A 999,597-nucleotide genomic window follows, 5' to 3' on the forward strand; every position below is an offset into this window, starting at 1 on the left:
GTTTCCAGGCCCGCAGCTCTCCCTCAGCTACAGCTTCAGTGGCATCTTAAGAAAGCCCCCGTGGGCCCTTGGAAAATAGAGGAAGCACCCTATTTTTATCGGCAACACACAGAAATCCTCCCCGGGGAGGGGAGGGGGTTTTTCCTGGAAAGATGTTGGATCTCAGTCATCTTCTGTCGCCGCTCGTCAGAGCCGAGATTTTTTTTTTTTTTTTTTTTTTTTTTTTGCTGATCTTGTCCTCAAGTTATTTGACAAGCTCACAAAGGGACGCTCCCTGGGCTCAGCACTGGGGACACAGCTGGAACTCGGAGGTGTCCCAAGGAACAGGGACGTGTGCAGAACACACCTTGGCGCCCAGGAGCCCCAGCAGAGGCACAGAGGGACCCAAGGCAGAGCTCAGTTGTGCCAGGGGGCGGGGTCTGGAGCGCCCAGGGAGAGGGGCCGGTGACTGTGGAGTCTCTGCCACTGAGATGGCCTGGTATCCCTGGAATGCAGAGCAAGGGGTGGGCAGTGCTGGGACGAGGTCAGAATCCTGCCTGGGCTTTCCTCAGCAGGTGGTGGGACCCCGAGAGGCCTTAAGCAGTGGTCTGTGGGCAGGTGTGGGCTGTGCGACAAACCCGACTTCGTTTGCTAACGCACACTCTTGCTCTCCTCGTGCTAGGCTGTGGAGTGACTTGCCCAGGGTCACAGGTGTACCAGCAGCCAGCTGGGATCGGAGCCGGCTCCGGGCCCTAAACGCTGGACGGCACTGCCTCCAGGACCAGGACTGTTCTTCCCCCACTTCACCCCCTGTCAGCCCTGGGGGTGCTCGTGAGCCAGAAGGCAGCTGGCCTGCTCCTGGGCTGATGAGGGAGTAGATCACACAGGGACCCAGGTTCCCCACCTCCCCACCTGGGCTCTTTCTGAGCCTCAGTTTCCTCACCTGCAGTGGAGGCCACCATTGGACTGTGGGGGGACTGCCCAAGGCAAGGCGTGCGGAGCGCCTGCCAGATAGTGAGTGCTCAGGAAACCTCCTAAACCCGCCAGAACAGAGCTGCAAGGGATAGAAACCTGGGCTCCAAGAGACCCTGGCTCCCATATCTGGGCTGAGCTGGGTGGGGGTGGGGGTGGGGCTGCTGGCCAAGTGGTCAGGCCTCTCCTGGGCTCCTCCTCAGACTTCTGTTGTGCTGGGACACGGCTCAGGCTACCACTGAGACAAGGCAGCCCTCGGAGCCCCCCGCTCCCCAGGGTGGCGTGGTCAGGTGGGGCACCTCTTCCTGAGGCCTCCCCTCAAGGGCTGGGCTGCTTTCAGGGCCCACCTGGGGCCACCTGCCCATCCTGGGCCCATCCTGGTGGCGGGACCAGAGGGATGTCATCTGCTGGTCACTGGGCCTCCTGGGAGCCAGGGCTGGGGGCTGGGGGAGGGTCCCTAGGAACTGACGTCACCGTCCTGGACCCCAGCAGGGCTACACCCTCCGAGACAGCCACTCTTCCCCTGGGTGATTTCAGGAAGAAGTGCTCACTTTAAGGCAAAATTACTTACCTAATTAGGCGCCAGGGAACTGGCAGGAGGTGGTGGGGGTTTTGTTGATTTTTTTCCCTAGACTTTTAGCACCGAAGCTGCGTGATAAAGTGACTGTGTAATTAGGGATTAATTTCTCACTCCCGAAACTGATGTCTTCTCAGGGCCTGAGGGGAGTCAGCCTGCTGGTTACTCACCCTGGTGGCCCTTCCTCCCCTGGTCTCTTTGGAGTAGGGGTGGGACCCAGCGCCCAAGGTGCTCCTACTGTCCTCAGGACACTGTGGGGGGAGAGGAGTGCTCCCCCCCCCCCCCCCCCGTGGCCTTTACAAAACATGGGAGGTGTTATTTGTGCCGGATGAACTGATTCCCTGAGGGCCTCCTGGGTGCCCAGCACCAGGTGGTCCTGGGGTGGACAGGTCTGCAGGTGGCAGACATGCAGGGAGCCCAGGGGCAGCTGTCCCATGTCCTCTCACCCCATGCCCCAGAATGGTGCCCACCTCCTGCCTCAGTCTTGAGGACTTTCTCCAGCTCTATTGGAGCTGTCCCCTGTCCTGTCCCTCCAGCCAGTGGATGTGGCCCTAGCCTCTGCCTTCAAGGCTCCTGGACTGGATGGTGCTGGGATGCTCACACCCTGGTGACCTGCTCATGGTTGTTCCCCCTCCCCCATAGAGGAGGCAGCCCTGGAGAGGTTGGGGACCAGGGGAAAGGCCCTGTCCCTTAGATGGGGCTGGAGGAGGCTGTGGGGGATGCTTAGCTGGGCCACTCCGTAGCTCCAGGGCTTCCCCCCCACCATCTGTGCAGACTTAGGCCTTGGGTGTCTCCAGTGCCCTCCTAAAGGGTGACTGCTTCAGTTCCCCTTGGGGGTAGGGGTGATGCATGGGGTTGCCCAGACTGTGGCCAAGAGCTCCTGAGTCTCATGAGCACCCCTAGGTTTCCTCCAAGTGTGAGTTCAGACCCCAAAGTTAAAACTGGGCAGCTGACCTCAGGAGCTTAGGGCCAGGCTCTTCTCACTGTCCCTTGATTTGGAGAAGCTGGGAAAGCTAGAGAACAGGAGTTCTCAGAGAGGCCTGAATGGCACCAGGCCTCCTAGTCCCTCACCTACCTGGGACCGGGAGTGGTCTGCAGCTGAGTTTAACTGACAGTCCACTGTCCCAGGCCTGTGGGGCGGACATGCGCAGGAGTCCTGGTTGCCTGGGTAGAGTCTGGTGTTGTAGCCGGGCCCCTTCCTGGTCCAGGGTGGCCTGGTGTGACCCAGGCAGGGCCCAGCAGAGAACAGCGCCCAGCAGGTCGTCCTGACAGGCACTTGCTTTTCAATCCACCACCCCTGACCAAGCCTCCAGGTGTTTTTTCCTAAGATTTCGTGGGGCAGGGAGCAAGCCCAGGACTGCGCAGGTGTGCTTCCGAGGCTCTGGGACACAGGACTGGGGGACTTGGCCCTTGGAGTTGGGGAGCCCCTCCCAGCCCCCAGCAAAGTTACACACTGGGCCGGTGACGGTGGGCTCGGCTCCAGCCAGGGCTGTGGCCTCCGGGGAGGGCGGGGAGGGTGGCGGGAGGGGGCCTGGCTGCCCGGGCAGGGCGGGGTCCCTGGGCCTAGGAGCGAGGGCCAGGCCGAGTGAGCCCCCGCAGCGCCGCCACCACACACAGCCCGGCTGCCGGGGAGCGCTCCGCAAAACACGAAAGTGACAGCTCGGCTCGCCCACGTGGGATCCTCGCGCGCCGCGCTCCCCGCACCCCAGGGGTTCGCTGCCCTCCCCCACTGCCAGGCCTCCACCCCGACGCTCTGCCTGGCCCTCCCCTCCCCCTTCCTTCTCCATCCTCCCCCTCCCCTCTCCCTCCTCTCCCTCCCCCTCCATCTCTATCCTCCCCCTCCCTCCTCTCCCTTCCCCCTCCCCTCTCCCTCCTTTTTCTCCCCCTCCATCTCCATCCCCCTCCGCTTCCCCCTCGGGTCCCCCCCACCCCCCCCACCCCCACCCCCACCCCCGCCTCTGGCTCTAGTTCTAGTCTCACTTTTTCAGGTCACTCCCCATCTGATTTGGGCTGGAGTGGGAGTGTGCACGTGCTAGGGTGTGCAGGTGTGTGAGCGCGTGCGTGTGCGATCTCACTCGGCGGGGCCGCGGGGAGGGGGGTGCTGGGGCATCTGGGGAGACGCAGTTCTCCCTCAGTTACTCTCGCAGCCGCAGGAGGGGGCGGCTCCGACAGCCGGCAGGTCTGCCTCTGCGGTGCCGAAAGCCTGCCTGCTGACGTGTGGCGGGTGGAGCTGGCAGTGGCCCTGGAGCCCCGGCTGGGTGGGGGAGGGTCCGCCAGCGCCTCCTGGGTACGGGGCTGTCCTTCAGCTGGCGAGGGGCAGGCAGCAGGGGAGGGGGTTGCATCTGGTGGAAGCTCTGGGAACTTCGACGTCCCCAGAGGTGGGCCTCCCAGGGGATCTGGGAAGGCTGCTGGGGAGCAGCCCCTTGGTGAGGCTCGGAAGGGCGGGGTGGGGTGGGGACTGGGGCTTCTTCACCTTTGAGTGCCCCTTGTCTGACTGTGTGCACCCAGAGTGGCCTGGTTCCTCGTGGACTTGGGGTAGCATCTGCAGATCTGGGCATCTGCAGGGACCAGCAGAGCAAGGTTTCCTGGACAGAGGGCGGGAGGCCCCCAGGTTGGAAGCTCAGTGAGCCCCAGGCTGGGCAGGTCCCCTGGGGACCCACCAAGGGCAGCAGACCCGCGGAGATGCAGCCATGAGGCAGGGAGGGAGGGAGGCCCAGACCAGGTGGGCCTCCCTGCTCCAGACGCACCCATTGGCCTGGTGACCCAGGGCCCATGGCATCACCTCTTGGCCCCTCTCCTCGGGGGCATGGGGCTTTGGCTGCTGGACAGGGGCTCCCGAGGAGAAGGGCTCCACTTTCCTTACCTCACCCCCATTTCTCGTGTGGCTGTGATGCCCGGTCTCCACCTGGCCAGACTGGCCATCCCTCTGCACCTCGGTCCTCCTCCGAGGTGGGTCTCAAGGAGCCGCCTGCAGGGTGGGGAGCCCACTCAGAGGCAGTTCTAGTGGCAGGGGCTGACACAAGTCAGGAGTAGTGCACAGGCCTCCAGGACAGAGACACCTGGCGCTGCGCTCGCCTACGGTGGCTGAGGTCTGTCTCCTCCCCGGCCTCTACTCTCACACCCGCCAGGAGAAGCTGGCACCAGCCCTGTTTGCAGAGGAGACCGAGGCCCAGAGGAACGGCCAGGCTGAGGCACAGCTGGGACTCTGACCCCTCTTCTCACCCCTTCTAGGTGTGGCTGGGTGGGCTGGGTGGCGGGGACCCCTGGGGCCAGGCCCTGGCCCCATCTCTCCTGCGTCCTCCCTCCCTCATCCTCTCCCCTCTCTCTCCAGGATGGTCGAGTACTCGCTGGACCTTCAGAACATCAACCTGTCGGCCATCCGCACCGTGCGTGTCCTGAGGCCCCTCAAAGCCATCAACCGCGTGCCAAGTGAGTTGGCCCTGCCCTGCCTCCCCAGCCCTGGCCCTCCCAGCCAGCTCATTCATTCACTCAGAGAAGGGTGACCAGCTCCTTCCGGGGCCAGGCCTGAGCCTGCAGTGCCCAGACAGATGGGCCCTGCCTCCTGGGACAGTGTTTGGGCCCAGGGACACCGGAGGGTGGCTCGGATACCTCTGATGTCCCAAAATAACTTGGATTGCACTGTCCTGGGGAGGCTGACTGCTCAGGGACAGGAGGTCCCTTGGGGGTGGTCTCCCAGGCTGTGTGGAAGGAAGCTGCTGAGTTGAGGGGAGCTCTGCCGCCTTTCACTGGGGCAGGATCTCAGCCCCCGACCTGTGCTCACAGACGCGGAGCTTAGACTCCCTCATGTCCTCACCCAGAGGTCCATCCGGCCACCCACCATCTGTCTGACCATCCTCCCGTCCATGCATCCCTCCGTCCGTACACCCACCTCACATTAAGAGATACCATCTTGTAACCACGAGTCTTGGTGGCTGTCTGGCATCGTCCAATGGCACCTCCGTGATCTTGGTCTCTTTTTCTTTTTGTGATACTAGGGATCGAACCCACGGTGCTTAACCGCTGAGCTACACCCCAGCCCTTTTTATTTTTTATTTTGAGTCAGGGTCTTGCTAGGTTCCTGAGGCTGGCCTTGAACTTGCCATCCTCCTGCCTCAGCCTCCTGAGTTGCTGGGTTCACAGGTTCGCGCCACCATGCCCTGCGCCTGATCTTTTCTGAGTCTTACCATCCACCCTGTGAAGGAGGTGGACTGTCCTCCCTTTAGAGATGAAAAAGGGCGGGTCTGTGGACCCCCGCCCCTGGCAGCGTTGCCAGTTGGCAGCTGCCCCAGAGCCAGTTAGGTCCCTGACTCCGCGGCTGCCCTGTGTTAGGCGTGGGCTGGGGATCTGGAGAAGGGGCTCATGGTGCTCTCAGTCCCGCTGGGAAAGGACGGGGACTTTTGTAAGCCCTACCCACGTCCTGTGGTTGAGGCAAGAGGCTGATTCTTTCAGCAACTTGTGTTGAGGCTCAGAGAGCATTAGTGGGCTTCCACAAGGTCGCACAGCAATTCAGTGTGGGGTGGGGATCTCGATGAGCTCTGTCCACCCTGAGCCTGGCTCTTTTCCTGGCTCCGTCTGGGTCTTTGCTTCTCTTCCCTGCCTGACCCTCCGTTTCCCCAACTCTCCCTTATCCTCCTCTGGTCAGTGTTGTCCCCCACCTCAGGTGTCTGGGCCTTGGGGCCCGTCCTGCCCCACCTACCCACATCTTTGTCCATCTGTTCCCTGAGGCCCTGGTCTGACTCGAGGCCTGCGGAGCGTGGCGGTCAGCCCAGGCAGGCTGGCGGCAGTGGAGGCCATGCTCCAGGAAGTTTGTAGAGCAAGGTGACCAGGAGGGGACTGGAGCTGGCTGGGCCTGGAGGTGGCCTGGGGAGAGGAGTGGTTCAGCCACCTCCTGTTGCTCTGGGGAGGCAAGGGAGGGACATTGGGCAGCTGCTGGGGGCAGGGAGCTGTGGTGGCCAGCTTCACTCCATCCTCTCACCCCTGACCAACACTAGAAAGCTCTTTAAAGGCCCAGAGACGGCTATGATCCGCTGGGGTCACGCAGCAGATTGGTGGCTGGCGCCAGTTTCTAAGCGGTGCTGTTCCCCAACAGCACGTGCTCTTGTCCTGTGTTCCCCACCTGCCTGTGATGGGAAATGGGCTAAAGGGCCGACTTCATCATCCTGGCACCCAGACCTGTGCCTGGTGGCTCAAGGGAACCCCCAAAACACATGTAAAATGCATGTACTCCACAAACATGGAACATTTGTCCCTGCTGGAAGCTGGTAGAGAGCAGCCAGGGATCAGCCAGGTGGCCAGGGAGCTGGGGGACGTGGGAGGCGGGTGGGGGCGCCCGCCCTGCAGGAGGCTGGGTGTGGGGCAGGGAGAGGGGCTTGAGGCTAGAGAGGATGGGACGGTGTGGCAGCCTTGGTGCCCAAGGGTGATGGAGCCACAGAAGGGGTCAGGGAGGGAGTGTCAGAGATGCCCCTGGCAGGGGGTGTGGGTCAGCTGGACATGGGCTGCTCAGCGCCAGGAGGGGCGGCTGGGGCTGGCGGGGTTGAGGAGGGGGAGGTGCGCCTACGTCCAGTTCAGGTCCAGGAGCGTCTGGCCTGGGCCACTCGGGGGGCACCCCAGCAGGGGCCACATCTCTCCTGGACTCCACCCCAGAGCTCCCCACTTCTGAGGGAGGCAGAGGCGGCCACGTCCTGCCACTGTCCTGCCCCTGGCCAGGGAGGCCACAGTTGTGGTCACCTGGCGGAGGTGCCTGTGCTCATAGCAGGGCTCATACGCCAGTGGCTTTTGCAAGATCTTGAATCTACACCTCCTGCAGGTCTCCGGGGCGGGCAGGCGTGGCCAAGTGACATGGGGACGTTTCATAGTGGGAGGCCTGGGGGGGTACCGACCGCCGAGGCAGCGCTCACGCTTGCTGGTTTCTGTTTGTGTGTGGGTGTGAGGACCTGCGTGTGTCCATGGGAGGACACGTGCACCCGGGTGCCTGTGAGGGTGCGTGTGAGTGTGCCCGTGGGGGTGGCCATGAAGCGCGTGTGCACGTGTCCCCGGGTGTGACAGGAACATGGGTAGGCACCTGCGCCCGTCCTTCCTGGGCCCCCTGCCCCCTCTCGCCATGTGCATAGCTCATTAAGTGGCTCCTGGACTGTGGATGTCACTCCGTGTCCCAGCGTTAGCCTGACATTTCCTGGAGAAGGGCAGGGATGGTCCTGAGCCCAACGTTCCTGTGCTCCCAGAGGGCGCCAATTACAGAGGCTCTGCGCCAAGAAAGCCCGAGAGGGACCCAGCCTGTCCCCAGGGTCTCCTTCCTGTTAATGGCCCCCCCTTGGAGGCCCTCAAATTCCGCCTCAGCTGAGCGCCCAGCACCGGGAGCTGGGTAGGTGCGACCCTCCGTGTCCAAAGCGGGAGCAGGTTTGAGAAGCACCCAGGGGCCAGTGCCAAGGGACTTTAAGGAGAATCCATATTCGTCATTTAACAGCGGAGCCCGCAGCTCATAGAGCACGTGGGGCCTCTGGAGGCCTCTGGTGCAGCTCTCTCATTCTTCTGGAGAGACCCCTGTCCCCAGGTGCCTGTTCCTTGTCCACAGTCACCAGGGAGTGAGTGACCTGGGGGAGGGGGCATGGGCTCCTTACAAGTGCTTCTTGGAGGGATTTTGTGGGTTTCCTCCCCCTCCCTTCCCCCCTCTCTCTATCCCTCTCCCTCTCTCTTCCTTTTTCCTAAATGTGAAATTCCCAGGAACATCTCAAGTCCTGCCATCTGTCTCTTAGGGTGGCATTGGCCCTGGGACACGTTCTTTTCCACAGTAGCCTGTAGTCCTCGGTTTTGCCACTAGATGGCAGGCTAGAGAGCTGGTATCAGGCAAATTGAGTGACAGGTTGTTAATTGCAAAGCCGTGGGGAGTGGGGTGGCTGCCTGCTCTGTAAAATTGCAGCAGAGGCTCCAGAGCCCCAACGTGATCGACTGAGGTCCTTGGTGGGGGTCAGGGGATGTGAGTTCTGGCCTGTGCTCTGCCATAAGCCTGGGGTGCAACCTGGGCCTCAGTTTCGCTCCTTGCACGGGGCAGAAGGCACCGGGTTACCTGCATGTTTCCAGCCTGTGTAGGATGAGCAGGGAGCTGGAAGTCAGGGTGTTCTTTACCGAATCAATCGTGTAAAGCCAGTCCCCCCGGGTCTGCCTCTGCAGCTTCTGTCCTGGGCCAGCCCTGAAGGATAAAAGGAAGGAGACGTAGAGGAGAAGGCTGGAGAGGGAGGAGGGATGAACTTTGAGGCAGGAGACTAGCTTCTGCTTCCTCACTGTGTGACCTTTCTCTGGCCTCATGAGGGGGCTGTATTATCTCTAAATGTGGTCTCTTCTGGCGGCAGACCCCTCCAAGGGTGTGGAAGGCACTCCCAGGCCTGGGGCCGGGCAGGGTGCTGACCCTGCTGTGTGTGGCGGGGCAGTTCAGGCCCGGGAGCTGCAGGTCTGTTCTGCACCGTAGGCTGGTGCAGGGCCCTGGGTGGCCACGTGGGGGAAGGTGCTGGGGAGCGTTGGGTGTGAGGGGTAGTGGGGGGCATCAGGGATGTCTTCCAGGGCTGGTTTTAGAAGAAGCTGACCAAGTGCACAGAAGGTCCCAGAGAGTGTCCCTGGTAGGTGACATGTGCACAGGTGGAGTAGAGGTGTCCCCTGGGAGCAGTGTGGCTGGGTGGGGGACACATGTCAGGAGAGGCAGGAGGAGGTTGTTCACATCTGGGAATTTGAAAACGATCATAAGTGCTTGGGACAAACCTGTCACAGTGTCTAACAGGGGCTGAATCACTTTTCCTTCAAAACATGGTGATGCCCAGTTTATGGACGGGGACCCCGAGGCAGAGGGCAGGGCAGAGCTGGGATCTGAGCCTGCCCTTACAAGATCTCAGGGCTCCTGACCTTTCTGTCATAGGCACTCAGTGCCCTCTTGACTGACAAGCGCCACAGGAGACGCAGAGTTAAGGGCCCCTGTCCCTGTGTAGGGACACCTGGAGGGGACGCCAGGACCTCCCATCTGCCTGTAGCTTGCTCTGCTGCAGACCTCTGCGGCCTCTCCCTGCCAGGTGCAGGGTTCCCACACTGCAGGGCCCTCTGGGCTGAGTCAGGGCCATGCAGGAGGCAGGAGAGTGCAGTGGTTAGGGCAGGAGGCCCCTGTCCTCATGCCCAGGCACATGCCTAGAGGGGTCACGTCAGGCCAGCCATCCTAGGGAGGGACAAGGAGGGCCCAGGATTCCTTCTGGGGGAGCTTGATCTTGGCAGGATCTGGGAGGAAGAGGAGCGGCACATCTCATTATGGAGACGAGCCTTTACTTGAAGGCTCTGGGCACTAAGCCCTGCCACACCTTGGGTTTTAGGGCGTCTGCCCCAGCACCCCAGGGCTCCCAAAGGCCGCAGCCTCCGCGGGGAAAGAGAGGGAGGCTGGGGAGATGGGGGAGGGGACAAGGGCTGGCTTCCCGGGCTGTTGCTTTCCTGGAGTGGACGAGGCAGGGCGTGTGGTAGTGTGGTAGGGAGCATCTGGCCAGATACCTGGCGAGAGCCTGACTTGGGAACAGGAAATGAGATGCAACCAGGAAGTGCTTAGTGTGGGCGGGGCAAAGGGAGCCAGCCCGGGTCAGGTTCTAAGTGGTTTCCACAAATCCTGAGGGCAGGACACCTGGAGGGGACACCAGGACCTCTGGTTGATCCAAGGGGGCCACCAGGTGTGGCCCTGGGCCAAGTGTGGGGTCAAAAAGAGCCTCAGCCACAGTCCCTCCCTGCAGGTGGCACCTGACCTGGGGGCCACGGGGCTGGGACGAGCTGCCATGGGTGTGGGGAGGCACCAACGCATACCCAGAGAGGATCACAGAGGGGTGGGCAGGACGTTGGCAGGATGAATAGGGATTGCTGGGCCGCAGTGGACAGGGACCTTCAGTGGGACGGGGACCTTCAGTGAGACGGGTGGGCCCGACCCCCAGGTGCCAGCTCCTCCAGCTCTGGGGACCTGAGGCCTCCTGGGTGGACAGATGGGGGTTCCCTGGCTGGGTGGGTTCAGAGGCCCCCCGCCAGCCCACGGGCTCTCTCCAGCTGGGCCAGGGCCAGCAGCTGTGGCCTCGGCAGCCTGGCCGTCTGCTGCCTGGCCCGGCCTCCCCGGCGCCCGCTGTGCCCCTGATTAGTTGGCATTGGCGGGGGCAGCAGACGGCCTCTCCTGCCTGCTCAGCGCCCTCCACTGACCCGGCCAGACCAGGCCTGGAGGCCACGGCACAGGCGTTCCCTCCTCTGTGTCCCCTCCCCAGCCACAGGCTGTGCCCCTGGTTGGCACATGCCCAGTGAGTTCTACGTGAGCTGGCCTGGCAGAGTGGCCGTGCTGACCTGGGCTGACGGCTCCTGTCTGGAGAGCACCCCGGACCTGGAGGGGAGATGCTGTCAGGAAGGCACCTGTCACCTGCCACCCCCACCCATTCCCCTGAGGGGCTGCCCTGCTGGCCGGGGTCCCCAGAGCAGAGGTCTGGTCTGGGGTCCTTCCCCGGGTGGGGAGGGGCGCATCTCATGCATCTGCCGCTGTCATCTGCCCCAGCTCCCACGCTGCAGAGGACAGTCCACTGGCCCCACCCCAGACTTGGGCCGATTCCCCCCCAGGCCCTGAGGTCTAATGAAGTGATGCCAGGTGCCCCCGACTCTGCACATGCTGGGCCTGGAGGTGACCCCGAGGCTGGGCTTCTCAGAGGGCCACCCCAGCCTGGACTAGCCCCTGCGTGGGCAGTGGCATGGCAGCCATAGGACCCCTGCTGTGGGCAGAGTAGAGCAAGGTCTTGTGGGTAGAGTGGCTGGTGGCCCAGGGGAGGGCAGGGGCTGGTGTCCAGCCGGAACCACAGTGGCTGTGAGACTGTGGGACGGGGGCCGTGAGCAGGGCGGGGCTGGTGGGATAAGGCTTTGAACTTTCCCGGGGTGACCTGCTGGCTTTAGGGGCTCTTCCATCAGAGGTGCCCCAGCTGGGCAGTGCTCCCGAGAGGCCAGCTGGATCGCACATGCCACTGTCCCCATCTGTTGATGAAGCCTTTTGGGCCCAGAGAGGGCCAGTTCTTGTCTTGGGGCCACCAGGTCTGGACTGGGACTCAGAACTCGTGTTCTAGGTCTGTGCCTGGGTGCCCAGCTGGACAGGGCTGCACCAGTGCCCAGCCCCCCCCCCCTTCTTGGCTGGGAGCAGGCCCTCCCCACGCTCTCCTGGTGGCTCTCCTGGTGGCCTGCAGCCTGGCCCTTCCAGATTGCCTGATCCCTGCTAAGCCCCTGCTGAGAGGGAGACAGGACTAGAGGGGACTGGAGGCCTTCCTGACCAGCCTGGGGTGGGCACCTGGAAGACTGCCTGGAGGAGGAGGGTTTGGCTGGGAAGGTGGAGGGAGTCAGGAAGGGCGGCCTGAGGGTGACATCCCAGTGGTTTGTCTGTGCTGGGCTCCGTGTCCCTGTGGATCTGTGCTCTCCCCGTCTGTGGGCTCTGGTCCTGTCCTGCTTCTCCCTGCGCTGTCCCCCTCTGTTCTTTGTGCCCATTTTCCCGTCCCTCTGGGTCCACTGTCTCTCTCTCTCTGTTCCCCTCTCCCCTCTCTCCTGCCTGCGCTGCCTCGTGTGCCCAGGGCCAGGGGAGCGGAGGGCAGAGTGGAGCCGGCTGGCCCGTCCTGCCTAATTGCTTGACCCAGGACATAGAGAACGAGACCCTGGGTCCCTCGGGCTCTTCCCTGGCCTCCTCATGCTGCGGCCTCCTCTCCCCGGCCCCCTCTCCCAGCTCCTGCCGGGGCCCTGATTAGCTAACTGTGCCTCTGCCCTGTGGCCCGGGACTCCCTGGGCGCGTGTTCAGGAGCCTTTCAGAAGTCCGCCTCCTGGGCGACAGGAGCTGTGACTAATTGAGCAACAAAGGCCAACCCAGGGGGCAGCCAAGGGGGGCTGCGCTGAGCTGCGGCTCCCTGTGTCGCTGGTCCAGCCTCTCCTCCGCTGTGCCGGCCTCTGCCAGGCCTCCAGCATTGCCTGTGCCTCGCCCAGAGCCGACCAAGGGCAGGGCCTCTGAGGACAGCCATGACCGACATGGCCTCCTGCCCGTCACCCGCGGGTCCTGCCTCTTCAGAGCCCTCTGCCGCGGCCCCAGCGGTCTCCTGCTTGGTCCTCAGGGCCACACGGCCGGGCCTTGGCCACCTGTCCCTCGGCGTGGCAGGCTCCTCCAGTGTCCAGCTTCTGCACGCGTGTGTCCTCGGGTCTGGGCCTTGCCCAGCACTCGGGTCCCCGGTCCCCTGCTGTCAGGCTGGATCGCTGAGGCGGGTTCAAGATGGGCTTTGTGTTCAGCTGTGGGCTCCCTGGGCCCAGCCCTGTGCCTGGCTCTCAGCTGGCACTAACTAGGTGCTTGGTGAGTGACCGTGGGCATGAGTGAGCCAGTGAGGCACCAGAGGGCTGGCCATTGGCTTCTCCAGGGCAGCCGGCCATCTGCAGGGTCCCACGGGGGCCTGTTTTCTTGCTGTGGTTTCGGGGCCAGAGGGAGGTGGGGCCTGGGGATCCCCTGGTGCCCTCGGTCGATGAGGCCGCCTGCTGGGGAGCCCCTGCCTTTCCTGAGGGGAGGCTGACCTAGTTTTGTGGGGAGGCAAGGTGGGGGTGGGCATTAATTATTGATTAGAAATGGCGCCACACACAGTTTGTGATGCAAATCCCAAATAATTATCCTCGTTAATAACCATCTCTCACCAGCCCTGGAATAACAGACCCCGGCAGGGCCGCTGCCCCCACCGCGGTCTCCCAGCCCTCCACACTCTTCCCGTGATGCTGCTCGGCCTCTGCGATTCAATAACATTCAACAAATGTTAGCTGAGACCGTCTCCCGGGCCAGGACCTGCTGGCTCTAGAAACACTGAGGTGGCTCAGACACAGGCTCTGTCCCTTAGGAGCTCACAGCTCAGCAGATGAGACAGGATGGTAAAAAGGAAGCTATGCCAGGCTGCGAGGGTGTGGGTGCCCATGGAGAGGACCAGCTTGTGCAGCGTGCAACCTGCACAGATGTGCATGGCAGCCGGGGCAAGGTGACAGGTGCTGAGGTTGCCTAGAGCAGAAGAGAGAGGCATGAGCTCTACCTGGGACGGGGTGAGGAAGGGCCGGGGAAGCGGCCAGAAAGGGCATTTTTCAGGCTGTGGTGGTTGAATGGGAGTCTGCCGGGGCGTCCCAGGAAGAGAACAGAGCGTGGGTGAGACAGTGGGTTCTGGAAGGAGGGCGGGACCTGGTGTCCATCAGACCCTGCTGTTAGCTGAGTGGCCCAGGCAAGTGACTCCAGGTCTCTGACCCTCGCCTTGGCTTCCCGTGTGAAGAGGAGGCGGGATCCTCGACCTCTCAGGGTCACGAAGACTGGAGATCCCGCTTGGGCCAGCCCTGGGGGGGTGCGCACAGTGTGTCCACATCTTGTGTGAGTGCGGCAGGGCCCGGAGCCGTTCTCCTGGCTTTCTGGGTAGAGGGGCACACGTGCAGGCCGGGTGCCCTGGGCGCCTGGGCAGTGTGTCCCCGTCCCCTGCTCCTGTCCTCCCTGGACCTCAGCTCCCGCCGACGCGCCCCCCGCCTGCCCTTCCTTCCAGGCATGCGGATCCTGGTGAACCTGCTGCTGGACACGCTGCCCATGCTGGGGAACGTCCTCCTGCTCTGCTTCTTCGTCTTCTTCATCTTCGGCATCATCGGGGTGCAGCTGTGGGCGGGGCTGCTGCGCAACCGCTGCTTCCTGGAGGAGAACTTCACCATGTGAGTGGGGACCTCGCCCGCGCCACAGGTCCCCGGGCAGGACGGCGCAGAAGCAGCGCCATCAGGGTGGGGCCCCAGAACCAGCTCCCAGGCTGCAGCCAGTCAGTCAGAAAAACCAATTGTGTCACTCCTACTGTGCGCTAGACGCGGGAGCCCAGAACAGGAAAGCCTTCGCATCCCTTCTCTCCCTGGACACGGCCCAGCGGTGGCTCTTTGTCCTGCTGAGATGGGTCCTGCCCTTGGGAGCACCAGGCTGGGCGCGGATCCTGAATGTCTCTCCTGAGTGACGCTCCCGGGCCCAGGGCCTGTTGGGGGTGTGGGGACCCAGCGCGGGGGTGGCTGAGCTTCTTCTCTCTGTCCCTGTCCCGTGGATCTGGAGGCCAGTGTCGCTGCAGGGAGCGCTGGGCCCCTGGGTAGGCAGGGAAGGGCCGCCTCGTGGGGAAGGGTCCTGCGTGGGGCTAGGGGGTTACATGAATGTCCACCTGAGCTGTGGCTGGGGCCGTCGGGGAGGGGACGGGGTGGCAGCCGCTTCTCCTGGCCTGGCCTTCAAGGACAGAGAGTGGCGGGCAGGAGCTTCGGCTTTGGGGGTTCAGGGTGGACCCACGCTCCCCTGTCCCTCTGCCCCACGTGGACCGTTCCTGGTCATCCCGTTATCCAGGCTCCGCTGAGCGGGGCCTCCTCCTGGGCTGGCTCCCTTTCTTGGTCTGGGCGGGGGAGGCCTCGGAGGACGTTCCCTAGGAGACCAGGGGCTTCTGCTGGTTCCTCTCCTCCTGGGGCCTGGGGCGGCTTGGGGGTGCCCCTAGCTGACGGCTCAATGTGCCTCCAGCCCGGCAGGACGGCGGCTCCTCCTGCCACACCGTCTTCCCGCCTGGTCCCTGCACGTCCCCTCCCCGTGGTCAGGCCTGGCCCTGTCGGGTGGCCCCAGCCCGGAGCTGGCTGCCGTGATGGGTGGGGGAGGGGACATGGGGACATGGGGGACATGGGGCCGGGCGCTCATCATCTGCTTGGCCTCCGGGAGCCTCCGTCTAGTTCCTTACCGTGCAGGTGACACTGAGGCCTGGAGAGGGAAGGGACGTGGCCAGGGCCACACAGCAAGGCTCCCTCCAAGCACCGGCCCCTGTGTGGGTGTCCGGACGTGGCCCACCATCAGCCCCTTCCAGCGGCCAGGCCCTGTGCGGGGCCTCGGGCTGTGGAGGACTTCACCCGGCCTCCATTCTGGGCAAGTGAGCGGCCAGCAGCTGGGCTCTGGGCTGTGGCAGAGGGAGCCGGGTCCGAGGCCAGCGCAGGGCAGGCTTCTCCAGTCTGAGGACGGGAGGCCGAGGGGCTCTTGGAAAGACGGGGGTGTCTCCTGGCAGGTGGGGGGCTGGGGTGGTGTGGGGCGAGGCGCATGACGCCTGGCCTTTGGGGTCAAATTCTGCCAAGGCCACTTGCTAGCCTTGTGACTTTGGGAGCAAGTGGCCAAACTTCTGTGCCTCAGTTTCCCCACCGTGGGGTGCTGTGAGGGTGACCAAGCCACAGGGCACCGGGCCCTGGGAAAGGGCTTGGCCCCGGGCAGCACCGTGAGCAGCTGAGTGTTGCCTGGGCAGCTGGGGGTGTCCTTGTGTCCCCCACTGGCCTGGAAGTTCCTGGGGGTGGGCGCTGAGATGGCACCTGAAATCCCAGAGGCCCAGAGGGTGACCCTGGGGTGACGCAGGTTGAGACGTCTGGTATTTACAGGGGCCTCAGTACACGCTGGGCACTACTCTCAGCAGGGTGCTGTGAGGGAAGTATGTTATCTTCATTTCACACTTGGCTCAGAGAGGTGAGGTCACTTGCCCGAGGGCACACAGCATGTAAGTTGCAGTCAGCCAGCAGAGGCTGTGGGTAACCTCAGAGGAGGGGTGGGAGGCATGGCTGAGCTGCAGTGGGAGAAGGAGGTCTGGATGGTGGCCACGGGGACAGGCATGGGCTGCCTGGTGCTGTGTGAGAGGCTGGTCATCTGAGCTGGGGTCTGGACACAGGCGCAGCTGCCCCAGCTTCCCTGGGCTGAGGTAGTGGTGCTGGCAGAGAGCTCTGAGGGGATGCCTCAGGTGAGAGTCGGGGGCCAGGGAGGGCAGGGACCCGCCAGGCGGGCCATGTGTCCAGTTCTAGTGAGCCCTCCCCACCTGCACTCAGGCCCGGGGACTCTGCTTTCTGGGCGGATCCATGGTGGCCGTGACTCAGAACCTCTGCTGACAGGTAAAGGAGAACCCAGGCTGGAATAAAATATTTGCAGTACAGGTGTCCACCAGGGGCTCAACTCTGCAGAATCTGTGGAGTCACGACAGGTGCCAATGATCAGATCTAAAAATGGCCCCCGAGAGCTCAGCAGAGACTTCACAAGGGGCAGGCACGCGGCCGATGGATGTGGAAGGGCGTTCACTGCTGTCCTTCAGGGACAGCGCATACTCAAACCACAGATCCCGTGACACCCCGCTAGACGGCTAAGCTCAGGGCTGACGGTGCCCAGTGCCACCGGCCGTCGGCGCCCTGGACGCCCGCACTCTGCTGGTGGAGACTCTGTGCAGCTCTGCGGAAGGGCAGAGCCCGGTGCAGCCTCAGCCGGCAACTCCGCCCCTGAGCATTTGCTCAAAAGAAAGGGCGGCTTAGATCCACCAAGGACGTGGGCAGGAATATTTATAAGGCACAAGAGCCCCAAACCCGGGAGCGACCCAAATGCATAGCTGCATAAATTAGTAGCCGCACAGTCACTCCCAGAAACAAGGACGAAGGCACTGCTTTCCCACTCTCTGGCCCTGTCTCTCGATGGGCAGCGTCTCTTTGTTCAAGACTGACATCCAGTTCACCGGCATTCTTTAGCCTTGCCCTGTGTCCTAGCCCAAGGTCCCGAAGCCCATTCTCCCTGGCTGCTTTTAGAAGCTGCCCCTTAAATCTTTCGTCTCCAGTGGCTTTGTGTCCGCTGGGTGGCTGGGGGGACATCAAGATGGGCTGATGCACTTAATGGGCCTTCAGTTGTCCTAGGACCGATCACTGAAAAGTCCAGCTGTCCCCAGCGATGCCTTATTAGAGTCGGTGACAGGATGCAGTGGGTGGGGTGTCATCTGTTGACTGTTGCCAAATGGCCCCGCCAGGGTTGTGTGGTCTACACACCATATACAGTGCACACGCATGTGTGCTCACACTTGCAGCATCCTCGGTCCTGACCGGAGCCGTGCGGTGGGTGCGGGTGATTTGGAGGTGGTTTTTCTTGGCTCTGCGGCCTCTGGTCCCGACAGGACTCACAGTGTGCAGGTGGAGTTCATTGCCGTCTTAGGACGGTTTCCCTCCATCGTCCTGCCAACCCCGCCTTGGTGTGCTCTCACTGGGTGACCCCGGGCTGCTGGCAGGTCCACGGAGAAGAGCAGGCCAGGACCCCATGGGCTTGGGGGGACTAGGCCTTAGCCCCATGGGCTCTGTGTCATCTCTGGTCCCCGAATCCAGAGCAGAGGAGGGGCTGGTGCAGGGGCACAGGGATGAACTACCCTTGTCTGCTGGGCTGGTGAATTCAGCGCTTATTGAGCACCTACTATGTGCCGACCCAACAGCCTAGGGGCCCAGGGCCTGGAGGCCTCCCTGGGGAGCTGGGCTTAGCTGCTCCAGCAGCCCTAATGGAGGTCTATGCTAGGCACGGTGAGGTCGCAGGGAGTCGGGGACAGTTCCCCAGGGGAGGGGACGCTCTCAGGGGATTACAGTGGGACTGAGGGCCAGCCTGCCCCGGCGTGGCCTTCCCTTTCCTGTCCTCCTGGCAGTGACCCCTCCCCTCCCTCCTTTGACCCGCCCTCACTGTGGACAGACAAGGGGACGTGGCCCTGCCCCCCTACTACCAGCCAGAGGAAGACGACGAGATGCCCTTCATCTGCTCCCTGTCGGGGGACAATGGCATCATGGGCTGCCACGAGATCCCCCCGCTCAAGGAGCAGGGCCGTGAGTGCTGCCTGTCCAAGGACGACGTCTCCGACTTCGGGGCGGGGCGCCCGGACCTCAACGCCAGCGGGCTGTGCGTCAACTGGAACCGCTACTACAACGTGTGCCGCACGGGCAGCGCCAACCCCCACAAGGGCGCCATCAACTTCGACAACATCGGTTACGCCTGGATCGTCATCTTCCAGGTGAGGTCCTCAGGCCCGCGGCCACCGGAGCCGCTCCACCCAGCAGGTGTTTGCCACCCGGTCTCCCTGGAACCTGCCCGGCCTGCGGGCACCACAGGTGCCATTGTGCCCGTCTCACAGGCAGACAGACTGACAAATGGCCAGATGGGGACTGGCCCGGCCGCCTGCAGAGTCTGTGCCGTGTGCAGTCCCAGGTTCCGGAGGCAGAGGTGCCGGCTGGGAGGTCCCCACAGAGGACAGGCAGGACACACGTGCGGTCCTTGGAGGACTGGCCAAGGCGCGCAGTGTCCCCTGGGGTGCGTGGGAGGAAGGACATTCCTGGTGGGGTGACAGCAGAGATCAGCTTGTCCCGTGTCAGTGGAAGCCATGTCCCATCATGTGACCCAGTGCACACACCTGCCCTCCCAAAGCCACGGTAGCCTGCCTGGGTGGCACGGTTGGCCCTGGCTGACCCCGTACCTGTCCTCTGCAGAGGGTGTTGCGGGGTTTGTTTGTGGAATGGGGCTGAAGGACCTTAGATAGCTGCTCAACCTCTCTGTTTCTCGGTTCCTTGTCTTTATAATGGGTATGACCCCAGGCCCCTCATGCTGGGTACTGGGAATAGGCCAGGTGACAGGCAGGAGGCAGCCCATGCTCGGTGGGTGCTCAGTCAAGACTCAGCTCCCGCTGTCCTCAGGAGGGATGTGGCCGGCGCGGGCAGAGCAGGGAAGCCTGTAGCCATGAGGAGCAGGAGCATGGGGCTGGGAATTCAGAGCTGCGGGCCGTGTTTTGGGGCCGTGTCTGGGCTTTGCCAGGGACAGTCACACCCCAGAGCTGGTCTTTCTTGAGGCTGCCCCTCTCCCTCTCTGGGAAGATGTCGGATGGGGCAGGGGAGACAGTCCCACCAGCCTCGTCCAGTGCACACACTTGGGCTCCAGTGAGCCTCACCCGAGCCGTTCCCCGGGGCCTCTGCCATCCCCGTGTACGAAGAAGCAGCTGAGGCCCCGGGTGGGCCAGTAGCCCAGTGATGAGGTAGAGCTGGGACCCCTGGGCTCCTGCTTCCCAGCCCGCCTGCCCTGGCACGGTAGCCAGAAAACGGGGTGAGGTCTAGAGTGAGCGGGACCAGGATTGAAGTCCCGGCTCTAGTACTGCCTGGCTGTTTGACGTTGGGCAAGTGTCCTCACCTCTCTGAACCACCGTTTCCTGGTCTGTATCGCGTGGATGGAGAGGCTGCCCTACGAGGGCGGTGTGTCCGCGTCCTGGTGCACATGAGGCTCTCCCCTCTCGCCCTCGGTGCCGGCTGCAGGTGATCACCCTGGAAGGCTGGGTGGAGATCATGTACTACGTGATGGACGCCCACTCCTTCTACAACTTCATCTACTTTATTCTGCTGATCATAGTAAGTGTCGGGAGCCGGGGCTGCTGGGCTGGCTCAGGACGCACGGACCAGGGGAAGGGGACGGGAGGAGGGGGAGGCAGCAGGAGGGGCTCTTTTTAAACTCGGCTGACTGGGGTGATTGACAGGCGCGTCAGGGGCGGTGCTGGAAGCATCTGTCACTTCTGAGGGCCTTTGTTTCTCACCGTGGCTCCTGCTTGGCTTCTCCGCCATGTGTCTCTGGGAACACATCCTTCTCATGACCTTAGCTGTAGGTGTGGCCCCAGGATGGTGCTTTTCAAGGGCCCCGGCTTGTCCCTGTTTTCCTGGGACAGGAAGACACAATCTCCGAAACCAAAGTGTGGGGCCACTAGCAGAGCAAGGTTTGGAAAGAGGCGCATGATCCTGGTGACCGTGGGGAGGGCCCTCCGCCTCTCAGGCAGCTCTGCCCCCTGGGCTGACCAGGAGACGAGGCTCTGTCGGCCCTCGTAGGCTGGCCCTTCTGCCTGTCCCCACAGTGTCCCCAGAGCAGGCTCGTCCACCTGTCATGCAGCTTCAACCACAGCACAGTCCCCAAAATGTCAAGGTGATTTCACTCCCGGGAGGTGCTGCTCACTCCCCGCCACTGTGGGGCCGGTCCTCTGGCCTCTTGGTGGTGGGAGGGGGCATGCTTGGCCCGCTGGGGCACCCCCCATCCTGAGCTGGGGGTCAGGGCGCTGGCAAGTGACCCAAGATGCACCTGCTCCTGGCTTAGCTGCAGTGCTATCCTGGGGAGGCCGGGGCCTTGGACCCAGGAGACCAGCCACACAAGAGAAAGGGGCCCAGCCTGGTCAGCTCTGCTGTCCACTCACCAGAACAATCAGGAAGGCCCACCCACACCAGGCCGGAGCCCAGTGCCGGGAAGGGAGGGGCGGTTCAGCCAGGCTGGGGGGAGTCTCCTGGCCTATCTCTTAGGTGCCGTGGTGGAGGGAAGCCCCGGGGCCCTCCCCCACCCAGGGGAGGCTAGGGACGTGGGAGGGTCCCTGAAGGAGATGCCAGAATTGAGCCTTAAAGGCCTTGGGTGTCGAGCAGGGGAGAGCCTCTGGATGGGAGCCCTGCAGGAGGAGCGCCATGGAGCTCGGGGCGGTAGAGGAGCCGGAGTTCCTGAGGGGCTGGAGAGGCTGCCCTCTGCTCCTCCGGGGGAGCCAGAGTGGCCCTCGAGCCACTTTATGAAGTCGGCATGTGACAGCACTTAGCTCCTGGGTCTGGGAAGGCAGAGCCCCAAACCTGCAAACCCCGCACACAGCAGGTGCTCAATAAGTGTGCCCTGCTGCTCTTGCTGCTGCTGTGGAGGGGCCCCAGGTGGTCCCGTCCCAGGGTAGAGCAAGTTGGCTGGGGCCGAGTGTTTTGAGGCACGTGGAGGGTGCAGAGGGCAGAGCTGGACAGACACACCGACGTTCACCCTCGTGCCTGGCCACGCAGGGGCATGAGCTTTGATTCTGAATCCCTGGCCTGGGCCACACACCTGGAGAGGGCTCCTCAGCCCCAGACAGTCCCCGTCATGGTGAAGGTGGAGGAGAGCACAGGCCAGGGACTGGCCCTTCTGGCCAGTGGCAGCTGGGCTCATTCAGAAGTTCGCAATGTCGGGGGGGCTGCACCCCAAAAGCACAGGACACCTCTTGTGCCCAGGATGGCCCCTGAGGGGGCGGGGCCTTAGTGCTAGCCGGCAGCCTCTCCCCAACTGTCCCTTCAGGCACAAAGAAAGCCAAAGTCCAGGCTGGAGGGTAGGATTCAGGGCCCAAGTGGTCCAAGATGGGCCGCAGCCTCCCTCCCTGGCCTCAATGCCAGCATGGGGTGTGGCCGGGCCTGAGCATGACCTGGCTTGGAGTGGGCCCCGTGGGGCCTGGAGAGCAGCCTGGGCCATGCCTTCGCCTGGAGCAAGGCCTCAGCCGTCTTTTCCTGTCCCCATCTGTGTCTGTGCCTCTGTCTCTCTGGGACCCTCCACCCTCCCCTGCTCCTCTCTGTCCCTGTCTCTTCCCCCAACTCGGTGTCACCCATGCCCCAATCCTCCTGAGCCTGTGTCACTCTCTCCTGTGTCCCCCTTGTCCTTGCTCTCTGCTGGCCCCCTGCTGTCCTCCTCCCTCTGTGGGTGTCTCCGGTCTGTCCCCGTCCTCCTCCTCTCTCCACTCTGGCTCCTGTCTCCCCATCTCCATCTCTGTCTCGGGGTCTCCCTGACTCTCTCTCTCCCTCTCTCTGTCTCTCTCCCTGTGTCTTCCTGCTGGCCCCTTCTCCACCTCCACCTCCCCTCCCCTACCGTCCCCTCTGTCCCCGTCCCTGTCCTCTCCTCCCGTTGGTCACAGGTGGGCTCCTTCTTCATGATCAACCTGTGCCTCGTTGTCATAGCGACCCAGTTCTCGGAGACCAAGCAGCGGGAGCACCGCCTGATGCTGGAGCAGCGGCAGCGCTACCTGTCCTCCAGCACGGTGGCCAGCTACGCCGAGCCTGGCGACTGCTACGAGGAGATCTTCCAGTACGTCTGCCACATCCTGCGCAAGGCCAAGCGTCGCACCCTGGGCCTCTACCAGGCCCTGCAGAGCCGGCGCCAGGCCCTGGGCCCAGGGGCACCTGCCCCTGCCAGGCCCGGGCCCCACGCCAAGGACCCCAGGCACTGCAGTAAGTGGCCCTGACACACGGCGGTGGGTGTGCCGCCACCTGGGGACTCGCTGCTGCTGCTGGGTCCCACCTCCCCAGCCCGAGAGAGGTGTTCCAAGGCTCAGGCCGGGTCTTCATTTCAGGGTCAAGCATTTCCCCTGCGGCCAGGAGCTCCAGGCGCACCTGCCCGGGCCTCCGTTGCTCACCCCAGGGGGACTCCCCTGCGCACAGACCTGGGCCCTGCCCCGGGAGCTGCGCTGGGCAGAGGGGAACGTGATCTGGCCTCAGTCTTGTAGGTCCCCACCCACCAGCCTCCTGTAGCTGTCCCCAGCTACCATTGTGGCTGAGCTGTGAGTTCTGGCACCTGGCACCAAGGTCTGGCAAGGCAGGGACATGTGCCACCCTGTTCTGCCCCTGCTGGGGCCATGTCTCATGCCAAGTGCTGCCGGGTAGTTTGTGGGAAAGGGGCCCCTCACCTGAATCCTGAGAGCGGACACGGTCCCCAGAAGGTGGCAGCTGGGAAATAGTACCCTGGTTTTCAGATGGGAAAAATAAAGTCCAAGGAGATGAGGGAGTCACTTCAGTGGCCCTGGGTGTCACATGGAATGTTAGTTACCCGGGGCTTTGCTAAGTGTCCACCTCCAGCTGCGAACACCCCAGTCCCAGGAGGAGGCCGGCAGGGAGGGGAGGGCCCAGCTCTGTCCCCTTTCCTCCCAGCTGGGTGCTGAGCAGTTGGCAGGCTCTGGAACTGTCACCGGAGCAGCGGGGGAGGAGCGTGCCATGTGCTGTTCCCTGTGTGACCCCGACCATGGGGTGGGGTGGGGTGGGGTTAGCCGGCCTCGGCTCCTGGTGGCCATGAGGTCAGCACCCAGGCCCGGCCCTGGGAGGCCAGAGGCAGGCAGGAAAATGCTCCCTCGGAGCTGTGGCCCACCCCCCTGGGATGCCAGCCACCCGGGTGTGGCCTTGGAGGAGGTTCCAGGTGGCCCGTGGGCTGGCCCAGCCTGCAGACAGGGGAGCTGGGGTCTGGGCAAGGCTGGCACCCGCCTGCTGGAGGACACTGGGAGGGCGTTTACCCCGAGGCCTTCCTGCCGCTGCCGCCCTCTCCCTGAGCTTTCGGGCAGGGGTTCCTTCTAGAGGGGCTGCGGCCGTGCCTGGGCCTGCAGACCTCCTCCCAGGGTGTCCAGGGCTGGGAAGGGCTTTGGCCTGCCCTCTGGAGCTGGGGTGGGTGGTGCTGGGCCCCTGGCTCCAGAGGCAGGAAGCTGACCCAGGGCTCTGTCCAGGGTTGGGAAGCACTTGGAGGCAAGTGCGGAGACGAAGGGCAGCTGTCACGTGTCACAGGCTTCACTTTCCCTTCATTGTTGCCTTTTTTTCTTACAAGAGCAAAGCATGATTATTCTAGAAAAATAGAGAAAAACTTAATGAAGCGCCCAACCAGCCAGAGGGAGGCCTCTCTGCCACCTCTCCTCAGACCTGGGCACGGCCACAGGCCTCCAGTCCAGGCCCCAGGCTGCTCAGGTTCTCCTGGGGCATGAAGGGCCTGTGAGCTGTGGCCCCTGCGGCCCTTCCTGCCTGTCCCCACCCAGCCCTGACTCTCCTGGGTCCGGGTGTCCGGGGGCTGGCAGAGTGAGCCTGCCCCGCCCCAGGCTCCGTCTCCTCCCTCTCCGGGAGACACAGGTGGAGAGCTGAGGAACACCTCAGCCACCTTGGTTGTCCCCTCTCCACACAGACTCTTTCATAGTCACACCCAGTCCCCCAGGCTCTGTGACCAGGACCTGGGAGGGTCTGTTAAGTGACTGGCCCAGCACCAAGGGCAGAAGTGACCAACAGCAGGGACACCTGCCCCAGGCCCATCGTGTGTCCGTGCAGGGACGCCCATGGCCTGCTGGTCTCTGCTTCCACCTGGCTCCAGACAGAGCCCAGAGAAGGGAACCGTCACCCCCAGGTGGGACAGGCTTGCTCCAGGCGGACCCTGTGCCCTGGTGGCCAGGCCTGGGGTGGGCACCGACACTGCCTCGTTTGCTTTGCAGAGCTGTGCCCGAGACACAGCGCCCTGGACCCCACGCCCCACACGCTGGTGCAGCCCATCTCTGCCATGCTGGCCTCCGACCCCACCAGCTGCCCGCACTGCCAGCATGGGGCGGGCCGGCGGTCCTCGGGTCCCGGCAGCACCGACTCGGGCCAGGAGGGCTCGGGCTCCGGTGGCTCCAGTGGCAGCGAGGCTGAAGCCGATGGGGATGGTCCCCGGAGCAGCGAGGATGGGGGCTCCTCGGGCCTAGGCAAAGAGGACGAGGAGGAGCAGGTGGGGGCAGTCCGGCTGTGTGGGGACGTGTGGCGGGAGACGCGGGCCAAGCTGCGGGGCATCGTGGACAGCAAGTACTTCAACCGGGGCATCATGATGGCCATCCTGGTCAACACCGTCAGCATGGGCATCGAGCACCATGAGCAGGCCAGTGTGGGTGCCGGGTGTGGGTGGCAGGTGGGGAGGGCAGAAGGTGCCCAGCAGGGGCCCAGGTGGGCCGCCCCGTCTGTGCCTGTCTCCTGCTCCTAGCTGGAGGTGGCTTTGGTTCACCCCCAAGGGAGGGGGACGCTGGTGTCTGCTGCCCCAGTGACACTTCAAAGGACAGGGCTGTGCTCTGCACCCATGCCCCTGTCCACAGGCCACCTCTGGGGTGACAGCCTGGACAATTCCTGGCTCCATTTGGAAAAAGACCAATTTTTGGCTCTTGCTGTCTGGCCGACCTCTGGGGGACATGTCCCTTAGCCCGCACCCCAAACAAGAGGGCACCCCCCTTGGCAGCTGAGAATGCTGAGGCCCAGGAAGGGGAGTCACTGACCTGAGGTCCCCCAGCCAGCCAGAGGCACGGTCTGAGGCCACCTCCTCATGGAGCCCCCTTGGCCTCCTCATGGCCTTCCTTCTGTAAGACCTGCCCCCCCGCTCGGTGGCTGCACCCCGTCACCAGCTCCCTGAGCACAGGCTCCATTCAATTTACTTAAATGCGGCCCCTGGGGCTGTCGCCGAGCTGCCTTGAGCTGCTGGTTGCCAGTCTTTCCAGCTTAATTAAGAAGGTCTCCAGGGAGGGCCGCGCAGCTGGAGTGACAGGCAGCGCCTCCCCTGTCCAGCCCAGCCTCCCTGGCCCAGAGGTCGGGTGGGGGGCAGTGCTCCTGGGAAAGGCCCCACCGGGGCAGCTGCCCGCCAGGGTGGGGCCGAGTGTCTGCACCCCTCTGCACCGTCCCTGGGCCACATCCCTGCCAGTGGGAGAGGCCCACGAGTTCATCCTCGGAATTTGGAGAACAGTTCATCCTTGGAACCGGCCAGGGAGGAAGTGCTGACACCCCGGGAACAGGCAGATCACACAAGGCAGGGCTGTGGATGGAGGTGGGTTTGGTGTGCCTGTGCCCTCCTAGGTGACACCACGGCTCCCTCTGCCCCCGAGCCTCAGCCTTGGGCTCAGTCAGGGTCCCTGACCAGTCTCCTCAGGGTCTTCTTGTCTGACCTCCCCCACCCCCCCCTGCTCCTTCTGCCACATCCTGCTGAGCAAAGTTCTTAGCCCGACTCGGGCGCTGCCTTGTTCCTCAGGACAACAGGTGTCTGAAGCCATCACCCGTCTGCCCAGGTCAGCAGGTGGGGGAGGCTGTGCTCAGGTGTAGGGTCCACGCGGGAAGCAGGCGCCCTGGATGCATATCCTCTCCGTCAAAGGGAGGCCAGCTACTCAGCCTCTGCTAAGTGCCAACCTCTGAGCCAGCCTGGTGTCCCTGAGTCCTCACAGCTGCCCTCCAAGTTGGGGTCCTGCCCCTTCCCCACACTTGGAAGGCGGTGCTCAGAAAGGCTAAATTCCTTAGGCAGGGCTTGGGTTCCAACCCTGGCTCTGCAGGGTGGCCCTGGGTGAGCCACAGCACCCCACAGACCCCACAGCTGGAGCCTCCATCTTGGTGGTGCATGGGCCCCGTAACGTGGGTAACTACATTACGAAGCCTGGTGCACAGAGGTGCTTGAACCCCACAGGCCGGGAGTCTTGCAGGGAGCCCTGCACCGCAGCCCTGGGTGAGCACACCACCCGCTGTCTGGAGCCTCAGAAAGTTAATTAGCTAAGGAAAAAGCGAGGAGGAGGAAGCATTTTTAAAACGTTCTTTTTAAAGCTGCTCGGAGTGGCAGCCATTGTTCGGCTGCTCCATGCAGGGCCTGACCTGGCCGCTGGTATTTTTGCTCCTCTCCCTTGGCTCCCAGACAGTGCTTGGCGGGAAATAATCCGCCCCCAAGTTTATTTTGAGCAGTCCCCGCTGAGGTGGCGCCTGTAGAAAGAGGTGGCCTAGGGCTGAGGAGGGGTGGGGGGAGGGCGGCTTCCGTGCATCCCCTGGCCTGCCTCCTGCTTGCTGGTTCAGGTTCTCCTGGCCGTGGAGGCTGCTCCTTGCAGGGACTGGGCTGGAGGGGACAGGGGTCAGCATGTGTCTCAGGAAGTGGGAGGCGGTGCAGCCCCTGGAGAACCCTGGGAGGCAGGCGGACCCGGCGCATTCTGTGGCTGTGGCTGTGGCTGACCGTGGGTAGGAGGGTCAGGCAGTTGGATTCCTTCCCCATCATCTGATGTGACAGTGTCACAACTCTTCCTCATGTGACGAGCCAGTCCTGTGGGGCAGGAAGGGTGCCTCAGACCCACTGGGCAGATGGGAGGGAAGGAAGTGGCTGGCTCCTGTGGCCTGGCGGCCGTGGGCAGAGCTGGGCCTGAGGTGCTGAGGACAGTGGTGGACAGTCACATTGGAGACGGGTCATGGGTCAGGAGCTGCTGCTCCCAGGACAGTGTGTCTCAGCTTCCCTCTCTTCTGGAACACCAGGGCCATAATTCTTCCCAAGCTGGGCAAGGCTGCCCCCCTGCAGCCTTGGCTGGCCCTAGGGTCTGAAGATGGTTAAGGTGGAGAAGAAAAAACAGAGGATTGTGCTGAAAGGGCAGGGAGCAGGGAGCCTCCCTGGGCTTCGGCTGACCCTGGCCAGGGCGCTGCACTCACGGCTCTGAGTCAGCAGTGGCTCAAGTCCTGCTCTGGCCTCCTGCTGCACCTCCTGTGAAGTCACTGCCAACCCAGGTCGAGGGCGACTCTGGGAGGAGGAGGATAGGGTGGCTCAGTGACTGGCAGTCTGGCCCTGTGGGGGCCTGAGAGAGAGGTACCAGCGTGGGCTGCAGACAGGAAAGGGTCCCGGGTGGGGGGATTGGAGGTGGATTGTGAGGGATGACTGTGAGTCCAGCCAGGGAGACACAGGCACAGGGACCAGGAGCACAGGCATCCCCCGAAGGGCCCTGAGTCCTTGAGGAGATGAGCCCAAGGTACAGGGCAGACGGCCCAGGGGCCCAGGGGCCAGGGTGGCGCTCACCCACAAAGGGCCTCGAAGCCAGCTTTATCTTTGGAGCAGTGGGGAGCCATGGAAGGCTCGTTGGCCTGGGAGTGACATGTCCGGGCTGAGCTGGAGCCTGTCAGAGAAGTGGGCAGGTGAAGGCCCCTGGGCTGTGGGGTGGGGCGGGGCTAAGGGAGAGGAAGCTTCAAGATCTGACTCCACCACTGCCTGGCCGTGACCCTGGCAGTCACTTCTCCTCCTTGAGCCTCAGGTTTCCTTCCTGTAAAATGGGGGCAGTATAAGGTGGTTCAGTTTAGACAAGAGGATGCAACTGGCCTGCGGGAAGCTGCACGGATCGCAGTGGCCATTATCATCAAGGGGCTGCGCTGGGCTGCAGGGGCTCCTGGCCAGCTGAGAGGCCTCTGCCCACGCTCATATCTACCCTGCAGAAGTGACCAGGGGTGGGGCAGCCTGGGGCCACCAAGCTTGGCATCTAAGCAGGAGGTGCTGGCCCCTGCCCCCACCTGGAACCTCTGTCAGCTCTTCCACTGGGTGGGCGGAGCCATCTCCAGTGGCCCCTCCACTGTCTGCCTCTCTCCCGAGTCTCACTCTGTCCATCTCTGTCCATCTCTGCCTCCCTTCCCGCACCACCCCCTTGACATCTCCCCGCTGGGTGTCTAGTCATCTGTCTGTCTCCTCCAGCCTGCCTCTCCGGGATGAGTGTGCTCCACAGTGATGGATGGTCCATTAGACAGATTCACAGGTGTGCGCCACCGAGAAACAGCTGCTGCAGGGGCGGAGGGAGGGGAGCCGGTGACCTTTCGGGGAGCCGCGCTCCTGGCAGGGTTTGCAGAAGCTCGTGTGGCGTGTGTGGCCGGAACCGTGACGGTGGCCCTGGGCTGTCCGCGTCCTGGCTTTCCGTCTCCAGGTCGTGGTCTGGGCGGTCTGGGCGGGCTGGGAAACGGGCGGCTCACACCGGCATCCGAGCCCTCCCAGAGGCTGGTCTCTGGGCCTCTTTCACCTGTGGGACCGTTTTTGTGAGTCAGATGTGATCACAGATGGACAGGGCCTCTCCTTTTGCCTGGGCTGAGAGGAGCCGGCAGTTCTACTAGATCCCAGGCCTGTGCCGGGGCTGCCAGGCTGCTTTTCTTTCTTTCTCTCTTTTTTTTTTTTTTTTTTGTTTCCTTCTCTTTTTAACCCACATGGAATAAAGTCGGGCCTCTGAGGGTCCCTGTTGCTCCATGGAGGGGCTGGACTGGTGGACGGAGATGGCCTGCCGTGGTTCTCGGCTCCTCCTCCCTGCTGCCCTTGCTCTGGGCACCTTCGTTTCCCCGTCACGGGCTCTCTTCTCAGCTGTTAGGTCTCTGCCGAGATGTCACTTGCTCCAGAAACCCTCCCGGCCCCACTGACTCTCGTTCCCCCAAACTGCACTCAGCTCCCTGGTTTTTGCGGGAGCTGTGGCTTGTGGCGTGTAGGGATTTGCACTTGCGTGTGAGCGTGTCTGCTGCCGTAGCACAAGCCCAGCACGTTAGGGGCCCTCAGTACAGAATGCTCTAGGAAGGAACAAGGGGATCGGGTGGTGTGCTGTGATGTGACAGTAGCTTCAAGTCTGACTTGGACCAGTGCCCAGCCTTGCCACGTTCTCGCTGGGTGGCTCTGAGCAAGTCAGTCCACACTGCCCAACCTCAGTTTCTCATTATAAAACAGAAGTGTCAGCTGTCCAGGGAGTCGGTAGTTGAGCTGGGGTTGAGCTCGGCGAGGGGCCCATGATCAGGGCCAAACAAATGGTCCCTCCCTTCTCCAGAATCCAGGCAGGAACCGTCTGGTGCCATGGTGAGCACAAACCAGACCTTTCGCTGGGTCCCAGGGGAACCATGGAGGGGAGAGAGGGACCTGGGCCTTGCATGGCCTTTATCAAGAGGCTTGAAATGAATGAGGTCATGCATTGGGGACTGAACTCAGGGGCCCTCAACCACTGAGCAACATCCCCAGCCCTGTTGTATATTTTATTTAGAGACTCACTGAGTTGCTTAGGGCCTCACTGCGTTGCTGCGGCTGGCTTTGAACTCGCCATCCTCCTGCCCCAGCCTCCCGAGCTGCTGGGATGACAGATGTGCACCACCGCAGCCGGCCTAACCCCTGGTTTACAGACAGGGAAACGAAGGCTCAGAAGTGGGCTGCACAGCCACTTAGCGTCCAACCAAGGGAACCCGTCCCTTGCCCCAAGTCATGGCCGACAGCAGGGTCTCTTTCAATGGTGCCGTTTTCTAGTTATCACCTGCTGCTAACAAGCATGAGGCCAAAGATCCAGGGGCAGGAGAAGGTCTGCATCTGGAGGGGGTCATGGGAAGCTGGTGTCCGTTTGGCCAGTTCCTTGACCTCCTTGGGTCTTAGTGTCCTCCTCTGAGAGTGGGTGCATGGGCTGGAAGCCTCCATGATGGTGGTTCTGCGTAGGGCTGTGTCTGGCCTGCTGGGGTCACGCATCCCCCACCGCTGTGCCCCCACAGCCCGAGGAGCTGACCAACATCTTGGAGATCTGCAACGTGGTCTTCACCAGCATGTTCGCCCTGGAGATGATCCTGAAGCTGGCCGCCTTCGGGCTCTTTGATTACCTGCGGAACCCCTACAACATCTTCGACAGCATCATCGTCATCATCAGGTACCCCTCCCCCACCTCCTGCTCTGCAGCAGGGCAGGGACAGTGTGCAGATCCAGCCAGTGCACAGGTGATGAAGGAAGCCAACCACTTGGAGGCCGTCATCCAAATATTTTTTTTTTAATTCTTGATTTAGCAATATATATGCTTCTGGATTAATGCATTAAATAACAAGATGTAGCGGCAGGCCCGTGACTACCGTCACTCTAAAGGAGGGATGCACGTAACAAACAGAAATTTTCCACCCACTGTCATGTAACATAAAGATATCTGTTATTTTGATTGCCCCAAAAGTCCTCGGGACTGCTAATCCGCTGTGATTTGCCATTTATATTTGTAATCAGAGGAAGTTATGGAGTTTTTAGATTTTAGCCATGACTTCCTGGTGGGGGGGTCCCTGGAGCCGCAGCCAGCACGTTACCTTTGGGTGGATGAATTAGTGGATGAGTGAAAGCTCTCTGTCTCTCTGTCCTCCCGACCTGGCCTCTCCTTCCTCCTCTCTCGGCCTCCCTCTGGCCCTGCGCCCCTGCTGGCTGGCCACAGCATCTGGGAGATCGTGGGGCAGGCGGACGGCGGGCTGTCAGTGCTGCGCACCTTCCGGCTGCTGCGGGTGCTGAAGCTGGTGCGCTTCATGCCTGCGCTGCGGCGCCAGCTCGTGGTGCTCATGAAGACCATGGACAACGTGGCCACCTTCTGCATGCTGCTCATGCTCTTCATCTTCATCTTCAGGTGAGCCCTGCCCACCGGGACCCCACCTACAGGGCCAGCCAGAGCTGTGGGCAGGAGCATGGGGGAGTACATTCCTGTGGCTCTGGGCAGGTTCTTCCCAGGGAGCCTCAGTGTTCTCCTCTGGAAAATGGGACCAACACTGTCACCCGCCCCCACCTCCCCACCTTACTGTGTTGCCTGAGACCAAACCAGGTGGGAAGGCAGAGCGTGGTGGATGGGAACCCTTGAGCCGCCCTCTTCCTCCCTTCCTCCCCCAGCATCCTCGGGATGCACATCTTTGGCTGCAAATTCAGCCTCCGCACGGATACGGGAGACACGGTTCCTGACAGGAAGAACTTTGACTCCCTGCTCTGGGCCATTGTCACAGTGTTCCAGGTGGGTGCACTTCAGGGGAGGGGATCCTGGGCAGCAGACCACCTGGGATGGGGTGGGGCTGAGGTTGCCAGTGCCCATCCCTCCTGGTAGACAGAGGTGGCCCTGAGGGACCTCAGGACTGACTCGTCTCTCCCTCAACAGATCCTCACCCAGGAGGACTGGAACGTCGTCCTCTACAATGGCATGGCCTCCACCTCCCCCTGGGCCTCCCTTTACTTTGTCGCTCTCATGACCTTCGGCAACTATGTCCTCTTCAACTTGCTGGTGGCCATCCTGGTGGAGGGTTTCCAGGCCGAGGTGACCACAGCCCTGGGGGAGGAAGCGCCCCCAGCAGGGCCCGCGAGACCCTAGGCAGGGGAGAGGGAGCCTGGGTGGTGGGGGGCTGTGTCATATCCTCAGAGGAGGGCTGCCCACGAGGCAGGGAGCCTCCGTCCCAGGAGGGACGCAGCTGGGGCCTGCGTCTGGGATTCCTGTTTCTCCCCGGAGGGTGAAGAACTAGGTCTTCCCATCTCTGAGGTTCTAAAGCCCTGAGACCTGGAATTCTGGATCCTGCTCCCTCCATTTTCCAATTCTTTGGAATACGTGCAGTCGGGCAGGCGGGGGATTGTGGCCTAGATCCCCATTAGCTTCTACTTCCCCTTTCTGAGCCTCACTTTTCCCATCTGTAAAAGGAGAGTGGAAACACCCATTGGCAAACCCAAGAGGGAAGGAGGGAGGGAAGGAGGGGAGTTGCCCTGCATGCTGACCGGCGCCCGCCTCCCAGGGGGACGCCAACCGCTCCTACTCAGATGAGGACCAGAGCTCATCCAACATGGAAGAGTATGACAAGTTCCAGGAGGCCCTGGACAGCAGCGGAGGTAAACAGGCCTCCACTCGTCACCTGGGGGCCAGGAGCCTTCACTGGAGACCCAGGTGGGCCCAGGGCACAGCATCTGCTCCCCTGGACCCCAGGCTCAGAGAGTGCTAATTCTCTGTGTTTGTTTTTTGTGTTACTAACTGAAAGAAATGCTGACTCTCCAAAAGAGGACATTTGTGGACCTCTGGGGTCCCGCCACAGGGCTAACTGCAGCCCACCCGCTTCCCTTCCCACAGTCTCTTGGGTAGAGCTGTGGGGCCTTCCGATGTGGCTGGGCTGTGGTCCTGGCTGGTAACATGAGGCAGCTTGAGCCAAGCCACTCCAACCCAAGCCCTGGCTTCTGGGTAGCCCCGGCAGACTGCCTGCTTCCTGCAGTGGGCCAGGGAGCCAGGCTCCCTTCCCTTCATACTGGGTGAAGGTCCAGGCTGGTCTGATCCCAGAGCCCTGGAGGCAGGGTGCAGGGGAGGCACACTGGATGAGGTGCAACCCGGAAGGCTTCCTGGTAGAGGAGTCTCCTCATAAAGTACTCCACTTCTGTTATGTCCACACCCTTTCCTTTCCTTTGTCTTGTTTCCTTTGCTCTTGTTCTGTTCTGTCTTCCATCTGTCCCTCTCTCTGTCTCCCTCTTGCTTCTCCAGATCCCAAGCTCTGCCCAATCCCCTTGACCCCCAATGGGCACCTGGACCCTAGTCTCCCATTGGGCGGACACCTAGGTCCTGCTGGGGCTGTGGGCCCTGCGTCCCGCCTCTCGCTGCAGCCAGACCCCATGCTGGTGGCCCTGGACTCCCGCAAGAGCAGCATCATGTCCCTGGGGCGGATGAGCTATGATCAGCGCTCCCTGGTGAGTCCTGTGGGTGGGGGCTCCGTCCAGAAGGGCCTCCCCCACTGGGATGTGGGTTGAAGGACCCCAGAGCCAGGTGCCTGCAACCTCAGCCTCACACTTGGGTGCACAGGCTTAGGACAGGGATTGCCCCAAGCCAGGCAGGACCATGTCTGTCACATTCCTGGGTGCCCAGTGCCTGAGCAGGACCTGGCAACAGGAATGACTGGGGTCAGGCACACAGAACTGGGTTTCATCTTGGTAGCAAATGTGTAGGGTCAAGAATTTGGGGTCAGGCAGACTAGAGCTGGAATCTGGCCTCTGTCACCTCTGAGCTGTGTGTCCTTGAGCAAATTACCACTCTTCTCAGCCCTGGTTTCCTTTCCTGTAAAATAGGAAGGTGGCCACCGTAACTTGCTCTAGTTTCTCAAGGGAACAGGTAGCAGGGAGGGATTAGACCTCCAGGGGGACTTGTCCACGTGGGTGGGATGAGAGGCAGAGCAGGCAGAGGAGCCCCTAACCCATTCGGTCACCTGCTAGCCAGGCCGGGACCCTCTTAGAGCCACAGCGGGGCTTGCAGGAGGCCTCACATCACGGGTGTGCGCGACGACGCTGACCCGAGCCCTGGCTCCCCCACAGTCCAGCACCCGGAGCTCCTACTATGGACCTTGGGGCCGCAGCGGGGCCTGGGCCAGCCGTCGCTCCAGCTGGAACAGCCTCAAGCACAAGCCGCCCTCGGCTGAGCACGAGTCCCTGCTCTCGGCGGAGCGCAGTGGCGCTCGGGCCTGCGAGGGCGCCCGGGAGGAGGGGCCTCCGCGCGCTGCGCCGCTGCATGCCCCGCACGCCCACCACGTGCACCATGGGCCCCATCTGGCGCACCGTCATCGCCACCACCGCCGGACGCTGTCCCTCGACACCCGGGACTCGGTGGACCTGACCGAGCTCGTGCCCGCCATGGGCCTCCACCCCAGGGCCGCCTGGAGGGCGGCGGGCATGGCCCCCGGGCACGAGGACTGCAACGGCAGGATGCCCAATATCGCCAAGGACGTCTTCACCAAGATGGACGACCGCCGGGATCGCGGGGAGGACGAGGAGGAGATCGACTACGTAAGCGGGGATCCCTCCGGGAACCAGGAAGAGCGGGGTGCGAGCAGAGGTGGGCTCGAGGGGGCGGGACCGGGGGCGTGGCGTCGGGGCGTGGCTAGAGCGGTGGGGCTTAAAACTGTGGCCCGAGGGGCGGGGCCAGAAATGAGGGGGTCTCCCCCGGGGAAGCGCTCCCCGCCGCCTGGGGTGGGGGGGTTCCGAGATCGCCCAGTGCCCAGTTGGCTCGATGACCGGGTGGGCAGAGATAGGTCGCTCTGCGCGGTGCTGACCCTCCCGCGCCTGGTCCTCCTCTCTCCAGACTCTGTGTTTCCGCGTCCGCAAGATGATCGATGTCTACAAGCCTGACTGGTGCGAGGTCCGCGAGGACTGGTCGGTCTACCTCTTCTCCCCGGAGAACAGGTGGGCGGGCCCGACCTGGGGTGGGAGTTAGAGTAGGGGTAAGGTGTGGAGGGAAAGCTCTCTGCCAAGCTGGGCAAGGCCATACCCCAGAGGCGGGGGCGGCAGGACAGGGGGTTTCGTGAGCATTTCCTGTAGCCCAGGCCAGTTCTGTGCTGGCATCCAGTTGGGCAGATTCTCTAAAGGTCCGGGGTACACGCATGAAGGGAGCATCAGAAGGCTTCCTGGAGGAGGAGGCTGGGCTTTGTAGGCAGATAACAGTCCAGTGGGTGCAGGAGGGAGGGGGAGAGGGGAGGAGGATTTCGGAAAGAGGAAGCTGGTCCAGGAGGAGGGAGCAGCCTGAGAGACTACCTGGGTGTTAGGAAATGTGGTGTCCTTGTCTCCGGAGGACTGGAATCTGGGATATGGGCTGGTGTTCAGAGACCCTTAAGTGCCAGGCAAGGTGGGTACCCTTTGCTGTGTGGGTGTGTGGTCTGCACCCTGAACAATGCAAAATCGACACCTGTTGTGTGTCCAGAGGAGGAGAGGGATCACTTCCTCTAGGCCATCCTGCCCCTTGTGTGTGTGTGTCTGTCTGCATCCTCTGCCTCCCCTCTGGTCAGGATGGGAAGCAAACTGACACTCGTGGTGCCCTGCCTCTGCCTAGGTTCCGGGTCCTGTGTCAGACCATCATCGCCCACAGGCTCTTTGACTATGTGGTCCTGGCCTTCATCTTCCTTAACTGCATCACCATCGCCCTGGAGAGGCCCCAGATAGAGGCCGGCAGCACTGTGAGTAGCCACAGCCCTCAGAGAGGCCAGGCAGAGAGATGCAGCACCAGGCCTGCCCTGGGACTGTGAGCCAGACCAAGGGAGAGCTCAGCAGGGCCAGACTCTTGGCACGTGGAGGGAGGGAGATGTGGCAGGGAGCTTGCCTCTGGGAGGGACAGACCACCTTGAACTGAGAAGTGTTGGCCTCTCCTGGCTGTTTCTTGGCTGATCAAGAGCGTGAGCCGGTGGCTGGGAGGTTTGAGCCCCTGGGCCCACCGCATCTCCCGGCTCTTTCAGGAACGCATCTTCCTCACGGTGTCCAACTACATCTTCACGGCCATCTTCGTGGGCGAAATGACACTGAAGGTTGCTCTGGGCTTCACCTTCACTCCCAGCTCGGGCCCCGCCCCTCCCGCAGATGGTCACTGGCCTGTCAGCGCCCGCCCCTGGGCTGGGCTCCTGGGACCCCGAGGGGTCAGCGGCATGCCCCCTCTCCAGGAGTCACAGCCTCGCCAGAAAGGCGAATGCAGGGAGAAACATGACCGTGTAACGGGGGAGCTGCTGGAGGTGCGGGGAGCAGGGAAAAGGTTCCCTCTGGGACGCTTCCCAGCGCGGTGGCTTCGCCTCGGGTTTGCCAGAAGTCCTGGGAGAACCTTAGCAGGAGGCGCCCTGGGTCCTGACTCCGCCCCGTCCCCGCCTACTGCCCGCCCATCCCAGGGTCTGCGTGGAGCTGCCCCCTGCCCGCTCGTCCTCGCCACCTGTCTGGCCCAGCCCATCTGTCCCCGCGCCCCCTTTCCCGAAGACCCCCCCCCCACCTCGTCCTCCCCTCGCCCTCGCCCTCCCCTCGTGCGGCGCCTTGGGCCTGAACCCGCCCCGCCCCGCCCCGCCCCCAGGTGGTCTCGCTGGGCCTGTACTTCGGGGACCAGGCGTATCTGCGCAGCAGCTGGAACGTGCTGGACGGCTTCCTCGTCTTCGTGTCCATCATCGACATCGTGGTGTCCTTAGCCTCGGCTGGGGGAGCCAAGATCTTGGGGGTCCTCCGGGTCCTGCGGCTCCTGCGCACCCTACGCCCTCTGCGGTGAGGACCCTTCCCCGGTGACAGCTCTTCAATGTCTAAGGCCCTTGTGACATGTGACTCATTTTGTCCTCCAATAGCACACGTCTTTCTTTCGTTTCTTGGTACTAGGGATTGAACCCAGGGGCATTGAAACATCAAGCCACATCCCCAGCCCCCGCTCTATACACACACACATATGTATGCATTTATGTGAATATATAATACACATTTAATATATACATAAAATGTATATGTATTTATTTAGAGACAGGCCTGGCTTAGTTGATGTGAGGCTGGCTTGGAACTCCTATCATCCTTCCTCAGTACCACCCCCTACCCCCACCGCCTGGTTACCTGTTTTTGTCTCTGGGTGGCTCTCTGCTATCTCTGGGACTAGGCACAGTGACGGGAGGGCAGGTGCCCTTCTCCCTGTAGATCTGGGCTGCGGCCTGGCTCATCCCCTGGTCTGCTGACATCTGGGCACCTGCTTTCTCTTGGTTCCATGCTGTCTTCCTCATGCCCTAGTGGGCTCAGTCCTGGAACTCACTAGGGGACTCAGCACTGGCTGCCTCCCCACAGCCATGGGCTCACAGCTCCCCGCCCTCCTTGCCTACAGGGTCATCAGCCGGGCCCCTGGCCTGAAGCTGGTGGTGGAGACGCTCATCTCCTCCCTCAAGCCCATTGGGAACATCGTCCTGATCTGCTGTGCCTTCTTCATCATCTTTGGCATCTTGGGGGTGCAGGTGAGGAGGGTGGGAGGGTTCTGAGGCTGTGTAAGGGCACAGCCAGGGCAGAGGCCCCACCTGTGCTGGCTGACCTTGGGGCTCAGGGGAACCCGATGCAGTCTGAGGCCTGGGTTCCTCTTGTGATTTGCAATGCCCCCTCCTCTTGGGAGCACTGATCTTGCCCTCCTTATCCCCAGCTCTTCAAGGGCAAGTTCTACCATTGCCTGGGCGTGGACACCCGCAACATCACCAACCGCTCTGACTGCGTGGCTGCCAACTACCGCTGGGTCCATCACAAATACAACTTCGATAACCTGGGCCAGGTGCGTGCTGGCCACCCCCCTCCTTATCTGTCCTGCCCCCTGGGGGTGACAGCTCTTCAATGCCTATGGCCCTGAGATGTCAGAGCTGGCTCCAGTCCTGCCCTGCCAGGACTGTGACTTCTCTCCAAGCCCAGGTTTCCTACTCTGCAAAACGGGTAGAGGAACTGGCCCTCACAGGTAGTCTGAGGCTGAGATTCTGAATGCAGGGCCTCCGCCCCCCCAGTGCCTGGCCCGCAATAAGTTCTTCACTGAACTTTGGTCCTGGCCTCTGCCCCCACCCAGGGGGTCCTGACCCGAGTTGTAGAGTCAGCCACACCTGGTTGTGCGTTCCAGCTCTGCTGTGGAGTGGGGTGTGACCTCTTTGAAACTTGGTTTCTCATCTGTAGAAAGGGGCAGCAGCTGTGGGAGCCATCAGGGTGGCAGGCTCCTCGATCCAGGGTGGGTGCCCTCACCATCACCCACCCTGTCTGTTCCCCATCCAGGCTGGCAGGCCTCACCCAGAGCCCCTGTGCCCCTGGTCTCTTCTCCTGGAGGCCTGCCAGGCCTGACCCAGGGGCAGTGGCCCAGAGGAGAGTCCTCAGCTAGCTGCCTCCAAAGGGCCCCCTCCCCACAACCGGTCCCTCTGAGGGTCCTTCAGGAGCTAGGTCCAGGTGGCCCAGGCAGAGTACCTGGCCCTGGGGCTCCCAAGGATGGCGCAAGATCTGGGCCGCCCGCTCCCATACCCTCTCTGGGCAGCCCCTGGCTGGGTCGCCCGAAGCTCTCATTCACAGGACGGGGCACCCCCACACCAGCTATGGGTGGAGCCAGTGGACCTTGAGGGGCTGTGGTGGCCAGGAGACCATGTCAGAAACTGACTGCTGTCAGCTCGCCCCACCCCTTCTCCAGGAGCAGCCATGGAGTGTTTAATAACTCAGTGTTTGGTGAACAGGGAAGGGCGCTGAAGGAAGTGGGGGGCCTTTTGTGAGCTTGCTCCTGATCCCAGGTCCCCACCTAGCGCCAGCTCCTGCCTCCTTTGGAAGGACCTGGTCTTTCCAATCTGGTTGCACTTGACCCCAGTCTGACTCCCTGGAGCGCTGAGTGGGTGTGCTCAGTGCTGAGTCTGGGTTGACTCCCTGGGGGGCCACTTCCTGTGTGCCCTCAGGCAAGTTCCAGATCCTCAACTCTCAGTGGGCACAGCAGTGGGGGCCTTGGCATCTAGGGGCCTCCTGTACTTCCTCGCTGTCCCCTGCCCTGCCTGCCACTGGGCCTGAGCACTTTGGGGGCACGCTCAGCACCATTCCCCACCTGGCAGGGGAAGAGGATGGGAGCTGTGCCCTAGAGGGTGGGAAGGGTGGGCCGGGCAGGGCCTGGCTTCATAGCCCAGGGTGGCTGGAGCACAAGGGAAGGTGTGACTCTCTGCCCTGGGGAGGGGGCCTTCCTGGGCAGACCGTGACTTCTGGGCAGCCCTGGTTATGTGGGGCCCTTGTGGCCCCTAACCCCCCTTGTGCTCTGCTCTCCAAAGACAGCACAGGAGCCCTCACTCAAGTTCAGTGCAGAAAACCTTGGTTAAGCACCTGCTGTGTGCAAGGTTGTGTGCTGGGTGCTTTGGGACCAGCCTGTGACCCAGTTGAAGGACACGAGGAGTCTGGCCTGACATCCATGTAGGAGCCCTGGCTGGCTGTCTCCCGTGGACCATCCCCTTTTCATATTTTACAGACCCAGAGACCTCAAGGAATTTGCCCCAGGTCTCCCAGCCAGTGAGTGGCAAAGGCTGGGCGGTAAGCCAGGGATCCTGGCTTCTCTCAGGAGATCCTGACTTCAAGCTGCCGAGGGCGGCCTAGGGAGCACCCCCGGAGTTGTCAGGAAGCTTCTCATTTAAAATCTCAGTGGCTCCTCCCAGCGGCATTTACTGGTTCCCATTGGTGGGTGAGGAACAGGAGCACACAAGTTTTTGTGTTTGTGATCACACGACTGGTTAATCTCAGGACTGCAGCTGGAACTCAGACCCTGGGCTCTTCTTCCTGCAACAGTAGCTATAGGGCACATGGCGAGCACACAGTAGGTCCTCAGGAAGGTTTGTGGATTGAGAGCATAGCTCTGCCACACAGGGAAGCCCTCTTTGTCCCTCTGCCTCCCAAAGGCATAACAATGGAGAGCTGGAGATGCAGGTGTGGCCTGAGCCCCCTTGTCCCTCACCTCGTGCCCTCCCTCCCCTGTCTTCCAGGCTCTGATGTCCCTCTTTGTCCTGGCCTCCAAGGACGGCTGGGTGAACATCATGTACAACGGTCTAGATGCCGTGGCTGTGGACCAGCAGGTGGGCATCGTCGGGCAGGGTGGGGCTGAACAGTAGGGAGGGGCAGGTCGCCGTTGGGGTCCGGTGGTCTGCAGCCTGTGCCAGTGGCTCTGGTGTCTCCCCATGGTCAGCCCCAGCACACCCTCAGGTCCTGGCTGATCCTCACCCAGTGTTAGTGTACGCCATGGTTCCCTTCCCTTCTAGAACCCCTTGCTCTGCACAGAGGAATCCCAGCTGGCTCCTGCCCAGAGGGGCACAGACTCTGGGGGAGGAGGCCAAGTGTAGAAGGGAGGGCTGACCAGCCGGCCGAGGGAGAGCAGGTCCCAAGCAAGAGTCACGGGAGGCAGGAGGCCAGGAGAGCTGAGTGTCCATGAGACCCCCCTGGCCATGGCAAGGGGCAGGAGTTCATCCTGAGGGCACAGGGAGCCATGGAGAGTGGCGTGTCCTGCTGCTCAGGATGCTGGGGGCCCCTCCTGGGCTGTGGGGTGAGGGTGGGCCTGGGGATAGGGACAGGGTGGAAAGGGTCGGGGACAAGTCTGGGCCTGAGAGAAAGCCTGGGCCTTGGCTCCAGAGGTCCCCTCTGCGCCTAGGCAGTGACTTCAGGCAAGACACACACTGACCAGGGTTGGCTGTGTCCAGACCTAGGGAGCTTGAGGGGCTGGCTGGGAGGAGCGGGGCCAGCGTCTAGATCAGGTCAGGCCCACTCTGGAGGAGTCGGGCTGCAGGGATTCCAGACCTGTGAGTGGTCTCTGGCTCTTGTTCTTATGGTCCTACCTGGTTAGACTCCGGAGCTAGAGGTGGTTGGGGGCAGGACATTTGGAGGCACCTTCCTGCACCTGCTGTGTGCTCTGTCCCCCACCCCAGCAGTACATGGGCACGTGCAGACTGCCAGGCAGTCTCTCTGCTGGCTGCCTTGTTTCTGGTTGGATGGATAAGTGTGTGTATAGGTGTGTTTATATGTGTACGTATGTGTGAGTGGAGTGGGGGTGGGGGGGGGTGGATAACTGGATAGTTGGATAAGTGAAGGGTGGGTGGGTGGATGGACAAGTGCATGGATGGACGTACAGATAAGTGGATGGACAGATGGATGAGTGGATGGATGGATGGGTGGATGAATAGATAGTTGGATAGTTGGATAACTGAAGGGTGGGTGGATGGATGATGGATCAGTTGATGGGTATATGGATGGATAAGTGGGTGGGTGTATGGACAGATGTAGATGGACGGACAGATAAGTGGATGGACAGGTGGATGGACAGATGGATGAACAGATAGATGGGTGGATGGATGGATGGATAAGTGAAGGGGTGGGTGATAGATAAGTGGATGAATGAATGGGTGAATGGATAGATGGATAAGTGGGTGGGTGGAGGCTGGATGCTTGCCGAGGTGAGAGGATGGCTTGGTGAGTGAGAGGGCAGGTGGATGTGCCCAGGAGCCAGCATTTAGATTCGGGAAGGAGAAGGGTTCTCTGTGCTGAGTCCCTTCCTGGGCCAGGGGTCTGCCACGGCCTCGCTCAAACCTCACAGCTGCCCTGGAGGCCGCTGCTTCAGTCCCCCTTTACGCCCAGGCTGGGCCAGTCGGGTGCCCGCGTGGCCCCGCGGTGCGCGATCAGCTCTCAGCCCTGGCTCTGCTCTCCGCAGCCTGTGACCAACCACAACCCCTGGATGCTGCTGTACTTCATCTCCTTCCTGCTCATCGTCAGCTTCTTCGTGCTCAACATGTTCGTGGGCGTGGTGGTGGAGAACTTCCACAAGTGCCGGCAGCACCAGGAGGCGGAGGAGGCGCGGCGGCGCGAGGAGAAGCGGCTGCGGCGCCTGGAGAAGAAGCGGCGCAGTGAGTGGGCAGCGCGGGGGCCAGGGTGTGTGCTGTCGCCCAGCCAGGCCCCGTGACCCCAGCTGATGCTCCTCTGGAACCAAGGCTTGGGCCTGACTCCAGCCTCCAGGGAGCTGGAAGGAACAAAGAATGTGATCCTGGTGGTGGGACGCGGCCCTTTGTCCCTGCTTCCGCCTGACCAGGTGGCACGAGTCCACCAGGGTTGGATGGGTGATCCCACCATCAACAAGGACAGGGCTGGAGGTGGTTCAGTCCAGGCAGAGGGCAAAACCAAAAAAATCTGGCCAGGCCTGGTGGTGCACGCCTGTAATCCCAGTGGCTCCGGAGGCTGAGGCAGGAGGATGGAGAGTTCAAAGCCAGCCTCAGCAAAAGGGAGGAGCTAAGCAACTCAGCAAGACCTGTCTCTAAATAAAATATAAACTAGGGCTGGGAATGTGGCTCAGTGGTCCAGTGCCCCTGAGTTCAATCCCCAGTGACAACAACAACAACAACAAAAAACTAAAACAAAAACAAAAAACCCAACACCTGGATGCCTGGCCCTGGGCCATGGGCCCCCTGTCCACCCCCATCTGTCAGCAGAGCCAGAGTCCCTGCTGAGGCCATGTTTGGGGTATTTGGTGAGAATCTGTGTCCTGCCCCCTTGGCCTCCCTCCACCACCTCTCACTCTTCCCCTCCTGGCACCCTGGCTGGGGGGCCTCACTCTGCTCCAGGGCCTGGGTGACCAGGGGGTTTCCCACCCCCAGCACCGGCCCCTCTGTGCTCTGTCCCCTTCCCCTGGGTTCCAACTGTGGTCTGGGCCACTCTCCCCACTGCAGAGGCCCAGAGGTTGCCCTACTACGCCACCTACTGTCACACGCGGCTGCTCATCCACTCCATGTGCACCAGCCACTACCTGGACATCTTCATCACCTTCATCATCTGCCTCAATGTGGTCACCATGTCCCTGGAACACTACAACCAGCCCACGGTGAGCCCAGGGTTGCTCCCAGCTCATGGTCACAGGGTGAGAACGGGGCCTTAGCAGGACCCCACCACAGGGACAACAGCATGGGCAGAGGGTCAGCTGACAGCAGGATCTGAGTCACCCCTCCATGTGGGGCCCTGTGCTGGGCACTGCAGGGGGAGGAGGCTCCAGACAGCCTCGCCCCAGGGAGCTCACAGCTTGGTAGGGCAGATGCTCGCAATGGAATGGTCAGAGGGAAAGGCCACTCATGCCTGGTGGGTGGGGGAGGTGACATTTGGGACAGCGTGACCAGTTCCTAGAATTGCAGACAGGGTGCATGAGGAGAATGTGAGGAGCAAGTGCATTCTAAAAACCTCAACTTAATGAGTTGGGAGGAAAAGGGGGAAGAGCCTCCAGGGGAGGAATTCCGAGTGGTAGCACTGTTATGGATGAAGGGAAAGGAAGGAGACCCTGGTAGGACAACAGACACGGAGAACTTCCAAACTGACATGAAGAAACGGAATAACCACAGCTCACATTCACCAGGGATTCATGCTGGGCCCAGCACTAAACATTAGCTCATTTAATTTTCACAGTAATTTCCCAAGACAGGTGCTGTTATTTTCCACAGTCAGGTTAAGAAATTGTCATAGGGACCAAGAACTTACCTAAGGTCACACAGTGAATAAGGAGTAAATGTTAAGCCAGGTTTCATATCTATGCAGTCCAGTTAGGAAGTCCTTAACTGCTAACCCAGACTGCCTCCAAAGAGGACCAGCTGCACCAAGCCAACACAGTAGGGAATAGGGAACAACAATGAAAAAAATGAATAATCTACATTAAAGAAGATGGAAGGAATAAAGCAAATATATGTATTCATACATATAAACATATATATATATATATATATATATATATATACACACACACACACACACACACACATACAGATAGTGTGTGTGTGTGTGTGCGCGCGCGCCCATTGGGAAGGTGCCCATGTATATATGCATATATTTGTACTAAACATGAATGGACTAAATTCTCTCCTAAAAGGCAGAGATTTTCTGACTGGCAGAAGGTTGTTGGGGCAAGGTTTGGGCTCTGGATCATGCTTCTCTTTGTCCCCTGGTAGTCCCTGGAGACAGCCCTCAAGTACTGCAACTACATGTTTACCACGGTCTTTGTACTGGAGGCTGTGCTGAAGCTGGTGGCATTTGGCCTGAGACGTTTCTTTAAGGACCGGTGAGTGACTGGGCTGGGTGGGTGCAGCAGGGTGGGGAAGCAGTCCTGGCCTCTTGAGAGACCTGGAGGTGCCAGAGGGGAACCAATAAGCACCTACTCATTGATGGCCAGGGGCTCCCAGCGGCTGCCTATATCCCTGAGTAGGAAGTGCTTAGGTCTCACCTTAGGGTGCAGGGCATTCCACCAGGCTCCCCTCAGCCTCCAAGCCTGCATGCTAATCTTCCTTTACAGAGGGAACAAGTGAGGCTCAGAGAGATGATCAGTGGGTCCAAGGGAAAAGGTGGGCTCAAGATTGAGATTTAGGCTGGGCGCAGTGACACATACCTGTAATCCCAGCGGCTCGGAAGGCAGAGACAGGGGAATCCTGAGTTCAAAGCCAGCATCAGCAATGGTGAGGCACTAAGCAGCTCAGTGAGGCCTCTGTCTCTAAATAAAATACAAAGTAGGCCTGGGGATGGGGCTCAGTGGTCGAGTGCCCCTGAGTTCAATCCCCAGGACCAGAAAAATAAAATAAGATTGAGATTTAGAAGTTGGAGCTCTATGCCTCTTACCCTGAAGGAGGCCAGAGATGTTTATTTAGCTTGGTTGACCCCTTGATTGGGGAGCAGAGGTCATGGGGGCATAGAGAAGGGACTGGACTCAGTGCATTTGGAGGCTGTTTGGGAAGGTGGCCACAGATCCCAGAGGGCCACAATAGGAGAGTGGAACCCTGAAGGCTCCCCAGCTACGGTGTGTCTGGACCAGAGCGCTCCTCCCCCGACCCCCACTCCTGCCCCCTGCCTGTTGAGCAGGTGGAACCAGCTGGACCTGGCCATCGTGCTGCTGTCCGTCATGGGCATCACGCTGGAGGAGATTGAGATCAACGCCGCCCTGCCCATCAACCCCACCATCATCCGCATCATGCGGGTTCTGCGCATTGCCCGGGGTGAGGGGCAGAGGCTGCCAGGGCAGGGAACGGGGGGCAAGTCGGGGCAGGATGAGATGCCTCATTCCCAGGGGGAGTCTACAGCGGCTGGGTGACGTGAGGGATCCCTTTCAAGCAGAGCAGGAGTCGGGAAGCGCCCACCCCCTCGCACCTGTGCCCACCCTCTGCCACCTCGTCACACCATGATCCCTGTGTCTAGTCTCACACTGACAGAGCTCTAGTGGCTGCCTGGCATTTCTGCCAAGCTGGGCTGGGGACACTCAGTCCTCAGCACTTCCTCTGATCCCCTGGCCTCTCCCCAGAGGTGGGGAGGGTGTGCAGAGACTCAGGAGGGACGCGAGTCCTCCTTTGCCCGAGGGGATGAGGGGACCTGGGTGCTCACGTTGGCTGCCTTTGCCTCCTCGGGGTTAATGACACGCTCCTTCCCACCTGCTTGGACCCACTCCCTATGGCTTCTGCACACCCACGCCCCACCTCGGGCTGTGCACACCCCAGACATGGCATCCAGGGGCAGCCACGGGCAGGGCAGGCTCAGCTTGCACGCTCCCCGACGTCCCACCCGTCCCTGGCGCACACACCTGCATGTGCTGTGCACACTCGGTCCTTTGGGGCTGGGCTGAGCCGCGGGCTGCGTGTCACCCACAGTGCTGAAGCTGTTGAAGATGGCCACGGGGATGCGGGCCCTGCTGGACACCGTGGTGCAGGCTCTGCCCCAGGTGAGAGTCGCTCCAGGAGGAACCTGTGGGAGGCCATGCAGGGGAGGGGACTCTGAGGCTCACCTGGAAGGCATGGCCCGTGGTATGGAGGGAGGGGTCAGAATGAGACCCTGGCCTAGGAGGGGGACCTTGAGCAGTCAGAAAAGTCCCTTGATCTGTGCCAGGCCCCACTGCCACCCCCCTCCCCAGTGCCTGGGGCTCTGCTCAGGAGGCCTGGTCGCTGAGCCCCCGGGGCATTCACTGATTCATTAGGACTTACCCAGTCTCAAGGGCCTTTGGGGTCTTAAGACCAGCGGTGTAGAAACAGCACACTCAAAATAAGAATGAAGACGGCCCAGGAAAGGTGGGGGCCTTGCTGGGGAGGCCAGTGGGTTCTCTTAAGTTTAGTGTGAGCTTCCTGGCGGCCTGGTTACAGAGGGAGGGTGACAGGCTCTCCTCCTGTCTGGTGGGAGAGGAAGGCATTCGCTCAGAGACGGGCTTCCCCCTCACACATGGGAGATGGCAGGGGTGGGGTGCAGAGCTTGGGGGTGTGCAACAGGAAGTGAGCTGGAGCCACCAGGCCTGGGATCAAAGTGTGGGCGCCAGGCATGCGTCTGACCTTCTCCTGCCTCCGTCTCCGTGCCCGTGGAGTGGGGTGCTGGCAGTGCTGAGGCTGGGGGGCCGGGGCAGGTTTGCACACGGTGGCAGCTTGCGGAGCCCGAGCAGAGCCTGCTCCACGCGGTGCGGGCTGAGCAGCCGGAGGTGGGAGCGGGTGTGGTGGTGGTGGGTGCCCAGCCTCCTGGCTTCCTGCTGCGCCCCTCTCCTGAGCTCTGACCCTGAGCACCGTGTCCTAGCCCCCAGTGCTGCGCTGGCGCAGGGCACGTGGAGGTCCGGAAGGGTCCAGCTTTCCGTAGGAGGCAGACGGTGGTCATTACAGCACTTTAGGAGAGCACATGACAAGTATAGTGTGTCCATGGGTCGGGGGAGAGCTTGCCCACGACATCTGCTGTGTGGACAGTGGACATTTCCTCAGTGGTACGTGAAGCCTGGTGGAAAGGAGACCTTGACCCTTTCCGTGCAGAGGGAGGAGGCCTCAGGGAAGGCTCAGAGGAGGTGACCCAGGAGTTGGGCTTTGAGGCGTGAGGACGAGTCATTGAGCAAAGACAGAGGGAACAGGGTGTGCAAAGGTACCACGGGGTCCTTTCCCACAGGACTGAAGTCCCAGGTTCAAGATCAGGCTGGGAGGGGAACCCCAGGCCAGGACAGCAGACCTTGGTTCTGAGGCAGTAAACTTGGAAGTTATCCTGCAGGGACGGGGTGCCACAGGAGGGTCTGGGCATGGGAGGCCTTTTAGAAAGTTGCCCTGATGACTATGAGGAGATTGGAGGGGAGCTTGGAGGCAGGGAGGCTAGGGAGGAGGCTGCCCGGGCCATCCAGGCTTGGGGTGCTGTGGTGGAGGGAGAAGACTAATGGGAAGGTGAAGGGACCCTGGTTAAGGAGCCCCCAACCCTGGGCCTGAGCAGGGCCAGAAGCTGAGCTCCGAGGGCCTCTGCCACGCCGGATCCTTCTCAGCTGCCAGGGCCTCCAGCTTGGCCTCGGAGGTGCACACTAAGTGCTTGTTTCATTAGTGAACGGAACGTGATTTAATGAGCCAGACACCGGCTTGGAGAGCGGCTGGGAAGGAAACTGCTCTGGAGCCTTAGTGATCAGGGGCTCACTTTCAGCAATTAGCAGGAACGCGCCTGATCCCACTCACCGGGCCTTCGGAGGGCCCGGGAGGGATGGCATTTCCAGGGCAGGGACAGATGGGCCTTACCTTATCGGTGGCTCCAGGTGAAGGCGGTCTCAGGCGGGCGGATGGAACTGGGTTTGGAATCTGGGGCGTGTCCTCCTGCGAGAGCCATGGGACGCCACGCTGGCTGCGTCTCTAGTGTTCTGTGCCCACGGGCTGCGGGCCGTGAGGGTTGTCTGTTCCTCTCCGAGGCCCTGCGCTGGTCTGAGGAGCCACAGCGGACTTCACCCAGTCCTTAGGAGCAGGGTCTTCCCAGACCTGCAGAGGACAGTGCCAGGGCTCCCAGACCTGCAGAGGACAGTGCCAGGGCTCCCAGACCTGCAGAGGACAGTGCCAGGGCTCCCAGACCTGCAGAGGACAGTGCCAGGGCACACCTGTTACAGTGGGGCTGTCAGGATGTGTTCATTCCACCAGGGGAATCTGGGCGGGCTTCGCAAAAAGGTGGCATTGCCGCAGACTGCCGCGTGGCCGAGGGGCGTGGCCGGGCGTGGCCTGCGAGTGGGCGTGGCTTGGGAGGACGGTTCAGGGATGCTAATGAGCCAGGCAAGCCAGCCGGGTGTGGAAACAGGTGAAGACTTGGCTAGCGTTTCATTATTCTGTGCCCATGCTGTCCCGCCTACCCTCCAGGAGGTCGCGGGGGCAGCCATGGGCACACAGCTGGGCCTTTGCTGCACCCTCCCTGGCCGGGGCCGCCGCCCCTGCCCTCTGCCCACCCAGCCCCTCTGCCGCTGACCACTGGCCCCGCCTGCCTCTCCCTGCAGGTGGGCAACCTGGGCCTCCTCTTTATGCTGCTCTTCTTCATCTACGCCGCCCTGGGGGTGGAGCTCTTTGGGAAGCTGGGTGAGTGACCCCTGAGGCCGGCCGGGGTGGGGCTGGAGGAGGCCCTGGCAGCCTGGGGGAGCCTGAGCCACCCCTCCACTCTGTCACTCTACTGGGAGATGCCCCGGTGGGCGGAGCCTGAGCTTCTATGGGTGGCCCCTGGCCCACCTGTGCTCCTGGCTTGTGGTGGTCCCCTAGGCCCCAGCTGTCTGATCCCCAGGGACCCTGTCATCCCCTGCCCCTGGGCCAGTGTCCATCTTCAGCCAGGACCTCCCCAGCAAGCAGAGGGGCCCAGGCAGGGCAGAGGGCAGCGTGGCACTGAGCTCAGCCCTTGGATCAGCTCGAGGTTAGCTCCAGAAAGTGGGTTCCCTGAGGGGCTGGCCCCTACCCCACCCATTCTCTTTCAGCCCCTGGGTTGGAGGAGAAGCTGGATGCTCCTGAACCTGAGCCCCAGCCTGTGTAGCACCTCCCTAGCCCGGTGTCTCTAGCTGTAGACAGTCTGCACGCACCGGGGGTCATGGTGGGGAATCTGGGAGGAAGCTGGGGGCCCCCTCAGGTTGGGCCGTGCAGGGGGCTCTGCCTGCGGGACGGGCTGAGCCCCTCTCTGCTTTCAGTCTGCAATGATGAGAACCCTTGCGAGGGCATGAGCCGGCACGCCACCTTTGAGAACTTCGGCATGGCCTTCCTCACGCTCTTCCAGGTCTCCACGGGCGACAACTGGAACGGGATCATGAAGGTGCTTGTGGGAGGGCTGGGGAGGGAGGCTGGGGGGGCGTTCTGAACTGAGTGCAGGTGCCACTCCTGCTGGTCACTGCGCCCTCTTGCACACCCGGCGTCCTCTTGCACACAGGAGAGGAGCAGAGGGACCTGCCTGGGGCCCTGCGGCCCAGCAAGGTGGCTGAGGCCAGGATAGGTAGTGCGTGGAACATGGGGAGGCACCATTTGTCACCCGCTGACAGAGGTGAGGCCTTGGCCTCCTTGGGTGGAGACTGGCAGCCGAGTGTCCCTTTCTTCATTCCACATGGGCCTCTCTAGAATGACCCCAGCAAGTGAGAGGGACATCAGGGCGGCTGGGAGGAGGAGCAGCCCCCTCACAGGGGCTCCGGCAGGTGGTGAGACCTCCCCTGCTTTGTTGGTTGGGGGTTGAGGTGACCTAAGAGCCAGATGGCAGGGACAGACCCCCTAGAAGACCGATCCCTGGATGTCCTGGTTGGGCCTGATGGTGGCCCTGGGAAGCAGGGGGTGAAGTGGGTGGAGTGAGCAGGGAGGTGGCAGGGCCACTAGGGACCCAGCTGAAGCCGAGGCAGGCAGATGCCACCACAAGCCAGGTGGGGTGGGGGTCGCGAGGACCTGCAGGGGGGGGGGGTCGGGTCGGACTCCTGGCTGTCACCTCACGGCTCCCGCCCGCAGGACACGCTGCGGGACTGCACGCAGGAGGAGCACAGCTGCCTGAGCAGCCTGCAGTTCGTGTCGCCGCTGTACTTCGTCAGCTTCGTGCTCACCGCGCAGTTCGTGCTCATCAACGTGGTGGTGGCCGTGCTCATGAAACACCTGGACGACAGCAACAAGGAGGCACAGGAGGACGCCGAGATGGACGCCGAGATCGAGCTGGAGATGGCACATGGCCTGGGCCCCAGCCCGCGGCCACCCCCCAGCTCTCCTGGGGCCCCGGGCCGAGGGCCAGGGGGGGCGGGCGGCGGGGGTGACGCCGAGGGCCGCCTGTGCCGGCGCTGCTACTCCCCAGCCCAGGTGGGTGGCTGCCTCTGAGGGCGCCAGGGTCCCCAGGAGGCGGGCACTGTGGGCTGGGGGACAGTGGGGCTGGGGAGGCCTCCTACAGAGACCTCTGTCTTTTGGGGCCCCACCATGCTCAGCTCCAAAAAGGGTGACTCTGTGACGAGGGGACAGGGTCCAGGCCACGGGCGCAGAGACCGGGAGGGCAGCTCTGCCCCACCCACCCGCAGTCCCGGGACCCGGTCTATAATCCCACCTGTCCCCACCCCGTCCCCGTCCGCCTAGGAGAACCTGTGGCTGGACAGCGTCTCTTTAATCATCAAGGACTCCTTGGAGGGGGAGCTGACCATCATTGACAATCTGTCCGGCTCCATCTTCCACCACTATGCCTCGCCTGCCGGCTGCGAGAAGTGTCACCATGACCAACAGGAGGTAGCAGCAGCCAGGGAGGAGGCTGGTCCTCGTGTGGGTGCCGCGAGGCCTGCGGGGGTCCTGCTCTGGGCCCCAGAGCCACGTGGTCCTGGAGGCTGGGCAGGTGGCCTCTGCCCCGGTCCCCGCAGCTCCCTGTCTCTCTGGGGCGGGGGGCACAGGGCTCTTGCTGGGGAGCCCCAGCCTCAGAGATCAGATCAGGTGAGATCAGTGGCCCCAAGTTCCCAGGGTCTCTGGGCCCTGCCTGGGACACACTGAGCAGGAAGTCCATCCAGGCGACAGGAGCCGACCTGGTCCAGCCTCCACGGGCACTTGGAGGTGGGCTGCCAGGCCTGGCTCCCTTCAGAGGTGACCCCGTGTCACATCGTGTGTCACTGTGCCCAACAGGCCCCTAGACCTCTCTGAACACTGCCCTCCGTCCTCCCTGAGACCCGTCACCGGGTGCTCTGCTTCCCAGGCCTGCTGCCCCCGCCACAAGTGACCAGGCGCCGTCTCTCCTGCAGGTGCAGCTGGCCGAGACGGAGGCCTTCTCCCTGAACTCGGACAAGTCCTCATCCATCCTGCTAGGTGACGACCTGAGCCTCGAGGAGCCCGCGGCCTGCCCTCCTGGCCCCAAAGACAGCAAGGTGAGCAGCCCCCAGGGCCCCCTGCACCCTGTGCTGCCCTCCGGCAGGATTTGGGTGCGCAGTGGCTGGGCTCAGGCAGGGTGCAGCCTAGTTAGTCATCCTTGACTCCGAGAACAAGTTGTGGAAATCTGGGGGTCCGAGTCCATCTGTCTTGAGGGGCATCCAGGTAGCTCTGGAGGAACTTCTAGGCAGGGCCACCTTGGGCTGCGGGGCTGAGGAATGCCGGAGCTCAGTGCTGTGGCCAGAAAGGAGGGTCATGCCCCCAATTACAGATGTACAGACAGAGGCTCAGCAGAGGGAAGGGCCATCCACGGCCATGCGACAGGGAGGCTGCTGTGGCCTCTCCTCCTGTGCCCTTGCCTCCACTGCCCTTGGCTTGGCTTCTGCCCTGGGCCAGGGTCTGCACAGGCTCTTGGTTCCAGAGGATGAGGGGGACTCTGCTGCCCTCAAGGATCTAGGAGTCAAGAGGAGAGAAAACGGTTGGGGTGTTGGAGGGGCTGCCTGGAGGAGGGGCCCTTCCGCTGAGAGATGGGAAGGTGGCGCGTATTGAGGGTGGGGGAGGGGAGGTGGGGCCTTCCAGGCATGGAGGGCAGATGGAACCAGGGACAGAGCAGCAGGGCCATGAGGTGGCTGGATGCCAGCCCCAGCCTCTGTCCCCCCCTCCACTTTCCTGACCTGTCCACCTCCCTTTCCTGCAGGGTGAGCTGGACCCACTTGAGCCCACACGGGTCGGGGACCTGGGCGAGTGCTTCTTCCCCTTGTCCAACATGGCCATGTCCACGGGAGCAGAGAACTTCCTGTGTGAGATGGAGGCGATCCCCTTCAACCCTGTCCGGTCCTGGCTGAAACATGAGAGCAGCCAAGGTGAGGGACGGGGCCCCCAGCCCCCCGAGCCTGATCTTGGGCATCTGCTTCAGACGGAGGTGGTTGAGTTTTTCCTTGGTATTTTTGCCCAGACTGTTATATTTATTCCAGAAAGAACCAGATGGATATCTGACAATGAGATAGACTCTGAGGTTTGATATAATTATGATAAAACATCAAGAGCCAAATGCTCCAGAGATGAGATGATAATTATAATCGGAGCTGGGCTAAGCTAATGCTGAGGTTCCTAGGAGCTGTGGTGAAAAGGGAAGCAGGTTGTGCACACAGGTCTCTTTGTTAAGCAGAAGGAAAGCCGCCTGATTATTGAGTTGTTTTGTAGAGGTAGGGGACTGAGCTTGCCTGTCCCTTGGGCTCACCTTTGCCTGTAGTCGTCTTGGAGGGTGACAGGTTCACAACACTTTCTGGGGAAGAGGGCAGAGAAAAGAAATCCAGCAGAAGAGAGACCCCAGACTCTGAGCCCACCTCCAAGGCCTCTTTTGAAATGTCTGCCCTGGGTGCCTCTGAGGTACTGGGGTAGGTGCTTCTCCAAGGACCCTCACTAAAGCTAATAGCTTCTCTGCTGGACATGGTGGCTGAGGTGCCGAGACCACCAGACTTCTCTTTTTTAATACTTACTTTTTAGTTGTAGGTGGACACCATATCTTTATTTTATTTTTGCGTGGTGCTGAGGATCGAACCCAGTGCCTTGTGCTTGCTAGGCGAGCGCTCTACCCCTGAGCCCCAGCCCCCACCAGACTTCTTGAAGTAAAAATCTGGTCATAGGGTTGGACCCAAGAGCCTTTTTGATTGAATGGAATATCATCCCTTAGTGAACCATTTCTGTTGCCTTTTTCCTTAAACAATAAAGCCGTGTAGACTAGGAATCCCACCTGGGGACATTCAGGCTATATGGCCATCTGGGTTGCCTACTTATATATTTCCAAATCCTGTGCCCACCCCATCCTGAAAGGTGTGGAGGGGACTGTGGGGAGGCTGCTGCTCGTCCTCCCCAGCACACCCAAGCCCTGCCCTGGCCTCAGGCTCCCCAACCTGTGCCTCTCTGTCCATCCCCAGCACAGCTGACTGCCGGACCCTGCAACTTCTGTCTGCTGGGCTCAGCCAGTGCAGGCCCCTGCCCAGAGCTGGGAAGGTCAGCCCTGACTGTTGTCCTAGAGGGCCAGGCCCCTGGGGTGTCAGGCCTGAGGGTAGCTATTGCTAGGGAGTCAGCACTTATGAATACTTGGTTCTGGGTGGAGACTCTGCTGCTCCTGCTTATTCAGGGCCTGCTGGATGCCTCCAGGTAGCACCTGGTGTGGTTTTCACAGGAAGAGACATGGTCAGGCCTTGAGCCTGGTCTGCTTGGCTCCTAAAGCTGTGGCTCTCTCAGTACCTGTTCTCCAGGAGTCACTCTGGCTGGCTCAGTGCTTCCTGCCGTCACAGTTGGCTGACTGAGGCTCAGAGAGCAGGACTCGCTGTGGCCCTTCCCTGGCAACCCCGTCAGAGCCTGCTCAGCGCCCAGCCTTCAGGGCCACCTGCAGCCTGAGCCTGCCCCAGCTCTGTCTCTTTTCTCCTCGGCAGCGCCCCCCACCCCCTATTCCCCAGATGCCTCCAGCCCACTGCTGACCATGCCTGCCGAGTTCTTCCACCCGGCTGTATCTGCCAGCCAGAAAGCGCAGGATAAGGGCGCTGGCGCTGGGACCCTCCCCAAGATCGCCCTGCAGGGCTCCTGGGCATCCCTGCGGTCACCGAGTGTCAACTGCACGCTCCTCCGGCAGGTATGGGCACCCCCTGAGTTCATCAGAAGGGGGTTTTGTGGGGGGTGTGGCTCTGGGTGGGTGTGGCAGGGGCTTGATGGGAGCAGAGGTGGAAGGTGGGGCTGCTGGGTATTGGACTGCCTGGAGCTAGAGCCCCCATGTCACCATGCACACAGAAGGACCACAGCACATAGTACAGAAGGACCACCACACATAGTGCAGAGGCCAGCAGACCATTTGTGGTGGTGGAGGCGGGGCTGGCAGGCACTCCTGCCTCATTTATCCACTCAGGGATGGCTGACCCTGGCTGTGTCCTGGGGTGCCTGGGGTGCCAGGCGGTGTGCCCCAGCAGGCAGCAGGCATAGTTTCCCTGCCCCAGGGCTGATAGCTCCTGTTTGGAGTGTGTGCAGCCTGGTGGGCGCAGAGAAGATAACTGTCTACATAGTGCAGTGTATTGGGAAGTGATGCATGCTGGGAGAGTGGGCACCGGGAGGGGCTGGGCGTGGGGGGCTGGAGGCCTTCCTGGGGAGGTGCTGGTGGAAGGGTGGGCCTGGAGGACAGGGGCCCTGCAGGTGTGAGCCCCTGCGGTGGGCCTCCTCCCCCTCCCCTCCTTCCCCTCCCCCTCCCTCCTCCTCCTCCTCCTCCTCCCCTTCCCCCTCCCCCTCCTCCTCCTCTTCCTCCTCCTCCTCCTCCTCCGCTCAACATCAGATGTCTGGACTGAGCTGGCCCCCTGTGAAGGGCAGGGCTGGGTTCTGACTTGGGTCTGAGAAGATAACTCTGGCTGCCCACTGAGTGAGGGGCAGAGGGACAGGGTGCCTCTTGCAGTGTCTGCCACTAGCCCCCATAAGCTCAGGTGTGGCAGAGGGCAAAGCTGTAAGACCTGGGGGTTCCTGAGAGGTTGGAGGTGCTGCGCCCACCCCAGAAGGATGGGCCCCTTCCAGCTGTAGGGACTCCGAAGGCCCCAGCCCCTCCTCCCTCCTGCAGGCCACCGTGAGTGACACGTCGCTGGATGCCAGCCCCAGCAGCTCGGCGGGCAGCCTGCAGACCACGCTGGAGGACAGCCTGACCCTGAGCGACAGTCCCCGGCGCGCCCTGGGGCCGCCCGTTCCGACCGCCGGGCCTCGGGCTGGCCTGTCGCCGGCCACGCGCCGCCGGCTGAGCCTGCGGGGCCGCGGCCTGTTCAGCCTGCGCGGGCTGCGCGCGCACCAGCGCAGCCACAGCAGCGGCGGCTCCACCAGCCCGGGCTGCACCCTGCACGACTCCATGGACCCGTCGGACGAGGAGGGCCGCGGCGGCGCGGGCGGCGGCGGCGCGGGCAGCGAGCACTCGGAGACGCTCAGCAGCCTGTCGCTCACGTCGCTCTTCTGCCCGCCGCCCGCGCCGCCGCCGCCCGGCCTCACGCCCGCGCGCAAGTTCAGCAGCACCAGCAGCCTGGCCGCGCGCCCCGCCCCCCGCGCCGCGCTCGCGCGCGGCCTGGCGCGCAGCCCCTCGTGGGCCGCGGACCGCAGCAAGGACCCGCCGCGCCGGGCGCAGCCCGCCCCGGGCCTCGGCCCCGTGGCGCCCGAACCGCAGCCGCCGCCCGGGGATCTGGAGGCGGCGGACGCCGCGAGCAAGAGGAAGAGATGAGGGCCGCAGGGGCCGCGCCGGACGCCACTGTCGCCCGCCCGCCCGCCCCGTCTCACCTTCTTTTACCTCAGGAGCCAGGGAGCAGACAGCAATACTCGGTCCCCACCCCGGAGCGGGGCCGCCCGGGCCCTGGCGCCCGGGATTGAGGAGGGTCGGCCAGCGGGGCTCGCGCGGCCCGGCCCCTCCGGCGCATAGACGCATCTGTACGCAGCATAGATCCACGTAGACAGACGCATATATTTATTTTTTCTACTGAGAGCTTATGACTTCTAGAAAGTGCTAGAGTTGGGGGCAAGGCCGGGCCCTGGACAGGGGCTCGCTCTGCTGCTTAGGGCCAGGCCGCCCAGGGTGGATGGCCCTGCCCGGGCGGGGCAGCCGCAGTTTGGGTGGCTCCCGGGTTGGGAGCAGCTGGAGGGATTCTCAGGGCTCAGAGGCCCGCAGCCCCGAGACAGGCCCGGAAGAGGTGCAATTCAGGGTGCACTTTTTTTTTCCTTTAAAGAAGAGACGCTGCTAAGATCCCCCTCCACCCAAGTGTCGGGGTGTCAGTCTTGTCCGCTGACTGTCTTGTTGTTGTGAAGTCTTTTGTAGACACCTCAGAGCACACAAACTCCCTTAGTCAACCGGTTAGATGTTTTCTTTAGAAAATCAGGGGCGAGTAGTCCTATTTTCTAAGGGCAGGGGTCAGGGAGAGGGCAGCTCCAAGACTGGCAGGGGGCCCTAGTGCCAAATGAAGTCCTGACCTCAGTGAGCACTCTGGGGGGTGGGTTTCTGCCCCCTGGAAGGCCATGAGCTGGGATAGCTGCTTATATAGGATAGAGGACACATGAAGGGGGATTGAGCAGATTTCAAGGGTCAAGGGTACCCCCCTGGTCCACGCAGGTGCCCCTGGACTCGGGGTCAGTTGTGTGGGACTTACTGCTGTAGCTGCGGCATAGGCCCAGGCTAGCTGTTTCTGGGGTTGTGCTCACCCTGCACAGCAGCTCTTCTCCTTCCCTAGTAGAGTTCAGGGTACAGCAGGTCCCACGGGGTTCTAAGCAGGGGGCCACCTGCCCAGGCCTAGGGACCAGCCCCCTCCCTCCCCTCAGCTCCTTCACCCTCTAGGGGGTCACCTGGAGACCCAGGTCCTCGACCCCCTGATGGCCCATCCCTGGGTCTCTGTCTTACTGTCCCTAAGGTCAGGTCTCTCTGTAGGAGTGCTTTTCAAACGGGTTCTGGACGGGTGTTTTTATTTAGATAGTCATGCATTTTTCCATTATTTATTAGAAACAACACAACGTGTTGAACCTGTGATTTCACAGGCGTAGTGCTTAGGTCAAGGCTGAGTTCTAAAAAGCAAGTCGATCTAAAGTCAGTTTAAGGAAGGAGCTTGGAATGCGTTGGCAGCGGTGTCTGCAGATTCAGCAGAAGTGCAGCAGGGTTGGCAAATGCCTTGCTTTGGCCGTTGGGGGCCTTGGCCTCTGCTGACGCCTGCCCAGCTGTGGGGGACGTCCTTGCTCCCAAACCCTGACTTCAAAGACCTTGGCTTCCAGAGGGCTGTGTGGACAGGCTCTAGGGGAATTCTAGGCTGCCCCGGGGACCCTCGGGGCCTGGGTGCTATAGTAGAGTGGAGAGGAGGGGGGTGATGAGCTTCACTGCCTGGAGGCCCTTCTCACAGCTGAGGGGTGGGGGGGAAGTGTCCTCAGGCCCACTGTGCACCTGTGGAGACCCAGGCCCAGAGGGGAAGTGGCCCTGGGTCCTGCGGGGCCTGGCAGCAAAGAAGCTGGGGCACCTGTGAACAGCCGTGGAGGGCCGGGACCTCATACCTGGACAGTGTAAGAGCATCCCGGATGTTAAAGGTGGGCGATTTGGGACGTCCAGCCTGGCGTAGGGCTGGTGTGCCCGTCACCTTCACAGGGACAAGTCCTGACACTGTCCGACAGCCTCTGTTTTTCTGGGCCAGCCTCTGCCATCTTGTTTAATCTGCAGGGCGGCCCTGTGGGGGGTGGGGGTGCTGCTCCAAGCGGACTTTCCAGTGTCACTTGGTTCTCAGTGGCCGGCAGGGATTATGTCCCTTCACTCTGAACTGTGTGACCCTGCAATAAGCAGGCACGTGAGGAGGACATTCTAGGCAAAGGGACCAGCCGAGCAGGGCACGCGGGAAGGTGGGAACAGCTGGACCTGGAGGCAGAGAAGCTGGGACCCGCGGCCGGCTCCGGCAAAGTGCCGAATGCTGATTCCAGGCATTTGCCCCTATTCCCGTCGGTGTCAGGGACCAGGAAGCCGAGAGGCACCGGCCTGAACACTGAGATGAATGTGGGTTGGGCAAACAGTCCCTCCTCCCCCTCCAACTCTGTGACCTGGACTGTGTCCATCACAAAAGCACAAACTTACCCTGATCCACTTGGGCCTGGCTGTGGGGAGGATGGGGATCCCGTGCCAACTCCCCTAAAGCTGTTTGTTTGCTAGGCTCTGTGGAGTGGAGACTGGTGGGCACCTTGGCATCTGCAGAGAGGGCCTCGGGACAAGACGGGCCGCGGCCTGCCCCTGGCCACGCTCCCTCCTTTCCCTGCAATGTCCTCTGCCCCAGGCAGCCCGTTGAAGGAGGACAAAGCGCACAGTATCTGCCTGTCCCTGTCCCTCCCTGGGAGCCTGCCGCTCCAGCCCCCTTTGCTGCGCTGTGTAAGGGCTTGGGGTCTTAGAAGCCACTGTTTAGCCCATACACACATAAATATTTCTGTCTTTGTGCAATAATCAATGTTTCTGGCAGAGCCAGAGCCAAGCTGGGGCCTGCGAAGGAGGCAGAGGTCACCTCCTCCAGGAAGCCCTCGGCTGGCTCGGCCGCTGTGGCTGCAGCACACCCCCACCCCATCACTGTACAGTTTCTATGGTGTGAATGAACTTCCCTCCTAGTTGCTGACGGCGCTGGTCCCTGCGGGCCCAGATGGCCCAGGCGTAGAGAGACCAAGCGGCCACCCCACCAGTGTTGTTTTGAATAAAACCCAGATACCTATTTAGGACTTTCTCCAGGGTCTTGGCTCTTCTTTCCTCAGACGGGTGTGTGTCAGGCTGGGTGTTTCCCAGGGAAAGGTGTGTGGCCTGGGGGGTCGGGGACCTAGAGACTCCCTAAGGCCGGTTCCTCTCCTGGCTGGGGTGTGAGTGGGGACCACGGGGCAGGGGAGGAGTCGGAGTGGCCTTCACTCTCTGGTGGTGTGGCTGAGATCTAAGGCGAGGGGGTCACATGGGAAGACAATCTTGTCACCTTTGGCTCTGTTTTCTGAATTCATATTAGCATTAGACTTTCTTGGCTGCAAAAGATGAAAACCCAACTCATACAGGCTTAAGAATGAAAAGGGACGCACAAAAGGAGGAAGAGAAGGGGAAAGGAAGGGAGGAAAGAAAAAGGAAAAAAATAGTGGCTCGAGTTATGAAAAAGCACAGAGATAGGACTGGCTTCAGGTTCGGCTGGATCAAGGATTTTAATGTGTCACTAGGATGCAGTCCCTCTCTGTTTCTTGGCTTCTACATTTGCTTCCCTCGTCTCCATGAAGCCACCAGCGGCCTGGGCCTGTCCACCCATGCCAGGTGAATATGAGTCTGTCCAGACAGCCTGGCATGTCCTTGGGGAAGCCTCTCACTCAGCTTCACTGGGCTCCAGGCCATGGGGATATTGCTCAGATTGGCCAGTCCCAAGTCACCAGGCCACTCTGGGATCCAGGAATGGGTGACCTCTGTGCCACAGCCTGAGAGCAGGAAAGGGAGAAAAGGCCAAGGAAATGGGGGTGTGCTGCTGGCAGAGGGGGGGTGCTCCGGGCAGCAAGACCCAGAATTCCTTTCCTCCGGTCACGTCCCCTGGGTAGCGTAGGTCTCTTCCCTGCCCTTCAGCAAGAGGCCAAGAGACCCGGCAACTTCGATGCCGGGTGCAAGATGCCTGTGCTCCTGGGCTGGCCTTGTCCACCTCGGGCACCTGCCTCACTGTGGGCGCAGGCCCAGGGGCCCGAACACGGATGTGCTTCCTGTGTGAGGGTCTGCATGCTCGTGTGGTTGCACGTGTGTGTGTGCTCGTGTGTGTGCAGACACCAACGCCAGCTCCTCTGTGGGTCTGTGAACAGGCCTGGCCCAGCCCTGGCGGCCTGGCCAGGTCCAGAGGGGCATCTTACCCTCAGATGGCCAAGCCCCTCTGCAGAGCAGGCTGCGGCCCTGGGTGTGAGAGCAGGCTCCTGGCGTGGCATTCGGGCCAGCAGCTCTGCGTCCTGAGCCCGCTGCCTGCGAAGCTGAGTGCCCAGGCTGACAGGTGCCTGGCAAGCCCCACACCTCCAGTGGCCTCTCTCTGGTCCCCTCGAGGCAGGCCTGCTGGACTCCTCCTCCGAGTGTTCTACAGGCGAGGGGTCTCGGGCTCAGTGTCCAATCCAGTTATCACTTCTGCCAGTCCCCTGTCCCTCGTGGGCCCCGGGCTTCAGAAGGCACATCCCTGGAGACCTGATATGGCCTTGACTCCCCCTTGCCTCCTTGGACATGGGCCCCTCCCTGCTCTCTTCTTGCTACTGTCCCCTCAGGCCCTATCACCCTGTGCGGCCCTGGGTTGTCATGCCACCTCCCATGTGTCCTGCCAGGGCCAGGCCCTGTTCCTGGCGCTCTCCGAGCACGGACTTCCTGGCCCTCTGTGGGCTGGGCTGGGCACAGCCCACAACCCTGGACGGAGGAGGCCTGGACGCAGGACCGTCGAGGACCTCGGGGCCGGGCCTGCTGCTTTCTGGGCTGAGGAGGCTGCAGGCTCTTCTGGAAAATGGCCCCAACTCTGCCCACCATGACCACCCAGCTCAGGTCGGGTGCTCCAGGCCAAGGTGACTGTGTGGCTGGACCAGAGCCATGTGACTGGCCAGCCTGAGAGGTCCAGGGGCATGATGGGGGGGAGCAGAGGAGAGAGTGCCCAGTGGAGGGTGGCACAGCCGAGGCCCCAGAGCTGGGCCTTCTGCTGAGCACAGCCCGAGCCCGCTCTGCCCACCTCTGACTGGCCGACTGCAGGCTCCCCCTGGGCAGGGGACACTGTGACTGGTGGCTTCCCCAGGGCCTAGGCAGGCAGCCACCCTTCCGCCCATCACTCCCTGGGCTCCTCCCCACCTCTGCACCCCAGCTGTCCCACCCCCCCAGCCCACAGAGATGACCGTCAGGGGGACGGCACCTTCCTTCCGGCCTCTCCTCCCTCCCCCCTTGCTCTGCAGACCTGAGGCCAGGCTCCTCCCCGGCAGCCCTTCTTGGGTGGCTCCCTCGGGCTAGAGGGCCTCGTGGGTGCTGCTGCCCACCCACCTCTACCCCAGCTCGCCTTCCCCCGGGCTCAGGCCGGTGCCCCCACTGTGCTTGGGTGGGTGCTGCCCCTCTGCCCCTGGCTCCCCTTTCTCCCCCACCCACTCTCCTCCCCAGGGATGCGTCTGTGTCCCCACTGGCCGGCTGGCCAAGGACCAAAGCCTCAGGAAGTGTCAGCCGGTGGCTGCTTTAAAACCCTGTCACTGCTCCCCCTGAGGAAACAGGCCCAGGAGGCACATGGCTTGGATTTGGAAGGTTCCCCGAAGCCTGATGTGTCGAGGACTTGGTCCCTGGTGCCGCCAGGTACCGAGGTGGGGACTTGGGGAAGTGATCGGATCCCGAGGGTCTGTCCCCAGCAGCGGACTCACCCCGAGGACGTGTGATCTGAGTGGACTGCGGTGGGTGGCGTGACGTGGGGAGGCCTGGCCGGGCCCTGGCCTCTTCCTCCCGGCCCCTCTGCCAGGTGCTGAGCCTCACCTCAGGCCCAAGTTGTGCAGTTGACCGAGCGAGCACCGAAGTCTCTGGGCCCGGAGCCAGCACCGAGCGCTTCCTCCCTTCAGTTGTCGGGTGTTTGGGTCACAGCAGTGGACACCCGGTTGCTCTGGGTCACACCGTGAGGCGGAGGCCAGGGGAGACCTCTAGGTGGGGAGCCTGTGTCCAGCCCTCCCATGGCCGCCAGGGCCCCGGGGGCAGAGCCCGTGGTGTTTTCCTCTCTGTCACCCATTAATAATGGGATTAAAGCAAGTTCCTGCCAAGGAGAGAGACTGGCTCTTAAAAACAGCTCAAGCACACTGTGAGAGTGAAAACCCTCGGCCATCAGCACTTTTTACCTAGACCCGAATTCCTGAATGTTAACCAAACAATCACAGGCACCGAGCTCTAATGCCCGCGACTATGCACGACCACTATTATGGCTGTAATGACAATTAGATTCCGACAATTAGATTGGCTTCCAGGAGGGAGGAGTCCTCTGGTTTCCAGCGCTGTGACCTCGGATTGCCGTTGCCATGGCAGCGGGGCTGCGTGGGAATCTGTGGACAGGAGGCTGGTCTTGTGGGGAGGTGCAGGACAGAGGTCCCTCCTCAGCCCCGAGCCTTAGTCAGAGCAAGAGGCTGGGGTGGCAGAAATGGCCAGTGCCCAGGGGCCCCTGCTGACCTCACCCCTTACCAGGCAATGGGCCGGCCCTGTGGGACACAGTGCTGTCATCTTTCAGTAAATATTAGTTGAGCACCTGCTAGGTCCGGGGGACAAAGCAGTGGCAGGTCCCTGGGCGTGCTGAGCCCACAGCTCAGGGGGGGACAGAAGAGAAAGCAGACAGACATAGGAGCCGGGTCATCTCTGCCTGCGAAGGGCCCAGAAGGCACAGAAGCTGAAGCGATGGGGAGTGCCTGCAAGGGGTCCTTCTGCCCGCGAGGCCAGGGGAGGCCTAGCTGGGGAGACCCGCGGGACAGCAGGAAGAGAATCCTGCAAAGGCAGTGTGACCCTTTCAGAGAAGAGAGCGGGGTAGGCAGAGGAGACACGGGACACAGCTAAAATCGAATTTCTGATAAATCACCAATAATCCCTAGTGCGAGCATCACCGAGACAGGCTAACCCGAACAGGTCGTTTGTTGCCATCTGAAATTCACAGGTACCTGGCCTCCTGTATTCGTCTTTGCTACATTCAGCCAGCCCGACAGACAGCAGAGCTGCCGCCCACTCACCCCACGCCCTGCGCTGTCCCCCTGGAGGGTGGCTCACAGGTCCCCAGCCGGTTTCCCCTGCAAGCCCTGGGACTGCGTGAGGTCTGCAGGGCCCTGGGGTACTGGTCCTCACCCACCGTCCAGTGACTTCACCGCTCCTGCCTGCTTCTTCATCCCCACCCTCCTGCACCACCCTTCAAGGCCTCAACTCAGCTTACTGTCAAGAGAAACTTCTGTGCACCTTCCACTTGGTCCCAGCCTGTGCAGACGCTCGGCACTTCACTGTCTGAAAATTAGCCATGCATATTTAAATTTTTAATTAATTAATTTATGGTACTTGGGATTTAACCCAGGGGGACTTTAGCCACTGAACTATGTTTCCATTTCTTTTGCTTTTATTTTTTATTTTGAGACAGGGTCTTGCTAGGTTGCTGAGAACCTCCTAAGTTGCTGAGACTGATCTTGAACTTGCAACCCTCCTGCCTCAGCTTCCTGAATTGCTGGGGTTACAGATGAGCACCATCGCACTGGCTATAAATTTTATTATATAAAATATACATAACAGAGTTTCTCCTCTTAACCATTTTTAAGTTCTGCTGCATTGAGTATATTCACAGTGTAATGATGCCATCACCACCACCCGTGTGCACTACCTCTTCCTCTCCCTGGACTGAAATTGCAGCCTCTAAACACCAGCACCCTCATCCCCCATCTGCCTTCCAGCTCCTGGCAGTTGCCATTCTTCTTTCTCTGTCAATTCCAAGTACTTCATAGAGTGGAATCTAAGTATTTGTCCTTTTGTGATGGGAGAGTTTCACTCTGCACAGTGTCCTTGAGGTTCGTTTTTCCTTTTTAAGGCTGAGTAATGTTCCATGGTGTGTGCCCACCATATTGTTTTTCTGTTTGTTGATGGGCACCTGGCTTGCTTCCACCTTTTGGCTGTTGTGAGCAGTGCTGCTGTGCACTTGGGTGTGCAAATCTGCTCAAGTCCCTCTTTCTCTTCCTTAGTGTGAATTCCCCAAGTGGCATTGCTGGGCTAAGGGTAGGTGCTAGGTTCATTTCTTGAGGGACACCATGCCGCTTTCCACCTCGACTGACTGTCCCAAGGTCCCACCTCAGGTGCTGGGATGGATTAGGCGTAAGTTCCTGGCCTCCTGTACTTTGTGTTTCTCTCTTTTCTTCCCCTCCTCTCTTTAGCTTGCTCTTGTCTGCTTTCCTGGGGGTGGACTCCCTGACTTACTTCCAGAAGCCCAAGGGAGGACTCGGAGGGCTTGCAGAGGAGGGAGGGGAGAAGCAGGGAGGGGGAGGGCCTGCCGAAGTCCCCAGGGCCACACAAGGCCTGGAAGAAGCTGGAGCCACAGACCCCAGGGCATGGGTTGGGCGGGTCACAGCATGAGGCAAACCCTCCGGTGGGACAGCACTGGGGAACCACCCAGTTGACTGACGGGGCAGAGAAGTGGGGCACTGGCCTCCCTGTGCTCCCAGGAGGGTCAGAGCCTCCTCCACACGTGTGGTGTGGCCGGGCAGCTGGCTCCAGCTCCGGGCTGTGCCCTCTTCCGGGCAGGCTGGGTCTGGCTGGCTGCAGTCAGCTCCTGGGCCTGCTCCCTGGGCAGGTCTCCTTACCTTGGGCCCAGACCTGAGCGCCCTGAGGCGGGGCTGAGGCCCTTGTGCTCCCCGGCAGGTGCTTCTCCGGCAGCCGCAGAGTCCTGGGGCCGGGGGTTCAGTGCACTTCGTGGGAGCCTCTTGGCCCCCCGCAGCCTTGCGCATCTATTCTCATCCTTCTGCATCTAGGCCCGGGGTCTGTCTGTCTCTTTCTGTCTGTCCAGGCTCCTTGGCCTCCTTCTCACGGTGCCAGTGCCGGGCAGCTAGCACCTCAGGCAGGGTGCCCTCACCTGGCTGGAAGGGGCTCCCCATCTCTCACGCGCTCCTTGGATTCCAGTCCTGCCATCTGGCCCTTGGGTATTCACAGCGCAGGGTGGCCCTCGCTGGGACAGTTGGAAACCATGTGCTGTGCTGGTGCTGAGAACAGGGGCGTCCTCCCAGATCTAGAGAGCGCCAGGCTGGGGCTTCTTGTCCCCCCATGCGCCACCCTCCATGTGCTGCTGAGGGGCACAGGACTACCTGGGGTGGGAGGGGCTACATTGGCCCTCGGGGTCTCAGTCAGCTTTGGGTCAGGGTCCAGGCTGCATCTTTCTACCAGGCCACATGGAGGGACATGGCCCAACACCTGTCACAGTGGTCCCTTCCATCTGTCCAGATGGGTGCAGAAAGGGGGCACTAGGGTGGTGTTCCCAGCTGGTGATGGGTAGGCCTGGGGGTCCGAGATGCCCCACCCAAGGGTCCTTGGTGGCTTCTCAGTTGGCTCACCATGACACCACCTCTGGGAACCTGTGTCCTGCCTGTGTCCCACCCCCCAGCCTGCCAGCTGGATCAGCTGACTTCCTTCCAAAGCATAGAGTACATCAAAATGATGGGTGTCATGGTGGGTGACAGAGACGGCTACCTTCTTGCTCGCCCACTCCTGCTCTGTGGAAGCAGCGGCTTCGCAGTCAGCTGCCCTGGCGAAGCCCACTCAGGGGGACTTGAGAGGTGCCTCCCTCCAGCCAACCTCCAGGGGCCCTGAGGCCCCCAGTCCAGTGTCCCCGAGATGCTGAATCCTGCCCTTGCTCCCTGAGCGGCTGTGAAGTGGATCCCCCAGTCGAGCCTCAGATGAAACTGCAGCCGGAGGGTCTGCTCACCCTCCCCTGGTTTCTGGCCCACAGAACTGTGCAGTTACAAATGTGGTCATTTTTAGCTGCTGAACTTGGGGCAATTTTGTACACAGCCGGGAACTAATACAAGGACATTTTGTTCTGTGCTCTGAAATCATGTCCTATGTATCACATGACAATCGAGAAAGGGCAAAATTAATCTGTAACACAAAAGTTCCCTTGGAACAGTGGTTGGCTCCTGGTGTCCAGGCAGAGTTGTCTGGGAAGAGGTTTGGTAAGAAATGCCCACCCTCCTCTTCCTCCTCTTCTTCGGGTACTGGGGGTTGGACCCACGGGGCACTTAACCACCGACCCACATCCCCAGCCCCTTTTAAAAACTTTTTATTTTGAGTCAGGGTCTCGCTGAGTTGCTTAGGGCCTCACTAAGTTGCTGAGGCTGGCTTTGAACTCGCCTCAGTCTCCCAAGCTGCTGGGATCATAGGCGTGCGCCCCTGGCTAGTAATGCCTTTTATTCTGATAGCGCTTTGATTCGGGTAGCACTTTTATTCTGATAGTTCTCAGGTGTAAGCTTTTGTCAAAACGCAGCCAGAGCTTTTCAAGGCAGGTGCCTTTCACTGTTCGTGACTTTTACGTCAGAAACAGAGAGTGCCGAAGCATTCGGAGGAGGTGCGCGATGCCTTCAATTTGCTGTGAAATGCACTGAGAACTAGGCTGTAGCCCCCGGGGACAGAGGGCTGGAGGGCCAGCAGGTCTGCACTGAGACACTGGAGCTCCCCTCCAGTGGCCGCCAGCTGGGGCGGGCTGGAGATTTCATAATAAGATCTTGTAGAAATTCTACCTCCCAAACACTCACAGCGTAGTTAAGGGGGGAAAAGTCGGAACCCTGCAGGATAGTAACTGGTCAAGGCCGCGTGTGACTTCATTTCCTTCCTCCCTGGAGGGAAGCAGTGATGGTTTCCATTTGCATTTGGGGAAACTGAGGCTGGAGGAATCAGTCAATCAAGGGCAGAGCTGGGGTTTCTGCCTCCCCGGGGCCCAGGGTGGAGTGGCGTCGGCCTAGGGGGCCGTCTCTGCCTGGGCCTTACTTCCTCATCTCTGGAGCAGGATGCAGACGGCCAGGTGGGTGGAATGGGCGCCATTGTCCTGTTTCTCTGGACGGCCTGGGGCTGTTTATCAGCTGTCTTCACTGCTGTGACTAAAGGACCAGCCTAAGACAACTGCAGAGGAGGGAAAGTTTATTTGAGGGCTCATGGCTTCAGAGATCTTGGTCCATAGAAGGCTGGCTCCATTCCTCATGGCGGGAGAGTGTGGTGGAGGGAAGCAGCTCACAGGATGATCAGGAAGCAGAGAGACTCCGCTCACCAGAAAGGATATGTCCCCCAAAGCCACGCCCCCAATGCCGCCTCCTCCAGCCACACCCCACCTGCCCCAGTCACCGTTCAGTTACTGCCATCAGGGATTCCTTCACTGACTAGGTTAAGGCTGTAACCCATCATCTCTCCTCTAAACCTTCTTGCTCACATGTGAGCTTTTGGGGGACACCACACCCAAACCATAACAGAGCCCTCCTGGGTGGGGGGCAGCCTCAGGACCCACCAGGCCTTCTCTTTGCCCTGGGATGTGTGTCCTGAGGAGTGTGGGGCGGGAAGGAGCAGGAGATGATGGGCTCCTACGTGGACTTTGTTCCCGAGGCCTGGCCTCCCGGCAGCTGTGGCCTGAAGGTGGAGCAGGCAGAACACAGCGACTCTCCCTCTCCACTGGCGGCTTTGGGCAGTGCCACCGAGGTACAGTTTCCGGGCTCTTCTCTCACTGAGTGCTTCCTGGAGAGAGGCTCAGGTTGGGCCAGGTGGCCACTGCGTCCCCCCCGCTCCTATTCCTGAAGCTCCTGCTGCTTGGGCATTTCATTCTGGAGGGGGGGTGACAGGCTTGGGGTGGGGTGGGGGAGGCACCTTTCCAGAAGAAAGCACAGATGTCGTAGCCTGTCATTCAAGGATAGTCCTAAGCTGGCTGAACCTCTCTCAGTGACATGGCCCCTGCTCCTCTCTGTTGCAGGAGGCTGTGCCCTGGACTGTCACACCTCCAGGCCTGGGCCCTGGCCATGCTCCCAGCCTGCATGTCCCCAGCTCCCCGAGCCTTCCCTGAGCCCCAGGTGGAGTTGGCTGTCCCTTCTCCTGACCTCACACTGTCCCTCCACCCTCCTCTGGGACCCCCGAGTGGGCCTGAGTTGGAAGCCCCCGCTATGCCCATCAGCTCCAGCTGCCAAGACAGAATGCCATGGCTACCCAGGGTCCCTGAGGAGGGACGTCCAACAGCTTTGGCTCTTGATGAGGTTCTTGGTAAGTTCTCTTCCCTGCTCGCAGGTGGTGCCTTCTCTCTGTGTCCTCACAGGCCTTCTTTTTCGAGCCCAAGAAGAGAGAGAATGAGCTCTGGTCTCTTCCTATTCTTGGCACAGGACGGGGGGCTGGGGACACACCCAGTCTAAAGCAGAGACCCACAGGGGCTCCTGAAGACGGGCCCAGGGTCTGCTCGGGGGCCTCTCCGAAGCCTGGTTTGGCTGATGCATCACTGAGGGGGTCACCACAGAGACAGGACACATAGGGCCACGAGCCACATAGCAACAAGTATGTCAGTGACTGGACGACACAGCCTGAATGTTTAGGTTTGCATCAGGTCACGCCAGGATGTTTGCACCATGACAAAATTGCCTAAATGAAGCCTTATCAGAATGTATCCTTATCATTGAGCAACAATGATTTTATAGAAACATTAGAGAGAGAGGGAGCGAGGGTATTAGGTGGGCGGGGAGGGTGGGGCAGGCACGTCCCAGGCTTGAGGCAGAATCCCGATTCCCGGGAAAGCTCCAGTCTTCGCAGACCGGGCCTTCAAGCCATGGATGGACCCCCATGTTATCCAGCTCAGTCCCTTTGCCGACCATCAACTCGCTGAGGGTTAAGAACATCTAGACCAGTGTTTGAACACGTGCCGCAGCCCAACCAGGCGGACACAGGACACAGCGGCGCGTCCCAGCACAGCCTGTTCCTGCGCTTGGTCTCATCAGCAGGGGCCTGTGACTTCCCCTGAGGCTGCTGAGAAGGTTAGAGGAGCGTGTGAGCGTCAGGGTCTTAGCTGGGTCCTCCAGCCTGCCGTGTCTCTGCAGACCTGTCTTGGGAATGTCACCACTGTAAGAAAGAGGTCCTCCAGCCTAGAGGGGACCTCTGCAGCCAGGACAGGATCGTGGCCTCTTGACCTGTCTGCACAGAGGGTGCCAAGCATGCCAGGCAGGGTGTCACTAAGAGCTCTAAGGTGAGGCTTGCTAGCAGGGACGAGCCCTGATGTCCACCAGCTCCTCCAGAGCACTCCCTGGGCTGTCCTTGGTACCCGGGCTGCTCCAACCTGGGGCAAGTCCTGCCTGATTCTTTGGTCTCCAATGCTCTGGACCACAGGATCCCCCTCCCAGGCAGAGACCCACCCGGCCCTGGAACCTCAGCCTGTAGCATCACCTCCTGAGTGACAGCCCCCACCCTCAGATGCACAGTGGCCATGATTCTTTTGTCTCAGGGTTACCTGTGTGCATCCGAGTCCCCAATTACCTGCGAACTCCTCCAGAGCTGTCAGCGTTGTCTGGAATCTCAGTGGCCAGAATAGGACCTGGTCCAGAGCTAAGAGACACATGGCAGGGAGGGGACCTTTTACAGTGGGTCCCTCGGGCTCTGTGACCCAGGTAAACACCCTTGACTTAGCTAAGCCTGGCAAAGGTTTGCGAAGACCTAATTCATAGTATCACTGTAATGAGAGGTTAATTCGACAACACAGTGGACTGAGAAGTAGCTAAGGCGTGCTGGCTGCTGTGGCAGGTACAGCCTTGAGTTCCTGCAGTTTTTCCTGCTTGAGTGACAACAGATGTGGTGGCAATTCTCTGTTAAGTAGTGACCCAGGTGCATCTTTCTTATGGCTCTGCCATCTCCATCTTGAAGCTTTCAAGGTCACTGAGGAAGGGGAAGAGCATGGAGTGTTGTATGGTTCAGATCTGGAAATGGTACCTACCAGTTCCACTGGGTCCTATTGGATTGGATGCAGGCACATGGCCACATTCATCTGGATGGGAAACTGGGAATGTGATTCAACCGTGAGCCTCATGAGGGAAGAACTGGGTTGGGAGGAAGAGAGACCTGCTGTGCTGGACTGTGCTCAGATCTTCTGGGGGGGCGGGGTATGGGAGGAAGTCAGTCATCCATGGTGAGTCAGCATCTGCAGAAACCTCACACACAAAACTGGATCAAATGATTTCAGATGTCTGAATGATCAGAAATAAAAAGAAGTTAAACAATTGTTAAATTTTAAAAATGAGAATGTAGACACAGAAAAATATATTCTGAAACTGGTCAGAGAGATAGGAAAAAAAGTCCAGTACAACTCCTAGAAATGAAAAATATACGAACTGAAATGGGAAATTCAATGGACGTGTTAGACAGCCAGAGATTCAGTTTGGAGGGCAATTGGCAGACTGAGCAATGAAGCTGAAGCTATTCCTGGGATGTATAACACAGGACAGAAGAAAAACATGGAAAAATATGGAGTGGAGGTGAGAGAGAGGAGGAGGTTGGCGTGAGAAGAAAGAACACAAATCCACTTGGAGTTCCTGAAGCTGGAAGAGAGCATGGGGTGAGAGTTGTTATTCAAAGAGATGATGGCTGAGAAATTTCCAGAATTGCTAGAAGACAATGATGGCTGAGAAATTGCCAGAATTGCCAGAATTTCAGTTCAGACAGCACAAACAAGAAACTTTATTTTTGTTGTTTTTTTTTTAAAAAGCCATAATTGGACCCATCATGGTGATGTAGGATAGCAAAAGGAAGGTTTTAAAAGAAGCAAGAGAGAAGAGACAAATCTTCTACAAATGCATGCATATTAGACTGAAGGCAAATGTCTCAGCAGTGAGAACAGAGGCCAGAAGCTTAGAAGTGAAACAGCATCGGATATGAAAATACACAGTAACTGTCCACCCAGGGTCTCTACCTTTCAAGAAGATGAAGACATCTTCAGACAGAGCTCAGGGAGTGGAGACCCTCACTGGGGCCATTTCTACAGGAAAATGATTCTGGAAGGAAGGTCCAAGAGGCCAGTCCAGGAGAGCAAGGAAAGGGCTCCAGGTGTGGGAAGCTCTAAGCTCACGTTTACTTTATACAGCAATTATACTAATGTCTGATTGGGGACAAAATAGAGCAAGCCTCCAGGGTGCTGTGTCCCCTTGGTGGTTGGTTACTTCAGTGCTATTTAGGGAAACCCTAAATCAGGGGTTCTTTCAGAAATGCTTTCTGCTTTGCCGACGCTCCTCACACACACTTGGCCCACCTACGGGACCATCAGGCTCTGCCCCTGGAGCCCTGAAAACACCATCAGGCCCTGAACTCTGCAGCAGGGGAGAATTCCAGGATGGGGTTCCCTCGGCCAGGTCTTCCCACACCCCAGCCCAGTGGTTCTCACCTGGATCACTTACAGGTGGGCCCCCCCCCCCCCCGCCCCAGCGTCTGATTCACCTGAGACTCTGCATTCTAATGAGTTTCGGGGGTGGTGGCGGCTGGTCTTGGACCACAGTGTGAGAGTCAGTGCTGCAGCAGGCAACGCCAGGCCCTGCCCTCGGCTGGCTGCGAGGTGACTGCCCTCCTCCCGGAAGCCGGCAGCCCTCCCAGTCAGGGCTGCGACCCCCTCCCCTCTGCATTTCACCAGTCCCTGCCCAGAGCAGAGCAGCCGCTCCAGCAGGGAAGGGCTGACTCCAATAATCTTAAAGGATCTTGGGGGAGGGGAGGTTAAAGACACCTTGGGGTCTTCTCCCCAACAAGAAGTCACACATAGTGCACACGCATGTCCTCTTCCTCTCACCTTCCTTTCCTCCGCTTTGGTGGAAACTGTACCTGGCCTTTTAGCGAGAGGGCTTGAGTGCCGGCTGAGTCCAGGCTGGGTGCGGGACTTGGGCTGTGCTCCGCCCTTGGTCCTGGGTAAGCAGGGCTCCCCTGGTTTTTCTAAAGGTGGGATCATGGGTCCTGGAGACCCTCTCCAGACCCCAGCCTGCCCTCCTCCACTCTCTGCCCCAAAGACCACGTCCCTTAGGGATTGATTCAGCGTCCTGACAAAGTCCTTCTTGTACCCTGCTCTGCTGAAGCTGTCAGCCTCCTGGCAGGGGAATTAAGTGGGACACCACGGGCAATTGATCCCAGCAAGCTTAAGACATCCGTTCCAGGAGAAGGCCCCGCTGACAGGAGAGGCAGCTGCGCGGCCCCTGGCGAGATTCCCGCAGGCGCTGCTGCCGAGCCCCCACCACATGGGGGCCTTGGGAGGGGCAGGGGACACTGCTGGGTGGTTGGGGGCACACCCGCCCTTCCAGGAGGGAGCTGGGGCCAGGGACTGCCCAAGAGGTATCCAGAGGGCTCAGGAGTTCAGGGGGCACCTGGGGGGGTACTCAGGTGGCTGATTTATGAAGTTAAATTAAGGAGACTGATGGCCCGTACCTTTAGCCAAGAAACGAGTTCTGCTACAAACCTTTGAAGGGCACGAAGGCAGAGGAGAGAAACGTGGTGAAGAGTGGCCCAGGAGAGCAATGAGGAATCGGGGGTGAAACAGGGCCAGATGCCAGGAGAGAGCTCCTGACTGTCAACCTGTCGGTGCTGGAAGCTGGCCCAACTGGGGGAGCTGGGGCCTGCTCCCCTGAATCATGGAGTCTGACGGACAGGTGTGGGAGGCCTACGTGGGAGGTGGGGTGGGACTCAGCCCAAGACCATTAGTCCGCCTCACACTGACTGAACAATTATCCCCTTCTCTTGGGGCCACCTGGTCCAGAGGCAGGTGAGGCCCAGCCTCTGGCCCCAACCTGCAGGAGCATCTGCAGGCTGCCCGAGGGCCAGGCCAGCTGGGAGTGACAGTGGTCTGAAGAGGAAAGCCATCTGTGGAGAGGGCCCCAGCTCTGCCCAGTGACTGTCCTTAGGCTGTGTGTGGTGGGCAGGAACCAAAAGATACCAATGCCCGCTTGACAGGGCCCCCAGGCCACAGGTCCCTAGCGGGGCAGGGGTGTGGCCACCAAGCGGGCAGGTTCCAGAGCCCTCTGCTCAGGATCGCTGAAGCAAATTCCATTTCTTTGGAGAACCCCAAAGCAAATTATGATGGGGGGGCTCTGCGTCCTGTGCTGAACAACTTAGGGAAGTATCGAGGCCCGGGAGGGCTGCCCCGGCCGCCTCCCCATGTTGGGAAGGCATTTCGTGAGATGCCCGAGACGCACTCCAGAGCTGGCCAGTCATGCGGCTCTCAAGGGGCGAGCTGCACCGTGGAACCCGCTCACAGCCACCTGAGTGGGAGCTTGAACTTTCCTCAACTAATGACCAGCTGCTCAGCGTGCAGTTTCTTTCCCCCAGGCTGCAGATGCCACCCCCTTGGGGCCTGTCCACCCACTGAGTGATCAGAGGACAATTGCCTGGGCAAGCTTCTGCCAGAGGAAGCCACCTGTGACTCAGGCTCTGAGTCAGCGCCCAGCCCGTGGGCACCGGCTGTGGGGGTGGGGCTGCCCTCCCTGGAGGATGGGGGACCCTGGGAGCGTGGGCCACAGAATGACCCAGAATCATCATCATCCTGATTAAGTAGTTGGGGACAAGCTCGCAGCAGCTGCTCTGGTCTCTGTCTCCTTGGCCGCTGTGCTGTGGCCACCCTGGGCTTGATGTCCAGGAGGCCCTGCCCCTGGGCCTGTCCCTCCCCATCTTCCCGTGGGTCCCCCACTTTGCCTGGGCCTCGCTGGGATGTTGGTATCTTTCCCTGGCAGAGGGCAGCCTCAGAAACGTCAGCTATCCACTTGTGGGGGTTTTATTTCCCTTGAACTTGGTGCCTGATGGTCAGGAGGGAGCAGCAGGAGATGAGGCACAAGTGCCCACCCCCCTGGCCAGCCCCTGCTCACCTGTGTGAGCAGCCCCCGGTCTCGGCCCTAGAGTCCTGGGGCAACCTCGGCTCCCCAGGGCTCTGAGCAGACCTGGGCTGAAGGCTTGGCCTCCACACCCCTCCATGCCCCGGCTTGGCCGAAGGACAGTGAGAGCGGGGACCCTGATTGGAGGGGCTGGGTCTGCTCCTGTGATGGCAGCGGCCTTGAACTGGTTGGTGTCTTTGTTTCTGGGGACCTTGGTGTCCTGGTTTTAGGTGGCCATCATCATCCTGGATAGAGCAGCTCCCAGGATGCTCAGTGTGAGCTGGGGGGCTCTCCTGGCAGGCCCTGGGACCCCTGCTCCTGCAGTGCCTGACCTGGTCATCTGATGAGAGAGGCAGTCCTGGCCATCTAGCCCAGGATGGTCATCTCCTGGAGGAGGGAGCATGACCACACGCTCTCCCAGAGGGTGCCATCCAGCTCTGAGGTGGGCAGAGCAATTGCTCAGCCTGGGAACTTCTTCCTGGATTAACCCTGAAACACAGAAGACACAAGGCACTGAAGTTGCTCAGATCCTTCACATGCAGCCTCTGCAGCCGCACGGGACTGATGGGGCCAGTTGTCCCTGTCTTCTGAATACAACAGAAGATTCCTGGGCTGAGGTACAACATGTTAGTGGCATTTCCATCACCTGGCTGGCAGGAGCACCTGCCTTCCAGATGCGGGTCCCCTGGGCACCACCGAAGCTGTCATTAGGAAAGGCCTACGGGCTCCTAAATTAGTGACACAAGGCCTCTCCTTGTCCTGTGCTCCCAGTCGCCTGTGACCCTGGGCCTCTTTCTCTTGACTTTCAATGCCACTCAGTGCCACCTGCAGGCAGAAGCCCACCTGGGCTCTGCTGAGTGCTCAGGGCCTGAGAACTTTGCCTGTTAACTGTTTCTGTCACTGTAAGTTGGACAGCACCTCTCCTGGCCCCAATGCCCCAAGTCGACACCCCAGGCTCTACGCCAAGTGCCAGGGCAAGACTGGACCCCTCCAGCCCTCGGCCCACTCTGCCAGGCTTCTCTACAAATGCTAAGCAGCCACAGTACCTGGGGTGGGGGCTGTTGTCCCCTGTCCCCCACCTGGAGGAAGAAAGAAAATGGATGCCCTCACCCTCCCACACTCCCTGAGCCTTCTCAGATGACCCCTGCTCATTTTCTAAGAGGCACCATGGCATTTCCTCCTCCAGGAAGCCCTCCCTGAGCAGCAAATTGTCCCCCCCATAATGTCTTTGCTTGTTTGCGACCCTCTGCTCCTAATGTCCTGTTTCCCTGGAATGTAAGCACTGCCCCAAATCCTGGCCATGAAACTGGCTGACCCTGTCCTCCCTGAGGCCCTTGCTGCAGGACAGAAGCGGACTCTATCTGTATGGAGTCCCCCAAACATCAGACATCCGTCCAGAAATGACTGGTGTGGCCATGCTGGTGCCCTGAAGCCAGGTGGCCAGCCTGGGGGCTCTCAGATGCCATGCCCCTTGGCTCCTGGGACCTGCTCTGCTGTCTCCCTCCTCAGGGACCAGCCGTCCTGCCTGGAGGTCATGAAAGAGCCACGCTGGGCTCTCTGCTCAGGGCAGTGAGGGCTGAGGCCTAACTGCAGCTGGCGGCCCTTCTCCCACACTGTTCACCTGCCGGAAAGGCCTATCATGTGGGTTCTGTGGTGTGTGTCCTCCGGAGCCCGGGGAGGACCCCACAGGGCCAGGGTGAGGATCCCTCTGGAATCCTCTCAAGTGCTTGGGCAAGTGAACCCCGGAGTCGACAGAGACCAGATGGCCCTCGTCAGGGTGAGGACAAGGGTCACCTGTGCCCTGAACACTCCCCTCTTCCCTGACGGTGTCCCTTCTCCTCATGATGACGGGGCAGGGCGGGGAGTGGGCTGGTTATGAAATGTCATGCTGGGGAAAACTTTTCTCCTTCTTACCTTACATAAGCCTCAGCCATGTGTTCCTTGGAGACACCGTGTTCCCTGTTCCCACGCGGCAGGAGCGGGGAAGGCAGGAAACGTGCTCGTTCTGGAGTGAGGCTGCTCTGTGGCGTCTCCTCCGCGTTACCCTTGGCCTCAAGGCCCAGCAGCGGGGGCGCTCACAGCCCTGGGGGCTCTGCAGAGTCGGGCCGGCCAGGTTCAGCCGTCCTGGGGTGCCACTGGGCCGTGCAGCCTGGTCCTCTGCCAGTGGCAGAGCCGGTGCAGTTGCCTGTCGCCGTGTCCCCTCCAGTTCTCAGACATGCCACCTGCGCAAATCCAACCCTCTCCACAGACTTGAGAAACAGGGATTTAAGATCAAGGGGACCTGGGCCACAGGACACTTGCTAGAAGCAGAGGTGACACAGGAAGCTGTGGCAGTGTTGTGGCGCTTCCCTGTGGCCTGGTGGGGACTTCGTGGCTCAGCCTGGATGACACACGCAGCACCGCATCTGGCCTGGTGGACAGGTGCTGGGCAGCTGCTCTCTGCAGCTTCCCGACCCTTCCCTCTAGAGCCCAGTTTGGGTGTAGAGGTGGCGGGGAGGATCAGAGGACTCCGGCTGATGAGGAGGCGCCAGGCCAGGGCTTTGGATCAGTCAGTTCACACGAGAGGAGGTTGTGGCAGACCCCAGGGGCCTCCCAGGGCTTCACTGCAGGGGAGGCATCTCTGGGCCTTTCTGCGGGGTGGTGTCTGCAGGCCTGTCCCTCCCTGTGCGCAGTCTCGCTCTCCACACTGCAGGCTGACTTCCCCAGCAGCGCTGTTGCTTTGTCCCATGGCCTTGTCCTGTGTGTGCCTTAGGTTGTCCCTCAGCTGGGCCTCCAACTTCCCAAGCTCAGCACTGTCCACCTGACACCTCAGCCTTTCCAAATTCCCAGGACAGGAATCCCAGTAGCCCTAGTCTGATCCGTGGTGGTCAAGGGGTGGTCTCTGGGATGGGAGAAGGGAGGAGACCTTGTTCACTGGCTTCAGAACAAGGCCGCTCTGGACGGTGCCTGTGTGCGTCTCCACCACAGACGAGAAGATGCGCCAACTGTTTGTTGACTGTAGCTGCAGAAGCCCTCAAGGGGCGGAGGCCCTGTGTGGCGGTCCCAGGAAATTTCTCGAAGAGGATTTAGCCCAAGGTCATGCATGGGCTTCTGAAGCCTGGCGAGGACTTGTATGAATCCCGAGCACCTGGCCTAGGACCTGGCCCGGGGAGGTTAGGATGATGGAGTGAACCAGCGTGTGAATGATGGCTTGGTTGTGAGGCCTGCGCTGGACTCGGTGGGAAGGTGGGGTGGACAGGGCCTGGGGCAGGACACCCAGCAGGCTGTAGGGCTAAGCCAATAGGTGGCAACCCAGGAGACCTTGGGCCCTTTGATCAGCAATTCCACTTCTGGGGATTTCTTCCATGAAATGACCTGCCCAAACACACAAAGATTTTTAGTCCAGCGGGGAGTAAGTGGGATTAAAGCATTATAACCAGGGGGCATTTCCCCAGTGAGGCCAGGAAGTGGTAGAGAGCAGAGGCTGTCTACAGGGCCTGGTGGGAAAAGTCTGAGAGGCCGTGTGTGCCAGAAAAGACGGGGGTGGGGGGGTGGGGAGTGTGGTGGGGGCAAGAACACGCTGCAGGGCCGAGCTGAGGGGCGAGGAAGGAAAGCCGGCTTGTAAGCCTTTTGCTTTGACCTCTGTATTCCTCTGTTTAAGAAGCAGGTCTTAAAAATGGAAACTAACAACAGCAAGGAGTGATCCGCACCTTTCTGGCAGGAAGGAACAGGCTGCTTGTGAGTGACGTGAGAAGTCTTAATCGCAAACCAATTCTCCCCAAACACAGAGGCAGGTGACCTTGGTGTAGATCAGGGCCCAGGCTGAGGCTCGGGTGGGGGTTGGCCACATCGGCAGGCCTGGGGCTTGGCCTCCAGCACCAGGGGCAGCAGGGCTCAGCCAGGGCTGAGACAGGCCCAGGCTGAGAGCGGGAGGGAGGGCCAGGCAGGGTCAGGGCCACGGTGAGCTCACTGGGATGCGGGGCGCCCAGATCCCGGACGGCAATGGAAAGACCTGCAGCAGCACCAACAGCTAGAGGTTAATAATGTTAGTAATGTAAGGACGCAGGCCTCCGTGGCGCACCTTCTGGCCAGTCCCCTCCCGCCTCATCTCACTGAACCTTCCCTCTGAAGACGGTGCCATGAGCACGGTAGGATCCCATCTGACTGAAGCTGAGTTCAAGCACGTGGAGTGGCTTGTCCCAGTGTCACAGCTGGCAAGTAGAAGAGGGGGGCTGTGGGGTGGTTCTGTCCACGCTGCTCTCCGGGCTGATGGGGAGCACCAGGCTCAGGAAACAGCAGGGCCTCTCCCTGGTTCTGGGCCTGGGCGGGTGGCACAGGGCTTGGCCAGGGAAGAGGGGCTTGTGCCTGCCTCATCCCTGGGAACCCAGAGCAGGACTGAGCCCGGACACCAGCTCTGGCTGGAGATGGCTATGGTGACTCCCCGCCGAGGCCCGCTGGCCTGAGCTCTAAGAGAAGGTCCTGCCTGCACAGTCCTGCACAGGTCCTGCCTGGAGCGTGGGCTCTGCAGAAAGATTTGCTGTTTCCTCTAAAGGGTTCTGGTGAACTTGACCTCTGTGTTGGAGAACAGAGGGGTCTGAGGAAGCAAAGGAGGGGGCTGCTGTTCTCTCCTGTGAAACTGACCCCCCCCCCCAGCCCAGGCCAGCGGTGACTGCAGATGTTTCCCTTCCTGTGCGGCAGCTGAGATCACCGAGCAGGGCTTGCAAAGGCTGGTTGGAGGCAGAGCTGGACACCACTCTCTGTAGCTGGACCTTCGCTGGGATGGGTTCAGGGCTGGGCTGGCAGGGCAGGGGTGGATTTTGAAGAATCGGGTGAATTCGTGGTTTTTAATAACAGTAACTGAAAAGCAAGACAAGCCTGGGTTTGTCTCATTCTTCAGGGTGTCAGCAAGCTTCTGTGCCAGCACTCGGGGACAGTGCCCCCCTTTCTCTGCTCAGGTGCCCCCCCCAGAGATGCTCAAGTAGGTCAAGCAGAATGCTTAGTATTCAGGGTTTTTTTTTTATGGATTTGGTTGGATTTAACATATTTAATGAACATTGCTTGAGTAGCTATTGCAATCTCATATATCCTAAAATGCCTAGAGTTTTGTATATATCACTTCTCTGAGGCCCACCATGAAGCCTGGGAGGTCATTATCCCACCTGACCATGAGGACATGGAGGTGACCATGCAAGGTCTTATCTTGGGTACTGCCCGGCTGGATGCTGCCCAGTCTAGTTCTCCCAGCCCAGAAGCCATCTCAGCCACAGCTCACGAGGAGCCAGGGACAAGAACACGCTCTTAGACCTCCCTTCTTCTGCCATGTGTCACATCTGTCCCAAGTTATGACTTCTCTGTGACCAATCTAGACAAGAATGCACCTGGGGAAGTCTGAGGCCAGTCCTTCTCCTGGAGCTCCTCTCCTTGTGTCCCCAGCACTACTGCCCTCCCAGGGCCATGCAGATCTCTGCTACAGACCCCAGACCTGCCTTCCCCAGAGCCTCCCAGCTCCAGGGAGGGAGAAATGAGCTCCAATCCTGAGTCTGGGCTTCCTGGCCACAGGAACCTGGGGAAAGTGGCTTCTCTCCTCTGAGCCTCGGTTTCCTCACCTGTCAAATGTGGGCAAGATGATCACTGAATGAAATGATGCAGTTGAAGAGCTTGGCGGGGTGCCCAGCACCCTGGAAGTGCTTAGTGACCATACGGCCTTGTTGCCGCTCGACTCCTCTAGGCCTCTTCTCTAGGCTGGAGCTAGGGAGCTGGGCAGCCTGTGAACCAGAACCCCAGGAGGCAGAGAGGGCGGGCATCGCCTGCTCCTGACCCAAGGATGTGTGGTGACACGGGACCAACCTCTTAGACCCAGCCCTAGTCCCCACAGCCTCTTTCCCTATTCTACCCAGTGCCAAGCCCTCAGGGTGCCACACCAGGATGCTGCCACCCCCACCCTCACCAGCCCTGGTTCTGCATCCTGTGGCTTTGGAAGCTGTGCCCCTCCCGCTGGCCCAGGGGCCCCTCACTTGGGGTTTAGAATAACGAGTGTGAGCCAGCCTGGCTGTCGGTCAAGCTGGGGACCCTTGCGTGGGTGGGGGGGAGGGACTGGCTTTAGGGTTTGGAATCAGTCAGTGGCAGCTCTCTGATTGGACAGCATGTCCTTGTTCCACAGTCCAGGCCAAAGCTGGGGGGCTGTGAGCACAAGGTGAGACCTTCCTGTTGGAAGCGGACAGCACCTACCTACTCACAGCCGGGCACCTCAGCTCTGCCCCCTCAGGTTCAGAAGCAGGGACAGTGTGGTGGACACTCATTCATTTTGGCCTTTGGAAAGGGGTGTGGACCCCCTCCCTGGCTGGGTGTCTCTGTCGTGTGAGTCTGGATAGGTTGTGCAGGGAGAGTATTTCCTCTAAGGAGGCTGAAAACCCTGGAGACCCCTCTCCTGCCTCCCCTGCCTCTGGGGCAGGGCGCACGGGGACTTGAACCCGAGGCTCAGGGGGCCCTTCTCCGGCTTGCTCTGTGGCTACCGCTGTCCTGGCTCCCAGGCCTGGCTCCTGCTGCAGAGGTCACCGTGGTTGCCTTGCGGGGGCAAGTTCCGGTGGGCCACTCTGTGCCACAGTGGGGACAGCTCCCTGTCAAAGCGGGCCACTGGTTCTGGGAGCTCCTGCCCTCCCAACCGAGGCCCTCTCACAATCCTTTATGGCCCATTTCCACAAAGTCATCTTCTGTGCTTAAGACGAAGAGCACGGCCCCTGGGCTCGTCCCCCAGCGCTGGCCCTTCCTGCCCTTCCCAACCTGAGGTGGGGCTCGGCTGTTGAGGAACATTTATGGGCTTCCTCCAGGGGCCAGCCCTGCCCGCCCTTCCGCCGGGGCCCTTTGTTCCCACAGGCCTCTGCGAGGCCTCAGCGAGTCCTTGCTGCGTGTGTGCAGAGGGTGGCCCTCCTGAGGGATCCCCTCCAGCATTCCCCTGGGGCAGAGGGCAGGGAGAACCAGTCTTCCTGAAGTGGAGAGGGGACACTGCGCAGCGCAGGATGTGGCCTCTGAGAGCCAGAGCTCAGGACTTGTCTTTCTTGGGAAAGGGGAGGGAGGTGTGGGCTGCTGGAGATGGCACCGGGTCGGCCAGGAGCTGGGAAGGAGGAAAGAACTTCCCGGGGACAGGCAGACAGAGGGACCCCACAGGGACAAGTCTTCACTCTTTAACTGAGTAGGTGACATACGCAGCCAGGAATGCCGAGTGCAGAGTGAGCTCCTCTCCGTGGACGCCTCCATTACCTACTCGTGCCACCTCCTCCCGACTCACCAGGCGCAATAGCCCAGGTGGTATCAGCCCCTTACCCCAGAGTGTCCTGTCCCTACCCAGCCCCTTGTCTGAGGCCACTGGCTCTTTCTGCTCATTGTTCCCAGGACAGTTGCTTCAGTCAGCTTTGTGATCGTCTTGGGGGCACCTGGGGACTCCCCTCTGGGGTATGTACTGGGGTGGGGCTGCCAGGTCTCTGGGTGGTGTGGTCCATTAGCCAGCGCTGCGCAGGCTGACCAGCTCTCTGGGAAGATAAAAAAGCCCTGATTTGTTGGGTTGACCAACTGCCATGGCACAGATAATGCCACCATGGCTGCCACTGTGCCCAGACACACGCGGTCAGTATGTGCCCGTGGGAGCACCTGAAGATGGCTATGGGTCTATTTCCCTTGGAACACGTTCAACCGGAACACGGCCCTTGAACCCACAGGTAAGGCGTGCGCTGTACCAGGGTTGTTTTTTTTTTTTCATGGCACACATTATATTTACTTTCCTGTTGTCACCACAGCCGTCTTTGGGCCAAAGGGCATTGAAAGGGGACATGTACTTCTGAGGCAGCATGGCCAGGGCAGTAGGGATAGGGAGACCCCCAGGGTGAGCGTGGAGTGGAGCTGCCCCACCCCCCAGAAGTTTCCCTCTTCTGCCAACCTTGGATTCAGGCCTTCCCATTGTTGAGGAAATTGGTAATTTCTCTATGGAAACCAAGGCTCAGAGAGCTTAACGGCCTGCCTGAGATCACACAGCCAACCAGAGGAGGCCAAGGTAAACGCTACCTCAGCGTGTGGCGCTCAGAAAAGAGACACCTAACGTCAGAGGCCTGGGCCTCTATTGATGGTGGGGAGGAACAGTGACACCCCAAGCCTTGCTCAGCAGAGCCAGGCCAGCCACCAGGCCTCTCTGCTTCATTCACAAGTGCCCCGGTCTCCACCCTGGGATTCTATGGGCAGCGAGCAGCAGCCCCTCTGTGGGGAGCTGTGTGCCGTGGGGCCTCCTGTCTGTCCCTCCTGCTGTGATGGGTCACAAATCGGAAGCCCCCAGGACACATCTGTTCCCGAGAAGCAGTTCCCGCCGTCTTCCCTCTGCCCCTGCGGGGGAACTTAGGGTCCCCAGGGCTTCACAGCTGCTGCCCGTGGCTTCACCTCCCCAGCTTCCCAGGGCTGCCATGGGCGTGGACGTGCCCTTGGCTGCCCTCCTGCAGACGCCCCTGCTCCCGTGGCCTCAGGAGAAAATCCAAGTTTGTCTCCTGGAGGGTCCTGCACCTGCCCGCTCCCCAGAACACTCCCGCCAGGCGCCAGCTGGCCCTTCCCTGCACGTGCTCATCCCTGTGTGACGGTGGCACGGCCCTGTCTCCCTGCCTGGAGAGCTCCCTAACACCCGCTCCAACAGCGTCTCTTCAACTCGCCACTGCGCCTGCCAATCAGCCTCTGGCAGAGGCTGCCCAGGGCTGCTGCCTCCCGCCCGCAGGACAAGTCCCTGGGCCTGGTTCGGGTGGCTGTCCCTGGAACAGTCTCTGTGGGGCAGCGGTGTGGCCTTGTTCGCAGTCAGCTCCTCAAGGCCACAGGAAGTTCTGCTTCATCTTGGTGTCTTGATGCCTACTTGAGCCTGGCCTGCGGCAGAGGGGACTGAGAGCTGGGTACAGGTCACCAGATCCGGTGGAGAGACAGCCACCGTCACTAACATCTTTTGGCAGAGATGGGTGGGATGACATCTGGGGTTCGGGATTCCTAGGACGCCCCACGTCCACCAATAGAGGGCAGCGACAGGAGGGTGGGGTGTCGTGGGGGTGCTGACGAGAGCTGGGCTCCAGGCGAGGCCTGTTGGGGGCCGTTGGGAAGCTTCTCAGAGACTCAGTTCCTGGTGGAGACGGAGGACGGGGTAAGAGGCTTATCTCTAGACTTCCTGGGGGACCCCGTGAAACACCGTGTGGAAAAAACACTGTCTATGTGGAGCCCAGGCCAGCAGCATCTTCCACACTGCACCACCAGCGGCCCAGCCCCCCTCCAGCGGCTCCATCCCCCTCGGCTGTAGGGGAAGGGAGCTGGGAATGTGGCCGGCCTCGAGGACACTGTGCTGAGTGAAATTGGCCGGCGACAACACATACCGTGTGGCTCTGCTTCGTGAGGTGGGAGGAGTCAGAATCACTGAGCCAGCCAGGGGCCAGGGCAGGGACGAGCAGCTAATACTGGAGGCTGAGAAAGTTCTAGCAGGTGGATGGTGGGCTTGGTTGGCCCACTCTGGGAATGTACCCAACACCACTGACCTGGATGCTTAAAAAATGGTTGAGATGAGCCAGGTGCAGTGGTGCGCACCTGTAAGCCCAGCAGCTTGGGAGGCTGAGGCAGGAGGATCACGAGTTCAAAGCCAGCCTCAGCAACGGTGAGGCCCTAAGCAACTCAGTGAGATTCTGTCTCAAAAAAAAAAAAAAAAATACAAAATAGGGCTGGGGATGTGACTCAGTGGTCAAGTGCCCCTGAGTTCAATCCCCAGTACCCCGTCAATAAATAAATAAATAAATAAATAAAATGGTTGAGATGGTAAATTTCTGTTATGTACATTTTACCACAATTAAAAAATGTGTGATGGCCATTTAGATGGAAAACAAGGGATGGCCACATATAAAAGGGTGTGTGTGTCCTCTGTATAGGTGACAAGTAAAATCAAGGGGAGGGAGAAGTTTCAAGGGAGTCTGCCAGCCTCTGGGTCAGTGTCCTTCACGAAGAGCCGATATTGCTTGTAACATTTTGAAAGGTCAAAACCAACGGGAAGTTCGGCCCGCAGCCTAAATGCATGATAATGGCAATTTAAAAATTAATTACCAGGTCTCTCCTATGACACCCGGGTGCCAGCTCCGTGGTGCAGAGCGGGAGGGCCAGTCATGCTCAAAGGTGCCACTGCTCTCAGAAGGCCTTTCACTGTCCCTTCTATTCTCAGGAGCTGGCTAAGTGCTGCTTTGTGCCATTGTCCCAGACAACAATGGGCTTTGAAATGAAAAATGTTCCAGCCGGACACAAAGGAGACACCTTTCTGATTCTAAACCCAGAGGGGAATAACGGGTGCTGCTTAGCTGAGGGCAGGGGAAGAGCTTCCAGGAAGGGAGCCTCACCCCCCACCCCCACCCCATCCACAAGTCCACAATCACCTTCGAACTTCCCGAGCTGTATGGAGATATGGAGATGAGCGTCAGCTGACAACACACAGGCCGGGAGGAAGGCAGGATGGAGCCCCAGCTCCGGAGCCCTGCTAGAGCTCAGTGTGCTGTCATCTGACCATGCTCTCCCAACCCCTCTGGGGGTTGGTACCATCCACATGAGCAACACAGTGCTTGGGAGGCTGAAGAAGTGCACTCAAGCTCTTCAGCGGTAACAGGAAAAGCCTAGATGGATTCAGTGCTTGCTCTGCCTGATTCCTTTATCATGGCGCCTGCCCCTTGTCCAAGAGCCAAAGCTTGGATTCTATTCCAAGTTTATATCTAGGAGGCCTTGGGTCTTGTGAAAATGGGTATAATTTCTGAATTAGTCAGTATGGCTGGGTTTTGCTGCAGTAACAAATACGCATTCATGCTACGTTCAGTGCTGGCTAACTGGGGACCCTGATTCATGTCTCCTCCTTTGGGGACCCAGGGCAGGGGGCAGTGACTTATACTGGAGAGGCTTTATTCATATGTATTGAGTGGCTTGGCCACAGCTAGAGTCCAAGGGTGGGAAGCGCTGCTTTGCTGTGGTCCTGGGAGGAGGGTATCCAGGTGTATTTGGTAAGAGTTCTCCCGCCCACCTGGGAGTGACTCTGCTTGCCTCTAGGTTGTCGTCAGGATGCAGAGAGAACTGTGGATGGCGCACTTTGAAAAACATCAAGCCCTGTACAGATGTAAATTACACATGTAAGACACAACCGCAAAACCCTGATGCATTATCATTGATGCTACTGAGACTAATAATCCTTCCTGTCTCTCACATCACTCCAAGAGTCAGCTGTGGCCCTCTGTCAGCCCAAAGTCCTGAGTGGTGTCCCCTCCCTGCCAGGATAGAGGACTTAGGGCTGACCCCTCCCTGCGGCCACCCTCTTTGCTTTTGATTTCTGTGTGCCGCTGGCCATTAGATTTTTCCCTCCCTTTGCTGAAGCTTCTATCATTATCCAACACCGAAGCCACAGAAGCATCAGAATTTTAATAGACTTGGGCCCCAGAGCCTGTTAGCAACACATTATGATGCACAGCTACAGATGGAAAGTTCTGGGTCTTTAAGCTGCAACATGAACACTGCAATTTTGAAACTGTTCTGTGGGACCTCGGAACCCTGCTGAGGTGATAGGTGACTTGGGAAAACCCGCAGCCGTGGGTCCCACCTACTTGGTTCCGTTTTGCTGGGCCTGGGCCTGTCCCAAGATTGTCAGAGCTTGGATACCAGGACTTCTTTAAAAAAAAAAAAAAAGGAAAATTCATCCTATAAGATCATTACAACCTCTGAAAGTCTCCAAATGGCTGTCACTGAGTTAATACTTCCCAAAGTGTCTCCCAGCCATTTCCCCTTCCCTTGGCACCTTTTTTTCCCTTGCTTTCTGATATCTTCTAATATTCCTCATTGCTCTCCCAGCCCCAGCTCTCTCTGTCTGTCTCTGTCTGACTCTGTCTCTCTCTCTCGCACACCCTTCTCAGCCTGGCTTCTTTCTGCACCTCTCCTCTGACAGGAGGTGCAGGTAATGCCATTCTAGGAACACACCTTTGGTTTCAGGCAGCTCCGAGTTCAGCTCCTGGCCCTTGCGGGCTGTGTGCTCTGGGGCCATTCCTTAACCTCTCTGAGCCTGCTTTCCTCATCATAGCATGGGAAGGCAGCTCCCCGGGGACGGTTTGCAAGGGCCTGGTGTGTGACTGCTTCAGTTCCGCACTCTGCCCCCTTCTCCCGCGGGCAGCCCTGGCTCTGCCCGGTGCCCCCTCCTCTGGCTCCCCGAGTCCCCTTGCATCCCCTGCCCAGGAGCTGCTGTGTCGATGGCACAGGTGACTTTGCCCCGCAGTCTCCCTCTTTGGGGCGCCAGGTACCTCTGCTCAATGCAAAGGGAGCAAGAGGATGGGCTGGAGCCCAGGTGGGTGAGGAGCTGGGGTCTGGGCGGAGCAGCGGCGGGGAGGGCCCCTCTGCTCCCACTCAGCCGCCTGGAGTCCAGTCTGCGCTCAGGAGCGCCACTCCCCTCCCAAGTGCCCTGTCTGCTGGGCGTCGCAGTCACGTCGGCCAAGTCCCCTCCCTGGGCCCCGAGCACCCTGGGCCGCGCCGCCCTCCAGGCTCCGGCCTTCGCAGCGTCTCCCGGGCCACTTTCCCTGAGCCTGGCGGGGACATCTGGACGGTCCCTGGCCACCTCACACCTCTGCAGGGTGCGCTGCGACCTGCTTGGCCTCCCCTGAGGCTGGCAGAGGCCCCTGCCCCCCCCTGCTTTGAGACACTTTCCGTTAACGTCACGGGGCCTGGCCCTGCCTGCGGTCTCAGGGCTGCCCAGCCCCCCCCCCTCAGTCTCCAGGACGGGGCAGAGCAGAAGCCCCAGAACCGAGAGGGGGGCTGCCGCGGCCTGGCCAGCCCGGGGAGGTCCCTGGGGAGGCTCAGGCGCGGCCCCTGAAGGCAGCTGGAGCAGGCCCGCTCCTTCCTGGTGGCCCTGTTCTCCCTGGTCTGTGGAGAGGGGCTTCTTGGACCCCGAGGTGGTCTCCCCACTGTGCAGTCCCCAGAGAGCTCTCCTGTAGCTCACCTGTCCCCACAACAGGCATCCCCCATGCCCGCCTCTGCAGCCAGGGGCAGAAGTCAGTAAAGCTAACCTCAGAACAAGTGTGAGCACAGCAGGAGACGCTGGCCCGCCAGGCACCAGGGCCCTGCGCAGCTCTGGGCCCCCCTCCCAGCTGGGGTCCTGCCGAGGCTCGGCCTCCTGGAGTTGTTAGAGGGCCTCCCTTCTCCCCAGCAGGTCAGGAGTGCACATGGAGCCAGATGTGTGCATTAGGGGCTCCAGTGTTTGTGGGGAGCGAGACACAGGACCCCAAGGTGAAAGTCACCCTGAAATCCTGGCCAAGGTCGATGGCTGCCGCAGTGCGGAGCTGAGTGGACAGCATTGCAAGGAGGCCGGGGCTCATTGGAGCACCCCCACGCAGCAATTTGGAGAGAGCTTATTTATAAGAATGAAGTACATCTCTAGGTCGTGGGAAAGCAGCCACCATGAAATGTAATATAAAATCAGCTGTATTTTTGGAAACTGTAACGTGTCATGGAGTGATGCTGCACTGAGAGAAGTTTCTAGAAGTCAATGAGGAATCAAGAAGGAAAATCTAAGAGACCAGGTCAGAGCTGCCGAAGCCACCTCCAGTGGACAGGAGTTGTCTCAGTGTCCCTTCCCTTCTGTCTCAACAGATGTCCCCTAGGCTTCTGCAGTGTCCCAGCATTGCACTAGGTCCTTCGGACCCTGGCCTCAGGGACTTACCCTCTTCAAAAGAAAGCAAGAGGCTAGAACAGGGATGGGTTCTGCCTATCTCTCTGACCCCCTTCTGCAAGGTATTCCCTGCACACAGGGTGCCATGTCTAACCGGCCTTCTTAGCTTGCCCCTGCCTCAGAGCCTTTGTATGTGCTACCCTTTAGGCCCAGGATGATATTTTCTTATATCTTTTCACGACTGTCTCCATCCCAGCATAGATCTTGGCTCAGCCACCTCTGTAGAGGGGTCTCCTTTGATTAGTCGAACGCACTATCCTGCTTATATCTGTTCTCTCTTATTTCCTTCTAACCCTTTCTACTCTTGGAAATTCCTATTTGGTTGTTTGCTGTCTGTGCTCCAGTAACTGGAATGGAAGGTCCTGGGAACAGAGATCTTGCCCATCTTGTTCTCCCCTAGAGTCGCCTGGAGTTGAGCCTGGCACAGAGTAGGTGCTCAGTAAATGTTTACTGAAGAATAAAGTTCTGCACACATCGACCGAGCAGCTGCTGTGAGCCACGATCACAGAATCGGCAGCCGATTGACAGAGCTCTGTGCTGAAGGCGGCCTCTCATTTAATCTTTTTGGGGAGCTGGGGATCAAGCTCAGCACCTTGAGCACGCCAAGCATTCACTCTGCCCCTGAGCTACATTCCCAGCCCACCACGTGATCTTTAAATGAGATACATTAAGAGGGGCTGCAGTTTTTTCCCATTTTGTTACATACAAAGCGGACACCAGAAATGAAGATATCTGTGGTAGCTGATTGTATTATCATTGCCAATTATTGGCTGTCTTGACTTGAAGGAGTCCCTGGGACCCTGCTCCAGTGAAAGCTGGCTCAGCCATGTGGTTCCCTTTGATCATGGAAATAGGATGGAAGCAACCACTGCCAGTTTGAGAGTCCCGTGGTGCTGGGTGCCGCTCAGCGGGGACAGCTCGTGCCTGCACGGCCCTGGCGCAGTTCCCAGCACTGGCCAGCCCCTCCCTTCAGCCGCATCCCTTTTCCCTCCAGGTCCCTGCCTCTGGTCTGTGCCTCCCCCAGCAGAGGCAGCTGGGAAAATCGTTCTCTTTCCCACCTCGGCTTCCCTACCTGCAGGAGTGGGGGTAATGGCAGATCCAGGATTGTCTCTAGGACTGAGGTGACCTGGCAAAGTGGGGGCTGCCGGGTCCTCTGTGGGTGTCTGATGCGGATGGACACTTGCAAGCTGGTGCCAAGACAAACTCTGGCTGTGGAACAACCTCTTCGATTTGGGCTTACGATCCCGTCCCAGGGGGCTTGAGCACCTGTGGAATTGCTCATAAAGCCAGGGTTTCAGAGCCACAAAATTGGGGTGGCGGGTACCCCACGAGCGGCAGCCCTTGCACAAGTGTCATTTTGAAGCAGGCTGCAGCCTCACTGCATGGAGACAGGGACACAGGAGCAGGCAGACAGAGGCCCGCCGGCCGCCCGCCCGCCCGCCCGGGAGAGCTGTCTGCTGTCGATGCTGCCCCTCAGGGCATGGGCTCCTGGGAACAGGGCAATTGATTTCTGTGTGACAGACAAAAAGTCCTGCGCGACATGGGGCCTGGAGAGACACTGTGCCAGGCCATCATTCCAGGCGTGGCATTCGGTCTGTGTCCTTTTCAAAGAAGGCAGCGCATCAGTTGGCTTGGTTCTCCTCGGTGGATCCTGAAAACCCAGACACTGGAAAGGCTTCCTCTGCTCCATGAGCTGAAGCCCACAGACCTGGTGCAGAACAGCCCACACAACAAGGCCAGGCCACCCTGCAGCTCCCAGGACAATGCAAGATGTGTGGGAAACGTGGAGTGGGAGAAGGGACTAATGTTTCCTGAGCATCTACTATGTGCAAGGCACCTGTGGCTTTATCTCCTTTATTCTCACAGTAACTAAGCAAGGAGATGGGGAAGGAGCAGGGGCTTAGGTGGAGAAGGAGCCGAGTAGCAGGCCCAGGGCTGCAGAGGCAGGAAAGGGCAGAGGGGGATTGAACGCACAGTCTGACACCAAGAACCGTGTTTCCCATCCTGCCTCATCCCACAGCCTCTGCACAGTGAGGAGGACAGGAGGCGGTTGTCTCTGGGCCAGGCTGCGTCCCCTTGGCTAGGACTGGATGGAGCCTCAAGGGCTGGGAAGGGCTTGCTTTTATGGGACGCTGCTTTATCGCTCACCCATGGTAGAGGAGAGGGGACAGGGTAGGGAGGTGGGGACAGGGGCGCTGTTGAGGTGGAGCCGCACTCGGGAGCCTCCGTTTCCACTGTTTTGCTCCGGGAAGTTCCTGTTATCCGTGGGAAGCCTTAGGTGGAGAGGATTCATATCTGCCTTATCTTCTGAGAGAGACCACTTTCACGCCAGTGTCATTGCAGTACATTTCAGGGTCACCGGATCTTGTCAGCCTTCGCTAATCTCATGGAGCCTAACATGCAAATTACACTTGGTCGTGTACACACAGAAAGCCACGTGTCACCAGCGCTTGGCAGGACCCCCACTTTGGGCACCCACTGGGGGGTCTTGCAGTGTAAGCCCTGTGCCCACCAAAAGAGATGTGGAGTCCTGATCCCAGGTACCTTAGAAGGGGACCTTATTTGGAAATAGGGTCTTTAGGGAGGTAATAAAATTAAAGCGAAGTCATGAGGCTGCGTCGTGGGGCGACGTGACGGGGGGTTGTTATAAAGGGAGATTGGAGACCGACTGCCCTGCCCAGAGGAAGGGGAGAGGAGGACACAGAGAGGGGGTGCTGTGTTACCGTGGCTCCAGGAGTCTACAACAGTGACCTGGTGCTGGCCTGTTTCCCCTCAAGGAAACCACAGCCCACGGCAACAGCACAACCTCTGTGGGAGGGCTTCAGTGACGTGTCTGCTGACAGCAGTGTCCCCCTGTGCGCTCCCGGAGGAGCTGCGGGAAAGCCACTGTCACCTCATTGGGTTTCCAGAGCTGCTGTGTTGCCCAAGGGACAGATCGACACTCCACATAGACAAGAGAGACGGGAGCACAGTGCGGGGGGTGGCTCAGGCCGCCTGAAAGACAGAACCGCAGAGGAAGACGATGCTCATCCCGCCCTCTCCCACCCCCGGGGATCACTTAAGATTTCTTTAAAATTTGCAATTTTAATTAACAGATCATCTATTAATATTTAAGCTTCTGGGTTTATCTTTCCCGCAGTCATGGTCATGTGCTAAGAAGCTGGTGGATACTGCTATGTTCTAATGTTAACAGCAGAATTGTACCGAACTGCAGCAGATCAGTCGTTGAAATTCACCCTCTTAATGATTGTCATTTATGTGTCTAGACAAAATTGCTGATAACCACCCTCCCTCTTCAGCTCCTCTGAAGACTGTGAGGTGCTCTGGTTTGTGCAATAGTTTCCAGTAACTTTGACTTTTTTAGAGGAAGAAGCAGAGATTAATGAGCCACATGAAAACACTAATTTGCATATATTAAAGATGTTAAGAAATGTTAATGGTTTAAACAAAGCTAACCTACAAGATTAAGAATATCGAAGGCAATTTTAAGGGTGGAGACCTCTGTATTAGTTTTTGGCAGTTGATTGGAACCCAGATGTTTCCCTGTGCTTTAGGAGAGGGGCTGGAGGCCATGGAACTAATGGGAGAGGATACCTCATATGGACCGAATGTCTGCTTCCTTCCCCACCCTTGCTCCCAAATTCAGGTTGAAATCCTAACACCCACTGTGATGGCTGTAGGAGGTGGAGCTTTTGGGAAATGTATTAGTCAGCTTTGCATAACTATAACAAAATACCTGAGGTAACTAACTTATAGAGAAGAAAGGTTTATTTTGGCTCACAATTCTGGAGGTTCCAGTCCAAGATTGAGAGTTTCCATTACTTTGGCCTTTGGCAAGGGCCATGGGACATGGTGGGAGTGTGTAGCAGAGTGAAGGGCTCACCTCATGAACCACGAGGCAGGAGAGAGACAGGAAGAGAAAGAGACCAAGTTCCCACAATCCCCTCAGCAGACACATGCCTGCAACCTGAGGACCTCCCACTAAGCCCACCTTACATAAGGTCCACTGCTTCCTTATAGCACCATCCTGGGCACCAAGCCTCTAACACAGGGCCTTGGGGGGGACACCACTCATACTCAAACCATATTTATGCATACAGCCAGAGTGGCCAGGCCCTGGGAGTGGAGCCCCCACAACAGGATTAGTCCCCTTACGAGAAAGGACCCAGGAGAGCGCTCTTGCCCTTGTTGTCAGAGAAGTAGGACCCCCGTCCTCCCAACACAAGCGTCAAATGGCTGCTCCCTTAAGAACATCACAATGTATTTAGTTAAAGTTTTATGTGACACGGAGCCTTCAGACACAAGGCCCACAGGCCCAGGGAGATGATGCTTGGAGAGTTGTGTGGAAATGAGCCCGAACAGACCTCGATGATGGGAGCTGACGCTCAGGGGGTGGCGTGGGCAGTGGGGCCGGTCTGTCCAGGCTCTTCTTGGCCTTGCCAGGCAGCCTCCAAGCCCCAGCAGGCCAAAGTGCCAGACTTTGGGCTGTGCTTTCCCAAGCCCCAACATCTTCTCTGAGCCACAGGAGGAGACAACAGGAAGTGTCCCAGGACTGCGAGGAGAAGTTCCCACCGTGCGCTGCCCGGTCTGTGGTGCGTTGTTCCCACAGTGGGAGTGGAGTGGACCAAGGCTTGAGGTGGCCCAGCTTGCTCCTTAGAGCCGGTGACTCTGAGTCAGCCCCAACTCCTCCTCTGCCCACTCTCCCGTGAGCTATGGGACCAAACTGAGTGTGCTCAAGTTCTCTGCCAACTGTAAAGTGCTCCCCAAATGCCAGGAGGCCCAGGCCCAGGGGACAGGGCAGATTGAACAGGGGAGGCCTGCGGGGATGAAGGACCTGTGTCTTCCGAAAATAATTCCCAAAGGAACTCTCCGGGCCTCAGGTGAGGCTTGCAGAGTGAAGGGCTCACCTCACGAACCAGGAGGCACGAGAGAGTTTCCCAGCCGACCCCTACCTCCATGGCAGGTCAGACAGCCTTTGGGCCCTTTGATCCTAAGCGGCACACCTCGACACCTCGTGGGGACCTGGGCTTGTTAAGGCAGTTACTGCAGCCTCCCCTTCAATAGAGTGGGGACAGTGTAGAGGCCCAGGTGGCAGAGCCGCTCAGCAGGGGTCCCAGCAGACAAGGCACTCCCAGGGGACACCGGCCCTGCCCTGGGGAAGCCCATTCCCCTGGGGCACTTGGGTAGATCCTGATGGACACCTGTATCTGGAAGGTCCCTTCCCTCCTGGACTGTGAATGCAGGAGACTTTTGGCTTCGTGATTCCTGACAGCCAGGCAGCCCCCCACACACACACACACCAGATGAGGAAGGGCACCTGCCCGGCCGCTCCCGGCCCCCGAGGCCCCAACCCCATCTCCCGCCTGCTGTCTGGACCAGCCTCCCACCTGCTCGCTGCTAGCCTCAGTCGGCTTCTCAGTGATGGCCCAGGTGGCGGCCCATCGGGGCCCTGACTTGCCACTCTGACCTTGAGATGCCCTTGGATCGTGTCCTCTGGAGGCAGCAGCCAGCCCGGCCTCTTGCTGGGCACGCAGTTTCTTCCCTGTTGGAGTCCTTCCTCTCTTGGGTGTGGGCTTCTAGGGCTGCGTCCCCCGGTGTCACTGTTCCTAGCTTAGTCGCCTTTCCGTTTTGCTCCAGGAAGGTGGTGGAGGGGTACAGGTGGTCCTTGGGGTCAGCACTTCTGGGACTCCCCTAACCAATGGGTGTGGCAGGAAAGCAAATGTCCCACTGTCAGTTTCTCAAACAAAGTGATCCTCAGGGGATGCTATTAACCTGCCTCGCCCCCTTTAAAAATAAGCATGAACCTGTGTTTCTCCTTCAAGGAACTGAGGGGAGGACTGATTTCTCCTTGAGTCTGTCGGCCACTTCTGAGTGGCTGTTTCAAGAGAATGTCATGCATCCCAGAGGCAGGGCCACAGTAGTGACCAGACTTCCCACCTCTATGGTGAAGCTGTGGAAAGAGCTCTGTGCACAGCCACACAACACCTCTGAGGTTTAATTAGGTGGAAAAGAAATTGGAACAGTCTCTTTATCTCCAAGCCATCTTTTTAAATTTTTTTTATAGTTGTAGATGGACAGCATGCCTTTATTTATTTATTTATTTTTATGTGGTGCTGGGGAGCAAACCCAATACCTCACATAAGCTAGGCAAGCCACACCCCCAGCCCCTCCAAACCGTCTCTTTAAGTGCTCTATCCCTGTTCCAGCCTCTGCAAATTTGGGTCTAGACATGAAAGGGCGGGGAAGGGCTGGAGTGTGTGCGTGGGTAGCTCCTCAGGAATGCAGGATGACAAGGGAGCATGCTGAGGAGCTGGGTGGCAGCTGCAGCCCCTAGGAGTGGGGTAGGGGGAAGCAGCCTGGGAGCAAGAGGTCTGGAAGGGGCATGTGGGAGGCGACAATCCTGCTGCTCCTGGCAGAGGCCCCCCTTCTCCCTGCCTGTTCCACCCAAGGCCAGTCCCCCAACTGTGAGGCCAGCCGGGGCTGGAGGCTCGTCCACCATGCCTGTGGGATCCCGTCAAGTTCCTACTCTTTTCGGTCCATTTGTTCACATGGGGCAGATATGAAGTCCTGGTAGGTTGCTGAGAGGGTCTGAAAGGGCTGGAGCGTCACTAGCTTTGTGAAGTGTCAACTTATTATTAAGCCAGATGCCAGGGCGCCCCGGGCTCACTGCGCTCTCCGTCCCCATCATCCCTAGTGCGCCCTGGAGTCTAGAGCTGCTCTGCACACTTCCCTCAAACCTCTCAGCTCCTTCCCACCTCTCCCTCTCCGTCCCTGGGGCCTCCTCTGACTTTTGGCTGCCACCAAGGCCTTTCTGCTGGCAAGGGGCCATGTGCACAGGAGGGACCAGAAAGGACCCAAGGTAGGGACAAGCTAAGTCAGGGTGATGAAAAGCTAGGTGGATGGGAGACTAGAAAAAGGAAGGGGCACAGAGGGGACAGTGCAGGCCAGCAGGGCTCAGGCATCAGCCAGGGGGAAGAGGAAAGCCCCCAGGGACCAGCAGCAATTCACAGTGCATTGCTCTGCAGATGCAGGTACTGCTTCCTGACATTCCGATAATAACAATCATCTTGTTAATGAGGACCTTGACAATGACACATGCTTTATGGAGTGGTAGCTACTGTGCACACCTTGTGAGGAGCTGGTAGCCACTGTGTGGAATGCAGGTTTCTTGCCCACACCCTCCACACACTGTTCAAGCCTCTTTGGCCGGTGGAAGAGCGATTCTTACGGCACAGGGGCCTCGGCCATCTCTCACTCTGCTGGGGCTAAGCTGATGGCCTCTGACTTTGAATTTGACTTGCTCCTCAGCAGCTGGGTGACCTAAGGCATGCTGCTTAGATTCTCTGTGCTTCGGTTTCCTCATTCACAAAGGACCCTGGGTTCTTTTGAACCCTAAGTCTGAGCCTGGAGTTCTGGTCAAAGCCTCCTGTGTGCCCCCTTTCTTCACAGCCAGCCCCCAGCCCTGGGCCCCTCCATCATCCTCTCCTGTGGTGCCCCCTCTGCCGTGCAGCCCCCTCCCACTCGCACACACCTCGCTGTGGCCAGGGCCTTGTGCTGGCTGTGCATGCCCCCAGGAAGGCACATCCTGGTGCTCCTGATGGCAAACTCCTTACCTCCTTCCAGGCTTGGCCCAAATGTCACCAAACCAAAACCTGCTCTGGTGTCCTAGGAAGAGGCGACTCCACGTGTGTCCCTGGTGCTGAGGTCTCCACACTGCCTAGTTCATCCATTTGCTGCACCAACCACAGGGTGTTTCTGTCCTTCCCATAGAACACAAGCTGCATGCGGGTAGGGGCTTTCTACAGACCTAACTGCTTTGCTCACAGATGAATCTTCAACACCTGCCATGGAGGCCGCTCGTGGTGGCTGCTCTGAGCACATTAGCTGCAAATGCTTTTAATGCAAGGCAGCCTCCTGTGAAGCTCTGAGGCGGCCCATGGATACCATCTCTCTGGTGTCAACGAGGGACCTGCAAGCTGCAGAGGGTGACAGATGTGCCACCCTCAGTCCTCTCCAGTCCTGCAGGCCTCCATCTGGAGTGCCCTTCCTGTGTCTCTCATTTTGAAGGTGTCAGTTTTTCCAGTGACTGATGGCTTAGGCTCCTAGCTGTTGGGCATCTTCTGCTGCAGTCAGAATCCTTTCCAAATCCCAAACCTGCCACCTGGGGATGCGTCCTGCCACGCTCAGGAGCACAACAGTCTTTATGAAGGGTGACCCTGACCCTAAACTTCAGAACTCAAAAGACTTTTCATACGTTGGTACTCTGTGCCAGGGTTGACTGGTGAGTCACTAATGCCAGTGTGGCTGATTTAATCAGTGACAATGAAAAATGAAAGATGCTTCCTTATGCACAGACATGCTGAGCTTTAAAACATTTTGCTAATCATCACTTTTACCACTTTTGTGAGGTGTTAATAGCTTTTCAGATAAATAAATGGACCATTTGATACAAAAGTTTAAGAAAATGTAGTTTTATTAGATTTCCGTGTAATTGTTTGAGAACTGGAAATGAACCCACTAAAAGATTGGACCAAAAAGTGTATGGGCACAACCTAACAATTGAGCCTCACCACGTGGCAACTGCCTTACACACAACACAACAATGCTGGTCATCTTTGCCTTCTGCGGCCGAGGTTCTGGGGTACCGCTTCCTCCATGCCACAAGGGTCTGTGTCATGAGGACTGTCTCAGTACAGAGACAAGTTCTCAACTGTAGCATAACCCAACATAAAGGTTGTGATATTTTATAATGGAACTCTACTGTTTGAATAGCTGCAAAAGCCTGAAGCCATATTTCTGCAATAATTATCATATTTTGAGAACTTTCTGCACCATCGGTGAGAAAACAGAATTCAAAATTACCAAACAAAATCATCTTGAAAACCTAGTTTCTTCTGAGCCAATTTACTCTTCTCTAAGCCTGCCTGCTGATAAAAGGTGACACATATACTCTGGCATAACATAAAATCCTTGGCCTCCGCAAATTACCCACTGTTGCAAGGAACAAAGATCTCTCAATTCCACATCTCTAAGCCCTTCCATCACATCTCAGAACCCACTTGATCAAAAATAAAGGAAACCTGGAACCAGAATACTGAATACATTACTGATGCACCTCGCTCAGCGCAGCCCTCCCCTTCTCTTTAGGATAAGAGCACACAAAAGAAGGGTCTCCTTGCACACTCTAGGGCAAGCCAGTCACCACCAACCCTTCTGTGGAGAGAGGAGTTGCCAAGGTCACCACAGATCCTTTTAATGGTCTATTTTTATTTTATTTTATTTTATTTTTGTGGTGCTGAGGATCGAACCCAGGGTCTCACATGTGCTAGGCGAGCACGGTCTATTTTTATCAATTTGTGAATGGATTTTGGAAACCCTTCCTCTCCTGATTCCTATGACATTTTATTTTCATACGAGCCATTTACTTGTCACACAGTCTTTCTTTTATGGAGTCTGTAAAGCTGCCCAGTCACTACCCAGAGTCACTGCGTAACGCCTGAAGCTACGGTGCCCCACTGCCCGACCATGGGCTCATGCCCCCCTGTTCTTGTGCTCCCGCTTTGGACATGCTGTCTTCTCCACCCAGGAAGTTCTCTTTGTGCCTTGACTCCAGCTCCCACTTGTCCTTCAGAATTCTGTGTGGACTTCCCTGGCGTCTAGTCAGAACTGGATGTGGCTCTTTACTGACCCTGCCCGTCATCCTGTGCTTCCCCAAATCCACAGGTGCCATGCAACACACTAAAATGACTCACCCATCCATCTGTATCGCCCTTGACCTGTAACCCTGAAGACAGGTAGCACATTGTTTTGTTGCTACTGGGTCCTGGGTGTCTAAAAATTGCCTGCTCATGGCAGGCACTTAATGAATATCTAAAGAATGAACACATGAATAATTTGACAGTAAGTAAACTGTAAAATATTTTTATAACTGTCCTATAATAGGATCCTCAAGTTCAAAGGAAAATACTTAAGAGAATAACAGCTAATGAAGTATTTTAAATATGAAATAATTATAAAGTCAATCAGAATATACCCACTCTCAATTTAAGCCAAGTTTGTTCTACTTGTTTAATAGAGTTGGCTAAACAGAAACTCAAATAAGTGCTTGTTAATTATACTAATTAACAAATGACTGTATTAAAACATGAGCTATGTAAAACCAAGTGAAAACGTGAAGTGACTATGTGCGTGCAGTAAGCACCTCATCAGTAGGCAGTTTCTCAAAGGCCTGTGTCTGCTGCCCCAGTTATTTGTGGGGTTTCTGTGAGTGTTCAAGAGCCCCAGTGCAGCAGGTGGGGAGGGAGGGGGGGGATCCTCTTTCTGGCTGTCTTCATAGTCCCTGCTCTCAGCAATGTACAACTGAAGTCCTAGAGTCAGCAAAGGAAGGGGAGAGCACACCCCACTACCACGTGAGGATCTACTGGGGGAGCTCAGGTGTGTGAAGAAAGCCAGCAGAAGAGGTCTTTGGGTGTCACCCCTACTTCACTCTCTATTTTAACTCAGGAAGAAGTTGACTTGCCCAACCTGTTACCAGTGCACTTATTTCAATAACCCTAGAATTTATATTTCAGCTCAAAGGCTATTTCCTTAGATAAACTTCCCCAAATTTCCTTATCTTAACATCCTCCACAGAACCATTAAACTTTTACATTTTGGCGGATAATTTGATTCATCTGTTGAATTTCTCCAAAACTCTAGAACTCAAGCTCTCTGATGACAGGCACTATATCTAGTTTTGTGCCCACCACGCTCTCAGGGCCTGGTGGTATGTACTCAAAAAGACAGAGACCTGCTAGGTCAATGAGCACAATTAGACTCAACAAATGCCTTTCCCCTAAAGACATTTGTTGAGTCTAATAAATTCAAACTTCCTTTTGGGTGACTTTGAAAGACAACAGGAACAGAAGTCACCTCACACAGGTGTGAAGATGTCCAACATAAATACTCCTTACAATAAAGTGATATCCAATGGCTATCCAGTAAGAATAAATGTAACTCAACACCTGATGAGAAATTTAAGTCTCATAATGCCAGGGATTAACCTGGGCATTCTGGAGAACTTCAAGCCATGATCTTGATTTACCTAACCATTATGGTGGTACACCAGGCACTTGGCAGAAGCAAAAACCAGGTTCTTGTGTTATTCGTACAACTAATTTTTCAAGTATCTTGACAAACACATAGTTAAAAATAAGCAGACTCACAAGGAAACATCACACCAGAAGCATAAACTAGCAGAAACAACAGATAACAAATACAGAACCACAAAAACTTAAGGTGTTAGTTCCAAGAGTATGGTGTGTATGAAAATTAGGAAATAAACTTCTACATTTCTTTTTTTCCCCCAGGGGGTGGCCCTACAGTATTTATTTTATTAACTATCAGAACAAAAAGAACTAGCAATAAGGTCATGTTCAGGTTAACTAGAGAGGAGGCCTAAGACTGGGAATGTAGGTGATTCGTCCTGGGGGGAAGCAGCACTACCAGCTGTGGGCAGAGGTGGGTGCCCATGTGTGGGAAATGCTGGCCTAGGTGACCTTGATGGAGCCTTCTGCTCTGTGACTTTAAGGCACAAAGGTCCTATTCATCAGGCTGTTCTACATTTCTTTATGATAGGAATTAGAATATATTTTGAGCCAAAGGACAATGAAAATATTATATATCAGAACTTATTATAAAATGGTGCAATCACTTGGAAAAATATTTTGGCAGTTCTTCAAAAAGTTAAACTTATAAAAGAGTAAACCATTCTGACCCCAGATTCCACTCCTAGGTATATATTTAAGAGAACTGAAATACACAAATGTTCATGAAGCATTATTTGTAACAGCAAAAAATTATAAAGAACCCAAATCTCCATCAGCTTATGAATGAATAAGCAAAATGTGGAGATTGTACAATAGATATTATTCATCCATAAAAAATGAGTTTCTATATGTGCTACAACATGAATGAACCTCAAAATATTGTCAATTGAAATAATTTAGACACAAAAATCCACATTGTACAATTTCATTTATATAAAATATCCAAAGCAGGTAAATCCATGACAAGAGACAGTAATGTTTACAGCTTCCAAAGGCTTGGGGGAAGGAGGAGGGCAGAGAGGCTGCCTACAGGTATGGGATATCTTTTTTTTTTTTGTACCAGGGATTAAATCCAGGGGCACTCAACCCCTCAGCCACATCCCCAGCCCTTTTTAATATTTTTTAAGAGACAGGATCTCACTAAGTTGCTGAGGCTGGCTTTGAACTCGCCATCCTCCTGCCTCAGCCTCCTGAGCTGCTGGGATTACAGGTGTGTGCCCCCATGTCCTGCTGGAATCTTTTTATGGTGATGAAAATGTTCTGAAATTAGGTAGTAGTGATGGCTGCTTAATGTTATAAATATATTAAAAACCACCAAATTGTATAACTAAAAGGGTAGATTTCATATTATGTGAATTTTATTTCAATTTTTAAAATTTTGTGGGATACAGCCATGTAAAAGAAAATGTATAGGTTTAAATGAATAAACCATTCTTACTAGTTTGCTAGCAGAGTACCCCCAAGTTAATCTGTTATTCTTACAAGTAAGGATTCTATACTAATTTTCTTACTATACTCACTCGTAAAGATATGCTTGAACATACCTGCAAGAAATTCTGACCTATGAAAAATATAGCAAATTTTGAAAGAACCGTGTAGAATTCTAGAAATGAACAATAAAATAAATGAATTAAAAACCAGATGGGATGATTTTACACAGCTGAAGGGAGAATTGTTTAACTGCAAGGTAGGTTGGAAAACAATTACCCTTATTCATGTGATTCGTTGAAGTATTTGGTGATGAAATGTCACAATGTTTGAAACTTACTTTCAAATGGCTTGGCAAAATATGTCGGTACACAAGTATATACGGAGCCCTACATACAGTATGTTTATAGACATAAACTTGTTTAGCAAGAGAGGAGCTAAAACAAACATGGGAAAACAATTTGTGAACCTAGGGAAAGGGCATATGGAGTTCACTGTCCAACGTACTATCTTGGCTTCCAAATGCTGCATACTGTTCTGCCCCTACCTTAGTGGTGCGTTCCTCAGCCTCCTTCACTGATTCTTAACTTCTTCCTGATCTTTTATGCTACCACGGCCCAGGGCTCAGGCCTTCAACTAACTCCCAGCTTCCACTGTAGACCTCTCTCAAACCCAACTTTCACATCTAAGTTTTTAACTAATACCTCCAGTTGGTTATCTAAAAGACACCTGAAATTAACAAATTCAAAGGGGAAAAATCAAAATTTTCTTCACCCATAGCCTTCTTTAGCTCAGTCAATGGCAGTATCATCTTGAATTTTAGTTGCTCAATCCAATCACCTTGACTTCATCCTTGACTCTTCCCTTGAATCCCAGAGCTAATCCTGCTCACCTTCACAATGCCCTCCCCATTTTTGAGGTATAAGCTCCTCTCTGGATACTCAAAATATTTAAGTGGATTACCTGCCTCACTCCCTGTTCCTGCCAAAGCCAGTGATCATTTAGAATCTATATTGCAGCATGTAATTTTCTACCCTAAACCCACTATAATTTTTTTTAAGGTACCAGGGATTGAACTCAGGGGCACTCGGCCACTGAGCCATATCTCTAGCCCTATTTTGTATTTTATTTAGAGACAGGGGTTCACTGAGTTGATTAATGCCTCACTTTTGCTGAGGCTGGCTTTTAACTCATGATCCTCCTGCCTCAGCCTCCTGAGCCATGGGATTATAGGCATGTGCCATTGCACCTGGCTATAATTTTTATTTCACAGAACAAAAGCCAAAATCTCTAGCAGTTGTCTTCAAGAACCTCTATCATCTGGTACCATACCCTGCTCTTTGCTTTATGACCTCAAATCTCCTACTTCTGTCCCCCTTGTTCATTTTACTCCAGATACTCTGGGATCCTTGCCACTCCTTAGACAGGCCAAACATCCTCCCATCATCTTGGGGTCTTTGCACTGACAGTTCCCTCTATACCTAACTTAATTTGCATGATGAAAATCAGTTTCTGGGTGACTGGGAGAAGGACCCAGGCATCAGTATATTTTTTAAAATATTCCAAGTTTCTTCAAAGGTCAGGAATTCTTTTAGCCTTGAGTTGGTAATTGCACTATTCTCTCAAACAAATATGAGACAAAATCAAAGTTTCTTTGGTGATTCTAATGTACAGCAGGGTTGGGAATCACTAGTCTAGAATCCCCAAACTAGGTCATTTTGTCCATAAATAATTGAGACGTTTCTATTTGAAAGACTGTCTTAATAAATTAAAAAGATATACATAAGGTGAAAAAAAAAAACAAATTTATTTTCTGAAATAGAAGAAAAAAGTATGTGCTTGAATTCACTTTGAAATGTATATTAACAACAAAGCACCTGTCCCACATCCTACTTTTTTCAACTTAGCTCTCAACACTGACATCTGAGAGAAGAAAAGGGAGATTTCTGGCCTTTGGTTTGTAGGACTTGAAACTTGCAAGAGAATATGTGAGAGGTGCGCTCCAATACAGTCCTCCCAGGTCCTGGCAGAGGCATGTGAACAGTGGGACTCCACACAGCTGGGAAGTGAGAGGCTTCTTACCACTCACTTATCCAAGAGCTTTCAAGTAGTTATTTGCAGTTTGAAGTCTTGCCAAAACTTTCACTAATGTTTCCCCAATTTTGAGATAAAGAATGAAATTCTCTTCAGTTTCAAATGAATTAGTATCTAAATCTGAAATTATCAAAGTGACTTCTTTCTCTTAAAAAATAAACCACCCAAATGAATTTACTGGTTTGTTAATAAACCCAGCAAGGAGAAATTAAACCATTACTTTTTTCCCATGGTTATGGGAATCTAGAAAATGCTAATGTAAGTCTTTGAGACGTGGAACCACCGAATTCTATCAAAATGTGAGCTGAGATGATTAGATTTGATCTGAACTTCCCTCAGAAGACTGGGGGTCCTCCAAAGATTTGCTGGTTTGCAGACTACTCCCACTCATGCTGATGAGATGGCTGCTGATGACATTGAGTTCTTCTATCACCGTGCTCAGATCTTCATGTAGTCTAACTACTGCACTTTTTACATCCCCTAGGAGAACTTTAATGGAACTCTTTGCTTCGGGTTCCCTAGGCAAGCCTTTGGTTGGTTGAAAACTAGAACAGGGGACAGAGCAGGAGTAGTCTACATTTTGGGCAGAGAACTCTACCCAATTACTCCTGGAAATATGACTTGTCTTCTTAGCAGAATCAGAGTTATCTGGAAGCATTTCTAGTAGATTGAAGCTGTCATTTTCCTCTTCATCAGAAAACAATGGACCACTGGGAGCAAAATGTTGTTGAGCCTTGGCTGTCTTATCTTTATGTTGAAGGGAGGCAGAACGTGACTGCTGGTGGGACAAAGTCCACAAGGAAGATCCAGGCAAGGTCGGGGAGAAGTGACGAACTGACTTCTCTGGAGAGTTCAAATCAGGAGATGACACGGATAAAGTAGAAAAGGAAGATGTTCCCTCAGAGGTAGTTGGAACTAAAATGTATAAATGAGAAAGATATGTAATAAACAAATGGGAGTGATAGCTAGAATAATTCTATAATGTAAAAGCCTACCAAGAAAATCTCAATATTAACTACTTAGAATTTTAAAGTTAAATATTTATAATAAGCCTTAAAAATCCAAAGCAGGAAACTGAGAAAATATACAATGTACGTATGTATGTGTATATACATATAAATAATATATGTACATACACATATATTTATACACAGTATTGTTGAGATACATGGTATTGGTGAGAAAGCTACAATAATACCATGGAGGGGCTGGGGTTGTGGTCAGCAGTAAGCGCTCGGCTACCATGTGCAAAGCCCTGGGTTTGATTCTCAGCACCACATAAAAATGAATAAATAAAACAAAGGTATTGTATCTAACTACAACGAAAATAAATAAATAAATAATACCATGGAAATAAACACCAAATAGAATTATCAACATTCATCTTGACTCCCAAATCCTGCCCAACATATTTTTATACTATTATAAACTTCATCAGAGAAAGAAAAGTATTAAACCCTTCTTACTGACAGCATTTTAAGCTGGTATTTAAAGTAGAAACTCTGCGAAGGCTGGAACTTAGTCCTTCATCTTTTCTTCCCCTGAAGAGATTATGATGATAAAATGAACTATCAACTATTACAAGGCTACAAAATTTAGAGAAATTAATCTTTTTCTTTTATGGTCAAATACTGTCAAGACTGGAGTCCGACTTATCTGACATCCTGATTACTTTCACACACAGCTATGATAATTTTCTTCACCAGGAAACTATAAGTAACAAAAAGTATTCTCAACCTGTTTTCTGTAAAATTAAAGATTCGAGAAAAAGATGACTTCCTTTTGTGCAAAATCATGTTAAATACTTTCTCTCACACTTCATTACAAATCATTATTTCTCAAACCGTTCTGAGATACAGTGTGTTCCTGAAGATGTTAGGCATTTTGTGAAAATTGGGCTTCCTAGTGCATCAGGAATGGGAAATTGTACCTGTGCCTCCCATTAGGAGATTAGCAATGTCCATCAGCACGTTTAAAATTCTGAGAACTCTTTGGTATCTTATTCAAGTGTTTTCTAAACATTCCTAAACGTTTTCTTCTTGCAATATGTATTTGCATTCCTTTATAGATACATGGTACAAATTGGTGAAATCCATTTCTCAAGTCTTTGCGACTCACTCTGAACTTGCTATTTAAAAAAAGACTTATTCAGTGCACATCACAGAACAGGGAAACAGATGCCTACCTCTTAGCACACATGATTATCTTTATTATTTATTCATATTCATGTCCCTTCTAAAGTAAATTGGAACTCTATAAAAATATGGTCAGGGGCAGGCAGCTACTCTCTATTTTTTGCTTCAAAGCCCTTTGCAGCCTATCTCCAGTTCTCAGGCAAAATGCCAATCATAAGAAACTTTTTTTTGGATGAAACAAGTATTCTCAGCTGGTGTAGCAGCAGGACACAAAATGGAAGCAGGAACTTCATCAGCGCATGGTCAGGCCAAGCCAAGCACACTCAAGAATCTAGGTCAGGCTCATCCAGCAGACATTCTATCCTTGGGTTAAAAAGCTGCCCAAGCCAGTGGCACGTCAACGAGGAAAGTCTCGAGTGAGTGCGTGTGTCCTGAGTCGCACTGCTGCACTCTGAACTAGGTGTGCTTTGTGTCTGGATCACAGCTGTCATCTGACATGTCCCTTCACCATCTTCCCCAGCTGGCGCCCTGCGTTGTATATCCCACGTCCTCCTCCTCCTCTGTTAGCCTCACTGTGCTGAAGCACCGTCTCCAGGAGTCGCTGAAAAAGATGCACGAGGGGGAAAGGCTGAGGCACCTGCCTGTCTGAAAGGGTCTGTAATTCTAACTTTAAGCTTAATGACAGCGTGCTTAATAAAGAATCCCTTTTCTTTCAGAATTCTGAAGGCCATGGTTCATCATCTTGTTTCCTGTATTGCTATTCAGGAGTTGGAACCATTCTAGTTATGATTTTGTCTAAATTTCCTTTATCTCTGAGGTACCAGAGAATTTCCTCCGTGGCTGGTGTCTGGAGCCCCAGTGCGGTGCCCTATGGCGAGATCTTCACGGTGGTCAAGTGGAGGTGGACGCTCAACTGGCAACTCGTTTCCTTCAGCTTCAAAAAATTTTCTTCAATAACTTAATTGTTTTCTCTGTTCTTTCTGAACTTCTTCTTATTTTGATGTCAGACCTCTTAAACTGGTTTTCTAATTTTCCTAACCTTTGTTCTTTGCTCTATTTTCTTGTCAACTTTAGCTCCCAATCCCACCACTGAGGTTTTCATTTCTGCTGTTATGGTTTTAAAAAAGTTTTCTTTTCCCTTCATGGTGTAACTTGCTTCCTCCAAGTTATTTTTCTTTGTTTTTTGCCTCACTTTTCCATGTGAGAAGCTTTTTCAGACGTTTGGCATTCCTTTTCTGCGTCTGATGGAAAATAAAGGATTCAAAAACTGGAGGGAAGCTTTGAGAAAGAACATGGAGCTCGGGGTAGAGCCCCTGGGTGGGTTACTTGCTGGGGAACTACGCATGTCAATATCTTTGGTTCCTTCCTCCAAGGCCAGCTAGGTTCCTCTGAGAAGAGTTCTCCTGCCTGGAGGGTAAAGGTCCAGTCACCAGAGTGTGTGGAGCCAGTGGGGAGAAGGGGCTGAGGCTCGGCAGTGAGTTGGCTTGTGCCACTGAGGCTTGGTTATAGTATACCCTCACCCTCAACTATCCCTAGCATGTCTCATTTCACAGACTTTCTCCAGAAAACAAACCTGCAGACTTTGCCAGGAGCTGTAGGGGTGGGTAGGTATTCATGGTAATCGTTCACCTCTCTGACAAGGTAAAGACTAAGGATTTAACTACTTTTCAAATAAATGTTTTCTAATTCTCTTTGTTTAGCACCTGCTACAGTTTGGCTGTGGTTTCTTTCCCCTAGGTTCATTGCTGGAAGCTTGGTTCCCAGGTGGCAATGTAAGAGGTGATAGAACCTTTAAGAAGAGGAGCCTAGTGGGAAGTGGTCAGGTCATCCGGCAGTGCTGTCCTTGGAAGGGATTAATGTGGTCCTCATAGGACCCAGGTCAGGTCCACAAGAGTGCATTGTTATAAAAGAGAAAGGCTGACCCCAGATCCTTCTTTGGCTTCCTATCTCACCATGTGATCCTTCGCTCTCACATGTGTCCCTGCAATGATCCCATCCATCCGTTGTAAGGTTGCCAAGGGGGCTGGTGCCAGAGCCAAGCAGATGCTGGTGCTGTGCTCTTAAATATTCTAAACTGCAAGCTAAACAAACCTTTTTTTTACTGGTAAAGTATCCAGCCGTAAGTATTTTGTTACATCAACGAACACAGACTAATAAGCACTGACGTGGAATATCATTTTAAATATGAGGCAAAGGACTCTCAAAGAGGCTAGAAATATTTCCCAAGATCACAAGGCTAAAAGGAAGTAGAAACAAGATTCCAATCAAGTAACTCTTTTATCTTAAAGTGTATGATCTTAACCAGTAGATTCTCCTGCCATACCATTCTACTATCTTATAATTTTTTCTCTAATAGATAATTATATTAAATTTTGGATGTAAATTTATAAGGCAAGTAACCAGGATGACAAGTGCATTTGACATCTTATTCATAAGGAATGGCTGAAAGATTCACGAATCCTTATCTGAAACAGAATGTGGGACAAAGAATGAGAGACTGTGTTTATTTGAAGATAGTTGCAAAACCTTAGCAATATCATCTGTTTATCCTATTGTCCCTTTAGAACTGTGATCAATATATGAAAGATATAGGAAAACATGTTTTAGCCCAATTTTTATACAATAAAACTTTCTAAACATCATCATTTTTCATGCATGAAACACGCTGCTTTGGGAAATGGTAAGTTTCTTGACACAGAGCTCACACACAGACTGAATGACTCTGGCAGGGTGTTTAATGCATTAGGTGGCAGATCTGTATGTCCTTGAATAGATCCCAAGATTCCAGGATCTAAAACATATTTGTGCTAGGTATAGTGGTGCATGCCTGTAATCCCAGCAGCACGGGAGGCTGAGGCAGGAGGATCACGAGTTAAAAGCCAGCTTCAGCTACAGTGAGGTGCTAAGCAACACAGTGAGACCCGTCTCTTAAAAAAATACAAAAAAAGGGCTGGGGATGTGGCTCAGTGGTTGAGTGCCCCTGAGTTCAATCCCTGATACCAGCCCTACCCCCAAGAATTTTTTTAAAAAAAACATATTTGCTAGAATACCAAGAAACTTGTAGAAAGAGGGGAATCTGTGTTCACTCTGGTCAGAAAGGATTTAAGAAGAAATTTCTAAATAGGTCAAGAGGACAATTTTGAGCCAAATATTAATATAGTGCTATCATATACAAAGAGTTAATAGTTATGTTAGTGATGGATGCATGCTACGACTAAAAATCTTGACTTAACTTTATGCTAGTGGTTCTTGAATGTAGCAGCAGCATCTGGAAACTTGTTTGAAATGCGGTTCTCTGGCCCTATCTCAGACCTATGAAAACAGAAATTGAGGGTTGGGCCCAGAAAACTGAATTTTAACCAGCTTCCAGGTGTCTCTGTGGTATGCTGAACTTGGAGAACCACTGTTTTCTACTCTATGTTCACCTTTCTCTTCCTTTGTGGTCAGGGCTTGTCATTGTCTGTGCTTCTACAGCTTGATTCCCAGGATGTATGGCACTTGCACTTATAAACCATTTGTCTCTAATTGCCGCACACCAATTGACTTTTGTTTCCAAACACTACACAGCTTTACCACACTTCACCCTGCTCTTGGGATGCATCTCTGCACCATTTGATCCCCCTTCTCTGGCTCCTGCGGAGTGGTCTGGGCATCTCGCTAAACTTCATCCTTTCCATACAGCCCACTCAACAGAGATGACAGGCAGCAAACACTGCAAGCAAGATGCACCGAGGCAGGTTTTACGATCTCCCTGTGTGACACACACAGGCCTGCTGCTGAGCCTGCTGGAAGGCGGCACTGATAAGATCATTCCAAGGACTGGTATGTCAGCTTTAACTTTTTTTTTTTTTAACAGACAGAGAGAGAGAGACAGAGAGAGAGAGAGAGAGAGAGAGAGAGAGAGAGAGAGAGAGAATTGTTTTTTAATATTTATTTTTTAGTTTTCGGCAGACACAACATCTTTGTTTGTATATGGTGCTGAGGATGGAACCGGGCCGCACGCATGCCAGGCGAGCGTGCTACCACTTGTGCCACATCCCCAGCCCCCTTTAACTTTTAACTTATAAATAATACTGGACCAATTAAGATCTTACAGTGTTTAATTTAAAATGCATTTAGAAGAATTGTGCTCCCAAACTGAAACAACAAATAAACCTCTAGAAATATTTTATAAACCCTTGTTAGCCATAAATATAAAGTTTTCTGAACATAACAAGCCCCTGGCTGGCAAAATACTTAGAAAGTTCACTGTACAACAGAGGGTTCTTTCATTCCCCAGTTAACCGTCTTTAGTGTTCTAGCTGTATGTAATGACTATCAAGTTAACTATACATACAAATTAAACTATTCTATTTTCTGTGGTTAAAAATGTAACATTGTGGGCTGGGGATATAGCTCAGTTGGTAGAGTCCCTGCCTTGCATGCATAAGGCCCTGGGTTCAATCTCCAGCAAAACACACACACACACAGTAACATTGTACATAAATGTTCACCACAGAATTATTTATAATGCCACAAAATGGAAACAAGCCAAAGTCCATCAACTGATAATGGATAAACAAAAATGTTTAGGTGTATACAATGGAGTATTATTTTATTTGTCCATAAAAAAGGATGAAGTACTGATACATCCTGCAGTATGGATGAACTTTGAAAACAGTATGCTTTGTGAAGGACCAGACAAAAGGGCCAGAGTGCATGAATGACTGCATGTATGTGAGTGGCCAGCACAGGCCTACACAGAAACAGAAAGTAGATTAGTGGTTGCCATGAGCTGGGGGAAGGGGAACGGGAACAGGGAGTGACTGCCAATAATGGGTATAGGACTTTTTGAGGTGATGAAATATTCTGTAATTAGTGATGATGACTGAATAATTCTGAAAATACTCCAAAAATACTAAATTATACAGTTTAAAAGGGGCATCTTATAGAATGAGTTAGATCTCATTTTTTTAGACAGTTTATCATCTGATAATTTTAACGTTATTATAAATAAGCAACATAAGAGAAATAGATTAAAGAAGCTTCTAAACCATTTATGTCAAATTTTTATTGGGGAAAATGGATTATTGGATTAAAGATGAATTTTCTCACTTATCTACAAAGTAAATTTCATTTCCTTCTTTAAAAAAAGCAACTGGGCATCTTCTTGCCCTTGCATTGACAGGCAGGAGCCCTGAGGGGTGCGGCTGAGGCCTCCTTTCCCTCTCCTCTACAGGTGCTTCTCAGCCTGTCTGGCCAGTAGCTCAGCATTAGCTAGTACACTTTACAGAATGGTTTTCTACCAATTTACTCATTTCTTTTAGGGGAAATTGCTAATTGTTCTGGCTTTGAAACCTTTTATAGACACAAAGGAAAAGGGCATGGCTAACAGGACTTGTGTGTGTGTGTGTGTGTGTGTGTGTGTGTGTTGTTTGGTTTCTTTCACTAGCAAGGGTGAACTGAAAAAGAGCTATAAGAACTACCCCAGGACCACCCTGCAGAAGCACAGGAAGCCCCACCACTGTCTCTCATGAGGATAGAACAGATTTTATTCCCTCCAAAAAAATTGGAAAGTGTCCAGTGTAGCCCAACTCACTTCCTATAGCTGAGGATTCTGAGAATGTGATGGAAGCTATCTGCTACCACATCTGGCTTCAGCATCCACTAGCTCCTATTTTTTTTTTTTAGTGTGTATGATAAAATAGCTAATGCCTTAAAATAATAGCTTGAGCTACAGACAAATAACTTAAATGGAGAAGAAGCAGTAGGCTGTCCCAGGAAGTTATTTAGTATCAGGAGGTCAACGAGGCTGCTGCAGCAAGCCTGCTCCTAGGCGTACTAGGTGATTGCCTTCAGAGCCTCCTTCTTATATTTGAGATTCACTAAAATATAACCAGCCAGGTGTTTTGAAATTTTTCCAGATCATTAACCCCAAAGAGTTAATAATGTCAGACCTGGACCCTTCATATGAACAAATTACTTCTTAGGACAAAACCAAGAGATTGGCACTATCTTCTCTACCCTCCACCATCCAAGTGCCAGGCCATGAAGCCTAGCCATCCATCCCAGCTCATCATTTCTTGAATTCGCCGGGAAACAGCACTCCGAAGCCTTGTTTTGCAGGATGCTTTCCTTCTACTCACTTCCAGACCTGCGATTCGTTTGAATACATGTACACTTGGCCATACTGAGGCAAGAGATCAAATGATCATGTTGTTTTCTCTCCCTCTATCAGTGCCACCTGGCTCTGCCTCGTTTCTCATCCAGTCTAGATCCCTATTATCCATCACTTCAACCGCTGTCTTGCCTAAGCTGCCATGACTTCTGTCTCATCTGCTAACATGTGATCCATGCCAACCTTTTCTGTAAAAGCCCATAATAGAAAATATTTTTGGCTTTGTGGGCTATTGCAGTCTCTGTTGCAACTACTGTTCTCAATTTTGACCTTGTAGCACAAAAGTCACAGAAGATAATATGTAAACAAATTAGCAAAAACAACACTTTCTTTACCAATACAGGCAGTGGTCAGACTGGGCCCGCAGGCTGCAGCTGACCAACCCTGTCCTAAGCTTCCATGATTTAAACACTAGCCTTCTCATTCCTCAGCTTAGGCTTCTCAGTACTGGAGAAAAGCAGAGAACTCTGCAAACCATGAGGCACAAACGACTACCTTCAACCCTCCCGTCTTACCAGCTCCTTCTCCCATTTCTACAGTGACGACTCTAAATTTTCACCACTCATGCCATAGCCATTACGCCATTCCAAACTCCTCAGGCTTGGCAGGTGACTTCTGACAGGAAGAAATTGAGGCCCTTAATTATAGCATGGGGCACATAAATGCATCTAAATTTTTAAAAACAAAAATAATAACAATCCCTTCCCTCACACCTGATATATCCTTTTTCCTTCCTTATAGGCCCTTGGATGAGGTAGATCCTTCTCCTGGATTCTCAACTCTCGTCCACCTTGCCCAGGTTATGCTTTACCAGGACCCCTGGCTATCTCCCTCTACCTCATCCTCTGTGGTCAAAGTGTATAGCTAAATTTCCAACTATTGTTTATTTACCTTTTTCTCTTTAACCTGATTATTTTTAATCTATTATTTTTAGATATACATGACAGTAGAGTGTATTTTGACATATTGTACATACATGGGGTATAACTTCCCATTCTTGTGGTTGTACCTGATGTGCAGTTACACTGGTTGTGTATTCATATATGAAAATGAAAAGTTATGTCTGATTCATTCTACTGTCTTTCCTACTCTCATCGCCCCTCTCTTCCCTTCACTCCCTTTTGTCTAGTTTTCCCTCCCCCTACCTTATTGTGTGTTAGCATCCTTATTACCTTTTGACTTTTTTATATTTATTTTTCAGTTTTCAGTCTTTATTTTTATTTTATGTGGTGCTGAGGATCGAACCCAGCGCCCCGCGCATGCCAGGCAAGTGCGCTACTGCTTGAGCCACATCCCCAGCCCTACCTTTTGTCTTTAATGACGCAGTACACAATCTCTCAGTGCATGTTCATTTTGCACTTGAAAAAGAATGTACCCTGCAGGGGTTGGATGTGGTGTTTTATAGATGTCAATTAAGTTATTAAGAATTTTGGTAGAGGTACTCATTTTCCTATGATTTCAGTTTTTTTGTGCCTCATTGTTCTCTCAATTTCTGAAAGGGTTAAAATCTTTAATTATGACTGTGGATTTGTCTATTTCTCTCTATAATTCTGTCAGTTTTTGCTTCATTCAGTTTTAAGGCTGGTATTAGGTGCTTATGTACTTAGATGTGACACAGGTCACATCCTGAGGTGCTTGACTTGTCAATATGAAATGACTCTTTTTTACCTCTAGTAATAATCCCTGTCTTGAAGTCTATTTTGTCTGATATTAACATAGTCACTCTTGCTTTCTTATGCAGCTTGCATAGTGTATATATTTTAATCTTTTTACCTTCAGTCAACCTGGAATTCTGTATGTGTTTGTTTTTAAAGTACTTCCCTTACAGATAGCATATAGTTGAGTCTTGCTTTTCTATCAAACCTGAAAGTATTTTCCTTTTAATTGGAATATTTATTCTACTCACATTTAATATGATTATTAAAATGGTTGGGTTTAGGTCTTCTATTTTATATTTGCTCTCTATTTTTCTGCTTTTTAGTTCCTCCTTTCCATCTCTCTTTCCTGATAATCAAATGTAATTTTAGTATTCTATATTAATTCCTCAACAGGAATTTAGCTATTTTATCTTTCCTTTCTAAAAAAAAAGTGACTAAATATGCATGTTTAACTTATCATGAATTACATACAGCTAATACTGTATTATTTTAAACTCCCCATTTTTTGTGCAATGTTGTTTTTTTTTTAAAGAGAGAGTGAGAGAGGAGAGTGAGAGAGAGAGAGAGAGAGAGAGAGAGAGAGAGAGAGAGAGAGAGAGAATTTTTAATATTTATTTTTTAGTTCTCGGCGGACACAACATCTTTGTTGGTATGTGGTGCTGAGGATTGAACCCGGGCCGCACGCGTGCCAGGCGAGCGCGCTACCGCTTGAGCCACATCCCCAGCCCCGTGCAATGTTGTTAATCTGTTTTAAATCCCCAAATATAGTAGCATAATTTTTGCTTTAAACAGTTATATCTGCTTTTTTATTTACACACATATTTATCATTTCCAGTGCTTATAATTTTTATCTGTAGATGCAAGTTACTATCTAGTAGAATTTCTTATTAGTCTGAAAAATATTTCCATACTATTTTTTTGTAGTGCAGATTTCATGATCATTAGCTAAGTTCTTATTTATTTGCATATGTCATTTCTTCACCCACCTTATTCTATTTGCTAGATACAGAATTCCAGGTTGACAGATTTTGTCTTTTAACACTGTAAGAGGGATTTTCATTGTATCCATTATATTACTTATGATGAAGAGTCAGGCATCATACATGTTGTTCTTTATATGTAATATGACATTTTTTCTTACTGCTTTTGAAATTCTGCCTCTGGAGTTCCACTGATGAATTATACTGTGCCTGTGGGTGGTTTTCTTTGTGTATAGCCTGCTTGAATGTTTTGGACCTGAAAGTTTGTTTTGTCTACAAATTTGGAAAGTTTTGGTCATTATCTCTTCAAATAAATTTTCTACCCATATCTATTTTCCTTCTGGAATTCCAATTATGCCAATGACAGATTACTTGATATTGTCCTCTTAGATTCTGAGTCTCAATTTTAAAAAATATTTTCCTTTCCATTTTCAGATTAGATAATCCCTGCTGCTCTGTCTTCTAATTCACTTACTCTTTCTTTTTTTTTGTTTCCAATCTACTGTTAAGCATTTCCAGCAAAATTTTAAACTCAGTTATTTATTTTTCATCTCTAGAACATCTCTTTGGTTCTTTAAAAACAGTTTCTGTCTGTGGAGAGTCCCTCATCTGCTCATTCATTGTGAATACTGTAAGTCCCTGAATACATTTTTAATAGCTGCTTTATGAACTCGACTGCTAATTGCATCATCAAAAGGTCAGTTTCTCTCTCCCCTCTCTCACTCTCTCTTTAAAAAAAAAAAAGGTCAGTTTCTATTGACTTTGTATATCTTCATTACAGCTCATGCTTTCCTAACTCTTCAAATGCCTAGTGATTTTTAAATTTTATTTTGGACATTTGGACATACTGTAGAGTCTCTTGATTCTGACAGTCTTTCTGAAGAATGACTTTTGTTATAGTAAAAAAAAAAAAAAATGACTTGGCTAGATTCATCCACTGTTACCCTTGCAGTGAAGAGAAGCTGAAGTTTCTTCTCAGTTCTTCTAGCTTCCAGAGGATTTTTTTTTATTTAGTCACACTCACTGGGTTTCCCCTACATGTGTAGTTTTATAGTTAGTCAGGAATGGGCAGAATTCATACATAATTTATGGGGCTCACCGGGTCAGAGTCTCCTTCCCTTTTAGGGTTTCCTTCGTTACTTTCCAGCTTCTCCACCAGCACTGCGTTCTCTGTTTTGACATCACAGACTGTGTAGACTGAAGGGGACCCTCGGGGGGCTTAACTTCAGCTACTGTTTTTCAGCTCTAATATTTTCATTAATTTTTTTTAAAAAAACAGATATCAGTAATCTGAATACATTCTCGACCTTTTCCTCTCTTTTCTTGATCATATTAATCATAGTTATTTTAAAGTAGCTACCTTATGGGGCTGGGGATGTGGCTCAAGCGGTAGCTCGCTGGCCTGGAATGCGTGCGGCCCGGGTTGGATCCCCAGCACCACATACAAAACAAAGATGTTGTGTCCGCTGATAACTAAAAAACAAATATTAAAATTTTCTCTCTCTCTCTTAAAAAAAAAAAGTAGCTACCTTATAACTTTAGAATATAGATTACCTGTTTCTGTTGTCTGTTTTTCTTCCATATTTCTGGCCATTTGTTCATTACCTGGTATTGTTGAATGCCAAAATATTTTTCACGAAAAATTACAGAAGCTCTTAAGAAAGGGTTTGTCTTCCAGAAGGCCGATGGAGAATGAGCCAAGCACTGCTATAGCTGAAGACAGACTTCAGTGTTTGTGAGGGCTGTCTTATTTCTGGGTTGTCCTTACTCCTAGAGTGTCCTAATTGAAATCATAGAGTATTTACCAAGGCCCCTTCCATTTGGCATATCCTGAACTCCAATCTCTGTCTCCCTGCATCACAAGATGATCAGAATCTCTGCTTGGTTTCTAAGAAATTGTTTCACATTCATTTTTTTTGGCATCTCATCCAGAACATATGCATCTTCACAGCAGGCAATTACACAAAGTCCGTTAGATTTCTCTGTGATTCCTTATTCTCTAGAATTTGGGCCTCTTCAGCCCCTAACTCCAATTCTGTCACCCAAATCCAACGGGGCTGTGAAAATCCAGGCCTTGGACCCAAGGTGGGGTGGGGACGAGGGTGAATGTGGGACTCATCTCAATGTCCTTCCCCTTGAGATCTTATTCCATTATGTGTGTTTTCTATCTAGTTTGTCGTATGAGAACTTAAACTAGCTTTTACTAATTTTCCAGGGTTTAAAGTTAATTTGGGGGGTAGGGTTAGACTAATACTATCCTATTTCATTATAGTCAGAAGCAAAAGTCATCCTTGCTAACTGGTTTTTAGAGGAATCTCTTGCTAAATTTTATTAACCATATATGGTACTGAGACACTGGTCCAACAAGTACTTTTAACTATTTTTTCATAGTATTTGTGAAGTAATGAACCAACAGTAACAACTTCCCAGAGGATAGCCATGCATATAGGGGATCACTGCTGTCATAACCAGTACTAATTGGTTTCCACATAAATAGTCTCAGCAGAAAGTTTATTTAGTGACAATTAAGAATTGGGTTTACAACTGTTAGGCTATTCAATATCAAAAGGTTCTTGAAGAATAGTGGGAGAATCTTTATTATTCAATGACCTTAGTAGAAACAAGGTAAAAATATTTAACCTCAACATGGTAACTTCCATTATTTGTATTTATATGTACTTTTGATCTGTGTTTGAGGCAGTTTAAAGGATTCATATTGAAAATTTTGAATTTATGAATTGGTAATCATTATCATACATAAGAACCAATAAAACTATGACTTAGTCTTTGAAAAATGCATGAGCAAGCAAATTATTCTTATACTAATTAACTTTATAGAAGAAAGTATAATTATATAACACAGGATTTAATAACTGACAGCCAATAACTTGGAGTCCCAACTGGCTCTATCCTTTATCACCCAGTCTAAACAATATCACAACCTTCACACTGTTTTGTACAGACAGGAAAAGGACAAGGTCTCTTGTACCTTAAAAAAAAAAAGGCCTTTTTAAAAAAAGCACACATACATATATGCCATAACCAATTCTTTTATATGTATTCTCTTAAGCTCTTGGTTAATGCTAGTTCCTTCTATTTTGGTTTATACCAAATTACTCAGAATTTATGGTAATATAGTCAATCAAATATGTGTAACCCACAAAGATAAATTATGTACTAGCCCTTTAATAAAAGGGGTATTTTCCCAATTGAGAAGTATGTTTATGGTATTTTACTTTTTAATATCACTGATGAAGAGTGAAAGGAGGGAACAAAAAAGGAGGTAAAAGGAGAGAAAGGTAAAAGAAGAATGTTTCAGAAGAAGGAAAGCTTCAAATCACTGTGTTTGTTGGTAGACTCACCCCACGTGGCTGGGGCCTTGAGGTCTGCATCGTGCATTTGAACAGTGCTGGCCTGCACTGGTTTCTGAAGGTCCTTGTTGATTACAGTCCCCTTCGTGGGGTTACATGTTTCAAATGAGGGAGAGACATACAGTGTCTCTATAGAGGACTGGTTATAGGAAGTAGAATCTGACTGTGATATCCTTAAATCGGAACTGATAAACTCTTCTTTACTCGATGACCAAAATGCTGGTAAAGTTGTCAATGTTTCAAAACTTTCTGAGGCTGCCTGCCTTTTCTGCAGTGTTTGCAAGGGGTTTTTGGCTACAGTATCTGTAATGGTATTCTCTGATTTCTTGTCCAAACTCACATTTGTCTGCAGAGATGGGCTTTTTTCTGAAGGAGTAGGTACAGCATCTATAAAAGTAAGAAATAAGAACCATAATTAAAAAATAAAACTGAAAATATTCTATTTCAGATCCATTGCAATTTTAATAAATAGGGTTTTTAATGCCCCAACAGACTTCTTCCCTATTTAGTCCTTCTGTTTTCTTACTATGCTTCTATATTCTATTTAAAGCACATCCAAGCTATAATTGATGCCTTAGTCATTTGGTGGCTGCCTTCTCCCTCTCCTCACTAAAACACAAGGCAAGGAGAGCTTCAAATAACTTGTCTTTAAATATTTCTCCCTTCACCCACTTATCTGTCTCTGAAACCACCATATTTTTGGTACCTTCAAACTTTCATTTTTTTATAAGATAAACTAGTGAAAATTTTGCCACATCTTACTGGTCTATCCTTATAGAACCCTCGACTACAAAAAAGCATTTTCCTGGGGCTGGGGCTGTGGCTCAGTGGTAGAGCGTTTGCCTAGCACATGCAGGACCCTGGGTTAGATCCTCAGCACCACATAAAAATAAATAAACAAAATAAAGGTATTTGTCCATCTACAACTAAACAACAACAAAAAAATTTTTTAAAAGGCGACTTTTCCCCTGGAATGAGAACATCTTCTTCCCCTTGTGTCTACAGGAGGCCCATTCAAGAAACTCAGCACTTTAGGTAGGAGCATAATTTTAATAAATCCTTTGTCCATGTGGAAGAAAAGATCTTTCAGAAGTGTTGTGACAATTACTAAAATGTAAGTTCTGCAAGATCAGAAATATATGCCACAAAGCACCTAGAACAGAGCCTGAAATATGACAGACACATGCTATTGATTACAAATAGAAGAGACTAAAGGGGTTATAAGAAACTAAAACTTAAAGTAGACCTGTAGGAAGAATGCCTACAGAACCTATGAGTTATAGACGTGACCTGAATATCTAGATGCAAACTGTTATCTTGCTTTCAAACAATTTCATCTGTACCTAGGTAAGAAAGAAAATTATTTAGAAGAGACTGAGTTCATGAAATTAGAAGCATAACTAGGTGAGAGAGGGCAAAAGGAAGACTATATCATTTGAAGATCCCAGAAGGGAAGAGGATACAGAAACGGTGTAGTCACTCTGAGTGATGGTGTCTCACGCTGTACGCTGCCACACACTTCATAATGCACATGACAGGCTCTCATCTTCACTTTCAAGCTCTGGGATATTAACATTTTCTTTGATACTAAAATCCTTTCCTCCCATTTTCACCATTTTGGAGGCTAGGAAAATGCTGCTGGTATATCCAAGATTTAGGCAATTCAAGGAACTTACTGCTACCTCCACTAGGAATTCCTTTCTTTTTTCCCAATCTTCCTATCCTTTAAAACTTTCTCTGCAAAGCTTGTCCTGCTCCTTTTCTTCCTTGCCCCATCTTGTTGTTGATCTTACCATATTGTGTTCAGACTCTGTAATGAGAATACTTCACTCATTAAAAGTCTTGCCCCACCTGACAACAGGCTCCTTGACAAGATCTTACAGAGGCTGTCTTTGTATTCCAGCACCTCACAGTGGCAGTCCTAGAGGAAGTACTTAATGGTGTTGAGTGAAAGGAAAAACTGAGGCACAAGAATTAAAGCAAAAGCAATGCCTTTGTTTTTTTCTTTTTTGGAATCCAGAGGCACTTTGCAACTTGCCAGTCCCCAGACTTTTCATTTTTTATTTGGAGACAAGGTCTCACTAAGTTGCGTAGAGCCCCACTTAGTTGCTGAAGCTGGTCTTGGACTTGTGATCTTCCTGCCTCGGCCTCCTGAGTTGCTGGGATTACAGGTGTGCACCACTGCACCTGGCATTCCTTTGTTTTTCTAAATTGAATATGGCTTAATGTCTTAATAATGATTAAAGGAAACAGAAAATTGGTAGATAAAAATAACCTCTTCTAAAATATTCCTAATTTGCATATGGCCCAGTTCTATTGAGTTGGTAAAAGGTTCTGTTAAAAATACTAATAAGTCTCTAGTAGGAAATTAGATTTATGGGATTCCAAAGTGCATGCCACTATATTTATATAAAAGCATTCTTTAAAGGTGAATTTCCATTAAACACTTTCCATTGAATTTCATTTTACATATGACAAAAAAGCTTAGTTCTATATGTAATAAAGTCATCTTAAAATTTAGCAATATGTAAACTAGGACAATTCAGAATGACAGTGACTTTCTGATGAAAATATTCATAAGAATGCTGATTCTAAATCTCAAAACTGGGGTGTATAAAGTGTCAACGGTAATAGCTGGCTATTTTAATGTTAAGTACAAAACTTTTTAACTGAACAAAACCTTAAAATTCAATGAAACAAATTGACTAGAGTCATTGTGTTTCTCTCAAGCCCCCTTACCCAACAGTCCAGGAGAAACAGACTGCAATCTTCCAGTTGCTTAGAGTTCTGTTAAAAATGATATTTTTTAAAAGAAATCAAATACTATGATCAAAAAGAAGTCTAATTGGTAATGATTTTAAAATGAATATCTCAAGGAGAAAAAGTTTTCTTAAATAGAAAGCTGAAGAGTCCTGAAGATTCCAGAAAATAGATTGTACAGTGCTTCTCTGCCACCAGCCTTCTTGTTCCCTCCCTGCTCATTCTATGCAACATGCCAAATTAGTCCTCCTCAATTCAATCACTATTTTAGTTATTTATAGTTTATATTCAAAAGTCCTGCAAAAATTCCCACTTGTGTCAGTGACAAAATCCACGTTCCTTGGGTTTTAAAGGCTAGCCATTGCTTATTTGCTATTGCTACTCAACAGGGGACAGTCTACAGTCCACTCTCTTCCTTACTTACATACCCCATGTGCTTCTGGTCCCTTCGCTTCATCCTACCTGGTAACACAGGTCTCTGATCTCCATCACCAGGGACTTCTGCACAGCTTACACTGGAACATGCTCCTCTCCCCACATTATTTAAAGCCTATCAATCACACAAGGACCATTTCAAACAAGTACTACCTACCAACAGTCTACCACTCCATCCTAATCCTCCCCTTTTCTGAAATTATCAAGTACTTATTTCTATAAACTCATTTTTTACTTAATTATATATATGCCATGTAGTGTCCATCACACATCACAGTTCTTGCACTCTGACTTTATAGCTTGCATCATGCTTTTGCATAGAGGAGGAATGTAACTATTCAGTTTAACTTAATTAGTGAATATGTAATTTATGTACTGTTGGCTTTATATGTTGATTCTGTGCACATCAATGTATACTGCATATGAACCTGAAAATACAAATGATCAGTCAAGAAACACTTATTGGTACCTACCATTCACACTAGGATGTATTGAGACTCTGGAGAGATATGCAAATAGAAGTTTTAATTCCTATCGTCAATGAATTTAAGACCAAGTGAGGCTTATATAGATAGATGCATAGACAAATAAATATATACCCATGTTTTCATGTCTTACATATGTACTCACACAAATATATGTGTAATAAGCACATGTAAATAACTAATAATATGAATTACAAGTTCAGTTTTACAATGTCTAGAAGATTTCAGTTTCCCAATAAATGAATAAACAAAGAGAATATACTTGTACAACACAGCAATTTGAATATGTCTTAGTTCAGTCCCCCAAACCTGACAGAATTTAAAAAAGAATTAGACAAATCTCACTCATATTTGGAGATATTAACACCTTTCTCTTAGTGACTGATAAAACAGGTAGACAAAACATCAGAAGGCCTCTGGAAGAATTAACATTATCAACTACCTTGACCTAATGGGCATTTACAAAGCACCACACCAACCATGGCATGAAATACTTTTTTTTTTTTTTTAAGTTTGCAAGTCCACATGATTTGTCCAATAAGATAGGCCGTGTACTAGGCCATAAGTCTCCATAAGCTTTAAAAGCCTGAAGTCATATATTAAATTCTCTGGTCACATGAAGCTGAATTAGAAATAACTAACAATATGCCTAGAAGAAACTCTAAATATTTAGAAACTTAGAAAACATACTTCACATATCCATAGGTTAAAGAAGAAATTTATACACTTTAAATACATGTAACTTCCTGAATGACAATTATACCCCAATAAAGTGCTACACCCTTGGGCTGGGGTTATGGCTCAGTGGTAGAGTGCTCGCCTTGCACATGCAAGGCCCTGGGTTCGATCCTCAGTACCTTATAAACAAATAAATAAGTAAATAAATAAAGGTATTGTGCCCAACTACCACTACAAAAAATAAATATAAAATTTTTTTTAAAATGACAATTATACCCTAATAAAGCATTAAACCCATGATTTTGGCTGATACAGTGCCTTAGGAAAATTGCTATCTATCTATACAAAATGCTCTGGGGCTGGGGAGAACAGAAATAAGGAAACCAACTAGGAGACCAGTGAAATATTTCATTTTTAGGTTAGTTAAATATCAAAACAAATATTGAACTACAAATTTAGGCACTGTGTTAGGCTTAGAGGTACAAAGATGTGTACGAGGTTCAGGGAAGCCTTCTGAAAGCAGTGATATCTGAGGTGAGTGAGAAGGATGAGGAAAAGTCAGGTGGGAGAAGAAAGATGGGAGGTGCCCAAGTAAAGGGAACAGCTTCGGCTAGGAAATGAAGCCTCTGAACACTGCCCTGTGTGGTAGTGGCAGGGTGGGCACAAACCCTTTAGTGTTACAGTGCAGTGTGTGTGGCAGGGTCTCCTTTCTAAGCAATCTTCTTTCCTGCCCCTCTTTCCTGTGAAATATGGACAGTCCATCCTTGACTCTTTTCTCTTCTGGCTCTACAACCTCCCACGATGACACTATTACATACTTGATCTGTAACTAGGACTATTACCTGTATGCGAGTAATCCACACATTGAATCCCCGGCCCTGACTTTGAGTTCTAGCCACAAGTAACTTCCTGTTGTTCTACACAGGGAGGTCTTACCATCCTTTAGCCTTCTAATCCTTGGGTGTTTGCTTTACCCCTATTAATATGACTATGAACTTCCTAGTCAGTTTTGCTGTTTTGGAGCTACAATTGTTATCATGGTCTCTAAGTCTCCCCAGTTGCCCCCTCAGTGCATTCCACACAGTCAAAACAGAGTGACCTTTCTAAACTGAAAATCAGATCAGGTCATTTCTTTTTATTCCCTTTTTAAAAAATTTTTTTTTAGTTGTAGATGAACACAATATCTTCATTTTTATTTATTTGTTTTTATGTGATGCTGAGGATAGAACCCAGGCCCTCACACATGTGAGGCAGGCGCTCTATCATTGAGTTAAACTCCAGATTCAGATCATGCCATTTCTTTCTAATAACTCCTTCAAGCTACTTACTGTGGTTCATAAGACTCTGCACAAATTATAGTCTCTGTTTACCCTTTCCTGCCTCTTCTGTGCCACATGCTTCCGACCCTGTGCTCCAGCTATACTTCTCCAGTTCTTCCATCTCCACACCCCTCTAGCACTGTGTCTTCACCCAGGCTGTTCTTTCTGCCTGAGATTCTCCTCCATCTCCTTATGCTAAACTAACTGGTCTTCTCGCTCACGCTGTTTTCTTAACCTAGAATATCTTCTCCACCTTTCTTCTCCATCAAAAATGATTTCATTGTTTAAGGCCCTATTCAAACACTACCTCTTTTGTGAATCTATTTTTATCCTCCAGGTTAAAATAAACCTTTGTTTTCTTCACTATTGCATAATAAATACAATGTAAATATTCATATTTTTCACTAATTTCATCATTTTAAATAGTATTTGTTCATTGGACAACATACTAAGTACAAGGATGTGTCAGGCACTATTCTAAGCTCTGGCAACAGAGTGGTAAGCCAATTTGTTGTTTGTAACTTGTCATAATTTCTTGTTTAAAGATCTGTCACCTCCACTATACTGCAAACCCCTCAGGGCACAAATTCTATTGGACTTGTTAAACCTGTAGGTGACTAGCAGATATCTGACAGGAATTTGATGGATGTTTGTTCAGTAAATTATTATCTGGATGATCTAGTCATTAAAGTGAACTCAATTGTAAAGAAAGGAGCGGTCAGAGAGGGCATCCTAATTCAGCCCAGTTGTGATACACATAAGAACCTAAGACATCCAGAGATACGGTGATTAGGGGGCAGAAAGAAGACTAGGATTCTGGATTCTTGAATTCTGATATTCTTTCTTAGTAGGGAAGGAAAGGAGGAACAAAAAAGCCAGGTAAGTCCAGCTGCTCCAAGTTCTTCTTTACTAAATTCTAACAGCTGGACATGTGCACCTGATCATAACTGTAAAGTGACTCAGTCTCACCTCCAGATCACCATGTTTGTCCTCAGTGCTGTTTCTAGAGAGGCAGGGCATGTGAATGTGGGTGACAGCTGGTCTGTGTACTGAGCCTGGTTATCTTTTCCAGGCAGAGGGCCTTAAGGTAGATGTCTTCTTGAACACATGAAGAATGGAGAGCATTCATGGAAAACTTTCTAAAGCCCACAGGAACTTCAGGAGCTCTGCAGTGAACATCGCCTTTCTGTGTTTGAACACAAACACATAATGTATACATTTATGTCAACACCAAAATGTATACATTTGTAAATACCAAAGCAATTGTTTCATGAGGGCTTCCCAACATTTTCTGGGAGAGAATTTCTCTAAATTCTGCTCACAAAGCAGAGAAGAGAATAGAGTGAATTAATTTGGTTGGCTTTATCTGCTTTCTCATTTTCTTTCAATTTATACCTGAATGTCAGGGCTTTGTTCTCAAGTACCTATCCAGCTGATTTCTAGATGGGAAGCTCAGTACAGAATTATGAGACTGTACCAGTTTTTTATTATACTGTGCTTCTATACCTGCCAATACACTTGATTAATGCAAAACAGGACCTTGGAATATAGGTCTTATGAAAGTTATCCTTTAGGAAGGGTTTCTTTCTTTTCTGTAGACGTCGGGCTACAGATCTAAACACAGACCATCAGGAAAATGCCCACCAGCAGAAAAACCCCAAACCCAGCAAAACACCTCTGCTTTGAGGCTCAGGTCCAAAGAGAAAAGGTATGCTGTGAGAGGTACCAGGATGTTCCTGGTAGTTTGAGGATGAAATCTGTGGAAACGGACTTCAGGTTTGGTTCTGAGTAAAGAGACTTTGCCCACAGGCAGGAACACCCCACACTGGGCATCTTTTTCATTTTTCAGAAATTCCACTGCCTTGTTTCAGGTACTATAATCACTGTATATTATTTTGAATTCATTACTGTGACTCTAATAACGGGTGTTATCTTCCAACAGAGCTATTGCTGTGCTGTTCTCTTGTTGGTTTGACACGTAGGATCCAATTACAGTTACAAAAGAGGGAGCTGGCAGGCTTGATGAAGGATGGATGCCAAAACACTTCTTTCTGTAGTTTAAAAATGTGTAACCAAAGGAGCTTTTACTCTAGTAATTAAGTTGATGAAAACAAATAACATCTGAAGATAATAAAGTCATTTTGCCAAGAGGCCATAGTTATAAATTATTTATTTATTTTTATGTGGCGCTGAGGATCTAAACCAAGTAGAGTGTAGTGCTGTATATCATACAACAAAACATAAGCAGAGAGCTGTAAGAACAAATGTCCCTCACACATGCTAGGCAAGCACTCTACCACTGAGCCACACCCCAGCACAATAAATTACTAATATAGAATATGATTTAAATTGCTCATTAATATATTGGTTGAAGTTAAAATGAATATTGAATGTGAAATAACTGTGTGATGTGAAGAAGATATTAATATATTTTTTCTTGTGGTATATGTACAAGACCTAAATAATCAAAATAAGTTAGAATAGCTTTAATCTCTCTATGATCCACTGCAATGCATATCGCCTTTCTATGTTTACACAAACATTGAGTGTGAGTACCCACATAGTTGTAGATCCTGAGAATTTCGTTTCATCATACATTATCACATTTAGCTGTACTGTGTATTATACCTTTGGGTTAAAATATGAAAACATGGGCTGGAGATGTAGCTCAGTTGGTAGAGCACTTGCCTCACACACACATGCCCTAGGCTCAATCTCTAGGAAAGAAAGAAATAGAAAGAGAAAGAAAGAAAGAAAGAAAGAAAGAAAGAAAGAAAGAAAGAAAGCGAGAAAGAGAGAAAGAGAGGGAGGGATGGAGGGAGGGAGGAAGAAAGAAAGAAAGAAAGAAAAGAAAACATACTTTTAAAAAGTAGCTATGAATGAGCATGCTACAGGGATACTGCCACATCGATGTTCATAGCAGCACAATTCACAATAGCTAGACTGTGGAACCAACCCAGATGCCCCTCAATAGATGAATGGATAAAAAAAAATGTGGCATCTATACACAATGGAGTACTATGCAGCAATAAAAAATGACAAAATCATAGAATTTGCAGGGAAATGGATGGCACTAGAGCAGATTATGCTTAGTGAAGCTAGCCAATCCCTAAAAAACAAATACCAAATGTCTTCTTTGATATAATGAGAGTAACTATGAACAGAGCAGGGAGGAAGAGTAGGAAGAAAAGATTAACATTAAACAGAGACATGAGATGGGAGGGAAAGGGAGAGAAAAGGGAAATTGCATGGAAATGAAGGGAGACCCTCATTGCTATACAAAATTACATATAAGAGGTTGTGAGGGGAATGGGAAAATAAACAAGGAGAGAAATGAATTACAGTAGATGGGGTAGAGAGAGAAGATGGGAGGGGAGGGGAGGGGGGATAGTAGGGGATAGGAAAGGTAGCAGAATACAACAATTACTAATAGGGCATTATGTAAAATTGTGGATGTGTAACCGACGTGATTCTGCAATCTGCATTTGGGGTAAAATTGGGGGTTCATAACCCACTTCAATCTAATGTATGAAATATGATATGTCAAGAGCTTTGTAATGTTGTGAACAACCAATAAAAAAAAAAAAAGAATGTACGTAGGCCATGTAATCCTAATAGTGCAAAATGGGAAATAACTCAGATGTTTTTCAATACTGGTGTAGATGAATAAATTGCCATGCATTTACCCAATAAAACACTGCTGAGAAATACAAAGGAGGATATTACTGAAGCACACACTCTTGGTTAATGTCTCAAATATTGTGTCCTGAAACAGATGTACCAAAACTCATGTATTTTGAATGATTTTCTTGGAATATTGTAAATATTCTATGCTTAACAGCAATAAAATTTTTTTTTGGTGTACTTGTCAAAACTGCACAGTTAATATTTGTTAGATTAAATATGTGTCCATCTGAATATACCCAAAACTTAATAAAGTGGGGTTTGGATGGGAAGCAGGTAGGGACATAGAAAAAGTAAAAATAGCAGATAATTAGCAGATGTTGAATCTAGATGCATATTGTACTATTCACTTTATTTTACATATTTTTAAAATTTTATGTAATAAAACATTTGTATCAATGTAATTAGTTGATCTATACTAGTTCTTAAAATCTTGGTTGCTTATTGGATTATTATAGAAGGAACTGATTATTGGTGTATTCTGATCAAGACTGATTTTATTCCTTTGTTATGCAAAAGTGTTTACTGTGTGAACATGTATGAATCTTCACATGAATACTTAAGTCTGTGTGTATTTTTTGTGTGCACATCATATATCAATGCAAATGACAAATGTGATTGATTTGCCCAAAGTAAAGTATCTTAGAATAACAGCAAAAAAAAAAAAAAGTAGCTATGAAGTATGGCAAGTATATTTACTACTTTAAATGTAAACTTCAGATAATGCTTTCATTTCTCATAGGAAAATAGAGACAGACTTAAGTAGAGGTGCTTTCTAAAAAAATCTCTTCAAGTGGGACAGCTAAAGACTTTCATGCCATGAAAATGAATCATAATGAATGGATTATAAAACAGGTACAGGGTGTTCAATATTAAATTTTATATCATAGTTAAGTTTTCCCCGATAATAAAAATTATCATTTCTCTCAACAGACTACAGTTATAAAAGTTGAAGCTAAAATGTCTTTGTGAAGCTGGTGATAACTGCCCATTTCAAGGTTTCACATGTCTGAGGCTTGAGTTAAATGAAACCTCATCTCTGGCACATGGAAGGTCTCCCTGTTTGATGAGGACACTCCAGGCCCAGTAAGACAAGGAGGGGCCTGAAGGCACCTGTGCTGATGCCCTTTAGACCCACCCACATAATGACGTTAAAACTGACTCTAGAGAGTAAAAATTTAAGCTAAATTGGGTCAGAAATTTAATTCTGACATGAATTAAATATATAAAACACTTGAAATGGTGCCTGACCCACAGTCAACACTGTCTAATTACCAAGAATTTTTATTAGGAAACACTCTGAAGAAGAACTACAAGTGTTCCTGATGGTACCCTTTCCCCTCAGGAATCTGTATTTTGAGACCTCAAGCACCATACATGCTCCTGGGCCTGCCTGTTCTTAGCAGGTGATATTTAAGACCAAGGGAACTGGTGTGCTATGGAAAGCTGATGATAAAGTGAGAACCACAGTTCTCAAGCATTTGCCTCATTAGGTGGACAGACCAGTAATAAACTTCACTTCAACAGAATGAAACTCATGTCTAAGTCTCTGACACTGCAACAAATTTTAAATACCATTTACGTCATTACGTCAGATGAAGTGCTGCTTCTCGTGAAGTACAACTATTCTATTCTTCAAAAGAAGCCAAGAAGAAATCTAGTAAAATTTTAAATACAATGCCTGAGAATATGTCCTTTTGGAAACAACTTCTGAATACTAAAGACGACCTATTCCATTTCTCTTCCCCAGACAGGGACACTTGTTCTTACAGCTCTCTGATTATGTTTTTGTTGTATAACATACAGCACTACAGTCTATCTGTATTTTGCTTAGTCTTGTTACTCCAGCACTTTCCATGTATTTCATTCATGTGCCATGTACTTTGAGGATAGACTGTGTGCTGCGCCTGAGGGTACACAAGGCAGCAGATTGAGACCAGCAGAGCCCTTTAGACACAGAAGATAAAACCACCACAGATATATTTACTGTGGGTAAAAAAAATATTTCTGAAAGATGAACAAGGAATAAAAGATTATAAAACCGAAACCAAGCAGATTTGATAAAAATGCAAGTGGAACTTCTAAAAATGAAAATAAAACAACTGAAATCTTAAAATAAATTGGTAGCAGAAAAATGGGACTGGAAGATATTTAAAGATTCAGCACAGAGATCAAAGAGAGAGCAAATATGAAAGTGAGGTTAAGAGAGATGGCGAATGGAGAAGGCCTAACGTCACACTGAATCAGACTCCCTCTGCCCTCTGTCTCTCATTACCTGCACCCCTGTGCACCTGCCACTCTGTACTGGAAGATTCCCCTATCTCACATGCTGTCTGGCTGCTGTTGTGTGCACACTGGCTGCTTCCTCTCCCTGTTCTGCTCCTTTATTCTTTCTCTTCCCTCACCTGGAGGTTGACTTTGACCTGCTGATGAGACTCGGCTCTCTAGAGCATTGGAACAGAGGAGTCCGTCTTCCTGACCTGGCCACTGCTGTGTTCACATATCTTTTGGTTGTTGCTTCTTCTTTGGCTAATATGGCCTTCCCAGACCTCTGTACGGGAGGTACCCAACTGCTGGCTCTCCGCTGTGACAGCTCTGTGGTGCTCCCTGGGGATCCCCTAACTACACAGTTTCTTGACGTGGGACAAGCAGATCTGGTTCGACTTAGTCCAACTCTCCTCACTTCCCAACTTTTAATCTTTTTATCTAGCGCCTTGGACGGAGTGGCTGATCTCTGCAGGAGAAAATTCATCACTGTAACTTCAAGGTCTGTGGGTGGCCTGGGACCTCTTGAGAGTCCATAAAACTGTTTCCTTATCTTTAGTTCTTCCATTTTCTCATTTTCTCTTTTACTTTAGTAGATGATCTCCATTCATGGAGGAAAGAAAGGCTCTTTAAATGATTGGCTTCAGCTCTCCCGTTGCTGACCACTCAAACCATATCCATCGATATTTCCCATGTCATCCTTCAATTGAGGTTCAGGAACCCTCCTTTCTTTTTCATTCATTTATTTTTTAAAATTTTTTCCTCCACATTTTTTATTGGTACATTATATTTGAACATATTGCTGGGAATTGCTATTACATATTTGTACCTACACACAATATAACAATATAATTTGATCAATATCACTCCCCAGCATCTCCCCCTCCCTCTTTACCTGCCACTCCTTGGGCCATTTCCTTTACTGTTCTCCCTTTGATTTAGGAGATTTACCCCCACCTTTATTTTCCTTTTTCCTCTCTAGCGTATGCATTTGAGAAAAAAAAACTTATAATGTTAACCTTCTGAGTTTGACTTATTTTGCTTAACATGATGATCTTTAGTTCCATCCATTTTCCTGCCAGTGCCATAATTTTATATTTATTTATGGCTAAATAAAACTCCATTCATTGTGAAGATATAATATATTTTCTTAATCCATTCATCTGATTTTTTTAATATTCTTTTTTAAATACTTATTTTTTTAGGTATAGATGGACACAACACAATGCGTTTATTTTTATGTGGTGCTGAGGATCAAACCCAGGTCCCACCTGTGCTAGGCGACTGCTCTACCAATGAGCCACAATCCCAGCCCCATTCATCTATTGACAGACATCTTCGCTTATTCAATAGTTTGGCTGTTGTGAATTGTGCTTCAATGAACACAGGTATGCATGTATCACTGTGATAAGATGACTTTATTGTTTTCAGGGTAAATATGGAAAAATGATATAGCTGGGTCATATAGTAAGTAGTTCCATGCCTAGTCTTTGAGGAGCCTCTATACTGATTTCCACAGCAGTTGTACTAATTTATAGTCCCACCAATAGCATTTACTGCTGGAGCCCTTCTCCAGCATTTCTTGTTCTTGATGACTGCCATTCTGACTGGTATGAGATGAGATCTCAGTGTAGTTTGAGTTGCATTTCCCTAGTTGATAATGATGTTGAACATTTTTTTTCATGTATTTGTTGGCTATTTGTATTTCTTCTTTTGAGAAGTATCTGTTAAATTCATTTGCCTGTTTATTAACTGGGTTATTTGATTTTTTGAGCTCTATAGTCTAGATATTAATTCCTCTGTCAAAAGAGCAGCTAGCAAAGGTTCTCTCCCATTCTGTGGAAAACTTCTTTTAAGGCTGCCCAGGCCTGTCTTGTCATGTGCTTCTGAAGCATCCACTGCAGGGGCCTGTCCTTCTCTTTCCTGTCCTTAGCCTCCTTTTCATTATTTCTCTCCCCATCTCCCACAGAGTACCCAGTCTCTTCCATTTTATATCTCCCTGTCTTTATTAGGTGTGATTGACAAATAAGAATTGTACAGATTTACAGTGTAGATGTGATGTTTTCATATATGTCTATATCTTAAAGTAATTAAATAAAGCTAATTTACATATCTATCACCTCACATACAAATAATTTTTCAGTAAGCATTTAAGATTCACTCTTAGAGATTTTTAGGTGTTACAATATACTGTTATTTCCTGTAATCTCCATGTGGTACAATGGACCTCCAGAACTTACACTTACTCGTCCTGTTTAACTGAAACATTTTTACACTTTGATTAACATCTCCCTCCTGTATCACCCCTCACAAGAACCACCATTCTGTCTGTGTCTGAGTTCCACAGTGCTGGGTAGTCAACCCAGGGCCTCAAGCATGCTGCACAAATGCTCTACCACCAAGCCACGGTCCCAGTCCAAGTTCAACTTTTAAGATTCCACATGTACGTGGAATCATGCAGTATTTGTCTTTTTGAGCATGGTTTATTTCAATTAACATATTGTCCTTCTAGTTGTTGCAAATGACAAGATTTCCTTCATTTTAAAGCTGAGTAATATTTCACTGTATATCTACCTACTATATTTTCTCTACTCATTCATCTATTAATGGACACCTGAGTTGATTCCACATTTTGGCTATTTGGACTTATTCTGCATAAGAGTGCAGACATCTCTTCAAGGTGCTGGTCTCATTTCCTTGAATAGATACCATTGCTGGGTCATATGGGAGTTTAGTTTTTGTTTTGTTTTGTTTTTGAGGCTAGACTCTTCCACTCTAAATATTTCCTCCTTGGGCTTCTCTGGTTGCTGTGTTTCATCTTTCCCTTGTTCCAACCATCAAACACACCAAAAAATCATTTTTCTTTATTGAATTAATTTCTTTCTTTGCTGTTCCACTCCTCAAAATATTATAATAAGGCTTCCCTTCCTATACCTCAACTAATGCTGTCCTTCCTCTGTGAGGCCATCATGGACTCCTTAATTTCTAGGTCCAATGGAAAATTTTCAGTCCTCTGTCTCAGGACATCTCTGTGGCATTTAAGATTGACTAGTCCCTCTCTTCCCTCCGCATCCTTCATTTCATACATTCAATCATTCAAAAAATATTAGGTTATATTAGGCAGGGTGTCACACACAATTCTAGGAACTAAAAATACAAAGTGAGCAAAAAGACAAAGCCTTTGCCTTCTGAGAGCTTACATTGTATAGTGGGGAAAAAAAGAAATGAATAATTAAACAAGAATTTATAAATAGTAAGTCAGACAGTGATAAGTTCTTTGGAGGAAAATAAAGCAATTAAGGGGCATAAGGAGAGCCAGGGAAGGGGCAGTCTGGGGGAGAGGTGGCAGGGACAGTTTTACCATTTTATAGGGTGATCAGAGAGTTGTCACTGTTGAGGTCACATCTGAGCAGTAAACAAAGGAGATGAGAGAGGAAATCTGGTGGACTAGTAGAGGGCAGAGTGTTCCAGTTAGAAGGAAGAATCACGGTAGAGGCCCAGAGGCAGGAGAGCACCTGACATGTTCCAGGAGGACCAAGGAGCCTAAGACAGCTGAGGCAGAAGGAGCCAGGAGGATGGATGCTAAGACACTACAGGGAGCAAGGAGAGCAAGGTCTACAAGTTAAGAGGCTGCCATAATAGCCAACGGAAGCAACCGTGGACAGACCCAGGGAGAGGGTGACGCAGGGGATCCCACTGTTATTTCACATTTTGAAGGTATAGCTGACATGAGAGAAAGAATTGAGTCAGGGACCCTGAGGTCCCTCTCTATTCTAGGTAGCCATATGTGGCACTTTCTTCTTAGACCTCTATTGTCTTTCTATCTTCTAAGCAGCCCTGCTGGAAAAGGCCAAAAATGACCACGATGGCTTTCTCTCCTGCCTAGCCCACATCTACGTAGCCCTTGCTCTGGCCAACTCTGGGGGCTTAGGCCAGTCTCAATTCACCAGGCCTCTGTAGCTTCACCACCACAGTGACTGGCCAGCTTTTCCCTCTTTCAGGCCAGTCAGATCCTGACCACAATCCCTGGTCGTCCACTTACTTCCTTACTAGAACTTATTCTTCTACCATACTGCCCTGATGTAATATTTGCAAATTGTGTGTGTGTGTGTGGTGAAGGTGGGCTTAAGAGTCCTGGGGTATGTTTTCATTCATTTCCTTTAAAGATATCCACAAGTGATATGTGCTATCTATTTTATTATTAGCAACTAAAGCAAAAGAGTGGCAGAAAGATTTCAATTTTAATATCCTAATACACTTGTGTAGCCTGTCAGAGCCTAAAGTTAGTAAACTAACCACTGAGACTTCAAAATTCTGTAACTGTAACTGACCCTTCTATCCTCAATTATATGCTATTTGTACCTAACACTATAAATTAGATGTCATAATTATTTTTTAACTCAATTTTTGTTTTTAGTTACCTTAAGTCTTAAAATATTATGTAATTACAAATTTATTCTGATGGTATATCTCCTCTCCCGTAACTCTCCTCATGCATTGGCAAGAGGACCATTGGCAATCACACTCACATGGCTGTCCCATAACCCTGTGGTTATGGAACAAATACAAATTACAAATTTCTGCCTTTGTAATTCTAAGTTAAGTCATTTTTGTTCTAGGGATGTGCTTCTTGGGATTCTCCAAATCCTCCAGAAATGTCTCCTCTCTCTAAAAGATGCCTTTGTTCTTGTGTATGTTTACTCCAGAGAATCCAGGGATCTGGCCTATTTTCTTCCCAAATGGACCTGGAGATTTGGCCCCATCTTGGGCTTGACACCTTCCTTTTCCATGGTGTGACACCAGGCACACTTCTGAACAAAATCTGCTTGCCCTTTTCAATAATACCCATTTTAATTCACTCTTTCTTATCACACACACTATGAAAGTCCCTGTTTAGAAGCCAGACACGCTGCCCTCTTAGATGTTGCAATTATTTTGTACCCCACTACATTCGTTTGGATTTACCTAATGTTTACCCTTTGTGGCTCACCACTTATTGCACTGCAGATCTTTTTTTTTTTTTAAATAATTTTTTAGAATCATTTCTCTGTCCCTGAAATACATGTTTATAGTTCCTCTAGTGGGGTCTGTGGTGGTAACTCAGGTTTTGTTAATAATTTCTTGTTTTCAAATGCCTTCATCTCACCTTGTTCTTGAGAGCATACATCCCAGAGTGAGGGTATTTCCTCTGAGCACAAAAGTCATCACTCCCTGACTCTGGGCTTACAGGGCTGCTGCAGAGTCTGCTATTGGTCTGGTTGATATTCTTTCATAGTCACTCTTCCTTTCTCTCTTTGTCTTTGGTCTTCTACAGGCTCATCATGACAGGCTGGGTTTCCATTTTTTTCAACTTACCACCCTAGTTGATATATATTGTGCTTCTTTTATCTTTGAATCAATTCTGAAAAATTATCTCCTATCAACTTATATGTTTCCTCTCCTCTGGGACTCCTATTGGTTATATTAAACTTCATTTATCAATTAACTTTAATAGTTTCTATTTGCTGCCTTCTGGGGAATTTCTTCTGATAAATATCCCAATTCACTAATTTCACTTCAGTTTTATTTAAACTTGTTTAACTCAGCCACATTCACAGAGTTTTTGCTTTCAATTTTATTTTTCCTTTATGAAAGTTTTCACTGGTTACTTTTCAGATCTGCCTAGTTGTGTATGTCTTTGTAGACTTTGATTTATGTAAACTTATTTCCTAGTCATTCTGGAGATCATGAATGTGACATCATGTTGGGCTGAAATTAATCTGGGAGAATCCTGGGGGGTCTGGCTGGGCATGCTTTCCTCCAAAGAGGATCAGTTTATGCCAGGGGGTGATCTGCTGATCTGGACCCAGTTTAGCCCCTTTGAGAGCTCCAATTTAAAGCAGAATTTTGAAGCTCTGCTTTTGCCTTTGCTACCGGCTCATTTTCTGTGATGCTGATGCTTTTAAGGAATTGCTTTTAAGGAATCCTGCCTTTTCATTTGTTTATATTTGTGGTTTCCTGCTCCAATCAGTTTCAAGCTCTCAGGTTTATTCTTGTTGTTTTGCCCTTAGAAATTTCCTTAAGTCTTCCCAACAATGCATTACAAACTAGCTTCTACCCACAATCTAGGTTTGTTTATTTGTATGTTCTACTAGCAGGAGGACCTAGAGAATGTGTACTCCAACACATTGCTGGAGATGGAAGAATTCAGGAGAGGCTGTTTGGAAGAGGAAATAACAAGATAGATAGGAGTGAGGCTCAGGTAAGAAGATCACTAACAAGGATCCTAGAATAGCCCAGGCAGGGGATGACAAGGGTCCAAAATAGGGAGTAGAACGGCAGGTCAGATATTGTTATCAAATTGCTACAATTTATCGATTAAGAATTTCTGAATAAGCTTTTCCAATAATAACTTAAAGGAGTACTTAATACTTGATATTGGCAATTATCATTATCAAGTATTAAGTACTCCTCTCTGGGTTTTTCTTTTTTTAAAAATTATTTATTTATTTATTTATTTTTAAATTGATTTTATTTTTTAAATACATGACAGAGGAATGCATTACAATTCTTATTACACATATAGAGCACAATTTTTCATACCTCTGTTTATATATAAAGTATGTTCACACCAATTCATGTCTTCATACATGTACTTTGGATAATGATGTCCATCACATTCCACCATCATTGCTAACCCCCTGCTCCCTCTCTTCCCCTCCCACCCCTCTGCCCTATCTAGAGTTCGTCTATTTCTCCAAGTTCAAGGAATCAAACACCTACAAGGAAGCAAAGCACCTTACATTTACTCAAATCTTTGACCTTGACAAGAGTCACAGTTGAACTGTGTAATTGCTGCAACCTGTTTTTAATCAAGATCTGTAACTGCCGTAGTTCTCTGTCATTTTGCCACACTGCATGCTGATCCAGCCATATATAAGAAACACCTGCTGCAGAATTCTCTAGGTGCTTCTTGAGCACCTTAGTAGTGCAATGGTTGCCGTCATTTTATATACACATACAAGCACACACACACGAAGGGATAAGCTATGACATCTTTAGAAAGGGAAAAAGGAACATTTGCACGAGCCTAATCAACCTATTGGGAACTAGCTTGTTCACTGTCTACTTTGTCTGGTCTTCTGTTATAGTTTGGATCTTGCATGTCCCTCAAAGACCCCTGAGTTAAAAGCTTGGTCCCCAGGGGCATTGGGGAGCTGAAGCCCAGGGGGATTGTGGGACCCCAGCCCTTCTTCTTCCTTTCATATTCTCCCTGCCATAGGTGAGCAGCTGTGCTGCTCTGCGCTCCTGCTGTGATGCGCTGCCTTGCCGCAGGCCCAGAAGCAACAAAGACAACCAGTCAGGGACTGAGACCTCTAAAACTGTGAGCCCAACAGAAATCTTTTATCAGTTGATTGCTTCAGGTATCATATAATGACAGAAATCTGACTAACACATCCTCTAAAGCATCCACGTTCTGTTGTAAGGAAAACAGTAATGCAAAAAGGAAAAAAAATCATGTATCACTACTTACATTTTGTTAAAACTGCTAACTTCAGGAAAATGAAGCAGTAGTTTGAACATGCTAAACCATAATCAGCAACAAGGGCGCCAAGTCAACTACTAGATTTCTCTCAGAATTTTAAGAGCCTGGGCATGTTTGGTGCTGTCCTACATTCGAGGTTTGTTGTGCTTTCTTTTTTAATAGTTATGGAATGCTCAAATTTCTGAAATGCACAGCAGACAAACACCCACCATCCAGGGAGCATAGTTAGAATGTTTAAAACCTGGGTTTCTCAAGCAAAGAGAGTCTGATTAAAGAAATGGGAAAGACAGCTATCTAAATTCTGTTTTAGTTATTTTAGTGCCTTGATAGTCAATATTGCAAGAAGAATAAATACAGCTTTTTAAATTGTGTCTCACGGGAACCTTAAAAGAAACAAATCCACAACACAGCCTAGTACTCGGCCCAAGCCTGTTCCCTCCTCCAGTCCTGTGCTCCCGAGGGCACCACCACACACCCTTGCCCAAGGCAGGCAGCAGCACTCATCTTTGTTCCCATCACCCTGACAATCTCTTATCAGGAGACCCTGAGGGCTGAGCCACACATGGATCTCTCTTCCGCTTGCTTTTCTCCACAGCTGCTGTCTCTGTCCTCAGCCATGGTCACCAGGAAGGTCAATACAATAACTGCTGCTTCTTCCATCTCTCTGCTTTAGCTCTGCCAACCCTCCTCGACTCACTCTCTCATTTATCTTTATGTAAATAGAAATGGATTCTCTTCTACTTCAGATGTTGCCACTGTACTCAGAATTCAGCCCCAGCTCCTCCTGCGACCCACGCCACATGGTGTACCCTCCTAAGCCTCTCTCCTCTCCTGCCTACCCATCTGCTGCATACCCACTCCACTGGCCTCGCTGTTCCCTCTGCTCACACCATCTCTGCAGAGCTCCTCTGACCAGCCCAACAAAAGCAGCTGCCTCATCACACCTGACCAAGCTCCCTGCTCCTTGTGTCATGGCATGTGTCACCATCTATAATTATTTTATTTATTTCTTATCTGATACCTTCACCAGGACAGAAGGTCCTTAAAGACACATAGTCTGCTATTCTTACTTCCATAAATCCACACCTAGCACTGTGCCTGGCAGACACAGAATTTTATTAAAATATTTGTTGAACTAAAATCTCATTTCTCAATCATTTTTTCTTGAATGTTATGACTATTTTGTAATTATCATCTACTATTTGGTAGCTCTTTCAGTTTATTTTATAGTAACTTGAACAATCTTGGTTTTGTCTCTAATTCAGATAGTTAGCTTACTAGGTTGGGTTCTACAGAGCACCTACCATACTACCCATCGATAAACACAACAGCAAGTCTTTATTAGTGTTAAAATTAACATTTATATGAATAGAATTCTGGTTCAACAAAGAACCAATGATTCTGAGCATTCCTTCTTTAAACCCCAGCCCATCTTTACTACCAGGTCATTCCTAAATGTCTGCTCCTCTCTCTTGAATGTCTTACCAGTTCCTGACTCCACCAATATTCAATTCAACAAGGACTAATTCCAAGTCTGCCATGTGCCAGGCACTGTACTAGGAACTGGGGGGTGCCAGGGTGAAAGGAGGCGTGAACTGTTCATAGACATCTTCTCATTCCACACATTGATTAATCCCCAAGGTCCTTCCCCTAGCATCACACCTAATATGAAGCCGCTGCCCAAGAAGATACATGACAGATCCAGGGATTCGAGACTTCAATTAAGAACAAAGACCAACTTCCAACTGGAAGATCTGGAAAGAACACTGCCTCCAATTCTAAGCTTGCATCCCAGACCATGAGTTGTCTGAGGGAGTGATTAAGAGAAGCAAGAGTTGGATGCTGGTGAGGGAGGTCAGACGACCGTCATGAGGGAGACCTTGAGAACTGGGGAGACACGAGAGGGACAGTCATCCATCTACTCAGTCTTTCTTGAGGCCTACTATTAGCTAGCCATTGTTATAGGTCTTGAGCTTCAGCAGTGATCAGCACAGAGAAAAATTCCTTCTCATGCTGCTTTTGTTCTGAAGGTGAAGAAGATTTCTATTTCAGACTCCATCTGAAAAAGTGAGCAATGCCAAAATTTCCCCACCCTTCTTCATCTGGAAGCAATAGAAAAGAAATGGCAAATTGGGTGCAGTGGCACACACCTGTAATCCCAGGGGCTTGGGAGGCTGAAGCAGGAGGATTGCAAGTTCAGAGCCAGCCTCAGCAACTTAGTGGGACCCTAAGCAACTTAGTGAGACCCAGTATCAAAATTTTTTAAATAGAGAAAGTAATAAAAAGGGCTGGGAATGTATCTCAATTTTGAGACCCAGTATCAAAATTTTTAAAATAGAAAAAGTAATAAAAAGGGCTGGGGATGTATCTCAATGTACCTCTGGGTTTCAATCCCTGGAACCCCAAAAAAGACAATCAGGTAGGTCTGAGAAGAAAGTATCCAAGCCAGTCAGAATCCCCTACTAGATGAGAGGTGGGTAAGATTCTAGCAGTACCTGGGAGTTGGAGAATTATCTTGGAGAGAATGTCAGAAGTGAAAGGGCCTCAGGATGGGGACAAGGATACAGATTGCATGACCTGACAACTGAAGACCAGGAAAATGCTGCTAAGATATCAATGGATGCAGATAAAAAGAGACAGGTGGATAATTCAAGGACAAGGCAATCAGGTTTCTCTCAGCAGAAATCAGTGTGAAGAGATGCCCATTAGCCAGGACAAGATGTTCCCCCAGCCCCAAAGCCAGAATGCCAAGCGAGTCCCTGAGACTTTGACTCCATTCTCAAGAGGATGAGGGGGAAAGGGAAATCCTGAGTTGATCGAGTTCAAGATGGAAATGATCAGAAAAACAGAATAACCAAGGGTGTATTTTCTGCCACAAGGGAATTTGAAATTATCGAAGATACCCATTAGCTGCCTGCCAGCAGCTCCTCCTCATTTGTAGCCCTCCAAAACCTACTAACTCAGTGCGGTATCTCTGGGCTCCTGTTACACCAGAGATAGGTTCTGGTTTCAGACTTGCCATGATATGAAAAGAAAATAAATGATATCTGGGCCCATGCTAAGGTCCATCTGCATCCCCTCACTCTGTCCATGAATATCATCTCTAATTCTACATATTGTGAGCACGTCTGCTCTACCTGGGGAAGGCACAGAGTGTCTCAAGAGACCAGGGAGAAGCAGCAGCAGGCCCTGCCTTGGGATGTCAGGGAAGGCTTCCTGGAAGAAGTGACAACTTAGCTGAACCCCTACGAGTAGAATTCTGCAAGTGGAATGGAGGGCAGAGGTGGGAGATGGCTCTCCAGCTGAGGAAGGGGTGGTTGCAAGTCATCAAAAAGCAACCACAGCTGGACCTCCATGAAGGAGGGAGAGGAAGGCAGGAAAGGTGAAGCTGGTGAGCAGTGGCCAACCCAGGACAAGGCTTACAGGTTATTCTTACTCGCTCCCTTCCAGTCTCTACAATCATCTACAGTCATCTTCCTGAAGCAAAGATCTGGTTTTATCCTGTCCTTGCCTAAAGCACTCAGAGGCTCCCCGTTTTTTTTTGGTCCCAATGAAGACCCTTGTGATGGTTTAGATATGAGAGTGTCTCCACAAAACTCATGTGTGAGAAAATGCAAGAATTTTCAAAGGTGAAATGAGTAAGTTATGAGAGCCTTCCTACACCAAAATGGATTAACGGGACGGTAACTGTAGGCAGGCAAGGTGTGGCTGAAAGAAACAGGTCATGGTGAGGGGTGCTCTGGGGTTTATATTTTGTTCCTGGTGAGTGGAGTTCTCTCTCTGCTTCCTGGTTGCCATGTTGAGCAGCTTTCCTCGGCCACGCCTCTCATGGAGATCTTCTACTTCATCTTGGGTGCAGAAACACAAGAGTTGGCCATCTATGGACTGATGAGACCTCTGAAACTGTGAGCCAAAACAAAAATTTCCTCCCTTATGTCATTCTTGTCAGGTCTTTTGGTCACAGCAACACAAAGCTAACTAAAACATCCCTCTGCATGGCATCTGTGCCCCTTTGTCCAGGAAATTCCAGGTTTACCTGTTATCCTGGCAAAAAGTGTCCTAGTTTAGATAAAAAATATATGGTTGCATTTATCAATAATACCTTCCTCACCTCTCTGGACTCCTCTGGTACCCCTCTTGCCCTCCACTGAGTCCTCAGACCTCACTAAGCTTCCACTTCTTCAGGCCTGCTGGCTATCTCTGGGCCTGACCTCCTGTTTCCCTACCCCTGGCTTCTCGTACACTGCTCACCTGGCCTGAGACAGTTTCTTCTCTCCTCATTTGGCTTGGCTCATTCTGAGGGGTAGCAAAATAGTGTTGTGAAGATTGTTATGAAGATCATAAGAATTAAGACATTTAACAGTATAGCCAGCAGGCACAGTGTCAGTGTTGGCCTAATCTAACTCTCCTTTGCAGGAGGGAACCCAGTCCTCCGGTTCCAGCCTGGACATCACCTTCTCCAGAGAGCCTCCCTGATCTCTCAAGGCAGGACCAAGTGCCCTCCTGCAAGCTTTCATGTCCTTTCCTCATTCTGACACCCCACTGTCAGATTGGACCTGATAAGGTCTGTCTCTCACACTAGCCTGGAAACTGTAGCAAAACAGAGCTCTTGTTTATCACTGATATCTGGAAGTTAGCACATTGCCTGGCATACAAGAGGCATTTGATAAATTCTGTGAGTGAATAATTTATCCACTCTTGGTACTAAATACAGAACTGTTTGCTTTATTCAAATAAAAAGTTAACCTGGACCTCAACACCTGAGAGATCCTAGTCATTTTGATAAAGAATCTGGCAACTTAGTTTAGATTAAGCTTGATTCTCCTAATTTGAATTGTCAAAAGGCTTATATGACATTTTTATAATACACATAACTCATTAGTGAAACAGAAAAGAGTTTAGGTTGGATAGCTTCCTGACCGAAAATTTATGAACAGTTGAAAAATCAGTGTCTCTCACTATTTCTTTTTTTTTTTAACTTTATTTCACTCATTATATCTTTTTATGTGGTGCTGAGTATTGAACCCAGGGTCTTGCCCATGCGAGACGAGTGCTCTACCGCTGAGCCACAACCCCAGCCCTCAATATTTCTTTTAATCATTCCAAAGATGAAAAAAGTTGACCACTGCATGATAAATAAAAGTTGGCATTTTTAATGTAGTTAATACCTTTCTAGTCTTTTAATTGACTTCTGTAGGTGACTGTGGCTTTTTCTATCTATTCATTCATTCCAATGAAAGCCTTTAATAGTTTCACTTATGATCATTTTTCATGCATGAACCATGGTTTCCTGTATTTTTAAAGTAAAAAAAAAGCTTAAAAAGGTTTTAATTGTATTACTTAATACCAATCACATAACAGAATAACTATGTTGATAAACTCTCAAATTTCTATAGTCAGTTTGTAAGTCCAGGAATACTTTGCAATGTCTGATAATTGATATAAAGATGCTTTCAGGGAAATGCAAAGGCATGTAACAACCATCCTCAACATAGAAGACATCAGTAAATGCACCCAATTAATAAGCAACACACAAAAATTATATGCAACTTCTTGAAAAGTACCATATGTACAGAGCAAAGCCAAAGTCAGTGCTGCATTAGTGGCAGATTCTTTATGATATCTGAGAATGGTCCCGTTCTGTTTTCAGATAGACACTTAAGTTATGCAGTAAGCCAGATGCTGAGAAGTGCTATAGGAAAAATAAGCAGGGAGCACCACTGGCAGTGGGGAGATGGAAGTTGATTTTTAATAAAGTGCTCAAAAGAGCCTCTCTGAGGCTGTAATACTCCAGTGAGAATGCACCAGATGAAAAGTCCTGGGAAGAAGAAGCACTTCTCTGGCCCACTGGAAAGGAAGCTCAAAGTGCCACAAGAAGAGACTGCAGCTGCTGGCATGCACCTATTACATGCTATGTGCTCAGCTGCCTACTGGCCACGGAGGATACTCCCTTCACCAAGGTATTAAACAAGTGTGCTCTGGCAGGGCACCAGCATCACTGAAGAGCTCTGCAGTTGTTGTCATTTGCAGGCTGGAGATGACCACAGGGATGATGTAGCACATTAGGGTTCCCTGATCTCAGTGAAAACACTAGGATCTCAGAGCCATGACAGCCAGGTATAACCTAAATAAGTCATAGGGATGCAATGACATCAAGTTTTTAATTGCAGGAAAGTATGACAGAAAACAAATCACAGAACCTACATTAAATAGATGGGCAGCCTCCTAAGTGACAGTTGTCATACATAGATAGAAATCCAACTAGTGCCATTAAGGGGCTTCATATCCTCTTACTCAATTCCTAAACTTGGTTCCCCTTTGAGGAAGAATCCTACAATGTAGTCATAGATATACATGGTAAATCTTCCCCAGAGCCTTCCCTAGAGGTATCTGAAGTAATCTACTTACAAAGAGAAACACACAGGCTTTCCAGGTCTTATTAGATACTGCCTCTGACTGATGCTAATTTCTGGAGTTCCAACAACTATAGTCTATTGGTCAGAGTGGAATTTATAGAAACCAAGTGACATAGGAAGAGTCCAGGATCTGCCACACTACAGGTCTTGTAAAACCATAGGCCTATACTTCTAGTTAATTCCATGGCCTCAGAAAGTACAGTGGAAACAGAAACACTTTGTAACTGAGAGAATTCCCACCAGGGTTCCACCACCCTTACAAGGCAGGCTTTTATAATGAGAAGAACCAGAGAGAAACCCCTGTAACAACTCCCCCCACCAAATATTTCTGGGGAATTCGCAGAGACTAGTGCCACTATTAAAGCCTTAAAAGTCATAGAGGTGGTGATTCCTACCATATTCTAGTGTAATTCACTGCTTTTCTCATCAGCCAGGTGGACTGTGGAGGAGACTGCTGAAGACTGCAGGAGTAATCGGGTGGTGATGCCCCTCACAACTGTGGCTCCAGTTGCAGCATTTTTACTAGAACAAACCAACCCAGCTCCTGGGATCTAATGTACAGCATCAGCCTAGATAAATCCCTATTATTAAATATATTTAGAATCAGTTAGCCTTCATGTGACAAGGACAATAGTATATACCTTTGCCATTTTTGCCTTATAGCTACACCAATTCTGCTATGTCTTTTAATAGAGGCCAGAAGGGCCTGTATTTTCTGGATATCTATTCCACAGGAAATTACCCTGGCCCCCTATACTGATGATACAATGCTAACTGGACTTATACAGCAAGTAGCAAGCATGCTTGGTGCTGCATGCATGCAGAAGGTGGGGGAAAAGTCCTAGGAAAATTCAGGGCCTACTATATCTATGACACTTTTAGAGTTTTCAGTGGTCTAAAGCATGTCAGTGAGAGACAAATTACACCTTGAATAAACCAGTATAAAGAAAGAAGCACAATATCCACAGGCTTCTCTGAATCTTGGTGCATACACGTGTGCTGCTCTCATCGTTACTGTCCATTTTGAGTGAGGACCAAAGAAAGAAAAGGCTCTGCTATAGGTCCTGGCTACTGGAGGGGCTGTCCTAATAACGAGGTCATATAATCTAGCAAAGTCAAAGGCACTGCAAGTACCCAGGGCACACAGAAGCACTCACTGAAGCTTCTCACAGAGCTGTTCCCTCAGGCTCTGGAGTAATGCCATGCCTTTTTCTTCTATCTATGATTATTATCCCCTTGAAAAGCATCTCTTGGCTTACTGCTGGACCCTGACAGAGACGAATGCTTGACTCCAGGACACACTAAGTGACTGTGTCCCCTTATGTAATGAGTGTTATCTGATCCACAGAATATAAAATTAGACACACACAGCAGCATTCCATTGTGAAATTAAGTTGGCATATATGAGACCAGGTGAAGCCAGTTCAGGAGGCCCATGTAAACAAAAATAAGCAGGTGGTTCAGACTCCAGGGTACCTGCTCCCTCTCCTTCACTGCTCCTCCCCAACCTACATCTATAACTCATGGAAAATTCCCTTATGCCAACTAAGAGGAATAAGTACAGGATTGGTTTTTACGTTTATAGGTGAATCGGCAAGCATACCAGCATTACAAGCCCACACACAGAAGTGCTCAGAAAGACAGTAAGGAAATCTTCCTGGAAGACAGAATTGCAAACAGTATATCTTCCCATAGCACATCTTGAAAGGCAAGGTGCCAAGCTATGAATCAACAACAAATCCTAAGCAGAGGTTCCTGAATGCTAGCCAGGCCCATAGAAAGAATAAGATTAGAAGACTGGAGATAAGAACCAATGGATGGACCTATCAGGATGTGCACATGATGTAAAGGCATGCATGTCCCTCCAAATGCCTGTCAGAGAACAGAGGAGGCTCTCAAAAGTAGATGGGCAAATGCCCTGTGTAGTAGCCACCATAATCCTCCTTCTCTAGTCACTCCAGTGTCTGCTCAGTGGGCTCTGGCCATGCAGTAAGCTCTGGCCATGCAGTAAGGATGCCCTTGCCAGGCACAAGAAGGATAACATGAACTTTCTCTTGCCAGTATGATCTAGCTATCATCAATGTTGAATGCCCAAACTGCCAAGAGTGGAGGCTAACGCTACATCCCCAGCAGGGAAAAGAGCCAGTTACCTGGTGGCAGATTTACAATGGTCCTCTTCCATTACTGAAGGAGCAAGCTTTGTCTTTGTAGGAAGCGACACACAGTCTGAGCGTGATTTGCCTTCTCTGCCTGCAGTCCTGCCAGCAGCACATTAGTGCATTTACAGGGTGCCGCACCTATCTACACAACTAGTCCAGAGGACACAAAAAAAGCAAACACCTCCAAATTCTTTTGTATGAGTCCATCATGACCTCAGTATCAAAATATATGACAAAGAGAATTGGAAAAAAGACAATCCTAATTTTATTCATAGATATAGATGCAAAACTCCTAAACAAAACACTAGAAATCAAATCTAGCACTATATAGAAAAGATAATATATTATGGCCAAATTGAGCTTATTCCAGGAATTCAAGGTTGTTTAAATATTTGTAAATCAACTAATTTATAAAATGTACAGCCCGAAGGAGAAAAACCTGTAACTACCAATATAGATGCTAAATAGAGAACATTCAAAACATAGTCATGAAAAAAATGTTAAAAAATTAAGAATGGAGATCTGCAAAATCATATAGTAAATCTCTCTTAATGGCAAAATGTTGAAACCATTCTCTTGAAGATTATGGGCCAAGTATAGGAAGCCCATGACCTTCAGTACTGGATGAGCAGCTCCACCTAGCATGAGGAAAGGAAGTGAAATACAGAGTATATAGTTTGCAAGTGAAGAAGTAAATCTGCCATTACTCATGAATGATTCTCAATGTAAGGAACCCAGAAGAATCTATAGATAAATCAGGAAAACTGGAAAGGGTTAAGCAAGGTTTTGGTTACAAAATAAATATAATACAAAAATTAATTCCACCTATTTATACTCAATAGTTAGAAAATGCAAATTTTATACCCTTTATAGTTGTGATGAAAATAGAGGTGCTCCTCAACAATGGGGATAGGTCCCAATAAAACCATTGTAAATTCAAAATATTTCATGGGGAAAAAAATATTGAGCATCATAGCAACATAGCATGCGGTAGGCACTGCAGATTTCCCCTTGAGATCACAGGGCTGGCTGGGAGTCATGGCTCACTGCTGTTGCCCAGTATCACCAGAGAATATCATACAAAAAGGTCAAAATTCAAAATTGGAAGTACACATTCTACTGAATGTGTACTGCTCACTGTCATTAAGTTGAAAAACTAAATAAGTTGAACCACCCTAAGTTAGGATCATCTACATACCAAGTACCTAGGATTAGATCTAACAAAAGGTATATAATGCCTGTATGTTAAAAAAAAAAAAAAAAAAAAATATATATATATATATATATATATATATATAAAGTATGCTAAAGAATAATCAAATGAATGATTGATTTGATATTATAAAGATGTAACTTCTCCAAATTGATTTAAATATTCAATGCAGTGCCAATCAAAATCCCAATGGGAATGCATTCCGCTGTCATGTATAAATTAAAAAAAAATTAATATGAAAAAATCCTAGTAAGTTTTTAAAAGAAACTTCACAAGCTTTTGTGTATTTCAGAAATAGTCAAAACATTCCTGATGAAGGAAAAGCCACCAAGAATTATTACAAAGGTAGAGTGACTAAAACTATTTATCCATGTAGTGTAAGTCATATAAAATATGGAGTCCAGAAACAGATCCATGCATATGTATAAATTGCTTTAGGATACAGATGGCACTACAGCTTACTCGGGAAAGGGTAGACTGGGACGGCTGGCCATACAAGTAGAAGTAAAATTAGACTTCTACTTCAATCATACACCAGAATCAATTCTGCATTAAAGATTTAATTGTAGGAAACAAAATTATGAAAATTTTAGCCTACATAGAATTATCTTTGTGATTGAGGATAAGGAAGAATTTTTGGAAATAACACAAAATACAAAAAGCCAAAACCAAAAAGAATAAAATTCTATATCATTAAAATCCAGTACTTCTATTGTTCAAAAACTTTATACAGGGCTGGGGCTGTAGCTCAGTGGCAAAACACTTGCCTTGCATGTGTGAGGCCCTGGGTTTGATCCTCAGCACCACATAAAAATAAATAAAGATACTGTGTGTTTATCTACAACTAAAAAAAAAATTAAAAAAAAAACTTCATACAAAGTGAAAAGAGCAGCCATGAACTGGAAAACGTTTATTTACAAGGTGGAATGCTCATCCTCCAGAATAAAGAATATCAATTAAGAAACAGACAACCAAAGAGAAATGATGAAAAGATATGCACAGACATTTCACAGATGAAGGACATCAATGAGTCACACCTATAAAATGTTTCAACATATGAAAATATGCTCAATTTCGTTTCCAAAAAAAAAATACATTTTAGTACAAATACGATACCAATTCTCACTCACAAAATGGGCAACTTTTCAAAAACAACAACGGCAAGGATTGGTGAGGAAATGAAACAACTAGAATTTTGCAAACAATAAGGCATTTCCCAGTACATTTAAAGGTACTCATATCTAACCACACAGTAATTTCATTCCCAAATATATGTCCTAGAGAGCTTCTTGTTCATGTGAACCAGGAGTCTTGTACAAGTACGCAACAAGTATCAAAAGCTCTGTTTTCAATATAAAAAACTTGACACACAGCACTGAAGACCTTATTCTACAGAAAAGTAAACAAATACATGATAATATATACATATAATAAAATACTACGCAGCAGTGAGAACAAATGACAATCATACATAAAGGAACCTTTAGTAATACAATACTGAGTGGTGAAAGGAGGTCAGAAAAATAAATTTAGAGTGACTCCATTTACATAAAGTTCAAGAGCCTATGAAACTAAACAATACATTGTTTAGAATAGAAATATATATAATAAAACTATACAGAAAATCAAGGAAGGAGTAGCATAAAATTCAAGGGAGTGGCCTCTGTGGATTGAAGAAAAGTTCACTGAGGCAAACACTGTGTGCTGGTGTACTGCAGACCAGTGTATGAGCCACACATCACTGGGGCCTAAGAAGGACAAAGGCAAGGGATAGAGAGAGAAGAGTCGAAGAGGTTGTACCAGAATAACTTTCTTACTTTATTTTTGCCTTGGGCTAAAGTTGCCAAAATCAGAACATGGAAATCAGAACCATCTGTTGACAGAATAAGTTAGTGAACTGGACAGGATTTACCACTAGAGATTCAGAATATAGTATTTCAGGATCTGCTTCAAATCATGGAAAAACATAAATAAAAGCCTATTTTATCTGAGAATGGAGAAAAGATGTTATTTCATCATTGTTTATATAATAGTAAAAATATGGAAATAACCTAAGTGATCACTAATATTTATTAGTCAGCTTTTCATTGCTGTGACCAAAATACCTGACACAACTTGGAGAAAGATGTTTATTTTGGCCCATGGTTTCAGAGGTTTCAGTACACGGTCAGCTAGCTCCATTGCTCTGGGCATGAAGTGAGGCATCATGGGTATCAAAATCTGGTCAGCTCATGGCATCCGGAAGCAAGTGTGGGGGGTCAGGAACAAGATATAGTCCCCAAGGGCACGCCCCCCACCCCCCATGACCTGCTTCCTCCAACCATGCCCCCTTTTGCTATAGTTTCTACCATCTCCCAGTTGTCTGTACAAATTATAAATCCATCAAATGAATTAATCCACTGATGGAAGTTAGAATCTGCATGATCCAATTATTTCCTAAAAGCCCCACCTCTGGACATTGCTGCATTGGGAACAAAGTCCATGCATGAGCTTTTGGGGGAAATTCTAGATCTAAACCATAACAAATACAATATTAGTTAAGTAAAATAGAATATATTAATATAACAGTGGTATAATAGTTGCAAAAAGTTAAACAGATCCGAAACAGAAAAAAGGATCAATGGAACAGAATAGAGTTGTTAAACAGACACTATTTAGTATGTATTATAGAGTCATTTTAAAACAATAGAAAAATGGATTAGTGAATAAGTGTTACGAGACAACTGGCTGCCCACTCTCCTTATCTAAAGCCATTCACAAATACTTTGAATCCAGATGAATTAAATAATTCAAACAATTAAAATAAAATATGAGGGAATATATCCTACAAACTTGGTATAGGGAAAACTGTCTTAAACACACACAAACACTACATCTTATACAACCAGAAGAATGGGAAGTTGTTCTCCATGTATGTATAATATGTCAGAATACATTCTACTGTCATATATAACTAAAAAGAATACATACACACACATACACACACACACTCAGTATTAAGGAAAAGAGTGGTGATATAAAACAAAACTTCTATAAAGACACCATTAAGAAAGCCAAAAGATATTCATAGCCTGCAAGATATCTGCAACATAACTTCAGATAAAAGATTTGTGTGTGTGAGAATGTGTGTGTGTGCACGCACGAGCATACACAAAAATCCATTCACTTGAACAGCGAACAATCCAAAAGAAAAATAGGTTAATTATATAAATAGGCAGTCCATAGAGGAGGAAATATAAATACCCAACTGATATGTGGAAATAAGCAAATTATACCCTCCTATGCAATGGAACTTTTATCCAAGTGATAAAAATGTAAGGCTTGAAAACATCAAGTGCTAGCAAGGGTGTGAATGAATAGTTATTCTCATATGCTGCAAGCCAGAGTGCAAACTGGCACTGACATTTTGAGAGGCTATTTAACAGCATTAATTAAATGGAAATTGGCATACTTTATGGCCCAGAGATTCCATTTCTAAGGACCCACCCTAAAGAAACATTCACAAACGTGTACAAGGCCATTCACTGAAGCTATATATACATAATAGAAAAATATATAAAACACCCAAATTTCTATCAGTAGGAGCAGAAACTATAATATCCTGGCCCTACTGGAGTTAAAAAACAAGCCAGGGTAAATCTCTAAATATCGACACACATTGAAGATAGTCAAGTGATATTCATAAGTTTAATAAAAGTTTTGGGTAAATACAGAATAATATTATAAACAAAGTCAATTCTAAATGTTTCTTAATATATGTATGTAAATGCATAGAGAAAGGTTTAGAAAATAATCACCGAATTGCTAACAGTTAACCCATTAGAGGGGATTGTGGGATAAGGGACAGTCAAGGTGGGGGATAGCTTTATCTATATTGTTTGAATTTTTAAAAGTAAGGTTACATTCACTTATTAACTATGTAATTTAAAGTGAATACAATTTATAAAACTATTATACAAATTTATAAATTCTATAATAGAGATATGTGAAAAGGCCTGTGGGAACATATTGAAAGGAGATATAGTATATAAAAATATTTTGTAGCAGTGCTGACATTTTCACTGGGCCTTGCTTTTTTGAATAGGATTTTGTCAAGCATGTATAATTGGGTGGAAGATTATGACAGATTATATTTTCCAAAAATGACTGTGGCAATGTACATCCCATCCAATATGTTTTTCTTTTAGTATGACACTGACATTCCTCCATGGAGAGGTGGAGGTTGATAGTCCCTCTCCCTTGATGTTGGGCGAGTTTGTGTGATTTCCTTGATCAACAGAATGACTTCAAGTATCACAGCATGACTTCCAAGATTATTTGGCCTCTAGTGGGTCCTCACTACCAATGCTGTGAGGAAACTCAAACTAACCCCTGTGGAAAGACCACACGAAGAGACTCATGTGGAGAGGAACTGAGGCCCCCAGCAGAGAGCCAGCAGCAACTGTCAGATTTGTGAAAGAGCAGCTTTCAGCTGATCCCTGTCCCAGCATTGGAATCCCCCAGCTGAGGCTCAGATACACATCATGGAGCACAGACAAGCCAACCCTACTGTGCCCTGTCCTAATTCCAGACCCAGAGAATCCAGGAGCAAAACAAATGTTTCTTTTACATTACAAAGTTTTAGGGTAATATGTTACATAGCCAAGGTAACTGGAACAAACGTTCTAAAGAGAAGAAACTCCATGAGTAATGGAGTGTCACAAAGCATAGTGAATATTGACAATTTTGGGTGATGCCCAGAAAGATTGGACCAGATGATGAAAGTTTTATATGACAGTATAGAAAAATCAGACTTATCCTTTGGCAGTAGAGAAATGCTGAAAGCTTTTAAGCTGGGAAGTGAAATGCTAGGATCTGCATTTTAACAAGACCGGTGTCAAGGAGAGACTAGAGGAAAAAAAAAGAATTAAAAATAGGAAAAGCCCCTATTTTACTTGGTCCTGACAAGTAAAATGGTGGAAGCATCCCTCAGGCAATGTGTTTTTGTGACCTTTTTCCTCTATAGGGTGGGTTGACTTTGATGCTCATATATATTCAATTTCACTTGTATTAAATGTTAGGGAGAAAACTTATGTTCACCCAAAAACCTGTTTCAGATGTTTAAAAGCAGCTTTACTCATAATTGCCAAAACTTGGAAGTAACCGAGATGTCTTGCAGTAGGTAAATGAATAAATAAACTGTGGTACATTCCTACTGAGCACTAAAAAGAAATGAGCTATCAAATCATAAAAAGATGTAGAGGAACCTTAAATGCATATTACTAAGTGAAAGAAGTCAATCTGAAAAGGCTACACATGATTCCAATTCTATGACATTATAGAAAAGAAAAAAACTATAGAGACCATAAAAACATCAGTGTTGCCAGGGGTGGGAGGAGGGAGGGATGACTAGGCAGTACACAGAGGATTTTTAGAGCAGGGGAACTCCTTTGTAATGATACTGTAAAAGAGTATGCATATCATTTGTTCAACCCCATAGAATCTGCAGAAAATTCTAATATAAACTGTGGACTTAAAGAGATAATGGTGTGTTGATGTAGGTTCATCAATTATAACAAATGTACCACCTCTGGTGTGTTACACTGATGGTAGGGGAGGCTATACCTAAGAGGAGAAAGGCATACATGGAAACTCTACTTTCCACTCAGTTTTGCTGTGACTCTAAAACTGCTCTTAAAGTCTACTTTTTAAGTTTTAGCAGGGAAAAATATTAGGCTAAATTAGAAAATCAAACAATTTCCTTACTTGTTCTTTCAAGCTTATGATTTGAGATCTGTTTACTTTGTGTGTGTTATAAGGATACTAAGCAAACTGTCTACTATATTATAATCATTTGTAACTAATTATCCATGAGCATGCCAGCCTTATGCAAATATCATACCATACCATAAACCCTGATTTGTTGGTTTTGTGTTATTAAAATATGCACGCTGTTCTCACAACTGGCTTTGTAAGAAAACTTTATATAAATGTGAACTTGTAAAATCAGTGTATACTAATATATTACAGCTTTTATATTTTGAATAATGAGGCTCTATATAAAGTGAAAGTTTGAGATGCATGGTCCAAGAAGGTGGAGAAAATGGGACTCAAAACATGAGGAGCCACTTCTGTAATAAGGGAAAGGCTGTCTGGATGAACACAAAAGCAAAAAAAAAAAAAAAGAAAAGAAAAGAAAGAAAATGAAAGGCACTAATGATATTGTTCCACTCTCATCTGGGCAGACCTTCCACCTACTTTCTGAGAAAATGAAGAGGAAATACGTATTTCAAATTGACAGTTCATGAAGAACATACAGGATGAAGTGGCTCAATTGGTGATCAGATCCTATAGGATCTAGAGGAGCAGCAGAGCCCAGCTGAAATGCAATAGTAAAATTTATTTGAGGCTAGTTTTGTATAATTTTACATTGTGCCTTTTTCTAATGTTATTTATTCTAGATGATTAGCCAATTTGTGGGATAGATAAGCATCTTGGCTTTTCACTTTTTGTTTAGTTTTTGCTTTTGAAACATGTCATAAATTAAACTCCATCAAAAGTAAGTTAATGAGCCGGGCGTGGTGGCACACCATGAGACCGAGGTAGGAGGATCATTAGTTCAAAACCAGCCTCTGCAAAAGCAAGGTGCTAAGCAACGCAGGGAGGCCCCGTCTTTAAATAAAATACAAAGTAGGGCCAGGGATGTGGCTCAGTGGCCAAGTGCCCCTGGGTTCAATCCCTGGTACCACCTCCACAAAAAAAGTTAATGAAAATAAGAAACTAAAATTAATTTTCTGCTTTTTTAAAACCATTCATAAAATATTTAAGGTGTGTAGTCATTTTTAAAACAACAAAGAAGAAGAAAAAAAAGTGAAGGAAAAACATTGAAACAATGGATAAAATAAGATTATAGGACTATGTGTGTATTGAATACTAATCCTGTTCTTCATTATCAACATTAAATAAAAGTCAACTATTGCTATATTTCACCAAATAAAATGTTTATTTATATAGAATTCCTCCCGGTGTTTCTTGGTTATGTTTTGGAATAAACTACATATTCCTTAGCCAAATTACCTGCATCCCAGAGACTGCAAACTTCTGCTTGTCCTTCTGACAACCACCTAGATGAAGAGATAGTGGAAGGAGGTAGTGTTGGCTTTGGATCCTCATCATAAAATCGCATCAGGTCCTGACAGAGAATGAGAGAAAGCATGACAATTGGGGAAAAAAATTAATCACATCCCAGATAGTGACATTGATACAGTCAAAATATAGAACATTTCCAACCCAATCAAGAGGATCTTCCTGAGGCTCTTTCTTAGCAATACCTGTCCCTAACCATCCCTATGCATCTGTTCTTCCTTTCTGTAAGTATGACTTTAAAGACCATTATATAAATGGAATCCTACAGTATTCGAACTTTTAAGGTTGTTTATTTTTAACATGGCATAATTCCTGATGATTCATCCAGATTGTAGTGTGTATCCATAGTTCCTTTCTTTTCATTGCTGAGCAGTATTCATGGCATGGATGTTTGTTTTTAAATTTTTTTAGTTGTAGATGGACACAATGACTTTGTTTATTTATTTTTATGTGCTACTAAGGATTAAACCCAGTGCCTTACACGTGCTAGGCAAGTGCTCTGCTACTGAGCCACAGCCCCAGCCCCTATGGCATGGATGTTTAACCCAGTGAAGGACATCTGGGTTTTTCTACATTTTAGCTATTCAAAAAAGCTTCTGTGAATATTTGTATACAAGTTTCTGTAAGATAAATTTTCATTCTCTAGAATAAATGCCTACAAGTGCAACTGTTGGGTTATATGGAAGTCACATATTCAGTTTCATAAGAAATTGACAAATTGCTTTCTAGCAGTTTTTTATTCCTACTAGTTATGAATGTGTGATCAAATTTCTCCACCAGCATTCGGTGTTACCACCTTTTTTTATTTTGCCATTTTGATATGTCATTGTGTGTTTATATTTTCCTAAAGGCCAATGACGTTGGACACTTATTCATGTGTTTGTTTACCACATGTATTTGCTGAAATGAATGTTCACATTATTTGCCAATTTTCTAATTTCCAAATTGCTGAGCTTTTTTTTTTAATCAATGAGTGCCAAATTTGTCAATGCTTTACTGCATCAACTGAGACCATCTTATATTTTTTCTTTAGCTTGTTGACATGATGAATTACATGAGTTTATACTGATATACTTACAATTCAAGTGTATTCATTTATGACAATGTCTTCTAACATTCATATCTCCTGTTCCCCATGATGAGAATTCTAGTTCTTAAGGATAGTAAAGACAATATTTGGTTCATCAAATATTATACTCACAATAATTTCAGAGCAAAAATGCCAAACATCACAGAACAAAAACACCAACTGAATTCAAGGAGCATATTTCTTTACTTTTATTTTACATTTTTAGGGATTACTTTTTGTTTTAGAATTAAGTAAAATCTTTTTAGGTTTCCAGAGAAAAATCTAAAAACAAGATCTATTTGGTCAGGGGATTTGGAAGCTGGTAGAGAGGATCTAGGTAGCAATCCTCAACTCCTCCACAGCCCAGAAATGAAGCAGCAAAAGAAAAGCTTACCAAGAAAAGAAGAGAGAGGAAAAGGCCATAAGCTTATTTCCTTAACAACAATTCAAAAGAAAAGCAGAGCAAGTTAAAACAGGGCAGGAGCAGCAAAGAAGGTGAAGGATGGCACACAGTTTAGCCCAAATTGCAGGCAGAAAGCTGTGCCTCGCAGGGCAGCCACTGTGTAGAGTTCACAGCTGGCCACCTCCCTAGAAGAAATCAAATCAACACAGCTTCTCCCCACCTATAGATATACAACCGCAGATAATACTTCTGAAATGTGTTGTCTCAGTAATCCATCTAGAGGGAACGTGTAGAGGGATTGCTGCTAGCTGACAGCTATGAATCCCCTTCACCAAGGACAAGGGGAGTAGGGTAGAGCTGACTGAAGAGCTAACCACTCCTGGGCAGTGCCAGCCCCAACCTAATGCTCCCCACAGCCTCCACCAGAGCTCAGGCAAAGATGAGCCAATAATGCCCCATGCCTGTCACAGTGATGGGTAAAACCCAGGTGATGTACATCATCCAGGGAGGCTTCTGTGCCACAGTTTGCTCACAGAAAGTCTGCTTGTATAGGCCCCACAGTCATAGACAACCACTGTGCTCTGTGCCATTATAAAGAAATCCCTGTGGAGGGGAGGAGAGGCTCAGTCAGTGACAGCTCTGATTACAGCACCTTGTGCCTCCCACACCCAACAGAAACCAGAAGCAGATGCAGCACCCTCAGGCACACAGACTTGTGCCTCTAGGCTGACAAACAAGCACTGGCTGGTAAGAAAGCTACAGCAACCAAGGAAGTAGCCCTAGTGCCTCAGCACCTCTAGTAGAGTACATGCTGTGGGGCCCAGAATTTCTAGTTAACTCAATTCCTACTCAAACTCAGACCCACAGAGGGCATTTCCTGAGGATAACCCGAAGCAGCCAGCTGAGAACTTCAGTGCATACACAAAGGCACTACACTCCACAAAGCTACTTTCAGAGAAGCATCTCACAGACACCTGTCACTGCCCAGTGTGCATAGATACAAGCCTACTGACCCATGACCTGTGTACTCCAGAGGAAGCAACAGGGCCTACACTTCTCCTTGGGCCATCCAGTGCCATATCAACCCAACTACAATACTTCTATCTTAGGCTACCACACGCTGCACTGCAAAGCATACATAGGGGAGACCACACTGAATTTAACAGTGCTGGATATGTGGAACTTTTACTCAGAAAGGCATACTAGAGTGTACCCTGCCTGTTAAATCACAAGTAGAGACCATCACTCCTGTGACCCAACAGAAAGCTAATAGGTCCCTGGACACACAAAGATTAAAGGACGCCTCCTAGAATTCTACCAGAGGTGAACTGGTGTGATCATTACCTCCATACCCAGGGAAATGTAGAGGTAAAGCTGAGGAGTGATGGGCATCTTCCAAAGGTCTCAAATCCTGATGGAAGACTCGATAAGAAATCTCCCTTCTTTGGCAATGAAATATCATAAATGTCTCTAATGTCAATTTTGATCATTTGGATACTACTTTTCATACTGAATTGACAAATGTTCCAGTGTGAAACAATGATGCAGTATGAAATAAAATACTGCTTCCCTCAACCCATTCGAATGTATTTCATCTAATGTTTTAAAACATTAACTGCAATCATTTGATTTTGCTTCCAAGGGCAGGTTTAAAATTGCTCCTCTCAGTCTCTTTTCCCTCTTGAATTACCTGCTCCTGCCTCAAATCCCCCATTCCCTGATGTACTGTTTTCTTCTTTTTATCTTCGTTTGTATTTTTTCTATACTTTCTTTTCTTTTTTCCCTTTGCCCAATTTTCCTCCTCTTCCCTTGTCATATCTATATAGTATAATAATAATTTTCCTAATAATTCATTTCTCAACCTATCCGAAAATATTACTATAATTTTATACTTGGATTAGAGGAAAATGTAGAAGATTTTCAATATGTTTTTCCCCCATGTATGAATGTTTCCCTAGTTCATGGCTTTGCTCTTTAGTGAATGTAGTTGACAGGATTTAGTATCTTCTCTCAAAGTGGTGCTGACACTGAGCATAGCAGAGGATACACACTGAGTGGAGTCTCAATGCTTGGATATCTGCCAGCTTGGGGCACTTAAGAGAAACAAGCTCACTAATAATCCCTTGCATAAAAGTAGAATAGATAATAATCCCAGTAGATGTACAAATAATATGAAAAAACAAGGGAACAAGCCATCTCAAATAGCTTACAACACTCAACAACTGATCCAATTGCCACCAGAGGAAGAAATGTCAGATAAAGAATTTAGAAAGTTAATATTTAAAATGTTCGGGCTGGGGATGTGGCTCAAGCGGTAGCACACTCGCCTGGCGTGCGTGCGGCCCGGGTTCCATCCTCAGCACCACATACAAAGATGTTGTGTCCGCCGATAAATGAAAAATAAATATTAAAATTCTCTCTCTCTCCTCTCTCTCTCTCCCTCTCTCTTTAAAAAAAATATTTAAAATGTTCAATGAACTCAAAGAAGATGTAAGGAATGAACTAAGAAAATACAGGAAGTGAAAAATCTTTCAATAGAGAGAAAGACTCTTTAAAAGAATCAAACAAAAATCCTGGAAGAGAGTCAATTAAATCAAATAAAAAATTCAATTGAAAGAATCACCAATAGATTAGACCACAAAGAGAAAAGATTTTCAGGCCTTGAAGACAAAATATATAATCTTTTAAATTTTTTTTTTTATATTTTAGTTACAGGTGGACACAATATCTTTAATCTATTTTATTATGTGGTGCTGAGGATTGAACTCAGGGCCTCATGCATGTGGCTCTACCTCTGAGCCACAACCCCAGCCCCAAGTATATAATTTTTTTTTAAATTTAATTTTATTTTTTTATTGTTGGTTGTTCAAAACATTACATAGTTCTTGACATATCATATATCACACTTTGATTCAAGTGGGTTATGAACTCCCATTTTTACCCCGTATACAGATTGCAGAATCACATCAGTTACACTTCCATTGATTTACATATTGCCATACTAGTGTCTGTTGTATTCTGCTGCCTTTCCTAGCCTCTACTATCCCCCCTCCCCTCCCCTCTTCTCTCTCTACCCCCTCTACCGTAATTCATTTCTCCCCCTTGTATTATTTTTCCCTTTCCCCTCACTTCCTCTTGTATGTAATTTTGTATAACCCTGAGGGTCTCCTTCTATTTCCATGCAATTTCCCTTCTCTCTCACTTTCCCTCCCACCTCTCATCCCTGTTTAATGTTAATCTTCTTCTCATGCTCTTCGTCCCTACTCTGTTCTTAGTTACTCTCCTTATATCAAAGAAGACATTTGGCATTTGTTTTTTAGGGATTGGCTGGCTTCACTTAGCATAATCTGCTCTAATGCCATCCATTTCCCTCCAAATTCTATGATTTTGTCATTTTTTAATGCAGAGTAATACTCCATTGTGTATAAATGCCACATTTTTTTTATCCATTCATCTATTGAAGGGCATCTAGGTTGGTTCCACAGTCTTGCTATTGTGAATTGTGCTGCTATGAACATTGATGTAGCAGTGTCCCTGTAGCATGCTCTTTTTAGGTCTTTAGGGAATAGACCAAGAAGGGGAATAGCTGGGTCAAATGGTGGTTCCATTCCCAGCTTTCCAAGAAATCTCCATACTGCTTTCCAAATTGGCTGCACCAAATTTGTAGTCCCACCAACAATGAACAAGTGTACCCTTTTCCCCATATCCTCGCCAGCACTTGCTGTTGTTTGACTTCCTAATGGCTGCCAATCTTACTGGAGTGAGATGGTATCTTAGGGTGGTTTTGATCCAAGTATATAATTTTGAATATAAAATTGACAATAAGAAAAGATGTTAAGAGACCATGACCAGAATATTCAAGAAATCTAGAATACCATTAAGAGACCAAATCTAAGAATCACTGGTATACAGGAAGATACTGAGATATTCATCATAACTTTTCAGTGAAATATCAGAAAATTTCCAAACCTTAGGAATGAGATAGAAATCCAAATAAAAGAGACTTTTCAGAACCCCAAATAAACAAGATCAAAAAAGATCCCCTCCAAGACACATTATAATTAAAATGTCTAATATACAGAATAAGGATAGAATTTTAAAATCAACAAGAGAAAAATGTCAGGTCATATTTAGAGTACAGGTAAGCCAGTTAGACTTTCTACTGATTTCTGAGTCTAGACCCTAAAAGCCAGGAGGATTTGGAATTTTTTTTTTAAGAGAGAGAGAGAGAGAGAGAGAGAGAGAGAGAGAGAGAGAGAGAGAGAATTTTTAATATTTATTTTTTTAGTTTTTGGCAGACACAACATCTTTGTTTGTATGTGATGCTGAGGATCGAACCCAGGCCACACGCATGCCAGGCGAGCGCACTACCGCTTGAGCCACATCCCCAGCCCAGGATTTGGAGTCTTATATACCAAGTCCTTAAAGATAATGGTGTCAACCAAGATTATTATTTCCAGAAAAACTGTTCTTCAGAATTTAAGAATGAAAAACTTTCCATGGTAAGCAGAAACTAAAAGAATTCATAACCACTAAGCCAACACTATAAAACATACTCATTGAAATGTTTTATGTAGAAGAAATGAAAAATAACTATCAGAACCATTGTACAGCTAAATCTCTATAGAATAGTCAATTAAAGGATGATCAAGCCTGACTTGAGCATTAGAATTAAATAAAAATGGCAGGAAATAAAAATCATCTCTCTATAATAACACTGAACGTAAATGATCTAAATGCTTCAATAAAAACAAAACCCAACAATATGCTGTTTACAAGAGACTCAATTATAGGCAAAGATATCCACAGGCTGAAGGTGAAAGGATGGAAAAAGATATACCAGGTAACAGAGAGTGAAAGCAAATAGGACTAGCTACTTTCGTATATGACAAAGACAACTTCAAGTCAAAATTAATCAGAAGAGACAAAAGTGGTCCCTTCATACTGTTAAGGGAATCGTCATTATAACAAGAAGATATAATGATTATAAACATTTATGCCCCAAATGTGGATACATCTATGTACATAAACCCTACTCAATATAAAGAATTGAACAGACCCCTAAATAGGAGCAGGATGATTTAAACAGACCTTTCTCACCAATAGATAGATCATCCCGAGATAAACTAAGACTCTCCAGAACTAAAAAATACTATTCATCAAATGGACCTAACAGATATCTACAGAATACTTCATCCATTAAAAACTGAATTTATTTTCTTCTCAGGTACAGATTGAACCCTCTAATAGACCATATTTTAGAACAAAAAGCAAGTCTTACCAAACACAAAAAATAGATAATTTCTTATATTCTATGAGATCACAATAGAATGAAATTAAAAACAACATGATAAAAAAAAATGGGCGTGATGACGCATGCCAATCCCAGTAGCTCAGGAAGCTGAGGTAGGAGGATAAAAACCAGCCTGCCCCTGAGTTCAATCCCTGGTACCCAAAACAAAACAAAACCATTCTAACACCTAGAGATTAAATAATATACGTTTGAATGAGGGATGGGCCACAGAATAAATCGGGGGAGAAATTTAAAAATTCTTAGAAACAAATAAGAACAGAGATACATCATATCAAAATCTCTGGATAGTATGAAAACAGTTTTAAGAGGAAAATTTATAACACTGAGTGCCTACACACACACACATACACACACACACACTCACACACTAATTAAAAATTTAAAAATGAACATTTCAAATAATCTATACTGCAAGGTCCTAGAAAAGAAAGAACAAACTAAGACTGAAATTGGTAGGAGACATAAAATAATTAAGTTCAGAGCTGAAATTAATGAAATTAAGAATAAAAAACAATAGACAGGCTGGGGCTGTAGCTTAGTGGCAGAGCGCTTGGCTGGCACGTGTAAGGCACTGGATTCAATCCTTAGCACCGCATAAAAATAAACAAAGGCATTCTGTCCATCTACAAAAAAAATTTAAATTAAAAAAAATAGGTAAGATCAACACAACAAAGAGTATACTTCAAAAAGATAAATAAGATTGATAAACCCTTAGCCAAACTAACCAAGAGAGAAAAACCTAACCAACAAAATTATAGATGAAAAAGGAGAGATCACCACAGATAATTTTAAAATTCAGAGTATCAGTAGAAACTATTTTGAAAATTTATACTCTAATAAGCTGGAAAAATCTATAAGGTACTAACAAATTTCTAGACTCATATGAGCTACCTAAATTGAACCACAAGGATATAGAATGCTAAATAGACCAATATTAAGCAATGAGAATGAAGCAGCAATTTAAAGCCTTCCAACAAAGTCCAGAACCAGATGAATGCTCAGCTGAGTTCTTTCAGACCTTTAAAGAAATAATGCCAATCTTTTGCAAATTATTCCCTAAAATAGAAAGAGAGGGAATACTCCCAAATTCATCCTATGAAGTCAATATCATCCTGATACCAAAATCAATGATATATCCAGAAAACTACAGGTCAATATCCCTGATAAGCATAGACATAAAAAATCCTTAATAAAATATTAGCAAATCACATTCACAAAAACATTAAGATGATAGTACACCATGATCAAGTGAGTTACATTCTAGGGATGCAAGGCTAGTTCTACATTTGCAAATCAATAAATGTAATTCACGACATAAATAGAATTAAGGACAAGAATCACAAGAGCACCTCAATATATGCAGAGAAAGCCTTTGATAAAATCCTGCACTTATTCATGTTTAAAACCCGGCAAAACTAGAGACAGAAGGGACTTGCCTCAACATCATAAAGGCTAAATATAACAAACCCAAAGACAATATCATAAAGAAGGGAGGAAAAGCATTTCCTCTAAAATCAGGAGCAAGACAAGGATATCCACTCTCATCACTTTTATGCAATCTCTAGCTAGAGCAGTCAGGTCAGGAAAAGAAATTAAAGAAACACAAACAGGAAAAGAAGTCAAATTATCTCTGTTTGCTGATGACATGATCCTATGTCTAGAAGATGCACAAAACTCCACCAAGAAGGCTTGTAGAGGTAATAAACAAATATAGCAAGGCAGCAGAATACAAGATGGACATATAAAAATCAATAGCTTTCCTATACTCCAATAATGAATATGCTGAGAAAGAAATTAGGAAAACTATCTCATTCACAATAATCTCAAAAAAGAAATACTTGGGAATAAATCTAAATCAGGAAGTGAAAGACCTCTATGATAAAAACTACAGAATACTAAAAGAAATTGAAGAACACATTAGTAGATGGAAAGACTTCATATTCTTGGATAGGCAAAATTAATATGGTCAAAATGGCTATACTACCAAAAGCATTATAAGGACTTAATGCAATTCCCATCAAAATACCAATGACATTCTTGACAGAACTAGAAAAAAACTGTCCTAAGTTCATTTGGAAGAATGAAAGATCCAGAAGAGCCAAAGCCATGCTGAGCAAGAACAGAGATGCTCGAGGCACCACAATACCTGATCTCAAATTATACTACAGGGATATAGTAACAAAAATAGCACAGGATTGGAATCAACACAGATATAAATACCAATGGAATAGAGGACACAGAAACAAACCCACATGGATACAGTCATCTGATACTGGAAATAGGTGCCAAAAGCATGTTGGAGAAAAGATAGCTCCTATAACAAATGATACTGGGAAAACTGAATAGTCATATGTGGTAGGATGAAACTGGATCCCTATCTTTCATCTTTCACAAAGTCAACCCAAGTGGATCAAAGATCTAGGAATTAGACCAAAAACTTTCCAACTGCTAGAAGAAAACACAGGATCAACATTCCAACACATGGTACAGACACTAACTTCCTTAACAAGATCCCTAAAGTTCAAGAAATAAATCCAATAAATAATAAGTGCTACAGCATCAAATTAAAAAGTTTCTGTACAGCAAAAGAAACAAGGTGTGAAGAGAGACACTTATAGAACCAAAGAAAATCTTTGCTAGCTACTCCACCAACAGGGGATTAAGATCCAGAATACTACTATAAAGAACTTAGAAAACAACACACACAAAACAAACAATTAATCCAATCAATAAATGGACAAAAGAACTAGACAGACATTTTTCAAAAGAAGAAATATCAAATGACCAACAAATACATGAAAAAATGTTCACAATCCCTAGCAGTCAGAGAAATGCAAATCAAAATTGCATTGAGATTTCATGCTACTCCAGTTAGAATGGCAATCATCAAGAATAAATATAATAGCCAGGCTTGTATCCAAGTGGTCTGGAAGCTGGGGCAGGACTACAAGTTTGAGACCAGCCTCAGCAACTTAGTGAGACCCTGTCTCAAAATAAAAAATTTAAAAAAAGAGCTGGGGATGTAGATTAGTAGTAAAGCACCCCTGTGTTTGATCACCAGTACCAAAAAAAAAAAAAAGAAAAAAAAGAAAAGAAAAGAAAAGAAAAAGAAAAATATTAAATGCTGGCAAGGATGGGGTTGGAGATATGGCTCAAGTGGTAGAGTGCTTGCATGGCATGCGTGGGGCACTGGGTTCGATCCTCAGCACCACATAAAAATAAAGATATTGTGTTCACCTAAAAAAAAAAAACTAAAAAAAAATTCTGGCAAGGATGTGAGGAAAAAGTTACACTCATACACTGTTGGTGAAATTATAACCACTTTGGAAAGCAGTATGGAGATTCCTCAAAAGGCTAGGAATGGAGCTACCATATGACCCAGCTATCTAAATCCTTGATATTTATCCAAAAGGACTAAATCAGCCTACTACAGTGATACAGGCATATCAGTGTTCATAGCAGTGCAATTCACAATATCCAAGTTATGGAACCATCACCAATGCCTGTGGGAAGCCATTCTGACACGTGATTGGGTGACTCCTGTTAAGGGCCTGAGGCGCTTTGGCTCTGTCGAAGCTTTCCCGACCCTTTCCTGATGAGAGAGCCCATCCGTGTGGGGGTGTGCCTGACCACTGACCCCGGGGACCCAATCACTGACCCTGACCTTGGAGTGCAGCCCCCCTCAACCTTCATTGGATGGAATTCTCCCCTGAATCTCTTGTTCCCCAATAAAAGGCTACTCCCCGGCGTGTTCACTCTCTCTCTCTCCTGCTAGCCCTGAGTAATCCTCGCTGCCCTGCTGGGCGGCTAGAGGTGGGAACCAGAGAGGTGAGCCGTCTCGGACCTAGCAATATAAATAAGGTAACTGTCTGTGTGTTTTATTTCGATCTCTTCTAACTAACTTTATGCCTAGAACCTCATTAATGAAACCACTGCGCAGGCCGCGTGGTAGAATTGGCGCCCAACGTGGGGCATTCTAGATTAGTTAGATTGAGTGGGAGCGCGCTATAAAGATAAGGAAAAAATAAAGATAAAGGAAGAAGTGACAATTGGGTCACAAAAGTACCTGGAGATATTGAAGGAAAGAGACGTTAAATTACTTAAAATGGGAAATTCAACTTCTACGGATAAGGAAATGTATCTATTTTAGACAGTATAATTAATCAGAAAGGAAAACAGATAAAGAAAACTCAGTTATTACAATTCTTAAAGATTGTAGGTGAATATTGTCCTTGGTTTTGCGACCAAGAGTCTCCAAATTTACTTACTTGGGAGAAATTAGGAAGGAAGTTACAGAGAGTCTGTCTTTCTAATGAACTACCTGGAGGCATAGAAAATATACAGAAAACTTGGACGGCCCTAGAAGTTTGTCTTTTTGAATATATGGGCCAAAGTTCGTGGCCCCCTGAAGAGCTTTTAAAAGGCATTCAAAGAGCTGTTAAGTCTATTCAAATGGAAAATCAGCCTGAGGCTAAGTTAATTACCTTTCCCTTAAGCTGTTTAAAAACAAAGGCACTAGGGGCCAAGCCAAAGGTTAAAAATGTGAACTTAAACTCGCAGCCCCATGCGGAGGATTCAGATGGCGCGGATCAGCCCGCCTTCTTGCCGCCATCATCTCCTCCTAGCGGGAGCCAAACAACAATACGGGGAATTCGAGGAGAGGTCGCACAGTGTGACGTCACTGGCGCCGACCAGGACAGTCTGCGATTTTTACCGGGACAGGGACAGAGATCGCAGACAGTTTTCTTAGGACCTTCAAAGACAGTTGAATTAAATCTTGAAACGGGGCCAGAACAAATTCCTACTGGGATTTTTGGGCTGCTTCCTGATTATACTGTAGGTTTGATTTTGGAACGTAATGAATTAAAGGGAGCCATTGAGGTAATACCTGGTGTGATAGATTCAGAATTTAAAGGACAGTTATATGTTACTGTAAAATCCAATTATGCCCCAAGGCTCACCCCAAAGGATATTTTTGCTCAATTAATATTATTGCCTTGTGTCTCAGAAAGGCACCTGCCGGTAGATTCAGTTTCTAAACCGCCGGACAGAGTATACTGGTCCCAGTTAGTACGACAAGAACGCCCTTTATTAAAACTTAAAATTAATAATAAAAATTTTCTAGAAATAATAGACACAGGGGCTAATATCTCGGTATTGTCCAGTAGGTTTTGGCCTAGGAACTGGCCTTTGCATGTAGCACCAGCTAACCTAGAGGGAATAGGACAGGTTTCACAGCCTGCTCAAAGTGCCAACTATCTCCGTTGGGAAGATTCCGATGGGAACAGTGGAGTATTTAAGCCTTATGTGTTAGAGTCTTTACCAGCTAACCTATGGGGAAGAGATATTTTAGCCAAAATGGGATTGTTATTAGTTACTCCAAATTCTATAAGGTCAGTTGAAGAAGTTAATCAGAGGTATTTTCCTGGAGATGATAAGGAGACCTTTCAGGAAGAATATCTGTTTACAAGCCAGTCTCCACGACAAAGATTAGTAAATGCTCCAAACCAAAATTTTTACTAGGGGCCCTGAGTACTTCCCCGATCCCTAAGACAGCTGAAAAAATCACATGGCTCACAGAGGAGCCTATATGGATTTCTCAGTGGCCCATCTTAGGGGAAAAGCTTAAAATAATTCATAGATTAGTTGAGGAACAACTTCAGGCTGGTCATATTGAACCAACGCTTAGTCCTTGGAACACACCTATTTTTGTTATTAAGAAAAAGTCAGGAAATTGGAAATTACTACAGGATTTAAGGGCAATAAATCATGCAATTCAGCCTATGGGATCATTACAGCCAGGACTCCCCTCCCCCACAGCCATTCCTTTAGATTATAGCTTGATGGTAATAGATTTAAAAGACTGCTTTTTCTCTATAAGGTTACATCCTGAAGATTGTGAAAGATTTGCTTTCACTGTCCCAGCAATTAATTTTAAGGAACCTGTTAAAAGATATTGCTGGAAGGTACTTCCACAGGAAATGCGTAATAGTCCTACACTGTGCCAAAAATATGTTGACCAGGCGATAGATCCCATAAGAAATAGCTTTCCTGATGCATATATTATTCATTTTATGGATGATATATTATTGGCTCATGCTAATCCAGAAGTACTTTCAGAAATTTTTACTCAGTTAGAGACTTCACTTACAGCAATGGGTATAGCTCCTCAAAAAATTCAAAAGGTATCTCCTTTTCAATATCTAGGTCAGATAATTCAAGGACGTACAATCTGTCCTCAAAATCTTCAGATAAGAGTTAAGGAGTTACGTACCCTTAATGACTTTCAAAAACTATTAGAAGATATTAACTGGCTAAGGCCATCCTTAAAACTAACTACTTCTGAGTTAAGTCCTTTATTTCAGATATTACAAGGAAATCCTTCTCCAACCTCTCCACGTCAACTAATCTTAAAAACTAAGACAGCCTTAAGAAAAGTTAAAATTACAATTAAAAATACACAGCTTACTAGAATAGATCCTAAAGAAATAGTGTATTTATTAATATTTCCAACTGAGCATACCCCAACAGGAGCCATATGGCAAAGATTAGGAGTTATTGAGTGGATTTATTTATCCCACTCCCCTCAAAAAACATTAATTCCTTTTCATGATTCTATAGCTCAATTAGTAATTAAAGGTAGAACTAGGATATTACAGTTAATTGGATCTGAGCCTGATATTATAATTATTCCATTTTCTGTTCAACAGACTAATTGGCTTTTTCAAACTTCTAGCTCATGGCAGATAGCCTTTGCAGATTTTCCTGGACAGATAGATAGCCATTATCCTCGTGATAAGATTGTACAATTTGCATCATTAACGTCACTTATTTTTCTAAAAATTGTACGTTCTTATCCAATAGAGGAAGCTTTATTGGTGTTCACGAATGGTTCCAACTCCGGTAAGGCAGGTTTCTTCAGCCGTGTTCACACAGAGGTAATACAAACTTCTTACACTTCTGCCCAAAGAGCAGAGCTTCAAGCTCTGATTTGTGCCTTATATTACTTTTCAAATGAGCCTATTAATATCTATTCTGACAACTTATATGCAGTCGGAGTTACGAAAAATATTGAAACCTCAGTTATTGGGTTTACTTCATCACAGGAGTTATTTGAATTATTTCATAATTTACAAAAGACAGTACTAATGCGAAAGTACCCATGTTTCATAGGACACATATGTGCCCATACTAATCTTCCTGGACCTCTAGTTTCAGGTAATGACAAAATTGATAAGTTAGTAGCTTTTTGTCAACAGATGTCTTTGTATGACTGTGCCCTAGCTTCCCATTCCTTACATCATCAAAATGCTTCTAGCTTACGTAAAAAATTTAATATTACTAGAGAACAAGCTCGTCAGATTGTAAGCCAATGCCCTAAGTGTGTTATTCACACTCAATCTCTGCCATCAGGGGTAAATCCCCGTGGATTAAAACCAAATCAAATATGGCAAATGGATGTAACTCATATTCCTCAATTTGGTAAGCAATGTTATGTGCATGTCATAGTGGACACTTATTCTAGATTTATTTTTGCCACAGCACATACTAAGGAAAATACTCAACATGTAATTTCTCATTGCTTAGCAGCTTTTTCCGTTTTAGGGTGCCCTATGCAGATTAAAACAGATAATGCTCCAGCTTATGTAAGCTCTTCTTTTCAACAATTTTGCCAAGAGTTTAAAATTAATCATAAAACAGGAATTCCTTATAACCCCCAAGGTCAAGCCATTGTGGAACGAGCTCATTTATCTATTAAGCTTCAATTACAAAAATTAAAAGGGGGGAATAGGGTTGTGATTCCCCAAAATAGCCTTAATCATGCCTTGTTTGTTTTAAATTTTTTAAACTGTGATGCAGAAGGTCACACTGCTGCTGAGAGGCAAATGTCTCCCTCAGTAGCAGGCCCCTTAGGCAGAGTTCTGTGGAAAGATTTACAAACTGGTCAGTGGAAGGGTCCGGACCCGGTAATAACATGGGGCCGAGGTCATGCTTGTATCTTCCCAGAAGGTGCTTTCCGTCCTATTTGGGTGCCTGAACGTGCTATCAGACATGGAGGAGATAGAACCCAGATTCAAGCGACTGAGGATCGACCCGGAGGAGCCACTACCCAGAAGGAGGAGATATTGGAAAAAGATGAAGAAAGACCAGATTGAACCAGCCGAAAAGCTGATTTCATGGAAAGATGTGAAGAAGCTAACAACCCAGGCTTCCCAAATACTTCGACGCCTAGGAAAGAACAGGACCCCAGTCTTGATGGTAGCGACAGTAATTGCCCTACTGGGCTGTCAGGTAAAAGGGAATCAAGTAGACACTTATTGGACATATTTCCCAGATCCACCCCTGGTACACCCAGCTGTGTGGACTGGAGAATCTATTCCAGTATTTACTAATGACTCATTCATGATGGGAGGATTTACAGATACTTATATTACTCCCAATCATGTGACTATATTTAATTATTCTGGCTACAGTGCCCAATTACCTTTGTGTTGGTTACATGATAAACATGCTGGCTGTCTGAAAGTATCATTCGAAGAAAAGACAGCGATTGGTAGACCTAGACTGACAAATAATTCTATTTATGGGGACTTAAAACCTAATACTAGATCAGTAATTAAGATGGGACTTTCCCATAACAAGCCAGTCATTTCTGCAAAACCTCCACAGATACCCCACTGTCCAAATAGTTCTATAATTGAAATCGGCACCTTTCCTAAATGGATGGATTGTGTAAATACCTTTCCTGTACAACATAAGGTGTCTAAAGATAGTGGGTATATTTTAGACTGGTCTCCAAAAATTCATAAGAGACAATTACGAAGAAATTCTGCTATGACACCTGCAGGATTTGTTAGTAATATTTTGACTTATAGTGAAGGAGGTGTTCAAAAAGATATTTGGCGTTTAATTGCTGCCTCAGAGTATTTACATTTTACAGATAAACCTTTACCAAAATTTGTCGGTAAGAACTGTAAAGAGGGATCTTGCTATGGCTTAAGAGCCTGTGTCCAATCTCCTTATGTTTTAATTATTGGAAATGTAAAAGTTAAATGGATAGATGATAGATATTTTGTTACTTGTAATAAGTGCAACCTAACCAATTGTATTACTAGGTATAATAGAGGAAAAAGAGTGCTGATACTTCATCAGCCCTCTTTTGTTTTATTACCTGCTAATATTTCAGAGCCATGGTATGCTGATGCTGGTTTACAAGTCTTACAGCAAATTCATGCCCAGCTAACAAGACCTAAACGTGCTACTGGAGTCATAATTGTTGGTGTTTTAGCATTGGTCTCTTTTATTGCCTCAACTGTCTCTGCGTCTCTGACATTGTCTCAGAATATTCAGCATGCAAAATTTCTTAATAATTTAGCTCAAAATACTTCCAAGGCTCTGCGTAATCAAGTAAATATTGATGAAAGTATTGAGACTAAATTAAACGCCTTAGAGGCTACTGTTATAGACATAGGTAATGAACTTTCAGCCTTAAAATTTAAGGAAAGGCTTAAATGCCATGCTAATTATAAGTATGTATGTGTTACAGCTGCCAAGTACAATGCTTCTCTCTGGGATTGGGAGAAGGTTAAAAACCATTTATTAGGTATTTGGCACAATAGTAACAATAGCTTGGATATTCTGGAACTTCATCACCATATCCAAGACATTCAAAATAATAGAGCTGATTTTTCAGATCCTTCTTCTTTGGCTAACCAAATATTGAAGGAGTTAAATGGATTCAACCCTGGAAATATTCTTAAACACTCCGCTTGGTACATTATTGGATTATTCTCTTTGCTGTTAATTCTCTTTTGTATTGTAACTATAGGATGGCGATTCTTCCAATCAAGAGTCCAGGAACTCCAGAGAGTGAACAGCCGCCTCATTGTTAAGAAAAGAAAGGGGGGATATGTGGGAAGCCATTCTGACACGTGATTGGGTGACTCCCGTTAAGGGCCTGAGGCGCTTTGGCTCTGTCGAAGCTTTCCCGACCCTTTCCTGATGAGAGAGCCCATCCGTGTGGGGGTGTGCCTGACCACTGACCCCGGGGACCCAATCACTGACCCTGACCTTGGAGTGCAGCCCCCCTCAACCTTCATTGGATGGAATTCTCCCCTGAATCTCTTGTTCCCCAATAAAAGGCTACTCCCCGGCGTGTTCACTCTCTCTCTCTCCTGCTAGCCCTGAGTAATCCTCGCTGCCCTGCTGGGGGGCTAGAGGTGGGAACCAGAGAGGTGAGCCATCTCGGACCTAGCAATATAAATAAGGTAACTGTCTGTGTGTTTTATTTCGATCTCTTCTAACTAACTTTATGCCTAGAACCTCATTAATGAAACCACTGCGCAGGCCGCGTGGTAGAAATGCCTGCCAACAGATCAATGGAAGTGGGAGGAATACAAATATATATATATTATTTATTGTTTTTCTCAGTCATAAAGAAGAATGAAATTATAGCATCTGCTAATAAATGGACAGAACTGGAGAACATCATGCTAAGTGAAATAAGTCAGACTCTTCAAGGGTTGGATGTTTTCTCTAATATGCAGAAGCTAAAGGAAAATAAGAGTAACAAAAAGTGGGGGGGATCCCATGAAAATAGAAGGAAGATCAGTGGAGTAGAGGAGGAAAACATAGGAAAAGGGAGAAACTGAAGAATGAAATTGCCAAATTATGCTATGTACATATATGAATATATCAAAGTGATTTTCATGGTTATAAATGTCTATTAAGCACCAATTAAAAAATAATAATAAATAAATAGAAGACAGACCAACAGAGTAGAGGAAGGGGAATGGCAGAGGAAGGAGGGGAGGGAAAGAGGAAGTACTGAGGACTGAAATGGAACAAATTAAATTTCATGCATGTTTGATTATGTCAAAATAACATTATAGTTATGTATAAAGATAATACACTAATAAAAATATTTTTTAAAAAAGAAATATGGTAGGGGATAGGAAAGGTAGCAGAATACAACAATTACTAATAGGGCATTATGTAAAATTGTGGATGTGTAACCGACGTGATTCTGCAATCTGCATTTGGGGTAAAATTGGGGTTTATAACCCACTTCAATCTAATGTATGAAATATGATATGTCAAGAGCTTTGTAATGTTGTGAACAACCAATAAAAAAATAAATAAATTTAAAAAAAAATAAATATGTGCACCAAAAAAAAAAAAAAGAAAGAAAGAAATATGAACACCATGCAGCATTACCAAAAAGGGTTCCATGGAGAACAACTTCCATAAAGGGCTCTATAGGGAAGAACAGGCTCTCGGGCTGGGGCTGTAGCTTAGTGGCAGAGCGCCTGCCTCGCATGTGTGAGGCACTGGGTTCCATCCTCAGTACCCATAAAAATAAATAAAGAGGGCTGGGGATGTGGCTCAAGTAGTAGCGCGCTCGCCTGGCATGCATGCGGCCCGGGTTCGATCCTCAGCACCACATACAAACAAAGATATTGTGTCCGCCGAAAACTAAAAAATATTAAAATTATCTCTCTCTTAAAAAATAAATAAATAGATAAATAAATAAAGATACTGTGTCCAACTACAACTAAAAACATACTAAAAAAAAAAAAAAAGAAAGAAAGAAAGAAAGAAGAGGCTCTCTACCAAAACTCCTCTTGGAGAAACACAACATGTATCTCATTTTAAAGCTTAAAGAGATCTATGCTATGTACATATATGAATATATCAAAGTGAATTTCATTGTTATATATGTCTATATATATAAACATATAACATCAAGGGTAAACCCCTTGATCTCCCATATATATATATAAAGACTGACTCATTTCATCTAGCACCTGTCAACTGAAATGCCCTGAGTGCTGTGGTCCACAGAATGCTCCAAAGGAGAATGGCTCAAAGAATGGCTCAAAGGAGAATGGCTCAAAGCAGCCCTAAGCGGATCTCAGGTGGCCATACTCCCATTTCTGGGCCTCTGTTTTTCATCTCAGAAGTCAAAAGCAAGTAGCCTAAAGGTCCCTGGAGTTTATAAAATTTGGAGATTCAGCTTCCTCATCTTTTCTCTCACTGGAGCTCTGCTCTGTCCCATTATTGTCAAGAGCTGCTTAAAGTCAAACTCAGAAGTTGGAACAAACCAAAGTTTCAAATCTCACACTGTCCAAGAGTTGTTTCCAAAATCCTGGCTTTTCCATCCTACTTTCAGTTTTGATTTATCTCAGGCCAAGCAGATGACAGTGACGACCGCTGTAATTCTATGCAAAAGATGGAGGAAATCAATAATAACCACCAAAAAAAAGATATTTGGTGAAATTGGGCTTCTAGTCTTCCAGTCCACTTTATTTATTTATTCTGCTAGAAGAAAACACAGGCTCCAACATTCCAACACCCTGGTACAGACACTAACTTATTATGTGTAATTTTTTTATTTTTAATTTTATTTTTAATTTTATCATTTATCTTTACCTATTGTTCAATATAAGCAAATGGAAAATATAGGAATGAAACTAAAAATAAATGGAAATTTATTATGTTAGAAGCCATGATTCAAATTAAAGGGGAAATGATGGTTTATTCAAAATATGATAGAGAAAACTGATTATCATTTGTAAAAATAAAAATTTTAAAATGGTTATCTAATGTTCTCCATTTATCAAAGTAAACTTTTGGTGGATAAGATTTAAATTTTTTTAAATTAAAGCATAAAAAATAGGGGTTATTTCTTTAAAAATTGGAACAATTACACCCAATAGTGCAATTCACTGATATATCCATATATGCACATAACAATTTGACCAACTGCATTCCCCAGTACCTCCTCTTTCCCTTATTTTTCCCTTCCCTTTGATCTCCCTTCTATTTTCACGAGATCCCTTGTTTGTTTTCTGTTTTTCTGTCTGCTTCCAAGAATAAGAGAAAATTAAAAACCCTTGACTTTTTGAGTCTAGCTTATTTCATTTGACGTGATGTTCTCTAGTTCTATCTAGTTTCTGCAAATGATATAATTTGTTGTTCTGTATGACTGAGTCAATCTCCATTTTGTGTGTGTGTGTGTGTGTGTGTGTGTGTGTGTCACACTTTATTTCTTCATCTGTTGATGGATACCTAAGCTGGTTCTATAACTTGGCCACTGTGATTGCATTGCTATAGACATGGGTATGACTTTAATTCTATGGGATAAATACCAAGGAATGGTATAGCTGAGCTGTATGGTGGTTCCATTCCTGGTCTTTGGGGAAACCTCCATACTGATCTCTACAGTGGTTGTAGTAATTTACAGTCCTACCAACAATGTGTAAGTGTTGCTTTCTCCCCTATCTTCACCAGTATTATTATTTGAATTCTTGATGAATGTCATTCTAACTGGAATGAAATAAAATCTCAGAGTAGTTTTGATCTGTATTTCCCTAATTTCTAAAAATGTTAAAATTTTCTCATATATTTTTTGGCCATTATATTCTTCTTTTGAGAAATGTCTGTTTAGTTCATTTGCCTTTTATTTACTGGGTTGCATTTTTTTAAGTTCTTCGTGTATTCTTGATATTAATCCTGTCAGAAGAATAGTTGGGAAAGATTTTTCTCCCATTCTATAGGTGCTTTATTCATGTTCTTTGTTTTCTTTGCTTGCAGAAGTTTTTTCATTTGATGCCATCCCATTTATTAATGCTTATTTTATTTCCTGAGCTTAAGGGATCTTATTGAGGATTGTTGCCTGCATCCATTTGTTAAGAGTGTTGACCCTGTTTTCTTCTAGCAGTTGTGAAGTTTCAAATCTAATTCCCAGGACTTTGATGCACTTTGAGTTTACTTTTGTGTAGGGTAAGAAAGAGGAACCCAATTTCACCCTTCTACATATAGATATCCATCCAGTTTTCCCACCACTCTTGTTAAAAAGGTTTCTCTCCAACATTGTTTTTGTCACCTTTGTCAAGGATGAGATGACTGTATTGAGTGTGGGTTTGTTTTTGCATTTTCTATTTTAGTGGTCTACGTATCTGTTTTTATGGCAGTACCAAGCTGATTTTGACACAATAGCTCTGTATATAATTTGAAACTGGGTATTGTTGATGCCTCTAGCATTGCTTAGAATTGCTTTCACTGTTCTGGATCTTTTATTATTACATATGAATTTTAGGACTGTTTTTCCTAATTCTGTGAAGAATGTCAGTAGTATTTTTTTTTTGAGGAATTAATTCAGTTGGTAGATTGTTTTGGCAATATGGCCATTTTAACAATATTAATTTTACCAATGTAAGAACATGGGAGGTCTTTCCATCTTCTAATGCTTTCTTCAATTTCTTTCTTTAGAGTTCTATAATTTTCACTGTAGAGGTCTTTCAGTGAAGGAAATTTCTTGTAAAAGTAAATATTCTTATCATATATCCAACAATTTTTACTCCTTGTTATTTACACAAACATTTTAAAACACTTAGGTCCACACTAAAACCTGCACACAAATGTTTATAGCAGCTTTGTACATGATTGCCAAAACTTGAAAGCAACCTTCAGTAGGTGAAGGGATGAACTGTGGTATTTCCAGACAATGGAGTATTATTCAATATTAAAAATAAATGAGCCTCTAGTCCATAAAAAGATTGGAAGGAAACTTAAATGCATGTTACTATGTGAAAGAAGCCAGTCCAAAAGGGTATATACTATACAACTCCAACAACATAATATTCTGGGAAAGGTGAAACTACAGGAATAACAAGAGGATCAGTAGTTTCTAAGGGTTGAAGGAAAGGAGGGAATTTGAGGTAATACATGAAGGACTTGAAACTACTCTGTATAATACCATAATAGTGGATACATGTCATTTTCCTTTTGCTCAAACCCATAGAACATATAACATCAAGGGTAAACCCTAGGACTGGGGTTGTAGCTCAGTGGTAGAGTGCTTGCCTAGCATGTGTGAGGCAAAGGGTTTGATTCTCAGCATTGCATATAAATAAATTAATTAAATAAAGGTCCATCAACAACTAAAAAATATATTTAACAAAAAAAGAATGAATCCTAATGTAAACTATAGACTTTATGTGATTATGATATGTCACTATAGGTTCATTGATTGCAACAAATATACTGTGCTGGTAGAGGATGTTTATGAGGGAGATTGTACATGTAGGAGGGACAGGTATAAGGAGGAAATTCTACTTTCTGCTCAATTTTGCTGTAAACCTAAAATGTCTCTCAAATATAGTCTGTTAAAAGAAAAAGAAAAAGAAAAGCCAAGGTGACTTTTTACAAAGACTTAGAGTAAGGAAAGTCTTTATAAGAATACTTACAATATAGATGTCATAAAGGAAAGACAGATGAATATGATTATACAAAAATTAAAGACTTCCATAGGCAAAAAAGCCATAAAAATCAAATGAAAAACTGAAAATTAATAGATGTAGACAATGGATTGACTCTTCAGTGGTCCAACAGCTCTGAAATTAATATGAAAGTGCCTGGAGATATAGTTAAACAGTAGAATAAGCACTTTGTCAGGGTGAGGGCCTGGGTTCAATCACCAACACCAAGAAAAAAAAAGGTAAGAAAAAGTTGAGAAACCAAATAGAAAAATAGGCAAAGAATATGAACAGAGTTCACAAGAAAAATAAGCATAAATGCCTAATAAACACATAAAAATTGTTCAACCTTATATATAAGTATAATAAAACAAAAAATTCTACATCTCATAGTGACAAAGATGAAAACATCTGCCAAGACTCTGTATTTGCAAAGATAACAAAGTCACTCTGACATAGTGTTAAAGATATAAATGGGTGCAGCCCAGTTGGGCTGAGGATATAACTTAGTTGGTAGAGAACTTGCCTCACATGCATAAGGCACTGGGTTCAATCCCCAGCACCACAAACACACACACACACACACACACACACACACACACACACACACAGTGCAATTGCGGAGTAGGTAATTTGGAAGCACCTTTCAAAACTAAAAATCAGTACTGATAAACTTTTAGTAGTTCTACTTCCAGGAAAGCAGCATAAAAATATATGTAAGTTTTTATTGCAACATTGTTTTTAATGGGCAAAACATGAAAAAATCCATAAATGACTACCTATAGGGAATGATTAAATAAATTAAGATTTGTACATGAAGAGTACAACACAGCTCTATGTGCAGATATTGAAATACACTCATAATGCATACTTTAATTAAAGAAGCCTGTTTTGGAATAGCATACAATGACTAGTTACATTTATTATGTAGAAAGATAACTAAGATATATTGCTTAGTCCTAAGCAGGTTGCAGAGCAATATATATTGAATGATTCCATTTAGGTAAAAGAAAAATGTGTTGACAAATTTCACCATGAAATTCATAAAAAACAGCTAGCAACAGTCTCCTCTGAGAAGAGGAACTCAAGGAGGACAGAGGAATAAGGAGAAACTTCGCTCTTCACTCTTTACTATTTTGTTTGGGCTTTTTGTGATAAGTATTCATTAATTTAAAAAAAGAAATAAAAGCACAAACATGAAAGGACTTTTAAACATAAAGCAATGATGCAGCAAAGAGACAGGAATAATGAATTAACATAATTAGAATCAGTATAATTTCCATTTCTCTAACAACTTTGATGAGTTCAAATTTTTGCAAATATTAGAAATAAGTGCAAGAACAAAAAACATATACTCTTCATTTAGCAAAATAATAAGCAGAAACAGTAGGAAATAGTCATTTATCATCTATCACAATCAATTTGGTAACTCACAACTAGGCTGAAAAATTTGGTCAGCTTTCATTTTGTGTAAACCACTTCACAGCATCCCTATCTGTTACTATGGAAACAACTGAGACCAGAAAAAAAAAAATCACAATCTCATTGTTCAATCTCCTTGAAAAGAAAAAGAAGGGTTTTAAGGTGGTGAAAAAATACAAACAGCCTTATTAATTAACAAATTTAATAACAAAAGTTCTGGATAGTATGCACAGAGAAAACAGACCCCTGTCATAAATGTACTTTACCTAGTTTTGAAAGTATCATTTAAGCAATTATCTTCTGGTTTTGAAAGCTCTATTCTGTTAAAAATTGTATTTGCTGTTTTTAGGATGATTTTTCTTTCATTTGTAGAAAGAGAATAGTTAAAGAGGTTTCTATTTAAATTTTTAAAGATATTTTTAAGCAGCCCTCATTTTGCCTAAGAAATTGACAATTTCATTTCTTCCTATTCTGCATCAGGAAACGTGAGAATGCTAATGTAGATGCAGTAGCTCTCATGCAGTGCATCTGCCACGACAATTAGCCTTACTGTTCAACTTGCAAGGTTCAACTACAGGAGCAGACTACTGAAGAGGACATACTGGATTGCATCAAATGTTCCAGACAGTAAGAGGAGATCCTGTACAGTCAGTAGGATGATGGGATATTGTGATGACATGGTCATACTTTCAAAAAGGAAAACCTAGCTTTTAAACTTCTTTTGAGAGAAGAGCACCATTTTTTTTTTCTCACTGATATATAAGTTGTGGAATGATGTGATCACGGCTTCTTCTACAGAAAAAAATAAAACAAAAATAATCAGGACTTCAAGATTGATACCAAGACAGAAAGAAAGAAAAGTTGGCATTTTATATCTTTGGCTCCAAAGCACACAGGATTTTTCAAGTCTATTTTTTATCTAAAAGTCATCAACAACAAATAGACTAATTTCAAATTTAAATCAAAAGTCATTTTGATTTAATGTTTTATGTTTAAAAAAACTATGCATTTTCACTCTGTGAGGTATTATATAATTAAGCAACAGTGAAATTTCAATTTTATGTACCTTTCTGAGCTGCTACAAAAGCAACTGACTCCAATACCTAATTGGGTTGGAGGAAGGGGTTGCAAACAGAAGGTCCAGAAAGAATTCCAACCTCTCTCATAGACATCATGTCAGGAAATATTAAACAAAGCACTGAGCAGGAGGCCAAAGAAGCCTTTCAACAGTAAAAGAAGTTAACATGCATAATTTTTTAGTCATTTACTTCTTCATTAATGAAAATTTGTGAACTGAAGATTCAGTAATAAATAACACTAAGAAAGTTTCTTCTCTCTAGGAGCTTTCTTTCTAGTAGGAAAGACACAGTAAACAAACAAATGAATGAGAATTCCAGTCATAAGTGGAGGATATTTATAGTTGTTCTGGTCAGCTTTTTCACCATTTGACCAAAATGCCAAAATGCAAGAACAATTAGAGGAGGAAAAGTTTATTTAGGGACTCAGTTTCAGAGGTCTCAGTCCATGGATGGCCAACTTCATTGTTCTGGGCAGGAGAGGAGGCAGAACACCATGGCACAAGAGTGTGGGGACATGAAGATCAAGAAGCAGAGAGAGAAAGCACTGCTCAACAAGGACAAAATATAAAACCCACAAGAATGCCCCCAGTCACACCCCACCTGCCTACAGTCACCAAATTAATCCCTACTGGGATTAATGCATGGATTAGGTTAAACCTCTTGTAATGCACTTTCATCTCTAAACTTTCTTGCATTGTCTCACACATGAGCTTTTGGGAGACACCTAATCTAAACCTTAACAACAGTCAAGAGTTCATTCTTTGGGAATACCTTCCTTCTCCTAATACAGAACAATTAAAGAGAAAATATAAATGTGAAAATTAAGAAGATAAGTCTTGCTTGAAATTAAGATTAACATCTTCATGGGCAAAAGCTTCTTAATTTCAAGAAACACACAATGGTTAAAGCTGTGGACTCCTGGGGCTCTGAGTCCAGAAAAAGGCAGAGAAAACCAGGAACTCAACTCTGGAGGGGTATATACAGTGTAAAAGTATCCATTGAATACAGGCTTAGTCCTTGAAATTATGTGCAGTCATTGGGATCCCCTGTTTATGAAGGAGGCTGAAATAACCTGCCATCAATCAAAGTTTGGGGTTGTGGCTTCTAAAAGTTACTACACTAGGTTAGGCAAGAGGACACAAACTTGTCCAGCAAGTAAATCATGGCATTCCATGGACGAGGCCCCAGATCTGCAATATCTAATACCAGCCAAAGAAATGAGGCTCAAGCTGCCTTGAGTATGGTAAGGTTGTCCCAATGGTCAGGAAGAAGCAAATGAAAAAAAAAAAGGAGAGAGAGGTAAGGGGACATATGCACACAGATTTTAAAAGCTAGAGTCACTGAAGATGAGTTTATAATCCAATATTGTAAAATAGAATTGAATTCATTCCTGAAAAAATGAAAATAATAAGTTTAAAAAGTATTAAAATTAAATATGCTTAGAATCCTCAAAAAGATAATGAAAAGCACAATATTAATTTTATGGAATAAGAAAACAGGAAACAGAAAAAAATAACAAAAAATACCTAGTAGACCTGGGCGTTGTGGCACACACCTGTAATTCCAGCAGCCTGGGAGGCTGAGATAGGAGGATCGTGAGTTCAAAGCCAGCCTCAGCAAAAGCAAGGTGCTAAGCAACTCAGTGAGACCCTGACTCTAAATAAAACACAAAATAGGGCTGGGGATGTGGCTTAGCGATTGAGTGCCCCTGAGTTCAATCCCCGGTACCCACCCCCAGAAAAAGGAGATATGAAATAAATATAAGTTAATATTAAAAATAAGCAATAAGAGATCCTTGAAATGAAAAAAAATGCACTTATTGAAATAAAAAACTCACTGGACAGGAAGAATTCTAAGTAGGCACCAACAAAAAAAAAATAAGTTGAACTAGAAGATAGATTAAAGTGCAGCATGGAGACAGGAGAAAAAATATTTTAAAAAGCAGTTGAAAAACATGAAAAAGGACAGATTAAATGACCTTATATCTAATAGAAATTAAGCAGAAAAATTTCAAAGAAATAGAGAAAAAGTAGCATTTGAAGAGCTATGTATCAGAAGATGCATATTGGTACATGCAAGTGCAAACAGAAGTTAAGTAGGTGTATGTCCGAAAAGGTCAGAGAATATTGAAAAAAGAACAGAACAGGTGCTAGTGCTGCTGGCTACGTCCCTTGGGATAAATGCTGACATAATGTAAGGGCAGGACACCAAAATAAGAATAAAACCAAGAGGTCCCCAGTGAGACAGAGGGCTCTTCTGAACTGGTATATCTGTGTGTGAGTGGGGAAGTTGGTGCTGGCCTTATCCTAGGGCAGAGGCAGGATAAATAAAGGAAGAAGCTGCAGGAACTGCCGCCACTCATCCACTGCCTTGGCACCTGCCTCCACACCCGCTGTGACTCAAAAGCTGTATTCAGAACTACCTTCTGGTCCACACAGAAGCCCTAGGTGGGGAGGAGATGAGAAAACTTTGAGGGAGGATGATTCTTACCCCTTCCTTTTCTACTCCCCAGTCATGTTTACAGTTTAGGAAGCATCTCCTCTAAGGCCTCCTCTTCTTGGGGTACTAAGATAAAGACTTATCCTGAGGCCTAGAACCTGAAGTGGGGCATGATTAGCTCTGGTCCTTCTTGGAGGGTGAGGAAAGACGTGCAGCCCACCCAAAGTCCATTTTCCTATTTCCCACTTAAAGCTGACAAGCTGATACTGACTAGGATCTAGCCTTTAGCAATCCTAGACAGAGCACCCAATAGCTCTAGGGGGTAACCAGTCCATTGAGAAGCATAACTATTTCAAAAGGAAAAAACTGAATCTCAGATTTCATTTGAAACACAACATTAGAAAAGATGGACCAAGAATTTAAAATAACTTTAATAAAAATACTGAAATAAATATATAATAAACATGAAATAGGAAGAATGATATGAAGACTGAAACAAATATTAAATATAAAAACAGAATAGTTAAAATAAAGAACATAGATGGACTAAATAATGGAATGAATATAGCATTAAAAAATGATAAAACTGTAGGATCAAGATGGAGAAACTCATTGAAGAAACAGAAAACAATCAGGAAGCAAAAACTAAAAAGTGAAGTTGAGATATGAAGACAGAAAGAGAATTACTAAAATATTCATACAGTAGGAGTCCAAGAAAGAAAAAAAATAAACAGTAGGAAGCATTTTAAAAAAAAAACAGATAACAATCTCAGAATTAAAGAGATGACAGAATTTTTTGCACTGAAAACCGCCATGGATGACAGGGAAGAAAGAGAAAACCTATACTTAAGCATATTTGACAGTCACAGGCAAAATAATAATAATAATAATAAATAAATAAATTACAGAAATTATGGAGATGTAACCATGGATTAGGCAGAGTTCTTAGATAAGACACCAAAAGCATGATCCACAAATGAAAAAAATTGGTACACTGGGCTTCGTCAAATATTTAAATTTTTTCTCTATGAAAAATATTGTTAGAAAAGATAAGTTGGGGAAAAAAAAGAAAAGATAAGTTGGGTTCAGTGGTGTACACCTATTATCCCCTACTCAGGAGGCAGGAGGATCAAAGTTCAAGGTCACTGTGGGCAACTTAGTGAAACCCTGTCTCAAAATTAAAAAAGAAAAAAACTGGGTTGCAGTTCAGTGGTAGAGTGTTTGCCCACCATGTGTGAGATCATGGGTTCAGTCCCCAGCACTGAAAATGAAAAGATAAGCCACAGACAGGAAGGAAACACATGCAGATCACATGTCTAGCACAGGACTTGTATCAGAATATATGAAAAGTTCATAAAACTCAATGGTAAAAAAGAATTCAACTAGAAAATGGGCAAAAGACTTGAAGATGTATTTTACCAAAGAGAATTTATAATGAGCTGAATAAGTACATAAAAAAATGATCATCATCATTAGCCATTTTAGAAATGCAAATTAAAACTACCCTGAGATATCACTATAAACTTGTTAGTCACAGATAAAATTAAAATAGTGGTAATACCAAAAGCTGTGGATGCAGAGGAACTGGATCTCTCATACATCGCTGGTGGGAATATAAAATGGTACAGTTTCTTATAAAACTTGGTACATACTTATCATACAACCCAACAGCCACACTTTTGGACATCTATCCTATAGATATGAAAACTCCACACCAAAAATCTATACACAAATATTCATAGCAGCTTTATTCATAAGTAGCCAAAACCTAGAAACACCTAAATAATCTTCATTGGGTGAATGACTGAACAAATTCTGGTAGGTCTTTATAATGTGATTTTACTCAGCAATAAAATGGAATAAATTACTGATATGTGCAACAACCTGAATGGATGTCGAGAGGATTACATTGAGTGAAAAATTCAATCTCAAAAAGTTATTTACTATCTGATTCCATTTATATAATATAAATTACATAAATAAACAACAAAAACTATATAGAGATGGAGGAAAGATTAGTTGCTGCTAGAGGATAAGGTTGGGGGTGTGGAGTGTGTAGCATTAGGGACTACTGTGGGGTTGGAATAGTTCTATATTCTTAGTGTGGTGCTAGTTACACAAATCTGTGTAGGATAAAACTGCACAGAACCAAATACAAAAACACAAGTTAAAAAAATATTGAATACTGAATTTAAAAACAAACTAAACATCAAATAAGGTCTATAGCCTAGTTAACACTAACATGCCCATGTCTGTTTCCTGATGTTGGCATTTACATCAGCTATAAAAGGTGTCGACTCAACACTAGGGGAAGCTGGATGGTGGGAACTCTGTACTGTTTTTGTAATTTCCTGTAAGTTTACAACAATTTTGTAATAAAAAGATATTTAAATGAGTAGGAAAAGATAAACTACTCAGTAAATTAAACATTGCCTATCCACAGGGCACAAATACAATAATATATGCTATAATAAATACATAGTAAAGTTCTAGAGGAATAAGGACCTCAACTCTTAGGGGAAAATACAAGAGATTTTGATTATAACAGGAGAAGGAAAATTTTCTTAAGATGTTTTTTAAAGCATAAAGAGAAACTTCGTAATTTGTCCTTATTCATATTTAAAACCCTGTATAATAAAAAATACCAAAAACAAAGTGAAAAGACAAGCACATGACACTGGGAAGGCAAGGAAACAGGCATCCTTCTCAGGGGAATGCAGCCCTGCAGATATCTTAGTTTCAGCCCAGAGAGACCAGGGTCAGACTTCCAACCCACAGATCTGGCAGTCTAATGTGTGGTGTTGTGGGCACAAAGTTTTTGGTAATTTGTTACAACAGCAAAAAGAATCCACAGCAATGACTTACCTCTGTTGATTTCCAATAATTTATCCTGAGTGGTAGAATTTCCTGGGACAACACCGTGCCAGCAGGCGACTGCATGTCTTGGTGCAGCTCTTGTTTCAATCCTGCTTTTTCTGTAAATGACATAAAGCTAATATTTTACTTTAGCAAAAAAGAGTAATGTTTTTGTATTAGTTCATAATTTTTAATTGCTTCTCAAGATTCATTCTGCCAACTAATACACATCTGCCAACAAGCACTTAGAGTATTAATCACTTGTTTATAAATGGATACTTTATAATGATTTAAAAAATACAACTTAAATTCTAGCCCTTTCCCATATCAATTACTGAAGGTCACATGTACCCATTATAGGTCATCATATTACTATATGCAATAAGTAAAAGAAAGCTATCTTCAACTGATATATACACAATTGGGGGTTCATAAAGATTTCCCAGGTGGGGACAAACCCTTTTAAAGCAATCACTTTACATATCCAAAATGCTTGCTTATATTCTTTCCAAAAACCCATCTGTCTGAGGATGCAACTACGTGGAGGCTGCAGGCTAGGTCTTCTCCCCATCACATTCATAATCAATTTATCCCCACTTTACAAAAGAAAGACATGTCCCTTCATTCATTTTATTAAACTGCAAAGCATAAGAACTTCTACGGTGACAAACAACAGTCGGGGGGAAAACACCGCATTAGGGAGGACTCCTTTATCAAGGCCCAAAAAACCCCAGCATCCTGTCTCACAGATATTCTTTTAATGGCAAAGCATGCCACAAATAACAGGGTGTTTTGGTCCATACAAGTGTTTGGTATTCAGATATACAGTATTAAAGTATGGGGCAGCTGGACAGGTGACAAGTTTCACTTGATGTCTTTGTGATTTTCATCTCCCAAATATTGTGAAACAATGCAATGCATCATTCCTAAGGAAGAGATCACTGAGAGCACAGTAAATGAAAGCCTGGGGCAGGATCTTTATGTCATCAACACAGGGAACTGTGACAAAGCTCCAAGCCTGAGTTCTCCACCTTAGGATCAGAACTCAGTAGTGTGAAGGTAATCAGAACAATGTCTATTTTTACATTTATTCAAATAAATATATATTTTATGGGAAAACAAAACTTTAAATCCAACTTGGCTCGTTGTTTTAGACAATGACAGTTGGCTTTGTCAACTAGGTTATATGATAGGTACTTTCCAAAAATTAAATGAACCAAATCAGCAGTTCTGAAGAGTTGATAAAAATATATTTAAACCACATGCTACAATAAAATCACTTTATCAAAAAATTGTATTGACAGGTATATTGCAATTAACATTTTTATTTTCCCAGCTTCTGAATATATCAAGTTAAATTAAAGTATAATAGGCTTAATTAATAGTTATTTGGTAAATTTTAGTAACATTTGGGGGTTTACTTCCAAAATTAAGAAATTACTCCTAATGACTATATTAACAAAACTTTTTTTAAGGAAGATGCTTCAATTCTTTGCTTTCAATAACTGAAAAAAGACTTAGTTAACAGTCAACAAGAGATGAAAAATGTTTTTATAATAAATATATAATTTTGATATATTACTCTGAAGGAATTCATAAAACTGACAGTACTATAATAAAGCACCTTCTAGTCCCACCTATAATTCATATGAACAAGTTTTTATAGTATTTGCATCTATAAAAATGTAAAACAGAATTTATGCTGAACCTGATTATATCAATAAGTAATATTCATATGTAGGTAAAGGAATAATCCCATGTATCTCATAAAAGCATGCATTTCCAATAAAAGTATATTCTTTATGTTTGGTAAGTATTTTATATATGTTTGATAGTTTTTACAATGCATTCACATGGTTTTGACAGATTGTGGTTGTGTAATAACAATAACTGTAATAAGAAATCAATCTAGAAGGAATATTTTATCACTTAAAACCTTTGCTCACAGAAGATTTTGAAAAATAATTTCAATTTATGTACATATTTGATGTGAAAAGACTTTGAGCACAAAAACAGCTTATATAAGGATAAGATTTGGAAAGGAATGTGGAATAAAACTATGACTTCAAGGAAAAAAAGAGAATGATGTTAAAATTTCCAGCAGATAAAGACTTCTTGTGTTGTTTTCAAATGAATGATTATAGGTACCAATCCCAATGGTATTTAGATTCCCTTAGATACTCTTGAATAAAACTTAGTCCAGTTTATTTTTCTTTTCTTCTGTCTTTAATGTCAATATTTATAACAGGCCAGAATTATTTCCTTTGAAGTTATTCATTCTTATAAAATTCCACATCAATCTAAAAATGTATAAGGAGGTACATAATTTTTCAAAATCATTTTAGAAATTATACAAGAAAAATACTTCAAAAAGCAATGGTATGAGACATGGTCTTTGCCCTCAAAAAAACTTATAGCCTGAGTAGAAAGATAAGATTAGCATACAGACTTATAGGAAACAATGAGAAGAATTATATAATGAACTTTCTTGAATGAACTAACTGTAAGAAGAACCTGAAACAGGGAGTAAATTTGAACAAGGTTTTGAAGGCTGGCTAGGATTCCAACCACTGTAAAGGAAGAGAAAAATTATTCCAAGCAGAAGGAACTATTGGCAAGTTACGCATATATCAGGGATACTGAGGAAATAACAAGAACTTTTTATTTATGGCTGTAGCTTTTCATATTGTTGCAACCTCACATGAAAATGAATAATTAAAATGAGCTTATTTGGGGCTTGGGTGTATAAACACTGGCAAACAGTGGTGACTGGGGCTTAACTCATTCATCTTCTTTCCATGGATTTAATCAGGAGGCGTATTATTGCCCCTTTAGCATTCAGCACCAAAATTCTCTGTGATATGATATAGACTTAGGTTTAGACATTAGGGAAGCAGATTTAATAACATTTTCAAAAGGCCAATTTTAAAGAAAATTGTTAGAGAAACTGAAGAATAGCAAGAATTATGAAAGAAAAATATTTGGCATCTTTGGGGATGCATTTTGGCCTAGAAGAACTAAAATGTAAGAAACCTATCTTACAGTGCAAGAAGGAAGGCAGTTAGCACATAGTTAAGTCTATGGAAAGTCATTCTTTGTATTTATTTATTTAATTTTTGCCATCAGCTAAACACTGTAAGTGAGTGAGGTGTGCTTAGTAAGATTAGATGACAATACAACATTTCTGGATTTTCAAAAGAAATAAAAGGGGAGGACACAAATTTAGTTCCTTAGCAGAAATAAAGTCCCTCTGGCATCAAACCAAGTGAGAAACCTCAGAGGAAAAAAAAGTAAAGACCCTGCAGGAAATGGTGTTGTGGGGTGTTCGAAGATGAGTGCCCAGATATTGAGGTCCTAAGCAGAGTAGAAACTATCTAGAGAGAAGCTATAGACCCCGTTGAGCCTGCACCATTCAGATAATACTTCAAGGCAGAACTGGCAAACCCTGCGATAGATCTTAGATGAGATATCAAACTGACAGACTGTCAGACATGCGCAATGCAATAGTGTGTTTTGGAACTGAAATGCTCCACAAAATGAACAAATTTCCAAGCTGTTACATTTATTATTTAACATCTGATTAACATTGTTGCTATGGATTGACAGTATCCTTTCAGGTATCATTTAAGTAAATTAAGTCATTTACTTAAAAGTTTCTTATAATAGACAATGTACCCCATCATGGAAAACATTCAGTGGGCTGATGGAGAACTGATAAGATATAAATGTAAAGTCCCCCAGTGATTAAGTTTATATCTAATTTTTGCAGAATCAGAAGTTTAGAAGAAGTTGACTCCAATTTCACTGTCTCAGAGCATAATTACACAAAAGTATCTTCAGGTAACTGGTATTTGTTCTATTTTTTAAACTTTTATTTTGTCATAATTTCAAAATACAGAAAAGTTACAAGAATACAAAAACAAAATCCTATATACTCATCATCCAGATCACCAATTGTTAACATTATACCCCCTTGCTTTATCCTCTATTCTCTGTTTCACTATGAACACATATTATTGATGTCCTGTATTTTATATCTGTTGCAGGTTGGGCTTCCCAGGATACACTCTTAAGACTCATATTTCTACATGAGGGGTTCATTAGGAAGTGCTCTTGGAAACAATATCCATGAGGACTGAGGTGGGCAGGACTGGGTTGTGATGTGATTATAAGAGAGGGCTTAGCCAATCCTTCTGGAAGCAGAGAGACTGGAATATCTCTTCACAGTTGTCCTGCCTGGAAGCAAGGGGGCTGGACCATATCCAGAAGTCATTGGATGTAGGTTTCCTCAAGGAGGGAGAATGACCTTAGGCAAATAGGCTCTCTTTGGCTGTCAGGAATTCTTGAAGAAGAACTCAGCCACCAACCTTCTCAAGCTGGGGGAATGAGTGCCTTAACCTTGGCAGAGTGAAAATGGGGTGTAGCTCAGCATTAGAGCACTTACCTAGCAGATCTGAGGATCCTCAGAACCAGAAGGGAAAAAAAGAAAAAAATTATGACAACAATCTTACATGGAAACAGATGGTCTATACCCAAAGGACTTTAAAACAGCATACTATAGTGACACAGCCACATCAATGTTTATAGCAGCACAATTCACAATAGACAAACTGTGGAACCAACCTAGATGCCCTCCAATAGATGAATGAAAAATAAACTGTGGTATATACACACAATGGAATATTACTCAGCAATAAAAGAGAATGAAAATATGGCATTTGCAGGTAAATGGATGGAGTTGGAGACTATCATGCTAAGCGAAGTAAGTCAATCCCCAAAAACCAAAGGCCAAATGTTTTCTCTGATAATTGAATGATAATCCATAATGGGGAGAATGGCATGGGATGAGAGGAGGAACTTTGGATTGGGCAAAGGGGAGGGATGGGAAGGGATGGACCATGGGGATAGGAAAGATGGTGGAATGAGACAGACATCATTATTCTAGGTACAGGTATGATTGCACGAATGGTGTGAACCTACTTTGTACCAGAGAAGTGAAAAATCTTGCTCAATTTGTGAAAAATGAATCAAAAAGCATTCTGCCATCATGTACAATTAATTAGAATAAAAATAAAAATAAGCGGGGTTATAGCTCAGTGGTAGAGCACTTGCCTACCATGTGTCAGGCATTGGGTTCAATCCTCAGTACCATATATAAATAAAGAAATAAAACAAAGGTTAAAAAATAAAATTAATAAAAATTAAGAAACCTTCCACAGAAGTTAATCAAAGCATATGATTACTGGCACAAAATCAGACATGTATATCCCTGGAAAAGAACAGACAACCTAGGAATAAGTCCATACATTTACAGTCAACTGATCTTCAACAAAGGTGCCAAGAACACACAAGAGGAAAGGACAGTTTCTTCAGTAAATGATCCTAGGAGAATTGGATATTCACATGCAGAATAACGAAATTGGACTCTTATTTCACCCCACATGCAAAAATCAACTCAAAATGGATTAAAGATTTCAACATAAATCTACCAGAGAAGAAACTAGGGGAAAAGCTTCTCAGGGCTGGGTTTGTGGCTCAGTGGTAGAGCGCTCGCCTAGCATGTGTAAGGAACTGGGTTCGATCCTCAGCAGCACATAAAAATAAATAAATAAAAAAGTCTTTTCTTCTACAACTAAAGAAAAATATTAAAAAAAATTTAAAAAGATATTTGTCTAAATTTTCTTCTAAACATTTTTAAATTTTGCTTTTTTCCTTTAAGTCCTTATTTCAAATAGAATTTTTTTGTGTGTACCTGTTACGAGTAAGAGTCCTGATTTCATTTTATTCAATACAGATAATTATCCCACTCTTATTTACCAAGCAGTTCATATATCATCTCAATAGTCCACGCACCTATCCTGCATTGAAACCACACTGTGATTACATAGTTTTAGTGTGATTATTTAGAAAGACAAGCCCTTCACTTTAGTCTTTTCCAGGAATGTCTTGTCTATTTTTGATCTTTTGATTTTTTCCAGATTAACTGTATTGTCAGCTCATCAAATTCATTTTATTTTTTGTTACAGGGATTGAACCCAGGGGATCTCTACCACTGAGTTTCATCTCCAACTCTTTATTTTTTGAGAAAGGGTCTTGCTAATTGCTGAGGCTGGCCTCCAATTTGTGATTCTCCTGCTTCAGCCTCCCAAGTTGCTGGGATTACAGGCATGGGCCACTACATCTAGCTTTCAAATTTAAATTTATAATCCTTTTTTGGATTTGACTGTAATTGCACTGAATTAGCAGTTCCTAATTAGGGGAAATTTTGGTCCCCAGGGGACATCTGGCCATGTCTGCAGTTTTTTTTAATTCTCACATCAGGAAAAGATGTGTGCTCATAGAGTCCAGTGGGCAAGGGCCAAAGATTAGATTTATTCCTAAGTAGATCATGATTTTTACTTATTACAAATGGTGCCTTTTAAAAAATGATGTTTAATATTTGTATCCAATATTTAGAATATAACTTTATTTTATACTTTGATGTTCTAGCCAGCCATTTTACTAAAACTCCTATTGTTTTTAATATCTGTCAATCTTTTCAAGTTTTATCTATACAAATCCTATCATCAGCAAATGATATTTGTTTCTTCCATTCAATACTTACAATTTGCCTTCTGTTACTTGTTTTACTGTTATGGGTGAAACTTCTAGTACAAAGCTGATTTAGCAAGAATAATGCTAATGCTTTTCTTCTACTTGATTCCAAAGAAATACTTTCATATTCTAATACATGGAAATTTTTAACTTCTATTTTTTTCTTATCTTCAAACTTAATTGCATTTTGGTAAAAATTTTAAAAAGTGGTCTGCAGGGGCTGGGGATGTGGCTCAAGTGGTAGCGCGCTCGCCTGGCATGCGTGCAGCCCGGGTTTGATCCTCAGCACCACATACAAAGATGTTGTGTCCACCGATAACTAAAAAATAAATATTAAAAAATTCTCTCTCTCTCTTTCTCTCTCTCTCTCTCTCTCTCTCCCCTCTCACTCTATCTTTTAAAAAAAAAGTGGTCTGCATATGATAGATTTTTTTGAAATGTAAAGAGTTTCCTTACAGCATATATGTTATCAATTAAAAAATGCAAATTTTTGAAAATGTTTGATGAACTTTGCCTATCAACAGTTGAAAGAGATGTTTTGAACATCTATTTTGACAATAGATGTCTTAATTCTTTTCTATATTTCTGCCAACTTTTACTCATACAATTCAAACATAAATAAATTTATCTTCTTGGGAATTGAACATTTTATCTTTGTATGATATTAATACAGAATACCAGCTTTCTTTTAGTTAGAATAAGCCTCAGTTATCCTTTTCCATCAATTTGCTTTCAACCTTGATGTGAACTTTCAACATACATCAGAATTTCTTTTTCTCCAATTTGATAATCTCTGCCTTTTAACAGATGAATTTAATTTACTGATAATTATTGTGATTAATATATTTTGACTTATTTCGATCATTTCACTTTTTTATTTCCATTTGTCCCATTTTATTCTTCTTTTTATTCTCACTCCATTTTTTCTTGCCACTTGTTTAGAATTTATGCATTCTATTTCTCTTCTATCTTGAAAATTTATCCTTAAAAGTCTATCCTTAAGAGTTTACAGTTAAGTAATATTTTTAATCTTCTTTCAAAATATACAAAGACCTTTGGAATACAATTCTGTAAACCCGCCCACCTCCAACTTATATGTCATGGCCACCCACTGTTTCAGATATCTTTTTTTTTTTACTCAAAAATTAAACATTAATATTTTATAGAGAAAGTATTTACTTATCATTCTCTCTCTTCCAACCAATCATCTACCATTTTCTTCTTTTTGAACATATTTTTGGACATATTATTATTTCAATGGTATTGCTCACTCCTGTATGTTTTTTCCAAATTACTAGTAATTCAGTCCTAATAATTTCTTGATATGATTACATCCTTTTTGATTTAAATATTTAAATATATAGTGGCTTCATATATACAATGTCTACCATCTTTGGGAAACCAAAGATGTTCTTTGCTGCTTATTTTCTGCTGGATGATAATTGCTTGATTTTTAATTGGTGAAAGTCCCATGACCCTAACTTGTGCATTGAGTCTGCTGTCTTCTGCAAAAAACTGAGATCATTTCAGCCCCTTTTGAGGGCCTGGGTTCAGCCCAGTAATCCAAGGCTTTTGTTCCTAATATTCAAGGCAGGCCCCAAATTCACTTTCTTAACTTCTTATGCCCTGAAGTAACCCAATACCTAAAGCTTCTCATAGGCATCAGCTCCAAGTTACTCTGGTCCCAGTTCATGTGTTCTGTTCTTATTTCATTTACTTATTTAAATGTGTTAGTTGGCCTTTTGTCACTGTGACCAAAAATACTAATAAGAACTGTTTAGAGGACGAAGTTTACTTGGGCTCGCAGTTTCAGAGGTTCAGCTCATGGTCAGCCGACGCCGTTGCTCTGGGCCCAAGGTGAGGCAGAACACATGGCAGAAGGGCATGACATAAGACAGCTGTTCAGTTCATGGCAGCTAGGAAGCAGAGACAAGATATAATCCCCAAGAGCATGCCCCCGATGTCCCACTTCCTTCAACCAAACCCCACCTGCCTACAGTACACCAACGAATAATCCATTTGATTAGATTATAGATCTCAGAATCTAATTATTTCGCCTCTGAACATTCCTGCACTGCACCATGAGCTTTTAAAGGATATCTCATATCCAAACCATCACATTAAAATTTTTGGAAGAAAAGATCCTTGGAGAATTCTCATAGCTCTTATTATGAGGCAATAATGCCCCAGATAATGTTGTCATTTGCAGCTTTTGGCTATTGTGCAATAGAGGGAGCTCCTAGTTAATTTTATTGCTAGAAGTAGCCCTTTAATATTGTTAACTTAAAAAATAGCATGTAGTACACTGTTTTTACAAAAATAACTTCTAACTACCCATCTCTCAATGCCATCCATCTCTCTGTATGTATGCTTGCCTAGAATTATGTTCACCCTACATTTATGATGACTATTAAGTAATGAGGTTGGAAGTAACTGATTCTTTATAATAAGGCTATATTGTTTTTACAAGAATAGAATGATTTTTCTGATAAAAATCAGCAGACTGAAAGCAAATATTCCAAGATGTTAATAATGGTTGGTTTGAGGTCAGAGAACATAAATTTTTGGATTTTTTTCTCTTTTGTACATTTTTACTTTTAAATTTAAAAAAAAATCAACTTCTTGACATTCATAAGTGCAAATGTTTTAGTAGCAACCACAACTTCAATTATAAGCCCTGTCATCTTGTCTACATGTGATAAGCCAACCCATGACTCTATGTCAACTGTTAGTACAAAGTTAACTGTAGGAAGTAGCAACACACCATTAGGAGTGTGAATTATACAAGCATGACAACAACCTCACAATATAACTTTTGGTTCAGCAGCAATCATATGCTATTTGCAGGGAAATAAAATATTTCCATGATGAAGAATGCTATTACATTTAATGTAGCCCAGAATAATCCTTCTTAGTATAGAAAAAGCTGTACTGCAAATAATAGTACCACTAAAGAGCTCTTTAAGGAAAATTAGATGACCAACACGGGTAATGTTTTGCTGGTCTAGTTGTAAGCAATGTCTCTGGAGATAGTTTTAATAATAATTACTGCCTCTAAGAAAAGAGACTATCTCTGATGCATACAGCTCAGAGAAGCTAAGTTGTAATTGTGCTTTTTGTAGTTTTCTTTTTTGCCATCAAGCAGCAATTATTCTTCAGCTCATCTCTTCCTTCAAAATCAAAATCATCCATACAAAAACCACCCAAGCTATCTACCCAAATTAAAATTTGGGGGAAACATTCAGGAATGGCAGGGGTGGTGGTGGTGATGTGTTTATAAAACCTTCTTCAAAGTACCTCTTTTCCCTTGCTAATTTACCAAAGAAGCTAGGCGCAGCTGTCTCAGCTCTAGATCCCAAAGCCTGGGATTCAGATTTCTAGCAATGCATTCAATTTTGCATTCCACTGTAACTAATGTAGAAACATCTTTAAATTCCTTCTGATGGAAATTTACCTGTAAGATACCATCTCTCATCTCTATTTTCTCTAACTCAAATGCTGGTATCATTTTCAATTTCTACCTGCCTTCTCCAATATGTTGTCCACTTACCCTATGGCCTCTCCATATGCTGAACTATCTTTAAACATTACTGTTCCCTCATTTCCATAACCCTGGAGTAGGTCCTATGCCTGGACTAAAACAAGTTTCTCACAAAGCTTCCCTCCAATTCCTGTCTTCTTCAATTCACAAAGCAGTAAGGATTATCTTCAATCAACAGCTGTTTTCAGTAATAAGAAAGCTAAGTTGTGTGACTAAGTTAAATCCCCTTCTGTTCTTCAAGGCCTACAATGGTTCCTTGTCCTATCAAATTGAAATTTATAAATACTGTTTATTGTGTCCTTTATGAATTGCTCTAAGAACTCTAAACTATCTGCACATGTTTTTTCTACCTATTCAATTTAGAGTTTTTAGTCTATTTAGTCAAACCACCAGAAATTACCATTTTAACCCATTTTTTTTTGCTTGTATTATTTTCCACTATGATATGGACTATTTGTTATCTCCTACATTTATTCTCCTATTATTTCTTAATAACAGAATCTTTAACTTTCATCTGGGCACACTGTTACCCAGGGTAGACTACATTTCTCAGCCTCTGCTGCAGCTAGAAGTGACTAAGTGCTAAACAATATGTAAGCCAAGATGTTATACACAGCTTTCAATAAATGCCCATAAAGTAAAGAAGAATCTCATTTTTCCAACATTTCCTCTTTCCTACTGGTGAGAATGCAAACATGATAGCTGGAGCTCAAGCAGCTATGAATCATGAGGTGGAAGTTAAATGCGGAGTTTGGTACAGCAAAAAGTCGGACAGAGCCCAGGAGCCCCTGATGTTGTAAAAAGTCACATCAGTTCTAGGATACCTCCACTAATTATTTTAGAAGAAAGAAAGAAATTCCCATTATGTTTAAGTTACTAATATTTTTATGGCCACTCCTAGTATCACTTTTAAATACACCTAATTCTGACTGATCTATCCAAGTTTTCATTGTCTTGTCCCACAAGAATAATGCCCTCCAATTTACATTCTTATCTTTTACCAACTCCAACAAACTTTCAGTTTTATTTATTACTTTAAAATACACTTTAGTTGGGTGCAGTGGCACACACCTATAATCCCTGCAAGCTCAGGAGGCGAGACAGGTAGATCGTTGAGTTCAAAGCCAGCCTCACCAAAAACGAGGTGCTAAGCAACCAGTGAGACCCTGTCTCTAAATATAATACAAAATAAGGATGTGGCTGGGATGTGGCTCAGTGGTTGAGTGCCACTGAGTTCAATCCCTGATACCAAAAAAAGAGTACACTTTAGATTCAAATACCTACATGGAAACAGTTAGTATGACTGTTTGCTTAAACTTTTTTAAAAATTTTATTTATTTTATTCATTTTAGTTGTTGACAAACCTTTATTTTTTATTTATATATGGTGCTGAGAATCGAACCCAGTGCCTCACACATTCAAGGCAAACGCTCTGCCACTGAGCCACAACCCCAGCTCTAACTTAGTTACTCTTTTCTGAACACAAATATATACATCTATGCATCTACCAGATAGACAATGAATAGATAAAATACAAATAATCTTAACAGATTTTTAAACAAATTTACAGTAATTTTTAAATTTGTTCTAATTAGTTATATGTGACAGCAGAATGCATTTTGGTTCATTATACACAAATGGAGCACAGCTTTTCATTTCTCTGGTAGTATACGATGTAGAGTTGCATCATATGTGCAGTCATACATGTACCTAGGGTAATGATGTCTGTCTCATTCCATCATCTTTCCTGACCCCATGTCCCCTCCCTGCTCCTCCCTTTCCTTTGCCCAAAGTTCCTCCACTCATCCCATGCCACCTCCTATTATTGATCAGCATTCACATATCAGGGAGAACATTTGGCCTTTGGTTTTTGGGGACTGGCTTACTTCGCTTAGCATGATATTCTCCAACTTCATCCATTTACCTGCAAATGCCATAATTTTATTCTCTTTTAAAGCTGAGTAATGTTCCATTGTGTTTATATATCATAGTTTCTTTATCTGTTCATCTATTGAAGGGCATCTAGGTTGGTTCCACAGTTTGGCTAATGTGAATTGAGCTTCTATAAATACTTGTGTGACTCTGTCACTATAGTATGCTGATTTTAAGTCCTTTGGATATAGACTCATGAGTGGGATAGCTGGGTCAAATGGTGGTTCCATTTCAAGTTTCTTAAGGAACCTCCAACTCCAGATTGCAACTCCAGAGTGATTGCACCAATTTGCCATCCCACCAGCAATGTATGAGTGTACCTTCCCCCCCCCCCCCGCATCCTTGCCAACACTTATTGTTGCTTGTATTCTTGATAATTGTCATTCTGACTGAAGTGAGATGGAATCTTAGAGTAGTTTTGATTTGCATTTCTCTAATTACTAGTGAAGTTGAATGTTTTTTTCATATATTTGTTGACTGACTGTATATCTTTTGTGAAGTGTCTGTTCATTTCCTTAGCCCATTTATTGATTGGGTTATTTATTCTTTTGGTGTTGAGTTTTTTGGCTCTTTATATATCCTGGAAATTAGTGCTCTATTTGATGTGCATGTAGTAAAGTCATTCTCCCACTTTGTGGGCTCTTTCTTCACATTATTTTTATTGTTTCCTTTGTTGAGAAGCTTTTTAGTTTGAGTCCATCCCATTTATTAATTATTGATTTTATTTCTTGTGCTTTAGGATAAGGAAGTCAGGACCTAATGCAACATGATGAAGATTTGGGCCTACTTTTTCTTCCATTAGGCACAGGGTCTCTGGTCTAATTCCTAGGTCCTTGATCCACTTTAAGTTGAGTTTTGTGCAAGGTAAGAGAAAGTGGCTTAATTTCAATTTGCTGCACATGGATTTTCAGTTTTCCCAGCAGCATTTGTTGAAGAGGCTATCTTTTCGCCAATGTATGTTTTCTGTGCCTTTACATCCAAACATTCACTATTCACTCTAAGTAGTACTTTATATAGATTTAATTCAATGATACCATCATGGGCCAAAACACTCTTGGAAAAATTTTTATGTGAAACAGACTTGAAAGCACACAGCGTACCTCAAGATATAACTTCCATGAGAGCAAAAATACACCCAATTTACTTACCTTCCCTAGAAAAGTGTCTGACAGTATCTGGAAGACAGTAAGGGCTATTTATTTATTTCAATGCACGTTTATTGTATTAAACAAATAAATTGTGTCAAAATATGATTTTTTTAAATGTTAAAAATCACTCAGAGCTCAGCCTGGTAAATAAGATGTGTCATAAAGCTGGGGAGTATCATTTTGGGTTAAAAAAAAGCTTCAATCTAGGACTACAAGGCAATAAACTATAGTTTCTTATAAGACTCATAAAAATGGCTCAGAAATGAGTAAGCACTATAGTGATTTAGGGACTCACTTCCTAAGCTCACAACTTCCCATGCCACATCTGCTCTAGTGTCAAAGCATTTGCCTGCTGTGCATGGATTACTCCTACACTATCCTCCAGGTCTGTTTAAATACTTAGCTCCTCCAGAAGGCCTCCCCTCTCTACCTACCCTAAAACACAGCCATCCCTGTTGCTCTGTTCCCTGACCCTATTTTCCCCTTCTTTATAAGACTTGCTATATTTCATATCTATTTTGTTTATGTGCGTTTAGTATCTGTCTCTGTCACTAAAGTGACAGTTCCACAATTAAAGGAACTTTTTTTTTTTGGCGATGAGGTCTTGCTATGTTGCCCAGGCTGGGCTCAAACTCCTGGGCTCAAGTGATCCTCCTGCCTCAGCCTTCCTAATACCTGGGATTATAGGTACATGCCCTCCATACTTGGCTTTGAAGGGAACTTTATCTCATTCACTGCTATAGTTCCAAATTTCTGCTGGATATCTAAATTTCAAATAATAACATTCAATAATTATGTGTTTATAATAAAAGAGGAAGGAAATGAGACAAGTAATGGAAGAAGGAAGAACAAGAAGGTGATAAAGAAGTAGCAAAGGGATAAGAAACTCTGGATGAATCATAATTGGTTATTTTACTCTGCTGTTCATGTCAGTCTGAATTCAAACCTTCATGAGAAAATTTCAGAATGGGTCACTATCTCTTTTGGAGATTTATTTCAAAAGAAATGGGTCCCCTAAAGAAGTTCCACTACTTTAAGAAGCATCTGGATGGCATTTATTGTTATAATTACAATGGCAACTTCTTTGAATGCCTTTCTACTTTCCAATCCATAAATAAGTCTTGAATGAATATGTAAGAACTCTTGACTAAGTCAGAAAAGCACGATTGGGGGGGGAATAGGATTGGTTTGTATTGATTTTACTAATAACATTTTTAAATTTCCACATTTAACTGACACTTGGAATGAGCTATTTATATTGACTACCAGCATCTCTTTCAGGATCTTTTTTCTTTTTTTCTTTTTTTTTTTTTTTTGTTACTGGGGATTGAACTCAGGCACACTCAATCACTGAGCCACATCCCTAGCCCTATTCTGTATTTTATTTAGAGACAGGGTCTCACTGAGTTACTTAGCACCTCACCATTGCTAAGGCTGGCTTTGAACTTGCAATCCTCCTGTCTCAGCCTCCCAGCTGCTTGGATTACAAGCATGCAACACCATGCCCAGCTTCAGGATCTTAATAGATGTCTTAGTCTGCTTGGGCAGCTAATAACAAAGTACCATAAAATGGGTGACTTAAAGAAACAGACTTTCATTTTTAGAGGCTAGAAGTATGAGATCAGGGTGACAGCATGGTCAGGTTCTGGGGAGAACCCTCTTCTGGGTTACAGACTTCCGACTTGTTGTAACTTCCAACACCAAAAAGAGGGTGAGCGGAGCTCTCTGGGGTCTCTTTCATAAGGGCACTGATCCCATTCATGAGGGTTCTACCCTCATGGCCTAATCATCTCCCAGGGCCATCACCTCGTTACGCTGAGGATTAGAGTTCAACAAATGAACTTGGGGGCTGGGGATGTGGCTCAAGCGGTAGCGCGCTCGCCTGGCATGCGTGTGGCCCGGGTTTGATCCTCAGCACCACATACAAACAAAGATGTGGTGTCCACCGAGAACTAAAAAATAAATATTAAAAAATTCAAAAAAAAAAACAACAACAACAACAAAAATGAACTTGGTGGCAGGGAGCGGCACAAACACTCAGTCCATAACCACAGACTCACATGTAAAACTAGGAGGCAAACCCCTACTCCTACTGTGTCCTCATTTGTGGCACCAAGCTTAATTCCTTTCAAGGGACAGTGTGGGAAGCCATTCTCGCACGTGATTGGGCACCTCCCAGATTGGGTGTGAGGTGTTCTGGCCAAACTGTGTTGGAGCTATCCTTACCCTCTCCAGGTGCAAGAGCCTGTCCGTGTGGGGGTGTGACTGACCACTGATCCTGTGGCCAATCACTGACCCTGACCTTGGAATGCTGCCCCCCTCGACCTTCACTGGATGGAATTTTCCCCTGAATTTCTTGTTCCCCAATAAAAGGCCACTCCCTGGCGTGCTCTCTCTCTCTCTCTCCTGCTAGCCCTGAGTAAGCCTTGCTGCCCCCACTGGGTGGTTCGAGGTGACAGCCAGAGAGGTGAGAGCCGTCTTGGACCTGGTCATAGAAAAAGGTAATTGAGTCTGTGTGTTTTATTTTGATCTCACTAGTTAACTTCTATGCCACGAACCTCTTTAATGAAACCAGTGTGCTGGTTGCCTGGTGGAGGACAGTTATCAAATTCATACTTCATTAATATTTTTGCTTCCTCAAACTGTCCATTCCTTATGTACAATCTACCAACAAAGTTTGTATTAGAGAAGTTAGGGCAAAATGATATTCCTTTATATTCTATCAATTTGTTAGAAAAGATCACTCTATTTTCTCCTGATTTTTATTATAGTATTATAAATAACTCCCTTTTTTAAAAAGTTCAATAGTCTAGATTTGAGGTTTAAGGCAAAATGAAAGGTCCAAAGTATTACCCTGGAAGAATGTTTGGATTATTTTTAGAGGTGTGAGGTATACTTTAGGAAATGTCAGTTTCTTGATGTATAGGATCAGATGGTGTTGTGTACATATGCCAAGACGCAGATCTTAGAAAACAGTACTCTTTCACATTCCAGTTACGAATCAAATAAATTAAAATTGACTCATGATGTCAAATAGAATAGTCACTAGTTAATGTTATTTAAGCTCAAAAACATTTTATTTGACTCTAAGATAAAAGCAATCTGAAGTCATAAAATATTCTATTACACATTCTTCATCTTTGTTCTCTATAGTATAAAGTCTGATATCATAATATTAGTACTAATATAGTATTAATAATTTGCCCCAAGCATGGTGGTGCATGCCTGTAATCCCAGCAATTTGGAAGGCTGAGGCAGAAGGACCACAGGTTCAAAGCCAGTCTCAGCAAAATGAGGCACTAAGCAATTCAGCAAGACCCTGTTTCTAAATAAAATACAAAAAAAGGGCTGGGGATATGGCTCAGTGGTTAAGTGCCTCTGGGTTCAACTGCACATACCAATTAATAATAATAATAATAATTTGGTACTAAAATATTTTATATTTTTAAACTGTTCTTAGATGATATCTTTTGCATTTTAGACCAGCATTCATTATACGCACTTTTACTACGTAGTCTTGCCACCTTAAGAAGCTGGTGCTTCTTCTCTGAAGCAGGAATTTCTGGTGTGGGGGCAGATGCACATGCTGTTGGTGAGTTACCTGTACTAGGTAATCTTTTAGGAAATGTCATGGAGTAGGAAGTGCGTCGTCTAGTCCGACATGCCACTTCCCTCTCTTTAAACAGCATCTGTTCATCCATTAGCAATGTTATGACTTGCTTAGACTTTTCCCGGATATGATAACCTGAAAAAAAACATTGAATTTGCTTAGAAAAGAAAATACTGGTTAATGATATAATTCATTTTTATTCTTAAGAAAATTAAGGAAAAATAAAAATGTGACCAAAAGTGGTAAAACCTGTAGCAAATAAAAACTGTCACTATACTTCTTTTCATATATTTTAAGAAATAAATAAATTATTAATCTATGATGAATTATATCATACATTGGCATTACCTTCATCATATTAAATATTGAATTTTCTTTTTAAAAACCACGAATACTCTGCAATAAATCCAACAATATAGGCATACAAAGGAAAGGTATTAATTAGATCTAGATGTACTGACCTAGATGTATGACAACATACGGCTAACATATGGCTAAAGACTGAAGTCATATACATTGTAATGAGCAGGGGGAACAACCCACTGTGTAGGGACATGGAAGACAGCTGTAGATAGAGAAATCCACACTCTGCAATGGTTTGAATGTGTCCCCTCCAAAATTCCAGTGTTGCCAATGAGATAGTATTAGGGGGTAACACCTCTGAGATGTGATTAGGCCATGATGGCTCCTCCCTCACGACTGGCATCAAAGCCCTTATAAAAGAGACTTCAGGCAAGTAGTCTCTTGCTTACCTCTGCCTTCCCCCACATAAAGACACAGGGCCCCTCCCCTGTGGGGGTTGCAGAACCAAAGCAGTGTCTTGGAAGCAGAGAGCAGCCCTAACCAGAACTAATCCTACTGGTGCCTCAACCCTGGCCCTTCCAGCCTCCATGACTGTGAGAGAATTAATTTCTGTGCTTTTTTTAAAAAATATTTTTAGTTGTAGAAGGATATAATACCTTTATTTTATTTATTTATTTTTATGTAGTGGTAAGGATGGAACCCAGTGCCTCACACGTGTGAGGCAAGCTCTCTACTACTGAGCCACAACCGCAGCCTCTAATTTCTGTGCTTTATAAGTTATTCAGTCTGCAACTGGTTATAGCAGTACAAACAAACAGACTAGGACAGATGGATGTGTAGACAGGCAGGCAGGCAGACTGGGTAATGACAACACTGCTAATATCCTTTCCTTAGAAAGGAATAATAGGGATGGGACAAGAAAAGAAGTGAAACTGGCTTTTCTTTGACATAATATTCTATGAAACAATGTAGTGTTGTTATTAAAATCGACAGAACACAATTAAAGACCTGAATTCTAGCAATGGTTCTGCCCTTAACCACTGAGTGTGAGCCAGTCAGGTGGCCTGTCTAGCCCTGAATCTACCAAAAAGGCAGTACAAACATATGCATTCAATCTGCTTCACAGATATAAAAGTACACCATCATCTATGAATCGTTCAAATATGAGGTATAGGTGTCATTCTTAACCCTCTCCATGAGAAATAATAAAGGAAATCACTCACCTCTCCACATCTCAGGACCAACTCACAGAAACATCTCATGCCTTCTGAAAAGCCCCTAAAAATCCACTAATGTTCACTTTGGGCTCCATGTGTGATGAATGAAAGTATTAACATTTCCAGCTATAATTTACTAGCAGTGGAAGTGGTGAGAAATAGTCAAATCCAGGATATATTTAGATAATGAAGGCCAAAGATGTTCTCTAACTGCCAGAGGCTTCATTAAGGATTAATAAGGACAGTGTCAGAAACATTTGTTCATATTGCCATCTTTCCCAAGATTACTTTATCTAATATCACTTCACAGTCATTTCTTCCTTCCAAACTTCTTTTTTAACTGCTTCAATCCTAGCATTCTAAACATCCTTAATTTCCTATGATTAATTTATAGTTCCTAAAAAAAAATTCCACGTTTTTGGGTTACCACCCAGTATCACATGAAAGACAAGAAAGATAGGAGCATCCTACTCTAGTGTCTGCTGTGAATTTTATCCACTGGGTACAATGTGTCAGACACTATCTTCCCTTGGATATTGACAATTTGATTTTGGAGGCATGAAAATATATTTTCACATTTTTTGAAGGTATAATTATTGTATTTTTAATTAATTAATTTATTTATTTATTTTCACATTCTTAACTTTTGGAGCTTGTCTCCTTCCCCTTCCCCAGTTCCTCCCCCTAATTCAGCCACCCTGGTGCCTTATCCTGCAACTACTGTCTTCAGCTCCTACAGCCCTGTGTTGCTGCTGCTTCTGCCATGAACTCTTTGCATGGCTAGATCCTTGATTCACTCAGGTCTCTACTTAAACCTCCATCTCCTCACAGCCACTTCTGTCTACTCTCTCTGAAATGGCCCTACCCATCCCTCTCTATTCCTTCACCCTGGCACTTTTTACTGCCTAGTACTGCATATTTATTTGTTTACTTCTTGTTTCCTCATCTAAAATATAAGCTCCACGAAGGCACAGAAGTCTCATTCTAGAAACTAGTAACAGTATCTGGAGAGTGGAAGCCACAGAGCATATGCTCAATAAGTATTTACTAAGTCAATGATCCAAAGAAAGAAACAAATTACCAAAAAGTCCCCAATTTTCTCCTTGATAGAGTATAAATGAAACCAGATTGATGAAAAATACTGATGACCAATTTATAATTTAGCTGTCTAATACAGTTGTTTGATCTAACATAATTTCTTGAAAAACCTCTAACTAGAAACTAGAAATTATGGAACAAGTAGAATATGCTATTTGTAGAGGACTGGTGGGGCTGAGGGCAGATCAACAGTTCTAATGGACAAGGAGGGATATACCAAGCAGAAAAGCAGCTACAGGGGTGTAGACTCCCCATGGAAAACCAGGGCTTCTTCCTAAGGTAGCAGGCAGCAGCACCAGGAAGCTTGGGCCAGAGCAGCTTACCAGAAATAGGGAATAAATCACCTGAGTGAGCATCTTACCAAGTTCTGCCACTACTGTGGCTGCTGCTCTGTCACCCTAGAGATGCTCAGTACTCAATAATGGCTGTTTTAAAGCATCAAAGTTGAAAATCTAAGAAGTACCCAGTAAAACTGCTTCCATAGTTAAATAAACAATAGTAATAATAAGATGGCATCTATTCACTTCTGACCAATATAATTCTGAAAATAAAGGAAAGAGTACACAGTACTAAAACAAAATAGTATTGGAAGCAGAATAAATTCAGGAAGCAACTTCTTTGTATTGAAAGAAATAAAAGGGGGAAGAGAGGCAGAAAACGTGTGTTTCTGAAATAAGAAACTATGCAATAGATCAATACTTAACCAAATTATCTAAAATGCACAAGATGAAAAGGTTAGTTGAGGTACAATTTAAAGTGAAAATAAAGTTGTATACTGTTTTAATTAGGAATCTTTTGGCTCTAAGTAACAGAAATTCAATTTGAACTGGGTAAGGCAAAAATCATGGAAAAACCAGGGGTTGTGATTAAGTCTCAGGCACAAATGAAGCAGAGACCAGAAAATTACCAGGACTCTCTTTCCCTCTCCCATTTCTACTCCTGTCTGCGTCATGGCTTCATTTTCTCCTCTTGCAGATTGGCCTTCTCTACTGGAATGTGGATACAGTCACCAATAGCTCCAGATTCACATCACACACTCTGCAACCTAAGTGTCCCTCTTTCTTCCTTTCAATATGAAGTACCCAGAAGAATGACCCTGATTGAAACAGTCACATGCCCATCACTATGGCAATCCCCATCAGAACACTGTGTGTCATGGGTCAGGTCAACAGGATAGAATAAAGATCAAGCAGAAAGCCAACTTTAGGAGTCCTCCCAAACACCACATTAAAGACAAGTAGATACAAATTACTAGGCCAACTATGTAAGAGCTCAGTCTCCAAGGACCTTCATTTATGCAATCATTTAATCATTCTCCTGAGAACTTAAGTTCAAGAAAGTTCAGGAAATCTTCTAAGCATTCAGGGAACAAGTAAGAAAAAGAGAAGAAAAAGTCCCTATACTTGTGGTACTTATATTCTAGATGGCTGAAATATCTAATAAGCATAAATTAGGTAATTTAAAATAAAAATGTTCTTTAAAAAGTAAAGAAAGGTGATGTGCTAAATACTAATTGGGGATGCAATCATGAAAAGTCATACTGAGAAGATAACATAGCTGAGTCTTGAACAGTAGGGAAAAGCCAGCCATGCAAGGGCAAAAGAGCAAAGAGTGCAGGCACTAGTCACAGCTCCAAGGTCACTCTTCAGGAAAATATTCCCCCAACAGCCAGCATACCACCCACCCACCCTGCACACTAAGCTGGGTCTCAGACTTGGTCAGGCTTTCTAGGAGCACCTCATACTTGATTGTCTTATAGTAGTACTTGTAGTCTGTAATTGTGCATTTGATAAATGTCTTTTCCCTCCATTAGACTATAACATTCATGAAGGCCAGAACTATACCTGTTTAAGAGACATTAAAGAAAAATACATGACAGAAAACATCCTGAGGAAATATTTCCAAATACTGAGGAGGAATCTATATAAGTTTATAACTGAACATCATGTAAAGAGATTTGGAAATTTGATAAATTTAAAGGTCATGAGCACTGACATGCAGCACTAGTAAAGACACATACTGTAAGATCTTTAGGAAAAACAGATATTAGTCTTCAAACAGCACTTATAAAACATCTTAATATTCCTGTCTCTATTCCTGACCCACTGTCCCACCAAAATCTACTTTTCTTTCCATATTCCTTTCTCAGTGAATTATACCCCCATTCTACGTTAAAAATATGAACATATATAGCCCCTAATTCAATTAACCAAGTCTATCAATTACATCCTCAAATATATTCTAAAGTCATTCTCTTCTTAGTTCAGACCCTGTCATTTGTTACCTATGGTCTCCAATTTATCTATCTTTAGTCTCCCTCTTTTCTACGCTCCACAATATCTCTCCAGGCAGAAGACCTGGGGATAGGAGGAAGGGGAGGAGCATCTAAAATATATGATCAAATTATTTTCAAATTAATTTTTTAAAAAGCCTATAGTCAAGTTGGCCTGGTAAATTCATACCTCAAAGTACAGTTCTACTCTGCTCCAAACACACAGCAATAATAGACATGATGAATCTCAAAAACAAGATAACAACCTCCACGAAGCTGAAATACAAGGGAAACGAGAAAGCAGCAAACACTGCTGAAGCCACAGGGCTGCTGGGCTCTTGATGTGGCAGCCAGAAGTTTAGTTTCTCAGATGTTAGGGAACCAGATATGGTTTCCTTCACTGATGCTAGAAGGGTTCTGTGCTGAGAAAAATAGAGAAAGGAGGAAAAAAGCCTCTATCTGCTTCCTGGGCTATTAACTCATATGTAGCTATGTGGCTAGAAGCAGGAAACTCACAACAGCCTTCAGACCTGGAACTAAACCAAACTACCTGCTTTCTCAGTCCATGGGCTATGACACCCTAGTTTTACTGCAGGGCCTAAGCCTAAAGCCAACTTTATTAGGCCTGCCCTGAAGGGTAAAGGGAACTGGGTAGGGGGAATTGGAAAACCAACATAAAGGAAAAAGTGAGCACGGGTGGCTGGCAGGAAGAACCTCCCCCTCAAAATAAGCTTGAAACTATAACTCCAAAATATATTTTTTAAAAATCTAATGCTAAGAAAGACAGTCAATAAAATCAGCAATTAAAACAAATTCACTGCAAATGGAAGAAATAACTCTACGGGACCTTCTCTAGAATCAACATTCTATAAGATTTTGAAATCCTCTAACAAAGACTTAATTTTATTGGGTTTTTTCATATTTTTTGGTACATTATAATTATACATAATGGTGGGACTCATCATTACACATTCATAATGTACACAATGTAACAATATAATTTGACCAATATTATTCCCCAGTATTTCCTTTCCCTACCCTCTCTCCCTCCCCCTAGTCCCTTTCCTCTTCTTTACTGATCTGTCTTCAGTGTTCATGAGATCCTTCCCCACAACACACCTTCCTTTTTTCCTCTCTAGCTTCCACATATGAGAAAAAGTATACAACCCTTAACTTTCTGAGCTTGACTTATTTCCCTTAACAATGTTCCCAAGTTCCATCCATTTTCCTGCAAATGACATAAATTCATTCTTCCTTATGGCTGAATAAAATACCACTGTGTGTGTGTGTGTGTACACACACACATATTACACCATATTTTCTTTTTTTAATGCTATTTTTTAGTTGTAGGTGGACACAATACTTTTTATTTTATTTTTATGTGGTGCTGAGGATCGAACCCAGTGCCTCACACAAATTATATTGCAGGGCCTAAGCCCTAAGCCAATTTTATAAGGCCTGCACTGAAGGTAGAGGGAACTGGGTAGGGGGAACTGGAAAACCAACATAAAGGGAAAAGTGAGCACGGGTGGCTGCAGGAAGAACTTTCCACTCTCAGCCACAGGCCCAGCCCCGTACCATATTTTCTTTATCTATTTATCCATTGATGGGCCTCTGGACTGTCTCCATAACTTGGCTACTGTGAATTGCATTTGATATGACTATATTCCCATAGAAAAGCAGTATTATCAAAAAACTAGGAAGGGAACCACCATATGATCCAGCTATCCCATTCCTTGCTATATATCCAAAAGATCTAAAATCAGAATATTATAGGGATATAGCCTATGTCTTTTAATTGATGAGTTGAGACCATTCACATTCAGTGCAATTACAGAGAGATGTTTATTAATTCTTGCCACTTTTGAATTATTTCTAGTGTTTAATTTGTTTATGTTACTCATCTGCCTAGCTACTTTTCTTTTTTCTTTTTTTAATTTTTATTGGTTGTTCACAACATTACAAAGCTCTTGACATATCATACTTCATACATTAGATTCAAGTGGGTTATGAACCCCCAATTTTACCCCAACACAATTTTACATAATGCCCTATTAGTAATTGTTGTATTCTGCTACCTTACCTATCCCCTACTATCCCCCCTCCCCTCCTCTCCCTTCTTCTCTCTCTACCCCATCTACTGTAATTCATTTCTCTCCTTGTTTATTTTCCCATTCCTCTCACAACCTCTTATATGTAATTTTGTATAGCAATGAGGGTCTCCCTTCATTTCCATGCAATTTTCCTCATCTCTCCCTTTCCCTCCCATCTCATGTCACTGATTACTGTTACTCTTTTCTTCCCTCTCTTCCTCCCTGCTCTGTTCATATTTGCTCTCATTATATCAAAGAAGACATTTGGTATTTGTTTTTTAGGGATTGGCTAGCTTCACTAAGCATAATCTGCTCTAGTGCCATCCATTTCCCTGCAAATTCTATGATTTTGTCATTTTTTATTGCTGCATAGTACTCCATTGTGTATAGATGCCACATTTTTTTTTATCCATTCATCTATTGAGGGGCATCTGGGTTGGTTCCACAGTCTAGCAATTGTGAATTGTGCTGCTATGAACATCGATGTGGCAGTATCCCTGTAGCATGCTCTTTTAAGGTCTTCAGGGAATAGTCCGAGAAGGGCAATAGCAGGGTCAAATGGTGGTTCCATTCCCAGCATTCCCAGGAATCTCCAAACTGCTTTCCAAATTGGCCGCACCAATTTGCAGTCCCACCAGCAATGTACAAGTGTACCCTTTTCTCCACATCCTCGCCAGCACTTGTTGTTGTTTGACTTCATAGTGGCTGCCAATCTTACTGGAGTGAGATGGTATCTTAGGGTGGTTTTGATTTGCATTTCTCTGACTGCTAGAGATGGTGAGCATTTTTTCATGTACTTGTTGATTGATTGTATATCCTCCTCTGAGAAGTGTCTGTTCAGGTCCTTGGCCCATTTGTTGATTGGGTTATTTGTTATCTTATTGTCTAATTTTTTGAGTTCTTTGTATACTCTGGATATTAGGGCTCTATCTGAAGTGTGAGGAGTAAAAATTTGTTCCCAGGATGTGGGCTCCCTATTTACCTCTCTTATTGTTTCTCTTGCTGAGAAAAAACTTTTTAGTTTAATTAAGTCCCATTTGTTGATTCTTGTTGTTAACTCTTGTGTTATGGGTGTCCTATTAAGGAATTTGGAGCCCGACCCCACAATCTGTAGATCGGAGCCAACTTTTTCTTCTATCTGACGCAGTCTCTGGTTTGATATCAAGCTCCTTGATCCATTTTGAGTTAACTTTTGTGCATGGCGAGAGAAAGGGATTCAGTTTCATTTTGTTGCATATGGATTTCCAGTTTTCCCAACACCATTTGTTGAAGATACTATCCTTCCTCCATTGCATGCTTTCAGCCCCTTTATCAAATATAAGATAGTTGTAACTTTGTGGATTAGTCTCTATGTCCTCTATTCTAAACCATTGGTCCACCCGCCTGTTTTGGTACCAGTACCATGCTGTTTTTGTCACTATTGCTCTGTAATATTGTTTGACATCTGGTATCGCTATACCACCTGATTCACACTTCCTGTTTAGAATTGCTTTTGCTATTCTGGGTCTTTTATTTTTCCATATGAATTTCATGATTGCTTTATCAATTTCTACAAGATATGCCGTTAGGATTTTGATTGGCATTGCATTAAACCTATAGAGAACTTTTGGTAATATCGCCATTTTGATGATGTTAGTTCTGCCTATCCATGAACAGGCTATATTTTTCCATCTTCTAAGATCTTCATCAACTTCTCTCTTTAGGGTTCTGTAGTTTTCATTATATAAATCTTTCACCTCTTTTGTTAGGTTAATTCCCAAGTATTTTATTTTTTTCGAGGATATTGTGAATGGAGTTTTTCCTCATTTCCGTTTCAGAAGTTTTGTCGCTGATATACAGAAATGCCTTTGATTTATGCGTGTTGATTTTATATCCTGCCACTTTGCTGAATTCATTTATTAGTTCTAGTAGTTTCTTTGTAGACCCTTTTGGGTCTTCTAGGTATAGAATCATGTCATCTGCAAATAGTGATAATTTAAGTTCTTCTTTTCCTATTTTTATGCCTTTAATTTCTTTCGTCTAATTGCTCTGGCCAGTGTTTCGAGAACTATATTGAATAGAAGTGGAGATAGAGGGCATCCCTGTCTTGTTCCGGATTTTAGAGGGAATGCCTTCAACTTTTGTCCATTCAGAATGATGCTAGCCTGAGGCTTAGCATAGATAGCTTTTACAATGTCAAGGTAAGTTCCTGTTATCCCTAGTTTTTCTAATGTTTTCAACATAAAGGGATGCTGTACTTTGTCAAATGCTTTCTCTGCATCAATCGAGATGATCATATGGTTCTTATCTTTAAGCCTATTGATGTGGTGAATCACATTTATTGATTTCCGTATGTTGAACCATCCTTGCATCCCAGGGATGAATCCTACTTGATCATGGTGCACAATTTTTTTGATGTGTTTTTGTATTCGATTCGCCAGAATTTTATTGAGGATTTTTGCATCTAGGTTCATTAGAGATATTGGTCTGTAGTTTTCTTTCTTTGAGGTGTCTTTGTCTGGTTTCGGAATCAGGGTGATGTTGGCCTCATAGAATGAATTTGGAAGAGCTCCCTCTTTTTCTATTTCCTGAAATAACTTGAAAAGTATTGGTATTAATTCTTCTTTAAAGGTTTTGTAAAACTCTTTAAAGGTTTTGTAAATACCCATCCGGTCCTGGGCTTTTCTTGGTTGGTAGTCTTTTGATGGCTTCTTCAATTTCATCCATTGATATTGGTCTGTTCAAATTGTGTGTATCCTCCTGACTCAGTCTGGGTAAATCATATGACTTAAGAAATTTATCGATTTTTCACTATCTTCTATTTTGTTGGAATATAGGTTTTCAAAATAATTTCTAATTGTCTTCTGTATTTCTGTAGCATCTGTTGTGATATTGCCTTTTTCATCCCGTATGTTAGTAATTTGAGTTCTCTCTCTTCTTCTCTTTGTTAGCATGGCTAAAGGTCTGTCGATCTTATTTATTTTTTTGAAGAACCAACTTTTAGTTTTGTTAATTTTTTCAATAGTTTCTTTTGTTTCAATTTCATTGATTTCCGCTCTGATTTTAATTATTTCTAGCCTTCTGCTACATTTGCTGTTGTTTTGCTCTTCCTTTTCTAGGGCTTTGAGATGAAGTGTGAGCTCATTTATTTGTTGTTTTTTTCTTTTTTTGAGGAATGACCACCAGGCGATGAATTTTCCTCTTAAAACTGCTTTCATTGTGTCCCATAGATTCCGATATGTTGTGTCTGTATTTTCATTTATCTCTAAGAATTTTTTGATTTCCTCCTTTATGTCTTCTGTAACCCATTGATCATTCAGTAACATATTGTTCATTTTCCATGTGATGTAGGATTTTTCCTTCCTTCTTTTATCATTGATTTCCAGTTTCATTCCATTATGATCAGATAAAATGCATGGTATTATCTCCACCCCTTTATATTTACTGAGGGTTGCCCTATGGCATAATATATGGTCTATTTTTGAGAAGGATCCATGTGCTGCTGAGAAAAAAGTATATCCATTTGATGATGGTTGATATATTCTATATATGTCAGTTAAGTCTAGGTTATTGGTTGTGATATTGAGTTCTATAGTTTCTTTATTCAATTTTTGTTTGGAGGATCTGTCCAATGGTGAGAGAGGTGTGTTGAAGTCACCCATAATTATTGTGTTGTGGTCTATTTGATTCTTGAACTTGAGGAGAATTTGTTTTATGAATGTCGCAGCACCATTGTTTGGTGCATAAATATTGATAATTGTTATGTCTTGTTGGTGAATGGTTCCTTTTAACAGTATATAATGACCTTCTTTATCCCTTTTGATTAACTTAGTCTTGAAGTCGATTTTATTAGATATGAGGATGGCCACCCCTGCTTGCTTACGAGAACTGTGTGCGTGGTATATTTTTTCCCATCCTTTCACCTTCAGCCTGTGTATGTCTTTTCCAATCAGATGTGTCTCCTGGAGGCAGCATATTGTTGGGTTTGTTTTTTTAATCCATGATACCAGCCTATGTCGCTTTATTGGAGAGTTTAAGCCATTAACATTCAGAGTTACTATTGATATATGGTTTGAACTTCCATCCATGTTTTATTGTTTATCCTTTTTTTAAAAAAAATTTAGTTTGTTTCTCCGTGATTATCTTTCCTGTCGCCCTCTGTCTTTACTGAGGCACTTCCCACTGATGGTTTCGGTTATTGTTCTTCATTTCTTCCTCGTGTAGTGTTTTGCTCAAAATGCTTTGCAATGCTGGTTTTCTGGCTGCAAAGTCTTTTAACTTTTGTTTATCATGAAAGATCTTTATTTCGTTGTCATACCTGAAGCTTAATTTTGCTGGATACAGAATTCTTGGTTGGCATCCATTGTCTTTCAGAGTTTGAAATACATTGTTCCATGACCTTCTTGCTTTCAGTGTCTGTGATGAAAAATCCGTTGTTAACCGTATTGGTTTACCTCTAAATGTAATCTGTCTCCTTTCTCTTGTAGCTTTTAATATTTTCTCTTTGTTCTGTATATTGGATATCTTCATAACAATGTGTCTTGGCGTTGGTCTACTGTGATTTTGTGTGCTCGGTGTCCTGTATGCATCTTCAATTTGTATATCTGTTTCCTTTTTTATTTCTGGAAAGTTTTCTGTAATTATTTCATTCAGCAGGTTTCTCATTCCCTTGGTTTGAATCTCTGTACCTTCTTCTATCCCGATGACTCGTAAGTTTGGTTTCTTCATGTTATCCCATAACTCTTGGATGTTTTTCTCGTGATTTTTTACCAGCCTTTCTGAGTTGGCTAGACTCTTTTCAAGATGGTATATTTTGTCTTCATTATCTGACGTTCTGGCTTCTACTTGCTCCACTCTGTTAATGATACTCTCAATTGAGTTTTTAATTTGGTTTATCGTTTCCTTCATTTCTAGAATTATTGTTTCATTATTTTTTATAATCTCTATCTCCTGATAAAGATGCTTAACTTCTTCTTTTAGCTGTTTATGTAATTCATTCTCAATGTGTTCTTTTGCTGCTTGAATTTGCTGTCTTGTATCCTCTTTAAGGTTCCATTCCATCTGTCTAAGGTGTTCCTTGAGGTCTTTATATGACCATTTTTCTGATGACTCTAGGTCCTCCTGAATATTTAGGCTGTCCTGCATTGTTTGTACTCCTTTTCTTCCTTGTTTCTTGAAGCTGCTCATGTTGCTTCTTGTTCTGTTTGACTGCTGAGTTACCGTTTACTCCTATAAATTTATTTGATGCTTGGGAGGAAAGGTATTAGAAGGGAAGGGAAGAAGTCACTAAAGAGAATGAGAGTAGGCAGACAGAATTCAAGGAAGGGGGGATAAGAAAAATGAAAAGACAAAAGAAAGAAATAGGAACTAAAAAAAGAAAAAAAAATTTTAAAAATAATAATAATAATTAAAAAAAATTAAAATTAGAAGAGAAAGAAGAAGAAGAAAAAAAACAAGATAGAAAAATGAGGATGAAAGAAAAACCCAAATCAAAAACAAACAAACAAACAAAAAAAAACAAAACTAATAAATGCCGTCTTAGAGTTTGATTAACTTCTCTTCCACTAGGTGGCGCTGTGCCCACCAGGTCAAGTCTCTCCTGTCAGTACGCGGGAACCAATCACTGTGCAGCAGCTCCTCCCAGACTGGGCGAGTCTCCAATCCTGAGTGCCTAGGGCCTCCTCTTGTGTCCAATCACTTCCACTTTTCCTCTAGCCAGGCCCCTCTCACCACAATACTGGCTACAGGCCGGGTCTGCTACTCCCGGGAGCCCTGTTTTCATGAACGACTGGGCTCACTCCTCCAGTTTGCCATTCCCTCAGACCCTAAGTTTGTAGAGCTTGGGGCTGAGAATCCTCAGCGAATTTTACTTGCCCTCCGGTAGCCACTCCCCCGTAGCTGGTGCAAGAGACCTCAGCAGTCAGCCCTGGCGGGAGCGGCAGTTCCACGCTGCGGGTCCCGCCCCACCTCTGACTCCCTCGGGCTGACTGTAGAACTCACGGGAGAGCTGGGAGGGGCCCTTAAGGTTTCCCCGATGCGTGGAGAGGGAAAGCTAGGGGGTTACACACCTGTAGCAGCAGGCTTCAATGAAGTTATCTTCTTCGCCGCAGTCCTGCGACGCCAGCCCTCCGCCACAGTGGTGTCCCCCGCAAACGGTGACAGTTCGCCTCCCCCTGCCGGGCGACCAACGCAACGGGCGGGTCCCCACTGTCTCTCCCAAGCCCCGCCTGGAACCTGCGGCCACTACCCACGAAGGCCTGGCAGGCATCCACCTCCGTAGGATGGGAAGGGCTGACCAGCCGCCTCAGCTGGATGGATTAATGCAGAGTCACAGCTGTCTGTCTCAGCTTTTCAGACGCTGCGGCGCGGGGCACGGAGCACAGAGAGGCTTACTCACTTCCCGCCGCCATCTTCCTCTTCTCGCTATCTCGGGATGATGGCGGGGCTCTCCCTCCGCTCCCTCCGGTGTGTCTCAGCCTCGGGCTCCCGTGCCTCTCTCCGCCGGCCTCCACTGCCAGCGCTGCCCCGGTCGCTCTCTCCGCCCCCGGCGTTCCCGGCTTCTGGCCGCACCGCAGCCGTGTCTCTCCGGCTCGCGGCTCCGGCGGCGCCCGGGGCCGGGGAGGCGACAGCCCCTCTCCGGCAAGTACCGCAGTCCCCGGGCCCCGAGTCCCGGCGGCCACAATCTGACACTTTTAATAAACCTACCAATTCCCGGCAGGACCCCCTTCACGGAATTTTGCTAGAAGTTCCTCAGTAGATAGACTGCTGCTGTTCCAAAGGGTCTTTTTGATCCCGTTACTGTGGAGACATTAGAATCGCTGCTTCCTCGTCGGCGGCCATGTTGGATCCCACCTGATCACTCATAAACGCAGAACCCTGTACATACAGTCACATTTAAATTGTCCATAAATGTCCCACAGTTCCTGTCACCATTGAGGGCACGGAATCACTCCCCGATGGCTCAGGGGGCGTCACTCCCACGTCTGGCTGCGGTACCAATCTGACACCCCCTGCCCAGGCTCCCTCCTGCCTGCCTAGCTACTTTTCAAGTGAGGTTTGTCCACTTGTAAGCTCTGGAGTTTGTTTTTTAAATTTCTCCTGTGTATCATTACACACAAGAGAAATTAAGTATTTTCTGTAGTGCCAGTTTAGTAGTCATGAATTCTTTTAGTTTCTGCTTGTTTTAGAAGGTTTATTTTTTTTCTTCTTCTTTGATTCTGAAGGGTACTTTTGCTGGATATAGTAATTTTGACTTTCAGGTCTTAAAATCCAAAATTCTAAGCTCTCCTGGATTTTAGAGTTTGTACTATTCTTATTGGCTTGCCTCTAAATGTAACTTGATATTTTTCTTTTGAGGCTTTTCAAATTCTATCCTTGTTCTGTATATGTTATGCATTTTAATTATAATGTGTCATGGAGAGATTCTTTTCTGATCTTATCTATTTGTTGGGGTTCTGAATGATTCTTTAATATGGATGTCCATCTCATTCTAAAGGTTTGAAAATGTTTATTATTATTTCCCTGAAGAGGTTATCCATGCCATTAGCTTGCATCTCACCACTCTCTACGACTCCAATGATTCTTAAATTTGGCTTCCTAATGTTGTTTCAGAGTTCTTGTATATTCTGGTCATGGTTACTTATTTTCTTTAATACTGCCTGAACATTCAAGGCCAACCACAACCACTTTTTCTTCCAGCTCTGGAATTCTGTCTTCAGTCTGCCCTACTATTAGAGAAACTTTCAACTTAACATTTTACTTGATTTGTTGTCTTTCATTTCTAAGACTTTTCTCTTTTTTTTTAATGTTCTTATCTCCTTCTTGAATTTCTCATCCACCCTATTCTGACTTCCTTAATTCTTTCAGTTGTTTTTCTCTGTTCTTCTGGAATTCATTAAACATTTTCATAACCACTCTTTTGGATTCTTACCTGATATTTCCTTCTACATCAATATATGTAAATGTAGGGGTTTTGTGTTCGGGATTGGGGTCCCTGATGACTTCATGGCTGTAGCCTGCTTGGAGCCTGGGAAAGTTTCTGTGCAAAGGCATAGGATGCCCGGTGGATATGGTAATACCCTCCATGCTAGAGTCTTAATAGCTTCGACCTTAATCTTAGGCACATAACTCCTGGGAATAAAGGAACTTGCTTGCTTGATAACTACAATGTTTCACCAAGCTCTGGAGCTCCTGGAGCTGCCCAACTAACAGTAACTTCAGACAATGGACTTTCTTGAGAACTGCACAAAGCTCCTAACATTGCATATTGTAACTATGAAATGTAACTGCAGAATAAGTAACCTTACTGATACTCTAAACAATAATGTGGTTATGGTACTAATGACCCAATGTAACCTATTCTTATAAATAAACGTGGCAGCTTGGACAAAGAGCCACCCTGCCACCTTCCCTGCCCCTGTACCTTGTCTCTGTGTCTCCTTTTTTTGAATTTCTTTACATGTGGAGTCAGTTTCTAGTGAATTATGAAGTTTAGGAAGTGTCATGTTACCTTGTTTTTTTCATAATTCTTGTATTCCTGTGTTAGCTTTTATGCATCCATTGGAATGAATCTTCTCCTCCTACACACAGGCCGTTTTAGGGCACAGCTTTCTCTTGCCAAAGTCTTCTAGGATATCAGGTTGTTGTGAATGTTTCAATATATTTCCAAATGGGTTCTGAGGTATAGTTTCTCTGCTAATTCTTTGATGATTAGTGTATTTTGATACAGTGTTATGTTGTGTCAGAGCTTTTGGAGTCCAGATGCCCTCTAGGTCTCAAAAGAGTAGGACCCACCTCTCATAGAGTTGGCCATTGTGTTGTATACAGCAGAGTGTGTGGGGTACATAATCTGTGATTGCTCTTCTTCACTAACAACTGTATATTCTAATAGGCAAGGGAATAATCCACACTAAGGCTTGTTGTAGGTGTGGTGTCCTCAGCCTTTGTGCTAATTCTGTTTTTGCTGTAGGAGTAGATGTCTATGAGTAGAATCTGGGGCCCCACGCTAGCCATCCCTATTTGGGGCCTGATTATTAGTGTTGGAGATTTTTTTTCTCTTCTGTTCTTTGTATTAAACTATCACTGAAGTTTGAATTTGGTTAATTTGTATGTGAAGCAAGGTGCACTGCCTCTTGGCTGGGTTTGACTCAGCTGCAGAGTCTCTACCTTGTGAACTTGTAGTGTCCAAGTAGATTCTCAACACCTTGTTTCCCTGCAGATCAGTGTCCTCAATCTCACCAGGTCATCAGTTCTCCAGTTATCATGGTGAACCACTTCTGCTTTGGCTCCAGCTCTGGGTTGGTTATGTGTCTCATCTGAACTAATATAAAAGATCCTGGGTGTGAGTCTATTAAGCCATTTGCTGGCTTTCTGGGTACCCATCCTTCTTCCTATAGCTCATCCAGCACCTGTACAGCAGAGTAACCTGGACCTCCTGAGGATTAGGAATGGGAGCCTAGAGATCACACAGATTGTTAAAAAAGAGCCAGGTGTTGTGTCACACACCTATAATCCCAATGATTTAGGAAGCTGAGGCAGGAAGATTGAGAGTTCCAAGCCAGCCTCAGCAAAAGTTAGGTGCTAAGAAACTCAGTGAGACCTGTCTCTAAATAAAAATACAAAATAGGGCTGGGGATGTGGCTCACTGGTTGAGTGCCCCTGAGTTAAACCCCCGGTACAAAAAAAATTGTTAAATAAATTATCAAGAGAAATTAATGTTGGACTATATCTACAATAAGGAATATGAAATTATGAAACAAAACAATTAAAAGAAATAAGAACAGGTAGATATGAAAATAACATATTAAAAATCCTAAATATAAAAACTATAATCATTGAGATTTTAAAAATCCAAAAAGCAGGGCTGGGGATGTGGCTCAAGTGGTGGCGCGCTCGCCTGGCATGCATGCGGCCCGGGTTCGATCCTCAGCACCACATACCAACAAAGATGTTGTGTCCGCCGAGAACTAAAAAATAAATATTGAAAATTCTCTCTCTCTCTCTCTCTCTCTCTCTCTCTCACTCTCTCTTTAAAAAAAAAATCCAAAAAGCAAAAAATACCTTCAATGTTTAAGATAAATTCTAGTTCAAACAGGTAAAGAGAAAATAGGAAACTATACGACAATACTAAATTCTTCCAAAATACAATACAGAGAGGCAGCAAGATTAAAAAGATTAATTAACAGTCATAAAGGAAGTTTGCAAGGTTTTTAAAGAAGAAAATTAACATAATAGCAAAAAAGAAATATTCAGAGACAAAAGAATACTGAGAATCTTACAGAAATAACATGAATCGTCACATCGAAAATGATCTCCAAAATAAATAAAAATAAATATATACCTAGAAACATTGTAAAAAGAACAGAAGAACATTTAAGATAAGGAGAAAACCTTTAAAGCTACTAATCCTTTCCTTGAGCCTACAACAGCACACTTGCCATTCTGTCAGCCCATCAGTCATTCAATCAAGACATACTTATTCAACACTTCCAAGTAAAAAAACTAGACACACAAATATAGAAATCTTAGTTCTCCACTCTGTCCAGTGCAGGAGACAGCATGTCAATCAATGATCATAATGGCACTGTGATAAGGACTACAATGAACATGTGGACAAGGTGCTAGGGATGGCAAGGGAGAGCCTGCTTACCTCTGAAGACAGCAAAACAGAACTTCCTAGAAAATACTTGGACTGAGCTTTATTTCAGCATTAATATTTATTCCAGAAAATAATAATAAAAGAATCAAGGACTAATAGTATTAGCTAACCTTGACTGAGGACTTGTTACGTGCCTAACTCTCAGACATGTTTCTAATCCTCACAACCTCCCTCACGGTTAATTATTAAGTCCATTTTATGAAAGAGAATAGTAAGTTTAGAGTATTAAGGAGTGTTCCCAAAGTCATAAGGTCAAGTTAGAAAGCAGAGATTGACTCTGTAAAACTGAGAAATTAATGTTGGACTATATATAGACCTTAATTTCTTTGGCAGGGCTTAGTACATAATTAAAAGTTCCTTTATTTAACAAGAACCTTAAGAGAATAATTCTGTTGACACAGCACTGGAAATGCTAAACTGGTTACTCTCCCTTTTTTCATTTACTGTATTCTGTCATCTGTTTGAGTACAATAAACAAAGAATATCATGGGGAGCCTAGCCAGTTGGATGAAGGTCACTTTTAAGTTTAAATAAATTCATGCTTTGCTTCTTGCTATGATGATTATCAGTCCAAACCTTTTTTTTTTTTTATGGGAACACAAAACTATCTAAAATATTCAGCTATTTTAAGTAAAAATATTTTTGTTTAAATATATAATAATATAACCACAGGCTTATGATAACTCAAAACCTATAACATATGTTTGTTAAAGGAAACTATTCGTTCATCAAATGTATTTGTTATAGGAAATTGCATTTGCTCACTTAAGCTATAAATGAACTCAGAGGCCTTGTGTGAATCATCCCAACACCAATGAGTTACATTATATTTATTAAACCATCACCATATATAAGGTGGATTCTCTGATGAGAAAATTTTGACTAGCAGTAGAAAAAAATTAAATGATCCACTTTGAAGTTAGATTCCTTCCTTCAGTGCGTAGCTGCTGCATCATACTGACTAGGATCTTTCACACTTCTCCAAATCCAGTCCCTTCTGTAAAAGCAGTGAAACACTCAAATATTAACTATTTTACCTTAGCCTTGACATGGCTAATCGACATCTGAAGTAACTTATTTTTACATTTAAAAATATTTTCTCTTTCTTCAACTTCTTGCTAGACATCTAGGTTTTGTCTATGTATTACATTTGCCTTGAAAAAGAAAATCTCAGTCATTCATTTTCCTCCTTCTCACCCATGGTTCCCTCTTTGTCTAAAAATTTTCAGGAACCAAATATCTAGTGATTTCTTTTCTCCTATGAAAACCTGAACTCAATTTCCCAATAGATTTTAATAGTTTTAACCTAATATGAATATAAATACATATCATGCCTTCCATAGTATTTGCCTGTTACCATTTAATTTATAGCTCTTAACAATGGCTTTAAAAGGCTTAGCTATTAGTCCAAGATATTCACTTAAGTGAATAAATAGAAACATGATTGATATGGGCCAATCCCTGAGTTTTGGAGGCCACAAAAGACAAGCAGCATATAAATAAACCAGTCATGAATACAAATATGAAGTACCTAATTTTCTAAATCAGGTGACTGGCGATGACACTGAAAGCCAACATGGCAGTAATGTTGCCAACGCATGCTACTTTTAGTAAAACAGCTTAACATAACTTCTTTTTAATTTTTATTTTTTGTAGTTATATATAGACAGAATGCCTTTATTTTATTTATTTATTTTTATTATGCGGTGCTGAGGATTGAACCCAGTGCCTCACATGTGCTAGGAAAATACTCTGCCACTGAGCTACAGCCCCAGCCCTAATATAACTTTTAATATCATTGCAAATTTGTCTTTTTAAAATGTGTCCCCACATTAATTATATATGTGCATATATATAAATAAAATGGCCTATTTAAGTGAAATTAACTGCAATTTCATGACTTATCTAATTAAGGCTAAAACAGGACATAAACCTATAATGCACATGTTTCCTAGAACCTGAATTAGTTTTAAGAGAATTCCATATTTGTGCAGATAAATAATTGAGGGTATGAAAAAGCTTTCACATTTCATTGGGTATTTTTCAGACAATTTTAATTAAGTTCATTCTAGTAGTTCAGTGAAACTTTGTTAGGATATTTTTTAAGACTCAATTACAAGAGGCTGTTTAGTATAATAATAGAATACAACTAAATAGTATCAGGATATTTTTCTAATTGTGTTCAGTCATTACGGAATAGTGTAACCTTACCTAAATAACTTAATCTCCCTGAGCTCTGCCTCCTCCTATAATTTGGCAGACACCCTTAGACGAAGGGGATATGTTCCAACACCCCAAGTGCTGAAACCATGGATAGTACCAATTCTATAGTGCTATGTTTAACCCTATATGTTACCGATTAAATTAAATTCATAAATTAGTGAAATATTAACAGCAGTAGCTAATAAGTAATGTAATTTATAAATGAGGCACAGTAAGACATTAACAGCTCTAATAATAAAAACAGGATAAGCATAACAATGTACTGCAATAAAAGTTATTTAGAATTTTACAAATTATTTATTTCTGAAATTTTCTACCCAGTATTTTCAAAGTTGACCACAGGTTAACTAAAATTACGGAAAATGAAACCACAGATAAGGGAAAATACTATACCCTTCTTTTTCCTAAGATTGTTTTAAGGATCCAGTGAGATCTTATAAATGACAATACTCTTTTATTAAAATCTAATAATGCTCAAACAACTGGATACCATATGGAAAAAATGAACTCTATTTATATATTACAATAGTCACAGAAACTTAATTCTAGATGAATCAAAAACCAAACAATTCCTAGAAGAAAACAGAAAAATATCTTCCTTTGGATAGGCACAAAAGGCATTAACAATAAAAGAAGAAATAAATTAGACTGCATCAAAACTACAAACTATTTTTAACCCTTTATCCTCCTACAATGGACCTTGCAAAGCCTGTCTGGAGTTCTAATAAGGGAGTTGCAGTTAACTGAAATCAGTTCTCTTCTAGAGAAAGTCATCCTCTTCAACCAAGCACCCATCTTGGTTGAACAGGAGGAACACACAGGAAAAGATGAGGAAGAAGGAGACACCCACCTTATCAGCAGATGAGTTGAATAAATCCTGGCAATCAATGCGGTAACAACAGATTGCAGCCAAATAACTTTCACATCCAAAATTACAAACATCCACTCATAAAAAAGACCACAATAGACAACTAAAAAGACAATCTGCAGACTTGGATAAAACACCGATAACCCATCTATCTGACAAAATTCAACTGTAGAATGAATAAAGACTTCCCACAAATCAATAATAAAGTGGCAAGAAATAAAAAGAAAAAATAGGCAAAATACTTGACAAGCCATATAGTCAAAAATCATATGAAAAGAGGCTCAACAATCTTTCAAGGAAATTCAAATTAAGACCAAATGGAAACATCATATCTCCATCAAAATGGCTAAAATAAAAAAAATAACATTACCAAGTGTTGGCAAAGATGTGAAAAACAAATTCTCATACCCTGATGGTAGGAGTGTAAAATGGTAAAACCATTTAAGAAATGCTTTGGATGAATCTCAAAAACAGTATTTGAAAGAAAGAAGCCAGAAACTAAAGAATACATACTGCATTCTTCCATTTACATAAATTTCAAAAACAAATGTAAACTAATCTATATGGTTAAAGAAATCAGAAAAGCAGTTGCCTCTGGAAAGAGTGGAGGATTGACAGGAGAGGGTAATAAAAAATTTAACCGCATGATTGGAAATATTCTTTATCTTGATATGGTGATGGTTACACTTATAAAAATTCATCATATGTAAATTATATATCAGTAGGTACTATTAACATTAAAGTTTTTAAAATAGCAAAGAGATGGAAATTTTATTAGTCAATTATAAATTTATATTTTTATCTTTCTAAAAAAGTCAATTGCTATAAATTTGCTAAAGGTATAAAAATATCAAGGAATTAATCATCCATTAATCAAATTGATACCAGACAAAACCAAGTACTAGGGACACTGTTCTTGCCCCTGAGAAATTCCATTTTGTAAAGTATGTTAGTCAGCTTTTCATCACTGTGACCAAAAGATCTGACAAAAACAATGTACAGAATTAAGTTTATTTTGGCTCACAGTTTCAGAGGTTCAGTCCATGGTCAGCCAACTCCATAGCTCTAGGCCAAAGGTGAGGCAGAATGTCATGGCAGAAGGGAGTGGCAGAGGAAAGCTGTTCAGTTACTGACATCCAGGAAAGCAGAAAGAGCTTAAGTGTAAGGAGCCAGGGATAATATAATCCCCAAGGGCATGTACCCTGTGACCTACTTCCTACAATGACACCCTACCTGACTACAGTTACCACCTCATTAATCCATTCAAATTATCAATCCATCAAATAGATCAATCCACTGATTATGTTATAGCTTTCACACTCTCTCTATATATAATCATTTCACTTCTGAACATTTCTGCATTGTCTCACACATGAGCTTTTGGGGAACACCTCATATCCAAACCATAACACAAAGAAATAAAAACATGGTCATAAATGGGCCATAACAGAGGTTCATAGACACTGTGACCATACTAGAGAGAATGTTATACTACCTTAGAATGTCAGTAAGATTCAGGAATATCAATGGAGCCTGAACCCTCTGTGGTAATATGGTACCTATTCTCATGAGGCTGAGCTAAAATTGCTGGGTGCTACCCTATGATAAAAGAAACTGGTCCAGATTTGCTGGCTGTGTCTAGATGGTCCCAGTGGATCAAGAAATGAGACCCAACTATATCATGTCTACCCATTTAAGATATGAAAAATCGTGCTCTACATGTGTAATATGAATTGTAATGCATCCTGCTGTCATATATAACAAATCAAAATTTAAAAAAAATTTAAAAGAATTACAATAAAGTACCCACATTCATTGAAAACAAACATAAGGGGCTAGGGGTACCCATACAGCTAGAGCATTTGCATGTGTGAAGCTCTGAGTTTGATCCTTAGCACTACAAAAATAAATAAATAATAATCAATTAATTAAATAAGTAAAAAAAAGGAAACCCATTTTAATATAAAGATACACACAGATTAAAAGTAAATGGATAGAGAAAGTTATACCACATGAAAACTAATCAAAATAAAGTAGGAATAGTTACATTAATTTTAGACACAATAGACATCAGACCAAGGAAAGTTATCAGGAACAAAGAGAAGCATTAAAGTGGGCAATTCTCCAGGAAGACATAGCAATCCTTAATGTACCTAACAAGAGAATATCAAAATCCACAAGGCAAAAACTGATGAAAATAAAGAGAAACAGATGAATACACTATTATAGTTGGAGACTTTAATACCCCTCTATCAGAAATGCACAAATCCAAAAGGCAGAAAAATCAGTGAAGACATAGTTGGACTCATCATCAATCAACTGGGTATACAGGTACTTATAGACTACTTCATTCAATAGTAGATTACACATCCTTCTCAAACTTAAGTGGAACATTCACCCTGATAGACCACATTCTGAGTCATAAAAAAATGCCTTAACAAAGAATAGAAAATACAATGTCTGCTTTCAGACCACAATAGAATTAAACTAGATATCAATAACAGAAAGATAATTTAAAAATCCAAAAATATTTGGAGATTAAGCAACACATTTCTAAATGATACATGGGTTTTTAAAAATCTCAAGACAAATTTTATAATACTTTGAAATGAAAATAAAGAAAATTTATCAATTGTGGAATGTAGCAAAAGCAGTGCTGGGAAGAAAGTTTACAGCATGTGAATACACATGTTAGAAAAGATAAAAATATAAAATGAATCATCTAAACTTCTACCTTAGGAAACTAGAAAAAGGACTAATTTAAACAAAAGCAAGCATAAGAAAATAAATAATAAATCATGTCAAAATAAACCCTACTGTTATGAATAATCATAATGCACTAACTAATGTATTAAAAAAAAACAAGTTAAAAAATTAGAGCAGAAATCAGTGACACTGAAAACAGGAAACCCAAAGAGAAAAATCAATGAAACCAAAAGTTGGTTCATTTAAGAAAACAATAAAAGCAGTAAGTCAGGCTAAGAAAGAAAGAAGATACTAATTTCTAATATAAGAAATGAAAGGGGAGTCAACAATATACAGCATTAAAGGACAATTAAATGCCCAATAAAGGAATAATATGAATAACACTGTGCTCATAAATTTGATAACCTAGATGAAATGGACCAATTACTTGAAAAATACTATGAGTTAAAACTCACACAAGAAGAAATAAGATGATATGAATAGGTCTACACTTATTAAAGAATTAGAATCAATAATTAATTACCTCCTAAAATAGAAAGTACTTAGCTCAGATGGATTTACTGGTGAATGCTACCAAACATTTAAGGACGAAATTTAGAATTCTCTTCAATCTTTCAGAAGATAGAAATGGAATATTTCCTAACTCATTCTTATGAAACCAATATCACCCTACTACAAAAAAACTGAAAGAAAACTACCAGTCTCTCTCATAAATAAAAAGAAAATCCTCAACAAAAATATTAGCAAACCAAACCCCCAAATACATAAAAAGAATTATATACCATTACTGAATAGGATTTACTCCAGATATGCAAGCCTAGTTGAATAGATGTTACCATCAAATCATCAAAAGAAGGAAAGTCACATGACTATATCAGGAGATAGAGAGGACAAGACTATGTAGCAAATTCAAAAGAATCAAAAACAACAACTAAAAAAATTCTGGAGCAAAAAAATGAATATAGCAGGGTTGTAGCACACAGATTAAAACCAAAGAAAAGTCAATCACTTTCCTATATGCCAGCAATGAATAACTGGAATTTGAAATTAAAAACACAACAGCAGTAATATTAACATTCAAAAAATGAATAACTTAGGTATAAACCCAACAATATGTACAGTCTATCTGAAAAAAAAAACTACAAAATTTTTGCTGAATAAAATGAAAGAACTAAGAGAGCAAGATCAGCAAGATGGTGGAACAGGACTTTCCAGTGCTGTTCCCCCAAAAAACAAGTCAAACAATTATCCACACACAAAAATACATTCACAAGAGCTTAGGAGAGAGACAGGTCCAAACCTGAGGATCCAGGTTCCAGACTTGCCCACCTGCTAACCCACATACCAGGCCAACCTACCCAAAAATTCCAGCAGCAAGCCTGCCCTTGGACCACATCAGATGGCCCGACCAAACAAAACCAGTCTGTAGATTGGAATAAGTCACTACTTCTTCAAAAATGCAGTCATCAACATAGAGCTACCCAAAAAAGGAAAAAAAATAAAGTATATCACCACCAATGGAAATCAAAGAAAAACTAAACAAATGAAGAGATTCTATGTTCGTGGAAAAGACTCAATATAATCAAAATGTCTTCCCAACATGCTTTATAGATTCAATGCATTTCCAGTCAAAATTCCAGCAATTATTTTGTGCACATGGACAATGATTCTAAAGCATATATGGAAAGGCAAAGGACACAGAATAGCCAATATAAAACTGAAGAAGAACAAAGACTGACACTATTCAACTTCAAGACATAATATAGTTACAATAGTCAAGACAGTGAAGTATCAGTTAAACACTAGACAAATCCACAGATCAGAATGTAAAGTCTATTGCATAATCAACAAAAAAACATACTATGCTTCTGTTGACATTTTTCTTTCTGACTTAGTACTAACCAATCGTCAGGAGTGTTCACAAAGTCCAGCATACTGTATTTCAGCTTACTATTTTTTTGGTCCTAAGCTCAAATGTTACAGAATCTGAAAGACCTTTATTTGGATTTAAACATATCCAATTGTACCATACTCTGTACACATAAAAGGTATAAATGCATAAATACATTTGTCTTTGTATTATAAGTTTATCTATTTTATCTCTCAAAACAGCTCATAAGCTCTTTAGAGCAGGGGCTAGCTTCTCTTCTACTCTATAAAAATCATCAGAGCTCTTAGTACAGTGATAAAATAGCTACTCTATATATTACAAAGAGAATGGGTCTTTTTCAACCTATTCCTAGGCATGCAAAATTTTAGTTTATTTTAACTTTTTAAAATAAACTTAATCCTCATGAAAGTTGATGCCTTTTTCAGGATGAAACAGTATACACAATCAAAACTCTTGAAGATTTTTCCTATTTCATCATTAAGCCTCAAACATGACCTAAAATAAACAATTAAAAATAGAATATACATATGACCAACTGTGATTTATGCCAGGAATGCAAGGTTGGTTCACATGCAAAATAAATCAATGTGATATGCCATATTCATAGAATTAAGGGAATTTTTTAAAAACATGATCATCTCAATAGATAGAGAAGAAGCATTTGACAAAAGTGAACATGCTTTCATGATTAAAAAAAAAACTCAACCAAGAACAGAAGAAAACTTCCTCAACCCGATAAAGAACATTTATAATAAACCTACAGCTAACATTATATTTAATAATTGCAAGCTTTCTTCCTAAAAGCAGAAACAAGTCAGGAATGTCTACAATCACAACATTCTTAGTCAAGACAATTAGGCAAGAAAAAGAAATAGGAGGCATCCAGTTTGGAAAGGAAGAAGTAAATCACAAGATTTTGTATATAGTAAATCCTAAGGAATCTACCAAAAAAAAAAAAAAAAAAAACACCTGTCACAACTAACAAACTAGTTCAGCAAACAGGATACAAGATCAACCTACAAAAGTTTTGACAGATCATAGGCTAGGGTTGTGACTCAGTAGTAGAAACACTTGACTAGCACACATGAGGCACTGGATTTGATCCCTAGCACCACATTAAAAAAAATTTAAAAATAAAGATACTGTGTGTCCATCTACAGCTAAAAAAAATAAAAGGTTGGCAGATCAGCATACTTCTATATACTACCAATCTAGCAATGAACAATCTAAAACTGAAACTAGGAAAATAATTCCATTTATAATAGCATAAAAAAGAATCAAATACTTAGAAATAACAAAAGAAAGGATAAGATTCATACACTAAAAACTACACAACACTATTTAAAGAAATAAAAGAAGACCTAAATAAAAAGAAAGACATACTGTGTTCAAGGATTGGAGAAATTTGTATTAAGATGGCTACATTTCCCAAATTGGATCTACAGAAGAAGATCCAATGCAATCCCAATCAAAATTCCAGCTGTCTTTTGATTTTTTTTTAAGAGAAACTAATGGGCTGATGCTAAACTTCATAAGGTAATGCAAAGGACTCAGAATAAACAAAACAATATTGAAAAAGAAGAAAGTTGAAGGACTCCTAGGCTTGATTTCAAAACTTAAAAAATCTACAGTAATTACAACAGTGAAGTACTGGCATAAGAACCGACATACAGATCAGTGAAACAATTCAAAGGTGTAGAAACAAACCCCAACATCTATGACTGGCTAATTTTCACAAGGATGCCAATATAACTAAATAGTTATACCAATACATGCAAAAGAATAAAATTGGCTCTCTACCTCATATCATCAAGAAAATTAACTGAAAAGGAATTCAAGAACTAAATGAAAGAGTTAAAACTATAGAACTCTTAAGGAAAATATAGGTATAACTCTCCATAACCCTGGACTTGACAATGGTTTCTTATTGATGATACCTAAGGTAGAAGCAACCAAAGAAAAATTGGACATCATTGAAATTTAAAACTTTTGTGCAAGAGGACATATCAAGAAAGTGAAAAAAAAAAACCAACCTACAGAATGGCAGAAGATACTTGGGAATCACCTAATAACAATATTGTATCTAGAATATATAAAGAAATTTCAAGACTCTAATAAAAGAACAACCTGTTTAAAATAAGCAAAAGATTTGAATAGACATTTCCAAAGACAACATACAAACTGCCAGCAAGGATATAAAAATATCCCCAACATCATTATTCTTTAAGGAAATTTAAATCAAAACCACAGTGAAATATTTCACACCCAACAGAATAACTAAAATGATAATTTTTAAATGGTTAAGTGTTAACAAGGATATAGAAAAATTGGAGCCCTCTTATGTTATTGATAGGAATGTTAAATAGTGCAGCCACTATAGAAAGAGAGCTGTTCCTCAAAAAGCTAAACACTGAATTACACATGATCCAGAAATTTCACTACTAAACTATATACCCAAAAGAACTGAAAGCAGGGACTTGAACTTTTACACCTGAACTCCGGTGTTCACTGAGGCACTATTCACAATAGCTAAAAAGTAGAAACAACCCAAGAGTTTGTCGATAGATGAACATGGTTTTAAAATGTGGCACATACATACAATAGAATATTATCCAACCACAAAAGGAATAAAATTCCATTACATCCTCAACATCAATGAGCTTTGAGGACATTTTGTAAGTGAAATAAACCATATGAAAACGAACAAATACTGTATAATTCTAGTTGCATGAGGTACCTAGAGGCAAATTTAGGGACAGAAAGTAAATTAGGGGCTTGGTAGAATGGGATTGGAGAGTTATTGCTTAAAGGTTACAGAGTTTCTGTTTAAGGCTATAAGAAGTTCTGGAAATAGGTGTGATGGTTGCGTAACACTGTGAATATACTTAATGCCACCAAACTGCACACTTAAAAAGGCAAACTTTACATTATGTATCTTTTATCATGATATTTTAAAATAATGTAATATACCAAGAACCATATAATGTACACATTAAATGGGTGATTTGTATATTATATGAATTGTGTGTCAATAAAGCTGTTCTTATAAAAAGTAGGAAGAATAAAAAGAAATGAGATCTCCAGCTATGAAAAGACAGAGAAATCAGTGCATATTGCTAAGTGAAAGAAATAAGTCTGAAAATGCTACATACTTTGATTCTAACTTTATGGTTCTGGAAAAGGCAAAAGTATAAAGACCAGTGGTTTCCTGGGGCTCAGGAGGTCATGAATGAGTGAATCACAGGGCATTTTTAGGTCAGTAAAACTATTCTGTATGATACTGAATGGTGGGACACAGGACATCAGGCATTTTTCAAAGCGTATAGAACTGTATAATAAAGAGAGTGAACTCTCACATAAAATATGAACTTTAGGGGCTGGAGTTGTAGCTCCCTCAGTTGTAGAGGGCTTGCCTAGCATGTGTGAACCACTGGGTTCAATCCTCAGCACAATATACAAATATAAAAATAAAATAAAGGTATTGTGTCCATCTACAACTAAAAATATTTTTTAAATATGAACTTTAGTTAATAACATCAATACTGGCTTATCAATTGTAACAAATGTAACACACTATTGCAAGATGTTACTAGTAAGAGAAATCATAGGTGAGGGGGAGGGGTATGTAGAAACTGTACTTTCTGCATAATTTTTCCAGAACATAATTTTTCAAACTGCCCTTTAAAAAAAGATCTATTTTTAAATGCACACTTAACACAGACTGCACTACATTTTATCTTCTCATGATTCATAAGATTATTCATTTTAAACACAAATTATAATTTTACATTAAATGGAGAGGAAATGCTGATTCTTCTGCCATAGTACAATATCAGACACCGAATCATCTGAATATTCTGTACATCCTTCCCTATTTCACCTCCTCTTCCACCCCCAAAAGAATTATTTTATGACCTAAATTTCTGTATTCAATAAATACCTCCATCTAGATGGATTTTGTAGATTCCAGCATCTTTGGAAACATTTTTAATTTATGACTAAATTCCATCTAATTATAATTATGAATTACAGTGACATTATTAATACCAAATTGCCATGCCTCCTGTTTTATTCATTTTCTGTGAGGTAGCATTTTATCAGAAACCTAAGTGTATCAATTTTACACATCTTTTTGAAAAAAATTTATTATTCTCTAAGGCACTCTAAGAGTTAAACTAGAACCATTAACTAGAGAAAAAGTAGATGGTACATTTAAGAACAACTTTTCTGCAAGGTGCAGTGGCACTCACCTGTAACCCCAGAGACTTGGGAGGCTGAGGCAGAAAGAATGCAAGTTCAAGGTCAGCCAGGGCAATTTAATGAGACCTTTCTCAAAATAAAAAGGGATAGAGATGATAGAGCTCAGTGGTAGAGTGCCCCTGCAGTTAATCCACAGTATTGAAACAAACAAATAATAAATGAATGAATGAATGAATGAATGCCAGGCACATAGCAAATGCCTACAATTCCAGCTTCTCAGAAGGCTAAGGCAAAAGGATTGCAAGTTCAAAGCCAGCCTGGATAATTTAACAAGATCGTGTCTCAAAAAGGGCTGGGAATAGAGTTCAATGGTAAAGCAACTCTGGGTACAATCCCCAGTACCACACACACAAAAAAATTTTTTTTAATTAAAACAAAAGAGAACTTTTTCCCAGTTCCTGTTTTAAAATGATCCCTCCCAAACTCCTATCTTTACCGTAACACTGTATAACTTCTTTAACTGTTACCTTGATCTTTTCCAGCTTCATCTATGTGTTGAAAGTCTTTTAGCATATGAAGATTACAGAACCCCTCTCTGCAATGATGAATAACTTTCTTTGATCCATTCTTGATGAGATAATCCATTAGGGTAAGGGATTTATACACATGACGCCAGTTCTTCCCACGGTCACTGAGTCTCTGCCATAGCATATTCATAATCTCCGAGAGAGAAATTGTGTTGAAAGTCAAATCACTGATATCCAACATCAGAGAACTAGAGGGACCCCAAGGGTCATTAGAAGTTGCTTCCCTGACTTTTATTTCAGCTTCTGAGTAATTTTTCATGAAGTTTTTCATTTGCCTCCTGAATGCCATAGGTAGGACAAATTTGAAGGTGAAAAGGGTGGGGGGTGAGAGCAATGGAACAGGAATTTGTTTTACTGGTTTATAAAACTCTTGACAAGTAGTTCTGCTGCTCCCAAATACAAATGATTAATCTCCATGTTGATAAAGTATCAATTTCCTACAAGAAAAGCACAAAAAATAAGTTAAATATTCTTTAAAATATTCTACGGAAGACCAGGCCAATCTGAAAAATCTAGGTTGTTTCTAAATCAGTCTGCTCACTTTATATCAATCACAATGGAGGGTATACCACATTAATGTTCCCAAGATAGGTACAGGAATATCCTTCATAAGAGATTGGCCTATATTATTTAAAGAAATAAAGGTGGTCTTTCTACTCCTAAAAGTTCTTGTGGAAAATATTATTGAACCTCTTTAGCCAGAAATATAATTATTATAAAGCATTACATGAGTAGTAGACAAATTAGTGTAAGAAATGGAATTTGCTCTCTGACATCTCTTGCTTAACATATGTTGCCATGTATAAAAATATTATGTCCTGAAAGCAATTAAAATGGTGGTGAAAACTAAGAATCTCCTAGTGGTGCTATAACTATGTTCTTTTCAGAACTATAAGTCATCACAATCTGATCTAAATATGGCCTATTTTCTTGTTAATCTAAAAGAAAGGAGAATCAACTACTAAGACAAATACTTGTACCTCTGTGGACTACACAGCCAATTCACAGTACCCTAAAACCAATGTTTTTGTCCAGATAAGCTAGTAAATTAGAGTAAAAGGTTAAGTTGATCTTTACTCACCTTTAGAAAAAAGTATGGGTTTAGAATTAAACAGTGTCAACAGTGAGATTAAAATAATGTAAAGATTTTCTTAAAGCCTGGAGTAATCAGCATGTATCTAACAGATCGAAAATAAATGCATACAAAGAGAAACTCATGTAGGTTGATGCAAAAAACACATTAAAACTTAAAAGGGTCCCAGCTACTTGGGAGGCTGGGGCAGGAAGATTATGAGTTTGAGCCCAACTTGGGCAACATAGCAAGATCCTGACTCAAAACAAAAACTTAAAATGGTATATGCAGCCCCAAAACTTTACATGATTCTCGTGAATTATCAATTCACAATTTACATGAAATCATTCTCTTTCCTCTTCCATTACTCTGCATTAAGGTGAGTCAGTCAGTTTGCAATTTCTCCAGTGATTTACCACTTATGGCTTCCAAGATAGTGTGCCAAACTGATTTCAAGTCCTGATGAGTGAACAAACCCACGGCAGACTAGACAAATCTATAATCCTATTTTATTCAAGAAACTGCCAACATACAAAAGAAAAAAATGCTAAAATGCATAACGAATGTTATTTTTAGTTTTATTTCCCTCCCTTTACTTTTGCAGTTACTAGCTGAGGCCTGATTAATTTCTGTGTATTGAAGGCAGGCATAAATTTTCAGAAGCATCCTAAATGAACTATCATTTCTTTTTTAAAGACATAAAGATGTAAAAATGCAACATAACCTCAAGTAAGCAAGACAGAAAAGGTTATTGGTTTACTTAGGACTTCTCAGAAAAACTACCATCAACCCTAGGAAGAAAAACACAAAAGCATTTCTATAACTTCATGATTTTCTCATTTGCACTTCAAATATAGGCCTGTTTATCGGACTCCCACATGCAGTAAAAACTGATTTATAATGCTTCAATAAGCTATTAAAGCAGGACACAGTAGCATATACCTAAAATATCAGCAACATGGGAGGCTGAGGCAGGAAGATCACAAGTTCAAGGCCAGCACTGGCAATTTACTGAGAACGTGTCCCAAAATAAAAAGGACTGGGGATGTAACTCAATGATAAAGTGCCCCTGGGTTCAATCCCAAGTACCAAAAATAAACAAATAAAAATAAGCTATTAAAATTTTCAATTTCTACTGTTCCTTTTTACCCTCTACCAAACTCACTCAATGCAGAGATTCACTATGACATTGGCTTAGAGAAACAAATATTGATCTGTTTCTTTACAAGTCTATTAAAAAGACACTGTTAGAATGGTAGAATTGAACAACAGCTGTAAAATATTTTTTATAGCTACCTATCTTCATTTTGGAACAATCTTAATTTTTAGGTTTGCTTATATTCTCTAATCTGTATTAAGTTCTTTGAAGTGCTTTTTTAAATAAATTTTCTGCCTCAGAAAAATAGCAAAATAATAGGCTCAGAATCCAAAATAGAAGTTTAAAACAGATATATGTGACAACATACCATAATAAAATATTCTCCCAATTATTAGAAAAACGACAAAGAAAAAGTCTGGATAGGTAAATTAATATCGGGGCTGGGATGTGGCTCAAGCAGTAGCGAGCTCGCCTAGCATGCGTGTGACCCGGGTTCGATCCTCAGCACCACATACAAACAAAGATGTTGTGTCCACCGAAAACTAAAAAATAAATATTAAAAAATTCTCTCTCAAAAAAAATAATTAATTAATTAATATCGCTTACTTATGTGCAGTGACATTAACATAAAATATGGAAGATACCATCAAACTACTAGTGTTTTTTCAGACTAATATGAATTTCAATCAATTGGTATTAGTTGTAAATTATGTCAGTTTATTATGTTTTAGACACGTGACTAGACAAATGCTATTTACATCATCAAATAACCTTGAGATTATAATTACTCATAGGCTGTATAATGTTTCAGTTAATGATGAACTGCATATATAACCATGGTCCCACAAGATTAACTTGCCTAGTGACATTATAACCACTTAGATTCTATGGTATCTATGCAATGACAAAAATCACTTAATGGTGTTAGTTCCCAGAAAGTATCCATATCATTAAGCATCACATGATTGTAAAGTTATGACATCTGAATCAGAATTAGTGGCAAGAAGGCAAATTTCCATATTTGATTCTCAGTTGTCTGGCTATTCACATCATTATAATGTTGAGAAATAGTGGGAAGAAGGAATTTCATGTCACAAATTTGTGTCATCTTCTCTGAGAAGCCTTCACTGACCTCACTAACTTAGGTCACCCTATCACATTCTCTACAGCAGCAGGTTAATTTCCTTCATACCAGTTAGAATGATTTGTACTAACCTATTTGTTATTGTTGTTAGTTGCCTTTCTTCACTACCAGACTAGAAGCTCCTTGAGAGCAGGGACCTTGACCTACTTATTTACTCCTTTAATCCTAGATCTACCAGACACCTAGCAACAGAAGGTACTCAAGAAATGTGTGATGACTGAATGAACAAATGACTGAATGATTCTGCTTTTGGATAAACATGCAATAGCTTTAAATTTTAAACATGATATGTTAAAAATAAAATCTATCTCTTGCAATTGTCAAGTAAAATTCTAAACTTTGAGGCAAGTATTTTCAAATCATTAAATATTTCTTGAGAACCTATCATTTATCCAGCTTTGTGGAATAACATAAAACATGATCCCTATGCTCAAAAGTCTTACTGTTTGGTTAAGGAGTTTTCTCCCCTAAATAATTCTAAAGCAAACAAATAATATGGTAGAAAAGGTCTCTTGGTTTTCTTTTTAGATATGTCCACTTACACAGTGCTGTTTCCTTTTCCCCACTTTACCTAAATCATAACAGGAAATTATTTGACAGGTGACATTAAATTAGTGGAATTCGATTTCTTTTAAACAGTAGAGTTCAGTGCCTATACCATATGTTACATGGTACCCACAGTAAGGTGTGGGGCTGGTCTCAAGAGTGAAATGAATCAACATATCTGCAACAAAAACATGCTAAATATTTGGAATAAGGACTATAAATGGTCTCACTTCAGTTCAGATTTTACTTCAAGTGAATCAGAAGGAGGAATCTGTTTTCAAAATTTTTTGGATTTCAGAATTGGGAATAAGGAGGCTGGGGATGTAGTTCAGTTGGAAGGAAGGAAGGAAGGAAGGGAGGCAGGGAAGAAAAGGGAATTGGGAATAAGGGATGGAGGAGCTGGATGGACTATCCAAAGACTTAGAACAATAATGGCAAAAGCAGCTATGAGGCTGTGTGCCCAGAGCCATTGCTGGAATGATGCATTTAGGGTAGTGTAGGAGAGAGCAGCTCTTGTTTTGCACGGGTTCTGCCTACGACTTGAGTTTGACTCAGGAAGACACAAGCTCTGGCCGAGAGTAAAGGAGAATAATCAGAGAGAGTATCACTGCATTAGGAGGTGTTACTACTTCAATGGGGGGGCGGTGCAATAGGAAGAGAAACTTCTTTGAGACCTAAATATGTGTTCATTAATCCATTCAATTAATAAATTCCCAGGGCTTGCCCTGTGGCAGACTCCATCCTAGGAGAAGGAGTAACAGGAAAACCCGTGCATAAGACCTGTCCCTGCCCACTGGAATCAACAGCGACACCTAGGACCTCATCTCCCTGCTTTAATTAGCATTCAAAATGCCCGGTTTTGAGGTCCTGCTCTGCCATTTGCAAGTTAAGGCTTAACGACTCTGAGCCTGTTTCCTCATCTACTGCTTCAGGAATAATCCACAGGACTGTGGACAGGAAGAACGGAGAGGTCTAGAAAGAAATTTTGAACAACAGAAGGTAGAAGCCGAGAGAGAATCAACTTCCTGCAGACACTGCCTTCTCTAGACAATCCTTTCAGAGTGACCTCTGTGTATGGTGGGCCCCCTGCCCGCCTCTGGGCCACCATTCCAGCCACCGCCAAATGCTGGGGCGCGGTTTCCTGCAGAGGAAAACCTGGGCCAGGGGAACCTTCCAGAAGGAGGGCAGGCCATGATGGCGACCTGCAGCAGGGACCTTCCTTCACACGAAGGCTGCCTGGGAACCCCAGGGCCCTCCTGTGCCCGGCCCGCTGGCAGGGAACCGGGGGCGGGATGGCGGCCAGGACCCTCCAGCCCCTCTCCCACCGCACCCCATTACCTCAGGGAAGGTGCCAGCCGAGGCCCCGGGACCCTTTCCCGCTCAAATTCAAACCATCGGGTCCCGGGGGCACCTCCTCCAACCCAGCCGAAGCTTCACGCCCTCACTCACTTCCGGCTCCTCACTTCCGGTCTTCCTCACTTCCGGTACCGCCCCATCCGGGCCTCGAGGCAATAGATGGCGGAGGCCGAAGAGCCCAGGCGGAGGGTGTGAAGCAAACGTCTTCCCAGTCTGTCTGGTTGTGCCGCTGCCCTATTTTCCTTACGAAGACTAAAGTCTTACTATTTGTATGACTAGTGAGATTCTAACTGACTAGAAACGTCACCCACTGGCACTGATGGCCACCTCGACGACAGAGACTTGAACAGAGACAAGCGCAAAGTGCGTTCAATGGGCAGCCATGGAGAGCCTCCATGAGGAGCCTCCAGTGGCTGAGGACTTGGCGCCCCGCCGAGAAGCAGCCATTGGTACATTCAGCTGATCTGCAGTGAGCACCTGCTTAGTGCCAGGCAGTCAGGAACCCGAGATAAAACACAGCCCTTGCCAGATGAGTTCACAGGCCCCTGGAGGTGACAGGCACCCTCACCGAAGAATGTGACAAGATATGTATAGCATAATAACAGAGGAAAGAGCATCTAATTCTGCCCAGGAATCTAAGGGCAGGTTTCGTGGATTGAATCTTAAAGGAACTCCCTATCCAGGGAGTTCACTGGATAGACAAAGTAGAGGAGGACGTAGAGGCAAAGGACTGTGTGAAGGCCTGAAAGCCGAGAGAACCTATTGGTAAAACTCCAAGTACTGTAGTTACCATGCCTGCCGCAAAGCTATTAGTGGAACAGTGGAAGGAGATGAAGTTGCAGAAGTCAGATCCTGAAGAATCTTGTCCACACTACTAGGTGATTTTATCCAGCAGGCATTGAAAATAGAATCAAGCCCATGTTTTAAAACACCTTGGTGACTGAGTGGAATACTGATTAGGATGGGAGGAGAAGACTTAGAGGATAGGAAAATGCTTAGTAGTTAAAATTTACATGTTCAGCTTCTAGTACTTCAGTTGTTATTATAGTAATGGCCAACATTGTTGGTACTGACATGTAAGCAGGTAAGTACAATATAAAATGAAAGGAGGTGTGAAAGAAGTCAGTGTGTTTGAAATACTATATAGCTGGCTATAATACACAGTAATGGAGGTAGGAGCCAGAGGCATAATGAAATGGTGGCCTAAGAAACAGATAGTTCAGGGCTTTCAATGGCATACTAAGGTATTAGGATTCTATGCAATAAAGTATTGGGGGACAAACAGCAAGTGTGTGATACATTGAGTTATAGTTGATGAAGATTTCCTACATACATCTTATTTAAATTTTAAAGGAATCCTGAAACGTAGGGATTTTTATCCCATTCTACAGATAGGAAGCTGAGTTTGGGAATATGCATTCATTCTACATTACTGAGCAACTGCATGTGCTAGCCACTATAGTGAGCCATAAGGATATAAGGAAGTTATTATAGTATAACAATCTAATAGTGTAAACAGGGAGAAATCAGCAAGTTTAAATAAATTGTCACGAAAAAGACAGGCATAGTCAGAAAAGGCTTCCTGGAGGAAATGAGATTAAACCGTTTGTAGGAATAAACAGGTTGTAAGAATTTTTCTGAATGTTTAACAAGCAAGTGATTTCTTTGGAACTTAAACCCAAATCTCCTGTGTCCAATTCTGTGTTCTTTCCCCTGCTTGAAAGACCAATCTTTGGTCCTTTGATTGTGAATTCTGTTGACATTCTTAGTCGCAATTCTACCTGTTTTATTTTGAGGTCAGAGATTCCAATTTTTTTTCTTTTTAAACCCATTTTCTCTTTTTAGAATGAATTTCTGCATGTTTGAAAAATAGACTGGAAGCAGAACAGAGGAATTGGAAGAAGAACAGAATGTTATAAGAGTTCTGGCAATAAGTGTTGAAGGCTGAACTAAAACAGAACAGAAGTCCCCTGTTATCCACAGTTTCAAATTCAGTAGTTTTAGTCACCCACAGTCAACTGTGGTCCAAAAATATGAAATGGAAAATTCCAGAAATAAACAATGCAAATTTTAAATTGCATGCCATTCTGAATAGCATGATGAAATCTCTCACCATCCCACTCCATCCCACCTGGCACATGAAACATCCTTTTACCAGCGTATGCATGCTGTATATGCTACCCGTCCATTAGTCACTTAGTAGCTGTGTTGATTATCAGATGAACTGTTGTGCTATTACAGTGCTTGTGTTCCAGTAACCCTTCATAGTAACCTAAGGCTATGTCACAATGCCTAGGTCATTCACTTCACTTCATGATGTAGGCATGGTATCATCTCACATCATCACAAGAAAAAGAAGATGAGCACAGTACAATATTTTGAGAGAGAGAGACCATATTCACATTACTTTTATTACAGTATATTATTTTAATCTGCTATTAATAGTTACTGCTGTAAACCTCTTAGTGTGCCTAATTTATAATTTTATAATAGATATGTATGTATATGAAAAAACATAGGATATATAGAGTTTGGTGCTACCCACAGCTTCAGGCATCCACTGGGGATCTTGGAATATGTCTACCGTTTAAAGGGGACCGTTCTTCTCACTCTCCTCTGGCTCATATACTTTTCCGTATCTTGTTAAAAGTAGAAGTTACTGGACTTGATTCGAAATATATATGAGAATAAGGGAGAAGAGAAGGAAAAGTCCATAGTGACTCTTGCACCATGAGTGACTAGAAACAAATGGTTGTTCTTCAGCTTTAGGAGTGAGTCTGAGGGGCACGTTTGGCAGGAAAGATGACAAATTCTGTGGTGTATATGTGCCTATGAGGCGCCTTCGGGGAGGAGGAGTTTAAAGATTCCCAGAAGACAGGAGAGTAGAGAAAACTGGAACAAAGGAGAGGGTTTGGGTCTAGGTTCACAGCCTTAGGAATCAGACTTAAAAGAGTGGTCAACACATAGAAGGTGATGAAGAGACAGATGGAAATAAGAGAGAGCAAATCAGAGACTGCAGTCCCAGCAAGGGTGGAAGTGCAGGAATAGTGAAGGAGTTGGTTAGGCTCAGCAGAAGTGTGAGGTGCTACCAATCTAATAGAATCAACCCTGTTAAAGTGACAGTAGGTAAGGGGGTCCTTCTTATCTGCTTTCCTCCATTGGGGGGGACAGTTTAGTTGCATTGCTGTAGCATTCACCAGAATCAAATATGGTTCTATGATAATAACTTGGTTTGGGGTTTTTCCCCCTTTAATTTTCTGAACTTAAAAAGTGAACAAAGTTTGCTTCACTTTATTTTCAGAACACCACTTCTGTTCTCCTGAGCTCATTTCTTCTCAATTCTGGGCCCTCTCAAGAGTTTGTTATCCAAACTCTTTTGTCTTCTCTATCTACACTCATTCCCCCAGTGGTGTTTTCCAGTCCCATAGCTTTCAAGACTCTTCCATACCAACAACTCTCAAGGTTTTATCCTCAGCCCTAATTTCTCTTGACCTCCAAACTCATGTATCTTTCTTGACTTCCCCATTATTCTGTGTCACAAAAAAAAATTCATTGTGTCAAAAACCAAACTCCTGAGCTTGAACAGTCTCTCCTGGTTCGGTGAATGAAACATCCTTGCTTCTAGTTTCTCAAGCCACAAAATCTGGAGCCATTTTTTACTCTTCTCTGTCTCTCATATCTCACATCATATCTATTAGCTTACCTTTAAAATACAGTATGGCTGCCTACTCTGAATAATTAGCGATTTAATTGATACTGCATTCCAATATATGAATAATAATAATATCCATGTTTCTAAACATGATTACCCTGTATATATGGAATCCAACCAATTCCCACCATCCTGTTCTAAGCCACCATTATCTCTTGCCTGGACTATTGCAGTAGCCTCTTCACTGGTCTCCCTTCTTCTGTGCTTGCTCCCTTAATATCTAGTTCCAACACAACAGTCAGAGCAAGCCTTTAAAAATCTAAAACCCAAGACAGTTTATATCACTTCTGAGTTCAGAATCTTCCACTGGCTCCCATCTCATTCAGAGGAAAGTCCAAAGGCCTTACCATGGCCAGCCAGTCCCTGATGTTCTGTCCACTCCCCAACCTCCTCCCAGCTGTTCTCCACCTTGCTGCTTGTCTCAAGCCTGCCTCCACCTTCAGGCTTTACAACAGCAAATCCCCACACCTGCAAAAGCCATTCCCACATGTCCAAAGGGCTGACTTCCTCACTGTCTTCTGGTCCTCTTAAACACCTTTTGATCTCCCAACATAAAATTGCACACCCCCATCCCCTTCTCAGCCACACTACTTACCGCTCTCACCCAGATTTATCTTTCTCAGGACACTAGCATACATATCGTTTATCCCTTTACCAGAATGTAGGATCCAGAAGGGAGAAGACTGTTATGTTCACTGGTATATTACCAGCACCTACAGCAGGCCTAACAGAGAGAGGGTGTGCAAACTTCATTTATTGAATGAATAAAAAGAAAATGTCTGAATCCACATTATTGAATCAGTAGTGTACATTTTATCATAAAGTTAAACTAAGCATAATTATATGTAAGAAGTTTTGCTATGCCAGGCATGGGAGCACACACCTATAATCCAGTGGCTAAGGAGGCTAAGGCAGAAGGATACAAGTTTGAGGCAGCCTGGGCAACTAAGAGACCCTTTTCAAAATTAAAAGTTAAAAAAGGGCTGGGGATGTAGCTCAGTGGTAAAGCATCCCTGAGTATAATTCCTAATACCACAAAAAAAAAAAAAAAACAGTTCTGATATTGATGGTGATCCTTTAGAAGGAACTGCTGAAAATTTTTAAACAAGTATGGTTTTGAATAAACTTTCTCCATTGTGGATAAGTGATATTTCATATATCCCTAAATCCTCCCAATTACCAGCTATTTTTCTCAGTGTCTAATGGTGAGGACTGAAGTGCTAACATGTTCATGTTAGGGTCTTTATTCGTAGGCTGTGCCTTTGTACTTGTTCATTAGAGAGGCATCATGAAATAAGCCACCAACATAGCCCTCCTCCCCTCCCACTGTGCTGTGTAACACAGCTGCCAATCAGTTATTACCAAAATAAGTTCTCTTTGAGATTCTTCTGTTCTGCACTCTGCCTCACCCTTAAAGGGGGAGGGATTATATTCTTTCTGCTGTGAGGGGGGGAGCACCCTGTGAAAAAATTAGCTTCCCCTTGAGGGTACAAGCTGAAAACCCCCTGATACTTTCTGTATGGCACCAATTAAACATTTTCCCTTCCTTCCCAGCCATGGAAGTTTAAGGATTCACTGTTCAACACTTTAAACGACTGACTTGGGAACCGCTGAAGAATAAGGTTTTCAGTGTTCAGAAACTTGGCAATGGAGCTCAATATGATGATGGAACCTAAAAATGTCCTTAGACCATGAAGGCTGGAGAATATAGAGGCCAATGATGAGATGTTATTGTTTTAAAATCAGCAACTAGGTTTTTTTTTCTTTAAAATGTCTATCTTTATAACATATAGGAATAGTGGGTATCCCATTCAGATGTAACTTGGATTTAAGAAAATAAGTCAAATTTGCATTAATAAAAAGAAAGCCCATTATGAAGGAGTTAGGAGTAGCAAATGCTTCCTTTTTTAAAATGTTTTTCAGACTATCTTTTTTAAAAAAATATATTCATTTATTTATTTATTATATTCATTTATTTGTATGTGGTGCTAAGGATTAAACTCAGGGCCTCACATGTGCTCGGCAAGCGCTCTACCACTGAGCCACAACTCCAGCCCCAAATTGCTTCCTTTAACTAACTCTATATTTACTGAGCATCTACTCTAAACAAAGTACCTTACTGATTCTACCAGATTCCTTCTTTTCTATTTCAATAAAAATATTAAGAAGTTATGACCAAGGAAAAGGCTCTTTAAAAAGTAAATCTTGACATGGACTGGGGGGGAAAGAAGGGGGCTGGGAATGGGAAAGACAGTAGAATGAATCAGCATAACTTTCCTATGTTCGTGTATGAATACACGACCAGTGTAGCTCCCCATCAATCACAAGATTGGGAAGTTATTCTCCATGTATGTATGATGTGTCAAAATACATTCTACTGTCATGTATAACTAAAAAGAACAAAGGAAAAAAAAGTAAATCTTGAGCACAGTTTATGTATAAAGGGTCACAGAGATATAAAAGGATGACACCTCAAAATGCAGAAATGCAGAATAAAATTTTAGAGCCCCCAATTGAGTTCTATACTAAACCTTCCCTCCTTCTTGGGATTCCAGAGACTAATGCTGGAAATATCCCTGGAGCCCATATTTCCCTCTTCATCTTGAGTCCAGCCTCCAAACTCTGAAGGGCTCCACTAAGCAAATAGCATTGTGTCTGATTTTATGCACAAGATGCATGTTGACAATCCCTTTGGTAGCATGAGCAAAGAGAAAGGAAGAGGCCTTCTCAGGTGGCAGTTGGTGTGGGGGGAGGGTGAGTTGTACATTTGAAGGTAAGAGCTAAGGAAGTCATCGAAGGTGACAAAAGTCAATGAGTTGTTCTTAAAATCCCAGAAGGCCTCAGTCCAACCTGCTCTAGAGAGAGTCAAATCCAGAAATCTTAGGGGCAATCCTTGCTAATGCCAGACAGTGTGGATTGTGGCAAACCTGATTCATAGCTTTTTTGGTCAAGAGTCCTAGTATGAGCTGGAAAGTAATGTTATGGGCTGAATCCACATTTTCTCTGAGATTTTTACCACTGTGCTTATTCAAGGTTGATTTCAAATGTTTCCCCTCACAGCCTTCCTGCTTCTCTGGATGCAAGGACCTACTCATAGAAAATGAGGATTTTCCTTAAAGGCAAACCGCACCTTGCTGATGGACCATGTCCAGGGTTCGAAATTTTCCTATGTGAACATAAGTATTCAGAGGAGATATTGTTAAAATTGAAACCAATCATAAAGAAGCAAAAGTGTTTCGGTGAACCTCCTGCATTTTAGTTCAACTCTGGCAGCAAGAAAACAAAACCACATAATCTAAGGCTCACACCCAACTCTCTGCAGCCGGGTATCTGCTAGTTCCTGTGTGGTTTGCCTATAGACTGCAGGGCGGTCTGGGGGTAGTTTGGAGGAAAGAGTAAGCGGCCCGGAGGAGGAGACGGCGTTGATGGATCTGTAAGCTTGCACCCCTCTCTGTGGTACTTGGAAGACGGCACAAGGTGGATCTGTACTCTGAAATGCAAAAGTTTTGATGTTTGAATTCATCTTCCTGCTTGCAAGAGAGGATTCTAATAACGCAGTGTCAAAGCCAAGACACAAACTCAACCTCTCCTCTTCCAAAAGGTATGTCATCATACAACCTCGATATGCATCCTCTAGAAACCTTGAACCATTTTATGACTTACAAAATGTTCTCCCCTACTCAAATCTAATTAAAATGAATCCCATGGGGCTTTCTATATTGCTTTTAATATTTTAGTCAATCAGCTAAGTTCTCTAAATCTTTTGCAGTGACAATATTTGTGGTGCTAGGACTTGACTTCTATCAGATACACCAGGGAAGACTTGGTCTTCACTCAGCCCAGAACAAAAACCTCCACTAATTGGCTTCAGAGCCATCTAAGAAAAAAACTTCCGAAGCTGGGGTCACACAAGTCAAATTCCACTTTGCCGTAGTCAGCCTTGAATCCAAATTGGGGAGCAGGAGGTGGTAGAGGGCTGAGCAGCAATGAAGGAACACCAGACTCTGAGGGCAGGTCTCTGTGTGCTCAAATTGCCATTTGTCAGTATTTATGTTCCCTTTACAAAGAACTCCAGTTTGTGTTCCTTTACTAAAAGAAAACTTTCCATTGAAATATATTTGGAGACAGTATTGTCTATCTTTGCCTCTTTATTAATAGTTAGGCTATTCTGACTGTCTCCAATTGAGGTGTCCAGTTTAAAGATAGCTCCTTTAAGCTCTTTGTCCTCAACTGTTCTGAACGTGGGGAGATATTCCAACAACTTCACTAACTTAAAAGTTATTATATTTATATGCTTTGAATTAGGCCCTTGAATTTGGCTCAAATAAAGTATATGTAATTTTTTGTACTTTATTGAAAACACATCACTAGATAAATTAACAGAGAGATGTTAGGATCTAAAAATTCAATGAAAAATTTTTATGTGCAAATATTACCTCAGGACAGGACACTTCAGGTGAAAGAATCTTTTGTTCTTTGCAACTACAGTTTTCCTAAAAGTTCTTTATTGCATATCTTTCTTTTCTTATTTTTGTTTTCAAAAACTTTCCTTTAACAACTTGATATTGTATATACAAAACTTTGTGTTTATAGAATAATTTTAAAGTGATCCTCTGCCTAGATCATCCACTATTAAAAAACACAATGTAAATAGAGAACTATGTAAGTGCATTTAATTTTTTTAAAATTGTGATTTGTATTTTTTTCAAGAATTTTCTGTTCTTTTTGTAAAAGAGAGTTGGCTCTATATCGTTGACTAAAACTACCCTTTAGAGTCAACTTTAAGTGTCTCCCATATAGTAAAATATAATCTTATTTTCCCTAAATTGTAATAGCTTTTATCTTTTTGAAAATGACTTTACTGAGCAGAACAGGAGGTGACTGATCTGTTCAATATGAATAAATATTTCTGCTAATATATTATCCCTTTGAATATCTTCCACATTGTGAAAGTCCCCTTTCTTTTTTATTTCAACGGTTCTACCTCTACCTCATAGGAGTGGTGTAGGAATAAATGAGTTAATGTAGACACAGAGTACTTCAAGAAAAAGGCAAGATGACATCATTATTATTTCTTTGAATCCTGATCACTTTCTTCCCATCTCTTATACAAAATTCATCTCACTCACTGGCTGAGATCATCTCTTCTGGAACCATTGCCTTCTGGGAGGCGGAAAATGATCCTAATTCCCATATGCTTATTGATTCCCAGAGCATAACAACCTGCTGGTGTTGGAAGCTTAAAGGGCTCATGCCTGAATTTGAGCAGAACTTGCCTCTTTTCCTGGGTCAAGAAAAGTCTGTCATCATTCAAAAATATGTCATTAAGGGTGATTCCATCAGGATTTCTTAAATAAGTAACAGCGGCTGCTGGATTAACCATAGGTCACACTGTTCACGTTCATGCTCCTAAAACAAACTTGAAACTTGTTCAAGAATCTTCATGAGCTTAGTTATTTGAACCAATGATTGGGGGAGTTTGCCCACCATTTTGTCCATCTGAAGTCTCACCCAGTGTCTCTTGATCCGTAAAGGAGCAACTCAGCCTCATGTGTCTCTCCTTTCATTCTTCTTTCCTTTCTTTCTTTTTTTTTTTTTTTTTTTGTCTGTGCCACTTGGCCATCTCAGTAAAGTATAGCCTCATTTAACAAACATTTAACTGCATTTTTTGAGATATTAGCTATGTGCCAATACTATGTGCCATGATCTGCATTAGGTACTGAGTTCTCTTCAACAATAATTTTCAATAAAGTTGAGCCAATAGAAATTCAGTAAACAATTTTTTTTTCTTTTTGGTACCAGGGATTGAACCCAGGGGCACTTAACCACTGAACCATATCCCCAGCCCTTTTTATTCTTTATTTTGAGATAGGGTCCCATTAAGTTTCTTAGGGCCTTGCAGAATTGCTGGGGCTGGCTTTGAACTTTTGATCCTTATGCCTCAGCCTCCTGAGTTGCTGGAATTGCAAGCACATGCCACCTTTCCCAGCTCAGTAAATAATTTTTTAAGTAGTTTTTTACAGTATGAATTTATAGACAAAAATTTTAGAGAATTAAAAGTAGTTATTGCAAAGAACTTGGTGGTAAAACTCTTGTTCTCCAAAGGTGTAAGATATTTATCTTATAAAGTAAATAAAATGTCTAAATTTGAAGAAAATTTGAAATATTAGTACAATGAATACCTCTCTACTTATCACTTAGGTTCAACAACTGCTAACTTTTTGTTCCATTTCCATGTATTTCTTTCTGAATGTTTATAGAATAATTTAAAAGTGATCCTCTGTCCAAAAGCATTCACTATTAAAAATACAATGTAAGTCACAGGTAAAATGACATTTCACTCCTAAATAATTCATACACATCTAAGAATAAGGACAGTTTTCTATGTAATCACAATACCTCATTATACCTAAGACGATAAATAGTAATTTCTTAATAACATCTAATAGCTAGTCCACATTTAACCTTCTCCATTTGTCCCCCAAATACCTCTTACACAGGATCCAATTTATTTTTTTATTTTATTTATTTATTTACTTACTTACTTACTTATTTATTTTGAGTACCAGGGATTGAACTCAAGGACACTCAACCAGCCCTATTTTTTCTATTTTATTTAGAGACAGAGTCTCACTGAGTTGCTTAGCATCTCACTAAGTTGCTGAGGCTGGTTTTGAATTTGAGATCCTCCTTCTTCAGCCTTCCAAGCTGCTTCCAAGTATTACAGGTGTGCATCCCAGCACCCAGCTGGGATCCAATTTTTTAAAAGTAAAAACATATTTTGTTATTTGGTTTTATATCTTATTATTCAGCACTGGATTTTTTTTTTTTAACTGTTAGGCCAGTTATCTGGCAGAATGTCAATGTTCTGCATTGGTTGTTATTTCATGGTTAATACCCTTTTTATTTCATGTAAAACTCCAAGGTAGGACTGAACATACAGCTAGGTTTTGGTTGAACATTCTTTACAAGGTGCCACAGGGTGCTCCATATTGTGTCCTCCCAGGAGGCACAGAATACCAGGTTGTCACACTAGCCATGGTGCTAAGTCTGATCATGGCTCAAGGCAAAGAGTGCTCAAGGCGATGATCTTTCCTTGTAAAGTTACTTCACCCCCTTTTACAATCAGCAAGTAATCAGAGGGGGCCACACTTTGGCACTATGGTAATATCCCATTTCCCAAAAAACACACACCCACTGATTTTAGGTGATAATCCTTTGTCTAAATCAATTATTCCATTGGTGGTCACATATATATTTTATACACTTGGGTGAGGGATAAAACAGAAATTCATCATTAGCAGCATCAGCTGCAGCTGTAAGTATTTATGGAGTTCAAGAATTCAGATGGTTAGTAATAGGAATAATAGGTAACACTGACTTGAGCACTTGCCATGGAGTCAGCCTGAGTTTGAGCCCAAGCCTGCACTTACCCAGTGAACTGGACAAGTTTCAATCTGCGTTTAGTTTTCTTAAGCTACAAAATGAGAGTAATAGTGATATCTATTTCATAGGATGTTTTGAAGATTAAATAATTTATATAATTTCCCAACACAATGTGGTATTGTTATTATTATCATTTTCATAATTATTAGCCACGCATTGATCTAACGCTCTGCAGGTATTAATTTGTTTACTTCTCCTGGCACAGTGAAGACAGTGCTCCTGTTAGCCTTCTTTCACAAATGAGAAAACTGAGATACAAAGAAGTCAACTACCTGGCACAGGTTTCCTGAACTAGTAGATGGGTAGAGCCAGGATCTGAACCCAGGCAATCTGATTCCAGAGCATTCTGTCTGAAACCTGGTGTGTGGTATGAGGACTGATGCTAATGGAACTGAGTGGAAATCAACAGGGTCCCCCCACCACACACACCCTCGCCCCCACCCTCCCCCCTCAACACACACACTCTCACACACACACCCTCCCCACCTACCCACCCACACTCCCCCCACACACACACACATTCCCAGGTTTGAAGTTATTGAAAATCTGAGCGCATTGCTACCAAAACACACTCTAGGTTGCCTTCATCTGAATAAGAATAGCATTCTATTAAGCATGATAATTACACATGTTGCATTTACATAGCTTAAGGCCCCATGTAAGAAACTTCAAACATAAAATAGAAGTGAAAAGAGTCAAGATGGAGGAGAGGAAGTTGTTGGAAGAAAAAAAAATCTGAAAGGAATAATACAAGAGGGGAGTTATGAGGCCTCAGAGCCTCAGGGCAGAAGATGGTATTTTGATAGAGTCAGGATGGAGGAAAAAATCATGGTCATTTTTCACATTCCTGTACTATAGAAGATTTTACCACTAAAACACCAGAGTATAAGCCTTGTCAGATTTATGGAATAAGGCACTGGGTTTCTCATGGGAGGATGGATGGGCGTTGTTCGCAGGTGACTTCCTGGCTGGTGATCTCCTAGGGTACTCAGTGAGTCAGTCAGTGGCTTCTGAAACAGCTGTATCCAGAGAGCCTTACAAAGGAGGTACTGGCCCTTGCCCTTCATTAGCATGACAAAAGGGTTCCAGTGCTGTGCCAAGTCTAATCCACTCCTTAAATTGCCATTATAGAAAGCTCTCAAGTGTAATTTTCTAAAGAGAACTAAAAATAAGCGAGGGAAAGAAAATCCAGCATTAATAATGTTTTTATGCATTTCAAACACAGTCATCCTAAATTGGTTCTGCCTTTTTATGTTTTTTAATGAAAAATAGCCTAATTGATCAATTGGTCATGAGTAATACTTTCTCATTTGTTTTTCTCTACTCCCCTCAGCCTTTGAGAGCCACAGGCTGGATGTGTGGGCCTACAAATGGTTTACAACTTGTGTCTTTTGTCTAGTGCTTTATGGGAAAATACTGGAAACAAACCACTGAGAACTCTGTAGGAACTCAGTAAATAATAGGTAGATAGTTCTCTGGTTAAATATGATTTTAAAGAAATATCTCTAGGAAATATTATTAGTACACAAGTAGGGGAAAACAGTCTGGTGGATTCATAATTTAAAGTTTCTATCCATCATTTTATAGGTCATAGATTTTAGCCCTTTAGGGAACAAAATATAAAGTCAGATAGCTGAAAAAGCTCTCCTCTTGCAAAGAGATTTGTTCTAAAAATACGGATTATAGAATCAGTTAGGCCAGCAGGAGGATCTCAACCATCCGTTAAATGTAAGAAATTTGTCAAATTTTAATACCTTCTAAGTTGATGGTCTGTATTCTGATATCCACCACACATGGTTCTCACTGGTGGTGGTTGGGGGTGGGAGGTGAGGGGTGGGGAGAGTGTCACTGACATGTTTGGAAAGCCAATAAAAGCTATGAAAACTGTCCCTGGGGGTGGGGGAGCCCCTGTGCCTAGCTTCATCCTCAACAATTATACCCCAAATTTCCCAGGTGCCATCTACATATGTTCAATAGGAAAAATGGCTTTATCTACAGTAACTCACACTAAACCCGATGGAGCTTCAGAACGGGTTTTCACACACTATCTCCTTTGATCCGGCTGTAGTCTTTTAGGTAGACACATCATATATTTTACCTCTCATTTTGCAGAGTGGGAAAACGAAAGCTGGATAAGGTTAAGTGACTTGTACAAGGTCATATTGCTGAAGTCTTCCAGGGCTTGGCCCAGGGCTGCTGGGCTGCGATTCAGGCTCCTCACCCCACGCAGCTCTGGGAATAGCATTCTTGAATACAGGAACCCATGACAGGGCTTCTGCAAATCTGAATTCTGGCTCTACCAAGAACTACCTACGTGACCTTGAACAAACCGCCTGACTTCCTTAGCCTCAGTTTCCTCCTCGGTCAAGTAAAAGGTCAGGCATGTTCTCTGAAGTCTTTGGTTTTTTGTTGAAGTCTTCCTAACCCACTAAGAGCAGAGGGAAATGACTTTTTCTGCCATGGACCGTAAGACTCTTTGCCCTTTTCCTGAAGGTCACAAAAGCTGGCATCCAGATCTTGGTGGATTCCTTTGCAGGTTCCAAATCCTATTAGAAGCAATAGATATCAATGGTGCTTTTGTGGGTGGCTTGTGTGTCACTCTGTTGGCCACCCCTCTGGCTGCAGGGCTATTTCATAGCCGCTGTCCACTGCCCCTGTGCTGTGCATTGGGCACATATGCCACAGGATGTCGTTACCCTGCAAGGGCAGTTAAGAGTGTCACGTGGAAATAAACGATGCTGATGGACTTATTAGGATTGGTAGACCCAGTCCTTCTGAGGAGGTTGTTCCTTTTGAAGGACACCAGGACTTCTACCTGATTTTTCATTGTTAAGAGTAATATCTTTAATATCCCTGCAATGGACTTGGTCGTAGGAGATTCCTGAGAGGGTGCACGGCTCTGCACACGGACGCTGAGACTAAGAAAGGACATAGCCACCTCTCCTCCTTGACTTTTGGACTGTTCAGGGCCACATACGCTTTGCCTGGATAGGCTGGCACCTCAGTAGCCAGAAAAGTGGCCTCTCTATTTGTGATTAACAGCTGATGATAGGAAATTGGGGCTCTGCTTCTCAGCCTCTTGCTTTTTAAATTTATTAAGTGGATTTCAGGCTGACAAGTGGGGTCATATCCACTTCTTACAGATGAGTGTATAATTTGCTGTGTAGCGTGTCAGGTCCTTGGGCTGTGGGAGGCAATACTGTGATGGCAGAGGTTGCGTACAAACCCAGCTGCTCTCTTCCGTGTTCCACCCTCAGCCCTGCAGATAACTCAGTGTGGCCCATGCACTCCTATGTCCTTGAGCAAAGTGTTTTAGCATCTTGAACTCCCAGTACAAAGGACTTAGAAAATTCGTGCATTGCTACCCAAAAGCATTTGTTTATTTTTGATGTAATGTAAATATGCAGTATCTCACTTTTCTAAGATTCAGAACATGGTTCCTCCTTATTTAAGCAAACTCATTTTGTAGAATTTTTATTTTCTTAGATTGATTTTTTTTTCTTTTTGCAGTGCTGGGATCAAACCCCAGACCTTATGCATGCTATACTCCCAACCCTAATATTTTTTACATAGACTACACAGTTCACATTAAGAACCAGGGACTGACTGTGTGATATTGTGACTTGACACTTTGTGTGCTGTAAATCTCCAAATAAATGAAGAAAGAGATTTTTTGGGTCTCTCCTAGCTGGAGAGAAATTCCCAATGCCTTAGAACAAGAGACATGAAACTTGTAGCCGGTAGGTTTTCTTTTTCTCCAGCACGGTAAAATTAAAATGTAAGAAAGTAAGATTTATTATCCAACCAACTTTGACAGCTCATATTATTTCATAAAGTGAAGGGTCAATTCAGTATTATTATCATCAAGAGAGTACACTGTGATGCTTTGTCAAGTAGATGCTATAAAAAATTACCTGTCTGGTTACTTTAATTCATCTTTTGGCTATCGTCTGCAGAAATTCCCTCAATCCCTAACTGACGGGTACCCAGATGTACTGAGAACATTTAGGGTAATAAATACAAAAACATAATAGAGTCCTTTTCCCTAAGGAACTTCTATCTCTTGGGGAAACTAGGACAAACAAAAGAAAATGCTACCGTAATACAGAACTCATGACAGGAGATGACAGAAAATGGCTAGAGTTGGGGGTTTTTAGAGAGGGCTTCTTGGAGGAGGTGCGCCTGTAGGCGTAGAGGAAGGTGTATGCAAAGAGGCACAAATGCATCCACAAATTTTTAACACCTCAAGGAAATCGTGGGAGGAATAGGATTTTATTCATTCACTGAAAAATTTTATTTTGCAAACAAAGAAGCCCCTCATGAAATTTTTTTCTCCTGGAGATCCAGAATTAAACTGTACTTCAGGTTCTTTTCCCAGATAGGCTGCTCTACCCCACTCTAGACATGCCTCTCAAAGTCTTATTTTTCAAGCCTAAAATTTCTTGTTCTTTTAGCCATTCCTCTTGAGTGGTTTTCCATGCTGCCATCCTTTTAAGTTCTCACCTCTGATGGAGTACTCACCTCCAATTCAATTGTGATGCCCAGAATGGAACAAACAAAACCTTTCCAGGATTGGCCTGACAATGCAGAACACCATGGGATGCCTGCCTCCCTTGATCTATACCCTATGCTTCTATTAATATGGTCCACAATTGCAATAGCCTTTTTGGCACTTATGTCACACTGCTGACTCATACTGAAATTGTGGTCAACAAACCCCATGGGTTCTCATGCATTACTCTTTTAAACCAGATTTTCTTATTCTGTAGTTATGCTGTTAATGTAAGGGGGCGGGGAGGACTCTAGGCACAGAGGTTTAAATGTAGTGACATTTATCCCTATTACACTTGATTGAATTGATAACAACCTGTCAAAATATTCCAGAGCTAGCACATTCACTCTCCTTTCTGGCAGGAGAGTACTTTTCTCGTGGTTTAGCAGCATAGCTAATCTCACACTGGATCCTAGCCTCAAAAGCATCAGAACCCCCCTTATTCTCCCTTTCCCCTTTATAAATCTGCAACTCTGGACAAATCTGCATTTTTTTAGACAAAATAATGGACTTCAACCTTCCTAACTATAAAATAGGAACAAATGTGAATGCCAATTTACTTCCCGAGGATATGCAACAATGAGTCAGACGTCTGCAAAACCCTAAGCAAATGTTACTCATCGACAGTTATTATATCAGAAAAGGAAAAGTTTGTTTCAGACTCTCAACAGCTTTCAAAAATGTGATTATCCTTATCACTACACATTACAGTTAATGGGCAGTCATTTATGCAACTATTTTAAAGATATAACTGGGTTATCTGATTTGGGGTTGTAGTAATATCCTGTGATGTTAATATAATTTTGCATGAAATTATTCATAATTCAAGTAAATGCAACAGGCATTTCTTCTTTGCAAGACCCATCAGAAGTGACTCTTGAATTGTATAAGTGCATGTGAATTAGAATTAGCCAAATGCGTAAAAACCCACACACTCTTATGGATTTGTCAAGTTCCTAGAGAGTCTCCAACACATCTATAAAGACTATATCCATTCTAAGTTAATAAGGAAATGGGGTCAGTGATGGATCGACATGAAGATTAAATAGCAATATCTTTTTTTTTTAGGTATTTCTATCTGTTTTTTTTAATATCTTTATTTTATTTTTATGTGGTATTGAGGATCGAACCCAGCGCCCTGCACATGCCAGGCGAGTGCGCTACTGCTTGAGCCACATCCCCAGCCTAATAGCAATATCTTTAAGAAAAAAAAAACTATACTACAGGAAAAAATTAAACAATTTTTATGTAATTCTCTTCTCTCCAACCCCTCTACCACCCAACCCTACCCTAACCATACCATAGTCTTCTATTAGTAACAAAGTGAAAGACTTTTGGAAATGTAGATCTTCATCTCTGGCTAAAGCAGAAAGCTCACAGGTAACTGTATAATTATAAATATACATATTTATAGAGCTAAGAGAAAATGCCATATTTCTAAACATGCCCCTGTGAACAGTTTTTGTTCATTTCAGAAGAATTCAGGAACATCCATATTTTTCTAGTCTGTCAATAATTTAAATTTTAATGTTGCTCTTGTGATCTTGTAATTATGGAGTCCAAAGCCCCCCTGCCACCTGTCACCCATGATTGGTAGCTTGACCTCCATAATCGATATAGCAAATGTGATCCCAGGAGCAGTAGCACTGGCACTGCCTGGGAGCCTATTAGAAATGAGGACCTCAAGTTAAGTCTCCAGCAATGCTCCAAAAAATAGAAGGAGGGAAGGAAGAAAAGAAGGAAGGAAATAACTCTCAAACCTCCTGACTCAAAACTTGATTTTTAAAAAGATTTTCCTGGTGATTCTTGTACACAATAAAGCCTGGGAAGAACTTGTCTAGAGTTAAGATTTCATTCCATTTTACCCATCAACTGCTTTGTGTTCCAGTACAAAACACACAATCCCATGTGGTTTTAGGTAAGAGCGTATAGTTATTAGTTCAAATTTTACCAAATTTAGTCAGGTTTGGTGGAGCTCGCCTATAATCCCAGTGACTTGGGAGGCTGAGGCAGGAGGATCACAAGTTCAAGGCCAGCCTCAGCAATTTGGGAAGAACTGGTCTCAAAATGAAAATTAAGTAGCTCAGTGGTAGAGTAGGTTCAATTCCCAGTATCACCAAAAAAAAAAAAAAATCACAATCCATCCAGTTCTTTCCCAAAGTATGTATAACTAGCTTTAAAGTACTCTTGCTTTCCTGGGTCCCTGTAGAGTAAAGTTCTCTCCACCACCACACCCCAATCCCATGAGGGACATTTGGCAATGCCAGAGATATTTTTGGTCATCATAGGTTAATAAGGAAATGGGGTCAGTGATGGATTAGGAGACACTTTTGGTAGATAATTTGAGGGTGGGTAGAGTCCAGATGGCCCCCACACAACAAAGACTTTACTGCCCCCAAATCTCAAGGTGTGGAGGCTGAGAATTACTGTTGTAGAGATGTGGTTTCTGGGGAAAGACTCCAATGTGCAATTATATAAAGCTAGAATGCTGTAGGAGCCCAGGGCATGGTATGATATGGCCAGCAGAGAACATAGCAGTGTCAGTGGCTGAGTGGCAGGAGTCTGGGGGACAGGAAGTAGAGAATTCTCCCACAGCCCTGTGCACAGTAACAGGGTTGGGGGTCCAGGGATTGGGCACCAGGGGTGAAGCATAGGAGGGTTTGGGGGAGATGTAGCCTGGAGGGACAGAGAAGCTTTCTTTCCTAGAGCGATACTAGTTATGATCTCAAAATCATGTAAAACCCCCAAATCCAGAAACCATAGGAGAGCACCATGACAGATTTCAGGTAAATCCAGTAAGAAGGAAGTTAGGAGCAAGGCAAGAATCCCACTTACTAGAACTGGGATGCCTTCCCACCAGGCCAGCAGCAGGGGTGACCTGATGCAAGGTCAGCTAAGTCACATCCAATGAGCTTCTTAAATCCCTGAGTCTACAGCACGCTTGGCTTGCAAGAAGCGGTCAAGTGCTTCTAGCTATGGAGGAAGATGGACAAGAAGCAAGCCAGGAGCTGACCCTGGCCCCTGCAAAACTACAGGATAAGGAGTGGAACAGAACTCGGGAGGTGTTTCAGGTCATTTTTCTCCTGCAGGGCACCTAAATCATTTTCAAAAGGTTATCTACTCTCAACTTTAAAATTTCCAGAGAAAGATTTCTTAAGGACCCATTGGTACCTTATAATCCATCTAAGTCAAAACTGCTCCCTACCCCTGACCCCACCCCCCCTCATTGGGCCGAAAGCTGGCTTTCCTTCATCGCCTTACAACCCACAATGGTGACGAACACCATGTGCCCTCTGCCACTGCCACGCACGAGCTTCTCTCTCCAGGCTGCGAACCTACACTCCGCAGCCATATCCCCCTGAGAGGCTCTCCACCCTTTCATCCCTCTGTTCTCCCCTGGGCCTGCTCTGAGTCTTGCCTGTTTAGTTACCACCTAAATGTATGTATTAAATATACGCTGTGTGCAGACTGCTCTCCAACCAGGAAAAGCAAAGAAGGGAGAACATGAGAACACTCACAGCTTTGGCGGTCTCATTAGTCTCTTTCTTCTTTCTCCAAGGAGTTGTCGATCTTGGACAGGTTTATATTCTGGCCGGAGCAATATTCTTTAGGCTAAGTTCCACTGAAACCTTTTGGTTGTCTGGCAAATGTTTTCACTGTGACCCTCACCTGAGGATAAAAGGGTACACTACCATCTGAAATAGCTCTGATGTAAATTTAGCTGTAAATAAAACTGGGATAAATGCATTTGTTCAGTTCCAGAGAAGATGCTCTGTGTGGATTTTGTTTCAAATGGGTGGCAAAGGGATTTATCCAACTGAACTCACTCGCTTTTCTGTAAGGGGATTAATTTCATTTCACATCGTGTCTCTAAGCAGGAGAGTAAGCTGACTCTCGGCAGCCTAAATGGATATGTTGATGCTGCCGACATCAGTAAGGTTTATTCCAACTAAATTGCAACAATAATGGTGTCCTGGTTGTTTTCCCTTATGGAAAGTAATTGCCAAGGTGTGAAAGTTTAGGAAGTGCTGTGAAAAATTGTCTATTAATAATACAGTAGATGGTGTGCTATAGGATGAGAGAGAAGACAGAGATGTCAAATTAGAGAGACAATCCTCCCTTCCTAGTTCCTGAACCAGTTCTTTGCTCCCCAACATGGTTTCAAAAATTATTTTCTTTTTCTATAAGCATGTTCTGAATTTTCTGACTTGTGTTGCACACGGTACTGTTCATTTTGGTCACCCAGCCCCACTGGGCCAGAAGGGCACTGACTCTGTGCTTGCCATGTGCACCCTCCTAAGCCCCCCGAATCACTGGGGTCTCCCTGCCACTGCGCGTTCTCTCTTGGCTTCGCATCCCTCTCGATTTCCAAAGCTACCATCCCATTGTCCTCCTGGAACACTGCATCTCTGTCTACACTGGGGCCTTCTCCTTTCATTTCTTCCCAATTGCTGATTTTATCCTGTCTCCTGCTTCTAACACAATAAGGCGGCGAGTAGCTTCTATAACTACTAGTTACTTTCAAAGGAAATCGCTCCTGGAGATGAGCCCCGTGGTGTCACGGGGCTGTTACATGGAGCAAATGTAATAATGGGTATGAAAAAGCAATTCGTAAATGGCAACATACTCTCCAAAAGTAAATTATGACTATTATATGACTTTAGGGTTTAAAAGGCAGCTGGATGATATATAAAAATTCAGTAAATCTCAGTAACACAGTTGAAATAGAAAATTAGAAAATTTGGGGCATTCACCCTTCCAACAATAAGCAGAGGCTTCTGAACATATTTTACAGACTAAACACACCCCATAAGCCCTGTTCTGAGGACAGTGTCTACTGTCAAACCTGGCATTGCTCAGGTCACTTTCCAAACTCCAAGCCAACCTTCAAGGGCTAGCCTCAAACCCACACCTTTTTTCCAAGACAAGAGAAATTTCTTTTTCCCAGGCACACATGTCAGTCTTATGTTAGAATTATTTCTGTGGGTTTTGTTCTCCTGAATCGACCACTAACCCCTGAGGGGCAGGCAGGACAGTCTTAGCACCTATAAGCCCACTCCCCCAAAGAGGCTTCCTGCACCAGCATGAATGGAAGTAAATAGAAACAACAACTCAAATTAGAGTGGTCAGAAGAGAAACAAGAGAATGCTCCAGTCTACAGACGGCTTGTCCCAGAGGCTAGCCTCAGATTTGGAAGTCCTTTCATGAGCATTTGCAGGACCTCTCTGAAATGGAACAGGGCCTATTAAATAGGCTCATAAAAAATCCTCTGAATGATGAGTGATGGGTTTATTATTGTCCTCTGTAGTTTTCTGTGCATTTAAACATTTTGTTTTTAAAAAAATATTTATATTTTAGTTTTAGGTGAATATAATATCTTTATTTTACATTGATGTGGTGCTGAGGATTGACCCCAGTGCCTCATGCATGCTAGGCGAGCGCTCTACCACTGAGCCACAACCCCAGCCCTGAAACATTTTCTTTTTTTAAATGAACACAAGAACCCCCATCAGATCTAAAAGTTAAAGTTGAATAAGTTTCATTATAACTTGATTTTCAGTCTAAAAATTTTCCTATCGTTTGAATTATAAGTCATCCTTCACTTCCCAGCTGATTTGGACTTTATCGTCTAAATATGGTGCCGGTAAAACGTGAGTTCTTAGACTTTCACACTAGGCAGCTTCACGGCATCCATATCAAAAAGAATTTGCACAGAGTATGAGGCTCTTGGAGGAGGAAGAGTACTTTTTTTTTTAAACAGATAACGTTTTTCTATACCTTTATTTTATTTATTCATTTTCATGTGGTGCTAGGGATCCAACCCAGTGCCTCACACATGCTAGGTAAGCACTCAGCCGCTAAGCCACAACCCCAGCCCCCCAGCAAAAGTACTTTTTAGCACATTAAAAAAAAATCTTTGAGCTGTTTTATTATTTTAATACTTTAGCAAAGAAATGATTTTTTTTCCAGATGACTTTTTGAGGAATCATCTTTAGAACAATTAACCATGGAGGAATTGTCAAGTATGTAATAGGTGTTCAATAAATGTTTTTAAAAGGTCAAGCCCTTATAAACAAAAGATAACTGCAGGAGCAAGGGGTATTGTTTCTTATTGCTTCTTAGGTATTCAATAGAAATCTTTTTTAAAACAATTTTTAATGGAAAGCTGGGGAAAAGATCAGACAGTTTACAGGAAACTGTCCTGTGGAGAGCAGATTGTAACTATGTTGGTGACGATGTGATCCACATTGGTGTGAGGGATTTATTGTCATTGAGGATGGAAGCTATGTGGTGACGACGGTGACAGAGGACTAGCTCAGAGCTCCCGCCCATGCCAAGCTCCTGAGCATCACTCTGCTCTTTCATCTGTGGCCTGAGGCCCCCCTTAATTATTTCATGTGCTGCAGTCTTGGCACAGACCCCACTTCACAACTGCAGCCAACTTCCCCAACAACAGGCCTCAGCCCCTTCACCTGCCAGAAGCTTCTTGTTCTCAGAACTTCCCCTGGAATCCAGGGTTTGCAGTGATTGAAAAGGGAAATAGCTATCTTTGTAGACTTAAATAAGGGCTCTTGCACAAAACCACTCAAACTCATCCTTAAGACATGCTAATTTCCCTTTTCTCTCTCTTTGATTGAACTGTTGACCTCCTGGCTGTGTAACTAGCTATTACCTCAGGTGTGTTTGGAACATTTTGCCCTAACCATTGTAAAAGGTAATTAGCATCGCCCTGCTGTAGTTGAAGCTGGTCCACTGGGGCTGAGATCTCCCTAGATGGCACAAAGAGAGCAGAATTGTGAATGTTCTGGGCTCAAAAAAAAAAAAAAGTCCCTAAGAAAACCCCATGACATGGAGGGAGAAATTGAAATTGTTGATGTTGCAGACCCTCTTTTGGACCCACATAAGTTGTAGAAGGATCTAAACATAGAGGAGTTTGTAGTTCTTCTATTTAAAAAATGAAAGCAGTTCTGTTTTCTTAGAAGTCTGCTTATGCAACATGGCATCTGTCACAGTCCTGGGTTGACCAGACCCCAAACTACCTTTTGGAGATATGGCTTTAACCCCCTCAAGAAATGGGTGGCATTTTAAGGTGATGTCCCACTTATCCTTGCAATGACAGATGGTATAGAGAATGAGCATATTCTCTAAACAGCAGTAAACGAACAAGGGGAGACTGAGGCCCAAAGAGGCCCTGTCACTCATGCGTTGTCACAGTTCTTGAACCATCCCCATCCCTCCCACTAGAGAAGGAGCTCTTAGTTTTCGGCATTGAAAACACCTTGTGCTGCCTGTTCAGCTATTTCACTACTTGCTTCTAAGTTTGGAATCAACCTCAACTACTATGAAATCTTATATGAATACCAACAGATCGCTTCATTCCTGGGATCCCAGAAGGTCTTGCTCACTGCAGAGCCCTTCAGATGCCCTACTTGGGCTCTGAAGAATTCAAACCATAGGGCTGGGGATGTGGCTCAAGCAGTAACACGCTCGCCTGACATGTGCAGGGCACTGGGTTCGATCCTCAGCACCACATAAAATAAAGATGATGTATCCACCGAAAAAAACTGAAAAATAAGTATTTAAAAGAATTCAAACCATTGGGAAAAAGCCCACCGACTCTGCCATTCCCCTCGTCCTTCAGTCTAGAATGTGCTTTAATATGCAGAGTAGTATCACATAAACAAACTTTCCTTATTATGACAATAACATCTTCCCTTAATTGCAAAAATATTTCTGACCTGGATTTATTCTTGTCATGGCTGTGCGAGCAAGCAGAGTCTTGTTTGCCTCTACAATTTATTAATAATGTATTAATTAGCTCCCCAGTGCTGCCCAAGCAAGGAACAGAGAGGATTTATCTAGATCATGAAAACTGAAACAAAGCTAACACTTTGTTAATTATGCTTTAAGGGCAGTTCCAGAAATAAATAGTGTGGTGAAATTTAGGTCTAACTTTTGAGAGACTTTTGAGAAACATTTATTTAGCACCTACTATGTAGAAACTCAGAAAGGCCAAGAAGGCTAAGATATAAAATTGGCCAATTTAAATATGATAATCATAGTTAACATACAATAAAAAGTAAGGAAATAAAAGCATTTTGTTTTGATTTAATTCAATTAACTTAAATATATTAGATGGAACCACATGAAATTGAGAATATCCAACTGTTTTTTTAACCCAAAAGTGGCAATTTCATGATTCAACCTAACATGAAGATACTCTTGTCATATTGTACCAGCTCCTAAAACATTATAATTTTCATTTTCTTTCTGTTTTTTTAAACTAACTGGTTCATTTCAAGTTGAAGTTGTCATTATTAAAAATAAACAATACCAGAGGGTGAATACGGGTCAGAGAGTTGACTCCTATTTTTTACATGTATTTATTTCTGTAGACTCATAAATAGCATGTGTTTTGTAGTTTCAAAGTTTCAGGTTTAATTAGATCCTTCTCTTGGTTCTGCTTAGAGTTACTGTCCCTGCTACCTGTCCTTTCTGCATGACATTTTCCAACTCCATTCTCAAGCAAAAGAATTGTCATCATCTTGTAAAACCATCATCTCCATCCCCATCTATCTGCAGAGGTGTTTAATTGCAGAACACTCCTCTTATTTTGAAATATTGCTCCATAGAGATTAAATCCAACATCCAGCTTTGCCCTGAATCACAGGTTACTGAGGAGTCAGGACAGGTGCTTGTACATGTATTTCACTAAATCCTTTCTTCCAGTTCCTTCAGTGTTTAATACATATTTACTAAACACCTATTTTGACCAAGGGTTGAGTAGGTCATCTGACAAATAGGAATCATCTCAATAAAAATGTGCGCTTTCATAGAAAACAAGGTGATGCTGGCCATCCATCAGGCTCTGTCCATCTAATCCTATCCAAGGAGTTAAGAGCCATTGTTGCATCCGTATTAAAGATGAGAAAACTGAGGCCAAAAAGATTAAGTGAACTCCTAGAATTCGAACTCTTAACCAACCATCAGTAATCTATCTGGTTACTGTGGGGATGTTACAAAGCAAGAGCTTTTTCTTAGACCATGAACTCAAAGAGTGACAAGTTGCAGCACCTTCTGACGCCCTGAGCTGGTAACTATCTACCCAGGCTTACCCGTGTCTAATGTCAAAGGACATGTCCTCCTGGGACACGGTGTTCTCCCACCGGGGCCTACCTGCTACCGGCCCCTAGTGCATACAGGGACATGTGCTGCCTGGCGTATTCTTGCAGAATCACATCTGACCCCAGATCTTATCGCCACCCTGCTGCAGTCCAGGCTCTATCAAGAAAACGACTGCTCCGCTCCTTCCCGTTATGCCCAATGTGTGAACACTGATAACGCATCGAAATTCAAAGAAAATCTACAAAAGCCATCTCAGTCAACCTGAGAAGTCTAATGACTCATTCACACCCTCTCATGGGGCTCCTGCCGGGCCGCCCTGGTTCTCCTGAACCAGCCCCAGGCCCCTGCAGCCCAAGTGCTTCAGCGCCCAGCAGACGTGAACTTCCTTGCTCGGGCATTGGAGCTGCCTCTGCTCTGTGCTGGCTGCAGCCCCTCTGCGTTTGCCCCCAAGGCAAGCTAAACAAGGTCATCTTGCAAAAAATTAACAGGGAAGAAGATGCTGGCTCTTCAGGCCCCAAGTAGTTCCATCACTCTGGAGGTAAAAATCACAATATCTAAATATGATTCGATTTATGTCAGGTCTTATAAACACACGCACACATGTGTATGGGGAAACTGTGCATGTCCTGACAGCCCAAGGCAAAAAGAACAAAACAACTTACTGTCTCATTAGAAAGACAAGACCTAGTAGGCCAAAGCAGAAGGATAAAAACAGAAAAATGAGCCCAGTGCAGTGGTGTGCTTTTCTAGTCCCAGCTATGTGGGAGGCTGAGGCAGGAGGATCGCCTGCACCCAGGAGCTGCAGACCAGCCTGGACAACATAGCAATAAAAAACAATAAAAAAAGAAAAAAAACAAGCAAACCAGGGGGCTTTAACTTCTAGACACACCACACATACACACACACACACACACGTGTGCGTGCGCAATAAAACCTGCAAAAGAGCTAGATGCCCCAGCAATGACAGACTATTAGCATATCCAAGTATTTTCTTTTCTAAACTAATCACATGAACCTACCAAGCTCTTTTGCGCTTGTCTTCAGGCCTCTGTCCACGGAGGCCTGCTTCTAATCTAGGCTCTAACAAGACAGAAAGCAGAGTAAGAGGGAGGAAGGGTGCAGAACCAGCCAGCCCAGGTTACAATTTTAGTCCTACTATTTACCAGCTGTGTGATCTGGGTAAGTTTCTTAACCACCCTGTGCCTCCACTCTCTCATCTGTAAAATAGGAATAATAAAATGAAAGACAGCACTCATGGGTTCTGAGGAGATTAGATGACATAATAGGATGTTCGGGAACAGTGCCTGATTCTAATAAGCCCTCAACCTAGGCGAGTTATTCCTAATAGTGACTTGAAACAGATCCACACATCCCATTAGAAACTAGTGAGTTCTCATTTTTAACTTAAATCTTGGAAGCACTTCAATCTCATTTCTTCATCTTTTGTGTTTATAGAGGAAAAGAGATGTTTAGCCATCCTTAAAGTACGATCTTTCCTTTCATTAAAAACCATTATTAAGTCCCTCCAAGTTTCTTTCCTGCAGTAAATGATCCAGATTCCTTAATGGGTCTGTTTTACATGCTTTAATCATTTATTTGAACTTCTTAACCAGCTAAAGGTGCAATACACAGAGAAATGTTGTCAAAGAAAATGTGACTTTGAAATTCCTTATCCGCTGTGGCCCATGAGCACAAATGTTTAAAACTCACTCTTTTTTTTTTTAGAGAGAGAGAGAGAGAGAGAATTTTTTAATATTTATTTTTCAGTTTTTGGCAGACACAACATCTTTGTTTGTATGTGGTGCTGAGGAGCGAACCCGGGCCGCACGCATGCCAGGCGAGCGCGCTACCACTTGAGCCACATCCCCAGCCCCTAAAACTCACTGAGAGCAAAGTTGAGCTCTTTACTTACCATATTGGTCAGCTGGTGAAACTCTGTCATATTGATATAGCCACCTAGGTCTCAGATGTGTTATTTGGCATGAGCCAAACCAGAAGAGACCATAGATCATTCATTCATTGAACATTATTGAGTACCTGCTGTATGCCAGGCATTGTGCTATGCTCCAAGATTACAAATAAGATACTGTTTACTTAGAGGAGCTTATAACCTGGGAACGAGGACATGAATGTCAACAAATCATTGCAAGTGTCCTCCCACTAGATTCTGTCTTCAATTAAGAAGGTGAGGCAGGACATCCAAGGGAAGAAGAAGGGGGATTAAGGTCAGGGAAGGCTTCATAGCTAAGAGGATGGTGGAGCCACATTAAAGGACTTTTAGAAGTAGGGGGAAAGAGAGGAGGGCACTCGAGGAAGAAGAAACACCTAGTGGGGCTGGTGTGTCTGAGGCCAGGGTCCAGAAGAGACACAGAGACACAGGTAGCCAGGGCCAGACCAAAAAGGCTAGGTGCAGGAGGGAGTAGAAGCAGAGGTGTGGCCTGATGCAATCTGTTTTACACAGAGCACCCTGGAATCGATGGGGAGAGGACAGGGGGTGTTTGAGCCTAGAGTCAAGGAAGAGAAATTGGGTGTTGGGGCCATGGAGAGAGATTATTAAGTCTGCCCACAAGAAGGGGTGAGGGAAAGAAGGACATCCATTTAAGGTAAATTTAAAAGGCAGTGTTTAGCCTGGTGCAGTGGCTACATGCCTGTAATCCCAGAGACTTGGGAGGCTGAGGCAGGAGAATTGCCAGTTGGAGGCCTGCCTTAGCAACTTAGACTCAGTCTCAAAATAAAAAAATGAAAAAGGGGGGCTGGGGAAATATTTCAATGATGGAGCAACCTTGAGTTAAATCCTCAGCACAAAAATATATATATAATTAATTAATTAATTTTAAAAATATAGTGTTTAATTTAATGAGTCTCTTATTAGCATGGAATGCCAGATTTGGGAAAGGAAGAAAAGATAGAGTGGATTCCAGAAGGAATCCCCAATTTCTGGTGTCAGTGTCCTACCATCTTGTGCTCTAATGGTGAGCAAATACAAGTGGGCACAAATCCATCTCCCAGAAACACACCTTGAAGACACATATCCTAGTGAAGGTCAGAGGGAAGGTCAGCTTCATGTGCCAAGAGCAGTATTATTTCTAACTATTCCTTTTAAAATACCCCTTAATACATGTGACACATACAAGCTAAGCTAAGCTAACATTCAAGTAAGATTCTTAATTTTTAATTTTCTGACATTAAATTTTAAAATACAACATGTTGATGGTATTTCAGTCATCTATGCTGATGGAGTGTGTATTTATTTATCCCCCCCACACACACATACACATGCTCCTTGAGGTCAGGGACTTTGACTCTTGTCCCCAGCTGCATCCCCAGCACCTAAAACCATGCTTGACTCCTGGTAGAGGCTCAATCATACTTGTTGAGTAAATGAATGAATTTCCACGTGGGCAAAAAGGAAACAGTCGTTTATTTCAGTAATTAGGGAAGAAAAGGGGAAAAACAAAACACCAACAACAAACAAACCTGAGTTTAAAACAGTTTTTCACCAAAAGATCCAATTTGCAAAAATGAAGCTGAAGTTTAGACGTTCTCTTTCTCCCTGCGGCTCTACTTCGGGAAAAAAAATCACGGCTGCCAGCTTAGCTGATGGCTTCAACTGCCCAGTTACAAATTCCGCACAGTTGTACATGTTGGCAGAGCTCTGCTTCCTCAAATGCCGTCGGGCCAGGGAGGAAATGGTGACTTTCCTTATTGATTTAATGCCAGTTCCTCTTTTGTGAAAAATTCCGAGTGCTGCTCACTGGCACACGTACCACGAAAACTGAACATTGGGGCCCAGAAATTAAGTCAGTCACTGGGGTTTTTCTGCAGCCACGTGGGGCGAAGCCATTCCTGCTTGCAGGCTGGCGCGGGGCATGGTTCTGCCTGTAAACTTAGCACCATGGGTGTCCCCGTGGTGGATTGCTCGTAGGCTCCTTTTGAACTGTGAAGAAACTCATTCTTGGATGAACTTGAAACTCCCAAGAAACGCATGTGAAATACTGTTGATGGCTCGTGGGAGAGATGCTTCGTATTCTCCTTTTTCCAAAACCATCACAGCAAACCGCTCTCTCCAAGGTTCCCACTTTCTCAAGAAGAGGGAGGGGGAACAAAAAAGTCCTTTAGGCTGCAGGCTTCTGATGAGGAGGAGGGAAAGAGAACCATGATAACCATCGTCAAACTTTCCATGGATTTTATTCAATGCTCTCCAAGAGGCGACAGGGTCGAAAACCCACTTGCCAGCAAATATTTACCTTGAGTGGGACCCTGTGCGAGGTTCATGGGCTACAAAGATGGGTGCAGCTTGGTTCCTATGCTCTGTGGCTTAGAAATAAGCTGGAGAAACAAAATATCAACCACTCCATGAACGACATGGTCAATAAGTGCTGCTCAGGAAAAGGATGGGTAACCAGACAGCAGCCCTAAAGGGGATGGACTTTGAATTTGAGTTGAGGGAGCATTCATGGATGCAGTGTCCAGGTGCCCCACATGGCAGAAGTGAGGGTCGTGGCCAGCAGATTGGGAATGACTTTAGTTTCCCCTCTGAGGATATTGGACTTGGTTCTAGAAGTAAAGTAAGATTTTTAAGCAGAAAGGATGCAAGATTTAGAGAAGGTAAGTCTAGCAGAGACCGGTTCTGTGAACTAACTGGTGCTTATTCAGACACAAGATCATGAGACCCTGACCCAGGTTGGAAGTGGTAAGTGTCTGCATCATGCTGTACGTTCCTGTGGGTACTTCCTAAGGAGTCCTAGGAAATTGCACCTCTCCATGCCCAGCTGCCTCCTCCCTGAAAGACAGTGATGCTTGACACTAGATGCTGCTTGGAACTAGACTGACTCCTTTAGAACCCTGTGGTGTGCAGACAGACAGGCCTGGGTGTGGACGATATGTGAGCCCCACAGTCCCAGCAATGTGGATTGTAAAAGCCGGGAGGAATCACAGAGCCCTCGTAGTCTACCTTCACTTGCTCAGATTCACTCCTTGCTCAGTTCACCCCACTGGTACATGACTGGTTCCAGGCACTCCTCAGGTCTCCCTGCACTTCAGCAGGGCTCCTGAGGCAGTCCAGATTCTGCTTTGAGGTGTGTGTGTGTGTAAATTCTGGAGGAATCCAGAAGCATTTTGGACAAATGAAGGAGTTGCTCATTTGCTTGCCCAAATTGAGAGAGTTGGGGCTCCCCTCTTTTGCCCTATTCTAAGGCCCCCAGGTGCATTCCCTGCAGAGTCCCCATCTCACCTCCGCTAGCTCCCTGCCTCACTGCCTTCCTGAGCTCCCCTTTCATATCTGGCCTCCTGCTGTGGATTGTGCTGTCCTCTTGGTCTGGAACCTTGTGTGTCCCTCACCCCAGGACACCCTCCAAGACCCCAGTCCCTTGCTTAGCTGAACAGAGTTCTCCCTCCTTGGAGCTCCATGCTGCCAGGCACAGGGCTCTGTCACAGGGTCTCCTTGCCTTATAATTGCCTGTCTGTGTTTGCCCCACGTCCCTCAGTTGAGAGCCCCCTGAGGGCAGGGCTGTAGGTATTCGTCGCTGAACACAGCACCTAGCACAGTGCCTGGTGCCTACCAGACATTCAAGTGTCGGATGAAGGAACGACAGTTGCCTATCTATGCCCTCTTGGTGCATTCGTTCTTTTCATAAATATTTATTGAGTAATTACCTAGGATCTGCACTGTGTAGTTAGCCTTAAATGTCAAAATAAACCTAGGCACTCAAGTCCCAAATTATGCATGCATAAATTATGTATGTGGAGTGTTAACATGCACACGCAGCAGAGAGTGCGAGCATATCTACAAATACCAGAGCTAGCAAGCGCAGTAAACTGTGCGCCAGATGTCCCTGAAATTTACAGAGAACCAAGAACCAAAAATGACAGTTAGCTCCATAAACCCAATAAAAGGAAAAGGGGTGGGGGGTGCAAAAGAACAAACGAACCTCCAGCAGAAGGAAGTGGCTATGGTTTTCTCTATGTGCACGAGTGGGGGTGGGGGAGATTTATAAAGCATTCTATGCTGGGCAGGTTCATGTAAGTCTGAGTTCCTCAAGGGCTGGCTCTTAGGAGCTGTTTGGAAAATTCATTGCCATGCATGAGTCGAGGGACTGCTTCTTATTCCGTTGGAAATTGTTAACGGGGACTGCATTAGCGACCCCTTATTGCTTTGCCTGATAGCGAGACAGCAGGTTCGCCCAAGCAATTCTGGAACCCTGATCACTGCCAATTAAGGAGCATTGTCTGGCTGACATGATCAAGTGAGTATAAATATATTTATCGTGATTGGAATGGGGAAGGGAGACGCAGAAAGATTGAGGCAGAAGCTGCCACCCGTTGCCTGGCTCCAGCCTGGATCAAACCCAGCATGTCACTCAGTGCTCAGCAAAGACGGTCACTGGCTTCCAGAGGTGTAATGCACAGTGGAGAGAATTCAGGACTAAAATCATTTTCCCCAGAAGGGGCCCTGTCTCTCCTCATTTTCCCTCTTTGCTTCTCTCTCTCTTTTTCATGTTCACTTCTGAAAAGAGAAGAGAAACCAGATGCGATGTTGAGCACATTTTCATTCTGTCCTGTCGGCCACGCTGCCCCCACTTAGCTTCTCTGCAGTTCAAAGTGACGGCAGGGAACATTGTGGTCCAGGGCCCACCACCCTCTCTGTCGCGCATGTGCGCGGATCCCTCTGGCCGTGGGTTTGTTTCATTACTGACTTGTGGGACTTTGGTGGGAATTCCTGTGATGTGTCTGGGAGCTGGGTTTGAAAGATCCAGATAAAAATAGTCTCCTGCAAAGGACTGGATGCGGGAGGAATTTCTCACATTTAAACAGCTGAAAAAAGGAGGCACATGTCAATCACATCTGGTGGCGTTCCTATTGTCACACTGGAGAGCAGGGTCTAGTTAAACAACTGCACAGATTGCAAAACTCAGGCTGTGTCTCCTGAGCCCCAAACAAATGGCCAGGGTCGGAGAGGAATACCCAAATTGCATTATTACAGGGGATATTGATGATAGAAGTCATGTCATGGCAGGGACAGTCAATCAAAGACATGACCTATTTTCTCACCCTTGACTATTTGATAGAGTTAAGCTGATTCCAGCTGTTTTTCCACCTCTGTCACATGCATGCTATTCAGTTTCACCCCTTGAAAGCCATGGACGCTGCCCAGTGGCTATAACAAGGTAAAGAGGCTCTTCCCTCAGGCCTGTCCCCTTCAGCCTATAGTTTGTCTTTACCACTACAAATTGTCCTCGTGACTATCTTCCTGAATCCACCAAACTTTATTTGATCACAGTTCACACAGATCCAGAACACAAAGACATTGGAGGCAAAATACAGGTGCCCAAAATAAGTGAGGGACCCAGGGAGGAGAAATGTCATTTATAGGGATTGCTTTGCCTCAAGGCATCCAGCCATCCAGATCCAACCGAATCCTGCTCAATTTTTTCCTCCTCCAGCTGCCCAGAAATTGTCAAGGCCAAACCCCTTTTACCAAGCTACCAGAAATATGTCTTTCCTTTGCTTTTTGAATCTTAATGGATGAAGCACCTGGTTTGTTTTTGGGTTTTGGTTTAGGGCTTTTTTTTTTTTCCTGTCTACTGCTTCTTGCCAGATATGCTATTTTTTGAGAACCAGAGTTCATGTATCTCCAAGGGAAAAAGAAAGTCACTTTGTATTTACCTGTTAGCAAATTACCACTTGCTGTGAAAACACAGTGAGTTCTTTCACTGTCTGCTGACAAATGGGTCATTCACCTGGCTGAACCGTGGCAGCTGGACCGTGCTCTTCAAGTTGGCTTAATTCTTTCTCATTGACATTTATTCCCTTGAAGCCAAGGGATTTCTCATTGCTCTCTTTGTTTGATTCTGCTTTTGAGGAATGTGCCTAACTCCTTCAGGTCTGATTGTTTAGCAAGCAGATTCAGTTAAATCCCTGACACTTACTGAGGTGCCCTGGGTTCCTCTGAAATTCTCTTCATTTGAAAGCTGGGTGACCAAGTCACCCAGCTGAAAGCTAGCTCCCTCCTAAATTAGTGGTTTTCTGTTGTGTAGACAGAGGCCCGATGTGACCATCTATCAAGAGCTCCTGGTTCCTAACTGGACCTTGTGTTTCACAGTCAGCAAGGCCAGGCTGCGTAGCCAAACAAAACGCACATCTCTCTCCTGCGCCTTGTTGTCTTCATTGTAGATACTGATGGGGACCACAGACAGTCTGTTCACCATAATGAGATAAAGCCAAGCAGACAATGAAGAGCCCCATCTAACCACATTGATACCGCTGGTTACCGGTGACGAGTCCTGCTCCCTCACATGCTGAAGGACAACACTAGAGAAGCAGGGGGAGGCAAGCACATAAAGCAGGGTTTATTTAAAAAGGGGTAGGTTTTATATATTTATAAGTGAGGAGGGAGAAGTTGCCTGGCTTTGGTACTATATAAGGGGGGGGGAGGCATAGCTGGAATCCTGACATCCCAAGAAGCAAGGGTGTTTTGCCTTTTTATATGTCCTAGGCTTCATTTGTTGTACTGCTCTCTTCCCCTTATCTTTCTCCTTCCTGCCTACGTGACTAGGCCCAGGAGATGCTCGGTGAGATGGCCAAATTGTGAGATGAGACGCAGATGGGCTGCAGGGGCCAAGTTGGAGCGATCTGGGCAGGAAGGGGGCGTAATTAACAACTCCCTGTACCAAGGGACAATCCCTGAGACAGGTTACCTTAGCAACAGGTTGGAACAGGGGCAGGCTATCTTGATAAGGGTGGAAGAAGGGCTCTGAAGGAATTAATATTTCAATTCCTCTATTCTCTGAATCCGACTCTTGCCTCTGGCTTTCAACATCACACTGTGCAAATTACACATGGTTGTAAGAAGGGACTTTTGTCCTGAATGTTTAGGTGGCTCTTCATTAGTTGATGCATGTCATTTCATTACGGGGATTAAAAATCCCCTGGATACACACAAAGCTCTTGACCTGGCTGAACCTCATTTCTTACATCATTTTGATTCTTTTGACTCCAGATACTTTGAGTTAGGAAGTAGCAAATGAGACAGAAACCTAGTTAGTGATACCAGGCCCAGGCCAGTTGCCTGGCTTTGATACTATACAAGAGTCACCATTGGTGATGGTTAGGTGTCTGCACACAGATTTCAGTATTTTGGCTATGTTGGGTAAAGTGATGAATGCAAGGACCCTCTCTCTATTATACATGCAACTTCCTGTGGATCTGCAATTACTTCCAAATGAAAAGTTTAATGAGTGAGAGGAAGAAGAAAGGGCATGAGTGGCATGGCTAATGGAGAAATAAGTGCTCATCTTGGTTTTGGTTCCTGACTAGACAAATACTTCCATTTTGTTTGTCTTGTCCTGCTCTTTTCATATGTAGATTTTGTGAGCTGTCAGGGATAAAAGTGAGGGTTCCCTCTCTATGGAACAGAAGAAAGAAAATTAAATGGGCTGCATGAACCACCGGCAACATTCTGTTAGAAAGCCACCCACTTCCTGTCTCCCCCACCCATTCACCTGCACAAACTATCTCCTGTGCCCATTCTCACCTTGTCCTCCTTTCTTCCCATCCCCTGGGGCTGCAGAAGAACCCACCAGGCAAGGCACCTCAGCCCTTTCTGTGTGTCTCTGAGCTCAATCCTTTGAGGTTAGCTCTCTGGGCTGGTTCTTTCTTACTCAGGATTTTGACAACCATCTACATCTACCGGTACAGACCCCAAATGTCTAGCTCTACCCAGACTTTTTCGCCGAGAAACACAACTACCCAGAGAATAGGAGTCTCTGCCTACGAGCTTCACAAGCATTTCAAACTCCTCCTGTGTTCTCTTATATCAGGAAATGCTTCTACCATTTACCAAAATGCCCACAGCAGAAACCTAGAAGTCATGGAGTCTTATGCTATCCCAAGGACTTCTATGTGAGCATAAATACACACTGGGTTTCAAAGAAAAGAATGCAAATGATTCAGCAACATTTACTATTGATTTCAATGGAAATGACAGTATTTTGGCTACATTGGGTAGAGTAAAATAAATTATCAAAAACTATTTCCTTTTACTTTCTAATGTGTCATCAGAATATTTAAAATGACAAGTGTGGCTTGCATTTGTGACTCATATTTTACTTCTACTGAACAGTGCCATCCCAGGCTCTTCTCTGCCATGTAGCCACTTCCAAATGGTGGATAATTCATAGGAATTCTCTAGAACTGAGCTAAGGGAGAATATAAGTGCAGAGGTTAAGTTTAAATCCTGGCTCTATTCTTTTTTTTTTTTTTTTTTTTTTTTGGTACATGGGAACTTGGGCAACTATTTAAATTCTTTGAGCCTTAGTTTCCTGAATATCATAATAGATCTTATTTGTTAGATTCTTTGTGGGGACAGTATTTCTCATATTCTTGCAAGTACCATATGCGCCAAAATGACTAACCATGTACTATGGGTGACAAAAGCACGGGTAAAGGCCCCTGGTCGAGAGAAAGAGCATGGTCTCTCTCCGTCAGAGCTCAGCCTTCGTCAACTCTGACCAAGATTACTGCGATAGTTTCTCCACCTCAGGTAATTCTGACTCCCAACCTTCATTCTGCCACCAGGCTACAAGTTCCCTAATAGAATGTTATCACACATTTCAGCGACTCCCCACCACCCTGGGGATGGAGTCCAACACCCTCTCACGCTATGCACTGCTTTTGGGGACCTGCCTTCCTCCCTGATCACCAGTCCATCTCCTGCCAGTCCACAATGACCATAATAACCTGTTGGGTCCCTTCCTCCTACTGCATATATCACTCTCTTTTGTGAGTGACATGTGTGCTCTCTTCTCTGTATAGTTACTTGTCTGCAAGACTCAGTTCGATTGTCACCTCATTTGGAACGCTTTCTTTGTCCCTCCTACACCTGTGAGCAGCCCAGGTCACAATAGGGGTCTCTCCCTTTGCTTCTCAATCACTTGGGGTTGGCTTCTTTACCATGGGGGTTCCCACATCTTTGATTAAATCTGTTGTCCTTTCAGCCAGACAGTGAGCCCCCCCGGGATCTGGGGTGGGCTCTCCAGTCCACTCTGGGTCTCCATGTGCCACATAATGCCTGCCGTAGAGTGCAGCGGGGCCGGGGGAAGGCTGTTGAGCAAATGCATAAAGCATAGGGAGCTGCCCTGGGAGGGAGGGGACGAGCAGGAGCCCAGTGAGGCTGAGCATCAGAAAGTCTGAGAATTACCCAGGGAGAAATTGCCACTCCTGGTGGTGCAGACAGAGTCAGAATGAGAGATAAGGATCTGGGCAGGTGGTCAGTGGTGGAGGATCTGCAATGAAAGAATAGAAAAAGAAGATCAGGAAAAGTTCAGAACCACATTTGGTACTGCTGGTGGTTTAGTAACTTCCTCTAAAATGGTTCCAGGAAGAAAGAAGGTTCTAGGAAGGCACAAGTCACATGAAGGAAGGATGATGTCACCAACCAATTCCGGGATGATTTGTCACCAGGACTAGGTACCTGGGTTATACAGGCAAAGGCCAATCTGGTGACTATGTGATGGGATTACTAATAATATACTGGGACTAGTGCCCAGGAATTTTATACTGTGGTCCAAATGCCAAGCACAGAAAAATTCGACAAGTTATGGGTACAGGAAGTAGATAATGAATTTGAAAATAACAACATGAAATGCCAGAATAATCACAAGAGAAATATCTGTTTTTGTTTGTTTGTTTTTGGTACTAGGGATTGAACCCATGGGCACTTAGCCACATCCCCAGCCCATTTGATTTTTTATTTTGAGACAGGGTCTTACTAAGTTGCTTGGGGCCTTGCTAAGTGGCTGAGGCTGGCTTTGAACTCATGATGCTCCTGCCTTAGCCTCCTGAGCTACTGGAATTACAGGCATGTACCACTGCACCCAGCACAAGAGAAATATCTGAATTTGTTAAGAGGACAGAGATTCCTGCTTTGGCACAACTTTGGATTGAAAAAAATCATAAATATATAAAACCTACTTATGAAAACACATAGTGTTACAGAATGCATAATAGCAAAAACATGCCTTTGACCTATAACGATATTAAAAGTAGCAAATCATACAAGACAGTAGAAAAATAGGAGGTATGACATTTTGTGCTCACAGGATGTATGAATGAGAATATGTACTTCTGCATGCAAACCACAACCTGCAGAAGAAACTATAAAACCTGGAGCTGCAGCTCAGCGGTAGAACACTTGACTAGCATACACAGGACCCTGGGTTCCATCCCCAGCACCACAAAGAGAAAGAACAGAAAAAAACTCTAAAGACTTCACTCTAGGACTGCAGATCTGATCCTCCAGGCTACCACACTCCCCGGTTTTCATGGAAGAGATTTTGTGCGACAGGCATTGAGTGAGGCAAAGGGGGGCGGTGCAGAAAGAAGTAAATGACTCCTTACTGTCTTTCTCAGCAATGCTCTGGTCTACCACTTTGAGAAGGTTAAATATTTGGGATCTGCTCAGACTAAAATTTTATGTTTATTTATTTGAAATTTACATTTAATGGCATATTCTGTATTTCATCTAGAAACCCTACTTAGCAAGGTGTGGATTTCCCCATTCAGATTTCCTGTGAACTATGCATTTGGATAGTTGTTACTGAGAAAATATGCATTAAAATAACAATAACTAATGACTATTGCAGACCTACTGTGTGTCGGGCACTGTGCTAGTGGTTTAGGAGGTTATTTCAAATCTTCTTCCCAGGAACATGTAAAGGCAGGTGGTGTTATTATTCCTGTTTTTACACTAAGGAAACTGAGGCTCAGAGAGCCTAATTAACTTGCTTGGGATGGCTGATGGGAGAGCCATGGTTTGAACTTTGGAAAACCCTGGCTCTGAAGCCCAGGTGCTTGTCCCCTCACACCACATACATAGCCACAGCACTAGGCAAGGGGTACATACATCAAGCCCCGGAGAAGAAAAAGAGTGGCAAACCACAGGATGTCATGGGAGCAGGCCCCAAGTAAGGCCCAAGGAGCCATTGAAGTTGGACCATGTACCTTGGTTTAAGTAAAATGTGCCCCTAAACCTAGACAGATACAGCCCCACGCCAAGACACACAGCTTGGTTAGAAGAACAACAGATGGGTTTCAGCCCCCATTACAGTCCCAGCCAGGGGCCCTTGTGCAGGGAACAACCTCACAGCCCCACACATACTGGGGTGAGAGGGCCAGAGCCAAAGCAAAGGTGCAGGTGGGCGCTTAGAGAACCATGAGAGGCCTTTCCCTTTCCCTAAGGCGGGTTTGCATTGCATCAGTGGATTCTGAAGTCAGTTTTGAAAGAGAGGCTGGGGAGAGATTGCTGAAGGCCTGGCATGACAACAAGAAAGGCTTGAGTGGCTTGGGAGGTCACATGACAACGTGACTGACAATTCTGAATGGGAAAATCATCCTCAGAAAGTCTGTGTCAAAGGCTTCAACACACAGAGGTCTTTGCTCCACAAACAGGGGAGTAAGGTAGAGGGAGAATAGGGGCATGGTAAGGTGACAGAACCCATTCAAAGGCGTGACAAAAAGAAATTCTATGGCTCAGAAAAGAGGACAAGGAGAGGGGACAGAAAGACTAAGGAGGAAAGCAAGAGAGCACATGAATTCCTTCCACTTGGCATCTCCCCAAATTCGGTCCTGAAGCAGGAGATCACCCTGCTACAGTGCACTTCCTTTTCCCAGAGGGTGATCAGACTGGCACAGAAAGATAGGGCCATGGCACAGCACAGCTGGGTTTCAGCAAGGCTTTTGGTTGTACTTCTCAGGCAACTATAGAGGACAGAATGAAGATGGGTCGGAAAGCTGCTTTATCTGATGGGTTTGTAGTTGCTACTCAAAGGACGCTGATTAACGGGATAATGTCACCCTCCAAGGAGAGTTTAGGTAAAGAAAGTGAGTCCAGAGAGGGCCAGTTTGCTGGGGCCATGTGGTGCACGAAGGAAGCTATGCCTGGCTCCAAAGTCAGTGTCTATTTATTATGAAATAAGAACCAAAAGGCAGGAAATTCACCTCTGGACAAGGAGTTGAAAGATAAAACCAGGGAGTCAGAGTAGAAATTCAGGCCCGAAGGAACTGTCATGGGCTGAGCAATTAATTGGCTGAAAGGGAGGAATAAAAACAAGATGAAAGTCAGAAAGGCTCCATGCAGGGGAGAGACCTGCATTTTGGGTCCAAAAATCCATCACAGGGGTGGAGATGCCTGGCTTGGCGGCAGCAGCTGAGCCAGAGTTCCTGCTGTTGGGTTGCAGGCCTCCTGAGCAACCATCCTGGCCCCTCAACCGTCCTGTGCTGCAGCGCAGGCCACATCTGCAGGGTGGAGTTCAGGCTGGGTGATGCCTTTTGAGCACAGCCGATAACTAAGACCTCAAGGAAAGGACCAGGAGATGAGGAGTGGGGGGCGAGGGACTCTGGGGATATTCAAGTTTAGAAACAAGAAGTGTGAGGGTTTTGCTGTAGTTACTTTTGCTTGTCGCTTCTTAGGGCCAATTTCAGACTGAAAGGAGAGGCCTTTTGGTCCAATATCAGCAACTCGCCAAGCCATTAACTCACTCTTTCTCTCTCCTTCCAGTCCCCTCTCCGGAGTTGCCCTTGGGCTGGATCTCAGCACAGTGAATTAGGGAAAGACCCACCAGCTTTGGGAACAACTTCCATTTTTGAGAACCTAGGATTTGAGGCCTCTCTTGACCAAAACTGGCAACTGAAAAAAAAAAAAAGAGAGAGAACTGGAACTAGGTGTCTAGCTCGGTGGTGGCACGCTTGCCTGTCAGTGGATAAGGGCCTGGGTTCAATTCCTGGCACCATGGAAAGAGAAAGGGCAGAAAAACATGGTCTTCAAAAAGCTTAACCAAACTTGAGCTAGGAATCTCTAATTTTCCAAAAACAAGAAAATTCTAATTATTCACTGGATGAGGGGAACTCACAATATCTCCCTTTGATTGACAAATTTTAGTGCCTTAGCCCAACTGTACCTTTACCGGTGACTTGCTACCTAAAAATGTCATTACCTCTAACTTTTCAGGGATAGACTTATCGACTACCGCCCGATAAGTGATCCTAGGAGTTAATCTTCGCTTTCGCAAGCTTTGGAGCTAAAAAAAAAATGACCAGCATTCCAGTAATAAACGGTGGCTTGGGAACATAAGTAAAAGTGACAAAAAGATTAAGGTAGTTTCGGTCAGGTAGTCATTTATTCTACACTTTCTGCGCTTTGCCCAAGTAAGAATTACCATGGCCCCGGGCTCAGATGTCGAGGAAAAGGACAGGGGACACCAAGCATGTATGCAGCATTTGTGAAAGATGTCACAGCTCTGGTGACAACACAGCAAAAAGATGGAGGCTTTCAAACCTATGATAAATAAGCTGAGCGTTCAGAGCTTGAATCGATAAAAACAAACTTGAAGAGAACAGAAGGGAAGAGAAGAAAAAGAAGCCACCATAAAATCCCAATGATGTATTTGAAGGGAGATCATGGTGTGAATAGAAAATGGAGAGTTTAAAAAAAAAAAAAAAAAGGAGGCTAATTTTGTAAAATGTCTGTCTCTTTCTTACCCTCCTCTCTGTACTTGGCTCCCCTCCCACCCTTCTGATAGGGTTCAGGAAATGATTTCTGATTCTGGGTGGTGTTTTTAATGCTTCATCTGTGTTTGGTTTTGCTGGCGGGGCTCATGGCGTGTCTGTAGACTGTTGTCATAGCTTCAGGAAACAATAAGGATACAACAAGGAACCAGCCAGGGCAACCTCAGTCTGTCTGCAGAGCAGGGCTGGGAGTAACATCTCCAGGGGGCCCGAGGACACTGGGTGTTCCGTTTCTGTTCTTTTGGATTGAAGTGTTTGTGGTGTCATTTTAATAAGGGAGGAGCAGGAGTATTAAAAACAGAAGTATCTTCGACATCACTTTATCAAACTAGATTCAGGGGAAGTCTTTAATGTTTCAAGGAGAAAAAGACAGAATTTGGGAAACACGTTGTGGGGAAAGTTGATGATGGGAGAAAAGGGTGACATTGAGAGAAAAGAAGGGGCGGAGGAGCAGCAGCTTGTAAGTTCGTGAACTGACATTGGTTCCCATTTTTGCAATTGCCTTAAAGCACTTGATTGCTTGGACCAAGGTCAACCAGGTTTATTACAGTCTCTGCCCCTTTGTCCAAGAAGTAATGGGCATGAAGTTCATGGGTAAGAATTGCTGCTGTCAATTCCTTCACTAGAGGACAGCTGCTCGGGAAGGTTCAAAGGGCCTAAGCCTGCAATTATCCTGAACTAGTACCAGGTTTTGTCATTGAGTGTCAACAGAGGCCAGGTGAAACAGAAAAGACAGCACACGGCCTTAGGAGCCAACAACACGGACTCTTAACCTCTCTCCCTCCATTTCTCATCTATAAAACGTGAATGGTGATTAATAATAATAATAAATGTTGCAGAGGGTGACCATTTGTGAAGCCCCTGGCGGGTGACAGACCTTATTGATGAGTGATAACTTACTCTCTGCCGGTATGTGCTTGCAGACGTTGTCAAGGCTTGGGCAGCATGTTCCCTCCCGCGCTGTCTGGGTGCTTCCTGTGTAAAGTCACCAACCTGGGGACTGAGCTCAGGGTGGAGGGCAGTGCATGGAAGCAAGTCAGGGTGCTGCTCCTCGCCCCCCCTCCCCCATTTCCCCTCAGCTAGCGCCATCTTCTCTCCCCACTCCCTGGGCCTCCTTGATCACCCGGGTGGGGTCGCACCTTTGGATAACACAACAGCTGAGGTGCCATCGCCAGCAGAGGAAAGCTAGTCCTTGCCCAGGAAAAGCAGGAGGACGTGGGGGCTTGAAAGCCTGAAAAGAAGCATATGCTTGGTGGATTTAACACTCTTTAAAACAGTTTTGAAATTTGCTTTTTCTCTATGAGAGAAATGTTGGTAGATCACTGAAATGCAAAAATGCTTCGGAGAAATAGACGGTCGGATGTCCAGGCATTCTGCACGCGCTGCCCCGTGACACCATGGGGTGAGCATTGCCCTCTGAAGTCCTGGAGAAGAAATTGAGGCTCAGAGAGGTTAAGGTCCCCTGGCTACCAAATGAACAGCACGACCTGAGGCTTAAAAGCAGGTCTAACACCCAGGTCCTGCAGCCTTCCACTGTGGGGCAGCCTCACCACGCACAGTGGTAAGTCAGGAAAAAAGTGGAATTTGGGTGCAACGCATTTTTTTTTTTTAATTTTCTTACAAAAAAAGTTTGAGGACAAATGAGATTTGATGTGATAAGCCTTGAATTTAAAAAAAAGTCAATTATATAAACTAGACTGGAGTGAATTAAAGAAGAGTAAAGGCAATAAATAGGCCATAGAAGGAAAAGAAAACAACGATCTAGGCTTTGTCTCTATTATCACTCAAGTTACAAGACGGGACAAGAGAGGGGACCTGCAGGGGACACTCTCCCCACTTATCTCCTCTTCTACTTCTCTTCCTTCTTATCCTCCCCCCTCGCAAACTACCCCCCACCAAAAAAAAAGTCATAAGCAGGAAAAAAAAAAAGAGCTAATTAAAAACAAAAAAGTCATCCTTGAGACCCATGAAATCTCCATAATCCACAGTGACAGGCAGGGACCCACGGAACAGCAATTTGATTAAATAAGGATATAAGGGATTTAGAGGGACTCTCTAGTAGTGAAAAGTTTGTCTACAAGTCTGGAAAATATATTTATTTGGCTTCCAAACCTGAAAATCAGGTGCGTTCCAACTGAGGAGATGGTCCCCATTTGGGAACTGGGAAGAGATCTTGAGACCAAAGAGTTCAGAGGGGCTGGGGATCCCAGGTCTGACTGAATTGCTAAAATCTTGGCCAAGGATGTGTGGGAGGGGACTGGCAGAGAGGCAGTAAGAGGTCAGGGCAGGTAAAGCCACCCTGGCCATGGGGGTCATGGGCTGAGCCTCATTCCCTTCCAGACAGGGAGGAAAAAGCAACCCTCCCCTGCGCATGGCTCAGAATCTTGCTCAAAACCCAGCTGCCCATTAGTTGCCTGTCATCCGAGACAGCTCTGTCGGCGGCTCTCTGCAGAAGAGAAGCAGCATGAGAGGATGAATTGTTATTTGGGGAACACACCTGCGCACAGGACAGGAATGGATGGGAGACAGGGAGCACCCTGGTGGCTTCTATTCATAAGCCACTTCCTCAGGGTCTCCAAGACTGGCACCAGCAGACCAGCACTAATGACTTATTGTTCTCGGACATGCTGCAGAGGGCCCAGTCTAGTTCCATTTGTCCACCCCGCCACTCATGATGGGAGATTTGTGCTTTCCTGGGGCTTAGGAGGGGGAAAATAATGAGTCACTTGAGGACAAGAGAAAAATAAGAATGTCCTATGCAAAAAAATCACTTATGATAGGCTTTTAGAGCAGATGAGAATCTTAGCCAACTAACCAGAAATGTTTTGGTGGGTGTGTTTTGCTCATCTTTGCTTACTTTGGTTGCAATAAAATCAGAGATGTTTACATCCCCTGGAGAGAGCACCTGTCCTATTGAAAGGGCTGTCTTATTCTCCTGGGATATTGAAACAAAAAGAAATGGCGCTGAGTCTCTGACGTGGGAGATCCAGATAAGCAAAGGTTGCAAATCTCCTAAAGCAGAGGATTTTGATGGCTACATCAAGTCCATGGCTACCTGCAGGCTGATCTGCTAAAAGTCAAGAGGGGAGGACCCAGATGGCCCCACAGGAGCTAGTTGTAGTTGCTGCCATCCCAACTCCCACCCCACCCTGTGTGCCTGGCCTCAGATCCAAGACTCCAGAAAAAACAGAATCAAATCTTACTCAAAAAGAATTTGAGGGTCTCTATTTTAAAGACTGCAGAAGATGAATTAGATGTTAATTCAGGAGCAGGAGGAGTAGGGCTGGGGATATTGCTCAGTTGGTAGAGTGCTTACCTTGCATGCGCTAAGATCCTGGGTTCAATCCCCAGCACTAAAAAAAAAAAAAAAAAAAAAAAAAAAAAGAGCAGGAGGAGTAAAGAAATATGTACGCCTTGTTAGACATTCAGCAGCTTGTTAGACATTCAGCGGCCGGCTGATTAGGAAGGGTCCTGCAAGCAGGGATTCTGCTGGTATGAAATGAAACAAAAATGTTGTCATTTGAGAGCCCCAAATGTGGAAAGGCCAGTTCTCGTTCTCTTGGCTAGGCCCAGCCTTCCAGCCTTTCTTCCCCCACCCCCTCACTTCTCCAGAATAGATTGGTTTGGGTCTCTAGAATATTTAAGCAGTGGCTGGTGGGTGAACTGTGAAGTAGGTGTCTATCCTATGCTTAAAAATGTTCAGGAAGGGCCATCTGTAACCTTTCTGTTTCCTGTGCCTACATCCAATTCCTACTAAGTCAGAAAGGCCCCAAACACAGCTGTAAGGTTCAGATAAAAGAAAACCACACAATAGAGGTTTCAACCCAGGATCATTAACCCAGAGTCAAAAGCAGAGTAAGGGACTTGCTTGTCACCCTGAGATGAATAGGGACCACCATGCCAGGATGCTCAGATGGAATTTAAGCTTTAGAAAATGTGTGGGAGAAAATGACTTCTAATTCTCTTCCACCTAAGCAATTCTCTGTTTTATAGGTGCTAGACTCTGAAATGTTAATGTTTATGTGCCTTAAAACTCACAAGGGACAATGAGGACAATCACCAAACCTATCTAAATAAAGATTATGGGCCTCAAAGAGGCAAAGGAAAGTTAGAAGCTGCAGTCAGCGGTTTGGGGGTGCACCATTGCCCTCTATTGGATTAAAAAAAATCAGACTTCTTAGTGCGGATGTGTGTTTCATTATCTGTGGCAGGATTTGCTAAAAAGTCGTGGCACCTCTGAGTGGGAAATTCATTGATCCTTGTAAGTAGGTCCTGTTGTTTGCTGTCCCTTCCCTGCGGAAGTGGACTGTAGTTATAACTCTAATGACAGGTCGTTTGTCATGCTTTCGTTCACTCAGCTAGGAACTGGATGGAAGTAACAGGAAATCTACCAGTAAATGACAGGAACCACCATTCACGGGACTCCTACTATGCGTCAGGGTCTATGCACTCATGCCAGCGACCCCACAGTGTAAGCGTGGCTGCTCCCACTTCATGGACGTGATAGCACACCCCCGGAAGCAAATGGCACATTTTAGATTCAAATCCAGGTCCGTCTACTCCGAAGCTCACGCTGTCCACTGAGCTGCAACCCTCCCCTCTGGAAGTCTGTAAACCACTAGGGGAAACAGGATAGAGATGTAAACATGTGCAGCAAAGATGGGCAAACTCTCACCGGTGGGCCTGATCCAGTCCTTCGTGTATTTTTGTCCTTGAGCTAAGATGGTTTTTACCTTATTCCATGGTTGGGGGAGTGGGCAGGACAAAACAATAATAGTTCTGTGTGATATGTAAAAATTACATAAAAGTTCAAATTTCAGTGTCTATAAGTAAAGTTTTATTGGAACAAGTCTACGCCCATTCATTTACCACCAAGCCTGCCTTCTGGCTACAACAGCACAGTTCGATATTGACGACAGAAACCGCACAGCTCGGCAAGCCAGAAGGATTTCCTATTTCTGGCCCTTTACAGAAAAGGGTTGTCGACCCCTGGTCTAATCTCCAAGGTGGAATGTTCTATCTCAATAGTTTTCAAAGTGCTTTTGGGAATTGAGAACAGGGAAAACTCATATTTATTTGGCCCCCATATGGGAATCCAGAGCCGATATACAGGTGTGCTCTAAGATTCAATGCCTGTTAAAACCCAGATTTTAAAACAGATCAATTAAAAGGCAGTTATTTGCATAACAAATTTCCCTTTCCATTTGATAAGGGGATTCACCACAGGGTTCCTTTGTAGAATGAGTCTCCATAATACATGCTAATATGATTCCATTTACAAATACTCTCTTCATAATAACTTTTCAAGAACATTCCTATTGTGTACAGTGGGGCTTAGCTATAATTGTTTTGCTTTTTTTTTTTTTCCTGGTAGCGTAAGATTTCCTATTTCTGAAAAGTAATTGAGCTGGCCTTGCCTGTCAGTTCCAAGGCGAGGGATTGCTGTCCCTGATTGTGTCCCATAGGGGCTTGACCTATCCTAGAGAAGGATGGTGGTTCCTGCAGATGCACTGGTACATGCGCACAGTCCCGCCTACTTGGGGGTCTGTGGCAGGAGGTTGGCTTGAGCCCAGGTGTTTAGGACCAGCCTGGGCAACATGGTGAGAGCCTTTCTCAAAGTAAATAAGAAAAGTCTGTTCTAAGTGTCTATTTTATATGACAGTAGATAACTGGTATAATTTTATGTTTTTTCCTAAGTTTCTCTTGGTAATTGCAGCCAAACTCCTAAACTGTAAAGTCTTCACTATGCCCTTCACTTCATACCCAAGATAATTACATTTGTGGCTAATGTCCTGATAAATATGCGACCAGCAAAAGTTATAAAAAGCAATCTTTCTCTTTTTTTTTTCTCTCTCTCTCTCTTTATAAAATTGCAAGACAGTATGTTATCTGAATTACAACATAAACTGGGGCAAATATTCAAATTAGAGATCTTCCCAGCAAAATAGGAAGTGGTATTGCTGATTCAATTTAGGACCCAGCTCTCTCTTCCACGGGGTCCTAAGCCCGAATCTTTGCCTAGCTTTGTGGCCTTATGCAATTGCTCTTTTTAAGAGATACATAAAATGGAAACCCTGGCTATTCATAGGCAACTTAGGAGGAGCTGACATTATTCAAGAAGTTTATTGCCTGGTTCCATTTTGACGGTAACTATAATTCAGAACAAATCCACTTAAATCTGCTTTTTAAGTGGAGGTTGTTTTAAAGAGCCGTCTCAGGCCTTTTGTTTCTGTGTCCTCCATGGCGACTGTGTTTTAGAATTCCAGGAGCATTCCTGTTGGATAGCCTGATTATTTTTCAGGGTTTTTGTTGTTTTGTTTTCAGTGGTAAAAGAAGCTTATGTGGAAAGGCAAGGGCAGAGAAAATCGTGTCAGGGCAGTCCTGTGTGGCATTGCCCTGTGGTGAAGCAGGTCTGTGTCACAGAGCTGCTAATGGAAAATGTGCGAGAGAGTTGCAGGGGGCTGGGGAGCAGCAGAGATGGCATTAGGGCCCCACAAATGGCATCATCAAGGGGGCCAGTGTGGGAGGAGGCTGCTGGAAACCGCTCAGCTGCCCCTGGAGGCTGCAGCTTCTTGCACTGTATGGCAGGTGACATTTCAGCCATTTCCTCAGCCCATCACTGGCAGGGAAAGCACACGGAATCCATCTGTGAGACTCTCCAAAAGGGAGTGTCACTCTTCATCTCCCCCAGAGGTCAGAAGCACTGAAATTACAGGCAGCAGCAAGAAGGTTCCATTGCGTTCTTGAATTCAGACTGTCATCTATTGTGTTCTCTGTCTTTCTCTTTCCCTCTCTGAATTGCTGCTACCCAGGTTTTAATCTCCATCATATATTTTTTTTTCCTCAAATGTGATATGAAGTGGTGCCAGGTACAGCTTATAAAACAAATCAATGCATACTGAATAAACTATATTAGTTTTCTTTTTCCCTAGTGGTAATTTTAAAACTTTTCAAAATTAACACTAATGGACATAGAGAAATGGGGATATAAATTTCCGCGCCTTTTAATGATCAGACTGAAGACTGGCCCCTGGGGGTGACATAATTTACCATTCTCTGCTACCAGGGATGCTTCAAAGGAGGGGTTTGTGAAGCCCTGTGATTCTAATAAAAAACAGCACATATCTCAGCCCACCTTTGAACATCTCCCCCCACCACCCAACAGCAGCTGAGCAGATCTCATTTCACAAATGGAAATGGGAGCAAATACACTTTTTTGCAAAATGATTTCATAAAGAGTGGGCTTGTTTAATTGTGTTTTAGGAGCCAGAATTAATATTATAGGCTGGGGAGCTCTGAGATGTGCGTGCGCGGCTGGCTTTGCCACACTGCCTGCCTCCTGGGGCAAGGCAGAGAGAAGTGGCAGTATTCAGAGACAATTTCACTTCTGCCTTGCCCTTCTCCCCCAAGTGATTTCCCAGCCAGCCTGAACCAAGCGCCCAGGCCTGAGCTGTTACATGTAATGGCAGAGAGATCTTCCCAAGCTCAAGGTCACACCTAGAGCATACTTTGAATATTTCTTTTTTCTTTTCTTTCTTTTTTTCTTTCTCTCTTTCTCTCTAATTTATGTGACTTTCTGATATGGTCAGGATTTGCCCTTGTCTCCATTCTGCTTATTAAGGTAAATTTACATGGAAATGGGGTCGTGGTTTTCAGAACCATTCACCTGACACTTGATCTCTTGAGGTGACCAGTGTCTACTGTGCTTTATATGAGGGTGACCCACAGAAGCCATATCCCCTGCAAACCAGAGGCAAGGCCTTAATTAGGAGAAGCTCTGCATGTTGACCTAATGGGGTGAATCAAATCAGCAAAGACATTTAGCATTAACAAAGGAGGGCAGACTTCTCCTTCCTTCGGAGTGGGTTAACTAGATCACAAAAATGTTAATTTGCTTTAGATGGACAGATCTTGAAGAAGATGTACGAAAAGTGTATTTGCCTTGTTGTTTGGGAATAAGTTTGAACTGGTGAAAAAGCTCCGAGAGCCATTTGTGACATTTTATTTGACTTCTGAGCTATTTTTCACTTAATACTTACCTTTGGACTGGCAATATTTGCCATTAGAAATTACCTTTGGAAAACCAAGCAAATACAGAAAATAAGAGACACGAACCCCTTGCTATCACCCCGTCACAGTCGGCTTTAATCCTCTGAGCTCTCTGCTCTTTATCCTGCCACCTGCTGCCACCTCCCTTATTTGCCCAAATCTTGTCTACTGGGGCAGAAATTCAAACTGAGAGGACGATGTGGCCCCAGTTTCCTGATCATTGAAAGTCCACCAGGTTTGAGGGTTACTTATTAACTCACTCAAAGGGTTTGAGACTTAGGGAATTTTTGAGAAACATAAATGCCAGACCACAGCTTTCCAGATTCGGCCCTGACAGTAAGCTGTCTTAGCAGAGAATCAAAGGATTTGATAGTCTCGGGGACTCAGCGCCACATTTCAGGGAGAAAAGTTTCTAGGATATGGAACACATCAGAAGAAAGTCGTGCGGCTTCTAACCTGGTTGCTTTGGCTGGAGAAAGATTTATTTCATAAAATTATTTTAAAACATCAATACTCCTTAACTTTATTTGCATAATACTTTGCATCTAGTATTTCATTTCCTCTCATTATTTTATTCATTGAATATCATGATCTCCATTTTACAGATGAAGAAACTGAGGTTTAATTTCTTTCCCAAGATCAAATGGCTATTTACCAACAAAACTAGGATTCTACCCTTCTCTCTCTCTCTTGCTTTCTGTATGACATCTCCACAGATTCCTAAAAAGAAAATTTCATGCTCAATGTAATATGGTGATTGATACATTGATCTTTCTTCACACAGGTCTCATGCATTACAAGGAGGGGCCAGAATTTTAACTCATTTAAAAAATGTGAAAATCAAAATTTCCAAAATGTTCTTGGTTTATGCTGCAATAATAAAATAAGTAATTTGATCAACCAAGTCTGTCATCTCAAAAACCAAAATGCTTCCAAGTCTCTAAAACCGTGCAGAAGGACGCTGAGCTCCCCACTGGCCGGGCCATCTAATTCTCTTAAATGATTCAGATGTAAAAGAGAAAATGGCATCTGTCTAATTAACACCGCCTGGTTAAATATAGCTACCAAGGGACAGCCTCGGGACAGTGTTTACAGAACAGTCTCCCCAGCCCCTTGGGCCTCAAGTTCCAGTTGATAGCAAGCCTTCTGTCCTTATCAAGTGGAAACAGAGATGCCCCCAGAAGGGGGTGACAGGCCACTACAGGCCAGGCGACAGGCGAGGGGAGATGAAAGGAGAGGGAAAAGGCTGTCGTTGGCCTGCATTTCCTACTCCTGGCATCTGTGGATTCAGAAAACCATCCCAGGAACCAGATCTGGAAGGATCCAGAAGCTCTTGCTTCAAACACAAGCCCTGGCGTCCACCTGAGTCCTGCTCTCGTGCCTGCAGACATTCACTGGGCCACACTCCTACCCACTGCTGAGGCTGCCAGGCAGTGCCATCTGCTCTGAGGCCCTTCCCCTGTGGAAAGGCACAATGACCACCTTATTTCTCTTCCAGCTTCACGTCCCAACATGGAAGCTGTTGCCAAGTTTGATTTCCTGGCCTCTGGGGAGGATGAACTGAGCTTTCACACTGGAGATGTTCTGAAGGTAGGTGATACGCAGCCCCCAGGGAGTGAGAGCTAGTTGAGGTCCCCCAAGTCCTGCCACTGAGGTCACCTAACAATCCATGCCTTTATCTCTGAAGAATGTTCACAGTTCCTTTTATGAAAAGATGTTCAGCTCCATGCAGGCCAGAAGAGAGCATAAGTCACCATCTTATCCTGGGACACTTATGGTCCAGAAGGGGACAGACACCCATCCCCAGGACTGTCCCAAATGTTGTCAGCTCAGGGAGCACAAAGAAGGGAAGAGGTGATTCCACCTTGAAAGATGGGGGTTGTAGGAATGTGGCAGAATGAGGGTCAGGAACACAGTGAGCTCAGTGGGACCTTTTGCTGAAACCCAGGGCTGTGCTAAGGCAGGAGCACCCAGGTTCATGGTTGGAGCTTAGGAGAAGAGGTGAGGATGGGTATAGACGGCCAGAGAGAGGCAGCTGGGCCAGACGTGGCTCAACAAAAGCCATGCACACCCAGCCACTCAGAGGCTCCTTAAAACTTGTCTTCAGCCTGTAATTGAGTTGTAGTGGCCACTTGCTGAGCTGAAGTGGCCTTGGACTTCTCCCACGATGTAGGCACACTTATGGATTCCAAAAGTTAGCCCTTGTTTTTTGCAAAAGAAACACAAAACCCTTCTGGAGGCTATTTAGTGGTCCATGATGCCAAAGGCCTCTTTTCTGGCCTCAGCACAATTGAAGAGGCTGTCCCTGTCCTCAGCAACCCAGATGGGCTTTCTCAGATGCCCAGTGACACTGGGGCCACCACTGTCTCACCATAGAGGATTTTGTACTATACAAAGAGGCTTGTCACGTGTGACTTGGAAATTGTCTGTGGAGGACAAGCCACAGGGGATGGGTTTGCTAGGAATTTTAATGCTTCCAGCACGAAGTCTTCCCACGGCTCTTAAACTGAAAAGGTCTAGTGACGTGGCGCGAGGGCAGTGCTCAGTGTTGAAGCTACAAGCTCAGAATAGCGAGGAGGCCGCCAGCCCAGGAAAAGGTGGCTTTCCCTTCTCTGCAGCTTTAACAAGGTCCTTGAGGATTTGCCATGTGGGGAGAAGTCCCCCCACTTCTCTGTGGAGCATTGGGACCATGTGATTCTCAGCCACACTGGAGTGTACCCCACTCAGAAGAGGCCAGGGAGGGACCAGCCACTACCCTCATCTTCCATTGAATCAGAACCCCGATACTGCTCAAATTTTCCTCCTTCCCCAGACAAGTGAAAGGAAGGGAGGAGCCAAAAACCCAACCCTGGCCTCAATTCTGCTTCCCAGGCCACCTCCTGGTTTCTTTTCTCCACTTTTTGGCATTACCCCCATTCTTTCTCTCTCCCTCCCTTCTTGAACCCCTCTATAGCTCTCATTTTGGGGTGTTCCTTTTCCTCCCTCTATCCATAGACAGCAGCTTCCTGCGCATACTGCCCTTGGCCATCTAATTTCCCCTCTTGCTCTGAGCCACCTCATCCATTTCTCTGGCTCCACTCTCACCTCTATGCCAAAGACCCACCATTCTGCACTCTGCCTCCTGCTCTGACCTCTGCCTCGAATCCCAGACCCACATTTCCAGCTGTCAGCTGGATGATGCCACATGGACTCCAGACTCGCCAGAACCCCACACCCACCTCACCCCCACTTCCACATCCATGTTCTGAATGTCAGCAGAGGCTGGTCACCACACCAGCAGCCTCAGTGGTCATCTATTTCCCCCTTGCCAATCCTGGTGATCAGTAGCCAACATCTCCTGATTTCCTGTTGAGCGCCAAGACCTGGCCAGGTGGCTTGCAGGCATTATTTCATAACTCAGTAAACCTGTGAAGTAGGACTACTTTTTTCTTCCATTTCACAAGTGTGAAATGGAGGCTGAGGGATTAGACCATGTGTCCAAGTTAACCCCGGTAGATTCTGGCGGTCTGGGTGGAGCTTTGTGCAATTCCTACACACAATACACTACTCTGAATATTTTTCATGGTGATCTCTCTCGAGTGAGGCCCACCTTCACTAGAAAGGTGTGCGGTGCAGTGGGAAGGACTTTGCCACCAGCCAGATGTGGGTTCAACCCCCAGCTCACTACTGTGAGGCCCTGGGACAAGTTCTGCTTCCTCTGAGTCTCAGTGACTCCTTCTATCAGTGGAGGCCTATCTACCCTGCAAGGTCCTGGCCCGAAGCAGATGCCCAGGAAAGGGTGGCCATGTTATCAGTAGACACATTTCGGCTGTCTCTGCCTGTTCATTCACACTGTCGCCATGGCCCCCTTGACTGACCTCATTGCCTGCTGTCTCTTCTTTCTTCAATCTTTCTACCAAGTAGTCCCAGAAGGACTTTTCTAGAAGACAAATCAGATCATATCATTTCCTTGCTCGAAAGCATCCAGTGGTTCTCTGTTACCAATTGATTGAAATCTAAACCATCTGGCCCCAGTGCACTATCTGATCTCATTACACTCACAAGCAGGCGCACTTGTGCGTGCATGCACACACATACACACACATACACACAACCTTTGTGTACATAATGCCCCTGGTTCCACTACAACACAGCCCCATCTTGGGCTCTCCCCTATGCTCTGAGTGTCATTTCCCTGCCTATGCGTGTTCAGACCACCCTGCCAGGTGCCCTCACTGATCCTCCCCTTTCCTGACTGCCCCAGCAAAAGCAATCCCTTGTCCTTCAGCACCTCCCCAGCTTTCACAGCGCTTCATCTTGAGGCACAGGCTCCACTTCTCACTGCTACTCTCACCCTGTGGGCTCCCAGTTGCCCATTTCTGTGTTGGCTGCTCTGTAAGGGCCAGGGTCACTTCTGCCAAAGTGGGTCCTGCCAACGTCTGGTCCCTCCATTGTGGGCTCCCTGGGAGCAGCACCATGCCAGGTTCATCTTTGTGTCTTCCTACCATCAAACATAAGCCACCGCCCCAATAGGTTCCCAGGGCACACTTCTTGAATTGCTGAATTTCATTTCTGTGTGCTCATTTGGAATTCCATCCGAAAGCCAGCCCCTTCCCTCTTTTCAAATGTTGCCCATTGCAGCTGTAGCGGTGAAGAGAAAGACACAGAGTTTGTGACGGAGCTCACACAATGTCTGAATGAAGGTCATCAGTGCTCTAGTCACCGCTCCTGGTGTGCCACCACAGTGTCCGCTCCTCTCATCCCGAGATGGGAAACACACCCAGGCATCCTCATGGTCAGTCTCAAAGCCAGCTCTCGTCAGCCCCAGCAATTTGCTTTAGGCTGCCTTTGTCTCTTGTTTGGCTTCTAGAGCTAAAGACTAAAGAGCTTTTCATAAGAAAGTTCCCCCCAAAAAAGTGTCTGACTAGTGCATCCAGACTGTGAGTTCCCCAGGGTGAAGGCCCAAGTTCACTCACCTCCGTATTCTTGACACCCTAACTGCAAACAGCAGGTGCTTACAAGAGGCTGATCCGCATGGGATGGTAAACAAGATGGTGGACAAGGAACCCTGCAGAATGACCTGATCTCTGTTCTCCTCGGGGAGAAACATTTGGAAAGCCGAGAATCAAACTTTCTGTGTTCGTGTCATAAACCTCCATACCCATAGACTCACATAGCACCAGACTTACATTGAAATCTGTCACTGGAATTTTCCAGGAGCTTTGAAAACTGTCTCTTGACCCCCATCCATTTCTACTTGCTTTTGTACTGCATCCAACTCGACCCCATTTCTTTCTCCTGAAACAGAGGCATAAAAGCACTAAGAGTTAATCCTACATAATTAACTTCCTCTACACCTCTGATTTCTGCCATGCCTCTAAGAGCTGTAATTCTATCCAATTTTAAATTTTTTCCTGATGTACTTTGGTCTTTCTCTTCCCACGTCTAACTTATTCTCAGGCCATGTAACCCAGAAAATTATTCTCTTAGGGAACATTTTTAAGAAGTAAGGCACAGCAATTTCGGGGTAAAACTTCATGGGTTTAGACTGAGCTCCTTGCTCACGTTTATACGATGGGTATAGAGATAAGGGGAACCGAACCGATGGAGAGATGAGAGGAACAGGAAGTTACAGGGCTCTGGGCCCACAACGGCAGGAGGAAGCCCTCTCCCCCTCCCCCAAATACTTTCCTTGCAGAAAATGAGATTTTTTAAGACCTTGCTTCTATTACACCATAAAAAGCCTGTAAATTCACCTCTCTGGAAACACAATTTCAGACCAACCAAGCGCCAGGTGGTGGAGACAAATAGCCAGCATTGGGGGATAATCTTTTGGTTTCAGGAGGAGGTAGTTAGATGGGTATGAGCCATGATTACTAAAATTACAGCTGGCTTCAGGTCAGAGAACGAAATACAAAGTGTTGTTCGTACTGTGATAAGCCAATTTCCAAAGGGCCTCTCTCACCTTAGTCCTGCTCACTTTTGGATTTGACATTTGCCCCCTGGCCAAACATTTTGTTCTCCCATGATGGGAAAAAGGAATTCCAAAGCCATGGAAGCAGTGGCCCAGAGGCGAATGTTCCCGTGGTCTCTGTGTAGTTGGGAGGCACCACCTCTGGGGTTCCTAGTTCTTCCTTTGACCTAGATTTTCTGCCTCCCCGATTGCTCCCCCACACACACATACACTCGTCCTTAGTGAAACCAACAGTCACATTTGATGTTTGAAACTATAGAGTTCTCTGTTCTCAGCAATTCTCAAACTCAAATATGGGACACACTTTTATTTCTTCGGAACAAATGATCACATTCAAAACATACACAAAAAACATAACGCTTTAAAGAACTTATAAACCCTTCTGTGTCCTTCGGAGCTGGAATCCTCCCTCACAAGAATATCACATTTGACAGATGATATTTTCATAAAGAGTATGTGCTTAGGGAAGGACTTTCAGAGGGCTCTGTGAGGTGCTGGGCAGATATTATTATCCCCATCTTCAGATGCTAATTGACTGGCCCAGCGTCACTTAGCTAGTGGCAGAGCCAAACCAGGAACCAGGCCTTCTCCTTCCACCATAAGGCCCTCTCCCCTTTCGTCCCCCTCAGGAGTGATACTAGAAGTAGGTCAGCGTTACTTCTCCAGCACGAGGCTCTCTGCAACTCTCCTCCTGGCTTTTTCTCTGGGAGAGAGAAACCCCTGAGACCCATGACTTCAAATCCATCCCTTTGGATGACTCCCAAGTGCCACTCTGCCACCCCGACCTCTAGCCTGTGTCTGGCTCCCACATGCACTGCTCCTGAGCCTCCCTTCCCCATCAGAGTTCACTCACTACAAGCTGAAGTCCATGTGTCCTTCCTGCTCGACTCCTGCTTTCTATTTCAGGACAGACATCTCTACCCACTCCATCTCCCAAGCTAGAAATTCAGAGTCATCCCCATTCCCCCTCTCCCTCAGCTCCCCAGAAGGTCAAAATCCCGCCCATGTGGCTTTCTCAATTCCTCTAAAATATGTCCTCACCTCCTCTTAGCTCAGGCCCCATCGTCTCTTTCCTGGGGAGTGATACTCACCTCCCCTCAGTTCCTCCCCTGACTTTATCCCACCCCCAGCTCATCCTCACCCTGTGATACAGAGCTCTTTCTTAACTCTCTTTCTTACTGTTATTTCTGGGCTTAAAGTCTTTTCCTCACTCTCCATAAATTCCAAGATAAAAATCCAAACTCTTCAACATGGGCCCATGGGTTCTGACAGGCGTCCCAGAATGCACCTCATTCCTCATGCCTTAGGAGTGGTTCTTTGGCCACCTAACTTTGCCTGAGTAACTCACTCATTGCCTGGGCAGATGGCCTCTCCCCCAGGCTGTCTTTTCTACCCATCCTCTTCCTAAGATGACTTTCCTCTTCATCTTAGTCACTCAATTCACCAGGACATCTTCAGCTACAAGAAACAAACTAAAAATGGCTGAAACAATCACAGAGCTATTATTTCTCAAAGTTCAGAACTAGGAGGGCTCCTGGGTGGTTAATTCAGTGGCTCCTCGAATTTCCTGCCCTCTTCTGCTCCACCATCCCCGTTTTGAACTGTGGCCCACGTCTATGTCACATTACATTAGAAGCATCTCAGTGGGGGTGGCAAATATTTTTCTTTTAACGGTGACTCTTATTTTCTGAAATAAGCAGAAGCTTCATAGAGCCAAGTCTGGTGAGTAATATGAGTAACCAAGGTAGGTGACAGTGTGTGGGGTAACGGTCAAGAGGGGGCCATACAGTAATGAGACAGAACTTTTGGTTTTGCTTGTGCTCTGGCTTTAAAAGCGAGTTGACAAACACCATCCCATGTATCTTGAATCCTGTCCCAGCGATCTGTGAAACACAGAATGTGAACACACAGAGGTGCTGTTTCCACAGCTGGTCCCACTTGGATGTCCAAGTTTTAATCTACTTGTTTGGAGAGTTTAATTTTTTGAAGTTTCCTGGTCACCTGGAAGAGAATAAAAAACTACTACGGAGTAGCCATTCTTGCCTTCCCACCGTCTGCCCAGATGAGGAACTAAAGATGCCAAGACCCAAGACAAAGGAAAAGGAGAAGGAATTCAGAGAGGCCCCCACGTGCTGGGTCTGGGAAGCCAGGCTATAGTGGGGTGACATGAGTGGGTGGCACAAGTGACAGAGATAGCTTGGGGTCAAAGAGAAGCCATATTCCAAAGGCAAGCCCACTGAGTGCCCCCTTCCCTACTAGGCGGACTCACAGCAGCTACCTGGATCCGTGGCTTTTTTACCTCTACATCCAAAAGGACATTCTTTGCCCTGCAGCCCCTTCTCTTGCTTTTCCGTGTGCTCTCTGCAGCAACTGCATCCTTTGTTCTCTCCCTGTAGATCTTAAGTAACCAAGAGGAATGGTTCAAGGCGGAGCTTGGGAGCCAAGAAGGATATGTGCCCAAGAATTTTATAGACATCCAGTTTCCTGAGTAAGTATTTCCAGCCTGCTGAGATTGGCCTACCCACACACGCTCCCCTTACTTTTTCAGTCGTCACTAAAATTATCCATGCATACCCAAGATACTGTCAAAAATGGTTGCCTCTGGAGATCTCCCTCCAGAGCCTCCAGAACCACACAGCGGAAGGCCAGGGGTGGGAGGAAGATTTGCATTTCATTTCATTCCCTTTTGAAGTTTCCACCATGTGCATGTATCGCCTATTTTAAGTTTTTATAAAATAAGGTTATAAATTAAAATCACCCACAATGATTGCAATTGCAGGTTTCCAAGCATCCCAAAGGGGGCGCTGTTGGCCACCTCGCTTCAGAAGGGCCGTTTTGCAATTACCTTCCACCCAAACAACTCTGTCCCTAATAGGGCAGCTGTGGGGACACTCCCTGCCTTCCTTAAAGCATATGTTCACCCCAGCCAGAGAAGAGAAGTCAGTGGGGGGAAGGGAAATTCCCTCCAGAAAGAGGAAATGAAACACTGAGATTGGGCCCCAGTTGTCTCAAGAATTGACCACAAGGGTTAGATAGAAATCTAATCTTGTCAGAGCCGGCAGCTCACAAAAAAAGCAAAGGTTTGTTGGCACCGATGACTCCTATGAGGTGCAGCAGCACCACCATCAGTGATCCAATACTGACCACTGAACCAGATGAATGACCTCATCGGGCCCTTGATGCGGCCCGGTCATCTGCTAGGTGCCTCCCGCCCCTCCCCCGCCTCACTCTAAGCCCTCGACCTGGATTCCAGGTACACTGTGAAAATGGAAGTCACCAGAAGGGAAGCTCCCTGATCTCCTCCCCTGGTCCCCAGCCCCCACTTCTAAGCCTCCTGCAACTGAGGTCAGACATGCCCCCCTGCAACTGTCTCCAGTGAACTGCCAGTTCTTCTAGCAGAAATTCTCCCCTCTCCCACATCCACATTCTTTCTCTCTTTGCTAGATCACTCCCCTCAGCAAACACACATGCTGCCTTTTCTCCAATCTCCTCAAAAAAAAATAAACGAAAACCAAAACCAAAAATCTCTTGATCCCCAATCCCTTCCAGCTACCACTTCATTTCTGCAAAAGAATCGTGTTTGATATTTCCAATTGCTCACCTCCCGTTCCCCCTGGAGCTCAAGGGCACAGTGAACAGAGAGAATAGCTTTGCAATGACATGGAATATTGAAACCCTGACTGCTTGTGCCTAATGTGTGTGTGTGAGAATCTTTGGAAGTCTCAAAAGAAATCACTTCTCCAATCCTAGTTAGAGAACACACACATTTTCTAATCCCACCCCCCAATTGCCTGTTGCCCCTTCTAAATTGTTTCCTTTGAGCGATGGCTGCTGTGGAGGGACTTCTTCTCCCATCTCCACTGCTTCCACGTGGCTATGACGTGGCAGTCACTAGGTCAGCCCTGCAAGGGTGTGTGGCAAACCCTGGAAGATCTCCAGACCTCCAGAGAGACTCTGCCTCCAGCCCCTGGTGGTACAGCCAGCATTTCCCTGTGGCCAGGTCTGAAATAAGTGCAGCCCTTCTGCTACCCCTGTCTCCAGTGCAGGTTCCTAAATTCTAGGAAGCTTGGAGTGTGGTTCACAAAGGAACCCAAAGGCCTGTCAGGCATTTCTCTTAAAGGGCCATGTGCATTAGCCTTACTGGGGGCAGTGATCAGAGCAGCCACCTTGAAGCAATGTCACACCATCCCACCTCTGACCCCTGAGCAATTATAAACTCTCATTTTGCTTCTTAGAGGTTGAGAGAGGTTTCTGGCCTCCTGCCCTGGGGCTGTCTGTACTCTGGGCCTTGCCCTCAGTGTTCGACTTTTTCCTGCATGCCACCCTGTGTGCAGCCACATTCCAGAGACTGCCACCCTGGCTGCAATCCTGAAAAGGCAGCTTCTCCCGTTTGCTTCTTTTCCACAGTAAAGATGATCTTCCAAGCAGGGTGTGTTGGTACCTGCCTACAATCCCTGCAAGGTGGGAGGCTAGGGCAGGAAGATTGCAAGTTCAAGACCAGTCTTAGCAACTTGTTGAGACCGTCAACAACTTAATGAAACCCTGTCTAAAAATAAAAAATATACAGGGCTGGGATGTAGTTCAGTGGTAAAGAGCTCCTAGGTTCAATCCCTGGTACCAAGAGGCCGGGGGGATGATTTTTTTCTCCAGACTGTTTTTGTTTTCTTGGTGGTTGTGGTGGGGTCCCAAAGCAGAGGGAATTGCTCACGAAGAATTCCACAGGAGCCGGCTCTGTAGACACTGTTCTCTGGGGCTGCTGCCAGAAAGAGCTAGTCCCGGGTTCTCCATGACTGCCTGGGTAGCCTGAGTCCCTGGCTGTAACTCACCCCAACTGCCCCATGGAGGAGCCTCCAGCTCACTGAGGCCTCAACCTGGGAGTGAATGCCCCAGGCCCTGCCCAGCCCGCTGGCCTGGCATCCCTTCCCAGTGCCCATAGCAGCCTTCCTCCTGTGCATCCTCTGCCCCACAGTCCTCCTCCATCTGATCCCGCACACGCACACAGCGCAGTGCAGCAGCAGGCAGCTGCTTCCTGCCGTGAGTCCCTCCCTCTTGGCCCCATTTTGGTGCAGTGGCACATTTCCATGATTCAGGGTTTCCAAGCTGGAGAGAGGCTTCTCCTGGAGGGAAGGAACAAAGAGGGCGAGTCAAGAGGAACACTCACTTGCTTTTCTTGAAAGCTGCTTCTAGCCCTTGCTGGGTTTCTGAAAGCACCTGCCCCTCAGGCTTCTCTGCCCTCTTCCAACCCTCCCTCCCTTCTTTGTTTTCCCTTACCGTCATGCCTGGCATCAAGATCCTCTTGCTGTCTCTCTCCCGGTAGGTGGTTTCATGAAGGACTTTCGAGACACCAGGCAGAGAACTTACTCATGGGCAAGGAAGTTGGGTTCTTCATCATCCGGGCCAGCCAGAGCTCACCAGGGGACTTCTCCATCTCCGTCAGGTACTGGCCACTCCTGACACCGTCCTGATCCTTCTCAGCTGATAGTTGCCCAGACTACTGAAGCCACAGGTGACCTCTCAAATGTGACCCAGTGACCAGAGGCACAGTGGCTTAGGTGACCAAGCTTGGTGACATCTTATCAAACTGTACTGTTATCCATTTCCTTCCGGGAACCTGTGTCTGTAACTCCTTAGTGAGTTGGGTTGTGTTCAAAATTATGCCACAATGATCTGCCTCCTCATCTAGGCCAAGTGCTCCGGAAGAACAGGATTTTATCACTTCATCTTTGTGCGCTTAACAGAGTCTTGCACGCGGTAGATAATCGCAGAATATATATGGAAGGAAGGAGAAGGGGAGGAAGAAAATAAGAACTACTACTTGACCATATCCACCTGGGGTTTAAATTTTAAACCCAGAGGTGCTTTACCACTGAGCCACATCCCCAGCCCTTTTTTTTCTTCTTTTTGAGACAGGGTTTCCCCAAATTGCTGAAGCTGGCCTCAAACTTGTGATCCTCCTGCAATTACTACTGATGTATGCTTGAAGAAGGGTCAGAGACAAGTAGAAATCCCAAGTTATGGCTGTAAGACGCCTTTGCAGGCAGCTGAGCACAGAGCAAGGCTGCCTCAACCCCACACCCTGGCACCCTTCGGCAGACCTGAGAACAACGGAGCACAGCCCAAGGAGTGGGCAGGGAGGGCTGTGACTCCTGTGTGGCACCCGGGAGGAAGTAGTGACTCAGTCCAGGCTTAGACATGACACAGCCCCAAATGAGAAGCCCGGGGTCTGAACACAGTATGTGTGGTCATCCTTTCAGGGGCTGCAAGTACTTGGTGACCACTCATGAAAGTGCAAGAAATAGAGCTGATAGGGGATCAGGAGAAGGCCTGGCCACCCACGCAGTAAGACCCTCCTGCCAAGTTCATTGGCAGGAGATTCTGGTCTGTATCATTCAATAGGTTTTGAAAGTCATTACAGCTTTATCACTTTGAGTACAGAAATCTAATCTCAGGTAATAAATTATGGCTACCTCACTCTTTAAAGGAAGTGGATTTTTTAAAACACAGGAAGGACCCACAAATAATGGGTCAACCATTTGTATACACACTTGGCTCTAGGGGGATTGCAAGTAGCTGGTCTCTTTAGCTTTGCCCTGCAATTTTGCCTACACTCTTAATTTTCCTTAAAGCTTTCCTTTTATTAGTTGGGTGATTGTAAACTTTAGCTCAAGCCAATATTAAAATATCACAAATTCCAAACTCATTAGGTCTTAATTAATGAAATTTTGCTCTATTAATAAACTTTACAAGTCAAACCTATTTTTAAGGGCCCTAATTATGAATTGGACCAAGTAATTTGTTAGATTGAAGGGCATCTCTTTCTGTCTTTGTTTTTTCTTGGCCAAGACCCTGGACTTTTTCAGCTATGAATTTTGGTTTCTACTTCCTCAATTGAGACAAATTCTGCAAAATGGTGAGCCTTGACTTCTGCCTAAGTCTTCCCAGGCATTGAGGCAATATGGCCTCTTGTTATGATACTTATTACTACAATATCTATTGTATATCTTCTCCAGAAATGTAGCATAATATTTTCCAAAGTAAAGTCATTTTTATTTATTTTTATATCTTCTTTCTGTCTGAGGTACAGATGATTAATAACTCATTGTAGTTCTTCACTTGTGCTTGTTAAGGATCAAGGTTTCAGAATCTGGATCCCCACATTACATTCTTTTCTGTGCCCCTCTCAGGACTTGAGACAATGGTCAAGTCATTCTCTGTCTATAGACCCAGATGACCTGCAGCACCCCCAATGTCCACTGCTGTCTCAGCTTATGAGAGTGAAAGGGTTAATGTTTCACACTCTGGAGTCCTTTGACCAAGAGATAGTGGATAAATAATGATAATAAACAAGAACATTTCCCCCTCCTCTTCGTGGTAATAACTATGAGTCAGGCCATGGGGCTTTAGGGGGAAAGAAAGCCTCTGTCAGTGGCCAACACACAGGGAAAAATTCATCATAATTATCACAGGTCAGTTACTATCCCAAAGCAGTAGAGATAGCAGTTACTATGTAAACTTCAGCTTCACCCAGTTATGGGCAGAGCCCACCACAGAAGATGAGAATGAGGGTTAGAATTCCTGTCCCCTCAAAATACCAACCTCTACACCCATCTCTAAGAAACTTCCACTGACCTTCAGAGGTATCTCTATTCTCCAAAACCCTTTAAATTAACCTTTCTGCTGAGTCAGTCTGTTGGTATCATTAGTGCCAGTATATCTTTAAATATACACATAGATCTGTTTGAAAAATAAGTTTTACATATAAGGAAGCATGAGTTGGTCATGGAATAGGACCAGAGATGATAAGAAAAGTCCAGTCCTCTCTTTCTGGAGGGATAAAACTAAATTTCTCTAATCCTGATACAAATGTGCCCTATCACTTGAGTCCAGACTGGTATCCAATACAAAAGTGCTGATCTAAAAGAAGTCAGCATGTCTACATGGCCTGGTGGGCCAAGTTCACAAGACTGGAACCAGAGACCTGCCTAACCCTCACAGTGATCTTGACTGAGGCCCTGCACCTTTCTGAACCCGCCCATCCACATCCTTATAGAAGTCAGGCTATAAAATAAGGTCTTTTCCGATCAAACTCTATGGTTCCAAATAATACTTTTCCCCAAAAAGCTCAAAATGATTTATAACCCTATTTATGCAAAAGATAAACCAATATCAAGAAATCCTCCTAGAGAAAAAAAAATGTAACAAATTCCTTAAGGATAAGAGCAACTTCTTCCTAACCGGTGCTAGTTTTATAGGCTTAAAGAAGATGGTTCAAAGTATTTCCAATAACAAAAAGATTAACTGGGGCTTAAAAAAATCCTCTGCTGCAGAGCCTTACCATGTCAGGACACTGGTGTTGTCATGTTTAAAATAAACATTATGAAAAAGTCCTCGATCTCTTGGTCTTTAAGACACTTGCAACATTTTTTCCCCCTTGTAAATGTTGGCTCCATGTCCAAGACAGATTCCAGCTCATCTGATTACCTTCTGCTGATGTGAAAGTCCCTCCTGAGTGGTCCCTCCCACAAACCTCCTGCTAGCGCTTGGCTAGACCAGCCTTCCTGCCCAGTGATGGGAGAGTCATCCATATCTACATTTCCTGCCCAAACTGAACTCTACCATCCTGGGTGCAAACAGAGCTAGAGGCTCTGTCACCTCATAACATGTAACCTGGATTTGCCTTCCTCTCCAGGCATGAGGATGACGTCCAGCACTTCAAGGTCATGCGAGACAACAAGGGCAATTACTTCTTGTGGACTGAGAAGTTTCCATCCCTAAATAAGCTGGTGGACTATTACAGGACGACTTCCATCTCCAAGCAGAAACAGATTTTCCTGAGGGATAGAACCCGAGAAGATCAGGTATGACTCAGATCCACATCAACCCTGACCTAGAGATTTTAGGAGGTCCAAGCTCCCACCGAGAAAATGCATTTAATGGGCTGATCCCAGAGTGTTCTGAAAAGCAGGATAACCCTGAGGTCAGACCTCAGTTTCAGTCCTAGCTTAACACTTCCTAGCTATGTGACTTTGGAAAATTCTCCAATCCTCAGTTTCCTCATCCACAAAATGGGGATAGGAGTGCTACCTACTTCCCAGAGGGTTGTGACTGTAAGAGAATAGAATGGATGCCATCTCTTCCATCATTCTGAATCACACTGCAAATCCTCCATGAATTTAGCTCTTTGTGGGGTGCTACAATTCTGTCACTTGCAGACATTGAAATGTGTTTTCAGCCCAACTCAGGAGCTGCCCAAGGAGGGAGTAGGGGGCTCCTACTCTCTGAGAGAGTAGGATCCCAGAGTAAAGCAGCAGGTGGAGCTTTGTGATGGCTTGGGGGTAAGTTGCAGGGGGACACTGAAGGAGAAAAACAGACCTGGAATTTTTGCTCTTGCAACTATTTGTAACACAGAGTACTGTTTAATAGAAAAGAACCAGATTAAATCCTGATTTAGCCACCACTTACCTGTATTACCTAGTCAAGTGAAGAAACCATTCTGAGTATCAGTTTTCTCATCTGGAGAATGGGGAGAACATCAATACTCCCTCACTGGGCTCTTGTGAGAATGAAATATCATTCAATAACAGCCTTGCCTGCCTAAGAATCGGGTCTATAATAGATATTAAGAGAAAGGTTATCTGCCTCCTGAGAGTGAATTCTCACACATGTGCACACACACGTGCAATATGTAAACTATTTTTCAAAGGAAAATACATGGTTATAAGAGGCAGGTGTTATAGAAAGAGGCATTGACTGGGCTAGTTGAGCCTAGTTATTTGAAAAGTGTTGAGACTTTTAAAGCAACATGTGCGCTGGGGAAGTAAAGAAAACCCTCCCTTCCAAGCTACTGGCTATTTTTAAGGCTGAGAAACTATAAAGGAGGAAAGGGTGTTCCCGCCAAGTGCACACAAAGTACACAAAGGAAAACAAAGGTTAACCAAGACCTTGTGCATTATTTCAACCAGGAAATGGACAGAGGCATTAACTTACTAGGATGTCCATTCAGAATAACAGAGACCATATTAAATTGTATTAAACTGTATTAAATGAGTTAATATTTGTAAAGTGCGAGCATATACAAAGTCTGGGGCTCTGGGTAACTGTTTGTTAAATAGAACTGAGAAGTCTTTCTGATTCATGAATGGTGACAGCATGGAGTAACAGGCCTCGCTCCTTCCCGACATGCCGACCTGCCGGGCGCCAGGCCTGGTTTCCATGGTGCTGCTGGAATGCGGCTGTTTGGGTCTCTATTGCCAGGCTGTAAATGACAATTCAGAATCACACAAAGTCAACAGCAGGGCCTATCTGGAGGGCGGGACGTTCATCGTCCATCGGTGTGGCAACATGTGATAAGGGAAGGTGGCATTGTCAGTAAAATGGAATATTTAAGCTTGATTACATGAGAAAAACAAACCCACTAGAAAAGGATGAACGGGTACCAGGTGGAAAGAGTTTGTCAACCAGACCCTGGAACCCCTAACACTGGGAAAACCTGAGAATGTAGAGGTCTGAACCATCCATTGTCTCAAAGCTGCCACCCCCCCCCCACAGCTGATTCTTGAAGTTGTTAGAGCACAGTCTAGAAGCTGCCAGAAAGATGGGAGAGGGCCAGGAGATCCAGGAAGAGGATGGATGGTTCACCTCTGTTCTCTCTCCCAGGGTCACCGTGGCAACAGCCTGGAGCGCAGGTCCCAGGGCAGCCCGCATCTCAGTGGGGCTGTGGGGGAAGAAATCCGGCCTTCAATGAACCGGAAGCTGTCCGACCACCCCCCACCTCCTCCCTCACAATACCACCAGCATCAACAGCCACCCCCACAGTACCCCACGGGGCCGCAGCCCCCACCGCAGCGATACCAACAGCACCACCACTTGCACCAGGTATCTGCAGAGAATGGAGTTCCACCTGGTGAGGTGCATGGAGGACTTGCCCTCCCCAGGCTCCAGCATCCCAGGCCTGGCCCAGCCTCCCTGGGACTCACAGAGCTCATGAAAGAGATCCTGCCCCCACTCCATGACTGAAATATGGACATTGCTGTAAACTAAATGGCTCCCTACCTGATGCCCACGCCTGCGTGCGCAGGCACCCCCACACACATTTACCCTGAAGACTCAGGGAACAATTGCTTCGTTTTCCTATCAGCAGAATTCCAAATCTATTAATGCCCCTTAGCCCATCTGGCTGCAGAGATCCACAAGGAAAAAAAGGATTAACACCTGCAATGGAGGCTTGCTTATTTATTTATCCCCTGCCTGTTCCAGATGGGATTTCTGGCGGCTTACAGAGGTGGACAATACAGTCTGATAGCATCGTTCCTAAATTCCTTAGCAGGGCACACAAAGGCCTTTGTGAGCTACCTGCGTCTAAGTGGACAGCCTCATCAGCTACCTCCCCCTCCCCTATGCAAACACACCCCAGCACCCGGCTGCATTTTCTCTCTGTCTTTGTGGCTTTTTAGAAGCTGTTCTCTGACCAAAGAACCCTTCCTTGGCCAGTCCTTCTGGAGTTCTGGCGTGGCCTCCTCTGTGAAGTCCCCTGATTTAGCCAGGCAGACCTGGACTTTTCTGGGTGATCACAGCACTTCAATGTGTAAGGTCCCCCCTAGATGGGAACTCCGAGGAGGTGGAGACCTTCTCTTTCTAGCAATATATGCCTGATGTCTGCTACTGCCAGACACCAGGTAGGTACCTAATAAATATTTCTTTTTCTTTTTTTTTTTTTTTAAAAGAGAGAGTGAGAGAGGAGAGAGAGAGAGAGAGAGAGAGAGAGAGAGAATTTTTATTTTTTAGTTTTTGGCGGACACAACATCTTTGTTGGTATGTGGTGCTGAGGATCGAACCCGGGCCGCACGCATGCCAGGCGAGCGCGCTACCGCTTGAGCCACATCCCCAGCCCTATTTCTTTTTTTTAAATTATTTTTTAGTTGTAGTTAGACATAATACCTTTATTTTATTTATTTTTATGTGGTGCTGAGAATAGAACCCAGGGCCTCGTACGTGCTAGGCAAGCGCTCTACCGCTGAGCCACAACCCCAGCCCCTCCATTTTTTTTTTTAAAGAAAAAAGAACATACACATTTCTTACGTGAGAGCATGAGACTCCCCTAGTGAATATTTCTTAACTGAACAAGCAAAAGCCACCATCATCTTGGCCTTCAGAATCCAAGGTCCCTTTGACCTCCCTCCCCTTCTGTCCATCATCCAGGGTTTATGGTCATGCTCAGAAAATTCTCCTGTATCCTGGGTGTGTCGATGGCACCTCAGCAAGGCTCGGGAGGGTAACGATCCTCTGTTGCCTCTGTCTCTAGGAACGTCGTGGAGGCAGCCTGGACATAAATGATGGGCACTGTGGCGCAGGCAGCGAGGTGAACGCAACCCTCATGCATAGGAGACACACAGACCCCGCCCAGCTCCAGCTGGCAGGGGTAAGTGGGCTGGGGGTGGGGTGGAGTGGGGTGAGGCCTGGGGCTAAAGGGATCCAGCGGTGCCGGCTCCAGGGGTTCCTAGTCTTGCTGTTGGGCTGGCTCTGTCCTGTCCCCATGGTGCTGTGGATGCAACCCAGTGCCTCATGTGGTCTGGACAAACACTCTGCCACTGAGCTACAACCCCAGCCCTGTCCCCAGGCTTCTTGCCTCTCACTCTGGCAGGGTGAGATCCGCCTTTATCTTTGTGATCTGTCTTGACTCAGGACTCAATCGTACTCACCTGGAAGGCTTGCCATTCTGTGTGTCACTTGAAGAAAATAAAAGTACCTCCTTGTAATGTAGAGAGAGTGGTTAGGGACTCCCTGCGGGCATTAGAGAAAAACATCTCTGTGAATAAAAGTGCTGAGCCTCAAAGCTGGGGTGTAGCACCAAGCTGGGGCAGAGCAGGAGCCTAGCATGTGCCAGGCCCTGGTCTCTCTCCAGCACAACAACAAAACAAAACAAGAGGTAGCTTCAGGGCTGTGCATGTCCATCTGCTTTAAGTGGCAGGGGGTCAGCTTCTGTGGAGGTCATGGCTCAAGGAACCACTGTATGCTCTCTGCAGAACAGTGGCTCTGAAGGCCAGCTGGCCAGCCCACAGCTACTAAGCATCCCTGCTTCCCCAACAGCGCGTGCGGTGGGCCCGGGCCCTGTACGACTTTGAGGCCCTGGAGGATGACGAGTTGGGATTCCACAGCGGAGAGGTGGTCGAGGTTCTGGACAGCTCCAACCCATCTTGGTGGACCGGCCGGCTGCACAACAAACTGGGCCTCTTCCCTGCCAATTATGTGGCACCCATGATGAGATGAGCCCTGCTGGGGGGACCGGAAGCTTTCTGTCTGAAGCTATCCCCAAGAAAGCGGGCAAGGAAAATTCTCCTGTATCCTGGCTGCGTCCCTGGACCACACAACTATATACCATGCATACAGTAGACATGCGTACATGTATATGCATATCCACACCATGTTTTATAATAGTAATTTATTGGCAATTGAGTTGGTTTATATGGGCAATTGGGTTGGTTGAAATGGAAAGGAACTCAGATGGAGAGTGATATCTGTGCTTCTTTTTTGCTCCTCTCATGGAGTGCAGAAGGCAGTGGGGGAGTGGGGCAGGGGGCAGGAGAACTGGAACTTCAAGAGTTGTCCCTACTTCCTCCCTGGTTTGGGAATTTTCCCAGACAGCAGCCAAGCACAGGCCCCACCCCAGCATTGGACGCAGAGCAGCAGGGTGGAGCTGGACGTGGTGGGGCACGTTGCAGCTCACCTGCAAGCCTCAGGCACCTGGAGGGTTGCAGGGCAGCTTTCCTCCCATTCTCCAGGAGGTGGGCACTGCTGCATCAAGATTTAAGGTGCAGCTGATCCATGGCCACGGGCATGGAGCAAGTGTGAACAGGAGCTCACAGGGGCGAGGACAGGAGCAGCTGCGTGGGAGAGTCCCCGCTGTGCAAGGCTGGCCTCCTGGAGATGCCCAGCCACCACATGCATCCTCCCCAAACAATGTTCCTTGGGTGATCTTTTCATAGGCTGTCTGGAGAGGGCGTCTCCAACATGGGACTCTGTGAGGAGCTGAAGCTGGGAGGTGGAGGGATTTTCCATAGCTCCCTGTGGCTTACTTGGACGTGACCTCAGTTTCTCCAGCTACAAAGGAAGCTGCATCTTAGATTCTGTAAAGTGCTGGAGAAGCCCTGGCTGACCATGCTGAATTTGAGCATCATTCTTTTCTGGCTGTCAGGGTGTTTCTTCGGGGCTCTGCTCATTTTTTCTTGATGCCTGTGTTTGAGGACGTCTTGCCCCAGGGGCCCAGAGAGAAGCCTGACTAGGGATCGATAGATCAGTTGATGGATTGAATATGACCCTGGATGGGAGCAGGCTTTGAAATGAGTTCCCTGTTCAATCTGACTGTTGGACCACTCCTGGCCTCCCCTCTCCCAAAAATTGCACTTGGGGAGAGGAACCCCACTATCACTGTCCCCGCTTGTCACCTCAAACTAGAGTCGTGTGTCCTAGTGCTCTAGCCGGGGGTGTGAAACACAGATCAACCTGGCCAGAGAGGAAGCGCATTGCTTTGTGGAACCCAGGAGCAAACACATCTGTGCAGAGGGCACTGAGGGAAAAAAGAGAGAGTGCCTGCCCATGCATGTGTACACACGTGCCGATGTGTGTGCCGATGTGTGTGCCTAAGCATGTGCATCTGCGGGCTAAGACAGAAGAAAAAGGGGTGGCGTTGAAGGTGTTGGTGAGAGCGCACGATGGGGCCCCCGTTCCTTTGTTTCTCCTCCTCACCCCGAGTGCTCTAGATGATAAAAGAGAGCTTCTGACTCAGAAGTGACTGCCGGTGTAGCATAAGTTCTGTCCCTTGTGACTCTGATTCTACAATTCTCTGATCCCCATGTTCTCTTTAGAGAAAAAGGGGAAGAAAGGGACTCTGTGGCGGGGACTAGGAGGGAAGAGAAAATAGCCTGGAAGCAGCCAGGGAAGCAGAGTGTGAGTGAGGAGGGGCCGCAGCCTTCGGAAGCAAAGGCAGGATCAAGGCAAGACACTAAGTGGGACAGGAAGGGTGAGCTTGATGAGAACAGGGGCAGCCAGCGCAGGAGGGAGGGGCCAAGGCAGGTGGGAAAGGGTGACTCCCAAGAAGGCAAGGAGCAAAGACACCCCAGAAAAACAAAGCAGGAGAAGGGGAGCCAATGCATAGCGCCCTCATCAGCTCTCCTGGTGCTAGGTAATGGGAAACATTATGGTAAATAAAAGCTAGAAGGACTCTTTGATTTTACAGTATTTGCAAACCATATGCTTTAAACAGCCCACAAACTTCATCCGTTTGTCTGCTTCTGTGGGAGGATCAGCTGCCGTGTGGCTCTGGTCTAGATCTTGAGCCTTGACACACCGTGAAGAAGTCAGCAACACAGCCATGGCTCTGCTCTGCCCGGTGGCCCAGCCCCCAGGTGGGAGAGGGAGGACCCCAGCGCTGGCAGGGGCCTTGGCCTGGAGAGGCTGACCACATGAGCGGGCCGAGTGAGCACAGTTTTCACAACTCTGGGAACAGGGTGTCTTGCTCTCCAAAGGGCCATCGTGGGAGCAGGAGGAATGTTTCTATCAAGGTGCCCTGCCCTGCTCATCAGTGTGGCTCAATCCAGAAGAAAGCAGGGGAGTCTTCTCCCGCACAGGCAGAACAGGGCTCGTAGGGACCAAGCCAAGAAGGCAAAGACCACACTGTCCCCACTGGGGAACAGGAGCAGGAGGAGCTCAGCTCTTCTCGGCCACTAGTGGTGTTCAGGGAGGGGGCATGTGGAGCTGCTCCCCTGCCCCCTCCCCTCTACCCCAGTTTGTCCCCCTGAGCCAGGGGAATGTCCACCCAGCACTTCTCACCAGCCACACAACTAGCATGCAGCACATTGTGTCTGGTTTGGGCTGTGACGCTGTACATGACTTAGGAGCAGGGAACTTCCAGAGAAAAACCAGTTCCTGTTCAACCAGTTGGGTTTTGCTAACCTCTTACTGAGGACCACTGCATTTCAATGATCTGGCACCTGCCACTGCCCACCCACTTTCAGATGTCCTTGGGATGATCTCAGGCCCCTGCTTCTCAAAATTTCAAGGGCCTACAAATTGCCTGGGGACCCTGTTAAAATGCCGCTTCAGTCCTGCGTTTCTAACCAGCTCCCCGGCGCTGCAGGCAGGGTCTGCACTTGAGCAAGCAGGAAGGGCGAAGAACTTGGCAGTGAGCTAAACAGCTAGAAAAATCAAATTGGATTCTTTTTCTGAGGCTACTCAGTTGTTTCTCTTCATTGGTAATGAATACGTCACTTTGATTTTGGGACAGACCCAATTCCGAGCTGTCATTATGACATCATCCATGTTTGACAGCCCAGTGACTTATTATCTTCATCTTCACCAGGAATCAAACACCTTTCGGACAAACAGGAATTTCCTAATAGTAATTGTTTTAAACATGAGCAGAGTTTACAGAAAACATTGCAAAAGCTTCTTAGGAAATCTTTGAACATAAAATTGACACCCGTCACATGGGGGCAACAAGTGAGACAGGCACATGGGCCTCCATGACATTATTGGGTCTCCAACAACCCCAAGCAAAACAGCCCACAGTGGGGACAGATTATCACTGTCAAAATATTTGCAGTTGCCTTGTCTAAAGTCGACGTTTCTGCCTGTCTGTACCAAGAGCAGTGTGTGAAAAAGATTTATTGTCTTAATTCTTTTAAAAAATATATTTTTCAAGTTCCACCACTTCATCACCACAGCCATGCCAGCCTCCTGTCCCTCCTAGGCAACAATGTCCTCCTCCATACTTTCCTCCCTGCATTGTTTCTTGCCCCCAGTACATTTCCCACACAGATGCTGGAGTGAAATTTGTAAAATAAGTTAATCTTATCAGATCACTCTCCTTCCAACTGCCCAAAGTCCTAATGTGACCTTGCCAGGTTTGGCCTCTGCCAGGATCCCTCTCCAGCCTCCTCTGGTGCCTGTCCTCTTTTTTCATGTCCCTGAACCACTGGCCTTCTCTCAGCCTCCAGATAGCCCAGGATTTGTCCCACATAGCTTCTGTTCTTTACCTGCGAATTCTTGGTCAGGCCTGGGTTTAAATGTCACTGCCTCAAATAGTCCCCCCATGACCTATAGACTAGACCTTGAATCCCATGCTTCCTGAACAGCACAGACACAGACTGAGTAATCTGACTGCTAGACTGGAAGCTCCGTGGGGCAGGGATCGGCTGTCTGTAAACCACTGTGTGCCCAGCATCTCCCATGGTGCACAGCATGGAGCCTTAATAAATGTATGTCTAATAAATGAACAAGCAAAACCTGCCTTGTCTCATCCGTCCATTCATTCTGTAACCCAAACGTCTTGGGCTTTACAGACACAAGGTAATATTAACAACCATGGTCTGATTACAGTAGCTTTAGCCACTGCCCTCAGATTCTCCTTCAGGACTTCTGAGAGTCCCAGAGAGGGAGGTTGGTATCTCTCACATGTTTGGGCACCGTTTGCTCATGCTTCTTCCTGGGATTGTGTTCTACTGCCCTGGGTGTCCCTTGCTGGTGACACCCTCCCTGATGCTGTGATCTGATATGCACTGCATTGAACTGCAGGGGAAGTGGCCTCATCCTTCAGGACACCAAAGCTGCCCCGCCAGCCACAGAACTGGACAACCGGGTAAGGGATGGGCTGGAGGATGGTTTGCACCCAGCTCTGAAAGGCACCAGCGTGGGCCCAGCGCCCCTCAATGTCTTCCATGAATTCTACTGGTCCCCTTCCCTCCTGAGCCCTCTCTCCATCAGACAGAACGGTGGATGCCAGCCTTCCCTCCATCTCTCTCGAGTCTCTCTCTCTTCCTGGTAAGTCTTTCTCCTTCAGCTGGAAAGAAACATCCCCCACCACTTCATCTGTGCCACAGATAACAGGGAAGGGCTCAGCTGTACAGTCTGGACTCGGCTATAATTCATTCATTAAATCAACACGTCTTTACAAAGCACCTCCCAGGGGTCCAACACAGTCAGTCAAGGGTCCTTCACTTCCCCCGCTCTCTCCTCTCCCTGCCCACACCATAGTCACTGCCTCATCTCCTACTCTCTCCCAGGCAACTGCAGTAATCTCCACGCTGGTCCTCTGGCCTCCAGGCTGGGCCCCTCTAATCCAGCCTCCGCCTGCTGCCAGTGACATCTTATTAACATGCAAAGCGGATGACATCAGGCTTTTGTTCAAATCCTTCAGGGCTCCCCACAGCTTTCAGGCTGGTGTTTAAACTCCTTAGCTTCACACTAAAGGCATTTTGTGATCTGGCTGCTGCCTGTTTGTTCAGTTGCATCTCCCAGATCTCGGCTCCCAAGCACGCTTTACTTCCATCTCTCTGAACCAGCTGTAGCTCCAGAGGTCTGAGTCTCCCACATCCTTTTGCCCTGGATGACTTCTCCCACTTTTTTTTTTTTTTTTTTGTCTAGACCAGTAGTGTGCAATAAAACTTTCTGAGATGGTGAAAAAGTTTGTATTTGCCCTGCAACTAGCCCCATGTGACTACTGAATACTTGAAATGTGGCTCATGCAATTAGCAAAATAGACATATGTGGTTGGTGGCTCCTTACTGGGCAGCCTGGGTCCAGACGATGGTCACTCACTTTGAAGTACTTAGCTCAGGACTCAAAGTCTCTGCCAGAAGCCATCCCAGTGCCATGGTTGACCTTGTCGATCTGCCTCTAACATGAGAGTAGTTCAATGGTTGACGTGTGGTGTGCTGGTAGCGGTTTGGCCACCAACCTTCTGAGACAGCCCTGATTCGTATCATTTGCCAATTCTATGTGTCAAGAGAATGAGAAGACAAGACACAGACAGACTGGAAGAAAATATTTGCAAAGACAAATCCGAAAAAGGACTATTACCCAAAATATATGAAAAACCCTTAAAACTCAAAAATAAGAAAATGAACAATCTGGTTTAAAAAATGGGCAAAAGACCCAAACAGACACCTCATCAAAGAAGATATGCAAATGGAAACATATGAAGAGATGCTCAACATCTTATGTCTGCAAGGAATTGCAAATTAAAACAACAATGAGATATCATTTCACACCTATCCGAATTCCCAAACAGAATTCCCCAGAATCCAAAACATTGATGGCAGCAAGTTCTGGTAAAGATGTGGAACAACAGGCAGGAACACTGGTTTATTGCTGGTGAGAATGTAAAATGGTACAGCTGCTTGGTAGGACAGTTTGGCAGTGTCTTGTTAAAATAAACACATTCTTACCATACAATCCAGCAACACAGTCCTTGTCATTTATCCAAAGGAGTTGAAAGCTTAAGTCCACACAAACACAACACCTGCACACCAACATTTTTAGCAGCTTTATTCAGAATTGCCAAAGCTTGGAAGCGACCAAAACGTTCTTCAGTAAGTAGATGGATAAACAGACTGTGGTGCATCCAGACCAGGGAATAGGATTGTTTAAAAAGATGAACCATCAAGTCAAGAAAAGACATGGAAGAATCTTAAATGCAAATCCCAAAATGAAAGAAGCCAACCCGAAAAGACTACACAGTATAGGATTCCAACTCCTGACATTCTAGAAAAGGAAAACCTATAAAGACAATATAAAGATCAGAGGTTGCCAAGGGTCGGGGGAGGGAGGGATGAACAGGCAGAGCACTTTTAGGGCAGGGGAGCTACTGGGTAGGCAGCCTGATGGTGAGGGCAGGTCAGTGTACATTTTTCAAAATTCATGGAACGTACAATACCAAGAGTGAACCCCGATGTGAACTATGGGCTTTGGGTGATTACGATGTGTTGCTGCAGGTTCTTCAGTCATAAGAAATATAGCCCTCTGTTGGGATATGCTGACAGTGGTAAGGCTTTGTGAGTGGGGGGACCTGGGAAACATCTGTATCTTCTGTTCCAATTTGCTGTGAACCCAAAACTGCTCTAAAAAAAAAAGTTTACTTTAAAAAGAACAACTCCCACCATGGCTGTCTTCAAGCTATTGACATGACATCACCAAACTCCAAGCTGGGAAGAGACTGCACAGCTGGCTCTTGGGAACAGATGGAAGCCTGAACACGTTGTCCTGGACGTGGGGATGCAGGGAAGCCTCGGGGCTCTCCAGGGAGGAGCCTCCTCAGACTTGCTGGAAGCTGGGCGTGCAGCTGCCCGTGGAGTTGAGTTCCAACTCACAAGAATGGAGGAGTCAGATCTTTGATTTTTTCAGAGAGAGACTTGTTTCCTTTCAGTCCTTCATCTTTAATGCCAAGACTTGTCTAGACATCTACTGAAAAAGGCCACTCAGACAGGTGGAAAGGGAACGAGCCTCAGGTGAGAAATGGAGGTTGCACCAAAAGCAGCTTCAACAATGAGGGGTTTGTGATCTTCCAGAACAAGGTGTCTGAGGGGGCAGTTCCTGCTTGTTTAAGTCAGTAGCTAGCAGCACCATTCTCCAACTCAGTAGCATCCTTTGCAGTGATGCTGCAGTGCCCGACGTCACATGCAGACATGGCCTTGTGGAACGAAGAGGCACGTTCACTCCCAACTTAAATTAGTGAGAAAAACCTTTCCCAGAAGCCCTTCAGCTTCAGTCCCCAGACTGTCATTCCTAAACCATCTCCCAGAGAACGAGCATGCCAGAGTTGACTCAGACCAGGGGGCAGGACCCTGCAGGGCTCTGCCCACAGAAAGAAGCAGACTTGGGGTGGGGGGGGCTGTCAGAACCCAATGTAGAGGGACTTTTAGAGAAAGAGCCACTTATTTTATGACCTGGCTACATAAACATTTCTTGAGATAATTAAGGAATAAGAAGGCAGTGTGAGGAAGCTCCCTGCCTCAAATGGAAATGCCTACGTGGACATACTTGGACATTCCCCGTCCCCATCAGCCTTCCTCCATGGATTCCATATCCACACCAGCAAGTCAATGGGAAAGTTCCATACTGTTCAAAAGAACTAGTGCTGTACACAGGGAAACCCTATGTCTGCTGTGGGGATGGAGGTCCCAGCCAGCCCTGGGGGCTACATAGTCCCAGCAACTCGATGATCCTGGCATGAGACTGCCCCCCTCCTACCCAGGTACGCCCAGGTAGGGCTCTGTGCAAGGTCATTTGTGGCAATCCCATTTCTACATGTCTGAATTCCCAGAGAGTCAGCACATGGTGTCTCACTCCCCCAGCTCTGACCTGGTTATAGGGAGTTGCTAGGTAACTGCTTCCCACGCTGAAGGAGGCTTAGTTACCATGGTGAGCCTAGATGGGTGGGGGTGCAGAGGAAAGGAGAACTGGTGGAGAGGGGTGAAGGAGCCTCGCCTCTTCCTCACTCTCTTGAGCTCCTGGACCTCAGAGGATTGTCTGAACCCCTCCAGGCCTCAGTTTCCCCATCAGTAAAATGAAGGAATGTCTCTTCTTGTTCCTTGCTCTGATGACATCACTAAATAAGCACTGATCCTCAGACCCCTCCCAGGCGAGGAATGACTGGGGATGGTGCAAAAAAGGAATGGATAAAGTTTATTTGTCTTTTTCAATGCATAGGGGATTAGCCAGCCCATGTCACAAGCTCCTGGGACTCCTTAGGTCTTCTTCTGAACCTAGACTTCCTAAGGTCCCAAAATGCCCAGCTTGCTACAGTGTGCTGTCTATCAGATGGGGTCTACCAGCTCTTGAGCTCTGCTGGCCCCTCTGCCCCAGGTGGAGCCATGGCAAAGCCTTTCCTAGGTCACTGGCAGTGACCTTGACTCCTGCGGTGTGGGCCTCTGCACAAGCCTCTTGGGTCGACTTGACACTGGCTTCGTTCTGAGACCTGACTCCGCTGCCTTCTTCCCTCATTCCTGCAGCGAGGTCCTGCCTGGGCCAGACACTGGGTCCTCTGCTGTACACAGCCCTTCCCTTCCCTGCTGCCAATACCGGGTGTAGGACCCAAGTGGTGTCTGCCAATCTTGGTTGCCATCCTGCCTGTCCACCCCCCTGAGCCTTCATATCCTGGGGTCTGTGCATCACCCCTCAGCACTCCAGTGACCATGTGCCAAACCCTTGATCCTGCTAGCTGCCCAGAAGAAAGGCCAAACCCTTCCCATGCAGCTGCTGGTCTGTCTTTCCCCCATCTCCCTCAAACCCTGCCTCCCAGGTCCAGTTCTAAGCCTTGGCCACTTCTGCTCCCTCCCCACCTCCATACAGACTTGGCAAACAGGGTGATGTCTGAATGTGGCTGGAGACACTAGAATTGTTGGGGAATGTTCTCCACCCCCACTGGACAGTGAGCTGCCCCATGGTTGGGGAAAGAAGGAGGAATTAATACTTTGTGCATAGGGAGTGAGAAACACTGGGCTGTCACCTTGACTTCTCAGTGATATCATTCTTAGCTGCCCACTGTGCTCTGGTGCATTCTAGAACCTTCCAGACTAGAGAGAAAGCCCCAATCTTAAGCTGTGTGCCTGGCGTCTGTCTCCCCTTCTTTCTAATCATTCACTTTCTCCTTCAGGTGATAACAGAAAAGGCACAGCTTTGAGTCAGATTGACCTGGCCCCAGTACAGACTGTGCAGCTTATGCTGTGAGCCTAGGCAAGTTACTTGACCTCTCTGAGCTGATCCAGATAACTGCGGATAATAGCACTGAGTTGTCACAAGAAAAAAAAATTATGGGAAACACTTGGTAAGGGGCCTAACAAGTGGCAGGTGTGACACAATGGTTTGCATTCCTCCTTTTTATTTCTATGGCTCAGGCCAAGCAACAAGGCATGAAAGAGAAGGAACCCCAGTCCTTCTCTGAGGCTTCTGTTCAGTCCTTCTCTGAACCTCCAGGAAGGTTTTGACCTTCCTGGCCCTTTCACGAGTCCCGCTTCTCCTGGTCAGCACTCACATGGGTGTTTACACACACACACACACACACACACACACACACACACACAAACACAAACACCTACCTTCCATTTTGGCAGAAATACCCCTGCCACCCTGTGCCGTATCACCCCTAGCAAGGGGTGTTTCTGCAGAGGTCTCCTTCCCTCTATACGTGCCTGTTCCGTATTCTGCCCTCCTCCAGGTAATCTCCCTGCACCTATCAAACTTCTAATCTGCTGATGTAGTAAGTCAAACCTGGGAGAACCCCCATCTTTCCCTTACCCGCCCTCTTCCCAGTAGGTCCTGCTCTGTAACATCAGCCTGCAAGGGACAAAGGGGTCAGGGTGTGACAAAGAGTGTTTGCTCAGCCAAACTTGAGTCACACCCTTGGCTCTTCTGTGAGACCCACCTGTGCACTTCCTGGTAAAATCCAGTTTTACCAAAGAACCTTGCCAGTGTGTTTAGCCAGAAGCCCTACCCTAGATATCTGTTGGTCCTCCTGCCTGGTGGGTGTTCCCCATCCTCCACCATCCTCCAGGGGGCCAGTCTTCACAAGAGTCCTATTAGGTTGGTTAGGCCTGAATGCCCCTCACCCTTCATGTTTGCTCAGGAAGATTTTCATCTACACACACACACACACACACACACACACACTGCTCCTTGGTCATAAATCCCCACTGGTCCATGCTGTATTTGGCCTTGAGCCCAATCTCTCTCCCCCAGCTGCAGGACCCCACTGCAGTGATCCCTGGACCTATCTCAATGGCCCTGAATAAGCCTTCCTCACCAGGCTTTAAGGAAAGTCATTGAACAATTTTTTCCATAACAATTGGAAAGTAAAGGAATTGTCCTTGAAGAGAGAGTGTCAGGCTGGGCTATGGTGTCCTAGGGCCCCAAGGATATCAGCTCTCCTGGTTGCTTCCTTGGGGGGCTTCTATTACTTTATAGAGCATCCCACCCAGATCAGGAACTTCCTTTTTTAATATGTATTTTTAGTTGTTGATAGACCTTTATTTTATTTCTTTACCTGTGGTGCTGAGAACCGAACCCAGCGCCTCACACATGCCAGGCAAGGGTGCTACCACGGAGCCCCAGCCCCAACCCCAGGAGCTTTCATTATTGGAAAACGTCCCTTGCCATTGAAGTTCAGGGCTCAAGTTGCCTCCTGCAGATGGGACTGGTGGAGGCCGTCACCTGGGCCACCCTCAACCCCTGACCCTTGCCCTGCAGGTTCCTTCTTTGGTGACCGTGTTCATGCAGGTCCCTCCAACTAGAGATCCTCTCTCTATTCACCTCTGATCATATCCTAGCAGGTCTTCAAGGCCAGAGCAACCCTGCCTAGAGCCACCTCCCTGTGGCACTTCCTCTGGCATGTGCTCTGCTGGCCTTGCCCAGAGTGGTAGGTGCACCCAGGGCCTCTGCCCTGTGACCTCAAGGCCCCAAGGACACGGAAGAGCAGATACTGAGAAAACTATAACTCCAGCCCAGGGCCCTTGGTGGGGTCCACAAATGTTCCTGGTTCTGACAGTAATCAGGAGGGGCCACTTCATGACCAGCCGTGAGGGCCAGGCCAGCTCTGAGCTGCCTACACAGCCCACTGGCTGCTTGCTCCAGGGCTCCCTGTGCCTGTGCTTCTGCCTGGAGGAGGGTGCGAGGCCCTGTCCCTCTCAGAGGACTCGCTCCTAACCCAGCTGATCTCAGACCTTCGGCTGTCCCAGACCCTCTTTCTGTGTCGTCGTCGTTGGAGTCTGCCCTGGGCTCTCCCTGCCCCTTCCACACTGTGATCTAGCCAGGTGCATCTTAAGAGCCATCTTTACTGCATTTGCCATGAATATTACATTTATTCACTTATTTACTCCAACTGCCAACAGAGTTCAATCTCACCCTGCAATTCCAGGGTGCAAGAACTCCCATAAGGCGACTCATAGTTCTGACTCTCTCCTTCCCCATCATTCTCCCACCCCTGAAACACACACGTGTGTGTCATGCCTTTTTACACAGATATATGTGACATAAGTATTGTTTTAATCAGCTTTTGCATCATGGTGACCAAAATGACCAACAAGAATAATTCAGAAGAGGAAAAGTTTATTTGGGGCTCTGAGTTTCAGAGGTCTCAGTCCATAGATAGCTGACTCCATTGCTCTGGGCCCAAGGTGAGATATCATGAGGGAAGAGCCCAGTGGAGGAAAGCTGCTCTGCTCACAGCAGGATCAGGAAGCAGCGGGTAGGGAAGGGGCCGGAGGGAAGATGTACCCTTCCAGGGCTCGCCCCCAGTGACCCTCCTCCTCCAGCCACACCCACATGCCTCCAGTTATCACCCAGCCAGTCCATTCAAACTAGGATGGACTGATTAAGTTATGGCTACCATGATCTAATCATTTACCTGTGAATATCCCTTCAGTAATAGAAGTTTTGGGGGACACCTCATTCGCAAACCATAACACATACGCATACACCATGACCCGAAGGTTGGTGTACTCTGCATTTGCCATGAGTATTACATTTATCCACTTATTTACTTATTCATTCACTCATTCTTCCATCGACGTCCCCAGGTCTGCTTTAGAGATGGGCATGATTTTCCTGCTCCTTCACCATCTAATTAGAACTCTCTTTCTTCCAGATCTCTAAGCCCTTGAAAGCCTGGCTCAGGTCCACCTTACTGAAAAAACCCTCCCGGTTTCTCAGGCCTCTAGCAGCTCTTCCTGCTCTTAAGTTTCTCTAACAGTGCTCTCTAAAGGAACTTCCTATAACAATGCACGTTTGAGGCTGGCACTAGCCATGCTTGGCCACTGAGCACTTCAGATGTGTCTAGTGAGACTGGGGAACTGAATATTTACTTTTATTTAATTTTACCTTAAAGAGCTATGTGTGGCCATATCAACTCTGTTGGAGAGTTCTATTGTATAATTCATCCGACCCTTGGATCCCATGGACTTGTAGCAAGAGGACCTATGTTGGAATTCTTAGCTGTGTGACCCTGGCTGGGTTGCTGACTCTCTCTGAGCCTTAGCTTTACCACTTATATCACATGTGGGTTGTAATACATAATATGAAAATGAAGTGATTGAAAGTATCGGAAACTCCTATAACATCTGATGCATGCAGATGGCATACACTAAAAAGACACTGATCCTTATACCCTTCTTAGGCAAGGAACAACGTAAGTCGAGTTTGGTGAGACTTGAGAGGGACTAAACTCTGGTTGGAGGCCTTAGGTTGTCTTAGTCCATCTTCATCTTTAGGAATTCTCTCCTGAAATTGAACCAGCAGAAAGACTCTGAGCAAGAGGCACAAAGGACCATAGGGTAGAGCTCAAGCTAATGGCCAGTCACTTCTTTAGTGATGAGCTCTTGCTTCAGGTCAATGCCCTGCAGGGGCACATGATGGACAAGCAACCCAGGTGAGTGGCCTCCAGGTAGGAGAAGTGCCTAGCACCTGCTTCTTCCTAGGCAGCTTCATCAAAACCTGACCCTTCCTGATCCTTTCCCCCTTCCCCATCAGCTAGAGTAAGGGCCTCCTTTGTCTGTGTCTGCAGGACATGGGTGGATGCTGAAATCCTCTTCAACATTACAGATGAGCAAAAATGTGCACTATGTATCCCACACCCCCCCCCACGCACACACACCCCTGCACACAGTCGGGTAACCACTGTATCCAGGTTCCTGTTCTTAGGTTCATACTCTGTGACCAGGAAAGAGAGAAAATGCTGACTGGTTTTAAGAAGAAATTCCTGATCAGGTTGAAGTAAAGCAGTGGTGACAGAGGGGGTACTGGGGTGAAAGTCTAGTGGTTAGGGTATTAAAATCAGGGAACACCATAACAAATATGATAGTCACCCCCTCAAGGAAATGATAAATGACCTAACGCACACTTGGAGGCCTAGGAAAGACTATGGAGGAGGTGACCACAGGCTGAAGACTGAAGGATTCAGAGGAGTCACTGGTGGATGGCAGAGAAGAGCATTTCCACAGCAGGAGGTCCAGCGAAGACAGGCCACACCAAGGAAGGGCAGGGGGCTGAGATGGAAGAAGCAAGCTTAGCATGTTGGATCCAAGATGGCCTCGAGGTGTTTGGGCTTTCCCCTGAGATAATGGGCCTTGGAAAAGTTTTATGCAGGAAAATGAAGCAGTTCTATTTGCCTTTTAGAAGGGATTGGACTGGGGAAGACTCCAGTCAGGGACACTTTGTTATGAGACTCTTGCAACAATTCAGGGTAGAGGTAGTGCAGAAGGAGCATCCAACCAAGTCCATCTCTCCCATTCAGGCAAGATGGCGGAGGAGAGAGGACTGTGTCATTCTGGGGGTGGGAAACCCAAGTGGAACAGCGGAAGGGGCAGTTGGTTTCCTTTTGGAACATGTTGTGTTGAAGGCGCCTCTGGCAAGGAGAGGTGCTCTGCTCTTTCAGCAGGGAGCTGGAGACACTGGTATGGAGGTGAGGGGGGCTTTCTGGGGTTGAAACGGAAGTTCAGGAGTCATCCAAGCATAGGAAGTTGGCCCAGGAAGCAGTGAAGCATAAAACACAGGAAAGGCCAAGAATGGACCCTGAGGGACACCAACGCGTAAAGATGGATGAAGGCGATAGAGTGGCAGAGGGGGAGAAAAATCCACTGTGTCAGAGAAAGCAGAGCAGCCACAAGGGTCAGGGACCATAGAACAAAGGCCTCTGTCTGGAAGGTCTGGGGGAGGAAATGCCCACCACATAATTAGAGCTCAATACGGAGTCACCAAATGAATACACAAAAGCCCCAAGTAAGTTGCAAACCGGCAGGTGCCAGGCCTCTGTGTATGTGTTTCCTGGGACAGTCGGGTGGCCCCGAGAAGGCTGCTCTGGACTTGCTGGGTCCAAGATGCTGGGCCTCTCCGGCCAGGTGCAACCTCTTACCCTCTCTGAGAACAGGAGCAAGAAAAATTTTTACTGCAGTGTGAGAGAGCCCCCAAAGTTTCATAAGAGGCACTCGTGACAAATGGTTACAGAAGGGGGAAAAAGTCACCCCTGGAAACTTATCTAAGAATATATCATGAGGTGGGCTATTTTGGGACTCAAATTATACAGGAAGGCCTAGGAAAATAGACGTGTGCGGGGATGAACACAGCCACAATTAATGCTAACTATAAGGTGTCATATCTTCACCGAACACTCAGCCTGCAGTGTGCACAGCAGAGGGTGAGAGGAAGGTGAATTAGAGCCAAGTGCCCTGGCGGTGTCCTCAGAGGAAGGAAGAAGGAGGAGAAAGGGGAGCCTGGGGGGACTCACCGGAGCAGGCAGGAGTTCTCAGAAGGTGGCAGTCACCTTGGGCAAGGTGGCCTCTGAGGTTGGAAAGGCAACCTCCAGACTGTGGGGAACTCCAGACTCAGAACCAAGGGACCAGTAGAGGATCAGTGGCTTTCTTTCTTTCTTTTTTTTTTTTAAAGAGAGAGGGGAGAGAGAGAGAGAGAGAGAGAGAGAGAGAGAGAGAGAGAGAGAGAGAGAGAGAATTTTTAATATTTATTTTTTAGTTCTCGGCGGACACAACATCTTTGTTGGTATGTGGTGCTGAGGATCGAACCCGGGCCGCACGCATGCCAGGCGAGCGCGCTACCGCTTGAGCCACATCCCCAGCCCGGATCAGTGGCTTTCACAGAGCGTCACCCCCTCAAGGAGTGTCCCCGGGCCCAGATTAAGCTCAATTACCAAACTTAATCTGTAGGGCCTGGCCTAAAAGAAATCAGCTTCCACCTCTGGTCAGGTTCTTAAAATATCGCAATAGTAATGCATGGAATTTGTCTGGGGTTGGCAGGGGTAGGAGGTGGGGTAGGGTAGAGGGAGCGGGCCAGGCTGCGTATCAGGCTGTCAGCAGACAACCCTGAACATACATCTCACCAACTGACCTCAGTTGACTCCTTCGTAACACCTCACAATAATCTCTTCCACAATCTCCTTTAACAGATGGGGACTCACAGAGAGACCAGTCCAATAAGATAATTGTACATTAAATGCCTCTTTGAACTACAACCTCTGTGAATGTCATGGTGCCACTTATTACTTGCCTTATGAAGATTGCTGTTTCGTTTTGTTTTTCCGGGTTGGGGATGGAATCCAGGACCTCACACATGCCAGGGCAAGCGCCCTGCCACTGAGCCACATGCTCCACCCTTTGCTATATTTGACTTCCAGCTAAACTAAGGGAATCACCAGGGCAGCTAGCTTTTATGTCTCTTTTCTTCTCAGTGGCAAGCATGTTATCTTTCACATGTAAACCTCTCAAAAGTGTCGATTGAAAAAGTAAGTCATTGGTATGTAAATGTGACCGGAAAAAAGACCACCGTGAGTTTCCTATCAGATCTGGGAAAAATCTTTTCCAATGTGAATTGTTTCTAAAATACTCTACCCTGCCTCTAGCCTTCTATCCAATCCCATGTCACATAACATTTGTGCCCCTTGAGAGTAAAAGTCATGTTTTAATCATTCAAGTTCAATGTAAGCTCCAAGTGGACCCCTAGTACCCAGAGCAGGTCCTTGTGCTAAGTAAGGCTCAATAAGGTTTGGTAAATTTTTGAATGAATGACTTCTCACCCTTAACACCATGCTAGACACATGGCAAATGTTTATTGAATTCGTAGGTTGTTAAACAAGGTAAATATTTTATCTTTCTACTATCCCTTTCTAACATTCTTGATTAAGACAATGCAGCAAGGTGAGTAGGTTGACAGACTCTGGGGTCAGATGGTCTGGGTTTGAATTCTGTCTCCTCTACTTACTAGCTGGGTCACCAAGAGTGAGCTACCAAACCCATCTGTGCTTCAGTTTTCTTACCTGTAAAATGAGGGTAACAATTTTTCTAATAGGATTCTATAATTCATTTAAATTATAAACTATGTTGTGTTTGGTACACAGTAATTGCCACTATTTTTTGTTTGTTTGTTTGTTTGCTTGTTTTATGGTCTCTGAATCTTCAGTGGCTCCCCTGTAGCTACAGAATAAGATCTAAAGTCAAGGTCCCCACAACTTGGCCCCAATGTCCTTCTCTTTCCAGTCAACTTCCTAAACTTCAACACTCTTTATGGGTGGCTACCTGTGCCAGACTTTTTGCAAAGTGGTACATATCCAGCAACGGGTTTCCCCTTCTTAAAGAATCCCATGAGGTAGAACTCATTACTGCCCGAATTTCTCTGACAATGAAACCAAGTCCCCATCTGGAGAAATAATGCTCCTAGGGACAAACACTAATTCTGGGAAAGCTGGATCCATTCCAGGACCCACACAACAGAAGTCCGTGCTCTTATTTGCCAGCTCTGATATCCTTGCCATGCCAAGCTCAGTCTGTGGGTCAACACTCCTAGCACAGCCTGGAAATTGGCAGAAATGCAGAATCCCAGGCCTGGTAGTCGTCTTCTGAATCAGAAGCTGCATTTTAACCTGTGGCCATAAGGCATGGGAGGCACAGGCTCTAAACTACTTTAACAAGTCAGACCCAAATAATAATTAAATCAAATGCACGATTTCACATAACCCCTGCAACAATCTAGGAGGTCAAGAGAGGTCAGCACCATTATCCCATTTTACAGATGAGGACACTAAGGCTCAGAAAGGGGTGGTAACTTGAACTGAACCCACATGTGCCTGGCACCAGCATGATGCTCTGACCACACCCAGTCTAACTCCCTCTCCCCACCTTCAATTCTTCTTCTTTTAGACTGGCAGCCCTTTCCTACTGAGTGAAGCCCATCTTATCCACATCCTACTGGGCAGATAAGTGGCTTTTTTCTTCATGTTCTCCACAGATCCCTGAACATATAACTTCTTCTTGGCCCTAATTCATTGTTTTCTTTAAGAAATATATACTGAGCACCAACCGTGTGCCAGGCATATAGTAGGCACTGAGTAAATGTTTGTTGAGCCAGTTTGCTTCCCAAGCATTTGACTGTTGTTTATTAAAGTATTTCCATCACTCTTACTATCCACCTTTGCTTTGTTTTCCCTGTCTGTCCCTCCCACTGATCTAAGTGCCTCTGTGTCCCCAGAACACAAAGTCTGGCATCAGTCCCACACCTTCGCTACAAAAAATAAAAATTCAAAATTCAAAAAAAGAGAGACCCACCCAAACAGAAAGGACGTAAAAGGATGTAAGCAGCAGCAGTGGAATTTGTCCATTTTAATTTGAAGTGGTGTGCACACGTGTTTCTGTGTGTGTTTGGGCAAGATAGGCAGCCAGAGGCCTGATTACTATATTAGTGATGCAAAATATATGTTTGAGCTTAAGGAAAGAAGCCACACATAGAGATACTCGTTCGCAGTGCCTCTCTCTCTCTCTCTCTCTCTCTCTCTCTCTCTCACACACACACACACACACACACACACACACCCCACCACCACCACCACCACCACCAGTAGCAGCAGCAGCTCTGCTGTTTCCCATTGGATTAAATACAATCTTCTTAGTCATTAACTTATTATTTTATTCTTGTGCTCGGTACAATTTGATTCTCCACATTCAAAATATTTTCAGATCATAGCAACTAAAGGTTCACATTTCTCTCATTTTACAGCACAGCATCTTAAGAGCTGGAAGGAGCTTTAGAAACTAGTCCAACCCCTTCATTTCACAGAAGAGGAAATTGAGGCCTAGAAACAAGTGCTTTGCCCAGGAGAGGCAGAGCCCTGGGGACTGTCGCTGTCTGGGAGATCTTTCTCCTACCGTGTAACCTCCCTGCCCTTTTTACTTTCCAGAGGTTGTGAAGAGGTCAGTTACCATTTCGAGGCCTTCCTTTGATGGTCTAGAAAAATGAGGGTTAGATTTTCAAACATCTGTAAGTTTTGTGACCATAGTCAGTTCTTTTTTTTTAAAAAAATCTTTATTTTATTTATATTATGTAGTTCTGAGGATCAAATCCAGGGCCTCCCACATGCTAGGCACGTGATCTACCACTGTGCCTCAACCCCAGCCCCCCTAGTTCTGATACCCTGTGCCAGCCCAAAGATTGGGGGTAGTGAGCAGTACATGGTGCCTGTCACCCCATCTGTCCTTTGCCACTCTTGGAAATTAGAAGGCTGATGATACTCTATTGTTAAGTACTATAGGCAAATTCCATCTTTAGATGGGAGAGCACTTAGTTTGTTTTCTAATGATTTGAGGCCCTACAAGCCCCGGGAGGTCTCTGATCTCAGAACTGGGACAAGTGGGCGGGTAACTATGAATTTATTAGCATTTTGCTTTCCCTCACCACCCCCACCCACGCTCCCCGCAGCGCAGCCGTCGCAATTCCGTCCAGCAGCGGGGCCCCAAGACCCTTAACTCCGGAGGGGTCAGATCAGCGGCCCTAAAGGCGTTCTGGCCAGAACACGTGCTCTGGGCCCTACCTGGACCCAAAGTGAGCGCGCACCTGCCGCGCGTTTGCGGGGGCTGGCTGTCGGAAAGGGTCGGCCACGGGAGGCAGACGTGGGCGAAAGGCTGCACGTGGGCCAAAGGCTGCAAGTTTCTTTCCATTCTGGGCCCCCAACCAGGGCGGAGCCCTCCACCCGGGCCGAGCCCGGAGCGCGTCCCAGGAAAGCCCCGAGGGCCTGGCGAGCCCGGCGGGGGCGGGGGGTGCGGCGGCCCCGCCCCGCCCGACGGCCGCGCCCTCGCTGTGGCCCTCGCGGATTGGCCCGCTCGCGGCCGAGGGGCGGGCCGAGGCGACCATGCGGCCAGGTGAGGCGCCCTGCCCCGCCCCTCGGAGGCTCCAGGTGAGGCTGTGGGACCTCCGCGCCCGGGCAGGGGCCGGCCCGGGGCCCGGGCGCCATGGCCGATTCCCAGCTGAGCTGCCTGGACGAGGCGCACGTGAACACGAAGGTGACCGAGGCTCAGGCCGCCTTCTACTACTGCGAGCGGCGGCGGGCCGCGCTGGAGGCGCTGCTGGGCCGCGGCGAGCAGGCCTACCGCGAGTGGCTCAAGAAGGAGCGGCTGCGGGACTTCCTCTCCAGCCAGGAGCGCCAGGCCCTGTGCACCGCTTGGAGCCCCTACGAGGACGCGGCCGCCGCAGCCCCCGCCGTCCGCGGCAAGAGCAAGAGCAAGGCCAATGTCCCAGCGAAGGTCCCGGCTGAACCATGCGAGTCCCTGGCCTACTGGCCGGACCGCTCCGACACCGAGGTGCCCCCTCTGGACCTGGGCTGGACCGACGCTGGCTTCTACCGCGGCATGAGCCGCGTCACTCTCTTCACCCATCCCCCCAAGGAGGAGAAGGCGCCCCACCTCAAGCAGGTGGTCAGGCAGATGATCCAACAGGCCCAGAAGGTAGGCAGGGCTCCGCTGCCCACACCAGTGGTACCCCCACTCCCAGCCTCTTGGACCAGGCCTCACTTCCGAGACGGGATCCCATACAGGCCACCCTGACCACCCTCTGGAAAAGGGTCCCCAACCCGCCTTCACCTCCTGAGGCTGCGGTAAGGGCTCTAGAAGGGGTAAAAGTGAAAGTGCTAGACGGATGTTGGTCACCGCTGGCCCAGTGTCCAGAGGCTCTGACTTTTTGTGCCCTGCTCTCAGGCATAGCCCTGGAGAGGGGGGCTGTGAACCCCTGCAGTACAATGGGCCACTCAGGGGTTTTCATCAAAATCTGGGCACTGTCCAAGGATTTGCAAAACTTATCCCTGGACATTTTCTCATTTGATCTTCACAACAGCCCCATGAAGTGGGTAGTAGTGATGCCCCCACCCCAACTCCTCTTAGGAGGCCCCCAACCAGACAAAGCTGACCTGACACCCTCACCTTCACACCTTCTCTGGGCCCAGTACTGAAGCTCCAGCAGCCTGGAATGAAGGAGGGAAGCTATTTGTATCACCCAATGTGGCCTGGCATGGTGCTGGGCACTCCATCAAGGCAGGTGCTAGACTGCAGTTCAGGAAGAAGTTCCTTCTTGGCCCACTTGCTTTGCTTGGGTGTTGAAGGGAGATCCTTCTAGGTGGTGAGGCCAGTAGGTTGTGGGAAGCAGCCCACGGGGGATAACTTTAATCTTTCCTCTGTGCCCTTGCGCAGGACTACGTAGGTGTTTCCAGGTAAAAGGTAAGATGTTCCATTAATGAAATTCAAATAAATAACAAATATCACAACTATTGCATGGGACATACTGGTACTGAAAAGTCGTTTGTTCTTTACCTGAAATTAAAACTTAGGGACATCCTATATTTTCATGTAGTCTGGCTCCCCTCCACTGAGATGTGTTAAGAAACACCAGCAGCCTTTTGATGCCTAGTTCAGAATATACAATAGAAGTGGTTTGAGTTCATCATTCCAATTCACCTGCATGAGTGTGATTGGTGTCCCATGTCCCCTAGAAACCAGAGCTTCCCCTGGGGCTCCTCTGCCTGGGAAGGGTGACCCATGTAGGGGCTAGATGGGTTGTAAGAGGAAGGGTTAATTTTTCCCTGTCCCAATTTTATACCCTCTCTAAGCAATTGTTCCTCCTGTGAATGAGCTTTCTTTGTATGTAGCATTTTGCAGAAGAAAAAGGCAAGATGGGGCTGGGGATGTGGCTGAAGCGGTAGCGCGCTGGCCTGGCATGCGTGCGGCCTAGGTTCGATCCTCAGCACCACATACCAACAAAGATGTTGTGTCCGCCGAGAACTAAAAAATAAATATTAAAAATTATCTCTCTCTCTCACTCTCTCTCCTCTCTCACTCTCTCTTTAAAAAAAAAAAAAAGAAAAAGGCAAGAGTGAACACGGGTGGGGTGGGAAGAGACGTGGGAGGTGGTGCTGGGCAGTAGGCTCAGCTAAGAGTCAGGGGTCACGTCTCATGTTATGTACTAACGAGCTTCAGTTTATTTAGCCTTATGTGTCAGCCACTGTCCTAATGACTTATCAGCATTTTCTCTTGCTTTTCACAACTACTGGTCAAAGCAGGTATTTTCCTAATTTTTAAGGAAAAGGAAATCCGGATCAGCACAGAACAGCAGTTTCTTGCTTGAGGTAACATAGCTAGTAAATGCCTAGGCCAGGATCCAAACACCAAAGCCCTGGCTCTTAGCCTCTGCACTACCCTGTCCCACAGTCTGAAATTACAGTTCCATGGGATGAAGCAAGGAGTTTGAATGGAGCTAGCCTGGTCACAGTCTGCTGGGGTAGAGATTGTATACCCTGGTTACAAGAAGAGAGAGATAAGGTCCCCTGGTCACTGGGGCTTCTTGTCCCCTGTGGGATGTTGGGACTCTTCTGTGGAGTTTTCTTAACTCTTTAAATATTTAGCTACAGAAACTTCAACAGTTGTGAACCAATCCTATGTGTACAGATTTAACCAATAATTGTTTCCTGGGCCAGGCTTTGGCCATAAAGAAGATCCAGGATGTGACCTTTGCCCTCCAAGAGTTTAATGCTGAAGTTCTGCTGGAAGGAGGAGGGGTTTTGAGGCAGAATGTGCATTCTGGGAATGCCCCCTGAAGGGGGGGGGGGAGATAGAGTTGGGAAAAAAGAGAAATTGGGGTGTTTGTCTCATAAGAGACTCCCAAAAAGCAGAAGGTTGATTGGCAAGAGAAAGAGCTGTTACGGTGGGGCCGAGAACTGAGTGGGTCTGGTGTAGGGTCCTTCATCTGGGTCCCACGTAGATGTCTACCCCGGGAAGCAGCAGCTTCTGGCCCTGTGCCCACCCAACTCCCAGACCCTCTGGGCCCCCACCCCTAATCACTGTCTCTCATGTCTGTACAGCACTCTGCTTCATGGGGGAGGAAAATGAGGCACAGAGAAGGAATGGCATTTGCCCAAAGGCCACGTGACTGGCCAGAGAAAGACCTAGAGCCCTAAAGGCTGTGCACCCCAACTTGTCCAACTGGCAAGTCACTTTCCGTGGCTATTACATTAAATCCTTCCTCCTTCCTATTCTCCCTGAGGGAGGGAATTTCCTTTGTTTCCAGAGAGTCTGGCAGCTGAGGCCTATGGCTGAGCTGGGCAGACTGCAAGCTGGTTTTTGTGTAGAGATGCAGGTAGCCTCTGAGAGGAGGCAGAAGGGCCAGTGTGTCAGAGAGACTTGCTTCTATTTCATTTAATCCTCAGTAAACGAATAAGGTGCTGTCGCTTTTTGTTCCCAAATGACAACCAGGAAATTACGACTCAAAGGGAGTTGCTGTGACTTGCCCACACTCACAAACCAGCCTGTGAGATTGGTCCTCAGGGATATGGAGGGAGAAGCCTAATTAGGGGACACTTTGAAAACATGATTGGGGATGGGAGAGAAGGAGCTGGGTGGCAGACAGGCCCCATACCTGTGGATAAGGGGGAGACCTTTGAGGAGGTTGGCCTAAACTAACTGCTCTCTGGGCCACTACAGATGACTGAGAGCCCTTCCCAAGCTGAGCTGGGTAACCAGCACCCCCCAGAGAGCTGCTTATTTTAGTGTCATTGAATGATGTCCTTTGTTGCTTAAACTGCAGACAGAAAGAGTACCTTTAGGGACCCAGAAATGAGCCTCTGAACTAAGCTGTGCTAGCAGAGGCGATCAGGGCAAGTCCCTGGTGCTTGGGTGGCTTGGGTCATTGCAACCGCTAGGGAGTACTTTCTGGCATGACCGAGTGTGGACTGGGAAGCTCTTGGTTCTTGATTACAAAGCCAGAGTAGGAGGAACAAACAATGTCATCCTGCTGGGCTGGCAATTTGGAGGGTGTGTGCATCTGTTTGGTTCCTGGGCAAAGTTCCGGAGGTCTACTATGCACTAAGCATACGTTAGTAGCAAAAAGACACATAAAGTACACCTCTACTCTTAGGTCATCTAATAGTCTGCTAATTCATCACTATAATTTATGACAAATGCTGGAGTGAAGGTGTGGCAGGAGGGGCAGGGCACTGGCCCAGCCCCCAACCCAGGTTAGGGAAGGACTTTGGATGCTGAAGGCTTGTTTACCTGCATGTCTGAGCACAGCAGAAAGGATGAGATGGCAGTGAGCCATCTGCCTGTCCTTTCTCGGGGCTCCCTTATGAGTCACTTCCCTGGCCCTTTTTTACATTTAATTTTGAGACAGGGTCTCACTAAATTTCTTAGGGCCTCACTAAGTTGCTAATGCTGGCTTTGAACTTGCTAACCTCCTGCCTCAGCCTCCCGAGCCACCGGGATTATAGGTGTGCACCACGGCGCCTGGCCAGAGGCTTCCATTTTTGAGGCTGCTTGGGTGGGTTTAGAGACTATTGCCTTATGCTTCAAGAATAGTAGAAAACTTACCAGCCCTCACCTCAAAGATTATTCCTTGACTCCTGCATTCCTGGGTCCCACACCCAAACCCACCAGCTACCCAGTCTTCTGAGTTTCCCACAAGTGGCGCAGTTCCCGTAGTGCTTCAGTCACTGTGTAAGGCAGTGTGTTGTCTTTGTTTCACAGAGAGGCTCTCTGAGGTCCACAAGGACAAGGTGACATCTTTAGACCAAGGATAAGAAGTTTACACAGCCTTCCCAGGTCCTTGGTCAGGATTTCCAGGGATCCAACAAAGATTGTAAGCACAGCCGGGGAGAGGGAGGCTGCTGGGACAGGTAGCGGCTGTCAGCTGAGAACTAGGAGCTGCTCCTTTTCATTCCTGTCATAGGTAGTGGAACAGCTCCATGGGGAAAAGGGGTGGGTAACCAGCCAACCCCACCTCTGTCAGTGGGTTTGTCCTTCCTCCTTCAAATTTCGGCTGAGAGGCCACCTCTTTCTTGGCACTTTATCAAATCCAGAAGTTGTACACGGGTTGGTTTGGGGGAGCTCCTGTTATCCTCTTGGGTTGGGAGCCTTTCAGAGCAGAGAGTGTCTTACTCCTTTTGGTCACCTTTGCAGGGCTATGATGATACCCTGATTGTCACGGCAAGTGTCTGAAGATTTCCCTGCTGAGTTGCCCATCCCCAGGGGACTCCTTTAGTCTCCATTGTAACAAGTTGTCTGGCAGCAAAGGAAAGGATGCTCTAAATTGGTTGGGAGAGGGTGTGGGGGATCAGGGATCTGGAGAAACTCTCCAGAGTAGGTGGCAGGGGCAGTGAAGGCAGCAGCCTTGTTAGAGACCTGGGTAGCTGTTGGGAGGAAGCCGTGAACAGCTGCGATCCAGGTGCTCAGGGCCCGTGGCAAAGTACTGGTCTTACCAGTTCACACCACCAAGAAACCCAGCTTTGGCCTGGTACAGTGGTGCTTGCCGTAATCCCAGCAGCTTGGAAGCCTGAGGAGGCAGGAGGATCACAAGTTTGAGGCCACTTAATGAGACCCTGCCTCAAAATGAAAAATAAAAAGGGCTGGGTTCAATCCCCAGTACCAAAAGAAAAAAAACCAAAATTCAAACCCCAGGCGGAAGTGGCCTTTGTCCTAAGAAGAGCCCACTGTCTCCTGTGAACCTCAATGGACACTTCCCTCATCCAGCTACAGGCAGCAAATGATATGGAGCTCTCTATACCAGGTTCTGCACTGTGCTGGGCGTTGACATGCAGGGACGAAGCAGATGTCCCCCCAAAACAATATATAGTTTATTTGTAATATGCATATTATAAATAGTACATTTAAACAGTGTGTGTGTGTATGTGTGTGTGTGTGTGTTGTTTTAGGTTTTAGTGGGGATTGAACCAACGGGCACTTTAGCACTGGGTGCATCCCCAGTCCTTTTCATTTTCTATTTTGACGCAGAATCTCACTAAGTTGCTGAGGCTGGTCTTGAACTATCCTCCTGCCTCAGCCTCCTGAGTTGCTGGGATTGCAGGCTTGTGCCACCATGCCCGGCTACGTATATAATTTTTTTTAAAAAATCTTACTTTTTTATGAAATCTGAGTCAGACGGACAATACACTCTCTAGGACCTGACCACCTGTTTGACAGCTGGCTGCCGTTCTTTCTCCTAATACCTCCGACCTCCCTCCTTTCCACCTTCTCCCTACTTCCATCTGCCTTCCAGCTTTGGAGCTGCCTCTTAAACGCTGATTTTAATGCACAGAGTAAAGGAGGGACATCAGGGAGGCCCAGGGGCCTATAGGCCGCACACATGTCCTTCCTCCCAACTCTTCTGCCTTTCCACCAGTGGCCATTTCACACAGTTTTGTTTCCAAGGCCCAAGGCAGTTCCAGAGTCTTTGTCCCATGAAAGCGGGTGGATAATTGTCCAGCGGCAACTCCAGCTCCAGAGAATAAGCACTTCACAGTCCTTCCGGGATCCTGCCCAAGCCTGCCCAGCCATCCCTGGCAATCCCGGGGTGCTTTAGCTATGGGGTTCTGCATCTCTCTCTTTCAGTCACTGATTTCGGGTGTTGGAATTCCAGAGCAATGGAGACCCAGCTTTCTTTAGGTCAAGGACCGAGGACAGGCTCTGAAGTTGAAAGGTCTTGGTGTCTGTCCTGATCTGGCCATTTGATAGCTGTGTTCTTTGGGGAAAGTCACTTCCCTCTGTAAGTCTCCTGACCTGCAAAATGGAGGAGGCAGTGTCTAGGTTTCTGGATGGTTTCAGAAAGGGAGAGACTGTGAGAACTGAGAATATGAGGAAGCATCACATCAGTGTTCATCTGGAAAGTCAGTGCCACGTTCCCCCACTGGATTTGCTCCCAGGAAGCCGGGGTGCCCCACCCAGGAGGTGAGAGTCAGGAGAGTCGGGGCTGGCCGGCCTGCAGTTGCATTTCCTGTTTCCTCCTTAGAGGGCCACCTGTCTCCCTTCTCTCCCACTTGTCTGTTGGTTTTGATTTGGATTTTGGTGAAGACAGCTGTCCTCCCGCCTCCACCCTGCTTGTGAAGCCTGTGGGATCCAAATCCTCGGTCCAGGGTCTCTGGATCTGCCATGGCAGGGAAGAATAAGACAAGAGGAGCAGAGGCTCCCTGTTCCTGAACCAGGGTCCCTTGAGCATGTTCCCCAGAAGGGCCTGGCTGCCAGCACAGGCTCAGCCAAAGAACCCCAGGGCAGCCAGGACAGTGTCCCCAGCCTCTCTGATGCCAACACCTAGAGCTTCATCAGGAGACGAGACCCCTGCAGACCCGAGGGTGGAGGTGGGGTGCCTGTGGGCTTGGGCAGTACTTCCCTCTTTGAAGAAGAGGGAGGAGAACTCTGGTTCCTCTGAAATCTTACACTTCAGATCCCTGAAACTCTGAAGATGGGTGTTTCCCCAAGAGTTTGGACATGGGAGATGGGGCCTCAGTACACTTCTTCATGACCTTCACTTGGTTTCATGGTAGCAAAGCCAGGTCTGTTGGGCAGAAGTCTCAGAAGACCCCCGCCACTGCCAAGACCCCGGGGTCCTCATCTTGTTCCGGCTGATGTCTCCTGGCTCACTGGGTAATCTGGTACAAATCCTTTGTCCATTTCGGCATCTATAAAATGGGGATAATGTTTGCTGCCTTGTTTATGTTCACAAGATTGTGGTGAGAATCTACTGTGAGACTGTGGGGAAGCACTTTGATGAAGGTGAATAATGTCTGCAGGCAAAAGGGGATTCTCTCAAGAAGGATTACCGCTGTGGAGAGATGAGATAGACCCCACACGTGGTATTTCCTCTAATTAATCCAAATCCCCAGCACCTTGCAGGGGAAGTGGTATTCCCCTGAGGCTCAGGGAAAACACAGAGTTACGGAGTGCTGAGAAGCTGGATGGGATTCCACCCAGGTCCGAGGTCAAGGCCATGTCCTTCTACCACAAATGCAGGTTACCCTTGGGGAATGCCTCAAAATCTTCCAGAAACATTCAAAGTATATTCACCACCAGGCCCTAGGAGGCTCACAGACTGGCCCTAGAGACAGACAAGTGTAGGACTGTCAGCTCCTCTGGTCTGGGCCTGGTGGGACAGAGGAGTCTTTCTGCCAGGCAACATTGGGGCACATGACACAGGGGTACTGATCATGGATAGCTGATGGGGACCTATATTGTCCTCTTCATGGCCACTCTCTGGCCCCCTGGAACTTGCACCCCTCCCTGACAGCTGAGGCCTTGAGGAGATTCCCAGCCCACCTCCCCTCTGGGCCCTGGCTCAGTGTCCTCACCTTGGCCAGGGGCCAGCTCCGCCTCCCTTTTCTTAGAGTGTACAAAGCAGAGCCTGTTCTGAGGCCGGCTTCCAATCTGAGCGGGGAGGGAGGAAGCCTGGCAGAGAACAAATGTGCACGGGCTGGTCCTGGCTGACCGCCCTCCCCTGTTCTTGGCACTGTCTGAGCCTCCCCCCAGGGGCTGAGTCACCCTAGCCATCCCTGTCCCTCCCCAAACCCCCAGGGACCATGAGCAGTCAGCCTGAGCTGGAGCTGTTGCTTTCTCTAGTTTTCTTTTTCCTTCTCTGAAGCCCATGAAGTCTGTGGACTTGTTAGTGATCCCAGACTCCCAGCCCTGGGGACAGCCTGTGGCTGTTCTAATGATTAGTGTCTCTGGCCCTGGTTTCTGATGATCAGTAAGCTCATCCTAGGCACAGCTTGTACACAGGTCATCACTTGGTCGTGCCCTTCACAGTACTGCCTGGGCACACAGGACGCTCCAGGGACATGTTCTTTTTGTTTTGTTTTAGCAGAGTCAGGAGACGGTGAGGCAGAGGCAGGGACCAGGGCTCTTTTCTTTTCAGAAGAGGACAATATAGGTCCCCATGAGCTATCCATTGCTTGTCGATTCCCCACATTTGCATATTTACTCAACATGTTTTACTGAGAATCTACTATGTGCCAGAGTACCAGAAATTTACAGACGAATAAAATGTGAAGCCTGCCTTAAGTCTAGTGGGTGAGACAAGAAGAAAACACATTTCAGTTCAGTCCTGGTCATGGTGGTGGGGTGTTGATAGCTCTTATTTATTGAGCATTTAAGTGCCAGCGTGCCAACCCTTTTATTTATTTACTTGCAGTCTTGAGAATCCAATGCGGGACCTTGCGCATGTTAGGCAAGCACACTACCACCAAACTATACCACCAACCCTACCAAGCTTTTAGAATATATTGTTTCATTAACAACAGTCCAACAACTTTCCATTTTACAGATGAGGAAACTAAGGGTCAGAGAGGATAAGCTCACACTGCTGGCAATTAGTGGAGCTAAACGGGAACTGAGATGAGTCTTATTCCCAGGCATGTACACAAGTCTGAGAATCAGGCTGAGCAGAGCTCCAGGCCAGCAGAAGCTTCTTGGGAATTGATGACTGAATCAGCAACTTGTGACAAGGCATGGCGGGCAGAGGACGGGCCGTGCGAGGCTGGAGGCCTGGGGCACGTGAGCTCACACTGTTCCCATTGCCCAAATATCTCCACTCCTTCCTTAGCATCCCCCCTCTGCACCTTCACCTTGCCTCTCTGGGGAGTCCTGCCAGGTAACCCCACGTGGCAGTGGCCTCATGTTGCCCTTTCTGCTTCTCAGAACCTCCCAGGAAGCTGTGGGCTCTTGTTGTCCTGCTCTGATGGATCAGCCAGGAAACAGCCCTGCAGGTGCTTCTTGAGGCCTGCCTTGCTGTGCCACGTGGCGCCTGTGCTCAGGGCCATAACCCGAGCCGGAGGATGATTCTAAAACTCATTTGTGTATCTTCATTGGATTTTTTTTTTTTAGCAGCTGATTTATCTTCCTAATTATGTTTGGCTTTAAGCTAATGTTAAAATGAGCTTACATTAGATAATTTTCACTAATTAACACCAACTTAGTGCTGGGGAAGTCATCCCAGAAGCGCACCGTGGGGCAGGGAAAAGCTGGACTAGGATCTTAAAAAGAATCACTGTGCTTACTCCCCAGTGGGTCCCCTATGGCTCTTCACGCTGAATTAGTTGACCTTGCTCACGTGGGTACATCTGTCCTCTTTCTCTCAAGAGCCAGCCTGGGTTTCCTATGTCTGTGACCCTTCATTCAACCTTGTCTCAGGGTAAAGGTGTCAAGAGCAACAGCCTCCTAGGGTCAGATCAGCAGGAAGTGAGTCCCATGGGTGCAGCAGGGAGAGATGCCCTGCAGGTTCAGGGACTGAGGCTGAGGGTTCCTGGAGAGGAAGCGGCCTGACTGGTCGGAATTGGGCTCCAGCCATCCCGATTGTAGCCAGGGAGCCTGGTGTTTAATGATGTCTAATTAGTGCACTTGAAACAATGTAACATGGCTACAGACAGCTGGGAGTCTCCACTGACAAAGCGCAGATGTCTTGCTGGTAGGTTGGAGGCAGCCTGGCAACCACAGGGGGAACAGGACCCCATTAGAGCCGTGGTCTGGGATCTGGCTCTGCTTTTGGTGGAACAGAACTCAGGCCCAAACTGTGTCCTAACTCCCCCAGGGAAGCCCCTGACTGTAGAGGTATCTGTTCAGCACAGACTGAGCTCTGTCCCATGTGGGCAGATGGGGAGACTCCCCCACGTGCTCCACAGACATGCACCCAAGGGAGGATGCACCCAAGGGAGGGTGCACACTGCACTACGAACTGGGGACAGAGTGATCCTGGGACAACCTCAGGACCCCAGAGGAAATAGAGCATTCTGATCCCCACAGGGACAAGGTGGTGACAGCATGGGCTGGGGTATGTTTGGAGGGTAGCATAATCTCTGTGGTGTAAGCTTGTGGTCAGGGAAGGGGGTGGAAGTGACCAGAAGGTCGTTAGCCAGAATGAGAGCCTAGGAACTGCTTCTGTAGGCAGCCTGGGGACACAGAGCATTCGGACAAAGAATGACACATTGAAGGTTGTGTTACGGAATCCATCTACGAGGCGTGAGAAGGGTCAGGAGGTGTAAGGTGGTATCCCATCAAATCCACACCGAGACATACTGTGTTCAGGCACCCCAAGGGAGGAAGAAGAGGGCAGGTCTCGGCCACCTGGGCAGGGACGACACAGCATTCTTTCTAGGTATAATTGAATTTTTCATCCTGACAGGAACCAGGAGGTAGCCTCATTTTATAGATGGAATTCAGAGAAGTTATGTAACTTGCCCAAGGCCTCACAGCCAGTATGGACCTTCTGATACTACAGTCTGTTCTGTCCTGACTGAAAGATGCTTTGGCACTGTGTGGATTTAGTGAACCTAGAGTCCAGGGGTGGAAGGAGGCTATGATTGGTGTCGGGCAGACAGCGTTCTGAGGGGATCCTGCAGTAGAGCCCCTTCTTGGGTCAGGTGTACAGACCCCATCTCTTGGGCTCTCCCCTCCTCTTTTACCCCAGGGTATCCAGTGGGAAAGTTAAAGTTTTGTTATTCTCACCTGGTGGTTAAGCATGGGCAGTGATTCAGTTGTCGCCCGTAGGAGCCCTGATGGCAGGTGTTCTATCCCCTCCCAGGTGACCTGGGTCCACCTCTAGCAGCTCTTGTTTTGCACAGTGCTGTGTAGATGCCCAGCTGCGCTCAGGGCACAGTGTTACCCGGTGAGACTCTACCGTGACTGGGCTTCCCTCCCCTGTATTGGTTCACATTTTGACCCTTCTGGCAGTGCAGCACTGCCTGGCTTTAATCACGACTCCGGGCTGGGCCTGCCAAGCAAGTGTTGGGCGAGAAACATCTCCACCTGATGTCGGCTAGGTGAGCTCCCAGCCCCACACTGCCGGTTCTCCATCCCTCCTTGGAAGCCAGGGCCCTCTTGCTCTGGATTCTGCCTCTGAGAGGAAGGTGTCTGCCATCACTCTCAACAGGCTAGCATGGTGCGCCCTGCCTGCAGGGTTTCATTTAAAACTCAGAACAGGTGGGCTTGTGGCCTGCAATCTCACCGACTCTGGAGGCTGAGCCAGGAGGATGACAAGTTCCAGGCCAGCCTGGGCAACTGAGTGAGACCTTGTCTTAAAAATAAATAAGGGCCGGGGGTGTACTCCACGGTAAAGCACCCTTCAGTTCTATCCCTGTACTGCAGAATAAATGAACAAGCAAAATAAATAAACAGATTTAATTGAACTCAGAACAGCCCTGGGAAGCCCCTCCTGGTTTTAAAATGAGGAGACCAGGGCTTAGGCTCTCCCAAAGCCACATGGCCAATATGCTTCTCTGCTTCCAGAACTCTGTGTTCTTTTCCAAATAAACACTGTTCTTTACTCAAGGGTGATCCACTACCTGAATTCAGTCCCCTGGCAGGGCTGGAGGATGGGTTAGTTAAAATGCACTTTGTTGGGCCTGATGAATCGGAACCTTTGAGGATGGGGCTCTGGAGACTGCATTTTGAACAAGGCCACCCCTACACCCACTCCCAGTTTTCAGGTGATTCTGCATAGGCTGGTCTGACAACCCCAACTGCAGCCCTGTACCCCTTGACACCCTCTCTTGGGGGTTGTCAGAGGAGACTCCACAGAGATGTCTCAGTGGAGGCATGATGCTCCACAGTGGGAAGGAAAGGGCTGTCCATGGGTCCCAGGCAAATTAACTACCCTACCCCCACCCCCGTGCTGGACCAGTGGCCATTTTGGGTGGCTGCAGCTTGACTTGTTTGCATAGCTGCTGCCTTTCCCTTGAGGGACCTTCAGTCTTAAGGTGTGGAGAGTTAGGTTTAGAGTGAGCTTAGTGATCCTTTGTAGTTTTACTACCTTTTCCTGGGATTTCATGATCTTATCTGAAACTCCTGACAGCCTTGGGATATAGGTAAGCAGGTCAGTCCTGGAAGGCAGAGGTCAGTCCAGGCTCACATGGTGATCCATGGGAAAGCCTCCCAAGCTCCTTTCCCTTCTGCCCCAGAAGTGACCATCACCAGCATGCTGCTGAGGTCAGCATGTCTGTGGCCCCTTACTTTTTCACCCCGTAGAGCTGGATGAAGAAGGGGTGGGTTTGGGATCCTGCAGACACCTGCAGCCACTCCCGCCCCACTTCAGCAGAGGTGAGGGCTGGGACTCTCCAGAGGCCATGTGTCTCTGTTTGCATCCTGGTTTTCTGTGCCCAGCGGTGGCCTCTGGTCCTAGCCAGAGTCAATCTGTCCCTAGAGCTTCTAATGTCCCCATGATCTGGGGATGACAGCTTGGTAGTACAGAAAAGGCGGGTCATAAGCCCAGGCTTCATTTCCAGATCTCCAGGACCCAGCTGGGCGACTTTAACCTTGGGACTGAGCTAATTGCTGTCTGAGTTTCTTTCTGGCTCTGAGATTCTCCAGCTCTGGAATGTCTTTGAGTGTAGGGTCAAGTACAATGGCGCCCTGCATGTGGGCATGGCCAAGTAGCTTTGTGCTGCTGTGCTCGGCTTCCTGGCCTTGTTCTTTGTCACTGGGAGGAGGGCACCTTTTTGTAGTTTGCACAAAGGCGCTTGCTGTGTGTGCCTGTGGGGCCTGCCTCCGGGCCTGGTTTCCTTGGTAGGGAACTTCTCCCATGTTTTGTCCTCAGGCAGGGCTGGCTGCTCCTTCAGGATCTTCAGTGGGCAGGGCAAAGGCCGAGCCAGCAGCCCTTTGAGCTGTGCTGAGGCAACCACAGTCCCATTCTCTGTGCCCTTGGGGAAGATCTTCCACTCTGCCTTCTGGCAAAGCGCTCCGACCAGTAGCCTTGCTCTTGCTGGGCATCCTTTTCTCCCCTTCAGGCCAACACTCGTCATCAGTGAGAGAGGGAAGACCACCCGCTATCCCCACCCCAGCCCGTGAAACAGAACCCGTGGAGCTCATTCCGCAGTGGAGAACTGACCATGTCCAGCTCTGGGCTGAGGGTGAAGAGTTTGAAAGGAATTGGTGTCTGCCACCTAGGGGCCCCGGTCCTGGTAAAGGATAGAAATGCTGGGCAGACATTAGAGTGTCCAGGGGCTCTGGTACTTGCTGGGCAGAGAATGGTTAATATTATTGGGGAAAGAAGTTTAGGAAATTCTAGGCGGAGTCTTGAAAGCTGCATGGATGTTTCGTGGGTATGGAAAGCACAGGAACAAAGGACTTGAAGTGGCCCTACATACACGGTTGGGGCAGGGGCACAAATCTCCCCCAGGAGACATTTTTGGGGGTCTTGCCAGAGAGTGATACTGCTGGTGTCTAGTGGGAGAGGCCAGGTATCCGCGGATAGCCTCTCACAGCGCAGAGTGAGCCAGCTCCTGAAGTCACTAGCCATGCAGCAGGGAAGGCCTGTGGCCAGGTACCTGTGGGTCTTTCAGAGAGACCAGAAACACAGGTGAAGGGGACCTACGGTCCAAGGCGAGGCGGGGGAGGAGGGGGGAGGAGGGGGCCTATCCCGCAGGCACCTAATGTGCTGAGTCCTAGAGTTGGACCCCCTTGAGGGCTGCAGGACCTACTGGTTCATCCACTTGTCTTGGGGGAATTTCTGGGGAGAGAAGGATTTAGAGGGCAGAGGTGGAGTAGGGGAGACCAGAAGTTCAGCCAGAAACAAGGAGCAGTACCCTGGGAACAGCCAGGAGTTGATGCAGAGGAGGTGCAGGGAGGGAGCAGGACCTGCTAGACTTGGTGGCAGGTGGGATTTGGTCAGTAGGGAGGAGGAAGCTACTGGACTCAGGCTTCTGGCTGTGACAGATTTTGGAAGTGCCTGCAGGGCAGGCTGGGGGCCATGTCCCAACAGCTGTCAGCTCTGTAGGTGTGCATCTGGCAGTGCCTTCTACAGTGTGGGTCACCCAAACACTGCAGGGCAAAGTGGAGTCGGCTTTGCTTTCTGATGGCAATTAAGGAGTTCAGAAGGAGGAGCTGTGGAGGGGGAGGGTAATTAAAGCTGAATGGCAGACAGGGGGCACTCCCTCCCCACCGCAGCCACCCAGGCAGGATATCAAACAAGGTGGTGAGCTAACTAGTGCCCAGCAGAAGCCCTAAGCATCAGAGCCTCTGCCGGCCTGCCCCCGACAGCTTCTAAAAAAACAACTTCCAGCTTGAAGTAACCCCTCTCCCAGAGCTGCACTTCAGTAGGTAACTGGTGAAGGGTGAGGAGCCCGTGGGGAGGGGGGATGATTTTCTCTGACAAAACCTGCTCCATCAACTTTTGAACCTGTGATATCCTGTTTTTAAAAACCTGATTTTCCATCTACAACGGGAGCCTTGAAGTGAGTCTTGATGTGGAGAATCACGCGGGCACATTCAATGCAGAGGAGCAGAGGAGTAGGCTGCTGATTTTTCTGGGCCTGGTACTGAGTAGCTAAATGTCAGACGGACCCTCAGAGATTAGAGTCCAGGGTAATTATCACTCCTCCACAATTAGGTGCAGGGGTCAGCAAGCAATTGATTTTTTTTTCTACTACAGATATTTCATTATTTAACTAGCAGTGACACAAATGGCTGATTCTCTGTCGGGGTGTCACAGACTGAGCCTCCTCTAAGCCAGTCCTGGGAACTGTCACCTCTCACATCCCTAGGCTGACTTCCCTACTTACTTTTCCAATAACAAAACAAACTAAGAGCAGAAACCCAAGAAGCTCATCTGTGGATCCGGTCGGTCGGGGGTTCTTGGTGACATGAGTCCACTAAGCTGGATGTTGTAAGAGTTTGGAAATGAAAGGACAGTGGACTCTGGCCCCAGACAGCGCTGGGGATGAGATGAGATGCTGTCAGTGTCAGTGCCCTGGGAACTGGGTTTCTAATGGGAGAAGAGGAACTCGCAGCACCACGCTGAACCTCCACCATCCCACCCAACCCTGGAACCCACCCCAGGCCACCCAAACTGGGCCAGGCCAACTGTAGGTCTTAATTGTATGGGTTTTTTGTTTTTTGGGTTTTTTTTATGGGTTGGCTTTTGGGGACCTCAAATACAAAGAGACGATTGTGTAGCTCAAGTTCAGGGTACTCTGCTGTCACCGACCGGTGGAAGGCCCCTCTCCTTCCCTCCATTCCTTTCTCCTGTGAGCAGCTACCCTTGGGTGTTCAGTGTATGTCCTTGGGCACTTCTGTATCCTTGAAAAAGCTGCAGTTTTATTTTAGTAGTGAAGAATTAATTTATACAAACAGTCTTAGGCTATAGATCTCATTCTTTAATCATTCCAGTTGAACAGCCCATTTTGAAAAAGAACCATTCAGCTTATTGCACGTGGAACTAGCTCATGGCTTCAGTCTGTGGTAGAACATCCTGTCACATGCCTCACATTTTCCAGTCTTCTAGTGAAGGACATCTAAAGTGTTGCCAGCTCCTTGCTGTCCTAAAGAAACCTGCGGTTCCTGCTGCCTTGTAGACCTGTGCCAAGCTCCAAGAGATTCCTCCGGGTACCTGGGCCAGAGTGGTTTCCTGGCTTGTGGCTGTGTGCTTACTTAAATCCAGTAAGTTCTGCCTGATCCCCAGACAACCATGTCCCCATCAGTGAGTGGGGGTTCCTCTTTCCCCACATACCCATAGGTAGGAATACCCAACATTCTAATTTTTAGTTAGTCTCACCATTGTGAAGTACCCTCTCTCTCGTCAAAGAGTTTGGAGTTTTTCTGATGAAGAGGAAGATCTGCTCTTTATACACCTTTCCACCCCTCAGGTGTCTCCTCCTGGGAAGTCACCTGTTCATAGCCTTTGCCACTTTTCTGATTAGTTTCCTTTTTTTTTTTTTCTTGCTGGTCTATGGGGATCCCCTGTGCATCACAGATTCCTGTTGGTGGTATACATCGTACCCCATTGTTCATCAGTGACCTTTGTCTATGGCATCTTTATTTGAAGAGAAAAATCCTGAATTTTTCAAATGCATGCATTTCCTTTTACTTGCCTTATGGTTTGTGCTCTGAGGACCATCAGAAATTCTCATGCTGTGTCATGAAGATATTTTTCTACATTTCATCAATTCTCTTAATAGTTCTATAGGTGTTTAGCCTAGTTGAATTGACCTTTGTCTATGGTATGAAGACCAGATTCACCTTTATTTAAGGCAATTCTCTCAATAGCACCCACTAAGCAGCATGTTTTCACCACTGAGTTGTGATTCTACCCTGTCCTACATGAAACTTTATGCACTTGTACAGGTGACTTTGATGTGCATGTCCACATGCACGTGTGTGTTTATTTCTGGTTTCGCCGTCTCTTCCCTCTGGCCCACTGTCAGTGCCTTCCAACTTCAGCACCCCAATCCTCATTCTTATGGCTCTATAGAATTTCTTACTTTCTGGTAGACAAGTGTCTCCTTTTAGCTTTTCTTTTTCAAAATTGATATACCTATTTACGAATATGTATTGTTATTTCTTTTTTTTTTATTGGTTGTTCACAACATTACAAAGCTCTTGACAAATCATATTTCATACATTAGAATCAAGTGGGTTATGAACTCCCATTTTTACCCCAAATACAGATTGCAGAATCACATCGGTTACACATCACATTTTTACATACTGCCATATTAGTGACTGTTGTATTCTGCTACCTTTCCTATCCTCTACTATCCCCCCACCCCTCCCCTCCCGTCTTCTCTCTCTACCCCATCTACTGTAATTCATTTCCCTCCATGTTTGTTATCCCATTCCCCTCATAACCTCTTATATGTAATTTTGTATAACAATGAGGGTCTCCCTCCATTTCCATGTGATTTCCCTTTTTTCCTCCCTTTCCCTCCCGCCTCATGTCTCTGTTTAATGTTAATCTTTTCTTCCTGCTCTTCCTCCCTGTTCTGTTCTTAGTTGCTCTCATTATATCAAAGAAGACATTTGGTATTTGTTTTTTAGGGATTGGCTAGCTTCACTAAGCATAATCTGCTCTAGTGCCATCCATTTCCCTGCAAATTCCGTGATTTTGTCATTTTTTAGTGCTGCGTAATACTCCATGGTGTATAAATGCCACATTTTTTTATCCATTCATCTATTGAAGGGCATCTGGGTTGATTCCACAGTCTAGCAATTGTGAATTGTGCTATGAACATCGATGTGGCAGTATCCCTGTAGTGTGCTCTGTATTGTTATTTCTTAAAAGTATTTGTATTCCTCAAAAATACTTATTGAACTTTTATTGGAATTGGATTAGATTATAATAATAATGATACTTACTATTATTTTGATATAGGGATTGAACCCAGGGGTGCTTAACCACTGAGCCCCATTCCCAGCCCTTTTATTTTTAGTTTTTTTCCACATTTTTTTATTGGTGCATTAGCCCTTTTTATTTTTATTTTTGAGACATGGTTTCTCCCAGTTGCTAAGGGCCTGGCCATGTTGCTCAGGCTGGCCTCAGCCTCTGAGTCACTAGGATTGAATGCACCATCACACCTGGCTGGATTGAATTTTATTAATATGGAGAGAATTTGTTTTTTAAGATGTTAAATCATGGGGCTGGAGATGTGGCTCAGTGGCCTAGTATGTGTGAGGCCCTGAGTTCGATTCTCAGCACTGTATATAAATAAATTTTTAAAAAAAGGTCCATTGACAACTAAAAATATATAATAAAAAAAGATTTTAAATTGTATTATCCATTCATGATTTTTCTCTTCATTTAGTCACATATTTTTAAGAGTCTTTTAATAGGATTTTCAAAATTTCTCCATGAAAGTAACGATTCCTAGATACCCCATGCTTAAATAGTAGCTGTGAGTGGATCTTATCTTATCTTAGTTAATTAGTGTTGGAGTAGAAGAAGGCTATTGGATTTTGAAAGTTTTTCTTGTATCTGACAATTTTACTTAGTTTTCTTATTAATCCTAATAGTTTTCTCTTGACTCTATTTCGTTTTCTATAAAAATGATTTAATTTCTAAATACTGGTAATTTTGTCTTCTTTAATCTTCACCTCTTATTTCTTTTTCTTGTTTTATTGCATTAGTTAGGCCTTCTAATACTAAGTTGAACAATACAGTAAAGTATTGTAAATATTAAAAAAATATTTTATTTTTATTTTTGAGACATGGTATTTAATACAGTAAATATCCTTGGCTTGCCTAAAACTTAAAGGGACTACATCTTCAGTTTCTCTGTTAAGTAAAATGTTTCATGAGGATTTGGGGTAAAGAAAGGGTCCTTCTAAGCTTTCTGAGAATCTAATCTAAATCTATTTGTAGTAACAGGTTCAAACCCAGAGGCTTACACATGCAGAGTAAGTACTGCATCTCGGAGCTATATCCCTACCCCTTTCTGAGAAATTAAATCTCGACTGGGGATCTAGCTTTATCTCAGGTACTTTTTAAAAATTATCAAAAGCTGGGCGGGGTGGTGCATGTCTTTAATCCCAGTGACTCAGGAGGCGGGAAGATCACAAGTTCAAGGCGAAACTCAGCAATTTAGTGAGACTCTCAGCAACTTAGCAAGACCCTGTCTCAAAATAAAAAGTGAGGGCTGGGGTCATGGCTCAGTGGCAGAGCACTTGCCACACATGTGTGAGGCACTGGGTTTGATTCTCAGCACTGTATATAAATAAATAAAATGACAACTAAAAGAGTATTTAAAAAAAAAAAACTAATTCTTTAAAAAAAATGTATATAGTTTCCTCCTTTGGATTCCGGGTTATAAACTAAAGTGATATATTTTCCAAAGTTGAATCATCCTTACGTTCCTAGGATAAACCTTTATTGATTGTGATTTATTTGCTTAGTTCTTTCTTTAGTGCATTATCCATGTCATTTGTGTTTTCAAATCATTATAATTGGTCTTAATATTCCTTTTAATGCTCTTACTGTTTCTGAATGATTGTGTCTGGAATTCTCTCTTTCTTCATTCAGTCTTTCATTTGCATCTGCTGTCTTTTTGCCAGTCTTGGTAGATGTTTTTTATCCCCCTTACTTAGTCTTTTCCAAGAGGAGTCTTTGATTTGATTGTCTAGCACCTCCCGCAGCCCTCGCCCCCCAGAGCCATGAGAGGAAGACTCTGGAGTAAAGTGGACCTAGAGTCTTGCTCTGTCACATGTGAGCTCTAGGACCTTGGGCACATTATTTGCTCCCCCCACCCCCAGTTTACTTCCTCACTGTGAAATGGGAATAACGACACTTCCTTGCAATGGTGAGACTCAAATTACTTGAAATACTTAGGTATTCCTGAGTACTTTAGCACAATGTGCACTGGAAAGTATTTAGCACATGCTGATTCCTATCCTCGGTGACTATAATAGGCAGGGTTCTCCAGAGGAACAGAACCAGGTGTGTGTGTGTGCATGCATGAGAGAGAGGATAGGGGGTGGGGGGTTGCTTGTTAAAGAATTGGCTTTTGGGATGGTGAAGATGCAAGTCCAGAATCTCAGGGGGCAGCCAGAGACCCAGGGAAGAGTTATCTGCTGGTGGAATTCCTCCTTGCCCAGGGGAGGTCAGTCTTTGTTCTATGAAGTCCTTCAACCGATTAGAAGAGGCCCACCCACATTAGAGAGGGGAATCTGCTTTACTGGAAGCCTGCAGTTTTAGTGCTATTCTCATCCAAATCATATCTTCATAGAAATGTTCAGAAGACCCTTTGACCAACTGTGTGGACCCTGTGGCTCAGTCAAGTAAACACATAAGATTGACTACCAAAGTTCCTATGTGGATGCTCTTCTCTATGCCTGCAATGCTACCTCCTAGACCCCAGCAAGGCCATGTGCCGACTGGCTGTAGATGGGGACACAGACCTGCCACCATCTTCACCTACGTGCTCTCAATAACCTCTGCCTCTGACATCTCCCCGCCCCCCACCTTCAACCCAGTGTCGCATGGGCTCTCTGTAGCACTTGCACTAGCCAGTCAATCATTAACACCTGGGGCCGGTGTGCACGGTGACCCAGCCACCACCTCTACTATTTTCTTCCTTGCTCGTTCTCAGGGCACCTGGAGGCACCCTGTTGTTTGTCGTGGAGTTTTCTTGTTCTCCCCTGGCTAGACACAATCTCGTTCTGCCTCCTCACTGTGTCCCATCTACAGCCTTTCAGACACTTCTCCCCTTTACCTCATGCCTTCATTAGTTCATGCAGCTGTCTGACCCTCCTCCTGGATTACCCCGCAGTGATTGTAGCTTATCTGTCTCAAACCCTCACTCTGCCTTTGGAGCCCAGAACCACTGATACCCGTGTTAATGATTGACTGGCTAGTGCAAGTGCTGTGGAGAGCCCTGGGCAACACCGTATTGAAGGTGGGAGGTGGGGAGATGTCAGAAGGCACGAGTGTAAAGATGGTGGCAGGTCCGTGTTTAAAGCCAGATCTGACCCAAAGCTGGCCCTTTCTTGTGTCACATGCACAGTGTTTGAGGCCAACTAGAAACACTTGCAGGTGGAGCCGAGAGAGGTTTGTGCAGGGAGATGGAAGCTGGGGTCAGGAGGCTGGGTCTGCTCCAGGCTACATGAGGCCTCTCAGGACTGGCTCTTGCAGGTGAAGGGCTCTGAGTGGTGACCCCCATCTGAGGATGGGGTGGGAAGGGCTGGGCACCAGATGCCTGGGCATCCAAAGCAACTGGTGCATTGCCCCATTGGTGCTTGAGAGCGCACGTGGCTCTGCACAGCTGCAGAGAGGTCGAATGCCCAGACCTGCTGAGAAGGCAATGTTCAAGCAGATCTGTGGCTGATGGAGACCAGCCCATCCCTCCCACCTCACCTTGATGATGGCAGCTCCCTGCCCCTGCTCATTTCCTTGGGGCAGAAGGAGCAGCTTCTCTCAGCCTCCTGGCTCTACCCTGACGAGGCCTCTGAGGATGGGCTAGAAGTCCCCAGGATTGGGGGGAAGTGGGATTTTTGTCCAGGATGAAATCTGTGCATCAGGGCCTGTATCTGGGGCCCCTCTCCTGGGCTCAGATATGGTCAGAGATGGACAGGGACCTGAAGAATCCAGAGTGGTACAGGAGGGGTGTTTACTCTTAGCCACCAGTTGCCATGGGGAAGCAGGTCCTCTCTGGGCAGGTGTGTCTCCAAAGACATGTGGTCACAACATGCCTCAGCAGGGCCTTTCCCCGTACAGGTCATTGCTGTGGTCATGGACCTCTTCACCGATGGGGATATTTTCCAAGACATTGTGGATGCTGCCTCCAAGCGCCGGGTCCCAGTGTATATCATCCTGGACGAGGCGGGAGTGAAGTATTTCCTGGAGATGTGCGGGAGCCTCGAGCTGGCTGACTTCCGTATTCGGGTGAGTGGAACCACTGGGGGATGGGGGGCAGCGGCAGGAGGTGAGACAGAGACTCCCCTCCCTGCCTCTGCTTCCACCACAGTCCAGGCCCTCAGATGAAGCTCAGGATCTCAACCCTTCTCCTGTCAAGAGCCTTGGCTCATGAACTGCTAAGTCATGAGTCCAGCTCAAGTTTTATCCCATGGCTGCCAAGATTGAAGAAGGCAGTTCTGGCCCGTTCCTGGGGTGCTCTGCTGGCAGAATCACTGACATTACTGTCAAGGCCAAAATTAGGGCTGCGATTCTCTTCTGGGGAACTTTGGGAGCAGACAGCAACTTGCCCATGCCTGCAACAGCATCCGGTGACTTCCTCTTGCTGTTCAAATGGAGCCCTACACATCAGGAAGCAGAGGACCTGGTGAAGCTGGAGGGGCTGTGGATGCAAGGCTTTCTCTGCCCAGGCGAAGCCCTGGCCCAGAGCCTCGCAGTGTCCCCCAGAGGGTGATGGTGCCTTTCTCCTCTTCCCAACAGAACATCCGCGTCCGCTCTGTGACAGGCGTTGGCTTCTACATGCCCATGGGGAAGATTAAAGGAACCCTGTCATCAAGGTTCCTGATGGTAGATGGTGACAAAGTAGCCACTGGATCCTACAAGTGAGTTGAGCCTGGTCAGAGAGGGCCCAGGAGGCCATGGGGACTGTTAGGAAGGTGCTCGGCCGGAGCCTCCACAGTCCTGAGTTTCAGGAGATGTCATCTGCCCCAATGGCAAACCGCCTCCTGTCCAGTCCTTCCCTCAAACTTTCTGGCTGATGGATTATTCCAAAAAAGAGAGTCGACTCTTGCTGGACATTAAGCACTGGCTATTTTTCATGGTCCTCGGTGACCTGTTGCTAGTTGACAAGTGGGACAAGCAAGAAGTAGAATGGGACCAGCTCTAGAGAGGGTGTGTGAGGGCACAGCATGGGTAGGCGCTCCCAGGATTTTAATTTAAGAGTAAATTACCAGGAACATGAGAGTCTCTGTGTGTGTGTCTGTCCTCCAAGTAAATTAAAACCTAAGTGAGAAGAGAGCTGGGCACATGAACCAATTAATAAATGGTCTCAGTCCTCTTCTGAGGTTAAAGGATGGGGCTTGCAGACATTGAGTGCTGTAAAATTTCAGAAGAGAACCCATAAGGAATGGGACAATTTCAATGGCGTCTCAGTTATCATTTATTAAGCGTGTGTTTGTGCTGAGCTAAATGTTTTAAAGAAGGTATTTCCTTTGAGTCTCACAACCACTCTGAGTTATGTGATTGTGCTGTGACATTTGGTACCTTGGGTCCTATGAGTCCCATTTTACAAGTCACACAAGACTGGAAACTAGGTTTGGATTCAGGCTTGACTGCTCACCGTTCCCTGCATCTGCTGCCTGCTCTCTGCATCTGAGACCTAGACCTGGGGAGAGGGAGGATCTGGGCTGGTGGAGAGAGAAGTCCAGCAGGAAGGCTGGCTTGTGCCCTGTCCTGTAGGATGCAGAACACACAGCACGGCAGTGAGGGGTGGAGGAGGCCGCAGGGAGGGAGGGCAAGGGAGAGACCTGGGCACATGTGTCTGCTTTTCTGTCCCCATCTTCCCAGATTCACCTGGAGTTCCTCCTACGTGGACAGAAACCATCTCCTCCTCCTGACAGGGCAGTACACAGAACCCTTCGACGTGGAGTTCCGGGAGCTATACGCCATCTCCGAGGAAGTGAACTTGTTCCAGCAGCTGGGCCTGGCAGGAGGCGCTGGCAGACTTGGCCTCGACCGCTCCTCCACTGTGGCTCGCAAGCTTATCAACCCCAAGTATGCCTTGGTGGCAGGTAGCCGCCACCCACCGGGGGAGATGATGCGCTGGGCTGCCCGGCAACAGCGGGAGGCTGATGGCAACCCGGAGGGGCAGGAGGAGGGCAGTGGAGGTGGCGAGGCAGCCCGGCGCCTGGAGAGCTTCCTGAATGACCTGGTTACTATAGAGCAGGTGTGGCCCCCCGTGGATCCTGTCCCCTTGACAGATCTGAGCCACCCGAGGCTCAAATCCCGAGAGGCAGTCACCCAAAATGGCAAGGGAGATGCTGCCAACGGGGGCCCCATACCAGCCACGGAGGGCAAGCGTTTCATGGGCAGCAGGTTGTTCAGCCGCCGGGCCAAGAGGCCTGCAGCACCCAGCAGCAGGGCCGGCTCGCTCTCCCCCGAGGCCTGCCCCGACGTGGAGTTTCTGAAGGGGAAGAGGCCCACTGAGGACTCCAGCACCAACATCTCAGGTGAGCCCTCTCCTGGGGCCTGGTGTGGCCCTCCCGAGGAGCACGGCCTCCTGTCTGCAGAGGGGCTGCTCCCAGGCACCGGCCAGCGGGAGGTCTGGGCTCCGAGGTGCCTCGGTTTCCATTCTCCTCTGGCCTTTACCCACCAGGTGTCCCTGGGCACAGTGTTGCTGCTCTGAGTTCAGGTTCCTCTTCTTTGAGAGGGGGGAGTAGGACAGGTCCTTCCCGGTGCTCACTAGGGTGGTGGGCATGGAGTCGCCCAGCTAGGTGGCATTACTTCCTTAGAGTAAGTCAATCAAATCCTCAGAGAAGCGGGGGCTGCAGTCCAGCAGGGGCAGGCGAAGGCGCTGACTCCAGGGCTCTTTCTGGCTAACCTTGTCCTTGCTGGACCCCTGTCATCAGGATCCAACCTGGCCAAACACCCCACCCTCACCTGTGCCCTCCTGGCACCTGACCTGGCTTCCTGTTTCTGCTGTAAACAGTTTGCCTTGGTTTTCTCTGTGTCTATTTGATGAGTGGGTTTGTCCTCTGTGAGGGATTGACGGTGGCGCTGGTGGCTTCTTCCTGGCCACCTCTCTAGGATACCCTCATAGCCTGGTCTGCAGCTGCTTAGGAAATGTTTGAAGCGTTTCTAGGCCCAACAGGGCAGGGAAGGTCCTGTGAGCCCCATTTTACAAGAAACATGTGGAGCAGTCTCCCATGTGGCCTCTTAGGAGAGTGTGACAGCCGGGCTGCTGTGGTGCCTTAGTCACCTGAGCATGCCTGGGCAGAAGAACTCCTGTGCTGTGATTCCTCCCTCGGTGACTGAGGGGGTGGGGGGTTATGGTGATAACAACTTGGCCTCTTCACTGGCCGGGTATGGCGAGGCAGGCCTGAGGTCCTGTCCGCTGCACACCCAGGCTGTGCTTGTGGGATATGTTTGCTGCTGCTTTTTTTTTTTTTTTTTTTTTTTTTTTGTACTGGGGATTGAACACAGGGGCACTTCACCACTGAGCCACATCCCATGCCATTTTTACATTTTATTTAGAGACAGGAGCTCTCTAAGTTGTTAGGGTCTCACTAAGTTGCTGAGGCTGGCTTTGAACTCACGATCCTCCTGCCTCAGCCTCCAGAGCTGCTGGGATTACAGGCCTGTGCCATCGCACCTGGCTTCCTTTGCTTCTTGAAGTTGAGCAGGCCTGGGTATCTCTGATGTGGGCACAACGGGAGCGTGAGGACCTTCCCCTGCCCTGTTGGGCTTGGAAGCATTTCCTAAGCAGTTGTAGGCCGAGCTCTGTGCGGATACACTCTCCCTTCTCCCTCCAGATAACCCTTTGAGCCAGAGGTGGCAGGTGGAAGTTGGGAGACGTGCATAAGTGGTCCCAGGGCATAGGAAGTGGTCATGGGCCGGGAGTCAAACCCAGGCCTGGGCCCAGGCCCTGTCCTCTCAGGGGTGGGGAAACTATTCCCCATTCGCATTCCCCTGGGCTCTCTGGCTCCCCCAACACCAGATGCTGCTGCAGCTCTGTCCCTCTGGTTGGAAGGAGGGTTGCCATGGTGAACACCTGGCAGGGAAGGGGAGGGGCGAGCCCAACCACAAAACGCTGTTTCCCAAGTCCTGACTGGAAGTGAGGTGGAAGCTTTCTCTTCCCTCGGCCCCTCACCCTGAGGTGCTGTTTCCATAGAAACGCAAGGCCCATTGTCTTGTCCCTTCCTGCCGCCTCCTGTGTGTCACTCAGCCTGGGGTTCCCCTGCTTGGACGACTTGGGCAGATGCTGCCACTGCTGCCTGTCTCTGAGCATTTGCACACAGTGCCCTGGAGTCATCCAAGCAGACCGGGCCTGCACCCTCGGGAGGCCCCTCTCCAGATGCCTGACATCCAGGCAGAGAGAGAGGGGCGAGGGCGAGGGTGAGAGAGGCTGGCACGCACAGTCAGGAAGGTCTGAGGGAGCTTGAGCTGCCACCCCCCTCCATCCTCGGGAGGAAACATGGGGCTGCATGCAGCTCACCGTCACCCGCCTGGATGGGCATCCCATCCCCGAGGCCCTGAAATTCAAGTTCCTTTGTGAGCCCTCTCCTCCTGCTCCTTTCTTCCTCAAAGGCGGAGATGAGAAGCAGGGGCTCCTCCTGAAGGCCCCACTTAGCAGCCCCCGCCTCCCAGACACTGATGTAGTCAGAATGTCCTCAGTGCCTCCCCTCCACCCTCGGGGGGTGGGGCAGCTGCAGGACAGCTGGACATGAGAAGGACGGGCCCCTAAAGCCCAGGCCTAAGGTGGAAACTAGTAATCCTCCTATATCCAGAGCTGTGGTCAGGAGGAAATCACTTCAGATTCTCGGTTAGGGCCCCAATCCAGGGAAGGAATCCCCTTCCCACAGGGGCACTGGGGACATCAGGACAGCCATGGTAGAGCTCTCTGCCGACCCACCCCCTAATTTCCTGAACTTGTCCCTCTCTTCTCTGGGGCAGTTTCCTCTTCTAGAAGATGAGGGGGTGATCCGGGGAGGTTTTCCGAGGTCCCTTTGAGCTGATTCACTCTGTCCTGTCTCTGCGCCCTTTTGTCAAGAGAGAATGTGGGTTGATGACAGGGTGGGTGAAAGAGAAAGAAAAAGCAAAGAGCTGACAGCCTGTAAAATTGCTTGATAAGAAGTATATAGTTGTCAAACAGCATGCAAATTTTTGCAAACCCAGGTGTGGCCCTTGGGAGAACCTCAGGGAAATCGCTTCCTCTGGGATTGGGGGTGGGGGGCGGGGGCAGGGGAGAGCCTGGTGATTCGAAGGATCACAGCGCCCTCTAGTGGCGGAAGCTGGGCATCTTTTCCTTTTGCCTTTTCCCTTGATTGGACCTTGTCCCAGTGCAGGCTGAGCTCACCCCTTCCCTCCAGCCTGCCACCCAGGAGTTCAGGACAGGCTGTCTGGGGCAGAGATCCCCAGCCTCTGGGAACAATATCCAGGGTGTTAGTAGCATCTGGGGTGGGCTCAGGAATCCACATTTTAAACAAGAACCCCAATTTTCCCATTTAGTTCTTCAAATGAAGAGGGTCCTCAGACCAGCAGATGACACAGATATTCAGACGAGGCTGTGCCTGCAGGGAGCTGCCAGGCTGGGGCACGAGGTTCCAGGTGCTGTACCAGAAACCCCACTAGCTCCACCAGAGGGAGAGCTGGACAAGGCCACTGGCCACCCCTGTTTAAGAAAGTTAAGAGAAACGCAGTCTGAGGTGCTCCCACACAGAACTGGGGTAGTCTTTACAAGCAACCTGCTGAAGATATCTTGCGATCAAGACCCCTGAGCTTCAGGGAGGGAGTCCTTGTGTCCAGGGTCAGGCAGTGAGGAAAGGGCAGCACGGCCTGCACCTCGCAGGACCTTCTGCAAAGCAGCTGTGGCTGTCTCTCAGAGGCCAAGGCTGGCACCTCCCCTACATCTTTAGACTGTTTGGACGAGCCGCAGGCCTCAGTGTAGACTGAACCCTTCCTGCTGGGTCCTACCAGCTGAGAGGAAGGTGAGTGCAGGGACTTTTCTGCCGCAGTCTGGCTGGGCACAAATAACCAAACTGCCACAAAGCCTTGTAGGTTCAAACAGCAACTCTTTATTCCCCAAGTCTCACCGGTTCTCTACACACACTTCCCGGGAATACACTCCCTCCACCAGGCTCTGCACACCAATTCTCCCGGAACCCCCACGAGAACTCAACGGGAACTCCAAAGTAGTGGGTGCCCAGGCAGAAAGATCCGCCCTATTCCCGGAGCAGGGTCACCTTTCAACCATTCCCTCTAACAAAATGCCAGGCGTCATTCCGACTAAACTGTGGCTCTCAACACTTTTCCTCCCAGGGTCCTTTGAAGTGGCCATGCCTTTCCAGAACTCTCCTACCCGCTCCCCCCTCCCCAGTTCATGTTCACAGGGTTTAGGACCCTGGAGCTCTCAGATCTCTCCTGGAAATCTGGGTCCCTGTCAGGAATGGACTCTTGGGGAGATGCTTCCTGGGCTCAGAATTTCATAGGGACCTATGGGTGCCTGTTCCAGGCTATGTCTTCTCAAGTGCTGCAGGTCAAGGTGGGGTTTCAAAATTTAGGGTCTACCTTGAGGAACGTGGGTCAGGCCCCAGCTGGTGCATGGTATCTGTGCTCTGATCTGATGATTCTGAGCACCATTACCAGTATGTGTTGGGGGGAGGGGTTCTGATCACACAGCAGAGGTGAAGGCAACACAGTGAGTGTTCTCAGAGCAACAAACCCCACTCAGGTCCAGAGAAGAGGCAGGGGTGCTCATTCTTGCTGGCAGACATCAAAACCCTCTGCCTTTACAGTTTCTCTTGGGTGCCATCTTAGGAGGCGCCGGTGAGTGAGGCAAGGACCTCACCCAGGGCAGCCCTTGTTCCTGTGGTTGAGAGTATGAGTGTCACCCCCTCCTGCCTGCCGTTGCCCTGGGCCTTCTGTTGGGTATGTATCTATGAGCCTGCTCTGCACCAGGCTCTATCTAAAAGTTCCTATGTGGCAGGAAATAGAATGAACAAAGTCCCTCCTTATGGAGCACGTCAGGCTGGGGGGTCTGGGGAAAGACCCTTTCGTAAAGAGTGGTCAGGGAAGACCTCTCACCAAAGGAGTATCTCAGCAGAAATTCGAGTGGAAGGAAAGACCCACACAGACATCAGGGAAAGAACCTTCCCCATCAAGGGAAGGCACAGCCCCAAGAGCTGCAGGAGGACGAGGCCCGTTGCTCCTGCAGCTTCCGCAGCAGTGTCCCTGCTCCCGTCACCACCTTGCCTGCCAGCCCTTCCCTTCTGCCACTCCTGTGCATTTGGTGGCCCTCTCTTCCTATGCCATACCCCTATTTTCAGTCTCATTTCAGTGTTACCTCCTCTTGGAAGCTTGACTTTCTCTCATAAGCTTTCTTTGGGCCATCTTTACCCATGCCATACATATTGTGTTAAAAACGGTGCTCCCTCGTGTCATTCTTCCCCATTGATCTCAGCGGATCCGATTCACCTGCCTATGGCAGGCTCCGGATAAATGAGCACTGGTGGGATGACAAGCACAAGGCATTTCCCCTCAAGCCAGTCTCTCTGTCAGAGGCATGGAAATGAATTCCCAGCACAAGGGATCTCTCCAGGCTTGCATCCAGCCCTGCCAGCCCAGGGGAGCAGGTCCTGCTGAAGATAGCCTTCTCCAGGAAGGAACGAGTGAGCAAGGGCTCCACCCCCACCCCCAGGATGCGTCCTCCCCCGCTTCTGGGTCTGGAGATTGATTTTGCTTACCTGCCTCCAAATGCGGCCACCTCTGGGGAGGAAATCGGCGTCTGCTTAGTAGGCCAAGCAAATAAAACAAGCCACTGAGGAGAGGGAGTGGAGGCCCTGTGTCCCTCATAGCAGTGAGGAACTACAGGGTGGCAGAATTTAATGACTAGCAGAGCCACACCAGACATAGCCCTCAGCAGCACCAAAGAAGGTGACCTGTCTTCCCTCCCACCTCCCGCTAGGTCACCACTTGTCCAAGCCTGGGCAACACCAAGGAGGGGCTCAGCTGAATTTGCAGTAGGCCCCCCAAAGTGAGTTCATTCTGGCCCAGACAAGGTGGTGGCTACTGGGTGCAGACCTTGGGCATGAGCAGTGGCCTTGCAGGGCTTGTGAGGCGCAGGAGGAAGGGGCTGTGGAGCCAGGGCTCCTAGTCCAGCTCTGTTGAGTGTCTCTTGCTAACAGCCCAGAAGAGGAGACAGATGCCACCTGAATTAAATTCACAGCTGAAGTGATGTGGAAGGTGGTGTGAGTGCCAGGGAGGCCACCCTGGCTGTGTAGGAGGGACCAGCAGGAGACAGAAGGAGCAGCCAGTGCTCTGAGGACACGGTCTCCAGCAGCCTGGCTCCTCAGGGCCAGAGGTGTCGGTGGGCTTCGCAGAGCCCCTCCTTCCCTGTGTAGGGCAGGAATTGGCCACAGACACTGCCAGCCTCATGGAAATGGGCGCTGAGGCCTGGGGGAGAGGAGGAGCAGCTGCTAGCACCAGCATACCCCTTCCTCCACCTTGGATTGCCCTCCACGTTGGCCACCCTGACTGTGCTGCGGGCCCCTCCCACGGGGCAGCGTTTCCTCATCCAGCCCAGCAGGCTGACCACAGATGAGGCTGAACCTGGCTTAGAAGGCTAATCACTGCCCCGTTGCCAGTCAGCTCTGGGAGTGGGGCCACTGTCTCGGCAGCAGATCCTGGAAGAGGGTCACCCACGGGACTGCCCATGTCAGCCTGGAGAGCCACCTCTGGGCAAGCCTCTTGGTGGTAGTTGTTGACTCTTGAGTCCCTCCCACCCGCCCCCTTTATTCAGGAAACAGAAGGCTTCTTGACATCCCCAACGCAGGGGAACCCTGTGGAGGCTGGCAGGGCACGAGACTCTTTGTGTCGCTTTTCCAGGGTGGTGTTGACCTGGTTTCCAGACAGGCAGTTGTAAGGGGGGCAGTCACCCTAGCCTCCACATCTGAGGGGCAGACAGCCCACAGAGTAGGGGCTGGAGGCGAATCTGCTGAGTATCTCCCCCATGCCATTCCCTGCCTGTGTCCCCTGTCTCCGCAGGTAAAACAAGTCCCAGTCCTTCCAAGTCCGGCAATTGCGTGATTTCCTGAGCTGCAGGACCTGTGGATGCCCACCTGTCCTGCCCTGTGCCCTGGACAGCACAGGCCCCACCCTGTACCAGTTTGGACCTCCAGCCTCACCGGCCTCCACCTGCAGCCTCCATCCTGGCCTCAGCGCCTGAATCCAGATGGAAGAGTGGGTCCCAAGACTTCTAAGACCATCGTGTGCTTCCAGACTGTGGTGGCCAGGCCAGGAAGGGTCACTGCTGCTTTGTTTACATGAAGAGGAAGCTCGACTAGTGTCTGCTCCCCTTTATATACCTGCCCCTCCCTCCACTGGGTCAGCCCTGCCCGCCATGTCCCTGGGTAGGGAAAGGGCCATGTCTTTGTGCCCTAGTAGGAGAAGTCTCTGGGTCAGCTCCAGCTACCTGGTTTCTCTTTTTCTGAGCTTCCTGGTGCTTTTTGGTTGCTCCTACCAGGAAGGACAGGGTTCTGAGTAGGGGTCCCCAGTTCCAGTCTTGCTCCAGCCTTAGAACTACCAGTAGAAGGAGCATCTGGGACAGCTGGGACACTGGCTGCTGTGGCCTTCCTGGCCTAGACCTACACTGGGCTCTGAGGGAACAGAGGGGAAGACACCAGCCTCCCACAGTCAGTGGCAAGTTTGGACCCCGCCCATGCAAAAGTCCCTTCCCTCCCCAACCCAGCAGGCGGGGTTGGTACTCCAGGCCTCCTGGGCAGGTGCCTGCTGCAGCCGCTCCATGGGTTCTTAGAGGGCCTGGCCTGGGCCTCCCTTCAGTTTGCTTTGGTTTGCAGCCCAATGAAGGAAAAGAGAGGGTCCCAGGTGATGGAGAATTGGACTCTAAAGACAGGAGAATTTTCCCCTTCCCCCTAAGATGATCATGGGTCCCCTCCACTTACAGAACTTCCCCAGTTACATTTCAGCCAAAGACTAGCCTTAGCCTCCTGTGACGTATTGGGCTCTGCTCAGGGGCCTCGTCCCCCCCAAGCAGGTGGCCACTGCCACAGTGCTGGGTGAGGGCACCCAGTACACAATGCCCCTCCCCATCCGGTGACTGGTTTAAACAGTTCTGGAAAGTGCTTCCTTATGCACCAAGGCCTGGCCATGTGACGCATCTCTTTCTAGAGGACAGAGGAGATGTGAGAGTGGGGGCCAAGCCTTAGCTCCAAGTGGTCCCTTAGAGGTGAGGGACACAAGAGGCCTAAGCAGGCAGCTCAGCCAGCCCTTGTGCCGCCCAGAGGTGGGAAGCTGGCCTGCTTTACCCTTCTTCCCTCTCCTTCATGCAGGGCCAGGAGAGACACCTAGCAGGGTCCCTGTGGAAGTTCCAAGTCACTGCAGCCTAGAGCCAGCCCTCCTTTCTGCCTCAGTTTCTCCATGTACCAAGATGGGGCTTTTCTCACTTTCTGTAGGACTTAGGGGAAACCATATGTTAAAGAGGAAGCGACTGAAGGTGGGGCAGAGTGCCGACCCTTAAGGGGGGTTCTCCCTGCAGGCCCTCTCCCCTCTAGCCTGTTTCTTCATCCTTTCAGAGGGCTGGGTCAGATGGTCTCTGGCCCCCTCAAGCTCTGAAAATGCTCAGGAAACTACAGTGCAGAGATGGCCAAGGACCGTGACGTCATAAAATGCAGCTCTTACTGTTGGCTTGTCGGCCTAAGCTTCCACCCACTCTGTTCTGCCTCTTGACTTCTCAGTTTCGGGTGCGTCTACCCTCTGTTCCAGCATGTGCACGTACTTGGTGAACTATGCTCCCCCTCACCACATCTCAGGAGGACATCTGGCCTTCCCAGTTGGGGGCCAGGTTCAGGGGTGGATGGTGCCCTTGGACCCAGCCCAGCTGCTTCTGCAGGCTGGCAGCACCGCAAGGGCTGGAGGAGGACAGATTAGGAGGGCCCTCAGTGTGGGGCCCTGGCTTTATGGCCCCCACCCCACCAGGCCACTGTCTCGCCTACCAAGTGCAGAGACTGCAGGTTGAGGGTTAGCAGCTCATGCAGCCCTGGAGAAGGCCAGCCTCCCAGTGAGCAGAGCCCCTGGTGTTGCTGCCACCATGGCTTCTGCCCCACAAGGGCAGGAAGCCCAACTTCTGTATGGGGCTGGTAGACTGTCCCTTGACCTATGTCACCTGTAGTATCTGTCCTCAGAATGTGGTTAGTCCTACCTCTGATCTATCAAGGGTATTTCTAAGACAGCCTCTGCTAACATCAATACCCTGCGCCTGTAGAGAACTTGATGGAAAATCTAAACAAGAAGGGAAGCCTAGACACAGAAGAAGAGGCGAGAGGGGGAGTGGCTCTGTCGCCCCCACCACACTGCTTTTCTCTTTTTATTAAATGCCTACTATTTGCCGATCACTGTGCCAGGTGATTTAGGAACATACAGGTCTCAAATTAAGAACAGCTGAGGAAAGAGCCCTTTTTAAAGTCATCAAATAATTTTCATGTGTATTTGGGGCATGAGCCTCGTCGGGTTGTGTGTTGAGCCGCATGAGGTGTGATTGCCATTTCTCAGGTGAGGTACACAGCTCTCCCAAGTCCCTCATCACATAAAATACAGTTCTGGAGCTGTACCTCAGGCTCAGACTCTCAGCACTAATGACACTTTGGAGCTGCCAAGTCCTCTGTTGAGGGAGGGGCTGTGGTAGTATCGAAGGGTGTGGAGACATCCTTGCCTCTACCTGCTGCATGCCACAATGTCTCCAGATGTCACCCAATGCATCGGGTGGGGGTGTAAATCCCCTCTGCTTAGGGCCCCTGCTTTCTACTTTGAGGCTCCGACAACCACAGATGACTTCTTGAAAGGCACTTCCAGGCTCTCTGCCCTGTGTCTTGGACAGAGCGCTCGTCGGAGGTGGCTGACGTGCCTGAGATTTTGACTTCTGGGACAGCTCTCTGAGAGGCATCCTCCAGTTTCAGCCTAGTTACCTTGATTAGCTCTTCACTGCCATGCTCACCCCAGAACAGGTGTGTTTCTGTGCACACAGCTGCCTTACTGCACTCTGCTCCTTGTCCGGTTTCCTCCCAATCTGCTGCTCTTCTTGAGTCTCACCTACACCCCACATGGAAAGTACCCTGGGGTGTGCCTGTGTGTGCCCAGCAGTGGCCCTGTTCCAAAAGCAGCCAGGGCTGATGGCAAGAGAGCCTCCAAACTCAAATCAGGCCAAGGATTTGCTACCTGGTTGTCATGGCCACATTCTGAATAAACATCAACAAAGCCCCCTCTGCAGCTAATTAGCCCTGCCGTGCGCTGTGGATTCAGTTTGTCATCTGGCAACGTGCCACACTGTGCCACACTCAGGCCTTCCTGCCCCAAAGACGCAGAGGCTGTCATTGATCATCTGCACTGCTGTTCCAGCTGTACAAGCTTTGCCACAGGACAGACAGACACCCTGGGCTCAGTGAGCTGAGCCTGACCAAGGTTGGGAGCGCATACACCTTAGACAAAGGCAAGAAGCGGGTGCGAATGTGTTTTTAAGCTAATTGCAAAGACTTCCCAGTTAGGCATGCACTTCAAGGCTTCTACTCTCCCACCTGTGCAGCAAGGAAGATACCATGTGCTACAGCAGGACATCACAGGTACCCATTCTTTAGGGTTCCTGAACCTGGAGAACAGGTAGAACAGCTAGACCTCACCTGTCTAGCTCACTGTTGTAACGCAGTATTTGCTTCATACCTATTTGTTAAAAGATTGAAGACTTAACAGTCACTTAAAACAGAAAATAAGCCAGACTAACAAACTGGTGAGGCGTCACCAGCCACAGTGGCAATCGCCTGTTATCCCAGATGCTCAGGAAGCTGAGGCAGGAGGATGGCAAGTTCAAGCCCAGCTTGGGCCACTTAGTGACACCCTGTCTCAAAAACTGTAAGTCCAAAGGGCTGGGGATGTACCTCAGTGGTAGAGCATTTGCTGGGCATGTATGAGGCTCTGGGTGCACACCTCAGTACTAAGTAAATAAATAAATGGGAAATCAATCATGACCCTTTCAGCCTTGTTCCTGATTTGCTACACAGTACACGAGAGTCAAATGAGACCCTGCTGTCTGCCACTTAGTTTCTTAAGGCCTGCACTTATCCCTCCTCTAGGAGCATTTCTCCTGTCACTGTGTGTTCTAAGCGGAGTCTTCATCTCCCAGGCCCTCAGACTGGGTAGAACCATGGCTCCAGGCCCCTGGCTGCTCAGAAATGGCCCTTGCTGCGTGTGTCCTTTCAAAATGCTCACAGAATTGGGAGGAGGAAAGGAGCCTCCTGGAGGTGAGATTTGTCCAAAGCCACCCAACAAGTCATGGGAAGGGCGGGCTGGCAAGGACACCCAAGAGCACTTTCACTGCGCTGAGTGGCCTCTCTCCAGGTGACCAGTCGAAAGCTAGTTTCCACCTATGAAAGTGGTTAGGAGACAGGGCCACGTCTGCAGTCACTAAAATGCAGCTTCGGGAACAGATGTCCACGTCGTAGAAAGAGACTGACTAGGACCCACTGCAGATGCCAGCAAATGCATGGGAGCCTGAAAGAGGAAAAGCAGCCAAAGGCAAGAACAGGCCCTGAGCGGGGAGAGTCCATTGTGTGCCAAGAACTGTGCCTGGTGACTCTCATTTCCTGTGTGCGGCGTTGATTCCCTGTCTCGTCTCTTCCTGAAGGTGTCTTGGAGTTTAGATGACTGGACAGGGAGAGGGCAGTTCATGGTGGCCGTTGGAAGGCCGTGCATGTTTGTTCGTCCTGTGGATACACACTGGGTGCCTGGCCTGGGAATATATGGTGAGGGAGGAAGACGCTGGTCTTCTGGTGGCGTGGCTGGCTGCATGCCTCTTGCTGGGACCTTATTGGCATGTATGGTGGAGAGGACAGGCTTCAGGACAGAGAGGCATGTGGAATCCTCATTCTGCCACTGAATGGCTAAAGACCTGGCAAGCTAGTTCACATTCCTGAACCCTGGTTTTCTCGTGTGTCCACGGGGCTGATCTCAGAGCCCCTGTCCTGAGGCCAGGGAGTAGTCACATAGAGTGCCCCAGCACGAGGACGAACTCGGGAGAAGCACCCACCCAGGAGTGTTAGATCCAGGTCTTGGGATGTTCTCTCCTGGATTCTCTCCCTGCCCCGCCCCCTGCATATTTGCCAATTATGCAGCTGAGATTCTGGCACATGGGGCTAAACACCCCCAGCCCCCAACACATGGCCCTGCCTCAGAAAGAGCTGCAACATTAGCTGGTGGCACAAAAATCCCACAAGTTTTTTTTTCTTTTTAATCTCTATGTTGTTTATTTATTTTTATGTGGTGCTGAGGATCAAACTCAGTGCCTCACATGTGCAAGGCAAGCGCTCTGCCGCTGAGCCACAACCCCAGCCAGCCCCACAACTTTTCTTGATGGATAGTTTTGGGTGAAATGTTAATTTAGTTTGAGAATCCTTTGAATATAAAATACAAATAAAACCTACATCAGGGCTTGGGGATCTAGCTTGGTGGTAGAACTCTTACCTAGCAGGGGTGAGGCCTGAGTTCCATCCCTAGCACTATAAAAATAAGTAAATAAATAAAATAAAACCTAAGAAACAACATTTCCAGAGAGGCTGGCCAACCCTGCACCCAGCCACAACCCTTTCCAAGCCCCTGTCTGTGTGCCGTGTGTGCACCACTTTGCCTGGCCTTAAAAATGGTTATTTATTTATTTATTTATTTATTTATTTATTTATTTGGGGGTTTTCCTCTAGCCTCTCCCAATAATGGCTCCACTGGCTGTCCCCTGGCTGCACTGGGAAGATCCTGACGTCCCTCTGGTGGCCCTGAAGAAACCTGTGTGCTGGCTCCTTGGAGGAGCCCAGGCGGCTGGCGGCAATGTGGGGAAAGGCTGACCCCTTGTGGCCAGCTGGCAGCTCGCGTCCTTGCTCTGGGGCAGATGGCAGGGCCGGGTTGGGCAAGATCTTCCTGCAAAGAGCCTGAGTAAATACTCCAGGTTTCTCAGACACAGGACTTCTATCGCACCAAAGCAGTCACAGACCAGCTGTAAAAGAGCGGGTGCAGCCGGGCGTCTGTGAGACTTTTTGGATTCGGAAATTTAGATCTTACATAATTTGTATGTTCTACAAAGAATTATTCCTTTAAATTGTTTTCAATCATTTAAAAATATAAAAACCAAGACAGAGGGTGTAGCTCAGCCTGTAGACTGTGTGCTTAGCCTGTGCAAGGTCCTGGGGTTCCATATACAGCTGCCCCAAATAGATAAATAAAAATGTAAAACCCATTTTTTAAGGTGCACACCTAGAATCCCGACTGCTCGGGGAGTAGCAGGGGAGTGGATTGAGGTTGGAGAGTGGATTGAGCCCACAAATTCAAGACCAGCCTGAGCAGCATAGTTAAACTCTTTCCTTTTTTAATATTTATTTTTTAGTTGTAGGTGGACACAATACCTTTATTTTATTTTTATGGGGTGCTGGAGAGCGAACCCAGGGCCTTATGAATGCTAGGCGAGTGCTTTACCGCTGAGCCACAACCCCAGCCCGAAACTCCTTCCTTAAAAAGAAAAAAAGAAACATTCTTACCTCACAGGCAGTGCCCAAACAGGTGGCAGGCTGGCCTCTGGGCCTAGGACACCTGTCCTCCATGCCTTTGCTCCCAGCACCACCTCCCAACCGTCCTACCTGTCATCCCAGAGGTCCCCTCCCTCATCAGAAACAGGGGAGCCGTTACTGGTTTCCACCCATGTCATCAGTTCACAGAGGTGCCCATTAGTTGCCCCACCCTTGCCAAGGCACATACGAGAGCCCAAGTTTTAAGCAACAGTTACTTCATACTTTTATTCATTCATTCCTTCATTTGAAAAAGCTCATTGAGAATTTTCTGTGCCCCAGGTGCTATGATAAGTCAGAACTGGTGTCTGTCCCCAAGATGTTCAGTACCTGGTTGGGAAGAAGGACCCAGGGAGGCAAGTGTTATGGTGGAGAGGCTCAGGAAGTGTGGAGCCCAGAGGGGGCACTCAGCCTGGAGTGTGGGTCAGGGGAGGATCCGGGAAGGAGGGCGGGATCTCTGAGCTACCCTTGAGGAGTTCAAGGAGAGGAAGGAGGTAGGCAGGGAAAGGTGCAGCCCCTATGTAGAACTCTTAGTAAAATCCCAAGCATCAGGCAATCAAGATGGTGAAGACTCCATCAGGGCAGCCAGGGGATCTGAGGGGAGGAAAAGGGGTGGGCCTTGCTTTCCACTCTGCTAAAAGCCTGGAGAAGGGAGAGAGGGAGTAGAAATGTAGAAGGGGGTGCAGGATAAGGAGGAAGGGGCATACTTGGCAGAGATACAGAGTAGGAATAGACAAACTCACCAAGGAAGGGCTGGGCATGGCCCCACTGAGGAGTCCCTTGGAGGAAACCATCCCTCACTGGACACCTTCTCCTTATGAGTCTCACAATAACCCTGATAGGTAGCTATGATTTTTTTTTCATATCTACCAATTAAAAACTGTGTGAACTTGGGCAGTTCCTCTTCTCCTCTTCCCTCATCTGTATTTACCTCCTAAGATTGTTTGAGGGTTGACTAAATTAACATATGTGAAACACACAAGGGCCCATTTTCTGGTCATGCAACCTGTGGTTTCCACAGGACTCAGAAGGTGAGGGGTCCACATTTGGTTTAATGCTCTGCCGTTGCCATCTTGCAAATCTTCATAATTTGGAGCCCTGTGCTTTCATTTTGCACTGGATCCCACAATTATATACCCAGTCCTGCCTGCCAGAGTATATGCTTTAAAATATTAAGTTTTATCATTATCTTGGGGTTGAGAATAACAAATGTGATTTGATATATTCATTTTAGAACTAAGGAAACTGAAGCTGGATAGTTTATGTGACCTGCACAGAGTTAGATGCAAGCAGGCTCAGAACAAAGGCTGGAGATGGAGAGATGGAGATGGTAATCTTCGAGGTGAAGGCAGGATACTGACCTGGCTTCCCCCCACCCTGTGCCCTCAGAGGACCACATAAGGAGGGAAGTGCACCCAGGCACTTTGAAGGAGCCCAGAAAAAGAGATGGTAGGAAAAAGAGCATGAACAGTTGTAGAGGTAGGAGGAAAGCTGGCTATTTTGGGAAGCAAAGTAAAGATTCTCTGAGTAAAACATAGTGGTGAAGCCATGGAAACAAGGACTGGGAAAGTCTCTTGGATCTTGGCCACAAAAAAAGGTTATAGATGAGCTTAGAGAAACAAGTTTGAGTAGCATTAGGGCTAGAAGCCAGGTTTACAGAAGGGAGCTTGGTAGTGCTAGAGACGGTCACTGGTTATTATTATTTAAGAAGTTGGGCTATGGAAATAGAAAAGGGAAGTAAGGAATGAGGAGGAGAGGGAGGGAGGGAGGGAGGAAGAGAAAAGGGAAGGAAGGCAGGCAGGCTCTCTGAAGGGCTAGAAGGAGAGCAGATGCCAACTGGGTTACAGAGGAAGAACGTCCAGAGGCAGCAACTTCACCAGGGAGCGGTGTGCCTCTTTCCCTGAGTCTATAGGAAAAGGAGGGTGGAGTATGTGAATAAAAACTATGGGGGCTGCTGTTCTTTTGGGGGCTGGTTGTTTCCCCAGCTGTGCTGTGGAGTTCTTACTGTAGACATCTCTGGGCACCACAGCTGTGTGGCTCAGCTCACTCACTGGAGTCAGACTGCCCGGGTTCAACTGTGGATTCAACAACTACCTGTGGTGACCTGGAGCAAGTTACTTGGCCCTTCAGTGCCTTTGTTTTCCTATCTGGAAAATGGGGATAACCATGGTTGCTGTGAAGCATGACTGCCACCATTCGTGCAAAGCCCCCAGTATGGGGTCTGACAGACACATGCACATGTCCAGGATAGGACAGTGATTATTAACAACAACATCTCCTTGCCTTCTTGTGAAACCCCTCCCGTGCATCTAACATTGGCCAGCATGCTGAAGGGTTCCAGGGTTTGCTGCTTGACTGAGTAGCTTTCAGGAAGTGTGGTCATAAAAAATGAGGGGTGATTTGGAAGTGGCACAGCGTCTATCTCAAGGGCTTTGTTGCACAGTAAATGCCACAGACATGCAATAAATGCTTATGAGCATGCCCTTTGTCGTTGGCACACACTAGTATGTTCCTCTCCCACATTGATCCTGGTCTTAGGCTATTGCCACACCCAGGCCCAAGTGAGCAGTATCAGCTGATAGCTGTCCCCTTGTCAGGTTTCTTGACAGGGATCATCCTATTGTTAGAAGCTTCAAGAATTGTAGAATACTTTACAAGCACTGCCCAATGTCTCATAGCAATGAGAGGCCAGGACAAAGTGTGGTGGGTGTTCTCCTGTGCCACAGAAATCAGAGCTGGAGTAGAACCAGCTGGCTATGTCGTCCCAAGGTTGGGTCACTGCAGAAGTGTTTGCCAAAAATCCCCACTGCCTTGGATTTTGTCCAGACCAAGGGCAGAGATCACAGTACAATCTCTCAAGGGACAAAAAGGAAGACTGTTGCTTTGGATGGCTTGGAGCACTCTTGGTCACCATCCAAGGCAGCTATCACTCATTAAATCTGCCTTCCCTTCCAGCAAAAAACCAACTCAATGGAACACCACATATAGAACTCTAAGAATGGTATAGTGCTCCAAGAACACAGTGCCCATGCCTGCACACAAGTGTGCAGGGCTCGAGGGGTCTTTTTACACTCAACTCTGGTTGGGTGGGAACAAACAAAAAATATTAACCCTGAGTAGCATGCAGAGAGAGGGAGAGTATAGGAGAGTAACCCAGCATTTCATTTTCTGATCTGGGCTGCCTTTAAGGGTATGGTTTGTGGCCACAATCACCAAGTCGTGCCTGAAAGCCCTAGGGCAGTGAGGGTGAGCTCAGCGGACACCCTCACCCCCTTAGCTGTACATTCACACCAAGCTGAGCAAGCCCCAGAGTCCTAACACTTCATGAGACAGAAATTTGAAACCCTCATCCTCTGTGATAAATATTTGATTGATTTATTGGCTTCCTTCTTATCCAGACAGAAAATGAGGACAGGTTCCATTCAGAGCTGCACTTTAGAGTAACAAAAGCTCTCAAAGCCCAGATATGACCCTGCACCACATCCCACTGTTCGAAGAAGAAATCCATGTGTGGATCTAGTCATGAAAGAGTCTGAGGAGACACTCTCCTTAATGGGTGGCTGGCCGTAGAGATAGGATTATGGAAAGCTTTTATTTTTTACTTTTTAACTTTTTATACTGTCTGAAATATAGAATACCATATTAAATTGAGTAAATGTCATATATTTATTCAGTGTTACTTCTATGATTAAAAAAAAAACACCTAGCAATCTTGTTTGGAAATTATTTCCCTATTCTTAAGTGGACAACTATGACAAGGTTTCAGGCTTCCCATCTTCTCACAAGGAGAGAAGCACAATGAGGCAGAATGGTCAAATAATTGAAGGCCTTCAAAGACAAAGAATATAGGAATAACAGGCTTTGGCCGCTCCCGGATATTCCCATCCTGTTCCCTAACCCCAGAAAACAAATGCTACAGTTAACAACACATCTTCAGACTATTGCCTGGCTAACAGGCAATAGTCTTTAGTTTTCTTTGTAGATGGCACTTTAATTTTCTTTTATATGTCACTTTTTCTGGTTAGCTATCCCTGGAAATCCCTGACTATCCCATGTGCTTCTAGGGCCAATTGTCCCAGCACTACACTATGATTGTCTGTGTACCTGTTGCCTGCCCCCTCCCAGACTAAGGTTCCTGACCATAAGGAAGGTGTACAACCTTTGTTCCCTAAGCAAGTGCTCCACATGTTTGCTAAATATTTACTGAACAATTATCTATTTGGGAACCTTTTATGATCAGAGCAATGTAAGGGATACAAAGATGAAAAAGAGATTATTTCAGTATAATTACAACCGGGATATATCCAACAATTAAATATAAAACTAAATACTAACTAGTGCATGCCTCTAATCTCAGTGACTTGGGAGATTGAGGCAGGAGGATTGCAACTTTGAAGTATCCTGAGCCATTTAGTGAGACACTGTCTCAAAATAAAAGAGGGCTGGGGATGTGGCTAAAGCGGTAGCGTGCTCGCCTGGCATGTGTGCGGCCAGGGTTCGATCCTTAGCACCACATACAAACAAAGATGTTGTGTCCGCTGAAAACTAAAAAATATTTTTAAAAAAGAATACAAAGGGGTGAGGATGTAGCTCAGTAGTAAAGCCTCTGAGTTCCATCCCCAGTACCAAAAAATAACAACAAAAAATTAGCACTATTTTTAGGGTTAAAATAGGGGTACAATCAGTCAATGTGAATGTTAGGAAGGTTTTGGACACCACATTCTTTGTGTTTTCTGGTTCAAAATACTCAGATTTTTGAATGCTGGTATAGGGCATGTGTGTGGAGCTGTAAGGATTCAGGTCCTTAGAAACTTTATTAGAATGTGACTCATGATCTTTCTTCTGCCCTTGCAGTTGCCCTAGGAATACCTGCCATTTACTCTTAATTAATGTTTGTGAAATATTTTTGTCTTTACTTAAAGGTCATAAGTGTTATTATTATGTTACTGTGGTTGTTTTATTATTAAAGCAGTGCCAATGAGATTACACAACAGCTTGGATTAGGAAGTGAAACAAGGGCCATGATCCCACTGAAGCTACAGGGGATAGGGATTTGGGATGGTAAAATGGCAATTACCCCTGATGGAATGTGGGCTAGAGTCCAGCATTGTGCTCCTTAAGATCATTTCGTCCCAGAGGCTTAGGGCTGGCCCTCTGGCAATGGGTCCGAAGCATCCTGCCCTCCCCTGGCTGAAATATGGAAAGCTGTCACAGAGAAAAGAACCCAGTGGCCATAAGCCAGGAGCACAAGGTTTGCTTGGCATCAGCTCCCTGGGAGCTTTCCAGGAGCTGAAGGGCTTTTTCATTTGCAAGCAATCAATTATTTATTTCTAAGGCAATTTCTCTCTCTCTCTCTCTCTCTCTCTCTCTCTCTCTCTCTCTCTCCCTCCTTGTTTCCAGCTCTTGAGGACTCTCTCCAAGGAACAAGCTGAAGATGGATGGATGGTAAGAGTTAGTATAATGCACATGCGCACATGTTCTGGGCATACCAGGGTGGTAGAAATATCCATTCTTGAATCTGAAAAGAAAATGATCATAGATGCAGGCTATTTGTCATGGAAAGATCAAGACTAATTGAGGGTGGATGAAGTAGAGGCAATGACAACCTTGCTATAGGTAGTCTCCAGCAGTGTCACTGCCAGAAACTGATTGAGGAACCTGGCATCTGAATGAAATGTTTTTAAAATATTGGGTTGATTGACGGGTACGCTTATGAACTCAAGAAGAGGCACTAAAGCATAGTGAAAAGAGTGAAGGCTCTGGAATCAGATACAGGACATAAAGAAAGGCCCGCCAACTACTTTGTAACTGGATGACCTTGGGCAAATTTCCTAACCTCTCTCAAGCCTTCATTTCCTACCTGTAAACCTCAGTGTGTAACTCACAGGTTTAACCAGATGTTCTCTGTAAAGAATTCAATACAGTACTTGGAACAAAACACGCACAATAAATGTTAGTCATTATTATCAACTACTGGTCAACTAATCAGAGTTGGTCCCAGCTCCCTTCTAAACAATTAACTGTAGCACAGCAAACCCGGGTCTGAAGGACGCATTTGTGTGCCCAATAAAGAACCAGGAAAGAACTCAGTGGATTCAAACCAATGGCATCAGCCCTTGTTGTGAGCCGGGCTTTCTTGCTGTCCCACCAATGGTTTGAGGATTTGACTTGCGAGCGACATCCTGACAGTCCAATGACGCACAACCAGCCCACACTCAACACTTCTGTGGGGATAAATCAAGAAGCCGGCACGTATAGATTCCGTTATTAGGCAGTATTGGATGGAGAGAGGAGCTTAAAGGAAACAGCGCCTGGGAGAGGCATTGATGAACTAAAAAAAAGAAAAAAGACGATGGTTGCGCCAAGCAAGCTCGGCCGCCATCATGCTCTAGTTTCCCCTTTGACTCTCTGGGTCCGCGACCAAGGAAGCGGCCTCTGGGATGCTGAGGGGGTGTGTCTCCGCGTGATTGGCGCAGGCCGTTCAGCCAATCCTAGATCGTCAAACGGGAAGCACTTAGCCAATGAAGGGCAACGGCAGCGGCGAGGACTTGGAGGGGCGGAACAGCAGCTTGACGGGCACAAAAACCAGCCAGTGAGAACCGGAGGCAACCTCCCTACAGCCAATGGAGTGGGGCTCTGGGCGGGCCCCCCAGTGTTTGTGTTGTGGTTTTGGGGGAGGGAGGCGGAGGGGAAAGTTTGTTTATTTTGTTTTTAGTTTCTGGGGTCCCCGAGCTTCTAGAAGGTGAAGCGGGAGGGAGTAAACCCCACGCCCCTCGGCCCCCCTGCGACGTCGCCCGCATAGCCTGCGGAGAAGCGGGAACCGCACGCCTCGTCTCGCCTCACAGCGGAACGCCGCGCACTCGGAGCCGGCGCGGTTCCGCGGTGAGTACTGTCGGCCGCGCGGTCCTTCCCCTCCCCCGCGCACCGTCCAGTCCGAGTGGGGCGCCCCCGGGTGGGCGAGGGCGCCCACGCGGGGGCGCGCGGCGCGGCCGAGACGCGGCATGTACGTGTCCTCGCGACTGAGCGCGCGCGGCGGGAACGGGCCGGGCAGGGGGCGTGAGCGCGCGGGGTTGGTGGGGGCGGCTGCGCCCGGCGCGCGCCACGAAGCTGGATGGGAGTCGAGAGACTACCGGGGCCGCGGGCGACGTCCGGCTCTTGGGCCGCGGCGCCCGGAGTGGCCGGGCAGGGACGGGCGGGCGGACGCGCGCGGCTCCCGCGTCACGCGCCGGCAGGTGTGAGCTGGGGGGGAGGGCTTCCGGGTGGGCTGGCGGTGGCGAGTTCGCTTCCCGTCGCTGGGGGGCCTAGCGGCGGGGAGTCCTCGGGCCCCGCGACGCGACCGAGAGCCCAGGCCCGCGGAGCTGCGTCCGCCTCTGCCTGGCGGCGGCGGAGGCAACGTCAAGCCTCCGAGCTCGGGTCCCTGCGCGGCGTCCCCGCCTCGCGCCCGGGACCTGCGTGATGGGGAGGCATCGTGTGCCCAGCTTCGCCGGGCCGGGGGCTCCCGGACGCTGCCCGAGTGGCGGCTCGGGGAGGCGCTTGTGGCTTCGGACCAGGAAACGAGGGGCCGGAGAAATGATGGCTTTCCAAACGGCCCCCGTGTGCGTTCCACCTTCCCCTGTCTGGTGCCCTTAAGACTCAAACTAGCGGGTTTATTGGCCGTGGTGGCCAAGTGCCCCATCCAGCGAAATACACTAGTGGCTAAGGACTCCCAGTAAAGGGCAGCCTCGTGAGGGCCTCAAGACCAGCCCCTTGTAAATTTTTTGGGCACAGGTTAGTTACCATTCTGGGACTTTTAACTCCTTGTATCTTTTGGCCTTTGTATTATTATTAGTGTCCCCTCAACAGTTAAGCAAATAGAAGTTAAGGTATATACAAGTCCACATTTTCGCATCTTGTGTAAGTTTAATGCTAGAGGTTATTTTTTAAAATTTCAGTAGTGTAGGTTTCCTGTTGATTTGGAGAAGCATCTGGAATCTTGGTTTAAAACCATATGTATTTTTGGTAGTGTCATGTAAATGCCTCTTAAGGAGCAGAGCTTGTAGCACTTTGTCTTGCCTCTATCTCTATGGTGTGAGGTGGGTCGTGGGAGGGTTATGAATGTAGTATGTCCCCACACTTGTGCGTATTTACCAGTACCCAGAACACAAATCAGATAGGCTTGCCCTACCTGAGATCAGTGGGGATAATAAGGATACCTGTATATTTTCTTAGTTCTTGACAGTTATTTTATCTATGTATGTAAGTATTGCGGTACTAGGGATTGAATTTAGGGCACTCCGCCACTTAGTTACATTGCCAACCTTTGAGACAGGATCTATCTAAATTACTGAGATTGACCTCAGACTTTCGACTCTTGGGCCTTGGCCTTCAAAGTAACTGTGATTACAGGCATTCACCCCCTCAACCGCTGTTCTTGATGGCTTTTAAGTGCTTGTCCCCAAAATCATTATTTTAGCAGTGTTTCTGATAGAAATTTCCAAACTGGAACATAAATGTCATGCCTGTGAAAATAACTTTTTCATCATTCACATAGAAGCACTTAAAATGTTTTAAAATAAGAACAATACCATTTGTTCAAATGGTAGTAATGTTAGCTAACATTTATTTCATGCTTACCATGTCTCAGCCTCTTCAGGTAATATCATTACTGTTCCAGGGACGAGAAAAAGGACTGTAAGAACCATACATTTGGGAAGTTCAAGGACATAGGTTTAATCTCAAGTTGTTCTTTTTTTATATATATATATTTATTTTTTAGTTGTAGGTGGACACAATACCTTTATTTTATTTTTATGTGGTGCTGAGGATGGAACCCAGTGTCCCATATTTGCCAGGCAAGTACTCTACCTCTGAGCCACTCTAAATTATCCAGAGCCAGAAAGGTAGAAAGGACATGCGGAGCAGAGGAGTAGAGAAGGAGGCACCACTGGTGAATAGGCTGCCCATACTTAAGAATTGAACATTAAGTCTATTTTTGGTTTTTAGAAATTAAGAACATTTTCACACAAATACATCTAAGGTCTTTATATTTCTTCCATTTGAGTTTTATAAAGCTAAAAAATGCAATTTAGTTCAGGGTTCAAGTCATCACCCAACCAACTCAAGGTTCAGATTAAATTGTCATTGCTCAGAGAAGCTTTTCTTCGAGACCTCATCCCACAACTGCCATCCACCCTCAGGTCTCTCAGAGCTCCTGTTCATTTTTCATAGCTCTCACTGCAATTTGTGATTCAGGACCGTGTCTATTTTTGCCATATCTGCAGAGCCTGTAAGAGTTTGGGCATAGAGCAGACTCCCAGAAAATATTTATTCATTATAAGTTGGGCTTTTGCTTTTATTGTTTATTATACTGTCATTTCTGGTAGTGTTGCCTATCTCCTCTTGGCATTCTCTGGGACTTCCCACTGTTGGAAGTCTTACCATATAGAGATATATCTATAATTGCTGAAGAGGACACTCGTTCTGTTCTCTGACTTGTACCTCTGCCTGGGCACCCTTATTATTAAGCTAAACTAGGTTTAACCTAAACTGTGCTGGGCTTGCTAACTCATATGAGTGTTGCATCTTGATTATCCAGGCTGGGCTCAGCACTTGCACCTGTTATTCTTCCCTAGTCTCAAACTGCTCTTTTTTTTTTTTTATGCTTAAGAGAGAACAGGTTTTTTTTTTTTTTTTTTTTTTTTTTTTAAGAGAGAGAGAGGTACTTTGTTTTTTAGTTTTCCACGGACACAACATCTTTGTTTGTATGTGGTGCTGAGGATCGAACCCGGGCCGCATGCATGCCAGGCGAGCGCACTACCGCTTGAGCCACATCCCCAGCCCTCAAACTGCTCTTGAGTTCTTCCTTGTCTGTCCACCCAGCTTGTTGCTTCTAGAGACCTTGTATCCTTTCCAGCTGAGTAGCCTGCTTACCCTTTGGCATTTGACATTGACAGCTGCCTCCAGTGTTTTGCCCTTACACTAGTCTTCCTGAAACAGCGCCTTGTTCATGTTTCCTGCTCCCTCCCAGATCTACCACAAACACTTTGGTTTGTAAACCTTCCTTGGTGTTTCATTCCCCAGAAAGTTTAAACTCTTCAGCCTGTTTTTTAAAGTTCCTTAGACTAGCCCTGTCCAATAGAAGTAGAAAGCAAAAACTGCAAATGTGAGCCATGTATGTAACTTAAAATTTTTTAGTAGCCACATTAGAAAAGTAAGAGGAAAGGGGTGAAGTTGGTTTTCATAGCACTTTATTTCAATTATTGGAGTATATCCAAAATGTTATTTACATATGTGATCATTAAAATTGTTACTGAGATTCTTTACATTTTTTTCACTTAAGTTTTTGAAATTTGGAGCATATTTTTCTCTCATATACATCTCAGTTCAGACTGACTACATTTCAGATGCTTTATAGGCAGATGTGGTCAGTGGCTCCTATGTTGAGTGGCATAGCTCTAAACCATGTCTTCAACACATGTTGAAGGACCAGACGGGTAATTCTAGCCCCTGGCCCCTTGGTAATTCCATTCCCCTCACCTAGAACTAGTATCCTTTTCCAAAATGCCGACCTTCCTTGCTAAGAAACTCAGGGAGACCCAACACCATCCCTAAACATCAGTTCTCACCACGTGCTCTTTTAATCTTTTAATATTTTTTTGGGGGGGTGGATATCATTTCTCATATAGTAATTTCTTAGAAATTTTATGAGTTGGTATTATGAGAGGATAAGCACAGACACTAGCCAGTAAGAATGACTGATGAGGGCTGGGGATGTGGCTCAACTGGTAGCGTGCTTGCCTGGAGTGCGTGCGGCCCGGGTTTGATCCTCAGCACCACATACAAACAAAGATGTTGTGTCCGCCGAGAACTAAAAAAAAAAAAAAAAAAAAAAAAAGAATGACTGATGAATTAGAACTAATGCCAGACATATACAGCCGAGTTCTCATCTGCCTATACCTGCTGAGTAATAGCTCTGCTTGTCCTGGACTGTGTATTGCCTTTCCCCTTAAGACTGAGTTTCCCTGAAGACAGGCCTTTACCTTCCTTGTCTTTGTATCCCCCAAACTCCTCCTGACTTGGCCTGTATTAGGCAGTTGGTAAATATTTTAAATAAATGAACAACTGCTACCTTGTATTTGTTTTATTCTTTTTATGTGTTATGTTTTATCTTTCCAGTTGGAAACTAAAATATATATAAGTCCTTTGAGGACAGAGATCATGAATTACAAAGAAGTATATGGCATATTTTCTTCATTATCTTCACAGAAGCATTTCTTCATCCTCTGAATGTAGATTTACTCCCCTCCACAAACCTTGACACAAAAAGCTATGGATAGTTAATCTATCTACTATTTATTTGTTTTAAAGAGAGAGAGAGAGAGAGAATTTTAATATTTTTTATTTTCTATTTTTCGGCGGACACAACATCTTTATTTGTATGTGGTGCTGAGGATTGAACCTAGCGCCTCGTGCATGCCAGGCGAGCGTGCAACCGCTTGAGCCATATCCCCAGCCCTGGACACAATATCTTTATTTTACATTCATGTGGTTCTGAGGATCGAACAGGGCCTCATGCCTGCCAGGCAAGCACTCCACCACTGAGCCACAATCCCAGCCCCTGGACAAATATCTTTATTTTACATTTATGTGGTGCTGAGGATCAAACCCAGTGCCTCGTGCATGCTAGGCAAGCACTCTACCACCGAGCCACAACCCCAGCCCCTGTCTTTTTTTTTTTTTTTTTTTTTTTTGGCCAGTGCTGGGGATGAAAACCAGGGCCTCCAGCTTGGTAGACAAGTGCTCTGCCTCTTAAGATATACCCTCAGCTCCTAGATTGTTTTTGAAAAATAACTATGTTTTGAGGTTGTTATAGGTTTTCAGGCTGAGTCAAAATGAAGTCTGACTTTAATGAGACTTTCTTTTGTGATTTGTAAACTGGCTCTGAAAGCAGCTTCAGAAGTAGAACTGCACAGTAGTTCCACGTTGACGGATACTAATGCATACCCTTCCAGATGGGGCAGAGGTGAGAGTCTTTGAACTGGGAGTCAAAAGTCCTAGGTTTGTTTGTATTGTAGACATTTGCTTGAGTACCAACTATGTTCCAAGCCCAGGAATGAGAACCAAAAAACTAGTGGAAAAAAATTGTAAAGCCCTTTTAAGACAGAGGTGAAATTTTTAATTCTTCCTAGGAAGATTTAATTCCTCTCTGCTCCAGTGTCTTTTCTCATTTCTTGTTTTTAGATCTGTCTATCATGTTTTTAGATCTGTCTATCCCACTTGGTTGTAAGTTTCTTAAAACAAAGACTATTTTCTGCACCTCCAAACTCACATTAAACTGTGCTAGCTACATTGTAAGTATTCAGATGTGTATTGAAAAATGCCCAAAATAAATTACTTAAGTTATGTAGAGCCCTAGATTTTTCTTATGCAAGTAGGGATTCCGTGCCTCAGAATTGTTGAAACTAGATAAAAAATAATTTTTTAAACTACAGATCTGTATTGCTGTACCTCAACAAAAAATGTTTGCTTAAAAAATAAGTATAAAGAAGTATAAATTTGACATTTCTCCCCTGCTTAAAAGTGTTAATGAGACCTGTCATCGTCCCCTCTATAATATAAACTCCTTGAGAATAAGAACCTGAACACTTGTTTTTATTCGCTTGAATGCTCAGTAAAGACCCTGCCACCATCCCCTGCCTCATTTCTTGCCACTGCCCTTGGCTGCCTGTCTCGCACACTGATCTTCTTCAAGTCCCTGAAATGCATGTTGTAATACCCAGGGTACTGTCCTGCACATACTGTTCTTGCCATCTAGGGGACCTGCACCCCAACTTTAGTTAATGCCTCTTTAGTCCTCAGAATGTGTGACTTCTCGAGTGACTTACTAATCATCTTCATCCCAGATTGGGGGATATTGTTTTTTTTTTTTTAAAGAGAGAGTCAGAGAGAGACACAGAGAGAGAGAGAGAGAATTTTTTAATATTTATTTTCTAGTTTTCGGTGGACACAACATCTTTGTTTGTATGTGGTGATGAGGATCGAACCCCGGGCGGCATGCATGCCAGGCGAGCGCGCTACCGCTTGAGCCACATCCCCAGCCCAATATTGCTTTATTTAAAAACAGAGTATTTAATATAATTGGAATGAAATAAGCATTTAACAGGTATAACAGAACATAGCATACTTTGTCTTTTTTGTTCATATTTGTATCCCCAGCATCAAATACTGTGAATTGTCAAGGTTGTAGGTCCACGAAACCATTTCAGACGAAGTTAACAAAGACAGAATTGAAAATAGAATTTAAAATATCCTAGACTAGGGGTGCTCCTCAGTGGTAGAACATGTGCCTAGTGTGTATAAGGCCCTGGGTTTGATCTCCAGCACCAAAATTTAAAAAAAAATTAAAACTCTTAGTAATGCTAATGGTTAAAGTAAATATGGGAAGAACTGATCCATTTTAAATTGTCTTCAGGTTCTATTTTCTCTCGCATCCTTTTTCTTTTTTATGTGACAGATAATAATGTGTATACCTTTATGGGGTACAGTATAATCTTTTGGTACATTTATACTGTGTGTGTGTGTGTGTGTGTGTGTGTGTGTATGCACATTTAAAAATATATATTTCTTGCAGTGCTGGGGATTAAACCCAGGCCTTTCCAGTACTCAGCAAACACTGTATCACTGAGCTACACCTCAGCCTTATATTTTTTTCTTAATTTCTACTCAGAGGTAAACATATTAAGATTACAGAAATAATATAATTACAAATATTAATTTAAAAATTTTATTTAGTCATTATAGTTTAGTGAATATCCCCTTAATCCTTATTAGTTAAAATAATCAGAATGGTTATTAAAAATCTTAATACATGCTAGGGATGCACATGACTACTTTTTTTGGATATTTGACTACACACTGTGTGCTGATGCTGTGCTAGAAGCCAGAACTATCAGGATGGGATGAGTAGAAATCTTTACTCTCAAGGAATGCACAGCGAAGTGGGCGAGGCAGAGGTGGACCCAAGTGAGTGCCAATTGGTATGATAAATGCTGTTATAGCTAGTATAAGGGTGGTGGTGTGGGGCTGTGCATGTAAAGGAAAGTCATAAGCACAGTGGGAGGGGATGAGATCTGGAAAGTATTCCAGCGAAGATGAAGATCATACAAAGCAGTGGAAGAAGAGGGCATTTCAGGCAGAGTGCACAGCCTGTGCAGAGGCATGAAGGTGTGCATTTAGTACATGGAGAAGATGACCAGTGGCGATGTGCTTTATAAAGCTGGTGTTAAGGCACAGGACCATCAGCTGTGGTTAGCCATGACATGTCAGACAGACTCTTGGACTACAGTTTAGAACTGGAAATGACCTTGTAAATAATTATCTGATTCAGTATATTTGAACTCATAAAGGCATTATGAAGTTCCATTCAAGGAAGATAATCATAATCTAGAAAGGTACTTGTCACTTCAAGTTAATATGCTTGCTTGAGTAGAGTACCTGAAACCATGCAAATAATGTCATGTGGAATTAGAAAGTGGTGACTCATGGAAGCTTATCTGCAGCAGAAGAGAGTAAAGGAAGTGACCTTTAGATTACCTGAGGTGAGTGCTGATGCCATCTCTCATGGCCAGACACTGAACAGTGAAAGGGACGAGATAGGAAAGGACTACCCAGAAGGACCTCTGGGTGCGTGTCCTGAGAAAGATTATTCCCACAGCTTGAAGGTCTTTACAAGTCTCTAAGTCTCCACGTGGTTCACTGAGCTAGCATTAGTCTAATTTAATTCTCAACCAGAGTTGAAGGAAAGATAAATTGAATGGAAATCAAGCCCATTTTTTTCTTGTTTAATTTCTCTACAGTTTTAACAGTTCTTTTCTTTCTGTGTTAGGCAGCTTTCTGTTAAGGTAACAACTGTTTGAGATAAATCAAACTTATAGAGGAACGGTTTGGGCTTAGAGAGTAGCTCAGTGGTAGAGTGCTTGCTTAGCATAGGTGAGGCCCTGAATTTAATTCCCAGCACCAAAAGAAAAGAGGAAAGTTTTATTTGGGCACACAGTTTTGGAGATTTCAGTTCATGGCCAGTTGGCTTATTGCTCTGGGGAGTGGGAGCAGGAAATCAAGGAAGCCCTCACCTCTTGATGGCTGGGTCAGGAGGTGAAAAAGAGAGGAAGATTAGGGATCAGGACTCCACTGTTCTCTTCATGTCCCCAGGTGGGCATGGTGGCATATACCTATAATCACAGCTACTTGGGAGGTTGAGGCAGGAGGAATCCAAGTTTAAGGACAACCTCGCAACTTAGACCATGTCTCAAAATAAAAAAGAGCTGGGAATGTAGCACAGAGGCCCAACACTCTTGGGTTCAATCTCACTACCACCAAAAAATAAAAAAGTATGTTTCTAATGACTTAACTTCCTTCCACTGGGCCCCACTTGCTAAAGGTTCTGTCACCTCCCAGTAGTGCTGTGGGGCAGGGACCAAGCCTTCAACACATTCAAGGTCCAGATTATAGCACTTACCTCTGCTTATTACTCTGAAGTAGTGCCCCTTTCCCTGGTCCACTCTATAGAATGAATATCTTTCATTCTATAATCAATCACTAATTATGTTTTTTTGTTTATTTGTTTTGGTATGGTGGATTGAACCCAGAAGTGCTTTACCACTGAGTTGCATCCCCAGCCTTTTTATTTTTTATTTTGATACAGGGTCGCACTAAGTCGTTTAAGGGCCTTACTAAATTCCTTGAGGCTGGCCTTGAATTTGCAATCCTTCTGCTTTAGCCTCCCAAATTGCTGGGATTACAGGCATGTGCCACCACACCCAGCCACGAACTTGTTTTCAGGAGCAATTGTGGGACATCTATACCTTGTTGGCTAACCAGTGTTTCTCAATTTTGCATGTTCAGAGCTGCCCCCCCTTCCGCCCCAGAATGGGAGGAAGTGACTAATATAGGTGATTTAGCATCTTGTGTGATCTGGTAGTGCTGATCACACAAGATATGCTAAATCACCTGTATTAATGTTGCCTTTTACAAGTTCTATGTATTCATTTATTGACCTAGATTAAAAAGGGCTAAAGAGGTAATGGATGATAGGGAAAATGGTAACAATGAATGTAGTTTATTTAAATGATTGGAAAAGACAAGAAGGAGAAAAATGGAAGTAGGACAGGATTGAGAAGGCAACAACATCTTAGAGTAAGACAGAATATCTGTTTAAAGATGTTAAGGAAGGACCTCAGAGCAGAGGTTGGGGAGTGGATTGGAGCTGCTTGAATGAAGAGGATACAGGTTTGATGGGACAAGGCCCCAGATTCCCCTTGCGGACATAGGTAGAATAGTCAGCATTTAAGGTTGTTACAGCTTCCCAGGAGCAGAGGAAGACACCATGGGTTCTCATCTTGGATACCTTGACTCAAAACAGGTTTATGCTGCTTTGTTTGTTTTGTGGACACAGTAGGATGGTTTGCTCATATTAGGTGTAAACAGTCATAGTGCTAAATTTACAGAAAGAGGATATTGGTTATAACTTTAAACTTACTCTAGTTTCCTGATCATACTATCTGGTTTGTGATTAGTAAACATGTTTATTAATCATTTTTTTGTGTGTGAGAATAGTACAGTGACATTGTATTAGTTTCCTAACAATGTTGATTTATTAAATGTATATATTTAAAATATACCACAAATCCATCATTACCCTGAGACATGTATATCATTACCCTAAGTACATGTATGAAGACACGAATGGTGTGACTCTACTTTGTGTACAACCAGGGAAGTGAAAAATTGTGCTCTATATGTATACTATAAATTGAAATGCATTCTGCTGACCTGTATAACAAATTAGAATAAATAAATAAATTTTAAAAAATATACCACAAATTCTATAATGCTGTGGGGTTTTGTTTGTTTTTTGGTAACAGGGATTGAACTCAGGAGCACTCCACTACTAAGCCACATCCCCAGTTCTGTTTTGTATTTTACTTAGAGACAGGGTCTCACTGAGTTGCTTCGCACCTTGCTTTTGTTGAGGCTGGCTTTGAACTAGTGATCCTCCTGTCTCAGCCTCCTGAACTGCTGGGAATTACAGGTATAATGCTGTTTTGACATGTCTTTATTTAAGAATGTATAATTTAGGAGCTTCAGAAAGTGGAAGTGGTCTAGCTCTCTGACCTGGAGTCCTCCTGGTTAGGAGATCAGGAGAAATGTCCTGAGTATCTGCTGTGTACAGGTTCTGGTGGGAGGAAGGAGGTCTGAAATAAAGGGAAAGCTGTGCTCTCCAAAGGGCTGCCTGATTCCTCCCGTGCAGATCTTGCTGGTGGTACAGGTGCTCAGAGATTCCTTTTCATGACATGAGGAGATGTTTTGCCCAGATGTATATTCTCTGTGGAGCTTCCAAATGTAGAATCAACAGAATTAAAGATAATCTTTCACCATCTATTCTTTTGTCAACCTTCTTTCACTATAAAATTTAAAAAATTTTTATACTAATATGCCTAATTTTTTTTTTTTTGCAGTTTGATTCAATACTGCTAAAACAGCACAATCATTACTGATTCCTGCATAAAACACACGGGGAGGTGGGTGAGGCTGAGGGCTAAGGGTTACTGTGTGTGCCCCTCACTCCCAATATATGGCTGGCAGAGGGGCCCCTGGAAGGTTGTTACTTTTTAAAATACCAAAAGCAAAATAAAAACAAACACAGTGAAAAGGCTCTTTGTTGTAGAAGTAGCAAAAACAAAACAAGAGAATGAAAATGCAAAAGACATCACATTTCAAGCCTGTAAGGACTGAATTGAAAGCTTTAAAGAGGGGACCCTCTGCCCCACCCCGCCCTTGGTGGCTTGTGATTCTGCCTCAGCACTTTGTGACCCTACCCTACGCTTCCCGAACTCACCAGAGCAGGGCTCAGCACTGATGCTTTGCCTTGGCTTTGGAAACTTATTTACTGTACTGAAAAATGTATATTTCATGACATTTTATGTTGTTTTCCTTTAACTCCTTTTTCTGTCTTTGGGTCTGAAGACCCATTCAGGGTACTTTTCAGAAACGTAACTGAGGATGCCAGAGAGGATCCTCTGCCTTACCTTCCCCCAGTTGTTGGCTCTCTGGGGTCCCATCCTTGAATCTTGAAACACTTGAATCTTGAAATATGGAAACTTGGATCTTTGCCCTGTCCTTTGGATTGTGGCTTTGGACTTTGAGCCTGTCGTTTTCGCCTCCATGCCACCATACCGATTCTGTGTCTGGATTATTCAGATACCTGTCAGTTGTCCTGCTCTGGGTGCTCCTCAAAAGACATTTCCTGTCTACTGTTTCCTTTCCCCTATTTAGCCTGTGCTTTCTTACTCTGTGAAATCCAGAGAACTCTGTCTGAACTTTCCCTCTTCCATCTGTCAACTGCCATTCCCCAGTTGGAAATTCTTTACTTTCCCGTATATATGTTCTCTACTCTCCATGTGATTTTCTCCCCTTTTATCCTCATCCTTTGTAAAGGCTTGACTTATGTAAAAAACACAATTATATACAAAGAAAGACAATTTTATTTCCTAGACTTGGAGTTGTAATTCTTACCTCATCCTGCTGTACCAGGATTTCGCAGACTGTACTGAACAGAGGTGGTGTGAGTAGGCACTCTTGCTTTTCTCCTTGGTCTTATAAGCAGTTAGTCTTGTACCACTAAGAAGGTTGTTAGCTGTGTCTTCCCTACTTGTCCTTTATCACATTACAGAATTTCTCTTTTTATCAGAAATGGATGTTGAATTTTGTTGTTGCTTTGCTTTGTTTTGTTTGGGAGGCCAGGGCCTTGTATATTCTAGGTGACCTTGGATGTTGAATAATTTTGAATGTTTATTCTGACCTTTTGAGATGATATATTTTTTATTTTTTAATATGGTGAAATATTTTGACTGACTTTTGAACTTTAAATAACCCTGCATTCCAAGAATAACCCCATTGGTTATCCTATAATATCCTATATTTAAAAAGAAAAAAGTCTTAAATTTGATTTGCCAAATTTGCATTAATGTTTATGAGAAATTTTGGTCTGTAGGTTTCTCTTTTTGTAATGTTTGTGTGGTTTATTATCAGGATGATACTGGCCTGATACTAGAATAAGTTGGGAAATATTCCCTTCTCTTCAATTTTATGAAGAATTGACATTTTTGTCTTGCTTAAGTGTTCGGTAGAATTGCCTGGTAAAGCCATCTTGGTGTGGTGCTTTCTTTGGGGGAAAGTTTTTAGCCACAAATTAAAATTATTTAATAATTATGATGCTATTCAGGTTCTGTGTCTTTAGTGAGCTTTAATTAGTAACTTGTGTCTTCCAAGGAATTTATCCATCTCACCTAAGTTATCAAATTTATTGGCATAAAATTGTCATGTTCCCTTAGCAGGCTTTTAACAATACAGTCTGTAGAGATGTTGCCCCTCTTGTTTCTGGTACTGGTAATTTGTGTTTCTCGATGTTTGTTTTTATGCTATCTAGCAAGAGCATTACTTTTATTGGTTTTCACAAAGAACCATCTTTTGCTTTCATTGTTTTCCTATTTTTTACTAACAAAAGTGTTTGGTATGGAAATGTACATCACCTGATTTTTTATATTATAGAAAAACAGGGCCTTTTGAGGGGGGACATGTGGAAGCAATTGATTTTTTTGTCAAATATAGCCATTATATTTGTTCCCAGACTTCCAACCAGATAATACTATTTCCTCATGATGCCATCACTCCAGTATTATTCTGTATCCAATATTTGCCATTTTCACACATTCATCTATCACCAGATTCATAAAGGGATCTGATCTCTATAGTACTGCTTGGACATGACTGCTATGTTTAATTTCAATAACTTTTTATCCATAATATTTTTTAATTCTGTAGTATGACCTCTGCTGTACATGATGTCTAATTGGCTAACTCGGAACTTAATTGATTTTTTTCCTATTGTTTTTCTGTTTTATATTTCATTGGTTTCTGTTCTGCTTTTTCATTCTTCCCTTCCCCCCCTTCTCGCTCCCCCATTGGATGCCATTTGCTCTTCTTTTTCTGCCTTCTTTCTTTCTTTATTTTTACGTGATGCTGAAGATTGAACCCAGTGCCTCATATGTTCGAGGCAAGCGCTTTGCCACTGAGCCACAACCCCAGCCCTCATTAAGGGTTTTTAAATTTCATTTTATCTTCTTTTTCCCTTCCTTGGGTTGGGGGTACTAAGGATTGAACCCAGGGTCTCATGCATTGTTAAGCACACATTCCACTTACTGAGTTCGATCCCCAGCACTGCATAAAAATAAATAAATAAAATAAAGGCATGCTCTCCATCTACAACTACAAAAAAAAAAAAAAAAAAAAAGAGTGAAAAGAAAATACACAGGAGAAGAGAAAAGTTTTCAAACATATCCCTTCTTATTTTCAGTGCTGGGGGTTGAACCCAAGGCCTCCAGCACAGTAGGCAAGTGTTCTACTGCTGACTTATATTCACAGTCTAGAGCATGTATCTTCTAAAGGACTTACTTCTAAAATATATAAAAATTATAACACAATAATATGACAAGTAATCCAATTAGAAATTGCCAAAGGATATGAATAGATATTATTCCAAGGAAGATACACAAATAGTCAGTAAGCACATAAAAATCCTCAAAATCATTAGCCTGCAGGAAATTCAAATCAAAAGCATAAGATAGCAGCTGGGGGTGTGGTGGTGGACACCTATAATCCCAGCTATGAGGAGGCTGAGGCAGGAGGAATTCAAGTTTGGGGCCCTATCTCAAATTAAAAAAATTGAAAAGGGCTGTAAGTATAGATTGGTGGCAGGGTGCCCTGGTTCAATTCCAAGTGCCACAAAAACAGTAATAACAAACCCGTAGGGGCTGGGGTTGTGGCCCAGTGGTAGAGCATTCGCCTACCTCATGCAAGGCCCTGGGTTCGATCCTCAGTGCCAAAAAAAAAAAAAATAATAAAATAAAATAAATGGGATTCCAGGCATGCATCACTGTGCCCGGCTAGATAGTCTTTTACTCCTGATATTGGGTGATTTCTAAGGTCTTCAGTTTTTCAACACTAAGTATAATGTTAGCTGTGGGTATGGTTATTTGGTTTTGGTTTAAGATGCTCTTTATCAGATTAAGTTCTTTTCCATTCCTAGTTTTCTGAATGTTTTTGTATTGATAGGTATTGAATTTAGTTAAATTATTTTTTTTGCATTTATTGATATGATTATGTAGGCTTTATCATTTTGCTTGTTGATGTGATATATATTACATAAATTTATATTTGGATATTAAAACACCTTTATATCCCTAGGATAAATTTCACATAGTAATGATGCATAATCCTTTTTATAGATTGCCTATATTTGAGTTGCTAGTATTCAGAATTTTTTCCTTTTATATTCATAAGAGATATTGGTTTGTATTTTTATTTTTTATGTCTTTATTATTATTTTAATAGAAAATTTTTGATTACCAATCCAGCTAATAATAAGCCTATTTAGAGTTTATTTCTTCTCAAGTCATTTTTGGCAGTTGGTATCTTTCTAGAAATTTGTTCATTTCACTTAGGTTCTCTTATTTGTTGGCATTCATGTCTGATAATTATTTTTCTTTTGGATGCCAAACATTGTAAATTTTCATCATTGGATGTTGAGTCTTTTTGTATTACTGAACTTTGTTCTGGATAGAGTTTTATCCATTTGGGTATTGCTTTTAAGCTTCATTAGGGGAGACCAGAACAATACTTAAGATAAATTATCCTAAATACTGAAGCAGCACCTTTTGGAGTCTCCATGCAGTGCCTCATTCTTTATGAGGTTTTTAAACTGCAGCTGATGTGATTAGGCTATTCCTGGCCTGGGTGAGCTCTGAGGATTGTTTGCTGTGCTCTTTTGGGCAGTTATTGCCCCAGCTTAGGGTAGTTTTCTCATATCCATGTGCTGTTTAAGTAGTCAGCTGAATACTCAAGGGGTCCTCTGAAGATTTGAGTTCTTTCTCTGTGTAGCTCTTTCCTTTCTAGTATTGTACACTGCAAATTCTAGACGGCTTGGCTTTCCAGAATCCAGCTCTGCTGGCTCCATCTCCTCAACTAAGGAAGTTTTCTGAGTGTCCCCTTCCTGCTTAGCCTGGAAACTTTCCCTAGGTGGCAGTCCATGCCAGTTGGAGAGATCAGGTTTTTTTGTTTGTTTTTTGACATCTCTCAGGGTTCACTGACCTATGTTCCCTGATGCCCAGTGTCTTGAAAACTGTTGTTTTATGTATTTTGTCCAGATTTTTAGTTGTTTCTGGTGCAAGAATAGATAAGTCTAGTCCCTGTTACTCCATCTTTTCTGGAAACAGGAGTCAAGTCTTTTTCTTAAAGCATTTGAGGAATTCCTTAGGAATTGCTTCCAGAGAATGAGATATTCTTTGGAATTTCCGTAGGGGGAAATCATTGTTTCAGTGGATTTGATTTTGGGAAGCAACTAAGAGTCGCTTTGCAGGTCTGATGAAATGATTTGTCATCTGAGTAATACTGTTTGGGGTCCAAATGAGTTCAGACTAATGAGACAGATTTTCTTGATAATTTATAGACTAGTTTGGAAACAGAATAAGTGTCATGAAATTTTTTTTCAGTGGTGTCAATCTGGTTAATATAAGGATAAAACTTCTTAGGGGTGTGCATCTTGGAAAAACCTTTCATTTGACTGTTTCTGTATATTTACTGGTATATATTTGTGTTGTTCATTTATATTTACAGGTTGTACTTAACTGCTTCTTTTTTTTTAACTGCTTCTTAATAAGCATTCTTAAATTGTTCTCATGTGATATTCTCTCTTCAGCTTGACTAAAACTCACTGATGTTTGAATATGTTTGTATTTCCTCTTAGTACAGTGCAATCTTAACTGTGGAAGCTTCTTAAATCATGATAATCAACTAATTTCTTGTAAGGAAACTAAGATAATAATGCAAATGTACATTATGTGATATATAAATGCATAAAAGTGTTTTGGATACCTGTGCATTATTAATTCCTTCATAAATTTAATTAAAAGCTATTCATCTAAGATGTGAAATTCTGGTAGCTTGAGCAGATACCTACATTTGTCTTATGTGAATGATCTAATTCAGAGAGATGCCTTATATCCGAATATGTTTATGTCATTAACCACGGAATACCCTTAGAAACCAGTAAGTTGGTATATATATTCTATCATATGCTACCTTAATCACTGAGTAAAACTTTTCTGAGGGGGAAGGGGTTAAAATTCTCTTTTCACAGTCCTATTTAATGCCTGTTAACTTCACTGACTCCATTTAGAATCATAAGAACTTTTAAAAAATATTATGGTTCACTTCTCAACACCAAAAGAAAAAAAAAATGTGTGTGTGTTTATGTGTTTAATTCTTAGCTTTTTAGACTTTTTTTTTTGTGTGTGTGTGTGTGTGTGTGCGCGCGTGTCAGGGATTGAACCCAGGGGCAGTTAACCACTGAGCCACATCCCTAGCCCTTTTTTATATTTTACGTAGAAACTGAGTTGCTGAGGCTGGCTTTGAATTTTTTTGTTGTTGTTGTTTAAAGATAGAGTGAGAGGGGAGAGAGAGAGAGAGAGAGAGAGAGAGAGAGAGAGAGAATTTTTAATATTTATTTTTTAGTTCTCGGCGGACACAACATCTTTGTTGGTATGTGGTGCTGAGGATCGAACCCGGGCCGCACGCATGCCAGGCGAGCGCGCTACCGCTTGAGCCACATCCCCAGCCCTGGCTTTGAATTTTTGATCCCTTGCCTCAGCCTCCCCAGCTGCTGGGATTACAGGTGTCTGCCACTGCACCCAGCTAGATTTTTAGCTTTTTTAAAAAATATATATATATTCTTATTTGTAGAGGGGCACAATACCTTTATTTTATTTATTTTTATTTTTTATTTGGTGCTGAGGATTGAACCCAGTGCCTTACATGTGCCAGGCAAGCGCTGTACCACTGAGCTACAGCCCCAGACCTAGATTTTTTTTTTTTTAAAGAGAGAGTGAGAGAGGAGAGAGAGAGAGAGAGAGAGAGAGAATTTTCAATATTTATTATTTTTTTTAAAGAGAGAGTAAGAGAGGGGAGAGAGAGAGAGAGAGAGAGAGAGAGAGAGAGAGAGAATTTTTTTTTTAATATTTATTTTTTAGTTCTCGTTGGACACAACATCTTTGTTGGTATGTGGTGCTGAGGATCGAACCCAGGCCGCACGCATGCCAGGTGAGCGTGCTACCGTTTGAGCCACATCCCCAGCCCCAGACCTAGATTTTTAACTTTTAACTTTGAGTTTCTTTTCTTTCTTCAGCAGCACTGGGGATCAAACTCAGGACCTCATGCATGCTAGACTCTATCACTGAGCTAAACCTTAGCCACCTTGGTTTTATATTTATTTGTTTATTTAGATCGTCCTGAGTGTTTTTAATCCAGGAGCGCTCTACCACTGAGCTACTTCCCCAGCCTTTTTTATTTTTTATTCTGAGACAGGGTCTTGCTAAATTGCCTAACCTGGCCCTGAATTTGGGATCCTCTTGCCTCAGCCTCCAAGTACCTGGGATTATAGGAGCCCCACTGTGCTTGGCTTTGATTTTCTTCAATTTTATATCTTTAGTTAACTGAATTTAGCTTCACAGTTATTTTTTAAAAAATTTTAAATCATAGATGAATACAATACCTTTATTTATTTTTATGCAGTGCTGAGGATCAAACCCAGTGCTTCACAGATGATAGGCAAGTGCTCTACCACTGCGCCACACCCCAGCCCTCACAGTTCCTTTTTAATGTAATACTGGGAATTGAACCTAGGTTCTCTCACATACTGAGCAAGCACTCTACCAGAGCTATATCCCCAGCCCTTTTTATTTTAATTTTGAAACAGGATCTTACAGAATGTTCAGGTCAGCTTCCCATGTATCTGGGATAATAGACATGTGCCACTGTAATGTCACAGTTGTTTAATAGTAAAACTTACAGTAGAGAGGGTGACAGCGCTTAATTATGACGTAACCTTTTTGTTTGCTCTTCATTTTGATGTTCTTGTATCTTAGTAATTTTTTTTCTTCTTGATTTTTGTGTTTCAATAAAAGGAAGGTTCCATGGGCTGGGGTTGTGGCTCAGTGGAGAGCGTTTGCCTAGCATGTGTGAAGCACTGGGTTTGATCCTCAGCAACACATAAAAAAGATAATAATAAACAAAGTTTAAAAAAAAGTAAGTTTCCAGTAGGAAAACTTTGTTTTAAATTCATATATGTGAGATAGACTTTTTACCCTAAAATTTATCCAGAAGTTGTTAATTTCATTTTTTAATTAATTTAGAATTCTATATATCAGGGATGTTTTCACGTGTGCTATATCTGATGGTTACATTTTTTTATGGATTGTAAAAACCATACATCAGAAAACAATATTTGAAAAGGTAACATTACATTTTGTTTCAGGATCTTACAACAACCAGTTTCCTGCTAATGTTTGTTTTAAGGAGGTTTTTGAATAACTTTTCAGTTTTAAGATTCTTTGAGTATAATTTCATGACAGCTTATTTTAGACAGAAGTACTTCAGGGTTCTTTTCCACCCTATACGTGTATTAAAAGAGGTTCTCACTGCTGTCATGTCTGCCCCAGCTCTGAAATGAGCTTCCTTTTGGCTGCACAGCTCCTGATGTGTTAGTGTGAAGGGAGGGGAGGAGGGGTAGATAGTTTAAAAAAAAGGAAGAAAGAAAAGAAAGAAAAAAACTGTGTTAAAATGTAGTGTCATATTTGTCTTTATTACAAAGTGTGTTCTTTTCCTATTTTTCATTTGAGATCTTCTAAATTAGCCTTTATTTTAATTAATTATAGATTTTTAGTTGTACTGTGCCTTAGTTCTTAAATCTGGCTTTGTAGTTTCTTTTCTTTTTTAATTTATTTTTTAGTTGTAGTTGGACACAATACCTTCATTTTATTTATTTATTTTTACATGGTGCTGAGGATCTAACCCCCACACGTGTGAGGCAAGCATTGTACCGCCAAGCCACAACCTCAGCCCCTGTATTTTTATTTCTATAATGGAGAGCTTTTTGAGTTTTGCATGCTTTTTTTCTCATTTTTTGTTTAATCATTAAATAATAAAGTCAGTATATAACTGGGGTAAAAGTATTTTTCTTAACCTGTAGATGTCCTATTCTTGACTTTTTTTAACCTTTATTTTATTTATTTATTTTTAGGCAGTGCTAAGGATTGAACCTGGGGTTTCGCATGTGCTAGGCAAGTGCTCTACCACTGAGCTACAATGCCAGCCCCCTATTCTTGACTTTTATTTTATGATTCAGTAACTACTTTGATTCTGTTATATATCATTTGATTTTGATTTTTTTTAATGATTTAATTTGATGTTTGTTAACTTTGGAGGGGGAGGACTAGGGATTGAACTCAGGGATACTTTACCCCTGAACTACATCCCCAGTCCTTTTTATTTTTATTTTGAGACAAGGTCTCACTAAGTAGCTAAGGAAGGGCTGGGGATATAGCTCAGTTGGTAGAGGGCCTCACATGCACAAGGCCCTGGGTTCAATACCCAGTACCACAAAAAAAAAAAAAAAAAAAAAAGTTGCTAAGGGATTCTCTCAGAGAGTGAGGCTGGCCTTGAACTTGCACCTTGAGTTTTTTTTTTTGTTTTTTTGTTTTTTTTTGAGAGAGAGAGAGAGAATTTTTTAATATTTATTTTTCAGTTTTCGGTGGACACAACATCTTTATTTTTATTTTATGTGGTGCTGAGGATTGAACCCAGCGCCCTGCGCTGCCAGGTGAGCGCGTTACCGCTTGAGCCACATCCCCAGCCCACCTTGAGATATTTTTAACTTTTAAAATCAGTGTTCTACCTTAAAACTTAAAAAAAAAAAAACCAACCTAGCCTAATGCCTGTAGGCCCAGTTATTTAGGAGGCCTAGGTAGGAAGATTGCTTGAACCCAAGAGTTCAGGACCATCCTGGACAAGAGCAAAACCCCCATCTCTTGATAATAAAACAAAAAACAAACTCATGCTCAATTTCTCTTTTTAAACATAAAAATAAAAGCCAGTATAAATGTGGAAAGAGAGAAAAAGAAAAATCAGGCACATTGATAGAGATCTGTTTTTATAATTTCATTCTGATAATACCCTTATGCCAAAAGCAGATTTCATTCAGTGTTGCCCTTAGAGGGGTTGATTTAAAATAATGTTGAAGTAGAATAAAATATTGTAACTGAATATAATTATATCTTTATCAATTTTTCAAAATGGAATTTATTTGGGGGGTATACCAGGGATTGAATTGAGGGGCACTGGACCACTGAGCCACATTCCAGCCCTATTTTGCATTTTATTTAGAGACAGGGTCTCACTGAGTTGCTTAGTGCCTCACTTTTGCTGAGGCTGGCTTTGAACTTGTGATTCTCCTGCCTCAGCCCCCAAGCCACTGGGATTACAGGCATACGTCACTGCGTCCGGCTGTAAGATAGAACTTATTTAATTGTTATTAAGTTTTAAGAAAATAATTAGTTCAGATTAATTCATAAGGGAATTTTTTTCAGAAAACATAATGCGTTTCTGTGGAGGTTGATAGGACCATCTTAATAAAAACCCACTTTACATACATAATCCATTATTGGAAACTCTAAAGTCAGACATATGTTAGAATTCAGAAATTTTTTAAAAATTCAGAAAGCCAATAAGATGCATTTACAATATATTATGTGATGCCCAGCAAGGTCAGCACTGCATAGTCAAATACATTAATGTGTTGGCAGCCTCAGTATGACTATTCTTACTACGGCGGGTGGATTGTAGTTTCACATCAGGTCAGATTTTTCTGCCAGTTAAATTCATATTGAGTTTTGCCACATAATGAGTTACAGAAAACTTTTAGTTTGGATTTTGGAAATGTGAATAAGGGACTCTATGGACTGTATTTACTTTCTTAGCTCTAAAGTTTGGTTACTTTGTCACCCTTAGAAAATGAAACCTGCTTTCCTTTTATTCTTCAACAGGATATGAGATTAAATCTGTTCTCCACAGGCCAGTTAATAGAAATTAGGCCACCTCTTCACAAAGCTTGATACCTCAGGCAGCTGTCACTGGCACGTGATGCCTCCACTAGATCCTTCCTACACTTTGCTGGCTTTATATAAGAATCTCAGAGTTCTCTGTTCTTCACTCTCTTTTCAAAGGTGCTTTGTGATAATAAGTAGTAAGGAAAAGACATTTAAAATGTGCAGGGTGTCATTGTATCAATCTCAAGTAGGAGCAGCCAGCTTTCTCTCCACTGATCTTTTCCAGGTATTTGGGATGCCAAGGTAGGAGGATTGCAAGTTTGAGGTCAGCCTGAGCAATTTAGGGAGATCCTGTCTCAAAAATAAAAAGGGCTGAGGATGTAACTCAGTGGTAGTACACTTGCCTAGCATGTGCAAGGCCCAGAGTTCCATGCCCAGCACTATTTTTTTTTAAGTATGCTTTGTAGTTAATGCAGATTCCAAATTTAATTGTATCACTTATTGTTCTTCAGGTTTTCTGTTTTGTTATATGTTTTAAGGAATTTTGCCATTTCATTAAACTTGGCTTGAAGCTGTTCATAGCATTCTTTTATTCCTTAATGTTTATAGAAAGAAAGATGTTCCTTCGCTTTTAATATTAATATTTTGCATTTATTTTATTCTTTACTCTTACTAGAGGTTTGTCAACTTGATTGATCTTTCTAAAGATTTAGCTTTAATTTTTTTGCCATGTGTGTGTTGGTGGTGGTGGTGGTACTAGGAATTGAACCCAGGTGGCATGCATATTAGGCAAGCACTCTACCACTTTAACTGCATCCCCAGCCCTTTTTTGTAATTTATGGAGAGACAGAGTCTCTGGGTTGCTGAGGCTGGTTTTGAACTCATGATCCTCCTGCCTCAGCCTCCCAAGCCACTGGATTATAGGCATGTGCCACTTGCTCCCTTTTTGCTTTTGAGAAGGGCTCTCTGAATTGCCCAAGGTGGTTTCAAATTTGTGATTCTCCTGCCTCAGTCTTCCAAGTTTATAGGCCTGTACCATCACAGCTAGTTACTGTGTCATTGTTATTGATTTCCAGTCTTTATTATTTCATATATTTACTTGAAGTTTAATTTGCTCTTCTTCTAGCTTCTTTGGTATGTTCTTTTTATTGTTATTTTTAAATTTGCCTTGTGAGTTCTTCTTTGATCCATGAGTTGTATATCTTACAGATTCCAAATATTTATGAATTTTCCAGATATCTTTTTGTTACAGATTTCTGACTAAAATTTCTGTTGTGGTGATATGAATTATGTTATTTCGGCCCTTGGAGATCTGTTGAGACTTGTGATCTTCTTTAGTGTACCTGAAAAGAATGTATTCTGCCGCCAGGCACAGTGGTGCATGCCTGTAATCCCAGCAGCTCAGGAGACTGAGACAGGAGGATCCAGAGTTCAAAGCCATAGTGAGGAACTAAGCAACTCAGTGAGACCCTGTCTCTAAATAAAATACAAACCAGGGCTGGACTTCTGGCTTAATGGTCAAGTGCCCCTGAGTTCAATCCCCAGTACCAAAAAAAAAAAAAAAAGTATTCTGCTGCCCTTTAGGTATAATGTTGTTTTTCTTTTTTTTTTTTTTAAATAGTGTGTTATTAATGTCAGTAAGATCAAGTTGTTTGATAGTGTTCTTCAACTCTTGTATATCTTTACTGATTTTCTTTCTACTTATTATGTCAGTTTCTGAGAGGAGTGCTGAAATTTCCAACTGTAATTATAGATTTTTCTGTCTCCTTCAGTTCTGTTTGTTTTGCTTCCTTTTGAACCTCTATAATTAGCTGTGTACACAGGCTGGTTATGTCTTCAATGAATGGAGCCTTTTAGAGTAACTTTAAAATCCCTCCTTTTCTCTCTGGTAATGTTCCTTGTCCTGAGGTCTCCCTGTGTGATACCAATGTGGTCACTCCTAAATAATAATGCTTGGGTGTTTTTCCATCCTTTTGATTTTAACTTACCTATGTCTTTACTTTTTTTTTTTAATGATTTTTTTTTTTCGGATAGCAGATGGTTGGATCTTTATTTTTTAAATCCAATCTTATCATCTTTGCTATTTATTTATTTATTTATTTATTTTTAATTGTAGTTGACACAGCACCTTTATTTTATTTATATGTGGTGCTGAGGATCGAACCCAGGGTCTCGCATGTGCTAGGTAAGCGCTCTCTACTGCTGAGCCACAACCCCAGCCCTCATCTTTGCTTTTTAATTAAGATGTTTATACATTGATGTCACTTTCAATATGGTTGGGTTTAAGTCTACCATATTGCTTTTTTTTTTTCTGTTTATCCCATCTGTTTTTATTCTTTCCTCTCTTCTTGGCATCTTTTTGATTAATTTTTTTTAACTATTCCATCTCCTCTGTTAGCTATAAACTTTTGTTTTACTTTTATAGAAGTTGCTCTCTAGCTTAAAAAAGTATGCAAATTTTTTAATACTTTTATTTTATTTATTTATATGCGGTGCTGAGGATGGAACCCAGGGCCTCACACGTGCTAGGCAAGCGCTCTACCACTGAGCCCCAGCCCCAGCCCTATAAGTATGCATCTTTAACTTATACAATCTACCTTAAAATAACACACCACTTTTTAGTTAAAAAAAAACTTCACAATTCACACTTTGATTTTTCTCCTTATATCTTTGGATTATTATCGTATACTTAACTTCTATATATGTTGTATTCCTCTTTATTCATTGTGACTATTTTTAGCTTTAATGACATTTAAAAATCTGAAAAAGAAGTCTTTTATTTTATAGCTCAGTGGTTCAGCATGTGCTCACTTGTGTAAGGCCCTGAGATCCATTCCTAGTGCCAAAAAACAAAACAAAAAAAACTTTCATATTAACCTACATATTTGCCATTTTTAGTGCCCTTCAGTCCTTTTCTTTAGACCTGAGTTCCCATCTGTATTATTTCCTTTAGCCTGAAAAATTTCCAGAATTCCTTATAGTGGAAATCTGGTGGCAATAAATTCTTTTAGTTTTTGTTTGTTGAATTATTTCTCTTTCATTTTGAAGTGTGTTTTTGCTGGCTATCAAATTTTAGATGGAGCAAGTGTCCATCTTCAAGCATTTAAAAGATGCCTTTCTGTTGTAATATTAAAGGTGTCTATCTTGTATTTTTTCTTATGGGAAATCAAATGTCATTCACCTGTTTATAATATGCCTTGGTCTGAACTTCTTCTATAACAAAGGCTGGACAATTTACATACCAAAAGACTATAACAAAAGACTGGAGGAGCAGGGAAGTCCAAGTTCAGGGTGCCAGAAGATTTGCCCTCCCATTATAAACAACTAGAAAATTGGACAGAATATACGAAGGAACTGTCTCAGGCATTGGACAGAACTATGATCTCTGGAAAAAGGAACCAAAGAGGTGAGTTCTTGAAGGCCCTGGCTTTCTGCTTGGAAGCATTTTCTAGACGGTGGCAACTAGAAGAGAGAGAGAACCTAAGTAGAGCTCAGTAGGCTGAATAATTTGAGGAGTTGGAGTCCAGGGTTTGGGAAAGTTGGGATACCTAAATTTGAAGGGCAGAGTACCAAAGAGGAGGGGGCTGCACTTGTGAAAAGAACTCTAGAAATCTGCATGGAGAGTCTCCCTGTGTCTTTGAATACTGGTAGGATGAAACTTTCTAAGGCTGGGCAAAGATGAGCTGTTGGAGAAGGAACAACTAGGGAAGCTTAAAACTAAACAATTTCTAGAGTTCACATCTTCCCACAAGTCGCTGGGTTTCAACAGTGGGAGTGCAGACCTCAGGCATTCAGAAGAGTCAGGCCTTGGCAAGTCTCATTTTAGTTGCATTTTCATGGCCTGAAGCAGTTGAGATGTCAGTCAGTTCCCAGCACAGGCTCCTGGTGAGGGAGAAGAGTCTAGGATTAGCACCAGTTATAGTCTACAGATGATCATGTTGCAACTCAGAAGTTAATTAAGTGGGTAGTTGAGCACTACTCAGTTAATATGTGGTAATTTCTAAACCCATTCTTTCTCTACCAAATGTTTCTCCTTTCAGTCTGCTTAGTAGTTATGCAAACATTTTAATGAACACAAACATCTTTTAAAAAATATTATTTTTAGTTATAGATGGACATACACCTTTATTTTATTGTTAATTTTTTTGTAGTGCTGAGGATTCAACCCAGTGCCTCACACATGCCAGGCAAGTGCTGTACCACTGAGCTACAACCCCAGCCTGAACATAAATGTTTTTGAGAACTAAGGGAGGTACAAAATGGTTTTCAATTCCTGGCCTTACTGAACCGTCGAGAGGTTAGACCAAGGAAATAATTCCAACAGGAATATAGGCCACTCCGTTAAATGTTTTATTTCTAATCTGTTAAAAAAGTAACATGAACTTGGGGTGTAGCTCAGTGGCAAGTGCTTGCCTAACAAACAAGGACCTGGGTTCAATTCCTAGCATTAAAAATAAAAAGAAAGGAAGAAACAAAATAATGTTCTGCTGACCTTGATTCTAAATGTGATACTCCCATTAGAAAGCCACTTACTAAAACAGTATGGCCCATACTGAGGACAGGAGCAAGAAGTTACAGTGTGTTGCTGTGCAATAGGGTGACTGTAGGTAATAATGATGTACTATATGCTTGAAAAAGCTCGAAAGAAGGACTTTGAAAAATTTTTCCGTAAAGAAATGATAACTGTTGGGGAAGGAATGATAGGTTTGCTTGATTTAAACATTATACCATATATCAGGGTCCTGGATCTGGGTCTTATTCCCAGTACAGCAAAAATAAATAAAGAAATAGATCAATAAATAAAAATTGCACAATGCCTTTGTATGTGGAAATGTCACATGGTACCCCACTGATTATGTGTGATTTTTATGTTTTTGTTTGTTTCTTTGTTTTTTGTAGTGCTGGGGGTTAAACTTGGGGCCTTATACATGCTAGGCAAGTGTTTTACCTCAGCCTCCTGAGGAGCTGGAATTATAGGCATGTGCCACTGTGCCTGGTAGTAGACTTCATTTTTAATGAGTACTATATTTTCATCATATGAGCATATAATAATTGGGAATTTTTATTGTTATCAATACCTCTGTAATTTATCTTTGCACCCAACTATAATTGTTTTACTAGCTAAATTTCTGTAAGAAAATTTGCTGGGTTACAGGGTGTGTGTGTGTGTGTGTGTGTGTGTGTGTGTGTGTTGGTATTTTTTTTTTTCAGTTGTAGATGGATACAATACCTTTTATCTTACTTATTTATATGTGGTGCTGAGGAGTGAACTCAGTGCCTCACACATGCTAGGCTCTACCACAGAGCTACAATCCTAGCCCGGATGTATGTGTTTTTAAAGGCTTTAAAGATATCTATTGTGGGACTAAAGTTTAGATACAGTAAGGAAATTTCTTTCATGAAGTATCCACACTTCTTTACTACCTGGAGACTTTTCATTGAGGTACTTTTTCAGTGTCTTAATAAAAATTATTTGTAATTAATCACTGATTACTGTTAAAAGTGTCTGGTCTTTGTATTTTTCGTTGGTGCCTTGTAGTTGTATATAATGGTGGGAATTATTGTTACATATTCATACATGCATACAACAGACAATATGATGTCTATTTTTTATGAAAACTTATTAAAGGAAGTTCTCTCAACCTAGAAGTCCTGGTATGCTTCTCAGGGTGTGGGCAGTTCTGGGGCACTGCAAGGTGTGGGAACACTGCTTCAGCCAGTCTCCAGCCTTTTCCGGAAGAGGGAACTTGATGACCTGCATGTTGAGAAGCAAGCCCACATTAGTCTTCCACCAGAACAATATTACTTTGAAGTCTCTTGTTTAGCTGATAAATTCCTGTAGCATCTGTGTTCTACTCTGAAAATATTATTTTGTTTTTAAAAGAATTATTATGTTGTTATTTATATTTAATCCCAAATATAAATGGATTTAATTTCCTTGTATGATATAGAGGAGAGGGTCTAAAATGTTTTTGTTTTTCACGTGGTTAATCTGTTGTCCTTATGGCATTTATTGAATGATTTTTTTCTACTTACTTGAGATGTCACCTTTATTATACATCAAATTCCATCAATAGTACACATAGATGTATTTCTTAGTTCTGCTTTATTATATATTCCTGAGTGAGGGCCATACTGTTAGTAACTGGTTCTAAAGCACTTTTGGTAAATAGTTACTTAATCCTATTAGGCCACTGTCCTATTTAAACTCTCAACATTAAATCCAAATTTCTTACATTAACATTCAGTGACATTGAAGATCACATCTTTACCCAGCTGCCGGTCTCATCTCTTGCCACTGCCTGTAATCCAGTCCCCCAAACCTGGACAAATCCAACTCCAGACTCTTATAGTCCCCAGGTCCTTGCTTTATTAAATGGCCATTCCTTTGTGCAAGTCGTTCATTCCCTTGCATGCCCTCTTCTCCTAATATGGTTATCTGTCCTTCAGATCCAGGGTAGGATCATATCTTCTCTTAAGCCTTCCCAGGTTCCCCAGGGCCAGGCTGCAAAGAATCTTGGCACAATGATATTCATTGCTCTCAGTTTTAAAAAAAATAAAACTGGAATTCTTTGAAGTATCCTGAGTAGATGATGCTCCTTTAAATGTCTGCATGGTTTTTTTTTTTGTTTTTTCTCACATGCTGTTTCCTCAGGCTGCACTGCCTGGCAGTTTCCTGCTTAAACTTTCAGGCTCAGCTCAGGTGTCACCTCTGGAGGAGCCTCCCTGCCCTGGCTCCTCACCAAAGTTCCCAGCTGACTTCCTCGCACCTCTTGTGGGCCCTTGTTCCAGCAGTCCTCACAGTGCTCCACAGCAGAGTACACACCTGGGATTACAAGTATTTCATGGCTTGGCTGTGGAATTAAATAACCTATGAACTCATCCTGGCTGTATTATTTTTCACCTTTGTGACTTGCAGCCAATTATTTAACGTTTCAAAGCTTCAATTTTCTTAGTGCAAAATGGGGATGATAATTTCTTCCATGTGGGGTTACTGTGAGGCCTAAATGAGGCGGTATCTCTGAAATGTATGGCTCTGTATCCAGCTTATAGGTGGCCCTCAGAGGCACTACCTGTGATTATATCTGTCTCCACTAGATTTTGCCTAAGACTTTCTTTTATTTATCTCTGAAACCCAATCCTTCTCCCAGAGCCTGGCAGGGAATAGACTGATGAATAAATTACCAGCTGTCCTCAGGGTTCTCCCTTCCTGTTTTGCTTCTCACAGAGGTGCCATCTTTCTCTTCTGTCATCCTTAACTTTCCTTCTCATTCAGAGCAAAAGCAAAAACAATTACTGAGTGTTTATCATGGCAGATAATGTGCAAGGCCATAGGTGGGTAAAGAGAAATGGTATAGTCTCTGTCCCTTGCAGCTTACAGTGTGACTGGGAAGTAGTTAAAGCAAAAATAAAAATAAAAATCTTCTGGCTCATTCTCTTTGCTCTACTTTTGTGTATGTTTGTAAATTTTCAAAAATAAACAAGATGTTATGTAAAGAAAGTGGACAAAGCCAGTGTTAGGAAGCTATCAGGGAAGACAATTAGAGATAAAGTCAGGGAAGACCCGAGAGTTTACATTTAAGCTGAGACTGGAAATTGAGAAGGAGCCAGCCAGCACAGAGGGTGTTTCTGACAGGGAGTAGAGTGTTCCAAGCCACAGGAGAGGCTTAGTTAGGCAAGAAACTGCAAGGTCAGTGTGGCTACATGGAGTGAGGAAGCGTGGCACAGGTAAGCAGAGTCCATGTCACTCAAGAGCTGGAGTGAGAAAGGGGCTCCTAGGGGAGTATACAGTGCAGTGCTGCTGAAGACTTTTTTTTTTTTTTTTTTTTTGTGCTGAGGATTGAACTCGGGGGGCCTAAGCAATGCTCAGCTGTTGAACTACATCCCAGTTTGTTGAAGACTTTTAAGCTGAGTGTAATTCTGACTTAATTTATGTTTTTAAAATGTATGTATCTAAAAGATTGGAAGAATTCAGAAGTAAGAACAGAGAGGCCAGTTGGGAAGCTATTGGGGTAATTTAAGGGAGAGATGATAATAACAAGAGAGAGGGAGAAAAATAAATACTTTCAAGATATAATTTGGGGATAGACTCAGTGGGACTTGCTGATGGATTAGAAGTGGGAGAGGACAAAGGGATAGGAATCAAGATTTCTGACTTGAAAGCTGTATATTATTATTTACTGAGATTTACTTAAATGGAATTTTTTTGAGGAAAGTCAAGAATTAAAATTTGGTTATATTAAATATAGATGCTTTGAGGCATCCAAGTGAAAATGTAGGAAAACTGGAATTCCAAGGAAATTTCCCAGGTACAGATGCAAATATGCAAGTTTTCACTGTATATAAGGACAGTAATTAAAAGCATGGGAGTGGATGATAACACTTTAGGAGAGGGTAATGAAAAGGGGGCTTGGCACTAAGTTCTGAAATGCTGTTAACATTTAAAGATGAGGTCAGAGAAGGATAAAAGAGAGAAGTAAGAGAAATCAAAAATAGAAGGAAATTCAGGAGAGTGAAGTACCATAGAAGCCCCTGGATCCCTAGCCCAGTGTCTAGAACAGTGCCTGACCAGGGCTATTGTTCAGTAATTATTGATTTAATGAAATCAAAAGAGATAATTTAAAGAAGGGAACAATTCACAGAATCTAGTGCTGCTGAGAGGCTCAATGGGATGAGGGCATGAACTCTTCTTTGGATTGGCAGCATGGATATTGCTGGTGGTGGAGACAGAAGTCTTATCAGAATACATTGAACAGAGCGTGCATGGGAGGTGTGAAAATGCAGATAGCAGATTTATAACACTTTGACAGTTTGGCTGTGAAGGGAGCAGGGAAATGGAATGGTAGCTAAAAGGGGATATGGGGCCAAAGAATTTTGTAATTTTTTTCAAAGGGGAAGTACTTGAGATTAAATGTATGCAGATGGGAATGATCCAGGACAGAGTGAGTGATAATGGATGGAGGAAAAAGGGACTAATTGCAAGGTTGGAGTTGATGAGTAGAGGGAAGGGGATGCTATCAGGAGCATAAATGTTCTTCAGAAGGAGGATAGTCACCACTTTTGTCAAAATAGGGGAAAGAAGGGAAGGTTGGTGCAGATTCAGGTGTGTTTAGAGAGCTGGTCCTGAGTAGAGGACAGATCACTGGTTGCATTGTGGCTTTTTAAGTTCTCAATGAAGAGTCAAAGACATTAGCTAAAAAGCTGGGGAGAGGGGTGCAGTAAGGGGAAGTGGATAAGAAATAGCCTTCTGGGAGAGGGGAATTGGAAAGCCTGTTTGTTAGAGAAAATGTAAGACTCCAGTTAAAGGTGAGTGCCAATTTAGTGACCTTGAATTCATGGTGAACTTGCCAAGCTGAATGCTTTATCATCAATGATCTTGGCATGGAGAAAGCAGTTTCTTGAGTCAGGATTGTGGCATTTGAGATGAGGGGACCTTGGAAGAGAGTTAAGGGTTCTTGCAAGGAAGTGATTATAATGATTAACTGTGAAATTTAAGCTAAAGAAAAAAATTATTATGGAATAGAAGGTCTCATGGCAATTATAAAATTATTTTCATGGGGCATTTGCCAGTATACTACAAAAGCCAAACAGTGGATTAAGTTTGGAGGTGATGGATTGAGTCTGGTGTGGCATCGAGCATGTGGCTGAGGCACAGTGAAAGAAAAGGACCTTGGAGCCAGCCAGTTTTGAGAACTGTGAGGCCAGGGTATTTGGCTTGGTTACCCATTTGAATGTTAAAGTTATGTTGACTGTGATGACTGATTCTGTCAGACAGTTTAACATTGAGTCAAATGTGCTCAAATATCAGAAGGTGATAAGTGTTCTGCAAAGAATTAAAGTTGAGTTTTGGGTTAAAAAGGGAGTAGATGGCTTCTTCAGACTAGAAGGGCCGATCCAAAGAGATGATATGTATGCTGAGATCTGAATGATAAGGTAGTGAATGGAGAGAATAATTCAGGCAGAGGGAACAGCTTATGTAGAGGTGGCAAGTGGGTGCCTTAGAGTCAAGAAAGGAAGCCATTAAGGCTGGCCAAGAAAAGATGGTCCAAGAAAGAAATGAAATGAAGTTTGAGTGCAGCAGGAGCTAGATGATGAAGGGTTTGGAATGTCACAGTCAGGAGTTTAGTGCCTGTATGGGATCCTAAGTGCCACAGTGTGGTAGCCAGCTTCCAACATACACAGAATCCTTGCCTCCTGGTGTTCACACCTTTCTGTCGTCCTCTCTCAGATGGAACAGGGCTGACCTGTGTACCTCGTGGGATATCACATGACATCTCTTGTACTAAGTCATAAGCAACACTTCGGCTTCCCTCAGAGTGAGTGGTCTGAGGGACAGAGGCAGAAATGCCATACTGTGAGGACTTTATGTAGTCTATGGAAAAGCTCATAGTCATGGTGGAGAGGAGCTGAAGCGTCCATCCAGCAGCCATGGTGTGTGTGCACGTCTTGGAAGTAGATTTGCCATTCCTGGACAGGTCATTAGTGGAGTGCAGCCTCTCAAACACTCATTTTTTTTTTATTGGTTGTTCACAACATTACAAAGCTCTTGACATATCATATTTCATCCATTTGATTCAAGTGGGTTATGAACTCCCATTTTTACCCCAAATACAGATTGCAGAATCACATTGGTTACACATCCACATTTTTACATATTGCCATACTAGTGACTGTTGTATTCTGCTATCTTTCCTATCCTCTACTATCCCCCCTCCCCTCCCCTCCCATCTTCTCTCTCTACCCCATCTACTGTAATTCATTTCTCTCCCTTGTTTTTTTTCCCTTTTCCCTCACATCCTCTTATATGTAATTTTGTGTAACAATGAGGTCTCCTTCCATTTCCATGAAATTTCCCTTCTCCTTTTCCCTCCCATCTCTTGTCCCTGTTTAATGTTAATCTTTTTCTCATGCTCTTCCTCCCTGCTCTGTTTTTAGTTGCTCTCCTTATATCAAAGAAGACATTTGGCATTTGTTTTTTAGGGATTGGCTAGCTTCACTTAGCATAATCTGCTCTAATGCCATCCATTTCCCTGCAAATTCATGATTTTGTCGTTTTTTAGTGCTGAGTAATACTCCATTTTGTATAAATGCCACATTTTTTAATCCATTCATCTATTGAAGGGAATCTAAGTTGGTTCCACAGTCTAGCTATTGTGAATTGTGCTGCTATGAACATCGATGTAGCAGTATCCCTATAGTACGCTCTCTTAAGGTCTTTAGGGAATAGTCCGAGAAGGGCAATAGCTGGGTCAAATGGTGGTTCCATTCCGAGCTTTCCCAGGAATCTCCATACTGCTTTCCAAATTGGCTGCACCATTTTGCAGTCCCACCAACAATGAACAAGTGTACCCATTTCCCCGCATCCTCGCCAGCACTTGTTGTTGTTGGACTTCTTAATGGCTGCCAATCTTACTGGAGTGAGATGGTATCTTAGGGTGGTTTTGATTTGCATTTCTCTGACTGCTAGAGATGGTGAGCATTTTTTCATGTACTTGTTGATTGATTATATATCCTCTTCTGAGAAGTGTCTGTTCAGGTCCTTGGCCCATTTGTTGATTGGGTTATTTGTTTTCTTATTGTTTAATTTTTTGAGTTCTTTGTATATTCTGGATATTAGGGCTCTATCTGAAGTGTGAGGAGTAAAGATTTGTTCCCAGGATGTAGGCTCCCAATTTACCTCTCTTATTGTTTCTCTTACTGAGAAAAAACTTTTTAGTTTGAGTAAGTCCCATTTGTTGATTCTTGTCAAATACTCATTTGTACACATTCTGAAGTATGTCTCTAAAGGCAAGGATTCTCTTGAAAACAAAAGCACAACACAATTATTATATCTAAAAAATCAGTTCCTGTCACAAAGCAGTGTTCTGATTAGGTTCCCAAAAAAGGGACCAACATAGCATTGGTTAATATTGCCCAAATATCTTTTCATCCATAGGTTCCTCTCACGTCTTCCCCTCAGTTAATCTTAAAAATAGACTGGATCATTTGTCCTGCAGTTTCTCACAATCTGGATTTTGCTAATTGCATCTCTATAGAGAGTTTTATATGGTCCTCTACTTTGAATTTCATATAAACTGGTGGTTATATTTTGAGGCTTAATCTAATTCAGGTTCTTTTTGTTTGGCAAAAATACTTTCTAGGAGGCATTTTATTTAGGGGCACATAGCCAGTTGTCTCATCTTACTATGATGTTTCCAGCCAATGAAGAGCCGTACCGAGATATGTTTACTAACTAGTATGCCTTCAGGCATAGGGACTGGTGTGTTTGAAGGTGCTCGGGGAGGAAACTGCTTGAAGCCTGTGAGGAAGTGAAAAGCATTGGAGTGGTAGAAACAGAGAGGAAGGCAGGGTGGAGGAGAGAAGCTGGAAGTATAGATAGACAGGATTGTGCAGGGTGCCCTCGGCCTCAGTCCCTCTAAAGCTCCAGAACTACAGCCACTCATCCCATTCAACCCTAGGTGACCCAGACTCTAAGGGCCAGACCTCCACATAACACTTCCCAGGACCCCTTGTTCCTTTTCCTGGGAGAAGCTGGGAACTCTGAGTTCAGCTTTTCTCCTCTACTTCTGGAAGGTTCTTTTAAAGAAAAAAAATAGTTTGAAAATTATTTCTGCTTACATTGTACCTAAGAGCAAAAGCGGCTTTTATTATAAATAGAATTATTTTAGGCTGACCTTCAGAAGCATTTTCTCCTAGCAAGCACTCATATGCAGTTGTACCTCTAAGATATTCAGGTCTCCCAGTCCTCATTGCACTCTTGTAAGGTGGATGTTTATTGTTTTTCTCATAATCTAGAAAAGGGGGCTAGGGTTCTGAAATATTAGATAATTCTCAGGCAGCTAATAGGTGGTGATGTAGCAACTGAGCAACAGGTCTTGTAACTCAGAGCCAGTGGTCTTTGTGCTCTGCTCCTCTGTCGCAGTGATGCAAGGTTTTCTCACATATATAAATCTCAGTATCTGCAGTTTATGTTTTTGAAAGTGGAAGAGCAAATCATAAAAGCTTAAACACTTCTTAAGTATGAGAGAGAGAAGAAGGAATTGGAGTAGAGGGGACAGAAACAGAAGCTAGACTGCTTTAGATAGAGCTTATTTGATTTGATTCCATATAGTTATTTAAATGTTTATAAGGCAAGTTTTTTTTTTTCTTTAAAACTTGAAGAACTAGGGAGCCAGCTGTGGTGGTATACACCTATAATCCCAGCTACTCAGGACACTGAGGCCGGGGATCTCAAATTTCAGGCCAGTCTGGGACAACTTAGTGAGACTGTCTCAAATTAAAAAATAAACAGAACTGCAGGTGTAGCTCAGTGATAGAGCATGCCTGTGCACTGCATCCCCTGGCACTGCACTTAGTAGTAGTAGTAGTAGTAGTGCACTTAGTAGTAGTAGTAGTAGTAGTGCACTTAGTAGTAGTAGTAGTAGTAGTAGTAGTAGTAATAATAATAATTATTATTATTAATAGACCATGACAAGGGTCACATCAGAAGAACTCAAGCTGAAGAAAGTCAAAGGAACTGAAGAAGCTGGGTGGAGGGTTGTAAGTTCAAGGCCAGCCTTTACAACTTAAAAAAAATAAAAAGGCTGGGGATGTAGCTCAGTGGAGAGTGCCCCTGGGTTCAGCATTCCCAAGTACTAGAAATAAATAAATGAATAAATAAGTAAATACTTTAAAATAATGTCCCTTTAGAAACCATAACCATAAATTGGCTCATGTGTGGGTCTGGAACTTGAAACCATACTATCTACGTAGCAGGAAAAACTCGGGGTGATAATTTAATTTCAACCGGACTTGGGTTAGTAGTGTCTCTAGGAACCTGATAGAGCAACACAAGTCTTTTCAGGAGAAAAATTACTTTACTTGGCATTCAAAGAAGCCCTCCAAATGAGAACAAAAGCCCACAATGAAAAATCACAAAACATCTAAGAAAAGCCACAGTGCGTGATACAGCAGAAACAACAAAAATAATCAAATTTGAAGACTCCAATATTATAATTATTGGAAACTGCACATAAAATAAGTATACATAATAATTTCAAAGAAATAAAAAAAAAAACAGATGTTGAAGGTATAATTAGGCAACTGAGATTGTCAGGTATCACAAGGCCAGAAATCCTGTATGTCAAAGCTGTGTTTTTAATCTGGTATATGTCACTACAGAGGTATCCAGCTAGCTAAAATAATAATAATTAAAAAATAGTAATAACCAGGTATATTTGAAAAAGAACCATTTCATTGATTTAGCCATTCTTCAATGTACATATATTTCAAAACATGCTGCACATGATAAATATATATAACTTTTGTCAATTTAAACAAATCAAAATGTGAGGAAAAAAAGATCCATTTTAGAAATAAAGAACATAATTATTGAACCTAGGTAACAAGTTAAAGAGTAGATCAGACACAGATAAAGAGAGACTCGGTGAACCAGAAGATAAAGACATCACCCATAAGAAGCCCAGGACATGGGAGGTTTGAAAAGATGTAATGTAACATATAATCAGAGTTCTAGAAGGAGATAATAGAAAAATTGGGGGAGCCGGAAATGGTGGAGCACACCTGTAACCTCAGCTACTCAGGAGGCAGAGGCAGGAAGATGGTAAATTTGAGGCCAGCCTGGACAACTTAACAAGACTTTGCTTCAATAAAATTTTAAAAAGCACTGAAAATATAGCTAAGTGGCAGAGCACTTGCCTAGCATGTGCAAGGCTCTGGGTTCAATTCCTAGTACAGCAAAGAGAAAAGTAAAAGAAAAACTGCAGAGGCAGTATTTGAAAAGATTTTCCAAAATTGATGAAAGACCTGAATTCTCTGAATCAGGAAGCTCGAATAGGATGAAAAAAGAGATTCATCGGCCCAACATAAGATCTTAATACAGAGTGGAGAGGAAAAAAAGCAGAGTGCTTTCAAGGGCAGACTGGTGGGTGATTTCTCAGCAAAAGTGGAAGCCACAAGACTGAATGCCATTGTCAAAATGCTAAAAGAAAAAATCACCATCTTTCAAGAATAAGGGCAAAATAATTTTGAAATATAAGACCATGTTTATTATGAATGGGTGAAGGAGTGTTTTTGAACTTTTGGTTATAATACAATAGTTATGAGCTTAAGCTTTGGTGTGAATTTGAGCTCTACTGCTCATGGCTGTATTATTTAACTTCTTTGATTCAGTTTTCTTTATAAAATGGAATTACAGGAGTACCTACCTCATGGAATGTTTTGATAAGTAGGTGAGTCATCAAATTTAAAACATTTGGTGATTCGTAACTGTTAGGGATTACTATTACCATATTTAACTGATTTTATGATGCCATAAATCACAAGACAAACCTTTATTTAATGCTAAAAAATAATGTTGCCAGTCATTAATAATATAAGATGGCATTAATTGTAAAATATGTCTGGACTTTAGAGATATCAAGGTGTTAAAAAAAAAGAGCACCTCAAAATTGATGAAATAACAGTATTTTGGTAGCAAAGACTTATCAAGCCCAGGAGAAAATACATCAAATACATGAAAAATACAACAAAGTAAACAGTGTTAAAAAAAACTTGATGAAAGTGTTCTGAAGCTAAATATTAAATGTGTGATACCTGTGGCTAGAGAATTTTGGGTAGAAGCTATTGAAAATAGCTTACATTTCTTCAGATGTGAATGTGAAGTACAGCTGAACTGCCCTTAAATTGGATTAACATTTCCCAGTGGCTGTTACTTAAACAAAAAGTGTCTTTAATATCACATTGGTAGGAAGAAGCTTGTTGAAAAGGCCAGATGTTCAATGTACAATATGTTGGATAAGACAGAAATTTAATATGCAGGTGCTTTTTCAAATGTTTTCAGTTTTATTTTACACTCAGTTTTGATTACCACTTCCATGTAGTTAAGAGGAGATTTTTGCTAATTTCTTATGAGCTTGGATGTTAATCTTTTTTAGTTGGTCTTATTGCTGATGATACTCTAATATGTGTCAGAGTATATAAGCATCAACACTCTTTCCAAACATTTTTACTTGATTAGATCATCTCGAATATTACTGAGCTGCTAACTAGAGAGTTATCATTTAATGAAATCATTCACTCTAGAAGTCATTATATGACTACAAAAGAAGATGACCACTTTTAGTTATGAGGAAATATTTTTGTTCTTTAGATTTTTGCAGTAACCTTACAACTCTTCTCTCTACTTCATATTTTTTATCAATAAGGAATAAATTAAGCAACTTGTAACGGACTAACTTTGCTTTATCCAAATAGCTTTATTTTCTCTTGAGAAAGTCCAAGCAGATATAGTCACGCCCCAGTGTTGTTTATGTCTCAGATTCCTTTGATCCATCCTTAAATGTGCTTCTTCTGATGGTTGCAGAGTGATTTCTCTGCTTCCCTCTCAGCACCACCGTACCTCCAAGGTAAGGCACAAAAGGTGTGTCTCCTAATGTGCATCACTGGCCAGAGCTATGTGGCCACCTCTATCTAAGAAAGTTTGGGAAATGTAGCCCTATAGCCAAGAACAAGGTCACCACTAGCTGAAACTGGATTCCAGCAGAAAGATTAGGCAACTATCAGCTTTCCATGTGCCCACTTATGTGATGTCTGCTTTTTCACATACATGCTTCATTAATTTAGCAGACATTTAATGAGTACCTACCCTGTGAAGACAGGCCACTGTGAATATAAAGGTGAGTAAGATACCCAGTTTGATAGGGGAGACGGACATTGACACAAAGATGACAAATACTATATAAACCCCATGCTCGAGGCAGATGCAGTTGACAATTAGAAGGTTCATCCCTGTCGTCATCAGGTAGCGGGGCTGCTAACGCAAGCCTAGCTCGTCCATGCAGTGCAGTCCTCTGCATCCTTCTCATCCTCAATCCCAGATGAGGGATTGAGGATATATATATGTATGTATACATACACATAAATAATTATGTATATATACATATATAAATAAGTAAAATATACATATATTTTTATGTATATGTGTATACATAAAAATACATGTATATTTTACTGAGTTGATCATCTTAGAAACATATAAATATGATTAAGTGCCACTTTCAGTAATCACTATCTGCTGTGTTGAACACATTGGTATTGGTGATAAATGGTCAGCCACTAAATACCAAGACCATGGCCAAAATTATATGAGATTTCAGATTCTAGATCTTTGGGCATAGGAAACTACTGGAATGGGAGTCATTTAAGAGTTCTGTGAGGACAGTTAGGAGCCAATGAACACTTGAGAAGCCCTGCATATTATGGGATGATTGGAGCATAGCATTATGAGCCCACACGACACTGAGCATTATGAGCATAGTGTTGTATTTTTTGAAAGCATCTAAATTTCTTGCAGAAATAGAATGTTTTTATTACTTGAATCCTGGGTTGCACTTGCAGTCACATACAGGTGGTGTGATGTTGGGATACCTTGACAACTTGAGTGAGTTTGAGCTTCCACGATGGATATTGGGACTTGATTAGGATGTTATTTAAATACTCGATGGGCCTACCCACCCCTTACCATTATACCCCAGCAGAAGAGATTAAAAAACTATTCATATTTATTATCCAGAAAGCATAATGTTAGGTTTAGGTTTGGGTTTTTAGTAGTGGGGTTGTATTGATCAGCCTGATATGTGAACTTATTTTCTCATAAAAGCAGAGAAGAAATAGAGAAGAAATCTGTTGATTTTTTTTTTTTTTTTTGAGCAGCTCTTTTCAACACTGTTCTGAAAAGAACAAGTTGGAAAGTGGTATCATGTGCTTCTTTACAACAAAAGCTCCCATAATGACAGAAAGGGTTATCAGAGGTGACAATTAGAGGCCATATGTAGGACATAACAGAGGAAGGGAACAGCCCTCTTCCTAACCTGCCTGTCGGGGAAATTTACCCTAGTGATGGTGTGGCACCTTAGTGTCAGTTGGCATAGCTGGTCCATACTTAGGTCTGAATGGGGAGTTTGGACTATATTCTCTATGGACTTGGGAAACTTTGGAACTTTTTATATAATGAAATGGCATGATCAGATTTATTTTTTATTTTAAGAGAATTTATGTTCTTTGTAAAGGACTTGAAGTTTATAAAGTACAAAATAGAATATTATTCCATCCCACTTTTTACTGATAATCTGCATTTAAAGGCTTTTCTATGTCTCACCAGACTTTCCTGCATCCTTTCCTTTTGATTAACTATATTATCTATTGTCAACATTATGAGTATTCGTATAGAGTACATAGTGCATAATGTTATATATAATATACATATATATACATAATGTTATATATATATACACACACACACACACACACACACACACACACTAATAAGGAATTAAACTGTACATAGTGTTTTATGATGGTTCTTTTTTTGTTTTATTTTTGTAGTACTATGGGGAGGGGGATTGAACCCGTGGCCTTGCACAGACTAGACAAGCCTTCCCCCCAAATTTGTGATACTCCTGCCTTAGCCTCAGTAGCTGGGATTAAAGGAGTGTGCCACCTCACCCAGCTATGATGGTTCTTTGATTTTAGTCTAAGAAGATATTGTGAACATCTTCCATGTTATTTTTGCTTCCTCATTTTAAAAAAAAAATATTTTTATTAGTTGTTGATGGACCTTTATTTTATTTATTTATATGTGGTGCTGAGACTCGAACCCAGTGTCTCACACATGCTAGGCAAGTGCTCTACCACTGAGCCACAACCCCAGCCCTGCTTCCTCCTTTTTAATTACTGTGTAATATTCTATTATTTCTATTACCAGTTACTAGTGGTTGACATAAAGGTTGTTATCAGTTCAGGATTACAAATAATACACTAGTGATAGCAGTTAACATCTTTACACAAGTATATTCTTGTGTAAAACAGAGTTCTCTGAGTTTGGGGGATTCTTTTCTTTGTTTTTTGTAGACTATATGGAATTTTGTAGACTACATGGAAAAGAAATGCCTATTTTAAGTTTTGGTAGATGTTAAATTATGCTGTAGAAACTCGTTCTGAGAGGAAGGAATGGGCCAAGATACAGGGAGAATTTGGGGATCTCCTGACAGTTTCTACCACAATGTTCCCCCAGTCTTCAACCCAACCTATGAAAAAGAACGCTCTCCAAACCTGCTCTTCAAATGTTATATCTCGCCATCAGTGTATGATAATGCCTCTGACTCCACACCTTTGCACATCAATCTTAGTCTTTACCAATTTGCCAGGTGATCAAAAATACTTAAATTATATAAAAAAATCATTATATTTTTGTTTCATTTTGTTTTTTTTTTTGAGATTGTTTTTTGCTAGTGTTGTTCAAGCTGGCCTGAAACTTCTGGGCTCAAACAATCCTGCCTCAGCCTCCAAAGTAGCTGAGACTATAGGTGCATACCACTGTTACCAGCTTTAGCTTTTTATGTAGTAAAATTTATTAATAGTTTTTATGCTTTTGGAGTGAAATTAGCTTGCTTTTAAGAAAACTTTTCAACAACTCAAGATAATAAAAAATTTTACTCATAATTTCACTGTTACTTTTTTAAAAAATTGGTTGATGGATGGTGATTCTGGGGATTGAGCCCACGGGTACTCTACCACAGAACTACAGCCCCAGCCCTTTTTATTTTTTATTTTGTGACATGGTATTGCTAAGTGGCTGAGGTCAGCCTTGAATTTATGATCTTCTTGTCTCAGTCTCCCAAGTAGCTGGGATTTCAGGTGTGCACTCCTATAATGGTTTTTAAATTCAATTGTTTGGTTTACCTGAAATTTTATTTTGGTGTATGGAGTGGATATATGAAGTCAGGAATAAAGCTTCCCACTCTGCACTCCCACAGGACTAGCCAGTTATTCCAGACCATTTATTTGTTTAATACTTTTCTCCACTGATTTGAAGCACCCTTTTAATCATAATTTCTCATTTATAGCACATTTTTTTACTTCTCATAAAATCAACAAGATTCATACCATATTGGGTGGAGAATAGGAAGGAGGATAATTGAACCGAAGAAATGTGGGGGTTGGTGATATCAGAAGTGAATAATAGCCAGGCACTATGGCACACGCCTATAATCCCAGCAGCTCAGAAGACTGAGGCAGGAAGATCATGAGTTCAAAGCCATTTAGTGAGGCCCTAAGCTACTCAGTGAAACAGTCTCTAAATAAAATTTTATAAAAGGGCTGAGGATGTGGCCAGTGGTTAAGCTTTTCTAGGTTCAATCCCTGGTACTAAAAAAATCAAAAAGTGAATAACATTGGAGACGGGTTTGAGAACAGTTCTTTTTTGATAGGGTGTTTTAGAGATTGGGGGAACATCATGGTAAACTTTTCAGCGGGTTCCCAAATTCTCTCCCCATCTTGGCCCATTCCTTCCTCTTCTACTTATAGATAAGCCAGTGATTTTCAAACTTTAGCCTACATCAGAATCACTTGGAAGGATTATTAATCAATGCAGAGTTCCTGGTTTTGTCCATCTGAGATAAGGTCTTGAGAATTTTCCTGTTTGCTAGGATCTCAGCTGATATTATTGATGCTGGTCTGAGGACCACACTCTGATAACCACTGCTTTAGGCCAAGTCCTTTTCACTCACCTCCTGGATTTCCCCAGTGACCTGTAGTTTGGCTTCTTTTTCTAGCTTTTCTGTCCTTTAATAATTTCTGACACAAATTGGGACTTTAATGGTGAGAGTAGAAGTGATGAGGGAGGAATAAAACTGAAAGGCATTTCAAAAGAAGGATTAATGGGGGCTGGGGCTATAGCTCAGCTACTAGAGCGCTGGCCTCGCACAAGGCCCTGGGTTCAATCCCCAGCACCACAAAAAAAAAAAAAAAAAAAAAAAAAAAAGGAGGAGGATTAATGGGCTTTGGAGACTGAGTAGATGTGAAAGACAAAGGTCAGGAAGCAAAAGAGGCACTTTTTAAAACATTGACACCAGATTTACTCTTTCAAAAAACACTTATTTCATAATATTTCCCTATCCAAGGATTTGAGATAAATATAAAATGAGATTTATCTGAATAAAATACAAGTGACAGTTGACACCCAGCCAATGTAGTTTCTTTTGTTTTGTCTAAGTCAAATCTCATTATGACAGATGACTTCGAAAGTGGATCTCTGCATTACCAAATACTGTCATGCCCGAGCCAGTGACCTACTTTAAGCAGTATCCAATTTAACAATTCCAGTTCAGCAAACTAATTTGGCAGCATTTTGGGACTTGGAGAATTTCGTCTGAAGTATAGTACATTTGTATAAAAGAACTGTTAATTTCTAAGGGTTAGCTTCAACTTATTTAGAAAAAAAATATTTCTTATTCAGAAATCCTGTTTTACTGTGTATATTGTCATTATTTTGATCTTGTTTTACATTATACTTTCAGTATTTATCATTCTCTTATGCTTGATGTTGAAAAAACAAGGGAAGGGGGCTGGGGATGTGGCTCAAGTGGTAGCGTGCTCGCCTGGCGCGGGTTCGATCCTCAGCACCACATACCAACAAAGATGTTGTGTCCGCCGAGAACTAAAAAATAAATATTAAAAAAAAATTCTCTCTCTCTCACTCCTCTCTCACTCTCCTCTCTCACTCTCTCTTAAAAAAAAAAAAAGAAAAAAGAAAAAACAAGGGAAGGGACATTATGCCAAATATTCATGTGTGCAATTATACTTTTTTTAAAAATTAAATTTTCTCCCCCTGCCACCCCCCACTGTTGTGTTTGTAATTAAAAATGCCTGTGGGGCCAGAGTGTGCATATGTTTGTAGGTAGAGTGCAGTTAACAGATGACAGGGAGAGCTCATCTCATCACCCTTTACTTTTCCTAGGTTGGAAAATGAATATAGAGAGAGCAGCATGGTATTTTTTTTTTTTAATTTTAGGTGATGGAGTTCTTTTGTGGGGGTTCTTTTCTTTTTTTAATGTTGGGGATTGAGCCCAAGGGCAGTCTGCCACTGAGCTACACCTCAGCTCTTTTTTATTTTTTACTCTAAGACAGGGTCTTTCTAAGTTGCTGAGGCTGTCCTTTAGTTTGCGATCCTCCTGCCTCAGCCTCTCAAATTGCTGGGATTAAAGGCATGAGCTACTGTGCCTGACTAGAAGGAGAAACTTTGTACTAAACAGTTGGTCTTGCATCTTTAAAAAAGTTGATACCATTTAAGAAAAAGGAGGGGGACTGACTGTAGGGGGCTTTTTCAGACGGAAAGAAGCAAAAGCGAGTCAAAAGCAGAATGTGAGCCTTGAGGGGTCTGGTTTATATTTTTCTTCAATTTTTATTTATTTATTTTTCTGATACTGGGGACTGAACCTAGGAGTGCTTTACCACTGAGCTATATCCCCAGTCCTTTTTTATTTTTTATTTTGAGACAGGATCTCTCTGAGTTGTTCAGTCTAGCCTCTTGCCTCAGCCTCCCAGGTAGCTGGGACTACAGGTATGTGCTCCCATGCCTGGCTCTTAAGTGATTTGGTCTCACATGTGTGGGTGAGATTTTAAAGATGTGAGACTAATAGCTGGCTATAAGAGAGTGCCAAATATTTTCGTCTTAAAAAACCTAGCTTGGGGCTGGGGTTGTGGCTCAGAGGTAGAGTGCTTGCCTAGCATGCATGAGGCACTGGGTTCTATCCTCAGCACCACATAAATGTAAAATAAAGATATTGTGTCCACCTAAAACTAATAAATAAAATAAAGATATTGTGTCCACCTAAAACTAAAAACCCCCAGCTTTATGAGGTATAATTTACATATCATAAAGTCCACCCACTTTAGGTGTACAATTAAAACATTTTAAATAAATTTACACATTTTTTGATCATCATTACAGTTCAGCATTTCCCCTTGTCCATTCACTGTCAGTTCCATTCCCACTCCCCACCCCAGGTGCCCTCTAACTTACTTTCCGTCTCAAGATTTGCATTTTCTGGACATGTCATATAAATGAAATCTTTTCAGTGAGCATGATGTTTTTGAGATTCATCTATGTTGTAATGTATATCAGTAGCAGCTAGTTCCTTTTCATTGCTGAGTGGTCTTCTGTTGGGTACATGTACCCTAGTATGTTTACCTGGTCACCAGATGATGGACATTTAGTTGGTTCTCCCGATGAGCTATCATAGAAATGCTGCTGTGAACACACATATGCACAAGTATTTGTTTTGATATTACATAAGTCATTGATAACCAAATGAGAAATGTCTAAAAGTGAGAATTAGGAAATTTCATTATAAGATTTTTTTTTTTTTTTTTTTTGGTACAGGAGGTTAAACCCAGGGGCACTTAACTACTGAGACACATCCCCATCCCTTTTTTGTATTTTATTAGAGACAGGGTCTTACCGAGTTGCTTAGGGCCTTGGTAAGTTACTGAGGCTGGCTTTGAACTCGTGATCCTCCTACCTCAGCCTTCCAAGCTGGTGGGATTACAGGCATGTGCCACTGTGCCTGGCTACAAGACCTTTTTAACCAAAAAAAAAAAATTATATATATATATATATATATATATATATATATATATATATATATATATATATATCATATTAGATAACAATTTTACATTATGTTAACTATTTATTACCTCTCTAGACTTGCAACCCAACAGTAATCCTGTTGTTTTAATAAGTTACTGCAACCTTATAGTAGAGCTTCATACTTGAAAACTTACTTTGAATAGTCATAATCATTGAAGCCTTGTGATAGCCTGGCAGCAGGAAGACAGGACATGCTCATTTGTTGCTGCCCGGAGCGAGCATGCCGTGTTCTCGTAGGAGTCCCATCAAGACTGCGCTTCACACAGGATAGGGAAGCACCAAGAGGCTCTCCCATGTGTGAGAGAGGTACAGGTTTGGAGTTAGTTTGTTCATTCTTGAGCATGAAGAATGAACTGTCACCCAGAATGTCATTTACCTGGAATGAACTGTCTGTAAAAGCTATCTAAAAGAAAATAAGCTACTTAATACTGGGCCTTGGAAACCTAGAGAAGTAGCTAACAGGGTGAGGGTGGGGAACAGCAAGGTTATTGATGATAATAAGAGCTAGTGCTGACCTTGTGCTTACTCTGTCCAGGCACATTCTAAGCACTTAGTTTACCCATTTAGTCCTCACTGCAACCTCTTGTGGTGGGTAGCATTTTTATCTTGTTTTACAGTTGAGAAATCTATAAAACTAAAGTGAGCACCTTGATCAAGGTCACACAGCTAGTAAATGACAGATCTGGAATTTGGACCAGGCAGTCTGACTCCAGAGTCTGTCTCCTGAAAAGGTTTCTCTCAGGAGAGACACCTCAGCAGTGTTTTGACTGACAGTTTACAGTTAGTCTGACTGAAGGATGATTGATATGTCTGCATGGTTTTTTAGACAGCAGGTTCATAAGTTAAAAAAAAAGAAAGCACATAGTTGGGAGCAAAGGTGACAGACACCTTGTGAACACAGATGAGTGTGGCAGGGAAAAAGACTCGAGACAGGCATGAACATGGAAGGACTTTGAATTCCTTGATCTCATTTTTAGATATGCCAAAGATACCACTTTTCCTTTGTATTAGTTTTATTTTTGTTTTGCTTTAAATCTTGTTTAGGGCTGGGGATGTGGCTCAAGCGGTAGCGCGCTCACCTGGCATGCGTGCGGCCCGGGTTCGATCCTCAGCACCACATACCAACAAAGATGTTGTGTCCGCCGAAAACTGAAAAATAAATATTAAAAAATTTTTTTTAAAAATCTTGTTTATTGTGAAGTGTGACACACATTCAGAACAGTGCCTAAAGGCTGAGGACATAACCCAAGGAGGAGCTCTTGCTTGGCATGCTTGGGCCCCTGGGTTCGATCTCCAGTACCCCCCCCCCAAAAAAAAGTGCATAAAATACAAATGTAAAACTTAATGGGTTATTTTAAAATGACCCCCTTTTGGTCAGGAAATGGGACATTGCAATGAACCAATGGCCCTTTGGTGACCTTTGCTAGCCACAGTCCTTCACCTCCCACCTACAGGTAGCCCACTCTTCATTTTTTATTTTCTTTTTACTTTTATCACCCATGTACCTTCTGACATTATAGTCTGGGCTGATTTGAACAAATGGAGCAGATGCCGTCTCATAAGGAATATATACTCCTTTGTATCTGAGCATTGTGTTGGTGAGATTCATCCGTGTCCTTGCGTGTGGCCTGATCCTCATTTTCATGCTGTGTAGTATTTAATTTTATGAATATTCCACAGGGTATTTACCATTCTACTGTTGAGAATATTTGTGATGTTCGCAGTTGGGGGTATCCAAGGACAAAAGCAGAACTATTTAAGATCTTAATTGGCTTCAATCCCCTCCCCCCTTTTTTTTGCAACAGTGGATTGAACCCAGGGCCTTATGCATGATAAGCAAGCTCTTTACCACCAGGTGCTTGCCCATCTAGCTTTACTTTCTTTTTTTTTTTTTTTTTTTGTACTGGGGACTGAACCCCCAGGTGGGCTTTTACCACTGAACTACACTCCCAGCCCTTTTTTATTTTTTATTTTTTTTTTTATTTTGAGACAGGGTCTCCCTAAGTTACTGAGGTTGGCCTTGAACTTGACATCCTCCTGCTCCCTAATTGCTAGGATTACAGCATCTTTACTTTTGATTCTAGAATTAGATGCTGTTTTATTCCTTAAAATAGAGTAAGTGTTCCCATGGACTGAATAGAAGAGGCTCGTTTTTATAGATGGAGTAAGGTTGAAGAAAGCAGGAACGAAAGGGGGAATAGATATTTCAAAGTTACTTAACTTATAAAACCGGGACAGGAAGAAAATAACTGTATATCATGTGTTAGTCAGCTTTTTGTTGCTGTGATCAAAATGCCTGATAAGAACATCTTAAAAGAAGGAAAAGTTTATTTTGGCTCATGGTTTCAGTCCATGACTAACTGACTCCATTGGTCTGGGCCTGAGGTGAGGGAGAGCATCATGGCCGATTGGTATGGTGTAAGAAAGCTTCTCAGCTCATGGAAGCTGGGAAACAGAGAGAGGGGCCAGGTATAGTCCTAGGCCATGCCTCCTGTGACCTACATGCCCATCTGCCTATAGTAGTTTATTCAAATTAATAATCCACCAAATGGATGAATCCACTGATGAGATCACAGCCATAATTACTGCCTGAAAACCCTACCTTTGAACCTTGCTGTATTAGGGATCATGCTTCCAAAACATGAACCTTTCAGGGGACATTTTACATCTAAACCATAACACATCACATACATTAGATTACTTTTTTGGTGTGTGAGGACTGAGGCAAAAAAGGTGTGTGATAACTTTGCTATCATGCCAGTTGAAGTTGGCCTTTTTGAGAAATTTGGCTTTTCTCTCTAATCCTGATTTCTTGGAAGGGCATATAAACAATTTACTTCCTGCTTGATGATGTGGAACTTCAACATGAGTGACTCCATTTTTATTTTTACCCTGGTGTGTTGGGACCCACTGCAGCAACTCAGTCCAAAAAAAATTGGTTCCTTTAATTTTTATTTGACAGGGACTATTACAAATAGTGGTGCTTTTTGTTTTAATGCCTTTTGTTTACATGCACATAAATTCTGCTCTGTATATATGTAGGAGTGGAACTGTTGGGTCATGGGGATGGGTTTGTCTTTAATATTAGAAGAATAATACCAGGCTGTGTCCAAAATAGTAAAAACAATTTGTATTCACACAAGTGAATGTGTATAAGTGTGCAGGAATTCCTGTTGTTCCATATCCTTGACAGCAGTTGATATTATCAGACTTACACATTTTTAGCAATTCTGTTTATATGATGGTACACAATTATGACTTTTGCTTGTATTTCCCTCACTGTTGAGGCTATGCACCTTTTTGTGTATATTGGCCATTTATGTGATTTAGGTGTTTTGGTTGTTCCGTAACATTTTTTTTTTAATTTTTTAAAAAATATTTATTTTTTAGTTCTCGGCGGACACAACATCTTTGTTGGTATGTGGTACTGAGGATCGAACCCGGGCCGTACGCATGCCAGGCGAGCGCGCTACCGCTTGAGCCACATCCCCAGCCCCCGTAACATATTTTGTCTAGCCTCTGGTCCCTTTTTCTATAGGGTTATCTGTCTTGTCTCTTTAAAAAAAAAAAAGTTGTTAGAACTTTTTATCATTTCGAATATGAACCCTTTATTGGTTTTATGTTGTTTTCTTTTTTATTTTCTTGAGGGTGTCTTTTGATGAACTGTGAATTTTCATGTAGTCATATTGAGCTTTTTTGTTTTGGTTAGTTTTTTGTGGTGCTGGGGATGGAACCCAGGGCCTCACTCATGCTAGGCAAATGCTGTCCCGCTGAGCAATGCCCAAGCAATGCTAATTTTTAATAACAAGTACTTTTTGTGTTCTGTTTAAGAAGTTCTTTCCTACCCCTAGATTATAAAAAATTATTCTGTAGTATCTTCTAAAAGCTTTATTGTCTTTCACAGAATGAATTTTTATGTGTAGTGATTTTTTTTTTTTTTTTTTTTTTAAAGAGAGAGTGAGAGAGGGGAGAGAGAGAGAGGCAGAGAGAGAGAGAGAATTTTTAATATTTATTTTTTAGTTCTCGGTGGACACAACATCTTTGTTGGTATGTGGTGCTGAGGATCGAACCCGGGCCGCACGCATGCCAGGCGAGCGCGCTACCGCTTGAGCCACATCCCCAGCCCCTGTAGTGATTCTTAATTACTTTGTTAATGTTTGTTTGCCTTGAAGACATTTTTATGTTGTGTCCAGATTTTCTGGCTATCCTTAGGACAGTTAGTTGAGTCACCTAGTTTACCATTTCCAGGAGCAAAGATCTCTTTTAAAGTTTCAGTTTCACTTTGACTTAAGAAATAATCTGTTCTTGAGCGTGGTGTTGGGTTTACTCCCAATGCATGTGCAGGTGTGTGTGTGTGTGTGTGTGCGCGCGCGCGCGCGCGCGCGCACACACACACATATACACACACAGGAAAATCTGTTATTCAGGGGGCTTAATGAATATGTTTACTACAAGAAATAAGTGTGACTGAAAAACTGTGTACTATAGATTCATGGCTGTTTCTATTTTTATTTTAAGACTCAAAACAAAAACAAAAACTTCTGTTTCCTATGCTTTTCTCAGGTATAAAATACTGTTAGTGGAAAACTTGCTACATTAAATGAACATGGTTATATTTATTACAAGATAATTTCACTGATTACACACTAGCCACAGGAAAAATTTAAATGAAAGAATATATACTATCAAACATTAAAAAGCATTCTAATCCCACTTCCTCTGCTTCTCTATAAATTTAAACCTCTTTTTTTGGCCAGAGATGGACTGTATGCAAACCACATCCAGAATGCTTTTAGTTTGTGCCACAAAATATGAAGAAAATGTTTTCAGTTTATGGCAACTAGATGGGTGACATATGATGCTCCAGGAACTGTTTTTACAGTGTGCAAGATGCACAGGGACAGAATAGCAAACTCACATGATTGTTGGCAGGGAAAAACTGGCTATGTGGCTGATGTTAAATTTGCTTTTAAAGACAGCCAGATCAAGAAAAGTCTGAAGACTTGGAGACTGCAGCAGGGAGAGGATTTTACTGTTAGTAAACACAACCATGGCAAGGCGGTTCCTGGCGAGCCATTTGCAGCTTCTCAAGCAGAGCTCGGAGGTGAGAGAGAGGAGAACCTGAAGTGGCCTTGGGGGAATGTTGCCCAGGGCAGTAGAGGCTCCCAGAAGGCAGAGAGGTTTCCCTACCGCCATCAGCCAACCCTGCCTCACGGGCTTGCTCCCTCGCCTGTAGCCAGACGTTAGGAGTCCTGTTTACAACCTTGAAAGTTAAGGCTCACTAACAGCGACATGCTTCCTTCCTGCCCAGCCCTTGCTTTACCCTTTACATCACCCCCTTGGTCCCAACTAACTTAATTATACAAGAGTGCAGTGCTCCTTTTTAACTCACCTTCTTCTGAGTGCACAGAGCTTTCCAGGGGCTGTGTGACATGTGGGACCGCAGAGGACAGAAAGCAAATGCACATGCTGGGACACAGCTGTCATCTCCTAAGCCAGACATTAAAGAAATTTGACAAGATATAAGATAGTGGCACTTTTTTCACATTTTTAATGCTTTGAAATTTTTATATTTTTAAAATTGAAAATGTGATAATTTATTATTGGTAGTTTTTAATGAGTTAATAAGTATTTTAAATGTTTCATAGTTTTAGTATTTACTGTGGTAAATATCGATAATTATAACCAACATAAATAAAAGCACTTTAAAGTCCTCTATAATTTTTATGAGCATGAAGGGCTCCTGAGGTGAGCAAGTTTGAGACCTACAGATTTTCTAATTTTTTTTTTTTTTTTTTCTCAAGTACTGGGTGTCAAACTCAGATCCTCACACCTGCTAGGTAAGCACTCTGCCACTGAGCTATATCCCCAGCCCTTTTAATTTTTTTATTTTGATACAGAGTCTTGCTGTTTGCTCCCGATGGCCTCAAATTTGTGATCTTCCTGCCTTAGCCTCTGAGATTATAGGTCTGCCCCACCACATCTAGCTGATTCCACCCTTTAAAAAAAAAAAAAAAGTTTTATTTTGAGACAGAGTCTTGCTTTTTGCTCCTGATGGCCTCAAATTTGTGATCCTCCTGCTTCAGCTTCCATAATAGCTGGCCCCTGGGCTCCATCCCCCTGTACAGCAAAACAATCCAAAAAACCAGAGTCACCTTAATAGAACTAGCTATTTGATTTTTTAAAATACATAAAATTTATACAAAATATGTACATTATCATTAAATGAGTCCCCAAAACTGAGCATGTTAATCCTCTTTAACTCTTTTTAAAATTTTTATTTAATTATAAATTGACAAATTATAGTTGTACATATTTAACATCACAAATAATGTTGTGATTTATGAATACCACATGGAATAATTAAATCAAGCTGATTAACACATCTGTCACCTCAGTCTGTATAATTCTTATGTGACCAGCAGTTGCAATGAAACCTGGCCCTAGACCCTTGCTCTGAACACTTTGCTTAACGTAGTGCTGTGTGCTCAGTAAGCATTTAGTAAAGTGATTGAGTTGAATTTGCTGTTTCAGGAGCTGCCTCTGCTGTTCTCTATCCAGGGTCTTTGTCATCCCTGTCATCCCTGCCCATACCTCCAAGTGACTTGCAGTTTGTTGTGTTTTGATTTTCTGAAAAGCCTTCCTTTCCCAGGCCCTTTCTAATAAAGAATCAACAAGCTGTTTTGGGGTGAGGCTGGAGACTGTTTTGGGGTGAGGCTGGAGGCCGTAAGGGAGTTGAGCGAACTGGGCAAATAGCCCAAGATAGGCCGCATGTCTTTCTCCTTATTCTTGCTTTAGACTGGTTCATTTTTTGTAGGCAACTTTCCTTGACTTCCAAAATACAAGAATAAATTTGACATTTTTATGCCATCAGTTCCAAAGTTTCCTTCATTTCTTCTCCCAGGAAGTCTTATGTGCCCGTGTAGGTAGTACACTGTCTGTGATGTGCTTATAACAGACAAGCAGAATTCTTGTTTGAGTAAGCTTAAAAGTATTGTACTGAGTTGACATTTTTTTTTTCCTAAAAATGCGTTTATTCTACAAGAATTTATTGGGAATGTCCCTTGGACTAGCACTGCATTAGAGAATGGCAATTAGGACCTAGATCTTGTCTTCAGGGCATAAGAAACCATGTGGTGCTCTAGGGAAACAGAAGACGATTGAATTTAGTAGAATAAATTGGACATTACTTTTTTATATTCATATATGAATTCATGACCGATGTAATTCCACATCATGTACAACCAGAAGAATGGAGAGTTGTACTACTGTCATGTATTTAAAAAAAAAAAAAAAAGATCCAGCAGAGAGGTGTGCTGTCCCAGGCCTTGCATGCCATATAGTGGGGGTTGGATTTAATCATCAGGATTTGTACTTTCTAAAAGTCATATCTAATGGGGGAAGTGGGTTGGTGTTGAGGGCAAGAAAAGCAATTTTTAAAAACAAGTAGAGGGCCAGGCACAATGGTGCTTGCCTGTAATCCCAGCAATTTAGGAGGCTGAGGCATAAGATCCTCTCATAAAATCAAGGCCAGCCTCAGCAACTTGGTGAAGCCCTAAGCAATTTAGTGAAACACTGTTTCAAAATAAAAAAATAAAAAGGATTGGGGATGTGGCTCAATGGTAAATCCCCTCTGAATTCAGTCCCCAGCACAGCAAAACCACACAAAACCAGTGGGAACCTGTGCCAGACCAGGGCAGTCAGTGGCAAGAGGGAACATACTAGAATAGTTGGAGGTTAGCATTAAGAGTTTGGTGAGAGGAAGGAGCTGATGCTGTTGCCAGATTTCGGATTGGGTGGGATAACATCATTCCTGGGTGAGGCACAGGGAGAACGCATTTTGGGGATGGGCTGTTTGAGTTGCAGCTGTGTTGAATCTTAAGGAGCTGTGGTCCAGAGGTGAGAACTCCACTGGCAGAGGCAGTTACGTGGGTGGCTCTGGGGAGTGCAAGAAAGGTCAGCACTGAGAGAGTTGGGAGTCACAAAGGTAGATGTGGTAGTTACATCTGTGAGAGGACAAGGTCATGTGTGATCATAGAAGGACAAGAGAATTTCAGACTCCCGAGGGGTGCACCAGTCATGAAAGCACCAGGAGACTAGCCGACAGAAGACACTGGATGGTCTTCCTATGGAGTGAAGGGACCACACATGCTCCAGGTCAACTGGGGTCAGAACTTAAAGCCAAGAACTTAGTTCAGGTCCCCACCAGGACCTTGCTCCCTCATTCCCTGGTACAGCACCATGGCCACTCCCCTAACCCCCTGCCCATAAGGAAAAGGTGACTGCACTCCAAGGAGACAGGAGGACAGACAACATCCAAAGGTGCCCTGGCCCAGTGACTGAATCTGCAGTAACCTTAATAGGATGACAGGGGTTTCAGGTAGTTCTGTTTTTGTTTTTGATGGTGCTGGGGATTGAACCCAGGGGCCTTGTCCTTGCTGGGCAAGCAGCTCTGCCACTGAGCCACATCCCCACACCAAGTAGTTCTAATTTTTAAATGCTAAAGAGAGAGCTGGGCATGTACTTCATGGTGGAGTATTTGTTTGTTTGTCATATATAAGGCCTGCAACACGAAGAGAAAAAAGCTGAGAAGAGTTCAAAGCAGGAATGATTAAATAGCATCCGCTGTACTCGATAACTGGATTAATAGGCAGAAATCAAATTGTGGTGATTAACAAGTGAATGAGGGATGAGGACATTGAGACCACAAATAGAAACTCCTTTTTCAAGAAGCATGACTAGGAAAGGAAATAGGGGAACTAGAGCAGATTTTAGGACTAAAGAGGGGTGTTTAAAGAACAGGCAGAATTGAATATTTTTACAGAATTGCCAAAGCATTGAGCTGAAATGAAGTGGCCTGAAACTGCAAAGGTAGCATTTCCAGATCTAGTGAATCTCCTGTGTTGGGTACATAATCCCATCTGCTTTCACCTGCGTGGCTTAGTTTTGGACGTTGCAATTTGTGCTAATTTATAGGTTCTTCCTCCTCCTCATTATTATTTTGATGATGATGGTGGTGGTGGTGGTAATGATAAAACCCAGGGATACTCTACCACTGAGTTACATTCTGAGCCCTTTTTATTTTTTATTTTGAAATAGGATTGTGCTGAGTTGTTGAGGGTGTTCTCAAATGTGTGATCTTCTTGCCTCAGCCTCCTGAGTTGCTAGGATTATGGCCTGTTCCATAGTGCCTGGCTTAGTAAGTACCTTATTCCCACCTAGGCAGTCATAGTTTTCAGTGTTATGTGTGACTGGATTAAAAGTTTATAGCATATGGCTGTGCATGTGTCCCCTGTATCCCCTATAGAGTGCATGCCTCAAATGCATAAGGCCCAGGACTCAATCTCTAGCCAAAAAGAAAAAATAATTATGTATTCTCAATAGTCTGCACCCAAGAATTAATGCCAGATACCAAACTGGTGACAGTGGTGAGTCCTAGGAGGACTGGGGAGGGGAAGAGTGAAGAGTGGTCAAGGGCCTTATCTATACCACTTGAAATTTTTAAATGAGAGTTAAAATTAAAAAGAACCATGCTGAATAGTCAAGTTTGAAAATTAAAACACTTCTGTATCAGAGGGGACACTAGTAGAAAGTAAATATTGTTAGTTGACTGTGTATTTCTTTCATCTTGTCATATTCACAGGAAGACTTGAAGTTCCAGTTATATCCTGTAAATTTAGTTAGATACTTGGCTTTGGAGGAACTCATAAGTCTGCTTGCAGTTTAGCAAGACTCAGGGTTTGATTAGTACAGGATCCATAGAACCCCCCCATTGTGAACCTCAAGTCCAGTTTCATTGCCCTGTAAGAGATGAGAGAAAACTTGAGTGGTTCATAGTTTACTGCTACAACTGCACATGATAATCAGGTGGTTACAGAGTAGTTCTGAATGTTTTGAAGAAATTTGCCATTATTTATTCCTTGGAAGGAAAATAGTGCTGTAGACAACTTCAACTAAGTAATTTCAGATGTTAAATTTAGAATTAACATTTGTGTGGACCTTGAGTGCAAGTGCACCTGATGCAGTAGTGCAGCTCTGCAGACGGGCACACTCTTCCATACACTTTGGACTTAGGGTGCTTGGGGGTGGAGTGCACCTGGAGTCCCAGCTGCGTAGAGGCTGAGGTGGGAGGATCTCTTGAATCCAGGAGTGCAAGACCAGCCTAAACAACATAGCAAGACCCCATCTCCAGGGGCGGAAAATAAAAAAAGTACTTGGAAAATTGCCTGTTTTCCCTTGCCTGCTTAACCTGTGCTATTAACTGCCATTATCCTTTTCCCCTCACTGAATGCTGGCAGGTGTCTGAGACTCACGACAGAGCAGGCAAAGGACTGAGATGGTCACTGTCTTCTTAACTTGTCTGTTAAGAACATATGTAATAATGAGCTACTTTGTGAAGTTGGAACAGAATTTGTACTAATGATAAATCTAAAGAAGTTGTGGTTTAGCCTGGGCAGAATCTTTGATTAAAATAGGGAACTAAAAATCAGTCTGTATTCTTTTATAGTCTATGGTTGATTGACAAAAAATTTAAAAATCTGATAATTCTCTGAGGTGCTGAGGGTCAGACATAACCAACCTATGGTTCTTGAGGCCTCTGTGAGGACCAGACCAGCTAGCTCTTGAGCTGTTGCAGTGCTGTTCAGTGGGAGAAACATCTGCACTAAAGTACCAAGTTCCTTGGATTCCACTGGGGTTTAGTTCCATTTATGCTTTATTGAACTCCCGCCCAACCTAATTTAAAGTTGTCTAAGATACAGTCCTTGCTGTCAGTGAAGAAGACATCCGTGTGGACAGAACCAGTATAAGATGATCTACCTCAAAGGAGAGTAGCACTTCACCCAGCCAGGCAGGCACAGAAAATTTCCAGTAGAAGCCAGCGTGGTAGCAGAAGCCTGTAATCCCAGCAAATGAGGCAGGAAGATCACAAATTCGAGGCAATTTAGCAAAACATTGTCTCAAAACAAAAAATAAAATGGTTGGGGATGTAACTTAGTGGTAAAGCTCCTGGGTTCAAAGGAGACAGATAAAAGATGAGTAGAAGGGAATTAGCAAAGGGCCCTCAGTAGGCATTAGTGCATGAGTGTGGGCAACAAGGAAACCAGGCACAGTGCTTATGGGTAGAATGGGAAGATAAGATAGGTCTGAGGAGATTTTGGATTTGACCCTAAAGTAATGAGTAGTTATTGACTGAATACAAGTCAGTGCACATTCACAAAGGTCAAATTTGCTTTTGAAAAAGAGTCATTGCACCAGGAATGTGCAGTAGCACAGGCTGTAACCCCAGCAAATCAGGAGGCTGAGACAAGAGGATTGCAAATTTGAGGCCCTCCTAGACAACTTAGACCCTGTCTCAAAGTAAAAAATAAAAAGTGCTGGGAGTATAGCTCTGTAGTAGTGCAACCCAGGCTTCAATCCCCAGTACAATAGAAAAAAGAAAAAGACACATTGCATTGCTAGGACAACAGTGTGTGTAATAGAGAGATAGGAATAAAATTTAAAACATATGGGTTCTTGCTGGGCGTGGAGGCACACTCCTATAATCTGTCCCAGTGGCTGGGGAGGCTGAGGCAATAGGATCACAAGTTCAGAGTCAGCCTTAGCAGCTTAGTAAGGCCCTAAGCAATTTAGCAAGACCCTGTCTCTAAATAAAATGTAAAATGAGTTGGGATGTGGCTCAGTCGTTAAGCGCCTCTGGGTTCATTCCCCATTACCAAAAAACTAAAACACAAACAAAAATTATGGGTTCTCAACACCGTTCCGTCAGAGATTTATTGATCTAAAAGGGTATTAAGTAAAATAAGTAAAAGTGATGACAGATAAGGTCACCGAATGCTTTCAGGATTTGCTAAAGTGACATTTCCAGCACTGGAACATAATATGGGACTAAAACTACACCTAACAGCCTGTAGCCACCAGGAGTGGAATGTGCTCTCATGGACAGAAGCATTAAGTTGATTGTGAAATAAAGGCACCGACTTCCAAAGAGCTTTCTAACAGCAGTTCAGATGCTGATCACAGATAAGCTGAGGCTGGGCTCATCATTGTTTTGACCACCCTGTCACACACAGTAGGTGCAGTCTTGAGCTGGAGAACCTAATACTTGTTTCTGCCTCTGTAAAATGAAGGCACTGGCCATTTCACATATCTTCAGATGCCTGTATACTGACAGATATCTATCTATATGTTCATTCATCAACATATTCAGACGTTTGAATATATCTTAGTACATCATAAAATTGTCACTGCATTCATTAGCAGATTGCTATTAATTTAATTTGAAGAGACAATTCCAGCCATTATTTGAGAATGGATTGGGGAGAAGCAAGAGTAGAAGCGGGGAACAGCTAAGAGGCCTCCACAGGGAAAGTGATGACCTCAGTGGAATTGAAGAATTATGGTGGATTTGAGATACAATGTTGAGAACAGAAATGGTAGGGCTTATGTGAAGGGACTCTTGGGTAGGTGAGGTTCCAAGAAAGAACTTCAGGTTCTGCCTTGATAAAGACAGTGGAGATGGGAGGAACTTGGGCAGAGTGAAGATGGAGTTTGGGACAAGTTGAGTTTGTAGTGATTGTGAGACATCCAGATGGAGACATTGAAAAGGCATTTTGGTGTTTTGGGGGGTAAAATAGTAAATAAAAAAGTTTTGATGATAGGTTTTAATGTCCCTTTAGAAAGTGTTCCAATTTATGTTCCTAATAGCCATTTGCTTTGACTGAGCTTGCATTTGGTGCCCTACCCTATACTAGGCCTTTCACACATAATTAAACTTCAAAAGAACCTTCTGAGGAGGATGCTGTTACTGCCCTAGTATTGGATGGGGAAGTCTTTGCTTGGGATGCCCGGACACTGGCCTGCGGGCCAGCTTCTGTGAAGCAGGGAGCTGGATTTGGATGGGGCTTCCAGATCCACTTTTTCTCTGGCATCTTCCATGGAGCACGTAGCTCATTGTGATTTTTCTCTTTTCAGGGTTTTGGTTTTTTGCACTGAATGTAACCTAGACTCATTGTCTCAGGCCTGTGTTGCCCCAAGATACTGTCAAAGGTAAGTTTTTAAAATTGACATCCACCATGTATTGGTAATGGAATGGGAGAGTCTTTATCTTAAAAAGAAGGAAAATGGGCTGGGTCCATAGCTCAGTGGCAGAGCACTTGCCTGGTATGTGTAGGCACTGGGTTCCATCCTCAGCACCACAGAATAATAAATAAGTAAAATAAAGGTATTGTGCTATCTACAGCTAAAAAAACAACAACAATTTTTTAAAGGTTAAAAAAAGAAAAAAGGAAAAGAGCTGGGGCTATAGCTCAGTTGGTAGAGCTTGCCTCACATGCACAAGGCCCTGGGTTCAATCCCCAGCACTGCATACACACACAAAGGAAAGTATGTTATGATGTTGTTATTCTTTGCAGATTTCTTATAGAAGGAAATTTTTGAATTCCTACTTTGGTGGGTCCCTTTAAATTGCACTGGTATTGATGGTGGGGATGTAGCTCAGTGGTAGAATACCTGCTTAACTTGCATGAGGCCTGCATTTGACCCCCAGCACTACATAAAACCTTACTAGGATTAGCAGTTGCGCAGTTCTGTGTGAGAACATTGCCTGCTTCTCTGCCTCTGGTCTCCCTGCTCCATTCTGCAGTGCACATTCCTGCCTGGGTTTGCTTTCTAGATGAGAGATTTAGCCATGTCACTGCTTTGCTGAAACAGCTTCTGTGGCTCCCAGTGGTTGCTGATGCTAATCTACAAACCCCTTCAAAATCTAATTCCAGGCATGGATTCTGGCTTCTGTGGGGAATCCCTGTCTGTAAGTCTTTTGATTGATTTTTTTCTTTTTGCGATGCAGAGGATTGAACCCAGGCCTCATGTGTACTAGGCACACACTGAGCTTTACCCCCAGCCCTCAAGTCTATAAGTCTAACCAGATCATTTTCTGTTTCCTAAATATGTATGGTTTTGTGCCTTGGTTGATGCTTTTCTCTTTGCTCAGAGTGTAGCAAAATGCAGCTACCTGCGCTTCCTTTGTCTACCTTTCCTATTTTCCTGTTCTCCCAGACTGCTATAGAATTCCTTTTTCGTGTGTCTTAAGAACTCCTCTTGTGGGGCTGGGGTTGTGGCTCAGTGGTAGAGCACTAGCCTCACATATGGGAGGGCTTGGGTTTGGTCCTCAGCACCACATAAAAATAAATAAAAATAAAGGTATTGTGTCCAACTACAACTAAAAAATAAATATTTTTAAAAAGAGAACTCCTATTGTTATTGTGATAATAAATTACCCCTAATTTAATGTGAGTTTTTTTATTTGTGTCCATCATCTTTACTATTCTGTAAACTCTTTGAGGCTTCTTGGAAAGGAACTTTTTAAAATTTAAATGAATTTATTTAACTGATACATAAAAACATACAAATTGTACATATTTGTCTGGTTCCATCTGATATTTTTGATACATGTATACACCTTGTAATGTTTTAAGTCAGGTTAAACATCTGTCTCCTCAGACATTCATGATTTCTTTATGGTGATAACATCCAAAAATCTCTTTTTTCTAGCTTTTTGAAATTACATATTTGTAGTCACTCTACTGGCAACAGCACACTTGAACCAGGAACTAAGAACTAACTTTTTTTTCTCATTATTGTGCTGGGGATGAAACCCAGGGCTCTGTGCATGCTTAGGCCTGTTGGCCACTGCTGGACACCTTAGTAAAGCTATACATTCCTTGTTTAATCCTTCTGTACTTCTACCTGCCCGGTGTATGAATGAAAATAACTAATGATTAAAAGTTAACGCCAAGTATGACATTGCAACCATGTAATCCCAGTGATGTGGGAGGCTGAGGCAGGAAGATCACAGGTTTGAGGCCAGCCTTAGCAACTGAGCAAGACCCTGTCTCAAAATTTAAAAATTTTTTAAAAAGGGCTGAAGGTGTAGCACAGTGGTAGAGCATTCCTAAATTCAATCCCCCCCCCAAAAAAAAAAGACAAAGAAAAAGAAGGTTAATAACTTGTCCAAGATTATACACCTAATAACTGACAAAGAAGAAGGATTTTGTTTCTTCAAAGTCAAAGCTTATTCTACTACACCATACTAGCCCAGCACCATTTGACATGTGGTAGAAACTCACTAGATTTTTTTGCATTCATATGTATTACATTTTAATTTTTTATTCTACCATTTTCTTTATACTTTTTAAAAATTTGTTTTAATTAGTTACACATGACAGTACAATGATCTTGACATATCATACATTTGAATCAGATGGGGTATAATTTCTCATTATTCTGAGTGTATAGGTTGCAGAATCACATTGGTCATGCAGTCACGTATATACACACAGCAATAATAATGTCTATTTTATTCTGCTGTCCTTTCTTTCCCTCCTTCCCCTCCCCTCCCCTCCCATCACTTCTCTCTACACAATCTAAAGTGACACACTTCTTTTTTTTTTTATTCCCTCACATTGTCATACATGTATTCTGTATAACGATGAGGGTCTCCTTCCTTCTTCGTGCAATTCCCTTTCTCCCTCCCTTTCCCTTCCACCTCTCTTCCCTATTTAGTGGTAATCTTCTTCTCATGCTCTTCTTCCCTATTCCATTTTGAGTCACCCCCCCCCCCCATATCAGAGAAGACATTCGGCATTTGTTTTTTAGGGATTGGCTAAACTTCACTTAGCATAATCTGCTCTAATGCCATCTATTTTCCTGCAAATGCCATGATCTTGTTATTTTTTAGTGCTGAATAATATTCCATTGTTTATAAATGCCACATTTTTTTAAATCCATTCATCTATTGAAGGACATCTAGGTTGGTTCCACAGTCTAGTTATTGTGAATTGTGCTGCTATTATACATTGATGTGGCTGTGTCCCTGTAGTATGCTGTTTTTAGGTCTTTTGGGTATAGTCTGAGAAGAGAAATAGCTGGGTCAAATCACCATTTGACCCAAGTCTTCTATTCCCAGCTTTCCAAGGAATCTCAATACTGTTTTCCAAATTGGCTGCACCAATTTGCAGTACCACCAGCAATGTATGAGTGTACCTTTTTCCAACATCCTCACCAGCACTTGTTGTTTGACTTCGTAATGGCTGCCATTCTTACTGGAGTGAGATGGTATCTTAGAGTAGTTTTAATTTGCATTTCTCTGATTGCTAGAGATAGTGAGCATTTTTTTGTGTATTTGTTGATTGATTATATATCCTCTTCTGAGAAGTGTCTGTTCAGGTCCTTGGCCCATTTGTTGATTGGGTTATTTGTTTTTTTGTTGTTTAATTTTTTGAGTTCTTTGTATGTATTACATTTTAAATAAAAAGGAACTTACCAAATACTATTAAATGCCAGGAACGCAATTTTAAGTGGACCGAATAAAGAGAATAACAAGATTTAGTGTCTGATATCAAGAGGATGACAGGCAGATCCTTATTACATAGAGGCATCTATGTGAACAAATAAATTCAGTAAAACACAATGAGTTTTATGTGGTGCTGAGGATCGAACCCAGTGCCTCACATGTGCCAGGCAAGCGCTCTACCACTGAGCCACAACCCCAGCCCAACAGGATGAATTTAATAAGATTCAAACGGTATCCACTAGGGCCACTGAGAAAGGAATCATCACTTCTACTGGGGTCAGGGAATACTTTCTAAAAACTGAGTCTGTAATGATAAACAGGGTGTCCCTTCTTGGCATAGGGGAGAGAAAGGCAGGCAGGATAATATGAATTAAAACATGAAAACCTGAAGCATACTAGCATATTGTGGAGCTGTAAGTTCAGCATGGCTGGAACAAAGAAATCAGATAGGTGAAACTGGAGAGCCAGGGCTGGGATGGGGCTCAGTGGTCGTGTGAGACACTGGGTTTGATCCTAAGCATCACATAAAAATAAATAAATAAATATATAAAATAAAGATATTGTGTCTATAAACCAAAAAATATTAAAAAAAAAAAAAACTGGAGAGACAGGCTAGATCCTGGAGGGCTTAGAAAATACTAGCATATGTGCCAATTTTTTTTTTTTTTTTTTGGTACCATGGATTGAACCCAGGGGCACTTAAAGCACTGAGCAACATCCCCAGACCTTTTTAATTTTTAATTTTGAGACTGGACCTTGCTAAGTTGCTGCAGATGTCTTTGAACTTGGATCCTCCTGCCTCAGCCTCCCAAGCTGCTGGAATTACGGGTGTGTGCAACTGCGCCTGGCATGTGCCAACTTTTATGGACAACCTTGCTCAGGATCTAAGTGACATTACTCATATTTATCCATTAACATTTGTTGAGTCCTGCCCTGTGTGTGCTGAGCACAGTGCCAGGCCAAGACCATCCATCACTTACATGTATGGTACACTGATGACAGCTCCGAGGTGAAGTGACACATTGAGGCAGAATGAAATGCTTGTGCTTGCACATCATCTTATGACAGCGCTGGCCTTCCTTGTTCACCTCTCCAGTTAACTTAAGTGGGTTTTGCCTTGACTTTTTCAGGATTGTTAGCACTGATACTTATACCTTCTGACAGTCCCCAAGGGGAACCCAGAGTTAACTGTGCATTGCCTGTTTGATTCTTCCAGTTTGTCAGAAGAACAGTAAGATTGACTTAGGCCCTAGATACAACTATAAGTCATAACTTCAAACAAGAATGTCATCATTGCTGGGAGTGTGTAACTCAGAGGTAGAGCTTGCATAAAGCCCTAGGTTTGATCTTCAGCACCACACTGATGCTGACAGCACTAAGGCCCTAGGTTTGATCTGACAGCACTCTGTCCCAAAACATAGCGTTCTGTGTTAGGACTTCTCTGCTGCACAATGATAAGGATTCCTCCATGAAGGTCCAGAGTCAGGCCCTGCAACAAATCCCAGTTTCTTGGGAGTCTGAGGCAAGAGGATCACAAGTTCAAGGCCAGCCTTAGCAACTTAGCAAGACCATGTCTCAAAATAAAAAAAAAATGAAAAGGGCTACTTTTGAACTGCACCCCACTACCCATCAAGCTTTTTTTTTTAAAGAAACACATTAAAACACATTAAAAACTATTAAGGAGGGCTGGGGATGTGGCTCAAGCGGTAGCACGCTCACCTGGCATGCGTGTGGCCCGGGTTCAATCCTCAGCACCACATACAAAGAAAGATGTTGTGTCTGACGAAAACTAAAAAAAAAATAAATATTAAAAAAATTATCAAAAAAAATAAAAACTATTAAGGATAATTCCAAAGGAACAACAAAAAAATGGGAGCAAAGAAAGGATGAAAAGAAAAGCAGGTATCAATAAAATGTAAGTAGGCAGACTATATGGTGTTGGTTGGGAAAGTTTTAGTTTTTTAAAAAATTTTTTGCAGGTCTGGGGTGGTAGCTCAGTGGTAGCCTAGCATGTGCAAGGCCCTGGGTTCTATCCTTAGCACCACATAAAATAAATAAATAAAATAAAGATATTGTGTTCAGGGGCTGGGGATGTGGCTCAAGCGGTAGCGCGCTTGCCTGGCATGTGTGCGGCCTGGGTTCGATCCTTAGCACCACATACAAACAAAGATGTTGTGTCTGCCGAGAACTAAAGAATAGATATTAAAAAAATTCTCTCTCTCTCTCTCTCTCTCTCTCTCTCTCTCCCCCCCCCACTCTCTCTCTTTAAAAAAAAAAGATATTGTGTTCAACTACAACTAAAAACAAAATATTATTATTATTATTATTATTATTTTTCTAGTAGTGGAGACTGAACCCAGCAGTGCTTTTCCACTGAGCTACACTCCTAGCCCTTTTCATTTTTTTTTATTTTGAGACATGGTCTTGCTAAGTTGCTAAGGCTGGCCTTGAACTTGTGATCCTCTTGCCTCAGACTCCCAAGAAACTGGGATTTGTTGCAGGGCCTGACTCTGGACCTTCATGGAGGAATCCTTATCTTTGTGCAGCAGGGAAATCCTAACATAGAACGCTATGTTTTGGGACAGAGTGCTGTCAGAACACTGGCAACTGCCATTTCCTTGCTCCTTTGACAAGAAGTTATTCCCCTGTTGGTACAAGGTCTGCCTACATGGCAGTTTCTGAACTCTTGGTGTCTGGACTCCTGTGATATGAAATGATGTGTGTCACCTCTGGCCTATTGTGATTGTTATATGTAAATTGGCACATACCCACTATAAAAGCTATTTTTGCTGTGCAATAAAGTAGACGCAATTCTCTGAAACCATCTCCGGAGGGGTTGCTCTGCGCCCTCAAACTCCCCACAGTCAGTGCTGGAAGGGCAGGCCCCTCAGCATTAGGAATTATGGGCATGTGTCACTGTTCTCAGCTTGCTTTTTTTTTAAAATGTTACTGGAGATGAACCCAGGGTCTTACACATGCTAGGCAAGCACTCAACTAATAAGCTGATCCCAGCCCTTTTTATTTTGAGACAAGTTACAGTCCTCCTTCTTTAGCCTCCTGAGTGTCTTGGATTACAGGTGTGTGACACTGTACCCAGCAATTTTTATTTCTAAAAATGATTCCTGCCAGACATGGTAGAACACACCTATAGTCCTAGGCACATTCCCAGTGACCTAAAGACCTTCTACTAGGCCCCACCTCTTAGAGGACTTTCTGCCTCCCAATTGTGCCAATGTGGGGACTGGCCCTTTAACACAAGGACCTTTGAGGGGACATTTAATGTCCAAATGATAGTAGGTATGACTGGCGATTGTTCATAGGTAGTTATTGGCACATTTGTGTGGAGAGAGGGAAAGATTTGCCTGAGTAAAGTGCCGAATAGTGTGTCCTTTGGGTATAGCGAAGTTAGCGAGGGCTTTGGAAGGAAAGGTATGTCACTGATGTCATGGTCATGGGATGATGGGGCAGCTTAGGCAGATACAGAAGCTGAACTTAATTGTGAGGAGTAGACTCAGATGCAAATTGGGATAGAATTGGACCCAATAAATAATAATCATTTCCCTGCCCAAGTTCTAAACCAGCAGAGGTATTTGACAAAGAAATAAGACAGGTAGAGATCAGAATGTCACTTTTATTACTAATAAAGCTGACATACCTAGGGCAGATAGGCTTCTTAGTTCAGAACTCCAGGATTTAACAAGTGTGCTCAGCCCATAGCTCTAATCTAGGAGAGGCCTGCCTAGTAGAAGAGGGAGGGCAGGGAGCCTAATAGGCTCCCCTCTTGGAAAGGGGCCAGTGTAAGTCCAGGTTCACTTTCTTTTTCCAGAGACACTAATCAGGTAAGTCTCTTCACCCCAACAGCGTGAGTCATGTTATGGTAAGTTCATGATATTAAAACATTCACATTGTCCCACATGGAGGGAATCCTCAAGGATGGGGAGAAGGTTCCCCTCCCCTAGTGCTCCCCAGCTCTTGTCTCCTAGTGCATTGGTCTTTACCAATAAGTAAGTCCAGACACCAGAGTCTGCCAAGCCCCTTCCTCCCTTAACTGCTTCCCTCCTGCCTTTCTTCCTGGTGTAGACAGAAACCTCTTCCTTTCCATTTCCCCTTGGGCTTAACTGTGTACTGTTTATTAGTCCACAAACAATTTTAAAGGACAACTTTGCTCACTTTGTAAGACTCGTGCTCTTTGAAGTTCACCTGTCTTCTAGCTTGTATGCAGCAAATAAATGTCCCACTTTCTGATGTCTGAAAGGCCTAAATGAAGACTCTTCCCTAAAGTCTAATCTTTCCTCAGCCATGCCAGCTTAGGAAGAGCTATGCCAGCATAATTCAAGGTCAAGCAGCAGCCCTCTGTACACTGAAGCCACCCACGCTTGCTAACACCCTGTGCTGAGGCTAGCACACATGGCGTCTGCTTGCTAGGCCAAAGTGGACGGTGTATGCTGAGACTGCCTGCACAGCTGGAGTTTGGTTTAGATGAGCTTTCAGTGCCACCGTCACAATTGTGGCTTGTTTCTTGGCGAGACTTTCAAAGCCCCCATAGTCTTTGCCGAAATTTCTGAGCCTAGTGCATGCAGCCTTGTTTCTATAGAAACAATCACTTATCTGACGACAAAGTTGCCATAACTACAGTTACCGTTAAGGTCAAAATACTGTGTGGCCTATAGTTTATAAGCTTCAGTAGTTAAAAAGCTAATACACAAGTAAAAACCTGTGTGGCCTAATGTAATCATCTACAGAAGAATCCTTCGTGTCTCATTAAAGGCCCAAAGTCCTGGCCTCCAATTGAAGCTTCAAAAATTCCACATGTATTTCATGCCCCCCAATTTTACTTCCTGTCTTTTTATCCAGATATCAGTCTTATGCACTAGATATTAGGCTCTTTGAGACCTAATAAATAGTACTATCCTCCCCTTGACTGAGCTGTGTACCAGTGGAGAAATGAGATAAAAAAGGAAAGCATTTGAGAGACCAAACTATTGTCTCTGTTATTGACAAAACTATTGAAGAATGTGACTTACACATAGATACTGCTAAGTGGACTTCTTAACAGTAAGCCTCAGAATTCGGCAGACTTACTTAGTTGTAGGTAGTTGTGAGGTTCTTGCATTTAGGGGTATAAGAGCCAGAAGAACGCCTGCTCCCCAGTGGTAGCTCCTTCCCAAGGGAAGGAAGGGCTGAGCTCCACCCACCTTGGCTCTCCTTCCAGATAAGTCTCTTCAAGGCAAGCTTTTTTCTCCTTTGGGGTAGAGAGGAGCCAGCAGGAGAGGGAAGCAGCATCCTGTGAGCATAAAGGCACAGGGAAATGTTCAGCAAGAACTGGGGATTGAGTATAGGAGAATAGAGGGAGCTTTGAGAGTGGCCATCTGCATGTCCTTCGACCTATTACATTTAATCCTCAGGAAAATGATGTTCCCCAGGGAAATGAGATAAAGGGGAATTTTCTCAACGTCTCATATACATAGTCCTTTGCGTCTGACTTGAGTTACAGCTGCGACTGTCTCTAGGCTTGTCACTGCTTCCTGCCCGTTCAGGCCTAACAGTAGAAAGGTTGTCCACTGGATGGGTACAGGTCCATTGTTCTTCCTTAATAATTTCTTCTCCAACATGTTGAAAATTTTAGGGCTGCTATAAGGAGAGAAGGTAAGACTTAATAAGGCCTTGATGAATAGATGGGATCTTGTGAGGAAATGATGGATTTTAGAAAGTGAATGTAGGGGCAAAAGTCTTTGGTTAAGCTGGGCGCCATGGTGTACACCTGTAGTCCTGGCTCTTCGGAAGGCTAAGGCAGGAGGATATCTTGAGCCCAGGAGTTGGAGGCTAGCCTGGGCAGCATAGGGAGGTCCATGTCTGGGGGAAGGTCTTGATAATAACCTTGAAAGTGGGGGGTAGGAAGGTCTGTTTATTGTTGGGGCAGGGAAGAGGAATCAGGGAGGAAAAGAGCAGTGAAGGTCAGAGAAAGGTCAGCGAGAAAGATGTAAGAAAGCGAGGGGTGGACAAGAGAAGGGGGGTGGTGGTAAAGCTGTAGGTCAAGCAGTCTGCCATACAACAGCAGTGGCCTTTTGTAGAGGAGCACACCATCGCCTGCCTCCTTCCTCTCCTGCCTTCCTACCAGAAGCCTGGGTGGAGCCCCAGGACTCAGAGCAGAGAGTAACCAGTGCTGGCTGAGAGCGCAGACCTGGGAGCGGAAGGGAATTCTTGGTGTGTGGAGTGCATCCTCTGCGAGTATCCACCTCCCTTCCTGTGAGTAGGAGGATGGTTGGGAGATGCTTTGCAATTCATATCTTGCTGGTTGTTTTTGAAGTTTTTCAAGTGTTGTCAACTTAATTTTCATAGAAAGAGCAATCCTGTTTTTACACAACAGTCATAAACAGTGAAGGGCAAAAGCAACTAGAGAGAGCCTGTTTACTTGCTGTGTACCTCGTGTGTGTGTGTGTGTGTGTGTGTGTGTGTGTGTGTGTGTGTGTGTATGTGTTGGGGGACTGGGCAGCACAGGGTAACACGTGAAAGTGAATGGAGGTTGCGTGAGAATTTCTGCTGTACCAATTGTAAACTCACATCATGTAAATAAATATTTGTTCCCAAAAAAACTTGTTGGGCAAGCTCACTAGATATTTTGAATACCCCCTTTTCCTAGCCAACAGCCGTGGAAACCCAGAAGTGCCTTCTTAGCCTCAGGTCTTGCAGCTGGCTATTAAGAAACCTGCACCAGAAGGGATTGCCATGCCCTGGTGTGTTCACAAAGAGACGTCTCTGCACACAGAAAAGCGTGTGTTACAAGCATCATTTTAGGTTTTACATTTTGTAGCTGTCAGTCTTTTAAAATATTTGAGAGGTTTTTAAGTTTTTATTTATTTCAAAAAAAATTTTTTTAGGGGAGTGGTCCTAGGGACGGAACCCAGGACCTCATGCATGCTAGGTGACCCACATCCCAGCACTTTTTATTTTGAGACAGTCTCACTAAGTTGCCCAGGTTGGCCTTGAACTTTTAATTCTTCTGCCTGAGCCTCCTGAGTAGCTGGGATTGCAGGTGTGCACTGATTCCTTTTGGCATATTGTAATTCAGTCATTTTAACAAACTTTCGCTTGATTGGTATTGAAAGGAAAAATTACTATTCTTTGTTGTTTTACCCCACAAGTAGCCTAGTGTTTTGTTTTTTTTTTAAGAGAGAGAGAGAGAGAGTTTTTTAAATTTTTTTTTTTTTTTTTTAGTTTTCGGCGGACCCAACATCTTAATTCGTATGTGGTGCTGAGGATCGAACCCAGCGCCCCGCGAATGCCAGGCAAGCGCGCTACTGCTTGAGCCACATCCCCAGCCCTAGCCTAGTGTTTAATCAAAATAAATTAGCTGACATTTAGTTGGCTAGGCGTATTTTCTTAAAAAAAAAAATAGTGGACCACCTGTTAGAATGGACTTTCATTTTTGTTACAAAAACAAGTCTGTTGAACATAAATCATAAACCCAGAAAACCTGGCCAGGTCCAGCAGCCTAGCCCAATATCCAGCGGTGTGACCTGCTGCAGCGCAACAGCTGGCGCACCACCTTGCTCACTGCGTCCTTCTGGCAGGTTGGTGTTGACTGCAATAACCATTGAAGATTTCCATTATCACTTCTGCCAAGAGCCACGTAAGATTGGGAAAGAAATCTAGAGCTATTAATATCCCAGTGCCTTAAGCCTTTCACAGTTATCTTGCTCCTCCAGCATAGGGGAAGAGTCCTGCTCCGCCTCACTCCATCTTTCTTCTTACCTAAGATGCACTTGGTAACGTAGCGCGCATGTGCACACATACACTCAAAGTGCCTAAGGTCATCTCCTCACAGGATCCATGGTCTCAGTGACAAAATTTCAGTCTAAATCTTTAGGGAAGTAAACTTTTGCCCAGATTCCTTACATGCGTTTTTCTCTCCTTATCTCTCTTTCAGGCAGCAGTTGTGTTTTTCTGCAGAGTTTTGCACAGAGTCTGTTCCCATGCAAACTAATGAGGGAGAAGTGTCGGAAGAAAGCAGTTCCAAGGTCAGTAACGTACCTACAATATTAAGAATTTGAGTAGAAATCCAATAGTAGAGGTAGTGGATGAGTAGAGTGGGTGTTTTGTTTTAGGTGAATTTATAAATTAGATTGATTTAAATTAGAACCTAACCTAGATCTGGAAAGATTTTTTTTCTTCTCAGTATCTGTTTTTGTTATTCTTTTTTTTTTCTTTTAAGAGGAGGAAAAGTTTATTTGGGGGCTCATGTTTTTGTTATTCTGTGTGACAAATTTAAAACAAATTTGACTGGAACTTTATGATTCACTATTAGAATATCATTTTATCTTTTCACTTTTAATATGAAAGTTTAGGGGCTGGGGATTGGCTCAAGCGGTAGCGCGCTCGCCTGGCATGCATGCGGCGGGGGTTTGATCCTCAGCACCACATACAAACAAAGATGTTGTGTCCACCGAAAACTAAAAAATAAATATTAAAATTCTCTCTCTCTCTCTCTCTCTCTTCAAAAAAAATATGAAAGTTTAAAATTAACAGTCAGAAGTATATGAGGCTGAAAGTAAAAGCCTGTCCCTGTTCTTGCTGCACAGAAGCAGTCACTTGTGCTTTTCAGACATTTTTCTATTATAAATTTTAAGTGATAATTTGTTGGTTTTTCATTTAAAACGGAAGGAATTTTTTTCTTTGTCAAACCCAATCTACAAATAGGTTATCTGTGTTTATCTACTTCTATCTGGCTCCATGTCCTGAATTTCCTTGGCTCTTTCCTGATGTGGTCACATGGGACCTTTTTTTCTGGGAGCCTCTAGGTACCTCACATTGTCTTCTAAACAGTCTCCAGCACTGCACCTTGCCCTCTACCAAGGATCCCCCAAGGCGGCAGGCCCTCTGCTGCTGCACTGCCACGAGTATTCTCTATGGGATGCTTATTCTTTCATCAGAGCCAAAGTGGAGACCAGTCAAAATGGCACCAAGAACCCCCCAAAGCATATTGAGTGGAAGAAACTGGGCACAAAAGATCATATATTGCATCATGCCACATAGGGGACATGTGCAGAATAGATAAATCCATAGGCAGAGGCAGGTGGGTGGTTTCTGGAGATTGGAGAAGCTTGATGTGGAATGGACAGTAACTGCCTAATGGATATGGGGTTTCCACATGGGGTGATGAAAACATTTTGGAACTAGATAGAAGTGGTAGATGCACAGCATTGCAGATACATTAGATGCCTCTGAATTGTTCATTTCAATATGTTTATGTTATATGAATTTCATATTAATAATTGTTAAAATTTTAAAAAAGGAAAAAAAATCACTGGATTCCTGTTACCCATGCTCACTGCCTGTTGGCTTCCTGCTTTGATTCACTGGATTCCAGAGAGGCCACACGCTAGTCTGCCCTTGCACATTGTGTGCTAGGCTGTAAGAAACTGAGTCCCTTCCTCAACAGCTCCTTCAGCATGATTTTGAACTTCACCACTCAACAGGGTTGTGATCAGGTCCATGGACGGGGGACACGTGCCATCTTGTCTTCTTATTTTTTTTTTCCCCATCTCACCAGGTCTCTTTCTTCTTTCTGTAGCCAGGGCAGAAGCCTGTAGGCTCACACTAGATGTACCTAGACCCTAAGTCTCAGTGAGGGCTGTCAGAACCAACAAAACTCAGGGGCTCTAGGAATCGCCTCAACACATGCCCAGAACTCTCAAGACACATACACCCTGGGATTTCTGAGGTACACATACACACTTCCCCAAGATCCTAATTCATTATTTTATAATGAAATATAATGTTAATGAAGACTGGATTCTAAGATTCCCTGGCTACTAATATATCTCTCCCTGCAAAGCTGAGGGGTAATTAGAAGATTGCTTACTGAGCATGTAATAGAATATTTTATTATGCCATAAACTCAGATTTTACCTTTGTTTGGCTGGGACGGGGGGGGGGAGGGGCTGGTTTTCTTGATTTTTTATTTACTTAATAGTTTATCAGTTTAAAATCAATTAGATTAATAACATGAAAGAACATTCTTCTTATACTTGAAGAAAGTAGATGCTTCTGTTAATCAGAAGTTAGAGTATAACTTCAGCCTCATCAGTCTTAATTCAATTCAGGTTTTTATGTTTTATTCTCCCTGTGTTGCCTTTTGTTTAAAATCTTGTATTTGGAATGCTTTCATGTTAATACAGAAATTTATCATAGTATTTTTGGTAACAATTTGTGGCTGCCTTTGAATAAAAAGCCAGGCACAATTGGCACATGCCTCCTATCTATCTGCTCAGGAGGCCAACGCAGGAGCTCACAGGTTCAAGACCAGCCTGGGCAACTTGGTGAGACATTCGGTGATTTAGTGCGACTGAATCAAAGTGAAGAATGGCAGCTGACCACATTGGCACACACCTGTAATCCCAGCAACTTAGGAGGCTGAGGCAGGAGGATAACAAGTTCAAGACCATCAATTTAGCAAGGCCCTAAGCAACTCAGCAAGACCCTGCCTCAAAATAAAAAAAATTTAAACAAAAGGAGGGCTGGGGGTTTAACTCAATGTAAAGTACCCCCAGGTTCAATCCCCAGTACCAAAAAAAAAAAAAAAAAGTACTGAAAGAAGACAAGTTGACAGTTATTATCAATGTAAAACTTCAGAAGAAGCTCTTAAATATGTTCTTTGTAGGCTTAGCGACTACTACTTATGGTTTTCCCAAGGACCACTTCAGGCCTTATTTAATTTTGCTGCTATGTATGTGAGAGAGAAAACTGAATAGAACTAACACAGCTAACCAAGAATCCATCTTATTTTTCCGTACTTTTTGAGGTTAGGTAAGAAAATTATGTTCTGTAAAAAAAGTCTTTGGTGACTTATCAGGAACTCCAAAGGCAAGGATATGTACTTCATTGGCCTGAATCCCCTAGAGAAAGAATCAGCTCACCTACTTTATTTGACAGTTATGTGCCTATTGATCTAAAATATATTCTATCTGTCATATGTGGCTTTCACTTGTCAAATGCAATGATCATTTTTCTTTATGTGTCCGATCTAAGCTGTTCAGAGCAGGGCTGTCTATTGCCAGGGAGGTTTTAGCTGTGGTGTTGATTTACTGACATGTCTTGGACCCCAGCTATGTCATCCTTTTTCCATCATTTTTTTAAATTGAGATATTACTAATAACATCACAGAAGAGTCATTCTCAATAAAATAGTCATTAATTATTTGAGTCAGAAACACTTATTAGGCACCTGCTGTTTGTTGATGCCCTGTTTAGGCATGCCAGGTCATGTAAGACATTAGTGTTTGCATGTGGGGAACTTCAGTCAAGGTGAGAGAGGGAGCCATGCTAATCGGACCATGATACTGATAGTAAACATGTGCCTAACCCAAAGTGGTGAATTCTTCCTGGAAAGAAGTTCCACAATGGAGACTGTGACACTTGAACTGGATTTTGTGAGAAGAAAGATTTTTAAAAATTGGTTTGTTGGGGTTGGGGATGTGGCTCAAGTGGTAGCACGCTTGCCTAGCATGTGTGAGGCACTGGGTTCGATTTTCAGCACCACGTAAAAATAAAATAAAGATATTGTGTCCACCTAAAACTAAATATTTAAAAGAAAAATTGGTTTGTTGGGGATTGGGCTGTAGCTCAGTGGCAGAGCACTTGCCTAGCATATGTGAGGCACTGGGTTCAATCCTTAGCACCGCATAAAAATAAATAAAATAAAGGCATGCTGTCCCATCTACATCTACAAAAATATTTTTTTAAAAAATCGGGGGGCTGGTGTTGTGGCTCAGCAGCAGAGCGCTTGCCTAGCACATGCAAGGCCCTGGGTTCGATCCTCAGCACCACGTAAAAATAAATAAATAAAATAAAGATGTTGTGTCCAACTAATAAATAAATATTAAAAAAATAAAATAAAAAATTGGTTTGTTGCTGGGTGGGTGGGGAGGAGAGGAGTGTCATAAGCAGAGGGAGTGACATGTAGCAGGTAAGTAGTAAAGTGTGATGAGAGATGGTGAGAAGGTTTGAGTGTGTTTCAGACATCTTGCTGTGTGTTATACCACACCAAAACTTAAGGACTTAAAAATCCCAGTATCCCAGGCAGAAGAACTCCAAATGATTTATGTAGACATTCCACCCTCAAGGAAACCTAACTTCCTACTCCTTAAATGTGGTTCATATAGAGGAGAAACCTATCATAACAACACCTACCTCAGCCGGGAGACCAAGGTCAGCTTTAACAGTGACATCATGTTTAATGTGTGTAACCTTAATAATAAAAGGTAATGAAATAGCACTTCACCTCATGACCTCCCCCAAAACCCATTACCCCAGTCTAATCATCAGAAAAGCATCAGAGTCCAATAGAGGGACTTTTTGTAAAAGTTACTCTTGTTATCATTGTGGTTTTGGGCCTCACACACACTAGGCAAGTGCTCTACTATTGAGCTACATCCTCAGCCCATTATTGTTTTTAACTGGGTATGGAGAGTTTGGATTTTGAAAGTGCCTGCAGGCACTCACGGTAAAAATATTTAGCAGGCATTTTGGAGCTTAGGAGACCAGGTGTACATTGGGAGTTCTTAACACATAGGAATAGATGAGGCCTGAGAAGTGAGAAAAGGCCCAACTGGAACTATTCCAGTTTGTGTGTTAACTTTAATATTCATAAAAATTATCTTAGGTGTTTTCCTTTCCTTTCCTCCCTCCTCTCCTCTTTTTTTCTCTTCTCTCTCTCTTTCTTCTTGTACTGGGAATTGAATCCAGGGCCTACTTTACCACTGAGTACATAGCCAGCCCTTTATATTTTGAGACAGAATCTTGCTACATTGCATAAGCTGCTTTGAACACGCAATCATCCTAACTTGACATCTTGAGTAGCTGGGATCATGGGTAGGTGCCCCTGCACCTGGATCTTTACTTTTTAAAGTAGCTTCACTAAAGTACACTTCACTGGTGCACACCTGGAGTCCAGCTCTCTGGAGGCTGAGGCAAGAGCATCACTTGATCCCAGGTTGGAGGCCAGCCTGGGCAACATAGCAAAAAGGGGAAAAAATGGGTGGGAATATAGCTCAGTTGGTATAGTGTTTCCTTCGAATGCACAAGGGCCTGGGTTCTAATCCCCAGCACCACCAAAAAAAAAAAAAGGGGGGGGGTGGTGGAGTATATTTCATATACCATAAAATTTACCCATTTGCCAGGGGTATATATAGCTCAGTGGTAAATCATGTGCTTAGCTTGTGCAAAGCCTTGGGTAAATTCTGAGTGCGCACACACACACACACATTTATCCATTTAAAGTATATAGTTCAGTTTTTTTTAATCACAGAGTTGTACAACCATTTCTAGTCATAAAACCTCTCTATATCCATTAATAGTCACTCCAGTTTCCTTTCTCCTGGAATCCAATCACTAATCAACTTTCTGTTTGTATAGAATTGCCAGGGATTTTTGTTTTTTTTTTTGTTTTTTTTTTTTCATTTTCATCCTGGAGATTGAACCCAGGGGCTCTTTACTACTGAGATACCTCCCTAATCCTTATTTTTTTATTTTGAGATAGTGTTTTACTAAGTTTTTGAGGATCTTGTAAGTTGTTGAGGTTGGCCTCAAAATTGCTATTCTGCCTCAGCCTCCCATGTCTCTGGGATTATAGATGTGTACCACCTCACCAGGCTCTGGAATTGCCAATTTTGGACATTTCATATATGTAGACTCAAACAACATGTGTTTTAGAATTCAGTGTGAGCCTTCTTTCCCTTAGCAGATGTTTTCATGTTTAGCACATATCAGTACTTCATTCCTTTTTGTGGCTGACTAGTATCCCACTGTGGCTGGATATACCATATTTTGTTTATCCATTAATCAGATGATGTATATTTGAGTTGTTTATACTTTTGTCTAATATGAATAATGCTACTGTGAACATTGTTGTACAAATTTTTGTTTGAATATATATTTTCATTTCTCTTGGTTACATACCTAGGAGTGGAATTGCTGGCCGTATGGTTTATGTTTAACTTTTTTTTTCTAAGTATTTTTTAGTTATAGATAGACACAATATCTTTATTTATTTTTATGTGGTCCTGAGGATCGAACCCAGTGCTCATATGTGCGAGGCAGGTGCCAGCCCCTATGTTTAACTTTTTGAGGAACTGCCCTAACTGTTTTCCAAATGGCCACACCATTTTAGATTCCCACCAGAAATATGTGAGGTTTCCTCTTGGTCCTTTGTCTTCACCAACACTTGTTATTTCATGTTTTTTATTTTAGCCATTCTTGTGAATGGGAAATGCTACTTCATTGTGGATTTTTTTTCCTGTTTATTTTTGTGTTTTTGTTTTGTTTTATTTTTGTACTGGGGATTGAATCCAGGGGTGCTTTACCACTGAGCCCAGCCCTTTAAAATTGTGGGGTTTTTGTTTTGTTTTGTTTTTAAATTTTGAGTCAGGGTTTTGTTAAATTGCTGAGGCTGGCCTCAAACTCGCAATCCTTTTACCTCAGCCTACCAAGTCTCTAGAATTAAAGGCATGCGTCCGTGCCTGACTCGTTTATGGTCGTGATTTGCACTTCATATGCTTTTTAAGATGAAGATGCCCAGGCTCCACCTTAGATCTACTGAAACAGAATCTCAAGAGTTGGGGTCCTGGGATCTATAATTTCTTTGTAAGCAGCCCATGTGATTCTTATGCAGATAGTAGGCATACTACAGTGGCATTGGGGGGCAGTCAGTGGATGAAGAACCATCATGTTGTTTAAGCATCCTTTAAGAGATGAGGAAGAGCTGGAGGTGCGGCTTTGTGGTAGAGTATCTACCATATGTGAGACCCTGGGTTGAAAACCAGAATAGCAGTGGGGGATGGGGAGTGGGGAGAGAGTGAGGCAGATACAGACTTTAGACAGCCTGCACAGGGGTCCTCAACTCTTCACTCTACATTCGTTTTATTTCCTTAAGAAAAGAGACAAATTAGGGGTTGGGGTTGTGGCTCAGTGGTAAATAAATATTTTTAAAAAGACAATATTTGCTTCCAATTTGTCTTTTTAAAAATATTTTTTAGTTGTAGTTGGATACAACATCATTAATTAATTTATTTATTTTTATGTGATGCTGAGGATCCAACCCAGGGCCTTGCCTGTGCTGTTTGTTACTTTATACTTTTTGTATCTTAAGGCATTTAGTCTTGTTCCTGCCTTCTAGAATAAGGTAGGATAAAAATTACTACCTCTTCTGTAAACGGCTCTAATACATGAAGACAGTTCTTAGTTCTTAACAGCCTGGCCGGGACGTTCAGGATGCGTGGCCCTTTCAGTGGCTGGTGACTTCTTCTTCTTTTTTTTTTTTTTTAATTTTAATATTTATTTATTTATTTATTTTAGTTTTCAGCGGACACAACATCTTTGTTTGTATGTGGTGCTGAGGATCGAACCTGGGCCGCACGCATGCCAGGCGAGCGCACTACCGCTTGAGCCACATCCCCAGCCCGGCTGGTGACTTCTGTTTGTTCTTTCATCTTCATGTGTTGCCTCCACCTTGTTATGTAATGGGAGCTCCAGCCCCATCACATCTGCATGCCACATGGGAAAAAGGAAAGAACTTATCCCTTCCTCTGAGGGACTTCATGGAAGCTGTATACTGCACTCTTACTTCTTTTTGACCAGTCAAAATCATCTTCAAAGGATGTGTCAGCTAAATTCATTTCTTTCTTCTTTTTTTCTCTCAACGCTGGGATCAAATCCAGGGCCTCATACATGCTAGGCAAGTGCTCTAGAACTGAACCACATTTCCAGTCCAAATTTGTGGTTCTTTTACTAACCAAGAAATGCTTCTTGGGCTGAGGATGTAGCTCAGTCATAGATCCTGAGCTTAGTGTATGCAAGACTCTAGGGTTAATCCCCAGCACCAAAAAAAAAAAAAAAAGTCTTTTTACCTCAGAAGCCAATCACATTGTCCAATACACTACTGTAGTGCTGGTCTTGCCCCTTCTGTAGTTACACATCGATTCTTTTGAACCTAATGAAAAGACTTAACAATTAGAAAAAATTGTCTAAAGACTAATGTCTTTTGAGGGGAGGTTGTCAGATTATATAACCATATGGAAATGTATGGATCATGACCACCACGTGACATATTATACACAAAACTTAATTTGAGCTGGGTACGTTGGCGCACGCCTATAATCCCACTGTCTCAATAGGCTGAGGAGGGACGATCGTGAGTTCAAAGCCAGCCTCAGCAACTTAGTGAGGCCCTAAGCAATTTAGTGAGCCCTGTCTCTAAATAAAAATGGGCTGGGGGATGTGCCCCTGGGTTCAATCCTGGTAGAAAAAAACAAACAAAAAAAGAAGTAATTTGAAATGGACCATGGATCTAATGTGAGGGCTACAACTGTAAAACCTTTGGGAAACAACCTAACAGATGTTTTCACAGTTGTGTGAAGACTATGAAAATTTCTTGGTAGATTCAAAAGCACTAATGATAAATGAGAACACTTGTTCAATTGAATTTCATTTAAAATTTTTGCACTTCTAATCAGATGACACCATGAAGAATGTAAAAAAGCTAGCTGGGCTCAGTGGAACACACCTGTAATCCCCGCTGTTTTGGAGGCTGAGATGTTTGATAAAGATTTACTAGCTGGTGGTTCTGTTTGAATATGGACTCACACCAAGGCTCCAGGGGCCTTTCAGAGACTCAGAATGGGATTGAGGATGTATCATGGGTCCCTGTTGTTTTAAGGCACCCAGCTTTTTGGACTGAGCAGCTGCTGGTTTCCCCAGCTTTCCAGCCTGCAGACAGCCATTGATGGGACTATCCAGCCTCTGATGGTGTAAGAAGGATTATAATTTTGAGGCCAACCTGGGCAAAAGACCAGTTGTAAAATAAAAATTTAAGAAAGACTGGTAATGTAATTCAGTGGCGGAGTGCTTGCCTAGCATGTAGGAGGCCCAGGGTTCCATCTCTAGTACCATCAAATAGTCAATCAATTTTTACACCTGAGTATTTTCCACTTTGTGAATTATACTTCAATTTAAAAAATTTTAGGAGCTTCTACCTTTCTTTTAGTCTGTTGGAACCCCCACCCCTTTTTTGTAGTTCTGAGGGTCAAACCCAGTAGCACTCTACCACTGAGCTCCCACCCCCAGTTCCACTCTCCCTCTTTTTTTTTTTTGGTAATTTTGAGATAGCTGGGATTACAGGCATAAGCCAATAGCCCTGGCTCCTGTTGAAACCATTTTGAACATGATTCTGCCATCCAATGTATTAATTAAACTTTCAGCTTTCAGAATGTATGTATTCTTTCTTTTTAAATTCCAGCACCTAAAATAGAGGAGGCCATTGGAAAAACATGCCATTTATAAAAGGGATAGGATTTAGTAGTTTATTTGATATTGAAGAAAAGGAGATATGAAGGGTGACATCAGGTTGTCAAGCTGAGACTAGGAAGATGGGGTGTTCCTGTCAAAAGTAGGACCCATAAACAAAAAAGCAAGTTCTAGAGTGAATAGGATTCTTTCTCACCTGTGGGGTTTGGGTTGCTGGTATACTGTCTGTATGACTGGGATCTGTCAAGTGAAAATACAGTGCTGGAGACAGGATAGGTCGGGCTGGAAGTATAGAATTAGAAATCACTCAAGATTTGATAGTTTAAGTTATGACTTCAGATTAAATTGCTGTGGCAGAATCTGAAGAGATGGGTCCAGGAATAGGACCTGGGGGAATTGTGCATAGGAAGTAGGAGGAAGAGAAACAGAATCACCAGTTAGTAAATCGTTATCAAACATCTTATGTGAGGCTATAATCCCAGCTACTTGGGAGGCTGGGACAGGGGGATTGCAAGTTCAGGGTCCACTTGGCAATTTAGCAAGACCCTATCTCAAAAAAAAAAGTGTGTGTAGGGGGGCATGTAGCTCAGAGGTAGAGTGCCCCTGGGTTCAGTCCCCAGGACCTTAGCAAAAGATATGTTTTGGGGAAACATTCACTAACTTGAATTTCTGTATTCAGTTAAGTATGTGGGTTTGAAAAGTTCTGTGAATTTATTATTATGTGTGTAGATAAAATAAGGACATTTCATTCATCCAAGGGCTCAAATTATCTGTCCGTATATCTTTAATCAGGAGATCACTGGAATATGTGTTCCACCTTGACCAGGGAGTAAACCATTAAAAAGAAAAGAAAAGGTTTGAGAGACAGATAATCCAGTAAAGGAGAGAGGGGGAATTTCAGAAATGAAGGAGAAGACAGCTGTGATTTAGCAACCTAGGGTGCAAACAGGCCAAGATGGAATAGGAGACCAGCCCAAGGAATGTTCCACTCAGGACACTAGCAGATCTCCTGAGATGTTTGGCCTGATTAAAAAGATACTTCTAGCTCTGCTGGGAACATCTGAAGATGAATTAGTGAAAAATAAAAATAAACACTAAGCAAAAAAAAAAAAAAAGGAAGAAAAAAAAGAAAGAAAAAGAATGAGAAGAGGAACTTCAATTGCTAGTTCCAAGAAAAATTAAAAATTATACAAGAAAGGTAATTTATTTACAGGAAAGGAAATTAAACTATACCATTCAATATGGTGCATATGTACATATTATTTATTTAATAATAGCATTGTGTAAGCTGAATATTGATTTGAAGAAGGCCAGCTGGTCACATTGGAAGATGAGTGGGAGGCAGGTTTGTTTGTTTTTTTACTTTTAAAATCTTGTATGTAAGAGAAAACAAAGGGAAAAATTAAAATCTCGTGTGTGTGTGTGTGTGTGTGTGTGTGTGTGTGTGTGTGTATTATGTATATAAAATTGGCGGGGGGGGGGGGGGTGATGGGCATGCACACACAGCAGGGCCTTGCGAATGCTCCCTGAGCTGTGTCCAGCCTGGCGCTTTCTCTATTACCTTCATATAAATTCAAGTAATTTTTTTTATCAGAATATAGAAGCAGTGGGGTGTAACCTGCTCTTTTAAGAATTTGGGTGGTAAAGGGAAGGGTTCAAAGCAGTCTATTGGAGTAATAGAAGGCCAAGGCTAATTTTTCAGAATAGGAGAGATTGCAAAATATGTTGAGGGGATGGAATTATTGGAAAGGGAGAGAAATGGAAGATTTCTTTAGATAGGAGGGTCCCAGAGGAGGCAGGATAGTGTGGGTCATGAGTTTAGGACACAAGGGACGTTTTTCACCTTGCAGAGAGCAATGAAGATGCAGGTTTGTAACGCAGTCACCAGAAGAACAAAAGAGAGGCCTGTGTGAGAGAGGCTGTCAGGATGGTCCTTGTCATTGTCTGCGGGAGCCTCAGCTGGATGCCTAGTGCGTGGGTTTGGGGAGTGTGAGAAGACTAGAAAGGTACCGGGGAATAGTGAGGGACCTGGTCGGGAAGGTCAGTGGATCATTCAGATCTTCGCCCCACTGCTTAGAACAGAGAAAGCATTTGGAAATTAGTCTGGCTGTGTTCTCTTCTACAGTACACAGACAAAGGTTACATTGTTTCTGTTCCCTGGCCACCTCAGGTGGGGAAGTAGGTGAACAGAGTGTGGCAGCGGGAGGGGAGGCCTCTGGAGCACTGCTGTGGAAGCCAGGAAGGGGCAGAGGAGGAAGTGCTAGAAGACACTTTCTAGAAAAGGCAACTTTGAAGCCATGTGTCAAGGTCAGTTAGAAGTTCAGGACAATGACCCGATGGGGAAGAAGGGCCTTCTAGGCAGAGGTTCTGAAGTGGGAGTGTTGAGAGGAAGTAACAGGTTTACATTGTGAAGGAGCCAGTTGCATAGCCTTGTCCAGCGGTGCTCTGAAGTCTGGAGACAGAGCAAGGTGCAGGGAGGCCAAGAACAAGTGGATTGGGAAGCAAACCTAGGGTATTGCTTGGGCAACTCACTGGCCCACCTGTCAGGTGAGCATCTGAAGGTTACCTTAAGGACTCCTTGCAGAGTCTGATGAAGGTTTCAAGGAGGAAGCAGAAAAGGTGGTTGTGGTCAAAGCTGGATTTCAGTACGTGTGGACTTCCAGTTGAAGCAGTACGGATTGGTGGTGAGGTCCAGAGCCTGGTCTGCCCTTTTCCTAGCTGAAATGGGAAGGAGATGGACCGCTTGTCTAGGGCAGGTCTAAAGAGTGTCAGATACCTTGAGGTTCAGTGAAGTGCTCTCCTTGGATTGTGCCATCAGATTCTTACACTGCATTGTTATCTCCTGCTTCTTGTTTTCTCTCCCACTTACCTCTTAAGTTTGGGGAGGGCTGAGGCTGCTTTCATCATAACATCAACACAGCGTGTAACTCAGGAATATGTGCTCAATAAACACTTACTGAATGACTTTGGGAGAAAGGTAAGCTGGACATTTTATAAAGATAAGTGTCGATCCTGAAAATGAATCGAGAGAGAGGAGTGATTAGATCATCAAGTCAAGTGCATGTATACAAGAAGTTTGTGGAAAAGAGAAATAAAAAAGCAGAGGAATTGGAAGTGGATTTAAGAAAAATGGGATGGGGGTTGGGGCTGTGGCTCAGTGGTAGGGCACTTGCCTAACATGTACAAGGCACTGGGTTCAATTTTCAGCACCACATATAAACAAATAAATAAAGGTCCATCAATAACTAATAAAAATTTAAAAAGAAGAATGGGGGGCTGGGGATGTGGCTCAAGCGGTAGCGCGCTCGCCTGGCATGCATGCAGCCCAGGTTCGATCCTCAGCACCACATACAAACAAGGATGTTGTGTCCGCCGAAAACAAAAAAATAAATAAATATTTAAAAAAAAAAAGAAGAAGAATGGGCTGATGGTGGTGTAGTGCACATTGTGGAGGAGATGAAGGAAGGAGCACCATGAGTTTGAAGCCAGCCTGGGCAATATAGGGAGACCCATCTCTTATAAACAAACAAAACCCAGGAGATGGCAATAAGGAGCAGTGACCTTTCTGAACTGTTTTTATTGCCTTCTGAGTTGATAGAGAGTAGAAAAAGGTATGAATCCTGGCAAAAGAGATAGTGTTTGGGAAAAACATTTGATTAGCATTTAAAATAAAGTAGGAATTTGAGTTTATGTGGAGTGGAAGGGAGAGAGTATACTAAGGGGTCTTGGCAAGAGGAAGCATTATGGCTGTGCCAGTGGTGGGCCTGTAATTCCAGTGTTTCGGGAATTGGAAATAGAAGGAGCTTGAGTTCTAAGCCCACCTCATCTTGCTAAAGACCCTGTCTCAAAATAAAAAATAAAAAGGGTTGGGGATGTAGCTCAATGGTACAGTGCCTCTGGGTCAAATCCCTAGTACTCCCTACCTCCAAAAAGAAGAGGGAAAACTAGAGTCAGCACTCTGTAGCTTTAGGTTTCAAACCCATGGATTCAATTAACCGTGGATTGAAAATATTGGGGGGACAAACTGCATCTATACTGAACAGTACATACTTTGGTTGTTGTCCTTATCTCCTAAGTGATATAGTGTAACTGTTTGTATAGTATTTTATTTACATTGTATCAAGTATTATAAGTAATCAAGAGATGATTAGAGATCATCTAGATGATTTAAGTGTGTGCAAGGATGTATATAGATTATATTGAAACATTATAGTATTTTATATAAGGGATCTGAGCATCTGAGGACATGGGTAATCCCCCATGGGTGGGTGGTGTCTTGGAATCAATCCCCTGCAAAAGATGAGGTGTGGAGGAGGGCTGTAGGGCAGGCAGTGTGTGGCACCAGGGATTCCGAAAGCTTGAGGGAGGCAGAAGAGCTGAATTCTTACCACTTCTTTATCTGGTGTTTGGGGTGAACTTTTCCTCAGCCTTCAAAACTGATTTCAGAGTTTCCTTTCTGGAAAGCTCTCCTGACATCAGGCACTCCCTCCTCTGATCCTCCCCTTGCCTGAACATCTACCCTGCAATGCCTCCCTGCACCTGTTTCTAGAAGGCAGTGAGCCTTGAAGGTGACAGAGTACCCTTGAAGAATTTTGAGCAGAGAAGTAAATGCAATCATATTTGCATTTTGCAAAGTATATTTATAAATGTAAGTGGTTTGGAGAATGGATTAAAGTGGGATGGGACCCAGAAGCACAAAGACCAGTGAGAAGGCTTCGGTAATAATAACATTTAGAGTAGCTGGCAGTTGAGAAGGAGTCAGTGATATGAGAGCTGTTTATGAGATAGAAGCTGTAGCATGTAGGGAGTCAGTAAATGTGGGGTTAATGAGAAAAAGCAGAGGATTTAGATCAATGATAGGTTTTTTTGTTAGAGGACTTTAGTAAATGGTGATATCATTCACAGAAATAGGGATGTAAATAGAGGACATTTGGGGACTAAAATAACGTTTCATTTTGGACCTGTTGGACCATCCAAATAGAATAGGAGAGCTGGAGTTAAGATCTGGGAGCTGATCAGGAGGTTCTTGAAGCTGGGTATGTAGCTCAGTAGTAGAGTGCTTGCTTAGCATGTGAAAGGTCCTGGATTGGATCCCCAGCACCATCCCCCATTTTTTTTTAATTATAGGTAAATCCTTTTTTATTATTTTACTAGTAAACAGATCAAGGCACACAATTTAGAACTCTTTCGTTGGAGGGGACCTAAAGAAGAAGGATCAAGAAAATTTCATGATGTATACAATTTGGAATATAGGTATTCTTGGTTGTTGTTTTTTGCTTTTGTGGTATTGAAGATTAAATCAAGGGCTTTGCATGTTCTAGGCACATACTCTACCACTGAGCTACAGCCCCAGGCTTTTCATTTTATTTTGAGATAGTGCCTTGCTAAGTTGACCAGGCTGGCCTTGAACTTGAGATCCTTCTGTTTCACTCCCCATCAAGCAGCTGGGATTGTAGGCATGTGCTACCATGCTCCCTGACATTCTTGTCTTTGAGAAAATGGTTTACACTTAAAGTTCCAAGACACTTGATACGTTTTAAACAATTTTCATTTTATTTTTTTCCAAATTAAAATAGGACATTTGTATGATTAAAGGCATAAAATGTACAACTCAATGATAACGATTTTTTAGAAAATTATGTGCATATTGTTGTAACTACAACTCAAATCCAGATGTAGATCATCTCTGGCTCTTTCTAAGTCTCTCTCTATAACATTGTCACCTCTTCCCTCTTTTCTCATCTAGAGGTTTTACTTTATTTTTATTTATTTATTTTTGTGGTGCTGGGGATTGAACACAGGTTTGTCACAAGCGTGGCAAGTGCTCTATGCCCTGAGCTATAGCCCCAGGTCCAAGTTCTTAGAACTCTGTAAATTTAGGATGGGAGAATGAATCTTTTCTCTCCTTGGCAAAGCCCTGTGGGCTATAGAATCAGGAAGTCCATGAGAAAGAAAGAAAAGTCAAGCTTGTTTTGAATTTCACCGTATATGCAGTGTATATCTTTTATTATTCTTGCTTCTCCTTCTGCTATTTTCTCTTTTTATTGGAAATAAAATAAACTTCTCATTTTTCTGTTCTTTTTGAGAAATAGCTTATCTTACCAATATTTCATCTCCTCTCATTTCTGAGACGTGATGAACTGTGGAGAGGATAGTATTCCTGGAAAGCTATTTCTTTTGTTTGGATGTCATCATGGTGTGTATCTGTGGTGCTCTTGTCTGTCTTCTAGATCATTCGGTTTTGTGAAAAATGGACTGTTTTGCTGGTGTGATGATGCAGGCCTGTAATCCCAGCCCCAGCAACTTCGTGAGGCCCTGTCTCAAAGTTAAAAATTTGAAAGGGCCAGGGGTATATAGCTCAGTGGTAAAGTGCCTCTGTATTCAATTTCCAGTACCAAAAAAAGAAAAGAAACGGACTTTATTTTTCTTAGTGGGGAATAGTCCATCTATATCCTTGAATACATCTATTTGATTTTTAACATTATACCTTTTGGGGGAGTTTTCATAGGGCTGTTAAACCTATTTGTAGAGGTGACTTTATTTCTGTCACTTATCTTTCTTTATAGACCAGTAAATTTCTGGAATAGTAAAATGGTTCTCTTTCCTTTGAAAATTTATATAAGCCATATACATATATCTGTATATACCATATATATCACATATATCTATATACAGTTATGAAGAAAACAACACCTATTGTAGAGACCAACAGATAAAACGTAACTATACCTCAGAACTCTCCATGTACTCCTCCCTGAGTGAATTTCCTCCCTCATCATATCCCCTCCCACCGTAAGTCAGTTACTACCTAAATGTTGTATTAATAACTTTTCCATTTTTATGGTTTTTTTTATGGCCATATACACATAGATTTGTCTACACACACCACACACACACACACACACACACACACTGAGTGTCCCTTGTCTTAATTCCTGGAATTGGAAGTGTTTCCAGTTTGAGGGTTTGAGATTTTGAAATATTTGCATAGACTTCACAGATTGAACCATCCCTAATCTGAAAATCTGAAATCGAAATGCTCTGATTGGGTTTCCAGATTAGGGGTGCTTATGCTGTATGCGATTTAAAATGTATATATTTGAGCTGTATATTAATGAAATTATATTGTATTTGTAGAGTCAGCCTTCTCCCTTCTGTGAGTTCCACATCCATGGATAGACTTACTCAACCATAGATAGAAATATTCAGAAAAAAAGAAAAAAAAAAAAAAACTACAGCTGGCTCTGTGGCTCAGTGGATAGCATATTGGACTTCTACCTATACCTACAATGGCCATTCAGGGGGAAAAAAAATTACACTTATACCGAGCATGTTCAGACTTTTTTCCTTGTTATCATTCCTTAAATAACACAGTGTAAGAACTTTTTACATAGCATTTAGATTATATAAGATATTATAGAAAATCTAGAGGTGAGTTAAAGTACACAGAGGATGCACATGGGTTATATGCATGTGTTGTTTCTTTTATATAAAGGACTTGAGTGTCAGTGAATTTTGATACCCATAGGGAAGGAAGTTGTCCTTAAACCAGTCCTCTGTGATACCAAGGGATAACTTTGTTGTTGTTGTTGTGTTGTTTTGTTTTGACAGTGTTGGGCTTCACACATACCAGGTAAGTGTTCTACCACTGAGCCACATCCCCAGCCTGGGATGACTGTATTCTTTTGTGTCTTGTTTCTTTCACTCAGTGTTAATTTTTTGTAACTCACCAGGTTGAAGCATGTAGCTGTAGTTCATTCATTTTTCATGTAGCATAGCATTCTGTTGTCTGAGAGCATCAGAGCCTATTTGTCTATTTCACTGTTGATGGATAGTTCTGTATTTTTTTCTGTTAAAATAATACTGCTATAAATATATTTGCATGTGTGCAAAAGCATCTTTAGAGTAGATAGCTAGGAATACAGTTAGAAATTTGTATAGTAAGGCTATGGTTGTAGCTCAGTGGTAGAACGCTTGCCCAACACATGTGAGGCACTGGGTTCGATCCTCAGCATCACATAAAAATAAATAAATAAAATGAATGTATTGTGTCAATCTACAACTTAAAAAAAAAACCTTGAAAAAATAGGAAGAAATTTGTATAGTAAGTACATGTTCCTATGTAGCAGGGAATGGCAAAAACTGTTTTCAAAGTAATTGTACCAATTTTTCCCTCCTGTTGGGAGTGGGTGAGAGCTGCTGTTGCTTGGCCAGTGCTTGCTATTGCTAGACTATTTCATTTTAGCCAACCTGGTGGTTGCAAAATGATCTCTCTTTGTGATTTCAGTTTGCATTTTCCTGACTGACATGAGATTAAGCGTCTTCATATGCATAAGTCTCAGTGGAACTCCTATTTAGTTATTTTGCAGACTTTTTGAGTAGGTTGTTTTTCTCATTGATTCATAGTCTTTCTTTTACATTCCGGATGCAAATCCTTTGTTACATGAGGTGCAAATCAACATGATTCCTTTTTCATTCAGCAAATCTAGTCACCCAAGGAGAAGTACCTTAAGCAAATCTGGAGAGTGAATAAGAATGAAAACCACAGGCCCTAAGCTTCTGGCCTAGCTACTGCAGTGTCATGGCCCTGTGCACAGGCAGAGCCTGGCACTTTGGAGTGAGTTGCATATTACTTAGTGGGTGCATCTAACCTATGGTTCTTGCCTTTGCAGGTGGAACAGGAGGATTTTGTAATGGAAGGGCATGGCAAGACTCCACCTCCTGGTGAAGAAAGCAAACAGTGAGTCACTGTTTATTTAAAAAGGGTTCTGTCACAGATCCTTGGAAACACTTTGGTTCAACAAGCTGAGAGTATATACATTGGAGATATTGTGGAACTCACCAGTTGCTTTGGTGCTCTTAATGCATTGCTTCTATTTATAGACTGACTAACTGGAGGGACAAGAAAGTTGGCTTTGTAGTTTTTCACACTTGACTAATCAAAATTTATATTATGCTTTTCAAAGGCTTTAAGGCTCAGGATGTTCCAAATTGAACTAATTCATTTTGGTTGTTTTCCAAAGAAAGTGTAAAATAGTACATCCTTTTCTTAGCAATGTCTTTATGAAGTGAACTAAACTGACTTCGCCTACATTCCAAGTTTGAATTTATTTCAATAGTACTTCCTGAAATTCTATTCCATTTGGTTATTTACACTTCTGATCATTGTTTAAATACAAATTGTTTCCCTAAAGGAGCAGGAATTATAATTAACATAATTTAGCCAACATTTTAAACAATACAGGATCTCTCCTTGGACTTTTTCAAGGGTGATTGGTTTTAAACCTGAAATTTGGAGTCTGCTGGATAGCTTTTTGGTGAAAAAAATTGAGTAGTCGATTTTTTTTCTCCCTCTGTCACAGAATTTGAAAAATTGCATTGTAGAGCAGACCAGTTTTTCATATGCCCTTTTAAAGGAAAGAAACTTCAGACTGGCTTAAAGTACTGACAGAACTACTATTTTTTTCTTGAGACTTGTAGTCTCTTAATGGGATGGTGATTCATGGAATTTATTGAAAAATCTGTGGAAACCCCTCTTCTTCATTTTTTCTTCCTAGAAAAGTAGTTTAATTTTGGTCTGTCTTAAGAAAATTATGTCTCCGAAACCCTTAGGAATGAATTATGCAGAAGAGATTATGCTGCCACGAGGCCAGAGTCATTAAAGGAAAATGGTTTGTCTTGTATTTGTTGTGAATGGAAACCAGGATATTTTCACAGCCAGTTTACTTTGCTAACCTAGCAGTTTTAAAAATAGCCCACAGTATAAATTCTAACTTTGCTGTATTCTGTCAAATGCACTTACATCCGCATGAACTGATGGAATCAATTCATCTTCAGCAAATTAGAATGCCAGACATGGAATCCCAAAGGAATGACAGGAGAATCACTTTTAAGTGCTTTTCTTCCTGCCTCACATCCACTCCCCGACCTCACACTCCAGTCAAAGGTCTTGTGATATAGAAATCATAGCTCCATGGTTCAGGGGCTTTCAGTGCATGAGTTCTTGGTTAGATGTCTTTTTGATATGTCATTTCCACTCATTGCAGCATGTTGTCTCCATTTTACTCAGAAATCAGGGTAGGTAACTTATTTACCATAATAATTCAACTTACAGTGGAACTTAGGATTTGAACCCAGATCTTTCTAGCTTTAGAGTTTTTTTCCTTTATTGGCCTGTTTTTTTGCAGTGCTGGGGATTGAACCCCAGGGCCTTGTGCATGCTGGGCCAATGAGCTACATCCCCAGCACTGAAGTGTTTGTTTTTTTTTTTTAATTTTTGATAGATCTTTATTATATTTATTTATTTATTTATATGTGGTGCTGAGAATTGAACCCAGTGCCTCACACATGCCAGGCAAGTGCCCCCGCCCACGTACTCTCAGATCTCTGTCATCCTTGCATACAGTTGTCAAGATCAAAGTCTCATGAATAAGAGGGAGTTGGAGGAAACAATGACAAGGGCATTAAGCTTTTTTTTTTTAAATATATTTTTTTAGTTGTCAATGGACCTTTATTATATGTATTTATATGCAGTGCTGAGAATGGAACCCAGGCCCTCACACATGCTAGACAGAACCCCAGCCCGCATTTAAAGCTTATTTTTAGGCACAGATGAAAGTTCTGTTCTCTAGAGGGTATCCCTCTCCCAAACAAACCAGTCTTGGGGTTGGGGATTTAGCTCAGTGGCAGAGCGCACCTGTAAGGAGTAGGTTGTTTTTCTCATTATTCATAGTTTGAGTTTGGTCTTCAGCCCTGGGGGTGGGGGGGGAACAAAACAAGGTAACCAGGTTTTATCTTTAAAAACGAACTTGGGTAACCTCTACTCTGAATCAGCTTCTTCAGGAAACATCCCAGGGGCAGATTCTGTAAAAGTTATGTTATATGTCCTGTGCTTCTTTCAGAGAGTTTCAAATAGCCTAGCAGACTTGAACATTTTGTATAATAGCCTTACTGTTCACACAGCTCCTGCTGCCTGACTCTTTCACAGATGCATTGTCTGGGTTGGGCCTAGTCTATATTAAAGTATAAAGCAGAAATGAGTCTTCTCACTGGGCACTCCTTGGTAGACCTACTCACCACTCAGTGAGTTTGGGGAGTAAAGGTGCTGTGTTCATTTGTTTGACGAAACAAAGTTTTAAAAGTTTTTCATTTACATAATATTTTTGCAGTGCTGGGTATCAAACCCAGGGCCTTGCATATTCTAGGCAAGAGTTCTACTTTTGATCTACATCTTTAGCCCTAAAAATGAATTTATTTTAATGTTAGAACTGTAGTTGGCCACTGATTATTTATTTACTTATTTTTAAAAAATATCTTTATTTTGTTTATTTTTATGTGGTGCTGAGGATCGAACCCAGTGCCTCGCACGTGCTAGGCAAGTGCTCTACCGCTGAGCCAGAACCCCAGCCCTGGCCACTGATTATTTATGTACTTTATAAATATGAATGAATCTTGGATAGGAGGACTTAAGAACTGAATAGTTCACAGCAGACCCTAAAAGTGACACATTGCTGAATGATTTAAGAAATTCCCATTCTTCTTCTTCTTCTTCTTCTTCTTTTTTTTTTTTCAATTATGGCACATGCCTGTAATTCCAGCAACTTGGGAAGTTAAGGCAGAAGGATGGCAAGTTTGAGGCCAGTCTTTGCAACTTAGCAAGATCCTGACTCAAAATAAAAAGGGCCAGGGATGTAGCTCAGTGGTAGAGTACTCTTGGGTTCAGTCCCTGGTACCATGCCAAAAAACAACCAAAAAATCAAAGAATGAAAAAGGAATACATGCTTGTCAAAAGACAGTCAAGCAGCAAATGTGGATATAGAAAGTGAGACTCCTCTTTTGCCCTCTTTCCCCTTGTGATCTTCCTAAATATTTTTTTAAAATATATTTAAAACAACAGCTGGATCTTTTCCCCCAACTTACTTCTCTGTGTGTGTATGTGTATGTTGTTCTAGGAATTGAACTCAGCAGTGCTCTTTCACTGAGCCACATTCCCAGCACTTCCAGCTTTTTTATTTTATTTTGAGATGGGAGTCTAAGTTGCTGATGTTGTCCTCAAACTTGTGATCCTCCTGCCTGATCCTCATGAGTAGCTGGGATTACAGGAGTGCACCACCACACCTGACTTCCCAACATTATTCTTGCTTTTGTGACTTGACACTTTTTGAAGGCTTTTATTCTTTGAAACTTCTGCAACACCTTCTGTTGTGATGGTGTCATGGTTTTAATATTAGGTGTCTCTCAAAAGCCCATGTGTGAGGGGCGGGGGCTGTAGCTCAGTGGCAGAGTGCTTGCCTTTTACGTGTGAGGCACTGGGTTCAATCCTCAGCACCACATAAAAATGAACAAATAAAATAAATGTTCGCTGTCCATCTGCAAATGCAAAAATAAAAAAATAAGTAATTAAAAAAAACGCTCATGTGTGAGACAGTGCAAGAACATTCAGAGATTAAATGATTGTGAGAGCTTTCAGTGAATCCATCTCCTGATAGGGATTAACTGAGTGGTAACTGAAGGCTGGGGGTGTGTGGCTGGAGGAGGTGGACCTTGGGGGCATGCCGTTAGGGTATATCTTCTCACTGGCAAGTGGAGTCTTTCTGTTTTTTGATCGTCATGGGAGCTGCTTCCTTCTATCACACTCTTCCCTGCTGTTCTCCCTCACCTCAAGCCCTGAGGAATTGAGCCAGCTGTACATGGATGAGACCTCTCTGACTGTGAGCTCCCAAATGAAATTTCATCCTTAAAATTTTTCTGGCCAGGTCTTTTGGTTACAGCAATGAAAAAGCTGACTAACATTCTATCTAAAAGATTTTTTGGTGACCTTCACTTCTTCAATTCGTACAGAAAATATTTTATTAAACATTCTTTATTTTTATTTTTATTTTTTTTACTTTTTCATTTTCTATTTTTTTATTGCTTTTATTTTTTAAATCCATGACAGTGGAATGCATCACAATTTTTATTACACATATAGAACACAATTTTTTCGTATCTTTGTTTGTATATAAAGTATGTTCACACCAATTCATTCTTCATACATGTACTTTGGATAATGATGTCCATCACATTCCACCATCGTTGCTAACCCCTCTGCCCTCTATCTAGCGTTCATCTATTCCTCCCATGCTCCCTCTCCCTACCCCACTATGAGTCAGTCACCTTATATCAGAGAAAACATTTGCCATTTATTTTTGGGGGGTTTGGCTAACTTCACTTAGCATTATCTTCTCCAACTGCATCCATTTACCTGCAAATGCCATGATTTTATTCTCTTTTATTGCTGACTGATATTCCATTGTGTATTTACACCACATTTTTAAAATCCATTTATCTACTGAAGGGTTATTGAACATTTTTATTCTTAGATCTTTATACACAGGTTTATTTCTATAGAAGATTTTGTCTTCTGGGTACTTTATAATAAAACTTATAAAATCTGTGGGCATGTGTGATTTACATGAAGATAGTTGTTAATAAACTGCCTTTTTAAAAAGCTGTATCAGGGAATGGGGATATAGCTCAGTTGGTAGAGTGCTTGCCTCACATGCACAAGGCCCTGGGTTCAATCCCCAGCACCAAAAAAGAAAAAAAGAAACCAGCTTTATTAGGCCGGGCGTGGTGGCACACATCTGTAATCCCAGCGGTTTGGGAGGCGGGAGCAGGAGGATAATCGAGAGTTCAAAGCCTGTCTCAGCAAAAGTGAGGTGCTAAGCAACTCAGTGACCCTGTCTCTAAATAAATTACAAAAAAAAAAAAATAAAGCAGGGAATATGTTTCAGTGGGCATGTGCCCCTGAGTTCAATCCCCGGTACCAAAAAAAAACAAAAAAGCTGTATCATTGTTCACCTCCATCAGTAGTATGTACAAATAACTATTTTTTCACGCTTTTTATGATAATAAAATACTTTTTCTTTAAATTTTTGCCACTGTAGCTGGGTGCAGTGGTGCACACCTATAATTCTAGCGGCTCAGGAGGCTGAAGCAGGAGGATTGTGAATTCAAAGCCAGTCTTAGTAACTAAGTGAGACCCTAAGGAACTTAGCAAGACCCTGTCTCTAAATAAAATATAAAAAGGGGCTGGGGATGTGGCTCAGTGGTGAGCACCCCTGGGTTCAATCCCCAAACCCCCACCCAAAAAATTTGCCACTATAATATTTTACTGTTTTAATTTTGCATTTTTCTGCTTATTGAGAAATGGACTATCTTTTGTTAGTTTATTTTTATTTTATGTATCATCTATTTACTTTTCTATTTTCTTATTGGATTGTTTGGTTTGGGGGGGGGATTGAATGCAGGGTGCTTAATCACTGAGCCACATCCTCAGCCCCCTTTTTATATTTTATTTAGAGACAGGGTCTCACTGAGTTGCTCAGTGCCTCACTAAGTTGCTGAGGCTGGCTTTGAACATCCTCCTGCCTCAGCCTCCCTGATGGGATCACAGGCATTCGCCACCATGCCTGGCAGATTTTTGTTTTTTAAAGCTTTTAGGAGGGCTAGGGGGGCTGGGGATGTGGCTCAAGCGGTAGCGTGCTCGCCTGGCATGCGTGCGGCCTGGGTTCGATCCTCAGCACCACATACTAACAAAGATGTTGTGTCCGCCAAAAACTAAAATAAATAAATAAATATTTTTAAAAAAAGCTTTTAGGAGTCCTTCATAGATTTTATTTTTATTTTTTAATTTATTTATTTTTAGTTCTCGGCAGACACAACATCTTTGTTGGTATGTGGTGCTGAGGATCGAACCCAGGGCCGCGCGCATGCCAGGCGAGCGCGCTACCACTTGAGCCACATCCCCAGCCCCTTCATAGATTTTAGATAGTAACCTTTGTTGAGGTGTTTTAAGTATTTTCTTTCAGTCTTTGTCATCTAAATTGGGATAACTTTCATACTAATAAGTTTTTTAAATTTTTATATAGTAAAATCAGCCTTTATGGTTTCCATGTTTCCTGTTTACCCAGAGCAGTCTTCTTCCTTACCCTAACACAATATGTTATCCTTCATTTCTTTGCTTTACTTTTTACATTTAGTCCTTTATTTGAACTGGCGTTTGTCTTTGTATGTGGTGTGAGGCAGAGATGTAGCCTATTTTTTCTCCGAAGTGATTTCTAGAATGGCTCTTATCCATTGACATCGGTCCGTATGAGTAGCTGTTTCACAGTGTGGAATCCAGAGGACACAGGTGATGTTACTTTCTGAGGATCAGAAAGCAAATTCTTGAAGTGTTAGGACTGAAATTACCTTGTTGGATGATCTATGCCACTTTGTTTGTTTCCTCATTTAACATTTTGATTATATATTCTGGAAGCCTTAAAAAATTATTTCATTTCTGTGGTGTTTCAGTAGAATTAAGATCTGTTAAAAGGGAAGTTAAGGGTGCCGTGCATGCATAAAGCTCTCTTAAAAAATATTAGATTTTTTAACCTTTATAATTTATTTATTTATTTTATGTGGTGCTGAGGATTGAATCCAGGGCCTCACATGTGCTAGACAAGCGCTCTACTGCTGAGCTACAATGCCGGCCCAAAATAATAGACTTTTGATAATGAAAAATATCTGTGCTAAACTATTAATATTTTGATTGATTGTGCTGAATTTCAGTGTGTGTGCATGAGTGAGATTTTAGAGTATATAGTTTTAAACAATAGTTTCAATGGTATTGCTTTTGAATGGGGCTTATTTTACTATAATGTAATCATTTTCTGAGGATATTCACTTTAAAGGAACTACTGTAGCAAAGTAGACAAGTTAAGTTGATTGCCATATAATTACTACATTAAAATTACATGGCTTTAATTCCATGACATGTATAACTCAGGAGTAAATATAAAAACTATGACATCTTACCAAAAAGCAACATAAACAGATTTTTGCTTCTTGGTTATTTTACCATGCTTTTGGAAAGCTCATTTGGATACTGTGTTTCTACTTAGGCAGGATATCCATGTAGTTTTTTTGTTTAATACTTATTTTTTAGTTGTAGTTGGACACACTATCTTTAATTAATTTATTTTTATGTGGTGCTGAGGATCAAACCCAGGTTCTTACCTGTGCTAGGGGAGCTCTCTACTCTGAGCCACAACCGCAGCCCTATAAATGTAGTTTTGATTTGGATTTTTTTATGATACCCATCATGGCCTAGATGTTTGTTGGAAGATTGTTTTAATCAATTTCAAAGTTAAATCAGTTTTGGTGTGGTGATAAGGTGAGTTTGGTCTCTTTCACTTCCTTCTGTATCAATATAATATATAAACAAGTTTAAATTTTAAATTTCGGTGCTGAAGTTGACTCATACTCTCAAAAGATACTTGTCTTTGCTAAAAATAATTCAGTTTGCTTAGTAAACTTTCGTTGACAACATTTTATTTTTTTGGTTCATTTTATGAAAGGCCATTATTAAAAACAAATCTCTGAAAGCATAATTGCTTTTTTTTTTGTACTGGGGATTGAAGCCAAGGGCTCTTAACCACATCCTCAGCCCTCTTTACATATTTTATTGAGAGACAGGGTCTCTCTCTGAGTTGCAAAGTGCCTTACTAAGTTGCTGAGGCTGGCTTTGAATTCATGATCCTCCTGCCTCAGCCTCCCGAGCCACTGGGATCGCAGGAGTGAAAGCGGAATGCGGAAGGGACATTTGCACACCCATGCCACTGCAGCATTACTCACAGGAACCAGGAGGTGGGAGCAGCCTAGACGCCTCCCCTCCACAGATGAAAGGCTGAGCAAAATATGGCACTCATGTATATATGCAGTGGAAATTGTGCAGCCTTAAAAAGAAAAAAAACCCTTGTCATGTGGCTACAACATGGATACATGTTGACAACATCATGCTAAGCAAAATAAGCCAGTCACAAAAAGAAAAATACTGTATAATTCTACTCAAAGTATCTACAATAAACTGGGCACTATGGTGCCCACTTGTAATCCCAGCGGCTTGGGAGGCTGAGGCAGTAGGATGGAGAGTTCAAAGCCAGCCTCAGCAACTTAGTGAGGCCCTAAACAACTCAGTGAAACCCTGTCTCAAAATTAAAAATAAATAAATAAATGCCAAGGGCTAAGGGGAATTAATGTTCAATGGGCATAGAGTTTCAGTTTTGCAAGATGAAAAAGTTCTAGAGATGTTATATATATATATATATATATATATATATAAATACACTGACTGAACACTACTGAACTATACACTTAAAAATGATTAAGATGGGGTTCAGGGTATAGCTCAGTGGTAGATGGTTTGCCAGGCATGTGCAAGGCCCCAGCACTGCAAAAACAAAGAGAAAAATAAAGGAGAGGTTAAGGTGATACATGTTTTGTTTTTGTTTTTGTTTTTAAATCACAATTCGTTATTTATTTTATTTTGATGCTAGTAACAGAACCCAGGGCCTTGTGAATGCCAGGCAAATACCACACCACTGAATGTGCCTCCAGACCTTTATTTACCACAATTTTAGCGAATTTAGTGGGTTCAATTCCCAGCACTGCAAAAACATCAACAAAAAACCTTAATGAAATCAACATGATGGCTAACACCTTTAATCCCAGCTACTAGGGAGGCTGGAGGAAGAGGATAGCACATTTAAGGTCAGCCTCAGCAATTTACTGACACTCTGTCTCAAAATAAAAATAAAAAGGAATGGGGATGTGGTTCATTAGTAAAGCACCCCTGGGTTCCGTCCCCAATAGTAAAAAACAAAACAAAACAAAATTTTAAAACTTAATGATCAAATTAAAATGTACTTTAAATGGAAATTGCAGCCTAAATTTTAAAGGCTTAATATAGAAAATTATATAACGTTAACTGCACACTTGTTTTTAATTCTATTCTTTTTAGATAGACACGACAGTAGAGAGTATTTTTTTTGAGAGAGAGAGATGAGATGAGATAAGAGAGAGAGAGAGAGAGAGAGAGAGAGAATTTTTTAATATTTATTTTGTAGTTTTCGGCGGACACAACATCTTTGTTGGTATGTGGTGCTGAGGATCGAACCCGGGCTGCACGCATGCCAGGCGAGCGCGCTACTGCTTGAGCCACATCCCCAGCCCCAGTAGAGTGTATTTTGACATACTATACATACATGGAGTATAACTTATTCTAATTAGGATCTCATTCTTGTGATTGTATATGATGTGGAGTTTCACTGGCCATGTATTAATATATGAACATAGGAAAGTTAAGTCCAATTCATTCTACTGACTTTCCTATGACCATTCTCCCCTCTCTTCTCTTTATTCCCCTTTGTCTAATCCGGTGAACTTCTGTTCTTCCCTCCTCTACCTTATTGTGTATTAGCATCCGCATATCAGAAAGAACATTCAGCCTTTGGATTTTTGGGATTGGCTTATTTCACATTTACCAGTAAATGCCATAATTTCATTCTTCTTTATGGCTGAGTAATATTCCATTGTGTATATGTACCATATTTTCTTTATCCAATCATCTGTTATAAGGCACCTCAGTGGGTTCTGTTGCTTAGCTATTGTGAATTGAACTGCTATAAACATTGATGTGGTTGCATTACTGTAGTATGATGATTTTAAGTCCTTTGGGTATATACTGAGTAGTGGGATAACTGAGTTATATGGTGGTTCTATTCCAGGTTTTCTGAGTAATCTCCATTCTGCTTTCTAGAGTGGTTGCACCAATTTGTATCTCCACTAGCAGTGTGTGAGTAAACCTTTTCCCCCACATCCTCACCCACATTTATTTTTGCTTGATAATTGCCATTCAGACTGGAGTGAGATGGAATCTCAGTGTGGTGTTTTTTTGTTTGTTTGTTTGTTTTTTTTTTTTTTTTTTTTTTTAGAGAGAGAGAGAATTTTTAATATTTATTTTTTAGTTCTCGGCGGACACAACATCTTTGTTGGTATGTGGTGTTGAGGATCGAACCCGGGCCGCACGCATGCCAGGAGAGCGCGCTACCGCTTGAGCCACAACCCCAGCCCTCTCAGTGTGGTTTTAATTAGCATTTCTCTAATTGCTAGAGTTGTTGAACATTTTTTCATGTATTTGTTGATTATTTGTATTTTTCCTGTAAAATGCTTGTTCAGTTCCTTTGCCCATGTATTGATTGGGTTATTTGTTTTTTCGTGTTAAGTTGTTTGGGTTCTTTATATATCCTAGAGATTTAATGCTCTATCTGAGGTACAGATGGCAAAGATTTTCTCCCATTCTGTAGGCTCTCTCCTCACATTCTTGATTGTTTCTTTTGTTGTGAAGAAGCTTTTTAGTTTGATACCCTCCCATTCATTGATTCTTGATTTTATTTCTTGTGCTTTAGTAGTCTTATTGAAGAAGTTGGTTCCTAAGCCGGCTGATGGAGAGTTGGGCCTAAATCTAGAAGATGTAGGGTCCCTGGTCTAATGCCTAAGTCCTTGATCCAATTTGAATTGTGCATGGTGAGATATAGGGTTCTATTTAATTCTGCTACATATGGATTTCCAGTTTTCCCAGCACCATTTGTTGAAGAAGCCATCTTTTCTCCAATGTATATTTATAGTGCTTTTATTTAGTATGAGATGACTATTTATGTGGGTTTGTCTCTGTGTCTTCTGTTCTGTTCCGTTGGTCTTCATGTCTGTTTTGGTGCTGATTCCATTAAGTCACACTTGTAATTCAGCAACTCAGATGGAGGATTGCAAGTTAAAGACCACTTTGGGCAACTTAGTGAGACCCTGTCTCAAAACACAAGAGGGCTGGGGATGTAGCTCAGAAGAGCACCCTGAGTTTGATCCCCAGTACCATGATATATCTAGATAGATGTATTGATATGTGTACATATAAATCATTAACTTTTGAATTGATTTTATGTTGAAATGATAATCTTTTGTATATATTAAATAAAACATTATTTAAAGTTTTAAAAATCTCAATTCATAATGTGCTTTATAGACAGCATCCCCTTTTTAGGGATTTGATAGAATCTTAAGAAATGAAAGAAATTGTATCAATCCCTTTATTTCTATATCTACTGTCTTATGGTACCATCTGTTTTTATTTTGCTCTCTAACGGAGCATCTGTTGAGAGGCTGCAGGAGAGACTAATAAGGAAATCAAAGTGTTGAAGACAATTTAATATTGAAGACTCAGGTGAAGAATGTTGTCTGCATTGTTGTTCATACCCAGTGTGGTGTGATGGGACTTTGTGCTGTAGTCTGTTGTGGGGTTTTTGTTATTGTTTTTGTTTTATTGTTTTGTTTTTTTTTTAATTTGTGGTACTAGGGATTGCACCCAGGAGCACGCTACCACTGAGTTATTTTCCCAGCCCTTTTATTTTTTATTTTGAGACAAGGTCTCTGTAAGTTGCTGAGATTGGCCTTAAACTTTTGATCCTTCTTCCTGTCTCAGCCTCCCACTTCGGAGGAATTAACAGGTGTGGGACACACTCCCACCCTTCCAGGTATTTTTTTTTTTTGTGGTGCTGGGGATTGAACCCAAAGTCTTGTGCATGCAAGCTATATTCCCAGCCCCTAGTTAATATTTTTAAGGGACTTAACTTCTAACGTCTTGATTAAATTCTCTGTTTCCTAATTACATTCTTCCCAATCCAAATGCCTAGTTAAAAAATACCCTTTTTTATTTTTCTAAATTATTGATTACATAGACCTTTCAGAAGTTCTAACAATATGTCCTTACCTTGTCTTTATTTCTGTTCTTAAGCTAACTCCTTACTTTATATGTGACTGTCTTTATTGGGTTCATCTCATACTGTAATGCAATTTATAAACATTTATTCTCCCCAAATATTTATAGTGAAGATTCCTGGGTGGGGGATATAGCTTAGTGGTAGAGCACTTGTGCGGCAAGGTCTGGGTTTGATTCCCAGCACTGCAAAAAAAAAAAAAAAAAAAAAGAAGTTTCTTTTTTAGGATATTCCTTATTTCATATTTGACTACCACTAAGCTTTTTGGGAATCATTAATTTGGTTGTTTGTTTAAAAATGTTGGACAGCTCTATAGTGTTTTCTAAATACAGAAAATATAGAAATATTTTCAGATCGTGAATTTTACAGATAATCATCTTCAAAACACAGATGTTGGTAGTTGAGCATAGAAAGGTTATTTTAAAAAACATTTTGTGTTTTTCAACTTTTTTTTCTTTCTTCCTTTGAATCGTTAAAATACGTGCTTGTTGAGCCTAGTGGATGTGATGTACACTCATAATCCCAGTGACTCAGGAGGCTAAGACAGGAGACTGGGGAGTTTGAGGTCAGCAACTTAACAAGACCCTTTCTCAAAATAAAAAAGGGCTGGGGATGTGGCTCAGTGGTAAAGTTCAATCCCCGGTACCAAAAAAAAAAAAAAAAAAAAAAAAAGGAAGAAGAAGAAAAAAGTGCATGTTGAAATAAATGCATTAAGAATTCTGGGGGGTGGGCTGGGGATGTGGCTCAAGTGGTAGCGCGCTCGCCTGGCATGCGTGCAGCCCGGGTTCGATCCTCAGCACCACATACCAACAAAGATGTTGTGTCCGCCAAAAACTAAAAAATAAATATTAAAAAAAATTCTCTCTCTCTCTCTCTCTCCTCTCTCACTCTCTCTTAAAAAAAAAAAAAAAACTCTATGCTGTTACTTGCTGCTCTTTGATAACCGTTAAAAAAAAAATAAGAATTCTGGGGGGGCTGGGGATGTGGCTCAAGCGGTAGCGCGCTCGCCTGGCATGCGTGCGGCCCGGGTTCGATCCTCAGCACCACATACCAACAAAGATGTTGTGTCCGCCGAAAACTAAAAAATAAATATTAAAAAAAAAAAAAAAAAGAATTCTGGGGGCTGAGGTTGTGGCTAAGTGGTAGAGTGCCTGCCTTGCACGTGTGAGGCACTGGTTTCGATCCTCAGCACCACATAAAAATAAATAAAGATATTGTGTCCAACTACAATTAAAAAGATATTAAAAAAAAAAAAAAAAAGAATTCGGAATGGCTCAGCACGGTGAGTGTACACCTATAGTCCCATTGGCTCCGGAGGCCACGGAAGTGCTCTACCACTAAGCTATATCCCAGTTCAAAGCCATCCTCAGCAATGGCTCAGTGCTAAGCAACTCAGAGAGACCCTGTCTCTAAATAAAATACAAAATAGGGCCGAGATGTGGCTCAGTGGTTGAGTGCCTCTGAGTTCAATCCCTGGTACCAAAAATAAGAAAAAAAAGAAGTGCTAAATGGAACTCCCAGTGAACTCAGTTATTATATAGTAGTAAGCTTTTCTATATAATCTTTTCATATTTGGAGGGGGAGGAGAAATAAGTTTTATTTTAAGTTTAATTTGTATTTAGAAAATGCCACAAGAAGTTCAGTAGATGATATTTTATGCTCATGGAAATTTTGCTTTTGGAAACTTGAGTAAATTCATCAACATTTTGTACTATATCTATAGGAAACTTTCTTTTGTAATAAATTTTCTAATTTGCACTTAAGTTGCTTAAAAAATGAACTCTCTGAAAATGTCTTTTTTTTTCTCTAAGTGTTTTGGAATCATAATAAATAAGTTCTGGAGCCTATTTTATGAAGTTCTTCTTGGATACCTGGACTACAGTAAGAGTTCCTTCAGTACATATGTTTCCCACCTACTGCATACTCCGAGTTTCTCTTACTTTTAGGCTAAGGCGATGACTTGAAACAATGGTGGATAGGGTTGATCATATAGCTTCCAGAAAATTGAAATTAATTTTATAAATAAAAGTCTTATTTTGCTTATATTTTACTTATAGACAAATAATATGCCTTTACTTGAAACATAAAATGTGTTTATTCTTCTTTTCTTCTTGAAAATGGTGTTTAATTTAAGGTTTCTTTCCCGTGGATATCGTTGTCATGTAGTTGTAAAATGTTTTGACTCTTCATCAGTATGTAAATATAGGTCAAGATAAGTAGGTCAGCATCAAGAAACTCCAGGGCTGCCCCAAAGGACGCTAGTGTTTATTTTCCCCAAATTTCATGACGGATCACTAGAGGGTAGGCACAAGTTCTGTCCTGAGCACCCTCCTTGGGTTTCTCTTCAACTAGTCATCTGTGGGGTGAGATAGAGAGGAGTGGGAGAGGTGGGCAGCCAGAAGGTCAGGTTCAGTGAGGCTTTATACTTGATCTTTAGCTCTACAAGGACAGATTTTTGTTGTCTTGGTCTTTGCCTAGAAAAGTGCCTGGCACACAAAAAGCATCACTAAGCACATATTGAATTAATGAAAATGTCCCTACATCTTTGTCCCTATTTTGCCTATCACTTTGAAAACCTAAGCTGGGGTTATTAAAAATCTTGAAATTCTAGCATTTTATTTGTTACTAGAAAAAGAAGAAGTGAATTGGTAACGTTTTTGACTTGGTATTCAGTGCTTCTAGAACTGTCTGAATGTTTTCTTAGCTTTGTTTGTTTGTTTTGATACTGGAGATTATACCCAGAGGTGCTTTGCCACTGAGCTACATTTCCACCCTTTTTATTTTTTATTTTGAGACAGAGTCTCCGCTGAGGGTCTCTCAGAGTTGCTGAGGGTGGCTTCTGAACCAGTGATCTTTCTGCCTCAGGCCTTCAAATTGGTGGGGTTACGGGCAAGCACCACCCTGCCTGCCTCATTTTCTTAGCTTTTAAGGACTTTTATAAAATGCCGTTAGTCTTCTTACCTCTATTTCAGAAACTTCCTGTTCTTCTGAGTGGTGCCTCTTAAAGTCTCTTCCATGAACCATGTACATACATCTGATTTCCTTTCCCAGTATGTGCCTCTGTTCTGACAATCAGACCCTCCTTTCTAGCCAGGAACAAATTCATATTTTGTGAGAATGCTCTTTAAGGAAATGAAAATTAATTTCAAATAAAAAATTAGATTTAAAAGTAAATATTTATTTTAAAAACGTTATTAACATACATACTTATGGAATATAATAATGATGTTTTATACATGAATACATTATATAGTGATTAAGTCAGAGTAATTAACATACTCTTTACCTTAAACATTTATTATTTCTTTGTTATGAGAACATTCAAAACCCTCTCTTCTGGCTATTTGAAATGTATAGTGCAAGCCTGGTGTGGTAGTGCACACCTGTAATCCTGTCAGCTTGGGAGGATGAGGCAGAAGGGTCATAAGTTCAAAGCCAGCCTTAGCAGCTTATTGAGGCTTTTAAGCAACTTAGTGATATGCTGTCTCAAAATAAAAAGTAAAAAGAGGTGGGGATATGGCTCAGTGGTTAAGCACCCCTGGGTTTAATCCCTGGTACCCCCCCAAAAAAAGGTACAGTGTAAGGGATCTTTATAATAAATAAACACATTCCTAAAATAAGTTTCTCTTAGAGGATCTGCAGAATGTCTATAGCCACTCTTAACTCCACTGATATCAGGGGAACCATGACAGAAAGAAAGTGGGGATAGTGTGGTCTTAAGAATCTGGGTTAAGCCAGGCATGGTTGCACATGCCTTTAATTCCAGTGGCTTGGGAAGCTGAGGCAGGAGGATCGAGAGTTCAAAGCCAGCCTCAGCAAAAGCAAGGCGCTAAGCAACTCAGTGAGACCCTATCTCTAAAATAAAATCCAAAATAGAGCTGGGGATGTGGCTCAGTGGTCGAGTGCCCCCAAGTTCAATCCCCAGTACCCCCCAAAAAAAGAAAGAAAGAAAAAGAATCTGGGTTAAGGGGCTGGGGATGTGGCTCAGTGGTAGAGCCTTTGCCTAGCATGTGTGAGGCACTGGGTTCGATTCTCACCACTGCATATAAATAAATGAATAAAATAAAGGTCCATCAACAACAAAAATACATATATTTAAGAAAAAAAGTGTCTGGGTTAAGATGGTGATGAAAATACTTGCTTTGGTAGTTTATAAAAATAAACTGGGGGTGGGGAACTAAAGTTATGTAGCTAAGTGATAGAGTACTAGCATTCATGAGGCCCTGGATTCAGTCCTCAGCACCACCTGCCCCCCTCACCCCCAAAATAGCCAGGTATAGTGATCCACACCTGGTAATCCCAGTGACTCAAGGGGCTGAGGAAGGAGGATTGCAAGTATAAGGCTAGCCTTGACAATTTAATGAGACCTTGTCCCAGAATAAAATATATAGCTGGGTGTGGTGGCATGTGCCTGTAATCCCAGCAGCTCAGGAAGCTGAGGCAAGAGGAACATGAGTTCAAAGCCAGCCCCAGCAAAAATGAGGCACTAAGCAATTCAATGAGATCCTGTCCATAAATAAAATACAAAAAAAGGGCTGGGGATGTGGCTTAGTGGTGAGTGTCCCTGAGTTCAATCCCTGGTATCCTGCCCCCCACCAATATAAAGATTTGAGGTTGTAGCTCCATGGTAGAGCATCATGGGTTTAATCCCCAGTACTACAATAAATAAATAAATAAATAAATAAATAAATGAAATAAATAAATAAAAATAGAAGTAAAAATCTAAAAAAGGAAAAGTTAAGGGGCCACTTAAAACAAAGTTGAACGATTCACTCCTCCTAATTTTTGTAACATATTCCAAAGCTACAATAATCAAAACATTGTGGTACTGGCATAAGGACCATGGCTTAAAGACCAACAAATAGGCCATGGAATAGACCAGAAAGTCCAGAAATAAACCCGTGCATATTCGTCAAATGATTATAGACAAGATTATCAGGACCATTCAGTATGGAGAGGACAGTCTTCTCTTCAACATATGATGCTGGGGAATCATGCAAATTAAGGAAGTTGGGCCCTTTTTACATCACAGAAAAATCAATAGGTTAAAGAGTAAAGTGTAAAATTTAAAACTATAAAAATTATAGGAAAAAAAAACAGGAGAAGCAGCTTGGTGAGGTCTGGGGATGTGTAACTCAGTGGTAAAGGGTTTATCTAGCATGTAGGAGGCTCTGGCTTCAATCCATCACCAGTGTGGGGAGAAAAATCTAATTGGCAATGATCTCTTAGATATAACAGGCAAAAATAGCCAAGTAAGATTATATCAGACTTCAAGACCTTGTGCATCAAAGCATACTACAGAATTAAAAGGCAGTGTACTGGTGGTGCACACTTGTAATCCCAGTGACCCAGGAGCTGAGGGAGGAAGACTGTAAATCCCAGGCAGCCTAGACAACTTAGAGATGTGTTTCTCCAGCCTACCATTGGAGAAACCTTGCAAATCATACATCTGAGCCAGATGCGGTGGTGCACACCTGTAATCCCAGTGGCTCAGGAGGCTGAAGCAGGAGGATCACAAGTTCAAAGCCAGCCTCAGCAATTTAGTGAGGCCCTAAGCAATTCAGTGAGACCCAGTTTCAAAAAAGGGTAGGTATGTAACTCAGTGGTTAAGTGCCCTTGTGTTTAATTCCCAGTACAAAAAAAAATTCTAGTAAGAGGTGAATATTCAAGATGTATGTAATAAGGGACTTCTACAACTCAGTAGCAACAACAACAACAAAAATCAATCTGCTGAGCATAGGGGCACATGCCTGTAAGCCCAGGGACTCAGTAGGCTGAGGCAGGAGGATCCCAATTCCAGGCCAGCCTCAGCAACTTAATGAGACCCTGTCAAGATAAAGAAATTTTTAAAGGGCCAGGGATGTAGCTCAGTGGTAAAGCACCCCTGGGTTCCATCCCTAGTGCTGTAAAGGCAAGGGAGGTGGGGAGACAAACCTGATTAAAAAAATGGGCAAAGAACTTGAATAGACATTTCTCCAGAAATGGTCAACAAGCATGAGAAATGATGCTTACTATTATGAATTATCAGAAAATTGCAAATCAAAATTACAATGAGATGTCACCCCCACACCCATTATGATGGCTGCTATTTAAACAAAATCCAGCAAGTAACAGGAGCTGTTAGGGATGCAGAGCCTTGTGCACTGTTGGTACCGCTGCAAAAATGATGCAGCTTCTATGGAAAATAGTATGGAGCCTCCTCAGAAAATTAAAAACAGAACTACCATTATGATCAGCAGTTCCTCTTCTGAGTATAACTCCAAAAGGGTTGAAAGCCGGGTCTGGAAGTGATATTTGCATACCCTTCCTCATAGCATCATTGTGCACTCATGCCAAAGAAGGCAAAGGCAAACTCAATATTCATCGGCAGATGAGTGGTTGTACAAAATGTGCTATCTCACACAATGGAATATTATTCAGCCTTAAAAAGGAGGGAAATCCTGTTACATATTATAACATGGGTGAACCCCGAGGAAATAATGCTAATGGAAAGAAACCAGTCACAGAAAAAAGATGAGTATTGTATGATTCCACTTATATAAAATATTTAGAGCCAGATGTGATGGCGCATACCTATAATCCTAGCAACTCAGGAGGCTGAGGCAGGAGGATCACAATTTCAAGGCCAGCCTCAACAATTGAGATAGATCCTTTCTCAAAATAAAAACAAGGTCTGAGGATATAGCTCAGTGGTAGAGCATCCCTGGATTCAATCCCCAGTACCGGTGTGGAGGGGGGAATCCTTAGAGCAGTTAGAATCATAGAAAACAGAACAGTGCCTTGGGGGTGGGAGGACTTGAGAATTAGAGAATTTCACATTTGATAGATGAAAATACACTAGATATTTATTTCACCATAATGTGAATATACTAATATTTAATAGTACTGAGCTGAACTGTACACTTACAGTGGTTAAAGTGGTAAATTTTATATGATGCAGGGTTTGTTTTTATTTTCTTTAACCACAATAAAACTTGAAAGCATACATTGTAGAGGACAAATAGGAGGATCATTGTTCACACTCCTTAGGGATCTGGGAGGGGCAGTAAACACAAGGGTCCTGCAGCTTAGGCTTCCTTGAGATTCACAGCAAAGCCACTGTGGTTGACAATTCTAACCCTGCCCTTCCTTTGAAGTCAGCAGAGCTGAGCTGTATACTACCTCCATTTTCTCACTCCTGTCTCTCTCAAGGCAGAGCCATACAGTTCACAATTTATCTTACACTCTCTTCTGGACTGTCTCATGTGTGTCTTTTTTCCTTTTTGTGAACCCAGGGCCTTACTCATACTAGGCAAGCACTTTACCTCTGAGCTTTATCTGCAGCCCCCTCATGTATGTGTCTTATCTGCCAAATGTAGAATAAATGTTGTCTTCTTCTACACTCTGTAACTTCCTTACCTCTATTTTATTTATTGTTATGTGGTGCTGAGGATGGAACCCAGTGCCTCACACATGCAAGGCAAGTGCTCTGCCACTGAGCCACAACCCCATCCCTATCTAATACTTCTTAATGGTTAACATATTTAGGAATTTTTGTAAAGTGAGAATTGTTTTTGAATGTAATGAGAATTTTATAAATGCTAAACATAACAGTGAATGAAATTGCTGAATAGTTGTGTTTCAAGGACATTTAAGCAATTTTGTTGATTTTTATAGTTATAATTTTCTTTCTGTATTTTGGACTTGAATTTTTTTGGGTCCCAAACATTTTCATAGACCGCTTATAAACTTATAAACTCTTGATATTAAGTAGAGTGACTGATGGAGAAAGTGCTTATATTCACGCTTCTGCTGAGAACTCTTCTGTGACCCTGATTTGATCATTACACAGTGTCTGCTTATATTGAAACATCGCACTGTGTCTCATAAACATGTACAATTATTATGTCTCAGTTATACAAAATAAACAAACAAAAAAAGTCTTCTTTCCACTATTCCTAAAAAAAAAAAAAAAACTTAAATGGCCCGCAGGACTCAAAAAATCTAGCTCCTCCTACGTATTTTTTTTTTTTTTAATGTTGGTACTAGGGATTGAACCTAGGGACACTTTACAACCTAGCTACACCCCAACCCTTTTATTTTTTAGTTTGATACAGGATCTCACTGAGTTGCCTAGGCTGGCTTGGAACTTGGAATCCTCCTGCCTCAGCCCTCCTGAGTCACTGGGATCACAGGCGTGCATCACTGTCCCAGCTCCTTCAACCTTTTAAGGGTCCTCTTGTACCACACTCTCACACCACATGTCCTAGCCTCCTGCTGTTCCCTCGTGTTCCTTGATCACCAAGCAACTGCTTTTCAGCTGAAAGGTCACTCCTGAGTGGAGGCTACCCTAACCACCTCTATAAAGCGAGTCTCCCTCAGTAGTAATACCTGGCTCCCCAAGTGTGTATTTCCGTCTCCTATGAGGATGCTGGCTCCCTGTGGACCAGAACTTTCTAACTATTGTATTTCCAGCACTTAGCACAAAATCTGACACAGCTATTATTACACACTTGTTGAACAAATGAAGAGTTATATTAACACAAAATTTAAACATTCTTGTATTGTTGATATGAACTTTACACGGTCACATGAATTATTTGTTTAAAACTACCAAACTCTGTTTGCTAATATTTCATTTAGGGTTTTTGCATTTGTCTTCACAAGTGAAGATTGGTCTTCAGTTTTATTTTTTGTACCATATTAGTCCAGATGGGGCTCAGGAATATATGTTAGCCTTCCGGAAGAAATTAAGAACCTTTTCCCTTATATCCTCATAAATTTTAGAACAGGTAACATTGAAATTATCTGTTCTATGAAAGTTTGGTAGAATTCACTCAGAAAAACATTGGTGATGTAGTTTCAGTGACTGGTTTTTTGAATAGCTTATAAATTTCTGCTGCGGGTGGTTGTTTCTCTAATTTTCTTGAGTTTATTTTGATAGTTTTATTTTCCTTGACGATCATCCGTTTTCTTCAGGTTTAGTCTTCAAGTTTATTGACGTAAAGTTATATGTAATTCTCATACAAAGTGAAAGCTCCTTTCTAAATTTAGTTGTATCCTCTTTCTCAGTTCTAATGTTCATTTATCACTTCTCTCTCTCTTTTTATTGATCAGATTTCCTAAAAGATTATCTACTTTTGTTGTATGTTAAAAACAAAAAGCAGCACATGCCTATAATCCCAAGTGGCTTGGGGGACTGAGGCAGGAGGATTGCAAGTTCAAAGCCAGCCTCACCAACTTAGTAAGACCCTGTCTCATAATACAAAAAAGGGCTGGGGATGTGGCTCAGTGGTTAAGTGATCCTGGGTTCAATCCCTGGTACCAAAAAAACCCAATAAATAAGAAACAGATGTTGGGGGCTGTGATGGTTGTTGCTCAGTGGTAGAGTGTTTGTGTAGCATGTGCAGGGCCCTGGGTTAGATCCCCAGGATCGCCAACACCACCACCAGCAGAGATGTTGGTTCTGTTGATCTAGGCTTGTCTTTTATTGTTGTTGTTATTACTTTGTATTTATACTTACATCATTATTAATAATATCTTTTTTGGGTTTATGATTCTTTCTTAGATTTATTTTTTTCTGTACTGGGGATCCAACCTAGGTGTTTGAGCTTGCTAGGCAAGCACCCTGTCACTAAGCTACATCCCCAGCCCTCTTTTTCTAGTTTTTTGTTTTTAAAAGTACTAGGGATTAAATCCAGGGGTCCTCTACTACCGAGCTACCCCTGCCCTCAGCTCTTCTTATTCCTTGAGATAAAGTGTCGCTGAATTTCTGAGGCTGTCCTGGAACTTAGGGTCCTCCTGCCTCAGTCTCCCAAATTGCTGGGATTACAAGGGTGCATTACTCTGTCTGATTCTTCTTTCTAGATTTTTGAGTTAAATGTTCAGTTTGTTATTTAAAAGTTTTTTTCTAATAAAAATATTTTGAGTAATGATATGTAACCTCCAAAGGTGCCAGCTTTTTTTTTTTCTTTGTGCCGCTGGGGATTGAACCCAGGGCCTTATGCATGAGACAAGTACTCTACTAGCTGAGCTATATCCCCAGCCAAATGTGCCAGCTTTGAAAGGTAACATTCTTTAGAATGTATAAATTCTTGTTTTTTGTTTTAAAAGGTAAATTGCTTTATTACTTTATATCTATGCTGTATAATAATAATAACTTTAAAACATTGTTTGTTAATATAAAATACAGTAGAGTCTAATATGTCTGGAAACACAAGGAGAATAATGTATTTAGAATTTTTTAAAGAATGTCTTTATTTATTTTTATGTAGTGCTGAGGATCGAACCCAGGGCCTCACATGTACAAAACAAGTCCTCTACCTCTGAGCTACATGTATTTAGTATTGTACTTGTTTATTTTAGATGAGCAACTGGATAAATCACCCTTTAAATTTAGAGGTATTGCACACACACAAAAGTGTCTGTAGGTTGAAGAAAAAACATTATCTCAAAATGTGTTTTTTTGGCCTGGTGCAGTGGCACACACCTGTGATCCCAGCAACTAGGGAGGCTGAGGCAGGAGGATCGAGAATTCAAAGCCAGCCTCAGCAAAAGTGAGGCATAAGCAAATCAGTGAGACCCTGTTTCTAAATAAAATACAAAACAGGGCTAGGGCTAGGGGTGTGGCTCAGTGGGGTGTGGCTCAGTGGGGGAGTGCCCCTGAGTTCAATCCCTGGCACCACCCCCCAAAAAGTATTTTTTCTGTTTCCTGACTTTTTGTGCAGCTTGTCATTTAACATACAAGACAATACATTAAAACATTTGTACTATAATATTCTACCTTGGGGAACGGAGACTTGGAAAATTCAGTTTCATGAAGAGATCATATCCATCACAAATTAAAACAAGGTGGCTGTATAGTCAGTCTCCATGCATTTTAACATATTGAGCATGCGCTATGTTACGAAGGCTTTCTGTAACTCATCTGGAAGGTATTGGAAGGATAAAAATAGAGTAAATGTTCAGAATTTCCATCCTAGGAGTTTCCTGCTTTTGCCTACATCTCAACTGTCAGTCTAGGGCCTGTCTTCTCTTCAGTACTGTGCAGAGACAGTGGAAGCATTTTATACCACACATATCCAAGCTGCCAGATCGTCTAGGCGCTGGCCTCTGCCTGCCCTGAAACAGCGCCTTTCCTGTTCTTCTCAGAGTGGAAAAAGTGAAGGAGGGAGGTTGTAAAGACCCAGGAGCCAGGAAGACTGTGTGGGTTAGGCAGCATTAGCAGATTTCTTTTCAAGGAAAGCGGGTTTCCAGCGTCCTTTAGTTCTTTGCCTGCTGGCGTGTCAGCCTAGGTCACGTGGTAAAAGCACCATCAGGAAACCTACCTTTCCTGGCTTCTAAAGACAGGTGGGGTCTGGTAAGTCACAGGCCATCTCGATGACTTTCTACCATTTTAGTTGTTTTGTTTTTTTAAGCCTCAAAACAGATAGAATGGATGAGAGTTTCTGGACAGTATGTGACTTTCATTCCTCTGAATTACTTATAATTACACAGCACATTTCTTCCTGATCAGCCCAGCCTCCCCCCATCCTTTTTTGGTACTGGGGATTGAACCCAGAGGCACTTTACATAAACATTCAGCTACAACTCTAGTCCTTTCTGTTTTTGAGACAGGGTCTCGCCAAGGTGCTGAGGTTGGCCTCGAACTTGTGATCTTCCTGCCTCAGCCTCCCCAGTTGCTGTGATTACAGACCTGAACCACTGCACCTGGCTAGCCCAGGCCTTTTGATAGAGGTCCACGCAATTTATTCATTTATTTATTCACTTGCTATTTGGGGTTGGTGTGGGGCCTCACAGAACAGTGAAAAAAGATGCAGTATATGCTCTCAGTTTACAGTCTACAGGGAAAGATCAACATTAAGCAGATATTTTTCACAAATACTAAATTGCAGCTATGACCATTGCTTTGAAGAAGTCGTAAAGGGTGTCATGGGAGTATTTAACAGGAAGGCCCAGTCTAGACGAGGAGGTTTAAGAAGCTTTCCCTGGGCAGTGACTGATTTTTGACATGGCCAGGATAAGGTGAACAGAAGTGCTACAACAAAAGAAGCCAAGTAGGGAGTTTGAGAGACGAACTCTCAGATATCCAGTGTGTACACTCTGTACCTGCTGAAACGGAGGCCCAGAGAAAGGAGCGGTTTCCCTTGACTAATGAAGTTCTACTTCCTGTCAGCTGCAGGGCTAGAGAGGCAAGCTCAGAGTGGGTTTCTTAGGTGGTAGAAATCAAGATGCCTATGGGAGAAGAAGAGACTTTGGGGTGCTGGAAGACAGGTAGGTATTAATTTAGTGCCTAGTTTCTATCAGCTGCCAAGCTACTTCCTTAGGTGGGGGAAGGGATTAAAGATGACTCAGACCTGCCTTAGCCCAGAGGAACTCAAGTTTGCAGTGCTGTAGCATGGTTTTTATTTGGGTTTAGGGAAGGAGCCACCAAACTTGTATTCACACAAAACAATAAATATCAAGTTCCGAACTGGGAAACCAGTCCCTGTTCTGTAGCTGTCGGTTGTATGATTTGGGATGCCACTCTCAATTGCCACTCAGTTTATGCTTGGGCACATTCCCTTTCAGTCTTTTTCTGTGCCATTCAGGAGCTAGCTAGAAATCAGTTGTGCCCTGTATTTCACCTTAAGTTGCTTGTTTGGGTAAAGCTTTGTTTAAGCCCCCTTATAAAGAGGAGTTTGCCAGCCTATGCTTGCCCAAACATCTAGAGAATAACTAGCAAGGCAGCCAAGATAAAGAGGCAGGATCTGCAAGAATCGTTAGCAACTGAGCATATTTCTATAAACCAATAAAGGTTTTTCTATTTTGTTCATCTGTTACCCTTATGCTGTTGCCACTTTCACATGCAGTGTCTGTAGGCGGGAGTATGAGATAACAGCATTGCACAAACGAAAGTGAGTGGAAAAGGGCTGCTTCCCCTTTAAGGCAGCTTCAGCCCCAACTCCCTCCCCTTTCCTGATTGACAAACCTACCCGAAGTCACATGATCCGCCTCTATTTGAAGGTCACAAAAAGCTGCTTCCTTTAGAGACAGAGGGGGAGAGAGAGAGCAAGAGGGAGAGCGAGTGAGAGAGAGAGTTAGTTCAAGCCAAAATGGCCGACAGAGTCTCTGCTGGTTTCTGAATATTTAAAATACAAAAAAACAGATAGACAAAAAGAATTCATTTTTTGGACCTTTTTTCATTTCCATTTCTACCTTGTATGCCTCAATTTGCTGGATTTAAGCACTGCTGCACTTTATGAGGTTGGTAAATATTTTCAATTTTTTTAAACCAATTGATTTATATGGATCTTGTCTAACCGTTTTCACTAGTGCTGTTGCAAATCGACATTTGTCTAGCGTGGAGACTGGCTTCAGACATTTCATGAATCTTTGTAAATCAGACCCGTGATGTACTTTTGGTTCGGCATTTTGGAAATGGAAAAGACTTGGTAAAATATTTAAAATTTGAAATGATTGAATTGAACTTTTAGCTTATATGTAGATTTTCATCATCCTTTCTTTCTTGCAAATAAGTAAAGCTGCAAGTAGTTGGAAATTTGATATTTAGAGGATTTAAAAAAAAAACACAGACCTCCCCCTCCCCCCTTAAATCTGCTGCAAAAATTTGCATAAATATAAATGGGTTTGCATTCTTTCGGCTGCTAAGGCCGACAAAGGATCTGGGAGGACAAGCCCTAGAATGGAAAAACCTTCTTCTTTTTTTTTAAAGCGCGCCATCCTTCCTAGAGAGATGTAAAACCTAAAGCAAGACCTGATACGTTTTAAACCTCAGGTTGGGGGCGAGCGAACGCCAGGAGGTTTTGGGTTTGTAGATTCTTCAGCTTGAAAACCTCCCAGGCAATATGTGGCTCACCCTCTCTGCGCGCGCTCGCTTGCACTGGGTCTCTCTGTGTGTGCTCAAATGTGCAGCCAGATGCGCTTTTATTTTGATCATGGTTTCAACCAAATGGTAGGACTATCTTGTAATCATGATATCTTAAAGATATAAACAGCTGTTCACTCTGATTAAGAATTGTTTCTTTTCCAATTCTACCTCTAGATTGGCCTCCATTCCCCACGAAATAAAATTGTCATTTAATTTGGTACAGATGAATAACTAGGCTTTTCAGCACAAATTCAGGGTGTACGTGTGTGTTTGCTGATTTCGGCTGTGTATCCATTGTGAAGTGGTCATTTAGGGTCACATAAATAAGCAGCAGCCGTGTGATTGCTAGTAACCCCTGAAACTGTGCAGTGCCTCAAGTTAAATTCCATTACTCCTAATGCAGGATTCTGGAAGCCTGTAAGCAGGGAGGAAAGAAAGCTGAAAACTTGCTTTCTCAGAGCCACCTCCCCCTATCATTGTGAGGGTGTGATGTAATGGTTCCCGGTCTGGTGGGCTGAAAGGGCTGTAGTTTGTGATGTGGCGGGTAAACTGCCCCCACCCGGGTAGATCACCCCACCCCCTCGGCACATCCCTGGCTCTGAGAAGCCTTGTTTTCTTTTCTCTTTTTTTTCCTTAATTTGTATCCTCCTGATTTATGCCTTGGTATATTGACATGAGAAAGAGACTGTTCTTCTAAATCTGTTACAAAGTATAGTTTAGAAAAGGCATTTAAAATATGCAAATGGATTGAATTGTCATATCCCCATCATTAAATATGTAGGCTTGGATTAAAGCTAATTAAGCATAAATGGAATAATTTTGATCAGAAGGGAGCAGTGTTTTTTGTTGTTTCCTTTTTAATTAATCTAATTATGAGATACTTGCTGGGTCTGAAAGTGTTAAAAAAATAAAATGGGAAAAATGCTGGACCATTTTGAAAATTTGACAGTCTGGAAGAGGGTGTGTAGTGCTTTCAAAAGCTTTATTCACTGTTAAAATGGATTGGCCTCTTGTGCTGAAAATGGCCTGTTTCTTTGGGCCAATTGTGTGTAGATGAAGGGACTTTCACGCTAATTTAACCGAAAGACTTTCCATTTGAATAATAAAGATAATTAAAGTCCTCTGTCTCTAAAGAGCAAGTATTTTATTCTTTTTTTAAAAAGTAATGTTGTATTAGTAATGGTTATAGTAGAGAAGTGATGGTTTAAATTCAGTGTAAATTTTTTGGTGATATAAATTCAGCTTTTGTGTTCAGAGGGATTGGAAACATGACATTAAAGAGGTAGCTCAATTTGTCTCTTTAATTTATTTTTACAGTTGGAATTTAAAGAAAAAGGAATTACCTTAGTGGTGGGGAGTGTTGCATTGAGGTGGGCCCGAGGAAAATTAGAGCTCTGATTTTTGTTGTTTTCTGAAAATGAAAGCAATTATTTGGGGCTTTACTTGTTGAATGATTCATTTTACACCCATTTCCTAAGTTGGCCTCACTGAAGAAAAGAGGAAAACCTCAGCTTTCCGTGTTTCGCCCTTAGCTTGTTCTTGGGGACTGTGTGAACATGTGAATGGCAGGTTGATTCAGCTTGCAGAGCCGAGGAACCAGAGAGGGTGCCTGCTTTCCTGCAGAAAAGGGAAGGGTAACGACTAGCAGAAGGCCATCTCATTCATTGGCTTTTTTTTTTTTTTAATTTAAATAAATGTTTTTTCCCCCTGAGATAGTTGAAAGGTGATATAAATAAGGCCTAGTCTCACTGGTAGTAGGCATGATGGTGAGTTTTAGAAGCTCAGCTGCCATTTTGGATCTGAGTACCTGCAAAGCCAGTCCTTGTGGCTCACCAAATCGGTGGACATTCAGAGCAAACGAAAATAGGTAATACGTCCTGTGTATAAATAGATATTATTCAGTTTGTGCCTTTTGTTGAAAGTTTTCTATGGATAGTATGAATTGAAACTTTAAAAACTTAAAAGATGTGCTTGATGTTATGAAGAGCACGACCCAGAGGTATTCAAACTTGCATGTTGTGGTTTTACTTTTTATTTATTTTTAATCTATTTATTGTTTTATTTTTTTGGTACTGAATTGAACCCAGGGGTGATTTACTACTAAACTACATCCGTAGTCCATTTTACTGTTTTGAGACAGGGTCTTGCTAAGTTGCTGAGACTGGTCTGGAACTTGCCATCCTCCTGCCTCAGCCTCCCTAGTTGCTGGAATTATAGGTGTGCACCATGGCTCCCAGTTGTAGTTTTACTTTTTAAAAATCAAAGGAAGTTCGTTCTTTCCTTCCTTCCTTCTTCCTCCTCCTCCTCCTCCTCTTCTTCTTTTTTTTTTTTTTTTTTTTTGGTGTGTGTGTGTGTTGTGCTAAGATTGAACTCAGGGCCTGTGCATGCTAGGTAAGCACTCTATCACTGAGCCATCTCTCAGCCCCCAGAGGAGGTTTCTTACTTGAGAAAGTAAATGTGATCCTTACTAAACTTCCTTCCCCGCAATCTGAATTTATGCTGACTCTACTTGTGATTTATAGTGCTGTCATTATCCACAACACTGCTGTGTTTTAGAAAGAAATGCCCCAGGCTTATCACCGAAATGTCACAAAAACTGATAGTGTTTATCAAAATTGGTATCTTTAGGGCTGGGATATATAGCTCAGTTGGTAGAGTGCTTGCCTCGCATGCACAAGGAAGGCCCTGGGTTCAATCCCCAGCACCATCAAAACAAAAAAACTGGTGTCTTTAGCCTGGTGAGGTGGTACCCTCCTGTAATACCAGCAGCTCAGGAGGCTGAGGCAGGAAGATCACCAGTTAGAGGCCAGCTTCTGCAATTCAGCAAGACCTTGTCTCAAATTCTAAAAACTAATTTTAAGAAAAGAACTAGGGCTATAGCTCTGTGGTAGAATACCCCTGGGCACAGTCCCCAGCCCCACCAAAAAAAAAAAAAAAAAAAAAAAGGAGGAGGAGGGAATAAAAATGGTATCTTAATTCTAAAGTGTTTTTCAGGCCTTCCATCTGGTTCCCAGAAAGTATTGGCATCTTTGATCCATGGTGTGAACCCAGCTCTGTTGTTGAGCTTTGAATGGCCATTTATTATTTGCTCTTGTCACTAGGACAGTCTTTAAAAATAAACTACTAAAATTTGGAGTAGAGACTTTGGTAGCTTCTCCAGCTCGTCAACCATTTCAGAGACCCTGCAGGAATGATAGGTGATGCTGAGACCTTCTGGTCCTGCGGGTCAGGCCTAGTAGTTAGAAGAGATATGGGGTGACTCTCACCCTACACAGCTGTTCCATGACCGAAAGGTTTGGGGGAATTTAACTTTTATAACTCTGATCATATAATCATTGATGTCTGCAATTTACCTGGCTTGAGGTGTGACACAAGTGAATGTACTTTGTCCCTCTTCTTAAGGAATATCAGTCTAACAAAGTTGTTACAAACAGGTCATCTCAACTTGGTGTTATGTATGCAATATTAAGAATTAGTGCCAGGGTTCAGAAGTATCCTGAGTATCTTTGTTGGGAGAGCTGATATTTAAAGAAGTCAGATAATTACTCTTACTAATTTTGAGTCATCATTTAAGTATCATATATATTTTTTATGTGGAACTTGTGATTGTAAGATGGGGTTTCTGACCATTGGGGACCTACAGCCATCCCACCCTGAAATGCATCTGATCTTGTCTGATTAGAGAGGGGGCAGCATTTGCTAATTGCTTCCTACTACAGTATTGTTTATGGGTTTATACTAATCCCGCTTCCTTCACCTGCTTCTTGAGATTAAGACTGGTGGCAGAGTGGGGTGAGGTGAATTGAAGCCACTTAGCTTGAAAAGGGATTTAATCCATGAGAGTGATGTCTTAATATGGTCTCTCTTCCTTCCTTTGTATATTCATTCAGCAGTCATTTATTATACCCTGATGTAGGTGCTGAGGGATCTAAGAATTAATTTGGTCAGACCATAATTCTGGATGCTACTTGGTACATGTGGAAATATTTGCTAACTAGAAACTGTGTAACTTACTGGTTTTGAGTTTTGACTTGGTTAACACTATAGTTCTCTTTACTAATAATCCTAGAGAATGAGTGGTTATTTTTGCTTCTTGTTGCTTCCAGGAATGCTTAACCAGTGAGCCACATCCCCAGCCCTGTTAGGTTTTTTTTGTTTTGTTTTGTTTTTTGTTTTTTTTTTTTTTGTTTGTTTGTTTGTTTTTTGAGACAAGGTCTCACTAGGTTTCTTAGGTCCTCACTAAGTTGCTGAGGTTGGCTTTGAACTTGTGATCCTCCTGCCTCAGCCTCCTAAATCTCTGGGATTACAGGTGTGCACTACCATGCCTGACTATCCTTATTTTCTTTAGCTCCTTCTTCAAAATTAACTTTTGAATTATCCCTGAGAATGTTGTAGCCCAAAGTTGCCTGCCTTGTTAACTCTGTCACATCCCTCAGTTTTCTGTTTTTAATACCCCTTAATTGTATCCCATCTAAAATTATACTACTTATGTAGTAGGCATTTCTTCCACAGAACTATAAGCTTACCTGAGAAGAGACACCTTCCCTCCTTCCCTGTCTTGCATACTGTTCTGTTCCCAGAACCTAGACCAGGGCTTGGCAGGAGTAGGTGCTCAATAAAAATGTATTTGAGTTGGACTTGAGTTTAAGGTCACCAGGACTAGCTGTGTGGTAATAGGCCTCTGTTTCTTCATCTGTAAAATGAGGATAGCATACTGTTGTGAAGCACAAAGGAAATGCTGTACGTAAGGGCTGGGCACTTAGCTTATTAGTTGCTTAGTAAATGTTTCCTTCCCCTTTGCAATGTCTGCTTTTGTTGATAAACGAGAAAGGCTTTTATGGCCCACAGAATGCCTCCGTTCTTTCTCATGGCCACCAGGATCATGAAGCCGTGCAGGGATCGTGCAGAGCTCTGGCCTGGACAAGGACAGGACCAGCGCCGAGTCTTTTCTTTTTATTGAAGTTCCTATGTTCTTCTAGTCTAATGTCGAGTTGATCCACGTTTGCTTGGCTTTTCATACGTTCTGTTTTGCATCAGAAGTCTCTCAGGAGTTTCACATGAATTTTTCTTAGAGTTACAGGGCAAAGGAGAACATGGAATTTAGTATTCCCCTTCATTTTGATTATCTTAAGTTTACACATGTAAATTCTACTTTTTTAACCAAATTATTACTAGTTTTGCTTTAAAAGACAGAAAAAACAAAATTTAGGTCAATTGCTCACTTTATACAATGCTGTCGAATTAATATAGATGACACAGAAATGGCTTTCATCCATTGACCTTGAAAAAAGTTTTTTTTAACCTACAAAGTTAAAATCTATTTAGCCACTCATTCAGCAAGTAATTATTGAGTACCCATTACATGCCAGGTATTGAGGTAAGTGCTAGCATAGAAGTAGTGTGAAAATTTTCTCCAGGCATCATTGCTGAATTAGAATATAAATGTGGGGAGGCTGGTTGATGCTCAAGTGTTAGGTGATTACAAAGGAAGGACACCCAGCCCAAGTAGAGGTGACAGCTTATACAAAGGTCCTGCAGCAGGAGTGGCTGCTGGCGTAACTGCACATAGAATACGTGGAAGTTGTCAAAGGATGTGCTTAAGAGAAGAATGATCTGGTTAGTGAGGTGAGGCTGAAAAGCTAAGCCTTGGTTCATTGAGGAAGCGTCTCTTAAGTTGTTTTGGAAAATCTTTATCTTGAAAATAGTTGGAGGGTTCTGAGCAGGAATGACACTTGTTTGGATGGGGTTTTTGGGAATGGTTGGAAGTTGAGTATAGGTCCAGATGATATTACAGTACTCTCAGGTATCTCTCAGGTATCAGTGGTGGCTTGAACTGACAGCATTGTTGGGAAGAAAAGGATGATTTCCAAGGGCACTGAGGAAGACTTTATAGGACCCAGTCACTGCAACGAGGAGGTAGGCTTGAGGAAATGAAAAATGACACCTCTGGCCTGGCTGCTGTGGGGAGAAGCGTAGTTTCATCCACTGAGTTAGAGCCCACGTTGACAAGGACAGCTGTGGGGTTGAGACCAGGAGTTCATATTTGGAATTGGAGTTCATCTTGGCATGTTCAAATGAAGGTCTGGAATAATTAGAGGTTTGGTCTGGGATAAAGATTAAAGAGGGACTGGGGATGCAGCTCAGTTGTAGAGCACTTGCTTAGCAGTGTGAGGCACTGGGTTCAATCCTCAGTACCACATAAAAATAAATAAAATAATAGTGTAGTGTCTATCTACAATGAAAAAATTTTAAAAATGATTTGAGAATCATCAGTAATTCCAGTTTAATCAAGGTTTTGCTTTTTAAGTTGACTTCCTTGGTAAGCTGTCAAAGATGACATACCCACAATAGACAGTGCAAGATGCTGTTCCGTGCTGTTAAGGGGACACTGTGTTTTAGGGAATATAAGGTTGTATCTTCTTGTTACTACAACGGTGGTCGTTAGAAATACCACAGGTGTTTGAGGGAGGAGAAACATTGATTTCAGCTATGTCCATCTGGTCATGGGAGGCTTTATGAAGAACTGGTATTGAGCTGAGTCCTAACGATTGGGCAGAATTGTAAGGACTCCAAGGGCGGGCCACTGGAGCGTGAAGCAGGTGGAGGAGGGCTGTAGACGTGGTACGTCCAGCAGGATGGGTTGGAGACTGGGATTGGGAGGAGTTGGAATGATTGCTGAGTAGTTTGTCTTTTTGGTAGATCATGGGGACCTGTTGAAGGTTTGGGGGCAGTGTGAGCAAAGTGGTATTTTGGGACAATTGATATGTCTATGGGACAGAGAAGGACAGGCTAGGGAGTGAGGGCCAATTTAGATTTGAGGAGTGAGGTGGACAATTTAGAATCTGGCAGGACAGGTGGGAAGCAAAGGCATTTAGGAAAGGGCCTGCTAGAAGACTGGACTAGAAAAGGGACCGGTTCTCAAAGTGAGTGCTGGGAGTCTTCAACAGAAATGGAGAGGATGAATTCCACCCCAGATGCACAGAGCTGTTGGGGACTTCCAGATGGAACCATTCAGCAGGCAGTTGGCAGTGTGGAGCTGCAGCTTGAGAAAAAAGGGGTCAGAAGAGAAGATAAAGAATTGGAAGGCATCCACAAAGAAGTGTTAGAGAAGCCAAAAAGTGGATGAGGTCACTGTGAAGTGAAAGGAATAGAAAAGAGAACTGAGATGGGAAGAGAAAGAGGACCTGGGAAAGGATTAAAAGAAGGGTGGGTCTGTGGGAGAGCAGTCAGGTATTGAGGATGAGGGGAGGGCTTTCCAGTCTCAGGTGTGGTCAGCACTTTCTGATGCTGCACCAGAAGAAGAATATTTGTTTACAGCACTGTTCCCAAACCTGGTGTTAGGATGTGTTCCAGTAGGGAAAGTTTGGAAATTGTTAGATTATACCTGCACTGTCCAGTAGAAATAGAAAGCAGGCCAACTGTTACCTTATAATTTCTAGGACTCATATTAAGAAGGAAGAAACAAAGTAATTTTAATTGTGTATATATTATTTAACCCAGTATATATAAAATATCAGTCCAACATGTAATTGATTTAAAACTATTTGATATTTGATGTTCTTTTTTTCACGGTAAGTTTTAAAATCTGTTGTGTATTTTTGAGTTTCAACACATTTTAGTTTGAACATAAATTTTTCATAGTAATCACTTGATCTATATTTAGAGTTCATAAAATTTACTACTTTGTGGAAGGAACTGGGAATTGAACCCAGGGGCACTGAGCTACATTACATCCCCGATCCTTTGAGACAAGGTCTTGCTAAGTTGCCGAGAGTGGCCAAAAACTTGGAATCCTCCTGCTTCAGCCTCCCAAATCTCTGGGATTACAGGTGTGCCACCAGCAAAATTCACTACTGTTTAGTGAAAAAGTAAATTCCCACACCCAAGTTTTATCAGATATTCAAAAGTATTCTAGCAATGCAAGTAACTTGTCAGTTTTTATATTTAAATTAATTAAAATTCAGTTTGATTGGCACTAGCCACACATGGCTACCATAGTAGACACCACAGTGGACAGCTCAGGGTTATATGAAGTAAAGAGTCTACTCCAGCCAGCATGGGTTCTGAAAATACCCACAATGATTTCATACCATCACAAAGCTTTCAACAAAAAGAGTGTTACTTTGAACACTGTTGGCTTAATGGAATTTTAGAATTGAAAGTATGATGTCCCTAATGTTGCATGTAAGGAGACAAACTTTTTTAAAAAGTACATGGATTTCAAAATTTAAAATACTGTTTTAGCTAAGGTCAGCAGAATGGTACATTGGTAGAAGGTCCTAAACACACAGTTTGTGTCATTTTTCTGAAATGGTAGGTGTATAGGGCTGGGGTTGTGGCTCAGCGATAGGGTACTCGCCTAGCACGTGCGAGGCCCTGGGTTCCATCCTCAGCACCACATAGAAATAAATAAATAAAATAAAGGTATTGTGTACAACTACAACTAAAAAATTAAAAATTAATAAAGAAAGAAATGCTTGGTGTGGAGGCCTACATTTAAAAACACACTCAGTGGGAGGGGTGGGAGTTTCTTTTGACCTCAGTGAGATGGTGGGTGCATGTGGGAGGGGAATGTGAAATGAGGATCCATGTGGGGTTTTTTTGGAACTTTCAAGTCTGCAGTCCCAGCCCCTGGTGTGTGGTGACATGTGAGGGAAAGGAACCACAGGGCTGGTTAGGTAATGCTTCTTCCTCACCTCTGCTTGGCAATGTGTAAGCATTTTTGTATTATTTGCCCACCAGGCTCAGTGGAACCAATATTTACTGAATATGGGTGGATTTTATTTGTTTATAAAGTGCAGGTTTGAAGACTTTAATATTCTCATTGATTTCATAGACTGCTTTATAGCCGTTAACTAAGTAGACCTTCTAAGTAGTAACCAGTAAAGATAGAAATGACTTAGAATTCTGCTTGGAACCAACCTTATTCACTCTGGAGAGTAAGCATTGTTTTTGGTTACTGCAGTTCTCATTTCAGCTGACATAGAGGAGCTTATTTTTCTATGAAGTACCCTGTAAGAGTTTGAGGTGGCAGCTATTTTGCCCTGGTTTGGTTTTTAAATGTTACTTAATATATTTCTTTCTTTATTTTTTTTAGGGGGAGGGAGTACTGGGAATTGAACTCTGGGGCACTCAACCACTGAGCCACATGCCCAGACCTTTTTTAAAATTTTATTTAGAAACAAGGTCTCACTAAGTTGCTGAGGCTGGATTTGAACTCTGAATTCTCCTTCTTCAGCCTCCTGAGCCACTGGGATTACAGGTGTGCGCCACTGCACCTGATTCCTTTTTTTCTTTAGACAGGGTCATGTTATGTTGCCCAGGCTGACCTCAAGCTATCCTCATGCCTCAGCCTCCCAAGTGCTAGTTCTGCAAACTGCACCACCACTCTGTGGGTTGTTTATTTTTTAAATCGGTATGGAAAGTAATGCCTTTGTAAAAACCAGACTGTGGTTGTGGCTTAATAAATGCTCTTTAATGCCTTAATAAGACTGGTCCTTCCCAGGAGTCCAGGGCAGCAAGGCTATGGTCAGTGGTTGTCTTTGGGTGCCATTGTTTCTTTTACTCCCTTGCTTACAACAAATAATAGCTGTACTTTTTAATGCCAAGAAGTTCCTGTTTATAAGCTGAAGTTGGATAATTTGGTAGCTTAGAACAGGTGCTTTCAAACCTTTTGATTGGATCCACTTGTAGGAAACACAATTTGCATTGACACTGTGTACACGAATGTATACATTGAAGCAAAGTATTTACTCTGGGACTATATGTAATGTGTTCAGATACACATTTAAATCCATTTTAAAACAATTTTCTTTGTAGTTGTAGATTCGCAGAATGCCTTTATTTATTTTTATGTGGTGTTAAGGATTGAATGCAGTGCCTCACACAAGCTAGGCAAGCCCTCTGCCCCAGCCCCAGCCCCCTTAAATCCATTTTGTAAAATACAAAACAGAACCCCCAAAACCTGATCCCAACCTGCTAAATTGGTTTAATGATCCACTAAGTGTTCTCTTGCTGTTGTTTGAAAAGTGTTAGAGGAAACCACTCAAACTCACAGATGACTGTATTCCAGGATATGATTCCCATTTTTGCTGTTCTAGAGAATCAAATTTATCAGTCTCTTCAGTTATCACGCCAAGTAAATTCATAAGCGACTTTAAAAAAAAAAAAGATGGGCTGGGGATGTGGCTCAAGTGGTAGCGTGCTCACCTGGCATGCGTGTGGCCTGGGTTTGATCCTCAGCACCACATACAAACAAAGATGTTGTGTCCGCCGAAAACTAAAAAAAAAAATAAATATTAAAAAATTTCTCTCTCTCTCTCTTTAAAAAAAAAAAAAAAAGATGCTTATTTGTTACTTTAACATGCGGGGGATCAGAATGCTGTCTTCCCTGTCCAGGACAGGGACATTCTGATAAAAAAAAAACTGGCTATCTATATAGAGAAATGGATATTTGCCCTTATCTGCGTGTATGTTTATGCTAAGAAATGAAAATGTGTACAGTTAGTCCTCTGGAACCATGGGTTCTGCTTTTGTGGATTCAATAATCATGGATCAAAATATTCTGGGAAAACAATTGTGTCTGAACCAAACATGCAATCTAGAAATGATTTACAGTATATGGGAGGGTATGCATAGGTTATGTGCAAAAGATATGCTGTTTTATAATGAGTTACTCTTGAGCATCCATCGATTTTGGTATCTGAGGGGGATCCTGTAACCAGTATCCCTTGGATACTGAGATTTTAAAGACAGTTAAGTAGAAAACATCTTTTTTTTGGGGGGGGGGAGGGGATTGGGGATTGAATTCAGGGGCACTTGACCATGAGCTACATCTCAAACCCATGTTTGTATTTTATTTAGAGACAGGGCTCACTGAGTTGCTTAGTGCCTCACCATTGCTGAGCCTAGCTTTGAGAAAACACCTTTTTAACTGTACCAGATTATGTATTCTTTTGGAAAACACTGCCATGCTCCTTTTTTTTTTTTTGAAGAAGGCAACCTTGCCTCCTTACTTTCCTTTGTTTCACGAAGATACATCTCTCGGCTCTTGATACGTTCTGTCTTCAGACACATTCAGTATTTTTTATTAGTTCAGTGTTTCCCACTATGTGTTGGGGATACTAACAGGTTTATTTCTCTTCAAAAGAAAAAAGATGCCTCTCGCAATCAAACTGAATTAAACTGGCCTTTGCTTGCCACAGGACTTCTATTTATTTATCATCATTATAATTAATTTTTTGGTGCTGGGAATTGAACCCAGGGTATTTATCCCTCAGCCCTTTTTTATTTTTTGTGTCAGGGTCTCACTAAGTTGCCCAGGCTGGTCTTGAACTTGTCATATTTCTGCCTTCATTGTCTTCTGCCTGCACTGTCACACCAGGCTGCCAGAGGAATTCTTAAAAAAGAGTGTTTGAGATAATGATTTGCATTGGAGCCGGTTGTGTGGACTTGCCTATAATCACAGCTGCTTGGGAGGCTGATCACAGGTTCAAGGTCAACCTGAGACCCTGTCTGAAAGGGGGAAAGATGTAGCTTAGTGGTAGAGTGCCCTTGGTTTCAACAGTACTGGTGCAGGGTGGGGTGGGTAATGTGCACTGTGAAATCTTAAGGGATGAGTATTTAAATTTTTTTTCTTAAAATACCAAGTTTTTTTGCTTTATTTTTTTAGTCTTAGTTTGCTAGGGTGTATGATTAGCTTTCCATTTCAATTATTCCTTTCTAAAACTACTTCCTAGTCAAGCAAGCTGGATTTGGGTGTTTCCTGAGTCTTCTCACTTTCATGATGTGGTTTCTAGACTTAGGTGTCAGGGAACTGGAACATTGAAACAGCAGTATTGGAATATAACATGAGTTACTAGTTTTAAATTTGCCAAGTAAAGGATTTTTAAAACCCACGGTTTATTACTGTCATTTCAAAGAAAAAAACCCATTTTAACAAAAATGGAAAGGGGATAATCTCAGAATAAGAGAGACATCTCATTAAATTGAATATTGCTTTATGAAAACCATTACTTTTTTACTTTCTTCCTTCCATCTATCAGTGCAGGTACTAAAGTTCAGCATTTGGGAACCACTTTCTAATTACACACTCTCTCAGTATGTATTACAATTAACCATGTGCTTGCTGGTTTTATTTATTGCCTCACTCATAGGTTTACTTACTTCAAGTTCTGGGACTACTTCCATCATTCTGGTTTACTAACTATAATAATGGTAGTTTCATTGAGTCACACTTTAAGAAAAAATTACTTCATGCTGGACTCAGTGACACATCCATAATCCAGCTACACAGGAGGCTGAGGCAGGAGGATCTCAAGTTTGAGGCCAGCTCCAGCGATGTGGTTCAGTGGTACAGTGAAACCCTTAGTTTCAGTCCCCAGTCAAAAAAAAATTTTTTTTTTATTCTAATATACTATGAGCAGACAACCAGTCCACATTAGTGTTAAGGGGTGGGGAAGATGTGGGGGGAACAACTCCATTAGGTACTGAGTAGTTGTAGAATCTAGAATAATAAAGTCGAAGTATGTGGTCATGATGATTATGTAAAAGTGGCAAGTAGGTCACAAAGTGACTATTGCTTATATATATTTTAGCCATCTATTTGCAAGTTATGAATAATGTCCATGACAGATGGCAAAATTTTCCATTATATATATTTTAATTTTTATGTTTATCTTCCACTTGCATTTTGAATGACAGGGACCTTAAATATGGCAGCCCCACCTCAAATGCCCCCTCACTTCTCTGAGAGAAGAAAGTGCTTTTCTTAGATGCAACTTATGCCTGTGATCAAGGGGACCATAGCCAGCAGTTCACTGGCCTGCCCTGCCATGATAATGCTATCAGCTGGTGGGGATTGCCACCCCACAAGCCTTAGATTCCTTGTCAGAGTCCTGGGGCAGAGAGGAGAAGAGGAGAGGGTTAGGATTGGGTGTGTCTTGAGCTTGAACTTGGAATAATCTAAATCCTGTATCATTGGAAGAGCGTGTTTAAATTTCATGAGTATTTATTGACCGTACAAAAATTATGTCAGGCACTATACAGTGCTGGAAATACAAGGGTAAATAAGAGCCACCTTTTACCTTTGGAACCTAACTAATGATGTAAATGGGAGGTTGCAGGTAACAGGCAATGGAGAAAGGCCTAGGGGATAGGGTAGCCTCTCACAGCGAGAGAACATTTGAGCCAGGCCTTCAAGAATGAAGAGGAGCTGCTTGGGGGATGGTAAGTAGCCTGGGTTGGGTGGCTAAGAACTGAGGTGCTGAAGTTGGGACCCTGGTGCTCTCAGGTCAGCCCAGGGTTAGGAGGTCACGTGGCCTGTGTGCCTCAGCTTTCTCTTTGGCAAAATGAGAAGAACGATTACTAGTACCTACTTCGGAGAGTTGTTCTGAGGGCTAAGTGAGCATTTGTTGTAAGTGCTCAGCACATTGCTCGGGTTGGTGTTCCCTACCGCTGTCATCACTGTTGTTGGCGTTTCAGAGGCCAAGGGAGGTAGCATCCGCAGAGGCAGGGAGTCCGGAAGCCCTGGGAGAGGCTGAGCACAGTGGGCTGGTTGTGTGTAAGTGTGGGCATCTGAAGGAGAGTGGAGGGTAGTTTGGAGTTGTGTTTTGATGGGTTTGTGTTCTAAGAAATTTGGATTTTATCTCATAGAAAGCAATTTTTTAAAGCCAGCTTGCCATATTGATGTCCATGCTGAGAAAGTGGTGACCGAAGAGCAGAGGGCAGAAAGACCAGCAGGGGACCGACTGAAGGACAGAAGTAGGCAGTGGCAAGAAAGAGGGAAAGACTAGATTCCCAAGACACTTGAATTGGAATATGATGAGTAGGGGGAGGAGGTGTGGCTCCCCAGGCCTGGTGAAGGGACCATGCCCTGAACTGGGAAGGAAGTTCGGCGGGTGGAGCTGGTGGTCAGAGTGCGCGCTGGGTGAGCCAGGCAGGGGGAGGTTGGAAGGTGGAACATTTTGGTCTGCCAGACAGTTCTTACAGCAGGGCAAGCCGGAGGGAGGGGCTGGAGCTGAGGAGAGGTTAGGAGCTGTCAGTTTACACAGAGCAGCGGTGGGTAGGGAACAAGGGTGGTGCAGGAGGGGCTTAGGGAAGTTCTGGAAGACGTCTGGGCCAGGGCCCCAGGGGTCAGCCAAGATAAGCCCTGGATGTTGGCAGTTGATGTGGCCTGATGTGGCATTAGGGTCCAACAGCCCCCAGACAGTGTTCATCCTGCTCACTGCTGTCTGTCACATAGAGGAGTTGCCCCATGGATTTTTTTTGCTCTCTTCTGCCAATACATTGAGTAGTTCTAAGATAGGAACTTGGTGTGTAATCCTAGCACCTGCGTAGCTTTGGACACACCCAGTGGGTGCTCATTGAATGTTTGTTGAGTGAATAAGTGAATCCAGGGTGACTTGAAGTGACATCAAATGTCTATTGAGTGTCATATGCATTTCAGGGCTATACTAGTGCCTGGGGATAAGCAGTGAGCGAAAATTCTTAAAATTCTTGTTCTTGGCTGGGCATGGTGGAGCACACCTGTAATCCCTGTAATCAGCCTGTATGTAATAAGCGCTCTACTGCTGAGCCATAACTACCCAGCTCCAAATATGGCCCCATTTTATATAAGGGACTTGAACATTGGTGGATTTAGGAATCTTCCGGGGTCCTGCGGCTCACAAGGCTGAGACAGGAGGATCACGAGTTCAAAGCCAGCCTTAGCAAAAAGCAAGGCACTAAACAACTCAGTGTAGACCCTGTTTCTAAATAAAGTACAAAGTAGGACTGGGAATGTGGCTCAGTGGTCTAGTGCCCCTGAGTTCAATCCCTGGTACCCACCCCCCCAAAAATAAAATTCCTATTTTTGGTGGGCTTACATTCTGAAGCATGTGTGGGAAGGCTGGGGGAAGGAGCACAGAGAGGTTTGAAGGCACAAAGGTGAACAAACCCTCTGCCATAGTGGTAACCAGGCATTTGGTAAAGCAAGTTAACGTGAACATGGGAGAGAGGGTCAGAGGAGAGACCTAAAGTGTGGGAAAAGATTTAGATGACAGGTTAGCCTCAGAGAGAGAAAAGCAAATTGGAATTAGAGGGAAGGGTATTGGAAGGAGTTCCCCTAGGAAGCATCAGTGTCTCTTTTAACGAGGAGGTAAAGAAGTCTAAGTGGAGAAGGGGAGCCTGAAGGAAGACAAACCGTGTATCTAACAGCTCTTCTTCCCCAACCAAGAAAAAGAACTGGCTCCAGGGGCTTCGCTGGTGTTGCCTGAGGCTGTGGCTGTGTAGGCATCTGGTGCACATCAAGGTGGAAGTGCAGTTGGTTGGGGTTGTCTGAGTCCCAGTGAGGATTGGCCTGAAAGGTAGTATGGGAAAATCCGGGGCTGGCAGGGGTGGAGGGCTGTGCTCATGAGAGCCCAGGCTGAGCTGGGAATGAACTGAAGAGCAGGAGTAGGTATGTGGCCTGAAGAAAAGGAAGGAGAAGGTCCAGGTTGTACCTCCCGTGTTGGAAGGGAAAGCTGTAACATTACTTCTTGTGTCTTCTGCCTTGAATCCAGGCTCAGTGCTCCAGGTGTTGCATAGATGCACGCTAACTTGTTTAATCTTCCTGAAGACCAGAGAGTAGGTAGGCAGTGACTCAGACAGCCTTGGCTGCTGAGTTTGGGTGCTTGAGCACTGTGCTGTGCTGCCTTAGGAAGAAAGAAGACAGACAAACTGGGGTGGAGGCCGGGTAACCTTTTTTTTTTTTTTTTTTTTTTTTTAATTTTTTCTTAGTTCTCGGCGGACACAACATCTTTGTTGGTATGTGGTGCTGAGGATCGAACCCGGGCCGCACGCACGCCAGGGGAGCGCGCTACCGCTTGAGCCACATCCCCAGGCCGGGGCCGGGTAACCTTCAGGAAGCAATGGCTTCCCGAGGTTGCTTTCTTCTAGAAGGAAAGCCCCAGAAGCTTTCCATCTAGAAGAAATACCTGGGATGATACAAAGGAAGGGGGGCTATGAATTGTTCCCTCTACCTTTTAAAATTAATTTTAGACAACAGTGCACAGTTGATCTTCTGTATCCAAGCTTTCTGCATTCTCAAATTAAACCAGCTATGGATTGAAAATATTCAGAAAATAAATTTGTGTCTGCATTGAATGTACAGACTTTTTTCCTTATTATTTCCTAAAAAATACAGTGTTACAACTATTCATATAGTATTTATACTATATTAGGTATTATAAGTAATCTAGACATGAGTCAAAGTGTACAGGAGGATGTTTGAGGGTTATATGCAAATATGGGCCCCCCCTTTTGTAGTTGGACACACAATACGTTTGTTTGTTTGTTTGTTTATGTGGTGCTGAGGATCCAACCCAGGGCCTTGCAGGTGCGAGGTGAGCACTTTGCTGCTGAACTATAACCCCAGCCCCAAGTATGGCCCCATTTTATGTAAGGGACTTGAACATCGGTGGATTTGGGGCTATTCGGGGGTACTGCAGAAACTGAGGGCCAAGGGCTGACCATGCTGTGTGACCATTTGCTTTGCTCACGTCTCAGTCTCCTTTAGTAAGAAACAAAGCACACCTAACACTTCCTAATTAAGAAAGACTGTAAATACAGATCAGTTTATGGATTCTTTGAGCTGCAGCACTGTCTCTGTTCACCTGTCCTTTCCCCACCAAGTAGGAAAGTACAGCCAGAGCTCCTGGCCCTACTTATCTGGTGTGTGTGTGTGTGTGTGTGTGTGTGTGTGTGTGTGTAAAAGAATGGAAGTTTGCATTGCCTTTTGCAGAAATGCTGTAGTGTCTCGGGTAGAGGTTTGGGGATACAATTTCTGGTTTGACAAACAGGAATGTGTTACTCTTTTGCAGGGAGTGTTCACTTAGATTTTAGATTGAATGGACTTTTGGGTAACTAGTTGGACTTCTGCTATTGGATGAGGAATTTCTTCTCTGGCTTGTGCCCTCCCCTCCATCTGAGGCTCCTGACCTGTACTCAGGGTTTAGGTCCTTTAAACTAAGCCTGGAGGCTACTGGGAAGCTCAGAGGCACCTATCCACAACATTTTCCGCCTGAATGAGGAGAGGATTATTTGCAGAGACCACAGTGTGTACCTCAGCATTTTGTTTGCATTCTTTTAATACCTGACTTTGCTCTTGCAGCAGATTGAAGGAATGCTACTCTATCTTCTATCTCTTCAACATAAACACATTTTTATGGTTTTAAAAGAAACAACACAGAACCACATAATCTTATTTGCCAAGAAAACTTAGTCAAATATTGAAAATGTAGAGCAAACAAATCATCTGGCATTATTTGCTGGCAATTTTTAGATTCACTCCTGATCATAGTGTTTTTGCTCAGTACCTTTGTCTAAAATGTCTTACCTCCTGGGCCTTTCCCCCTTCTACCTAGTTCTCTTCTAGGGACTAGCTTTTTAGTCTTGTTTTGTTTGTCTTTTAAACATAGCTAGAGGCCCATGTTAATAAACACCTTTCTTTCTTCCTTCCTTCCTTCCTTCCTTCCTTCCTTCCTTCCTTCCCTCCCTCCTTCCCTCCCTCCCTCCCTCCCTCCCTCTTTGTTTATTTTTTCTGGTGCTGGGGATTAGACCCACAGCCTTGTACTACTCTACCTTTGAGCTACGCCACCAACCCATAAAAATTTTTTTTTTCTTTAAAGAGAGTTTTTTTTTTTTAATATCTATTTTTTAGTTTTCGGTGGACACAACATCTTTATTTTTATGTGGTGCTGAGGATCGAACCCAGCGCCCCATGTATGCCAGGTAAGCGTGCTTGAGCCACATCCCCAGCCCCCATAATGGGTTTTCGATGTGATCTTCCATCCTAATACTTTGTTATTGGTACTTGACAGAGCTACATAGATTTAAAAAAGAAAGAAAACCAGATAACCCACCACTGAAATAAATTGTGCATTCAGTGGTCCCAGTGCCCATAGGCCAGGATTTACTGGATTCTCTGGGACTTTTTTTTTGGTACTTGGATTGAGTCCAAGGGTACTCTACTGCTGAGTTATACTGTTTATTTCTTGTCCCTTACCCCTGAAATATTAATACTGTTCTTCTGGGTCATGGATGGGTAGTTGGTTGTTTTAGGTTATGGACCCTTACTTGTGTTTTCCCACATTTCCTTTGTCTTGGCCCAGGGCAGTGATGGGTAGACAGAGTTTTCAGGGGGTTCTCTCTGAGGTTCTGTGGGACCAGTTTTGAAATTGCTCTGAATCAAGGGGCTCTGGTGGAAAGGACTGAATAATATTCATTTGGTGACTATTATATAGTGCTTTTGGATATTTCTCATTACCTCATTTCTCATTACCAGTTTTACTGACAGCCTGATGGGGAGAATAATTTTATCCTTACCAAAAATAAATGAGTGCATACATCTCAATAGCCAGACTGAGGCCCCAAAAAGAAGTTGAGGAATTGGGTGCTATAACTCAATATGTTCTCTTCCCAAATATCCTTAAATGCAGTGCAGAATAATATGTTGATTGAATCCTTGTTTTGTAAAATGGAGTGTCTTAAATAAAATAGTGATGCAAATGTTGGGAGCCAGTAGCTTGATGGGTATCCTTTGCTGTGCATTTGTAATAAATAAGAGTACTGAGGCCCATGCTGGTGGCAGGTATAGGTCTTCTGGAGCTGTGGATGGCCCCTGAAAGGCTTTTGATTTGTTTTGAAGCAGCATGTCAGATTAACTAAAGAGAAATCACTGACAGGCTAAAAACTTAATTTCAGATGATGAATTGAAAAGTAAGATTGATTAATAGACATTTTAAAAAGAATCTTAACTGTATCAGGTTAAGTTATGATTCATAAAAGTGCAATCAAATAGGACTTATCAAAGCTATAATGAAGAAAATAGAATCATTTGTAATTAGATAATAATTAAAGGCAAGTACATGCCCAGTGATTTTGAAGTGCTTGAAAACAATTAGTTTTCTTAAGTAGGTTAAACATCTGGGTTACAAGCTTGTTTACACATTAATTTACTTAGCGAACCTGTTCTTCATAGATGATGCAAAGGTGAACTTTAACTTAGTTTTCTGAATTATCACAAGTTCAGATTTAATGGACATCCTTTTAAGAATAGTTTTACATTATTTTTGAAAAATTCTAAAAGTATTTTCCTTCCTCTTTTCTCTCCTGAAAAATTCTGTTAGTCCTAAAGGCTAGTAAGTAAATTGGCATAGTAAGGTAAGGTGTTGGAGACCTGGCCAGGGGCCTCAGAGCCCAAGTAGGCTGAGGAGGCCTTCACATTGAGGGAGGGTCTGGTGTGTTGTAATAGAACCGAGGAGAGGTGGAAGTGTCTGTGTAGGGCTGCATGACAGCAGCAGCTGGAGATTGGGGAAATTTGAGCATGTACATTCAGGATAAGGGGAATTAGCAGCTCTTACTATTGGGAAAGGGTTAATTAGATATAATTAGAAATATAATTAGAGAGGAGATAGCGAGAATGAACCCTTCAATGTTAGATTGCAGTCAGAAGTATTGGTGTGGGCACATGGATTTTAATAAGTACCAATAAATATAGAAATAATATCAGTGTTAAATGTATGCATTCTGTGTGTGTGCACTTGCATGGGTGTGCTTACACATATACTTAAACTAGCTCTGTCCATAGTGCACAGTGAGAATACCTAGGAGCAGCGGTATTTCGGTAGCAGTGAACACATCAGGTGCTGGAACTTGGCCTCTGGATACCATTTTCTACTAAAAAGAACCACAGCTGTTTGGACAAATAGTTCATTACATAATAGAAGCAGAAATGTTTAAGATGACCAGGCGCAGTGGTGCATCCCTGTAATCCTAGTGGCTGGGGAGGCTGAGACTAGAGGATTGTGAGTTCAGAGCAAGCCTTAGCAATTTAGTGAGGCCCTAAGCAACTCAGACCCTGTCTGTAAACAAAATATTAAAAAGGGCTGGGGATGTGGCCTGGTGGTTAAGTGCTTACAAGTTCAATCTTTAGTACAGAAAGAAAGACAGAAACAAAGAAAGGGAAAGAAAGAGGGAAAGGGAAATGTTTAAGGTGAATCTGGAACATCTCATATTAGAAAGTAAAGACATCCAGACTGGGTGTGTGACCCAGTTGTAGAGTGCTTGCCTAGCATGTGTGAGGCCTTGGGTTTAGTCCCTAGCACTGGGGGAAAAAAGAATAAACTCATCTCTTTTTTTTTTATTTTACTTTTTTAGTTGTAGATAGACACAATATCTTTGCTTTATGTATTTATTTATTTATTTATTTATTTTTTTTAAAGAGAGAGTGAGAGAGGAGAGAGAGAGAGAAAGAATTTTTAATATTTATTTTTTAGTTCTCGGCGGACACAACATCTTTGTTGGTATGTGGTGCTGAGGATCGAACCCAGTGCCTCACACATGCTAGGCAAGTGCTCTACCGCTGAGCCACAATGGCAGCCCCTAAACTCTTCTTTTAGACATTTTATTTATGTATGTATGGATATGTATATAATACATATTATAGATCATATTGAGTATTTTTGATGTGCTAGAATACTGCTTCCCTGAGAATACAGTGGTTATTGATCAAAAGGAACACCCTTCCCCACCACTACCAATCTGCATCCCTGTGTTATCCAGAGGTGGCCGTCACTTCTTTATACTCCTGCAGGAGAGAATCACTGGTAGGTGGCTGAACTCTAAATTCATATCTCTGTCCTGCCAGAAGCTATGAAATCTACTCAGCTTCATAGCCTCTTGATTCTGTGTCTACAGATTGAAGATGTTACTAGTCCCATCTAATAGACTGTTGGGAGAATTACATAAGGTGGTAGGGGTACACATAGGGTGCTTACACTTGTGTGTGGCACACAGGTAGCAAGCACAAATAAATGTGACCCATCACTGGTACTACCAAAAAAAAAAAAAAAAGGGACCCATAATTTCATGGTGTAAATACCAAACTGGCTGTGGTGGCACATGCCTGTAATCCTAGTGACTGGGGAAGCTGTGGCAGGGGAATCTCAAGTTCAAGGCCAGCCTTGGAAATTTAGTGAGACCCTATCTCGAAATAAAAAAAAAAAAATTAAAAGGGGATTCAGCTCAGGGTTAGGATACCCCTGGCTTTAATCTCCAGTCCAAAAAAATAAAATAAAATCTCTAACCAACAGACATTTAGATTATGATCTTGTACTTTTATAAATAATCTAAAAATTGCCATATGCATATTTTTGCATACTTATGCTTTAGAAACCTAAGAACATTTTGTTGTCTTTCTACCATGAAGTTTTGCTTTTAGTGGCTTTTGTTAGTCTCTTATTAGTGAAAAACTAGATGAAGGATGTGGAACATGTCTGAAATTCTTTGCTATCTAGAAGTGGAGCATGAGCAATATGGAATATGAAATACTGGTTTAATTCCAGTGTTATTCCAGCTTTGTTTTTACATGAAAATTTGCTTATTTTCAAATAATCATAGAATAGTTAGGTGATTTTGCTCAAATTTGGAAGGATCTTATAATAGTGATCATAGAAAATTGAAATTACTGTGTTTCAAGTAGTAAAAGACAAAAAAGTAGCATGTATGAGGTTTTGAGAATTTTTTCTGATGGATTTGGAATGTCAGAGAAGAGAGTAGATACTAATTCCTGCTTGCTGTAGTTTAAAGTCCTTTAATTTAGATTTCATATACCTATATACCCTGCTTCAAATCCTCCTCTAAAAACTAGAATAGAATTTTAAAACTTCTAAATGCTTTTTTTTTTTCTTTTTGCCTCTGGCAGACATATTTTGCAGATGACCAACTTTCTATTTTGAGTTTTTAACAAGAATGTTGCCTCTTATTACCTTTCACATTTGAAAGAAGTATCTTATTTTTACAGTATTATAATTGCAAATAAACTATGATTTTCCTGCACTCAGTGGAGGAGTGTAAATAGACCATTGCTACTGTGACTGTATAATGAACTCATTGTAGGACAGGAGATTTGCTTGCAAGGTATTGCTTCAAGATAGTGAAGGAAGCTCTCACAGTTTGGAATTACGTGGCTCAGGCTTTGGGAACACCAAAATGTTTCCTCCTTGTTATTGGTCATGTGGATCCCTAGTGCTTGATGATGTACTGAAGGGGTTCAGCAGAACCCAGCTCAAGTAGGGACGGGAGTGGACAGAATGGAGAGGATAATTGCAGATGGGAGGGAACTCTGCTCTTCAGATCAAATCTCTGAGAGTTTATGTTGCTGTGTTTCTCAAAAGTGATGGTCCATCAGCATCACTTCTGTCCACCTTTTCGTCACACATTTTGTCTTTTAGTGGGGAGGACTTCAGGCCTATTGTCTTAAGAGTGTGATGAGACCAAGTTTTCTGTTGAATGGGCTTCAGCTTTGCAGGATGACATTAGCTTACAGGTTTCAAAAAATGCCAGCTGCCTATAAATAGCCTGTCCCTGTTGAGTGCAATAGAATTAACTACTGGCTATCACATGTTTAAAAAACTTGACCAGTAGCTTAAACAAAACACATTTTTGGTCCTTAGCTATTGGTACTTCCCAGCCAGGTGTCAGGACACTCTAGTGCATCACAAAGACCTCACATGTCACAGCATGCAAGGTTTCCACCCCCTCTGCCCAGGGTCTGGCTCGCCCCCTTAATGGATTCCCACCAGGGTTGCTTCTGGCTGTATGACCTACCTTCCTCTTTCCATCAATCCATGTCCTGCCACTTGCCCTTCCATCACAGAAGTCAGCTTCATGAGAATACTCTTTGCTTCTACTTTAATCTCTTCCAGGTATGTCATGGATAATGCAAAAATGTACAGTTGTAAGATATAGTGGAATTGGGAAGGCTTTCTTTGGTTGCTTTGATAAAAGCCATTTATGGTATAAAAGTTCTTGGTAGCGTGTGTGAGTGCACTGGGCATCAATCCCAGGTCCTTACACATGCTAGGCAAATGCTGCACCACTAAACCACATTGACAGTCCTCAGTTACAAGAAGTTGTATGTTTAAAATGAAATTTTCAGACCCAATTTCTTTTTTCTTCAGGTTCAGTCATCAGATAGCCTCTTGTGATGAGTGAGGCCTTTGCTTTTGATGATTTTGTTTTTGTTTTGTTTTCATTTCTTGCCACATGGCAGGTGCAGCTGAGAAAGACTTTAGAAACTGCAGGAAATTCTAGCCTCACTTTTCTAAGGGTTCAGTGATCTAGATTCCAGGAGGGCTGTTAGACACAGGGTAGGAACGGATAGTAGTTGGCATTGATTTGGGCCTCTGGCTTCTTTTATTGCCCTTTATAAAGTGTCTATCTTGCTGGGTGTGGTGGTACACACCTGTAATTCAAGCAGTTTGGGAGGCTTGAGGCAGCAGTATCCCAAGTTTAAAGGCCAGCATGGGCAACTTAGCAAGACCCTGATTCAGAATAAATAATAAAAATGGCTGGGGATGTAGCTCAGTGGTAGAGCACCTCTGGGTTCAATCCCCAGTATCAAAAAAAAAAAAAAAAAAAAAAAAAAAAAAGCCAGTTGCAGTGACACACATCTGAAATCCAAGCAATTTGAAAAGCTGAGGCAAGAAGATCTCAAATTCAAGACCAGTCTCAACAACTTAGTGAGAGTGAGACCCTGTCTCAAAGTAAAAAGTTAAAAAAAAAAAAATAATTAGTATGTAGCTCAGTGGTAGAGCACCGCTGGGTCAAATCTCCAGTCATTGTGTCCCTCCCAGCCCCCAAAGGGGATGTAGCTCAGTAGTGAAGGACCCTCTGTGTTCAATTCCCAGTATCAAAAATAAATAAATAAATATATAATAAAGTGTCTTTTTCACTTTCCTTCCTCGGTTTTCTGCCTTTCCATTTTCCTATCCAAAAAGCATCACGTCCTTCAACCCTATTTGTTACTTCTACTTCTTACCTCTATTTGTCTCCAAAGGAAATGACAGAAAAAGAAGAAGAAATAATACAATGTTTTGAGCAAAATATTTAACTATTTCTTATGTGTTGCCACATTTTTTAAAAATTTGTGGAAGATTTAAATACTTTGTCTTGGATTTTACAAGCTGTCTGCACTATTTCAACTATGAGTTCTTTGTTGTTTTTTTAATGATAAGGAAATATGGGGGCAGGTACTTTATATGAATACACTTGCAAATTTGAGTCAATTTTCTGAAATATAAAAATACAGCGTTCATTCATGGACAATTAAGGTAAACTGGGCAGGCACATTCAGTTCTTCCCCCTCTAGGGCTGCAGCAGCCAGTGGCCAGGACCAGTCAGTCATTCTAGATTCACCCTCTGCCACATTCATTCCCAGGGACTTGAGGAGCCCAGGTGATATTCCTTTTCTTGGCTGTTGACCTGCCTTTTTGCTTCCTCTATCCCACTGTATTTAGGAATGCTAACAAGTGACTAGCCAGAGCAAATTTTTATGTGTTGCAAAGCAGTTTGTGGAACTGGGTTTTAATGTGTGCACCAGTATTTTAAGCCTGATGTGTTTCTAAATGATAACATGTGTAACCCACCCAGGGGGCAGCCTGGCTTCATTGATTCTCTTCTGTGAGAATAATTGACTCTGGTAACTACAGAGCTGCCTGTGGCTACTGAGAAGCTCATCTGTACTTACACCACCTGCTATTGTTCTCTCTGGTGGTAGTTTCTTCGGTGGCTGCTGCTGCTTTTTCTATTTTTAATAAGTTACCAATTACTTGGTTTTTGTGGAACACCAGCAGTTCATTGAAATGGCACAGGGAAAATGTAGTTAGTTTCTGACCTTCATTTTCATTTAACCACTGAAATTAACGATATTAAGGATTTTTATTGGTTATTATTTTGAAAGTATGATGCATTTTTATCTTACTAAATAGCACTCTTCAGTTTTCCATTTTGAAAGCAGTATACAGCCACATGGCTAAGAGCACTTTGCTTACCATACATTAATTAATTTAGTGACATTAATTTCAGGTATGTTCCACAGATATGAGCTAATAAGCTGATCAGCTGTTTCTGCCCACTCTTGGCCCACATTGGAGTGTGCTGAGCGCCCCCCCCCATACCCCTTCTTCATTGGATGGCTTGTTGTTGTAGGGGAAATTGCCAGGTTCTTTGTGTGTTTTGTTCACAATATACCTTAAGCGCTTAGTAGAAGTTAGTATTTGTGGTGCTGTAATAATCAAACAAATAAAATTAAGTAAATAGACTGTGGGTGTTCACTGATCATTTTTTAAGGTAAGACTGAGGTGTACACCAAACAAAAAAAAGGACTCCTTGCCATCCAATCAAGGTCTGAATAGTACTGATATTCTGGAAGTACCAATTCTGTGGTTTACATATTAGAAAGAATTTAGACATAATATATTAATGTAATCTCTGAGAACTCACTAGGTCCGTTGCTGGTTTTCCCACAGAAACAGTGAACCTAAATCTTTTGGGATCCAGGTGTGATCTGTTAGTAAATCTTGAAAGTGAGTCTTTAATTTGGAAATTGACAGTTATGCATTTTTAAAGCAATTGAAAAATTATCTAGCAATTATTGTAACAAACAAAAATAATAGTTTTTTTGTTTTGTGGTGCTGGGGATTGAACCCAGGGCCGTGCATGTGCTAGGCATGTTTTCTGCCACTGTGCTACTCCCAGCCTGGAAATACTGGTTTTGTGACATTCTCCATTTACTGAATTATCTCATTATTTTAAAAAATGTAATGATTGAAAATGTTGGGTGTTTATCATATTATAGAGCATTTTGTTCTAAATTTGAAAACTACTTTTGAATCCATAAATATAATATTAGTGCTATTTGGATTTGGAGAACCCATCAAGTGAACTTGAGCATCCCACAGGATTTTGTTAGGAAGGTTGCCTTGGTGTTTTCTTTTAAGACAGTCAGGGTCTCACTGTTTGGCCCAGGCTGGTCTTGAACTACACATATTTTGTGCCATACAAAACATCGCAAACCAAGTGGCCCAAGTGATCCTCCCACCTCAGCTGCCTGACATGTGGGACTACTGCATGTCCAAACACGCCCAGCCAACTTCTTGGTTTTGAGGTTATGGTGGATTTTATTCTTCTCATCTGTCACAACAAGGAGCATCCACAGCATCTTGTTCAAGAAGTTAAGAGTGGAGCTGAACACTGGCTCCTGCTGCTGGAGCTACCTCCTGTGCCTTTAGCCTTTTAATCATTAGTTGTCTCAACTATAGAATGAGATTAACAGAATTTACCTTAAGTTTATGAGGTTTGCACATTTAGGTCAACACGAAGCACATAATCACTGAGATATTAGATATTTGTATGGTTATTAAAATGTTTGACTTTGAGTTGCCCACCCAGGAGGTTACTGAGCATGAGTACATGATTAGGAACTGTTGTTTTCTAAAGATCAACAGGGTTTTATCTTTTTTATTTAAATGATTTTCTGTTTAAAGAATGTAATTTTTAAGCCAGATGTGGTGGCCTGTACCTATAATCCCAGTGGCTTGGGAGGCTAAGCAGGAGGATCGCCTGTTTGAAGCCAGCACCACCAACTTTGTGAAATTCTAAGCAAATTAGCAAGACCCCTATCTCAAATTTTAAAATAAAAAGGGCTGAGGATGTAGTTCAGTGGTTAAGTGCTTTTGTGTTCAGTCCCCCCCCAAAAAATTCTGGTACCAAAAGAAGAATGTAGTTTTTAGAGGTATTATTCTGTAGCAAGATAAAATATAAGAAATCTGGGGTTAAAACTAACAAGACCTCCCTGGGAGAAGATGTATAACTGTATTAGGGAACATTAAAATGAGATCTAGATGGACATAGAGCCCTGTTATATGCCTGAATACAAAAGGTTCAATAATTTAAAGATGTTAGTTCTCTTCAAATTGATACATAAATTCAACGCAATTCCAATAAAAATCCTGGTAACCTTTCCAATATGGTGATTTTAAAATTTATGTGGAAGAGAAAAAGAACAGGAATAATAAGTCGGAGGACTTAACCTACTAGATATCTTATCCTAAAGCAGTGTAATCATGGCAGTGTGGTGTGGTGGAGCTTTGGGGTGAAGTGGGAATCCCTGTTCGGACCACCCTGCCTATATGGAATCTTGCTCTCCATTAAAACTGGCTCTACCAATTTGTAGGAACAGGTGACCCCTGACACTACAGATTAGTGTGTGTGTGGGGGGGTGGATAACAAACTTTTCAACAAATGGTAGAAATATTCCACATGGATTGTATTAGTATCTTAGGTCTACCATACAAATGCCACAAACTGAGTGGCTTAAAACATCCTAAATTTATTTTCTTACAGTGTTGGAGGCTAACACTACAAAGTCAGCTCCCTGTGAAGGTTCTAGGAGAGAGCAGTTCTTGCCTTTTCCTAGCTAATGGTGTTTGCTGGAGTCCTTGGTTTGGTGTTCCTTGGCTTATAGCCACATCACTTCAATTTCTGCCTTCATCTTCACCTGAGTGTTTTCCTCTGTGTATAAGGACCAAGTCAGACACCACATACAAAATAGATACCAAATGGACTCAGATAAATATGAAAAACTTTATTATTCCTAGAAATGAATGAATATAGGAGGCTTTATGACCTTGGAGCAGGAATTATTTAAATACAATTTCAAAAAGCACAAAATGTGACATAACATTCACCAAGTGACACTGTAACAAAAGTGATAAAATAGGAGAAAATATTTTCAAAATGTGTGGTCAATAGGATTTGTACCTAGGGCTGGCTGTGTGTTTCAGTGATGTAGCACTTTTAGCATGTGTGAAGCCCTGGGTTCAACCCCCAGCACTGCAAACAAAAACACAAAAGGATTTGTATCTAGAATACAGTAAAAGAACTCAGAATGAATTAGAAAAAAGACCTAGTAGAAAAAATAGACAAGAGGAGCTGGGGATATAGCTCAGTTGGTAGAGGGCTTGCCTTGCATGCACAAGGCCCTGGGTTCAATCCCCAGCAGCCCCCCACAACCCCCCCCCCCAAAAAAAAAAAGGAAAGAAAAAAATAGACAAGAAGCAAAAAGCAGTTTCATAGTAGAGGAAATCCAAATGGCCAATAAAGTTAAAGGGACTCATTAGTAACTAAGGAAATGTAAGTTAAGCCCCAATGGGATGCCATTTTATGCCCATCAAACTGTCAAAAATTAAGAGATTTGAAAATTTTCTTGAGAGAAACCTATAGTTTGGGAAGTGTAGGTAGCAATGTCCAGGAAAGTTTGAAAACATGGCCACCCTGTGATCCATCATTTTCAGTTGTGGATGTACCTGCCCCACAGGACTATTATTTACTTATATATGTATATGTGTGTGTGTGTGTCTGTGTCTCTACGTCTACACAGGAGACTTGTACCAGGTTGTTTATAGTAACAGAGCTTGCTGTGGTAAAAATTGAAACCCAGATGCCTATCAGGAAGAGAATGGATAAATACGTTGTGGTATTCTATTTTCGGAATTTGTGAGAGTAAACTTCAGCTAATGCCTCAGCATAAGTGAACTTTAGGAATATAACATTGAGTGAGAAAAGGAATCAAAAGAATAGTGTCATTCTATTTACAAAATATAAAAATGTATAAAACTAAAATATGGTTTAGGGTACACAACATTTTGTGGTAAGTGAAGTCCGGGATGCCAAGCATTTGGTTGTGGGTTGGTTAACTCTGGTGGAATGTGAAAAAGTGGTATGGTACAAGGGCTTCTGGGTTTTGGCAATGTTCTGAGTGGTGGGCATGCAGAAGTTCTTTTGTAAGTATTAAATATTTAATAATGAAAACATTTAGAAATTACCTCAGAAATTTTATTGTTTTCAAGAATGGAAAAAATAACAGAAATATTATCTCCATCCAAAAAGTAATTCAAGCACCCAATACTTATTTTTAAATGTGTTTTGAATTCTTTGTAGATGAGAGATGCTTGAAACAGGGAAGGGAAAGGCCTGGCGATCCTTGATATTTTTCAAAGTTACTCTCCTTGTAAAGGTTAAAGCAGAGGGAATTCCTTTATCATGCCAGTTAAAACATGGCTTTGGCATTGAGGGAGCTTCTGCCATTGTAAACGTGACAGTGTGTCCCAAGAGCTGTCCATAGGGGGTTTTAGCAACATGTGAAAGCTTATTCACATTTTTATCAAAGCTACAATATGCACATCTCCTGTTCATTTTATATTGTCCTGGCATTTAACTAATTGAGCCAGATGGAAAATGTTTCCCACATCAGATTCTCTTCAGCATGTCAACCATTTAATTTTACTGTCCCTTAATCTCCTGTGGGTAAGACTTCAAAATGTGAGTGGTTAACTAAGAGAGGCCAATTTATTCTAGTCAAAGTTGGTAGTAGCCTGTTCTTGGGGGCAGTCTTGCTTTAGAACATTTATTTCCCCACCAAATTCACTGAGTTATGTCCTGCGTCTTTTTAATTTATTTTAAAAAGTTTTTTAAACTCATATAAAAATTATTTTTTAAGTTGTAGATAGGCACAATACCTTTAATTAATCATTTTTATACGCTGCTGAGTATTAAACCCAGTGCCTCACATGTGCTAGGCAAGCCCTCTACCACTGAGCCACAATCCACACTTTTTTTAAAAATTTGAGACAGGGTTCACTAAGTTGCTGAGGATGTCGATAAATTGCTGAGGCTGGTCTCGAACTTGCCATCCCCTTGCCTTAGCTTCCTGAGTTGCTGGCATTATAGGCACACCATCACACTCAACTATTTAAAAAAAAATATATATATATTTTTTTTGTTGTAGTTGGAAACCATAGCTTTATTTTATTTATTTATTTTCATGTGTTGCTGAGGATCGAAGCCAGGGCTTCACATGTGCTAGGTAAGGGCTTTACTGCTGAGCCACAACCCCAGCCCTATTTTAAAGATCTTAATTGAGCCAGGTGTGGTGGCACATGCCTATAATCCCAGTGACTTGGGAGACTGAGGAAGGTGGATTGCAAGTTCAAGGCCAGCCTCAGCAATTTAGTGAGACCCTGTCTCAAAATAAAAATAAAAAAAGGGCCGAGGATGTGGCTCAGTAGTAGAGCATCCCTGGGTTGAATCCCCGGTATCAAGGGTATGGTGAGGGGATCTTAATTGACCTTTATTTGAGATTTTTATAATTGGCAACACTTCAGTTCATGAAATAGAATGTATTCAATGGGTCCAGCAGGTTGGTTAGTAGAGAAGGCAGCAGCAGAAGAAAAAACATTGATATTTTTCAAAGTTACTCTCCTTGTAAAGGTTAAAGCAGAGGGAATTCCTTTATCATGCCAGTTAAAACTGGCTTGTTTGGGGATTTGGCTCTTAATCTCTCTCTCATTTCTCAGAAGGTCAGATACAGACCTTAATTTTGGCTTGGAAGGACCTTGTAAGTGACTCCATGTTGCTTTGGCCAGATGGACCTGGTGCAGGAGCTCAGTCCAAACCAATGACCTCCTGTAAAGTTTCTTAACACTTGGACGCCCCGAATTCCACCCTTCTCCATATTGGTCGGCTATACTTGCTATGCTGTGCTCCAAGCCTCCTTGTCCTCCTTCCCTGAAAGGGATAGTAGGAGGGAGGCACTGGGAGAACTCTGGCAGCAGTGCTCAGAAGGGCCAGTCCTTCATCTCCAACAAGAATGTGTAAGGAGAAATCCCCATTTTACTTGTAAGGAAGTTGAGCCCTGGGAGGGAACCCTTTGCCCACTGTTGTTTGGAGGTGGAGCTTAGGTGAGCCTGCTACCCCGAGCCTCACCTAGCCTTCCTTTTGCCTACCTCATCTCTTGCTAGGACGCCTTCCTTTACTTCAGACATTAGCTTTCTAAAGTATAAATGTGATTGCTTAATTGGTTTGCTTAGTAGATTCTTGCAATGGTTTCTCACAAAGCTGAAGCCCAAATTCAGCCTCAAAGACAAACCCTTCTTATTTTATTATTGTAGACTTGTTAATGTAGACTTCCTCATGGCTCCAGACACTCCTGCTTCAATGCTTCATGTTTCAGCTTTTATGGTTTCCTCAGTCTACTGGAGAGGTCAAGGTCATGGACTCTGGGAAACAGACAGACCTGTCTTTGGAGCTTGACTCTACCACCTACCAGCTCTGTGACCTTGGACCCTGCCTGGAAGGCCCATGGTGACCCCAAGCTGGCATCTGTTCTTTAAGATGCAAGCTGGCCTTTCCTGGAGAGGCCTTGCTGGCTTCTTTCTACCTCTAGCCCTTGAACCATTTTATTCTTAACCAGCACTTTCAGTACAGACTACATTGCCAACATTTATTAGTTTTTAAACACATACCTTTGGGAATGGATCTGTTGAGGACTTGTGTAGCCAACAGATCAGTCCCTGAGGAGTCCTGATCTCTGTGCTTGCACATACAGATTCCTCTAGCCAGACAGCTTTGCTCCTGTCTGTGACTTGTACTTCACCAAGTGGGTGTTCCCAAATTTTTTTTTTTTTTAAAGCAGTGGTGTTAAGAAGCTTTTCTGTAGGGATAGTAATGTTCTATATCTACTATTCAGAATGGGGGCCACTAGCCACATGTTGACTACCAAGCATTTGAAATGTGATTGGTGTGATTGAGGAACTGATATTTAAATTTATTCAAGTTTAGTTGCCATAGTATTACACAGGTCTTAGCAGTTAATAATAACCCTTTCTGCTAAATGCAACTCATGTCTTTTCTAATTCATGACTTCCAATATTCTTTTTTTTTTTAGAGAGAGAATTTTTTAATATTTATTTTTTTAGTTTTCGGCATACACAACATCTTTGTTTGTATATGGTGCTGAGGATCGAACCCGGGCCGCATGCTTGAGCCACATCCCCAGCCCTTCCAATATTCTTTTTATGGAAAACTTAAGTGTTGCATTGCCTGATGCATCTGGAGTAATAAATTTGTAGTAAAATTGAATAGGTTACAATTGGCCTTCTGTATCTGAGCTCCACATCCATGAACTGAACCAAAGGTGATAGAAAGTATTCAAAAAAAGATTGTACTAAAAGTGTACATTTTTTGTTCTTATTCCCTAAACAATATAATGTAACAATTATGTAGCATTTAATTATTATTAGTTACTACAAATAATGTGGAGATTAAAGTTTACAGGAGGATATGGGTGATATGCCATTTTATGTAAGGGAATTGAGCATTCTTTTTTTTTTTTAATGTTTTTTTTTCTTTTTTTTTTTAGTTCTCGGCAGACACAACATCTTTGTTTGTATGTGGTGCTGAGGATCGAACCCAGGCCGCACGCATGCCAGGCGAGCGCGCTACCGCTTGAGCCACATCCCCAGCCCCGAATTGAGCATTCTTAGTGTTTGGTATCTGAGGGGGTCCTGGAGCTAATTCTCTGCAAATACTGAGGGAGGACTTAGTAAAGCCCCTGAATTGGATACTGAAAAACATTAAAATACTAAATTTTGGTGTGTGTCTGTGTGTGTATTATATTTTTGGCACCCAGAGATGTGACTCCATGGGTGCTTAACCACTGAGCCACATCCCCAGCCCATTTATTTTTTATTTTTTATTATGAGACAAGGTCTCACTAAGTTGCTGAGGCTGGCTTTGAACTTGTGATCCTCCTGCCTCCCAAGCCACTGGGATTACAGGTGTGCACTGGCTATGTTATGTATATTTTACCAAAATAAAAAAAGAGAATGCATAGTGAAGGGATACAAAACCTGCAGCTAAAGGCCACCGGGGAGGTTTCCACTGAGGAAGCAGAACCATGAGTCTGACAAGTATAAGCAAAGGCCCTGGGGAAAGAGATGGACCCAAGGGCCTTGCAGAGCAGGTGGATGCTGGGCCATGAAGAGCCTGGTGCGAAGATCAAGGACAGGAGATCTGGTCCGGAAAGCTATAGGAGACCTTGAGGGGTTCCAAGCAGGAAAATGACATGTGTGGGTTTCATGTTTATAAAGATCACCCTGGCTGCTCTGTTGAATATTTATCAGAGGGTAGCAAAACTGGACCAAGAGAGACATGATCAGGCTAATAACAGTCATATGATGGTAATAGCAGCCATATGCAGTGCTCAGTGGCACAGGAAGGGGTGATGAGTGCCCCCAAGGCCATATGCAGTTCAGTGATCATGCAGCCAGCAAACACGGGGTTGGAAAGATGCCATCTCTTATCTGAAAATAAGATTTCCCACTGGAGAAGTCTTTACCCATTTTGCAGCACATTGCTTTATAGAAATAGCTAACCTGAAGTCAAGTGAGATATTTCTTTCATTAATCACTTCTTAAATATAGAGAAGGAACATGGGGATTCATGTAACAAATAGTGACAGAATAAGACATAAATTTTTTTTTCCTTAAAAAATAATGTAGGGGGCTGGGGATGTGGCTCAAGCGGTAGCGCGCTCGCCTGGCATGCGTGCGGCCCGGGTTCGATCCTCAGCACCACATACAAAGATGTTGTGTCCGCTGATAACTAAAAAATAAATATTAAAAAAAATTCTCTCTTTCTAAAAAAAAAAAAAATAATAATAATGTAGGTACTTGTAATCCCAGTGGCTCAGGAGGTTGAGGCAGGAAGATCACAAGTTCTTGGCCAAGTGTGGGCAACTTGACTAGGTCCTGTCTCAAAATAAAAAACAAAAAGGGCTGGGGATGTAGCTCAGTGGTAGAGCACCCCTGGGCTCAGTCCCCAGTATTGGGGGAGGGGAAGGTAGTATGATTGATCTTTTGATGAAGCTGTGCTGTGTGTTGATTATGGTCTGGGGTATACGAATATATGACAACATATCCCATAGAGCAGAATACACACAATGAGTGTGTAAAACTGGTGAAATATCAATTCAGATTGGTGTTTTTTATCAATGTCAGTATTCATTTTTGAATACTATAGTTAACCTAAGATGTTACCATTAAGAAAAATTGAGTTAAGGTTATATAGGATAGTATTTTTTGTTTGTTTGGTTGGTTTTGGTACTGGGGACTAAACTCAGGAGTGCTTTTTTATCACTGTTCTTTTTATTTTTATATCCCCAGTTCTTTTTATTTTTTGAGACAGGGTCTTTCTAAGTTGCTGAACTTGTAGTCCTCCTGCATCCCTGGGATGACAGGCATGTGGCACTGAGCCCAGCTGGGTGTGGTATTTCTTACCACTGCGTGTGTATGTATAATTATCCCAACATAAATAGTTAGAAACAAAAAATTGAATAAAAAGTTTTCACTTGAATTTTCAGTATTTTCCTCTTTTTCTGATGGTAGGGATTAAAACCAAGGCTTTGCACATACTAAGCATGCATTCTACCACTGACCTGTGTCTCCCAAACTCAGTATTTTCCTATTATTTGTGTATTTCTTCCATAATAATTTTCTACAGAAATGACTTGTTTTGATTAAATTTGATACATTACTAAAGAACACTTGGCCCTTTTTCCTTCTCCTTTGAACATCTTTGAAATAAGGATATATCTTATAATTCATGTGGACTTAACATCAAGTCTGTTTAATCGGTGGCAGTTTTTCTTGGTGGTATATAAAATATTGATAAGTCTTATAATCATTGGTTTCCTAGATTTGATAGTTTGATTAGTGAGTAGTTCAGTTATGTTGGGACAGAACAGTAGCTGGTGAAATCTTGCTGACACATGTTTTGTGTGTGTCTCAGCTCCATTTCTGCTCTCTGCTCAGTTTTGTGATGTTAAAGCTGGGCTCCTATCAACTCATTTCTGATTGCGACCTGGCTCTTTATTACATATGCCAATAGGGGGCGTGAGAGGGTGACTTCATGACCAGAGAAGGAAGAAGGAACTTCTGCTTCCTGTCTGCCTTTTATTCCCCTGAGAGGGGCACTTGAGCAACACTTCTTTGCCCCAGAGGCAGCAGTTCTTTCTGTTGCAGCAGCTGAATCCATTTTCTCGTTTTCCCATTACTTCCAGGACCAGCTTCATGGCCCCCTCTGAGGCCAAGCCACCTGCCCTGCTTCCCCAAAACCTCCTCCCTGTTTCCCCAGCCCTGGGGGAGTTCCTGCCTTGGAAGTGCCTTAGTTCCTGCACTCTTTTTTGCCAGTGACTAGTTAATAACTTTATACCTACTCATCAATTCTTTATACTATCCTTTATATTAAAACTTCTGTGTTAAAATAATGAGTGTGGTTTCTGTACCGAATGGACCTTGACTGATGACTACTCATTAGACCCACCAGTTTGAGCATATTCTGCATCTGAGAGTCTCTCTCATACACACTGTGTTCCCTGCTGCTGGTGACCTTTTAAAATATAAACCTTATATTCCCCCACTTAAAACCCATCAGCGGGTTTCTGTTCTCTCGGGGAAAAGAAGAAAATTATTAATGAGGCCTGCAGGGCCATGAATGGTCTGGCCCCATCTACTAAGCCTGTTTCATCTCATACTTCCTGAGAGTCAAACCATGAGAAGAAATTCACTTGCTAAACTGGAAATATGTCAGATTTCCTGCCTTCTATGATAATTAAGTGAAGAGATAATATAAAAACCCTATGTATGGGGTGGGGCTGGGGTTGTGGCTCAGCGGTAGAACGCTCACCTAGCACGTGCGAGGCCCTGGGTTCAGTCCTTAGCACCACATTAAAATAAAGGTATTGTGTCCAACTACAACTAAAAAATAAATATTTAAAAAACCCTATGTATGCATTGAAGCCTAATCCTGAAAGACTTTTCTCTATTACTACCCTCCTTAAAAGATATATATGGACTAGGGATGCTGCTCTGTGGTAGAGCGCCACCTAGCTTGCATGAGGCCCTGGGTGTCTGAAGGTTTTGTGCTGGCATGAACCCACAAGATACAGATGCTTGCACCTCTAAAATTGCCTTATTGTCCTGTTACATACTTTGCATGGACTCATGGTGCTGTGCCTCTGCTTTCCTTTCCTCCAAGCCTTCTCCACTCTCTCCTCTCAGGTGAGAGTTCTGTGTTGCTTTATTCTGGGAAGGTGTACCATCTGTCCTTTCTGGAGCTGATACTCAAATTTCCTTCTGACAGAGACATTTCCTTCGTTCCTTCGTGTCTTCCATCACTGTGTGACTTACATCATTAGTTTTAGTTTGGTAGCTAAAACTAAAAGGTAGAGGCGATTTCTTAATACTTGTTCTACACTAAAGATACTTTTGTTGAAACTGGATTTTACTAATTCTCTAAAACCACCATAAAATGGGCTGAAAGGAACCTGGCATCATGCAGCCCCATTCCCTCTCTCACATGTATGGCCCAGAGCAAGTGCCCGGCCTGCCCAGATCCTGAAGGATGTTGGAGACAGAGCCAGGACTCTGATACACTGCGTTGTGTTTTTGATGACAGTGAGCACTATCGACCTACTGTGTGTAAGTTGGTGTCAGGAAAGGAGGCACAATGTGACTGTGTACATTAATTTCTTGCCAGACTAGTTCTCTAGAATTTACACATCTAAATCACTATTGCTTAAAGAAAAAGCAGACTCTACAGCTGTTAGTGGTAGCTGAGCCCCATGGGGCACAGTCTGTGCAAGGAGAGCTCCAGGTAACCGGACCAACAGGACTTACTGGTCTTAGTAAATTCCAGTGATCATTAAAGTCTCAGACTTATTTGTTTCCCAAGTTTGATTTTATTATAGTAAGAATGCTTGGCAGGACACCCACTCTCAACATGATTTTAAGTGTGTAATGCAGTTAACTCAAGACACCATGTTGCTGGTAATCCTTAGTCCTTCCTCACCTCGTTCAACTTGGAAGGTTATATATGTAGGTTGATGAGCACCTCCCCATGTCCCCTTTACCACAGCCCCTGGCCACCACCATACCTCTCTTGACTCTCTGGATTTGACTATTTTAAGACACCTCATATCTGGAATCATGTAGTAGTTGTTTTTTATGGGCTTGTCTCATAGGATAAAGTCTGTAAGGTTCACCCATGTTGCTATATATTGCAGGATTTCCTTCCTTTTTAACAGACTTGCTCCTTTACAATACAATTTATAGAGGATGGCTACTATTTTGAGGATGCTTGTAATATTTAGAAACAATGACAGATGACACTGTTGTATTGTTTAGAGACAATAACACTAGAAAAACATAGGCTTTTGTGTGTGTGTGTGTGTGTGTGTGTGTGTGTGTGTGTTTGCAGTTATGGGGTTAAACTCAGGTCCTCGTGCGTGCTAAGGAAGTGCTCTACCATTAATCCACACTTGCAGTCCTAGAAATAATTAAAAAAATATTTTTTTTGTAGTTGCATACGGACAAATGCCTTTATTTTGTTTATTTTCACGTGGTGCTGAGGATCGAACCCAGTGCCTCACATGTACTAGGCAAGCACTCTGCCACTGAGCTACAGCCCCAGTCCCCTAGAGATAATTCTTAAATTCCATTATGTAGCATCTACTAAGTGGTTGTGAGGATTAGGGAGAGGAAGTGCTGCTGGCAAAGCTTCATGGGCAAGAGATTTAAGTTAGCCCCTGGTAGGCTGGAGGAATGTTGCCCTTTTTTTTCTTTATTTTAGCCAACATTTATTAAGTGCCTTTTAAAGCATGAGTGGCACAGGGTGACTAGAGAAAGGTAAAAGCTAACCAATCATGGATGGATTCTGATAACAGCAGTTGAAGGTCTGTTCAGGGAAACATGGCAGAGGGGCGGTTAAGTTGAAATCCCTTGAGTAGTGGGCTTTTAAGATCTGGACTCAGAATTGGAGGCTTGATCCTGATGGGAAGGCGAAGTTATAGTCTGCCCCAGGAGACTTTTGAGGAGGCACAGGCATAACTCAGAACTTCTAAGGCATTCTGGGAAGCAGATTGACCTGCCTCTTGAGTTTTTAGGCTGGTCTGGGCAGGTGACTCAGTATACACACCCACTAGAGTTAAGTTGCTGTCAAAGGCAGTTATCTGATGAAAAGTCAAGTGAACTTTTTTATTGTTACAATTACCCCATTGTATAGAATTTGTTTGCTTACTACTTCTCTCCCTGGAGACCGGGCTGAGCTCCTTGAGGACAGGCTGTGTGTGGTTCACCCCAGTGTCCCTCAGGGCAAGGATAATAACTGCCACTTAGTTAAGTGGGCTGTAAATTCTCACTCCAAAAAGTAGTAAGCCCTCTGGACCTTAAGAGGCAAGTGTTAGGTGGAAATAACCTCTGCAAAGGTCCAGGCTAAGGAATAGGACTGGAGAGGTACAGCAGGAAGCTGGAGGTTCTTTGTTTGCAGTCCAAGGAAGGGCAACTCCTGGAAATGATGGCAGGGGCTTTTCCCTTTTGGACTGTTCAGGTATTTTCATGGCTTATCCACACCACAACTACTCCTCCAACAGCATCTACTCTATAAACCTCTCAGGGGAACTGAGTCCCCCCCCCCTTGCTCCCTGTGCCTTGCACCCACATCAGTGGTGCCCACCCTGTGTCTGTAGGCAGCATCCAGCTCTCAAATGTCCCCTTCTCAGAAGCCTTCCCTGCACCTTATCCAAAAGAACCCTGCATCTGTCCTTGTTGCACTCTGTCCAGTTACTCTTTCTGGGTTATTTCTTCATAGTATTGAGCACTGCTGAAGTCATTCTGTTCAGTTATCTCCTGGATGAGCGCCTGTTTTCACTTAACTGGAATGTAAATATAATTTGTCTTTTCTGCTGTGTCTGAGACCCCAAATCAAGTTGTGGCCCATAGAGGGCACTATGTGAATGCCAGGGGAGAAAGAAGTCTGTTTTATTAGAGAATACAGCCCTTTATTTTTTTCCAAATTGTTTGAGAACCTTAGGAACTTTATTAGCAACAGATTATGATAGTACTCACAGCTGATATTCCTGATGGTGGGCGAGATGGGGTGGTGCTTTCAATGAGGACCAGCAGAAGAGAGTGGTGCTTCTGGGGGCAAGCCTTTTTAGCATGCCCCCACTGGGTGGTGTGGCCTGCACTCAGTCTACATGGGTCATGTAGTGTGTCCTAGGGATCCTTGGAATCCTTGTTGGATGATCCCCAAACTCTTAGTAGCCACACACAGGCTGCAGTGGTCCTGGAACTGCATCCAAAATTACAAGTGTGACTTGGAGTCAGGCTCAAGGCCTGGCAGTGGGTGTGTCAGGTGCAATTTGCACTTCCTCTGAGGTGAATGGTGTGTGCGCCTCCATCTCCCAACCTCACTGAGGAGCCTTTGTCACTGTCATCTTTGGAGTGACTTGGAAGACAAGCAGAGGAGAGCAGGGGGCTATTTGAAGCTACCCCATTAGAGGGAGAGAGTAAATATGTATGTGTGTGCTCTATTGCTGAAGTGTTTGCTTAAACAGTCTATCAGAAATCGTTCTTTTTGGCTAGCATCTTCAGTTTAGTTTGGGTCCTCCTGTTCAGTTTCACATCTCCTTTCAACTCCCCCCTCCCCAAGCCAAAGATGCACATGGAACAGTGGAGAAGCCTCACTTAGGATCTGAGCTGGCTGGGAGAATTGCCTGGTTGTGAATGAGCTTGCTTTCTTCACTTTCCCTTCCCTTTTAAGACCTTTGTTTTAGGAAAAGGATATTGGTGTGTTTAGAGAGTAATTGTTAGCTTTTCAAGACCGAACTTGTTGGTGTAATTTCTGAGGGCCCAGGGCAGCAAATAAAGTGAGTGAAAAAAGTCAAGCCGGGATGTGTGTGTGTGTGTGTGCACGCGTAAATGCCTGGCGCTTGCAGCCGAAGCTGCCTCTCAAGCTTCCAGCAAAAGAGCTGAGCAGATTCTGGGAAGTTTTAAGTGTCCCCCCCCCCCCCCAGTGCCCCCAGTCCCTGCCCTCTGCCCTAGTTCTGTTGGTACCTGTTGCACTCCTTCCTGCGTCTCAACTCTGAGTCCGGCCAGCACTGCAGCTCTTTTGTTATCCCAGTGACAACGTGACAGAAGTTTCCTATTTGTCAGGACCTCCTTTTCTCCTTTTTTTTAAAATATTTATTTATTTTTAGTTGTATTTGGATATGATACCTTTATTTTATCTATTTTTATGTGGTGCTGAGGATCGAACCCAGGGCCTTGCACATGCTAGGTGAGTGCTCTACTGCTGAGCCACAACCACAGCCCCTCCTTTCCCCCTTTAGACAGTAATATACTACCTGGACTCCTGAGATAGACTTCAGGGCCGCTTGAGTGTTGGGCCCATGATCCAGGAGCAGCATTCTGCAGAGCTGAGTGCGCAGGGGCAGGGGGAGTGCAGGCTTCCTGTCTAGTTGGGATTCTCTCTTGGAGCTGGTTTAACTAGGTGAAGGCTTTGCCTGTCTCCTTGGCCCCTTTATTGGTTCCTTCTGTCTACCTTCCTGCTGTCCCTTGCCCCAAGGCTCCTACTGGGCACTCTGCCTGTGCCTGTCCTTAGCCCAGGTGTCCTGTGCATGAGAATTAGATGGTGCTGGTAAGCAAGGAGTCCTTATGTGGGGTGGTTTAATCAAAGGCTCTCAGTGTTTGGGGTCTGAAGTTACCATATCCTGGCCCAACCGTCTCTTTTCACATTTTCTTTAAGGTATAGCAGGAGGCAGGATGACCTGTGTTTCATAATGAAGGTATTTTCAGCCCTGGGAAAAGTGGAGACATCAATATGGTCTCGTTCTCCAGAGACTTCTCTGGCTGTCCTGTGCAGTGTTTGGTCTTCAAACCTCTCATTGCCCCTCCTAGAGATAAATAGGGAGTCCTGGAAGCCTCTTGGTGATCTGTGTCTAGCTTATTTCCGAAGAGAATTCAATGCTATTATGGCCGGTCTGAGACAGTCTGCATCTTCATGTTTAAATTACCTCTATAAACTACTATACAGACTGCTGAGGTGTCAGAAATAAAAGAGGTTTAAAGGGGATGGGTAGACAAGGGGAAGTTTCTTGGCTATTTGAAGTTTTCAGTTGGGACAAGAAGAAAGGAATGTAGTCATCCAGGTGGGGAGGTGCATGATCCAAAGAGCCATGGAGGTGAAGACTCACCTGGGGAATGGAGCATGCTCACACAGGAACAGGTCCTCTGAGGTGAAGCAGAAGGTGGTCCTCTGAGCTCAGGATGGATGGGCATTTTTCTCTTGACTACTCCTTGAACTTCCAGATCCATTTTATGTTGCTTATTCACATAAATAGATTTCCTTCCTTGTTTAAATATTTTGAATTAATTGATTATTCACATGAAGTTGTAAGAAATAATCTGTGTACCTTTTTACCCAGTTTCTCTTAGTGGCAACATCTTGCTGAATTATTGTTTTTTAAATTGAATTTATCTAGTTAAAAAGGGCTATATAGCTGTCTGCAGCCTCCTGCTTTTCCTTCTGTGCCATAGTAGTTAGTATTAGTTTTTTTTTATTTCCTTCCAAAGGAGTCTCTTCTATAAGAGTTAGATATAAGCCCCCTTTTACTTCCATACATGGAAGCATAAAGTACAGTGTTTTGCTTTTTACTTTTAACAATGTATCTTAAAGACCTATTTTCAGTAGTACAGAAAGATCTTTCCTTGTGTGGATAGGTATAATTTATTTAACCAGTCCCCTAACTGAAGCTCGTTTTTGATATATTTTTTCTTGCCATTACAGATTTTGCTGCAGTGAATATCCTTAATATTACATAATTCCCCATATGTGCAATTATTTTCCTGTGATAGATTCCTAGAAGTATGTATGGTAACTGGGTCAAAGACTATGTACACTTTAATTTTGATAAATAACTGCCAAATTATCCTCTGAAGAGATTGTACCAGGTCATATTCTCACCAGTAATGACATAGCTGAATGTTTTTTCCCTTGCCACCTCAACAGCAGATTTTATCTTTATTTCTTTCTCTGTGAACTCTTCATTTCCTTCACCCATTTTCCCATTGGATTATTGTCTTTTCCTTGCTGACTTATAGGAACTCTTTATGTAATGCAGAACCTAGCTCTTGGTGATAAAAACTACTGATGCTTTTTTTCCAGCAATATTGACTTTGTTCCTGGTGAGGGGTGTGTGTGAGAGTTTTATCAATGTAATTGTTTTGAAGTTTTTATATGGTCAGATGTAATCATTACTTGTTTGTGACTTCTGAGTATGAAGCTAAACATACGTTAGAAAGTGTTCACTCACTCTCCCGTGTCTCCGAGTGCTTTATTGCATGCAGGCCTGCCATTCCCTCTCTGCTTAGGTCCCTGCTTCCCTCTTGCATCCCTGTGGAGTTTATTTTTGTGTAAGGAGTGAGGGAGTAGATCCATTTTAGAGCCCCACATGGGTCTTGCGAGCCTCCTCAGGAGTTCAGTGTCTCATCCGCTCAGCTCCTTCTCTGTTGCTTTATACAAATAAGAGCTTGGTGTGAAGGAGGAAGATCCCTGCAGCAGTAGCCACCTCTGTGCTGGTTATCATTGGGCACCTACACAGCCACTCTCATGATGAGGAGTGTACCCTTTTTAGATGTAGAGACCAGATCATTTGCTCAAGTTCTTAACACTGGTGTCTGAAATCCAGTTTGATCTTAAACTGTCAGACTCAAGAACGTAAACTTTTTCATTCACCTGGCTATATGGAGAAGAGGGACACACTGGGAGAGGGCACCTCTTCTTGTAATTGGCCTTGCTTGTGCATAGGTTTGGGAGAGATGGATTCAAAAGAATTTTGAAGATGTTGGAGGCTGAGAGTCCTGAAATACCAAGAAATAAATAAATACTGTATGCATTCATTAATAGAATCCCTAGATGCAAATGGTATATAGAAAACATATCCTTTGAGGCTGGCCTTGAATTTGTAATTCTTATGACTTGGCCTCTGGAGTAGTTGGGGTTACACGTGAGGGCTTGTTTAAGAGAAACTTAAGTATCCTTTTAGAAAAACATGGTATTTACACAAAGCTTTTTCTAAGATTGTCTACTAAAGAGCATAATGGTAGGTCATTCGTTAAACATTTCCCTAGGTTGCTAAGTAGAAATTAGGAGTTAAACTGTGTATCTATAGAGACCTTTTGGATGTCATTTTTGAATCAAGTTAGGCATCTTATATCTGCTCCAGCATGTAGTGTTAGCTTAGTTGGTACCAAAAGGCTGTATATAAATCATATTTTAGATCTCGAGTCATTTTCCCACTGGTGTACAATTTTAGTTGAAGAACTGGGTCATAGGAGTTCACAAGCCAACTTTACTCTGTAGTTAATTACTTATTATTATTAAATATGCTTATCTTTTGGAAATATACATTTCCCTCAAGGTAATTTGATTATTATCATTCAGCTTGCTAAATTTACATGACAACTGCTGGCACACAAGAACTTGACTTTCCATTTTTACTATTCTGAAAATAGAGCACAAAGAGCCAGCATTGAGAAGTAGGGTATGACTGTCACCTGTGCGAAGTGGAATTCAGTTTTCTTCTCTGCTAATTGTTTTCAATGCTGAGATGAGTGTCTCAAATAGCAGCCTTTCTCAGAGGATTGCCAGAATTGGAACAACATACACCAACTTAATAAAACAGGAGTGCTGCTGTGTGACCCGGAAGCTGCTAGCTACCCGGCTGGCTTACTGCAGGAGCCTGTGTGATCCCCAGGACTGTCCAGATCTCTTCTGTTTAATTTCTCACATAAAATATGTGTGTGTAAAAACCATTTTCATTGAAGGACCACATGGGCTGTGATGCTCTGTTTTCCCCACTGTCACTGGAGTGGAGGACACATGGTCAGAGGTTAGCCAGATGTATTAGTTGAATTCACTTCTTTTTGATTCCCTAAATTCAAATAATACTTAAAAAAATATTCACGACATCGTTTAGCCCCATTTCTTCTGTGTGGCAGTCTAACCCTAGGATAGCAAGTGCTTAGTCAGTGGAAGCAGTTCCAGGGCCTTAGCAGCAGAAGGCCTCCAAGAACCTGGGGTTTCTTTCTCCCTAGGATGAGCTTGGACTATGGCTTCCCAGTCAGCCTTTTCAGAAAAGAAGCCTGATGTGTGTGTGTCCCTGTATAAAGCACTTCAGATTCTTCCCAGGTCCCAACTACCCAGTCACTGCCTGATGCTTTTGGATATCACATACTTGAACAGTCAGGTGTTCTGTTTGAATTGCTTTACAGTTAACTTCCCTTGGTGTTTCAACATGTTGCAGTTTAATGTGGAATTGCTAATTATCTTAATTGATTGATTTCAAAGGCTTTTTTTTTTTTTTTGCAGTACTGGGAATTGAGCACAGAGATATTCTACGCCCTTTTACTTATTTTAATTTTATTTTTTAATTTTGAGATAGGATCTTGCCAAGTTGCTGAGAGAAGACCTTGAGTTTGTGATCCTCCTGCCTCAGCCTCCTGAGTAGCTAGGATTGTGGGTGTGTGCCACTGTGCCTGCATATTTTTTTTAAAATATAAAATAATAAATGTGCTGGATTGTGTGTAGAAGCACGAAAAAAACAGCAACATAAAAATGAAAGCACCTGGATGTGAGAGCAGCGCCTGTGTACAGTTAGCAAGATCTCAGTTCTCCTAAGTGCCTCCGAACCGTGGGTTCCAAGTGGGTCCCTTTGTTTTCTTTCCTGTTGAGGAACAATATTTTCATCACTCTTCTGTAGTGGGTAGTTCTTTCCACATCATGGCTTAGACTCCTACTCTTCAGTTCCTTGATGAAGAGGGTGGAATGATTCCCTGGCTTTTGTGGGTTTGTCTGATTCTTCAGGTTTAAACATAGTTTTTAGTGGTTCCAGATGATAAATATTAGAGTATGTGGCGTAGCCCTCAACACTGTCCTGTCCCTTAGCCTGCCTGGATATTTGTAGCACTAGTCTTAGCGATAGGCTGTCCTCAAGAGCCTCACATAACCACTGTAATGTACGGGAAAGTACTTTCTGGAGTAAAATGGGAGGTGATGTTAACAAAGATTTCTTCACCAAATCTTACCTTAAAACCTAAGGGATTTTTTGAACTCAAAAAATCTTATTTTACGACAAGCAAAACTTCAGGAATGGTTGAAAAATTAACAGTTTTGATTGAGTTATGACATAGACACACCATTTAGGTATTACTGATTGAAGGCAATTTTAGGAATCTAGTAAGGATTCTGATCATTGACAGTGGTCCAGAGGGTTAAAGCAACCAGATGTTAGGTAAAGGTCTAAGAGTCGAGACATTTATTTGCCTTTTTAAGCCTCTTTTCCAGGAGTGTTCCTAGCATGGAAAAATGAAACTTTATACCTGTGGGAGGAACACTGTCTGTGCAGATGCTCCAGTTTAGAGCTTGTGTGGTCTTGGGAAGAGCACACACACCAGGGGCTTTGGTAGTCAGGGATCTGCCAGAGAAGCAGAGGCCATTTTAGGGATTCCAGGGTTTTTGTTTTTTCTTCTCTTTTTTTTAAACCTTTATTTATTGAGGCAAAATTGACATTCAATAAACTGACATGTATAATTTGTCTGACTTCTGTCTACGTTTTTAGATTTATTCATGTTATATATATTAGCCATTCATCCCTTTTATTGCTGAGTAGCATTCTGTTAGGTGCTGTATTGAAGTTTATCTATTCAATTCTTAGTGACCATTTGGGCAGTTTCTTGTTTGTAGCTATTACAAATAAAACTGCTCTGAATGTTCATTTCAAAGTCTTTGTTCGGCATTTGCTTTCTTTAGGATAAATACCTAGGAATAGAATGGCTGGGTTGTATGGTAGGTGTATGTTTCACTTTTTAAGAAATTTCCTGTTTTCCAAAGTGGTTGTAGCATTTTATCTTCCCACCATGAGCTAGTCCTGTTGTTGATGCCCAGGTGTGGTCAGTTTTTTAAAATTTGGACGTTCTATAAAAGTATGTGTGTTGCCATCTTATTGGACTTTATTTCTGTTAATGACTAGAAATGTTGAACATCATTTTCCATGCTTTTTTGCTATCTGTGTATCATTAGTGAGGTGTCTGTTCAAATCTTTTGCTCATATTTATTTATTTATTTGTTTGTTTGTTTGGTACCAGGGATTGGACCCACTGAGCCACATCCCAAGCCTGTTTTATTTTTTATTTTGAGACAGGGTCTCATTAAATTGCTTAGGGCTTCAGCCTCCCTAACCTCTGGGATTACAAGCGTGCACCACCACACCTGGCTTGCTCATTTTAAAAATTGGGTTGTTTGTTGAGAATTCTTTATATTCTGCACAATTTTTTAAATAAGTGATTTGCAAATGTTTTCTCCCAGTTTGTGGCTTATCTTTTCATTATCTTAGCAGTCTTTTAAAAAGAAGGTTTTGATTTTGATGAGTCAAATTTATCAATTTGTTTTCTTTTGTGGCATGTACCTTTTTATATTTCCTATAACTAGGAAATAATTTGCCTAACCCAGGATTATAAATATTTTTGCCTAGAAGTTTTATAGTTTTAGATTTTACATGTAGGTTTATGATCCACTTTGAGATAATTTTTGTATAGTGCAAGGGATGGATTGAGGTTCTTTTTTTTTTTTTTTTTTTTAAATATATATGTGCCTACCAGTTGACCTTGTTGGAAACACTATCCTTTTCCACATTAAATTGTATCTGCACTGCATTGGGAAATCAGTTGTCCTTACATGTGTTCACCTGTTTTTGGGCTCTGTATTCTTTCCCATTAACCTTTTTCTCTTAGTGCCAGTGCCATGCTATCTTGATTATTGTTGCTTAAAGTAAATCTTCAAGTCAGGTTGTATCAGTCCTCCAATTTCATTATTTTGAAAAATTATCAGCTATTCTGGGTTTTTTACATTTCCATATGAAGAGCTTATCAATTTCTACAAAAAAAACTGTCTAGCTGGAATTTTGATAGATTGTGCTGAATCTACATGTTAATTTGGGGAGAGAATTGATACCTTAACAATGTGTATAGTCTTCTGTCCCATATATCTCTCCTTAATTGGGTTACAGAAATTTTCTCTTACAATGTGTTGTAGTTTTGGTGTATAGGGATTGTATATGTTTTTGTTAAACTTATCTTTTTTTTTTTTAAAGAGAGAGTGAGAGAATTTTTTTAATATTTATTTTTTAGTTCTCAGCGGACACAACATCTTTGTTGGTATGTGGTGCTGAGGATCGAACCTGGGCTGCGCGCATGCCAGGCGAGCGTGCTACCGCATGAGCCACATCCCCGGCCCGTGTTAAACTTATCTTAATTCTGTCATGTTTTCTATTTTTTTTTTTTAAGGTGTAGATGGACATAACACAATGCCTTTATTTTTATGTGGTGCTGAGGAGCGAACCCAGGTCCCGCCTGTGCTAGGCGAGCGCTTTACCGCTGAGCCACAATCCCAGCCCCATGTTTTCTAGTTTATCTGTAACAATTTTATGTGTAAATCTTTTATTTTAATGCACATATATGCTTTTATTTTATTTACTTATTTGTTTATTTTACTGGGGATTGAATCTTGGGATGCTTGACCACTGAACTACATCCCCAGCCCTTTTCATTTTGAGACAGGGCCTCGCTAAATTGCTAAGGTTGTTCTTGAACTTGTGATCCTCCTGCGTCAGCCTCCCAAGTTGCTGGGATTACAGGTGTGCACTGCCGCAACACCTGACTAAAATTCATTTTTAATTGATATATAAAAACATAAAAATGGTACATATTAATGGAGTGCTCATGTATGCCTTGTATAATCAAATTAAACATAGCTGCCTCATTTATTACCTTTTAATAGTGAAAACATTCAAAATTCTTCTTGCTAGCTTTTTTGAGACACATATGCACAATTATTATCTTTAGTCACCCTACTGTGCAGCAGCACACCAGAACTCACTTCTTCCTTCTTTTTAACTGCAACTTAAACCTGTTGACCAACCTTTCCCCACCCCATCCCTCCCTCCAAGTGTTATATATTTTATATCCCACAACCTTGCTAAACTCATTTATTGAATTCTGGTACATATACATAAAAGTCTGTTGAATCTTTCAAGTGGGAAAGGTTTTAATTTAGAAAAGTAACTGCACACAACCATTAGTGAGTCTAAAGGAATTTGGGGAGACCACTGTTACCGCTGATTAAGTTGGAGTACCATCTGCTGGAGTGCCAGTTCCCAGGGAAGCAGTCAGGCTGGCTGTCTGCAGCTCCAGTGTGACTTCAGATCATCTGGAAGCTGCTGCAGAAGGGGTAAATCCTGTCTGCTGCTACTTTTATGTCTATTTACAACTTCTCTAGAGAATGACAACTTCTTCCTTCCATATCTTAAGTGGGTACCTTTCTCTGGTAGCATCTGGAACCATATAAGGAACAGGACTCTTGTGAATGTAGTTCTAGGCTTTTCCCTACCTTTCGAGATCACACTCAGCAGGGTGTAGGGAAAGAGTGTAGGGGGCTGTTAACGATGCACGCTTGACAATGTGGTGCAGAAGGTATTAATGGAAACAGAGGAGAAAAGTGACTTAGCAATACTGTGAAAAAATGAAGGATGTTACATGGCTTTGACCTAGTAAGATGTGATTTCCAAGAACATAGACTAGGCCCTTTGACAGTGTTGGCAGTAGCATGTTATGGCAGGCCCACTTTGCTGTGGGCTGTTTTGCCTAGTAATAGGATGAGTGTAGACAAACTGAAGCATGTTTAGGGAATAGTGTGACTCCAGTGGCAAGGGGATAGAAAAAGATGGTCACATGAAATGTTTGAAGGAATTAGGAATGACTCAGGAATGTACAGTAGTGACTACAGGTATTTATAAAGATTTGTTCTTTATGATCTCAAAAGGAAGTCTTAGGGCCTCTGGGCGGAAGCTGAAGGACACATTTCCCAGGCAGTATAGTATGAAGAGACTCTCACCCAGCTGCACCGATGTGGAATAGAAACCCACGTCTCTGTTACAGGTCTCTGGGCCTCCTGAGCAGAGTAGGTGAGGCGTAAGATGAGTGGTTTCAGATGAGATCTTCTTTACACCATTCTAACCCTGAAATTCATTGCAAGGAAAGATCCCACAAATCATCGGTCACAACTTTTGCCACGTGGACTTTCTGAAAGTAAAACTAGGTTATTTAAAATACATTATCTTGCTTTATTCGGTTTGAGTAAGTAATTCCAAAAAACTCCATTTCATTGCTGTGTCTCAAAATATTGAAAACTTGTGAAAAGCCTGGAGTCAGAGGCCATGTTGGCAAAAATCTTAACTGCTGTATTTCATTGATTCTGAAACCTTCTATTCCATGTCATCATTTCAGTGGGGTTTCACGTACAGTCAATACCGTGTGAGTTGTTTAATTCCATTTAAAAATCCTTTAGTAAATGACTACACCATCATTTGGCATTGAAACAGATATAACAAGGCATAAACTTGATATTAATGAAGTTATCACTCAAGGAGAAATGACTATAACTAAGTATTTTCTTGGAAAGAAACAACTGAGCAAGTTATACTTATGCTACTCAAAAGATCCTGAGACCAGCAACTTGTTAGAAATGGAGAATTACAGGCTCCCTTCTACATATTTTAAATAAGAATCTACATTTAACAAGGTTCCTTTTAAAGTTCGAGAAGCATAATTTTGCACAATTTCTGAAAGGAAGCTAGCCCACATATAGGAGTTGAGTTACATGTTGTTACTGGCATTGCCTGACACCTGTCACAAGATGCAACTGAAGGAAGGCCTGAGAAATTTCTATATCCTTCCAGGCTAATAAAAAATGTGTATTTACTTAGTTTTTCCAGGTTTATTGTTTTCTTTCTGTGAGCCACACAATCTCAGAATGATTTTTGTGCTCCAGTGGTGTTTGGCCCTTTCTAGTAATTTAATATCATCTACAAATTATATTAGCATCCCATTAAATTCCTTCAGTCAGACCCAAGCAAATGAAAAATGTTAAGAACAAATCCAACACAGATATTTGGAGTACCCTACTGTGTAATTTCCTCTGCCTGAATGGATATATTCCAGCATGCCCGTGTGTGCATGCGTGCACACGCGCATTTTTTATTAAAAACACTCGAAATGAATGCTTGGAGCACTTTAACTCTTTTATTTTTTATTTTTTTAAAGAGAGAGTGAGAGAGGAGAGAGAGAGAGAGAGAGAGAATTTTTAATATTTATTTTTTAGTTCTCGGCGGACACAACATCTTTGTTGGTATGTGGTGCTGAGGATCAAACCTGGGCCGCGCGCATGCCAGGCGAGCGCGCTACCGCTTGAGCCACATCCCCAGCCCACTTTAACTCTTTTAATTGTGCTCCATTTGTTAATTTTTCTTTCCCCAATAAGCATGTTGTATTTTTAATCCTGAATTGAGTGTGCCTAGGCTTTTTCTTCACTGTTTTATAAAATTGCCAAGATTATCTTTGTCTTTTAAGGAAATAGATGATTGTACAAATCGTGTGTGTGTGTGTGTGTGTGTGTACGTGTGTGTATGTGTGTGATGTGTTTTTTTAAACTTCTGTCTAACTCTGTGTTTGTGTTGGGCAGAGTTCTTAGTGTGCAGACAGAAGTGTGCACTCCCATTGGTGCACCAGGATTATTAAATGGTGATATTCTTTCCTGGCTGCTTGACAGGCATAGCCTCTGGGACCACATCATTCTTGTCTATTCCCTGACAAGATGGGTACCCTGTGTGTTCTCCATTGAAGTTACACATAAGTGCACCTTATTGACAGCATAAATGACATCTCTGTATCTGGTCTTAAGAGAGTCTGGGAAATAGGATAACAGGAGCTTAGAACTGGTATTGACAAAGCTGATGTATATCCATACCTCCATAAATGAGAATAGCAGGCTTAGATGGTCATTACATCCTTGACATTGCTGGTAAAAGAATTTTCTTGTGAATTATGTGGTAGGGGAATGTTTCAAATAACTTTGTGGTGGCCAGCAGCTCAGGAGACTGAGGCAGGAGTATCACAAATTCAAAGTCAGCCTCGGCAATGGCGAGGCACTAAGCAACTCAGTGAGACCCTGTCTCTAAGTTAAATACAGAATAGGGCTGGGGATATGGCTCGGTGATCAAGGGCCCCTGAGTTTAATCCCTGGTACCCCCCAAATTAAGTAAAATTAAAAGGACAGGGATATGGCTCAGGGGTTACCTATTGCTGGATTCAATCCCTGGTACAAACAACAACAACAAAAAACTAAATTACCTTGTGGTACCCTGTGTGTCTATCTAATATACTTAAGGAACACTTGATTGATAAAATTAATGACCACTGCAATATAGTAGGGTGAATTGTAGATTCTAGAGTCTTTTTGGAAATGCATTTCTTGGATTCTTGGGATTAAATGATTTCTAAAGATCCTTTTGGCTCCTGTGTGACTCTCATAAGAGCCATTAACAAGATGATTTAAACTAGATGACTTAACAGCATTTTTATAGGAGACCAAAAAATGAATCAAAGTTTGAAGCTTTTGTTTTTATACTTGAAGTTTTTATTGCAGTAATTGTAGATTTGCATGAGGTTTTCAGACTATCACAGAGGATTTCCATGTGCTCTTTACTCAATTTCCAAATGGTACAATCTGTGGGTTATTTAGATTTCTCCAGTTTTATGTGTGTGTGTGTGTGTGTGTGTGTGTGTGTGTGTTTCTATAGTTTTATCAATATAGGTTTATGTATTCACCACCACTATCAAGGTACAGAGCAATGCCCTCACCACAGAGTCAACCATACCTGCTTCATCCTCACCTGCAATCTCTGGCAACCAAGAAATATCTTATAAGTACTATCATATAATACCTAGCCTTTGATATTGACTATTGTCACTCAGCCTGATTGCCTGGAGATTTATCCAAGTTTTTCGTGTTTTAAGTTTGTTCCTTTTTAATTTGGAAGATTTTTTTTTTTTTTTTTTTTTTTTTTTTTTACAGTGTTGGTTTGTCTCTGGGCTGTTTCCCGTGTCAGGTGGATGGTTGTACATGTTCAGGTCTGTCTGCCCTCATTGTGTGGAGCTGATTCTGAACTTTGGCACTGAGGATGCTGCCACACTTACCACAGTGTCAGGGATAGGTTTTGAAGCTGTTGTGCTCCTGGGTGTCTGTAGCCATTTTCCTGTTAAGTTGAGCCCTGGCTCTTTGTCTGCGTGGAGGTTCTTAGTAAGGGTTGTCCTCTAGTCAGTGTTACTTCTGGAGATTTACTACCTTCAAGTCTGAAGTTGTCAGCCCTGCCTGTCCATGCTCAGGGCATTCAGGAACCATTGTTTGGGAGTCCAGTTTGTTCAGAGAAGTTGTTCTCTTTCCTGCTGTAGCACAGCCACGAGTTCACACATCTCCAGTTCAGGGGTGTTAAGACACCAAAGGCACTGCAGGCTCTCCTCAGAGTACCCAAGGTATCATAAAGGTGGCACCAACAGAAGAGCACAGACTCTGGCCCTGGAGGTGTTGTCTGGAAGCAGAAACAAGATGAAGCTGTTTGAAAAGCTGGACTGAGAGTACCGAGAGAGCTGGCAGGAGTGGCCCTCGTTTGCCACTGAGCACTCGGCCTCAGGATCTGGCATCAAGTAGGCACCAAAATAATGAATGAGTGAGGTAGAAAAGAAGCTTTTAGGCAGAGGCCCTGGTGTGGTGGGGGCTGCTACACGGTGAGCATGGGAAACCAAAGGGTCAGCGAGGGAGGGTAGAAGAGAAGAGTATCCTTCTCCATGTTCTCCCAAAAATAAAATCCCAAAATTCACACCAAGTACTTTTCTATCTGAGGACCACTCATTCACCAGATAATTTCATTTTTTCTTTCTTTCTTTCTTTTTTTTCTTTTTTCTTTTTTTTTATTTTTGAGAGAGTCTTAGAATGTTGCCCATGCTGGGCTCAAAACCTCCCGGGTCCCCAGCAGTCCTCCTTCCCTGGCCTCCGCAATAGCCAGGACCACAGGGGTACATCACTGTGCTCCCAAGATGACTTTCTTCACTTAGGTTTCTACTCAGATGTCACAGTCTCATAGAAGCAGTAAACATTTCATGTTCCCTGTCCCTTCTCCCTTGGACATTCTTGAGCCCCTTATCCATCTTTATTTTCTTTGTGTATTTCCTGGTCCTGTATATTCATCTCCTGTCTAGGATGTCAGCTTCCTAAGGGCAGGGACTTACCCTCTTTTGCCCACTGTTATGTTTGTGCTTGGATCAATGGCTGGCATGTCATGGTCACCTAGTGTATATCAGATGATTTCTTTCACTGTTAGGAGGTTTCCTGTAGATACATCTCCCACAGAAGGGGTAGAAAGTAGAGAGGGCTTCTTAACCATCCAGCATAAGGTGGTGCCCTCTCTCTCCCCTACCATTATCTATCAGCTCACCCTACCTCACCCCATCCTCTTCAGGGAAATGTGTATTTTATACATATATTTTGTAGTGTACCCTGTTTGTTACCTGTATCCCTTGCTGGAAGGCAAGGTCCCTGAAAGCTAGAGCCTGGTTTTGTTTCTGCCATATCCCAGAGCTCAGAAAAATGTCTAGCTCATGTTAGACACCTAATTAATGGATCAGTCTCTGGGCAACCTGGTAAGGGCAGGTAAAACACAGAGGGTCCCCAAACCATTCTTTGCCTGCCAGATCCCTGGTAAGAGCTGCGGTACAGAAGGTCATTCACAGGCCCAGATGCTGCCCATGACAGGTGGTGTCTACCTTGAGATGCTTCCAGGGCCACACAGAGGCAGGGTGTACACAGTTCCACATTGGGTATACACAGGAGGGCAAGGTTCTTGGGAACTGGAGTTGGCAGGCAAGATTTCATTGAAGCAAGTGGATATTGAGCCAGGACTTGACAGTTAGGTAAAATGTGTTGGGCAATAAAAGGGAGGATGATTTTTATGTCAGCAGTGAAGACTGGGTAAGGAAAACGTGGAGGCTGGACTGGCTTTGAGTGCCAGCACTTGGGCGCGTAGCCCAGCTCTCTGGCTCCTAGTTTTCCCCTGCAGGTCTCTAACCTTCAGAAGCTTAAGCTCTAGGCCACAGCAGGTGTTGGGGGGCTGTCAGCATCTTTGCTGTTATGGACCCAGATATACCGAGCAAGAGTCTTGCTGTGTCTCAGCTCAGGTGCATATTGGATAGTTTCCTTTTATTCAAGGGATAGCTCCCTTTACCCTTCACTCCCAACCCCAAGTGCTGGCTTCAGATCCAAGGTCTTGCACATGCTAGGGAAGTGCTCTACCACTGAGCTACATCCCTGGCAACAAGAATTACTTTCTTAAAAGCACTTGTACTCTCAACAGTGAGTACAGTAAATACATATATACATAAGTAAAAATTTGAATTGCTGTTGTATTATTTTTTCACCTTATAGGATTTTAATAGTTTGGGATTGTGAGTGATGCTTGCTGGTAAATCTTGTACTTAGCATGTTTAAGACCTGGATTCAATCCCCAGCACACACACCACTCACGCACGCGTGCGCACACACACACACACACACATAGAGGTTTCTATCATTCCAGATTTATTTTGAATTATAATACTTGTATCTTTGGTGTACCTATACTGTGCCTTAATTCTTCCAGTACTGACAAAAATTAAGTAGAAGTAACAAAGTCTTATCTACTGGGATGGCAAGCACAGTAGCTGGTATTAAACCCAGCTCCTAGACAACGTCAGGACCCACATGGAAGAGATTTGTACAACACCCTGGGTAAATGGCTGAGGCGGTTGGGGCTAGCAGCGCACATTGTAGCTGGGAGGGATTTGAGGGGCTCTGCTCTGTGTTCTGTACATGCCTGGAAGCCATGCGTTGCCTGGAGAGTACTGAGTACTCAGTGAATATTTTTACTGAATTTGTTGAATGAGTTAACTTGCAGTTTGGAAGGGGTTTTACATCTAATTGTATATGTAGAGATGAAGTTCTCTTCTAACTTCTATGCAGTATTTGGATCCACCTTCTCACCTGGCTTTTGTATTTGGTTGCTGCAGGAGAGGTTTGATTTTTGAGGTATAAAGCAGGTAATAGTTCTAAAGTGTATATTTGAATGAGAATTTGATCAGTGCTTCTCAGTCCTAGCTGCATGTTGGAACACTTGGGGGTGTGCTTGCTTTGGCAGCTTATATTCTAGAATTAGAACCACTGCGGGTGGGGGGCTTTAAAAGTCCCTAGCGATTTCTGTGTAATTGATCGGGAGTGCTGCCTGGGCAATAGTTTTGTGTTTGTTGTTTGGATTTTGTTTTGTTTTTGGAAACAGTCTCGAACTTAACAGAATTTGAATCTGTATGGTTTTGAAAAGCTTTCTTTTTTTCCCTCATTCATTTGAGAATAAACTGCTGACCCAGTGCCCCATCACCCGCAGTCCTTTCACCAACACTGTAGTATATCTCTAAACAAGCATTCTTCTGCAGACCACAGTACACCATCAACGGAAAACATCAGCATTGAGACCTTACTACCATTGACTCTGCAAGTGACATTGGTATTTATTGATATTTGTACTTCTGAATAGTGAAACAGTTCATGTTAATAATTAATTTTGATTCCGTCTCACAGGGTTTGTTTGCGTTTTCTCCCCTTCCATTTTTGTAACTCCTTTTCTCAATGGTGAGAAACCTGGCTGTTGTCATTCTTAATATATTTTTTTGTTGGTCAGTCCCTCTGTATGGCACCACCATCACCGGTTTCCTCCAGTGCGATTGTCCTCCACCCTCTGCTAGGGCTCTGACTCGGTGGAGGGATTTTGTAGAGCTCCATAAATGATGCTAATATGCCACCTGAGGTCGGAGAAAAGTGAATGCCACACTGAAGTCAGTGACAGGGTTTTAAAGTCAGGTTTGGCAAAGTAAATTCTCCCTAAGGAAATGAAATTTAAGAAGACTAAATTCTACAGAGATGCATGGTATCAAAACAACAACAACAACCCAAAAAAAACAAACAAACAAAAAACAGGGCAAAAGTACAGCCTGTCTGCTAAAATGCTTCAAAAAATACTTGTTTTGGAAATAAAACCACTTTTAGTGAGCAAGAATTTTAGTCTCTTTTCCTGAATTACCTGTTTATAGGAAAAGTATTTGAAAAGATTAGTTGTTTTTTAAGAATGTGTCTAATTAAAAACTTTCTTTTTACATTACCTTTCAAAAAGGAACTTTTTATTTTAGCATAATTTTAGACTTAGGAAAAAAATGGCAATTTGCTTTTTTAAAGCACCAGATATTTTAGCAGGCGATATTCAGGTAGCGGCTGCTCCTTTTCTGTAGTCAGCTTTACTATAAAATGTGGAAGCCTAGTTACAGGGACGTGGAACTCCATACTTTCCTTCTACCTAAAACCAGAGAAAGCAAGTTCTTAGAGCCAAATAACAGAACCAGTGGTCAGCCTGCATTAGGTGGTCAACATCCATCTGGCCAGATTTTGTAAACCCATTTGCATAGAGTGGCACCCTGCTGCAAGTGGTTTTCCTCCGAGAGCTTTATCACACCTAGACTGATGTATATATAACCTGAATCCACAGAAATCCAGCATTAGACTTGGGGATTGTCAGATTCCCAAGATCAAGGCCAGCCTCTACAATTTAGGAAAAACCTATTTTAAAAATAAAAAGGGCTGGGAATATAGTTCAGTGGCAGAGCACCTCTGGGCTCAATCCCCCATACTGGAAAAAAAATTTTTTTTTTTTTTTAAGAAAATTTGTAAAATATACAGCTCTTAAAAAATGTGAGCCAGGAGCCTTGGTACACACCTCTAATCCCAGTGACATGGGAGGCTGAGATAGGAGGATCTCAAGTTCAAGGTCAGTCTCAGCAACTTACTGAGACTCTGTCTCAAAGAGTAAAAAAAACAGAACTAGGGTGGGAGGTTGGCATTGTGGCTCAGTGGTAGAGTGGTTGCCTAGCACATGGGAGCACCACATACATACATACATACATACATACATACATAAAATAAAAATATTATGCCCATCTACAACTAAAAAGAGAAGTGGGGATGTAGCTCAGTTGTAAAGCCACCCCTGAGTTTAATCCCTAGCACCAAACAAACAAACCAGATGTAGAGGAAAAATAAGGAAAGGGGAAACAATTAAATTATAATAAATACATATAGACCATAATGGAGTTAACTTATTCTGCATTATTATGAATATTTCCATAAGCCAGTTGGATGTTGTTATATTCAAATTTGATCCTTTGCTGATTAGAAATACATTAATCTGGGCGGGGGTTGTAGCTCAGTGGTAGAGTGCTCAACTCATGTGTGGAAGGCACTGGGTTCTATCCTCAGCACCACATAAAAATAAAATAAAGGTATTGTGTCCATCTACAACTAAGAAAATATTAAGAAAAAAATACATTAATCCTGTGTGTGTGTGTGCTCACATGCATGTGTATTCTTTTGGCTAAATATTATTCAGACCACTTTAATAGACTTTATTGAAGTCAAACTTAATATTTTGTAGAAGGGATGATAAACCAAGATATGGGAATGCCTAATTGTGGTGAACTTTATGCGTACTTTCAGTTTAAGTAAAATGCTGTATTCTGTTCAGCCATAGAGATGAACTTTGCTACAGAAGTGGAGAGAATATAAATGTGTAACCTTCTGATGTGACTTTACTTTAACAGAGAGAAGGAGCAAGAAAGGGAAGAACAGTTAATGGAAGACAAGAAAAGGAAGAAAGAGGATAAAAAGAAAAAAGAAGCCACTCAGAAGGTGGGTTAACCAATTAAATGAGTCTCACATCTGTCCAGCTTGCAGAATAAGTGATTATCTTAGTAGCTTGGGTACCTGATGTCTTAATATTTCTACTTGAGACCTTAGTTTATTAAAAAAATAGTGAAGGAGAAATTTCAGTTATGCAAAGTTATGCACTAATCATAAAATGGATGTTGAACCACGCTGCCGCTGATCTATGAAAACAGCAGCACGGTGTTGAGGAAGGCGGGGCTGCCGGGCTCTGGACTCTTGTTATACATCCCTCTTTGTATCATAATCGAATCTTCACTATCTTATACAAGTTTGTAGACTTGACTCTTGAAAACCTGCTGGATTGTTCCCTGGTGTTCTTTTGGTTCATCCATAAAACTATTGTTTAGATGAGTTTATCTTTTGATAATTGCATCCAGAAATGTTCCTCAAAGGACCCAGTGTGCCTGCTAGTTTGATTTAGAGCATTCATGAATTTGAGGAATTTGCTTATAAGACATAGAGAAATGCTAGACGAAAAGAGAGGAGCAGGGCACACTGGTATATGCCTATCATCACAGTTACTCTGGAGGCCCAGGCAGAGAATCGCATATTTGAGACCAGCCAGGGTAATGGTAATTTTTTTTAAATTTTTTTTAGTCATAATTGGACACATTGCATTTATTTTATTTATTTATTTTTATGTGGTGCTGAGGATCAAACCCAGTGCTTTGCATATGCTAGGCTCTACCACTGAGTCACAACCTCAGCCCAGCCTGGGGAACTTAATGAGACCCTGTCTCAAAATGAAAAGGACTGGGGATATAGCTCCATGGTTCAGTTCCCAGTACTGAGTAGTGGAATCGGGGTGAAAAAGACAGCTGTCAGGTGTCAGTTGAAGCATTTGTGTGACAGCTATCAGAAGCAGAGAGTAGTCAGAACGCCCTGCACACACCCCATTGGCTTCTGAGCCTGGCCCCTTGCCCTGTCTGTCCCCTGCTTTCCCCTGACTCAGCAGAGTTCCTGCTGTGTTTTGGGGATGGTGAAGGGATTTGCTGCCAGTTTACCGCCACCTGAAACACTTGGGAAGCAGGGCCTCGTTGCTGTTTGCTAGTTATGGTGGCTGAGTTTAAGGAGGTGTAAATAGTTACACAGTTCAGAGGGACCTCTAGATGTAGAACAGTCAGGGCAATTGGACACAAGCCACCTTGAGACATAAGGGGCACTACAGGTTTTCCCAGCATCATTAGATATGACCATTTTCCATAATTTCATTTTTTGAAGTCTTGAAATAGACAATTAGTGAGGACCAGCATAAGAAAATTCCTGGAAAGATTTTAAGAATTGGGATTCATATGACCTTGCCATATTCAACATATGAAATATAATTTTATGTTTTCTGTATGACTTTATTTGATAAAGAACATTGATTGTTATTTGATGCTGCAATAGATTGCTGTGCTCTTTTAAGATTTTGTCTAGGGCTGGGGATGTGGCTCAAGCGGTAGCGCGCTTGCCTGGCATGCGTGCAGCCCGGGTTCGATCCTCAGCACCACATACCAACAAAGATGTTGTGTCCGCCGAGAACTAAAAAATAAATATTAAAAATTCTCTCTCTCTCTCTCTCTCCTCTCTCACTCTCTCTTTAAAAAAAAAAAAAAAGATTTTGTCTACTTTAATTTTGTTTGTTTCTACCTAATAGAGATATGTTTCCTGTCACAGCTGTCAGAGTACCTGCTTCACATTTGCTGTTCCTCTTCTAAGCTTGTTAGCTTGTCTAAAATTCTGGATAAGGAATCTGAAGAGAGGAAGCCACATAAGAACCCAGAAGCTTTTTTTGGGCACACAGCCACGTTGCTCAGCACTGAGGTTTCAGGGTGCAGTCACACCAGTACTAGGATGTTGGTGGCATTGTCCCAGTTGATTGTGGACTCCTGCCTGGGGTCTTTCACACCCTGACACCACCATAATTGGAGAAATGTGAGACTGAACCTCAGAGAAAACCTCCTTTCTTTCCAGGCACTCACACATTTCATCTACTAAATTGGTACAATAATCAGATTTTGTAGTCTTTGGGGATGGATGATTATAGGCTAGACACCAGGGGCCTTGAGTAGAGGCTGTTAACAAGATGACAAATAGCATGGTTGTTTTAGTCAATGTCCATTTCATCTTCATTTGTCACATAGATAACAGTTTTCTTAAAATAAAATTATCAATATCTAGAAATGACTAAAAAATGCATCTGTAAACTTTTATAGTATATTTCACTAATGGGAAAATAATTTAAAAGAGAGTATGGATGTAATGGAAAGTGAATTGGGTTTATTTCTGCAGATGATGTTGTTTTTGCAGTTTATGCATTTGGAAAACCACTTGAGTAATTTGAAGTAGCTAATTCTGAACAATAAAAACTTAGTTATTTCTCTTAAAATGATCTAGATCAGCTGATATAGAATCTAGACTGACATAGGCTGGTTGATGGCTTTTGATAATGTTTTGTTAACTGAGCCAATGCATAATTTCATAATTAAATTCCATTTTAGCAATTCTTTTTTTTTTTAAAGAGAGAGAATTTTTTTTTTTTTTAAAGAGAGAGAGAGAGAGAATTTTTTAATATTTATTTTTTAGTTCTCGGTGGACACAACATCTTTGTTGGTATGTGGTGCTGAGGATCGAACCCAGGCCGCACGCATGCCAGGCGAGCGCGCTACCGCTTGAGCCACATCCCCAGCCCCTCCATTTTAGCAATTCTGAGGAAAAAGCACAAAGTTTACCTTATTGTGAAGATAAGCTAGGAGGCATAAAATGTGCTGTAGTACATAGAATCATAGAGAAGGTGCCCAAGGTTTTGTTATGTGGTCACTTGTTCGACCAGCATGTCTTTCCACCTCTTTTCACTGTCTGATTCCTTGCCATATAACCATTTTTAGCATCTGTCTTCCCCTTCAGACTGGCTGGAAGTGTCTTGAAGTTTCATTCATGTTGTGTTACTAGTAACTGGGGCAGTGCCTGTGCCCTGTAGTCACTCAAATAACTAAGTGAGTGATCAAGAGTGAATGATGGGGCTGGGGTTGTGGTTAGTGGTAGAGCGCTTTCCTAGAGAGAGTGAGGCACTGGGTTGGATTCTCAGCCCCAAACATAAACAAACAAATAAACAAAGGTCCATTGACAACTAAAAAAGAAAAAAGAATGAATAATGGCAGGGTAGGGACGGACATCAGTGGTAGAGTGCTCTCCTAGCACGGCTAATTATAAAATTAGCTTTTATTTAAAGCTAAAACTAAATTACTTTCACACAGAAATTAAATGTGAGCCTTTTCCGCTGTTCTCAATGACTGTGTCACTCTACTGTTTCCAAAGCCACCCCTGAATATACCGTGTTAAGGTTTCCATTCATGAGGGAGGTGTCAAAGGAGGACTCTTCATTCATGAGGCTGATGATGCTAAAGGAGCATTGTGTGGTGTTGGCAGAACTCGTGCTTTGACCATGTAGCTTTTCACTGATTAGGGACTGGCTCTTTTAACAGGACAGACATTATAAGACATATTTGACATTATTTGTTTTATTACTTAAAAAACTATCTTCAAAGTGGGGTTGTAAGAAATATTTACAATGGTTTAAAACCTAAATTGCCTTAAGGAATTGTCATGTGAATGCAAATCCATTCATTTGTGGATAAGTGAGGGGTTATACAGGGGATTTTCAATAGATTTGAGCTCTGTAGCAATTAGTACTGGAAAACATTCATTTTAAGATACTGTGTTCCATGCTGGACTTGTAGCTCAGTGGTAGAGCACTTGCCTAGCATGTGTGAGGCACCGGGTTCGATCTTCAGCACCACAAAAATATAAATAAGTAAAGTAAAGGTATTGTACCATCTACAACTAAAAATATTAAAAAAAAAAAAAAGATACTGTGTTCCACAAATTCACTACTGTAGAATTAGCTTATCTTCTAATTCAAGAGTATAGGAGGGCCAGGGGTTGTAGCTCAGAGGAAGGTATTGTATTTACCTACAACTAAAAAACTAAATGGTTAAAAAAAACCAAAAAAACTAACTGATCTTTTTTTAAAAAAAAAAAAAAAAAGAAAGTAGGAGCATTCCAGGAAGTCCTACGAATGGATGGTTTAGCTGATTCAGAGTCTGAATCTGGGATTCAACTGGGATTCTTTTCGAGGTGGACTGGGTTAGCTACAGAACATACCCTTCAAAGATAATCATTTTTTCATGTAACCCAGTATGATCCCCAGCCACAACTCTTCTTTTGTAAGATTATGAATTCATTTTCTAATAATGTTTATTACAAAAGTCAGTTAACCAATGCAAAAGTGTTTTAAAAGATTAACAGGTCCCCCACTACCACCAGGGATTGAACCCAGGGGCACTGAACCATTGAGCCAAATCCCAACCAAGCCCTTTTTATTTTTTACTTTTGAAACAGGGTCTTACTGAGTTGCTTAGGACCTTGATAAGTTGCTGGGATTGGCTTTGAACTTGTGATCCTTCTGCCCCAGCCTCTGAGCTGCTGGGATTATAGGCATGTGCTACTGCACCTGACAAAATTTACATATTCATTCCAATCTTATTGTTCTACATCATGCAGTTTTAATATAACTTTGATAATAGCAAACATTCATTTAGCATTGGCACAGGATATCTGATCTAATCCTTAATATGGCCTTTTGTAGAGAGAGATTGTTATTATCTCCATTCAGCACATAAATGGAAAACTGAGATCGTACAGCCAGGAAAGTAGCAAGGCTTCGTTTCGAATCCTGCTTTCCCACCATGATCTCTGGTGTGTCTCATCATGGGTCCCTGAGGCTTTGCTGTTCAGATTTGAGATGAAAAGTATTTGAGTACATACTCATAGGGGAAACCTTTTATCTCTATGGCTCATTTAGTTTCTGGGCCACATTTTGTTTGATTTTTCTCTAGTTATAGCAGTCAGACTGGTAAACAACATTCCCAGTTCAGGAATCGCATCATTTAAAGAGTGTGAAGTGCATTTCAAGTTTTATTTTTATTTTTAGAATTCTTCCCAGTGGTGATCATGTAAGCTGTAGCTGGTCATGTGGGCATAGTCTCAAGAAGGGTGTCTGACTTGACTCTCAGCTGCTTTTACTGGGTTTCAACCCTGCCTGTGTACTGTGTATCTGACAACCTGAAATAACTGAGCTATCAGAATTAAAGTAGTCTTTATAGTTCTGAATTAAAAAGCAAATCTCATGTACTTGTGTCTGTTTATTTTGCAGGTCACGGAACAAAAAACCAAAGGTAAGATCTCCCCCCCCCCAACTCATTAGAATCTTTTGTTTAGATTTTGCACTGTTGACTCAGCCTTCAGTCTACTTAAAAGATAGAGGGTGTAGAGTCATTAAGGTGGGTTGTTTGCAGTCACTGAAGAGCATAATGACAAATTAAGAGAACTTGTATTAGAGTTCCTGTTTGGCTTGCCTTTTTTTTTTGGTACAGGGATTGAATCCAGAGGCTCTCTACCACTGATCTACCACATCCCCAGCCCTTTTTATTTTTTATTTGCTGAGGCTGGCCCCAAACTTGCAATCTTCCTGACTCAGCCTCCAAAGTAGCTGGGATTCCAGGAGTGCATTCTCACACCTGGCTAGAATTAAAACTTTTTAGGAGGTAAAAGAGTAAATACTGGATTTTTTAAAGTTTGAGTCATATAGGGTGCAGTGGTACATGCCTATAATCCCAGCGACTCAGGAAGCTTAGGAAGGAGGATTGCAAGTTTGAGGCCAGCCTCAGCAACTTTAGCAAGGCCCTAGGCAACTTAGATCCTATCTCATAATAAAAAGGGCTGAGGATTTGGCTCAGTGGTAAAGCGCTTCTGAGTTCAATTCCTGGGTACCAAAAAACAAAAATAAAAGTATGAGTCAGGATTTGGAACTGAACCTTTTCAAAACTTTACATGGAACAGTAACACAGAACACCACCTCCTAATTACGGATATGAACTACAGAGGGAAGTTATGTACCTTAACTACTTTGATCTATGGCAGCATCAAAATCATATTTCACATTAGTATATCCATATTCTCTTCTGAGCTAGAGCCTGGAATATGCTTTTTTTTTTTTCTTCACCAAATTGTTTAATTGGGGCATTATAGTTGTACATAATGGTGGGATATGTTATATATTTGTACCTGCACACAACATAACAATATAATTTGTCCAATATTATTCCCTGTATTTCCCCTTTTCCTTTCATCCTGCCTCACCCCAATCCATTTCTTCTACTGATCTTAGAATATGCTTTTTTAAACATAATTAATTTTGAGTAGGTTAACCATTTGAAAATAGTGTGATATGTTGCAAACAGAAACAGATAACCTTCAGGTCATTGTCAATAATGGTCTCCATCCTTTTTGGTTTTTGCTCTCCTTTTATTTTTGATTTTGTCGTTTTATCTGGTGATGATCACACTTTTGGTCAGTTCCCCTTAAGAATGGTGATTTAATTCCTTGAGATAGCTCTTATTGCTGCCTCCCTAAATATGTGCTTCTCAATTAGCTATGCATAGACTCATTTGTATACAGTGGTCAAAATGCACTAACTAGCTCAGGCCCTGGCCAGACTTTCATAGCCTCAGGCCATAGCCCTAGCAGATGTATTTTTGAAAAGCTCTGCAGGTGACCTTAGTGCACTAGAACTACTGCCCTGGATGAAGGGAATCAGAAGTGGCTGATCACTTAGGAGAGGAGAAAGGTGAGGGAGAGGTCAAGGCTGATGGGAGGCCCTCTAATGATTGGTTTCTCATTGTTTTATTTTGTTCTATTAGACTCTTAGTCCAAAGCATGTCACCCAGTGATGAAAGACCAATAAAGATAGTGCTAGCTTCTTAGGAAACTTTGTTATGGAAAACAAATTCTCACATAATTAGTATTACTGGAATATATTTCTCTTCAAAGAACATTTCAAAGAAGAATATAGCCTTTTTTATTTTATAGAGTGATTTAGAAAATAGAGAAACCATTATAAACTATATCTTAATTGGTTAGAGAGAATAGTATTTTCCCCTTGTCCATTCATCCGGTTCCCAGTCCAGGGTAGGCTTCTTTTGGGAAGTATCTTTGTAAATTACTTGATTGAAATATGAATTATACTTTATAGAAATAGTGTGTCAATATTTTTTAAACCAGCACACTGCTTAGAAAAGAACTTTTATTTATGGGAACAACAATTTAAAAAAATAGAATTTTCCTAGACAACGTAGGCTCTGTGGTTTTTGGAATGTGGTGATTTGAGTTCCTGGGCATGGCCACAAGTCTCATGCTCTTGAAGCCAGGTTCTAATTGTACTGTAGACCAGACTGTTCTGTATGATGAGTGGTATTTCTGTTGGAAAATTGAAAATCTACTAGGCATTGTTTCTCAAAAGAAAGAGGGACTTTTTTTGTTTTGTTTTTAGTGCCAGGTCTGTTCTCAAACACATTTGCCTGAGTCTTAAAAATCTAACTTTCCAAGATGGGTATGGTGATGCACACTTGTAATCCCAGGGGCTTTACAGGAGGCATGAGGATCACAAATTCAAGGCTGGCCTCAGCAATTTAGTGAGGCTGTAAGCAGCTTAGCGAGATCTCTCAAAATAAGAAGTGTTTAAGCACCCCTGGGTTCAATCCCTGGTACCAAAAGAAAAAAAAATTCCTTTCTATTCACTACCAAATTTTCCTTCCAGTAGGGTCTTTTTTCATGCCTACCAAAGATAGAATACAGCTTCATAGTCTCCATATTCTCCCTAACTCCAGCTCCTCAATCAGAAAACAAAGCCACATAATCCTAAAGTAATCTGAGAAGCCTGTCTTAGGTCTCTTAAGGGGTTTAGTTGTTAAAATGGAGGAGTAGACAGGAAGTAAAAATAAAAATTATTCCTGAGGTATGTTAGACTGTAAGTAGAGGGAGGTCCTGACCTTGCTAGTACTTTTTGCCCAGTTTTGAAGCCACTTCTTTGTTGGGTACTTTATCTGTCTCCTTCTTCTCTTTCCTCAGCTGATGTTTCTGGGTCCTTTTCATCTCCCCCAAGTGATATCTTCCTCAGGCAGTCTTCCCTTAACTCTGAATCTACCCCTGTTTTCCCAATAGACCCTATAAGAAAAAAAGAAAAGACTGTTGGTGCCAAGTCTTGGGTTGTACAGAGGACTGAAGTAAGATTTTTCTGTATTTTGGAGAAACAGTTGGTTCATTACATGTTTTTCCTTATATCGCCCATCATTTAAAAAAAAAAAAAAAGGTGGTGAGAATTCATGAGTCGGGAATAGGACAGATTTTAAGTGGTGGTCTTGTGACAGGGCTACAGGTGGGGCTGCCGTTCAGGTAGTGAAGAAGAAAAAACTCCTTTGGGCATCAGCACAGATCCTCCGTGTTGGACATTAGACTTAGAATCAAGAGTGTTTCCGGAATTGATGTAATAGATCAAGATTTGATAAGTTGGAATTTAACTGGTATAAAGAGTCAGATTGGAAGTAAAAAGTCCAAATGCATTGATTTTGTAATGGAGGAATTTGAATATAGACATTTAGCCTTGTTAAAAGGTGTTAGGGTGGGCTGGGGCTGGGGCTCAGTGGTAGAGTGCGAGGTCCTGGGTTCGATCCTCAGCACCATATAAACATAAATAAATAAAATAAAGATATTGTGTCCAACTACAACCAAAACTAAAAAATTAAAATTAAAAAAAAAAAAGGTGTGGGGCTGGGGATGTGGCTCAAGCGGTAGCGCGTGCATGCGACCCGGGTTCGATCCTCAGCACCACATACAAACAAAGATGTTGTGTCCGCCAAAAACTAAAAAATAAATATTAAAAAATTCTCTCTCTCTCTCTCTCTCTCTCTCTCTCTCTCTCTCTCTCTCTTAAAAAAAAAAAAAAAGGTGTTTGGGTGATGGCTTGCTTTCTGAAATGACTGGTTTATGAAAGCTAGCATGACCTTAGAGATATTTGTATATCTGTAGTGTCCAAGAAGTAAATTACTGTTTCTGTAGTGGGCACCACAACATGAAATGGAACAGAGATGGTCCTCTCTGGACTCTGTGAAGTTCATTCTAGGCTGGTCAAGGAATTGGTCATTTCAGGAAGATTTAAGCACCTGGGGTTGTTTAGCTCCCAGGAGAAGGCTTCCCGTTTGGGAAATCTCAGGTATTGTCTTCAAAGATCTAAAGGGTTCTGGGCTTGGCATTTCACATTTCCTTAGTAAATATCTGTCATGTATTTTATTCAGATTTATTCTGAGTCCAAAAGTACCAATGATGAGTCAAAGCAATGGGAAAAATCTTCTACTCAGTATAAGCTAAATAACAGTGAATGTATTTAGTGTAAGCAACACTGGGTGATAGTATGGTTCAAAGCAATAATTCATAACCTTGCCTCTTTACCCCACTGGTACACATCTGGAGCACAGCACTTTCCACCAGCAGCTGGGGCTATGGACCATTGCAGTACATTGGCTATAACTCTTGTCTTTCTTCTGAGCTTGTAGAAGTCCTGTTAGAGTGAGTGCATAGTGGTTGCTGGAATAACACTGAGTCTATTTTAATTATTAATGGCAGAATGGTCCTTCTCCCTTAAATTATACACTACTTGTAGCAACCTTCATACTGTGTAGAGATACCTGTATGTTCTAATATGGTTAAAAGAGAGAACTGGCTGACCCTATGAGAGTGAATGAATGTGACTCAAATAAGCAGGCACAAAAATAGTGCAGATGGGAGATAATGAAAGCTTGATTATGAGTAGTGATAGTAGACAAGAAGAAAGGAATTGGAGAGACGCTATAGTTAAACTCCAGATTGATGGATGGTGGTGTGTGTTTTGGAGCAGGGGCAGAGTGAGGAGTCTCAGATACCTGCCAACATTTGGTTGCAACATTTGGGTGATGATTTCATTCGTTATGATAGGAGATAATGGGATTTAGAACCAGGGAACTAAGAAGAAGGGGAAGGGCAAAAGAGATCTGAGCTGGAGATAGTGATTTGTGAAACATTTACACAAATCATATTTAACACCTCAGCATGAGAGAATGTGTCACATGCTCAGGAAGCGTCAGTGTGGGAAGGGTGCAAGCCCCACCTTCACATTAATTTATTATTATTATTTTTGCCTTTTTCCCATTCATTTGTACATTTATTTTTTGGTGTTGGGAGTTGAACCCAGAGCCTCTATACCACTGACATCTGCCTCCACCCCTTCTCTCTCTAACTCACAGTCTTTCTGCCTAGGCCTTTAGAATAGCTGGGACTATAGGCATTGCCAACATACCCAGCTTGATTTTTCTTTGTTGTTGTTTTTTTTTAAGGCACAACTTCAGCTGCCATTTTATAATTATGATTAAGAGAATAGTTAAAAGTAAGGGTTGCCAACCATGCATCTGACTTGCTGCCTATTTTTGTACTTCTCATGAGCTAAAAATTATTATTATGTTTTTAGGTTATGGGGGAAAAAAGAATAATCATATATCATGATATGTAAAAATGTTATCAATTGATATTTCACTGTCCATAAGAAAAGTTTTACTGGAACCCAACCACACTTTGTTTACACATTGTCTTTGGTTCTTTCAAATGCAGAGTTGGGCTATTAACAATGAAGACCTTAAGGGCCAAGAAAGCCTAAATATATGCTATCCAGCCCTTTACAAAATGTTTGCTGACCCCTAATCTAGAGTTTGAGAAACCCACAAAGAAAAGGGAAGAGCTAAAGAGCTAGCAGGTGTAGGTCACACAAAACAGAGTAGGAGGAGTGACCAGCAGGGTCAGAAGCTGCGGATGAGTTGAAGACCAAAAAGTCCATGAGTGCCACTAGTGCACTGAAGACCATGAGTGACTTAAGAGGAGGGAAATGTTGGGGACAGAAACCAGGGTGAGGAATGAGGGGGAGGGAAGAAGTGCTTGGGGGTTACTGCAAGTTGCTCAGTTTTCATCAGCTACTCACTATGGGTCACTAGGCTTTGTGATTTTAAATTGTTAGCCAGAAATAATATCTGGGTTTGATTTATATTTTAACTACTACCTTAAAAGCATTTCTAGGTACTGTTAAAATGTTTGATTCTATCAAGATTGTTAAAGGAAATTGTGGTTTATATTGGTCCTGTGCAGTTGGGTTTGTTATACACATACACTTTTTAAAAATTCAGAAACTGGCCTGAATGCTTTCTTCTGAGAAAGTAGCATCTCATTGGTATTTGCAGAAATATAGGTAATTATAACTTCAAACTATAAGATATGAGAAAGGTATAATATAAAAGGGTTGGGAAAGGGGAAAGACTGAGTCATTGAAGCATGTAAATTAGAAAATAGGATACCCAGCATTTTTTTTTTTCCTCTAGTGTCTCTGTAACACAGAGACCATGTTTAAAGTCACAGACTTTTTCTTTGGAAAATGAGAAACTACAGTCTCATTTTAAGCAGTTCACCTTCAGAAATATGTATGCTACAACCTACGTATCATCAAGATTCAGAAAAGAATGGGCCCAAAAGGTGACACATTCAGACATTTTGCGAATTTTCCTCCCAGTTGTCATTTGATGTTCTGGAGCATTTCAGGGTACCCACACGGATTCCTGTGCCTTCATTTTGTACTTGGGGCATCTTGTTGGATCTGACTTTCTGCCTAACAGGTGGATCACTGTGCAATTAATGTCAAGGAATTTTGATGGTCCTTAAAATGCCTTCAGGTTTTGAATTCAAAGGGAAATGTGTTAAAAGAAAGAGAATAAGAATCCATTCCAATCCTGAAGCACAGTTCACTCAGACTTGCATGGTCCTATAGGCTTTTTCTGATTGTGTTCTAGAGTTTCGATTGACTGATCTTCCAGGACAGTTCCATATTGGAGGAAAAGTAGTTGAGATGTGTTTCTGCTTTTAAATGACTTTATCGTTAATAGTTCTTCCGGTCTCTGATATGATAGTGGGAAAGTACCCTTGAGGAGTTTGGACACTTGCATAATATTTGCTGTCCACCAGATTTCTTAGGTTGGCTTTAGTCAAACTGGTGTTCTCAGTCATTTAAAACTGTTCTTTGTTTTATTCCTTTTTAGGAAATGAGTTCAGGCATATAGCCTGCCTGGCTGACTTAAAGTGAAGATTGTAGCCCCTTTAGAAGGGCAGCCACACAGAAGCATAGCTTCTTCCATCCTAACAACCAGTTAGAAAGAACCTTCTCTACCTTTGCTTATTCCCATAAAAGAAAAGGGGATGGTAATGCCATGCGGAATCTTTCAGAAACAGAAAAGAAATCATAATCTTTATTTATTCATTTGCCAATTATTTACCCATCAGCTTTTGTAGGTCCTGAAGAGGGTAATATATTAATATTAACATTGATTGATTTTTTTACCCCCTCTCTCTACCCCTCTCCCCACCTCCCTCTTTCCCTCCCTCCCTCCCTCCTTGCTTCCTTGTATGGTACTGGTGATAAAACCCAGAGCCTCATGCTTGTCCTGCAAGTGCTCTACCACCAAACTACATCCCCAGACCTGATTGGTTTATTTTCTTAATATAGGTCCTCTGCCCACCCCCCCACTCTCTTCCTTACTGGAAGGCCAGTACTGCCTTTGATTGGCTAAGGGTAGACATAGGGGTTGCCTGAAACTTACTTCTCCTGTCACTCATAGTATTTTCTAATGTTCAGTAGTGAGATATTGGGCCCCTGATTTCTGATGATGTCTGTCTCTCCTCATAGCGGATCCAGTTAAATGGCAACATGCTGGCCCAGCATCATTTCATCAGTAAAAGCAGTACTGCCACCAGAGCTGGCCCCAATATTATTCTGAGTGGCAGGGATTTATTTAGGCCTCAGATTATTCCTGGTGGTTATTTCTGAAACACTGCCAGGCACTATTCTCCAGGCAGAGCAGTGGTCTTTTGCTAGAATGAAGAAGGAGGTGCAGATCTAGGAGAACCTTTGTAGGGCTGCAGGGAATGGGGGCTAAAGAATCCCTCATACAGCTTCATGGCTGCCTTGTATGTTCCCATGCTGTTTACCATTTTAAAAATTAAAGTAAAAATTAAATTATTTGGGGCTGGGGATGTGGCTCAAGCAGTAGCGCGCCCGCCTGGAATGTGTGCGGCCCGGGTTCGATCCTCAGCACCACATACAAACAAAGATGTTGTGTCCGCCAATAACTAATAAATAAATAAATATTTAAAAAAAATTAAATTATTTAAAGCAAATAGGGAAAATATCTACATATTAAAATTTCTATATTCATTCAAGAACTAGGGGTGAAAACATCACATCTATGGGGTGGGGGGGGAAGCTATGAGATTATATAAGTTTCTGATTTTTACATAGAAGGCCAAGCAGGCATTTGAGTTCAGGTGACTATAGGAACCAAAGCCAAATCAAGTTATGTGACTATTCAGCCCTGAGGTTCCCCTGTGGCTTCTACTCCATGTCAGGCCCATGAATGTTGATCCCTCGCTTGAGGGATTAGTGATCAGTGAGGGAGAGGGACCTATAAATGGTGGATTTCAACATAATCTGGTAAATTCTGTGGTGGGGAAAGATGGACAGTGTGTTCCAGGAGCACAGATGAATGTGTTTAAGCACTTCACCTGGGGACTGTAGGAAGGGAGCACAAAGGTCAATCTTTTCCTTCCTTCCTCCCTCCTTCTTTCGATCCCTCCCTCCCCTTCTTCCTTCCTTTCACTGTACTCTAGGGATTGAACCCAGGGCCTTGCCCATGCTAGCACTGTACCACACAGTCATATCCCCCAGCACCACCCCTCCATGGCTTTTTAAAAAATGTATTTATTTTGAGACAGGGTTTTGTTTGGTTACCAACACTGGTCATGAACTTGTGATCCTCCTGCCTCAGCCCCCCAAGTAGCTGGGACTATAGACCTGCACTACTGCATCCAAGACAAAGGTCAATCTTTTATGAAAATGAATGAAGAAGAGGGAAATTTCGACTTTGAGGCTGATCCTTTTACCAAGGACTTTGCTGTAGACAACCTTGCTAGTCAGCCCTTTCAGGAATTAATTCCATCATTGATTTGGAGGAGTGAGTGATAGTTGCTTTCCCTCTCCCCCTTCACTGATGGAATGTCATTCCTTGATGTTGCTGTCTTTTAATCCTTGTCACCATCATCCACCACATCCCCTGTACCCTTGGTAAATTGAAGATGGTGGCAAGAATTTGGGAAAACTATGTCCCTCAAGAGTACAATGAAAAGAGAAGAGTTGCCTTGTTAGAATCGGTCTCGTGTAACTTTTCTTAAAAACAATCTCTAAAAAAATTCATTTGATTTCAAAGACTTTCCCAACCCCTCTCTTTCAGTGCCCGAAGTGACGAAACCAAGTTTAAGCCAACCAACGGCCGCCAGCCCAATTGGCAGCTCTCCATCGCCACCAGTCAATGGTGGCAACAATGCCAAAAGGGTGGCAGTGCCGAACGGACAACCGCCAAGCGCCGCCCGCTACATGCCTCGGGAGGTGCCGCCGCGATTCCGTTGCCAGCAGGACCACAAAGTGTTACTAAAACGTGGGCAGCCCCCTCCACCGTCCTGCATGCTGGGGGGTGGGGCAGGGCCTCCTCCCTGCACAGCACCTGGAGCAAACCCAAACAACGCACAAGTGACAGGAGCGCTGCTGCAGAGTGAGAGTGGGACTTCGCCAGGTGAGCCCGCATCGGGAGGGGCGCCTTGCAGCCTCCCAGAGTGCGCTTTGTTTGAGGGACTTGGTGTGAAAGAACAATTAATGATGTAGACACTTGGGATTATTCAGAAGATGAAAGAGGATCCCAGAGTAAAATGGTATATGAGCAGCGCACTAGGTTTGATCCTTAGCATCACCACCCCGCCTGCCCCCACCGAAAAAAATCAAGGATACAGCTACTAAAAAAAAATTTTTTTTTAATTGTGCAAACACGCAAAACCTCTATAAGACCTCTGAAAAATCATTGAAGACAGGACAATGAGAGACTGCCTGAAAGAATCAGTGGCCTAGAATAGAGTGAATTCTAAGGTGATATGGACATAGAACCGAACCGAGAGAAAGGAGAAAAAAAAAAAAGAGGATAGATTTAAGAGTAAAGAAAAGGAAAATAACAAAGGAATTATCAAAAAGAAAAGTTGCATTCAAATGACCAAACAGCTGTAGTCAAAATAAAACTTGACAGAATTTCAAATACATACTAAGACTATGAGAAGTAAAATTCTAGATATTGCAACTTTGTGTTTAACATGTTCACACATATATTATCGTTTTCCTAATTGTAATGATCTTCAAGAGTGTTAATAAATAATTTCCAATTTAAAAAAAAATACATGGGCAGTTCTCCAAAAGTGGGCTTTAGTATCCTGTAAGTGTGCTCTGCCAGAGACTCAGTGTGTCTTGGGCCCTTTGTCTCCTCAGACAAGAGCCTTACTACAGCATTACCCTCTGTGGTTCCACGAGCACATGTTCAGGGAAGAATTGGAGGTGAGGCTGCAGGGCGGCTCATTCTGCCAGAATGCCAGGAGGAGAGAGAGAGAGAATGACCTCTGGGATTATGATATAGAATCCTGGAGGGGGTGGGGGGCACCAAATAATGCCATTCTATAATTATTTACCAAATTTTTTAATATCATTGTTTCTTTCAAGGATGTTGAATTTTGAACTTTGTTATACACTCTAAAGAAGACAAGTTTTAAGAGTTTTTAATAGTTGAATATTTAGTCAACCAACAGCTAAAATTTTACAGGTTCCTTCTTTTTTTAAAGCTTTTTAACAGATTTCAACCATCTAATATTTTTTTCATATTAATTTCAACCATCTTTTGAGGTTGTATTAAAATTCAGAGCTCAAACACTATTGAGGCCAGTGTATTTGACACTAAAAGGATGCTTTATTTGAGTTCTAAGTTTGAACAATGAATTTCCTAGAAAATTCTGTCAATACCTCGTGTGAAAAATAAGGACAGGAACAAACCTAGTGGTGACTCAGTCTTCATGCAGAAGTAGCTCTACCCGTGAGGCTTCCTGTGGTGGCTTCAGGCCAGTCCTAGATGAATAGGGAAGATCCTCATGGCCCCTCCTTCCTGGCTCCGGGAACCAGTTGCAAAGGGAGATATGTGAGGAGATGGTCCTCTGTGTTTCCACTCCCTGTGTAGCCAAGGTTCAGAAACAAAGGTGCAATGTGAGTCAGAATCTCTTTTGTCTACACACAAAATCAAAGACTTCCCTACATCTCAAGAGCTTGAGATTCTTTGCTCCCTTACTTCTATACAGTTCTATGTAGTGCTTTTTTGAACTTCATATTGATTTAAAGCTCCCTGATTAAAGGAATTAAAAGTAACTTGAAATTTTCTCATTAAAAACATGTCACATTTTACCACCTAATATGGTAAATGCCATCAAAATATGTTCTGCTGGGCTGATATGTCAGAATAAGATTTCTGTCTGATCTGTAGTCACCTGCCCTAGCACCAATTCATAGGTGCTCGTTCACCTCAGCAGGTGCTCACTGAGCAGCCCCACACTAGCCATGTGGGGAACACATCAGCAAGATAGGGGCTCTGACAGGGACACACGTTACAGAGAAGGGAAGATGTAAATATGGTGCTACAGCACTGGACAAATGAGACAGGGAAAGGTTATTTTCAGCTTTTGAGCTCAAAAATAGCTTCATAGAAGAAATGGCATTTGAACCAGGCCCAGAAAGATGAGTGAATTCGGGAGGAAAAAACAGTTGGTGCCAAGGTGAGAAGACACTATTGTGGAATGTAGATACTTGCATAGGAAGTCATTCAAGATAAGACTAGAAAGATTGGTTGGCCCTGGGTCATAGATCATCTTGATCAAAACCCCAGGCCAAGGAATTTAGCTTTGTTCTTGAGCATTAAGGAACTGTGGAAGGCTCTCAGATAGCAGTGATTGATAGACTCAAAGGTGTGTTTTAGGAAAGTCGCTCCAGCTGGGAGTATAGAGTAGATTGGAGATGTGGGGCAAGTTTAGGGTGCTGTTGCATTTGTCTCACGATACAAGAAGGTCCTTCTCTGCTGATAGAAATGACAGGGAGCTAGCTTTGAGAGATGGTGTGGAGTTAGATTTAGCAGATACAGCATCAAGCAGATGAAAGATAAGTAATGACTCAGACAGGTGTGATGCCATCAGCCAAGACAAGCATCTGGACCAGAGAAGCCAGTCTGTGGGGAGATGAAATGAACTCTCATAGGGGCAGTTTGAGCTCTAGGTATTACCGATGATAATGCATGTGCAGCTGTGGTTGATGAGATCATGTCTTTTCCAGAGTCAACCCTTGGAGGTGCTGCTGCTTCAAATTATGCAAATTCCACTTGGGGCCCGGGAGCCTCCTCCAACAACGGCGCCTCCCCCAACCCAATTCACATCTGGGACAAGGTGATTGTAGACGGGTCTGACATGGAAGAGTGGCCTTGCATTGCCAGCAAAGACACTGAATCTTCATCCGAAAACACCACCGATAACAACAGTGCCTCGAACCCTGGCTCTGAGAAGAGCACTCTGCCAGGAAGCACCACTAGTAACAAAGGCAAAGGGAGCCAATGCCAGTCTGCAAGTTCTGGGAACGAATGTAATCTTGGGGTCTGGAAATCTGACCCTAAGGCTAAATCTATTCAATCTTCCAACTCTACTACAGAGAGCAACAGTGGACTAGGAAATTGGAGGAATGTGAGTGGTCAGGACAGAATCGGACCTGGCTCTGGCTTCAGCAACTTTAACCCAAATAGCAACCCATCTGCCTGGCCAGCACTGGTCCAAGAAGGAACTTCTAGGAAAGGGGCATTGGAAACAGATAATAGTAATTCCAGTGCACAGGCTAGCACAGTAGGTCAGGCATCCAGGGAACAGCAGTCAAAGATGGAAAATGCGGGTGTTAATTTTGTTGTCTCTGGCAGAGAACAGGCTCAAATTCATAACACTGATGGACCAAAAAATGGAAACACTAACTCCTTGAACTTAAGTTCACCAAACCCCATGGAGAATAAGGGAATGCCCTTTGGAATGGGCTTGGGGAACACCTCCAGGAGCACTGACACCCCTTCACAAAGCACTGGAGATCGAAAGACTGGGAGTGTTGGATCTTGGGGTGCAGCTAGGGGGCCTTCTGGAACGGACACAGTCTCTGGACAAAGCAATTCTGGAAACAATGGGAACAATGGAAAAGATAGAGAGGACTCCTGGAAAGGAGCTTCTGTTCAGAAATCAACTGGGTCAAAAAATGACTCTTGGGACAACAATAACAGGTCTACGGGTGGGTCCTGGAACTTTGGCCCTCAGGACTCTAATGACAACAAATGGGGTGAAGGGAACAAAATGACATCTGGGGTCTCTCAGGGAGAATGGAAACAGCCGACTGGGTCTGATGAGTTGAAAATTGGAGAATGGAGTGGTCCAAACCAACCAAATTCTAGCACTGGAGCATGGGACAATCAAAAGGGCCACCCCCTCCCTGAAAACCAAGGCAATGCCCAGGCTCCCTGTTGGGGAAGATCTTCCAGCTCCACAGGAAGTGAAGTTGGAGGTCAAAGCACTGGAAGCAACCACAAAGCAGGAAGTAGTGACAGTCATAATTCTGGCCGTCGGTCATACAGGCCCACACATCCCGATTGCCAGGCTGTCTTGCAGACTCTTTTGAGCCGAACTGATTTGGACCCCAGGGTGCTGTCAAACACTGGCTGGGGCCAAACTCAAATTAAGCAGGACACTGTGTGGGATATTGAAGAGGTGCCGAGGCCTGAGGGGAAGTCTGACAAAGGAACTGAGGGGTGGGAGAGCGCTGCCACACAGACCAAGAACTCAGGGGGCTGGGGAGATGCACCCAGCCAAAGCAATCAAATGAAGTCTGGATGGGGGGAGCTCTCAGCCTCAACAGAGTGGAAAGACCCCAAGAACACAGGAGGCTGGAATGACTATAAGAACAACAACTCTTCCAACTGGGGAGGAGGACGACCAGATGAAAAGACACCTTCCTCCTGGAATGAGAATTCCAGCAAGGATCAGGGGTGGGGAGGTGGACGCCAGCCTAATCAAGGATGGACTTCTGGGAAGAATGGTTGGGGAGAGGAAGTTGATCCAGCAAAAAACAGCAACTGGGAAAGTTCTACAAGTAAGCCTGTGTCTGGGTGGGGTGAAGGAGGGCAGAATGAAATTGGAACTTGGGGTAATGGTGGGAATGCAAGCCTAACTTCAAAAGGTGGGTGGGAAGATTGCAAAAGGTCCCCCGCATGGAATGAGGCGGGCAGGCAGCCCAGTTCCTGGAATAAACAGCACCAACAGCCACAGCAGCCACAGCAGCCACCGCCACCACAACCAGAGGCTTCTGGCTCATGGGGTGGCCCACCCCCACCACCTCCAGGCAGTGCTCGGCCTTCCAGTTCCAACTGGAGCAGCGGGCCCCAGCCTGCGACTCCTAAGGATGAAGAACCCAGCGGTTGGGAAGAGCCATCCCCGCAGTCAATTAGTCGGAAAATGGACATCGATGACGGCACTTCAGCATGGGGAGACCCTAGCAGTTACAACTACAAGAATGTGAACCTGTGGGATAAGAATTCCCAAGGGGGCCCAGCACCTCGAGAACCGAACCTGCCCACCCCGATGACTGGAAAATCAGCATCTGGTAAGCAACGGCTTTTTCTCATAAGTTTGATTGAGAAACGAAAGCCTAGACCAAGGCATTTTAGTTAAAGTTTATTTGTTCAACTTAGCTTCATTCTGAAAGTCTTTCCTGCAGCTTCTACTTTGTTGCTAGAGAACCTGTCTTTTTTTCCCCCCTTAATATATTTTTTAATTTGTTCTAATTAGTTATATGTGACAGTAGAATGCATTTTGACATATCATAAATAAATGGAGTATAATCTCTTATTCATCTGGTTGTACATGATATAGAGTTACACAGGTGATGTAATCCTATACGCACATAGGGTAATAATGTCCGATTCATTCTACTATCATTCCTATTTCCATCCCTCCACTCCCTTCATTCCCCTCTGTTTAATCCAAAATACCACTGTCCTCCCACCTTTTATTGTGAATTAACATCTGCATATCAGAGAAAACATTCAGCCTTTGGTTCTTTGGAATTGTCTTATTTTGTTTAGTATAAAATTCTCCATTTCATCCATTTACCACCAAATGCCATAATTTTATTCTTCTTTAAGGCCAATATTCCATTGTGTATATATACCACAGTTTCTTTATCCATTCATCTGTTGAAGGGCACCTAGGTTGGTTCCATAGTTTAGCTGTTGTGAATTGAGCTGCTATGAACATTGATGTGGCTGTGTCACTGTAGTATGCTGATTTTAAGTCCTTTGGGTATAAACCTAGAAGTAGGATGACTGGGTCAAATGGTGGTTCCATTTCAAGTTTTTTTAGGAATCTCCATACTGCTTTCAATTTGCAGTCCCACCAGCAATATATGAATGTACCTTTTTCCTTCACATCTTACCCACATTTATTGTTGCTTGTATTCTTGATAATTGCTGTTCTGTGACTGGAGTGTGAAATAGAACTCTATAATTTTGATTTGGCATTTCTGTAATTACTAGAGATGTTGAACATTTTTTCATTTATTTATTGATCAATTTTATTTCTGAAGTGCCTGTCCTTCTATAGATGCTTGCAGCATCAGCTGCTGCTAGTAGATTATGGTATTCTTTTGTAGCAAGAGAAAAAACTGGCATCTCTGTGTTAATCCGAAGAATTATTGTTCTATAATTGTCTTGGTCTGCAGAATCCAAAAGACTTAACATCTTACCAAACAAACTGTGCTCTAAATTTAAAAATAAAGAACTGGGGCTGAGGTTGTAGCTCATGGGTAGAGAGCACTTGCTGGCATGCACGAAGCCCTGCATTCAGTCCTTGGTGTTGCAAAAAGTGGGGAGTGAATTCTAAAAAAGTTTAGTAATGAGTTCTAAAAATAGAGAACCAAAGTGGTAGTGGAAGCAGATCTACCTAATTTCTATCCAGATTCTACCTGCACACTCATCCTTGGTGCCTGTCCTCCCCTCCAGTGAAAGGAATCTGTCCGAGCTGTTCTTGCAGAGGGCATCATAATGTTGCAGCAGAGCTGGTATCTGGACCCTTTGGGTTTCTTTTCCTGGTGATTCTTAATGATTACCTCTGGAAGGGAGTATACTGTTCATTAGAGATGGTTATCTCAGGTTAGTCATTTACCTGAAATTAAACTCTGTTCCCTCACCATTTGAATAGGAAACATCTGGTAAGTTAAAAATAAGTAGTAATTTCATTCTTAGTTTGTCATGAGTGTCCGTTGACTTGAATGTCCCCATAAAAGCATGTAGTTCCATATATGAAGGGAATGCACATTTCAAGTCTTTTTTGTTTACACTTAGTATAATTTTAGTGATCAGTTTTCTACTCCTCAAAGTAACCTGTGATCAATGAAATCACTTATTTTTTGCCACACAGAAAATGATTATATTTAACTAGTTCTTTTTTTCCAAGTATTGAAAAGAATGAGAAAGGAAATGAAGGTTGTGCTTTGACTCTCTATGTAGAATAAAAATTGCTTACATTAAAAAAATTATATTCACTTAGTAAAAACCCTTAAACTGTACAGGAAAGCAAAAGTAGGGCTGGGGATGTGGCTCAAGTGGTAATGCGCTCACCTGGCATGCGCAGGGCACTGGGTTTGATCCTCAACACCACATAAAAATAAAATAAAGATATTGTGTTCACCTAAAACTAAAAATTAAATAAAAGTATCTTAGCCTTTTGTATCTCTCTTTATAGATAATCTCTTAGAAGTTTGTTTCATTCATATATCATGTTCCAGTAGATTGGCAAAATATGTCTATCCTTTAAAATTTTTTAAGGGGTTATACTAGACAATGTTATTCACCTTACTGTTTTCACCTACTTCTGAGCTTTTCATATTAGCACATACAGTACTTTGAATTATTTCATATCTAGTATTCATTTTATGGAGGACCCCTGGCTGGTCCCTAACTTGCCCCTTCTGATAGATATTTAGATTGCTTCCAGGTTTTTCTAACACTGATGCAGTCGATGTTGTGCATATAGTCTCATTGACTTTGACTTTCATATGTGTCTGGTGGTAGACTTTCTGCTGGGTAGAGGTAGGTACTGGTCAAAAGTGTTATGCCCTTTGACTTCTTTAAAGTGACACTGCCATATAGCCTCCGTAGAGGTTGAACATGTGTCTTGTTTCTGCTAAGAGAATGTAGGGTGTGCCTCTTCCTGCCACTGCCCACCCCCTCTGGACTTGAGCTGTTTAACAGGTCGTTCTTAAAGATGCACTTCTTTTTTACAGTCTGGAGTAAAAGCACACCACCTGCTCCAGATAATGGGACTTCAGCTTGGGGTGAACCGAATGAAAGCAGTCCTGGGTGGGGAGAGATGGACGATGCAGGAGCATCGACCTCGGGCTGGGGGAGCACACCTGCCAATGCTTCCAATGCCATGAAACCCAGTAAGTAGACCGCAGTTTTAATTTTGAGATATTCTTTATTAATGTGGAAGTCAGACATTTTCGTGAGGAGTGTTTAATGTTTTTAAATTGTTGTTTCAGGACCTTGAACACTAAATAGTATCAAATGGTAGTTGGTCTTGGGATATGTTAAAGTGTTTACTAGAAGTCATAAATTAATATTGTTTTCTTTTTCTTTTTTTTGGTGGTGGTGCTGGGGATTGAACCCAGGGCTTTGTGCATGCAAGGCAAGCATTCTACCAACTGAGCTATACTCCCAGCCCAATTGATTTTGTTTTTGTTTTAAACATTTATTTTTTTAGTTGTAGGTGGACACAATACCTTTATTTTATTTTTATGTGGTGCTGAGGATCGAACTCACTGCCTCACATATGAGGGGCAAGTGCTCTACCACTGAGCTATAGCCCAGCCCCTGTTGATTTTTATTTTTTTAAAGCTAGATTTGGTATCTGGTCAGAACTGTGATTTTGATGTAATGCATTTTTACCCAGTAACTTAAACATGTTGTTTTATCCATTTTGCAAATCTACTCTTTTGTTAATATAATTTAAAGAGTACCCTGACTTTTTTCGGGGGAGAGGGGTGGATTCTGAGGATTGAACCTAGAGGTGTGCTGGCACCAAGGTATACACACAGCCTTTTTATTTATTTACTTTTACATTGAGACAGTGTCTCACCAGGATGCTAAGGCTGGCCTCAAAAGAGCTCCTTGGCTTCTAATGTAGAACCTCGTCTTTGCCAGGGACTTCGTCCGTCTGTACTTCACTTTTGTTTTTCTATTTTCATTCATCCACCCACGTTTGAACACTTACAGGTTTTTGTAACCTGACAAAGATTTCTTCATTCCAATTTTTAAATGAAGAACATCCTACTTACTCATAATTGTTGAAAATGGAAAACTATACTTGCTCCAGCTGGCACCATAATTTTGGGAAACTTTGTAGACTCATGCTATGGAATGTCTTATTGAATATTCCTAAATTTAAAAAATAAAATTTTGAATGTCCATTTTCACTTCTTTGTAACTTTCTTAAAAGAGCTTTAACATTTCTTTTCTAAAACATAGCAGATTTGTTTTTTTTTTAATTAAAAAAATTAATTTTATGGAATGCTCAGACTTTGAAGAAGAGAAAAGATTCTGTGGTTAAGTTTATCCTATGATAATTAAGACTTTTACAGTGCCTTGAAAATAATATTATTAGTTTTATTCTAGAAATTCATATTTGTGCCTAAATAACTACTTGCCAGGCATGGCAATGTATGCCTGTAATCCCAGCAACTTGGGAGGTAGGAAGCTGGCAAGTTCAAGGCCAGCCTCAGCAACTTACCAAGACCCTGTCACAAAATAAAAAGGGCCGTGTATGTGGCTCAAGGGCACAGCGTACCTGAGCTCAGTCTCTGTTGCTGCAAAAACAAAAGCAGAGATCTCCCGAATCTCCTCAGCTTTATAGATATCCCAAACTTTGTGAAGACTTTGTTCTCCTGTTTTTAATTATGAGGTCAGTTGACGTCGTGGGATATGTCACCCCGTAGACTTGAAATAGATCCACATTGCTTACCAGACCCTCAACACAGACCTTTCAACAGGACCTTCAGGATTTTTTGTGATTTTCCAATCTTAAGAATCCCTTTATTCCATCACAAACCTTCTTTTTCCATGTTCTGTAATGTCTTCTTCTCAGGAGCATCTGTAGTTACAGTTCATGTCCTCTTACTGGGTGATTTGAATGTGCAGTGCACAGAGGAAGAGTTAGAGCCTCCAGGTGATGCTAGTAGTTCATCTGTGATTTCTCTAGCCTCTGGATGCCTTAAGTTTGATATTATAAGTTCTGTGATTTAAAATCAGAGCCCCATCCCGTTGGTGCTGGAGATGGAACCCAGGGCCTGCTGCATGCTAATTACTGTAGCCCTGAGCTGCACCCCAGCTCTCCTTACTTGTATGCACTCCCCCTTTTTTTCTAAGAAATATTATTTTTTAAAGCATTCTTTTAAAACATGCTATGGAATATCATGTTAAAAGTTAAGCTCTTTTCTCTAAAAGAAGAGTTCACCTGTGTTTTCATTTTTATACAAGGACTTTTTTTTTTTTTTTGGTACTGGTAATTGAACCCCAGTACTCAACCACTGAGCCACATCCCCAGCTCCTTTTATATTTTCTTTAGAGACAGGGTCTCACTAAGTTGCTTACAGCTTCCTAAGTTGCTGAGGCTGGCTTTGAACTTTCAATCCTCCTACCTCAGCTTCCCCAGCCACTGGGATTACAGGCGTGCATCACTGCATAGGGCGGGCAGTGTATTTTTTATATTTAGATTCTGACTGCTTGACAGTGTGTGGTATGAAGCCTGTGTTTATATGGTATAATCCATAATATAAATGTAATGCAGGATTATGTAAATTAATAACCCCTTATGCAGAGAACATAGTTCTGGTTATCACTGAATGACCAGCAGCAGGCCTGCCTCTTGCTACCCTGACAGAAAACCCCTTTGGCGTTCACCTGGGCCTCCTGGGGGCATGAAATGAAATGCCGCAATTAGAAGAAATCAACTGTGTAGCTGTCATGGGCCTGGCCCCAGGGGATGGCAGTAGTCATTTGAAGAAGGAACTAGAAGAGCCAGTTTTTGGCTCTACACTTCACATGAAGCTAAGTGCACAAAAGGAAGATGTGGGTGAAATCTAAATAGGCTAATCTAATTGCATACAGTATTTTTAGAGGGAGATTAAGGTTTTATCTCAATCTTCAAGTTAAAGATCTTGTTTAAAGGGGATATCACTTGCCTAGAGTATGTGAGGCCCTGGGTTTAATCCCCAGCAATGAAACGCGCACACACACACACACACACACACACACACACAGTGTGTAGATGTTGATAGAATAGACAGAATATTGAGGCCCTGTCCTTTTGAACTTCACAGCCCTCTTTGATTTTTCTGTTGTCTTTCTCCCCTTCCCTCTATCCTCCACATTCCACATTTTATACCTCCTTTTTGGGGAGGACAGGTTAGGGGGTTACTGGGAATTGAACCTGGGGTACTTTATCCCCAGCCCTTGCTAAGTTGCTGAGAGTCTTGATAAGTTGTTGAGGCTGGTTTCAAACTTGCAATCCTCCTAATTCAGCCTCTGGAATTATAGGCATGTGCCACCATGCCCGGCTACATATATAATTTTTTGGGGGGCTGGGGATGTGGCTCAAGCGGTAGCGCGCTCCCCTGGCGTGTGTGCGGCCCGGGTTCGATCCTCAGCACCACATACCAACAAAGATGTTGTATCTGCCAAAAACTAAAAAATAAATAAATATTAAAATTCTCTCTCTCTCTCTCTTTAAAAAAAAATTTTTTTTTTGGTTGTTACAAACACCTGATTCATTTTTTTTTTCTTAAAAGATTCCAAATCTATGCAAGATGGCTGGGGGGAGAGTGATGGGCCAGTCACAGGAACTCGCCATCCCAGCTGGGAAGAGGAGGATGATGGAGGAGTCTGGAACACCACCGGCTCTCAGGGAAGTGCGTCCTCCCACAACTCCGCAAGCTGGGGACAAGGAGGAAAGAAACAAATGAAGGTAGTCCTTCAGAAATATTTGCACTTGCTTACTCATTCTTAGAAGGGAGAAGAATGCAGAACTGAGAATGTGTTAATGGAAGGAGTGAGGGAACTAGAGTCTCAGAGGTCTTAAGTAAAGGGAAATATTTCCTTACAAACCGGTAACTGTTTCCTATTTATCCCTGTTCTCCTTCCCTGTGACCTTGAAACCTTGCACTATAGAACTGTTGCTGTGGGTACAAAGAAGTTTGCTAAGATGCAAGGTCATCATCCATTTTTGGTTTCCCCATAATAACAATGTGTTGGAAACTCTCCAAGCATGTCTTAAAAATATTTTATGCATTGACATTAAAAAGCCAAAGAAGTTCTTAAGTAAAGTGCAACGGAGATATACAAGAGAAACTCAAGCAAGATAATACTGGCTTCTCCAGGCAGTCTTGTTGTAGTTTTACCTGACTGGGGAAAGCCCAAAACCCAGAACCTTCCTTCTAATCAAAGTACCATTGTGTGCTCTTGTTATATAGCAACTAGGTGATTTCTCTACATCCTGTACCAGGCTGACTTCTAAACTTTTCACTTTCCGTATCTTATAACAACTTAATTTCTCCTTGGATTTGCATAGTTTAATGAGGTTGTTTGTTTATTTGCAGTGCTGTTTGGAGCCCAGGGCCCTGTGCATGCTAGACAAGCACTCTACCACTCAGTTGTTCAGTTGTACCCCTAGCTCTAAGGCTTTGGTTTTTAATCTAGAACAATAGTCTTTTCATCTAAACCATTGCCTTGGCAGTAGGGTTCTCCTTTTTTTTTTTTTTTTCTCTACACACAAGAAAAAATGACAGAAATAAGCATATACTGATTTTCAATCTGAGAGCACTGTTTTCCTGTGAAACACTTCACAGTTAATATTCTCCCAGGTTTCAAACACCCGGCTATCTTAGAAGACCTTCTGGTGGCCTTTATCCCTTTGCCTATGAAATATTGATTTAGTTAAATACCTTGAGTTTCTTCTGTAGCAGGAGAAGACTGTTTGTTTCTTTCTTTCTTTCTTTCTTTCTTTCTTTTTTAGAAAGAGAGGGAGAGAGAGAGAGAATTTTTTTTTTATATTTATTTTTTAGTTCTCGGCGGACACAACATCTTTGTTGGTATGTGGTGCTGAGGATCGAACCCGGGCCACACGCATGCCAGGCGAGCGCGCTACTGCTTGAGCCACATCCCCAGCCCAAGACAGTTTGTTTCTATTGGAGACATTTTATTCATACAATTCCTTATATTTTCCCTTTTAAAATGACTTTTATTTCCTACTCCCATCACAAAAGAAATTATTTGGTAATCTTTTCAGCATCTTTATACCTTTATGTTCTCTAGTCTGCTTTGGCAGTGTTTTGGTCATTAACAGATGACCAAAGGAGAATTCGTCTTAGAACCCTAACTCTGACCCTAACCCTAATCCTAATGAATGCCCTACTCAGGTGACAACCAAGATTTATTTAATTGAGTTAAATGGAAGTTGGGTGCTTCAGCTCCTATGCCAATGATTCTGAGACTTTCATTCTGAGGACCTTTTTTGAAAAATTGTGGTAAAGTACACATAACATTTATCATCTTAACCATTTTAAGTGTGCAGTTCAGTGGCATTAATTATGTTCATGCCATTGGGCTACCATCAAAACAACATTGTTTTTATCTTACAAAACTAAAACCTTTCACCTGTTAAAAAACAACTTCAGGGCTGGGGTTGTCGCTCAGTGGTAGAGTGCTTCTTTGCCTAGCATATGTGAGGCACTAGGTTCAGTCCCTGGCACCATATAAAAATAAACAAATAAAATAAAGGTATTGTGTCCATCTACAACTAAAAGAAAAAAATTTAAAAAAAAACAAAAATAACTTCCCCCTTTCCCTCCAGGGAGGACTTTTGGACCTCGAAACCTATAAATATGACAGATATCACAACACATAATTTTTACCTATAGAGCACACTATTAGTATTAATTATATTAATATAAACTGTTTTAGTTAGTTTTTGGTCACTGTAACTAAAATACATGATAAGAACAACTTAGTGGAAGAAAGTTTATTTTGGCTTACGGTTTTAGAGTCTCCATCCATAGTCAGTCACCTCCATCCTGGGCCTGAGGTGAGACAAAGCATCATGGTGGAAGGGTTTGGTGGCAGAAAGCTGCCCAGCTCATGGCAACCAGGAAGTGACAATGACAAGATGTGATCCCTAAGGGCACAAGCCCAATGACCTACCTCCTCTAGCCATACCCACCTGTCTCAGATATCCAGTAGTCCATTCAAATTATTACTTCATCAAATGGATTAATCCACTGATGAGGTTACAGCTCCTCTGAATGTTGCTGCATTGTTAACACATGACCTTTGTAGGGGGAAAAAGTACTAGATGCAAGCCATAACATGGACTCCATCCTGCCAAATTCCCATCACAGTTCCACCTGTCTTCTTTCCAGAAGTGGAAGTGAGCTGATGACTGGTGCCTTGTTCAGGAGAGTCTTCCTGATCCCATTAACAAACAACTTATTTGCCCAGAAGATAGGTGATGGTGTCTTACACCAGTCCTCTTTCCGACTGCGAACAAATGTCCTTTGTGCTGTGAAATAGATGAGGTACTACATTGCTGTTCTCATTGCATCCACACCTCTGTATGGATGTCCTGTTTAAGTAGGCTCCTTCCAAATGAAAGCTGATGTGCACCAGCATCAGCTGTTTATTTTTTCGTAATACAAACCAGCTTGAGTCACAAGAAGAGCAACCCACTGAAAGTGGAAGTGGTAGTGCTCAGAAATCACATTTTATAACTTCTTTACATTTTAAAAATTAAAAGTACCTTATGTCTCTCTAGTTACTTCTAGTTCAGGGTGATAAGTAGAGAAAGAATGAAAACAGAATGAGATCTTATTAATCATTTAAACTAACATTAAAATACCAAAGTAATTTAGAGAAATAGGGTTCACAGAGTTAAACTCTTGGTTCTACGTTTTCAGTGTGTACTTTTGCAACCCAGGAGGGGGAGATAAATTATGCGGTTCTGAGGTTACATATTTCATTTCTGTAGTGCTCACTAAAAGGAGGAAACAATGATTCATGGATGAATCCTCTTGCCAAACAGTTTTCAAATATGGGATTGCTGGTAAGTTTTACTTTTCTCATATGTATAATGTATCCCAAATTTTAGGTTTAGTATGAATTTTAAATCTATTGCCACATTATCATATAATAATATAAATTTAGAAGCTAATTAAGCAGTGTTTTTGATGTTTTGAATTACACTATATTTGCTTTCTGTTCTTTTATTCTTAATGATATACTTCAGCATTTAAAGATGAGAGCTTCAATTTGCTATCTTTGTGTCCTTTTCCTTGGGGAAGAAAATGGCAAACAACTTAAGTTCACACAGTTTTCCCTAACACTGTTGTGTCAGTTTTTATATTTTAATTTTAAAAAGAGAACAACAAAATACCTAGAAAAACTACAGGGATTAATCATGTAGGGAATTCTTGTGGATTTCTAGTTTCCTTATTTCTTGAGAACATTGTGGGGACACCTGACCTGATTGCCAACAGATAAATGACTTGGCTACAGACCTTTTCAGACGTGGTGACTTGACGAGTCACGAGAAGAAGTCATCATCGTTTGGCTGCCATTCATGGAATTTGATCCTGGGCTGACTGGAACTTGAGGACGGGTTTATTTCTCCCTGCAGCTGTCTAGCCATTTCTCTGTCCATAGGTGTAGGAGGCTAATCATATGTGAAATTTGAATTTTAAGAATTACAGACACCAGCAGCAATCAAATTAGCATGTTAAAATGTTAAGGTCTTCGTTCCAGTGTAAAGTTCATTTGTATAGTGCCCCTGATAAGATTGGCTTTCACATGAATAATGCTACTTCTTCCCTAATTTACATGTGCACCCTTAATTTTCTCTCATCTGTTTTTATTTGAATTTTCAGAGTCAAACTGAAGATAATCCAGGCAGCAAAATGGATTTGTCTGTAGGTGTGTATCAGTTCACCAAGGATTGGAGTGTACTGGTGTTAATGATGTGCCACTGGGATCTCCTGCCGTGTTAACTTGGGATGGGGCAGTTCAATGGACATTTATTAAATGCTTACTCTGTATAAGATACCACATAAAATACTAGGTAGAAGTTGAAAACTCACATGACAAGAGCAGGAACAAATGTAAAGAAGTGATGTGTGCCCACTATAAGAAAGTAGGACATGGTAGTTGTCGGTTAATTGTGGAGAGGGAGAGTCCACCTAAAAAATCAGCCTTGCTCTTCGTTCCAAGCATTGGTGTTACAGAGGACTGCAAGCTGGGTTGTGCCACATCTTCCCAGTTTTTTCAAGAGAGGTAACAATATCCTGATATCTGTGGTGCTGCTAGACTTGGGCCTCAGTTGCTGTTTTCATTACTGACATACTCTTCCATTGCAGTTTGAGAGCTTATAGTGTCAGCCCTATCTGAAAATCTGTGGGATTTTCTTAGTAATGCTATTACTCACCCTGAGGAACTTAAACTAAGACAAAAAGAAAACAATCCTGGGTAGTAAGGGAAGTGTGTAGTGTGGAGCTCTGATATATAATAGCGAATTTATAGAGTTATGAGGGGAAAATGGGAGAGATTGGTCCATTTAGGAGATTGCATTGTGCAGGTGACACGGACGCTTTTGACTGTGTGCAGCTCTCAAACTTTAAGTTTCAAAGCAAAGCTGGGCCTCTTTGACATTTCCCCCTATAACTGTATTTCACAACTCCATCATTTATCTACCAGATGCTAAAAAAGCAAAAACAGTTTCTCTCACTAAGAAACACAAATTTATGAGCAAGATGTATTCATTAAACACATCAATAACCATCTAAATATTTTCTTAGCCAGATTTGTACTGGGTTAGCCCTAAGGCTCTCTTTCTGTTCTCCCTGGAAGACAAGCTGCAGCAGATACGTGTCTTGTGTCTTGTGTTGCTTCTAGTAAAGAACCCACATGTGTTCTGGGGATAAAACCCAGCAGATTATCCCAGTGAGATCTCTCCTGATCTTTTCCCCAAGGAGCAGAAAGAGGTTATACCCAGCACCCCAGAGAGCAAGGTGGGTGGGTCTCTCTTGGTTCTTGAAATTTTCACTCTGTTTATGTCCTTTCAGATAAGAAATTTGATGTGGACAAGCGAGCAATGAATCTCGGGGATTTTAATGATATCATGAGGAAGGATCGATCTGGGTTCCGTCCACCTAATTCCAAAGACATGGGAACCACAGATAGTGGGCCTTATTTTGAGAAGGTGAGTTGAATTCTTTAAGATAATAATTCAAGAGAACTGGTTTGGTTCCCATTGTCAGATTTTGATAACTGATTCTGGACTCAATGAGTAAAGCACAAAACATCACCTGCATTGAAGTGGTGACCTGAGAATAGGTGATTGGGCAGGATCTAGAAAGGTCTGTCTTTAGCATGCGAGTATTGTGACCAAGATCTAGGTTTTGAAATATTCATGAAGTTTGATGGGCAATACACACTCAAAGCATGTAGAGGAAATTTTAGAGATAAATTTATTCTGAATTATTTTCCCCCCTTCTGCTCTGCAACTACAAAATACATTTTGGGTATTGTGCAAATACTTGTATTTCCTAAGGCCTTGCCTTCAGTTTTGAAAGAACTCTTTTTCTTTCCCACTTTCCTAGTAGTTTATATTTAGTAACAGTAGTGTACTTTTCAAATTCTCAACTATCTGATGGAGTCAAATAATTTTTATCTATTTTTTTTTAATTTTTAACATTTCTAAAGGAAAACATTGTTCCTTGTTTCAAAACACCAATTTGCAGTGCTCCTGGTCTTCATAAAGCAGTTAAGACAAAAATGTTTAGATCTGGCACCTTTTTGACATCACTGATGCTGGTCCAGGCAGCAACATACTTCTAAAGAAGATTACCCTGGCTTCTGTTAAAGGAGCCACACAGTGAGAGAAATCAATATTAGATGCAGAAAAAAATAAGCGTCTGACAGCATTTATCTAATGCAGTGGACAGAATGTGAAAAGAAAACTGTTTCAAAGAGGATGACAGATAGTATCTGTTGGGCAGAGTGTGATGGTGATTATCCAGATTATTATCCAGATTCCATCCTGGGTTATTGCTAATACGCTCTCACTTTGTTTATTCCTAGTGTCTCTCTCTTTCCCTTCTTGCATTCTGTTGCTTCACTAACCAACACTCATTGTGATTGGCTAACTCCTACTACCTTTCAGCTGACTTTGCCTTTCTCCAATCAAGATGGGTGCCTTGGGGATGAGGCTCCCTGCTCTCCCTTCTCCCCTTCTCCCAGCTACAAGCTGTCTCCCTCTGGTTCCACACTACCCAACGTCAGCCTTGGAGCAATCGGCACAGGGCTCAACCCCCAAAACTTCGCTGCTAGACAAGTAAGGAGGCCTCTCAAATTTGTAACTGCTTGGCTATGGCCTCGCCTTGGCCCTGGTCTGCAGTTTATTGCATCATTTGTCTGTCTCTGGGAAATTTGTTGATTACTGAATGCACAGAATGATACTAAGTGTAGGTTTTAGATCTTAGATCCTATAGAACCCATCTCTCTCCATGTTTCTCAACATAGATTTTATTTTAAACCTTTTAAAAAATTTGATTTCTCATTTTTCTCATGAATTCACATTTAATAAGTTAATAACTGATGGGAAAATGTTAATGAGGCCACCGTAAATACCTTATATGATCTAAGTTAGCAATATGTGCTATTTTTAGCATTAGATTGGATAACAAGTAATACTTTGGGGGTCTTTTCAATTTAATATGCCTGCTAATCAAAAAATAACAGCAAAACTAGTAAGATTCTTATTTGAGGCCTACAGCATCCTAAAATGTCATGTCTTTAAGTTTAAAATACAATAATTACCCCAAAAAAGAGCTCTTTCTCAGATGTGGTGGCTTCTTTGGACCTAAACAGCCCCTTGCTAGGTAGGATTGCACTGGATGTCCTCCAGGGAAGGGAAGGGCTGGTAACCTGCTGCCTTCTGGCTCTCTCAAGCCTGAGGGGGCACAGCAGGATTCTTGTCACTCCACAGTCTGTTGTAGTCTGTGGAGAAAGCCAGGGATTTGGAGCAACAGTGTCTTTGCAACAATAACTCTAGCAGGAATCTCACTAGCTATCACTCTGGGACCCCCCACCATCACTGTGTCCTTTACCCCCAGGGTGTCATAGGAGGACATTGATTACAGTGTGTAATTATTAGTTGTATTCTGTATGACTATCATATAAACATTGAAGGCTGACATAAAGCAGTTCTTCTTAGACCATAGTCTGGGTGCTCCTAGGCATTTATGTCCAGTTGTTGCCCTGACACATTTTAAAATGAGGATTATACTGTGTCCATGTGTTCAGATTGGTTATATCTGGACTGGGAATCATAAGTAAATTTTTGTTTTCTTCCTTTATTTTTCACTGTTTTTATGTTTCCACAGAGGATATGGATATATGTTACTCTTATATTTTGAGTTGAGATGTAGAAAATGTAAAATTTTCATAATATTCTTGGTTAATGCTGATGATAAATGTGGTCTAAGATTGCATAATTATCAGAAGCTGTTAGTACATACTCTTGAGCATAATAGACCATCCAAACTAGTTTGGCCCTGGACTTTACGAAAAGATCATTCATTCCTCCTTGTTTTGTAGTTTGTGCATTGCTACAAAGTCCGTTGTTGCCCACCTTGGTGCACATGTTCTGTCCAAATAGAGCAGTTTCATTGGAACTGGAGCAGCCCCTTGCTCTAGGTCTTCTCAGGCTATCCTCATTCAGAGTTAATTGAATATACTTCATAATTAAAAGTAAAATTCAAGGTTTTTATTTTCCAAGTTACATAAGATTTCAGTCAGCTTGCTGCTTTTGTTTTAAATTAATAGACTTTCCTGAGTTGAACACTGGGGTTAAAGCACATATTACCAATAATTATGAGGACTCCAGTTGTCTTTGAAGCCTCATATACAACAGTCAAAACTTTAGTGATAGCCAGATAAAGCAATGTTAGCATACATACAAGATTTGGAATACTGTTGTCTTAATTTCTAAATTTAATTTTTTAAAAGGCCAGATAAATAGGATTTCCCTAATACATCACTGTGTACAACAGCAAATCCAAGCCAAGAAAATAAGCACTGTGGTGCCAAGATTCCTTATTAAGGTAGAGGGAAGGCATTTTTGATTGACTACTATTTTCCATTTCAGATATATCAATGTTTTATGTATAGCTTTAGAGATCCTTAAACTTTAATGGAAAAGGTAGAGTCTTGTCTCCTGGAAAAAGGAAAGTAGGGGCTTGATTTTACCAAAACTTACAGATACAGATTCTTTTTCCCTTATCAAAGGGAAGGTTGAAATTTAAACTGACCCCAAGCCAGATAGAGTGGCACATGCCTGTAGTCCCAGCTAGTTGGGATTCTGAGGCGGCAGGATTGCTTGAGCACAGGAGTACAAGGCTACCCTGCACAGCACAGCAAGACCCTGTCTCTAACATGCCACTCCCAGGGGCTGAGGATGTAGCTCAGTGGTAGAATGCATTCATAAAGTCCTGGCAGCACCCTCACCCTGGCAAAACCACCACCACCACCACCAAAAAACCCTTCATAAAATTGTTTCATTTTTGCCAAAACACGGATTCTGGGAAAGACGATCACTACCATCCAACAATTGATCATGAATAAATGATATTTAGTGGCAAAGTCATTACTTTGAGAGTAAAATATGAGAATGATCATAGCACACTATTCTTGGTGAGATAATATTCTCAGGGATGATTGGTAGCCAAGCTGTCATCTGAGAAAAGTTAAAGCCGATGTGTTTAACCTTAAAGTGACAGTTTAGTGAGTAATCAGGAGGAGTGGAAATATTAGAGCTTCTAGAATTTTTTTTTAATATTTATTTTTTAGTTGTAGTTGGACACATTACCTTCGCTTTATTTATTTTTATGTGGTGCTAAGGATTGAAGCCAGGTCCTTGCATATGCTAGGCGAGTGCTCTACCGCTGAGCCACAACCCTAGCCCAAAGCTTCTAGAACTTTTTGGAAACAAAATTTATGGTGGATCTTTGATTTTTTTAAAATGAGACACATAGGTTTTAATTGCCATTTCTACTTTATTTTTATGATCATTCTTATTTTCAGTGCTTTTAAGTTCATTAATTTACCTGTAGCAGTCCCTTAATCTGTTCTTGAATCATTAAACCATCAAAGTATCTTTAGTGTTCTAGAACTTAATGATTCCATTGCAAAATTCTTGAAAATTGCCTTATCCCTGTGGTGAGCTAAAGGTGGGGACTTTAGTTCAGAGTTTATACACTCAGCATAAGCTGTGCAAGCAGTGGTGCCTCTTTCTTTGCTGAAGATAATCAGTGGGATAAATTAGTGGTTCATGGATGTTTGCAAATGATGTATGCGACCTACAGACCAGGGCTTTATTGAGTTCTGGGAATGCAAAGAGGGAAGGATTAAGTTGGTGATAGAAAGACAGAATGGAAAAATAATTGTTTTAACACAGTTTGTTAAGTGGTGTCATCAAAGTTTCAGTGTTTGTTAATCTAGAGGTGAGCTCAGTTGCTTTGCCTGTGGAATGAGGAAAGTCTTGGGAAAGCCATCCTTGACAAGGATGACCTTCTGAGTTGCATCTTGAGGGGGCCAAGTGAAGATGGGGTAGAGAAGAATCTCAGGCAGAGGAACAATGTCAGGTTATAAAACACTGTTTTTTTGCTGAGGAACTTTCCTTTAGCTAAAAACAAGTTAGAAAGGCACAGTGCAGCTGTCTCTAGCTGTCATTGTAACAGGGGAGATGTGCTTGGGGAGGAGTCTTCCCAAAACCAGGGAACTAAACTGATTTTTAACTAGACTTGAGATTTATACATTTGAATGAGAAGTTACAGGTGAGTAATGTTTGCTTGGTATCCCTAGAATGATTTTTACTTTTCCCCTTTCTTTCTTTTTGATCTCACTGTGTGATTAACGTTTCCTCATCTAGCAAAGAAGGGGTGGAGCAGATCCAGGACAGGGAAGGGCCTTTGGAGTTTGAGCATGTCCTCGTGGCACTCAGCTTACTGTATTACATGGCAGCAATTATGTGGTTCAGCAATTCAGAGAAGAGGAATCATGGTGTGATTTTTACAACTGATAACTACTAATAAGCGTGTCTTTCTATTCTGGTGTCTTTTAAGATGGATCTCAGATTATAAGGTTTGAGAATAAATTGGGTAATCTGACTCTTTAAAAATTAAGTAATTTAATCTTATATTGCCTATACCTTTCAATAAAAGAATGTAGTGCTGCTTCCAGCACTTGGCTCAATTTGGCCCTTCGGTTTGTGTTGTTTCTCATCCTGCACAGATGGTGACTGGTTTGCTCATAACTTGATTTGAGTAATGTTGCCCAGCACTCCCCAATGAGTGTGAGTCCATGGGGCACAGATCATGATTCTTTTTGAGAGGTAGAAGCCTGAACTGCTTCTTACTTGCGTTTTCTCATGTTAACAAAAAGCCTTACTGGTGCTGTTCTGTCCCTAGGGCGGCAATCACGGTTTATTTGGAAACAGCACAGCACAATCGAGAGGCCTGCACACACCAGTGCAGCCGCTGAGTTCTTCTCCTAGTCTCCGGGCGCAAGTGCCTCCCCAATTTATCTCCCCCCAGGTGAGCAACTTTGGTTCACAGTTCAAAATCAAAAACTGTTCTTAACAGTTATTACTAGTTATTAATAAACTGGTTTGTGATTGTAAAAGGAATAAAATAGTTGCCAGTCAAAATGGGGAAAATCCACATGCTGGGGCTGGGTTCAAGATTTTGGGGACAATATATCAAACCTCCTTTTTATAGCATCATGCATATGAACAAAGTAGGTGTTTTTGCATGAGAAGTTTTTTTTTTTTTAATTTTTTTTTTAATATTTATTTTTTTTTAGTTTTTGGCGGACACAACATCTTTGTTTGTATGTGGTGCTGAGGATCGAACCTGGGTCGCATGCACGCCAGGCGAGCGCGCTGCCGCTTGAGCCACATCCCCAGCCCCAAGAAGTATTTTTTTAAAAAAATTTATATTTTTTAAATTGTAGTTGGACACATTACCTTTATTTTTATTTATTTTTATGTGGTGTTGAGGATTGAACCCAGGGCCTTACATGTGTCAGGTGAGCACTCTACCACTGAGCCACAACCCCTGCCTGAGAAGTATTATTATTCCTTTTGAATCTTCTAATTTTCTAATGAAGTCACATGTAACTAAAACTACTTAATGAATTCTGACGTAACAACCTTCAGAAGCTGGTTGCCCTCAAGGATTCAGCTTTAGATAAACAGAAGCACTGTCAGACTGCTGGGTTTTTCTTAGGAATTTTGAGGAACCATATTCCAAAAATCTATGTAGATGCTCTGGGGGGAGTTCTAGAACTGATGAAGAGGCAGAAATTCCTGGGCTAAAATCTAACTCATTGAGTAGCTCTGTGTAGGGTACAGTCATTTGGATACCATAGGAAGTCTGCAGGTCTATTTCTTCATGGGAGCTGTGCAATTTGGTTTTGGGGAAAAGAGGAATGTAGGTGAGGGATTTGTGTCAGTCTCCCACACACTCCTCTGATGGTAAAATCACTAGCAGATAGTCAGTCTGATAAATGTCATATAGCAATGTTTAATGGTGTTTGGGGAATCTGGTGAGACTTCGCACTATCAGTGACATTTAAAATGAATCTTGAAGAATGAGTCAGTTTTCTGGGCACAGTCAGATTAAAGAGACCTTCCAGGCTACAGGAGCCTTTGTGCAAAGGGAAATGATATCCAGTAAAATGTAGCATGTTTGGGGAAGTACAATTTGTTTGAATAATTAGTTTAAGCTGGTTGAAGCATATGTATACTCATGCATGCTATCTAGAATAGAATAAGAAGAAACTAGACAGAGAATTTGGGGCAAAATTTAGTTTGCCTTTTTCAGGTATTTGGGCCTTATCATATAGGCCAACCCTTGTCATTGTCAGCCTGGTTTATAATCAGTATCTGGGCTGCTATTTTTGCCTATCTTGGGCTTTGGGACCTGGTTACCTCCAAGTGATGTATATGTGCACCCTAAATTTTGACTTTTGCTGTTATAGATAATGTAGGGTGGAGGAGGGTTTTCCAGGTGAAAAATATTGTGGGTGTGTTCTGTATTGGCTCTGTATCTAAATCTCCTCTCTCTCTTTTACAAGTTCCTCCTCACTTTCCCAATATTTAATTATCAGAATGTCTGATCCTCAGTTCTCCAACCTCTTCTGCTCACCATCTACAGCCACCACTAGGTGATGTCACACAGTGGAGTCACTTGAAATACTGAGTACCAAAATTGTGTCTACAGCTCACATCTTTTTTCTCAACTCCAGGGACGGCTTGCATCACCAGTGGGATGCTTACCAGTACTTCACATTAACGCATCCAAACAGAACTTCCAATCCTACCCTAGATATCATTCAAAAATTTCCTCATCTTCCAAGTAAATGGGCACCAATTCTGCAAGTATTCAGGCCAAAGACCTTAGAGCTAGTCATCAAGGGGTCACATTTAGTTCATTACAGATCCCCCCTTAAGAACTTTATCCAGATTCTGACTGTTCCTACCTTCTCCATTGATAGGGCCCCTGATGAGGCCACCACCAATCCTCTCCTAGATTATTGCAAGGGCCTCCTGCCTGCCACCTTGCTTCATTCCTGTCTTGCTTTCTCCAGTCTAAGTCACACAGGGCTCTGGCTGGAGATGGAGCTTGGAGGTAGAACACTTGCCTACCATAAGTAAGGCCCTGGGTTCAGTCAGTGTCCAGCACCACAAAAAAGTAAATCAAACACTGGCATCCCATTTCCTTTTCCTCTTTCTCCTGTAATGCTGGGGATTAAACCCTGGGCCTCACACATGCTAGGGAAGTATTCTACTATGAGCTATATTCCTAGCCTTTTTAATTTGTATTTGGAGACAGGGCCTTGTTAAATTGCCTTGACCTTGAATGTATAATCTTCTTGCCTTAGTCTCCCAAGTTGCTGGGCTACATACATTGTGCCACCTCCAGGGCTTTCCTTGAACTTCACAGACCCTGCCGCTGAGCTACACTCTCATGTTGATCAGTCTTAATGATATTTCATCAGGTACATTTACCTTTATTTACTTAATACTCTTCCCCCAATATTGAATATTAAGTTGTTTCTAACTTTTCATTACTATAAGTAATGCTGCAGAGAAATCCTTATATAAGAAACTTTGCCCAGAGTGATGTTTTGGGATCAAAGTGCATGGACATTTTTCAAAGTTTTGATAAATATCAAATTCTATATCCATTTTGACCACTTCATAGGGGAAGCCAATATTTAATGTAAGCATGCACAACAGACACTCAAAACTCATCTTTAAATTTGTTGCAGTGCTGGGGATGAGCTCAGTCAGTGGTATAGCACTGGCCTATCTTGTGTGAGGCCCTCCAGTTGGGGCCCCAATACCACAAAACAACCAACTAATGATTTGTTACCAGTATTCCAGCCCTCATTGTTTCTACTGTTGTCATTTTCCTCCAAGTCACTCAAATATGCAGAAAGTAACATTCTAGCAGGCTTTTGTCTTACCTTTAAATTTTGCACCTGCAGTGCTTGGTTAAATGTCAAGTTGATTGCAACAAGAGCTTTACTTTCACCAGCCCAGCTGGAGATTGAAGGGCTTTTAAAACAGAGTAATTATCTCCCTGCAATGGGAATGTGCAAACCTGCACTTTAATTACTCTGCAACCCAGGTATGAACAGTCATTTGCCAGGAACTTAGTGGTGCTGCTCTCAGTTCATGGGTAATTCTTTGGAGGGATATGGCACATCTGCAACGTGTAGAAGGGAGTAGTTGAGCAAGGCTAGACAGGAAGTGCTCAAAAATGTCACTAGTCTCCAGAGTCATCAGTGGTACCAGTTGAATATAAGAATGCCCCATGTTAGCATTCTTATCCTTTTCTTTAGTCTTTCTGTAACTATCATTAAACATTGTATTGTTTCAACTTGCCTTTGCCTTTTTTTGTACTTTAATTGTATAGTATATAGGCCCCTCCCTTATTTTTTTTTCTGTCTTATTCCCCCGCCTTAGTTTTTTTTTTTTTTTTAAAGACCTGTATTTTATTTATTTACTTTTTTATGTGGTGCTGAGGTTTGAAACCAGTGCCTCACACTTGCTACTAGGCACTGGTACAACACCAGCCCTCCCCCTTATTTTTACTTGACATTATTTCTAAGATTTTCCCATGTTCTTTTGATTAGTTATGGTTTGTATAATATTCCATGATAAGAGTATAATATAATTTGTTAATCTTTCTACTACTGACTACTGTTGGTAGACATTTGGGTTGTTTATAGATGTTTGTTATTAGGAACAGTGCTTGTGTGAAAATCCCACCCCTCCAACCTCATGGAACAAGGGATTAAACCCAGGAGTACTATACTGCTGAGCCATATCCCCAGTCCTTTTTTATTTTGAGACAGGGTCTCACTAAGTTGCTGAGATTGGCCTCAAACATGCTGTCCTCCTGCCTCAGCCTCCTGAGTTGCTGGGATTATGAGTGTGTACCACCATGCCTTATAACTGCTGTGAATATTCTTAGATTTATCTTCTAGAATGTGTTTCTCTAGGATATGTACTTTGAATGGTGCTAATTTTGAGTAAAAGGAATGGTGGTGTGGGGGATACTTGGCTCTGGGCCAAAGATGGTATCCATTTTCAAGACTGAAGAGAAGTGGGTTAATCAGAGTCCAGCTGATTTCTTCAGTGGAGCTGCTTAAACCAAAGGAAAGGAAAATGAAAGTTCAGACAAGCACCATTTATTTTGAAGGCCAGCAGTTTGAAAAACAAACCAAGTAGAAGAGAGCTCCTACAAATCATAGTACTTGGAAGGAATTTGGAAATAATACGATAGATTAAAATTTTTAAATTTTTCAATAGCCATATTTAAAACCAAAGAGAAACCTGCAGGATTTTAGTAATATATATTCTTTAACACTGTATATCCAGAATTATCATTTTCACATGTAATTGATGCCTAATATTATTATTGAAATTTTTGCTCCCTCCCATTCTTTGAAATCTGATGTGTATTTCACACTTAAAAATAAGTCTTAGTTTAGACTCTTACGTCTCACGTGCTCATTGGCCATAGGAAATAGTGAATGTATTGGGCCACAGAGGTCGAGAGAATTGTACCAGTACTATATTCATTTCCTAGGGCCAGCACAACACATTACTACCAATGAAATGGCTTAAAACAATAGAAGTATATTCTTGGCTACTTTTGGAGACTTCGGATCTGAAACCAAGGTGATATCACAGTTGGCTCTTGCTGGAGACTCTGAGGGAAGAAAGTCTGTCCTGGTGCCTCTCTCCTAGCTTCTGGGAGTTACTGGCACTCCTGTGCCCCTTAGCTTGTAGACATCGTCATCTCTGTCTCCATATTCACATGGTCTTCTCCCCCCAGCTATCTCTATATTTTATATGGCTTTCTCTACCTACCCCCCCACCTCCCAAATCCAGAGTCCCCTCTTCTTATAAGTACAATAGTTACTGTATTATAGTCCACCCTTATCTTATAACCTTTGCTAAACTTGATTACATCTATAAAGACTTATTTCCAAATAAGGTTACAGCCTAAATTTCCAAATGAACATGAATTTATATTAGGGGAACACTATTTAACCAACTACTGTTGCCAAATCGATGACTAAGATTCACACAGAAAGCGGTATGTGGAACTTCATGGGTATTGGAGGTATAGTAGGATAAGACTGTAAGAGACTGGTTTGGAATATGATTTTGATAGCACATGGAATATCTATTCTCATCCCCCAGGGGTGGGGAACAACTCTTATTACAATGAGGATAGAATTATTAGGTCAGAGACAATGACTTAAGTTACACTGGTTATCATTTGGGTGAATTCAGAGGAGAGGTGATGAAGAGTTATTATTTAGGGATGATTGTGTAGGGGTGTGTTCCACACGCTAGCCATAAAACTGGTGCAGACACAAGATGGACAGTAGTGGTATGTTCATATTGTGCTTACATCTGCCAGAAGTCCAAAATAGGAAGTCAGACAAGTATATATGTATGTATGTATGCATGTATATATTTTTGGTATTGGGAATTGAACCCAGAGGTGCTTAACCACTGGGCTGCATTCTCAGCCTGCCATTTTTTAAATTTTATTTATTTATTTGAGACAGGGTCTTGCTAAGTTGCTTAGAATCTCACTAAGTTGCTAAGGCTGCCTTTGAACTTGTGATCCTCCTGTCTTAGCCTCCCAAATTGCTGAGATTACAGACATGCGCCACCATGCCCAGCCAGACAAGTTTTTAAATTGGATGGTGATGCTTGATATTAGACATCATCAACATTTCTTCGAAGATGAAGAGGGAACAACTGGGAAAACTGTATAGTTTTCTTAGCCAGAATGCTTTTTCCAAAGTGATAGAATCGATAGAGTAAGTACATTTGACTGAGGTCCTGGTTTAAAAAAAAAAAAAGGGGGGGGGCTGGGGATGTGGCTCAAGCGGTAGCATGCTCGCCTGGCATGCGTGCGGCCCGGGTTCGATCCTCAGCACCACATACCAACAGGGATGTTGTGTCCGCCGAGAACTAAAAAATAAAAATATTAAAAATTCTCTCTCTCTCTCTCTGTCTCTCTCCTCTCTCACTCTCTCTTTAAAAAAAAAAAAAGAAGTTGATAAGCCAATTATAGAAAACCTGAATTTGGTCAGATGTTTCTACACTAGAAAGGGTCAAAGAAAAGATGGGCATAGGGCTGGGGATGTGGCTCAAGCGGTAGCACGCTCACCTGGCATGCGTGCGGCCCGGGTTCGATCCTCAGCACCACATACCAACAAAGATGTTGTGTCCGCCGAGAACTAAAAAATAAATATTAAAAAAAAATTCTCTCTCTCTCTCACTCTCTCTTTAAAAAAAAAAAAAAAAGATGGGCATAAATTCTTGAAAATGTGGCAAAGAGTGACTAAAAGCAAAAGGAAACTGAGGAATATGACTTTGATTGTGATAACAAAGAGATGATAGGGTTTTTTTGAGTGTTTTTTTTTTTTTGAGAGAGAGAAAGAGAGAGAATTTTTTAATATTTATTTTTCAGTTTTCGATGGACACAACATCTTTATTTTATTTTATGTGGCTCTGAGGATTGAACCCAGCGCCCCACACATGCCAGGCAAGCGCATTACCGCTTGAGCCACATCCCCAGCCCCTCGTTAGTTTTTAAAGGGGCATTTTCAGAAGATGGAAAGTAAGGGTGAAAACAAGGATGAACATGTGTAAGTGTTGGAGGATTAAAACAAACAAGCTGAGGCCTACAGAAAAGGTAGATTCAAAGAACTTTCAGCGTTTAGTTTGGTGCAATTTGGTGACTAGAAAAGGAATCCTTGCTTAGACTAAAAAAGAATCCCACAACAACAACAAAAAAAAGATTAAAAAAAAACCTTTTGGGCTGGGGATGTGGCTCAAGCCGTAGCGTGCTTGCCTGGCATGTGCGGGGAGCTGGGTTCGATCCTCAGCACCACATAAAAATTTAAAAAAAAGATGTTGTGTCCACCAAAAACTAAAAAATAAATATAAAAAAATTATTACAAAACAGAAGTAACATTTTATTACTTTTGTCTTTTCTGTTAAGAACAAGAATATTCGAGGATGAGGGTTTATTAGCTCAGTAATAGAGTACTTGCCTAGAATGTGCAAGGTCCTGAGTTCAGTCCCCAGCATTGCCCAAAAAAACTCCATATGAAACATAAAATGAAGAATGATCAAACCAAAAGGTCTGTGTCCCTGTGGGTGGAGCGGCTTGAGAGCAACTCTGATAGTAACCAATAATCACAGCTTGCTACCAAGGGGGGTTTGGTTTTTGGTTTGTTGTTGGGTTTGGGGGATTTTTTCCCCCCTAGGCAGGGTTCCACTGCATTATCCTGGCTATTCTGGAACTCTAGTGGGCATAAATGATCCTCCAGCCTCAGCCTCCTGAGTAGCTGGGACCATAGGCACGTACACATGGCCCAGGTTTTAACTTGTCATTCCGTTCACTAATTGGTAAAAGCATTCGATCATAAGAATGAGGTAGGTTGTTGTACCTCTCCGCCTCAGAAGGTCAGTTGACATGCTCTCTCTCTGTTTTAGACAAAATGGAAAAGCACAGGCTAAATGCTAAAATAGTTGTGTGAATTACTAAATGGCTATTTACAAACAAATCAGTTTCAGGTTGGAAGGAAGTTTTTAGTAGCATACTAGTAAAAAAGTCCTCAGCTCTATCAAGTTCTGCATTCTCATCAGTGAGCCAGTAGGGGGCCGGGGCCTGGGAATAAGTTTAATAATAATAGGGTAGAAAAGAATTGGGTGGAGTGATCTGAACAACTTAAAATATAATAGAGGGCTGGAGATGTGGCTCAAGCGGTAGCGTGCTCGCCTGGCATGTGTGCGGCCCAGGTTCGAACCTCAGCACCACATACAAACAAAGATGTTGTGTCCGCCGAATACTAAAAAATAAATATTAAAAAAAATTTCTCTCTCTCTCTCTCTCTCTCAAAAAAAATATATAATAGAGGCTCATTCATTTCATAGATATTTATCAAGCATCTACTGTGTGTACACAGATAAATCTAAGGTCCTACCCTCAGATCAAAAATAAATTAGTAAAATTTCAAAACCCAGCTGCTGGGGCTGGGGATGTGGCTCAAGCGCTCGCCTGGCATGCGTGCGGCCTGGGTTCGATCCTCAACACCACATACAAAACAAAGATGTTGTGTCTGCCAAGAACTAAAAAATAAATATTAAAATTCTCTCTCTCTCTCTCTTAAAAAAAAAAAAAAACAAACAGCTGCTGAGTGCAGTGACACACACTTGTAATACCAGTGACTTGGAAGGCTGAGGCAGGAGGATCACAAGTTTGAGGCAGCCTCAGCAAGTTGGTGAGATCATTCCTCAAAATAAATAATAAAAAGGGCTGGAATGTAGCTCAGAGGTAGAGAAACCCCTAGGTTCAATCTCCATTACCAAAACAACAACAACTAGCTACATGGGTTAAATACTAAATTCTATACCAGGGAGCAGAACATCTTAAAATATTGCAGATTTTAATTGACATTGAACTTAGTATTTGAATTGGGTGTGCAGAGGCGATCACCAGAGAAACTGAGATCTAGACATTGTTACTGAAAGCCTGACTCTGGGCAGAATGGATAGGGGTAGCCAGGTTGGCTTGGTGTCAGACCCCCCTCTAGAAAATGGCTTTCTGCTTTGCTCTGTGCATTGAGAAGTAGTAAGCTGCAGGAGAAAGAAGTGAATATGTTCAGTCTGAAGGTGAGATGGAAGGGATCTGTGTTCATTGCCTCTGAACATTTAAAGAACCATCTTGTGGCATAATATGAACATTTATGGAGTACATTTCTAAGTAACTTGAAATCTTCAAGCAACCCACCGAAGTTGTTATTCCTGTTTGGAGATAAGGCAAGAGAGTCTCAGAAAGGTCGGATAAGTTACTTGCTGTGTCATAAAGCTTAGAGATGGCAGAGCTGGGATACAAGCCCAGGTATGCTGCCTGTAGCACTGTATTTGTTTTTTTGTTGTTGTTTTCTTTTGAGATGAGGGTCTTGGTTTAGATTGTTTTTCTTGTATTTTGAGGTGAGGGTCTCACTATATTGCCCAGGCTGTTCAAGTGATCCTCGGCTTCCACCTCCTGAGTAGTTGGGATTACAGCTGTGCCTCTGCCCCTGGCTAGCGTCAAACCTTTGAGCTTCGTGCCCTCAGAGGAGAGGTGTTAGGTTTACATGGTCCAACTGAGCTGCCGCTTTCCTGGATGAAAATGGCAGAAACTCACTTCAGCTTACATTAGACACTCTTAGACAAGTGGCCCAAAGGTGGGAGGCAGTCCTTTCCCTGTCACCAGAGCTTCCAGCAATCCAGCCTGACTACTGAAAGTCAGGAAAAAGGAAGGAGCTGGGCCTTAAACTTCAGGCTCTATTCCATGAGCTCTTTGCAGCTCTATTTGGTTATCAGAAGTCATGAGTGGAAACACCAGTGTCTCTTTACAAGTTAATATTTTGTTGTTAGCTGTGTAATAGAAGGACTTTCTTGTAAGCATTTACTTTCTGTGTAGTCAGGTATATTTTGTTTGAAGGCATGTTTCCACTAGTAATTTCTTCCCCCCCCAAAAAAAAATATTTTTTAGTTGTAAATGGATCTTTTATTTTATTTATTTATTTATTTACATGTGGTGCTGAGGATTGAACCCAGGGCCTCACACATGCCAGGCAAGTGCTCTACCACTGAGCCACAACTCCAGCCGCTCAACTAGTAATTTCTTTCTTTTTTTCTTTCTTTTTTTTTTTAAAGAGAGAGAGAGAGATATTTATTTTTCAGTTTTCAGTGGACACAACATCTTTATTTGATTTTTATGTGGTGCTGAGGATCGAACCCAGCGCCCTGCGCATGCCAGGCGAGCGCACGTTACCGCTTGAGCCACATCCCCAGCCCCACTGGTAATTTCTTAATTACACAAATGCCGTATCGTTGTTGGTATTTTTATTGCCGATGTCTCCCTGATGGTAAAATTCATCATTTTTCTTGTAGAAAATTGAAAAGTCTGAGAATTAAAAAGCCCTTAAAATCCCACTGCTCACAGATGATCATTGTTAACACTTTGGTATATTTCCTGCTAATATTTTTTAAGGAAAACATTGGCAGTGTTTGCTTAAATGCATCAAGAGTGTTTTCACAGAAAAATAAATGTTTTGTTTTGATAAATTCTGAGGCTTTCCCCTCCCTTTTGTTTTATTTGGCTAGGTTTCTGCCTCAATGCTCAAGCAGTTTCCCAACAGTGGCCTGAACCCAGGTCTTTTCAATGTGGGGCCCCAATTATCTCCTCAACAAATTGCCATGCTGAGCCAGCTTCCACAGATCCCCCAGTTTCAGTTGGTAAGTAGTAGGTTTTCCTTTAATAACTAAAAAGGCTATTTGCTTTTTTTTTTTCCTTTTAACTTTGATTTCCTTCATGTATCTTTGTCACTTTTTATGCTTGAAGAGCAATAGTTCAAACTTTTATGCAAACTGTTGCATTTCCTTAAAGGTTGTTCTATCAGCTAAACTGAAGATAAAGGTAGTGGTACTTCTTTATTGATGCTTTTGACTTGGTGACCTGCATGCCAGCGCACAGGCCCTTATAGTATTCTCTGAAAGTCAATCTTAGTATGCTTTTGTTCCCTCTCTTCTCTCCTTGTTTTATAGGCATGTCAGCTTCTCCTACAGCAGCAGCAACAGCAGCAGTTACTGCAGAACCAGAGAAAAATTTCTCAAGCAGTGCGCCAGCAGCAAGAACAGCAGGTTCGTGGATGGGAAGGGTCCCCTGTGCTCTGTGTGAGGGGTGCCTCTGCCTTACCCTCTGATCCCAGAGTAGAATGGCATACAGTTGGCTTATGGTCTTCCTTTCCTGTCCTTTGTGTCCTTCTTGATCTGGATGCTGCTCCCCCAGCTGGCTCGAATGGTGAGTGCACTCCAGCAGCAGCAGCAGCAGCAGCAGCGGCAGCCAAGCATGAAGCATTCGCCATCTCATCCTGTTGGGCCCAAGCCACATCTGGACAACATGGTACCCAACGCACTGAATGTGGGGCTCCCGGACCTTCAGACCAAAGGGCCAATCCCTGGATATGGTTCTGGTATGGTGTTCATAAGAAGATTATCTTTTTAAAAATCTGCTGATCTAAGCCTGTGGTAGAGGTTGGACCTACATTTCCCTTCATTTTAATAGTAGCCATACAAGGTAGATAAATATTCTTATCCCTGTTTTATAGGTTAGATCGAAATATCTGAGGCTCTTAAGTTTTGCTGGTTTTCCTAGATTCACCACATAATTAGTACATAACAGAGTTGGGTTCCAACCCCTCTGGTTCCAAAGCAGCCTTCTATGACAGCATGTTTACAAAGGCCAAAATGTTTTCCTCCTGCCAGGAATTTTTTTTTTTTATTGGAACATTATAATTATACATAATAGTGAGATTCATTAAGCCATGTTCATATATGCATGTATACTATACAGGGAATTTTTAAAAAGACAGTTGTAAGTATAAATATTCTAATTGTCACACCTGGCTGAGGTTATAATCTATTAAAATATGTACAAATTGAATTGTTTTATTCAACTGATAAAAATCTCTTAAAAAGTGAGAAACTTGCTGGGTGCATTAGTGCACCCCTATAATTTCAGCTACTCAGGAGGCTGAGGCAGGAGGATTGCAAGTTCAAGGCCAGCATCAGCAACTTAGTGAGACCCTGTCTCAGAAAAAGGACTGGGGATGTAGCTCAATGGTAAAACACCCCTGGGTTCAAACCCATTGCAGGAAGAGAAGGAGTAAAAAGAGCTAAAATTATAAAGCAAATTGATAAAAATTCTACCAGTATCAGAATTTCATGTGACTTAAATAGAATAGTACACTTTCATTAAGCTGTGTGCATGCCTGTAATCCCAGTGACTCAGGGGGCTGAGGCAGCAGGGTCACAAGTTTGAGGCCAACCTCAGCAACTAGGTGAGACCCTGTCTCAAAATAAAAAGGGCTGGGAATGTGGCTCACTGATAAAACACCTCTGGGTTTAATCCCCAATACCAAAAAAAAAAAAAACAGGAATTTTTTTGGAGCTGGCCATGGAGGCTCCCGTTTGCAATTGTAGCAACTGGGGAGACTGAAACAGGAGGATCACAAGTTTGAGGCCAGTCTGGGTATCCCTGTCTCAAGATAAATAAAAAGGATTATGCATGCAGCTTAGTGGTGGAGCCTTTACCTAGCATGTGGGAAGCTCGGGTTCAGTCCCCAGTACTGTGTACACACCCACACACAAATTGTCAGGCAAATCTTAGCTGTTTTAGAAGGGGGGCGGGGGACATGCTGTAAGCAGAATTCAAACAGCGAGGCAACAGTTATTTAAAAATAAAGTTTAGGGCTGGGGATGTGGCTCAAGCGGTAGCGCGCTCGCCTGGCATGCGTGCGGCCCGGGTTCGATCCTCAGCACCACATACCAACAAAGATGTTGTGTCCGCCGAACTAAAAAAATAAATATTAAAATTCTCAAAAAATAAATAAATAAATAAATAAATAAAGTTTAAAGACTTAAAAAAAACATATCACTGACTAGACAGCATTTAGACTGACAACATTTAGAATTTATACTGGTAAAGAAGATACCATTCTATGCAAACAAACAACAACAACAACAAAAAGATGATTGAGAAGACCTGAAATCTATACTTCTGGATGACAAAGTGACTTGACAAATATCTGCTCTCTGCTCTGCTTCCCAGGAGGCCAGATCACTTGCAGGCGTGAGCAAAGACTTTAGGGTGTCCTTGACTCTAGTAGTTTAGGGGAATTAATTTCCAGCTTCCACCAACTGTCCTCTTAAAATTAATCTGCCCGAGTATTGATTTAAATTTAGAATAGCCTTTCTGGGGCCAGGGGTGTTAGAATAGGTTAGTGTTAGAATACTTGCCTCACATATACAAGGCCCTGGGTTTGGTCCCCAGCCCCACAAAAAGAAAAAATACTCTCTCTGCTCCTGCCACCTTGTATTACCATATGCTCCTCTGCACTACAGCAGCCCAGCGGGGCCAAGTGTGGAACAACTCCCAGAATGACTCCTAAAAGTATGGTGACCACTGGGTTCCTGCCTGAAACCTTTTAATCATATTTTCTGTTACGGATGAAGCCTAATGGAAGATCCTAGGTACTTTCACTTGTCCAGGTTATTCTGAATTTAGACACAGCTTCTGATAATGAAGCAGGGCAACTTGCCACCCATCCCATTTTGTCAAGAGTACAGTAGAGCTTGGGTGGTGTAGTTCAGAGATAAAGCAGCACTCCCAAGGAGGAAGGGCATCTGAAAGGCAAAGGCAGCTTTCCCACATGATCAGATGCACAAGGTTCTTTCAGCACTTCACCATATCCAACCCTAGGGCATATCTGTGGGTGAAAAGAAAATCCCACCTTGCACAGCTAAATCAGCATGGCTTAGTGACTCTGATACCTTTAAATGCACCTCTTCAAAATGCACCAGGACAAGCCTATGGAGGAACTGTTGTCCTTTCCTTTAGGCTGTGAATGACTTAGTCAATTAGTTGTTCAAAATCTAAAATTTTACAATGTATTTATTTCAGTGACAAGTCCTCGTGTTTCATGTTTTCTGCCTCTCCTAAAAATTAAAATTATATGTTGGTTAAAAACCTGCTAATTTTTTTAAAAGAACTTTAAGTTGTAGTAGGACACAGTACCTTAATTGTATTTATTTTTATGTGGTGCTGAGGATCGAACCCAGCGCCTCACACATGGTCGGCAAGCACTCTACACTGAGCCACAACCCCAGCCCAAGAGTAGAACTTTGAATATTGGAGTTGTAAAAATGACAGAAGAGAATGTGTGAAATGCTAGGTGTTCATGTGGACATGGCACAGTTGTTAGGATGAGTAATTATGGGTGTCTCGATTCTCTTATCATTTATTCTTTGTTGTGTGCATGTGTGTATACACACTTTTTTTTTTTTTTTTTTTTTTTTTTTATGAGAAGGGTCTCAAACTCCTGGACTTGAGCAGTCTTTCCACTTTAAAACCTCCTACATGTGGTTTTTATTACAATCATTATATAAGCAGCAGTTTGTTTTTGTTTTGGATTTTGGATTGCTGCTGCTGCTATTTTCTGTGCTAGGAATCTCACCTAGGGCTCAGCTACGCTGACTTAAAGAGTAAAAAAGCATAGGGAAGGGAGTGAAGGCATGAACAGTGTGAGAAAGCATTAATTTGAGAGGGTATCTTCAAAAGTGTAGGAACTGAGCCAAATGGTGGTGATGAAGAGGTGAGGGATTTGAGTGTATGGAGCAGAAGAAAGTCATTCTGGCAAGGGCAGATAAGGCAGGCAAAGGGCCCTACTTGCAAGAATGATAAGAGCAATAAAGGTCATATTCTGTCGATTGTGGCCCAGGGAAGGCAAGGAGCATGGTTTATCTCTCCCAGAGTCTCAGCTCCTGGTACAGAGCTTGGCACAAATTGAGCTCTCCATAAATATTCATTGAATAGATCTAAATGGCTTGTGTGATTTAAGTTAAAACTCTTCTTTTTTGTGGGGCAGGGTCCCGGGGAGTGAACTCTTATCACTGGACCACTGAGCCACATCCCCAGCCCATTTTTGTATTTTATTTAGAGACAGGGTCTCAATGAGTTGCTTAGGGCCTCACTAAATTGCTGAGGCTGGCTTTGAACTTGTGATCCTTCTGTCTCCACCTCCTGAGCAGCTGGGATTACAGGCTTGTGAGGCACCACACCCTGCAAGCTCTGTCTTTTGAGGTGAAGAATTACAGGGAAGCTACTTGATGGACTGAGGGAAGTTGGGTTTTGATGAAGTAGCAAGTTCCTAGATCACAGGTTGTGAAGTCCATAGATAGCCAGAGAGTTACTAGTGAAATACCCGCTGCTATTTGTTAATTAGCCCTATTAATCTCTCTTCCTTGGAGATTTGGTATCATACCAGTTACGGCATGACCAGTAGGTCCTTTTTCTCCTGTGGTGCTAGGGATCAAACCCAGGGCCCTGTGCATGGCAAGCAAAGTCTACCACTGAGCCACACCCCCAGGTCCCAATGTCACCTTTGAACTGATTTTTTCCTCTCATAGTTCCAGGTTTGTATATGGAACTTGCCAAGGAAGTTTTATCTCCTGTTCTCCCTCTTACCCCTTCTGTTTTGTTTTCCTTACCAAGCCCTGTGATGTGGAGTCGCTGCCCTGTTGTGAGCACTCGGTCCCCAAATTTCTGAGGAGCCAGATGCCCACATTAGCTGAGTTTCAGCTGGGTCTGCTCAACTCTTCCCTTTCTGAAGATTTTATAACTCTCAATTTTCTATACTTCATGTATCACAGATTAACTCTTGAGCGGCTAAAATTAAGTAACTTTAATTCACTATGTATTTTAAAGACATTTTAGAGTAACTTTAAAGAAAATTAACAGTTAAGTACTTCTGCTTCATCTTACCAAGTCCTTGCATTCTTTTTAATCTTTATAGAATCTAGGTTATTTTTATTTTCAAAAGCTCTTTCCTGGATAGTTGGAGCTGTGCTTTCAGATGACCTGCAATCTAAGCACCTTGGCCTGGTTTTCTCATTCAAGTGTACAGGTATAACTTGTTTGAGGACAACCTACACAGTCATGAAGGCCATGTCAAAGAAAGTCTTCTTCAATCATTTCATTTTTTCTACATAAGATAAATGAAAAAATATATTTTCTTTAAAAATTATTTAATATCATATTTGTCTGATCTTAAGGATTCCTGCTCCCTATCTCCAAGCAGTCACTTGGATTTAGTAAATTCAGTTGTGAATATGTAGGAGAATAGGGTTCTTTCTATAAATTGCAACACTTTAAAGGAAGGACAGGAAGGATTCCCCCTTGATTTATTATGTGTTTATAAAACCACCCCAGACCAACAAGGTAAGCACAGGGTGGAGAAAAAGCACGGCCTGGGCCTCAGGGATTTGGATAAGTGGACCTCGAGGAAGACTCAGGAATCATGCAGATGGTGGGAAGGCCGAGTGGGGTCTGCTAGCCTCTGGTCCGGCTGTAGAGGGACCCACATTATGGCTAGAGGTGCCAGGGGGCTGGGCTGCTGCAGGCCTAATGCCCTGGTGTGGTGGGGGTGCCATTCACCTACCTGGGCTGCACACGGCATTCTCCACTGCTCACTCTTGCTTCTCTGTGGGTATTCATGGTTCTTCCCATTGCCCATGCCATTAGTTTTAGTTTTCAGTTTTCCTTTTTTAGAGTCAGTTTTAAGTGTTATGTGGGTGGTCTATCAGCAAGTCTTGCACACACCTGTGGCCTTCAATCCTCTGCTCTGTGCAGTAGGGAAACATCCCTGCGACTCTTGCAAAGAGTCTAACTCCCAGGGCTCACACATCACAAACTCAGCCTTTCATTTACTGCCTCCTCTAGCTTCAGGTTATTTCTTGTTGTGTGAATTCTACTTCTGAGTTGGTTTCTCGGATTCTATCCAGCCTCCATCCACCCCATTCTCACCCTGCCAGTTTTCTAAAACACAAACATAGTTCTCATTTTCTCTCTCTCCCTTCTTTTCCCTGCCCAATCCTCTCTTGCTTAAAAATTTCTCTCCTGTCCTAGAGAAAAAAGGTCCCAATCCTTGACCCAATATGTAAAGACCCTACATAACATGGCTTTTAGTCTCTCTGCATCCCTGGTATTCTCTGTCTCACTTCATCCCATAGTCAGGTAAACATTGGAGTCCATTGAACTTCTTGCCATTCCTGAAACATGTCATGAGTCAGAGCTTTGCACTTGGTTTCCCAGGCCTTAGATCATGTGGCCTCTGCAAACCTTTCCTCCCCAGTAACTTTTGTGACAACCCTATCACTGTTGTCCTCTGTCCTCCCATGTTGGTTTGGCATCTGGAATCCACCTCCATTGGAGAATGAGTGGCCCCAATGCACTATCTGGCACAGTGAAAAAGTGAATGCATGCTGGCACTGGGTGGACTTAATTAGATGGCAATGACATATATTTTCATACCTTAACAAAGAGGCAGCAACTTTTTTAGCAAGCAGTAGCCAAAATCAAACTTTCAAATCAAAGCATCTGTTACTATGCGAAGAGACTGTGAATTAACCTGTGAATGACAAACGAAGGCATTCATGGCTTCTGTCTGGGGACTCCTGGTTAGATAATGAGAAATTTACAAGATATGACTGTTGTTCTATTTTAGGCTTCAGCTCTGGTGGCATGGACTATGGCATGGTTGGTGGGAAGGAGACTGGGACTGAGTCTCGCTTCAAACAGTGGACCTCCATGATGGAAGGACTGCCCTCTGTAGCCACACAGGAAGCCAACATGCACAAAAATGGTAAGAGCATGCCCATGGTACTAGCAGTAGCCCTTCTGACCTCAGCAGGCTTTGATGAGCTGTCATATTTTGGTGCATAATTGTCAACAGACTTTATGTCAGATTTTTTTTTCTTTTACAAAAAGTGGGGTAAGAGCACAGCAAAGTGCCCCATGCCTTTAATCCCAGTGACTTGGGAAGCTAACGCAGAAAGATTACAAGATTGAGACCAGCCTCAGCAATTTAGTGAGAACCTGTCTCTTAAACGGCTGGGGATGTAGCTCAGTGGTAAAGTGCCCCTGGGCTAGATCCCCAGGAAAAAGACAAAGAAAAAGTGATGTTGACCATTAAGTGAAGCTTTAAAAAAAAAAAAAATTGTGCCAGTATTACTAAAAAATCATTTTTATTACTAACCTGGCCTCTGTGCAAAATTAGGATGCACAGATAACCTATGAATATATATTAAAATTGAATAGTCCATATCAACCCACATCATTTCCTAGTGACATTTTAGCTAAGATTTTTTTCTAGTCTGGGAAGAAAAGGTTAACACATTAATTATTGATTTTTGCATTCTAGTCGAAATATTATAATTGAGAAAATTTACAATTGTTGCAAAGTATGGACTTAACAAAATTTAATCTTCTGTGTCTGAAAATTCTGTGCAAGCATCACTATTTGATGCGCTGTCCTCAGCACCACTCATAAGATATGAGTGGCTACTCACCATTAGAGCTGTAGCACTCTAAATAAATAAAACAGCATAAGTCAGCTTTCAACAGTGCACGTGTGCTGAGAATTCTAGGTTGGCAGCTCACAGTGGTCGAGAACACATATGCATGTATCTGTATTCCCCTGGGGAATACACTGTTGCTCTGTTTACTTTTTTTTTTTTTTTTTTTTCCTTTTTTGGTCTGTGGGGCAGGGGGTGCTAGGGATTGAACTCAAAGCCTTGCACATTTTAGGCAAGTGCTGTACCACTGAGATACTTCTCTGTTTATCTTTTAAACAGCATGACAAACAGAATTACACCGGGGCTGGGGATGTGGCTCAAGCGGTAGCGCGCTTGCCTGGCATGCGTGCGGCCCGGGTTCGATCCTCAGCACCACATACAAACAAAGATGTTGTGTCCGCCGAAAACTAAAAAATAAATATTAAAAAATTAAAAAAAAAAATTATACTGTGTTATCTGGGTGTGGTGGTGCATGCCTGTAATCCCAGAGGCTCAGTAGGCTGAGGCAGGAGGATTGAAAGTTCAAAGCCAGCCTTAGCAACTTAGCAAGGCCCTAACCAACTCAGCAAGACCTTATCTCTAAATAAAATGTAAAAATGGGCTGGGGATGTGGCTCAATGGTTAAGTGCTTCTGGGTTCAATTTCCAGTACCAAAAAATACACACACACACACACACACACCATGTGACAATTACACAGTGAAAGGTTATAAGCCAGGTTTTGGACTTTTTAAAAAATTGGTGCAGCAATTACAAGGTGGTGACAATTACGTGGTGAAATGTAGTATGTGATTATTTCAAAGCATAGATCTTTAGCTTAATGAGTTCCTTGATCCCTTCTCAACCCCTCCCTTTTCTTTGTGGTACTGGGGACTGAACTCAGGGATACTCCACCACTGGGCTATATCTTTTTTTTTTTTTTTTTTTTTTTTACATTTTATTTAATTGCGAGAGATGTTGAACATTTTTTCAAATATTTGTTGAGCCATTGTATATCTTTTGAGAAGTGTCTCTTCAGTTCTTTAACCCATTTATTGATTGGGTTATTTGATTTTTTAGTGTTAAGTTTTTTTGAGTTCTTCATATGTCCTGGAGATTAGCGCTCTGTTCAATATGTGTTTAATAAAAATTTGCTCCCATCCTGTATTTTTGAGACTGGGTCTTGCTGAGTTGTCAAGGATGGCCTCGAACTTGATCCTGCTTCCTCAGCCTCCTGAGTCACTGAGATTACAGGCGTGCACCACTGTGCCCAGCTTTTCCTCAAAATTTTTATGATTGGCTATCAGAGAAAGGTTAGAATTGTGTGTATTTCAAGTTACAAAGAATTGAAATTCTGAAGTTCTAAGTAAGGGTAGCAAAATTTCCTACCTGCTATGGAATTGAGAGTAGTAGCAGTACATTAGGGTACCCATTATGGTATTAAAAGAAGTGACTAAGAGAACAGAATCAGCTTATTAGGTTTTTGGCTGGTTTGATTTTGCTCTTTTTTGAGGGACAGGCGATCACAGCAAATAATGTATCTTATTGCTTATTGGAACTATATTAAGTTCATCAACTTTTGAAAAACTCCTGCTCTTTTAAACTCCAAAAGATGACTAACAGATCAAAGTACATGAAGTTTAAACTTTTCCCAAAGCTTTCTTGTTCTTTGTGAATTAAAGTTCGTGTGGGACATCATGTGAGTACATTGCAGACTTTGGTTGTCAACGTGAGTAGGCCTCTCCTCTACATAATTCTCTTAAAGAAGTTTCTCCATTTTCTGTAAAACAGATAAAAGGTCTTCAAACCTCTCTTCAGTCTTGGTTTCAATGTTTGTTTCAGTTGATAGTAATTCACTTGGTCTTCCTGAGAACCAAGTATAAATCAGTGGGTTTTTTTGTTTGTTTGTTTGTTTTGTTTTGTTTTGTTTAATATTTATTCTTTTTTAGTTGTAGTTTGACACAATACCTTTATTTTAATGTGGTGCTGAGGATTGAACCCAGGGCCTTGCACATCCTAGGCAAGAGCTCTACCACTGAGCCACAACCCCAGCCCCATAAATCAGTGTTTAACTATTCCTACTATAACACTGGCAGGCTTAGCCCAGACAAGTCATTTGGTCTGCAGCCTTCAGGTTTCCTTTATCAGCCCTTTTCTGAAAGGAAAGGAAGGAAGGAACTACATGGCGCTCTCTGCCTGCCATCTTCAAGCATGACCATTTGACTTCATGGCACAGAATTGAGAATGATATACTGACATTATGGACTAGTTCTAGCCCAGTGTCATCTAAAGCTTTGGTCACTTTCACTGCTTCTTTAGGCTAATTCACAGTGTTCTTTTGTCCCCAAAGATATGAAAGGTGCATGATGATAAATACAAAGTGGCATGTGGGAGGCTGTCTTGAAGGTAGAATGTCCACGTGCCACTTCAGAGCCTGTAGGTAATATTTTCCCCATTTCCTCAGCAATCCCCAAGGATAACTGAACTTTTCTGCTTTTCACTACTTCACTGTAATGCAACCCTGAGCCAAATTTCTGTCATTGGCTCCAGAAGAGCAAATATCCTCTTAGCTGCATAAAGATAGTTTTGATAATACTCCTGTTAGGTCAAACCAAACCGATTATTTTATTCAATATTTACACTAATATTTTAATACATTATCCTGGAAATAATTTTGTCTGTTTATGACAGCATCCTAAGAATATACCTAGTGAGTGACAGTGTGCACGCATGACACAGGATTTGTTCAGAAAACAAGTGGAATGGTATCTCAGAGACACCTAAAATTTTTATTTAAAATAAAGCACTTTTGTTGTTGTTGTTGTTTTTGTTTTCTTGTTAATTTAAGGAAATTTTAAGCTTTACACTTTTTTTTTTCCTGCTCTGTAGCATATAAAATGCATGAAGGGGCTGCAGCAAAGCCACTGGAATGCCCTCAGGAACCCAGTGACAAAGGGTTTCCTGTTCCCATGTGAGGCCTGGGTCTTCAAGCTGCAGAATGCAGCTGGCCTCATGCTGGCCAAGGCTCCAGGTGGGAATTCTACCTCAGTGCCTCAGAATCTGAAGCAGTCACCATTCTCTCCAGTGCACTCTGCTGTCTGCTGCTTCTAGTTAATCTAGGCATAGCCACATTAAGAACTTGGTTGGAAGTGTCACTTAAAAACCCTCTAGTGTGCAGCAGGTCAGTTTTTTTTTTTCCTATTTCTCACTCATGAAGTGATCAGCATAGAAACCACCGGGATAATGGTATTCATAGTTTGCAAATGTTTCATTGATTTCAGGAGACCATAGAATTTTAGCTCTGAAAAAAATTATTCAAGAGTAAGAACTGAGGCTGGGGCGTAGCTCAATTGTAGAGCACTTGCCTAGCATGCAGGAAGCCCTGGATTCCATCCCCAACACCACAGGAAGGACAGAGAGAGACTGTGAGATGTGTTGTTACAAACTTGCTGCTGCTGCTCTCCTCGCACCCCTCCAGCCCCCCACCCCTCGCTCAGTGTTGAAAGCTGAACCCAGAAGTGCTTTCCACTGAGTTCCATCTCCTGCCCTTTCTGTTTTATTTTGAAACAGGGTCTCACTCACTTGCTGAAACTGGCCTTGAACTTAGATCCTCCTGCCTTAGCCTCCCGGGATGCTGGGATTAGAGGAATATGCTACTGCACTTGTTTTTTTTGTTGTTGTTGTTTTGATGATGATGTTTTTAGTAGCTGTTTCTTGATTATAGGCTGTCTTCCACACAACCTCTTATTCTACTGCTCTTTTCACTTGATAAGCTTCCTAATACTGTATTTGGGTTTCTCTTAAAAAAAAAAAAGGGGGGGGGCTGGGGATGTGGCTCAAGCGGTAGCGTGCTCGCCTGGCATGCGTGCGGCCCGGGTTCAATCCTCAGCACCACATACAAACAAAGATGTTGTGTCTGCCGAAAACTAAAAAAAAATAAATATTAAAAAAAATTCTCTCTCTCTCTCTCTCTCTCTTTAAAAAAAAAAAAAAAGAAAATGTCTGTTTACTGGAACTCTGTATGAATGAATTAATTACCTTTCTCTTTTTTAAGGCGCTATAGTGGCCCCTGGTAAGACCCGAGGAGGGTCACCATATAACCAGTTTGATATCATCCCGGGTGACACACTGGGTGGCCATACGGGTCCTGCTGGTGATAGCTGGTTACCTGCCAAATCTCCACCAACAAGTAAAATCGGAAGTAAATCCAGCAATGCAAGTTGGCCTCCAGGTATTGTCCACGACATGCTTTCTCTTTAATGGTTAATTTCAAGTTCTGAACACACTGCTTTTGCAACTCATTTTATTGAGGCACTTGTTTTCAATTTTTCTATGATAAAAGCAGAGCATGTGCTCTAAGATGTGTGCTGTGGGAAGATAACAAATCTTTATTAGATGAAGAACGTGGGGATGAAGGAAGGTGACCTTGTAGCTGGGATGTGGCATTCATCCCAAGTCTAGGATGCCTTGAAAGATGGGTTCTTTTGAAGTGTCTGTTGAATTTATTGGTTCAGTCATTGGGCTGCCAGTTTGATTCCATGTATATAGTAGTGAGTACACTGAGATTATTTGTTGATTTTTTTTTCTTTCTCCCTTCCGCCTCCCATCCCCAGTAACATATTTTCATTGTAGAAAATTTAGTAAAGCAAAAATAAAAATCAGATAGTTTGTCCTAGACTTCTTCCTGTGCACATATATATCTGGGACATGAATGAATATAGTTTCATTTTATTAGAGTTGGATGAAATATATAATGTTCATATGTGATACATATTGCTGCTCAACATAAGGAAAATAGTTCGTTATTTCCATCACATAGCTTTCAATGTGATTTCAGTTGACTAACAAAGCCTGGTTTTTAGTTTTTGTGATGCTGGGGATGGAACCCAGGGCCTCACATATGTTAGGCATGAAAGCACTTTACCACTGAGCTACATCCCCAGCCCCAAAGCATAAATTCTCCTATGCAGCCTTGTCTTTCTCATGATAAGCTGAACCATTTCTTTCTTTCTTTCTTTTTTTTTTTTTTTTTAAGCTGAACCATTTCTGCTGGCTGTCACTGGGTAGGCCATGCGGCAGTGGTCATTTGTATTGCATTTTATTTTGTGTATTTTGGGCAATATCTAGAGATGAAAATGGAAAAGATAACTGGTCTCTAGCCCAGTTTCTCCCAGTTCTTGGCCTTGAGCCAAGAACTCTGCCGTCAGGCCTGAGTTCCCTGAGGAGCAGGAAGACCTGGGACCACGCCAGGCCTTGACGGGCTGTGGCCTCATATTCACTACTGCAGACAGACAGACATACGATAATTCAGAGGTGCTATTGCCAAGAATATATGTTCAGGGTGATTTTTTTTTTCTTTTTCCTAATTTCATGACAAAAATCTGAGAACAGTAAATTCAGTATATAGACTTTTCACAGACCCATTTCTTCCACTAAAACATGATTTTACCATTTTGAACAACCCCCTACCCCTAATATTTGTTGTTCTTATCTCAGAATTCCAACCAGGAGTGCCATGGAAAGGTATCCAAAACATTGACCCTGAATCTGACCCTTATGTCACCCCAGGAAGTGTGCTGGGGGGTACAGCCACATCTCCCATTGTAGATACTGACCATCAACTGCTGCGGGATAACACCACAGGTAAATGATTGCTTTATTTGTTCATGCAGGTACCTAATAATTTAACCAGAAAATATAAAAATATTGCTTTGCATTTTTGTTTTAAATTTTTTTCTCAGTGCTACAGACTGAACCCAGGGCCTCATGCATGCACTTTACCACTAAACTTCATTCCCAGTCCTTTTTAATTTTTACTTTGAGACAGAATCTTCTATGTTGCCTCAAGCTTCCAATCATCTTGCCTTGAGCTTACAATTCCGCTGCCTCAGCCTCCTGAGTAGCTGAGGTGTGCTCCACCTTGCCCAGCCAAATTTTTTGTTGTATGCATTTTGTTTTCTGTCCTGTTGAAATTTAAATAAAATACTTTCAAAGTTTCTCTGCTTATACTGCCATTTATCTTCATTATATTCTTTTGTTCTTCGTTTGTCACATCAAGGGTCTAATTCTTCCCTCAACACCTCGCTGCCTTCACCTGGTGCCTGGCCCTACAGTGCCTCTGACAACTCCTTTACCAACGTTCATAGCACTTCAGGTACGAGGGTGTTCTGTTTCCCTTTGGTTAGCGTTTTGCCATCAGTTTCCCCCATATAATACTTTTAAATGGAAGTTGAAGGGCACAGGTCAGTGTGGGTGGATGCTATTTGTTTCCCCTCTTCTTGAGGATCTTCTGGTCATACAGAGGCAGGTGAGACATATAACTTTAACTCAAGATGAGTGATGGTAGAATCTCTGGGAACTGCGTGTTCAGAGGTTAGAGGTTAAGACCTGATAGCACAAATGCTCCTCTTAACCAGCTGCCAATTCATCAAGGGCCATGGGAAGAACTAGTTAGGTCCAGGTTATTATTTCTACAGCAGCTACTGATGGTCTGCTTTTTCCTAAAATTTCTTGTACTTACAGAAAAACGATAATGGTAGATGGCCAGAGTCAAAAAGAGAATCTCAACTAATTTCACCAACAATATTTGAATTCCTTGTTTTTTTTTTTTTTAATGGAAAAGTTAGTGAATATATTAGAGGCTTTGAAATCATTCAGCTAGCACAATGCCTTATAGATTAGTAGAAAACTCATTAGTTATTGGCACCATGGTTTTGCGAGGTTGGGCCTTTTAAGCCATGGAAGTCATTAGCATTTCTGTGCTTCATCAAGGCAAAAACCAAGAAAGCAAATCTTTAGCTCTCTTCTGTCACTATAGGCTTATGGTGTGCAAATTGTCTTCTTTTTCTTTCCATATCTGTCATATCAACAGTGCAACAATAACCTGCCATTTACTGAATTTTCTAGCATGAATTCCTTTTTGAACCTTATCTAACACTATGATTAGGTCCTATCATGATCCATCCCCCATTTTGTAGATGGAAAAACTGAGATTCAAAGAGCTGTATAGTCTGTCGCATCCAAGCCTGAATTATAAATACTGAATACTGACCTGCCTCAGCATTGCACATCCTTAGTTACACCCTACACTGTACTTTTTCAGGACTTATACTTGGATCCAACTCTTTTTCAGATTTTTTTTTTAAGAGAGAGAGAATTTTAATTTTTTTTTTTTTTTTTTTTTTTTTTTTTTTTTTTAGTTTTCAGTGGATACAACATCTTTGTATGTGGTGCTGAGGATCGAACCCGGGCTGCACGCATGCCAGGCGAGCGCGCTACCGCTTGAGCCACATCCCCAGCCACTCCTTTTCAAATTTTTATTTTATTTTTTCTCTTTTTTGTTTGTGGTACTTGGGATCTAAGCACGGGCCACTTGACCACTGAGCTACATCTCTAGCCCTTTTTAATTTTTTTTTTTTTTTTTTAGTATCTCCAAGTGGCCAAGGCTGTTCTTGAACCTGCTCTCCTCTTACCTCAACCTCCCAAGTCCCTGGGATTACAGGCATACACCCAGATTTTTTTTTTCTTTTCTTTTTTTTCCTTCCTTCCTATCTTTCTTTCATGGTACTACGGGTTAAATTCAGGAGTGCTCTACAAATAAGTTATATCCCCAACCCTTTTAGGTTGTTTGTTTGAGACAGGGTCTCATCAAGTTTCTCAGGCTGGCCTCAAACTTGAGCACCTCCTGCTTCATTCAACCTCTCAAGTCACTGGAGTTATAGACACGTATATAGTTATAGACACCCAGCTTTTTTTCTTCTTTTTTTTTAAAAGATGATGTCTCACTTTGTTGTCCCAAACTCCTGGATTCTAACAGTCTTCCTCTTCCAGCTCTTGAGTATTGGGAACTGCAGGTATGCACAGCTATGCCCTGCTTTCATCTAGCTTTTACTCCTATGAATGCTCATATCTTAGGTTGAACAGTGTATCTTTTTCCTGCAATTGAATATTCACCTGAGAGATGGCTCAAGAATCACCTCAGACTTGTCTAAAATTGAATCTGAACTTCCCCATCCCCCAAAATTGTTTTTCCTTATTTTTCTTAATGATGCTCCCATGCATCACCTACCTTGTCACAAGAGCTCAGTATTTTCTCACTCTTTCCTCCCTGGACCCAGGCCATGCTGATTCTTAGCAGTGTGATCTGCAGTAGGATTTTTCAAGTTCATTGCTTCTGCTCAGTTCTCTTGCTGTCACCCTCACTCAAACACCCAATGCTGAGTAGACTGCAGAAACTCCTGACCACCTTATCCTTTGCACTCTATGAAATACTTTTCACCCAGGATTGGCAGAGGACATAGTCTGTATAGGGAGAGTTTGTGGTGAAACTAGGTTTCCATTTTCCAGTTTTCCTGGGCCTATCCATTTATATAAATCTTCAGAGCTGTCTTTGCACAGCCTCTGCTTGCAACCTAGCACTTTCCTCTGTGTGCTGAACATATATGTTACCAGAATTACCAGTTCTGTTGTTCTGCTGCTCTTGCTTCCATTCAAACTGAAGGCCTCTGAGAATAACTGTGTTACCCATCGTGCTACTTTAATGCTTTAAGCACAGTAAGCCCTTAGTGAATATTTGCAGATTGTTTTCAAAAACCTCTTTCAATGTTGGTATCTAATATGCTGGATCTTGGCATAAGAAAAGTGTAGGTTTCTAATGTACTTTCCGTGCAGTCCATGAGTACTTACTTATAGGATACTTTAATTTTGCTGGTGTTCACATTCTAACTATCTGTAAGGCTGATTGGCTATATGGAAATTTTCTCCTTGAATTTGTCTTCTCTTTCAAGCGTGTTTAGCTAAGAAAGTTGTAGAAAAATAGTTCATATAATTTTCTCAGTTTACAGTAATAGTTACTGAAAATTTTATAGTTGATATGCTTAAAGAACAATGTTACTTTGTATTGCTACTCATAAAATGTGTGCTTACTATTGTTTTTTAGAAGATAGATGTGCATATATTTGTGTGTTGAGACAGTTTGTGTGTGCTTGTGGTCCATCTTTTTTTGTGTGGTGCTGGGGATTGAACCCAGGACCTCACGCATTCGAGGCAGTCACTCTACCAGCTGAGCTATATCCCCAGCCCTTGTGGTCCATCTTATTGCTTCCTGAATTTTTTCTTCTCACAGCAAAGTTCCCTGATTATAAATCCACGTGGTCCCCAGATCCCATAGGACACAACCCCACTCATCTCTCCAACAAGATGTGGAAAAACCACATTTCCTCCAGGAACACTACACCGCTGCCCCGCCCACCTCCCGGCCTGACCAACCCCAAACCGGCATCTCCCTGGAGCAGCACAGCACCCCGATCAGTCAGGGGGTGGGGAACACAGGACTCTCGGCTTGCCTCAGGTGAGAAGGACCTGCTTGTAAAAGCAGCTGTGTCATCATAAGGGAGGATGTGAAAGGGCTGCAGGCGTGTGTGCTTGGGGTGGAGGACTGTGGAAGAGAGTGTGGAGGCTGGGCCCTTGGGCTGGGTGAAGTTGCTCATTATTTTCCTCCTCCTTTTTCTGGTTGCCTACAGCCTCTACCTGGAGCGATGGTGGCTCAGTTCGCCCTAGTTACTGGCTGGTTCTTCATAATCTCACTCCACAGGTAATTGTGCTTTCTTGAGGTGTTCTAGACAAGATTCAGTGTTATTAAGAGAAACTCACATGTGGGGGAGGTTAGGAGTAGAAAACTCAACTATTTCTTGGTCTCCTCTCCCCATTCAAGGCTCATAGCCTACTTTTGAATGAGGGTTCTGGCCATGTGGTCTCACACCTGACTTCAAGGTGTTAGAAATATGTGGGGTGGTATTGTTTGATCTTTTTATTAGTCTCCAGTGCTGGAGATAGAACCAGTGAGCTTCCAGTGAGCCTGCCAGTGAGCTTCGTCCTCAGCCCCAGTATGCAGGATCTTACATGATGATTCTCAAAGCTTTGTATGCCTCATTTTTAGAGTTGTTGTATAATTTGGTGGTTATGATGTTGGTAGGATGAAGGAAGCAGAAAGGGTTTTCCTATTTTGAAAGGAGCCTGGGCAAGTTAACCAGCTGTTCACTTTTTCTGTCTTAGGAAAAATAATAAGTATGCATATATGGGGCTGGGGATGTGGCTCAAGCAGTAGCGCGCTCGCCTGGCATGCGTGCGGCCAGGGTTCGATCCTCAGCACCACATACAAACAAAGATGTTGTGTCCGCCGAGAACTAAAAAATAAATATTAAAAAAAAATTCTCTCTCTCTCTTAAAAAAATTATGCATATATAAATATATATACATATATAAATATGTATATTAAATTAAATGTTTGTATTAGAAAGACTTAAGATTAAGTTAAAAAATCAAAGCTACCTAGTACAAATTAATCTCAGTCATAAGAGTAAATCTTGACACTGGATACATTTACTTTTCAGCACTTAAAATTGGTTTAAAGGGTATTTGTCCTGTAAAGTGACTTGTGGATATACTGACATGCTTATGTAGTCAGTTTTCACTCATAAAACAAGCTCAGGGGATTTCTTTGGTCTTCTTCTTTAAAGATCTCCGAGAAACCACCCATTTTCATCCAGTAGCCAGTAACACAATTTTTTAAAGCAATTTCAAATATTAACATACTTAGTTTCCAAAGAAATTAGCTGGGCGCTGTGGCACATGCCTGTAACCCCAGCAGTTCAGGAGGCTGAGACAGGAGGATCACAAGTTCAAAGCCAGCCTCAGCAACGGTGAGGCACTAAGCAACTCAGTGAGACCCTCTCTTTAAATAAAATACAAAAGGCGGGGGGCTGAGGATGTGGCTCAGTGGTTGAGTGCCCCTGAGTTCAATCCCCCAAAAAATGTATACTTATTTTTTTAATATTTTTTTTAGTTATAGATGGGCACAATATCTTTGTTTTATTATTTTTTTTTATGTGGTGCTGACAATCGAACCCACTGCCTCACATATGCCAGGCAAGCACTCTACCACTGAGTCCCAGTCCCAGCCCAGTATTCTTATTTTTCAAAGAAATGAACTGAAATGATGGAATGATCAACTAAAATAAATCTATTTAGGCTCTTGATGCAAAATTAGTCCATCACATAAGAGTGAAGAGGTTTGTAATCTAACTCGTGGGTTAGGGGAATTATCCCTAATCCCTGAATACTGAGTGGATTGAGGGACTACAGCCTTCAGTCCCATCGCCTTTGGGCAGCAGAGGACACAGTAGAGAAAAGGTGGTGGAAATGGTCTCACCTTGAGATGGTAAAGCAGCCATAAGACAGTGCTGGGACGGTCTGGGAAGTAGGCCAGGCATCGAGATTCTAAGTCTTCAGGTGTCTAGCAGTGCTTTCTCGTTTCTTTCTTTTTACTTCTTTGTGAGGTTGTTTACTGGATAAACAGAAGAATCAAATATTAGTAATAATACTAAGAACCTTGCATGTTAACGTTCTTATTTGGGGACTATTTCACTTCTATTTATATTGTGGTGCTAGGAATGGAACTCAGGGCCTCACACACACTAGGTGAGTACTCTAACACTGAGCTATATCTCTAGCCTTCGTTTCTGCCTTTTTAGGATCTAAAAATTAACACACATGTGTTTACCTCTTAAAGGAAAATAGACCACAGGGCCTGGGGATGTGGCTCAGAGGCAGAGTGCTTGCCTAGCATGTGTGAAAGAAAGAAAGAAAAAGAAAACAGATCACAGGTCGAGTCATATTCTTTTGTTTTGAGCTATATTTATGTATGCATTTTGTTCATTTTAGTTGCAAAATGGGAAGAGTAGATCTTAGTCCAATGTGTAAATATCTTTTTTTTTTTTCATGGAAGCTAACTTTATTGAGACCAATTTAGTATGCATCAGAATTCACACTTTATATTGTGTAATTCTGATAGGTACACAAATTCATTTAATCACCATTATAACCAATCTGTACCATGGTTCTGTCATCCTAAACAATGTTCAGTGTGTAAATATCTTAAAGTTGCCTTTCCCATCACAAGTGTTGTTTCTCCTTAGATTGATGGGTCAACCTTGAGAACGATCTGCATGCAGCATGGTCCACTGCTGACATTCCATCTGAATCTAACCCAGGGCACTGCCCTGATTCGATACAGCACCAAACAGGAGGCGGCCAAGGCCCAAACCGCACTGCACATGTGAGTATTCCATCCTGCATCCTCTAGGCAAGTATGCAGGAGATGCACCCGTGAGTATCCTGGAACCTGCTCAATCAAACAGTGATGCATGAGACAAGGACAGGCATATAAAAACACCATTGTTGGGCACAGTGGCACACAGTAATCCCAGAGGCTCAGGAGACTGAGGCAGGAGGATTGCAAGTTAAAAGTCAGCCTCAGAAATTGAATGAAGCCCTAAGCAACTCAGCGAGTCTCCATCTCCAAATTAAAAAAATAAAAAGGGCTGGGGATGTGGTTCAGTGGTTAAGCACCCCTGGGTTCAATCCCCGGTACCAAAAAATAATAATAATAATAAAACAACTTAACACCATCATGCATGCATTTCCAAGTCTTAGGTGTTGAAGTGACAGGTCTTTTCTACCTACCTGAGATTATCCTGTGTATTTATAGGCTGATCATCAGAACTCCAAATGTAAATGATTTGTGAAATAGTTGAATAAATTTAAGTACCACAGAACAAAGCAGATATTTATAAAATGTGAAACGTTTTGTCATTTTTCATAAAAGAATCTAGCTGCTTTCTGTAGCCTCTTGTAAATGATGTTGAAATTTTGTGGTTTGGGTGGGTGGCAGGGTTTTGCTTGAAGTAGATGGGACTGGATCAGACTCCTCCCTCCCCCAGCCCTTGGTGGACAAAAAAGGACTGACTCCCTTTGGCTGCAGATGCCATGACAAAATTCCATGCACAGAGGGAGTGGGCAGTGGGAAAGCCCAGGCAGCAAGCAGGTCCAGCCCTGGGACAGGGCAGCACTTTTGAGTGTCTGGTGCTGAGGTTGTGATCCTTACCCCACATGGGACAAAAAGAAATGACATTTTTCGTCTCTTTTCTTCTTTTAAGATTTGAATTTTTTTTCAGAGTACTTATAAGTTTGCAGCAAAATTGAGAGGGAGATACAGAGATTTCCCATATGCTTCTACCCCTCCCTCACATATCTAGCCTACTTTATTGTCAGCATCACTCACCAGAGTGGTCCATCTGTCACAATTGATGAACATACACTGACATTTAATCCCCCAAAGTTCATGGTTCATATTAGGATTTATTTCTGGTGGTGTCCCTTGAATGGATTTGGACAAATGTATAATGGCATGTAGCCACCATCATCTTATCATCGACAGTAATTGCACTGCATTAAAACTTCTCTGTGCTCCATGTGTTCACCCTCCCCTAACACACACAGACGTGTTTGTGATAGTCAAGTTGTCAGGAATATATAAACTCCATATGGTGTGGATACACGGTTATCAGGAGGCTTTGACTCTCTGGAGCTTTGGTCACACCTCACTGCATTGAAGTGCAGGTTCTGATCTGTAGCCCAGTGTGGTACCTGTGATTCTACATACTCAAAAGCGTCCAGGTGAATTGACAGCAGGGGACTGGAAGCATTCAGTCCCAAGGGTGCTGGAGCGTTTCCCTTAGACCCACAGCTCTCTTTTCCTTCCTTCTCCAGGTGTGTGTTGGGAAACACTACCATCCTGGCTGAGTTTGCCACAGATGATGAAGTTAGCCGCTTTCTGGCACAAGCTCAGCCCCCTACACCTGCAGCAACCCCAAGTGCACCAGCCACGGGGTGGCAGTCGCTGGAGACCGGCCAGAACCAGTCAGACCCTGTAGGACCTGCGCTGAACCTTTTCGGTGGGTCCACTGGGCTCGGGCAATGGAGCAGCAGTGCTGGTGGCAGCAGCGGGGCTGATCTTGCTGGCGCTTCGTTGTGGGGGCCCCCAAACTATTCTTCTAGCTTGTGGGGAGTCCCAACTGTGGAAGATCCCCATAGGATGGGCAGCCCTGCTCCTTTACTACCTGGTGACCTTCTGGGAGGAGGGTCGGATTCAATCTGAACTTAGAACTTTCAACTCTGACCTCGTGACCTTTTTTGGAACAGCAGCAGCACTAACTTGACCTTTTCGTTTTTTTTTTCAACTTGCAATAAATACATTTTTAAAAGGAAAAAAGAAAACGGAGAGAGGAAAAAAAAAAGGTGGGTCATTGACAGACTGTCTGAGCACATAGTTGCCTCCCTTATAACTTCAGTTTTTTCGTTTGGAATATGAATCCAAAAAAGAGAACATATCACTCTTGAAATACTTGAATCATGAACGCCAACCTAGAAAGACAATGTGAAGCAAGTACACATACCATTTAAATTTAAACACAAAAAAAATTAAAAAAATTAGTTTCTAGTTTTTCACTTTTTTCATGTTATATGGAAGTTGTTGCTAAGAAACATATATACTGAAAAAAAAATAGCTTTTTAACTTTGTTTGCACTGGGTGTGTTTCCGTCCTTAGGTCTACCATGTTTGGGAGGGAGGGAAATTCAAAAGAATTGTTGGGGGAGGGGGGAGGGAAGACTTGACGGAGCCTCACTTTAAAAACAAAAACACAAAAAACCTAAAAAAAAAAAAAAAAAAAAAAAGGAAAAAATTTGTGATTGGCTGGTTGATAAATACCAGTGTGTTCTGGCACATGTAACTGCCCAGGCATGCTTGTTCTGGTATGTGTGTGCACGTGTGTTCATGTGCATTCACGTGCATCCTCCTGTCTCTGTGTGTGTGTGCCTGCGTCCCACCCTCCTCCTCCCACCCCACCCTCATTTCTCAAAAAGCTGCATTGCTGACAGTCTGCAGGCTGGCTGGCCGGCCACCGCTTTTTATTTTATTTTATTTTTTAAACTATGAGAACACACAAGCACAGGGAGCTACTGCAACTGAAGCCACTCCGTCAGGCTGCATTGAGACGAAGAGTGCTTTTTCACGATGAGAGCAGGGAGCTCCTTTCCACTTGTGCATTAGCCTGAGAGTGAGATTCTCTAGCTTTCCTCTTGACCTAGCAGTAGAGCGGAGCACTGCCAAGTCCAAAAATCAGAGAGCAGGAGGTATCTCTTGGAGCAGCTGTGTGTTCAGTCTGTTTTTTAAAAGTGAATAGCCACTAGGCACACCTGAGCATCTGTTAAATTTCATGCAGGTCCTTTTTGTTAGTTTGAATGGGAACAGTTTTTAGATTATGTGATGTCTCAAAAGCAGAAAATTTGTGTTCCCTCTTTCCTATGTGAGCAGGTGAGAAATTTATCAAAAAAAAATCAGGAAATGCTGAATTGAATATTTCTATTGGTTCTCATTTTCATTTGACGAAAACAGAAAACAGTAAGTTGTGAGCAGCCTCCTGGAAGCATCGCAGCTCCTCCCCCTCTGCTCCTCTCTCGCTGAGCGTTACCTGTGCCAGGCCATGGCGTGTTACAGCACCAGGCCATCACTGACAGAGACGTTTACTTAACGAATGTTCTTAAACCAGTGTGTACTTCAAGCGTTTCCCTTTGTTTCTCTGTGTTGTGTATTTCCTGTGTATGTGGTTTTGCTTAGGCAGGAATAACTTAGCAAAGACTTAAGTATTGCACCTTTTTTTTTTTTTGGTTTTTGACCTCTTTTTTTTTTCTTTTTCTCTTTGTAATGTTGCTTTTTTAATTTCTGTATTTAAAGACTTTTTTTTTTTTTTTTAAGCATCAATGTAGTAGTACTCTGGGCCGAACAGGGGGCAACGTTTAATCCACAGTTACCACCAACATGTATGTGCTATGTTGAAATCAAAGTATATCAAACTGCTTGTTGTGAAGAGTGACAGCGGACCTGAGGGTACCCCTTTATACAAAACAGGTGGGGGTTGCGGGGAGGGGGACACGTGCTGGTGACAAACTAGCACTTGTGTGGACGCCCCAGTCTGCATCGTACTGTTCAACATAAAGTGCCGACATTCTGTACCAGCAGATACCTGCCCATTCCAGCCCTTGGTGGGAGCAGACCTCTACTGTCCTCTGTAACTTGCTGCTTTCAAGGGAGTCTTTCTTTCTTTCTTTAGCATCTTCAGTGAAGGACACAACAATGCCTGATGCATTTGACTTTTGGTCACGTCTGTGTAGGTGGGTGGATGGGTGTGTACAGGAAAAGGCAAAAAAGTTATTTGCATGTAAGTGGTTTTTGTGAGTCAAAGAATGGGAAATTCTGTAGTCCTGTTGGCATACTCTGTTGATGACAAACCTAGCCTCAAAAGAGATTGACAGGCATAAGTCAAGTGAGCGCTTGCATGAGCCAGTCCGCAGGAAGCCCTTTGCGGGTGGGTGTTCACACTTGAGTTTGCAGCGCTGGTTTGATCCCACGAATGCCTTGTCCAAACTGACTGTGCCCTCCTCCTGCTCTCTGGTTTCCATCACCACCGTGCCCCTCTCATCTCTGCCCCGACCATGCGTCTCCTTCCAGCCCCACTGACTGCTCTCCATTTTGGAGCAGAGCCCTGTCACGTGTGGTGACCTCCAGGTGAAGCACAGCTTGTGTTCATACATCTACAAACAGAAGGCTAAATCTTAGTGTCCCTGGGCCAGGAGCTTGTCCCGAGGCTCCTGAGAGCCAGTGGGGACTATCCACTGCCGCTCTTGGTTCACGGCTGTGTCCTGCCCTGCCCTCTTCTCCTCCTGCCTGTTGGGTCCTTGACCTGCACTATGGCTTAGTTGAGTTCCTTACGATACTACGGTGAAAGCCGGGTGCTAGAGCCCCTCTTGTTTACAAGACATAAATGAGGGATTTGAAATATGTAAAAATAAACATGAGAAGCTAAAATGTTCTTCCATCATAAGCTTAAAGGGAAAAAAACTAAAAACTTAAAAAAAAAAGACCAAAAAGTGCGTATATATATACATATATATACATATAAATATATATTTTAGATGAAGACTAACTCTGGGAGCATTTAACAGTGTTTTTTGTTTTTGTTTTTAACATTTATTTTCCTGCTTTAAAATTTGCAAGCATTCTCAGGAATTCTAGGGTAGGAAGCCAGTTTTTTGAAGATGGTTTATTTAACCGTATCTTATCCTAGATAGACGGCTGTTTCTTTCCTGTTAATAAACTTTTACAAGTTCCTGAAACTTCAAAAAGTTTAAACAATTTTTACTTAAAAAATTGTAAAAAGAAAAGTCTCCAAACGTTATTGTCATACTGGGGATCATACATTTTAAAACATATAGAAAGAAATATTTTTTAAAAATTACCAATTTAGCAGCAACAGGTAAATTCATTATCTTAAAAAATATGGGAGAAGGATTAAGAGCACCTTCACGGACTATTTGAAATCGAGTGTAATGTAATAGGGAGTGTTTGCAGAGTGGGGATGCCGTCACCTCATTCCTTTCCCTGTAAGGCTGAACTGGAACCTCCCCAAGCCATTTTAATTTTTTCAATGGAACCCTTCTCCCTGTCCCTTCAACCCCAGCAACAAAAGAAAGAAATACAGAAAGAAACAACAGCTTTAAAAATAAAATAAGAGTAATTCTAATCTGTAAAATAGTACGGTTGGATTGCTGAGAATCTATGTAAAGAGTTAGGAAATATAGGTTAATAATTTTTGGAACAAATTTTAAACATAGGCATTACTAGAGGAAATTATATATGGACTGTTCTATTAATGAAGAATGTCTGTCTCACCTCTGTTTGTCATGGGAAGAGGAGGAGAAAATGTAGAAGAATCTAATAAGGAACAAGTGATTTTACTTTCTTAGCTCCCAGCTACTGTTGTACTTGTTTTAATTGCTGTTTTGAGGATCTGCTGCTTAATTATCTCCCTCCCTCCTCAGAGATCTGGAATGTTTCCTTTCAGTTTTGGATGTTGAGTTCTTCTTTCATATCCTTTCTGGGGCCAGGGGTCAGCATTCCCAAGCATGACCACAGCTTCTTTCAAACGTTAAGCTTCGCGGTGGGAAGGAGACTCTGGCTCCACAGGGAAGGGAGTGGGTGGGTCGCTGCCTGCAGTGTCTCCAAAGCCGCTTTAGTGCCTTCGCTCACACACCCAGACATCCCAGGCAGGGGTCGCGAATGTGCCCATGGTCTAGTCCCTCCACAGCCCGTAGGATGCTTGCCCAGGAAGGTGATTAGAGTGACCACTCCAAAGGCAGTGGGCTAAATTCAACAGATGAACAGAAATCAAGGAAGCTAAATAGGCTTTTATGTTGTGATATGTGGAATGCCAAGTTCCTTCCTCGTGTGTGTGCCCTCCCTTGCCCAGCGTAGACTTCTCCAGGTGTGTAATGGTTACTGCTCCTGCGATGGGGAAAGTCTCTGTGCTGGGCCAGTGGAAGGAGGTTCCTGTTTTCTGCTTCTTCTGCCTACCCGCCCTTTGTCACCTTGCTGAAAACTTTGCTTTATTGGTTGGCAGTGACCTAAGAACAGGTTATGGTGAGGGTATCATTAAAGAGGAAAGCTCTTTTCTTTCCATGGTATTTTTTTGGCAAGAGCCATGTCTACCAAGAAGTTAGGTGGCTTTGGTGTACTTAGAAAATTCAGTGGGTGTGTCCTCTTTTCCAGCACATTCTGGCATATATACCGAGGCCACCCTCATTTCATAGATTTTACTTTGTACACATTTTGGACATGTAAGCATGAGTTTTCCATTTTGTAGTAGGGTTTTTTTTGTTGTTGTTTTTTGTTTTGTTTTTTAAACATTTGATTGCTAGAGTGGCTGGAAGTGTGTATATCTCTTAAACATCACAAACTTGGTTTCTGTCTATCACATGAGTAGCCAAAAGAAAAACAAAGTGAAATAGGGAAAGGATTGTCTTCCATCAGACAGGGGCCTCTGCTGCCAGTGAGAATCCAGTGCCATCACCCCACTTCAGGTGTTGAAAATCTCAGTTGTCTGCAACCCTGGGAAGAAATTATAATACCTCCATCTCCTTCATCCCTGTCCCTACAAGTGTTCCGTTCACACCGCTCACGAGAGAGGACTTAGCAGTGCTTCAAGTGAAGATTCCAAACCATGGGTTCAGTCCCTAGCACCACACAGAAAGAAATATTCCAAACCACATTCTTTCATCAGCATTGTCCTTGTCCCCTTCCTTCCCTTTTCCACATCAGCCACTTATTGCCCAGTTTCACTTTAGCAGCTGATGTTCAGTTACTACGGCTGCTCTTCTAAGAATTTCCCCAACTCTTCTGACACGAATGTAGCCTAAGTAAGTGGTTCTTCCACACTCCTGTGGTTTGAATGTGCTATATAAGGTGTGCAAGGGAAGGAGAAAGACACAAGAAATTCCTGCCTAAGAATTTGGAAGCACCTTTATTAACATGTCTATGAGAAACTAAAAGTTCACAGACTCTTAAGAGCAAATATTCCTTTCACTTTCACCCTTTTCATGGAGGGGGTGTGGTTTTGTGGGTTAGCAGCAAGATTCCATTTGAACCTCAGATGCTGTGTCCTTTTTCATCTTATTTTTCGTATAGTGTCATCTTGACTCTAGTATCTGTGTGCTGAGCAAAATGCTCAGTCAAGCAAAGCCTGTTTCCTTCCAAGTGTAAACAGGGTGTTTTCAGTAGACTTGGCTTAATAGCTGTTTCTAAGGTTAGGGCACAACTGAGTCCTGTATAGCAAAGGTCTCATTCTAGCTGGGCGCGGTGGCACACCTGTTATTCCAGCAACTCGGGAGGCTGAGGCAGGAGGATTGCAAGTTCTAGGCCATTCTTAGCAACTTAACGAAACCCTGTCTCAAAATTTTAAAAAAAGGACTGGAGAGTAGCTTAGTGGAAGAGGGGCCCCTGGGTTTAATCCCCAGTTCCTTCCCCCACCACAAAAAAAAAAAAAATTTCCATTTTTCTCCATCCACATAGTTTAAATTCAGCATATAAAGCTTTGTTGTTTAGGGGTTTGAGTTTTTAGTTTTATTTTGTTTTTTGTTAAGATCTTCAGCTAAGAGTAGTCTTTTGTTTTTTGTTTTGGTTTTTCCGGTGCTGGGGATTGAACCCAGAGCTTTGTGCATGTGAGGCAGGCACTCAACCACCTGAGCTATAGCCCCAGCCCCCAGGAGTAGATATTTTTAGCTGGTCAAAAAACAAATCAAACTTTTTTCTCCCGTGTTTTTGCCAAGTTTTGTCATGTTTCATGTCTGTGCATTAACTATACTACTTAGAAAGAAGTCTAATTCTGCGATGATGATTTTCCTCCTGCAAGAGTAAAACCAAGGCCACTGATAGTGCAGATAAGAATTTTGTATTGTCTGTCTTTAGACCTCATTCACAAAAATAGGGTGCCCTCTAGCCCTGCTGCACACCAGGCTGTGCCCCCTTTCTGTCTTGATCTATAAGAATATCAACAATCTCGAATATTATTTCCATGTCCAGAGTTTGTGCACACAGTATGATATGATCTGTAGGCTTATGGCCAGTGCCAAAGGCATGTGAAGGTCCCCATTTGTCCAGTGATAGTGTTTTCTTCTTTTAATTTTGACATGGGCTATGGTGGTATCACATTCTTTAGATTTGAAATATTTGTTGACTCCAAAAACCTATGAATATAGTAATAGCTTAATAAAAACTGAGCATCAATCCTCCCTAAACTGCCCACATACCTCCCCACCTCTTACCCCACTCTGCCAAAGGAGGCCATGAACATCTACAGGGTGAAGAAGCAGGAATACTGGGCAGGGAGTGGAGAGTAGCTTCCCCACCAGCCCAGCATCCACACGTGATCACTTGGACTAGGTCCTGAGTGATTATGAAGTATTTCTAATGTTTGAGTTGTTTTTGTTTTAAACTGTCAATCTCATGCTGTCACCCAGAAAACCACCCCTCACCCTCCAAAAAAGTAGCAAACTGAGTGTTTGCTTCACAGAATTTAAATAGTTCCCTTTTCCGTCAGCCGCACACCTGGATTTGCTTTTAACAAGACACTGCATGCCAGGAACTCCCTCTCCAGAGGGTCTCTGCAAGGCTGAGTCATTGATTCTTCATTGTGGCAAACACATGTCCTTTCATGGGAGGACAAAGGTCAAGTAAATGCAACAGACAAGAAGTTTTCTGTGAAAACAGTGTTTCCCTGAAGCAGTGTGTGCCTCCTGAGTCATTGCTTTGGAAATAAATTCCCTATTACAATTGGCCCAATCCAGCAAGCATTGTTAATGTTGTGACAGATTTTTCAAAAAGAGTAATTATTTTGTCCTGCTTTCCTTTCCCTTCACACTGACTTCCAAGACCTCCTGGTGAACTAGGCATTCCTCCTTGGGCACTTGGGCACCAGAAGGTGCACCCCGCTCTGGGGGTGGGGATGGGTGGTAAAGAACTGGAGGCTGTGAGGAAGAGCGGACTCACAGAGGAAGGCAGTAGATTGCCAAATGTGAAAAGAGGATTTATGCAAAACAAAGCAAAAACCTCAAGAGCCCTTCAAGAAGTCACATGCCTTGTAAAGGTAGTGTGGTTTTTTGTTGTTGTTTGTTTTTCTACAAGTGATGCATTTTAGCCTGACACTTGCCAGAAATTTCGGGTTAAGTTAGCATAAATGTGTTTAAAACACCACCTCCTCCATTCCCTTTTAATTTTGTCCCAGAAATCACTCAAGTGAAGTACCTCTGAATGTGCCTTGGTGAGTTCAGAGACCGTCTCTCTGAGGTAGAGGCCACCCATTGTGGTGAACACAGAAAGATGGTCATCGATCAGCCCGGTCTTTGGGGCAGTGGAGTTCTCTGGAAGCCCTGGGGCAGCTGTTGAGCTTTCGTTAGCATCAGTGTTGCACATGTAGTTGTGTCGAAGAGATTCTGGGGCTCTGGAGAGGAGGGGATGAAGTGCAATTGCACAAGTGACAGAGGCCTGGGTTAGTCTGAGAGTGCAAGTTTGGTTTTGGTATCTGAGTTCCCTAGTTTTCTGTGTGTGTGTGTGTGTGTGTGTAACCAGTTTTCTTGTGTTTCCGTAACCATGGAGAATTGGAATAAGGTGATATTTGTAACACATTCATTCATGCATGTAAAGAAGGCATTTTCTGGCTGGCTCCTGTGTGTGCAGCTCGGGCTGTAAGTTTACCCTTATTTACCCTTTCATTCTGTGTCCTGAGAAAGTCATTGTTTTCCCCAGTGGAAGTCCCATCATCTTGCCGTTTATGCACACAGGGTATTGCACACAAGGAAAAAGGTTTTGAAAGAGTTAAGATTGAAGTTTGTGAGAAAGAAAAGGAAAATTTGCAGTCATGTTTTATTTCTTCAGCAATTATTATAGTTAAACATAGAAATCTTCAGTGTCTCTTTATTTGTTCTGATGTTTTCAACAATTCCACCTCTTCTCCCCACTCCTATCTTCTAAAGAAATACCAAGTGGATGCTAAGGGCCATTCCCACAGTTCCTCACAGCTCCCCCACAGAGGAAAGCAGTCCCTAGATTCCTTCAGGAAGACAAAGGGAGGAGGGGAGCCTGGCTTTCTTGCTTCACTCTCATTCCTCTCTGATGGCCTTGAAATGTATTATTATGCAAATGTGAATTTTGATACTGAACTTAAGAAGAGGTTGTTGGATTTTTTTTCTTTTTTTTAAAAAAAAAGGTCCATATGTGGTCATCATTGCTTCTTTATTTTGTAACGTGAATTGTAACTATGCATTCTGCAAAAGGGGGGAGGAGGGCGGAGGGGAAGAGGGTTGCTTTGAGTCCTTGTTCTCCAGTTTCTGTGTCCATGGTATCCCCACATCATGGAGGGAGGGGGAGTGAGAGAAGATGCGCCAAGGTTGCCACTGTGGGATCGAAAGAGACCTGAGGCCTCTTGCCATGGTTGGCAGGTCAGATGACCAGGCACATTCAGGGGGCCTGCAACTCCTAACCACCAGTATGGTACAGGATCCCTGATCCTAGCCGTGCAGTGTTAATCCAGGGAAACTGGGACCCCAAAGGCTCCAGTGTTCTCTGGACAAAAAAGTCTCATCCTTTCCTGAATCCAGAACCCTTCAGCTCAGGAAACCATGCCTCCCTTGTGCTGATCTTGAAGTAAATCTTTATGTCAATTCAAAAATGCTTCCTCTTCTCCTTTTTAATTTCTCTCTTCTTTTTTAATCATTGTTAAGTGAACTTATTCTTAATTATGAGGGAACTGCCCTCCTCTGTGAGGAAGAGGGCTGTTGCCTGCTGTTGCTTGGCAGGCAAGAAAAGATTCTCTTCCCCAACCGCTGTCCTACAGTCAGATGGAATCTCTCTGTTTCCCCCTGCATTTATGATGCTGTTCCTATGGTGAGCAGTGAGTGAGTGACATGGGAAGGCCTGCGTAGTCCTCTTCTTAGTTCTAACAGAATTCCTTTGATCTTGCCTGTGATACATCATGGCACCTGTACTGCTCTGGCCTAGGCATTATTTGCAGCACACAGTATCATAAGCAAGAGATCGTTCGGCCTGTATTCAGTGTTTTCCTTGCAGCAACTTTTGTTGTTGATGTTCAAAGTACTGTAACGAGTAGCAGACTTGATCACAGTCTCCTCGTGCCGGTGCAGGACTGCATAGGCATGACCTTATCAGGGTTTTGCTCTGCTAGATTGCCTTTAAACAAAAAAACAGATCCTGACGTTTCAATACCTCGAGGTACAGTGCCCCTGCAATGGAAACCCTTAACTCCTGTCTCCTTTCTGACATTGGTGAGTTATTCTTTATAAAATATAAATGTGTAAATAGCAGAATAACTTTAAAAACATTGTTTGCTGTGAAAGTAACCCTAAAATATGATATTTTCCATACTAAGCCATCAAAAGTCTCAGATCTGAATCCTTTCATGTTTAAGAAGCAAAGACAGAGCAGGTCAGTAGAATGAATCTGTTTCCAGGTGGAGCTGCGTCTGTCGCTCTGCCTCACAGTGACCGCAGACCAGTGTCCAACCCTGTCTTCTTAACTATTGCCATCTGTTCCAGTATCCCAGCACTGGGGTGGGGGTTATGTGGATTTCTCTGGAAGATATGTCCTGTGCTGGGACTCCAGAGGGTTTCTAGGCAAGACTTTGAGTACACACACACACACACCTTGGATATCACTCTGTAGTTCACAAGGGGATTTAATCCCTGGCATTTCAGTTTGTGCTAAAAAATTCCTAGTCTTGTCAGATTGTGATGCTTTTGAAATATATGGATTTCTTAGAAGGAAACTCATCTAAGGAGACAATGCTAACAACCTTGAAGGCCGTGCACATTTTCAGATCTTCCTCCTTCCATCAGACTTGAGGGAAATACCTTTTAACACCAAGTTCATTCATAGGACTCTTGTCAGTTACTAGCTTCCTGGATTTGGGTCCCCATGAGACAGGGTTGGATTGGATCCTGTTGAATGGCTTCTTTACCCCCACCCCAGCTCTTTGAAAGTAAACTGTTGAGAAACCCTTTCTAGTGTGCTCTCCCTGGACTTGCTTAGTGACGACTCCTCTGAGGAAGAAGCTGGATGATAAGTACATGTTCATTCTCCACCCACCTTCTGATCTGGGTTCTGTCAACTTGCAATTCTTCTGTTGTTACCTGGAGGCCCTTACCTAGCAGTCTCCTTCTTCTGATCCTCATGGGTTCTACCTGCCTTTCTGCCCTTCTCTGATGCTCCCAAAGGGCTTTGCTGATTTCCACATCTCTTTCCTGGGACACCTCCCCACTACCACCCTTTGCACACACCAGTGACCAAAGTGTACACAGTGATCTCAGAAGATAACAAAATGGTGCACGCTCCTGAATGTGCTCCCAGAGACACGTGCACAAGACTCTGCACCCTTGGCCTTAATCTCAGCACGACTTAAGGTGCAGGAACATTTTTAACAAGTTAAAAAAAAAAACTGGGAGGGAAATAAAGCAGATATAACAGCTAACCATGCCCACTCCTAACTCCCCATAATTTGCTTAAAACTTCACATTCTGAATCTGCCCCATCCCATCCCTGTTTTGCGTAACCAAAAACAGACAACAAAAGCAATCTGAGGAGAGGTTTCTTGACTATTTTTATCTTTCTCCCTTTCGATGGAGATATAAATGCTGCTTGGGTTCCATAATCCTAGGGGGCTATGTTTACATAGTGAAATACATCCTACCAAATCAGGAAACAGTGAATAGTGGAAGTCACTTCAGTGAGGAGTCACTGAGGGTGAACCTGAGACACCAGAGGATCTGGGGGTGTGGCTGAGGAGGAGAGGCAGAGAGGTATCACCAAATCCTTGTGACATGGGCTCCCTCCTTCCCTCCTCCACAGCTCTCCTTGCCCCCTTTAAACAGAAGGTGCAGAGAAGGCATCAAAAGGAGGCTGGATTTTTTAAGAGGCAGCTTTCCAACTTTGCACACAAACAGGTAACAGAAGGTACAGCAAAAAAAAAAAAAAAAAAAAAAAAAAAACCTCTCATCTGAAACACTCGGCAAAAACAAAACCTGTCAAAAGGACTAAATAGCTGCACATATTGATGCTCTCTGCAAGTTACCTATAAGTGTTTTGTTTTTCTTATACTTGAAATAGCTTTTACAATATTATTTTGGTGGCTTTCTTTTCTCTCTTCAGATGGGCAATAGAGAAAGAGGATGATGGGATTTAAGGACACTTGGGGGAGAAAAGGGAGGACATGGCATTGTCTTTTTTATTAAATAGAGGTTTAATCAAACTCCCATATGTTGACATTGCTCCTCGTGTTACTGGTTTTACATGGACACAGAAACTAGGCACTTTAGAGGTGCACTTGCACGGCAGGCTGGGCCCCCCTTTTCTATATTTTATTTTACTTTTTTAGTATAGTGGTACTTAAAATCACTGGTTCACTTAAAAACAATAAAATGTTAAACTCTACTAATGTACAAATAAGCTGAAAAGTTGCATTTTATGTGTATTTTTTGCCATAGCAGGTACTGTATTTCTCATGCTGGATTTCAAAAAAAAAAAAAAAAATATATATATATATATATATATATGTGTGTGTGTATATATATATATATCAAAAACAAAAAAAACTGAAGGGTGGTGTTTTATTGGATTGTGACAGGTTGAGTAATAAGGAATTAAGTCGTCGTCATTTCATTAAAACTGAGAGATGATGTAATGCATATATGAGAGTTTTCTGAAGGGTTTTTTTGGGCTTTTAAACAGCTTATTTTTGTTTTTGTTTAGTTTTTTATTTTATTTTATTTTGGAAAGATATGATTGTATTATGTGCAACTCAGTTGCTTACATTATAACTACAAAATATTTTTGGGTTCCTGGAAAAAAAAAAAAGAAAAAAGACTAATAAATGTGTTTGGCTGCTAAGCATTTACTATTGTGGTTTCTTGTTTTATTCTGCCAGTTTAATTTCCTCCTTTGTTGAAAGTTTTATCATTTTTCCCCCTCCTCCTCTTGTCTCTCCCTGCTCCATATATAAAAGCTTTAAATTTGGGCCTCAAATTTGTCCATTTTGTCTTGCTGTGTGGTATTGTTAGGTTGATGTCGGACTGGTGGGTCCATTTGTGCTGCTTGCTGCCTGCCCTGGTGCTGTGACCTGCCACCGTGCAGGGTTCAGATTCTGTAAAAAAATTCAGGTTCTCCTGCCTCTTTGACTGTTGTCTGTTGAATTCCAATTTGCATTTGGTGGGAGAACACTAAAGTGAAGGAGAGAAGATTCTGCCTCCTGCTGCAGCTGTGCCCAGGGACTAACCAGCCAAGTGGCTTTGTCCAGAAAATGCCATGCTGAGCCCCCCTCCGCCCTGTGCTGGGTGCTGCAGAACTGCTGAAGAGCACCACCTCAGCTGTTGGGCCAGGTTTTCCTGTCTCCATGTCTCTTGTTTGCTGCCTGTAGAATAGAAAAAGGAATCCATAAGAATTGATCCCCCCCACCCAATTCCTAGGTACTTTTGTATCTGATTTAATTCTCAGAATGGTGCATGAGGTAGACATGGCAAACCCTTTTCATCAAGAAGCTGAAGCTTCAAATGATTTAATTAGCCAATAACAGGCAACACTGAGTGCTCACTATGAGCTGGGGCGTGCTCCAAGCACATGCTCCTGGTTTAACTGAAGCTCCTCTCCACTGCTATAGGCATGACCATAATAGGAACCCAGGTGGCATTCAGAAGTCATGCTGGCCCATGCCTATAATCCATTAACTTGGAAGGCCAGGGCAGGAAGACTGCATGTTCGACTCACACTTGGTAAACTTAATGAGACCTTGTTTTAAAAAAGTCACTAGGGCTGGAGGTATAGCTCAGTGATAGAACACAGTCTTAACATGTGTGAGTTCCTAAATTCAATCTCCAAGCACCACCAAAAAAAAAAAAAATTGATATTATGTAAAAATGCCTATGCTGAAAAACACCTGGATATCAGAGAAGAGTTTTAAGGAAATTATTATACAAACTTGGTAGGCTATGTTCCATTCAGTTCTTTCATCTTAAAAGAAGTAAACACTGGGAAATGTGGACAAGAAGAGATGACTATATATTCAAAAACACTTTTGGGGCCTGCCAGTCCTAGGTATGTGCTCTTTTATTATAGTATAGAGATCAGCACAAAAATAAGGCCTTCGTCGTTACCAAAGGCTTTATTTTAGTTTTGGATATTTTCAAAATGTATTAGTGGCTAAGGAAGAAGGTATTATAGAATTAAAGATGGTTGTTAAAAGACTTTAGTATCTGAATCAGTCTTTCTCCATGACCACATGGAAAAATCCATCTTACCACCTTGGGTTCTTAGCGACTTTGTCCAGACCTCGCCAGCCACACACACCCCAAATTGCTCCCCACCATTATCAGTAATTTCAGCATCCTTGACCATGGCCTCTGTCCGCCCAGCTGGTTCCTACTCCTATTGGATGGCTGCTTTGACTTCATTGACTATTCCTTCTAATCCAGTTTAGACTTTATAGTCCATAATTCCAATAACCTGCTGCTAATATTCATAAATTCCAGCAGGGTGTGCTAGTGCACACCTGTAATCCCAGCAGCTCAGCAGACTGAGACAAGAGGATAGCAAGTTCAAAGCCAGCCTCAGCAACTTAGTAAGACCCTGTCTCAAAAAATAAAAAGGGCTGGGGATGTATGTGGCTTAGTAGTTAAATACCCCTGGGTTCAGTCCTTGGTACCAAAATGATAATTATCTGATTATTATTATTATACACACATTTTCCCCCATAAATTCATCTGCCACTCTGTTCTGTTGATGTGACAAAATCCCCACTTTGGGGATTCTATTCTCTACAAGCATGCAAAAGCAGCCCAACATTGCTGGGAGAAAAGTCTCTACAGGGCAAATAAGGACTCCTTAAATTCTCTATAACCCACAACCAGGTGGCCTGGCAAATGTCCTGTGCTCATCTGATCAGCTTGCTCCTTGCTCCCCCTCCTTTAAGACCTTTTCTTCCAGGCACTGGGCATGCACCTGTAGTCCCAGCTACTCTGGAGGCTGAGGAGGGAGAGGTCTTCAGCCCAGGAGTCTGAGGCCAGGCTGGACAATGTGGTGAGGCCCAGTCTCAAAACAAAAGAGACCTTTCCTGATTTCAAATCTTAAACCCCATGCTCCTTCAGCTGAGGATTTTGCCCACCAATACATGGGGGAAAACAGAGTTCTAAGCGTAATTCCCTGAAATTCTTGTAAACCCTAAGCAGAGATGTCTCCCTTCCTCATGCTAGCCCCTCTAGTGTTTGGAACCCTTCCCTTCCTCCTCCCTTGGGTTCCTGTTACCTCCTTGTCCCCTTTCCCCTCACCGTTCCCCTGGGGCCTCCTGCCCATAGAGGTGCCCCTCCCAGGTTACAACACTGCCTGTGAGCGCAGGTGCTGGACCTGCCTTGCCAGCCACTGTTTCATCTTAACTCCCTCTGGTTCCTGCCCCTGCCATTCCTCTATGCTCACCACAAATCCTGGCTTTCCATCTGCTCTCCAACATGTTTCTCTGTTTCCTGTGTCTTGTGCTTTGGTCCCCTTGTGTCTGTCCTGGAGCCATTGGGTCCCACCAGTGCTCAGACCAGGCCCTCCTATTTTTCTCTTTTCCAAGAGTCTAGATGATGCCATCCACATTCCTTTTTTCTTTTTCCTCAGATTGTGTATCCCTCTGGGCTCTGTCCTAAACTTCCTGTGTTCCCGTCCTGTTGCTCCCCTTGGAGGCTTTCACCCTGCCCTGTATTTTTGTTTTTGTTTTTTGTAGTTGTACAGAATGCTTTTATAATTTTATTCGTATATTTTTATGTGGTGCTGAGAATCGAACCCAGTGCCTCACGCATGTTAGGCAAGTGCTGCGCCGCTGAGCTACAGCCCCAGCCCCCAGCCCTGTATTTTAAAGTACACTGTTAATGCCTATTCTGCACAAGTTTATCTTCAACCCAGACCTTTCTATTCTCCTGTCTATCCAACCACCTAACTGCCTGTTTCTAAGACTAATGGACAAATTGCTTCACCCTCCTGGTCAAATCTACTCCTCCCATCCATTTTACCCTTCACAGCTCACCTATTTATTCAAACCCACACCTCCACCTGTCACCTCCATCAGGAAGCCTGTGCCACCAGGCTGAGGAGGGAGAAGTCTTCAGCTCAGGAGTCCGAGGCCAGGCTGGACAATGTAGTGAGGCCCAGTCTCACTACATGTCATGCATGTGGATCCACAAACGTGTCTCACTGCCACCAACTCAGGTCCCACTCTATGCTCACCTGGACCAATACTGCGTTATCCATTCTCTTCCTCTTTACCCCAGGCTAGACTGTTCCCTGCATAACAACCAAACTTAGGCATGTGCTTACCCTCCATGGACATCTCTTGAAATGCAGACTCCACACCACTGTCTACAAATCCCCAAGCTACTAACTCCCTCTGAGCCCACTCAGCACAGGCCCCCTGAGCCTTCCTTTTTCCCAATGACACCAAAATCCTGCCCACCTCATGGCCATTATCCTTGTTCCTCTGTCCCCCACATCATGGCCTAATCTCGGACCAAATGGGAAGCCTCACTTGGTTATTCTGTCAAAAACAAGCTGTTGGGGCTGGGGTTGTGGACAGTGGCAGAGCACCTGCCTAGCATGTGTGAGGCACTGGGTTTGATCCTCAGTACCACAAAAAATAAAATAAAATAAAAAAATAAAGTTACATCAACAACTAAAGAATATTTAAAAACAACAACAACAACAAAAAAAAAACTGTTACCACCTCCAACTACCCTAAGGTACTCTATGCTCTTGTCCTCGTTGATTTTCTTCACAGAACTTATCACTATCGCCAGGCGTGGTGGCACACGCACGTAATCCCAGTGGCTTGGGAGGCCAACAGGAGGATCACGAGTTCAAAGCCAGCCTCAACAACAGTGAAGTGCTAAACAACTCAGAACCTGTCTCTAAATAAAATACAAAATAGGGTTGGGGATGTGGCTCAGTGGTTGAGTGCCCCTGAGTTCAATTCCTAGTAACCCCTCTCCAAAAAAAAAAAAATCCTGATCACTGTAAAATTATCTTATTATTCACCTCCCTTACTGGGATTACAGGCATGTGCCACCATGCTCATTGTTTTTTGTTTGTTTGTTTTTGTTTTGTTTGGTGCTGGAGACCACAAGATCACTAGTACCAAAAGGAACAGAGTTTATCTATAATAAACTGCGTGTGTTATCTCCAGCCCTTACCTTTGAGCTCCAGACCTGTGTATGTAATTGTCTACTCACCATTTGGAAGCATTTGGATACCCTGGAGACTCAGTAAGTTCTAAACAAAATTTGGTCCTGCCTGCTTGCCCTGCCTCCCACCCTGAGGTAGCTGGCCTCATTAAGCATAATGTACCCAGTAATAAACATGAAGAACCTGGAATCACCCTTGATTCTTCCTCCTGTGCTCCACCAACCTAGCTAATCATACCTCAGACTCTTTCCTTTTTTTGGCCCTTGTCCAAGCTAGGCCACCCACACCAATAGGTCTTACTGAACTCACTGCCTTAGCATAGCTTATTTCTCACATCCAGCAAGTCCAGTTCCCTTTCCCTATTTTTTTTTCCCTAGTGCTAGGCATTTAAGCCAGGCTTTGCACAACTAGGTAAGTGCTCTGCTACTAAGCTATGTCTCCAGCCCTGAGCCACATCCCCAGCCCTATTTTGTATTTTATTTGGATTAGAGACAGGGTCTCACTGAGTTTCTGCCTCACTGTTGCTGAAGCTGGCTTTGAACTCAAGATCCTTCTGTCTCAGCCTCCCAAGCCGCTGGGATTACAGGCATGTGCCACTATGCCTTTTTTTTTTTTTTTTTTTTTTTTGGTGCTGGGGATGAAATTCAGGGGCACTAGACCACTGAGCCACATCCTCGGCTCTATTTTGCATTTTATTTAGAGAGATGGTCTTATTGAGTTGCTTAGGCCCTGCTAAATTGCTGAGGCTGGCTTTCAACTTGTGATCCTCTTGCCTCAGCCTCCCAAGCCACTGGGATTACAGGCATGTGCCACTGCATCTGGCTTCCATTCTTTTTGTTTGTTTGTTTTCAATGTAGATAGACTACATTGATACCCAGAATGATATTTTTCCAAAACAAATCTGTGGCGGTCATCCTTCACTCTAAAGCCTGTTAGTGGCTTCTTGATGCTTAGAATAAAACTTCAAATATCCTTATTTCCAACAAAGTTCTTGTCTGACTTCCATCTACTTCCCTAAATTCACCTCTTGCTTTTACCTTTGTCCTTTGTACTCCAGTCTCATGGTATCCTATTGCCTAGTTCAAGGTGAGACCTTGAACTCACATATACACTTTGGTATATGTATCTTGGAATAAATGGTCCTAATGAGTAACAGGATATTACGTCAAGAATTTGAAGTCAGACCAGGTGTGGATGTGCACACCTTAATCCCATTGATTTTGGAGACTGAGGCAGAAGATAGCAAGTTTGAGCCCAGTCTTGGAAATCTGGCAAGACCTTGTCTCAAAAAATTAAAAGGGCTAGGGATATAGTTCACTGGTAGAGTACCCCTGTGTGAAATCTTCAGTACTTGGGAGATGGGGAAATGACAGCACCTGTTTAAGAACCTAAGCTTTTAAAAGCTGGAAATAAAAATGAATATAGAAGAAAACAACCAAAAGACTTGTTTGTTGAATCAGACCACAACTGAGAGGAAAAACAAAAAAACTAGACTCTGATTGAGAGATGTTGTTCTAGTTAACAGTGACAACCATCCAGCCTTTAAAGATCAAGAATGCTTCGGAGGACCTGCAAACTCAGGAGGTAAGCCCTGCAGTTCTGCAAGAGGTTTCCCAGGGAGGAAAGGTGAGTTAAATCTTGGGGGAAACTCCCACCAGTTCCTTCTCCTGGAGGGAGAGAGAAATAACCAAGAAGGAATAGCTGGGAAGTGAGCAGCATCAGCACCTGTCAAAGCAGGAAGGAAAGAGGTTATCTGAAATGCTAAATATTTCAACCAACTAGGGGGTGTGAATGTGTACAGGAAAACAAGATAAAAGTTATTTGGTGCCTGGCATGGTGGTGCACACCAAAGAGGCTGGGGCAGAAGGATCGTAAGTTAAAGGCCAGTCTCAGCAAATTAGCAAGGCCCTAAGCAATTTAGCAATACTCTGCCTCAAAAAAAAAAAAAAAGGGGGGGGGGTGCTGGGGATGTGGCTTAAGTGGTGGAGTGCTCGCTTAGTATGCGTGAGGCACTGGATTCGATTCTCAGCACCACATAAAAAAAATTAAAAATAAAGATATTTAAAAAAAGAAAAAGAAAAAAATAACACTGGCTGGGGATGTGGCTCAGTAGTAAAGTGCTCCTGGGTTCCATTCCCAGTACAAGAAAGGAAAAGAAAAATGTGGTCAAAAATGATAATGACATAGAGGTGACATTGGGAAGTTTTGCCCCTTTTTCTGTCCATCTCTATTCCAGGCCCTGCATGCCATCCCCAGCCATATTAACACTTTTTTATGCAAATATAAGCAAATAAATATATAAGTTAGGGAACAAGGCCTTTTGATTAGTCTTTTAGAGGAAGTTATTGATGATCACTGAGTATGATTTGGAGGAAGGGGAGAGGGCAGAAGTTTTATTGAAGTGCTAAGGATTAAAGCAGAGAGTAGAATGAATTTGTTGAGCCCCAATTGTCCCAGACAGTGAGTGAGCCAGGGAGCCAGCATCTTTTCTTGCCTTCACACCTAACTGCACTCCTGGGATCATCAGCCACATTTTGCAGGTGAGATGACCAAAGTGCCAAAAGATTTAAGTAACTTGCTCAAATATAGGGTAGTGCAAGTAACAGCAAATATGGGGTAGTGCCAGGAATGGTTGAAGAGGAAACAGCCAGAAAAAAGAGGACTTTACATTAAGGAGATACCAGGGCAAGTTGTAACAGAGCAAGGGCCTGCCACGGAGCCAAAGGGGTCCTCAGTTACTGGTTCTTGTGATCATGCCAGAAAGACGTTAGACACGTCACTCAGAGTAGCAGGCATAATTTTTATTAGAAAAGGTAGAAGGGGAAAGAGGATATTTAAGGGAGAAGTGGATCCTGTCAAGAGAGGAAAGAGATGGCACACCCCTCCTGTCTACAGTTTTATTGGGGGGAGGGGCCCCAGAAAGTTTCCAGACAGTTCCACCCAGGTCAATCTTGACTTGATTGACAGCAAGATTGTGTCAGACTTCCAAATCCCCACTGGGCATGGATGGTAAAGCTCCAAGGCAACTCTGGATCACTTTGGCCCATGCTGACTGGTTCTAATTGTCACATCTCTCCCAGTTCTGGAATCTTGTCTGTGTAAGGGTCATGAAATTTACCAGCTTCCTTGTAACTTGTGTTCTCATTGGTAGACAGCAGCCTTTCAGACCTGCATTTCTCTTGCAGATAACACATTGTTTGCTGAGGAACATAACATATCCTGTGGACTTAAGCCAGTCAGGACAGTGGGTAAATTGCTTTTTTAAAAGAAAGCTCGTGAGGATCAGCACAGTAGGCCCAGTTTATAGAATTATCTCCTTGACCTCATATTCCCACCACTCATGATTATTACCTATTAAAGTGATGATGTTTCTTTTTCTTTTTTTCTCTGTGTTTGTGTGTGTGAATGTTACTGGAGATTGACCCCAGGGGTTCACTGAGCTCTATCTCTAGCCCTTTTTTTTTTATTATTATGTGGTGGCCCAAGTAATCCCAGTGATTTGGGAAGCTGAGGCAGGAGGATCTCAACTTGAAGGCCAGCCTCAGCAGTTTAGCAAGACCCTGTCTCAAAATAAAAATAAAAATAAAATGGTAGAGCACCCCTGGGTTAAATCTCCAGCACTCCACCCCACCCCCACCCCCACAAGTTCCCTCCAGCAAAACTCGTTCTCTGCAGCTCAAAAGGGGAGGCAAAAGAAGACCATGATGGTGAGCCCAAGTAACTGGTAGTCTTCTCTGATGGATGACCAAGGGTTTTTGTTTGTTTGTTTGTTGTTGTTGTTTTGTTTCTTTTTTAGCAGAACCAGGGATAGAACCTGGGGGCACTTTACCACTGAGCTACACCCTCAGCCCTTTAGATTTTTGAGAAAGTGTTCCACTAAATTGTCCAGGCTGGCCTCTAGCCTCAGCTTTGCGAGCTGCTGGAACTGGAAGAGAAAGGTGCTCTAGCCCGGGGGTGGGAGGATGGTGTGACCTGGGCATGGTAAGTGAGCCGCAGGGTCCAAAGAAGGGCGGATCTGGGTTTCAGGTCCTGCCTTGCTTACTGGCTGGGTGACTCTCAGCCGGTCTTTCAGCTTCTTTCACCTCCCTCATGAGGAATCTGGCAGAAATCCATTTTTAATCGCATTTTGGCACAAGGGGCCCACTTGGTACACAATAAATGTCAAAGTTCCCTCGTTCATCTTTGTTGCTGCTCGGAAAGGCGCTTGGTGCCCTGCAAGCAGCAGGAATGAAGTAGGGTGTTCGGAGTATACCAGGCATCGCTGAACTGCTGACTCCACACTCTTAAAAGCAGATCTTAGTGTGCCTTTTTCGGATGGAAAAGTCGTGGTGCAGAGAGGCTCACGGTTCTCTTAAACGAAGAAAAACGCCGGAACCCTACGTGGCCGAAGCCTTGGAATCCTCCAGTGGCCCCAGCACTCAGAATCCCGGGGGGCGGGACCACGCGGAGGAAGTCCCACCCCGGTGAAGGAAGTCACGCCCTCCCGCTTCCGCTCCTGCACGTCTTGACCCCTCTCGTGGTGTCGCTTGTTGGGGATGGCGGCGGGAGGCGACCATGGCGCGCCTGACAGCTACCGCTCACCGCTTGCTTCCCGCTACGCCAGCCCCGAGATGTGCTTCGTGTTTAGCGACAGGTACAAATTCCGGACGTGGCGGCAGCTCTGGCTGTGGCTGGCAGAGGCCGAGCAGGTAAGGGTCCCAGGACTGAGGGCCGGGCGGGCAGAGGTGGCTCCACTCCAGCACGTGCTGGGCGGGGCGCCGCGTGTGGGCTTGGCCAGGGAGCCAGGGCCCGGCTATTTTAGGTCGGGTGTTCACTGTTCTCGGAACTGCGGCCCCAGGTGGACAAGGGCAGGAAGCCTCGGAGCCGCACCTGTTGCCTCCCATCCTTAGTTCTGGGAGTTTGATGCGCAGAAGAGCGATGGGAAATGCAGTGTGTCCTCTCAGGGAATGCTACTGGGCCATTCCTGCTGCAGTCCACCTCTGACTGCGCTCGCTGAAACTCATTGCCTACCATAAAAGACCCTGTAAGCTTAGTAGAGGTGTCTGCTCATTGCACCAGAGAAAAGCCAAACCTGGAGCTCGCCTGGTCTGCAGTAGGCCCCCCAGCTATTAAGAGCGGAGCTGGGATTTGGACCTGGGATAAGTCCCGAGCCTGAACTGAGCGTTTAAGCCATTTCATCTTCCATAGTGCTTGTGAAGTAAACGACAACACTAGAATCTGTGTTTTCTAGGCCACTCTTTCCAGTTCACTGGACTCTGCTTCACCTCTGAGAAGGGAAGATCCGGGTAGGAGTTTATTATATGCGATTTATGGTTTCTTTTATTCAGGCAGCATGTACACCTACTCAAACCGTGCGTTTCAGAAATAAGTTCAGAGGGGCCTTCCCACAAGAGATGAAGGAAACTGAAAGTGATCCAGAGAGCTGTAATGTTTCTTCTCAAGTTTCAGAGTAAAGTGCCACCACAAGCAAGGTTGCAGTATCCTCGCAAAGGGCAAAGTAAAAAACGGAACAGTCTGGTTAGTGCCTAGGACCTTAGAACCTGGAACTCCCCAAACAGGAAACTTTGATCCTAGATTCCCTGCCTAGCCCCCATCACTGTGCTTCAAACATCAAATGATATACTTATGGCAGACATTCATGAGGTGCCTTCTGTGTCCCAATCGCTGCTCCAATTTTGTGTTTTCCATGTAAAAACCCCAAATAAGACTACATTTTGTAGCTCATGAAGCCCCAAAACAACCTTGTAGGGGAAGTATTATTAGCCAGTTCATGTCTGAGGGAATACAGGTATTGAGAGATTTATGAACTATTGGCTCAGATAATAGTAAACAGTAGGACCTTAATCATGAGTTGTGCTTTGGGATATACTGTATATACTCTTCTTGTTGGATATTCCATTCTGTATATGAGATTGATAGCAGTCCTTTTGAGATTGATAGCAGTCCTTGAAACCATTTATTATCTAGTCTACACATTGTCTGAATGCATATAGTTTTTGATCTGGATTATTTGTTAGAGTAACTAAATTAGCAGCATTAGTTACATCATTACTTAAGTGATTGAGAGGAAAAAACACTAAGGAAAAACCACTGGGAAATGAGTGACCAAGAGGAATGCAGAAAATTGCAGTAGAGAAGAAAGTACAAGTTTTGACAAGATACATTGCTTGTCTTTAAATGTCTGCCAAAAAAAAAAAAAAAAAAGTTTGGGAGAGAAAGCACATGTCCATAGTGTGTTTCCCTCCTGTTTTACTTAAAAAGGAACCCTGAGATGTCAAATCTAGTGACGATCTAGGTCTCAGGCAGTTCTGCTACATATGGTCACTGAACTCTTGAAATGTGGCTAAGAACTGAATTTTTTTTTGGTACTTGGGATTGAGCCCAGGGGTGTTCTCCTACTGATTCACATCCCCAGTCCTTTTTCTTTTTTATTTTGAGACAGGATCCCACTAAGTTGCTTAGGGCCTCATTAAATTGCTGAGCCTGGTCTCCAGTTTGTGATCCTCCTGCTTCAGACTCCCAGACTGCTGGGGCTATAGGAATCTGCCACCACACCTGTCAGGCCTTGTAAATTTCAAGTGAGATTTGAATAACTTCATTATTATGAATCCAGGGTTCTGAATGTGGATGATCACTTTTCCTCACTACTACCCTCCCCGGGGTGGGATGGGGGATTTCTTAAATCTATCTTTTTTTTTTTTTTTCCTGCCCCCTGCTTTTTGGGTAGCCTAATTTTTCCAGTGATAGATGAATGTAACATGTAAATGTGTTTATTTTCTCATTGCTATCTCCTGGAATTGCTTTCAGCTGTACTGAATTTGTTCTACATATTTGTTGGTGAAGTTTACAGAATACTTAATTTTGGTTTCTCTGAGTTAATCCATCTAGGTTAAATGTAAATGTACCACACTTACTTATCCTTATTTAAACCTTAAGGATTAAATAATAAATAAAACAGAGCTCTACTTGAGGGCCATATGGTGGTATACTCCTCTATTCCAGCACTAGGATCCTTTGAGCCCAGGAGTTTAATACTAGCCTGGGCAACATAGTGAGATCCTGTCTTTAAAAAAAAAAATCAAAATCGAACCCAGAAAAACAGTTTTCCTCTCACAGAGTATACATATATTCTAGATTGGGAAGACAGTAAGTATGTAAAAAATATCATGTGGTGATAACTGTTATAAATAAACCAGGCCAAAAGATAGAGTGACACAAAGGTGTTTTACAGTAAAGTCAGAGAAGACCTCTGAGTAAATGACAATTGAGCCCAGAGGCTGGCACATAGGAGGCAGTAAGCCAAGAAGAGGTGTAGGGACAGAGGGAACAGTCAAGATCAGGATTGTTTTATATATTGGCATTTAGTTAGGATATAATTTACTTGATTTATTGACAAAGTTCTTTCACACAGTACTCCTTCCCCATTCCCCTCTCCCCCTGTTTACTTTTAGGTTGGTTGCCCCAGATTTTAATTTGAGAATTGGGTGGTAGATTATCACTAGCATTTCTTTTTTCAATGTCACTTCAAGTAATTGTGACACTGAGGTTGTTTGACTTTATTTTACCTCTTCTGCAGACATTGGGTTTGCCTATAACAAATGAACAAATCCAGGAGATGAAATTAAACTTGGACAACATCGACTTTAAGATGGCAGCTGAAGAAGAGAAGCAGTTGCGACATGATGTTATGGCTCATGTACATACATTTGGCCACTGCTGTCCAAAAGCTGCAGGCATTATTCACCTGGGTGCCACCTCCTGCTATGTTGGAGACAACACAGTAAGAGCCCATGTTGTTTATACTTAGGACTTTGTCTTTACAATGCATGTATAAATTTTAATTTTCCAAAGCATTCTTCTTTCTTTTATAAATTTGCTGTGGCTTTAGAAAAGAAAGGACTATAACTGTTAAGTGAAACCCTTAACTAGTAAAGCCATCTTATAATCAAACATGGAAAAGTAAAAGCAAGTATTTTCCTGAGAGTTCACTAGGTACCATGCCCTATTCTGACCACATTATAGGTTTTATTTTATTTATTTATGCTTCACAGCCACCATAAGAGATAGATACTATTATTTCCATTTTTAGACAACTTTTCTCAGTTTTAAAAACTCAGTGAAGTTTACCATTTTAAATGTACAGTGAGTGGTAATAAATGAATGCATTTGCTCGGCTGTCACCATACACTGGTTTCTGAGTACATCTCCCAGGAGTTCTTTCCTGCCAGTTTGCAGTCAGTCCCTATTCCTCCCTCCTATCCCAGAAAACCACTGACCTGCCTTCTGTTTCTGTTTTATTCAGCTTTTTTGCTCCTGTGACTAAAAAACCCTACCAGCACAATTGTAGAGAAAGAAAAGTTTATTTGGAGGCTTAAGGTTTCAGAGGTCTCAGTCCATAGACAGCAAGCTCCATTCCTTGGGGCTCGTGGTGAGGCAGGACATCATGGTGGAAGAGTGTGGCTGAGGGAAGCAGCTCACTTGATGATCAGGAAGCAGAGAGAGATCTCCACTTGCCAAATACAAATAATATATTTCAAAGCCATGCCCCCAGTGCTTTAACACCTCCAGCTACCTTGTCTGCTTTCAATTACCACTCAATTAATCACATCAGGATTAATTAACATTAATTAACATTTATCCTCTAAACCTTCTTGCATTGTCTCACACATGAGCTTTTGGGAGACACCTCACATCCAAACCATAACAGTCTCTATAGTTTTGCCCATTACAGAGATTTTATACAAATGAAATTGTGCCTATAGCAAAGAATAAAAAGGGGGCGTGGCTCAGTGGTAGAGTGCTTGCCTGGCATGTGTGAGGCCCTGGATTTGATCCTCAGCACTTTTTTAAGAGAGAGAATTTTTAATATTAATTTTTTAGTTTTCGGCAGACACAACATCTTTGTATGTGGTGCTGAGGATCAAACCTGGGCCGCACGCATGCCAGGCAAGCGTGCTATCCCTTGAGCCACATTCCCAGCCCCACTAAATAATATTTTTAAGAAATAAATAAAAAGGTCTGGGGACATGGCTCAGTGGTAGAGTACCCCTGGATTTAATCCTTAGAAACACACAAAAAAAAAATGTGGGCTGGGGATGTGGTTCAGTGGTGGAGCATTTGTCTGGCAAGCATGGGCCCTAGGTTTGATTGCCAGCAGCACAAAAAAAAAAGAAAAGAAAGAAAGAAAGAAAGAAAAAGAAATTTGAGGAAGAAGCCAGTAACTTAAATTGCTGTCAATACTTTGACCCTTCCTCATGCTGGAAAGGAACTCACATGTTAAGCAAGTACCCTACTGCTAAGTTACATCCAGCCCACTTACAGGCATCTATGTAATTGGTCAGATAATAGAAAAACAATCTTCTTGGAAAGATTCTTTTTAAAAATGTGCCCATTGTAGGGCCGGAGTGCAGCCTAGTCAAGGCTGGATTTAGTCCCCAGTACCCACAAAACAATACCCAGTGTGTAGCTGGTCTCAGCAGTTATTGTCATGTATAAGCATGTGTTGGAGTTGTCTGAAATACATCTCTAATCTCCCTCAGGAGCAGTTTTAAGTTTTCTAAACCTTGATGTTCTAGTCTGTGCCTTTCCTTGTTAGCAACTGTGGTTAGAAAAAAGGAGGAGAAAAGTAGTAGAATGGGAACATATGGGAGTTTCTGAGAGCCTCAGGCAATCCTCTGAATAGATACAAATACATTGACTTGCACATTTTTTAGTCATTTGTAGATACAACATACATATAAGTGTAAAGCTTCTGCTACAGTGAATCCCGGAAGTCCTACTGTGCATTTGAAACAATAATCTGAAAAGACCCACCTTTGTTAGCATCTTCTGGCATATACAGTGGGTTGCTAAAGGTGATTTAGTTGCTAGCTAAGAAACCCAGCTGTGATGGCCAGAAAGTGTTAGGTAATAATACTGTTTGATAAAGCAACCATTGTATTTTTCTTTGCAGGACTTGATTATTCTTAGAAATGCTTTTGACCTGCTTTTGCCGAAGGTAAGAGATGGGCAGATGTTTCCTGCCAGCTCTCAATTTCCCTCTGACAAGAGATGGGAAATTATATTACAAAACATAATACTAATCTCATCATTTTCTCAGGTGAATGTTCCCATATTGAATGTGTAGAGCTAATTGTCTCTTGAGTTAAAACAATGTAAGTGAATACTTTTTAAAGCATAGGCTTTTAAATGAAGGAAGTAAGGAGAGGCATGTTGCTGGAATATAGGTAAGGATCATGATTTTATTCTGTTTTTCTACAGTTGACAAAATAGTTTGTGACTTTTTAGGTAATCAGTTTGGTTTTTGTCTTATTTTGTTGTTTGGGGGTTTTTTAAGTGTTTGGGATTGAGCCCAGGGCTTGGCACATGCTAGGCATACACTCTACTGCTGAGCTATATCCCTAACTCCTTTTATTTTTTATTTTATTTTGAGATGGGGGTCTCCTAAGTTGCCCAAACTGGCCTGGAATTTATAATCCTCCTGCCTCAGTCTCTTAAGTCACTGGGATCAAAAGTGTGCACTGCCACACCTGGCTTCAACCCAGGTTTTTGTTTGCAGTCCTAGGGATTGAAACCAGGGGCTCTTTACCATTGAACTATAGCCTTGGCCCTTTTTATTTTTTATTTTGAGATAGTCTCACTAAAGCCTAGGCTGACCTTAAATTTACAATTCTCTTGCTTCAGCCTCCTGGGTAGATGGGATTACAGGCATGCACCACTGTACCTGGCTCAACTCAGTTTTTTGATTGCTGATGGTTATGATCACAGATCAGGGCACTTTAGATTATGAAAATGAAAAAGTATGGATGCTAACTTTCATGAGTTGGAGGTCTAATTTTATGTAAAGTCATCTAAAAGTTTAGTTCTTAATTATGTGATGAAGTCATTGTGAATTCACCATTTTTCCACCACGTGGTCTCTTTTGTAGCTTGCCAGAGTGATCTCTCGGCTTGCCGACTTTGCTAAGGAACATGCCAATCTGCCTACCTTAGGTTTTACACATTTCCAGTAAGTGACAAGATTACTTCTTGGGAATTGGATTTCTTATGTGTATATGGATTTCAGTTAAAAGGGAGACTTTGGATTTGCCTATTCTAGACATTTCATATAAGAGGAATCATTTACAATGTGTTACCTTTTGTGACTACCTTCTTTCATTTATTTAGCCAAATTTTTTCAGTTTTCATTCATTTTGTAGCATGTGTCAGAACTTCATTTCTTTTTCTAGCCAAATAACATTGCATTGCATGGATAACCCACATTTTGTTTACCTACTCATCAGTTGATAGGTATTTGGTTTGTTTCTACCTTGAATAATGGTAGAATAATGCTGCTGTGAATAAGTCTATGAAATTAATTTGTTTGTTTATACCAGTAATCTATTAGCAGGAGTTAACAAGAACAAATACCATGAGATTAACTGGGGGGTGCTGTAGCTTGTGAGAAGCCTACTATAGACCTTAATAGTGCTGTGCCTTGATGTCACTAGCTGTCAGTATCCAGAAGTTCCACTTGGGATGGGGTAGGATCTCTATTAGAACTTGGACATATTGCAGCATGATCATATTTTATGTTCAGAAACAAACCATGAGTACATTGATTTAGACTTCAGAAATAAAGCCATTGGTTGTTATGTTAGAGTCCTTTCTCCATAGCATGCTTGCCCTCACAAGGCTACCAATCCAAGGTAGCCTTCTCCAGTGTCATTCTCTCTCTAGGGGTGAGGGGGTCTGGGGTGGATACTGAGGATTAAGCTCAGAGGTGCTGTATCACTAAGCTGCATCCTTTTTTATTTTTATTTATTTATTTTTTAAATATTTTTTTAGTTGTAGATGGACACATTATCCTTATTTTATTTATTTATTTTTATGTGATGCTGAGGATTGAACCCAGTACCTCACACATGCTAGGCAAGCGTTCTACCACTGAGCCACAACTCCAGCCCCATTCTTTTTTATTTTGAGACAGGTCTCAAAAGGCTGGCCTTAAACTTGGTGATTCTGCTCAGTCTCCTAAGTAGCTGGGATTTCAGGCATGCTGCCTGACTTTATTCTGCTAATTTGTTCCTCCCTGTACCTGCCTGGAATGGCCTCAAGCTTCCACTGGCAACTTAGTCTACAGGGATGTCCCCTACTACTTTGGTGAAATGTTTCCCTTAGTGTTACATAGCTCTGCATTTCACTTCCCCCAAGGTATAGAGTAGATGGGTCCTGCTGCCTGGTCCCAGCTTCCCTCCTTGATATTCACAGTGACTCCCTGGAAACAAAATGACTCTCTGCAAGTTGAAGTTCTTGTAAAGGGACTAGTTTCTTTCCCTACCAAGCAAGAGGAATTTTTTTTCCTTGTTATTTTGGGAAACTTTTTGTGTTGCAGACTAGAACTCCAGAGTCCATTGTTTGCCCTGGCTCTGTCAGCTGGAAGGGAACTGCCCAGATTCAGTTCCTTAGGAAAGAGCCACTTGGAAATTCTCTGGGCTTCTTTGAATTTGTACACTAATAGCAATATAACTGGAGGCCCTCGGGAGCCTTCAGGATCCTCCTTAATTATTATTTGCTCGGACTTTTAGCTCTAGTTTTGTCTTCACTGGTTTTGTCAACTCTTAACTTTTTGTCAACCAGCTTCCAAGAGGTAATGGCTGCTGGGCATGTTTGGGCACACCTGTAATCTCAAATAGCTTGGAGTCTGAACAATGAGATTTCCAAGTTTGAGGCCAGCCTCAGCAACTTAGTGAGACCCTGTCTCAAAATAAAAAAGAAAAAGGGCTGGCAATGTGGCTCAGTGGTAAAGCATCCCTGGGTTCAATCCCCACTACCAAATAAAAGAGATAATGGCTCATTAGAAGAAGAAATGAAGCCTTTGTCAAGGTAGACCTTGGTGTGAGACCTTCATGTGTTCTCTTTGGGTTGTTTTCAGGCCTGCCCAACTGACCACAGTTGGAAAACGTTGCTGTCTTTGGATTCAAGATCTTTGCATGGATCTCCAGAATTTGAAGCGGGTCCGTGATGACCTGCGCTTCCGTGGAGTGAAGGGCACCACTGGCACTCAGGCTAGCTTCTTGCAGCTCTTCGAGGGAGATCACCAAAAGGTATTCTGAAAGTGACCTGGGAAATGCATAAACTTGTTAGTGACAGCCCAAGAAATAAGGCTGGCCTCCAGAATGGATGGAGATTGATCCCGGAATAGTCTGTAAGGAAGTCCAAAGGCCAAGGCAGGATGGATTGTTGATGTACACTCACACTGGACTCCTGGGTTTCTATTGGGATGTGTCTTTTCTCTCCAAGGTGGAGCAGCTGGACAAGATGGTGACAGAAAAGGCAGGGTTTAAGAGGTAGGTATGTGGGGAAAGTGTCGGCCTCTCAGATAAGTTGATAACAGGCCTGTATTCATTTTACTAATAATTTGATAGTTACTTTTCTGGCCTTTTTTCTCTTAGTTCTACCCATTTTCTTCAATCTCTGACCTGGGTTTTATTTTCTTATGACCTGAATTATTTTTTAATGTTTTTCTTTGCAGTATAGAGAAGTAAACTTAAGGCCACATTCATGCTACGCATGTGCTCTGCTGAGTTATACCTGCTGTCCTGGATTCTCTTTTCTTTCAATTTGCAAGAAAAAAGGAAACTATTTATTTCTGAATTCTTCAGAATAGCCTTCTCTTCTTTGTTTCTTTCTTGGGGACTTCAGTGGGTTAGTCTAAACCTGACCATTTCAACTGAGGTCTAGTAGGCTCCATGGCTGCTTCTGCCAGACATTTCCTTCAAGCTTTGGCAGAATATGGGCACACTAGGTCACATTCTTCATTGGGTAAGGACAGCTTCCTGAGGACTAGTAAAAAGGGTGAAACAACAGTTTGTTCAGGAGCAGTTTACTGGTTTACTGGTCAGGTCCTCTGGGTTCAGTGGGACTGAGCACACTACGTGGTATCTCCATGTTGCCTAGTATCTGCTTTTGTTTGTTGAAGAGTCATGTTTTGAGGTTATAACAAATCTGTTTTCTATTTATATCTAGGGCTTTTATCATCACAGGGCAGACATACACACGAAAAGTAGACATTGAGGTGTTGTCTGTGCTGGCTAGCTTGGGAGCATCAGTGCACAAGGTAAGATTTACCATGAAATGGGAGCTTTGGACACCACAGCAGACTGAATCAACTTCAGACTTTCACCCAATCCTGCCTCTCAATCATACTTCAATTTTAATAATTTGGGACCTGTAAACGGAGCCCTTATATTAAGGGGTGTCAAAGGGAAAGAGTAGTGTCAGCATTCTCTTTAGAGTTACTTCAGTACTGGACATGGTGGCATATGCCTGAAATCTACTCAGGAGGATTGCAAATTCAAGACTAGCCTTAGTAACTTATTAAGACCTAATATCAAAAAATAAAAAGGGCCAGGAATGTAGCTCAATGGTAGGGAATCCCTGGGCTCAGTACCATAAAAAATAAAAAGCACTTATTGCAAGGATTGTAAAATGTCCATCTCTTTGAGGTTTGTGTTAAGATTAATCTTGCCATTGCCATTCCAAGATGTCTTAAGTAGTGCTTCACAACAGCATTCCCTGCTCCTTTAACTTGTCATTCCAACAAGCCTGAGTGAGATGCTCCCAGGAGCTGTTGGGTAGGGCGTGGCGTTCAGTTCAGCATTGGCACACATAAAGAGCTCACCTTCTCTCCAGACTCATCCCACCTCCTACCTTACTGTCCTGTGTACCGAACGTGTGAAATGATGCCTGTTCCTCTGCTTTCCTCCAGATTTGCACTGATATACGCCTCCTGGCAAATCTCAAGGAGATGGAGGAGCCGTTTGAAAAACAGCAGATTGGTGAGTGTTAGGTAGAGACCTGGGAGCATCACAGCTGCTGCAGAGGCATATGAACATGTGCTAAGAGCTCACCCAGAGGCAGGCACCCTGTCCTCTGAAGTCTTTCTGCCTTTGCATCTTGTTGTCTTACATGGACAGGCTCGAGTGCGATGCCATACAAGAGGAACCCCATGCGCTCAGAACGTTGCTGCAGCCTTGCCCGTCACCTGATGACCCTTCTCATGGATCCACTGCAGACAGCTTCTGTGCAGTGGTTTGAACGCACACTGGATGATAGTGCCAACCGGTCAGTGATGGGGATGTTATAGTGTGTTGTGAATAGGACAAAAGAATGGGCCTGGAAGCAAAAGGATAAATATTTGAGTTTGGCATGGTGGCACATCTATTATCCAAGCTACTCAGGAGGCTCAGGCAGGATGATCACAAGTTTAAGGCCAGGCTGGGCAATTTAGGGAGACCTATCTCATTATCAGTTAGACTTGGGATGTAGCTCAGTGGTAGAACACTTGCCTAGCATGTATGAAACTCTGGGCTAAATCTGCATTACTAAAAAATAAACTAAAAAGGACATATTTGAGCACCTCTGAAATCTCGTAGCGAGGGCTAGGGTGTGGCTTAGAGATAAAGTATTTGCCTAGCATGCACAAGGCTCAGTCCATCTGCAGGACTGCAGTGAAGAAAAAAAACAAAGAACAATGTGAGCTGGGTATGGTGGTGGATGCCTATAGTCCTGGCTACTCAGGAGGCTGAGGATTGCTTAGGAATTTGAGGCCAGCCTGGACAACAGGTAGACACCCTATCTCAAAGCCAAAAATAATGTGGTGTTAATGATTTAATGTATACAGGGTACTTTTGGAGGAAAGAGGAGGGAATAGTGTTGGCAGAACAAGGAAAAGTTTCAGACTTTTCTTTGGGGGCGGGGGTGGTGGAGACACTAGTGATTGAACTTGGGCGTTTTACCACTGAGCCCCATCTGAACCCCCAAATCCCCCCTTCTTTTTTTTTTTTTTTTTTAAGAGACGGTCTCACTAAGTTGCTGAGGCTGGCCTCAAACTTGTGATCCTCCTGCCTTAGCCTCTTGGCTCACTACGATTATAGTTGTGCACTTCTGCACCTGGCTGGCTTCAAACATTTAAGACAAGATAAGAATCATGTTTAAAGGCTAAAGGCAGGAGAAAGAACACCTTAAGTTACTAATAACTGGGTAGCACTGAGGATTGAAGTCAAATGTGGTAGGATGCAGGACAGGATTACAGGCAGTAGCCAGTTTATGGAGGGCCTCATAGGCTCTGTAACTCTGTGAACTAATAGCAGATAATGGTTAATGAGTATTAGAATCTAAAATCATAACAACATTTTTATTAGTCATATGATGGGTCAGAAGGAGTTTATAAATACCTATAAGGTACCAATATGAACATGGTTTTCTCGTACGCATTCAAAGCAGATTCACACAGTACTCTTGTTTGCATAATATTGGGATTTCTTGAGTGGAAAAGAATGTTGTAGTTAAAACTAGCTCATGTGAACTCCCTTCAGAAGTTAGCCTTTAATAAAGTTGTCCTTTGCAATCTGAGGGGATTATTTTCAGGGCCCTTCATAGAAACCCCAAATTTTCAGAAGCTCCAGTCCCTCATATAACATGGGGTAGTATTTGCATGGAACCTATACAGATACTTTAAATCATCTCTAGATTGCTTATAATACCTAATATAGTATAAGTGCTATGTAAGTATTTGTTATACTGCATTATTTAGGGATTAATATCAAGAAAAAATATGTGTGTTCATACTGATGCCTTTTTTTCTTTTTTGAATATTTTCCATCCAAAGTTGGCTGAATCCATGGGTGCTGCATGCTTGGTTACAGAGGTCAACTGTAATTTTTAGCAGGTGGTGACCTAATCTGATTTGCCTGCTAAGACACCTTGGCACAAATTGTAGAATCAGTCAGATCCTGTCAGAACAAGTTAGAAGGCTGCTTTAAAATTCCAAGCTCACGTTGGCACAGTGGCTATGTAAATGGAAAGAAAGGAGGTGGCAGAGTCAGGCAGCTGGGTGCAGTGGCACATTCCTGTAGTCCCACATGCTTAGGAGGCTGAGGGAGGATCATTGGACCTCACAAAGAATTCGAGCCAAGCATGGTTGTACACAGCTGAAATCCCAGCAGCTTAGGAGGCTGAGCCAGGAGGATCTCAAATTTGAGGCCTGTCTCACCAACTAGCAAGATTCTTAGTACCTAGTGAGACCCTGTCTTGAAACTAAAATAAAAAGGACTGGGGTTATGGTTCAGTGTTAAGAGTGTTCCAGGGTTCAATCTCCAGTATCCGGGTCCCCCCCGCCCCGCCCGCAAAAAGGCAGAGTGATTAGCCTTGGTGTTTGACTGGGGTTAATATAAAGAACTTGATGATTGGGATGACAGTGGCATTTACTGCAGGAGGAGCTCCAAGGGAGACAGCAGGTTTGCAGTAGGGAGGGGGCAATGAGGAGGAAGCTGAAGCTGGGGTTTGAGGTACCTGTGGGTCAGCCAGGGGAATCTCTCAGATAAGGTCTGGCACTGGGGTGAGTGATCTGGACTAGATGTGGTAGTTTTGAGGGTCATGAGGACATGGGGTGGGGGAAGTCACAGACTGATGAAGAAAACTGCTTGAACAGTACATACAGCATGAAAAGCCAGTGGGCACCTCTTTGGGACATGCCCAAGATATTGAATTTGTTTGTAGGGATAACTGAATGGCTGTTTGTTTTGTAGACGAATCTGTTTGGCTGAGGCATTTCTTACGGCAGATACTATATTGAACACATTACAAAACATTTCTGAAGGACTGGTGGTGTACCCCAAAGTAAGATGCCTGGAAAAGTAAAGTATTGGGAGGGGGGGTGGAATGTGGGAAGGAGAGTTCTCTGGAGTGTGTGTTTGGGGTGAGTGTTGTATTCTCCTCCATAGGGTGTCTCTCTTACCTGGAGCTGTTTTTTTGTTGTTGTTGTTTTGTTTTGTTTTTTGTACTAGGGATTGAACCTGGGGGCATTTAACCCCTGAGCCATATCCTCAGCCTGTTTTACTTTTGATTTTGAGCCAGGGTCTCACTGAGTTGCCTAGGGCCTCACTAAGTTGCTTCTGAGGCTAGCTTTCAATTCGTGGTCCTCTTGCCTTATCCTCCAGAGCCTCTGGGATTACGGGTATGCACCATTGCACCTGGCTTACATTTCAATCTTATACTCAAGTTCTTAGAGTGGAGCACTGAATTAACAAGTTTGAGGTTTTAGGAGCTGTTCCTATGAAGCAGCTTCTGAAAATTAAGTTTACTTTGATTTTTAAAATCAAAGTAACTGGGTGTAGTGGTGCATGCCTGTAATTCCAGTTGCTCAGGAGGCTGAGGCAGGAGAATTATCAAGTTCCAGTCCAGCCTGGGCAATTTAGTGAGACACTGTCTCAAAAATAAAAGGGCTGGGGTTGTAGTTCAGTAGTAGATGATTTCTGGGTTCAGTCCCCAGTACTGAAATCAGTCGATCTCTGGATTTGGTGGGGGTGGAAGGGAGTTTAAAAAAAAAAAAGTAAACAATACAGTTCAGAATAAAATAACTCATTTCTCTCCATCTGTAACTAATGGTAGTCCATGTCCCTGCTTTGTATTTTACTTGATGAAGTTGGTATCTTTCTATGTATATACCTTCTTGAGGTGTCTGTCTTGCTCATTCACCTTTTCTTTTCTTCTAGGTCATTGAACGGCGCATTAGGCAGGAACTGCCTTTCATGGCTACAGAGAACATCATCATGGCCATGGTCAAAGCTGGGGGTAGCCGCCAGGTGTGCAGCCCCTCATGCTCTTGGAAAAATTGAGAGTTTTGCTGTCTTCCCCTAGAAAAACTGTTGAAGGAAGGCTTTTCTTTCATGACCTTCTGTCATAGTATTGGCATAGAACAGTGACTATATTCATTCATTTGTTCATTAGTCCTTCCTTCCTTCCTTTCTATTTTTTTTTTGGTATTGGGAATTGAACCCACGGACACATTATCACTGAGCTACATCTCCAGCCCTTTTTATTTTTTTTATTTTTAGACAGGATGTAAGTTGATTTAGAACTTACTAAGTTGCTGGGGCTGGACTTGAACCTATGCTCCTCCTGCCTCAGCCTCCCAAGTCATTGGGGTTATAGGAGTGTACCATCCATCGTTCCTGGCACAGTGACTATATTCTGCCATCTTTGGAAAGAGATTGTGTTACACTCAGTTTATTAAAAAATGAATGTGGCTCAGTGGTACAGTGCTTGCCTAGCATATGTGAGGTCCTGGGTTCAATCCCCAGAAGCACCAAAAAAAAAAAAATCACTTGCCTGGTATGGTGGTACATTCCTATAATCCCAGTGGCTCAGGAGGCTGAGGTAGGAGGATTGCAAGTTCAAGGCCAGCCTCAGCAACTTAACAAGATATATCTCAAAAAATTTAGAAAGGCTGGGGATATAGCTCAGCTGTAAACACCCGTAAGTTCAGTCCACAGTACCAAAAAAAAAAAAGTGTGTGTCTGTCTCATTTGTAGAAAAAGATCGACCTTAGTGAAGGAATTAGGTCTGAGTTTCCGTAGGAAGTGAGCAGGAAGCAAGAGCAAAAAGTTCATGAGGGTTTTGAGAAGAGGATCATCCGTCTCAAGATCTTCCTAAGATGTGGTCAGAGTTGAGATATGTACAGACTGAGGGCACCATCTCCGCCTGGAGCAGTTTTGTAGTGAAGTGTCTAATGACTTTTCAAGTGTGTTCAAACACAGTTATTAGTGAACTAACACTCCCACTTTTTTTTTCCCATTAGGATTGCCATGAGAAAATTAGAGTGCTTTCCCAGCAAGCAGCTGCTGTTGTTAAGCAGGAAGGAGATGACAATGACCTCATAGAACGAATCCAGTCTGATGCCTACTTCAGTCCCATTCATTCCCAGTTGCAGCATTTACTGGATCCTTCTTCTTTCATTGGTCGTGCCCCCCAGCAGGTAAGCATCCATCAGAAGGCTGAGGAGTCTTCCCCTCTTTACCCTGTTGAATTGAAGAACAGAGGTTACTCTTGTTGGTGCTTTTTTAACTAGGAGGCTAGTTAGAAATCAGAATACGTTTGTGGCAAAAGCTGTTTAAAAGATTTGGCTGTTTTGAGTTGCCTTAAGTATCTCCCCCCTCTGGATTTCTTGGTATTCTTTTCATCTCACAGCGGTATTGTAAGGGTTGAAATGCGTAGTGCTTAGTGTAAGGTAAGTACTTAATAAAATGTTATGTCATTTTCTCTTAGCCTTTGGGAAAAGACTAGTCTTATCTGTAGTAGACACAGACAAGTGGGTGAAGAGGAGGTTCATCACTTGGCAGCTGGTCAAGTGGGGCAGGGGAGGAGGAGGAACCAAGAATACCCTCATGGCAGCTGGGTGGAAATGGTGAGACCATCTGACGGAACATAGGTTGCGCTGGGCTGTGGGAAGGTGGTCTATGTGGGCATTGTGGATTGAATTGCCTCTGGCTAGGGAGAGGTTTTTTTTGGGGGGAGGGGTGGATACTGGGGATTGAACTCAGGGGCACTGGACTACTGAGCCACATCCCCAGCCCTATTTTGTATTTTATTTAGAGACAAGGTCTCATTGACCCTAGTGCCTCACCATTGCTGAGGCCGGCTTTGAACTCGAGATCCTCCTGTCTCAGCCTCCCAAGCTGCTGGAGTTAACAGGCATGTGCCACTGTGTCCAGCTAGGGAGAGATTTTTGATAGGCATTTGAGAAAAACAGATGCTCAGTGTTGGAATAAAGCCTTATTAAATTAGATCTTAGTGATATCAACTGATGCTAATATTTCCTGAACATTTTATTTTGTATTTTTGCTTTCCTCTTTGGCAGGTACAGAGATTCTTAGAAGAGGAGGTATATCCCCTGTTAAAACCTTATGAAAGTGTGATGAAGGTGAAAGCAGAATTATGTTTGTAGAGTTGGAAGAGAATTAAATGAAAAATCATTGCTGGTTTGTTAACTTTATTGCTGACACATGAAAGTAATGTTACTGTAGTGCCTTGTTTTACAACAAGAATTGTTACCTTAAATTGATATAGTCCTTTTTCCTTTCTAAGGTTTAACACTGCAAAACAAAGTGAACTGTACTTAACTCTGTGTTTTGTTTTGTTTTTTTCCTGCTGTTGTGGTTGTACTGGGATTGAACCCAGGGCTTTCTGCCACCGAGCTACATTCCCTGGCCTTTTTTTTTTTTTTTTCAAACCAGGTGTCACTAAGTTGCTGAGTCTGGCCTCAAACTTTTGACTTTCCGGCCTCTGCCTCCTGAGTTGCTGGGATTACAGGTGCGCTAAGGTCCCTGGCTGAAAAAAACCTGTTGTTTAGAAGATTTACATATGACCCAGAATTAGGAGAATAACTAAGATTTCATCTAACAAGGATAAATTTAAATCAGCTTTTAACTCAATATTAGCCAGAACTGAGAAAACAGTTCCTGATCTAAGGGTAACCCAGAGCACCAACATCCAAAGAAGATTTTGTTGTAAAGTAACTCATCCCCAGCAAGATGTGTTCTTATCAAATGTAGTCAACTGGACACAAATTTAACTAGTTAAATTTAGTTAGTTCTTTTTTTTTTTTTTTTTTTTTTTTTTTTTTTTTTTTTTTTTTTAAGAGAGTGAGAGAGAAAGAGAATTTTTAATATTTATTTTTTTTTAGTTATCTGCAGACACAACATCTTTGTTTTGTATGTGGTGCTGAGGATCGAACCCAGGCCACACGCATGCCAGGCGAGCGCGTTACCGCTTGAGCCACATCCCCAGCCCCCCTAGTTAGTTCTAAATGTAATTAGAAATCAAAACTAAGCTTGGTTTCTCCGCTCTGAATTATGGTATGACATCTTTACCTCATGAGTGCTATGTATAGGGAAATTCTTAAGAGGCCTGTCTTCTATTCTAGACAGGAAAAAACACATCAACAATACTAATATTGCATGGAGGAGGAGTGGCTTGATTATCTTTTGTCATAAGAGTTAAAACCAAGATCAGCAGCTGGGGTTGTGGCTCAGTGGTAGAGTGCTCACCTACAACGTGTAAGGCCCTGGGTTCGATCCTCAGTACCACATAAAAATAAATAAAGGTATTGTGTTCAATTACAATTAAAATATGTGTATATATTTTTTTTAAAGCCCAATGAGATCAGATCGGTATTTTTCTTTTTCATTTTTTTTTTCTTTCCTTTTTGTAACCAGGGATTGAACCCAGGAATACTTAAGCATACATCCACAGCAACTTTTTTCTCTTTGAGACAGGGTCTCACTAAATTGCTTAGGGCCTCTCTAAGTTAATTAGTTGGCTTTGAACTTGTGATCCTCCTTCCTCGCCTCTCAAGCTGCTGGGATTTCAGGTGTGTTCCACTGTGCCTGGCTGAGTACCCATTATTAAAAGTCTGAGACAGGTTTGGATCCAGACATTGGAATGGTTAAGAGTGAGACTTCCCCTCCTTGTCAGCTCAGGCAGAAGCTGAAAGCTACCTAATTGTTGGGAATGTTGTGAGGGAGGAAAGAAAGTTTCCTCATAGAAAACAAGGAAACAGATAACAACCTTGTTCTGCAATTCTGGTAAGCTTCTAATCTGCAGTAACTGGGGGTTTGGCATATTTTTCTTGCTGGGTAATTTCAACAGGTGGCTTTGTTTGTGTTTCTTTCCTCTTCTATTCCCCTCCCTCCTCACCAGTGCCAATGAAACCCTGGGGCCTCACATGCTAGGATGCTAGGCAGGTTCTCTACCACTGAGCTATATCCCCATCTTTTTAAAATTTTGAGACAGGGTCTCCCTAAGTCACCCAAGCTGGCTTTAAATTTGATGATCCTCCTGTCTTAGCCTTCAAAGCAGTTGGGCTTAGAGGTAAGCACTACTGTGCCTGGCCTGTTCCTTTTATATTTAATACACTTGTAATTATACTCTTAAGTATAATAGTATAACCTTATTTTCCCATGTAACATTTTAGAGGTATTTGGGTGAGCTACAGATTGGCTGAAAGAGAGAACACTTGTCTCTTGTTTAAGGTTTTAATTTAAATTCACAGCCAATGTGAGCAAACTTTAGGGTCATCTGGACACCAAGATCTAAATGGATCTTGGGCCAGCCAGCTTTTGGTTCGACTGTGGACACCTGGGCATTTGTTGCCCTCTTCCCTTTCCTAGATTTCAGTCAAGAACCAGGAGACAGCTGGACACAGTGTCACTTGGCCATAATCCCAGCAGCTTGGGAGGCTGAGACAGGAGGATCTTGAGTTCAAAGCCAGCCTCAGCAATGGCGAGGTGCTAAACAACTCAAAATAGGGCTGGGGATGTGCTGAGAGCCATTAGCCAAGTAGGTATGACAATTTCCTTGCCAGCGTACCCCATGTTGCTTAGAGGAAGGACTCGTGGAAATGGACTTGCCTTGGACATTTGCAGTGACATTGCATGTATGCTTGAGTAAGGTGACCTTGCTCAAGGACCAGGGCGGATCCGGGTTTAGGGCGGATCAGGTTTTAGGGAGTGTCCCGCTCCTTGGGTTTAGGGCGGTTCCAGGTTTAAGGTGTACCCTGCTGGGAATAGGGTGTATCCTGCTGATTAGAGCCTGGTGGAGTACGTGGATTTGCCCAGAACGTGTGTAGAGTGCCGGTGTGAGTTCGGGAATAAAGAATTGCTGTTTGAATCTACAAGGTGTGTGGTGGCTCGTAATTTTGTGCCCAGCCAGACTGCGGCAGGGATGTGGCTTAGTGGTCGGGTACCCCCGAGTTAAATCCCTGGTACCAAAAAAAAAAAACCCCAGAGCCTGATGTTTGTAAACATAACATGTCAAGTAGAAGCATAAGGGTTGGAATTTTCTGGAATGGTGTAGATTCTGGTTGGGTGTGAGGGTTAGGTGAGATTGGAATTGTACCTAAGATGTGGATTTATATTATTATTGTACCGGGGATTGAACTGATTCTCCTGTCTCAGCCTCCAACAGGCGTGCACCATCGTTCCCCACCAAGATGTGTTCTTACCAAATGTAGTCAACTGGACACAAATTTAACTCATTAACTTAGTTAGTTCTAAATGTAACTAGAAATCAAAACTAAGCTTGGTTTCTCTGCTCTGAATGTGGTATGACATCTTTACCTCATGAGTGAGGTAAAGGCCTTAAGAGGCCTGTCTTCTGAAAAATGTAGTTTGAATGGTGAGTTTAGGCGGTAATGTGCCTTCATGGAAAGTTCAAACTGAAGAAATGGAGCTGGGTTTCTGGCTAGAATTTCAAGATCATCACTTCAGAGATACGAGATGGTCTGTACGTGCTACTTGGACAGAAGGTCAAATGAGAAATTAGTTTTTTTTTTTTTTTTTTTTTTAATTTGCTAGGGCACTCAACCACTGAGCCACATCCCAGCCCTATTTTATATTGTATTTATAGACAGGGTCTCATTGAGTTGCTTAGCACCTTGCTGTTGCTGAGGCTGGCTTTGAACTCGTGATCCTCCTGTCTCAAGTCTCCTAAGCTCTGGGATTATAGGTGTGCACAACTATGTCTGGCAGAGAAATTAATTTTTGAGTGTATGAAAACAATTTAGCTACAAGGCTTTGTATATCACTACTCATAATAAGGTTCTTTAGCCTTAGAAAAGTCATGCTTGATCTGGCCTTTCAGATTCTTTATTTTTTAATTTTTTTAAAGCTGCAGATGAACACAATATCTTTACTTATTCATTTATTTTTTACGTGGTGCTGAGGACCAAACCCAGTGCCTCGTGTGTGAAGCAAGCACTCTACCACTCAGCCCCAGCCCCAGCCCTGGCCTTTCAGATTCTGACTTAACCTTAATTGATTCTGCAAGTTCTGTGGTGGTCTTGGGACTTTTTCTCCCATAGTGGGGCATAAATTATGGTTAGGCAACATTCCAGCTCAGGACGGAATAAGAGGTTTGAGGGCATCTTTAGAAACTACTGCAAACCCCCTTTCATTAATCCCCACAGTGGAATTCCTGGGAAATACAGTTCACTTAATCCCAATGGAGGGATTAAGTAGCCACTTGTATATGAGGTTGGGTGGGAGAATGGAGCCATTCCAGTTTCTCTCCTGGAATAAACTGTCACTGCTATGACTCCAGGGCACAGCAAAGTAATCTATTAAAGTATAAAACTACAGGAAAATATTATACCTCTACCATAGTTTTATATGACAGCCATTATTTAAAAGATTTTTAGTTGTAGATCGACACAATACCTTTTATTTATTTTTATGGGTGCTGAGGATTGAACCCAGTGCTAGGCGAGTGCTCTACAGCTGAGCCACAACCCCAGCCCCCCCCCCCACAACATCCATTTTTTAAATGCAATCAGGATAGAGTATAGGAAAGTACATTTGAAACATACTATAATACAGAAAATCCAAACATAAAAATTAAAGAATCTATCCCATAGTTTATTAAACAAGTGAATTGCTCTGTTTTTGCTTTTGTTTTGGTATGAGGGATTGAACCCAGGGGCTCTCATCACTTAGCCACATCCCCAGTCTTTTATTTCTTATTTTGAGACAGGGTCTCACTGTTTCTAAGAGTCTTATTAAATTGCCTTAGGAGTTCTGTTTGTTTGTTTTTGGTGGTGGTGCTAGGGATTGAACCCAGGAACTTGTGAATGCTAGGCAAGCACTCTACCAACTATTAAATTGCCTTAGGTGGTCTCAAAGTTTTGTGATCCTCCCAAGGAAAAAGTAATATATGTATTCTTTGTGTTTAAAAAGCTTCATTTCTTTGCTGGATGTGATGCTGTACACCTGTAATCCCAGTTACTCAGGAGGCTGAGGCCAGAAGAATTGTTATTTCAAGGCTGGACAAACTAGCCAAATCCTGTTTCCATATTTTTTGTGGTACCTAAAGAAACAAGTACTTGGGCTGGGGCTATAGCTCAGTAGGTAGAGTCCTTGCCTTGCATTCACAAGGCCCTGGGTTCAATATCCAGAACCCCCCATACACACACACAAAAAAAAAAGAAGAAGAAAAAGAAACAAGTAGTTTTTATTTTTTATTTCTGATCTAGATTTTATACAAATTTTTTAATTGGGTTTTGTTTTTGTGGTGCTGGTGGTAGAACTTGGGGCCTCTTGCATGCTAGGTAAACACTCTACCTTTGAGCTACACCCCAGCCCCCACCAAGAATTTTTTTCAGTGCCCATCTGCACTGGGATTACAGTAGTGAGCAAGACAGTCTATTTGTGTTTCTGGTGCAGAAAGCAAACTACGCAAAGCAGTTTGAGACTCCTCAATAAGTAAGATGTAATTCAACATCTGAGTACTTTAAATTTTGTAAATTAAACTGGGAAAAGGTGCTCTTGAAATGGTGCAACTTTTCAATTACAAGAACTCCACACTGCTGATCTTGGGTTTTAGCTGGTGAAATGTTTCATGTTCACTCACCATGGCGTAGATGTGTGTTCTTACTTGAGTGGTGCTTGGCAGATTGTTACAGTATACCTGGCTCCATCTACACCCAGAATCAAGAAGGGCCTCGTCCTGGGTACTGTGTCCTACGAAGCTTTTTAAAATTTGACATTTTTCTTTCTCTCATCTTAAGTAATGGAAGTTGTGTGTGAGTGGAATTCCTACAAAACATTTACAAATTAATGTTTCATGAAGTTAGACAGTCTCCCATTCCTTAAAAAGGGATGTCTGCATGGCTTTTAGAGTCAGTATTAAGCTCTAACAAGTGTTCCACTGGAGTGCCAGTGAAGTGCTAGAAGCTTTACTTGTCAGAAGCATTGACATATCTTTAGTTTTCTATGATGTCTGTTGGAAAAGTAGGCAGAAATGATGAGCCTGATTTGAGACCCTGTCTTAATAATAAATGAGAATGTAGTTTAGTGGTAAAGCACCCCTGGCTTCAATCCCCAGTACTGCAACAACAACAACAAAATTGGTGAGGTTGGGAAAACGAGGGGGATCTAGTATTCATTGCTTTAAGGTTATTTTTTTCTTTTGCAGTACTGGGGATTTTAACCCAGGGGTGCTCCACCACCGAGCTACATCCCCAGTTTTTTTTTTTTTGTTTGTTTGAGACCTCAACCTGGGGATCCTCCTCCTTCAGCCTCCCAAATTAATGGGATTACAAGTGTGGGCCACCATGCTCTGTACTTTAATGTGTTAATATATATTTATATATATATATATATATATATATATATATATTTATTTATTTATTTTAGTTTTAGGTGGACACAATATTTTATTTTTATGTAGTGCTGAGAATCGAACCCAGTGCCTCATGCATGCTATACCCCTTGAGCCACATTCCCAGCCCCATTAATGTGATTTCTTTTAAAGGCAGAATTCCAAGCAGTGTTGTGATTGGGAAGAAAAGTAATCTTAAAAAATAGGTTCAGAACCTGTTCTGCCATTTAATTAGCTCTTATTTTGGCCTGGTCCTCCTTCCCTAAAATGGGAATGATACAATTCACCCTGCTTTCATCATATAAATGTTTCGAAGACTTGCCAAAATGCTTGGTAGATCACGCATGGTACAGTGAGGGCGTGATTTAAGACTCTCGTGTTAGCCTTTGCCTGTACTCTGATACCACCCCATTAGGAGTCCTTGTTTAGGTTAATAAGCACCTCTCAAACTAAATTTACGTGTTCAGAATTGGGCGAAAAGTCTTGGGGAAAATTTCTGTAATGTGTGGTAGCTTTGGGTGATTTTTCTCAGGCATGTTCTTTCCAAGCTAGGCATAGGAGAGATGGGCCACCGTTTTCCTGACTGTTGACTGCTAGCAACCACAAGTCCACATTCTCATTTTATGGATGAGCTCAATGTTAATAGGCTACGTGGCTCAGAAGCAGGCCCTCTGACAGCGCGCCCAGCATCACACATGCGGAGGGTGGACTTCTTGGGCATGACCTCGACCAATCTGTTTTGAATTGTGTAAGAGTGAACCAAGACCAATCTGTTTTGAATTGTGTAAGAGTGAACCAAGCTGTGTTCTGTGCACCAGCAAGGAATGGCCGCTCCCTGGCCTTGCCGCGCCCACCCGGCGCGGCCTGCTGGTTCTCTCCAAACTGCGTTGGGCTCGGCACCTCCAGGCTAAGAGCCGGTCTCCGAAGCCGCTCGAGCCTGGTCCTGGCGCGACGGTGCTACGCTGCGGAACGACTACTGCCCCCAGCATGCCCCGCGGCCGGCCGCGCGTGCGCAGAAGTGCCGCAGCGCGCTGACGGGGAGCGAGCCTCGGGTCCGCGAGCGCGTTCGAGATTGACGCTGAGGTGGGCGCCGGCAGGTGAGTGCGCCGACACCCGGAGAGTGGCGCCGGCGCCCACCTTCCCCTGGGGTGGTGGCTGCGGGGCAGCTGTACTCTGACCCAGCGACGGACCGGCCGTAGGCGCGGTTGAGGAGCGGCGGGCTCGGGGCCCTGCGTGCGCTGGCCGGCTCGGTGCAGGGCCCGCGGGTCGGTGGCGCCCCGGACGCAGGCCGCCGGGATGCGGGCTGCGGGCTCTGGCGGCTGGGAAGGATTTTACGGAAAGCGCACCTGCCGCCCGGGCGTCTTGAGGACGGCTGCCTCCAGCACGTTCGCCGGCGCTGACTCCACGGGTTTCGCTAGAGCCTTCGCCTTGGCCGCTCACTGCGGGCCCCGCGGGGGCGCCTCGGGAAAGCGAGGCGTGCGGTAGCCAGGCCGCCCCGCGTGGGTGGGCCCGGAATTTTGAAAATTAGAGTCTCGTTACCGGGAGGCAAGAGCTCCCGCCCGGGAGACAGAGGTTAGGTCACAGAGCTCGGAAATATTCCAGGAATATTCGGAGTCAGATTGGTAGAAAAATAGGTTTTATTCAGAGCAGATTTGAAGGAAGATGGCAGAAACTTCGTTGTTTCAAAAGTTCCATCTCCAAAAGGCTCTGTGGCAAGGAAAGTTGTTAGGAGGGGAAGGGGCGTAGTAGGACAAAAGAGGACTTTCACAGGTGTTCACAGGTTCCAGTAGCTGGAACCTCCTTATGGCTTAAAGGAGCGAGGGCTTCTGTGGCAGGATATCTCTCTCTCTCTCTCTCTCTCTCTCTCTCTCTCTCTCTCTCTCTCAGATAAACACCTTGTTATTTATGTATGTATTTTGGAACCAGGGATTGAATCCAGGGTCGCTTAACCACTGACACATCCCCAGCTCTTTTTTTGTTTTTATTTTCAGACCGGGTCTTGATAAGTACTTAGGGTCTAGATGATTTGATGAGGCTGGTCTTGAACTTGTGATCCTCCTGCCTCAGCCTCCCTAATCGCTGAGATTACAGGTATGGAACACTGGGCTCTGCAACACCTTATCTTTTTAACTGAGAAGAGAAAGTACTACAGAGGGCTTTCTTCAGAACTTAATGTACCAAAAGAGAGGTTGTCAGTGATGGAGAAACAGATTGGAGGAACAGTTGACAAGGGTCTTAGCCTCCCCCGTCATCTCTCTCAGGAGGAAGCCATTCTCAATTTCAGATGAAGTCCAGTGCAAATTCAGTCTGTTTCAATATTTGTGTTGCTGATTCAGGCTACTTTTTTTTTTTAATGGACCTTTATTTTATTCATTTGTTTTTATGTGGTGCTGAGAATCGAACTTGGTGACTCACATGTGCTAGGCAAGTGCCCTACCACTGAGCTACAAGGAGAGCCCCAGTCTGCTTTTAATATGGGATAAAATAAAGATGCTTTAAAGATTCTTTCCAGTGACTACATGACTGTATTGAACTTTCCAATAACTTCCAGTCTTTTCAGACTAGTGCTTCATGCAAAATTTGTGGTAGATGGTTGTGTGTGTGTGTGTGTGTGTGTGTATGTATTGGGGGGATGGCAATTGAATCCACTGAGCCACATCCCCAGCCATTTTTAAACTTTATTTTGAGTTGGGGTCTGACCATGTTTCCCAAGCTGGCCTTAAACTTGGGATCCTCCTGCTTCAGCCTCCATAGTCACTGGGATTACAAGTCTGTGATTCCTGGCTCTTCTTGGTTTAGTTTGGTTTAGTTTTGGATTTTTTTTGTGGACTGTTTGGAGATGTTCTGGAATGTTTTCCTTTTAATTTTTTCTTTGAAAGTTCAAGTTCTTAATCAGGCTAATTCACAAAAAAAAAGAAAAATATATGTTTTCAACTTTAACTGGTTTGCATGTAGGTTTTTTTGGCTATAATTATGATTAAGTTTGTAGATACATATATTTCCTCTTCCATGTCTCCCAATTCTCTCTGAACTCTAACCTTAAAGTTATATCTTCTTTTACATGTTCATTTCTGTTCTCCTTGATTGATTTGTAAGTGATTTTGAGTTTGATCTTTTTGTTTTTTGATAATTTTGGTAATTCTAAGTAAATGTAGTGTTTCGTTGTTGTTTTTGGTACTATTGAACCCAGAGGCACTTTACCAATGAGCTGCATCCCCAGTCCTTCCCTCTCCCCATGCCTTTTTATTTTTTATTTTGAGACAAGATTTCACCAAGTTGCTTAGGGTCTCTGCCCTGGAATTTGTGATCCTCCTGCCTCGACTTCCCAAGTTGCTGGAATTACAGGTGTGTGCTACCATGACTGCCAATAAATGTGGCTTAAGATTTTTTTTATTTTAATCTTTATTTATTTATTGTTATTATTTTTTGCAGTGCTGGAGTTCAGACCCAGGGCCTCATACATTCTAGGCATGCATTCTACCACTAAGCCACATCCCAGCCCCCTTTATTTTTTTGGTGGTAGGCATTATACCTAGAATCTGGCTGCACTACTGAACTACATACCACCAACACCTGAATGTAGCTTTTGCATCACTAATTTTTTGTGACAGCCTCAGCTTTAGTCCTCTTCCCTATCCCTTGTTAAGCATGGAAGTATGTGATCTATGGAACAGAGATAAGTGGTGAAGTGTTTATGTAGATTATATATGGGTAATAGGTGAACATGACCTATAACCAGAACATTAACTTTAAAAGGTTCTAGGATGCTGGGGGTGTAGCTCAGTGGTAGAGCACTTCCCTAGCATTTGTAAAGCCCTGGGTTCCATCCCCAACACTGGGAAAGGGGGGGGAAGGGAGGGGGAGCACTGAACAAAATGTTACTTCTATATAAAAATGTATACTAAGGGGCTGGGGATAAAACTCAGTAGAGTGCTTGCCCTGGGTTCAATCCCCAACACCACCAAAAAAAAAAAAAAAAAAGTATACTAACCTTCCTTGGGAATTTGTCACATTGACAGAAAAGTAGTACTTTGCAGAAATAAATCTGATATTGGAGTGAAATTTGAGAAGGAACTCAGGAGATAATTATCTCTTATTATTATACAGCCATCTTTCTGTGCCTGGACTGGATTCAAGAACACCTTGCCAGTTTAGAATCTTAAGAAGTGTTCAGTGTGTGTGTGTTTCTTCTCGGTTTCCAGTGAAGGTTTTGGCAATAGCCCAAAATCTTGTACATTGGTGATTTAACATCAGCTTCCTGGGCTCATTCACCAGATTGTCTGTCTCAGCTGGTAACAGCAGTAATTTTCCACAGCAGCCATTCATGATTTCATGCACACTGTTACAGGAAGTGGGAATAGCACAAAGTGTGGTACACACAGAAGAAATAAAGATCCTGTTTCTTTGTCATTGTATATTACACATACACTTGTACAGAAAATGCAGATTGGAACGCAAGCCAGGTGGGAGAGGTTAGAACACCAAAGTCAGGCTTCTACCTATATTAATACTCATTGATAACAGTTATTGAATGCCTGAAGTTTCACAGGTACTGTAATTGTCACAGTGAGCTGTAGGTATTCTATTTTACATATGTGTAAATTGAGACACAGGAGTTAAGATAATTTACTCACACTGCAACAAAGCCGGAAGCTCTAAACTCCTGCTCTTTCAACTGTGTTGTATTACCTTATCAACAAACATATTCATGTCTTTCTCATTCGTTTTCATTTTAATGGATATGAGGGTTGAACCCAGACACTTGGACATGCTAAGCAAGTGCTGTACCTCTGAACCTTACTCCCAGCCCCCTCTTTCTCATTCTTAAACACACACACACACACACACACACACAACTTTTCCTGTGATCTTCTAAAAATAATTGCCATTTCTCCTACTTTTCCTTTCTAGACTTGTCCTTAAACAGCAAACTCCATACCTCTTTCTTCCGTTAACTCCTTAATGCATTGTAGTATGGTTTGCATGCTCAACTCTACTGCAACTGCTCTCATGACCTCCAATCACCCATTGAATATCTACGTGTGTGTCATCTTTAGGCTTATAAAGATGCTGAGGCAGTTTTGTCCCTGAGAGTTTAGGGACTAACAAGGGAGAAAGGGGTTTATACATGTTAGTATAATATGTAACTATTGGCTGGGCATTCTTTTTTTTTTAGTTTTAGGTGGACACAATATCTTTTATTTTACATTTTATGTGGTGCTAAGGATTGAACCCAGTACCTCAAGCATGGTAGGCGAGCACTCTACCACTGAGCCACAATTCCAGCCCCTGGGCATTCTTTATAGTCTTGGGAGTTAGAGAAGGGATACTTTATTGAGAAGGTGCCACTGGGCTGCCAACAAGGAGAAACATTAAATTGCTCTAGAAGTATGCATGTCTTTTTGGGAGAAGCTGTCTCTCTTCAGTGAAAGATGACATGGTTGAGAGATAAAGTATAGGTTTTAGAGACTTGACAGGCCTAGGAACTGAGCTACAATCACTTCTTTGTAATATCTGCTTTCAGTGTAAGCTCTATGAAAGTGGGCCTTTGTCGTCTTCACCTCACCCTTGTCTCCTAGAATAGTGGTAAGTACTTGGTAACTGTTGAATGAATGCTTCACAGGATTGTTGTGCTCAACACATGGTAGATATTAGTAGTACCAGTGGTAGCATAGGACTGAAGTAATGAGGCCAAGTTTTCAGTCTGTTTTATAACTGATCTTTACAGTACTACTGTTTGAATATTACACAGTTAATCAACTCCCCTTCCTTTTGAAAATTTAGGCATTAGGTTGTTTTAGCCTATCTAGCATCTAGTCCAGGTTCTTCTGGGAACAACAGCTCAGTTTTTCTTTGGAAACAGTTCATCCCTGACCACGTGGGTAGTAGATACGTGACCCACATTGGATCAGCAGTTAGTTAGATGCATTCCTTCTTTAATTTTAATCATAGGTTGAATCTTAGGTTGAATTTTGTCACACAATGACACACAGTTGAAGCTTCTTCATAACCATGTGCTATTCCTAATATTTAGACACTGGAGCTGCTGTTGCTTTTTCTTTTGCATTGGTGGTACAGGTGATTGAATCCTGGGGTGTGCCATTGTATATTATCCATACACTTGTACAACCCTAGTCCTTTTTGTTTGAGATAGGGTCTCACTATAAGTTGCCAAGGCAAACTTGATTCTTTACCCTCTCAAGTAGCTGAGATTGTAGGTGTGCCACCATATCACATATCCAGCTTGCTGTTTATTTCTGAAGATTTGATTATTTAACTTTTCCTCAATTCTGTGCCCTACCACATAGTCTTTATTACATTTCTATAGTACATAATTTAAGTTACGTAGAGTCAGCTTTTCTGGCTTGCAACTCAGATTCCCTTAACTTACTGTTACATAACAGGAGGTCATGCAACTTAAATCATTGAAATAACTAGCTAACTTGAACTGAAGAGAAGTCTCAGAGGAGGGTGAAAGCTCTCTTCAAACATAAAGAATGTAGTTCATCAAGTGCCACTGAAAAGACCAAAGAGTGGACACTAGCAAATAGATTTTGGCTCAAGTTAGAGCCAAAGCAGAGCTGTCTGGGAATGGACAGTCTGTCTTGATACATGGAGATATATATTTATATCCATAACAATTATTCAATCCAAGACAAGATGATTGGGAGGAGTAATATGGGTTTAGTAATCTAAAGAGTAGTTGTCCTAGGTGGCCTGTGAAGTTTTATACAATTCTGAGATGATTCTATGATGGAAATTTGAGTCTCTATACTCTAAGACATAGAGATCTTTCTAGAACAGACTCATTTTTGGCTTTTCCCTACTTGTCCACTTCCTTGTACTCCTGTGACATATTATAAACTAGTCAAACTGTCTCATAGAAAGTTGAAAAAGTCAGCAGTATGAGATGGAGATTATAGTTTATCTGTATGACAATTATAGCTAAATTCCCATTTGGATTAGGAATGGATTCCCCAATAGGGATCAATTAGAGTATATTAAAAGATGACTGATTGGGGAATGTGGAGAAAGAAGAGTTGATTAAAAAAGCAGTTAAGTAGCCAGGTGGGTAGCACATGCCTATAATCCCAGCAACTCAGGAGGCTGAGGCAAGAGGATCTAAATTCGAGGCCAGCCTCAGCAATTTAGTGAGACCCTGTCTCAAAATAAAAAAGGACTGGATATGTAGCTCAGTGTTAAAAGTGCCCTTGTATTCAATCCCCTGTATGCAAAATGATGATAATAATAACAGGAGGAGGAAGAGAAGGGCTAGGCTGCTGAGCAAGATGGAGAAGGCTCAATCTCAAGTACCCCCCCGCCAACACGCACACTCATACAGAGAAGCATTTAAGTAGAAAAGAAAAAGTGATGTGGCCAGCGCCCTAGAGTCATAGGAAAACAGTTTCAAAAACCTGGACTAAGTCAGTAGTTTCTGTTGCTGCAAGGGGCTTAAGGCATCAGGCCACAGAAAGAAATCACTGGAGGCCTTAGGGAGTCCAAGCGGTGAGAGAAGCTGGACCACAAAAGCTTAGTGTGAATTGATTGATGAGGCATGGTGCAGAACTTACACTGCTTTTTAAAATGTCAGTAGAATAGATGAAGAGATAGAAAGATAGGTGGCTTGAGTGAGTCCAGATATAGTTGCTTTGTTTCAATTTAATTAAAGATTCAGGAGATCAGAGGTTATATACACTGGACATGAAGGCAGTGGAGAGGAGGAGACTGAAGGTACACAAAGGAAGGTACTACAAAGGAGCTGGATTGAAGAGTTAACCTGGGAAGGGAGAAGACCATTCTCAAGAGAGGGAGATGTAAAAAGATTGTGCAGGTTTTTTGTTGATTTTGGGATTTTTCTGGTTCTGAGGTCAAATCCTGGGCCTTATGCATACTAGGCAAGTGCTCTACCTCTGAACCAAGGTCCTAGCCCAACTGTGCAGTTTTGATTTGTAGAAGAAGGGAGTTGAGGGCTTAAGCCAGGGCCTCACACATTCTTGCTCTGCTACTGAGCCACATCCCCCGCCCTTTTTCTTTTTTATTTTGAGACTGGGCTTCACTAAATTGCTGAGGCTGGCCTCATATTTGAGATTTTCCTGCTTCAGCCTTCTGAGTGACTGGGATTACAGGAGTGTGCCACTGTGTCCAGCATGTGGTTTAATTTTAAAAGAAAGAGGAACTGTGTTTAGGATTTGTTCCTTTTAAGAGTCCTATGCTCCTTTGTCAGTATAAATCTTTAAACAAATTTCTCAGGGACCTTTTTTGCTTAAAGCCTCAAGTGTTTTAAGCCCCTCAAAACTCTCACCTGCTGCTTTTCAGAGCCAGTTGAATGTTGAGTCAGTTAGCTAACCAGTGTTTTGTTTTTACTCCCAAGACGGTTGTTGCTCCTTGATGGTGGGAATGACAGAAGGTCTGTGCAGTTCCCTTTCTTTTGCTTTCCTTATCACCATCCAGATACTGCCAGGATGTAAATATTAAAGAAATGACCCTGGGAGGGACTGAGGTAAGTAATAAGATTATTGTGGATGGTTAAATATCTTGCATGAAGATCTTGTGGGAAAGGGTGTGATTGTGACCCTTAGCAGGTCCTCACAGGAAGACTACTTTTCTGGGCTGCTGAGCAGAAAAGAGAGGCCCATACCTTAGCTTGCTAAATTGTAGGGGAGGTTCTGCTTTTCCGGGTCTGTTTCCACAGTTCATGTTCTACCTTACAGTCATACCTTAATCTTGTTTAAAGGATCACTATCTGTGGTTACAGAGAAAATATTGACTCAGGGAAGGGACAGTAGCCCCAGCTGGGAACCTGGTAGGAGCAGGAGTAGGGCTCATGGGAGAGTGTGTGATTATTGGATTTCTTTTGCTCCTATGCTGATTCCAGTTTTGGAGGAAACAGTTCAGAATATTGAATGGTGAGTCCGTCTGAGTTCACCTAAGGGACACAAATAATGGTGGGAAAATAAACATGTTTTCAACAAAAACTACTGGGGGAACCAAAGGAGGATCCATTTCTAGAAGTTTAGCATCCTCTAGTTACCCTGCCATAGGATTTGATAGGTTCCAAGTTTCAAGACTTCATTTAGCAGAATGCTCTGAGAAAAAATAGGCAGGTTCAGAATCTGAAAGAAGTACACTGTGTAAGAAAAAGTCTGAAGCTAGTGTTGGGGTGAGTGAGAGGTGTATGTTGAAAGATGAGACTTGCAAGAGTTAGTTATGGCTGCCTGGTCGTGGGGGTTGTTGTAAGTCAGCAAATACACTTTCCTAAAGACAGAGGGAAGAAAAAAAAAAAACTTTGAAGAGGGGAAGGAAATATTTGGATTGTGAAAGAGTTTCTGTGACTGCAGGGTAGATAGTAGATAGAGCGAGGAGGGCAAGATCAGAGTCAGAGGTCCCAGTTGAGAGATTTATATAATAATCATGATGGTGAGAAATGATGTTAGGCCCACCTGATTAGTATCAACAGGTTGTAAGACAAAAAGGAGGTTGCAAAAGACATTAGAAACCTGGATGTGTTGACACATGCCTGTAATCCCAGCGACTCGAGAGGCTGAGGGAGGAGGATGGAGACCACCCTCAGCAATTTAGGAAGGCCCTAAGCAATTTAGTGAGACCCTGCTTTAAAAAGGGCAGGGGGACACTTTTGCTGAGGCTGGCTTTCAATTCACAATCCTACTGCAGTAGCCTACTGAGCCACGGTGCCTGCCCTCTGCCAATTGTTTTTTTAAGCAGGAATGGTATTATAAAAGGTGGGGCAGGGACAGCTCACCAAATGACAGCTCACCAAATGCTTTTGTTGACATGAACACCCTATTTTTTTACATAGCAAAAGTGCTTTATGTGTACTTCCCATTCTATTAAATAAGTGTTTTTCGTAATGTGGACTCTGGAATGGAGATTTAATAAAGTTAATGATTTTTAAAAATAGATTTTATTTATTTATTTATTCATTCATTTGTTTATATGTAGTGCTGAGATTTGAACCCAGTGCCTCACACATGCTAGGCAAGCGCTCGACCACTGAGCCATAATCCCAGCCCAATTTTTAATATTTCAAAAAAAATTGGGGGGGGAAGTGGAGCTGAGAATGCAGCTTAGTAGTAAAGTGCCCTTGGGTTCAATCCCCAGTACCAAAAAAAAAAAAAAAAAAAAATCTGACCCATTTTGTTTTGCTTTTAAGGTACTGGGGATCAAACTATGTCTTGTGCTTGCTAAACAAGCACTCTACCACCAAACCACACCCCCGTTTCTTTCTTTTTTTCTTTCCTCTCACTTCTTCTTCTTTTTTTTTTTTTTTTTTGGAGACAGGCTCTCACTAAGTTTAAGTGGCAGAGGCTGGCCTCAAATTTATGATCAGCCTGCTGAGGAGCTGACATTATAAGTGTGTGTCACTATGCCCAGCTCTCCATTCTTCTTTGACAGCTGTGCATTATTCCACTGTAAATTAATAGTACTATAAATTTTAGTACATCTATACAGTGGAATAATGTCCCCTAACAATGGATATTTAAATTTTCCAGTATTTTCCATCTAATATTTGTTTTCACAAACTAAGCTATAGGGAAGCACCCTGTGTATAGGTCATTTTGCTGAAGTGTAGAATAAATTTCCAGAAGTGGAAATTGTAGGCCAGAGGGCCTCTATAGGGTTTGATCTAGTTCTGCTTACTAGAATTCTAAGATAACTATTTTATAAGCAGGTCAGTTAGAAGCACTGAGGAACAGGAGCTCTTAACACAAACCAAGGCAGGAAGAGTGTCAAAGAAGCCTTCTTGGAAACAATGCTTGAGCTGAGCCTGTTAGTATCAATCAGGTAAAGTGGAGGGCATTACAAGTTGATGGGAGTTGGGGGGTGACAATAGGAGCCAGGGCCAGGACCTGAACAGAGCATCATAAACATGGCGACCTTATAGAAGTCAGGTTCTCTCCATTTATCTGTTAACGTCTGCTATGTCAGGTAATGGACCAGGTACTGGATATAGTGCAGATAGACAATTACATGAACAAATTATTATACTATCTTTTTTTTTTAAAAAAAAAAATTGTAGTTGTAGATGGACAGCATACCTTTATTTTTTTTATATGGTGCTTAGGATCGAACCCAGTGCCTCACACATGCTAGGCAAGCGCTCTGCCACTGAGCTACAGCCCCAGCCACAACAAATTATACTATCTTATGAAATAGGAAATGATAAGAGAATGTACCATTATTAATTCTATCAGGGAAGGAAGTAGAAGAACATGGAAGTTGGAAGGCATGTTAGAGGAGGTCACATCTAAAAAAATTTGAAAGAATGATCAGAGGAGAATTTGGATCATTGATTCTAAGTGTATCCCCTGGACCAAACGCATCAGCCTCGCTTGTAGGAAAGACAGATTCTCAGGTGATTCTCGTGCACTCTGCAGTTTGAGAACTGTCAGATATACCAAGATGCTACAAAAAATCAAATGTGCTCGAAAGTGGATGGGCAAAGCAAAAATTGTTCTTCTGGAGAAGGGTGTGCACCCTTTCCAGAGGGAATTCAGTGAGCAAGCACACCTGGGTGGCAGTTCACCTGCTTTTATCCCTAACACAGCACTGCCCTTCGCCCTGATTGGAGGAGCTTGGGGTTATAATCTACGTGATTAGCTAATTTAAAAATTGTGTTGGGCAAAAGGAAGTGCTAGAACTAAAATGATTAGAGTTGGATCCAGTTAAGTCTAAACACTATGTTCTGAAAATGGATCACTAACTTTCTATTTCTCACAAGTGTCCCCTTTTTCTTTTTATACCTTTTGGTTTCATTTTTATTTTACTCTTCGGTATTACCATCTGTCCTAGAAACATTAACTTTCTGAGATGAAAATTGACCATGATAATGAGTTCTCCCCTTTTTAGCAGTTCAGATAACCATCCTGGTGATTAAGAGCACTTGGTAAGTTCCTTTCCAGTTCAGTTGAAGCTTATATTCTTTCCAGATCTTGACTAAAAATCAAGTTGCCAGGCAGGAAGTGATGAATTGCAAACTCTAGAAGGGGAGACTGAGCAGCAGTTTATAATAATCATACCAGGAAAAAAAAATCTGAGATCTCAAACTGATACAGAACAACCTATGACTCTTTTTTAAAAAATTTATTTTTTATTATCATCAGGCCTTTATTTATTTATGTGCAGTGCTGAGAATCGAACCGAGTGCCTCACACATACTAGGCAAGCGCTCTGCCACAGAGCCCCAATCCCAGCTCTCCTCTTTTTTTTTTTTAATTTTTTTTTAGTGTTGTACCTTTATTTTGTTTTATTTATTTATATGTGGTGCTGAGGATTGAACTCAGTGCCTCACATATGCCATTCATGTGCTCTGCTACTGAACCACACCCCTAACCCCCAAACCTGTGATTCTTAACAGAACTTTTTTAAAAAAATATATTTATTTTTTAGTTATAGAAGGACACAATATATTTATTTTATGTTCATGTGGTGCTGAGGATCAAACCCAGAGCCTCGTGCATGCTAGGTAAGTGCTCTACCTCTGAGCCATAACCCCAGCCCTTAACAGAACTTTTTGTGATATTTATCAGGCATTCCTGTATAAAAACCCTTTGGTTACAACCTTCCAGTTTTACTTATTTTCAGGAGGACTGACATAAATCTATATCTCAAGTAAAAGAACCATTATCTTATCTTTTAATATGCCTGTGTTTTGGTTGTACTCTCCTGTCAGGGGTTAAGAACAAGTTGGTCAAAATTGACCTCTTTCCTATCTACTGTTAGAATCAGCTGAGATTTTCCAGGGATTCCTCTTGGGAACTTGTGAGAGGCCTCTTGGCTCCTTTAGTTTTTCCTCTATCAGTTGTGCTATCTGTCAGAATGGTCAAGGTCTTGCTGACCACAGTTGGCTTCCCTGGGAAGCATCAAGGACATTTCCCTCTCCAGTGACCCTCATCTTTGCAAAGTGTGTACTGCTTGGCTTCCTGTTCTCTAGAGTCCTCTTGATCCCCCAGGTCAGAAGGTCAGGTGATTCACTTGAAGTTGTAGAACACTTAGAACAGTCCCATTGTTCCCTGGGTCCTAGCTTACCTTAGAGGGCAAGAGCCAAAATATTGGCTACTCTTTCCTTAGCCCTATAACTTTCTTGCCTTTGGTTTCCAAGTATGGGTTTTGAACATCCAGCAGGTTGGTTTCACCAGTAACTTTAATGTCTAATTTTATAGTTACCCCTTCCATTTAACTGGGGGGTTAGTATTAGTACTGGAATTCAGCCTTATATCCTATTCTGTCCTATAGATGATAGCTTATTATCCCAAATTAACTCATGTTGTTCTGTTAGAAGGAGTACTTCTTCAAAACACAAACAGGCAAAAGTTATAAAGTTCTGTAAGGAAAGTAGAAAATGAAATTAATAAGACCAAGAACACATTCAGTTTGTATAATAGTTTTGAATCAAGAAGTATAATTTGGGGGCTGGGGTTGTGGCTCAGTGGTAGAGCGCTAGCCTAACATGCATGAGGCACTGGTTCGATCCTCAACACCACATAAATGAAAAATAAAGATATTGTGTCTACCTAAAACTTAAAAAAATAAATATAAAAAAAGAAACATAATTTCCATAATAACCCTAATATATTTTTGGTATCTTATTTTGCCTCCACCAAGACACATGTATTTATCAACTTCATCACATATGAGATCTTTTACAAATCTTTTACTTTCTAACAAAACTCCCTTACAATCTTACATATCTTTTGTAATTTTTCCAAACCTTTACTTAGTTTTGTATTGGTTATTTTGAGATCCTGGGAAACTTTGTTGTTGTTGCTAGGATTTAACCCAGCACACTTAACCACTGAGAGACATCCCCAGCTCTTTTATTTATTTATTGCTTTTAGTTTGAGACAAGGTCTCACCAAGTTGCTTAGGGCCTTGCTAAGTTTCTGGGGTGGTCTTGAACATGTGATCCTCCTGCCTCAGCCTCCAATGTCTTTGGGATTATAATATTTGCCATCAAACCCAGTGAAATAACAGTAATCTTTACAACAAAAATCTACTCTTTGAGCAAAACTTCAAATGAGCTTGAGTCTAGCCTACTTTGGAGCCATCCTAACGTGGAATAGGGTGAAAGGCAGAGACTTTTATCTCAGGTTAGGCAGGGCTTTTGACAAACAATACAATATTGCATCTGAAACATGAATAAAAACTAAGAGAGCTCCTAACTTTATTTTGTGCAAAAAAAAAAAAAAGGTGGCAAAATACTTCTATGTTTTACAATATCAACCTTTGATAATTGTAATCAGGCTCTCCTTATTACCTTCCAAAAATACATTTAAATTCCCATCCCACAAAATTTTATATATAGCAGATTACCTTTATCAGTTCAAAACATTAAATGACAAATACCAACCAAATTAGTTATTTCTATATAAATGTGAAGGAGACTATTGCTACAGATAATTTTAGTTTGGAGACAATCAACTGGATAAAGTGGTCTCCCAAGCTTTACATTTTAAAAGGCTTATATACTTGAAGAACATGAATGCATCTAATATACAAAGAAGCCAGTGTGTCACAGTCACACAGATGTGCTTACATTAACTAAGTTTAAATTTTAAGGTAAGATGTAGAATCCATAGTGTACAGTAACAATAATCACAGGTCTGCATGGATTAGCTGTAGTAGCAAAAATAAAAAGATAGCCTTAAATCTTATAAGTTGAGGATACAGTGTTAATGATCAGAAATAGGCTTAGCAAAGCAAACAGATAAAGGGGAGCACTTATTGGTTACCTTGCTGGTAAACCTACATAAAGTTCCATTTTACAAACTTTTAAATAACATTTAGACAAGGATCATACAAACCTGGTTCTCAGATGTATACATATCTCTGGTTACATATACTTAGGACATCAACTATATTGTAATAACCTAAAATAATAGTTGTTTGTTTAATCATTTATGAAGTAATCATTTAAAAAACTTTAAAACAGGTACAAATCCTAATTCCTTTAAGACTTAGTTTCCCTAAGTAATAAGACCTAACAGATACAAGAAAATTATCCTGATAAAAGCAGATCGGTGTTCAGACTTTTCTTTCCTATCAGTACATTAAAATTTGAATAATTTTAACTGATGGTGCCAACTATAGTCAATTTAATCATATACACAACCTTTTTGAAATGTACCTTCCATAAACCTTTTGCAACTTAAATATTCTATAACTTGTTTACATCCTTAGTTTTGTCCTCACTTTCATCTTGGACTTTAGCACAAGAATATTACTTTACTATACAAAATACTTTCTCATTCAGAAACATTTCTTTTACCTTCTAAATACTGAAATATGTGAATTTTATTTACACACAAATTTCATCCTAGGAGAGAGATCAGACAATCTGGTGTATACAAAAATTGTGCCTTAGGGCCTGGCACTGTGGCACATGTCTGTAATCCCAGCAGCTCAGGAGGCTGAGGCAGGAGGATCACAAGTTCAAAGCCAGCCTTAGCAAAAGTGGGGTGTTAAGCAACTCAGTGAGACCCTGTCTCTAAATAAAATACAAAAAAGGGCTGGGAACGTAACTCACTGGTTAAGTACTCCTGGGTTCAGTCCCTGGTACCAAGGAAAAAAAAAGTGCATTTCGGCAGCTGATGGAAGTGGGTCCGTATGACTGGAGTATAGGGTAGATGTGGGGTGGTGAGAGGAGTATAGAGCGTGGGTGGGGGCTGATAGAACCTCATATTGTTAGAGAATGTGGCCCTTTTTCTGAGGTGCTAGCAAGTTGTTGAGAAATAAGCAGGAGATGCTAGCATCCAATTTGCTTTTAAGAAAAATAACTTTGGTAGGAGGAAGCAGCTGGAAAGAGTCTGGAGCTTTCTAGAAGAAAGCTCTTGCTAGAGGAAGGTGATAAACTGTGGCAGGTGTGAGATTGAATAGGACAGTCTGGGCAGAGGTTTACATGTGTATTAATTAAGGACTAGAAGCCAAGGGGAAGACCAGTATTTTTGTACCCATACCTTGAAAAAGTAGTCATATACTTTATCCTTCATTTTTTTAAAAATGTTTATATCCCATTGAACACTTATTAATTTATTGTCTGGGGCTGGGGATGTGGCTCAAGCGGTAGCGCGCTCTCCTGGCGTGCGTGCGGCCCGGGTTCGATCCTCAGCACCACATACAAACAAAGATGTTGTGTCCGCCAATAACTAAAAATTAAATAATAATAATAATAATAATTTATTGCCTGGCTTTACTTTTGTTTTGTTAGCATCTAGTGTCCACATTAATCTCTTACTTCAGCCCTTCTCAGATTTCCCAGCTCTGCTGTCCTCTTGCTGTGTGAGTTATTATCAGTAGATTTCAGTGTCCTCTCATAATTTCAGAGAAAACTGGTCTTCAGGATCTCTGCAACTGCCAAAATAGAAATTTTTATGCTTGTGCTACTTACAGACTTTGTTTCCTGGCAGAAAACCACCTGTGTAGCAGTAGCTCTGCTGTGTTGCCTTATGTCAGGGAACACAGGAGGTAGTTGGGCTGTAGGTAAGGAGTGCATGAAGGGCCATATCCCTTTGATGTGTATCAGGCGGCCATAGGAAATGGACTGAACTTTTCCTGGCCCCTTCCATATACTCACAAATATGCACATGAATTTATAGTGACAGCTCATCTTTGCATTGTGAACAAAATTTGTCTTACTGGAAATTGTGGGATTGGCAAACTAAGGAGGAAGAGACTTGAAGCAGTCAGAAGACTAGGACCTTTAAGCATGGACTTTTTTTTTTTTTTTTTTTTTTTTTTTTTTTTGGTATGGGGGGATTGAACCCAGGAGCACTTAATTACTGATCCTCATCCCAGCCCGTTTTTTTTTTTTTTTTTTTTTAATTTTTCTGACAGGGATACACTAAGATGCTTAGGGCCTTGCTAAGTTACTGAAGCTAGCTTTGAACTTGAGATCCTCCTGCCTCAGCCTCCTGAGCCACTGGGATAACAGGCCTATGCCACCGCACTGTGCTAATTACAAAAAACTCCTTCTCAGTGCCAAAGTTTTTGTTTCTGATACCCCTGAGCCCTGGGGCGGCTGTGCTGCCAGGAGTGGGTAGGTGGGTCGGGGAATGATGTGGCTAACTCTGGATAGCTTTTTCCAACTCCTAGATGGCTGCTTTCAGGCAGATTTCCATAGTGACCAAAGGCAGGAAAAACTGCCCACAGGTAGTATTACATCAGGGGCAGCTTTGGGTGAAGTACATACTACATATTCATATATATATATAGTACATATATGAGTTATTTCTAAATATATGTGTGTGTGTGTGGGTGTGTATAAACTTAAGAGGTGAATCTTTCAAACTATTTAAAGTATACCCAAAATCTGACCATTTCTCAGTGCCCCAACTGAGCTAAGTCCATATGCATCCACCACCTTCTGTCCCAAGAGAACTCATCAAAACCGAAGTAGATTCAGGTTTACTGAGAATAAATTCCAAAGGCCTGTCCTACTTTGAAGTCTCCTGGCCCCTGCTGCCTCTTCCCACTCTTCTCCCCTGAGGCTACCCTGGGCCACTTTAACCTATTAGATGCCTTTTTGCTGCTTCCACCTGTCAGTGTGCCCTGGACTTGACAGGTTTGCATCTGCTACACCTTCTACCTGGATCCCCTCCCCTCAGCTATGACTAGATCCCTCTCTTCCTTTTGGTCTTTGTTCAGAGGTCATCTTATCCTCAAAGGGCTTTTTCTGACCACTGAATATAAACAGCCCCTGGCTTCTGACTTTACCTTTACCTTGCTTTATTTCCTCTTACTGCTGTGCTTTTCCTCATCTGTTTTCTGTTTCTTTCTGGTTCCCTTAGAGCCTGCCTGGTTGGGAGGGCTCAGTCATTGTTTGTTGAATGACTAGGGGGAGGCAGCTGAGGCCAGAAAAGGGAGCAGCAGATAAATATCTATGTCTCAGTCAGGGCACCTCATCGCCACTGTTTCAGGCAACCCCTTTTCCTTTATTTTACTCAGCCCTTCCAGAAGAAAGAAACAACATTTAGGATGTTAGTGAGGAGCAGTCTTTCTCATGATCTCAACTGGAATGTTACATTCAAACATATGACATTGTTTTTGTAGGTTGTCATAGATGAAAATCAGCAATTTATTTATTTATTTCTCCTTCCTTTCCCCCTCCTCATTCTTCCCTTCTTCCCTTCCTCCATTCCTTTGTCTCTTTCTTTCTCCCTGCCTACCTTCCCTCCCTCCTTCCCACTGTGCTGCTGAGGCTGGCATAGTCTTAATCCTCCTGTCTCAGCCTCCCAAGTAGCTGGGATTATAGGCATGTGCCACCACTCCCAGTTTTAATATCAGCAATTTCAAGTGGCTTAGTATAATAGCTTTTAGTATATCATAATGTAGAGGGTCCAGATACTAACAGTAACTTTCTAGAAGTTATTAGGCTGATGAATTGCCTGATAATTAAGTCAGTGTGCTAAGGGCCTTGTTTGCTTTATCTTGCTTAATCCTCGTAACCTTGGTAAGATAGAGGTGGTATTATTCCATTTTATGAATAAGAAAACAGATTCAAAGAAGCCAAGTAAACTTAGCCAGGGTTGTAATAAGTGGGGATCGAAAATGTGAGAGGTTAAAATAAAAATAAAAAAAATAATGAAAATGTGAGAGGTGGAACTCAGGCCTGACTGGAATTGTGGTGCAGAGAACAGGCAGTGAAGTGCTTCTGTATGACACTAATAAGAGTGCTACTGCCACTGCAGTAAGCTCTCCCAGAGCTCTTAGCCAATGGGTGTTTTAACAGCACAGGGTTACATTCCCAGAGCTATCAAGGTGGCGAACCTGGTGGAGACGCATGGTGTCTGTGACAGGCACAGTTCTGGGAGTCCTTTGGGAACTGTATACTAGTCTCTTTCTAGGCTTATTTTCTCTTGTATGTGAAACAGATGATATCTGTTCCAAAATGTGCTGTGAAGATTAGTGGCACCTGATGAGATTTTTCAAACTTCTACTTCTGTCATTCCCTTTAATATAAAAATATGTAATTCTAGCCAGACACAGTGGTGCACTCCTGTTATGCTAGCAGCTTGGGAGGCTGAGGAAGGAGGATCACAAGTTCAAATCCAGCTTCAGCAATTTAGCAAGGCCCTAAGCAACTCAGTGAGACCCTGTCTCTAAATAAAATATAAAAAAGGGCTGAGGATATGGCTCAGTGGTAAAGCATCCCTGGGTTCAATTCCTGGTACAAAAAAAAAAAATGCTCTATTCAATTAAGAATCTGAATCAAATCAAGCCCCGTGGCATGTGTTACACTGAAAGAAGACTAAGCTTTCACTGTTGTCTTCACACAGAGCAAACCAACCTAGGATGGCTGATGCAGTAGGAAAGCAGGCCCTGGCCTCTGGTTCTCAGCAGAGCATGTCTGCAGACAGGAGGCAGCACCCTTCCCCGCCAGGTACCTCTGTGTTGGTCAGGAATTTTCTACTTTGACCTTTAGCTCAAACTTGGCATGATCGGCATATGTCTAGGGCAGTAGTAAACGTTGGTGACTTGTCCTGAGGAACTACAGAATGGCCCTTTGCTCCCAGATTAGCAAAAAATCTTTAATGAGAACTGGAACTTGTTCACATACCTATTTTTTAATTTATGCTCAAGTAAGGATAATGTTTTTTTCCTTTAATTTATGCTCAAGTAAGGATAATGTTTTTTTTCCTTGAAGTGGCTGTGTTTCCTTTTTGCCAATGGCTAAATTTTGCTAATTGCCTACCCACCATCAGCATCTCTTCTTTAAAGAAATGTATATTCAGATCTTTTGCCAATTTTTAAATTGGGCTATTTGCCTTTTTATTGTTGAGTTCTTTTTTAAGAAGGACAGAAACGGTCAGGGACAGGGCTTTAGAAATGACAGAAGATATTAAAGTTAGATTGCAGTTTCTAACTTGGCTTCCCCGCTTGTAAGCCTAGTGAAAAAATGTGGTTGAACTCAACCTTGTAGTCCCAGCACTTGGACTGGGAGGAGGAGCACTCAAGCAGCGGGGTCACTTGAGCCCAGGATATGGAGGCCAGCCTGGGGTACATGGGGAAACCTGTCTTTAAAAAAAATATACGGTAAGGTGAACCGCTGGCACAGGAATGTCGAGGGACAACTCGGGGAGGTCTACTCAGGAGATGTGTTGTGTTCTGTTAAATGAGTCCTCAAAGATTTGGGGCTCAGGAAACCTGTTCCAGAGGTTTGGTTGTGGCTGGGCTTTGTTTTCTTTCTTCCTGAAGAAACACTGCTGTGGAAATCCCTATGCCTGGTTCTCCTTCATTAGTGTAATGGGAGCTGGGCCACAAGCTATGAGAACATCAGCTTTGTAGCTTCTTCAAAGTATATCCCCTTGGTAGGGCTAGGGCTCAGTGATAGAGCGCTCCCCTAGCATGCTTGAGACATTGAGTTCCATCATCAGCACCACATAAATGTAAAAGATGTGTCCATTTAAAAAAACTAAAAAATAATATTTAGGGGCTGGGGATGTGGCTCAAGCAGTAATGCACTCGCCTGGCATGCACGGGGCGCTGGGTTTGATCCTCAGCACCACATAAAAATAAAATAAAGATGTTGTGTCCCCTGAAAACTGAAAAATAAATATTAAAAATTCTCTCTAAAAAAAAAAATAAAAAATAATATATCTCCCCGACAAGACAGGAGGCTCTTTCTTTCAAATCCCCTCTCTCATCCCTTTTGTCCTCTTAAAAAAGGAGTCAACAATAAAGACACATAACCTTATTTATTTATTTATTTTGCATTACTGGGGACTGAACTCAGGTGCTCAACCAATCAAGCTACATTGCCAGCCTTTTTATTATTATTATTATTATTATTATTATTATTATTACTACTACTACTACTACTTCTACTATTATTTGGTACCAGGGATTGAACTCAAGAGGTTCCAGCCCCAGCCCTTTTTATATTTCATTTAACAGTGTCATTAAGTTGCTGAGGCTAGCTTTGCACTGGGATCCTCCTGCCTCAGCTTCTCAAGATGCTGGGATTACAAGGATGTGCCCCACACCTGGCTATCTTTTTTATTTTTATTTTTATTTCTTTGAGACATGGTCTCACCAAGTTGCTTAGAATCTCACTATTGCTTAGGCTGGCCTAGAACTTGTGGTCCTCCTGTCTCAGCCTCTCGAGTTGCTAGGATTACAAGCACATGCCAGCACACCCAGCCAAGTGGCCTGTTTGAGTCAGCTTTTTCTTGCTGCTATGACTAAAGAGTATATTTGGGGGCTCATGGTTTTAGAGGTCTCAGTCCATAGATAGCAGACTCCATTCCTTGGGACTCAAGATGAAGTAGAACAACATGGTGGAAGAGTGTGGTGGAGAGAAGTGGCTCACATGATGATCAGAAAGCACACAGAGACTCCACTAGCCTGATACAAATATATACCCTAAAGCCACACCCCCAATGCCCACCTCCTCCAGCCACACCCCACCTGCCTTAAGCCACCACTCTGTTAATCCCATCAGGTGATTGATTCACTGATTTGGTTAAGACTCTCATAACCCCATCATTTCTCCTCTAAACCTTCTTTCATTGTCTCACGTGAGCTTTTTGGGGACACCTCACATCCAAGCCACAACATGACCTAATTTAAAATTTTAATAGGCAAGGTGTGACTTTTTTCCTTCCTTATGTTGAGCAATGTGGCAACTCCCCTCTCCACTATACTGGGCCAGTGAAAACTGCATGTGGAGAGGGCTCACCCCCTCCCAGGAAAGGGGGTGCTGTAGAGTGATGGTCCCCTTTGCTATGATGGTGCCTTTTGGTCTCCTAACAGGCAGATGTTTCTGGAGCCCATGAAGCCTGAGGAGCCTTTCATCTCTAAGAGATCAGGATAGTAAACACCTGGATCCTCAGAAGACCTGCCAGCTCAGCACAATGTCAGGTAGCAGGGCCTGGGCCCTCACCAGGAGCCAGAGAGTGGTACTGACTTCCATTTTCAGAAACAGCCATCTAGATAAAAGAGATGGAGAAAGGGAAGGGAGGCTTCTGGTTTGGGCCTGTCTGGGACAGATACTATAACTCTTACCTGCTCAGGTCTCCAGTTTCCCTCTTCCCTGCCAGTTACTTTATGAGATGGAGGTTGGGGCAAGGACATGGGGTTTGGTTATGTTGGGGGACATGCTGCTGCCTTCTCCCTTCTTCCAGAAGCATGTTCCTTTCTAGGGTGTTCTTCCCATTCCTCCTTCCCCCTCAGTCCTACTCTAGATGGCCCAGTCCCTTTCATGCTGGCACTGCACATTTGGAGGGGGTGGGGTTTCTGACATGCCTCTGGGTTTTCTTAGTTGTTCTCTCCCTGGTCCTTTTTGTTGTAGGAAGCCACATACCTTCTGCTAGTGGCCCTTTCTCAGCCTTGACTCCAAGCATATGGCCCCAGGAGATCCTGGCCAAGTATACTCAGGTACAGCAGTCAGTGCAGCCAGGCACCCTCCTGCTGTGCTCCTGTGCTGTGGCATGAAGGGACCCACCTCTGCAGGCTGCCCAGGAGTGGGTGGCCAATTTCACAATGTTCACACAGGCTCACAGGGTCACCACCAGAGATGGCATCTTAGTTCTACGTGCCTGTGTGAATCGATCATTAGGTAGGAGGAAGAGTATTTTGGGACATGGAAATGCATGAAACATGTTTTGCATTGATCTTAGTAACCTTTGAACTCTGAGAACAACAAAGAAAATGCTCAGAGCAGGTAGTGACCCCTGTGGGTGAGCGATGACCAGAGAAGCCTTTTTGAAAGGGTAGCCTTTGATCTGGGTGGAAGTTAGCAGTTAGCCACGTGGGTGGCATCTTTTGGAAACTGGCCCCAGGCTGGGGGATAGACAACTTATCCCTGTTCCTTGTTCTAGAAGGAAGAGTCAGCAGAGCAGCCAGAGTTCTGCTACGATGAGTTTGGTTTTCGGGTGGACAAAGAAGGTAAGATGGAGCCCCCTAAGTGTTCTTGCTGATGTCCTTGTGTCCACAGCACATGACCTCTGAGCCCCTTTTGTCACCCGTTCCAGTAAGACTCAAGGACAGAAGCACATATGAGAGTGCTACTGTTATAAGTATATGGAGACCTCTGATTTTTTTTTTCCTTTCTACATTTTTTAATTGGGTATCATATTTGTACATATTAATGGGATTTGTTTTTACATATTTGTGTGTTGCATAAAATTTAACAGAGACCTCTGTTTGTTTGTTTAAATACTGATCTTGCTAGGTACAGTGGTGTTCATCTGTAATCCCAGCTACCACTAATCCCAGCAGGATGCAAGTTCTTGGCCATCCAGGGCAATTTAGTGGGACCCTCCTCAAAATATAAAGTAAAGGGGCTGGGGATGTGGCTCAAGCGGTAGCGCGCTCGCCTGGCATGAGTGCGGCCCGGGTTCGATCCTCAGCACCACATACCAACAAAGATGTTGTGTCCGCCGAGAACTAAAAAATAAATATTAAAAATTCTCTCCCTCTCCTCTCTCACTCTCTCTTTAAAAAATATATATATATATAAAGTAAAAAGGGATGTGATAGCTGGGCGCTATGGCGCACACCTGTAATCCCAGCAGCTTGGGAGGCTGAGGCAGGAGAATTGCAAGTTCAAAGCCAGCCTCAGCAACAGTGAGACGCTAAGCAACTCAGTGAGACCCTGACTCTAAATGAAATACAAAATAGGGCTGGGGATGTGGCTTAGTGGTTGAGTGCCCCTGGGATGTGGCTCAAAGGTTAAGTGCCCCTGAGTTCAATCCTTGGTACCAAAAAAACCCCCCAAAAAAACGGGGAGGATGGGATGTAGCTTAGTGGCAGAGCATCCCTGGGTTCAATCCCCAATACCACCCCCAAGAAATATATTTATCTTCACCTGATAATAAAAACAATTATGTTTATTGTAGAGAATTTGGGAAATACAGTAACGTAAAAGATTAAAACAAAATTAGCTCCTGATCCTACAGCCTGAAGATCACTATTGACATCTTAGTGCCTTCCTCCCTAGCTGTGCTGTGTGCATCCTTATATACTTTTCATAACTAAGATTGCATTGCATGCACATCATGTCATGAGCAGTTCCTGTATCAGTTAAGACCTTTTTAAAAGCATATTTTTCAGGCTGGGGTTGTAGCTCAGTTGTGGAGCACTTGCCTAGCATGTGTGAGGTACTGGGTTCAATTCTCAGACCATATAAATAAAGTAAAGGTCCATTGACAACTTAAAAAAAAAAAAGAAAAAAACATATTTTTCAATAGTGCTTCCATATCCAATTATAATGAATTTAATATAATATTCTTGTAGCCATGTTTCTGTAGGTGGGTACCTGGGTTAGGTGCCCTTGCAGGCTGTTGGGAGGGCCATATGCCAGAACCTGTCAGCAGTCCAGAACTAGTCATAGCATGTCATTTGGCTGAGGCAGTCATCTTTAGGTCACTCATTTCCAGTTCTTACATACGTTTTGCTTGATCATCTGATGAACAATTGGAAATTAAAAGCTGAAGTTGAGAGGGACACAGGGAACTTTCTGTTGTAACAGAAATCCTCTGAATCTTGATGGATCACTGGATTCAAAGTCATAGTGTGCATCACTGTGCTAGAATAATGTTTAGAACTAATTTGTTTTTTGATACTCCTCAAAAGGTGTACTTAAGATTTGTGCATCTTTTTGTATGTCAAGTTGTCACGGTTAACATTTTGAGGACTGTGCCAAGGACATGACTTAAAATGGATGAGGAGGCAGCTCTCAGTGGGGCTCGCAGTACAGAGGTTTCTGGGTGGCTGCAGGAGACCCTCATGCAGCAAGTATTTCACAAAGTGGAGGGTGGCTTATGCCCCTTCCCAGCTGTGTCTCTAGCACCTCAACAAAAGTGGTCTGGACCACATGGAGGTCCCGTTCTGGTGGGAGACGGGCAGTAAACAAGCAGACACATACCTGCTAGGATGAGAGCCACAAGGGTGATTCTGGGGATAGCAAAGAGGGGAGTTGATTTTGTCAAGGTTTCTGAGGGGGAGATACATGCAAAGACTAGGAGGAGGCGAGGGAGCAAGTTTCTCTGGGGAAAGTCAGTAACAGGCACAAAAGCCCCAAGGTTGGAGTGAGTTTGGTCGGGGACAGCAAGAGGGCCCATGTCATAGAGTGGAATGAGCAAGAGAAAAGTGGCAGGAGGTGAGGTCAGTTGGGCAGGTCATGAGAGGCAGGCAGTGGAACCTGGAAGGCTTTTGGCTTTGTCTGAGACATGTCAGGAGCAGCCACATAATCTGATGTGTCCTGGAAGGGCCACTGTGACTGCTGTGGGGCTGGCAAGACAGCCACTGCTGTGACTCAAAGGACTGTGATGTGGTCTGGCCTTAGGGTTGGTAAGAAAAGGGCAGATCCTTCCATTTTTGCAGTGGATTGAATATCTGGATATTGAATATCTGGTTGGGTCTGGAGGAGGAGGAGCTAAAGGTGACCTGGAGGTTCAGGCCTGAGCCTATGGAGTAGTAGTTTCTAGACTTGGGCAGCTTTGGGCAGAGAGTGAGAGCTCAGGTTTGCTCACAGCCAGGAGGGCTGTGCAATGGAACTCCTAGGAAAGGCGCTGGCAGAGGGTCTGGGTTTCAGGGAGCCTCCTGGGCCTGGGGACAGCCCCTAGCCCTGTCAGGAGGGTGGCTGCTGGGAGCATGTAGTGAGGAGCACACTTTCCTCCCTCCTCTGCCCTCTCCTGGTGGAAGGTGCTGAACCTGGATCCAGCCCCCTGATTGGGGCTTCTCTGGTGGAAGATCCCCCGCAGAGGCTGCGGTGGCAGGCCCACCTGGAATTCACCCACAATCATGACGTGGGGGACCTCACCTGGGACAAGATTGCAGTCTCCTTGCCCCGCTCTGAGAAGCTCCGCTCCCTGGTGCTGGCTGGCATTCCACATGGCATGAGACCCCAGGTGAGAGAGCCACAGGGAGTCACAGAGGGTTCAAAGCCTCTGACCGGGTGTCACAAAAAAGACTGAGTGCTCCTGTGGCACCTTCCCTCAGCTGTGGATGCGGCTCTCTGGGGCCTTGCAGAAGAAGAGGAACTCCGAGCTGTCCTACCGTGAGATCGTGAAGAACAGCTCTAATGATGAGACTGTTGCTGCCAAACAGGTAATGTGGGAAGGTCGAGGGACAGGCAGGAGGAGCTGCCTGCAGACCTTGTGGAGGGAGGGAGGTGTCACCTGGGTTCCTGGAGCATGCCCTCACTGGTCTCCTTGGCAAGGACAGCAGTGCTCTCACCTACACACATGACCCTGGAGGAAACTTGCTGTCTCCTAGGTCCTTTGTAGGCTGCAGGGAGAATTGTCCCAGAGGTCCCCAGTATGTGGAAGGACTTGGAGGAGATGGGGTCCACATTAGGAATGGTGGGGATTTTAAACACACCCCCAGGCCGCAGGCTTTTTCAGTAGGTCTGGCATGAAGTTCCCAGGTGACTATGATACAGTTGGCGCCACATTTCCTGGGATCTGATCCTGAAGGGAGGAGGGGAAACTCCCCACTGTTCACCTCAGGCTACAGCTGTGTCTCACAGGGTCATCTTGTGGGGTTGTCATGGGTACCTGACAGATCGAGAAAGATTTGTTGCGCACCATGCCCAGCAATGCCTGCTTTGCCAACGTGAACAGCATCGGGGTGCCCCGTCTGCGCAGAGTCCTGCGAGCACTGGCCTGGCTCTACCCAGAGATTGGTTACTGCCAGGGCACGGGCATGGTAAGCATAGCCCCAGGAGGGCTAGTGGGGCTAGGGCTTGTACCCAAGGGTCTCTCCAGGCCCCCAATAGGATATGTGATGACAGTCCCCAAGGAAGGCCAGGACAGTTGCTTCTGCTGTTAAAACAGAGCCCTGGGGACCTGAAATAAGGCAGGCCCCTCCACAGCCTGAGAAGGAATGTCTCCGGAAGTGTTCCCAAGAGGCTTTTCTTGACTAGTCTCCCCAGAGGGAATTCCTGTCCTTACTCACATGGAGACTTGGGTAGAAGTCCCTTGTCCCTCTTCCCTGGCCAGGTGGCTGCCTGCCTCCTGCTGTTCCTGGAGGAGGAGGATGCGTTCTGGATGATGTGTGCCATCATTGAGGATCTGCTCCCTGCCTCCTACTTCAGCACCACCTTGTTGGGCGTTCAGACTGACCAGCGAGTCCTGCGCCATCTCATTGTCCAGTACCTGCCTCGTTTGGACAAGCTGCTCCAGGAACACGACATTGGTAAGGCCTGGCAGTTCTCTTCCTCGCTGGCCTTCAGGTCCTTGGATGCTGGAGCTCTGAGGCCTCTGGACATAGGCAAATGGCCCAGCTGTGGACATAGGAACATGCAGTCTATGTCCTCGTTCCGTGGTATTCTCTGACCCCTTCCCCTCTGCCTTCTCACTACTCTTTGGGAAGTGTCTTGCCCAGGCTGCCTCCAGTGGGCTGTCCTTGTTGTCCCCAGCCCTGTTGGCTCTGGTATCTATTGCAGAGCTGTCCCTGATCACGCTGCATTGGTTCCTCACGGCCTTTGCCAGCGTGGTGCACATCAAGCTGCTGCTGCGCATTTGGGACCTGTTTTTCTACGAGGGCTCCCTGGTGCTGTTCCAGACCACGCTGGGCATGCTGCGCCTCAAGGTGCTCCCAGGCTCCTCTGTCTCCAGGCCAAGAAGGGGGCGTGTGTCAGGCACAGGGGCCATGGTGCCCTCCTCTGGGTAGATGTGGTGGGCTCCAGGCTCTGAGCCCAAAGTTGGTGGGCACAAGGGACATTCCCTTCCCTCCATTTCTACACCAACCCAAGCTGCAGCAGGAGTGGCCCAGCCCTGGTCCCTGCTGAGGTCCCTGATTGTGGGTGGCTAGAGGATCTCCTTGGGCCCTGCAGAACCAGCCCCTACCCTATTAGCCATGCCAGAGGACCTAAGTCTCCAAGGACAGTGCCAGATGCAAGACCCCTCCCCTCTCTGTCCTCATGTGGTCTAGGAGGAAGAACTGATCCAGTCCGAGAACTCTGCCTCCATCTTCAACACACTGTCAGACATCCCATCACAGATTGGAGATGCAGAGCTGCTCCTGGGGGAGGCCATGCGACTGGCCGGCTCCCTCACTGATGTGGCTGTGGAGACTCAACGCCGCAAGCATTTGGCCTACCTCATTGCAGACCAGGGCCAGCTCCTGGGAACTGGCACTGTTGCCAACCTCTCTCAGGTGCATTAAGCAAGCACAGGCTCAGCCCACAGCAGGTGGTCCTCAAAGCCAGAGTGAGAAGGGCTGTGGGGAGCAGACTGGCTCTTCCCTGCTGTGCTATCCTCTATCCCTGACCCCAGCTCAGCACCCAGGGCCCAGCATGGCCCAGTCAGACCACTGCTAGGGGATGATACAGCCCTCCTCCATGTTGTGCATCCTGCCACTCTGAGCCTGGCCTGGTTTGGGAGGGGCACAGGCCTGCCCTGAACTGAGTACATCAGAGCTGGCCACAGGCCATTTCAGAGGAGTTAGTACTAGTAAAATACTGAGGGTCAGCATCCCCTCTGTGATGGGGGCTGGCCCTGCTGACCCCCTCTTCCTGCCTATAGGTTGTTCGGCGTAGGACCCAGCGGAGGAAGTCGGCCATCACCTCCCTGCTCTTTGGTGAGCACTGCAGGCAGCACCCTCACATAGGATTGTGGATTTGCACTTCCTCTCCTGGGGCCTGGGCAGGGGCGGTCACTGGAACTCTCTGCCTTCTAGGGGAGGATGACCTGGAGGCCCTCAAGGCCAAGAACATCAAGCAGACAGAACTGGTGGCTGACCTCCGAGAGGCCATCCTGCGCGTGGCACGCCATTTCCAGTGCATAGACCCCAAAAACTGCAGTGTGGTGAGCGACAGCTCCCCAGGCCAGACTCTGGGGCTCTTCTTCCCCAGCCTGGTCCTGGCACTGAAGCTTCCCCAGCATGGTGGGCCTTCCATGCATCCTATTTCTGTTCTTTCTTGCAGGAGCTGACCCCAGACTACAGCATGGAGAGCCACCAACGGGACCATGAGAACTATGTGGCATGTTTACGCAGTCACCGGCGTCGAGCAAAGGCCCTGCTAGACTTTGAACGACACGATGATGATGAGCTGGGCTTCCGCAGGAATGACATCATCACGGTGTGTATGGGGGGCTCGGCACACCCCGCCACCGACTCCCTGCCTTGCCCCTTCCCTGCCGAGAGGTTCCGCTCTGTAAATATTGGGTCTTGGCCAGGCCTACATGCTGGGGACATGAGATGTGTGTGCGTGGTGTGGGCTGAGCCCTGTCCCCTCTCTGTGTAGATCGTGTCTCAGAAGGACGAGCACTGCTGGGTGGGAGAGCTCAACGGCCTGAGAGGTGAGGCCCACATCTAGCCGCAGCCTGTCCTCCACTGTGCTGCCTGGCCCAAGGCCCCTGGCCGCCCTACCCTGCCCGCAGGTTCCTCGTGGCCTATAGGGAGAGCTATATCCTTAGCCCTGGGGAAGGGTCAGAACAGACACTGGCTGCCCCTCATGGGGACCTCTTCTCCCGTAGGCTGGTTCCCAGCCAAGTTTGTGGAAGTCCTAGACGAACGGAGCAAAGAGGTAAGAGGCAGACAGGGTAAGGCTGCTCCTGCCCCAACCCTGGGGACAGCAGGGGTGTGGCCTGAGCGAGTCCTGGCTTGTGGCAGTGGCCACAGGACAGGGAAAAGGGTGGCTGGCAGCAAGTGTGGGTCTGAGCTTCTCAGACACATTCCCCCCCATCAGTACTCCATTGCGGGGGACGATTCAGTGACGGAGGGGGTCACAGACCTTGTGCGAGGGACCCTCTGCCCAGCCCTCAAGGCCTTGTTTGAACATGGACTGAAGAGGCCATCCTTGCTCGGGGGTGCTTGCCATCCCTGGCTGTTCATTGAGGAGGTGAGTCGCTGCTGGTCCCCTGCCCACATGGTGCCCATCCCATGCTCTGCTTGCCCTAGGGGTGGGCAGAGGAACTTTCAGGGTGGAGGTATGTGCTCAGTTGGACCCTGTGGCTCTCACTAGCCCTTCCCGTCCCCACAGGCAGCAGGCCGGGAGGTGGAGAGAGACTTTGACTCGGTGTATTCCCGCCTGGTACTCTGTAAGACCTACAGGTAACGGGTGCTGTCTGGCATCCTCCTTCCTGTGTGGGAGGGCGGGGGTGACCCAGAGCCCAGAGCAACAGGGCAGTGCTGGATTTTGGTCCCCTCAGGTTGGACGAGGATGGCAAAGTCCTGACCCCAGAGGAGCTGCTTTACCGGGTGAGTGTGGCCACTCTGCCAGCCTGAGACATCTCGGTGGCTGGCAGAATGTTCCAGTAACAGCTGCCCCCTCTCAGGCTGTGCAGTCTGTGAACGTGACCCACGATGCAGCACACGCACAAATGGATGTCAAGCTCCGCTCACTGATCTGCGTGGGGCTCAAGTAAGTGGAGAGAAGTGGGCAGGAAAGGGACCTTCAAAGGGGACCCCAAAGAATAGAGAGGCATCCTCAGGGCATCTGGCACTTTTGAGTTCTGGCCTCCCTGAGTGTGTGCAGGAGCTGAGAAGGGGAGCAGGTTGGGGGAGTCTTCAGGGGGCCATGGCCCTGCCTCCCGCTCCTCCCAGCCTTGTCACCCAGTGAGCAGGTGCTGCACCTGTGGCTAGAGGTGCTCTGCTCCAGCCTACCCACTGTGGAGAAGTGGTATCAGCCCTGGTCCTTCCTGCGCAGCCCTGGCTGGGTCCAGATCAAGTGCGAGCTCCGGTGAGACTGGTTCTTGGCAGGTGGCGCGCCCTGTAGACCCCTTGGATTTGGGGTGGGAGGTGGGCAAGATGGTCCAGGGTGATGAGAGCCTCCCACCCCCCCCACCCCCTAGGGTCCTCTGCTGTTTTGCCTTCAGCCTGTCCCAGGACTGGGAGCTCCCTGCAAAGAGAGAGGTGGGTGGTGTGTGGCTGGTCGTTAGCCTTATTTTCCCCAGGAGGGCTGGGGCCTCGTGCTGGGGGAGCATCCCCAGGGGTTCTGGGCATGGCTGGGGTCCAGGGGAGGCCTCTGAGTGCATCAGCTCTGGGGATTGCTCTGGCCCCAGCCCACATCTGACAGGCTCTCCTGTACCTGTACACAGGAAGAGAGGCAGCCACTCAAGGAGGGTGTTCAGGACATGCTGGTGAAGCACCACCTTTTCAGCTGGGACATAGATGGGTGATGCTTCTGCAGCTGCCCTCTCAGGCCTCCCCCAGCCACCCAGGCAGGCCCCTCCTTCAAACAGGAAGAGAGTGGTACTACCTGCTAAGCTGTGGGGTCCAGGGAAGGAGAAAACTCCAGAGCCATGTCTGGGCCCATGACCAGGGTTCAGGCTTTCTTACTACAGGTTCCTACTGTTGGCAGGAGGAGGGTGCCCAGCTCAGCCTTTCCCTCCCAGGGTCCTAAGGAAGCCCTGGCCAGCTGCACAGTTCATATTAACCAAAAACCTTATGAGGTGGTGGTGAGCTGCATCTGTTGTCTTTGCTCAGGAAGCGGGGGTGTTTAATGGCAGATAAAGACCCCTTGATCTCTGGTTTTGTTTGTAAATAAACAACTCTTTAAGAAAAGCGCCTCCCCTCTTCCACTCAGCCAGGCTGCAGAGCTGCAGGTTCCCCCCCCCCCCAAATCAGCCTGACAAGGAGCTGAGATGGGGGTCACTGTGTGGCCTCCAGATACAGGTTCCTTTATCACAACCACTTACCTTCTGTAGATGAAACAAGACACACAAGTCGGTGTTTTTGTTTTATTTTAAAAAATTCACACAGCTTCCCCACCTTTGTCCCAGCACTGGTTTTGGAGACGCCATCCCTATTCCCCTTATGAATCAGGCCAAAAGTGAGTGAGGCCAGTGGCCCCAGGACAGGAGGCAGCCAGTGAGTGGCCCCTGTCAGCCCAACAGCAAGGTGGAGCTGGGTCCCCTGTCCCAGGGCCCCCTCTTGGCTGCAGTGAGGCAATGGGACGGAATGTGGGTGGGTGAAGAGCTCCTGACAGGACCAGGAAGCACCTCTGCCCTCTTGGCACTGAGGAAGCAGGATAGGTGGGGTGCACGCTGTGGCAGGATATCTACATGTCAAACACACGTGAGGGGTGGGTGGGCCCAGGCAGCTCTGCACACCAGGCTGGGTACTGGGCACTGTATATATCACACAGCTCAATATGACCCTGTATCCAGCCCCCAGCAACCCTCCTGGCCCATGTATATGTGAAAGCAGGAAGGGAGGGAGCCACACCCATCTCCCAACTCCCCCCCCCCAAAATAAATGTATATATGTATGTTATATAATATAGAGGTATATACATACACCTGTACAGAAAATCTTGCCAACCAACCACTAAATAGTTATACTACATCAAGACACTAAAATGGCAGGGGGCCCAACTCTCAGGAAGCCCTGGAGCCTTGGGGCTGGCCAGCTGATACACGGAATGGGGAGTACAGGCCCAGGCTAGCTTCTTCTCTCACAGCAGAGGGGTAAGAGAAGGAAGAAAAGTCAGCCCTTGACCCAGCTCAGCCCTAGACCACCAGAAGATTCTCAGGACAGGGCCTCACCTGCCTTAGCCAAACTGCAGCCACACACTACAACTCTGACCTCAAAAAGGAGGTCAAATTGAAATGGCCCTGGGCCTGTCCAGGCCTCCAGTGTGCCCCAGTGTGGGACCCAGAGCTGCTGCTTGACAGGTCATCTCTGCCCTGGGTGGGCCTGAGCCAGGAGTAGGGCCCAACTGCTCCAACCTTCCAGGGAAGGGAGAAAGCAGGGACTGTGATTGTCAAGACTCAAGCCACACAGAGCCTTGCACAGAACTGCTAGCTGCAGTTCCCTGGCTCCCCAACTCTAGCCCCTTCCCTATCCCTGGTGTCCAGAGCTAGAAAGCTACAAGCAGGAATCCCAGTGTAGCTGAAGATCATGGCCGTCAAGGAAGTCCGTGGAGAAGAGGCTGGGGGCTGCAGTGTTGAGGGGTGCCAGGCTGAGCACGGGGCCGCCTGATGACAGCTCCAGCCAGTCCATGCTGTCCAGGTGGCCATCAGCCAGGTCCAGGCCCACACTGCTGCTGGGCTCAGGGGCAAAGTGCAATTCTGAGGTGTCCATGGGGGATGGGGGATGGTCCAGAATGGCAGCACTGCTCAGCATCTGGCTGTGGAGGTCATCAATAAGGGAAAGGGGCTCTGGCCCTTCATGCCCACTGGTCAGCAGGGGCAACCCTGTGCTGCTCTCCAGGAAGTCCTCCAGGCGCCCTGGGAGGGCAGGTGATGCTGGTGGAGGGGGAGCAGCCTGAGGAAGGTCAGGGGAAGGGGAAGGCGAGGGCTGTGTCACCAGCGGGGAACTGCAGGCTGCTGATGAGGGTGGCTTCTCCTTTCCTGGTACAGACGGTGGTGGTTCCTTGAAATCTGCTGAAATTTCTGCCAATTGAGACAGACAGTTCATTGATGTCAGAAACCAGGCCTGAATGCATGCCAAAGAATGATCAGAGACCCTTACCTCATACTATAGAGAAGAATAAAATAAAAGTCTTAAGTGTACAAGCTAAAGCTATGAAACAGGAGAAAAGGGGGAATCTATGTATGACTGATGTGGCAGTAATTTCTTGGTTGTGACAGCAAAAGCACAGGCAGACAAGTTAGACTACATCAGAAGTTAAGACTTTTGGACCTCCAAGGACACTACACCAAGAGTGAGTGAAAGGGCTTCTCACAGAATGAGAGGAAATACTTGCAAATCATATTTGATAAGGGAATTAATACCCAGGATTTATAAAGAACTACAACAGAAAACAACCTGATTAAAAATGGGCAAAGTACTCAAATATTTTTTCCAAAAATGCTGAATGTGGTATGGCACACACCTATAACCCCAGCTACTTGAAAGGCTGAGGCAGGAGAATTGCAAGTTCAAGGTCAGCCTCAGCAACTCAGCTTGGAGACCCTGTCTTAAGACAAAAGTAAAAGGCTGGGGGTGTAGCTAAGTGCTGAAGCACCATGGGTCCAGCCTCCAGTCCTGGGGGGCAGGGTCAAGAGGAGACACTTCCAGACATCACACACACAAGGCCAACAGCACATGAAAAGATGCTCAACATCTCAGTCATTAGGGAAATGCAAATCCAAACATGAGATTCTACCTCATACCCATTAGAGTGGCTATTATCCAAACAACAGAGAAGGAGGAGTGGCAAGGAGCTGGGAGGTGGTACAGCACATGGCTGGAATGCACAAGGGCCTGGGTTTGATCTCCAACACCAAAAAGGAAGTCAACGTTGGTGAGGATATGAAATGAGAACCCTAGTGCACTGTTAATGGAAATGTAAAATGGTCCAGCTACTTAGGGAAAAAGCTTGGGTAGGCTCTACAAAAACAAACGATGATTCAGCAGTCCTGCTTCTGGGTACACATCCCAAAGAATGGAAAGCAGTGGTATCTCAGAGAGACCCTCAGACACTCAGGATGACAGCACTGTTCACAGCAACTCAAGCAGCCCCACGTCCACCAACAGATGACCAGATGGACCTTGAAGACCCAGTGCCAAGGGAAATAAACCACAAAGAGACAACTATGATTCCACTTATGTCAAAATCAGAGATAGCAGAACAGGGGTTAGTGGGCGAGGAGAATGTGGAGTTTCTAATGGATACAGTTTCAGTTTGGGGTGAGAAGGTTCCGGAAGCAATGTGGCACACATCAGAACATACTTAATGCCTCTGAATTTATATTTACAGGTGGTCAGAATGGCAAATTCTGTTATATACATCTTACTTATCACAATAATGAATGTGTTACTACATAGAACCAGGCTTGTTCCCTGACCCCAGTCTAGGTCCCTACTGTCCCAACTGAACACCTACCCCTGCAGCTGCTTCACTAGACAAGGAGCCTCAGCCTCCAGCCATCACCACCTGCCACTTTCAAATACCTTCCTCTCTCGGGATTCTTGCCACTTCAGTGACCCTTTGAGGCAGGCCACACCTCATCTGTTTTTCTGCCATTTTTTAAAATACTAGAATTCAAGGATCACCCCCTTTTCTTCCTCAGTCTCTGTTCCTGGGCAACAGCATCCCTCCCAAGGTTCATTGTGGACATGGTGGCACCCAGAGCTCAAGCCGAGGCCTCTCCTCGGCTCCCAGCCCAGCAGTTCCACATCAGCAGGTTCTGGGTCACCTGCACTGGTCAGAAACAGTTCAGGCCCCACCACGGGGCCTGTCCCTGAAGATGCCCCTGGGGCTTGAGAATCATTGAGCCCTTATTTTATAAACTGTCACAAACTTCGCCATTTTTGAAGTACACTGTTCTGTGGCTGAGCTCTGTGTCACCTGCCCCATTGCACTCAATCCTACCCATCAGAAAGGATTCTCCACGCTTGGTGCATGAACCCTACAGACCCACCACATCTGTACCACGGGTTCTGCCCTCTTTCCTACTGCCACCATGGAAGCCCCCACACTCCTCCCAGAAGCTGACCCCTCCACTCCAGCCACAGGGCCCTTCTCCCTAAGCTAAGGGGGTCCCTCCCCACCATACCACCTCCCGTGTGTGACAGTGCTCAGCAAACAAGCTGTTGCTTTTCCCACCTGCCCTAGTTCCTTGCCCCTGCTCTGCAAGAAAACTCCCAGAGAGCGTGACCACTGGTGACAGCACAATGCTTGCTCCCCACCTCAAGATCAGGTCTCAGACCTCACCCGCCTTGCCCATGCTGGTTTCCAGGGTGTCACATCTGCCCACTGCTGGGCCTCATCTACTTGTCCCTCTCTTTCACAAAGGCCAGGGCTCTGGCGCCCACCCTTCCTGCTCTAACAGGCTCAAATCTCCAGACAACTGGCTCCAACTGCAATTCTGGGCACCACTGATTCCAGCCCAGATCTACTGGAACCAGCCACCCCAAGGCCACCCAGCTGCCTCCTGACAAGTATCTCCCCACCTGAGGCTGCACCCCACATGGCCCTGGGCAATGGCAACCCTGAGGCCACAGCCCTGAGTCATCCTTGGCCATTGACTTCCTCACTACACCTGAGGCACAAGAACGCAAACCAAAGGCCCACTCTCCAGGGCCCAGGCCCCTACCCCTGACAGGGGTCCCTGCAATGGCCACAACTTCCACAGCACTGAAGAGCCTGGGTCACACCCAACAGAACCACTCTGCTCTGAGTTGCGCACACCACCCTGGGGCCAGGAGGCCTCCTTGCCGCCCCATCCCCCACCACCCTGCTACCACCCCTAGGGCACCTAGCAGTGGCCTCATGGCGCCCTGCTTGGGGCTGCTCCTGAGCCTCTCCACGGCCACACCTCCACACCGCCCCCTCCCTCGCTGCATTCTGTCCTAACACCACCGGCTCTTGGTCCAGACACTGAGCTTATTCATTATATTTGCTGTTTCTCTCCCACCCTGGACTGAACTCCACAAAGGTGAAAATCTCTTGCATTCCAAGGTGTCCTGGGGGCCAAGTAAAAGGAACATTTACAGAAGAACTCCACTATCACAGCCCTTGTATAGTCCAGTGTTCAAGAAATCAATCAATGCTGGACCCAGTGGTGCACACCTGTGTCTCAGCAACTCAGGAGGCTGAGGCAGGAGGATCTCAAGTTTAAGACTAGCCTCGGCAACTTAGTGAGGTCCTAAGTAACCCCGCAAAACCTTGTCTCAAAAAATAAAGAAGGTTGGGGATGTGGCTCAGGGGTTAAGCGTCCCTGGATTCCATCTCCAGCACAGGAAAAAGAAAGAAGCAAAGAGAAATCAACCAAACCACCTTAAGCTATATAGATAACCTATGAACAAAGGGAGGCTGGGGCTCCGGGCTTTACCTCCACTCTGAATGAGGATGTCAAACAGGTCATCCATCTGCTGGCTTGAGGAACTGTTTTCCTGTGGGACAAAACCAGAAAAAAAGGCTGGGGCTGCAGCTCAGTGGCAGATCACTTGCCTTGCACGTGTGAGGCACTGGGTTCCATCCTCAGCACCACATAAGAATAAACAAATAAAATTAAGGCATGCTGTCCATAAACAACTAGAAAAAAAAAAAGATGAAAATAAAAATCTAGGTCAGGGGACCCTCAGGCCTGGCCTGAGCCTAGACACCCGCACCCCAGTCCCCAGATGGGCAGCCAGACCACAGTTCTGTGGCCCAGGATCAGATGCCTATCCTGTACCAGTAACTCCCCAAGGCCTCCTGACCACAGACTGGCCTCTGCCTGTCTATCCCTCCAGGTGGTCCTAGGGTACCACCCACCCTGGCCAAGTCCTGTCATTGTCACCTGCTGTTTGGGCTGCTGGGTCACAGCCTCCTCATAGCCTGGAGGTTCTTTCTTCAGCAGAGAAGTTGGAGTCCCAAAAGGGGGCTGTGATGGGTGCTCCAGATCCATCTGGGCAGGTGGGCCAGGGGCTGGAGAGCCAGGCTGGGACAAGGGCTGGTTGGGACAATAGGGGAGAACAGTGGTTGAAGGGGAGCAGGCCTCTGGAGCTCTCCTAGAAGGGACTCCGGGCATTGGTCCCTAATCCTGCAAAGGGTCAGCACAGGCGATGGCTTCTCTGGGCTGATCCTACCCCGAGAATTCTACAGCCTTTCTCAGGGGCAGCTGTCTCCCATTCCATGGTGCCAGGTTATTGTCACTTTCCCCTCCACCCCCAAGCTCTCCAAGACCTGCCCTCCTCAGCCCCAGCTACCTGGAGGGGACTCCCACTGGGCAGGCCAGGGCTGTCTGCATTCTTATTGGTCACAGTGAGGACAAGGTGGGTCCCTGTGGAGTCGGTGATGAGGGTGGGCGGGGTGACCCCCTTGAGGCCACTGCCCTGTGGGCCCAGGAGCAGCTGAGGGGTAGGGGCCACCTCCGGCTCAGGTGGCATGGCTTCCTGCTTCACCACCACAGCTGGAGGCCCCAGGGCTGGGGCACCAGTGTCTCTGTGGTTGGCAGTGGGGGCCACCAGGCCAGGGCTGAAGGGGTGAGTGGTGCCTGGGGGCTGGCGGCTCAGCTGGCAGCTGGAGAAGCTCTTCTCCTGCTTCACAGGGGTGCTGGGTAGGGCCGTGGTGGAAGCGGGAGCCAGGGTGGGCTGCTGGGCCCGCTTCTCCTGCTCCAGCTGCAGCCGGAGCAGCTCCACCAGCTGCTGCTTCTGCCGGAGCATGCGCGTCAGCTCCTCGATCTGCTTGTCCTTCTCCTGCAGCATCTGGTCCTTGTCCAGACCCTCCATCTCCGCACGCACGCCAGGGCTCAGGCAGCAGGGTGTGGTGCGGGGACCTTCCTCCTTCACAAGGATTTGCAGTGGTGAGGTCTGCAGGGTGAGCTGTGTCAGTGGCGATGTCACCATCTCACCAAAGGTGTCCCCAGGCGTGGAGTTCTCATCACCCGTACTGAGCAGTGAGCGCTCTGAGGGGGTGGGGGAGACCGGGGGTGTGGAACCCGTGCTGCCAAATTTGACCACACCATTACTGGTCACCGTCGCCACCACCACCTCAGCCGGGGCCAGGCCTGCTGCCACCAGGGCTGGCCCTGCACTCAGTCGGGCTGCTGGAAAGGCAACTACCACCTCGCCAGCCTTGGACAGGAGAGAGGTGGCAGCAGGAGCCTTGGGGGCTGCAGGGGCTGGGCTGGCTTGGTCTTGGTAGGCTCGCAGGCGCTCAATCAGCTCTGTCTTGGTGCCCGAGACGGGCAGTGACCGCAGCTTCAGCTCCTGCTTCAGCTCCGCCACCTGCAGGGATGAGAGTCAGGGTGGCCAGGGGCTGGGAAAGGAACAGAGGGATATGGACCCAGGCAGCAGGACAGACTGCTGAGATAGAGGCGCATCGACCCCAGGCTCTCCAGCAGGCCTGTGAAGCACTCTCCAGCCCTTCCCAGGGTCCTCCTTTCACCATCCTAACCACAGCAGGTGCTGGCTCAGGTGCTTCCCCCAAGCCTCCAGCATGGTGCTTGGTGCTCAGTAATACTTCACTGGATGAACTAAATTCTATAGATGAAGAGCCTGAGCCACCTGGAAAAACAATTTCAAAATCACAGAGGTAGTGATGAGTGGCTAGGCCAGGACTTAAAACTCAGGCTAAACCCCAAAACCATGCCAGCTGTCTCCATGAGCCTCATCTTGCTGGTGTCTGGGTCAGGATGCAGGAGGGACCCACCTGATCCTGGGGATAAGCTCTCCAGGGAGAATTTGGTCATGTTTTGATGGGCACTGAAGGAGCCACTTCAAGGCCCCCAGGACATGAGCTAAGTATGAACCCAGAGCAAGCTGCAGCAGAGAACAGCAGATTCAGCGGGCACTCAGGGGCAGGGGGCTGCACACCCTGGCTGCCTCTGAGACACCTGCAGCCTTGGGCACACTGCTGTCTCCCAACACCTCTGCCTGGCCCGTCCTCCCAGAGGAAGAGACCGGCTGCTCACCTGCACCGCAGAGGTGCAGGAAGACGTGAGGCATATGGCTGACTGGTGGGCTGCTGGGGGAAGTGACCTCAGGATGTTGCCATGGCCTCAGGCCCCAGGGTAGTTTCCAAGTGGCCCTGTCACTGCAGTCCAGAGCCTGGAGCCCTGTTCTGCCTCTTACAGTTGGGGTTCCTGGGCCTTGTGTCTTCTTTGTATAAAATCCAGCTCCTGTGGGAGAGGCCAGGAGGCAGGGGCTCGGGTCTGCCAGTGGAGAGGGGATGGCTTGCCACCTACCTTCATGTCGTCCAGGTTGGCTGGCAGGGCTCCTGGCTTGCCAGTCTGGGGGGTGCTGTTCTGACGTGTCAGTCCACCTGGTCCTGGAGGGCCTGATCCAGAGCCACCACTCGTGGTAGACAGGCTGCGCACTGCAGGGGCCCCGCAGCCCCCCAGAGTATCACCTGCTGGCCTGAGAAAGGAAAAGGTGGAAGTGAGCCAAGCCAGCATCACCACTGGCCTCTGCAGGCAGTGGCCCGAACCCCGGCTGCAGGTTTAGGATGGAGGACTGTGGGGCCCAGGCCCTGCAGGCAGACCAGGGAGGCCCTGTGTGGCACCCTCCAATGGGGCCCGGCCCCAGGGCGAGGGTCTCACTTGGGCGGGGCGGGCAGGATGGTCTGGTAGCTGTAGTGCTGCTGCTGCTGGTTGAGGATCTGTAGCTGCAGGAAGAGCTGCTGCTGCTGCAGGATCTTGGCATAGGAGGAGTCCATGGCAGGCGCCCCCTTGTCCTGCTTTTGGTCCGGCGGGATGTACTGATGGTACTTGAGCTTCTTCACCTTTGGCTTCAGCTCCTTGGCCTTCTTGCTGCGCTGCGACTTCTCGCTGGCAGACTTGGGTTGGCTTTGCTGAGGAAACAGGGGACACAGCGTTGGGGCTAGCTGGGGCGGGGAGACACTGCTAAGAAGGCCCCACCTGCGCACCCCCCTCCTGTTCAACTGAGCCTCTTCAACCAACAGAGCTGCGTGGCTTGTAGGTAACCTCGATTGAACACACAGGCTCAGATGTTGCTGTGCCCCCAGGCAGAGGGTGACAAGAGGAGGCAAAACCACAGCTGGTCTGTGGAGCAAGGGCCATGCCAGAGGGGGCAGGTTAGCAACTCAGGAGGCTGAGGCCAGCCTCAGCAACTTAGCCAGGCCCTAACAACTAGAAAGACTCTGTCTCAAAATAAAAAATAAAAAAAGGCTAGGACGTGGTTCAGTGGTACAGCGCTCCTGGGTTCAGTCCCACAGATGGATGGAAGGGAGGGAAGAAAGAAGGAAGGAGAAACGGGCTCAGAGAAGTCACAGAGAGAAGCTCACAGAAGGACGTACAGTGACCATCTTGATCTAGCCAGGACCTGGATCATGACCCTGTTTATATCCCAGAAGCTCCCAGCTGGCACAGCCAGAGATCCACAAGGGTCAGTGGATAGAGGCTGACCAAGAAGGGCCAGCAGGTCATGCTTGGAAGGCCTGTGCTTAGAGCAGGGAGGGCAGAGATGGAGGACAGCAAGAGTAAGCAGGGGAGAGCTGAAGGGTGTGGGGAGCCAGGAAGTGTCTGAGCAGAGGGCAACAGCAGGGTCAAGACCAAGCAGGAGCAGCTGAGGTCTCAACCAAGGTGGCAATGTAACACAAAAGGTTGGGTGGAGGTGATCCACTAAGGCATGAACACACAACATGAACAGGGCTGGGAGGAGGAGAGCACAGAGGGACCACTCATATGCAAATGTGTGGTGGTCAAAGGAAGACCACAGGGTGTCTTGAGGAGCAAACTTAAAAGAAGAGCTGGGGGTGGGAGTGGGGGGGGGGCTGTGACATCAGCAAGGGTAAGAAAGAGAGCCGAGGTTTGAGAGGGCTCTGACAGGCGTCAGCTGAAGCTGGGAGGAGAGGCGGCTGACCGCTTCTTCAGCCTGGGGTAGAAGCTGGAGCGCAGGCCAAAGGAGCTGGGGGACAGCCTCCAGAGGTGACACACAGCCATGCACCAAAAAAGGCAGGACTGGGGGTGTCTCCCTGGGAGGCAGGCAGCCTCCAGGGCCAAGCCAGGGCTCAACAAAAGCCTAAGAATGAAGACAAGGTAGCCTCCAGGATGTGTTGGCCTCTCCTGAGACTTGTGGCCAGGGGAGCTGCAGGTGGCTAGGGGTGGTCAAGCCAGGAGCAGGGTCTGTGGTGAGGATGGAGCCTAGAGAAGAGGAAAGGACAGGACAGAAAGCAGGAGAGGAAAGCAAGTTGGGGGTAGAGCCCCCTTAATCCTGGAAGTCGGGGGGTTCTGCAGGGCTGCAGGACCCAGGGTGGCCCTCCCTACTGCCGAGTTTTTCAGGAGGCTTCTGTGCATGCAAGGCCAACAGTGTCCTCCACCCTCCCTCCTTCCCTCAGGTCAGGTCTTGGAAAAAGAAAACCAACAGCAGCAGGGCCAGCCACAGGCCTGTCCTGAAGCACAGGGCTCTCTGATGCCACAGGCACTGCGGAGTGAGGAGGTAGAGTGTGGGTGCGTCTTCATGGATGAGAGTGAGAACAAGAGCCGAGGAGCCGGCCCGGCTAGCACACTGTGGTTTACAGTGGCCTGTTCCGAACCCCCCACTCAGGCTGGAGGGGAAGCCCACTGTGTTAGAGGATGAACATTTACCTGTGGTGTTTAGAACTGGGCCTCGGGAGGTGATTAGGGTCAGACAAGGTCATCTGGGTGAGTTCCTGACTAGACCCTGGTGACTTCGTCAAGAAACACCAGGACACATGTGTGCACTCTCATCTCTCACCATGCAATGCCCTGACTGCCCTGGGACTCTGCCAGCACCAAGGCCAACACCAAATGGCCTTAGACCTTCCAGTACCTGAGCTAAAAGAAACCTCTCCTCTTTATGAGGCAGCCAGTCTGCAGCAAAGGCAGTGCTCACCAGCACTGTGCCTCCGAGCAGCACCACAGGTGAGAGACCCAGAGGGTACGCCCAGACTCCCTCAGGCACCTTGGTAGAGGACATGTGCTCCACCCCTGCAGTTGTCCCCATAGCTAGAATGAGGTCACCACAGGGCTCTGAGGGGCATGGGGAAGGGGATGGTACAACTGCTAGCATAACTGTACCTTAATGAGCGTGGGAGTGGATTTGGCGGTGGGGACAGCAGTTCCATTGGTGAGGCTGGAGGGCAGCAGAGGCGGGGGAGGCAGAGGAGGCTGCTCTGACAAGAAAAGCGTTTCTCCGGAATCCGGGCCCATAGGGAGTTGAGAAAGAACCTGAAAGAGGAGGGGAAGTGAGGACATCAGCACCTCCAGGTGGAGCGTGCCCTGCCCACCTTGCCAGCAATGGGGGTGGCAGCCACCTCCTCAGACACCATCATGGCCAAAGGGCAAATGATGGGCCAAGACCAGGGGAAAAAGAACAAGCGTGACCAGCCTGGTGGGGTGGTGGCGTCTTGCTGAACCAAGTGCACTGGGGCCAGGAGGCACTGAGAAGGAGTGATTGGGGTGGGGGTGGGGGGCAGGGAGGTTGTGCGTCCACAAGAAAGGTGGCCTGCCCTGCTGGCCCTCTCTAGGGCCCAAGGTTGCTCAGGCTGCCAGAGTTGGAGGGCCACTGTCAACACCTCCCTCCTCACCACTGGAAACCCAAGCAACCAGTGCCTAGGCTACCAGGCAACACCCTTTGGCTCCCCTGTGCCAGAGCAGGAGCCACCTATGTGGCCTAGGGGACAGCTTACACTAAACAGCCCCCAGAAGTGTGGGGAAGCAGCAGTGTCTGGGAATGGGCAAGCTTACCTGAGTAGGGGACATGGAAGTGGCACTGGGCAGTGGTTCGCTGACTCGGGCCTCCAGGGGTGATGGCACTGACCCTTGGGACTCATGGCTGGCAGGCTGCTCAGGGGATAAGGCGTCACTGCTGTCCTCATCAAAGGAAGAGCTGTCTGCTACTTTCGGGTAATTCACCTGGCCCACTGAAACCAAAGCCAGAGTCAGATTCCACTGTGGTCCCCACAATAGCTGGACAGAAAGAAAGGCTGTCCCAGCAGAGGGCCTGACCCTTGACCCATGATGCAGACAAACAAAGGGAGACTGGCATCACTCTGCCTTCTTTGGTGCAAGTGAGCGTGAGGAAGGTGAGGGCCAAGAGCCTGAAACAGACTGGCAAAGGCTTTTGAGGCCCTTGTGGTACTTCCTTGGGCTGAAGGAAGCCTTAATTTTGAGCCTCTTGCTTGTAACTGTACCCTGTGTTCAGTCAAACCCTTTGCTCATCCCTCCAGCCTGCTCCACCCTGGAAGATGCAGGCTGCCTCCTGGCCTCATCCACATCCCATTGCGGGGGGTACTTTACCCTATCCTACGGCCACACAGTTCTGCCCCCCATGATCACAGCATACAATGAGGCCCTGTGTCTGTCAGTGCGGGGCCACAGAGCTCAAACAATAGCCTTCTCAGGGCTGACTCAACTCCCCAAAGGCCAAACAAATACAGGGAGCTCGGCTCTGAAGCCAGAGTGGAGGGCATCCTAGGTGGGCAGGTACCTGCAGTGAAAGAGGATCAGCAGAAGTAGGGTGGCCCCTTTAGAGGTCAGTGACCCTCAGAGACCCAGAGTCTGGCAGCAAAGGTAGCAAAAGAAACATGCTGTTGCCCATAACTGCCCTGGCTGGACCCAGGCCCACACAGCACCACAGTGTATACAGAGCTGCTGGGAAGTGGGGAAGGACAGCTCCACATGGTGCTCCTGATCCATAAGGCCCAGCGTGGGAATCTCAGACCACAAGAGGAAGGAAAGGGGGGGACAGAGGCAAGGAGGGTATTTCAAGCGTCGTGTCACAACTACCACCTCCATGCGGTTGTGGGAAGAGGTGCGTGGCAGGTCGAACTTGTCAGCTGCCCACACAGGAGGAACTAAGGCGTGGAGAAGGCAGGGTGTGGGGCCTGTCAGGCCTCGGGAGATGTGCTATGGTGGGAAGACCTCAGATGAGGAAGAGGAACAAGCCTCGATGGCTCAGGCTGGGTTTGTCTGGGCGTGGGGCTCCCAGCAACCTCTTCCTCTCCAGGGCCACGGACTGAGGCTCTCTCCTACCCTGGACCTGGGAGGACACAGCTGAGTTGCTCCTTGCTGGCCAACTGCAGTAATGGGCCAGGAGAGCAATGCCCAGGGGGCGGGAGCTTGCCGACCACCTGCGCATTGCACCAGTCATACATTTAGACTTTCACAAGCTCTCGCTTCCAGGGTGGAGATCTGCTGTGGGGCAGCAGCTGCATGGAGTCTAGCATGTGGCTATGGTGACCTGGCCCAGATAATCTGCAACTCCCATGGGACTAGTGCAACTGGAGGAAGCTGCAGGGATGCTGGGGAGGAGCAAGGCTTCGGCAGGCCAGAGCCAGGCCAGACTCTGCTGTCCTCTTTCCTGGGCCAGGCAGGCACTGGGGGCAGAGTCAGGGTCCCTGACCTCTGAAGGCTTGCTTCAGCGGCCTGGAGTGGAGCAGATGCTGTGCTGAGGAAGTGCAGAAGCCAAGGACATGCTGGGGAGAGCCCCAGGGAAGACTTCCTGGAGGAGAGAGCTTGGCTTGAATGCTAACGACCCCTGTGGGTGGCCTTCCAAAGGAAAGGCATGTGAAGGTGTGCGTGGAGGGGGACCACAGCCTCCTCTTAGCAGGCCTCCTCTCCTGTCCTCAGCCCTGCCTCTCCTACCAGAACCAAACCTCTACCTGGATGCAGGGTTCAATTTCCTCCCCTTGTTCCCCTGGAACTGCTGCCTCAGCTCCTCAGCCTCTCCTGCACCTGCTTCCTCTCAGTCCATACACCTGCTCCAGACTCCCAGCTCAACCCGGCACCTCCCTCTCGGGCATGAGCCCGTGAACAAGACACACAGCTGCTGTTGCCACCTCCTTGCCTCCTGCCCCCTCAATAGTCCAACCTGGCTTTTCTGGCAAATGCTTCCTTGTCTCAAATCATTGATGAGCCCCTCCCTGCCAGTACTCCTAAGCCAGCTGTGGTCCACCAGGCCTCCAGGCTACCGTCTGGCTGTCGCTCTGCCCAAGATGTCCCTCTGGACCTCCTCCTTTAGGCAATCTCTTGTTCAAGTTCCAGGCTGAATGCAAATGTGCTATCTTGTGTGTGTGTGTGGGGGGGAGGTGCTTCCCCAGTCACTGTCACTGTCCCCCTCCCTGAAAGCTGTCCTCTGCTAGCCCCACTGCACGGAGTGCACACATCCACTAGCTGCCAAGTGGTCTGCAGTGAGCATCACCACTACCAACAGCAGCCACCACTTTGTGGGCCTCTCCAGGCACCAAGGACCATGATGGGCCCTGTCCGTCACTTGGGATCGTGCCAACAACTCCACTAGGCAAGTAACGCAGCTGCCCCACAGGGCCATAGCCCTTCTACTATGCTGAGCTGGCATAAGAAATCACTTATTTATACACTGGTCTTCTCGTGTCAAGACTGGATTTTCTAAAAGCATAAACCCTACCACATCCATCTCCATAGTCTCAAGACTGCTCAGGCCAGGCATGTTGCTGAGTCTGGGCTGTGAAGTCCAGAACCGGCCTGGCCACCCAGAAGCCTGCAACCAGGGACTCTGAGGTGCCTGAAGAGGAAAATATTGAGATGAGGGGAGGAAACATGCAGGGAGAAAAAAAAAAAATCAGTGAACTCTAAGGGCTCCTATGTCAAATGGAGAAAGGAATATCAGGTCCAGGTGGGCCAGCATGGCAGCTGCCACTGCCACAAAGTTCAAGTAGACTGGAAAGACCACCCACCTCCAGAGAGGCAGGGAGGGGTAAGTGGGAGAAGCTGCAGATCCACCTCTGTAAAATAAATTCTTGGGTAAGATTTGATGGGCGCTGGGAGGGTGGTGGGTCCAGAGGAGATAAGGATTCCAACCCCTCCCACCAGCCCTGCCCTGGGCCTCCCTTCCATCTGGCCACTCGTCTGTATCCTTTACACCCTTCATAATAAACCAGTAAATGTAAGTACTTTTCCAAGTTCTTGAGATGTCCTAACCAATTATCAAGTTCCAGGAGGGGGGTCATGGGAACTGTGATTATAACCTGTCCATCAGAAGCACAGGTCACAATCTGGGTCTTCCAATTAGGACCTGAAGTAGGGGCAGTCTATGGGATTGAGCCCTTAACCTGTGGGACCTCACACCAGGATAGAGTGTCAGGATGGAAGTGGATCACAGGCCACCTAGTTGGTGTCCACTAAGATGCCGGATGTGTGATGAAGAGCAAGCCACCAGGACACCCTAACAGAGGAGAGAGATGGCTCTTCCTTTCCCTATGCAGAATCGAGCCTGAGCTCCTGACTGCGGCAGCAAGGCGCTGCACATCCTAGCCTTCGCCTAGACACCCTCTCTTCTAACTTCTTCTCACCCCAGGGGCTGCTCTCCCTGCCTATCCTTTCCTCCCCTGCCCTGCCTCCTCCTAGTAGCACTTCCTGCTCTTCTTCTAACCCTGAGGAGCCTGTGTCCCCTCCAGTACAGCTTCTTCCTCTGCCCTGGGTAGGAGCTCTGTGGGGACAGAGGCTGGGCTGCCCTGTGAGACTTCAGTGCTAGAGCCCAGGACACTGCTTGGGTCCCTCAGTGCTTGTTAAATGAAATATTTGAGGAAGGGGCCACACTCTGGGAAGAATTTTCACTAATAAAAATAATAAGGAACTAGGTACAGTGGCACCCACCTAGCCCCAGATCCTTGGGAGGTTGAGGCAAAAGGATCACAAGTTCTAGGCCTGTCTGGGCAACTTAATGAAATCCTATCTCAAAATTAAAAAAAAAAAAGAAAGAAAGAAAGAAAGAAAGAAAACAAGCCATGGATATAGCCTAGTGGTAGGAGTACTTGACTAGCATGCATAAAGCTCTGGGTTAAAACCCAAGGACCATAAGAATATGAAGAATAAGGAGGGAGGAGGAAAAGGAGGATGAGGAGGAGGAGGAGGAGGAGCAGCAGCAGCAGGAGCAGCAGCTGGGGTGTAGTTCAATGGCAGAGTGTTTGCTTAGCATGCTTGAGACAGCGGATTCCATCCCCAACCCTGGAAGAGAAGGAAGAGGAAGGGAAAGTGAGAGGAGAGGAACAAAGAGGAGAGAAGAGGGGAGAAGAGAAGAAAACTCAACAGTAAGGTACAGGTTGCTAATTCCTGATCTTTCTACATGTCGATCCTGGCACTTACTAAATTATCATAGGACCGAAAAGGCCCCTGAGTTCACAGACACAAAGAGTGATGGGAAGCCTCTCTGTTGCTTATCTTTGTGTGGTCCTAATCCCTGCGATACCTGACACCTGCTTCTTAGGCTCTCAGGCTCTGTGCCACCCCACCTGAGGCTACTCAGGAAGTCTGCAAGCAAGAGCCAAAAGCAGGACTCTGCCTCAGGCACTCCCTTCCCTTGTGCATCCCTGCTGCGATCATGGCGCACATGGTGGCCTGCGCCTCCTCACCAATGATGGCTTCCTTCAGGCTGGACTCAACAGGCAGGATGTTCTTCTCCACCAGCTCCATGGGCCCAGGCCTCTGTGCAATCTTTTCATTGAGGTCATCGGCTAGTCTGGCTCTCTTCAGCTTCAGCTGCTTGGCCTGGAGGGAAGGCTCAGCCGAGGTCTCTGCCCACAGGAGAGAACAGGGTGTGGGAAGAGGAAGAGAATCCCTGGTTCTGCTTTGGAAGCCCCAGTGTGCAGGAGTGGAGACCACCGGAGCAGAAAGCATTATAAAGGCATGAAGGGTGGCATGGCTTCGAGTGTCACAAGGTCAACTATAACCAGGCCAGGCCAGGCCAGGCCAGCCCAGAGGACATTCTAAGGTGGAGTTACAGACAAAGGGGCACAGATGATGCAAACACTTTGCTCTCCCTCTAACCTGGACCAGGGGGCATAATGTCTTTACCTGCAAAATGTGGGGTTCAGACTCGAAAAAGTCTTTCTGTCCCCCAAAATAAACAAATAAAAAGTGAACATATTTATGCTTTTTCCAGAAAACTCGGGGAGAAACATGGCTGGGCCAGGCAGGGCACAAGGAGCACACCCTCTTCAACTGCCCCCGTCACAGGTACTCAAGTAAGTGCCAGTGAGCAAAGCAATGAATGAAAAGAGAGAAGGCACATTCTAAAAACTGACTTTGGAGGACCGAGAGGGTCTTCCCTGGTAGAGAGAAGGATGGTGGGACAGAGGCCAAGCACCCTGACAGAACATGACTGCTTCTTGGGCACATCCAATAAGCCCGTGGCAGCCCCCACAGCACTACTGTCTGACTGTAGGAAGCCTCTGCCTGCCTCCTGCCAGCAGAGATGGGCAAGGGTAGAAGGCAGGCAGAAGAAAGCACTAGCTGAGGGGGAACACAGCAAGGGAAAGGAGCATCTCCAACCCACACACCTTCCAAAATGTGCATCCTGACCAGCTCAGACCTCTCCGGCCGGGAACGAATCTTCCGTTTCAGATAGTCCTCTGTCTACAGAGAGAACACACCAAGAAACTCTCAGGTCCAGGTCATGAACTTACGGTGTGAACAGGACCACAAAGGAAGTCCTGGCCATAGTGACTGCTGGTGGCCACCTCTGCAGCCCCCACGACCTCTACTTGGTGACTGCAGGGTTCTGAAGCACAGGGAGGCGTGGGAGGCTCAGCAGCTTCCAACTGTGCCTGCCAGGAGCACCATTCTTTAAGACCACTGGTTTCAGAGGCTGGATTTGTGATATACATATTAAAAAATTATTACTCATACTATCATAAAAGTAATATGTTCATCAAATAAAATTAAGAAACTAAAACAACAACAAAAACTTCTAAGCACCCACTGTTAGTATTTTGGGATGATTCTAGTCATTCTTTCATGTCAAAGATAAATTTGATTTTGTAGAGCTATAATCATACTGAATATAATTTTATGACCTGTTTCGAAAAAACTCAGCATTCTGTGATCTCATGAGCACTTTCAACTCATTCTGAATGACTGCCAAATCAATACTAATTTTGATACATGGTATCACAGCTCTAGTTCCTCAAAGTCCAATGTCTTCATTTCTGCATTTATTAGACTGGGTGAACTAAATCATTACCTCAACATCCACAGAGCCAACATGTGGGCTGACCTAGATCTGACTCCAGAGACTATGCTTTAACTTCCATACCAGCATTTTCAAACTACAGATTAAGACTGGTAGTGAGTCAGACCAGCATAAGACACGACAGGACCGGACAGGGTAGAATACAGTACAAAATATCAGGCACACTGTATGTATAGTAAGGGTTAAGGCTGGTCCTTGCCTTGCCCGTTTGCTGCCTTGGTGCTCTCCTGGGCCCATCCCGAGGGGCTGAGTTCTCCAAGAGATGGCTTAAGTGGCTCTGGGCTCTGGGTCTAGCACTAGCAGTGGTACTGCCTCAGCAGCTGCAGAGGATGAAAGAGCAGGAGTAGGGTTCTCCACCTCTTCACAGACTCAGAGGAGGTGCATTTTGTAAGCCACCTCAAGCTCTGAATGGTGGCCCAGGTGGAGGTGAATGCCATACTAATTACAAAAATGTCTGGAGGACCTTCCAGGTTGGTGAACTCATGTAGGTGCTGGGAGGGCAACTCAGCCCCTTCCCACATACCTATGCATCTCTTCCAACAACAGTAAACGTATTAATAATGCCAAATGACTGAAGCCTGCCTACCTAGAAGCTACTTAGGACTGGGTTAAAAGGAACAAGGTTCCTGATGGGAAAGGAAAGAACCAGTTTGTCTTAGATGCAGAATGTAAAGACAAAGACTTGGCAGCTGATACCATGAAAAAAACTCATGACCACTGGAGAGCATTGAGTGGCTGAGCAACTGATGAAAAAGGAATCACTCACGAGAGGTGAACAGTGTATCAACCCCTCCCGCTGTGACCTGACACTGCTACAGCCACCAGACATGCCTCATAGCCACCACCCTGCACAAGAGCCACAGATGTGGTAAGGGTGCTGCCACTTAAAGAATGCATGGAACCCTATAGCCGGACACAATGGCACACTCCTGTAATCCCAGAAGCTCAGGAGGCTGAGGCAGGAGGATCTCAAGTTCAAAGCCAGCCTCAGCAAAAGCAAGGCACTAAGCCACTCAGTGAGACCATGTCTCTAAGTAAAATACAAAATAGGACTGGGGGTGTGGCACAGTGGTCAAGTGCCCCTGAGGTTCAATCCCTGGTACCAAAAAAAAAAAAAAAAAAAAAAAAAGCATGGAACACAGGCTGACAGTACTCAACATCTTATTCAAATGCAAAAGTGGCAGGTTTCAAAGCTTTGAGTTGTTAGAACTTATTAAAGCAAGTTCTGCTGTAACCAATCCAATAGACTCATTTTTTATATCTCAACTAAGATAATTTTTAGTATATGCTTAAATATAAAAGCAATTATTGTAATCTGGAAATCATTTGTGAACAGATGTGCAAGATAAGCACATATTGAATGAACAGTTTACATATATTAGGAAATAAAATTACTTTGCTAAAAAAAAATTTGGAATCTACAGAACAAGGTTTGTGTGAGCTTTGCAATACTAGATGGATAATGTGGCTAACCTCCCTTGGCTGCATCTATGAAATAAGGGTAATAGCAAGGGGATGTTGTGCGTGCTGTGATCCCAAGAGGCAGTGAGAGGAGGATCACAAATTTGAGGCCAGCCTGAACAATTTAGCAAGACCCTGTCTCAAAATAAAAGAGAAAAGGGCTGCGTGCAGCTGAGTGGGGAAAAACAGAAGAGGACAAAGGCATGTGATCCATAGAGCTGATGTGAAGACGAACAATAAACGGGTTTAACCTCACGTACAGAAGCGCTTGATAGGACAGCAGCCGTCCTAATCAGTGTGTGTCCACCCTACACAGAGCTGTTCGCTGGGGGCGGGGCGGGGGTGCACACAGGCAAACCTTCTGACCCTTTCTCCCCAGTGGACCCTCCACTGCTCCCACAAACAGTACAGTTTGTTACTGCTTTGGTTCCCAACACCCACGACCTCATTATTTCTATTCACTAAGAATTAATCATAATTTTCTAAGGTAAAAAATAGTTTTAATCTTAGGGGCAAATATTTCAGACTCTAAGAGAGGTGTGGTTCTCCCCATAGGAAGAAGGGTCTCTTTCCTTGACTTAATGTAAAAGAAAAAAGTAAAAGGAGTGGGATGGGAAGCACATTCTGGTGACTTCCCCATCTCTGCCCACACTGGGTAGGAGGATATTCCCCAGGGGCTGCTGGGGAACTGAAACTGAAGGGGACAGGGACACAAGTGAGGTGCTACAGCAGGAAACCTAGGCTCTGAGCCACCTGCTTCTGCTTTTCAAAGGGTGCAAATAGACACTGGCTGCTCTGGGGCAGGCAGAGACCAGGGAGGCTTCCTTGGGGCATCTGTCCTGCAAGGGTGGGGCAGTGCATCCTGGACATAGGAGGTTGTTCTGTGACTATACTGGTGTCTATAATCCATAAACAGTTCAAAACTAAAGATGGGAAAACTAGAGGTGTCCAGAGCCAGGTCAGGAAGGGAGGCTTGGGTGATCATCCCATACCCTCATCCCATACACTGAAGGAGAGCCTCAGTCTGACCATATTCCATAGGACCACTGTAGGAAGCAGTGGGGGAGGGACAAAGTAGGAAAGCAGAAGCCTCTGGGTCGAGCTGTGAGGCAAGGGTTGACCCAAAGGAAATGTAACCAGCAATGCAACGAGCACCAACAACACGCTTTTTTTTTTTTTCAGAGTAGAAATTAGAAGTTTATTAAAGGACAGCAGAAAAGACTTCTCCTGGAGGAAGAAGGGGACCCAAGAGGTGGAATCCAACAACATGCTTTCAAGGTGCTAGGGAAGAAGGATGCCTTACCCTGGCCCGCTCCAAGCTCCTTCTCTGCTCATGAAACGCAGCTGGACTTTTCAAAGCTGTTGAAAGAAGAGCCAGAGAAGAATTACTTTTCGTGAAGCATCACATTAAGTACTACAGTTTTCAGTGGAGAGGGCATCTGACATTCAAGTTAATTTTAGCAGTGCCATAACACAGCTGGAGTAAAGAAGAAGCAATACCTGAGCAAGCAGGAGCCTTTATGGCCTAGCTATGGCCTGACTGTTAAGGCTCCTTTATAATTCCTATCAGGAGCAGTCACTGCTACCTACACTTAGGCTCCATAATGTGCACAGCACCTACAGCCAAGCCCACCTGGGCCTCACCTCACTCTCAGGACCTACACAGGGCAGGGTGCATCTACATGCCAGGCCCACCTTCAGCCTCATCAGGAACCACTGAATGGATAAACGGGTTTCAATGGATAGTTGAACAAAAAAGGTCTCTTCTTAGATGCTACTTCCTTCTTCACTTCAGCTGGCATTAGTAGTGCTGCTAAAGCTAATTTGAACATCATCCCTAAGGACTAAAGGAACTTCCCAGCCGTCACAAGGCTTACCCTTGTGAAGCACACACACCACCGGCAGCTGATAAGAAGGGTGTGGCTCTAGCTCTATTCTGGGGACACCACCAAGTGGACCACAGCTCCCACCTCCAGCCCACACACTTAGGGGACAAGTCCAAACAAAGCCCCTCTACAAACACCTTGCTGTGAATGGAGGACCCGCCTCCTTTTGTCGAGAATTTTACTCTAAGGGGACAAATAATGATTTAAGACACTGCGGAAGAAGGCAAGGCCTGACTCACTTCAAGCAGGGAACAATGGCAATAAGAGAGAAATTTACAAGACTGTGGTCAGTTTCACTTCTGCTGACCTAGGATTTCTGAACAGCTGTGAAACTGTGCGCAGAGATAACTTTATAGGCTGTTGGCTGTGGTGGGAGTGCAGGGGTAATGAGACGCTAAAAGTAGCAAGAGCACAGATAGGACCCCATCCTGCCTGGGCCTCTGTGCTTCCTCCCCTTCCTCCCCTTCTTCCCTGGAGGTTGGGCCTCAGCAACAGCAGTCCCAGAAGAAAGCCTCAAATGTCCCAGCAGGATTTATTTAAAAATTTTTAAAAAATATATCTTAGGATAAAAAAGAAACTAGTTTTCAAAGTTCTCCTAAGAGTCTTTTCTACCCTCTAACAGCAGGTGGAGCTCTAGGCCTAGCAAATAAATTTGGAAAAGCCAGCCCCATGATTCCTTCCCCAACCACAGGTCAGGTTGCTCCCTGCCCAGGCTCTACTGAGTAAAGATGGAGCCCTAGTGTGCTGGAACCTGTGCTATGTATGATGAATGTGCGCACCTGGCCCTGAGAGCTCAGCATATGGACAGATTTGGTCAAGGAAAAAACTTCCAGTATGTGCTGCCCCGTCCCAGATTCCTCCTTTGCCTCATTCTCCAGAGCACTCATCACAGTCTTTTTTGGTTTTTGGTACCAGGGAGATTGAACTCAGGCACTTGACCACTAAGCCACATCCTCAGCCCCATTTTGTATTTTACTTAGAGACAGGGTCTGACTGAGTTGCTTAGCACCTCGCTGATGCTGAGGCTTACTTTGAACTAGCGACCTGTCTCAGCCTTCGAAGCCACAGGGATCACAGGCATGCGCCACCCCACCTGGCTCATCATGGTCTTAGAGTAGTTTCACATATGTTCTTATTGTTTGTAACACTGTTACCATAAGCCCCACAGAAGCACAGCAGGGTTCTTCCTAATTTTTTCATTTCTCACAGAATCCACAGTACCTAGAATAGTAGGCACTCGATGAATTAAACAATATTTTGTAAGGCCAGTGACAGAATACCAAGAGGAGTCTGCCGCACAGCTTGAAACTGTCATTAACAGGAGGAATTCTGACTCTCACCTCTGCTCAAAACTTCACAAAAGCCAGCCACTGTGGCGCATGCCTGTGATCCCAGTGGCTCAGGAGGCTGAGGCAGGAGAATCACAAGTTCAAAGCCAGCCTCAACAAAAGCGAGGCACTAAACTCAAGTGAGATACTGTCTCTAAATAAAACACAAAATACGCTGGGGATGTGGCTCAGTGGTAAGCGCCCCTAGGTTCAATCTCTGGTACAAAAAAAAAAAAAAAAAAAGAAAAGAAAAAAGAAAAGCTTCACAAAGGTCCTGGAGAGCAAGTCATGGATGTTGTGTCAATCCTGGGTTCTACCAAATACGACTGGTGTGACTGCTTTCTGGGCCTCATTTTCTCCTAGAGAGTAAGAATCTGCCCACTTCTCTAGGTTGGTTTCTTATTCAAAAAATAGAAAAGATCTGGATACAGTGGCGCATGCCAATAACCCCAATGGCTCAGGAGGGTGAGGCAGCAGAGTCAAAGCCAGCAATGGCAAGGCGCTGAACAATTCAGTGAGACCCCGTCTCTAAATAAAATACAAAATAGGACTGAGGATGTGGCTCAGTGGTTGAGTGGACCCAAGTTCAATCCCTAGTAAACGCTTCCCCCATCAAAAGAAAAAAAAAAAGTAGAGAAGAAATAAATCTGCTTGACAGGGGTGGGGGCAAGGTGGTCAATTAGATGTTCTAGTTAGATGTGGATCTGAACTCAGGCAATGTGAGGCCAGCTTGACCACGGTACTGAGCACAGGTGAAGAAAGACTCAGAAAGGGGGTTCAGGGACCCACTAGGGGATCCCAGGACTTTCAGGCATCAAAAGGCATAATTTAAAACTTGGGCTTACCATGGAGCAGCCCTGACTGAGCCTGATATTAGGTGATGACTGAGAAGCGGGTGAGAAGCTGAAGGAACTCATTAGCTAGATAAGGTCTGGTCAGGAGAGCCAAAAATGAAGACCAAGGAAAGAATTCAAGATAATAATGAATAATTCTAAATGGTAGGCTGATTTTTATAATAACTTTATAATCTCATTTAATTCAACATTATGCGTGATGAATCCAACAGGATTTGAACTATAGCTCACTGTCAGGCCATTCTTCAAGGGGTGGGCCTAACCCGGGTCCAGTTTTGTCTTTGCTTTCTCCCCGTCTAAACCTGACAACATTGGTTCCTCTCGGTCCCCACGCAGTCCAGCTCAGTGTGTGCTCCTCTTTCCCCATTTTTAATTCTTTCAGCATTTCAATAGCCACTTCTGCCATTTGGAAGGAGGAGGGAGCAAAGTCCCCCTCTTTCTGTGGGCTTTTCTCCAGACATCTGACTAGGAGCTTCCCAGGTTCACCTGGAGAGACTGGAGCTGGGAGAGCAAGTGCTCCTGACCCACTGGGTTTGAAACTGGGGGCAACTCCTGTGTGTGTCCAGCCAGCTCTGTTACAGCCACATTCTAAAGTGTGGCCTGGTGATGGAGATGTATGATGATCTGGGTAAAGCTCTGGGCTTCTTGACATAGGAGCAAGTGACAAGGGTGAGTGAAAATAGCCCAAGCTTCCATCTAAGTAGAGTAAGGAAGGAGAGCAAAGCACAATAGGGTTTAAATTTTAGGGTTCTGCTAGGTGTGAAAAAATGAAAAGCCTCAACAGCCAACCCAGAACCGTGTGTCCCACAGGAAGGCCTGCATCCATCTGGACTCCACACCTTCCTCCTCGTGGCCTCAACAGCTGTGCACAGAAGAATGAGAATATCACTCATTCAAGACCTCATTCTCCCAGGAACCCCGAGACGTCAGTTCTGAAAAGGGAAGACCGATGCAAACACAGGGCTGTACACACTACACATTTCTGGTGTCCAAAGGCAGTTCCTGGTTGCCTTTTCCTACCCTTGGTGGCTGGTTCCACTGGAGGCCTTGTACTGCTTTGTGTGAACAAAGAGAAATGTACAGCACATGCTAGAAGGAAAAAAAACAAGCTCTCCATAGAAATCGAATGAACGGAAGTGGCCAAGAGGAGCACTCTTGATCATGGTTCAGTTCTAGATGTGGGCCCAGTCACCAATTAATATTCTGGGCATCCTCCCCAGCCCCTGACATGTTTGCTGCCTTAACTGAGGTCCTTTGTGATTTAAAGAAATAAAAAGAAGGAAACTGACCATCTTCTTTTTCTTTCTTTTCTTCTTCTTCTTCTTTTTTTTTTTTTTTGGTAGTACTGCAGATTAAACTGTGGGACACCCCTTTACCATTAAGCTACACGACTATAGCCCTTTTAATTTTTATTTTTATTTATTATTTTTTATTTTTTTAGTTGTAGTTGGACACCTTTATCCATTTATTATTATTATTTTTTTAATGTGGTATTAAGGATCGAACCCAGGTCCTCGCACATGTTAGGTGAGCACTGTACCACTGAGCCACAAACCCAGCCCTATTTATTTAATATATTTTAGACATTGATGGACCTTTATTTTTTATTCATTTATTTATATGTGATGCTGAGAATCGAACCCAGTGCCTCACACTTGCTAGGCAAGCGCTCTACCACTAAGCTACAACCCCAGCCCCTTAATTTTTATTTTTAAATAGGGTCTTGCTAAATTTCTCAGGCTGGCCTTGAACTTGTGGTCCTCCTGCCTCAGCCTCCTCAGTCACTGAGATTACATGCATGTGCTGGGCCTCCATTTTAGAATATATGGGCAACCGCTGCCAGGAGGGACTCAGTGCTGAGCTAAAAGGATGCCCACAAGGCTTCGTGCTCACAGAGTGGGCCCTGAGCCAGTCAGCCTTGATTTAACCTCATGTGAAGAGTAAACAAGAAGGTCTTTTTTTTTTTTTTTAAGAGAGTGAGAGAGGAGAGAGAGTGAGAGAGAATTTTTTTAATTTTTTTTTTTTTTTTTAGTTCTCGGCGGACACAACATCTTTGTTTGTATGTGGTGCTGAGGATCGAACCCGGGACGCACGCATGCCAGGCGAGCGCGCTACCACTTGAGCCACATCCCCAGCCCATAAACAAGAAGGTCTTTAGGAATCAACTTATTAGCAAGTATAGGACATGAACTAATACTCCCCACTCCCCAGCTCTAGTTTTACTTAAACATGTAGGCAAGTAAGTTTCTCGTATCCACAAAGCAGCTCTGAGAATGGTTCTCATCAATGACAGCAATAAACCCTCAAGTCCCATTTCCTCATCATTATCATTAAGGAATATGTATTAGGTATCCAGTTCTGAATGTTGTTCTATTAGGCACTGACAATCATAAAAAACTAAGGTTCTCATCCTTGATAAAGTAACATGCCAAAAGCACACAAACAACTCCATATTCAGAGGAACTCAAAGCCGAGAACATCAGAGTTAGCAAGGTCCTTAGGGTGCCACTGTGCAGAGAAGCCCAGCTCTTAGGCAGGCCACTGTGGAAGCAGGGAGCACATACAAAGCACAGCAGCAGGGCTATGCAAGGGGGGATAACACCTAACTAACCAGGTGGGACACAGCCAACAAACAAGTGAGCAAGCACTGCACCAGCTGCTGAGGATGAGGATCCACCAAAGGCCCAACTCGTGGTTCAACACACCTCTCACACCATTGGACAGATCCTCCAAACAAAAGTTGAATAAAGAAACTATTGACCTCAATATCACAATCAATAACCTAGACTTAACTGACATATATAGAATATATCAACCATCATCAAGTGGATATACTTTTTTCTCAGCAGCACATGGAACCTTCTCAAAAATAGATCATATATTATGCCATAGGGCAACCCTCAGTAAATATAAAGGGGTTGAGATAATACCATGCACTTTATCAGATCATAATGGAATGAAACTGGAAATCAATGATAAAAGAAGGAAGGAAAAATCCTACATCACATGGACAATGAACAATACGTTACTGAATGATCAATGGGTTACAGAAGACATAAAGGAGGAAATCAAAAAATTCTTAGAGATAAATGAAAATACACACACAACATATCGGAATCTATGGGACACAATGAAAGCAGTTTTAAGAGGGAAATTCATCACCTGGAGGTCATTCCTCAAAAAAAGGAAAAACCAACAAATAAATGAGCTCACACTTCATCTCAAAGCCCTAGAAAAGGAAGAGCAAAACAACAGCAAATGTAGCAGAAGGCAAGAATTAATTAAAATGAGAGCAGAAATCAATGAAATTGAAACAAAAGAAACTATTGAAAAAATTAACAAAACAAAAAGTTGGTTCTTTGAAAAAATAAATAAGATCGACAGACCCCTAGCCATACTAACGAAGAGAAGGAGAGAGAGAACTCAAATTACTAACATACGGGATGAAAAAGGCAATATTACAACAGACGCTTCAGAAATACAGAAAACAATTAGAAATTATTTTGAAAACCTATATTCCAATAAAATAGAAGATAGTGAAGACATCGATAAATTCCTTAAGTCATATGATTTGCCCAGACTGAGTCAGGAGGAAACTCACAACTTAAACAGACCAATATCAATAGATGAAATAGAAGAAGCAATCAAAAGACTTCCAACCAAGAAAAGCCCAGGACCGGATGGATATACAGCGGAGTTCTACAAAACCTTTAAAGAAGAATTAATACCAATACTTTTCAAGTTATTTCAGGAAATAGAAAAAGAGGGAACTCTTCCAAATTCATTCTATGAGGCCAACATCACCCTGATTCCGAAACCAGACAAAGACACCTCAAAGAAAGAAAACTACAGACCAATATCTCTAATGAACCTAGATGCAAAAATCCTCAATAAAATTCTGGTGAATCGGATACAAAGGCACATCAAAAAAATTGTGCACCATGATCAAGTAGGATTCATCCCTGGGATGCAAGGATGGTTCAATATACGGAAATCAATAAATGTTATTCACCACATCAATAGACTTAAAGATAAGAACCATATGATCATCTCGATAGACGCAGAAAAAGCATTTGACAAAGTACAGCATCCTTTTATGTTCAAAACATTAGAAAAACTAGGGATAACAGGAACTTACCTCGACATTGTAAAAGCTATCTATGCTAAGCCTCAGGCTAGCATCATTCTGAATGGAGAAAAATTGAAGGCATTCCCTCTAAAATCTGGAACAAGACAGGGATGCCCCCTATCACCACTTCTATTCAATATAGTTCTCGAAACACTGGCCAGAGCAATTAGACAGACGAAAGAAATTAAAGGCATAAAAATAGGAAAAGAAGAACTTAAATTATCACTATTTGCGGATGACATGATTCTATACCTAGAAGACCCAAAAGGGTCTACAAAAAAACTACTAGAACTAATAAATGAATTCAGCAAAGTGGCAGGATATAAAATCAACACACATAAATCAAAGGCATTTCTGTATATCAGCGACAAAACTTCTGAAACGGAAATGAGGAAAAACACTCCATTCACAATATACTCAAAAAAAAAAAAAAATACTTGGGAATCAACCTAACAAAAGAGGTGAAAGACCTATACAATGAAAACTACAGAACCCTAAAAAAAGAAATAGGAGAGGATCTTAGAAGATGGAAAAATATACCTTGTTCATGGATAGGCAGAACTAACATCATCAAAATGGCGATATTACCAAAAGTTCTCTATAGGTTTAATGCAATGCCAATCAAAATCCCAATGGCATTTCTTGTAGAAATAGATAAAGCAATCGTGAAATTCATATGGAAAAATAAAAGACCCAGAATAGCAAAAACAATTCTAAGCAGGAAGTGTGAATCAGGTGGTATAGCGATACCAGATTTCAAACTATATTACAGAGCAATAGTAATAAAAACAGCATGGTACTGGTACCAGAACAGGCGGGTGGACCAATGGTACAGAATAGAGGACACAGAGACTAATCCACAAAGCTACAACTATCTTATATTTGATAAAGGAGCTAAAAACATGCAATGGAGAAAGGATAGCATCTTCAACAAATGGTGTTGGGAAAACTGGAAATCCATATGCAACAAAATGAAACTGAATCCCCTCCTCTCGCCATGCACAAAAGTCAACTCAAAGTGGATAAAGGAGCTAGATATCAAATCAGAGACTCTCCGTCTGATAGAAGAAAAAGTTGGCTCCGATCTACAGATTGTGGGGACGGGCTCAAAATTCCTTAATAGGACACCCATAGCACAAGAGTTAATAACAAGAATCAACAAATGGGACTTTCTTAAACTGAAAAGTTTTTTCTCAGCAAGAGAAACAATAAGAGAGGTAAATAGGGAGCCTACATCCTGGGAACAAATTTTTACTCCTCACACTTCAGATAGAGCCCTAATATCCAGAGTATACAAAGAACTCAAAAAATTAGACAATAAGAAAACAAACAACCCAAGTGAGAGTTAAGGGAAATTGCATGGAATTGGAAGGTGAGCCTCAGGGTTATACACAATTACATATAAGAGGAAAGGAGGAGTAGGAGAAAAATTATATAAGTGGAAGAAACGATTTATAGTAGAGGGGATGGAGAGAGAGAAGGGGAGGGGAGGGGAGGGGAGGGGAGGGGAGGGGAGGGGAGGGGAGGGGTGAGGGGACAGTGGAGAATGGGATAGACAGCAGAATACATCAGTCACTAGAAAGGCAATTTGTAAATCAATGGAAATGTAACTGATGTGACACAGCAATCTGTATACGGGGTAAAAATGGGAGTTCATAACCCACTTGAATCAATCTGTGAAATATGGTATATTAAGAACTATGTAATGTTTTGAACAACCAACAATAAAATAATTTAAAAAAAAAAACCCAATCAACAAATGGGCCAAGGACATGAACAAACACTTCACAGAGGAGGACATACAATCAATCAACAAGTACATGAAAAAATTCTCACCATCTCTAGCAGTCAAGGAAACGCAAATCAAAACCACCCTAAGATACCACCTCACCCCAGTAAGATTGGCAGCCATGATGAAGTCAAACAACAACGAGTGCTGGCGAGGATGTGGGGAAAAGGGTACTCTTGTACACTGCTGGTGGGACTGCAAACGGGTGCGGCCAATTTGGAAAGCAGTATGGAGATTCCTGGGAAAGCTGGGAATGGAACCACCATTTGACCCAGCTATTGCCCTTCTCGGACTATTTCCTGAAGACCTTAAAAGAGCACACTACAGGGATACTGCCACATCGATGTTCATAGCAGCACAATTCACAATTGTTAGACTGTGGAATCAACCCAGATGCCCTTCAATAGATGAATGGATAAAAAAAATGTGGCATTTATACACCATGGAGTATTACACAGCACTAAAAAATGACAAAATCACGGAATTTGCAGGGAAATGGATGGCACTAGAGCAGATTATGCTTAGTGAAGCTAGCCAATCCCTAAAAAACAAATACCAAATGTCTTCTTTGATATAATGAGAGCAACTAAGAACAGAACAGGGAGGAAGAGCAGGAAGAAAAGATTAACATTAAACAGAGACATGAGGCGGGAGGGAAAGGGAGAAAAAAAGGGAAATCACATGGAAATGGAGGGAGACCCTCATTGTTATACAAAATTACATATAAGAGGTTATGAGGGGAATGGGATAACAAACATGGAGGGAAATGAATTACAGTAGATGGGGTAGAGAGAAGATGGGAGGGGAGGGGAGGGGGGATAGTAGAGGATAGGAAAGGTAGCAGAATACAACAGTCACTAATATGGCAGTATGTAAAAATGTGATGTGTAACCGATGTGATTCTGCAATCTGTCTGTATTTGGGGTAAAAAATGGGAGTTCATAACCCACTTGATTCTAATGTATGAAATATGATTTGTCAAGAGCTTTGTAATGTTGTGAACATCCAATAAAAAAAAAGATGCTATAAAGGAAAAATCAAGGGAGAGATATGAATTACAGTAGATGGGGTAGAGAGAAGATGGGAGGGGAGGGGAGGGGGGATAGTAGAGGATAGGAAAGACAGCAGAATACAACAGTCACTAGTATGGCAATATGTAAAAACGTGGATGTGTAACCAATGTGATTCTGCAATCTGTATACGGGGTAAAAATGGGAGTTCATAACCCACTTGAATCAAATGGATGAAATATGATATGTCAAGAGCTTTGTAATGTTTTGAACAACCAATAAAAAAAAAAAAAAGATGCTATAAAGGATAAAGAGGCAAAATTCAACCTGAGAGAACAGTGCGTGAACTGTCCAGGAAAACTTTATAGGAAGGTATGAAAGAACAGGTGAGTTCAAGGAACTACAGACCTTTGATATGGGTGGACCAAGAAGTTCCTGTGGAGATGATGTGGCTGGCCGGGGAGGAAGGGATCAGCCCATGAAGATTACCATGTGCTACTGTAGGGACTTCTGCTTTTGAGAAGATGGAGTAGATGTACTGTTCTCCATTCTTCTTACTAAGCACAAGTAAAATCTCTGGATTTTATACATACATATTTTTAAAAAAGGAGATTCTGAAATGTGGGGAAAAGGCAAACTGACTAAGGAGGCTGGGACCCAAGGAATGACAAGGTGATGAGTTCCTTTCTGAATTTTCTTTTACCTCATATATCTCAGACTTGGAGCTGAAGAAGCCTGCAACTCAGAAATGCCTATGAGTACAGCTAAAAATGCCCCCAACAAAAGCCTGTTTTCTCTAGCCAGGACCAGGAAAAGGGCAGCCCAATGGACAGAAAACTTTTAAGACACTAATTATTCTGCTTTAGTCAAACAACACAGCAAAGAAATGGTAGCTTCAATTGTACCCCAACTTGCCTCAATAGAGGCCAAGTTTGGAACCTAGATTTCCACCCTCAGAAGGTTGTATGAAGTGCTTCAATACCGCTGATGAGGTGGGGTCAGAGAAGACCAAGTAGGAAACTGGGACTTTTATTCCCACCAGCTAGTAACTAACATCGCCCTCCCAGGGTGTAAGTCTAGACTGGCCCTACTCCATGCTGGGGTGATGACAGAGGAAGGCTGGGTAGCACAATCTGCCACCACACTGTTAGTGGAGACCATATGGGGAGAAGTTCTCATCCTTAATGAGCAGCCACTCCCACACCACCAACACAAGTGTCTTTGGCTGCCAAGGGGAACCCAGACTTCTACCTCTACTCAGTTGTAAGGAGGCAGCACAGACCCCTCCTATCCCCTGCCACAGCAATAACAGAGAAAACCAGCTGAAATAGACGGAAATAAAATGCAGAGACTCCTGTTACTAAAATGTCTGGGTTTTAATCAAAAACCACTCAACACACCAAGAACAGGAAGATTTCACAATGAAAAGGAAAAAAAAAAAAATCAAGAGATGCTGAAATCAAGATGAGAGATGCCAGAAATGCCTGACAAATTTTTTAAAGCAGCCATGATACAATGCTTCAACGAACAATGAACACAGGTGAAACAAAAGAAAAAGCAGAAATCCTCAGCAAAGACCAGAAAATTTCAGCAAAGAAAGAGAAGACATAAAGACAAACAAATGGAAATTTCACGACTAAAAAACATAATAATGTTGAAAACTCAGTGATGGACTCAACAGTAGAAGAGAGGTGACAAAAGAAAGAACAAGTGAACTAAAGACAGAACAACAGAAACCACTCCATCTGAATGACAGAAAGAAAACAGACTGGGAAAACCAGAACAGAGCCCAGGGACCTGTGGACTCCACAAAAATCTAACATCATTATGTCTACAAAGTCCTGATGAAGAGAGAAAAGAAGGCCATAAAACCCAAAAATTTTGGCTGAAAACTTTCCAAATTTGTCAAAAGACATAAACCTACAGGTTCAGCAAACTCAGTAAACCCGGAACAAGATAAACCCAAAGAAATTCATACTTTTTTAAAAACAAAACATCAAGTAGGAAACAAACTCATCCATTTCTGTCCATGCAGTTCTGATTATGTCACTCCCCAGGTTGATGTGGTGGCTATACATTGATCTAAGGATAATTAATAATATTTGGACAACAGTGTTGCTGGACCAGGCGTGGCGGCTCACATCTGTAATTCCAGTGACTCAGAAGGCTGAGTCAGGAGGATAACAAGTTTGAGACCAGCCTCAGCATCTTAACAAGGCCCTAAGCAACTTAGTGAGACCCTATCTCAAATTTTAAAAAGGGGGTACTGGAGATGTAGTTCAGTGATAAAGCACCCTTGGATTCAATCACCAGTATCAAAAAAATAAAAATAAAAAAAGCAAAAACACATCTGGTAATCATCATGCATTCATTTCGCCCCATGTCTGCACTCACACGGTATGCTTTCCCCACTTTCAACTTCAAGTTTTCAAACCTAAAAAAAAAAAATACTGACAAGTTATATAAATCCGACCTAGACTCACTTGTTAACTTCTATCCTATTTGCTCTCCTCTCCTCTCCTGCCTCCACCCCTGCACACAAACACTTAATTTTTTTTTCATTTATGAATTGCTTGAAATTAAGTTGCAGGTATCAATCACAGTATTTCACCTTTAATTCTTCAGTGTGCATTTCCTAAGAATAAGGAAATTTTCTTGCATATCTAAAATAGTTTTATCATGTCTAAGGAATTTTTTTTTTATAGAGAGAGAGAGAGGAGAGAGAGAGAGAGAGGAGAGAGAGAGAGAGAATTTTTAATATTTATTTTTTAGTTATCGGCAGACACAACATCTTTGTTGGTATGTGGTGCTGAGGATCGAACCCGGGCCGCACGCATGCCAGGCGAGCGCGCTACCGCTTGAGCCACATCCCCAGCCCTTGTCTAAGGAAATTAACATTAATTCAATAATGTAATCTAATTTAAAGTCCTTATTTGAAATTTCTCAACTGCTTCCCAAAATTATCTCTTAAAGCTGCTTGGATTTTCCCCAATCCAAGACTTAATAAAGAATCTGACCCTAGGTACATGTATGAAGACACGAATGGCATGACTCTACTTTGTGTACAACCAGAAAAATGAAAATTGTGCTCCATTTGTGTAGTCTGAATTGAAATGCATTCTGCTTTCATGTATAACAAATTAGAACAAATAAATAAATAGAATCATTAAAACAAAATCTGCATGGGTTGTTGTTTCTTTAGTCACAATCTAGAGATACTCCTACATTTTTGGCAAGAAGACCACAGAGGTAACACATACTTCATTCATATCAGGAGAAACTGGATATGGGTGTATCAACAGTGATGGTGCTAAAAGTTTGAAAGGTGATACCAGGCCAATTATTCTGGAGGCTGAGGCAGGAGGACTGTGAATTTGAGGCCAGACTGGGCAACGTAGTAAGACTCCATCTCAAAAAACAAACAAACAAAAACACCAACCCTTAGAGTTGAGCACATGCATGCCTGTAATCCCAGCAGCTGGGGAAGCTGAGGCAGGAGGATCTTAGCAAGGCCCTGAACAACTCAGTGAGACCCTGTCTCTTTAAAAAAAAAAAAAAATCCAACCCTCAAGGTCACACAAGGTCTCTCCATCTTTTTTTTTTTTAAGAGAGAGTGAGACAGAAGAGAGAGAGAGAGAGAGAGAATTTTTAATATTTATTTTTTAGTTCTCGGCGGACACCACATCTTTGTTGGTATGTGGTACTGAGGATCGAACCCGGGTCGCACGCATGCCAGGCGAGCGCGCTACCGCTTGAGCCACATCCCCAGCCTATAATATTTATTATTATTTTTTTTTAGTTTTCGGCGGGCACAACATCCCTGCTTGTATGTGGTGCTGAGGATCGAACCTGGGCCGCACGCATGCCAGGCAAGCGCGCTACCACTTGAGCCACATCCCCAGCCTCTCTCCATCTTAAAGATAATATTTTTCCACTTTATATCAATATATAATCTGTAGAGTAACGTTTTTGTGCCATGTAAAAATCCTATTCCCTAATAATCTTCTACCTAATGGTCACAGAACCTACTGATGATCCTTGCCTGAATCATAAATTTTGTAACTGGAAATGCAAAACAGCCAGGAACTGCATTTTTACAAGATCACTTCACAATGATCAAGAGTTCATTGATCATTGAAGGAATGGTGGCACAGCCCTATAATCTAAGCAACTAAGGAGGATGAGGCAAGAGAATCACAAGTTCACAGCCATCTCAGGAACTTAGCAAGACCTTGACTCAAAATTTAAAAAGGATTGGGAATGTAGCTCACTGTTAGCACACTCTGGGTTTAATCTCTAGTACTGAAAGAAGGGGGGAAAGGTACAGTTAAAAGAACAAATTGGAGTGAGTGACTGGGTGAATGTCTGTGCCATGGACATTCTCAGACAAGAGATCATGGGGAATAAGCTTGAGGTAGGATGAAAGAGACCATGTTCAGTTTGTGGTTGATTATGAGACATCCTATTGATGCCCAAGGGTGTGTGTGTGTGTGTGTGTGTGTGTGTGTGTGTGTGTGCGCGTGCGCGCGCGCACATGTGTGTACAGATGTTCCTTAATTTATGATGGGGTTATGTCTTGATAAACCCATCATAAATTGAAAATACTGCAAGTGAAAAATGCATTTAACAAACTTAATAGTTTAGCAACACAGTACACAGTTTTGGTGCAGGTAAGAGAAACAGAATAGACCAGTCAAGTATCGTTTGTGGTTTTTGTCCCCCCCCCAAATTTGTAATAGTTAAAAAATAATAATAACAAAAGTGATTTTAATCTAATCTTTCTCATTTGGCTTTTTATCCTGGATAATCCTTTGGAAACAAATGCCACACTGTCCTTTTCTCTAATATTGGCAATGGGACAGAAGTGAGAACTTCATATCTATCCTTAGAAAATGTCCAGGAGCACACACTGTCCTACTCCTTTTCCCTCCAGCCCTCTCTCGAAGGGGCTAGCACAGCAGAAAAGGGAGTTGTCCTACAATTAGACTCTACCCAAAGGTAACCAAGTTCTGTACAAGAGCCCTTGGCCCCAGCACAAGAGTGTCACACAGCTCTCGGTAGTTCCTGAACTTGCTAGAACTGACCACTGAAGTGGCAATGAGGCCACAGGAGAGGTAAGTGAGGGGAGCTTTCCCCAGCATCGGGAGATGGGGGAGGTTCACAAACTGTGTGTTCACCCATTTTACATGCAACAGCTGCATCTGTCTTAGGAATTTACTTTTGCCATCACTTCTTGAACCTTGCTATCCTCTACTTCAGCACTCCTGCAGAGAAAAGAATACAATAGCCTATGCCATGAAGAGGGGAAGGTGCCTGAGCCAGGCCCATGGTTTCTCCACCAGTGGTTAAAATCATTTGCATGAGAATGTCTTTGCAGTGCAAGAACATCTGGAGTGATGACCTTTAGTGAGCTCTCCAGTGCTTCCCTAGTCCAAAAGGCAGAAAAGAGGTAAGAAAGTCAGGGTTTTATTTGCTCATTCTCCACTACCAAGGGCTGTTAAAAAGTACACTGGGCTGGGGACATAGCTCCGTTGGTAGAGTGCTTGCCTTGCATGCATAAGGCCCTTGGTTCAATCCTCAGCACCACAAAAAAATAAAATAAATAAATAAAGTACATCATGAGGAGGGGCCTGATTTGAAATTTCAACTCTGCTGGCTATGAGTAGAGTTTTAATTTCCTGAGCCCCTTTTAGTATCACTGTGCATATATTCTTTGGAGTCAAAGTAGCAGAGCTGGGCTGGGGATGTGGCTCAAGTGGTAGCGCACTCTGGCATGCGTGGGGCCCGGGTTCGATCCTCAGCACCACATACAAACAAAGATGTTGTGTCCGCCGAAAAAAACTAAAATAAATATTAAAAAATTCTCTCTCTCTCTCTTTAAAAAAATAAAAAAGTAGCAGAGCTCTTAGCCATTTTCCTTACACCCCAGCTATGGCCTACACTGCTGGGATGGATCCCCACACCCTGCTGTTTGGATCAGGGCCATGGTAATCCCCTCCAGTGCAAGGCAGTGGTCTGGGCACCCAGATGGGGGAGGAGCACAAAGGAGCCCTGGTTTCAGTGCAGGAATAGAGAGGGTTCCTCACACAATGAGTGCTGCAAAATCAGAGGTCAGCTGTGTCACTAGTATGTAAGGGTTCATACTAGCATTAGGGATTCTGTATTCAGGCAGTGTAGCAACTCAAGCTGGGGCATAGTGAGCTAAATCCAGAGCAACTCCGAATGGCTGGAAATGTGTACTCAATTCTGGATCCCTGCTTGGGCAACTGTTTCCTGAGAAGATGTTCACAATCTTCCAAGGAAAATCAATGGTACAAAAGAAATTAAGAACCTCTGATTTAAGCAAGATTTATGATACTAGAAGTGGAAAGATACTCATGGCTTTCAAGCCTCACAACAACAGGCAGACTTACAGCAGTAACTTGGAGGACTTACAGAGTCACTTTCACCCATGTCTCTCACCTGACTTCATCAACTGTGAGTCTTGATCAGATGCTGTTTTTAATTTCCAATGGTGAAACTGTGTTGAGAGCACAGCAGGCTATCATTACATTCCCACAGGGCAAGAACCACTGTGAACTTCAGCAATCAGCAATAGGCCCAAGGCCAGAAAACCTGGATTGGATCTGCCTGGGTCTTTGCAGTATGACCTAGGGCAAGTCACATGACCCCCTTAGGCTCCCACCCTCACAGATTAGCAACTGAACTTCTACTGCACTGGGTGAAGATCAACATTAAATAAAGTGAAAGTGCTCTGCTGTGTTAAGCTTAAGGCAGAGTTTCTGCTTTTTCCTGTGCATCCTCCTTCTGAAAATAATTGCACGGGTATGTAGTTAAATGCTGAGGGGTAACCAGGCCTGACTTCCATTTTTTGTCTTTCTGCTTTTAGCTGACATACAAAAATGCCTACCAAAATATCCTGCAACAAAGCCATTAACCAAAGAGCTGTATCTAGTCCCAGAGACTGACCACATCAGTGAGAACCAGAACTACATTCATATTAAGTAAGGACAGAGCTTGGGTGGTGGGGTGTGAGACCGGACCACATATTCTGGTGCAAACAAGGATCCAACCTAACAGTCAGAAGCATTCTTCACACATCCTGTTTCGGTATGCAGGCCTGCCACCACCCCTGTTTTTGCACCTGGGCTGTCACCCCCACCCAAACCAGCAGGAAAGCCAACTATCAAATATGGATGTAAAAAAATGGAGACCCGGAGATGCTAAATCTTTTCCTTCCCAGAAGTGCAACTTGTTCTAGAGTCTTCCACTCTTGGCCCTGTGGTGGAAGAGGCTGAGACCGAGAGAGGTGGCCACGTGGTCTTATATAGCACAAATGTCAACGGATAGAGTGAATTCCAAAGGTTAAATCATCAGAGGCTGAATATTCTGAACTTGGTTGCTATGGTTTGAATAAGCCCCCCCTACCCCACCCCAAGGCCCATGTGCAATGGCTTGGTTCCTAGCTAATGGCACTTAGGAGGTGATGAAGACTTTGAGATTAATAGGAGGTGTTCAGGCGACTGGAGGTGTGCCCTTGGCAGAGATGGTGGAACCCCAGCCCTTTCTTCTTCCTCACCTTTGCTTCCTAATCACTACAAAGTGAGCTCTGCTCCACTGTGCGCTCGTCATCATGTGCTGTCTTGCCACAGGCCCAAAAACAATGGGGCCAATCAATCAATCAATCAATCACAGAATGAAGCCTCAAAAACTGTGAGCCAAAATAAACCTTTCCTCTTCATAAGTTGATTATCTCAGGTATTTTGTTTCAGTAACAGAAATCTAACACTGGTCTTCTAGGCTTCTCTTTGACATATATAGCAGCCCTGTTTTATATGTGGCTTTCACATCACAGCCTAAGGCTTCAGATAGGTCCACTACCGTTCCAGTATACACTCCTTAGTAGAGTACAACATTTAAAAAAAAAAAAAAAAAAAAAAGACTATTGCCTTTTTTTTCTTTAATATGCCAAGTCAACTGTTTGGACATAAATTACAAATTGCTTTTGCCCTCCTGAAAACAACATTGCACTGGGTTGAAGAATCTTAAATCACCACCATCAGTATCTATCAGGGCTCCTCTTGAGCATGTAATTCCTTAAGATTAAAATTGTCAAGGTAATTAGGAGTAGCACAAACAAATATCTTTTTTTTAATATTTATTTTTCAGTTGCAGTTAGACACAATACCTTTACTTTATTTATTTTTATGTGGTGCTGAGGATCAAACCCAGGGCGTCACATGCGCTAGGCAAGCACTCTACCACTGAGCCACAACTCCGGCCCCCCAACAAATGTCTTTATAATCTCTTCCACTTCATTTATTATCCTCAAAAAAAGTTCACCTTGGATCCCTCAAATATTAAGAACACATTTATGGGAGGGGAGAGGCGACAGTGGAGAATGGGATAGACAGCAGAATACATCAGTCACTAGAAAGGCAATTTGTAAATCAATGGAAATGTAACTGATGTGACACAGCAATCTGTATACGGGGTAAAAATGGGAGTTCATAACCCACTTGAATCAATCTGTGAAATATGGTATATTAAGAACTATGTAATGTTTTGAACAACCAACAATAAAATAATTAAAAAAAAAGAACACATTTATGAAATAAAACTTAACACCTCATGTTTCTTTTAGATATTATATTATACCAAGAACTCATGAAGACTACTTTCTAAAGCTGGAGATGTAGCTCAGTGGTAGAGCACCTGCCTAGCGTGTGTGAGGCCCTAAGAAGAAGGGGGTGAGGGGTGAAGACAATGACAATTTCTATGGTCTATTTTATTCAACAGAAGCCACTGTTGGATTCAAGGAATACACTCAAGACCATGAATATATAATTCACTTCAGACTCCTCTTCTAGGACTTGATAGGAACTGGCTAAGGAGCAAGCTCTACATCAGTCACTGATCACTGAGGTAGAAATACACCCTACAGCATTAAGAAGAGAGATGAGGATGTGGACATGTATCATAAAAGCAACAAAAAACCTGAGGGAGTGATGTCCTCAGGTATTCTCCTAAAATAAAAGAAAGGATTATAGAGGCCATGTGCCCATACACCTAATTCAATTTTATCTCAGCCTTCAAATATGGGGATCAGATTAGCCTCACTTCTATGGTGGATACACTACCTCATCAGGTAGGGTTCTCTGATGATTAAAAATAAAGAAACAAAAAGGGAAGGGAGGGGAGAGGAGGGAAGGGGAATGGAGAATCGCTTCTATCCAAAGATATCTCTGTATATGAAAGAGCAAATGAGTTAACACTAACACAATCCATAAAGAAGCCAGAGTGTGAAGGCAATGACAGGTCTCTTCAATGGGCGAACCATGGGGCTGGGTAGGCCTTTTCCAAGCTCCTTCTGGAAAGGGTCACTCACTGGTCAGATCTTGGCCAAACTTCTTTGACTCACAGGGGCAATGGTTCATAGACTACCACAAAGTACTTCTGGGGGCAGGGAGGAGGAGGAGGAGGAGGAGGAGGAGGAGAAGGAGGAGGAGGAGTAAGGCAGAAGATTAGTGTGGTGGAGGGGAGAAAAGGAGGAGGAGAAAGAGGAGTAGGAGAGAAAGAGGAAAAGGAAGAAGAGGGAAGATGAAGAGGAAGAATTAGAAATACTTTAACTTCAGAGAGAAAGGGATCTTAGTAATCAACCCTGGCACTTCTAGGCATTACACAGCCTTTTTTCCAAGATGAGAAATTTCTTTTGGGGGCAAAGACTGCTATAGCTAGATGAACAGATTGGAACCAAGTAGATTGGCTTAGATTGGCTGTGCATGTTGCAGTGGCCATGCCATCTCTGTGTGGACCACGTGGCTAACACTGACAGGTGAAGAGTAACAGAGGTATTGAACTATAGTATTGGAGAGATGGAAAGTCAAGATGTAGCAAAGCTTATTAAAAACACAGACCTTAAATGCAGAATGCATTTAACAGAATTATGCTGTGTATATATTTAAATATACCATAGTGGGCTGGGGAATGTGGCTCAAGCGGTAGCGCGCTCCCCTGGCGTGCGTGCAGCCCAGGTTCGATCCTCAGCACCACATACAAACAAAGATATTGTGTCTGCTAAAAACTATAAATATTAAAAAAAAAAATTCTCTCTCTTCCCCCCTCTCTAAAAAATAAATAAATAAATAAATAAATAAATAAATAAATAAATATACATACCATAGTGAATTCCACCTTTATGTATATCCATAAAGTACCATTTAAAAAAATAAATGGATGGGGCTGGGACTGGGGCTCAGTGATAGAGCACTCGCCTCACATGTGTGAGACCCTGGGTTCGATCCTCAGCACCACATAAAAATAAAAAAGTGAAATAAAGGTATTGTGTCCAACTACAAATAAAAAATAAATATTAAAAGAAAATAAATGGATGGATGGAAGGAAGACCAGCAGGGGCGGGGGGGGGGGGGGGTAAGGGGAGGAGGGGGGAAAAGGAGGCAATGGGAACTGCAATGGAGCAAATTAAATTCCACACACATATGATTATGTCAAAATAAAACCAACTATTACATATAATAATGCACTGATAAAACCATTTTTAAAACAAAACAAAACAGAGCTTTCCAGGGATGGTGGTACATGCCCCAAGCCCAGCTATTAAGGGGGGTGAAGTAGGAGAATCACAAAGTTCAAGCTTGGGCAACTTATGAGGTCCTGCTTCAAATAACAAAACAAAAAACAGGGCTGGGGATGTACAGTATACCTGGTTCAATCCCCACTGCCACACACACACACACACACAAAAAAAAAAAAAAATTACAGAGCTGCAGAAGCCCATTAAGTGAAGGATCAATATGAGCTGCACAAGGCCTACTTGCAGACCCCTGAACCATCTTGCAAAACTAGCTGACTCATCTGCTCACTGATCCACTTGGCAACATGTCTGAACACATTACAAGAGTGGAGGAGTCTGAAAGGCCTCGGGATTGAAACTAAGTCGTGGCCATCTCTGAGTTGTGTTGCCTTCACCCTCTGGATTCTGCTACCCACTCAGAAGAAAGGGTTACCAATGGCACTAGACTGGCCCACAGAAACACCATTTAAAATAAAATGTCAATGGGGATGGGGATGTGGCTCAAGCGGTAGCGTGCTCGCCTGGCATGCATGCGGCCCGGGTTCGATCCTCAGCACCACATACAAACACAGATGTTGTGTCCGTCGAGAACTAAAAAAAATAAATATTAAAATTCTCTCTCTCTCTCTCTCTCTCTCCCTCTCTCTTAAAAAAAAATTTTTAAATAAATAAATAAATAAAATGTCAAGGCCTGAGTATGAAGCTCAGTGGTAAAATACTTGCTTAACATGAATGAGGTTAGAGAATTTGATCCCCAGCACCATGGAAAGAAGAAAAAGAAAAAGACAAGACAGGACAAGCTTGCTGAAGAAGAGAAAACAAAAGTCCCTAGAGTATCCCTAGGACAAAAATAATAATTTCTTCAGGTGCTTGCCAAAGCATCGAGGTTTTTCTTTTTCTTTTCTTTCTTTCTTTTTTAATTTTTTAACAGTTTTTTAGTTGTCAATGAGACCTTTATTTTATATGTGGAGTCAAGAATCAAACCTTGGGCTTCACACATGCTAGGCAAGTGCTCTACCACTGAACCATAACCCCAGAGCATCAAGGTTTTTCTACTAATTTGTAAGTGGAAACTAGTAATCTGGGGTTAACTGCAGCATTAGAAACATACTGCTACTCTAAGCTGTTTCTCCAGGAGTCTCTCTCTCTTTTTTTTTTAATATTTATTTTTTAGTTCTCGGTGGACACAACATCTTTGTTGGTATGTGGTGCTGAGGATCGAACCCGGGCCGCACGCATGCCAGGCGAGCGCGCTACCGCTTGAGCCACATCCCCAGCCCTCTCCAGGAGTCTCAATGGACCAACAACAGGTAGAAAAAGAAGAGACAAATATGGTTCTTCTCTCATATCCAAAGAGGTCACAGGAGGCTTCTTTCTCATTTGCCTGGATCAGGAGAACTTCTACATTTTTCCTTTCCTCTGAAAGGTTATTCCTCTGGGGCAGTACTCACTACCAGAACAATTCTCCTAACTTTCACTTTCACCTTGTGATCTTATATACCTCTCTAAGTGTTAAAAAGTTTCAAGGGAAGGTCTGTTTGAGAACAAAGGACATCTACCACACAGGACCCATCTCACTGTGAGTCTTCACCTGAGTGCACTGGCATTCCTGGTTGCAATCTTTGGACTTAAACACATGCTCCCTGTCTGTGCTCTTTCCTCTCCCCGAAGAGTCTCAGAGCTTCACAGAATGTTAGAGAAAGTTCAGGACCTAGACTGTGAGGGCCTCTGCTATCCAGCACTCTGTATTTGGTAGGGCTTAAGTGGTATTAAATTCAAGACATAAGTTTACATAATGAGAATACAGGACACTGGGAAATGATCCTGTTCAACAGCATATTAGAAATCAGCATCATGCCCCACACGGAGGTGCATGGACAGAGCACACCAAGCAGCAGAGGAACTGGAGGATGCTCACCCCCTAAATCCTATGGAAAGTCCATTCCCCAACTCTGAACAATATATAGAAACACAAGAGCCATCCTGAAGAACAGCGAATCCTGTGGAGGCAATGTCTGAACAGCCCTCCATGGGAACTGTGTCTGAATGTTCTTGGAAAAGAGGTGGGTGGGTTTTTCTCTTCCTAGAACTAGAAAAACAGTTGGCATTGGAAAAATTTCATAAAAGGTATAAACCAGAAATGATGAGACAAAATACAGCCATGGTGACCTTGGTCCCTTCTCTGGCTCCAAGAACCTGTCTTCCTCTGGAGTTGTACAGCAAATTTAAACATGAGGGCTCTTTTCAGAAACTCTCCAGGCCAACACAATGGGAATGAAGTGGGCGCTTCCAACCAGCTGTTATTTTTTCAGGTCTCCAAATCTCCAAATCTCTGCAACAACTTGCCTATCACTTACACTCTGTCCCAGCACTGTTCACGCTTTCCTTAAAGGATACACAGTGTGGGTGAGGTATGCAGTTAGGGTAGACAGCAGGGGAGGCTACAGATCACAGTAAGAGAAAAGGGGGTGGTAAAGCAGGGTTACTTACTAGGTAGGGGGATGCTACTCATCTTCAGGAACTCAGAACCCCATCCCTGTATCACCAGGAACACAGATGAGCAGGGAATTTACAACCTGAAACTATTCCAGGCTTCAACATTCTTTTTCATAATCTATGAGTTTGCTACCTACTTCTATCACTAGAAAAAGATTGTGTCCATAGGACTGGGGTGGTGGCTCAGTGGTAGAGCGCTTCTCTAGCATGTGTGAGCACTGGGTTCGATTTTCTGCACAGCATTATCAGTAAAGGTCCATTGACAACTAAATGAATATTAAAAAAAAAAAAAAGACTGTGTGATAGTGGCTCTTGGAAGGTGCACTCTTCTCAGAAAAGCAAGTTGTTTCTATTCCTACAGGAAAGGCAATTACTCTCACTTCACAGACACAGAGAACAACCCAAAGTATATAATTAAACATTTAAAACAATTTTAGAACCTAGGCTCCTGACAAAGTAGGAACAACTGTTCAAATTCCATGTCCAGAATTTTAGGAGGTTTGCAACAGAATGGGTTGTTTCTAAAACACACACACAAACACACACACACACACACACACACACACACACACACACAACTAGCTGCCTTCATTCATTCATGTAGGGCCAGGTACTGGAAACAGAAGCATAAATAAGACACTTTCTCAAGTTCATTATCTACTTGGGGATGTAATCTGATAGCTTCAACAGCTCAAGCAGCAGTACCATCATTTTTTGTGGCACTGGGGACTGAACCCAGGAGCATTTCACCATTGAGTTGCATCCCCTGCCCTTTTCATTTTTGTATTTTGAGACAGGGTCTTGCTAACTTGCTGAGGCTGGCCTCAAATTAGAGATCCTCTTGCCTCAGTCTCCCAAATTGCTGGAATTACAGGAGTGTGCTAGTGTGCCCAATATTACATCATTTGTTTTAACAAGGCATATTGTGAGAAATGTTAAGCAAGGAAACTGTAATTGATAAGTTCTGATAATTGATAAGACTGTAATTGATGATTTCCAGTAGTGCCTGTTATGAAATGAAAGAGGGGAAGAACAATTCAAGCACTCATTATCTGCCTGGCTCTCTGATCCTGGACCTATTACAGATCCTGAAAAGTAGCATTATCTCAGAACTAGTAGTGTGATTACAGTCAGCAACTATGCATCAGTACTGAACTTCTCTTTATTGTGGATAGGTAAACTATAGCTACCCAAATTTTGGTTGTCCAATATTTTGAGGGCAGGTGTCATGCCCCATATTTCTTTAATCTCTAAAGCATTTAAACTATGTTATAGCCAGACATGGTGGTGCACACCTGTAATCCCAGCAGCTCGGGAGGCTGAGGCAGGAGGATCACGAGTTCAAAGCTAGCCTCAGCAATTTAGTGAGGCTTAAGCAATTCAGTGAGACCCCATCTCTAAATAAAATACAAATAGGGCTGGGGATGTGGCTCAGTGGTTAAGCACCCTGTATTCAATCCCTGGTATTAAAAAAAAAAAAAGAGAGAGAGACTACCTTAGGCACTTAGGCACAAAGTAGACACTAAAAGCATACTGTCCTCCAGGAAAGGGAAAAGCAGTTGAGAAGCATTCTGTAAAACACAGTACTGCCCTATGTGATCACATTACTGATCCACTGTACGAGCCACCTGACACTAAGGGTTAGGGGTGGGGGCTATTCACTGGAGGGCCACAGAAGATAGCATAAGGTGGGTAAATAGTTTGGTAGGAAGCTGCAGTAAACAAGATTATTGGCTGATGCTTAGAATAGAAATAGACTTCTGACTGCTAACATTACCATGATATAAATCAAACACCATCCTTACTTGCCTTAAAAGCCTTCAATGACTTCTCATTGTACTTAAAATTGAGTGTGCCTCCTCCATGCACTGACAGACCATGGTGAATGGACCTGCACCTTGCCCATCTGCACTAGCTCCCCTTCCCTTACACACCTTGATGCCCTAGCCCCACTGGCTTCCTTGTTCTTCCTTCAAACACACCAAGCTCTTGCCTGTACCAGGCCCTTACATTTACCTTTCCTTCTACCTGAACCCTGCTTTCTGAATGGTTGACTCCAACTCATTCTACAGATCTCAACTCTAATATTTCCTCTTTAGGGAAGCCTTTCTTGGCCATCTTATCTATAAAGTCACCACTGTTTTATTCCTATTACCTGCTAATACATCCACACTAGTTAGTTTATGTCATAGTACTTAGTAGTTTCTAAAATTATCTTATTTACTTGTCTCCTTTTATTTATTTATTTTTGGTACTGCGGATTCAATCTAGGGGCACTTCACCACTGCTCTATATTCCCAGATCTTTTTTATTTTATTATTTTGAGACAGAGTCTACATTGCTTACAGTCTCACAAAGTTGCCCAGGCTGTCCTCCTGCTTCAGCCTTCCAAGTCATTAGGATTATAGGTGTACATCACCACACTTGGCTACTTGTCTCCTTTTTAATTATCAGTCTTGCCCTTCTAAATATAAATCTCCTGAGAGCAGGAGTAGATTTATCTTGCTCTATCAATTGGCACATATTAATACTATGAGTGAATGAGCAAATGAGAGATAGGAACACACAGCGGCAATAGGTCAGTAGGCACTGAGTTAAGGTGGAAAATACCAGTTGTCCCATGATGAAGCCAGAAGTTGCTGCATGACTTCTTGTTTTAGTACTAGAGATTATACCCAGGGGTGCTGTCACTAAACCACATCCACAGCTCTTTTTTACTCTGAGGCAGGGTCCCCCTAAATTGCTGAGGCTAGCCTCAAACTTGTGATCCTCCTGCCTCAGTCTCCGAGCTGCCACAATTACAAGCACATTTCCAGGAGTATAGGCATATGATACTCTGCCTGGTGACTTTTATTTTATTTATTTATTTACTTCATTAGTATGATTACAAGTGATGATGGCACACACAGAGAAAAACAGAGAACCTACGCTCTGCGACAAGTTAGAAAGAAATATCAAAAGAGCAAAATTCTAGCTGGACCCAGTGGTTCATGCCTATAATCCCAGCAGCTCCAGGAGACTGAGGCAGGAGGATCCCAAGTTCAAAACCAGCCTCAGCAATGGCAAGGCACTAAGCAACTCAGCGCAATCCTGCCTCTAAATAATACACAAAATAGGGCTGGGGATGTGGCTCCATGGGCAAGTGCCCCTGAGTTAATCCCCAGTACAAAAAAAAAAAAAAAAGAGCAAAATCCTGCTGGCTTCAGCTTTTACAGTTTATGATGCTATTGTTATTCAAAGTGGATTTTCTCACTTTTGTTTGATTCCAAGGTTTAGTTTCCTTTCACTCCCATGGTGAAATTTGCACTGGGCCATCACCATGACAGTCCACCCATGACTTCTCTTAGGCATGCTCAACACCCATCTCAGCCACAGGGTACTTGTTCTAAATATCTATTGAGAAAAATGGGACAGAAGTTTCTTATCCTAACAACCTGAACACAAAGACAAAGCATATGCAAGAGTGGGTTCTTCCTCACAATACTTCAGTGCAAAGTCTCCTCCTTTGGTAATGGTAAATGTAAGAGCACAGAAACCTTCCAAAAGGTGTGATTCAAAAGCAAAGAAAGATTCACTGGCACCCTTTATGCATAATGCAGTTTGCTTCACGGAACTTCATCAATTAGGACAGTTATCTTAACTTTTTAGTGACTGAGAATCCTTGGACTTGGAAAAGCATGAGGAAGAAAAAGAGTGGGAAAAAACCCTACCATCCTTGTTTTATGTTAGATGCTTTCAGAGGCATATTGGGTTCACACAATCACGTTAAAGCAACAATCATAGCTGAGAGGGGGCACTTACGTGGCATGATCCCTTGGCTCACGAGTTCTTCCCGGGTCCGGCGCTGCTGGAGCTTCAACTGCAGCACTGCAGGGCAGCAAAGAGAGAGGACAGATGAAGGGTCAGTGGGGTACTCCACCTCAAAAGACACATTTTCAAATGCAAAAAAGTCTAAAAACAAAAGGTTGTAGCGTGAAAGATTCCCTTGAATTGTAACTGTGTAATTGCAGAAGTGGCCTGATACAGCAGGGTTTCCGTATTCTGCTGTGGGTGGCAAGAGGAAGTTGCGAAGTGTCTTGCAGGGCGATAACAATCCACAAAGTACCAGAGACTTGCCTCTTGTTAAAACCTTCTACAATACTGGGTCCTCCTTCTAAGACTGAAAAACACCAATTCTGAATTCACAGAAAATATCATCATGAGGACCAACCAGCACCCAGCAAACAGAAAGATTTCCAGGTGCATGCACTTCCTTATTGAATATTTTTTTAAATACTTTTTTTAGTCGCAGTTGGACACAATACCTTTATTTATTTGTTTGTTTTTATGTGATGCTGAGGATCAAACCCAGAGCCTCGCATGTGCTAGGTGAGCATTCTACCACTGATCCCAACCCCAGCCCCTCCTTATTGAATGTTTACAACGTGTGTATGGTGAGTGATGCGGCTGCTCGGAGAGCAGAAGATACTGGTTATTAAATTCTTCTCTTTTGTATCCAAAAATCGGAGCTATTTTCACCAAGCCTTGCATTCCTCTAGAACAGAAGATAGTGTGCCATTAATATACCTCTTTTCTTTCTCTTCCTCTTGACTCAGGGCCTTTTTCTGTTGGGGTGAAACAACCAAGCTAAATGACTCAAAGCACATCCGGCTAGCAGACTGAGAGGTGTTTCTCCTATTTCTACTTGGGCAACACCACCTAATGAAACAACTTAATAGGGATTTTTATTAAGTAAAAGAAGTCAATTATTTCTACTGCAAAAGTTAATGGAACCTAAAGGGAGGTTTAGGTTCCAGACATTACACAAGACAAAGGCAAAGCTGTTGTTCCATGACTGAGAAAATGTGCAAAGAGGGGGTAAGAAGATCCCACAGGCCAAAGGAAGTCCCCTTACATGATAGGCCTTCAATTATAGGGTCCCTGTAAGCACAGCTGAAAGGAATCTGCATCTACTGGGAATCACAGGGTCCTAACATTGGCCTTTTCCACAGAGTACTTTTAGGGAGGCCTCCAAGAATGAGAGAACCATAACTAGGCTCCTGCCTACATCCCAAATGCAGTACATTCAAAGTAGAACTTCTTTCTCCCAAAAACCTAACCCACGGCCCATCCTTCTCACCTCTTTAGGAATCATTACCCTTCCCAGTACTGATTTCAATGTCTGAGCAACTCTGACCTCCACCACCTCGCACTCCTCTCACCAAATTTATCCCAACACTCTTTCCCTTGCTGCAGTAGCTTAAGGGCTCTGTCCTTACTTGAGCCACATCTCCCATTCTACAGCATCCCAACTAGGACTATCCAGCTCCTCTTCCTCAAGCACCATGAACCTTCTGCTGCTTCTTTTATTCACTTCACGAGGGAATGCCCACTGCCTTCACCTAGCCTTCCCAGTTCACTCCGCACATGCAGAATTACTCTGGGCCTTCTGTGACTACTTTTAACTGTTATGAAAACTACAAAGTTCTGATTTTTAGTTTTCTTGTCCTTAAAATGGGGATAGTAATGGTACCATCCTCACAGAACTCCTCCCCTGCTCCCTACACCCCTTCCCCCCAGGACACTGCACAAGCCAGGCCAGTGTTCTACCACTGAGCGCAAAATATGAAAAAGTATTTTGCCTTATGTAATAGTTACCCCTAATCATCTCTCCTAATAGTTTATAAATTCCTAGAGGGCAAGAAATGTATCCTATTAATAGATGTCCCCCAGCACCTCAAATAAGGTTGCATTTAATAATTGCTTCTTAAATTAAACTGGATCTCAAAATGATGATACGTACAAAGAAATCTTACCAAGAGGTTATTATTATTTTATAAATTAATACAGCCCCCAGCCTAACCCATGTGTTTTAAACCACTTTTCTTATAACATCCCTATGGAGATGGGCAGTTTTGTTTGTTTATTTATTTTTTTGCAGTATTTTATTTATTCTATTAACAGTAAATATTTAAAACATTTACAACATTAATTGTGTTGTTCTTAAGAGAAGAACAACTTTCACCTTTTTTTACATCTCTATAATAAGAGAAAATAAATAATTATGGTCAAAATTATTCTGTCAAAAACTTATCATGCTTAATGTTAGTATCTTTACATGCAACTCAGTTTTTGGTGTAAAGTTCTTTGGCTGCAAGAAAGAACATTTGATTTACTTCACTAATAGGAATATTTCTTAATGCTGTGATGGCCTCTTCTTGGTAATTCTTCTGCTGTTGATTTTTAGCATAGTTATCTGTGATTGTATGAATGGAGTTGAGTGGAGAAGTACTCATCTTGTTAAGGAGGTGGACAGGAATTCGACTGCCCAATATTTTTGAGGCTAGTAGGTTAAGCCTGAGGAGTTTAGCCAAGATTCAGGAATAAAAGCCCACATAAGATAAAGGACAGGGCTGGGGATGTGGCTCAAGTGGTAGTGCGCTCGCCTGGCATGCGTGCGGCCCGGGTTCGGTCCTCAGCACCACATACAAAGATGTTGTGTCCGCCAAAAACTAAAAAATAAAGATTAAAATTTCTCTTTCTCTCTCCTCTCTCTCTCTATAAAAAAAAAAAAAAAAAAAAAAAAAAGATAAAGGACAAAGCCAAAATGGGGAGGCTGGGATTGTGGCTCAGCAGTAGAGCCCACCTAGCACGTGAGAGGCACTGGGTTCAATCCTCAGCACCACATAAAAAAATAAATAGGGGCTGGGATTGTGGCTCAGGGGTAGAGTGCTTGCCTGGCATGTCTGAGGCCCTGGGTTCGATCCTCAGCACCACATAAAAATAAATAAAGGTACTGTGTCCATCTACAACCAAAAAACAAATATTAAAAAAAAAAAGACAAGGCCATTTGACTTTTAAAAATAAATAAAGAGATAGATAGATGAAATAAAGGTATTGTGTCCGACTACAACTAAAAAAATATTTTAAAAAAAGCCAAAATGGGAGCTTAAGAACAAAATCTCTCTTTCTGGTAATGGTGACAGTGAATTTTCCACCATTTTCCCTGTGGCTTTGGACAATCTCAGCACCCACTTCTCTGCACAAACATGGACTGGGAAGCTGTACTGGGGGAGGAAGAGCAGGCATTGTTATCCCATCCTACAGGAAAGGAAAATGAGGCTCAGAGTGATTAAGTAATTGACCTAAGCTTATTCACTATTAAGAGTAGAATAGGATTTGAGCCCAAACATCCTGATTCCAGAACAAAAACTCCTCACTTTGCTTTACCAGGATCTTTTGAAAGCCCATTCTGCTAACATAACAGATCTGGAACAGGAGGACAAAGGGACTGACTGAGGAAAATGGGTGGTTCAAACCAGGATCATAGGAGTTCAGGTGATCAACTTCTGTCAAAAAAAATTTAAATTAATCTAGGAATTTTATTTCAAAATAAATTATAACTACAGCTCAGCAACAATAATTCTAGTAATAAAATACAAACAATAGTAGGAGTAAATGAATGTGTTACTGTGTATGAGGCTTTGTGTTAAATGACTGACATGCTTTTAAGTTATTTAATTTTAAAGAAGAGGGGAAGACTGAAGGGAGAGCTCAGTGGTAGAGCTCTTGCCAGCATGTGTCCTCGGTTCCATCCTCAGCTCTGGAAGGAAGGTTTGTGGGGAGCGAGGAGAGGAGCCTGTGAGGATAATATGATTACCATCTCCCTTTTATGGACGAGCAAACTAAAAATCAGACCTTTAAAGTTTTGCCTCACCAGTAGCTCGGGAGGCCGAGGCAGGAGGACTGTGAATTCAAAGCCTCAGCAATGGTGAAGCACTAAGCAACTCAGTGATGCCCTGTCTCAAGTGAAATACAACAAAGGGCTGGGGATGTGGCTCAATAGTTGAGTGCCCCTGAGTTCAATCCCTGGTAACTGCCCCCCCAATAAATAAATAAATAAACTAATAAATTTTGTCTCATATCACAAAGGTCAAAAGTGCTGGAATGGGATTTATATCCAAGTATAGATGTCATTAAAGTTGAGACTTAATCATATGTAGTGTGTTTTGTAGGAAAGAAAAGGGGAAGCCAACCAGGATAAAGGGAGAGGGATAAGAGGACTACAATCTATCATCTTTTATAATGTTTGTAAGGCCTGGCTTAAGGTAAGCTATTAGAAAATGGTTAAAAATAATAAATTAGCAGGCATGATGGCTCATGCCTGTTATCCCAGTGTTTGGGAGGCTAAAGCAGGAGGATCTCAAGTTCAAGCCCAGCCTCAGCAACTTAGTGAGGCCCTAAGCAACTAGTGAGACCCTGTCTCAAAAAAAATAAAATAAAATAAAAAATAAAAAGGGCTGGACATGTAGCTCAGTAGTTAAGCACTCCTGGGTTCAATTCCTGGTGCAAAAAACTAATAATTTGATTTCATGCAAATAATCCAATTCAATAAGCCTGAACAATAATTTATGAAAGCAATGGTTAGTACCTGAGAATAATTTTGAAAAATCAGTCAGTTGTCTTCCTAAGTAAATCATATATAGACAGGATCGTGAGGGCTACTGTGCAAACTTCTTGACTGAAAAACCTCTGACCTCATGAAAGTAATGAAGCCTATAAAAACTAACCTTTGTTTAATAAAATTTTCATCTCTAAAACTACAAAATTAAAGTCCATTTATCTGAAAATTCCATATGTCTCCCCTAAAAGTTAACTGCCAACTCTGCACTCATCTAAAATCTGACCAAGTTTCCCATTCAAAAAAGAGTGCTTACTCTGGGTCAGTATTATCTTGAGTACTACTACACTTGACTGTAGGTATATACCATCTTAAACATTGCACCACCACCCCTTGCTATCTCTAACAATGTACTTAAGGATATGAAAAAGGCAAAAGCAGTGAACTCTGGATTATGGAAGTCAACCTACACTTCATTGATTTATCTTCCAGGCTGTGTAGATTTCCAATGATCCTTCTAAGACTTTCATCTACAAAGAAACAGCATTTATGCAAATATTCCTTTTCCTTACTTATCTTACTTCCTCTTAATTCTAAACACTCTTGATAAAATGCCTTTACAGGTCCAGGTCTTATGAATTTTGGAAGAAATAATAACTTCTTTTCAATAAATTGTGAAAGTGACATGAGCCATGTGTACTGTGCTCACTGCAGAAGTCAACCCCAATCAGGAGTATATTTCAGTGACCATAAACTTAATGCTCATCCATCCTCACCAAGAAATATCTGAAACCACTTAAGATTTTTTCACAGACAATGCTAGTCCCAGGAGATTGAAGGCAGTAAGGATTTGACATAATCTATTTCACTGTACATCACTCTTTATAGAGTCTTCACCACTCCCCAAGTCAATAAAAACTAAACAAAAACAACTACTTGTGCACAAGCCTGAGTCTTTATACCATCACTGTTATTGAATTCCACAAATTTAATATATCATCTGTTTCTAAATGAGTCTCTGTGAACAGCCTATATATAGATGAACAGATGCCTTTAGAGTTGATGGATGGTGAAGTCCACTAAGCTGCCTGCCAGAAAAGACTTGGAGGAACAAGAAGCCATAAAGTGGGACATTTCAGGTTTTCCATGCCCCATGGAGATAATCAAGTTTTTCACCGGCCTACAATAATGGCAGCAATTGCTATTTGAATAATTGACTACTTGGAAAATCAAAGTATAATACATTTATCTAAAGTAGTAATTGTTAAAAATAACTTCAGATAGTACTTTCTTATTCTAAATTCTGGCCCTATAAATTCCCAAAGTTGGTTCTACTAATAATCGACATATTTTTCTCCTAACTTTCAGACACCAGTGCCCCCCCCAAAAAAGAAAATCCAAGTCAGCAATAGATACAACTACTTCCAGCTTCAAAATAAAAATTGTGTTTTACTGGGAAGATCAGAGAAGGAACAGGCTGAGTTTTAGCCTTAATTGGAGTTAAACATGCTGACAGAATGTTCATCTCTGTAGCAGTGAATCACACCTATTCTACTGGTGTATTTTACACTTTGGTTGATTCTATATGCCTGAAAAATCACTTAGTGGCATTCAAATTGTAAAAACATATCTATCACCTGTCACTCAGAACCCCAAGGTTATTCAGACTAGTTTCATTCTTAGGTTATTCTGCTGGGTTACTTTCCAGCATGGCTACAGACATAGGGATTTAAAGTTGGGAGGGGTAGAGTGTTCCCCATTCATTGTGTCAGACTGTGCCAGGTTCTAGATACACCTCTTGCCTCTATTCACATAAAGCTTTCAGTTCAGTGGGAAAACAGACATTGAAGGGTGACAACAATTACAAGTTGTGGTAAATATTTTACAGGAACAGAATAAAGTATATGATTGGGCTGGGATCATGGCTCAGTGGCAGAGTGCTTGCCTAGCATGTGTGAGGCACTGGGTTCAATTCTCAGCACCACATATAAATAAATAAAATAAAGGTCATTCAACAACTAAAATAAAAATTTTTTTAAAGAGAGAGTGAGAGAGGAGAGAGAGAGAGAGAGAATTTTTTAATATTTATTTTTTTTAGTTCTCGGCGGACACAACATCTTTGTTGGTATGTGGTGCTGAGGATCGAACCCGGGCCGCACGCATGCGAGGCGAGCGCGCTACCGCTTGAGCCACATCCCCAGCCCATAATTTTTTTTTTTAAAAAAAAGAATAAAGTATATGAGACAGGTCGAATCCTAGAATCCAGTTTTTCTCCTTTCATGTTTTGTGATGACTAAGTCTTCACAGTTCCTTTTTGCTGTCAACTATTTAAGATACTAAAACTCTTTGGAGAATATAGACTGTGGGAGAAACCACAGTGAGGAATTACAGCTCACAGTGCCACTTACTCCCTGTACTCTCAGATGCTTGACTGCTCTGGGCTCCTGTACCAGAGGATCCACAGGTCTACTTGCCTTGTATGCAGGCCGTATTCAATTTTTCCATAGTTCTTTATTCAAAGTTTCTCTTTTCTTCAGTATTCATTCAAGGAATAAGAGGGTCTGCTACATGCCAGACAGATATAGTTCTTGTCTTTAGTGAATTTAATTTCAGGAGGAAACAAACATCAAATAAGTACACATACTAACTAAGTAGTTAGAATATTCTCATAGTTTAATTCATGCACTCAAACATCTTTTTGTTGTTGTTGTTGTTTGTTTGTTTGTTTGTTTTCAGGGCTAGGGACCAAACTCAGGGTCCTGCATGTGTTAGGCAAGCATTTTGCCACTGAGCTAAATCCCCAACCCCTCAAATATTTTTCATATTGTGAAAAGGGCTGAGTGTGTTAGGGATGCATATTTGAAGAAAACATAGTTTTCATTCTCACAGAACTCAGGTCTAAGGGGAAAAAAGGGGTTCAAAATGAATTGCAATGTTATAAAGAAGATGTCTATAATAAACACTTTCACTCAAAAAGACAAAGAAAAATAAAACTTTGACTAGCACACACACCAAAAAATGGATTTGCTTTGTGACTAAGGGTTACTGGCAAATTTAAGTCTTATCTGGTATGTGTGCATATATACTAAAAAGAAATAGTTTCTTGAGGAAAAAAAAACATTTATATATCTTTTAGGTATTTTGAGAGCACAAAGGTGATACTACCCAATGGTGAATATCAGAAAGAAAAATAGGATCCTTCCTATATGGGGTAGGATGAGTGACCACACAAGCTGGGATTTAAAAATATTTTATACTCATGCTCAGTTTGTGCTGAAGTTTTAAGTAGTTTTGTGATATCCCCAAAAAGTAATTCTCCTCTAGGCCCCTACTTATTGTACATGCCCTGCTATGTTTGAATATGTCCTCCCAAAAGCTCATGTGTTGGAAATTTAAGCCCCAAATTCATACCTTAATGGTGACTGATGGTGGGGCTATTTGGGAAGTCATTAGGATTAGACAAGGTCATGAGGTTGGGCCCCCATGATGGAATTAGTGGCTCTATAAGAGGAAGAAAAAAACCCATGCTAGCACACTTGCTCTTTCTCGCTATGTTAAGACATGGCAAGAAGGCCCTCACCAAATACTGGCACCATGCTGTTGTGCTTCCCAGCTTCCAGAATCATGAGCCAAATTAACTTTGATTCTCTATAAATTACCTAGTTTATGGTATTTTGTTACAGCACCTGATAATGTGCTAAGACACTCTTAAAAAAATCTTTTCTTGGGCTGGGATTGTGGCTCAATGGTAAAGCGCTCACCTAGCATGTGCAAAGCTCTGGGTTGATCCTCAACACCACATATAAATGAATGAATGAATGAACGAATGAATGTATTGTGTCCAGCTACAATTAAAAAATTATATACATATGTGTGTATAAAATCTTTCCTGATATATCCTATCAAGATATAAAAGTAAACAGATATTTCTGTGTTCCTTTACTCAGTTCTATTGCAAATTTTGCTCTCTAGATCCCCTGTCCTACAGTATCCCACTGAACTGGTTTCCATTCTTACTTCCCTAATCCACATTTCAGATTTCTGGACTAGAATGCTCAACCTATAAAGTTCAGGAATATTTCAAAATTAAAATAAAAAAGAATCAAAGATATAACATACTTCTTATAGTCCCAACCATTTCAGATAAAGGATATTTAACCTACATATGATTTTTTTAAGCTTTCTAAACACAAAGTTATTCTAGTCCTTTTCATGATTAATTTTCTTCCTTCAGCTTGAGAAACCAGCTTGACTGGGTTGGCACAGTACTCACTAAACCACATATTTCTGGCTTGTTTTTAAATATAATAACAGCACTTAAAGGCCCTGTGTATTCTGATTAGCCCTATTCTCAACCAGAAAGGGTTTACTTTAAATTCAAACATGACTTCTGGGGAAAGGGGCAAGCACTGCATACTGGGTTGGGTATTTGGATATTTTAAAAGTTCCAAGTGAATGTAATACACTTACAAAATTGTCCTTTAAAAGGAAACCAAAGGACATCAGATAAAGAATCAGAAGACATGGATTCTAGTCCTCTGTTGTTACCTAATCAAGTCACTTAATTTCTTTTACCCTCAATTTTCTCACTACAATACAACTTTGAAAACTGATCCCTACCCACTGAAATGCAAAACAAACAAACAAACAACAAAAAAAAACCCAATGTTCATGAAAAGTGCTTTGTAAAAATATAAGATTAGAAATGTTTCATTGAGACTTTAACATCAGAGAGATTTTCTCCAAAGCAGGAGTAAAAGAGCTGCTAGTCATCTGGTACCATGCCTCCAAGGAAGTAACTTTATTCTGCAAAGCAAAAGGGCCTTCCTTATATCAAAACGTGTGTGTGTGTGTGTGTGTGTGTGTGTGTGTGTGTGTGTGTTTGTTGCTGGGGATTAAACCCAGGGCCTTTTGCATAAGAGACAAGCACTCTACCAACTGAATTATATCCCAAGCCTCTTAAAACATCCTAATTTAAAATCATATCCCAAGTTGTTCTTGGTGGAGCAGGAGAAAAAAAAGAGGGGGAAAGAGAAAGGAAAAGGACACTGTTATTCTTTGGAAGGCAGCTGAGAACACATAGGGAAGCTCTCTGTTCTCAGATTCTAGGCACCTGGTAAATCTAAAAAGCAAAGCCCAGAGAAGGGTAGAAGAATCAGCATTGTTCACTGTTGAAATTGAATGTACAGTGTGTGCTCTAAGAATGCTTCTAAAATTCTAAGCTATCAATACAGAAGTAGTGGTTAAAGGACCAAGAAAAGTCTATTTATCTTTTGCCAGAGAAAGGAGGAGCTGCTGAATTTCAGATCCAAAATTAAGACAAAAAGGAGATGTGGCTTAGTGGCTAAGGACCACTGGGTTCAATCCCCAATACCAAAAAAATTAAAATTCAATTAAATTAAAATTTAAAAATAAAAATAAAAATCATATGCCTAATTGCAATGGGATTTCTTGGACTGGATCATTAAAGAGAAAAGGGGCAGTAGTGGGGAAAATGAATAAAGTCCAAATAAAATTTGGAGTTTACTTAATATTAACGTGCCAATGTTAATCTCTTAGTTTTGACAGATGTACCATAGTTATATAAGATGCTACCATTAGAGACAAGTGGGTGAAGTGTCACAAATCACTTTGTAATTTGAATTTATTAGAAGGCCCATTATTATTTGGGAACTCCCTGCACCATTGTGTAAAACTAAAATTATTCTAAAATAAAAAGCTTACTTTAAAATCCATGAATTTAACACTTCTTTCAGAAAGACTTATGAATCAATTACTAAAACATTTCAAGGTATAGGTTTTCAAACTGAAATGCTGCCACCTCTTGGACAGAAAGAAATTTCTGATTCCATAAGTGATCAATTATGAAGAACAAATAATAATGGGCCTTCTTTTTTTTAATATTTATTTATTATTATTATTTTTTTTAGTTTTCGGCAGGCACAACATCTTTGTTGGTATGTGGTGCTGAGGATCGAACCCGGGCCGCACACATGCCAGGCGAGCGCGCTACCGCTTGAGCCACATCCCCAGCCCAATAATGGGCCTTCTAATAAACTCAAATTACAAAGTGATTTGTGACATAAGCCAGTAACAACTATACACAATGTAACATAAAGACAACACTAAAGAAGAATCTCTAAGTTTGTTTAAAAACCACTTATTGCGTCCAGGACCAGATGGATTCACAGACGAGTTCTACAAGACCTTTAAAGAACTAATATCAGAACTCTTCAATTTATTTCAGGAAATAGAAAAAGAGGGAGTGCTTCCAAACTCATTCTATGAGGCCAGTATCACCCTGATTCCAAAGCCAGGCAAAGACACATCAAAGAAAGAAAACTTCAGACCAATATCTGTAATGAATGTAGATGCAAAAATTCTCAATAAAATTCTGGCAAATCGAATACAAAAACATATCAAAAAGATAGTGCACCACAATCAAGTGGGGTTCATCCGAAGGATTGTTTCAACATACAAAAATCAATAAATGTAATTCATCATATCAACAGACTTAAAGATAAGAACCATATGATCATCTCAATTGATGCAGAAAAAGCATTCGACAAAATATAGCACCCCTGTATTTGAACACTTTCTAGTGTTCAAAACACTAGAAAAACTACAGAAAACAGGAATATATCTCAACACTGTAAAAGCTATCCATGCTAAGCCCCCAGGCCAATATCATTCTAAATAGAGAAAAATTGAAAGCATTCCCTCTAAAAACTGGAACAAGACAGGGATGCCCTCTTTCACCACTTCTATTTAACATAGTTCTTGACACACTAGCCAGAGCAATTAGACAGATGAAAGAAATTAAAGGGATACGGATAGGAAAAGAAGAACTCAAATTAGCATTATTTGCTGATGGTATGATTCTATACCTAGAAGACCCAAATAATTCCACCAGAAAACTTCTTGAACTAGTAAATAAATTCGGCAAAGTAGCAGGATACAAAATCAACACCCATAAATCAAAGGCATTTTTGTATATCAGTGACAAATCCTCTGAAAGGGAAACAAGGGAAATCTACCCCCATTTACAATAGCCTCAAAAAAAAAAAAAAAAACTTGGGAATCAACTAGAGAGATGAAAGACCTCTACAAAAAAACAACAGAACTCTGAAGAAAGAAATTTAAAAAGACCTTAGATGAAAAGATCTATCTTGTTCTTGGATAGGCAGAATTAATATTGTCAAAATGACCATACTACCAAAAGCACTATACAGATTTAATGCAATTCCAATCAAAATCCCAATGACATCTCATAGACATAGAAAAAGAAGTCATGAAATTCATATGGAAAAATAAGAGACCCAGAATAGCTAAAGCAATCCTTAGCAAGAAGAATGAAGCAGGTGGCATCACTATACCAGACTTTATACTACAGAGCAAAAGGCACACTCATACATTGCTGGTGGGACTGCAAATGGGAGCAGCCAATATGGAATGGAGACTCCTTGGAAAACTGGGAAAACTGGGAATGGAATCACCTTTTGATCCAGGAATCCTACTCGTCAGGTCTATACCCAAAGGACTTAAAAATAGCATACTACAGGAACACAGCCACATCAATGTTTACAGCAGTACAATTCACAACAGCTAAACTGTGGGACCAACCTAGATGCCCTTCAGTAGATGAATGAATAAAGAAAATGTGATATATATACAAATGGAATATTACTCAGTAATAAAAGAGAATAAAATCATGGCATTTGCAGGTAAATGAATGGAGCTGGAAAAGATAATGCTAAGTGAAGTTAGCCAATCCCCCTAAAAAAACAAATGCTGAATGTTTTCTCTGATATAAGGAAGCTGATTCATAGTGGAGTTGGGAGCAGGAGCATTAGACGAAATCTAGATAGGGAAAAGGAAAGGGAGGGGAAGAGAGGGGGGAAAGGGGATAAAAAAGATGGTGGAATGAGATGGACATCCTTACCCTAATTACATATATGAAGACACGAATGGTGTGAATATATTTGTATACAACCAGAGATATGAAAAATTGTGCTCTATATGTGTAATATGAATTGTAATGCATCCTGCTGTCATATTTAACAAATTAGAATTAAAAAAACACATATTGCACAAACTATTGAGATTTCAAATTTGTTTTATTGATGTTCTTTCAAACATTTCACAATCCCATAAATTTCTCTTCCATCTCTACATACAGTATGTAAACATGAGTTGAATTTGTTTTTCAAATAATCTGTTTTAGAAACCAGAAATAATACCAAAAAAATGATAAGTATCCTCTATTTAATCTGATACTGTCAGGAAGAAAAGGCAGAGCTCTAGATGAAATACCTTCTTGATCGGTTAACCTGGACTACTTATTCATCTAGTCTGGTAATTTATAAAGGATCAACTTATGAAAACCTAACTTAAGCTATTCAAATATGCAAAATAAAAGGTCTCTGTATTGTGCAATAACATTTATAAAATGGCATGAACGTGTTATCTTAGTTTCCACCACAAAACTATATGCAAGATGCTATTATCATTTCATAGACAAGAAATGGGAAAGAAGTCTAGAAAGATGCAAAGAATTTCATAGGCCTACTTCCCATATGGCTCTCAATGCAGGACATCTACTAGAAAGATTAGGCAAATTGTCCAAGGTGACCAAGTGAATAAAGGACAGAGCAGAAACAGGAGCCCAGCTCTGTCTGAATCTAGTACCAGTGCCCTTGAGTACTGTTATATGTACCACATCTCTTCTTTCATAAGATCCAGCAGTTGTCTATGTTTTAAAACAACACAACATGATACTTAACAGTGCTACCCATATAATGTGGCTGGAAAGAAATAATCTATATACTTACTAACCAGGGAGAAATACAGATAATTGCATTGATTAGTACAAAATATGTATTATATATATATTAGAACTCTAGAATCTGAAAAGGCTACTTATAATCAAATTCCAAAGGAAACAGAGACTCTAATATGACAACAGTGGCCACATCTAACGGGACAGAAGTCTAGAAAGATTCAAAGAACTTCACAGGCCTACTTCCCATTTGGCTCTCAATGCAGGTACATCTACTCTATAAAGGCAGGAAGTACTTGCTTCAGAAGTCCTGCACTGGTACTAGAGATATTCTCAGTTGGCTGGTTCATTCATTCCATCTATGCCAGGAACCATGCTAGGTGATAAACCAGTAACATGGACAGGTGAGGTCTCTGCCTTTGTAGAGCATATGTTCTGGGGGTGGGAAGACATAATATCAAGTTATATACATTTTAACTTCAGCTGGTACATTAGTGAAGAAAAGTATAGTGGAATAAGAGAATGGAGTGACTGAGGCATGGTAATCTTAGGTAGAGTACAAAGAGGTCATAGCAAGTGCAAAGGTGCTGTGAAAAGGTTTGTCTCGAGAATAAAAACATAAACAATATTTAAGAAATGAAGGATCCAGGGCTGGGGATGTGGCTGAAGCGGTAGCGGGCTCGCCTGGCATGCGTGCGGCCCGGGTTCGATCCTCAGCACCACATACAGACAAAGATGTTGCGTCCGCCAAAAACTAAAAAAAAAAAAAAAAACATTAAAATTCTCTCTCTCCCTCCCTCTCTCTCACTCTTTCTTTAAAAAAAAAAAAAAAAGAAATGAAGGATCCAATATGTTTATCCTTTGCCATCACACTGCTAGAGTCACAGCAAAAATATTAATAATTATATAAATAGGAAGTCAGTGAAACTCTTCATCATATCACCAAAAAAAAATCTGGGGTTGACCATTTCATTCTGGGTACTCATCTCCCTCTTTTTTGGCGGGGTACCAGGGATTGAACTCAGGGGCACTCGACCACTGAGCCAGCCCTACTTTGTATTTTATTTAGAGACAGGGTCTCACTAAGTTGCTTAGCGCCTTGCTTTTGCTGAGGCTAGCACTGAACTCACGATCCTGCCTAGAGTCCTGAGCGGCTGGGATTACAGGCGTGCATCGCTGAGCCCAGCTCTCATCTCCCTCTTGATGTAACCTTCTCTACTGTGGCAGACTGATGACAAACTACTAAGTACTTCAGCATTACCAGAGGCTCTTTCCCACAGATCTCAGGAGGTGATGTTCAAGCACCTCTATCAAAGGAGCTGGACACTATGGCATGCACCTGTAGTGCCAGCTACTTGGGAGGCTGACAGGGGAGGATAACTTAAGCCCAGGAGTTTAAGGCCATCCTAGGTAACATATCAAGACCCATCTCTTAGGAAAAAACTGAACTCTTATCACATAAGACCTGATCATAGAGTGTCCTTGCACTAGATGCCAGAATGGCACAGAAATAAACTGGGAATGTGCTTCCTTTAGCATATTCAGAGAAGGCCATCTGAATAATACCTTCCAAAGTTAAAAAAATACCAGGAATGGCATTTTTCTTGTGGCATTAATTCTACTCAGAAAATATGGGCAGTCTGGAATCTCATTTGCTAATCCCTACTGGCATGCCTGGCTATCATTTTGCATCCAACTTTGTTGAGGGTAGGAGACAGGTGAGCAAACCTGGAACCAGGAGGTCATTCCAAGGCAAGCCAGAAGAGACAAAAAATTATTTTTCCTTAAAGCTAGATTGGCATATTTCTGTTATCTATATTTTTTAATAGGGACTTGAAAAATTCAGAGCATGGTAGAATAATGGTGACAAATCATGAGGAAGGCCTGCAACCTAATAAAAATTTTATAAATATTTAGAAAGTTAGTTTCTTCTATTAAAATATTTCAAGACCTCTTATGTTGCTTCTTGTTTTTTTTTTTATTGGTTGTTCACAACATTACAAAGCTCTTGACATATCATATTTCACACATTAGATTGAAGTGGGTTATGAACTCCCAATTTTACCCCAAATGCCGATTGCAGAATCACGTCGGTTACACATCCACAATTTTACATAATGCCCTATTAGTAATTGTTGTATTCTGCTACCTTTCCTATCGCTTCTTGTTATTTTTAAAGTTAATTTTCAGTGTTTGTAGTAATTAATGGCATTTCATTTAAATGACATTTTGGGGAAAATAAAGAGTAAGTTCTGGTTAAAATAATTGTTTAAGTTCTCTAGGGGTGTTTAAGTTTAAATAAAAAATAATTTCTTACCCTTCAATCCTAGGTGATGCAAAATTTTGACTGACTCAAAAAAAGTAAAGATTTTTAAATTAATTTTAAGTAAAGGCTACAGCAAAATTTTTCTCCACTGCATAAGAATGAAATCCATAAAGTTAGGGCTGGGAATACAGCTCAGTTGGTAGAGTGCTTGCCTGGCATGCATGAGCACTGGGTTCAATCCCCAGTGCCAAAATGATAATAATAAGATCCATAAAACTAAACTCCTTGCAGTTTGTGAACATGAACGCTATGAGACTAGCAGCAAAACTTGCTGGAAAGAGTTAACATTCTCAAGATCAAATACATAAAAAAGAAGCCAGGAGCTCCTTTAACTGTAGGAGGTCTGCACTCCCCATCCCGCAAGATTAGTAAAGACATCTCAAAAAACAAAGATATGTGTAATGCACGGGAGTTCATTTTCTTTTTACAAACTGTTTTTACAAACTGCAACTTTGTATTTCCTGAAGTATGTGTGGTTGAATTTGCAAATGGTACATTTCATTACTGCAGGTTTTGCACAAAATTTTACGAAACAAACCTGCATTAGGTTAAAGCAGAACTGAAATCTATGTTTTTTCTTGCCACGTTAGGAATGATTTCCTCTTTCCTACCACAGAATCCTTCCTTGTATTTAGGTATCTGGCTCCTTAAGCACACAACATAGTTAATGGGGACATTTCAGCCTAATAGCTAAAGCAGAATGCAAAGTGATCAAATAGTCACTACATACCACAATTTTCTACCACGATTATGAATAATGCAGAGAACTGCTACATATATCAGCAGACTGCTGTTTTATTTTTTTTAACTCATTTGGCACATAATATTTTTATGTTTTTATGAGGTACAATAAGATGTTTTGACTGATATACACTGGGTAAATTATCCATCACCTTAATTATTTCTTTATGGTGAATACATTCAAAGTTCTCTCCTCTATCTGGAAACAGGTGATGCATTATTGTCAAGTACACTTATCCAGAATGCTTCTTTTCTAAATGTCTCTGATGGAAGCTTCCTGTACTTTCCCTTCTGCATTTTCAAGTCATTCCAGTATTAATACTCTCCCTCAGAACCTCATCCTAGTGGTTTTAGAAAAATGATTAAGACTTGTGTGACACAATGTGTGATCCACAATATGCAAGACCCCTCTTTCTATGGCTTTTTGCTTCTCCTGGGTATGAAGACAGCTAGAACTACAGCAACAGCTGGGGATCATTAAATGGACAGAAATAGCTTAGGAGACTCCAATGGTGTGAGTGGGGAGAGGAGAGGCTGAGTATCAGATTTAAAAAAAAAATCAAAAGGGCAACAGGAAAGTGGGGGTGAAGTGTAAGGAGTATATTACACTAAATTTCCTTTATACAGCTAAGAGGGTGCATGGAGCAAGTTAGACTGCAGCCTAACTTGCTTCCCACCTATTCTTAAATGGGTGGCTTAGTCAAACTTGAGAATGTGAGCTGAATGAAGATAGGCTTCAGTGGAAAGGGAGGGGAGTTGTGGAATCCCAAAGACTAACTAACCCCAAGTCATCCCCAGTCTGGAGGAATCACTCAGAGGAGTTGAATCAGTTCTGGAGCTTTATTAACAATAAAAAGCAACTCCAAGATGAGGTAGGAGCAAGCACTGTGAGAATATATGCCAATCCTTAAGTGGACTCAAGAGACTAGCCCAGTCCCAAGGCATCCCCTCAACTGGGGAGGACCAAATGATACATGAAAGCAGGCTCTTGGGGGCTGTTCTTGCCAGGGCACAGCCATGCTTTCCCTGCACTAGCTTTTGAACCTGGCAGGCTTCTGAAGGTTGATGCAGGAATGTGCCATCTGCCTGGCCCACTGCCGGAGTATATTCAGCACATACCTGAATGCCCTAGAGGAGCTTTATTCAGATCACCCCAAGGGACTGGGCTTTGCATATCCTGATCTACGCCTTTAAGTATGATTACTCCCAGGATCCTTGGGTGCCTTCTTCATCCCTACACTTGCTAGGCTGTCTACTCAATAGTGTCAAGTCCTCCCTCACCAAGGCATTTCTTATAATCTTACAGGACTAGTTTCAGATGGTTCCCCACCTTCAAGCCTGAACAGGAAATGATTCGATTGCAGATATTATGACTGCAACTCTCTTTGGCAATAGTATTTTGTAACTGTGAGACTGCATGAACCTCAGCTGGACATTTTATTTAATGAATCTAATAATTTACTAGAGAAAGCTCCAAGCTTATGGTTGGTTTCAACAAAAAGCAACTACCATACTACCCTCTCTTCTAGAACAGCTTGCTTCTTTTCTAACTACAAATCTGGCAGGAGAATATAACCATATGAATTTCCAAACTGTAACAATTTTGTCTAAATAACTATTTTTTAACCTGGTTTTCTATAAGAAGCCCAAATACCTCACTATAACTGACTGATTCTGAATATTTGAAATTAGTATAAAAAAGGGTAGAGGATACACAAAAATAAATCCACTAGACAAAAGACTAAAAAAAAAAAGAGTTTACACTTATATATCACATATAGTACATTCTGAGGCTAAATAACATCAAAAGTGAGGATACATGTTAACTAAACTATCATGACTATAACCAGTACATTTTTAAGTTGAATAACATCAAAGGTGGGCTAGGGATATAAGTGCTTGCCTCACATGCACAAGACCCTGGGTTCAATCCCCAGCACCACAAAAAACAAACAAAAAAACATCAAAGGTGAGGATACATGTTAACTAAACTATTGTGACTATAATCACTTCTCGGGGTATGTAGCCTCTTAGATGAGTATATCAGCATCATTTTTATTTCTCATCAACCTTTAACAGAGTGCAATCTTAAAATTTAAAAATTAATGTCATAAAAATTTTAAATTAATCATTTATTATGTGCATGCTTTGGTTCCAGGCACAAAACAGGCACTGAGCAGGAAAATAACACTATACATTTACATAATACTTTACAAAGCTGCTTTCTCATACATATGAGATCATTTGGCCCTAGAGTTAGTTCAGTGAACGTTATACCCAGTTCAGGAACTGGTTTGCCAAGCTTAGAGCAACTTGGCCAAGCTCACCACTGGCAAGATCAAACTAAGAACTTCAGACCTTGACTATCTGCTCAGTGCTAGATACTAGCTGCCTACCATAAAAAGGCTTTTGTCCTCAAGGAATTAATCTCTGATGTTTAATATCTTGGCTAGTACTTCTCAGCTATAGTAAGAATCTCTTTCCTGGTCCAACATCAGTCTAAATCTAACTCAAGATAACTTTATAAAAATAGCATTTATTAATATCACTGGACAATCAACAGATGTGATTTCTTTCTGAAGGCTAGAATTATTTATATAAAACTGAATTGGGAGAGTACTCCAAATCTGTCACTTTGGAATAAACATCACAATTGGCTTGTGGACACAATACTGCCCTCTAGTGTCAGGAAGAACAGTAACCATCAACAATCTCAGTAGACTAATAGCTAGTTCACACAACCCATCCATTATGCATTAAAAGACTCTGCTATGCATTGTTAAGAGAAAGAAAAGATTGAAACTATCACACACATTTAAAAATAACTATGAAACCCCCTTACGGAATTTATAAATATAGTGGATGAGATAAAAAATGTAAAACAAATGAATGTAATCAGTGAGCATTATAAGAGCTTTGAGAGTTTTCAGATAATAAATTACTAGAGTACAAAAGGATTAGGTAAGCTTCATGGGGGCAGCAGCATTAAGCAATCTTTGAAGCACTTCATAAACTACAGATGAATAGCAAGAGCCAAGGCCTGGAAATGGGAGATACCCAAAGGTTAAGAACATAGCCGACACTCTCCTATTTAGCTGGAGCATTCAGCGGTGAAGGGGAGTAATGAAAGAAGGCTCACTGGGGCTGGAGTATTAGCTCAGAGATAGAACACTTGCCTAGCACGTGTGAGGCCTTGGGTTCGATCCTAAGCACCACATTAAAATAATTAATTAATTAATTAATTAATGATATTGTGTCCAACTACACCTAAAAAATAAATATTTTTTTTAAAAGAAGGCTCACTAAGGTCTAGAACTGTGATGTCCAACACAGCAGCCACTAGCCACATCTAATATTTAAATTTAACTAAAATCAAATAAAAAATTCAGTTTCTCATGTGTTAGTCATATTTCAAGTCTCAACAGCCACATTTGGCTAGTGGCTACCATAATGGATAATACAGGTGGGAACTGGACAGTACTGTACCTAAAGGTGGTACAAAACCACAAAGACACCAATCTTTCATGACTGCTCACTCATCCTACTGGAGATAAAAAAAAAAAAAAAAAATCAGGCAGAATGGATCCATGTCAAAGTTTGGTAATAAAGAAAATAAGGATTGGGGGTGCAGCTCAGTGGTAGAGCACTTGTCTAGCATGCACAAAGTGCTTCATTCCATCCCCTACAAAATAAAATCAATGAATAAGAGAAGGAAGAGAAAAACTATGAAAGAAGAAAAAGACTGTTGTTAGAAATTTATCTATAATAATAAAATATAAGAGTAAGAAGAATCATTTTCAGTGATTATCTTTATATATTTCACGGAAGAATTCTCTGTTCCTCAAATACCTGTTTCTGCCCAAAAGAAGTAATATGGGATATCCTTTATACTTTTGCTACCTGGTGCACAATCCATTTCTTCTATGAAACTTTCAAAATGACAGTGATTTTTTTAAAATAATGTGTATATTTACTTATAGAAGACATAATTTGAGTCATCTCAAGATTTAGCAAACATACAAAATTCTAAAAATGAGGTTCTAAGCACACTATCAAAATTTAAATTCTGTTGCTTAAGGTAATTATTCTGATCCTATTCATGATAAGACTGCATTTATATTTCCTATACAGTTTTACAGCTAATGCAAAAATATCTTTCTGGATTATAAAAATCAAAGGTAGCTGCCCAAAGATGTAAATTCTGAGCCATATATTCTCTCTGCTTCTCCAACAATGTGCCCTCTAATGGGGCCGTTGTGTTTCTTTCACGTTATTTTAGAACACTTCCAGATATTAAGAGAAATCAATCGCCTCTGAATCAGGTCTGAAAACTATTCTCTCAGTAAACGGCACTGATGATCACTCATTTTCTTTTCCAGCTCCACATGCTCAATGTTTAAGTTTTTAGAAAAGTAGAATTTATGCAATCAATATAAAGACTGTAGATAAATTATGTTATGAATGTTAGGGTTTCCAAGCTAGGACAATAAAATATTGACAATTCTTTCCATTCATATTTGATAGCATTTGGATAAAGTACCCACCTTCATTTTTTTTAACATCCCAGAATGTTTCTCAAAACATTCAAAAAAATTTGAATTTTTCTCAAATTTAACACTGAACTTTTCTGCAGAACTCAAATGTGTCCATTTCACTCCCAAAGAATATCTTTTCAAGCAGTTTCAGAACATGAAAGAAGGATATTTATGAAGAAAAATTACTTCAAGATTGATATGGCCAATGTAAATTGTCCACACTAATCAAAACTGATGCACTACAAGTAAAAAGCTTTCCAGGAGTAGTTTTATTTTAAATTATGATGATTTAGAGTTATGAGACCTTATCTACTCACTTTCAGTATTTAAGAGACAGAAGAAACTGAGTCATCACCAATATCTGCCTATTTATTTGTATAGTAGCCATTGCCAGAGTGTTTTATTGATAAAATACTGCATTTGACCCACATAAAGAGGGAAAAATCCCACTTTACTAGAGATAAGTTTTTTCTTCCCTTTTTCCACGGTGTTAAGCTTGGCTATATCAGCTGTGCATGGGAAGAAGGAAAGGAGTGACACAATGAAATATCTTAATTAACTACTGCCCTATCAGGTCACAAAATGCACCCTACAGTACTATGTCCAGTTATCTATCTGTTGGGCATTCAATAATCTTTAAACTTTGGGAGGAAAAAAATCCAAAGTCAAGGCTTGGGTGGCTACAGAGAAATAGGAAGATGATAAAGGACAGTAAAGGACAGCAGGAAGTTTAGGAGGAAACAAAAGCATGCAAATCACGAAAGGAGAAACCCTCTAACCTTCCCGCAAACTGTGAGAAGGGGCAAGGCACACTGCTGAGCAGCTGTCCTTCCTGGGCTTCAGGACAATCCATGAGAGGGGCAAAAACCTGCAGGTGGGCTGATGAATCTTGGTCTTCTCCAACATGCTGGAAGAGATATGAGACTCCAGAGGCCAACGCTGCAAGAAGCCAGTCTTCCTTTCCTCACTCCTTAGAGAGGACATTTATTATTTCCTGATTAGCACTGCTCTTTGGGTTAAAGTATGCACTTCATTTCTGCAGTTGCAAGAACAGCTAGATCTTGAGTTTACTCAGGGAGTGGAGCATTAAAAGCAGATAGCAGAAGGTCAGAATCAGTACATCTCCTGACAAAACATTTCTTCCTGTCAGCACTGGGCCTCCACACAGACACCTCTCTCCTCTACCCAAATGCTAAAAAGCAGAACGGGAATGATTTCAATGTGAAGAGCTGGAAGAGGAGAGGGTTCCCTCAGAGAAAATACTCGTAGCAACCAACCAACCTCACTCACCCAAAATAGTAAACAGTTGGTTTCTCTGCTCAGAACCAAAACGCTTCTGCCAGACAAGCAGTAAGTATCACATGACTAGGTTCCCTGTTCTTCCCACTGCCTCCCTTCCTTCTTCTGCTAAGCCTGTATCAAAGTTTTAACAAGGAGCTAAATTTCAGCACTATCTTATTTTACTTAACATTTGTGTTTTAAATGCTTACAGACAAAAGATACCAAACTGGTAGGGAGAGACCTCAGAAAGAATTGATTTTGAAAAAAGCCCTATCAGAGCACTGAAATAGGAATCATAAACATGGTTAACTGGCAAACTGCTCAATGAATGAACAAACAAATGAACACTTCTTAGCAACTTGCAAACACTTGTTAATAAAATCTCTAAAATATGTAGCTCAGTACATATTTGACCTTTTTGTTTCAAAAGCAAATGAAGACTCTAAGATGCTGGCTAGTGTCAGGGACAGTGTATTAAGACAAAAATGGCAGCCTAGAAAAAAGTTGAGATTCATACCCTTATCTTGTTAACCTTTGATTTTACTCCTTGGATGTCACAGTTCCATCATTCAAACCATTGGGAAGGCAATCAGGACAAATCCACCAGCAGACTGAATTTAAAGATCTACCCAGCTGATTATAAAAACAGCTGCCACCATGACACTCACAGGCATTCTCCTAAAAGGAGAACCAGATATTAAGGCTGGTGGCACAGTTGCAGCCAGATGTGTCTCCCTATTCTTCTCCCTAAGAGGAATACATTGCAGAGGCAATGGGAGGGAAAACCACTATTGTAAGTAATTTGTTCTAGTGAGAAAATAGGTAAATCAGAATCAAATGTGTCTGGCCTAGCATGCACAAGGCACTGGGTTCAATCCCAGCACAAAGAAAGAAGGAAGGAAAAAAGGATGGATCGATCAATCAAATGTGTCACAATCATCTGCCATGGCTCCTGTTTACAGGGCCTGCTAGGGGCACTGAGAGTAGAGTCATTCTTCTCCATCTACTCCATATATACTGTAAATTGCTAAGTATTTGTAAAATGAAGAGAGAAAAACTTGCAACAGAAACCCTTAATTAGGCCAGGCGTGATAGCATACACCTGTATTCTCAGCAGCTCAGGAGGCTGAGTCAGGAGAATTACCAGTTCAAGGCCAGCCTTAGCAAAACAAGGCCCTATAGTAACTTAGTGAGACCTCGTCTTAAAATAAAAAATAAAAAGGGCTGCGGGTGTGGCTTACTGGGTTAAGTACCACTGGTTTCAATCTCTAGTACCAAAAAAAGGTGGGTGGGGGGTGGTGGTGCAATACCTTTCCCAATAAGAACACGTAAAGATAATTATTTGGTTAGTGTCAGAACACAAACACTACCAATAAATAATAATAAATAACTGGTATTGAGAACAAGGAGCAAATGGCATTTTCCAAATTACTGTGTGCTGCGGGGCGGGGGAGGAGGTAGAAAATGATAATGCTCTTTGCTTCAAGTATATAAACTTAATATACAAGTCAATAATTCCATTCCTGAGTATTTATCCCAGAAAACAAAAAATATGTATATCCATATAAGAGCTATACATGAATATTCAGAGCAGCTTTATTTGTAATTGTCTAAAACTAGAAATAACCTAAATGTCTTTCCACTTGTGAAAGGAATAAAAATTGTGGTACATCCATACATGGAAATACTACTTAAGTAATTAGAAAGAAAAAACCCCACCAACTATTGCTATAGGCACCAACGCTGATGGATGTCAAAAGCATTATGCTAATAACAGAAGACAGAAACATAAGTCTACACACTGTATGACTAATTATTTGAAGTTCAGGAAAAGGCAAAATTCAGAGGTCTCCCCAGAGGCATGTGAAGCTTTTTGGGGTAATGGAAATATTCTGTATCCTAACTGTACTGGTATAATTTTTATCAAAACTCACTGAACTGTACTCTTAAACAAGGTTTTGTATTTTATTGTACATAAATTTACCTCAACTAAAAAAAATAACAATAACAATAACAGATTAAAGCCAAGCACACTGGTGCATCCATGTAATCCCAGCAACTCAGGAGGCTGAGGCAGGAGGATCACATGGGCAACTTACCAAAAACCTGTCTCAAAAGGAAAAAGCACCTGGGCTGAGATCAGAATTATTTTAAAAAAACAAAACAAACAAACAAACAAACAAACAAAAAAACCCCACCAATCCAAAAAGATGGGAAGGGCATTCTAACCAAAGGAAGAGGCATGTACAAAAGCAAAAGGTGTGAAAACAATTACTTGGGGATTTGAGAATAGAAAAAGAGAAATAGAGACAAGTCATTTTGCCAGCATTGTGAAAAGGAAGAGGACAAGACCAGCAGGCTGGTTACAAGGAGGGAAGTGAGAACTCAAACTATAGTTAATCTCCAGAAACCAAGCCAGGAGGTGTTTTATTCTCATCTAAAAGGCTATATATGCAACAAATAAACCCGATAAACATTAGTTTAAGATGCACTTTACTATATTTACAAACACAGCATATACTTAAAAATCTTTACAAACAAATGTCAGCACACTTCCATCTTCCATGCTTTACTACATACTTGCTCATGCAATAAATATTTACTAAGTGTGTATTATACATACAGTACAGGCACAGGCAAGTAAAGAGATGAACTGTCACAGCAACCAAGACAACCAGATTGTTTTTTAGTCTGCCCAAGACCTATATACAGATCATCCACCTGTCAGAAGTAGGACAGGGACAGTGTAAACTTAAGGCTGAGAATTTGCGTCTGGAATCCCACTGCCCTAAACTCAAACTATGACTCTGACCCCCTACCACCAATCTGGCTCTGAGTAAATCACTCAACCTCTCTGGGTAATCCTTTTCACACCTGGAAATGGGGATTACATCACCAAATTCATGGGGTTTTAGAAAGAATTTAATGATACAATCAATTAATCAGTATGTCTGTTATGCAGAAAATAATTTAGCAAATTGTTCCTTTTGTTGTATTGTTTAATAAAAATACTCACAGGGTAGGAAAAGGGGGAACAAGGTATTTTTAAAAAATAACTGTTTAACATTACCAAATTAATATTTTAGTGAACTCACAACTGTTTTCTCATAAAGATGTCATGCTTGGAACCCACATTCCTTTAGAATTTCTCAAACTGTTAATGTCTGCCTGCGTTACATGACCTAGTAAATTAAATAAAAACCATCACCCAAAATAGGAAGCCAGTCACAGTCTCTCCCAGGATTCCTTGTTCTGATTCTCTGAGTAATACTGAGTCATTTAAAGAGCAGAGACAACACAGAGTACTGACAAGCAGCCTGAACACAAAACTGTGGAATGGAATTGCCAGAGCACACTTTGGAACAGCCATTTACCAAAAGTAGAACTTTCTGAAACAGAAAAAAAAAGATGAAAGGAGAGTTTTCTAACTGGCTAAACCTTTGGGTAATCATGTCTTCAGGGAGGGGAAAAAAAAAAAATATATATATATATATATATATGTATGTATGTGTGTGTGTGTGTGTGTGTGTGTGTGTAGCATTTAATAATGTTCCTCAAGCAAAATAATTTTTGAAAAACTAAAGAGTGCTGCTCCCTCTAATCACATACTCAAAAATGTTTTAACCATCTTTCTAAAATAGGTTTTCTGGGGATGGGGATACTGGAATCCACATGCTAGGCAGGTGTTTTCTATAACTGAGCTACATCCTCAGACCTTCTTGTCTTTGAGACAGGGTCTCATTAAGTTGCCCAGGCTGGCCTTGAACTGGCAATTCTGTCTCAGCCTCCCGAGTCACTGGGATTGATTACAGGTGTCTGCCACTATGCCTAAGCTAAAACATTTTTTTCTTACAAATGATTTTGAAAGCAAGAATGGTCATTTAAAAAGATTTTGAAGGCAGACCATACAACACAAAAAGAAAACATCTTATCTGTGACCTTAGACATTAAGGGTTGCTAAGGTTTGAATATGGTCTGAGTATGTCTCTCACAAAGGTTTGTGGTTCATGTACTAGGTGTCTAGTCACCAGTATGTGGGTGTTGAGATGGTAGAATCTTTAAAGGTGCGGCCTAATGGAAGGTGGTTAGGTCACTGGAGGAACTGCACTCAGCAGGGATTCTCATGGGACCCCAGTTAGTTCCAATGAAAGTGGATTGTTGTAATAAGAGCGAGTCTGGCCCCAAAATTCCTTTGGCTTCCTATCTTTCCGTGTGATCTTTCCTTCTTGCACATACTCCCACCATGATTCCACTGCCATGTCGTAATATTGCCAGAAGGGCCTACAAAGAGCCAAGCAAAAGCTAGCACTATGCTCTGGGATCTCAAGAACCACAAGGTACACAAAGCTCTTTTCTTTACAAACTACCCAGTCTAGGGTATTTTGCTATAGAAACAGAAAATGGACTAAGACAAGGGCCAAACTTTACTAAAACTTATCCCCATAAATTCCCCTTTGATTTGAAATCAAGCATGTGATACTTCAACACAAACACAAGAATTTAAGAAGCAGAGGAAATCTGGACAGGATTTTAGTATAATTTTTTATTCTAATAAAGTAAAAATCTATACCTGTAAACAGAAAGAATACCATACTTATATGTATTTATTTCTTATTGGTGGTTTACCATCTACTTTATGAAAAATAGTGCTCTATGGATTAATCATCATAGTTCAGCCCCCAGGATCTTTTTTCCTACTTAGTGCCACAGAGGACATGTTTGCTACCATGCTCTGCCACCCCTCTCCCAACTCATCAATGCACAGGGCCAGCAACTAGTGAAGTTCTGAACAACCTATGTACTCCTGCTCTGCTCATCTTGCTGAAAGGCCTCAGGTTGTACTGTGTGTCACCCAAAGGCTGGGGTCGTGGCTCAGAGCACTTGCCTAGCATGTGTGAGGCCCTGGATTTGATTCTCAGCACCACAAATAAATAAATAAAGGTCCATCAACAAGTAATATTTTTAAAAAAAGAAAGAAATCCCCAAAGCAAATTCTTCCTATTAGGTGAAGAAGAGCAGGGCTAATCAGGCTAGAAATCTTGTTCATTTGTGCTTCACCACTAACTGCTTGTGACTGTCCCAAAACATACAATAAAATATTTGTTCTCTGTCAATGGTTCAGATGTCACCAAACAATCTCTCCACATTATGAACTGTCAACAAAATCAGAAGTACACAGTTGGGGGCATATCAGATGATGTCAAACTCCATTCTGCTGGCTCTTTCACATTACTTCATTGATCTCACATCTTTCAAAGTACAAAGTCACCAGAGGTCCTCTGTCAAAAGGTCATCTCCCTTCGCTTCACCTCTGAAGCAAGGTCATGGTCCTGTAAATTGTTCTGCTAATTCATACATGTCCCCAGAAGTCAGAAACCCCAGATACCACACTTACCAGGGTTATATATTTCCTTCACAGACACCAATCCCCTAGTTCACATACATACAAGGACAGGATAAACCAGAGAGCCATTTAACTACATGGTGTCTATAACCAGGGAATCTAAAAAAAGCTTTAGCCCTTGGTATGGTGAGTTGGCTTGGCTTCTTTCAAAAGTAATATATTCACAATCACTTCCAATTTGGAATCCCTTGTAAATTTTCAAAATTTAACTTTTTTTGGAAAATTTAAAACATTTCATAATTTTTAAAATGTGCCACCTATGCTAACTAAAAATTCTGATGCATTCATCAACAACACAATTTTTCGTTTTTTTATTTTGTTTTGTTTTGGTGCTGGTACTTTCCTGAACATTATCTGCTTAGTGCTATGTTCGACTTCCCCGGAAAAATTGTCTCTGCAGCAAAAATCTGCCAAGAAGCCTAGGGAAAAAGGCTTTACCCAGATGCACAAATATAGTCCTAAGTATAATTTAGTTCTGTACAACAATCTCATTAATAGATATCTTAATTTGAATGCCCACATTTTTACTATAATGGAACTGTTATATTCATCTGTCCTCTGATACTGTTCAACCCAAGTTTCATTGGGATTTTAAGGAGATAGAGCTGTACTGCCAAAGAGGCTGGATTTTCTTATGGCTTATTTCTGTTAAGAATCCTAACTATAGTCCTGATTGGAATGATTTCAAAATAACAGCAAGCTAACACTTCACACCCATTTGACCAGTGGAAAACTTAAAAGATCTTATAGCATCTATACATACCAGAGAGGTGGGCAGGGGTGGGGAGAGTATCCTCATACATACCTGTGAAAACGTGAAGTCTTTAAAAAACAATTTGGTAGCATTGTCTATTGAACCTAAAGATACTTAGTCCTCTTATAGAAATATATTATGTTAAACTTAATTTAAAAGGATATGGGATGTATATTGATGCAGGAAGCTGGTCAGGAAAAGCTGTAGTTCAAAGCCAGCCTGGTCAACTTAGCGAGATTCTCTATCAAAAAATAAAAAGGGCTAGGATGTAGCACTCCTGGATTTAGTCCCCAGTACCACCACCACCACCCCAAAAATAATAATAATAATAATAATATATATCTACATATTACAGATTAATTTTTTTAAAAAAAGAAGAAAAGAGAGCTACAGACAGGAGGTACAGGGGAGCAGAGAAGGAAAAAACAAACATTCACCAACAGGGGAATGTACATACAAGCTACAAAGTAGTATGTAGTCATTAAAAAGGATTAATTTGAGCTGTGTCAGATGATGGAGAAATTCCATTAAGTACTACTGAGTGTTTCAGGCTCAGTGGCCCATGTCTGTAGTTGCAGTTACTGGGAAGCCTGGAGTAAGAGAGTTACTTGAGCCCAAGAGTAAGTGACCAGCCTGAGCAACACAAGATCCCATCTATATTGAGAGAGAGAGAGAGAGAGAGAGAGAGAGAGAGAGAGAAAGAAAGGGAGAAAGAAAGGGAGAAAGGAAGGAAGGAAGGAAGGAAGGAAGGAAGGAAGGAAGGAAGGAAGGAAGGAAGGAAGGTCTGTCTGTCTACATCCCTCAGATTGCAGATCTCTTGCCTGCAGCATCTCTCAGGGAGGGAGGAAGGGGGGAAGAAAGAAAGAAATTTTCAATTGAGACACACCTTTATATATAAAGGCAGGGCCACAGGTTCCCTGATGAATGGAGTGCTTTATGTCCATAGAAAGTGGCTCTGAATGTAAACACAGTTTACTAGGAAGAGACAACCCCATTTGTTCATACCAGCATCTGGACTATATTTTATTTTTTGTTATTTAGTTAATCAAACGAGAGACTAAATTTCCCTCAACTATTATCAGAAGAAACACATTTTTTCCCTAAACACCACTGTACTAATCGTAATATAACACAGTAAGGGCACACATGCCAGGTTCTATGTGCTTTCATACAATCAACAACTTTAATCCTCACAAAAAAATACCCAGTGGTTCTGAACACAGGGCAATTATGACCATGAGGGGACATGATATGGAAATATATGGAGACATTTTTGCTTGTCACAGCTGGAGAAGATGAGTCCCAGAAGTGGAAGGCTGCAAAGGCTCCACTCACATCTGTTACACCACACTGCCTCTCTACTACCAACTGTAACAAATGTCTTCCAGCTCCTTCAATGTGCTATTTCATTTGTCCTCTCCAGGTCCTCACACAGATCACTCTGCTGCAACATTCATCACTTAAAAAATCCCTTCCTCTGCAAAGCCTTCTTGCAATGTTCCCTAAATTGTTTGGATTCCCCTGCTCTGCTCTCCCATGGCATTCTGAAATATTCTTTAATAACCCCTATTTTGTTTTATTATAATTTATAATTACTTATCTGCCTTCACCAATAAATTTCAGGCTGGGAGAGGACACGAACCATGTCTGTCTTGTTCACCACTATACTCCTGGCACCTGGCACAGACTCTGGCATATTTTAGGTGCTGAGTGAATAATTTCACATGACCCCTGCACCATAAAGCACCTCTCCTAAACCCCTTCCAAAAATGATTGTTTCTAAATTATTTTCTAAAACCTATGCTCAAATATCACATATTTTAGGCTTCAGATTTTGATTTACCCAAGCTATTTTACTTAAAGGATGTCTTTTTTCCTGTATACCTACAAAAAGCAGGCAAAACATTTTATGCATCTGTGCAAACTTGGAAATAACTTTCACAAACTTAGCACTTAAAAAGTAATTCTTATGGTTCTCTTTGGTTTCTCCTTGTGATCTGTTCTTCTTGCACATGCTCCTGCCTTGATGCCATTCACCCTGATTGATGTCATGTAGCCAAGGTGGCCCTCACCAGAGACCAAATCTATAAAGCCTCCTGTACTTTCAGCTTTCAAAAATTATGAACTTGGGCTGGGGATGTGGCTCAAGCGGTAGCGCGCTCGCCTGGCATGCATGCGGCCCGGGTTCGATCCTCAGCACCACATACCAACAAAGATGTTGTGTCCACCGAGAACTAAAAAATAAATATTAAAAATTCTCTCTCTCTCTCTCTCTCTCTCTCTCCTCTCTCACTCTCTCTTTAAAAAAAAATTCTCTCTCTCCTCTCTCACTCTTTCTTTAAAAAAAAAATTATGAACTAAATAAGCCTTTTTGTCTTTATAAAATTCTTTTTTAATGAATGTAAACAGATTGTTTTTTGTTGTTGTTTATTTGTTTTATTTATTTATTTGGCACTAGGGCTTGAACCCAGGGGCATTTTGCACTGAGCTACATCCTCAGCCCTTTTTTGTTTTAAGACAGGACCTCGCTAAGTTGCTGAGATGGGTCTTGAGCTTGTGATCCTCCTGCCTCAGCCTCCCAAGTCTCTGGGATAAAAGGCATGCACCACTGCACCTGGCTTCTTTACAAAATTCTTAATAAATTTCTTAAAAGTAATTATTGTGTACTAAGGATTCATTTGATATTATTTTTTAAAACTATATGTAAATCTATAATTATCTCGGGGCTGGGGTTGTGGCTCAGCGGTACATAATTTGCCCAGCATGCGTGAGGCACTGGGTTCAATCCCCGGCACCACATAAAAATAAAACAAAGGTATTATGTCCATCTACAACTAAAAAATATTTTTTATAAAAATTTACAATTATCTCAATTAAAATTTCAATTAAAGAAATTGACAAACTAAATAATTAGTTACTCAATGACTATTGACTTCCCACTATCTGGTGAGGGCCAAACTCTAATATTCAAGTTACTCAGTAATCCAGCTAATCATTATGATCATTATGTATTTGACACAATCTTCCAACTGTCCCACTTTTCCCATTCTAATCAAGGTGAAACCCTTAGTCTTCCTTACATAGCACACCTAGTCTGGTATCCAGATCTTTCCTTAGGATTCTCTTCCTACCTGAACACCATCTGATTCATCCTTCCTTCCTCTGACTCCTCTTGCCTATCCCTAAATACATTTATCCTTCTTGCCTTCATTTTCCTGACCCCATTTATCTTTTCTTTCTCAGGATCTTGTGACCCCTTGTAGTCCCTGTATCTCCAACAATGTAAATTTTGTGGATATCAGAATCATTCTTTCTACTTCTCAGGAATCCCCCAGAATAAGTATCATAGTGATAAGCATATAATCGATAGTTGATAAACACTTGCTAACTAAAATAAGTCTCATGCTAGCCATGAATATGATCAGCCCTCAATCACCCATGCCAAATTCCCCAGAAAGAACTCATGGAAGATGAACCCAACTATCTCTTACAGTGGGAAAGAACGATTATATTCCTATCAAGTACTGTTTAAGCAAAGTTGTTTCCAATTTTCCAGAAAGTCATGAGGCTGCCACAAAGATTTAACCACACGACTCCTCCCTTGTCAGGGCTCGGTAACTGCTCAGTTTATCAGTTCACACTGACAAACAACTGTTCAACTTTCCTCATCTGTGCAACAAATAAATAAACCAAAAAAAAAAAACAAAAAAAAACAAGCAGAGGTCGTCATATTCCATCCTAATAGATTATCCTTTAAGCACACACACACAAAAAATCACCCATTCTAACACTTACTGGGCAAATATCTTGCTTGTGTCAAATAAATGATTTTGGAAATGGAAAACAATGACAATATGAATAGGAATTCGAAAAATCTGTCTAAAAAAAAAAAGTCACCATTTACCATCTACTCTTAGCATAACCCAGAACTGATAGAGACAGATTCTTCCCATAGTCCACAGAGATTTGCCTTGGCCTATGGCTATTTTCCCTACAGGAAAGTTTCTAAACTCCTAAAACTCCCTCTGGTTTGCTTCTCTTTCTCACCAAGCGGGTCAAAGTTCCCTTATAACAACATACCAAAAACTGAAAAGCTAAGTTTCTCAGTCTGGATTTTTGTTTACACCTGGTAGAATCTATAGTTTTCTCCCAAAGGGAATTCAAAATGCCTATATTTATTTCCAGAAAAATTTTCAAATACTTTCAGTAACCTAATGGCAACAGTTTTGCTACTAAAAAATTTCCCAGTATCTTCCTGTTTTGGCAGATTCTGCTGAAATCCCCCTCCCCTTAAGGGGAAATTTGAGTAAAAACACTGACGGCTTCAAGTTCCCTCAGGCAAATTTCCAGTTCCAGTGCAAGGCCACGAGGTTAAACATTTCTCAATGACGCAGGCTCCCTCAGAAGGAAGAACAAGAAAAAAAAATACATATATCAAAACTTATTCTTCCCAGTGCAATAAATCAAAAGAGGCAGTGCAAAGTTCAACTATATACTTTTGCTATGCCAAGGCCTCTGGGGGAGCACAGAACCCGAATGAGAGGTATGGTATGGAAAAAGGGCAACTCCTGCAGTCTAGTCACATCGACAGGCCTCTCTCTAGATTCTGTAGCTCATCTACACTATATTAATACAGTGTATGTTTTTAGCCACTGCATAATTCATGGCCACGATAAAGCAACTAAAGCAAAGTAACTAAATTAGTGATTGTGGGTTGAGGAATGAAGAAACACATGAAGTAAATCACTATTTAGGACTAAATTGTATGTTAGGTTGTGAAAGTCAAAGAAAACTACATATAATCAACTTCTCAGAGAAAGAATATAAGGTTGTATAGAGAAATCAAAATTATATGATAGGCTGACAGGATTCTTGGATCTCTAGCCACCTGCAGAAAGATAAGAGAACAAAATAAAATCAGAACTGTCTCCCAGGAACTGATTCACAGATTACAGAACTTTAAGAGTGAAAAAGAACTTAATGATTTTAGAGTTAGAAATGACAATAAAATGCCAATGATGAAAATATTGTCAATCTGTAGAGTGCTTTATTTCTCAAAGTGTTTGCATTCATTTGGCCCTTAAATAAAAATTATTATATACTGCTATGTGTTGATACCATCTGTGCTTTCAAGGAATTTCCTTCCTATGATGAGACCTGCTAGGAACAATAGATTGAAACAACTGCTCTGTGGTGGAATGTGCCAAACATAAGGAGAGCACATGAGATAGGACATGGAGATTTCCAGGGGAAGGAAGACAAACATGAGTCTCTGAAGCAGCAGCACTTTATTTGAGATTTGAAGGATAAGTATAAGCCAGCAGGCTGACAAGCACAGCAAGGAACGAATGGTCAAGGCAGAGGCAAGATTATATGCAAGAGGGATCTGAGGGTGTAGCTCAGTGGTCTAGCACGTGCTTAGCATACATGAGGCCCTGGGTTCAGTCTCTAGCACCTATCCACCCCACAAAAAGATGATACACAAAGGAATACAAAAATAAAATAAAAGGGCATCAACTACTCTAGAAACCAAAAGCTGGTCAGTACTGCCGGAGATCATGAGGTTGGAAGTGGCAAGGGATGACCAAATAGTGAGAGACCAAACAGTCAAATTCAACAGTTTTTTAAAACAAAGAGAAGAATTCTGAGGAGGAAAATAAAATGATTTCAAAGTATCTTCAGCAGCTGAATGAAGGATAGGGTGGAGAAGAGGTAGGCTTTAAGCAGGGAGACCAATAAGATGGATATTAAAATTTTTTAAAACCTACCCAGAAATGATGAGAATGTGATCTAGGGCAGTGACACAAAATGGGAGAGGACAAAGAAGAGAAAGTCAGATAGATGTGAGGCATACTGGAAAGAGGAATCAAAGGCGAGTGCTAGCTTTCCGGTTAGGGCAACTGGTGCCAAGTTAGGGAATGCAGACCTGGGGAATGGTGGCATTGGGTTTAAATGTATGAGTTATCTAGAAGTCCACGTGGGAAAATCAGTGGGTTAACCAAATCCAGAACTCAGGAACTAGGTCAGGGGTAAAGATAAAGGGACACACATCACTCAGTAGATGGTAGATGAAGCCACAGTTTGGAATAAAATTGTTAGGGAGAATATGTAGACTGAAGAGAAAAACTGTCAAAGACAAGGCTGAACACAAACTGTAAGAGAGTGAACAGTGGCCCGAAAGGCAGAAGGCCAGACATAGAGAAACCGCTGTCTCTGGTTTAGCTGCCCAGTACCTTCCTTTTGGGGGAAATTCTAAGAAGGGGGAAGACAGGCCCCCCTTTCTACTATAGCAACTGAAATAATAGATACTCCTTCACTCAGCTCCCAGGACTCTAGCTCACAAATATATAACCTACATTCCGCTAATCAGACCTTCCTATCTGGGACTTCAACTACTAAGGAAATGATGCGAAGGCAGAAACATAATCAATTATCCCTGGCATTGTGGCAAGTGTCTACTGGTGGCAGTGCCAACAGCAGCAGGGATTCACTGGAAACCAGGCAAGCAGCAGTGGCAGAAAATCCAGAGAGCAGTCCTCAGAAGGCTGGTAGCACAACATGGTTTTCACTAGGCTCTGCCTTATTCAGTTTCTGTTCATTTTCTGAACTTTGTTATCCAGTCTTCATTCCGTTTTCCTGGTAAGGCTGTGCATTATTCAGTACTCTTCCAATAAAATTTATTTTATGCTTAGGCTTTAGGCAAAGAACCCTGAATAGGACCAAATGAAGACGGGGACAGCATTGAATCGGGCCATACAGTAAAGAAAGATCAGGTAAGAGGAGAACTAAAGTGGGTCAGACCCACTGGATAAAGTAAATAATAGGTCACTGGTGACCCTGGTGAAATTGTTCACAGGTGCTATCTCATTCCATCCCTACAACACCTTTTGTGGAAGATAAGGAAGGTACTATATTTTAAGGATATAAAAACTGAGGCTAAAAGAGATTAAGGTGATTGCTTGAGGTCAGGCAGCTCAATTTACAACCCAAGGTTATCCTCAAGAAAGTTATTTTAAGGGCGCTCATTAAAGGAGATGTTAAATGACAATCCTAGTTCTCATACCAAATGTCACCTGACACAGATGATGAATACCTATATGATTCCAGTTTTAGTCTTTCAGCTCACTTTGGTAATATAAAGAAGATCCTAGTAAAAGCACTAGCATCCTTGTCCTTATAGACAATCACCTAGAATCAGACCTAATGAGGTCTCTTGCCCCCAGCCTTTCCTTGGTCACTGCTTAAAGAATACAAAATCTGCTAAAAGGGACTCTTCAATTGAAAGAAGGAATCTTCTATCCCTGGCCATGAGAACCGCTGTGGGAATGAGAAGTTGAAGCTTTCAAAAGATGATGATGATTTCTCAACCTCATTCCTTTGGGATATGTCACAGCCAGGAAGGGAGAAATTGGAAAAAGCAGCTTTCACAAGCTGCCAAATCCATGTCCTAGTCCCAGGAGATAATTAGCCAATGAGGTTTTGTGGAGCTGATGTAATGCTGGCAGAGGCTAAAATTTTATGGTTGAACATGTAGCCTCTTGATATTTAGCTCCAGGACTAAAAAGGATGACATCCTGAAAAGCCAAGAAACTCATACCCGTAACACCACCACTTAGCAATCTGCATTTAAGAGTAATTTGTAAACTTTAACTGATCCATCTTTTTCAGGAATAGTTTACCAGAGCATTTGTTAAAGTATAAATTTTCTAAATCTTATTTAACTCTTTTGCTATGAAGAGAAATTCCTAAGCACCTCCAAAGAACAAAGACAATTTAGAATGCTTAGAAGTAACAAAAGAAAGAATTAGAAGAAAGAGAAGTTTTCCAAGAAGTTAAGTCTGTTTGTGGTACTTTAATCCCACTACCAGCACACCAAGTTTAGAGCTGTCTCACATCCTTATGAAAACAATTTTTGAAACTAAGTACACTAAGCCACAAGCTTTCAGGAGCACCATATATCTCACAAAAATTGTCAATCTTAACCTCAAAAGTACTCTGAGATGCAAGCAATAATTATCAATGGACAAGAAGCAGGAGTATTAGGACATTAAAACTCTTGGTTTGACCGTAAGATGTGATCTTCAAAAAGAACACTTGCCATTTTAGTAAAAATTGGTCAGTCTTAAATATGGTATAAAGATTCTCCCAAAGCCTGGACAAATCTAGGTACATTAAAAAGAAAAAATTCAAAGCCCTAATCAATAAGCTAAAATACACAGTGCCTCCAAACATTTGTTAGCCCCTTGCCTGAAATGAGACCGTTCTTGGTTCAACCCTGAGCAGAGGTGCATCTAGTGATATGGATACAAACACTGTATCTTTACAATTTCACAAAAACTGAGAATCATGCTTTTTAAAAATCAATGAAGGGAAGTTAGAGATGGCTTACAAAAAAAAAAAGTGGGCCTCTATCCCTTTAAAAACTGGAACAAGACAGGGAAGCCCTCTTTCACCACTTCTATTTAACATAGACCTTTTTTTTTTTGCTTTTTTTAGAGAGAGAGAATTTTTTTAATACTTATTTTTTAGTTTTTGGCAGACACAACATCTTTGTTTGTATGTGGTGCTGAGGATTGAACCCGGGCCGCACGCATGCCAGGCGAGCACGCTACCACTTGAGCCACATCCCCAGCCCACATAGTTCTTGATACACTAGCCAGAGCAATTAGACAGATGAAAGAAATTAAAGGGATATGGATAGAAAAAGAAGAACTCAAATTAGCATTATTTGCTGATGATATGATTCTATACCTAGGAGACCCAAATAATTCCATCAGAAAACTTCTAGAACTAATACATGAATTCAGAAAAGTAGCAGAATGCAAAATCAACACCCATAAATCACAGGCATTTCTATATATCAGTGACAGACCCTCTGAAAGGGAAATAAGGAAAACTACCCCACTTACAATAGCCTCAGGGGGGAAAAAAACTTGGGAATCAACAAGAGAGGTGAAAGACCTCTACAACAAAAACAACAGAACTCTGAAGAAAGAAATTAAAGAAGACCTTAGAAGATGAAAATATCTACCTTGTTCTTGGATAGGCAGAATTAATATTGTTAAAATGACCATACTACCAAAAGCATTATACAGATTTAATGCAATTCTAATCAAAATTCCAATGGCATTCCTCACAGAAATAGAAAAAGAAGTCATGAAATTCATATGGAAAAATAAGAGACCCAGAATAGGTAAAGCAATCCTTAGCAAGAACAGTGAAGTGAGTAGCATCACTATATCAAACCTTAAACTATGCTACAGAGCAATAGTAACAAAAACAGTGTGGTACTGGCACCAAAATAGACTTGTAAACCAATAGTACAGAATAGAGGAGACAGAGACAAACCCACATAAATACAGTTATCTTATATTAGACAAAAGTGCCAAAAACATACATTGGAGAAAAGATAGCCTCAACAAATGGTGTTGGGAAAACTGGAAATCCATACGCAACAAAATGAAATTAAATCCTTATCTTTCACCATGCACAAAACTCAACTCAAAGTGGATCAAGGACTCAGGAATTAAACCAGAGAAACTGTACCTATTATAAAAAAAAGTAAGCCCAAATCTCCATCATGTCAGATTAGGCTCCAATTTCCTTAATAAGACTCCTATAGTGCAAGAGTTAAAATCAAGAATCAATAAATGGGATGGATTCAAAGTAAAAAGCTTCTTCTCAGCAAAAGAACAATCAGTAAAGTGAATAGAGAGCCTACATTTTGGGAGCAAATTTTTACCAAACACACATCAGACAGAGTACTAATCTCTAGTATATATAAGGAACTCAAAAATCTAAATACCAAAAAAATTCAAATAACCCAATCAATAAATGGGCCAAGGAACTAAACAGATACTTCTCAGAAGATGATATATAATCAATCAACAAATATATGAGAAAATGTTCAACACCTCCAGCAATTGAGAAATGCAAATCAAAACTACTCTAATGGGCTGGGGATGTGGCTCAAGCGGTAGTGCGCTCGCCTGGTATGCGTGCGGCCCGGGTTCGATCCTCAGCACCACATACAAACAAAGATGTTGTGTCTGCCGAAAACTAAAAAATAAATATTAAAAACTCTCTCTCTCTCTCTCTCTCTCTCTCTCTCTCTCTCTCTCTAAGAAAAAAAGAAAAACTACTTTAAGATTTCACCTCACTCCAGTCAGAATGACAGCTATCAAGAGTACAAACAACAATAAGTATTGGCGAGGATGTTCGGGGAAAGGCACACTCATACATTGCTGGTGGGACTGCAAATGGGTGCAGCCAATATGGAAAGCAGTATGGAGATTCCTTGGTAAACTGGGATTGGAACCACCTTTTGATCCAGCTATCCCACTCCTTGGTCTATAAACAAAGGACTTAAAAACAACATACTATAGGGACACAGCCACATCAATGTTTACAGCAGCACAATTCACAATAGCTAAACTTTGGAACCAACCTAGATGCCTATCAGTTGATGAATGGATAAAGAAAATGTGGTATATATACACAATAGAATTCTATTCAGCATTAAAAGAGAATAAAATCATGGCATTTGCAGGTAAATGAATGGAGTTGAAGAATATAATGCTAATTAAAGTTATCCAATCCCAAAAAAAACATGCCAAATGTTTTCTCTGATGTAAGGATGCTAATTCATAATGGAGCTGAGGATAGCATAGGAGGATTAGATGGACTCTATATAGAGCAAAGGAGAGGGAGGGAAAGGGAGGGGGCATGGGGATAGGAAAGATGGTGGAATGAGATGGACATCAGCACCCTAAGTATGTGTATGAAGACATAAATGATGTGACTCTACTTTGTGTACAATCAGAAACATGAAAAATTGTGCTCTAGGGGCTGGGGATGTGGCTCAAGCGGTAGCGCGCTCGCCTGGCATGTGTGCGGCCCGGGTTCGATCCTCAGCACCACATACAAACAAAGATGTTGTGTCTGCGAAAACTGAGAAAGAAATATTTAAAAATTCATAAAAAAAAGAAAAATTGTGCTCTATATGTATAATATGAATTGTAATGAATTCTGCTGTCATATATAACAAATCAGAATTTTAAAAAAGTGGCCCTCTAAATTCTATAAAGGAATTAAAGAGCCATTAGCAAGATGGTTTGTACTTACTTCTCAGGGAAATGTTAATCTGAACAAACTACTGGGATGGGGACCTGGATACAGAATGGGGTAACTTTCTTTTTTTCCCAATGTCTCCAATATTTCATGTTCACTTCATTCATTCACTAACATGCATTTATGCAACATTTAAGTATCAAGCACCTAGATAGATGCTGTACATAAATAGGTAAAACAATAACATCAATAACAGAGAGATATCTGCCTTTGTAGAATTTACAGTCTAGTGAGGAAAAGAAGCAACAAACAAAATTCATAAACAAACATATAATCTCAAAATGTAACTACAATGAAGACAGTGAGCATGAGAAGGTATGAGGAAACCTGAGGTAGAAAGATACTCTCTGAGACCTAAAGAATAAGCAGGAAATAAAGTTTTATTCTAAACTATCTAAACCAGAATTTTATCCCCATGCATGTGGGAAGCACATTTTTTTCTAGACTCTCAAACACCTTTCATGCAATATTCAGCATGTGTCAAATTCTATGAGGACATGGAAAAATATACTTTTTCTTTCTTCAAATTTACGAAATTTCCTAAAAACATTCAAACTAACTACCTTAGTCTGAATGTTTTTAGGAAAACATTGGGATTAATCACAAACTTAGTAACATTGAATCATTTGACCAAAAGCCTAAATGCAAGAAGATCTTCAGGATAAAGCTAAGGGAAGACTATTTGCAAACATCTCATGCTAACTTAGCAGATATAAAACTCAGATGTTTAGAAGTTTCTCAAAGCTTCTCAGAAGAAATGAGGGTTCAGGAAGCAAGGAATCTTATTTTCTAACCAGTGCCAACAAAGTCCTTCACATAGCACATGTTCACACTCTAAAGATACACAGGTTTAAATTTAATTCCAACTCACAGAACTATGTGTTACGTCAGAAAAAAATTCTAACGTACATTTATGGCAAGATGCTTGAGAGGTTTTGCTTAGTTTTAAACACATGACACTGGCTTTGGCCATGGGTGCAAGTTAGAAATCTTACCGCAATATAATTCAAAAATCCTTGTGAACAGGTACAAGAGTCACTGCAGAAAACAAGGATGCTTCCAAATAAAGGTAAGGGCTTATCATATACAGGCTTATTTCTAAGTAGGATCAAAAAAAAATTTTTTTAATGCTGTCCCTAATGTAGAAATGAGGCGTAGGACAACAGAATTTTAAAATATAGGTATTCTAAAAAAGAAAAAAGGTTAGAGGGTTTTTGTGCATTTGTTTGTTTTCAATGTTATTTTTATGTTGTAGTTTTCTGGACAGGTGTTTAAAAAAAGGGTAGGGGGAAGAGGAGGAGATCAAAAAACACAGGTAGGCTTGTACTGGGAAGGAAAAAAAAAAAAAACAATGGAACCTAGATAACTCAGAAGCACCTACCAAAAGCTACCATATCATTATTACAGGAAAAAGGGCTTAAGGTTGGCATAACAGGAAACATAGTGTGGGTGGTAAAGAGCATAAAGCCATAACACACTTGGGTGCAAGGCTGGCTCTACCACTTACTGGGTATATGATATGGAACAAGTTTCAGATCCACTCTTTCCCTCAATTTCCTCTTCAGTAAAATGGGATTATAGAGCACCCATCTCATATAGCTGTAAGGATTAAGAGAGTTTAAGAGGGCTGGGGTTGTAGCTCAGTAGCAGAGTGCTTGCCTAGCATATGTGAGGCACTGGGTTCGATTCTCAGAACCATGTAACAATAAATAAAATACAGGTCCATTGACAACTTAAAAAAAAAAAAAAAACTTAAAAAAAAAGAGAGAGAGTGAGTTAAAGACCCTGAAACACTGGCTGGCATATTGTGATACTGTGATTTATAATAAGAAATATATATTTGGTATTTATCTCTATTCCTGGCACAGAGCTCCAAATAGTTGGAGCTCAGAATTTCCTAGGTGATAAGAGCAATAAAGGTGAAAGGACAGTCTTTTGTGTGTACAGTGTGGGGGTACTTCACACATGCTGGGTGAGTGCTCTACCACTGAGATATAACCACAATCTCAGTTCTTCTCTTTTAAATCCTTTTTTTGTGTGTGTGTGCCAGGGATTGAACCCAGGAGCACTTAACCACTGAGCCACATCCCCAGCCCTTTTATATATTTTATTTAAAGACAGAGTCTTGCTGAGTTGCTTAGGGCCTCACTAAGTTGCTGAGGCTGGCTTTGAACTCAAGATCCTCCTGCTTTAACCTCCTGAGTTGCTGGGATTACAGGCATGCGTCACCACACCCAGCTCTTTTAAATCTTAAAAGATGTTGGCCTAGAACTTGTGATCTTTCTGCATTGGCCTACAAAGTAGCTGGGACTACAGGGAGTAGCTGGGATTTTAGGTATATGACACCTTGACTGACAGGGAGCATCTTTTGTTATTCACAACAAGCCCCTTTCTTCCTACCTGGGATTATATTAAGGCAGTAACTTTGGAAAGCCATAAAATGGGAGACTGGTTACAAGGGGAGTCAATCATGTGACTGGTGAATTGAAACTCTAGGCTCTACTCTTGAATTCCTGAAAGGGTAGAGGGATTTAACCACCAATAGCCAGTAAGTTAATTCATAAAAATTCAGGGCAGTGTTTAGTGAACTTCCAGGTCGGTAAACTGGAATACCCAGAGAAGGCATGGAAGTTCAGGTGTAACCCTACTATGCCCTGGATATCTCCTCCAATGAGCAGCATCTGAGTTGTATTCTCTTTTCGGGGGGAAGAGGGGTGTACCAGGGATTGAATTCAGGGGCACTTGGCCACTAAGCCACATCCTGCCGCAGTCTGGCTGGGCACAAAATCACAAGCCACTCAAACAGGAACAAACTTTATTTTTGAAACTCCCACCAATGCCCTGTATGCTCCCGGGAAATATTCCCACCCACACATGTGGCATTCTCCCGGACACACACCAACAGGAAATCCCCCCTCTGGAATTCCCTCCTACCGCACTTCCCCAACCAATGGGAACTCTCCAGGAGTCCCATAGCAGGCCGAGGTGGACAGCAGGGGTCTAATATCCATTTGAATGCAGATCTTAACATAATCATATCATCTCAATGGCTTGCTGGCATCACCTTTCAACCAAAAATGTCATGCATCATTATTACTTGGCTATGGCTCTTAGCAACATCCCAAGCCCTATTTTGTATTTTATTTACAGACAGGATCTCACTGAGTTACTCAGTACCTTGCTTCTGCTGAAGCTGGCTTTGAACTCGTGATCCTCCTGCCTCAGCCTCCTCATTGGGATTACAGGCCTGAGTTGTATTCTTGATAGTAAACCTAAGTATAAGTAATGTGTCCTCCTGAGTTCTATGAGTTATTCTAGCAAATGATCCAAACCTGAGCAGGGAACTGTGGGAAATTCTGATTTGTAGCTAAGTCAAAGAGAGGTAGTGAGTAATATGGGGATGGACCCATTATGAAACCGAGTTAAACTACAGGTCACCCATTTGGTGAGAAATGAAGTTTGAAAGTAGTGGCACATTAAAGGAAAAAAGAAGAAGGAAGAAAGAGTGATTATCTTTTTCCTCTCCACACATAGTAAACCCTAATTAAGTATTAACTATTACTATTTTAAATATTTTTATATTTTTTCTTGAATTCTTACAAAATCTACTTAGAATTCCATATTCTATAAATTTCTTTCTTTTATGCTTTGGGGGAGGGTCAGTCTTTCTGCGGCACCCCACCCCCACCCTTGGTCTCTTTCAGTAAAGTTGTTTTTAAATATAAGGCTACCTCATGAATGCATTTAAAAATCTGTCCACCTGTGTGGCAGAACTTTAAATGAGTTGAGGCATGGCAGGACCCAAGAAATGAGTGAGGGTAGGTGAATGAGGGAGAAGGAAACCTCAGGGAAAAAACTCAGGGGCCACCTACAGAGCTGGTTCTTCTCAGAGACTGCCTTCTAGAAGAACTCTTAAAGCTTGCAGGGGTATGTGCAACATTTTATTTAGACTGCTACCTGGCAAGAGATTAGGGTTGGGAAACAGAAGCAATGTAGGTGGGAAAGAAGTTCACAGGGCTGGTTTTTTGTTGCCTTTTTTTTTCTTTTCTTTCTTTCTTTCTTTTCTTTTCTTTTTCTTTTCTTTTTTTTTTTTTTTAACATTACCTCACCCTGTTACCTCCCCCTCTCCTCCTGCTTACTTCCATGGGGAGTCATTTTAATTCCAATCTCCTGGTGCCTAAATTAGCTCAGAGTGCTCCAAAGGGTGATGGCAGATGTAATCACCCTGAGTTTGTATACCCAATAGGACATTTTTCAGTTGAACACAAAGGAAAAAAACAATAAAAGCAATAGAATGTTCCGTAAACTTAAAAAACTGTAGAACAATCACACCCACTCATGGGTTTTGAAAAGCAGAGCTCAACCATGCTAGTTCAAAGGCACAAGGGCACAGTCTGACAGAAATTAACCAACCTAGTTTCACTAAACAGAAACTAAACAGAAAAGAGTAGCAATAGAAATTAGCAACAGAAGTCAGAGTCAAATTAATTTTCATTGTGACCCTTGTATTGGGAAGAAATAATAGTATCTAAACCTAAAAGTCACTTTAAACTTACAACAATTGGAGATAATTTTATAAGTTTTAAAAATCAACTTTATTGAATTCTATCTAGGTATAGTTCAGTGCATTCTGGCAGGGATATGTACAGCTATGTAATCACAAGGACAATCAAAAGATACAACCTTTTTGATCCCTGAAGTTCCTTAAGCCCCTTTATAATCAATTTCTCCTCCTCTAATCTTCCATCTGTCACTGTGGAGAAACCTGCAATTCTTTGCTCTATATTTAAAAATTGAGATCTAATTTTCATACCACACAATTCACTTAAAGTGCATAATTTAGTAGATTGTAGTAAACTTACAAAGTTGTATAACCGTCACCAGTATCTAATTCCAGAACATTTTCCATCAGCAGTCACTCTCCATCCCTGCCAACCCTGGCCCCCACAGCCCCTGGCAACCACTAATCTACTTTCTGCCTCTATGGATTTGCCTGTTTTGAACATTTATATAAATGGAATCATACGTAGTCTTTCATGTCCATCTTCTTTTACATTTCACAATATTTTAAAGTTCACTCATTTTACTGCATAGATACAGGTACTTCATTCCTCTTTGTGGCTAAATAATGTTACATTCAATGGCTATACCACACTTTATTTACTCATCAACAGATGGACATTTGGGCTGTTTCCACTTTTTGCTATTATGAATAATGCTGCTGTGAACATTTGTGCATAAGTTTTGCATGGACAAATGTTTCAATTTTCTTCAGTATATATCTAGGAGTGGAACTGCTAGCTCATATGGCCTGTTTTTGTTTTGTGAAGAGCTGCCAAACTGAATTTTTTTAATTAAACTGTATGAGCTAATTATAGATTCACCTGGCAGATATAAGAAATAATAGAGAGATCCCATGTATCCTTTACTCAGTTTCTCACAGTGATAACATACTGCAAAACTACAGTGCAATATTATAATCAGGGCATTAATACTGATATATATGTAATGGAGATACAAAGAGTTCCACCCCATCAGTGTTAGCCTTTGATAACACTTCCCTCCCAGCTCCATAACACATTTAACTCCTGATAACCACCAATCAGTAATCCCTCTTTGTGGTTTTGTCATTTTAAGAGTTATACAAATGGAATCACATAGTATACAACTTTTCAGGATTGGTGCATTTTTTATTTGTTCGTTCTAGAGATTGAACCCAGGGGCATTTTACCACCATGCTCCATCCCCACCATGTTGGCTTTTTTTTAAATCAGTGTAAGTCTATTGGGAGTAATTCAGGGTGTTCTCCTTATCAATAGGGTTTTTGTTTGTTTGTTTGCTTGCTTGCTTTGTTTTTCTTTTTAATTCCTGAGTGCTCCACAGCCTGCATTTTTAAGAATATTGTAATGTTATTTAAATGGTATCATTCAGTGTGACTGTTTATTTGAGACAGACTTCTTGCATTCCATATAAAGTTTTCTGTGTTTTGTTTTTCAGTATTGGGAATTGAATCCAGAGCCTCATACATGCAAGTGCTCTATCTCTTAGCTACATTCCCAGCTCTTTACATTTTGACACAGGGTCTGGTTAAGCTTCTCTGACTAGCCTCAAACTTTAGATTCTCTGGCCTCAGCTTCCCAAGTAGCTGGATTACAGCACTGTAGTATTTCTGAAATTCATCAAAACATGTGCATTAGTACCAATCTGTTCATTTCTATTGCTAGCAGGTATTTCATTTATTGCTGTACCAAAGGGTTGAGGATATGGCTCAACAGTAGAGTGCTTGCTGGAATGTATGATAATTTGAGTTCAAATCCTAGCACTGCAAGAAAAACCAAATTCTTACTTCTCACTCATGAACAGACTATAATTTATCCATTCACCTACTGGTTGCATCTTAGTTGTTTCCAGTTTAGAGTCTTTAAAAATAAAGTAGCTTTAACTCTTTGTACAAATGTATACATGTTTCCATGACTCTTTGGTGATAGCTAGAAACAGGATTGCTGGGTTATATGTTAAATATGCTTAACTTTATAAGAAACTGCCAAATTGTTTTCCAAAGTGATTACATGATATTTAACATTCTACCAGCTGAGAACCCAAGAGTCCACACTGCTCCACATATTTGCCAACAAACTGGCAAGTATGGCATTACCAGTTTTTTTGGTTTTAACTATTCTTGTGGGCATGCAGTAGTAGCACAGTCTGGTTTTAAATTGCACTCCTCAGGGGACAAATAAATTTTTAGCATTTTTTCATATGCTTGTTGGTCATATATATATATATATTTTTTTTTTTGAAGTATCTGATCAAGTCTTGTGCCCACTTTTTATTAGGGTATCTTCTTACTGAGTTTTAAGAGTTTTTTTTTTTTAAACAAATTCTCAATATAAGCCCTTGGTCAAATATATGTAGTGTTGTAAATATCTTTTCCTGTTCCATTGCTTGCCTTTTTCTTTTCTCAACAATGTCTTTCATTTTTTCAATGTTATGGTTTGGATACCAGGTGTATCTCAAAAGCCTCTGTGCTACTGGGAGAATATTCAGAAGTAAAATGATTGGATTGTGAGAGCTGTAACCTAATCAGTCTGTCCTGGTTTGAATGGACTAACTGGTGGTAACAACAGGCAGGTACAGTGAGCGTTCTGGAAGAGTGGGTCATCAGGGACATGCACTGGAAGGGTGCATCTGCCCCTAGCCCCTTCTCCTTCTCTCTCTGCTTCTTGGCCTCAGTGAGTTAAATAGCTCTGCTCCATCACACCCTTCGGCCACAATGTCCTGCCTCACCTTGGCCCAGAACAACTGAGTGGGCTAAACCTCTGAAACTGTGAGCCAAAATAAATCTTCCTTTCTCTAATACTTGACGTTTTTGTCAAGTATTTTGGTCACAGCAATGCAATACTGATTTAACATACTCAACAACATACCAAGAGGGAAAAATGTGTTTAAGCTTAATAATGTTCAACTTAACTAAATTTTATAATTCATGCTTACAAGCCCTTTAACTTGTACATTTATGTCTAAAATGTAAAATGAATTTTCAAGTTTGGTGTGCAATAAGGATCAATTTTTTCCCCATACAGATAGCCAGTTCTATCCTGATTTATAAACTTTTATTTAAGCCAGAATTAAAAAGAAAAATAAAATAAGCACACACATGAACACTCAAAACCACTGCCCTAAACACAATCCTGCCATTTCAGAAGAACAGAAAATCCTCTCCCTCTTCCCAACTACAAGAGCACAGGACTGGGCAGCCAGCTTCACTAGTTCATGGCAGCAACAGTTCACCTTCCAGACAACAGGTCAACATATTTTTCTGAAGCTATTATATGAGTTCACATGAGAGGAAAAGTGTGAACTGTTATTTTCCCAATATGCTGAGATGTGTTGATTTATTCTCAAATAATTGTCCAATATGCTGAAATATATTAATCTATTCTCAAATAATTGTTCACTATGGTTTCAACTCAACAGAATCAACTAAAAAACCCCCAGCCTTAAGCAACACAAGGGAAGCACAGGACATGAATAGATCAGAACATTGAACATCATCAGGTCACTAGGAGTTCATGCTCTGGGATCCCGAGTAAGTCACTTAACATTCTCAGTCCTCAGTTTGTTCATCTGTTAAATGAAGGTTATCTTTAAACTGTTATCAGGTCATCTTTAAGCTCCTTTCCCAAACATTCTAGAATATCTTGCAAAAACAGGCCTATGTTCTTTCTCTGCAAAAAAAAAAAAAAAAAAAAAAAAAAAACTCAAACTCTAAACATTTATCTAACCCAGAGCAGCACTGTGATAGGAGCAGGTTTCCTTGATTGTTGCCTCCCGTCTTCCCCCACACTTCTATACCAATTAGGCATCAAACAATCCTTCCAATTACTATGGTGCTGAGGATCTAACCCAGGGCCTTGCACATGCTAGGTGAGTAGTCCACTACTGAGCCACAACCCCAACCCGTATTCTTTTGTTTTTGATGGTAAGAATAATCCAACTTCTTGTAGGCATAAGATGATGGCATTAATATAAAATTGTTTTAATTATTTGAAAATGCATTTCCATAATGTGTTTTGTTTTATAACCCTAGGTAAGTGTGAAAAGTGTGTAAGTGTCCTATTCCTGACATTTATCGTTTCTTGATAGGAATTCATCAACAAATTTTTTTTTATTTTATCTGTTCGCTTCAAAAACAAAGTCAATAAAAATATCTGTTCAAATAGTATTTCTTAACTTTACTTTGTGAGTTTTTTGTTAAAATGCAGGTTCTGACCTGCATGTCTGGGGTGAACTTATACTCCAAGGCAGTAAAGATGTAACTGGTTCCTGGAACATACTTTGGGTAGCAAAGATTTAGAAAGATGGTGTCACAGTACCTGTTTGTGTAGCCTAATTAATATTAACACCAAAAATTTTCGATACCTTACACAATCAAATATGTCATAAATTCGTCTTATAGCATTGATTTGAGGAATAATTTAACTGCTTTTCAAGAAAATACACTAACAGAGAACAGTTCAGAAAAATGAAGGTTAGTGTAACTGAAATTTTAATTCTTCAACTTAAGGGCTCAAGAGCCTATTTATAAGGCAAAGATACGTAATATGAATTTTGGCTTTCTGACAAAAATTACATGGATTATTAAGAGAATTTTTCACACTTACCCTAGGGTCATAAAACAAAACATATTATGGAAATGAATTTTCAAATAATTAAAACAATTTTAGGGGATGGGGATGTGGCTCAAGCGGTAGCGCACTCGCCTGGCATGCCGGATTCAATCCTCAGCACCACATACAAAGATGTTGTGTCTGCTGATAACTAAAAAATAAATATTAAAATTCTCTCTCTCTCTCTCTCTCTCTCTCTTTAAAAAAAAAATTATACTAATGCCACCATTTTATGCCTACAAGAGGTTGGATTATTCTTACCATCAAAAACAAAAGAATACAGGTTGGGGTTGTGGCTCAGTAGTGGAGCACTCACCCTGCATGTGCAAGGCCCTGGGTTAGATCCTCAGTACCACATAAAAATAGACAAAATAAAGGCATCGTTTCCAACTACAACTAAAAATAATTTAAAAAAAAAAAGAATAAGTGTTTTTTTTTAAGAGAGAGAGAGAGAGAGGAGAGAGAGAGAGAGAGAGAGAGAGAGAGAGAGAGAGAGAGAGAATTTTTTTTAATATTTATTTTTTAGTTCTCGGCGGACACAACATCTTTGTTGGTATGTAGTGCTGAGGATCGAACCCGGGCCGCACGCATGCCAGGCAAGCGCGCTACCGCTTGAGCCACATCCCCAGCCCAATAAGTGTTTTTTAATTTATAAAAACTTCTGAAAGGGGGGCTAGATTTGTGGCTCAGTGGTACAGCACTTGCCTAGCATGCGTGAGGCACTGGGTTCGATCTTCAGCATCACATATAGATAAATAAATGTATAAAATAAAGATCCATCAACATCTTTAAAAAAAAACAAAACTTCTGAAAGGTTCAAAATGAGAGTAAGTTAGTATACACAGGAAGGATCCACAGCTTTGCCAAGAATATGGCCTAACAAAAGCACTGCAGAGATAAATTTCAATAAGTCTTATAAAACAGAAACAAAGGCAAAAATGTGGAAGGGTTTATACAAACTAGTCAAAGGGAATAGCTTAATGAGACAGATTTGCCTCCTTACCACACACTGTTTGGTCAATGGAGCATTTTGACTGCTGAGATTCCAGATCAACAGTCTAGCCCCTAACCCCAAACACCATTTTCTTCTTCTTTAACCACACCTGTGTTGATATGCATCTCTCTATATCCAACTCTCTCTCTCTCTTTCTCTCTCTCTCTCTCTCACACACACACACACACACACACACACACACACACACACACACACTTTAATATGGGTTTTTACTGAATACAAAAATGCATGCGCATTGCAGATAATCAGAAAGATAAAGAAAAATCCAAAGGAAGGGAAAAAAATTGCCTGTGAAATACCAGTACCCAGAGACAGCTACCAACATTCTGGTATAAAGCATTTAAAACTGACATTCTTTAGAATTACAAGGAGAATCAGAAGACATTTTTTCTTTAAAAAACTTGACGGCTACATTAGTATTTAATCATATAAAGGTATCATAGTTATTTAGCTAATCTCCAACTGCTAAAATTTAAGTTGCTTCTGTTTTACTTTTTTTCCTATTTCACATAAAGCAGCTTTGAACATCCTTATTTTAAAAAAAGAAACAGGGGCTGGGGTTGTGCCTCAGTGGCAGAGCGCTTGCCTAGCACATGTGAGGAACTGGGTTCCATCCTCAGCACCACATAAAAATAAAGAAAATAAAAGTATTGTGTCCATCTACAACTAAAAATATATTTTTTTAAAAAAATAAACATTTTAAAACATTTATAAAGAGTTGCCAAATATCAACAGGTCTGTAACAGGTTTTCAGAATACCCAGGAAAATTAAAACTAACTATCTGCATCTAACAGTACTCAAAATCCCATCCACCAACTATAATAATGTTATTATATACAATAACATTAAAAAAATAAAAATAAAGCCTTACTATGTGTCACTACTATATAGTAGTATAGTACTTGAATTTATGAATTGTTATAAACATTTTACATATATTAACTCATTAATACTTAAAACGAGTTCCTGAGATAGGTATTGTTAGTATTACTATTTCATGGATAAAGTAACAGGCACAGAGAGGTATGGTCACACAACTAATCAGTGGCAAAGCTAGGAAATCTGGCTTCCAGTCAGTTCCTTATACCTGTACTTCTCAAACTTTTTGGTGTCAGGGCCTCTTATAATTTCTAAAGACTTCAAAGAGCTTGTGTTTATGTCGGTCACATATATCAATATTTACATTAGCATTTAAAACTGAAAACATTTAAAATATGTTATCTCTTTAAAAAATAATATACCTACTATCTGCTAGCATAAATAATGTTAATAAAAATAACAATTGTTTTCTTTTAAAAAATACACTTTTGCAAATTTCTAACATATGGAAATTTACCTTTTAGTAAATCATACCCTATTCCTCATTCATCTATTCAGAAATCATAATCAGGTAGCTTTTAAAAACTGCATTGCAGCCGAGCGAGGTAGCGCATGCCTATAATCCCAGAGGCTCGGGAGGCTATAAGGCAAGAGGCAGGAGGCAGGAAGATCATGAGTTCAAAGCTAGTCTCGGCAATTTAGCAAGACCCTGCTTCTAAATAAAATATTAAAAAGGGCTGGGGATGTGGCTCTGTGGTTAAGTGCCCCTGGGTTCAATCCCCAGTACCAAAAAATAAAACAAAATAGGATATTTAAGAAAGGCCTAACTGAAAAAGAACCACTTGAACAATAATGTAAGGGAGTTGGGGGCGAGTCATGAAGCTGCTCAGGGAACAGCACTCCTGGAATGACAAGTCCAAAAGTCCTAAACAGGAGCTAAGGTGTCAGGGACAGCAATACCAACATGGCTGGTGTAAAACAAGCAAGGATGGGAAACAGGGAGGGGAGGAGACAGAGTAGGGGAGTTCAGGGATAAGGGGCAGAGGGCACAATTTTTCAAGAGCATGATAAGGACTTGGGCTTTACTTTTTTTTTTTTTTTTTTTTTTTTGAGAGAGAGAGAATTTTTTTTTAACATTTATTTTTTAGTTTTCGGCGGACACAACATCTTTGTTTGTATGTGGTGCTGAGGATCGAACCCGGGCCCCACGCATGCCAGGCGAGCGCGCTACCGCTTGAGCCACATCCCCAGCCCAGGACTTGGGCTTTTCTGTCACTGATAGCCAGTGACAGGTTCTGAGTGATATGACCTGACTTTAATTTTAAATGGATCATGTAAGTAAGTAGTAGTAGTAGTTAAAGTATTTGAATTTATGAATTTATACCCCTGTTCCGTTAAGCTGTTTTTGTTTTTGGTACAGGGGATTGAACCCAGGAGCACTTTACCACTGAGCCAAATCTCCTGTGTTTTTATATTTTATTTAGAGACAGGGTCTCACTAAGTTGCTCAGAGCCTCACTAATTGCTAAGGCTAGCTTTGGAGGTTCAGTTTCCTCTTAAATTGTGAAGCTACAGATAATGCTGAGCTGTATGTAGTAAAGATCAAGACGTGTTAAACTCTGAAACTCTATAAAATTTCACTACTGAGTTTATTTTTACTAATATAGTTAATTTCCTCTCTTCTAGGCCCTCTGTATTTACCCCATGGCCATCACCACCCATTTCTGTGATTTTGTATGATATTAAGAATGCCCCAGAGGCTGGGGTTGTGGCTCAGCAGTAGAATGCTCGTCTAGCATGCATGAGGCCCTGGGTTCGATCCTCAGCACTACCTAAAAATAAATAAAATAAAGGTATTATGTCCAACTACAACTAAAAAATTAATATTAAAAAAAATGCCCCATGAGCTCTGACACCATGAGCTCAGTCAGATACTGCCCTTTAGCTTTACAAATCAAACAAAATTGGAGTTTTGGCGCTCATGGGAGTACAGGGGTTTTTGTTTTTGTTTTTGTTTTTTAATTATTTTTCCTTGTTATTATAAAGGAAATTCTATTAGAAATAATGCATGTGGTAATCATAAAAGTGAAGTGCCAAAAAAAAAAACAAGACTGTATAAATCTCATCTTTATTTAATTTGGCACTGTTTTAATGCAGCTAAAACTGTGGTTCATGGTCTTAACAGCTTGCCTCATACAAAAGGAAACAAAAAGGAGGTGAGAAAAAAGAGGAAGACGGAGATGAATTCAAATTCCTTTCATCTGGATCTTAACTCTAAGGGGACCCCAGATAAATCAATGACTCAGAGAAGAGGCAGTAAGATGTAAGTCAGAATACTGATGACAACAACTGTCTGTCTGCCTACCTGTCTTCTGAGATCATCGTCAAGGTATGAGATCACCCAGTCAGAGAAGACACAGCAAGACAAAGTCCCAGCCAAGAATTACTGCCGACCACAGTCCCCAGAGGGTGGGAAGTGAACACCCAGCACTGGTTTTCATCTCTACCTCTTAAGATGTTACTCACTCTGAGTAGTGATAGAAACCTGCAATGGAAAACTCCAAGGAGAACCAAGATTTCTGGGGGAAAATTATCAACAGCCTCATATATTAGAGGAGTTTGATAATTTCTTTATAAAAATATTACAGCAGAAAAAATACTGGCATGGGAGTAAAGGAAATGAATTCTCCCTCCACCTCCACCACTAATTAATCATGTGACTTCAGGAAATAAATTAATCTCAATGGGCCAATTGCTTCATCTGAAGTAAAGGGGAGGGCAAGGAAATACCTGAGTTTCCTTCAAGCTCTAAAACCCCTTAAGTATAAGCAAAAGTATGAATTTTTTAAAGTCCACATTAATTTTAGAACATTAAGAGATCCAAAAAACAGGTGATACTAATGATTCTAAAGTTTTTCATCAGCTTTATGCACCTCTGAGCAATATGAACCCCAACAGGACTGGAGGCTGGAGGACACAGGGAAGCTACTTTGAAAAGATTTAACTCCAAACAACAATGAGTGTTAGCGAGGATGTAGGGGAAAAGGCACACTCATACATTGCTGGTAGGACTGCAAACTGGTGCTGCCAATATGGAAAGCAATATGGAGATTCCTTGGAAAATTGGGAACGGAGCCACCATTTGACCAGCCATCCCTCTCCTCGGTCTATACCCAAAGGACTTAAAAACAGCATACTAGGGGGTGGGGTCATAGCTTAGCTGTAGAGCACTTGTCTTACACTTGTGAGGTATTGGGTTCAATCCTCAGCGCCACATAAAAATAAATAAATGAAGATATTGTGCCCATCTTTAAAAAAAAAAAATATATATATATATATATATATATATATATATATAAACTTTTTTAAAAGGCATACTACAGGGACACAGCCACATCAATGTTTATAGCAGCACAATTCAGAATAACTAAACTGTGAAACCAAACTCAATGTCCTTCAGTAGATGAATGCATAAAAAAAATGTGGCATATATACACAATGGAATATTACTCAGCAATAAGGGAATAAAATCATGGTATTTGCAGGTAAGTGGATGGAGTTGGAGAAGATAATGCTAAGTGAAGTTAGACAATCCTAAAAAAAAAAAAATGCTAAAAGCAATAAGGGAGTAAAATCATGGTATCTTCAGGTAAGTGGATGGTGCTGGAGAAGATAATGCTAAGTGAAGTTAGCCAATCCCCAAAAAACAAATGCCAAATGTTTTCTCTGATATAAGGAGGCTGATTCACAGCGGGGTATGGAGGGGGTGCAAGGGAAGAATAGATGAACTCTAAATAGGGCAGAGGGGTGGGAGGTTACAAATGATGTTGGAATGTGATGGACATCATTATCCAAAGTACATGTATGCCACATCGATGTTCATAGCAGCACAATTCACAATAGCTAGACTGTGGAACCAACCCAGATGCCCTTCAATAGATGAATGGATAAAAAAAAATGTGGCATTTGTACACCATGGAGTATTACGCAGCATTAAAAAATGACAAAATCATGGAATTTGCAGGGAAATGGATGGCACTAGAGCAGATTATGCTTAGTGAAGCTAGCCAATCCCTAAAAAACAAATACCAAATGTCTTCTTTGATATAATGAGAGCAACTATGAACAGAGCAGGGAGGAAGAGCAGGAAGAAAAGATTAACATTAAACAGAGTCATGAGATGGGAGGGAAAGGGAGAGAAAAGGGAAATTGCATGGAAATGAAGGGAGACCCTCATTGCTATACAAAATTACATATAAGAGGTTGTGAGGGGAATGGGAAAATAAACAAGGAGAAAAATGAATTACAGTAGATGGGGTAGAGAGAGAAGATGTGAGGGAAGGGGAGGGGGGAGAGTAGGGGATAGGAAAGGTAGCAGAATACAACAGTTACTAATAGGGCATTATGTAAAATTGTGGATGTGTAACCGACGTGATTCTGCAATCTGCATTTGGGGTAAAAATTGGGAGTTCATAACCCACTTCAATCTAATGTATGAAATATGATATGTCAAGAGCTTTGTAATATTGTGAACAACCAATAAAAAAAAAACAAAGTACATGTATGAAGACACGAATGGTGTGAATATACTTTGTATACAACCGGATATGAAAAATTGTTGCTCTGTATGTGTAATATGAATTGTAATGCATTCTGCTGTAAGATATAAAAATTAATAAAAGAAGATTTAACTCCCTAGCAAAAAATGAAAAACTTACCTGCCCATAATTTTTCCTTTTTGCCTTGAGGACTTTATTAATTATCACTGACCTCTCTCCAGCCCATACTATTTTAAAACACAGTTCAGAGGCAAACTATAATGATCAGGGAAGTAGACATTAAAGAAACCTGTAGGAATTAAGTCCACAGACACCAGAGAATGAGAGAATTAGGAGACTGAAGAGACTTTTAAAAATTATTAATGAATATTTTTTAATATATAATATGCATGTAATAGAAAATATAAAATCTTGAAAAGAAATAAAGTTAAAACCAAAACATAATTCTGAGGCATAGTCAAGAGTATAATTAAAGGACTTCAGTGTGTTAGTCTGTTCTACTTCTTAAGTTGGATGATAGGATCCATGGGTTTGGGTCAGATTTTACATATCTAATAATGCTCTATTTGTTCTTTTATGTTATGGAGTATCCCCCAATAATAGTAAACTTAAAAGAGGACTCAATTGTTTCATGGAACAAAAAGTCTCTTCCTACCTCTAAGTGGAGACTTAAGATAGCAATGAGACATGTGATTAATAAGCAAGATGAAATCCCACCTCCATATGTGAAGACATCAAGAGATGGAGTTCTTACCTAATCCATAGATGCCATAGAAACTGTGCATGTTTGTCCTTTGTTTGGGTCAATCTGAGGTTTTTGCCCACCATATGTTGTCTCCCTCCTGGACCAAGCAGAATTTCCTAAATAAAATCTTGCCTATGCCTTTAAAAAAAAAAAGTCTCTTCCATCCCAGTTCTCCACCTCTCCATGCCCCTTCCCTGAGGCAGCCACTGTTCCCATTTCTTATGGTCCTTCCAGAGATATCCCATGCAGACAAGTGGTGGGTGTGCACACATATGTGCACAGAAGACAGGAAAAAATAAACTGATTTCCCAACTGTGCCTCATCAAAATCAAGCATGTATGGTGGGATCAAAGTTCAGCTAGGAAACTGTCCTAGTCCTTTTTTCTATAAGTGAAATGCCCGACTGTTGTAGAGGTGGAAGCTGAGAGAATTTTACTGGCTGGATACAAGAACAGTGCCTTGCCTAGTCACAGTCTAACATACTAGTTGTCCAGAGCCAAGCCCTAGCACTCCTCCACTCTAAAAGACCCCAGAGTCAATGCTGTGTCCCAGTGTCCCTTTGTCTGGCTTCAAAAGTTCTATACTGCCCATCTCGGATCATTCATTTTTTTATTATAATGATCTAGGTAAGTTTCCATAGCAATGTCTTAATCAGAACACTTAGATCTGTCTAACAATATACAACACAGGCACAAAGGGCATACTGCACATTCTTTTTTTTTTTTAAAGAGAGAGTGAGAGAGGAGAGGGAGAGAATTTTTAATATTTATTTTTTAGTTCTCGGCGGACACAACATCTTTGTTGGTATGTGGTGCTGAGGATCGAACCCGGGCCGCACTCACGCCAGGCGAGCGCGCTACCACTTGAGCCACATCCCCAGCCCCTGCACATTCTTCTATGTAAAAGAATTTCAATTTTGAAAGTCATGTTTTCAACAGCACCTGCTTTGGGCAAGGACTGGCTAAAATCAGGATTGTGGTTAGAGGATTCCTTTCTTAATGCAAGAAGAGATCTCAAAATACTTTGAAGAATAAACCTATATATTAAGGGAAGTACACCAAGACAAATTTCATAATTCTTAAAAAAAATACTAAGTGTCTATCCTATGCCAACATCAGAAGTCAACATACAGATGAATATAATACCCTTGAGAAACTAATAATCTAAATAAGAAGACATGTAGAAATGATAATTCATGTATATAGTAAAGGTGTTACTGTAGAAAGGAGAAGGGTAATTAATTATTCTGAGACAGGTTTCCCAGAAAGGCAGCATCTAACTGGATCCAAAGCATCAGTAAGAGCCAAGCAATGAAGATGATGAAAACCTTTACAGATACACAAGTATGTCTCACCAAAATTTCTGAGCTCCAAATGAATGAAAACTGTTAAACAGTATAAGAGGTACCCTGAAACTTTGCTATCACATTCAGTATCTTAAAGTCTGATTTACAGTAAAAATTCTGCATCTTAAATTCTGTCTAAAGGGATTTAGTTACTTTTAAAATATGCAACAGTAGTTTCACCTATAAAGCTTATATTCATGGAAGTACAGATACTCTACTGCTAGAACATGTATGGCTCACCTGGATAAGGTCTAAATGGCTTGGCTTTTCAAAAGAATCACTGGCTTTTTGTTTGCCAAATTTTTATAACACAAGCTTTTCATTTCCTAACACAAGTGACTACAGTGTGTTCCTCGATAGCTGTCATATTACTTTTACAATCCAGTTTATGGCTACTGTATTTCAGAACACAATGGTAACAATCTGACAAAACCAAAACATTATCAAAGTTTTTGAACATTTCAGAATGACTTGAGATGTCAGTTTGTCATTACTCCTTCCTATACCCAGTTTCTCTGTTTTTATGAATACAAGGCAAAAGAAAAAAGTCCATGTACATACTCTTCTTGGCAGACCTTTGGTTCCACCTGTACCTAACGCCTTTGTCAATTTCATCCATACTTGTCTTACATACAATTGTCCCTTGAAAGTTTTATGAAGAAGCTGATTCAACAGATGGGTAACTAGCCTGCCCAACATATGTCCAAGGAAAAACAGTTCTTAAACAAGAAAATATTGAGTACCTCTCATTCCCTTTCAGGGCGGAGAACACTGAGACTACCAGGGGAAAACAATCTTTTAACTTTGCTACAAAAAGTTACTAGACTGAGATGATCTATAATTAACAAGGTGACCAAAGGAGGAAAAGACAGTTCAAATGCTAAAATCTATACCTCAAGATAAAATATGCAGTTGCCCACACATAGCAGAGAAGTGAAATATAGACAGGAAAAAAAATCCAAGTCAGTTTAACTGGGAGTTATTTCATCAAAGACAGATGGGAAACATTCAGATAAGCATACTCTCTTGTTTAGAACACAAAGCTCAACAGATTTGTGGAAGGAAAAGGAAAAGGAAAGGCAACCTGAAATACATAGCATATATGAACAGAAAACTTCAATAAGTGACTCATAATGGCTGTTTATGTAAAACCAGAAAGAACAAAATGATGGCAGTATCCTTCCTGTCTGCTCCTTCCCCATCCATAAGACTTAACTTGACAGTATCTGATCCTTCTTTGACTGATGCCTATCTGGGTCTGAAAACATACTACTTAAGTGATCCCCAAGGAGAACAGGGAGATCAATTCTGCCAGAACCAAGGAGTCTTCTTCTCCTTTAAGTGAGGCCAGTGGATGAGGAAGAGGTCCCCAAATGCCACTTGTACAAATCTTTTATCTCTGAAACAGGAAAACACTACAGATTATATTTTAGTAGAATTCTAAAAATAAAGAGAACATTCCCTATTTTTAGATATCTGACTTACAAGCCTAAAAACACTAAAAGTAAGAAAACATTAAAAAACTAACTGGAATTTTTAAGTGTTTTAAGAGACACTTGATTTGGAAAACTATTTTTAGAGATAGAATTTCAAAAATCTTGCATTCTTTCTGTTGACTGCCTTTTTATTTAAACTTCCCCATCTTCAAATTTTGTTCCCAACCCTATGTTTTATCAACAGTATGTCCAGAGATGCTATATAAAAAAATAAATATAAAAGTTATCACACAAAAGAAAAAGAACAGTTAAGAAAAAATTTAAAAGGTGCTTTCACAAACACAGAGTATAAATTAGTCATTAAAGACTGTAATGCCAAAAAAGACAGTAATGTATAAAACAACAAAAGCAATTTAATTATCTTTCATTAAAAGCAGTGTCACCAGCAAAAATAAAATGATTAAAGAAGACAAATAGTTTTTCTTTTCTCAAATAGATCTCCCCATTGAAGAGTCTAAAGATCAGTAAGCATGTAATTCAAAGCTACGTTTGAATAACTAGAATTTGCAGTTAGAGAAAAGATAGGGTTGTTTTAGCAATAAAAACCTGAAAATGTGTGCATTTTCTGGATCATTTATGTTTTATCTTTCTCCAATCCTAGTACAAATATGCCCAGCTTTTTTTTTTTTTTTTTTTTTTTAAAGAAGCCCATGGCAAATGAGGTTTTCAGGAAATAAGGAAATTACCTGACTGTACAGCCATCATCAACATCTCAGGTTCCAGCAGAGTCATTCCGGAGTCTCCTCAGAAACAGCAGCCCACAAATACAATGAAGAAAATCGAAGTCATACAAAAAGAATGTTGTCTTCAGAGGCTATGGAAGGCTTTCACAAATTCAATCTCATGCCGGTGCTCAAACCAGACTGTGAGAACTCATTCCTTCTCGGGCAGTTAACAATTTACCACCCTCCAGGCAAGTTAAGATGGCACAGGAGTTGCGTTACCGCTGACTGAGCCTAACACGCTCCCCTAAAGACAAGTGTGGTTAAGAGCAGTGAGTGAGCTCCTCCCCTTCCATTTGTCTCTAGTGGGAGGGGAAAGACACACAGAAAGACTTTCAGAAAACTGCTTTCACTCTCTCTTTTTAATATGAGGAGGTGGGTCTGTTTCAGAACCTTGCTATATGGGACTCGGGAGTTAATGCAGTTTAAGGCCACAGATTAACAGAACCCAAACAATTCAATCTCATGAAAGAAATGGTGACATACTGATCCATTAATGGGAGATGGGGAGAGGAATTAGACACATATTTAACATATACAAATAAATATGTAAACTAAGTACATTTTCTGGAAGAGAAATCCTAACAGTCTTTTCATCTGTGATATTTATAGATAACAGGCTAAGGAAGTTGAATATTTAACTACAGAAGCTCAACTATTTCTCCACCTCCACTCCAATTAAAATATCTGTTTCAAAAAGTCATCAGAATACATTCCGGAGCTGTAATCTGTTGCTCAGATCTGCCAGTCCTCTAAAAGAGCCCCTTACTTGCACCCATGTGAGACATGCTATCTGTGGACAGACAGCTTACTGATGTTGACTTTCTTAAAATACTTAATGTTCATGCTGGATATAGAGCAAATAGAAAGGCAGCTTCAATGTATGAGAATTTCCCTTCCCTGATAATGAAACTTCAGTCCTTCTTCCACTATCACAGAGCAGTTCTTCCGAATAAAAACAAACATGGGTATTTTATTGTCCAATGAAAACAAAAACCAAAATCCTTTTAAACTACATGTATACAATTTTTTATTGTCCCAAAATTAAAAGCTCATTCATGCCCTTTGTGGTACTTTTAATTATCATATTATTTCATTATAAATAATTGTATTAAGATGCCTTTTGGCAAATTTGAGGGACTTTTAAATAGCTGAAAGCTAGAAATCCATGTTTGGTCTGTTTATCTAGAATTTCTCAATCTTTACGGTGAAGTAGCAGCCCATATCTTGAAAGCCTACTGCTGTAACCTCAATGCAGCAAATACTTTAAAGCTTACATAGTCAAACAAATGATAAATGAAAGCATTAGGAGACCTTAAAAAAGAACAGTCTCTAAGTGAGTGAGAGCAATATTCTTAGAAAAGAGAAAGCAACGCAGAATTGGGGTGGGGAAGATTCTGTGGAAGAGAAAAACTTCCTTTCTTTCTCCAAGAACATGATGTTTAAAAGAAGAGCTCTATATAGAACTGTGGGAATGACTCAACTGGCAACAGAGCGGCAGCCAGTGTGGGCTGCATGCTGCTCTGAGAGGCAGCAGCATTCTCACTGGTCCCTTCTGGCACCCAAGTTCTCTGACTATCTTATGAAAAATGGGTAAATTTCAACTCAGACTACAAGAGAGTCTGGTCAGAGGTTAGCAACTGAAGGAGAAGCATCCCTAAAAGGTTGGGTCATTCCTGTCTCCCTCTGTGGGCTGTACGATTTGCTGTGTGAGTTTTTTTCAAAGACACAAGTTCTCACAGTTTTACCCTTAGAGAAAAATAAAGACAAATTATAAGATTTCTGCACAGAAAATGGTAGGAAGGGCATAGGGTTGCTTTCCTCCTGCCAAAACTCTTCTCTTTGGGGAGAAGAGTGCTTGCAATGCTCCAAGTGTCAATATCCAGCCCTATAGGAAATACTAACAGTTGCGGAATGGTAGAATGGTAGAATGGTAGAAATAAGAATGGTAGAAATAATAAAACAGCACATTTAAGTTGATTTCACTTCGCCACAGCAAGTCCACACCCATATGCACTTTAGGACAAAGGATCTAAAGAAAACCTATTTTTAAAATGGAAATCTAAAAAAGCAATCTTAAAAGAAGAGGAAATAAGGGGCTGGGGATGTGGCTCAAGCGGTAGCGTGCTCGCCTGGCATGCGTGCGGCCCGGGTTCGATCCTCAGCACCACAAACCAACAAAGATGTTGTGTCCGCCGAGAACTAAAAAATAAATATTAAAAATTCTCTCTCTCTCTCTCTCTCTCTCTCTCTCTCTCTCTCTCTCTCTCTCTCCTCTCTCACTCTCTTTAAAAAAAAAAAAGAAGAGGAAATAAGAAGCAACAGATATTTGCCTCATTGCTCAGATTTTGCATTTACACTTACAAGCATTGGCAAAGCAACAGAATCATTGTGAAAACAGGCTTTAAAACAGGGTTCACAGGGCTGGAGCTGTGGGTCAGTGGTAGAGCGCTTACCTAGCATGTGTGAGGCACTGGATTTGATTCTCAGCAATACATACAAATACAAGAATAAAATAAAGGTCCATTAATAATTAAAATGTATATAATAATTTTTAAAAAATGGGGTTCACAATTGTGAAGTCTGAATCTCTATGATTCAAAACAGCTTCGGTTCCACTATTTTTGGTGCAAACTGGTCACATTTCCAAAAAACAGAATTAAATTTTAATAAGGTCTCTGTACAAATGAACACGATTTTCAAACTAACAGCACCAAGGGAATGAAGGATAATGATCTTAATTTCCAAGAAAATAAAGAGTTTTGCATCTAATCATAACTCTCTAGCTAATCAACACAACTTTAAGATGATCTACAGTCTCTATTAGGAACATAATATAGTAGGATATCAGTAGAGTTTTTAAATGTAGCAGTTTTTAACTGGCTATAAAGAAATGCTTTTAACAAGGTTGTTAATCATAGCAATAATATAGCTTTGTGTTTAGCTTTTGCACCCTCACCCCACAGCAGCCCATGGCCTTTAATGTTCATAATGAAAAGGAACCAGCCACGTTTGTGTAATAGTTGATCTTCCCACTGGATTTAAGGCTTTCACTACTCTCCTTAAAACTTTCCATTTTCTATTTAGGAAAATTCCTTTCTGCATTTATCATGAAAAATTATTTTAGTATTATAATACTGATATTCTTCCTTTAAAGAAAAATGCCATGAAACATATGAACTGACAGGCCACAAAACTTCAGTTAATTTTTTTTCACTTTTTAACATGCTAAATACTCATTTAAGTTAAAAATTCTGTTTAATGGCCATTTATAAATTTAAGCACTATCACTGGTCAGTTTTGTATTACAAAATAACAGTATGTTATCTGCAGTGTAAGTATAGCACATTGTCAAATTCTTTTCCTTAAGGGCATAGTAAATGTACAGATAGTCACAGGATACTGTTTATAATGCATTACATTTCTAATCTATTATTCCTAACCTGTTATACATGTTTGCTGAGAGAAAAGAAGTAAATTTTTCTAATTATCTGTAAAATTATGCTAACTTCTACAAATAGGTATTCTAAATAAAATTTTTTAAAAAGAAAAAAAAAAACAACTTCCCATTTCCTAAATTTTCTTGAAAATCCCAGTTTCCTACCTCACTAACATTTCCACCAGAGTCCCAGATGGCTCCTCTTTCTCTCTCTGCCCCTCTCAGGGCCACCGCTTACATTTTTGTGTGTGTGGTACTAGGGATCCAATCCAGGGCACTTAACCACTGAGCTACATCCCCAGTACTTTTTTTTTTTTTAAAGAGAGAGAGAGAAGAGGAGAGAGGGGGGGTGGGGGGGAATTTTTTAATATTTATTTTTTAGTTCTCGGCGGACACAACATCTTTGTTGGTATGTGGTGCTGAGGATCGAACCCAGTGCCCCACGCATGCCAGGCAAGCACGTTACCACTTGAGCCACATCCCCAGCCCCCCAGTACTTTTTATTTATTATTTTGAGACAAGGTCTCACTAAACTGCTGAGGCTGGCCTCAAACTTGAGGCATCTTTGGGTGTATGGCACTCACCTATAATCCCAGACTCAGAAGGTTGAGGCAGGAGGATCATGAGTTCAAAGCCAGACTCAGCAATTTAGCAAGGCCCTAAGCTCAGGGAGACCCTGTCTCTAAATAAAATACAAAAAAGGGTTGGGGATGTGGCTCAGTAGTTAAGTGCCCCTGGGTTCAACCCCTAGTAAAACAAACAAACAAAAAAAAAAAAAAACTTGAGGCATCTTTATTTTGTTATCTAAAAGATCCACACGTCACCTGCCTTCTGGAAGCCTAAGACCCTGTGGCTCCAGAGTTAGCCCAAATACCCTTGAAGAGCACCCCAAAGAAATAAGCTTGATCACTATGCCATCATCAAGCTCCCCCAATCACTGAGCTGGCCATGCAGATGGTAGAAGCAAACACACTTATGTTCACTGTGGATGTCAAGGCCAACAAGCACCAGATTAAAAGATCTGTAAAGAAGCTAGCTCCATGAAACTGATGTAGCCAAGGTCAGCACCCTGATCAGGCCTGACAGAGAGAGAGCAGCATATGTTAAACCGACTCCTGATTATGATACTTTGGATGTTGCCAACAAAACTGGGATCATCTAAACAGAATACAGCTGGCTAATTTGAAACATGTAATGTTTTTACCTCTAAAAAAATCTAATTATCATACTGAAATTACAAAGGTAAGATACCTGGTGTTAAGCAAAGTGAAACATCCACAAGATTAACATGACCCAGCACAGGGAAGTCGCTCCAGGTCCTGGGCAGCTTCCCTAACCTGTGTAGCTTACTACTACTGAGAAGCCTAGTTGAGAGCTACAAACTTGGGAGAATCACACACTACCATAGGTATGTTATTATTTGGCCTTAGGATAGAAGGCTATATTTTCAGCTCACTTTACAAGGTATAGTAAATGTTGAGGGCTGCAATAACCATAAATATGAACAGCTGTCTCATTCATACTGTACACCTGCAATACTGTCACTATGCACAGTGTCAACACCAGTGGAGCAGCACAAAGACAAGGATGACTCAGACTAACACTGTTCCTGACCTCAAGACCCCTAGAGTGAAATCTATGATAAAAAATCCTTAATCAACAATTTTAAAAAAGGAAAAAGAGAAATGCTAAATTAGCATAAAACCAAACCATGAGCTGAACAAATGTAAAAGAAACAGCAATTGATTCTAACAAGAAACTTGGATTGCTTCTTACAGGAAGAATGAATGAGCTAGCTCTTAAAAAAATAAAGGCATCAGAGTTTATCCAGTTTTTTTTAAATTTCTATTAACCATAAAATAAAGTCAAAGGAACCAGTCTTGACTTGATCCAGCCTCTTATCCAGAGTACTGAGCATGAGGAACATGTAAGAAACTCTAGTACAAATTCCTGGCAAGTGTTCCTGGTCTGTAACTAGAATACCTGTGGAAGAACCTTTAAAATAATAAGAAAATGAACTGCGTGGTGAAATATGAAATATCCAGTGGCCACAAACATTTGGGGGAAAGGTTCCTCCTCTCTAGTAACTAAACAAATACAAATTGAAATGGGGGGGAAAAAAGCATGAGAAAATCCAGCAACACAAAGCTGGCCTTCTGACACAGTAACAATTAGCTCTACAACAGCATCTATAGTAGACCCACTTCAGACACAGTCTGCTCTCAAATTTGTTACACTTCCTAACACTCTCTGTAATGTAATAAATGCCTTCTTTTCTTACTTCCACTGCTTGCCTGGCCTCTTTGAATATTTGAGTTTGTACCTCTTGCAATAAATATTAATTAAAAAAATAGAAACTGGTCTTAGCATTTAAACAAGAATTGAAATGAAAACATTATGCCTGTCACATCAGCAAGTTTTTGTTTGTTTGTTCTGTTGTTATTTATAAGTGAGAATATCAAAGCTAATTAATGAACCAGGCATTCATACAAGGCTGACAGAAGTATAAACTGGTAGGCAACTTGAGATATCACTGGACAATGTATTTTTCAAGAGCCTCAATTCTTTTTTTTTTTTAATATTTATTATTTAGTTGTAGTTGGACTCAATAACTTTCTCTCTCTCTCTCTCTCTCTCTCTCTCTCTTTCTTTCTTTCCTGCTGAGGATTGAACCCAGGGCCTCAGCATGCTATGTGAGCACTCTACCGCTGAGCAACAACCCAGTTCCCACAGCCTCAATTCTTAATAAGATCTACAAAGGACTGTGTGGCCTAGCCCCTAACTACTCATTTCACATCACTGTCTCCACAGACATCCTGGAATTCTTTTAGTTTTTTCCTGCCAATTTCCCCCGTAACCTTTGCTTGTCCCCCAGCCTCTCATATGCTATTTATTCCTTCTTTCTCTTTGGCAAACAACTGCTTGCGCTTTGGCCCTCAACTTAAATCTTTATCCTCTAAGAGGTCTGTCTTGACCAACACTTTACTATATCAGAACCTTCACACAAATCTCTGTTGTTCTGTTATTACAGAATTACTGTGCTTTTTTTATTATTTTTTTTTTAGTTGTTGATGGTGGACCTTTATAATATTTATTTTATATGCAGTGCTGAGAATTGAACCCAGTGCCTTACACATGTTGGCAAGTGCTCTACCACCGAGCCACAACCCAAGCCCCTTATTGTGTTTTTTTTAAATTGTGCTTTGTATTATTGTGCTTTTTTTAAAGCAATTACCAAAGTCTATAACTATGAATTGGCTTATATAACCCTTTTTTCAATCTTTTTCTGTCACAGAACTATAAATTCTATGACAAAATTCTCTAGATGAGAATTCTTGCTCATTACTAGTACTAATACATAGTATTCAATACTTATACTAATACTTAGTATTCAACTGAAATCCCTAGTCACTGAATAAATTTTCAACATAAAAATGGTCAAAACCTTGAAGTCAGTGTCTCTACTTCTTAAGAAAGAAGAAACCTAAAATGTAGAAAAGGCTTTAAAAGATATTCATCCAAACATTAATGTGTAACAAATAGAAAATGGTTCAAATGTTCAGTGGAGGAAAGATTAATTAAATGATGGCACAGAATAGAATGTTACACACCCTTTGAAAAGGCTACTTATAAAAATATTTCAACGACACAGGAAAAGTGTTAAGCTACAAATACTAAGTGAAATAAACAGGACACATAATTGAGTTCACGATACAGGAGGAATAAGTATGTCCCCCCACTTCACTCCCATTCTCCCCTGCTTTCTTTCTGGCCTATCTTCCCAACCCACCCAGTGCTGGAGACAACAGACTCAGAGAAATTGTATCTCTACCCTTTTCAGAAAAATACATGGGACTAGCAACAATACAAAGGAGAATTTTTAAAAGATAACATTTTCAACAATATATAAATATATGAAACATCTAAATATAAATGGAAAAGTAAATTCTTCCCAAATTAGATTATAGATTTAATGCAATTCCAATCAAAATCCCACAGTGATTTTAAAATTCATATGGAAATACAAAGAAAAACACTCTTAGGGAAAAGGAGTTATTCTCCCCATACAACAGGGCTTAATACAGTTATCATAACTAAAACTATAAAGTTATTGCTGAGCATAGTGGTATACACCTGTAATACCAGCAACGTGGGAGGCTAAGAAAGGATGATCACAAGTTCAAGGGCAGTATACAGCAATTCACAGCACAACCCTTAGCAATTTACCAAGATCCCATCTCAAAAAAAGAAAAAAAAAAAAAAGGACTGGTGATGTACATCAGTGGTCAAGAGCCTATGGGTTCAATTCCAAATACAAAAAAAAAAAAAAAAAAAAAAAAAAACCCTGAGAGATATTAGTGCAGGCAAAGACAAACAGATCAACAGAAGCAATCAGCAAGCTCAAAACCACATCCACCCAAAGATAAGTCCTTACTATGTAAAAGGTTACTCTGCTGATCAGTGGAGAAAGAAGAGTAATTTCAAAAACTGGAAATTCGTTTGGAGAAAATAAATTATATTGAACCCTGTCTCAACCCATACAAAGCATTATTTCCAGAAACCCAAAATACAAAATTAACTAATTATAAAAGACTTGATTACATAAATGTTTCATCCAAAGATCCCACAAAGAGGGTAGGGGATGTAACTCAGTGACAGAGTGCTCAATTGTCACAAGCAAGGCCCTGACTCAATCTCTGGCACAACCCAAAAAATAAATAATACACATACATACCATAAAAAAAAGATAAAGAAAAACAAGCAAGGGAAAAGATATCTGTGACACATTTAACAAACTAATATTCAGACTATTTTTTAAAACTCCTTTTATTCAATAAGAAAAAAATGATATTAGAAAAAAATAGGCAATAGATTTAACTTACCACTTTACAAAAGGAAATCCATGTTTGATAAGAAAATACTCAACCTCACTAGAAAAAGTAAAGTAAAAATCAAGAATGTGATAAGAGATCTTTATATAGCCAGCAGAGTGGAAAACTTCAAAAAAGACTCACCAATTCCAAATGTTGGAAGGATATAGGGCAGTTAAATTTTCATATGTTACTGGAAGGTATGTGAACTGGTATAATCACCTAGTAATGATATATAAAACAGAAACTTCTAAGTCCTGGGTACGTGTGCACATGCACCAGGAAAGATGAAGGAGATTCACAACAACACTGGACTAATAGCCTAAAAGTAAAACAACCTAAATATGTACCCGCGGAATGGAATTTTTAAATTATGGGATAGTTATCCAGGAAAGCTTTCCCTATAAAGCAATGAAGATGGATAAATCATAGTTATATACAAGATGAATAAATACCGCCTATATTGAACTAAAGAGAAATACAGAACTATTCCATTCATATAAATTTCAACTAACCTATACTGTTTAGGAATGAATATAAAGTTGGTAAAAGAAATTATTTTCCATTATGATACATTTATTAACTAGGGGCCAGAACTCCTTGAGTTGGAGCCAACGGGCTGGATCTTCAAAGGGAAGGTTTTTCCAGGCTTCTCTAAGCCCAGGCTGAACAGGATCTTCAGGCAGACCAAATATATCTTTTAGACCTAAGTGTTCAGCTTCAAAGAAGACAGAAGAGTTAAAACAAAACAAAACAAAAACCACACACACCTTGAAACTTCTTACCAACTTCTAACTCCACCCTCTCAACACACAGTGTGGCATACCCATTCAAGAAAAAGTCTGTCCTTCAACTCCAGGGTCCACTCTGTTCTACAACACCACATTTTCCAGGGTCACAATCTTCTCAGAGATTTTTCATGTCTGTTTCTACCCAAACCTTTTTACAAATGACCACGCAAAGACTGAGTGTAAAATATATAATGATTTTCTCACAAGCATATTCAGTCTTTCTCCCCCTGGGCTGAATGCTAACAAGACAAAATTTAGGAGGCAGGTATAGAAAGATAGCAAAGGGTCAGCACTGAAAAGGCAGCGGCTAGAAAGGTAGAGTGAAAAAAGCTACAGAAAAGATAATGTCACAGTTGTCAATGGAGGAAGCTTGTTTTAAGTCTGAGGGAGTGGCCAACCATGTCAAATGCTGCAGAGAGGTGAAGCAGGATGAAGACCACAGAGTACCTACTCCAATTGCAACAAAAAGAATGCTAATGAATGGCAGTGGCAGTTTTTGAGAATAGGCAGTGACAGAAACCACAACAGTGAAGTCTGGGATATGAGAAAGCAGAGGGAGAGACTTTTAATTTTTAATTTATATGCTAAGGGGAAAGTTCAGAGAGAAGGGTGAGGATACCCCAATACTTCAGCTCAAAATCAGTATCTGCCATCTTCTCCACTGAGATGACTCCACTGACACCAATTTTCTCCACTTCCTGTCCAAATAGTAGGGAACTGTTTGCCATCATTGCCTTCATTGTCATTCCTCCCACCCCAAAGGAATCTTGGTCCCAACTCCTGCCCAGGGAAAAGACAATACTTTAGAACCAACCTTCACATCTCTATGGGAACTCAGCTCTATCAGTTAACTTTTTTCTTTGTCTCCACTCTTTCCCTGACTCCTTCTTCTTAAGATTACAGTAAGTAATAGAAAACACTTTTAAAGAAATGAAGCAAGATATTTCAGCCTTAGGGGGGAAAAACACACAAAGTTCTAAGTAGTGGGGGCAGAGGAGGAATAAAACTTTTGACATCTGTCAGCTCTCATGGCAGTGGTCAATACTTAAAAATATGTTGCTTAAACTTTGGATACACAGAGGGGAGGGAGGGGAAGGGTGGCGGTAGTGGGATAAGAAAGATGGTAGAATGAGATGGACATCATTACCCTAGGTATATGAATAGTATGACTCTACTTTATGTATAACTAGAGAAATGAAAAATTGAGCTCCAGTTGTATATACTATGAATCGAAATGCATTCTGCTGTAATATTCAAATTAGAACTAATTAATTAAAAAATGTTTAAGGAGCTAGATATGGTTAACCTGATTTAATGTTATGTAACATATACTGGTTCAAAATATGACATATTAGTCTATAATATGCACAATATTACATATTGCTCTATTAACATGTATAATATTTATGTTTTTATGTAACTATAAAAATAAATCTCATTATTTAAAATTAAAAAAAAAGATTACAGTAAGTTAGGAAGCTGCCATTTGGAGTGGAGGGGGTGAAAATTACAAACGAGAAAAGAACACACAAAAATCTCCCAGATGAGCTAGGGGTAAAGATCAGTGGTAGAGCACTTGCCTAACACTCATAGGCCCTGAATTTGATCCCCTGCACAGCTTACATACATACACACAATCTCCTAGAATGGAGATTTCTTCTGTTTCACAAACACTGCTATTAACTATGGATATAAAAACAGTTCTTGCCTCTTGAGACAAAAAAAGTAAACCATTCTTCTAGTCATTCAGTAATATTTACTGGGTGCCTACTCTGAGCCAAGAGTCAGGTATATATCAATTAATAAAATGAAGCTTTTTCCTTCATGAAACAGACAATAAATAAATGATGAATCATAAGTGCTTAAAAAAAAGCAGGATAGAGAGTAATGGGGGGGGTGCTATTTAAGAGAAGATTGTCAGGGAAGGCCTCCCTAAGGAAATGATGCTTGTGCCAGGATTTCAGTGAAGGTGCTGGTGCAGGGCATGTTTGATGTGTTCAAGAAACAGCAAGAAAGTCAGTGTAGCTAGAACAGAATAGGGTAAGCTAGAAAAAAGTGATAAGAAATGAGGTCAGAAAAGATACCAGGCCATGTCATCACAAATAAGATTTCATCACAAGCCTCATGGGAGGGCACTGCAGGATTTTGGGAGGAGTTTAACAATGATTTTGGTCTTCACAAGCTCATTCACATGGCTGAGTAAAGAATTCCAATTAAAATAGACCGTGATGAAATGTTCGTGACTCTGACTTAGCAAAGACTTCTCAAAAACACTGAGACCTGAACAGAATCCTTAAGGACAAGTAGAGACAGTAAGAAGAGTTAGGAGAGAAAGGACATCCCAAATAGAGGGCATTGCATGTTAAAAAAAAAAAAAAAGGCATAGGGATTTTGAAAAGGTTTGGCAGGTCTATGCCCTGGCATGAAAAGAAAATAGTTTATTAAAAATACCATTTATAACATCTACCAAAAATAAGAAACTCAGCAATAAACTAATAATATATACATGGCCTTTATAGAGAAATGTATAAAACTGCATAAGATATTAAAGAAAATTCACTTAATCAGAGATAAAATAAATTAATGAGCAAGAAGACCTGTACATTTAGAAAAGCCGATTTTCCTCATTTACTTATAAATAATATATTTCAAATAAAAATCCCAACAGATATACCAAAAGAACATGAACAAGAATTTCACAGCAGCAAGATTCATAATAGTCCTTAAGTAAAACAGCTTAATATTGGGCACTGTAGCACTTGACTGTAATTCCAGCAACTCAGAAGGCTGAGGCAAAAGGATCACAAGTTCCTAAGTTTGAGTTCAGCCTCAGCAACTTGGCAAGATATTGTCTCAAAAAATTAAAAAGGGCTAGGAATGCAGCTCAGTGGTAAATCTGAGTTAACCCCTAGTACCACCCCTCAATACCCCCACACATATACACAAAAAAAACAAAAGATCAACAGTAAAATGGACAAATAAATTGAACTGCTTTATATCCACAGAATGGATTGCTTATATAACAATGAAAATTAATTATAGCCACAAACAAATCAACATAGATGAATTTCAAAAATATATCGAAGAAATCACCATTATGTGATTCCATTCACATAAAGTTTAAAAGCAGAGACTTGTTTACTATTTAATCTCTAATCTTAATTAGGAAAGTTCAATAATACATAAGTGTTCAGTAAGTATTTGCTGAATTAATTAACTCATGGGAAGAACGGGGTGGGGAAAGCAAAGAAGTGGGAAGATAAATCAAAAGCAATTATAGCAACACAGGCAGAAAATGCAGGGCTTATCATGATCACCTAAACTTACCACTATTTCTCTATTTTATAAGAAATATTAAGATTCTTAAAAACCTTCAAGAGACATGAAGTAAAGAATCTGTAGCATTAGAAACATCCAGATCCTGGTTCAAATCAGGAGATGCAATAATTCCATATGATCTCACCATTTTTCCGCTCACTAAGTGGAGGTAAATTGGGATTCCTGCCAGGGTGAAGGCCCAGGGTCAGCTCGGGCTGCAGGGAGAGCTCCTGCAATTCATTGGCAACCGCTTCACTCTGGGGGCTGGGGGCCGCAGACAGGGACACCAGCACAGGTTCATCATCATTTTCGCCAGCCCCTCCTCCGTCCAGGCCATTCACAGCAATGACGGAAGGGGGCAGGCACACCACACTGGAGAAATCCACTTTGGCTTTCGTGATGGCAACCTAGAAATGGAGAAACAAAAAGTTTAGGTGGTACCATAAAGAAATCACACCATTGAGTATATGCTGAATACTAACATTATAAATTACATAAGCGGAAAACCACCATTATTCTTAACAGCTTTTTGTAAAGCAAGCTAACACTGTTATTAAATATGCTCACAGAATGAGTGCATTTCAAGTTTCCCACTGTCCTCCCTACTAGTTCACTTGGGAGGACAACACACAAATGAACTAAAAACACTGTACAAACATATAATGAGCTAAAAGGAAACACTGGTCAGGAGAAATAACTGAGATAAATGTTACTGAGCTAGGGTTGTGGCTCAGCAGTAGAGAGCTCGTCTTGCATATGTGAGACCCTGGGTTCGATCCTCAGCACCACATAAAAAGAAATAAGTGAAATAAAGGTATTGTGTCCAACTACAACTAAAAAAATTAACATTAAATAAAATAAATAAGGGGCTGGGATTGTGGCTCAGTGGTAGAGTGCTCGCCTACCATGCATGAGGCACTGGGTTCGATCCTCAGCACCACATAAATGTAAAATAAAAATATTGTGTCCACCTGAAGCTAAAAAATAAATATTAAAAATAAATGTTACTTTCCAACTACTAAGGGAGAGCATCTTGAGAAATAGCATTTAGAGAGTAGCTCCATAGTATTAAACTATCATATTGTACCAACATATCTGAGGGAGGAAAATTCTTAAAGAAAACAGTTTCCTGGGCTGGGGATGTGGCTCAGTGGTAGAGTGCTCACCTGGCATGCTTGAGGCACTGAGTTCGATCCTCAGCACCACATAAATGTAAAATAAAGATATTGTATCCACTTAAAACTAAAAAATAAAGAAAAAGAAAACAGTTTCTAAATCATTCAATTCCATAAAGAAATACCAATACATGGACTGGGGTTGTGGCTCAGTGGTAGAGTGCTTGTCTAGAACACGGGAGGCACTGAGTTCAAACCTCAGCACCACATAAAAATGAAATAAAGATATTGTGCCGATCTAAAGTAAAAAATAAATACTAAAAAAAAAAAGAAAAGAAAAGAAAAAAGAAATACTAATACAAAGATATCTATTTGATAATGGACATTAGTTCAAATAATTTAACTTAAATGAATATTCAACCATGGTACCCCAAACTAGGATGTTAAAAACAAAATACCTAGAAACATGAAAAGAACAAAATATTTAAAATGACAAAGAGCCAGGTGTGGTTGCACAAACCTATAATCCTGGCACTAGGAGGCTAAGGTGGGAGAATCACTTGAGCCCATGAGCATGAACCAGCCTAAGCAAGAGAGTAAAACCCCACCTCAGAAAAATAAAATTTAGAAATAAAATTTTAAAAAAGACAAAGATATAAATAACATAAAAATATTTTCAACAATAATTAAATATTTTCAACAATGAGAATTAATAATTAATTAAAATATACATATTCAAGCCAGTGCTGGAGAGGCTGAGTCAAGAGAATCATAAGTTCAAAGCCAACCTCAGCAACTCAGCAAGACCCTGTCTCAAAATAAAACATAAAAAGGCTGGGGATATAGCTCAGTGGTTAAGCACCCCTGGATTCAATCACCAGGTACTCTCCTGAAAAAATATAATATAATATAAATTGAGAATAACTTTTACAAAGCATTTCAAAAGTGGAAATATATATATTCTAAAGTTGTGTTTAAGACCTAAGAAAAAACTAAGACATAATAGGTATAGTCATATAAAAATAGTACACAGAGCAAAGTATATCAAAACACAGAACAAGGGTTATGTCTGATTGAACTATAAAAGTTGTTTTCTTCGGCGGCAGGGGCGGGGGGGGCTGGGGTTGTGGCTCAGTGGTAGAGTGCTTGCCTAGCATGTGTGAGGCACTGGGTTTGATTCTCAGCATAAAAACAAACAAATGAATAAAGGTCCATCAATAACTAATAAAATTTTTTAAAGTTTTTTCTTTCTTCTTTCTAAATTTATTTTTTTATATTTATTTTTTGTATTCTTTTTAAAATTTTTTTTCAGATGTCAATGGATCTTTATTTTATTCATTTTATTTTTAAATGTGGTGCTGAGAACAGAACCCAGGGCCTCACACATGCTAGGCAAGTGCTCTGCCACTGACCACAACTCCGGCCCCAACAATATCTTTATTTTATATTTATTTGGTGCTGAGGATCAAACCCAATGCCTCATGCTTGCTAGGCGAGCACTTACCACTGAGCCAAACAAAACTCCAGCCCCCAAATTTATTTTTAAGTCAACAAATTAATTGTATGTATTTATCATGTACACATTATACTTTCAAGCATATACACATTATGGAATAGTTATTTACTTTCTTATAGATTCCAAATTCTCACTAAAACTGTTGCTTTTGTGATTAAAAAAAAAAAAACAGCTATAGTTCTTGATCTAGAAATGGAAATGCCCTGGGAGTTCCCTACAGACTGTAGCAAAGACTTTAAAAAACAACAAAATGGGGCTGGGTTTTTGGTTCAGTGGCAGAGCACTTGCCTCGCACATGTGAGGCACTGGGTTCTATCCTCAGCACCACATAAAAATAAACAAAATAAAGATATTGTGTCCATCTATAACTACAAATTTAAAAAAAAAATATACCACCTAGCCATAAAATTTTTAAAAGCCAGTGAAAACTAAAAGACCATTAAAATCTATCTTCATGTAAGGCAACAGTGTCCCCAAAACTGACTGCAGTTCTGGCTGATCTATTTCATAAATATAAATTAATTGGAAAAGGTCCAGATGAGAGTAATGAAGATGGGAGGTGAAATTATAAATAAAGTTAATAAGAAGGAATTTCTACTCAAAAAAAAAAAAAAAAAAACAACTGGGGCTGGGATTGGGGCTCAGCGGTAGAGCGCTCGCCTCGAACGTGCGAGACCCTAGGTTTGATCCTCAGCACCACATACAAAAATAAACAAGTGAAATAAAGGTGTTGTGTCCAACTAAAACTTAAAAAAAAAAAAAAAAAAACTGGAAGAAAATTTGGGAAATAGCATTTAGTGAGTAGCTGCATAGTATTAAAGTATCATATTTACAAGTTACACGTTCAACAGAAAAATATTAAAGAATAAATATTCAAAGAGGTAGTATGGAAAAACACTGGGAAAAGGGTTTCTTTAAGGGTGTGAACAGTTTTAGGAATTCGAAGCAAATGTCTACTAAGAAAATCCAGAATCTAACCTTCAAGGAATTATTTTCCATCTTGACTATGATTTATCTTTATTTAAATAATATCTCTGGGTGTATTAGAAAGAAAATTATATAAGAGTAATTTATTTGGCTCAGTATTCTCTTTGCCTTTGATTCTGAAAGAGCATGTTTGCTTTCTTTAACAACAGCCATTGCAGACTAAAAATGTCAATTTTATTTAGTTAGTTAGCTAGTTGTAGATAGACACTATATCTTTGTTTTATTTATTTATTTTTTATGTGGTGCTAAGGATCGAACCCAGTGCCTCATACATGTATGGCAAGCGTTCAACCACTGAGCTACAATCCCAGCCCTTAAAAATGTCAATTTTATGACATTTGTAGACCCCTTGCAACCTGACCTCCTTAGGACAGCAGTCCTCAATACCTTTCCCACCTTATCTATCTCATATCTCTCTATATACAGACATTTATTATACTATTCTCTCTACATTTGAGTATGTTTGGTAACATTCTTATAATATTTTATTCAAAATAATATTATTCCATAGAACAAAGACTTAGTAAAGCATAAATTAAAGGTGCCTTAACCTTGACTTTAAGAAACAGGCCAGAAGTATAAGCACTGACAAAAGAAAATGTACACACTGATTTATTTCTCTAGCAAACAAACTTCTCTCTACTCATTTTCAAATGACTAAAAGGAGAAAAATCCCAGTACACTGTGACAATCTATAGAACAAGCTCCAAAATGTTGAGGGCTAGCCCTAGAGGATTAAGCCCTCGTATCAATTCCTTCCTTACTGTAAAATTAACACCATGTTTTAGTATTGTAGGTTCATAATTCTACTAAATCCAAAACAAAACTTTGTTTTTCATCAAAGGATCACTAACTCTAATTGCTGGGCTGCTGATTCACATAGGATCAGTATCAGCCAGAAAAAAAAAAAAAAAACATGGGGGCAGGGTCATCTCCCACAACCCATCTGTTCCCTCTCTTGCTGGCCTGATTCGCCTCATCTTTCCTCCATACCACCCAACCCCCTTTGGGGGCTGCATGCCTTCTGCCAGCACAGAGCAACATATGTAACCAGAAGCAACAGCACAAAATGTTGTTAGGGAAATGGAAGAGCTCAGGCACACAGCTGATAACTCTAAAATACAAGTCCTAGACTAGCAGGATCCTTTATTATGGCCCATGACAGGACTGGTTTCATGCAACCAAATGGCAGGGCTCTTCTGAAAGTGGAACAGTTTTTCTGAATATAAGTTTTTCTGTATAAAAAATTGTTTTAATCAACTGGGCCCAGTGGCACACACCTATAATCTCAGCGGCACAAGAGACTGAGGCAGGAGGATCGCAAGTTCAAAGCCAGCCTCAGCAATGGCAAGGCAAAAGGTAACACTCAGTGAGATCTTGTCTCTATAAAATACAAAACAGGGCTGGGGATGTGGCTGGGGATGTGCCCCTGAGTTCAAACCCCAGTACCAAAAAAAAATAATAATAAATTGTTTGGGGGCTTGGGATGTGGCTCAAGCGGTAGCACACTCGCCTGGCATGCGTGTGGCCCAGGTTCGATCCTCAGCACCACATACAAAGATGTTGTGTCCGCCAAAACACTAAAAAATAAATATTAAAATTCTCTCTAAAAAAAATAATAATAATAAATTGTTTTAATCAATTAATTACCTTTATTCTAACTAGGCAGATGTTTCCTTTTATTCTGATTTATTTTCAATATAGTATGTAAATCATGAAAACTCTTGGTGTCTAAGCAGTTTTTTGGTTTTTTGTTTGTTTGTTTTGTGTGTGTGTGTAATTGACATGAAAGAGCTGGATAAGTGTTTCCTGAGAGCCTACCACATATATACTAGGTAAGGTCCCACGTACCATAGAAGATAAAGATGATAAAGGAAATAAGTTTTTTATTTCCAGTTTTTATAGGTATAGACAATGCAACATTGAATATGGAAAACAAGTTTGTTTGTTTGTTTTATTTTGGACTGGGGATTGAACCCAGGCAGGGGCGCTCTACCACTGAGCCACATTCCCAGCCCTGTTTGTATTTTATGTTAGAGATAGGGTCTCACTGAGTTGAGTGGCTTTGAACTCTCAATCCTCCAGCCTCAGCCTCCGGAGCTGCTGGGATTACAGATGTGCCCCAGTGTGCCCAAATGGAAAACAAGTCTTGATTAACTAACTGCTCTTAACCTCTGTCACTACCACCCCCACCATCTTCAGATGTCTTTAAAACTATTTTTCAGTACTTCTAAAAATGGCAAAGAAAAAGTCTTCCTGATTCCTGTTCATGTTGGAGATCATCTAAAAACAAGGAGTACATCAAATAGAAAAATAAATAATCTATCTCAAAATCATAGAATTTTGTGCTCGGTGCTCGGTGGTGGAGCACTTGCCTCAAACATGTGAGGCAATGGGTTTGATCCTTAGCACCACAAAAATAAATAAATAGAAGTTATTGTGTCCATCTACAACTAAAAATTTAAAAAAAAAAATGGAAGAGTGATGTGGCAGACAAAAGATTGCTACAAATTCTAACACCTCCCCCTCCCACTGACAGGTGGGATCTATTCTTCTCCCCTTGAATCTGAGTTGGCCTCCACATTTACCAATAGGGTATAATGAAAAGAGATGTTTTGTCAGTTCTTAGTCTAGAATTTAAGAGGATTGACAGTTAATACCTTGGATTCTTGGCACCCTCTGCCCCCACATAAGAAGTTCCACTACCCTAAAAGAAAGACCTTTAGAAGAGGTCTCACGATACAGAGGAAGAAAAGGGGTACAGCTGATAATAGACTTTCAGATATCCCCACAGGTGTCAGGTACATGAGCAAAGCCACACAAGCACAGTCATTTGCTGAATGTCAAAAAGTGGGCATCACATCACATAGGCCCAGGTTAGCAATGTAAGGAACAGAAGAATTTCCAAACTAAGCCCTGCCCAGATTTCTCAACAGCAATACTGTAAATGCTTGGTATGATCCTAAGAACTTAGCAAGACCCTGTCTAAAAATTAAAACATTAAAAAGGCTGAGGATGTGGCTCAGTGGTAAAATATCCCTGTGTTCAATCCCTGAGAAGGAAGGAAAAAAAAAGAGAGAAAGAAAGACCGATGACCTACAATTACTTACACAGCCTAGGAACTATTAATCAAATGTGAGGACATTCCGGGTAATAAAAAAATTTTACTCCCAAGTAACTTTTTCAGAAAGTTTTCCAGATGTGTTCCACCAAAAACCAGGGAATGATCAAAGATAAAAAGACAAGAGGATCCAAGCATCAGGAACTCCAACCCAGGAGAAAAAGAAGCAAGGCAAAACTCAAAGGCAGGCCAAGAAAGTCACAAGCACAGACCAGAGCAGAAACAAAGGAACTCTAGGAGGAAAATCTCAGAGTGCTATGGTTGGTTAATCCACCTTTTAGTGATGGTGGTGGTGGCTCTGGGAACTGATTACACCTAGCATACTTCACCATTGAGACACATGCCCAGTTTTTTTTTTGTTTGTTTTTGTTTTGTTTTTTGTTTTAATTTTGAGATACAGACTCTGTGAGTTACTGAGGCTGGCCTCAAACTTGCAATCCTCCTGCCTCAGCCTCCTGAGTCTCTGGGATTATAGGTGTGAGCCACTGCACCCAGCCAGGGTGCAGTGGCTTGAATGTGTCACCCAAAAGTTCCTGTGCTGGCAACTTAATTCCTGAATTTACATGATAAAAGCATTTGGAAGGGGGGCCTTTGGGGAGCAATTAGGATTAGATGAGGATAGTGGGACCACCATGATGGCTAGAGTGATTTCCTAAGAAGAGGAAGGGACTTGAACTAGCACTCTTGCTTTGTCTCACCATGTGATGCCCTCTACTACATTTTGATGCAGCAAGGCAACCTGCACCAGATGCGGGTGTCATGTTCTCAGACTTCCCAGCTTTCAGAACTGTGAGCTAAATAAACTAATATTACTATAAATTATCCAGTTTCTAGTATTTTGTTATAGCAACAGAAAACAGACAAGGCCAATGGATAAATATCTTGATAAATTATCTAATAAGCTTAACCATGTAGAAAATTGTAGGATTTTCTAAGGATGTAGCTCATGGGAGAGTGTGTACTTAGCATATACAAGGTCCTAGTTTCAATCCCTAGCATCACAAAAAACAAACAAATTCAAAATGATATTTAAGACTTGAGAGCCTCAAAAAGTACAGATAGAATTACTGGCACTTATAGAGAAAATTGAGCAAAAATTTTGCTACAGGCAATTATCAACTTCAGGAAAAAAAAATTTACAAGAAAAGGAAACTCAAATAAAACCATAAGATACCATTATGCTAAGCAGTGAACAATATTCATACATTTTATAATAATGTCAACATTGAATTCATATTTAACCAAAAACTATAATACAGCCTCTTTGGAAAGATGGCAAAAGGGATGAGACAACTAAATTTTCTTTTACTATAATAAGCAGTGAGTATATAAGGTCTAAAATCACTATTGAGAAAACACTGTAGTGGGGCATGGTGGTGCATGCCTGTAATCCCAGCAGGTGGCGCATGCTTGTAATTCGAGCAACTGGAGAGACTGAGGCAGGATTGCAAATTCAAAGCCAGCCTCAGCAATTTAGGGAGGTCCAAAGCAATGGAGGAAGACAAAGGGATGAAATGTGGCTCAGTGGTTAAGCACCCCTGGGTTCAACCCCCACTACAGAAAAAAAAGGGGGTGGGGGAAAGAGCCAACATGTACACATATTTAGAAACATGGAAGAGAATACCAGAAGAGATTTTGCCCCAGGAATTGCTTAGCACCTTGCCTTTGCTGAGGCTAAATGTGAACTCACGATACTCCTGCCTCAACCTCCCGAGCTGCTAGGATTATGGGCGTGCACTGTGGTGCCCAGCTCCAGAAGAGTTTTGAGGTAATTGCTTCTAAGTAATAAGACTGGGGTAAGGGAGAGTCAAACTTAGAGAAAACCATACAGTTCTCAACTAAGTGGCAAACCAGTGATACAGATATCCTAATGCCAATAAATTATGTGGCTCTGAATACTTCAGGTTTTCAGTTCCTCCTCATTCTAGTGGGAATCAAGTCCCCCAAGTCTTTCCTCTTCCCCCAACAAAATGGATAACAGTAACCATATAACACTACCTCTCCAATTACAACAGTGCAAGGCCCTTCTCTACTGCTTCATTTCTCACCACTCCCCTTTATATGCTCCAGCCACATACACCTGTTATGCTGTTCTATACCTGCCACTGCCCAGAGTTACCTTGACTTCCCCAGCCTACTTCTCCCTTCAACCACCCCTCCAACATGTTATGTCTCCATAGACCTTGGCTTGCTGCTATCAGTGCTTACCCTTGCTATATAATGATAAATGCCCCACTAGACAGTAAGTTCACTGAAGAAACTCTGCTTTACTGTCTTTTGTCTCAAGTATCTAGAAACAACCCTTGAAATTGAATAGGGGCTCAATGAATATTTAATTTGCTGACTATAATAACCTCACAGCAACCACATCATATATACAAAGCCAGCATAGTTACAGAACAAAAAGAGGAAAGAGGATTCTATAACAAGTAGGTATAGAAATATATAGAAGTTCAGAAAAAGCTTCTGGGAAAGGCAATAACATTTGAGAACAGCTACTAGGGATGCTGAGGCAAGAGGAACACAACTTTGAAGCCAGTCTGGGCAAATTAGTGTGGCCCTATCTCAAAATAAAAAATAAAAAGGACAGGGGTTGTGGCTCAGTGGTCTGGTGCCCCTGAGTTCAATCCTTGGGATATTTATTTATTTATTTATTTAATAAATGAGCAGGATTAATGAGAGGGGAGATATGTCCATGTTTGCTTATGGGAGAGGGAGGTATCAAAGACTATCCAAGATTTTAACCTAGAAAAATTGCAAGAATGGTATTCTGGGGCTGGGGTTGTGGCTCTGTGGTAGAGCCCTTGCCTAGCATGTGTGTGGCCCTGGGTTCGATCCTCAGCACCACATAAAGATAAATAAATAAAAGTATTGTGACCATCTACAACTAAAAAGTAATTTTTAAAATGGTATTCTGCTAAAAGAAACAAATATAAGAGGAGGAATTTTATCTGAGGGGATAATGAATCTGAATTTGCATATTTGTTCCAGGAGCCAAAGCTGAATAATGGAAACAACATTTGGGTTTCCTTTAAGTGCCAGAGAAGAAAAACATGGAAATGAAGGTAGAATTAGAAAAAAAAAAAAAAAATACAAGAACAGGAAGAGAATGATGGGGGGCAGGGTGTGAGAATCCTGCATAGATAGGCAGAAAGGTACGAGGAATAACAAATCACTATCAAATCTGCCTCACTTGAAAGCTTAGGAAATGTCTAGCCTCAGATCACCTATTCTGGAACTCAGACCATGCCTCCAACTCCTAAAATTATCATATACAGCTGAGTATCTGATTACATATCAGCACTTTCTACTCACACTATTTTAGAAGCCCAATAAATTGAAACTTTATAATGCTGAGGGCCAACCAGCTGTTCCTAAACTTAAAGACACAAGTAAGCTTAACGGCTTAAATAAAGGGACACGAATTCACCATCTCAAAGTGGCAGAAATAAATAAAAATAGAAGAGAAGTAAAATGTGTATTCCACCTCCTGGTTCAACCCCTTTTCTATTGACTATCTCTCTTTACCATTTATAATAAACCCCTGCCAGATATCCACAGTCAGGGCATAACCTAAAGGTGTTAGGTACACACAGCAATATCTTCCCTTGTGTGAAAAACACAGATTGCCCTGCAGTCTTATAGCACCTAAAGAAAGGGCAGACCTGACTCTGTTTGATGTACTAAACAAACAGATATTGATCAGGTATTGTTCTAGGCACTGGGAGTTTACATTACAGTGGGAGACCAAAAAATATAAGTAAATAAATTTACAAAATAGATTTCAGATTACAAGTGTCATATGCCAGAGGACCAGGCGGCTAATTCAGATTAAATGCTCACGAAAGGTCTCATCCAAAAGTTAATACTTGAGTTGAAACTAGAACAGCCAGTACTAAATGAGCACTTATAAGGGAGGCACTTTATATGTATGTACTTGCTCTTTACAACATTGAGAAATTTATTTATATTATCCAATATTTTATAATTGCAGAGATTAAATAACTTGAACCTGGACAATCAGCCTTCCAAACTCATGCCTCTAACCACCACAATCTGGCCCTGCCTAAATTTGACAAGAAACAGCCAGTCATGCAGAAGGAACAGCATATGCAAGTTCAAAGGCAATGAGGTGGGAAGAGCACAGCGTCCTGATAGAACTGAAGGATCAGTGTGGTCAGACAGGAGAGACAAACAAGTGGATGCCACTGGAAGGCTTTAAGAAAAGAGTGCTATGATCTGATGTCTCTTTTTAAAAATCACTTTAGCAGTTATGTAGAAAGTGAACTGTACCCCCCACAAGCTGTTACTTTAGCCTGCATCTGACTTTTGAGTTTGGTCTAATTTACTATTCTGCCTGGCCTCCAATAACAATGTAATGTTATTTTAGATAAAATATTATGACGTGTGATCTGTATCTCAACACATCACATCACTAAATTGGGCTATATAACCTTGAGTTAAGTTTCTCTGAAAAAAAAAAATTATTACTATGTGTCCTGTTATCATTGAGAGTCCTATGTGGGGATGTTCTGAAAAGTACAGAAAAACTAACTACAATGTAGTATTTTGTTGCAGACATGTAACAAAAGTTTTACAATTTGCCTTAAACCATCCCATACCCTTCCCTTACCGCACCCCCCACCAAAGGCTGCTTGAAATTTAAAGTACTTTTTGGAAAAGATGACTTCATTACATTCTTTGAGTTTTATTCATGCATATAAACATTAAAGATAGGCTATCCTGCTGGGCGCAGTGGCACACACCTGTAATCCCAGCGGCTTAGAAGGCTGAGGCAGGAGGATTGCAGGTTCAAAGCCAGCCTCAGCAACTTACCAATGTCCAAAGCAACTTAGTAAGACCCTGTCTCAAAATAGAAAAAGGGCTGGGGGTGCTGGGGATGTGGCTCAAGCAGTAGCGCACTTGCTTGGCATGCGCGGGACGCTGGGTTTGATCCTCAGCACCACATAAGAATAAAGATGTTGTGTCCACCGAAAACTAAAAATAAATTTAAAAAAAGAAAAAAAGAAAAAGGGCTGGGGGCACTGGGGTTGTGGCTCAGAGGTAGAGCACTTGCCTAGCATGCATGAGGCACTGGGTTTGATCTTCAACAACACCACATAAAAATAAAGATATTGCATCCACCTATAACTAAAAAATAAATATTAAAAAAAGAAAAAGAAAAAGGGCTGGGGATATGACTCAGTAGTTGAATATCCCTTAGTTCAATCCCCAGTACCCACCCCACCCCCCAAAAAAGGCTATCCCCAATTCGTCTTCTATGGTGTTCAAATGTGCTCCAATTTTTCAATGTGGAATTCTATTTGTCTTTTAGACATTTCTTCTCTAAAAGACAAAGTTATGGATATTTATAAGTCCATATGCCATGTATAAAAGACCTAACTATATTTAAATACAATCAGAACATATTTTGTGTATTCCCTCCAAAATCATGCAATCCATTATGAAATAATTTTCAGGTTAAGAATTCTTCAGGGTTGGGGTTGTAGCTCAGTGATAAAGCACTTGCCTAGCACACGTGAGGCACTGGGTTTGATCCTCAGCACTACATACAAATAAATAAATTAATTAAATAAAGGTATTGTGTCTATCTACAACTTTAAAAACATATTAATAAATTTTAAAAAAGAATTCTTCACACATTTCTACTCTTAAACTGTATCCCTGAACACTAAGAAGCCAGGACAATTTGAAATGTTGTCACAGAAAATCTGTGATATAGTATCTGCCATAGTGATACCTGTTCAGGTATGGCTATTACAAAAGAAAATCATTTTTTAACATTAACTTTGGAATGAAAAACCTGTTGAAACAAACCTCACCAGAATGAAGGCAGGCAGAGTTGAAAGACAGGAAAACGATCACAGTGCTGGGCTTTGTTTCCACACTACAATGGAGTGTTTGAAGAGAAGCCCTATTTCCCAGTGCCGGCAGCCTCATATCTTTAGGTTTCCTAATGAGCTTTCTGCCAGTATGACAAAAAACATGCTCTTACTTCACAAGAGAAATCATGAAGATTTTCCTAAATTCTTGATCAAATATTTGTGAACCCTGGGAATAAACTATCTTGCTATAAGAAGAAGAAAAAGAAACTGTTACAGTTTGGGAGAGGCATCCAAATACAACATACGTACAGACAGCAGTGTCTATTCAAGGCTGCAAAGTGTCTGCAGGTCCCCAGAAGAGGTCAGCCTTGCAGCTCCAGAGCACCTACTGTGCCATACTGAGCAACTAGTGGTGCAAATGACACACTGATGACAGCATTAGAGCTAAGACACTAAGGTAGTGACCAGCATTCATGAATTATTCTTCGGATTATACTTCAATTGTAAAAACCACACTAATCTACTCTGGTAATATTAGTTACATAAAAAAGCAATGGGGGGGGGGGGCCTGGGGTTGTGGCTCAGCGGTAGAGTGCTCGCCTCACACATGCGAGACCCTGGGTTTGATCCTTAGCACCACATAAAAAATAAACAAACAAGTGAAATAAAGGAGTTGTGTCCAACTACAACTAAAAAATAAATTAAAAAAAAAATAAAAAGCAATGGCTTTTCAAGTTACCTTCATGGAATACAGAACAAAATTTGTGGTTTAATGGGCTGAAGTCATGGCTCAGTGGTAGAGCACTCGCCTGGCATGTTCGAGGCCCTGGGTTCAATCCTCAGCACAACAGAAAATTTAATTAATTAATTAATTAATTAAAAGTACTGTGTTAAAAAAAATCCTTAAAAAAAAAGATTGTGGTTTAAAATGCCTTTTCATTTTCTCATGATTATTAAAGTCTTCAATAAACATAGAACCTCTGAAAACATAATACACCTTGACAACTTAAATAAAAATAGCTCCTAAGTCATGGCTCATTATTATTCCTTCTGACAGCCTCTTGCTTCAAATAGTATTACTCTTACCCAATTAATATTTTAAAAAAGGTGCTGAGAATTTCTGGAGTAAAATGTAACAGATAGTCTAATACAATTTTAAACTCCACACAATTACATTTAAAGCTTTGAAACAAAGAGGAGAGAAATAGTAGAGGTAAAGATGTTCCTATTCTAAACCAAAAAAAAAAGAAAAATACCATCATGCCCCACATAACACCACTCTGGTCAACAACAGACTATATATATGACAGTAATCCCATATTTTGTTGCCATCATATGGATGGCAACAAAATGGCCTAACAACACATTTCTGAGAAGCATAACCATTGTTAACCAACATGTGTTTTCAAAACAACAAGTGTTCTCTAGGGCTGGGGATGTGGCTCAGTGGTAGAGCACTTGTTTATCATACACAAGGTCCTGGGTTCCATCCCTAGTACCACTTTTAAAAAGAGGAAAAAAAAAGTGCTCTCCATAGCACTACAACAGTTTCAACTCTGCAACTAAATCTAAGAGCAATTATTGTAAAAATTCATAAAAATGACCCAGTACACAAGTCCACAATCAGGGCTATGTATTCTGAAGTCATCTGCATAGGCAAGAGCATGGTACAGATAACCAAAAACAAATGCACACCAGCAGCATGAGAATCTTTGAATATTTTGTTGATGATATATATACATCTTAAAATGGAAAGGTTCCAAATTGACTAAGGAAAAAGGAAGTGCACTGAAGATCCATATCTAAGAGAAGAATCATCTGAGTTTAGTAACTCAGATGTCTTAGATGGCACCAAAAAAGTGGGGCTGGGAATGCAGCCCAGTGGTTCAGTGTTTACCTAGGATGTTGAAGCCCCAGGTTCAATCTCCAGTACTGGGGGAAAAAATGTGTAGCAGAAACTATCAATAAGAAGCAGAAAGTGGGGCTGGAGGTATGGCTCAGTGGTAGAGTACAAGCCTAGCCCTGGGTTCAAACTCCAGCTCCACCACCAAAAAGAAAGCAGCAGCATATGAGATTTCTAGGAAGAATAGTTAAGAGGGTGTCTGTCTTCAGCCTTTCTTCCTGCTGACTAGCATATAGACTGCATAATTGGAGCCTAGACAACCACTGTAGTTTAGAAGATGGAAAAGGCATGCCAAAAACAGTGACAACAATGACAACCATCCCTGAGGAGGACCAAACTTTGTCCTCCCCAAAGGCAGAGAGAGTTAGCATTGCTTTCTCACAGAAGCCCATTGTTTCAGATGGCCTGAACTGTCATTAAGTTAAGGTAGGGCAGGAGACACCAAGGTGAGTATGTAAAAGACCAGAGTCCTCAGGTTTAAAAACAATGTTTAATACAGGAGTTTATTAGTCTGTGGACAGAAGGTCTTCAAATATCCTACACAGTAGCATTTAGTAACTGCTTCAGACCAGTGACTCTTCTGTTACTAATTCTCTCCTTTCCTAAATGATGATAATCTTTTCTTGTTACTTCCTATATTCTATCACACTTATGTACACTAATGGTTTGGGGAGCAATTATCTTGTCTTCTAGCTTATAGACCCTGAACCACACCTGACAAAGAAGACTGCACATTACCCAGACATCCTGAACTTTCAGCTGCATGCAACAGCCAAACAAAATACTGGGTAGCTCATCTTGGAGAGGGATGTGTGTGTGTGTGTGTGTGTGTGTGTGTGTGTACATGTGTGTATTAAGAAGAGTAGTAGGCCGAGATGTTAAAACAACTGAAGAGATAGACTGTAGTAAAAAAGCAGAATTCTAATTATACCATAAATCCTTTTTCTGTCCTCCTTAATAATAAAAGATCCAGGGAAAGAATAACCTCGCTTACTTGATTTACTACAATTTCCAGCCTTCCTTGAAATTAGGTGCAATTATATGATAACACTCTGACCAATGGGCCTAAGACCAAGGCATATGAGATTTCTTTTTTTTTTTTTTTTTTTTTTTAAGAGAGAGAGAGAGAGAGAGAGAGAATTTTTAATATTTATTTTTTAGTTCTCGGCGGACAGAACATCTTTGTTTGTATGTGGTGCTGAGGATCGAACCCGGGCCGCATGCCAGGCGAGCGCGCTACCACTTGAGCCACATCCCCAGCCCAAGGCATATGAGATTTCTAGGAAGTATGGTTAAGAGGGTGTCTGTCTTCAGCCTTTCTTCCTGTTGGCTAGCATACAGACTGCGTAATTGGAGTTTGGACAGCCAGTGTAGTTTAGAAGATGGAAAGTGCATGCCATAAACAGTGACAACCATCCCTGAGGAGGACCAAACTTTGGATTTACTAGGCAAAGATTTTAAATCAGCTGTTTCAAATATCTTCAAAGAGCTAAAAGTAATCATAAAAAAAAACCCACAATGGAAAGAATGAGAATGATGTCTCACCAAATAAAGACTATTAATAAAAACTCAGAAATTATAGAAAAGAACCAAACAAGTTCTGGAGTTGAAAAGTTCAATAACCGAAATTAAACTTCCCTACAGGCATTCAAGCAAATTTAGACAGGCATGAAAAAAAGAAAAATCAGTGAATTTGAAGATACAGCAACTGAAATCATACCAACTCGTACACAATGAAATCTCGGGGCAGGAGAGAAAGAATACTTGAAATAATGGTGAAACGTCCCCATCTTTATGAAGAACATTTAATTCATACTTTCAAGAAACTCAATGAACTTCAAGTAGGATAAACTAAAAGAGATTCACACCCACATATCATAATCAAACTACAAAAAGAGAAAATCTTGAAAAAAAGTTAAAAAAGCAACTCACGGGCTAAACTTGTGGCTCAGCGGTAGATCACTCACCTAGCATGTACAAGGCCCTGGGGTTCAATCATATGCACCACACAAAAAAATAAATAAATAAAATAAAGGTATTGTGTCTGACTATAACTAAAAAAAAAATTAATAATTTAAAAAAGCAACTAATAATACATAAGGGTTTGGAACCAGGAAGCAAGAAAGCAGTGGGATGATAAACCCAAAGTCCTCAAGGGGGTGATGGGAGGGCAACCAAGGATCCTATCAACATTATCTTTAAACACTGAAGGAAAAATGAAGACATTCCCAGAAAAACAAAATTGAGAAGAGTTTTTTGCTAGTAGATATGACCTATAAGAAATACTAGAAGTAGTCCTTCAGGTTGAAATGAAAACAATCTACAGAGAAACTCAAATACACACAAAAAAGTAAAGATCACTGATACTGATCACTGATAACTATACACGTAAATAAAAAAGACAGCACAAATGCATTTTTGTTTCTCTTGTTTCCACTGTCTTAACAGAAAAATGCAAAAAGCAAGAATCATAAATCTGTACTTTTGAACACACAATGGATAAAAATGAAATTGTGACAACAGCAGCACAAGGCAGCAGGGACAGAGCCACAGAAGCAGAGATGTATACTACTGAAACTAAACTGGTATTAACCCCAAAGAACGTGTGAGGTTCATCACAGAGTTCCACTTCCCAGATCTCAGCAAGAGGACTCCACAAACACACTCCCCAGGAAAACAAGCAATGCTGGTGAAAACTGTTGAAGAAAAACAACTATTTAAAATCTCTACAAATAGTCAAGTATTTACTCAAGAGAATCTATTAAAACCCAGTCACAGCAGGAGTCTGCAGCATTTGAGCTATGATTTATTCATTCTTGGCCTACAGGAAACATCACTCCAGGCTAGTGAGAGTGGCCAGAGGAGAGCATTCCTCCTCTCCTCAGCTTCAGAGCAATATCAGAAGGAGTAGGTTACCACACTGCTCGTCATCTACAACTTCAAGTTGAGGAGACTCAATTCCTGCTCACTAGGACCAGGAGATCAGGGGCTCCCTTTCTCCAACCAGTCCCCACCTTCAGAAAGAGGCTCTATCCAAGGACCAAGAGTCTAAGAACACTGAAGCCCCAGTCACACTCTCCCCAGCTCTCTCATCAGGCAAAAGTTCCACACCATAAGAGACAAACCAAAAAGACCAAAAGCTGACCCCTGGCCAATGTCCAAAGTAATGATTCAGAAACATGTCTGGGGCAGAGGTAGTCCATAAGACAAGAAAGCTCTAAAGTCCTTCCCAAAGCAAATGACTTTGAAACAAGACTGTGGGGGAAGTTCAGGCCTAAAGGCATCTTCCTATTAGTTAAAAGCAACAAACTAATCATAAGGACTTACCAGTGAGAACCAAAGAGGGGAGCTGGGCTCAGAACAAACCACAAAGACCAAACTAAAAAGATTAACCTAACCCAAATTTAATTATCACACTGATGAGCAATTTATGCCAAGACAATTCAGTGAGGAAAGAATAGTCTCATCAACAAAAAATTGTTTTCACAAAATGTACCAGAAAAACTGAACATTTAACTACTTTTCAAGAAAAGGGGCTAGGAAAATGATGTCCACATGAAAAGAATGAAATTAGACCTCCGACCTCACACCATATATAAATATTAACTCAAAATGGATTGAAGATCTAAATATAAGAGTTGAAACTACAAAATTCTTATAAGAAAACATGGATAACAGTCTTTAAGACCTTCATTAGCAACTTTCCTAGATATGACAGAGCATAAACACCCAAAAAAAGTAAATCAAAATTTAAGTAATGTGCATCAAAGGATACCATCAAGAGGTGGGGGGGGGACAAAAGTATAGAATGAGAGAATATAGATATAATTTACAAATTATATTATCTGATAAGGGATTATAAACCTAAATATATATTTAAAAACTCTTACAATTTAAGACAAATAATCCAATTTTAAAATGAGTTTGAATTTAAATACACACTTCTTTAAAGAAAGCATACAAATGGATAATAAAAACACATCAAAAGATGCTCAACATCATTAGTCAATAGGGAATATTAACCAAGCCATAATGAGTTACACTTCACACCCAATACAATTGCTAAAACCAAAAAGTCAGATTAAAACAAGGATGTGGACAAACCAGAGCCCACATATTATATAATTCTATTCACATTAAACAAAAATCTATAGAGACAGAAAGTAGATTAATGGCCCTTTATGTGTGGGGGAGGGTGTGAACAGGAGGCTGGGGAGACAAAAGCTAAATAATGGTATAGTCTCCCTTTGAAGTGATTAAAATGTTCTAAAATCGACTGTGGTAATGGTTGTACATATCTGTGAATATACTTAAAAACCATTAAATCGTACATTTAAGTGAGTGAACTATATGATTTGTGAATTTTCTCAATGAAGTAGTTACACTTACTACAACATGAAAGAACCTTAAAAGCATTATGCTAAATGAAAAGGCCAGATACAAAAGACCACATGCTGCATTAGTACATTTATATAAAATATCCAGAATAAGCAAAGCCATGGACAGAAAGTAGGTTAGTAGCTGTTTGGTGCTAGGTGAAGGGGGTCAGAAAGTAATTGCTAATGGGTACAGAGACTCTCTTTCAGGCAATAAAAATATTCTGGAATTGGATGATAGTTGAACAACCCTGAGAATACACTAAAAAACCAGTAAACTGTACACTTTCAAAAGGTAAATTTTGTTGGGCATGGTGTAGCATACCTGTAATCCCAGTGACTCAGGAGGCTGAGGCAGGAGGCTTGCAAGTTCAAAGCCAGCCTCAGCAAAGGTGAGTTGCTAAGCAACTCAGTGAGACTCTGTCTCCAAATAATATACAAAATAGGGCTAGGGATGTGGCTTTGTGGTTGAGTGCCCTGATTCAACCCCCAGTACTCCTAAAAAAAAAAAAAATTAAAAATTAAATATGCAACTTATTCCTTTCCTGTATTCATCAGAATGCTAATAAATTTTAAGTCTCACATTCAGGGCTGAGGCTACAGATCAGTGGTAGACTGTTTGCCTAGTTAACTGTGAGGCCCTGAGTTCATTCCCCAGCACTAAATAAATATGCTAAATAAATAAATCTCTAATTCAATCCTTTAACAGAACAAAAAAAATTTTTCAATTATTATTTAGGGAAATGAGGATATCACAGAACTTTTGTTTTGGTACTGGGGATTGAATTCAGAGGCACTCTACCACTGAGCTACCTCCCCAGCCCTTTTTATTTTTTGAGACAGGGTCACACTACGTAGCTGAGGCTGGCCTTGTATTTGCAATCTTCCTGCCTCGGCCTCCCAAGCAGCTGGTATTACAAGCATGCACCACTATGCCTGGCTATTATCAGGAATCTTTGATCAAGGTATACCACTTTCAAAATTTCATATAGCACTAAGCAAAAAGATACGTTACCAATACAGACAATTTTGGCCTACTTTTGAAATATCAGCTTTAACGAAATACAATTTACCTGCTATAAAACTCACCCTTTCAAAGTGCACAATTCAATGGTTTGGGTATATTTACAAAGTCATATAGAACTCAGGGGCGCTTAACACTAAGCCACACCCAGTCCTTTTTTTGTATTCTATTCAGAGACAGGGTCTCAGTGAGTTGCTGAGGCTGGCTTTGAACTCACAATCCTCCTGCCTCAGCCTCCCAAAGAGCTGGGATTACAGGTGTGCACAACAGCACCCAGCTCCATTCTTCTTTATTCCAGCCCCCAGCAACCACAATCTACTTTCCGTCTCTATGGATTTGTCTGTTCTGGATATGTCACCAAAAAAAATGGGATTACATAATATGACAGGCTTCTTTCTTTTAGCATAATGTTTTCAAGGTCCATCCATGTTGAATCATGTATAGGTACATCATTCCTTTTCATTACCAAATAATATTCAACTATATATCTATAGCACAGGGTACCATCAATCAGTTAATGGACATTAGGGTTGTTTCCCTTTTTTGTCTATTACAAAGAATGCTGTTATAAACATTCATGTACAAGTTTCTGTGTCAACATATGTTATCAATTCTCTTGAATATATAACTAGGAGTATAATTGTTGGGTTACATGGTAACTATGTTATACCATCTAACTTTAGGCAAATCTCAGATTATGACATATATCAGAGTGTTGAACAACTAATGAGTTACCTTAATCCTCTTCCCAAGAGAAATGCATCAATTTACTCTCATTCATAGTCTAAAAAATTTCCCAATGTCAATTCCACAGAATAAAGCTCTTAACCCTTACACACCTATACACATCTTTCTCTACAATGGAAAGCTGTCAAACTTTAATTCTGTAAAAGGGACAACTTGTTTGCAAATCAGGATAAACTCACCTAATAATCAATGAATCCCATTAGCTCCTTTGAAATTATTTTACTTAAACAGAACTCAGTTCATTATGCAATATAGTCAGAAAAAATGTGCCTTACTATTCTGTTTGGGGAAAAAAGGCTGATAGCAATGTGGTGAGCTCAACATAGAGTCTTTAGGCTCTACAATGGTAATAAGGGCATGACCACTGCTTGTTGGACTGAACTAGTTAATAGATTTAGGGTATTAATTCTTTCTTTTACCAAATGAGGCTTTTTTGTTTTTGGTGTTGGTTTTTGTTTTTTAAAAAAAAAAGGTCTATTGAAATGAATGGGTCGGGTCTGGGGTTGTGGCTAGTGGTAGAGTGCTTGCCTAGCATGCAAGAGGCACTGGGTTCAATCCTCAGCACCACATAAATGTAAAATAAAGATATTGTTTCCACCTAAAACTTAAAAAATAAATATTTAAAAAAATGAATGGGTCGATGAAAGAGCATGAAGAGCCAGAGTTGCCACCAAAGAGCTCCATTACAAATGCCCTTTCTGATCAAAAAAACAGAGCCTTGTTTTGCCTATTTTCATAGAATTTTAACAGATGTCTACCAATCCTATCAATAATTTGAAGGTGATTACAGTGACAGGACAGCTTACTAGCATCTCAGAAAAAATGCTACAATGTTTCGTGAAAAACACAATGTGTAATGATAAAACCATACAGTTACCAACATGGCTAGGAAGAAGCCAGCTCACAGGAGTCATAACTTTGGCAAACATCTTTTCTGGTGCTAAATTCTCCTGCAAAACCTCTGTAGGGGGGCTGGAGATGTGGCTCAAGCGGTAGCGCGCTCGCCTGGCATGCGTGCGGCCCGGGTTCGATCCTCAGCACCACATACCAACAAAGATGTTATGTCCGCCGAGAACTAAAAAATAAATATTAAAAAAAAAAAAATTCTCTCTCTCTTTCTCTCTCCTCTCTCTTAAAAAAAAAAAAAAAAAAAAAAAAAAAAAAAAAAAAAACTCTGTAGGCTGAAAAGGGACAGTTTCCCATCCTCAAAGCAAATGAATTCCCCAGATTTACCCTCTGGATGCATTAAGCACACTCAAGGCACAAAACAATTACAAAGAGAATGCTGTAAGGAATTAGCCAGGCAGAATAAAGCAGAGCTCAAAAGACTCGATAGGTGGAGCTTATGACTGTGACCCCATAGCGGGTCACAGAAAGTGCACTGGAAGAAACTGCTTATCTACATTTTCACCCCTCATAGAGGTACACATAATATTTGGCATCTGCATGGCACTTTATATGTCTATATTATTTTATAATCACAATTCTGGAATCACTCCATCACAATAATCAAGTGTGACCGATTTAAATTTATTTTTCTTGTAATCATTCAGATTATAGGAGATTGGAGAAAGGATGGATGAAGAGAGAAACAGACTCTTCTATTGCCTTAAAACTTTGTCCAAAGATGATGGAATTTCTGGATTTGGGGGTCTTAAAAAAATCTAAAGTATCCAATGGCTTCAGATGATGAAGAAACTAAAGCTTAGAAAGGTTATAAGCAATCTGCTCAAGGTCACCAAATGAATTAGTGGAAAAGTCAGGAAAAGAACCCAAGCCATGGGTCTCCCAACTCAGCCTTTCAATAGTACCATACTGTTATAAAGAAAAAAAGAAATTAGGTGTGGTGGATTCTAGGCTGTTTATTTCAGCATAATCTTGTCTTTTAAAGTGCTCCACACAATCTCTCCACACATTCACTTATAAAAATAAATTAGTGAATTACAACAACAAACCCAGAGCTGCTCCTGCCAGTCTGAAGGAAAATGTGGATCAATAAAACAAGCCAGGCAATGCACAAGAAATGAGGAGTTGGGGGCTGGGGATATAGCTCAGTTGGTAGAGTACTTGTCTTACATACACAAAATCCTGGATTCAATCCCCCAGCACACCCCAAAAAAAAAAAAAAAAAAAAAAAAAAAAAGAAAGAAAAAGAAATGGGCAATTATTGTTTAGAGGTACAGAGTTTAGTTTCAGAAGATGAAAAAGAGTTTTGCAGATGAATGGTAGTGACGGCTACACAGTATTATGAATGTGTTTAGTACTAGTGAACTTAAAAATTATTAAAATGGTAAATCTTATGCATATTTTACTAGAAGAAAAAAATTAAAAAGAAAAGGTTACTGGCACTGGTTATGTTACGACCAGAGTAACATTTTAAAAGCATCAAGCAGACAGCTGAAAGGAAAAGAGAGCTGGGTGAGGGCAGCACATGAGGAAGCAGGAAGTATAACCAGGAAGCTGCACGATACATCCAAGAGGAGATGAAGTGCACTATTCAGAAACATTAGTGGGGCAGATGTCAGAAACAGGCTTGGGATATATTGTAAAGCTTGCATTAGAAGCTCATGAACATGTATTCTAAAGCAATAAATTTTTTTAGCTGCATTCATAATATACTGTTCACATTTTGGCCAAGGTCTACATTTTGCAATTAAATTTAATGAAATAAAATAGAAATGATCAGGGCTGGGGTTGTGACTCGGTGGTAGCATGCTCACCTAGCACACGTGAGGCACTGGGTTCAATCCTCAGCATCATATAAAAATAAATAAAGATTGTGTGTCCACTACAACTAAAAAATAATTTTTTTTAAAAAATAGAAATGATCAGAATGTACCATATATAAAAAGATATTATTTCATAAAACTTTTTTTTCAGGTATCTATACACTTATGATATATTGGGTCTAAATCTAAAATATATATATATATATATATATATATATATATATATATATATATATATATATGGGGTAGTAGGGATTGTACCACAGAATACATCCCAAGTCCTTTTTTATTTTGAAACAGGCTCTCACTACGTTGATGAAGGTCTCACTAAATTGCCAAAGCTGGTCTCAAACTTGCAATTCTCCCTACTTAGTTTCCCAAATTGCTGGGATTATAGGCATGTGCCACCATGCCCAGCTATAAAATGTATCTTGAATTCTGAATCACAGACAAAAATGTTTCAGAAACACTGCCCTAGATATTAATATTAATAAAAGTGGTAGTCGAAACCTGAGAATACCTAAAATTTGTGTCAAAGTCCTACATTAGGTTCAAGTGAAACAAGCTACAACAAGTTTAATTACATATCTAATAAAAATCTTATCAATCTGCCAAACAAATACATTATTTGCCCTTAAAAGAAGGGAAAGAGAGAGAACAATGCAAGCAATATTCAGGTATCACTGGAATGCCAGGCAAAAATTATGTTATTTCCATCAACTATGAAGATACACAGATTACTGAAGGAATACATGCCAATTTCTTTTTTTTTTTAAATATCTTTACTTTACTTATTTTTATGTGATGCTAAGAATCGAACCCAGCGCCTCACACGTGCTAGGCAAGCACTCTACTGCTGAGCCACAATCCAGCCCTTACATGCCTATTTTTTAAATCACCAAACCATTTTAACCATTCAACTACTCCTAATGTTAGGAATTAAATACCACCAAAAACTCATTCATAATGGCAAATCCCTTCAGAATCTAACCTTTCTCAAATGGGAAAATATGGACTAATTCTCCTTGAAGAATTCAGAGATTATACATTACAGCTCTGAAAGATTCTTTCAAAAATCCTCCTTCTTGGGCTGGGGATGTGGCTCAAGCGGTAGCGCGCTCGCCTGGCATGCGTGCGGCCCGGGTTCGATCCTCAGCACCACATATAAACAAAGATGTTGTGTCCGCCGAAAACTAAAAAATAAATATTAAAAATTCTCTCTCTCTTTAAAAAAAATCCTCCTTCTTTAAGCAACAACTTTTTAAAATAAATATAATAAAATAAAACATTACCAATCTATGAACTCCATTTAGTTCAATTTCTGAACAGCAATATTCTTGGCATTTTATGTGGGCAATACCACTTTGAACAATTATCCCTGTTCCCTGACCACTTACCAACCAAACATGCCCCCAATACTTTTCCAAATACTTTCTACAAACATGGTACCTTTCCCATTGAGAACCACTGAAAAATTAATTGATAATCTCCTTAGATCAACTAAAGGCCATATAATGAACTCAGGGCAGAGATGTAAGGCAGCCATCAATGCCTTCATGCATTCCTAAGGTATCCATTCAAATAATACAGTCTGAAGCAGTATGATTTGCCATCATCTGAGCAGTCGGCATTTCCTATGTGTTATTTTCAAAGTGGTATGCAGCAAACACAGACATTTAAGGGGAAAAATGGCTAACATATGGACTCTACAAGCATACTAAATTAAAAGTGAATCTAGGGCATGGGGTCATAGCTCAGTGGTAGAGTGCTTGCCTAGCATGTAAGAGGCACTGGGTTCAATTCTCAGCAGAGCATATAAATAAATAAAGGTCCATCAACAACTAAAAAAATTTTTTTTTAAAAAGTGAATCTACCTTTACTCTAAGTATCATGAAGGAAAGATGGGAAAGAGATGGGACAGAGATAATTACAGAAGAAATATCTCATTACCTGAGCAAAGTCTACACATGCATTTCCATGTGTATGTACACATATTCAGAGCACAGATTTAAGGTGAAAAGTCACCACGTATTATGTGACAAGTTATTTCAGATTAAGAAAAATAAAGATAGGGCTGGGGTTGTAGCTCAGTGGTGGAGCGCTTGCCTCTCAGGTGTGAGAAACTGGGTTCGATCCTCAGCACCACATAAAAATAAACAAACAAAATTATGATATTAAAAATAAATAAATAAATATAGCCCTCACTATCTGTGACCAGAAGTAGCGCCAAAGCCTATTTAATTCTTGCAACAAGTTTATTTTTTCTCCAGTTATACAGAATACAGAGGTTTAGAGAAGTTAATAACTACTGAGCCAGGGTTCAAGTCCACATAATCACAGGCACCTTGTTAAGAGCTATTGTTCCAAGGCACACATAAGAGGACTAGCAGCAAGTATGCAGTGGCCCAGGCTGGTGATCCCAGCCACCTGAGAGACAGAGGCAGAAGGATTCAGTCTGCAGCCAGGCTCAGGAACTTAGCAAGTCCCTGTCTCAAAATAAAAAGTAAATAGGGCTGGGGATGTAGCTAAGTACTAGAGTGTCCCTGGGTTCAATCTCTAGTACTTGGGGTAGAGGCAAAGAACATTGGAGGAAATTATTTTTAAACAGGAAAGAACTTATCTTTTATTATCTTTTATTATTATCCCAGTGGATGCCTGAAATCTTAAATAGTATTGAACCCTATATACCCTAAGTTTTTTCCCTTACATATGTTAAAGTTTAATGTATAAATTAGGCATAGTAAGAGATTAACAATAACATTAAAACAGAACAATTGTAATAATAAAAGATAAAAGCTCAGATGTACAGTATTTATTACCTTACTTACTGAGCAACTAAATACTGATGCACAGAGCAGAATTTTCCAAATCTACAAATACCTGGTCTGTGTGCACAAAGAAAAGTAATCAAATAAACTATTTCCTATAAAAATAAATATTGGGCTGGTGTTGTGGCTCAGTGGTAGAGCACTTGCCTTGCACACACTTGTCTCACACGAATGAGGCACTGGCTTCGATCCTCAGCACCCCATAAAAAAAAATAAGCAAAATAAAGTTACTGTGTCCATTAACTAAAAATATTAAAAATAATAATAGTAATAAAATAAATAAATAAATACATAGGCTAGGGATATAGCTCGGTGGTAGAGCACTGACCAGGCATATGTGAAGACCTGGGCTGGATCCCCAGCACTGCAAAAATAATAATAATAATAATAATAATAATAATAATAAATTAATTAATTGAAAATGAAGTTGACATAAAAACCTTTTAGAAGGGGTCTGAAGTATATGGAATGTTTTCCAAGGAAAAAATAACTGAATAAAAGCTAAATCCCATCTTTTCAAGAAAAGTTCTACTTTGTAAAAACTGGTGAGAAAATGGAATAAAAAAGAGTGTTATGTCTGATAAGCAATAAGAAACTAATATGCAAATAAGAGGGGCAAAGAAGACACATAATAGGAAGACAATTATTTCCTGGCTTAATTGTCACACCCTGTTTTTTCAGTCCAATAACTGGTTTATAACGTTTCATGGAATAATCACCACACAGTCAATATCTGTCCCTCACTTCACTTAAAAGGTGAACAGGACAGCAACATACTCCCCAATGGCATGTGGATGTGCATTTGTCCACTTGTGCCCTGCACCGCTGACCCAGAACTCTGCAAGCACGCATACTGGTTGTACTTCTGCGCAGGTGTTGAGAGTGCCACAGTACCACCCATATCATCAGTCAACCCAGCCAACTCGGCAAGGAGCCCACATGAGACTCTCATCTTCCCACCATAGCTGTTGGTCTGCCAGCAAAACACTGACAAACAAAGCATTTTTTTTCTGATTATGCTTATACATAAATATATAAAAATTATTCCTCAGGCTTCAAGCTCAAGGTGATCATATTTGCTGAACAGCTGCGAAAAGAGGCTCTTTAGTGAGAAAAAAAATTTTTTAAAGCATCATGTAATTGTCACACCCCACTTTTTTTGCACAAGAATTTGGCATAAAATCTGTGATGATCATGCTGTGAGATACAATAGCAGAAAACTCAGAAGGAGATTAAATTTGATAACAAATTTAATGAAATTTGTGAATAACTTGAAAGGAAGTTAAAAGGCAGAAAATATCTGTTTGGGGTGCTGAAATCTAACACTGGAGTGGGGTTGCATAATTCCATTAATTTACTAAAAACCAGTGATATGGGGGCCAAGGTTGTGGCTCAGTGGTAGAGTGCTTGTCTAGCATGCATGAGGCACTGGGTTCGATCCCCAGCACTACATAAAAATAAAAACAAATAAAATAAAGGTATTGTGTCCATATAACTAAAAATAAAAAAAATTTTAAAAAACATGATATGTATACTTCGAACAAGTGAATTTTGTACTATGTAAGTTGTATCTCATAAAGTTGAGTTTTTAAGTGTCATTTATTCCCCAAAGCAAGAAAGAAAATTTGCATTAAGGTTTCTCTGACTAAATCATAAAAGGGAAGTAGCCAAGAAGAAAAATACAGTAATTCATTCAAAAGACAGGAAAAAACAATGAGAAATTTCATAGATTAAAAAGTATTAATGTGTCCATTTTAGCCCCAGAAAGGATAGCAATGTGTCTCTATACAACTTGCTCTGACCACAATGAAAGTTCACCATTTTAAGAGTAGGGGGAAAATTTGGAAACCCTAACTATAGAATAAGGAGAAGGAACATTTCAACTTAATATCATATCATCCAGGAGAGAACTTAACTATTCTGAGTCTACAATTAGTACCTATGACTGAAGGACATTGAAATGGTACCTCTGATGAGAGAAGATTTTCAGGAGAAAATTTAACAGAAGAAAATCAAATTTACAATTGTTTTTAAAAAACTGTGTGCTAATTTCTTTACAAACATGATGACAATAGTCAATACCCTCAGCCAGTTGCAACAGACAAATGGGGAATTTAGGGGTATTTTGGAGAAAATTAATTTGCATTGGTTCAGGGACTTTTGCAGAAGTTTCCCAAAACACCAGTACTTTATTTACTCCATTTGCAGATACAAGAACAGATCAAGTAAAACTACACCCATAAACAACCCCAATTCACATTTGTGTTAATCTATGAAAATATTAACCTGTTCTGACCTCCTGTGTACCAACTTTAGCAAACCCTGGGTCAAGAATCTCAACTTCCCAAAACAGCACAGGTGTCTCTAATTTCAGACCTGCTAGTCTTCTCCCTGCCTTTGGCTAAATAAGTAGCAAGCCCAGAAGATGAAAGCAAAAACAACAACCAAAAAAACTCTTTAACTCATGCAGATATTTTCTTCTCCATAAAACAATGTTTTACAGAGACAATGACATGAAACTAGATATAATTCCATTTCCTCTAAATAGCTCAATAAAGGTCAAAACAGTTCAAAAGACTGATTTTCATAATAATATCTACTTTGACCTGAAAATTTGTGTTATCTATCAATGAACTTGAAATATTTCAATAAAAAACATATGGAAAGTTTACAGTACCATGCCTAATCCTTAGTTGGCATTCAGTGAATGCTAGTTTCTTTCTTTCCTTTCCATTAACTCATATATATTTTTTCCTTTAATTGTCAATATACCTTTATTTTCTTTATGTGGAGTGCCAAGAATCGAACCCAGTGCCTCACATATGCTATGCAAGCACTCTACCACTGAGCCACAACCCCAGCCCCTCCTTTCCATTAATTTTTTTTGGAATTCCATGAAATAATTTCTGATTATTATCACCCCAATAAAAAAAGCAGAACAGGGGCTGGGGTTGTGGCTCAGAGGTAGAGCGCTTGCCTAACAAAGTGTGAGGCACTGGGTTCGATCCTCAGCACCACATAAAAATAAAATAAAGATATGGTGTCCACCTACAACTAAAAAAATAAATGTTAAAAAAAAAAAAAAAAAGCAGGGACTGGGGTTGTGGCTCAGCAGTAGAATGCTCGCCTCGCACGTGCAAGACCCTGGGTTCTATCCTCAGCACCACATAAAAAAAATAAATAAGTGAAATAAGGTATTGTGTCCAACTACAACTAAATATTTTTTTAAAAAAAGGCAGAACGTTAAGATGATGATTTCCTGATTGACCACCCAGATCATTTTCATAATCATTTTCAAATTAGATTCATTTACAGAAGTTAAACTTTAATACACTCTTTCTTTCCCCCTTCTTAGGCAGCAGTTTCAATTCCAAGACCATGCTGGTTTTGCTATAAGTGGCTCAACTATTTTTCCCTGTAACAATATATCAAAGGTTCCTATTTATGAGTGAGAGAAAGCCAGTCTCAAAAATTTATGCTATTCTCAATGTACTTACAACAAAAAAAGTCCAAAGACTGATGAACCCAAGAACCCTATGTGTAAGTTAGCAGGATTCCTGGCTGGGGAACTGTGAGGTTGTTTCAGCTGTCAAGTTCACCCTGAGTGATGGGAGTCTTCCACATCAATGAGTAAGGGGATCTCAACATATTTAAGGTAACAGAAAGTGACAGAAAACAAGAACTACATGAACTAGTACTAGCTCTTTCTTTGACAAGAAATGTTCAGACAGAAAACAGGTTCGTAAGATTGTGTGAAGCTGCCATCTACATCTCTTTTTGTGGGCATCTGACAGAAGATAAAATATATGAGCCAAAATCATATGTGTTATATTTTTGTTCGGGTCTCAGAGATTAAGACAGGAAAACAAGCATGCTGTATCAAATCAAACTCTAGCAGTTACAGATGAACAGATCCTGTCATCACTGACAAAATTTAATGTTGCCACTGAGGACCTGGCTATTGTCAAGCCCTTTGTTGCACTTAGTTTACCATTCACGCACGCTACTGAATTTTAACGTGACCAGAATAAGTTAGCCTGTCACTCACTACCCATTAACTCAAACTGGTTTTACAAAATGGCTCCAATACAAGAACTTCTGCCCTTAAGGTTTAAATCAGAGGTTGGTGTATGTGTATGCGTTAGCAGTTCAATTCCATAACCATGAAACTTCGATTGGTTATTTCTCAGGATTCAATACATTCTAACAAGATATTAGATATAGTCCATAACATTACATAAACCATGGTGACAGATTATCATTGGACCATGGTAAATGAGACTGCAAAAGATAATGTTTCCCTATACAATACTCAAATCTGATCTACTGTGGGTTAGTATAACTGAAAATACTGAGAAAACATATTAGAAAGGGAAGCAGGGAAGGAGCTAGGATTGTGGTTCAGTGGTAGAGCGCTTGCCTAGCATATGTGAGGGACTGGGTTCAATCCTCAGAACTGCATAAAAAATAAATAAATAAAATAAAGGTATTGTGTCCATCTACAACTTGAAAAAAAAATTAAAAAGAAAGAAAAGAAAAAGAAAGGGAAGCAGGGAAGAGTAAATAAGCCTGGGACCTACCTTGCTCACAATCCTCACAGACAGATGAAATACAATTCCACGCCAACCATACTTTTCAATCACTAAAAAAATAAAATAAAAAATAAAAAGTTCATGCAATATAAGCAGTTCTTCCAATTCATGTAATATAAGCAGTTCCTCCAATTCCAAAAGGATGTTGGGTTTCAAAGGTTAAAGGCTTTTTTCTTATTTCCTTTCTATCATCTATATACCCAACAGTAGTTGAACTCTGTCTCTGGCAAAAAGACCACACAGGTAGGCACATAACAGGCAATACTAACTGACCTCTTACTATATGTTTATATACTCTTCTAACTGCATAAATTAGCCGGGCATGATGGCACACACCAATAATTAATCCAAGTATCTCAGGAGACTAAAGCAGGAGTATCAAAAATTCAGGCCAACCACAGCAACTTGGAGAGAACTTGTGGAAAATAAAAAGTAAAAAGGTGGGCTGGGGATGTGGCTCAAGCGGTAGCACGCTCACCTGGCATGCGTGTGGCCCAGGTTCGATCCTCAGCACCACATACCAACAAAGATGTTGTGTCTGCCGATAACTAAAAAATAAAAAATTAAAATTCTCTCTATCTCTATCTATCTCTCTGGCTCTCTCTTTAAAAAAAAAAAAAAAAAAAAAGTAAAAAGGTGCTGGGGTTGTAGCTTAGTGGTCCCCTTTTGGTACCAATCTCTGGTACCAAAAACAAATAAAAACAAAAACACTTGTAAATCTAAGTGCTTAAATTTATTAATTTAATCCTTACAACCCAGTGAGATAGGTATTCTTATTAACTCCTTTCACATCTAAATGACAACTGACTTTTATTGGTGCTAAAAAAAAAAAAAAAATGTCTTTTAAATATACGCAATCTTAACCTTACAGTTCTGATATCTCAGTGGTTTATATCTATAAGTGTTCCTCATGCATCCACTCCTGTGCATTGAGTTCCTGCCCAGGCACTAAAGAGGATTTGGTATCTGCCCATTAGAAGGTAAGAAGTCAGCTGGGCAGATCAGGCTAAATGACAAGAAATGGTTCAAGAAATGGAAAGCCCTGTTACAGCCTCTTTGTGCTATTAAAACAAACCCAAAGAGACATCCAGTGGTATATCCACATGTAAAGTCCTTTTTTCGAAGTCATAATCAGATCCCACCCAAGTCACTAGACTTTGTTCTGGCCACTGGTCTCCCCTCCACCTCCCCACTAGCACATCACACTTCCTTCTAGGACACAGAATCCTTGATAGTGCTATTGTTTCTCCTACTGCCTGGAATGTTCTTCCTCCCTTTTCCCTGGTGGGTAACATTAACTAATCCTGGCATACAACAGGCAAACAGTAAAATCTAGTTATTATTGTAAATAATTTTGACTATTTTTTTCACATCCAACCAAAACATTTTTTTAAAAACCTTCTCCACTTCTCCAGAGTTAATCTACTTGCCTTTCCTCCATGGTCCACTCCATTTCTCTGTAACAACAGGTAAAACAGTTTATTGTCCGCACATTTTTTTTCTTCTCTTGCTTGTCTGAATAGGAATCATCATTTAAACAACTCTGTATCCCCCAAGACCTAGCAGTGCCTGGTATAAAATAGGTGCCTATCATGTATTTGTTGATTGAAGATCCAAATAACCCAAATTTGCAAAATAAATAACAGAATTGTTTTTCCTTTAGTACATTTAAGTTTGTAAAAAACCTATAATGTACTTCTATATTTTTGTACTTCTATATTTTTATAAATACATCCACTATATAATTATATCGATCCATGAGCAAAAAGTTAAAATAGTTGATAAAACCATCGACTAGTTTTGTTGTTGTTGTTTTAAATATTTTTTATTTGTCGATGAATCTTTATTTTATTTATTTTATGTGGTGCCGAGAACTGAACTCAGTGCCTCACACACACTTGGCAAGCACTCTTCCACTGAGCCACAACCCCAGTCCAACTGACTTAAGAGATAAGTCAGATATTGTGCCTTTCTCACTAAAATAGGGCCACAGCTTTGTATGCAGAGTATCAATAGGTATTTACATTGGCTTTAGTCACAGATACTGGAGGTTACAAATTTAGAAGTTCAATAACAAATTCAAAGTTTATTTTCAGAAACTTTCCATATGGTAGGAATTTAAAAAGTAAAATAGCAGTCTTTTCTCCAGCAGAAAGCAGAAGGTAGCAGAGTGCCAAAAGAGTAAATCTCTCCCTGCTCTGCTCCGGGCATTGCTTAAAGCAGAGTAAGAAAAGCATAGGGCCAGCAATAGCCTCACTGAAAGTCAGCCACTCAGGGTAAGAGTCATTTTGAATGTCTATGCTACTCAAGGCTTAGGTATTAATTTTATATATGCTCATGTTCATTTAGAATCCAATTTGTGGCTCGGAACTTTATAAATGTTCTAATGTGCTAGTCTGTCCACATATTAATCAAGTCTGCCAGGTTTGAACATGCCAAGCTTAAAATACTCTCCAGATCTTGTGCAAAGGTATGAGCTCAATCTGTTATTCTCAGGAAAAGAAACTCAGGGGAGAAGACTAAAGCAACAGTTTTTCACTGGAAGCTATAACGGAAAAAGTCAGCTCCTAAATAGTGATGTTACTTCTAAAAAATATGTGAACAGAAATAAGACACAAACTAATGACAGATTTCTTACATTAATCTCAAGATGAGATCCTAAATTTTAGTTCAAAATTGTCAGGGAATGTATTTTGAAACAGACTTCTACATGAGACCATCTTATATAAAGGCTGTTTTAGTCATCCACTGACTAAGCCCCTTTAGAATTCAAGTCTAACTCACTTTATATTGAAATGAATTCTATTTTTATATGAACAGTTAATGTAAGCAAAGTTCTTTTAATCTTTTATCAGCTTTAGTAAATGACAATAAAACCTGGAATAACTAAACTTTTACAACTAGAACCACAGAAACTTCATTTTCATCTAGGGAACCAGATTATTAAGACTTCAGTCATTTAGTTGGGTACACACCTATAATCCCAGCTACTCGGGAGGCTGAGGCAGGAGCATCACAAGTTTGAGGCCAGCCTGGGCAACTTAATGAGAACCTCTTTTAAAGTTAAAAAAAAAAACAAGGGCTGGAGATACAGCTCAGTGATGGAGCACCCCTGGGTTCAACACCCAGTACTGGGGTAGTGTGAGGGAGCATGGCATGGACTAGCTAGAGTTATGTGATTAAAAGAAAAATTGGGACAAGGGGAAATAAATGGAAGCAATACCATAGATACAAGACCTTTGTGGCCTGCTGTCAACCCAGCAGCAGCATTCAACCTAATGTGCTCAGTAGGTACACAATATTTTACAAAATAAAAAACTAAAATCTCAAACCTTATACTCAAAAGAATGATTTAAAATTCTATAAAAGCTCCAGATTTGCCTTTCATCTCCCAGCCTCCCATAACAAGCCAAGGAAGGCATTCATTTCACTGTGTATAAACATTCAGACACAGATTAGTCAGCCCTCCATATCCACAATTCCACAACTACAGTTTCAAGCACTGATCAAAAATATTCTAGCTACAGGGCTGGGGATGTGGCTCAGCAGGAGAGCGCTCACCTCGAACGCGTGCAGCCCTGGATTCAATCCTCAGCACCACATAAAAATAAATAAATAAAATAAAGGTATTGTGTCCAACTACAACTAAAAAATAAAAAAATATATTCTAGCCAGGTACAGTAGCACACACCTGTAATCTGAGCTACTTGGAGGATCTCAAGTTCAAGGGCAGCCTCAGCCATTTAGTGAGACCCTGCCTCAAAATAAAAGGAAATAAATAAAAAGAGCTGGTGATTTAGCTCAGCAGGATTCAATCCCCAGAAGGCAAAAGAAAAAAAAAAATTCTAAAAGGGCTTAGTATGCACCAGGTTTAGGATTCAAAACCCAAGATCCTAAAAATATATATTTAAGTAAATAATTTTTTAAAATCATGTCTGTACTAATGTACAGGCTTTCTTCTTATTATTTCCTAAATTATACAGTATTAGATGCATTTACATTGCTTGGTATTGTGAGAAATCTAGAGATGACAAGATACACAGGAGGAAGTATGTGGAACCAGATTATTAAGAGGTGTGAGATATCCAGAATTGGCAAATACTGTGCCATTTTACATAAAGGTCTGGAGCAACCGCAGATTTTGGTACTGACAGGGACACTAATCCCTCAGATACTGATACTGAGGGATGGCTGTTAATGCCACACATACAGATACAGCTCCTGCTTTAAGAAACTTCAAAGGGAGTCAAGCACAATGGCACACATATGTAACCCCAGCAACTCAGGAGGTTGAGGCAGAAGGATGGCAAGTTTGAGGTCATAGGGGAACCCTCGTGTCTCAAAATAAAAATTAAAAAGGGTGGAGGAAATAGAACAATAGTAAAACCCCTTTGAGTTTAATCCTTAGTACTGCCCCCCCAAAAAATAAAGAAACTGCAAAGTAAAACCCACTCACAATTCAGGTATTTGAACATCTATTATTTTATGTAATTTTCCTAAACTGTTAAGTGGTTATATGTTAAGTGGTTATATGTAAAGTTATATGTAAAGTGATTATATATGAAAAGAAAACCACAGCAAACAGCAAAACCTCTACTACAATTGCAATCACAAGGGAAGGAGCAATTTGTCTACTGGTGTTCTAAGAAAGAGGGGAATTCTATATACCTTATACCTGACTTAAACACCTTTGTATTTGGTCTTATAAAAACAGAGTCCTGTTTTTGCTTTTATTTTTGTTTTATACTAGGGACTGAACCCAGAGGCAATTTACCACTAACCCTTCTTATTTTTTATTTGAAGACAGGATCTCACTAAGTTGCCAAGGGTTCTGCTAAGTATGTGAGGCTATCTTTGAATTTGCAGTCCTCCTATTTCAGCCTCCCAAGTCACTGGGACTACAGGCATGCACCACCATGCCCCAGCAAGTTCTGTTTTTTAAGCAGAATAAAATAAGCATTTTTAATTTTCCTTTATTTTCCCCATAATAAAGTATTTTAGTTTTAAAACAGGTAATACATAACTGTTTTTCAAAAAAAATCAGACAGTACCATAAGTATATACTGAAAAGTAGGTCTCTTTCCTTCCTAGTCACCCACTGTGCCTTCCCAGAAACAACTTTCAAGTTTCTTGTAATTTAACTTTCTTGCTATCATCAATTTCCTATGCTGACAAGCCTGGCTGCAGGAGAGGGAACAGAATGACTTGACTGGTTGCTGCCTGACAGCAGTGGAGTCTGAGAGCTGCAGAACAGGCTTCCTTCAGTGCACCACATTCATGTCCTCCTTCTCTTTAGCCCCTTATAATATGTCTTCTACTGTCTATCTCTAAGAATCTGGCTATCCTAAATACTTCATGTAAGTGAAATGGTACCATATTTATCCTTTTGTGTCTGGCTTATTTCACTCAAATATTACAAGGTTCATGCGTGTTGTAGCATGTATCACAGCTTCATTGTTTTTCAAGGCTGAATAATATTCTATCATATATAAACCCATTTTGTTTATCCATTCGTTTGTCTCTTGGATATCTGGGGTGCTTCCATCTCTTGGCTACTGTGAGTAACAACATGTGAACACCTGTAGAAATTATCAGTCTCTGCTTTCAATTCTTTTGGGTTTATACCTTCCTATAAAATTGCAGGATCATATGGTAATTCTGTAATTCCGTTTTAACTTTTTGAAGAACCATAAAAATGTTTTCCACAGCAGTTGCACCATTTTACATTTCCATTGGCAATGTACAATTTCTTCTCCTTATCAACACTTTGCTTTCCTCTTTTGTCTGTTTATAATAATAAACTATGTGCAACTTAAAATAATTTTTTTAGAAAAAATAAAAGGTAAGTCAAAATAAAGGGAATCAGAAGTGTTGGGGATAAAGAAGCTATCATTTTAAATAAGATGATCAGGGTACAACTCATTGAGAAAGTGATACTGATGCAGAGTGACCAGAGATGAGGGATTTACCATGCAGGTATCTGGAAGAAAACCATTCCAGACAGGAGTAACAGCCAATACAAAAGTCATAAGGCAGAAGCAGAACTATTATTTTCAAGGAACAGCAAAGAAAGCTAGAGAGGCTGCAGCAGAGTGAGTAAGGAGGATGTACTTGCTGAGGTCAAAGAGGTTAACAGAAGACTAAGAAACATAAGACTTTTAGTCAAGTAGAATGGGAGCCGCTAATGTGGATTTTTGAACAGAGAGGGACTTGATCTGACTTAGATATAAAAGGAGTGATTGAAGCTGCCATGTTGAGAATAAAGAAAAGGGTAGAAGGTAGGAGATTGGTTAGGAAGTGCTATAATGGCCCAGGCAAGAGAAGACAGTGGATTAGACAGAGTGGTAGCAACAGAGACAGTGAGAAGTGGTTAATCTGGGAATAGTTTGAAAGAAGGTGCAGTTTTTCTTCCTGACAGATAGGATATAGGGTACAGAGAAAGATAAACAATCCAATTTGGGGGGTGGGGGGAGTTGTTTGTCTGTTTGTTAGTTAATTACCAGAGATTAAACCCGGGGGGTGCTTAACTCCTGATCCACATCCCCAGCCCTTTTTTTTATATTTTGTTAGAGACAGGGTCTCACTGAGTTGCTTAGGGCCTCGATAAATTGCTAAGGCTGGCTTTGAACACATACCAGAGCAACTCAAAAGAGCAGAGACACTTTCCAATAAGATAATGAAAGCTACTGATAGCACAAAAAAAAAAAAAAGAAGAAGAAGAAAAAAATGAACACTGTAGTCTCCTCAGAGTCTCACTTTCTGAGGTTTCAGTTACCTGCTATCACTCACAGTCTGAAAATATTAAGTGGAGAAAACTCCAGAAATAAGTCATAAATTTTAAATTCTATGTTGTTCTGAGTAATGTGATAAAATCCCAAGCCATCCTGCTCTGTTCTTCCTGGAACATGAATCATCCCAGGACATCCACTTATACACTACCCGCCCGTTACTCATTTCAGTCATCAGATCACTTACCAGTGGTATCACAATGCTTGTATTCAAGTAACCCAACAATGTTCATAATTCTATTATATTATTCTAATTGTTCTATTTTTTATTAGTTATTATTAGTTAATCTCTTACTGTGCCTAACTTGAAAATCAAATTTATTATAGTATGCACAGGAAAAAACATATAAGGTTCAGTAACTAGCTACAATTTCAGGCAACTACTGGAAGTCTTGACACGTATTCCTTACTGATAAAGGGGACTACTGTTATTGACTTTATTTACTTTTGGTTTCATGTATGTTGAGTTGGATCCAATGGGCTTTCCAACTTTCACAACAGGTATACAGAAATAAGGTCAAGTCAATGATATATTTTTTTTAACACTTAAATCTTATGTTTAGTTTTTTTGCAGTATTGAGGATAGACCCCATGCTGGGTACATGCTGGGCAGGCACTCTACCACTGAGCTATGCCACCAGGCCCACTTTACTAGCTTTTAAAAAATGATAAACCATAGATTTAAACTGGCCATATTATAGTTTATAACAAATTAGTTTCAGTAACTATGATATATAACAAAAGAAATACTCATCACATAATTTGATACTGATTAATTCCAAATGATTGATCCTATCCATTAAAGCTGGAAGCTCAAGACTTAAAAACACTCCGTGTACAGTGATACACACCTGTGATCCCAGCTACTCAGGAGACTAATACAGAAAGTCCCCAAGTTCCAGGCCAGCAAAAAATTAAAAGGGCTGGGGAGCCAGGCACAGTGGTATATGCCTGTAATCTTAACAGCTTAAGAAGCTGAGACTGTAATCTTAGCAACTTAAGAAGCTGAGACAGGAGGGTCACAAATTCAAGGCCAACCTCAGCAAATTAGCAAATTAGAACTTAACCTCAAAATAAAAATAAAAAATAAAAAGGGCTGGGGTTGTGGTTCAGTGGTAAAACACCTTAGAGTTCAAATCCCAGTATCAAAAACAGAAGGAAAAAAAGGGTCAGGATATGGCTCAATGGTAACAGCACCCCTGGATTCAATCCCCAGTACCATTAGAAAAAGAAAAAAAAAAACTTAAATCCAATCCATTCCCCATAGTCATAAGGCAGGTGGTCAAATCTCAGTAATGAGGAAGAATAATACAACCAAATAAGCTCCTGGCATCTGTTACCAACATTATATTCTACTAGATAGTAACTGAAGCGTTCTAGTGATCCTCGCAATGATCAACTTTGGTCTGACATACTTGTCTTGTTCTAAACACGAATTTTTCTCTCCTCTGTTCCCTGACACCCAAGAATGTCACCCAAGAAGAGAATGATCAAGAGCCTGAGAACAAACAGAGCTAGGTCTAGGAAGAGGAACAACACAAAGAGGAAACCACACAAGAGTACCACTATTACTACATTCCAGGTCAAGACCACTGGAGAAATAACAAAATCACAAAATCTCAATGTTGGAAAAGGATTATCATGTGTCAACAAATATTTTCCAAGTGGCCATCTGCTAGATGCTAGGGGTACACAATTAATATGGCAAAATTCCTAGTGAAGGCACTGTGTGCTAAGTAAGGTAACAGAGGAATTAACTAAGAGTTTACCAAAGCAGAGAAGAGGGAATAAAAGTGGATTTTCAAAATAAACTGTCAGGACTTGAGATCACCACATCCACTGTCTCCTATCAATCTTATGAGCAGAAGACTCGTGTATTAACTGAAGATAAGGAGAAAGCAAATCTTCAGTGGTCTCTTAGAATCAGGCATGGTAACGCACGCCTGTACTTCCAGGACTCAGGAAGCTGAGGCAGAAGGATCACAAGTTCAAAGCCAGCCTCAGCAACTTAGCGAACCCCTGTCTCAATAAAAAATAAAAAGGGCTGGGGATGTAGCTCAGTGGTGAAGTTCCTGAGTTCAATTCTCCATATCAAAAAAAAAAAAAAAAAAAAAATAGAACCAGAGTCTTGTTCTCCTTTAAAAAAAAAAAGTTAAAGGTGATTATGATCATTTCTGTCCCCCTTCATTTCTTCACACAGAAAAACAACAAACAACAACAAAAAAAAAAACCTAGAATCACACAATGAAGCACTGTTCTAACCCTAACAATACACTCAGGGCTAATCTGTAAATTTTGTAAAATAATACTTAATCCTTAAAAATATCTGCTGAAAGAAAACAGTACCTTTATTTCCCTTCTTAAAGGAAGTTTCATTTATAGACTAGGCTTTTACAAATCTAGGTTATAACTTTAACTTCCAGAATAAAACGAACCATAACCACCACCGATGCCATGTGACTTTTCCTCTGGTCCAAGTTCTAAACTCTCTACCTCCCCAGACTTAGGAGTTGCTTTTCTTTGCCCCCGCCTTTGCTAATTGTGATTCTCAAGAATTCACCTACAGGGGCTGGGGATGTGGCTCAAGTGGTAGCGCGCTTGCCTGGTATGCGTGCGGCCTGGGTTCGATCCTCAGCACCACATACAAACAAAGATATTGTGTCTGCCAATAACTAAAAAAAAAATAAATATTAAAAAAAATTCTAAAAAAAAAAAGAATTCACCTACAAAGAACTACAGGAATTTTACCCAATTAATCCACGAACCATTTCATTGTAATTTTTCAGACAAATCTTAAAGGCCTATCACAAATAGTGCCAAAAATATCATTTGTCTTTATACATATCCAAAGGGAAAAACTTACCTTTGGCACACAAATTTTTACTTATTGGTACCCTCTCTCCACCCAATAAAAATATACTTAACCAAACAACATATTCTAGCAAACTGCGGCTATTTAAGCAATTACAACAGACTATATGCTTTCAAATAGTGAGTCAAGCCTTGGAAGTAACATGGAAATTCACCAGCTGGCAATGTATACTTAGATTTGAGGAGACAAATGGAATTTTTGTATCAAGTTTTTCCAAAAGTTAACTAGATTTTAAATTGATTATGTTTTCCAAAGTATTTATGGATGAAGTGGTATAATGTCTGGGATTTGTTTTAAAACAGTGAAGAGGAAGAGAGGGGATTTGTTTTAAAATAGTGAAGAGGAAGAGAGGAATAAAGTTAAATGAGATTAGCTATATATTGAAAATTGCTGAAGTTGGATGATATGTCCTGGGTAGTGGTTCATTACATTATTCTCTTTATTTTTATGTGTATTTAATTCTTCCATAGTTAAGATTTAAAATTAATTTTACCAATGATCTGGTAAACTTGTAACAGACAAAGTGATTCTTGGGACTGATGAACTCCATAATCTACCAAAATAAAAGTTGTTTTTTAAGATATACCTCAATTCTAATAACTATTCCTTAATGAACAAATATTTTTGAGCACAACTGCCATGTGCCAGGTGCCAACCTGGGCACTAAGGATCAAATAGGCATTATGTTATCATGAATGAAGCAAGCACATGGCATCACAGAATAAGGGGAGAATGAATCCAACCATGATCAATCAGGAAAGGCTTCCCAGAGGAGCTATTATCAAAGTTAAATTCTAAAAAATTCAACCCCCAAAACAAACCATTTTTTTGTGACCTACACTGACCGTTATCACTTTACAGATTATCAGATCAGCAAGTAAAGCCTGTTCCTTTATGAACTACAGTATCCATTTTTCTATATAGCAGTAATTAACAAACTATCATTCATTAAACAAATATTTAAATACCTATTACCATGTGCCAGTATATGCTACACAAAAAGAATAAAACATGGTATCTATCTCATGGGGCTTATAATATAAAAGCACAGGAAGACAAAAACAAATAAGCAAATCATCAAGCAGACAACTGATTACAAATGTCTCCAAGTTATAAAGGAAAAAAAGAAGGAATTTTGTGGGCAGAAAGTGCCTACTTTTTAGGAAAGTTGAAAAAACTGAAGACCAGTGTGAGAGCAAACTGAAAGAAAAAGAAAAGTATGCCACATGAGGTGGTGAGATTAGGAAAGACACTGCATGCATGTGCCTTGTAGGTCATGTGGAGGATCTGAATGCTATTCTAAGAGCAAAAGAAAAACCACTGGAGGTGAGGACTTCAAGCAGAGAAATTATGTGATTTTGTTTATGCTTTTAACATCACTGCTACTATTCTGTAGAGAATGTATTGAAAAAGAGTAATTTTTGCCAAAAAGCATTTTAGATGAGTAAAATAGAAATACCAGTAAAAATCATCTCTGCATTCCATTACCAACCTAAAATCTTATAAATATCCAGATTTGGCCCAGGCTTCCTCTACATTTTTTGTTTTTTTGTTTTGTTTTTTGTTGGGGGGGGTGTTTGTTTTGTTTTGTTTTTAAATGCTAAAACCAATAGGTCATGACCTCTGAGAAGGTCTCTGAGAAACTGAAACAAACCCACATGCCTGGGGATTAGCATTCTTCTCATTCTTCAATTGCCAAAGTCAGATTAATGTTCATTTGTTCATCTCCTAGACTTGTGAAAGGAAGGGAGAAGGGAATGTTGAGTGTCTTAGGAGACAGTAACTTTACAGAACATCTGATAAGGAATGCAATTGCATAACCTTTCTTGCTACTGCCAACTATGTTCCAGGTGGAACTATGAAAGCAATTCTAATTTTCCTGTCCAAATTTCCCAGATCTCAGAAAGCTGCCTAAAGCAACTTATTTAATGCTGTATTTTTTTTAATTTCCTCATTCCAAAATATGAACAAGAATACATTTCTAATAGCACTTGCAAATGATAAGGAAAGGAAAATAAATTCCACTGTCAATCTCTGGAACATGTGGCTAAACCATCTTAATAAAAAGACTAAGCATAAATTAGTTATGCTCAAAGAGATTTTACCCAAGTTATTTCAAAACATCATGGGAAGAAAGACAATATATCAGACCACTTTCTCTTGGTATAACAAAATATCTGAAGCTGGATAAGAAAAGAGGCTTATTTAGCTCACAGTTTGGAGGCAAAAGTCTTAAAACTGGGGTGACTCAGTGGTAGAGCACTTGCCTAGCATGTGTGAGGCACCAGATTGGATTCTTAGCACTGTACATAAATAAATAAATAAAATACAGATCCATCAACTATATATATTTATATATTTTTTTAAGACTTTAAGATTGGGAAGCCTATCTGTTCCACCTCTGATGAGGGCCCCCTGGCTTCATCACAACACAGAGAAATGGGAAGGGCAACAGCCACATGCAGAAGAGGTCTTACTTTGTAGCAGCCCACTCTTCCATATCCTAACTACGGTACCATGAGAACTACATTAACCCTTTGGAAGGGCAGTGCCCCAATGGCCTGATCACCCTTCATGAGAACCTATCTCTTAAAGGTTCCACCACCTCTCAACATTGCCACATTGGGAACCAAGACTTTAGCACATGAACCCTTGGGGGACAAACAACCTTCAAACCATAGCAGGAGAAGAAAACCAACTCCCGTTGAATTATGTTTCACTTAATATTGACAGCATCTCTACAAAGTAAATACCTCCCCCACTGTCTTGATGAAGACCTGAAAGCCCAAAAGAGTTTACCTATTTCAAGGTCACTACTAAGTGGCTTCCAAAGCTCATACTCTTCCCATTAAACAAATGTTTAAATAAAGATCTAAATTGCAGAGATTCTGTGTAGAACCAAACTCCCCAATTAGTTGGACAAATTGGCAAAATACTTTTTCCTCAAATATAGTCAGACTGTTTGCAAATCAGGTGCCACATTTGCTAAGAACAACATGAACACATCTCAGAAGCAAGAAATCTGCTCTAGGATTTATTTATTTCCTCCATCGATCAGCAGCACAGCAAATAAACAGAAAGGTATCTTTAAAGCAAATCGCCCCAATAGATGAGCCCAACAACACTTGACCAAAACCACCACACTGAGAAACATGGGGTTGCAGCTGAGTGGCACAGCGCTTGCCCTACATGCGAAAGTCTTAGGCTCAATCCCACAACCAACCAAACCACCAACCAACCAAAATCCACCAAGCTATCACCATGATTTGCATTACAATCTGCATTCCTCTATTTCTATGCCATGATCACTGAGGAGTCAAACACAACCTGGCATATTAAATCATTACTAGACACTCCACACCAGGGCAAATTTTTCTTCAACTAGTTCTTTTTTCTTCTTCTCTCTCTCTCTCTCAATAATTTAGGAAATTGAACCCCTTAAGAGTGCTCTACCACAGAGCTACATCCTCTTTTTTAAATTTTGAGACAGGGTCTAGTTAAATTTCCAAGGCTTGCTTTGAACATTTGAGCCTTCTGAGCTGCTGGGATTACAAGCCTGTGCCATCACCACCCACTGGGCCTAACAGGAAAAGATATTTTCATTTTAAATTTTAAACTACTAGGAGACTGAGGCAGGAGGATCAAAAGTTCAAGGCCATATCATTACAATATGTGTATGACTGCATCACGTACAACTAGGAAAATGAAAATTTGTGCTACAATTGTGTACAATGAATCAAAATGCATTCTGCTGTCACATATACCTAACTAAAATAAATTAATTAACTTGAAACAGAAAAAGTTCAAGGCCAGCTTCAGCAACTTAGCAAGACACTGTCTCATTAAAAAACAAAAAAGAGGGGCTGGGATTGTTGTTCAGTGGTAGAGCGCTTGCTTATTAGCATGTGTGAGGCATTGGGTTCAACTCTCAGCACCACATACAAATAAAAAAAAATAAAGGTCCATCAATAACTAAAAATTAAAAAAAAATAGAGCTGGCACTGGGGCATACCTATAATCCCAGCGGCTGGGGAGGCTGAGTCAGAAGGGTCCCGAGTTCAAAGCCAGCCTCAGTGAAACCCTGTCTCTAAATAAAATACAAAATAAGGCTGGGGGTGTGGTTGAGTAGTGGAGTGCCCCGGAATTCAATACCTGGTATACCCCCTCAAAAAAAAAAAAAAAAAAAAAAAAAAAGGTTGAGGATGTAGCTCAGTGGTAAAGTGTCTCTGGGTTCAATCTCCAGTACCACCAAAAAACAAAAAAACTACTGAAATAGTTGAAGCTGAACGCAGTGGCACACACCTATAATTCCAGCTACTTGGAAGGCTGAGGGAGAAGAATCACAAGTTGGAGGGCCAGCCTTAGTAATTTAGTGAGATCCTGTGATCCTATTTAAAAATTGTTAAAAAGAGCTGGGGCTTGGGGCTGGGGATGTGGCTCAAGCGGTAGCACGCTCGCTTGGCATGTGCGTGGCACTGGGTTTGATCCTCAGCACCACATAAATATAAAATAAAGATGTTGTGTCCACTGAAAATTAAAAACTAAATATTAAAAAAGGGGGGAGGGGCTGGGGCTCAATGGTAGAGGATCTCTGAATTCAATCTCCTGTATGACCAAAAAATAAAACAAAACTTTTCTTTAAAATCACCTTTCAAACCAATCTATCATTCACATGCTTCTGAGATTAAGCTTCTGAAATTAACAATCTCCTACAATTAAAGCTGAGATAGAATTAACTGCTAGAGTGAATACAGTAATAATTCTAAGGATCAAATAGAAGAGCTCTATCTAACTTAATGCTATAATTTGACAGAAGAAATAACTCAGACCCAGAGAAGTTAACAACTTATTCAATATTACAATATTGCATGGCTTATTAATGACATAGGATTTTTACACTGCAAGTATCCTGATGCCCCAATCCCTATCTAGTAATAACAGCTGCCACATATAGGAAAATGATAATTTGCCAGGTATTATACTCTGATTTTACATATGTGAACTTATTTAATGCCACCACAACCCTATGAAGGAGGCATTATCAAATCCATCTTACAAAGGAGTCTGTTGGGGCTGGGGATGTGGCTCAAGCGGTAGTGCGCTCGCCTGGCATGCGTGCGGCCCGGGTTCAATCCTCAGCACCACATACAAACAAAGATGTTGTGTCTGCCGAAAACTAAAATGTAAATAAAATATTTTAAAAAAAAGAAGAAAAAGATTACAGATCAGGGCTGAGAATATAGCTAAAAAAAACAAAACAAAACAAAAAAAAACGAGTCTATTCAATGCCCAAGTCTTTGGTCTTAATCACTACACTATGAATCTCATTCACTGACTCGCTCCTTGCTAACCAAGTATAATGTGTCAGGTATTGTCTGGGCTCTAGGAACATTAGAAATTAGGATGGATAAGATCCCGGTCTTGGGGCTGGAGATGTGGCTGAAGCGGTAGCGCGCTCGCCTGGCATGCGTGCGGCCCGGGTTCGATCCTCAGCACCACATACAGACAAAGATCTTGTGTCCGCCAAATACTAAAAAATAAATATTAAAATTCTCTCTCTCTTTCTCTCTCTCTCTCTCTCTCTCTCTCTCTCTCTTTCTCTCTCTCCCTCCTTCCCTCCCTCCCTCCCTTTCTTTAAAAAAAAAAAAAAAAAGATCCCTGTCTTAATGGACTTTCTGATAATGGGTAAAAACATAAGCACTTCAGGTGCCTGAAAAGTGTTGTGAAAAAAATGCAATGATGTAGTAACTACAGACACAATACTTGTGCTAATCATATATGAGAACACTAAAAATATAAATGACTATTACCTCACACTAATTAGGAAGGTTTTTATCAAAATAAATAACAAGTGTTAGTAAAGAAAAAGAGAAACTGGAGTTCGTGTGCACTATTGGTGGGAATATAAAATGAACGTATTTTTCATAGCAAAAATTACTAAACAAGATTTGGAACCCATCAAGGATAACAGATATTTGAAACAGTACATTCTGAAAGTCCTAAACTTGAGTCCTCTTTATCTTATTTTTTTAAAGTTCTTTTTTGAATAATTTTTTTAGTTATAGCTGGACACAATACCTTTATTTATTTATTTGTTTGTTTGTTTGTTTTTATGTGGTGCTGAGGATCAAACCTAGTGCCTCATATTTGCTAGGCAAGCACTCTACCACTGAGTCACAACCCCAGCCCCTCTTTCTTATGATTTAATTCTGGTTTGGGCATAAGTAGAAACAGTTCTAACCAGAGAAATCTGTCATGAGGACAAAGAGATCTTTCCAAACTAAAATAAACTATCTAAATTACACACATACACAATTCCAATACCCATTTCTTTTTTTGTTCCCATATTCTTGTTAAACTTCTCACAGTTCAATCCTCTGATATGTCAGCACAGAGACAAAGTGACTACTGCAGAGTTAAAGGCAGTTAGTTCATTAAGCTTTCTTACCAGACTCAGATTGCTGTCATGGGAACTGTCTCCTCTTAAATTTCTGGGCAATTATCAGATAGAAGCAGCTCTTAATCTTCTTGGCTTCCTTTTTAGCCAAGTAAAGGTGGGGGAGAAAGCTCTAGGTCCCATTATCCAAAACACCATACTTTTTATCCATCATGGACTCTGATCACATATTATTCAGCTTCCCACTAAGGTGTACTATTCACCTTCTTGGTTTTATTTATTAAACCTGGTTGGTACAGATATTAGCTATATGGAAGAAAAAAATAAGACCTATTAGATGCAGCTACTACCCTAATGATGCTCCAGGTATTAACAGGAAGAAAAAGTCTGCGGGGTGGGGAAGAAATAAAAGAAGTTAAAAAAAAGAGAGAGAAATTATATGGGGGTACCATAAAGAAAGATGAGAAAATGTATTTGTGGCTGGATGATTCATTTCTTTTATGAGTTATTTTCTTTTTTTTTTTTTATTCATTTGTGCATGCATGTGTATTATGGTGCTGGGGATTGAGCCCAGGACCTTGCACATGCTAGGTAAATACTCCACCACTGAGCTACCAGGAGAGTTAATTTCTAAAATTTAGCCTCATGCTAACTTAAAAATGACCAAGAACAATTTGGGTAATGGGAAGAAAAAAGTTATTCCAAGAATGCAGGGCAGCCTGACCAAATTCAGGGAAGTAACAAGTATCAGTACAGAATGATAACCAGTGCTTTTAAAAGTACGGGTTGTGGGGTTGGGGTTGTGGCTCAGCGTTGTGGCTCAGCGGTAGTGCACTTGCCTAGCATGGGTGAGGCACTGGGTTCGATTCTCAGCACCACATACAAAGAAGTGAAAATAAAAGTCCATCAACAACTAAAAAATATTTTTTTAAAAAAGTACTGGTTGAAAAAAAATGCAATAATTCTGCTTGGTAACCTATAAATGTCTACATTGGTCATAACCAAATTTGATGAAGACAGCACACAGCTATTGCCAAGATGCAATGTGGTTCTAGCAAATGAATTAAGTCAGTTCACTCATGTCTCAGACATTCCAAAAGAAAGGAAGAAACCTGTCATTTCTATATTATACCAGAGAGTTCTTCTGAAAATTTTTTGTTTCCTCATATCTGAGAAGTTGCCATGTATATAATCTGTTATTAAGCTTATTTTTTCCAAAACAGCAAAGTATAAATGCATAAGACAAAGGAATGGTAGCTGGAATTGATTCTAAGAACAGTTTACCAAGCATTTGCTTTTATAAATCAAATATAAATTTCAGATATATAATTAACGGACACTTGTATAATTCCTCACAATTAGCAAGTACTTGATTTAGGCAGGGTAAATACACATGGTAGATGTTCAGAAATTATTTGGAAATGAATGATTTCACATGAGCTCAAGGGACAACTACCAGGAGAACAAATAACTCCATAAAAATGACTGGAGTTAGAAAACTGCAGGAGGATGAAGGATGGGCCTCCAGAAGGTCCATTATTCCTCCATTCATTCATTTAACAGCAATCTGAAGACCCATTATGGCTCAAGCACTCTAGTCTGCATATGTCTGAGTGAGTAATCAGCTGTTAGGAACTGGCTGACCTCAATCAAATCTGGTAAGCAAACATCTTTTGTGTACGTAGTCCAGAGTGCTGACCTGCATGTACAATCTCTACATACAATAAAATGCACCTATTTTAAGTGGACAATTTTGGAGAGTTTTAATAAGTATACATTCTCCAGTAACTTACCATCACTCTCAATCAAGAAAAAAAAAAGAGAGAATTCTATCACCCCTTATGTCCTCTTGCAGTCAATATCCCCACACTCAGACACAGTAATCACTGATCTAATTTCTTTTTCTTTTTAATTTTTTTAATATTTATTTTTTAGTTTTCGGCGGACACAACATCTTTATTTGTATATGGTGCTGAGCCACATCCCAGCCCCAATCACTGATCTAATTTCTATCACTATACATTGGTTTTGTCTATTCTAGAACTTCATATAACTTAAATCATACAGTAAGTTCTCTTGTGTCCTTCATCAACATATTTTTAATTCATTCATAGTATGGCAAGTATTAGTAATATATTCCCTTTTTTTCCCTAAACAGTAATCCATTGTTTGTTTTTCCAATTTGATGGCATTTCAGTTGTTTCTAATTTTTTGGCTATTATTAATAAAATTGCTATGAACACTTGCATGGTCTCTTTTTGAACATTAAATTTCCACTTCTCCTAGTAGCAGACTTATATAGTTAAGTATGTATTTAACTTTTCAAGAAACTGAGCAATCTTCTTCCAAAGTGATTGTACCACTTCACACTCCCACCAGCAATATACATCAACTCCAACTGCTCTACATCCTCACCAATACTTGGAACCATCCTCCTTTTTAAATTTTACCACTGTAGTGGGTATGAAATGGTATTTCACTATAGTTTTAATTTTTATTTCACTGGTGACAAATGATTTTTGACATTCATAGATATAGATATAGATCTCACATATATATTCGTCTGAGAGGGGTCTATTCAAGTCTTTAAATCATTTTTTAATTGGGCTGCTTATCATATTGAGTTTTTGAAGATCTTTTAACATATTCTGGAGGTATTTATGTGTGTAAATATTTCCTCCCAATCTGTATCTTAGCTTTTCAGTTTCTGACAGTATCTTTTTTGTGGGGTTAGGTTGACTAATGTTGAACCCAGTGCCTCATGTATCCAAGGCAAGCACTCTTCGACTGGCTACAACCCCAGCCTTCTTTTACAATATATTTTTTAAATATTTATTTTTTTAGTTGTAGTTGGACACAATACCTTTATTTTTTTATTTATTCTTATGTGGTGCTGAGGATCAAATCCAGGGCCTCACACGTGCTAAGTGAGCGCTCTACTGCTGAGCCACAACCCCAGCAATATTTTTTTTATATGTTTTTAGTTAGAGATGAACACAGTGTCTTTATTTATTTTTGTATGGTGCTGAGGATCGGACCCAGTGCCTCACACATGCAAGGCAAGTGTCTTACCACTGATCTACAACCCCAGTCCTTTTACAATATTTTTTGATGAACAGAAAGTCTTACTTAAATAAAATCCTATCTATAAACATTTTTTAAATATTTATTTTTTAGTTGAACATAATATCTTTATTTATTTATTTTTATGTGGTGCTGAGGATCGAACCCAGGGCCTCGCAAGTGCTAGGCGAGCACTCTACAAGCCACAACCCCAGCCCCTAAACCTTTATTTTTATGGTCAGTGATTCTTGTGCCTTTTAAAAAGTCTTTCCCTATCCCAAGGTCACACAGATGTTCTCTTAAAAATTTGTCTACACATTTTATAGTTTTTAGCTTGTACATTTAGATCTATGAGTCATTTCAAATAATTTTGTGTAATGTGTGAGATAAGGAATAAAATTCTTTTTTTTTTTCTTTTTTGTATGGGTATGGAACCCAAAGGTACTTAACCACTGAACCACATCCCCAGTCCTTTTTGTATTTTATTTAGAGACAGGGTCTCACTGAGTTGCTCAGGACCTTACCAAGTTGCTGAGGCTGGCTCTAAACTCTTGATCCTTCTGTCTCAGCCTCCCAAACCACTGGGATTACAGGTGTGCACCACTGCATCTGGCTGAAGATTCATTTCTTGATATACAAAAATCTAGGGCTTTCTTTCCCATCTTGCAAGATGGCGGGTGAAAAGGCTGAGAAGCCAGACACTAAGGAGAAGAAACCTGGAGCCAAGAAGGCTGATGCTGTTGGCAAGGATAAAAAGGAAGACTCTACGGATAAGAAACCCAAGAAAGGAAAGCCCCACTGCAGCCGGAACCCTGTCCTGGTTAGAGGAATTGGCAGATACTCCCGATCTGCCGTGTACTCCCGAAAGGCCATGTATAAGAGGAAGAACACTGCTGCTAAGTCCAAGGTCGAGAAGAAGGAGGAGGAGAAGGTTCTTGCTACTGTTACAAAACCAGTCGGTGGTGACAAGAATGGTGGTACCAGGGTGGTTAAGCTTCGCAAAATGCCTAGATACTACCCGACTGAAGATGTGCCACGGAAGCTGTTGAGCCACGGCAAGAAACCCTTCAGTCAGCACGTGAGAAAGCTGTGAGCCAGCATTACTCCTGGGACCATCCTGATCATCCTCACTGGGCGCCACAGAGGCAAGAGAGTGGTTTTCCTGAAGCAGCTGAGCAGTGGCTTGCTACTTGTGACAGGACCTCTTTCCCTCAATCGAGTTCCTCTGCATAGAACACACCAGAAATTTGTTATCGCCACCTCCACAAAGATTGATATCAGCAACGTGAAAATCCCAAAACATCTCACTGATGCTTACTTCAAGAAGAAGTTGAGGAAGCCCCGACACCAGGAAGGTGAAATCTTCGACACAGAGAAAGAGAAATACGAGATCACAGAGCAGCGCAAGGTTGATCAGAAAGCTGTGAACACACAAATTCTACCCGAAATCAAAGCTATCCCTCAGCTCTAGGACTACATGCGATCCGTTTTTGCTCTAACAAATGGAATTTATCCTCACAAATTGGTATTCTAAATTTCTTACGAAGAATCTAATTAAATAACTGATACATTTTAAAAAAATATATATATATCTAGGGCTGGGATTGTGGCTCAACTGGAGAGTGCCCGCCTAGCACGGGCGGGACCCGGGTTCGATCCTCAGCACCACATAAAAATAAAGGTATTGTGTTGTGTCCATCTACACCAAAAAATAAATATTAAAAAAAAAAAAAGTATCTAGTTGTTTCAGCGATATTTTGAAAAGATTTTCCATTCCCCTACTGAATTGTTTGGGTTATTGTTGAGAATCAACTGGCCATATATACGTGCACATTTTCCTGGACTCTACTATATTTCAATGATCCATATATCTATTTTTACACCAATACCACACTGTCTTGATTACTGTGGCTTTGTAAGAATTTTGAATCAGGTAGTTTAATTTACACAAATTTGTTCTTTCTCTTCTAAATTGTTGTGGCTATTCTAGTTTCAATGAGCTTCTTGTGAATTTTAGACTCAGAAAGCCAATTTTTACCCAAAAAAGTCTACTGAAATTTTGATTAGGAACACAATGAATCTTTAGATTATTTAAGAGAGACTAGGGGGATGAGGATGTGGCTCAAGCGGTAGCGTGTTCACCTGGCATGCATGCGGCCCGGGTTCAATCCTCAGCACCACATACAAACAAAAGATGTTGTATCCATCGAAACACTAAAAAATAAATATTTAAATATTAAAATAAAATTCATTCTCTCTCTCTCTCTCTCTCTCTCTCCCTCTCCCTCTCTCTCATATCACATTTTTTGAAGAAAAAAATGCACAATTTAAAAATTCCAACCAAGCAGGGTATGGTAGCACATGCCTGTAATCCCAGGGACTCAGGAAGCTGAGGCAGGAGAATCACAAGTTGAAGACCATCCAAAACAACTTAGAGAGACCCAGCAATTTAGCAAAACCCTGTCAAAAGAAAAAATTTCCAGTAACAAAAAATTAAAATATAAATTCCAACCTGATGTAGTGGTGTGCACCTGTAGTCCCAGCTACTTGGGAGGCTTAAGGCAGAAGGATCACTTAAGGCCAGAAGTTCAAGACCAGCCTTGGCAACACAGTAAGACTCTATCTCAAAAGAAAAAAAAAAAAAAAGGTTTTGGTTTCTCATGAAAAAAATCAGAAGATCAGCATTCTGAGCCTACATTCCCATAGGCCAACAATATAAACAAACACATATCTTAGCCGGGCACGGTGGCACACGCCCGTAGTCCCAGTGGCTTAGGAGACTGAGACAGGAGGATCATGAGTTCAAAGACAGCCTCAGCAACTTAGTGAGACCCTGTCTCAAAATAAAATACAAAAGGGCTGGGGAGGTGGCTTAGAGGGTAAGCACTCTTGAGTTCATTTCCCCATACCAAAAAAAAAAAAAGGGGGGACACACCATTTAGATAGAGCATGTACACTCCAATTTGCCATAATTCCTATCGATCATTCACATTCTGATCTACTGAGTTCCATTCATTAGAGGTACTGAAAACTATGAACAGGACAGGGCTTGGGGAAAGAGGAAGGAGCATGATGTGATTAGATCTGCATTTTAAGCTCTGGCTTCCATGTGAAAAATCAAACTGAGGTGGAAGGAGAGAATGGAAGCAGGGAAAACAATTAAATATTCATTTAAGTGGTCCTAAAAGAGCATGGTGTAGACTAGTGAGGATGGTTTTAGTGGGGAGGAGGAGAAGGTAACAAATGAGGTAATTCTTATGAAATAATTATCAATTGAAGTTGATATAATGGAAGTGAGAAGAGAGATTTCTGACTTACATAACTAGGTAGTCAGAAGTGCCATTTACAGAAATGGACATGTTGGAACCAGAGCAACTTTGGCAGAAGGAAATGAAGATTAAGAGTTCAATTTGGAATGTAAATTTTAGGATGTCTGTGAGATATCCAAGTGGAGATGGCAAAGTGACTAGTATTTAAAAGAAATGAAGAGGGACTGGGGATGTTGCTCAGTGGCAGAGCATTTGCCTAGCATGCATCAGGCCCTGGATTCAAACCTCTGCACGACAAAAAAAAAAATGGTGGGGGGAGATAATTTAGGAATCGTTGGCAAATAAATGTGTGTGTGTGTATGTATATATGTATGTATGTGTGTGTGTGTGTGTGTATGTATATGTGTGTGTGTGTGTGTGTATATATATATATATATATGTTATTTATAAGCCACAAGGCTGGATGAGATCTCCTAAAGAAAGAGAAAACAAGAGGACTTATGGGTAAGCCTTGAGAAAATCTCACACTAACAAGTTCAGCTGAAAAATAGCTAGCAAAGAAACAGAATGAAAGGAGAAGGGGAACAAACTAAAAAGAAAAACTAGGAACCGGGCATAGTGGCACACACCTGTAATTCCAGCAACGTGGGAGGCTGAGGCCAAACTCAGCAATTTAGTGAGCCCTTCAGAAACTTAGCAAGACCCTGTCTCAAACTAAAAAATAAAAAGGGCTAAGGATATAGTTTAGTAACAAAGAGCTTCAGGGTTCAATTCTCAGTACCAAAAAAAAGGAACAATGTCATGCCAAGTGACCAAATATGTCAAATGCCACTTAACAGGTAAAATTAGAGTAAGAATTCAATTCACATGTGCTGGGAATGTAGTTCAGTAGTAGAGGGCTTGCCTAGCATGCATGAGGTCCTAGGTTGATCCCCAGAAACACAAAAAAAATTTTTCCAAAAAATATTAAACACCTACTACATGCCAAGTGTTATAGTACTGAGAATATAGCCATAAACAAAAACCCCATGATGGTGATTAGTGACAGCAAGTAAATGTCCATGAAGTGGTGGTAAGTCCTCTGAAGGAAAGTGAAATAGGATAAGGGAAACTCAGAATGTCAGGGATTAAAGAATAAAATTGCTTTTATATGCGGCTGGGGTTGTGGCTCAGCGGTAGAGTGCTCGACTAGCACATGCAAGGTGCTGGGTTCGATCCTCAGTACCACATAAAAATAAATAAATAAAATAAAGGTATTGTGTCAAACTACTACTAAAAAAATTTTTTTAATTGTTTTTTTTATATTTGGTAACCTCGCTGATAAGGAGATATCTCAGTAAAGATCTGGAAAAAAAAGAAGGAAATCATATAAAGGCTTCAGGAGAGAGCTGGGGTTGTAGTTCAGTGTTAGAACACTTGCCTAGTATGTGTGAGGCACTGGGTTCAATTCTCAGCATCACATATAAATAAAGGTTCATCAATATCTTTAAAAAAAATAATAAATAAATAAAGGCTCCAGGAGAGACTATTTCAGATAGAAAGAACAACAAGCACAAAGACCTAGCAGACCCAAGAATAGCAAGGAAACCAGTGGGATAGCAGCAGAGTAAGCAAGAGAGAGCGTGGTAGATCATTAAATTGACTCTGGAGATGTAGAGAATGGATCACAAGAGAAATCAAGGGAAGAAGCAAGAAATCCAGTTCAAAGGAACCTAATGCACTGATCCAGGCAAGTGATAATAATGATGGTAGAATAGTCAGTTGCATGTCAGTCTGATTAAGGAATAATTCCAGTTATTCAATCAAACATAAAGTATTCTGTGAAGGTATTTTGTAATTAATCTTCATAAGCAGTTGACTTTAAGCAAAGAAGACTGCCTAGATAATCTGGATAGGCTAATTCAATCCCTGAAAGGCCTTAAGAGCAAAACTGAGACTTCTCAGAAGAAATCTTACCTGTGGATGGCAGCTTCAACACCTGCCAAGAGTTCCAGCCTGTCCTTTTTGACAACCTACCCTATGAATGTCACATTTGCTAAGCCAGCCTCCATAATTTTATAAGCCAATTTCTTACAATAAATCCCTTAATATTATATCTCCTACTAGCTCAGTTTCTCTGGATGAGCCCTACTATACAGATTTTGGTACCTGGAAGTGAGATGCTGCTGTAAAATATTCTTTAAAAATGTGAAAGTGGCTTTGAAACTGAAAATGAAGAAAGGCTAAAAGAATTTTTAGAACCATGATAGAAAAGCCTAGATTGACTTAAACAGATTGTTGGTAGAAATATGAACATTAAAGATGCTCAGAAACAACACAGCCGGGCACCAAGGCCCCAAAGGCACCAATAGCGGGCACCAGGGTTAGGGATGTGAAGAGGTCAGGGAAGCAATTCTGAACCACAACTCAACAGCCACTTCAAGTGTTGACCAGTCTACATTTCACAGAAAACCAAAGCTGCTTTTGCTGCACCATGGAGATCGGTGTACACATCTATAATGTGGAGCTACTGATGGAGAAGGGATATGAGGACCACACGCAGATGGGCAGCATGGGTTGATAGAGGTGCCGCACCACTCCAACCTGCTGGACAATGGGAGCAGCCCCAAATTCTCAGAGATCTCCATGCTGATTGGAGATGATGCCCAGGTCGGGGAGAATGCCAAAGACAAGCCGGTTCTGGAGTTCACCTTCACCAAGTCAGTGTTGGCTGCATGCATGCACCATTAGAAGATAATAATTATGCCAGGCGCAGTGGCACATGCCTATAATCCCAGTGGCTTGGGAGGCTGAGACAGGAGGATCACGAATTCAAAGCCAGCCGCAGCAAAAGCAAGGCACTAAGCAACTCAGTGAGACCCTGTCTCTAAATAAAATACAAAATAGGGCTGGGGATGTGGATCAGTGGTTGAGTTCAATCCCTGGTACCCCTCCCCCCGAAAAAAAGAAGATAATGATCATGCTGAGGAACCACATCTATATGTACTCCTTCTCCCAACAATCCTTGAAAGCAGTTTGACACCCAGGACAACCCCAAGGGGGCTCTGTGACTCTTCCCAATATGGAGAAGCAACTACTTATGATCAGGATACAAGTGCAGAAGTCTGTAACTTATGGAGCTGACAAGCACAAAGCGTGGTACCTCACCTGCTCTATTCACAATCAATGCACATCAGAATGACATGGTCTGCATATCCCTGAACCACTCAGACACCTTAACAGACAGGACTTGATGTGGGAGATTCTCAGTTGATATAGAACACAAAAGATGCTAAAATTAGGAAATTCACTATTAAAAAAGCACACTGTATGGTCTGGGGCTGGGGCTCAATGGTAGAACGATTGCCTAGCACATGTGAGGCACTGGGTTCACTTCTCAGCACCACATAAAATATAAACAAATAAAATAAAGGTATTGTATCCATCTATAACTAATAAAAATATTTTAAAAAATAATAAAAGAAAGCCCACTACAGAAAGAAAACCACGGGTGTGGTTGAACCTTTTTTATTATTTTTTATTTGTTCTTTTTAGATATACATGACAGTAGAACATATTTTGACATATCATACATACATGGAGTATAACTTCCCATTCTTGTGGTTGTACATGATATGGAGTTACACTGGTCATGGTATTCACACATGAACATAGGAAAGTTATGTACATTTCATTCTACTGTCTTTCCCATTCCCATCCCCTCTCCTATCCCTTCATTCCCCTTTGCCTAATCCAATGAACTTCTATTCTTCCCTTCCCCACCTTATCACGTATTAGTATCTAAACATCAGAGAGAACATTCCACCTTTGATTTTTAGGGATTGGCCTATTTCACTTAGCATGATAGTCTTCAGTTCCATCCACTTACCAGCAAATGCCATAATTTCATTCTTCTTTATGGCTGAGTAATATTCCATTGTGTATATGTACTATATTTTCTTTATCCATTCATCTGTTGAAGGGCACCTCTGTTGGTTCCATTGCTTAGCTATTGTGAATTGAGCTGCTATGAACATTCATGTGGCCATTTCACTATAATACACTGATTTTAAATCCCTGGGATATATGCCAAGGAGTGGAATCACTGGATCAAATGGTGGTTCCATGCCAAGTTTTCTGAGGAATCTCCATATTGCTTTCCATAGTGGTTGTACCAATTTGCAGTCCCACCAGCAATGTATGAGTGGACCTTTCCCCCCACATGCTCGCCAACATTTATCGTTACTTGTATTCTTGATAACTGCCATTCTAACTGGAGTGAGATGAAATCTCAGTGTACTCTTAATTTGCATTTCTCTTATTGCTAGAGATGTGAAGTGTCTGTTCAGTTCCTTTACCCCATTTATTGACTGGGTTATTTTGTGTGTGTGTGTGTGTGTGTGTGTGTGTTAAGTTTTTTGAGTTCTTTGTGTATCCTGGAGATTAATGTTCTATTCTATCTCAGGTGCAGGTGGCAAAGATTTTCTCCCATTCTGTAGGCTTTCTCCTCACATTCTAGATTGTTTCCTTTGCTATGAAGAAGCTTTTAGTTTGATACTATCCCATTTATTAATTCTTGATTTTACTTCTTGTGCTTTAAGAGTCTTGTTGAGAAATTGGGTTCCTAAGCTGACAAGATGGAGATGTGTGCCCACTTTTTCTTAGAGTAGGTTCAGGGTCTCTGGTCTAATGCCTAGGTCCTTGATCCACTATGAATTGAGTTTTGTGCAGGGTGAGAGACAGAGGTCTAATTTCATTTGGCTACATATGGATTGGACAATCTTTTACTAGTTCTGAAGAGATTAGGTATGTGACTCATGGATGCCTCAATCAACCATAAGCAGAAGCTAGAAACAGAGATGAGATTATCCAGGAAAGCTCTATGGAAGACCCTCTCATCAATGGAAAGAATTCCTGAGATATACATAGGAAACCTACAAGGTTTCTAAAAATGCTTTATCAGCAGAAACACTGCTAGCTTAGACTTAAAAGGTCAGAAAATAATAAAGAAAAGCAGAGCTAGCGGTGTAGCTCAGTGGCACTTGCCTAGCATGTTTGAGGCCCTGGGTTCAATCCCTAACCCTGCCCCCAAAAAAGAAAGAAACAGAAAAGCTGTTGGTCTACATGCAAGAAACTAATAAAACTACTCTGAACCATGAAAAGGAAGAGGAAGAAAATTCTGATTTATGCTACAAGATAGATGAATCTTGAGAACATTACATGAAGTGAAATAACCCAGTCACAAAAGAGACAGTGTGGTGCTTAGTCAAAATCATAGAAATAGAAAGTAGAAGGGTAGTTGCCAGGGGTTCCCAGGAGGGGAGAACAGGGAGTTATTGCATAATGAGTATACAGTTTCAGTTTTGCAAGATAAAAAGAATTCTGGGACAGTGTTGATGATTACACAATAAGAATGTACTTAATGTCACTGAATAGTACACTTAAAAATGGCCAATAATGATAAATTTTATGTGTACTTCACCACAATATTTTGGGACCTACTCAGCTGCAAACAAATACTACCTTTCAAAAAAAAGGAAGCATAATCAAAGAGCAGAGACAGAGCCACAGACTCAGAAGGCAATCTTAAACTACAGAAAGCCTGGTGTGGTAGCACACATCTGTAATCCCAGTGGATCAGAAGGCTGAGGCAGGAGGACCCCAGGTACAAAGCCAGCCTCAGTAATTTAGGGAGGCCCTAAGCAACTTAGAAACCCTGTTTCAAAATAAGAAATAAAAAGGGCTGGGGTTGTGGTTCAGGGGTTAAGAGCCCCTGGGTTCAAATCCTGGTATCAAAAAACAAAAATCTTAAAAATAAATAAATAAAAGTAAAGTCACTTAAAGCACAGAGATTGGTTCCAGGCATTAAAACTTAGCAATGTTCACTGCTACATTTTGACGCTGCTTGGAACCAATGGTCCATTTATATGCATTTTCTCTCTTTTGAAATGGGGATATCTTACAGTAGATGGGGTAGAGAGAGAAGATGGGAGGGGAGGGGAGGGGGGATAGTAGAGGATAGGAAAGGTAGCAGAATACAACAGTTACTAATATGGCATTATGTAAAAATGTGGATGTGTAACCGATGTGATTCTGCAATCTTTGTAATGTTTTGAACAACCAATAAAATAAAAAAAATAAAGGAAGTGAAGGATAAAATTTAAACATTGTTCTCTGACCTCAACTGCTCCAGCTGGTCCAGCAGGTACACTTTGAAATTCCTTTTTCTTTAGCAGCCTCCTGAGTTTTGAGCACAACTTCTTCATGCACCTTTTCAAAAAACTGGCTCTTTGCACGTTCTTCCAGATCAGTTATTTCCTCAAATTCTATCTAGTCCTTAAAATGAGCCGATTTAAAAAGAATATTTCATTTGTTCCTAAGCTTTTACTGCTTATCTTCAATATAATGTTACTTTAAGGTAAAGGTGTATTTTTCTACAATATTGTTTAAATATTATATCTTCTCACTGAGCCCCATAACTAATGGACAACATGTAACAACAACTGATGAACAAATAAAAAAAAAAAAGGAAAAAAAAAAAGAAATGGGGATATCTATAGCTATTATACTATGCCTGTCCCATAATTATAGTCTGGGAACAGATAACAGATGGTTTAGATGATGAGAATTTATATTTTGAGACTGAGGGTAATTTTTTTTCAGTACTGATGATTGAACCCACAGTCTTCATGAATGACAGGTGAACCTTCTACCACTGAGCCACATTCCCAACCCCTGGAGCTGATGATATTTAAATGAGATCTTAGACTTGAGATGATGCTGCAATGGGTTGACTTTCAGGCCATTAGAATGGGATAAATGTATTTTAAATACATACATATATATATTTTTAGTTGTAGATGGACACAATACCTTTATTTGTTTGTTTGCTTTTGTTTACATGGTGCTGAGGAGCGAACCTGGTGCCTCACATGTGCCAGGCAAGCACTCTACCACTGAGCTACAACCCCAGTCCAGATAAATATATTTTTACATGTGAGACAGAAGTGAATCTTTGGAAGTCAAAGAATATACTATAGTAGTCGTCTGAAAAATGGCCCCCAAAGATATCCACTTCCTAATCTCTGGAACCTATAAATTTTATCTTATGCAAAAATAATTAATTAATTAATTAATTAATAAAAGGGAGATTTTGCAGATTTGATTAAAGATTGTGAGATGGAGGGGATCAGCTTGGTTTATCCAGATAGAACCTACATGCAATCATATCATAAGAAAAAAAGCCAGAACTCTAACAAAAATAAAGGAGAAAGAAATTGGTAAAGAGAGATTTGAAGGTTGAAGTGATGTTACCACAAATCAATGAATGCTAGTAGCCACCATAAGATGGAAAAAGTAAGGAACAGACAGACTCCCCTCTAAAAGTCTCTGGAAAGAATACAGCCTTGGTGACACTTTCATTTTGGCAAAAAAAAAAAACAACACTGATTTCACATCTTTGACCTCCAGAATTGTAAGATAATAAGTATGTATTGTTTTAAGTCACCAAGTGCATAATAAATATAATAGTCAAAGGAACGTAAACTTACACAGAAAGTCTGGACAAAGGTGATTATAGTGGAGGTGGTAAGAAATGATGAGATTATGGCTATATCCTGAAGACAAAACTAACAGTTATTAACTTGATTCTATGAAGTGGGAAAGAATAAAAAGATAATTGCAAGGTTCTTGCCTGAGTAACCAGAAGACAAGTTAACATTCCACCAAACAAAGGAAAACTCAGGCTCAGCAATATGCAAGTCTGTGATGACCACAATGAAAATTGTTTTGATAGAATCTGGAGTGAGATACCAGATTAGAGAATGATAGAAAGTCCAAACTACTATGTTCTTATCTTTTACTTTGAATACTGTTCTGTTCTCTTTCTGGTTCACTGTTCTCTTTCATCTGTTCACTGCCCTTACCTTTACCACTACAGTCTTTTACAGACCAAAGTTCTAATAACAAATTAACAAGTTTTCACAAGAATATATTCAAGGAAATGTAAGCCAAAAGAAATACATTAAGGACACTGCCCTTTAAACTAAGGGAGGAAAGGATTAGGTGAGGGGGTTTCACTCACTCAACAAGTATTTACTGAGCACCTACAAGGTGCTATGACAGGGTCTACGCTGAATGCCAGGAGTATAGCGATAAAAATACAGATATGGTCCCTGGTTTCAAAAAGCTATGACCAGGAATGGTGGTACATGCCTGCAATCCCTGCAGTTCAGGAGGCTGATTAAAAAGGATCTTAAATTCAAGGCCAGCTTCAGAAATGTAGCAAGTACCCAAGCAACTTAGTAAAGACCCTGTCTCAAAATAAAGAAAATGGAGGCTGAGGTTGTGGCTCAGTGGTGGAGTGCTTGCCATGTGAGGCACTGGGTTCGATTCTCAGCACCGCATATAAATGAATAAAATAAAGGTCCATTGACAACTAAAAACTTTTAAAAAATGTTTTAAAGTGGGGGGTTAGAAATTTGGTTCAGTGGTAAATTGTTCCCAGGTTAAATACCAAAACAAACAAATAAAAAACAGCTGGAGCTGTAGCTCAGTGGCAGAGCGCTTGCCTTGCACGTCTGAGGCACTGGGTTCAAACCTCAGCACCACATAAAAATAAACAAATAAAATAAAGGCATGTTGTCCATCTACAACTATCAAAACATATTTTTTAAAAAACAGCTTACAAAAAAGAAAATCAAATAATTACACAATTATTTAATTATGTAACTGTAATTATGTAATTGTATAACTGTGGCTAGTGCTACAAAAGGAATGTTATGGTGGCTATGAACAATTAACGTGGGGCCTGGGGCTGGGGCTTAGTGATAGAGCGCTCACATGGCACCCGTGAGGAACTGGGTTTGATCCTCAGCACCACATAAAAATAAAATAAAGGTATTGTGTCCACCTACAACTAAAAAAAAATACATTAAAAAAATTAACATGGGGGCTGGGGATGTGGCTCAAGCGGTAGCGTGCTCGCCTGGCGTGCGTGCGGCCCGGGTTCAATCCTCAGCACCACATACCAACAAAGATGTTGTGTCCGCTGAGAACTAAGAAAAAATAAATTAAAATTAAAATTCTCTCTCTCTCTCTCTCTCTGTCCCCCTCTCTCTCTCACTCTCTCTCAAAAAAAAAAAAAAATTAACATGGACTGAATGACTGTTATGTGCTAAATGTTTTACATGAAATTTTATTTAGCTCTCACAACTATCCTATTAGGAAACGGGAATTCATAAAGATTAATTCCCTTGCCCAAGATCACAGACAGTGAATGGTAGAGTTAGGATGAAAAATGGGTGCATTAAACTCCACAACCAATCACTACTTTCTAGATAGTAAAGAAACCTACTATGCTTTCTAAAAAAAAAAATAGGCACACACCTGTAATCCCAGCTACCCGGATGCTGAGGCAAGAGGATCACAAGTCTGAGGGCGGCATAAAATTAATAAAACCCCGTCTCAAAATTAAAAAAAAAAAAAAATTATGGGACTGGTGGTGGGGAGAGCATCCCTGGGTTCAATCCCTAGTAATGAAAAAAAAAAAAAAAAAAACCAGAAAAAGTAGATAGAGAGTATTAAGAAGGTTACAATTTGAGAGTCCCTGCTCTAGAAAGAGCTTTCTATAAGCTCACTTGATGAAGGTGAATTTTGGAGGGTATTCAAAAATCCCTTAACACTCTCCAAATAGAACAAAAGGTTACACTATAATTAACTCAGTTTTATTTAGGCACTCAACAGGTTATCAAACGGTTTGAAAATAAAATGTCATGAATAGCTTGTTCAAATTGTACAAGTCATGCCCACTTTTCATATATATTAATTCTGACAGATTCACCTTCAGAATCAGCTTTCAGGTAAAGGTTTAAAAAAAAAAAAGTCAATCATGCTACAGTTTCTGATTTAGGAAAATGATTAATCATCTGACTCAACAAATACAAAGATTCATAACAGGGCTGGGGATGTGGCTCAAGCGGTAGTGCACTTGCCTGGCATGCATGCGGCCCAGGTTCGATCCTCAGCACCACCAGCACCACATACAAATAAAGATGTTGTGTCCGCCGAAAACTAAAAAATAAATATATATTTAAAAAAAAAAAGATTCTTAAAAAAAAATTCATAACAGATATTACAAAAATGCAATTTTAAAAAAATTATAGCTGGGCTGGGGATGTGGCTCAAGCGGTAGCGCGCTCGCCTGGCATGTGTGCGGCCCGGGTTCGATCCTCAGCACCACATACCAACAAAGATGTTGTGTCCGCCAAGAACTAAAAAATAAATATTAAAAAAAAAATTCTCTCTCTCTCTCTCCTCTCTCACTCTCTTTAAAAAAAAAAATTATAGCTGTGGATGGACACATACCTTTATTTTATTTACTTCTTTTATGTGGTGCTGGGATCAATCCCAGTGCCTCACACATGCTAGGCAAGCACTCTATCACTAAGCCACAACACCAGCCACAGACTTATTTCATTTCAAAATTATTTTATTATGTTCTTGCCTTACTATTCCCATTTAGGACCCCCTCCCTCTGCCCACCAAAAAAAAAAAAAAAGAACTAGCAACAAAAGACAATGTGAAATAGAACACTAAATCTATAAAACAGTCAGGCATGGTGGCAAATACCTGTAATTCCAGCTACTTGGGAGGATGAGGCAGGAGGATCACAAAAAGTTCAAGGCCAATTAGGCAATTTAACAAAACAAAATAAAATAAAAAGGGTTGGGGATGTGGCTCAATGGTACAGCACTTGCCTTATATGCACCAAGCCCTAGGTTCAATCTCCAGTACCTAAAAGAAAAACAAAGAAAGGAAAAAGAAAAAGAAAAATAGAACATCATTGACTTTCAATGCCATGACCCTAGGGTATGAACTTGAAATGCTAAAGAGTGAAAGGCTCCAAAATGGAATCTTTAACACAAGCTATTTCTTTTCAGAAAAACTGATTATCACCTATACCAAGGATAGGAAAGAAAATGGCCTTTTAATTTCCAAGTTCTCTTTCCCCACACCTCTACCATTTTTTTAATTTTTATTTTATTTTTTTTAATTTTTGTGGGGATTGAACCCAGGGGCATTTTACCACTGAATTATACCGACCAACTCTTTTTTATTTTTCATACTGATAGGTCTTGCTAAATTGCCTAGGCTAGCCTCAAACTTGGGATTCTCCTGCCTCCAGAAGAGCTGGAATTATAGGCACACACCACCTGGCCCAGCCCACCTCTACCTCTTAAAGGAAATATAACAAACATATAACAAACTCAAAAAAAGTAATTCAGTGGGCTGGGGATATAGCTTGGTGATGGAGGGCATGCCTAGCATGTGCAAGGCCCTAAGTTTGATATCAGATACCACAAAATACAAAAATAAGTAGATTATTAAATCCAAAGTTTCAACCATGATAACACCACACTTAACAACAAAAGGCAATATGATATATCCTAAAGTATCACAAGAAGACAACTTTCCAAGTTCCTATAAATCTTGTGATACTGGGCTGGGGATGTGGCTCAGTGACTGAGTATCCCTGAGATCAATCCCCAGTACTAGGGGCGAGGGAGGGGGAGACTTGTGGTACTGAAAATCTGTACAAACTAAACATAATTAAGAAAACTTGGCATTGCTTATACCATTTATATTACAATTAAAAATCTGACTAAAAATTGGGACATTATAGTATGCTCCTATTTGGAAAGTATTTATTGAGCAATTTAAGATGTGGTCATTCACTATTAAGTTTTCCATTTCAGGAACAGCAACAAAATACATTCAAGGAATATTACAAAGAATATTTCAAAAGTTATAACACCTTGATTATTACCACAAAGAATTCTCACCATGACTGACATTTTCATTCACTATGCAGAGACTCTGAATAAGGCAGACATTTACTAGAGGCAAAAGTTAAGCACCTTATACCCAATATTTCATTAATTCAGACAGATAAGACAGATTAAAAATCCTGTGATCTTTCTAAATTAGTTCCTCTCCAAGCTTTTCAGTCCTCATCTACACAATGTTGCTACCACATACTGTACAGAGCTGGCATGAGAATTAATGCAGCAGGCACAATTACTATCATTAAGAAGATGCCACTGTTACTTCCCTTTACTTTGTTCCATAATCCTTACAACCACCTCAAGTTGTAAGAATTACCAATTCCATTTTGCAGATGAAGAATCTGAATCCCAAGTTTGAGTAGTGAGCTTATGGCTGCAAACTGGCAATAATCAGAACCTTGATCTACTCATGCTCTTAATCTTTCTTTTTAATATTTTATTTTTTAGTTTTAAGTGAACACAATATCTTTATTTTACATTTATGTGGTGCTGAGAATCAAACTCAGTGCCTCATGCATGCTAGGAGAGCACTCTACCACTGAGCCACAATCCCAGCCCCTAGAATTTATTTTTCAATTACACTTTTTTGTGTGTGTGGTACTAGGGATTGAACACCGGGGTATTCTAGCACTGAGATACCTTTTTATTTTGAGACAGATTCTCACTAAATTGTTTAGGGCCTTACTAAACTCCCGAGGTTGGCCTTGAATTTATGATTCTCCTGCCTAAGCCTCCTTAGTAACCAGTATTACAGGTGGGTACCCTACCCTCAACTTGAAATATAAATATTTACATTGCAGCAAAGATTTTTCAAAGGAACCAAGTCACCCAAAATCCACTAATAATTTCAGATGACAAATCCTATAAATAGCCCACCTATCTTCAAATTCACTAACAATTCAGACTACACTCCAAAATTTCAAAATGGACTATCCAAATTACTCATTATCAGCTCTCATTTACACCCGGAATGATATCTTACTGCACATTATTAAGAGTGATTGGGGGGGGCTGGGGATGTGGCTCAAGCGGTAGCGCGCTCGCCTGGCATGCATGCGACCGGGGTTCGATCCTCAGCACCACATACAAACAAAGATGTTGTGTCTGCCAATAACTAAAGAATAAATATTTAAAAAAAAAAAAAAGAGTGATTGGGGGGCTGGGGATGTGGCTCAAGCGGTAGCGCGCTCACCTGGCATGTGTGCGGCCCGGGTTCGATCCTCAGCACCACATACAAACAAAGATGTTGTGTCTGCCAAGAACTAAAAAATAAATATTAAAAAATTCTCTCTCTCTCTCTTTAAAAAGAAAAAAAAAAGAGTGATTGGGGGGCTGGGGTTGTAGCTCAGTGGTAGAGCGCTTACATAGCATGCGTGAGACATTGGGTTCAATCCTCAGCACCACATAAAAATAAATAAAGATATGGTGTCCATCTACAACTAAAAAAAATTAAAAAAAAAAAAAAAGAGTGAGTGGGAAGCCAATGGACCAGACATATCACAAAAGTAAAAACATGGTATCTGAAGAAACAAAAAAGGAATTTTTTATCACACTCCTCTAAGTATTCTACAGATCTTTCCACTATCACCATCTGAGCCAGCCTCAAACATCTGGTGAGGATATGACGGAGTGAGTCCCTAGATTACCATGGAACCTCAAACCATTTCATTCCTAGTGCTTCTATCCAACAATGAGAGCTCTACTTCAGTGAATGAACTGCAGAACTGAACGCAACTTAAGCAATTAAACCCACTCAAGACACCCTTGGCAGATCAACCAATCTGCTTTAACAGCCGTGGGACACCAAGCTCAATTATCTTCTCCCTTCAGATGTGATATATCATTAATATTTTAAAGAATCTCTTCAGTTTTTAAGTAAATGGAATCCATGTGTTTCTGTTGTACAAAATCAGAGATTTGAAACTTTACAGGTATAGAAAGTTCAATCCATTTCTATTTCAAGGGCCATTTCAAATCTTTCATCCTGAAGTAACCTGAAGAGGACTAATGCCTCTAAACAGTTTATTCAAACTGACAGGGTTTCGTGCAATCTGTCTTTTCCATTCCTGTACTTCTATAGTCCAGATTTAGAAGTTTCTCATAATTTAACTTTCTGTATCTTTTAAATTCCCTCCAGGAGATTTACTTTCCCTTATCTCAGTCACACAGGTTCTCATTCTAGGTATTTTTACTTTGGGTTCTAATTCCACCTTTAAGATCTTTTGAAGCACTAGCACCTTAGTGACTAAATCTGGCTAGACCCATTCTACCCACAGAGGACCCAATAACTCAAAGAGAGACAGAAGGTAAGAGGTAACCTTACAAAGCAACTGTGAAACTCCTTGAATCTTGTTTTCTGTGGAGTTGAGCTAAATAAAGCCATGGGTTCACTCTACTTTACGAAATCAAAATTATCTAGAATAGATGCTTAAACTGGAAAAACACGCTGAAGCAGCAGTGGTTGACATTTAAATACCTCTTTTTGAATACTTGTTATCATTCTACATGCATTAATCTCCCCATTACCCCATGATCAGTTCTATGCTACTACCAAAAACCAATAACCATGGATCATGATAATAATCTTAATGATGGGCATGTAAAGCTGTTCCAAGGACCTTGTATATTTTTAATTTAGTTAACCCTCATCACAGCAATATAAAATAGGCACCATTATTTTTCCCATTTTACAGCTAGTGAGTCACAGAGAAGACAATAGCAAGACTATACCAGTCACATAGCCCAAGGTCACATACAGCCAAAAAGAGGAGCCAAGATCCCAATTCCAGTCTGAGTCCAGTATTTATAACTATTTGTCTATCACTCTGATAATGTATCATTTTCTTTAATATCAGAAAAAATGATTCCACTCTCAGCTTACACAAAGAGATCAAGTTTTTGTCCTTAGTATCAATGCTAGCCTAGATTATTTAAAATACTTCATGTGAGCTATCATACACAGGGCCCTGGGTTCCAATCTCAGCACCACAAAAAATAACAATATGAGCTGGGATTGTGGCTCAGTGGCAGAGAGCCCGCCTCTCATGTATGAAGCACTGCGTTTAATCTCCAGCACTACATAAAAATAGGTATTTATTGCTGTCTTAAACATTAACTTTTGAGATAATATGTTACACAGCAATAGTATATAGTCATTCCCCAAAACTATAAACCCCTTGAGAGCAGAGACTACTTCCTTGATTTTCAAAACTCCATTGAGAGCTGAAGTTCTGTGGTAGCACACTTGCCTAACATATACCAGGTCTCAGGTTCAATTCCATCATCGAAAGGAAAACAAAAACAAAAACAAAAAAACCCTCCTTAGGCCTTTGACATAAATACTGCCCATATTTGCTAAATTGCATCTGTGGGCCATTCCCCTTCCTCAAGGTCTCCTTTCTTCCAACATATGTCATTTATAAACTACTCCCCAAGCCTACCTAAGTATACCACATCATCTACCATTCATCAATGTCCTCCTTTTTCAATGACCTTCTGAAATACAACCTTCTGACCAAAGTCTTTTCTCAGCAAGAGATGGAAATGTCACTTAGGTCAATCAGTTCCAAGCATATATTTCTCAAATATATAGATGTGTGTGTGTGTGTGTGTGTGTGTGTGTGTGCACGCGCGCATTTGGGGAGAAGGTACCAGGGATTGAACCGAGGGGCACTTAACCACTGAACCACATTCTCCATCCCTATTTATTTATTTATGTTGAAATAGAGTCTCACTAAGTTACTGAGGCTGGCCTCAAACTTGCCTTCTGTCTAACTCGGTCTCCCAAATTTCTGGGATTATAGGTTTGCACCACTCCACCCAGTTCATGATTATTTTATATTCAACAAATATTTATTGAAGACCTACTATATCCCAAAATGAGCCCGGGAGTTTCAGATAGTCTGAGCAACATTCTTTTCTTTTTTTAATTTTATTGGAGAGAGGGTCTTGCTATGTGGCCAAGATTGGGCTTAAAATCAAAGATTCTGCTGCCTCAGACTCCCTCAGAGTAGCTGGTTATAGGCATGTGCTATGACATCCAATATAGACCAAGCAACATATTGAGGCCCAATTACTTAACAAAAGAAAGAAATATCCTTGCTCTTGGGAAACTTACAGTCTAGTTTTCTGTTTTTTAGTTTGTGTGCTTTTTTTTTTTTAAGAGAGAGAGAGAGAATTTTAATATTTATTTTTTAGTTATCAGCGGACACAACATCTTTGTTGGTATGTGGTGCTGAGGATCGAACCCAGGCCGCACGCATGCCAGATGAGCGCGCTACCGCTTGAGCCACATCCCCAGCCCAATGTGCTTTTATTTTTAATATTTATTTTTTAGGTGTAGGTGGACACAACACAATGCCTTTATTTTTATGTGGTGCTGAGGATCGAACCCAGGTCCCGCCCGTGCTAGGGGAGCGCTTTACTGCTGAGCCACAATCCCAGCCCCTGTGTGCTTTTTTTTTTAAGACAATGTTTCACTAAGTTGCTGAAGTTGGCTTTGAACTTGTGATCCCCTGCCTCAGCCTCCTGAGTCACTGGCATTATAGGCATGTGCCACTGCGCCTGGCTTAATAGAAGTTCTTCCTAAAGTATTCTAAGTGTAATAACAATCTTTGTTAATACAATTTCAAAATTCTAATTTCCCCATTATAAATTAGCCACATCTATTAAAAAAATTTTTTTGGTGCACATAAACATAAGCTGCAGTTGCAAGAAAAAAGTGTCTATTTAACAAATTATAAAGTACCCAGTTTAGAATCTGTATGTATCAATATTCTCTACTTTAAATAAATGTGCCCATAGGTCACACTTTTTCGGAAATAATAGACAATTTTTATTATACATGCCTTAGTGCTTCTAAATCAAATATAAAACATTTATTTTGCAGAAAGTACTATTTAATAGATGTAGTAAAATAATATTAGAACGTGGGTAGAACTTTCTACCCTCTTTTCTATTTATTTCCACAATGCACTGTTAAAAGGAACAGGGCCAGGCACAGGAGGCCGTTAGGCAGGAGGATTGCAAGTTCAAGGCCAGCTTGGGCAACCTATCTAGACCCTATCTCATTATGAATTTTTTTAAAAGGCTAGGGATGTAGCTCAGTGATGGAGTGCTTGCCTAGCTTGTGTGAGGCCCTACACTTTTAGGTCAGAGATTAAAATCCTGGTTGTCACTGTGTACTGCTGGTTGAATTATTTAACCACTCCAAGTCTATTTCCCTATCCTAAAATAGAGGTAAATTGACCTTATGGGATTTTTGTTTTGATTAAAAATACATTAAAAGCTTGGCCTACTAATTGTTACAGTGGGCATCAAGAAATGTCGTTTTCCTTCCCCTTCCCCCAGGGTTATAATTGCTATCAGATTTGTCGAGAACCTTTCCAAGCTGAGTGATTTATACTTGGAATGATCTTCATCTCCTTCATCTGAGTTAAGACTCAACTCAGGCCCCATCTTCCATGAAGCCTTCCCATAAGTCCAAAGGAAAAATTCTCTCGAGTCTCTCCTACAATTCTGCATTTGCACCTAGATTTCATTTCAGTTTATTACAATCATCTGTCACATTCTACTAAACAGTGAGCCCTTGTGATCAGGGTTCATGTCTCACCTATCTTGATAATACCAGCTTAGAAAAACACCTGACACATTACAGGCCTTCAACAAAATTTGCAGAATGAATAAATGAAGTCATTACTTAAGAAGTTCCCATAATTACTCCTGGATGACCCAAACTTTATGGTTTTGCCCTTTATGGACTAAGATGCTCTTTTATACTGTTTTAATCTCTCCTACATAGCATTTAGCAGAGAACTAAGGATATGGAAAGTCTGCAATAAATACTTTTGGATAATGGGATGCATATTACACTTCCATCTCTCATGATTTAACTATATTAAATATACCCTTGGGCTGGGGATGTGGCTCAAGCTGTAGCACGCTCGCCTGGCATGCATGCGGCCCGGATTCGATCCTCAGCACCACATACAAAGAAAACTAAAAAATAAGTATTAAAAAATTCTCTCGGAAAAAAATATATATACATACATACATACACCCTAAGCTGGGCACAGTGACTCATGCCTGTAATATCAGAAACTCAGGAGGCTGAGATAGGAGGATCCCAAATTTGAGGTTAGCCTTAGCAACTTATCAAGGCCCTTAGCAAATTATCAAGGCCCTCAGCAACTTAGCAAGACCATGTCTCAAACTTTAAAAAATAAAACAGACTGAGGATGTAGCTCAGTGGTAGAGTACCCCCGAGTTCAATCCCCTGTACCAAATAAAGAAAAAGAAAAAAAGTATCCAATGGATGTGACTTTGGGAAGCCCTTTTAAACAGGGGCTCCTTACTGGAGAATGATATTGGCCAAATTATACTGTTATATTTTGTGTACATGAGCATATGTAACAACAAATCCAACCATTATATACAACTATGATGCACCAATAAAAAATTAATTTAAAAAAATAAGCACGGACTCTTCTTTAATTGTATTGACAAAGAACTAAAGCAAACACTAGAGCTAGACTCCAGACACTTTTTCATTGTTATGTTTTGTTATTGTTACTGTTGTTGTTGTTATTTGATTTGCTTTGGGTGGAAGAGGATTACTGGGAATTGAACCCAGGGGAGTTTTACCACTGAACTATATTCCCGGTCCTTTATACTTTTAATTTTTAGACAGGGTCTAGCTAAGTTGAAGGCCTCACTAAATTGCTGAAATTGGACCTGAAGTTGAGATCCTCCTGCCTCAGCTGGGATTATAGGCATGTACTATCACACCACCTCATTCAGCTCCTTGCCTGTTTTTTGATGAAATCAATAAAGGTTTGCTTCTTTCTAATTATTTCATTAAGAAACTAAGTATTCCTCATAATTCCAGAGAATAAGGAGACTGAGGCAGGAGGATCCTGAGTTCAAAGACAGTCTCAACAATTTAGCAAGGCCTGAAGTAACTTAGCAAGACCTGTCTCTAAATAAAAAGGGACTGGGGAAATGTTGCTCAGTGGTTAAGCACCCCTGGGTTCAACACTTAGTACAAAAAAAAAAAAGGAAAGAAATAAACTAAGTAAAGTCCTTTGATTTACTATGAAAATAATGCAAATAACATTAGGCAAAATTAATAACTTTCAGCCAAAGGTTTCCCACCCTGCAGTCATGGGGCTGTGGGCCAGCTGGCTATATATACCACCTCACCCCTGGGACACAGCTGCTTTTCAATAGTGAAACTGCTTAAGTGAAAGCAGGATTGAGGAGAGGTTCTAAAATAAAACACTTAAGTTGAACTTCTGACTGAATACAAAGCTTTGGCTTCATGTAGAAAAGAGATTGAAAGACTTCAAAAACTGGCAACTTAGGGACATTCCAGACATCTTATGGGTTTAAAAACACACGAAGCGTAGGTGTAATTTCATTATTATACTTAAGTGACGTATTTCACATTCCTGTATACACACACTTCATACCAAGTATACTCTAGCAAGCTGTAAACTGTCCACCAACCTGCCCTTTAGTTATATGTCATAAGCAGGGACAAAACGACAGAAATCCCAAGGCGGCCAGGTTGGGCTAGTGCTTAAACACACCCTGGGCCTATCAGTTTTTCGCAACATCACAATGGCAAGCATTTCTTGGAACCTTACTGTGTGTCAAGCACAATGTCGAACATATTATGTGAATTCTTTCATTTAATACTTAGAACAACCTTATGTGACAGGTACTACTATTATCCCCATATCTCAGATGAGAAAAACTGAGACTCAAAATTACACGAGTAGCAAGCGGCAGATCTGGAAGTCTCAACTAAAGCTCCAGCCCTAGCCATGATACAGAGTACCACTGCTTTCTCATGGTAAGGGGTGGCAGGGCAGACAAGAGATGATCCAAGTGTCCTAACAGACAAACGTTCTAGAAACAAAACATTTTCCTCACGCCCATAAAATTTCAAATCTGCACTGAGCTATGTAGACCTGCCGGTAGATCTGACAGTATTCAGGCTTCAAGTCCAGGTGAGTCTCCTTGCCCGGGAAGCCTGAGGATTGCATGGGGATCCTGAGGATTTGCACAAGATCCTGAAGAAAGCGCCCAACACCCAGTCGCTGCAGTTAAAACACACCCTGGGCGCAGTGAGGGCGGGAACCTCCGCGCCTCCCCACCCAGCGGAGCGGAGCTGAGCCAGACCGTGCACAGGTGTACAGCCGCACCCGACAGCCCGGGCCGGGTGACCCCGCCTCGGCGACCCGGGCCCCGAGGGAAGGGGAAGGGCGGGGAGACTGGAAGGCGGGGTGGGGGCGGGGGCCCCGGCGGCTGGACCCGCAGGCCCGGTCCCCCGAGGGCGCGCGCGACCCGGTCTCCGGGAGAAAGGATGCGCGGGGTGGGGCCGCGGTGGGGGAGGGGTCCCCGGCCCGGACACTCACCGCCGCGTCTCCTCCCGACCCGGGATCCGCGGCTCGCCCCGCTCCGGCGCCAGCCGCTCGCCTTTCTTCCCGAGGCTCAACGTCCAGTCAGGATATGTGGAGTTGAAAGAAGTCTGCGCGAGCACAGGGCGCGTAGGGAGTGGAACCGAGGGGGTGGGAAGGGTGGGAGAGTCGCTCCCGCCGCCGCCTGAGCCACCACAGACACGGCCACCGCCGGCTGCTCTCAGCCACGGAAGCTGCGGGCCCTCCCACCACACCCGCCTCTCGCCCCGCCCTCTGGAGGAGTGACAACGGCACTGGCCAATCAGAGGACTTGTAGAGGCCGGGCTCGGCCGACTTGGGGGGGCCTTCGGAGAAGGAAGGGGAACGAGGAAGGCGGGGACAGCAGCGCAACTTCCTGTGAGTGACGGCTTGGCGCCGCCAATGGGCGCTGGGGAGATGACCTCATCGCAGAGGGAAGTCTGGAACTGGTGGAGCCACGGCGAGGAGGTGGGAGGAGGGAGACGACGAACTGGAGGCGGGGCGCTTGCCCTTAAAGAGGCCGCCGCCCATTGGTCACCCTGTCAAGGAAAGGGCGGCGGACCCGGCTGGACAGCGGAGCTGCCTGGGAGTCGGTGCCCAGCCGAGCTCTTACTGCAGTAATCCTCCAAACCCCATACAGATCCTTTTCCGAGCTGGAGTCCTAAATCGATTATTTCACTTTCACTCTCTCCAGACGGAGACAATAAATTCTGCTCTGGCCTGGGGCCCTGCATTCCCGTTATGCCCCCACCACACCGAGGCCCGCCGCCTAGTTTCTGATTCCGTTTCCCCAACGGTAAGGGAAAGACATTGACATCTACCTGCTCCTCCCTACCTGCCTAGAATGTTGAGATCATCAATAGCGAAAGTGCCTTTGGCTTTGGGAAGGAAAAAGACTGGCTGCACCCCAGAGCTTATACCAGGAGACTCCAGGAAGAGAGTCAGCAAAGGGAAGACCGCACTCCCGGCCACTCCTGCAACTCTAAATTTCTAAAATGCTGTAGTGTAGCAAAGAGGTGATGGTGGGGGACACAGAGACCACATACTTAGAAAGTCCTGGAACAAAACTTCAACAAGGATAAAGAATAAAGGCTAAAGGAGAGAGAAACAAGCAGGGCCCACTGTGGTTAAGAGCCACCGCGGAGGCAGGCCCCTTTCCAGGCACACCGGCCCCACACCGGCAGCAATAGGAAGAAGCTCCGTGGGCCAGAAGAGAGAGGGAAGCGCTTCCCCGAAAGTTTTCTGGAGATTGGGTCACCAAAGTAGGTTGAAGAACAAGGGAGAAGGCTAATTTTCTAGGTCTAGGAAGGATCCATGTCAAGGCAGAGGGACAAGAAAGGGGAAATGCCCGCAGCATGGTGGCACAGGCCTGTAATCCCAGCAGCTCGGGAGGCTGGCTATGAACTATAGCCAGCCTCAGCAACAGCGAGGTACTAAGCCACTCAGTGAGACTCTGTGTCTAAATAAAATACAAAATAGGGCTGGGGGTGTGGGTCAATGGTCAAGTGCCCCTGAGCAGTGCCCCTGAGTTCAATCCCCAGTACCAGAAAGAAAGAAAGGGGCAACTCTTGTTACATTGCAAAATAAATTATTTTATTGACAGCCCCTTCCCCACCCAGGACTGCCCACTGGTGTAAGTGGGTTGGGGAAAGAGCGCTGCTCTATCCAACAACTGCAGAAATCAAAGTGGCTTGGGTTTTCCCAATTACTCATAGATAAGGCAGCTTCAAGTGCAGTACCACCTATAGATCACTGAATCTTGGAGGTAGGTGTGATTGTGTTTCCCCTTAGTCACACACCTTCCCCCAAAGCAAATATCCTTCCACAAAAGCCCTGATAAAATGATTTCTTCAGCAAATATATTCCTAAGACACTGAGAGAATAAGATAGATGACAGGAAGTCAGTCACTCTCCTGGGCGCTTACATCAAACTGGTGGAAGTTCAGGCACATACTTGGGTGACTCCAACACCTGATTGTGTATATCCCTAATCTCATGACTAACAAGGGATGCAGAAGGGAGCCTCAGAGGAGAAAGTACTGCTGGTTGGAATTTTTGGGGTAGGGCAGATTTCCCCCAGACAAGAGATGGGGCATTCCAAATGTCATCCACTCAGACACAGTTCTCCTGAAAAAGTCAAGGTAAGAAGGAAGCACAAGTGTACTTTATTAGTCATGGAAAGAGAGATATGCCTATTCACAGCAGAGACTGCAGGCAAGCTTCCCAGACATTGCAAGCTTACCACCTTCAAAGTAGGCCTTTTTTTTTTTTTTTGGACAACTTAAATTGTGTGTGTGTGTGTGTCTGTGTGTGTGTGTGTCTGTGTGTGTGTGTGTCTGTGTGTGTGTGTGTGTGTGTGTGTGTGTGTATGAAGTTTTTATTTCTTATGGACATCCTCCCTCTAATCTCTTACCCTAGACTCTAATTATGGTAGTCAGCTGTTTATCACTGGTCAGAACAAAATAAATACCTGGTCAGAACAACTTAGAGGATGAAAAGTTTGTTTTGGGCTCATGGTTTCAGAGGTTCAATCCATGCTCAGCCAACTCCACTTCTCTGGGCCCAAGATGAGGCAGAACATCATGGCAGAAGGATGTGGTGGAGGAAAGCTGCTCAACTCAGGCACCAGGCACCAGCGACAAAATATAAGCCCCAAAGGCATGACCCCGATGAACTACTGCCTCCAGCCACACCCTATCAGCCTGTGGAGTTGTCACCCAGTACAGGAGTCTTTTCAAGTTATTATTTGATTAGGTTACAATTCTCATAATCTGATAACGAACTTCTGGGGGACATCTCATATCCAAACCATAACACTAAATGTTATTCTTTAAAACTTCACCAAACACTAGGCAATTCCACATCATCTCTTTTCCCACAGTTTTCCCCAAAACAATGGAAATAAAGTCTCTTTTTTTTGCCATCACTCCTCAGATGATTGTTTCCATATGCCTCATTATCCTAATGACTTCATGTGCACATTCTTCAGTTTGTCAGGATCTATTGGGGACAAGTATCATTTTTTTTCCTTCCAACAAACATTCTTTTTCTTCTGATAAAGGAACCAGAATTTTCTTTTCCTCACCCTCCCTCCGTATGACTGCCTTGAAAATTATTTCAGTACTCACATTGAAGGAGTGAATCTATGATCCAATCCTGAGTCATAAAAGTACCACCTACCACCACCACCACTATTAGCAGTGGTTGATTTAGAAAAGTGACCCAAGATAATCCAACCAGAATGAGTTCTGAGACCTTTATTAGAATTACTGGGATGAGAAATTCTCTTAGCACAGGACCTCTGAACTATTTGGCTTCCACCTGGATTGTACAGAGAAAACCACATCGAGAATCAAGTAATACAAAAGCGGAGGGCTGGGGATATACTCAGTGGTAATGCACTGTCCAGCATGAATGAGGCCTTGGGTTCAATAACTAGTACCACCAAAATGAAAAACAAAAACTGAGATACAAAAACTTCAACAGGTGACAGGACTCAGTTTGAGAGCCTGAATCTAATTATTTCTGGCTATTGGTTTCCTAGGTTTCTTGGGTCAGGGTCCTTGGAAACAGAGCCTATAAGAGAGTTCCAAAGAAAAGGATTTATTGAAGGAGGAAGTTGAGCAAGACAGGAAAAAGGGTTAGTTTGATCATGCCTTGGCTGGGACAGTTTGAGGCATAAGAAGTTTTTTGTCAGACTCTGGCTGTGGGCCCTGAGGGAGTAGCAGCCCCAGGGCAGCTCCCTTCAACTGAGGGCAACTCTCTGGAATTTCGGGCAGCTGGAAGCCCTTAGCAAGCCAACACTTGCAGCAGCAGGGGGGATGGTACATTGCCTTAAGAGATCTGGGAAGAACACCCCAGAGTCTACATTGCCATCCAGAGTTGGATTTCTGTTGCTTGCCACCAAAATGTAACTACATAAAATACTCAGTGTGACCTGACCACCCCACAGCACAGAGGAACCATGCCCTTCCTTGATGTGACGCCCCACGCTATATACATTTTATATTTGCATTAGCAAATTCAGTGGCTTCACTGACCCTCTGGCTCAATCTGACTGTGTAACCAATCCTCCCACTTTCTTTCCTCTACAGCTTTTCCCCACAAACTGATTCTAAGTCAAATTCTTTCTTTCTTGCACTTTCATAATTGTGTGTGTGTGTGTGTGTGTGTGTATTGCTAGGGATTGAAATAGGGCTTTGTGCATGCTAAGCAAGTGTGCTACTACTGAGCTACATACCCAGCCGCTGTAATCAATTCTTTGACACATATGACTGTACTATGTACTAACATTGCTAAGAATTAGCAGGCAAGGGGGCGGGGGCTGTGGCTCAGTGGTAGAGTGCTCACCTCGCACATGCGAGACCCTAGGTTTGATCCTCAGCACCACATAAAAATAAATAAGTGAAATAAAGATGATATTGTGTCCAACTATGACTAAAAAATAAATATTAAAAAAAGAATTAGGAGGCAAGTATCATTTTGTTCATTTCTGTTTGTAGTTGCAACTGGACAAAAGTACATGCTGATTCCATCCTGTCATCTAGCCACTTGGCTGCCACTTCCCATTGTATTATTGTTGCTGGAAGGTACAAACCCAATCAGAAACCTTTAGCAGACCACAAGAGACTGGTTTCTCTCCCTTGCAACCTGAAATCCACACTCTTGGACTATGTACCCCTGTTCTTTTCCTCTGTCTCTCTTCTGGGGAATCTCTCCAAAGTAAATTCCAGGACGTGACTGCTCTGTTTGAAGTACACCCTACTCCTTCCCGTTTCTTCTGAACTTTTTATTCAGGCTGGTCCTGTTGTCTTGGTTGTCACCTCTTTATTCATATCCCAAATCTCAACCCACTTCCTCCAGAATGACCTCCGCCATTCCTCTGGCCTATAAGGGTCTTTTCTTTTTTTGACAGTCTGGAGCTCCCACTCTACCTACACAATGCTAAGCACTCTTAGTGCATTATCTATTTCATCCTTCTGGTAACTCAAAGTGCTTGCTATTATGATCCCCATTCCCCAGATGAGGAAATTGGGGCCTAAAGAGGTTAATTAAGTAACTTGCCCAGTATCACACAGCTAAACATCAGCAAAGCCATGGTACACATAATAAAATTAGAATTCTGGACACAATTCAATAAACGTGTTGGTGACATACAAGGAACTAGAGGAAATAAAAAATTGAAATAAGCTGGGTATGGTGGCACATGTCTATAATCCTAGCAACTCAGGAGGCTGAGGCGGGAGGATTACAAGTTCAAGGACAGCCTCAGTAACTTAGTAAAACCCTGTCTCAAAATAAAAACATTAAAGGTTTGGAGAAGTAAAATACCCTGTATTAAAAAAAAAGATAAAATAGAAAACCCTTACCTATAATCAAGAACAGGGTTCATAATGATACTAGCATGAACAATGCTGGAAGGACAGTAGAAGTGAATTAGAGAAGGACAAGTTCATGTCTGGTGTAGAGCCCAGTCAGGCCACAGTAGTTTGACAGAAATGAGATGGGGCATTCCAACTCCAAGCACATTGTGTGTAACAGTGTGAAGAAAGGAAAACATGGGACATGTTTGAGCAAGGGAGTCATCTGGTTTGCTTGAGAGAAAGGGCTTGAACATTTGGTTGATGTCCAGCTGCAGAAGTGAAGAATACCAAGGCGAGGAGACAGTGTGCCTTCCCCCGCCCCCTACTGGGGATTGAATCCAGGGGTGCTTTATCATTGAGCCACATCCCCAGCCCACCCCCCTTTTTTTTTTACTTTGAGATAGGGTCTTGCTAAATTGCTTGTGATCCTCCTTTTTTAGCCTCTGGAGTGGTTGGGATTACAGGCATGGGCCACTACACCCAGTGGCAGTGTGCTTTTGAAAGTCAGATCCAAACAGTGTGTTAAGATTTCCCTCATAGTTTATTGATTGGGTTGGAATGGATCTGGCATGAATATGGGACTGGGCTATGTGTAGTTTCAGTGGCAGGGGTGGTGTTCAGCATGCACCATCCCTGGGTTCAATCCCCAGCACTGGGAAAAAAAAGAAAGAGAAAATAGACTGGGGAGATAACTTAGGAGACTGCTACTTTTATCTAGCCATGAGGAAATAAGGGCCTATCAGCTCTATTTTTTCCCCTATATTCTATAAACACTTTCTGTCTCATAGAGTTCATAGGAATCATTTTAAAAAATATTCTCATAACAGCACAGTAGGATAACTATAATTAACAACAATTAATTGAATATTTCAAAATAGCTAGTAGAGAGGATTTTGAATGTTCTTAACATAAAAAAAAATGTCTAGTGATAGATATACCAATTAGCCTGATCAAAGCATTATATATTGTATACCTATAGTGACATGTTACACTGTATCCCATCAATATGTACAATTACTATGTGTTAATTAAAATAAATAAATAAGTGTGTGTGTGTGTGTGTGTGTGTGTGTGTATTTAGCCCAGAGCAGTGGGCTAAATACACATAGTAATCCCAGCTACTCCAGAGTCTGAAGTAGGAAGATCACAAGTTCAAAGCCAGCAACTTAACAAAACCATGTCTCAAAATTTGAAAAAAAAAAAAAAAAAAAAAAAAGGTTGTGGCTCAGTGGTTCAGCCCTGCTGGGTTCAATCCCTGGCGCGCGCGCACACACACACACACACACACACACACACACACACACACACAAATTCTGTGGCAGATGTAGCTCAGTGGTAGAGCACTTGTCTGTCATGCAGGAGGCCCATGGTTCAATCCCATCCACCCAAACGTAAATAAATAAAGTAAAAAAGGGCTGAAGATGTAGCTCAGCTCTATAGTGTTTGTCTAGCATGTAGGAGGCCCTGTATTTAATTCCCAGTACCTAAAAAATTAAATTAAATTTAAAAAGTCTATAACCTCTAAACTGGTAATTTTTCCCTGAATTCATGACCTCGTGCCTGCTAAGCAAGTACTCTACTACTGAAATACATCCCCAGGCCTCAAAAATACTATTATAATGAATTTGATTCATGGATTTGGTGTTTATTCAAGACTGGACGACTATGAAGCAGAGAATCACAAAACGCATGTGTTTTCACTGGGAGAGAAAAGGCCCCGGGTTAAAGAAACTGCTGAAGACATCACCTTACAAAAGGGGTGGGCTTCATAAACTGTCCTTTGGCGCCCCCTCCTGGTTGAGGTCTGTAATCCCTTCTTTACTTTTTAGACAAGCAAAGAGGCAACCCTATATTCAACAGCCAGGTGAAACAACTGAAAATTCTTCACTGCTGTGGAACATTAATATTTTGTTTTAAACATAAGTATAGGGGCTGGAGTTGTGGCTCAGTTGTAGAGCACTTGCCTAGCACATGTGAGGCACCGGGTTCGAGCTTCAGCACCACACACAAAAAGTAATAAATAAAATAAAGATATTGTGTCCATCTACAACTGAAAAAAAAAAAAAGTATGAAGTTGGGAGGTGGCCCACACCTGTAATCCCAGTGGCTTGGGAGGCTGAGGCAGGAGTATCGCAAGTTCAAAACCAGGCTCAGTAAAAAGCGAGGCACTAAGCAACTCAGTAAGACCCTTCTCTAAATAAAATTCAACATAGGGCTGGGGATGTGGCTCAGTGGTCAAGTACTCCTGAGTTCAATCCCCAGTACTCCCCCCCCCCCGCAAAAAATAAATAAATAAATAAAAATTAAAGGGGCAGAGGGTGTAACTCAGTGATAGAGCACCCCTGGGGGTTCAAACCCCAGTGCCAGGGCATGGGGTGAGGGTAAAGTTCCCAGCTGTCAAATTGTCATAGGGTAGAGTGGGGGAGAATTAGACAAACAATGTCTAAGTTTGAGACAGGGTCTCCATTAGTTGCTGAGGCTGACCTCGAACTTGTGAAACTCCTGCCTCAGCCTCCTGAGTTACTGGGGTTATAGGTACGTACCACCACACCCAGCCTAGCTTTGCTCTTTATATAAATGGAATGATCTACAAAATCGTAAGTATTTTGAGTTTGCCGCAACTATTTCACTCAAAGCTATGTTTGTGAGATTCAGCCCCCATCCCCCACTTTTTTTTTCTCCCTATGGGAGCTCCATTGTGTTGCCCAGGCAGGTTTGAACCTCTGGGTGCAGACAATCCTCCTGGCTCAGCCTCCTGAGTCTGGGACTACAGGTATGTGCCTCCCCAGCTGGCTAACAGTATTTTTGCATGTGATTGTAGTTTGCTAGTGTATGAATGTATTACAGTAACTAACTGTGTCCATCCTACTGAAGGGTATTTGGGTTGTCTTCAGTGTGGGGCTACTGCACACAGTGCTGGTGTGAACACTGCATGCTCCTTGGGTCACATTTATGTGTGCATTTCCTTTAGGAGTGGAATTTCTGGGTCATAGGCAAAGCATATTTTCAGCTTTAGTATTCTACCAAACAGCTCTCTGAAGTTTTTGGTCCTCTTTATTTTATCCAGTCAATTGGTAGCAGAGAGGTTTTATATTGTAACTTAATTTGCATTTCCCTGGTGAGTGATGATGTTGAGAACCTTTCCATATGTTTATTTGGTGTTTTTATGTTTTATGCTGGGGATCGAAGCCTGGGCCTGATGAATACTAAGCACATGTTCTTTGAACTGGACCCTCAGCCCCTTGTCAGTCTTTTTTTGTCAGAGTCTCTCTAGAGACTCTATCTATGCAGCGAGATCTCATTGTGATTTGAACTTGCATTTCCCTGATGAGTGATCTTGGGGATCTTTTTGCCTGCTTATTTGCCATAGATACACAGATAGATAGTACCAAGGATTGAACCCAGGGGTGCATAACCACTGAGCTACATACCACCCCCTTTTTTATTTTATTTAGAGACAGGGTCTCACTGAGTTGCTTAAGGCCCTGCTAAGTTGCTGAGGCTGGCTTTGAACTCGCAATCCTCCTCTCTCAACTGGGATTACAGGCATGTACCACCACACCTGGCCCATCCATATATCTTTTTTGTTGTTGTTAGTGTCTTTTTAATGCCCATTTTTAAAAAATTGGAATGTCTTCTTATTAGACTGAAATTGTATATTGTAGACACAAGTCCTTTTCTACTGGATATTTGACTTGCAAACATTCTCTCTCTCAGTCCATGCTTTGTTTTCTTTCTCTCTTCCTTCAGGGGATGGAACCCAGGGCCTCATGGGTGCTGTACAAGCAGGTCTGCCACCTCCCAGCCGTATGCTCCTACTTCTGAGGTCATCTCTAAGTAATCTTTGCTTCACTGTGGTCACAAAGGTTGTTCTCCTACATTTTCTCTTAGAAGTTTTATAGTTCTAGGTTTTGTTTGTTTGTTTTTCATGTTGTTTATTTTTGTAGTTTTAATTCTTTTTGGTGTTGTTGTTCTGGGCATTGAACCCAGGGGCTCCCACTTCTGAGATATATTTCCAGTCCTTTTTATTTTATTTTGAGACAGGGTCTCAAAAAGTTGCTTAGGACCTTGCTAAATTGCTTAGGCTGGCTTTTTTTGAGGGGGACAAGTACCAGGGATTGAACTCAGGGCCACTTGGCCACTGAGCCACATCCCCAGCCCTATTTTGTTTTTTATTTAGAGACAGGGTCTCACTGAGTTGCTTAGTCCCTGCTATTGCTGAGACTGGCTTTGAACTCATGATACTCCTGCCTCAGTCTCCCCAGTTGCTGGGTTAACAGGCGTGCACCACCATGCCTGTCTACAAGAATTACTTTACATGGGGAAAAAAATAAAGCCATTATTTAAAATTAGACATTTTTTTGTGCTTTTTTTACACACATAAATTTTATGAGTGTCCTATTAATGCTCAGTATAATGAAATGGAAGATGCAATCAGATTACAAAAGATAAAGATTGGAGAAAATACAGATAACATAGAAGATCAAGGTCAGGCAGCTTGCAAAATACAGGAGAACTGGGACACAGGGCTGTCACGGGTGGTGGTGGTGATGGTGCGCCCAGGGGGCTCCCTGCTCCTCCTCCTGACTCTGCAGCTCCTGACCCTCAGGCTGCTGGTTCCCACTGGCTTCCTGGGATCGGCCTCTTCCTTGGGCTCCCCCAGGACCATCCCTTTTCCTGGACCCCCTGACCTTATTTCCCCTTCCTTCTTCTTCCAAGGACCCAGAATGATGGCAGAATGGCTCAGACCGCACCTCGGGAGTCTTGACAAAGGACACCATCTGTGGGCAGCAGGGAGACAGTGAAGGAAGGGATTTAAGTGGGTACTTTGAGCAAATGTGCATTTTTTTTCTTTTTTCTTTTTTTTTTTAAGAGAGAGAGAATCTTTAATATTTATTTATTTATTTTTAGTTTTCGGCAGACACAACATCTTTGTTTGTATGTGGTGCTGAGGATCGAACCCGGGCCGCACACCTGCCAGGTGAGCGCACTACCGCTTGAGCCACATCCCCAGCCCTTTTTTCTTTTCTTTAAACCCTTTTTTATTATAAAATAAAGTACAGAGAAAAATCACATCAGACAAATGTCAAGCATGATGAATTATTATAGAAAAAATACCCTTGAAATCACCTTCAGAGCTTCAGAGGCAGGAGATGGTACTTTGCTGCCTCCCACAGCCTTCCAGCTCAGTTCTGGAGACAATCTTTATGGTTTTATTGCTCAGATGTCTCACTGTAGTTTTATCTATTTTTTAAAATGTCTCTTTTCTCTTTTTGGGTGTGTGTGTGTGTGTGTGTGTGTGTGTGTGTGCAGGGGATGGCACCCACCTTGTACATCCTGAGCATATGCTTTACCACTGAGCTATGTCCTCAACCTCTAAAGTATGTCTTTTTTGGGGGGAGATGTACCGGGGATTGAACTGAGGAGCACTCAACCACTGAGCCACATCCAGACAGGGTCTCACTGTGTTGTTTAGTATCTTGCCACTGCTGAGGCTGGCTTTGAACTCGCGATCCTCCCATCTCAGTCTCCCAAGCCACTGGGGTTATAGGTGGGCACTACCACACCCAGCTCTAAAGGGTGACTTTTAAATCTCTGCACCAGGGCTGGAGTTATAGGTCAATGCTACAGCACTAGCCTAGCACATGTGAGGCACTGGTTTCAATCCTCAGCACCACATAAAAATAAATACATGGGGCTGGGGATGTGGCTCAAGCGGTAGCACGCTCGCCTGGCTTGTGTGTGGCCCGGGTTCGATCCTCAGCACCACATACCGACAAAGATGTTGTGTCCGCCGAGAACTAAAAAATAAATATTAAAAAAAATTCTCTCTCTCTCTCTCTCTCTCTCTCTCTCTCTCTCTCTCTCTCTCCTCTCTCACTCTCTCTTTAAAAAAAATAAAAAATAAAAATAAATACATAAAATAAATATAAATAAATAAATAAATAAATAAATCTCTGCATCTCTAGTCTCTCCCTCCACAGGGGAGGAGAGGTGGCCTTCCTGGTTGACTCCTAGACTGCCATCTTTCTCCTGAAATGTTTGTTTTAACCACTAAAGGAATGTCCCATCATAGTAATGTCCCTGGTGTGCTGGCAGTTACCCGCCCAGGAATGGGGAGGTTACCCAAGTCTGCTCGTTGAAGCCCAACAGACCTCCACTGCAGAGCTTTTGGAAAAGATTTTCTTGCTCCTAAGAAACAGCAGAAGATGTAATTTGGATGTGAAATCCAGATCTGCTGCAGCCATCTTTTGACTACCAGGAGAAAATAGACTTACAATCAAGCTCCCAGGGAGAAAGGCAGAGGAGAAGGATGGGAAACCCCTGGCACCTCCACTGCAGCGCCCAGCAGCCGGTTGAACTACGCGTGGAGGCTGCTCCACTGCTGGGTGTTCCTTTGGGTGGTAAAACACAGTTCCTTTCTGAGGAAGGTTGCTGTTATATGCTGCCAGAAGCCATCTGACTGAAGCAGATTGGACACAAGTGTCCCTGTTACTAGCAGCAGCACCTGTAAGCTAAGGCATTCGGTCAGTCCTGTACACAGAGGGACTAACCCTCCCCCTGTTCCTCGAAATGTCTTGGTTCATGTAATGTAAGTGGGTTCAAGCCCTCCCCCAGACCTCAAGCAGGATGTACCATCAACTTCTTACCAACTGCTCCAGGCCCTTGGGGAAGAGATGTTACGGATCCAGGCCAATCTCAGTGCACCCTGGGACTTTTGTGAGAATTGCTCAAAAAAGATGTTTTCTTCTCTCCTGCAACTTCATGAGCAAGGAGCGGGGCTGCCAGTGCTGCCTTGCTGAGCCTTTGCAGGTGGCCTGAGATCATCTGCAAAGAGGCCTAATGATGATAATTGGTATCATAAAGATAGAGGAGAGAGATAGAGGGGGGCAGGGTCCTCTGGATGCCACTGTGCCTGCAGCCCCCATGGTATAGTGCAGGGTTGAGAGTCACAAAGTGGGGGGAGATAAGGACTCCAGTCATCAGGTGGGGCTCCATTTGTGTTCCCGGTAGGTGGACAGGTTATGCTGGTTTCCTTCCCCACGGAGATCCTCTGCCTGACTAGAACAGTTTCGAAGTCGTCTTTTACCTGCTCTTTTGTGCAGCCTTCCTACACTCTCATTTGGAAGTGATTGTTTCTTTTCTCTTGCCTGAATGGACAGGGATACTCAAGAGCCCCTTGCACCAGAGTCTCAGAGAACCAGAGTGTGGGAAAAATCAGCAGTAACAAAAAGCTTGATTGGAGTGGAGCTGAATGATCATAGTACACTCTGTTACCAGAGTCCTAGGCCCAAGGCCCCAGCTCCAGGGAGTCCCAACAGACCAGGCTCAGCCCCCTGTCCCAATATGGCAATCAAAGAGAAGGACCAGAAAGAAGCTTTAATCAGCGTGGCCATGCTGGGAAGAACAGATCCAGGAGAGTGGCGAGCACAGATCTATCTTCAAGGGGCTGAAAAAACATTAAGCATTTTTTAGAAAAGGGCAAGAAAGGCTAGGGCTGGGGACTTGCAGGGCAGGGAGGGGGTGTACAGCAGGCAGAGAATGTCATCTCTGTCAGGCCACCGTCTGCTTGATCATTACCTCAAGACTGGTCAGTGAAACCCTGGGAAGGTCATTGCCACTTGAGAGGGCAGTTCGGTTCCCAGGGTGGGATGATTACTCCTGCTTGAGGGGTGGTGATCTTGTCAAGGGGTGACCTATCCTGCGAGGCTCCCTGGTCCTTTGTCATAAAGATGCTTATCAATCAGACATGTGGTTCCTAGGACCCAAGGTCACTGCAGAAGGAAATTGAAAAAAAAAAAAAGTCAAAGAAGCAGATGGAGTCGGGGTAAGAACGTGGAGTTGGTCTCCCAGATCCTCCCTCAGGACCAGCTCCTGCAGGTGAACAGAGGTGCCTTGTGATTGTCGCAATCGCAATCAAACAAGAATCTCCCAAGAGGGCAGGGACCTTGCTGAAGAGATAGGCGTAGCTTGGGCACCTGGCTCTTCCCTGGGAGCCAGGTGACTATAGGTGATTTCCACAGTGTCCTTGCGTTTCAATCTTGGCATCTGTAAATTAGGGCGAGGACTGGTCACATCTCAGTGCCTACACCTGGGGCTGGGGCTTAGAGTGTCTACATAACGTGAAAAGAAGGAAGTTCTCTTCAGAGTCTCTACATTGTCCTCTACTGGGAACTTGGGGGAGGGTCAGTATCGGGACTCCTGGTCCAGGTCCCTGAAAACATGTTGCTTCCTTCCCAAGGCTCCTTGCTTCTCTTGCCCTTGGGGGGTGAGGGGTGTCTCTGTTCCCCACACTGTTGTTAAGCAATTCCTGGAAGGGATGGATGCAGAGAATTTTAACAAAAATCGAAAAGCTGTAACCTCGACTGATGAAAAGGAGGTGGAGAAAATGGTATTCCCTGGAATTCCTTTTGAGGGACTCATTTCTTATTTTTTTTTTTAAAAAAAAAAAAATTCCTTGAGCCAGATGCAGTGGCACAGGCTTATAATCTTGGCAACTTGGGGAGGCTGAAGAAGGAGGATCACAAGTTCAAGATCAGCCCTGGCAATTTAGCAAGACCCTGTCTCAAAATAAGAAATAAAGAAGGGTTGGGGGTGTAGCTCAGTGGTCAAATGTCCCTGGTTTCAATCCCCAGAACCACTAAAAATAATAATAACAAAATTTTAAAAAAATTAAAATTTTTAACTTTTTGTTTACTCTGGAAAACAGTAGTGGGGGACAACAGAAAGAGTGAGGGTTCTGGGATGTGACCCCTCCTCAGGTCTCCATTGACAAGACCTTGCTTGTGAGAGGCTGGGTCGGTGGTTGCTTTGTGAAACTGGTACTGGGACTGGCTTTTTTCCTGGAGTGCTGACCTCAACCTTCCAGGCAGAGGGACACCAGCAGACCCTGGGGTTAGGTGGCTTTGTTGCAGAGTCCTAGGGAAAAACCCTCAGCAATGGGGCCCCCAGTGGGCCAGCTCCAGTTCCTAAGCTGACTCCCTCTTCTGAGAGTCTATCTCCTCTCAAATATCCTTCTTTCCCACCTGTCCTGAAGCAAATCCCTATCTACACTTCAGTAAACCCACCCAGGTGAGATCCACGGCCCCTCCCTCCAGCAGCAGGCTTCTCCAAGTTTGAGTTGGTACATAGTATGTGCACAGTAAATATTTGTTGACTGTCTGAATCAATAATAATGAGCATGTATAGAGTTGGCACCCTGCAGAATAGTCCAGGGTGAAAAAGAGGCTTGGAGGATCTGTTCGGAGCAGGCAGGGGCCCTCAAGTCAGAGCTCCCCTTAGCTTGCAGACACCTGTGAGAGTTTCAGGTACGCTTTGCCTAGGGAACTTCTGGGGCAAACGGATGAGTGAATGGAGTCTTTCACTTACCACCATCTCCCAAAATAGAAACAAAACCTCAGGAAGGGCAATAGTCTCTCTGTCTCTCTCTCTGTCTCTCTCTTTTTTTTTTTAAAGAGAGAGAGAGAGAGAGAGAGAGAGAGAGAATTTTAATATTTATTTATTTTTTTAGTTCTCAGCGGACACAACATCTTTATTGGTATGTGGTGCTGAGGATCGAACCCGGGCTGCACGCATGCCAGGCGAGCGCGCTACCTACCGCTTGAGCCACATCCCCAGCCCCCCCCCCCCCCCCTCTCTCTCTCTCATACGCACATACCCTCCTAAAATCAAACCTTAATTATTTTTCTTGGGTACTGGGGATGGAACCCAAGGGCTCTTAATCATGAGACACATCCCAGATCTTTTCATATTTTATTTAGAGGCAGGGTCTCACTAAGTTGCTAAGAGCCTCACTAAGTTGCTGAGGCTGGCTTTGAACTCACAATCCTCCTGCCTCAGCCTCCTGAGCCTCTGGGATTGCAGACATTCATCACCATGCCTAGCTTAATTCTTTCTTTCTTTCTTTTTTTAAAAGGTGGCTTTTAAAACAATTAAAATATTTTTAGTTGTCAATGGACCTTTATTTTATTTATTTATATGTGGTGCTGAGAATAGAACCCAGTGCCTCATACATGCTAGGCAAGTGCTCTACCCCGAACACAACCCCAGCCCCAAACCTTAATTCTTTAGGAGAGTTTTATCTAAACCCATTCAACCCATACAGACAAAGCAAAATATTCTCTTGTAATTCTGAAAATTTGCCAAGAGCCTCTCTCTCCTGAAGAGTTAGCACATGCTCCTTGTTCCACTTCTCTTCACCCAAAATACAGCCTCTTATGTTAGCAGAGGATAAAAGGACCAAAAGTTGGGCCACATACCCATAATGTTTTTGAAATTAGCTGCTGTGAGAGTGCTTCTAGAACCTTCTACAAGACTGTTTTACAGGGAATTAACTGGCTAAGATAAAGCACAGGGCAGATTCCCAGCCCACGGCAAGAGCCCCGGTATTATTGAATCCTTTGCATGGATCTTCCCAGCTCCTAACACAGTATCCAGCACAAAGTCAACACCTTTCTTTTTTATCTATGTTTTTGTTTGGTTGGGTTTTTTTGTGGTGCTGGGGATAGAACCCGGCCCTCACGTGTGCTAGGCAGGTGCTCTACCACTGAGCCACACCCCCGGTGCACACTGAATAGATGTGTGAATGCAGTCTCCGCTCACACCTCCCTGGAACAGAGAAGGCACAAGGAAGAGAAATAAGAGCACTCAGGGGCCAAAGCTGCTGTGACCCTGCTATTTGTCATCCTCGTGACAGCAAATGATGGCACTGCTTGGGCTACATGCTGGCCACTGTGACTCCTCTATCCCATCGACATGTCAACTCATTAGTCCTCACTTGAGCTGGTGGGAACCCAGGCACAGGATAGTTCATTTACCTGAGGTCACACATGTGATAAGCAGTAGTGCCATATTTGGAGCCCAGACCTTCTGCAACCGTGTCCAGCCTCCCAGCTACCGACCTGGCTTAACTCTGGCTGATTAGCGCTCTGTGGCTTGAGGGCCAGCTTCTGCCAGCCAGTCACCCTGCTGTATCGGTTTTATTCTCTTCCTTTCTTTGTTCATTCAACGACCTTTTTTTCCTTCTCATGTAAGACCAGGTAATGTGCTAATGTCTTAAGAAGATTTGAAGGAGGAGCGATCTCACACAATAGCACAAAACCTCAGTCATCATGCTTACGAACCCTAAGAGGGTTTCAACAAGTTTTTATTGAACACATATTATATGCCAAACACTGCTCTAGGTACTTGGGCTTCCTCAGTGAACAAAGATGAAAAACCCTAAGAGCTTACATTTTATTTGGGGCAAGGTGAAGATTGGTGAGAGATAATAAATAATTAATATAATATTTCTGGACTAAGAAAATTACACCGACATGCTCTCTAAATACAGCTTTAAAAAAAACTGAACAAAAATATACAAAGGATTTGTTTAAATGCAAAGTGATGGAGGAAGGGAGAGGTTACTGGGCCAGAAGAGATGGTTCCTAATTTGACAAATATTTTTTTTCTAAAATTTTTTAGTTGTTGATAGACCTTTATTTTATTTATTTATATGTGGTGCTGAGATTCGAACCCATTGAGACATATGCCAGGCAAATGCACTACCGCTGAGCCGCAACCCCAGTAATTTAACAAATATTGATGCATGTAATTCCCATAATCATCATCTGAATTGTTCTATGAAAAGAATATTGCCTGGTACGTGGCAGTGCTGTGTGTAGTTTGTTAAACTAGTGCTCTGTATATATTATCTCATGTAAGCCTCACAACAACTCTATGAAGTGGGTCCTATTAATTACTGTTATATGAGGAAACTGTTATTATGTTAATTACTGTTATATGAGTTTAAGTGACTTGCTCATGGTCACACAGATAGTACATGTCAGATCCAGGCTTTGAATTCAAGCATTCTGAGTCTAGAGTCTGTGTGCTCAGCTACCATTCCTGCTACCTCCTTAGAAATATCATCTGCTGTTTTTCTATCAGCTCTTACAGAAAGATCACTCAGGCAGGAATGTTATTATTGTTTTGTGCACAGAGAAATTACTACATAATCTCTATCAAAATCTCATTTTATGCAAAGATGTTTAAAAATACTTAGAGGATGAAAAACTGTAACCCAAGGCACAACCTCCAGGTGCTACTCAAACTATAGTATGAAGATTGATGGGGATAGGGATCTCTCTTTAGTCCCAAGCTAGTGCACTGAGACAATTTAAGAGCAAATATCAGGCCAGGCCATTGTAACTACTAGATTCTACCTCTGCTGAGCCAGACCAGGCCAGAGTGCTTGGACAGCAGGACAGGGATGGACAGATGTCCCCAGCACTCCACTCCCTTGACCAGGGACAGATGTGGATAGGAAGTAATGGTCAGGTCCATGGTGTTCAGGTTCATTTCATTTTGTGACCTTGAGCAAGTCTTTTGTGTCATTGTTGTTGAGCCACATCCCCAGCCCCTTTTTTATATTTTGTTTTGAGACAGGGTCTTGCTAAATTGCTGAGGCTAGCTTTGAGCTCATGATCCTCCTGCCTCCACCTCCAAAGCGTTGGGATCACAGGTGTGCGCCACCACACCTGGCTTGAGCCAGTCACTTTAACAGCACTTTTGCAAAATGGAGGTGGTAGTGTATCCCCATGGTTATAAGATGGACCACTGAGAAAGAAAACAATGATCACAGTATGTCACACCCTGTGACTGCATCTTAACAACAGCCCACTGCAACTCAGGTTGCTTTGAAATTCCTCTCAGGGCTGGGGATGTGGCTCAAGCGGTAGCGCGCTCGCCTGGCATGCGTGCGGCCCGGGTTCGATCCTCAGCACCACATACCAACGAAGATGTTGTGTCTGCCGAGAACTAAAAAATAAATATTAAAAAAATTCTCTCTCTCTCTCTCTCTCTCTCTCTCTCTCTCTCTCTGTCTCTTAAAAAAAAAAAAGAAAGAAATTCCTCTCAGCCTCCCATGAGAGTCCGCAGTTTCTCCTGTCTTCTGTTACGTTGCTTGGTGTGTGATAATCCATTTTTTACCTGTGTTTCAGGAACAAAACGTAATGCAACTTCTACTCGTGGGGCTCTTTGCATCTTAGGTTTTTCAAAGCACTTGCTTGTTGGTTTGTGAAGGAAGAGCAGCCCATTCCTCCAAAGACAAAGGTTGCTTCTACTAATCTTAGCCTCACTCTCTGGTTGGCTGCCTTTCTTTCTACATAATCACTTTTGATCCAAATGCTGAATCATAGTATAATCTTTCAAAGACATTTTCAATAGCACTAAATTCAGTACATGTAGTACCCACCGCGGGCCTAAGTTGACGTGAAGACAATACGAACAGCTCTGCTCAATTTCTCAAATTTGCAAAGAACAATGGCTGATTCGTGGGGACGATGCCATTGATTGTAAGTTATGCTCCCAACCTTGGGAAATGAAAAAAAAAAAAATGTATGTCTTGGGATTAGTTAAATGTGGTGGTAAATACTTAGATTTTTTTTTTCAACTGACAGAAAACTCACTTCAGCAAAAGAAACACATTGAGGCATGAAGCTGCAAAGTCACATTATTCGAGCTTCAGGCATGGCTGATTCAGGACTCTAGGTACAGTCAGGACTCATCTCCCCTCCATTTTTCTCTTTTACAGGGTTGGCTACAGTCTGAGGTGTTACATGGCAACAACACATGGCAGCTCTAGCCCCTTCCTCTTCTGTTTCAAGTCTAGCAAAAAGGAAGGAGTATTTTTTGTTCTACATTTTTTTTGCCTGAATATCAATGCTTCTCATGGGCTCTGACAGGTCACATGGCCAGCCCTGGATGAATTGCTCTGGTTAGAAAGTATCCCCCAAAGCTCATATGATGAAAACCTAATCACCAAATTCATATATTAATGGTGTTTGGAAGTGAGGCCTTTGGTGCAGAACTCAGATTAGATGAGGTCATAAGAAGTCCCATGTTGGAGTTGGTGGTGAAAGACCCCAGCCCCATAACCTAAGGCCCGATTATAAAAAGTAGAAAGTATGCAGTAAGCAGGTGAGCTCACCACATGACCTGTTAGAAAGGGCACCCTGCCCACATCACAGGACATGCTTGAGCAAACTGGGATCATAAGCGGGAACAGGGAGGAAACACAATGTAAACCTGTGAGATTAATGAGTTTTTCGGGAAACTATAGTGAAAAATAAGTTTATCATAGTGAAAAACAAGTTTATCATAGTGAAAAACAAGTTTACCCTTTAAGTGACGTGTATGCTGGATTCAAAAATACCTGTTATTGTGCTAGGTGGAAAACAACTCCTTTTTCCCTATAAAAGATCTGTACCCCAAAGCCCGGTGTGCCAGTTCACCAAAGCTTCGGCTGAGGTTTTGCTGTGCACCCGCAGGCGCCTGTGTATTAATAAACTTGCCTCTTGCTTTTGCAGCCAGTGTGACGCTAGTTCTTTTGGACGGGGGATTTGAGGGTCCGGGGGTCTTTCAGTGGCTATAGAAGAGGAAGAACCCTGAACTCACAGCTTTCTCCACCATGTTGTGATACCCACAGGGGCCCTCACGAGAAACTGGCACCTTGCTCTTGGACTTCCCAGCCTCCAGAACCGTGAGGCCCCCCAAATCCTACTCTTTATAAATTACCCAGTTTCAGGTATTTTATTATAGCAATATAAAACAGACTAAGTCCCCAGTCAAGGTGGTAACAATTTTCACACCCCTCCCCCCTTCCTCCCCCTTCCCCCAGAAGTCTTGCTGGAGCTCATGTGGGGGTCTCTCAGAGGGAGACCAGGGAAGGATGCAGAGACGTGACGTGCCTGATAGTAGGCGGACTGCAGCTGGGTAGGATTAGCCCAGGGAGCATAACCCCAGCCCGCCCCTGCTGGGGAGTGTAGCCCTGCTGCTGGAGAGGACCCCTGGCTGCAACCCAGCAATCTGAGTCAGCCTGCCGGCCTCCCTCCCTCGGGGCAGCTGAGCCGGCACTGACTCAGCGCCTGCCTGAGCTGGAGGCCGCCTGGAAAGTTAATAAGCTTCTGAGGCAAAGACATCCCTCCTGTGACGTGGGTTGGTGCCGTGAGTGGGTGGCAATGAATGAAACAGAGTGGGCACGTTCTTAGAGCGCTTATGAAGCTAAGAGGTGCAGAGAGAGGGAGGGAAAGTCAAGGGCAGTCACTGGAAAAGGCTGCTGTGGGGCATATTGCAAATGGCCTCCGGAGGCTCAGACTGTGCACCAGGCTCCTTTTCCACTACCCAGACCCCCCACCAACCCCCCACCCTCTGCCAGGGCTGTCTTCCCATCCCTGCCTTCCAGCCTTCCAGACTCTGCCAGTCTGCCCCTTCTCAGCCTAAATCTCTAGAAGCAGGGGGGTGGAATGGGGGTGTAGCTATTGCTCTCCCATCCCAAAGTCTTTGCTGCTTGTGGAGTAGGGGAGACCAGGAAGGAGGCATAGTTAGGAGGGGATCCCTAGGAGAAGGGAGGAAATGGAGGAGATGGAGACAGGAAGGTGTGAGGACTGTAGAACCCTCCTGAAGCTCAGTGATCTCCATGCAGAGCTCCTGCTCTGCTCCCAGCTAGGAGGGTACTGTCCCTGCCCTCCAGGAGCTCAGAGACTAGTCTGGGAGACAGGAAGAGAAATGGTTAATCACAATGGAATGTGCTAGTGCCTTAGCCCTAGGATGTGGTCTGGGGGCTGAGGTTTGTGGGAAAAAAATTCCCAGAAGGAAGTGAAGCAGGAGCAATTGCTGAGCCAGGAGGTCTCAGGTCACGTTGGCCCCTGGCCTGGTCCGGAGGAGTGAGCAGATGGCTCTGGATCACAGCTGCACTGCAGAGTGGTCCCCTGGAGGCAAAGGGACTGGCTTTTACCACTTCTTTCCAGGTTTTGGATGAGGGCTGTTGGGTGGTGGTAGCCTCCCTGACAAGGAGGCTTCTGTCAGCCAAGGACCATTCTCTACATCAGGGACAGCCAGGGGGCAGCTGTGAGTCCTCAAGCCAACCACAGCCCCTAGAGGATGGGTATTAGACCAGCTGTTTGGTGGGGAACCAGGAGAGGGAGCAGGGGACAGTCTGAGAGCTTTGTTGGGACAAGGTCACTCTGCTGCATCCTAAAGATCATCCCAAGGGGTGGACCTATACAAAACTGTAGAAGCACAAAGCCCTTTCTGGAAACACTGAGATATTTAAACATGACATTGGGTGCAGGAAGGAAATGAATGGTCAGGGGAAGAGGCCTGACAAATGGCCAGAGGCCAGATCCTGACAAATCCAGACAACTTGGTATTAAAGTTTGTCTAAGAGGAACTGGATTCTCACCGCCACCCCGCCCCCGCCCCTGCCCCCACATTTTTTTTTATTGGTGAAGGAACTGGATTCTTATTCCTCCTCATTGCAGTCTTGTCTACAATCATTTATCCAATGTAAGGTGCAAACCAGCCTGGCTCTGCTCAGCCTGGATCCAGATGCTGCAGAAGTGAAAAGGGGAAGGAGCCTCCAGCAAGCAAATGGCAGAAGAGGGACATAGAGGGGCTGTGTCGCAGGGCTGCCAGCACAGGGGCTTCGACTGGCTGAAAGTTAAGTCCTTTTCCTCTGCGTCCACATTTGGGAAGTAGGAAGAAAGTCTCATTTCAGGAGCCTCAGGAGAGGGATAAGCACAGAATTCAGAGTCAGAAACGCAGGCCTATTGCACAGGCCAGCTGGAGGCACTGGGAAAGCCCGCATCTGTCACTAGCCATCATATCTGCCCCCGGGTGTCAGCTGAGTTGACACGTGTGTAAAAAGGCTGAGCAAATGTCAGCTGCTGTAACCTTGCCACAAGAAATCAGATCCGCACCACGGAGACTCCCAGGTCAGGCTTATTTTACTCCAGTTGTCATTTGGCACCAAGCAGGTTGGGGACCTGCTGAACGGCACAGCAAGTCAGCAGTAAAACCAAGGTCTGAAACCATCCAAACTACTGACTCCGGTGTCGTCCACCGAACCAGCCAAAACCCAAGCTCATGCTGCAGCTCCCAGGTGGAAGAAGTTCCCAGGAAGTTCCTTTTAGCAAAGGGCGTTGCCCAGTGGGCAGCCCCCAAGAACCTCCAAATCAATGGCAAGACATAGCTGGTTGAGGTTCCCAGGAGGCAGGGGGAAAAGGGAGATGAGAAATAGGAGAAAAATGTCTAAGGTTGGCCACTGGTTCTGAGGACTGGAGAGGAGACTCTGAATTTCTAAGTGCTTCTTCTGTCCACTGCCTTTGTCCTGAAACCTTTAAAAAACACATTTGTTGAGTTGTGATTCACATACCACACAATGCATCCTTTGAAGTGTACAGCTCAGTGGTTTCAGTATATTCACAGGGTGATACAACCATCCTCACAATCAATTTCAGAACATTTTCATCACCCCATAAAAGAGCTCCTGCTCATTAGCAGTCCCTCTCTTTCCCACTCCTCCTTTCCCACAGACCTGGGAATACACTAATTTTCTCCTTCCTTCCTTCCTTCTTTCCTTTTATACTGGAGATTTAGCCCAGGGATGCTTTGCCACTGAGCCACATCCGCAGCCCTTTTTATTTAGAGACAGGGTCTCACAAAGTTGTTTAATTCCTCGCTAAGTTGCTGAGGCTGGCTTTGAACTCACGATTCTCCTGCCTCAGCCTCCCAAGTCGCTGGGATTACAGGCACGTGCTATCTGGCTTACTTTCTGTCTATAGATTTGCCTGTTGTGGACATTTCATTAGATAGATTTGTACAGTTTGTGACCTTTGTGACTGGCTTTCTTTATAGCATAAGGATTTCAAGATTCATCCATGTTGTAACATGTATTAATATTCATTCTTTTTTATGGATGGATAATATTATATGAATGCACTCATTTTTTTTTTAAAGAGAGAGTGAGAGAGGAGAGAGTGAGAGAGGGGAGAGAGAGAGAGAGAGAGAGAGAGAGAGAGAGAGAGAGAGAATTTTTAATATTTATTTTTTAGTTCTCGGAGGACACAACATCTTTGTTGGTATGTGGTGCTGAGGATCGAACCCGGGCCACACGCACGCCAGGGGAGCGCGCTACCGCTTGAGCCACATCCCCAGCCCCTGAATGCACTCAATTTTTAAAATCCATTCAGTAGATGAACATTTGGTTGTTTCCATCCTCTGACTGCATGAATATTTGTGTACAAGGTTTTGTGGGGACACGGATTTTTATTCCTCTTGGGTCAGCCCTCTGCATTCAAAGATTCAACCAACACAAATAAAAAATATTTTTTAAAAATTTGTGTCCTGAACATGTACAGATTTTTCTGCCTTATCATTGTTGCATAAACAAGACAGCATGACAACTATTTATATTGTATTAGGTGTCGTTAATAATCTAGAAATGATTTAAAGTATAAGGACATAAGCAAGTCCCTGGGATCAATCCCTAGCACCAAAGAAAAAGGCATAAGTAAAGATGTTCCCAGTGCCTGTGCAAATACTCTGCCATTTTCCTTAAGGACTTGAGTATCTGTGGGTTTTGGATTCCTCAGGGGTACTGAAGCTAATCCCCTGAGGACACTGAAAGGCAGGTGGAACGCCAGGTTTCTATCATTGTCAAGAGACCGCACTGTGCATTTCTTTCCTTCCCCCTTTCCCTGTCCTTGTTCCTGCAGGAGCACCTTAGCAGGATTCTCTACCTGAGGCTAAGATTTTCATGGTACCGACTATAAAGATTTGTGATCATGGTCTGTTATTTTTTTTGTCTGCCTCTGGATGTGATAGTAAGAAACAATCCAATCCCAAGAGACCTGGGACCCATTTACACCCCTCCCTGCTGCCTTTGGGAGGGAGGGAACAACTGACTTTCCCCTGAGAGTAATACCGTTTCAGCCTCTCTTCCAAGCAGAGTCAGGAGCCTGGCCAAGTGGGAGGCTCAGCTTCCAATTCAGTTGGGCCATCGAAATCCAGTTATGGTTGATGTAAGATTTCCCCTCTGTGTAGAAGAACCCAGAGCCACAGATGTGGGTGAGGGAGAGGTGAAGCACCTGTAGGCTTCAGGCAGGAGCTCACCGCTGCCTGTGGGTGCTTCTTGGGGCTAACCCTGTACATATCACCTTCTCATGACAAGGAAGAATCACAGGGAATGCAGTGGTGAGTTCATGATTGGTGGTTCAGGTAATGTCATCTGTCACCCTATGGGTAGGCAATCAGTGTCTATCAGACTGAGAAGTGTTAAAGAATTGCTTCTCAAAGGCGAATAATAAGCCATTAAGAGAGTGGGGCCAGGGGCTGGGGATATACCTCAATGGGTAGAGTGCTTGCTTTGCATGCACAAGGCCCTGGGTTCAATCCTCAGCACCACCAAGAAAAGTGGGACTGTGCTCCAAAAGCCAGGCTTCTACTGTAAAGATTGTCACAGCTTCATTTGGCCTTCATATCTGCTATAAAAATCCAGCACTTCATTGAATCTGCAAAGATTTTGTGTGTGACATAGGGGAGGGTGTTGGGGACTGAACTCAGGTCCTTACACATACTAGGCAAGCACTCTACCACTAAGTTACAAGCCCAGTCCTTTTTATCTCTTATTTTGAGACAGGGTCTCATTAAGTTACCCAGGTTTGTCCTCTAACTTCTGATCTTCCTGCCTCAGCCTTCCATGTGGGGTCTGCAAGGTCCTTAGGGTCAAATGGCAGAAATCATCCTGCAGCATGGACCAGTTTTCAGAGCCTTCTCTTGCTCGGGGCTCCATTCAAGGGGATAGCTTTAAGATTATCTAGTAAATGAGTTGGAACAGCATACCTGAAAAGAATATGTGATAACGCCAAAGTCCATAGAGACCCCCAAGGCCTCATGCTGCTTTTGTGGTGGTGGTGGTGGGGGGTGTGAGGTATACTTTACTTTGGAGAGAAAAATCTTGGCATGTTCAGAACCATGGACCCCAAACCATTATTGAGACCTTGGTTTTTTTTCTTTTTGGTACTGGGAATTGAATTCGGGACACTCAAACATTGAGCCACATCCCCAGCCCTATTTTGTATTTTATTTAGAGGCAAGGTTTCACAGAGTTGCTTAGTGCCTTGCTTTTGCTGAGGCTGGCTTTGAACTTGTGATCTCCCTGCCTCAGCCTCTCAAGCAGCTGGGATTATAGGCACGTGCCACTGTGCCTGGCTAGAGACCTTTTTATTTCTGTCACATTAGGATACTTGCTTCTTGCTGCTCTCTAGGTCCTATTAGCATGATGTCATCTACACAGAGCAGAATAGCATTATATCTTGTGCAATAACGAAGTGTTCAAAATCTGAGAATTGGAGAGCTGTCAGAGGGCTAATGGAGTCCTGTGGCAAGATGGTGAAGATATACGGGTGGCCCTGATGAATGAAAACAGAATTTCTGATCATTTCTGCTTCTTGGAATACAGAAAAAAGACTTGCCAGCTCAATAACTGCTTATCAGGTGTCAGGGACTGAATTCATTTTCTCCAGCAATGAGACCACATCTGAAATAGCAGCTGCAATTGGAGTCACCGCATAATTAAGTTTATGAAAATCCACCATCGTTCTCCAAGGCCCATCTGCCATCTTCACTAGACAAACTGAATTTTAAAGTGGGAATGTGATAAAATCACCATCCTGGAATCTTTGAAGGCTGTGGTGGTATTATTAATCTCTTAGTTCCCCCAGAGAATGCAGTATTTCCTTTGGTTTATCAGTTTCATAAGGAGGGATTTCCACTTGACTTTCCCATCACCGAATCTCTTACTTTGCCAATGTGAGAGTCAACACAGTCATTCTGCCAGTGGTTGGGGATATCTGTTCCAGGTATATAATTAGGAACACAGAAAAAAAAGGAGCTTTGCCAGGCACAGGGGTGCATGCCTGTAATCCTAGTGACTTGGGAGGCTGAGGCAGGAGGATTGCAATTCAAGGCCAGCCACAGCAATTTAGCAAGTCCCTGTTTCAAAGTAAAAAAACAAAAAGAACTCCAATTGCGGCTGGGGTTGTGCTCAGTGGCAGAGTGCTTGCTTCTCATATGTGAGGCACTGGGTTCAATCCTCAGCACCACATAAAAATAAGTAAACAAAATAAATATATTGTTAAAAAACAAAAAAAGAACTGGGGATGGGGTTGGGGATATAGCGCAGTTGGTAGATTGCTTGCCTCAAATGCACAAGGCCCTGGGTTCACTCCCTAGGACGATAAATAAATAAGTAAAAACCAAAAGAACCGGGGATGTAGCTCAGTGGTAGAGCACCCCTGAGTTCAACTCATTACTTCAGCTCAGTGATAGAGTGCTTGCCTAGCATGTGCAAGGCTCAGTGTTCTACCCCCAACACTACAAAAAAATGAAATAAAATAAAATAAAATACATTTGGAGATTTACAAGTCCTATTTTTTGTTGTTGTTGTTGTTGTTGTTTTGTTTTGTTTTAGTGGTGCTGAGGATTAAACCCAGGGTCTTGCACATGCTGGGCGAGTACTCTACCCACTGAGCTATGCCCCAGTCCTCCATAGGTTCTATTATAAAGTCATTCAGTCAAACTCCACTTGTTTCTTTTCTTTCTTTTCTTTTCTTTTTTTCTTTTTCTTTTTCTTTTAGGAACCAGGGATTGAACTCAGGGGCACTTAACCACTGAGCCACACCCCTGGCCCTATTTTGTATTTTATTTAGAGACAGGGTCTCACTGAGTTGCTGAATCTGGCTTTGAACTGGAGATCCTCCTATTTCAGTTTCCCAAGCTTCGGGGATTACAGGCGTGCACCACCGCACCCCATTTTCACTTATTTCTTGATCCATTTTAACTCCTACTCTGACCAGTAGATCCCAGCAGAGTTCTCGAATACCAGGAATTAATATTATCCAAGAGCAAATGCCCAGTTATCACCATGAGGCCTGTATTATACAATCTTTTATTGTGTATTGTAACTCAGACAGAGGGCCCTAAATCTCTTGGGGAAGGCTGGAGCAGAAGCAGAGCGCATACTGGTCATATTATTGCAATTTTCTTTCTTGGAGGTATCCCCCCTCCACTTCTTCCAGGGTTCTGGAATAGTGACTGACTCAGGCTTAGGAACTGGAGGAGAGACTTCTAGAAATCATGGTGGCTAAGGTCAGAACTCCGTTTGCCAAAGGTGAACATTTTTCATGTAAATCAAGTAGAAACTTAGTGGGTTGGTGGGCTGCTGGTGTATTTTGGTCCTAGGGAGTCTGCATGATCACTTAGCCACATCAATCTCCGTAGGTTAGACCATTCCTGGTAGCTCCACTGGCCCTGCCTGTTTTAATAACCACACTCATTTTTCCCCAAAAATTAAGTGCTAGACTTGGTTCAGCACTTGTACTGTTCCAGAATCTACACATCCCACTGAAATCCCTTTTCAACTGCTGCTGTTCCCACTCGCGGTTCTCACCAGGGCTGTTCAGAGGTTCTGGTACTTATCCTCCCAAGGAACACCTCAAGTTCTTTGGTTTTGGGGGAACTGACCTTGGGAAACCCCATTATTTCCACATCCACTACCTTCTACTAGGGGATTAGCTTTGTTTTTTGGGAGCCGCTAACATGTTTTCCACAGTAGGGAAGCCCAGTGAGAGTTACATTTTCACAGAACTCTTCCTACTATTTAGTATTGGAAGATGCCAGGCAAAAGTGAGGAAGGAACAAGTGGTTTTCTGGTCCAGTGACCCAAGTGGGCCTTGGAAACATTCAGACAACAGCCAGGTCCTGGGAAGTACAGACATGTGAACCTTAATACTCTGTAACACTCTCAACTCTTGGAGTGCTTTGGAGAGGACTTACAGCTATAAATAGGCTTGATTTTTTTTTCCTGTACTGGGGATTGAACTCAGGGGTGCTCTATTACTGAGCCACATTTACTGAAATAGGGTCTTATTAAGTTGCTGAGGCTGGTTTTAAATTTGTGATCCTCCTGCCTCAGCCTCCTGAGTAGCTGGGATTACAGGTAAGCACCACCAAACTCAGCTAAAGTAACATTTTGGTATATGTGTAAAATGTGGGATGACTGAATCAAACCAATTAGCACATCCCTCAACTCAAAAACATCTTTTATTCCTCCTGCCCAACTGAAACATCATATTCTTTTGGTACCCCAACATCTGGTAACTATCATTCCATTGTCTGTTTCTATGAGTTGGTTTGTTTAGATTCCACATAAAAGTAAGAACATGCAATATTTGCTTCTCTGTGCCTTGTTTATTCCACTTAATGAAATGCCCTCTAGGTTCGTCCATGTTGATGCAAGTGACAGAATTTCTCTTGTTGATGGATACTTAAGCAGACCTTTCCTACTGTGACCAGTAAACACAGAGAGCAGACAGCTCTGAGAGAAGTGGGTGCCATTTCCTTTGGATAGACATCCAGAAGCAGGATCCCTGGATCACACGGTAACTCTATTTTCTGTGTATTGAGGAACCTTGCCTCAGCCTTTGAGCTGCGATCACACTGATCTTGGGGTGGTTCCCAGCAACCTATGGGCAGGGTTGAGGTCCAGAGCACAGCCATTTTCACCTAACCTTGGACTGCTTTGCTCTGAGCTTCCTATGGCGCTAACAGAGTCCTTGTCAGGCCTGCGTCAGAGCTGAGGGCCCTTCTCCGTGTGCTTCCCTTCCCCATTTCCCCAGGTCACCCCCACATAGACAACGGTGCACTCCCTCAGCCTCTGCTCCTGGAAACCCCACCCTGTGCCACCCCACTTCTTCAACTGTCACAGGAGGACCACGAAAGCCCTAGTTGTTTTGAGGATTAATAACAAGCTCTCCCTCATTCTAGGATTCCTGTATTCTAAATGGAGGCAGCAACAGAGAAGACCCAGGACACAGGGAAAAAGGCACCCGTGCAGGTCTGAGATGCAGCACCACGGGGTCATACCTGTGTCTGCACCTGCAGCCACACTAGATTGGAGAATGTGCGGAGCTGGTCGCTGCAGCAATGGTTGGAGCATGGGCTAGGAGAGGCTGAGGAGCACACACAGGTGACCAGTAGGCATGCACATCCCTGAGAGAGTCGCTGGCAGAGGGAATGAGATCACTGTTGATTAATTTGTTTAAACGCATCATTTGTAATGGAGTGGATATCGAGGAGCTGCCTGAATGCCTCTTTCAAGAGAACATCCTTAACTCCCCTCTCTGCAGGACTCCTGCATCACCCCTTCATCTCCTGGGTGACAGGGAAATCAGTGATCAGCCTGTGTGGCAGGCATCATGACTTGACTTGCTCAGTGCTTGCCCCTTTGTAAGCCCCTCCTAGCAAGGCCAAAAATGAAAACTCAGCCTTCCCATCTTCCCTCACTGCTTGGTCCTGGATCAAGTTCATCCAACCAGCCTCAGCCGTTTTGCTAGTATAGATGATGATAGGGGCACCCCAATTCCAGAACCATAGTTTTATAAGCTATGTCTGGATTTGAACTCTGAACAGAACTCCTCGTTTACTTATTACCTAGCTTGGTAACATCTCTGTCTTTCCCCACTTGGATGAAAGCTCCTTGATTTTATTTCACTGTGTTCCCAGTGCAGGACCTAGTATAGCAAATGCTGAAAAATGATTTGTTAGCTGACTGGGTGGAGATTAGAAAGCTACAGTATATAGACAGGGAGAAGACAGTGGAAATAAACCTTATATCCCCAATCTGTAAACTTTGGAGTATCTGGAGCTCTGTCCTCATGACCATTCTCTTCACATTCACTCCTTAGGGGATCCCATCTGGTCTTATCTGTTCCAATTTGTATCTCTTGGCATGATCTCTCCCTTGAACTTCTGACTCTTATACACAACTAGCACCACCACATCTATTCTCAAATGTTAACAGGGATCTCAAATAGAACATGAACAAAGCAGAACTCTTAGCTTTTCCCCCTCCACACCTCCTATTCCCACAGACTTCCTTATTTAAGTAAATGGCAATTTCATTCCTCCAGTTACTTGGGTCAGAAACCTGGGAGTTGTCCCCAATGTCTCTGCCTCTCTGACATTTTCCATACCATTCTCTGGGCTCTACACAAGGTGTATAAAACCCGTCACTTCTCCCCAGCTCCACTTCTCTTATCTCCCAGGCATATTTTGTCAGGATTATTGCAATAACCTTCCATACCAGATGCTTCTGGAATGCACATCACATTTCCCTTGTCCCTCTGACTTCAGCTCTGGCTTCAACAGATGATCGTGTGTGAGCTCAGCTCATCTGTGCCAATAGCATTTGCCTCGACTGTGCATCTTGTGTCTGTTTTCTCCCTGCCCTTCTCTAATGCTCTAGGAGTCCTCTGGGCTCCAGCATGTTCACAGGCCAGAAGAGCAGGCTTGGTGTCCTGTGGGAGGAGCTTCCACCAACAGGGAGAGGAATTGGTGAATAAAAACCCAAGCTTCTATTCTTGAGGTGAATAATTCTGAGAGACTTTCTTAAGCTCTTCAGGAAGGGCTGGAGGGTGGGAGGGGTGCATGCCTGTAATCCCAGTGACTGGGAAGGCTGAGGCAGGAGGATTGCAAGTGTGAAGCCAGGTTGGGAAATTTAACAAGGCTCTAAGCAACTCAATGAAGCCTTGTCTCAAAACAAACAAAACTACCCTCTTCAGAAAGGCCTGAACAAATTGGTAATGAACTCATATACTTACTCTCCTTCTTCTCTGACTCATTCCCTGTCTCAGGCTCTGTGTTTAGAGAAAATCAAGCTAAGAGCATTGATACCCAGGTCACAGTAAAAATAGGACCCCCAGAATGAGATTCTGGAAAGCACCCATGACTAATCAGAAGGATCCTGTTCCTTGTGGTAGATAGGGTGGTGGCCTGGCACGCAGTAGCATCACAATGACACAGACTCTCCCTGCTTTCAACAGGGAAGATGTGTGGTTGAAAAAGAAAGCATCCAGGTATGTGGTATCTCTGGACTTGGATGGTATATAGCTGGTGGCAGTGGTACATGCCTTTAGGGGAGGCTGAGGCAGGAGGAAGGCAAGTTCAAGATCAGCCTGGGCAACTTAGAGAAACCCTGTGTTATGATTTGGATCTGGAATGTCCCCCAAAAATCGTGTGTTGAAAGCATGGTCCCCAATGCACGGCAGTTCAGAGGTGGGGCAATGATTGGATTATGAGGGATCTGAACTCATCAGTGATATAACCAATCAGAGGGATGGATTAATAACTGATAGGTTGATATTGAATGGACTCCTGGGAGGTAGGACCTAGTTGAAGGAAGTAAATCACTGGGGGTGTGCCCCTGAAGAGTTTATCTTCTCCCAGTCCCTTCCTCTCTCTCCCTCTGCCTCCCAGCTGCCATGAGCTGGGCAGCTTCCTCTGCCACACCCTTCTGCCATGATCTGCTACCTCATTTCAGGCCCAGAGCAATGGAGTTGGCTGACCATGGACTGAATTCTCTGAAACCATGTGCCAAAATGAATCCTTCTTCCTCTAAGTTGTTCTTGTCAGGTATTTTAGTCACGATGATGAAAAGCTGACTAATGTACCCATCTAAAAATAACAAAAGGACTAGGGATGTAGCTTAGTGGTAGAGAGCCCCTGGGTTCAATCCCCAGTATTGTAAAAAAACAAAACAAAGTATTGTGGGAGCTATGGTAAATTGAATTGGCTGACTTTCATTCAATGCTTTGAAAGCCTAGAAAAAATGTCAGAGGCAGATAGCCAACAATCTATTTAATAAAAGCAATAAAAGCCAGAAGACCTCCAAAGCATATATTAAAGAGACCCTCATCTTCTACAGTGATAGGACAGACTGTGCCGAAAATAAGACCCAAAATCTAATTGTAAGGGTAGCAGAATTGCAAAGAAAGATAGAATGTGTGCAGTCCTAACAGATCTCTAATGCTAATGTCAAGGCCCTGATGAAAAAAGAGTGGAACCCTGAGGTTTAGGAGGGGACATCTGGTACATCAAACTCCCCAAGACCCCTGAACCCCCTGAAATTCCAAGCTAGCAGAAGCAACCCTTGCCAGCCTACTCTTGTGTAGAAGAGCAGTGCAGAAATTAGGATAAGATTTAACCCTTGCAAGAGGATATCTGTTTTCTTCAGCTATGACCCCCGAGTCCTCACATTGCTTTGGACTCAATGACTAAAGTCAGATCTCAGTATAGTCTGAAAGAAAGGCAGTCCTTGCTTTTGGAGAAAATAGTCAATCCCCAGGACCCAGCTAATATGGTCTGGAAGAAACAAAGGCAATAAATGTGAGGGTGCTAGACTATGGTGCAAATTGACAGGGAAGCACTCTCCTGGAACATGGGTATAACATTCTGGAAGGATACCTAGAGCTAGACTTAACATGCTTCATGACATGCTCTATGGAATGGTCTACAGTAATAGGATGGGGGTGCTGGGACTGCCTTGAGAGAGTTTTGGGTTTTTTTGAATGATAAAAAAATATATGGGGCTGGGGATGTGGCTCAAGCAGCAGCACGCTCGCCTGGCATGTGTGCGGCCCGGGTTCCATCCTCAGCACCACATACAAACAAAGATGTGTGTCCGCAGAAAACTAAAAAATAAATATTAAAAAAATTCTCTCTCTCTCTCTCTTTCTCCCTCTCTCACTCTTTCTCCCTCTCTCACTCTCTCTTAAAAAATATATAAGGTTTATAATGATTTTTTTATATTGTGGTAATTGGACATCAAAGTGTTCACTTTAATCTTTCTTTTTCTTTTCTTTTCTTTCTTTTTTTCAGTGGGGTTTTGTTTGTTGGTTTGTTTTCTATGGTGAATGGAATCTGAGGATTCACATATACCAGGCAAGCTCTCTACCACTGAGATACGCCCTGAGTCCCTTTTGTTTTATTTTGAGACAGAGTCTAGCTAAGTTGTCCAGGCTGGTCTCAAACTTTCAATCCTCCTGTTTCAGTTCCCCAAGTCCCTGGGCTTGTACTTAATGCCAACAAACCTGGCTCTTAAATGCTTTTATGTACCTGTTGTGCAACCATTGCCACTGTCTATTTCTAGAATTTTGCTGTTATTCCAAATCAAAACTCTGTACCTTTTTTTTTTTAGTACTGGGGATTGAACCCTGGAGTTCTCTACCACTGAGCTACATCCTTAACCCCTTTTAAATTTTATTTTGAGACAGTGTCTTGCTAATTCACCTAGGCTGGCCTTGAACTTGTGATCCTCCTGCCTCAGCTTCCTAAGTGGCTGGGATTACAGGTGTGCACCTTTGTACCTGGCTACTTGGCGAAGTTTTGAGAAAGAGGTCAAAAGACCAGGGAAGTTGGAGTGCTAGAATGGGATTTATTACTTAAGACCACAGAGCCCAACTGCTGACTGAGTTTTCCAAGGAAGCCCAGAGCACACCCCTTTCACGGTAAGGGACACTCGGATCAGGGGGCATCAGGGAGGAGGGGCACTCCATTAGAAACATGCTAAGGGTTCCACTGAACCTGAAAGTAAGCTATTGTCGGCTTTTATTTAGGCTCCTCATGTGGTAGCTCAGAAGGCTAAGACCGGAGGGAGTGTACTGGTAAAGATGATCGACTCTACTTGGCGTGAAGAACTAGGGTGCTGCTACACAATTGGGGGCAAGGAAGAACAGGTCTGGAATTCAGGGGTGCCTCTTGGTGCCTCTGTGCCCACTGATGAGGGTTACCAAGCAATTGTGGTAACTAAGGACTCAGCCCCTGAGTCTGGTAGTGATGTGGCAGCAGATCTTGAGGGAACATCCTTGAAGCATGCAGCAGGACAGCCTCCGCAGGGAATTCACTGGTGCCTACTCCCTTTGAGGCTGTTCCTCACTGACAATCTCTCTGGGGGGCTTATGCTCTTATTGCTCTGATATTTGTTTCGGGGATTCCCAGGTAAAACTTCAAAGACCTCAGAGCATTTACAAAAATAAAACATCTATAAACTCAGTCCCAGCTGATCCTGCGCAGATGGGAATTTGTCTCTTCTGGTTCCAGAGGCCCTGGCCCTTGCCAGCATGGAGTGACCTAAATCACCCCTGAGTCCCTGGCATTCAGCAGCCCACAGCTCCTCAGCTTCTGAAGGATGCCGGCAAACACACCAGTAAGAGGTTTGGAATCCACCGAGGCACAGGGAAGGAGCCCAGGCTGACCTCCAGCGTGCATGAGGGCAAACATGCCTTTGATTCCCAAGTTCTGTGAACAGCCTGCTCCGGCCCCTGGCATGTGACCCCACTTCTTATACCTGGGGTCAGGGGTTGCCAGGTTTGTCCTGGCCTCCCAAAGGAGGCAGCCTGTTTGCTTTTACCATCTTGCCTTTGAGGAGACCTTGATCCTCATGTAAGGCAAGCCGCAGCAGCCCCTGTGTGCACAGAAGACCGCCCCAAGAGCCAGTGAGAAGGAAGTCCCTTCCCTGATGGGGCCGCCTGAGCCCAGTGCCTGCACTCTGCAGGCAATCAGAAGCGGGAGCTGCAGCCGGGACTGAAGAGGTTAATGTGCATCTGCCTCCGAATGTTAATGTGTCTAGGTGATGTCAGTGGGAGCCGGGAAGGAGGGAGTGGGGAGAGCAGTTGGGCTTGGAGGCAGCAGAGGCTGCCAGGCTGCGGAGGAAGACCCCCTTCCAGACTGCGGGGTTCACAGCTCTGCTCTGGGACGAGGCGGGGGCAGGCACTGGAGGTTGCCGCAGCCTGCGTGGGTGGGCAGGAGCTCAACTCAGGGGAGCAGGCGACCCGCACCAGCTGAATGGACCTGCACGCCTTGTTGCTGCCCACTGGCCCCAATGCCAGCAATGCTTCCGATGGCCCTGACAACCTCACCTCTGCCGGTGAGTGGAGTGGGAGGGGAGTCCTTCCCCTGATGGGCTGGGGTGGGAAATGGGAAGGTTTCACCCAGGAGCCAAACTGCTTGGGAAACTTTATCACAGTTCTTGGAGACAAGCTCTGCAGTTGGCTTTGCCTGGAGGGGAAGGAGAGAAGTGGACAGAGGTGGGCAGGGCAGAAGGGGCAGGAGCAGAGGAGAGGGCAGCGGCGCATTCAAAAGTGGCAAGGGATGGTGGCCAGCCGTGAGGGAGGCAGGGGAAGCCTTGCTGATGAGTTCCAATACGCTTTGCAGAAAAAAATCTGGGCTGGAAAAGCAAGCCGGAGAAGCTGCCGGGTAGCGTGGGAGACAGCAGGAGCCTGGCTCACTCACCTCACTGGGGGCTCCTCTTACTCGCACTGGGGTAATGGGGTCTGAGATGCACTTACTGCCCTCTGGCAGAAGCTGTGGGAAGCGAAGACTTCACAGAGCTTGAGGGGATTAACTTTTCTGGTGAATTAAGCTTCCTGACATTTCCAGAGCTGCAGTGCCCTGGGATTCTAGCTTTGAAGGAGAAGGGAAGGAAGGAAAAGAAGAAGGGTTTGAATGCAGGAAATTTTCAGGCTGCAGGGTTGCAATACTCAGCTTCCATCTTTGCCTGACTCAGAAAGCTGAGGCTGGTGTGGGAACTGGCCAAGGAAATTCCTGGTAGGAGTCTGGAGCTCCCAGGGCCGCAAACCTGACCTGGGCTCAGTGAGCAAAAGGCTCCAGGAGAGTGCCCGGACTCCAGCCAGGGAATCCCTGAGATGAAATGATAGGGGTTGCAAATAGACAATACATGCACACACAGACACACACAGAGACACACATACTCTCATGATGATGATGATTATTATTTTTTTTTGGACAAAATTTTCTGTTGAAACCCAGGCATCTACAAACTAATTCTCCATCAGTCAGTTGTGGGTCTTGACTCTGTGACTTCAGAGTAGACACAGGAGGCAAAGAATCGGGTCTTTCAACTCACAAGTGGCTTGGAAGAATCTGGTAGGATTCCCAGGGAACAGTGGAGGAGGGCAAGGGGACAGGATTAGCAACAGTGTGGAGAGGAAGGCTGGTGGGAGAGAGTTCCAGATGAATGTGGGCCCCGAGCTGAGACAGTGGGGAGGGTGAAAGGGAAGCCAGAGTCCACTGGGGGTGGAGCGGGAGCAGAGGCCATGTCACGTGGAACACTTACTCCTTCTGTCCCCAGTGTCACCTCCTCGCGTGGGGAGGGTCTCCTACATCAACATCATCATGCCTTCAGTGTTTGGCACCATCTGCCTCCTGGGCATCGTGGGGAACTCCACGGTCATCTTTGCAGTGGTGAAGAAGTCCAAGCTGCACTGGTGTAGCAACGTCCCTGATATCTTCATTATCAACCTCTCCGTGGTGGATCTCCTCTTTCTCCTGGGCATGCCCTTCATGATCCACCAGCTCATGGGCAATGGCGTCTGGCACTTTGGGGAGACCATGTGCACCCTCATCACAGCCATGGACGCCAACAGTCAGTTCACCAGCACCTATATCCTGACCGCCATGGCCATTGACCGCTACCTGGCCACGGTCCACCCCATCTCTTCCACCAAGTTCCGGAAGCCCTCAGTGGCTACCCTGGTGATCTGCCTCCTGTGGGCCCTCTCTTTCATCAGTATCACCCCGGTGTGGCTCTACGCCAGGCTCATCCCCTTCCCCGGGGGTGCTGTGGGCTGTGGCATCCGCCTGCCCAACCCAGACACTGACCTCTACTGGTTCACGCTCTACCAGTTTTTCTTGGCCTTTGCCCTGCCCTTTGTGGTCATCACCGCTGCCTATGTGAGGATCCTGCAGCGCATGACCTCCTCGGTGGCCCCTGCCTCTCAACGCAGTATCCGGCTGCGGACAAAGAGGGTGACCCGCACAGCCATCGCCATCTGCCTGGTTTTCTTTGTGTGCTGGGCGCCCTACTATGTGCTGCAGCTGACCCAGTTGTCCATCAGCCGCCCAACTCTCACCTTTGTCTACCTGTACAACGCGGCCATCAGCTTGGGCTACGCCAACAGCTGCCTCAACCCCTTTGTGTACATTGTGCTCTGTGAGACATTTCGCAAGCGCCTGGTCCTGTCGGTGAAGCCTGCTGCCCAGGGGCAGCTTCGCACGGTCAGCAATGCTCAGACAGCTGACGAGGAGAGGACCGAAAGCAAAGGCACCTGACACTTCTCCTGCCATCCAGATACCTCCTAGTCAGGTCACCACAGCAAGCCATGGGGAGACCTAGAGAAAAACCCAAGGCCATCCTGGGGGGAGGCAGGGAGGCTGGGTGACGGGTTGCTGCAGTTAAATATACTATGGGGCCCACCAATTGCTGGGGAGAATTGGAGTCAGCTTGGGGGACTTCTGACCTCAGAAATGCCATTGGGGGGAACAGGATGAGGGTTTTGGGTGGAAATGTTTGTTTGAATGTTCCGTTGAGCCCTACATGTGTAAGCTCCCATGTGTCTTTTTCCCAAGGGAAGAGGTGGAAGGCTCCTAGCTGAACTTGTTTAAAATCAGACAGGGCCAGCAGATGGGCAGCAGGGCCACATCGCCCAGGGCCCTTGGGAAAAGGAAAGATGGCGCAGCCCAAATGCACTTTCCCATCTCTGGTTGGTGTTAGAGAAGGCATCCTTTCTCCCAAGCTGGTGGGTCACAGAAAGCGAAGCCTGTTGTCTTCTTTCCAGCATGCTGTGTTGATTTCCCTTTCTCTCTAGGGGATGCATGTTTGCATTGGGGGTGGGGCTCTGAACCCCACAGGAATTAAAGCCCATTTTGCTGAAAGATCTGATTAGGAGAAGAGGAGGGCAAGCTGGGGTGGGTGGGGGTGGGGGTCTTGAAACCAATAGAAATGGGGGGAGGGGGCTTTTGCAGCTGTGGGGACTTTCTCTTCGTGGCGCTCATCTGCTCCTCAGTAGCTCCCTGGAGTTGGCGTCCATGTGTTCTACATGTGCAGAGGGTCATTCCAGTGCCTGATGTATGGACATCACCTTGTAGCCCTTCCTCTCCAAAATCAAAATGAATAAAAGAAACCTCCACCCACGTGGCTCTGGATGCTTCTGTGTCATTGCTTGGGTTTGGGGTGAGTGCAAGTAGCATACAAGGGAAAGGGGTCTTTTGGCTGTGGCGCATAGCCTTTGGTTTGCGCTGTATGTTAGGGAGCCTGAAGCACACAGGAGGATTCGGTGACATTAAAGGAATTACTGTGAATTGATTAGATTACAGTTCTGCTGCTGAGCTGATTCTGGGGACTCAGCTTCCTGACTTGGACATGTCACCAAGCCTGGCCCCTCAGGCCCTAAGTCCTCCCTCCCACCCTTGTGCGCCCCCTCCCCCTGCTGAGTCACCAGCTGCAGGGCCAGGGCGGGCTATGGGGGCAGCCTGAGCCATCTGAGATCTGGGTGGCAGTTGGAGCAGGCTACTGCAGGCCACTGGGAGGCAGCCCTGCCTGCTGCTTCTCAGTTCCTTCACTGAGAGGGGGCCAAGCCAGAGCCCTCAGCAGCCGCTCAGTGGACGTTAATGAGATAGTGGGAGCAAATTGTCCAGAAGCATCCTTAAAGCAGGCGAGTGAGCACAGCCCGTTCCTGTGCTTGCTGGTTGTTGTTCAGGCGAATCGCAGCGATAGCCTGCTTGGAAAACTTCTGGGCAGTGTCCCTGGGTCAGCTATTTTTGTCATCATCATTAGTAGTTTCTGGCCCACTGTTAGCTTTCCTCTTTGTTATCAATAGGGTCTCTAGCTGCCAAAGGAATGCCCGAGGTTCATTTTAGATGCACATTTTAGATTCTTAGGGGAGTCTTGGGGCAAATTTAAGAAGAGTCAGCCACAGTTTGGTAAAGGAGCCCTTTCTTTACCAAGAAATCTGGGAGAGGAAATAAGTGAGACACAGGTGACCGAGTGGATAGAGGCCCCAGCCTCTCCTGGGGAAAAGGGGAACATTCTGTCCTCCAGCTCTCAAGCTGAAAGGGAAGCCCAGGGGACCAAGCCAGGAAAGTGAGTAGGTGGTGCTGTAAACAGAAGAGAGGGCAGAAGATCAGGGGAGCCACAGAGAAGTCAGGGAAAACAGAGGGCGTAGGGGAGAAGGGTATCAGGGAGGCTGAAAGAGGTGAGGGTACTATAACAGGGGTGGGGGATGTCGCCAACACATCTCTCCCCAGCCTGATCCAACAGGAACATAAACACTGTTGAGATGTCACAGCATGAGGATAAGCAGAGGTCAGATGGGTTTGTCATGGGAGAAGAGATATCTCTGAAGAAGGGTCTGAGGGGTTCCTGCATTAGAAAAGAATCCAAGGGAGAATGAGGGCGATCTCACAGAGAGACTCCTTTGGGAGTGAGGCAATAAAATACATATTCAAAGGAGAATGTGGGTCTTCTCGAGAGTGAGAGATGTGGTTTGGAGGTTCCCAGCTCTTCTTTTAAAGGAAATTTGGTGAGGGGTGGGTATGGAAAGGCATGTAAGAATGATATCAGTCTGGTGATCTCTCAAGACAGTTTCTGGTGTTTGGTTACTCTCAGGATCCTCAGGCTGACATGGTCTGTCTTATCTGACCAATAGCACCAGAAAGAGCCAGATGAGGTGGTGCATGGCCATAATCCCAGCAACTCCAGAGGCTGAGGCAGGAGGATCACAAGTTTAAGACCCTGTCTCAAAAAACAAGGGGGTGGGGTCTGGGGATGTGGCTCAAGTGATAGCGCGCTTGCCTGGCATGCGCAGGGCGCTGGGTTCGATCCTCAGGTCACATAAAAATAAAAATGTTATGTCCACCGAAAACTAAAAAATAAATATTTAAAAAAAATTCTCTCTCTCCCTCTCTCCCTCTCTCTCTCCCTCTCTCTCTCTCTCTCTCTTAAAAAAAAATGCTGGGAATGTGGCTCAGTGGTCAAGTGGGTTCACTCCCCAGTACCAAAAAAAGAAGAAAAAAAAAAAGACACTAGAAAATCCCATAAATTATGGGTGCCTCAAGATATCTTTGTTTTTTTTTAAGAGAGAGAGAATTTTTTTAATATTTATTTTTTAGCTTTTCGACGAACACAACGTCTTTGTTTATGGTGCTGAGGATCGAACCCAGGCCGCACACATGCCAGGCGAGCACCCTACCGCTTGAGCCACATCCCCAGCCCTCAAGATATCATCTTTTTGCTTAATCTGTTTAATGTGTGTGTGTAGGAGGTGTAATTAAGAGCGCTTTGTAATTAAGTGTCCTTTCTTAAGTCTGCTTTAAGCCTACCTGTTTCTTATTCCTCCGGTACTGCCTCAGGTTAAGGGTGAACTAGCTTCTGGACACTGTTTATAACAGTGGGGAACTTCGTCTGGCAAGTCTGAAGAGTGAGTAGAACTTTCCTTTCCTCCTCATTCAAACACGCGCCCCCCCCCCCCCCCATCGGTTGTAGCCAGAACCATGTGGGCCACTGAGAGATACAGAGTCCAGGAAGGGGCTGGAGGCTGTGCACTTGATTTTTGCTCCTTTTTCGCTTTCCATTTGTTATGGTTTGGATTTGAGGTGTGCCCCAAAAGCTCATGTGTGAGACAATGCAAGAATGTTATGAGAGGTGTACCCTAACTGAATGATCAGTCCCCTGACAGGGATTCACAAGGTGGTAACTGTAGGCAGGTAGGTGTGGCTGGAGGACGTAGGCCACTGGGGGTGTGCCTTTGGGAGTATGTTTTATTGCTGGTGAGCAGAGCTCTCTCTTTACTTCCAGGTTGTTATGTCTTTCTTTGGCTGCTTTCCTCCACCAAGCCTGATGCAAGTCATTAGGCCTCACGTTGGGCCCAGAGCTATGGACTGGGCCGACCATGGATTGAACTTCTAAAACTGTGAGCCCAAATAAACTTTTCCTCCTCTTTGTTGTTCTTGACAGGTATATTGGTCACAAGAACACAAAAGCTGACTAGAACACCATTCCCTAACGAATAGTCTCCCCTGTTACCCCATCAAATCATTTCCCCAACCCAGTGAGTGCTTCATACACTGCTCCCTTACAATTATTTCCTCCTTAACTGTGAGGATGATGTTCCTAAAATCCATGGTAGGGGGATTCCATTGCTGACGTTGGGAGCTCCCAGGTTGAGAAGTCAAAGGTGCAAGTGAACGCTAGGGAGCCCTTCAGCAGTTGGGCCTTCACCAGTGAATAGGAGGAGCATTATGGAAAGTCACTAGAATAATTTTTTGCTTTCGTTTTCTGCATTTTTGATTTTTGTGTGTGGGACATAAAACTTGACATTTTAACCACCTCCAGTGTCCGGTGATATCAAGTACATTCCTATTACTGCATCACCACCATTCATTTCCAGGACTTTCATCTTCCCAAACCCAAACTCCCAATAAAACGCCAACTCCCCGTTCCCCCTCCAGCCAGCCCTTGGCAAGCACCCTTCTACTTTCTGTCTCTGTGCTTTTGACTAACCTAGAACTTGACATAAGTGGAATTATACCTCATTTGTCCTTTTGCGACTGGCTTATTTCAGTGAGCATGATGTCCTCAAAGTTCATCCCTCTTATTGTATGTGACGGTATTTCATTCTTTTTTTAAGGCTGAATAAATAGTCTACCACGTGTGTGTACCAATGTGCATTTATCTACCTCTATCTGTGGATACTTGGGTTGCTTGCACTTTTGGCTGTTGTAAATAATGCTGCTTGGCCCTTGGGTGCATACATAATTGTTTGAGTCCCTGCTTTGGGTGTACACCCAGAAGTGGAAATTGCGGGATCATATGGTAATTCTGTTTAACATCTTGAAGAGCTGCCAGAGTTTTCCACGGCAGCTGCCTCGTTTTACATCTCCCCAGCTCCGTACAGGGTTCCAATTTCTCCCCATCACCAACACATACTTCCTTCCCCTTTGCTTTCTTCTCTTTAAATAGAAGCTATTCTAATGGGTGTGAAGTGGTCTCATGGAGGTTTTGATTTGCATTTCCCAATGATCCATGATGTTGAGCATCTTTTCATGTGTTTTCATTATTCATTTGCTACGATTCTTTGGAGAATGTATATTCAAGGCCTTTGCCCATTTTTAATGGGGTTGTTCTTTTGTTATTTTTAGCAAGGATATTTTATTCAACTCAAATTAATAATAATTGGCTCTTCATGCCTTATTACTAGAAAAAAAATTTTAATAAGTTAAAAACTAGGTTCTTTCTCTCCTGCAGCTCAAGGAAGTACTTGACCTTTTTTTAAAAAATTCGAGCATTCGGATGGAGCACCACAGTTTCCCCAGAAGCTCTTCTACCTCTCAAGCCTGTGATCAGCTTTTATTTATTTAATATTTATTTTTTAGTTGTAGTTGGACACAATACCTTCATATTTATTTATTTATTTTTATGTGGTGCTGAGGATCGAATCCAGGCCCTTGCATGAACCCAGTCCCTGGCACGGGTGAGGCGAGTGCTCTACCGCTGAGCCACAACCCCAGCCGCTGTGATCAGCTTTTAAATCCAACTGACCTAGTAGCTGAGTGAGGAGGTCAGAAAAAACAAGGCCACTACATAGGGGTGGGCAACCTCCCCAGAGTGCCCCACCCTCAGGTGTAACTCGGAGGTCAGCCAATGGAGAACTTTCCAGATGGTTAGAGAGGAATAGAGAAGCCACCTGCTTAATTACCTGCAAATCTGCCTCCTAATGGAGGAATATGAATGGTGGTGATTGTAAATGACACAGAGGGGCAACACCTTGTATTGAAGAAAAAGTAATTTCTATCTTTTTTCTGTCTTTCTTTTTTCTTTTCTGTGCCCAGGATCAAACCCAGGGTCTCATGCAAGTTCAGCACATACTGTACTATTGAGCTATATCCCCAGCCCTTTAATTTTTTTTTTAGTCTCTTGTGCTAAGCACTATGCTAAGTGCTTTATTTATTTAGTAATTCACTTAATCTTCCCAACAATGTTTTGTGATAGATGGCTCTTTATGCCATTTTACAGACTGTGACTTAGAGGTTCACTGACTTTCCAAATGTCAGAGTCAGTGGCAGTGCCAAGATGCAGACCCAAGTGTCTTGAATCCAAAGCCCAGTCTGAGTCACCTCCCCTCAGAGCACATCCTAATCTTCAAACTGAGCCCCGCCTCCCGACCCTCCCCAAGACTCCTCTCCTCATTGGTCTCACCCTGGACTACAGACTGCCAACTTTTGTTTCTGTCTGAAGAAGCTCTTTTGTCCTGGGTGAAATTCTCGCTTGCCTATTGTATTGGGTTCAGTTGTGTCCTCCCAAAGAAGATATATTGAAGTCAACCCCCAGCATCTCAGAATGTGAACTGGTTTGGAATCAGGATCTTGGCAAGTATTTGTTTTTTGGTACTGGGGACTGAACTCAGGGGCACTCGACCTCTGAGCCACATCCCCAGCCTTATTTCGTATTTTATTTAGAGACAGGGTCTCACTGAGTTGCTTAGCACCTTGTGATTGCTGAGGTTAGCTTTGAACCTGCAAACCTCCTGTCTCAGCCTCCTGAGCTCCTGGGATTACGGGCACATGCCAACGTGCCCAGCAGGATCTTGGCAGTTTTTTTTTTTTTTTTTAAGGGCAGCTTTCCCAAGCTACTCTTTTTTTGAGAGAGAGGAGAGAGAGAGAATTTCAATATTTATTTTTCAGTTATCGGCGGACACAACATCTTTGTTTGTACGTGGTGCTGAGGATCGAACCTGGGCCGCACGCACACCAGGCGAGCGCGCTACCGCTTGAGCCACATCCCCAGCCCATCTTGGCAGTTTTAATCAAGTTCAGATAAGGTCGTGAGGGTGGACCCTAACTCAATATGATTGGTGCCATATTGCATAAAAGGGAAATTTGGAGACAGCTCCAGGCGCACACAGAGGGAGGATGATGTGAAGACAGAGACCACCTGAAAGTTGGGGGGATGCCACCTATAAGCCACAGGCCACCTGAGGCTAACAGAAGCTAGGGTAGAGAGGAGGAGCGCATCCTTCCTGAGCACCTCCAGAAAGACACCTTGATTTCCAGCTTCTGGTCTCCAGGACTGGGAGACCAAAAGTGTCTGTTGTTTTAAGCCACCAATTTGTGGCACTTTGTTACAGCAGACTCAGAGAGCAAGAGCATCCTTCAAGGTGCACCTCAGAGGCTTTCTTGAGAGTCTGGGAGGACCTGGGCCTCCCACAGAGAAGGCTAATCATGGCCTCTGTGGGTTCTCAGAGCTTCATGAGCCTCCATTCCCTCATTCGTCACACAGCCAACCACCCTCAGTCCTCTGCCTCCTCCACCAAGTTCCCTCCACCCTGGCAAGGACTGCGTCTTATCCACTCCTAGCTTCTCTGCCTCCCTCCAGGGGCCCCTCCAGCAGGAAGTACAAGGGATATCTCCTAATGACTGTGTCACCCATGGCAACCATGGAATCCAAGGATTGGAGGGCACAGCAGCCGTCCTCCATCCTGCCCACGGGGACAGAGCTCCCAGAGACTCTGGATGAGGGCCACCACTGACCCACAGATGAGCCAAAGCTCCATCTGCCCATCTCTCAGGGCTTCTCTTTGCACCTGCCCCAGACATAGTGTGCCTTCTCTCCTTGGAAGGCAGTGCAGGGGAACCCCTAGACTTGGTGGCTTCAGCACTTACTAGTCCTCTGACTGTGTGTTAGTCTGCTTCTTGGCACTGTGACCAAAATATCTGACAAGAACAACTTAGAGGAGGAAAAGTTTATTTTAAGCCCATAGTTTCAGAGATTTAGTTCATGGTGGGCTGACGCCATTGCTTTGGCCTCAAGGAGAGGCAGAACATCATGGTGGAAGGGCATGGTGGAGGAGCTCTGCTCTATTTGTGGAGCCAGGAAGCAGACAGAGTGAGAGAAAGAGAGGAAGGGGAAGGGGCTGCAGGACAGATGCGCCCTTCTAGGGCATGTGCCCAGTGACCCACCTCATCCAGCCATGTCCCACCTGCCTACAGTTACCACCCAGCCAGTCCATTCAAACTGGGATGAACTAATTAGTTTACAGCTCTCACAATTCAATCCTTTCACCTCTAAACTTTCCTGCATTAACATAGAAGATTTTGGGGGACACCTCATCTCCAAACCATAACACCTTGGCAAGTGACTTTTTCTCCTGAGCCTGTTTACCCACCTATAAAATTGGGGATATTAACAGCTACATTATGGGGTTTTAGGGACAATTAAATGAGATGTCGAAGAGGTGACTTGAGTGCTCCCTAGGGTCAATAACTTGCAATATTCATATGAACTGTGAAAGTTGCTAGAATCAAAATGGAGTCATCTGTGTCAACTATGAGAAGAAAATAAATAAAGCCAGGAGGTTATGAAGGAAGGGTTCTCACACACCATTGCCTGATAGATCACAAGACTGCCGGAACCACAACCTTGCACAGAAAATACTTCTGTGAGGACCTCTGTGCATCAACTGTTCAACCTCACACTGGTAACCACCCTTACTATATTAATTTGTTGTGTCAGCTGAAGATGTCTGCGCCAGGAGGAATGGAGTCAAGTTTGTATCCTAAGCCCCAGTGTATTAGAGAAAGAACTGGAGAGGCACCAGCTGTTGGGAGGAGAGCAATACGGCCAAGATGGAAAACCATAAACCACGTGACACTATCAAGGAAAACCCAATTTTTGATATTATAACCAGAAAAACTGAACAACTATACGAAGCAGAAAGGAATCTACTTGAACATGAATCCACGTATATTGGACTTAATGCTGCTCTCTGTGACCTAATAGCAAACAGTCTCCGAGCGTCTTGCATGTAACACAGGCCCGCATGGCTGCTGGCCTACCAATGGCAGTGCTCCCAATTTTCAAATGTTTTATGGTTTGAATTGTAAAACTTGTACCGTGACATGGGGTGGACTTGTTGGTTTTGTTTTAGGAGGTCTGTCCCTATTTTCTTCTCTATACTTGTAAATGTTGACCTAGCAGCCAGGTGTGAATCAGCCCTGCTACCAGAGAAAGGAAATATCTTAACTTACTGGATTAAAATTTCTAAGCCTATCTTCAGAAAGATGTTATTTCCCATTTTACTTCAGACTATGTTTGCAGCATACCTTAGATCTAGACAATATGAAGTATTTATAAAGGCCCTTCAGTTACATGAACCTGGCCTAGAAATTCACTAATTTTGAGCAAATGTATATACAAAAATAAAATTGTAAAGATAAAAATTATATATAATGTATATATTATATATATAATTATATATAATACATGTATTTGTTAATCAGCCCTAAGGGTTACCATTCCACAATATATTCATTCATATTAATTAGATTAATCAATATATAAAATAATAGATATTGTTATTAATCTTTGTGAGCAAGAATTATTGTCAAATAGTCATCCTCATTTTTGCCTTTTAAAAGCTTCCCTTGCCTTGACCTCCTTGGATACACTCATATAGTTTACTCTGGTGGCCGTGTTCCTGATACAATGCCCTGCTTTTCCCAAATAAGCTTCTCTCTGGAGAGTCTCTGATTGTTACTTAGGTTGACAAAACCAACTTAAGCCTCCATCCTGGGGGCTGCAGGAATGCCTTCTCAACATCTCTGTAGGTGGTTGTAGGCGGGGGTGGGGGGGTGGGGTGGGGGTGGTGTGTTCCTGCCTACTCTGGCTCATGTCCTCTCTGCCCAGCTGGTCACTGCCTCTCCAAGGGGCTGCAGCTCTCTGCAGGTGGCTTCACCCTGAGGCAGCTTGCTCCAGCTGGAGCCAGAGGGTGGGGCTCAGGGATCGGCAAAGCAGAGACAGGGAGGTGGCGAGAGACCAGAATGGAAAGGACTGGAGCTGGCTGGCAGGCGTTGCCATCCTGCAGTCCATCTGTTGAGCCAAGTCACAGGGAGGTCCTCCTGATCTGCCCTCCCAGGCTTGGCCAGCTGCCCTGAGTCTGAGCCAGGCACACTGGATGAGAGCCTTTCTCCAACTTCCTCTTTCCTCCTGGAACCAGGGCCTCCAAACCTCCTCTTTTTCTGCCAACCTGGAGAAATTCTGAAATTGGACATAGGAGGGCAAACTGTTCATGCCAAAAAGATGTCTTTGTCCCCTCTTACACAGAGCATTGTGTTTCCCCAGGTCCCATTTCTGTTCACTGGGACACGGGGCGAGAGGAGCTTTACCTGCTCCACCAAAAAAACCTGCCAAATGCTTGTCAAACAAAAGTATTAGTAATTTTTCTAACAGAAGTTTGGTCCATGATTCTTCCAGCAGAGACTGAGGATGGCATCTCACCCACAGGTGTTTGTTTTTGTTTTGCATAGTATTAAAAAGTTTGTGAATCAGTTGCCAGATTTTAAATATGTAGATTTGCTTTAAAATCTGGATTTCAAGCTTCTCTTGAAATACCAGAATGCAGCTCTTGGGCCTGCCCTACCACGTGATTACAAGGGGCTGGATCCACAAGACCAGCTGTGCACAGGCATGTACCCCAACTAGCCACAGTCTCCACAACCCACTAGTGTCCCTGACTCAGCCAGCTTCATTTATTTAAGTCACTCTTCTGTGCCCTACAGAAATTGTATTTCACATCCCTGGGCCCAGTTCACCTAGGGCTTTGTGAACCACAATACTCATTTTGGGTTTTGTACTAAATCCAGGGAAAAACATCATCAGGTTTTAAACATAGGAGTGATATGATTAGATTTTTAACATTAAATTATTACTATGGATGTTTGGATCTAGAAAAGGGCATGGAGGAAAGCAAGGAGAACAGGTGACGCTGGACGGCAGGTGTTGGGGCAGGTCATGCTAATGGCCTGGATTAGGGTGGTGACAGGGGTGGAGGAGAAGGTGGACACACATGAAACACATTTGTAAAGTGGAAGCCATAGGCCCTGGGGTGAGTTGAAGGAGGAGCGCAGAGGAGAACAAGCTGCTGGCACGTGTGATAGGGTTTAGCTGTTCCATTTATTGAAATGGGGGAAACTGAAGGGAAAGATTTGTAGGAAGAGATGAAAATCTCCAACTGGGTTTGTCTATGTAAAATGCTCAAGGATCCCACCGATTTCAGAAGATCCACGTTGGAAATACGACTTTGGGAACCACTGCCTTTCAGAGAGGTAAGATGGCCCAGAGAAAAGTTGAAGCCAAGACAGATGAGAGAAGGGCCTGGGCTTGCTGGGGAGATTCCACCAAGCAGAGGACAAACAGGAAGAAGGGCCAGCCAAGGAGTCTTTTTATTTCTTTTCTTTTTTTTTTTTTTCATCGCTGGGTATCAAATCCAGGGCCTCTCAAATTTGCTAGGCAAGTGCTCTATTCCTGAGCTACATCCCCAGCCCCTAGCAGAGGGATCTTGGGGTAGAAGGCAAGTCAAGAAAGTCTGGCACTGAGGTTGGCCAGAACAGAGCTGCCTAAGAGGTCAAGTTCACAAGGCATGGAAGGTCCATTGGTTTTAAGATTATGGTGGTGACTGGGGCCCACGGCCTCCTGAGTGGGGAGCAGCTATCCCTTTTAGGGGAAGCAAATGCTCCTCCAGTTGCCCCAGTTCTCACCACTCCCTATTGCTTAACTCTTGGCCTTGGTCACTGCCTCCTTCCTTCTCTGGCTCCTGGAAGCATTTATATTTGTCTTGGAGCAGTAAGTACTATTTTGCATCATGATTTTAAAAGGGTGAATTTTCTTTCTTCTTAATGTAGAAAGCCCTTAAGGCCATGCCTAGCACCTAATGAGTGTTAGTTGATCATTAGATCACGTTTTCCTTTCCTGTCCTTCGTGAATCGCCATGGGATGCTCTGGAATCTTTTCCTTCTCTGCTTGATTATAAATAAATAAACAGCCCTTCCGGCCTGGTGACTTCCTCCACCTGAGTTGACACCCGCCTTCCCTTCTGGACTTGGAGGTGCTTTCTAGCTATGCCCTCAGGTGATTCAGCTTGTTCTGTCGGGTGACATGGATGCCCCCCTTATTGTGCTGTGCACTGTCTCAGGGAGACCTACTTCTTTGCATCCTGTAGCTTCACACAGTGCCTGGAATATAATAGGCACTCTCCACACAAAGGCTGATTGAACTTGATCACTGTCCCTGGAAGGAGAGCCTATTGTTTGGTGTATTAAGTCATCTTTCTTTTCCAGGAACTGTTTACTGCCTCGCCCCACCACCTTCGTGGCTCCCCTCCGTGGTAGCTCCCCACCCTCCACCTCCATTCATTCACTTCTGAGTTCCAGAAAAAGACACGCAATGTCTCACCCAGTTCTTGGAAGGCAGCAGGAGTTACATGTGCCGGGGACTGTTCAAAATGCTGGGTAAACATTTTGTTCAAACTCATTAAACCCCACCAGTTCTATACAGCTCAGTAATCAGATGGCCCCCTTTACCCATGAGAAGGCCAAGGCAGACCTCCCATCTGCGCTGCCTCTCTTGGGTGGAAACTAGGCATCTCACACTCAATGCTCTCCATTCTTCTCTCACCACTGAATCCCCTCCTGGCCACCTCCACAGCAGTCTGGACCGTTTCCCACCTCTGCCTCTTTCTTTGTGCTGTTCCTCTTACCTGGGAACACTACCCTCCCATTTTTTCTCTGAAACAAAAATACTTCATCTTTAAAAATTGGTCAGGCTTGTCTCTTCCAGGAAGCCCTCTGTGTTTTCTGTTGCTATAACTAAGTACCACAGACCAGGGAATTTATAAAGAATAGAGGTTTGTTTGGCCCATGGTTCTAGAGGTTGGGAAGTTCAAGAGCATGGTGCTGGCATCTGACGAGGGCCTCAAGCTGCATAATGTGGCAGAAGACATCACACAGCATGCTAACTTGGGTCTCTCTCCTCTCGCAAAGCCACCAGCCCCATCACAGGAGCCCCACCTTGATGGCCTTATCTAATACTAATTACTTCCAAAGGTCCCATCTCCAGTTATCACCAACAAATAAATTTGAGGATTAAGTTTCCAACACGTGAAATTTGGGGGACACATCAAGATCATAGTACTCTCCTTGAAGAGCTTCTGTCCTCTCAGGAGTGGGGATTGATGCTCTGCCGACTCATCCATGCCTCTGGGCTCCATGGAGACATAAGGGCCCAGCACTGGGCCTGACACCTAATAAGCACAGAGTGAAGGCAAAAGTAGCTGTTCTCCCCAGATCCATGGGGTCACAATTAATGCCACCAATGGATAAATTATGTTCTTATGCCAGCCTAGCTCCTAGGGGAAGCCAGAGCCCCAGAGAGCTTCAGTTCAACACCCAGAACACCTGTGATGTGCAGTCCTGGGATAAAAGGGGCTCAGTAGGAAGCACAAGAGCAGCTGGGGATGTGGAGCAATCAGAGCCCTGGGACAATGCTTGTGGAAATGTAAAATTGCACAACTGCCATGGAAAACAGTGTAGCGGTTCTTCAAAATGTTCTTCCAAGCGTCCATGCAGACACTTGTACAATAATGTTCATAGAAACACTACTCATAGTTGCCAAGAGGTGGAAGCCCCCAAATGTCCATCAACTGATTGGTGGATACCTAAAATATGGTAAATCTATACGCTGCAACATCATTCAACCATAAAAACAATGAAGTACTGAAACACGCCATACCATGGATGAACATTTAAAATACTATGATGCACACCTACACTCCTAGCAGCTCAGGAGGCTGAGGCAGGAGAATCGCAAGTTCCAGGCCAGCCTCAGCAATTTAGCAAGATCCTGTTTCCAAATAAAAACTAAAAAGGGCTGGGGACACAGCTCAGAGGTAGAGCAATCCTGGATTCAATCTCCAGTACTGACACCTGTCCCCAATTTTTTATTTTTGCCAGATGAAGAAAGTCAGTCACAAAAGACTACAAATTGTATTATTCCTTCTATATTAAATGTCCAGAATAAGCAATCCACAGTGACTTCAAGTAGATTAGTGACTGCCAGGGACTGAGGGGAGGGAGAGAAAGGGAGAGTCTGATAACAGGTATAGGAGTTCTTTTCAAGGTGATAAAAATATTCTGGATTTGATAGAGGTAATAGTTGCATAATTTTGAAACAGACCAGAAATCACTGAATTATATATTTTAAAAGGGTGACTTTTATGGTTTGTGAATTATATCTCCTTTAAAAAAAATAAAAGTGGCAGAGTATGCAAAGCTAAGGAAGGCAGAGAGGGTGAGGTCGGTGACAGGGACACCAGAACAGGAATAATGGTAATAACTAACCATTATCAAGTGCTGGCTTTGCATCAGGTATGAAGCTAAATATTTCACACAAATTATCCTATTTGCCCCTTGCAATAACTCTATGAGACAGGTTCTAATATTAGTCCTGTTTTGTAGATGAGGAAATCAAGATCCTAGACAGGTGAAGTGATCCATTCAAAGCACAACTGGAAAGTGACTGATCCATGGACTGCAAAGTCTCTTTGGGGTTTCAGGACATCAGAGAAGGATTTTTTTGAAGCTAGATAGGACTTTGACAAGCAAAGACAGAGAAGAACAAGTTTCAGGCAAGTGGAAATAGCTTGAACAAAGGATAGAAGCAAAAAAGTTTGGTGTGTATTTTTGGAACTACATCCAACTTTTCTGGTAACTGCCCTGTTGGGAGTCCACCTGGATCCAAAGACTAAGTTCCCCATCCCCCAAGAAGAGCCATCCAATGGTGAGCCCTGCTGGCTCACATGATCCTTACCCACTAATCAGAGCCCTGCTGGCTCACATGATTCTTATCCACCAATCAGAGCACTGCTGGCTCACCTGATCCTACCCACCAATCAGAGCCCTGCTGGCTCACCTGATCCTTACCCTCCAATCAAAAAGCTCCCCATGCCAACTGTCAAACCACCCCTGGCTCTATAAATATGCAGAGCTGTTCCTCAATAAAAGGGCATTTGCTCCAACAACAAGCCTTGTTAGTTCTTTCATACCCAACAGGCATCCCCTCTTCCTCATTAATAGAAGCCCCAGGGGATGAACCGTGATTAGTTTCAGCCAATCAGAACAATCCTGGTTCCAGTTTTTCTAGCCTCCCTTGCAGCTAGGGTTGATCACTAGAAGCCACACAGAGATCTGCTGGGGCGACTTCTGGAGAAAGAGGGAGAATCAGGTACCAATGTTTGAGGATGGGTCAAGATTTCCCTGAAGCTAAGGAAATCTTGACTATTATTGAACTGTTTCAATAATCATTTTTTAAATAAATGATTTTCATTTATTTAAAATAAGCTTCTGATCATGTCTCCCCAAAATTTATATACTGAAGCCTAACACCAAATCTGACACTATTTGGAAGGTGAGTAGTTGAGATGAGGTTCTCACACGTAAGGCCCTGCAATGTCATTAGAACCCTGTGAAAGACAGATGCAGAGCCTGCGTCCTCTCCCTTCCCACCACACTCACCAAGCTGAGCTCAGGAGGGATGTTGACAAGCAGCTGTCTACAAACCAGGAAGAACCCTCATCAGGAACCGAATCTGCTGAACCTTGACCTTGGACTTCCAGCCTCCAGAAGTAAATGTCTGCTGTTAAAACTACCCAGGATTTGGGCTGGGGCTGTAGCTCAGTGGTAGAGCCCCGAGCTGTGTGAGGCACTGGGTTTGATCCTCAGCACCACATAAAAATAAATGAATAAATAAAGATATTGTGTCCATCTACAACTTAAAAAAAAAAGCTACGCAGGATTCTAAGACAGCTGGTAAGAGCTTTATTTGGCTGTTGGACAGAAATCCAACTTCAACCCATGCAACCAAAGAAAGGGAACAGATTGTCTCAGGAAACGGAAAAGTTCAGGGTTAGATCTGGCTTGAAGTCAGGGCCAGGTGCAAGGGTTCGCGATCTGCAGTTAGGACAAACTCCCTTCTCTTTCTCACACAGGCTCTCTCTCCACGATGGGCCCAGTTTTCCTCTGTAGGCTTCCTTTCCACGGGGCTGTTCTCCCATGTGGCCGCAAAGGTGGCCACCAATAGGGGAGTGACCCTGCATTGTCCTTAGAGGCAGCAACTCCAGGAATTAGCCAGTTCATTCCAGCCTCCTTTACACTCCACCTTCTCCCCAACACCTAGTTCAAATCCTAAAAATGTCTCTGATTGCCCCTCCCCCGCCGTGAGTTACTACCTTCCCACTTCCACCCAACCAGGCTCAGACCAGGGAAATGGGACACTCTCATTTGCTAATGCAGATCACGTGTTCTCCAGTAGTGCCATTTCACTGGTGGCTCCACAGCGTGTGTGTGTGTGTGTGTGTGGGGGGGGGGGATTCATTAAAGATGCAGAGAACTTACATTACCTAAGTAGGACGAAGGATGATGGGCAGATATCTTAATGGAGAACAAAGCTCAGGGAGCGAGTGGGGGAAAATCAGAACAGGGAGAAGGAGCAGGCAGGAAGGGTGAGGGAGCAGCCAGCAATTGCTGTGAAGATTTGTACAAGAAAATAATCTTTTTTTTATCATGAGAATCCCATGACAATTCTGGACTCTTCCCCCATCACAGATGCACATTTGCATAAGAACATCAAATACAGCAAATACGTTTGGAGGGTTTGCAACCTTCTCCCCAGATGCCAGGGGCAGAACCCCTGGTCATGGAACGATGCCCAGCGTGGAATCCAGAGGTCTGACCACAGAGTAGATGACCCAGGAGACAGGGTCTCCAAGGGACCCCTGCTCAGCTCCAGGTACAGGGTCTGCCCACAGAGCAGGGGTGGGCAGGATCCCTGACCTTGGGGAGCTCCCAACCTCACAAATAGATGTAAAATTACAACTGGGATTCTGCAAAGGAGAGGAATGAGCCAAGGGCTGCCAGGGAGGGATAGCCAGGTCCCAGAAGGCCTGGTTGGCTACAGAATAGTTCACCCACGCCAACCGGAAGGGTCAGGAGGCGAGGGTGCCTTAGCAGGGAGAGTTAGTGTCCCTCTTGAGTTCAAGGGGATGCTGATACACACTCTGGCGTGGATGAACCACTGGGATGTCTGAGCTTGATATTTTCTGTGTTCTCGGGTCCTCCTGGGGTGTGTTTTGCAAGGTGTAATAAAAAAGTAATCTGGTTGCAATTATGTGGTTGTAGCAGCAGCCTGGGATCAAACCAGTTCATTGCAAAGAGGACAAGAGAATTTGGTTCATAGAAGTTGTGCATCTCCTTTCTGGTCTCTCCTGGAACTCATTAGGGAAGAAGCGCTGAAAAACCAAATGCCAGCAACATTACCAACGCAGGACAAAGCTCTGGTACATCAGACAATGGGTTTCCAGCACAAACTCCCCTGGCACTGCCACGTGGCCTGGCGTCATCCAGGTAAGATTTCCCTTCCTGCTGCTAAGTCCCTCCAGCTGGGAAGGGCTGCCCAGCCGCCTGCTTCTCACCTGCTGCTTCTGCCTAGGCTGCCTGCCAACACAAGCTTTGCCAGAGGGCATCGAGATTTTACTTCTCCCTTCCTCAGGAAATGGAGTAAAAAGCAAGAAATCAGAAGATTATAAATTTCTTCTGAATTGGGGAAAGGAAGACTCCCTCCCCCATACTGGGGACTGAATCCAGGGGCACTCATCCACTGAGCCACACCCCCAGACTTTTAAATTTTTTTTTAAATTTTAATTTCGAGACTCATCTCACTAAGTTGCCCAGGCTGGCATGGGTGGGTGCGATACTCCTGCCTCAGCCTCTGGAGTGGATGAGGCTACAGGCCAGGGCAACGGCGCCTGATTGGGGAAGGGAACTCTAAATGCTATGGCACCTTTGAAGTAAAGTTCTCCTAAAAGTTACCAGTGACTGTTTTATCTTGCATGGGTCTCCATCTTGTTGACCATTCACTTGACCACTCCCTCTCCCCTCTGCTTTCTCTCAAATCCCTCTCTTCCTCTCTGACCTTGAGCAATACTTCCATCTGTCCACATGCCATCCTGCCATCCTGGACTTGATTAGGTGGAAACCACATCTTCATAATTCTTCTACCACTTACCGCCCACACTCACTCACCAAAATCCCCCACCTCTATTTAGGTTGTTCATCCCCTGCTCCTTCATCCCTAAAAAGAAAAAAAAATTATCTGCACATTGACCCAACACTCCCCTTCTGACACCAAATGTGAGGGGTTTTCCCCACACCCACTGATCGTCCAGTTCTCCATGGACACTAGATGTCCTGTAATTTAACCCGTTCCTGATACTAGCTGCCTGGAGCTATGCAGACCGCACAAGTGAAGGACCTAGTCCCACAAGACCATACCCCACTTCAGACATCAATTGCTAGGTATCAGACCCACACCTGCCCGTTGTGCCAGGGCAGTGGGATAGGTCACCAAGAGACCAAAGAAAATGCATGGAGAAGGTGTAGGAGGCATGGGCTTTACTGAGAAGTGCTTATGGGGGAGTCCTGGGGTGACAGGCTGAACAGATAGCACCCTGTCCCTCACTGGGCTTCACCAAGCAGTGCCTCCTGTCCCTCAAAGTGTTTTGTCTAGTGGCAGCTGACTGGATGAGTGACACGTATCCTTTCCGCAGTGCCCTTAGTTCTGTATCAGTCCCCACTGAGAGGAGGGTTTTATGTGCCTAGCTGCACCGCAGGGCCATCATCAGCATCAGCTTGCTGGTTGGCTTAATACGCTTGTATGACTGCAACCCAGGTTGCTTTTTTTTTTTTTTATGTGCAAAAAGCAACTTTCTACAGATAACATTGACTTGCCCTAATTACCAGCACCAGAGAAAGCCAGTTGTCCCTCAAGATAACCTGCATCTGGACATTCCAGCGCAGCTTGTTATTATTTCATTCACTTGGCTCAGTTTTGGGAACAGAAATGGGGGCACTCAGGGACATAGTGTTTTACCAGGCCCCTTTTGTTTAAGGATGATACACTTAGTCCAACCCAAACATCAAGAAATCTTCTTAAAAACATTGAGTTCCTTTGGTCACTTTTCGGATCCTATAATATCCCTTTTCTGTCGCCATCAGATATGTAAAAGGCTATTCTACCTCTACAATCAGCAATAAAATGGCCTTGTATCCAGGATGACTCCATTGTGTCTTGGCTGAGGACAATGATGCAGTTGTTGGAGGACTGAGAAAAGAAGAGAGCTAAGGCAGAATCTTAGCCATCTCAACACCTCAGGGCTGAGTGGGAGAAGAGGAATTGGCAGGGGAACCTATGGAGGACGGGCCACAGGTGTAGGAGAGAAACCAAGAGAGCCTGCACTCTGGAATCCAACACAAAGGACGGTTTCCAGGAGAAAGTAATCAAGAACACCAAGCGGTACTGAAAGGCTAAAGTGAGAACCGAAAAGGACATGTGATGGGTCAGATAGTGTCCCCCCCCAAAAAAAATGTCCAAGACTTAATTCCATCTATGAATATGACGTCATTGGGAAATCAGGTCTTGACAGATACTATAGTTAAGTTAAAGTTCTCACGATGAGGTGATTTAGGCCCACCTTAAATCCCTTGGATTTCTGTTAAAGGAGAGGGAGAACTGGGTATGGTGGTGTGCACCATGGAGGTTAAGGCAGGAGGATCACAAGTTTGAGGCCAACTTGGGCAACTTAGCAGAATCCTCTCTCAAAATGAAAAATATAAAAAGGGCTAGGATATAGATCAGTGGTAGAGCATTTGCTTAACTTGGGAGACCTTGGGTTTGATTCCTAGTATTGCAAAAAAAGAAAGAGTAGGTATTTTAATAGGGGCTGGGATCTAGCTCAATAGTAGAGCACTTGCTTTGCATGATCAAGGCCCTGGTTTTGATCTCCAAAACTTAAAAAAAAAAAAGAGAGAGATCTTTAGAAAATGTTCAACATCATTAACAATTAGGGAAATGCAAATCAAAACTACACTGAAATTTCATCTCACACCAATCAGAATGGTAGTCATTAAGCATACAGCCTGGCGTGGTAGCTCATGCCTGTAATCCCAGTTGGAGGCTGAGACAGGAGGATGGAGTTCAAAGCCAGCCTCAGCAAAAAGCTTGGGGCACTAAGCAACTCAATGAAACTCTGTCTCTAAATAAAATACAAAGTAGGGCTAGTGGGCTGGGGTTGTGGCTCAGTGGTAGAGCACTTGCCCCACATGTGTGAAGCACTGGGTTCTAGTCTCAGCACTGCATATAAAAATAAGTGAATAAAATAAAGGTCCATCAACAACTAAAAAAAAAAAAAAAAAAAAAAAAAAAGCTAGGGATGTGGCATTAGTGGTTGGGTGTCCCTGAGTTCAATCCCCGGTACCTAAATAAATAAATAATATAATATAATAATAATAATGAATGCTGGAGAGGATGTAGAGAAAAAGGAACACTTTTACCTCATTGGTAAATTTGTGAATTAGTACAACCTCGATGGGAATCAGTTGGAGGTTCTTCAAAAGTCTAGGCATGGTATCACCATATGACCCAGATAAACCACTTATTGGTATTTATCCCGAAGAATGAAAGTCATGCTGTAGTGATGCACAATTCACAACAGCCAAACTATGGAACCAGCCTAGGGGTCCATCAATGGATGAATGGATGAAGAAAATATGGCATATACACAATGGAGTTTTATTCAGCCACAAATAAAAATGGAATCATGTCATTTGCAGGAAATTAGAGGGAACTTGAGACCATTATGTTAAGCAAAATAAGCCAAACTCAGAAGGTCAAGGGTTTTATGTTTTCTTTCATATGCGGAAGCTAGAGAAGAAGGAAAAGAAGGGTGGGGGGCTGGGAAGCTCATGAAAATCAAAGGGAGATCAGTAGAAGAAATATACCCGAAAGGGAGGGGAGGGGAGGGAGTGATATTGGCCAAATTATATTGTGATATTGTGTGCATGTGCAAATATGTAACAACAAGTCCTATCATGATGTACAATTATAACGCACCAGTAAAAAATGTGGGGACATAAAAGTTCTTTAGAGAAAAAAACTACAATGAAGAACGAGCTCTATGTCCATGGGGTTGAGAGGACAGAATTCACAGATTCACACAAGCTCGGGGCCTCGTCATCAGCAAGTGGACTGGGTGACATCTGCTGCACGCCATTTGTGTGCATTTCCCATGGTGTCACTCCCTTGGTGTCACCTCCCTCCTCTTCTGCCAGGGGCATCTGTTTGCTCAGAGAGGAGTAGGGATGCTGCAAAGAGCAGGAGGAAGTCAGTATTCAGCTGTGAACATCAAAAAAAAAAAAAAAAATTCCTTGGCATGAAGCAAGGTAGTAAGTTTGGAAGTTAGTCTTTGCCTAGACAGAAAAGCATTTTCCATATAATGTAAACGCATGTTAATTCATCCAGAACCAGGCCTGGAGGACTGGGTCCCCGAGTTTCATTGTATTATATGTGATTGGAGCGGAAGGAAATAGAGAGTGAAGAGGGTAGAGAGGGGGCAGAGGCAAGGGACATGGGAAGTCCCAGGCACCATTTTGAATACATCCTCTGGGCCAAAGGAGTACCATATTAGCTTGGGTAAGGGGACAGCTCAAAATGTAGGGTCTGTGGCCCTCTTTCCTATCTGGAGCCCTAGTGGGAGCTCTGTGTTGGGATAAGGGTTGCATCCAGCAAGAAGAGGGGCAGAGGAATAGCACTGGGGTACTGTTATGTCAGATTCGTGGGACCCCAGTAGACCCCCAGGAGCCAAATCCGATGCAATCACACAAGAGTATTGCAAGCTCGATCCTGTACTCACAACCGTTCCCAACGCAGTGGTCCCAGGGAGTGAGTCCTGGTCCTTTGTTCAGTTTTGGGGGGATATTCTAGGCGTCACATCATCACCCAGCAAATCATTCCATACCACGGGAAAGTCAAACAACAACTCTTAACATTGATTTGCACATTCACTGGCGGGAACAAGTTGGGTAGGGGTGATTGGTTAGTACAAGAGGGGGATTACTTTGAACTGATTGGTTTAGGCCACAAGGGTTGTATGTGCTAAACTACATGGTTTCCCAACTTGTTCTCAACCACCATAAACTACTGAGGGGTCATCTGGCACCCCAGGTATTTTCCCTGTCTCATGCTGATTGGTGGTTGCTAGGGGGTTGCTATGGGTCCTCACCTAGCCTAACTGAGTCAGGGACACCTGGCTCCACAGATCTCTCTTGTTATTTGTAGACAAACAACTCAGCAGGGTGGGTATGTGCTTAGTGCTCTGTGGGTTTTTCCAAGGACAAGGGTCACGCCCCCTTCCTTGTTCAGGCTTTGCTCTGAGGTAGAGGCTGGTTTCTCAAAAATGGAGTCACAGCAGTTTCTCAGTACAGAAATGGCCAGAGAGATAAATCTGTGCAGCTAAAGGTCCTGGAGAGCCTCAGAGTCTCAGGGCAGGAAAAAGAGATGAGAATCTATGGGGACATGCCTGGGACTGAGTCATAAGCAATCACTGAACAGTGGGTGTCAGGGACGCTCCAGAAGGCCCACGTGTGGGCCCGGCACGAAGGCGTACACCTGGAATCCCAGCTACTCAGGTGGCTGAGACAGAAGGGTCCAGGATTGGAGGCCAGTCTGGGCAACCTTGCTAGACATCCATCTCAAAACAAAAACAAAGAAACCCTGAGCGTTTACCACAGAGAGACTCTCACCCAAGAGAAATCATTTGAATTGGAATGTGCTGTAGAACCATGAATTGGCAAATGAGGGTTTCTGTCCACGTTGCCACAGAAGGGAGGGGCTGGGGCTCGCAGCTCATCAGTCAGCTGTAGGAGACGAGCAGCACCTCCCCAGCAGCTTTCCTCGTTTATCGATCTGCACTCTTGGTACGCGTGCTTCAGTCACCCAGACAGCTCTTTCACGCCAGGGAAGCAGAGAGCAACATTCCTGGGGCCTAGATGGAGGGGCAGACACATAGAAGAGGGCCACTCCAGGGGCACCTGGCACTCGAGAGTGAATGTGTCTGGGGGCAAGAGGCTCCCTGAGAGGGCTCCGGGATGACTGTCTCTGTGTGGGATGCAGGCAAATCATAGGAAAGACAAATCATTTACTCCGGAGGCTGGGGAAAGAGCCATCTCATAGAAGAGCCCACATTAGACAGGTCAACGGGGGAGGGGGAAAGGGCTCTGAAGCCACTCTGTGGAGACAGAGTCTATGGCCTCCCTGCACATCCTGTCCCCGCGCAGTCCACAGCCTGATTAAAGGAGGCCGGTGGGATTTCCCAGGAGGAGGGGATCTGTCAGATCAGGCTGGGCAGGCAGCAACCAAAGGAGGCAGATTTAAAAGGGCCGCTGAACAGGCTTTATTGAGATATCACTCCCGGGCGGAACTCGATCAGACCCACAGAGGGGACAGGGGAAGGGTCTGAGGAGAAACCGCGTGGAAGTTCGACCGGACTGGACTTTAATGGGGCTTACAGCAGGAAGGGAAGGGCTTGGGACAGGAAAAGGTGTCTCTAGGGTCCCTTGCCCCCTTGGAATTGGTCAGGGGAGTTGGCTGAACTCCAGGATTGGCCAGGGGGTCCTGCTGATTGACAGGCGTTAGTCAGGAGACCTGGCTGATTAACAGGCGTTTCCACAGCAATCTGATTGATGTTCAAAGCAGCGTGGGCTGCTTTGTTCTAAGTTGCCACTAAGTCGCCACCAAGTCGCTGCCACTGACCTAACAGGATCTTCGCTTGAAAGGACCAGATGAAGCATGTGGATCAAATCCCCTATACACTTGTTGCTTAGAAAGGACATGATTGGCTGCCATCATGTCCAAGAGAAGGGTGATCTCTCCACTGTCTGGTTGGCCTGTCCATATTATCTCAGGGGGAGGGGGGTGGTAGGGTGCTAGGGCATGACCTTGAGACACTGGCAGACCTGGATTCATATTCTTGCACTAAGATCGTGGGCAATCACTGAGGCTTGAGGAGCTGGAGCCTCAGTTTTTATTCTGAGAATAACCACTGGGTTAATAATTGCCACCTTACCCAGCCGTTATGGGTTAGATGAGGGGGTGTAAATTGTGTATGGAGCAAGCAGGAGTCTGAGGCAGGAACAGGTAAAAAATTGTAATGTAATTGGGCCCATCCATCTGTTTCCTCCTTCCCTAGCTCTATTCCAATCAGAACCGCCAGGCTTGAATGCCCTGCAGGAAGTAGAGCAGAGTGACTTAGAACAAGAAAACAACTGGCTTAAGAGGCCTCACAAAAGCTCACCAGGCCCTTGACCTTTGGTGTCCTTAAAGAAAAGCATAGAAAAGCTTTTCTTGCAGAGAGAACCAAAAGGTCTCCTTGACATCAGCATTTCAGCCCAGACACCCAGGTGCCTCTGTCCAGCTGATGGGCGAAGGCATCCAGGCCACCACATTCTCTCTCCATGACACTTGGCCACTGACAGAGACGGTGCCCTGACCTCAATAAAAGAATGCCAGACGGGGCTAGGGGTGTGGCTCAAGCGGTAGCGCGCTCGCCTGGCACGCGTGTGGCCTGGGTTCGATCCTCAGCACCACATACAAACAAAGATGTTGTGTCTGCCGATAACTGAAAAACAAATATTAAAATTCTCTCTCTCCTCTCTCTCTCCCTCTCTCACTCTCTCTTAAAAAAAAAAAAAAAAAGAATGCCAAACTCTGTCTTTCTTCCTCAAGTAATGTGGGGTGGGGTGGGGGGAGCTCCTGCCAGGTGCAGAAGAAAGAAGAAAAGCTGCTCTTGGCAGCAGGGAAATCAGGTTGCCACGGCAACCAGCTTCCTCCCAAGTCCACTCATTATATGGCTTTTGAATTAGACTTCCTCTGTGTATACACCGCAGCTTTGATTCCCTCAGCTTGCCACCAGCTCACCTCTCAGGCTTCTCCCTGGGAGATCACCGCCAAAGGGAGTCACCGACCCCTCCTTTCAAGCTGGGTCCCACTTGTCACTGGGATGGCACAATATTTACTTGTTGGTTTCCATTGGGAAGAATCTGATGTTTGGGGGGCGGGGAGACCTCTTGTCCTCTGTGGGTGGGAGAGGAAACTGAGATAACTTGTTTGAGCAACAATTTGGCAGAATGGAGAAATGCATACTCTTTGAACTCAACCTTCTAGAGGTTTAACTGGTTTGCAATAGCAAAAGCTGGAAATAGTCTTCACATCCCTGATAGAAGGCTGGCTAAATATCAGCTTTAGTCACGGAGGAATACTCCAAGCTCAAGGAATAATGAGCTAGATCCGATGTGCCCATATGGAAAGATATGCTGTGAAGTTAAAAAAAGCAAGGTGTTCAAACTCATGGAGACAGAAGGAATGGTGATTGCCAGTGATCGGGGTGGGAGGCAGCGATGTGGGAATGTTTAGGTTACAGCTTTGCAATGAAGAAGTTCTGGAGATGGACTGCACAACAGTGTCACCATAACACCCCTGAACTCTCCATTTAGAAAATGGTTAAGACAGGTGCCAGGAGGGGAGGCCCATGCCTGTAGTCCCAGATACTCAGGAAACTGATTGATTCCATATTGAAGCTATTTTGAATATTGCTGGCTCAGGAGGCCAGCTTGGGCAACTTAGAAAGACCCTGTGTCAAAATAAAAAATAAAAAGGGCAGGGGAGGGGCTGGGGTTGTGGTTCAGCGGTAGAGCACTTGCCTAGCACGTGCAGCACTGGGTTCGATCCTCAGCACCACATAAAAGTAAAATAAAGGTACAAAAAAAAAAAGAAAGAAAGAAAGAAAGAAACGGGGCTGGGGATGTAGCTCAGCAGTAAAGGGTCCCTGGGTTCAATCCCCAGCATCAGAAAATAAAAATAAATTAAAAAGCCTTCTAACAAAACATGTGACAAGCCAAGGGCTGAGGCGCTCACCTGTAATCATAGAGGCTCAGGAGGCTTAGGCAGGTAAATTGCAAGTTCAAAGCCAGCCTCAGCAACTTAGTGGTGCCTTAAACAACTTAGTGAGACCCTGTTTTAAAATAAAAAGGCAGCGGGGATCGGAGGTGGGTGGGTGGGTGGGGGTGCTGGGGATGTAGTTCAGTGGTTAATTACCCCTGGATTCAATCCCTGATACAAAAAACAAAAACAGGTGATACTTGTCCCTTAGCTGGGACTGGGGAAGAGGAGGGTATTCATGGATTCATGGCCAGCAGTTTTCAAAGTTAAGTTGCCCTGCCAATGGGATCTTTTTCAGTGAAGAGAGACTGATTCTACAGCCCAAATGGGGCCCAAGAGCCTGCATTCCCAGGTTCCCAAGTGATGACAAGACTGCTGGCCCAGGAGCTATGTTCAGCACAGAATTATGGAGGAGTTTCAAATTAAAATCAATTTTTTTTAAAAAAAGCATGATTTGCTTTTATATTTAAAAAAAAATGATGGGCTGGGGCTGGGGCTCATGGAGATAGAAGGAATGGTGATTGCCATGGTAGAGCACTTGCCTAGCACACGTGAGGCACTGGGTTCGAGCCTGAGAGCCACATAAATAAATCAAATAAAGGTATTGTGTCCATCTACAACTATGAAAATGAAAATTATAAAGGTATCATTCTAGTTTTACTGAGATATAATTGAAAAATAAAAATTGTTTGTATTTACCATATACATAGAGTATGATGTTTTGACATTCATATACGTTATAAATGATTACCACAGGGGCTGGGTATGTGGCTCAAGCAGTAGCGCGCTCGCCTGGCATGCGTGCAGCCTGGGTTCCATCCTCAGCACCACATACAAACAAAGATGTTGTGTCTGCTGAAAACTAAAAAGTAAATATTAAAAAAAAAAGAAAAAGAAATGATTACCACAATCAAGCTAGTTAACATTCATCATCTCACATAGTTACTGTTTTTTTTTTTAATGTGTGATATAAACACAATCTACTTTCTTGACAAATTTTCAATGCACAATGCAGTACTGTTAACTATAATCACCACATGCTCAAGCTTTGAAAATGGCTTGTGGCCTCCAAAACCCATGCTGAGATGTGGTCCCTGTTGTAACAGGGTTGAGAGGTGGTGGGATGGGTTCTACTGGAACTGGACTAGTGAGAGCAGGAGTGAGCTGTAGAAAGCCAGCTCCCCCTCCCCTTTAATTCTCCGTACATCCCAGCTTGCCCTTCTGCTTTTCTGCCATGTTCCAATGTAGCACAAGGGCAAATTATGACCTAAATAAACTTTCTTTTATAAATTACCCAGTCTTGGGTATTCTCTTACAGCAACAGCAAATGGCCTAAGCCACCATGCTGTTCATTAGAAATCCAGAATTTATTCATGCTGTATAACTGAAACGTTGGACCCCTTTGGTCAACAGCTTTCAGCCCTTGGCAACCACCATTCCACTCTCTACTTTCTGCTTCTATGAGCTCAACTTTAAATTTCTTTCTTTCTTTTTTGGTACCAGGGATTGAACTCAGGGACACTCAACCACTGAGCCACATCCCCAGCCTCATTATTTATATTTTATTTAGAGACAGGGCCTCATTGAGTTGCTTAGCACATTGCTGAGGCTGGTTTTGAACTTGTGATCCTCTTGTCTCAGCCTTCTGAGCCACTTTAAATTTTTAACTTTAAATTTTTTTTTTTGTAGTTGTAGATGAACACAATACCTTTATTTTATTTATTTTTGTGGTGCTGAGGATTGAACCCAGGGCCTCACATGTACTAGGCAAGCGCTCTACCCCTGAACTATAGCCCCAGCACTATTTTTTTTTTTTAAACAGTGTTGGGGGATTGGACCTGGGGCCTCATGCCTATGAGGTATATGCTCTGCTGATGACCTGCATCTCTAGTCCAAAGTCAACTTTTTTAGATTCCACACATAAGTGAAATCATACAGTGTTTTTCCTTCCATGCTGGGCTTATTCTCCTCAGCAGCATGTCCTTCAAGTTTATCCATGGTGTTGCAAATGACAGGATTTCCTTCTTTTTAAAGATGGAATCAAATATACATATACATATATACATACTACATTTTCTTGATCTATTCAAACACCAACAATTATGTTGATTCCATATTGAAGCTATTTTGAATATTGCTGCAAAGAACATGGGAGTGCAGCTATCTCTGAGATACTGAATTCATTTCCTCTGGTACTGTACATACCCAGAAATGGAACTGCTGAATCATGATACTTCTATTTTCAATATTTTTTTATGAACCGCTGTTCTGTTTTCCATAACAGCTGTGTCCATTTATATTCCCACCAACACTGTACAGGATTCCCTTTTCTCCACATATTTGCCAACGCTTGTTATCTTTTGGCTTTTTGAGGACAGTCATTCTAACAGGTGTAAATAATAATAGCTTACTGTGGTTTGGGTTTGCATTTCCCTGAGGATTAGTGATAGTGAGCATTTTTTTTTCATATTCCGATTAGCCATTTGCATGTCTTCTTTTTAGAAATGTCTATTTAGGTCCTTTGCCCATCTTTAAAGCAGGATACTTATTTTTTTTATTTTTTTATTTTTTTTGCTATTGCTTTTGGGTTCTCTATATATTAAGGCTATTAACCTCATCAAGGCTGGGGGTATGGCTCAGTGGTAGAGTGCTTGCCTGTCATGCACGAGGCACTGAGTCCCATCCCCAGCATCACAAGAAAAAAAAAAAAAAAGCACTGATGAGATGTATGATCTGCTCCTTCCTATTCCTTAGTTTGTCCCTTTGCTCTCGATTGTTTCCTCTGCTGTGCAGAGATTTTTGACTTGAAACAATCCCATTTGTCATTTTTGCTTGAGCTTTGGGGGTCACATCCAAAATATCATTGCCCAGAGCAAAAGGACTTCTCACCAGCCAGGCATGGTGGCGCATGTCTAGAATCCCAGTAACCAGAGAAAGCAGGATGATTGCAAGTTCCAGGCCAGCCTGGGCAATTTAACAACACGCTAAGCTACTTACTGAGAACCTGTCTCAAATTTTTAAAACAGGAAGGAGGACTGGCGTTGTAGCTCAGTGATGGAGGATCTGCTTATCATGTGAGAGGCCCTGGCTTCAATCCCTACTTCCAAAAAAAAAAAAAAAGACTTTGCACCACATTCTCTACTGGTAGTTTAACTGTTTTGGTCTTATGTTAAAGTCTTTAATCTATTTTGAGGTGATTTTTGTATATAGAGTGAGGTAAGGGTCCAGTATTATTCTGCATGTGGATATCTAGTTTTCTCATGTGTTCTTAACACCATGGTCAAAGATCAACTAATTCTAAGTGACCTCAGAAGGTAATCCCTGCAGGCTGCTTGAGTCATGAAAACAGAAAACAGCAGGGATGTCTCTGGCCCAGGCCACAGCAGGAAGACGGAAGACAGGATCACCCAGGATTGTCTCATTGTTTCTAGGTAGAGAGACTTTCATGGCTCCAACTGCTGAAGAGGTTTTTGTTTTGTTTTGTTTCCCTTTTTTCTTTGCCGTGCTGAGGATGGAACCTAGGGCTTCATGCTTGCTAGAAAAATGCTCTATTACTGAGCCACACCTGCCCAGAGGAAGCAATTTTTAAGTAAACACCTATTATACATCAAGAACTATATGCTGGGGCTGGGGATATTCACCACTTATCAAGGCTGGGGGTATGGCTCAGTGGTAGAGTGCTTGCCTGTCATGCATGAGGCACTGAGTCCCATCCCCAGCATCACAAGAAGAAGAAGAAAAAAAAAGCACTGATGAGATGTAGCTCGGTTGGTAGAGTGCTTGCCTTGCATGCACAGGGCCCTGGGTTCAATGCCCAGCACCACACACACAAAAGAACTATATGCCAAGCTGGGGGGCTGTGCTGTGGCTCAGCGGTAGCGCACTTGCCTGGCATGTGTGAGGCACTGGTTTCCATTCTCAGCACTGCATATAAATAAATAAAATAAATGTCTATCAACAACTAAAAAATTATTAAAAAAAAAAAAAAAGAACTATGCTAAGTGCTGGGATATGGAAAGAAGGAGCACTTGCTTGTAGTCAGGGGAGTCAAACTGTAAGTGGGACATGTATCCCAAGCCCAAGGAGCTCAGTGCATGGATGGAGGTTTGCACCAGGACTGACCCTGGCTGGCTGGGGAAGAGAGAGGAGGAGGAGAGCGGAGGGAAGCAGGGGTTCCAGAGAATCAGTCTTTCGCAGAGCCCACCTCCCAGGTTCAGCCAGAATCAGTGGCTCAGATACCAGCAGCCACATCTTTCCCTTGAAAGCATGCCTTTCTGACATCATCGGACTCTGCAGGAGGGAGGCTCTTTGCAGAGAGGCCACAGTGCTTCAGGGCAGAGATTTTGCAACCAGACTTCTTAGATTCAAATCCCAATTCTGTCACTCACTGTGAACTTGAGCAAATTACTTACACTCTGCGCCCCAGTCTTCTTCTCTGAAAAATAGGGATAATGATACTTAAGGGTGGCAAGAGGAGTAAATGAGTTATTGTATGTAAAGCATTTAGAGCAATGACTGGTGCATAATAGCAGCTATGAACACACAAGCTGTTAATACTTGATCCCCTGGAGGACCCTGTGAGCCCAGGAATATTAAATGCCCACCTTGCAGGAGAAGACACTAAGGACTGGAAAGGTCTCACAGTTCTGGAATGCACCTGGCACTCTGCTCCTTTGCTCTCCCATAGCCTTCTTTCCCCAGGGAGAAGCCCTGGTACAGAGCAGTCTCTGGATGTCTGTGCATCCTGAATCCCTTTTCCAACAACACTCCTCAGACATTGCTCCGCCCACACCAGGGACTGCAAACAGAGCTAGCCTCTTCATCTGACTTTCAGGGGGCACCCAGAGGAGCTGGGCAGGGTTCAAGTGTGTCTGGTCCTTAGACTGCAGCATCCCCCGCCGTTCCCTTCTCTGAGGCAGAAGAATCACAAATTTGAAACCTCAGTTTGCAGGGGCCACTTTGAAACAAAAGCTCTCCACCTGCCTTCTGCACAGCAGCCTCTGCGAGACAAAAGAGGTTTGTGAGAAGAGAAAGCAGGCTACCTCCATCGAGCTTACTTAATCCTGCTGGTTGGATGCAAATCGCTTTCTCACATCAAGGCAAAAGAATGATAGTGGGTGGGAGGAGGTGACCAGGGCACTCAGCTGAATGACAGTGCGAGGGCAGGAGCAGCTGCAGCAGCAGGACACCAGAGCTGGACCTGTGACGCAGGGAGGGGCGAAACCACCAGGAGTTGTTTTCCTTTCCTGTCCCTGAGAGCACCCCAGCACCCCTTTGGCATGGTCACCCCTTTGGCACAGTCACTTCCCACCCCTTCACTCCTGCTTTGGATTAAGATTTTATAGTGTGTGGGAGTCCGGGTCAGTCTCTCCTCAGCCCTTGTCTGGGGCTTGCAGGGGAGCTGGAAGCATTATAATGGACTGGAATATCTCCAAGAGTAACCAGAAAGTGAGGCTGCTGGGCCACAGGGGCAGGCTGGAGGGGCAGCTAAGGATCCTGCAGAAGCTCAAGGGAGGGGAAGGTCAGTACCTCTGGACAGTGCAGGGAGAGGAGGTGCAGGATATAAATTCATATTTTGTTTATGCATGGATGGACATATTCATGTATGTGTGTGTTTATTTACACCCACTTTGTCTCACAAAACCTGAGATGGCTTATAAAAATATATGCAGTGTCAAGAAATAAAACAAATAGCTTTGGAAATCAAAGAGGAAAGAAAATAAGAAAAGGAAAGTAATGAAACCAAGAATGAGATTAGCATTCATAAATATACAATGAATCGTACAGTACAGTCGCTAACATGGTCCACGTCCTCGGCTCTGAGAGCGCTCGGGGTCAAAGCAAAGAGTGAACGATGAAGTACCGGAACTGCAGAGCCTGTGAAGTGGCAAAACTCAGAACTTCACAGGAGCTGGTAGGTCCACCCGAAGACGACCCTGCGAGCAGTGGACAAGGATAGCATATAGCAATCAATTCTCACAGTGTTCCTCAGTGCGAGCTGTTGTGCTGAAAGGTCGTTCAAGAAAAACCCTAACCTGTTTTAAATAGCAGAATTTGGGCACAGCCTAGATGTCCACCACACACAGTATGGTACAAATGTCCAATGGAGTACTATACAGCTATTAATAAGAATGAGAAGCAATTTCCAAGATATGAAAGAATTTCCAAGCATGTTAGAAAGTAGGAAAACCAGGAGTCACAATAAGGTCTTTAACATGTTAGTATTTGTGAACATAAAAGAAAGAAAAAAGATGGAGTCTAGTGGAAAGAAATTAAGTCATTGAGAGTGCCCTGGAAGGGGATATTGGCACTCTGGCCCTTCCTCTCTCTTGCATCCCAGCCACCGTGAAGTAAACAGCTTTTCACACGCTCCCTGGCACCATGTGCTGCCTCCCAGAGGCCCGGAAGCAGTGGAGACAAAGAATATGGACTGAAATCTCTGAAACCATGATCCAAAATAAACCTTTCTTCCTTATGAATTAATTTTTCTTAGATATTTTGTCACAGTAATGGGAAGCTGACTAACACAGGTGTCAGTACTACCCAAAGTGATCCACAAATTCGAATGGAATCCCTATCAAGATCCCAATGGGGGGCTGGGGATGTGGCTCAAGCGGTGGCGCACTCGCCTGGCATGCGTGCGGCCCGGGTTCGATCCTCAGCACCACATACCAACAAAGATGTTGTGTCCGCCGAGAACTAAAAAATAAATATTAAAAAAATTCTCTCTCTCTCTCTCTCCTCTCTCACTCTCTCTTTAAAAAAAAAAAAAAAAAAAAGATCCCAATGGCTTTTTGTTTTTTGTGTTTTTTTTTTTTTTTGTAGGTATTGAAAAAAAATCCTAAAATTCTTACGGAATCTCAAAAGACCCTGAATAGCTGAAAAAAAAAAAATCAAAAAAAGAACAAAATTGGAGGTCTCATATTTCCTGATTCCAAAACTTGCCACAAAGCTACGATAATCTAAACAGTGTGTCACTGGTATGAAGACAGACATATAGACCAATAGAATAGAATCAAAAGCCCAGAAATAAACCCTTGCATATGTGGTCAAGTGGGTTTTTTTTTTTTAAGAGAGAGGGAGAGAGAGAGAATTTTTTAATATTTATTTTTCAGTTTTCGGCGGACACAACATCTTTGTTTGTATGTGGTGTTGAGGATCGAACCCAGGCTGCATGCATGCCAGGCGAGCGCGCTACCGCTTGAGCCACATCCCCAGCCCAAGGTCAAGTGGTTTTTGACAAGGACCTAAGATTCTCTAGTGGTAGAAAGGAAGACTTTTCAACAAGTGGTACTGGGAAAACAGAATATCCACAAGCAAAAAGGATGAAGGCCAAACAGAAGAGCTCAAACTATGAAACTCTTAGAACAGACAAAGGGGAAAGCTTCATGAATTGGATTTCTTCATGCTTTCTTAGATTCCGAGGATATCAACAGAGTGAAAAGGCAACCTGTGGAATGGGAGAAATGTTTGCAAATCATATATCCAGTAAGGGATTCATAGCCAGGCTATATAAAGAACACTTGAAACTCAATAACAACAACTAAACCAATCCAATTTTTAAAAATGGGCAAAAGACCTAAGTTGATATTTCTCCAGAGAAGACGTACACATGGCCAACTAACCTATGAGAAGACGTTTCATAGTGATTTCACTAATCAAATCAAAGTCCTAAGTCAGGTGCAGTGGCACACACTGCAATGTGTGGATCACAAGTTTAAGTCCAGCCTGGGCAACTTAGTAAGACCCTGTCAATAAATAAATAAATAAATAGGATTGGGGAAGTAGCTTAATGGAAGAGGGTTTGCCTAGCATGCAGGGAAGCCTGGGTTCAATCCTCCCCACAACTGCAATAAAAGAAAAAAACCCAAACCACAATGGGATACAACTTCACACCCACTAGAATTGCTATTATAAAAAAGAAAAGAACAAGTGTTGGGGAGGCTGGGAGGCTGTGGAGAAATTGGAAATCTTGTGCATCGCTTGCGGGAATGTGAGATGACACAGCTGCTGTGGGAAACACCATGGTAGTTTCTCACAAACTAGAAACAGAATTACCATCCAATCCAGCAATTCCACTTCTGAAAGCAGGGACTTGAACAGATATTTGCACACGCATGTTCATAGCTGCATTATTCACTATAGTCAAGAGGGGGGTGCAACCTGAGTGTCCAGCTATGGATATGAATTAACACAAGGTGTGCTCTATTTGGGATCTTGAATGTCCCTCACAGCTCCATGTGCTAAAGACTTGGTCCCCAGGGTGGTGCTATGGAGAGGCTGTGGAACCTTTAGAAGACACTTAGGTCATTGGGTGTGTGCCCTTGAAGGAGACCGTGGGATCTGTTTGTTTTACTTTTCTCTTTTGCTCCCTGGCTCCTGAGTGGTTTTGCTCTGCCACATGCTCCTGCCATGATGTACTACTGCCTCACCACAGGCCCAGAATAATGGGGCTAGTCAATCATGGTGTGGAATCTCCAAAACCATGCACCAAAGCAAAACTTTTCTCTTCATAAGTTATTTATCTCAGGCATTTTGTTATAGTTTTGTTCAGATTTTGGAAAGCTGACCAACAGAGTGTTTTACATAAAATAAAATATTATTCATCTTTTGAAGAGACAGAAATTCTGACACATACACCATCAATGAACCTGGAGGATATTACGCTAAGTGAAACAAGCCAGTCATGAAAGGACAAATACTGTATGATTCTAATTATATAGGACATTTAGAGTAGTCAAATTTACAGAGACAGAAATGGCTGGGGATAGGAGACAATGGGACGTTATTATTTAAGACATGTGGAGCTTCAGTTTGAAAAGATGAAGAAAGTTCTGGAGATGGATGTTGGTGATGGTAGCACAGCACTACGCATGTACCTCAGTGCTACATATGAAAATGGTTAAGTGGCAAATTTTATGTGATATATATTTTAACACAACTTTTCAAACATTCCTCATTTATCTCTGGCCTTCATCCCTACCATGACTTAGGGGTCTGGGAGATGTGCCTCAAATTCTACGCTGATATCAGGTTCCCCCATGACTCCTATCAACTCTCTTTGAGGCTGGGATGTGGCTCAGTGGGTGGACGCTTGCCTGTGGTTGAGTGCTTGCCTAGCATGCCGGTCCTGGTCTCATCCCCAGAACTATCAAAGGAAAAAATAATAATAAACTTTTGCCTAAAGACATCTTTGCTCTGGGGCAGAGAGATCCAATAAATACATGCGGAGAGATTGAATGGAAGGAGGAGGTAGAGCTGAGCTAAGCACCCAGAGTGCAGGCAGGTGAATATCTTATGCCAACTAGAGTACTGTGGAATGTTCTTCACACACACACTGCTCACATGCCTTACACATACACACACACACACACACACACACACACACACCCCACACACATACAGGCACATGCCATGTGCATCCCATACCACAAACACATACACATATAAGCTACCTGCATACACACACCATACACCCCCCACACACACACACACGAGTTACACACACTCCACAATCACATGCCACCCTGCCCCCACTGCATATCCACTCCCACTATGTGTACCTCATACACAGACACACACGTACTGCATTACCCCATCCAACACCACACAGCTCTCCACACTACCACACACAGCCCCCACGTGCGCGCGCGCACACACACGTGTGCACACACACACACACCCTATGTCACCGAGGGAGTGGACCGACGTGCAGATGGGAAGCAGAGGGCTCCTGAGTATCTGTTTAAGGTATAAACACAATTTTGCCGATTCTCTGGTCCCACACACCCCTCCCACCGCCCTGGCTCACTACCCACCGTGAGTCGGCCCTCGACGGGTTCCAGGGCCTCGGAACGCCCGCGCCTGGCTCCCCGGCCGCCCTGCCTTCTCTGCTGCTCCCTGCCCGAATTCTACAACTCCTCCAAGGGCAGCTTGGTTTTCCAGCCTGACACTCCGATGGCCGTCCACCTGAGCTCCCCCGGGGAGGGCAGCGCGGCTGACACCGACGAAGGAGACTGGGGAGCCAGGAGAGGCGCCTGCCAGCCCGCGCAGCCGGGGGAGGCGGAGGCCTGGACGGGGAGAGGCGGGAGGCCCACGGGCGAGGAGCCCCTGGACTGGTGAGCAGCAAGACGCAGCAGACCCTGGCCGGCTCCCCGGATCTCGGAGGCAGCGGATAAAAGGGATAAGTGGGGACCAGGGGGACTCCAGAGTGACCCACCTGACTCTGTAGTCCCCAGAGCCAGTTTCCCCAAGGGAACGTCCTGGCTGGGGACAGAACCCGGCCTTGTTCATCCTCCAGGGCACTCCCGTGGGTTGCGAGGACCTGGAATGTCCCCCCAACGGCCGGTGTCTTAAGGGCTTCTTCCCCAGAGTGATGCTGTTGGGAGGCTGAGGAACTTAGGAGGTGTGGCCTAGAGGGAGAAAGTTAGGTCTTTGGGGCCTGCCCTAGAACGCCATACAGGGACCCCAGCCCATTCCTCTTTTTTTTTTTTTTTTTTTTTAAGTCTTTTCTCCGCCAAGTGCTGGTGATGTGGTGCCTCACCACAGGCCTGAGAGCAATGCAGCCAACTGTTCAAGGATTGAAGCCTCCAAAACTGTAAGCCTCAAGGAGCCATTTCTCTATAAGTTGATGAGCTCAGATATTCGTTACAACAACATGACGCTGATTAACACACACATCATGCTGGCTTCTGGTGAAGGAAGGCCTTCAGCCTCTGATTTTATCATTGATGGTGGGACCACAGAAGGCTTTGCTTTATTTATTTATCTATTTATTTATTTTAGTTGTAGTTGGTGTGATATCTTTATCATTTATTTATTTTATGTGGTGCTGAGGATTGAACCAAGTGCCTCACATGTTCGAGGCAAGCCCTCTACCACTGAGCCACAACCCCAGCCCCAGGTGTTAGAAATTTGGTCCCAAGTATGGTGATGTTGTAGAACCCTGATGAGATGGAGCCTAGTGGGAGATGATTAGGTCATTGAGGGGGGCTGCCCTCAAAAGAGATTAGGGCAGGCCAGGCCTGGTGATGCTTGTAATCCCAGTGGCTTGGGAGGCTAAGGCAGGAGGATTGAGTGTTCAAATCCAGCCTTAGCAAAAGCCTGTCTCTAAATAAAATACAAAATAAGGCTGGGGATGTAGCTCAGTGGTTGAGTGCCCCTGAATTCAATTCCCAGTACTCCCCCCCAAAAAAAGGAGGGGATTAAGGCAGATTTTATGGGACCCTGCTTAGTTTCCAAGAGAGTGGATTGTTATAAAAGAGTAAGTCTGGTCCCTGAATCCCTCTCTGGCTTCCTATCTCATCATGTGACCTCTTTTGTTTGCCTCCCACAATGGTGATGCCATTTTCCATGTGCCCCTTGTGAGGGGCTGCCCAATCTTAGACTTTCAGCCTCCAAAACCTCAAGCCAAATAAGCCTCTTTTCCTTATAAGTTACCAAGTCTCAGGTGTTTTGTGACAGCAACAGAAAATGGAAAAATATAGAAGAGACTCTGAACATCATCTAGAAAGTAGTTCCTTCTTTCTTGCCTCCCCTTCTACTATCACTAGGTAAACACGTTTGGAGGACAGAGAACAGCCTGACCTCTGCTTAGTGATTAAGTGGCATGATCATCATTGATGCATAGAGCCAGAATTCTTTTTTTTTTTCAACATTCCCACAGTGAGCAAATGCTGCGGGGACCCTGTTAGACCTGCTTAACCAGCTGTGAACAGCTCACACCTATTCCCTCCTCACACCTGTGTCTTTTAAACCTGTGTCTTCCCTGAAGGCTTGCTCATGACTGAGGAGAGGCCTGGGAGGCTATAGCTTCCCCTCAAGGTCAATTACTGGGCTAATGAAGGAGGATAATAGCCCAGTCCCTTGTCCTTTGAGGGCAACCACTTCTGTGGGATACTTTTTGCTCCAGAGCTCCCCATGGGGCCAGACTAATCTTGGACTCTTAAACCCGTCTGACTCTAACACCTTCTCCTTGCAGGTTCCTCCTGAGAGGCTTCCCTCAAAAAATCCCTGCTGAGGGTCCTGTGTCTCAGGGATGCAGAATCTCAGTCTTCACTCAGACCTAAGAAATAGTAATGTGCACTTGGACGAGAATATGACCAGGGACCTAATGAGAAGAGATACACAGGAGCAGAAGACCATGCTGCTGGATCCGGGGTGGACATGGGAGTGTGGGTGTGACCCATCCATGCAGCCCAAATGGCTCTGTTGAGCTTGTGTCTGCAGGGCAATGTCGATGAGAAAACCCCGTTTACGGGGCTCAGTGGGCCAAAGCCCGACCCCCACCTGCATCCGTTTTCCAGACTGTCATGACAGTACCACAATCCGTGTGGCTTAAAACAAGACTTTATTGCCATGCAATTCTGGAAGATGGAAGTCCAAATCCAGGTGCTGTCAGGGCCATGCTCCCTGTGAATCACATAGGGAGACCCTTCCTTGACTCTTAGCTTCTGGTGTTTGCCAGCGAGCCTGGCATTCTTTGGCTAGGAGACATATCACTCCAGCTTCTGCCTCCATTGTCACATGGCCATCTATTCTTGTGTGCCTCTTCTCTTCTTATAGGAACTTCAGTCATGTTTGATTAAGGGTCCAATATTCTCCAGTATGACCTCATCTTAACTAATTACACCAGCAATGACCTTACTTCCGAATAAGTGTGTGGTTTTTTTTTTCTTTGCAGTGCCAGGACTGAACACTGAACCCAGAGCCTCTGATGCTAAGCAAGGGCTCTTCCATGGAGCTACATCCCCATCCCATTTTAGTTTATTTTGAGACAAGTTCTCTCTAAGTAATCCACGTTGGCCTTGGACTTGCAATCCTCCTGCCTCAGCCTCCCCAGTAGCTGAGATTATAGGCACTGTGCCCAGCAAATAAGGGTACAGTCTAAGGGACTGGGGGTTAGGACTTCAGTGTATCTTTGTAGGGGCACAGAATTCAGCACATCACCTCCTCTCTGCCCATTTGCCAGCTTCGGGATGCCTGGAGTCATGCAACCTGTTTCTTCTGTTTCAGTTTCTTCTGTGACAGGAATAAGGATGATGGGACAATGTGGCTAGAGAGAGGAACAGTCAGGGCCATGGGAGTGGGTTCCATCGCGCTGCCTGGCTTGGGGAAGCAGGTGCTCAGCACACGAAGATGCTCCCCTCTGCAGTATTCTGGGTACCCAAAGGCTATCATTACAGCTGCTGTCCTCCGCAGTCAGTACCAAGCTGTGTAGGCAGGGTCTGCTCTGTAGGAGAGCTCAAGACTCCCCTAAGGAGCTATTTTGTATCAATAAAAGATTACCAGTGGTTTCAGAAAGTTAGGCTTCAGGGTCTATTATTTAAATGAAACTGCCTGTGACTACTCTCCTGGCATCAGGAGGGCTGAATGGAGGTGGGCAGAGGCGTGGGGGGCAACCTGGGTGAGTGGAGAATGTATCAGAGACTCAACACTCAGTCCTCTCTGGTCTCATAATGACTTTGCACTGTGTGCAAATCAATCTTATGGGGCAATTTCCTGTTGTCAGGACAGAGCGGTTTCCCTCCCTCTTACCCTCCTGCTGCTGAGCTCCCCCTCCATGCTGGCTCCAACAAAGGGGAGAGTGTTCAGCATTCCGCTTAATTGATGCAGTGACAGGTCCTTTTGCTGACATATTCTGGCATCTGTCTGCCTTATTCACGGCAGCGCAGCATCAACCTGAAATTGTCAGCTCTTTCCAGAATAATCAGTTCTCTTCTGGATCTGAGTCTCAAAGACTGCATTGATTTTTTTTTTCTCACTCCAGTATGTGTGAAGGTCATCACAATAGGCTGTCTCTGCCCCCACGGGCACCCCCAGCTCACCAAACACAGGCCATGAAAAGACCAACAAGAACTTGGCGGGGCTGGGGATGTGGCTCAAGCGGTAGCACGCTTGCCTGGCAAGCGTGCGGCCCGGGTTCGATCCTCAGCACCACATACCAACAAAGATGTTGTGTCCGCCGAGAACTAAAAAATAAATATTAAAAATTCTCTCTCTCTCTCTCCTCTCTCATCTCTCTTTAAAAAAAAAAAAAAAAAAAGAACTTGGCAATCTCTTGCCCCTTCACCTCGCTGAAGCTCCATATCGGGCATAAGTGCCTCCCAGTTTTTAAGATGCCAAAAAATCATCAAGGTGGGATCTTGTTAAATGCAGATGAAGGTTCTGTAGGTCTAGGTGAGGCCTGAGATTGCTCCTACCCCTCTGGCCACCATGAGTAGCAACACATTAGTCCTCTCCACAAGGCAGATTGAGATGCCAGGGATGTGACAGATGTGACCAGCACTGGCTCTGGGTGCTGGAGGAGCAGGAGGGAGAGAGCATCTAACTGTCTGGGGAATGCAAATCACAGGGAATGGAGACCATGTGACCTGTACTTCTAGAAAGATCACTCAGGGTATGGCCAGCTGAGTAAAGAATGGAAAGGAGGCATTGAAAAGAACTGAAGGCCGAGAAGCCGGGAGGAGGCTCTTGCAGTGATATAAAACACGACGAGCAAGATAAAACAATAAGGTCTGAAGTGGGAGAGAGGCAGCGGTGTTGGAGAGGAGGGGAAGGGTCAGAGTGACACGGAGGAGGAGGTCAGAGGCCTGCAGTTACCTGGTCGTGGAGGTGCTGGGGAGGTGTGCAAACCCCACACCTGTCCTACCTAGAGGGAATGAGAAACCTGCCCAGAGGGCTGCCAGGTGGTGGCCGTATGGAAGCTGGAGAAAGAAAAGGGGAGAGAGGAGAATGAGGAGCGGGTGTGGCTTGCCATGGGCCAGGGCTCCAGGGAAAAGAATCCACGCTGGAGGCTCCTGGTAGAGGCAGGTGGGGAAAGAAACTATGGGCCTCTTGGGTAAGGACAACTGGCCTCAGGGAGGCAGTGCAGCCCAGCCTAGTGTCTCATCAAAGGAGCTGGGGGGGGGGAGGGGGGGAGGCGGGGGGGGAGGGGGGGAGGCGGGGGGGGAGGGGGGGAGGCGGGGGGGGAGGGGGGGAGGCGGGGGGGGAGGGGGGGAGGCGGGGGGGGAGGGGGGGAGGCGGGGGGGGGGAGAGGCGGGGGAGAGGCGGGGGAGGGGAGGCGGGGGAGGGGCGGGGGAGGGGAGGCGGGGGAGGGGCGGGGGAGGGGAGGCGGGGGGAGGCGGGGGGAGGCGGGGGGAGGCGGGGGGGGGAGGCGGGGGGGAGGCGGGGGAGGGGGGGGAGGCGGGGGGAGGCGGGGGGGGAGGCGGGGGGGGAGGCGGGGGGGGAGGCGGGGGGGGGAGGCGGGGGGGGAGGCGGGGGGAGGGGGGGAGGGGGGGAGGGGGAGGGGGGGGAGGGGGGAGGGGGGAGGGGGGAGGGGGGAGGGGGGAGGGGGGGGAGGGGAGGGGGGAGGGGGGGAGGGGGGAGGGGGGGAGGGGGGGAGGGGGGAGGGGGGGAGGGGGGGAGGCGGGGAGGGGAGGCGGGGGGGGAGGCGGGGGGGGGAGGCGGGGGGGGGGGAGGCGGGGGGGGGGGAGGCGGGGAGGGGGGGGGAGGCAAAGGCCTTCCTGGAGGGCCCTGGCCTCTGTGGAGGCCTATGATTCAGTCTCTCCATGACCCCTTTCTTGATTAATTAGGTTGGGTTTCATTAACTTTTAAGTCTTTCTTCTCTCCTATCAGCATTCAAGGGCATAAGTTTCCTTTAGAGTATAACTTTTATGTCATCTTGAAAGTTTTGGTACAACAAGGCATGTTCATTATCACTAAATTCTAAATAAAATTTAAAAATCATTATGATTTCTTCTTTGGCTTATGAGTTATTGAGAAGTATTTTTAAAAGTTTCAAAAACTTGCAGGTTTGTTTGTTTGGTTGGTTGGTTGGTGGTGCTGGGATTTAAACCCAGGGGTGCTTTACTAGTGAGCTACATCTCCAGCCTTTTCATTTTTTATTTTGATTTTGAGACAGGGCCTCACCAAGTTGCTACAGCTGGCCTTGGACTTACAAGTATCCTTCTGCCTCAGCCTCCTTAGTTGCTGGGATTACAGACAAAACTTTAACAAACAAATATATATATATATATATATATATATATATATATATATATATATACACGTTAAGTAGGGGACTAGATTATCTGGAGGAAAAATTAATGAACTGGAAATAGATCTGAGGCTGCTACATCATAGAGACAATGAGATGGAAAATATCAAAGAGAGTAACTTTAAAAGATGAGGTCTCATTTAGCTACTAAGACTCTCAGAAGGAAAATGAAGAAATGAGGACAGGCAACATCTGAAAGACATTAAAGGCTGGGAATTTACTAAAAAATGCACATAAACACATTTGTGCAAATGTTTCCATGGATACTCCCTGTATCGCTCTGAAGGTCCATGGGGACAAGTTTTAGGATCCCTGGGTAACAGTGGTTGCCTGTTCACATTCTATTCTTCTCTTTTTCCTTAAAAACCAATTTTGTCTGGGGCAGTAGCTTCCTTACACCTTGGGATGGCCAGGTGACTCAGTTCTGAACTGAGATGAGAAGGTTTTGATAGAATGGTAAACTCAGCTGACATGTTTTTTTTTTTAGCTTTGCCCTTAACCACCCTATCTGGTACTTGTATGCAATGCTTGGAGGTCTGACAGCCATCTTATGACCACGTGGATAGAAGCTCATGCTAAGGATGGTCAACCAAAAGACAGGAAGCTCTAATGCCAGCCATGGACTACTTCCACCTTGGGTGTACATGAAAAAATAACTCTCTTTTGCTAAAGTCACCATAGGTTGAATTTCTTCTGTGTACAGTTACACGCAATCCTCACTGAAACCCTCTGCCTTCCATCAACCCAGAACGGAGTCCGCAGGCCACAGGCCACAAAGAGGAAGAGAGTAACAGATCACCTCCTGAGACATGGTGACTAGCTCTCGCTCTACAATGTCACCCTCAGCCCAAGGAAAACGCAAGAACAATGAGAACAGTTTAAACCAAAGTTTTTATCCCTACACTATAGTCATCTTTATCTTTTAGAATTATATTCTCTTAGGAAAATGGTGTTTTATATTCCCACGTTCATTCTTTTCCTCTAACAGTACTGAGACTCCTGGGCCTTTGCTCTTCCTCCCTAGCCCTGTCTCGTCTGGTCACCTTCCTTCTCCCTACCCTCTTTTTCCTCCTTCTTTATCTTTCTCACCTTTCCCCCCTCCCGTCTTTGAATAGGGCCATCCTTTGAACCTGCTCAGTCCGGAAGAAGGCCTAGCTGGCCTCTGGCCCTGAGACTCTGGGGGAGGGTGGGACAGGCATCTGCTATAGTCCAAAACTCACAATGGACTTTAAGCCCACCGTGAGGTATGGGGAGGTGAAAACTGAGGCCAAGGTGTTTAAAGGTGGGGCCTTCAGGAAACAATGAAGGTTAAATTAGGTCATCAGGATGGGCCCCCTTATTAAATGCTGGTGGCTTTGTAAGAAGAGAGATACAACCACATGAGCACTCCCTGTCTCTTGCCAAGTGATGCCCTGTGCCACTTTGGGATTCTGACAGCTTGAAGACCATCACCAGGTGCAGAAAACCCTTGGCCTTGGACCAGAACTGTGAGCCAAGATAAACCTTTTTCTTTTATAATGTGCCTAGCCTGTGGCATTGTGTTATTAGCAATAGAGAATGGACGGTGTTATCTCAAAGCCCTTCACTGTTGCATCTTGAAAATTTAACAATGGAAACCAAAGGGAGAAGCCAGAATATCCCAAGGTCAGAGAATCATAAAAGTGTCTTTTCAGAATGAGTAATATACCTGGTATTACTATGTAAAGGCCTCCAGATGTCATAATATCACAATACAACAAATTAGGTCTTCATTTTTAAATATGACATTGACACAGTATTACCATTTTTTTTTGTATGCACAGGTTACAGTCTTTTTTATTCACACTCGAAGAATTGCCCACAAAAAAATGAATTATCCACAACCCCCCTCAATCGAATGCCCCCATTGATCAGAGAACCTCCTACTAGACTTTAACTTTTAAGGTTGCCAATGGCAGACACCTGCAATCCCAGCTAATTGGGAGGCTGAGGCAGGAGGATCACAGGGTTGGGGACACAGCTCAGAGATAGCACTCTTGCCTATGCTCGCACAAGGCCCTGGGTTCATCCCCAGTACCAAAAAGAAAGAAAGAAAATAATTTCCCATGAAGCTCTTGAGTGAGGGCCATGGGTAGGTCTCCCTTTTTCAGGAAATCTATTATCTTATCGTTAAGTCAAGGTTTATAGCCATGCAGGAGGACCTTGAGAGACCCTTGACTTGAGAGACCCTTGCAAATGTGATAAAGGCACTGGCTTGGGAAGCAGACCCCTTCCCTGCACTCCCACTATGTGAAGGAGAGACTGTCACAGGGCCAGGTAAAGAAGATGGCCCAATGCTGAGATGAGCAGGCCTATAAACAGAGCAGAGTGTTGGGAACATTTATCTATTAATGCAACGTGGAAGGAGATCCCTGCAGGCTTGGGTCTAGTGGCCAATTAAACACTTTCTGAAATTGCCAATGTCTGGATGGGGAACAATCATAAATGAAAAAGCTGATGTGTTGCCCTGAGCTAAGGGATTTTTGTTGTGTTTGTTTGTTGGTTTTGGTTTTGGTACTGGGGATTGAACACAGGGGCGCTTTACCACTGAGTCATATCCCCCACCAGGGGCGCTTTACCACTGAGCCACATCCACAGTCCTTTTTATTTTGAGACAGAGTCTTACTAAATTGCTGATATTGGCCTTGAATTTACAATCCTCCTTCCTCAGCCTCCAGTGTTGCTGGGAGTCACTGGGATTACAGGTGTATGTGACCATGCCTGGCCTGAGCCATAGTGATTTTTAAAGCTAAAACCGACTTTTTTTTTTTGGTACCAGGGATTGAATTTAGGGGTACTCGGCTACTGAGCCACATCCCCAGCTTATTTTGGATTTTATTTAGAGAGGGTCTCACCAAGTGCTTAGCACCTCGCTTTTTGCTGAGGCTGGCTTTGAATTTGTGATCCTCCTGCTTTAGCCTCCTGAGCCTCCTTAAGCCCTACTCTTAAACTCCTTCAAATTGGGTGTGGTGGTGCACACCTATAAGCCCAGCAATTCAGAAGGCTGAGATGGGAGGATCGGAAGTTCAAGGCCAGCCTCAGTCATTTAGTGAGGCCCTGAGCAATTTAGTGAGACCCAGTCTCAAAATATAAAATAAAAAGGGCTGGGGGTGGTAGAGCACCCTGGGGATTCAAATCCCTGTGCCCAAAACAAAACAAAGAAAGCCTTCAAAGGAGGGAGACAATGACTATCTTCAAGACAAATGCTCTTTGAAATTTTGAAAATAAGACACTAGAGGATTTCTTAAGCCTAGTCATCCTTCCTTCCTTCTCCCAGCTGATCCATTCCACAAACCAGCCTGACATGTAAGTGCCTGTAAAAAAGCAAGTTAATTATTTTGAAAATCAATTAAATTATGTATACCCTTTGAAATAAGGATTTCAAAGCAGTCTAGAGAAAATAGTCAGAAAACATGGGTACTAGATTCTCTGTTCTGCTAATGGCTGACTTTTGAGTTTTCTGATTGTTAACCTTGGCTAGCAGTGAGATCCCACTGGGCTTGGTTTGCTCATCCTCTTCTGAGTGACATTCTCCCCATTTTAATGGCCTAAAAGCATAATGAGATGAATGAGTCACAAATAATAATGATAAAAAAAATCTATGCAGGAACAAAACTTCTCATCACCATGAAGAAGTAACATCGTGACTAGGAAAGCAAATCACTGGAGACCACGAGGACCCATAACTCACACTTGTATGTACTGCTCACTGTGCTAAGCACTTATGTGTATCCAGTTGATACCGCTGTTGACTGGTGACGAGTCCTTGCTTCCCCGATGTTGAAGAATAACACCAAAGAAGCACGCCAAGGCAAGGTCAGAGTAGAAATTAGAAGTTTATTAAAGGACAGCAGAAAAGACTTCTCCCAGAGGAAGAAGGGGACCCAAGAGGTGGAATCCGTGGCAGTGCGGTTGTCTCCCCTTTTTGTAGTTTTGGTGATGGAATGTAGGTGGGAAGGGTTGGGACACAGGTGGGCCAAACGGGCAGGAAGGACTTTTGGGATGGGCTTATCACTTCTCTGGGATGGGCTATCTCCAAATCTGTTGGGGGCTGTTTCTTTGAGGTGGACTTTGGCCTAGGGCCTTTTCGGGACTTCATTAACATTCCATGAGTTGTCCTGTGTTTTCCCTGAGTCATTCCCAGCATGGCCTCCATTTTAGATTTCACTCGGTATTAGACCCGATTTACCTAACTACACTGACTACCTAACCTTAAATCTGGCTTCACAGTCATTTAATACTTACTTTGAAATTTTACAGATGAGGAACTGAGGCCCAGAGAGGTTAAATAGTTTGTTTACGGCCACACAGTGTGTGAGTTAGCTTACCATTATCACCAAACGCTAGATAATGTACCCAGAGAAAAGGTTTATCATAGCTCACAAGTTTGGAAGCTTCAGTCCAGGTTCAGTTGTCCTTGTTGCTTTTGGGCCTGGGGGAAGGCAGCACCCCACCATAGGGTGTCTCTGATGGAGCTGCTCACCTCATAGCTGGGGAGTGAAGGAAGAGGAGGAAGAGATGAGGGTCTCGCATTGCCCTAGAGGGCACACCCCCAGTGACCTGAGGGCCTCACATTAGGATCCCGTGCTTAAAATTTCCGCCAACTCCCCAAAGTACCACCCTGTGGACCAAGTATTTAACACATAGGCTTTTGGGGGAATATTCTAGATCCAAACTATAGCACACAGCTAGGAAGTGACTGAGATTCTTCAGCCCTTTAAAGGACAGGGAATGGCCTCGAAAAAGACAGGCAGTATACTGATTTCCACGGGCACATTGATGAGTCTATTACTTTCCTAGGGTTGCTGAAACAAATTACCATGACCTTGGTGGTTTAAAACAACAAGAATGTATAACCTCCTAGTCTCAGAGGCCAGAAGCCTGAAATCCAGGTGTCAGCTGTGCTGTGTGGCCTCTGAAGACTCTAGGAGAGCATGCTTCCTGCCTCTTCCAGCTTCTGGTAGCAGGTAGGTCATAGCTTATGGCCACATCACTGTAGCCTCTGTCTCCAAGTGTGTACGGCCCGCTCTGCCTGCCTTTTATAAGGACACTTGTCATTGGATTTGGAGGCCACCTAGGTGATCTAGGGTGATGTCATTTCAAGATCTGTAATTTAATTACATCTGAAAAGATCCTCCTTCCAAAAAAAAAGAAATCAACCATGGAGAGCTCTCGCCTAGCATGTGTGAGGCACGGGTTCGAATCGTAGCACCACAAAAATAAATAAATAAGATAAAAGCCTTTTGTGCATCTACAACTAAAAATATATTTAAGGGCTGGGGATGTGGCTCAAGCGGTAGCGCGCTCGCCTGGCATGTGTGCAGCCCGGGTTCGATCCTCAGCACCACATACCAACAAAGATGTTGTGTCCGCCGAGAACTAGAAAATATATATTAAAAATTCTCTCTATCTCTCTCTCTTTCTCTCTCTCCTCTCTCACTCTCTCTTTAAAAAAATAAAAATTAAAAATATATTTAAAAAGCAACCACATAACACAGGTTCCAGGGGGCAAAATGTAGACATATATTTTTCGGAAACTGCCACTCAATTGATGATAATCAGTAAGGATTTAATGTCATTTTAAGACGCAGAAAGCTCCTCTTAAATTGGCTGAAAAGACAAAGTAAGGTCATAGGCTTGATCAAGGCTCAGGAAAGTCACTAGGACTTCCTCAGCTCTGGCTCCAGCCTCAGGCAGGCTCCGCCCTGGTGGTCTGAATGGCCTGGCAGCAGATCCTAGTGACTCTTGTGTTCTAGCTTTTCCTTCCCAGCACAGTTCTTGGCTCCGGTTGACCTGGATGAGCTGTAGACTAATCATGTGACAGGGCCTGGGGGTGGGGGTGGGGGGTGGAATGCACTGGCTGGCCTAATGCAATCGGGATCATGCCTGGAGGCAGAGATGGTGTCACCCCACCTGGAATGCTGGCCTAAAATTGGGAGCACTTAAAATTGAGGCCCTATTGGGAAACAACCACAGTGGACTAACTGGTCAAGGCCACACCCTGATAAAAGAAGCAGAACCGGGGTTGAAACTCAGGTCTGCTTGACTGCAAAGTCTTTCTCCTGGCAGCAAACAGCTCCAGGGCACAGGCTGGGGTCTGGTGCAGCTCCCTGTCCTCCTGTCTGTCTGTGGCAAGCCTCTGGCACTTTCCTTGTAGCTCTGGCATGATGGATCAGCGGAGGTCAGTTGTAATGAAGGAAACCATGTTCAGGGAAATAACTGGATAGATTTTCAAAGAATGAGCGAGAGGCTTTGAGGGGAAAGCTGACCACCGCACAAGAACCGAATACCACTCCTCTTACACTACTCTATTCAGCGTGGCGACGGTTCAGATATGGTCTAAATGTGTCCCTCAGGGTTGGTCCCCAGTGTGGCAGTGACCACGTGGTAGAGGTTTTAAGAATTGGGGCCTAAAGGAAATTCACTGGGAACTGGGGCACCCCCACTGGAAGGGATGAATACTGGTCTCCTTGAGGATCAGTTCCCAAGGGGGCCCCTCCCAGCCTCCTGCTTTCTGTGCTGCCATGTAACGGCCTCTGCATACACTCCCACCACAGTGCCACCCACCAAGAGACTGTCACCAGAGCCAGCAGATGCTGGCACCAAGATGCTCTTGAATCTCCTCACCATTGAGCTAAATAAATCCCTTTTCTTTATCAATTACCCAGCATCAGGTATTTCATAATAGAAATACAAAACAGACTAAGGTAGCCATCGATGCTATCATTCCGCCCACTGTGAGGTTTTCCTGTTGTTCCAGCAAACTTGATTGTCAAGTGATAATCAATACACAAATTTCTGCTTTCCTCTTTGTGTCCATGAGAAGATTAATTCTCTTTGGGACCCCTGGACCTGGCTCTCCCGTCAAGTGCCCTGACACATGCAAGTCGCTCCCAGTGGGTGAGAGAAGCGATGGGAGGGTGGCATTTCCCCACTCCAAGAAGTTGTGGTTTTTACAAAATCACCAAACCTAATATTATGGAAGGAGCTTTAGATGTTTTCCCTTTCATCCCTTAATATAGGGTTCACCTCTGCTGTGAGTCCTCGGGACAGGAACCATGTCCTCTCTCTCTCTGTATTCTGAGCACTGCTCAGGCTCTAGTCCTGGTGTAGGTGATGAATTCACGTCCATCAGATAAATGAATGAATGAACAAACTCCTTTTCTAGTGCATACAAAACTGGGTCAGGCTCTCAGGGATGAGCTACCTGATTCACACTAATCAAATGTGCCCAAACAAAACTCATGAGAAACTGTCACATAAAGCAGAATGCCAATATTTTCCTTTGCAGGAGGGCTGGTGAGGCGGGTGAGTGTTGCTATCTGCATCTCCAGGGTGGTGGAATGGGGTCGCTATTGGGAAGAGATGAACAATTATTGTAATATTTGGGTTTATAAAATTCCCATGTAAGTTCTCTCTCTGGGCCAAGCCCAGATTAGAACATTGCCCATCTTCCAGAGCATAGCAAACCGCATTTCACAGACTCAATTAAGAGTGCTTGAAGGGCTGGGGTTGACCTCAGTGGTAGAGTACTTGCCTCACATGTGCGAGGCACTGGGTTCAATTCTCAGCACCACATATAAATAAATGAATAAAACAAAGGTCCATCAACAACTAAAAAAAAAAAAAATTAAAAAAAAAGAAAGAGAGAGAGAGTATTTGAACCAACTAGAGACCTGTCTTATTCTATTATCCTGCATTACAGAAGTCACAATTACTTAAAAATAAGAAAACGGCTGCTGGGTGCAGTGGTGCATGCCTGTTATCCTAGTGGCTCAGGAGGCTGAGAGACAAGAATTATGAGTTCAAAACCAGCCTCAGCAACAGCAAAGTGCTTAGCAGCTCAGTGAGACCCTGTTTCTAAATAAGATACAAAATAGGGCTGGGGATGTGGTTCAGTGGTTGAGTGCCCCTAAATTCAATCCCTGGTACCTCCAACAAAACAAACAAATAAATGGTCTGGGGATGTGGCTCAGCGGTCCAGTGCCTCTGGGTTCAATCCCTAGTACTAACTAAAAAAAGAAGTGTGTGTGTGTGTGTGTGTGTGTGTGTGTGTGTGTGTGTTTTGGGGGTGTGGCAGCTGGGGTCTCCTGCCTGCAATTCTACTAGCCTCCTCCAGTTACCTGGAGGGCTTTGTGAACTTGAAATTCAGTGTCCTCAGAGTTGTACCTCCCCTTCCCCCACTAGAATGTTAAAGGTAAAGGTGGTGCCTACCTGTGAGGATGGCCTGAGGCCTGAGCCTAAGCAACTCCATTTTAAAAACTCCAGTTTCACCTGCACTCTCACCAGGCACACTCACGGAGCCCTCCAGTGAGGCCTCAGACAAGTCACTTCCCATCACCCTGATAAACAGAGTGAAGCCCCTCGCAGGCTGTCCTGGTAAGAGGATCAGGGTGGAGACCACCAGACCAGATGTTTCTGACCCCAGGGTAAATGATGTCATGGAGAAATCTGTTGGTAGCTATAAGGATTGAAAGGGGGGTCAAAAGCCCCCAAATTCTGTATAAATAATAGAGCTGATGAGCAGGGATTCAGCCAGCAGAACGAGCTGGAGAGCCTGCTGAGGACCTGACATCCCATCACTTGTCATCGTTTCCTGAGCCTCTGCGTGATCCTCACAGCTCCAAACTCTACCGCTCGACTGAACCTTGGTGAGAACCACAACCTCTCCCTAAGAACTTCTCCTCGAGCGGTCATCCACTCTGTTGGTAAAGATGGCACCCTGAGCGCTTCTCTTCCGGGAGCTCAGGTCCATGATGCACTGAATGGTGCGAACCATCACTTCCAATCCCTTTGAATGGCGCACCTCCAATCCCTGAAGTGTCTCGAACTCTCCACCAATAAAGAAGTAACAGGGGCTGGGGTTGTGGCTCATCAGCAGAGCGCTCGCCTTGCACGGGTGGGACCTGGGTTCGATCCTCAGCACCACACACCATAAATAAATGAAATAAAGGTATTGTGTCCAACTACAGCTAAAAAATAAATGTTAAAAAAATAAAAAAGAAGTAAAAGCCCACTCGCCCCTGCTCCTCCTCACCCCGCGTTGAGCCCACTACCTTTCAACTCCTAGTACCTGAGACAGTGTACAGTTCATGTTGAACCACGACTCAGAGAAAAGACCACCAACTCCAATTTTAAACCAAATTAAAGCAACCTTATATTACAAAGAGAGCCGGCCAGCGACTGCTAGAGAACAGCCCAGCTCTCAGGGAAGAAAAGGTTCTTATAGCACAAAAAGTTTCAAAGGGGGGTGTCTGGGAACTTACAGCTAACAGGGTTCTGGCAAACGTAATCAAGGGCAGTTAGCAGGCTGATGATCCACATGGCTTGATATTTCAAGGTAGGGAGTAAATTCAGACCCCAACATCAGAATTTATGAGGCACCACTAGGGTTTTAGAGAGGGTCCTTATCTGGCCAAGGAGAGCCAGGTATGGGTGAGGTCCAAGCCCAGGTAGGAATTTCAAACAAGTTTAGAAATCTCAGTAATTTATAGTAAAACAGAAATGAACTTTTCATGACTTTCATGTGAGGAGATGGCTCCCAATCTTAAAATAGAATTAGGCTGGGTTCATCATACATAGTAAGCACTCAATATGTGCCTGCTGAATACAAGGTAGGTGAATGTCCCTGCCTCTTGGCAGAACGCACCCCTCTAGTGACCCACCAGATTGGGCACCTCTCCTCCCTTAGAAGGTCCTGGGTAATCACTGCTATTTCTTTATCTTGGCTGTCCTTTCCCTACAGAGCAAATAGTGAAGTGCCATCAGGGTGCAGGGTCCTTCAGCCGCCAGGCCGGTCCCCATACTTGGTTCTGTCTTGCGGAGATGACACTCCTGAGGTGCGGTAAATCCAGCAAAGTCCTGCTTGGGCTGCGCGGACACCAGCACCCCAGGAGAAACAAGTGCCTCCTAAGGGTTGGCGCAGGTCAACTATGAATTCCTTGCCCCCTTCTTGCCTTTTCTACTGCTTTGTCGCTAACTCTGACCCTGGTCAGCATAGGCCTCATGTTGCCTTCTGTTCCCTGGATAGGAAGGCCCAGTGGCGGAGCGCAGGCTTAGCATGCCCGAGGCCTTGGGCTCCACTCCTGGTGTCACACACACATACACAAGAAAAGGAAAGTGCTTATAACATGCAGACCATCGTTAATATCCATATATTGTGCCAGGTGCAGTGGCACATGCCTGTAATCCCAGCAGCTCCTGAGGCTGAGGCAGGAGGATTACAAATTCAAAAGCAGCCTCAGCAACTTAGTGAGACCCTGTCTCTAAATAAAATTTTAAAAAGGGCTGGAGATATGGTGCTGAGAGTCATAGCCTAGTCGGAATGACGCATGGCATTTTTGCCAGAACAGAGTGGTAGAGAGGTGATGCCAGCAAGCCATTGAGATGATAATGGTTATGTTAAGCTGTGTATTCAATTGTATATTAGACTCCTGCTGTCCACCTCGGCCTGCTACTTTGGAATTCTCAGGGGGATTCCCCGAGAGTTCCATTGGTTGGGGAAGTGCAGGAGGAGGGATTTCCGGAGGAGGGATTTCCAGTTGGTGTGTGGTGTGTCCTGGGAGAAGGCCGTCCCAGTGGTGTTCCAGGGAGTGCGGAGAATAAAGGAGTTCCTGTTTTGAACCTACAAGGCTGTGTGGTGGCTCGGTTATTTTGTGCTCAGCCAGACTGCGGCAATATGGTTCAGTGGCTAAGTGGCCCTGGGTTCAATTCCTAGTACCAAAAATAAATAAACAAACTAACAAACAAATAAATAAATAAATAAAACAAAAAACTCATATATTGTATTCTTGAAATATGTTGAGAATGGATGTTCCCTGTTCTCACCACAAAAATGATGACTGAGAAATAATGCAATGCATATGTCAATTAGTTTGATTTAGTCATTCCAAGATGTGTATATAGATTTCGAAACATGTTGTACACAATAAATACATATACTTCCACCTATCAATTAAAAATATAATTTAAAAAAGGAAGGCTTTGAGAAAGCTATTCCCAATGCAGTGATAGACAATGCAATTATTACAATCTCCTTTTAAAAGAACATGGTGGTGGATGCCTATGGAGCCAGCTACTTGCGCATGAGTCTGAGTTGGGGGGCCCAGGAGTTGGAGACCCACCTGGGCAACACAGCAAGACCCTGTCTCAATGATAAAAAAGAGATTTTTTTTTTCAAACTAATTTCCCCAAACTAACAAATTAACACATTTTCTAGGCAATTATCATCAATGACTGCTAACATTACAGAAAAAGAGGCCATGAGAGAACATAGCACACCTAGTATTATCAAAAAAATTAAACCTGAATGTGATCAGGCCTCTATGTCCAACTAATACTATTTTATACAGAAATTCAGGAGACAAAGGAAAATGTTCAGCACCATCACTGGGCAAAATCAGCAAAATGCATAATATGGGAAACTGCGAGCCAGTTTTTTCCATTCCTTCTTTTTTCCCAGCACTGGGATTGAAGGCAGGGGCACACTACCACTGAGCTACATCCTAGCCCCTTTTATTTTATTTTGAGACAGGGTCTTGCTAAGTTACTCAGGCTGGCCTCAAACTTAAGATCCTCCTGCCTCAGCCTCCTGGACCACAACAAGTTTCTTAAATAATGGGGAGAGGGCAGGGGGAACTAGACACGTCAATCTATTACAATATATGGATCTTACTGATTCTGATTCAAATAATTTTTTTTAAATGTATAAGATAGCTGGGTGCAGTGGCACACATCTGTAATCCCAGCAGTTTGGGAGCCTGAGGCAGGAGGATCTCAGTTCAAAGCCAGCTTCAGCAACTTACTGAAGCACTAAGCAACTCAGTGAAATTGTCTCAAAATGAAATATTAAAAAGGGCTGGAGATGTGGCTCAGTATTTAAGTGCCCTTGTGTTCAATCCTGGTACCAAAAAAAAAAAAAAAAAATGTATGAGAGGATAATTATGGGAATTTAAACACTGACTAGCTGTATTAAGAAATGTTTATTTATGAGCATGAAAATAGTATTGTGGTTGTTTTTCTAAGAAGAATTCTTGTCTTTTAGATATGCATCCTGAAGTATTTGCAGATGAAATGATACGAGTCTGAGATTTGCTTTGAAATAAACCGGGGTGGTAGATGGGAAGAGCCCATATCTGGTTAACCACTAAGTCCTGCTGAATATGTCTCAGATGCATCTCTCATTTCTCCTGAAGGCCCCTTCTCACTATGTTCTGTGCTTCTAGTCTCTAACCCCTCCTCCCTCAGTCATTAGAGTGAGCTACATAAAATAATCTTTTTTTATTTTTATTTTTTGCAGTGCTAGTGATCTATATTGGGTATTGAACCCAGGGTCTTAAACATGGTAGGCAAGCACTCTCTCACTGAGTTACACCCTTAGCCCCTAAAACGACCACTTTATTCTCTTCCTTAAAACCTCCAAGTGGTTCCCTATCATCTCCAGGATAAAGCCAAGCTCCCTGCAGAGGGCTCTCTATGCACAGGCTGGCTCCCTCTTTGATCTCTTGCTGCTTCCTGTCCTGCGCATTACCATGACAATGCTGAGATACTAGTGGTTCCTTGTGTCCCTGTCCTCAGCCAGCACCATTCTTGCCTCCTTGCCTGGCTAGTATCTCCTACCACCTTTCCTAAAACGGAGCACAGTCCTCAATACCAAAAAACAAAAACAAAAGCAAACCAGATTCAGTGTAGGCTTTCTCTCTTCCAGCAAGCACTCTGACTCCTCCTCCTCTCTTCCCCTCTGGCTGGCTTGGGTATGTAGCCCATGTGTAATGCCACAATTTAACTCACTATGTACTATTCTTTCTTTCTTTCTTTTCTTTTTTTTTTTTTTTTTTTTTGGTACTTGGAATTGAACTCAGAGACACTCGACCACTAAGCCACATCCCCAGCCCTATTTTACATTTTATTTAGAGACAGGATCTCATTGAGTTGCTTAGTGCTTCACCATTGTTGAGGCTGATTTTGAACTCATGATCCTCCTGCCTCAGCCTCTGAGCCACTGGGATTAGAGACATTCACCACCACACCCAGCCTAGTATATTTTTTTGTGTGTGTATTTTCCTACATTCTTTAGACTATGAACTTCTTGATGTTGCTCCCTCTGTTCCCAATACCTAGTGTACTGGGGCCTATAATAGTAGGTGCTTAATAAATGTCCAGGATAGGATAGAACTCAGGACAGAAGATTCACCTTCTGTGGATGAACTTCAAGAATGACTGATGAGGCCAGGAGTGGTAGCACATGCCCATAATCCCAGCAATTTGGGAGGCTGAGGCAGAAGGATCACAAGTTCAAAGCCAGCCTCAGCAATTTAGTGAGGCCCTAAGCAATTCAGCGAGACCCTGTCTCTAAATAAAATATAAAAGGGCTGGGGATGTGGCTCAGTGGTTAAACATCCCTGGGTTCAATCCCTGTACAAAAAAAAACAAAACAAAACAAAACTAAACTAAAAAGAATGACTAATGGAGGATTTTTTCTTGGTGTCCTTTAAAATACAGGCTGCCACCAACCAACCATGAACAGGGGCACAATCTGCCCTATAGGCAAGTATTGACTAGCACAAGAGGTCACTAGGACCAGAATGCCCCGTGACTTTTCCACAATTTAGTAAGAGGAGTAGGAAGGCAGGTCTCTTAGAATTCTTCATCTCTGAGAGTCAGAGGATTTCCTTAAGTAGGTGGTATCAGGTAGCAAATTGAATTTATAGTCTCTTACTTTTTGAGCCTATTTTTTTTTCTTTCTTTTTTTTTATGAGCCTGTTTCTATCATTCTTCACACATTCTTTTTTTTCACATTGGAATCAGAAAAATCCTTTTATGTGCAAATCAGATCCTGGTAGGATATTTATTCCTTGTGTCATCAGAAAGTCAAGCCACAGGGTAGAGACAGGATATGTTTCACACTGATATTCTTTTGAAGTATAGAAAGTTGGAAAACAATTTTTTAAAAAAGTTGGGATTAGTAACATACTTTACACAAATATATGAAAAATTGTGCTCTGTATGTATAATAAGAATTGCAATACATTCTGCTGTCGTGTATTAAAAAAATAAAATCCATTAAAAAAAGTTGGAATTAGTCAGATGATCTAGTACTAATATCACCTATACAAGTATATGTTTGATGGGTGGCCTTGGAAATTTGACTTCTCTTAGTTTCTTTAATGATAAAATGAAGCTGTAATTTTGATAACATTTTGGTTAAGGTCTAAAGTCTAAGAATGTATGATTTGTCAGGTTTGACTTAGAGTCCTCAAATTCCAGAGTTCTGGTTCTTACGGTACTAATCTGTAAATCCCCATGTAGTACTAATAGTGAGAAACAGACCCCACAGAACACACATACACTCACGCACAATCATGCTTCACTTTATATTCTGAGAAATGCATTGTTATTTTATCATTGTATGAACATCACACTGTACATACACAAACCTAGATGGTACAGCCTGTTACACTCCTGTGTGGTAGAGCCTGTTGTTCCTCGGCTAAAAACCTGTACAGTATGTTCCTATACTGAACACCATGCACAATTGTAACAGTGGTAAGTGTTTGTGACCAACATAGAACAGGTTCAGTAAAGGTATCTGGCCGGAGGAGGAGGAGGAGGAGGAGGAGGAAAAAAAGAAAAGAAAAACTAAATGATAAGAATTTTTCTGTTTCATTGCAATCTTATGCAACCACTGTCCACTGTCATTTATATGGTCCATAATTAACCAAAACGATGTTAGGCAGTGCATGATATATATACAGAGTGCAGAGAGAGAGAGAGAGAGAGAGAGAGAGAGAGAGAGAGAAATAGAGCAAGCGTTATTTTCATGTAATCATGCAATTATGGGGACTAGTAAGTCTGAAATTCACAGGGATAACCAATGAACTGAAGACCAGAAAGTGTGACATAGTTGATGCTTCCATGTTAAGGCAGAATTCCTCCTCTTCTAGGAACTTCAGTCTTTTTTCTCAGTTGAGTCTGTCTTCAACTGATTGGACAAGGCCAACCCCCATTACAAAGGGTGATCTGCTCTACCCAACTCTACTATTTGTGTTGGGAGTTGCCCCAGCTCCAAAGACTAACTTCCCCATCCCCCAAGAAGAGCCGTCCAATGGTGAGCCCTGCTGACTCACCTGATCCTACCCACCAATCAGACTAGCCCTGCTGGCTCACCTGATCCTTACCCACCAATCAAAAAGCACCCCCTGCCAACTCTCAGACCCCTCCCCCTGCTCTATAAATATGCAGAGCTCTTCCTCAATAAATGGACATTTTCTCTGACAGCAAGCTTTGATTGTTCTTTCATTGGTGCCAAAACCCAGGAGGGGGAATGCCTTGCTGCTCGACGGCCCTCTCTCTCAAGGCTTGCCATCCTTGTCCACTCTTTCGAGCACTGCTACTACTCACACAACACCAGCTCTTCAGTAGGTGAGTTCCCCTATCGGGCATCCAACTTCAGATGGGCTATACGCAGGGGCTTTGACTGTGATCGTCAGGCAAACCTCTGATGCCCAATCTAGAGGAGAGAATGCACCCCACCACGACCTTCACAGTCATGGTGGACCCTCTGGAACCCAGTTCATGAGCGGGAGGTCCTGAGGGGTGGAAAAACAGGCACTCCCCTCTCCCCCCCTTTAACCACCCTTGTCCCTCTCCTGAACTACGGGGGCCTCTTCTTCCCTCCCTGCAGACTCCCCTTATTAAATTCTGCACATAAGATTGGCCTTACTATCAATTAGACAATCAAAGTCAATGGCCCCCAGGAGGATCCCTAGATCCCGCAATTCTCAGAGATCTGTTTAACTTCTTTGAGCACTCGAAAAAGTGGAAGGAGTTCCCTATGTTGAGGCTTTTTCTCTTCTTCGTTCTCACCCTGACCTGCCGCAGTCTGGCTGCAGCAAAATAACCGGGGGGGGGGGGGGGGTGACGAGCAACTTGTGTACATTGATACAGCAGGAGTGGGAGCCATTTATTGTAGGACAGGAGGGGTATATATACACTTCACACAGCTTATCTTAATTAACATAAACTAGATACAGCAGTCAACCAATAAGGAATCTCCACACTTAATAGCTCGCTGGCGTTACTTCACAAACCACTCCCCCTAGCAAAATGCCAGGCACCATCCTGACTTGTTTACAGACCCTAACACCAACCTATCTGGCAGATGAACCCCCCCTACCGACCTCCCCCGTCAGCTCTGTCCAGCCCCTCAGGTGCTCCCACTGACTCGGCAGACACCTTTAGTTTCCCCCCAAACTAGGTCCCGCTCCCTAGTCCCACAGACCATAGCCCCTTTAAGAGAGGTTGCTGGACCGGAGGGCATTATCCTGGTACATGTCCCATTCTCTATGAATGACCCCATGCAACTTGAGCGAAGGTTGGGCTCATTCACCACAGATCCCACCACTTACATTAGAGAGTTTCATATATATATATATATATATATATATATATATATATATATATATATGATATATATGTTATTGGCTAATACTCTCCTTCCTGAGGAACGTACCAGAGTCTGGGAACTTTCCAGAGCCCATGCGGATGAAACTCACCGAGTTAATCCCAATCACCCTCTGGGGCCACTTGCTGCCCCAGATCAAACTCCCGACTGGGATTACAATACATAAGCTGGCATACAGAGTAGGGACCGATTCTCTGCATGTATTATTGCTGGGCTCAAAACAGCAGCAAGTAAGGCTGTCAATTTCCAAAAAGATTTCCAAGAGATCCCATTGGAATTTCTGGATTGGCTTACAAAAGCCCTTCAGCAGTAACCTAGATTCTAAAACCCCAGTTGGCCATCATGTCCTTATGACATATTTCCTCTCGCAGAGCTACCCCGACATCTGGGCCAAACTAAAAAAGCTCAAACAAGGCCCTGCCACCCCCCAGACTGAGATCTTGGCGGTAGCCTTTAAGATTTGTATGCTCTCCCAGGTGCTGCAGGGTCCTTCCTTGGGTCACCACCCATCACCGAAACCCCCCCACTCCCCCCCCAGGCGCCTGATTCAAGTGTGGCAAGGAGGGACATTGGGCCAGGGCATGCCCCGCACCACGCACTCCACGTACCCCATGCCCTAAATGTCAACAACAAGGTCATTGGGGCTCTGACTGTTCTAGATCCTGTAGGAGGCCTATGGCCAGGGAACCCTCTGACCTTCTGAGTATGGCAATCGATTGACGGTGCCTTGGGTCCTTGTCCCCAGCCGTAATGATCAATAGACAGGAACCCAGGGTGTGGATTCAGGTGGATAGGTGCAAGGTTGACTTTCTCCTTGACACCGGGGCTACCTTCTCAGTCCTGACAGAATTCTGGGGGCAAACAGTGCCGTCCACCTCTCCTATTGTCGGGGTAGGAGGAAAGACCATCTATCCAAGAAAGACTCCCTTATTACTCTGTTCCACAGACAACTTCCCATTCTCTCAGACATTCCTAGTTATGCTCCAATGTCCTGTTTCTTTGCTCAACCGAGATATTCTCTCTAAATTCAATACAACAATCAACATACGGGCTCCTGGCATCAGTCAGACCCCAGAATCGGCCTGTTCATCTTTTCTGGCCCTTTTGGCAGAAGACTGGCCATTCTGCTCCACTTGTGAGGCTGACATGAAACACCATACTAACCTGGTTGACCCAATTGTAGGGATACCCACACCCCCTCCACCGTTTCCTGCCCCAGTTAACATTCATCTCAAAGATCCTAACACCTTCCCAAATCAGGCTCAATACCCCCTGTCCACAAAAGCTCTTCTGGGCCTAAAGCCTATTATTCAGGACCTTCTTAGCAAGGGGTACCTCCATCCTGCTCATTCCCCTTAAAATACTGCCATACTAGCAGTAGAAAAGCCCAACGGGTCCTACCTACGACTCATCAACACCTCAGTTAGGCCTATACATCCTTTGGTTCCCAACCCATATACTCTGCTGTCTCAGATCCCCCACACTGCCACCCACTTCTCAGTCATAGATTTAAAGGATATCTTTTTGCCTTTAACCTGGACTGTCCTTCCTCAGGGATTTTGAGATAGTCCACACCTCTTTGGACAAACCACCGACCTTCAATCTTTTCACCCCCAGTGCCCTGAATCCTCCCTCTTGCAATATGTTGATTATCATCGGCAAATCTCTTTGCCCACCTGCGGGGAGGAAAGACCCCGCCACAGCCTTTAAGGCTACGGTGGCCCTCAGGGACTCCTTCCTTGGGCAGATTCGGAAGTCCTAGTCCTCTCACTTAAGACTCGGCCGCTAGAGAGACACTTACCCTCTCCTTCCTCTCCCCTCTTTCCGGCCCTGGGAGTATCCGGCCTCTTCAGGAGGGGTCCTGAAAAACCTTGGCCAAGGGGCTGGGGACGTGGCTCAAGCGGTAGCGCGCTCGCCTGGCATGCGTGCGGCCCGGGTTCGATCCTCAGCACCACATACCAACAAAGATGTTGTGTCTGCCGAGAACTAAAAAATAAATATTAAAAATTCTCTCTCTCTCTCTCTCTCTCCTCTCTCACTCTCTCTTTAAAAAAAAAAAAAAAAAAAACCTTGGCCAAGGTCTCCCACAGCTCCGGCTCCATCCAGGATGAGAGCTTTGACTGTTAGGTTTCGGTGACGACCAATCTCTGCAGCTCGAACCTGCCACTTAGGCACTCCTGATTTTTTGGCTCTAGCGGGGACGCCCCTTTTGCCAATAAATCAGTTTCCTCCTTCTCTGCATCCTCTTCCCTCCTCCTTACATGGGTAATGTGTCCTCTCTGCTGGTCGACTCTCCCCTACAATGCCTCTTGGATCAAATATAACATCCAGGCCTGGCCCACTTATCCCTTAGACAACCAAAGCAGATGGCCCCTTCCTGGGTCCCTGGATCCCTCCATTCTAAGGGATCTCTACAATTTCCAGGCTTTCTTCTTGCTCCGATCCAATCCTACTCTCTGCACCTCTTGCAAACCTCTACAAATTCTTCTAGCCCGTCCAAAGGGCGCTCAGCAGATGACACAGTTCTCCTACTTTCTTGGCCTTAAAGGGATATTGGGCCTCTTCACAAAAGGCCCAAATAGCATGTAAAGAGGTCACATATCTCTCAAGGGAAAAAGGCCATTACAGAAGACAAAAAACAGCTTATTGTGTCTATACACCAAAGACCAAAGATGACATACTCTTCTTCTTGGGTTTGGCTATATAATCTAGCCAAGGGCCCCCAAGATGAACTTCTACTCTCAGTGGTAGGGAAGCCCTTCAAAAAAGCCCTCCTCCGGGCACCCGCCCTGCATCTCCCTGACCTCTCTCGACCCTTCACCCTCTATGTACATGAAAAATAGGGACAAAGTCTGGGTGTTCTGGGTCAGGAATATGGTCCCACATTTGCACCTATCCAAACAGCTCGACCCCACTGTCAAGGGCCTGACCCCCATGCCTCAGAGCCCTAGCAGCGGCATGACGATTTTACCCTGCCCTACCACCATTTCCTACCACCAAGCTGAACTCATAGCTGCCACAAGGGCATTCGAGCTAGTGGAGGGAAAAACCCTCTCCCTATATACCAATCTCCCATGCAGCCATTTGGAGGAAAGGGGGCTATTGACCACCAGAGGGACGGCAGTCATTAATTCCACACTTATTTCTGGCCTACTACGAGCCTCCAGGCTGCCTTCCCAACTGGGAATAATCCATTGCAAGGCCCCAAACTGACTTCTGCCTTACTACTATGGGGAATTCCAAGGCTGATCAAGTGGCTCGATCAGCTGCCCTACAGAGCTTTACCTCCTCTCGGCTACTTGTTACCACCGGGGATCGGCCCAAAGATCCCCAGCAACTCTTCCAGTTTCTTCACTCTCTATTCCATTCTAGTCCACAGAGTCTTACTACTTTCCTTCACTCCTTTTTCACCCTTTCCCCACACGATAAGACCCTCCTACAACAGATCACTTCCGCTTGTCAGATCTGCCAGAGAACCAATACCAATACTCCATTAAAACCTAAACCTTTCCCTTCTCATCAGGCCTGCGGTCATACCCCAGCTGCAGATTGGCAGATTGATATTTTTTTAGAGAGAGAGAGAGAGAGAGAGAGAGAGAGAGAGAGGGGGGGGGGAGAGAGAGAGAATTTTTTAAAAAATATGTATTTATTTATTTTTTAGTTTCCGGCGGACTCAACATCTTTGTATGTGGTGCTGAGGATTGAATCCGGGCCGCACGCATGCCAGGCGAGCACGCTACCACTTGAGCCACATCCCCAGCCCTGGCAGATTGATTTCACCAACATGCCCCAAGTAAAAAACATAAAATATCTTTTTGTATTAGTAGATACTTTTTCGGGATGGGTTGAAGACTTTCCCACTTCTAACAAACGGGCCTCCATGGTAGTTGATCTGTTGCTTACTCACATAATCCCCTGTTTCGGGATGCCCACTTCTATCCAATCAGACAATGGCCCAGAATTCACCTCGCAGATAACTCAGGGACTGGCTCACGCAATATCACTCCTTGGCATTTCCATTGCCCTTACCGCCCCCAGGCTTCCAGAAAGGTTAAAAGGACCAATCGGTCCCTTAAAGAGACCCTCACCAAGCTCACCATGGAATTAAGCCTGGTCTGGGTAAAGGTGCTCTCCTTGACTTTATTGTGCATTAGAGCCTTGCCAAAGAAGCTTTCTAATCTCTCACCTTTCAAAGTCATGTATGGCCATCCCCTCGTTCCTCCAGGATTGCCTACAGAACCCCTACCCATCTCCGAAACCTACGCCCTGCCCCTCCTCTTCCATCTATGCTCTGAACTCTGGTGCTATCAAGACTGGCTCCTTCCTGACCCCAGTCTCTCTCAAAACCCTACCTCCTTAACACCTGGTCAACTTGTTTACTATTGCCCATGCCCACCGGGGGAAAAGTCCCCTCTAAAACCAAAATGGAAGGGCCCTGCTCAGGGGATTATGTGCACACCCTCAGTGGCCAAACTCAAACTACTTAATAATCAATGTACCCCATGGATTCATATTTCCAGGCTTAAGCCTGGCACTCCTACACCTTCATCAGAAGAGCCAATCATCACCTGTCATTAAGTACTCTTGTCAATGCTCCCCCTCATTTCTGGCCCCTCTGGTCCTCCTCTCTTTGCCCTATGTCTGAAGATTCAAGGCAAGTGACCCTAAGGGCCCCCTCCAGCCAGACCCCCCCCCACACTTGCTTGAATCTGGCCAGTAGTTGTTAGGGTCTGTAAACAAGTCAAGATGGCGCCTGGCATTTTGCCAGAGGGAGTGGTTTGTGAAGTAATGCCAGCGAGCCATTAAGTGTGGAGATTCCTTATTGGTTGACTGCTGTATCTAGTTTATGTTAATTAAGGTAAGCTGTGTGGAGTGTATATATACCCCTCCTGTCCTACAATAAATGGCTCCCACTCCTGCTGTATCAATGTACACAAGTTGTTCCTCACCCCCGGGTTAATTTGCTGCAGCTGGACTGCGGCAAGTAGTGGGACCATTGTGTGTTGTCCTTCTGACAAACCACTTAGGCGTCCAGAGCATGGTGACCCCTGAATAAGCGTGATCATAAGAGAGCACTTTAGGGCTGGGGATGTGGCTCAAGCGGTAGCGCGCTCGCCTGGCGTGCGTGTGGCCCGGGTTCGATCCTCAGCACCACATACCAACAAAGATGTTGTGTCCGCCGAGAACTAAGAAAAAATAAATAAATATTAAAAATTCTCTCTCTCTCTCTCTCTGTCCCCCACTCTCTCTTTAAAAAAAAAAAAAAAAGAGAGAGCACTTTACCAGTTGCCTTCTGGGCCTAAGGAGAAACATGTGTATTTTGTTTACCTTCCCAGTTTCGTAAGAATTTCAGGTATCAGTATTTAAAGTTGAGGTGTTTTACATAAAACCTGGAGAGATGTGACTGCTCTCAAAGGGAAATATGGCAACAATGGGCCACCGTCCTCCCTTGGCCGCCTTCGAGAAAGGTGCAGGACAGGCTGGTCTGCAGGGCCTGCAGGGCATGCCAAAGTTAGCTGCAGAATGACCTGGCTTCTCAAACCCTCTGTCTGGTTCTTTATCACCTGTTTGCTTCAAGCCCAAATGCCCAAGCCCCCGCTCAAGGCTGAACACTTAACTCCCCTTGTGCCAACAAGGCAGCTTGCAGACCCAGAGACCCCATTAGATTTGGGCTATAAAAACTCCCTTTGCCTGTTCCTTCCCCCTATCATAAAGTTCATTCAGACTCAGCTGGGTAAAATTTCTAGTCAAGCTTTTTTTTCATTTTTTTTAAAGAGAGAGTGAGAGAGGAGAGAGGAGAGAGGAGAGAGAGAGAGAGAGAGAGAGAGAGAGAGAGAGAGAATTTTTTTTAATATTTATTTTTTAGTTCTCGGCAGACACAACATCTTTGTTGGTATGTGGTGCTGAGGATCGAACCCGGGCCACACGCATGCCAGGCAAGCGCGCTACCGCTTGAGCCATATCCCCAGCCCTCTAGTCAAGCTTTTAACCAGCTTCTCCTCAGGAATTACCAACTCCTGGTTACTGATGATACTTCCAGTCGACACCTATGCCAAATGGACTGACATCATCATGGATCTGTGGTGGCAAGGAACCTTCATTGATACCGGTTTTCTCTGCCCTCCTGTGGGGGCCCCTTACTTCCCTCCTCTCTTTCTCCCACACCACCCCATTTCAGCAGGAAGCAGCCAGAATGAGTCAACGCACACTCTAACTTAATAACAAAGAGGGGGGAATGTTGGGAGGCGACCGGGCTCCAAAGACTAACTTCCCCATCCCCCAGAAGAGCCATACAATGGTGAGCCCTGCTGGCTCACCTGATCCTTACCCACCAATCAAAAAGCACCTCCTGCCAACTGTCAGACCACCCTCAGCTCTATAAATATGCAGAGCTGTTCCTCAATAAATGGGCATTTTCTCTGATGGCAAGCCTTGATCCTTCTTTCAATTTGAAATGTGTTTTTGTTTTGTTTTGCAGTGATGGGGATCAAACCTAGGGCTTTGCACTCGATTGCCCTATCACTGAGTCCTTGAAATATTAATAACACCTAAAAAATACCTTTACAGAAACATCCAGACTAGCATATGACCAAACAACTGGGCACACTAGCCTAACCAAGTTGACATAGAATTCATCACTACCCCAAGGCAACCCTCTGGTGGATCCTCTTCTATCCTGTGCACCAGGACCCTGATACAGAAGACCTCGAGCCTACCCTTCAGGATCTCAGTCCAGCCAGGAGAAGGCACCTGCACGCTGCTGCCACAGAACAGAAGAGCCTACCCCAGGGACACGTGAAAGGCGAGGTCTCCTCTCCTGTTCTCTCCTTTGTGTGCCCCACCCTGAGGAAAATGGAAAATATATAAAACGGAAGGGGAGGGGCCGCTAAAACATAAGATTCTTGGTGAATCAGGTAAGTCAGTCCTCCATGGCTAAACTCAGTTTGTTAACTTTGCAGTCAAAAATTATTAAACTGAACAGACAACAGACCAACAATCCTGGGGACCTGGGGACAGAACCCAGAGCCTTGGGCATGCTAGGGGAGCTCTTTATGCCAAGCAAGGTCTCAGCCCTTTTTAAAATTTTACAGAGTCCCAGCAAGTTTCCCAGGCTGGTCTCACTCCAAGTCAATATCCCTCTACCTTAGTCCCCGAGCGCTGGGGTTACACGTTTGGGCCTGGCACACGCCAATCATTTAATGCAGTTTTGAGGAAACAAATTTTAGGGTGGACGGAATAGCTGAAAAACTTTCCAGAGAAGGTGACCTCTGAGCTGTATTTGGAAGGTCAGATGAGGAGTCACCCAAGTGGAAAAGATATGGGAGAGCGTCCCCACAGGGGAACAGCAGGTGCCAAAGAAGGCACGGAGCATGCGCTTCGGAGGCTGGCACAGGGGCTCGGTGTTCTCACACCCTTGGCAAAACCGCACATGGTCATGTGCTCCATGTACGTGGACATCCCCCCACACCCCAACCCCCGTTGTAAGTAAAGGACGGCAATGGCAGAGATCATGTCTGCCACTGTGAAATGTTGTTTCCTGAATTCGGACGTTGAAATCCTAATCCCCAAGGCGAAGGTATTGGGGGTGGGGTCTCTGGGAGGTAATTAGCACCTGAAGGCCAAGTCCTCATGAATAGGACAGATGTTCTTATATGAGGGGGCCAAGCAAGGCCCTGGGGTCTGATCCCATCACTGGGGGGGGGGGAGCAGGGGAAAGAAGGGGAGCGGGGGAAAGAAGGAGACCAGAGAAATGGCTCACTTTCTTTTTGACGTTTGAGGATACAACACAAGGTGACCATTTGCTACCTGGAAGAGGACCTCACAAGAACCTGACCATGCCGGCACCTGATCTCAGGGTTCCAGACTCCAGCACTGTGAGAAATAAAAGTCGGTTGCTGACAAACCATCCTGTTTATGAGACTTTGTCATCAGCAGCCTGAGCTAAGACAATGTCCCATTGATGTCTGTATTCCCAGAACTTGGCACATGCCTGACACATAGGAAGAACTTAATAAATGAAGCTGGGTTCAAGGTCACATTTCATCATGGTGTGGGTTTGCCCCAATCCCTGCCAGCCTTTTGACAAATACCTGCAGTTCACAAGAAGGACTGAGCAAGAGAGAGGGAGACACCATCACTCTAATGCCACAAAGAAATACATTAAAAAAAGGGGGGGGGGCTGGGAATGTGGCTCAAGCGGTAGCGCGCTCGCCTGGCATGCGTGAGGCCCGGGTTCGATCCTCAGCACCACATACCAACAAAGATGTTGTGTCCGCCGAGAACTAAAAAATAAATATTAAAATTCTCTCTCTCTCTTTCTCTCTCTCCCTCTCTCTTTAAAAAAAAAAAAATCAAATGTCTGTTTTACTGTGGATGCAAAAGAAATACCTGTAAGGAACAGAACCTGGAAACGTTTTGGCAAATGTTGCTGTTATAAATGCGCTCACATCTCCTAACAGCCTTTCATTCAGATAATGGTTTTTGAACAATTGAATAGTGGCCTCCCAGTTCCCACATAGGCAGGTGCTGTGCTCTGTGCAGAGATCATCTTGGTGCAAGGGTGTTAGGACTGTAATTCTCCATGCAATACCTTCTTAGCTTAGACAGTGGGGGCAGCGCCGGCTCTCAGTTATCCTACCTATGTCCCTGGGGCATTGCAGACCACAATGAAGAGAGAAATCAAAGAAGTCAGCACAACCCCCGCCTCGTCCACGCCTCTGGCCTGGACCAGCTTGCGGTTTCTATAGCTACAAGCCCTTCTCTTAGGGAGCTCAGCTCACCACCCGATAGTGTCCTTAAAAAGGCCATATCTGTCGTGAGATGGAGATCTGTGCCGCTATAGAGATGTTTTCCTCTGGAACTTGTAATTAATAAAGTGACACTTGATATTGTGAACATGACAGAACAGGACACAATAAAAATCCCGGGTCCATTTCCTGCAGATGGAAATAGACAAGCTGGTCTGTTATGAAGCCTGGGGAAAGCAGAGCCTCCCCCTGCAATTATCTGTTGGAGGTGATGCACCACCAGCTATAGACATGGCCCTCTTCCAGACAGCCTCCTTTCACAGAGGAGAGGTGTTAAAGGATAAGAAAGCAACACCCCTTTCCCAGGGAATCAGAGCTACATGCCTATGTTACACTATCTAATAATAACACAGTCATACCATATCTCTTAATTTCCACATTTTCTTGTATATTATTGATTTTTCAATGGTGGGGATCAAACCATGAACCTCACGCATGTAGCTTCTACCACTGAGCTCTACTCCTAGCCCCATATTATTGGATTTAACCTAATCCCTAAGGTTGTTATATAAAATACCCACTTTTTTTGTGTTTGTATACTGGGAATTGAACCCAGGGGTGATTTACCACTGAGCTATATCTCAGTCCCCTTTTTAAGAATTTTTTGAGGGCTGGGAATGTGGCTCAGGTGGTAGCTCGCTCGTCTGGCATGCATGCGGCCCGGGTTCGATCCTCAGCACCACATACAAACAAAGATGTTGTGTCTGCCAATAATTAAAAAAAAATAAATATTAAAATTCTGTAAAAAAAAAAAAAGAATTTTTTGAGGGCTGGGGATGTGGCTCAAGCGGTAGCGCTCGCCTGGCATGTGTGTGGCCCAGGTTCGATCCTCAGCACCACATACAAATAAAGATGTTGTGTCCGCCAAAAACTGAAAAATAAATACTGAAATTCTCTCTTTCTCTCTCTCTCTTTCTTAAAAAAAAAAGAATTTTTTGAGACAGGGTCTTGCTAAGTTGCTGAGTCTGGCCTCAAATGTGTAATCCTCCAGCCTCAGCCTCCTGAGTGGCTGGTTTTACAGGTGAGTGCCACCATGCCTGGCAAAACACTCTTTAGAGCTGAGGCAAGAGGATCACAAGTTCAAGACCAGCCTGGGCAACTCTGTCTCAAAGTAAAAAATAAAAAGGACTTGGGATATAGCTCAGTGGTAAAGCACCCCTGGGTTCAATCCCAGTAACAAAAACAAAAACAACCTCACTTGCCTGTCTGAGTCTTTGGGAGAAAAAACTCGGATGAATTGCTGAAAATCATGGAAGTAGCCATAGAGAGTCATATCACAGGCTGGTACAAAGAGAGCCCTAGAATAGCTTCACAGGGTATTTTTAAAAGGAAGCAGGTGTTTGGCATTTTTTTAATTAATTTTTTTAGTCGTAGATGGACACAATACTTTTGTTTATTTTTATGTGGTGCTGGGGATTGAACTCAATGCCTCATGCATGCTAGGTAAGTGCTCTACCACTGAGCTACAACCCCAGCCTGGATTTTGGCATTTTTGCGGAAAAAAAATGCAAAGTTTATGAGAGAATTTTATTTCCCTGAATTTATTATCTTTCCCTTCAGAATTAAATTAAATTCTAATATCCATACTAAAGCACACATTTGTTCCTCGGCAAAATAAAGGACCCTATCTAAAAGCATAAAAATTGTAAAATTATAGTACAGGCATACAAAATGAAGATCTTACAGTTCCCCCGACTTCACCATAGGTCCTGTGCCCATAGCTAAGAAAATAACCCAAGCTTACACAGCACTCAGGCTGTGCCAGGTACCAGTCTATTCACGTATCTTAAGTCACTAAATCTTCCCCCAAACCCTATGAGGGAGGAAGTATTGTAGTCTGGACTTTACAGATGGGAAAGCTTAGGTGAAACGGTTCACCTGCGATCACAAAGCCAGGAATTGGTAGAGCAGAGATTGGAGCCGGGCAGTCTGAAGTGGGTCCATGGTATAACCACTGGACATCTAAGATGACTTTGACCCTTCTTCCTGACAGGTAGAGTTTGGACAGAAGATGTCTGGTTTCTTCCCTGTCCTCCTCACTGAACCCTCAATAGGTCCTAATTTGTGAGCTGTGGTGATCCCCAGCATCCCCTCAGCCACCTTAACAATGGGAGGGCCGTTGTTTTAGTCAGCTTTTATCACTGTGACCAAAATACCTAATGAGAACTTGGAGGAGGAAAAATTTATTTTGGCTTAAGAGGTTTTAGAGTTTGGTCCATTGCTCTGGGCCCAGGGTGAGGCAGAACATCATGGCAGAAGGGCATGGTGAAGTGAAGCTATTCACTCATGGCAGCCAGGAAGGAAGCAGAGAGAGAGGAGGAGGAAGGGACTTCAGGGTAGATGCGCCCTTCCAGGGCATGACCCCAGTGACCGTCCTCCTCCAGCCATGCCCTACCTGCCTACGGCTACCACCTAGTCAGTCCACTCAAACTTGGGTGGGCTGATTAGGTTAGAATCATAATAGGATCATTTCACCTCCTAACATTCCTGCATTGAGGAGCTTTTGGGGGACACCTTACATTCAAACCACAACAGCCATCAAAATTGATGTTTACAAAATTGTCCTAACATGGGGAACCAGGTATAATTTGATGACAAAAACGATATGTAAAGGTGCCTATTACACTGATTTAAACTATAGATTTTAATCATAGTTTTTACACATACTCTTGGGTGCAGACAAATAAATGAGAAGTACTCCAACTATGAACAATGGTTGTTTGGGGGTGGAAGAATTTCTTAATTCATTTGTCTAAGTTCTCCAGGTTTATCCAGTGAGGAAATCAGTGTCATGAGGGTGCTAGAGTTTGGATCTGTAATGTTCCCTCAAAGTTCATGTGTCCCCAGCTGATGGCACTGTTGGGAGGTGCTGGAAACTTAGGAAGTGGGGCCTAGTGGGAGGGAGCAGGTCTCCTGGGACATGCCCTTGAAGGCTATCTTGTCCCCGACTCCTTCCTCTCATTCTTGAGCTGGCTCGCTCTCTGTTTCTTAGTCACCATGAGATGAGCTAACGCTGTTCTGCCTCACCAAAGGCCCAACGCAACAGGACCAAGTGATCATGGACTGAAAGCTCTGAAACCGTGATCCAGAATAAACCTGTCCTCCCTTTGGTTGACTTTCTCAGGTATTTTTGTCACAGTGTCCTAAAGCTGACTGACACAGAGGGCATACAAGTTTAAATCATGTTGTAATTGGGAGTCATTTAGGCAAAACTCGCCTCAGAGGAGAGTGTGGACTAGAAAAAAAGGTCAAGAATGCAGGTTGCTATAACAAGGGTTCATTCCGGAACCAGGCACGAGGTTGGTGGGCTGGCTTTGGAAGCAGCACAGTAAGCGGGTACACAAGGACTGTACACAGCCCTGACTGGCTGCCCACCGCCCTGCCTCCCCGCCAACTCTGAGAGTGTTCCAAGTGATTTAATCATTCAGTGGTTGATATCATTATCCCTGTGGTGTTGCCAGGTGGCCTGTTAAGGGCAGTTCCACCTGAGCCTGGGAGGCTTGGCCTTCCTTTGTGCTGAGAGTCAAAAGGGCTGGGGAGGGTGGTTTCACACAAGGCACCAACAGAGCATCTCTGACCTTCACAGCAGAATTCACATCTTTCTTTTCATCTTTCCGCCTCATTTGGTTCTACCCAGTTGTCTGGAGCCAGGGGGAAGGGAACAAGAACGCCAGGCATCACCTCTCTTGGCAACTGATCTAGTTCTGTCAATAATGCCTCCTGACAGTGTGCAGAAATCCTCTGGAACTGAAGCAATTTCTTTTCCGAATAAGCTCACAGTTCATCACAGAGACAGGCTTAAACCTGAGAGCATTATCTTTTTTTTTTTTTTTTTCTGGCAGGCTAAGCATTGAACCAGGGCCTCATTCATGCTAGGCAAGTGGGCTACCACTGATCTGCACCCCCAGCATTATCACCTTCACATCTCAGCACTGTCTTTACTCCATGCTCAGAGCCTCCATGTTGGGAAACACAGGATATGCTGGAGTGTCATATGAAGAAAATCAATATAAGAAAATTACAGATACTAATTTTAAGTACATGAAAGTAAACAATCTTGTATTGCTGGTTATCTTCTAAAATAATTGCAAGCTTCTTGGAGGGCTAGGATTGCTTCCTATTTCCTTACACACCTCTCCATGTCTCCATAATGCCTTGAATACAGTAATGCTCTGGTATTTGCTTTGGAATGGAACATATGTCTCACCCCTAAATCTATAGTCCTGTTGTCTACTTGGCCAGCCCATTCCTCTATCTTGAAGATGAGAGTCTTTCTGAAGATGATGCCGTCAAGATAATCTAGCTTTAATTTGGCCACTAGAGGACCAAGGAGAAAAACTGACTTTCACCACACGCAGGAAAATGGAATCTCAAACTCAGGAGACACCTGATTACAGTTAGAAGTGCCATGCAAGCCAGATGCAGTGCCATGCAAGGAGATGCATATGGGTGCACAGTGGACAAGAGGTGAATTCATGATGTTTAATTTTATGTGTCAGTTTGACTGGATTAAAGGATTAAAGGACTCCCAGACAACTCCAAGAACATTATTGCTGGTTGTGCATTGGTAGATTGAGTTAAAAAGATGTTTCTCATCATCCTATGGGTGTGTTACTGGAGCACTAGGCCAGAGGCCTGACTCTGGGGCTTCCAAAAACCAGGTTTAGCTACTTACCCCAAAAGTCAAACAGTAAAGGTAATGGTGAAAAGGTAAGGAACTTCAATCAATTTGGAAATACTAGAGTGAGATCCATATTGAGAGGTATACATAGATAAACAGTCTGGGTTAAACTAGTCTGGGGGATCATTATCTCAGTTCAGGTACTTCGAGGTGGTTCTGGAGCCTTCTTTATCACGTGAGGGGGCAATCTCCATTTTCTGTTCTGGTTGTTTATCTATCAGATCAGTGATCCTGGAAGGGGGCAATTCAGTTCCTATGAGATGAATGCTCCTGTTAAAGAATACAGTCTGATTGTGGCATGATGTGCCTTCCCTGCTCTGCTGCTCCTGGAAGGTGCAGCAGAATGACTAGAAACTTCTAGGTGCTACCCAGGGGTCTGAAACAGGATGCCATAAATGTCCCTGCAAATCTTTCCTGTCATGAAGGTGGATGAGATAGGTTGGGTCAATTTGGACTAAAAAACATTGTATTATCAGATTTTAGATGAACAACCATATATTTTAGTCAGCTTTGTGTTCCTGTGAGAGACCTGACAAGAACAACTTAAAGGAAAGTTTTTTGGGCTCATGGTTTCAGAGTTTTAGTCCATGTTGGCTGACTCCACAGCTCTGGCCCTGACGTAATTCAGATCATCAAGGCAGAAGTGTGTGGTAGAGGAAAGCTGCTCAGTTCTTGACAATCAGGAAGCAGAGGGAGAGAGCTCTGCTCACCAGGGACAAAGGTAAGCCCCCAGTGACCTACACCCCACCTGCCTATAGCTGCCATCTAGTTAATCCTTATCAGTGATTAGTCCACTGATGAAGTTAAAACTCTCATAATCAATCATTTCACCTGTGAAAATTCTTGTATCATCTCACACATGAGCTTTTGGGAGATACCTCATACCTAAACCATAACATATGATTGACATGCCTACACACAGAGCTGAGCAGGTCACAAAAGTTTAAGGTAATAAAGGAGACAATAGGGCTGGGGATGTGGCTCAAGCGGTAGCACGCTCGCCCGGCATGCATGCGGCCCGGGTTCGATCCTCAGCACCACATACCAACAAAGATGTTGTCCGCCGAAAAACTAAAAAAAGAAATAAATATTAAAATTTCTCTCTCTCTCTCTCTCTCTCTCTCTCTCTCTCTCTTTCTCTTAAAAAAAAAATAAAGGAGACAATATAAAATGAAGGCAGAAGTGCCAGGCTTCATCCTGCTTTCATTTACCAAGTGGGCACCTGCAAGGAGTAATTGCTATCAGCAAAGGTGGCCTCTCTATGTCCCTATTGTAAAGTGGGCATCATGCAACCCGTTAAGGGCCTGAACAGAATAAAAGCTGGAGCAAGGTGAATTTGCTCTGTGCTTGAGTTGAGACATTAATCTTTGACTGCCTTGGACATTTGTGTTCTTGGTTCTTGGACTTTCAGACCGATTTATACCACTAGCTTGCAGACAAAGATTATAAGATCTCTTGGCTTTCATAGTCAACTCCAGTAATAAATCTCTTACAATATCCTATTGGGTCTGTCTCTCCTAAGAACCCTAATACATCTTTAACTTAAAATTTCAGGATTTCCTTTCTTTAGAAAGGAATTTTTAAATGTGCCTTAAAATTACTCAATAAAAAAGGCTAGATGAACATTATGTAGGAAATAAAGAATCAAAAACTTTGGCATTACCAGGTAGAAAGTAAACAAATTTTAAATTCATAGGGACTTAGAAGATTATGTACCAAATTGTTGATGGTGGTCATTTATGTGGCGACCTTGGTAAAAAGTGTACATTTGCGTTGTTTGAAGCCTGTACAACCAGAATGTATTCATGTATAATTTTCCCAATAGAGAAGGGGACACCACTGCCATCTATAAGGGAGGCTATGAAATGTGTTTTCTAACTGGGTACAAAATCACGATTCAATAACACGAGACACTCTATTACTAACGAAGAAAGAGGAAGTGGATATTAGTAAGCAATTAAGCAGTCTCTGTGCCAGAGAAGAAAAAACACATGCAGAGAAGGGGAGACACAAAACAGCATGATGTGGCTGGAGGACCAGGTGACATAAGGAAGCAATGCTAAGAGAGGCCAGGAGGGACTGGTTGACAAAAGGCTTTGTGTTTGTCCTCTAGGCCAAGTCCCTTATAACTGTGACCAGATGCTTTAGACCCAAACCCAAGAGATTCCGAGTCTACAGGCCTCCAAGAAGACTAGGGATTTGTTTTGCTTTAAACAGGTGACTCTCAGTTAGAAACCGGCTAGCGTTGCCCAGTGGTTCTCAGTAATGGGTTGTTTGCCCTTCAGGTATGGAGATAGTTTTGATTATTGGAGGAGGGGGAAAGCTACAGACTAGCATGGATAGAAGCCAGGGGCACTGCTGACAATGCATAAGACAATCTCCCCCGAATAGAGTTGTCCAGCCCAACATATCAATAGTGCCAGTGCTGCGGAAGTCCTGCCCCCGGCACTGGAGAGCCATTCAAGGGTTTTAAACACTGAAGTGTTATTCACTCCCTCAGATATCTTTAGAGCATTTTGTGTGAGGCAGGAAATTTTCCAGGCATTAGGGATACAGTGGTGAACGAAACAAAGAAATCTGTAGTGTGGTATTTTAGACAGAGTGGCCAGCAGAGGCCTCTGAAGAGATGACACGTGAGCAACACGGAGTGAGTGGAGAACGAGGGAAAGCAGTAGAAGGAACAGTCAGGGCAGAGGCTCTGAGCCAGGGACTTGCTTGAGTCTGAACACAGCCCACTGGTGAAGGGTGCCAGTGAGAAAGCAGGGTGGATGAAGTTAGAAAGGGAGCCAGGGGTCAGACCATTGCCTGGGTTTTATCCTATTATTGGAAAACTGTAGGCATAAAGGCAGGGGAGACTCCCATTACACATACAAGGATGATTCTTATTCCAGTGTGGGGGCAACTAGAAGCAGAGGATAAAACGCTCTCCCCATAGTTTAGACAAGGGCATGAGAAGCTTGGACTTTGTGGCAGAAGTCAAAAACTTGAGAAGTATTAAAGATTTGCAATATATTGTGGTCTCTGTGCTCTGATGGATAGAAGTGGAACCAGAAGATAGAAACCTTAGGAAGACAGATTTCAGCTCACTATATGGTGGTGAGTTGTTGTAAGTGTTCTATTCCAAGTGTGCTTGAAAATGTGTTTTCTAACTTGTGCACCAACCTCCAGGCACCTCTTTGTGTTCAGGTATTCCAGATTCTCCCCAGCCCTTTTGGGTTTTTATAGAGGCTTCATTATGTAGGCCTGATTGAGTACACCATTGGCCTTTGGTGAACTATTCAGCCCTTTTCACCCTGACCTCAGTAAAATGACAATCTCAAATCCACCCTTTCTTCCTTCTTTCTCTCCCTAGGAATTGAACCCCGGGTGCTCTACCACTGAACTACCCCTCCAGCCCTTTTTACTTTTTATCTTTTGATACAGGGTCTTGCAAATTTTCCCAGGCTGGCCTAAATTTGCCACCCTCCTGCATCAGGCTCCTGAGTCTCTGGGATTACAGGTGTGCACCAGCTATGCCTTGGTCCCTGTGGTAACCATCCCCATGTTGAGGGGATGCTGGCCACCAGTCATCTTATTAGCATACAAAAGATACTCATTACTCCTGAGAGTACATTGGTTTTAAGTTTTATGCCAGGAAATGGAATGAAGACCAAATATATATGTATATATGTTTAAAAATTACAATATGAAGTAAATAATTATGATATTGATCAAATATTCTTTTAGCCTATCTAGATTTCAGAAAAATATGTTAAGATCTTCACATAATTGTTGGAACTATCAATTGTTTTTAGTGAATCTGACCATCTTTGTATTACGTATTTGAGTCCATATTATTACGTAGTATTAGGTTTAGGTTTTATCTCTTCTTGGTGATTTATCCTTTTTACCAATGCTTCATGACTTTCCTTATCCTGCAAAGTGCTTTTTTCTTTAACCTCAAGCAGCTTTGCTTTGGTTTAGCATTTGCTTGGTATACCTACTTCAATCTCTTTACTTTCTAACCTTCTGTCTTGTATCACGTGTTTTACTGCCCACATCCTCCCCACAAGTAATCACCGTGTGGACTTCTAACACTGTTTTTGAAATTTATGCAAATGGAAGCATGGATGAAGTCAAGTTTTACATCAGGCTTCTTTCCTCAGCGTTGTGTGTGACTCATCCCTGCTCTTGCATATAGTTAGACTTTGTTCATTTTAATTGCTGCACAGTGTTCTGTTGTACTTAATATGACAACTTTAATATTACTTTGTCTGAATCTTTGGTTATTATGAATAATGCTGCTATGAACATTCTTGAATCAGGGAAACAAGAAAACTAGGGAGAATTCACTTAAAGAAAAATGACTAGAAAAAGAGGTGAGATAGAAAAGAATAAAACAAGCCTTAATAGTTTTATTAGTGATATAGTGAAATCTAAACCTGACAGTGACTCTTCCAGAACAGAGCTAAGAACCTAGGAAATAAAAAGCATTTAAAGAACCAAACAAGCTATTGAAAAGTCGAGGCACTGTAATCACAGAGGAATTTCTTTCTCAGTTTACTTACTCTAATTTCACAAAGATTTGTAAAAACTTTAGTCCTCAGCAAATTAGAAGTTGTCTGTTTGGGGCAGGGGTTGTGGCTCAGTGGCAGAGCACTTGCCTAGCACGTGTGAGGCACTGGGTTCGATCCTTAGCTCCACATAACAACATTCTGTCCAATGTACAACTACAAAAAAAAAAAAAAAAAAGTTCTCTGTTAGAAGAGAATGTTCTCAGAGACAGGCATATGAAGGACAGAAAAAGTGTTAGTTAATAGCTAGGGACAGTACAGTATGTATTTTAAAAAAGCAGACACGAAAATGCAAAACAGTGTTTGGAGTGATTCTTGGAAGGAATAAACTATCTAATCATCTCCCAAAGACATTACCACATTACAGCCCACAGAATAACACATCACAATGATGTCCAAGTTCTAAATCAACAACTAAATTATATTGTATTCTATTATGTTTAATGTGGCCAGAAATGTTTAGTATTTGAGGAAGATTTAATAAAATGGTTAACACAAAACAAAGAAATAAGTCAAAACATTTGAGTGCACAAAGAAGTAGCACTGTCATGATGTTAGGAAAGCTGTGTTAGTGTACTATCATACATTTTTAAGGATGACTGAGGTGCTCAGTACAAGGTAGGGACTCAGTCTAGTTGGCAGGGCAAAGAAACAATGAGGGGAACCTGAAAAAGCCACAGCCAACATGGTGCTCAATTGATGGCAAAAGACTGCTTGCTTTCCCCAAGGTCAGGACCAAGACAAAGATGTCTGCTCTCATCATGTCTGTTCAGCACAGCACTTGAAGTAATTAGGCAAGAAAAATAAATAAAATTCATCCAGATTGGAAAGGAATACGTAAAAAGTCCTCTATTTTCAATTGAAACAGTCTTATGTAGAGAAAATTCCAAAAAAAACCCCAAAAACATACCCACACACCCCAAAACCAAAAACCATTAGAATAAGTGATTTAAACAAGGCTGAAGGATATAAGATCAATATACAAAAATCAATCATAGTTTTTATATATTTATACTGAACAACATGAAAATCAAATTAAGAAAACAAGTCAATATCTGGGAGTGTTAACTGGGTGGTAGAACACTTGCCTAGCATGTGTGAGGCCCTGAGTTCAATTCCCAGCACTGGAAAAAAAATTTTTCACTATAAAACATTGTTGAAAGAAATTAAAGAAGCATTAAATAAATGTAAAGATATTATGTGTTCATGAATTTAAAAAAAGTGATTCAGTTTAAAATATTTTGTTATAGCAGCTGTAATGAATTGACACACTCTTTTTTTATTAAGAGAGAGAGAGAGAATTTTAGTTTTCGGCGGACACAACATCTTTGTTTGTATGTGGTGCTGAGGATCAAACCCAGGCCACATGCAAGCCAGGCGAGCGCACTACCGCTTGAACCACATCCCCAGCCCAAATTGACACACTCTTAAAGGTAAACTTAGAAGTAAGTCTTGATGACCTCAGATTTGGCAATGAATTCTTATATATGAAACCAATAACACCAACAATAAAATAAAATATATAAATGCCAAACTAGATCAAACTTAAAAACTTCTGTAAATCAAAAGACGGTATCAAGTAAGTGAAAAGATAACCTGCAAAATGATAGAAAATATTTGAAAATTCTATATCTGGTAAGGGACTTGTATCCAGAATATATAAAGAACTCTTTTAATTCAATAATAAAAAGATAATGCAATTAAAAATAGACAAAGGAACTGAAGGACATTCCTCAAAGAAGATATACAAATGGCCAATAAGCATGTGCAAAAAAACCCTTGACATTAGTCATTAAGGAAATGCAAATTAAAACCACTATGAGATTTAATTTCACACCTACTAGGATAATCAAGAAGCTGGCTAATAAGTGTTGGTGAGGATATAAAGAAATAGGATCCTTTATACACTGCTGCTGAGAATGTAAAATGGGACACCTGCTTTGGCAAGTTCATCAAACAATTAACACCAGGGTACCATATGACCCACCAGTTCTACTCCTAGGTATATACCCAAGAGAGATGAAAACATGTCTATGCAAAAATCTGTACATGAGTATTCACAAAAGTATTATTTATGATAGCCAAAGGTAGGAAGAATCTAAATGGCAATCAGCAGGATGAATGGATAAAATGACTATAAAATGTAGTATTACTCAGCTGTAAAAATGAAAGAAGTACTGATGTAGCCAACAACTTTGATGAATCTTAAAACATGCTAATTCAAAGAGGCCAGTCACAAAAGTCCACTTATTATATGATATCTATAGGGAAAGAAAGTAGATTAGTGCTTACTTAGGACTGGGGTAGAGGGAGGTAGAATTGGGAGATGAAGGGATGATAAATACTAAGGGGTACAGGGGTCTCTGTGAGGTGACAAGAAATGTTTTTAAACTGATGATGGTTGCATATACCTGTGAATGTACTAATGTCCATCAAATTATACATCATAAATGGGTGAATTATATGGTATATGAATTAAATCTCAATAAAGCTATTTAAAAACATACACCAGTATCACCACTAAAGATAAGCTTATCAACAAAAATGGCAAAAACCAAAAAAGAAAGAATGAACAAGCAAAATGGCTGCTTAGCTTATTTTAGATTTGTCTTATTCCTGATTTTGAACTTGATTCTGACTCTGAGAAACTGCTATGTATTGATGTTGGTAGGGGAGAGGCACCAAGGTCGTGAGTAGGAGCATAATCATGGCAACCTATAGACACCATGTGCCAGACCTAGAAGTCAGGGAGCCCCTATTTATGGTTTCCAACAATCTCTGGGTGGAAATAATATTTTACAATTCAGTACAGCACACACAAAGCCCAATTAGTATCTCAGATAAAGGAGATGCTATTTATGAGGGTGACAAAAGCAACTTTAGAAATGGAATTTTTGACTTCTGAGAGTTGACAGCACTATCTCACGTCAGGTAGGGAAATAAAAATGCAAAGCTGAGATGCCTCCCCCTCCAACATATGTATATGTGCGCATGCACACAAGTTTAATGACCTATATAAATTCTATTAGTTGGTGCTGTACTGCATTCTAACTCTTTCTGTCTCTGCATGTGTTGGTGTTCTCCCTTCCCACTTGTCTGCATTCCTCATATATAAGCACATACATGTGTAAGAACCCCCAGAGAGGCTAAGGGTGCAGCTCAGTAGTAGAGCACTCATTTAGTATATTCAAAGCCCTGGGTTCCATCCCCAGGGATACCAATCAAAAAAGACACGCCCTACCCCCAGTGTCTTTCTCTCACATGGATGCTGGTGATTATGTTACAACACGTTAAACACTAAGCCCCCTATCTTGTGTTCTTTATAGCACTGTGTCTGGTTTATGTAACTCATCTTTCTCCCTCAATTCTAATGCAAGTCCCATGAGAGCAGGCAACTCGCCTGACTTGTTCACAGCAATTTGCTATTGCTTAGAAAAATGGTTGGTACATGGCAGATGCTCAAAAATTATTTCTAGACTTCTCAATTAGCAGAGTATCTTTGGTACAAGGCCATTATAATGATTAAGCCTCATTAATGAGTCTCAACTGTTAGGCAGTGGGGACACAAAAACAAAACCTGCACTCAGGAAAGGAACAACCCTGGTCCAAACAGCATGATGTGGCAGGAGCAAGCCAGTTTCTTATTTTCAGTCCATTTTACCTTTGTAGCTTAGAAGTCCAAAGATTATGCCGTTTCTTCTCAGTTCCCATCTGCCCAGTTTGGAATGAAGTAAGAATGTAAATACCATATTATATTTAATATGGTGAAACCACCAATGCAATAAGCTTAGGGAAGTCATATCTTACTTTTTGTCAAAAATACATATTATCCTAGGGATTGCTACTCTAAGTAATTTAAGCAACCCCCAATTCAACACTATTCCCCACCTACCTCAACATGGTCTTAGTAATGCCTGAGATAATGGTAACAAGGATTCAGAGCTCTTAGTCCACTAAGGGTGGTAGGTAAGCAAATGAAGAAATACAACTTAATGCAGCAAGTTCTTGAGAGAGCCAACCCAGGGTATTATGCTCCCCAAACTACCAAAAACATACAAAGCACATCAGAGACCTTTGTGTATATCAGGGACATTCTTACCTAAGCTTGACACTTGAGTGATGGGCCCATTTTTCTAACATGGGCATTACTGTATAACCGATACTTAAAGAACAATGCAGGGAGGCCCAACTTTGAAGAGTTACATTCTAGTAGTTAAGCATTTAAAAAGGATTTTTTTTTTTTTTTTTGGTGGTGGCAGGGTAGGGCCTTGCCTGCCACTACCTTGTTGGGCAGTGGGGACACAAAAAGGTAAAAAGTGGGGACACAGCAAGGTATACTGAATCTATTGTTCATTTTTGGAAGAAAGAGAAATAGTATTGGCAAACTCCTTAACTTACCTGCTAAGTTGCTTGTTAACAATCAAAACCATCAAGTTCCTATAATATCCCTATTATTCATGCTCTATATAGCACTTGTATCTATTTTTGGGTCCTTTGGCATAGTATGTCCACCAAGCCCTCCCTTGAGAGAATAGGCCATTTCTGAGGAAGACAAAAAAGTGTTGTGGAACAGGATGGGACTTGGGAGTCAGAAAACTTCTCTTTCGTCCTTTTGTCATTTACTGACTGTGTGAACAAGCTATTTAACCATCCAAAGCTGTCTCTAGACATAAAATGGAGATACTGCCTGTCCAATCAGTTTCAGAGGTCTGAAATAGGTTACCAAATTAAGTTAGTAGACATTAGATTGTTTTATAAACTACAAAGCAATATATAAAGACTAATAATAATTGTCATTCATATTTGCATGTGAGTGCTTAGCAAGTTCCTGGCATGAATATACTCAATAAATAAATGTTGTGAGACAAATTAATATCTCAAATATTCCTGAAGTCCAAATTAATGAGTGATCTAGTCAGCTACAACCTAGAAGTTTCACTCTTTACAATATTATTTCAGATGATGTAGAGTATCTGTTTACATCAACACCATTTGCTTGTAAGAATTTGCATTGATTTTTCAATTCATGGATTGTCAAAATGTCTTTTACCTGTTCTGACTTTTAATCATTTTGCTTGCTATTGACACTTTCACCAGACGGTAAACAGAAAAGTGGGAATTAACAAACTGGATCAGTCAATTTTGCAAGTTTTTATTGGTGCTAATACAGGCCATAAAGAGGTGGATGCTGCTGATAAAAAGAACTGTGACTTGTATGTCTGAATCCAGATGAGTTACATCCTCAATCCTTTCTTTAACTTTTTTTTTTTTTTTTTAATCTGGAGGCAGGATCTTGCTAAATTGCACAGGCCAACAACTTACAATCCTCCTTCCTCAGCCTCTTAAATTGTTGGGATGAGAGGCATGTGCTACTGCCAGCCTCTGAATTCCATTTGTACTTTTATTGGGAGGTACTGAACCTCTAACCAAAAAAGACTTAAAAGAGTTATAGATGACAATTTAAAAGTTTAGCTGGGCATGGTGGCACACACCTGTAATCTCTGCTATTTGGGAGAGCTAGGAGGATAATAAGTTCAAGGTCAACCTGGGCAACTTAATGACACCCTGTCTTAAATACATGATATAAAGGGCTGGGCATGTAACTCAGCAATACAGCTTATACGAGGCCCTTGGTTCAACAAGCCCCTGTAACCCTTCCCCCACACAAAATTTTAGGCAAATGCTTGGGGGAAAAAAAGTAAAAGAATTTAACTTAAGCAAAATACTATTTACTCCATTCTTTGCTTTTAAAGATAAAAACAGGGCTGGGGATGTGGCTCAAGCGGTAGCGCGCTCGCCTGGCATGCGTGCGGCCCGGGTTCGATCCTCAGCACCACATACAAACAAAGATGTTGTGTCCGCCGAGAACTAAGAAAAAATAAATAAATATTAAAAAAAAGAAGGTCAGAAGTTCTTTAAAAAATAATAATAAAAATAAAAACAGTGCTTCAAGTTAGTGCTCTAGGGCTGGGGTTGAGGCTCAATGGTAGAGCAGTTGCCTGGCATGTGTGAGGCACTGGGTTCAATTCTCAGCACCACATATAAATTAATGAATTAAATAAAGGTTCATCAACAACCAAATGTATTTAAGAATATATTTTAAAAAAAGATAGTGCTCTAAATTCAATCCACAGTTCTCTGAAAATGTTTCTTTTTCTGTTTTAAATGGGAATAAATTTCACCAGATATCTCGACAGCAGAGATTTACAATAAAGAAGACATAGGAGGATGACTGCAATGCCCTCTGGTGGTTTATAGGTTTCTTCATATCTATGATTGCAAAAAAAAAAATTTTTAAATGCAGCTATTTTTCTATCAAATGGGAGTTTACTTATAAATTTAAAAGTCAGTAAGGGCTGGGGACATGGCTCAGTGGTACAGCACTTGCCTAACAGCATGCATGAGGCCCTGTGTTTGATAATTATAAGTCTTCTTTGGTTTCCATAACCATCACAAATCATAAAGCATTTCTACAGAAGCAGTTTGCCCAGTGTAACCCCCATAGTTCATGGTGATTAATGAAATGATGAACAGCAAGGGCTGGGGATGTTGCTCAAGCGGTAGCGCACTTGCCTGGCATGCGTGCAGCCTGGGTTCGATCCTCAGCACCACATACAAACAAAGATGTTGTGTCTGCCGAGAACTAAAAAAAATAAATATTAAAAAATTCTCTTTCTCTTTAAAAAAAAAAAAAGGATTTCATTTCTCCTGCTCCATCTGCTGCTACCAGTCATAACCACTTTAAAAAAAAATGATGAACAGGAGGCCTCTGCCATCCAGAAATTGCCATCTAACAAAGGCATATGAATTCGGAGGCCATGCAGACATGGAACCAAAGCCTAAAGAAGAGAACTATAAAAACTATGTGGGTTTTGGATCCTCTGCAGGAGGATTACATAAGACTATTATTTTAGGCAGCTTTTCCCATCTCTACCACCAAAAGACTCAACAAAGGCAATTAGAGGAGGAAAATTTATTTGGCTCACAATTTCAGATGTCTCAGTCAATAGATGGCCAACTCCATTGCTCTGGGTGTGAGGTGAGGCAGAGCATCATGGCAGGCAGAAGAAAGTAGCTCAGGAGGGGCTGGGGTTGTGGCTCAGCGGTAGAGCGCTTGCCTAGCTCGTGCTGGGTTTGATTCTCAGCACCACATAAAAATAAATAAATAACTTTTTTTTTTTTTTTTAGAGAGAGAGAGAGAGAGAGAGAGAGAGAGAGAGAGAGAGAGAGAGAGAGAGAGAATTTTTTAATATTTATTTTTTAGTTTTCGGCAGACACATCTTTCTTTGTATGTGGTGCTGAGGACCGAACCCGGCCGCACGCATGCGAGGCGAGCGCGCTACCGCCGGAGCCACCTCCCCAGCCCTAAATAACTTTCACACATGAGCTTTTTAGACACCTCCTATCTAAACCATAATAACACACAGAGATAAGGTTTCTTGGGTGGCAACTGTTAAAGGGAAGGTACTCAATGGCAGCTATTATTCCAGTTTTTTTTTTTTTGTTCCAGGAATGGAACTTAGGGGCACTTTACCTCTGAGCTACATCCCCAGTTCTTTTTTTTCATTTTGAGGCAGGGTCTCACTAAGTTGCTTAGGGCCTCACTAAATTGCTGAGGCTGGCCTTGGACCTGCAATCCCAGCCTCCCAGGTCACTGGGATTATAGGAGTGTACCACTGCGCCTGGTGACAGCTATTATTCTTAGTGTGATACCACAGCTACCTGCTGGGAGAAAAGTATCAGCTGCAGATTCGTGTAACACTTTTGGTAAGCGTAATCTAACTGCATTTTGTAGACTGTTGCAAGAATTAAATGAAAGTAGAGCATTTAACCCAGTTCTTGGAACACCATACTCTTCTTCCCTAAACTACTCAGAATGTAATTTCTCCCGCAGCTTGCCAAGTGGAGATGAAGAGAAAGAAAATGTCCAAAGTGACAAAGAACATAAAAGACTAGATAGACTTAGAGGTGTAGCTCAGTGGTACAGTATGTGCCTGGCATGCACAAGGCCCCAGCACTGTCCCAGGTTGGGTACTGGATAGGATAGTATTTTAGTTTAATAAATAACATTATAGTAGGCAAACGCTTTGACCCAGGAACCACATTCCTAGAAAATTTTCTTAAAGAAGTAATCAGAAGGGCTGGGGTTGTGGCTCAGTGCTAGAGCACTTGCCTAGCATGTGTGAGGCATTGGGTTCAATCCTCGGTACCACATTAAAAAAAAAAAAAGATAAAAAAAATGTGTTGTGTCCATCCACAACACAAAATTTGAAAAAAAAGAGATAATCAGAAAAGTATAAAAAGATACATACATTAAGGATTTTATCACTACACTATTTATAATAGCAAAAAAAAAAAAAAAACCATGGAAACAATCTAGAAGTCTATCAGTAAGAATTCAATTATTATTATTTTTGGGGGGCGGGTACTGGCAATTGAACTTAGGGGCACTTGACCACTGAGCCACATCCCCAGCCCTATTTTTGTATTTTACTTAGAGAAGGGTCTCACTGAGTTGCTTAGTGTCTTGCCATTGCTGAGGTTGGCTTTGAACTGGCAACCTTCCTGTCTCAGCCTCCTGAGCCATGGGGATTACAGGCATGCGCCACCACACCTGGCATAATGAAACATTATTATAATACAATTCTGTAGCAACTAAAATTTTCACATAGTTATTGACATTAAATTATATTTGAGATGAAAAAGTTACAGTTTGAAATAGATACAATAAAATATTAGTAATCATTTCTAGGCAGTAGGAATACTGGAACACACACATACACCTCATTTTAATATTTTTCTTTCTTTTTTTTGTGTGTGTGATGCTGGGGATTGAACCCAGAGTTTTGTGCATGCGAGCAAACACCCTATCAACTGAGCTATATTCCCAGCCCTTCTTTAATATTTTTCTATATTTTCTGAAAAACTTTAAATGACTACATTATTTTTGTAAGAAAAAAGTCTAAAGCTAACGTAAAAATTTTAAACCATGGGGCTGGGATTGTGGCTCAGTGGTAGGGCGCTTGCCTAGCATGCACGGGAGCCCTGGGTTTGATCCTCAGCATCACATAAAAATAAATGAACGGAATAAAGGTATTGTGTCCAACTATAAGTAAAAACATAAATATTTTTTAAAAAATTTTAAGCCAAATTAGAAAATATAGATGCTCCAAGGAGCATGAACGAAGTGAGAGATTATTCAGCATAATGTTAAGAAGTATGAATTCCTGCTTTAGACTCCCAATCCTTTGCTATGTGACCTAAGCTAGATATGTATCTCATCTTCCTATCTATAGAGAATAAAAGTAATTAAGAGCCAGGTGCAATGGTCTGCTTGTACTCCCAACTACTTAGGAGGCCAAGGCAGGACCATCACTTGAGTCTAAGAATTTGAGGCCTGCCTTGGACAATATAGTGAGACCCCAACTCTTTTTTTTTTTCTTCTGTAATTGTTTTTTTTTTTTTTTTTATTGGTTGTTCACAACATTACAAAGCTCTTGACATATCATACTTCATACATTAGATTGAAGTGGGTTATGAACTCCCAATTTTACCCCAAATGCAGATTGCAGAATCACGTCGGTTACACATCCACAATTTTACATAATGCCCTATTAGTAATTGTTGTATTCTGCTACCTTTCCTATCCCCTACTATCCCCCCTCCCCTCCCCTCCCTTCTTCTCTCTCTACCCCATCTACTGTAATTCATTTCTCTCCTTGTTTATTTTCCCATTCCCCTCACAACCTCTTATATGTAATTTTGTATAGCAATGAGGGTCTCCCTTTATTTCCATGCAATTTTCCTCTTCTCTCCCTTTCCCTCCCATCTCATGTCACTGATTAATGTTACTCTTTTCTTCCTACTCTTCCTCCCTGCTCTGTTCATATTTGCTCTCATTATATCAAAGAAGACATTTGGTATTTGTTTTTTAGGGATTGGCTAGCTTCACTAAGCATAATCTGCTCTAGTGCCGTCCATTTCCCTGCAAATTCTGATTTTGTCATTTTTTATTGCTGCATAGTACTCCATTGTGTATAGATGCCACATTTTTTTTTTATCCATTCATCTATTGAGGGGCATCTGGGTTGGTTCCACAGTCTAGCAATTGTGAATTGTGCTGCTATGAACATCGATGTGGCAGTATCCCTGTAGCATGCTCTTTTAAGGTCTTCAGGGAATAGTCCGAGAAGGGCAATAGCAGGGTCAAATGGTGGTTCCATTCCCAGCTTTCCCAGGAATCTCCAAACTGCTTTCCAAATTGGCCGCACCAATTTGCAGTCCCACCAGCAATGTACAAGTGTACCCTTTTCTCCACATCCTCGCCAGCACTTGTAGTTGTTTTGACTTCATAATGGCTGCCAATCTTACTGGAGTGAGATGGTATCTTAGGGTGGTTTTGATTTGCATTTCTCTGACTGCTAGAGATGGTGAGCATTTTTTCATGTACTTGTTGATTGATTGTATATCCTCCTCTGAGAAGTGTCTGTTCAGGTCCTTGGCCCATTTGTTGATTGGGTTATTTGTTATCTTATTGTCTAATTTTTTGAGTTCTTTGTATACTCTGGATATTAGGGCTCTATCTGAAGTGTGAGGAGTAAAAATTTGTTCCCAGGATGTAGGCTCCCTATTTACCTCTCTTATTGTTTCTCTTGCTGAGAAAAAAACTTTTAAGTTTAATTAAGTCCCATTTGTTGATTCTTGTTGTTAACTCTTGTGCTATGGGTGTCCTATTAAGGAATTTAGAGCCCGACCCCACAATCTGTAGATCGGAGCCAACTTTTTCTTCTATCAGATGCAGAGTCTCTGGTTTGATATCAAGCTCCTTGATCCATTTTGAGTTAACTTTTGTGCATGGCGAGAGAAAGGGATTCAGTTTCATTTTGTTGCATATGGATTTCCAGTTTTCCCAACACCATTTGTTGAAGATGCTATCCTTCCTCCATTGCATGCTTTTAGCCCCTTTATCAAATATAAGATAGTTGTAACTTTGTGGATTAGTCTCTGTGTCCTCTATTCTAAACCATTGGTCCACCCGCCTGTTTTGGTACCAGTACCATGCTGTTTTTGTCACTATTGCTCTGTAATATAGTTTGAAATCTGGTATCGCTATACCACCTGATTCACACTTCCTGTTTAGAATTGCTTTTGCTATTCTGGGTCTTTTATTTTTCCATATGAATTTCATGATTGCTTTATCAATTTCTACAAGAAATGCCGTTGGGATTTTGATTGCCATTGCATTAAACCTATAGAGAACTTTTGGTAATATCGCCATTTTGATGATGTTAGTTCTGCCTATCCATGAACAGGATATATTTTTCCATCTTCTAAGATCTTCATCTACTTCTCTCTTTAGGGTTCTGTAGTTTTCATTGTATAAATCTTTCACCTCTTTTGTTAGGTTGATTCCCAAGTATTTTATTTTTTTTGAGGATATTGTGAATGGAGTGTTTTTCCTCATTTCCGTTTCAGAAGTTTTGTCGCTGATATACAGAAATGCCTTTGATTTATGCGTGTTAATTTTATATCCTGCCACTTTGCTGAATTCATTTATTAGTTCTAGTAGTTTCTTTGTAGACCCTTTTGGGTCTTCTAGGTATAGAATCATGTCATCTGCAAATAGTGATAATTTAAGTTCTTCTTTTCCAATTTTTATGCCTTTAATTTCTTTCGTCTAATTGCTCTGGCCAGTGTTTCGAGAACTATATTGAATAGAAGTGGAGATAGAGGGCATCCCTGTCTTGTTCCGGATTTTAGAGGGAATGCCTTCAACTTTTGTCCATTCAGAATGATGCTAGCCTGAGGCTTAGCATAGATAGCTTTTACAATGTCAAGGTAAGTTCCTGTTATCCCTAGTTTTTCTAATGTTTTGAACATAAAGGGATGCTGTACTTTGTCAAATGCTTTCTCTGCATCTATCGAGATGATCATATGGTTCTTATCTTTAAGTCTATTGATGTGGTGAATAACATTTATTGATTTCCGTATATTGAACCATCCTTGCATCCCAGGGATGAATCCTACTTGATCATGGTGCACAATTTTTTTGATGTGTTTTTGTATTCGATTCGCCAGAATTTTATTGAGGATTTTTGCATCTAGGTTCATTAGAGATATTGGTCTGTAGTTTTCTTTCTTTGAGGTGTCTTTGGTTTCGGAATCAGGGTGATGTTGGCCTCATAGAATGAATTTGGAAGAGCTCCCTCTTTTTCTATTTCCTGAAATAACTTGAAAAGTATTGGTATTAATTCTTCTTTAAAGGTTTTGTAAAACTCCGCTGTATACCCATCCGGTCCTGGACTTTTCTTGGTTGGTAGTCTTTTGATGGCTTCTTCTATTTCATCCATTGATATTGGTCTGTTCAAATTCTGTGTATCCTCCTGACTCAGTCTGGGCAAATCATATGACTTAAGAAATTTATCGATGTCTTCACTATCTTCTATTTTATTGGAGTATAAGGATTCAAAATAATTTCTGATTATCTTCTGTATTTCTGAAGTGTCTGTTGTGATATTGCCTTTTTCATCCCGTATGCTAGTAATTTGAGTTCTTTCTCTTCTTCTCTTCGTTAGCATGGCTAAAGGTCTGTCGATCTTATTTATTTTTTCGAAGAACCAACTTTTAGTTTTGTTAATTTTTTCAATAGTTTCTTTTGTTTCAATTTCATTGATTTCCGCTCTGATTTTAATTATTTCTAGCCTTCTGCTACATTTACCGTTGTTTTGCTCTTCCTTTTCTAGGGCTTTGAGATGAAGTGTGAGCTCATTTATTTGTTGGTTTTTTTTTTTTTTGAGGAATGACCACCAGGCGATGAATTTTCCTCTTAAAACTGCTTTCATTGTGTCCCATAGATTCCGATATGTTGTGTCTGTATTTTCATTTATCTCTAAGAATTTTTTGATTTCCTCCTTTATGTCTTCTGTAACCCATTGATCATTCAGTAACATATTGTTCATTTTCCATGTGATGTAGGATTTTTCCTTCCTTCTTTTATCATTGATTTCCAGTTTCATTCCATTATGGTCAGATAAAATGCATGGTATTATCTCCACCCCTTTATATTTACTGAGGGTTGCCCTATGGCATAATATATGGTCTATTTTTGAGAAGGATCCATGTGCTGCTGAGAAAAAAGTATATCCATTTGATGATGGTTGATATATTCTATATATGTCAGTTAAGTCTAGGTTATTGATTGTGATATTGAGTTCTATAGTTTCTTTATTCAACTTTTGTTTGGAGGATCTGTCCAATGGTGAGAGAGGTGTGTTGAAGTCACCCATAATTATTGTGTTGTGGTCTATTTGATTCTTGAACTTGAGGAGAATTTGTTTTATGAATGTCGCAGCACCATTATTTGGTGCATAAATATTGATAATTGTTATGTCTTGTTGGTGAATGTTTCCTTTTAACAGTATATAATGACCTTCTTTATCCCTTTTGATTAACTTAGTCTTGAAGTCGATTTTATTCGATATGAGGATGGCCACCCCTGCTTGCTTACGAGAACTGTGTGCGTGGCATATTTTTTCCCATCCTTTCACCTTCAGCCTGTGTATGTCTTTTCCAATCAGATGTGTCTCCTGGAGGCAGCATATTGTTGGATTTGTTTTTTTAATCCATGATACCAGCCTATGTCGCTTTATTGGAGAGTTTAGAGACCCCAACTCTTAAAAAATAATAACAATTTTCCCAAATCTCACAACAGAATAGAGTGCATTAAAAAAAAATACTGTACCTGTAAGCTAATTGCAAATTAAAATTTAAAAATTCTCCTTCACTGCTTTTATAATTTTTAATCCACAAGCAAATGCAGGGTAAGTTTTATTCAGATAAAAACTCACCTGAGTGCAGTGGTATAACCTGTAATCCCAGTGACTTGGGATACTGAGGCTGGAGGATCATGAGTTTGAAGCCAGCCTTAGCAATTAAGTGAGGCCCTAAGCAACTTAGCAAGACTCTGTCTCAAAAAAGGCTGGGGATGGTAAAGTGCATCTGGGGTCAGTCCCCAGTACCAAAAGGAAAAAAAAAAGTTAGGATGGTTATGTTGTATGTTTTATCACAATTTTTTTTTTAAATTGGGAAAAATAGTACACCTTGAGTAGGCTAAGAAGAATTTTTCAAGTAAACATTTCTATATTGATGGAGAATAAAATTGTGGAGTAGGTGGTCAGTCTTGACAATAACAGTAATTCAGAGTAAGTCTAAACTGTTCTTACTGGACCATCTTTAGACACAGAACTAAAACTATGTTCTGTGTGATTTCAAAAATCTTTTTTTTTTTTTTAAAGAGAGAGTGAGAGAGGAGAGAGAGAGAGAGAGAGAGAGAGAGAATTTTTAATATTTATTTTTTAGTTCTCGGCGGACACAACATCTTTGTTGGTATGTGGTGCTGAGGATCGAACCCGGGCCGCACGCATGCCAGGCGAGCGCGCTACCGCTTGAGCCACATCCCCAGCCCATCAAAAATCTTTTTAAAAAATATTTTAAATATTTTATTAGCTGTTGGTGGACATTTATTTTATTTATTTACTTATTTATTCGTGGCACTGAGAATGGAGCCCAGGGCCTTGCACATGCTAGGCAAGTGCTCTACCACTGAGCCACAAAACCAGCCTTAGAAATCTGTTTAAGCTGGGTGTGGTGGTACACACCTGTAATCCCAGTGACTTGGGAGGCTGAGGCAGAAGGATTTCAAGTTTGAGGCCAGCCTCAGCAACTTTTCAAATTAAAAAAAAATTAAAATTTACAGCAAAAGGATCTCACCTTCTTTCTTTAGACCTAAGTCTAAATGTAGACAAAATTGTTAAGGATGGAATTCTAATAAGTCTACTCCCTAATTGAGGGTTCTCAATCCCTAGGGCTCTTTCCTCTCCTCCATTTCAACATGTGTTTAACCCAGGGGTCTAGGTTGAAAAGCTTTTATGGATCTAATTTTAATGTAGAGATAGTAAAGCAATTTGCAAATGTTGTTTATTTATAAGAGAGTCCTTTACCCACTACTACTTAGTGTGTTCCTAGCTCAAATGTTACCTTCTGACCACAAAGTTCAAAATGGAGTAGGTCTGGCCTCCCCATACTCCCAAAGCAACTCCTGAACATTTACATTTTTTTCATCAGAACTCAATAGAGGGAGAATTCTAAGATTCTAAGTTGTTTCTGACTCCCATATTGAACAATGATGAGAGCAGAGACTGAGTATTATTTATCTTTATAATCCCAGCAACTGGCATAGTGCTTAGATGGTAGATAATGAAAAATGACTCCTTGAATACATGAACAGAACATTTTTCTTGGAATAGGAATGTGTAATTTACTAAGGCCCTCCATACTGCACCCACACAGGGAGCCACCTATTAGGCTGGCGATCTACTTTGCCAATGGGTTTCACAGAATCTAAAGCAAAACAAGAATGAGATATACAAGGAACATTTATTAGATGATACCATTAGGGAAGATAATTTGGGTGTCTTCTTTTAAAGCAAAAAATAATGAGTGCTTAAAGGTTAAGAAATCTAACTATCAAAATAAAATATACTTCAAAAAAGTGTGCACTAATTAAGGGAAAAAAATTCTGAGAAAAAACTTGATAATCAACCAAGAAAACACCAGAGTGCAAGACACCTAACACATGTAAACTCTTAATTAGCAAATAGATAAATTTGAGTGGAGAAAAATCAGCATGCTGTGTTTAACCAGAAAGACCCAACAACTGGGTGCTTATAACGAACAAGACTACTACTTGATGAAGACCCATCCCCCCCTTAAAAACTCAATTCTCCAGAGCTGGGGCAGTAGCTCAGTGGTAGAGTGTGCTTGCCTAGCACACGTGAGGCACTGGGTTCGATTCTTAGCACCACCTAAAAATCAATAAAATATTGTGTCATCTACAACTAATTTTTTTTTTAAAGAGAGAGAGAGAGAATTTTTTTTTTAATTTTTTTTTTTTTAGTTTTTGGCGGACACAACAACAACTTTGTATGTGGTGCTGAGGATCGAACCCGGGCCGCACGCATGCCAGGCGAGCGCGCTACTGCTTGAGCCACATCCACAGCCCCTAAAAAATATTTTTTAAAAATACTATGGAAGTACAAAGAAAAGCCTGTGTGGATAGGTGGGGAAAAAAGTTCCAGAAAGGCCTTCAGGAACAGCTGA

The 999,597-nt window shown here is 43.5% G+C and overlaps 9 protein-coding genes and 3 pseudogenes across 25 annotated transcripts; 9 read left to right on the forward strand and 3 right to left on the reverse strand.

Moving 5' to 3' along the window:
- The first annotated feature begins 4,715 nt into the window (after positions 1-4,715).
- On the forward strand, positions 4,716-55,913 carry CACNA1I (calcium voltage-gated channel subunit alpha1 I). Its single transcript, XM_081309734.1, has 33 exons — positions 4,716-4,957; positions 14,092-14,251; positions 18,063-18,378; positions 19,664-19,756; positions 22,072-22,384; positions 24,391-24,809; positions 30,191-30,342; positions 30,883-31,068; positions 31,326-31,443; positions 31,585-31,740; positions 32,207-32,300; positions 32,938-33,140; positions 33,759-34,226; positions 34,522-34,622; positions 35,266-35,389; positions 35,666-35,734; positions 36,262-36,446; positions 37,042-37,168; positions 37,348-37,473; positions 39,677-39,766; positions 41,389-41,581; positions 42,398-42,549; positions 43,658-43,767; positions 44,559-44,692; positions 45,338-45,408; positions 47,941-48,019; positions 48,613-48,734; positions 49,409-49,747; positions 50,015-50,161; positions 50,662-50,784; positions 51,483-51,648; positions 53,227-53,423; positions 54,387-55,913. The coding sequence occupies exons 1-33, from the start codon at positions 4,861-4,863 to the stop codon at positions 55,026-55,028; spliced, it is 6,072 nt and encodes a 2,023-aa protein (XP_081165860.1). The 5' UTR covers positions 4,716-4,860; the 3' UTR covers positions 55,029-55,913.
- Positions 55,914-101,279: 45,366 nt separating this feature from the next.
- Positions 101,280-228,381, reverse strand: ENTHD1 (ENTH domain containing 1; the record flags this gene model as incomplete). Its single annotated transcript, XM_081310942.1, is given in 6 exon segments — positions 101,280-101,881; positions 115,259-115,654; positions 151,263-151,377; positions 181,183-181,290; positions 197,973-198,133; positions 228,033-228,381. Coding segments are annotated over 6 exon segments (1,731 nt in total).
- A 12,059-nt stretch (positions 228,382-240,440) lies between these two features.
- Positions 240,441-304,954, forward strand: GRAP2 (GRB2 related adaptor protein 2). Of its 3 annotated transcripts, none has more exons than XM_081311280.1 (8): positions 240,441-240,622; positions 283,254-283,345; positions 290,105-290,196; positions 293,026-293,145; positions 296,398-296,566; positions 298,365-298,583; positions 300,010-300,126; positions 300,795-304,954. In XM_081311280.1, the coding sequence occupies exons 2-8, from the start codon at positions 283,268-283,270 to the stop codon at positions 300,972-300,974; spliced, it is 975 nt and encodes a 324-aa protein (XP_081167406.1). In that variant the 5' UTR covers positions 240,441-240,622; positions 283,254-283,267; the 3' UTR covers positions 300,975-304,954. The 3 variants fall into 3 exon arrangements, with proteins under 3 accessions (XP_081167406.1, XP_081167407.1, XP_081167408.1); XM_081311281.1 differs by lacking the exon at positions 240,441-240,622 and adding an exon at positions 264,257-264,390; XM_081311282.1 differs by lacking the exon at positions 240,441-240,622 and adding an exon at positions 286,376-286,529.
- Positions 304,955-320,154: 15,200 nt separating this feature from the next.
- Positions 320,155-351,357, forward strand: FAM83F (family with sequence similarity 83 member F). The gene is made up of 5 exons (XM_081311562.1): positions 320,155-320,746; positions 342,018-342,185; positions 342,696-342,817; positions 343,782-344,443; positions 350,976-351,357. The coding sequence occupies exons 1-5, from the start codon at positions 320,255-320,257 to the stop codon at positions 351,023-351,025; spliced, it is 1,494 nt and encodes a 497-aa protein (XP_081167688.1). The 5' UTR covers positions 320,155-320,254; the 3' UTR covers positions 351,026-351,357.
- A 12,760-nt stretch (positions 351,358-364,117) lies between these two features.
- On the forward strand, positions 364,118-610,840 carry TNRC6B (trinucleotide repeat containing adaptor 6B). Of its 6 annotated transcripts, XM_081309335.1 has the most exons (27): positions 364,118-364,426; positions 392,208-392,353; positions 421,979-422,053; positions 433,285-433,375; positions 451,327-451,394; positions 534,295-534,382; positions 539,616-539,637; positions 548,650-548,988; positions 551,601-553,949; positions 556,629-556,787; positions 560,190-560,365; positions 563,420-563,494; positions 564,315-564,360; positions 565,506-565,642; positions 566,606-566,776; positions 570,912-571,037; positions 581,207-581,338; positions 581,648-581,743; positions 581,892-582,075; positions 588,166-588,303; positions 593,048-593,224; positions 594,490-594,636; positions 595,052-595,147; positions 598,118-598,342; positions 598,515-598,585; positions 600,969-601,108; positions 602,602-610,840. In XM_081309335.1, the coding sequence occupies exons 4-27, from the start codon at positions 433,331-433,333 to the stop codon at positions 602,987-602,989; spliced, it is 5,595 nt and encodes a 1,864-aa protein (XP_081165461.1). In that variant the 5' UTR covers positions 364,118-364,426; positions 392,208-392,353; positions 421,979-422,053; positions 433,285-433,330; the 3' UTR covers positions 602,990-610,840. The 6 variants fall into 6 exon arrangements, with proteins under 6 accessions (XP_081165461.1, XP_081165464.1, XP_081165459.1 ...); XM_081309338.1 differs by lacking the exon at positions 566,606-566,776; XM_081309333.1 differs by lacking the exon at positions 392,208-392,353 and having other exon boundaries at positions 364,290-364,426.
- Positions 610,841-623,980: 13,140 nt separating this feature from the next.
- ADSL (adenylosuccinate lyase) lies at positions 623,981-640,438 on the forward strand. 2 transcript variants are annotated; one of them, XM_081310000.1, is made up of 13 exons: positions 623,981-624,185; positions 627,074-627,277; positions 629,450-629,494; positions 630,425-630,504; positions 632,410-632,581; positions 632,778-632,824; positions 633,504-633,594; positions 634,246-634,315; positions 634,454-634,601; positions 637,067-637,157; positions 638,033-638,122; positions 639,118-639,294; positions 639,585-639,707. In XM_081310000.1, exons 1-13 carry the CDS (start codon positions 624,033-624,035, stop codon positions 639,600-639,602), a joined length of 1,386 nt encoding a protein of 461 aa, XP_081166126.1. In that variant the 5' UTR covers positions 623,981-624,032; the 3' UTR covers positions 639,603-639,707. The 2 variants fall into 2 exon arrangements, with proteins under 2 accessions (XP_081166126.1, XP_081166125.1); XM_081309999.1 differs by lacking the exon at positions 639,585-639,707 and adding an exon at positions 640,177-640,438 and having other exon boundaries at positions 623,982-624,185.
- A 7,014-nt stretch (positions 640,439-647,452) lies between these two features.
- Positions 647,453-698,514, forward strand: SGSM3 (small G protein signaling modulator 3). Of its 4 annotated transcripts, none has more exons than XM_081310502.1 (22): positions 647,454-647,569; positions 668,241-668,348; positions 668,779-668,864; positions 669,308-669,374; positions 672,135-672,340; positions 672,432-672,539; positions 672,996-673,139; positions 673,433-673,628; positions 673,879-674,024; positions 674,367-674,591; positions 674,960-675,014; positions 675,114-675,241; positions 675,361-675,516; positions 675,682-675,736; positions 675,914-675,963; positions 676,126-676,278; positions 676,420-676,490; positions 676,589-676,637; positions 676,715-676,800; positions 676,996-677,118; positions 677,231-677,291; positions 677,740-677,870. In XM_081310502.1, exons 2-22 carry the CDS (start codon positions 668,342-668,344, stop codon positions 677,779-677,781), a joined length of 2,214 nt encoding a protein of 737 aa, XP_081166628.1. In that variant the 5' UTR covers positions 647,454-647,569; positions 668,241-668,341; the 3' UTR covers positions 677,782-677,870. The 4 variants fall into 4 exon arrangements, with proteins under 4 accessions (XP_081166626.1, XP_081166629.1, XP_081166628.1 ...); XM_081310501.1 differs by lacking the exon at positions 677,740-677,870 and adding an exon at positions 677,477-677,691; XM_081310500.1 differs by lacking the exon at positions 677,740-677,870 and adding an exon at positions 677,477-677,691 and having other exon boundaries at positions 647,453-647,569; positions 674,960-675,241.
- On the reverse strand, positions 678,107-797,123 carry MRTFA (myocardin related transcription factor A). Of its 3 annotated transcripts, none has more exons than XM_081310496.1 (13): positions 797,057-797,123; positions 725,093-725,158; positions 698,509-698,564; positions 695,053-695,128; positions 694,126-694,287; positions 689,483-689,658; positions 688,814-688,963; positions 686,354-686,604; positions 686,000-686,171; positions 684,021-685,040; positions 683,612-683,764; positions 683,162-683,222; positions 678,107-679,774 (listed from the first exon to the last, which is right to left on the reverse strand). In XM_081310496.1, exons 2-13 carry the CDS (start codon positions 725,097-725,099, stop codon positions 679,248-679,250), a joined length of 2,811 nt encoding a protein of 936 aa, XP_081166622.1. In that variant the 5' UTR covers positions 725,100-725,158; positions 797,057-797,123; the 3' UTR covers positions 678,107-679,247. The 3 variants fall into 3 exon arrangements, with proteins under 3 accessions (XP_081166622.1, XP_081166621.1, XP_081166620.1); XM_081310495.1 differs by lacking the exon at positions 797,057-797,123 and adding an exon at positions 784,457-784,669; XM_081310494.1 differs by lacking the exon at positions 797,057-797,123 and adding an exon at positions 746,832-747,284.
- LOC308658761 (phosphatidylinositol N-acetylglucosaminyltransferase subunit P-like) lies at positions 727,318-728,378 on the reverse strand (annotated as a pseudogene). Its single transcript has 2 exons — positions 728,201-728,378; positions 727,318-727,683 (listed from the first exon to the last, which is right to left on the reverse strand). The product of its transcript is annotated as a phosphatidylinositol N-acetylglucosaminyltransferase subunit P-like (transcript).
- A 50,362-nt stretch (positions 797,124-847,485) lies between the features above and the next one.
- LOC308658341 (large ribosomal subunit protein eL6-like) lies at positions 847,486-848,349 on the forward strand (annotated as a pseudogene). Its single transcript has one exon. The product of its transcript is annotated as a large ribosomal subunit protein eL6-like (transcript).
- A 56,298-nt stretch (positions 848,350-904,647) lies between these two features.
- On the forward strand, positions 904,648-908,129 carry MCHR1 (melanin concentrating hormone receptor 1). The gene is made up of 2 exons (XM_081311563.1): positions 904,648-905,297; positions 906,522-908,129. Exons 1-2 carry the CDS (start codon positions 905,216-905,218, stop codon positions 907,499-907,501), a joined length of 1,062 nt encoding a protein of 353 aa, XP_081167689.1. The 5' UTR covers positions 904,648-905,215; the 3' UTR covers positions 907,502-908,129.
- A 7,721-nt stretch (positions 908,130-915,850) lies between these two features.
- On the forward strand, positions 915,851-916,399 carry LOC308658781 (transmembrane protein 126A-like; annotated as a pseudogene). The gene has a single exon. The product of its transcript is annotated as a transmembrane protein 126A-like (transcript).
- Positions 916,400-999,597: the final 83,198 nt, after the last annotated feature.

The sequence above is a fragment of the Spermophilus citellus genome (assembly GCF_964194105.1).
Source record: "Spermophilus citellus genome assembly, chromosome: 10".
In the NCBI taxonomy this organism is placed as follows: domain Eukaryota; kingdom Metazoa; phylum Chordata; class Mammalia; order Rodentia; family Sciuridae; genus Spermophilus; species Spermophilus citellus.

Excerpts from the sequence above, each read along its gene's own strand:
- CACNA1I (XM_081309734.1), top strand. The coding sequence starts at position 4,861 with ATGGTCGAGTACTCGCTGGACCTTCAGAACATCAACCTGTCGGCCATC. Across the intron at positions 30,343-30,882 it reads AGCATCATCGTCATCATCAG|CATCTGGGAGATCGTGGGGC; the intron begins GTACCCCTCCCC and ends GGCTGGCCACAG. Across the intron at positions 35,735-36,261 it reads TGGGCGAAATGACACTGAAG|GTGGTCTCGCTGGGCCTGTA; the intron begins GTTGCTCTGGGC and ends CCCCGCCCCCAG.
- GRAP2 (XM_081311280.1), top strand. The coding sequence starts at position 283,268 with ATGGAAGCTGTTGCCAAGTTTGATTTCCTGGCCTCTGGGGAGGATGAA. Across the intron at positions 290,197-293,025 it reads ATAGACATCCAGTTTCCTGA|GTGGTTTCATGAAGGACTTT; the intron begins GTAAGTATTTCC and ends CTCTCCCGGTAG. Across the intron at positions 293,146-296,397 it reads GACTTCTCCATCTCCGTCAG|GCATGAGGATGACGTCCAGC; the intron begins GTACTGGCCACT and ends CTTCCTCTCCAG.
- FAM83F (XM_081311562.1), top strand. The coding sequence starts at position 320,255 with ATGGCCGATTCCCAGCTGAGCTGCCTGGACGAGGCGCACGTGAACACG. Across the intron at positions 342,186-342,695 it reads TGGCTGACTTCCGTATTCGG|AACATCCGCGTCCGCTCTGT; the intron begins GTGAGTGGAACC and ends TCTTCCCAACAG. Across the intron at positions 342,818-343,781 it reads GTAGCCACTGGATCCTACAA|ATTCACCTGGAGTTCCTCCT; the intron begins GTGAGTTGAGCC and ends CCATCTTCCCAG.
- TNRC6B (XM_081309335.1), top strand. The coding sequence starts at position 433,331 with ATGCAAACTAATGAGGGAGAAGTGTCGGAAGAAAGCAGTTCCAAG. Across the intron at positions 581,339-581,647 it reads AGATCCCCCAGTTTCAGTTG|GCATGTCAGCTTCTCCTACA; the intron begins GTAAGTAGTAGG and ends CTTGTTTTATAG. Across the intron at positions 595,148-598,117 it reads CAACGTTCATAGCACTTCAG|CAAAGTTCCCTGATTATAAA; the intron begins GTACGAGGGTGT and ends TTCTTCTCACAG.
- ADSL (XM_081309999.1), top strand. The coding sequence starts at position 624,033 with ATGGCGGCGGGAGGCGACCATGGCGCGCCTGACAGCTACCGCTCACCG. Across the intron at positions 629,495-630,424 it reads TTGACCTGCTTTTGCCGAAG|CTTGCCAGAGTGATCTCTCG; the intron begins GTAAGAGATGGG and ends TCTCTTTTGTAG. Across the intron at positions 638,123-639,117 it reads AAGCTGGGGGTAGCCGCCAG|GATTGCCATGAGAAAATTAG; the intron begins GTGTGCAGCCCC and ends TTTTCCCATTAG.
- SGSM3 (XM_081310500.1), top strand. Across the intron at positions 676,279-676,419 it reads CCTGGCTGTTCATTGAGGAG|GCAGCAGGCCGGGAGGTGGA; the intron begins GTGAGTCGCTGC and ends CCGTCCCCACAG. Across the intron at positions 676,801-676,995 it reads CTGATCTGCGTGGGGCTCAA|TGAGCAGGTGCTGCACCTGT; the intron begins GTAAGTGGAGAG and ends CTTGTCACCCAG.
- MRTFA (XM_081310494.1), bottom strand. The coding sequence starts at position 747,036 with ATGTCCTCTCTAAGGAGTGAGGAAAGGAAGACTGGCTTCTTGCAGCGT. Across the intron at positions 688,964-689,482 it reads CTTCCATGTCCCCTACTCAG|GTTCTTTCTCAACTCCCTAT; the intron begins GTAAGCTTGCCC and ends CTCCTCTTTCAG. Across the intron at positions 679,775-683,161 it reads CATCCTCATTCAGAGTGGAG|AAATTTCAGCAGATTTCAAG; the intron begins GTAAAGCCCGGA and ends CTCAATTGGCAG.
- MCHR1 (XM_081311563.1), top strand. The coding sequence starts at position 905,216 with ATGGACCTGCACGCCTTGTTGCTGCCCACTGGCCCCAATGCCAGCAAT. Across the intron at positions 905,298-906,521 it reads TGACAACCTCACCTCTGCCG|TGTCACCTCCTCGCGTGGGG; the intron begins GTGAGTGGAGTG and ends TTCTGTCCCCAG.